This window comes from Scyliorhinus canicula, chromosome 7, assembly GCF_902713615.1.
Source record: "Scyliorhinus canicula chromosome 7, sScyCan1.1, whole genome shotgun sequence".
In the NCBI taxonomy this organism is placed as follows: domain Eukaryota; kingdom Metazoa; phylum Chordata; class Chondrichthyes; order Carcharhiniformes; family Scyliorhinidae; genus Scyliorhinus; species Scyliorhinus canicula.
In genome coordinates this window covers 163422833-164533409 of record NC_052152.1, presented here as the reverse complement: position 1 = coordinate 164533409, position 1110577 = coordinate 163422833, and the positions used below count along the sequence as shown (strand labels likewise).

The 1110577-nt window shown below is 46.3% G+C and overlaps 1 protein-coding gene across 2 annotated transcripts; it reads right to left on the bottom strand.

The window, feature by feature from the left end:
* Positions 1 to 170152: 170152 nt before the first annotated feature.
* LOC119969494 (cadherin-4-like) lies at positions 170153 to 1029478 on the bottom strand. 2 transcript variants are annotated; one of them, XM_038803180.1, is made up of 16 exons: positions 1029364 to 1029478; positions 1028959 to 1029073; positions 538268 to 538497; positions 524346 to 524519; positions 395879 to 396034; positions 366643 to 366787; positions 346575 to 346747; positions 307303 to 307440; positions 282866 to 283051; positions 270422 to 270675; positions 265126 to 265268; positions 256344 to 256577; positions 231577 to 231810; positions 231352 to 231491; positions 172434 to 172598; positions 170153 to 171516 (listed from the first exon to the last, which is right to left on the bottom strand). In XM_038803180.1, exons 1-16 carry the CDS (start codon positions 1029415 to 1029417, stop codon positions 171310 to 171312), a joined length of 2748 nt encoding a protein of 915 aa, XP_038659108.1. In that variant the 5' UTR covers positions 1029418 to 1029478; the 3' UTR covers positions 170153 to 171309. The 2 variants fall into 2 exon arrangements, with proteins under 2 accessions (XP_038659108.1, XP_038659109.1); XM_038803181.1 differs by lacking the exons at positions 1028959 to 1029073; positions 1029364 to 1029478 and adding an exon at positions 605398 to 605509.
* Between the last annotated feature and the right edge of the window lie 81099 nt (positions 1029479 to 1110577).

Sequence of the window (1110577 nt, the reverse complement as noted above, 5' to 3'; positions counted from 1 at the left end):
AAGACATTGGAAATCACCTGTTAAATAATGAAAGCAAACGCACAGAAGAATGAATGCAAGCCTCTAGCCTGGACTGGAGTTTGTCAGTTCCACTGTTCAAAAGCCTCCCAGATCGTCAGTTTCACTGAAGAAGCACTTCCTGCCGTGCACTTGCCTTGTTAACGCTGCCAAGTTGCAGGCAGCTTGGGAAATCCATAAATTGTTTGCTAAAGCCAGAAAGCGAGCTTAAAACAGGTGTGTTTGGCCTATTTGCATATTAAAATCGCTCAGCAACAGCCTGCATGCAAACACACCTGGGTGGAAGTTGGAAGTTGGATGTGGGCAGAACGGTGTCATGATCCTGATCTGTCATCCCACTTACGGGATTTAACACCCTGCATGCGGCCGAGCCCGCCTCCTCTTGTGCAAATTTACTTAATTCCCAGTGGAAATCCAGGTCTGTTAACAGCACAAAGTTCAAAGCCAAACAGAATTAAATTATGCTATGAATATTAAACATCACGACATTTGTGGTTTGAGCCAACAACTAAAGTTGGCAAACACATCTGGCTGTTTCACCTTCGAATCACTTGGTTGATTGCACTTTCACCTCTGGGTCAGAAGGGTTATGAGCTCAAGTCCTGCTCCAGGATTTAAGCAGAAAACTTAAGTCTGAAACTCCACTGCAGTACTGAGAGAGTGCTGCGTTGTTGGAGGTTCTGTCTCTTTGATGAGACATTACACAGTAAAGTGAGGCCCTGTGGGCTCTCTCAGGTGGATTTAAAATGTTCCATGAAATTGCTTTTACGAAGAGCCAGACCAGTATTTATCCCTCAATCAACATCACAATATCAAATGATCTGGACATGCACATTACTGTTTGTGAGAGCTTGCTGCACACAAATTGATTGTCTACATTATAGTATTGTAGTTACGAAGGAGGCCCAAAAAGGTGAGCCGTAGAATCATAGAATCATAGAATTTACAGTGCAGAAGGAGGTCATTCAAGACTGCACCGGCTATTGGAAAGAGCACCCTATCTAAGCCCACACCTCCACCCTTCCCCGCACCTCCACCCTATCCCCGTAACCCCACCTAACCTTTTTTGGACATGAAGGGCAATTTAGCAGAGTCAATCCACCTAGCCTGCACAACTTTGGACTGTGGGAGGAAACCGGAGCACCTGGAAGAAACCCACGCAGACACGGGGAGAACGTACAGACTCCGCACAGACAGTAACCCAAGACAGGAATCAAACCTACTAGTGTGCTGCCCATAAAATATTTTACTTTCAACTCACAGCCAGGAAATACAGCAACTAAGCAACAGTCCAAGTCCCAGCTGGGACCATCCTGAGATTTCAGCTCCTTCCTGGGCTGGCTTTTAACTCGGGGAATTAACAAGCTGTTGAACCCCCGCCCCTCAACAGGGGAGTTCATACCCCATGAACCCCACAAAGAAATCAATTGGGGCATCCCTGTGGGTCTCGTGAGGTTTATAGCATCCCATCCTCATCGCCAATATTGTAGTCAATGAGGAGCCCCGAAAAGATGAGTCAAAAGTATTTTATTTCCTACTCACAGATGGGAAATACAGCAACTGAGGGTCGACACGATTGTGCAGTGGTAAGCACTGACGCCTCACCATGCTGAGGTCCCGGGTTTGATCCCGGCCCTGGGTCACTGTCCATGTGGAGTTTGCATATTCTTCTCTTGTCTGCGTGGGTCTCACCTCCACAACCCAAAGATATGCAGGGCAGGTGGATTGGCCATGCTAAATTGCCACTTAATTTTTTTTAAACGAAGTACAGCAACTAAGCAACACTCCAAGTCCCAGCCAGTAACCATCCTGATGTGCTGGCTCCTTCCTGGGCTGGTTTTTATTTCGGGGAAGTAACAGGCCCGCTGTTGGGCCTCCACCCTTCAGCAGGGGAGCTCATAAATCCACGAACGCCATGGGGAGATCAATCAGGTCATCCCCGTGTGTCTCATGAGGTTATAACAAGCAGTGACTGCACTTCAAAGGCATCACATTGGCTGTAAAGAGTTTGTGACATCATGCAGCTGTGGAAAAGGATATATAAATTATATATATAGAAATGGCTTGGGAGGGCAAGAAATCATCGTGTTCACACATTGAATCAGTTTTTATTTCTTTATTCTTTCATGGGACATGAGGTCAGTGGTTGGGCCAGGATGTGTTGTGAATCCCTAAATGCCGTTGAACTGAGCGTCTTGCTCGGCCATTTCAGAGAGACAGTTAAGAATAAACCATATTGCTGTGGGTCTGGAGTCAAAGGCCAGACAAAGTAAGGATGACCAATCTCCTTCCCTAAAGGACATTTAGTGAACCAGATGGGGTTTTATGACAATCGGTGATAGTTTAATGTTCACCATTACTGTGGCTGGCTTTCAATTCCAGATTTAGTTACTGAATTCAAATTCCACCAGCTGCTAAGGTGCGATTTGAACCCATGCTCCCAGAGCAGTTGGGTCTCTGAATTACTAATTCAGCAACATTACCACTACGACACCATCTGCAGCACGCATCCCCCAAAAGGTGGCAAGTTTGTCACTTGGTCACAGTATTAATATAAAACTACAGCGAGGAATCCTGGCTGGATTCTCCGATCCCAGACGCCGAAATCGTGTTCGGCGATGGGGCGGATAACCTGTTTTGACGGCGAAATCGGGGGTCTACCTGCCAAATATTTCACCGCCAGCTGCCGATGCATGAGGCAACAAACAGGCAGCAAAAATGTTTGTGTGGCAAGCAAAATTCAAAGCCAAGAGCCACCACACAAAAGAGATATTTCTTTGTTCACCATAGAAGAGTTCAATGTTTAAACTCCACATCCCACCAGCAGAGCCCACTGTTGCAATATAGACAGAACTTGGTGCAAAATGAAAACAGATCCAGCATAACCTGCTTAAAAATTTATGTTACAGATGTCATTATTAAACAACGAATGACATCTGGAAAGAATGTTGATCAGCAACTTTCATTGAAATTGCAATCTGAAATGACATTATGAACCAAGTTGGGAATTAAGTGCCGCATTATGCGTCGGTTGAAATGGAATCCCAAAAAGGAAGCCCTTTGGAATTCTCCTTTTGCAGAAGAACCCTTGGTGCGGGAACAGGGCGTTCCAACTCAGGGGACAAAAAACTGACACAGACTGCGTGGCTCTGCAGCACTAACACCTCTTGTTGTCAAAACCTGAACACATTAGCAAGGGAAGTTGGAAGGGGCCACAAGCTAATTACCCAGCCTTACTGCCGAAGGCATTAACATACAGATGAAAGCTTTCAGGAGAAAAGAAAGGCTAAAGGTTCAAGAACAAAATGGATTTAGGAATAATTCGCAGACATAATTTTGAAAAAAATCTATTATTGGTTGGGGTTGAGCAAATAATTTGCTCTTGTAAGCAGTACCGGAGCAGAAAGTTTTAGATTGCATTTACATTACAACTGAGACATTATTATAAATTTAACCTTTGGTGGAGACTGACAGAATTCAATCAAGCAGCCGTTTTACACCTGCCCAATTTTAAATCCCTTCACCTTCACACTGACACTTCAGTTAATACTGTAAGTCAGTAAAGTTGCCATCGTCCCAGGTGACCATAGGCTGCATTCCCCCAAATGAGGAAGCGCTGACTGGTGGTGATTTAACCTGAGGATCATACCACTTAGGCAAGGAGCGGGGCCTTAATGAATAACCTGAGGCAGTACGGGAATTGAACCTGCACTGCATCACAAACTAGCTGTCCAGCCAACTGGTAACCCCTTCACATCACCCAACTTTTCTTCATTCAGATGTGCAATTAATACATTTTTAAATCTCCATCACATTTACTGACACTGAATCCCACCTCATCAATATTCCCTTATAGCTCCCTTGCTTCCTTATTTTTTTAAAATCCTGTTGCCTATCTGCAAATTCAGACACAATTCCCCCCAGCCTTAGTGAATCAATGCCAGAACAGGATTGTGAGGCAGCTCCCCACTTCCAAGAACTTTGAGAAACTGTTTGAACCCCAAGGGTGGAATTTTACAGCCCCTCTCACTCATGGGAGTTTCTATTCCCACCAGAGTCAATGGCCTTTCGAACGGCTCGCCACAATTTTGCGGCTCTGCTCCAGTTGTAACAGGGCAGTAAAATTCTGCCCCAATTCTCTGTTTCCTCCCTTCTAAGTAAGTTTAATAATATTTAACCCTTCCCCTGAGACAATTTTCTGAATCTTGAATTTTATAAATAAGAGGGATACAGCATTACAGCAATGTTGAATTTATACAAAACATTGGTTAGGAAAGAGCTGGGTCACTGTTGTCAGTTTTGGGTTCGGAACCAGGAATGTAAAGAGGGGATGTAAAGAACTCATGGAGTTCAACCAGCTAAAGCTTCACTGCTTTACAGAAGAGGCACACAATGCAAGCTCCCCAACCATATGTCCAATTAGGACTGATTCATCCTAGCCTGGAATCCTTGCCTGTAACTGAGTTCCATCAATGAGCCAGGCAGGTTGACATTTATCAGCTATGTGACGGAATCCGCAAGCCTGCTGAGCTGCAAAAAAAGCAGAATCAAATCAGCTGCAGGCTTGATTCCAATCTCTGCTTGTCAGGTGTGAGATCTTGGAAGCAACTCAACCTCAAACTTCCTGCCTCCCCCTGAAATATAGTCATTAGTTGCTTATTAGATGGGTTTGAAAGTTAAGATGACAATATGTACCAGGATTCCCTTGACCCCCATCCCTTGGAGCACCAAAATTCAAAAAGAGGTTTGTGAGCCTATTAGAACCATCCCTATGACCACAGCAAAGCCATATACCTTAGGCCATTACATGTGGGATGCACCAGTTGAGGATCGGCATGTGGCCCCCAGGCTTCACGTCAGATCTTTTTCAATAGGTATAAGGTAGGCATCTGCCTTCTCCGACTGTGGAAGTATCTACACATATAATTTACAAAATATCAGCAATCTTGATGTTTGAAGCAAATAAGTGAGGTGTACGAGGCTTACTCCTCAACAACTGCCTCATTCAAAATTGAATATAAAAATAAGGAGAGAAAAGGGAAAACTCTATGAAATGAAAATCGCTTATTGTCACGAGTAGGCTTCAAAGAAGTTACTGTGAAAAGCCCATAGTCGCCACATTCCGGCGCCTGTCCGGGGAGGCTGGTACGGGAATCGAACCGTGCTGGTGGCCTGCTTGGTCTGCTTTAAAAGCCAGTGATTTAGCCCAGTGAGCTAAACCAGCCCCTTGGCAGACTCGGCATCTTGCCATAGAGCTTCACTTTTCCCCTCATTTTAAGGGCAGGAACCACAATACCTTTCTGGATGCAGGCAGCCATCATCCTCTAATTAAGTGAAGCATGAAAATTTTCTTGACTAGAATTTCATGGCTGTGAAATAGGCAGGATACGTCCACCGCGCGAACGCACAGTAGGGCATGATGATGTTGGGTCAGCCATATAACTTCATTACACCAGTTGCCAAAATTACAGAAGGCAAGCGGGCACAGATATCAGCAACCAACCCACCATTTTGAAAGGATAATCATCTGCAATTTTATGTTGCCGTGGCTCTGAAAAGTGTTTTACGACAGTTATGACTAGCAGCGGAGAGGTAGAAGAAAAGGCCTCCGATGCCGGACCATAGGGGCTGGTTCAGCTCAGTGGGCTAGACAGCTGGTTTTTGATGCAGAAGAAGATCAGCACCGCGGGTTCAATTCCTGGACCAGCTTACTCGAACAGGCGCCGGAATGTGGCGACTAGAGACTTTTCACAGTAACTTTATACTTGTGACAATAAAAGGTTATTATTATTATTAATGCAGTAGTAGTATCTGTATGTTTTTTTATCTCAATTTTTAACTGATTAGGGCATGCCATAAGAAATTAATAAATATTCAGAGGTCAGGGAACCTTTTAATTTGCAGCTGTCATCGATGTCCTATTAATGGCACAACCCATCTGCTGAATGTTGTCCCAGCCTACTGCTCCAATTGGACGCTGAGTTCCCCCCACGTCCTTTGCATCTCAAAATGGCCTCCTTACTGCCAGATAGTCACTACCTGATTGACTGAATGAGCTGAGACAGCAGGGGCGGGAGTAAGTGGACCACTCAGTTCCTATTCCATCTCCCTCAGCCTTCACAAGAAGCAGATGTCTGGGCCCTTGTTGCCATTGGTTACTTAATCCTGGTACAATGGAACATTTAGATTTTTTTTGTTCCCTCAGAAAACATTTGGCATCCGAATTTATATTTTTTAAGGACACAAGAAACATTCAAGAAATGGAGATATGCACTTTGCCACACAGATTATTCTCTAGTTTCTTTGATGGTTACTTACAATCTCCTCACAGGAGCCAGGCGAGCGAGAGGGATCAGACTTCAATTACTAAAAATGCATTCCACTAAAATGTGGAGACTATATGGAAGAGGATTATAGGGAAGCATATGACAGAGGCAAGTTATTTTCACAAGAATATTCGGGAGGAAAATTACCACCTGATGTGCATGGCTCAAATGTGGTTTTAGGCTTTTTTCTTGCATTACATTTAATAACTTACCAGAAGTCTAACAATAGCAAACCCTAGATTCTGCAAAAATACACAATGAAAAGGAAAGTTTGAAAATGCTAGAAATCTAAATTATAATGCTGAAAACACAGAGCAAGGCAGTTAACACTTGAACAGAATAGAGATAGGTTATGATTTATTGCATTTGATTTTATTAGATTTGAGAATAAACAATTTCTGCACGTCCCGGCTGAAACAATGTTGAATAATGCCGGACCTTAGTTGCCTGATGTTATTCATGCCAAAATAATAATTATTTAAACAAGACAAGAATTCAGTCTTGTTCTGAGAAATCGGATAGACCAACCAATTGATGTCATTTGAAGTGTAATGTTAGAATCCTTTTCTCTTTAATCATGCTGATGTTTTCTTTAGTGCCTTCTGTGATGGTTATTTTCAACCTATCCCACTGACCTTGGCAATTGCTCTTTGAACTGTTGTTAACCTCCAACTTTTTCTCTACTTCTTCAAAGAACCTGAACAACCCCCCCCCCCCCCCCCCCCCCCCACCCTTAGAGCCCTACAGCTTCTCTCTAACCCGCCTTTTGATTTCCTTTCTGATATTCTTCAGCTGAAATTTTGCATCCAGGCAACCAGATTATGGTCTGTGTCTGCCCCCGAGTAAACACATTAATTCTTTATGCTGTTTCGATATCTCTGCTTGAAAGGGATGTAATCAATTTGGTCCCTCTTCAGATCCCCAGGTGACATTTCCTCTGATTATACTTAAACCAGATGTTGATGCTGCACATCTTCAACCTTCTGCAGAACTCAACTAGCATCTCTCATACCATGCTTCCCTGCAGAGATGGGGACAGGAAAGGGTTTGATTCCGATCGACAACCGACCTACATGAAGAGTTGGGAGTAGCACAGGATTTTCAGCAAGTTGGGCTCTTGGTTGCAGTAGAAATGGGCCTGCCATCCAGGGAGGAAGACCAGAGGAGGGAATGGAGACATGCCTACTCCAGAGCAGATAGGGTAAAAAGCCAACCTCGGCAATCGGTGTTGCAACTGAAACCGTTCATTTTTAAGTGGGGGCAAGGGACCTTCCGGTAAGTGAGAAAACTGTTTTGAAGCCTGTCTCTTCTGTCCCCCATTTGTAAGCTCCTCTGCAAACTGGCGTTGCATAAAGAACACAAAATCAGTTCAGAATATATTTGAAGGGGCTTTGAGTCTTCACTTTGCTGACTCAGAATCCCATTTACAAATACAGTCAATGATGAACCTGAACAACCTGGCTTCTCTCCTTCCTGTGTTTGTACAGACTGGAATGTGCAGCCATGGCAGATGCTAGCAAAGCAGTGCGATCCAGCAGACCAGTCACATTGGCGGACCTCACTCCACATATGACCCTGAATAAAATAGCCTTTCCCAATAGTCATATGTGGCCATCTTAAAGATGTAAAGCCACAGAATGAGCAATGCCTAGGATGCTTATGAGTTTACATCATCCCATGGGAGTCAGGAACTCAGTGAGGTCAACCATGTGATAACCTTGACATACAGCAGGGAGCCTTATTTTCTTATATGGGCAGTTTAACATTAAACTGTAGAAATAAACAATTTCCTGTTATAGAACATAGAACATAGAACATAGAACAGTACAGCACAGAACAGGCCCTTCGGCCCTCGATGTTGTGCCGAGCAATGATCACCCTACTCAAACCCACGTATCCACCCTACACCCATAACCCAACAACCTCCCCCCCCCCAAGTTACTTGTCAATCTCCCCAGAAATGCAAGGCCTGACCCAGAAGTGTGTAAAATAGCACATGACGGCGTCAGGTGAGCATCTCAACGTCATCCTGCACTAATGTGATACTTTTATCAGTGGGCGCAGGCCTGCCGACAGTTAATGAGCCAATGGAGGGGACTATCTGCCCTATTGGCCAGAATGTTATGCTGCTTCTGTGATTCTTAGGGCAGTCGAGCAATCCGTTTTCCAACCATTCTCCATCTCAGGCAATCATCCCCCTCCCGACCACCCCCAGCACTCCGGGGCATCCCTCACCATCCCACACACAGGACCTACCTTGGGATCTGTCCCAGGATCTTGTTGCAGCCAGAGCCCTGATCTACCTTTTCTGCCTATCGCAATATTGTGCCTGGAGGAGTTGAAGAGTTGTCAACCAATCAGATTGGCCGATGGCTCTCTACAGCATGACTACCTCCCAAGTGTTGATGGAAGTCCTGCCCACTGGCAATCAATGCTCAATTGAAATGGCAGTGGGCTTCTTAGAGTTGGTGGGTGCGTTACGTGCCCATTCTCAGGATGGCAAGTTTTCTAGAAATTCTACCTCCAGTCTCATTGCAAACAGTTCACTCCCAGCTACCAGTGGCCTGCTTCCTGTTTACTTTCCCAGCCAGATAACGTCTAATCCCAAAACTGTCTCTCACTGTCAGAGGTATACTGTAGATTCCTTCCTCCAGCTCCAAAGTAGGAAAATCTTCCAACTTATTTTAACTCTTCACAAACTCAGACTTCAAACTGAGTGCAAGCTCCAACCCACACTCGAAATGGTGAATGGTAGAGTCAGCATTCTTTCTGTTCAAGATGCATACCTGGTTAATCTTTTCTTCCTCTCTGCCCTTCAGTTGGCTGCAGGCAAAGTAAGACCAAACTAGAGCCCCTGTCTCTCTGTGATATATCTGGGTTTGTGGGAAGCCTGTAACCTGATCTCAAAATGATTTCCTCTATTCTCTTCCTGATGGCAATAACTTTGTATCTGAGTTGAAATGTGAATTTGTTACTCTTGCACCTACTTCCTTTCATCTTAAAAGTATCTTCGAAGATATTTTACAGTACTACTGTTTGTAACTTAATAGCTATAACACATTTCTGGGAATTATTCATGGTATACTTAGTACCTGCTGACATTATCTTCAAACATAAATACTTTGCACCTCCTTCTCAATTAAAGAGTCTGGGTCAATCTGATCTATAACAATTAAACCGTAGACTTGCTGTCAGACAGCCTCTGGCCCATGTCACATGGCCACTTTCATTTATCCTAAATTTAAAGAATCAGTCCCAAACTCTTATGAATCAAAATATATAGTCCCATAGCATAATAATCTTGTAAACCTCAGAATTGTATCTCCCGCCCCACAGGAAAATGGAAACTTATCACCATTATGTAGCGCTTTCACAAACAATCCTCCTAATATGAACACTTACAATATTCCATACAGTTTATCAACTCATTTATAAATTAACTTATTAAATACAGTGCAAGTAAAACTTCCCCAATGCTCTTATATTGTCCATTAAACATTTCAATTTGGCAGTGACATGGGACTGGATTTTCTGTGCAACCCACCGCCTGTTCTGATGTGGCGGAGGCTGCCCGCCTTTGGGATCATCTGGTCCCGCCGTTGTTAACGGGGTTTCCCATTGAATGCACCCCTCACTATCGGCGGGGTGCGCCTTTGGCGGCACCAGAAGATCCCACCGGAATGTTCCGGCCACGATGTTTAACTTATTAGCCTTCCAATACCTGTAACGTTTTAGAGTCCTTATTATGGTGATTCTTAAAATTGTTTAATTGCTAGTAGTTTCTTTCTCATGATGTTTAAACTCTATTACATTCCATGACCTTGGTTAAAAGGTACCGCAATCGATTCAGTCTGGGGAAACTTCATCCAGGACAATATTGACAACCTCTGCTAGTGGCTTTTGCATATTAATGGGTGTAAATTGTAGACACAGGAGGAATTCTCTGTCTGGGCTGTAGATTCCGAAATGTCCAGGTTGAAAAAGAATGATCTGCCAAACAAACATCTGAGTTATACACAGGATTATGATTTTCCTTTTCCTGCTTGTAGGTCCAAAATTAACAGCACTTGCCAGATTTAAGTAATTTTGGTTGACCACCATATCCCTTGTTTTTTTATTAATTCGCCTGTAATTCTGCTACTCTATTCTGTTCTGATACATGCAGGCAAGTTCAAATTAGATAGTGTCAGTTTGTTTGCATTTGACTTGAATCCTCTGTGAGCAATCTGAAGTTTTATTGTATCAAACCCAAAGGATAAAATCCTAAATCCTAATCACCTATACCAACATTTTGTAAAAACAGATGGCTGCCGTTGTTATGCCTTTGTGGCTCTTTTTGTGGCAGTCATAGAGGTGTGAGAAGCCATCTCCTCAAAGGATACCCCTGGTCCTCAAGAAACCACCCACAAACTAGGGGACAGGGAAGAAGAGCTGGGGAAGGCTTGACTGGCAAAGAATGAAAGCATCATGGCAGCTTCCAGGGAATCGGGTGCAAGGAGGTTTTTCTTTGGGTCACAGACCAGGTGCACATTCAGGGGCTAGTAGGCCTTTCTCGTGGGGAATCTCTTCAGTCAGTCAGTCCCTGATGGTGCAGCACTCATTTCAGCTTCCACTCTTCCCCTTGATCCAAGCAACCTGTTTCAATGACCCACTGCCCAGTTGAAGCCAGCAGGAAGGACGGCCCCTGAGGTGGCAAGGACCTCTTCTCCATGATGAGCACCTGCAGCTTCTGAGTCCCCGCAGTGTCACCTCTTGATCAGCTAAAAACTATCCCCTGAACTTGAGAAAAAAAGTTTCCCGTTCTCACAACAGAGGAGGGGCATGATTTTTCCATCCCAATGGATGGATGCAGGATGGAGGAAAAATGGTTGCTGAGCAATGCAGCTGGGAGTTTTGCCTCTGTTCCCATTTGCACCTTCCCTCAGTTGGTATTATTGCTGAGGACCCCCAAATCTCAGCCATCTCCTGCAAAGTTCTGTTGTATCTGAGGTATTTTATTAAGGGCTTAATGACTTTAATTTGCCTCATATTAGGCAGGTGTCTCTTTCAGGTCTTACCCTCCCCTACTCTGCTGCTAATGACCAGCACCAGGAACAGAGGTGAACTTTCTGTCTGTCCTGTTCAGTGGCCATTCTTTTTCCAGCCCACCTCCATTCCTTCCTGTTTTGGGACAGGAAAATTATGGCCCTCCTCCATTCTTTCTGACACCCTGTCCATGGCTTCCAACTTTCTTTCCATCTCTGCCTTCACAGACCACAGTATTCCAGTCTCTCATAATCATCAAGAAGGTGTTCCCTTTTGTTTCCCTCTTCTATCCGTTCTTCTAATTTCAAACACTCAGGCTGGTGCACAACCTCCTCCCATGGCGCCAGGGGAAGGGTGGCAGAAACAGCAACAACTTGCATTTATATAGGGCACTTAGTGCAAGAAAATATGCCAAGCTGCATTACAGGAGTGAAATCAGACAAAAATTTAAATCCTGAAAAAACAGCATTGGGCGGGATTCTCGGCGGGTTGGAGTGACGTGAACCACTCCGGCGTCGGCCCGCCCTAAAGGTGCGGAATCCTCTGCACCTTCAGGGGCTAGGCCGGGGCCGGAGTGGTTTGCGCCCCGCCGGCTGGCGTGGAAGACCTTTGGCGCCACGCCAGCTGGGGCCGAAGGGACTCCGCTGACCGGCACAAGTCGGCGCATGCACGGGAGCGGGTCACCTACGCGTCGGCCATCGTGGAGGCTGACACGGTCGATGTGTAGGAAAAGAGTGCCCTCATGGCACAGGCCCGCCCGCGGATCGGTGGGCCCCGATCGTGGGTCAGGCCACCGTGGGGGCACACCCCGGGGACAGATCGCCCCGCGCCCCCCCCCAGGACCCCGGAGCCCACCGCACCGCCAGGTCACGCCGGTAAGGGACCTAGTCTGATCCACACCGGCGGGACTGGCAAAACGCCAGCAGGACTTCGGCCCATCTCGGGCCTGAGAATTCGCGCCGGTCCCCGCCATTGTCCGAGGCGAGCGGCACGACTCACGCCTCGCCGACGTTTGGAGGGCCGGAGAATTCGGCGGCCGGCAGGGGCGGGATTTACGCCGACCCCCGGCAATTCTCCGACCCGGCGGGGGGTTGGACAATCCCGCCCATTATCAGGTTGTGATAAGGCACACACCACAAAATGTGAAAGGCATTGCACTAATACTTTGATTATATACGCTTCATAAGGTAGTACTAAATGGACGAGCAAACAGATTGGAAGCTGAAGCAAACCATTTTATATTGTCTGTGATGAATTCAGTTTGAAGAAGGGTTGTAGCCCTTGAGAATTTATAACAGTGACAAGAGGGCTAAGTGAAAGAAGCAGAGAATACCTGCTGGAAATGTACACATCTGTATTTGGGACAGACTGCTACAATCAGGACAGTATTTAGGGAACCTGACTGTACCTCACTTCTCTTATGTCCTTTGAGGCTGCTATAACCTTGTGCCATCTTTCTCTCTCTTTAGCCACATTTTGTGCTTAGTCCAGTGAAACTGAACCGGGTGTAATTCAGTGCAGTGTGAGACAAGACTGTCCCCACAGTGATCCCACTTGCCACCGGGATCATCGCGGACTGGATAGATAAGGTAACGGACCATTAAAAGATTTGTTGAACTTGGGTGGAAATTTCTAGTCGCCGGATGAGCGGTGAGTTGGTGGGATGGGACGATCCCGCTCCCTGGAGTGCAGAAGGAAGGGTGACTTAAGAAGTTTGGTTTTAAAAGCTGCTGCATTTATTGTACTTCTAGTATCTTTAACCTAACTGACCAATTTAGATCGAGTGTGGTCATCAGCATTCACAATCTTCTGTTTTTGTGCAGTAAAATCCTTTTGACTTAAACTATGATCCTTGTGGCTTCATTCTTTCAGAAAAACCTGGGTTTTTTGGTTTCTGAAAAATATATAAATAAACATGGTACCAATCTCTCCAGAAATCATAACAAGATCGCGACTGTTAGAACAGAGATGAGTTTTATTATAAATAAATATATTGAAATGTTTTGAAATTATATTGTAAAAATTCCAAATGTATATCATAACAATAAATCAAAACGTTGATTCCAGATATTTCTAAATTTGAAATTTTCTATGAAAATTAATACAGCAATGCAACATATTTTCTAATGCATTAAAATTGCATGCCATGTCTCTTACCAGCGGAGCTTGTCAGTTATGTCCGAGGTGCTGCTACTGTTGTGAAGCACATCCAAAGGAATATCAAATGATTGTGCTGCCTCTGACAAGAAAAAGCTTTAAACTTCAAGGGATAGATTGTACAGAAAACAATTTACCTGCTTTGAGTTCTTCAAACACAATTATGATGAATGTAGAAATTGTTATATATTATGCTTGATATTTGTGGCAGTGATGTTATTAAAAGCCCCCGTTTAAAATACATACATGCAGTGTGTCTATGAAAGCTGTAATTAGAGAGTTGTAACGCGTGAGGTAATTATTCATTCTGTTATGATACGGGACTTATATCATAGATATCATAGAATTTGCAGTGCAGAAGGAGGCCATTCGGCCCATCGAGTCTGCACCAGCTCTTGGAATGAGCACCCTACCCAAGGTCAACACCTCCACCTTATCCCCATAACCCAGTAACCTCACCCAACACTAAGGGCAATTTTGGACACTAACGGCAATTTATCATGGCCAATCTACCTAACCTGCACATCTTTGGACTGTGGGAGGAAACCCGAGCACCCGGAGGAAACACACGCACACACGGGGAAGATGTGCAGACTCTACACAGACAGTGACCCAAGCTGGAATTGAACCTGGGACCCTGGAGCTGTGAAGCAATTGTGCTATCCACAAGGCTACCGTGCTGCTCAAACAATTTTTGAACTCCAAACAATTTTTTTTAGTTTGGAAAAATGTGAAGAATGGATACTTAATGCCAGGAATGATCACTGTAACCAACAGGTATTTTCATAGAATCCTTACAATACAGAAGGAGGCCACTCGGCCCATCGGGTCTGCACCGACCTTCCGAAAGAACACCTTGCCGAGGTCCACTTCCCCACATTATTCCTGCAACTCCATAACCCCACCTAACCTGCACATATTTGGATACTTAGAGAAATCTATCATAGTCAATCCACAACCCTACCCATCTTTGGACTGTGGGCGGAAACCAGAGCTGGAGAAAGCCCACGCAGAAACGGTGAGAACGTGCAAATTCCACAAGACAGTCACAAAGGCTGGAATTGAACCCAGGTCCCCAGTGCTGTGAGGCAGCAGTGCTAGCCATTGTGCCACCAGGCCTCCTTTGTATCCTTTCTGTTAAAACAAACTTTAATTTAAACAGAAATAATCATATTAGTGAGGAAATGAACAGAAAGGCATAATGGGTAGTTAGGCCATGTTAGGAGTAAAATTGTACTGCAGTAGAATAAGGAGTTAGGTTAGTGGACTTTTAAACATCAACTGGGATTCAAGGAAGGAAGAGGGGGATGGGCAGCTATGGGACTCTAGTCCCTACCACAGTCCCCTGCCCCTCTGCGTGCGGGCAGTCTCAGCAGAATTCTGCGAGAGGGGAATCCTGAGCACAGCTAGGGATTGGACCAATATGTTATCATGAAATGATAAAAGGAGGGAATGAGGAAATGAACTGAAAGGCATTATGGGTAGTTAGGCCAAGTTAGGAGTAAAATTTTACTGCAGTAGAATAAGGAGTTAGGTTAGTGGACTTTTAAGCATCAACTGGGATTCAAGGAAGGAAGAGGGGGATGTACAGCCACTAGGACCATTTATTTGTTGCAAGAGATACTGGGAAAAGGGGCCTCAGGCCAGGTTAAGGAATGTGGGTAAGCCTATGGGAGCTTTGCATTTGCACCGTTGCCTTATTTGGTCGTATGTATGTGAAACTTGATTCAACTTGAATGTATATGAAATGAGATGTTTTGTCCCTTTGTCTGCACTCTGACTGTTGAAGATTCAGGGGACTGGTCATGTCGTGCTCTCCCAATTGAGTGAGTCACCCAGCTAGCTGGTTAAAATAAACAATAATTGATACCTGCAAATCCATCTCAAATTTTATTGAGACCAGACTGACGGCAAAATAATGATTGTCATTAGCATGAAATAAATTGTTTTACAATTATCAGGTGAGCAGTTCTTAAACATAAAGAAAAGCAGAATTACTATCTATACCTGCTAACTCCAATTAAGCAACCCAATACAGTTCAAATGTCACTTATAAATAAAGTTAACAAAACTGATATACTTGCTAAGAGATATTTGGAGAGAAATCCATTCAAGAGCAGATTCAGTGCGCTTCTGCTCAACCTAACTGCATTTGACAAAACTGCTGTTCACTTAAAATCTTACGACAGACTGCAAAACTACAGACAGACCTGGTTCCTCCTATTAATTACATCATCTGAATCCCACTAAGTTCCATGACTAAAGACGAAACACTCCCTCTCATAAATTATCTACAATTGAGTCAATCTCTAGAAATCAAAACATGACCCCATTAGCCCTTTAACTGTAAACAAGTAAGTGGTTAAAATCAATAATTACCTCACACTTTTATGACTCTTTAATTATATCTTTAGAAGACACACAGTCTGGATCCTATAACCTAGGTTATTTAATAAAGTACTGCAACAGATATCAAATATAATATTTAACAATTACTACATTCACCACAATTCCAAACACCTACTTGGTTACAGATAAAGAGCTAATGGGATATTCTTATGATTGTTGGAGATTCCCTGGATAGTAAATCATTTATGAGAGATTGTATTTAGTTCTAGCTGAGCAGATCATGGAACTTAGTGGGATGGAGATGATGTTATGAATGAGAGGAGCTAGGTCTGTTTCTAGTTTTGCAGTCTGTTATAAAATGTTAAGTTGGACTGCAGTGTGCCATAGGATTTGTGTCTGATAAGACAGAAGTATACTGGATCTTCTCTTGAAAGGATTTCTCTCCAAAAGGCCCTACAGTGGCATTTGAACTTTATTGGGTTGCTTAATTGGAGTTCATAGCAGGTATCGATGGTACGTTCAAGGTTTTCAGTTTTTTAAAGAACTGTTTTATTAAAAATTATAAAGGTATTTCTTTAATCTTAATGTGGCTAATTCTGTGTTTAACTTCAAGTTTGTTTTAACATAAAATATACCCATTGGTCATAGTCATCATCACTGGGGAAAGTAACCTTTCCTCACTGTTTTAAACATTTTTTAAATTGTTTGGTCTTCTCATCCAGTATCCTAACAAGTGCTAGGGTGTTGTCCGGTACCCTAACAAAGTTCTTAGTTTGGCTTTTATAATTCAACTTAAAGGCAGCATGCTGAGGAACTGCTGCATCCTTTCAGGTGTTCAATTCTGTCAGTTAAAATAGGGAGTAACTTGTAAAATGACACTTTCAGTGGCTAAGTGTTTCCTGGGTGTGGAAGAACTTACACTGGGTGATTTCGAAAGGGTGGTTAAAACAAAGCTTTTGGATTTGGTGTCATGCTGCAGTTGACTGTACCGAAGCAGCTGAGGAAGGTGGAGATAATTCCAATGATAGCTCAGCACCAATTCACCACCCTCTGCGAGAAGAATTACTCCTCATCTCAGTTCTAAATCTTTTCACAAAGGGGCTTTTCACAGTAACTTCATTGAAGCCTACTTGTGACAATAAGCGATTATTATTGTTATTGATTTTTATTAAATCTACCACCTGTCAACCTACATCTGTGACCTCTCATTCTAGATTTCCCTACATTTGGCCTACGTTTGTTTTATCAATCTCTTTTAGTATTTTATATACCTCGATCAGATCCCCTTTCATCCTAAACTCCAGCGGGTATAAACCCAAGTGGTTAATCTCTCCTCATATGTTAACCCTTTCATCACTGGAATCAATCTGGTGAACATCCTCCGAACTGCCTCCAAGCTACCACATCCTTCCACTAACAATTAGAGATGCAGAAAAATTGACATCAATTTCAATCTGTGAAGGATAGAAACTGGGGATATGAAAGATCCGCAGATGGTCAAGGCGAAGGATGTATAGTTGTCGATATTAAATAAATTTTGCCTCAGGTTATCAAGGAAACTTATGAAGGTGGAAGAGAGGTAAAAAAACGTAAATGATTTCATTGTAGTAAGGTTGGACATGTAAAGTCACAATGTTGGTTGCTTAATATGAGCAATGGGAAGACAGACTTTTAAAAACAGTATATGCCAGTGGGGTTTATTAAAGTGGGGGAAAAAACATGGCTGCAGCTGAAGAGGTGCAAAAGAACGTCCAACCAGTTCAGTTCTTTTTAAGATTTTGGGCGCGATTCTCCCAACGGGAGACTGAGCGCCGACGCCGGAGTGAAACTCGGAGTGTTTCACTCCGGAATCGGAGGCCGCTCCTCGCCCCCTATTCTCCCCCCCCCCCCCCCCCCCCCCCCCCCGGGGGCTAGGAGCGGCGGCGCGTGAATCTTGGGCGCCGGGCCTTGACGCTTGCGTCAAAGCGGCGCACCAGGAATGACGCAGCCGGTGGCGCCGAAGTGACGTCAGCCGCGCATGTGCAGGCTGGCCGGCTCCAACCCGCGCATGCGCAGTTGCCGTCTTCCCCTCCGCTGCCCACAAGACATGGCGGCTTGATCTTGCGGGGCGGCGGAAGGAAAAGAGTGCGTCGTTTACAGACGTCGGCCCGACGATCAGTGGGCACCGATCGCGGGCCAGACATCTGCTGAGCACGCCCGTGATGCTTGATCCTCCCTCCGTCCTCCACAGGCTCCACACTCACCAGTTGCGCGTTGTTCAGGCCGGCAGCGACCAGGTGTGGTTGGCGCCGGCGTGAACTGGTCGGGTTCGGCAGGCCGCTCGGCCATCCGGGGCGGAGAATCGGCGGTCGCCGTGAGAAACGGCGAGCGGCGATTCTCCGAGCGGCCTGTCGAAAAACGCGACACGCCATATTTGGGGGGGGTGGGAGAATCGCGGGGGGTGCCAGGGTGGCGTGGCGTGATTCGCCCGGCCCAGCGTGGGGTGTGGAGAATCGCACCCTTTATTTGTGAGAGTAAAGTTTACCCACTTGTACAAGGTGGAATACGTAAGGAGGTTAAGATCCTAAGGAAACACAGGAGCAAGTCAATCTTTAATAGTGAGAGACAAGGAGTTACGTAGTTCAGAAAGAATATTGCCAGAAAAGGTAGTAATATGTGGGATTACTGGTGAAGTGAATAGTATTCCATCATGTAAGGTAAGGTTAGCGAGTCCGATGAAAAGTGGTGAAGTGATGGTGGGAGTAAACAAGAAATTACCTTTCTCAGGGGTACAAATTATCCAGGGTAAGGATGTAGCTGGATCACAGGTGGGAGTGATGCCTATCATGGTTCAAAAGCCAGTGGAAAGTCAAACTCAGTTGTTTGACTTTCCAGCGGGGTATTTCCAGATTGTATGATAACAATATCACAAAGCCAGAGGTTGAGACTGGAGAGGAGAAATCAAGGAGTGAAGATTGGGAAGCTGAGGTTGAGTTATCAGAAACAATCTTTGACCAGATGATTGATAAGGAACAAGAGCAGTGATAAGATGAAGCGGATATCTTTTGTTTAGAAACATTGGTCGAATTACAACAGAAGGATACAGAGATGAAGCGATTGTCTCAGAAAGCATACACAGATGTAGAATATGAGTGTAGACTGGAGTGTTATTACGTCATATATAATGTATTAATGAGGAAGTGGAGACTTCAACATATTCAAGCTGATGAGAAATGGGCAGACATTCATCAAGTTGAATGACATGTGGGTTATAAACAGGAGGTTCCAGTAGGGGGTCATTTAGGTGTAAGGAAAACTTAACCAAAAATACAAAAATATTTTTATTGGTCTGGACTACATAAGGATGTGGCTGAATTTTTCCATACATGTTCATACCCATTTCAGCATTTGAGGAAGCTTTTACCTGACAAAACATGGGGATCAGTATTTGTTGACTATAATGGCTGTTTTTACTAGATTTCCAGAGGCCATTCCATTTCGAAATATTACAGTTAAGAGGGTTGTGGATCAATGAATAATTTTTTCCAGATACGGGCTACCAAAAGAAATCCAATCAGATCAAGAATCCAATTTTATGTCAACGTTATTCAGGAGAGTTCTGGATAGCTTAGAAGTAAATCAAGTTTGTCTCATCCAGAATCACAGAGAGCATCAGAGGGGTGGCATCAAATGTTGAAGACTATATTGAGGGTCTGTTTTCAGGATTATCCAGAGGATTGCATTGGATTTGTTTATTGTCACGTGTACTGAGGTACAGTGAAAAGTATTTTTCTGCGAGCAGTTCAACAGATCATTAAGTACATGGGAAGAAAAGGGAATAAAATAAAATACATAATAGGGCAACACAAGGCATACAATGTAACTTACATAAGCAACAGCATCGGATGAAGCATACAGGGTGTAGTGTTAATAAGGTCAGTCCATAAGGGGGTCATTTAGGAGTCTGGTAACAGTGGGGAAGAAGCTGTTTTTGAGTCTGTTCGTTCGTGTTCTCAGACTTCTGTATCTCCTGCCCGTTGGAAGAAGTTGGAAGGGTGAGTAAGCCGGGTGGGAGGGGTCTTTGATTATGCTGCCCGCTTTCCCCAGGCAGCAGGAGGTGTAGATGGAGTCAATTGATGGGAGGCAGGTTCGTGTGATGGACTGGGCGGTGTTCACGACTCTCAGAGAACCACTTAAATTGATTAAGGAGAAATTGGTGAGACAGTGTTCTGAGACGACCTTGTTGGACTATGCGTCTGATTTTAGGGAGAGATTCAATAGGTCTGGTGCACTGGCTGGAAAGCATTAAAAATTGGCACAGCCTGTGATGAAAAAAGAGATTGATAAGAAATAAAAACCCATAGTTTCATTAGTGGGGAGAAATTATTAGTATTATTATTATTATTATTATTATTATTATTATTGGGGCCTCACGGTAGCATGGTGGTTAGCATCAATGCTTCACAGCTCCAGGGTCCCAGGTTCGATTCCCGGCTGGGTCACTGTCTGTGTGGAGTCTGCACGTCCTCCCCGTGTGTGCGTGGGTTTCCTCCGGGTGCTCCGGTTTCCTCCCACAGTCCAAAGATGTGCGGGTTAGGTGGATTGGCCATGCTAAATTGCCCGTAGTGTAAGGTTAATGGGGGGTTTGTTGGGTTACGGGTATACGGGTTACGTGGGTTTAAGTAGGGTGATCATTGCTCGGCACAACATCGAGGGCCGAAGGGCCTGTTCTGTTCTGTACTGTTCTATGTTCTATGTTCTATTACCAATGGTAGTTAACCATTATAGAACATAGAACATAGAACATTACAGCGCAGTACAGGCCCTTCGGCCCTCGATGTTGCGCCGACCTGAGATTTAGTGTGCCTTTTCAAATTGAAAGGAAATTGAGTGAGGTGAATTATTTCAGAAGAACGCCAGATAAAAGGAAAACTCATAGTGTATCATGTTAATATGCTCACAAAGCATTTTGATAGGGAAGGAAAGAAGGAGGGTTTGTTACCAGAGATAACTTAGTTAAGGCTTGCAAGGAAAGGCAGTGGCATAGTGGTATTGTCACTGGATGAGTGATCCAGGGTGATAATCTGGGGACCTGGGTTTGAAACTCACCACGGCAGATGGTGGAAAATGAATTCAATAAAAATAAAAGTCGACTGATGACCATGAAGCCATTGTCGATTGTCATAAAAAAAGGAAACTGCTGATTCATTGATATCCTTTAGGGAAAGAAATCTGCAGTCGTTACCTGGTCTGGCATACATGTGACTCCAGATCCACGGCTTTTTTAATGCCTCTGAAATGATTTAGCAAGCTACTTAGTTGTATCAAGAAAACGCTCAAAATCTAACAGTAAAGAAACTGGACAGACAACCCGGCATCGACATAAGCACTGGAAATGACAACGCTGTCGACCCTACAAGGTCCTCCTTTTTAATAATAATCTTTCTTGTCACAAATAGGCTTACATTAACACTGCAATAAAGTTATCATGAAAGGCCCCTAGTCGCCACATTCTGCTGCCTGTTTGGGTACACGGAGGGAGAATTCAGAATGCCCTGTTATGGGAGAGGTGTTTTCAGAACCCCAAAATGTATCATGGAGTTCAACCTTTAATGGATTGTTGCTTTTGAAGCACACGACTTGTTCCCCAGGTGTAGTATTACAATTATGGACACGTGATTTTTTAAAACAAAACAATGTTTATTCCATAAACTCAAATTAACCTTTTAAATAAACATTGGATCTCTTAACACCCCTTACTTCAAAGATAACCCCGAAAATAATACAACACTACCCAATCCTGCCAACTGTTCCTTTACACATCCAAAAGACTTAACAAATCCTTCAAACAGAAGCACATTAGATTTATATTCAATACTGAGACCTTTTTACAATTCCGATTTCACCAAAGGATTAAGAGATAGTCCTTCATGGCAGAGATCATCAGCAATGCAGCTCACAGCCACACCCAAACTTTCTTCAAACTGAAACTAAAACTCCCAAAAAGCAGAAGCTCACCCCCCCCCCCCCCCCCCCCCCCCCCCCCGTGACATCACTTCGGTAATATGATCAGCTTCATTTCTTAAAGGTACATTTCTTAAACATCCAATTCTTAAAGGCACTCTCACATGACAGCCCAAATTACCTACCATCACATCTTTTGGGACTTGTGGGAGGAAACCGGAGTACCCGAAGGAAACCCACACAGACACGGGGAGAACGTGCAGACTCCGCACACACATTGACCTAAGCCGGGAATCGAACCTGGGACACTGGCACTCTGCTACCATGCCTCCCATACTAACATCCTTACTAATATCTGGGAGGCTTGTGCCAAAATTGGGAGAGCTGTCTCACAGACTTGTCAAGCGATGGCCTGACATAATCATACACTCGGAATCATAACTTACAGGTACCATCACATACACTACTATCACCATCCCTGGGCATGTCCTGTTCCACCGGTAGGACAGACCCAGCAGAGATGATAGCACAGAGATGATACTGGCAGGAGATAATTACCTTAGGAGTCCTCAACATTGACTCTGGACCCATGAAGTCTCATGGCTTCAGATCAAAAATGGGCATAGAAACCTACTGATGAGCACATCCACCCTCAGCTGATGAATCCATACTCCTTCATGTTGAACATACAGAGCATGGCAATGGTACAGAATGTAGTTTGGGTGGGGCCTTCAATATCCATTACCAAGAGTGGCTCCGTAGCACCACTACTGACTGAGCTGGCCGAGTCCTAAGGGGCACACACAACACTGGTTCTATGCCAGGTGGTGAGGGAACCAACAAGAGGGAAAACATAAACTCATCCTCACAACCCTGCTGCCACAGATGCAACTGTCCATGACAGAATTAGTAGGAGTGACCACTGCACAGTCCTTGTGGGAAGAAGTCCCATCATCACATTGAGGATACCGTCCATCATGCTCTGTGGTACTACCATTGTGCTAAATGGAATAGATTCAGGAACAGATCTAGCATGAGGTACTGTTGACCATCAGCAGCAGCAGAATAATACTCAGCCACAATCTGTAACCTCATGGCCTGGCATATTTCCCACTCTATCATTATCATCAAGCCAGAGGATCAACTCTGGTTCAATGAAGAGTGCAGGAGGGTATGCCAGAAGCAGCTCCAGGTAGACCAAAAAATGGTGTCAACCTGGTGAAGCTACAACACAGGACTACATGCATGCCAAACAAGATCATCAGCAAGTGATAGAGATAAGCGATCCCAGAACCAACAGATCAGATCTAAGCTCTGCTGTCCTGCCACATCCAGTTGTGAATCGTGGTGGATAATTAAATAATTCACTGGAGGAGGAGACTCCACAAGTATCTCCATCCTCAAAGATAGAGGAGCCCAACAAGACAGAGACAAAAGATAAGACTGAAGCATTCTCAGTAATCTTCAGCCAGAAGTGCCGAGTGCCAGAGGTCCCCAGCATCACCGATGCCAGTCTTCAACCAATTCAATTCACCACACATGATATCAAGAAACGTCTGAAGGTACTGGATACAGTGAGGACTATGGGCCCTGGCAATATTCCGACAATAGTACTGAATACTTATGCTTCAGAAATTTCTGAGCTCCTAGCCAAGCTGTTCCAGTACAGTTACAATATGTTACAATCTATCTGGCAATATAAAAAATTGATCAGGTATATCCTGTACACAAAAAGCAGGACAAATCTAACCCAGCCAATTACCACTCTATCAGTCTCCTCTCAATCATCAGTAAAGTGATGGAAGGGGTTATCAACAGTGCTATCAAGCAGCACTTATTCAGCAATAACCTGCTCACTGATGCTCACTTTGGGATCCGCTCGGGTCATTCAGATCCTGCCTTCATTGCAGCCTTAGTTCAAACATGACCAAATGAGCTGAACTTCAGAGGTGAGGTGAGAGTAATGCCCTTGACATCAAGACAGAATTTGATTGAGTATGGCATCATTGAGTCAATGGGAATCTAGGGGAAATGTCTCCATTGGTTGGAGTTAAACCTAGCATAAAGGAAGATGTTGTTGGATGTTAGTCATCTCAGTCCCGGGGCATCACTTCAGGAGTTCCTCAGGGTAGTGTCCTAGGCCCAATGATCTTCAGCTGCTTCAGTAATAACCTTCCTTCCAACATAAGGTCAGATGTGGGAATGTTCACACCATTCGAGGCTCATCAGGCACTGAAGCAGTCCATGTCCAATTGTAGCAAAACCTGGACAATATCCAGGCTTGGGCTAACAAGTGCCAAGTAACATTCATGCCACACATGTACCAGGCAATTACAATCTCCAATAAGAGAGAATCAAACCATCGCTCCTTGACATTCAATGGCATTACCATCACTGAATCCCCCAGTATCAACATTCTGGGGGTTACCATTGACCACACACTGAACTGGACTAGCCATATAAATACTGAGACTACAAGAGCAGGTCAATCTTGCATTGAGTATTTCACCTATTGACTCCTCAAAGCCTTTCCCCACCTACAACACACAAGGCAGAAGTGTAATGGAATATTTCCCACTTGCCTGGATGAGTGCAGCTCCCATAACATTCAAGAAGCTTCACACCGTCCGGGACAAAACAGCCCACCACGCACAGTAGCAGCTGTGGGCACCATCTACAAAATGCACTACGCAAACTGACCAAGTCTCCTTAGGCAGCACCTTCCAAACCATGAACTCTACTATCCGGAAGTACAAAGGCAGCATATTTGTGGGAATACCACCACCTGGAATTTCCCCTCCAAGTCACTCGCCATCCTAACTTTGAAATATATCACAGTTCCTTCACTAATGCTGGGACAAAATCCTGGAACTCCCTCCCTAATAGCACACTGGGTGTACCTACACCACATGACTGCAACATTTCAGGAAGTTAACTCACCACCACCTTTTCAAGGGTAATTCGGGATGGGCAACAAATGCCGGCCTAGCCAGCCCAGCACGCATCCTGTAAATATGAATTTAAAAAGGAGATAAATCCGAATGATGAATTTGACATTCCTCAAATTAGATTGATCAATGAGCAAGTGGTAAGAAATTTGATAAATTACTATGTCAACTTCTGGAGGAAAATCAGAGTGACCTGAAAGAATTTTCATAGTCAAATAGAGCTACATGTGGGAACAAACGTGGAAGCAACAAAATTGATTATACATGATGTAGATGTAAGAAATGCTATTCCAATTAAGCAACATCCATACAGACTCAATCCACTAAAGTTTTTACAGGTACAAAAAGAGATTGAAGGCATGCTTAAGAATGCAATCATTGAAGTGAGTTGCAGTGATTGGACGGTAGCAAAACAAGATGGAACACAACGATTGGATGCAGACTATAGAAAAGTCAATGCAGTTATGCAGTTAGATTTGTATCCCATTCCTAGTTTGAAAGACTATGTAAAAGTTGGAGCAAGCAAATGTTAATTTCAAAATTGGCGTACTTAAAGGATAATGGCAAGTACCTCTATCAGAAAAGGCAAAAGAAGTTTCAGCTTTTGTAACGCCAAATTGTTGTACCAGTTTAAAATTATGCCGTCTTTAACAAAGAATACACCAGCAACATTCCAAAAACTAGCCAACAAGTTCATTTCTGTACTAAAGAATTGTGCAGTAAACAATCTGGTGGGGTTCGGTCAAACATGGAAGGAACATTTGGAATATTTAAAGGAATTGTTCAATCGATTATAGGAGGCTGGCTTGGTGGTAATAATAATAATAATTGCTTATTGTCACAAGTAGGCTTCAATGAAGTTACTGTGAAAAGCCGCCAGTGGCCACATGTGAGTTTGCAAAAGCCCAAGTCACATTCTTAAGCCATTCCATTGGCCATGGTCAGACGGTCTCCATGGAACATGAAAATGGAAGCTATTGGGAGTTTTCAATACCATCAATGAGAAGAAAAGTTCTGAGATTTCTGAGCATGACTGGTTTCTACATTAAATTCATGCCAAACTTCAGCAGTGTGGTTCCTACACTGACTGAACTTTTAAAAAAGAACGGAAATGTCAGTGGAAGTTAGAATGTCAGGAGGTCATTGTCAATCTGAAAATTGCATTAATAACGGCACCCATTTTGGTGACCCCGAATTATGGCAAGCAATTTAATGTGGCAATTGATGCGAGTGATGTAGGCATTGGTGCTGTACTGTTACAGGAAGACAGCACTGGTTTAGAAAGACCTGTTTGTTATTTTTCCTGAAAACGAAATGTGCATCAAAAAGCGTATTCAGCAGTGGTTAGCACAGCTGCCTCACGGCGCTGAGGTCCCAGGTTTGATCCCGGGTCTGGGTCACTGTCCGTGTGGAGTTTGCACAATCTACCCGTGTTTGCGTGGATTTTGCCCCCAGAACCCAAAGATGTGCAGGGTCGGTGGATTGGCCATGCTAAATTGCCCCTTAATTGGAAAAAAATGAATTGGGTACTCCAACTTTTTAAGAAAAAAAACATATTCAACCATTGAGAAGGAGTCGTTGAGTTTAGTATTGGCATTGCAAAATTTTGACATTTATGTTGTTAACAATTCATCAGAGACAATGGTTTATACAGACCCTAATTCACTGACGTTTTTGGAGAAGTTTAAAGACATAAATGCAAGTCAGTTGAGGTGGAGTTTATTGCTACAACCATTTAACTTAAAAATTTTACATGTAGCAGGAAGGCAAAACATGATTATCATGATTTTGAGATGTTGGGGCAGTACGGTGGCACAGTGATTAGCACTGCTGCCTACGGCACTGAGAACCCGGGTTCTTTCCCTGCCCTGGGTCACTGTCTGTCTGGAATTTGCACATTCTCTCCGTGTCTGTGTGGGTTTCACCCCTACAACCCAAAGATGTGCAGGGTTAGTGAATTGGCCACGCTAAATTGCCCCTTAATTGGAAAAAAATAATTGGGTACTCTTAATTTATATTGAAAACTAAATGATTTTGAGATGTAAGAAGAACAAAATGTTTAATGTTGGCAAAGAAATACTGGAATGGACTAGACTGATGTTTAAATTTCCATGCATAAATATTATGAGGTATGTATCATATCGTGCAATAGGAGTGTTTAATAATTTATATTGTTTAAAGTTGAAAAGACTTTGGAAAATGAGGCCATCTTTTCATATTACTGTTTTTTTTTAAGCGGGAGGTGTGATGAATTTAGAAATTGTTATGTGTTATACTTTATGTTTATGGCAGTAATGTTATTAAAACCCCTGGTTTAAAATTTAATACGTCTGCTAAACAATAATGAAAGAGCTATAAAAGATGAGGCTATCATTCATGCCAACCACTTACCTGGTTACAGGTAATGGGCTAAGGGGATACTATTATGATTGCTGGAGAGGAGATAACTTATGATGGATTGTATTTAGTTCTATCAAAGCAGATCATGGAACTTAGTGGGATTCAGATGATGTAATTAGTGAGAGGAGCCAAGTCTATCTCTAGTTTTGCAGTATGTTATAAGATTTTAAGTTGGACAGCAGTTTGCCACAGGATTTGTATCTGGCAAGACAGAAGTGTACTGGATCTGCTCTTGAAAGGATCAATGTCCAAAAGTCTCTACACAGCTAAGAAAGTAACCTGTTTTGTTAACTTTATTTATAAGTGGCACTTGAACCGTATTGGGTTACTTAATTGCAGTTCATCGCGGTTATAGATAGTAAGTTCAAGTTTTTCCTTTTGTTTAAGAACTGTTTAACTGATAATTGTAAAGCTATTTATTTGATATTAATGTGGTTAATTCTGTGTTTAAGAACATAAGAACATAAGAACTAGGAGCAGGAGTAGGCCATCTGGCCCCTCGAGCCTGCTCCGCCATTCAATTAGATCATGGCTGATCTTTTGTGGACTCAGCTCCACTTTCCGGCCCGAACACCATAACCCTTAATCTCTTTATTCTTCAAAAAACTATCTATCTTTACCTTAAAAACATGTAATGAAGGAGCCTCAACTGCTTCACTGGGCAAGGAATTCCATAGATTCACAACCCTTTGGGTGAAGAAGTTCCTCCTAAACTCAGTCCTAAATCTACTTCCCCTTATTTTGAGGCTATGCCCCCTAGTTCTGCTGTCACCCGCCAGTGGAAACAACCTGCCCACATCTATCCTATCTATTCCCTTCATAATTTTAAATGTTTCTATAAGATCCCCCCTCATCCTTCTAAATTCCAACGAGTACAGTCCCAGTCTACTCAACCTCTCCTCATAATCCAACCCCTTCAGCTCTGGGATTAACCTAGTGAATCTCCTCTGCACACCCTCCAGCGCCAGTACGTCCTTTCTCAAGTAAGGAGACCAAAACTGAACACAATACTTCAGGTGTGGCCGCACTAACACCTTATACAATTGCAACATAACCTCCCTAGTCTTAAACTCCATCCCTCTAGCAATGAAGGACAAAATTCCATTTATACTTTAAATTAAAGTTCTGTTTGAACATAAAAGATACCTATTGGTCAGAGTCATCACCCCTAGGGTAACGTATCCTTTCCTCACAGTTTTACAAATTTAAAAAAAGGTCTCGTCCAGTATTCTAAAAGCTGTTGGAGTTTGGTCCTGTATCCTAACACAATTAAATTCCTATTGAAACAATTGGTTTCTGTTATTGTCCATTACCGTGTATTTTATTTACATAAATTAATTTGGACTTTCCAGTGAAGGTAAGAGCATAATGCAATCCAGAGATGGGATCTGGCTTTTCTGTAGCAACCACAAGTCCCAAGAACATCTAGGACTTGCAAGAGATACTGGTCTAAGTCTATGGACTTCCTAGATTTATGTGCTATTGTTCAAAGCATTTACAACTCAATATATAACTGAATGCATTGGGTGACAATAGACAGGCAATTTACTGAGGCAAGTTCCAGTGCCTTGTGCCCATGGGAGAGGCCGTATGTAGAGAGAGAGAGAGAGATGAGAGAATTTAATCTTGAGTCCACTTTCAACTCAGCAAGATAGATGTTCAAATCAATGTTGCTGTGAAAACAATCCCATTTTCAATAGTTCAGTTCTGCTGAAGGAATTCCATCTGAAATTTTAATCTGTGTTTTCTCTTTTTAGATGCCAAAAGATCTTGTCCAGCATATTCTGCTTGCAACGTGCTCAGCTGGCTTTACAGAAAAATAGACACTTTACTTTCAAAAACAATGGAAAATGGACAATTTGAGATAAGATAGAGTTGGGAGGTTAGGTAGCATTTCCCCCCTTTGTGACTGCCTAGGGCTGGAACTTAGTTTGCTTGTCTGCTCAGGATATTAAAATGTCAAATGCAACAGTTTTGTATGTGGATTTAACAGCTGTTAATGCCCAAATAGCTACAGAAACTAATGCATAATGATTCCACAGATTTAGTGGCTGCAGAATAAAATTCCACAGAAGAAGTGTGAGGAAAACTAATTTTATCACAAGGTGATGAAAATGGCTGAGATTCAAACCCACTGTGCGTCAATACTTGCATCATCAGAGACCATTTGTGTGGACAATGGGAACAGCGAAAGTATGGTCACCTGAAAAAACCAGCTCGTGATCAGAAACATTTATTAAGACATTTTCAAAACAGCGAGATAAGAACTCAGAGGGATGAGATCGAAGGAAAGACCTGCCTAGAATCCATTAACAAGCAAAGAAGTTGTTTTGTTCTTTAAAGTTTGGATTTGAATAAGCAAACAAAATCTTCACTTCTAGGGGTTCAACTGCACTTCAATTAGAGCAAAGTTGAAAACCTGCTGTTGCAACGAAGAAGCAATTCTAATTTATCGCCGAAATATTTGATCTCACAGAGCGATATCAGGCCTGCAATATTTTGAGGTTCCATTTCAAAAGACCCAAGGGTAGTTGTGACTTTATGGACATTTTTTTTTTACAAAACTTAAGTGCATGCTATCTCTTTTGTAATCCCCTTTTATTGTATTTGTGTGTGTCAGTGGGTGTTATTGTGATTGTATTCGGGTGCTAATAAATAAACATTTAAAAAATATATGAGAGTACTTGCCTTCCATGAGTTCTTGAAAGTTTCAGCACTCAAAGGGTTAAATACTTCTTCTTTAAAACACATAGAACATAGAACAGTATAGCACAGAACAGGCCCTTCAGCCCTCGATGTTGTGCCGAGCATTGTCCGAAACCACCTTGCTGCAATAATTCAAGTTGTGGAAAAAGATGAGAACCATCTTACCAACTCTCTCTCCCCTGTTTGTAACATATTTTTATTCCTGAGTCAGAAGGAACACATCATTTCAAAATATCCTGACCTCCATAAACTTTGAAATTTAGTTAATAATATAGTTATGATATTACATTCCATTTATAGATCAAAATTCAAAATTAAAAGAATACCATTTGACCCTGCAGGAGCTAGCTCCACATCAGCACTTTCTGCTTTATATCCCGACTTCTTAGCCATGCCCTTTACTAGTTTTCTTTTGCAGGCATTTATTTAATTTCCTAAGAAATGCTTTCCCTGCATAATTTGAGCATTAATCTTAAATTTACGCCCTTTGTTATTGCTTAACTGGCCAGTGGAAATTATCTGCCACTATTTTCTCCCTTTTAAAACCTTGACCTAGAATTTGTTGGCACAATAACAGTGATTTTAATGCATGCACTGCTGTATAACCTGGTGCACGGTAGCACAGTGGTTAGCACTGCTGTTTCACAGAGCCAGGGTCGCAGGATTGATTCCCGGCTTGGGTCACTGCCTGTGCGGAGTCTTCACGATCTCTCTGTGTCTGCATAGGTTTCCTCCAGGTGCTCTGGTTTCCTCCCACAAGTCCCAAAAGATGTGCCGTTAGGTGAATTGAGCATTCTGAATTTTCCCTCTGTGTACCCGAATAGACGCCGGAATGTGGCCACTAGCGGCTTTTCACAGTAACTTCATTGCAGTGTTAATGTAAGCCTGCTTGTGACAATAAAGATTATTAAATAACCCGGCAAGTTGTGGCAAGGCAGAGATATACCATAAGCTGCAAGCTGACACAAATTGTTGAATGATTTGTGCCTCTCCACTGTTAACCTTATGACCAACAATTCATCAACAACATCTTCATGAGCTTCTGGAAATGTCTGCATTCGAAAATGTTATAAATAATCAAACTCACTTTCGAAAGTTGTACAGGTACTTAAATATGTATGGACAAATGTTTTTTATTAAGAGATTTATGAACTTGCAATTCCACTCAGCTCTTCAGCTCAGAAAGTGAACAGTTTGAGACTTTGAAGTCTAATTCCTGCAGGTTGTAAATTATTCCTTGAGTCTTTTATAAAATTAAATATTTTAAGAAGTATTTTCTTAAGATTCCTTTCTGTCTCCTTCTTCACGTCCAAAAGCCTGTCCATCATCTACACATCACAAGTCAGGAGTGTGATGGAATATTCTCCTCTTGCCTGGATGAGTGCATCTCCAACAACACTCAATAAGCTCGACACCATCCAGGACAAAGCAACCAACTTGATTGACACCTCATCTGTCACCTTAAACATTCATTCCCTCCACCACGTAATAGCATCAGTATGTAATAGCTACAAAATTCACTGTAGCAACTCACAAAGGCTCCTTCAACAGCACCATCCAAAACATTCCCAGCTCTACCACCTAGTAAGTCAAGGACAGGAGATATATGGGAAACCACCACCTGCAAATTCCCTTCCAAGTCAGACATCGTCCTCACTTGGAAATATATCGCCGTTCCTTCACTGTTGTTGGGTCAAAACTCTGGAACTTCTTTCCAAACAGTACTGGGGATGTATCTACACCACATGGACTGCAACAGTTCAAGAAGGCAGCTCACCATCACCTTCGCAAAGGAAACTAGGGATAGGTAATAAATGCTGGTCTTTCCAGTGACACCCAGATCATGTGAATGAATAAATTAAATAAAAATCTAATTTTTATTTCCATCTTATTTCTGTACTTGATTTCACTCGAATTTGCTCTATTTCTTTCTCTATTGTTCCTGTGTTTCTTTCTCTATCCTTGTACCTCATTGGTTAAGAATGCCCCATCACACACCAAGGTCCCACTAATATCGCTACTCCATTATCAATTTGCATTTACACCAACTTTGCGACGCAGAAAGAATTTCAAGCTGAAGTGTGAGGATAAAGATTAACAAAAGATGCCCTGCTCCAGCAGATTCGAGGACTTAAACTTTTTCTGCTCCGGTGAATGCAATCCTAGTTTGTCAATTCTCTCCTCTTAGCGATATCCACTCATCCTTGGTATTTATGTTGCCAAGTTTGCACAGAAATGCAGTTGGTGCATATATTGCCAAAACACAAAAGTAGGGCAACATAAATTATGCCACCATGTGCTCTCATATCTCATTCTGCAGGACAGTACCTTCCTTTAGGGGTTCCTTTCATGACTGCATGAATTGACTGCGCCATACTTTAAGCCTGAAGCAGGATCAAAGTAATAGCTTCTTTTCTCCATTCACAGTGTGAGCTATTTCCAAGAAAGTGGAGAACTTCACAAATTTTTTCATCGTGTGAAATTGTAATGACATGAGGTAAAGATGTGGAACTTCTGGATTGTATATATATGGAACTGCAACGAGCAATGGAGGAACGTAAAGAATGTTGGATTGGTGGGAAAAATAGTGCACAAATCTGAAGCAGCATATATAAATGAAAAATGAAATGAAATGAAAATTGCTTATTGTCACGAGTAGGCTTCAATGAAGTTACTGTGAAAAGCCCCTAGTCGCCACATTCCGGCGCCTGTTCAGGGAGGCTGGTACGGGAATCGAACCGTGCTGCTGGCCTGCCTTGGTCTGCTTTAAAAGTCAGCGATTTAGCCCAGTGAGCTAATGTCGCCAGGAATCATGTAAACAAAGATTAAAAAACTTCTATCGTTCTTTCCTTCTTGCTAAGATTTAGGAATAAGGCTCCAGATGTCATTTGCAGGTAAAGCGGCAGAAGACTGCTTGCTGAGCAGAATGTGGTGATTAATAACTGAGTGGCTCCAGGCTACCTGTGCACATATGATTATCTCAAAGCTCAATTCAGAATTAAAAAATAAATAAGTGATTAGAATTATAACAATGCAACTTAATTGTATAAAATTCTTTGAAGCACAACTTTAATAGGATTTTTGACCTCTATGCATCCTGCATTAAATCTTTGAACGATATTTTATAAAACTAATAAAAATTCAAATTCTATTATATTTCTCGTTATGGTGTCATGGATAAGGGAGAGATGATGGGACAGCATTTTTCTTTTAAATCCATTTTTCTCCGTTGACCGCAACAAGGTATTTTTAGAGTGAGTTTTTTAAAAAATCTTTTGAGAGCAGTGAATTTTACGAATAGACCAAAAACAGGCTTTCTGGTAAATTTAAATGAAAATAAAAGATACACATTTATTCATACAACACCCAAAATGTAAACAGAAACACTCCCTGACATACACACATGTAAGAAAAGATAGATTCAAGAGTCAAAGCATGCAGTTAGGTTATTGATAGCATAGCAAGTTACAATTCTGTTTTAAATTAGTCCTTTCAGATGAAGGAAGATCCACAGACCTGATGGAATTCCTTCTTATGGTTCTCTGGAGATAAATGGAGATTGAAAGTCTCTGGGTTTTCACACAAAGTTGTGGCTGAGCATCTGTGAAAAGAGCCATACTCTTGCAGATGGAAACAAATTAGCCCCTCTCTCACTGCTTACGTTGGGTGGTTGTCAGGCAGGGTTCTGTACTTCTTGCATATGGTGTGACCACATGACAAATCAATTTATTATCTATACAGCTGATGTGAAGTTAGATGCCATTGCTAGACAATGAAGAATGAATGATGGCCATTCACACCTATTTGTGTTAAACTGGTTGTGTCATACCTCTCTTTGTTGTATTTTGAGTTCGCAGACAGGAGTAGTGCATTTCAGATTCTGTAAATACCGAGGCAATAGGAAGTGAAATTCTATAAGTGATCTTGCATATTGAATATTATTCAAGGCAAGGTCCTCCACCGTCAAACATTTATATTTAAATTTGTATTTATATTTAAATAGACACATGTTAGACTTTGTCCGAAATGAAATCTCAAAATACTACCTGACCCTCCACATTTTGGGTCAAGGTAAATTGTTCAAATGCAATGCTGGGCTTTTTAATGTAAAATTTCCATCATTTACATAAGTTCTTGGGGATATGATGCACCTGTCACATTGGCATTTGGCCACATAGGCGTTAATACAATTAAGATAACTCCTTAAAACATTGCTACATTTGCGTGATTTAAAGGCAAGTGGATGACAATCTTTGTCCAAAATGGGCACAGAGCCTGCGGTAGGAGGCAAATTGCAGCTCACTGTTTTAGGAGAGTGAGAGTTCTACCGGTTCACTTGCCAAGCTGACCAGCATATTGGATAAGTTGGGTAGTCTGATTCCAGTGAGGTAGAAGCTCAAGAGGCTGGAGCCACGGGTGTGATCTAGTGACCTGTTCGCTGCAGGCGCAAATCAAGCTATGGCCCCTAAATCCCGCGAACAGCCAAAACCAGGATTTGTGGCACATGATCTCAATTTAAGATATTCTCAGCAAACCCCCCCCCCCCCCCCCCCCCCCCCCCCGCCCCCCCCCAAAACCAGTGACATGAACTTGATTCCCATGAATTTAAATACATTTTAATATAATTAAAGTGCTTCACAGTGCAGCTTCCACCCACGACGTATTCTCCCTGGCGATGTGACATCATGCAAGCGCGAATCACTACTGGTTTTCAAAAGTGCAAACTAGTCATGATGACCATGTCAGGGGCGTGGAAGTACTGGGAAGCCCCAGGGTTTGATGGACAAAGGCAGGCATTGCCCCCTTGCACCCTTGCACCGCCCTATGACAGTGACTTTACTGCTAGGGAGCACCTGCCAGGGGGTACTGCGGGGGCACTGCTAAGGGGCACTGTCAGGGGACAGTGCCAAGAGGCATTGCCAAAGGGGCACATGACATGGGGAGCAACCATCCTCCATTGGAGGGGGAGGTTCCCCATATTTGTGGTGGAGGTGGAGCCCCGCTGCTTGCATGGAGGGAGGGGGGGTTGGGGGTGCGAGATGGCTGTGAAGGGGGAGAGTGCTCTCCGATACATCTGTGGTGGGGTGGGTGAATCACCCCGATGCTTGTGGGGTGGGAGGGGGGAATGTTGGAGGAACCTATTTTAAATGCAGACAGATTGGGAGCCCTTTAATGGTGGCACTCTGTGGAGCCGGTCTTACTGGCTGTATCAGACTCCGCTGCATGAGAGAGTGATGACGTAAACCACACCAACAGATAAGTGAAAGAAAACCTGTTTCCGGAGAGAAAAACGTTGGGCGCGATTCTCCCGAGTCACGAAGACTTGGGAAGCTGGCGTCAAAAATGGGTGGGTTTGACGCCAGCCTCCCCCCCCCCAAACCGGGAACCGATTCAGCTCCCCGGTCGGGGCTAGTACCGCGCGGCCGTGAACTCCGGTAACGAATTTCATTAAGCCCTCTAGCCAGAGTTAGCGATGGCTGACGCATCAGATGACGTCAGCCGCGCATGCACGGATTGGAGGACTCCAACCCACGTATGCGCGGATGACGTAATCGCGCTTGTGCGTGAAACCCGCGTCGTTATGCCCCGCAGAAGCCCTGCGGATGGATCCATCGGGGCGGCGGAGGGAGAAAGAGTGCGCGGGGTAAGTACCCGCTGCCCGCGATCGGTGCCCACCGATCGCGGGCCCATGGCACCCTTGGCACGGCCGTGGTACTGCCGTGCCAATCGGTGCCATGGTTCCCCAGATCGGGACTTTACGGCCGTTTTTACGAACGGTCAGACCAGGTGTGTTTTACGTTCATAAAAACGGTCGTAAAGGCCTTGGAAATCGGCCCATCGGCCAGGGGTGAATCGCTGCTCGCCGTAAAAAAAACGGCGGGCAGCGATTCGTGTCGGGAGGCGGGCGTGGGGGGGAGAATAGCGGGAGGGCGTTGGACCAGCGTGTCCATAAAAATTTGCGCCGCCCGCTATTCTCCGCCCCGTCGTGAGTGCGGAGTATCGCGCCCGTTGGTTTTCATTCAGAGCCTGATGCTCTGAAAAAAATCTTGGGACAATTCCACCCGTAGCATTTTCGTGGAGCCAAGAGAAGTTAAGATCAAGAGCAGTGAATCAGGGAAATCCTTGGGGATAACTTACTTTTGTGTGAACTGCAGAATAGTTTTATTATGTTATTGTGTATAATATCCCATTTTAACTTCATGGAAGTCATTTCATTTGCTTGGAGTGATTAAGATGGGTAATTGGAAACCATTTATTTCTTAATTCATTGCTATTGGAGAGTGGATAATTTCTTTTAAAGCTGCAAGTGGGAAATGTACATTATTGATGGGCAATTCTGAGGTACTCAGTGCATTCAGTAGCTTATTAGTTGTGCTTAGTCAGGGATGAGCAAATTAGACTGAGGTCTATTTTTAAAATGCAACCCATTATTGGCAGAATTGAGGGAGTACCCTACTGCAGACATCTATAAAACCCTTCTCTTACAGCGAACAAAACATTATTAATCAAAACAAATCGGAAAGGGCAAATTTTGAAATGTCATTTCTATTCAATATATTTAACACTACTTCCCTATGTGTAACATTTTTCAGGATACAAAATAAGGATATTTATAGTCAAAGTGAAATTATTTTAAGTAGTTTAAAGGGGAGATTTTAACTTAACCAACCGAATCGTAAATTGGCTTCAATTGAAATCAAAAATAGGGTAATGTGCAAAACAGGGGCAAAATTCTCCGAAGACCTGCGTGACGCCCATTTCCGGCGGCCAAAAGCGGTGCGGATGACTCCGGCGTCAGGACCTTCTTTTAAGCCGGTAATCTCCGTTCCCGAAAGGGCCAGCAGCGGACTGACGCGATACGCGTCAGTTTCACCCGCTGCGGAAGTGGCGCGTTGAGAGGGGGAGGGAGAGGGGGGGGGAGAGGGGGGGAGATGGGGGGGAGAGGGGGGGAAGAGGGGGGGAGAGGGGGGGAGGGGGGGAGAGGGGGACCCGGCGTTGAGAGGAGAGGAGAGGGGGGGGACCCGGCGTTGAGAGGAGAGGTGGGGGGGGGGACCCGGCGTTGAGAGGAGAGGGGGGGGGCCCGGGGTTGAGAGGAGAGGCAGGGTCCCGGCGTTGAGAGGAGAGGGGGGGGACCCGGCGTTGAGAGGAGAGGGGGGGGACCCGGCGTTGAGAGGAGAGGGGGGGGACCCGGCGCTGAGTTGAGAGGAGAGGGGGGGTCCCGGCGTTGAGAGGAGAGGGGGGGTACCCGGCGTTGAGAGGAGAGGGGGACCCGGCGTTGAGAGGAGAGGGGGGGGACCCGTCGTTGAGAGGAGAGGGGGGGGGACCCGGCGTTGAGAGGAGAGGGGGGGGACCCGGCGTTGAGAGGAGAGGAGAGGGGGGGGGGACCCGGCGTTGAGAGGAGAGGGGGGGGGGACCCGGCGTTGAGAGGAGAGGGGGGGGGACCCGGCGTTGAGAGGAGAGGAGGGGGGGGGGACCCGGCGTTGAGAGGAGGGGGGGGGACCCGGCGTTGAGAGGAGAGGAGAGGGGGTGGGGGACCCGGCACTGAGAGGAGAGGAGAGGGGGGGGACCCGGCGTTGAGTTGAGAGGAGGGGGGGGACCCGGCGTTGAGAGGAGAGGGGGGGGACCCGGCGTTGAGAGGAGAGGGGGGGGATCCGGCGTTGAGTGGGGGACCCGGCGTTGAGAGGGGGGGGGACCTGGCGTTGAGAGGAGAGGGGGGGGACCCGGCGTTGAGAGGAGGGGGGACCCGGCGTTGAGAGGAGAGGGGGGCGACCCGGCGTTGAGAGGAGAGGGGGGGGGGACCCGGCATTGAGGGGGGGGGACCCGGCATTGAGAGGAGAAGGGGGGACCCGGCGTTGAGAGGAGAGGGGGGGGGGGACCCGGCGTTGAGAGGAGAGGGGGACCCGGCGTTGAGAGGAGAGGGGGGGGGACCCGGCGTTGAGAGGAGAGGGGGGGGGACCCGGCGCTGAGAGGAGAGGAGGGGGACCCGGCGTTTAGAGGAGAGGGGGACCCGGCGTTGAGAGGAGAGGCGGGGTCCCGGCGTTGAGAGGAGGGGGGGGGGGGGACCCGGCGTTGAGAGGAGAGGGGGGGGGACCCGGCATTGAGAGGAGAGGGGGGGGGACCCGGCGTTGAGAGGAGAGGGGGCGGGACCCGGCGCTGAGTTGAGAGGAGGGGGGGGTCCCGGCGTTGAGAGGAGAGGGGGGGGACCCGGCGTTGAGAGGAGAGGGGGGGGTCCCGGCGTTGAGAGGAGAGGGGGGGGGACCCGGCGTTGAGAGGAGAGGAGGGGGGGGACCCGGCGTTGAGAGGAGAGGAGGGGGGGGGGACCCGGCGTTGAGAGGAGAGGAGAGGGGGGGGACCCGGCGTTGAGAGGAGAGGGGGGGGGGGACCCGGTGTTGAGAGGAGAGGGGGGGGACCCGGCGTTGAGAGGAGAGGAGGGGGGGGGGGGACCCGGCGTTGAGAGAAGAGGAGAGGGGGGGGACCCGGCGTTGAGAGGAGAGGGGGGGGGGACCCGGCATTGAGAGGAGAGGGGGGGGACCCGGCGTTGAGAGGAGAGGAGGGGGGGGGACCCGGCGTTGAGAGGAGAGGAGAGGAGAGGGGGGGACCCGGCGTTGAGAGGAGAGGAGAGGGGGTGGGGGACCCGGCATTGAGAGGAGAGGAGAGGGGGGGGACCCAGCGTTGAGTTGAGAGGAGGGGGGGGGGACCCGGCGTTGAGAGGAGAGGGGGGGGACCCGGCGTTGTGTGGGGGACCCGGCGTTGAGAGGGGGGGGGACCTGGCGTTGAGAGGAGAGGGGGGGGGGACCCGGCGTTGAGAGGGGGGGGACCCGGCGTTGAGAGGAGAGGGGGGGGACCCGGCATTGAGAGGAGAGGGGGGTGGACCCGGCGTTGAGGGGGGGGGGGACCCGGCATTGAGAGGAGAAGGGGGGACCCGGCGTTGAGAGGAGAGGGGGGGACCCGGCGGACCCGGCGTTGAGAGGAGAGGGGGGGGGACCCGGCGTTGAGAGGAGAGGGGGGGGGGACCCGGCGTTGAGAGGGGAGGGGGGGGGACCCGGCGTTTAGAGGAGAGGGGGACCCGGCGTTGAGAGGAGAGGGGGGTTACCCGGCGTTGAGAGGGGAGGGGGGGGACCCGGCGTTTAGAGGAGAGGGGGACCCGGCGTTGAGAGGAGAGGGGGGGGACCCGGCGTTGAGGGGGGGACCCGGCGTTGAGAGGGTGGGGGGTTGCGGCAATGAGGGGGGGTTGAGAGGGGGGGTTGAGAGGGGGGGGTTGCGGCGTTGAGGGGGGGGTTGCGACGATGAGGGGGGGTTGCGGCATTGAGGGGGGGTTGCGGCGTTGAGAGAGATGGGGGGGCGGCGTTGGAGGGGGGTAGGGGTGGTGAGGGGGGTAGGGGTGGTGAGGGGAGTAGGGGCGTTGGAGGGAGGTAGGGGTGGTGAGGGGGTAGGGGCGTTGGAGGGGGGTAGCAGCGTTGGAGGGGGGTAGCGGTGTTGGAGGGGGGTAGGGGTGGTGGGGAGGGGGGTAGGGGTGGTGGTGAGGGGGGTAGGGGCATTGGAGGGGGGTGGGGTGGTGAGGCGGGGTTTGGGGTAGGGGGCAGCGGCGTGCAGAGAGGGGGGCAACGGATGCCCTTGGCCAACGCACTGTCGCCCCACCTCTGCACGCCGCTGCCCTCTATCCCAAACCCCCCCCCCCCACCACCCCACCCCCCTCCCCAATGCCGCAACCCGCCCTCTCAACGCCGTAACCCCCCCTCTCATCGCCGCAACCCCCCTCAACGCCGCAACCCCCCCTCAACTCCGCAACCCCCCTCAACGCCACAACCCCCCCTCAACAACGCAACCCCCCCTCAACACCGCAACCCCCCTCAACGCCGCAACCCCCCCTCAACGCCCCACCCCCCTCAACGCCGCAACCCCCCTCAATGCCGCAACCCCCCCTCAACGACGCAACCCCCCCTCAACGCCGCAAACCCCCCCTCAATGCCACAACCCCCCTCAACGCCGCAACCCCCCCTCAACGCCGCAACCCCCCCTCAACGCCGCAACCCCCCCTCAACGCCGCAACCCGCCCTCAACGCCGCAACCCCCCCTCAATGCCACAACCACCCCCCCAAACGCCGGGACACTCTCTTTCTGCCCCCCCAAACGCCCCCCACACAAACGCCGGGACTCTCTCCTCCTCCCTCCCCCCCCCCCCCCCCCCACTCGCCCTCGGTCACTGAACGGCGTCAACCATCATCAATGGTTGACGCCGTTTTAAAGCTACTGCGTTTTTCGCCGACGTGACCCGTGGCCACGTCGGCGGGACTTCGGCCCATCCGGCCCGGAGATTTGTTGAAAGTAAAAAATCAATGACATCCCGCCGGCGCCAGCTGTTTTCAGAGGCTGCCGGCGGGATTTGCACAACGCCGGTTTTTGGCCGCTCGGAGAATTAAAAACCCGGCGGGAGCGGGAATAACGCCGCCGCCGGCCGATTCTCCGAACCTGCGTGGGGTCGGAGAATTTCGCTCCAGATCTCAATCCAGTCCTGTCTGTTTCCTGCCAAGCATTTTCGGAAGATGGTTGGTGGGCGTGATTCTCCGCTCCCCACGCCGGGTGGGAGAATCGCGGGAGGGCCCCCCCCAACTAATTTCACGATCCCCTGTCGCCCCCCGCGATTCTCCCACCCCCACTCGGAAGAATCGCCGCTCGCCGTTTTTCACGGCGACCGCCGATTCTCCGACCCGTATGGGCCGAGCAGCCTGCCGTTCGCAACCGTTTCACGACGGCGGCAACCACACCTGGTTGCTGCCATCGTGAAATCGCCGTGAGCTGCCCATTTTGGGGCTTGTAGGGGGCCTGGTGGGGAATGAGCACCACGACTGTGCTCGGGAGGGGAGCGTCTCAATCGGACGCACTATTTCCCCTCCGCCGCCCCTCAAGACCAAGCCACCACGTCTTGCGGGGCGGCTGAGGGGAAAGACGGCCACCGCGCATGCGCGGGTCCGAACTGTCAGCCGTTGTGACGTCAGCCGCGCATGCGTGGGTTGGGGGCGGGCAATCTGCGCATGCTCAGCTGACGTCACATAGGCGCCGCCGTCGCGTCACTCTCGGCGTGTCGCCCGCCGGCCGGGAATTACGGAGCGCCGCTCCTAGCCCCGCCGGAAGGGGGGAATAGGGGGCGAGGAGCGGCCTCTGAGGCGGTCGTGAAACCCGGCCGAGTTCACGACGGCCTCCCGATTTTTCCCGGGAGCAGAGAATTCCGCCCATGGTTTTTGGAGGTCAATCAGCTCAGCTCCCAGTCATCACTACAGGAGTTTCTCAGAGAATTGTCGCAAGCCCTCCCACTTTCAGCTGCTTCATCAAGTAACATTCATAGAACATAGAACATAGAATTCCTACAGTGCAGAAGGAGATCATTTGGCCCATCGAGTTTGCACTGACCCTCTCAAAGAGCACCCTACCTATGCCACTCTTCCGCCCTATCCCCATAACGCCACCTCACCGCCTCAGCAACCCACCTAATCTGAACATCTTTGGACACTAAGGGACAATTTAGTGTGGAAAATCCACCTAACCTGCAGATCTTTGGATGTGGGAGGAAACTGGAGCACCCGGAAAAAACCCACAGAGACACAGGAGAAAGTGCAAATTCCACACAGTCACTCAAGGCCAGAATTGACCCGGGTCCCTGGTGCTGGGAGGCAGCAGTGCTAGCCACTATGCCGCGATGGCACCCATGCCATTTTATCAGGCATTGACCAGTGGTTAGGTACGCTGCCCCACAGCACCAGGGACCAGGGTTCAATTCCAACCTCGGGTGATTGTGCGGAGTCTTCATGTTCCACATGCCTGCGTGGGTGTTCTCCAGGTGCTCCAGTTTCCTCACACAGACCAAAGATATACAGGTTAGGTGGATTGACCATGCTAAATTGCGCCCAAGTATCCAAAGGTTAGGTGAGGTTATGGTCATAGGGTGGGGGATTGGGCCCAAGTAAGATGCTGTTTCCGCTGGTTGGTGCAGACTCGATGGGCTGAATGGCCTCATTCTGCACCGTAATGATTCTATCTCCGACAACAGAGAATCTAACCATCCTGCCTCGACATTCAATGGCATAACCGTCTCCAAATCCCCCTCGATCAACATCCTGGGAGTTACCATGAACCATAAACTGGAGTAGCCATATGACGCTATGGTTACCGGAACAGGTCAGAGGTTCATAATTATGTATCAAGTAACTCACTTCTGACTCCCCAGAGCCTATCCACATCTATAACCATCTACAAAGCAAAAATCAGGAATATCCTCCACTTGCCCGGATGATTGCAGCTCCAACAGCACTTAGGAAGCTTGGCACCATCCAGGACAAAGCAGCCCACTTGATTGGCACCTCATCGACCACCCTAAACATTCACTTCCTCCACCACCCCTACGCACATGGATAGCATGATGCACCATCCACATGATGCACTGCAGCAATTGACCAAGGCTCTTTTAGCAGCAACTTCTACACCCACAACCTCTACCATCTAGAAGGACAAGGCCAATATGAAGGGCACTTGACCTTCTGCAAGTTTGCCTGCAAAGCCACACAGCATCCTGACTTGAAATGATGTTCCATCACCGTTGCTGGGTGAAAATCCTGGAATCCCTTCCGAACAGAATTGTGGGTGTACCTACACCACATGGAGCAGTTCAAGAAGGCACCTCATCATCACCTTATCAAGGGTACTTAGGCATGGGCAACAAATGCTGGCCCAGCCAGCGACATCCACATCCCATGAATGGATAAATCAGAAAAAAACCCAGAAAACCTTGTGCAAATATCTTAAGTGCTTGGGGTGTTACCATGCCCAATAATAAAAAAAACTATTTGTTTATATTCCATTCAAGTTTGTGGCAATAAATTATTATTACCTTAAAATATAACCCATTATGATCCCGGCAAATTATTACAAATTCCACATTATTGAAACCCATGAAAAGTGAGCTAGTCAAATAGATTGGTAATTCAGAGTTGGTGTGACCAAAAATAACTGGAAAGGCGAGTGCAAGAAAACTGTCTGCAAATATAGAAATGGAGAAGCTATTCATTATTTTTCCAGTCTCTTTGGCGCTTCTTTCTGTTCTTTGTAAGACTTCAGATCATGGACAGGTCGGCTGTTCCCTTCAGTAAGATAAATTACTCTTAGCTACCAACACCCCCTGCAGGGTCTTCATGATGCAATTCATGGTTAGTATCTTTCTCTTGATCTGATTGCAGTCAGATTGTAATGCTTCCTGCAGTTTCTTTTTTCAATCTTTGACATTGATGTGAGATGGAATCTCTTCTAGGCCACCTTCATCTCTATGGGTGATGAGGCTGTTCATTTAACCAATATTTGATGTTCTAGGGCTTCAATGGACAGTTACAGCTCTTGGCCCTTGAAACACGTTCTGTGAAGCCTGCCAGCTTGGGTACATCTGCTTTACACCTGTCCTTTTATTGCAGTATTTTTCAGTTTTCTACTATCAGTTACTTCCTATTTATATAAAGCGATTTGAGTAAAACAAGAGATATCACCAATGCAGCCTCTGCAAAATCCTGCAAATCCACTGGCAGGATAGGCATACCAATGTGAGCGCCCTCTCCCAGGACAATACCCTCAGTCTCGAGGCATTGGCCATGCTCAACCAGCTACAATGGGCGAGCCACATTGCCCGCATACCCGACACAAGACTACCCTATCAGAACAAGTGCTCTACTCCGAGCTCCGCAATGGCAAGCAATCACTAGGAGGGCAGAGGAAACACTACATGGACACCCTGAAAGCCTCCCTAAATAAATGCAATATCTCCACCGACATGTGGGAATCGCTTGCCTTCGAACGTACAAGCTGGAGAAGAAGCATCCACGAAGGTGCCAATAACCTCAACCATCGTACGGTGGAACACGTGGAAGTCAAGTTAAAACAGCGGAAGGAGAGCGCAGAATCCAGAATATCCGACCCACCCACTTCACCAAGGATCCCCTGCCCAAACCTCTGGCAGAGTGTGTGGATCCAGAGTGTGACATTTCAGCCATTGCTGAACCCACCTCCCCGGAGTGGAAGCAAGTCATCCTCGACACAGAAGGACTGCCCAAGAAGATAAGGCTGGTAAATCATATTTCATGCCGAAATAAAAACAAAATCATCTTTATGCCAGGATGGAAATACAGCAGGATATACACTATCAACATTAAGTAGGGATGATGCTGGACATAGCAATAGAACAACCTGAAAGAAGCATCACCGAATTATAGGATTTTCCCTTGATAAAATAATTTAAACTTATTTGCACTTCGGGTGTAAACTCTTGTTCATGTGTTTATTAGGATTATACACTTAAAGCTAAAATCCCTTCCTCCTTTAATATTTGTTGTGGAAGACTAATCACAAAATGATAGGGTATCTTAAGATTCCAGCTTAAACCACTCAGTTCTGAAGCCAGAAACAAGTTCATTTTTTTCCATCTGTAAACAAAGATACTGCCAATCTGTTTATGTTGGCTTTGTATGGTTGAGTACCAATTAGAAATTACAACATGCTGTGATGATAGAATCATACATTCTGTGTACCAAATACCACACTGAAACAGCATAAGCAAATAGTCTGTATCTTTTCTTACTTGCACTGATAATAGAATTTGCGATAACTTAAAATTGAATGGATCTGTATTGCCATCTTATCATGCTGATTCCTTACATTAATGACCGAAAAGGATGGTGTCCATCCAACTGTACGTGAAGAAGAGGAATGGCAAAGAGAAAAAATTCATGGACTGGAATTCTCTGGTTGTTGGAATTCTCTTTTCCCACCGGCAGCACACCTGCCCCTGGGTTCCCCGCTGGTGTGGGATGGTTACAATAGAAAATCCCATTGATGAGCGCCGTGAAGATAGAATGGTGTGCTGCAGAGAAACACTTGCCCATGAACATAAAGTTTATGTTGAATACTTTTATTAATCAAGGTGACTATCAGTTCCTTCGAATTATTTTCAAAACAGGACGACAAAATAATTTATCAACAAACATTTTAGACATCTCGTTTCATTATTTTTGCATGACTCTCTGGACTAATAGAATTGAAATAAATTTTTGAAGACATACAAAGTGTTTGCCAGGTAAACATGAGATGGGATTCTCTGTCCCGCAAGCCCTGTTTACTGGCATGGTGCGCCCCGCTGGCATGGGATCCTCCATTCCCACAGCCAGCCAATGGGATTTCCCACTGTGGGCCACCCCATGCTGTTGGGGAATGCACAGCCATGGGTATGCTGCTGGCAGGGTGGAGAATCCCGCTGATGGAGAATCTCGCTGATCCTTTTTCCTCATGCATTTGGTTGTAAGGTTGTATGTTGTCTCATGACAAGGCCCAGAAGCTTGTATGCTTAACAATAACCATTTGTTAATAACACATAACTGTATACATATATACAGGATACAGTCCTGACTAGGTGATATATTCATGCTGACTTCTACTAGACTCACCACTTCACTACACTACTCCCATGTGACTCATTGCATTACAATGTGGGAAGTGCTGTTTCCCCAGTCCCATAGTAACCCTTAAAGCCCCTTGATGCTGTAAGTCTTTACCCAAGTCTTTATCCAAATGTATTTACCTTAATATTTATAGGCTACTCCTTCTCTGTCCAATTCTCTGACTTTACTAGAGTACAGTGGCACAGTGGTTAGCACTGCTGCCTCACGGAGCATGGGACCCGGGTTCAGTTCCAGCCTTGGGTGACTGTTTGCGTGGGTTTCCTCTGGTTTTCTCCCACAGTCCAAAGACGTGCAGGATAGGTGGATTGGCCACTCTTTTGAGGTCCACCAACAAAACGGAAAAAAGGAAACAAACTGAGGGACAAAGCAAAAAAAGGCCGCTCCTGTTAGGGCACTGCCCGAACATAACAAAGATTAATGGCAACTTAAAAACATTAAATAAGAGAGCAGTTAATAGGGTCAATAAAGCACCCCAACTGAGAAGGCAAGGCCTTCATGAATAACCTCAGCTGGTACTGGAATTGAACCCTCTCTATTGGCCTCGCTGTGCATCATGAACCAGCTGTCCAGCCAACAGAGCTAAACATGCTAAATTACACCTTAGTGTCCAGGGATGTGCAGGTTAGGTGCAGTTATTGGGTTGCAGGGATTGGGTGACAGCCTGGTTAGAGTGCTCTCTCAGAGGTTCGATAGGCCAAATGGTCTCCTTCTGCACTGTAATGGTTCTGCGATTTATAGTTTCAGATAGTCTGGAGGCTTTACAACTCTTCCACATCCCAATATTTTCAATCTTGGAGAAGTTGTAAACTTTACTGCTTTGGGCTGACATTTTTGACATGGAGGTGAAATAGTTTTGACATGGAGGTGAAGGCAGCAGGGTAGCATGGTGGTTAGCATAAATGCTTCACAGCTCCAGGGTCCCAGGTTCGATTCCCGGCTGGGTCACTGTCTGTGTGGAGTCTGCACGTCCTCCCCCTGTGTGCGTGGGTTTCCTCCGGGTGCTCCGGTTTCCTCCCACAGTCCAAAGATGTGCGGGTTAGGTGGATTGGCCATGATAAATTGCCCTTAGTGTCCTAATATAAGTAAGGTTAAGGGGGAGGTTGTTGGGTTACGGGTATAGGGTGGATACGTGGGTTTGAGTAGGGTGATCATGGCTCGGCACAACATTGAGGGCTGAAGGGCCTGTTCTGTGCTGTACTGTTCTATGTTCTATGTTCTACTTGTTCTCAGTGATTTAATCATCTGGGTTTCTATAAGTGGTTCACTTAAATGTAATGTAGGAAGTTCGCCATGAGGAATAATGACAAGACTTATGTCTGATTGTACCTTCTAGGGTAGGTATAATGTAAGACTGTCATTGATCTTCATCCCTCAAGACATTCATGCCTTCTCTATCACGGTCCCTCAACCAAACCTTGTTACCTTGGTTAAGTATGGGAAGGTTTCTAGTATGGTACCTCCTATTGTTAGTGGAAACGTGTCTCTGTAGGATTGTTCTCGGCCCTGAATTTGTTGACAGCCACTGACTGCCAAACCTGGGATTAATTTCTTCAGCAGCATGGCAAGTTGAATGCAAAGTTTTCTGCCCATCAGCAGCTTTTATGGGGTTAATCCACATTGCAGTGGGATGGATCTATGTGGCAAAACTGCCATTGGAAAGTTGTCACTCTTTCTCAATAAGTTTGTAGGTGCCGAAGCCCCTTTACGCCACACTATTAGAATGTGAATACCTTGGAGAGGTGGCGAGGTGTTGAAATTCATAATTACTGGCAAAGTAAGCAAATAATTAATTTGCAAATTGCGGGCCATTGTCAGACACCATCTGGCCCTGGATGTCATGGAATGCAAAGATTTCTTTCAACAATCTAATGAGCGATTCTGTGCTTGTGTGTTTAAATGCTTCACTTCGATCCACATGAGATCCATTAATTGTGAGGAGAAAGGACTTGCTGTTGTATATGAATAGATCCATTCCCAAATGTTCCCATGGTCTTTTGGGGAAGTTTGTGGGAATAAAGGAATCCCTCTCAACTGGTTTGTGCAGCACCTATCTGGCAGTTTAAAATCATCTATTGGCAGAATCAGTCAATTTACATGATTCACTCTGTTAAATTAGAAGTCTTAACAAGGACCCTGAATGAAAACACACAAGAACTCCCTCAAGAATTTTGGGTTTATTCAGAGAAACCATCAGGGTCGATATCAGATATATATGTTAAAAATTCATAACAAGAGTTGTGCCTTGGTCAGCTTTAAGAGTGAGATATTTGCTGTTTTGACAGAAAGTTGACAAATTTTTCCAGATTTTTAAATTTAGTACCAAATAAATCCGAAACAGCCACATTGGCAAACATGGCAATGAACACAGAAAGAAGGAAAGTCACATTTACTCTGCAGCTAAACTCACTTTTCAAGGTTGCTAAAGGCCTTTTTTAAAAGTTCTTTTGAAAACAATTGATAAAATGGCTAATCCTGTCGAACATTTATTTTCTAAATGCATGTATGATATTTTTGGGAAGAGAAAGTTTCCTAATTCTTACAATCTAATATCAGAATGTGTACTAGATTGAAGACTCATTTTCAAGTCCTATTAGATTAATTGAAAACATCGTCTCATGTGAGCTATTTACTTGTGTAATCTGCTTCTGATGACAATCTTTGGTACATTAAATTACAGGGGCTGGTTTAGCACAGGGTTAAAGAGCTGGCTTTTAAAGCAGACAAAGGCAGGCCAGCAGCACGGTTCAATTCCCATTCAAGCCTCCCTGAGCAGGCGCTAGAATGTGGCAACTGGGGGCTTTTCACAGTAACTTGATTTGAAGCCTACTTGTGATAATAAGAGATTTTCATTTTGTCCATTTCCGTCTAAGTATATTCACATATATTCACACACATATTCCTCTTAAAAAATAGGGATAGAATGAGGTCATTCATTCACAATTAAAATCTTCCTGAGTGTATAGGCAATCAGAATCTTACAAAACCACAACACTTAGTGTAGTAATTGACTGCTCTATACAGCCAGAAAAAAAATAATTTTATTTAAAACAATCCTACTGCTGCAATCTCACCAGGTCTTAGTTCAATCTATATTTAACTCACATGAGGAAAGTGATGAAAAAAATGCTGTAGATTTTCTAAAGCAACAAGATTGGAAACGCATCATTAAAATGCAGAGTATGCCCCTCTTATTTTGGGTTTGCACTTGGGATTGCTCACTTTGATACAATGTAAGCAATTTATATAACAAAATCGTAAAGCATAACATGGAACTTTGAAACATGACTCTTCACTGGAACAAGCACCATACGCATTTCAGTACTACCATTGTTCCACACATTGAGCATAACTGCGAAACTTTACTTCATAAAGATTGGCAATTTCCAGACATTCACGGGGCCATATAACAACAGAAGACTGTACGTGCCAACGTCCTCCAATCCTCCCAAAATCACACACAACCACAAACTCATGCAGCATAGCCATCTAGGGACATTTTAAATAAGCCTAAACTTCCAATAAAAGAAAAAGATGGAGAGAGAATGGAGTGAACGTTTTGAGTCTGGATGACTCTTTGTTATTGCTAAGAACTAGGATAATCACACCTCCATAACAATCTCTTGTTTTCCTCCTACTGTATAAGGAGTAAAAACCAGCAAAATGCCTGAAATTAGTAGTGGCACAGCTTTGCATACGTGAAATTGTGAAGCTGAATCAGGAGTGGAAAGGATTGTAGGTTGACAGGCAGTTCTCCCCCTGGGTGAAGGAAGTCAACAGATCTATCTAAGTCAAAGGCACTGCCAGAACCACTGGGAGCCTGGGCAGGATAGGACGAGGAATGAGGTTAGTTATCCTTGGCAGCTATTGCTCCCTGTGCATGTTGCAGCAACACAGGATGTCCAGGGAACACGTTGATTGGCGGGAGTCCTGTGAAACAGTCGTTCCTATATGGCTTTTGCTGGCAGTGAATGAGAGGAGATATTTGGTGGCCCATCAGAAACAGAGCAGAACAGGAAAAAGGGGTGCAAGGAGGAATGTAGGGAAACCTTCCCCTCTTTAAGATGTAGCTTTGAAGGCCATACTGAAAAAGGTGCAACAAAGAAGTATGTATGCCTTTGGTGCTAAAGGGAAGTCATGACTAAAAGGCAAAAGATATAAAAAAAACTGAGTGAGAGTGGCAGAGAATATGAACATATCCAGACATGAGATTATAAATATATATATAAAACATAATAATTAAATCTTTTGATGCATAAAATTAAACATTTTAAAAATCTATTGGTTATAAAAAAATAAATAGAACATCTAATCATAACTAATTGTATTCTCCAACGGGGGGGGGGGGGGGGTATTATAGCTAATACACACACACACACTTGTTTCCATCAATGCTGTGCCTGAGGCTGTTGCCTCCTTATTAAAAGTCATTTTCAGGATGTGGGTGTCACTGGGAAGACCAGTGTTGCTATCAATTCCTAGTTGGTGGTGGGTCTCTAGTTTGTTTAATTTAGCTGACTAGTTCACTGGACCGCTTCACAGAACCATTGTGAGTTAATCAGTTGGGGACTCGAGTCATCTAAAAGCCAGGTGGCTGACAGCAGCTGACATCCCCCTCTGAATCTCAGGGCCACACCCTATTGACTGGATCAGCTCCAGGTAAAGCTGGCCCAGAGGCTCAGCATCTGGCTCGGGCTCAGCTAGGTTCTGGGATCCAGCAGACCTCCAACTGCTGCCTCTCCTGGATGTTCCTGCCGCCAGTTGATATGCATCTGCAACTGCGTGGTGCTCACCAGACCACGTCCTAGAAGCCTGAGCACTACTTTCACCTACCTGCACCGATGGAGTTGGGGACGGTGTCGGCAGGGGGATGGAAGGCAGGACCGGTGTTGGGGGCCAATGCCAACTCATCCGTCATCCTGGTGGAAGTCGTTGAGCTCCTTGTGGCACAACAGGGTGGTGCTCCTCCTACTGGCTGCTGCCACTGCCTCCCAGGCGGCATTGGCAACAATGCATCCATCAGTCTGGACCAGGTCAGCGACTCCGAATCATGGAGCTGGTCTGCACAGTGGCATGGCTACGTGTTGTTTGGGATTTGTTCTGCAGGATCGGTTTATGTACTGCTCCTCCTTATCAGGGAGAGCTGGGCACGATAGGATGAATCAGCCAGTGAAACAGGCATTTGCGTTGTGAAGCCTCTGGGACATCATTAAGTGCCCTAATTAATGTCAGATACAGGTGATGGTGTCGCTGGATTGGATGTCAAGAAAGACAGAGCGATTCCCACTCGCAACTATACTTCAAACGAATTTGGTTAGATCGCACCCTCTAAATGCCTTTTCAGGAAGGTTTGGCTAGGTGTTTCTCCCCGGCACCATCGCCGAGTTTCCCACCACTATCTAGCCACACCGAGTCAAGTTTGTGGGCTCTGGGGAGTTTCTGCCTGGTGAAGCCCACACTTAGAATACTTTTCATTACTGGGGAGCTGAACTCACTGGACAGACTGACACCTCAGGGATCGGACCACCATTTGGGGTCTTCCCTTGTCTCCTTTTGGGCTCCCTCCCTGTTCAGAACCTCCACCCTTGACCCCACCCAAACTTCCGGAGGCCCGTTCATACCCGCCCTTCATACCCCTACCTGTCATAGATCCTCATCCCTCCTTTCATGGCCAAGGCCTCCCTTCAGGCCTTGAAACTTGGTTGTGCCACCCTGGCACCATTGCACTACCACACTGGAACCCTGGCAGTGTTCCTGCTTGCCTGTCAGTGCCACCCAGGCATCTTAGCAATACCAGGTTGGCAGTGCAATGGTGGCAGCCTGGTTGTGCCAAGGTGCCCGGGTGCCAGAGAGGGAGCCAGGGTACCACCCTCCCCTGTCCCTGACCACCCAGGGATCTTCAATTACCTGACAGACTTCCCAGGCGCTGTGACACCTGGTCCATGTTCGTGGGGACCAGTACTAGATAGTGCCCGGGTTGACCTCTCACTGGGGGGCCAGTTTGCTCTCATTAGGCCATTAGATCGGTCCTCCATCACGCTACTCAGATGGAGCTTGCCCTTAATCGGTCTCCATTTGCTTTGCGCCGCAAAATGCTCGCTACCCAGCACAGTTCCCAATTTGAGCCTCTGCCGGCATGAATACTCATCGGGCGCGACGTGGCAGTTACATCACACCCATAATCTCTGCTTTATTAGCTCAGGGGCAGAATTTCTTTTCTGAGATTGAGCCCCCAATTATTTTTTTTAATTTTCCAATTAAGGGGCAATTTAGCGTGGCCAATCCACATAACCTGCACATCTTTGGGTTGTGGGGGTGCAACCCGCGCAGACAGGGGGAGAATGTGCAAACTCCACAGGGATAGTGAACCAGGGCCAGGATTCGAACCCGGGTCCTCAGCGCCGCAGTCCCAGTGCTAACCACTGCTCCACATGCCGCCCCTTTTCTGAGATTGAGACCCTGACATCAGTTGAATTTGCAGCCAAGTAATATGCTTGCTGTCCAATTAAGGGTGGTGAGCAGGCTCCCAAGGCTGGAGGGCCAAGAGAAGGCCCTCTAGCGGTGACACATCAGCAGCCCAACCAGCAGAGGTGAGAGCTGCTGATAAATCTAAGAAAGAGAGACAACATCCCATCATGAAGACACCCGCTGAAGAGAAGGTTAAAAACAAAATCCGTTACTATAGACCACAGCTGTCAAGCTGTCACTGTAGAGGTGCATCACCTCATCTGGCTTGGCAGTGGCTACAGCTCTGGCAAGTGTTGAGGGATGTGGTCCCTAGTGGGATGGAGCCCTGGCCAACCTTCACTGTTTGCCGCCTCCATCCCCTGGCCACTTGCAGGCAGGTAGCTATTAACTGCCAATTCATGCTCCCGTCTGGGATGTGAATGGAAAATCCAGTCCAAGTCTCTGATTATGTCCAGTGCCATAACCACTGGATCACCATACTGTCTCCAACTCCAGTTTACTGGTGTTTCAAAGTGCCGGATTTCGAACCCTGACCTTTTGTACATTCGCACCCAATCTACACATTCTCAGTGGCAGCACAGTTAGTTCTCTCGGCCCCAGGTTCTGTAATTTGTTTTCAGGCCCCTTTGTCTCTGAACCTCCCTTATTTAAAGCCATCCTTAAAATACAGCTCCCAATGCTTGCATTCTGCAACCCCCCTCACTCCCTCTACCCCCATCTCGATTATGCTTCTAAGGATCATTTTGCACATTTTTCTGCATTATCGTCACTATATAAAAACAAGTTGTTGCGTTGATGTTTTGCACAATTATGTAAATGAAGCAAATGGTGATAATTTTGATACAATTGCTGTGATAGACAGTGGGAACCTTCATGCCACCATTGGTTCAAGGCACACTACGCTTCTGGTGCTCAACACCAATTCTGAAGCCGACAAAGCTATTTTCCTCCTGAGCACTTATTTGTTGAAAGGGAAATTCCAGCCACAAGTAAAGTTATTGTTGGGGAAAATGTGGAAACTAAAAGTTTTGTGTTGCAAAAAGCAAGGTTTATACAGCCACAGAAATTACAATATCGGACAAAAAAGCATTGAAGTTTATAGTTGACAAAGAAAACTCTAATATGCCTTTATGAGGCTAACTTTTAAGAGGCAAGCCAACCAGCCTGCTGCTTATTTTGTATGGGTGAGATAAGGCTTTGAAAATAAAAGAAATCTAGTATGGGGTTAATTTGTGTAAGATACAAGATGTCACTGAGATTCCACTGGGTGTTGGCAGGATTGCCTAAAGACAAGAAAACACATTTATTTGATGTGAAACACTGCAAGTGAGACATATGGTTGTGGCAGCTGAATCTTCAACATATACACTACCAACAATACCTCATGAAATGTATCCTGCAATGTAATCCAAGTCAGCCATTTACACAGGGATCTAGTTGAGCCGTTTATTCTTACTCCCAAATTATTTCATTACTGCTGTTGTTGCTCCATCCAGGGCTTCGGAGTATAATTATTTCAAAAGACATCATGGTTAGTGTGGTAATAGGTTAAACAGTACCAGAAATCAAAATCTAGCATATATTGATAGACCTGGGGTTAGAAATTTATTTAGGTGTTTCATAATGACACTTCTGAAATGGGCACGTGGGAGTAATGGAGGCTGTAATCAAGGGCGCACAGTTTGACTGAAGTGACATATCTACCACATCAGTAACAATTGCAACTGCCATCCAATTATAGTTTTATCGTATTATGACGGCTTTTTATTTTGAGTTCTGATAGAATAGCAATTGAATGGGAGGGAAGTGATAGATTGGATGAGCATGGCGAATTTATACGAGAAGAGCAGTGATGTGAAAACATTGAAGGGAATTTTGACACCGGGGAAAGGGTTGGATTGGGTGCTGGAGAGGGTTTATATTCCTAAAAGTTGAAAGTATATCAGTAATCTTCAACCCACCAACTTGTGGCTTTCACTCAGGTGGGAGAGGGAACGGACAGGTAAATCTCTCCCAGGAGACGGTTTAATATTTTAGGTATGTTAATGAAGGCTGACAGCCTTGGATCTGCCGTGCCGATCTGGTGGCTGACCGGGACTCCTGGGCTTCTGGAAACCTGAGAGCTGCAACAAGGTGAGGACCATCTCGAAGATCACTCCTTCTGAGCCAGGAGGGGCATTCCTGCTCTTCCTTCTTGGTCAACAAGCTCTCCCACATTAGACCACAACCCACGTTCCCACCACTCTCCTGCCAACCAACTCCCCCACCAATGAGATCAGACCACCCCCACTCGCTCAAGGATTGGACAGTCACCCTACGGTTGGGTGATCTCCTCCATCCACTCCCGGGCCCAAGGGCTTTGTGGTCTCTTTTCCAGGACTCCCCTGGCAATAGGGGAAGGAAAATCAGTCCATCAGCCTGACGTTTGAGCCGGAACAAGTTAGCGATGTCACACATGCATTATGCCACAATTCAAGCTCCACAGGCCCCAGAATCCCAACAATTGTGAATTCACCAATAATCCAAAAAATCTTTATTTCTTGGCTACCCAACGATATACAGTTGCCAGGTTTGTAAATTGAAACACAATTCCTGTTTATTTGTAACAGGAATAAAGATGAAATATGCAGTAATTACAACAGAATAACAGCAAGCAAACCCACTCTTACTTTTACTCTTTTGCTGTTCCACTCTCTATCTACACATAAAGACAGACGAAAATAAAGGAAAGGGGTAAAAATAATAAGTATTAAGATAGATAGAAAGCTAAGAGACCTTGCTTTCAATATTGGATTATTTGCAGCAAGCTGCTCTTCTAGCATGCTGAGTGACCAAAGACACAGGTGTACGGTTGATGATGGTCTTCCTGCAGTAACATTCATTCAGGACGCGCAGGCAGCAGGATTTCTTCTGGAGAGACACTTTAGCCTTTATTAAATTGGGCCTTCAACTTAAAGGTCCAGCTTTGAGCCTAATTCTCTCGTAAGACTCTTTTGTCTTGCATCAAATCCAGCTTTCAGGCCAAGTTTTAATCTCAATCCTTTTCAGTTTCAATAAAATGACATCCAGCTTTACTGGACAAAGAGAAGAGCTCTGACATTGGATTGTTAGAGAGATTTCATCATGTCAGGGAGAGAAATTCAGATGTGCTTCTTCTAGCTTATGAACCAAGAGTGAAACTAAAACAACCCAGCCTTGCTTGAGAGAAAGAAACAGTCCAGAGAATTCAGAACCAATCACCATCGGTTATCGGCAAAATCCAGCACTTTGAGCGAGTTCATTGCCGCCAGCCAAACCAGTCAAACTGAGTCATCACTGATCCCTTCAACTTGAATTTAAGGCAAAGTCTACATTATAGTCACAGGTCGATTAATCATCCATGGATAAATATTGTAATAGCAAAAAATAAATGAAAGAAAGGGGAAAATACAGAACCAACAGGGTTTAAACAGGAGAATCCTTACACATGTTAAAATTCCATTGTGTGTGGGGAAATGCAGAATTGCAGATTTTTCATGTGGCATCGGCCTTTCCCCCCCAGCAATATTCTGGCTTCCAGGAGGTCAAAATAGTCAAAACACCTTGCACCCCACTGTATCATTAAAACAATATTAATCATATGATCCATAGCTTTACACATCGCAGTGGCCTCTTTCCAATCAATTGTGTCTGTACACAGAACCTTTAACTCTATGGAGTGGCCCACAATGAAAAATTAAAGATATCATATCATAAGAATTGCTGCACCTGTAATGGAATATATAATTCTCACACATTGTTTTTCGTTTTATCCTGCTCATGGTTATTGTCGCCTTGGAGAGAAATCATAGTTAGTTGAAGAGCTGTCACAAAGAACAAAGAACAAAGAAAAGTACAGCACAGGAACAGGCCTTTCGGCCCTCCAAGCTTGTGCTGACCATGTTGCCCTTCTAAACTAAAATCTTCCACACTTCCTAGGGCCGTATCCCTCTATTCCCATCCTATTCATGTATTTGTCAAGATGCCCCTTAAATGTCACTATCGTCCCTGCTTACACCACCTCCTCCGGCAACGAGTTCCAGGCACCCACTACCCTCTGTGTAAAAAACTTGCCTCGTACATCTACTCTAAACCTTGCCCCTCGCACCTTAAACCTATGCCCCCTAATAATTGACCCCTCTACCCTGAGAAAAAGCCTCTGACTATCCACTCTGTCTATGCCCCTCATAATTTTGTGGACCTCTATCAGGTCACCCCTCAATCTCTGTCATTCGAGTGAGAACAAACTGAGTTTATTCAACCTCTCCTCATAGCTAATGCCCTCCATACCAGGCAACATCCTGGTAAATCTCTTCTGCACCCTCTCTAAAGCCTCCACATCCTTCTGGTAGTGTGAAGACCAGAATTGAACACTATACTCCTAGTGTGGCCTAACTAAGGTTCTAAACAGCTGCAACGTGACTTGCCAATTCTTATACTCAATGCCCCGGCCAATGAAGGCAAGCATGCCGTATGCCTTCTTGACTACCTTCTCCACCTGTGTTTCCCCTTTCAGTGACCTGTGGACCTGTACACCTAGATCTCTCTGACTGTCAATACTCTTGAGGGTTCTACCATTCACTGTATATTCCCTACCTGCATTAGACCTACCAAAATGCATTACCTCACATTTGTCCAGATTAAACTCCAAATGCCATCTCTCCGCCCAAGTCTCCAAATGAACTAAATCCTGTTGTATCCTCTGACAGTCCTCATCGCTATCCCCAATTCCACCAACCTTTGTGTTGTCTGCAAACTTACCAATCAGACCAGTTACATTTTCCTCCAAATCATTTATATATACTATGAACAGCAAAGGTCCCAGCACTGATCCCTGCAGAACACCACTAGTCACAGCCCTCCAATCAGAAAAGCACCCTTCCATTGCTGCTCTCTGCCTTCTATGACCTAGCCAGTTCTGTATCTATCTGCCAGCTCACCCCTGATCCCGTGCGACATCACCTTTTGTACCAGTCTGCCATGAGGGATCTTGTCAAAGGCCTTACTGAAGTCCATATTGACAACATCCACTGCTCTACCTGCATCAATCATCTTTGTAACCTCTTCGAAAAACTCCATCAAGTTAGTGAGACACGACCTCGCCTTCACAAAACCATGCAGCCTCTCGCTAAAACGTCCATTTGCTTCCAAATAGGAGTAGATCCTGTCTCGAAGAATTCTCTCCAGTAATTTCCCTACCACTGACATAAGGCTCACCGGCCTATAATTCCTGGATTATCCTTGCTAACATTCTTAAACAAAGCAACAACATTGGCTATTCTCCAGTCCTTCGGGACATCACCTGAAGACAGTGAGGATCCAAAGATTTCTGTCAAGGGCTCAGCAATTTCCTCTCTGGACTCCTTCAGTATTTTGGGATAGATCCCATCAGGCCCTGGGGACTTATTTACTTTAATATTTTTCAAGACACCCAACACCTCATCTTTTTGGATCTCAATGTGACCCAGGCTATCTACACACCCTTCTCCAGATTCAACATCCACCAATTCCTTCTCTTTGGTGAATACTGATGCAAAGTATTCATTTAGTACCTCGCCTATTTCCTCTGGCTCCACACATAAATTCCCTTGCCTGACCTTCAGTGGGCCAAGCCTTTCCCTGGCTACCCTCTTGCTTTTTATGTATGTGTAAAAAGCCTTGGGATTTTCCTTAAACCTATTTGCCAATGACTTTTCATGACCCCTTTTAGCCCTCCTGACTCCTTGCTTCAGTTCCTTCCTATTTTCCTTATATTCCACACAGGCTTTGTCTGTTTGCAGCCTTCTAGTCATGCTAAATGCCTCCTTTTTCTTTTTGACGAGGCCTACAATATCTTTCGTTATCCAAGGTTCCCGAAATTTGCCGTATTTATTCTTCTTCCGACATGAACATGCCGGTCCTGAATTCCTTTCAGCTGACATTTGAAAGCCTCCCACATGTCAGGTGTTGATTTACCCTCAAACATCCACCCCCAATTTAGGTTCTTCAGTTCCCACCTAATAATGTTAAAATTAGCCTTCCCCCAATCTAGCACATTCACCCTAGGACCACTTTTATCCTTGTCCACCAGCACTTTAAAACTTATTGAATTGTGGTCACTGTTCCCGAAATGCTCCCCAACTGAAACTTCTACCACCTGGCAGGGTTCATTGCGCAATACCAGATCCAGTACAGCCCCTTCCCTAGTTTGCTATCTGTATATTGTTCTATGAAGCCTTCCTAGATGCCCATTACAAGCACTGCCCCGTCCAAGCCCCTAGCACTAAGTGAGTCCCAGTCAATATTGGGCAAGTTGAAGTCTCCCATTACAATAACCCTGTTGCTTTTACTCCTTTCCAAAATCTGTCTACCTATCTGCTCCTCTATCTCCCGCTGGCTGTTGGGAGGCCTGTGGTAAACCCCCAACATTGTGACTGCTCCCTTCTTATTCCTGATCTCTACCCATGTAGCCTCGCTGCCCTCTGAGGTGTCCTCACGTAGTACAGCTGTGATATTCTCCCTAACCAGTAGCGCAACTCCGCCACCCCTTTTACATCCCCCTCGATCCCGCCTGAAACATCTAATTCCTGGAACGTTTAGCTGCCAATCCTGTCCTTCCCTCAGCCAGGTCTCTGTAATGGCAACAACATCATAGTCACATGTAAGAAGAAAAAATTCTATCACTATTTGTATTAATTGACAGCAATGGGCAATCATTTTCAGTGAGTGACATTAACAGACAATAGAACAAAAGAAATATAACAAAACTAGATGCCTACTGACTGCAAAAAGAACTCGCTGTAGTCTGCAAAGAGACAGTTTAAGTGTTTCCCATGGTATTTTAACAAAGCAAATACTGCCAGTCATTCTTCCACACTGGCATTTTTCAAATTATATGATGGAATAATACTAGCGGTTATCAGCCTAAATTACTCCTCCTTATTCCAAAGCAGGCAGCATTTGTATAGTGTACATAGCCAGTCGTTTTGCTACACGTGACTCTTTTTAGTTGTTCCAATCTTCAAAACTACTCATAAGCCAATCCCCACAATTGGCAGTAACAACCCTCTGAATATCTTCCATAGTTTATATTAATTTGTGCCTGAGATTTATGCCCTGTGCTCGCTTATGCGTGGCCAAATACGTTGATGCAGAGATGCAATTATCTTTTAAGAGCCAACGACAATGAATCACCACATATTTTAAAGACAACTTGTAAAATAATTACTATTTACTGATGAATCCTCCTGAAAACTGTTGTGTACTATGTTTACACCAGAATGGTTGCTGGCTCTGTGAGCAGTTGAGATAAATATGCAAATTTTTAAAAAATGAAGTCACAACAGCAGAAATTTTTCACTTTCAAAATGTTATTTAGCTGCAAAACTAATAATTCTGAAGGAGGCACTGGAGCAGTATGCTTTGCTTATTTTTTGGAGTTGAAACCCGTGTTTTATTTTTAATGCTGGTTTTGGAATGCAGGTCCTCAAAGGCTGCAGGGAGAATCAATAATGCAGTGGGACAAGGAAGTCAAACTGTGTTCTGTAATAAACTATACAGTGTTGTTCATAATCATTATATTGTAAAATTCCAGAAAGTGGCACATCTGCGATACAACAGTGCACCTGCAAGTCCTCATAACATGCTAGGGAAAGTTAAAAAATCGGGAACGAATATATAACTCAGCTTGGCTGTGTGCATGTGAATGGAGGATCTTTTTTTTCTTTCGATACACTGATTTGATGCTCTTCTTTGCAGTGGCAGTTTTTTTTGTTTATTACAATTTGATATTGTTCTGCTGTTAGTTTATTTATCAAATTGTAAAAACAACTGTAATAGGAAACAGGGCTCAGAACTAGACTACCTCGACATTCTAAAGCTATTCGTTAAACACAAACATTGCGATTTTTGAGTTCTTGTCCCCCATAATCCAAAATCTGAACCAATTTTTACATTTTTTTAATCAACTTAGTGGGATGTTTTGGCTACCTCCTGTGCAGTATTTCATGAAAAGTCCAAGTGATGGGTTTGTGGTAGAAACCACATAAAGGCGGGATTCTCCATTAGCTGACGTCGAAATTGGGAAATGCGATTTGGCAGAGAATAGTTTCCGATGCCAAAATCGATACAGGCACTGATTTGAATCACTCGAAAATGTGATCAAAGCATTTCACTCCGCACGTACAGTAGACACTGTTTGCATATCACGAGTGGGCCCAATCCGCTACTCTCCAGTGCCTCCGCGATTCTTTGCCTCTGATGGGCTGAGTTCCCAATGGCATAGTTCACTTGTGCTTTTATAAATCATGAAATTGTGTCATGGCTTCTGAGGGAGAGAGAGGGGGTAAGGAAAGTGTCCAACATGGCCATAGTTTGCTGACAGTTGTGCCGCTGGCCGAGGGGGGGGGGGGGGGGCTTCTGCCAGAGCTGGGGCAAATATTTGGGGGTGGCCAGAAGGTGGGCTGTGAGGTCAGGGTGGATGGACATGAAGCAATATTGCCGCAGCCGCCAAGGCAGCCATGCAGCTGCACACACCAACAGCCCACTTTGAACCTGGTACACGGGTCATATAGGTGTCCCCCTATGGTACCCCCTGGTGCCATCTGGCCCCATAGTCCCATCAGCTGTATGGGCACGCTCCAGCACACCCATGCCATCTTTTAGGCTGGGATAAATGTGTGTCGAGAATGTAATGTGTATGTGCGGCTGCAGCTTGTCAGCCTCCCGAGTGTCGATCACGGACCGGGTGTTTCCCGCACCATTTTCCAACGGAATCGAGTGTATTCCAAGCGGCACCGGCACTAGCCCCTCAACGGTAGCAGAATCGGTCCAGATGCGGCGCCGGTCTTTCGGTCGTAAAATTCTCGGGGTTTTCCTGCTGGATTCTCCAATTCTGTGGCTATGTCCGCAGGATCCGTCTGGCCTTAGGACCAAAAAGTCGGCAGTGACCTCACACCGATCCTCCGCCCGATGGGGGGCTAGCAGCCACGCTGCGTAAAGCCCCTGGCTTTACCTGCGGATACTGTCGCAGAATGGCCGGGTCTGTGGCTGCGCATGCGCACGGTGGTGGCCTGCGACAGCCGAGCATGGATCCGGCCTGCCAAAAACTGCCCCCTCGCCAAACCCGGACCAGCCGCCACCAGTCCCCCAGCCCCTGACGAAGCCCCCTCTGACAGCGGAACTGCTCCCCCCTCCCCGACTGTTGCGGCATTGGACACAGTCCACAGCCACCACGAGAGGTCCCCGAAAGTTGTGAAGACATGCGGCCATGCCGTCGGGATTCGGCCCATTGGGGCAGAGCATCAGGGGAGGGCCTCAGGAGACGTTCTGAGGTCGTTCCAACAGTGTGTAACGTACATGGGGGTGGAGCATCGGAAAAACAACACCGCCCCCGATTCCAGTGTAAAACGCATTCTATGGCGATCACCGAACACGATTTTGGCGTCGCCGATCGGAGAATCCAGCCCTTAGTCTCAGAAAAGGAGAATCCCAGCCAATATAACTGATTATTAATAAAATGTGAATGAGCAAAGGTTCTGCAGAGCACCTAATTCCTAACCAAACAATTGCTGATTCGGGTGTGGGTACTGTCAGTGCCTGGCAGGTCATCCTGTCGAAAGATGTTACATCATGTCTTCTGAAGGTCACTTGGTGACATTCCCTGCTCCAAAGAGAGTTCTGTGGGGAGATGGGAAAAATGGGAACAGCCTATACACACTAGTGAGGCTTCTACTGCCATTCATAGAGCACTATTGTTCATGTCCATGTTATGTTCGGACCTGGCATATCTAGATTTTGACCTAATTTTTGGCATAGTTGCTGCCACACTGTTGCTGAAGTAACACTGGGAATATACTCTGGTAGGTCGACTGCTGTGTTGTGCTCCCACTTCCTCAGGGCTTGCAAACGTCAATCCTGAATTCTGATTTAATATTTCTTCTTTCAGTTCACAACACGAGTGCCAATCATTGTTGGTACTTGAACACTTCACAACCTCCAAATTTTTCAGCATTTGAATAAAAGGTCTTCCTGATTTTCTCTCATGTTTCTGGATAGACTGAGAAATTGAGCTGAGGATTTCGAAATGAAATTGAATATCAGTAAATCAGTATCAGTAAGAAGGGCAACTTGGAATGCCAGTCCAGAAAGTGGATGCCCAATTAAAAAAAAAATACTCATGAGACATGGGCGTTACTGGCTGGACCTAATTACCCTTGAAATGGGTAATTGCTAGGCTATTTGATAGCTTGCTAGGCTATTTGAGAGGCCATTTTCAGAGTTAACCACATCGCTGTGGGTCTGGAGTCACATGTAAGCCAGACAGAGTAAAGACAGCAGATTTCCATCCCTAAGGCACAATAGTGAATCAAGTGGATTTTTAATGACAATGGTTTCATGGTCATCATTAGACTTTTAATTACAGAATTTTACTGATTTCAAATTTTACCATTTGCCATGGTGGGATTTGAACCCATGACCCCAGAGCACTGGGTTTCTGGATTACTAGTCCAGTGACAATACCACTACACCACTGCTTTCCTCATTGGCAATGGAATGGAAAGAAATTCAAGCTGAGAGTTAGTCAACTGGGTCCCATTCCCTTGTAATAACTTCCAATATGTTCGAGTAGAAATGATGTCCACTATATGTTCATCCAGATCTCGGTGTGTTTATTATTTTGAAAGCTGGATAATGGGAATTGTTAAGAACTTCGCTGATGTTCAACGAGGGGGTATCCCAAAATCCTGAAGGGCAACTTGGAATGCCAGTTCTTAAGAGTGTGTTTTTTTTCAATTTGGTATAATGAAAAGACAGATATGCAAACCAGTGAGGGGAAGATCCAGCCTTGTTGTAACCATGTGTGTCAACATGTAAAAATGCACAACAAGAAAGGTCACAATATAAAACAAAAGTACACTTAATTGCAACAATGGCTCATACATACCCTATATTTTGGAATTAACTCTGTTCCCACCCACCTATGTCTCTAAACTCTGCGAACTACACCTTGTCCCAAAATCATCCCATACAGTATAACGTTATGAGCTAAATCCAGCAAATAGTTACCACCCACAGGTTATCTTCACATTTAAGCCGCCTTCTTCGGGTCAGCATAGTTTTTCTCTGACGTCTTCAAATCAGCAGCTTCCAGCCTAGAATTCTGCTTTCTGAGAGAGTTCTGCTTTCCAGGGAGGCATGGCTGTGATCATAACTGCTTTTCTAGCTCCTTCTCTTCTTTCTCCTTTCCACCTCTCATGTCGATATAGAGTTACTGGTTACTGATGCGTTGGGTGGGATTCTCCATTTGGGAGACTGTAGGAAGGATTCTCCTGTTTTCTGGTGTGGCGATGAAAATGAACATCTTGCCATGGCCATCCCCACACCCCCACTACTTGCTTTCAAACAACCGCGCAACCTCAAGCAGACCATTGTTTGCAGCAAACTACTCAGCCTGCAGTAGAACAGCGACCACGACATCACACAACCTTGCCATGGCAACCTCTGCAAGATCTGCTAGATATCGACATGGGTACCACCATTACACATGAGAACACCACCCACCAGGTACGTGGTACATACTCGTGCAACTTGGCCAATGTTGTCCACCTCATAAGTTGCAGGAAAGGATGTCCTGAGACGTGGTACATTGGTAAGACCATGCAGATGCTGCGACAATGGATGAGCGGACATCGCGCGATAATCGCCAGACAGGAATATTCCCTTCCAGTCGGGGAACACTTCAGCAGTCAAGGGCATTGAGCCTCTGATCTCTGATGTGTGGTCCCAGCAGTCGGGAACCCGGCGTGCCGACTGCAGACAATGTCCAGCGCTGCCACGCTTGTCCAGGATCTGTGCCACTGGCCAGGAGGGGAGTTTCTCCTAGGGCTGGGGGGCCTGGTGGGGGGGTGGCCAGGGGTGGGCTGATGGTCGAGGTTGGTCGGTTAGGGTTCGAGCATGACCCCGCCATGTTTTCCGCCACGACTGGTCCAGGCCGTCAGCTGTGCGCATGTGCGGCCTGGGACTTAGCCATTTTCAGCACGTTCTGCTGGAGTTTTACTCGGTGCTGGTGCTCGCCCCTCACCGGTACTGGAATCGGTGAGGGGTTCGCGTTGACTTTTCTGTCGTGAAACTCCCGCAGATTCTCTATTCAAGCCAGCACTTAGCCTTAGAAACGCGGAATCCAGCCCCGTGGGCTTCGCCCGAAGTGCAGGGCATCATTGACTACACTCACGTTGTTCTGTGTTCTCCATGGCATCATGGGACACCGTTTATGAACCACAAGGGATTCCACTCCCTCAATGTGCAGGTCGTCTGCAACAATGAGATGCGCAATATGCAGGGGTGTGTCCACTTCCCAGGGAGCGTCAATAACAGCTTCATTCTCAGACATGCTCAGATCCTGGCTGCCTTCGAGAGCGAGCAGTGGCTGGAGATAGCTCTCTCAGGAGGTGGCTAATGGCAACAGTTCAGAGGCCACAAACACACACTGAGATTTGTTGCAACAAGGTTCATCTTTATGCACACGTGCTGCTCGAGCAGATGATCAGCCTGCTGAAGCTGTGATTCCGATGCCTGGAGCGGTCAGGGGATGCTCTCCAGTACAACCCCCAGAGGGTCACGTGCATCATCATGGTGTGCTGCGCACTGCATAATCTGGCACTGCAACATGGCAAGGACCTCAATGAAGAGGAGATGGAGGAGTGCCACATCTCCACAGGTGAGGAGAAAGTTGAAGACGGCGGTGAGGACCAACCCCCAGGGGAGGCAGGGGAAAGACATAAAGCAATGGCCAGGTCTCCTTGCTGATTGCTCCTTTCATGGGCAGGGCGTTCAACCCCAATAACCAGATGATGCAGGAGAATGGCGATGACATGCAATGAGGACAGAGTAGTGCTCCTCAAATGTCCCACAAATGTCTGACTCCTGCCTGACAGAGGGGGGATATGCCACTGAACAGGTTGATCTGTGGGTGATGTGTTATTGAATGGTACTTCTCATCTGCGACTACCTCCTCTGAGGTTAGGGCTGCCGCTGTGTTTCTGCGCCTATTGTGCACGTGGACAGACTCTCACAAACTTCCAGCTGATACCTTCAGCATGCTGAAAGAATGCTTCCACCAATAAAAGGTCCTGGTTGTTTGTGTGTGGGTTTGACGCCGGTCCACCGTCAGCGTTAATATAAGCCTACCTGTGACAATAAAAATTAATATTATTATAAGAGAACCTAAGGAGAGAAATTGCAACTTCCATTTCTCCGCAGGTACTGCCTGTCATGCATGTCCAGCTTTTCCTGTTCTTGTTTACAGATTGTTGCACATACTGCAGATACTGAAAATCTGAATATTTAGTTTAAAATATGTGAAGGCCTGCTGCTGGAGGCACTAAAGCCAGCTGGAACTCATGCTTTTAAGAGGGGTTTTGACAGGTATATGAGGGAAAATCAATTCAGCATATTTATTTTATTAATCCTGGTATAAGTTGCTGCAAAATGATCTGTTCATTTTTATGTGTTTAATCATGTTGATCGAAATGCAGGCTTACAAATTTACTTATATTTTTGAAGGATTATTGCCATTAATCTACATATTTCTTGCTACAATTGTTTCCAATATAATTCTAACATTATGGGTGCGACCTACCAGCTGCTTGTGCCTGAATGGGGGCTCAATGTGGTGCCAGGAGATCCCTCTTCTGAGAACTAACGGGGTCGCGTAAGACGTTGTGATCTGAATCCCACTCAGCTAGTCTCACTCAGGTGGTTGCCCTCTGGGCAGAGCTGAACCCTGGCACTGCTAGTGCCACCTGGGCACATTATCATTGCCAGCCTGGTACCCTGTCAATGCTACTTGGTTGCCAGCCTGGCATGGCCATGGTGTCCATGTGGCACTTTCAGACTGTCAGGGGTGCAGGTAGGGGCACTGCCAGGCTGCTGGTGTCAGGCTGACACTTTTTCCCATGCTGGGGATTGGGTCTGGGGTTGCCCTGCCCATGTGGGATGCAGGGGGCAGGGGGGGGGGGGGGGCGCAGGCCAGAAGACCCCTTATAGGTGTGTTTGGGGGTTACGTCATGGGGGGGGGGGGGGGGGGTCAAGAGATTGGGATGTCATTTATAAATGGTGTCCCGATCACCTCCTGCACTTAGCATTGTCCTTTATTTAAAAAGTTAAGGAAAATGCTTATTTGGCAACAACATTTGAAAAGTTTCCTCTGAAGTAGAAAATCCATCCCAAGATAGTTCACAGAAGTAAATCAGACAAACATTGCTGTCAAGTCAAAGGAGATATTGGATGGGGTGACCAAAAGGTTGACCAAAGTGGTTGATTTTAAGGGCAGTCTCAAAGGATATCAGGAAAGGAGAGACATAGAGGTTTAGGGAGAGAATTTTGTTATTTGGGGCCTAGATGGCTTCAAACATGGTCCCCAATTGTGGGACAAAGGGTGGACCCAACAAACAACAAGCCAGGTTTGGAGAGTTTGGAGGAGAGCTTGAAATGACTGATGAGGTTAGAAAGATAGAGAGGAAATGAGGCTATGGAGGATTCAAACATGAGGTTGAGAATTTTAAATGTAAGCTATTTGGAGAGAGCGCGGCATTATGGACGAGCGAGACAGTGGTCATGGGTGAGCAGGACATGGTTCGGGATAGGATATTGTTATCAAGATTTTAGATAAGGTGAAGTTTATAGGAGTGGGTAGAAATAAGCTTGGTAACCTTGGAATAGTCATGTGTAGAAGTGAAAACAACATGGATGAGTGTTTCAGTGGCACATGGGTTGACTTAATTTAGAAGCAGGCCTGAATGTTGTCCAGATATTATTACATGTGGTCAGAAACTGTTTAATTAGCAGACAAGTTACAAACGTGATTAAACATTGTGTAAACCAACAGTGAACATCCCCACTTCAGACCCTATGATGGAGGGAAATTCATTGGTGAAGCAATCGAAGAAGGTTGGGCCCAGGACACTGAGGAACTCCTGCAGCATTATCTTGGGTCTGAGATGATTAACCTCCAACAAGCGCCGCTACATTCTTTTGTGAAAAATATTACTCCAACCAGTAACCCAATCAGAGGAAAACCAGTTCTCCCTCTTATTCCCAATGATTTAAATTTTACTGGGAGTCGTTGAATCGCATTGTCAAATCCGGCCTTGATGGTAAGGCCAGTCACTCTCACCTCACCTCAGCTAATTTGCCGATGTTTAGACCAAGGTTTAATGAGGTCAGGAGCTGGGTAGTCCTGGCAGAACCCTTTTGAGGAATTGAGCGCACAAACCTGGTGAACATTTTGGTGCCTTACAGAGTAGGTGCTGCATTGTTAGGAACATATTTCTCTAGATGAAATGTTGAATTGAAACCCCTTCTACCTGTTCAGGTAGATGTAAAAGAACAGCTGAGAAGTTCTACTGGTGTATTGAACAAAATGTATCTCCCAGCCGACACCGCCAAAAATGGATTATGTGCAGAAAGTTTTATGTTGGCTGTCACATTTACCTATACGTAAACCATAGTCAGTATACTTCGGGAGTAATTACTTGGCTGTGAAATGCTTGGGACATCCTGAGCATGGATGAAATAAAATGCAAGTTCTTTCTTCCTTTATATGATCTGTTGTCAAGTTACCGACTTGTACAGGATTGACTTTATAAGCATAAATGTTACTGCCTTTGTCCTATTTGAACAAAGCACAGGGAGTTATTTGCAACAATGCTGACACAAATGGCATTGAAAGAATTTTGAATAGATAAAAAGAAACACATCTGCAGATAAGTTCTCGATTAAAATGTATCAATTTACTTGTACACGTTCATTCAATTCTCTAGAGGGCAGATTTTCTGCTACTCAACACCACTTCATAAAAGCAGTTGTGCCGACTTGCCTTTCCCCTGCAATTTGAAAATAAGTGAATGGTCTCCTGAAGATATTGGTGGCATATTGTTTGGAAGATAAATGTATATCTGTATTCGGGACGCAATGGTGCATTGTAATTCACAGTGGTAGCAGTAACAATGCTGTTGATTATATAAATCAGTTCCGCTCAAATGAATTGCTGGTGGTGCCAATATTTAAATTAGCCTGAATTACAGCTATGCCAGCACATCAGAGCGTTGGAAAATGTTAAGTAAAATGGAAGCACTTCCAGGTTTATTAAACATTCGCAATGCCAATGACTTTATGCTCTCCAGGGGATTAGGGAGCGAAAACAGTAATTGTATCCACGGTACACATTTGAATTTTGAGGCTTTTGACTTCTATATTTTGATGTGAACCACAAGCTGTTTCTTATATTGACTGAATGACCACACAATTAGTGTATTAGTTCAAAGACAGTTTATTAATAACACAAGACTTACTTCTGTATGCAATAATACATGCAACTATGCACTAAACTAGACCTAATAACTAAGATGACCTTTACTTAACTTCAGGGTGACTGGCTCTGTACGGGAGATAAGGCCTTTATCTGTGTCCACGTGGGTCGGTTGGAAGTCTTCAGGTTCATCTCGGCTGGACTCGTCCTTCAGTTCGCGATTGCGGGTCCTTGAACTTGGCTAGTTGATATACTACAGTTGGTTGCACACAGACCAGTCCAAAAGAGGCCAATCCCTACTGTGCAGGGCTTCTTATCTTTCTTCTCTTTTGCGCCCTTTTGGGCGGTCCTATCTCCAGATCCAATAGGTCGATAGGTTTTTGATCACTCTCATTGATCCTGGCCAATTAGGGGGCGGATACCTCGGTGGCTGGGCGGGTCCTAGCTACAATTGTTCTAGGCACGTAGGCCTTTCCAAATAAGGGGAAGTGGCGCCGGTTCGTCTGCTCCTGTTGTAACTCCTTGATTCAAACTCTATTGTCCTGGAGGAAATGGTGATTGACTCTTAATGGATACACGTTTCAGTCAGGTCTGGCTTCTATGCACAATACACAGAGGCTGTGTATCTGTCTGTGTCCAAGCTTACCACAATTCCCATGGTCCTTTGCAGGTTGCCATTTTAGATAGCTACATCCCGTCCTCTTGATCCTGGACGCGAAGCGTGGTGGATCACAGTATTGATCCCATATCTGTCTTGTTGGTTTGGTCACCCTTCAGGTCAGTAAAGGTCCTAATCTGCTCTGTCCTAAAGTTATTGCACAATCTTACCTAATTCATTAGTACATACATTCATTAAATCAATTCCCTACTAATGGCTCTTTAATTTTAAAATTGGATTCATATAAAACATTTTAACTTAAATTAACATAAAACAGTTGGTTTCTAACTAAAACTCTCTAAACTACACTCATGCTGCTGCTTCTACATAACAAACCTATTTACAACATAATTTTTTTTAAAACGCAGCACCACATTTCTTCTTATCCTATTTCATTGGTACAGAGGCACAAATGGCACATTTTAGCAGCAGTTGTTACAGTTGATTATAAGTAATACATTCTTGTGACAGCTTTATTGAATTCCAAAGAAGGAGGCTTGAACTGTGTATATAAGGGGGGTGGGGGGCTTTTGCCTTCCATTTACGGAGTCAGAGTGTGGGTGTGAGGATGACTATGTGTATTATCGCAATCAGGAGGAGGGCCTCTTCTATGTATGAGAGTGGGTTCCATTTTGCAATGTGTTCCCACCAGGCAGGGGTTTCGGTCTCGATCGCTAACAGTTGCTGGGTGGTATCCTGACTGGAGGTGGTCTGTTGTATGGTGGCGTTTGGGACTGGTTTACGTCCTACTCTGATTATGTGTATTACCAAGTTACCTTTAGTGGGTGTCCCGGGGCAATTTTGTCTGATTCCGAAAGTGTTTCCTGTATTTCTCTTTAATCATCCAATTTCGGGGCACCCTTCATTTGTCAGTTCCCACCAATCTCCTTTCCCAGTTTTGCTAAAGTAACATTCTGATGTGGTCCCGTTGGGTTTCCGATATATGGTTCTTTGTTTACTGCACCAAATAGGCTGGGCTTTATCCATAATATTCCTTCCTCGCTTTCCCTGCACCTGGGGGTCTGTACCATAAGCATGCCGGGCTGTGGAGAGTCTTTGGTGTTTTGCGCTCGAAGTCCGGTGAGTCCAGCGATTATCCATATGAGGAACATGCCTCTTGGATTCATCCTGTGGTGTTTCTGTTCTCCATGTAATCCTAGGGAATCAAGCATAGTGTCATGTTATTATCGTTGGTTGATATCTGTGTATATTAGTATTTTTCTCTTAGTTCCAATTGCCCTTTATGATTGTCACCATGTGTGACTCCCCCATTTTATTTTTTTTAAATTTGAGAGGTACTAATTCAAGTGCTGCAATGCAATCGTTCAAGTGTCGCACAGCTTGTGTGGTCGATGCTAGGAATTGGCTGATGCTTTCTTCGATCAATCTCCATCTTTACTAACAACCATGAGAGGTTGAGGCTTTGCTTAACCAGCCGAATTTTCGGGCAGCCAGTTTCATAAAGTTTCATCCCAGGGGCTCAGAGGTAGCAGCAGTGATCAACAACCATTGTGTTCTTAAGTGTAAATAGCATGCTGAAGTGACCCGAAGGGATCTAAAGGAAGATGAAAGAAGTAAGGGTTTAGAGCAGGGGTGGGCAAACTACGGCCCGCGGGCCGCATGCGGCCCGCCAAAGGTATTTCTGCGGCCCACCAAGTCATTAAAAAAAAAAAAATTTTTTTAAAAAATTTTTTTTTTTTTTTTTTTTTAATTTTTTTTTAAGGTTAATGGGGGGGGGGGCTGTTGGGTTACTTACTGGTATAGGGTGGATACGTTGACTTGAGTAGGGTGATTATTGCTCGGCACAACGTCGAGGGCCGAAGTGCCTGTTCTGTGCTGTACTGTTCTATGTTCTATATGAGGCGCCCAGAATCATAACCGGGTGAAGTAATTATTTTACTTAATATACTATGCGGCCCTTTGTGAATTGTGAATTTCTGAATGTGGCCCTTGCACGGAAAAGTTTGCCCACCCCTGGTTTAGAGAGTGCAGGGAAAGGAAGATTCAAGACTTGCCCAGGTCATTGTACTGTGTAGTAAACAATTCCAGGGAGCATGAAGGGAACATGATGTGCGTGTGGGCCGCTGTGGGGTAAGAATGGGTGGGATCCCCGGGTAGGACGGGGGTTAGTGACATTTCTCCACTACCCGAGCTTGACTTGACCTGATAATTCTGGGGCCCTCAGGTAAGGCAGGGATTAATGCCATTACTCCCTACCTGGGTGACCGAAATGAGCGGGAAGAATTTGTAAGCATTTGAGATCCAACAAGTGCGCATTTAACTGCCATTGGTCAGTAGCCCATGTCTGTGTTTCTGTGAGAAGCATAACTGTGACTGTATCAAGAAATCGGGTGTCAGGCCGACATTAATTAAAACCATGTGTGGAGAAGGAGGATAAGGTAGAAAGAAGAAGACGGGCAGGCTCCATCAGAAATTAGGACCTTAATTCTTACGTGCTGTCCGTTTCTCATCATCTGGACACCTCAGATATTTGCGTGCAACAATTGCATTGAATCAGTGCCCAAGAGGGGCTCATGCTTTCTTCTCCTGGTTGCCAGACTCATGTCTGCAGATTTTGAGCGTAAGTCGCATAGGCGTGCGGATAGTCAGATCCGTCATGTTTTTCCAGCCTGCAGGAATTGTCGCGGTGCCAAAAAGGAGTTTTGGGGTATTAGCGTGATGGAGGGTAGTTTGGAAGTGGTGAACTGGAAGTGGAAGCAGTGTTACTGGGGGTGGGCAGAGAAGCAGTCGATAGGTGGGGGAGACACATCCACCTGTACTGTTGGCCTTGAAAAGTGAATGCAAATTTATATTGGCAAGCTCGATCCAGGGGAATGGACCAAAAACCATTGCTAATATCCAACACAGTGAAATACTTTGATTGCACTCCCTGCTTAATCATGGTCGCGGGTCTTATGGCAATGGTGGGGGCTGTTAAAGGGGTAACTTTGTTTAGTTCACAGTAGTCAATTGTGAGTTGCCATGAACCGTCTGGTTTATTTACTGGCCAAATCGGGCGTTATTAGTGGAAGCTAGGGGTTGAATCACTCCTTGTTTTAACAGACTGTTAATGACTTTGAAAATTTCGTTCTCAGCCTGCTGTGGGAATCCGTACTGTTTCTGCGGTTTGGGGTCGGGACCTGAAATCATAATTGTGCCAGGAATCTGGCCACAGTTGTGCTTGTGCTGGGCAAATGCACCTTTGTGTGTGGCTAGTACCTGTTTAATGATGGCGTCTGTGCTAATTGCCAAAGGGTTAAACCAATAGCCCCCTACTGAGCAAATCCTGTTTCGTAATCTCCTACTGAGAGCGTGGCGGTTTTGGACATCTGCCAGACACATTTGTTTACAGGGTTGAAAGAGAGGTTATGAGAGTTCATAAAGTCTATGCCTAGGATGTGTTCTGCGGTTGGGGGTAGTTCGACTAAAATAACAGGGTGGTTGTATTTAGTGGTTACATTTCCTATCTGAACGGGTATAGGGGCTGTGATGCATCCCTCTTGCATATGGACTGTGAATCCACTGAGTGTGATGGTATCTGTGGTTGGCCAGGGTGTTTTTTGGAACAGGGTTGAGGAGTTTAATGTGGTGCGGGACCCTCCTGTGTCCCAGAGAAAATTAACAGCATGTCCCCGGACTGGGCCTCTAACTACTGGTCGTCCGACGTTATCCCAGCACATGTCACAGACCCATTTTGGAGACTCCGGACACTGTCAATCTAAGGGGTTATAAGCGAGGTTGTCTGAGCGGGCGTTTAAGGTGTGCATGGGGCGAATGTCACGCCTGTCATGCCTTGTGATCTATCCTATTGTTTGTGAGTGGCGGGTTGGGTTGTTGGGGTCGTTGGCTGTGTGGGGGGATTTGTCTGCAATCGCGGGCTCAATGTCCAACTTGTCCACAAGTTTAACATGGACCTCGTGGTGCGTGGGTTGGGACTTGCGCTCTGGGGTGCTGTTTTCGGGGGTAGTGTTCCTCTCTTCTGCCATCATTTGTCTATGCAGGTTCGTAACTAGTTCTAACTGGGTACATTGAGGCTTCTACTCCATCCTGGTCCATTTCATCCTGAAGGGACTGTTCCCATGCCATAGATAGGCCGTTGAGTACCCAAATCTCATTGTTTGTGGTGTCTGCTGGGTCATAATTCACACAAGCCTTTTTACCTGCTTCAGTGGCGTGTGAAACTAAAGTACGGGACCATTTAGTGGTGTCTTCGTCATCTAAGTGAGCGCGGTCTAAGTTTCCATATACTGCCTTAAAATGAATCCAGAGGCTACCGGTAAAGGCGGTCGGGTGTTCCCCTTTCTTTTGTCTGCATTTTTAAAATCCCTCTACTGGATCCCCTTTGTTGTATCCAATAACGTTTAATATTGCGGTCTTCATTTCCTCTATGATTCCACCTCCTACGTTTTGGGGGTCTGGCAAAGCTGACCTTACCGACTGGCTGAGGCTCGTTATGATCAATTTAACTTCCTCCCTCTCATCTAATCCATACATAACCTTTTGTTGACGTACCTCTTCAAAGGAGCTATATGGGTCTGCGGTGGGCTGATATGGAGTGATTTTAGTGCAAACGTCCCTTAACTGGGTTACAGAAAGTGGCGTGATGTAGGTGATATCTGGACCTGCCTGATCCCTTATCCTTCTTTCTGTGGTGACCGGATTCATGGGTGTTGGGGCAGCTGTGACGGTTGGTGCGACCTGTGCAGCCGGTGCTGCTGGTGCCTTTCTTTTTGGGATGCGTGGCGGTTGTTTTTGACTCTCCGTTCTCTTCACATACATTTGCGTGCTTTCACTTAACTCTTCCCAATCTGCCATCTCTTCCTCATGTCTCGTCTGTCCTGAAGGAATACATAAAACCATTCTGAACTGAAAGTAATGACTAGAACTCATCTATCTTTCACTGGCATTTAGCGTGGCCAACGGTACTCTGTCTTTGTTCTTTAGTGGACTGATGGAGCGCTCTTAAAGCTGCCTGTAAATCGGCGCATTTTTTTGTTAACTGAGTGACCTGGTGTTCAGACTCCTCTCTCACCAAGACTGCACGTTGAGTATCTTGATAGGCCTGTGGTACTGTGTCTGGTAGCTGCTAAGGTGTACTATGCAAGACTGATGGGCGCGTTTAACATCAGCGATTCCCCTGTCTTTAGCGGCTAACTTCTCCCAGAATTCCTCAATAATTTTCTTGCTTTCTTTACTGTTTCCCTCATTCTCCCTTCTCTACTAACCGTCTGCGGAGTGTCTTGATGACCCCCTCAGTGCCTCACAACTGTGACAAGCAGCACACTATTGCAATTGGCTTTCTAAACTTTGCTGCGTTTTTCTTATATATCTCACGAAGGTTCTCCACCAAGTCTGTCCTATCTTTCCTGGACATGTCTCAGTGTTTGCACAAAAATTTGACCAAAGGGGCCATCCTTTCCCCTTTAAATACTTTCTCAATAAATCCTCCCATATGGGGCACTGCTCTGATTTGTCGATGCCTGCAACCTTGGGTTGCTGCTGTGGATTCATCATCTTTTCTATCATCTGCGCTGCCATCTCTTCTCTACTTAAAATTTGGAACAGGGGGAATAAGGAGTCAATCAAACAACGGGTACGGCTTACGGCTATATTCCAGTTCACAATCCCTCTAGATTTGCATGCAAGTCTGACGAGTTTACCTCACCCTTCCCTGTTAGTTACGCATGCGGTTAGTGCACATTTCCGAAATTCGGTTATTTGGTCGATATGAAACTTACTATTGTGGTTCCTTTCTCTTTTCCCAATTCAATTCAAAGCTGTAAGCGCTCTCTCGGAGTAACAAAGTCACTTCTAATCGAGATCCCGTTAGAGTCGCCAATAAATGTTGACTTCTATATTTTGATGTGAACCATAAGCTTTTTCTTATATTGACCGAATGACCACACAACTAGTGTATTAGTAAAAAACAGTTTATTAATTACACAAGACTTATTTCTGTATGCATTAATACACTCGACTATGCACTAAACTAGACCTAATAACTAAGATGACCTTTAATTAACGTTGGGGTGACCGGCTCTGTGCAAGATAAGGCCTTTATCTGTGTCCACGTGGGTCGGTTGGAAGTCTTCAGGTTCATCTCAGCTGGGCTCGTCCTTCAGTTCGCGATTGCGGGTCCTTGAACTTGGCTGGTTGATATGCTACAGTTGGTTGCACACAGACCGGTCCAAAAGAGGCCGATCCCTAGTGTGCAGGGCTTCTTATCTTTCTTCTGTTTTGCGCCCTTTTGGGCGGTCCTATCTCCAGATCTAATAGATCGATAGTGTTTTGATCACCCTCATTGATCCTGGCCAATTAGGGACGGATACCTCGGTGACTGGGCGGGTCCTAGCTACAATTGTCCTAGGTACGTAGGCCTTTCCAAATAAGGGGAAGTGGCGCCGGTTAGTCTACTACAGCTTAACACCTTGATTCAAACTCTATTGACCTGGGGGAAATGGTGATTGACTCTAATGGATACAAGTTTCAGTAAGGTCTGGCTTCTTTGCACAATACACAGAGGCTGTGTACCTGTCTGTGTCCAAACTGACCACAATTCCCATGGTGCTGTGCAGGTGGCCATTTTAGATGGCTACAAGGCCAGTTAGTTCTCTCCTTGGAAAATGGCAACTTTCATTTCAGCTCAGACCCCCTGTCAAAACTGATCATGTCACTTGAGGTTTCTCCCTCGGAAAAGGAAAGCAGAGTAATATTAGTCACTATGCATTGAACAGGAACGAATCACAATGGAACAGGTTGGGAATACACTAATTGAAAGAAAATGATGCAGTTCCAACTGAAATTTGGTAAGGATGCCTGAAATCACTAAAGAAGTTAATTATTTTCTTTAATTAAGGGATTCTCTGATCTCCTAATCCAGCACCAGAATCTGTCTTCTTTCGCGAAGTAAACATTGATTTATGGAACAAGAAAATGTGTTAATGTTTCTATTATAAGTTTCAGGCCTGTAAGAGATATTCACTTGGATAGAGTGCTGCCAGTCACTGTGGTAAACTGTCTATGTATCTTCTGTTCAGCCATGTGCACACTGCAGAATCAAATTATAAGCAGTGTAGACTAAGAGCATAACAATAGGATCCCTATCTGATTTAAATTGGGTAATTTCAATGCCGTCATGTGTACTTATCCAATGCTTTTCACAAGGTCACAAGAGCAGGTCCCTGCTTACTTGTTTGGGTAACAGACTGCTATTGTGTTGTCTATCAAAATGCATATTAATTAAACACTGGAAACAAGCAAGGACACGTTCCATTTATCAAAGCAATTGATACACTGGCCTGCGTTTTCTATTACTGCAGAACCTGGCCGATGTTCAGCAAGGATGGGGCTCCCGCATTCCACAGGGATTTTGAATTTTAGCCAATGTGGCATACTTTAGCAACGTCACTGGGCACCATTAGGAAATTTGACTGAGGCTAAACCATGTGGTATGGCTAAACCCCTCTGTGCTATTTGACATAGTCAAAAATATATTTAGGATTAAGACATACGTAGGTGATCACAAGATCTTCTGATTCTTTATTTTTTTTAATTCCCACTCTGTTGTATATAACAACACAGATTGCCACTTATTGGACAATAGGTTGGATGACACAATCTCACCATTTGTGTATCATTGTCGTACATCCAGCCATTAAGACATTGCACATCTGCTACCACTTCTCAGATATGGCAGAGGAGGGCCTTAACTAAGTCTCAATATTTGCAGGGAGATTTTTATTGTTAGTGCTCAGTGCTTAGAACATAGACAGCCATGGCAGTCACTATCAGCACTGACTTGCTTTTAACGGAGCTGGTGATGGTGGCAGCAATTTAGAGTCAATAGTTGAATCAGGAAACAGCATATCTGTACCGGTATTTAATTAACATTGACTGAAGATGGTACATGCACTAACAGCACAAATTCAATGGGGAAATTTTCCACTCTGTGTTAACAAAATGTCCCCTGGGATAGGGGTTTGGTTCCAGCTATTAAATTCATTTTGCAGGCACATTCAGTCTTGGAGGAGTTCCTATTAGTTTAAGTTTGTATTTTATGCGCCATAAAAGTGTCATTTGATAGAATGCTGCTTTTAGTTCTATGATTTTTCTTTGTTTCTGTGAATGTTTGAAAGGTAGAGATGCCTGACGTTTTGGGTGTGCTTCATAATCTTAGGCACGATGACAGTTATTTGTATTGCAATGGGTTGGTAAGCACCTTATACATAAATCATACCCATCAGTCACTGAGTATAGGCTGTGACATCCTTACAATGCTCAAAGCATTTGTTGTAGGTTTTGACAAAGACATAATTCATTTACTGACTATGGCTTTCAAGATAAGTAGTGTCTATCTTCAATATTCTTTGAATACTTCTCACCTTTTATTGCAGAAAGATAGCTTATATAATGAATCCTATGTAAAAATAGTGTTGGGCCAGATTTTGCTATCAAAATAATAGTGTGGTTACTGGCACACATGTTATTTATGCGTAAATGGTACAGCAATTTCAAGAGAGGGGCAGATATGTGGTTAAATAGGAATATCCAAAAATTGCTGTCTGAGTTTCATTATTCTGCCATTAGCTTCACCAGTGACATGCATTGAGTATTGTGAAGTTGTAGTATTCATGTGACAGTTATGGATCAAATTCTTATCTAATCACGATGCTGGAAAAATGAACTGACAATCAGGTACACTGACCTCCTTTCACAAATGCAACAAGAGACAATGACAAGGAAACAAAATATTTCTATCATTACTTCCTTCAAATCATTCAAATGATTGCACAGGACACAGTAGAACAAGGAGAAAACCCTTGCCATCTGTGGAGAGTGTAAATGAAAAAATATTCTTACCTTTAAAGTTAAGCATTTGTCCAAGCCTATCTAGAAGTAAGCAGTGCCAGGCATAGATTGCACAATAAATCCGACCCTCTTGATTATGCAATCTCACCCAAGATGCATTTTTAAATATTCAGAAGGACAAACTCACTACTCCGTCACCAAAATGATTAAAATATGAATTATTAAATTATCTAAGATTGAGAATCTCTCATTTTATCGACATTTGATCTTTGCATAATTGGAGTTTCATCAAAATCGCAACTAATTAAAAATAGCTAAATTAATCTTGTTCCTTTCCTATGCCTCTGTTTTTCCTACTCCACCAAATTCACTACTCCCAGGGCTCCGTTCGAAGATAATTTCATCTTTGTTGGCCTTAGGTCACTATTCCCTGGTCTCACCCCCATCTCTAATTTCCACCCGCTGCTCCTTATTTTGAATTTTGTTTGCCCAATTCCTGATCTCTGGCCTCCAATCTTCTTCTCAAAGTTCAAAGAAGTGTTAGTTTAATGCCACATGTAGTCCAAGTTTTCCCCTCCGCAGTGTTAATGAGATTGCCCTGTAATTCCCTGTCAGGGCCACTTGTTGGGAGGGATTTTCCCAATTATCACAGCCAGCCAAGCAAGAAATGAAAAGCTCTAAAAAAAAAGATTTTTTTTTTTTGAAAGATTTATATGGAGCAAACTGAAAATGGGAACATACACACAGGATGATGATGCAAGGTAAAATATCATGGGAAATTTTCAAAAGAAATATTAAAGATCTAGTTAAAAAAATTAGTAATTATAATATACTTGTGACACTAATACAAGATTATTATTATTATGATAACAATATGAAAATGGAAAGGGGAAATTCTCACCACACGACTGCTTTCACTGATTTCTACCTCTGGGGAGTGAGGGGTGGGTGTAGGGGAGTTGCACCACGTAGTCTCTGGCAGAGTTGTGAGTGATGATGTTACGATCCCAGCTAATATTATAAATGGACAAGAAGGTTCTAGAATGGAGCCCTTGCTCAAAAAGCCGTAACTTTTACTTTTTTGTATAAAACATGGAGGATCAGAGACACAGGACCATTAATTAATTTTAACAAGAAAAAAACATTTATTAAACATGAAAAGATTGAGTTGTGATGCAATACTCCTTTAGCCCCCTCTTACATTAATAACTACACACAGATTTTAAGATTGACACAGATTACAAAGTATATCTTAAGCTATATTGGTCTCAGCAACAGAACGTTCCTTCAAACACATAAGATGGTTATGGTTAAATACACTCTCCACTCTGAACCCCAAGTGAATGTATGTGGATTTCTCCTCAGAAACTTCCAAATGATTGGCACATGAGAGTTTCCAAACTCCACTACCAAACAACACACATTAGTGGTTTGCATTCTGAAATCCAGTCCAGGTTTTCCAAATGACTCTTTTAAGCAAAGCGTACATTCTACTTTTAACATTGATTCCAGTACCCAGGTTTTACCAGTTTCCTTTGAGGATTTATTCATCTTGACTGTTGTACAAACTGTTTGTAATTGCTTTAACTATCAATTCCCAGACTCCATTAAGATGGTACCAGACTTTTGATTTCCCTTTGAAGACTGTTTTCCCATCTGGTTACTGCACTTGTCTCTTTAACTTAGAACACTTTGTTTACTTATCCCCTTGAAATCTCCTGAACAATACCTTGGTCTCTGTTCTCTTAACTTCAATCTTCTTCAGACATTCTTTATGTCCCAATGCCCTGGTTATCTGGACTGTATCTGTTTATTTGGGAGGCCTACCTCTCTGCAGCTCCCTCGTCCTGTCCAACCTTTCTTCTAGCTGAGTTGAGAGATGTTCACTCCCCAGTGTCCTGTCTCTTACATTAATAACTACACACAGATCCTGTCTCCAACTGCAATATAGCCAACTAAAAGTAAACTCATAAAAACCTTTCTACTTTAAAAGCCTCCCAGTTACTCAGCAACCACTGTTATTTCTCCCAGCCTATTTATTCTTCACACCATATCCCTCTCCAAGCACAATGGAAACACAGTTGGAATTGAATCCAATACCCACACATCCAGTATAAACTATAAGTTTTACTCTCCCAGGCACAGAAACATTAAATTAAACCCACTTAAAGAATATATTATTTCTAATGTTTACCAATATAAATATAAACCCCTTAAAAGTGGTTTTGCTTTTCTAACAATAGACTGTGTTAATCTGTCCAGGCATTAAATCCTGAAGTTGTAGCTGGCTTTGGGGTTTGTGGTCAAACCCATTGCCATTGGTAAATCCTCCACTGGGGGTAACCTTTAACCAATAACTAAACTGGACCAGCCATGTAAATACTAAAAGAGGAGGTAAAAGTTGAGGAATTCTGTGGTAAGTAACTCAGTTACTGACCCCGCATGTTCTGTCCACCATTTAAAAAGCATAAGTCAGGAGCATGATGGAATACACTCCACTTTCCTGGACGAATACAGCAACAAAAGCACTCAAGAAGCTTGGCGCCATCCGTGACAAAGCATCGTGCATCATTGGCACTCCACCTACCAGCTGAAACTTCCTTCACCACTGACATACAGAAGCAGCAATGTGTACCATCTACAAGATTCAGTGCAGCAACTCAGCAAAGCTCCTGCAGCAGCATCTTCCAAACCCGTGATTTCTACTGTCTATTAGGCAAGTGCAGTAGATACATGGGAACGCCGCTACGCTGTTATGACCCCAGCAGATGTTAATTGCTAAATCCTCCACTGGGGATTAACCAAAGATGTTAAACTAGTCAGATTCCAGAGAAAAGCTTGACTTACGGACCATAACCCTTTGTTTTGTTTTCCAAAAATGAGAAGAAACCTATTGACCTCAGCAGCATTGAATTCCAGTACCACTTTAGAGATTTTAAAAATTAAAATATATATTAACAAAAAGAAAAGATAAGCATACAAGATTACAGTTATACAGTTAAAATGGTCTGACAAAACATCCCCTTAAAAACCCGATTTGGTCAGTCACAATTAAACACCTTCCAGGTAACACTCCCTTATAAATGTTTAACGATAAAAATCCAGTATTATTACCCAAGGTAAAATTGATGACCCAGTCATGAAGGTATGCAACATGACCTCTTAATGTAATTCTCACTCTGCTGTGGAAATCCAAGAAACTTCAGAAACAAGACAACTTTCTGAAACCCAAGACTGTTACAATTTTCTGGATAGCTGTTCTGGCTTTCCACCTTTTCTCAATACAAATCTATTTCTAGATTTCCTCCCCAAGCACAGCCAACCTCAATTCAGCTCAACATTCCCTTTAAAAATGTGTTTCCCTTTCATCTTCAATTCCATTGTTCTCAGGACTTCTTAGTACTCAACTTTTCCAAAAACATAAAAATCTTTCATATTTTTCTCCGGCCCCCACTTTCACATCAACTAAAATTGAGCGATTTTCTCTTGTTTACTTATGAAAGCGTTCGAAGTTGTAGACGTTGCTTAGTCCCCTTTGAAATTGATCAGCTGGAAACCTAATTCTCTATCTATCTCCGAATGCAAATTTCTAAACCCTACTTATTTAATTATAAATCCACTTTACCATAGCTTCATTATAAATGCATTATCTCTCAACTCTCCAGAATAGCTGTCTCAATTAACCTTTCCACAGCTTAATTAAATAACTTGCACACACACACACACACACACACACACACACAAAGATGCACTGCCTTCTTTACAGAATAACACAATATTTTTCCCAAAATATTTTTACAAACAGCATTGATCCTCACACCCTCCAAACCATGCATCATCCTGACTTGATACGACACTGCCGTTACTTTACTGTCACTGGGTTAAATCCTGGAACTTCCTTCCTAACAGCACTGTGAATGGACTTACACCACATGGACTGCTGCTGTTCAAGAAGGTGGCTCAGCACCATTTCCTCAAGGACAACTAGGGATGGGCAACAAATGCAGGCCAAGCCAGTGAAACACACATCCCATGAATAAGAACAAGTAAACCCCACACCCCACAAAATAAGCCATTATTTTACATATTACAGTCTGCCTTTGTTCAAATGTATAAATCTGTATAAAGCGAGAATTAACACAATTGTAATGCAGGGTAATCTATTGCAAATCCACTTTCATTTGAAAATTTTGACTATTCAATTGTTGGCAGCAGTGCAGATAAGCAACCTTGGAAGACATGTTGGAAGCTTGGGGAGCTTTTACCGAATTATTTCCTCATACCTCAATGCACACTACACTTTGACAACAGTTGTTAGCATTGGTATCATTTTTGCTTTCATGTCTACTCAATTACAATTTGACATCAAATTTAGTTCGAATTTGGATTGAATTTTATATCAAATTTGATTGTGCACTCAAAGCTAACCTGGCACGCTTAAAGCTATCCCGGCACACTCAAAGCTATTAAATATGCTCAGCAACCTGCCTTGAGAAATACAAGGAAATTACTTACTTAAATATCTGATTTATTCAGTTTTTAATTTTGTCTAAGAATCATTACTCTATGCAGTACATGTTGGAGAGCAACACCTTATCCCTATCACTTCTTAATTCATTTTAGTCTTTGGGCCTAAACTTTCTACCCACCTACCCACCAAGTGTCTGGGTCAAAACTCTGTCCGACCACTCTCCCCCATTCCTCTAGCCTCCGCACTGTCTCCCCATTCCTTCTAGCTCCACACTCTCCCCCATTCCCTCTAGCCTTCGCACTCTCCCCTCGCTCCTACCAAACTCCATATTCTCCCCCTCACTCCCTCCAGCCTCCAAACACCCACCCACTTCTCCAGCCGTCATACTCTGCCCCTCACTACAAGCAGCCTCCACACACTCCTTCCTTACTCCCTCCAGCTTCCATTCTCCCCCCCCTCGTTCCATCCAGTTTCCATGCCCATCACCCTGCCCCTCCCTCCCTCCTAACTCCCTTCACTCCCCCCCCTCCCCCCACCCTCTGGCTCCTTTCCTCCTCCAGCCTCTTGTACATATTCCTCATTCAGCTTATCTTCAAGAAGGTAATAATGGCTTCATAGATGAGACCATGCAGCTTGTGCATCTCTATCCAGCAGAAATAATAGCCTACTGCTACGATAATATTTTCTCTTTATATTCAACCAAGTCCAGGCCAAGGAATTCCCAAGGCCTGGATGGGAAGGAGGAGGGCAGAAGTGGCTTTTTATGCTCTAGTCTGTGAATGCCACAGGTGATGCAGTTAGCGACCATCTCATCAATAGAGCATTAAATATACAGACTGTTGTGTCCTGGTTCAATACTTCGTTATAACAAGATGTCCTTGGTGAATCTTCTGGAAGTCCTCCCAATTGAGAGCTCTAGGTACTACCAAACATTCATCATACACCAAGAAGTCAATTCCGACACTGTGGTGACATTGTTCAAAGTATTTCCTCAAGATACGGTTGCTTGGAATGTACTGTGGTCATCTATCCAGGTCGTCTATGTGAATATGGATGCACTCTTCATCTTACCTTGGAGTCTCATTTAAATGTGACAGCTTCTGGTCTGTTGATAGCATAACTAAGGTCATGAATGTTCCAACTACTCAATTAAAGTTTTGTCTTCTCATACTGGATAATTGGCGAGTATCAATGTCAAAGTGTTGACTGTAGTCTGATATTTATCCTGCACCTACTCTGTAGTAGCGCATTTCTCATGAGTCTGAATTAAAATCTCTGGAACCTGGGCACCCCCTTGTGATTTATTTTGTGTTCAACAAGGTTACAAGAGGCTTATAATGTGTTTCAATCTTAAACTGTAACTCCAGGATATAATGAAATAATTCCTCACATGTCCAAGTCGCTGTGAGGTCTTCTTTTATTATGATAGCATATCGCTGTTCAGTCTCGGTTAAGGACATGGATGCATAATAAACATAGAATTACATAGAATTTACAGTGCAGAAGGAGGCCATTCGGCCCATCGAGTCTGCACCGGCTCCTGGAAAGAGCACCCTACCCAAGGTTAACACCTCCACCCTATCCCCATGAACCCAGTAACCCCACCCAAAACACGTCTTCTTATGCCACCATTTAGAACCTGGAATATCGCTGCTCCCAGTCTTGTTGCAGATGCATCCAGTACTTCAATTGTGGGAAGTTCAGGATCGCAGTTGGCAATGTTTAGTCCACCCAATGACAAGAAGAGACCCAGAAAAGAAGCCTGAGAAAGCAATACCAGCTCTCTAGAGACCAAGGACCGACCCCACCTCCCAGAAACACCTGCCAAGTGTACAGTCGAAGATGCAGCACTAAGATCGGGCTCATCAGTCACGCAAGGACCCACAGAACCCATAACCTGTCACATGGAGATTCTTAGGTGGACAATAATACTCGTTAGCGAGTAATCACCGAATAATAAGAACAAAGAATGCTCTGTCCAGCAACATGCCCTGTCTTGCGCTGAGGACCCGGCTTCAATACCAGTCTCGGGCCACTGTCCATGTGGAGTTTGCACATTTCCCCCGTGTCTGCGTGGGTCTTACCCCCACAACCCAAAAAGATGTACAGGATAGGTGGATTTGCCACGCTACATAGCCCCTTTATTAAAGAAAAAACATGCCTGGTCTTGCTGCAAGCGATATCTGAGGGGTTCATTTATTTGGGCTACATGAGGTAGGAATTTACCTCGTTGGTTGATGACGTACACAAACCTTTGTCGTTCAGTGATATTCTTCGGCAGCAATAATTCTTTTAAGTTTTTGTTTTCTGTGAATCTGCAATGATTAGAGTTGCTTGTATAATATGACCCAGGAGCTTTATCGTCAACCTATTCTCATTCTCAATGAGAACCGCTTCTCATTGAGTTGTCAAGCCAGTCTCTTGCAGTAACACTTCCCTGACCCATTTGTCATGTTCTTCTTTTATTGAGCCATAGATCAAAACATCACTCATATGGCATATGACACCTTCCATGCCCTCCAGTATGTTGGGCATTGTCCTTTAGAAAATTCCCAGGGCAAACAATATGAAAGTGATTCGGAGGTTTTGACTCCTGATTCTAGTGGTAAGTGCCAGATCCACTGTTCGCAATGAGTTTGTTGAAGATTATATTTTCAGGAGTTTGTCTAAGTTTTCATCTACCAGTGCCATTGTTTGGATTTCTCGTTCCATTGCCTTATTCGGGTGCTTTAGATCAAGTTATAGCAAGTTCAGAGCCATGTCGGATTTTTTGCTCAGCAAAAAGTATTCTTGATTCTGACAAACGTACAATGTTTCAGGAAATTTCCTATCTTTGTACTTTAGTGTGGTATCAAGTTGATTGTTAACATTTAGCTTGATGCCTCCTGGACCTTAGGATTGAGTAGAGGAAGGGTGATGAATTATTTTATTCAGCGATGAAACTCCGACAGATAAACTGATACTTCAGCTCGTCTATCCATCTGAATACCAGCACCCCACTACTGGTATTTATTTTCCTTTATTTCTCCTAGGAAGGTAATTTCCTGGTTGTCAGGGTCTTGAATCGCTTGGATTTTTATTCCTTAAACAGATTTCTCTTTTTGTCTTGTAAACAGGATTCCCTGAAACAGTAAATCACTTTGAAATGGCGGATATTGCCACACCAATGGCACTGCACAATTTGGGCAGGGCATTCTTCACACCTATGGATCTTCTTCCTACACTGGTGGAGACATTGGAACATGGTGGGTGGTGCCTTTTCAGAAGGCTTTCCTGGTTGCTGGTACAGCTTTACTTAAAATTAAACCTGCCAAGATTGTAAGTCAGAGAGGTTTTCACATGAAATGAAAAATAAAAATCACTTATTGTCACAAGTTGACTTCAAATGAATTTACTGTGAAAAGCCCCTAGTCGCCACATTCCGGCACCTGTTCGGGGAGGCTGGTACGGGAATTGAACCCGCGCTGCTTGGTCTGCCTTGGTCTGCTTTGAAAGGCATCTATTTAGCCCTGTGCTAAACCAGCCCTAACACCTTTGACAATCTATCACTCTGATCACATTTTCTTTTTAATGTCTCACACTCACAATTGTCAGCAAGACAGTACAATTTATATCTTTTAAAAAAAAGTCATTCACTCATTCACTGACTAGAACAGCATTTATCGCCCATCTCTAGTTGCCCTTGATAAGGTGGTGGTGAGCTGAATTCTTGAATTTTGGCAGACCCTGAGGTGTAGGTACGCCCACAGTGCTGTTGGGGAAGGAGTTCCAGGATTTGACACATTGACAGTGAAAGAATGACGATATATTTCCAAGTCACGATGGTGCTTGGCATGGAGGGGAAATTCCAGGTGGTGGCATTCCCATGTATCTGTTGGTCTTGTCTTTCTAGATGGTAGTGGTTGTGAGTTTGGAAGGTGCTGCCTAAGGAGCCTTGGTCAGGAATTGCAGTGCACCATGTACAGACTGGTACACACTGGTGCCACCGTGCAATGGTGGTGGATGGAGTGAATCTGTGTGAAGAGGCTCAAATTAAATGAGCTGCTTTGATCTAGATGGTATCAGGCCTCTTGAGTGTTGCTTGAGCTGCACTCATCCAGACAAGTGGAGAGTATTCCATTACGCTCCTGACCTAGGCTTTGTTGATGGTGGACAGCCTTTGAGGAGTCAGGAAGTGAGATGCTCACTGCAGGATCCATAGTCTTTTGCCTTCTCTTGTAGCTACAGTATTTATATGGCTGGTCCAGTTCACTTCCTGGTCAGTGGTAACTCCCAGGATATTGGCAGTGGGGGATTCAGCAATGATAATGCATTGAATGTGAAAGGGTGGTGGTTAGATTCTCTTTTGTTGCAAATGGTAATTGCCTTAACTTGTGTAGTGTGAATGTTACTTGCCACTTGTCAGTCCATGACTGGATTTTAAAAATATATAAATTAGAGTACCCAATTCTTTTTTTTCAATTAAGGGGCAATGTAGCATAGCCAATGAGGCAGTGTATTCGTCAATAACAGGAGGTTGCTATGAGGTTCCCACAGGTGCATTTGGCTACCTGCCTCTCCAATCCCATCAGGAGTAGTGGGAGGGGCCTCTTCCAAACTCCCCATGGTCCTCTTGCTTCAGGCCCTACCGCAGGGCTGTTGGTACTGCCCAACACATCCACCTGTTCAGTCATGGGGGCTGCAGCCTCTCTGCTCCTTACTGGTCTACGTGCTTCCACACTCATCTCCTATGTAAGTTCACCAGGTGTGGGACAGGATCAGATTTTGCCACAATTTTTCCAGGTATCCCCGATGGACCAGATGCAAAGTTCCTTACAAAAACTAGGTTGCCAGTTTTAAACGACCTGTTGCCTTTCACTGAGTCATGATACTTCTTTTTGGGGCTTGCCTCGCCCTTCCCATGAAAATGGGGAACACCTGGTCTAACCGAGTATGAAGGTGAAGGCCCAGTAATGGCTCTGCTGGTGTGACCCCAGTAGTAATGTGAGGGTGACATTGTCCGAGAGAAGGAAATTAGCCAATTTGACGGTAATGGCTTACTTGATTGTTCTTTCATTGCAAATTTAAAAGTTTGCACTGTTCTTACTGCCAAGCCATTCGAGGCCGGGTGATAAGGGACCATTCAGATGTGGTGGACGTCTTTAGCCTGCATGAAACATTGGAACTCCTCCCCCATAAAATCCCTTCCATTATCAGAAACAACACCTAAACAAGGCCATGAATGGCGAAAAGGCGCCTCAGGGTTTCGATGGTGGCCTTTGAGGTTGTCGACCCCATTTCTTGAACGTCCAGCCACTTGGAGTGTGCGTCCACCAGTATCAAGAACATTCTTCCCAGGAAGGAGCCAGTGAGATCAATGTGTACCCTTGTCCATGAATGGCCACGTCATTCCATGGATGCAGATGAGCCACAGGTGACAAGGTTTGCTGTGACTGACACTGATAGACGAGGTTCTCAATATCTTTGTCAATATCCACTCACCATATGTAGCTCCTGGCCAACATTTTCACCTTAGCCTGGTGTGCAATGTGCAACTCCTGCAGCAGTGCCTCTCTTGCTGGGTGTAGTTCCTCCACACAGGAACACCAGAACAATATTCCCTATTCGCAACTATGTTCATCTTTCCTCAGTTGGTATTGACTGAGCTGATCTGACTTGAAATGTGTGCTTTTCTCTTTTTGTCTGATACTTGGGACTCTGAACCTTTTAAGGACTTCTTCCAGGCTAGCAAGACGACACTCTTCATGTGACGTTCCCGTCACCAAGACGCCATTGAAGTCTACCATGACTTTTGGGATTGACTGTTAAAATATTGCGCAAGTAGACGACATACCAAAAGGCAACCTGATATATTGGAAAAGTCCCTTGTGCTTGTTGATGGTGGCAAATTTCCTGGAGTCCGCGTCCAGTTCAAGTTGCAAATAAGTGTGGCTTAAGTCAAGCTTTGTATATGTGAGGCCCCCCCCCCCCCGCCAACTTTGCACAGGGGTCATCTATCCGTGGTATTGGATACTTGTTGAGTTGGGCCATTTGGTATATCGTAAGTTTGCAATCACCACAAATTTGACAAAGCGGTCAGGTTTTAAGACAGGGACAACAGAGGCTGCCCATTCAGAGAATTGTACCAGTTTTATGATGCCTCGTGCTTCCAAACATGTTAACTTGGCCTCGACTTTCTTGTGTAAAGCATACAGGATGGGCCTCGCTCTGAAAAGATTTGGTGCAATTCCGGGTCCGCATAAAATTTGGTCTTTGTTTTTCATATTTGACCAAATTAATTTTGAACCATGCCTTCATACTTGTACAGGACGTCTTGTAAAATGCCATCTGATGTCCTGAACATTTCTAGCCGGTTCTGCTTTATCTAACATCACCAACCTTGCTCCATGGGGCTTGGACCTTGTCCTTCCACAATGGTCATATGTAATTGAGTTGACTGTTGTTGATACGACACCGGTCATCGTGGTACCTAAGGCCTTTACGTTTTCTCCCGTACATGTTGTCAACTTAGCAGTTGTGCTGCTTGGACCTCAAAGGAACATGTATGTTTGTTAACACACGGGCAGCACGGTGGCACAGTGGTTAGCATTGGTGCCTCACGACACCGAAGTCCCAGGTTCGATCCCGGCTCTGGGTCATTGTCTGTGTGGAGTTTGCACATTCTCCCCGTGTTTCCGTGGGTTTCGCCATCACAACCCAAAGATGAAGGGTAGGTGCATTGACCACGCTAAATTGCCCTTTAATTGGAAAAAATGAATTAGGTACTCTAAATTTATAACAAAAAAGGTTTGTTAACACACCACTGTGGCCGACATCCCTGCGTCAGCCTCCATGCTCAAAGGCCAGCCATTCACTATTTCTATGGGAGCCGTCATGCTTACATTACCCATATTTAACCTGTAAATCTAGGATTTCTCATCAGGAGTTTTCGCTACTTTATGCACTTAAGTCGTGGTGTGTTTTTTAAAAACAGTGTGTGTCCTGTCTGGCGCTGCAATATAAAAGCAAATTACTGCGGATACTGGAATCTGAAACGAAAGGGAAAATGCTGGAAAATCGCAGCAAATCTGGCAGCATCTGTACGAGGAGAAAAGAGCTAACATTTCAAGTCCGATGACTCTTTGGCAAAGTCTCACCAGCTTTGACAAAGAGTCATCGGACTCGAAACGTTAGCTCTTTTCTCTCCCTACAGATGCTGCCAGAATTGTCTGTTGCTCGACGCCAACATCGTAATCAACGATCGGGTGGAGAATCCATTCCGATGCCCAAATCGGGACTGCCGCCGGTTTAACACAAGTTTGTGAATCTCCAACCCCTCCGAAATGGCGTCATTGTGTCACACGCCGCACACCGTTGCAAAGCCGTTGGCGTGTCACTGGCAAGCCCTCCCACAATGCTCCGCCCCCAATGGGCCGTGTTCTGACCACAAGGTTGATGTGTTGTCTGAGTGGTCGTGAACCCGGCAATGGCGGCTGCAGCCAGAATCCATGCCACTGGCTGGAGATGCTTCCGCGAAGGCTGGGGGTCTGGTGGGGGTAGCCAGGGAGTGGGCAGGGGGTGTCCTGTGGGGTTGCGGATGGTGGGTCGGGTCCGTGCCATTTTGTATGTCGCGACTGCTGCAGGTCGTCGCCATGCGCATGCACGGCCAGGGGCCCGGCCATTCTCTGGCAGTTGTCAGCACGGGAGTTAGGGGTATCACCTGGCGCCACTGCTAGCCCTTCACCAGTCCCGGAATTGAGGGTAGCCACTGAAACAGAGAATCCAGCCCAAAATCTCTGCAATGGCACATCCCTTGGGGGAGGTCTCCCCCCCGCAACTGTAGCACTCAAACACCTGGGGCTGATGGCCCGCTTCTCTTCTTTGCCTCTGTCCACGATCCTACTCCTGGGATCTCTGTGCAGCCTCCTCTGTACCTGTCGTTCGGGGTGCTTGCCGAACCGACATTCCACTCTAAAGCTAATTTACCTTGCCTTCCTGCACACACTGTATCACAGATGTGCCCTTCTCGGCACATTCAGTGGCTTGAACTACCTCTCTTGCTTTATCCAAAGATATTTTCAGTTCAGTTAAACATTTTCTTTCGGCATTGATATTGTTGATGCCAAATACCAGGCGGTCGCACAGCATGTTACTTAACACCGAGACAAATGTGCAGTGGCATTTGGTGCAGTCTGGCAACAAAAAAAAAAACTGTGTTCTTTGGGTCCCGAATAGCCAAATTAAATTTATACCGCTGCAGTATAATGGAGGGTCTGGGGTTGAAGTGCACTTTCACAGGTGTCACCGACTGGTCAAATAATTTTGTGCCTGTGGCCTCCGGGAATGTTGTAGGTCTGGGGCCCACAAATCATCAACAAAATGACCTTTCACTTATCTTCCCTCATAATTTCATTTGTGGTAAAAAAGTACTGGAGGTTTTCAATATATTGGCTCTAGTCTTTGACCTCTGTTTGAAAGGGTCGAGTTTCCCTATCAGAGGCATGGGCCGGGATTCTCCCCTACCCGGCGGGGCGAGGGGTCCCGGCGTAGCGGAGTGGTGCCAACCACTAGGGCGTCGGGCCTCCCCAAAGGTGCGGAATTCTCCGCACCTTTGGGGGCTAGGCCTGCGCCGGAGTGGTTGGCACCATGCCGACTGGCGCCAAAACCGGCGCCAACGGCCTTTGACGCCCGCTGGCCGGCGTCGGGGCTTGCCAAAAGGCCTTCACCGATTTGCGCATGCGCCGGTGCGTCAGCAGGCGCTAACATCACCACCGGCCCATGCGCAGTAGGGGGGGTTCTCTTCCGCCTTTACCATGGCAGAGGCCGTGGCGGCGGCCGTGGCGGTAGCGGAAGAAAAAGAGTGCCCCCACGGCACTGGCCCACCCGCCGATTGGTGGGCCCCGATCGCGGGCCTGGCCACTGTGGGGGAACCCCCCGGGGTCCGATCGCCCCGCGCCCCCCCTAGGACCCCGGGGGCCTGCTTGCGCCGCCAATCCCGCCACCACCAGAGGTGGTTTAAACCACGGCGGTGGGAGCGGCCTCTCAGCGGCAGGACTTTGGCCCATCACGGGCCGGGGAATCACTGCAGGGGGCTCGCCGATCGGCGTGGAGGGCACGCCGATCGGTGCGGTGCGATTCCTGCCCCCACCAATTCACGGGTGGCGGAGAATTCCGGCCAGGGCGGGGGGGGGATTTTCGCCGGTCCCGGGCGATTCTCCGACCCTGCGGGGGGTCGAAGAATTTTGCCCATTGTTTCTCTCTAATTGTTTTTCCTACTGACCTCTGGGCTGGGATTCTCCCCTACCCGGCGGGGCGTGGGGTCCCGGTTTGTCGGAGTGGCGTGAACCACTCCGGCGTCGGGCCGCCCCAAAGTTGCGGAATTCTCCGCACCTTTAGTGGCCAAGCTCTCATATTGAGGACCTAAGCCCACGCCGGAGTGGTTCCCACTCCGCCGGCTGACGTGAACGGCCTTTGGTGCCACGTCAGCCGGGGCCGAAAGGACTTCACCGGCCGGCGTAAGTCCGCGCATGAGCCGGAGCATCAGCGGCTGCTGACTTCATACATGCGCATGCGCAGGGGAGGGGGTCTCTTCCACCTCCGCCATAGTGTAGGAGGCCATGGCGGAGGCGGAAGAAAAACAGTGCTCCCACGGCACAGGCCCGCCCGCCGTTCGGTGGGCCCCAATCGCGGGCTAGGCCACTGTGTGGGCAACCCCTAGCATAAGATCACCCCAAGCCCCCCCCCCCCCCCCCCAGGACCCCGGAGCCCACCAGCGCCGCCAATCCCGCCAGTCAGGTAGCTGGTTTAAACCACGCCGGCGGGAGACGCCTGTCAGCCGCGGGCCGGAGAATCACCGCGGGGGGCCCGCCGACCGGCGCGGGGCGGAGAATTCGGGACACAGCGGGGGCGGGATTAGCGCCGGCCCCGGGCGATTCTCCGACCCCCCGAGTTCCGTCCCTGCTTTCCCGTTTCTTGGGGATTTCCAATGCAACACGTTCCCCCATGAATTTCGAGTCTTGTGATTGTTGTCCGATTTACTCTCGTCAACAATGTACTCACACGAGGAATCATGGAAGGGGTTTCTTATTGGATAAAAAGTGTTATCGGAAACAAAGTTGAAGTTCAATTATATACAAGCACTGAGGTATACCATACAGGTATTTACTCCTTGACTCCCAGGTCCATGCATTTTCCCCATTGGTCATGATTTGCGTGCTCCTGCGCAATAGACGTTGACCGGTCACGTGACCTGAGAAAGGTTGCCTTTAAAATGGTCATGCCACCATAGTTCCCTGGCTTGGTGGTAATGGTAGAGTAGAGGATAGGCAAGGCTATGAGTTTACAGATTGTGTTTGAGTACAATTCTGCTGCTGATAGCCCACAGCACCTCATGGATGCTAGTCTTGAATTGCTAGATATGTTCAAAGTCTATCCCATTCAGCCACACAAAACAATGAAGGGTATCCTCAATGTGAAAATAGGTCTTTGGTTCCACAAGGACTGTGTGGTGGTCACTCCCACCAATGCTGTTAGGAACAGACGCATCTGCGGTAGGCAGTTTGGTGAGGATGAGGTCAAGTATGTTTTTCCCTCTAGTTGATTCCTTCACCATCTGTCATGGACCCAGTCTAACAGCTATGTCCTTTAGGACTTGGCTAGCCCAGTCTGTTTCAAAGCTACTGAGCCACTCTTAGTGATAGATGTTGAGAGTCCCCCGCCCAGAATACAGTCTCTGTCCTACCTTCAGTGCTTCTTCCAAGTGGTATGGTGTTCAACGTGGAGGAGCACTGATTCATCAGCTGGGTGTGAGGTATGTGATAATCATCAGGAAATTTCCTTGCCCTTGTTTAACCTGATGCCATAAGACTTCATGGGATCTGGAATTGATGTTGAGGACTCCCAGGGCAACTCCCTCCTGAATGTATGCCACTGTGTCACCACCTCTGCTGGATCTATCTTGCCGGCGGAACAGGATATACTCAAGGATGGTGATGGTGTATGATTCTGTGAATATGATAGAATCCGTACAGTGCAGAAGGAGGCCATTCAGCCCATAGAGTCTGCACTGAGCCTCTGAAAGAGCCTATCACCTAGGTCCATGCCCACATCCTATCCCTGTAACCCTACCTATCCTTTTGGACGCTGAAAGGTAATTTAGCATGGCCACCCATCTAACACACCCATCTTTGGACTGTGAAAGGAAACCGGAGCACCCTGAGGAAACCCACACAGTCACGGGAAGAACATACAAACTCCATGTAGACAGTCACCCAAGGCTTGAAGCTGGGTCCCTGGCGCTGTGAGGCAGCAGTGCTAACCACTGTGCAATGGTGCTACCCTGATGCTGTCAAGCTGTTGCTTTACTAGTGTGTGGTGTAGCCACCTAAGATGGACACTGGGCTAACAAAATGGAGAACTGCTAAGACTGCAGGGAAAAAGCAGTTTAGCCAAGACAAGCAGTCTGCAAAGACTGATTAGCATTCTGCACGCAGCAAAACTAGTTTCTGGCCAGGTGGAAGATCTCAACCAAAGGTGTTAATAGCAAAACGCTTTGCATATTAATGAGGCAATCCAGATCTGGGCACACACAATAGCAACATTTGGTTTTGAATAGATACTTTAAGTGGAGGCCCAGACAAAACGGCACCAGAAGTATCCATCTCAAAAGACCCTAGAGACCGCCCCACACATCGAGAAGGGACCCTCAGATTGGGGGATTAGTGAGACATCGATTGGGAATTGATCCAATCAATGCATGGAAGGTAAAGCCCGCCCCGAAAAGGCACGGACATTGGGGACCACTATAAAGATAGACCCCCACACATGGTCCTGTCTGTTTTGTTGCTCCGGCTTGCTGTTTCGACTTCGACTCCAGTCTCCAGATCCTGTCTTCCATCACCAGCCGTTGAGCACCAGCCATCGTTCAGTAAGTCCCAAAACGACGCTCGCTACGTGAACTTATACAGTACTCGTCTAATAACGAACAGAAGGTGCAGCCCAGAAAGGAACAAAGGCCTTGTCCCCTGACCTTGCTGGTTCCCACTTAGATAAGTATTTAGTCGTTTAATAGTAGAAATAGGTATTAGTCTTTAGCGTGTGCATGCGTATTTATTATATTTGTATTATAAATATTGATCGTTGGAACTTACTAATCGGTGTATAGTTTTATTACTTTGAACCTGACCTTGGAATATTTGTGAGGTGTTTATATACGACACCTGGCGACTCCCGAGCTGAAATTACACATACAGAGCCTAGCAGTGTTAAGCACACGGCCTTTAAACGGAGGTGTGTTAATACACTCCAATAAACGCGTATTACACTCAAGTAAAACGTGCAACAGTGGGACATCTTTCTCAATTTTGGAACTAGACTGGGGATGTGAAATAAGTATTTTTCTGTGTTAATGGAGTTAAGTTTGCCATTGTTATTTCCGGTGCCTAGGTTGATGCCAGGTGGTTTGTCTGGCTTCATTACTTTTAATTTTTAGGAGTTTTATGCAACTGAGTGACTTGCTAGACCATTTCAGAGGGCATTAAGAGTCAACCATGTGAATCTGGAGTCACATGTAGGCCATACCAGGTTTTCTTCCCGAAAGGACATTAGTGAACCACATCACATTGCAAATAATAATGTAACAGCGATTATGATACTCATGAGGCACATGTAATTGTATTTTTTTCCCCCCACACCTACCTGCAGTACTCTTGCGGGACACCAGTGGTCCATGGGTCATAGGTTGGAAACCACTGTTCCAGAAGAAATCTTGCAAGAAGCAATGATATTTTCTTCAAAATACGTTCATTTGCATTAAAGTTATACATTTCGACATATCTAATGTGCTTCTCACTCGTCTTCTCTCAATGAGTGTCATCCCTCAGACATAGCTCCTGCTCAATAGCTATTATTAGAGTTAACCCTTTACTCTACAAAAGGACACTGAATGCATTGGATACAATATTTTACATTGAGGTAACTAGAAGGAAAAAGTGGAATGCCTATTTGTTTTCTCACAGATGCACACACACACTCACTGACACTCTTGTACATGTTTCTTATTGTTACCTGCTCAATATTTTAATGTGGAATACATGATAGCTTACCGACAAATTGACAATACTTTATGCCTGACGCTTGTTATTTCCTTTCATTCCAGCATCCGATTGCACAGGAAAAAGTCTAGCAATTTACAATTAATAGACAGATATATGACCGCTCAACAATTATAGTTTATGTTTTTATTGATGGACAAAACAAAACACTGTGATAATAACCCAAGCATTACTGTTTTAAAGAAATTAACCACTGTTTTTCAAAGAGAAGTCAATTATTTGAAGTTACCACTTAATTTACAATTTTCTGCAGCAGAAAGGTTTGTACAGTTGCAATAAACATATAAAATACTGGAAATTTATAGCAGGTTCTTGGCACCTGTAAATAAAATAGACAGTTTAAGATTTTGGGCATAAACTTGGAAAATAAATGTCCACATGTGGGACTGAATAAAACATAAGAACATACGAACTAGGAGCAGGAGTAGACCATCTGGCCCTTCGAGCCTGCTCCACCATTCAATGAGATTAGGGCTGATCGTTTGTGGACTCAATTCCACTTTCCTGCCCAAACACCATAATCCTTTAATCCTTTATTCTTCAAAAAACTATATATCTTTTTCTTGAAAACATTTAATGAAGGAGTCTCAACTGCTTCACTGGGCAGGGAATTCGATAGATTCACACCCCTTTGGGTGAAGAAGTTCCTCTTAAACTCAGTCCTAAATCTACTTCCCTTATTTGAGGCTATGCCCTTTAGTTCTGCTTTCACCCGCCAGTGGCAACAACCTCCCCACATCTATCCTATCTATTCCCTTCATAATTTTATATGTTTCTATAAGATCCCCTCGCATCCTTCTAAATTCCAACGAGTACAGTTCCAGTCTACTCAACCTCTCCTCGTAATCCAACCCTCTGAACTCTGGGATTAACCTAGTGAATCTCCTCTGCACACCCTCCAGCTCCAGTACGTCCTTTCTCAGGTAAGGAGACCAAAACTGAACACAATACTCCAGGTGTGGCCTCACTAACACCTTATACAATTGCAGCATAACCTCCCTAGTCTTAAATTCCATCCCTCTAGCAATGAAGGACAAAACTCTATTCGCCTTCGTAATCACCTGTGGCACCTGTAAACCAACTTTTTGCGACTCATGCACTAGGTCACCCAGGTCCCTCTACACAGCAGCATGTTTTCATATTGTATCATTTAAATAATCCCTTTTGCTGTTATTTCTACCAAAATGGATAACCTCACATTTGTCAACATTGTATTCCATCTGCCAAACCCTAGCCCTTTCACTTTAACTATCCAAATCCATCTGCAGACTTCCACTATCCTCTGCACTTTTTGCTTTACCACTCATCTTGGTCTTGTCTGCAAATTTGGACACATTACACTTGACCCCCAACTCCAAATCATCTATGTAAATTGTGAACAATTGTGGGCCCAACACTGATCCCTGAGGGACACCACTAGCTACTGGTTGCCAACCAGAGAAACGCCCATTAATTCCTACCATTTGCTTTCTATTAATTAACCAATCCTCTATCCATGCTACTACTTTACCCTTAACGCCATGCGTCCTTGTCTTATGCAGCAACCTTTTGTGTGGCACCTTGTCAAAGGCTTTCTGGAAATCCAGATATACCACATCCATTGGCTCCCCATTGTTTATCGCACTGGTAATGTCCTCAAAAAATTCCACTAAATTATTTAGGCACGACATGCCCTTTATGATCACATGCTGCATCTGTCCAATGGGACAATTTCCATCCAGATGCCTCGCTATTTCTTCCTTGATGATAGATTCCAGCATCTTCCCTACTACCGAAGTTAAGCTAACTGGCCTATAATTACCCGCTTTCTGCCTACCTTTCTTTTTAAACAGTGGTGTCACGTTTGCTAATTTCCAATCTGCTGGGACCACTCCAGAGTCTAGTGAATTTTGGTAAATTATCACTCGTGCGGGGCAATTTCCCTAGCCATCTCTTTATGACTCTAGGATGCATTCCATCAGGGCCAGGAGACTTGTCTACCTTTAACCCCATTAGCTTGCCTATCACTACCCCCTTAGTGATAACAGTCATCTCAAGGTCCTCACCTGTCATAGACTCATTTCCATCAGTCACTGGCATGTTATTTGTGTCTGAAACAATTGAGATGGGGGAGAATTACAGGTTTTAAAAAACAGTAGGGTGTGCATTTAATAAATTGAATGGCCTGTAAATATTTTTGTTGCTGAAACTGAAAGAATCTGAAAAAATGTCAAAAGAAAATTTGACTGTGGGATGAGGTAATGGCAGCAAGGTAGCACTTATTCCATTCCAAACCTGAGCACATTAGTCAGGTACATAGTGTGAGATTAAGGTCAGACATGGGCCAGAATAGACGAAGTAGAGGGTGCAAGTTCTCTTCTCAGATGGACAGTAGAGAATCAGTTGGATATTTTGTAATAATCTACTTTTATTCTAGCATTAAGCCACATATTAACACATATTTAATTCAATTTCACAATTTACTCTGGTAAGATTTTAATTCATGCTCTCTAGATTGCTTGTCACTATACTACCATGCCCATAATGCAGATTAAACCATCATTGGACCAAGTTCAACAATAAAGATCTGCAGTGCATAACTGATTCACATTAATCTTCAGTGGGATTCAGCACATCCTCGTCAAAATTGGGCTGGATTCTCCACTCCCCAATGCCGAACTTGCGTTTGGCGACTGGGCGCCGAAATCGGGAGAGGCGTCGGTTTCTGAATTCTACAACCCCTGAAAAATGGCATACTCTAGCGCACTGATTATCCACCGCCTCAGGCCATTGCCTGAGGCCCGCCCCACAATGCTCAGGTCCTGACTGGCCTAAATCCCGATTGCATGGGTTATATGTCCTCATATCGTCCAGAAAGCTCTTGTGGCGGCTGCGGACTCAGTCTGGGGCCGCCACAGTTGGGGAGAGACGATCGGCGGGCGGGAGGTGGCTTCATTCAGAGCTGGGGGCACTTTGGCAGGCAGTCCGGGGCGCGCGAGCGGCCGTTGGGGGGCACTACTTTGGCGATCCAGGTCTGCGGACTGAGTCCGCCATGGAGCAGAGCACGGCCGCTGCAGGCCGCCATCGTGCTCTTGTGCAACCCCACACTGGCTCCCTGCCAGCCCCCAGCAAAACGGGGAATCGGTGGCTTTTTGACGCAGGTTTTCCTGGCGTAAAGACCACCATTTTCATGCCGGCGTGGGGACTAAGTCTGCAAAATAGAGAATCCAGTCACTGCGAGTATAGGAAACAGATCAAGCCAACTAGGGATAATAGACAAGAGGGGAGACCTGGATATTGCATCACAAAATCTTTCAGATATTTTCTGCACTGTTGAAAATGTATAAATCTAAACATTCTGCATAGAGGTTTCCAAAGTACAGCATCCACAATCAATAAAACTTCTAAAAACACGTATAGGATGACCGAGTGTTCACACAGCAAATAGTGATATATTCATTTTATTACATTACTGAAACTGACCGCATTACTCATGAGCAATGGAAATAGACGATCTATAAATGTTGTTCTAATAAGTTGAAAACAATTAATACGCCCACTGATGAGCTAAGATTTAAAGCAACAACATCCAAATGATAAGCGTCAGTACACATTTTCTGTTTATAAAATACTCAGATGTGATGGTGCAACTCATATCAAATGCTTGACTTCCTTCGGAGAACTTTACCTTGCTGGTTGAATTTAATGTCTTTTTGACAAATGCAAGATACAGCCCTTCAGACATTTTCCCAGTCAAATGGAGTTTGTTTAAATTGGCTTATGCTGAGAAAGTTGCAGTAATACCATGGGAATTATTGTAAAATCAAGAAAAGCTATTTTCATGATATAGCTTGGAGTGAGAATATCATGATAGCATTCGAATGATAGCATTCGGCCCATTGAAGCTGCACCGACCCTTTGAATGAACTACCCATTTACACTCCCCCGTCCATCCCGCCCTATACCTGTAAACCCATAACCTAAACTGCACATCCCTGGACACTAAGGGGCAATTTATCATGGCCAATCCACCTAACTTGCACTTCTTTGGACTGTGGGAGGAAACCGGAGCACCCGAAGGAAACCCACGCAGACACGGGGAGAATGTACAAACTCCACACAGACAGTGACTTAAGGCCGGAATTGAACCCGGATCCCTGGCGCCGTGAGGCAGCAGTGCTAACCACTGTGCCACCGTGCCGCCCTGAGAAAATGAGAAAGAAGACGGAGTAAATAGTGCACTAGTGGAGAAGTTCAAAGAATTAAAAGGTTTGGATGGTGAACTGAATATGTATATAATAATAAATAACCATGTAGAAGAGCTCACCACTCTTTGTGAGTGATTGGAGATTAAGATCTGGAATGACCTGAATACTCCGGGTAAGATGCAATATCTGCTGTTGGTCAAGACCAAAGAACAGATCCCAGAATTACACAACCTAGACTATACACGCAGCAAAAAATTCTGACTGTATTCATTCTGGACGTACTGGCTAAATTAAAAGCTACTCAATTCACAAAAACTTGGAGGAAAAAAGAAAAACTTGGACTTACAGTCAAAACAATGTGTGACGGAACTGGAGAGATACAACTATGGTGCTCAGGGGTTTCCTGTGCTGCAAAAATAGTGCCAGCTGGTAGATTAATTGGATTATAGAAAAGCAGACTTTATTATTGGTTTCAGTTTACAAACCACTCAGTTTTCACAAAAGAACGACAGAAAGACTCCATTTTAAAGAAAAAATAACATAAGTGGATTAAGCATAGGGAATGCATTAACAGATCTGCAACAGCTGCACAACAGTGAATTTTGGGAATTCGTCTGAACTGTTTAAAATGCATTAATGCATTTCCTGCATTATCATTCACTGTGGATTTCTTGTTATGCTGTTTTCTAATTATGGGAGAGTGTTACCTTGTATGCACCATGTATAACATAGTACAGAGGTCAAGTCACGCAGATTACATACTGTATCTTTACTGAGTGAAATGAAGGGCGGGCAAAAGGCCTTGCAAATTAATAAAGGAAAATAATGTCAAAAGTTATTAATATCAAAGCTGTTCCATGCAAAATATGCTCTCATTATGGACACATGTACTGGGGATGGGGTGTTGGGGGGGTGTTGGAAACCACACTGCGATGGGATTCTGTTGTTTAACATTAAAAATGGTCATGAGGTGGGAATCAAGAATCAAAAAGGAAAATAATCTTACAAGTTGCTCTTTCCTGAAAAGTAGTTCATTAAAGGTAAAAATTGGGCATCAAAGTTCAGCTGAAATATGAAAATCATCGAAGGTAACGAAAACTCACTGACCTCTGAAAGAAGTGTAAGGTCTCCGTGGCAATGTATTCTCGAAGTGAAATCCAACAGAACAGTCATGTATGTAATTTAGTTATTTTGTCACGGGAAGTGAAATGTTTTCTGTTTTTGCTTTCCAACAAAGGTAACTTTTGGAAGTATACCCTGGGCTCAGTGAGAAACCAAGATGGCCAAAGAATCCGCTGTTATAAATTGGTTGTTTTGCTATCTATGTGATATTATTGCAGGGAGTCGGCAATGCTTTGCGTTGCTGTTTTATTTCACCCAGTCAGTACTTTTGCACATATATTCTGTGTTTGATATTTGAATGTGTGACAGACACAATGAAAATGTGACAATCTGAGGTGTGACAACCACTTTCGCAGATGGGTGTTAGTGTAACAGATGCACGCTAGATGCAAAACTTCTAATTATAAAGCTAGATGCTAAGGAGCAGTTTGAGGGCAATAGTCCAATCTCAAAGTTCAAAGAATTGTCATAAATCACTCACGCTTTATTCTAATAAGTTGTAATATTACCTAAACCCTTCAATTACAATCCACCCGTGTAACACAATCTTAGGTTTCCATAAAATATGTGATAAAGCGAGCACTGGCAAACACATGCAATGGCTTGAACACTTAAGATTATGCAGCAGTTCTAATAAATTAGCTTCGCTTTTAATTAGGATAAAGGTTATGTGGCTTTCAGTCCATGATTTGTACCTTATTGTGCTTATAATGAACATTGAATGGAATGAAGAGCTAATTAAAGCATGAACTGCAGCCAAGTTACTTTGATCAGCTCAAAGTGCCTGATCCAACATAAAATATGATGAACATCAATTAAAACCATAATAGCTGGCAATCCTTGGACTTTTACAATGTTGTACTGTCTCAGTGATGAGCCTTTTAATCTACATTTATTATTTCTTTTTATTAATGCAGAACAAGTTGAAACTTTTTTTCCCAGTTGGGAAGAGCAACTTTCATCTGAGGTTGAGAGAAATCAGAAGTAACAGCTATGATTTTACCGGCTCCAGGGTGGCAGACTGGGAGGCAGGTGGACTGGTAAAATGCCAGGGAGCCATGTTGGGATGGCTCCCCAAAGCCATAAAATTTCCCAGAGATAGAAATGGCACGAGCTAGGCTTCCTGCTGGCCAGAAACAGTCAACCAATTAAAGGTCTAATTAAGGGACATTTATACTGGTCATTTTGCTTGTGGTACAGTAGCGCCCCGTGCAAGAAAACCTTGACATTGATGTTATGTTCCATTGCATTCAAAAGGATCAATACATTATTTGACATTAAAAGGTGTAATTTGGAACGAGGTTTGATTGGAGAAACAGTGGTCATTTGTCATCAAAAATGCTCAATTATCCATTGCTTAATATCATGATTCCTTTTGCTTGTTCCTACTTCAGGAATCATCCCAAAAGCATTCAAAAACCATCGAAGCTTGTTAAATATATGGGGGCAATCATTAGTGTTCAACAGTGATGATAAGTACTGGAATCAATAATGCGTGGAATCAAGCTGGGGTTGTAGCCAGAGTCTTCAACTGATCATAGCATTAATTGAGCAGGAGGCCCAGTACATTGTGACTCAGAGCCTTGCAGGGAGTCCCTGGGATGGCATGGGACGAGATAACTACTCACAGTTACCATCTTACTCTGATCCTGACAGTGAAGCCAGTTTTTTGCTTCTCCTGGTCTCTTATTTTCTCCTTGCTGCCTCCGCTCCTGTTGTCGCCTCTGTCATTGTTGCCCTCTATACTGCCGATAATCGTAGCGTCAGTTGCTGTTACAACCTCCTCCTTCTCTGCCACCACAGCCGCTGCCTTCACCTCCATGACTGGCGCAGCATCTACGTCCAACACTGTATCTGTTGCTTTGGCATCCTCTTCCACCCCCACCACCGATGATTTTGCCGTTTCCTCTATCTCCTCTGCCACCTCTGCTGTTGTTTCTGCTGCCCCTGTTGCTGTTGCCAATCTGCCACGGTGACCAAATCTAGGGAAATTGACCACCTACCCCCACTCCTAATTCTCTCCTAACCTCACTTGCAGTGCTGCTAGTTGGGACCAACGAACCCTCATGCTGTCCCAGACCTCTCCCCCACTACTCCTCCTCCTCAAGCTGGTTAGAAACGTACCTGCATGAGTCTGTGTACCTGACCCAACCCTCACACCGCAATCTGAGGCCTCCATGGCCTGACGCAACACCCCACTCTTGGGCCTGTAAGGATTTACCCAACCCCCTAGTCTCAGGCCCACACAGAGCAGCCCCTGCTATCCCCCCCCCCCTCCCCCCCACTTGACACTGAGTGCTGCTATTGACCCAGACCACTCCCCCAACTGGACAGTATCAGGCATCCCTCTGAACTCACCCTAAATAACACTCCACTTGTTTTCATCCCCCCCCCCCCCCCCCCCCCCCCCCCCGCTATTGCTGGATCTCCCTCTCCCACACTGGCTTCTTAAAAAATCTTTCATTGGATGTAGGCATCGCAGGCAAGGCCAGCATTTGTTGCCCATCCCTAATTGCCCTCAAACTGAGTGGCATTTCAAGAGTCAGCTTGTGGATCTGAAATCACATATGGACCAGACCACGTAAGGACAGCATACTTGCTGCTCTAAACGACATTAGAGAACGAGATGCGATTTTGCAACAATCGACAATGGCTTTGTGGTCATCATTAGATTATTTTTTTGATTCCAGATTCTTTTTAACAAATTCAAATGTTACCGTCTGCCGTGGTGAGATTCAAACCCGGGTCCCCAGAGCTTTACCCTGGATGACTAGTCCAGTGACAATACCACTACCCCCCTACAACTGCTTTATCACTCCACATTCATGGCCTTTGCTACTGCCGTGATTTTATCCACAAAATCTAATTTGTGGTTCTGCAGCATTCAAGATGTCAGTTTCCATTAGAAAACGGATCGCACTGCAAGAAAAATTTAAAAACCATTGCTTGCTTGCATTACCTGATATAAATTTAATAACTAGTTTATGTGGCCCGGTGTAAACAAAATAGTAGGATAACACAGGCTTCAGTAAATCGGATGCAAACCTCAGTCTATTTTGCACTCGATAATCTCTGACACAACACAGCACTGCATAAGGAAGAAAAGGATATTTTCAATTTCATTATCGCAACCAGGCGCTGTTTTGTAATGAGATCTGTGGTTATGTGTATGAATGTGTATGAATTGCAAGTACAAGATGCCAGCAGGTTTTTAAGGATCAAGTCCTAAATAACTTTTAACTGAAGCCATTGCATAACTTATATATATCAGGCTAAAGGTTTACAGTCCCTCCAGCCCGGTGGTATAATACATTCCAGTCGAAGAAGACAGCAAAAATGGCCCGCTGCATCCACCAGGGTTGGGGGGAGGGGCCAGGGAGTGGAAGGGGGATGGAGGATATGCCGTGGCATGACCTTAAAATCTTGACCCATGATTTTAGCCTTGTATCAACCAACAATTTGGATTCAGATAGCACCTTTAACAATGAAAAATATCCCAAGGCAGTTAACCGAAGCATAATCAAAGAAGTGAACAGCAAGTTGGATAAGGGACATTAGGAAATTTGGCCAAAGCTTTAGACAATGATAATGGGCAGATTATTACCAACAAATGGTAAAGTGTCAATCCCAGTGAGAAAAACAGTGCAAATACCGTAGGATGGCCTCTTGGCCAAAGAAATGAGTGGCTGTGGTGTACACTGTCTCTCTGGTGGGACGGGACCTCTTAGAGCCGGGAACAGGCTCCAAATACATTGGGGTGCTCTTTTTAAAGGGCACCCCTGACCAGCGCTGCAATTTAACGCCCCCCCACCCAGCCTATATCATGGAGGTATCGGTGCTCTTCTCCAACTGATATTCACCACCCCCCCATGTCAATTCTCCCAATCCCCCTCCCACCCTTGAGGCTCCCACTAGGGTCCGGCCATGGCACAAGTTGCACTGTCAGGGAGGCACTAACTCCGTCAGAGAGGGTGAAAATTCCAAAATTCAATCTCACCGGAGAGAATTGTATTTTTCGATTCTGTCTGGATTTTGAGCCTTGTCGAGTTTCTCACAGGTGGAGAGTACAGGCTCAAAATCGCCCTCATTGCTGTAAGAAAGACCTTCAAAGTAGAGACTGAGTTGTGAGACAGGGGGCTTTGGCAACTGCATTCTAGGGGATGAGGCTAAGGCATCAAACATAATGACCACCATTGGAGGGTTAAAAGGAGGGAGATACACAAAAAGCAACTGTCAGAAAGAATGGAGAGTTTAGATGTTGAGTAGTGGCTTGCATGGCTGGAGGCTGTTACAGTGAAGAGGGAGGGCAAGGCCATAAAAGCCAAATATGAGAATGAGAAGCTCTAAGTAGCACATTTTGGTGCAAATATGAAAGGTCAAATGAACTCAAGTTGGATTAAGGTTCAAATTGCAAAATTTTGAAGGAGCTGTAGTTCACAGAGATTTTGAATGGGAGTCGTTCGATAAGAGCATTGGAATAATCAACTCTGATGGTGTCAAAAGCTTGGATGAGAATTTTAACTGTGGTTCAGTTGGAATTTGGGTACCAGTGGGCAATGTTATTTATAGAATTCATAGAATCACGACAGTGCAGAGAGAGACCATTTGGTCCATCGAGTCTGTACTTGCCCTCAGAAAGAGCACCCTCCTAAGTCTTACTTAAGCTATAAGAGGAGTAAGTAGGAACCTTATGAAATGAAGAGATATTCTGGTTAAATTTGATGTTAACTTTATAAATGAACAGATTTGGCCTGATACAATGAACTTGAGGAAATTAACGCACAGATTCATCAGTTTTTGTGGTGGGGGTGAAGGTGATGATTTTGGGTTTTCAATGTTGTGACTTATCCAATACTGGATAGCCAGCCTCAGTGGATTTGGGAGTAAAGAGGTGATTGAAGGGTAGATCCAGTCATTGTGTATGTGAAAGCCATGTCTGCTGATAATGTCACCCAGGGGACGCTCACACATGAAAAAAAAAGGTAGGGACGAAGATAGATCCTTGACGGATGCTGGAGGTAATGGTGCAGAGACAGGAAGAAAAATCATTTCTAGAGATGCAGTGACTATGATCAGAGGGACAAGAGTAGACAGCCCCAGTGAACAGTACAAGGGAGAAAGATGGTACGACTGATCATGTCAAAGCCAGTAGCGATGTCAAGAATAATAAGGAAGGATAATGCACCATAGTCACAGAGGATGTAATGTGTGACTATGCTTGGAGCTATTTGAATGCATGGCAGGAGCGGGAATATATTTTTTATTCTTTCAGGGGATGTGGGCACTGTTGGCCAGGCCAACATTTATTTTCCACCCCTAATTGTCCTTGGAAGGTGCTAGTGATCTGTGGAAACGCCTCAGCCAAACATTGTTCAATTGCCAAACAATAAGTACCCTTTTCTCCTGTAGTATTCACTGTTGTGACTGTTGTGATGAGTATCGGATGAAAAGCTTCGACAAATCTCTTTTCAACAATATCTTACTAATTGTTCTTCATGTTGCTGTGACAATTTAGATAACCCCTAATAAACCTTTGAAAATTCTTAAACATTGCTTAATTCTGAACACGTTTCAGTGACGGATAAGCACATGAGCATTTTGTGGCAGGTTTGCATTAAGTCCCAGTGCTATATTCAGAGTTCAGTAGTCAAATCAATCTGGGAGGAATTGAATCCTGTCCCTCTAAGTGCAGTGCCAGATCTCTATGGGTACCCAATTATTCTGACAATAGTGCTGATGCATAAGTTACCTTTTGCTTTGTTGAATAATATACCAAGGGAGAGTAAGTGAGTGGACAGTCAGTCAAAGGAGCAGATGGAATTGTTAATCTGGTGACTGCTTAGGTTGCATTGCCTCCAAATAACTCTCAGAATGATTAACCTTAGCCAGACTGATTCAGCACTCATGCCATGGTGTTTATATTGACAATTCGATTAGTTTTAAGCACATTTTGGTTCTGATCTGACCTCCGACTGGCAGCACAAATGAGGCTGCAACCTCATAACGTGAAAACAGGCTTTTCATTTATTTTCTCTTAAATAATACTACGCTAAACTTACAACTGGATTTGTTGGAGCCAAATAAGTGACACGTTTATCCAAAGAACCTGTAACGTTGTAACTTGACTGTGTGAAGTTCAATCACTGATCCGTTTTTATTCGACAAAGATTATATGGGGTGGAATTCAATTTTTGCAGATGAACACAACTGATGAATATGTATTGACTGCCTCTCATATGTCACACCAGACTTTCCTTTCCATGAAGTCTTTTGAGAAAAAAGTCAGGCACCATGTAGATCAAGTGTCCAGTGCATCATCACCCATTCTGGCCCTCCACCAAAGCTGAATGACTGTCTCCTGATGTTTTACGGTGCAGGTAAAAGTGTGAACTGTGTAGCTATTAAGAGTACCGTGAAGATTATGGTACTCAGCCATACCATGGTATCGTCAGACATATACAGAGCTTTGGTTATTAACATCTAATACTAGATGCTAGGGAAGAGTTGGTAAGAGAGTCAGCTCATTGCTAACATGAAAAGGGTAAAAGGTGTACCTGGGCTGCGTGTTGGCCCTTAATAAATTTTACTTAGTTATAAGCCCAGCTCTGATTGATTTTACCAATCTAATCTCGGGTGCCATACAGTACAACAAAGTTTGGGAGGCAATCTTATTGAGACATCTGGGGCGGGATTCTCCAACCCCCCCTGCTGGGTGGGAGAATCACCGGGGTCGGCATGAATCCCGCCCCTGCCATCCTCCCAATTCTCCCGCCCCCCAAAAACTGGCCCGGGGTGAGTCGCTCCGCCCGCCTCAGAGAATGGCGGGGTCAAGCGCGACTCAATGGGCGCCGGGGCCGAAGTCCCACCCGCCTGTAGCCGGTCCCGCCGGCGTAAATCAGAGTAGGTCCCTTACCGGGGGGACCTGGTGGTGCGGGCGGGCTCCGGGGTTCCTGGGGGATCGCGGGGGGATCCTGCCGCTGGAGGTGCCCCTACGGTGGCCTGGCCAGCAGTCAGGACCCACCGATCCACGGGCAGGCCTGTGCCGTGGGGGCACTCTATTACTCCTCATCGGCCATTGTGGTCCTCCACGATGGCTGATGCAGAGACCAACCATCCCGCGCATGCGCGGGGATGATGACAGCACGCGCTGGCGTTCCCGTGCATGTGCCGACTTGCGCCGGCTAGCGGAGGTCCTCCGGCGCCGTTTGGCGTGGCGTCAGACCCTCATCCTGCCGGCCGGCGGGGCACCAACCACTCTGGGGCAGGCCTAGCCCCTTAAGGTGCGGAGGATTCCGCCCCATTGGGGCGGCCCGAGGCCGGAGTGGTTCACGCCACTCCGTTCCGCCGAGACCCCCCGCCCTGCCGGGTACGGGAGAATCCCGTCCCTGAATTCTCAGAGGGCTTGACAGGGTAGATTTTGAGAGATTGTTTCCTCTTGTGTGAGAATCTAGGACTGGAGGGCATAATGTCAGAATAAGGGGTTGCCCATTTAAGATAGAGATGAGGAGGAATTTTGTCTCTCAGAGGATAGTCAATCTGTGGAATTATTTACTGCAGAGGGCTTTGGAGGTTGGGTTGCTAGGTCGGTTCAAAGCTGAGATAGACCAATTTTTAATCAGAAAAGGGACCAATGGTTATGGGGATAAGGCAGGAAAACGGAGTTGAGGATTATTGCTTTAGAACAGCCATGGCCTCATTGAATGGCAGAGCAGATTCGATGGGTTGAATGGTCTAATTCTGCTCCTACACATTATGGTCGTATGGATTTCCATGATGTACCATTTTAACTTTGGAGTGCGTTTGGGGTTTTGGAAGCCAATTAAAGGATTTGAGAGTTTGTGTAGAAAGTGGAAAGCCTGCTGAGGAGCTTATAACATTTTGAAAGGTAAGCGAAAAATATTTTCACCTTCAAATGCCACTGTTAGGTGCTCTATTGTAATGTTGATCTATTCTTTTTGCAGAGATTCATTATCGGGACCTGTGCTTTGAAAGTACCTTGACCCTTATATTCACCGGAACTGCACATTTTTTCACATGCAATTTTCCAATAGAGAAAAATCATAGTGACAGAATCGTAAATTGTTAAAGCACAGAAGGAGGCCATTCACCTCATGATAGCTGTGCCAGTTCTTTGAATGAAAAATTCACTTAGTACCATTCCCCTGCCTTCTCCCTGTAATCCTTCTCAGATATTAATACAATTTTATCTTGAATGTCTTGATTGACCCTATCTCCACCATGTTCTCAGGCAGCACTATCCAAATCTTAACCATTTGCTGCACGAAAAGGTTTCTTCTAATGTCTCCATCGCTACTTTTGTCAATTACCTTAAATCTGTGACTTCTAGTTCTCTACCTGTCCACCGGTGGAAACAGTTTCTCTTTAGCTACTCTGTCCACAGCCTTCATGATTTTGAAAACTTTGATCAGATCTCCTCTCAATCTTTACTTCTCCAAGGAATACAGTCCCAATTTCTCCAGTTTACATTTAGATTTAGATTTATTGCCACGTGTACCGAGGTACAGTGAAAAGTATTATTCTGCATAATGTCCAGGCAGATTGTTCCATACATGAAAAACATAGGACACAAATAAATACACAATGTAAATACATAGACATAGATATCGGGCGAAGAACACGGAGTGTGCTGCTACAAAGGTAGAGAAGATGCGTGGAGAGACGCTGAAACCATTCTCGTAAATCTTTTAGCCACATCCTCTATTGCCGTCACATCTTTTCTAAAGTGTGGCACCCAGAACTGGATAAAATACTCCAGTTGAGGCCAAACCAATGTTTTATACAGGTTTAACACACCTGCTTGCTTATGTACTCTTTGCCCCTGTTGATGAAGTCTGGACTGTTTACAGTAAGAAGTCTTACAATACCAGGTTAAAGTCCAACAGGTTTGTTTCAAACACGAGCTTTCGGAGCACTGCTCCTTCCTCAGGTGAATGACGTTCTCTGCCGCTTGCCTGCCCATTTCACCAACTATGCTATGTTCTTTTGAAGTTCTACATTATCATACTCACAATTCACAATGATTCCAAGTTTCGGATCATCTACAAATTTTGAAATTGTGTCCTGTACTAGGTCTAGGTCATATCGCAGTGAAAACTGTGACAAAATATCCTGTCAACCTGTCCTGTCGTCTTCTGAAATATGATTTTAATGCTTCTGGTTGACAAAAAAAAACTAGTTTCGACACTGGAAATTAAAACTCTTGTAAAATGCTAACCACCTGCTTCTGACATTTGACAGGATTTCACTTTCACATTGAAATTATTATCTGCTCTCCTGTCCTTCCCAGAGTGTGTCTACTGTTTGGAAAGCTACAGCCATTATCAATGTTTGGCTGAGTTTCAAGTTCTAATGGACTTCAGCACTGTAGGTATTCCATTCATCTGAGAATGAGTTACAGTTTCAGGAAGTTATAGAAGAGATTGTGAGTGGTTTTTCTGTTCCTGAGACTATGGTTTGATGCCGGGGCAGAATTTATGGATTTCCACAACAGCAAAAATGACGTTGCACCTGGACCGATTCAGCAATCGTTGAGAGGCTAGCACCCATGGCCCTAAGTTCACGGTGGGCAGTCAGTGGTGTGCACAGCTGCATTGCTGCCTTGCAAGCTACGGCAATGGTGGCCATCCACCCCAACCCCACAGCCCACCTCCTGGCCATCCCCACTAATCCCCTTGGCCTGTCAGCAAACTATGGCGATGTTGGACACTTTCCATAACCCCCTCTCTCTCCACGGCGGCTGTTTCACAATTATTTTATTAATGTCAATTTAGAGTACCCAATTATTTTTTTTCAATTAAGGGACAATTTAGCGTGGCCAATCCACGTAACCTGCGCATCTTTGGGTTGTGGGGGTGAAACCCACACAGACACGGGGAGAATGTGCAAACTCTACACGGACAGTGACCCAGGGCTGGGATTCGAACCCAGGTCCTCAGTTCCGCAGTCCCAGTGCTAACCACTGCGCCACGTGCTGCTCCCGTTTCACAATTTTTAAAAGCACAAGTGAACCTTGCCGCTGGGAATTCCTCCCAGTGGAGGCGGAGATTCGCGTTGACCCCAAAGAATGCCAGGTCAGGCCGCTAATGATATGCCAACACCATTTACTGTACGTGCAGAGTGGGATCCATTGATGCCGTTGTTGAGGCATCGGAGAATTGCGATTTGGCATGAAACTGGTACCTTCCACAATTTCAGCATTAAAACCGATTCTCCACCCAATCGTATTTCCCAATTTCAGGGTCGACTGACGGGGAATCCAGACCCGGGTTTTTAATGTGGTTTCTGCGAGGGGCTGGTTTAGCACACTGAGCTAAATCGCTGGCTTTTAAAGCAGACCAAAGCAGGCCAGCAGCATGGTTCAATTCCCGTACTAGTCTCCCGAACAGGTGCCGGAATGTGGTGACTAGGGGCTTTTCACAGTAACTTCACTGAAGCCTACTCGTAACAATAAATGATTTTCTTTTTCTTTTCTTTCTTTGTTGATACAAGCTAATAGGATTACAAATAGTACAGCTTTTTTTTTCAAATGGTAGAATTAATTTTATTCTCATAATCAATTACATGTTGGAGTTTATTTTTTTCCCAGGAATGTAAAGTATTTTCCATTGATGATGCATAGAACTTCAGGTCAATACATCATTTATAATGGGTGAGTGGCTATGGAGGACACATGGGGAACATAGAAGCGGCATGGTTGATTTTAGGGGGCATTTAGTGGTGAGTGTGTGAGGGAAGTGATGGATTAGGTTTAGGTGCCTTAAGCACTATTGGGAGCTGAGATACTGTGGCCCCCTCCACCCTCACAGCCCCCAAGTACTGCTGTGCAGCCCTCAAGATGCATTGCAAACCCAAAACCAGTGTGAAAAGGCAAAGGTGGCGTGTGGAGTCACATGTGGGCCAGGTGTGCAGTTTGCAAGTCATGAAGATGCTCAGATTGGGTTTTACCAAGCCCATAGAAAGGCATGGCATATCATATCCAACAGCACCAAAGGAGAAAGAAATATTCTATTAATAAATGCAAAAGCAACCCTTTTCCATTCAATTTGACCGTTTAAATTTCTCTAAATTAATTTCTTCCCTCATGCAATTATACAAATTCCATCGGGTACAATTAAAATTGGACACAAACAACCCTCAGCCATTTTAATTTGTCTTCCCCCAACCCCCTACCTTCTCCCGTTCTCCTCTCCCAAGCGTACACAAATCCCTGACAGGTAGGGAGCAGCTTGCTTCAATTTTCTCCAGAGACCAATTTACAAACCATTGCAAACTTCTTGAATGTAACAGGAAGGTTTAATGAAACTTCAGGCTAACTTTGCCAAGCAGAGAGTCACCCTTGTGGAACTGTCTTCCTGTTACTTGGCAGCATGCTTGAAATTTATGTGGATATTTTTTTCAGAAGAATGAATTTTTAAATATGCTTAGAGTGTAGCCTGGCGCTATGGAGAGACTGTGTGTCACATCTGAAATTGGAAATGAGTTTCAAAGAATACTCATTGTACATGGCAGACATTCAACTGCTGCACAGCTGAGAGTTGGCCACTTCTTCCTTTCCTATTTCTAATAAAGGAGATCAGGCTTTTGCATTCCTTTTGGTTATTTAATGAAACTTTGCAACATCTACTGAGGATAAAAGATCATCATGGTGTTGAGTTTTCTGTTTCTGCAACATGTTTTTTTTAAAATTTAGAGTACCCAATTCATTTTTTCCAGTTAAGGGGTAATTTAGCATGTTCAATCCACCTGCCTTGCACATCTTTGTGTTGTGGGGGTGAAACCCACACAAACACGGGGAGAATGTGCAAACTCCACATGGACAGTGACCCAGAGCTGGGATCGAACCTGGGATCTCGGCGCCGTGAGACTGCAGTGCTACCACTGCGCCACTGTGCTGCCCTCTGCAACATGTTTTTGTACACCACCATCAACTCTTGACAGCAGAATCAGTGGGAATTTCAGCAATGGCATCATCTGAGTCACTTTTCACAAATATAAAAGCTGGATGAGCCTCCAGAACAAGTGGAAACCTCAAAACCATTTCTTCCATCCGTCCTCGAGTTGCAATTTACTTTGCTTAACTTCTCTGAAAAAAAGTCCGTTCAGTCAAATCTTTGTTCATATCCATATGTTCGCAGACAAGTTTGATTAAAAAGGGGAAAAAAACAAAGGGGAGTTTTCACTGAGATGGAGAGGTTAGAAATGCTAGAAAACCTTTTGTTTCTGTCAGGTAAGATGGCCCACTAATGTGGCGAAGTGCGGCACATTCTTCATTTGGCACAATTAAGCGAAGTGGTACTGGTTGAACTGAGTGAGTCTGATCAGAACTGTTGTCCTGGATGTTCATTTGTGAAAGAAAGTTGCTTAAAGATTCATATCAAGCTTTGCTTCACCAAATGTTACTTGGTCGGTCTTCAGAGAAATTGAAGGAGCACACAAGGAAAAGATAGGTTGCAAAGCACTGTAATTCTGATACATTATGTTACGCTCTCATACAGCTAGGTAGGGCAGTATGAATCAACAGGCAGGATACCACGACTGAAGTTGAGAATTTATTTAAATATTACGACCCCCAGCTACTGTTATAACTGGGTGGGAAGATTCCGGAATGGAACCACTCACTGGGTGGGATCCAGATTTTCATATTTAAATGAGCACTTAGCTTCATTAAAATATGTCCGCGGCAGAGTATCCCGAAGCTCAGGATCGAATGCTCGCACCTGGAAACCTCGCCGTGTCACCATTTATCACTAGTTCACAAAGATGGACCAGGCATAACAACACTTGTAGGGCTCTGCCAGGTGATCGGAGGCTCCTGGGTGATTGGGGCTCTGGGCAGGATGATACCCTGGCACCCCGAATACCAGCTGGGCACCTTGGCAGTGCCAGTCTGACCTCTTGGCACTTTTACCCAGACACCTTGGCAATACCAAGCTGGGAAGGCTACCATGGCACTGAGATGGTGCCCAGTTGGCATCAGGTGGCATTCCCAGGCTGACAGGGGAACTGACAGGTGCCAGGTTGCGTGCGCCAGGGATCAGGCCTAGCGGGGTGAGGGGGTGTGGCAATGGGGGGGGGGGGGGTCTGGAGGCTGTGGTGGGGGTTGAGAGATTTTGGCGGCATTTAAAAATGGTGCCCCGATCTCTTCCTGCACTGACAAACTCACCTCATCAGTGCAGGAAGAGAGGGAAATGCAGCCTTGATGGAACATTCCCTGCAGAGACCCTGCAAAAACGAGTCTTGTTTGATCACAGTCATTCTCGGCATTGCAAGCTCCGAGAAACACCTCGCTATTCACAAATAAAAGGGACTGGTTTTTTTCCGTCAAATCCGCCCCATAACATTTACTGTCTAAAAATAAAATGAGGAGGAACAGAGTCCCAGGGCCGCTCATTACTTTTAACAACAAGAAAAAAACATTTATGAAACATGGAAAAACTGGATTATAATACAATACTCCTTTATTCCCCCATTTTAACTGGCTTTAGGAATAATATGGATTACAATGTAGATCCTAATCTACAAGGGTCTCATTACACAATGTCCCTTTTAAGCATACAAGATGACTGTGGACAAATACTCACTCCACTCTGAACCCAAATGTTTGTGGATGCCTCCTCAGATTCAGCCCCCCCCCCCCCCTCCCCCCCCCCCCCCCCCCCACCCTACCAGTGATTGTCATGAGAGTGTTTCCATTCTCCACACCCAAAAACATGCTTTAAAGGCTTCTCCCATAATTATGTGTTCCCTCAGCGGCCTGCATTCGGAAATCCAGACCAGTTTTCCAAATGATAGTTTTAAACAAAGCTTCCGCTTCATTTTTAACCACAAATCAAGTCCAGGATTTCACACCAACTCCTTTACGATTTCTTTTGTCTTCACTCTTTTACACAAACTCTGAGATCCAGCCACCAATTTCCATAGTTATTTCAACTAACATTTCACAGGCTGAAGTAAAATTTCACAAACTTGAACATTACTTCAGATATCTTTCTGGCATCTCAGCCTTCTTCTCAGTTTGGTGTGTCTTTATTGAACAGTTCTAGTACCTTTGACCTCAGACTTCTTGGACATGTTTCTTCAGTTATCTAGTTTTCTTAACTAACTGCTGTTCAGATCTCTGCACTTACTTCCTTTACCATTACTCCAGCATATGGCCTTTCTTCTAGCAAAGCTGATTGAGATATTACCACTCTAGTCTTCTAAAACAACTGCCTTCTCTCTCACTACCTATCGCCAACTGCTCACAAATTAGTTAAACCAAAATTTAGAAGCTTCTCTATCTTACAATGTCACAGTTGCTAAGTAAGTGTACTTATGGAAGTGGCCTGAGAAATAATGGATGCACTGGTGGTCATCTTCCAAGATTCTATAGAGTGTGGAACAGTTCCTACAATTGAAGGGTAGCTCATGGAACCCCACAATTTACAAAGGAAGGTAGAGAGAAAACAGGAAATTATAGACCACTAAGCCTGACATTGATCATGGGGAAAATTCTTGAATATATTATCAAAGATTGACTTTCAGAAGGATTTTGACAAAGACTTGCATAAGAGATTAGCATGTAAAATTAAAGTGCATGGAATTAGGGGTAGTGTGTTGAGATGGACAGAAAACTGGTTGACAGGCAGGAAACAAAGGGGCGCGATTCTCCGCTGCCCACGACGGGTCGGAGAATAGCGGGAGGGCCTTCCCGACAATTTTCACGGCCTCCCGCTATTCTCCCCCCCCCTCCAGCCGCCCCCGACACGAATCGCTGCTCGCCGTTTTTTACGGCGATCAGCGATTCTCCGCAGGCCGATGGGCCGAATGCCGCGGAGTTTACGGCCGTTTTCACAGCCGCGATCACACCTGCTTTCAGCGTTTGTGAAAACGGCCGCAAAGTGCCCGTCTCGGACAACCATGGCGCCGATTGGCCAAGGGTGGCATGGGCCTGCGATCGGTGGGCACCAATCGCGGGTAGCGGGTCCGATGCCCCCGCACTATTTGTTCTTCCGCCACCCCGCAGGATCAGTCCGCGGGACGGCTGAGGGGCATGACGCGTCTGCGTGATGACGGCATCCGCGCATGCGCGGGTTGGAGCCGTCCAACCCGCGCATGCGCGGCTGACGTTCGCTAACTCCGCGTCGCCGTGATTCCCCCGGCCCCGATACTAGCTCCGCCCGGGGGGGGGGGAGAATCGGGTGCCGGGACGGAGCTCCGAGGCTGGCGTGAAACACGGCCAGTTTCACGCCAGCCTTCACGGCACGCCGGATTTGCGGAGAAGCGCGCCCAAAGAGTAGGAATAAATGGATTTTTTTTCAAATGGCAGGCAGTGATGAGTGGCGTACCATAGGGATCGGTAATGGCACCCCAGCTATTCATTATATATTAATGATTTAGAAGAGGGGACAAAATGTAATATCTCCAAATTTGCAGATGACACAAATTTTGGTGGGCAGGTGAGCTATGGGGAGGATGCAGAGATTTGTTAGTGTGATCTGGGCAAGTTGAGTGAGTGGAAAAATGAATGACAAATGCAATATAATTTGGATAAAGGTAAGGTTATTGCTTTGGGACCAAAAATAGGAAGGCAGCTTATTATCTAACTGGCCACAAATTAGGAGAGGGGAATGTGCAATGAGACCTGTGTGCCCTCGTACACCAATCGCTGAAGGTAAGCATGCAAATACAGCAGGTGGTAAAGTAGGCAACTGGTACATTGACCATCATAGTGAGTGCAGGAGCTATTATACAGGGCCTTGGTGAGGCCACACATGGAATATTGTGTGCAGTTTTGGTCTCCTTATCTAAGGAAGGATGTTTTTGCTGCAGCAAAGGTTTACCAGACTGATTCCTGGGATGGCAGAACTGATGTATGAGGGGAGATGAAGCCGGTTAGGATTGTATTCATTGGAGTTCAGAAGAATCAGGGGATTTCATAGAAACTTCTAAAATTCTAACAGGGCTAGACAGAGTAAATGCAAGAAGGAAGATCTTGATTGTGGGTGTGTCCAGAACCAGGGGTCACATCTGAGGATACGTTTTTTAAAAATAAATTTAGAGTACCCAATTATTTTGGAATTAAGGGGCAATTTAGCATGGCCAATCCACCTAACCTGCACATCTTTGGGTTGTGGGGATGAAACACATGCAGACATGGGGAGAATGTGCAAACCCCACATGGACAGTGAGCCAGGGCCTGGATTTGAACCCAGGTCCTCAGCGCTGCAGTCTCAGTGCTAACAACTGTGGCAGGTGCCTCCATGAGGATATGGGGTTGACCGTTTAAGACACAGATGAGTAGAAAGTTCTTCACCCAAAAAGTGGTCAGCCTGTGGAATTCGCTACTGCAGAAAGTATTTGATGCCAAAACATATGTGTTCTCAAGAAGCAGTTAGATATAGCATGAAAGAGAAAATGCTGGAAAATCTCAGCATGTCTGGCAGCATCTGTAGGGAGAGAAAAGAGCTAACGTTTCGAGTCCGATGACTCTTTGTCAAAGCTTTGACAAATGAATGGCGGAGCAGGTCTGAAAGGATCGGCCTCCACCTGCTCCTATTTTCTATGTTTCTATGTTTCAAATAGAGTTGTAAAGGTTTGAATATTCAGTGAGGGGGGGATTATGTGGCGGGGGGAGCTGGGGAATTACATTGAAATGCAGTAAAATAACTAAAATTAGGTTCTCAAGTTTTGTGGGCATGAACCCTATGACATCACCAGCGAGGGGCGTGGAAAATCGGCAAATGCGATCTCTCCGGAGAGAACCGTGTTTCCTGATTCTCTCGGATATCCTGCCTGCGAGGGCGTTCCCAAACACGGCTAAAGCCGGGTCAAAATCATCCCCATTGTCTCCGTTGGCCAAGCCTGGCCCAGAAATGCAAATTGCCTTTGTACAATTCCCTTGGAATTTGTACTTTGCAGTCGCTGGGTCATTAGCATCTCTTCAGAAATAACGAGGTGGCAACTTCTAAATGCAGACGGTTCTTTGCTTTAAGTCATAGCCAGCCATGTCTTCAGAAATTTTAAAGCCTTTGTCCAGTTGTTTAATATTTTATAAACATAGAGAGGTCTTAAACCACTGACAACATTACACTCATCTATAATGAATGATATTTGTCATGCACGGGCACATCCATGTATTGCATCTGGATCTGCTTGTAATCTATTTTCCACATCAATGGTCCTAACATCCACACAAGTCTGTGTATTATCTGCAAACGTGCAGGCTGTTCCCTTAGCACCTTCATCCAGATCATCGCTGTGAGATAGGCAGGCAACAATTGTGGAGTTAAGGGTGATGGTGAACAAATTAAATCTGCTTAGCATCAACGTCCATTGAACCATGCTAGTAGCTTCAGAATGGATGCGTACATCCACCATTATCTGTACAGCAAGGCAAGGTTTAGGTTAGTGCATTAAGTGTGTAACACTTGCAACCGCTTTTTCAAACATACCCAATATTTTGAAAAGAGCCAGAGTCATTGACCAATGCCTAGTTGATATATGGCCACCAGTCTCATGTGGAAAAGAGGTGAGTGCAGTGCACAGATTCAGGAGAGTCATATTTGACTTGAAACATTTAACTCTGTTTTTCTCCCTGTATCGATGCTGCCAGGCTTGCTGTGTATTTCCCAGCATTTTGGTTTTTTTAAATTTCAGTTTTCACAGTATTTTGCTTTTATGTTAATGTTCTGCATTGTTGCTATTTTGTTTCAGCTGTAACTTCAGCATATAAATGGTGACATTATACCTGACTCTCTGGCCTTAAACCAGAAATTATTGTTACACATGATGTCACTGGCACTGGGAAAATTGTATTACCAGGGTACAAAAGTGAATGTGCCTGTCCCTATGATATGCTACGCCACCTTATTTTTGCCAGAGTAATTATTCACAGACAGACTGAAGGACGGCAAAACATGTTCACACAGTAATTACTTGTCTCCTCATCTCCCACCAGCATAGGTTGCAAAGAAAAGTCGCTGTTAAAAATTTGTCGCCAAAACTAATGAGAATATCTACATCTCCCTGGCACCTGGAACAAATCGGATGTTGTTTTGAGAAGCAATTTCTGGCACATGAGGCTTTTCATATTTTAATTATTTCATTTCTTGCATTGAAATTGTAACAGAATGGAGGTAAATGTTTCGTGACTTTCCAGAGGCTAAGGGTGGCTACGGTTTATAATCCTGCTGTTACTCCACACCCTGAAGAATAAATCTTAATCAACACTATGACTCTATGTCTGTGATATTGAAAGTGCTCCCATATACAGCCACTCACAGTGTATTGTAAGGATTGACCTTTTCTTATACCTTGCCAGCAACATTCAATCTATTGAGATGGATTTGTTTCAGATAAGCCATTAAAACTGCCACTTTGAAGTATGCATACCGACTACTGCAGTTGTTGACAGCTTTGCAGCGAATTCAAGTCGTCGTGTAACCATCCTGGGCACAGAATGTGAACTGGTGTCAGGCAATGTGTGTTGACCTGTCAGGATTTTGTATGTAACAACATCACGCTATCAGGTATAGGAAGAGAAATGTGCTTCACAACAGTCGCAAGGGACAACGTGCAAAGGATGGGAGGGGCTCCCTACTTACTGACACAATGGCTTGGAATCTAACTGCCAGTGGGTTACTGGCAGGTAATAGTACAATTGCAGCTGTGGGCGGTGCTGCCGATCGCCAGCCGAGTAGGATTCTCCGGTGTGCGATTAGAGAAGCAAAAGCAAGGGCGTTGGCCCCATTTGCCAAGTGTAACTCTGGCTGCTCCGATACCCCAAAGGTTGCCACTATTGGGCATGGCTTCACCCTCACCTCAACAACAATTAATTTATATACGCAACAACTGTTTCTAAATATGAGAAAAGCCAATAAAAAGATTTTTTTTAAAAAACATTTTTTTAAATAGTACAATTGACATTTCCCACCTGCAGAAAGAGATCAGGCAGTTAACAATGAAGTCCAGGTTAACTCAAGACAAAAAAAATCAAAGCAGCCAATTCAGACAGGAATAAGCTGCAAGCTACGGAATCATAATTTTGTTTAATTTAAGCCTATTGAACAGGCTGTTGCAGGTACCTCAAACTAAGGGCTGGATTCGGCAGTTCCCTAGCTGGATGTTCTTCGGCGGCGCGCCCTCTCTGGCAGTGGGATTCTCCGTTCCCGCCTCCGGCCAATGGGATTACTCATTGTGGCCACACCATGCCACCGGGAAACCCTCGGACGTGGGTGCACTGCCAGCGGAATGGAGAATTCCGCCGGAGGAGAATTTACCCCCAGGTTTCAGAGGGTAGAGTGAAAATATTGGCCCAGATTTTGTGGAAATGTCTGTGTTTACCATGATAATTTCAGAGAAACTGACAATAACTTCTGGAGCCTGCCCATGTGCAGAATGACAGTATTTCATGATTTACATGCTGTCGTCCAATGTCGCTATTGTTAGGGGGCATTGAAATTTCTCTTACCAATGACTTCTCTCCCTTGCATCTCTCCTATTTACATCTAAACTGATTCTTCATCTTGATCTTCCGAGTTAGGGTCAGTTCACACTTTTCAACTGATCACATTCTCAAATAGAGCTACCTCCACCTCTGTTTCTTCGTATCCTTCCGCAAAGAGATATATCCTTGAATATTCATATTCCAGGCTTTGTCACTTTGCATCGTCTCTGTGATGGCAATCATATTGTACCCATTTATTTATGTTGGTGCTTTCAATTTATCCATCTTGTTCTGATTGCTATGTGCGTTCCAATAAGGAATCTTTAATTCTGTTCTTTCCCCATTCACTGATCCTATTTATTGATGGACTCTTGTGTCTGTATGCAGAAGGCAGCTCACCACCACTTTCTCAAGCGTAATTAGGGATGGGCAATAAATGCCGGCCTATACCAGCAAAGTCCACATCCTGCGAATGAATTAAAACAACTGCTCTATAAAAACACTCCGGTTACCCTCTGGTTCTCACTTGCTGGATTGCTAATCTGTACTATTGCCTTGTTCTTTCTTGTCAACTTTCTAAATCTCCCCTCAAGTGAACGACCCCTCTACTATTTAGTTTAAAGCTCTCTCGACGGCCAATAAAAGATTTACCAGGACACTGGTCTCAACAGTATTCAAATGAGTACCATCGCAATGAGTGGGCCCTTTTCCCTTATTCCCTAGTACCAGTGCCAATGCCCCATGAATTGAAACCCATTTCTCCCGTGACAATCTTTGAGCTATGTATTCAAATCTCGTATCTTATTTACTCTGTGCAAATTTGCATATGATTCAGATAGTGATCGAAAGGTTATTAATTTTGTAGTTCTGCTTTTCAATTTAGCTCTTAGCTCTCATACTTACTTACTGGAACATCTTTCTTAATTCTACCTATGTCTTCGTTAGCAACATAGACTATGGTGATTAGATCCATATAGTGTGTCCATATAGTATTGACAAACATTGCAGCTTTTGGACCTCAATTTCTCTGTTACAGAGAATAGTATCTATCTTCCCAACTGATGAGACCATCAATTCACGCGACACGTGGTTAGAAGTGAACAGTGGTTTTAATCGTCTTATAACAGAGCCTGCCTGTGACGAGATTAACTCTAGATGAACTGGCAGGCAGGCTCCGACTGCCAAGCTTTATATAACCAGTGGGGGGGGAGGAGTCATGGGCGGAGCCAAGGATGGAGCCCAGTACAAACTTCCGTACATTCCCAGTACACCTCCCTCTAGGGGCAGAGCCGCGCAACTGCTCGTGTACCGAGCTTACAGAGGCATGGTACAACATGTGTGATAACAATGTGAATTATGCTATTATGATTCACCACATTCACCCACTGTAAAAAATCAAGTCCGGCGGGGGTGATGGTTTACAGATTGAGCCTGTCCGGTGGTCGAGTTGTCCGTTGTAATCTGCGGAGCACCGGGGTTGCAGTCTCTTCTGGTGGCTGGATGATCACGGTCAGTTGGGGTACGATGGCGGACTCCGGGGTTGATTCTGTCCGATCTTCGTACCCGTCTGGTTCGACTGGGGAGTGGGGGCGCTGGGAGCTTGCGGGTGCGGGCGCGCGGAGCATGTGTAGCGAACTGGTAGGCGCGGGGGCATGGGGTGCTGCGAGTTGGGTGGGATGTAGTGTGAGGGGTACCTCGGCGGTGGTAGTGGTGGGGTTTGATCCTGCAGGCGCTAAGTCCCGGAGGGATACGATGTTCTGACGGACATCAGGGAACTCTATGAATGCGTATTGGGGGTTCGAGTGTAGTAGGAGCACTTTTTCCACAAGCGGGTCAGTTTTGTGTGCCCTGACATGCTTCCTGAGGAGCACTGGGCTCGGTGTCTTCAACCATGCCGGGATCAAAACCCCCATGGTAGTACCCCTGGAAAAGGTAAAGAGCCGCTCGTGAGGGGTCTCATTGGTGGTGGTACACAAGAGGGACTTAATAGCGTGGAGCGCATCTGGGAGGACTTCATGCCAATGGGAGAGCGAGAGATTCCTGGACCGGAGGGTCAGTAGGACGGTCTTCCAGACCGTCACATTCTCCCTCTCCACCTGCCCGTTCTCCCTGGGGTTATAGCTGGTAGTCCTGCTCGAGGCGATGCCCTTGTCGAGCAGGTACTGACGCAGCTCATCGCTCATAAAGGACGAACCCCGATCGCTGTGTACATAGCTGGGGAAACCAAACAGGGTGAAGATACTATGCAGGGTCCTGATGATTGTGTGGGAGGTCATGTCGGGGCACGGGATAGCAAAAGGGAATCGGGAGAACTCATCAATGATATTTAGGAAGTACACATTCCGGTTAGTCGAGGGGAGTGGCCCTTTGAAATCGATAGCGAGGCGTTCAGAGGGCCTAGAAGCCTTGATCAGGTGGGCCCTGTCTGATCTGTAGAAGTGCGGTTTGCACTCCGCGCAGATCGGGCAATCCCTGGTGACGGCTTTTACCTCCTCGGTGGAGAAAGGCAGATTTCGGGCTTTAATGTAGTGGACGGGCCGGGTAACCCCCGGGTGGCAGAGGTCATTGTGGATGGCTTTTAAGCGGTCGCTCTGCGTGCTGGCGCACGTGCCACGGGACCGGGCATCTGGGGACTCGTTGAGCTTCCCCGGTCGATACATAATATCTTATTTGTAGGTGGAGAGCTCGATCCTCCACCTCAGAATTTTATCATTTTTAATTTTGCCCCTTTGCGAGTTGTCAAACATGAAGGCAACCGATCTTTGGTCGGTGATAAGGGTGAACCTTCTACGTGCGAGGTAGTGCCTCCAGTGACGAATAGCCTCCAGAATGGCTTGTGCTTCCTTTTCGACCGAGGAGTGTCGAAGTTCCGAAGCGGAGAGGGTTCGGGAGAAAAATGCGACTGGTTTCCCTGCCTGATTAATGTGGCTGCAAGAGCAACCTCTGAGGCATCGCTCTCTACCTGGAAAGGGACGGATTCATCCACCGCCCGCATGGCCGCTTTGGCGATGTCCTCCTTGATGCAGTTGAAGGCCTGACGGGCCTCAGCTGACAGGGGAAAAAGTGTGGCCTTAAAGAGTGGACGGGCTTTTTCCGCATATTGAGGGATCCACTGGGCATAATATGAAAAGAACCCCAGGCACCGTTTGAGGGCCCTGGGACAATGAGGGAGAGGGAGTTCTAAGAGGGGGCGCATACGGTCCGGGACGGGGCCCAGGACTCTGATTTCCACGACATAGCCGAGGATGGCTAGTCTGGTTGTGCGGAAAATGCATTTCTCCTTGTTGTATGTGAGGTTAAGCTTCTGGGCCGTCTGGAGAAATCGATTGAGGTTGGTATCGTGGTCCTGCTGGTCATAGCCGCAGATGATGATGTTATCCAAGTACGGAAACGTGGCCCGCAGTCCGTACTGGTCCACCATTCGGTCCATTGCTCGTTGGAACACCGAGACCCCATTTGTGACGCCAAAGGGAACCCGGAGGAAGTGGAGGAGGCGGCCATCGGCCTCAAATGCCGTGAAGTGGCGGTCCTCCAGGCGGATTGGGAGCTGGTGGTATGCAGACTTCAGATCCACTGTGGAGAAAATCCGATACTGGGCTATCTGATTCACCATGTCTGCAATCCTGGGGAGGGGGTATGCGTCGAGGAGCATAAACCGATTAATAGTCTGACTATAGTCTATGACCATGCGGAATTTTTCCCCGGTCTTGACGACCACCACCTGAGCTCTCCAGGGACTGTTACTGGCCTCTATGATCCTCTCACGTAGGAGCCTCTGGACCTCGTTTCGAATGAACACCCTGTCCTGTAGGCTGTACCGCCTGCTGCCAGTGGCTACGGGTTTACAGTCCGGAGTGAGATTGGCAAAGAGAGGAGGGGGGGGGGGGATTCACAGCGTGGCTTGGCTGCAGATAGTGAGTGGAGGTAGAGGTCCGCCGAAGCTGAGGGTGAGACTCTTGAGATTGCACTGAAAATCGAGTACCAGTAAGAGTGGGGTGCAGAGTTTGGACAGGACGTATAGTTGAAAATTAGAGTAACTAGCGCCTTGGATCGTTAGAGTTGTGACGGTGCGCCCTTGGATATGGACAGAGTGGGAACCCGAAGCGAGGGAGATAGTTTGCCATGCAGGAAAAACAGGGAGCGAACAGCGTCTTACCAGATCTGGGTGTACGATGCTCTCGGTGCTCCCGGAGTCGAAAAGGCACGGTGTACTGTACCCGTTGATTTGGACCGTTATCATAGAGTTGTGGAGATGTTTTGGGCGCAGTTGGTCCAGTGTGACTGTGTTGAGTTGCGGGTAGTCGGCGGCTTGGTCGGCTGCGCTGGGGTGGCCCCGCGATGAGTGCCCGCTGAGGTCGCAGTCTTCAATCAAATTTTCTGAGTTTGGCGAGGATGGAGCCCAAGTATAATTTATATACACAACTAAATATGAGAAAAGCCAATAAAAAGATTTAAAAAAAAAAACATTTTAAAAAATAGTACAATTGACATTTCCCACCTGCAGAAAGAGATCAGGCAGTTAACAATGAAGTCCAGTTAGAATAGAATAGAATAGAACAGTACAGCACAGAACAGGCCCTTCGGCCCTCGATGTTGTGCCGAGCAATGATCACCCTACTTAAACCCACGTAACCCGTATCCCAACAATCCCCCCATTAACCTTACACTACGGGCAATTTAGCATGGCCAATCCACCTAACCCGCACATCTTTGGACTGTGGGAGGAAACCGGAGCACCCGGAGGAAACCCACGCACACACAGGGAGGACGTGCAGACTCCACACAGACAGTGACCCAGCCGGGAATCGAACCTGGGACCCTGGAGCTGTGAAGCATTGATGCTAACCACCATGCTACCGTGAGGCCCGAGGTAAACTCAAGACAAAAAAAATCGGGGCTGCACGGTGGCCTAGTGGTTAGCACAACCGCCTCACGGCGCTGAGGTCCCAGGTTCGATCCCGGCTCTGGGTCACTGTCCGTGTGGAGTTTGCACGTTCTCCCCGTGTCTGCGTGGGTTTCGCCCCCACAACCCAAAAATGTGCAGAGTAGGTGGATTGGCCATGCTAAATTGCCCTTTAATTGGAAAAAATAATTGGCTAATCTAAATTTAAAAAAAAGACATAAAAAATCAAAGCAGCCAATTCAGACAGGAATAAGCTGCAAGCTACGGAATCATAATTTTGTTTAATTTAAGCCTATTGAACAAGCTGTTGCAGGTACCTCAAACTAAGGGCTGGATTCGGCAGTTCCCTAGCTGGATGTTCTTCGGCGGCGCGCCCTCTCTGGCAGTGGGATTCTCCGTTCCCGCCTCCGGCCAATGGGATTACTCATTGTGGCCACACCATGCCACCGGGAAACCCTCGGACGTGGGTGCACTGCCAGCGGAATGGAGAATTCCGCCGGAGGAGAATTTACCCCCAGGTTTCAGAGGGTAGAGTGAAAATATTGGCCCAGATTTTGTGGAAATGTCTGTGTTTACCATGATAATTTCAGAGAAACTGACAATAACTTCTGGAGCCTGCCCATGTGCAGAATGACAGTTTTTTATGATTTACATGCTGTCGTCCAATGTCGCTATTGTTAGGGGGCATTGAAATTTCTCTTACCAATGACTTCTCTCCCTTGCATCTCTCCTATTTACATCTAAACTGATTCTTCATCTTGATTTTCGAGTTAGGGTCAGTTCACACTTTTCAACTGATCACATTCTCAAATAGAGCTACCTCCACCTCTGTTTCTTCTTATCCTTCCTCAAAGAGATAATACTTTGAATATTCATATTCCAGGCTTTGTCACTTTGCATCGTCTCTGTGATGGCAATCATATTGTACCCATTTATTTATGTTGGTGCTTTCAATTTATCCATCTTGTTCTGATTGCTATGTGCGTTCCAATAAGGAATCTTTAATTCTGTTCTTTCCCCATTCACTGATCCTATTTATTGATGGACTCTTGTGTCTGTATGCAGAAGGCAGCTCACCACCACTTTCTCAAGCGTAATTAGGGATGGGCAATAAATGCCGGCCTTTACCAGCAAAGTCCACATCCTGCGAATGAATTAAAACAACTGCTCTATAAAAACACTCTGGTTCTCACTTGCTGGATTGCTAATCTGTACTATTGCCTTGTTCTTTCTTGTCAACTTTCTAAATCTCCCCTCAAGTGAACGACCCCTCTACTATTTAGTTTAAAGCTCTCTCGACGGCCAATAAAAGATTTACCAGGACACTGGTCTCAACAGTATTCAAATGAGTACCATCGCAATGAGTGGGCCCTTTTCCCTTATTCCCTAGTACCAGTGCCAATGCCCCATGAATTGAAACCCATTTCTCCCGTGCCAATCTTTGAGCTATGTATTCAAATCTCGTATCTTATTTACTCTGTGCAAATTTGCATATGATTCAGATAGTGATCGAAAGGTTATTAATTTTTTAGTTCTGCTTTTCAATTTAGCTCTTCGCTCTCATACTTACTTACTGGAACATCTTTCTTAATTCTACCTATGTCTTCGTTAGCAACATAGACTATGGTGATTAGATCCTTCTCCTCCCACTCCAAGTTCCACAGGAGATGTCCATATAGTATTGACAAACAATGCAGCTTTTGGACCTCAATTTCTCTGTTACAGAGAATAGTATCTATCTTCCCAACTGATGAGACCATCAATTCACGCGACACGTGGTTAGAAGTGAACAGTGGTTTTAATCGTCTTATAACAGAGCCTGCCTGTGACGAGATTAACTCTAGATGAACTGGCAGGCAGGCTCCGACTGCCAAGCTTTATATAACCAGTGGGGGGGGAGGAGTCATGGGCGGAGCCAAGGATGGAGCCCAGTACAAACTTCCGTACATTCCCAGTACACCTCCCCCTAGGGACAGAGACGCGCAACTGCTCGGGTACCGAGCTTACAGAGGCATGGTACAACATGTGTGATAACAATGTGAATTATGCTATTATGATTCACCACATTCACACACTGTAAAAAAATCAAGTCCGGCGGGGGTGATGGTTTACAGATTGAGCCTGTCCGGTGGTCGAGTTGTCCGTTGTAATCTGCGGAGCACCGGGGTTGCAGTCTCTTCTGGTGGCTGGATGATCACGGTCAGTTGGGGTACGATGGCGGACTCCGGGGTTGATTCTGTCCGAGCTTTGTACCCGTCTGGTTCGACTGGGGAGTGGGGGCGCTGGGAGCTTGCGGGTGCGGGCGCGCGGAACATGTGTAGCGAACTGGTAGGCGCGGGGGCATGGGGTGCTGCGAGTTGGGTGGGATGTAGTGTGAGGGGTACCTCGGCGGTGGTAGTGGTGGGGTTTGATCCTGCAGGCGCTATGTCCCGGAGGGATACGATGTCCTGACGGCCAGCAGGGAACTCTATGAAGGCGTATTGGGGGTTCGAGTGTAGTAGGAGCACTTTTTCCACAAGCGGGTCAGTTTTGTGTGCCCTGACATGCTTCCTGAGGAGCACTGGGCTCGGTGTCTTCAACCATGCCGGGAGCAAAACCCCCATGGTAGTACCCCTGGAAAAGGTAAAGAGCCGCTCGTATGGGGTCTCATTGGTGGTGGTACACAAGAGGGACCTAATAGCGTGGAGCACGTCTGGGAGGACTTCTTGCCAATGGGAGAGCGAGAGATTCTTCGGTCTTCCAGACCGTCGCATTCTCCCTCTCCACCTGCCCGTTCTCCCTGGGGTTGTAGCTGGTAGCCCTTCTCGAGGCGATGCCCTTGTCGAGCAGGTACTGACGCAGCTCATTGCTCATAAAGGACGAACCCCGATCGCTGTGTACATAGCTGGGGAAACCAAACAGGGTGAAGATACTATGCAGGGTCCTGATGATTGTGTGGGAGGTCATGTCGGGGCCCGGAATAGCAAAAGGGAATTGGGAGAACTCGTCGATGATATTTAGGAAGTACACATTCCGGTTAGTCGAGGGGAGTGGGCCTTTGAAATCGATAGCGAGGCGTTCAGAGGGCTTAGAAGCCTTGATCAGGTGGGCCCTGTCTGATCTGTAGAAGTGCGGTTTGCACTCCGCGCAGATCGGGCAATCCCTTGGTGGAGAAAGGCAGATTTCGGGCATTAATGTAGTGGACGGGCCGGGTAACCCCCGGGTGGCAGAGGTCATTGTGGATGGCTTTTAAGCGGTCGCTCTGCGTGCTGGCGCACGTGCCACGGGACCGGGCATCTGGGGACTCGTTGAGCTTCCCCGGTCGATACATAATATCGTATTTTTAGGTGGAGAGCTCGATCCTCCACCTCAGAATTTTATCATTTTTAATTTTGCCCCTTTGCGAGTTGTCAAACATGAAGGCAACCGATCTTTGGTCGGTGATGAGGGTGAACCTTCTACGTGCGAGGTAGTGCCTTCAGTGACGAATAGCCTCCGCAATGGCTTGTGCTTCCTTTTCGACCGAGGAGTGTCGAATTTCCGAAGCGGAGAGGTTTCGGGAGAAAAATGGGACTGGTCCCCCTGCCTGATTTAATGTGGCTGCAAGAGCAACCTCTGAGGCATCGCTCTCAACCTGGAAAGGGACGGATTCATCCACCGCCCGCATGGCCGCTTTGGCAATGTCCTCCTTGATGCAGTTGAAGGCCTGGCGCGCCTCAGCTGACAGGGGGAAAAGTGTGGCCTTAAAGAGTGGGCGGGCTTTGTCCGCATATTGAGGGATCCATTGGCATAATATGAAAAGAACACCAGGCACCGTTTGAGGGCCCTGGGACAATGAGGGAGAGGGAATTCTAAGAGTGCATACGGTCTGGGACGGGGCCCAGGACTCTGATTTCCACTACATAGCCGAGGATGGCTAGTCTGGTTGTGCGGAAAATGCATTTCTCCTTGTTATACGTGAGATTAAGCTTCTGGGCCGTCTGGAGAAATCGATTGAGGTAGGTATCGTGGTCCTGCTGGGCATAGCCGCAGATGGTGACGTTATCCAAGTACGGAAACATGGCCTGCAGCCCGTACTGGTCCACCATTCGGTCCATTGCTCGTTGGAACACCGAGACCCCATTTGTGACGCCAAAGGGAACCCGGAGGAAGTGGAGGAGGCGGCCATCGGCCTCAAACGCCGTGAAGTGGCGGTCCTCCAGGCGGATTGGGAGCTGGTGGTATGCAGACTTCAGATCCACTGTGGAGAAAATCCGATACTGGGCTATCTGATTCACCATGTCTGCAATCCTGGGGAGGGGGTATGCGTCGAGGAGCATAAACCGATTAATAGTCTGACTATAGTCTATGACCATGCGGAATTTTTCCCCGGTCTTGACGACCACCACCTGAGCTCTCCAGGGACTGTTACTGGCCTCTTATGATCCCCTCACGTAGGAGCCTCCGGACCTCGGTTCGAATGAACACCCTGTCCTGTAGGCTGTACCGCCTGCTGCCAGTGGCTACGGGTTTACAGTCCGGAGTGAGATTGGCAAAGAGAGGAGGGGGAGATTCGCAGCGTGGCTAGGCTGCAGATAGTGAGTGGGAGTAGAGGTCTGCCGAAGCTGAGGGTGAGACTCTTGAGATTGCACTGAAAATCGAGTACCAGTAAGAGTGGGGTGCAGAGTTTGGACAGGACGTATAGTTGAAAATTAGAGTAACTAGCGCCTTGGATCGTTAGAGTTGTGACGGTGCATCCTTGGATGTGGACAGAGTGGGAACCCGAAGCGAGGGAGATAATTTGCCGTGCAGGAAAAACAGGGAGCGAACAGCGTCTTACCAGATCTGGGTGTACGATGCTCTCGGTGCTCCCGGAGTCGAAAAGGCACGGTGTACTGTACCCGTTGATTTGGACCGTTATCATAGAGTTGTGGAGATGTTTTGGGCGCAGTTGGTCCAGTGTGACTGTGTTGAGTTGTGGGTAGTCGGCGGCTCGGTCGGCTGCGCTGGGGTGGCCCCGCGATGAGTGCCCGCTGAGGTCGCAGTCTTCAATCAAATTTTCTGAGTTTGGCGAGGATGGAGCCCAAGATGGTCGCCCCCCCCGTGGATCGCATGCGGCGTCGGCGAGGAAGATTGCGTCCAAGATGGCGGCACCCATGAGTCGCACGTGTTTGGCCGTGTGATGGGGGTCCGCCAAGATGGCGGCCCCCATGGACCCCACGTGGCGGGCAGGGGTGGAGTCGCGGTATAGGCTGCAGCGTTCCGGGGCCTGCGTGCCTGCGAGTGTGGAGTGCGGTTGCTTTGTGCCACGGGAGGGTTAGGGGCTGGGGCCTTCCTTGCCAGACACACTCTGGCGCAGTGACCTTTTCACCCACAGCTGCTGCTGGTCGCGTTGCGGGCCGGGCAGTGCTGCCGCGGGTGCTGGGACTGGCCGCAAAAGTGGCAGGCTGGGGCAGCATGGTGGCTGGGGGCCGCGCGGCACAGGCCTGGGGCAGTCGCTGGTCGGGGGCCCATGACGGGGTCGCAGAGTCCGCAGGAAACGAGGTGAGGCTACGAAACGAGACCTCCATAGTTGTAGCAAATTCAACAGTATCTTCTAAATTTTGAGCCCCTTTCTCCAGCAGTCGCTAGCGCACGTAATTCGATCTAAGGCCTTCAACAAAGACATCACGGACAGCAAGTTCTCTATGTTCAGCAGCATTTACTGCCTGGTAATTACAGTCCCGGGATAAGGCTTTTAAGTCTCTTAGAAATGTTTCTAGCGATTCTGTGGGGCGCTGGCGGCTAGTAGTAAAAACGTGGCGCACATAGACCTCATTGACGGGCCTCACATACATTTTGTCGAGTAGGGCCAGGGTCTCTGTATATGAGCCGGTACAATTTAACTGAGTAGATATACGATGGCTCACCCTTGCGTGCCGTAGGCTGAGTTTCTGCTCCTCCGTCATTTCTGTGGTGCTTGTTTTAGCCAGGTAGACCTTAAAACATCGGAGCCAATGTAAAAAGATTTCTTTCACCTCTGCATCCTGTGGGTCGAGTTCCAGTCGATCAGGATTGAGGGCTGATTCCATAGTCGTTCCTTATTGTTTCTTAAGACGATTAAATTGATGAAACCATCAATTCACGCGACACGTGGTTAGAAGTGAACAGTGGTTTTAATCGTCTTACAACAGAGCCTGCCTGTGACGAGATGAACTCTAGATGAACTGGCAGGCAGGCTCCGACTGCCAAGCTTTATACAACCAGTGGCGGGGAAGAGTCATGGGCGGAGCCAAGGGTGGAGCCCAGTACAAACGTCCGTACATTCCCAATACACCTCCCCCTAGGGGCAGAGCCGCGCAACTGCTCGTGTGCCGAGCTTACAGAGGCATGGTACAACATGTGTGATAACAGTGTGAATTATGATTCACCACACTAACAATACTATCTCCTGGTCCTAATATATTCCATTGACCCCTCCCTATTTGAATGACACTTTACATCACGGTGTTGTGGTCAGTTTTCACATCCTCCCTTCAATCCCGGCTCTTATCCACACAGGCCACAAGGACTTTAAGCCTGTTGGACAAGTACAAGGGCTGAGGCTCCTCCAGTGGTTCCTTCTGGATTCCCACACCTACCTTCCTGACAGTCTCACGCTCTGTCCCTGACCACAAACCAGATCTGATGGGGTGGTGGTGGAGGTCGGGTGGTCGGGGGCAGGGGGGGGGGGGGGGGGGGGGTGTGGAGACGGAGGGACGGGGGGACGGGGGGGGAGGAGGCTACAAGAATGATTGGAATGAGGAACAAAGAAAATAGGAAGGCAAAGTAAGAAAAACATGACATCTAAAATTTGCACTTCAAGTTCTTCTTGAAAAATTCAAAATCTGAAGGAATGAGAGCTTAATCTTGTAATAGTTAATTGTTGGTGCCAGGGAGGTTGATTGGCAATTAAAACATATTGCATTATTAAACAAGTGTTCATGCTTGTATTGACATAACCTTCTGTGAAGAGTTTAATCGGCAGTTATTGGACAAATACAACAAATTCCCATAATAAACGGGAGGCTAAAGTTTTGATGCTGTTTTTTGTGAAGCTACCAACAGAGGGGTATATTTAAAAACAGCAGCTTTTACAGATTTACATCTAACTTCACCTCTACTCCTTGGCCGAATATGAGGGCAAATTGGGGCCTGTAAAATCCTGGTTGTAATTATTTGGATATACGGATGAACTGGAAGATCTGGTGCAGTTACTTCTTTTCGACTTTCTAAATCATTAATGCCTCTGCGCAAATCCTTGTGAAACTTCACATGGCGTATAACCCATTATACAAGTTTATTAAAATTGAAATCTGATGCCATTTTGTTTGAATAAAGGCACTCGAAGAGTGAGCCATTTCAGTCTGAAAATATTGTACTCCCCCCTGTTACCGTTTGAAAGAATAACATTTTTGACTTCCACGAGGAAAGGACGTTAGGAAAGTCAGAACAGCAGCGATAATGAAAGCCTACAGCTGTCACCAGGAAGACTTGAATTAGACCTCATTGAAATCCTACCTGGTTAGTTGTGGACAGATGAGCACATTCCCAGCTACTCGCCAGTTGCGGGAAGGTGGGTATCAGCCATTTTTTGGCAGGTTAGATTTGGTTGGGTGGGAGGATCGAGGGGGAGAAGCATGAATTGCTTTTATTTCTACGAGCCCAATAGGGCTGCACTGTAATAAGATGGAAACAGACAGCAAGGAGGTAGAGATCAATGGCAATCTGTCTCACTATCCTATCATAGGGGAAATATCTGTTCCAATCTCAATACCTCTCCATCATTTAACAACTAAGATTAACAAAAGATATGTTTGTGATGCTGCGCTAGTCCGTTATATAGGTCCAATTTGTTTCATTATTCCATCCGTTTAAGGTCTGGAAGTTACCTAGACTTATCTTGACCTTTATATTGGGTTCAGAGTCTTGAATCCACCGTTTTGATGTGCAAAGCTTGCCTTAACCGAAATCAGTGGCAAGCCATAGAGTCATAGAGTCATAGATGGTTTACAGCATGGAAACAGGCCCTTCGGCCCAGCTTGTATATGCCGCCCAGTTTCTATCACAAAGTTAGTCCCCCTTGCCCTTATTTGGCCCATATCGCTCGATACCCACCCTGCCCATGTAATTGTCTGTTTTTTTTAAGAAAACAATTGTACCTGCTGCTATGACTGTCTCTGGCAGCTCGTTCCAGATGCTCACCATCCTCTGTGTGAAAGGATTTCCCCTCTGGTCTCGTTTGTAACTCTCCCCTCTCACCGTAAATCTATGTCCTCTCGTTCTCAACTCCTCTACCTTTGGGAAAAGATGTTGACTATCTACCTTATCTATGCTCCTCGTTTTTTTATAGGCCTCTATAAGATCACCCCTAAGCCTCTTACGCTCCAGGGAGAAAAAGTCCCAGCCTATCCAGCCTCTCCTAATAACTCAGACCATCAAGTCCTGGAAGCATCCTCGTAAATCTCTCCTGCACTCTTTCTAATTTATCTATTTATTTTTTAAATCCTTTTTTATGAATTTAGAGTAGCCAATTATTTTTCTTTTTTACAATCAATGGGCAATTTTAGCATCACCAATCAACCTACCCTGCACATCTTTGGGTTGTGGGAGTGAAACCCACGCAGACCCGGGGAGAATGTGCAAACTCCACACAGCAGTGACCCAGGTCTGGGATTTGAACCTGGGTCCTCAGCACCGCAGTCCCAGTACTAATCACTGCACCGCATGCCGCCCCCTCTTTCTAGTTTAACAATGTTCTTCCTATAATAGGGTGACCAGAACTGAATACAGTATTCCATGTATGGTCTTACCAATGTCTTGCACAACTTCAACAAGACGGCCCAGCTCCTTTATTCAATATTCTGACCAATAAAACCTTGCATGCTGAATGCCTTCTTGACCAACCTGCCCACCTGCGACTCCACCTTCCAGGAGCTATGAACCTATACCCCTAGATCTCTTTGTTCTGTAGCTCTCCCCAACTCCGTACCAATAACTGAGTAGGTCCTGCCCTGATTTGATTGACTAAAATGTATCACCTCACATTTATCCAAATTAAACTCCATCTGCCATTCATTGGCCCACTGGCCCAATTGGTCAAGATCCTGTTGCAATCTTATATAACCTTCTTCACTATCCACTATGCTACCAATCTTAGTGTCATCTGCAAACTTACTAACTATGCCTCCTACATTCTCATCAAATCATTAATATATATAACAAATAACAGTTGACCCAGCACCGATCCCTGAGGCACACCGCTGGTCACAGGCCTCCAGTTTGAAAAACAACCCTCCACAGCCACCCTTTGGCTTCGGTCGCCAAGCCAATTTTGTATCCAATTGGCTACCTCACCCTGGATTTCATGAGGTTTAACCTTTTGCAACAACCTACCATGTGGTACCTTATCAAAGGCCTTGTTAAAGTCCATGTAGACAATGTCAACTGTACTGCCCTCATCTACCTTCTTGGTTACCCTTTCAAAACACTCAATCAAATTTGTGAGACATGACTTTCCCCTTACAATGCCATGCTGACTTTCCCTAATTAGCCCTTGCCTATTTAAATGCCTGCAGATCCTGATCCCTCAGAATACCTTCTAACAATTTACCCACTGCAATAGTAAGGCTAACCGGTCTGTAGTTCCCAGGCTTATCCCTACAGCCGTCCTTAAACAAGGGCACACAATTTGCTACCCTCCAATCTTCAAGCACATCTCCTGTGGCTGTCGATTATTCAAATATCTCAGCTAAGGGGCCGGCAATTTCCTCCGTAGCCTCTCACAATGTCCTGGGATACATTTCATCAGGTCCTGGGGATTTATCTATCTTTATATGCTTTAATACCTCCAACAGCTCCTTCCCTGTAATATGTACTCTCATCAAGAAATCACTTTTTATTTGCCAATTTCCCCAACATTCGTGCCTTTCTCAACAGTAAATACTGATGAGAAATATTCATTTAGGACCTCTCCCATCCCTTGTGGATCTGCACATAGATGACCATGTTTATCCTTAAGAGGACCTACCCTCTCCCTATTCACTCTTTTACCCTTTATATATCTGTAAAAGCTCCTTGGATTTTCCTTTGCCTTATCTGCGAAGACAATCTCATGTCCCTTTTTGCCATCCTGATTTCTCACTTAACTTTACTCCGACAAGCCCTATACACTTCAAGGGAGCCATTTGATCCCAGCTGCCTATGCATGTCATATGCCTCTTCTTCCTTTTGACCATGGCCTCAATATCTCGAGACATCCAGGTTCCCTCCTTCTACCAGCCTTACCCTTCCCACTAAGTGGAATGTGCTCGCCCTGAACCCTAGTTAACACCTTTTCGAAAGACTCCCACTTACCAGCTGTTCCCTTGCCTGCTGAGGCTGTCTAGCACAGGGCTAATTCGCTGGCTTTGAAAGCAGAACAACGCATGCCAGCAGCACGGTTCAATTCCTGTAACAGCCTTCCCAAACAGGCGCTGGAATGTGGTGACTATGGGTTTTTCACAGTAACTTCATTGAAGCCTACTTGTGACAATAAGTGGTTTTCATTTCATTTCATTTCAAATATGTACCCCCAATCAACTTTTGAAAGTTCCCGCCTAATACCCTGGAAGTTGGCCTTGTCCCAATTTAGAATTTTAACTTTTGGGCCAGAAATATCATTCTCCATAGCTCTCTTACAACTAATGGAATTATGGTCATTGGCCACAAAATGACCCCTCACTAAAACATCCATCACCTACCATTCCTTATTCCCAAGAGGAGGTCAAATTTTGCCCCGTCTCTAGTTGGACCATGCACATATTGAATGAGGAATTCTTCCTGAATACACTTGACAAATTTCTCTCCATCCAAACCCCTAGTGCTATGGATGTCCCAGTTAATGTTGAGGAAATTAAAGTCCCCAACTATTACCACCCTATTTTTCCAGATTTGTAATCTCTTTACATATGTGTTTCTCAATATCCCACTGACTATTTGGGGGCCTATAGTACGGTCCTATCAAAGTGATCTCACCCTTCTTATTTTTCAGTTCTACCCATATGGACTCAGTAGGCGAACTGTCGGATACATCATCTCAGTACTTCCGTGATACTGTCCCTAATCAAAAATGCGACTCTCCCTCCTCTCTTACCAATCTTTCCTATAGCATCTGTACCCCTCAACATTGAGTTGCCAGCCCTGCCATGTTTAGCCATGTTTCAATAATAGCTACAATATCCCAGCCCCATGTACCTATCCATGCCCTGAGTTCATCTGCCTTGCTCGTTAGGCCTCTTGCATTGAAATAAATGCAGTTCAATCTGTTTCTCTGCCTTCCACTTTTCTCCTCACTGACAGTTGTTTCTATCCTGTCGTTACTACCCTCCGACTTCCTGCATTGGTTCCCATTCCCCTACCACATTAGATTAAACCCTCCCCAACAGCTCTAGCAAACATCCCCCCTGGGACATTGGTTCCAGCCCTGCCCAAGTGTCGACCGTCCGATTTGAAATGGTCCCATCTCTCACAAAACTGGTTCCAATGACCCAAAACTCTGAATCCCTCCCTCCTGCACCATCTCTCAAACCACGTATTCATCATGTCTATCCTGTCATTGCTACTCTGACTAGCACGTGGCACAGGTAGCAATCCCGAGATTCCTACTTTTGAGGTCCTACTTTTTAGTTTAGCTCCTAACACCCTAAATTCAGCATGTAGGACCTCATCCTGGGCGAAATTCTCCGCACCCGCGGAAAGTCGCAAAACCGTCGTAAAAATCGGGACCGTTTTAAGACGGTCGCGAAGGCTTCATTTCCCGACGGATTCACTTCCTGGAAATGGGCTAGTAGCGCGGCCGCGTCAATTACGTGCGTGATGACGACGGAACGCGACAACGACACGAACACGCCCATGTGACGCCACCCGACGCCGTAAAAAGGCGCGGGCGACCACAGAATCTGTCGGGCAGGATGTCGGAGCCGAGGAGAGATGCTCCTCGCTTTGTAGATGCTGACGTCGAGGCGCTGCTCAATGCCGTGGAGCAGAGGAGGGGCATCATCCGCCCGCGGAGAGGGCATCGCCAACCTGCCAGCGCGGTACGCCAGGCCTGGCGTGACGTGGCTGCTGCCGTCAGTGCTGTGGGGCAGACCCCTCGCTCAGCAGAGCAATGTAGGAAGAAGCTACACAACCTCACCAGGTCTGCCAGGGTAAGTGGCATGAGGGTGCCCCCTAGTCACAACCCTTAACTTAAGCACCCCCCCCCTCCCCCCGGGCACGGGAGGGGGGGGGGGGGGGAGAGGGATTGGGGCAGAGTTATTTGAGGGTGGTTCACAAAGTTGTCGCAGACCCAGCGCTCTGGCCCCGAGGAGAGATGCAATCGTCTTATGACAACTTGCCCCCCCCAAACTGTGCCAGCATCTGAACGGACTGCTGATACCTACCGTTTTGTAATGATCTACCTATGTTCCCTCCCCCAACAGGCCAAGGCCGCTCATAACCACCGTGAGCGGCACAAGACTGGAGGGGGTTCGCCCAACCTGCACCCCCTCAGCACCTTTGAACAGAGGGCACTGGACCTTGTTGGGGGGTCTGCCACCCGCGATATCGCGCAATGTGAGGTTGGCGGAACTGCAGCAAGTGAGACAACCCTCCCTGACAAACACTCACCCCTCACCCATCCTCTGTCCCTTCACACACCCTGCCCACTGGGACACCTCCCCCATCCTCTGTCCCTTCACAAACCCTGCCCACTGGGACCGTCCAGCGGCCTGCCGAGCAAATCGAAATAACCCGTCTCATTCTCTTCCCTAGGACGTGATGCCGAACGACCAGGGCCGTCTGCCTCCAGACGGAGACAGGAATCTGCCGCCACCTCACCCGGGGCCTCACAACAGAGGGTGCCCGATCAGCGGGCAGCCCTATCCGCCCCAACCCAATCAGCGGACCAGGACGCACAGAGGGTTCGAAGTCCACCACCACCACCAGAAATGGCCAGGGACAACCCTCCTGTCGCTGAGCAGCCCCACACCATGGACGAGGCCCTAAACATTGAGAGCGTCGGGCTTGCGGCACTGCTTTCTCCCACCACATCCATCATCCCAGAGACACACACCCCGGCGGGCCTATTTAGTGATGAGTCTCCTGGGTCACAGTCTGGTTGGCACATCACAGCTGAGCAGGTACAGCAGGTGGAGGTCGGAGCAACAGAGGGCCCGGACTCGCGGAGGCCAGACCAGGCCCAGGATGCAGCTGGCTCCCAGACGTTTTCAGAGTTCCTGGAGTTTCTCAACCCACCCGCACAGCCGATGCCTCAGGAAACCCAGGGAAACAATGGCGGGAGGAGGGCAGCCTTCCTGGCTCTGCAGACGCTGTTAGAGGAGTCGAACCGCGTCCAAGAGCAGGGAGTGGTGCCGCTCATGGCAGAGACCCAGTCCGACACCGCACGGGTGGCATCCGCGGTGGAGGCAATGGGTCAGGTTATGCAAGACGTTGGGGTTAATGTGCACGCGTCATCCTCGGCCCTGGACAGGGTTGCCCTCTCACAGGCAGCAATGTGCCAGAGCCAAAACGACATTGCCGGCGCCCTGCGGGCCATGGCACAGTCCCAGCAGTCGATAGCACAGTCGCAGCAGTCGGTCGCGGAGACCATCAACCGCCTGACACATGTGCTGGATGGCGTCGTGCACACACAGGTTGAGATCGCACAGTCCCTGGCGGGAATGTCTAACTCCCTGGACTCCGTCTCTGCAAACCTTCGGATCCTGGTGGATACCGTTGCAGGCCTCCAGGACTGGCAGCGCCAGGTGTCGGTGGTGCGACGGGGAACCTCCCCGCTCGCACCTCTGTCCCAAAGTGAGGCCCGGGGGCCACCGGGCTCCCCGAGGGAGGAGGAGGTTTCGGGGCCCGTCCCATTAACTCCATCACGGGACGTCCCGGAATTCTCGACCTCCCCCCGTCCCATCCCTGGTGCATCGGGTGGGCAGCAGGCAGAGCAGGGTGGCACAATGTCACCCGAGACGCCCGCAGAGCAGCCTGGCCCATCAAGGCCGGGTCGCCCCAGGAAACGCTTGGCCAAGGAGAAACGAGTCGAGGGGGGCGATTCGCAGCAGTCCTCCTCCACTCCTGCTGTATCATCTGGGGATTCACTTAGACGTAGTGGTAGGGCCCGTAAGGCAACTAAGGTAGACACTGAGTAAGTTGGCACGGGTGAAGGGCACAGTTTAGTTGTAGGGGCTAGGGCACCTGTAAATTATTGTTAACATTAAACGCACTGTTCCACCTTACTTGTAATACCGTGTGATTGTTCCACAGCCACAGGAATCGTGATGGTGACCGAGTGTCGCTGGGGGTGACGGGTGGTGAAACCTCGGTGCCGGGTGTGCAGTCCCTGCCCCTACCCCCCTCCCACAGCTAGCCCACGCGGGCACGTGATGGAGTGTCAGTGACGAACTCAGCGGCCACCAAGGTGGATGGTTCAGCTATTGCCATGGGTCAGACTCTCTCTAACGATTCTGAGCTCACAGCTCTTCGCAGAGCGGGCTGTCATCATTCCACATGGCACTGATCACACCCGCTGACACAGCCATCAATGTTGTGCCATTCCGTCTGTACCCAGTGATAAGCGTCATGTCGAAGTGGAGCAGTGTACACTGAGGTGGGGGGGGGGTTGTGGTGGTGGCAGTTGTGTGGTGACCCTCTGCATGACTAGCGATGCAGGTGGTGGTTTGGTGTTCATCGGGGACGTCACATGCGATGCGTGAACTGTGCTGCCACCAGGGCGTCGCGTGCCCGCCGTCCTTGCCGGGTCCGTCGTGCCGCCTCCTGGACATCACCAGCACCTGGGTCGTGTCTGCGTTCTGCGCCCGCCACTCTGCCAGCCTCCTCCTCCTCCTCCTCCTCCTCTGTGCTGGCACCACTGCCACTAGCTTCTCCCTCCGCCTCCTGCAACAGGTCATCTCCCCTCTGCATCGCGATGTTGTGCAGCGCACAGCAGACCACTACAATGCGAGCGACCCTGTCGGCCTGGTACTGCAGGGCCCCTCCGGAGCGGTCCAGGCACCTGAATCTCATCTTCAGGAGGCCAAGGCAGCACTCCACCACACCCCTGGTTGCTGCATGGGCCTCGTTGTATCGTGTTTCCGCATTGGTCTGAGGCCTCCGTATAGGCGTCATCAGCCAAGACCTCAGCGGATAACCCCTGTCACCTAGCAACCAGCCCCTCAGCCGGGGGGGACGTCCCTCAAACATCGCAGGGATGAACGACTGCGCTAGTATGTAGGAGTCATGCACACTCCCTGGGAACCTTGCACAGACGTTCATGAACCTCATGTGGGAGTCGCATACCACCTGGACATTAATGGAGTATGTCCCCCTCCTGTTTGTGAACACTTCCTTGTCCACAGCAGGCGGGCGCATGGGGACGTGAACACAGTCGATTGACCCCTGAACCCTCGGTATCCCGGCCACACTGGCAAATCCACGGGCTCGTGAGTCTTGACTTGCTTGGTCCTCGGGAAAGATGATGTAGCGGTCCGCGATGGCATAGAGGGCGTCGGTCACATCCCGGATGCACCTGTGCACCGATGACTGGGAGATCCCGGAGACGTCCCCGCTCGGAGACTGGAAGGAGCCGGTAGCATAGAAGTTCAGAGCGACCGTCACCTTGATGGCTACCGGGATCGCGTGTCCTCCCCCCGTTCCACGTGGGGCGAGGTGCGACAGGAGTTGGCAGATATGTATCACCGTCTGCCTACTCAGCCGGAGTCTTCTCCTGCAGGTGATGTCCGGCATTGTTAGGAAAGAGACCCGGACACGGTACACCCTCGGCTTTGGTCGTCGCCTCTGGCGCCGTGGCTGCACCCTCACTCTCTCCTCTTCCTCTTCCTCCTCCTCCTCCTCCTCCTCCCCCCCCCCCCCCCCCCCCCCCATGCTGCTCGACGACTGGAAACTCCTCGGCCCTTCCCTCTGCTGCTGCAGCTGGCCCTGCAGCCACTGCGGGTTGTGGGTGTGGATGCTGCTGCATCTCCAAATCCAGTAGAGCGGCCCCAACCACTGCGCAGAACATAGCCGTTCTGTTCCCATGCATCGTGCTAACCTACAGAAGGGTGGTGGGGGGCAGAGAAACGGGACATGTTAGACGGAGGTTAGTCGACACCTCGGCAGCCGCCAGCCATGGGATACCAGTGTGTTCCGGTGGCCTGGTCGCGCTGCTGACACGCGGTCAGCCTAACCCCTGGTCACTTTCTGCATCCAACGGCCAGTAAACTATGGCCTCCTCACGGGTGCGTCAGTGGCCTGTGGCCGGAAGCCACAGGGGAACCAGCGGCCGTGTCCTCGTCACCGGCTCACCATGGCATGCTGGCAGACATTTTGTTACGGGGTTGGACGGCTCACTCTCTACCTAACCCCCCCCCCGTCGCCCCCCACTGCCTCCCCCGTCGCCCCCACTGCCTCCCCCGTCTCCCCCACTGCCTCCCCCGTCGCCCCCACTGCCTCCCCCGTCTCCCCCACTGCCTCCCCCGTCGCCCCCACTGCCTCCCCCGTCGCCCCACACTCCCCCCGCTCTGGACCCCCTCCCGTTCTCAGGGATGCCTTCCCCGTTGTGGCCAGACTCGAGCGGTGCGCTGAGCGGTGCGCTGAGCGGTGCGCAGAGTGGTGCCCTGACCTCCTCCAAGCAGTCGTCAGCCAGGCCGACTGGTTGACGAATTTAAAAAGCAGGTGTGTTTCACGACGTCCAAACAGGGCGCCATGACGTCGGGACTTCGGCCCATCCGGGCCGGTGAATAGCGGGGGGGGGCTATCAGTGGCGATTCTGGTCGTGTCAGGGGCGGGAAGGAGGCGTTTGTCGGGAATGGCGACTCCGACATTTTGCGGGGTTCGGAGAATAGCGGGAGGGCGTCGGAACAGCGTCGCCGTAAAAATTTCCGACGCCCGCTATTCTCCGAACCGTCGTGAGTCCGGAGAATCTCGCCCCCTGTTTTTTACCTATATCGTTGGTGCCTATATGCACCACAGCAGCAGGCTGTTGAATCTCCCCCTTTAGAATGTCCTGCAGCCGCTCTGAGACATCCAGCATCGTTGCATCTGGGAGGCAACATACCTTCCTGGAAGTCTTGTTTGAGTCCGCAGAAACGCCTGTCTACTCCCCTTACAATCGAATCTCCTATCACTATAGCTCTACCACTCTTTTTTTTGCCCTCCTGCACAGCGGAGCCAGCCACGGTGCCATGAACCTGGCTACTGCTGCCTTCCCCTGGTGAGCCACTTCCCTCAACAGTATCCAAAACGGTATACCTGTTTTGGAGGGAGATATCCACAGTAAGCCAGAGAGTGGGGCTTTCTTCAGTTAACGTGTGAAGGATCAGTTTATAATATTTCATCGCATTACTTGATTATTCATAGAAATAGTACAAAAGCAAATTACTGTGGATGCTGGAATCTGAAACGAAAGAGAAAATGCTGGAAAATTTCAGCAGGTCTGGCAGCATCTGCAGGGAGAGAAAAGAGCTAATGTTTCGAGTCCGATGACTCTTTGTCAGATCTAACAGAAAGAGAAAATGGGAAATATTTATACTGTGGAGTGAGAACGAAAAATGAATAATAGCCACAGAAACCCAGGGAAACCGGGTGCTAATGGCCACAGAAACCAAGGGGAAAGAGTGTTAATGGCAGGCCCCAGAGAGAAGAAAAGAAGTGAAATGCCAAACAGCAGAAAAACTAACATCAGAGGATGAACTGTACATGTGGGGGAGGAGAAGGGGGAAGCAAAGAGGAGAAAGGTTAAGGGAAGGTGGATAAGATTCTGGGGGAGGCAGGTGTTAAATATATATTAAGAAAGAAACGGTAAAAGACAGTTAAATTGAAATGAGATGAAAACAGATGGGTCGAGGTGGGGACGAGCTGATCACCTGAAGTTGTTGAATTCAATGTTGAGACCAGAAGGCTGTAGCGTGCCTAACCGGAAGATGAGATGTTGTTCCTCCAGTTTGCATTGAGCTTCACTGGAACATTGCAGCAGGCCAAGAACAGACATGTGGGCATGGGAGCAGGGTCTTTTGTAAAAATGGCAAGCAACGGGAAGGTCAGGGTCCTGACTGCACACAGACCGAAGATGCTCAGCAAAGCGATCGCCCAGTCTGCGTTTGGTCTCTCCGATATAGAGGAGACCACATTGGGAGCAGCGAATGCAGTCAACCAAATTGGAAGAGAATGACCAGGAATGAGTGTTTTGGGCCTGGGATTTTAAGCATGGAAGAGGTAAAGGGGCAGGTGTTGCACCTTCTGCGATTGCATGGGAAGGTGCCATGGGTGATGGGAGAGGTACTGGGTATGGTGGAGGAGTGGACTAGATTATCTCGGAGGGAACGGTCTCTGCGGAATGCTGTAAGAGGGAGTGAAGGGAAGATGTGCTTGGTGGTGGCATCACGCTGGAGTGGGCAAAAATGGCGGAGGATTATGCTTTGCAGATGGAGGCTAGTGGGATGAAATGTGAGAACGAACGGGACTCTATCCTTGTTCTGGGAGGGAGGGGAGGGGGCGAGGGTCGTGGCGTGGGAGATGGACCGCACACTGTTGAGGACCCTGCCAGAGCAGAGTCACACATCTCTTTGGATGACAGAATTGGACAGATTTTTGGGGCACAATCTGGTGAGCACAGTTGCTGAAGCACATCAGGTGAAGGCAGAAACATCCAAGGGAGTCAGCATTCAGAGGTATTCTGGATGCCAGAATTCAGCTCAGTCCCAGTCAGCCACTGAGCATCTGGACAAGGTTAATCCATAGAACATAGAACATACAGTGCAGAAGGAGGCCATTCGGCCCATCGAGTCTGCACCGACCCACTTAAGCCCTCACTTCCACCCTATCCCTGTAACCCAATAACCCCTCATAACTTTTTTGGTCACTAAGGGCAATTTATCATGGCCAATCCACCTAACCTGCACATCTTTGGACTGCGGGAGGAAACCGGTACACCCGGAGGAAACCCACACAGACACGGGGAGAACGTGCAGACTCCGCACATAATTCAGTGACCCAGCGGGGAACCGAACCTGGGATACTGGCGCTGTGAAGCCACAGTGCTATCCACTTGTGCAACCGTGCAGCCCTTCCAGATCTGATGCAGACGCTAGGGTGTGGCCGTGAGCTTCAGGAGGGGATGTGAGTGACACCTCAGGGAACGCATAGCCAAATGAAGGAATCCCAAAGGCTACGGGCGCAGGAGATAATGCCAACAATGAATGGCACCGAGGCCAACACTGCTAGGGTGGCGTCCACAGTGCAAAGCCCGGAGCTGGAGCATAACGTCAGCATCCTAAGTTGTGGTGTCCCAGACATGACTCATTCAGTGACGGCCAAGGTTGAGGGCTTTGACAGCATGCAATGTGGCACAGACACAGGTGGACATTGCTGAGGCTATGCGGAGCATGTTCCAGTCACTGAAGGACATGTCCCAGGTGCAGATGGGCATTTCCGGAGGTCTCCAGAGCATGTCTCAGTCACTGAGGAGCATCGCTAAGGGGATCAACACCATGGGGTGGGGGGTGGAAAGGGGGGGCAGGCAGAGCTGGACGGCGCAGAGGCTTCTGAAACTCAGTCCAGCTTCCCCTCCATCCCATGGAGACTTCAAGGACCCCACGGGTACCGTACGGGAGGAGGAGGCGCTGGTGGCTGACCCGTGCTGCCCACCAGGAAGGCAAAGGAGGTCCCCACCTCACCCAAAGCCCCCCCCCCCCCCACCACCCCCAACCCCCCACTCCTGACAACGGTAAGTTTTAAGGTCAGTGGGCAGGATGGAATGGCATGCCTTGCAAGTTTCACCGGTAAGGTGGCAGAGGACCTCCAGCCCCAGGCCCTAGAGGACATCTGCCAAAGGCACCATGGTCACAGAGAGTGAAATGCAGCAGGGTGCCTCCACCTCCAATGTGCATCTTGGGGACACACTGATACATAGCAGCTGAACACGTAAGATGAAGAAGACTGAGGGAACTGGGGGTGGCGGAGTGGGCACCATTGGGAGCAGAGGAATGGGAGGCACTAGGAGCGGGGAGGATGGGGGGCACCTGAAGGGGGGGGGAACACCATTTGTCGCAAGGGAGCATGAGGCTTTGAATGTGCACACCTGATACATGCAAAGCCTCTGTGACAGTATTCTCCACAGCGGGCCGGTCCGCACCCCCATCCCCTGTTGCCCACCCCACACCCATTTCCCACCCCGCTACCTGAGCACAGTGGTCCCACAGCAAGAGCCCTCAGTGCAGATCACGTGTGGGTGATGGGTGTGAGTGTGCAGTCAGCAGAAGACAGGAGTCAGACTTTGGCAGACTGAGTTGCACCAGAGATTACCTCAAAGTCAGTTTTCATCACCCTCAAGCTTTGTATATTGACCCGCTGACAGTGCTGACACAGGCCCATCACCCTGGAGTGATGTCACACAGATCCTGAGAGGGTGAAACAGGGTACTGGGAGAATAGGGAGAACCGAGGGGAGAAGGGGGTGGGAGAGAGGGGGAGGGGAGAGGGGTAGAGGAAGGGGTGAGGGGAAAAGGGAGGGGGTGTGAGATGACGTACAAAGCCTCGTCCTATGAGAAGCATGGAAGGATGTGCCAGCCCTCACCACCGCCTGTCCTCTAACCTCCGGCAGCTCCACCCAGGCTTGACCACCAGTCCTTCCTGGTTTAGCCCCTCCTCATCCTCCTCAGATGAGGCTGCATTTTGCTCTCCTCCAGCATGTCAACCCGCTGCTGTGCCAGGTTGTGAAGGGCACAGCAGACTACCGCAAAGTGAGAGACTCACTGGGGGGTGTACTGCAGCGCACCACTAGAGGGTTCCAGGCATCGGAACGCATTTTCAGCAGCCCGATGCGCTGCTCAATGACAGCACGGGTGGCAACCTGAGCCTTGTTATATGGGGTCTCTGGATCAGTGATAGGCCTCTCTGCTGACACCAGGACCTCAGCGGATACTTCTTATCCCCAAAGAGCCAACCCATCATCCTGGGGTGGACATGAAAAACACTGCGGATCTCCAAGTGTATGAAAATGTAGCTGTTATGCACACTCCCTGGGAAGCGTGCACAATGTGCATGATCTGGAGGTGACGGGCGGACACAAGTTGAATATTCAGGGAGTGGAACCCACTCCTGTTACCGAATGGCACTCTCTAATGTCCTGCTCTGCAAAGGTGACATGTGTGCCATCTATTACCCTCTGGATCTGGGGCATCCCAGCAACAGTGGAGAATCCTGCTGCCTGGGCATCTTGATTGGATTGGTCCAGCTCAAGGTTTACATACCCTAATGCCGGGCCTACAAGGCATCCGTGACTTCACTGATGCACTTGCCAGTTGTAGCTTGTGAAATGTCACACAAATCCCTGCTTAAGCCCTGGAATGAACCGGTAGCATAGACGCTCCATCTCTGCTGGCAGCCATATCCGCACTGACATGGCATAGGTACTGTACTAGAACAGTACAGCACAGAACAGGCCCTTCGGCCCTCGATGTTGTGCCGAGCAAGGATCACCCTACTTAAACCCACGTAACCCGTATACCCGTAACCCAACAATCCCCCCATTAACCTTACACTATGGGCAATTTAGCATGGCCAATCCACCTAACCCGCACATCTTTTTTTTTATAAATGTTTTTATTCAGTTTTCGTATTTTATATTGAACAAATTACAAATTGTTAGGAGAGAGAAAAAAAAAACAAACAAAAACAAACACGCAAAAATTAACATACATATTTACAGGTAAGCATCTTCGTAGTAGTAACTGCGCCCCCCCCCCCCCCCCCTCAACATGTTTATTTAGCTTGGTTTTGGGCCTTAGCTAGCCATCGAACCCCCGTAACGAACCTGTAGCCCCCCCCCCCCCTCCCGCTACCTTCCCCCGACTATTCTTCCTCTTGTACATTGGCCACAAATAGGTCCCGGAACAGTTGCATGAATGGCTCCCACGTTCTGTGGAAGCCGTCGTCCGACCCTCAGATGGCAAATTTGATTTTCTCCATTTGGAGAGATTCCGAGAGGTCGGACAGCCAGTCCGCAGCTCTGGGCGGTGCTGCTGACCGCCAGCCAAACAGGATTCTACGGCGGGCGATCAGGGAGGCAAAGGCAAGGGCATCCGCCCTCCTCCCCAGGAATAGATCTGGCTGTTCTGAAACCCCGAAGACCGCCACTATCGGGCATGGCTCCACCCTCACTCCCACCACTTTGGACATTACCTCGAAGAAGGCTGTCCAGTACTCCACGAGTCTGGGGCAGGACCAGAACATGTGGGCGTGGTTGGCCGGGCCTCTTTGGCACCGTTCACATCTGTCTTCCACCTCCGGGAAGAACCTACTCATACGGGTTCTTGTTAAGTGGGCTCTATGTACCACTTTTAGTTGCGTCAGGCTGAGCCTTGCGCACGTGGAGGTGGAGTTGACCCTATGCAGTGCTTCGCTCCAGAGTCCCCACCCGATCTCCATCCCCAGGTCGTCCTCCCATTTCCTCCTTGTTGCGTCCAGTACGGTGTCGTCCCTATCTACCAGTCGGCCATACATGTCACTACAGTTCCCTTTCTCTAGGATACTTGCGTCCAGTAGGTCTTCCAGTAGTGTCTGTCGTGGCGGTTGTGGGTACGTCCTTGTCTCCTTTCGTAGGAAGTTTTTGAGCTGCAGGTACCGTAGCTCGTTCCCCCCAGCTAGCTGAAATTTCTCTGTCAGTTCGTCCAGTGTTGCGATCCTGTCGTCCGTGTATAGGTCCCTGACTGTCAGTGTCCCCCCGTCCTGCCTCCACCTTTTGAAGGTGGCGTCGGTCAGTGCTGGTTTGAACCTATGGTTGTTGCAGATGGGAGCCCTGTTCGACATTTTGGTCAGGCCAAGTTGCTGCCGCAGTTGGTTCCAGGATTGGAGGGTGGCTGTCACCACTGGGCTGCTGGAGTGTTTTTTGGGTGGGGATGGGAGTGCTGCCGTGGCGAGGGCCCGGAGGGAGGTTCCCATGCAGGAGGCCTCCTCCGCACGCACCCACTCAGCTTCTGGCTCCTGGATCCATCCCCTTACTCGCTCGGCTGTTGCTGCCCAGTGGTAGAATTGTAGATTCGGGAGGGCTAACCCTCCCCTGGTTTTTGTTTTTTGTAAGACCTTCTTTGGGATCCTAGCATTTTTACCCCCCCATACGAACGCCATGATGAGTTTGTCCAGCGCTTTGAAAAAGGCCTTGGGGATGTAGATCGGAATGGATCTAAACAGGAAGAGGAACCTGGGCAGTACGTTCATTTTGATCGTCTGAACTCTCCCCGCGAGGGAGAGCGGGAGTGTGTTCCATCTTTGCAGGTCCTTTTTAACTTCCTCCGTCAGGCTGGTGAGGTTCCATTTGTGGATCCCTTTCCAGTCATGGGCTATTTGGATCCCCAGGTAGCGGAATTTATGTCGGGCTTGTTTGAACGGCAGCCCCTTTAGTGCTGCCCCCCCCCCCCCCCTTGCGGGTGTAATGGGAAGATCTCACTTTTGCTCATGTTGAGTTTGTAGCCCGAGAAGGCTCCAAACTCTTTCAGGAGCGCGATGATTCCGTCCATGCTGCTTTGTGGGTCCGAGATATAGAGGAGCAGATCATCCGCATAGAGTGAGACTCTGTGCTCTCTACCTCCCCTTCGGATCCCCCTCCAATTTTTTGCTACCCTGAGCGCGATTGCTAGCGGTTCGATTGCTAGTGCGAACAGCAGCGGGGACAGTGGGCATCCTTGTCTGGTGCCCCTGTGCAGCTGGAAGTATTGGGAGTTGGTATTGTTGGTCTGTACACTCGCCATGGGAGCGTTGTACAGGAGCTTTACCCAAGCTGTGAACCCTCTAACCCGCACATCTTTGGACTGTGGGAGGAAACCGGAGCACCCGGAGGAAACCCACGCACACACGGGGAGGACGTGCAGACTCCACACAGACAGTGACCCAGCCGGGAATCGAACATGGGACCACTGGAGCTGTGAAGCATTGATGCTAACCACCATGCTACCGTGAGGCCCCATTGTCTCCTTGCTGAGATGGAGCCTCCTGCGACAAACGACCAGCAATGACTGTACACCTTGTGCTGTCATCGGCGTCCTCCTCTCAGTCCTCTCTGGCCTGATGGACAGCTGAGTCCTCAGGTGTGCAGTGAGCCCCTGCACATGGGCTGCCACCTCGAGCCTCCATCGATGCTGCTGCTACCGCATTCTGTGGCCTCTGGCTGCCTGAGCTGCCACCAGGGGAGCTACTGAGAGGTCAACAATACCATCCATATTACAATATCGTTAAGGAATTTGAGAAGGAGAGAGACCGGCAATGAGTTAAGTCATCCATCCCAGGACTCTCGAATCCCCCAAGCCTCCGCCCACCCTTACGGGTACTGCCTTCTCTCAGAGTACCATCCACTGAGTCAGTTGCACCGGGGGATGCAGCCCTGCACATTCACCACCGGCCATGGTGGGAGCCACTCAACCCCAGATCCACTCGGGGGACCAGGCTCAGGTACCTGCCCCTGATCCAGACATTCACCCACTTGTTATGGGGATATCCCCAGTGCTGCTGCCGAAGGTTGTTTGATTGTTGGCTGCTGCCTCTGTGGTGTTGACACAAGGTTCTGGCAAAATGTCCAGGCTTAACAGTTTCATTTGAATGATAGGCGATAATACTCACCTGAAACATGGCACATGGTTCCACAGGTATGCAATTGAGAGCTAAGTGTCCTCATAACTAATAATGGCAATTCTTTATTAGCAATAGCCTTCAGCTGTACACCAGACACTGCTCACAGTCAAAGGGAGCTAAAGTGACCTTCGGCATATTACCAAGCACAGGGCTCTGTCCTGGATGTTTCGGTAGGTCAGGCAGGCAGCGGCTGTAGTTTCCCCCGATTTGGGTATCGACATTTAGGGGTGAGACCCACCAGGCCCAGCTCCCTGACCAGGCACAGCCCCCTGCAGCCCACCCACATCCCTCTCATCCCATCACTGGGGCTGCAGCCCCATTGCCACTGCGCTTCATGCCTGAGAATGGAGATGGCAACTCACCTCCTCTTATCCCCTCAGCAGCCATTGTTCTAGGTTCCCGTTTTTAAGTAAGAGTGTGAAACGACACCTGTGAGACTGTTCGCCGAGGAGCCGGTTAGATCACAGGAGGCTGTTAGATCGAGGTTCCATCTCGCTAATAAGAAGGAGATTACCCTTAATTGGCCACGTGCTGTGGCTAGACCTGATCAGGATCCAGCTAACGGGGGCGTGCCAGTTAGATCGCAAACCGTTCAGCAACTTGCGCAGTTCCCAATTCTAACCGACCCATATGGATCCTCGCCAGGCACAACACGGTCATTAAATTGTGTCTTCATAGAAATTTTTGGAATCTTGCTTCATGACCTGCTGAACTTGAATACACAAAAATAGGCATTGCACTTCAAACCAATTCATTATATGTGAAGCCCGTTTTAAGATATTTCTCAAGATGAAAAGACATGAGATAAATGCAAGTTTCTCAAACAAATTCTTAACTGAAAGAAAGTATTTTTTCCCCATATTTCTTCAGTTCAAGCAGAGTTGGGAATTGACGGTATTTCTTAGCTTCTCCCAACTCGATTTGATACTTCTGAGTTAGCAAATCAGTCAGTGTGATATACTTCATATCTGACAGCTCATCACCTCTGTGCAAGGCTCTTCAGTAGTAGTAGCTTCTTCATAATATTTATACAAGAATTCATCCTCCTTAGCTTAAAACCAACTAGACACTCTCTGAGAGCAATTTTGTTACATTAATAAATTTGACATAAAGGAAGAACATAGTTATTACGACAGTAGTAAACCATCAGTTTGATAAAAAAGAGCAGACTGACATGGAGTTCAATTAGCTTGGTACGAATGCAAAGTCTAGGACTTGCCCTTGTGACCATGGAGTGATTGGTCACATAGAACATAGAACAGTACAGCACAGAACAGGCCCTTCGGCCCTCAATGTTGTGCCGAGCCATGATCACCCTACTCAAACCCACATATCCACCCTATACCCGTAACCCAACAACCCCCCCCTTAACCTTACTTTTTTTAGGACACTACGGGCAATTTAGCATGGCCAATCCACCTAACCCGCACATCTTTGGACTGTGGGAGGAAACCGGAGCACCCGGAGGAAACCCACGCACACAGGGGGAGGACGTGCAGACTCCACACAGACAGTGACCCAGCCGGGAATCGAACCTGGGACCCTGGAGCTGTGAAGCATTTATGCTAACCACCATGCTACCCTGCTGCCCCGAAAGGGCTGTTCCTGTTCAAAGTCACACAATGGGCTCTCTTTACCCAGATCCGGGTGGAATTTTGATGAAAAGGCGGAGGTGAATGTTAGAGGATTAGTTTACCCCTGGAATGATATGTCTTCTGATCACCAGACCCGGCAGAAAACAGTGAGAAGTTTGGCTGGAAAGTTGAAACAGTCTTGTGCTTCACAGACAGTCTCTTCCAGCATGCAGGCAGGGGAGGGCAAACTGTAAGGCCCCAGATACAGGAACTGATGACTTTTATCAAGGAGGAATTCCATAAACAGAGGAAAGAAATGCATGAAGATCATGCAAAGGCCATTGCTGAAGCTGTGGCACCCCTGAAGAGTACTTTGGAGCGGATGGAGAGGTGTTTGGAGGTGCAGGGGTCACAGATTTGTGAGATTGAAGGAGTGATTTCAGACCATAGCGATCGTGTGGTGGCTCTGGAGGCGGAGGTGGGGCTCCTAGGAGACCTTTGTAAAACGCTGAGGGCAAAGGTTGAGGAGCAGGAGAATGCCTCAAGAAGACAGAACCTGCAAATAGTGAGCCTGCCTGAAGGAGTGGAAGGTGTGAGTGCCACGAGGTACGTCTCGAGGATGCTGGTGGACTAGTGGCAGAAGGGGTACTCGATAAGGCACCTGAAGTGGACCGAGCGCATAGGTCTCTGAGGCAAAAGCCTAGAGCTGGGGATCAGCGGGTGGTGATCGTGAGACTCCATAAATTCGTGGAGAAAGAGAAAATTCTACGGTGGGCCAGGGAGAAGTGTAGCTGCGACCGGGAGGGAAATAACATCCGGATTTATCAGGACATCGGAGACGAGTTGGCAAAACGGCGGGCAGGTTTCAACAAGGCCAAGGCGGTGCTGTACCGACGGCAGATCAGGTTTGGGGTGCTCTACCCGGCGAAATTATGGGTGACGTTCGGAGGACGGGAGAATTATTTCAAGACACCAGAAGCGGCCGAAGACTTCATTAAGGAGCATGAACTGGGGGAGAACTGAGTGGACAATGCTTGGGAACTGGGGTGCTGGCACTATGTAATGATTGGGAGCATGTTTGAAGTGGGTGTAAGGACTGGGGGATTTTCGCCTTTTTTTGTTGGGGGGTGGGGGTTCTGTTCAATGTTGAATTTGTAAGGAGTTGTAGGGGTGAAAGGTTTATGTGGGGATGGATGTTCCCATCCCCCCTCCTGTTTTATGGGAGTGTTTGTGTTTGACATCTGTTTGTTTGCTTTTGGAGAAGGCTGCCTGGAATTCACGAGAAGTCCTTGTTTGGGTGCGGGAGGGTAAGGCCAGCATGAGGTCTTCTTCTTTGAGCTGAGGAGTGGGGGGAGGAGAGGGAGAGGAAGGTCATTAGGAGGTTCCTTTGGGCAGGGGCAGCCGTGCTAGCAGGTTATGCTGGTGAAGAGAAGTGAGGTGGTGGGGGAGGAGGCCAAGATGGGTTTATGGGGAGAGGGGGGAGTGGGGAAGTGGGGGGGAAGAAGGGGAAGGGGAAAAGTTGGGGGGCGGGGTTTCTGCGACGCGGCGGGGGGTGAGAGGTGACATGGTCAAGGGTGAAGAAAGGGGCCATATGGCAGGGCTAGGTACGAAGTGGAATTAAAGGAGCAGGAGTTAAGTGGGGAGATGACAGATGGTAGAGGAGATTGGAGATGCAAGCCTCCGGTAAGGTTGGTAACGTTGAACGTTCGGGGACTGAATGGACCGGTTAAAAGGTCGCGGGTGTTCACGCACTTCAGGAGCTTGAAAGCGGGGGTTGTCTTTTTGCAGGGGACACACCAGCGTATGAAGGACCAGGTTAGGTTAAGCAAGGGGTGGGTTGGGCAGGTTTTTCACTCAGGGTTTGATTTGAAATCAAGGGGCGTGGTGAATTTAATTAGCAAAATTATGGGATTTGTGTGTGTGAAGGAGGTGAGGGATCCAGTTGGGAGATACGTGATTGTGAGTGGGGTATTGGAAGGGGCACCGGTAGTTTTGGTAAATGTGTATGCCCTAAATTGGGATGATGTGGGTTTTATGAGGGGGTTACTGGCAGCAATCCCGGATTTGGCCACGTACCAGTTGATCATGGGAAGAGAATGTGTCCTGGAGCCGAGGATGGATAGTTCGAGCCCCAGGTTTATAGGTAGGGTATGAATGGCAAGGGAGCTGGAGGGGTTTGTGGAGAGGTGGATTCATGGTGCTTTCAGAACATGGGGGGAAGGGAGTATTCCTTTTTTTCACACGTCTATAAAGTGTATTTGAGGATTGATTACTTTGTAGTGAGTCGGGAGATTTTGGTTGGGGTGAAGGGGGCAGAGTATGCGGGGATAGTTATCTCGGACCATGCACCCCACTGGCTGGATATTTGCTTCAGTATGGGACGAGAGCAGAGGCTGGGGTGGAGGTTTGACTTGGGGTTGTTAGCGGATGGAAGTTTTTGTGATAAGGTGCAGTTGGCGATTAGGGATTATGTGGAGTTCAATCAGAATGGGGAGTTGTCGGCGGGCATTTTTTGGGAAGCACTGAAGGCAGTGGTCCGGGGAAAAATCTCATTTACAGTTTGTGCGAATAAGGAAAGGAGGGCAGAACATGATCTTCTAGTGAGCAAGATAGTGGAGGTGGATGTCATAATATACATCTGAAAATGAAATGAAAATCGCTTATTGACACGAGTAGGCTTCAATGAAGTTACTGTGAAAAGCCCCTAGTTGCCACATTCCGGCGCCTGTTCAGGGAGGCTGGTATGGGAATTGAACCATGCTGCTGGCCTGCCTTGGTCTGCTTTAAAAACCAGCGATTTAGCCCAGTGAGCTAAACCAGCCCCACTCCACTCCGTACCTAGCCCTCCCAGGTGGCCCCTTTCTTCACCCTTGACCATGTCATCCCTCACCCCCTGCAGCGTCGCAGAACCCCCCCCGCCACTTTTCCCCTTCCCCTTCTCCCCCACTTCCCCATTCCCCCCTCTCCCCAGCAACCCCTCTTGGCCTCCTCCCCCACCACCTCACTTCTCTTCACCAGCATTTATCTATGTATATAATGGAGTGCAGACAGGCAGTGATTGACACACAGGATGACCAGTAAGCACACAGAACAGAGCAGTCAATCACCAGACAGGACACTACCATTATAAAGCCAGAGGGCACTAGGTTTCCCGCTCTCTCTGGACCCAGCCACTGAGACAGTCAGAGTTTGTGAGCTAGCCAGTGCAAACACCATGCGGTAGCTGGTAAGTCTGGTCAGGCTAGTACTAGGTCTCCAGTCAAGTCAGTAGAGTGTCAACCCACAGTTCAACATGTATATTAGTTAAGACGTTAAATAAAATCGTGTTGCATCTTATCAAGTGTTGGAGGTCTGTCTCTAGCTACACTGCATCAAGTGCAGTCCACGTCGACCCAGCCTGCCTAACACATCATGGTATCAGTGAGTGATACTGCAATTTGACAGACCTACCTTGACTGAATCAGCGTTAACCAGCAAACAGCCATCCGGTGACATGGAAAACATCCACCCTCTCCGCAGCTCCGCATCACTGGCAACCTCGGTGCAAATTGGAAGATCTTCAAACAAAAGTTCCTCCTATACATCGAGGCCGCCGACCTCGAGGCCGCATTGGACGCCAGGAAGATCGCACTATTCCTCTCCACAGCCGGGGACCACGCTATCCACATCTACAACTCCCTTACATTCGCTGAAGGCGAAGACAAGACAAAATTTAAAACAGTCCTGCTGAAGTTCGACAGCCACTGCGACATTGAGCTGAATGAGAGCTTTGAACGGTATGTTTTCCAGCAGAGGCTTCAGGGTAAGGATGAACCTTTTCAGTCCTTTTTGACCCATCTCCGCATCCTCGCACAGTCATGTAACTATGACTCGACAACTGATTCCCTGATCCGGGATCAGATCGTTTTCGGGGTCCACGCTGATTCCCTTCACCAACAGCTCCTGAAAGTCAAGCAGCTCACCCTCACCATCACCATCGAAACAATGCGTTGTCCACGAACATGCTAACAATCGGTTCTCCCACATCAGGGCGGCAGAGAATGCAAAGCTAGCCTCCCACGAGGCTGAACGGGTGCAGGCTATCGCACAAATGCAGGGCCTAAGTATCGACGAGAGTGGCCATTTCACGCGCTTTTCCCAGGCCCGTGCGCATGCGCGCCACGACCGAGAGGTTGGCGAGACAGACGACCAGACTGCGCATGCGCGATGGTGCACGGAACATGCTGACATTGGCGTCATGACGTGCCCGAATTGTGGCTCCGCCCATTTAAAGGGAAATATCCGGCAAAATCACGATGGTGTCTACAGTGTGGCAAGCTTGGCCACTATGCAGGCCTTTGCAGATCTGCTCCACTGCCCAGCATCCAGCGATCCCGGCCACGGTGCAGAAGTGTCCATTCAATACAGCAAGGCATGCCAGATTCCGATCCCGACAGCCCAACAGATCCTGATGCTGAGTGCCTCAAATCCCCATAACGGATGGGCATCATTATGAAGCATGCGCTGCCTTTCTCCAAGATAATGAAGCACCTTTCGATCCTCAGCATGGATCCCGATGACGAGTGGTGTGCTGTCCTCACAGTTAACAAGGCTCGCCTCCGGTTCAAACTGGACACCGGCGCATCGGCGCACCTCATCTCGACACCATCCGCGTCAGACCAAGCATTCCCCCACTGGCCTGCCAGCTCCTTGACTACAATGGCAATGCCATAGCTGCCAGTGGCTCGTGCCAACTTGGAGTGTCCAATAAGTCAATTAAAGCGACGCTGCGGTATGAGATCGTAGGACCTGACAGAGCATCCCTGCTCGGTGCTCGGGCCTGCAAGCTCCTGAACCTGGTTCAGCGAGTCCACATCATGACATCGTCACAGACGACGGCCTCACCTGATGAAAACTTCCGGTCTGATATTGATGACATCATCACGCAGAACCACAGCGTGTTCGACGGAATGGGCATGCTCCCATACCGATACAAAATCCTGCTCAAACCGAACGCCACCCCTGTAATACATGCACCACGACGGGTGCCGGCACCCCTCAAGGATCGCCTCAGGCAGCAATTACAGGACCTCCAGGACCAGGGCATGATATCAAAGGTCACGGAACCCACAGACTGGGTCAGCTCCACGGTTTGCGTCAAGAAGCCGTCAGGGGAGCTTCAGATCTGCATCGACCTCAAGGATCTAAACCACAACATCATGCGGGAGCATTACCCGATACCAAAACGAGAAGAGTTGACCAATGAAATGGCTCATGCCAAATTCTTTACGAAGCTGGACGCCTCCAAGGGGTTCTGGTAAATACAGCTGGATGCATCCAGTCACAAGCTGTGCACATTCAATACCCTGTTCGGTCACGACTGCTACAACCGGATGCCTTTTGGCATCATCTCTGCCTCAGAGGTATTTCACCGCATCATGGAACAGATGATGGAGGGTAGCGAGAGGGTGCGAGTGTATGTTGACGATGTCATCATCTGGTCCACAACTCCCCAAGAACACATCGCTCGCCTCAAGCAGGTATTCCAGAGAATCCATGAGCATGGTCTCCAGCTCAACAGGGCCAAGTGCTCGTTCGGTCAATCAGACATCAAATTCCTTGGTGACCACATCTCGCAGCAAGGCGTGCGGCCAGACGCGGACAAGGTTTTGGCGATCAACTCCATGAAGACCCCGGAGGACAAGAAGGCGGTCCTCCGCTTTCTTGAGATGGTCAACTTCCTCAGGAAATTCATTCCCAATATGGCGTCCCACACCACAGCCCTCCGCCATCTCGTCTAAAAGTCGATGGCATTCCAGTGACTGCCGCGCATGAAAAGGAATGGTGTGAGCTGAGGGCCAAGCTCAACACAGCCCCGGTTCTGGCGTTCTTCGTCCCTACCAAGGAGACCAAGATATCCACTGACGCAAGCCAGGACGGCATTGGGGCGGTGCTCCTCCAATGGGATGACTCCTCATCCTGGGCTCCAGTTGCGTATGCCTCCAGAGCCATAACGCCCACTGAGCAACGGTACGCTCATATTGAGAACGAATGCCTGGGCCTCCTAACGGGAATCGACAAGTTTCACGACTATGTTTATGGCCTCCCAAAATTCACGGTAGAGATGGACCACAAGCCACTAGTCCACATAATCCAGAAGGATTTAAATGACATGACACCTCGGTTACAGCGAATCCTTCTCAAGCTACACCGCTATGACTTTGAACTTGTTGCAGATGCCCCTTCCAGGTCCATTACCACACCATGTGCACAAACTGACTTCATCTGCCACATCAACGCGCAGGTGCAATTGTGTGCCACCAACCTTCCGGCCTCTGATGAGAGGATCATCTAAATTCATGAGGAAACGCCCAAGGATCCTGGGCTACAGCGAGTGATGCAGCACCTTACAAATGGCTGGCAGAAGAGACAATGTCTCCAGTTCTGCAACGTCAAGGACAACCTGACGGTGGTGGATGGCAACCTCATGAAGCGCGACAGGATCGTGATTCCTCAAAGCATGCGTGCTATGGTGCTCGACCAACTCCATGAGGGTCACCTGGGGTTTGAGAAATGCCAACGCAGAGCTCGGGAGACAGTCTATTGGCCGGGCATCAGCCAGGACGTTGCCAACACGGTCCTCAACTGCCCCACATGTCAGAAGTTTCAGCCAGATCAACCCAAAGAAACTTTGCAGCAAAATGAGATAGTGACCTCCCCATGGTCCAAAGTCAGTGTAGACCTTTTCCACGCCAAGGGGCGTGACTATGTCCTCCTGGTCGACTACTTCTCCAGTTACCCAGAAGTGGTGAAACTGCCCGACCTCACGTCGAAGGCAGTGATCAAAACCTGCAAAGAAACGTTCGGCAGGCATGGGATACCGCTCACGGTGATGAGTGACAACGGTCCCTGTTTTTACAGCCAGGAATGGTCTGATTTTGCACAGTCCTACAACTTCCGTCACGTAACCTCCAGACCCCACTACCCGCAGTCAAACAGGAAGGCCGAAAAAGGGGTCCATATTGTTAAGAGATTGCTATGCAAGGCTGCAGACTGCGGCTCCGACATCAACCTGGCACTGCTGGCATACAGGGCAACCCTGCTGTCCACTGGGTTGTCTCCAGCGCAGATGCTCATGAATCGCACTCTGAGGACCACGGTTCCAGCCATCCATGTTCTAGACCTTGACCACCTCACGGCCTTACAGAAAATGCAGCAGTCACGGGCCCAACAGAATTCAGCACATGACACTCATGCCACGGATCTACCCGAGCTGGTCCCAACTGATTGTCTTCCTGTACAGTTGCCTGACGGCGGCTGGTCAGCCACAGCTGTGGCGGTCAAGCAAGTGGCTCCGAGATCGTTCCTCGTCCGCCTGGCTGATGGCTCCTTGCTACGGCGCAACAGACGGGCACTGCGTAGAGTTCCACGCTCACCATCTGACCGAAATGCCCCGCCACCCACAATGCTTCCTCCAGACGTGCCCTACCACGAGGCCACCGATCTACCAGCAATCCTGCCGGCCCCTGTGACCACCGCATTGGCAGCGGTCCCGCCTATCCAAGTGCAGGCGGCCCCTGATCCACCCTTGCTGTGATCAACAAGAATTTGACGCCCGCCACAAAGACTAAATTTATAGACTGAACCTTTGTACAGCTTGTTACCTCATCGTTTTGACCTCTGTAAATATTGTTTTACCATTTTATCTGCCCTATATCTGCACTAGCGACACCTTCCTTTGTATATAAGTTCATTTAGCACATTCTGTATATAGTCAGGCACATATACACATCCACACGCACACGCACCTTAATTTTATTATCTAAACAAAAAGGGGGGGAGATGTCATAATATACATCTATGTATATAACGGAGTGCAGACAGGCAATGATTGACACACAGGATGACCAGTAAGCACACAGAACAGAGCAGCCAATCACCAGACAGGACACTACCACGAGAAAGCCAGAGGGCACTAGGTTTCCCGCTCTCTCTGGACCCAGCCACTGAGACAGTTAGAGTTTGTGAGCTAGCCAGTGCAAACACCATGCGGTAGCTAGTAAGTCTGGTCAGGCTAGTACTAGGTCTCCAGTCAAGTCAGTATAGTGTCAACCCACAGTTCAACATGTATATTAGTTAAGACGTTAAATAAAATCGTGTTGCATCTTATCAAGTGTTGGAGGTCTGTCTCTCACTACACTGCATCAAGTGCAGTCCACGTCGACCCAGCCTGCCTAACACATCAGTGGACAGGGAATATTCGAGGGTGCCCACCGTGGAGGGATTAGCGAGGAGGAAAAAGTTGCAGGGGAAATTTGACAGGCTGACAATGGGGAGGGCTGTAGGGCAAATGCGTAAGGCAAGAGGGGTGCAATACGAGTATGGGGAGAAGGTGAGCCACATGCTGGCGTACCAGCTGCGGAGGCAGGCTGCGTCCAGGGAAATATTGAAGATCCGGACTGGGGCTGGGGATATGGTGTCAGAGCCAGGGAAGATAAATGAGGCATTTCAAGAGTATTATTATGAGACAGACCCAGGAGGAGCGGAGAGGTCATGGGGTGGTTTCTGGACGAGCTGGAATTTCCCCTGGCGGAGAAAGCAAAGAAGCAGGTGTTGGAGGAGCCCTTGGGGCTGAGGGAGGTGCTGGATAGTATCAGGTGTATGAAGTCGGGGAAGGCCGCTGGGCCGGAAGGGTACCCGGCAGAATTTTATAAGGAATTTGCAGTGGACCTGGCACCACATCTGTTGGGGCCGTTTATTGAAGCACTGGATAAGGGGGAGTTGCCGGAGATGATGAAGCATGCAGTAATCACACTAATCCTCAAGATGTGGAGATGCCGGCGTTGGACTGGGGTGAGCACAGTAAGAAGTCTTACAACACGAGGTTAAAGTCCAACAGATTTGTTTCAAACATGAGCTTTCGGAGCACTGCTCCTTCTGACCTGAGGAAGGAGCAGTGCTCCGAAAGCTCATGTTTGAAACAAATCTGTTGGACTTTAACCTGGTGTTGTAAGACTTCTTACTGTACTAATCCCCAAAAAAGGGAAGTATCTGGTGGAATGTGGGTCACTATTGAACATGGATGTGAAAGTATTGGCTAAGGTGTTGGTGGGGTGGATGGAAGATTGTGTCCTGAGGGTGGTTTCAGAAGATCAAACAAGCTTCGTGAAGGGCAAGCAGCTCTCGAGTAATATAAGACAGCTATTGAATATGGTGATGAATCCGTCGAGAGCTCTGGTACCAGAGGTGGTGGTGTCCATGGACGTGGAGAACCATGTACTTGTTCTAAGTTTTGGGACGGTTTTGGTTTGGGCCGAGATTTGTGGTATGGGTGCGGTTGCTGTATGTGGCGCCAAGAGCGCGCGTGAGGACGAATGATATGAGCTCACGAAGCTTTGACTTACACAGGGGTCCAAGGGAGGGGTGCCCGTTGTCGCCGCTGCTGTTTGCACTGGCCATAGAGCCACTGGCGCTGGCTCTCAGTGGGCCGGCAGAGTGGCAGGGGATAATGAGGGGACAGAGGGAGCATCGGGTGTCGCTCTATGCCGATGACCTCTTGCTGTATGTTTCGGATCTGTTGGAGAGTATAGGAAGGTTTGTGGGCCTGTTGGGGAGGTTTGGAGGGTTCTCGGGATACAAGCCGAATGTAGAGAAAAGCAAGGTATTCCTGGTGAATGAGCTGGCACAACGGGCTAATTTAGGGGCGATGCCATTTACGGTAGCGAGGGATAGGTTTAGATACTCAGGGATTCAGGTAGTGAGGGAATGGACGGGGCTTAAGGAAGCTGGTGGAGCAGGTCAGGGAGCATCTTAAAAGGTGGGATACACTGCACTTAACCTTGGCGGGGAGGGTCCAAGTGGTGAAAATGAATATTCTGCCGAGGTTCTTGTTTATCTTTCAGGCTCTCCTGATGTTTATACCAAAGGCGAAATGGGAAGCGGAGTTGGGAATGGAGATCAATCGGGGAGTATGGAGTGAGGTACTGTGAAGGGTAAACGGGACCTCCTCTTGTGCAAGGATGAGGCTGATACTCAGGTGAGAATGAGTGGGTTCTTTCAGGGGGTAGCAGATGAGTGTGAGAGGTGTGGGGGGGGGGGCAGCGAATCATGCGCACATGTTTTGGGATTGGGAAGATTCTGGGCGGGAGTGTTCGCGGTCTTATCCAGGATAGTGGGGGAGGGAGTGGACCCTGACCCTTTGGTGGCGATATTTGGGGTTTCAGAGAAGCCAGAGCTCATGGAGAGAAGGCCGATGACTTGGCCTTCGCCTCTCTGATTGCATGATGACGGATTTTGCTGGAGTGGCGGTCGGCATCGCCACCGGGGGTAGCAGCATGGTTGGGTGGTCTGTATGACTTCCTGCGGTTAGAGAAGATAAAGTATGAGTTAAGGGGCTCAGCGGGGGATTTTGAGAAAAGGTGGGGATGTTTGTGACTGTGTTTGAGGAGCTGTTTGTCAAAGGATGGTGGAGGGGATGGGTGATGGGGAGGGGGGGTTGAAAAAGGAGAAAAGTCTGTACAAACTGTATAGTTGATTGTTGGGGAGAATGTTTTCCGGGGTGTTTATTTATTGTAACCTACTTTGATACAAGTTTGAAAAAAATGCGTTTAAAAAAAACTAATGCAAAGTCTAAAGACGGATATATTTTCAGACCCTCTCTTTAATTCCAGGAAAAACAAATCAAGGAGATCATGTGACCTGCTTGGAATTCTGTCCAACAAGTGTGCGTCGCTTGATTGCTAAGGGAATGGGAGGTCCAGGTTGACATACTGGGAAGAAGGGGCAGAACATTCACACCAAGAGACTGATGTGTTATCTGTGTTGGACGAACATCGACTGCAACTGGATGCAGTAAAACGAGAAACAGGCTTCCGACACAGGAGATGGTGCAACACTGTTTTATTGAACCTGTTGATTGCTGTACATAATCTGCTGTGGGTTGACACTCTATTAACCTAACTGATAACCTCCTACTGGCTTGACCAGACTAGCTCTCTATCACATGGTGATGATGTTCATTGGCCTGTGCCCTGCAACTATCTCCCTGGCCGTGTCCTGTGTGTGAGAGAGAGCCTTAATGCCCTGTGGGCTTTATAGTGGTGGTGTCCTGCCTGGTGATTGGTTGTTCTGTATCGTGTGTGTTCATTGGTTATCCTGTGTGTCAATCACTGCCAGCCTGCATCTCATGATATACGAGTGGATATTATGACATCTCCTTCTTTTAAAATAAATTTTGGAACGTGGCTGTATATGCATGCAGAACTATGTACAAGTGGGGAATGAATGAACAAATGTACATGGGAAGGTGTCTATCGTGCAGATACAGAGCAAACTGAACACAATTTACAAGATTTAAGTCTATAGATTCAGTCTTTGTGGTGGGCGACAAATTCTCGTCGATCGCCGAAGAGGTGGAGGGGGGGACGCCGGCACCTGGACAGGCGGGATGGCTGCCATCTCGGTGGCCTTGTGGACAGGTGGAATCGCTGCTAGATCAGTAGCCTCGTCGTGCAAGACTTCCGGAGGAGGCATGATGACATGCGGAGAAGTGCAGTCGGGTGATGGGCAGGGAACTTTACGCAGCGCCCTCCTGTTGCGCCGTAAAATGCGCCATCAGCCATTTGGAGAACGAAAGACCTGGGAGCAGCCTGTCTGATGACAACAGCTGGGGCTGACCAACCTCCCTCAGGCAGCTGAACGCGAACTACATCGTCTGGAGCCAGCGCAGGCAGATTCGTGGCATGAGCATCATACGTGATCTTTTGCTGGTCCCTGGATCGCTGCACCTACTGCAGCACTGTGAGGTGGTCAAGGTCGGGAACATGGATGGCTGGAACAGTCGTCCTCAGGTTGCGGTTCATGAGCACCTGCGCCGGAGACAAACCAGCCGACAGAGGGGTTGCCCTGTATGCCAATAGCGGCAGGTTGAAATCCGAAGCTGAGTCTGCAGCCTTGCGCAGCAACTGCTTGACAATGTGGACCCCTTTCTTGGCCTTCCCGTTTGAGTGCGGGTAATGGAGACTGAATGTGATGTGACTAAAGTGATAGGATCGTGCAAAGTCAGACCACTCTTGGCTGTAGAAACATTGACCGTTGTCACTCATTAACGTGAGTGGTATCCCATGCCTGGCAAACGTCTCTATGCAGGCTTTGATGACAGACTTTGACGTGAGGTCTGACAGTTTCACCACTTTTGGGTAGCTGAAGAAGTTGTCGACCAGGAGCACGTAATAGATGTCATAGAATTTACAGTGCAGAAGGAGGCCGTTCGGCCCATCGAGTCTGCACCGGCTCTTGGAAAGAGCACCCTACCCAAGATCAACACCTCCACCCTATCCCCATAACCCAGTAACCCCACCCAACACTAAGGGCAATTTTGGACACTAAGGGCAATTTATCATGGCCAATCCACCTAACCTGCACATCTTTGGACTGTGGGAGGAAACCGGAGCACCCAGAGGAAACCCACGCATACACGGCAGACTCCACACAGACAGTGACCCAAGCCAGAATCGAACCTGGGACCCTGGAGCTGTGAAGCATTTGTGCTGTCCACAATGCTACCGTGCTGCCCATAATAACGCCTATTGGCGCGAAAGAGGTCTAGCCCCATCTTGGACCACGGAGAGGTCACAATCTTGTGCTGTTGCAGCGTTTCCTTGGGCTGAGCAGCTGGTTGAAACTTCAGGCATGTTGTGCGGTTGAGGACTGTGCTGGCAATGTCCCGGCTGATGCCAGGCCAGTAAACTGCTTGCCGAGCTCTGCGTTGACATTTCTCGACCCCCAGGTAACCCTCATGGATCTGTCGGAGCACCATGTTTTGCATGCTTTGGGGAATGACGATTCTATCTAGTTTAAGAAGGATCCCCTCAACAACCGTCAGCTCATCCTTAACGTTGAAGAACTGGGGGCACTGCCCCTTTTACCAGCCATGAGTTAGGTGCTTCATCACGTGCTGCAGTAGGGGATCTTTGGCAGTTTCTTTGCATATTTGTATAACTCATTCATCAGTGGCTGGGAGGTTGCTGGCACACAGCTGCACCTGTGCTTCAATGTGGCGAATGAAGTCGCCCTGTTCACACGGCGCGGTGGCGGATCGGGATAGGGCATCCGCGACGATCAGCTCCTTACCCAGTGTGTAGACGAGTTCGAAGTCATATCAGTGGAGACAAAGAAGAATTCGCTGCAGCCGAGGTGTCATGTCGTTTAAATCCTTTTGGTCTAAAGGCTTGTGAACTTTGGAAGGCCGTATCCGTAGTCATGAAACTTGACTATTCCTGTCAGGAGACCCAAGCACTCCTTTTCGATCTGGGCATACCATTGTTCAGTCGGAGTTATGGCCTGGAGGCGGATGCCACTGGAGCCCAGGATAGGGAGTCGTCTCGCTGGAGGAGCACCACCCCAATGCCATCCTGGCTTGCATCTGTGGATATCTTGGTATCCTTGGTTGGGTCAAAGAATGCCAGTACTGGGGTTGTGGTAAGCTTCGCCTTCAGCTCAAGCCACTCCGCTTGATGTGCGGGAAGCCACTGGAACACTGTCAACATTTTTACGAGATGCCGGAGGGCTGTGGTGTGGGATGCCATGTTGGGAAAGAATTTCCTGAGAAAATTCACCATCCCGAGGAAATGGAGGACCGCCTTTTCGTCCTCTGGGGTCTTCATGGCATTGATTGCCAGCACCTTGTCAGCGACAGGTTGGACACCCTGTTGTGAAATGTGATCACCCAGAAACTTGATAGCGGACTTACCAAATGAGCATTTGGCCCTGTTGAGCTGGAGGCCGTTTTCATGTCTCCTCTGGAAAACTTGTTTGAGGCGAGCGATGTGATCCTTGGGCGTCGTGGACCAGATGATCACATCGTCCACATAGACTCGAACCCCCTTGATGCCTTCCATCATTTGCTCCATTGTGTGATGAAATACTTTGGAAGCTGATATGGTACCAAAAGGCATGCGGTTGTAGCAATACCTACCGAATGGAGTGTTAAACGTGCACAGCTTCCGACTGAACTTCTCCAGCTATATCTGCCAGAACCCACGGGAGGCATCCAGCTTGGTAAAGAATTTGGCGTGAGCCATCTCACAGGTTAACTCTTCACGCTTTGGGATTGGGTAGTGCTCGCACATGATGTTGCGATTCAGGTCTTTGGGGTCAATGCAAATGCAGAGTTCACCAGAGGGCTTTTTGACGCAGACCATGGAGCTGACCCAGTCTGTTGGTTCCGTGACCTTTGAGATGATACGCTGGTCTTGGAGCTCTGAGAGCTGCGTTTTCAGATGATCCTTGAGAGGGGCCGGCACCCGGCATGGTGCATGGATGACTGGAATGGCATTCGGTTTGAGCAATATCTTGTAACGATATGGGAGCGTGCCCATTCCATCAAAGACGTTGTGGTATTGTGTGAGAATGCCGTCTATCTCAGCCTGGAGATTTACATTGGGCGAGGCAGTCTCCGGTGTCGAGGACATGGCATGGACGCGCTGGACCAGATTTAGGAGTTTGCATGCGTGAGCACCGAGCAAGGATGCCTTGTCAGGCCAGACGATCTCGAATCGTAATGTCACTTTGATTGCCTTGTGAGATACACCTAGCTGACACGATCCACTGGCAGCTATGGCATTGCCATTGTAGTCAAGGAGCTGGCAGGCTGGTGGAAGAATGCTAGGTTGGTCTCGGATGTTGTCGAGGTCCGACAATGATATGAGGTTTGTAGATGCGCCAGAGTCCAATTTAAATCGGATGCGAGGCTGGTTAACCGTGACGACAGCACACCACTCATCGACAGGATCCACAGTGAGGATTGAAAGGCGGTTTGCAGGCACGGTGGAGGCCAGCTCGCGTGTGGTGATTATGTCCACCCGATATGGAGACTCGAAGCAGTCAGCATCGGGGTCTGTTGGGCTGTTGGGATCCGAATCCTGCATGCCTTGTTGCACGCAGCAGACACGTCTGCGCTGCCGCTGGGAACGCTGGCTGTTGGTCAGTGGTGGACCTGCATAAGGCCGCGTAATGCCCAGGCTTTCCACACTGCAGACATCGCCTTCCTTTGGCTGGCCATTGCCCCTTTAAATGGGCGGAGCCACAATTTGGACACGCATGACGCTGATGTCAGCGCGTTCCGTGTGGCATCGTGCATGCGCAGTGCGGTTGGCTGACTTTCGCACATGCGCATCGGGATTTTCGGCCTCGTCGTCCACCCGGTCGTGGCGTGCATGCGTAGGGACCCAGGAAAAGCGTGCAAAACGGTCACTCTCCTCGATGCTCAGGCCTTGCACTTTTGCTATGGCCTGCACCCTTTCTGCCTTGTGGGAGGCTAGTTTTTCATTTTCTGCTGCCCTGATGTGGGAGTGACGATTCCTGGCATGCTCATGGACAACGCAGGTTTCGATGGCGACGGAGAGGGTCAATTGTTTGATTTTGATGAGCTGCTCCCGCAAGGAGTCGGACTGGACCCCGAAAACGATCTGATCCCGGATCATGGAATCAGCCGTTGAGTCATAATTACGTGACTGCGCTAGGATGCAGAAATGGGTCAAGAAGGACTGAAAAGGTTCATCCTTACCCTGAAACCTATGTTGGAAGATGTACCGTTCAAAGCTCTCATTCACCTTAATGTCGCAGTGGTTGTCGAATTTCAGCAGAACCGTTTTGAACTTCGTCTTGTCTTCGCCATCGGCAAACGTGTGTGAGTTATAGATGTGGATGGCGTGGTCCCCCGCGATCTTTCGGGCATCTGATGCTGCCTCAAAGTCGGAGGCCTCGATAAACAGGAGGAACCTCCGTTTGAAGACTTTCCAGTTGGCACCGAGGTTGCCGGAGATCCGGAGTTGCTGAGGAGGTTGGATCTTTTTCATGCCGCTGGATGGCTGCGTGCTGGTCGTTGCAGATTCACTCGAGGTAGGTTCGTTAGAGTTAATAACTCTCTGGTACCATGATGTGTTATCTGTGTTGGTCTAACATCGACTGCAACTGGATGCAGTAAAATGAGAAACAGGGGGCGGCATTCTCCCCTACCCGGCGGGGCGGGGGTTCCCGGCGTAGGGGAGTGGCGCCAACCACTCTGGCGTCGGGCCTCCCCAAAGTTGCGGAATTCTCCGCACCTTTGGGGGCTAGGCCCGCGCCGGAGCGGTTGGCACCACGTCGACTGGCGCGAAAACCGGCACCAGCGGCAGCTGCCGCTGATGACACCACCGGCGCATGCGTGCTGGGTGATTCTCTTCTGCCTCCACCATGGCGGAGGCCGTGGTGGCGGCGGAAGAGAAAGAATGCCCCCACGGCACTGGCCCACCCACCGATCTGTGGGCCCCAATCACGGGCCTGTCCACGGTGGGGGCACCCCCCGGGGTCCGATCGCCCCGCGCCCCCCTTAGGACCCCGGGGGCCCGCTCGCGCCGCCGATCCCGCCGCCACCAGAGGTGGTTCAAATCTTGGCGGCGGGAGAGGCCCATCGCGGGCCGGAGAATCGCCGCAGGGGGCTCGCCGCTCGACGTGGCCCGATTCCCGCCCCCGCCAATTCCCATGTGGTGGAGAATTCCTGCCACGGCGGGGGCGGGATTTTCAGCGGCCCCGGGCGATTCTCCAACCCTGCGTGAGGTCGGAGAATTTCGCCCAGGCTTCCGACACAGGAGATGGTGCAACACTGTTTTATTGAACCTGTTGATTGCTGTACATAATCTGCTGTGGGTTGACACTCTATTAACCTAACTGATAACCTCCTACTGGCTTGACCAGACTAGCTCTCTATCACATGGTGATGATGTTCATTGGCCTGTGCACTGCGACTATCTTCCTGGTCATGTCCTGTGAGAGAAAGAGAGAGAGCCTTAATGTCCTTTGGGCTTTATAGTGGTGGTGAACGGTCTGGTGATTGGTTGTTCTGTGTCGTGTGTGTCCATTGGTTATCCTGTGTGTCAATCACTGCCAGTCTGCATCTCATGATATACATGAGTGGATATTATGACAGAGACTGCAAGTTCTCTTTGAGCTGTTGGGGCAAAATGCAGGATAGTACACAATCTGAGTTTAAAGAGACACATCTTGTGGGCTAACTTTGGAACCCGAAAGCTTCAACCTGGAAATTGCCCAGGAGGGGAAAGGATCGTTGGCATAGAGGCCTTATTGCTGTTGTTAGTTGGTATGGGGATTCTCTGGTAACTGAGGGAAGAGTCTTTTGATAGTCACTTGGCATTATGACTCATCAAAACAGGAAGAAACCCCACTGGAAGCTGGGAGTAATGTTTGGCTGGTTCTTGTGACAATTGTTATTCTGCAGAGAGTGAGTGTGAAGTATAACTGTGGAGTGGAACTTTCGGTCATGTTGAAAGATCAAAGGGGGAATATATTTCCTGTCATTTAGTATATTACTTGTTTACTTGGTTTTATTTTTTAGCTTGTTTGTAACATTGTTAAAACATGAATTGTTGTCATTTGATCCTTTCAAACGGTCGCCAGGAATTCAGATATTGTTTTCGAGGTTATTGGTCTTTACAGAAATCGTAACAGACTGTAACCAGTCCATCCTGATCCAAAGCCTGCTTACTTATCTCTATGTATTAATTCAGTATCGGTGTTGTGGTAAAGCTACAATTGAATTATGTTGTTCGGGTAACTCGAGAGAAGCTACATACTGCTTTTGATCCTTGCGGCAGCTCACCTGAAATTGATGTCACCTAATCAAAGTACGTGCAGACACCTGCTAAATGTAAGAGAAACAGTCACACAGGTAAGTGTTATGATCCCTTTAGAGACAGACTACTTTAAAAAATAAATTTGAACTTCCAGTTAATAGCAAAAAGGGTACACAACAACAGTTCATGTTTTAAGATTTTTACTGAACAAAAGATTAAAAGCGCTCTTGACTAAATACCATATTTTAGGCAATTTATACTTTCAACCACAGAACCAAACTTTCCTTTTTTACTTTCAGCACAATGGAAAAATCACATTTCACAGATATATTTATTTTGTCCTTTACGAAGACATTCAATTCTCTCAGAACCAGTCAAAAGTAATTCTTGGCACCTGAGGGCTTACTTCTGTTGTTTTCCTTTCTCAGCCTGGTAACTTCTATTCCTGGAACTGATTTTCATCATTTCTCACCCCTGGATTCTTCCTTTTCCTTCCAGCCTTGATATACTCCTCACTAATTTGGTCTTTCCCATTACATTACTACACAGTGAACCATAGAGATCTTCAGCCTCCAGCTACTCTCTCTCTCTCTCTCTTTCCCACATCCCTGCAGACAGCCTTGTCTTTGAGTTTTCAGAAATATCTTCGACCCTTTCTTTCTCACCATGGCAATATATACCACATGGGCCTTGTATCTAGGTAGAAATATTGATGAGCTATCTTTCAGACCTCTACTCTCTATTATGTTCCAACTATATGGACAGTTTAGAGTACAATTTTGTTACAACTCAACAGCCTCAACACCTTTCTGGGACTTAGGAGACTATTAGCACACAGGCTGCTGCCATTGTCCCCTCATGTAAACACCTTGCACTTTTGTTGCAGAACAACAATCTGCTCCCCCCCCCCCCCCCCCCCCACCCCCCCCCCCTCCCCCCCACACCCTTTAATCTCGAACAATCAAACCACTGAGGCTTGCTGCCAAGTAGACTGCAGAACAGGTCACATAAAAACCTTAATTTTGGATCTAAATTAAAGGCACTGTCCTAAAACTTAACAATCTTATCAACCTTATAATTGTAATATAATGGATTGAATAAGAAACCAAAACATCAGCTTTAAAAAAAAAAAATAGAGCTACTCTTAAACACAAAGTTTGCATCACCTCAATCAGCTCTCTCACTAGGTTTGGGTACCGGTATACTTAAGCATTAAATACTTTCACAGATTAATTAATTTTGATTCATGAATCTGCCTCAAATACCACGTCATTCTGCCATTTGCTCATGGGTAGCCTCAACATTACCTGACAGCACTATCCTGACAAGAATTCTGATCAAAGTCCCATTGTTCAAAATTATTGAGGGCATATTACAGTTCTCATATAGCCACACACAAATAGACAGAATCATTTCAGTATATGAACCATTGAAAAAAGCCAAGCTTTTCAGATGAATGATCATCATAGATGTGATATTAATGTTTTCTAAAAATAGCCACGATTGAAAGGAATTGAGAACAAAACAATGTTTTAAAAGGGGAACTTTATTTATAACACTGAGGGGCCAGGAGCAAATGCACCAATTCAGCTCTGGTACACAATAAATTTGCAAAGCTGTTACTCAGTATAACCATAACTGCAGTGGCACTAGAAACACACGCATTCAAAACTTTTACTACCTTCCCTTTTTTTTGGTACAAAATGGTACAAACAACGATACAAAATATTTGTGCTGTTGACCATTACAAAAAAAGTTTCCTCTAACTGTGCAATGATTGTGTTGAAATGTGAACCAACAACACAAGAAGAAATCGTTCTTTGAAACAACCACAGCCATGCGAGCTTCTATGCTTTCAATATAAAAAAAACATGCAAAAAGGAAAAGAAGAAAGCTCCAATTATACATATAACATTAACTAGATGGTGTCTGCTTTAAGCTGTGCGACATTATGTACACGCTACAGTAAGAAACCAAGTGGGTAACAATGCTTTAAAAAAAATTAAGTTACTTCAATCTGATGTCCATTCGACTTCAGATTGGAAACGAAAATGACCTTAATACTAATGAAGACTAACCAGTCCCTTCAGAATTTCTTTTCCTGACATAATTTTTTTTACACTGCTTGACAATTAGACTTTCAATGTTAAGCTCTATACAACATATACAATGTGATTAGCCACCCACCTGCTCAGTTTTAAACATGGCTGTTAATACACGTGTTTCTGTACAGTTCATCTTTTTTTAAATGTATCTTACACCAATAGTTTAAAAGGCAAAAAAGGATGGTTTGTCCATTCACCAGAGTGGAAATAAACTGACTTGTTCACTTTCTCTTCATAGCCAGTACTAGACCAGGGATCAATAGATGGTTGAATTTTAATCGCTCCTGAGATTGAGGGAATCTGATAAAATGTACCAAAAAGGCACTTTAAAAACAGTGCTTCTGTACTAAGAAATTCAAGTTAATAAAGAGCGCCTTTCCTCTTTAGTTGTAAAGCAAACGTTGAGCGATATTCCTGCTGACTGACCAAAAATATGCATAAAAAGACAACAAGCATTCATGCTAACAGCTCATATTCTAAAATAAAAAATACTAACACACCACTAAAATATTATGGTCAGCAGGGAATATTAATGAAAAAGATGCCTCTTTTGTACAGTTCCTTCATTTCTAATACACTGTTAGTCATCTTCTCCACCGCCGTACATGTCTGCCAACTTCTTGAATCGAGGTCCCCAATCATTAAGATAATCATAATCGTGATCACCAGAACTGGATGAGTTCAGGGAGCTGACCGATCCTGCAGTTGAACCACTTCCTTCATAATCAAAAACCAGGAGGGAATCGTAGGGTGGGGCTGTTGGATCATTATCTGCTGCTCGGAGGCCCTGGAAAGGTATTTTTAAAAATCATGAAATCTTCGAAGCATTGCAGACTATATGATGTGAACTGAAGACAGAGCTTAATGTTAAACATTTAGCAGTATAAACTTGGTCATTTTTAGAGTCGCACATTGCAAAATCCTGGGTGCTACTTCTTCTTCAGAAAATAGTTTAGGATGCTTTAGCAGCAGTTACCAGATTGGGTATTGTCCAAGGGTGCATGAAGGAATCTGGACGAGTTGTACCAAGTTCAGAATCCTGGATTTCTATACAACCCAAGAATTTGCCTTTGAATTTAATTTTCACTTCTTTCAATCTTTTCAAAGTTCAAAATTGAAGTTCCTTCTCTTACTGATATATTCTGTACTTCAGGCAAGAGGTAGGATGACATGCATTGTGCTCTGTGTCCACCGGAAATTAGGAATATTGGATGTTAGATTTCCATTACTTTTTTTTCTCAAGGATGGAATACTGAACTTTATGCAGCAGACTGCCGCAGAACAGATAAGACTAATCCCATGTAAGGTAAGAGCTAGATTGGCAGGCTGCCTTGGAACCCCACCTTATGACTTTCTGCACTCAAACTCTTCAACGGCAGAGCTGTCGTAGTTATCACAAATTATTAAAATAACTCTGATGTTAAGTGAGTTGGTGTGACAATCATCTGTAATATCTTGTGGACTCATACATGGAAAAATATACATCTGTTTGTTCTCTTTTTATTTAAGTTACAATTCAGGTGGTCTCAAGTAAAAATAAAAGTCCCCATTGAAAAAGGATGGAATTATCATGGATAGCGAACTAACAGATTTTGGGGGTTATCACCAGTAATAGTGACAAAATATACGATCTAAATTACATAATAATGTACCCGCTATCTTTTCAAGGTAATAGACATCATCCTGGCATTTTCCAATTGTTACCTCATTAATGAAGTCTCCGATGTCTCCAGGATGAGGCACTGTTGGGCGCAGTGGATATTGTGGCTCAGCACCAATAGGTCGCTCATCAACTCGCCTAATCCCAGGAGCTTTTACTAATCCAGGATCTAGTGAGTCTGGCTGCTGAAGTTGGCTCAGGTCATAATCCTGCAGAACAGAGTGGCCTTGGCTTTAAACAGAGTTTCCTATCAACACAGTTTCTCTAGAGTGATCAATTAAAATTTAAATAAAGTTCCGACATTCCATCGGTGCCAGCAATTCAGAACGTTCACTGATTGGCACGTTGGCAAACATTCATTCAACAAAAAAAAACCACGGGAAGAATTTTCTTGCTGTCAAATTCGAAGAGGGAGGGGGACCCTGAAAGACGCACTGTATGGGAAAGATTCGCTAAATGGGACTTTTCCTGGACCGGCCAATTATTGGCCCGAGAGTGGATGTGCAAGAGAAGGTGATGGGCCAGTCAGGGGTCATGCAGCTTGAGAGCAGCAGCAGGATATCAGTAGGTAAATGAGACAGGCGGCAGTTCAAAATGGAGACATCCTCTCACCAGTTTTGCAAAATTTTAAATGATAAAATGGCCTTTGTAGTCCGCCGACCAGTGTTGTGGGGGAAGGGTGCCCTCAACATTAGGGGCTACAGTTGTTGCTGAAACCTGACACAGAGCAGAGGGCGGTGGCAAGGAAGGCTTCTAACCCTGCCAACATTCTAGTCGGCTTCCTTCACTTCTTCAATTGGTCTCAACAGGCTGTTTATTACTTTAATTGACTATCTGCCACTTGTGGAAGGGTACCCTTATCACCCGCCTCTGTCTCCAGCCCTAGCAGGAACTAAAAGCTCTGCTCCATATCACAGTCAGAATTATTTGAGCACTTCATATTGATGTACAATAGGTGTGTGGATGCATATCAGTGACAGAATTAAAAGGTGCATACATTTTTGTTGCAGGTTAAATTTGTTGTATAATTTCCAATGAATATTGAAGCCGCCAGTTATGACCAGATATTTCGGCAGAAAATTAAAATCCTATGGTGATGCCCCTTTAATAATAATAATCGCTTATTGTCCCAAGTAGGCTTCAATGAAGTTACTGTAAGAAGCCCCTAGTCGCCACATTCCGATGAAATGTTGCAGTCTTTGATGCCAGTTTGAGATGCTGGAATAAGAGTCTGCAGAATATTGGCCCTGACCTTGATAGGAGCGGGTTGCATAGGTGGAGGTTGTTGAGGGCGGAGCAGTGGCAGAGTTTCAAAAGTCTGGGTTTCTTTCCATGCTGCAGAAATTTAACTCCAGAGTGTGCCCAAATGGAAATTAGCCAGATTGACAAGCCTATCAGCTGGTGAGGAGCATCCTGGGGTAGACTTTAATTGAAGGTAAGGAGCCTGCAACTAAAACTGAGGGTGAACTAATTCTGACCCTAGTGGGGTTTTGATCTGATCCCTGACCTCAGCAAATCCTGTAGTGCCAAAATGCATTTGGCTATTTCTGATCCTCTGTTCCCCTGAACTGACGGCCTTCCCAATGACTGGGAAATACAGTCAGCCAGGTTTTCCAAGCATATTATATACATGCCTGTGCGCCTCAGAGCGACATAGTAGCACAGTGGTTAGCACTGTTGCTTCACGATGGCAGGGACCCAGGTTCGAATCCCAGCTTGGGTCACTGTCTGTGCAGAGATTGTACATTCTCCCCATGTCTGCGTGGGTTTCCTCCGGGTGCTCAGATTGCATGGCGGCGCATTTTGCTGGACATAGAACATAGAACAGTACAGCACAGAACAGGCCCTTCGGCCCTCGGTGTTGTGTCGAGCAATGATCACCCTACTCAAACCCACGTATCCATCCTATACCCGTTACCCAACAACCCCCCCCCCCCTCCCTTAACCTTACTTTTAGGACACTACGGGCAATTTAGCATTGCCAATCCACCTAACCCGCACATCTTTGGACTGTGGGAGGAAACCGGAGCACCCGGAGGAAACCCACACACACACGGGGAGGACGTGCAGACTCCGCACAGACAGTGACCCAGCAGGGAACCGAACCTGGGACCCTGGAGCTGTGAAGCATTTATGCTAACCACCATGCTACCGTGCTGCTCACGGTAGTTGTGGTTGGCATCGGCGCCGGGGGTAATGGCTTGGTTGTGTGATCTGTATTGATTCGGAGGTTATGTTGCAATTGTATAAGGTGTTAGTGCGGCCACACCTGGAGTATTGTGTTCAGTTTTGGTCTCCTTACTTGAGAAAGGACGTACTGGCGCTGGAGGGTGTGCAGAGGAGATTCACTAGGTTAATCCCAGAGCTGAAGGGGTTGGATTATGAGGAGAGGTTGAGTAGACTGGCACTATACTCGTTGGAATTTAGAAGGATGAGGGGGGATCTTATAGAAACATTTAAAATTATGAAGGGAATAGATAGGATAGATGCGGGCAGGTTGTTTCCACTGGCGGGTGACAGCAGAACTAGGGGACATAGCCTCAAAATAAGGGGAAGTAGATTTAGGACTGAGTTTAGGAGGAACTTCTTCACCCAAAGGGTTGTGAATCTATGGAATTCCTTGCCCAGTGAAGCAGTTGAGGCTCCTTCATTACATGTTTTTAAGGTAAAGATAGATAGTTTTTTGAAGAATAAAGGGATTAAGGGTTATGGTGTTCGGGCCGGAAAGTGGAGCTGAGTCCACAAAAGATCAGCCATGATCTAATTGAATGGCGGAGCAGGCTCGAGGGGCCAGATGGCCTACTCCTGCTCCTAGTTCTTATGTTCTTATGTATGATCTCCTGTGATTAGAGAAGATAAATTATGAGTTAAGGGGCTCTTTAGGAGGGCTTGAGGAAAGGTGGGGATGTTTGTGACCATGTTTGAGAGGCTGTTCATTGCGGGGGAGGGGCGGTGCAAAAGGGGAAAAATCTATACAGACCTAATTGTTGATTGTTGGGAAGTATGTTTCCCGGGGTGTTTATTCGTTGTCACCTGTTTTGATACATATTTAAAAGACCTCCAAACTGAAGTGGTGATGGAGTGAATGGCATTAAACAGGAAAGTATAGATGCATGCAACAAAGGACCATCTGTAATTACGGGTGACTTTAATCTGCACATAGATTGGGAAAATCAAATTAGCAACAATACCACAGAGAAGGAATGCAGAGAAGGAATTCCGGGAGTGCATAATGAATGGTTTTCTGGTCTAATATGTAGAGAAGCCAACTAGAGAACAGGCCATCTTAGACTGGGTATTGTACAATGAGAATGGAATCACTGACATTCGAGTTCTGCGAGGTCCCTCAGGGATGAGGAACCATAACATAATACAATTCTTCATTAAGTTGGAGATACGTAATTGATCATGAGACTAGGGTCCTAAATCTTAATAAAGAAACTGCGATGGTATGAGGCATGTGTTGGCTGTGATAGATTGGGAAACATTACTTAAAGGGATGAAGCAGATAGGCAATAGCAAACGTTCAAAGAGTGCATGGCTGAACTGTAACAATTGTTTAATCCTGAATGGCACAAAAGTAAAATGGGAAAGGTGGCCAAACCATGTCTTACAAGAGAAATTAGAAATAGTATTAGATCCAAGGTATAGGCATACAAATTGGCCAGAAAAAAATAACAGACCTAAGGATTGGCAGCAGTTTAAAATTTAGCAAAAGCGGAAAAAGGGATTAAGAAGGGGAAAATAGAGTACGAGAGTAAGCTTGCTTGGAACATAAAAACTGACTGTAAAAGTTTCTAATAGAATCTGAAGAGAAAAAGATTTGTGAAGACCTATGCCTTACAGTCAGAAACAGGGGAATTTATAATGGGGAACAAAGAAATGGCTGACCAATTAAATACATACTTTCGTTCTGCCTTCACGAACCAGGCCATAAATAACGTACCAGAAATATTGGCTAATACAGGGTTTAGTGAGCGGGAGCAACTGAAGGAAATCAGCATTAGTAGCAAAATAGTGTCAGGGAAACTGATGGGATTGAAGATCGATAAATCCCCAAACCTGATAAGCTACACCCTAAAGTCCTTAAGGAAGTGGCCTTAATAATAGTGGGTGCATTGGTGGCCATCGTCCAAATTTCTATAGACTCTGGAAGCATTCCTACCAATTTGAGGGTAGCTATTGTAACTCCACTATTGAAAAGGGGAGGTAGCCATAAAAGAGGCAATTATAGACCAGCCAGCCTGACATCAGCAGCAGGGAAAATTCAAAAATCCATTGTATAAGATTTAAAAGCAGAGCACTTGGATAACAGTGGCAGAATCAGACAGGGTCAGCATGGATTTACGAAAGGGAAATCATGCTTGACAAATGTACTGGAATTCTTTGAGGATGTAACTAATAGAGTTGAAGAGGGGGAGTCAAATTAAAGCGCATGGGATTGGAAGTAGTACATTGAGATAGATCGAAAATTGGTTGGCAGACAGAAAACAAAAGAGTAGGAATAAATGGGTCTTTTTCTAAATGGCAGGCAGTGACGAGTGGGATAGAGCAGGGATCAATGCTGGGACCCGAGTTCTTCACAATATATATTTTTTTAAATAAATTTAGATTATCCAATTATTTTTTCCAATTAAGGGGGCAATTTAGTGTGGCCAATCCACCTACTCTGCACATTCTTGGGTTGTGGGGGCGAAACACACGCAGACACGGGGAGAATGGCAAACTCCACACGGTCAGTGGCCCAGAGCCGGGATTGAACCTGGGACCTCAGCGCCGTGAGGCAGCTGTGCTAACCACTAGGCCACCGTGCTGCCCTCTTCACAATATATATTGTGAATAGATGAGTTTCGATGAGAGAGCTAAATGTAATATCTCTAAATTTGCAGATGACATGAAGTTTGCTGGGAGGGTGACCCATGAGAAGGATGTAGAGATGCTTCAGTGCAATTTGGACAAGCTGATTGAGTGGGAAAATGCATGGCGGATGCAGTATAACGCGGATAAATGTTAAGTTATCCACATTGTAGACTATTATTTAATAATTATAGATTGAGAGAAGGGAATGTACAATGAGACCGTGGTGTCCTTGTACACCAGTCGCTGAAAGTAAACATACAAGTGCAGCAGGTGGTAAAGAAGGCAGATGGCATGTTGGTGTTCATGGCAAGAGGAATTGAGAACAGGAACAGGGATGTTTTGATGCAGTTGTACAGGGTCTTGGTGAGACCACATCTGGAATATTGTCTACAGTTTTGGCCTTCTTATCTGAAGAAGGATGTTCTTGCTATACAGGGAGTGCAATGAAAGTTTACCAGATTGATTTCTGGGATGGTGGGACTGACATATGAGGAAAATTGAGTGTGTTAGGATTATATTCATGGGAGCTCAGAAGAATGAGGGGGGATCTCATGGAAACCAATAAAATTCTAGAGAAGTAGATGCAGGAAGGATATTCTGATGGCGGGGAGTCTAGAACCAAGGGTCCCAGTCTGAGGATATGGGGTAGACCATTTAGGACTGAGATGGGGAGAAATTCCTTCAGCCAGAGAGTGATGAGCCTATGGAATGTGCTACCACAGAAAGCAGTTGAGGCCAAAGCATTTGTATGTTTTCAAGAAGAAGTTAGATGGACCACTTGGGTGAAAGGGATCCAAGGATATGGGGGGAAGGCAGGTACAGGCTATTGAATTGAATGATCAGCCATGATCATAATGAATGACAGAGCAGGCTCGAAGAGCTGAATGGCCTCCTCCTGTTCCTATTCTCAATGTTGCTATGTTTCTGTGCTGTAACAATTCTGCAATTTTGTGACCTGCCCACATAAACCATTTTTCAGTTAGAAAATGTCAGCACCTCCATTTTGAAGTGCCCGCTCCACCAGTTACCTGGCACCACAGGCTCCTGCTTCTTTCAATTTGGAAGGCCTCTGGTCAGCCTTCCAGCTCCAAGAGCGGACTGTCCTTAATTGGATGATAAATTCGTCCACTGGTAATTATTTGGCCATTCCGGGAAAATCACATTGAACGACTGTTTGCCCACTTAGGGCGGAATTTAATGTTAGTGCTGCTAGCCCACCCACTGGCTGGAAAATTGCTGGGAATCCTGCATCGCTTTTCTCCCAAGAGGCCCAACAATTCCAAATAAATCAGGCACTTACTGTTCAGCATCAGACATCCTGGTGACTTAAAGACCCAATCAGGGCAGAAATCCTGCCCGTGAAAACTGCCAGCCAATCAGAGGCTATCGAATACTGTCTGTGCCACTGCGAGTGGTGGCCATTGCCGGCACTGCATTTCAGGAGGGATTGCCATGGAAAGAGGAGTGTGGGTATGGTATGGCAGGTTGCCAGCGTCGTATAGGTGGGGCATTACATTCCACCTGTAGTGGGTGCTTGAACCGGAGGGCAGGGTTCAGAAGCCTGCAGGGAAAATCCTGGTCCTGACTCCATTAAACTTAAAGTGGGCAGGTTGTGGTCAAGTTTGACATTTTAAAAGTTTTATCATTTCGTCGAATCCAAACCCAATAATTTCTGGGTGTTAAAAACCATCTTCTTTTCACGTAACCAGCCTGCTTACAGCTTGCATGCCACATTTTCCTCGACAAACTGGGAGAGATGTCAATTTTTCCATGATAATTCACAGACAAAGCGCAACGATGCACAACAATTGAATATGTGATTTGCAAGAATGTTATTTCATTAGAAGTAATGAGAAAGTAGAGATGCACCAATAATAATGATAATTTAACAATTTACAAGCATTTAACAAGCCACTTAAATGGTATAATCATCAAAAAGTTCAATAATCTAATTGGGAAAATCTTGTTTTAGCCATCAGATGTTGGATACACTAGGAAGCTTTATTAAAGAAATTATGAACAGATTTATAATGGCAAAAAGGTAGATTCCAAATATGCAAAAGACGGAAAATGTGCAATAGTATTTCCCAGATTTTAATTTGCTGTGAATGGGGAAGCCAGTTTAAGTAAGAATCTCTTAATGCCTGGAAGACATGAGTTCAAAACCCACCACGGCAGCTGGTGGAATGAAAATAAGTCGTGGAATGTAAACAAAATGAATGAATCAATAATGGTGATCATGAAATTAGTAGATTTTTGTAAAAACCCATCTAGTTCTTGGATGTCCTTTGGGGAAGAAAATTTACCTTCCCGATTCAATCTGACCTGTATGTCACCCCAGACCCACAGAAATACTGCCCCGTGAAATGGCCTCGTTAGCTACTCTGTTGTATCAAACGACTGCAAAAAATGATAATAACACCAGGTAAATGTGGCATTATCCGAGGCACCAGAAACGACAAAAGCACATGTTTAATCCATTCTCCGAACATGAAAATGAATGGAAAATCTATCTTCTTTCTCAACCTTTCTAAGTAGTGCTATAAACGAGACACATACAATTTGTAAGGTGAGAATGTTAGGTGCATTACCCATGCTAAATTGCGCTTCAGTGTGCAAAGATGTGCAGGTTAGATGGATTGGCCATGACCCATGCATGGGGTTAGGGTGCTCTTTCGGAGGCTTTGTCCAGACCCAATGGGCCAGATGGCCTCCTTCTGCACTGCAGGAATTCTATATGCTGTAAATTAAAATCCTGCAAAGTGTTCCTCATTAACATCTGGGGCTGCGTCAAAATTGGAAGAGCTGTCCCATAGGCTCAAGACCAGCAGGCTGAAGTTACAATATTCACAAAAGCATATCTTTCAGCATAGGCCCCAGACCTCTCATCACCATCCCTGGTTATGTCCTGTCCCCAGGTGGGGCAGACCCACCAGAGGATTCATTACAGTTGGGAAGAAATGGCTTTAGGTGTCCTCAACATTGGTTCTGGGCATGAAACCAGGTTAAACATGGGCAAGGAAACCTACTTCATTCCCCTCAACTGATGAATCAGTGCTTCTCCATATTGAACATCAGTTAGAAGAAACATTGAGGGTAGCAAGGGTACAGAATGTACTCTGGGTGGGGACACCTGAATGTCCGTCACCAAGATTAACTCAGTAGAACCCAGCTGGATGCTTCCATGAGGACATAGCTGACAGAATGAGCCTCCAACAGGTGAGTGGCCAACACCAAGGGACAACCTCACTTCACTGAGTATTTACTGAGGTATCTGTCATAGGTGCATCTGTTCATAGAAGGAGCAACTACAGCACAGTCTTATGGAGAGTTTCTCCCATCTTCATGTTGAGAAAGCCTCCATCATATTGCCTGATACTCTGCTAAATGAGATTGATTTAAAACAGATTTAGCAACCGAGTAGGAAATCTCCAATGGCAGGAGTTATACCTAGCATAAAGAAAAATGGCCGTTGAAAGACAATCATCTCAACCCTCGAATAATATAGATCTGCACTTTCTCCAGGAACAGATGCCAGAAAAAGCGGCTTTTCTGGCTCTTCCCCCTGTTGGGATCTTCTGGTTCCGCCAAAGGTCCATGTGGCAGGATGGATGAGCCACGCAGAATGCCGGAGACAGGGATGGGACCGGAAGATCTCGCTGGTGGTCAACGGTGAGCAACTTCCGTTGCTGGAAAACACATCACAGCAGGGTTTGAAAATCCCACCCAAAGTTCCAGAAGAAATTTGGGCACAGCATTCTTCAGGAGAAGAATGAAAGCAGAGGATTAACATCCATTTTCTCACAGGGTTACACCCATATATCAGTTTTATTTGGGAGCAGGGTAGAAGTAAATTGACCTCGAGAAATAATAATAAGAAGAATATTTATTATTGTCATAAGTAGGCTTACATTAACACTGCAATGAAGTTACTGTGAAAATCCCCTAGTTGCCACATTCCGGCGCTTGTTCTGGTGTACTGAGGGAGAATTCAGAATGTCCAATTATCCTAACAAGCATTTGGGACTTGTGCAAGGAAACCAGAGCACCCGGAGGAAACCCACACAGACATGGCGAGAACAGTGACCCAAGCCGGGAATCGAACCTAGGACCCTGGTGCTGTGAAGCAACAGTGCTAACCACTGTGCTACTATAGGATGGAGCGTTTATGCGTGAAGTTAGCTTGCTTCAAACTCAAATACTGGAATTTAAGGACAGAATGAACATATGGGGAATCAGGCAGCAGTTAAATGTTGAAGGCAAACTGGACCTGGGATTCAGAGAAGGAAGACTGGGACAACAAAGGACCAATGGTGGTCTGGATCAATGTGGGGCATGACTATTGATAAAATATTCCTAAACACCTAAATCAATTGAAAACACAAATCGTATTTCATTGCTTGAAATAGTACTATGATTTACTAATGAAACATACTTTAACTAAAGTGAATGGTTTTGAAAGTAATTGCCCCTTGGCAAGTCTACCAAGCCAGATTATAGTCCAGTGTACTTTGGCACCTTCCCCCGTAACAAATATATTTATTTGGGGTTAATGCAATCAATGTCTTGAGCAGGGAACTGATTAAGGCTCTTGTACTGGAAGTGTATAATGAGCCTTGAAAAATTATAATTTTATGCTCATGCAAATATCCACTGCATCAATATTCAGGCACAAATCAAAATTTGACGCTAACAAATCCCAGTGCGTACCTTTTGGAGAATTTATTTCTGCTCAGATTCACCTTGATTTCTTTTAGCACAATGATATACATTCAACAAAACCCATAGCAATGAAATCATCCCCAATTCCCTTCCATCCTACTGTGAGTAATATGAAACTGCTCCTACATCATTGCAACAGAAAAGCATCAAAACTATTGACAAATATTATGCAGCAGACCAAAATATTAAAAATAGTGAATTAATTTGGTTTCTAACTGACACTAGTCACTGACATGCTGGGAAGGACAAGGCAAAAACAAACCAAATGTATAGGATGAGGTGGGGCAGCCCAGAGTGAAGTGAGAGGCCCAGAATTATTCTTCACCATTGCTTACACCATTCTTATTAAAATATAGCAATCGGTTGCCCTGAAGATTTGCTAGCCTATTTGAAATTGGCTTGTATTCATTAAAAGCTAAATGTAAAATAATTCCCTGTCTGAATAAAACCCCCATTTCCTGCTTTTTCAAAACTTAAAACACTGGTGCCTAGTTTTGGTAGCTGACTTAACAAACGTAAGTGAACACAGACATGGTGCGGGATTCTCCATTGGCTGATGCCGAAATTGCGAAAAGCGGTTGGGCGGAGAATAGGTTCCGACGCTAAAATCGCGGCGGGCACTGATTTGACACAAAATCGCAATTCACTTTCAACTTGACAGTGGCGTCAAAGTGGGCTGGAAAGCATGTACAGAAAACACTGTTTGCATGCCATTACCAGGCCCGACCCAGTACTCTCTGGGGGCTCCGCGGCCTCCGATGGGCCGAGTTCCCATCGGCGTGGTTCGCTTGTGCTTTTAAAAATCATGAAACTGGCATTGTGCTGCTGAGGGAGAGGGAGTATGGAAAGTGCCCAGCATTGCCATAGTTTGCTGACAGTTGTGCTGCTGGCTGGGGGGCCTCTGCCAGGACCAGCGGGAGAAGCGGGTGATGACCAGGGAGTGAGCTGTGGGGTTGCGTTGGACGGGCACAGAACAACATTGCCGCAGCCGGCAAGGTAGCTATGCAGCTGCACACGCCGCTAACAGCCCACTGTGAACTTAGGGACACGTGCTGTATAAGTGTCCCCCAGGCCACCGCCCCCCCCAGGTGCCCTCTGGTCCCAGCTGGCCCATCAGCTGTATGGACTTGCTCCAGCACAACCAGTCCCATCTAGTTGGCTGGGATGAGTGTGTGTGGGGAGTGTAATGTGTACATGCGGCTGCAACTTGTCAGCCTCCCGAGTGTCAACCGGACCCAGCGAATCCCGTACCGTTTCTCATTGGAATCAATTGTGTTCCACGTGGCGCCGGTGCTAACCCCTCCACAATCGCTGAATCGGTCCAGGGTCGGCGCCAGTTTTGTTGTCGTAAAAGTCAATTAATTCTGAGTCACTGTCAACACTTAACTCAGAAAAGGAGAATCTCGCCCATGGAGTTTCTGCTCTGGGAACAACTGATACGGCATGAAGTGTGCCCAATATTTGTGCTCATTTTAGGAAATGTCTTCCCCCCCCTCATGTTTTTGCTCAAACTCATTTGCATATCAGCAAATCTTAAATCTGCTAAGAATCAATGATTAAGATTTGAATTCTTTTCTTTTTTTTTGCTTCAGAAAATACTGATTGATATATTTGAGAGCAAAAGTCGATGCAGTTTGATTAATTGAGTTTATCGCAGTAAATACACATTTTTAATCCGAGTGTCTGATCCACCACCTCTTAACTAACTGAAAATGACTTTTAAAAAGCGACGGAATCATTTCTTGGTTACTTTGGTATGCAGCACTTGGGTCCTTAGTGAATTACAAAAATATATTTGAAAGCTTTTGAAAAGTGTTCCCTTGCTCACTTGCGTCCAAAGGAATCAATTTAAATTTAAGAGCCTCATTGTAGGCCTGCAAATGGGTGTAATTAGTGTAACCTTCTCATTACCATTAATTCGATCGGGGAGTAAAGCCAATTTTGTGGCTTCTAGCTCAATGTCTTTTTAAATTAGGCCGGAAGATTTGCACCTGAAATTCCATGATCTTGCCAGCTGCTTTGGCCAATTTCAGGAAAACTGCACTGAAAGCAATAGTGCAATCAAGCAGAAACAACTGCTCCATATCTTTGATATATTCTAATGAATAAAATATACAAAGTACTTTGAGAATATATAGTCTGAGAATTGTTGTGTTTTGTTAAAAGAACAGATCTATGAACAGCAGCAATTACAGCAATTTACTGCATGCTAAATTTATATTAATATGACAAAACGCACAGCGCCGATTTGGAAAAACAATGATTGAGGGCTAAATATTCATCTGCTCCAGTTGATGGACATGATGGTTATGATTCACAACCTACCTACTGCCCATTTCCATTGAGGCAGTCAACATACATGATTTTAATGTGCAGTCCAGCGCAGTTCGTGTTGTTGGTTAGGTTGCTACCCGCTCAACAGGGAGCCGGACAATATGCAAGAGCAGCATATGTTCCAGCTAGCCTCCTGCGCTGAAAGTCTGATCCTCTTAAAGGGAATGTGCACTGGATCACAGGTGGCAGCTGCTGATTGCTATTGCTATAATACTCAAGAAGGGAAATGGAACACCAGGGCAGAAAGAGACTTACCAGCTTTACAATGCAGCGCTGGAGGTCTTGGCGGTGAACAGAAGATAGGTGACATGTTACTGTGGAGGGAACCAAAAGGCCTTCAAGGCAAATCCTCTGAATGGAATGGGAGCAGGTGGTGAAAGAGGTCAATACCTGTACTCTAGCCATGAGAATCTAGCAGCATCACCAGAAGAAGTTTAATTACTTCATTGAGGTGGCGAAATTTAGTGAACGCATCTTCACATGGCATCTCAGTCCCACTACACTGCTCCATTCACCACTCTTCTCATACTTACCCACCAGCGGTCCCTGGCACTCAGGACTCAAGCTTAACTTTCACATATTCAACTTCCGCAGCACACAACTTCCATAGATGCCAAACTCAAACCCACTTCCCACCGCCTCCATATATCTTCATTTAATCGCCTATGACAGACGCATCACCCAAACACAGTTCAATATAATCACTGGCATTTCATCCTCGCACTTTCAGCACAAGGCACCCACAACAGGAGGGAGCCCAGAGAGCCAGAGTGGGTGGGGTGGGGGTGCTGGGATGCCTTCATCCACTGAACTCGAAGAAGAAGAGAATGGTCTAGAACCAGCTACAATTAAGTCTGTGGCAGCCAGCATCACAAGGACCATCAGGATAACGGTATGCATCTTCTCAGCTCCATCCACACCTTCATCCTGCTATCTCGCGTAATGTGAAATCTGAAGATGTTGTGACTGCTCTCCTCTCTACTCCCCATATCCCCAGATTTTATGCTTTCAAAGTCCCAAGAATTGACCAGCACAGCATCCTCAGGAGGAAGAGAGAGAGAGCGGTGCCGCGTTGTGAGCTGAGCTCTCTCAAAGACAGAAGAAAGAAGTTCTCTTGAATCTAGTAGGTTTGGAGGCCAAGTGACCAAGGAAGTCAGTAGCTGAAGTATGCTCCCACTATCCCAGAGACCTCTAAAGGGTGCGACAGGAGATAGGCACAACAAGTTTACGTTGTCAATCCTACACTCTGATTTGCCATTTTGTTTCTCCACAGCACTCCTCAGAACAGCTCACCCTGGCACTTCAATTATTTCCCTCTCTCCAGGTGCTTCACATCCCAATCTGGGCAACCTCAAAGCCAACTTCCACAATGCTGCCCTTTCCCTCGTCTGCACACAGGCCAGTCAGTATACCTCTCCATTTTGTGTCCTTGTTGGTGAGAAGCAAAGTCGAGGGTGAATGCAGAGGAGTGGGGTGGGTGATGAGTGTCCAGTGACAGGTACCTTGTTGGTCATCGACAATGCATCCCTCCTGGCTTTGCAAGCTTTGGTCCTTGAGGGTCGCACTGTCGGCAGAAACATATCGGCACAGTTTAAGCCTCCGGAGGCTCTGGTGCTTCCCTACTTGGATAATTCTTTCAAAGAGCCAACAGAGGCATGATGGGCTGAAGAGCCAACAGAGGCATGATGGGCTGAATGGCCTCCTTGTGTGCTGTGATGATTCCATAATTCTTTGAAATTCCATAATTCAATGCAAATAGTGCACTTCAGGAATTCAGCCAAGAATGCCAGCATGCTTCATTTGCAGCCATTAACTTGGACCGAAAATTGCGCAGGCAACAAATGAAATGTACAGGCTTCCAAGCCAAATTTCCAATATGTCCTTCAATCACACAAAGCTCTGCACCATGAGCACAAAATCATTACATTCACTGCAAAATGCTGCATGTACTGAGTTAATAATTAGAAAACAGATTGCTGTCCTTCCGTAATTTGGAACTGTCACCAGAATTGTAAACTCAAAACCCAGAAAATTGGATCACCATCCTGGTGTGGTGAATTGTGCAAAAACCTAAAGAAACCACCACTAAGACCAGGGAAACAGTTATTTTGTAACAGTCAGCTGTGGCCTACAAAGTTACAATGGCCAAAAGGAATTTTGGTATTATTACAAAACGTTTTGGTTGTGAAAGAATTGGCGATTTAGTCAACTATTTTTGGTGAATAGTCTGTAGATTCTAATACAGTTAAGACTGCTGTGTTTAATATATATGACATCATCCCCAAAAGCTTGTGGGCCAGGCTTAAGGGACGGGATTCTCTAATAATGAGGCTCAGTCCCCACGCCCATGAGAAAACGGGCGCGAATCACTCCGGACTTTTTCTTAGAACGTCCGGTGTGATTCTCCATTATTAAGGGGGCTAGCACGGCCCCGGAGAGCTCTAAGCAGCTCCAGCTGCCGATACGGGGACCTGCACTTCCGGCCACGGGTCCGTGCATGCGTGCGGCGGCCGCTTGCGGCGTCGGCCTTGTGCGACATGGCGGACATATACAGCGGGCTGGCACCAAAGAGGTAGCCCCCCCCCCCAGATCGCGCGCACCCGCCGATCGGTGGTCCCCGATCGCAGGCCTGGCCATCGTGGAGGCCCCCCCCCCGCCCCTGGTGATGGATCTCCCCCCCCGCCCCCCACAAGGATGGCCACGCAGCCGTGACTCCGAGCTCCCGCTGTGTGGAACCATGTGTGAACCACACTGATGGGAACTCGGCCTGTCATCCGCAGAGAATCGCTACGGGGGCCTCTTTCAACGGCTCCCGATCGGTGCCGCATCGACTGCGTGTGCGTGACTGGCGGCGATATTCCGGTTGCCGGAGAATCGCGGGAAGGCGTCGCAATTCTCCGCCCCACGTGGGCGCGATTGCGGCACGGAAAATCCCGGCCAAGGAATCTGAGGAAGAAACGTAATTCTCTGATAATGGGTTTATGTCCCCACGCCTGTGGAAAAACGGGCACGAATTACTCTGAACTTTTCTGGAGAAAGTCCAGAGTCATTCTCCATTTTGAAGGGGGCTAGCAGGGCACCGGAGTAGTCCTCGTAGCTCCGGCTGCTGATACAGGGCCCTGCACGTCCGGTGGCGTCTCCGCGCAACATGGCGGACCCACACAGTGGACCCGCCCCAACCCCAACAATATAGGCCCCCCTGAGATCCCCCCGATCGTGAGCCTGGCCATCCTAGAGGCTCTCCCCTAGTGACGGATCCCCCCCCCCCACCTCCCCCCATCAGGGGATCCGCGGACTCCAAGGGCTCCTGCCGGGTGGAACCATGAGTGAACCAAGCCAGCGGGAACTCGGCCAGTTGTCGGCACAGAATCTCCCCGGGAGCCTCTTTCAATGGCCCCCCGCCCATAAAGTTTCTCAAATAAGGGAAACATCTGTTTTGGTTGATTGTTATAAATTATTGCACAAACACATTGGTGACAGTAAATGATTGTTTGTGAACCCATTAAAAAATTGAGAGATAAGTGAAGTGATAGTGAACAGGACATTAATTATCATGAGGAAGATGGCAGAAATGAAATGAAAGGTGTTTCTTAGAGTAGTAAAAAAATACAATATGCACTACTGGAGGCCCTCAGCAACACTGATGCCACTCTTCCACCCTAATCAAGTTGCTTCTGTACAGCTGCAACAGGTGCCATTTACCCGGGAAAGTCAAAAATGTTCTTGGTATGTTCTTCACACAAAAAGAAGAACAAATGCAACCTGCCGAATTACCGGCACATCAGTCCACTCTCAATCGTCAGTAAAATCATTAAAGGAGTCATCGACAATGTTATCAAGCAGCACCTAATCAGCAATAACCTTCTGATGGATGCTCAGTTTGGGTTCCACCAGGGCCACTCAACTCCTGACCTCATTACACCCTTGGTTCAAAGATGGGCAAACTCCAGAGGTGAGGTGGGAGTGACTGCCCTTGACATCAAAGCAGCATTTCATAATCTCAATGTTGTCTTCGGTGATCACTAGTTAACAAGTATGATTGTCCACCTAAGAAACTCCATTATACTGGTCATGGGTTCTGTGGGTCCTTGCATGGCTGATGAGCCCAATCCTAGAGCCGCATCTTCGACTGCACACTTGGAAGGTGTTACTAGGAGGTAGGATTTTTCCTTGGACTCTAGTTGGCCCATATTTCTTTCTCAGAACTCCTCTTACTGCCCCTTCAATCAGGAGGTTTTCAAATAGGTCTCTTCTGAGCAAGGGCCTCTCAGGCATTGATGTCTATGTTGCATATCTTAAGGTGAGCCTTCAGTGTGTCTTTGAAGAACTTACTTTATCCTCCTCTTGTTTGTCAACCTTTCTTGAGCTAGGCAAAGAAGATTTGCTCTGGCCATTGGGAATCTGACATCCTAAGCACCTGGCCGGCCCAGCAGAGTTTGTTTCGGATGATCATGGCCTCAATGCTGGAGCTCTTGGCTACTTCAAGGACACTAATGTTAGTATGCCTGCCCTCCCAGCTGATGTGGAGAATCTGTCTCAGACATCATTGATGGTACCGCTCCAGGGCCTGAGGTGGAGTCTGTACATAGTCCAAGTTTCAGAGCCATATGGAAGAGTTGGGAAGATGACCATCTTGACCACGAGGATCTTGATGTCAGCAGCGATGTTGTAATCATCAAAACAATGTCATCCTAAGATGTCCAAAAGAAGTGGTCGCGGATTGGATATGATGTTGGATCTCCGAAACAATATTAGCCTTAGAGCAGAGGTGGCTCTTTCTCCATCGATCTTGATGGTGGGACTGACTGGGTCTTGCCCAGGGATGGGTTGGTAAAGGACTAGGGTCTTCTTGAGGTTGAGGTTGAGACCAATTATTTGGTATGCTTCCACAAAGGTGTCAGGCATAGCTTGGAGATTCTCTTCTGAGAGAGTGGAGATGGTGATATCATCTTCATCCTGATGTTCCATGAGCGATGTCTGTGTCGTTTTCTTCTTGAGTTTCAACCGGTTGATGGTGAAATGTTTTCTGTCCATCCTGTAGAGGATGTCCACGTCATTGGGAAGCTTGCTCTTGACAATGTGAAGGATGGTGGTGATGAAGATGGAAAAAAGGGTGGGGCGATATCACATTCCTGCTTGATTCCAGTCTTGACCTCGAAGGTTTCTGTATTATTTCTGTCAGTGAGGACTGTCACCATCATCTTGTCATGGAAGAGTCGAAGGATGTTGATGAATTCCTCTGGACGTCCGTCCTTTGACAGGGTCTTTCATAGCACCTCCTGACTGACGAAGTGCAAACCTTGGTCAGATCAATAAAGGGAATGTAGAGTCATTGATGGAGTCCTGGCATTTCTCTTGATGTTGCTGAGCAGAGTCAATTATGTACGCTGTTTCATAGTTTGGTCGGAAGCTACACTGACTTTCCGGAAGGATTTCTTCAGATTTGGAGAAGGCGACGAGTGGGAAATGATCTTTCCGGTGTTGGAGAGCAAGAGATTTCTTGGTAGTTCCCATAGTTTGCTTTATCGCCTTTCTTGAAGATGGTGGCAATGACAGCATCCCTGAGGTCGGCAGTAATTTCTTCTCTATCCCAGACTTTCAACAACATCTGATGCAGAAGATGGGTTTTCTCTTCTTCTCCAAGATTGAAAATCTCCACTGGAATCTTGTCCACTCCTTTTGCATTCTTCTTGTGTTTCATGGTGGCTTCGGGTTCGTCCACGACTGGTGGGAATCCAAGATCATCTTTGCTGGGGAGTTGGGGAATTTCCTCAAACATGTCCTCATCTTTGGTTGTATCACAGTTCAGGAGTTCTTTGAAAGTATCAGTTTTTCTCTGTCCCTCAAGAGGTTTCCATCCTTACTCCCCACTGGTTTGAAGTCTACGATATTAGGTCCATACATTGCCTTGGTGGCACTGAAGAAACAGGGCATCATGCTTGTCGATGAGGTGTTGCAGCCTCTTAATTTTCTCAGTTCACATTGGTTCTTGATTTCCCTAGTTCTTCTTTTCCTTGTCTAATTGATGAGCTCTCCTGCTTTCATTGCTGGTTATACCAATTTACCATGAGCGGACAGCTTTGCTTTTCTTGTCAATGAGGTCTTGGATGGTGTGGTTGTTCTCATTGAACCAGTCTTGGTGCTTCCTTGTTTTGTAGCTGATAGTTTCTTCACAGCTTGAGAAGATGGCTGCCTTCAACTCTTTCCAGGTTTCCTCCACTCCATTAGAATGGACATTTTGGAAACGGCATTGTTCAAAGTTCACTGGCATGCTTGGTTCTTGAACCCACTCAACGTTGGTCTATTTTCTGAGCCTTTTATTCATTTACAGCTGCTTCTGGTGGAGTTTGATGGACACGGCACGGAAGAAGGTAGGCCCCCCTGAGATCACGCACGCCCGCTGATCTCTGACTCTCGATCACGGGCCTGGCCATCGTGGAGGTCCCCCCCAGAGACTGATCCACCCGCTCCTCACCAGGACGGCCACCGCAGCCGTGACGCCGAGCTCCTGCCGGGTGGAACCATACAAGAGCCACGCTGGCAAGAACTCGGCTGGTCAACCACAGAGAATCGTTGCGGGGGTCTCTTTCAACCTCCCCCGATCGTCGCCGTGCGACCGTGCGTGCAGCTGGCGGCGATTCTCCGGTCGCCGGAGAATCGCACAAAGGCATCATGGGTTCAATGCCCCATTCTCCACCCCCGCGCCGGGAGCGATTGCGGTGCGGGTTCTCAGAGAATCCCAGCCATGGTGTCCAGGATGGATTAGAAGCCTTCTTTAGACTCATCATTGGCATTAAGGATTGGGGTGGAGGCACCCACGACCATTGCCTACTGGTTCTTGGCAAGTTGTAGACAGAGGGTCATGAACAAAGAACAAAGAAAAGTACAGCACAGGAACAGGCCCTTCGGCCCTCCAAGCCCGTGCTGACCATCTAAACTAAAATCTTCTACACTTCCTGGGTCCGTATTCCTCTATTCCCATCCTATTCATGTATTTGTCAAGATGCCCCTTAAATAGGGCAGCACGGTGGCCTAGTGGTTAGCACAGCTACCTCACGGCGCTGAGGTCCCAGGTTCGATCCCGGCTCTGGGTCACTGTCCGTGTGGAGTTTGCACAGTCTCCCCGTGTCTGCGTGGGTTTCGCCCCCACAACCCAAAAATGTGCAGAGTAGGTGGATTGGTCACACTAAATTGCCCCTTAATTGGAAAAAAATAATTGGGTACTCTAAAAAAAAAAAAAGATGCCCCTTAAATGTCACTATCGTCCCTGCTTCCACCACCTCCTCCGGTAGCGAGTTCCAGGCACCCACTACCCTCTGTGTAAAAAAACTTGCCTCGTACATTGCCTCTAAACCTTGCCCCTTGCACCTGAAACCTATGCCCCTGAGTAATTGACCCCTCTACCCTGGGGAAAAGCCTTTGACTATCCACTCTGTCTATGCCCCTCATAATTTTGTAGACCTCTATCAGGTCGCCCCTCAACCTCCGTCATTCCAGTGAGAACAAACCAAGTTTATTCAACCGCTCCTAATAGCTAATGCTCTCCATACCAGGCAACATCCTGGTAAGTCTCTTCTGCACCCTCTCTGAAGCCTCCACATCCCCCTGGTAGTGTGGCGACCACAATTGAACACTATACTCCGTGTGGCCTAACTAAGGTTCTATGCAGCTGCAACAAGATTTGCCAATTCTTATACTCAATGCCCCGGCCAATAAAGTCAAGCATGCCGTATGCCTTCTTGACTACCTTCTCCACCTGTGTTGCTCCTTTCAGTGACCTGTGGACCTGTACACCTCGATCTCTCTGACTTTCAATACTCTTGAGGGTTCTACCATTCACTGTATATTCCCCACCTGTATTAGACCTTCCAAAATGCATTACCTCACATTTGTCCGGATTAAACTTCATCTGCCATCTCTCCGCCCAAGTCTCCAAACGATCTAAATCCTGCTGTATCCTCTGAAAGTCCTCATCGTTATCCGCAATTCCACCAACCTTTGTGTCGTCTGCAAACTTACTAATCAGAACAGTCAAATTTTCCTCCAAATCATTTATATATACTACGAACAGCAAAGGTCCCAGCACTGATCCCTGCAGAACACCACTAGTCACAGCCCTCCAGTCAGAAAAGCACCCTTCCATTGTCACTCTCTGCCTTCTATGACCTAGCCAGTTCTGTATCCACCTTGCCAGCTCTCCCCTGATCCCGTGTGACTTCACCTTTTGTACCAGTCTGCCATGAGGGACCTTGTCAAAGGCCTTACTGAAGTCCATATAGATGACATCCACTGCCCTACCTGCATCAATCATCTTTGTGACCTCTTTGAAAAACTCTATCAAGTTAGTGAGACATGACCTCCCCTTCACCAGGATGTTTCCTGGTATGGAGGGTGCTAGCTATGAAGAAAGGTTGAGTAGATTAGGATTGTTTTCGTTGGAAAGACGCAGGTTGAGGGGGGACCTGATTGAGGTCTACAAAATTATGAGAGGTATGGACAAGGTGGATAGCAACAAGCTTTTTCCAAGAGTGGGGGTGTCAATTACAAGGGGTCATGATTTCAGGGTGAGAGGGGGAAAGTTTAAGGGAGATGTGCGTGGAACGTTTTTTTACGCAGAGGGTGGTGGGTGCCTGGAACGCTTTGCCAGCGGAGGTGGTAAAGGCTGGCACGATAGCATCATTTAAGATGCATCTGGACAGATATATGAACGGGCGGGGAACAGATAGAAGTAGATCCTTGGAAAATAGGCAACAGGTTTAGATAAAGGATCTGGATCAGCACAGGCTGGGAGGGCCGAAGGGCCTGTTCTTGTGCTGTAATTTTCTTTGTTCTTTGTTCACAAAACCATGCTGCCTCTCACTAATACGTCCATTTGATTCCAAATGGGAGTAGATCCTGTCTCGAAGAATTCTCTCCAGTAATTTCCCTACCACTGGCGTAAGGCTCACCGGCCTGTTGTTCCCTGGATTATCCTTGCTACCCTTCTTAAACAAAGGAACAACACTGGCTATTCTCCAGTCCTCCAGGACATCACCTGAAGACAGTGAGGATCCAAAGATTTCTGTCAAGGCCTCAGCAATTTCCTCTCTCGCCTCCTTCAGTATTCTGGGGTAGATCCCATCTGGCCCTGGGGACTTACCACCTTAATATTTTTCAAGACGCCAAACACCCCGTCTTTTTGGATCTCAATGTGACCCAGGCTATTTACACACCCTTCTCCAGACTCAACATCCATCAATTCCTTCTCTTTGGTGAATACTGATGCAAAGTATTCCTTTAGTACCTCGCCCATTTCCTCTGGCTCCACACACATATTCCCTTGCCTATCCTTCAGTGCCTTCCCCTGGCTACCCTCTTGCTTTTTATGTACGTGTAAAAAGCCTTGGGATTTTCCTTAACCCTATTTGCCAATGACTTTTCGTGACCTCTTCGAGGCCTCCTGACTCCTTGCTTAAGTTCCTTCCTACTTCCCTAATATTCCACACAGACTTTGTCTGTTCCCAGCTTTCTTGTCCTGACAAATGCCTCTTTTTTTCTTTTTGACGAGGCCTACAATATCTCTCGTTATCCAAGGTTCCCGAAATTTGCCATATTTATCCTTCTTCTGCACAGAAACATGCCGGTCCTGAATTCCTTTCAACTGACATTTGAAAGCCTCCCAGATGTTGATTTACCCTCAAACATCCGCCCCCAATCTAGGTTCTTCAGTTCCCGCCTAATATTGTTATAATTAGCCTTCCCCCAATTTAGCACATTCACCCTAGGACCACTCTTATCCTTGTCCACCTGCACTTCAAAACTTACTGAATTGTGGTCACTGTACCCGAAATGCTCCGCTACTGAACCTTCTACCACGTGGCTGGACTCATTCCCCAATACCAGGTCCAGTACAGCCCCTTCCCTAGTTGGACTGTCTACATATTGTTTTAAGAAGCCCTCCTGGATGCTCCTTGCAAACTCTGCCCCATCCAGGCCCTTAGTGCTGAGTGATTCCCAGTCAATATTGGGGAAGTTGAAGTCTCCCATCACAACAACCCTGTTGTTTTTACTCGTTTCCATAATCTGTCTACCTATCTGCTCCTCTATCTCCCGCTGGCTGTTGGGAGGCCTGTAGTAAACCCCCAACATTGTGACTGCACCCTTCTTATTCCTGATCTCTACCCATATAGCCTCGCTGCCCTCTGAGGTGTCCTCCTGTAGTACAGCTGTGATTTTCTCCTAACCAGTAGCGCAACTCCGCCACCCCTTTTACATCCGCCTCTATCCCACCTGAAACATCTATAACCTGGAATGTTTAGCTGCCAATCCTGTCCTTCCCTCAACCAGGCCTCTGTAATGGCAACAACATCATAGTTCCAAGTACTAATCCAAGATCTAAGTTCATCTGCCTTACCCCTAATACTTCTTGCATTATGTCATGAGGTGCTCAGTGATGCCGACAGGGAGCTCTGAGAGTCAGTTGACAAGTATGTTCTTGATGGCGAAACCAATTCCAAGCGCCTGGACTGAGCCTCGGGCTTTCCTCACCAGAAGAAGATCTAATCACCGCCATCTTCCCTCAGCTCTCCTTTGCCTGCTACTTGGGTCACTTGCAGGGCAGTGACATCAATGTTGAGGTGCCTAACTTCACAGGCAACAAGGTCAGTTCTCCGCGATCACTGATTGTTTTGTTCATTATCCATGAGGTTCCCACATTCCAACTTCCGCAATTCAGTTTGACTTTGATTTTATGATCGCAGGTAGATGAGCCTACTGGATGCAGATTTCCAGCCAGGTTGGGGATGGTGCAGACTATTTTTGGGGCACCTTTTCTAGCCCTTTCCCCATACAGAATGAGCAGAGCGGATCCTGAAGTGGGTTGCTCAGTTGTGAAGAAGGCTGACGAAACGCTCTCTTGTTTCTGTTCCAAGAGAAAGACGACTGAATCAAATCGCACTACCACGTGCCTGCCTGAAGCTAGGAACTTCCAGATCTCAGGTCTTGTCCCTGTCACCTGTCGCAAATTGCTGCAGGGCTTGTCTGTATGGGGGTATGCTAGTTTCCTCGAGGTAGACACCTGGTGCGGGGCATCTTTTAATGTGGGTATGCCATTGCACATTAGCAGACATTCAGGGTGTAGATCCAGTTACAGTGGCAAGGGTACCTACTGCTGTAGCCTTTTTCCCCCCATTGCAGCCATTGCTCTAGTTCATTTCATCAGGGAAACCCATATTTAAATTGGCCAATCTCAAAGGCCTGGCCTAAGGTATTACACCCACCAAGTCACTCACCATCCTGACTTGCAAATATATCACCGTTCCTTCTCTGTCACTGAGTCAAAATCCTGGAACTCCCTTGCGAACAGCATTGTGGGTGTACCTGCACCACTTGGGACTGCAGCGGTTCATGAAGGAAGTTCTCCAACACCTTCTCAGGAGTAATTAGAGATGCGCAATATATGCATACTGAACCAGCGATGCCCAGATCCCATGAATGAATTTTTTAAAAAGCATGTGTCAAGGACAGGTCACCTGAAGGCAGAGTGCTAGAAATTGAAAGCTAAACCAGTGGCATTAGTGGGAGAACAGAAACTGGTGCAGCAGTGGGTTAGACTTGTGACAAACTATCTGACCTATTTATCATGAGTGTAAATTAGAGAATGAAATATTCTGGGTGTTTTATACTTGAGGGCAAAGTAATTCCATTTTTGTCTGATAGAGGTGCCAAAAGGATAGTTATTCTTGGAGATCGGGGGCCTGCTCAAACTCTGATGTTGGAAAGATGCTTTCTAGGCAGTTCTTGAACTGAAAATGAGTTGATACAGGGCATTTGTGGAAATTATTTACCCATTCCATTGAGTAAACTGAATTCAAACGTTGCTCCTGTCAATAAATCTGTTATTGTGGAAGTGGTGTGCAAACTGCTGATTAATCATGTTGCCCATATATTTGGGGACGATCTGATGGATTCTCTGTTGCTGTCTCTGGATGTTTCCTCAAAATCTGTTGAAATTATTAAACAAGGTTTAATAAGGTTAATGGACTTGGGAAAACATATGCCCGTCTCTAAATCTTTTGGAACAAACAGTAGTTTGATCCAGGAGATGCCCAAAGAATCATCAGAATTCTGAGATTACAAAGACACAAAGACTTCAGACAAACAAAGAGCTAGCAATTGAAAGTGAATTGATTTTGTCTGGATCAAATTTGCCTGCAGATCTTAATCCACAGGCATCAAAGCAAAATAGAGCAGCACTCCAGGCTAATGGACAAACAAAGGAGACAGTGCTTCCAAACAAAATGACTCAGCTCTAAGTAATGCTGTTAGCGTGGAACTACAGGGAAAGATTCAAATCCTGGAACACAAATTAAAATTTGAAAATGAAGAAGCTGTGGCTCTGGTTCAGAAGGAATTAGACAACGTGCATGCTGAGTGGGAGGAGGGAAAGCAGAAAGAATGGAAAAGAAGTAGGGAGCTGATTAAAATATAATGTTGGGGTCTGAATTTTTAGGGCTAAGAATCGGTGGGCACGAGACCTGCTGTCATTTTACGTTCCAACAAGTGTTGATTGGGATACGCCAGGATTTCAGTAAGTCCGGCTTTGAGAAGGCTTGCAGCCCTCTTGTCCCTCCAGCAACACCCTGCAGTGACTGGAAGAGGTACTGCACAGATATGCCAGGAACCAGAGACCCAGATAAGTATCAGGGGTCCCACGGTGGGGAAGGTACGGAAGGCCTGGGAGGGTGGCCTGGGAGGGTGACCGGGGGGCATTCGAGGTCTTGGGGGCTAGGCTGGCAGAGGGTTTGGGAGTGGGAAGGTCTGGAGGTCACTGGGGTTTCAGGGGAGGGTGTCTCCATTTGGAAGGGGGCTTCTGAGGGAGGCCACGTTGCCAATCACGGCGGCCCGGATACTTGCGTGGACCCAGACCCAGCCCCTGCTATCCAGGATTCGTCATATGATCTTGTATGGGGCCCAGCACCATGCCCTTCCCAGCGAACTGAAGGCATTTAGAACGAAGATCGCCAAGTTCAGCGTGTAGGATGGTACACTTCTTTTTGGAATGTACGTGGTGATTCCAAGGAAAGAGTAAGGTCCCATCTTGGCGGACCTCCACAATGGGAAACCCCGGCATGTCAATGATGAAGATGCGCGCCTGCTGTTATGTGTGGTGGCCAGGTTTTTCGCTAGATTGAACGGCTCTCCCAGCAATGCGGAGTGTGCCATGAGTGAGATGCTCTCGCATGCAGCATCGCTTTACCCCTGGGAATGGTCAGGTAGCCCGACGGTACGTATCTATGTCGGTTTTGCCGGCCCTTTTCAGTGGTCCATGTTCTTTCTCCTTATCGACTGCACTCAAAGGGTTGGACATCCACAGGATGTCATCAACAACTTTACGGAGGGTGGTCGAGAAGCTTCGGCTCTCGTTTAGTATTCACGGCATTCCAGAGGTACTGGTCTCTGACAACAGGGTGCACTAGTGTGGAGTTCGGGAATTTCATGAGGACCAATGGCGTATGCCACGTGCGAACTGCACCATATCACCCAGCGTCAAATGGCTTGGCCGAGAGAGTGGTCCACACATTCAAGCATGGAATATGCAAGCAGCCCATGGGGTCCCTTGACATGGTTGGCACTCTTCCTTTTCAGCTACTGCACCACACTGCACGCCATCAACAGCATGGCACTGGTGAAACTTTGTATTGGTCGCCGGCTTCGGACTCTCCTCAGCCTAGCGTCATCAGATATTGGCGGGAGGATACACCGAAGAAAGGACCAAATGGGGCGTTGCCGAGGTGGTTCGCACCAGGCAACGCAATTCAGGTGCACAATTTTGGTTATGGGGCAAAATAGATTCCGGGCATTATCGTGCAACAGACTGGACTGGTGTCGTACTGGGCTTGTGTGGTGGACCATGAGTCAAAGTCAGCTTGAATAGTCAGCTTGATTATTTCCGCAGCAGGTGCTCCATATTATGTGCTGCCCTTTAGGAGGCCCGGCACAGCCCCTGGATACCCCAATGCAGCTATCTCCACCCAGCCCCGTCCCACGGGGATCTCAATGTCGAGATTCCGGATGCCGAGAACTCGGATTCTGATTTGGAGGCACTACCGCTGGACGTTACCAATGATGAGTCTCTTGACGACCAGTTCGGCGATTGTAGACCACCTCGACGGTCAACAAGGAAACCTCGGTCAGGGAGTAGGGTATTAACACATCAATTGTATGAATATTTAGCCTGGTGCTGAAAGTTCAGCAGAGAGAAATATAAAATGATGTGTAAGTAGCCCGTAGCCTGTTTCCAAGAGGCGAGGAATAGATTTAAAGGGATGTGGACTTTTGGAAACAAGTGATCATACATCACTCAAAATTTCATAGATCTTACAATGACTGATATTTTTAATATATAATTAGGTTTTTGCAACAGTTGTGTAGGCAGCAAGCGTGTCTGGCAGTACTAATATAGCTGGCACAATAAATGTGGAGACTTGTAAACAGGTTCTCTGGCCAAGTGATTAAACAGCACAACACACCAACCCCATTTGACAGCTGGCAAAGTGGAAGTGATTGAGAATGAGAGCATCAAGAAGGGTGGCACTTGCCACTTTCCTGGCATGAGTTAACGGAAAAGTTTCTCAGTGACAAAGGAGTTTCCTGCCAGCTCTACCGGTGAGTTCCCCACCGCTATCTAATGACACTTAGTCACTTTGTTGGGCCCTGGAGAGTTTCTCACCGGTTTAGCCCACACTTAGACTTTTTTTCATCACTGGGGAGCTGAACTCAAAGATTGGGCTGCCATTTTGAAAGGGTGCCTCGATCTCCAAGTGAGCTTGTGGACCCCCCACAAATGGGCAATGTCATCACCACACACATGGGCATTACCCCCACAAGTGAGGACATCCCCGCTATGGTATCCCTGGGGGGCCCTCCATATTCCCTTACAGACCCTCCCTTCCAGGACCCCCAAGCATCACTTTTTCCTACCTGCCCTGCACCCCCCCATCTTCGTACCCGCTCCCCCCTCTCCATTCGCCTTTCATGGGCATGGCCTTCTTCGGGCCGGGACTCTTTACATTGCCATCCTGGCACTCGGGCACCCTTGAGCTAACACCTTGGCACTCTGGCAGTGCTCCTTATGGCTTGGTAGTGCCATTCAGGCACCTTGGCAGTGCCGCAGGAGGCTTCACCCAGCATCCATCAGACATGTTACGCTCCGATTGGGGTGAGGCGTGTCTGTACAGGACAGTATACAGCATCAGCAGTCGGATGGCGTCTGCTGTTTGTTCTTTCCCATCCACCTGGCATCTCTCTGATACTGTCCTCGTTTCAAAAAAGTTAATGAAGGGCAGTTCCTGTTGAGTAAACTTATTGCTCCCAAAACTTAGATACACAAGAAAATGGCAATGACAGAAAATGAGGTACACAGGTTTTTAAATCAGCTAAGGTGGAACAGGAAAGAGTCAAAAAAGAAAATTTGGAAAGAGCTTGATGTCAATAGGAAGGAAATTTGGGCAGGGGATAAAATGGGCTGCCAGTTTGATATTCCCTGCTTTACACCATTGCAGAAATTAAAATGATCCCTTATGTCCAACGTAAACCTGATAATTGTGCGTAAATATTTGGAAAATTGTGCTACAGCCACTCAATCGCAAAGAGACACGAAACAAAATAAGTGTTTTCTTTCTCATTTGAGTTTGAGTGGAAAGCCAGAAAAGCTAATGCAACAAGTTCTTCTCCCAACATGAATTCAGACAATCTAACAGTATCTGCTCTCATTTTTGACTTATTGAGAAAGGCAGTTAACTGGGGATTAATTATGATGACCTAGAGCTTCAAGTTAAATACGACGACACTGACTGAAAGGAATGATTTAAGTTGGAGTCGGTAACTAGATACGACTGAAATCTACAACTAATTGCTGGTATCACTCCAAGTGTAGGAGCGCAGGGAAGCAAAAGCCTTGGAATCGAAGTTACACTAATTGGATATTTTATTCTTGGGAAAATATACATCATCCAGGTTTCAAACTGGAGCTGTGAAAATACTCTAATTGGGCCTTTCATCCAAAGACACAATCAATTGGAGAAAGAGAAACGAGCTTCAGATCGAGTTTAAGCCAGTTTGCAGCAACATTTAGCAGCTGCCGCACAGGGGTCTGTGGGAGAAATAATACCACTAATCTTGTCAATACAAATCATGAAAGTTACAATTATCCTCTTTTGTTGCTTCTCCATTGTTCAGTTCAGTGGGAGAGTCCTAACTTGATTCCACTCTTTCCTATTCAATCAGAACTAGAACATCTGTATTGGTTAGGTTTCAATCCCCATGCTGTCCCCATTTTGGAAATTCGACCAAGGAGCCATCCATCCCTGGCTACCTCCTCTTCCCTTTCCAATACATGCTACACCTTAGTCATGTTATCAGCAGACTCATCGGGCGCGATTCTCCACACTCACACCGGTTCGGAGAATAGAGGGCTGCGCAAATTTTCACGACGACGCAGGTCCGACGCCCTCCCGCTATTCTCCGAACCCCGCACAAACTACACGTCGGGATTCCCGGCAAAGCACTCAAACGCGCCCCCAACACGACCAGAATCGCTACTTATTGGCCCCCCGCTATTCTCCGGCCCGGTTGGGCCGAAGTCCCGACGTCATCACGCACTGTTTTCACGCCGGCCAACACACCTGCTTTTCAGGTTCGTCAACCAGTCGTGCTGGCTGACGAGAGCTTCGATTAGGTGAGCGCACCGCTCAGCGCACTGCTGGAGTCTGGCCACAACGGGGAAAGCATCCCCGAGAACGGGAGGGGGGTCCAGAGCGGGGGGGGGAGTGGGGGAGACGGAGGGGGGAGTGGGGGAGACGGAGGGGGGAGTGGGGGAGAAGGAGGGGGGAGCGGGGGAGACTGAGGGGGGAGTGGGGGAGACTGAGGGGGGAGTGGGGGAGACTCAGGGGGGAGTGGGGGAGACTGAGAGGGGAGTGGGGGAGACGGAGGGGGGAGTGAGGGAGACTGAGCGGGGAGTGGGGGAGACTGAGGGGGGTGTGGGGGAGACGGAGGGGGGGAGTGGGGGAAACTGAGGGGGGAGTGGGGGAGACTGAGGGGGGAGTGGGGGAGACTGAGGGGGGAGTGGGGGAGACGGAGGGGGGAGTGGAGGAGACGGAGGGGGGAGTGGGGGAGACTGAGGGGGGAGTGGGGGAGACTGAGGGGGGAGTGGGGAGACTGAGGGGGGAGTGGGGGAGATGGAGAGGGGAGTGGGGGAGACTGAGGGGGGAGATGGAGGGGGGAGACTTAGGGGGGAGTGGGGGAGTCGGAGGGGGGATTGGGGGAGACTGAGGGGGGAGTGGGGGAGACGGAGGGTGGAGTGGGGGAGACGGGGGGGAGTGGGGGAGTGGGGGGGTAGGGAGAGAGTGAGTGAGTGACCCTTCCAACCCCGTTACAAAATGTCTGCCACCATGCCATGGGCTGCCGGTCACGAGGACACGGCCGCTGGTTCCCCTGTGGCTTACGGACACAGGCCACTGACGCACTGGTGAAGAGGACGTAGTTAACTGCCCGTTGGATGCAGAAAGTGATCAGGGGTTAGGCTGCCCGCGTGTCAGCAGCGCGACCAGGCCATCGGGACACACAGGTATCCCGTGGCAGGCAGCTGCCGAGGTGTCGACTAACCTCCGTCTAACATGTCCCGTTTCTCTGCCCCCCCCCACCACCCTTCTGTAGGTTAGCACAATGTCTGCGAACAGAACGGCTATGTTCTGCGCAGTGGTTGGGGCCGCTGCACTGCATTTGGAGATGCAGCAGCATCCACAGCCACAACCTGCAGTGGATGCAGGGCCAGCTGCAGCAGCAGAGGGAAGGGCCGAGGAGTTGCCAGTCGTTGAGCAGCATGGGGGGGAGGAAGAGGAGGAGGGGGAGGAGGAGAGAGTGAGGGTGCAGCCACGGTGCCAGAGGCGACGACCAAGGCCGAGGGTGTACCGTGCCCGGATCTCTTTCCTAACAGTGACGGACATCACCTGCAGGAGGAGACTCCGGCTGAGTAGGCGGACGGTGATACATATCTGTCACCTCGTGGCGCACCTCGCCCCACGTGGAACAGGGGGAGGACACACGATCCCGGTTGCCATCAAGGTGACGGTCGCTCTTAACTTCTATACGACCGGCTCCTTCCAGTCTCCGAGCGGGGACCTCTCCGGGATCTCCCAGTAATCCCAGGAGGAGGAGGAGGAGGAGAGGGAGGAGGAGGAGGAGGAGGCTGGTGGAGTGGCGGGCGTAGCACGCAGACACGACCCTGGTGCTGGTGATGTCCAGGAGGCGGCACGACGGACCCGGCGAGGACGGCGGGCACGCGACGCCTTGGTGGCAGCACGGTTCACGCGTCGTATGCGACGTCTCCGCTGAACACTAAACCACCACCTGCATCGCTAGTCATGCAGAGGGTCAACACACAACTGCCACCACCACAACACCCTCCCCTCCCCACCCCCTCTCAGTGTACACTGATCCACTTCGACATCAACCTTACCACTGGGTCCAGACTATATGGCACAACATTGATGGCTGTGTCAGCGGGTGTGATCAGTGCCATGTGGAATGATGACAGGCCGCTTAGCGAAGAGCTGTGAGCTCAGAATCGTTAGAGAGAGTCTGACCCATGGCAATAGCTGAACCATCCACCTTGGTGGCCGCTGAGATCGTCACGGACACTCCATCACGTGCCCGCGTGGGCTAGCTGTGGGAGGGGGTGGGGGGGAAGGGACTGCACACCCGGCACCGAAGTTTCATCGCTCGTCAACCACAGCGACACTCGGTCACTATCACGATTCCTGTGGCTGTGGAACAATCACACGGTATTACAAGTAAGGTGGAAAAGTGCGTTTAACGTGAACAAAAATTTACAGGTGCCCTAGCCCCAACAACTAAACTGTGCCCTTCACCCGTGCCAACTTACTCAGTGTCTCTCTTTGTTGCCTTACGGGCCCTACCACTACGTCTAAGTGATTCCCCAGATGATACAGCAGGAGTGGAGGAGGACTGCTGCGAATCGCCCCCTTCGACTCGTTTCTCCTTCGGCAAGCGTTTCCTGGGGCAACCCGGCCTTGATGGGCCAGGCTGCTATGCGGGCGTCTCGGGTGACGTTGTGCCACCCTGCTCTGCCTGCTGCCCACCCGATGTACCAGGGATGGGACGGGGGGAGGCCGAGAATTCCGGGACGTCCCGTGATGGAATTAATGGGACGGGCCCCGAAACCTCCTTCTCCCTCGGGGAGCCCGGATGCCCCCGGGCCTCACTTTGGGACAGAGGTGCGAGGGCGGAGGTGCCCCGTCGCGCCACCAACACCTGGCACTGCCAGTCCTGGAGGCCTGCAACAGTATCCACCAGGATCCGATGGTTTGCAGAGACTGAGTCCAGGGAGTTAGACATTCCCGCCAGGGACTGTGCGATCTCAACCTGTGCGTGCACGACACCATCTAGCACATGTGTCAGGCGGTTGATACTCTCCGCGACTGACTGCTGGGACTGTGCCATCGCTTTCTGGGACTGTGCCATGGCGTGCTGCGACTGGGCCATGACCTGCTGAGACTCGGCCAAGGCCCGCAGCGCGCCGGCAATGTCGTGTTGGCTCTGGCGCATTGCTGCCTGTGAGAGGGCAACCCTGTCCAGGGCCGAGGATGACGCGTGCACATTAAGCCCAACGTCTTGCATAACCTGACCCATTGCCTCCACCGCGGGAAGCCACCCGTGCAGTGTCGGCCTGGGTTGCTGCCATGAGCGGCACTGCTCCCTGCTCGTGGACGCGGTTCGACTCCTCTAACAGCGTCCGCAGAGTCTGGAAGACAGCCCTCATTCCGTCATTGTTTCCCTGGGTTTCTTGATGCATCGGCTGTGCGGGTGGGTTGAGAAAGTCCAGGAACTCGGAAAACGTCTGGGAGCCAGCTGCATGCTGGGCCTGGCCTGGCCTCTGCCAGTCCGGGCCCTCGGCTGCTCCGACCTCCACCTGCTGTACCTGCTCAGCTGTGATGTGCGACCCAGACTGTGACCCAGGAGCCTCATCAATAAATAGCCCAACCGGGGTGAGTGTCTCTGGGATGATGGATGGTGTGGGAGATAGCTGTGTCGCAAACCCGAAGTCGTCTTCGGTTGACGCCTCCTCTGTGTCATCGGCCCGCTGAGAGGCCGCAGGGCGTTCACGGGCCATTTCTCTCTCTTGCTCTCTCGCCGCCCTCTGGGCGTCCTGCTCCACAGATTCGGTGGGGGAGGATGGGGGGGGGGGATCCCCGCTGATCGGGCACCCTCTCTTGTGCGGCCCTGGGTGAGGTGGAGGCAGATGCCTGTGTCTGCCTGGAGGCAGACGGCCCTGGTCGTTCGGCATCATGTCCTAGGGAAGAGAATGAAACGGGTTATTTAGGTTCGCTCGGCCGGGCGCTGGACGGTCCCAGTGGGCAGAGTGTGAAGGGACAGAGGATGGGGGAGATGTCCAAGTGGGCAGGGTGTGTGAAGGGACAGAGGATGGGGGAGGTGTCCCAGTGGGCAGGGTGTGTGAAGGGACAGAGGATGGGGGAGGTGTCCAAGTGGGCAGGGTGTGTGAAGGGACAGAGGATGTGGGAGGTGTCCAACGTGGGCAGGGTGTGAAGGGACAGAGGATGGGGGAGGTGACCAAGTGGGCAGGGTGTGAAGGGACAGAGGATGGGGGAGGTGTCCAAGTGGGCAGGGTGTGAAGGGACAGAGGATGGGGGAGGTGTCCAAGAGGGCAGTGTGTGAAGGGACAGAGGATGGGGGAGGGGGGGTTGTTTGTCATGCAGGGTTGTCTCACTTGTTGCAGCTCCGCCAACCTCGCATTGCGCAATCTCCCGGGTGGCAGATCCCCCAACAAGGTCCAGTGCCATCTGCTCAAACGTGGTGAGGGGGCGCAGGATGGGCGAACCCCCTCCAATCTTGTTCCGCTCACGGGTGTTGTGAGCGGTCTTGGCCTGTTGGGGGAGGGGGCATAGATAGATCATTACAATACGGCAGGTATCAGCAGGCCTTTCAGATACTGGCACAGTTTGGGGGTCAAGTTGTAATAAGACCATTGCATCTCTCCACGGGGGCCAGAGCGCTGGGTCTGTGACTACTTTGTGAACCACCCTCAACTCACTCTGCCCCAATCCCCCTCCACCCCCCGTGCCGGGGAGGGGGGGGGGGTGATTAAGTTAAGGGGGGAGGGATGGTTGTGACCCGGGGGCACCCTCTTGGCACTTACCCTGGCAGCCCTGGTGAGGTTGTGCATCTTCTTTCGACATTGGTCTGCAGAGCGAGGGGTCTGCCCCACAGCACTGACGGCAGCAGCCACCTCACGCCAGGCCTGCCGCACCGCGCTGGCAGGCTGGCGATGCCCTCTACGCGGGCAGATGATGCCCCTCCTCTGCTCGATTGATTCGAGCAGCATCTCCACATCAGCCTCAACGAATCGCGGGGCTGCTCTCCTGAGCTCCGACACCCTGGCCTAGTTTCTGTGCTCGCCCGCGCCCTTTTACAGCGTCGGGCGGCGTCACGTGGGCGTGTTCGTAGCGTCGCCGAACGTGAATACCTCGGGAAATGGGCCGTGTCGGGCCGTCGCAAAAGTCGGCCGTTTTCACGGCCAACTTCGCGATTTTCCGCGGGTGCGGAGAATCGCGCCCATCCAGATTTCACACAATAACACCCATTGAAAATACTCCAATTCTCAACACTCACTATCTCTGGAATCACCTCCAGCGTTTAGAACTCCCTACTCTCTGATTCTAGTCCTTGTATAACCCCCTCCCCTCTCACTCCCGACAATATTGGAACAGCTGGTGCCAGTAATGATGAGGCCCCTTAATCCCTGTTCCCACTCCATCTTTCTCTCCTCTATTAAGACATTTTCTAAAATCCACCCTTAACCAAACATTCGGTAATCCTTCCTGAGATCTCTTTTGGTTCGGTGTCAGTTTTTCTCCTTACACCCCTGTGGAGTGCATGTTTTTCTTTGTTAAAGATCCTGGTCAGGATTCTCCGTTCCTGAGGCTAAATGTTGATACCAGGGCAGGATTTGTGGACTTACACAGCAGCAAAACTGGCGCCGCACCGGGACATATTCAGCTAGCACCGGCGCCACGTGGAACACGATAAATTCTAATGAGAAAATGATCCTATTCGCCAGGTTTGTGATTGGCACTCAAGAGGCTGACGAGCTGCAGCAGCATAGACACACTTTGCTCTCCACACACACCCATCCCAGCCAACAAGATGGCACTGTTTGCTCTGGAGCATACCCATTCTGCTGATAGGCCAGCTGGGGCCAGAGGGCACCTCGATGGCTGGCCTGGCAGGGGCACCCATATGACCCCTGGCCCTAAGTTCACAGTGGGCAGTCAACGGCATGCTCAACGGTATGGCTGCCTTTCAGGCTGCGGCGATAGTGTTACATGCCTGTCAAACCTGACCCCACAGCCCACTTCCTGGCCAACCCCCCCCACCCCCCCCCCCCCCCCGGCAGAAGCCCCTCGACCAGCAGCAGAACTGTCAGCAAACTATGGCAACGTTGGACACTTTCTGTACCCCTTCCTATCTCCCTCAGCAGCCACGGCGCCTGTTTCCTGATTTTTAAAAGCACAATTGTACCTCATCACCGGGAGCTCCCCCCAGTGAAGGTGGAGAATTGCTGAGGGCCTGGAAAATACCGGGTCAGGCCCACTAATGATATGCCAGCGGACTTTACTTTATGTGCAAAGTAGAATGCATTGACCATGCTGTCAAGGCACCGGAGAATTGCGATTTGGCGTGAAATTGGTGCCCGCCACAATCTCGGCATCGGAACTGATTCTCTGCCCAATCGTGATCCCCAATTCCGGCATAAGCTGACGGAGGTTCCTGCCCATGGTCTGCCACTGAAATGCACCAGAAATGAAAACATTTTTTAAAAATAGTGATTGTTGGAGAACAGCACTGGGTTCTTTAGACCACATCCATTATTTACTGAAGCACCTGGATAAAAAATGAATCGATTTTGTTTCTTGAATGCACATCAATCTAGATAGTTGAAGAAACAACCTAATTCGTAAAGAGCTTTCTCACAGCATTTGGATGAGGATGGTCGAATTAGTATGCACTCACGTCTTAAAGAATACTTATAAGTACTCACTCCACCTGTAAGTATTTCTAAGACATTACTGTTTAGTTTTCCCCAATTCTCAAGTATTTGCAAACAGCAAATGGGAATCGCTTATTCACATCCATTTTTTTTACAAAATGATTGTGAATTTTGAAACCACAATTCCAGATGTCAGTAGAGTACTTACATATGTATTTACATAGAATTTACAGTGCAGAAGGAGGCCATTTGGCCCATCGATTCTGCACCGGCTCTTGGAAAGAGCACCCTACCCCCTACCCAAGGTCAACACCTCCACCCTATCCCATAACTCAGTAACCCCACCCAACACTAAGGGCAATTTTGGACACTAAGGGCAATTTATCATGGCCAATCCACCTAACCCGCACATCTTTGGACTGTGGGAGGAAACCGGAGCACCCGGAGGAAACCCACGCACACACGGGGAGGATGTGCAGACAGTGACCCAAGCCGGAATCGAACCTGGGACCCTGGAGCTGTGAAGCGATTGTGCTATCCACAATGCTACCGTGCTGCCCGTGGGATTTCTATTTCCGTCCCGTACTATTTCCATGGGAAAACATTGTAACAGCTAATACGAGATCCGAATAAACTTCCAGATCACATCATGAAAAGTATGCCCTTATTAAACTCAATGAAGTTAATTTTCCACAAGCATTCTACCCATTATCCACAGCAATTTATGAGACAGATCTGCAGAAACCTCAGAAAAAAAGTGGTTACCTCAGGCAGAATTCTTCCATCGCGCCTGTGGTGGATTAGGTAGCGGGCGGAAGCGGAGAATCTAGTAGGAGCCAAAAAGTCGGAAATCGGCTGGCGTAAAATCATATTGGAGTTCTCCCAAAGATGGGATAATAGGGAATATGTCTTCCTGCGGCTGGTGATGTGAGCGCCATTTGCATTCATTTGCATGGGAAAATGCCAGCTTGGCACTGCCCTTTTGTCTCCTTTGACCTCGGACAAGCACTGTTCAGTGCTGGTCTCCAGAAATGGGGACGAGACAGAACGGCACTCGTGGGGGTCTCCCAGGGAATCGAAGGTGCTTACCTTCTGGGCAGGGTAGCACCCTGGCACTGCTGGTGCCACCTTGGCATCTTGGCATTGCCAGCCTCTCATCTGGGTGCCAGCCTGGCACTATCAAGGTGCCCGGGTGGCAGTGTCAGCTGACAGAGATGGTGCCAGGCTGGCAGTGGCAAGCTGGCATTTTCCCATGCCGGGGATCGGGGTGCCTTCGTGGGGAAGGGCGGGGACCTGAGTGAGTTATGGGTGAGTTTGAGCTTTGGGGGGATTTGGGGGTCATGTGGGAAGGGGTTGAGAGATTGGGATGCCATTTTTAAATGACGTTGTGATCTCCTCCTGCACTAAGGCGTTCCGCTCGTACCGGAAATGGACTCAGTGCAGGAAACAGGATTCAGTGCACCTCGGCGAGGCACTTTCTGCTGAGGCCCCGAATAGAATCAGAGTCCTGGTAGATAGCATGGTGTTTCTCGGTACAGTGAGCGCCAGGAACACACGGCTAAAGTTAAGGGACTCTGTTCCCATTCGGTCAGATCGTGCCCATTACCTCCTGTAATTCACCTCAACTCTGTTTAATTACATTTTGCAATGTTTTCAAAATGAGCCATAAGGAGACCAGCTATAATGGTGGTATCCAAAACCAACAAGAACATGCAGCACACATAATAACCTGGAATCGAGTCTGTTTCCACATTTTCTCTTCCCTTTTCAACAACTATCGGCAGTGCACAAATTTACTTGGCAGAGTAAGTGCATAGGCTTTGGAATCAAATGGCGTCCATGCCAGAGTCTTTTAAAATAAATGTTGAGAGCACTGGCAGCTCTGGCAAGAGAGATACCAGTTTTTCTTCCCCCCTACATCTTGCCAGATTGTTTTTAGATTTCATAGTTACTAATTTTGCACCTCAGATGGAAAGAAAATGAAAACAAGAATGCAGTATTTCAATGTAATGCCTCCAATCAAGTTTGACAACTAGGTAATGCTTTGGATTGGAATTGGGGATTTGATTGTCAGGCAGCATGAAGATCGCAGTAATAATATTGTGCGTAAGTGAACCTATATTGTACAAAACCTATATAATTGTGGTCTGTTATTTTCTTGTAATTACCAGTTTCTGAAACTATTTTATGTTGGTTTTGTTTCAGAAGATTGCAACAGTCGCACACGACTTTCTCAAAAGTTGTTTAATTGCCGAATACAGGTTGACCATGGAGGTACTTTATTGGTGCAAGTATATGAGCTCATTCTCCAGATTGATGTTTGTATCGTCCAGAATAAAGCAGTCATTATCTCTGACAGGAAATCACATCAATACATTCATTAAAAAGCCCGGTGTAGTGATATGCATCACACAAGGGGTTAATGTAAATACACTACAACTAAGTAACCACTAGAGGGAGCACCAGAGATGTGATAACATGCAGACACGCAACCAATGGGTCATTACAACAGGACACAACCAATGGGTAATCAGGACACCCAGAGGTGGCATTACCACAAGGGGGCACTACACGACCCATGTAAAAAGGACAAGGCACACAAGCTCTGCCTCTTCCACCGGCAGAAACCAAGAGAGCAGGACAGGGTTGATTATCAGCAACATCACACCCTAACACATGGTCGAGAGCAAGCTTGTATAGTTAGCAGAATAGACTGAGTTAATAGAGGCAGATTAATAGAGTGTCGAACCAATTTAAGAACATTGTTAATCGTTCAATAAATACGTTAAACTTATCTTCAAATCTGGAGCATCTTTCAGTAGAGCCTACATCACGTAGCAGCTTATGTTACGAGCAATAACATGACACAACATGGTACAGGGTGACTGCTCAATCTCCCTAGTTCAACTCAGCAAGGTTAGAGACAACCAGCAACCGAATGCAGGCACGATGAACAAGATTAAGACTCCTCATCAACTCAGGACCACTGGTAATCTTCGTGCTAGCTGACGGTCATTCAAACAAAAATTCCAACTATACATGGAAGCATCCAACCTGAAGGGCGCGACCGTTGCTTGGAAGATAGCTCTTCTACTCACCATTGCGGGTGAACATGCGATAGAGATCTTCAACTCGTTTCAATACACAGAAAGGCAGGACAAAATTAAATACCAGACCATCCTGGACAAATTCAACAACCACTGCAAGGTGGACACAAACAAAATCGGTAAAAATGGCGCGAATACTCACAACGAGGCAGAGATAGGGTTGAAACAGAAGAAGACGGCAATTTTAAATGGCAGCCATCTTGCACGTGTGCAGTCTGACTAGTCCACAAAAAGGCGCAAACTGAAGCCACGCATGCGCAGTTGCGAAAAGAGCACACAGTAACGAACCTCGGCGTGCGCATGTGCAATTGAGTCCTACGCATGATGTCATGGGCGTCTTGAGTCAGAGGCCCCGACCACGTCCACTTAAAGGGGAAATGTCCAAAAATTAAAAAGAAGAGTTTTAAAGCCACAAAAACACAATTCTTTCACCTCTCGAAAGACAGAACAATGCCTGAACTTCTACCAGTCGTTGAAAATAACCTCCGCTCCACCCTGGAACAAGTAGTTTGCACCACCCGAAGTGAAGAGCACAATGAAAAATTAGAAACCAATGAAGATCAGTTGTTCATTGAACAAGTAGAAAACAATGCCAAACAGAGTACTGAACGACTCCGTTGGAATCAGGAGCGTGCGACACCAAACACATGACTCTGATCAAGGCAGTGCTACAGATCCAGAAGATGACTACCTGGATAACGCATACCAAGTAGGCATCATCATCTACTGCGGCCTGACGCCAAACCAGTGGTCCACGCACCACGAAGAGTCCCTGACTCCACACAGAGAGCGATTAAAGACACCACAGAGAGAGCGATATAAGCCTCCACAGAGAGCTCATTGACAGACTCCAGAATGGAAGCAACTCAAGACTCCACAACGAAGTCCATGCATGAATAAGACCATGAAGGTCTATCAACCTTATCTGAGCAACCAGCAGCAGACTATGAAAGTCTACCCAGCTCATTTAACCTACAAGAAGACACTGAATGTCTACCCATTGTATGTGAGACAAGTGATGAAGAAATCACAATTCCCATACAAGATGTGCAAGATCACAGTGAGACTGACGAATCTCAGCTCATATGTACAGAGGCAGTCAACAATCAAAGTGTGGGTCCAGTGAGGCAATGTCAATTAATACCTCATCCACTCAAGCCTATCTACAAGAAATGAAATCTTGAAGATTTTGACTCCAGACGAGGAGCATCAAGAAATCAATGATGATTCAAGTGAACCAGAAATGACTCTAGAAGAGGAGCACCAAGGAATCAAAGAGGAATCACATCAACCACAAAGGAGTGATATCACCAAGATCAATGCAACATCCGGTCATTCTCACAATCCTCAAGAAGAAATGTTCAATGAAGCATCAGATAGCACGGAGGACACTGACACAAGTAACTTTCAGAATGACTCCAATTATCCACACGGAACGGTCATTGAGCGTGACAAGCACGACAAAAACAACAGAAACAACAACAATAAAAGAACTTGTACGACATGGTACAACTCTGCACATGAAGGACAATGTAACAGCACAGCTCAAAACAATGGCAAGAGTACAGCCATACCATGGCATGACAACGAATCTCACCAATTCACGTTTGCTCCACTACAAACAAGCAAACCAGCTTTCAGGGAGGATGACATACAGAATCGCAACCACAAGCATAGAAAAAAAAAGTCTGTATCAGACAATAAAGTGATTCGACCATTTGAACACCCCATGATGACTTCCTGGTTACTTAAACACAAGGACACTGACGACGTTCACAAAGGAATGACAACATCAACATCACCACTTCAACAACAGAAGAAGAAAGCAACTCAACCATACAAATTCATAACATTGGACTCATAGACATTAATCGGTATTGTATAATCATCAATATCATCACAACTTGTACATGTCATCATTCATCTACCTATTTTGTACAATTTTCTTTAACAAAGTACAGAAAATATGTAACACAAAAAAGGGGAGATGTAGTGATATGCATCACTATATACACAAGGGGTTAATGTAAATACACTACAACTAAATAACCACTAGAGGGAGCACCAGAGATGTCATAACATGAAGATACGCAACCAATGGGTAATCAGGACACGCAGAGGTGGCATTACTACAAGGGGGCACTACACAACCCATGTAAAAAGGACAAGGCACACAGGCTCTGCCTCCTCCACCGGCAGAAACCAAGAGAGCAGGATAGGGTTGATTATCAGCAACATCACACCCCAGCGCATGGTCGAGAGCAAGCTTGCATAGTTAGCAGAACAGACTGAGTTACTAGAGGCAGATTAGTAGAGTGTCGAACTCATTTAAGAGCATTGTCAATCATTCAATAAATACATTAAACTTATCTCCGAGTCTGGAGCATCTTTCAGCAAAGCCTACATCAAGTGCCAGCTTATGTTACGAGCAATAACATAACACAACAGCAGAGAATTCTACAGTTTTAGCAATTAGTCAGTCCTGATGGTTCAAAGATTGACTTGATGATCTTGCAACATACAAAACCGATGGTAAAAAATTGCCCTTTAAAGCGGAGACTTTTGACATGTCAGGAAAAAAAAATACTTCAACAGATTTCACTGCCTTCTAATTGCTAGGTTTCTGCTCATCTGAGCTTAATTGTCATTCTTCACTTACAGCTCCAACAAATCTGATAACAGTATAAATTATAACTTCACACATAACAAAGAGACCATGCTGAAAAGTTCCCGTAAAAAAGATCATCGACTGCAAAGAAACTATGTAGAGCAGGGAATCTATAACTTCCTGGTATGTTTTCTTTTCCTCTTTCCCTGCACGTCAGCTCAAATATAAATTCCAAAACATATGAATATATCTCTACAGAAGGAATGCAAAGATGTTGAATAAAATAAGGACATATGTAATTCGCATGATTTTTCTTCTGACATACAAACCCAAGTGTCCAAACAGCGAACCTTGGTCGACGGGAATAATAGAATCCAGACGTTACTGCACTCTCCTGAAGCTTCCTTGGTTGTTTAGAGGGGTTAGAGAATTTCCCAGAGGTTATCATTAATTGGCCTCAGACTTATACTTCTCCAGTAAGATTTTGGGATTGAGGGCATTGCTTGTGTTTGCATTGTGTCAGGATGGGCTGGATCATTCCTTCCAGTTCCTTTTGTGTCTCCAGGTGCACTTTTCTATTTGTTAACTTAAACCTTAAACTTTTCAATCTGGATAGTTCCCCCCACATCTCTCTGCCATCCATGCCACCCGAACCCCCACCCAGTATTTCCATCGTCATCTGATCCTGAAGTGATTTCTGCCAGTACCGCTGGAGTACGAGAGATATGCAATCAAATAATCGTTTATTAATGGGGAAGAATAATTAATCTTGTGTCTGCTGTAAATTGCCACATTTCTTATATTAAAAAGCTGCTGAAATTCAAACCTATCTCTTTTATCTCCTGCTTGTCTTTCAAAACTCAGCAGTCATTAACCCATTTGTTTACGAATGTGAAAGAGCAGTCAACTATGAAAACTCTGTATAACTGCTGGTTCGAAACAAACATTGGAGGTTTCCAGTTGTTAACAAAGGGTTTATTGATGAAAGGAAAAGGCAGTTAGATAACAGCTACACAACACTGTACAACATGTCTTTACTCTTTAGCTCCACACTGCCCGGGGTCCAATTCCCAGGGCCCTGCTCAAACTCCCCATTGGACAAGTTTTGCGTGCTCCCGCAAGCTTCGCCCCAAGCCGTTCACGTGGTCAGTGGAGCTCACCCTCTTAAAGGGGCCATGCTACCACATCCCTTCCCCTTTAGGTCCATTAATACACTATCCTAAAAACTATCTGCAATGGATGCTTTGGAGAGGTTGCGTTGGAGATTTACCAGAATGATGCCTGAACAGGAGGGCATGTCTTATGAAGAAAGGTTGAGGGAGTTTTCTCACTGGAGCGAAGAAGGAAGACCGGTGACTTGATAGAGGTGCACAAGGTGATGAGAGGCATGAATAGAGTGGATAGCCAGAGACTTTTCCCCAGGGCGGAAATGGCTGTCGCAAGGCGACATAATTTTAAGGTGATTGGAAGAAGGTATAGGATGTAGGTTCTGTAGCCATCTGGGATGGTCACTTTCAGCATATAAAATGGACACTCGCAGAGCATACAGGGAAAATGGACAATGCAAAGTAAACAAGCAGACACAGAGCCTGAATGTGTATTTGGGAAGACAGACTGCAGACGGAACCGAAACTCCTGGCTGATTTGCACATTGATGGCCCATCTCTAGGAAACAAAGAACTCGTACTCAGGTAGCCGATACTGTCACAGACATTCCGGCGCCACTACCCCAGCAAGAAGACACAAACAAAGCAAGGCCAACGGACACTTAAGACACGTCCAGCCATCAAGCCCCGCCCCTTTATTGGCTCAGATCGATGGCAGTGATCGAGAAGCTGCCCAATTAATTGGGACCAGGTTTAAGGCCCGCCCAAAAGCGTGCAAAGCCCCCCAAGTACAAGAAGGAACCCTCACCATGTGTTCGCTCTCTTGGAATTGGCTGTCAACCGGAAAGACCCTTCCACCTGCACCACCAGAAGCAAGTAAGTTCAAGTTCAACGCTCACTACCAGACCGACGACCTCAGCTGTATTCCTGTTACCTCTTTGAACCAAACAGCCTCAGATCCGAACAACGTCCATAGTTCCTCTGACCTAAGTGGGCACCCGAGGTTAAGTATAGGTGCTAGTGATAGACATAGTTTAGCCTGTAGTCTTATTGTGCATGAGTAAATCATACTGTGTGTAAATAAAGTAGCATTGACTTTGAACTAACTAACTAACTGGTGTATTGGTTTAGTTCGGTATTCGGTTGAACCTTGTTGCGGTATCAAGAGATACCTGGTGACTCTGAAAGCATATTCATAATTAAGATTAAGAAAGGCGACCTTATTAATCGCCATATTTAGAGTCACAAAAGAGAGCAACATTACTGGTGACTCTGGTGGGACTCGATCTAGAAGTGACTTTGTCACTCCGAAAGAACCCAACTTTGAATTAGAAACCCCATTGGAAAAAGTTAAAAACCACAAGCGTAAGGCCAGTATCTATCAAACTGCCAAGATTTAGAAGTGTGTAATTTGCATGCATACTAACAAGGGATATAAGGCAACCACGATAGATTTTGTTGCGTAAAACTGTCGGGAATTTTGTAGACCGGAAAATAGCTTAAGCCATACCCCTGTTTGCATCACCGCTTTATTCCCCCCTGTTCCAAATTTATGGTAGAAACCCAGAGATTACAGTAGGAATGGCAATGAAGGCAATGGAATGGCTTATGCACCCCCAGGAATTCGAGGTCGCAGCGACCAATAGAGCAGAGCAGTGTCCCATATGGGAAGAGAAAATGAGGAAGTATCTAAAAGGGAAAGGATGGCCCCTTTGGAACAAATTTTGTGCGAATGAGGAAACAGGTATAGGACAAACTTGGTGGGATAACCTGACCGAGATTCATAAGAAAAACTTAGAAAAGTTTGTGAGCCGATGGCAATCGTGTCCTGTTTGGCACAATTGGACGCTCCGCAGACAGCTTGAAGAGAAAGAGAAGAATAGTGAGGAAGACATTAGCGAGTGCGAGAAAGTTAACAGGCAACTTAGAGAGCAGTTAGCAGCGAAGGACAAGGAGATGGCTGAGGTCAAACGGGCACACCAACCACTTGTCTCGCTCACCTAAGCAGCTTTCAGTCCCAGTATGATAAGGCCTACCAAGACACGCAACGCGCGGTGTTGGTAATAGAAGAGACAGAACATCAAGTCGAGCAATTAAAGAAGAAATGTAACGATTTAAATGCAGCCCTACGAGCAATCCACAGTTCCACGATGGAACAAAGGCAGAGTTTGGTGGACCATGCCAAATGCCGAAAGAAAATTGCAGACCTGCAATCCCTGCTCTCTGTACAAAATGGTTTCCAAGATACATTTGGACCCCAGCTAGATCAGGAAAATAAAATGGCCCTGATTGGCAAGTGTTAAATGAAACTGCCCATCGCTATATACATGGAACATGTACTCAAGATAAAACCCAGAAAAGGAAAACACCCCCCCCCCCCCCCCCCCCCCCCCCCCCGCCCCGACTGCACAGGTAGTGCACAATCCCATGAACCCTGTCACCACACAGCGCAGGGCCACAGCAAACGGAGACCCCAGTTTTCTGTAAACTACCCCATTAACCGTCACTCAATTAAGGGACGCATGTGACAAAATGGAACCATTCCAACCCACATCGGACCCGCACCACTATTTTGCGAAAGTTAAACAACAGCCAACCATGTACTGCCTGGATGAGAAAGAGCAAGTTAAGCTCACAGTTTTGAGCCTTGACCCCTCAATTGTGGCAGCCCTTCGCGACCCACAAAATGTAGGAGGAGGTACCCTCCAAGAAATGCATGCAGCGATCCTAGATGCGATTGGCTACAATAAGGGAGATCACGTAGAAGGACTCAATAAGTGTAGACAGAAAAAGACCGAACACCCAACAGCGTTTGCTGGAAGCCTTTGGACCCACTTTACAGCAGTATTTGGAGAGTTAGTCCGTGCCCATTTAACACCAGAAATGGACTCGTATCCTAGTCTCTACGCGGCCGAAGCAGGACAGAGAGCTTGGCCAATTATGATGCTCAGACAATACTCATAATGAGAAATGGTTATTAAAGAGATTATCCCGAGCTTGGGAACAGTCCCTTCAGGGAAGGTCAGAATATGGAAAAGTAAATGAAGAGCAGGCAGATGCTAACATACATCCAGTCAGGACACATCAAAACCCCGCATTACGAAAGTCATCCAAAGTTTACTTGACCAAGGCATACTTCGTTCAATAGGCTCAACTAGCAGTGCCCCAATCTGGCCTGTCAGGAAACCCGATGGCTCATGGCGACTGACCATCGATTATAGAGCTCTAAACAAAGTCACCCCATTAGCAGCCGCCACCGCAGCCACGAGTCCCGAGACAATGTTAAAACAGGGACCTCAATCAAACTTTTTCACGGATTTGGACATCAGCAACGGTTTTGGTCCATTCCATTGGATAAAGCGTGCCAATACAAATTTGCTTTCCCCTTCCAGGGACAGCAATACACATAGATGTGCCTACCACAAGGCTTCCACAACTCCCCCTCCATTTTCCACTGACCGCTGGTGAATGGATTAGCTAAATTTTCCCGACCCAATTGCCTCATCCAGTATGTAGATGACTTCTACAGACGGACACTAAGGGAGAGCACATTTCGCTTCTCGACAAATTATTAGGACGCCTTCATGAAATCGGATGTAAAGTGAACCCCAAAAAGGCCAAGATTCTGCAGGAAAAGGTCATTTATTTTGGCACAGTAATCACCCATGTCAAACGTGAGATTGACCAGAAATGCATTGACTTCATTGTTAAATTACCCCTGCCCCATAATGTTACAGCCCTCCGGTCGTTTTTACGACTGGTTGGCTACTGCAGGAATCACATAGACAGTTTTGCCACAAAGGCAGCTCCTCTTTCCGAACTCCTAAAAAAGCACACTCCATGAAAACAGCACACGGATGCCGTGGATGCATTAAAAAGTGCCCTGAGCACAGCTCCCGCATTACAGGTCCCAGACGCACTCGCCCCATACGCAATAGAAATTGCATCCACTGACCGAACCCTTTTGGCTGTGCTCCTTCAGGAAAGACACAATCGTTTAGGCCCCGTAGCATACGCCTCACGAGTTCTTGATCCGGTAAAGCAAGGATTTTCTGCCTGTGAAAGGCACTTGCTCGCAGTTTTTTGGGCTCTTCAGTACTTTGCGTACATAACAGGACTCAACCCCGTAACCATTTTACCAGAGCACACCCCAACCCAACTTCTACTAGATGGTAGACTAAAGGACGGCACAGTCAGCCAAATTCGCGCAGCATGATGGACCCTACCCCTACAAGGACGGGACATTACGGTTAAAAGGACGAAGACACACACGTTTCTAGCAAACAATTTACAGTACACAGGCAACCCACATGAGTGTGAGATCATTACCACCAGACACAACACAGGCCCCTTTGTACCCAAATTAGCTCCCCCGAAACCAGGTACTACACGCCAGAGACTCCATCCCACAGACACAGACGCAGCTCTTAGGATTTATGTGGATGGCTCCTCCACAGTTTTAAATGGTAAACAAATCACTGGTTGTGGTATTCATGTAGAGGACGTCCAGGGACGTGCGTTAGAAGAAATCTCACTGAAATTGCCTGGACACCTAGGTTCGCAGGCAGCCGAATTAGCAGCGTAGCATACATTGTGCAGCACGCCGACTCGTTCCCGACCCCAGCCAACATATACTGAAACAGCCTATATGTCTGCAATAGTTTAACTGAGTTGCGACCCCTGTGGGAATCTAGAGGTTTTGTTTCCGCAGACGGAAAACGCCTACCCTCAGCCCATTACTCCAGCATATCCTCAAGACAGCTAAAGGCCGTAAATATGGTATTGTTAAGGTTCGCAGCCACCATTGTTCCTCCCCCTCTGGTAACGTTAAGGCAGACGCCCTAGCAAGAGCAGGTTCCAGACATGGTCACTTTTGGAATCCCCCCGAATGTGCCCAGATCTCACAGACCAATATTCAAGATTTAGCTCAAGCCCAAAAGGAAGACGAAAAGCTCAGGGAAGTTTTAAAAGGTAATTTGCTAGCCCCCTATGATAAGTACAGAAACGCTTCAACAGCACACGATGGCATAATTTTAAAAGAGGGTATTTATAATAGAAACCGGATTATCTGCCAATTCCATGACAACCATGGACACCAAGGGATAGATGCAACCCTTGCCCACCTCAAACCTCTCTGCTGGTGGCCCGTTTAAAATCCAATGTGACTCACTACATTGAAAACTGTTTGATTTGTGCCCAAAACAATCCAGACAGGTATGCAAAGAAAGGTCAACTCAGTCACACCCGCCCTGTTAATGGCCCCTGGCCGAATTTACAGGTAGATTATATAGGTCCCCCCCCGCTGCAAAAATGGTTTTAAGTATGTGTTGGTAGTGATCGACACCTTCACGAAATGGGTGGAAGCTTTTCCATCGAGGACTAACACGGCTACAACGACAGCCAAGAATTTAACGCAGCAAATTTTCACTAGATGGGGACTTCCCTGTAGTATCGAGTCAGACCAAGGCTCACATTTCACAGGACGCGTCATGAAAAATGTCCTCACAATATTTGGCATACGACAAAAATTTCATATCACCTATCACCCGCAATCAAGTGGAATCATAGAACGTATGAATCAAACGCTCAAATCAACCCTTAGGAAAATGGTGCATCAGCACAGTACAACATGGGACAAAGTTCTTCCATTTGAACTCATGTTTATTAGGAACAGGGAATCAACTTCGACAGGATACACCCCCCAAACCCTCATGACTGGACGTCCCATGAAGGGAATAGAATACTTGTTAGGGCTTGATTTGGCAAGCCTCACAGTCACCGCCCTCACCCATGAGAAAGTAGTACAGCAGATCCTCGAAAACTTTAAAGCAGCCCAGCTTGCCGCAGCTGTTAGGCTTGGCACACGGAAAACACTGAGTTAAGCATGTTTTGATAAGACAGTACACCCGATGGCATTTCCAGTTGGACAGCAAGTCATGCTCTCCCTGTACAACTCCAGTTCATTTCTTTCCCCCAAATTCGCAGGACCCTACTCAATTTCAGATATATTCAGCCCCTCCGTTTATAAGATCACTTATCCTAATGGCAAGTCAGGATGGTTTCATATAAACCAGCTTAAGGCGTATGGCACGCAGAGGAACCACTCCCACCACATCTGACTCACAGCAGCAGACGAACACGCCCCGCCCATGAACAACCTATTCCTACCCTCCCCCAACCAGTCCAGCCCGTCCTCGGACACCACTTCAACTCCACCCCCAGAGGCACGATTCCGCCTCTCCCTTCATTCGACCAGCACCGACAGCGACAGCACTGATACATTAGACCCCATGGAACCACCACACGATTTCAATTCTGCACCAGGCCCCACTCCCAGCAACTCCGAACATGATAGCCCTAAAAGCCCCTGAACCGAACCCACCACCCGGTGATGATGGATTGCCCCTACCGCCTCCAACCTAGACACCAAGCATTGGCATCACGACAATTCCGACAGACTCATCCGTAAAGATGAGATGGAACCCACATCGGCCCAAGCAGCCTTGGCACAGCTACTCCAGTCACGAGTGTGGCAACCGGGAGAAGATGATGACTCAGAGTCTGACTCCCACCAGCCCAGCCCCTTTGCGACTCTTTTTGCAGTGGAACAATGAGGTGTCCAGATGATGGTAGAAAAGAACTGATTGAGATTTATGGTGCCCTTCTTTCTGATGGAGCCTGCCCTATTTTGTTATTTTAGTTTGATATTTTACATGTTGAATGTTTGTATTGGGTATGACCCTTTGCGACAGTTTATTCATGGCCTCACGCCAAACTTTGATGCAGTCACGACTACTCTTTTAATGCCCCATGGCAGTTAAAGGAACAAGTTTGTCGACAGACACCAATTGATACAGTCATAACTACTCTTCTGATTCGACAACAATCATAAGAGCCAGTTTATCCATGGTGATCACAAATTCTTTCCGTTCTTGTCAGATCATCCAGGCAGTGGAGTAATGGCACTAGTCCCCGCCCTGCCTGAGGACTCCCATCTGGACAGCTAAGATCGGGTGCACCTATGGCACTGGTCACCGCCCTACCCGGGGAATCCACCCATTCTTGCCCCGCCGCAGCCCACAGGCACCACATTCAGAGCTTTTGGTTCGAAACTCTTTTGCTGTTTCTTAGTTTTTGCTTTCCAGCGACCCTTAGGTCAGTCTCCTACATGGTACTGTATTTACATCCTCAAACACTTAGATGAAACAATTGGCTGCTGGACGGAGAGATTGTCCGTCCACTCAGCGCATCGACCACACAGGCTGCGAGATTGCTCGCACTGTGACAGTATTTTCCTTTTCGGATGTCTTGTCCCCAAAAATATTTGGATTTAAAAAAAAGGGAGTCACATATGGTGCCAATTCTAATGGGCAATTGATAATGGGCAATGGGCAGCACGGTAGCATTGTAGATAGCACAATTGCTTCACAGCTCCTGGGTCCCAGGTTCGATTCCGGCTTGGGTCACTGTCTGTGCAGAGTCTGCACATCCTCCCCGTGAGTACGTGGGTTTCCTCCGGGTGCTCCGGTTTCCTCCCACAGTCCAAAGATGTGCAGGTTAGGAGGTTTGGCCATGATAAATTGCCCTTAGTGTCCAAAATTGCCCTTAGTGTTGGGTGGGGTTACTGGGTTATGGGAATAGGGCGGAGGTGTTGACCTTGGGTAGGGTGCTCTTTCCAAGAGCTGGTGCAGACTCGATGGGCCGTATGGCCTCCTTCTGCACTATAAATTCTATGATAATAAAAGGAGAGACAGACAGACATACAAGATCTTAAACAAGGTAATAACAGATATTATTCTTGTGTCCACAGGAAATCTAAAACACCAGAAGACAGAGGAAGACCAAGAGAAAAATGAAGATGGACATCATGACCTACATTTGGATCATCGCGGGATCACGACAGTTGCGCGCGGACGCGACCCCCCTGACCCATACCACACAGGCCGTGAATGTTTCCCATCACTGCCATACACCACACCCAGAGACAGCCACTGACACACCAGCCTGGTGCGACAACCTTATAAAATGGTATTCCCTTTCATACATCGTAGAAGCCCTATTAGTGATAGCAATACTCTGTAGTATCATCCAGACACTGAGACTTCGGAAATGGCGAAGGAAAGCCTCCCGCACTCCGGTATATCAGACCCCCTATTTTCGGACTCCAGCAAACCCCCCACTCTCTCTAAATAAATAAAGTGCATCGATAATTTTTTGTTGTGTTCTAATAAAAGGATGTGAATTTTCTGACCGCCAAGATAGAGAGAAATGTAATGCTGCTATTGTATCGTCTTATACTGTTTGTAAATACATTTTTTCTATTGACTAAACAGCCTGAAGATAGTGTAGAGAAGGATAGTTAGAGGTTCCCATGTTTGAAAGAAAGAAATGTAATGCATGCTTGAATGTTATACTGCCCTTAGAGTTGTATATATGATGTAAATAAAAGCAATTTAGGTAAAGGTTCAAATCCATAGGACAGAGTAGTTTAGGACCTGTCCTTGATTGCGGGTGCTTGACTTAGGCAGAAAACAAAGAAGATTCAGTAATATGTGAAGGATCACAAGGAGGGAGTGTAGCCATCTGGGATGGCCACTTTCAGCATATAAAATGGGCACTCGCAGAGCATACAGGGAAAATGGACAATGCAAAGTAAACAAACAGGCGCAGAGCCTGAATGTGTATTTGGGCAGACAGACTGCTGACGGACCCAAAACACCTGGCCGATTTGCACATTAATGGCCCATCTCCGGGAAACAAAGAACTAGTACTCAGGTAGCCGATACTGTCACAGACATTCCGGCGCCACTACCCCAGCAAGAAGATACAAACAAAGCAAGGCCAACGGACACATAGGACACGCCCAGCCATCAAGGCACCCGCTCCTCTATTGACTCAGATGGATGGCAGTGATCGAGAAGCTGCCCAATTAATTGGGACCAAGTTTAAGGCCCGCCCAAAAGCGCGCGAAGCCTCCCAAGTATAAGAAGGAACCCTCACCATGTGTTCGCTCTCTTGGAATTGGCTCTCAACTGGAGAGACCCTTTCACCTGCACCACCAGAAGCAAGTAAGTTCAAGTGCAACGCTCGCTACCAGATGGGCAACCTCAGCTGTACTCCTGTTACCTCTTCGAACCCAACAGCCTCAGATCCGAACAACGGCCATTGTTCCTCTGACCTAAGTGGGCACCCGAAGTTAAGTATAGGTGTTAGTGATAGACATAGTTTAGCCTGTAGTCTTATTGTGCATGAGTAAATCATACTGTGTGTAAATAAAGTAGCATTGACTATGAACTAACTAACTGGTGCATTGGTTCTTTGATCGGTATTCGGTTGAACCTTGTGGCGGTATCGAGAGATACCTGGCGACTCTGAAAGCATATTCATAATTAAGATTAAGAAAGGCGACCTTATTAATCGCCATATTTGCAGCCACAAAAGAGAGCAACAGTTCTTTACACAGAGAGTGGTGGGTGCGTGGAATGCACTGCCAGCGGAGGTGGTGGAGTCAGAGTCATTAGTGACAATTAAGCCACTCTTGGACAGGCACAAAGACAGCAGAAAACTGAACAGGTGTAGGTTAGGTTGATCTTAGAATAAGATAAAGGGTTGGCACAACATTGTGGGCTGAAGGGCCTGTACTGTGCTGTACTGTCCTATGTGTGATGTTCTAAAAGTTATCATTTTTAACAGGAACAACCAAGGAAAGAGAGTCCATCAGAATGTTCATTGATTCTGAGACCTCTAGGTCCTTCTGGACCTCGGTAGCCCTGCCATAGGCTCGGCAATCATTTGGGCGATTGATTGGCCCACAGTCGATGCTTCCTCAGTTAGGACCACTTCAGCTACAGGCGAACTAGACTCACCAGCCTCGAGTGATGCAGCTGGTTGAACAGAAGAGGGAGCCCCTAGCTCCCCTTGGCTGGATCGAGTTACAGAAGCATTCACAATGAAACTGGACTTGTCAACTCCACGTTGGGGGGGTCGCCACCCCTCGACTCCTCAGGTGGTCAACATGCTTTTGATGGTCTTTCCATTAACATCAACCACATAAGACAGCAGCCCTGACTGGGTCACAATCCATCCTTCTAACTAAGGCAAACCAGCAGTGAAATTCACACCAAAAACAGATCGCCCACCCAGACCAACCTGTCCCTTCTTTGCTCTGACCACTGAGTCTTCTGGGAGGCCTGACTTGCCTCTACCCGCTCCCACCACATTTCAAGATCCAATCGGGTTCGTAACTGGTGTGACCCCCATGGTTGAATGAGGTGTTGAGTTGTACAACAACAAAAAATTAGCTAACCTCTGGCGAAGTGGTTTATTTGACTGATTCTTCATAGAATCATAGAATTTACAGTGCAGAAGGAGGCCATTCGGCCCATCGAGTCTGCATCAGCCCTTGGAAAGAGCACCCCACTTGAGCCGACACCTCCACCCTATCCCCATAATCCAGTAACCCCACCTCGCGTTTTTGGGCACTAAGGGCAATTTATCATGGCCAATCCATCTAACCCGCACATCTTTGGACTGTGGGAGGAAATCAGAGCACCTGAATGTAATCCACACAGACATGGAGAGGACATGCACACTCCACACCAACAGTGACCCAAGCCGGGAATCGAACCTGGAACCCTGTAGCGTTGAAGCAACTGTGCTAACCACTGTGCTACTGTGCTACCCCCCCTGGCATTCTTGAAAGTTTGAATGATCTGCTGAACCATACAGTTCGATGCTGGATGGTATGGGGCTGTCCTCATGCATTGCATGCCACTTGCTCTAACAAAATGCTGGAAATCATGGCCGGTGAATAGGTCCAAAACAATTGCCTCGGGATGCCCATGAACGGCAAACACTCGGCGCAAGGTATCTACTGTGGCGACCAACGTAGTGGTCCCCATCTCCTGGATTGATAGCCACTTCAAGTGGGCATCTACCAGAACCAAAAACATCTTGCCCAGAAACGAGCCTGCATAATCAACGTGGACACTGGCCCATGGGCGACCTGGCAAACAAGGGTGAAGGGTGATGGAAAGCAGAAAATGTTGCTGCGTTTACCAACGGTGGCACTGTTGTACTAGTTCTTCAATTACTTTGTCTATGCAAGGCCATCATATGTAACTATACACCAACATCTTCATTTTGATCTGCCCTGGGTGGGCGTTGTGTAATTTCTGAAGGAGGGGTATTACTAGCCTGATGCGGAATGACCTCCTATGATTCCCAAAGAATCAAGTCGTTTTACATGTCGACTTGTCTTGACGAATGAAGTAGATCCTCAGCTACTCAGACTTCTCGTAATGCCAATAGACTGTATCATTAATTTAATCTAAAATAATAAGGTCTTTTTGGGTCCAACTGTGGACATGTCCCGCGGACACCGGCAGGGTGCCCTGGACGTTTGGAGTTGAATTATTCCCTGGGGTACACGTGGTGGTGGAATACTCTTGGAAAGGGGCAGATGACATAATGCATCTGCATTAGCAATTTGCGGCCCAGGCTGGTGCTGAAAAGCACAATTGCAAACAGACAACAGCAGGACCCAATGTTGCACCTTTGATGAGGGATAGGCAGTGTGGGCTTATCGTCCCTTAACAGACCTAATAACTTGTGGTCAGTCAATATGTTGAACTGTCGACCATACGCATATTGGTGGAATTTCTTCACACCGAATGTAACCACAAAGCCCTCCTTCCATTGCCTTCCTTAATAATTGGTGGAATTGTACGAAGTTGTGCCTAGATTTGAAATAAACCTTCCATAGTAATTGACTGTACCAAAGGAAGATTCAAGCTTTCTGACATTTTTGGGTGCAGGAACATCTTGTATGGCCTTGACCGTTTCTTCCAAAGGATGGATCCCTGTTGTATCAATGTGAAATCTTAGGTATGTCAATTCAGAGACATCAAAGGTACATTTTTCATGTTTTAGGCAGACTCCAGTCACACAAAACCTCTTTAATACTTCCTCTAGGCTGGCCATGTGTTCTTCTGGTGTCGTGCCAGTGACTAGCACATCATGAAGGTAAACCAGCGCCTTGGGAATCCCTTAGAGAAGATTTTCCATTGTGCACTGGCAGATGACGCAGGCTGAAGTGATGCCGAATGGCAGTCTGGTATACTGGAAGAGGCCTTTGTGGGTATTGATTGTGCAAACCTCTGAGCCTCCTCATCCAACTCTAGTTGCAGGTAGATGCAGCCCCCCCGCCAGCTTGGCATCGAGGTCTTCAATTTGGGGAATCGGATCCTGATTGATCTAGGTAGCTTGATTTATGGTCATCTTATAGTCTCCACAAATCCGTATTGACTGATCAGATTGAAGGACAGAGACTATCACCACCACACATTCTGGAAACTGAACTGGCTTGATGATACTCAGCTCTTCCAATCTCTTTGGCTCTGCTTCAACCTTCTGATGCAATGCATATGGCACTAGCCTGGCTCTGAAGAACTGAGGTGTTGAATCTGGATTGACATGTATCTTGGATTTGAAACCCTTAATTCGGCCCAATTCTTTGTGGAAAACATCTTCATACCATCTTAAGACATCTTGGAGGATGCCATCAGATATTTTGAAGATTTCCAGCCAGTTGAGCCTAATCTTCTGCATCCAATCTCTTCCCAAAAGACTGGGTCTATGTCCTTGCACGACAAGCAAAGACATATATTGGCTTCCTGCCCTCTGTAGACCACTGCGGTGTTAGCTGTTCAGAGGATCTTTAAAATTTCTTTGGTGTATGTCAAAAGTTTGGCTGTAGTACTCTTCAAACTTAAAGACTGTGATCTTGCACATAGATATTGGAAGGTCTGCTCACCACTGTGGGCACTGAAGCCCCCGGTGTTGGCTTCCATTTTAAGGGGTCTACCATTTACCCTTAAGACAATTTCAATTGGAGCCGTTTTTTTCCAATTGGACTGTGTTCAATCGATTCATTATATTTTCTTCTCCAGAACTTTTCTCCACTATGTTAAGTGGTGCAGTGGTCTGTTGCTACTGCTGTTGTTTTGTTTTGAATTGGTATGCTTTGTCTCAGGCAGAAATGTGCTTGAATATGTCCCCTTTGGTTGCAACAGAAACACATGACCTTCCGAACATGACATGTCTCCTGGGGATGGTCCCACGCAACGATAGCAGTCCACCTCGGATTCTGTTTAATGCCAGATTCCTTCCCACTCCTTGGGTTCCGGTCCTGTCTTGTATCTGGCTCTGAGCTGTGCCTGTTGACCTTGCCACACCTCACAGCAGTACCACTCCATACTAGGTTAATCTCCCTTTCTGCCATGCATTGAAGCTGAGCGGCATATCTTTTGGCACATTCCATCATCTGAGCTATCTTGATCGCTTTTTCCAACGTAATTGTGGTCTCCGCCAGAAGCTTATTCTGGATATTAAGGTTATGGATCCCCCCAACCAGCCAATAGTGCAACATGTCGTTGAGCACAGTCCCAAACTCAGTGCTCAGCAAGCTGACAAAGCCTTGCTATAAATGCTGAGACAGACTCTTCACAGTGCCTCACCGTAGAGTTACACTTATAATGTTGGAGGATAATCAAGGGTCTTAGGTTGTAATGTTCTTTAACCAATTTCAATATCTGATCAAAGGTCTTCATATCGGGTACCTCCTGGGATGTGAGCTCCCTGGACTAATTATAGACCTAGGGCCCACAACCTGTCAGAAATTTCACCTTCTGCCTGTCCTTGCCTGCGGTGTCATTGCAGTAAAGAAGCGGAGGAATTCAATGTACTGACTCCATGCTCAATCCCTCGGTCAAATGAGTCCAGGTTCCCACTGATAGGCATTTCCACTCATGGTTTAAATGATTCCAAACCTTGCTGGAGCTTCTCTGCTTTCTCAACTGTTCCTTTCTTCCCCCTCAATTAACAACGACTGTCGGTTGCGATCGGAAATGTTTACCTCTACGCCAATTTGGTGGCTCGAGTGATACACCGGAGGCTTCTAGTAGTTAACAAAGGCGTTTATTGATGATAGGCAAAGGCAATTAGATAACAGGAAAAGTACGCTGTACAACAGCTCTCCGGTCCACACTGCCAGGGGTCCTGCCCCCAGGACCCCGCACACACACCCCCTGTAACCGGTGTTCGTGTCCTCCCACGCGATTGGCCCGAACTGTTCACGTGGTGAGTGAAGCTCGCCCCCTTAATGGGCCCACATTACCATAATCACTAACAGGCATTTTTCATAAAAGTTTGTATCAATGCTGTGTGTCAGAAATGGATATTTCAATCGTCAATGGGCAAAACCAAAATTAGTAATACTGGACCTAAACATTTTATCTTGAGAAATATCCAATAAATGAATGATTGACTCAGATTTAGCAATCCATAATGGAGCACATTAATAGATGACAATTAACACTTACAGTAAATACAAAGCCAATCCTACTTTGAGTGATTTTGTTTGAATTGTTTTCATCTTACTTCCTATCCCAGCTTCCTGAATTACCAACAAATCCAATTTAATTTCACCCAAGCTTTCTTGAATTTGTTAAACTTTCATGAAATTAGTTTTACTCCCCAGTTGTAAAGATCGTTAATAACCTGTGTTTACAATTTTACATTAAAAGAGTACAGTTTGGTGAGTACCATTGGCATCTATATCATAATCAATATAAAGTTACTTATGCGGCATTCTTCAAAATTAGCTGTGTTTATTCTGGACAGTTTAGATGGGACCCCACATCTAGAAAATAGCAGTTACTTAGATTTTCTTTTACAAAAAAAGAGCTTCTTCAATTTTATGTTTCCTATGAGAGTGTGCATGAGAAAGCTGATCAGTACAATTGTTTATGAATTTACTGAGATAAACAGTTTTACTTAATATTTGATATCAAGATATGGGCTACATGAGCAAGGCAGCATTTCTTAAAAAAAATAAAAATAAATTTAGAGTACCCAATAGTTTTTTTTCCAATTAAGGGGCAATTTAACATGGCCAATCCACCTAAACTGCACATCTTTGGGTTGTGGAGGTGAAACCCACGCAGACACGGGGAGAATGTGCAAACTCCACACGGACAGTGACCCAGGACCGGGATTCGGATCCAGGGCCGGGATTCAAACCCGGGTCCTCAGTGCCATAGGCAGCAATGCTACCCACTGTGCCACCGTGCTTGCAAGGCTGCATTTGATGTCCATTGTGGGTTGCCCTGAAAAGGTGGAGGTGCATCTGCCACTGAATTGGTGTTGTCCTTGTGGTGATGGTGTTTCCACATTAATGTAAGATAACAAATCTGAGGATTTTGGCCCAACAACAGTGAAATTGTTGCTATGCCTTCACACTAAGGATGATATGTAAATTGGAGGGGATGGTGCTCCAATGATTTTGCAGCTTTTGACTTTCTTGGTGGTAAAGATATTAAGGTTGGGAAATAATGTCAAAGAAAGTGTGGTGAGTGGACCTTGTTCAACTTGTAAATAGCACACAGAGCAATCACAATGCACTGGTCTTGGAAAAGATTCATGTGAGTTCAGTAGCAGGGATAATGTATTGTAGAGACTGAAAATGCAAAGACGTTTGGAGAAATATGTTGGTGGAGTCTGCATAAATCTGATAGTTCGGATATTCTACCTTTATGTTGTAACTTCCCAAATCTTGATAACATTTTATATACTCTTTCTGAAATGCAATCACAAGAACTGCACCAATTCCTGAAATACAAACAATCCTTAAACAATTCTCCATTCATCTTTAAAGGTAAATCAAATATGTCGCACAAGATTAAAGTCATATAACAACTAATCTCAAATTAACCAATTGATACTAGAGCCTCAGAGAAAACCACTGAGTGACAATAAAGTCAACATGAAAAGTTAAATTACAGTTTGCAAGTTTGTTACTTCTCCAACTTACACAAATTGGTTAAAAAAAAACAATAATGTACAACCCAGTTTAAAGCTTAGTGTACTAACTCAATCCAACATCCGAGACTATAAACAAGGACTGGAGAACAAGAAAACAATGAGACCATAAGACATAGGAACAGAATTAGGCCACTCAGCCCATCGAATCTGCTCTGCCATTCAATCACGGCTGATATAGAACAATCTTACACATGCACATCTATCAGGGGATGAAATTCCTGACATTAATAACTTGAGCAAGAAAGTTAATCCATTTAAAATATGAGGCTTCCTATTTCATGCTTGCACAGATTATTTCTGCTAAAGCTGATAAAAAACCTAAGAAATATCATTCCTCCTGCGTTCTAGAATGCTTGAGGAAAGTTAACTAATTTTAAGCAGACACCAAGAAATGGAAGAGGATGGTAAAATATCACGCTGCAAACATGTAAAGATCAAGTATCAATAGCTCAGTTGACTATCTCATTACTTTTATTAGTACATTAATATTGATCTTAAAGCAACCTGTACAGCCCTATCACTGCTGTCATATTTGCAATCAATCCCTAATAAACTTCCTGATGACAAATGAAAAGTATTTCAATGTTGCCAACTCACTGTTGTTGAATTTTTAAAAAATATTATTTTCTTAAATGCATTGTGGCACATAACACAATCTTCATCACATAATCTGAAGTTCCTTGCAATTATAGAGTAAAAATAAAGATAGTTCTTTGAGCAATAGCAGTCAATAAATTAAAAATCTTTCAGGCAGAATATTACAATGCTGCAATAAACTGCAGCATGGCATGTCAGTCTCAGAATCCTTTCAGAAATGTAATAGTTCACTGCTTTTGTTAAATAATGAAACCAGTTTAAAAATACAGCGCTAATGCTTCGCTAACAGTACAGTCAAGGTCAAACGTAGGCGTTGCTCTGAACATAGCACAATTATTTTACTCCAGTAAACTTTTGTTTCACTGGACCTGCAAACAAAAGCAATGAACTAGAAATTTCAGAATTACAGTTTTATCATAGAAGATGGTGTACTGTAACAAATGGTGTTAACCCTTTTGACTTCATCCCCTCTACAAGACAGAGTTTGAGCAGTCTTCTTTTAAATGAATGCTTGGTTGAAATTTTTGCGAACTGTCATAATGTTTCTGAGATGCGCCTGGGGTCTTGTCTATAACCGGGTTTTCAATAGAAACATCCCTGGGAATGAAACAATCATGATATCTGGAAATGAGTGGTTAAGATATTTCAGAACGACTGAGACACATCAAGTTGCCCTCTCACCTGATCTTCTTCACCACCACCCTCTTCATCGTATTTCAGAATATTGTCCCTGACGTCGTCCTCTGGATCAATCAGAAGTTGCTTTGTCTGTCGTTCCTTATCTCTGCGTTTCATCCACACCACAAACAGCAAGACGAGGACTAAAGAAAATTAGCAATATTTAATTACGCTATGAGTATGGTACTGATGTTAATTGAATCATTTCATTCTAACTGCTGTACTTACTTAACAAAATTATGATACATATAAGGATTGCAATAATGGCCCCTGTGCCCAATCCAGCTGCTGCAATTGCACCAACAGCTGTACAATCTCCATGCTCATCACAAGGGCAGACCTTCACTTTAATAATGGAGGTGCTAGATAATGGAGGGTTTCCAGAATCTGTGATTATGATTGGAACATCGTATACACCAGCGACCAGGAAACCGATCCTCAAACTGAGCTGGGCAGAGTCCCCTGTAGAATTCACAGAGAGGGAAAAATCAAAAGATATTCTGTATGCCATAAACAATTCAACAAGCTCTTACACAACTGCTAAAGCAGAGATAATCTCAGCAGTGATTGTAAAAAAAAAAAGCGTGATAGTTTTGCAATTCACACAACCTACCGACAAGGAAAGTTTATTCTTCCGACACATGAGAAAACGACAGGAACTCATGATTGCCCGCGAGATATTTAACATATTCTTGCCACGTAATCAATGGCCAGTCTCGGTACATCATAACTCAAGAGTGCTCTGACAGTATGTTAGTATTAACACTATTTCACACTCACATGGATTATCATACCACAAGGAAAAAAAAATCACTTGAGAGAAATAAATGATTGTTTACTTAACTCCATTATCAAACCTATTTATGCAATAATAATTTTATGATGTATTATACTACAGATGTTAAATTGTTTATTTTCTGTTCCAGCATGGAAATATTATCAAAAATAGGATTGTATAAAATTCAATATTTCTCGACCAAACTTGCTATAAATTGACAACTGATCAGTACAGAATCATTTGAACAGTGTGGTTTATTGCTTAACAACATGGTTATCACATGGATTTTATCCAAATGTTATGCAGCCACACTTAGACTAATTATTTTTAAAGCAGAGTTGCTTGCGCATTGCGCCATTAGAACATCACAGGCTGAATGGCCTTGGTCTGTGGTACAACCATGTATGTGATTTTATGATTCTCAGATTACCAACAGTTAATTTTCATTACACGCTAAATGACAGCAATCACAACAGAGACAGAGGGCAGGATCTACTGGCCGCTTTACACTTGAAAGGCAGAGCGACGCAGCTCGTAGATGCCGGGAGATGTCGCGATATGAATCCCGCCCACTGTGGGATTCACTTTTGCTAAAAATTCACTTTTTAGCAAATCTGCATATGAGAGTGAGACAGTTAGTCATTCAGTTCTGGTCTCCATGAATGGGAACCAGGCAGATATGGCACTCATGGGTGTCTCCCAGGGGATTGGAGGCCCCCAGGTACTTGCCCTCTGGGCAAGTTGGCACCCTGGCACTGCATGTGCCACCTGGGCTCCTTGTCACTGTCAGGTTGGCACCCAAAGTGCCCAGGTGGCACTGCTGGCTGGCAGAAGTACTACTCCTTATGTGCCAAGCTGGTAGCATCAATGTGCCAAGCTGGCATTTTTCACACAGTAGTGATCGGGCCCGGGGGGTGCCCGCTGCAGGAGGGCCTGAGGATTTCATTATTGGTGAGTTGGGGCTTTGGGGAGATTTGGGGAGCCACGTCAGTGGGGAGTTTGAGAGATCAGGATGTCATTTAGAAACTGTGTCCCGCTCTCCTCCTGCACTGAGGAGTTCTGTCAAGCGGAACCCCTCAGAGCAGGAAATGGGATAAGTGCTGCCTCTGTGGGGAGTACCCCGCTGAGGCCCCGAATCTACCCAAATGGGAACAGGGGCCGGGATTCTCCCCTACCCGGCGGGGCGGGGGGGCCCCGGCGTAGTGGAGTGGCGCCAACCACTCTGGCGTCGGGCCTCCCCATTGAATGAAATGAAATGAAAATCGCTTATTGTCACGAGTAGGCTTCAATGAAGTTACTGTGAAAAGCCCCTAGTCGCCACATTCCGGCGCCTGTCCGGGGAGGCTGGTACGGGGAGGCTAGGCCCGCGCCGGAGTGGTTGGCGCCACGCCGACTGGTGCCAAAACCGGCGCCAATGGCCTTTGACGCCGGCCGGCCGGCGTGGGGCTGGCCGAAAGGCCTTCGCCGGTTTGCGCATTCGCCGGTGCATCAGCTACCGCTGATGTCACCGCCGGCGCATGCGCGGTGGGGGGGTCTCTTCTGCCTCCGCTATGGTCGAGGCCGTGGCGGCGGCGGAAGAAAAAGAGTGCCCCCACGGCACTGGCCCGCCCGATCGCGGGCCTGGCCACCGTGGGGGCACCCCCCGGGGTCCGATTGCCCCGCGCCCCCCCCAGGACCCCGGGGGCCCGCTCGCGCCGCCAATCCCGCCACCACCAGAGGTGGTTGAAACCACGGCGGCGGGATTGGCCTCTCAGCGGCGGGACTTCGGCCCATCGCGGGCCAGAGAATCGCCGCAGACGGCATGCCGATCGGCGCGGCGCGATTCCCACCCCCACCAATTCCCGGGTGGCGGAGAATTCCGGCCACGGCGGGGGCAGGATTTTTGCCGGTCCCGGACAATTCTCCAACCCTGCGGGGGGGGGGGGGGGGGGGGGGGGGGGGTCAGAGAATTTCACCCAGGGTCCCATTCGATAGCGTACAGTTTCTTGGCACTCCAAGCACCAAGAAACACCGGGCTAAACAGGCTCGTTATGGGACTCTGTTCCCATTCAGGTAGATCGCACCCATAATTAATAACATATTTGAAATTAATCTAAGTTGAAATGATAATAAAAAGTTCAAGCTAAGGTGATAAAAGGTGGTTAAAATAGCATGGATGATATATTCCATTATTTCCTCGCTATATCCTTGCAAATCTTATGACATATTTCATGAAGTATGTTTACATATACTATTCTGAAAAGAACAGGTGCCTCATTCATTTATGTAAGCTCCACATTACAAGGATTAATATTATGAATGAGTTTGAGTATGTCTAAGTGGGGTAGCACTCAGAAAGAGCATTCACGTTGTAAGCTAATAAAAGTTACATCTGCATATAACATTAATTATAAAAATGGATTTTCTCTTCACTGCAACAACATATCTCCTGGCTTTATATTGAGTGGAAATGTTTTATTTGTTTAAAAATATGGCTAATGCTAATGACACGTTTAACAAACCTACTGAACACACAAATAAGCAGCTTTAAGAAAATAAATTAACGGTGATTGAGAATTCAGTTTTTGACTTGTAACATGTTTAGCCTATTATATACTAGCATTAATTCTATACAGACCAAATACATTCTGTTCCCCGAGGGTAGTTTGTGGATATATTGGGACCAAAAAGAAAATCTTATTTTTTTCTGAAGTAAGTTAGGCTTAGCAAGGAAGATTTATTTATAAAACAGACAAATTCTGATAAACTTAGCAGATTGAGCGACATCCATGGAGAGAGAAACAGAGTTGATGTTTTGACTCTGTAGGACCCTTCTAAAGGACTGATGAAGAATGGAAATGCAATGAATTATATAGATGGAGTGGGGGGGGGGGGGGGGGGGGGGGGGGATGGGGGATGTCATATCCAGGGTTTTATTAACACCTGAAATATCACTCTAGAATATTTGAGCGCTAGAAGCTAACAGTCATGGGTCCTTTTTAATCAAATTGTTCAGTTTATGGCCTATTAATGCAATTGTACCTGTGTTAAAAGCTGTCAAACAATTTGAGAATGCTTTCTTCAAACGCTATTATGAATATATAAAACATCATTGATTTCCTCAGGTTATTTCTGGACACAAAAAATCTGATGCAAGCAGAGACGTGTTTATTCAAATCGATACGTATAAACAACATACCCTGTTTGTCCGCTGCAAAATAAAATGTAAGCAGTTTGATTCAACAGTAAAACTACTCAAGGAAAATAAAAATGGATGTGTTTTGGAATCAGCTAGAAGAGATACAAAGATACCTCGCCATTGAACAAACAGCCTTTCCTTTGCCAGTCGAAAGTTCCATTGCATCACTGCAGGCAAATGCTCGTGTTCAGATTATAGCACCTCCCGGAACCAAATATAATGATGACTGGGAGCAACATTTCCACTTCCAACCATGACGTTCTGACAGGTCGAAGCTTTCAATTTTGATTTTGGACTCTGTCATGCTGTCTCCTTCCTGCCCTCTGTTTACCACCAAGCCTTGTTTTATCTAATCTTTGACATGCCTATATAACCTAACTTACCTCGGCATCCAGTTTCATGCCCATTTTAGCAACCACTCCCTGCTGGAGCCTCCAACGATCCTTTGTGGAGGCTCGAAGGACCGAATGGCCTACTCCTGCACCCATTTTCTATGTTTATTCTCTCCTTGATGTCACCCATTCCGTTTTAATTTCTCCCCCCTCAATTTCTTGGTTGCGTCCATCTTCCTACTCAACTTATCACTATCTGTCACTGCTGCATTCTTTCCTTCCCTTAGTCCGCAAGTCCTGGGGATCATCTCAGGAAACAGGGCGTGGAAGGCAGCAGCCCTCCTCAACCTCAGGTGTGGATCCTAGGGATGCACCGTGATATCGTGGGTGAGGAAAATTAAGAAACCAGACACATTTAGTGGGCATGGGTGAACCTAGGCACTGGTATAGATAGGTCATCATTGTTATATAGTTTCAGAATTAAATTTCACTTCATTCATGTACAGAGCTTCTACACTGTCATTCCATGGTACCAAGCTCTGCGAACCTTCGCACACACTTGGTGTTTCATTCCTTTGGAGTGTGAGAATGGCAGCACTAATGAGTAGAAATGGCAACTCGACGTGCTCCAGAATCACACAGAAAAGAAGAGAATACCAATGTGATTGATGAGGATTCCTGATGGAGTCCTGATCCTCAGCCCTTCATTCCTCTGGAATATCCACCTGTGTGCTTTCCCCTTGGGAGTGCCTCTCCACTAAGCCTCGCACCCTCTCCTCTCACACTATAGCCACTTCCCCATAGTTGCCTCTCTCCACCCCAACTATATGAAGTGTGTAAGCTCTTGAGAGTTTCAGTTGCACCTGACCCCTGACCATTCCCCCAACCTAACCGCAGCCCCCCCACACACAAAACCTAGCGTTCAGTGGAAGGGTAGTTGAGTGGATGCATGCGACTAGCGTTTGCATCCTCAAAGATGACCCCCCCATATGATCTTGAATGAGCTGAGTAATGATAGACATCACCATCACGCCTTGCATAGGGGTACACATCAGTGTTATGTTAATACTTGGATGAGCATTGGAGTTCAATGCTTGGGGTCAATGCTTGCAAAGGGTTAAGAAGTTGGCTCCAACTACTTTGCTGATAACAAATAAACTAAATTAAACAAACAGAGGGACAAATTGAGACCCCCACTCTGCCCTTAGAGCCTGACCTCTCATGAAACTTGTAGCCACTTGGGTTGGCCACTTCCCTTTGTTTAAAATGGAGATTCGCAAAGAACGCAGGGAAAAATGGACAGGCTCAGAGAAGCAAGAAGTTTGCAAAGTTTTCCTGTATATTCGACTCGCAGAAAGCAGACAGCATTGAAACCAGCAATCTGAATATTAATGAACGATTCCCGGGCACAATGGTAACAATCGAGAACGGTCAAAACAAGTCAGACTCCTCGGTGCCAGCAGGAGTCCAAGACAAAAGAGGCTAACGAGCACCAAAGAACCGCCTAGCGATCAGGGAACAGCCCCAGTATTGGGGAATTCAAACCGATCGATTGGTACGTGATCCAATCGATTGGAGTCAGGAACGGCGTCCGCCGAAAAGGGCGCGAAGCTCCTGGGGCCTATAAAAGACAGGTCCCAAGTTCAATTCAGTCTCTTAGCCGGCCCTCCCAGCAGAACATCTTAGCAGCTTGAAAGAACTCTTGACCGTGAGAAGGAGAGGCCTGGCTAAAAGCTACACCAACAAGTAAGTGTCCTGTCAATGCACGCTACGGGATAGGCGCTCCTGACCCTTAGTCCATACCAGTTGGAAGCCTGCAGCCCAGGATTTAACAAGAGGCCATTGTTCCCTGACCCAGTGGGTTCTTTTCCAAAGATAAGTATTGGCCTGTAGCGGTAGAGGTAGTCCAGGTTCGTAGTGTTTATGCATGAGTAGCGATTAATTGTGTATATAATAAATGTGTTTTGATTTGAACCTTACTAACTGGTGTACTGAGTCATTGATCAGCACTTGAACTTGAACCTCGTGGTGGTATCATAAAGATACCTGGCGACTCTAGAGCAAGGTAATAAAACAGAGCCAATTGAGTGTAAAGCACACTCACCAGAATGAGCAACAAACCCCACCCAGGTACCTCAATGTCGCTCCCAGTACTGACCTCCTACTTTCACCTCCTCCCACCCACTTTCCAGCTCCCACTGAGGATGGGCACTCCTTTAGTGGTGATTTGCACACAAGCCAACCAAGGAAGACATGGGAAGGGATGCCTGCATGTCAGCTTCTAGACCCCCTTAAAGCAATAGGCCCCCCAGCATGAAGGGCAGGTAAGGCCTGCGATCTCCCCTCGCCCCGAGATGGTGATACTGAAACCCGAGTTGAACTTATGTTCCCTGTGTCCTCTCTGTACGCGCTGAGCATTTAACACCCTGAAAGGTGGTGGCTGCCTGAGAGCGCACCTCCGAAATCCCCCTCAAAGGTGAGAATACCAGGTTCACATTTATCTAAACTTGTTGTAAATGACGGCAATGTGACATGAGCTAATGTATTAAAGTGAGCTTCCTGAGTTCCTGAGGTGTGTGTCGTGTTACTCCTCCAGCGAGGGAGTTGACAATTAATAGCAAGATTCACGTTTTCCAATCCTCTCTGGATTTTGCGCCTGCATTGCCATTCTCAGACGGCAAACGCAGGCTCAAAATCGCCCCCTCATGCCTGCGGCTATTCCAGTAATTCAGTTGGTTTCCCAGAATTAAGTAAAGCTTTGGAATGAAAAGGTAGTTAATTTGCATTAGCACCTGGGAATAGGCTGTGAGTTTCACATTGCCATGGAGATGGGTAGAAATTAATGAGATAATTTGTTTTGAGTTATTCTCTGTGAATTCAGTCAGCATGTCCAGCAATCAAGACTGGTTAAATTTAGAAAGCAGCTCAAGACTGCATCAGATCTGGGGCATGATTCAGTAGATCCAGGCACAAGGGGTGAATGACATGCGAGCCTAAATCGGGTTCCCCGCCAGGCGCCAGCCGATCACAGGTTAGCTGACTCGCTCCGCACAGGCATAATCTGGATCTTGCCCTCACAGATACAGATCTGAATATTCAAGTGAGCATGCCTGATTCACCCAGTGCCCAGAGCCTCACCTGCCGTGCCTGTGTTATATCACCAGGGTGCCATTTAGTACAATGGACCAGTCATAATTGAACCTAGGGGGCTTTTCCAGGCCATTGGGGATCCCCAGGTGGTCAGGGACACAGCGCAGCATGGCATCCTGACACTCCCCTTGGCACGTAGGACTTGATATTGCCAGTCCGGCACCCTATATGTGCCACCATGACACTGCCAGGGTGCCCTGATGGCACTGCCAGGATGCCAGGGTGTCCAGGTGTGAGGTTGGCACTGCCAGTGATCAGGCCCAGTGTACCTTGCCAGGTTGTAGGGGGTGAGGGGAGGGGGATCCCAGGGGCCTTGCCAAAGCTGGTGTGGGAGTGAAGAGGTCAATAAAGCGGGAGTGGGCCTGAAAGGGGGAGGGGGGGGGAAAGACTTGGGCTGTCAGACAAAATGGTGCCCTGATGAAGCTCGCCAGCAGGAAATCCCTCGAAGTGTGGCCTCGGTGGGGAGAAACACCCTGGGAACAAAAGTAATGGCAAAGTGACATTGGATAGCGGAATGTTTCACGGCGCTGCTGCCGCACAGAAACACCCTGACGTGCCTGACAGCAAACTTTAACTTCAGTCTGCTGAATCACATCCTGGCTATTATGCAGCTTACAATTCCTTAGTTGAAGGATAATGCCAGACCTAAAAGCAGAGTTAATGCTAGAGCTATCATCCTGCAACCTGCGATTGGCAGGTCAGTATAGGACAAAGTTGGTTTAGGGTAAAACAACAGAAGATTTGTTTAGTTGGAAGGTAAAGGAAGGAATCTAGATTAATCAGAGTGTAGGGCAGTTAACCTTTTGCAGTTGGAGTTCTGGATGCAATCAACTTGCTTGCAGTTTGAAACCAAAGCAGTGGACATTTGGAAACACCACTGGTGTTTTCTGATGTTTGAAGCCACTATACAGAAGCTGCAAGGGAGGCCTTTGCTTGAGCTGTGGTAGCCATGCCAAGAAGTTTCAAACGAACTTTGGAAGGTTATTTAGTCAAAAGCTAATAGAAGGACCCCCATGAAATATCGTACCTTGATAAATAGCTGAAATAACAAGGAGAAACACAGTAAATTCTGGAGAGCTGTGATATACCTTTGGTTTGACCTCAGAGTAAAAGTGAATAAACCTTCAAGATTTAGAAAGACAAGGAAACCCTTGAGAAGAAGTAGAAATAGAATTGATAACATAAATCTCTACGAGCTATAGTGTTAAGTTAGTGGTGTGCGCTTTGCTGTATTTCTTTCTGTATCCAATAAAGTTTGTATTTGTTCAGAAACGTGAAATCTCGAAGCACAGTTGTCAGTTAATTAATGAGCGCTCAGAATTATTCTTTAAAAGTTAATGGCTCAGAATAATGCTGCCGTTCCTTTTAAAATCCCCCCTTTAGCACCCTCAGGGGAGGCAGTGACATAGTGGTATTTTCACTGGACTAATAATAGAGACCCAGGGTTAGATCTGGGCACCCGGGTTCAAATCCCACCTTGGCAGATGGTGAAATTTGAATTCATTCAAATTAAATCTGCAATTTAAAGTCTAACAATGACCATGGAACCATTGCTGATTTCTGTAAAAGCCCATCCCGTTCACTAATGTCATTTAGGGAAGGAAGACATGGTCTGGCCTACATGTGATGCCAGACCTACCACAATGTGCTTGACTCTCAAATACCCTCTGAAATAAGGGTAATTTAAGATGGGCAATAAATGCTGGCCCAGCCGATAACGCCCACAGCCCATGAATGACTTTTAAAAAAAGATTACCCTTAAAGCTCTGCAAACCATCTTCAGCCTGCTTATTCACCCCAAGTCCGGAAATATTTTTGTCAAGTCCCTCAGGGTCTTGCATGTTCCAAAAGCCTCTTATTGTTCTAAACGTCAGTGGATACAGATGTAGCCTCTCCAACCTTTCCTGATAGAATAATCCATTTAAAAATAGTGCCCTGATCTCTGGATCCCCATCGCGACCTCCAGACCCTCCCCAATGCCCCAACTTATTAATCAAGGGGTCCTCGAGCCCATCGCATCCCATCCAATAAGGGCAGAGCACCCCAGTCCTGATCCATGGCATGGGGAAGATGCCTCCTTGGGACCCTGTGCCACCTGGGTACACTGCCATTGCCAGGGTGGTACCAAGTAGGCACTGCCAGGGTGCCAAACTGGCACTGCCAGGGTACCAGGTTGGTGCCACCTGGCAGTGTCACGGTGCCAAGGTGCCCAAGTAGCAAAGGGAGTAGCAGGGTACCACTCTTTCCAGAGCCTTCCCACCCAGAAGGGTTCACCTGAGAGAACCCCCTAAATACCGGTACAACTGGTCCACTTTTGTAGCAACTAATGCTAAGCGGCACTCGCTCAGGGTCTGTGAGATAGGGCTGTTAGATCGCGTGCCTTGGGTAACCCCAGCGCGAACATATTTAAGTGAGCTTAACTGCATACTTAAAATGCAAATCTGGATCGTAACATATAACGAGCAACCTAAATTTCGCAAAGTGCCTCTCACGTGATTTACCGGCCTCGTCCTGCCCCGAATTGGGTTAGATCGCACTCTTTGCGTCATCATCAAATTTAACAACCGTACATCTCATCCTGTCATCCAAGTCATTAATACAGATTGTAAATAGTTGAGGCCCCAGCACTGATTCCTGTGGCACTCTATTTGGTACATCTTGTCAACTTGAAAATGACCATTTATGCCTACTCTCTGTTTCCTGTCAGCTAACCAATCCTCTAGCTATGCTAATATGTTACCCCCTGCACAATGAACTCTTACCTTCTGTAGTAACTTTTGATGTAGCACCTTGTCAATTGCCTTCTGGAATTCTAAGTACACGACGGCCCCAGGTTCTCCTTTATCCATATTGCTTGTTATTTCCTCAAATAACTCTAATATATTAGTGAAACACACTTTTCTTTTCACAAAACTAAGTTCACTCTCCCTGATTGCATTGAGATTTTCAAACTGTCCTGCTATAACATCTTTAATATCAATTCCGCAGCATTTTCCCCTTTGAGAGATGTTAAGATAACTGACCTGCATTTTGTTTACTGTCTCCCTCCTATTCAGGTTCTCATTGGAAGAGGGAAGATTCCCTTGGCATTGTTAAAAGTAGATGTGAATGTGTGTAAAAAAGTGCATAAACGTATTAACTATCAAGTTCATTTTAACAGTCAAAAGTGTTCATGAACAGTTAAAGGCAAACAGGCAAGCATGTCAAGGCATTGGCTTCTGCCCTTTCTTTGAAAAAAAATGACTGGACTGTTTTTTTAAAAAATGCTTGCTATTTCATTCTGTCTATTGACAGATGCCTGAAGGCTGCCTTGACTGGAATAGTGCTGTGACTATTTCACAACATTCCATTATGACAATAGGTGCATGACAAATGCCTGGCATTTCACGCTTTGATTGACAGCTCCACATGGTTATAGATTTCTGTTGCGGGGATATGAATTCTAATGCTTGTATTTTTAAGAGATTATACGCTTGAATTAAATGTTTGTTCTGATAAAGGATTATGTAGTTGGAGAAATGTGAAGGTCAGACGACCCACCTTCCTCCAATTATCATTTGTTAGAGTGTGAAACGTCATTAGGCCTGCTGGAGTCAACGGTGATGTGTTCCAAACATTCTGGCCAAGGTGTAATGCCAGCAGATAAGAGGAAAGATCTGGGGCTAGATTATCTGCTGTCAGGATTCTCCGGCAGCGCTCCCACGCCCAGGGATTCCCTGACAGCGTCGGGCAGCCCACCATGGGAAACCCCAATGGCCTGCTGGCGAGAAAACTGATGCGGTGGGTCGGAGAATCCCACCCTTAGTGTTTTTAACATTCCAGAAAAAGATGGGCAGGGCATGTAAAATTGATGAAGTTGAAATGAAGGGATTACTGAATGAATGAACATACTCCCTGTTTAGACTCTGAGGTGCGAGTTTTTTTCCAAAGGCGTTCATTCAGCGCAAAGTAAGGCAAAAAAGAGCTAATAGTTGACCAATCATTGAAACTGATCTGTTAAGCAGCTGTAGCTGTTTTTTGAGTACACAAAGGAAGTGTAAAATATAAAAGAATATTTGGATCTAAAGAAAAAGATTCAGAGAAGTGTGTTGGGAGACCCAGAGTAAATTTAACATGTTGCGTGAAAAGGAAAACTTCTGTTTGAGTAAATTTCTATCCATGTAAGGCAGTGTTCTGTTTGATTTTTCTTGGTTGAGTATCTGTGTCTAGTGTCTTTGTCACTGCATTAAGTGAACTATGTTTGTATTGCTGAATATTAGAAAGAAGGTATAGAGTTACGTCAGTTTTCTGTGTTAGAAGGGTAAAACACTCGTTAGATTCATGTTAAAGAAAGGTGTATGCATATCTGGGGGTATGGGTTTCATTTCAAATTGTTTGCATTGTGATTTGAGAGTTTACGATGGGAAAAGCAAACATAGCTTCAAGAAGGGCTGAGTTGTTGCTTAGCAACCAGGGGCTACCTAAAAGTTATAAAGACCACTTGAGTTTTGTTTTAACTGGAGCTAGTTAATGAGAGAGAAGGCGTCTCACACAGCTCTGCCAGAAACAGAAGCAGAACAATGGAGCATTGGACAAGTAAACAAGATAACAAGTTCCAGGAACTAAAGAACAGCTAGTTCTAGAAACCATGGAATGAAAAGATGGGTTCCAGGAAGACTGAAGTCAAAGGAGCACAAGAGAACCGGAATTTGAACAACGTACCCTTCATGGAAGTTCAAGACAGAGCTGAAAAGCGCAGACCAGGTGAAGTTGGATGGAGAGAAGCCAAACATCTGAAGCAATCTAAAAGCATTCTGAAGGCCTTAGTACAGCCTGTGATGTCATAGTGACCCATTGCTCGCTGGATATCTGAGAAATTGTGTGACAGCTTGAATGCATTTAGCAACTTAAGACAGAGGAATACAGAAAGTAGACTTGGAAATCCTGTAAGTGGATCCTTGATGAAAACAGCTGATAGAAAGCGCTGACTGGAAGAGGATTTTAAGGAGGATCTTATTGAGAGTGGAGTTTGGAAACATTCATAGGAACATAGGAACACAGGAATTAGGAGCAGAAGTAGACAATTCAGCCCAGGGGCCTCACGGTAGCATGGTGGTTAGCATCAATGCTTCACAGCTCCAGGGTCCCAGGTTCGATTCCCGGCTGGGTCACTGTCTGTGTGGAGTCTGCACGTCCTCCCCATGTGTGCGTGGGTTTCCTCCGGGTGCTCCGGTTTCCTCCCACAGTCCAAAGATGTGCGGGTTAGGTGGATTGGCCATGCTAAATTGCCCGTAGTGTAAGGTTAATGGGGGGATTGTTGGGTTACGGGTATACGGGTTACGTGGATTTAAGTGGGGTGATCATTGTTCGGCACAACATCGAGGGCCGAAGGGCCTGTTCTGTGCTGTACTGTTCTATGTTCTATGTTCTATGTTCTAAGCCTGCTCCGCCATTTATTCAGATCATGGCTGATCTCTCCCCGCGCTCAAATCTACCTCCCTGCCTGTTTCGCGTATCCCTTTGACCCATTTTTAAAATCAGAAATATATCTATTTCCTTCTTGAAACCATTTAATGATTCAGATTCCACCACACAATGGGGGCTGCAAGTTCCACAAATTCACCACCTTCTGCGAGAAGTAGTTCCTCCTAATCTCAGTTCTAAATCTACCGCTTCTCAGCCTTTATCTGTGACCTCTTGTTCTAGATTGCCTCTCAAGGGGAATATTTGGTCTACGCTTACTTTATCAATCCCATTTAATATTTTATACACCTCGATTAGATCCCCTCTCATCCTTCTAAACTCCAGCGAGTATAAATCCAAACGGCTTAATCTCTCCTCATATGTCAATCCTATCATTTGCGGAATCAATCTGGCAAACCTCCTCTGAACAGCCTCCAATGCCACCACATCTCTCCTCAAATAAGGAGACCAAAACTGGACACAACACTCCAAATGTGGTAACACCAACACCCTGTACAATTGCATCAATTCTTCTCTACTTTTACACACCAGTTCTTTTGCAATAAATGCTAATATTCCATTGTCCTTTTTAATTACATGCTGTACCTGCATACTGACTTTCTGTGATTCATGAACAAAAACACCCAGATCCCTCTGCCCATGCGCATCTTGAATCTGCTTTCTGATTCGATAATAATTTGCCTTTCTATATTTTTTTCCAAAGTGGATAACCTCACATTTATCTACATTAAATTCCACCTGCCAAACTTTGGCCCAATCTTCTAGCCTATATATACCTGTCTGTAAAATCTCCGCTTCACTGCCTGCTTTCCCACCTATTTTAGTATTAACCGCAAATTCTGCTGATACACTTTGTCTCCACTTGCAGATCATTTATATAAATGGTAAACAGTTGTGGTCTGAGTACTGACCCCTGAAGCACCGTGAAGATAGTGGCAAAATATTGGTTCAGTACCTCCGTCATCTCTGTGTTCCCCATTATTACCTCACCTGTATCATCCTCCAAAGGGCCAACACCTACTTTATTTATTCTCTTTATATACTTATAAAAGCTTTCAATCAGTGTTTATGTTTTCTGCTAGTTTCAGGTGCTAATCATGTGGGTGATTTGAGGAGAAATCCACAGAGGGTCTATTGGATAGCATCTGCCACTTTGTTTCAGAGTGGGGTGTATCTGACCACAGTTGGCCTGTAGGTTTACAGGGACAGTGTATTTACTGAGAACAATATGGCATAAGATATATTTTGTGACCTGAGTTTGTCTTAAAATCTGCGTACATTGGTGAAGATAGAAGTGGAGTGAAGAAGTATTGGATTATCATCAAACCGTCCATGTTTAATAATTTTTTTTTGATTGTTAAAAGCTAATTGACAGTCCTGTGACTCCACTAATCCAGATTTTCTCCCAAAAAAATAAAAGTTATTCTGTGCCAGGGTTCCAATCTGAGATCTTTCTGTCCAGTAGTAACATTAACTGGGAATGTAACAACCCTCTGTGGTCTGGTTCTGTTAGCTGTTTTAAAGTTGCTTGTTTAATGGATGTATGTCGTTGTATTTTAAATTGGTTTAAGTGAGGAGAAGGATAAGTTGTGATGAAATGATGGAGAATGGCTGTGTAAATTGGTTTAAACAATCGCTGTTCTGGTAGGAGAGTGGTGCTTCTGGGGCAATAAAATGTCAGCTTTGTCGTTTTGGTTTAATTTCAAAGGCCCCCTGTGGCTGCAAAAGCTGGCTGTTAAGCTTATAAACTTTTTATAATACACATGTTTTTCTGAGAATTCAGTATGTACTTTTAGTTTTAATTACAGTGCCTGAAGAAAGAAGAATCAAGACGACTATCTTAATCTCATTCCTTTACTTTCTTTGAATATTCTATTTTGTTTTCAGTTTTGAATTGATTGAAAGCAAAGCTAAATGCTGTGGAAGTGTGTGTGAACATGGGAAGTTTCCAGTGCGTGAGTGTGCATGCCCAATATATATTTTGTGTGGATTGTTTTTCTTTGTGTGTTTTTAATTTACATTGTTTTTAAATCCACAATTGTGACTTTTGTGGTAGTTGTTTCAACACCATTTAAAAAAAACAAGAATTATAAATTGGACTAAATTTGCAACATGGCAAATGCGTAACTTATTTCAGTTCGACCTATGGGCTGGGATTCTCCCCTACCCGGCGGGGCGGGGGCCCTGGTGGGATGGAGTGGCGTGCACCACTCCGGCATCAGGCCGCCCCAAAGGTGCGGATTTCTCCGCACCTTTAGGAACCAAGCCCTAACCTTGAGGGGCTAGGTCCGCGCCGGAGTGGTTGGTGCCCCGCTGGCCGGCGGGAAAGGCCTTTGGCGCCATGCCAGCTGGGGCCGAAGGGTCTGCGCCGGCCGGCGGAAGTCCGCGCATGCGCTGGAGCATCAGCGGCTGCTGACGTCATGCCCACACATGCGCAGGGGAGGGGGTCACTTCCGCGTCCGCCATCGTGAAGGCTATGGCCAACGCGGAAGGAAAGGAATGCCCCCACGGCACAGGCCCACCCGCCGATCGGTGGAGCCCCGATCGCGGGCCAGATCGCCCCATTCCCCCCCCAGGACCCCGGAGCCCGCCCGCGCCGCCAGTCCCGCCGGTAAGGGAGGTTTTGATTCCCGCCGGCGGGACCGGCATGACAGCAGCGGGACTTCAGCCCATCGCGGGACGGAGAATCGCTCAGGGGTGGGCCCGCCGACAGGCGCGGCGCGATTCCCGCCCCCGCCGAATCTCTGGTGCTGGAGACTTCAGGAGATGGAGGGGGCGGGATTCACGCCGCCCCCCCCCCCCCGCGATTCCCCGACCCGGCGGGGGAGTCGGAGAATCCAGCCCATGGTTTCTGGCCACAATCACGACTCGAATAAATATATGTTATGATCAACTTTGGAGGAGTTACTTTGAACACAATTCTCATAAAGAAAAAGCGGAATTTTTAAGATCAAAGCATGTATATAGGGATTTGAAAATAAACTGTTTGAACATGGAATTCTTAATTCAAACTTATCAGAAGAAAATTGTAGTTTGGAAGGGCAGTTTTGTAAAGATTCTTCTGTTTAAGGAGATACTATGTGCTCCTTTATCCCTTTATTTTACATGTGAGGTGATGTAATTTGTGCATTTGAAAATTTTTGTTTCAATTTGTTTGTAAACAAACAAAACACTTTAAGGCCTGGAATTACATAGAATGTTTGATTTCTGAGAGGAAAAGCCAAATATTACTTTGTACAAAATACTTCTGAATGAGATATATTCCCGGTGCTGCAGGTGCAATGAAACACCCCGCTAAGTGCGCCAGAACAGGATTCTGTTTTTGTCCCGTTAAAGCGTGTCAGGACGTTAACTATTAGCGAATAGGATGCGTAAATTATATTTTTAAAAAGTGATTGGGAGTAAGAGACAGAGTAAAGGAACAATCCACAATAACAGATTGGGATAAATATTATGGGAATATTCTGGTTTCAATGGAGGTTTTAGTGAAAGTCTGGAATGTGTAGAATAAGTTAGTAATTTGATAGGTTTCTCCCGATTATGTGCGTCTTTGTCTGACTTTTGTTTCAAAAGAGGATTGACTTTGATAGTTTGGCTATCTTCCAAGGCATTGGGACCATAAAGTGGAAGGGAATCAACATCTTTGCAATGGGGACCCTCACATATATATAATTATATCTAAATATATTATATATACACTGGTCTTTTGATAAGATTACATGATGTCCAGAAAGGATGACATAATGTTGAGATAGAAATGTGAGTGCATAGTTGTTGACAAGCATCTTTCACAAATATGTGAAATGAATAACATGCAAAAATGCATGGTGAAATGTATTGAATATACCCATGCTCAAGTATAGAAATGTTCATAGTAAATTAATAAGTAGACAAGCCCTTAGGTATCGGTTTTTTTCCCCTTAACCATAATATTCCTTCTATAACTCTTCAAAATCTCTCTCTAATCTTTTCTAAAACCAAACTATACTCTCAATGTTGCAGTTATTCCTTTGAATTTGTGTTGTGGGGATCTGGAATGTTTGATTTCTGAGAGGAAAACCCAAATAAAACTACCAGAGACTTTTGAGGATGCAACTAGTAAAATAGACAAGGGAGAACCACTGGATGTGGTGTATTTGAGTAATCTGATGAATCTTAGTCTGACTAAGCTACTGAGGAGGGGAAACTATCTTCTGGTAAGACACAGAATCAGATACATCACCAGAGGGAGATTACCGATCCAGTGAACAAAGAACAATACAGCACAGGAATAGGCCCTTCGGCCCTCCAAGCCTGCACCGATCATGTGTCCTATTTAAACCAACCGCCTGTATCCTTCTATACCCCTTCTGTTCATGTGCCTATCCAGATAAGTCTTAAAGATCGCTAACATATCTGTCTCAACCATCTCATTTGGCAGTGCATTCCAGACCAACATCACCCTCTGTGTAAAAAACTTTCCCTGCACATCCCCATTGAACCTTTCCCTCCTCACCTTGAACTTGTGCCCCCTTGTAATTGTCAATTCCGCCCTGGGAAAAAGCTTCCAACTGTTCACCCTATCTATACCCCTAATAATTTTGTAAACTTCTATCAGGTCGCCTTTCAGCCTCCGTCTCTCTAGGAAGAACAATCCCAGTTTATTCAATCTCTCCTCATAGTTAATACCCTCCATACCAGGAAACATCCTGGTAAACCTTTTCTGTACTCTCTCCAAAGCTTCCACGTCCTGCTTAAACTGTTAAACAGATTTAATTTACCCCCTAATGGAAGATTTTTCGAGTAAGTCACTCATAACTATACCATCTCCCTCTTTTGGTCATGGATCTATTGTCATTTAGGACTTCTAAATGAGTGTCTAGGATGACTTATTTAAAGTAAAATGCAGTTTACATTTTCGAGTGGGAATTTTATGATGAAAACATTCTGGATTATAAAATACAAAGATACTGGATGGGATTTACCAGTTGTTCATGCCGGTGGGAAATTCCATTCCCATTGACAACAGTGGGATGCCTCACCTGCCAAAAATCACGCGGCAAGGTGGTCAGTAAATCCCACCCACAGAGATTAAAAATAGGAATCTGCCAAATCTTTGTTATCTGCTCGCAGTTTATCTTCATTCAGAGAAATGTATATTTAAACATGGAAAGCCAAAAGTTATCTCTGTTTTAAAACATTTCTTGTAAGAGTAATAAAGACATCTTCACAAAAAGTCTCAAAGACTTTGTTTCGACAAGACAGGGCATTTGAACAGATCTTTGACTGCACCCTGACAGGAAAGGAATGAGTGATTAACTCTTCGAATCTGTGTATTCTTATAACCCCTTTCTTTCTATTCTATGAATAACCCGATTTGTCTTGTTTCTCTATAATTGAGCGATTTCTTAGAGGTAAACGACCACGTTTGTCGTTTATCGACATCTGTGATTAATGTTTTTAATATTAGTTTGAGAGTCAAATGTTTTAAATGTAGAGTCAGACAGAAAGATACAATGCGAATGGTTCTATATTTTGTTGATTTCTTGTGTGTCAAGATTTTAAATATATAGTTGATACTAAAGTTACTGTTACAAGTTGCGCTATCTCATGTGTCAAAAAGTTATATAGACAGAAGGTCGCTTAATTAGTTCTATTCGTTATCTCTGATATCCTTCTTCGTTCGGCTTGTAGCTACAACTGCAGTGAGGTAATTAAAAGGGATTCATGTTCAGTTGTCCAGGGCATTGGTGAGACCACACCTGGAGTAGTGTGTGTAGTTTTGGTCTCCCTACTTAGGAAAGGATATAATTGCCAAAGAGGGAGTGCAGCAGAGGTTCACTAGGCTGATACCAGGGTTGGTCGCACTGTCTTATGAGGAGAGATTGGTTTAAATGGCCTTTATTCAGTAGAGTTCAGAAGGATGAGAGGAGATCTCTTTGAAACGTATAATATTCTAACAAGGCTGAAGAAACTAGATACATGTTTTCCCTGGTTAGACAATCTAGAATAAGGGACACAGTCTCAGGATGCAGGGTAGACCACTTAGGTCTTTGTCTGCCAGGTGGGGTTCATGACCTTGCTGGAGGTTCTTATGCCAGTTTGAGGGTAAATAGTTGCCCTTCTCTCCTCCATGGATTCCAACATTCTTGTCGGGCTCACTCAGTAAATCGTGGATCTTGGCTGCCATTCTCTTCTCTTGACTGTGAGCACGTGCTGTGCTGCCATTTAATCAAGGGGGTGCTGCACTTAAAATGCTCAGGTAACCCCCAGCATGGGTAAATCAGACAGTTCCCTCCATAGGCCTGGCATTTTTCATGTGAGGAAATGTTTTCTCCCCCCAGGGTGTCTACAAACAGCGGTCTCGATTGTGCCACTGGGGCTGACAGGATTGGCACCAGTTTTAGTGTCGAAACTGACACTTAGCCAAATTTGTGCAAAATTCTGCCCAATGGGTGTGATACCCTGGTCTCCCAGCAATGTGCTCCTTGGCAGCGGGAGGCGATGCCCCGTTCGCTGGCGAACGGATTCTCTGCTCCCGCTGATGCCAAGGGGAATTCCTCACGCTGCCGGGAAACCCATGGGTGGGTTGTGCTGCCAGACGGACCAGATAATCCTGCCACCAGCGAATGGCAGGAGAATTCCGGCCTATGTTTCGATTCCCTATTATTATTTACCTATCCCATCAAGCGCCTTATACAAATTCACCATCTTTCTGTTTTGTTAATCACCGATTAAGATTAACATATGCTCAACTGCAGGCAGCCATTATTGAACTAATTTCATTTACACTTCCTCAACAAAGGTAGCAGACAGGACAGCAAAACAAAATCCTCAAATGTTGCAAGATACTACACCCAAATCCCATGAACAAATTTTTAAAAATGGAATAATTAGTACTTGGAAGAGAGAATGATTGCAATCTTCCCTGGATTAAATGCAGCATTTTAACAGCATAATTTCCATCTTATTAAAGCAAATTGTGCATGATCTAATTTGCAATATTGCGCAGAAATTGTAAATAAAAGAATCCAGTAACTTAACAGGTGAGTGACAAATTTCCGGAGCATGGATTTAATTCTCCTTTTAAGTGGCACTCTGTGCTGTTGTTAAAATGTCCAATTATTGAGTGATCAAGCAGCCGAAAAAACACATTTCTGGGAGTGAGGAGGCTGCTCCATATATGACTGTAATAACTTACTGGAAACTGGAAATTTCCGTTCTAGTTTCTGCTGGTGACACAGCTCTGCAATATGAACAGAATTGTGTCACCAACAGGATTGGAACTCTGAATTCTTAGGAACAGAAGCCATGAAGATAAACTCATCTGAGGATAAACTGTTCACTCAAATGTCCACTGTTCGTCTAGACTGAGAGGGAATTTGCGGGCTGATTTTACAAGAGGGGCCGACGGCACACCCTCCTGGAAATAATAAGCTGACATGCTCCACATTGACCCACTCTGCAACCATGAAGCTCTGAGGCTAATGAGGGTCAGGCCGGACTTGAAGTCCCGTCCGCTAAGTCTGCAACTCCATCAGTCAGCACGGTAGCATTGTGGATAGCACAATTGCTTCACAACTCCAGGGTCCCAGGTTCGATTCCGGCTTGGGTCACTGTCTGTGCGGAGTCTGCACATCCTCCCCGTGTGTGCGTGGGTTTCCTCCGGGTGTTCCGGTTTCCTCCCACAGTCCAAAGATACGCAGGTTAGGTGGATTGGCCATGATAAATTGCCCTTAGTGTTGGGTGGGCTACTGGGTTATGGGCATAGGGTGGAGGTGCTGAGCTCGGGTAGGGTGCTCTTTCCAAGAGCCGGTGCAGACTCGATGGGCCGAATGGCCTCCTTCTGCACTGTAAATTCTATGATAAAAAGTCCCAGCAGTGCTGCAAAAGGAAAAGAAGATCAAGGACTATGGATCCCTTGAGCAGGTAAGCGTGGGTCAGGAGGGTTTGGGTAGTTAAGGAGAGGGGCAGGGTGTGAGGGTGAGGGGTGTTTTAAGGGAGGGAGCAGGTATGAAGGAGAGGGGAAGGGGATTGACCGAAGCGGGGCTGTTTTCGCGATCAGCAATGGGCAGTCCCTAAAGAGCAACCCACCACTTCCTTCACAACCCACCACTTCCTTCACAACCCACCACTTCCTTCACACACTTTAAAAAAAAAAATCAAATTTCCTGCTCCCATCCTGTTGGCCAGTTCCAACATTTTATGACGTGGGCAACATATTATCAGAGTCGATTGGCTTGATAAGAAGCTGACAGTGTGGTGGTCTGCCATTTGTGCTGGTCTGCCATTTGTGGTGAAAACTGTGCTCATGGAACTCAGATAGGTTGTCACTGGGGATTAGACAAGTTCTGAAAAGGAGAGGAGCTAAAATTCCTCAAGAGTAATCAGTAAAATCTGAGAGGACTGCTGAGCCAATTCATAAGATCTGTCTTGGTTGTATCTGATAGTTAATGTGTGATTTATGGTTTATATTCAACTACAGTTAACTCTTAATTCACAATTAATTTAATTTAATTCTGGAGCTCAGAGTATAGGATAGAAAGTGTGTTATGTTTGCTTTTTTGACTCCTGTATAGTAAATAGATTTCTACTTTAAACTTGCGGCTCACTCTTTTAGGAGATAATTGGGATTTTGAATTTATACTTTTTAAAAAAATGATTGGTCTCTATCGAGTTTAGTGTAATCTTGGCAGAGACCAATAATCTGTTTCAAGTAGAAATTCAAAATCCCTAACTTTCAGTTGAGGGGCAGTGTCACATTCAGCAACTGTGATGAGACTGTGAAGATGTGGGACAAGGCCTGCAAACAGCAATTAAGAAATCGGTAATGCAGCCACATACAGAGACCTACAGATCCTTTTGGCAAAGATCAAACATAGAATCAAGCCCAAAATCAGCTGTAATGCCTGTTCTTGCCAGTTTGGATATAGGAAGTCTCTCTTGTAGAGATAAGGGGCGGGATTCTCTGCGAACCGGCGGGGCGGGCCACTCGGGCGTCGAGGAGTGGCGTGAACCACAACGGCGTCGGGCTGCCCCAAATCCTCTGCACCATCAGGGGCTAGGCCGGTGTCAGAGTACTTGGCGCTGCGCCAGCTGGCGTGGAAGGGCTTGGCACCACACCAACCGGCGTCAAAGGGCCTCCGCTGGCCAGCGCAAGTTGGCACATGCGCGGGAGCACAAGCGTGTTCTGGCATCATCCCAGTGCATGCGCAGGGGGTTCTTCTCCGCACCGGCCATGGCGGAGATTGACAGCGACTATGCAGAGGGTAAGAGTGCCTCACGGCACAGGCCCGCTCACGGATCGCGTAGCCCCGATCGCAGGCCAGGCCCCCCGGGGCCAGATCCTTCCACGCCCCCCCCCCCCCCCCCCCCCCGAGGACTCTACAGGTTGCCCATGGAGCCAGGTCCCGCCGGTAAGGAACTGTTGTGAAAACGGGGGGCCTCACGGCCCATTGCCGGGCGGAGAATCGCTGGGGGGATGGCTGCCAGCAGCCGCTGTCCAGTGCGCCGCGATTCCCGCACCTGCCAAAATCCCGGCGCCGGAGAATTCGGCAACCGGCAGGGGCGGGATTCATGCCACCCCCTGGCGATTCTCCGACCCGGCGGGTTTCGGAGAATCCCGCCTCATTAATTGGAATTTGATTTTAATTGTTTTTTGGGACAAGCAAAAAGATGGGTTAAGGGCTTGTCCCATTACTCCACAAATTGGCTTTGAAACTCCGAGAAAAGAATTAAAACATTTAGGTGAAGAGTGGCATGAGTTTGAAACTATTACAAGGCTGCATTACAAGTAATAAAGAGTTATATTTGAACTTTTACTTTGAGTGAGCAATTTTATTTAACTCAATAGAGTTTTGGTTCTAACATGTACTCAATGAATGGTGGGACATTTCAAAACTCAGAGGGACAGAGGGATCTTGCGGTGCTTGTTCACAGATCCCTGAAGGCGGCAGGACAGGTTAAGAAGGCATACAGTACACTTGCCGTTATCAATCACGGCATTGATTATAAGAGTAGGGAGGTTATGTTGGAGCTGTAAAGGACTTTGGTTAGGTTGCAGCTGGAGATGGTGTTCAGTTCTGGTTGCCGCACTATAGGAAGGATGTGATTGCACTGGAGAGGGTGCAGAGGAGATTCTCCAGGATGTTGCCTGGGAAAGAACATTTTAGCTATGAAAAGAGGCCGGAAATGCTCGGGTTGTTTTCTTTGGAATAGAGAAGACTGAGGATGGACCTGCTTGGGATATACAAGGTTGTGAGGGGCATTGACAGGGTGGATGGAAAGTCCCTCTTAATTGAAGGTTCAATAACAACATAATTTGACGGGGAAAGACAGGGGGCGGGATTCTCCCACGCCGTGCCATTTGGGAGAATCGGCATTCGCGCTGGATTTTCGCGCAACGCTGGTCCGATACCGTTCCGCCATTCTCCAAACCGGCGAAAACGGCATCATCGAGGTCGGCGCTGCGCTGCCCGGAGAATTGCCCGAGGTGCTAAGCTTGGCGATTCTCCGGGCCCCCCGCTATTCAGCAGCCCGTATGGGCCAAAGTCCCGACCCCAGGTCACGCCGTCACGGTTCACACCTGAAAAATAAATTTGTCAGCCAGTCGTGCTGTCTGACGATGCGGAGTGAGGAGGTGAGCTGTCGGCATTTTCGGAGGCAGTATGTTGTGGCATCCACGGCCAGTGCTGGCAGGCGGGGGGGGGTTTGGGAAAGGGTGCCACCATGCTTGGGGGGAGGTGGGTGGGAACAGTGCTTGTGTAAGCGGGTGTGATCAGTGCCATGTTGAATGACGACAACCCGCTCTGCGATGAGCTGTGAGACAATGTCTCACTTATGGCCACAGCTACACCCTGTACCTGGGTGGTCCCTGTATGCGTCACGTACACTCCATCACATGGCCATGAGGGGTAGCTGCCGTCGGTGTTCCGAGGACGATTGGGTGTTGGGGGGGGCGGGGGACACACCCGGCCTCACCGTTGTCCCGACCTTCGACCCCAGCGCCATTCGGTCCCCTTCATGACCCCTCAGGCACCGGACATAGCACAGAGGCATTGGGGTTTGGTTTAACAGTGACTTTAATCGTGACATTCACATACAAGTGCCCTAGCCCCTATAACTAAGCTGTGCCCTGCACCCATGCCAACTTACTATGTGTCGAACTTCTTTGCCTTACGGGCCCTACCACTACGCCTTGGTGTTTCCCCAGACAGTACAGCAGGAGTGGAGGCGGACTGCTGAGACTCCTGCCCTGCGACTTGACTCCCCGTCGGCATGTGTTTCCTGGGGCAGCCCGGCTTGGATGGGCCAGGCTGCTCGGCGGGCACACTGGATGGCGTGGTGCCACCATGTTCTGCCTGCTGCCCACCAGATGCACCAGGGACGGAACGGGGGGGTCCGAGTGTTCCGGGACCTCCCTTGCAGGAGTCACCGGGACGACCCCTACAACCTCCTCCTCCCTCGGGGAGCCCGGTGGCCCCTGGGCCTCACTATGGGATGGTGGTGCGAGCGGAGACAGGCGCCGTTGCACCACCGACACCTGGCGCTGCCAGTCCTGGAGGCCCGCTGTGGCATCGACCAGGGTCTGAACGTTCGCAGCGATGGATTTCAGGGGGTGCGCCATCCCTGTCAGGGACCAGCCCTTACTTTTTAAAGATTGCGAGGTTTTCCACCACAAGTACCCTCCCAGGCAGCATTCTAGATTCCCACCACACTCTGGGTGAAAAACTGTTTCCTCAAATCACCTTTAAACCTCCTGGTGTAAAGCAGACCAAGGCAGGCCAGCAGCACGGTTCAATTCCCGTCCCAGCCTCCCCAGACAGGCACCGGAATGTGGCGACTAGGTGTTTTTCACAGTAACTTCATTTGAAGCCTACTTGTGGCAATAAGTGATTTTCATTTCAAGTACTTGGATGAGCATTTGAAATGTCATAGCATTCAAGGCTATGGGCCAAATGCTGGGATGTGGGATGAGTGTAGATTTACAATGGTTTTTATTTGTTGGTGCAGGCTTGATGGGTCGAAAGGCCTCTTCTTTACTGCATGATCCTCTGATGTCAGTTACCATCGCTACTTAATGACACTTATCAACTTGGAGTGCTGTGCACCTTACCATTTAAACGGGTGATTGTCCAGTTCCTCTTGACGCCAGGTGGCTTATTTTCCAGCTCAAACACAAAGGGGCCTGTATTTGGATCTCTGTCAGCATCTCCTGCAGTAATGTTGATTGCATTTGGATTGGGCTTTTCACAAATCTGGGCCTCTTTCGGAATCAGTTCAGGTGCATTATCATTAACATCAATGAGGTAAATATTAAGGGTTCCAGTGCCACTTGCCGCAGGGTTGCCTGTATGAAGACAAAACACTTATTAGTTGATGGTATCTAATAAAGCACTTGCATCTCATTGTAGAGAAGTCAGCAATATCACACAACGTTTAATATAAAATCCCTTTGTGTTATTTCAGAATGATATTTTACAATACACAACAGCATGTTATCATTGGTGCAACCAGCAATACTCATATTTCGGGTATTTTTAATTCAAACTATATCACAGTTGCAAAGAAAATTAAAGTCCCAAGTCTGCAGTTCTTGTGCAAACGGACTGAAAATCAGCACAGCAGGCCTGCTTGGAGAAGGGACCTTACTTGGGATTCATTGGGCCTTGTCACGCCTGACAACTTGGTTTGCATCAGACTTTGCACCAACAATAAATTTATGTAGCCAGATCTCCACCTCTTTTATATCACATTTTGAATCACAGATTACAATCACCCAGTCCACAAATGATGAGTTTGATTTTTGGCAGCTCTTATGGATAGATCGTATCCCTGCCTTGCCTCGACGGAGGGAAGGTCAGTGTGGAGCCTACCTGCTCCGCCTCAACTGCCCCTCGGCCATAACGCACTGCAGACAGGTTGAAATGGGGAGTTCCTGCTCTCATTGGGGGAGCCAACTCTGCTCTCGGGGGCTGCTGGACAATCAGATTGTATTACAGTCATGGCAGCGCCCAAGAAAGCATTGCCGTGCATTTTGGGGACTGAAATCTGAAACAAGTAGAAGGCCCAAGAATCTTGGGGCTGGATAAATTTGGTCTTGGGTAGGTAAGGTTTGGGCATCTTAATTGTTTGTTTAAATATAGTGGAACCATCCCTTGTATTATGGTGTTGGGCCTGGAGGTGGGCGGTAAGGTGGTGGGGAGGGGTGGGAACCCAAATCCACCCACCCTATTTTGTGTGCCCCTGCCGCAAACACACCTGGTGGGGCCACATAATATGCAGCCCAATATACTTCCATTGATGGGAAAAAGAATGTTCTGGCTACTTATTTCTGTTACACCTTCTCTCACATTCAGGAAGGAAGATTATTACCGTTGGAAAATTCTTGCATTGACATCCAAGGTAGGTATTGTCCCTGATGTTTTTTGTATCCTGCCTACCTGCACAATTTTCCCGTGCCAATTCAGGATGGTGGGTGGGTTCCTGAGAGCCTGCAGCTTTGGAAGTCTGACAGCCCACTGGAAAACATGGGCACTGCTCAGGGGCGTGTGAGGGGAAAAATACATCAAATTTCAAAATTATGAAGGCTGAAGCCAGTAGGTCCTTTGGACCTCCAGTGGAGTTGTGTGGGTCACAGGTACAGCATTCTTGCCTGTAGCCCTGTAATTGAGGCATGTTGGGCGCGCTCTACCTGTCATGTTGCGCCCGAATGGGAGCGCGTCATGGCCAGTGGATACAGGGAGATCCCGGATGTCATGATTGGCATGGTAGCACAGAGGCTAGCATTGTTGCTTCACAGCGCCAGGGTACCAGGTTCAATTCCCAGCTTGGGTCACTGTCTGTGCGGTGTCTGCATGTTCTCCCTGTGTCTGCGTGGGTTTCCCCCAGGTGCTCCGGTTTCCTCCCACAAGTTCCGAAAGATGTGCTTGTTAGGTGAATTGGACATTCTGAATTTATAAAGTATTCTCCCTATGTGTACCCAAACAGGCGCCGGAATGTGGCGACTAGGGGCTCTTCACAGTAACTTCATTGCAGTGTCGCCTGATCTACCGAGGCCCTGAAATCTAACCCTTTCGCCTCGGAGACCTCAGGCAACTGCTGTTCAGTGCTGGCCCTACAAACGGGGACCAGGTGGAATGACATATGTTGTGTGTGTGTGTAGTGGGGGGGGGGGGGTAGGCCTGGGAGTGCCTTGCCCTTATGAGGTGGGGGCAGGGGCCCAATTACCACTTTATATGTGAGTTGGGGCTCTGGGGGTGTTAAGGGGTCACGTCGTTGGGGGGGGGGGGGAAGGGGGGGGGCATTGGCGACCTAATCTCTTCCTGCACTGAAGAGTTCTGCTCCCCAGTGCAGGAAACAGGACTAAGCGCGACCTTGCTAGGCGTTCCCTGCTGAGGACCCGTATATCAACCAAGTCGCAATAGATAGGGTGGTGTTTCCCGGCGCTGTGAGCGTTAGGAAACACCCGGCTAACCAAACCCGTCACGTGGCTTTGTTGCAATTTGGTTCGATCATGATTGCTGTCTTTGGCTCTGATGATTACACAGAAGGCCACCCCCATTGAGCTACCAGGCTTTGCACAGCAGGAGGTTGCTCCGCTACAGGAAAGGTTCTGGCAGAGTCTTCCCCATTCCAACATTTATGCTCGTAAACTGCTGTTTATTGGCTCCACGCCCACTATCAGGCAGCCATTGTCAGTATAACTTTGTCTCCGGCAAGGCCACCTAAAGGCAGAGTGTGGGCTGCCAACCCGACGTGTACCATTTCTATTTCCCTCCTGATTGTGTCTCCAAAACCCTGTCTGCTGGTCTCTCAATATTCCACCTTATGTGTTCACTTCATGTGCAAAATTGGATAAAAATGGGTCAGAGTGTAAGCATTTCAGAGTCCCTGATAAATAATAGAATCTTTACAGCGCAGAAGGAGGCCATTCAGCCCATTGTGTCCGCACCGACCTCCTGAAAGAGCACTCGAGCCAAGCTAACTCCCCAGCCTGATCCCAATAACCCCTTAACCTAACCTACACATCTTAAGTTTTTGGACACTAAGGGGCAATTTTAGCACGGCCAATCCACCTAACCTCCACATTTTTGGACTGTGGGAGGAAAAGGGAGCACCCACACAGACACAGGGAGAACAGGCAAGCTCCACAGACACAAGGCCGAAATTGAACCCGGGTCATTGACGTTGTCAGGCAGTGCTAACCATTGCTCAGGCAGCAAATCGCTGACTGGTGAGAAAGCCTCGATAGCTGTGACAAAACATTATTACCACACAGACTACCACAATCTAAGTAAGCCTGCCGCCACCATTTTGGGTGTTGGCCATGGCTCAGCTGGTAGCACTCTAACTTGTGAGTCAGAAGGTTCTGGGTTCAGGTCCCACTCCAGGATTAGAACACAAAAATTAAGACTGACAGTCTGCTGCAGAATTAATTGATGTGGTACTGTGCTGTTGGAGGGGTCACATTTCAGATGAGACATTAAACCAAGGCCTCGCCTACCCTCTGAGGTGGATATAAAAGATTTTGAAGAGCAGGGGAGTTATCTCCGGTGTTCCGACCAATATTTGTCCCTCAGTCAACATCACTAAAACAAATCACCTGGTCATTATCACATTGCGTTTTGTGGGAACCTGCTGTGTGCAAATTGGCTGTCCCATTCCTTACATTGCAAAGCGACTACATTTATAAAGTATCACATTGACTGTAAAGTGCATTGGGATATATGGCGATTGCAAAAAGCACTCGGTAAATTCAAGATTTTTTAAAGTTTCAGGGCAACAAGGAATTGGCAAAAAACTGTGGCTCTGCCAAAGTTGGTCACATCCGATAACAAATTTTAAGAGTGTTCCAATTTAATAGATTGGAATATAATTTTTAAAAATGAAGGTTGTCACAATTTGTGAGTTCAGAATGTGTTCTGTTGTTCCATTTCAAACTATTTGTTTGCTGATGCCAAAGAGAGATTCCATGGTTGCTGTGCTCAGAGAAAGCAAGTCTACAGAAACCATGGGCTCTCCATTCAGTGCTGCAATAACCACCCCTGAAAGTGTCCACAATTGGATGGAAGTAGGTTTTCTAAATGGCTGGCTGTTTATGTTTCCACTTCAAAGGCATGGAGAGGGGTTTCTCAGCATGTTTTTCCATCAGTGCATGGTCATTTCTTGTTGGTTTTAGTTACCCATATTCATTTTGGTAAAGTTATGCATCGTCTTAAATTATATCGCTGAAACCTGAGGCCATTGGTCAATTACACTTTTAATTATGAGCTTAACTCATCATGAATTGAAGGAACTTAATAATAGTAAGAAAGTTGTTTTGGAGAAATTAATGGGACTGAAGGCTGATAAGTCCCAGCACCTGATCACCCACGTCCCAGAGTGTTGAAAGAAGTAGGCATGGTGATAGAATCTTTAAATCATAGAATTTACAGTGCAGAAGGAGGCCATTCAGCCCATCGAGTCTGCACGGCCCTTGGTAAGAGCACCCTGCTTAAGCTTAGTGGATGCACGGTGACCATCTTCCAAATGCAATAATTTCAATTGCACAGATGACACGAAGCTGTGAGGGAAAGCGAGGATGGTGGCACAGTGGTGCAATGGTTAGCACTGTTGACTCACAGCATCAAGGATCTGGGTTCAATTCCAACATTGGGTGACTGTGTGTGGAGTTTGCACTTTCTCCCCTTGTCTGCTTGGGTTTCCTCCGGGTGGTCTGGTTTCCTTCCACAGTCAAAAGATGTGCAGGTTAGATGGACTGGACATGCTAAAATGCTCCTTCATGTCCAAAGATTAATTGGGGTTGCAGGGTTACGGGGATAGCATGGGGATGTCAGCCTGGGTGGGGTGCTCTTTCAAAGGGTCAGTCCAGACTCAGTGGGTCGAATGGCTTCCTTCTGCACTGTAGGGATTCTGTAATTCTATGAATCAGTATCAATGTCAAACCTTTTTTATCAGGTTAGCAAAACATAGAGGAGCTAATTAAATTGCTTGATTGTTCTCCAAATATTCCAAGTAAAAATCTATGGATATTCAAAATGAGGTTTGTTAATTAGAAAAGTTCTAAATAGGTCTGTCAAGTGTAATAACTTGAATGTGGGTGAGACGGGATTGAAGGCAAATGCCAAGTATGATACGTCTAGATGAATGAGCAACAAAAGATCGAATTAGATTAGATTAGAATAGATTAGATCACATCACATCACATCATGGGCCAAACCAAGCTCCAGGAACTATGGGTCACACTGTGAAAAAGCTACACTTGCAGCTTTTGTTAGCGATTTCAGTTGCTCAGAACATCTGCATGTCTTAATTTAGTCAAACCAAATGATGCACATCTGCAGTAAGGTGAGGGGAAAATGGCCAAAAAGACTTCACAGACAAGGTAACTTTAAGATCAATATTTTAAAAAAGTTAATTTAGAGTACCAATAATTTTTCCAATTAAGGGGCAATTTAGCATGACTAATCCACCTCTCCTGCACATATTTGTTATGGGAGCGAAACCCATGCAAACATGCGGAGAATGTGCAAACTCCACATGGACAGTGACCCAGAGCCGGGATCAAACCTGGGACCTCAGCGCCAAGAGGCAGCAATGCTAACCACTGCACCACTGTGCTGCCCTAAGATCAATACTTTTTTTTAAATAGATTTAGAGTACCCAATTATTTTTTCCAATTAAGGGGCAATTTAGCATGGCCAATCTGCCTATCCTGCACATTTTTGGATTGTGGGGGTAAAACCCACGCAGACACGGGGAGAACGTGCAAACTCCACACGGACAGTGACCCAGGGCCGGGATTCGAACCCGGGTCCTCAGCACCGTAGGCAGCAATGCTAACCACTGTGCCATCGTGCTGCCCTCTAAGATCAATACTTAAGCTGTGAAGAGCCTCATTATGCCAAAAATATTCTTGAGGTGATATCATGGTTGTGTTGTAATTCACCGATTGACCACTAGGTGTCTCATTAGTATATAAGTGAATGTTAGAGTCAGGTGACCTCTCAGACTGGCTGGAGGGAGCTGGAGAGTGAGGTTGCTTGTGCATGATCGTATTGTTATTCATCTGTTGTTTTGTATATAGTTTACCCACAGTTAATGTTAATAAATCATTTATAGCTTTAGCAAGAGTTCTTGCAATATAAATTAGGCCATCCAACAAGAACATTACAAGTCTGTTCCACATGTCCAGTGAAAAAGCAGCAACAGTCGTACAACATGAATAATAGACCATCATGCTTTGGGATTGTTTTGCTAGTCCAACAGCCAAATCCATTTAGAATAAAATGCAAAGTGCTGTTAACCTGTTCTAGTTAGTGGTCAGTTTGATGGTGTACTTATAAAAATCATTTTTGAAAGAGAAAAACGTTTCAAGAAACCAATTGTCGCAACTCTAGCATGAGGTTAAACATCATTATAATGCTCTTATGAAAATCAAGTGCACAGTTTCTTTTGCGTTCAAAGCAAGAACTTAAACCTAAGTCTCAGGTTGATACATAAGGGGAGAGATTCTCCGCAAATGCGGAGAATCGTAAAGGCTGCCGTGGGACAGGCCGTGACCCACGGCAGCCTTCACGCCCACTTCCGGGGCCGATTCTCCCCCCCCCGGGCGGGGCTAGGAGCGCGGCCCCATGCGTCACGGCGGCGCGGCCTTGACGACCCCACGTCAAGTGTCACGCCGGCTGACGCGGCCGATGACATCAGCCGCGCGTGCGCAGGTTGGACAACGCCAACCCGCACATGCGCAGTTGCCGTCTTTTCCCTCAGCCGCCCGCAAGACATGGCGGCTTGATCTTGCGGGGTGGTGGAGGGAAAAGAGTGCATCCGTTACGGACGCACGGCCCACGATCGGTGGGCACCGATCGCGGGCCTATGCCCCCCTTGGCATGGCCGTGGTACTGCCGTGCCAATCGGGCCCCCAGATGCCCCAAACGGGCATCTGGCGCCCGTTTCATGATGGCAGCGAGCAGGTGTGTTTGCTGTGTGTTGAAACGGGCGTGAAGGCCTGGCCGCTCAGCCCATCAGCATCGGAGAATCGCCGCTCGCCATAAAAAACGGCGAGCGGCAATTCGTGGTGTGGGTCGGGCATGGGGGGGGAGAGAATAGCGGGAGGGCATGAAAAATGTCGGGAGGCCCTCCTGCTATTCTCCCACCCGGCATGGGGGGCGGAGAATCGCGCCCAAGCACTTTCATTTTATCCAACTTGGGTTCAAAGCAAGAACTTGGACCTAAATCGCCAGGCTGGTATGTAAGCATTTACATTTTATCCAACATTGATATGGAATCTTGTGATGTAAACAGGAAGTGATCCACAGTTCTCCCGACCAGTCATTTACCAATTTTTCAGATAGGTTTATATTTTAGCTTTTTAAAAGAGTGAACAGGGAGTCGTGCATTTCTTCACAGCTGCGGTGAACGTCAAGTGGCACATTTTCTGCCCTTCCAGAACGAGTTAAGACCCATTAATGAGAGGCAGTGGATATCTGGTTGACAGTTGAAGCTCTAACTGCTCCTGGAATTCAAACCTACAATCTCAGTAAAATAAGCACAGTAGAATCTGCAACAGGGAATCAATGGAAGGGGACTTCAATTTTAAATGATGGATACAAGGATTATCATAGAATTTACAGTGCAAAAGGAGGCCATTCAGCCCATCGAGTCTGCACCGGCTCTTGGAAAGAGCACCCTACCCAAGATCAACACCTCCACCCTATCCCCATAACCCAGTAACCCCACCCAACACTAAGGGCAATTTTGGACACTAAGGGCAATTTATCATGGCCAATCCACCTAACCTGCACATCTTTGGACTGTGGGAGGAAACCGGAGCACTCGGAAGAAACCCACGCACACACGGGGAGGATGTGCAGACTCCGCACAGACAGTGACCCAAGCCGGAATTGAACCTGGGACCCTGGAGCTGTGAAGCAATTGTGCTATCCACAATGCTACCGTGCTGCCCTTATTTCATTATTTCAACTCCCCAACAGCTGCGCAATGTCTGAGGTATAGCTTTCTCATTTCAGGGTAATTCTGCAATTTGCATTTTGCAGAGGGATCTCGGTGTCCATGTACATAGATCCCTGAAAGTTGCCACCCAGGTTGATAGGGTTGTGAAGAAGGCCTATGGTGTCATGGCCTTTATTGGTAGAGGGATTGAGTTCCGGAGCCATGAGGTCATGTTGCAGTTGTACAAAACTCTAGTACGGCCGCATTTGGAGTATTGCGTACAGTTCTGGTCGCCTCATTATAGGAAGGACGTGGATGCTTTGGAACGGGTACAGAGGAGATTTACCAGGATGTTGCCTGGTATGGAGGGAAAATCTTATGAGGAAAGGCTGATGGACTTGAGGTTGTTTTCGTTAGAGAGAAGAAGGTTAAGAGGTGACCTAATAGAGGCATACAAAATGATCAGAGGGTTAGATAGGGTGGACAGCGAGAGCCTTCTCCCGCGGATGGAGGTGGCTAGCACGAGGGGACATAGCCTTAAACTGAGGGGTAATAGATATAGGACAGAGGTCAGAGGTGGGTTTTTTACGCAAAGAGTGGTGAGGCCGTGGAATGCCCTACCTGCAACAGTAGTGAACTCGCCAACATTGAGGGCATTTAAAAGTTTATTGGATAAGCATATGGATGATAAGGGCATAGTGTAGGTTAGATGGCCTTTCGTTTTTTTTTTCCATGTCGGTGCAACATTGAGGGCCGAAGGGCCTGTACTGCGCTGTATCGTTCTATGTTCTATGTTAGCAAGTTATTTACTAAATGTTTTTGATGCAGTTGAAAGAAACTGAACGAGATTTGAACCAAAAGTTGCAAAATGACAGAACTTCAGCGAGTTGAGATATTATTTTACAGTGTTCCACAGGAATGAACAGTGTGAATCCAGGACCTACCATTGTCTGTTGCCAGGAACATTGCTTCGTACACATTCTTTTTAATATAGTTCGACTCTCTGTCCAGGACCGCTGTGGTTGTGATTTGACCAGTTGTGGCATTAATGTTCAGCCAGTTTGCAGGATCGGATAGTTCAGAATATCTAAAGGAAGCAACAAATATGAATAGAAATTTTGAGAACATGAGAACAACTGTATAAACAACAGTGCAGCAAATGATAAATAGCAAAATGATCTTAACCCTTAGCATCAATTGTGTTATTTCACGTCAGAAGCTTCTGGTTGGAACTGTATGAAAGATTAAGAACAGCCTCCATTTTAGTTCAAACCAACGGCATTGAAAGCACCCACCACCAAAAGGTAAGAACCCAATATAAATATAGGTTGGGAGTAGAAATGGTGTGGTGGGTCCCCTGGGAGGTCTTGTGTGTGGGGGTTGTCCCTTTTGAGGCTGGGTTTGATTTTGTTTAAAGTTACTCTGGAGGGAGAAGTAATTTTCTTTCTTCTAACTCAGAGTACCTATCAGGGTAAAACTGGCGGAACCATCCAAAGCTGGCAATTCAAATCGCTTCTGAGAGATGGCTCCCAGCCCGGCGTAATTATCCAGAGGAAGTTAGAACTTCTGGGCAATCACCGGGTAAACCCTTACGTGGGAGCTTCCCCGAAGGGATTTCACAGCACATCATTGTGGTACTGCTTAATGCGATGCTGGGGAACTAGGAAGTTATGAGCCGTTGTAATTTGGCATCTGGGATATTCTGTACCCTTTGCCTGACGTTATTTTAGACAGCACTTTTAAATGGGTACCTAGAGTCGCTTAGGTAATGCTGACTATTTGTGAGATTGATGGGTGCAGTTCTGTTTTTGAAACCTTTTGAAGAGGTTGTGTAACTTCATTTTAAGAGTTATTGGGCGTGATTGAACAACCTTGTTGCGCCCAACTCAGTGACACGATGTGGCCGCTAAATCTCGCAAAAGGGTTGGCTTTGAGTTTGAGATTTTTTCACAACTACTGGATTAGTATTCCAATGACAACACCACTCTGCTATCGTCTCTCTGCCTTGTGTGCAGGGGGATCTTTGAACATTTTATTTCCAGAAAATAATAAAATGTGGTTTTGCAACTGTTATTGCTTCTCCTTTTAATGACAATATTTTGTGCTATGCAGGGAACAAATGGAGACATTTAACTCCCTTCATCCTCACCCAACAGAAATAAGAAAGAACAGGCGTTGAAATCCAAGTAAACACTCAGCATGTGTCTCTGCTTTAATGTCACTGGTTTATTAGGTGACTGAGGAGCAAATTACAGATGCATTATTACAGATGTAGTTTTAACTGCCTGCTAAATGTGGTACTCACTGTAGATGCCTAGCTCAGTATAACCTGTCGACAGCAGAGACCCTGCATGATAAATATAGAATAATCATTGTTGAATTTAAGTGAGCAAGTCGCACAAAGACAACTTGGATTATTGCTGCCCTCCACCTCTCTTACTACTGCCCTACGTCTCACTGTGGAATCCACCAAATTTCCCACAATTTACCTTGGAGTCAACTTAGTGACCTCCAGGCTTCCTAATCTTCACAAGTCCAAAGTCTGGGAGCTGCTTCTGCATGCGGGCAGCTAGCTGGCAAGATGTTAATGAGGCCTGGCCTTAACAAAATGGAGCCAGCCACTAAATGTCGCTCACAGGCAGGTGACCCCATACATCCCAACGGCTTCCCACCCGAGAATTAAAATTCCCTTTCACGCAGCTATTTTCCACAGAGATGTGCCAACTCAAAAGAGTGGTCAGACTGTACCTCCAAAGAATTGGGCAAAAAGTGGAATAACTATAGCCATAAAGAAATAGATATCTGAAGAAAGCGGAGGAGTTTGCAAATGCGATTGCAGGCTGGATGAGCTTATATGTGGTAATCAATTTTCAGCAATATAGCCTTTGGAAGAAACACATTCAGGATCATTAAACATTAAAAGCAATAAAAGAAAATAAATATAGATGAAGTAATAATATGTTGTGCAGGGTAGAAATATTCAAACAGGGAGATGGGCTCATCCATGGTCATGAACTGATGTTGTAAACATTAACGTTTTAAAGTCTTATTGCTTTCAAGTTGATGCAATTTATTGGTCACTCTGAATAGATTGTCCAATGACTTAAAGTCTTTTCACCAAGTTCACTGTAACATATAAAAGGGCAGATAGACCATTTTAAAAATTGCTCTCGTAAATCAGCTATAAGCATCATCTGTCCATTGCGTAATTTCCTTATTAAAAATAATGATTATGGAAATTGAAAAACATGTGCATACCCGCAGATCCCTGCACAATCCAGTTTAGCTCATCTTACGTGCACTCTCCAACTGTAACCTGGACAAGCTGGGCAAGTAAGTCGGCCAAGTGTTGTCGTGGATCAACTCAGATTTGATCAAGAATAACAACTACCAGGCAGAATATTTTAAAGAACAGGATGATAACAGCACATGCTGAAAATGCACAGTAGGTCAATTAGGATGAAAACCCCAAATTTGAATCTTCCCTTTATCTTGAGAGATGCTGATGGACTGGCCTTGCATTTCCAGACTTCTAGTGCACGCAGTTTCATTTTTATTGTAGGAGTCAAGATTATGCTAAAAACCAATCCCTCTATTGATTAACTGTACATCTTAAACCAAAAGTAAGCAGTAATGAACAAGTCTTATCCATTATCACAGTCTAGCAGCCCAATGTAACTCTTGGTCTGCAGCATTAATTCCCTGGTGTGAGCTTGGCAAAGTTTTTTTATTACGTTTTTAGATGAGCACCTTTTATTAGGAAAGACACTTACCGATATATACTTTTGCTGAGCCAATACTCACAACAAATTACAATTCATAACCTTGGAATTAATTACTACATTACTTATACATGTCAGGCTGCCGAGTTGCTCAGTTTCAAAAGTTAATATGAGTGAGTGAACCAGCTTCAACCTCTAAAGCTTTTCTTTTAAGTTGCTAAAGTTGCTATTTCAAAGTTTGGGGAGTGATTTCAGCTGTAAAATTGTTTATCTTTCCATATCTTTATTCCAGAAATAAAAAACTAGATGAGTGAGTTGCATGTTCAAGCAGAAACATACTGCACCAACGGCAAGGCAGTGACCTGCTGGGTAGTTGTAGCAAAATTTATTGAGATTTGGCAGAAATGAAGTTGCTGTGAAGCAGAAACTTCAATTAGCAAATTGATTCCAAGATCCTCAGCGTTGTTTCAAGTCCTTCTGCGGCCTCACTGAACCATATTTTGTTAATCTTCTCCAACCACGCAGCCTAACCCTCATCTTCTAACTCTCTAGCTTTAGACTACTGCTTGTTCCACTTCACAGCACCATCGGAGCCTAATCTTTCAGCCATGGCCTCTGGAATTTGTTTCCTAAACCTTTATAACTTACTATCCCTTTTCCGACCTCCAAAAGTCTTACTGCTTGACCCATGTTTTATAATATCTTCTTCATTCTCTGCACATCAAAAAATATTCTCAGTTCCTGCTCACTGTGAACTTCACCTTCCCATGTAAAGCATTCATATCCATCTTCAGGTGCAGATCACTAATAATTGTGCATGAATGTTCTGAAAATATATCCATCGACATAAAATGGCATTTTACGCGATGTGTTACCAATAATTGCAAAGCTAACTGGCAATGAGGTGCCACGTGAGTGTGCAAATATGCCAATGTACAAAGGCATATAGTGGTATGGTGCAGATGAATCATGCTGCCCCCACACAGGTTTTCCAATCCCTGCTGGGGGTGACCTGGAGTCACTAACTGATGACATTAAGAAGGTCCTCTCAGTGAAGCAGGAATAAGCAACAAAACTGAAATTGGATAAAAATAGCTTTCATTTTTAAGCAGGTCTCACATTCTAATTAGGTAATTGAAGAATACAGGTTGAGTATCCTTTATCCGTACATCAGAAAAAACCGAACGCATCCAAAAGTCACACGTTTTGTTTAACCTCATCGACCTTTAGCGCAGAGAGTAAAGTTGTTTGCCTGCACTGTTTACCTCATGATTTTTGTGGTGAACATGTCAAAAAGAAATATATTATGGGGCCCCTGTATTAATTATGCAGTAATACATCTTGGGCTGGATTCTCTGATTTGCAGCCGTGACACCTGACGCCGGCGTGGTAATGGTGGTGTTTCACGACCAAACCTTTGCCGCTAAATGGCCACCGATCCTCAGTTTGGTGGGGGGCTACCAGGCAGGCAGCGTAGAGCACCCGGCTCTAGCTTCAGATACGGCCGGAGAATTGCCGGATCCATGGCTGCACTTGTGCATGGCGGCGACCTGTAGCGGCCATACCATGCAACATGGCGCCGGCTGCGCCCGGACCCGGCCTGCCAAATAGTGCCGTTCCTTTGGCTGACTCGGGACTCGCAGACCACTCCCCAACAGTACCCCCAGCCCCTGCCAAAGTCCCCCTGCCCGCGGATCTGCTCTCTCCCTATGGTGGCGGCGCTGGACTGAGTCCGCAGCCGCCACGCTGAGTTCCTGACAAATAATAGCATGAGAGACCCATGCCGCCAGGAACTCGGCCGGTCGGGAGTGGAGCATCAGGGGAAGGCCTCAGGCAACATCCGCGATTTTGGCGTCGGCGACAAGAGAAACCCACACCTTATCTTCCAGTCATTCTATTTACTTTAGAGCTAGCCTTATGGTACTGTAAGGTACGTTTGTGTTCATTAATAGAAGTCTGAAATGCAGTCGGCCCTGAGGATTTGGGATAAAGGATACTGGATTATAGCATTACCAGGATCTTGCTTGGAATTACTCCTGTTGGTCTGTGAACAGTGGCCCCTTTTACAGGAGAGGAGCGGAAGGGAACTTTAAGTCAGGAAAAAAATAATCCCCTTATCACGAAGATCTCAAGTTAAAACGTAAAGAAAATACAAATTCTGCTGTCAGCTTAAAGAGTTCAGTATTAAAAACTGGAGTCAGCACATATCTGCTTTCTTGCCATTTGAATATTATCCATATCTATTAATGTGCTGATTATGTGGAATACTTTTCCTCAATTATTCCTTTACCAATTCTGTGCCCTTCCCATTTCTCTGAGAAGTTTTTTGACCCCTTGCTGAGGCGCCATTCATCAAAGGACAGGTGAAGAATTTTTATGTTGCCAGTAAGCCAAGCTGATCTCCAGTGACAGCCGGATTGTATCTGTTCCTTGCACAGGATGGGGTAGACAATATTACTGTGCTTTAGTGTAACCTGGGTGATAGCAAATCAGCGAGACATCGGAAGAAAAATCTTACCGTACTGTTTGCTGCATGAAGCGGTCTGGATCTTGAGCTACAAATGTCGTCAGCAGTGTGCCCACAGGCATCTCTTCCTCTTGCCTGATCAGTTTGGGGTTGGGAATGAAAAATGGAGCTTCATTGACATCTGTGGCAGAGATAGCAACTGTTGCTGTGGACTGGAGTGAAGACTGAATTCCAGCTGCTAGAGGTGCTTGATTCATTACTACCACTGTCAGCACAAAGGCCCTGTTTGTCTCATAATCCACTGGCTGAAACACAGAAAAATCAATATATTGGATTAAGTATATAATTCCCATCACATACAATGTCAGAGATAAAAATAAGATCCGTGCTCCATGCACCCTGGCAGTAAGAAGATTGGAAAAATTAACCGTTTAGTTATGATGTGTGTAACATTCGGTTGGGAGCTCAATTCTTTTTAAAACAAAACCTTTTTCTCTCAATTTCAATAGTATATTCTGTGGAGGCATTACTTACAGTTTTCGTTGCTCGTAAAGAAAAGGTCAAAAATCAAGCCCTGGTCTATATCAGGGTGGGAGAGGGAGGGAGGGGAGTGCAGAACATAGATGAGGGCTTTATGCTACATTAGAACTCAGAAATAGAGTGTAGAAATAACGGAACGGATTTCTCACAGAGAGGCAATCATCATTAAATTACCAATCTGCTCTGACTTTTCCATGCCTGGACGCTGCTCTGCATTTTTTGCCAGGTCTTCCGAACCCAACTTCACCAGAAATGTGGAGTGCAAAATCCTTTGGAGAACTTCATCACAGCACGGTAGCATTGGGGGTAAGACAAGACACGCTAGCTTTTTATGGCACTAACTACTGTATTGTAAGGTTAAATGTCCAGTGTGAATGTTGGTGAATGGGTGAATGGATAAATGAGAATGGATAAATGAGTCAATGGGTAGGGTGTTAGGGTCCGTAGGTGAGTGAGGTAAATGGGGAGGGTGGCAGTTGGACGAAGTGAGAGATATATGATCTGGCCAGTGAATAGGGTGGTAACTTGGTAGGATGGCAAGTAGGTAGGGTGGCAAGTGGCATGGAGAAACTGTGGTGTAATAGTAATTCCACTGGACTAGTAATCCAGAGACCCAGGCTAATGGTCTGGAGACACAGGTTCAAATCCCACAATAGCAGCTGATGGAATTTAAATTAAATCAATAAAAATGTTCTGGAATTAAAATCTAACCACCTTGATGATGACCGTGAAACTATGGTTGATGGTTGTAAAAACCTAATTGGTTCCCTTTAGGGAAGGAAACCTGGTCTGACCTCCATGTGACTCCAGATCCACAGAAATTTGGTTGACCCTTAAATGCCCTCTGAAATGGCCTAGCAAGCCACGCAGTTGTATCAAATTGCTACAAAGTTGAAAAGTGGTGAAATAGGACAGACCACCCACCATCGACAAAGGCATAAAGTAACAATGGCAAATTCAGCCCTGTCGATCTGGCAAAGTCATCTTTATGAACATCTGGGGGGGCTTGTGCCACAATTGGGAGAGTTGTCCCATAGGCTCGCCAAGCAATAGCCGGATATAGTCATATCTTACAGACAATGTCCCAGATATCACTGCCCCCATCCCTTCGTATGTTTGTCCCACCAGCAGGTCAGATCCAGTGGAGGTGGCAGCACAGTTGCATACATTTTGGAGGGAGCTGCCCTGGGACTCCTCATCATTGAATCTGGATGCCATCAGCTTTCACGGCATTAGATCAAACGTGGACAAGGAAAATTCCTACTGATTACTATCTACCGTGCAGCCCCCTTCCCCTTTCTCAGTCGATGAATCACTACTCCTCCATGTTAAACACCAAATGGAAGACACACTGAGGATAGCAAAGGCACAGAATGTACCTTGGATAGAGGACCTCAATGTCCATCAGCAAGAGTTGCTCAGTACCACCACCACAGACCCAGCTGGCCAAGTCCCAAAGGACATAGCTACTCGAATGGGTCTGCAACTGCTGGTGAGGGAATCATTTAAGAGGAAAAAACCCTTTGATCTCATCCTCACCACTTTACCTGTTGCAGATGCATCTGCCAATGGGAATCATGGGAAAAGTCTGAGTCATACCGAGCACAAAGTTAGATGGGTATGGTTGTTGGAGGACAATCATCTCAGTCCCAGCACATCGCTGCAGGAATTCCTCACGGTAGTGTCCTAGGCCCAAAAAACATCTTCAGCTGCTTCTACAATGACCTTCCCTCCATCGTATAGTCGGAAGTGGATTGCACAATGTTCAGCACCATTCGTGACTCCTCAGATTGTGAAGCAGTCTGTGTCCATAGGCAGCAATATCTGGACAGCATTCAGGCTTGGGCTGAAAGGTGGCAGGTAGCATGCACACAACACAAATGCCAGACAATGATCATCTCGAAAAAGAGATAATCTAACCAACCCACCCCCCCCAACCCCTTGTTGGCATTACCATCACTGAGTCCCCTATCAACACCGTGAGGGTTATCATTGACCAGAAACTGAATGGCACTAGCCATATAAATACTGTGGCTAAAAGAGCAGATCAGACGCTGGGAATTCAGCAGTGAATAACTCACCTTCTGACTCCCCAAAGCCTACTCACCATCTACAAGGTACAAGTGACGAGTGTGGTGGAATATGCTCCACTTGCCTGTATGAGTGCAGCTCTTGAAACACTCAAGAAGCTCAACACCATCCATCACAAAGGGATCTGCTTGATTGGCACCTACCACGCTCAACATTCACTCCCTCCACCATCAGTCAGGCGTACCATCAGGAAGATGCACTACGGTAACTTCCCAAAACCCCTTGGACAGCACCTTCCAAACCCACAACCTTGATTACCTAGAGGACAAGGGCAACATCGGAACACTACCAACTGCAAGCTACCCTCAAGTCCGGCATCACCCTGACTTGGAAATATATTGCCATTCCTTCACTGTCTCTGAGTGAAAATCCTGGAACTCCCTTCCTAACAGCACTGTTGGTGTACCTATACCACATGGACTGCAATGGTTTAAGAGGTAGATTCAAAATCACCTTTTCAAAGGCAAGTAGGTATAGGCAATAAATGCTGATCTAGTCAGCGATGCCTAAATCCTCGGAGTAGAATAAATAAAAAAAAGGTTGCTATGGTGGCAAGTGGATGAGTTGTTAGTTGGATAGGGTGGCAGATAGGTGGAGTGGCAAGTGGATAAGGTGGCAAGTGGGTGGGGTGGCTAATGGAGCAGTCATGTTAGGTTGGGCATGAGGAGGAACACTCGGGTCAGGGGCTAGTCAGGTCAGGTCGAGGGAGCAGTCAAGCGGTGGAGGTTCATCAGGTGGGAGGAGGTTTGCTGGGTCAGGTCAGGGGTGGTAATCAGTAGGGTTTTCAGTGTGTGATTGGGGGGGTCAGTTCTGTAGTTACCCAGGAGTTACACTAGGATTTTTCTGTCCAACATTTCCAGATAACTATCCGGATAAGTACCGTGGAACTGTCCAAAGTCTCAGATTCTAATTCAGAGTCTGAGATATAGACACAGAGAGTCCAAGTCGCAGGGAATTTCCCATTGAAAGTTCAAACTTAATGGGCACTTACCAGAGAAGTCTAGCACGTTCAACATTCACTCCCTCCACCATCAGGACTCCCGTGGGGTCCAGATAGACAACTTAGGCAGGATTCTCTGAGCCGGCGCCGGCTCGGAGAATAAGCATTCACGCCGAGACGGCCCGCGTCGCCGTTCCGACACCGGGACGCGAACCTCCAAACCGGGTAAAACGGCACAAACATGGCGGGTGCCACAGGGCCCGGAAAATCGCTAGACGTGGCCCGACATGCGATTCTCCAGGCCCCCAGTGATACTGCAGCCCGGATGGTCCACCGGTCACACCGGCGTCGTTCTAATCTGGTTTAGAAAAGTGTCAACCTGTCGTGCTGGCTGACGCTGCGGCCGGAGGAGGTAGGGGTCGGCGTGGGGAGACCTCAGGATGCCAAGACGACAGGGCCGTGGCTGCGGGGCTTGAGGGGGGGAGGCCCCTCAGGTGCCGGGTAGGGTGAGGCAGACAGCCACGGTGGCCGGGAACAGCCCACCATGACAGGGCGGAGCCAAAGCCACGGGCGCCATTACGGCAGCCACGCAAATGGGCACCCACAACCCGGTCGCTGGCTCAGCACAGGCCTCCCGGCCGTTCGGATGGGCGCTATCGCCCCCCCCCCCCTCTCTCTCTCTCACAACCAGCCGGGTAGATCCAGGGCTGCACCTACGGCAGCCCTCGGTGAGGGTGGTGTCATCAAAAGGTGCCCCTGGCAGGAGGGATGGGCGACAGGTGTCTGGGAACCGAGTGGGTGGGTGGGGATGGGGGGCATGCGTGGCTGGGGTGCGAGCTGCCAACCGGGGCGACCATGTAGTATATGGCACCTGGTTGTGGAGGGGGGTATGTGCTATGATGAAACTTTGTCTATCTCCATCCCGTGCAAATCGTAATCTTTGGTCATCTTCCAGCATTGTTGGCCGCCGTGGCAGGGGCCACTGCCCTGCATGAAACCCTGTGGGCGCTGGAGCTGTGGAATCACACAGAGGAGGTGGAGGCTGCAGCAGAGGAGTGGGCCGCAGAGGGGCAGGTGCCAGCTACTCAGGCTGGAGGGCCGCCTGCCTGACAGGCGCAGGGGGAGGATGAGGACCATGACAATGGGGAGCCAATGGACGAGGATGCCGAGGAGGAAGAGGAGGAGGAGGACAGGGGGAAGAGGAGGCAGTGCCACAGCTACGGAGGCGCCCGATGAGGCCTTGTGCGTACCGGTGCCACATATCCTTCCAGACCCTCCTGGACAAAGCATGCAGGAGGAGATTCCGGAGGATCCGGGAAACTGTCACCCATATCTGCCAGCTGATGGCAGACCTGGCACCGCATGGGACTGGGGGTGGACATCCTCTCCAGGTGGCCGTTAAGGTGACAGTTGCCCATAACTTCTATATGATGGGGTTGTTCCAGTCGCCGAGTGGGGACCTGTCCGGTATCTCACACGCATCGGTGCACTGGTGCATCCGTGCAGTGACTGCCGCCCTGTATGACATAGCGAACCAGTACATACAGTTCCCCGTGGACCGCGCCCACAAGGTGCCTGGGCAGCGGGCTTGCCGCGGTTGCCAGGGTTCCCATGATGCAGGGTAGAATTGATGGGGTGCACGTCGCCATGCGGTCACCATCGGATAACAGGGCGATGTTCATCAATAGGAAATTAATGTGCAGGTAGTGTGTGACCACCAGATGCGGATCCTGCACGTCTGTCACTGGTACCCGGATAGCGTACATGATACATTCATATTAGCACAATCGTTCATCCCTGGCATGTTCGAGGGACACCCCCCCCCCCCCCCCCCCCCCCCCGGCTGCAGGGCTAGTTGCTGGGCGACAGTGGTTACCTGTTGTGGTTGTGGCTGATGGCACCTATACGGAGGTCACAGATCGACACGGAGAACCGCTACAATGATGCCCATTGTGCGGCCAGGTGTGTGGTGGAGAGGTGCTGTGGGCTGCTGAAGATGCGCTTCAGGTGCCTGGACCAGTCTGGTGGGGCCCTTCAGTACCTGTCGGCCCCATTGTTGTGGTCTGCTGCATTCTCCATAATATAGCCCAGCAGAGGGACGATGTGCTGGAGGAGGAGGAGGAGGGGCAGAGGGGGAGGATCACGACGAAGGACATGCTCTCCAGATGAGGGGGATGGGGGAGGGGGGGTGGCAATGTATGGGGCATGGTGGATAGGATACTGCCCAACACCACCGGCTGGGCCAGCAATCACGGGAGGAGTTGACAGCCGTGCGTTTCACCGACTGGTGGCGAGGGTGGGTATTGCTGAGCATGGGCATGGACAGCACAGTATGGCACCGCCTCACCACCCAACACCCTCACCTCCCCCACCACTGACCACCCTCACTTCCCCCACCACGGCATCACCCGCATGCACACCATGCCTCCAGGGGCTGGTTTAGCACTCTGGGCTAAATCGCTGGCTTTTAAAGCAGACCAAGGCAGGCCAGCAGCACGGTCCAATTCCCGTAACAGCCTCCCGGAACAGGCGCCGGAATGTGGCGACTAGGGGCTTTTCACAGTAACTTCATTTGAAGCCAACTTGTGACAATAAATTCAATTTCAAATTCCATTACACATCCACCTGCGGCACAACGAGCTGGGTTCACACGGTTGCTCGTGGAAGCGGGTCTGTTCCATGGCATGGAGGATGTTGACAAGTCACTCTGCGATGAGCTCTGAGCTCCACATCGTTAGACAATGTCTGACTCATGGCCACAGTGACACCCTCCACCTGGGTGGTCCCTGTATGCAGACCGAACACTGCATTACATGGCCCTGTCAGCTCACTGGGGGCTGGGACGGCCACCGGATTGGGGGGGGGGGGGAGGGGGGGCACGTTGCACTCACCTGAGCTCAACATTCCATCACCCCTCCCCACGCTGGCACCCAGTTCTCGCCCCAACCCGCACGCATCAGACATAGCACAGAGGCAGCTTTTATAGGTGTTTAATAGGAGAAAATCTGTACATGTGCCCTCGTCCGAATAACTAATTGGTGCCCTGCACCCGTGCCAGCTTACTAAGTGTCTATCTTTCTGGCCTTACAGGCCCTATGACTACGTCTAGGTGTTTCCCGAGATGGTAGAGCAGAAGTGGAGGCGGACTGCTGTGATTCTTGCCCTGCGACTAGAGTCTCCTTTGGCGGTCGTTTCCTGGGGTGGCCTCGCCTGGATGGGCCTGGATGGGCCAGGCTGCGCCTTGGGCGATCAGGATGGCATGCTGACAACCTGTTCTGCCCGCTGCCCACCAGATGCACCAGGGATGGTAGGCGAGAGAGTCCGAGGTGCCGCTAGTGTTCCAGGACCTTTCCTTCAGGGGGACCCGGAACATGCCCCAGCACCTCCCCCTTCCCCTTCGGGGTGCTAATGGCTCTCGGGCTTCTTCATGGGATGGGGGTGCGAGCGGATCCAATACCCAAGGCACCCCCGGCACCTGGCGCTGCCAGTCCTGGAGGCCCACTCTGGTATTGACCAGGGTCTGTAAGTTTGCAGCCATGGAGCTCGGAGTTGGCCATCCCTGTCTGAGTCTCTGTGACGCTAGCCAGCACCTGGGCAATGGCGCCGATTCTCTCAGCGATGGCCTGCTGAGACTGGGCTATGACCTGCTGAGACTGAACTTTTAAGCTCCATAATCTCAGCTGAGTTGCTGAGTTCTCATTTTAATTCAGTAAGAAGTCTTACAACACCAGGTTAAAGTCCAACAGGTTTGTTTCAAACACGAGCTTTCGGAGCACGGCTCCTTCTTCAGGTGAATGGAAAGGCTTGTTCCAGAAATGTTTATATAGACACAGTCAGAGATGCCCCGGAATGCGAGCACCTGCAGGCAATCAAATCATCAAAGATGCAGAGAGAGAGGTAACTCCAGGTTAAAGAGGTGTGAATTGTCCCAAGCCAGTTCAGTCGGTGGGCCTCTGCAAGTCCAGGCTTGTTGGTGGGGGCCGAATGTAATGCGACATAAATCCCAGATCCCGGTTGAGTCCGCATTCATGCGTGCGGAACTTAGCTATAAGTTTTTGCTCAGCAATTTTGCGTTGTCGCGTCTCCTGAAGGCCTCCTTGTAGAATGCTGACCCGGAGATCAGAGGCTGAATGTCCTTGACTGCTGAAGTGTTCCCCAACTGGAAGGGAACAGTCCTGCCTGTTGATAGTCGCACGATGCCCGTTTATTCGTTGTCGCAGTGTCTGCATGGTCTCGCCAATGTACCACGCTTCGGGACATCCTTTCCTGCAGCGTATGAGGTAGACTATATTGGTCGAGTCGCACGAGTATGCGCCGCGTACCTGGTGGGTGGTGTTTCCACGTGTAATGGTGGTGTCCATGTCGATGATCTGGCATGTCTTGCAGAGATTACCCTGGCAGGGTTTTGTGGTGTTGTGGTTGCTGTTCTGAAGGCTGGGTAATTTGCTGCAAACAATGGTTTGTTTGAGGTTGCGCGGTTGTTTGAAGGCCAGTAGTGGGGGTGTGGGGATGACCTTGGCAAGATGTCCATCCTCGCTGATGATGTGTTGGAGGCTGCGAAGAAGATGTCGTAGTTTCTCCGCCCCAGGAAAGTACTGGACGACGAAGGGTACTCTGTCAGTGGTGTCCCGTGTTTGTCTTCTGAGGAGGTCGGTGCCCTGCCAGGGTACCCTGCCAGGGTAATCTCTGCAAGACATGCCAGATCATCGACATGGACACCACCATTACACGTGGAAACACCACCCACCAGGTACGCGGCGCATACTCGTGCGACTCGACCAATGTAGTCTACCTCATACGCTGCAGGAAAGGATGTCCCGAAGCGTGGTACATTGGCGAGACCATGCAGACACTGCGACAATGAATAAACGGGCATCATGCGACTATCAACAGGCAGGACTGTTCCCTTCCAGTTGGGGAACACTTCAGCAGTCAAGGACATTCAGCCTCTGATCTCCGGGTCAGCATTCTACAAGGAGGCCTTCAGGAGACGCGACAACGCAAAATTGCTGAGCAAAAACTTATAGCTAAGTTCCGCACGCATGAATGCGGACTCAACCGGGATCTGGGATTCATGTCGCATTACATTCGGCCCCCACCAACAAGCCTGGACTTGCAGAGGCCCACCGACTGAACTGGCTTGGGACAATTCACACCTCTTTAACCTGGAGTTACCTCTCTCTCTGCATCTTTGATGATTTGATTGCCTGCAGGTGCTCGCATTCCGGGGCATCTCTGACTGTGTCTATATAAACATTTCTGGAACAAGCCTTTCCATTCACCTGAAGAAGGAGCCGTGCTCCGAAAGCTCGTGTTTGAAACAAACCTGTTGGACTTTAACCTGGTGTTGTAAGACTTCTTACTGTGCTCACCCCAGTCCAACGCCGGCATCTCCACCTCATTTTAATTGACAGTTTGAAGAGGTCTAACTGTCTTTGATGTGGTTAATGAAAAGAAGCTGGTTTGTTTTCGTAACAGATTGATCACTTGAGCGAATTATTAAAAAATTGGATGGATTTCACAAATGAGAGTTTTTTCATTGTCAAATGTGTATCAGGGAGAGTTCTTAGATTGTTTGTGGTTTAAATGTTTTCATTTACACAAGCCTCCTCAGATATCTCCCTAGTGGATATGGGTGAGTGACTATGGAGGTGGCTTGGGGTGTATGATAGGGCACGGGGGTATGAGGGGCATGGGCAAATGGTGGCTGCATGAGGACATGCTAAGGCATGGGTGAGTATTGGGTTGATGGGGTGGATGGGGTGAGCGCTAGAGGACCTATCAATATTTACACAACTTGATTAATGTCTCAGAGAACCGAGGTGGACCTTATGCTTCGGTATTCTTCCACCTCTCAGGCCACCTCCGAACTATATCCAGAAACATGGGCCTCACTTGATCACATCCCGCCCCTCTCAGAGCAAACATTGTGCATTAGAAGTGGTTCAGACAATTCTGGAAATAGCATCAGTGAGTGGCATGGTTATCAGCAATGATTACCCTTGTATGATGCTCTTTAGAATTGTTATCAACAGTGGCTCTTAACACAAATAGTGAAAGAAAATCAATTGAGTCCATGTTTCTGAGCAAACAGTGCTGTACTCAATTTGGGAGATTGTGTATTCACCAATTCTTTATGGAATTAATGTTTAGTTGGTGGGCAGCACGGTGGCACAGTGGTTAGCACCGCTGCTGCCTCCCGACCCCGGTTCACTGTCCGTGTGGAGTTTGCACATTCTCCCCGTGTCTGCATGGGTATCGTCCCCACAACTCAAAGATGTGCCAGGTAGGTGGATTGGCCATGCTAAATTGCCTCTTAATTGGAAATGTTTAAAAATAATTTGGGCGCGATTCTCCCAAACAGGGAGAAATCGTAAGGCTGGCGTCAAAAACGGGCGGGTTTGACGCCAGCCTCCCCCTCCCCGACCGGGAACCGATTCTGGTCCCCGGTCGGGGCTAGTATGCCGCGGCCGTGAACTCCGGCATCGCGGGCTTAACGAATTTCCTTAAGCCCGCTTGCCAGAGTTTGCGACGGCTGACGCGTCACATGACGTCAGCCGCGCATGCGCGGATTGGAAGACTCCAACCCGCGCATGCGCGGATGACATCATCGTGCATTTGCGCGAAACCTGCGCATGCGCGGGCCGGGATGCCCCTCAGCCGCCCCGCGAATTGATACAGCGGGGCGGCGGAAGGACAAAGAGTGCGCGGGAATTGGACCCGCTGCCCGCGATCTGTGCCCACCGATCGCAGGCCCATGGCACCCTTGGCACGGCCGTGGTACTGCCGTGACAATCGGTGCCATGGTTGCCAAGATCCAAACTTTATGGCCGTTTTTACGAACGGCCAGACCAGGTGTGTTTGCCGTTCGTAAACACGGCCGTAAAGGGCTTGGACTTCGGCCCATCGGCCAGCTGAGAATCGCTGCTGGCCGTAAAAAAAACGGCGGCAGCGATTCATGTCGGGAGTCGGGCGTGGGGGGGGGGGGGGGGGGGGGGGGGGAGAATAGCGGGAGGGCGTCAGACTAGCGTGGCCGTAAAAATTTACGACCCCCGCTATTCTCCGCACCGTCGTGAGTGCGGAGAATTGCGCCCTTTATCTTTTGTCAGGCTAAAAGGTGAGTGGATACACACCGACTAAATTTTGCCATTGTCAGTGGCTCAACTGCAATCTCATCAGTCCAATCGGGCAGCACGGTAGCATGGTGGTTAGCATCAATGCTTCACAGCTCCAGGGTCCCAGGTTCGATTCCCGGCTGGGTCACTGTCTGTGCGGAGTCTGCACGTCCTCCCCGTGTGTGCGTGGGTTTCCTCCGGGTGCTCCGGTTTCCTCCCACAGTCCAAAGATGTGCGGGTTAGGTGGATTGGCCAGGCTAAATTGCCCTTAGTGTCCTAAAAAATAAGGTTAATGGGGGTTGTTGGGTTACTGGTATAGGGTGGATACGTGGGCTTGAGTAGGGTGATCATTGCTCGGCACAACATCGAGGGCCGAAGGGCCTGTTCTGTGCTGTACTGTTCTAAATCCTGTTGCTATACAGAAAACCTCAACTGGAGACATATTTCCACATGTACTGGGGAACCAAAAAATGTTCCAAATAAGAACCAATTATTGGAACCACTTACTGCAAAGATTATTTTGGTGCCTATTTTAATGAGGTAATTGAGGACACAGTTACTTTGATTTAGTACAAGTAATTCTGAAATAAGACCAGTGTGTCTGTCAGCAACATTCAATGAAATAAAACTGCTTTATAAAGAAGGCAACTTTACAAAGTATTTTGAAGCTTTACTCAGATTATGCAGCATTTTGAGTGCAGGAAAAAATCATTAATAGATCAGTTTCATGCAGCTTCTTATGTGTAAATCCTCACTGATTTCATAGTCTTTGCCAGACCTAATTAACTGCCTGTGTTTCTGTCTCTGTTTTTTGAAATCAGCCTCCGTTCACAGTCATTTACATTACATCAAAGCTTACTTGTGGGCATTTTAATCACCTTCACCTCAGTCTTTAAATTAAATGATTGCACTTTGCTTCAAAATGACAACATAAAAGTAATTATTTTCCCAAACTCTTAGTGGAAAATGGTCAAAAAACAAAATCATAAACTATGACAGGGACTGAGATACTACCAACGAGCAAATAATCATCTGTGGATCACTGCAGCAACTCAATGTACAAGATTTATAGATCTCATCGGGCGCAAGAAATGCTGAATTATTTAGCATTCCAGCCAAAAGAGATGTGGAACATCCACCATGAGGATGGCAAGGCAAGATTTATATCCTATGAGTGTACTCGTCTGATGAGATGTGACCATAAGCAGTACAGGTAAACCACAGCCCAACAAGACGAGTGAACCAGAAATTATACCCCATGGGTTTTCATAAGACATCTTGATCTATTAAATATAATTTAGAAGAACTAATAAGATAAATTGATTAAAAAAGGTATACTGTATCCCATGGTATACTATATTCCATGGTATATCATATTTCTTTGGTTCCATACAAATATAAACAGTATAAAAGTTTGTAAATCATCCCAGATTCTCAGTTAGGAGCCAAGTAAGACAGTTTCACAGTTCAGAATTACACCACAGTCACATCAATTCTCCAACACATCAAGCAAAGCTAGCTGCCAAAGCATGAGCTTATATGTTCACCAAGTCTTATATTTACAAATAATTTATTCACCCGAGTAAGTCCTACAATTTCTTTGGACATATTTGAGCATTAGCCGTAAAGGGCTAGAAAGAGTTATCAATGAACATCTCAACCTTGCTGCGGACCCGAGATTTCTTGCGAACAGTGCCAGGGGAGATCCACGAGTACGGCAATGTTTTCCAAAATGTGTGCCTGCACCTCTTTCAAAAATAATTGTGAATACTTAAAAGAATAACAAGAATTTCACTAAATGCGCCTTACCTTTATCACTGTGACGATACCGTTATTGGTGACTGGGTCAGTTTTAATAGCAAAATGGCCAGCAGGGTCTCCACTGACAATCCGGTATACTGCATTCCAGTTTGAAGTGTGTGGTTGGTCTCGATCTGTGACTGTCAGGTTAGCAACAATTACATCCAGTCTGTTCTCTTGAACTTCTCCATAGTACTAGGAATTTTTAAAAAGTGCATAGTAGTTAGCATATCTCACAGAATTGTACAGGTTCACAACATCCTACAGGCTAAATATATTTAGCTTTTAGTTACTTGACAACAGAAACTAAACAATCCAGATGCATAACTGCAATTATTGTACTTCAAATGAACAGATTGAAGTACCTTCATTTATATTTGTCCTGATGAAGGAGCAAGTCTAAATGGCATCATTTACTGTACAGCACAACAAACAAAGTTCAAGAAACGCTTTGCAATTATCTTTTCCTGTGCAATTTCTTAATAAAAGTACGCATGAAAGCCCATTTTAAATATAGCGCAGTAAAATAGAAATCCAATATATCAAAGTGATCTGGAAGACTCACCAATAAACAGAAGTTAGAATTTAGCAATCCATTACTCAACTAATTATTTTAGTAATCGAAAATGTGTCTAGATACTCTAAACTCATAATGGGCAGTGCTTAAATATGCATTAGTGATTGGCTTAATAGTAGGTTAACAGGGAACCCTTCAGCTTCTCTTTTATGTTACCGTTTCTTAGCCAGTACAAAATCTGTAATTGCTATCATTTGCTATGTTCCCATCAAAGAAGGTTAAGATCATCAGGAGACGTTTTACAAAGTTCTGAGCTGGGAATGGATCTCTGGTTGTCAACCCTCCAAGGTTGGCCTAGAGGTCTCCAGGAATGAAAGATCAATCTTGAGGACACTGCTGTGTGCAATCCGGGAGAAAAATCAGCAAGACATTAGAAAAGATTGTTTTAAATTTTCTTTGAATATATCTCTGACATACAAATAAATGAAAATGGGGGTAGAGAAAGGCTATTTGGTTGATAATCAAGTATCATCCAATTGGGTAATGAGCCTTTTTGCTTTCCAAATTGGTGTTTGAAGGCATAGAGTTATGAGGATGGGTGTGTTGGCTGACTAATGGCTGGAGTGTGGAGTAACTCATGTGATGAAACCTCTAGGAATACAATTAGTCACAGTTGGCAATCCAAAGTGGATCTATCCAGGTACTTAGGATTCATCCTCAGGTCAAGACCTGGGTGTCCGGTGGCACTGATGCCTCACGGAGCCGAGGACACGGTTCGATCCCGGCCCCGGGTCACTGTCCATGTGGAGTTTGCACATCCTCCCCGTGTCTGCGTGGGTCTCACCCCCACACCCAAAGATGTGCACGGTAGGTGGATTGGCCACGCTAAATTGTCCCTGAATTGGAAAGAAATTCTGGGTTTGATTTGTTTCAGGTATTCCCTTGCCTTAGTGTCGAACTTGCTCTCTAAAATTAGTACATTACAGATCCTTTTTCCCCAACTGATATATTCGGATAGTTAAATTTACGTTAAACGTTTCCAAACTTGCTTGCAAATATTTTTCCCCTTGTTATTAAATTGATATTTACTTGTACTCGGCTCTCTCCATTAGTATTTAATGCTGAACAATGCAACATTTTTGTTTCCTTTGTATTTTCTCTTGGCAACACTTTCCCACACAATTGCTGCTTTCCACTTCAATTCAACACAGCAAAGGGACAAGGGTGAGACTGGCAGTTCGCAGAGCGCTGCATGATCTTGCTGAGGAAGATAATGTCACATGGGGGAGGGGGTGAAGCTGGTCTATGCAAGTAGATTGAAGACATATTATGAATCCGCAGCTTGTGGAGCACTTTGCAGGTTTTTATTTTCCAACAACTTGCAAAAAATTGCCAAGAATTTTCATTTCAAACCAAGTAAGAGCGACAGTGAGGCGACAAAGGAGTCTGTTAAAAACAGTTTGAAATATTGTTTTGTGAACGTCAATGGAAAGAAGATTGGACGTAGTGTAAACTCAGCTGCTAAGTCGCGAAAAATTTGTTTGGCACTGAAAGCATAAACCAATTTCACCCTCACACAGTACAAAACCCTAAAAGGCAAAGGCTGCACTTGGCCAACCAGTGACAAAACAATTGGTGACAGAAAAGCAAAATGTTGAAAACTAGAAAACTGGTTCAGCTATAGAAAGCCATAGAGTGAGAAAATATGAAAAAATAAAATATAAAACTAAAACCTGCAAGACACATCAAAGACACAGGGTACAAATTTCACACCACGTTGCGCCAGGTGCACCCCAGGATAGGCCCAAATCGAGATTCACGTCGAGATTCTATAGCTGAACCAGTTTTCTAGTTTTCAACATTTGCTTTTCTGTCACCAATTTTTTTCGTCACTTTGTCACTCGTTGGCCATGGCTGCTTAACTGCACAAGTGCAGCCTTTGCCATTTTGCAATTCACCTGGCCCGCTCCTGATCCATATCTCGCCCGAAATGGCGAGAAGCTCATTAAGCCTAATTTGCATTCATTTAAATCTCGTAACGACATTGAAGTCAAAGGCAGCAGTTCCCGGGAGCCATCCGACTCCCCAGCTGGAAGACACGCAGGTGTTGTTTAGTATTCTGCTCCCAAAACTGAAACCTGGAGCAATGGCTACCGAAGGGAGGTGAGGAGGTAAGCAGCCCTCCCATTTAAGACTTGCAGCTCAAGGACACCGGAGCTTCTGCCCCATTTCTCAGTGGTGGGCGGGAGGGTTTCAGGGAGTTGTTCCCCAGGCTGGAGGGGTCAAGTTCAGTAGATGGAGTTGAGGGGCTTTGTGTCTGTGAGGCCTTCAGGCCATCTTTAAATATTGTGGAGACACACAACAGGGGTAACCACAGTTTCAGCCTGTCTGTCCTATCAAACTCTCCCCGGACAGAGCCTTTCTGCAGCTTCTCTCATGAAAGTCAAACTCACCCCCTGTCACTGTGAGCAGCCTCGAGCTTCACAGCTATTTCAAAGGAGAGATTAGCCTTGTTAGTTGTGAAAGCACTTCACATTCCTGAAATCACATGTGCCTCCTCAAGGAACAGGTGACCTGTCTGAGAGGATGACTAGTGGACTGGATATCATGCAACCTTTGATGCCTGATCTGTGTGACTGAACTCGAGGAGCATCAGTAAGATAGAGGCAGCTGCCAACAATTAAACACTAAAGAACAGGGCTTCACTACTGAGGGCCGGCTCACGGTCAAAGGGTAAGTATCTGGATGACAGCAAGACAGCTGGGCATGATCACCCTAATGTTGTTGGCAGAGGTCTGGGGGTTTAGGGATTCCTGATATGGCTGGTAGAGAGTGTGTAGAGTGAGGTTTGCTCACACAACTGGCTTGCTGGATAGCGCACTGAGAGAAGGCAGGACAGTCATGGTAAGGGTGGGTGAGACTTGGGAGATATGGGGTTCCCATCAATAGAAGACCTAACTCATTGTTGGTCTCTCTCATTATCAAATTCCTTCCAGATACAAAAATGTTTGCTGGAGTTGCTCACACGGAGTCTGCCCTCACTGTGCTTGCTACAACCGAGGCAGACCAATGCCAAAGAAGACTGCAAGACCAATGCAGGCTGAAGGCGATACCACATATTCAGCGGGCTGCCGTACACCCTCAAGACCAGGCCACCCATCAGATTGTGGAGTGGGCCAGAAGGGGAGGTCAGTAACATGCCTTGGTGTATAGGACTCATTGGACTTTCAATAAGCTGATGGACTTCAATATGCGACAGAAGACTGCATCTCAAGAGACAGTGCGGCATCTGTGCCATGTCCTCGCGGATATGGCACCCCGTGAAGGAGGAGGAAACCGCTCCCGATGGCTGTGAGGGTCACTGCAGCACTAAATGTCTATGACACTGGGTCATTCCAGGGCTCCATCAGGGACCTGTGTTGCATTTCATAGTTATCTGCCCATAGGTGCATCTGGGAGGTGACGGATAGTCCGTATACCCTGGCATCTGACTATATCACCTTAGACCTGGACCAGGCCCCCCCCCCCCCAATGCCCAGACTGCAGGTTTTGCTGCCATCGCTAGGATGCCGCGAGACTGGGGGGTCATTGATGGCACGCATGTCGCCCTGCGAGCAGCGGGGTATCACAGAGTGCCCTATATTAACAGGAAATAATGCAATTCAGAATGTTTAGTTTGTGTGCAACCACCGCCTAAGAATCATGCACGTGTATGCCCGCTACACTGGGAGCGTGCATGGCAGCTACATCCTGGGGCACTAGGAGATTCCTGATGTTTTCGAGGACTAGTCCAGGGTGACGGGTTGGCTCATGGGGGACAAAGGTTACCCGCTGAGGTCATGGCTGATGATGCTGGTGAGGAAGCCAAAGACCGAGGCAGAGACCCGATATAAAGAAGGCAACGTGGCAACCCGTGCTGCCATTGAATGGTGCATCGGATTATTCAAAATGCGGTTCTGTAGCCTGTACCTCGTAAAGCTCTATATTACCCAAAAGAGAAAATGCTGGAAAATCTCAGCAGGTCTGGCAGCATCTGCATGGAGAGAAAAGAGCTAACTTTTCGAGTCCAAATGAGCTTTGTCAAAGCTAAAAGTCATAGAAAGTGGGAGATATTTATATTCTCGGGTGAGGGAATGAAAGCTGTGTCGTGGGCACAGAAACCAGGGGAAAAGAGTGCTAATGGCAGTCCCCAGAGAAACTAAAAGGTGTGAAAGGCCAAACAGCAGAGAACTAAAATCAGAGGGTAAACTGTGACAGATGTAGATGTGGGGGGAGGGGGGGACATGGGTGGGAGATAGGTAAAATGAGAAAAAGGAGCAAAGGGGAAGTAAAGAAGAGAAAAGGTAAGGAAAAGGGGGATAAGATACGGGGCAGGAGTGGAGGGAAAAGAAATATATATCAAGAAAGACAAGAAAGAAATAAAAGGTAAAAGACAGTTAAAATGAAATGGAATGAAAACAAAGGGGTAAAGGTGGGGGAGAGCTAATCCTCTGAAGTTGCTGAATACGATGTTGAGACCGGAAGGCAGTAGCGTACCGAACCAGAAGACGAAATTCTGTTCCTCCAGTTTGTATTGAGCTTCACTGGAACATTGTAGCAGGCCAAGGACAGACATGTAGGCATGGGAGCAGAGTCTTGTGTTAAAACAGCAAGCAACAGGAAGGTCATGGTGCTCAATGCGCTTAAATCAAAGGTGCTCAGCAAAGGGATCACCCAGTCTACATTTGGTCTCTCTGTTACAGAGGAGACCACAGAGCTTCTTTTTACCCCCACATCTATATCTGTCACAGCTTATCCTCTGATTTTAGCTTTGACAAAGAGTCATCTGGACTCAAAACGTAGCTCTTTTCTCTCAATATAGATGCTGCCAGACCTGCTGAGATTTTTCAGCATTTTCACTTTTGGTTTCAGATTTCAGCATCTACAGTAATTTGCTTTTATCCAGAGCTCTACAGTACACCTCTCTGAGGATCCTCCGCTTTGTGGTGGTCTATTGTGCCCTCCACAATCTTGCACAGTACCGGGGTGACATGCTGGACGAGGAGGAGGAACATGTGGCCCTGTCTGAGGAGGAGGAGAAAGAGCCTGAAGAGGAGCTGGAAGATGGAGGACTGACGGCAGCAAGTCTCTGACGTACAAGGAGGACCAGGGAAGACCTCATCATTTCCAGATTCTTGTGAGACGAGCCTGCATCCGTCAGCTCAACACACCCACCCGCCTTATCCCCAATCTTCCCCATCCCATCATACCTACCCTTCCCCAACCACCTAGCTTTCTCCTTTCAAGGCCCATGTGACATCACTTCAGGGTGATGGATCTCCGTTAGCACTGTCAGCGGACTAACCTCACTGTCAGTCACTGCTCTTTCTCCTCGGGCTATCCTGCGATCTCCAGCACCTTTCTCATAGGGGGTGATGACTCGGATCCCTGGTATTCTGCTGCCCCCCCCCCCCCCCCCCCCCCCCCCCCCATCACTGTCTTTGCCCTTTCCCTTTTAATGTGGGCTATCATCTCCTGCGGGAACAAGGGGATATTGTGAGCTGCACGCTTGATGGGTCGGGGGGTTTATAGCAGCTGATGTGCGGGCTGCACCTGGACATGAAAGGGTTAAGATGACGAATGCCAGGGCGTTTTGAGGAAGCTTGGAGATTGGATGTTGGAAAAGTGCAAGGTGTTGGCCAGTGGATTGGGGAGGGGGGTGGGGGGGGGGGGGGGGGGGGGGGTGGAGGAGGAAGGGAAGGGACTGGGAAATTGAAGCGTGGCAGGCAGGACTGATGCCAGGAGAGAGGTAGTAACTTACCCATGCAGCCCGTGGGAGGTTGTTCATCTGCTTACTACATTGGACAGCGGTCCACCTGGTCATGCTGCCTGCACACACTGCAGCTGTAAATGCCGCCCAGGCGGCAGTGCTGACCCTGCTGCTGGTTCTCCCTCCGGCGAACAGTGTGCCCCACCTCTCATCCACCGGGTGAGAAGCCCGGCCAGGTCAGTATCCCCAAAGAGTGGAGCAGGTTTTCGCACTGCCATCCTCATGTCTTTACTGGGAATCAGTGCTGAGGGGATGTTCAAAAGCAGCTCCCCCTTGTTAGTGGTGTGCAGCTGAGGCATGAGTCAGGCAATTTGGATGGCGAGGGAGGCAGGCATGGCGAGATTCATATGGGGCTAATTTTTTGCACTAAGTGCAGGTAAATGCAGGCGCAGGGCGAGAATCTCCGCAAATGCGGAGAATCGTAAAGGCTGCTGTGGGACAGGCCGTGACCCACGGCAGCCTTCACGCCCACTTCCGGGGCCGATTCTCCCCCCGGGTGGGGCTAAGAGCGCGGCCCCGTGCGTCACGGCGGCGCGGCCTTGACGACGGTTGTCAAGGCCGCACGTCAAGCGTCACACCGGCTGACGCGGCCGTTGATGTCGGCCGCACATGCTCGGGTTGGACAACGCCAACCCGCGCATGCGCAGTTGGCGTCTTTTCCCTCAGTCGCCCCGCAAGTCGTGGCGGCTTTATCTTGCGGGGCGGCGGAGGGAAAAGAGTGTGTCCGTTATGGACGCACGGCCCGCGAGCGCCGATTCGCGGCGTGGGGGGAGAATAGCGGGAGGGCGTGAAAAATGTCGGGAGGCCCTCCTGCTATTCTCCCACCCGGCGTGGGGGGCGGAGAATCACGCCCGCGATCTTCCTATTACAGTTGGTGTGAAACACCCGACCTAACATGCCCAAAAATGTCATTTTTCGGGTGAATTGCGCCAATGCTATACTAAAAGGAAAGTTGCAGTAAAGGGTAAGACTTCAATGGATAAAAAGTAAATTATTGACTTTTTAAAAATTCTTTCATAGGGTGTGGACATTTGATACAGAACAGTATTTGCCCTTGAGATGGTGGTCGTGAACCACCTTCTTCTTGAAATAGCTGCAACCCATCTGGCATCTATAGCTATTGTGGTCATGGCAGAGAGCAGTTAAGAGTCTGCCACATTGCTGTGGATCTGGAGTCACATGTAGGCCAGACCAGGTAAGGATGGCAGATTTCCTTCCCGAAAGGACATTAGTGAACCAGATGGGTTTTTACAACAATTGAAGATAGCTTCATGGCACAATTACTGAGAGGAATTTTCAACTCCACTTTTATTAATTGTTAAATTCCATCAGTTGTCATCTTGGGATTTGAACACCTGTGCATTAAGCATTATCCTGGGCCTACAGAATATGAATCCTGTAAAATTACCACTGCCCCAATATATCTGTTTTGATGATAAAGAGGAAAAATATCAGTGGCACGAGGAACCTAAAATAAGTCAGGGTAGGAATACAGGTGATTTAATATAATCTTAAAAAAAAACAATTTTACAATTGTGGTCATGGATTGGAAAAGTGTAAATTCCATTGTTAGAGATGGGAGGGAGGAAGAATGCACTAACTACAGACTTCTCAATTTGAAATCAGTTTTGTGGAAGCAACTAGAATTTAAGTTGGAAACAATGGGTGGAATCGTCCCTTCTGCAGTCTATGTTCAGTAGCAGGCACAAAAGTGATTTCTCAAGTGGGGTAGGATGCTGACTATGCACTATCTTGCATTGCTCAGCTCATTAAATATGCATCTGTGAGAAGATCACTAATTCTCGAGGTGGTGGCGGGCTGGAACTCATCATCCCCCCCCCCCCCCCCATCACCTCTTGGGGCGAAGATCCAAGCGCCATATTTAAAGGACAGCCCAACAGCCTGCACTGCCCGTTTTACCTTTGCACGGCCATAACTCCACCCTACCCTGCTAACCCTTCTTCCCCTCCTTGGCCATTCTCTAAGCAACTTACACTTTCACCACCAAACATAGACTGGTATTCGCAACTGCAACCGAAAGAGGACAATGCAGCGGCAACTCTGCTAATCATGGAAGAAGTCTACCTCACTAAGTGCATGCCACTTTTGTGCAGTCGTAAAAGTGAATGTTCTACTTTCTAGTTGGCGGGGGACTTAATTTGGAAGGGGAATTTAATTCTGGCAAGATGGCCTTTTATTGGACATGCATGACACAATAATGCATACAAAAGGGCTCCCTGACATTGTCTGTTGGGAATCTTCAAAGGCCTGAGAAGTCAATTCCTAAAGTTCTTCCCAGTGTGGGGAAATTGATTTTTGGCCGCAAGCCAAATTAAGCTCCCCTGCCTGCCAAGCTTTCTGCTGCTAGTGGGACCGGAAGATTCCACCCAGCCACAGAGCACTCAGAAATGAGGGGATGCAGGTGCAACAGCACCAGGTATGTTTTGCTCCAAGGCTTAAGAAGATTGTGAGGCACGGTGGCAAAGTGGTTAAGCCCAAGACTGGTCAATTCCAGCCTTGGGTGACTGTCTGTGTGGAGTTTGCATATTCTCCCCCTGCCTGTGTGATTTTCCTCTGGGTGCTCCAGTTCCCTCCCACAGCCCAAAGATGTGCAGTTAGGTTGATTGGCCACAATAAAGTGTCCAAAAAGGTTAGGTGGCATTATTGGGTTACGGGAATAGGGTGGGGGCGTGAACCTAGGTAGGGTGCTTTCAGAGGGTCGGTGCAGACTCAATGAGCCAAATGGCCTCCTTCTGCACTGTAATGATTCTATGTTCCAGGCATGGGAGTGGAAAAGCGGTACAAAGTAGAGATGGAGGAAAATGACAACAGCAGCTGGGGAAAATAAATCAGTTGTTACTGATGTAAAAGTACTTCCAAGAATTGCCTGTGTGACCTCTGCAACAGTGCTGTAAATGAGAGAAATCAAGAGCTGCAAATTGCTCCTGATATTTATCAAGCAAAGTCCATGCTCAATACTTTAAGGTGTGCATTTCTTATTTCATCTCAGTGTTTCCTGCATTGGAATACCAAGTAGAGTGCCTGAAGACAAACAGCATGTTGTTGTTTATTACAAGGGGAATGGATATAAACTCTTCTTCCATCACTTTCATCTCTGTTCTCACTTCTATGGCAGGTGTCCTCCCCCACCCACCACAGTTCAATGGATCCATTCACCCACCTCCAGTTTTCTCCCTCTATCTGTGGAACCCTACCACTGACCTCCTACCTGCTCTTGAACTTTTCATTGAGAACTATCGCCACGAACTAGGCAGCCTCAAATTCCTCTGCTTCTCTCACCTGCTCCAATGTGTCTCCTTCTGAACTTGCTGCATTCTGTTCCCTCAAGTCCAACCCTGGTCTTGTGATCAAACTTGCTGACAAGGGTGGTGCTGTTGTTGTCTGACGTACTGACCTCTACCCCGCTGAGGCTGAGCGCAAACTCTCAGACACTTAGCTCCCCCTGGACCACAACCACACCATACACATCAGCCCAGTGTTTCCAGGACTGACACTGACCTCATCGCCTCTGGAGATCTTCCCTCCATAGATTCCAACCTCAGATTCCCCAATCCCGCACAGCCTGCTTCTACCCATTTGCAAAAATCTAGGACTGCCTGGGTAACCCCATCATAGCAGCCTGCCCCACTGAACAGATTTTGTCCCATCTTGACTCCAATTTCACTCCCCTTGTCCAATCCCTTCCAATGCCCTATGATTCATCAACAATTTCCAGTTTCCCGGCCCCAACCACCACCTCCTCTTCTCTTTGGATGCCTAATCCTTCAACACCTCCACTTTCCACCAGGAGGGTCACAGTGCTCGCCACTTCTTCCTCAAGCAGATTAAAGGTGTGGCTATAGGCACCCACATGGGCCCCAGTTATACCTGTCTTTTTTGTCGGTTATGTGGAACATTCCTGGTTCCCAGTCCCACTCATGCTCTCTTCCCACAACTCTTCCTCTATTATATCGATGACATATTGAAGCCGCTTCAATGACTTCATCTGGACCTGGAAAAAATTTGCGACTTACTTCCAATTTCCACCCCTCTCTCACCTTCTCTTACCTTCACATAATCTATCTCTGACACTTCCCTTCACTTACTTCACCTGTCTCTGTCTCCATTTCCAATGTTAGACTGACAACCAATATTTGTTATAAACCCACCAACTTCCACAGCTACCTTAACTACAGCTCCTCACACACTCCATTCCTTGTAAGGACTCATAGGATCATAGAATTCCTACAGTGCAGAAGGAGGCCATTTGGCTCATCGAGTCTGCACTGACCCAAGGAAACAGCACCCTAGCTAGTCCCACGCCTCCACCCTATCCCTGTTAACTCCACCTAACCTTTTGGATACTAAGGGGCAATTTAGCATTGCAATCCTCCTAACCTGCACATCTTTGGACTGTGGGAGGAAACCGGAGCATGCAGAGAAAACCCACGCAGACATGTGGAGAACGTGCAAACTGCGCATAGACAGTCACGCGAGGCCAGAATTAAACCCAAGTCCTTGGCGCCATGAGGCAATAGTGCTAAGCACTTTGGGCCTCCATCCCATCCTCGTTTCTCTAGCTCTGCTGCATTTGTTCCAATAATGCCACCCTCAAAAACTATACCTTGGATAGGTTTGCCTTTTCTCACTCAACCGGGGTACTCCTCTCCGACCACACCCCCCCCCCCCCCCACCCCCCCCCCCCGTCCACCCCGCGGCAAAATTTCACTTGCACCTCCTCCAATTTGGTCCACTCTGTTCGCTGCACCCAGTCTCCTCTACATTGGGGAGACTATATGCAGGCTGAGCGACTGCGTTGCAGGACACTTTTGTTCCGTCCGCAAGATTGACCACAATCTTCCAGTCATTTGCCATTTCAACTCAGCATCTTGCACTCATGCCCACATGTCCGTCCTCAGCCTGCTGCAATGTTCCAGTGATGCCCAATTCAAACTGGAAGAACAAATCTCATCTTCCCAATAGGCCCACTCTGCAGCCTTGTGGACTAAACATTAAATTCAGTAACTTTAGATGGTAAACTCTACCCTCCATTTGGACCACCCCCCCCCCCTCCTCTTTGGTGTTTTGTATTTTGGTTACCCTGGCTTGCCCCGGCATAATTTCACCACTCCCCCGCACGGCCATTGTCCCTTGTTGTTCAATTCCTTCCAATGGGCAATGATCTTTGTCTCCTCGTAACATTCTTCTGTCTTAACTTTATGCCACAATTAACACTCTTCCATCCTTCATGGCAACATTAATACCCCCTTTGTCTTATGCCCATGACATCTTTGTCAATCTCTCCTTAGCTCTAACCAAGCCCTGACCTTCCATTCTGCCCACCCCATTCTCTAACGATACAATTCATCACATTTCTATCCCTCTCCGTTCTGTAGAAGGGTCATATGGACTTGAAATGTTAACTGTGGTTCTCTCTCCACAGATAATGCCAGATCTGATGAGGTTATCCATCATTTTCTGATTTTATTATAAAAGTGGGGATGTTTTGTCGCAGTTCGATAGGGCAGGCATTGTCAAACTCAGGGGCGCGACCTGCAGGTAGGTTGCGGGCGGGTGTCGGGAGGGCCGCGGAGAAGTCTGTCGCCGTGCTCCCGATCACGCAACAGCCGAAGCAGCCGGCTTTTAATAATGACGGCTACGAGTAGCCTTCAAAATGGCCAGGAACAGATTAAAAAAATGCGGCCGCACTGCACATGCGTGCCTGATCATCGGTGCGCATGTGGAAAACTATGCTCATGCGCACTGATGATCGGGCACGCATGCACAGTATGGCCACATTTGTTTTTATATGGTCGCAGCCCTTTTTTTTCAAGTTCGGGGGGCCAAAGTGACCAAAGGGACAAAGGGACCATTGGGGCCAAAGAGACCCAAAACAATTTCCTCCATTCTTGTTCGCTACAAACAAGGTAAGAGAAGATGGTGGGTCACATAGTTCGGCCGGCATGGGCCGCAAAGGTCGGCTGGCGTGGGTCGCGAAGGTAAGCTGGCGTGGGTCATGAAGGTCGGTCGGTGTGGGTCGGGAAGGTCGGCCGGGTTGGATCCCGAAGGTTGGTCGATTGGTAAAAATGGGTCCACGAAAAAAAAGTTAGAAAAACACTGCTATAGGACATGACCGAGATCACATCTAGAGTACAGTAGTCCCCCTTTATAACGCGGGTGTTGGGGTCCAAGACAGCCACCCGCGTTGCAACCGAGCCGCGGATATCCCGATGGGGGTTTTAAATTTATTTAAAAATCTATGCTAGCGCTTCCCATTGAGAGTCTACGGGGGGCGGGGGGAGAGGTCAGACCCCCGTAGACTCACAATGGGAAGCGCTAGCATAGATTTTTAAATAAATTTAAAACCCCCATCGTGGATCCAATTAAAATTTCAGCGGCCGGCTCACTTTGATCCGGAGAGGGAAGCTGCTCTCACTGAAATCAGCCGGCCGCTGAAATTGACACTGCCCGCTGCTCTCTCCCTCCAATCCAACTTTTAAGTTTTAATGTTTCTGATTGGAGGGAGAGAGCAGCCGGCAGTGTCAATTTCTTTTTTTTCCTCCGCTTGCCCCCTCTCCCACACATCCTCCAACTAGATCCCTCCTCCCCCCACACCCTCCGGCTTGCCCCCTCTCCCCCCCCAACACCCTCCGGCTCGCCCCCTCTCCCCCCACACCCTCCGGCTCGCCCCCTCTCCCCCCACACCCTCCGGCTCGCCCCCTCTCCCCCCACACCCTCCGGCTCGCCCCCTCTCCCCCCCACACCCTCCGGCTCGCCCCCTCTCCCCCCACACCCTCTGGCTCGCCCCCTCTCCACCCACACCCTCCGGCTCGCCCCCTCTCCCCCCACACCCTCCGGCTCGCCCCCTCTCCCCCCACACCTTCCGGCTCGCTCCCTCTCCCCCTCTCCCCCACACCCTCCGGCTCGCTCCCTCTCCCCCTCTCCCCCACACCCTCCTGCTCTCCCCCACAGCGTCCAGCTCGCCCCCCTCTCCCCCCACACCTTCCGGCTCGCTCCCTCTCCCCCTCTCCCCCACACCCTCCTGCTCTCCCCCACAGCGTCCAGCTTGCCCCTGTCCCCCCACACCCTCCGGCTTGCCCCCTCCCCACACCCTCCGCTCGCCCCCGTCCCCCCCCTCTCCTCCCCCGTCCCCCAACACCCGCAGGGCCCCCCTCTCTCCCCCAACACCCGCAGGGCCTCCACTCCCCCCCAACACCCGCCCCCCTCCTCTCCCCCCCCCCAACACCCGCCCCCCTCCTCTCCCCCCCAACACCCGCCCCTCCTCTCCCCCCAACACCCGCCCCCCTCCTCTCCCCCCCAACACCCGCCCCCCTCCTCTTCCCCCAACACCCGCCCCCCTCCTCTCCCCCCCCACACCCGCCCCCCTCCTCTCCCCCCCCACACCCGCCCCCTCCTCTCCTCCCCCCCCAACACCCGCCCCCCTCCTCTCCCCACCAACACCCCGCCCCCCCCAACACCCGCCCCCCCCCCTCTCCCCCCCAACACCCGCCCCCCTCTCTCCCCCCCAACACCCGCCCCCCTCCTCTCCCCCCCAACACCCACCCCCCTCCTCTCCCCCCCCAACACCCGCCCCCCCCTCCTCTCCCCCCCAACACCCGCCCCCCTCCTCTCCCCCCCCCAACACCCGCCCCCCTCCTCTCCCCCCCCCAACACCCGCAGGGCCCTCCTCTCTCCCCCAACACCCGCAGGTCCACCCTCTCCTCCCCCACAACCCCCCAGGGGGGTCTCCCCCACACCCGCCCCCCTCCTCCCCCCCCCCAACACCCGCCCCCCCTCTTCTCCCCCCCCCCCCCTACACCAACCTTGCTGTCATGGATGACCCTATCAGGACCAAGGAGCTCCAAACAGCATCACTTAAGGGATCAATTCTGTGCAAAAACCTCGCCATCCTGCGATCCTCTTCTCCCCCCCCCAAACACCCGCCCCCCCTCTTCTCCCCCCCCCAACACCCGCCCCCCCTCAACACCCGCCCCCCCTCTTCTCCCCCCCAACACCCGCCCCCCCCCCCCCCTCGGCAGTGTCAATTTCAGCGGCCGGCTGATTATTTTAGTGAGAGCAGCTTCCCTCTCTGGATCAAAGTCAGCCGGCCGCTGAAATTGACACTGCCCGCTGCTCTCTCCCTCCAATCCAACTTTTAAGTTTTAATGTTTCTGATTGGAGGGAGAGAGCAGCGGGCAGTGTCAATTTCAGCGGCCGGCTGACTTTGATCCAGAGAGGGAAGCTGCTCTCACTGAAATAATCAGCCGGCCGCTGAAATTGACACAACTGACAGTTGGGGTCCATAATCCCCCCCGCGGTATATCGCGAACCGCGATATTGCGGAGCACGATATAACGGGGGACTACTGTACTACATATGGTGTTGGTCTCCTTATTTAAGAAAGGATATAATTGCATTTGATACAGTTCTGAGAATGTTCACTTAACCAGACTCCTGGGATGAAATGATTATCTTATGAGGAAAAGTTGGACAGGATGGACCTTTTGTCATGTGAGAGTACCTTTAAGAAATGGGTGTTTATAAATGTGTGTGTATATAAATATCTGTAGTGAGAGTACCTTTAAGAAATGGGTGTTTACTACTGCAGTGATGTCAGAGTGTGGTTGGAGCCGGGCTGTCTGTCCGTTTTTTACTTGCGTTTTAGGCTGTTTGCTGCAGGGTGTGTTCTAGTTTTGTTTTCAGTGTTGGAGCTGAAGTCAGAAAGAGCAGGTGTACTGTTGATCTCTCTGCCATGAAAAGACTATCTCTTGATCATTTGGTGAATTCAAAATTATAAATGTTTTCAGTAGTGACTGTAAACCTGATGTGCTTCTGTTAAAAGGTGTTTCTTAAGCCTGTTGGATGTTAAAAGGACAGCTTACGGATTACTTAGTGTTGTATTCTTTGGGGATTGTATTTGAATTGATGGTTGCTAAGATGTTCACTATGTCTTAAAAAGGTTAGCTTGAATTCATAGAATAAACATTGTTTTGCTTTAAAAATTACTTTTCCATTTCTGCTGTACCACACCTGTAGAGTGGGCCGTGTGCTCCCCATACCACAATCTATTGAAAGTTGTGGATCAGGTGAACTCCATGATACACTTTGGGGTTCTCTAAACCTTGGCCCATAATACTGTATAAATTTGACTTTAGAAGAATTATTTTATTGAAACATATAATATACTGAGGAGTCTTGACAGAGTAGGTGCTGATAGAATGTTTCCCTTTACGAGAGCGACTCGAACTAGTGACACAGTTTAATAGTAAGGGGTTTCCTACTTAAGATGGAGATGAGAAGAAATGTCTTCTTTTGTTAGTCTGTGAAACTCTTTTCCCCAGAGAGCAGTGAAGGCAGGATCATTAAATATTTTTAAGGCTTGATTGACAAAGGAATCAAAATGATAGTGGGTAGACAAGAAAGTATAGCTGAGGCCACAATCAGATCAGCCATGATCTTTTCAAATGGCGTTGCAGGTTCGAGGGGTCTAATGGCTGCCTTCTGCTCCTAATTCATATGTTCGTTTGGCTGTTGTGCTTGAGTGTCCTAGGGGAGGGAGGTGGTTTTCCACTTCCAGGTGCTGGGATATGAGATGATTTTGCTGCAGCCAAAGCACACAACTGTGAAAAGGCAGTGACTATCAGCACCTGACCACTAACTGGCACCTGACGAATCCTTTGGAGCAGCAAAGTAGGCAGGACAGATGTTCAGTCGCTCTCCGGGGATGCTGTCCCATCTGTTCCTTCTCCTGCCATGTTCCAAGTGTTACATATTTCTACCCAATGTGCAATAATGCAGACTGGAATGTTCCATGGTGGAGGTTCACACCATGAACATGAATCTCTAGCCAACCCACTAAACTGTGCAATTTTATTATGACTGACTCATGATTGTTGGAAAACAAGGCAATTCTTCTGATAACCCAGACAAAAAAAAGTGGAAATTCTGAAAAGATGAAGCATTGAGGTACACTGCCACCTCCTTCCTCTAATACAAACACTTTTCCAACTTTCACTGGTTGTCGCTTTCTTGTTCTTCTCAGTGGCAGGTTTGGAAGGTGCTGTCGAAGAAGCCTTGCAAGGTGCTACATTGCATCTTATTGATCGTGAAAGCTACAGCCAGTGTGCTTCAGTGGAGGGACTGAATGTCATGGTTTGGGCGCTGATCAAGCAGGCTGCTTTCTCTGGATGGCATTAAGATTCTTGAATATTGTTGAAATTTCGCTCAATCAAACACATGAAATGAAAATGAAAATCTCTTATTGTCACGAGTAGGCTTCAATGAAGTTACTGTGAAAAGCCCCTAGTCGCCACATTCCGGCGCCTGTTCAGGGAGGCTGGTACGAGAATCGAACCGTGCTGCTGGCCTGCTTGGTCTGCTTTAAAAGCCAGCGATTTAGCCCTGTGAGCTAAACCAGCCCTGGAGAGTATTCTGTCATGTACCTGACTTGTGCCTTGTGGATGGGGTCAGGCATTTGATTAATCAAAAGGCATGTTAGATGTCAGCGAATTTACTGTTTTTGATCTACTCTTGGAGCCACAAAACATATTTGGCTGTTATAGTTAATGTTTTGGTCAATGATGGCCACCACATTCCCCCTCCCACCCCAGAATATTAATGTCGGAGAGATGCAAGTTTGTAGGTGTGTTGTATCGGAACAGCTTGGCTTGCAGTTCTCTTGTTCTGGAGCAAAAGTTTTCAGCATTGCAGCTACATTATTGTTGTACCCATAATCTTTGCTGCATCCAGTGTGCTCATAAGTTGCTTGATATCATGTAGAATTCATTAAAATTGGCTCAAGACTAGGTTCTGCGATATTGTGGAACTCAGGAGGCACTGGAGAGAGATAATCCACTCAGCACTCCCAGCTAAAGATGGCTGCAAATGGTTCAGCCTTGTCCTTTGCACTCTTTGGCTGGGCTTTGCCATCTTTGTGCATGTGGATGTTCCTGGAACCTCCACCACCCACTAGTTAATTCTTTGTCTATCACCATTCATGAAATATAGCAGGACTGCAAAGCTTTAGCCTGATCCATTGGCTATGGGTCCACTTAGCTCTGTCTATAGCATGCTGCTGCCATTGTTTAGCATACATGTAGTCCTGTGTTGTCGCTTTACCACCTGATTTTGATGCAGCTGGTGTTGCTCCTGACTTAGCCTCCAATACCTCTGATGGAATTTTACCCTCATTTTTATATATAATCCATTTAATTTTGCCAGTTTAAGTTTTTTTTTGGCTACCAAAGCTTAATTTACTCTTTCCGGGTTTGAACTCTATGTGAGATGGGGATCGTTGGGAGGACACCAATGCAATAGTTGGTTAGGATAGTGAAATTTAGGAGGAACTGACATTTTCAGTCCTCTATTGCTGATCCCCAGTTGGTACCAGTCACAGAATGTAATGGCTACCCTCTGCCGAGTTCAAACCCAATAAGGCAGTCTGGATCAAATGTATGACAAAGGACCCTGATTAAAACTGTCAATTGACTTTTTGCCAGACTCAGGTGGTTCCATCAGCTGTCTCGCAGTAAGCCCCAGCGACTATTGCCATCTACCACCACTCAGCATGGTAGACCATTGCCCACCATTTCCGTGACAATGCCATCCTATTTTTTCTGGATGGGAAGTCTGAAAATTCAACCCACTGTCTTCTACTCCACTTCTCTAATGTTTCATTCCTTTGACAGATAAACTCTTAGTTATTGAGTGTAATTCAATGGTATAATTGGCATATGGCGCATCAGTAATATAATGCAAATTTCCAAGAATATGAAGAAAGCTGCAGAAAATTGTGCCTGAAGCTTCAAAGCCTAATTCTGTGATGATCACTGCCTTAATTTTATGTAGTTGAAATAGAATCCCTCAATGCGTGGTTAGAGAAATTAACTTGTCTCAGGATAGGATACTGTTGTAATGCGATAGTTCATAAAAACACAGCGCTGTTCTTCCAGGATACCTAACCTTTACTTTTACTTAATCACATCACTACCATAGAGTTAGGTTTATACTTTCAAAAAGTGTAACAACCTTATTCTAATTCTCTCCATAATTGTGACTGTAGAGGCAATACACTATTTTAATTCTCCAGCTCGACTCTCCAGTTATTTTGAAAACATTGGATCATTTAAAAGATTGTTTCATTTCTATGCTACTATTTCTTAATGATCTGAATTTTCTGTAGAATAGATATTTATTTGACACCGACAAGAGCACAATGCAAAGATTAAAATGAATAATTGATAAGCAATAAGGAAGGGACAATAGAAGGCCTCAAATGGTCTATTCAATACCTGCATTGTACTCCATAGATCAATATGGTACAATCACTCTTAAAAGAGTTTCAAAAGGAAGCTAGGAATGGGATTCCATTATTTTCTGTAAATATTTTTAAAGGTGATAAAATATCAGCATTAAAAATTATAATATGCATTAGATCTATTATTATAAACCTATAGAGACTGACAAAGTGGCTTGTGTGAAAAGTTCTAAGCCCATGAAAGGCCTTCCGAGACTGAGATAATAGCTGGTCATAACACAATGCTGCTATCTTTCACATTTGTAAAAGTAAAGGGTGCTACATCCCTGGAGCCTTATTGTTTCTGCACCATCAGCCATTTTAGCCGATTATCTTAACACACCACCACAGATCATTCATCACATGACATCAAAGGCAAAGTTAAAATCCGTAGCCACGCTAGTCTATTTTTTCCCCAAGGGCAAAAGCCAAGTTATAACAATGCTCCGTTTGGCTCCAAGAAAATACGTTTCTTCAGTGATTGTTTTCTTTTTTCATGCTAAATTGGTTCAGATTGAACCGTGAAACCACTGTGTTTCTTGAAACTCCTTTTACATTTCTTAAAATTCATCATATTAAACATTAAATGTGTAATAACCCTCACGAGACCATGGGGACACCTCAATTGATCTCCCCATGGGTGTCGTGGAATAAGAGTTAGTGGGCGGAGGCACACCAGCTGAAACTCGTAAAATGGCCTGATAAGAGCCGGCCCGCACTGGGACCGGCGCAATTTGTTGTTCCAGTTGGGCCTTTGGATTGTAAGCCATGTTGTGGCCTTTGTTTTATTGTTGAAATAACTCAGTTTGAACTTACCTTCTCGGGCCTCCTGAACCTTTATAAAATGTGTTTGTGTCAAATGCATAGACCATCCTTTTTATGCCCCATTGTCATTTTTAATTGTAAATCAGTATTAATCCTTTCTGATGGAGAAATTTAGAGGAAGTAAGGAGGTTCATAGCACTCCTGAGTCAGAATCAGCCTTGATCCATTGATATTAACTGGAGATATACTTTACAAACTGGGCAACACCTTGAAATTTACATTCCAATCTCACCATCAGTTCTCTACCTCTCCACCTTTTTTAAAGTCAAGGATCCAAATATTTTGAGTGGATCTGTAGCTTAGCTTGGCACAGCTGTCGTCCAGCAGAGTCTGAATGTCTATGGTGGCTGGAGTCCACTTTTGATCTTTAGGATGGCAGCTCAAAACACTAACTTGGCCTTTCACTGGTTGCTTGCAAGTAAGGACATTTATTTTCATTGAGAAAATTTTGTTGAAAAAAAAATTCTTCCATACTTCTTATTGTTCTTGTTTACCTCTTTTCCTCACCAGCAAGGGAGCAAATCAGATTCTAGTTTTAAGAAACAATTTTTAAAAAATGCACCTCCCAATGAGTGGCTCAGATCTTACAAGTAGATTGGAATGCTTAATCTTACTGAAATAAAGCCTAGCTTCATACTGGATACATAGTGTGGGGCTAATTTGAATTAAAAGTGATCTGTTCTTTGGAACAGTGTGTAATATAAACATTTCGGTGCTTTAACAAATTCTCAAGTTCCAACTCGCAACCGTAAAGTTGCTTTACTGTATCCAGCAATACTGGACATGACTAACTCATTCACAAATTCCGCCTCGTCAATTTTTGATCATGAATTTAGATAATCAAATTTGGTATAGTTTTTACAATGGGCGTGATCCAACGGCCATGCTACGCTGGAAACACAGCCTCCCATGGTGCAGCGTGGCCGATGAAAGCTAGGAGACCCGCTCCTGGGTTCTACGCTCCCCACGCCTCGAGAGATCCAACGCGGTCTTGTGAGACGTTGCAGTGTAAATCCCACCCATTGCGGGTGGTATCTATTTATTGGAGTGAAGCAGTAAGCCTCACTCTTATGTGTATATTTCTGAGGTACCTCGAGGCTTTGGGATTCAATCCCTTCACCTCGGCGACCTTGGGCATGCATCGTTCAGCACTAGTCGCCACAACTGGGGACAGATGGAAAGGCACCCATGGGGTTCTCCCAGGGGATTGGAGGCCCCTAGCTCCATGCCCTATGGGAAGGGTGGTGCCCTGGCATTGCTAGTGTCACCTGGGTACCACAGCGGTGTCATCCTGGTACACTGTTGGTGCCAGCCTGACATTCCCATGGTGTCCAGATGGCACTGCCAGCTGACATGGGCATTGCCAGGTTAGCATTGAAAAGGTGCCAAGCTGGTATTTTCAGTACGCGCACGATTGGGCCGGGGTCCCTCACATAGTGCGTTTGGGCTGTGGGGGAGGGCCGCAATTGCTTTGGAGGCCTTGGAGATTGCAAAGATGATTCTCGACAGGAGCGAGAGTAACAGGGTAGTTGTTATGGGGGACTTTAACTTTCCAAATATTGACTGGAAATACTATAGTTCGAGTACTATAGATGGGTCAGTTTTTGTACAGTGTGTGCAGGAGGGTTTTCTGACAGTATGTAGACAGGCCAACAAGGGGCGAGGCCACATTGGATTTGGTACTGGGTAATGAACCCGGCCAGGTGTTAGATTTAGATGTAGGTGAGCACTTTGGTGATAGTGATTACAACTCGGTTATGTTTACTTTAGCAATGGGCAGGGATAGGTATATACCGCAAGGCAAGAATTATAGCTGGGGGAAAGGCAATTATGATGCTATTCGGCAAGATTTAGGGTGTATAGGATGGGGAAGGAAACTGCAGGGGATGAAATTAAATGAAATGAAAATCGCTTATTGTCACGAGTAGGCTTCAATGAAGTTACTGTGAAAAGCCCCTAGTCGCCACATTCCGGCACCTGTCCGGGGAGGCTGATGCGGGAATGAACCCGGCCAGGTGTTAGATTTAGATGGGTACAATCGAAATGTGGAGCTTTTTCAAGGAACAGCTACTGCATGTCCTTGATAAGTATGTACCTGTCAGGCAGGGAGGAAGTTGTCGAGCAAGGGAACCGTGGTTTACTAAGGAAGTTGAAGCACTTGTCAAGAGGAAGAAGGAGGCTTATGTTAGGATGAGACATGAAGGCTCAGTTAGGGCACTTGAGAGTTACAAGTTAGCCAGGAAGGACCTAAAGGGAGAGTTAAGAAGAGCGAGGAGAGGACACGAAAAGTCGTTGGCGGATAGGATCAAGGAAAACCCTAAGGCTTTCTATAGGTATATCAAGAACAAAAGAATGACTAGAGTAAGATTAGGGCCAATCAAGGATAGTAGTGGAAAGTTGTGTGTGGAATCAGAGGAGATAGGGGAAGCGTTAAATGGATATTTTTCGTCAGTGTTTACACTGGAGAAAGACAATGTTGTCGAGGAGAATACTCAGGTTCAGTCGACCAGGCTAGATGGAATTGGGGTTCAAAAGGAGGTGTTAGCAATTTTGGAAAATGTCAAAATAGATAAGTCCCCTGGGCCAGATGGGATTTATCCTAGGATTCTCTGGGAAGCCAGGGAGGAGATTGCAGAGCCTTTGTCCTTGATCTTTATGTCGTCTTTGTCGACAGGAATAGTGCCGGAAGACTGGAGGATAGCAAATGTTGTCCCCTTTTTCAAGAAGGGGAGTAGAGACAACCCTGGTAATTATAGACCTGTGAGCCTTACTTCGGTTGTGGGTAAAATGTTGGAAAAGGTTATAAGAGATAGGGTTTATAATCATCTAGAAAAGAACAAGTTCATTAGCGATAGTCAACACGGTTTTGTGAAGGGTAGGTCATGCCTCACAAACCTTATTGAGTTTTTTCAGAAGGTGACCAAACAGGTGAATGAGGGTAAAGCGGTTGATGTGGTGTATATGGATTTCAGTAAGGTGTTTGATAAGGTTCCCCACGGTAGGCTATTGCAGAAAATAAGGAAGTATGGGATTGAAGGTGATTTAGTGGTTTGGATCAGCAATTGGCTACCTGAAAGAAGACAGAGGGTGGTGGTTGATGGCAAATGTTCATCCTGGAGTTCAGTTACTAGTGGTGTACCGCAAGGATCTGTTTTGGGGCCACTGCTGTTTGTCATTTTTATAAATGACCTGGAAGAGGGTGTAGAAGGATGGGTTAGTAAATTTGCAGATGACACGAAGGTCGGTGGAGTTGTGGATAGTGCTGAAGGATGTTATAGGATATAGAGAGACATAGATAAGCTGCAGAGCTGGGCTGAGAGGTGGCAGATGGAGTTTAATGCGGAAAAGTGTGAGGTGGTTAACTTTGGAAGGAGTAACAGGAATGCAGAGTACTGGGCTAATGGCAAGATTCTTGGTAGTGTCGATGAACAGAGAGATCTCGGCATCCAGGTACACAAATCCCTGAAAGTTGCCACCCAGGTAAATAGGGCTGTTAAGAAGGCATATGGTGTGCTAGCCTTTATCAGCAGGGGGATTGAGTTTCGGAGCCACAAGGTCATGCTGCAGCTGTATATAACTCTGGTGCGGCCGCACCTGGAGTACTGCGTGCAGTTCTGGTCACCACATTATAGGAAGGATGTGGAAGCTTTGGAAAAGGTTCAGAGGAGATTTACTAGGATGTTGCCTGGTATGGAGGGAAGGTCTTACGAGGAAAGGCTCAGGGACTTGAAGTTGTTTTCGTTAGAGAGGAGAAGGCTGAGAGGTGACTTAATAGAGACATATAAGATAGTCAGCGGGTTAGATAGGGTGGACAGTGAGAGTCTTTTTCCTCGGATGGTGATGACCAACACGAGGGGACATAGCTTTAAATTGAAGAGTGGTAGATATAGGACAGATGTCAGAGGCAGTTTCTTTACTCAGAGAGTAGTAGGGGTGTGGAACGCCCTGCCTGCAACAGTAGTAGACTCGCCAACTTTAAGGGCATTTAAGTGGTCACTGGATAGACATATGGATGAAAATGGAATAGTGTAGGTCAGATAGGCTTCAGATGGTTTCACAGGTCGGTGCAACATCGAGGGCCGAAGGGCCCGTACTGCGCTGTAATGTTCTATTTAAAAATGGCATCCCAATTTCTCGCTACAATGCTTCCTGCAGTACAAAAAGGGGCTCAGGCATGCATTCTCTATTCGGGCCCCTTGTTCAACGTGAGTCATGTTGAAAAGCCACGTGTTTCTCGGCACTGCAAGGCCGGGAAACAGGCGGCCTAACGTGCTCGCTCGGGGGCTTTGTTCCCTTTTGCGAGAATCACACCCAATGTTTATTTTCAGGAAGTTATCTATCAACTCTGTCTAAAGCAAACTGTAAAAGTTTCATCCCTCCTACCCTAATCCCACAATTTTGTGCACGGTTTGATGGGACACATGACAAAATAGTTTGCTCTAAAACTTTCCTGTTGATTGTTTGTATCCAGTCAATTGAGGATGCATGAGTGTCCAGCAGGGCTCATCTTCAGCTTCACCCACACTCCTGAGAAGCACCATGTTTCAAGTCTACACCACTCTCCAACACCAATAACGCCGATCAGATGAAAAATGCTGACACAAACCTCTGTCCCATTCGAGGCTACAAGTGATGTAATGCTAAGAATGAATCATCCAAGTCGATTTTCCTTTGCCATTAAGAACTTAAACTTTAAGATCCTAAAATGATTCTTCTATGTTTTAGGATCACAAAGAGCAACCTGTAAATCCCCCTAAATATGTCCTGCCCTATCAAGGATGCATTATCAATTCCTTATATTTGTATTTGTGGCTGCATACCTCCCATGCCTCAAATTTAACAAAACTGGCTCCTGAAAAAACTGGTTATTTAAAGATTGCCTATTCTATGTTTGATTTGCTAAATTTCAAGAATGTACTGTAAATCAATCATGTGCATCAGTACTTTGCAGATGATGTTTATAACCTTCTATGTGAATGTTAAGAGGTGCTTATACTTACTGTGGCAGCAGTAAATTCTGGAGCATTGTCATTCACATCGGTCACAATAATAAGTGCAGTTGCTGTATTGGAAAGGCCATAGTTTAGATTCCCATCCATATCAGTGGCTTGAATGATAACTGTATATCGTGGGACTTTCTGAAAAGGAAAGAACACAGTCTACCATAAATATGTATAACTAACTAATTGAATCTGGATGTGGTTGAGATTACAATATTGAGGTTTGGGCTAATTTATGCAAACTTGTACTGTAATTGAAATACTGGCTGTTTTATAATCCAGTGTTTTTTAAAGTTTTTTTACGCGACGCACTTTTACCAACTGGCTAGCCCTTGCGACCCATTTCCTACTTCGGTGAGCCTGTCCTCATTTTTATGCATTCAAAATTACTATACTTGATCTTTATCACTTACAACAATAAATTGTATTCAGTTCTTCATACTTAAAACCTCGATGTTGCATGGCAACAAAATAATTTCACCTTGTATATTGTAAATTTCACTCACCAAGTTTCACTGACACTGAAATGACTGGTTTTGTCCAATCAGACACTTCCAACTCGAACCCAAAATTTTACTCTGGGCTCCAAAGAATCAAAAGGCTGCTTAATCAATCTGAGGATTTGAACGCCGTGTCCCATCCCACCTACCTAAACATATTTGCTGATCTGTGAGCACTGTATCAACATAGATACGTAAATTCAGTTTTGAAAAAGTACGAGAATCTTATTCCTCTTTTTTTAATATAAATATTTTTATTCTCCTCCTTTTTCACATTTTCTCCCGTATTTACACCCACCACAATAAACAATAATCAGCAACAGATATTGGGGTGAATGTAGTATACCAATAATCCACCAGTGTATTTGTATCTGTGCTGTTGCCCTTCTATTTGTATCTGTGCTATGCTGTTGCCCTTGTGGGCTTTTCCTATGGGCCATTGTATGGCATTATCCATAGGGGAACATGTTGGGGCCTGTATGGGCTCCGCCCATGGCTCCTCCCCTAGAAGGGAGGTATAAAGAGCAGTCGACCTGTAGGCAGTTCTCAGTATTGGTTCAGTCACAGACAGGCACTGTTCTAAGTTGATTAAAGCCACGGTTTACTTCTACTCATGTCTCGAGTGAATTGATGGTCGCATCAGATATTTCAAACCCCATAAAAATAACAACGATCCCATCTTCCCATCAACCCCCAAACATCAGCCCGCATGTTTACATAAACAAATGACAAAAATAAATCAGGGATTACCCATAGTCATCCTTAATATACACAGCCCCCCTCCCCCCGCAACCCTCCCACCCACCCCCCCCCAACTAATGTTCGATGTTATCCCGTTCTTGAAAGTGCACAATAAATAATGCCCATGACTTGTAGAACCCCTCCGAGCTTCCCCTCAGTTCAAACTTAGCCTTCTCAAGGGTCAAGTATTCCAACAGGACCCCCCGCCATGCCAAGGCACAGTGTGGAGAGGCTGCTCTCCATCTCAGCAGGATCCACCTTTGGGCGATCAACGAGGGGAAGGCTACAATATCTGCCTCCGCACCCGTTTCCAACCCTGACTGGTCCGACACCCCGCATATGGCCTCCCGGGGACCCGGGTCCAGTTTCACGTGCACTATCTTGGAAATTACCCTAAAAACCTCCTTCCAGTACTCCTCTAGCTTTGGACAGGGCCAAAACATATGAACGTAATTAGCGGGGGACCCCCCCCCCCCCCGAAATGCTCACACACATCTTCTACTCCTTCAAAGAATCGGCTCATCCTCGCCCTCGTGAGGTGCGTTCTATATACCACCTTCAGCCCTATCAGCCCAACCCCGCACATGAGGTGGAGGCATTTACTCTCCGGAGCACCTCACACCAGAACCCCTCCTCCATATCCTCTCCCAACTCTTCCTCCCACTTTGCTTTGATCCCTTCCAGTGGTGCCTTATCCTCTTCCAAAATAGCTCCGTACACCGCTGACACTACCTCCTTCTCCAGTCCCTTCATCGTCAGCACCTCCTCCAGCAATGTGGAGGCCAGTCCCTCCGGGAAGCTCGGTATCTGAGATACATTATACAGCATATACATTCAAAATAAATGACCAAAATCAGACAATACACTCATTTACTGTGCATCAGCCATCCACTGTTTTCATCTCATTTTATATTGACTCTACAGCAAAATACTTCAATGCACATGGGAAATATAATGAGTTGGATTGTGAGATAATGATGATACACTTTAAATTCTGAAGCCATAGATGGCCTTCACGGCGGGAAATTTGAGACACGGGCAGAGTCCACTGGTCAGGGATGCTGCAGTACTGCTGCTTCAGTCGCATTCTAAACAGGATTCACTGAACATTTAATAATACACCTCTCTCCCAATTCTTACCTTTTTATTTCATAAAGTGCACTTAACCTGAATTGTATGAGCAGTACTAAACGTTTACTCCACATTAAAATCTCTCATGCTGGCTCCGTCATAGTCTACGTCCCGATTCCAAAATGGATGCCCGCAAAGAGTGCAGGGAAAATTGGACAGCACTAGGGAAAACAAGCAGGTGCAAGGTTTCCTGTGTATTAAGATTTGCAGAACCCAGACTGAACTGAAATCAATAGCCATTAACATATTAATGAGCTATCTCCGGAGACAAAAAGGAAACATTGAAACAATCAAGACCAGGACAGATTCCCCGGCGCCAGTGGGAGCTAGAACAAAGGCAGGCCAACTGCCACATAGGGCCCGCCCAACGATCAGGGAACAACTCCGGTATTGGAGAAAATCAATACAAACGATTGGGACGTTGTCCAATTAATTGGGACCAAGTCCCGGGTTCCGCCCAGAAAGGCGCGAAACCCCTGGGGACTATAAAACAGAGTCCCCAAGTTCAGTTCGCTCTCTTGGAAGAACTCTCACCTTGGCTTTGGCTCTCAGCAATGAGAGGCCCGCCAAGCACCAGCCAAGTAAGTCTAAGGTCAACGCACGCTACGAGATAGACGCTCCTAGCTACTATTCGGTACTAGTTTGAAGCCAACAGTATCAGAACCGGACAACGGCCATTGTTCCTCTGACTGAGTGGGCCACTCGAAGCTAAGTATAGGCTTTTAGTAGTAGTAGTTCTAGTTTAGCGGCCGTGGTACTGCCGTGCCAATCGGGCCCCCAGATGCCCCAAACGGGCTCTGGCGCCCGTTTCACGACGGCAGCGAGCAGGTGTGATTGCTGCCGTGTTGAAACGGGCGTGAAGGCCCGGCCGGTCAGCCCATCCGCCCATCGGCCTGGGAGAATCGTTACTCGCCGTAAAAAACAGCGAGCGGCGATTCATGGTGTTGGTCGGGCGTGGGGGGGGGGGGGGGGAGAATAGCGGGAGGGCGTGAAAAATGTCGGGAGGCCCTCCCGCTTTTCTCCCACCCGGCGTGGGGGGTGGAGAATCGCGCCCATTGTATTTGTGCATTGACTAGGTATTAAATTTAATTTTTATGAATACACACGCTTTTCTTTGAACAGGATCAGTTTAGGGCAGCAAACAATTACCCAGAGAAAAAATTGAAAAAAGATCATGTGATCATTGGGGATCATTTTCGGCGACCCACTTTTCGACACCCGCGACCGACCCACGGGTCACTAGCCCCACTTTTAAAAACACTGTTATAATTGACTCCCTTTTCTCAATATAGTCTGAATTTGAACAGTCCAATTTACCTGCTAATTAATCTCTAAATTTTACAATTAAGGAACAGAAACAAATGAACAGGCCTCAGTAATGAAGAAAGTTCAAACAAAGTAGGCAAGATATATTCAGTGCTCCTAAATTATATTTGTGGCTCACAATGCTTAAACATAGAAAGGCTGACTGAACCCACAATGTTTAATCAGATTAGTATGCCATTTAGGAACGTTTACCTTGTTAAGGCAGTTGAATCAGATGCTTCAGGAGAAAATAAAAGGTACTGCAATCTCATTGGCAGATGACGACAGATTAGTTCATTCTAACTGTTTTCACTTAAAAAAAAGCAGATGCTGCTAATGTTACAGGAAGGGGAGAGGTAGCAGAAAAAACTAGGCGGGATAACCATGAAACGTAGGAGCAGAAGTAGAATATTCAGCCCATCGAGACTGCTCCGCCATTCCATGAGATCATGGCTGATCTGATATAATCCTCAACTTATTAGAATAATAAATAAATGAAATGAAAATGAAGAATGAAAATCGTTTATTGTCACGAGTCGGCTTCAATGAAGTTACTGTGAAAATCCCCTAGTCGCCACATTCCGGCACCTGTTCGGGGAGGCTGGTACGGGAATCGAACTGTGCTGCTGGCCTGCCTTGGTCTGCTTTCAAAGCCAGCAATTTAGCCCAGTGTGCTAAACAGCCCCTAGAAATGAAAATCGCTTATTGTCACGAGTAGGCTTCAATGAAGTTACTGTGAAAAGCCCTTAGTCGCCACATTCCGGCGCCTGTCCGGGGTGGCTGGTACGGGAATCGAACCGTGCTGCTGGCCTGCTTGGTCTGCTTTAAAAGCCAGTGATTTAGCCGAGTGAGCTAAACCAGCCCCTGCAGTACAACAGTAAGGGGGATAGGAACAAACTTTAAAGAGAAAGTACTTAAAAATAGAAAAGCTACCCTGTCCAGATGGGATGCATCCTAGTTTGCTGATGGAAGTAACGATAGAGATAGCGAGGTTATGGCTGATATCCTCTATTCCTCCTTAGATATTGAAATATTGCCAGGAGGATTACAAATGTTCAGTCACCAATCAAAAAAGGAAGTGCGATAAACCCAGCAGCTACAGGCCAGTCAGCCTAAGTCAGGAGACACAAGCACAAGTCAGGAGTGTAAGGAAATATTCTCCAATTGCCTGGATGAGTGCAGCTCCAATAACATTCAAGAACCTTTACACCATGCAGGACAAAGCAGTGTGCTTGACTGGTATCCCATACACCATTTTAAACATTCACTCCTCCACCAAAACTTACACTCTCCACCACCAATGCACAGTAGTACCAGTGTACACCATATACAGGATGCACTGCAATAACTCACCTAGGCTCCTTAGGCAGAACCTTCCAAACCCATAACCTCTACCATCTAGAAGGACAAGGGCAGTAGTTGCATGGGAACACCACCATCAGCAAGTTCAACTCCAAGCCACTCACCATCCTGGTTTAGGATTACATTGTCATTCCTTAACTGTTACTGGACCAAAATCCTGGAACTCCCTTCCTAACAGATCTGAGGATGAACCTACCCCACATGGACTGCAGCAGCTTCAGAACATGGCTCACCACCACCTTCACAACGGTAATTAGGGATGGGCAATAAACCCTGGCCTAGTCATCGACACCCACAGCCTTAACGCCCTTTGGTGTCCGAAAGGTTGGGTAGGGTTACTGGGTTCCGGGGATGGGGTGGAGATGTGGGCTTGGATGGGGTGCTTTTTCCAAGGGCCAATCCAGACTCGATGGGCAGAATGGCTTCCTTCTGTACTGTAAATTCTATGATTCAATGATTCCAACGGCTGGTGCAGGCTTGATGGGTCGAATGGCCTCCTTCTGTACTGTAAATTCTATGATTCTATGATTCTGAATGAGAAACCTTAGAAGACAATAATGGAAGACAAAATTATTTGCCATTTTGAAAAATAATAGTTAAAAATGACAGCCAGCACAGATTCGTTAAAGGCAAATCATGTTGATTCACTTGCTTGGGTCCTTAGGTGAAGTGTTAGAAAGAGCTGATGAAGGAAGTGCAGTTGATGTTGTTTGTATGAACTTTCCACAAACATTTGATAAAGTGCTACATGATAGAATTGCTAACAAAGTTAAATCCCATTGGATTGAAGGGGAAGTGACAGCAGTGGCACAAAATCGGCTGAGAGACACAGAGCAGATTGAACATTTGTTTTTCTGACTGTAAGTAATTGTATAGTGCTGCCTCCAGCAATTGATTATCAGGATCACTGTTTTTTTAAAATTTAGATTAATTTAGATTACCCAATTCTTTTTTTTCCAATTAAGGGGCAATTTAGCGTGGCCAATCCACCTAGCCTGCACATCTTTGGGTTGTGGGAGCGAGACCCACGCAGATACGGGAAGGATCGTTGTTCTTTTCGACATGTATTATTGACATGAACCTGGATATATAGAGCATAATTTCAATGGTTACAGATGACACAAAACTTAGTGATGCAGTACAACAGTAAGGGGGATAGGAACAAACTTTATGAGGACAAAGACAGCCCAGCAAAACGGCATAACACACACGAGATGGAATTCAACACAGGGATGTACAAAGTGATGCAATTTGGTCAAAAGAATGAGGAGAATCAATATATGATACAATTTTAATGGAAGCCAAAATAGAAAGAAGGGGGATGGGGTGCATGCATACAAATGCTTGAGAATGTTAAAAAATAATACTGGGCTTCATAAACAGAAACATTAAGTATAAAAGCAAGGAAGTAATGTTAAACCTTTTTTAAGTCTGTGGTTAGACCAGAAGGACAGACCCAGCAGAGGTGGTGGCACAGTGGTATACAATTGGGAGGGAGTTGCCCTGGGAGTCCTCAACATCAACTCTGGACCCCATAAAGTCCCATGGCTTCAGGTTAAACATGGAGGAGGAAACCTCCTGCTGATTACCACATACTGCCCGCAGTTCTCCAACTTTTGAACATCACTTGGAGGAAGCACTGAGTGTGGCAAGGGCATAAAATATGCCCTAGGTGGAGGGCTTTAATGTCCATCACCAAGAGTGGTTTGGTAGTACCAGCACAGAACGAGCTGGCAGGGTCCGAAAGGACACAGCTGCTAGACCGGGACTGCAACAGGTGGTGAGGGAACCAAGTGGGAAAAACATACATGACCCCATCCTCACCAACTGCCTGCTGCAGATGCATCTGCCAATGACAGTATCGATAAAAGTGACCACCACACAGTCCTTGTGGAGACAAAGTCCTGACTTCACCTCAAGGATACCCTCCGCTGTGTTGTGTGGCACTACCACTGTGCTAAATGGGATAGACTTCAAACAGATCTCACAACTCAAGACTGGGCATCCAGGAGGCGCTGTGGACCATCAGCAACAGCAGAATTGCATTCAACCACAATTTGCAACATCATGGCCTGGCATATCCCCGACTCTACCATTACCATCAAGCCAGGGGATCAACCCTGGTTCAATGAAGAGCGCAGCACAGCATGGAGCAACAGCAGGCAAACTGAAAAATGAGGTGTCAACTTGGTGAAGCTACAACGCAGGGCTACTTGTGTGCCAAACAGCATAAGCAGCAAGTAATAGAGCTAAGCGATTCCTCAACAGACACATTAAATCTAAGCTCTGCAGTCCTGCCACATCCAGCCATGAAGGGTGGTGGGCAATTAAGCAACTCACTGGAGCAGGACACTCCACAAATGTCCCCATCCTCAATGATGCAGGAGCCCATATGTGCAAAAGACAAGGCTGAGGCATTTGCAACAATCTTCAGCAAGAAGTGCTGAGTGGATGATCCATCTCGGTCTCCTCCGGAAGCCCCCAGCATCACAGATGTCAATCTTCAGCCAATATGATTCAATCCAAGTGACATCAAGAAATGTCTGAAAGCACTGAATACTGCAAAGGCTATGGACCCTGATAATATTCCGGTATTGGTACGGACGATTTATGCTCCATAACTTGCCAAGCTGTTCCAGTACAGCTGCAACACTGGCATCGAACCAGCAATGTTGAAAATTGCCCATTGTGTTGTGTACACAAGAAACAGGATAAATCCAATCCAGCCAATTACCGCCCTGTCAGTCTACTCTCCATCATCAGCAAAGTGATGAAAGGAGACATCAACAGTGCTATGAATCAGCACTTACTCAGCAATACCTGCTCACGGACACTCAGTTTGGGTTCAGCCAGAGTCACTCAGCTCCTGAACTCATTACAGCCTTGGTTCAAACATCGACAAAAGAGCTGAATGCCAGAGGAGAGGTGAGAGTGACTGCTCTTGACATCAAGGCAGCATTTGACCAAGTATGGCATCAAGGAGCCCTAGCTAAACTGGAGTCAATGGGAATCGGGGGGGGGGGGGGATGCTCTCTGCTGGTTGGAGTCATACCTGGCACAAAGGAAGATGGTCGTGGTGGTTGGAGGTCAATCATCTCAGCTCCAAGACGTCACTGCAGGAGTTCCTCAGGGTAGCGTCCTAGCCACAACCATTTTCAGCTGCTTCATCAATTACCTCCCTTCCTTCACAAAGGTCAGAAGTGGGGATGTTGGCAGATGACTGCAAAATGTTCAGCGCCATTTGTGACTCGTCAAATAATGAAGCAGTCCATGCCCAAATGCAAAAAGTCCTGGACAATATCCAGACTCAGGCTGACAAATGGCAAGTTACATTCACGCCACACAAGTGCCAGGCAATGACCATCTTATAGAAACGTACAAAATTCTAACAGGATTAGACAGGGTTGATTCAGAAAGAATGTTCCCAAAGGTGGGGTAGTCCAGAACTAAGGATCATAGTTTGAGGATAAGGGTTAAACCTCTTGGGACGAAGGTGAGGACAAATTTCTTCACCCAGAGAGTAGCAAATCTGAAATTCACTGAAAGTAGTTGAGGCCAAAGCATTGTGTAATTTCAATAAAGAATTAGGGGGGTGATTCTTTGCGTTTCACAACGGTGTGAACTGGGCACAGGCACGACCTATTCTGGCTCCCACAGGGGACCAGGTTCACGCCACTCCAGGTCCCTATGCGGCTCCAAATGGGCGCTGCGCCTACCCGCGCATGCGCAGTTGGGGCAGCTCAATCCTGCGCATGCGCAGTTGGGCCGTGCCATTCAGCGCATGCATGAGGAACTTCTTACGCGCGCCGACCCTGACGCAATATGGCGCGGGTGTTCAGGGGCCAGCTGCGGCGGAATGTAGGCCCGGGAGTGGGGAGAGGCCGGCCCGCCGATCGGTGGGCCCCGATCGCGGGCTAGACCCCTTCAGAGGTCCCTCCCGGTGAAGGAGACCCCTCCCACCCCCCCCCCACCCCAAACAGGCTGTCCCCTGAGCGTTCCTGCAGAGTTCCCGCCAGCAGCGACCAGGGGTGGACGGCGCCGGCGGGGCCCTGTCGTGTCGGAGAGGCCGCTCGGCCCATCTGGGCTGGAGATTCGCCACTCGCCGTTTGCGGCGATTCACCGAGCGGCCCGACACGATTCGCGCGGTGCTGGTTTCGGGAGCAGTGGAAGAATCGCGTGCGGGGATCGGGATGACGTGGCGCGATTCGCCCCCCAAAGTGGGGGGTGGGGGGAAAATACCGCCCTCGATATCGCTCTTGGGGCTAAAGGGATCAAAGGATATGGGGGAAAAGGTGGGAACAGGGTTTTGAATTGATGATCAGTCATGATCATAATGAATGGCGAAGCAGGCTCACTGGGCCGAATGGCCTTCTCCTGTTTCTATTTCTATGTAGGTTTCTATGTATCACCTACAAGAGAGGATCTACCCATCACCCCTTGACATTCAATGGCATTACCATCACTGAACCCCCCACAATCAACATCCTGGGGGTTACCATTGATCAGAAACTGAGCTGGACTAGCCATATTAATGCTGGGGCTAGGAATCCTACAGCAAGTAACTCACCTCCTGACACCACCCAACCTCCTGAGAAGCCTGTCCACCATCCACAAGCTACAAGTCAGGGGCGAAATTCTCCGACCCCCAGCAGGGTCGGAGAATCGCCTGGGTCCGCCGAAAATCCCGCCCCCGCAGTGGCAGAGATTCTCCGCCACCCAGGAAGTGGCGGCGGCAGGAATCTCGCCACTCCGATCGGAGAGGCCCCTGCGGTGATTCTCCGGCCCGGATGGGCCGAAGTCCCGCCGCTGGGAGGCCTCTCCCGCCGCCGAGGTTTAAACCACCTCTGGAACGGCGGGATCAGCGGCGCGAGCGGGCCCCGGGGTCCTGGGGGGGGGGGGGGGCGGGCCCGGGGGGTGCCCCCACGGTGGCCTGGCCCGCGATCGGGCCCCCCGCTCAGGCTCCGGGCCAGTGCCCTGGGTGCACTATTTTCCTCCGCGTCCGCCATGGCGGAAGCGGAAGAGAACCCCACATCGCGCATGCGCCGGCAGTGACGTCAGTAGCCAGCTGCCGCTGACGTTACTGCCGGCGCATGCGCCGACCGGCGAAAGCCTTTTGGCCAGCCCTGCTGCCGGGGGCGCCGGCATTTTGCGCCAGTCTTCTGGTGCTAACCACTCCGGCGCGGGGCTGGCCCCCCCCATGACCCCGAGAATTCCCCACCTTTGGGGAGACGCGACCCCTGAGTGGTTGGCGCCACTCCCCTACTCCGGGACCCTCCGTCACGCCGGGTAGGGGAGAATGCCGCCCCAGGAGTGTAATGGAATACTCTCCACTTGCCTGGATGAATGCTGATCCAAAAACACTCAAGGAGCTCAACACCATCCAGGACAAAGCAGCCTGTTTGATTTTTTCCCCCTTCCAAAAACATTCAACCCTTCACCACCAACATTCAGTGGCAGCCGTGTGTACCATCTACAAGATGCGTTGCAGTAACTCGTCAAGGTTCCTTCGAACACACCTCACAAGCTCATGATTGCTGTCATCTAGAAGGACAAGAGCAGCACATAGCTGGGATCCTCACCACCTGGAGGTTCTCCTCCAAGTCACTCACCACCCTGACTTGGAAATATATTGCCTTTCCTTCACTGTCACTGGGGCAAAAACCTGTAACTCCCTCCCTAACAGCACTGTGTGTGTACCTACACCTCAGGGAGTGCAGTGGTTCAAGAAGGCAGCTCACCATCACTTTCTGAAGGACAATTAGGGATGGACAATAAATGCTGGCCTAACCCATGACGCTTACATCTTGTAAATGAATTTTTCAAAAAATTTAGCCAAAACGATTTGGAAGAGGGGAAGATACTGTTCATGGAGTGAAAGAGCTGCAGCAGACAGTGCGGCTTCGTTCTGTGCTGTATCATTCTGCATTCTATGAAGATGAGTACTACTGGCACCTGGCACTCAGGATTGATGCGCAAAGGAAGGAATCAGTTTCCATGGCTAGAATTCTATTTTAATCTCCAGGGCATAATTATGTCCCGAAAATAATTTAAAATATTAAAATCTTTTGCTAAGTTTTGTTCTTCTGATCCTAACCAATTAAAAATATACACAATCTTTATTCAGCCCCGCACTGCGCAGTGGAAATCCTGTTCCGATCCAGCAGTGGTGTCACTCTGAGGGTAATGCATAGTTCAAGTTCAGAACAAAAATTAACTTTTATAGAGTAGCTCATCTAATCTTGGAAAGTACAAATTTCAGTGAGACACAAGGGCTGTAAATCCGACAAAAGTTAGATTTTGCAAATAGCAAAATAGCAGTTTGAGCAATAAAGTGTTGATACAATTTTGGGGTATTATTGGTTGGACGTTAGCATGTTTAAGATTAGCAGATATAATCAGTTGCACTAGCTGAAGCCTTTTTTTTATTAAATTGAGTTATTAAGTTGAATTGAGCTTCAAAATGACCAGCGGCTGCCTATGAGAGGCTGCACTGCAATGCAGAAGGAGGCCATTCGGCCTATCAATCTATGCTAACCCCTGTAAGAGCACCCTACCTAGGCCCACACCCCACCCTACCTCTGTAACTCTGTACCGTGGGCAGCACGGTGGCACAATTGGGAGCACAGTTGCTTCATAGCTCCAGGGTCCCAGGTTCGATTCCTGGCTTGGGTCACTGTCTGTTTGGAGTCTGCATGTTCTCCCCGTGTGTGTGTGGGTTTCCTCTGGGCGCTCCAGTTTCCTCCCACAGTCCAAAGATGTGCAGGTTAGGTGGATTGGCCATTCGAAATTGCCCTTAGTGTCCAAAAAGGTTAGGTGGGGTTACTGGGTTACGGGAATAAAGGGGATAGGGTGGAGGCATGGGCTTCGGTACGGTGCTCTTTCCAGGGGTCGGTGCAGACTCGATGGGCTGAATGGCCTCCTTCTGCACTGCAAGGTCTATGATGACGCAATAACACCAGCTACCCTTTTAGGACACGAAGAGGCAATCCACATCACCTGCACATCTTTGGACTGTGGGAGGAAACCGGTGCAGCTGGAGGAAACCCACGCAGACACGGGGACAACGTGCAAATTCAATAGACAGTCACCCACGGTCAGGATCGAACCCGGAGGCAGCAGTGCTAACTACTGTGCTGCCCAGCTAGATGATCAAAGTTTGCCGCAAGCATATTCATCAGAACACAAGTACTATAACTACTGCATGCATCATTGTTGGCCACTCAGCTATTTACAATTTATGTCAATGACCTAGATGAAGGGATTGAGAATCACTTATCCAGATTTATCAACAATAAAAAGCTAGGTGTATGCTGTAAAGAGGAGAAAAGAGGCCGCAAAGAGATATGGACAGATTAAGTGAGTAGGTAATAAGGTGTCAGGTGGAATATAATGTGGAGGTTGCTCACTTTGGTACTAGAATAGAAATGCAGAAGGTTTTTTCGAAGTGTGCGGAGCTACTATATATTGATGTTCAGCAGAACATGGGTGTACTTGAAGAAGAAACATGAAAGTTAACATGCATTCACAGCAAGCATTTAGGAAAGTAAATGGCAAGTTGTCCATTATTGCAAGGGGACTAGAGTACAATTGTAAGGAAGTCTTGTGTAAAAGCCTTTGGAAGACCAAACCCAAAGTACTTTGTGTAGTTTTGGTCTCCATATCTCAGGAAGGATCTGCTTGCCCTTGAGGATGAACAGCGAACGTACACGAAATTGGTTTCTGGGATGAGAGGATTGTCCTATGACAGGAGGCTGAGTAAATTGCGCCGTACTCATTTAGAGTTGAGAAGAATGAAACATTTGAAGAGGGCTTTCAGGATAGACACTGGAGGATTGTTTCACGTCTGGCTGTGGAATCTACAACATGGGGCCATAGCCTCAGGATAAGAGGCTGATTATTTCAGACAGATGTGGAGAAACCTCTTCACTTGGAGGGCTATGACTCTGGCGGTTTGTCCTTTCAGTGAATGAAAGGATCTGAGGAGCTGACAGGAGAGTGGTGTTGAGACAGTGGATCTGTCATGATCGTACTGGATGGTGCAGCAGACCCAAGTGGCTGTATGGCCTGCTCCTGTTCCCATTTATCTGTTCTTAAAACACCTCTGAGAGCCACTGGGAGCTCCTGACAGGATTCCAATAAAAATGGAAAATCTGACCCAAACTCATCCTGACTGCAACTACGAAATAAAAGAAACTCTGATGAACCGGTTATCTTGAGAATCTCCATTTGATTCGACCCAATTATTGTGACCTGGATAAAGTGCGACTTTTAATTATCCCTGAAAGTGACACTCAGCAAATGGAAGAGAAATAATCGAGAGCGGACATAATCCTTTGAAAGGATGTGGTAGTCTATCTCTTGCTGTAATTGGAAGAAAAATACCAAGAGTTCATTTTACATCCATGGTAAATTAATCCCCATCAGGAATTAAGTGACAAGCCTTTAATATCTTGTCCTTTTAAATTAAGAAAACTTAGCCACTACCAAAGTTGAAAAGAATAGGAAAAAAGTGGAGATAAATCTGAAGGTAACAGCTATGATACCAGTGAGGATGGCATTATTTCATCCTGCACACTATTTTCAAAGGTTGCCACAACTAAATTTGCTGGAATTCCTGGTATATTTACAGATTCATTTGAAGAACATTAAAAGATCCAGTGAACAAACATTCAGAGAACAGTTTTGATGACCGTAGTTTTTCTTAATTTTCATTTATTTGTGGCCATTGGTTAGATTTTCAGAAGCTTTAGTGTCAACTGTTTTTTTTCCTGAAACATTTCATTTGTGTCTCTGTGGTAATCCCTATATATATGACGCACAATCAAAGTTGAGTTGCTCTCAACATTTTTTGAGTACATGGTAGGTACACACACATCTATATTTGGAGAAGAGGTGAAATTGCTTTGGCACTGGTGCAGTGCTGGTGCAGGTTCAAATTTCCAAAGAAGGCAAGGAGAGCAACCAATGGCACAAATTTGACTTCAGAAGTCCTGACCAATTAACCCTAGGGGAGACGATAGGTTAGTGGTTAATGTTACTGGACTAGTAATCCTGAGGTCCAGGCTTTGGTTCGAATCGCACCACAACAGCTGGTGAAATTTAAATTCAATTAATGAAGCTGTAATAAAAAACTAGTCTCGGTAATGGTGACCAAGACAACCATCATCGATTGTTGTAAAAATCCATCTGGTTCACTCATGCCCTTTAGGGAAGAAAATATGCCAATCCTACTTGGCCTGGCCTACACGTGACTCCATAGCCATGTGGTTAACTCGTAACTGTCCTCTGGGCCTAGCAAGCTACTCAGTTCAAGGGCAATTAGGGATGGGTAACAAATGCTGGTTTTGCCGGTGACACCCAAATTCCATGAAGGTCATTCCCTCTGTGACACCCTAGTCCAATCCTCAATCACCCCAACAGCATCCAAATCCAAATCCATATCTTCTGTCCTTTTACCTTCTCCCCCTTCACCGTACAACCACACAATGTTCCAAACATTCTTTCCAGTTGAAGCAGTGGTTGACTTGTATTTCTCCCAATTTGGTATACCATACTTGGTGCTCATAATGTCATCTCCTCTACATTGGAGAGACTAATGCTGAATTGGTATCCACCTTGCAGAACAATTCTACTCATTCCACAAGAATCACCTCAACCTTTTAGTCGCTTGTCTTTTTAATTCACCACATTGCTCTCGCGCTCGCATTTCTGCCCTTGGCCCTCTGCAGTGTTCCAGAGAAGCTCAGCACAAGATCGAGCATTAGAAATTTTGAAGCCTTTTAGACTCAACATTAAGTTTAACAATTTCAGACCATGAACTCTGATCCTCATTTTGACTGTGTTTTTGTCAAATGCCAGTCTGAATCTTGTTTAACATGTTTTTGCTTTCAGGCAGACCTGTTCATTATTCTGCCATTCATACGCACTCTAGACGAATGCTACATTACTTTAGTACATGAAGAAACACAAGCTCCACTCCAGACCTGGCCAGCTCCATTATGGTGAAGGCATGTCCCAGTTAGTCACAATTTTCGAGGGGTTGAGCCAGCTTTTAAAGCACTTGGTAACGGCAGCCGCATAGATGTTGTGAATCATAGTCTGGATGAATTTACCTTTTAAAGGTAGATGCAAAAGCACTTACTCATGGCCCCCATGACACATCATGCATCTCTACCCACGTGCCATGGTGCCCCATCCCCCTTATGCCAAGCTATGCATCTTCACACATCCCCATGGTTCATTATATCCGTCATGCCTAGCTATGCACCCTTAGCCCCACCCCCATGGATCCTCGAACCCGCCATGCTAAGGTATCGAACTTTCATGCCCATTCGCCCACTGTAAAGAATTGAGGACTTGAATTTTTATTATGGCAGGGGTTTGGACCCAACATCCAAAGGATCAGCGAGGAACATATCTCTGTCCACTCCAAGAGCCCTGCTCCCATTTTATGCTCAAACAAGCACTGATTGGCTTCAGGCAGAATTTCCACCCCTCAGTCAGGGAGAAGTCCTGCCTCGGAAAGCTGCCGGTTGGTCAGATTCCAATCCCTCCACAAACAGCGCTGCATGTTTATTTATACAAGGTGAAGAGGTTTCAAGTGCTTGCAGTTTCGGACGTCGAGGGTCTGTACCATTAACATTTTTATTGGCCTGCAGTGAAATCAGTTTTATTTTAAAATGTGGAAGTGGAAGATAATAAATATGTGCTATTTTCTAAAGTTTTTAAAAAACTGTTTCTTTGTCACAAAAGGATTCATTGTTCGAAACAGTGGGTGAATGGGCATGCAAGCCCCTTGGTTGGTATTTGAGAATATGAGCGGTCATGGGGTGTGGATGGGGGGGGGAGCATATCTTGACTGGGGGTATGACAAGCCATGGAAAATGACTGGACGGTCATGAGGTATCATGGCTGGGACATGAGGAGTGTATGGCGTGTAAGGGAGTATGTTTCTTTTGAGAGGTGAGGGCCTGTACCTGGGGAAAAGTCCCACAGCCCTGAATCGGGGCTTTCCCACAGCCTGTCTCACCACCCAACAGCCTGTAATTCCTGGTGAACTCTTTCTGGGGTCAGCTGGCCCGACTGCAGCCCGCATCTGCCCACTCCAATGAAAATCCCATGTTTGTGGGCATTTCCTGAGGAGGTAGATGGATCGACTGACCGAGGAAATCCCCTAACTCCCGTAACCCACCTCAAAAGCCCTGAACCTCTCCTGTCCCATTACATTTCTACCTCACTTCAATTCTAAAGAAGTCATACTCAATTTGAAAAGTCAACTGTGGGCGGAATTCTCCACAACGGCCGACGCCGCTCCTCGTTCCCTACTCTCCACACCCCCCCCTCCGCTGGCGTCAAGGCGGCGCGTCGATAATGACGTGGCCGGCGGCGCCTTAGTGACATCAGCCGCGCATGCGCAGGTTGCTGTCTTCCCTCCGCTGCCCCGCAAGACGTGGCGGCTTGATCTTGCCGGGCGGCGGAGGGGAAAGAGTGCGTCTCTCAGAGACGCTGGCCCGACGATCGATGGACACCAATCGCGGGCCAGTCCCCTCCCGAGCACGGACGTGGTGCTCGATCCCTTCTCCGCCCCCCACAGGCCCCAAACTTACCTTTCGCGCTATGTTCACGCCGGCATACCGTCAGGAACGGCAGGCCGCTCGGCCCATCAGGGCTGGAGAATCGCGGGTCGCCGTGAAAAAGTTTTGGGGGGGGGGTGGGAGAATTGCGGGGGGTGCCAGAGCGGCCCTCCCGCGATTCTCCCACCCGGCCTGGGGAGCGGAGAATCGCTCCCTGTGTCTCTCTATAGATGTTGCCAGACCTGCTGAGTATTGCTGGTGCTTTCTGTTTTTCATTAACTATAGTGTGAGGTGTTTGTTCAGAGGCAGTCCATTTACAGCATTCCCTCTTAAAGGAATGCACTTCTGTTTGGTGCACAGTGAACATAGCCTGAATGGCCACATCCAAAAGGTCAATATATCTTTAGGCCCCAATGCTTCCAATTTGCAACAACACTGGATCTTAAGTTGCAATGCAATGCAGATCCATCTGTTGCAGGAATGCTTGCAGCTAATAAGCAGCATAGAACTGGCACAAACAATATGAGAACACTTTGTTCCAGTCTCAACCTGCTTCGCCTTCCTATGGAATTTGTTACAACACCTTGGGCTAGTGCGTGGTCAATTTCAACCTCACTTTTTTAAATTTAGAGTACCCAATTATTTTTTCCAATTAAGGGGCAATTTAGCGTGGCCAATCCACCTACCCTGCACATCTTTCAGTTGTGGGGGTGAGACCCACTCAGACATGGGGAGAATGTGCAAACTCCACACAGACAGTGACCTGGGGTCGGGATTGAACCCAGGTCCATTGTGCCGTGAGGCAGCACTGCTAACCACTGTGCCACTCTGCCATCCGCCATTCCAACCTCACTTGACTTCATAGAATCGTAGAATCCCTACAGTGCAGGAAGAGGCCATTTGGTTAATCGAGTCTGCACCGACTCTTTGAAAGAGGGCCCCACCCAGGACTACTCCCTCGCCCTATCACTGAAACCCCATAACCCCACTTAACCTTTTGAAACATAAGGGGCAATTTAGCATGGTCAAACCACCTAACCTGCACATCTTTGGATTGTGGGAAGAAACCGGAGCACCTGGAGGAAATCCATCCCCACAGAGGAAGAATGTGCAAACTCCACAAAGAGAGTCACCCAAGGCCAAAATCAAACCCAGGTTCCTTGCACTGTGAGGCAGCAGTGCTAACCACTGTGCCACCGTGCAGCCCTTTAAAAACTTTAAAAATACCCAAAGTCTTTGGTCTTTGGCTGCCCAATAGCTACAGTCACCAGGTTGTAATTTAAACACAATTAACTTTTATTAAGAGCAATAACTATAATTAAATATGCAGCAAATACAACTGGTTAACTATTCTCTAATTTATAACCACTTGCCCCTCTATAACTCACCCACCCTCTACACATACACAAAGCAAACAAACACAGAGGAGAAAGCAGGGTATAAAAATAACACTGAAGGTAAAAGGATAAAAGTCTCTGTTTCAGATGGACATCCTCCAGTTGGATTCTTTCAGTCTAGGCTTCCAGTTGGATGAGGTCTCTGCTTTCAGTCTGTAATGGTTTTCGCTGTAGACTCATCAGGGTCTCAAGACTTATGTGCAGAAACAGCAGGCAGGAAATATTTGGGAGAAAGAGAGAGAGAGAACAACGCAGAGCCTCTCCTCTCAGTATCCAGGCGCTTTCTGCTGTGCTCTTTGAAAAAAAACACCTGGCAGGACCCAATCGTTGTCTGCTGCCGGACAGAATATGGTCCCTGGCCAATTCATTGGCCACCAGCCAACTAATTGAACCGAATCCCTCCAATCTCTCGGGGGCTAAAACTTCTAATTATTCTGTTCAAGAGCTAAATCTCCAATAGCACAGTATACTATTTTGCAACTCTTGAGTTCCTCACTTCCCTGCTCAATTTAAAGGTACGTCTCCATTAAAGATCTAGGGACCAGAAACGGCAATGACAAAGTAAAAGAAATACAAAATAAGGCAATCAACAGGAATCGCCCTTGCAGAGTGATTATATGCAGTGGCTAACAAGGTATCCTCCTAGCTATCACCTGCTATGACACCTTCTTTACTTCTGCAGGCATCAAACAGTGATGGGGGAAGAAGGGAAAGTAACCGTATTGGTTTATTTCTGTTCTGGCTCTGCATCGGATTGCCTTTGCCTTTCTTTATGTAACCTTCCCCTCCTTCGACCCAATAAAAGGCTCCCGACTGACTAAAATGCATCATGACCTTTTCCAGACCTTGCAAGAAACGATGTCCTCCCATTCTGCCATTTTTCTTTAAATATCACATTTGCTATTCACATTACTAATCTACTTCACTGCACGTATCAAAAACTACAATAAGAACTCTGAATAATTATGGAACTGAGCTGACCCTGGAAAATTGCATGTTATTAACATGTTACCATTCTACCTAGATTTGCACCTCTATTTAATAATTTAGGACTGCATAATGTCAGCACATGAAAATTGACCCCAATCACTCTGAACTATTTAAATATATGGAGAATATATATCATTCAGAAATGAATATCTTGATAACTGCCTCATGAAGATAGCGCTGTTGAACAGAATGCTGCTCTTTAAAAGTGCAATGACCATGGTAAAGTCTGAAGTTGCTGCTTATACATTGCAACAGCAACATTCAATCAGTTTAACTACAAGTCTAATGAAGTTATTTACTTGCAGATCAAAAATTTCAATTGCTCCCAAAAGCTAACACATGTGACAGTGTCACACTTAAATATATATGACTGAAACGTTGACGTTTGTATCAGTTTTGTTACATTTCTCTCATTACACCTAGAATGGGGACTCAACTGATATTGTTAAAAGGGACAGGCTATTCTCAATAATGTAGTGGTTGAATTGCATTAAACTCTTCTGAGCTCAGTATTTTATGGGCATAACTACTGGTCCCATTTGATATTGGCACTAATGGAGCAAATTGGACAAATGCCTCACTTTTAAATGTGGGGGCAGGAGGAGCTCAATATTCAGTAAGGTGTGGGATTTTTCCTGCCAGTTAGTGCCACATTGTGTTGTGCTACTTACGCACGTTCTTTTAAATTCATTCATGGGACCTGTGCGCTGCTGGCTAGGCCAGCATTTATTTCCCATCCCCAATCGCCCTTAAGTTCCAGGATTTTGACCTAATCTGTGAAAGCACTGAAATATTAAAAAAGTAAGAACAGATCCTTCAAAAAAGCACCAAAGTAAATTTTAATAAATTATTTCTCCCTTTGAATGTTCCTGATGTGTTCATCCTGTCAGCACATCTATATTTTCCCAGTATGACAGGCAGTGTCGTTCCAACTGTATCAGAAGCTTAAAAGACCAACTACTGCCTGAAAAAATTGATTTTGCGCAGTTATTTTACTTTCTTTTTATTGGCTTAAAGTATAATCAGCTTGAAGTCACTCAATTCATTAATCTTGGCTCTGTAAACTGAGATCAGATTCCTTAAAGGGATGATTTTCTGGTCAAGGAAGATCGAGCATCCAATTCCTGCAAGCACCAATGTATAAATGCTGCTATGGAGAGAATTGTCCTGCATGACAATGATGGTAATTGTATGCAAACAGACCAAATCTATTACTGATTCTTCGAGCATTATAGACCACATTGCTATGTGGTAATTTATAGCTGCCAGTAAATTAAGCCATCTAATACAAAAAGTGTTTCAGTAATTGTTTCAAGCAACTTAATAAGCCAGAGATGAGACTCCAGGCCCCAATAAATTACTACATAGTAATACTGTCATATTACAAATTGCAGGTGGTGGATCTCTCTGTGATGCAGAAGTTAGTTATCCTAGACACAAGTAGGTGTCAGCCTTGGGTCACTGGATAAGCTCTAAGCCAAAAGGTTGTGGGTTCAAGCCTCACTCCAGAGACTTTGGTGGAATCTTGTGGACTTCGTTCTTGCTGGGATGCAGGACCATATTCAGAAACTGATCTACCACTGACTTCGCTGAGTCTCTTTAACTCAGCCACTTAGCATTTGCACACTGCCTCAGAGTTTCCTGACAAATCAGGAAGGACACTTAGAATAGTACGTCGACTGTCAAATGAAGGCCTTTTAATGAAGGGATCGCAGCCTGGGTTACAATGGCTCACCACCACATGGAGTTTAGAGGTTACAGGAATGGAGAGGAGACCTGGAAAAGCTGTTCCCTCGGGTCTCACCCTCAGCTGGAGCTCCTGAGAGACTGAAGTGAGGGGAGCTTTTCCAAGAATGGGAGGATGAGGATGACCCCTCAAACCAAGCAGGAGTGGACACACGTGACCAAGAATCTCAGCAGTAGAGGTCTGCCCCCTCCAACCTGGAGACGGTGCACCAAGAGGATTGAGGACCTCAGGAGGATGACAGGTCAGTGGCAATTCATACGCTGTGCAAAGCCCAACACTCTGACCTTCCCATTATTCTGCTGCATAGTATTCCTCAGAAAATATACCTTGCTGCTCCACTTATTTCTCTCTCTCCTGGCACTTTCCTCCCTCATCTTAGCAATTAATACTCACAATTGCCCTCATCCCGTTGCCCTCTCACATTCACACATAGAACATAGAACAGTACAGCACAGAACAGGCCCTTCGGCCCTCAATGTTGTGCCGAGCAATGATCACCCTACTCAAACCCACATATCCACCCTATACCCGTAACCCAACAACCCCCCCCCCCCCCCCCCTTACTTTTTTAGGACACTACGGGCAATTTAGCATGGCCAATCCACCTAACCCGCACATCTTTGGACTGTGGGAGGAAACCGGAGCACCCGGAGGAAACCCACGCACACACGGGGAGGACGTGCAGACTCCGCACAGACAGTGACCCAGCCGGGAATTGAACCTGGGACCCTGGAGCTGTGAAGCATTTATGCTAACCACCATGCTACCGTGCTGCCCCGAATTTACCTCACATTTGCCCTCTACAAATGGAGTCCATCCCTCCTCGCCACACGTCATGAAGAACATGCATACCTGCAGCAAGATTATTACTATTGTACTTTAATCCCCTTGCAATAAATGCCAACTTGCCATCTACCTTCCCAATTGCTTCCTGCACATGCATGTAAATTTTAATGTTCCTTGTTCGAGTATACCCATATTTCTCTGAACACCAACAGTTAGAAGTTCCAGCCTCGAAAAATTATTCTGTGTTTCTACTCCATTACCAAAGCAAACAACCTCACACTTCTCCACATTATTCTCCATCTGCCACCTTATTACCTACTCACTTAACCAGTCTCCCTGCAGGAGAAGAAAGAACATCACTTTGTGAGAGGCAGAAATGTGGGAGGTGGGTTGCATAGCCCTCCAACAACAGGCACCTTGTTGGTCATTGGCAATACATGTCCACCTGCTCCACAGGGAAGGATGGCTTGTTCCAGGTGGCTGCAGATGTCAACAGCCACCTGTCACAAGAACCTGAGCCATCTGAAACACTCGTGCTCAGACATGTTGAAAGAGCCAACCCTCTGCCCAAAGACACTGGGTGGAATTCTCCATTTCTGAGGCTAAGTGCCAGCGCCAACGGAGAATCCGTGGGTGATTCATGACAGGAAAATTGACGCGAACCCCTCACCAATTCTGGTACTGGTGAGGGGCTTGCACCGCCGCAGTGTGGAACACCAGTGAATCGCTCGGAAAACAGCTGCAGAATCGGCGGGTCCCAGGCCGTGCATGTGTAGACCTGACGAGCAGCACCAGTGACGCCACAAAACATGGCACCGGCATGCTGGAACCCTAACTCACCCATCCCGACCCCACAGCCCACCCACCACCATTACCCCCAGCCCTAGCAGCAGCCCCCTGCCCAATGGCACGGATCAGGATGAATGTGGCTGTGCTGGACACTGTCCGCAGCTGGCACACCAGGCTCCTGACCTTGTGACCATACGTGGCTTGAGCCGTTGGGAACTCAGCCCATCGGGGACGGAGCATTATGGGTGTGCCGGCTGATGATGTACCAACAGCTTTGCGATTTCGGCATTGGGCCATGGAGAATCCAGCCCCTGTCTTGGGGGCTTCACTTCTCTGTGTTGAATCTGAGTCCATTCCCTCTGCCCTGTGGAGGGGCGAGTGACAGGTGCATACACACACTCAGAACATCAAATGACAATAAGTTATTGAAAGCAACTCCAACAATTGTTTCAGCCCTTTATATATCCATTCTAGATACATTGGATTTAGATTATACACAGTGCTGTGCCTTATGCAGCTTTCTTATGGGAAAGAAGTCTCACATGAAGTGATTTTGCTATCTTAAGGGGATGGGAGGGTGGATACGTGTCTGTTGCCCAAAGGATTTAGCTTGAGCACATGCCATTCTTGTGCTCAGCCATAATTTTGATTAGCTTGGTGAGCTGTCAACATGGGTCACTTTACCAGGAGTTAATTCACCGATTAGAAGAGCAAAATGTCTATTGGGCCATCTGCTGATCATCATGTGGGGCAATTCAAGAGGTTGGTAGTGAGCCACCTTCTTGACCTACTGCAACTGATGTCATGATGTACTCTCACAGAGTTGTTAGGGATGAAGTTCCATGATTTTGATCCAGCGACACTGAAGAAATTGCAATATATTTCCAAGTCAAAATTCTGTGTGATTTGGAGGGGAACCTTCAGCTGGTGTGTTTCCAATGGTCTATGGCTTTCTTTATCTTGGTGGTAAAGGTTATAAATTTTGGAGATGCTGTCGAAGAAGCCTTGGTAAATTCACTGGCATGATGGCCAATCCCCCCATTTTCTCTAACTTCACATTGGAATAATATGGTTATTACGTCTTCAGTTCAAGGTCACCATTTCATTTATCTCCCAGATCTGTACTTTTAGTTCACATTAATTCTACATTCCAGAGACTCAGGACTGGATTTTCGCAGAGTTGGGATGATCCTGGAGGTATTTTTAAATGTCAGGGTGAACCCAATTCTGGATTGTCCCCCTCATTCCAGGTGCCAGTAAGTTTTGCCAGTGCAGGATAAGTGTGCAGGTAGTGGTCCCGCATGCTGCACTCCTACCCTGCCCATTGCATTGCGGGGGTAGGTAGTTCATCTTGCCCCCTCCCCCACCCACAATTTTCATGTAATTGAGCTAGGTTCCCGAGGATATGTTTCATGAGGTCCTGCACCACTGTCATGATTTGAGAGCGTTTCAAAAGGTATATTTGTAAGGTCTTACCCATGCCCCCGAAGCCTCATCATGGCCCCATGCATCCTCCATGCCATGTGGAGAAAACAGTATCTGACCATCTGTTTCTGTTCATACAGATCACAGATGGTCTTATTACGAACGCTTGGTATGTTCCAAGACATTCTGATGAATTAGTACTGAAGGGATCTTCTTTCACAGGCGAATGTCAAATTCTGGTTTTGATCGATTGACATCTTTATGAGATTATAATGAGTTAATCTAACTTGGATTTTTTTTCAATGTCTATGTTTATTTTGACAAATCAAAAGGTGTGAAGCAAGGCAAAGTGTCTGTTATCGATACAACAATACTGCTAAAAGGTGTATGATTGACATTTTTATGGAGTTGTGAGAACTGCAGGTTTTTCTTCAACAGAGATTTTTGAATTACTGTCTCTTAAAGTGTATTCCAAGACTTACCATTATTACTACTTGCCAAATTGGTTCGATAGTTCATACTGAGTGACGGTGCATGTAGAATGTGGGGGCAGGAGGGGCATGTAATGGGCATGAAGGTAGAATGGTGGGCATGCAGGTGGCATGGGGCATTAGTGGATGTGGGGTGGGGGGGGGGGTCGACGTTATAGTACCTAACAGTCTTTAAAACAACTGGGACAAAGTCTCAGATAACCAAGCCAAGTCTTCTTACCAGCCCACCTCTGTGGCCATATCCAAACTTCTTTGGGGTCGTCAGGTCTAACTTGATCTCAACCCCGCCTCCCTTGAGTAAAATCAGTATATGCAAGGGACATTTTTGACCAGCTTGTTACAGTGCATGGTCCCGTTTAGGTTGATGGTTGGCCACTCATGCGTGCATTTTAAAGGACCTTTGCTTTTGCAGTGACTGGTTGTTCCCAGTGTGGCACATTCCCGATTTCTTCACGACCAAGCACAACACAGCTTAAAGGGAACACTGCTCATCAGCACTTGCCTGAGTCAAACAAAACAGCCTTTCACCTTCAATGCTGCAGCCACTTGAGGAGCAGATTGCAAAAACACTGCAGTAAGAAAGAGATCACTTAAGTCAGGCATGACAGGCCCACATTAGGCTGGTAATTAGTGTGCTGCATTTCTGTGAGCCAGTCAAGTCATAATGCTTGTTAAGTCTGTGAGTACAGTGTATGGTCCTGTCGTAGCAGGTGACCCTTCAATGTTAATTGACACGAATATTAATGTTGCTCCTTTGCAGATGCTGTTTATTGGAAGACAGAGAGCTGTGATACATGTTTTACATGACTGCTAAACCAGAGTAGCACGGATTGTTCATTTTAAATTCTCCGTGCAAAGCAACTGCTGAAGAACTCGGCTGAAGGCATCTGTTGGACCCCTCCCACTTCCATGCCATCCTGCAGTTCCTCAGTATCCTCTTCCTCAAAACATCTAAAGTCCTCCAATTGTGGGGTCACAAATTGGCTGTGTTGCAGAGCAAAGTTATGCTTCGTTCAGTGAACTATCATAAGGGACACTTTTTATAGGTTCTATTCCAGGATACCAGCAGACTGTGAACTCCAGTGATCTGCTCAATGAGGCACCAGTGGAGCCAAGGATCTGGTTCGATCATAGTTAGGCTGCTGGGATTGGCCTCCTGAGTGGAATCATGAATCAAGTATGCAGGCGATTGTATTGTCCTCAAATAGTCACCTGCTTGATGCAAGCATGAACCACAGGCTGATTACTCTTCCTAATAACCCATGTGGTAGTCTAAAAGAGACAGGAGGCAATTAAGTTGTGTTGCAGTGACTTTGCCTGCAGCAGACAACACTGTCCCAGCTGTAATGGTTTGTTGTAGATCTTGTGCAGGTGGTCCCAAAAATCTGTCAGAGCCTCCCACGAGAGGCCAAGCTTCCTTCTTCACAGTTCCTCGGAGAACTATAAAGCCCCTTAATCCCACAGTCATGAGCCTGTAAACGGTCCTAAACAATAGATTTTGCCCGCATGCCTCCTTACATTTGGTTTCCCTGCAGCTCCTATTGGTTCTTCCTCTTGCTTCTGCTGCTTCTCTTGTTGGAGTTGTATTTCCAGAATAGACTCACTTGAATTATCACATGGATGCCTCCTCATTTATCCTACCCATGGCCAATAGTCAGGAGCAGGAATTGATGCACTGATGTAGAAAAAAACAAAATGGGCACCGGTAGCCCTAATTACATCATTGGGTTCCAACTGACATACATGCAGGATGCTACAACCAGTTCAGTGGGTGGTCTAGACAATGGGAGAGATGTAGGACTAAAAATGGAAATGGATGGCAACTCATCAGTAACTTGGTTCTTTCATCCTTCACATACTATAGATCACACTACCACAGTCGAAGTAGGAAATCATTACTGTTTACAATAATTTTATATTTACATTAACACTTCAACACTTGAGGTAACTGTGAAGGATTATAATACAATCACTTGAATTTATGCTTTATGCCAAAGGATTTGGGAATTTTCACAAGATCTTTTATTGAAATATGACTAATTCAAATCCCTTCATCACTTGCAAGATGCTGCTCACCACTGAAACAAAATGCACCTATTGGAAAGAGTGTATGCACCCTTTTTAATTAAAAGTGTGAGTAAATCCATAGAATCCCTACAGTGCAGAAGGAGGCGATTTGGCCCTTTGAGTCTGTACTGAGCCTCTGAAAGAACACTCTATCCATGCCCATTTCCTCACCCTATCCCTCAGCCCCACCTGGCCTGCACATCTTTGGACACAAAGTGGCAATTTAGCATGGCTAATCCACCAAAACTGCATGGGTGGGATTCTCCGACCCCTCCCGCCAGGCCGGAGAATCGCCCGGGGGGGGGGGGGGGATTCTCTGACCCCTCCCGCCAGGCCGGAGAATCGCCCGGGGGGGGATTCTCCGACCCCTCCCGCCAGGCCGGAGAATTGCCCGGGGGGGGGGATTCTCCGACCCCTCCCGCCAGGCCGGAGAATCGCCCGGGGGGGGGGGGGAATCTCCGACCCCTCCCGCCAGGCCGGAGAATCACCCGGGGGGGGGGGGATTCTCCGACCCCTCCCGCCAGGCCGGAGAATCGCCCGGGGGGGGCGTGAATCCCGCCCCGACGCCGGCTGCCCGATTCTCCAGAGCCGGTATTTCGGCGGGGGCGGGAATCGCACCGCACCGGTCAGGGGCTGTTGGCAGCGACCCCTCCCCGGCGATTCTCTGGCCAGCAATGGGCCGAGTGGCGGCCCGTTTTCGGCAGGTTCCGCTGGCGTAAAATACACCAGGTCCGTACCGGCGGGACCTGGCTCTGCAGGTGGCCTGTGGAGTCCTTGGGGAGGGCGCGGAGGATCTGGCCCCGGGGACCCCCGACAGGGCCCCCGGGGCCCACAGATCTGCGGGCAGGCCTGTGCCATGGGGGCACTCTTTCCCTCCACGCCAGCCCGGTGTAACACTTTGCCATGGCTGACATGGAATGACGTCAGCACATGCTGGCGCTCCAGCGCATGCGCTAACACGCGCCAGCCGGCGGAGGCCCTTCGGCCTAGCCCCTGAAGGTGTGGAGGATTCGCACCTTCCAGACGGCTCGACGTCAGAGTGGTTCATGCCACTCCTCGGAGCCGGTACGGCCCACCCCACCAGGTAGGGGAGAATCCCGCCCCACATCTTTGGACTGTGGGAGGAAACCGGAGCACCCGGAGAAAACCCACGCAGACACAGGGAGAAAGTACAAACTCCAGAGACAGTCACCCAAGGCCGGAATCGAACCTGGATTCCTGGTGCTGTGAGGCAGCAGTGCTAACCACTTTACCGCCGCTTGATCATAATTGGATGCTTATAATCTGCAGGTATCTATTATTGATAAAAGTTTCTCCTCTTGGTGAGAGCTGAACTTCCAGCAAAATCAATAGGCTATTAACATCTCCTCTGGATATGTGCATACCTGTTCCTCAGCATCATTTGATTATGTTTGATTGTGCAAACCTTTTTAACACCTTGCGATATGTCTGTTAAAAGGTACCCATGTGGTAACCAAACAAAACTGAGGATATTTACTCAGTGGTGCTTCATGTTGTCTAATTAGTCCAAAACCCAAGTGTGGTGTTTGCAGCAGCATGTCCTCAGCCACATTTACGGACCATGACCGTGGTTCCCCAAGGAATCATAGAGTCAATGTATCTTCACACTCAAAGAGCTTAACTTTGCCTGGGAAATTAGCAATCACTATTGTAATTTGACATTTGAAACTGCACACACAGTGAAGGAAAGCTATCTTTTGTTACTGATGAAGGCGATAAAACTGTGGTTCAGTGCACTTTCCTTGAGGTGAATGCTCCTGGGGCACAGTAGATTAAGCAAATCCATAGGGAAGCTATCTCAGACTAGAAACAGGGCGGAAGACTTAAGCACTTGCCCTTTCATACATTCTTTGATTCTCTTGTACCCTTACCGTACACCTTAATCAAAACCTCCGTCTGGATGTCAAAGTGATTCATAGCTTCCTTTTTAATATAACCTTGCCTTAAGTGCCTTGGCTTTCCTTGACCAAGAACTTTGACATTCATCTCGTGGCGTGTACAAATCTTCATCTAGATTCAATGATCCATTATTGCACTGCAGTTAAACTTATTCATAAATTCCTGACAAAATCTTACCGTAGATTGTGAAGTACTGTTCAATAATTGCTAAATTCTTATCATCATTTCATTTGCATCGACAAATATGGCAATGCTTGTCTCTTAATGGAAATAATGGAACTGCATTTTATCCAGAAAAACAGTCTGAATGGTTTGAAGCCTCAACTCCGAAACCAAAGTGCGTTATCCAGCATGTGATTACTGTTACTTCAGAGTCATTCACTTGGATGAATGACACAGCACTCAACAACTGATTTCATGTAACCTGTTGTGAAAGGCCAAAATATTATCACATTCATTTCAAATTTTGTGAATTATTTCCGTGCTTATCATCAGTTCAAATGCCCATTTACTTTTTAAAATGCTGTGCTCATTTTGAAAATATCTCTGTGCATGACAGTCTCACTCTAATTTTAACCCCCGGAATGCCGCCAAGTACAGAGAAATGACAGCCACCATCAGCTGATCAGATTTATAGTTAGGATTTCAGCTCCCACATTATGATGCTGAAATAAACGTTAGTATAGACCAACATACAAATTAGCAGCAGGAGCAGGCCATTTGGCCCCTCGAGTCTATTCTGCCATTCAATAAGGTCATGGCTGATTGGATTGTAACCTCAACTCCACACTGCTGCCTACCCCTGATAACCTTTCACTCCCTTGTTGACCAAGAATCCAGTCAGCTCTGCATTAAAAGTATTCAAAGACTCTGCTTCCATTGCCCTTTAAGGAAGAGAGATCCAGAGACACACGACTCTCTGAGAGAAAATACTTCTCCCTATCTCCGTCTTAAATAAGCAACCCATTATTTTTAAACAGTGACCTACTCGCTCTAGCTTCCACGGCAAGAGGAAACATGAATATGTGAGTATACTGTTAGTTTAGTCCTAACCACTTACCTCAAACCCAATTATATCAGCATCTGTTTGTCTTAAGAAAAAAGTGAAAAGCTAGTCGCTTCTGAGGACAAGAATACCAAAATCTTGGCATGTTTGATTTGATAAACTTTTAAACTTTCCTGTCAAATTAAATGTTTTCTTTTATTACTACTTCTGTCAAGAGATCCAGATCTTTATGCTGGGATGAGGGTAAATCTGCCATTGCAGGGAAGAAGAACAAGACACAAGGAGCTATTGAGCATGCGCGCATTCAGGGACTAGGCCGGCGTCAGAGTGGTTTACGCCGCGGCGGCCGGCGCGGAAGGGGCTTGGCGCCACGCCAACCGCCGCCGAAGGGCCTCCGCCGTCTGGCCCGAGTTGGCGCATGCACGGGAACGCCAGCGTGTGCTGGCATCATCCCAGCGCATGCGCAGGGGGGTTCATCTCCGCGCCGGCCATCGCGGACGATTGCACCAGCTGGTGCGGAGGAATAGAGTGTCCCCAAGGGCTTCAATCGTGGGCCAGGCCACCATGGGGGCACCCCCTGGGGCGAGATCCCTCTGCACCCCCCCTCCCCCCCGAGAACCCTGGAGGCAGCCCGCAGAGCCAAGTCCCGCCGGTAAGTACCTGTCGTAACATACACCGGTGGGACCGGCCTAAAATGAGCGGCCACTCGGCCCACTGCAGGCTGGCGAATCGCTGGGGGGGGGGGGTCGCCGACCGGTGCGGCGTGCTTCCCGGCGCCAGAGAATTCAGCAGCAAGTGGGGGCAGGATACACGCCGCCCCCCAGCGAATCTCTGTCCCAGCCGGGGGGGGGGGGGGGGGGGGGGGGGGGGGGAATCCCGCCCGAGATGTGCAAGGCCCAAAGACGGCGACAAGGCCAGATCATCAGAATAACGCTACTGACCATTCCCATCCCCACCCCCCCAACTTCCCGTCAGTAAGGACCCCCACCCCCACAATTACCAGCATCAGGCACACTCCAATTGCCTGTACCAATATCCCCCCCCCCCCCCACCAAGGTGAGCGGCACCCCATTTTGGGGTCACTAAAGGCACTGCCCATTCTTCCCTGCCACTTCATGCCCCACCCCTTGGCAGTGCCAGGCTGCTGGGGGCAGTGCCCTGCCATGTCCCCAATTATCCGGGGGGTACAATGGTCTCCGAGCCTCCTCCCCCGGCATGGTCATCACGTCTAGTCTCCGTTTATAGAGACCAGTAGTAATTTGCGCTGGCTTCACATTGTGCCAGCGGGTGGGAGAATTACAAGAGCTGGGAGAATTCAGCTTAAAACTGATTCTGAAAATTTAAACTTGAATTTTAATATGTCAATCAGGTCATATTGTGCGGTTCAGAGGGAACACCTGTTCCCATCCAGCAGTCTGACAAAAGTACATAAGACTGAAATACACTTGTCCGGTTCGTTAATGTGAAGGCTAATCTGCTACTCGAATGTTAACCCGGAAAACAAACACTTCAAAACTTTAAATAGCAAGAAAAACATTTCTGAGCTATAGTTCTGTTCAACTTGTGTTTTCCTACATTCACTTTTCCTTTCCATTCTTTAGTCTTCTTTTAAGAAAAGTGATTTAAACATGAACAGGCTTGAATAGTTCTCTTTAAAATGATGATGTTGGGCACGATCTAACCAATAACAAACAGAGTCAGTTCTGGGCAGGATTACAAGGGCCTGGAATGACCCCGCTATCCAGCAGCACTCTGTTTTTTTTCAGGCCTCAGCAGGGAACACCCAGCCGAAGGCATACTCAGTCGCATTTCCTGCAGTGAGGAGCTCCACTCGTCAGGGTACCAGGCTGATACCCCATTGTGGGCGGGATCTAGATTGTGAAGTCTCGTGAGATCTCGTTCAATCTCGCGAGGCGTATCAACCCTCATGAATCCCGGAAGAGGCCTTTCGTCAGACCCACCGGCCGGGTCCTGTCCCATTTCCGGAGTGACGTGACCGATAAATCGGGCCCATTATATTTCCACAAAAAAAATTCACATAATCACGGAATTGTCAAAGTAAGGGTCCATGGTTCGATTCCGGCTTGGGTCACTGTCTGTGCGGAGTCTGCACATCCTCCCCATGTGTGCGTGGGTTTCCTCCGGGTGCTCCGGTTTCCTCCCACAGTCCAAAGATGTGCAGGTTAGGTGGATTGGACATGATAAATTGCCCTTAGTGTCCAAAATTGCCCTTAGTGTTTTGTGGGGTTACTGGGTTATGGGGATAGGGTGGAGGTGTTGACCTTGGGTAGGGTGCTCTTTCCAGGAGCCGGTGCAGACTTGATGGGCCGAATGGCCTCCTTCTGCACTGTAAATTCTATGAATACAGAAGGAGGCCATTCAGCTCACCTTGTATGTACTGCCTTTCCATAGGACCGATTCACATAGAACCAATCTCCACCTTCTCCTTGTGACCATATCATTCCTTTTCAGATAACAATCCAATTCCCTTTTGAATGCTTGCATTAAACCTGCCTCCACGACAATATCAGGCAGTGCATTCCAGATCCTAACCAGTCGCTGCATTTCGCTATTGCTTCTTTTGTCCATTGCCTTAAATCTTTTTCCCTCCTGTTCTCGATCCATCCACCAATGGATATATCTTTCCCCAACTAGTCTGTTCAAACCCCTCATCATTTTGAATATTTCTAACAAATTTGCTCTCAACCTTCTCATCGACAGGCAAAACAGTTTCAACTTCTTCTATCTGCGTAACTGAAGGTGTTTATCCCCGAGACCATTCACATGGACCTTTCCTGCACTCTCTCTGATGTCTTCACATCATTCCTCAAGTGTGACACCCAGAACTGGGCACAGTACTCCAATGGAGGCCCAGCTGGTGTTCCATACAAATTTAACATAATTTCCTTGCATTTATACTCTATGGCTTAATCGTAATGACTAAGATACTGTATGCTTTATTAACCACTCCCTCTGTTCTAATTTGCCCTTAAGGGATGGTAACATGACATCACTAGAAGGGAGGGAAAGGGGGCCAAGTGATCCAGTTTTAATTTCACTTTATTTTTATAAATTTAGAGTACCAAGTTTCTTTTTCCAATTAAGGGGCAATTTAGTGTGGCCAATCCATGTACCTCGCACATCTTTGGGTTGTGGGGGTGAAACCCACGCAGACATGGGGAGAATGTGCAAACTCCACAACAGTGACCCAGCGCCAGCATTCAAACCTGGGTCCTCAGCGCCCAAGTCCCAGTGGTAACCACGGCGCCACATGCCGCCTTTTAATTTCACTTTTGCCCGTGAGCAGAACACAGCACAGCTCTGATGCCTTCAAGCTTTCTACCTTTGCAGAAAGGTTCTTAAGAGCCTAATTTTAATAAATGAACCCAAAATGTGATTACCCGAGGGGTAGTCGCAGACCAAGACCCCAAAATCTGGAAGATTATTAATGGATTAACTGAGAAGCACCAGGGATAAGTAAAAGTAACAGACGAAGAGAAGGAGGCTAAAGTTGAAGTAAAGGGAATATCTTTAAGATTTTTTTTTTTTTTTATAAATTTAGAGTACCCAATTCATTTTTTCCAATTAAGGGGCAATTTAGTGTGGCCAATCCACCTAGCCTGCACATCTTTGGGTTGTGGGGGTGAAACCCACGCAGACACGGGGAGAATGTGCAAACTCCACACAGACAGTGACCCAGAGCCAGGATCGAACCTGGGACCTCGGCGCCGTGAGGCTGCAGTGCTAACCCGCTGCGCCACCGTGCTGCCCTGAATATCTTTAAGATTAAGTAATTAGCAAACTTAGCACGTGAGCCCAAGTTTAAGTCACGGCAGGTGAGGTCAGTTGAGTGGAGTGAGTGACCTGTCATATGAGCAAATTTATGGACCACACCAGCATCCTAGATGACCACATGTGCAGGAAGGGCTTCTGAATGCAGAAATTTGAGATCTGGGTTTCAGGGCTCGAGTGGCGGCAAAACAATTTGGCATATTGCGAGGCTGAGAGTTACATGGATAGCACGTTTAGCGAGATGATTTTAATAAGGCACAGAGAGTCCAGTGAATAAAAGTAAAAGACATTAATTTATACAGGAGACCCGGTTAATAATATAATAATAATCGCTTATTGTCACAAGTAGGCTTCACTGAAGTTACTGTGATGAGCCCCTAGTCGCCACATTCCGGCGCCTGTTCGGGGAGGCCAGTGTGGGAAACCTCATCAGACACTCTCTCTGGTGGTTGGTTCCACACTAGCTGACCTTTTATACATCACAGATAAGCCACCCTAACCCTAGTGGGGAAGCTCGTACTCCTCGAGGAGCATGGGGGAAACAATTATCCCCACACCATGGGTGGGATTCTCCCTTCTGGGGACTAAGTCCCCATGCCCGCCGGAAAATGGGCAAGAATCACTCTGGACTTTTTCCTTAAAGGTCGGGGGTGATTCCCGTTTCTCAGGGGGCTAGCAGAGCCCCGGCATGCATCCCGCAGCTCTGGCTGCCAGTGGGGCCCTGCTAACCAGACCGTACTGCCGCGCATGTGCATGGCGGCCAACCTCGGCGCGGCGCCGCCGACATGGTGAAGCCACACAGCGGGCCCACATGGAGGAAGGTTGCTTCCTCCCAAATAGTGATGGCCTGCCGATTGGTGGCCTCCGATCGCGGACCTCGCCACCGCTGAGGCATCCCCCCCACACGGTTAGATACCCACCGCCCCTCCACCAGGACCATCACTGCGGCCATGGGTCCCAGCTCCCGCCAGGCGGTACCACATGTAAACCACGCCAGCAGGAGTTCGGCCGGTCGACCGTGGAGAATCCCCGTGGGGGCCTGTTCCAATGGCCCCCAACCGGTGCTGCATTGACCACGCGCACGGAACCGCGGAGAATCGCAGAAACGGTGCCGCATTGGATTTCCGGCGTGAACGGCTATTCTCCGCCCCAGCGCCGAGCACGATTCTAGCACGGAGGTCAGAGAATCTCGCACCCAAAGTCCATGCTGGTTATTACAGTGATCACACTGCAGCTCAAGGGACTTGTGAAAAAAGAGAACAGGTGACCACAAGGCAAAAAGAAAAAGGCAGGTAGTGCAGGAGTCCCTGGTGGTCCGCTCAAAAATTGGCTTTCCATTTTGGAAGCTGAAACATTTTGGTTCCTCCAGGGAGTGCAGACAGTGCACAGCTTCTGGCACCACAAGCGGCATGACTGTACAGGAGGGGAGGAAAAAGAAAGCAGGAGCGATAGTGATAGGAGATTCATTTTTTTTTTAAAATTTAGATTACCCAATTATTTTTTCCAATTAAGGGGCAATTTAGTGTGGCCAATCCACCGACTCTGCACATTTTTGGGTTGTGGGGCGAAACCCACGCAGACACAGGGAGAATGTGCAAACTCCACACAGACAGTGACCCAGAGCCAGGATCGAACCTGGGACCTCAGAGCCGTGAGGCGGTTGTGCTAACCACTAGGCCACCATGCTGCCCTATAGGAGATTCATGAGTAAGGGGAACAAGCAGGCATTTCTGCGGCCGCAGATGTGACTCCAGGATGACTTGTTTCTTCTTCTGGTGTTCGGCTCAAGGATGTCACTTAATGGCTGCAGGGTATCCTGAAGTGGTGATCAGGCAGATGTTGTAGTACACATTCGTACCAACAATATAGTTAGAGTGTGGGATGAGGCCCTGAGTCAAGAGTTTAGGGAGCTAGGCAGTGGACTAAAGAGTAGGACCTCAAAAGATTGTAATCTCTGGATTACTCCTGGTGCCATGAGCTAGCGGGTACACAAATAAGAGAATCAGATGAATGCGTGGCTCAAGAGTTGATGCAGGACGAGGGGTATAGAAACCTGGATGACTAAGATTGTTTCTGAGGAAGGTGGTACCTGTACAAGTGAGATGGTCTGCATCTGAACCAGAATGCGATGAACATGGGAATACAAAGGGGGCTACTGGGAGTGCATTCTAGACTACCAAAGAGTCAGCTGGCAATGGAGCATCAGATATGTAGACAATTCACTGAGGTATGTAATAACAATAATAGAGTAATTATTTTAGGGGACTTAAATTTCCCCGACATTAATTGGGGAACATTGCAAAGGGTTTAGAGGGAGCAGATGTGTCGAAGGTCCAACAAGCGACGGTGCAGTCCTGGACCTAGTTCTGGGGAATGAAGCTGGGCAAATGTTCGAGGCAGCAGTCGGGAAGCACTTTATTGATTGCAACCACAATGCTATACATTTTAAATTTGTCATGGAAAAGAAAAAAGATGGTTTGCAAAAGAATGGTTTTGGATGGGGGGGGCGGGGGAGGGTAAAGGCTGATTTTATTAAAATAGGGTCTGGCTAGGTTCTCCGATTCTGAGGCAAAGTGCGGGGGATCTCTGGCGTCTTATGTGGATAAAATCGGCGGCGCCCCCTCACCAATCCTGCGACCAGTGAGGGATACCAGATGTGCCACGTAAAATTCCTGGCCTCCACAAAATAAACGGTCGCAGAATGGCTGGGTCCCTGGCCGCGTATGCGCACGGCGACAACCTGCAGCGGTCGCACTGTAAAGCATGGTGCCAGCCATGCGTAGACCTGACCTACCAGATAGTGTCCCCATGGCCACCCCCTCGTCACCCCTGGCCATCCTCTACCAGTCCCCCAGCCCTCGGTAAAGCCCTGCGTGTGTTCCCCCCCGTCCCGTCCCCCTCGTATTCCCCGCCCCCAGTCAGCACCACGGCTCCCGTCCAACTATGGCGGCACCGGACACAGTCCGCAGCCACCACGCCGGGTTCCCACACGGCTGAGACCATGAGTTAACCACGCCGTCATCAACTCTGCCCATCGGGGGCGGAGCATCAGGGGAAGACCTTCAGGAACGAACTGCGGCCATCCCAATGGCGTACGCCACGCGCCACGATGATGCCAATTCGGAGTGGGCGGAGCATATGAAACCTGCGACAAACAGGCGCTGCCCCCGATTTCGGCGTCAAAAGGGATTCTCCATCTGGTCGCCAATTATGAAATCGGTATCGGGAACGGAGAATACCGTCCCACATCTGTCTTCACTTTGAAGAAGAAGGATGTGGGTGCAGAATTCAGAAGAGGGACTGTGGGGTTCTTGAGAAGTTTGACATGGAGTGTGAGGAGGTACTGGAGGTTCTGGCAGGCTTAAAAGTGGACAAATTCTCAGGTCCAGATGAGTTGTACCTCAGGCTGCTGTGGAAGACCAAGGAGGAAATTACATTGGTTCTGACACAAATTCTTCTCTGGCCACAGGGGAGGTGCCAGAGGACTGCAGAACAGCTATTGTGGTTCCACTTTTCAAGAAGGGTGGTAGAGATAAACCAGGAAATTACAAACCATTGAGTCTCACATCTGTGGTAGGGAAACTATTTGAGAAAATTCTGAAGGACAGAATCAATCTCCTGTTGGAGAGGCAAGGTTTGATCATGGACAGGTGGTAGGGGAACCCTTTAGCCTGTCGTTGTGGTGGGGAACTGCAGTAGGTGGGGTAATCTATAAATTGGGATCATCCCCTAGAGTGTCAGTGACGTGGGTGAATCCTGTGGGGGGCCCAGTTTAGTTATGGGTTGGGGATGGGCCCCAGGAGGGTCAAGGCATGTTAGGGTCAGTCTGGGTCTGCACAATAGTTGCCCAGAATTTAGAAGTGGTTTAATTCTTCTGCCTTTTTCAGGGTTAACGCAGTCAGAACCATCTGAAATTTGCTATTTGAATTACATTTTCGGGTGATTCTGAGAATATTTGCACTTCTTGGCAATTGCCCTGCAGTCTTTGAACTTCTGAAAGGGATTTCAGAGCGCATCAAGCGCATCACCTCCTCACATTCGCTGATCAACTGCCCCAGTCACTTCCCCCATCTCCCAAACACCTCTCCCGATCACTTACAGTTTCCTGATCACCTCCAGTCATAGAATCATAGATCCCTTCGGTGCAGAAGGAGGCCATTCAACCCGAGTCTACACTGATTCTCCGAAAGAGCACCCTAACAAGACTGACTCCCCCATCCTATCGCCATAACCCCATAACCTAACCTATACATCTTTGGACAGCAAGGATCAATTGATCATGGCCAATTCACCTAACCTGCACAATTTTGGACTGTAGAAGTAAGCCGGAGCACCTGGAGGAATCCCACATAGTCACGGGGAGAACTTGCAAACTCCACATAGTCACCCAAGGCTGGAATTGAGCTTGGGTCTCTGGTGCTGTGAGGCAGCAGTTCTAATCTCTGTGCCACCGTGCTGCCCTCCCCATGCCACCCTCCATCTCCCGATCATCTCCAGTCTCCTGATGATTTCCAGTCTCCCGATCACCATCTCCCACCCCAATCATCTCCCCCTCCCCTCATCACCTCCAGTCTCTCGATCACCTCCCCCCTCTCCCGATCATGTCTCCCCTCTCCTGATCACCTCCCCAAGACCAACCAGATAGCTGCTTGGGGAATTCCCCAGTGCAACTTTGTCCTCTGGTGTCAACAGCTCGTTGGCAGTGTATCTGAGACCCAATACCTTTGGTGAAGACCAAGCTTCTGTCAGGTGCCTATTTCAGGCCCGCAAATGGTTCTAAATAAATGTTATCCCTCTGTATAGCCTTTAGAGAAATCCCTATCCCAATACCCTCCTCAGTGAAATCATTTTTACTGCCTCACGGTAGCATGGTGGTTAGCATCAATGCTTCATAGCTCCAGGGTCCCAGGTTCGATTCCTGGCTGGGTCACTGTCTGTGTGGAGTCTGCACGTCCTCCCTGTGTGTGCATGGGTTTCCTCCGGGTGCTCCGGTTTCCTCCCACAGTCCAAAGATGTGCGGGTTAGGTGGATTGGCCATGCTAAATTGCCCGTAGTGTAAGGTTAATGGGGGGATTGTTGGGTTACGGGTATACGGGTTACGTGGGTTTAAGTAGGGTGATCATTGCTCGGCACAACATCGAGGGCCGAAGGGCCTGTTCTGTGCTGTACTGTTCTATGTTCTATATATTGGAGACAACTCTGATCAGCTCTGCGACTTGTACTGGTGACTACGCTGAAGATATCTTCCAGGATTTGACCATGTGATATCTCACACACTCAATGAAGGATTCTAAATGTAAATGTACCTCTGGACAACCGGCCATTTCAACTGATCAGTTCTGACACATGAAGAGGATTTTCTGATGTTGTTTCAGCTCAGTATTGCATTTTATGTTGAAAATTATGTCACATTAAAAAAATCATATATCGTGCAACAAACAAGTAATTTTACCATTGATGGTCATTTTTCCATTGATGGTCATTCGGAAAGTTATTCTCATGCTGCATTCAGATCACGTCTTCTGAGTCACAACATTTAAGAGATTTGTTTGATCTTTAACAAAAACTGATGAACGCTTACATAATTTTGCATCAAACAAAGGCTGAAAACATTGCCTTCATGAAAGTATTCATAAAAGCACTTTCCCTGGCTTGGATTCATTCCTCATACATGTATTGCTTGACATGTTGTGACAGTCAAATACTATTGTCGAGAGATTTTAAAGGAATTTCTTTTACCATATGCTTTTTTCAATTAAAAGGAATCCATGGAGTGTGGAAAACGTAAGAATGTCCAGAGCAATGGGATATATTTTGTGAAATCAAATCTGTATTTGAAGAAAAATATATTCACACAAGTAAGGTCGCTGATTTACTGTGGAATTCTATAGAACATATAGAACATGGGTTGGCAACTTGGAACTTTGTGGGTTTTTTTTCCCCACTGTTTGTTAATTCTTTTATTATTCATCCAGAACTCCGCTCCAACTCTTTGCAGTGTGAATGCCAAACTACATCTTAATTATTGCATAGGTTTGTTTTGTGGGCTCATTCAATGCGGGCTCAATCAGATACTGTGATCGAGTGAAAATATTTTCATTTTGTTTCTCTGGAATAAATTAAAATTTGAGTCATCCAAAATCAAAGGCAGAACACTGGAGTACCATAAATATCTAATCTAAATGAGCAATCAAACCATGATGTTGAAATGCTTTGACATCCAAAGAAGAGAGAAAGCCAAAGAGCTCACCTCTCGGTCAAGTCCAGCAGCCACGGTAACAATATCCCCATTCTCACTGTTGATGGTGAACATATTTGGTGATGGGCTGATTGGAGACTGGGACAAGATCCGATATCTCACCATGCCATTGGCTGTACTTGGGTCATCAGCATCATTGGCAGTGACTGTCATTACGTACGAACCTAACAATAAACAGTACATGAGTGCCAGTAATACTTTCCCACAGATAAACTTGTACAGCATTCACTATAAATTGGTATTTTTGATCCACTGCATTAATTATTAAGCATTTACAACTTTGCACAATTTAGCATCCATTTTCTCAGGTCTGTAATTACATTATTTAATTAAGCAGCGTTATCAAGGAATCTTGCATTGCACAAAATCTACAGCGAAATATTTGATTTTTTTTCCCAACTGCAATCATTCCTGGGCTTCAAACCTACCCTGCCATGAAATCAGTAAAAACAAACAGTAATTTCAGCCTCAAAAGATGAATGGGTAGCAGCTGCATAAAACTACTTAGAGGACAAAACTCTCTTTTGTGCTTCAGGAAATCTCCAGGTGGCAATGACCATAGATTTGGTCTAAAATTCATTTCTTTCAAATGTGCTATATAGAGCCGCTGAAAACACAATGGATGTAAGTAAGATTTATGAAATGTTTCAGGTCTCTACTTGAATAAAAAGACAGTCTAATGGTGCATTGTGTTAAGTAGAATCTAGAAAAACTGCACAATGCACTTTTGTTTCATACACCAGTATCGCAAACCTTGAAGCTGCTTATCTCTGCTCTAAACACAAGATATTACTGTCTGAGGTCAAGTAGATTATTATGTGCATCATTTTCCTTGCAAGAGCAACAAAAGCAGCTTCTAGTAGTTTTTGCAACAGAATGGGGCAGAGAACAGATTAATGCAGGAGGTTCAAGGCTGTACCATAGCCATTCGTACTCATTGTCCTGTTTTCAAATCCAAGCAACACTCTAAGAGTGCAGGATTCATTTGGGGATTAGGGGCCACTGGTCAAATCCCCAGTAGAGTTCCAGAGTGAAGAAGCTTAATTTGAATGACAGAAAGTATTATTAGATGTCATCCTTGGCTCAGTTGGTAGCCCATACGTGGGACCTCGTTGTGCACAATGACCACAGTTCAAAGCTACTGCATGGACTTTGTGACATCCTAAAGGTGCTATTTAAATCCAAGTCTTTGTTTCTTTATATACAATATGTAAGAATAGACTTCGTCTTCACTAAGAAGTTTTAAATTCATTGAATCATGAAGTAATAGTCCGACAATCATGTTTGCTTCTCTGTTCGATCTTCAATTCTGCATACCACTGTTTGTATATTAAAGAATTGATGAATCAAAGCAATTCAACTGATTATAGCAAAAGGCAATTGCATCAAATAATTGCAGTATTTTACTTTTTCCATGCAACAATTAAAACAGATCATCTGATCCATATTCTTTCCCTATCACTCATGTACACTGCAATAGCACTGGAAGTGGATGTCAGGAATTTGAATAGTTTTGCAAAAGTATTACTAATGTTTATTTTTAAAAAAACTTTAGCCTTGTTACTTCATGTGAATCAGTGCAAATGTGTAACTGTACGCTGGTCTGAAGTATTAATTTCACAGCCCTTTAAATCATTATTCAATTATGAAACTAATTCAAGTTCATAATTGGCTTTCCACTCAAATCAGTAAGGCCAAAAATGTAAACCTTTTAATTTTCATATGAATTTTAAGTACCAGGTTGCATCAGTGCATTAGCCCATGTTATTATTTTCTCAGGAGGATATACCGTAGATACCACACAAGTCCTTCACTATTTGCGAAGTAGAAAAGTGTGGTGATGAAAAAAAGTCCTGGTTAATCTCCAGCTAATATGTTCTCAAAATCCACATATAAGCTCTCCGAGCAAAGTATTAATCCTGTGACAGAAAGAACGAGCATTGCACTGACAATTTCTTCCCTCTGGCTATGTTCATTCTCCTTTTTTGACTTTGCCGTTGTTTGCCTGTCGTTGTGCAGACAGCTGAACTGGGACTACAAATCTCTCCAAATCAAAGACGTTGGCTAGCTTTCAGGAGGGTTTGTGTGGCAACTAAACTGGACAGCAAAAAAAGGGGGAGAGAAAATAAATAACTAATAATGCATATGCACATATTAATGCAGTGCAATTTGAAGCATTCACCTAACACTGACTCCATATCACATTTGTTTCTGCAAATCCCCATTACATTTTGCTGGGAAGAAAATCACTTTGGCCCAGATTTTCACCATGATGGCGAGGCTCACTGCCTTGGCGAAAATCCCGCAAATAGCTGAAATTTTGAAGTCCTGAACCTGGTATTTCTCATCTTTGTGGGGGTGGGAGTGGAGAAGGGGTGGCATGTGCGATTTGCAATTTACGAAGGCAGTTGGCCATTTAGATCACCCACTGCCTCCACTGAAGCAGGATTCTGGTAGGCCAGTTGTGTAAAACCCAGGGTATGAAGATTAGAACAGGTAAGGGGGGAGGTCTGAACTTGAAAGATTTATTTGGATATCCCCTTTGAAAGAGGAAGATGGATTCAAGATTGAGGGCGCAATCTTCCCAAAAGGGAACAAAGTACCTGAGCGAGCGCATTTGATTGCGTGCTTCCCGGCACTCGCAGTTCCTTGAAACACATGGCTATTCAACACGACTCGCTTTGAATAAGGGGGTCTGGACAGGGAACGAGCGGCTGAGACCACACATAGCCCCGGTTTTTTACAAAGGGGGAGCTCCGCTCGCCGGAACCCCCTATGGTAACGATGATCGCCGATCTCCGAGGCCCCCAGAAGAAGCCCTGACCTCCCCCCAGTCCAAACCAATATGGGAGGGTCCCCTGCCCCACCGGGCAACCCTGGCCCGATCATGCGCACAAAACAATGGCAACTTGGCATCTTGGCAGTGCCAACCTGGCACCTTAGCAGTGCCACCTGGACACCTTGGCATTGCCAGATTGGCACCCATGTGGTACTGTCAAGATGCCAAGCTGGCACTACCAGGATGCCAGGCTGGCACTGCCATGATATCCAAGTGGCACCAGCAGTGCCAGAGTACCAGCCTATAAAGGGCATGCAGCTGGGTGCCTCCAAACTCCTTGGAGACTCCCACAAGTGCTGTTCTGTCTGCTCTCCGTTTGTACAGACCAGTACCAAATGGTGCACGCACAAGATCCTCGAGGCGAAGGGATTTAATCCCAAAGCCTCAAGTACCTCGGGAATCTGCACATTTGAGTAAGGCTTACCACATCGCATTAATATGCAGATTTGCCAAAACGTGATCCCACCCTTTGTGGATGGGATTCACCTTGTAACGTCTTGCGAGATTGCGTTGAATCTCACGAGGCATTGTAAGCCGGATAGATTCCAGGAGCGGGGTCGTCTGGCTTTCAATGGCCACGCTGCTCCGTAGCGAGTTGCTTTTCCATGAGGTCTTGGAGGTTCAACCAAAATATAGATCTTTATTTCGAAGATGTTGACACTACAGGTTGTGATGTTGGACTTCCCGTTTTCCCGCACAAACAGCCAATCGTTTGCAATCATTTTCTTAAAGTTCCCTTGTTCAGCTACAAGGCTGCTTATGAAACACAAAAAGTACTATGAATACACAATATTTCTTCCCCCTTGAAATCAAAGGTCCCTGACACAGTAAACAGAATAATATGAACAATCAATTAACAACAGCAGTCAATATGTCAAGCGTTTCAGAGGGCGTTGTTTTGTGTGGTTGTCGACAAACCCAGGTGTCTGCTTTTTCCTACTTGCTGCAACCTTTGCCGTCTTTGGCTTGGTGTGAGTATTGTCAGTGGTTATCTTAATCAGAGTCGACATAGTGATGATCAGAGATGACTCGGTGTTTGATTAGCAATTGAGGTGCTGTTTTCTGCAATTGGTTTGGTTTGTGTCAGGTTCTCAGGAAGGTCCAGGTCGTCTCTTGGCCCAGCTGGATTTGGACTCTCTTGTGGGTTCTGCCTCTGGCGGATTGATTCTTGTTGATCATGTTACATCGTCTCGGGTTTGTAGAGTGTAGGAGATCGATCCTGTCGGTGCTAAGATAGTGCCAGGAATCCGCTTTTCACTTGTGGTATAACTTCTTGACAGAACATCTTGACCCTGGCGAAAATCATGGGGCTGGATTTTCCATTGGCGGGATCCTCCATTTCGCCTGCAGCGCACTCACACCCGTGGATTTCCCGACAATGGGAAACCCCTTTGGCCAGCTGCCGGGACGGAGAATCCCGCTGTTGGTGGGAATGCACTGCACCAGAAAACGAGTGCGACTGGGCGGAGAATCCTGCCCATGACGTTTCACCTTGTTCTCCTGCCATGTGGCCTGATCATGTTGCATTTTCTTGACAATGCCTTTTGTCTTGGGTTTTAGAAAATTGAATGGCGTGGGGAGTGATGTTTAACGATTCGCGATCTCAAAGAAACTTGGGTTGTTGAGTGTGCAGCATTCCTTTACGTGAGCAGGAATTGACTCCACCATTTAAACAATTAACCTTGTTCTCTGGTTACCGTTAATGTTTCATCTTCCGTACAAAATGTCTGCCAGGTCATTTGTGGCAAGGTGATAAGGAACAGACCAGATATGTGGAATTCCGTTCTCCCTCATGTACTTTATGAACTCTTGAGGCTGAACTGCGGTCCATTATCAGTTGTTCCTCAATTCTAATTCTGCCTCTACCTTTACTCTGATTGCCTATTGCACTGACCTAGCCTTTAAATATCTCACCTGACTTTCTTCCTTGATCTTCAGCTTTACTGAGATATCTTTCATGCTTCCCAGCTCACTGTTGAAGACAATGGCATGTTTCGTCAAGATTTTGAGTAGGCCTGAAACGGACCATCATGAGATTTACCTCGATCCAATTTAATCTGATATTTCCCAGCCAAATGCTTCCCATTAGTGCTGGATAATTTCCTTTGACTGCGTGCAAGGACAAATCTACTGTCTGTCCATTTAATTGCACCATTACATCAATACGGCCACGTATTATGGAACCACTTTTCCAGTGTAGGTTTTTATCGCCATCTTCATGAGTTGCAGAGCAATATCTCAGAGCTTTTCTTGCTAAACAGACCCTGACACCAGCGAGACAGCTGCCCCAGTGTCCACCTCCACCTTTATCAGTTGACCATCCAGTAATGGAGTGACCCAGTATTGGTTTGATGCACCGGCCGTAGCTAATACAATTAATGAAGTTCACCTTCAGATTGTGAATCGAGTTTCTTCTCACATCCATTTTGTACCATATGGACACTTTTTCTTGATTCAGATTGCCCTGCCCTTTGTTTTATTTGGCTCTTGCTTCCTACAGTTTTTTGCCTGAAGCTTGATCTCTTTTCCAACAAACGCATGTAATGAGGTCCTTTCTGCCACAATCTCTGCCAGATGATGTCTTTGCATCAACAATCTGCTGCTGATTGCCTGGTTTTTGCACATCGATAGCAAATGCGAGTCTGTGATTGCGTTCGAGTTTCAGACAATGTCTTGTGAATTCTTAAGCTTGAACTAAACTGTTGAGCTTATTTGGCTGATAATTCCATGGATACAGCAACTAAGGTGGCACGGTAGTAGAGTGGGTAGCGCTGTTGCTTCACAGCACCAGGGTCCCAGCTTCGGCTCCCGGCTTGGGTCACTGTCTGCACGCTCTCCCCGTTTCTGTGTGGGTTTCCTCCGGGTCCTCTGGTTTCCTCCCACAAATCCCAAAAGATATGCTGTTGGGTAATTTGAACATTCTGAATTCTCCCTCAATGAACCGAACAGGCGCCAGAGTGTGGTGACTAGGGGATTTTCGCAGTAACTTCATTGCAGTATTAATGTAAGCCTACTTGTGACAACAATAAAGATTGAATTACCAATTATGTCTTTAAAGTCAGTTGCTTTTGGTTAACAACTGCTTTTGAATATCTTTGTTCCTTAAACCACAGACTAAGCTATCTCTGATGATCTCATTTAACACCCCTCTGAGTTTGCACTTTTTAGCCAGTCTTTTCAGGTTATTTACAAACTGTGTGATTGGTTCACCTTCTTCTTGGCTGCACTTATGAAACCTAAACCTTTCTGTGGTGACTAAATGTGTTGATAGATAGTGGCCCTGGAGGGTCAACCAAAATGTAAAGATCTATTTAGACGATGTTCACACTACTGGCTGTGATGTTAGATTGCCCGTTTGCACGCACAGATGGAGATGACGTCACGCAATCGCTCTCTGAAAGTGTCCCTGTTCAGCTACAAGGCTGTTTGTGAGAAAACACAATGAATACGCAACACAAGGCACCCTTTGGGAAAAGTAATACACCATTTGGGAGAGGTAAGGCATCATTTGGGATAGGCAAGGTTCCCTTTGGAATTGTTAAAAGTGGGACTTTGATTCAATCAATAAACAGATTCTCCAACTTCACTGTTACATTAATATTGAAAATTTTAATCTTATGATTTATCATTTAAAATAATTCTGAAATACTGAAAGGGACACACTTTAATTGAAACAATGCTTTGCGAAGAAAAGTGAAAACCAATTTTCATTTAGGTACTTGTTTCTATCTCCCAAGACTAATTGGACAGTACACCAACCAGCTCCTAGACCTCTGCCATTGTTGCTGAGGAAACCACTATTAATAGCTGAACAGGACAGAGGTGACTCGTTCAACATTTTGCCTCTGTCCTGTTTGGGAAGATTCCACTGAGCACCTTCCACTGATGGCACTACTGAGAGTGGGAGCTCACCTTTTCTATCCACCCTGGACTTGGTAGCCTGCGGCAGCAAAGTATTTTCCCAAAATATATTTCCCAGAATAACTTGCTGTTTTGCAAAATCTATACTGTTCCATCCACATATTAAAAAGAAAAAATACAGTTTGAGTCTTTGGCTTTTAATGAAGATAGAATGAATACCAATTAAGTCACGTTGTGCAATGAAGACATATTCATAAGATTTAAAATGAGTGGTGTATACCTTTGAGACAAAATGTGCGATTGCTTTTTCTGTTAAATTATTAAAAATGGATTAATGTGTTACTTGGGTGATGATTTACGTTCAAAAACTGCAAACATTCCATTCATGGCACTGAACAGGGAAAATTCCATAATTTCTGTATCACGAGTGACACCATTAGATTGCCAAGCCATTGATAGTGCCACTCTCAGATGTACATTATCAGCAAAGTGTCAAAGCCTAAAAATGTTCTCTTGAAGATGAGTGACTCTACTAGCTGTTAAATCATATATCACTCAATAGGAGAACAGTGCTCCAATGTGACAGCATGACGCACAGCCAAATAGATACATGACAGGCCTTAGTGATTCGCCAAAATGTAAACTGACCTCTTTCTTCAGGGTTTACCAGCCCAAAAGGACCATTAACTAGTGTTTGCTAAGTTTAGCGATTGATTTTTCAGAAGGTTCTGGGTTCACTTTGCTTCCATGAAACTGTTATTCAAATCAAAACACCAAAATTAAATCAGAGAAAGAGTTTCATCTGGTTGTGTGAAGATTGCCACACACCTAAGCTTGTTGCATTTGTCACAAGGCTTCAAAACTGTTTGATTTACCTTTGAGAAGAGGCCCGTCCACAGAAACAAGAAGGAAGAATAGAGTCGGGGAATATGGCTTTGTATCACTTTGGCAAGTGAGATTAATTACATCAAATAAGGACAGATCAGAAAAGAAGATGTTACAATTGTGGTGAAACTAGGAGGGAAAATATGTGATTGGAATTATAGAGAATGCCAAGCTTGCCTCTGAGTGGCCTTTCACATTCATCTTGGATAACAGTGTGTTCTGCACTTATAGCTTTAGGGAGCACCAATTAATCTGTACAAAATGAAAGTGTTCACTCATCCCCTTCCTGATGTCAATTTCTCAACAGTTAAGGCCAAAGGGAGTCCTTTTCGTTTGTAACTAATCGTACATGAATATTTAAAAGGAAATCATAGTTATGGCTCAAGTAAGAAATAACACACAACTGGAACACACATCCCACAAGTCTGTCCTCATGGTGTCTTTGTCCCCCCCGCCAAAGTTGTTCTCCACAAGATAGTTCACATCACTTAGCAGGAAATATTCCAAAATAGAGCAGAACGCAAGTCATCTTCAAAATAATAATTAGCATAACAATGCAGCTCATTTTACAGCATCTACTTCTACATGGGTTTGAGACTCTACATACTGCTATGGTGATACCGTGGCAAAACATACCAAATTAATGCTATTTGTATCTTTGACGTCATGTTGATGGAAAACTAGAATCGCAGGGCGAAATTCTCCCATGCCTCCACCAGCGGGATCAATGGTGGGTGTGGGGGTAGGGGCAGAAATCGTCAGGTGGCCCAAAAATCGGTTTCACACCGACGTGAAATTACAGCGGGATCTTCCGATGCTGTCCTCCACGGTGGATCGGGAATCCCGCCAAAGGCCGGCGTGAAACCGATTTGCATCTGGCTAATGGTTTGCAAATGAAGGCCCAATGACAATCTTCTCCAATGCCCATTTCTCCGCGATGCCAGTGGGAAAACACCGGTCCAGGACAAATCTGGACCAATGTGGCATGCAGAAGTCAGGACACACCTGAAGAATGCCTGAGACTGCCTGCAGAGTTCGGTATGGAGGCCACCAGCGACCCTCGACCTCGGAACACTAAATCAATGTGTGAGGGGAGCACCTGCAGGTGAATCGTCCAGCTTCAGTGCCATCGAGGCAGACCAAATTCCAGCCTCAGGGTGTACCTGGAGGCCCAGCCCATCTTCTTTCTTCAGGAGGTCAACCTTCTTTCTGCAGTGGTAGGTCAGTGATGTTGGGTGTCTTTTAAATATGGCACTGGGGTATGACAGCAGGACCCACGTCATCAAGGCCACACTGCCACAGAAGGCAGCGCATAATCCCAGGATGCAGAATTAATTATTGGGAAAAAGCAGCATTGAAGTCGCCAACGGCAATTGCGGCTTTCTCTGTCATATGGTCTGAGACTTGGCAAATAAAATCTCACAACATATTGCTGGAGGGGCAGCCTCTGTTTCATCCACCCGCCAGCAAATTAGAAACTTGAAGATTAAGACGCCATTTTTATAGGCCACCCCAGAATGACCAAATACACCCTCCCACCCAGCACTACCCAAGCATGCCCCTCTCCCCTCCCCAAGTGCTGCACTCACCTGTGTGCCAGGCCCTCACAGTTGCTGTTATTAGTCCGACCCCCCCATCGTACGGCCAGTGGGCGCCGCCATCTTCCCCTCCTCGGACCACGTGCAGCCCGTGGGCGCTGCCATCTTGTTCAACCCCCACCACATGCGGCCCGTGGGCGCCGCCATATTGTCCTCCCCAGGAGCATCAAGCACCGCCATCTTGTCTTCCCCACGACATGTGCGGCCCGCGGGTGCCGCCATCGTACCAGGACCCATGCCCTCCGGGCACCCCATCGCCTTCCACCATCGATGACTAGCCACGTCTCGCACGATTGACCAGTCTCGCCCACACAACCTAGCAACCGCTTCTACAAACGTGAAAATCGATGGGCCGAGCGGCCCCCACCTACACATCGTCTGCTGGACTCCGGGAGCACCGAGAGCTTAATTCATCCCGATACGGTAAGGCGCTGCTCCCTCGTGGTACACCCCGCCAATCAGAGAATCTCCCTGGCCTCCGGGTCCCACTCCGTGGCGATCCTGGGGTACTGCATAGCCACCCTCACTGTCCAGGACGTGGAGTTTACCGGCTTCCGCCTCTAGGTCTTCCCCAACCTCTGTGCTGCCTTACTACTCGGCCTGGACTTCCAGTGCAACCTCCAGAGCCTAACACTGAAATTTGGCGGGCCCCTACCACCCCTCACTGTGTGCAGCCTCGCGACCCTAAAGGTCGACCAACCTTCCCTATTTGCAAACTTTACCAGAGATTGCAAACCCGTCGCCACCAGGAGCAGATGCTACAGCTCCCAAGACAGGACCTTCATCAGGTCCGAAGACCAGCGACTGCTCCGGGAAGGCGTCATCGAGGCCAGCAACAACCCCTGGAGAGCCCAAGTGGTAGTGATGAGAACTGGGGAGAAACACAGAATGGTCATGGACTACAGCCAGACCATCAATAGGAACACGAAGCTCGACGTGTACCCCCTCCCACGCATATCTGATATGGTCAATCAGATTTCACAGTACCGGGTCTTCTCAATTGTGGACCTAAAATCCGCCCACCACCAGCTCCCCATCCATAAGGCAGACCACCCATACACTGCCTTCGAGGCAGATGGCCACCTCTCCCACTTTCTCAGGGTTCCCTTCGGCGTCACCAATGGGGTCTCGGTTTTCCAACGGGAAATGGACTGAATGGTCGACCAGTACGGGCTGCGGGCTACCTTCCCATACCTTGACAATGTCCCCATCTGCGGCCACGATCAACAGGAACATAATGCCAACTTGCCAAATTTCTCCACACCGTCACTCTCCTCAACCTAACTTACAACAAGGAGAAGTGTGTGTTCAGCACGAACCGCTTAGCCATCCTGGGCTATGTGGTCCAGAACGGTGTTCTGGGGCCCGATCTCGACCGCATGCCCCCCCTCATGGAACTCGCTCTCCCCACTGCCCCAAGGCCCTCAAACGTTGCCTGGGGTTCTTTTCTTACTACGCCCAATGGATCCCAAATTGAATGAAATGAAAAATGAAAATGAAAATCGCTTATTGTCACGAGTAGACTTCAATGAAGTTACTGTGAAAAGCCCCTAGTCGCCACATTCCGGCGCCTGTCCGGGGAGGCTGGTACGGGAATCGAACCGTGCTGCTGGCCTGCTTGGTCTGCTTTAAAAGCCAGCGATTTAGCCTTGTGAGCTAAACCACGTAAATTATGCGGACAAGGCCCGCCCACTCATCCAATCCACTCTTTTTCCCCTAACGGCCGAGGCTCACCAGGCCTTCAACCGAATTAAGGCCAACATCGCCAAGGCCGCGATGCACGCAGTCAACGGGACGTTACCATTTCAAGTTGAGAGCGATGCATCAGACGTCACTCTGACCACCACCCTCAACCAGGCAGACAGGACTGTGGCATTCTTTTCACAAACTTTTCATGCCTCCGAAATTCGGCACTCCGCCGTCGAAAAAAAGGCCCAAGCCATCGTTGAAGCTGTGCGGCATTGGCGGCATTAGCTGGCCGGCAGGAGATTCACTCTCCTCACTGACCAACGGCCGGTAGCTTTCATGTTTAACAACACAGCGGGGCAAGATCAAAAACAATAAACTCTTGAGGTGGAGGATCGGGCTCTCCACCTACAAATACAAGATTTTGTATCATCCCGGTAAGCTCAACGAGCCCCCCGGTGCCCTATCCTGAGGTACATGTGCCAGCGCACAGGTGGACCGACTCCGGACTCTGCACGACAATCTTTGTCAAACGGGAATCACACATTTGTACCACTTCACCAAAGCCCGCAATCTGCCCTACTCCGTCGAGGAAGTCAGGGCAATCACCAAGACTGCCAGGTCTATGCGGAGTGCAAACCGCACTTCTACCAGCCAGATAGTGCGCGCCAGGTGAAGGCCTCCCGCCCCTTTAAACGCCTCTGCGTGGACTTCAAAGGGCTCCTCCCTTCCACCAACTGTAACACGTACTTCCTCAGTGTGGACGATGAGTACTCCAGATATCCTGTCGCCATCCCATGCCCTGATATGACGTCTGCCACCGTCATCAAAGCCCTCAAAACCATCTTCGCTCTGTTCGGCCTCCCCGCCTACGTCCACAGCGACAGGGGATCCTCATTCATGAGCGATGAGCTGTGTCAGTTCCTGCTCAACAAGGGTATCGCCTCACGCAGGACAACCACCTATAACGCCCGGGGAAACGGACAGGTGGAGAGGGAGAACGGGACGGTCTGGAGTGCCGTCCAGCTGGTCCTACGGTCCAGACATCTCCCAGCTTCCTGCTGGCAGGAAGTTCTCCCTGACGCACTGCACTCCATTCGGTCGCTCCTGTGCACTGCGACTAATGACACATCCCATGAACATCTCTTTGCCTTCACCAGGAAGTCCCCCTCCAGGGTGTCACTCCCGACTTGGCTCGCAGCTCCAGGACCCGTACTCCTACGCATGCATGTACGACTCCACAAGGTGGACCCGTTGGTTGAAAGGGTACAGCTACTCCATGCCAACCCACAGTACGCCTACGTAGCGTACCCCGATGGCCGCCAAGGTACTGTCTCCCTCAGGGACCTGGTGCCAGCAGGTTCCCCACACACACACACACACACACACCTCTCCAGCATGGCGCCACCCTCCCCTTCCCCGGCGCACCCAGCCGCAACTCCCGCCCCAGGACAATCCGTCCTCCCCCTGCCCACGCCCAAGGATGACGAGGATTTCGGCACGCTCCCGGAGTCACCGAGGACCAGACCGACACCGGAATCGCCGCCACCACTGCAGCGCTCCCAACGGCAGATCAAGGCTCCGGACCGACTGAACCTGTAACTTGATCGGGACTTTTGAAACATCATCCTTCTGTATAATTCTCCTCCACCCCGCTGGACTCAATTTTTTCTCCCTCTGTATTTTAAAACATGTATGTGTATATAGTTCTCCGCCACCCCCGCCGGACTCAATTTTGACAGGGGATGAATTTGGTAGTCACCACTGTTGTATATATTAGGTGATTGGTGGTAAGGCCCTGTACTACAGGTACGAGGGTAATTCCCCGCCTGCTGGCTCCGCCCAGTAGGGAGAATATAAATATGTGTGCATCCTGTACAGCAGCCATTTCGCCAGCTGCTGTAGGAGGCCACACATCTTAGTGTATTAAAGCCTCGATTGCATCCAACTCTCGTCTTTGTGCAATTGATCGTGCATCACAGCGGGAAAAACTTCCGGTCCCCGCCCCCGTCACGGGACTTAATTTAAACCCCTCAAGCATCAAGGGTATTGGACTAAATAAATGCAAGTATTTTTAAACCAGAAAATACTATTTTTAAAACGAGGAATGGTTGATCTGCCTTTTGAAAGCTGCCTACCATTTAAATGCAACCGAAGCACAATCAATTCCACGAGAATAAAAATAAAATGCATATCAAGACAAATAAAATGACTGCTTAATTTCAACATTTGCATACCTTTAATTTAAATACGATTTTTCACTGCAATTTTAACACCGGAGTAAGTGTTTTGTCAGTCTACAAAAGGTACGTTTAAAACAATTAAAAACACATTTGCTTATATTAGCTAATTTATCCTTTTCTCTAACTGCACAAGCTGTTCTCTAAATAAAACAAATAGAAAAAAGAAGACTGCTTTTGGCAAATCTAGACATTGATTTGTCTTATGTGATACCATGATTTATGACTCTTGATGAGGTCTGTTTAGGATTTGGATCAGAGTTATAATTAGTCCTTCAGTGCAATTTATTTCTGTACCTGCGGTGGGTAGCAAGTGTTTATTCATATGGATCATTCACTCAACCTTTGTAACAAAACTAAAACTACAAATTGCCAATGCTTTTTAATCACTGCATAAAATTGCACAAATCCTTAACCAACACCGTTCCAGGTATTTGTTGCCATTACAAAATCGAGACAGCGACCTGGATTTGCCGTTTGTGTGGTTAAGTGTCGGCTCGAATGGAGAATCCGCAGGAGGTTTATGTAAAGAAAATCATCGCGAACGCCTCACTGATTCTGGTACTGGTGAGGGGCTAGCACCGGCGCTGACTGGAACTCCCATCTCCTGCTCCGAATGTGGCTGCAGTATGGTCGGGTCCCGGGCCGCACATGCACACGGCTGACAGCTTGCAGTGGTCGCACCGTACAACATGGCGCTGCTCATGCATGCACCCAACTGGCCATCCGCGACCACACAACCCACCCCCTGGCCACCCCCCACTAGTCTTCACAGCCCTCGCAGAGCCCCCCCCCCCCCCCCCCGGTCAGTGGCACGGATCCTGCCCGAGTGTGGCTGCGGTGCCACGCCAGGTTCATGATTTGTGTGTCCCACGCCATCGGGAACTCGGCCCATCGGGGGTAGAGCACCGCGAGTGGGCCGGCCGATGAGGCGCCAACGGCATTGCGGCTGCGCACCTCATGCATCACAGTGACACCATTCCGGAGCGGGCGGAGCATGGCTGACTGGCGCCAAACCGGCGCCAGCCCCGAATTTAGCGTCGGAGCCCTTTCTCCGCCCAATCGCCGAACAAGCTTTTGGCGACGGGCAACAGAGAATCCCGCCCAGCATCTCTGAAAGGAAATGCATGGCATTGAGAATTGATAGATCATGCTTGGAAGTTGAATGGAGAAATGGAAAAAGTCAAGGTGGTGAAAATATATACCATAATAATCTATATTTTGAATTAGTAAAAAATCATTTGATTTTGATTCACTGAAGTTCTGATTGACATATAATTATAGAAGAGTATTAGTTGCTTGGTAGTATAGAACTTGAGAATTGCTGAAAAAAAAGTGTCAAAACACTTTGAGAAGAAGACTGAGGAGTGACCTGATATAGGTGTGTGTGGTTATTAAGGGGTTTGACAAAGATAGACATGGAATAATGATTCCACTTGTGGGATGCGATTCAGCGACCCCATTGTGCTTGCTACAGTTCCGGGAGAAATGGGTGAACTTCGGGCTTGTGCTGGGCTGATTGCTCCATTAGGCCTAATCTGGACCTCGCTCTTGCTGGATGCCCGTGATTCAACAGCTGCGCGTGCGAGACCTCGCCAGGGTGCCATTTAGTTGGTCCAAAAAAACTTGGACCAGGCACAATGGCACCTCGGGTGGTCTCACAGACCTTTGAAGACCCCCCCCCCCCCCAAGTGGTCAGGAACAGGGCAGGACAGTACCCTGGCACTCCCCCCTGCACCCAGGATCCTTGGCACTGCCAAGGTATCAGGCTGGCTGTGTCAAGGTTCCTGGGTGCCAGTTTGGCACTGTCAGAAGTCGGGCCGAGAGGGCCTTGTCAATTGGAGGGTGGGTGATGGGGTTTCACAGACCCTCGATCATGTTAAGGGGTGAAGGTGGGTGTGGATATAGCAGAACAGAGCCTGACGAGGGGGCGGAAATGTAGGGACTGCCGATCAAAGTGTCGTTCCAATCTGTGCTCGGCAGCACAAAATCTGTCTTAAGTGCCGCCTCGGTGGGGAGAAACTCCCCGAGGCCAAAAGAAATGGCGTTCAATACCGGGGTGTTTCCCGCCACTGCAGCCTTCGAGAAACACCCTGCTAAATGCGTTCAAAATCAAACTTTAACCTTTGCCTGTTATATCACACCCGTGAATGAGAAGGGAATAGAGAGCACAAATATATAATTAGACAGAATTCAGGAGAAACTAATTTAACCAAAAGGCAGATTGTGGGCACGATTTAACTACCACATTGTGCCCGAAGCTGATCGTGACACGGATGTTAAATAGCAGGAAAGGCCAAAATCGAGATCCACGCCAGGCGCAAATCAGTTTGCCATCTTACTGACCCGCTCCCAATGGCAAATTCTGGATCTCGCCTATATATGACGGGCATATCATAAACCCAATTAGCACAAATTTTCATCTCATTAGCAAGAATGAAGCCGAAAGTAAAGGCCTCCCTGGAATTAACCGGCTCCTCAGCGAGAAACCACATAGACGTCGTTTAGTACTCCATTTAAAAAGGTGAAGTTGCTGCACTGGCTGCTGAGGGGATCTGAGGAGGTGAGTAGCCATTTCCATTTACAAGCATGTAGCTCACGGGCACTGGAGCTGCTGCCCCAGTACTCGGGGGGTGGCGGGGCAAACTCCTCAGTGGGGTTGAGCTGGGTCAGGAGACTGAAAGGTTTCAGGTCAGGGGCCGTGCCTGGGCCGGAGGAGGTGGGGCGGTGTTGAGGGCCTTTTTGTCTGCAGGGCCCTCAAACCATCTTTAAATATTGTTGATACCCATAACATGGGCAACTGCAGCTGCTGCTTGCCTGTCCTACTAAATACTTCCAGGACAGAGCCCTGTTCTTAGCTATATACTGAAGGTCACTTTAACTCCCTTTGACTGTGAGCAGCCTCTAACTTCACAGTTGAAGGTTATTGCTCATAAGGAATTGGCTTTGTTAGTTAAGAGCAATGTGAAATGGAAGATGAGTGTCCTTGCTTCAGATGTTGAATTTTTTGAAGCAGTAGGCTGTCCTTCCAGGATGTGGAGTGATTGAAAACCACGACTTGGAGTGCTGACAAGGATCTGCTGGCAATAACATTCAGTTGGAACTCTCAGGCTGCAGGATTCCCTCTGGGGAGTCACTTTAACTTCTATTACCCTGGGCCTTCACTCAGGAGAACATCCTCAGGCAAGTTTGATTCTTAAGACTCTCGGTCTTGCATTCTCCCCAGTTTCCACCTGTAGTTCAAACTTAACTGGGACCGGACTCACTAAAATTCCCCAAGATTTACGGAGGAAAAACAGAGTTCCCCACATGAGATTTCAAAAAGGGTTTTTAAACAACTGACCCTGCCTGAAGCTGCTAGCTGGATTGGATTTTATGTGCTGTTGAATATGACTGTTCAGAGAGAAAGGTCTTTACTTTGGACCTTCAGAAAGAATCCATCAGGTCAGAGAGATAAATTAAAACTGATCTTCTGGCTTCCGTTCAACACAAAATTAAATCTGGAAACACAGTCTCACAGGGAAAAACCTGACCAATCAGCAAGATTCATAGATAAGGCCTGGCAATCCGAAAGAGTCAAGTAGCTGACAGCCAAGTCCATCAAGATGTGTCATCACTGAGGTCGGATGAAATAGCACATCCTGCTGGAGTTTTTTTTTAAATTAAAGGTGAAGTGCATCTTGAAGGCATAGGTTCCATTAACTGTCCAGGTACAAAAATTGAAATAGCAGAATAACATAAATTAAAAGGAAGAAAACTTGGACAGACAGGGCTGGTTTGGCACACTGGGCTAAATAGCTGGCTTGTAATGCAGAACAAGGAAGCAGCACAAGTTCAATTCTCGTACCAGCCTCCCCGAACAGGCGCCGGAATGTGGCGACTAGGGGCTTTTCACAGTAACTTCATTTGAAGCCTATTTGTGACAATAAGCAATTATTATTATTATTAACAGGAGGGTCCATTCTGGAGTAACTGAGATAAAATAATTGCATAGATACATTCAAGGGGAAGCTGGATAAGCAAATCAGGGCGAAAGCAATAGAAGGATAGGTTGATCGGGTTAGATGAAGCAGGTCGGAAGAAGGCCAAATTATTTGTTTCTGGGTTGTCAATAAAAGCAAGTAACTAAAGCCACCATAGTCCCAGATGACCATAGGCTGCTTTCCCCTCTCAAGAGGGGAACTGACTGGTGTTGATTTAACCTGAGGATCACCACACCTCAGGTGAGTCGCAAGTTTGAGAAGGTGGAGCCTTCATGAATAACCTTAGCCGGTATAGGAACTGAACCAATGCTGTTGGCCTTACTCTGCATCACAAATCAGCTGTCCAGTCAACTGGGCTGAACTGGCCCCTTTTTTAATACAACAGCACAACATGATTGGGGCAGCAGGGTAGCATGGTGGTTAGCATAAATGCTTCACAGCTCCAGGGTCCCAGGTTCGATTCCCGGCTGGGTCACTGTCTGTGTGGAGTCTGCACGTCCTCCCCCTGTGTGCGTGGGTTTCCTCCGGGTGCTCCGGTTTCCCCCCACAGTCCAAAGATGTGCGGGTTAGGTGGATTGGCCATGCTAAATTGCCCGTAGTGTCCTAATAAAAGTAAGGTTAAGGGGGGGGTTGTTGGGTTACGGGTATAGGGTGGATACGTGGGTTTGAGTAGGGTGATCATGGCTCGGCACAACATTGAGGGCCGAAGGGCCTGTTCTGTGCTGTACTGTTCTATGTTCTATGTTCTATGATATTCCATGCAAATAAGTGAAAAATAATTTGGAAAGTCTATGAACAATGTGTTGGAAAACTTTTTCCTTGCAATATAAAGCAGAAATAATGGGTGGAGTTCTTCCATTTTGAGACAAAGTTCTGTGGTTGGAGTGGAGTAATTCCCACTGTGTTGCCGGCGAGCAAAGATGCCAGATTTTCCAACCCCAACCTCACTAATGACGCATCCGAGGCTTTTACGCCATATTCCGTGGTGGGGCAGGCCTGGGGTAATCTGCGGTCGTGTCCCGATGCCATTTTATAAAGGCATCCAACATCACTGACCCCCATTGAAGAAAGAAGATGGACCTCCTGAAAATGAAGATGGATCTCCAGGAACATTCTTAGGCTAGAAAATGCACCCTCTCCTGGAATCCTAATCTGTAAGGTCCATCTGCAGATGCACCCTCGGCCCACTGCTGTGATGTTCCAGGTTAGCAGTGGGCCTCCATCCCACTAGAAGCATGTCTAGAGGCAGCCCTAGACATTGTTCAAGTGAGCTCTGACATCTGCACGCCATCTTGTTCCAACTGTGTTTCATGCCAGTGTGTTTTCCCACCGGCATTGCGGAGACGCTGGCATGGGGGAGGGGTGGGGTTAGACCTTCATCTCCATCCCATTAACAGGATGAAAATGAGGTTTATGCCGGCCTCTGGCGGGTTTTCTGACTAGCCATGGTGGGAACCAGTGGAAGATTCTGCTGTAAATTTGCACTGGAATTAAACCAATTTATGGCCCTCTTGTCATATTCTCCCCCCATGCCCACCATCAAACCCACTGCCGAGGGCTGGGGAGAATTCTGCCCACTATGTTTCAGAGTAGCATTGAATGTATAAACTGAGTCCCTCTCAAGTACTTAAGGTCTTTTATGTCACACAGTCACATCCAATAAAGAGATAATAGCCTATTTCCAAGTTGATCGATAGCTGCCAGGTGGTTATGTGCCTGACTGATGTTTATCTGCCCAATGCTGAGCTAAAGAGCTCAAGTTGGTAATGTCAACAGTGGCCTTGAAATCTATTTGTAGAGTAAAGGGTTAACAACCGGAGCACCTGATACTGATGTAACTATGAAGCAATGTCACATGACTAAGAGACTGTGATCTGGTGGGAAGCGGGAAGCAGAAGTACAACCTTGTGTAGAGCACTGACATGCACAAAAATCTATAGGTAAATATGAATGGTTTTTCTAAATAAGGGAGCAATTCTCAGGCCCCGCTCACGCAGGCGCAAATCACATTATAGCCAGAGATACTTTCTCGCTCTCTCTCTCTCTCTAGACAGAGAGAGAGGGCCACAACAAATATGTGCCTGCGAGAACTCATTTTGAGATTCTCACTGCCCCCGGCTGGTGACGTAACCTGGTTAGCATACATTTACATATGCAGGATCTGTGTTAAGTGGGATTTACCTGGCTCCAGGGATCCTGCCATCCGTTGGCGCAACATGAAGTCAGTCGGAATCTATACTTGTCTCCAAAAATTGAGACCAGATGTGATTACCACGTCACTGGAAACGCTTACCTGGCACTGCCAAGGAGCGGGGCCTGAAGCCAGAGGCTGGGGGCATGGGGTGAGGTTCTGTAGGATTGTCTGAAGATCGGTGCATTGCCCCAATCTCCAAAAACATTTCTTTTTTTTAAATATAAGTTTAGAGTACCCAATTCTTTTTTTTTAATTAAGGGGCAATTTAGTGTGGCCAATTCACCTACCCTATACACCTTTGGGTTGTGGGGGTGAGACTCAAGGAGACATGGGGACAATGTGAAAACTCCACACGGACAGTGACCCGGGGCCAGGATCGAACCGGGGTCTTTGGCGCCATGAGGCAGCAGTGCTAAGTACTGCACCACCGTGCTGCCCTTCCAAAAACATTTCTAAGTATGGATGGATTGCGATCTGGACTGCGCCAACCCACCAGGCGGGAATTGCACCGTGTTTCCCGACTGAGACCACACATAGAAACCTTTAAGAGTCCTTTGTAGCATTCCTGGGGTTTTTTATAGGGTTTGCCTGTAATCCTATCTTGACCCTTAACCCAAGAATAAACGCTATTATTCTGTGCTGTCTGAAATAATACGTTATTGTGTTAACCTTTACAGATGGAGTTTAAAGCTTTTGAGTCAACGGTCACTGGTCATACAAAAGGCTGTCATATGTAATATATAGTTTTGTTGATGAATCATTTCTCTTTTTACCTGGTTTTGATCCTTCTGCCACACTCCCATTGTACACATGGTTCGCAAACTCTGGTCTGTTATCATTCATATCAATAACATTGATGTAAAGGTCAATCGGATTTTCCACCTTGTTTCCATTCATGTCAACTGCATGCGCCCTCAGCTGTAAACACAGAAGCCAAGAAATGGTCAAAGCTATTTATGTAACTTATACAGTCCAGCAAATCCCAAAAGACTATTTCACACAAGAAGTACCAAAAATCAAGAATCAGTGATGGGTGTTATTATCAATCATAAGCCTCACAGGAAAAGTGAAACCAAGTTTAGCAATATGCTGGTCGAAATCACAAGGTGTCTTTGAGCTTGAAAAATATTACAAATGCAGACTAAAGTTTGATAGAGTAGTAGAAACCAGATCTTAAGATAATGAGGGACGAAAAAGCCATTCACTGCATCTGAATTCATCCATCCAGAAAGATCATAGAGTCTCTTCATTTCAGCATCCAATTGGGTCTTTAAAAATTCCAAGGTTTTCACTTCCACTCTTCTATCCATTAGTCCACCCCATGTATTTCTGTGTGAGGAAGATTTTTGTCATAAAAGTCCTAAATTTGTATTTAATGGTTAGAACCTCTCCTATTTGGTGTTCTCAAAATAATCTATTGGCACCGACTAATACCTTCAGGTATTTTTTAGCAAGAAAAATCTGCAGGGGAGGTTCCTTTATCAGAACTCTGAAGCCATGGATTATCTGAGGAATGTTCAAAATGATACTATAGATACCCTTGGGTCCATAAACTTTTTTTTTTGAAAATCTTTTTGTTGGCATCCGTAAACTTTATTCTGTCTGGATTGACTGCTGGGGAATTGGCTTGATAATACTCTGACAGGAAGCAAACAGACTGGCTTGTATGCTGGGTAATAATAATATGGGTCAGATAATTCATTAGATGGGAAGAATAGATTGAGTAAGGCCACATTATATAATATGCAGTGTCAAGTGTTAACTGTCAGCCTTTTTGTATTTCTCTAGAATTCCTTTTCATTCTCCAGTTTGTTGAGGGCAAAAGATATTTCACGGAATCACAAAATTGTTATGGCACAGGAGGAGGCCATTTCTGCACCCCCTCTCCAAACCAGCACCATGACTCAGTGCCTTTTTCCTTCCCCGTATACCTGCACATTGTTTTGATTCAAGTAATCATCTGACACCCTCTCAAATGAACTTGCCTCCCCTGCACTTCCAGACGGTGCATTCCAGACCCAAACCACTCGTCGTGTGAAATTCTTTTTTACCACATCACATTTGCTTCTTTTGCAAATCACTTCACATCTGTCCCCTCTCATTCTTTATCCTTTTACGAGTGGGAACAGTTTCTCCCTATCTACTCTGTCCATCCCCCTTATGAATTTACACATTTCTATTAAATCTACACTTAGCCACCTTCTCTCCCAGGATAACAGTCTCCAAGCTATCCTCATAATCGTCATTTCTCATCCCTGAAACCATTCTTGTATACCTCTTCTGCACTGTCTCCAATGCATTCACATCTTTCCTTTGGGGTGGCGCCCAGAACTGTACACAAAATTCCAGCTGAGGTCTAACTAGTGTCTTGTATACATTTGGCATAATTTTCTTGCTCATGTACCCTATGACTCTATTAATAAAGCCCAGGGATACTATATGCTTTATTAACTGCTCTCTCCACCTGTCCTGCCACCTTCAATGATCTATGCACATATACCCCTAGATCCCTCTGTTCCTGCATCCCTTAATAATTGTACCCTTATTTTATATTTTCTGTCCTTGTTCTTCCTACCAAAATGCATCACCTCACCTCACATTTCTCTGCATTGAACTTCATTTCATAGATTATCATAGAATTTACAGTGCAGATGGAGACCATTCGACCTATCAAGTCTGCACCGGCTCCTGGAAAGAGCACCCCACCCAAGGTCAACACCTCCACCCTACCCCCATAACCCAGTAACCCCACCCAACACTAAGGGCAATTTTGGATACTAAGGGCAATTTATCATGGCCAATCCACCTAACCTGCACATCTTTGGACTGTGGAAGGAAACCGGTGCACCCGGAGGAAACCCACGCACACACGGGGAGGATGTGCAGACTCCGCACAGACAGTGACCCAAGCCAGAATCGAACCTGGGACCCTGGCGCTGTGAAGCAATTGTGCTATCCACAATGCTACCATGCTGCCCTAATTTGCCATCTATCTGTATTCTCTACTGTCTTAGAATCATAGAATCATTACAGCGCAGAAGGAGGCCATTTGGCCCATTGAGTCTGCATCAACCCTTTGAAAGAGCAGGCCCAATCCCACACCCTATCCCCATAATCACCCCGAACCGTGAGACACTTAGGGGCAACGTATCATGGCCAATCCACCTAACCTGCACATCTTTCGACTGCTTCTTCAAAGCTTACAACACTTCCAAGTTTTGTGTCATCTGCAAATTTTGAAATTACTCCCTGCACAATAAGGTCTAGATCATTAATATTTATCAGTAAAAGCAAAGGTCCGATGACCGGCCTCTGGAGAACACCACTACAAGCCTTTCTCCAGCCTGTAAAATATCCATCGGCCATTACTCTCTACTTCCAATTATTTAGTCAATTTTGTTTCCACACTTCTGCTATCCCTTTTATTCCTTGACGTATAACGTTTCTCACAAATCTGTTGTGTGACACATCAACAGAATTACCTCCTCAAATAAACTCCAGCAATTAAGTTCAACACGATTTCCCTTTTGGAAACCCACGCTCGCTCTTCCTAATCAGCCCACATTTTTCCAGAATAAGGCAACAGAACAGGATTACAGGTCTTCTAAGTTATCCAAAAGATGGAAAAGGATCAAAGTAGCCAAAATATTCATGAAGAAATGCAACAGGTAGAGGACTGGCAAAGTTATGATAATCAGGATGACACATATTTAGAACAGACAGACATTGAAGGTTATGGGATGGGTTTAACTGTGGCTAAACTCAAGAAGAATCAAGAAACATACATACATGCTTATTTTGCAAACATTGAGGAAAATTGTTCCTCCTTCAATTTACTAATCTCCAAATATACTTAGCAACAAAACTGTCTGGAACTTGCACCTTCGGCATGAATTTCCTCAGAACTGTTCCTGGCCGACTACCTTAACTGCACAAATTGTGGTAGAAGGCTCGCTTGCACATGTAAATGGAATTTCCACCAAATCTCCAGCGAAGCAATAGCGAAGCCAGAAGATGTCCTAATCCTGGACAATTTTTGAGGCTAGGTGAGAAAATAGCAGACATGCCTTTCTTAAGTTTCCTCTCCTGTTTCCAGGAGGAGACATTTTCAACATGTAGTTTCTTCAGAGTGGCTCCTGTTCAACCATTAATCCTTTGCTGCAGGCGCAACATAAATACCGGGTGCAATTTAACGGAAATGAAACAGAGTCCTGTATCAAGCGCATTTATCTGTGTGTTTCCCGGGGCTGGCAGTGCCAAGAACGACCCTGTTATTAAACGGGACCCTGCTTCATTTCTGGGCTGTGGCGAGGAACGCCCCGCGCAGGCCGCACTTAGACCCATTTCCTGCACTAACGAGCACCGCTTACAGTGCAGGAAGACATCGGGCATCATTTCTAAAAAGTGCCCCGATCTCTAGACCCTGCTACCATGGTCTCCGCACCCCCAACTCACCAATAAGGGGATAATTGAACCCCCCACTTCCTACCTGCATGGCACCCCGCACCTGATCCCCAGCACAGGCAGGATGTCACCTGGGCACCTTGGCACTGCCAGCCTGGTGGTGCCACATGAGCATCCTGACATTGCCAGGGTGATAATCAGAGGGCACTGCCAGTGTCTAGGTAGCAGCGCCACGGTGCCCAGGTGGCATCAGGGGAGCCAGGGTACCACCCTGCCTAGAGCCCGACCACACAGTGGCTTTGGAACACCTGGGAGATTTCCCAGAGACCCCTCCCCGAAGTGCCAATAAGGCTGGTCCACATTTGCGGAAACCAGTTATGAACAGTGCCCGCTCGGGGTCAACAAAGCAAGGCTGTTAAATCCTGGGAGCTGGTAGATCTGGCATAGACATATTCAAGTGAGACTATATTCTTATGAGTCATGACGAGGCCGGTAAATCTCGCGAGAGGCCCGTAGACTGCACCCACCATTTCTGTACGGAGCAAAGGAAATTTCACACTTCCATTTTTCTTCAAAAGCGGGACTCACTTGATGAAGGAGCGATGCTCGGAAAGCTTGCGAATGAATCTGTTGGACTTTAACTTGGTGTTGTAAGACTTCTTACTGTGCCCACCCCAGTCCAATGCCGGCATCTCCACATCATATCTTAGCTATGCTTGTGGCAATAAGCAGATCATTTACTCACCTCCCCTGCTGGGAACTGGGGGTGGGAATGAATGCAAAGTCAAGTCACTCCAGCAGCAATCCTGCATACCGTCTGGCATTTTGAGTAACATTCATCTAGGCATGGTGCAGTGTGACCTTGAACTCAAATAAAGTAAAATATTTGAAGGAAAAAAAAAATGGGACAAACACGACATTAAACTTTGTGAATTATCATGGAGCTTTCCTAACTTATTTAGAGGACAAGTCTGCTTACGCATGACTAGCTCTCATAAACCCTTCTCCATAAGAAATGTAGAGTCTGATGTCAAAAAGTCTCATAAATTTTAAGTTATTGAAGTGCCATGTCAGTATTTATTGATGTACAGACAGTTCCTGCAGCTCCCTGTTTGAAATACAGCAGCCTGAGAGAAAAAAAAGTTGTTCAATGAGTTTGGTGAAAACCCAATAAAGCATTAAGTTACTGAAGGGACAAATTAAGCAATCAGGGTTGGAAAGCAATACAGAGTGTTGCATGTGACGGCATGCAATTTGACATAAGGAATGGTCCGCAGGTTCACTTGGTCAGTCAAGCTGCTCATCCTCATTGACAAGCTATTAAACAATGGTTAATATTTAAATCATTTTGACAGTAGAATGTATATTTACATGTATTTATTGTGCACAACTGGTGTTGGAGATGAAAATCTAAAATGGCAGCTTCATTATCGTTGCCTGTTACAGTGTGAATATTTTTTAAAATATAAATAAAATATAACAATAGCATTCATAAATTCAGTCTTCCTTGCTTCTGATGTTGATCCAAATTGGTGTTGTATTTTCATAAATGTAGGAACTGCAAGAATTAATGAAAGGCCTAGAATAGCCACTAGAGGGAGCTGGTGTTACAAGTATATAAGACATTGATGCTAAGCCTTGTTGGGGAGGGAAATGAAGGAGTTAACTAGAGACAAACTGAGATATAGATAGTGTGAGTAAGAGTAGATCATAGTTTATAATAGTACAGATGTTAGTTGAAAAAAATGAAAAAATGAAAATCGCTTATTGTCACGAGTAGGCTTCAATGAAGTTACTGTGTAAAGCCCCTAGTCGCCACATTCCGGTGCCTGTCCGGGGAGGCTGGTACGGGAACTGATTTCCATAGTTGAAAATGTGTGTAGTTTATATGTAAACTGTGTATTATTTAGGAGTACATGTCAAATCCAAATTAGTAGTTTAATAAATTTATAGCTTTGTTCACGTTCCAGCTATTTTGTGGACTTTGTGAACACTATGCAAACCATCCTGAATTGAGCAACACAAAGAACACCACAATTGGTAAGAAACAAGAGTGCTTCCAATTTATGAACATCTATCAGAAATCAAGCGACAAAATTCTCTGTTCCTGGTGTTAAGTGTTGACGCCGGGGCAGGATTCGTGAACTTTCACAGTAGCAAAACTGGCGCTAACCTGGACGGATGCAGTGATTGTTGAGCGGCTAGCACCAGCGCCATGTGGAACACCATCGGGTCCAATGAGAAACGGTGCGGAATTTGCTAGTTTCGCGATTGACACTCAGGAGGCTGACAAGCTGCAGCCGCATATACAGACTGCACTCCCCACACACACCAGGGTGACTTGGCAGCTGTGCCCATAGCACTAACCCCATCCCACACACCCATAACCCCACCTCCTCGCCCCCCCCCCCAAGAGGGCATCTGAACCTCAACCCGGAACCACATGCCAGCACCCATGCCAGCTGCCATGGCCGGGTGCCCTGGCAACTGAGGCCACCAGCTATCCACCTCCTGGGCTGACAGCCTAACACTGTCGTTTTCTGTTTCCCCCCTCAGCAAAAGGCCGCCCATAACCTCCAAGAGGGGAGAAAACTGGAGGGTGAACCGCCAGACCTGCGAGCTCATCGTGGCTGAACAGCAAGCCCTGGATTTGGTCTGCGGCCCAGAGGAAAAGGAAGTTGCCAGGATGGAGATTGGCCGCGGGCGAGGAAGTGAGACCCCGCTGAGTTGCGGTTCCTCATGCCATGTGTCAACCCCCCAACACCACCCCACACCCTCACCCTCACCCCCACACCAGCCTCACCCTCATCTCCATCCTCTCCCCATAGCAGCGAGGAAAGCGCTGCCAAGACTCACTGATGCCGATCTCGAGACCCTCCTGGATGAGGTGGAGGAGAGGCAGGCCACCCTGCACCCAGGCCTGGGAAGGAGGCTGCCAGCCATCGCCATTCGTCATGCCCGAGGTGGTCAGCGCCACCAGCAACACCATCTGGACTGGCCTGTAGTGCCTGAAGAAATTGCACGACCTGCTCAGGCCACCGGTTACCACCCCCTGGGCTGCATGCATCGGACTAACTTTATCGTTTTCTGTTTTCCCCGCCACCCCCATCCCCAGGCGAAGGCCAAACCTGCGGCCCCTCGCCTTGGCTGAGCAGCGGGCCCTAGACGTGATCGGCGGCCCAGAGGAAAGGGAAATCGCGAAATCGCTGGGGTGGAGATTGGCCTCGGGCGAGGAAGTGAAACCCTGTTGAGTGGTGGCTCCCTATGCCACGTGTGTCAACCCATCCAACTTAAACCCACACCCTCACCCCCACACCACCATCACCCTCAACCACACCCTCACCCACATCCTCACACCCATACCAGCCTCATCCCCACTCTCACCCCACACCACACTCACCCCCATACCACCCTCACCCTCAACCCACACTACCCTCATCTCCATGCCCACCCCACATTGTGCTCACCCCCACCCCCACTCCCATCCCCTCCACTCATACCCGGCCAACGCTCTAATTATGGGTCTTGTCTTGTGTCGTGCAGGACCTATTTGGTGATGGGGTGGGTCAATCTGGTGTTCCCCGGCACCCAGTTAGTGCTGCAGCCACAGTCGGAACCCCCCCCCCCCACCCCGGTGGGCCGAGCAGTGATGACGACAGCAGCATGGACAGCCGCCCTCAACACGAGACTCAAGACACGCCGGAGGTCGAATCCGGGGTGACACAGATTTCCCGTCACAGCTGTCTCCAACACCCTCCACCATCCTAGAGGTACTCACCTCGGATGGGCACATTAGCGAAGAGGCTCCTCGGGCACTCTCTGGTGCACACCACACACGTGCTGCAGTACATCAGGTGGAGGTAGGAACTCCCGAGGGGTGGACGGCCAGAGGATAGGCCGGCCCCAGGAACTAGCTGCCATCCAGACAGGTTTTGGGCCTCTTGAACGGGCACTTCCACCTATAATGGAGATGCAGTCACAGAGCCAGGGACCACGAGGATTGTCGGCAAGTATCCAGCGCCTGCAGGTGCAGTTTTTGGAGTGCAGCTGTGTGCAGGAGCAGGAGGTGGTGCCGAACATGCGCGCCACCCAGGTAAACGCCCCAGGGGTGGAGGCCGTGGTGGAGGTATTGGGGGGGCGCTCGGGTTGTGGCTATGGATCGGCATGTCCAAGGCCTGAGGCATTCTGTGGAGGTGTTGTCCGAGGCACAAGACAGGGTTGCAACCTCACCGGCAGCCATGTGTCAGAGTCACCTGGAAATTGTAGCGGCGCTCCTGAGCGTGGTCGTCAAAGCAGGCCATGGCTGGGAACGTCGGTGGTATTGTCCAGGCACTGACCGATGTGGTGCAGACATTGAGGGAGATAGAGCAGTCACTGGCTGATGTGACACAGACCAAGAAGATGGTGGCACAGTCAAAGCTGATGTGGTGCAGTCCCAAATGGTGATGGTCCACTCACTGTGTCCCTTTGCCTCGAGCATGCAGACCCTGGTCGAGATCAGAATGGGCCTCCAGGACTGGCAGCGCCAGGTGGCGGGGATGTCTCATACTCCCATCCCATGGAGTAGCCCGGTGGAGGAGGAGGTGATGGGGCCCATGCCGGTGACTCTCACAGAGGTGGAGCCAGAACACCGCACCGTCTCGGACTCCCCGCACTCCTGTCCCTGGTGGCCAGCGAGCAGAACAAGGTGGCACCACACTGGGGATAACCCGAGTAGCAACCAGCCCATCCAGGCCTGGTCACCCCAGAAGACGCCTGCCAATGGGGAGCCAGGTCACAGGGCGGGAATCATAGCAGATCACCTCCACTCCTGCTGTACCGCCTGATGGAATCCACCTGGAAATAGCGGTAGGGCCTGTACGGCCAGAAAGTTAGTCACCAGTTGGCACGGGTGCAGAGCACAGTTTGGTTACAGGGGTTAGGGCACTTATCTATAAATATGTGTGCATTTAAATGCCTGTTAACACTGTTACAACCTGCCTCGGTGCTCTGTCAGATAGATTAAGTGGGGTGGGCTGGTCTGGGATGTGGGGAAGGGGGGAATGGGGGGGCGTTGTGGGTGGGCTCCCCACCTTCCCCCCCAACTGTCCCTACCACTGCCACCCGAGGGATCTGATGGGACCTTGTAATCGAATGGCCAGTTCGCATGCAGGGATCACTCAGGTGGATAGTGGAAAGTGCTACTGTGGGCAGGAGTCGGACGTTGTCATACGATGTGGAGCAACAGAGCGGGTTGTCATCATCCCCCATCCCATGGACCAGACCTGTTATTACTGCCAACCCACTTGTGCACTTGTGCGTCCTCCCATACGTGCCTGTGCCCCATGTCCTGTCCATCCTCCCCTCCCCCGCAACCTCCTCATTGATTGATGTTCATCTTCCTCCTCCTGCACATAGCCCCTCGGCTGCGTGATTCTGTGAAGGAGCTAGCAGGCTGCCACGATGCAGACGACCCTCTCCGTACCAGACTGGAGGGCCCCTCCAGAGTGGTCCAGGCACCTGAACTCAAAGCACTGCTCGATCACACCCCAGATCGCTGCATGGGCATCGTTGTAGCAGGTCTTGGCATCGGTCTGCGGCCTCCGGATAGGCGTTATTAGCCACAACTGCAGTGGATAGCGCATGTCACCCTCAAGAGCCAATTCCTCAGCTGGGCGGAAAGTCTTGAACATGTCAGGAATCGTCAAGTGTGCCAACATGAAGGCATCGTGTACTGCCGGGTATCGGATGCAGAAATGCATGATGGGCATCTGATGGTCACACATCACCGAATGGAACCCCTTTCTGTTTGTGTAGAGTGGCCTGTCATCTACAGGTGCTCATAGGGGGGCATGCATCCCATCGATCACCGCTGGACCCGGGGCATGTCGGTGATGGCGGTGAACCCTGCTGCCCGGGCATCCTGGTGGGCTCGATCCACATTGAAATGGATGTATTGTGTTAACTGGGCACATAGAGTCACCGTGACAGCATAGATGCACCTGTGCACTGAGCTCTGTGGGATCTCTGACATGTCCCTACTCAGCGCCTGGAAGGACCCCATGGCGTAAAAGTATACTCCACGGCCCCTGCCCAGTATCCCCATAAGTGCTATAGTGTGCGGTTGCCCTTGAGTGGCCCGCGTGATGCCCTGCCGCAGGTGATAGCAGGTGATGGGGTGGTATGGCGGTGGGTGGTGTGTGGGGGTGGTGGAGGGAGGGTGGGTGTTGAGGTGTGGGGTGGGGACACCCATTTGGCAGGTGTCACTCTGCAGAACCAAAGGTTGGGTGGTCAGTGGGGTGCGCAGCAGGATGGCTGACTTGCGAGCTGTGGAAATAGTGGTCAGTGCATGGGCACAGCCCCAAGCACATGGTGGTCACGCCGGTCCCACAGCCCATTGCCCCAGCCAGCTCAGCCAGTGTCCGGTCCGGCAACCCATGGTCATGCATCCCCGTGTCCTACCTCCTCTCTCTCCCTTATCGGCCACCTCGCCGGTTTCACAATTTTTAAAAGCACAAGCGAACCTCGCCGTCAGGTATTCGGCCCATCGGAGGTGGAGAATCGCGGAGGCCCCGGAGAATACTGGGCCTGGTCCGCTATTCATATGCCAAAGGTGTTTACTGTACGTGCGTTGAAACGCATTGACGCGCTGTCGAGGCGACGGAGAATTGCAATTTGGCATGAAACCGGCGGCCGCCACTATTTCGGCATCGGAACCGTTTCTCCGCCCAATCGCATTTCCCGATTTCAGCATCGGCCGATGGAAAATCCAGCCCAAAGGAAGTCTGTTCAGGAACAGACATCACCCTGATAAATCTAACAAATGTGTAATAAAACTTCTTAAAATAACAAGCACATGAAAATAACACGAGTGAGCAATTTAACTGCCCAATAATGTGCTGTAGTGTGTAATATGTAATGACACAGTGATCACAGATCAAAATGGCCAGGAAGTGGGTCACATGATGGGAGCCATTGCGTTTTCATGAGCTCTGGTTCTGCTCATCTTTTAATCCTTTTTTAACCCATTCGGCCCATCGGGTCTGCGCTGACCCTCTGAAAGAGCACCCTAACTAGGCCCAATCCCCACGCTATGCCCAATCCTACCTAACCGTTGGACACTGAAGGGCAATTTAGCTTGACCAATCCACCTAACCTGCACATCTTTGGATAGTGGAAAGAAATCGGAGCACCTGAAGGACACCCACCCAAATATGGGGAGAATGTGCAAACCCCAGTCACTGGTTATGTGAGACAGCAGTGCTGACCACTGTGCCATGGTGCCACTCATGTAACTAATGTAATAACCAGAGGCAATGTGGTTTGTTACATGAACACATTCTGGACCTCCATTTCCGCGATTCTCAAAGAAATCGCTCATTCAATGCTGCTTACATTTTAAAAGTAAACTATTATTTTCCTGAACACCCAGATTTTGTGTGATATATTATTGTCAAATTATTTTAGTGGCCCTGAATAAAACGTACCTGAATTTAGATATACATTTTCACATTCCAAACACATTTTCCATTGTTAGTTGAGTGAGAAAAGATTAAACACACCTGGAAGTTTGCATCCTTGCACATAGTGCAAGATTTTACAAAATCAAACTGGCGGCCAAAGATGTTATAATACAAGCTAATCTGAATTAAGTAGCTGATGACATTAGTAAAGGAGGAGATTTTCCAAAGGCTAAAACAACTCAACCTGTCTGCATGGGTTTCCTCCTGGTGCTCCGGTTTCCTCCCACAGTCCAAAGATGTGCGGGTTAGGTGGTTTGGCCACGATAAATTGCCCCTTAGTGTAGATTAGGATTCGGGGTTATTAGGATTGGGTGGGGGAGTGGACTTGAGTGGAGTGCTCTTTCAGAGGGTCGGTGCAGACACTATGAGCTGAATGGCCTCCTTTTGCACTGTAGGGATTCCATGATTCCATGATAGCCAAGCCTAGACTTTCACAAATGTATAATGGGGAATCAGACAGGTGAGATCAAATGTCATAAGCAGTGGACTACATTTAAACACATTTAAATAAATGGGAGGAAACTTGTGCAAACAAGGCTAAAACACTCTAAGCAAAATCAAGATAATGCTTCTGGCACTTGGTCCCACCTGCCTGGGTATTTTGATGGAATGTAAACTGACAAATATATCTATGTGAATTATTTTATCTTTTCAAGGAAAAACATTTTGTTTTTAGTTGACTCTTCCATTTCAATATTCATTTTGAACATGGAAGCAGCATTTGTTTTGGAATTGCTCATTTGATTGAATAAATGCCTTTACTAAGATTCCAGGTTCCAAGTAAACGGCAAGGATGTAAAAATTGGTGTCGCTGTATCTTGGACACGATCAGCTCAATCTCTGATGTGTAAAACGGTGTCAAAGAGGGAGAGTCACAGCTCGCTGAACATGTTCACTGTCTGCCCCCTGAAGACATGCCCAGACCAGTAAACTCATTCACAGCATTCACAGAACCTAAAGTGCTTTTTCCCCTGCAATTTTCTTCAAGTGACTCGATTTTCATTCTTTTAAGAATTTTGAGAAGAAATATGATTATTTTCTTTGAAGTTAAATATTAGGTGACTATTTTGATGTAATATTTTCCACATCTTAATGCAGAAATCTAATTTATTATTCAACAGCTTCCGAGTGACTTGATCCCATCAATTCACCAGTTTGTGTGTTTGCAAACCAAAGGCATTCAATGAGAGGCCTCGATTGCTTGGTCCTGGATTTCTAAATAATTCATATTCATCCATGGGATGTGGGAATCGGTGGCTAGGCCAGTATTTATTGCCCATCCCTAATTGCCCTTGAGGCAGCGGCGGTGAGCTGCCTCCTTGAGCCGCTGCAGTCGATGTGGCGTAGATACACCCACAGTGCTGTTAGGGAGGGAGTTCCACGATTTTGACTCAGTGACAGTGAAGAAACGGCGATATATTTCCAAGTCAGGATGGTGAGTGATTTGGAGGGGAATCTCTAGGTAGGGGTGGGATATAGGTTTTCCTCTGTTTCCATTGTGTTTGTTCTGTTTTATCAGCACCTGTGACTTGTAGCTCTGTGGCAAGCAATTTTAATAGTTTCTAAATTGGGCAGCCAGTCAGAGAGGGGATTGCTTCCAGCACAGCTCCATGTTGACAGCTGCAAACACCATTTAGGCATCCTAATGCCACTTCCTAGTCAGGACGTAATGAGTTTTGATGGCTGCTGCCTCAACAGCTGAATAGGTTGGAGGACGGACAGAGTTTTTGTGAAGAGGATGGAGGCAAAGTTAGCGTTGGGTATGGACACGGGCCAGCAATAGTATTTTGTGGAACCAGTTATGTGGCCATTTCTGGAGTTGCCTCCAAAGGCCCCTTGAAGGAGCAGTTAATAGGCTGTTCAGGACCTCATATAACTGGACTCAGCTGGAACTGCACAGTTTACATTCATCTGTGGCTGTTTCACTAATGTTTCATTAGGATCCTACAACTGGCATTCAGACCTAGATTTGCAGATGTAACGTGTCCAATGCTTATTTCAGGCAGGCATTCCATTATATTTAACAGACGCTTGTTTCAAATATTGTACCCAATACACTTGCAGGGCATATTGGCTGTGGAGGTTGTTAAAAATTATCCGTCACCAACTTAAAATCAAAACAGGCAAATCAGGTTGAATTTCTCCACCTTGAAGACTATTTTAAAAATGTTAATTAATCTCAGTGGCCTGAATTCTCTGGGGCCATGCCCCAGCGGAGGGAATCCCAATGGCCCGGTGAATTGGCGTCGGGCAAAAAATGGGTTTCATGCCAGTCTTGAAGCCCGTTGCACGTCTCCTGGCCCACCTCACACGCCCTGGTGAGCTTCCCCATGTCCCCGAGGAGGTTCCCACCAGATCCAGTGGGAACATGCAAGTAGCTCTCGTTATGAATGCAATTTACGGGCAGGACATCCGATTCACCCTGGGATGGTCCTGCCGCACCCCTGGCCATGTTTTGCAGTGGCGTGAATTGGTGCAAGTCCTGAAAAATGGAGACCAGGTAGCTTGAAGTCCAAAGAGTGGAAGAGGGATGAGTACCCTCCCTAAAATTGTCTCCAGAGTACCGAGGGGCGTCCTTCATGGGAGGTGAGGGGCTTGTGCTGGGATCAAGGGGCTTGGGTTCGGGGCCTTTCCTGGGATGGGGGTCGTTTAGCTGCTCTTCCCATCTGCAGCCTTTAAACCCTGTCTGTCAGTATCTCAAAAATACAGTTCTGTGATAATAAAGTTAAAGTGTTCCCATCTGCAGTATAAACCCTTCAAACAGTCTGTCGGTCTTCCAAGATCAAAACTGTGGATATATTGGTTGTAACTTTACAAAAGTCCTGGAGACGTACCAGAGGTTTGAAAAACTGTCAATGTGACATCCCTATTTAAAAAAGGAGAGAGGCAAAAAACAGGTAACGAGAGATCGGTTAGCCTAAAATCTATTGTTGGAAAAATGTTGGGATCAATTGTTAAGAAAGTATTAGCAGAAAATTTGGAGAATCATAATTTAATCAAGCAGAGTCACTACGCTTCATGAAAGGCAAATCATGTCTGACTAATTCGATAGAGTTTTTTGAGGAAGTCTCAACTAGAGTGGATAGAGGGGAACCAGTAGATGTGTTGTCTTTGGACTTCCAGAAGGCATTCGACAAGGTACCGATAGAATTTATAGTGCAGGGCAGCACGGTGGCACAGTGGTTAGCATTGCTGCCTGCGGCGCTGAGGACCCGGGTTCGAATCCCGGCCCTGGGTCACTGTCCATGTGGAGTTTGCACATTCTCCCCGTGCTTGCGTGGGTTTCACCCCCACAACCCAAAGATGTGCAGGATAGGTGGATTGGCCACGCTAAATTGCCCCTTAATTGGAAAAAACAAATTGGGCACTCTAAATTTATTTTTAAAAAAGAATTTATAGTGCAGAAGGAGGCCGCTCAGTCCATTAAGTTTGCACTGGCCCTTGGAAAGAGCACCCTACTTAAGCCCACACCTCCACCCTAACCCCATAACTCAATAACCTCACCTAACCTTTTTTTTTTGGACACTAAGGGCAATTTAGCACGGCCAATCCACCCAACTTGCAGATCTTTGGATTGCGGGAGGAAACCGGAGTACCCGGAGGAAACCCACGCAGACACGGGGAGAACGTGCAGACTCCGCATGGACAGTGACCCAAGCCGGGAATCGAATCTGGGACCCTGGAGCTATGAAGCAACAGTGCTACCCACTATGTTACCGTACCTCACAAAAGCTTAAGATACAATTGGGGATAAGAGATTCTTTCAGGTTGGTGACCTGTAAATAGTGAGGTTCTATGGGGATCAGTACTGGGGCCACAACTGTTTACGATATCTATTGATGACTTGGGGGAAGGAAGCAAATGGACTGTAGCCAAATTTGCAGATGATATAAAACTCGGTGGAATGGCAAGCTATGAGAGAGATACAAACTGTTTACAAAGCGATATCGCTACATTAAGTAAATGGGAAAATAGTTGGCAAATGGAGTAGAATGTGAAGGTGCTCATTTTGGAAGAATGAACAAAGGAACAGAGTATTATATAAATGGAGGAAAAGTGCAGAAAGCTGCAACACAAAGGGACTTGGGGGGTATTTGTGCATAAAACACAGAAAGCGAGCACGCCGGTGCAGCAGGTAAAAAGGACAGCTAATGGAATGTTGACCCTTATTTCACGGGGATTGGACTGTAAGAGTAGGGAAGTCTTGCTGCAACGAGTACAAGGTACTGGTAAGACCACACCTGCAGTACTGAGAGCAGTTTTGGTTCCTTTATTTAAGGAAATATATGATTTCATTGGAGGTGGTTCAGAGAAGGTTCACTGAGATGATCCCTCGTATAAAGAGACTGTCTTATGAGCAAAGGTTAAAAAGGTAGGGACTCTCCTCATTGGAATTTGCTGGGATTCTCCGAGCCTCCGTGCCGCAATCGCACTTGGCGCGGGGGTGGAGAATGGGCGTCAGACCCGCGATCGGGTCCGACGCCACTCCCGTGACCGGCGGTAATCATGTGCGCTCGGTCGACGCGGCGCCGGTCGGGGGCCCCTGCCACGATTCTCCACCGACAACTGTCTGGGTTCCCGCCAGCGTGGTTCACTCATGCTTCCACCCGGCGGGAGCTCAGAGTGGCGGCTGCGGACCCAGTCCACGCCCGCTTTGGTGGGACCGGGGGGATCCGTCACCAGTGGGGGGCCTCCAGGATGGCCAGGCGTGCGATCGGGGGCCACCGATCGCCGCGTGCGTTATCTAGGGGGGGGCCTATATTGTCGGGGACGGCCCGCGGTGTGGGTCCACCATGTTATGCGGGGCCTCCGCGCGCATACGCAGACCCGATTAGAATTGCTTGGCCCGTATCAGCAGCAGTAGCTGGGAGGAGCACTCCAGTCCAGAGTGATTCTCGTCCGTTTTCTCGCAAGCGTGGGTACATAGCCCCATTATCAAATAATTCCGCCCGAGTGGTGGGTCTGAATTCTCTTGCTGCATGATACCGGCAGCGTGAATCACAATTGGGCGGAGAATCACGCAAAATGGAAAAAATGCGTTTTGCCCCTGGCACCGATTCCTTTGTCATGCTCTTGTCCCTGGCTGGTGGATATCAAAGCTTGCATCCCGTGCCAGTGGGTCCACGTAAAACCGTTGTTTGCATGGATTTATATATCATTAGCAGCTTGCGCACTTCTTGCTCCACCCCTCCACGATGCTCTGCCCCTCGGAGCCGGAGATCTCACGGGCAGGATTTGGTGTAAGTGGGGACTGGGCATCATGACTGCTGACGGGGAGCAGGAGGCTAAAATAAAACTCTCAGAAAGCTGGTGGTTGGCATCCTAGGCCGGAAAGTAGCAGGGAATGGCTGGTGCCATGTTCATGGATTCAGGGTGTCCTCCTCGGGTAGCCTGGCTCAGACTGCCATTGCTGCAGTATGTGGTATTAAATGCTACTCACAGGCACTTGGGTGCTCACACTGCTAACTGCTCGCTCTATCCTGTAAATGTTCAGAGAGCCTCTGGTCATCTGGGAACCATCATATCATCAAGGGGATGCGCGTAGCAAAGTTCAATCAGGGCCCAACAGGTGTTGAAATCCTTAGAAACGCTGCCCCACTGCAGGGGAAGGAATGGATCAGCAGAGCTCATCCTAATCAGAAGACACCTGCACTGTGGGCTTTGGAACCCTCCCTGGTTCTCTGCCCTTCTCAGGGAATAGACCTCACCAGTGAAGTCCGACGCCTGAGGATCATAAGCTGCCTCCTCCTGGTGAGGCTTACAGCACTGACTGCCTCTGCACCACCTCCCAGCCACTGTTCAGGAGAGCAGGCCTGGGGAAGAGGGTGTCCCTCCTCTCCTCATTGGAATTGAGCAGTGGCTGCATGGGCTTTGTTGTACCGAGTCTCCCCTTCTGTCTACAGCCTCCGTACTGGCAGCATTAACCTGGTTCCCAGTGGATATCCCTTATCCCCCAAGAGCCAACTAGCCATCCTGGGGTGCTCCTCGAAGAGGGCGGGGATGACAGGAGCAGGTGTCCTCCTCCTCCACGTGGTGCCAAGTCTGCCATTTGTTCAAATGACCAGTAGTACCTTTACACCCTGGGTTGTGGCGAGACTCCCCCTCAGGGTCTCACCCGAACCTGATCGGCAGCTGGGTCCTTAGGTGTGGGGCGGGGTTGAGCACATGGGCTGCTCCTTCAAATATCTGCATATACTGCTGCTGCCTCCTTCTCCAACATCTGGCTGCATCGTGACAACCTCTGCATCCAACATCCCTGCCATAGCGTTCAATATCTGTAAGGCGTTGAGAAAGGGTGCCAGGCTGACAAACAGCAGTGGCTCCCACCCCAAGAACCTCCATTCCGCCTCTGACCAACCCCCCCCCCCCCCATCCCCCACCTCCAACCTAGAATGCCCTGCCCACGTACTCCAGGTCACAGTGGGCTCCCCTCACCGAATCCCAGACCTGTACCCCGGACACCCGCTCACAACATCAACTGGACCGGACGTTGGCCCCCTCCCCGTCACACTCATCCACCCTCCGGCTGTGGACATGTCCCTGGAGCTATGTCCAATCCCCTGGGTATGCGCATGTTGCCTGCTGTGTGTATGCCTCACAAAGTGTTCTGGCATACTGTCCAGACATTGGGGTCTGATTGGGATGCTAGGCAAGAACCCCCGCATGCTACATGGCCCACCCACCCATGGGACGCTACTTGGGTTGTGTGAAGTGTTCACTTAACCAATGAATGCCAATTTTCCAGCGGCCATAGCCTTCAGGCGCGGCCAGAGGCCTCAGCAATTGGTGGGGTTATGGGTTTTTGGTGGGGCAGTTGGGCAGGGACAGCGGTTGCCCCTGGCATGGGTAAACATAATCCAGGGGTTTGCATCCAGTGCACTCCCCTCCCTCCCATGGAGGCCCACCCCTGCAGAGGGTCCCCCCACCCCCAGCCAAGGATCCACCATCCCCCATCCTGCCCAGGGGTGGCACGCAGGGGTGGGCCTCAGCTGCCCACAGAAGTCCTTCCGGCAGGTTCACATTTTTAAAAAGGAGTACTAATTGGCGCCAGCGTGAGCGCTTGCTGGGGAGGCCACTGAATGACAGAAGGCATAGGTAAGGGGGGGCTCACGTTAATTGTATGGAAATGCGACTTAAATGGTGACAATTGGTTTCTCACCACGTTATGGCGAGATTCCAATTTTGCCTCGGGGAGCGCGCTGGTTGCATTGCAAACTGTTAGGCGCCTGGCGTGGTTGCCTTTTTTGGCCGCTCCCGCTATTCACCGGCCTCGTTTCGCTTGAGTGCGAGTTAACGAGGCCATAAGATCGTGCCCTTAGTCTCCCGACTGGAGAATGCTGCCCATGATCTCACTGAAACTTACAGGATTCTTACCCTTGACAGGGTAAATGCTGAGAGAATGTTTTCCCTCATGGGAGAGTCTAGGACCAGAGGGAATAGCCTCAGAATAAAGGGGTGCCAATTTAAGACTGAGATGAGGAGGAGTTTCTTCTCTAAAAGGCCTGTGAGTCTTTGGAGTTCCTTGCCACAGAGAGCTGTGGGGGCAGTCTCCTTGTGTATATTTAAGGCTGAGATAGATAGATAGATTCTTGATCAGGAAGAGAATCAAGGGTTCCGGGGAAAGGGCAGGAAAGTGGGCATGAGGAATGTTGAATCAGCCATGATCCTAATGAATGGCGGAGGAGACTCAAGGGGCTGAACAGCCAATTTCTGCTGCTATTTCTTATGGTCTTATAGCTTTGTCTGTGAGAGGAAGGTAAAAGTATTCCCTTTAATGTGGTGGAAACCTTTGATGTAGTTTTTTTTGCAAAGTTTCATTGCCCTTTAATGTATTGAAGCTGCTCTGCAAGCTTTGAAGCCTAAATGCTTTGAACTGAATTGTTTATGTTCAATTTCATGGACCCTAACCCTAACCTTTTACAAGCTTCCTCATTGATGGTTTTGGGCAGTTTCAAAAGGAGGATTAAGATTGTTTATTTATATAGCTCTGCAGGAATCCATTGACTTAGAGGAGCAGCTGTTTTTCTAATTGTAGTTTTTTTTCAAAGAGGCTGTCTCTTTGGTCTCACCACCTGGAAGCTCATTGAAAGGCACTGAAAACCTGATTGAGGCTAAAATGTGAATGGCACATCAGGGTCACTCCTAGCGCTAGCAGGAATCACTCTGCTTTTTCCACCGGCGGAGACACTTAGCCTTCAACCGGGAGAATCGCGCTCAGTATGTTCCTTCTCATGAAAAGACCCAAGAAATGCGAAGATATTAAGGCAAAATCTTCATTCTCATTATCTAAATATCTCACCACAGTGGCAATTTCACAAGAATGGCAAGAAAGGTGTCGTGCGGCATTTCCGCCAGTCCTGACCTGCGTTGATTTCTGAATCCCTCGTGGTAATTGGAGTAGGTTATTTGTATATAAAAAAAGATTTCCCTGAGAGTTTTTCCTGTAACATGCTTGGATAGAAATCAGAAAATCTGCTGCGGCTGAAGCGGCTCAAAGCACGCAGTTCAACGTTAAAAGGCAAGGTGCAGCGATGGCCACAAAGTGGATTTGTTATTCACAAGTACACAGGACGAACATGTAGGGTGCAAAATTTACTCCCAAAAATATGTCCCTGCTCCTTTTTGTTCTGAAGGATAAGAAGTGAGAAACCATGTGCATCAAACAGTGTTTGGCCTAATTGGAAATTATGGTTCGCCTAAGTAGGGTGGACGTTACACCAAAAGAGCTTTCTAGTATGTCACTGCGGTCATCCTAGACTAGTGTTCTTCAATGTTGGGGGTGCGACCCGCGGGTGGGTCGCGGGCAGGTGTCGGGAGGGTCGCGGAGCTGTTGTCCGCGGCGCTCCCGATCACGCAAATCCCCGCGCAGCAGCCGGCTTTTCATAATGCAGGCTGCAAGCGGCCACGACCATGTTAAAAAAACAATTCGGCCCGGCCGCATTGCGTATGCGCGCATGATGATCGGCACGCGTGCGCATTCCACGAACATGTTAAAAACAAATCGGCCGCATTGCGCATGTGCGTCGATACTCATGCATGCATGCGCAGTGCGGCCGCTATTGTTTTTAAACGGTTGCAGCTTTTTGTTTCACAAGTTTGGAGGAGCGGAGAGATCTTGGGGTCTATGTTCATAGATCTTTGAAAGTTGCCACTCAAGTGGATAGAGCTGTGAAGAAAGTGTGCTAGCGTTCATTAGCAGAGGGATTGAACTTAAGAGCCGTGAGGTGATGATGCAGCTGTACAAAACCTTGGGCAGGCCACATTTGGAGTACTGTGTGCAGTTCTGGTCACCTCATTTTAGGAAGGATGTGGAAGCTTTGGAAAAGGTGCAAAGGAGATTTACCAGGATGTTGCCTGGAATGGAGAGTAGGTCATGCGAGGAAAGGTTGAGGGTGCTAGGCCTTTTCTCATTAGAACGGAGAAGGATGAGGGGCGACTTGATAGAGGTTTATAAGATGATTAGGGGAATAGATAGAGTAGACAGTCAGAGACTTTTTCCCCGGGTGGAACACACCATTACAAGGGGACATAAATTTAAGATAAATGGTGGAAGATATAGAGGGGATGTCAGAGGTAGGTTCTTTACCCAGAGAGTAGTGGGGGCATGGAATGCACTGCCTGTGGAAGTAGTTGAGTCGGAAAAGTTAGGGACCTTCAAGCGGCTATTGGATAGGTACATGGATTAGGGTAGAATAATGGAGTGTAGGTTAACTTCTTAAGGGCAGCACGGTAGCATTGTGGATAGCACAATTGCTTCACAGCTCCAGGGTCCCAAGTTCGATTTCAACTTGGGTCGCTGTCTGTGTGGAGTCTGCACATCCTCCCCGTGACTGCGTGGGTTTCCTCCGGGTCCTCCGGTTTCCTCCCACAGTCCAAAGATGTGCAGGTTGGGTGGATTGGCCATGAAAAATTGTCCAAAATTCTATGATTAACCTAGGACAAAAGTTCGGCGCAACATCGTGGGCCGAAGGGCCTGTTCTGTGCTGTATTTCTCTATCTATCTAAGTTCTGTATTCATTTATTCATTTATTTTATTCATTTGATTTTTTTTTTTTTTTCATTTATTTTATTCATTTTATTTGTTTTACAAGTTCGGGGGGAGGGTTTATTATTTTTTTCATTTATTTTATTCATGTTTTTTTTTACAAGTTCGGTGCGGGGGTTTATTTGATAAAACTTTACAGGAAAAAAATTCAGAACTTTGGGCAGATGGAGACTCCATACTTCCGACACAGGAAGGCTTCACCTTCATCCAACAGGTTCCATTGGAGGAGCATGTACGAGGGCCTAAAGGGACCCAAAACCATTTCCTCCATTTTTGTCAGCAGCAAATGAGGTAAGAGAAAATGGCGGGTCACGCAGATCGGCCGGCGTGGGTCACGAAGGTCGGCTGGGTTGGGTCCCGAAGGTTGGCTGGTTGGTAAAAATGGGTCCCCGGAAAAAAAGTTTGAAGAACACTGTCCTAGACCTTCGTCCTTGACTAGTTGTTCGTCAACTCAAGAGGCAAGGCAAAGGTGTATGCGCTACTCAGTTTTTGCATTCATTTTGTTTCTGGTGTTGATGACTTCTGTTTCAAGTGTTAGTTAGGAACTACCTCCTCCTCTGGGAGGTACTATGAGAAGCTTTGTACACAATCATTATCCTTTTGCACACATTTCTCATTATGCCAGAGCTGCACAGCAAACATTTCTTGAATTGCATGAAAATTACACCATGGAATCAGGCCATCTGGCCAAATCAATTGATATTGGTGTTTATCCTCCACACAAGCAGTCGTTCCAATCCTTGCCTGCCCTTCCAAATACCTTCATTCCCCTTTCCTTCTGCCATCTAACAGATTCACAGATACTATTCACTCAAGTAGCACATTCCACAGTCTCACAACATCATGTTCAATAAAAGTTTATTATATTGTTGATCCTGAATCCGCTACATTTAATGTTATACCTATTCCTCCATGTTCTAGATCCAGCAGTCATTTGAAACAATCTGTTTTCTGCTCTTTCTCACATCTTTGTCATTTTAACCACCACTATCAAATCACTATGCAATCTTCTCTGTTTTGACGAAAACAGCCACAATTAACCAAGTCTTTATTTTAGTTTCCATACCAGGCGGAATCTTATAGAATCTGTGCTGTGGTCTGCTCTATCCCACAACATAGCCCCTGTCGTATGGAGTCCAAAACTGCACAGAATACTATAGCTGTGGCCTTGCGAAGGAATCATCTAGGTTCAACAATATCTCTCGACTTTTACATTGTATACTTATTGCCATAAAACCCAGAGTTTTTCTGCTCTGATCCAGTTGAGGTCATGTCTGACTCCCCTTTCAATATTCTTTTATCGCTTAAATCACCCTCAACTTTTACGGCTGCAGTTTGTTCCCAGTAAAGATTTTTAACACTCCAAGATGCAACAATCAACAAATCAAAAATCTTCCCTGCCACCAATGTTCAACTAACTGGCTTGTAATTATTTGGTTTAGCTCAGGTTTACTTGTGGAAAAAAAGGCCCTTCCCACAAACGACCACAAATTCTTAGTCTCACCATTAAACCCAGCATTTCCCACCTTCACAGGGATGGGACTGGAGTTAGGCTGCGGTTCACTCATGTGTGCCTCATGGGGACAGCACGTGGTCTTTTAAATCCTGGCTGCCTCCACGGAAGTGGGATTTTAGAAGAATAGGAGTCTAGAAACCCGAGTGTGCAGAACAGAACAGTTAAGAGGGGGTGTGAACTTGGTGGATATGTTTGAATAATCTGGGTACCTCTTTAGGAAAGCAAGATATCTCTTTAGATGGTGTTCCACGGCACACTTGGGAGAGGTGTGGCACACTTTGGGAGAGGTTAGCCACCCTTGAGAGAGGAAAGGCCCTCTTTGGAATTGTTAAAAAGTTATCATGATTCTGCACTATTAAGTACAAAATCATCGGAACTGCAAAACTCTCAAAGAGCTGTCCAGCTGTCAAGAAACTATCCAGCTGTCAAGGAACAGTCAATGAACAGTCCAGCTGTCAAACCTTCCAAAGCTATCCAGAATGTGTCAAATCTGTCGAAGCTGTCAAAGCTATCCGGGAAGGTTTGAAATTGCCAAACCAATCCTGGGAGTATCAAACCTGTCAAACGACTGACCAAGGATACCAGGTGAGTAGGCATAGGGGGAGTCAGGGCAAAAGGTGGCAGGTTGCGGTCATTGGTTGACATAAGTTGGCGCTGAGTTGACATGGAGGAATGGGGCAATATGGATGAGTAACTGGGTGTGGGTATGCATGGATGAGGCATAGTATGTGGGTGTGTGTGATGGGGGTGGGGGGAAGTGAGGTGGCGAGGTCTGGAGGAATGCTTTGTCTTTGTTATTTTTTGTTCATCTTGACACGATGCCAAGGCACAGAGGCAGACCTTATGCCCAGCCTGTCTCTGCACCCGGCAGCCAGCGCATTTGTGGCGTCATCAACTGCCCCATCTCCCACGTCCGTATATCTGACCTGCGGGTGGACATTTTTGAAGCTCAGATTTTCCGAGCTGGGAAATCTCCCAACTTGCGAACCTGACCCAGGTACAAAAATCTAAGCCTGGGCTTTGAACTGGCTATTCTCTAGTCCTCAAGTATTAATACTGTATCAACTGAAACACAAAATGTATACCTTAGGGGCTCTGCTATTTCTTCTCCATTTCTCTCTGTATGTTAGGATTTGTCCACAGGAAGTGAGGGAAACTCTGCATTTTCTTAAACTGTACAAGCAATGGTCTGGTCAGTTAACCTAAAGCTTAAGCTTAAAGGAGGGCATGCCCGATAGTAATGACATGTCATCAGCATGTCTGTAGACTGCCTTCGAGCGGTTAGTTTTTTGATGCTGTTGCCAGCTAGTGTTAGGTTTCTAAGTTGACCATAGAGTAAGTTATAATTTTTTTGTCTGTTGAAATGAAATGAAATGAAAATCGCTTATTGTCACAAGTAGGCTTCAAATGAAGTTACTGTGAAAAGCCCCTAGTCGCCACATTCCGGCGCCTGTTCGGGAAGGCTGGTACGGGAATTGAACCATGCTGCTAGCCTGCCTTGGTCTGCTTTCAAAGCCAGCGATTTAGCCGTGTACTAAGCCAGCCCTTGCTGGTTTTGCAGATTTCAGAAATTTGGCCTACTTTCCAACATTGGGGGCGATTCTCCAATATTGGGGCCAAGAGTTCGCGCCATCGTGAACGCCATTGCGTTTCACGACGGTGCGAACTGGGCCCTGTTACGTACGATTCTGACCCCCATTGGAGTGCTGCTTAAAGGCATACTCAGCTTTCAATGTTCACTTGCTGCTGCCTGTTGAAGAGGACTTTGGACACACATCTGGAGGCTTTCTGCGACTGTTAACCAGGCCTTCACTAATCAACATTTATTCTGGAAATTCTCTAATGATGTCATCCGAAGAGAGTGAATGCTGCACTATTCTGCCTTATTGGAGACCATAAAATATTCATTGGGAGAAAATGAATGCTTGATCCGGGGCATTTTGTTCAGGGTATCCCTTGGCATAGAGTAGGAATGGGAGAAGAACATGAGACCAGGCAGGGTGGCAGCTGCTGTAAGAAAGGGGGCAACGGAGGGCTCTTTGCCCTCTGCAGGTACAGGTAGTCTCTCCTTGTCTGGCCCTCCAAGAACAGCAGTGAAAACCGACACATTTTCTGTCATGAAGTAGAAGTGCAAGGAGTACATATATGATATTGCTACTGATCAATACTTGCGTGTTAAATTTACAGGTTTTGCGTCGAAAGGCAGGTTCAAATTATGGTAATTAGCAATTAGCCTCAAAATCAGACCTTTAAACAAACGTGTCTTATGTACAGCTCAACCTTTGACCAAAATAACCCACAGTGTTTGCAGAAAACTGTTGAAGCAGGCAGCAACGCGGACATTCACATCCCATAAAGACCATTTTGTATTTTGTGCAATTCTGAAGGAGTCACAAAGGAATGTGTATTTTTTTTAGTGCAGTTCTGATCTTTTTCTTTTCGATTAATAAATCAATCAGTCTTCCTACCAAGTAAGGAGTTGCATTTACCCTCTTCCCTAAATATAAAAAGGCAGCAGTTACTGAATGAGGCAGGGAATCTCTGTAATTCTGAGTTAATGGAAGTCATGTAAATGAAAGATAAAAGTCATAATTAAGAGACCGAGATAAAACAATCAGACCAATATACTAAAAGTGAAGAAAATAAAGGGTTGACAACACATCCAATCAGCTCAGCAATTGTTAATGAGTTTTCCCATCATGTTTGTGAGTAACAATTCCTCTAATTTCTAAGTAAAAGACTCTGCATCTAGAACTCTTGTTTCTGGTATCAGGACAATGGGCCATAACATCCTCAGTGGGTGGGAAAAGAGATCGGACATCAAGGGAAGGGGTCAGGAGGGGAAGCTGTGGGTCAGGTCAGGAGGTGGGGGGTATAGGTTGGTTTGGCTGTGAGGCTGGGTGGGGGCTGCATCGGGCCAGGTCGGGGAAGTGGGGTGATGCTCGGGTAGGCTGAGGGTGAGCGTTGGATTGCGTCGCGGCGGCTGGTGACGGGTCGAGGGCTGGGTCAGATTGAGGAATGTAGGGAAATGTGTGCAGATGAATAGATCGGTGGTGGAGAATTCCATTGGTTGGGGTGCTTAGTTTGGGAGGGGTGATGTGCAGGAGTCCCCTGGGGCTTCGGGAATGTGGGCACAGTCCCATGGGGGCTTGGTTTGGGTCTTGAAAGTAGTGACGGTGAAGTTATGAGGTGGTTATATTTCTTCTAACATCTTCAGAGTGATTATTATTGTAAAACTGACAGAGCCATTGGAAGTTACCGATTTAAATTGCTTTGTCAGGCGGTTCCCAGCCTAATGCAATTCTCCAGCCAAACTTAGTGCTTCTCGACAACTCCTGCACAAACCCAGAGCTGGGAATCTGTGACGGATCGCCCAGGGTAACATTGGGGTAGTCCCAAATCCAAAGCTGGGGAGTCAGGATGTGATTGGCCAATGAATTCAAGCTCCACTCCAGCATTTCTAACATTATTTCAATGAAACAAATTAACTGACACCCACTGACTGGTTCATTCTACAGGGTAATGCCTTAACCAATTAGATTCAAGCTGCTTGATTTAAAACATTTCAAACAATCTATCTCCACTTGGAGAGGCAAGATTTGATCAGGAATAGTCAGCATGGCTTTGTCAGAGGAAGGTCATGCTGAACAAATCTGATTGAATTTTTTGAGCAGGTGAGCATGTGTTGATGAGGGTCGTGCAGTTTAAATGGATTTCAGCAAAACCTTTGACAAGGTCCCACATGGGATACTTATAAAGAAGGCAAATGCACATGGGATACAGGGGAACTTGTTGAGGTGGATCCAAAATTGGCTGAGCTGTAGGAGACAGAGGGTGATGACTGACAGCTGCTTTAGTAACTGGATGTCAGTGTCCAGTGACGTACCACAGGGATCTGTTCTGGGTCCCCTATTGTTTGTCATTTATGTAAAAGACATAGGTGATTATGTGGGAGGTAGGATCAGTAAGTTTGTGGATGTCACAAAGATTGACTGGTGGGTTAACAGTGAGCCTGAGTGTCTTGGGTTACAGGAAAATATAGATGGGGTGGTCAAATAGGCAGAAAAGTGGCAGATGGAATTTAACCCTGAAAAGTGTGAGGTAATGCACTTTGGAAGGAGTAGTAATGTGATAAGGAAGTATTTAATGAATGCTCCGAGGAACAGAGGGACCTTGGTGTGTTTGTCCATAGATCTTTGAAGGCAGAGGGCGGGTTAATAGGGTGATGGAAAAGACATACGGGTCACTTGCCTTTATCAATCGAGCCATAGATTACAAAAGCAGGGAGGTCGTTTGGAGTGGAGAGAACTTTGATGAGGCCACAGCTGGAGCACTGTGTGCAATTCTGGTCGCCACATTTTAGGGAGGATGTGATTGCACTAGAGGGGTGCAGAGGCAATTCACCAGGATGTTGCCTGGGATGGGACATTAAGTATTGAAGAGAGGTTGGATTGGCTAGGGTTGTTTTTGCTGGATCAGCAAAGGCTGAGGACCGACCTGATCAAGTTGTACAAGATTATGAGGGTCATGGACACGGTATATAGAATAGAATAGAACAGTACAGCACAGAACAGGCCCTTCGGCCCTCGATGTTGTGCCGAGCAATGATCACCCTACTCAAACCCACGTATCCACCCTATACCCGTAACCCAACAACCCCCCCCCCCCCCCTTAACCTTACTTTTTAGGACACTATGGGCAATTTAGCATGGCCAATCCACCTAACCCGCACATCTTTGGACTGTGGGAGGAAACCGGAGCGCCCAGAGGAAACCCACGCTACCCACGCTAGGTAGCAACTGTTCCTCTTAGTTGAAGGATCAGTTACGAGGGTCACAAATTCAAAGTGAGGGGCAGGAGATTGAGGGGGAATTTGAGGGGGAACATTTTTACCCAGAGAGTGGTGATGGTCTGGAATGCACTGCCTGGGAGGGTGATAAAAGCGGGTTGCCTCACATCCTTTAGCAATTACCTAAATGAACACTTGGCACGTCATAATATTCAAGGCTATGGGCCAAGTGCTGGAAGATGGGATTAGGTAGGCAGGTCAGTGTTTTTCACTGCAGACTCGATAGGCCACAGGGCCTCTTCTACGCTGTATTATTCTGTGATTCTGTGAATGCTTGCCACTTAACTGCCAATCACCATCAACTGGAGCATTCTCCGTCGCAAAACTTCCACTAATCATGGTTTACTTTCCAACCAATCAGCATCCTCGTCTCCTGCAGTATCGAGTTGTGTGCCCCATGACTTTGTTACTCTTACATTTATCTTGATGGGTGCAAGACAAAAAGCTTCAACAAAATGTGTTTTTTCTGCAATAGATGTTTAACTGAGGTCAGTAGGTTGGATACAAAAGGTCCCACAGCACAATTCGAAGAAGATTTGGAAGTTCTCCTAGAGTCCTGGCCAATATTTATCTCCTAATTGTATCATAGGATGGCACGGTGGTGCTTGTGGTTAGTACTGCTGCCTCACAGCGTCAGGGACCACGGTTCGATTCCGGCCTGGGCACTGTCTGTGTGGAATTTTGTTTTCTTTCCCGTGGTTTTCACCGGGTGCTCTGGTTTCCTCCCACAGTCCAAAGACATGAAGGTGAGGTACATTGGACCATGCTAAATTGCCCCTTAGTTTGTGTGTGAGTGTGGTTATGCTTGATGTGGTATAATGCCCTAGGCGACAGATACGTGACCTGTTCAGGAATTAATTAGCGACAGAAACAGGCGATAGTCTGCCCTGAGAGTGTGAGATGGTAGTGATCAATCAAATATTGAATCTGGCCATTTATCTCACTGGCGTTTGTTGGGAATTGTTAACTCTCTCTGTACGAATTGTCTGGTATGTTGCTGGGTGCCACAAAAAATTATAAGCTGCATCTTAGTTAGTTCATATCCAATTGATGAAATGTCCAAGTACTAATCTTGAAAACATGGGGGACACAAGATCAACTGTAACTGAATAACACTAACATCTGGAATCTTTTCGGCAGTAATATCAGATATTATTGAAGAAAACTGATCAATTAATAGATTCTGATTGGCAAATTATTCAAGACAGTCCAAAGTAGGCATCAGATATGCTAACATTCATCTGCAATATCAATATCGGAAACCTTGGGGGGATTCACCGCTGGCGGGATTCTCCATTACACCAGCAGCGCACTGACGCCCGCAGGTTTCCAAGCAGCGTAGGGTGGCCACAATGGGAAATCCCATTGGCAGGTGGCAGGAATGGAGCGTCCCGTTGCCAGGGAGGGTGCGCTGCCGAGAAACACGCGGCTGTCAGTCCGGAGAATCACGCCCCTAATATTGTGAGTACTTTGAAACATCAAACTGCTCCCCTACATTAGCTTAGTTGCAACATTATGTTCAGAAGAAAATATCGTAAAATTAGCCCTCTTCCTGGAAGAATTAGAAATGTTAATGCCAGTGATGGATGCCTTTTTACCAGCAATAAATAGGGTCATTTTCTGTTTTTGGTTTACGAGCATGAAAGTTAATTAGAAATGGAGGAAGTAATAATATTAAAGGTTGGGCCCTTACATGAAAAGATGCTATATCCTCACGATCCAGGGGTCTTGTAACGTGCATTTTACCAGCAACTTGATCAATACTGAAGACCTCCATGGGTGGCTGGTCAGCACCTGGTCCAGTGATACTGTATCGGATCTGGATCTCCCGGTCTTTATCTGAGCGAATCTGAAATTAAAACATTGTGAAATATTAGCAGCTTATCAAAAGTATAATTAGGTGATATTATTAAATGACTGTATTAGGTGACTATAGTTGAGAGGCAGTCAAGTTCTTAATACAAATTTTTTACAAAAAAATATTTCTTGGAAATGGCCAGTGTCGTGACAAAAAATTCACCAGCTGAATTGATTTTAAACTTAATAATATTTGGAGATCATAGGTAAATTGACCAAAACATTGTCCTGGATTTTCAGAGACGTGGAGACTCCACGATGTATCCAAACTGGCAGATGGAGCTTGCGTCCAGATGTGCTGTTCCCATTTCCGGCAGAAACTATTTTTGCCCTTTAGGTGTCAGGAAATAGGTGAAAGTATTTTACAGTTTGTAGCATCTTTAAGAAGATTAGCGAGATATTGTGAAATTGATAAACCAGTTGATACTCTTCGAGACAGACTGGTTTGTGGAGTTCACGCTCCTTTCATGGGCATGGTCCCCCTTGGGCCCTTACTCTTGGCAGTGCCCCCCTGGAATAAACCTAAGGTGTAAAAGTTCAGGGCCGCAGTGACCTTGACGGCCACTGGCAGCAGGTATCCTCCTTCTCCACGTGGTGCCAGGTCTGCGAGGACTGGTACAGGTGCCACACCATCTCCTCATTGAGACGAAGCCCACTGCGACACACGCTCTCCGTCATCTGTTCGAAAAACCAGCGACGCCTGTACAGTTTAGGCCGTTGCTGGCCTCCCCCTCTGGTTCCCTCCCTGGCCTGGTGGGTGGCCGGGTCCTCAGGCTGTGGGGCGGGGCGCTGCACATGGGTCGCTGCCTTGAGCCTCTGTTGACAAAACTGCTGCCACCTTCTCCGACGTCTGACCCCCTTGCCTGCAGCACTGTGAAGGCAGCCTCCGAGGGGTGCAAGATATAATCCACCCCATGTAATATCTGTAAGGAATCGGAAAGGATGTGAGCCTGAAAACCAGTGGTCTCTTTCACCCCACTATACTCGATTTCCCCATTGCTCCCTGCTCCCAGCACCTACCCCCACATTCCCTGCCATCCAACATGCCCTGCCCATGCATTCCCGGCCACAGTGGGGTCCACTATATCCCACACACGCGTACGAAATGGCACCTGGACCAGGTGCTGGCCCCCTCCCTGGTACACGCACCCACCCTCTGGTCATAGAAACGTTCCCAGTGCTGGGGCCCAGCGCCTCTGTCTGCAGATGTTGGCCGCTGCGCCCGTGATGTTACTTCCCACAGTGTTCAGGCACATTATCCAGGCATCATGGTCTAATTGGGATGTGAGGCAATAACACCAAAATGCTACATGGCCCATCTACCCACGGGAATCTACGTGGGAGGTGTGAAGTGCGCACTTAACTACGATTGCCAATTCTCTTTTAAAAATAGCCTTCAGCTGCCTGGCCCAAGGCCTCCACAGTCAATGGGCGTTATGGGCGGTCAGTGGGACAGAAAGGCAGGGCCTGGGATTGTCCCCGTTATGGGTAAACATGATCCAGGGGGTGGCATGGTGGATTCGCAGGTGCAGAGACACCCGCTGCCCCCTACCTGAGCAATGGGCAGCAACCCAAGTGCCCCTGGGTTCACTGCCCGGGATTAAAGATGGCTGCTCATCTCCTCAAATCCCCATAGCAGCCATTCTGCCAGTTTCAAGTTTTTAAAAAGGTGTACTAATGAGAGCCTGCATTACTGCTTGCTGGGGAGGCTGTAGATAAGGGGGTTGTTCCCGTTAATGGTGTGAAGATTAGCTTTAATTGGTTTCTCACTGTGCTGCGGCGGGATTCAGTTCTCGCCAACGGGGACAGGCCAGTTAGATCGCAAAGTGATCGGTACCTGGCACGATCCCGATTTTGGCCTCTCCCACGATCTAACGGCTGCCTCGCACTCCCGCTCAATTGCGACGCTGCCGTTAAATCGCGCCCCAAGTGTGGTTAGATAGTGGTGGGGAACTCGCCGACAAAGCCGGGGGGAATCTCCTAGCAAACCCTGCCACAAATGACACTTAGTAAAGTTTCCGTTAGATTACACCCAGTGTGACTTAAACAATAAATGACTACGCTTCCCAGCTATAATCCAGCAAACCCAACCGATGCTGCACTTATTGTGACCAACAGATGATGGAAATCACACACACACACACACACACACACACAAAATAACACAATGATATACACTCAGTCAGAGATACACAGAGAGAAAACTTTTCTGCTTATATTTGCTCTCGTGCATAAGTTGCAAGTGCAGCTTTTTTAGGTAGGAAGGTTAAAAAATTTTGAAATTGATGCATATGTAAATCTTGCAACACCCATTGTGTCTGTATATTTCTCATTTTTTACATGTACCTGTTCCCCTATTTCTTTTCCTCGGCTTATTCTGGACTTAACTCTGCTTTCTTAACTGCAGTGAGTTGATGTTGGATTTGATTCTGAAAGCACAGACATCCTCTGGTATCTCACCCTCGTGTGACCTTAACAATGATGGTTAGCCCAAACCATCCTTTGCTGCTTCAACAATGACCTTCCTTCCATCATAAGGCCAAAGACTGGGGTTGCTGACTGATGATCCGGTGTTCAGCTCCACTCTCAATGCCTTGGGTAATGAAGCACTCAGGCCAGCTTGCAGCAGGATCAGAATAACACACTGACAGATGGCAGGTAACAACTGCAACATATAAATGCCAGCTAATGACTATCTCAAACCCGCAAAAAACTCTTCTCTCTTTAACCCTCAATAGAAGCACCATTGCCAACATCCTAACAGATAAGTTTACCAGAATCAAAAAACTGGGGCTTCATCTGTTGCTGGGATGATGTTTAATGTCCAACAGACAGATCTAATCATGCTGCTTCCACTCGCCTACTGAAAGTGGCAAACTCCCACAATAATTCCACATTCACCCCCCCGGTGGGTTCCATGGTGGCCACAGGGGTGAGGGGTAAGGGGGGGGGGGGGGGGGGGGGGGGGGGGGGGGGGGGGGGGGGAGAGAATTCAGCGTGAGTCCAAAAACCGCTTTCACACTGCCGTGAATGTCCTGTGGGATCTTTCACCGCTGCCCCCCATAGTGAATTGGGAATCTCGCTGGTGGCCGACGTGAACTGATTTGCATCCCGCTAATACGATGGAACAATGTGGTGTACAGAAGTCAGGACTTGCCTGAAGAATGTCTCGGACTATCACCAGAGTTCGAAATGGAAGCTACGAGGGACCCTGTACCCCGGAACACCACAGAATTGGGTGAAGAGAACATTTATCAGGTGGATCTTCCAGATTAAGTGCCATTGAGGCGGTATATCTTCCTGCCTCAAAGTATTCCAGGAGATTAATCTTCTTTCTTCAATGGCGATGCAGTAATGTTGAGTGTCTTTTCAATTTGGCAGCATTGTGGTAGCTGACCAGACCCCCAACAGTGTTTAGGATACTGGACCAAAACCCCAATATTTTATTTTAGTTTTGAAAGACTGTGGGGAACGAATTACGTCCTCTCTCCAGGAGTAATTTCACGAAGAAATAAGGATATGGAATATTCAAACAAACGTCATTACTAACATAGAATTCTTTAACATCACACCAGAAAATAGCTCACGATTACCCCTTAACTACTATCTTCATTTCCACTCAAACAACAAGAAATACTGGGCGCGATCTGACTAATCCCTGGGCGGGATTCGCTGTCGGGAACGACCCCACTATCTAATGGCATTCTGTTTGTTTTTAGTGTCCCAGTGGGGAACACCCCCCCCCCCCCCCCCCCAATCCCCTGAGGCCGCTCTCAGTATCATTTCCTGCAGTGAGGAGCTCCAGCAAGCGGAGAGGCTCTGTGCAGGAAGAGACTAGGATGCCAGCTTAAAATGATCTCCCGGTCTCTTGACCCTCCCCAATGCAACACCCCTCAATGCCAAAACTCACCTATAAGGGGGTCAATCAAGCCCCCGTGCACCCCACTTCACACAGGCAGGGCATCTCCTGGCCTAATCCCGGCAAAGGCAAAATGCCAACCTGGCACACAGGCAGTGCCCTGCCCAGTCTGGCTGTGCCACCTGGTCATGCTGGCAATGCCAGGCTGGCACCAAGGTGGCACTGCCAGTGGCCCAGGCTGGTAATGCCAGGGTGCCCGGCTGGCAGTTCCAAGGTTCCTCGGTGGCACCAACAGTGCCAGAGTGCCAACCTGCCCAGGTGCCGACCACACAGGGGCTTCTGATCACCTGGGAGGTAACCCAGGTACCGTTCCACCTACTCCCCGTTCGTGGGGACCAGTACTGAACGGCACCCAGCCAGGGTCTTCTCAGCCATGCATAGATGCCGGGTGGCGGTTATGTGGCGCAAGCACGGCTAAGTGGGTTCTGAAGCGCACCCCTCCATATTATGCCCATCGCCTCTCACTCTCTCATTCAGTCACAGATTATTGCATTCCCGTGCGATACTGGGTCCTTCAACCCTATCACTGATGATGTATCTCCAAATAAAACTTAATATTGGTCTTGCACTTCTTGATCCAACAACAGTCAATGGCATTGTCTGATACATTGGATTCTGTAAAGATATCAAGAATTCTACCATATTGGGCTACTTGCTTTGTTGGTTTACTGTCTTGAGGCTGACATTTCAGGTACACATGACGAACTGCACTCGCTTGTCGAGGTACCAAATCAATGGTCTCTCCTCCAGGGATCAGTGCTAGCATCACTTTGTTTAAATCTGTTTTAAGAAATTAACAGGTGACAAATTCATCTCTGCTGCCAATGCCTTTGCCACTCAGGTTGGTGACTTACCCATCCCTAGAACCACACTCACTATTATGTTTCATAACATGAAAGTACTGCCTGAAATCTTCAACCACCTGGAGCAAAGACTGTTTTCTTTTTTCCACTTGGACAACGTTTGTGCCTTGTGAACTCACAATCGTTTTAAATTATCTTCTTAAACATGATACTCACCCAGTTACCCTTTGACTGGGCACTAGCTTACAGACACCACCCACTGGAAACTGAGAGCACACCCCTCCATATTATGCCCATAGCCTCTCACTCTCTCTCATTTGGTCACAGATCATTGCATTCCCCCTTTGATGTGACCATCAATTCACGCAAAACAAGGAGTTGAAGTAAACTGTGGCTTTAATCGACTAGAACACTGGTACAGACGCGGACTCCAGGAGCATGTCTTCTGGAGCTTCGTTCCTGTGGGTCGATGAAGGGGGAATGGGGGGGCGGGAGGGGGTGCGGGTGCCATGTAGGGGTGGGGGCACTGGTCAGCGTAGGTTGGGCGGGGTAAGTTGGGGTGGCGGTGGTAGTGGAACCTGTGGGTGCCAGGTCCCGGAGGGAAACAGTATCCTGTTGGCCGTCGGGGTGTTCTATGTATGTGTACTGGGGATTGGTGTGTAGAAGCTGGACCCTCTTGACCAGGGGGTCGGACTTACGGTTCCTGACGTGTTTGCGGAGTAGGACGGGGCCCCGTGTCTTCAGCCAGGACAGAAGCAAGGCCCGGAGATGGAATTCCTGGGGAAAACAAACAGGGTGTCATGCGAGGTCTCGTTTGTGGCCATGTAAAGGAGGGACCTAATAGAGTGGAGTGCGTCGGGGAGGACCTCCTGCCAGTGGGAAACTGGGAGTTCCTAGACTGTAGAGCCAGGAGGACGGCCTTCCAGACCGTCGCATTCTCCCTCTCCACCTGCCCATTTCCCCGGGGGTTATAACTGGTAGTCCTGCTCGAGGCGATGCCCTTACTGAGCAGATGCTTATGCAGTTCGTCGCTCATTAACGACGAGCCCCGGTCACTGTGAACATACGTGGGGAAACCAAACAGGGTGAAGGCACTACGTAGGGCTTTAATGACGGTGGCGGCAGCCAGGTCGGGACAAGGGATTGCAAAGGGGAAGCAGGAGAATTCGTCAATGACGTTGAGGAAATATGTGTTGCGATTGGTGGAGGGGAGGGGCCCTTTGTAAACGATTCTGAGGCGCTCAAAGGATCGGGATGCCTTTACCAGGTGGGCCTTATCTGGTCAATAGAAGTGCGGCTTGCACTCCGCGTAGATCGGGCAGTCCCTGGTCATAGCTCTGACCTCCTCAGTGGAGTAGGGCAGGTGGCGGGCCTTGATGTAGTGGAGAAGCCGGGTGACACCCGGGTGGCAGAGGTCATCGTGGATAGACCGGAGTCGGTCATCTTGCGCGCTGGCGCATGTGCTGCGGGACAGGGCATCTGGGGGCTCGTTGAGCTTCCCAGGACGAAATACTATATCATAATTATAGGTGGAGAGTTTGATCCTCCACCTCAAGATCTTAATCTCTATCATTCTTAATTTTGCCCCGCTGTGTATTATCGAACATGAAGCCTACCGATTGTTGGTTGGAGACGAGGTTAAACCTCCTACCAGTGAGGTAGTGCTTCCAGTGCCACGTGGCTTCCACGATAGCTTGGGCTTCTTTTTCGACTGAGGAGTGTCGAATTTCAGAGGTGGTGAGGGTATGTGAAAAAAATGCTACTGGCCTGCCTGCCTGATTGAGGGTAGAGGCGAGGGCGACCTCTGACGCATCGCTCTCCACCTGGAAGGGGACGGGATCATCCACCGCGCGCATCGTGGCTTTGGCGATGTCCGCCTTGATGCAGCTGAAGGCCTGGCGGCGCTCGGCCGCCAGTGGGAAGACGGTGGCCTTGATTAGTGGGTGGGCTTTGTCCGCATATTTGGGGACCCACTGGGCGTAATAGGAAAAGAACCCAAGGCACTTTTTCAGGGCCTTGGGGCAGTGGGGAGGAGGAGTTGCAGGAGGGGGCTCATACAGTCGGGGTCGGGTCCTAGAACCCCGTTTTCCACGACGTAGCTGAGGATGGCTAGTCCGGTTTACCGGAAAACGCATTTCTCCTTGTTGTAAGTGAGGTTAAGGGTTTGGGCGGTTTGGAGAAATCTCTGGAGGTTGGCATTGTGGTCCTGCTGATCATGGCCGCAGATGGTGACGTTGTCCAAATATGGAAATGTGGCCCGCAGCCCGTACTGGTCCACCATTTGGTCCATGGTTCTTTGAAAGACCGAGACCCTGTTTGTGATGCCGAAGGGGACCCGGAGGAAGTGGAAGAGGTGGCCGTCTGTCTCAAAGGCCGTGTAGTGGCGGTCCCCCGGGCGGATTGGGAGCTGGTGGTACGCAGACTTCAGGTCCACCGTGGAGAACACCCGGTAGTGTGCGATCTGGTTAACCATGTCTGCGATCCGGGGAAGGGGGTACGCATCGAGATGCGTGTACCGGTTTATGGTTTGGCTGTAATCTACAACCATCCGGTTCTTTTCCCCTGCCTGACGACTACCACCTGAGCTCTCCAGGGGCTATTGCTGGCCTCGATGATCCCCTTCCACAAGAGTCGCTGGACCTCGGACCTGATAATAGTCCTTTCTGAATGCTATACTGCCTGCTTCTGGTGGCGACTGGCTTACAGTCAGCGGTGAGATTTGCGAAGGGTGGGGGAGGGTCGACTTTTGGTGCCGCGAGGCTACATACGGTGAGTGGGTTAGGGTGCCGCCGAATTTCAGAGTTAGGCTCTTGAGGTTACATTGGAAGTCCAGTCCCAACAGGAGAGGAGCGGAGAGGTCGGGGATTACATATAACTTAAAATCGGCGTACCCAGCGCTCTGTATTGCTAGGGTTGCGGTAGTGCACATCCGGATCTGCACCGAGTGCGACCCAGAAGAGAGGGAGATGGTTTGGGAATGAGTAGCGTCTTACGATGTCTGGATGAATACAGCTCTCCGTGCTCACGGAGTTGAACAGGCAAGGTGTTTCGTGCCCATTTACCCGGACGGTCAACATGGAGCTCCGGAGGTGTTTGGGTCGCGACTGATCCAGGGTGACCGCGTGAGTTGCGGGTAGCCAGCGTGGTCGGAGGTGCTGGGGTGGTCCCAAGATGGCTGACTCCGTCAGTCGCACGTGTCGGGCAGCGTTGCAGGTGGCGGCCAAGATGGCGGCCCCCGTCGGTCACACGTGTTGGGCGGCGAGGAAGATGGCGTCCAAGTTGGCGGCCCCCATGAGTCGCACGTGGCGGGCCGCATGGGCGAGAATGGCCAAGATGGCGGCCCCCATGAGTCGCACACTTTGTGTGGGCTTGGAGATGGCTGCCCCTACGGACAGCACGAGGTTGATGACGCGTACGGAGTCGTAGCCGGCAGGCAAGCTGCTACACTGCGGGATCTGCGGGCCTATGAGTCTAAGGGTCTGGCCTGTGATTGAGGGTTTGGACATGGCCAGGCAAACCTTAGCAAAATGTCCTTTTTTCCCGCAGTCGCTGCAGTTCGCGTTCCGGGCCGGGCAGCGCCTCCTGGGGTGATGCTGGCCGCAGAAATAGCAGGGTAGCCCCCCGGGTTGGACGGGCAGCCACACGGCACAGGCCTGGGGTACTCTTTGGTCGGGGATCCATGAGGGGGTCGCATGATCAGACGGGAACGCGTTGAGGCTTTGGAACGCAACGTCTAGGGAGGAGGCTAGCTTTACCGTCTCTTCCAGGTCTAGGGCACCCTTCTCAAGTAGGCGCTGTCTTACGTAGTTGGACCTGGCTCCAGCCACGTAGGCACCCTGGACTGCGAGGTCCATATGTTGAGTGGCCGTAACGGCCTGGTAGTTGCAACTTCGTGCAAGGACTTTGAGGTCGCGTAGGTACTCCTCCAGTGCTTCCCCGGGGCATTGGCAGCGAGTAGTGAGTAGTTGCTGCACGTACACCTCGTTCACTGGCCTTACATATAGACGCTTCAGCATCACAAGGGCGTCTGCGTATGTGGAAGCTTCCTCGAGTTGTACAGAGATTCGATGGCTCACCTGGGCGTGGAGGCGGCTCAGCTTCTGATCGTCGGAGACGGAAGGCGAGAAGGAGGCTGCGAGGTAAGCCTCGAAACAGCGGAGCCATTGCGAAAAAATCCCTTTCGCCTCCGCGGCTTGCAGGTCAAGTTCCAGTCGGTCAGGTTTGAGGGCCGATTCCATTGTGGTGTTGTAGTTGATTAAATTGATGCGACCATCAATTCATGCGAAACAAGGAGTTGAAGTGAACTGTGGCTTTAATCGACTAGAAAAGTGCCTGCCTGCGACTGCTCTGCTACTGAGAGCCGCCTGCAGGGCTACTGCTCCTTATACCTCCCCTCAAGTGGAGGAGCCAGGGGCGAAGCCCACAAAGGCACCGACATGATACATCACAGGTAATACCTTACAATGGTCCATAGGTGGAGCCCTCAGGGCAACAGCATGGTACAGTTACATACATGGTGAATGGTTAATGCAATACGTTCACCACACCTTTGTATTTGTTCACTAGGCTGGCAAGTACTCAACTTCATGCTCCAATGCATCTTGTGTCAGGCACATTGCATCCTACTGTCCTCACATTTTACCCAACCTATGCAACATGATTGATTGAAACATTTAAGATCCTGAAAGGTCTTGACAAGGCAAATGTGAAGAGCTTATTTCCTCTTATGGGAGAATCTAGTACTAGACGTCACTGCTTAAAAATAAGGGGTCGCCATTTAAGACTGAGATGAGGAGAATTTCTTTCTCCGAGGGTCACAAGTCTTTGGAACTCTTCTTCAAAAGGCAATGGAAGCAGATACTTTGGATATTTTTAAAGCAGAGCTAGAGAGATTCTTGATATCAACAAGGTAAAAGGTAATTGGGGTAGTTGGGGATGTGGAGTTAAGGTTACAATAGAATCAGCCATGATCTCATTAAATGCTGGAGCATGCTCAAGGGGCTGAATGGCCTAGTCCTACTCCTGATTTGCATGCTTGTTATGTAACATGGCTGTGTATTGCCATCATCCAGATGCAGCAGCAGCAAAATTGGTGAATCAGGTTGACCATTCAATCTGATATGTTCTTTCTATCAATATGGTCAAACCTTCTGGGAGTATTCAACATAGTTCAGCTCGAGAATGAAGTTGGTTTTCATTCTACTCCTTACTTAACAAAGAACCAGATAATCCTGTTAGCTTTCAAAACAAATCTGCCGCTTAATAGTCAGATCAATAATAAGCCATAATACTCGCAATTATATAATTTGAATGAATGCCAGCTGAGCTCTATAATCTGTCCTCATGCCTCTGCTAGGAGGTTATGGGTTCAAAGCCCAATCCATACTGTAAGAGTAGATAGTTCAATGAAGCGCCGAGGGAATACTGTACTGTCACAGAAATTTGGGCCGAGACAGTAAATTGCAGTTGCAGCTGCCTGTTTAGTTTGATGTAAAGGATCCAATGATGCAACTCAAAAAAAGTGCAAGGCATTCGTTCTTCTGGTGTCCTGACCAAAAAGACCAATATCACCAAAAATGAATGGTGTGCTTATTCAATGTTCATGGGATCTTGCTGATTACAAATTGGCTGCAATGTTTACTATGCATATGACTGAATGTTTTGAGGACTATCTACATTTAATTTTGTTCTTTATAACTTTTTAGTTAAAGTGTGTTTGTTATTCCTTACCCAACATATAGACATTTTTTTATAATCTTTATTTTCACAAGTAGGCTTACATTAACACCGCAATGAAGTTACTGTGAAAAGCTGCCACATTCCGGCGCCTGTTCGGGTACACTGAGGGAGAATTCACAACATTCAAATTACCTAACAGCAGGTCCTTCGGGACTTGTGGGAGGAAACCGGAGCACCCGGAGGAAACCCACGCAGACACGGGGAGAATGTGCAAACTCCGCACAGACAGTACCCAAGCTGGGAATCGAACCTAGCACTCTGGCTCTGTGAAGCAACAGTGCTAACCACTGTGTTACCGTGCCGCCCATGGGCACAATATAAGATACAATCATAAGAAATAGGAGCAAGATATTTAAACACCAGACATAAATAATAAAACTTTGAGTGCCATACTATTCTGTGTTGGCACTGCTCTGCGGAGTCTGATATGCCCGAGTAAATGCCTGAAGCGTGCCAGTGATGTCATTACGATGCCAGCTTGCTATGATTTATAGCATTCTATTTCCTGTTGAAACAAACATTCTTCGTCCAGCTGTTCCCAAGCTCCAGTGATTTTATGTGGTTTTCAATAAAATTCAAATCATTTTTAAAGAATCCATTAAAATAAATCACAAGGAGAGGCTTGTCAGCTTCTGTGGTGTGTGGGTGTGCAATGACATCACCAGCGATGAAAGCTCAAGACACTTCCATTGAGTGGCAAGTCCTTCAACTAACAGGAATAGAATTTCATTTCAAAATGTCGCTAGTAGAAAAATACCAAATTAAATCAACCTAATTGACCGAACATTCAAGAAAGCACTGGAAGTAAACCATCAAAAATGGTGAATGCTTACAGCAGGCTGGAAATTCATATCTCACACCATTGGCTCTGAAGACTGAGACCAGCTTGGAGTCCAGTCAAACCAGCTTTGCATAAATGCTCCAATCTCAATCCCTGCTGATTTTCTGGCTCCATCAGTGTATCAGACTGTACAGTACTGTTTGCTCCTGGTAGGGAGACCTATGATGGCAAGTGGGGTGTGTGGGGGGTGGCCAGAGATGCCAGATAAAGTACAGTCCAAAAAGTCTTCAATGGCAGAACAGACAAAGATAGGCTATCCATCTCACCAACTGCGAGGGTTGAGAAAAGATACAAAGGTAGGGTGGTCCTGGTTCGAAAGATCACCAATATCTGACCTACAATCCAGTCAAGATCATAGAACATACAGTGCAGGAGGAGGCTATTCGGCCCATCGAGTCTGCACCGAACCACTTAAGCCCTCACTTCCACCCTATCCCTGGAATCCAACAACCCCTCCTGACCTTTTGGACACTAAGGGCAATTTAGCATGGCCAATCAACCTAACCTGCACTTCTTTGGACCGTGGGAGGAAACCGGAGAACTGGGAGGAAATCCACGCAGACACGGGGAGAATATGCAGACTCTGCACAGACAGTGACCAGCGGGGAATCGAACCTGGGACCCTGGTGCTGTGAAGCCACAGTGCTAGCCACTTGCGCTACCGTGCTATCATGCGGCCATTAATGCCCCACATTAAATAAAGTCACAAACAGGCTTTTGCCAAGGTCCATTTTGACATTGCCGCCCTCATTGAGACTGGCCTTCACCTGAAGAAGCACGGGGAAAGAACATTTTTAAAATTCATTTGGCGAGGCCAACATTTATTGTCCATCCCAAAATGCCCTTGAGAAGGTGGTGTAGGTACACCCACAGTGCTCTTAGGGAGGGAAAAGGTGGTACCATTATTCAAAATAATAACTTCTCGGAGGCCGTGTATCACAAAGGTCTGACTTAACCTTTCGAAGGTGATTGCCAAAGTCATTGTACACATTTCTTGCACATCTAGCCACTATGAGTGTGCATTCATCACTACTAAGAACCTTTTGACGAGGTAGGGACTGGTACAATCCATATGAAATCTCGTCTAAGGGCGTCCGAGCCATTTCCCAGGGATGCATTGAGCCTCAGGTGGCAGGTCTGTTGTGACTGGCAAAAATCACAATGCTGGACCAAATTTTTCATTTTGTTGCCGATGCTTGGCCACCAGATGTAGCTCCTGGCCAACATCCAGGATGCACGCAATGTAGTTCTTGTAATCGCAGATCTCTTACCACAGGTGGTATCACCACCTGGGACCCCCTACTTCTCACGGAGTAATCCCAATAACGCTTTGTGATCAGTAATGATGGTTAAAATGGCGACCATAAACATATTGGTGAAACCTTTTCACACCTTGCACTACAGCCAGCCCTCTTTTCAATTTGCGAATATCTTCTTTCTGCATCGGTTAACGTCGAGGAAGTGAAAGCAAAAGGTCGATTGGTGCTGTATTCTATTTTCTAGGATGGCTCCTGTACCATAGTGTGAAGCATCACATGTTAAGATTATCTGTTTATCTGGGTCAAAAAGAACTAGTAAATTGGACGATTGTAAAGCCAGCTTAACCTGTTGGAAGGCTTGTCTTTACAATTCCTTCCAGTGCCAGCACTGATACTTTTCCAAGAGGTAGTGCAGAGGCTAATGTTGTTACTAAGTTTGGTATAAGTCAGTTGTAATAATTGACCATACCCAGAATCGATTTTAATTCCGCAACTTTTATTGGTGCCGGCAGCAGGGTAGCATAAGTGGATAGCACTGTGGCTTCACAGCACCACAGTCCCAGGTTCAAGTCCCCGCTGGGTCACTGTCTGTGAAGAGTCTGCACGTTATCCCTGTGTGTGCGTGGGTTTCCTCCCACAGTCCAAAGACATGCAGGTTAGGTATATTGGCCATGATAAATTGCCCTTAGTGACCAAAAAGGTTAGGAGGGGTTATTGGGTTACGGGGATAGGGTGGAAGTGAGGGCTTAAGTTGGTCGGTGCAGACTCGATAGCCGAATGGCCTCCTTCTGCACTGTATGTTCCATGTTCTAAGCCCTCTGATTTCTTTCATCTTTTTTTCTAAGGGGTCACACCTTTGGCATCAACATTAAACCCTAAATAAGGTGCACTTTTCCCATTTTCGGTCTTATACTTGCATCTCTAAACCACTTAAAGACTTCCTCCTGGCTGACCAGATGTTCTTCATGCGAACTCCCCATCACCAGGATGTCACCCAAGTACACCAGGACTTTGCAGCAAATTCTCCATCATTGGTTGGAAGATTGCCCATGCAGATGATATGTCAACGGGCAACCTTGTATCCTTTTAACAGTCCCTTGCTCAGTACATATCTTCTTGAAACTTCATCTAGCTCAAGTTGTAGGTAAGCATGGCTCAATTTGAGGTTTTTATATGTTAGGGCACCCCCGCCCCCATCACGAGGTTTGCGTAAAGATCTTCTATTCTCTGCATTGGATACCTGGCAAATTCAGCCACTTGGTTTATGGTGAATTAATAATCCCCACAGATTCTGATGGCATAATCAGGTTTTACCATGGGAACAATAGGGACCACCCATTTGGAGAACTACACTGGCCTTATGATTCCTAATTTCTCCAAGCGTCTCAATTTGGCTTTAAATTTCTGACTGTAGTGTGTATGTAATGGACTGAGCTCCAAAGGATTTTGGTGTGGATTTGGGGCTCACATAGATTTTGGCCTTTGCCCCTTGTATCTGGCAGAGGCCATTTGAAGAATTTCTTTGTATTTGCATAGAATCTCTTGAAAAGCACCATCAGTTATTTTAAAAAATTCCTGCCAATTTAGCTTTATCTGTTATAGCCAGTCCCACCCCATGAGACTTGGCCTTTGACTATCCACAAGAATCATGGATAATTCAGCAGATTGGTGTTGATATGACACCAGTGCAGTTGTGTTTCCTAATATATTTAGGTGCCACCGTATAGGTTGCGAACTTAGCAGCCGTACTGCTTAACCTCAGGGATTGGACTCTGCCTCATGGTTACTTGTAAATGTATTGTCCGGGCAGCACGGTGGCACAGTGGTTAGCATTGCTGCCTACGGCGCTGAGGACCCGGGTTCGAATCCCAGCCCTGGTCACTGTCCGTGTGGAGTTTGCACATTCTCCCCGTGTCTGCGTGGGTTTCGCCCCCACAACCCAAAAAGATGTGCAGGTTAGGTGAATTGGCCACGCTAAATTGCCCCTTAATTGGAAAAAATAATTGGGTACTCTAAATTAAAAAAAAACAAAAAAAAAAGTAAATGTATTGTCCCACCACAATGGCAGAAGTGCCTGTGGGAGCCTCCATACTCAACGGTTGACCATTCATCATCAGGCCTAGCTCAATGTGAGGCATCTTATTCAACGTAACCATGTTTAACTTACAAATCTCGAATACTTCCTCAGAATCTTCCTCTACTTTATGCACTGGGTGTGTCAGGATGTATCTATTCTTAAACTGGGTGCACCCTGTCTAGCTCAGCAATGTGCGAGAATGTGGCCCTTCCTGTTACAATTGAAGCAAGCAAAATGTTTGCAATGGCACTTGCTCTGAGGCTGATCTCCCAGACACATTTGTAACACTCATCAAAATTCTTATGCTGACAGCCCATTTTTCTCTTTTTCCCTTCTCTTCTGTGCACCCGGAATCTTTGTTCAGCCTCCTCTGTGCCAGCCGCTCGAGGTCCTTGTTGGCAGCCATTTCCTCCAGGGTTGATTCATCTCACCTTCCTGCACACACCGTAACTCAGAAGTGCCCTTTTCAGCACATTCGGTGGCTTGAGTTAACTTTATCGCTTTATGCAGGGATAATTTTGTTTCTGCTAATAGTTCCTTTTGTCCGGTGAGATTGTAAGCACCACAAACCAAATGATCGCATACCAAGAGTAAGATAGAGTATGAGAGTAAACTTGCTCAGAATATAAAAACAGACAGTAAAAGTTTTTACAAATATATAAAACAAAAAAGAGTGGCTAAGGTAAATATTGGTCCTTTAAAGGATGAGAAGGGAGTTTTAATAATGGGAGATGAAGAAATGGGTCGGTCTTCACAGTGGAAGACACAAATAACATGCCAGCGACTGATAGAAATGAGGCGATGACAGGTGAGGACCTTGAGAGGATTGTTATCACTAAGGAGGTAGTGATGGGCAAGCTAAGGGGGCTAAAGGTAGACAAGTCTCCTGAACCTGATGGAATGCATCCCAGAGTGCTAAAAGAGATGGCTAGGGAAATTGCAGATGCACTAATGATGATTTACCAAAATTCACTAGACTCTGGGGTGGTTCCGGTGGATTGGAAATTAGCAAACGTGACACCACTGTTTAAAAAAGGAGACAGGCAGTGAGCAGGAAATTATAGGCCAGTGCGCTTAACTTCGGTAGTAGGGAAGATGCTGGAATCTATCATCAAGGAAGAAATAGCGAGGCATCTGGATAGAAATTGTCCCATTGGGCAGACGCAGCATGGGTTCATAAAGGGCAGGTCGTGCCTAACTAATTTAGTGGAATGTTTTGAGGATATTACCAGTGCAGTAGATAACGGGGAGCCAATGGATGTGGTAGATCTGGATTTCCTGAAAGCCTTTGACAAGGTGCCACACAAAAGGTTGCGGCATAAGATAAAGATGCATGGCATTAAGGGTAAAGTAGTAGCATGGATAGAGGATTGGTTAATTAATAGAAAGCAAAGAGTGGGGATTAATGGGTGTTTCTCTGGTTGGCAATCAGTGGCTAGTGGTGTCCCTCAGGGATCCGTGTTGGGCCCACAATTGTTCACAATTTATATAGATGATTTGGAGTTGGGGACCAAGGGCAATGTGTCCAAGTTTGCAGATGACACTAAGATGAGTGGTAAAGCGAAAAGTGCAGAGGATACTGGAAGTCTGCAGAGGGATTTGGATAGGTTAAGTGAATGGGCTAGGGTCTGGCAGATGGAATACAATGTTGACAAATGTGAGGTTATCCATTTTGGTAGGAATAACAGCAAAAGGGATTATTATTTAAACGATAAAATATTAAAGCATGCCGCTGTGCAGATAGACCTGGGTGTGCTAGTGCATGAGTCACAGAAAGTTGGTTTACAGGTGCAACTGGTGATTAAGAAGGCAAATGGAATTTTGTCCTTCATTGCTAGAGGGATGGCGTTTAAGACTAGGGAGGTTATGTTGCAATTGTATAAGGTGTTAGTGAGGCCACACCTGGAGTATTGTGTTCAGTTTTGGTCTTCTTACTTGAGAAAGGACCTACTGGCACTGGAGGGTGTGCAGAGGAGATTCACTAGGTTAATCCCAGAGCTGAAGGGGTTGGATTATGAGGAGAGGTTGAGTAGACTGGGACTGTATTCGTTGGAATTTAGAAGGATGAGGGGGGATCTTATAGAAACATTTAAAATTATGAAGGGAATAGATGGGATAGATGCGGGCAGGTTGTTTCCACTGGTGGGTGAAAGCAGAATTAGGGGACATAGCCTCAAAATAAGGGGAAGTAGATTTAGGACTGAGTTTAGGAGGAACTTCTTCACCCAAAGGGTTGTGAATCTATGGAATTCCTTGCCCAATGAAGCAGTTGAGGCTCCTTCATTAAATGTCTTTAATTAAAGATAGATAGTTTTTTGAAGAATAAAGGGATTAAGGGTCATGGTGTTCGGGCCGGAAAGTGGAGCTGAGTCCACAAAAGATCAGCCATGATCTCATTGAATGGCGGAGCAGGCTCTCGGCCATTTGACAAAGTCCTGCTACAAATGCAGAAATAGTCTCCCCTGGGTTCCTGATGGCCGAATATGAATTTATAACTTTGCAATATGACAGAGGGTCTGGGGTTGTAATGCTCTTTCACTAATGGCACTAACTGTCCAAACAGTATTCGGAACCTCTGGAGTTTAAACTTCCAGTGAGGTTATAAGTCTGGAGTCTGCATACCTTAAGCAAGATAACTTTTTGTTTGTTTGCCCCAGTCATCTCATTAGTAGTAAAAACATACCGAGGCCTCTTAATGTATTGGCCCAAGTCTTCAGTCTCCTGGTCAAAAGAATCACGTTTTCCCTTTGGAGGCATTATACTTCACTCACTGTTACTGCAGAAGCCATGGGCGGGAAATCCGCAGGCGTGAGTGCACTGGAGAAATGGAGGATCCCTCCAATGGAGAATCCAGCCCCACTTCTCTTTTCTTTTCTGGAGATCACCGATGGCACCCCTTCCCCTCAAATTCTGAAGCTCACGATTATAGTCCAATTGACTCTCGTTGGCAATGTAATAGTCTGAGGTATCAACAAGGAGGCTGCTCAAATCGCAAAGTGATTTATTCAAAAGAACAAAGAAAAGTACAGCACAGGAACAGGCCCTTCAGCCCTCCAAGCCTGCGCCGACCATGCTGCCCATCTAAACTAAAATCTTCTACACTACCTGGGTCTGTATCCCTCTATTCCCATCCTATTCATGTATTTGTCAGGATGCCCATTAAACGTCACTATTGCCCCTGCTTCCATCACCACCTCCGGCAGCATGTTCCAGGCACCCACTACCCTCTGCGTAAAACAACTTATTTTGTACATCGCCTCTAAACCTTGCCCCTTGCACCTTAAACCTATGCCTCCTATGACCCCTCAACCCTGCGAAAAATTCTCTGACTATCACTCTGTCTATGCCCCTCTTAATCTTGTAGACCTCTATCAGGTCGTCCCTCAACCACCGTTGTTCCAGTGAGAACAAACCAAGTTTATTCAACCTCTCCTGATAACTAATGCCCTCCATACCAGGCAACATCCTGGTAAATCTCTTCTGCACCCTCTCTAAAGCTTCCACATCCTTCTGGTAGTGTGGCGACCAGAATTGAACACTATACTCCAAGTGTGGCCTAACTAAGGTTCTATACAGCTGCAATATGACTTGCCAATTTTTATACTCAATGCCCCGGCCAATGAAGGCAAGCATGCCGTATGCCTTCTTGACTACCTTATCCACTGTGTTGCCCCTTTCAGTGACCTGAGGACCTGTTCACCAAGATCTCTCTGACTGTCAATACTCTTGCGAGTTCTACCATTCACTGTATATTCCCTACCTGTATTAGACCTTCCAAAATGCATTACCTCACATTTGGCCGGGTTAAACTGCATCTGCCATCTCTCCGCCCAAGTCTCCAAATGATCTAAATCCTGCTGTATCCTTTGACAGTCCTCATCGCTATCCGCAATTCCACCAACCTTTGTGTAGTCCGCAAACTTATTAATCAGACCAGTTACATTTTCCTCCAAATCATTTATATATACTATGAATAGAAAAGGTCCCAGCACTGATCCCTGCAGAACACCACTAGTCACAGCCCTCCAATCAGAAAAGCACCCTTCCATTGCTACTCTCTGCCTTCTGTGACCTAGCCAGTTCTGTATCCATCTTGCCAGCTCATCTCTGATCCCGTGTGACTTCACCTTTTGTACCAGTCTGCCATGAGGAACGTTGTCAAAGGCCTTACTGAAGTCCATAGAGACAACATCCAGTGCCCTACCTGAATCAATTATCTTTGTGACCTCCTCGAAAAATTCTATCAAGTTTGTGAGACACGACCTCCCCTTCACAAAACTGTACTATCTCTCGTCAATACAACCACTTGTTTCCAAATGGGAGTAGATCCTGTCTCGAAGAAATCTCTCCAGTAATTTCCCTATCACTGACATAAGGCTCACTGGTCTGTAGTTCCCTGGATTATCCTTGCTACCCTTCTTAAATAAAGGAACAACATTGGCTATTCTCCAGTCCTCCGGGACATCACCTGAAGACAGTGAAGATCCAAAGATTTCTGTCAAGTCCTCAGCAATTTCCTCTCTTGCCTCCTTCAGTATTCTGGGGTAGATCCCATCAGGTCCTGGGGATCTATCCACCTTAATATTTTTCAAGAGGCCCATCACCTCGTCTTTTTGGATCTCAAAGTGACCCAGACTATCTACACACCTTTCTCCAGACTCAAAATCCTCCAATTCCTTCTCTTTGGTGAATACTGATGCAAAGTATTCATTTAGAACTTCGCTCATTTCAACTGGGTTCACACATAGATTCCCTTCCCTGTCCTTCAGTGGGCCAACCATTTCCCTGGCTACCCACTTGTTTTTTATGTACGTGTAATAAAAAGCCTTGGGATTTTCCTTAACCCCATTTGCCAATGACTTTTCATGACTCCTTTTAGCCCTCCTGACTCCTTGCTTAAGTTCCTTCCTACTTTCCTTATATTCCACACAGGCTTCGTCTGTTCCCAGCATTCTGGCCGTGACAAATGCCTCCCTTTTCTTTTTGACGAGGCCTACAATACCTCTCGTTATCCAAGGTTCCCAAAATTTGCGATCTTTATCGTTCTTCCTCACAGGGACATGCCGGTCCTGAATTCCTTTCAACTGATATTCGAAAGCCTCCCACATGTCAGATGTTGATTTACCCTCAAACATCCTCCCCCCGCCCCCCCCAATCTATGTGCTTCAGTTCCCACCTAATATTGCCATAATTAGCCTTCCCCCAATTTAGCACATTCACCCTAGGACCACTCTTATCCTTGTCCACCAGCACTTTAAAATTTAATGAATTGTGGTCACTGCTCCCAAAATGCTCCTCTACTGAAACTTCTACCATCTGGTCGGGCTCATTCCCCAATACTAGGTACAGTGCAGCCCCTTACCTAGTTGCACTATCCACATATTGTTTTAAGAAGCCCTCCTGGATGCTCCTTACAAACTCTGCCCCGTCCAGGCCCCTAGCACTAAGTGAGTCCCAGTCAACATTGGGGAAGTTAAAGTCTCCCATTCCTCCCATTACTCCTTTCCAAAATCTGTCTACCTTTCTGCTCCTCTATCTCCCGCTAGCTGTTGGGTGGCCTGTAATAAACCCCCAACATTGTGACTGCACCCTTCTTATTCCTGATCTCTACCCACATAGCCTCGCTGCCCTCTGTGGTGTCCTCCCGCAGTACAGCTGTGATATTCTCCCTAACCAGTAGCGCAACTCCTCCAGACATTTTACATCCATCTCTATCCTGCCTGAAACATCTAAATCCTGGAATGTTTAGCTATCAATTCTGTCCTTCCTTCAACCAAGTCTCTGTAATGGCAACAACATCATAGTTCCAAGTACTAATCCAAGCTCTAAATTAATCTGCGTTACCTGTCATACTTCTTGCATTAAAACATATGCACCTCAGGCCACCAGTCCCATTGTTTTCAGCAACATCTCCCTGTCTGCTCTTCCGCAGAGCCATACTGGCCCTATTCCCTAGTTCTCCCTCAATGTTTTCACCTTCTGACCTATTGCACTGGTACCCACCCCCTGCCATACTAGTTTAAACCCTCCTGTGTGACACTAGCAAACCTCGAGGCCAGGATATTTATGCCTCTCCAGTTTAGATGCAACCCATCCTTCTTATACAGGTCACACCTGCCCCAGAAGAGATCCCAGTGGTCCAGATAACGGATACCCTCCCTCCTACACCAGCTATTTAGCCACCTGTTTAGCTGCTTTATCTCCCTATTTCTAGCCTCACTGGCACGTGGCACAGGCAGTAATCCCGAGATTACAACCCTTGAGGTCCTGTCTTTTAACTTTCTGCCTAGCTCTCTAAACTCCTGCTGCAGGACCTCATCCCCCCTCCTGCCTATGTCGTTGGTACCAATATGTGCCACGACCTCTGCCTGTTAGCCCTCCCCCTTCAGGATACCCGCTACCCGTTCTGAGACATCCTGGACCCAGGCACCAGGGAGACAACATACCATCCTGGAGTCTCTTTCACGTCCATAGAAGTGCCTATCTGCACCCCTGATTATAGAGTCCCCAATGACTATTGCTCTTCTGCGCTTTGACCCTCCCTGCTAAATATCAGAGCCAGCCATGGTGCCACTGCTTGGCTGCTGCTGTTTTCCCCTGATAGGCTAATCCCTCTGCCAGTATCCAAAGCGGTATACCTGTTCGAGAGGGGGACAACCACAGAGGATTCCTGCACTGACTGCCTGCCCCTTCTGGTAGTCACCCACCTCTCTGCCAGCACCTTGGGTGTGACCACATCAATATAATGCTCCATGACGCTTTCCACCACCTGCATGCTCCTAAGTGAACCCAACTGCTGTTCCAACCGAACCATGCGGTCTGTGAGGAGCCTCAGTTGGGTGCACTTTCTGCAGATGAAGCCATCTAGGATGCTGGAAGCCTCCCGGACCTGCCACATCTCACAGTCAGAGCACTGCACCCCTCTAATTGACATTGTGTTAACTAATTACTAAATTAAATTTAAAAATAATTGTTTTTAATAAGTTACTGTTAACTAGATGTTTCCTTGCACCAGATTTCTACTATAAATGTAAATGCTAAATACAGTACTCTCCGGCCTCTGGCTTAGATACCCCTCTAATTATGATTAAGTAATTAAATAATTATGTTTAATTAGTTTAACAATGTTTAATTTTTAAATTTAGTGCAGATTTCCTACCAGCCAATCAGGTCACAGCTTTCATGTGACATCACTGTTCAGTTTTTCCACCCCCACAGCCGCGCCCCCCCCCCCCCACCCACCCACCCCCCCCCCCCCCCCCCCCCCCCCCCCCCCAAGTTGGATCACTCAGAATAGCAGAATGTCTATCCTTTACCTGCTCCCAAGCTGCTCCCCGGCTCTCTTCCCAATCCCGAAAATGAAGGCCACTGGAACCTGGGGCTAAGATTTTATATCACCTACCTTCCCAGGGTGCTCCTTGGTTTTCTCCCTGCTTCCCGGAATGCACTCTGGATCTCTTCTGCAGATTACCAGTTACAAAGCCAAATGAAGGAAGCAGAAAAAAAAGGGAAACCGCACCTCCTCCACTCCGCGCCGAATTACCACACTGCCCGAATTACCAAGTTCAAATTCCCACTCTGGCTGTGTCTCACTCACTCCTGTTGATTTTTAGTTATATATGTATTTCAATAACAATGAGGTAAAACTATATACAGGCACAGAAAATACAATACAAGGTCTTACTCTTTGACACGCAGGCTCACACGCCTGGTCCCTTGCTCCCCGGACCACTTTCTTGCCATTGGCCAAGGCTCATGTGCTCCCAAGCAATAGGCCCCGGGTGGGTCATGTGCCCCATGATTGATCGTCCCTTAAAAGGACCACCTGGCCACAATCAGATCAGCCATGAGTGCTGGAGCAGGCTCAACGGGACAAATGGTCTTCTTCTGATCTTAAGTCCCATGTTCCAAAGCTCTACTTGAACTGCGGCAGCATTGACATTCGTAACTGTGAGGAGCTCGCTAACAATCGTTCAAAATCGTGACTACTTGCCCATCAGGCAGGTCGGTGGCACAATGATTCAATGATAAAGCAGAACACTGGCAGAGAAGAAAAGAAAATAAATTCTGCACTTCAGACACCATTATCTCGTGGGTCAGATTTCCATGTGCTCAAAGATCTGTGGGTCGAGAATCAGGGGCGGGATTCTCCGACCCCCCGCCAGGTGGGAGAATTGCCGGGGGTTGGCGTGAATCCTGCCCCCGCCGTCCTCCCAATTCTCCAGCCCCCCAGAAACCAGCCCGGCGTGAGACGCGGCGCCCGCCTCGGAGAATGGCGGCGTCCGGCACGACTCAATGGGCACCGGGGCCGCCCGAATTCTCCGGCCTGCAATGGGCCGAAGTCCCGCCCGTCTGTAGCCGGTCGTAAATTAGAGTAGGTCCCTTACCGGCGGGACCTGGGGTTCCTGGGGGTCACGGGGGGATCTGGCTCCAGGAAGTGCCCCCAAGGTAGCCTGGCCCATGGTCGGGGCCCACCGATCCGCAGATGGGCATGTGCCGTAGGGGAACTCTATTGTTCCGCACCGGAGGCTGTGGTCCTCCGCCATTCCCGGTGCGGAACTGATTCCTTCTGCGCATGCGCGGGGATGACGCCAGCACGCGCTGGCGCTCCTGCGCATGAGCCAACTCGCGCCGGCCGGTGGAGGCCCTTTGGTGCCGGTTGGCGTGGCGTCAAGCCCCTATCCCGCTGGCCGGCGGGGTGCCAACCACTCCGGGGCGGGCCTCGCACCTGAAGGTGTGGCGGATTCCGCACCTTTGGGGCGGCCCGACATTGGAGTGGTTCACGCCACTCTGCCCCTCCGGGACCCCCCGCCCCGCCGAGTACGGGAGAATACCGCCCCAGTTTTTCAGTCACATGAAGACTCGTGGCAAAAACTGTGACCCCGGATAGACATCATTCTCTAATCGAGGGACAGCTAACGACGGCAGTACTGTCTGAAATTGGCCCCACTTTGTGAAGCTGGTGACATGTAAAATGCTGAATGGCACTGAACCATTCTTCAAATAAATACAGCCACACTGTGACACATTGTAAGGGTGTGAGAGGAAAGTGGAACCAAATCATTCTCGTACAGGGGCTTTGGAAGGGGAGGAATAAATCATTTGGAAAAAACGTCAAGATTGGCATTTTCTGTGCCTGGCAACAAAACCCCTTCTCAGTCAGGGGATTTGGGGAGGAGGAAAAGGAGAATAACATATATAACTAAAAATCAACAGGAGTTTCTATTTTTATATGTACTCTTATTCAGCTTGTAATTGCCAACCAACAGCAAGTAATTGGAAGCCCTTTCCATTACACAAATCGGATTCTTTTATATGTTGAAACAAAAGACAAAACTTCGCTGTTTAGCACATTCAATGCTTTCAAAAGTATTCAAAGGCCCATTTTCACACTTTTAGAAGTACCATAATTGACTACAATTAGGCGTTTTAAGTGCTCCTACAAAAGAGGTAATGGATTCATTTTAAGACTGATTGTGCACATGAATTGCCACCAAGGGGCCATTTAATGTTCACTTTCAAATCTGCTTTTAAAATTGATTTTATTTTAACGTTGGCGAAGAAAAAAAAATTGATATAACATCAAAGCCAAGTTGTTGCACGGGTCAGATTACAGTCAGAACCAACTGCTCCATAGAATCTTCAGACCATCGACTCTGCACTGACCTTCCAGAAGGACCTTCCTAGGCCCATTTCCCCTCCCAATCTTTTTAACCCCGTGCATTTACCTGGAGGAACACGTAGACACAGGGAGAATGTGCAAACTCCATACAGTCATCCAAGGCCGGAATCAAACACACGTCCCTGGCGCTGTGAGGCAGCAGTGCTAAACACTGTGCCACCTTGCCGTCACTAATGATTTTCTTTTCCCTGCTGCTGAAAATTACTTCTCATTTGTGATCAAAAGGAATGTTTTAAAATTCTCAACTTTTCCCTCCAATATTTTTTTCCCATCTTCGCTTGAAGGTGTTGATTCCTCCCGAGGTGAGGAGAGAAACCCATAAAGTTAATGACCTTTTATCAGACCTGAAACCTGGGCTGGATTTTATGGTCGCGAACGTGGGGCCATCCACTTCACTGCATGTCACCAGTGGCTCCCTCCATTGGGAACAGGGTGCTCAGGCATGAGGGACCCCACACATTTCATCTTGGTCCACTGACAGGTCCTTCAGGATATAGCTGCTACCTTGTTCATATGACATGTCCTTTCAACCTCAGCTGTTGGTTGAATACCAGTGGCAATGGGCTGAAACACTCAAATGGATCTTGACTGGTCACTTGAGAGCCCCAATTGAATTCCAGGCAGGAAGGCCATCCTCAACCTGTCCTGTCCGATACTTAATTGTGGGAGTTAGAAAAGCAACAAGCTCGCCACCCACCCAGAGCCTTTTGGGAGGGGGGGGGGGGGGGGGGAGCATTACATTCCATCAACTGCCTCTCCACAGTAGTAGCCAGACTACATGAGCATTTCAAGCATTTCCTGTTTTTATATTAGATTTTCAACATCTGGAGTATTTTGCTATCTTATCAGACCTGGTTGACTTCCAGTACATTGCTTGTTTTGTGAGTGGGGGCTGAGGCAAAAAGAGCCAGTGTGTTCACAAACAATGGATTTAAACCCTGCCAACGTTCAACAATGGAGCGTATAGCTATTAGAAGTGTGAAACATGCTGATTTTTCCCTCACACCCACTGCAGGACTGAGAAAGACAGCAGAACCTCTACATTAGCCTCAGCTCAAACCAGCACAGAGTAGCAGACCTGGGATCTTTCTGAACTATATCAGCGTTCACTCCTTCAGTCAAACATATAGGATCTTATACAAGCATACAAAAATATAGTCCAACATACAAGTCTAAAAATGAAGGGTTAATTGTATATTGCACGTGGTAAAACAGTGTTTTAAAGCACACATTTGGTTTTGATCCTTTTGTTCAGTATCGTACAGCAAATCAGCTAATGAAGGGTTAGTTCAGAAATCCTGCCCAGCACCTGTTTAAAGTATAAAGACAGCTACCTAAGACTTAAATAATACTGCTGTGGACGCAGCTGCCTCATTTGTTGACCACACTCTTTAGGCCTTGATGCATGACAGGTGAGGATCTGGACACCACAGTTCAGGAAAAATGTAAAGGCTTCAAAATGGGAGATTTACCATGGATCATGGAAATTACAGCACACAAAGATACAATTCTGCCCACCAGGGTTGTGCTGGCTGTTTGTAAGACAGTTGTGCTTAGTTCCACGCCTCCATTTTGTTTGAACTCCTTAAATTAATCATTCTCATCTTAATTTCATTTTTATAGAATCAGCTTCAACATTATTGCAGGTAGAGCAGTGGTGGGCTACCTGTACGCAAAGGCCACAGGCGGCTCATCAGGGTTCTGAGTGCGGCCCATGAGACATTTTGTTCACTGATGCCCACTCGCAGACTTGTCACATTCCTCTGGTTTCTAACCACGTAGTATTTTTTCTATCGGTATCAGTGAAGTGATGCGCTCGTAAAGGGCAAGGGCACGTGAAGTGAGGTGTCACACACCATTGGCAGTGAGAGCCGTGTGCCCCCTCTGTGTCCAATCAAGCATGAATATTTATTTTAATTTTCCACAAGGTTGGTGACAGTTCTATTAACATGTGAATGATTAAGCATTTTCTATAATATATGAAATATTCACTGTGCATTAGGTGTATTCAATCTTATTCAAGGGTCACATTTAGTGAACAAGCCCAATTTCAATCTTGCGGCCCATAAAGATGAAGGCGGGCCACCTTTGGGCCCCACTCACTCGCCTAGGTTGCCCATCACTGAGGTAGAGTACTCCAGATTAGATCCATGACTGTAATCGTCTTACCAGGGTTGAGGAACTTCTGCTACAAGGAGAGGTGGGAAAAATTAAGTTTTCTCTGAACAAATACATAGATTTACATTTCTACAATGCCTTTCATGACTACTGGACATCCCAAAGCACATCAGACATTGAAGGGAAGTCACTGTTGTGATGTAGAAAACATGGCAGCCAATCTGTGCACAGCAAACTCTTACATCGTTGATTGAGAGATAAATATTGCCCAGGATAACCGGGGATAACTTCTTGAAATTGCCATGGGATCTTTTACATTCATCGCAGAGAGCAGAAGGGGCCTCAATTTTAACATGTCATCCAAAAGATGGCACCTCTGACCCTGCAGCACTCCCTCTGTTCTGCACTGGAGCATCAGCCTTCATTTTTGTGGCCAAGTCCTGGAGCGAGACTTGAACCAAACAACCTTCAGATTCAGAGATAAAAGTGCGACCAACTATGGGGGTGGTGTAGGTAATCATCCAGGGTAATGAACTGGGGAACACAGGTTTGAATCCCACCATGGAAGATGGTGAAGTTTGAATTCATTAAAAATCTGGAATTAAAAATATCATTGTCGACTGTTATAGAAACCCATTTGGTTCACTAATGTTCTTTAGGGTAGACAGGTGGCTCTCAAATGCTCTCTGAAATGTACTGAGTGGCTTGTTCAGACAAGGGCAATTAGGGATGAGTTATAAATGCTGGCCCATCACTCATGAATAAAATAAAATCCTGTTCTCTTGGGAACAGAAGGTTGCAAGATGACCCGATATATGTTTTCAAGATGATGGGAACTTTTGATAATGTAGATAGGGATAATGTAGATAATGGCAAATGGGTCAATAACTGCAGTTATTTTTGGGTTTAAAATTATTTCCAAGAGATCTAACAGAATTTTTTTTCCACTCAAGAGTTGTCAGGATCTGGAACATTCTACTTGAAAAGACAGTGGAAGTTGATTGCATAAATAACTCCAAAAAGAGAGTTGGAGGGAAACTTGCAGGGTTGCAGACAAAACGTGGGAAGGTGATTATGCTTTCAAAGCGCTAGCACAGGCACAATGGACTGAATGGTCTCCTTCTGTGCTGCAAGTTTCGATGAGATTATGAAATTTGCCACCGTCTCTCCCAAACCATCTGGTGCAAAGGGGAAGGAAGAAACTGCTGAGCACATCAATTTTGTGTTGTAACCAATTGGACCCAGCAGATCATTAAATCTGTAGGGAAGTAAATAAAGGTTAATGAAGGTTTCCCATCCAAGGACCTGACATCAAGACCAGAAGGTGGTACAAATAAACAGTGTATAATGGTGAATAGAACAAAAGGAAAAGTTTGGGGCATGGTGGGATTACAAAACAACAGAAAATGAAATGATATATACACAAGAAAACAAAGAGTGATCTGTAAAGTGATCAGGTGGGAAACTGGAGATAATCAAATGACAGAAGTGATAATAATGGTTCTGTTAAAGGGTCACGTATTAACCAAACCTTTTTCCTTTCTCCATAGATGGCCCCTGTTCTACCAAATGTTTCCAGCATTTTTTATTTGCATGTCAGATTTCCAATAAATGCAGTATTTTGTTTTATGGACCTCAAAGAATATCAGGGAGAAAATGACAGGTCTCAAAGTGTATCAAGTTGCCATTAACGGTATGAACGTAGACACATACCTGAAATGGATAGATAATAAATCCATACCCAACAAAATTCACATCCTGAACTGATTCTACATGAAAACCACAATGTGAAGTTTACTTAATGCAGTGTAAGAAAGACAGAACCTTTACACATCCACCCATTTGTCTTAAAATGCTTTGCAGTCAATGAAGTACCTCTGAACGATGCAATTGAGACCTAATTGGTCATGGAGCCTGCAGGCGGGATGCCTGTGCCATTGCCACGGACAAAGATCCTTGGCAAAGCCACCTATCTGGAAATCATTTCCTGACCCGAAAGTAGTCCCAACGTCCCAAAAGAGATTAAGTAGAAAGATTATGTTGTACCACACTCACATTGAAATGCTTCCTACTATTTTATAAGTTAACTTGCATTCCAATTTATCCAGGCAAAGTCCCTTTGCATTCCCTGTGGGAAACGCAACTTTGACATGAATAATTTAGGTTACGACAGAGGTACTGTAAAGCTTGGAGCAAGGACTCCAAAAGCAGTTAGACAGAAAATAAATTCAAGAGGCGACAATAGATTCATTCAAACATATGCTTAGCGTCTAATATGAGCTGGAGATTGAGAACAGCTGATTAACGGCTGAATGAGAGAATGCTTGGGGTGGGAGATGAACTCTGTGGCAAGGGTACAGAGTTTGCTGTGAAGATGACACTGAGGATGATGGCTAGAATCAGATAGATATGAATGTAACCAATGGAAGAGGGGCATTATTCTCAATCAAATAATTGAAAGGAATTTTGGGATCAGAATATTAATAAAGATTTTCTGTGGATGTGTTTTTAAAATTAGCTCTGACCCTAGAAGGGTCGAGTTATTTTATAACATAACCGCGGTACAATAAATTTTCATTCCTCAGATTGCAGTGAACAATTTTCTTTTCTTCTGAGATGGCATTCTTAAGATTAATGTTCCTCTAGCTGTACTGTAGTATAGTGCATTTCTCTAAAGATTAATGTTCGTGTAGCTGCACTGTGGTATAGTGCATTCTTCTTAAACATGCAACTTATTTTTCCACTTGTCTTATCTGCAACCAGAAAGTGCATATTCAGCCGTCCCTGTCCATCTGTCACTGGATCTGTGGAACTGTCCAGCAAGTGAACCATTAAGGATGTGAATTGTAAAAATGATTACCGCGAAAGTGATGCCAAATAAGGGTCTCTATTACTTTGATAGTTCCCAGCATTTTCCAATCTGCTGATATTAAAGAGTAAGTGATTTGTCCCATTGAAAGCGATTTCACAATAGTGGCAAGACCAGCAGGAGTTGTAATTATAATGGTCAGTTTGGAAGTTACTGGACAGCACTGCCTCATAATTATAAGTATTGAGGAAACTATTCCGTGTGTGATACAAAGGTCACATGACAGTATTTTGAAGTAGAGCAGGAGAGTCATCCCTGGTGCCCTGGCCAATGGTTATTGCTCAATCAACATCACAAAACCAATTATCCAACCATTATCACATTGCTGTCTGTGAGAGTTAGTTGAGTGCAAATTAGTTGCCATGTACCCCACATTACAACACTGACTCCAGTTCAAATATATTTATTAGCTGTAAAGCTCTTGGTGTTGCCTGGTGGTCATGAAAAGAGCTATATAAATGCAAGTCTTTTTTGTACAAAAGCAAAATGCGGCGTAAGCTGGAGATGCAAAATAAACACGGAGAATGTTGAAAATAATCAGCAGATAATGCAGCATCTGCAGAGAGGGAGAAACAGTTAACATTTCAAGTTCATGACCTTTTATCCGAACTGGAAAGGTTAGAGATGTGGCAGGTGTTTAGGCAACCACAGAAGCAGGGAAGAAGTGCAAGAGGTAAAGGTGACAAGACGTGGTCTGCAATAGGGTGGAAGAATGGAGAGGCAGAATCAGGCAGGATTTAAGGTGAGATTTTAACTCATTCAAAACCCATCCATTTGTTCAGAGTTAAAATCTGGCCCTTAACCTCTCCTGCCTTCCAGTTGATCACAAATCTTTTATTCTGTCCTTCCCCTAGCATTGTTTCCCCTCCGAACCTCACATCTGGCCTTTCCCTGACTCTGTGCTCGCTTAAAATCTGTTACATCTCTAAATATTCAGTTCAGATGAAAGAAAGACTTGTATTTATAAATGTCTTCCTTTCCTCCTTCTGATGAAATGTCCTCGACTTGAAAGCTTAGCTCTGGCTGCACCACCGGCTGCGTTGCGAAACACAGTGTGGCATGGCCAGTAGATGCCGGGAGATCTCTCTTATGGGATCTACCTGTCTCGCCATGCCTTATGAGGTCTAATGCGACCTTGGCAATGCCATCTGCATGCCAGCCTGGTACTGCCATGGTGCTGGTGGGACACTGCCAGGGTACCAGGCTGGCAGTGTCAAGGTGCCAAGTGGGCATTTTTCCCACACCGGGGATCGGGCCCGGGGTGCCTGCGCAGGTACGTTGAGGTGTGGGCCGAGGACCCCCTTATCGGTGAGTTGGGTGTTTCAGGGCATGTAGCGGGGTGTCGAGAGATCGGGCTGCAGGAAACGGAACTAAGTGCGGCCTTGTAAGGGAGTTCTCTGCTGAGGCCCCGAATATAACCAAGGTCCTGGCAGATAGCATGGTGTTCCATGGCACTGCAAACGCTGGGAAACACCCAGATAAACCCGGACATTACGGGACTCTGTTCCCATTCGGTTAGATTGGCCCCTCTGCTTCTCTCTCCCCAGATGCTGCATGCCCTACTGAGTATGTCCAACATGGTAGCATAGTGGTTAGTGCTATTGCTTCACAGCGCCAGTGTCCCAGGTTCGATTCCAGCTAGGGTCACTGTCTGTGTGGAGTCTGTATGTTCTCCCCATGTCTGCGTGGGTTTCCTCGGGGTGCTCTGGTTTCCTCCCACAAGTCCCGAAAGATGTGCTGTTAGGTAATTTGGACATTCTGAATTCTCCTCCGTGTACCTGAACAGGCGCCGGAATGTGGCGACTTGGGGCTCTTCACAGTAATTTACTTGCAGTGTTAATGTATGCCTACTTGTGACAATAAAGATTATTATTATTATATGGGTTAGATTCCATGGTAGATAATTCAGGAAATTAATTACACAAGAATGTGTGACTTCAGTGTAAATTTGTCAGGTTCCACTTCTGCTGCAGCGCCAATTTTTTCCATTCATAGCCTTTCCCAATGACGGAACGAGGTGCACAGTGAGCATAACTATGGGCAACGTGAAACATTGTTGTCTATATTATACTGCCATTAGTAATTTTGCTGCATCTGGAGAAATACAATCACCTAGTGAAAGAACCTCAGACCCCTACAGAGGCACTGGTTTTATCTTACATACTGGTGTTGTTGCCCAGTGATGCTTTCAGCAACAATGCAATATCTGAAGCACCATATTTATAATAACAGAACCTGAAGTCAGATGAATGACACACACAATCACTAGGCTCTGGTAGATGCCAAATAATGAGATGTTTAACTAACCTTTCAATGAAAAATCACCAGATTAGCAATTGCAAAGGTGATAATGGGTCATCAATTCAGTCAAGTGATCATTGTATACAGTGGGTGCTCCACACAAACATCCTTATTATACAGAGCAAACATGAAATGAGCTGGGAGAATATTTTTTTAACATAATTCATATATATATATAAACCAATGTATACACACAAGTATAATTTACACATGACAAATACACATTGGAGTGGAGTAGCTTTTAGAGTTGTCCTTCAGAAAAGAAACCATAGGGCAGCATGTGGCGCAGTGGTTAGCACTGGGACGGTGGCGCTGAGGACCCGAATTCGAATCCCGGCCCTGGGTCACTGTCCGTGTGGAGTTTGTACATTCTCCCCGTGTCTGCACAACCCAAAGATGTGCTGGTTAGGTGGATTGGCCACGCTAAGTTGCCCCAATTTGGAAATGAAAAATAATTGGCTACTCTAAATTTATAAAACAAAATGAACCAGAATATGCTTTCCCCTATATTTGAATGCTTGAAGAGCTCCATTCAATTTTGCTTCTGATTTTGTTCTATTGCTGTCACAGACTAACATATGTATTTCACAAACATTTATTTATTATTTTCCACAATAGTTACATGAAACAAAGTTGCAAGATCCAGTAATGAATTTCAATAAGATTAAGATCAAACTTAATTTTCCAATCGACTTCTCTGAATCCTTCGCTTGCCAAAAGGTTAAACATTAGTTGTTAAAATGAATGTAAAACTGTCTGATGTACTGCCAGATCATTCGCCACCTCGACAACACAAAAGGGATGAACTTTAGACTTAGCTGCTCCAATATATGTCTGGCCTGCCTCCCATTTTCTATCCTCTTGGGATCATCCAAAACTCTGCTTTCCACATGCTAACCAAAAAATGTTTTGTGTATCCGTTGCCCCTGTGCTCACTGACCTACATTAGGCTCCTGGTTAAACAACACCTCCATTTTTAAACTTTTAACCTTGCTCATGGCTTTCCCCTTGCACTCTCCACAACCTTTTCTCACCCTACAACCCGCTATGATATCTGTGCTCATCTCAATTGTGTGTCTTGAGCATCCCCGATTTTGATCACCCAACATTGTCCACCACGTCTTCAAACCTTAATAATAATCTTTATTATTGTCACAAGTAGGCTTACATTAACACTGCAATGAAGTTACTGTGAAAATCCCAGAGTCGCCACATTCCGGCGCCTGTTCGTGTATACAGAGGGAGAATTCAGAATGTCCAAATTACCTAACAGCATGTCCTTCAGGACTTGTGGGAGGAAACCGGACACCTGGAGGAAACTCACGCAGACGTGGGGAGAAGTGCAGACTCCGCACAGACAGTGGCCCAAGCCGGGAATCGAACCCGGGTCCCTGGCGCTGTGAAGTAACATTGCTAACCACTGTGCTACCATGCTGCCCTGTTTGCTTTAAGACACACCTTAAAAACCATGGGCTGGATTCTCCCAAAATGGGGCTATGTCCCCACACCGGCGTAATAACGCTGTCATTGCAGTCTCGAGTTTCCTCAAAAAAGATAAACCGATTCACTTACCTTTAGAGGGCTAGCAGAGATCCTGAGTACTTCAAGCAGCTTTAGCTGCGGATATGGGCCCCTGCACGGCCGGTTTCGAGTCCGCGCATGCACACGGCGGCGGCCTCCAGCGGACGCGCCGAGCGCCATGGCAGACTCGGATTGCGGAGGCAGCTTCGCGGTTGCATTGGACCGGCCCGATCTACCCCCGGCCGCCCATAAAGCTCCCCTCCACCCCCCCCCACCCCGGGTGCCCGATTCCCCCCGGCCCCACCAAGGCCTCCGCGGACTGAGTGCGCAGTCGCCACTCGCGGTTCCCGAACAGCAACAGATGATTAGAACCAGGTCGTAGGGAACTCGGCCAGCTGGGTGCGGAGGATGTTGATTCTCCACCCCTGCGCCAAACGTGATTTTGGCGCAGAGCAGCAGCGGAGAATCCAGCCCCATCTCCTTGGCCAATCTTTGGGTCATCGTTGTTTATAGATTTTGACTGTTAGGTTTACATGCCTTGCACATGATGGAGTACAGCTTCCATTTTGAGTGCAATCAGCATACTGGCAATCTGAAAATTGTGTCAAAAAATTTGGTCCTGGGCAGCACGGTGGCACAGTGGTTAGCATTGCTGCCTATGACGCTGAGGACCCGGGTTCGAATCCCGGCCCTGGGTCACTGTCTGTGTGGAGTTTGCACGTTCTCCCCGTGTTTGCGTGGGTTTCACCCCCACAACCCAAAGATGTGCAGGTTAGGTGGATTGGCCACGCTAAATTGCCCCTTAATTGGAAAAAATAATTGGGTACTCTAAATTTATAAAAAAATAAATTAAAAAAATTTAGTCCTCCCAAGTCTCTCTCAAATTCCCCTGCATATTGCTCAAGGCAATGTTTGCCATGAGCCAGCCCAATTCTGCAGTATTTTAAATGGTACGTTTTAAAAATAAAAACAATGCTTAAATTTCCATCACATATTCAAGAGAAAACTTGAACTTTGAATAAAACTGCCGAAAAGAGCTAACGTCAATAAATAAGCATATTTCATCAGTATTAACTGATCACCTCTGAATAATCCACTTCAAATAGCTGAAACTCGCCTTTAATATGGGGAACAGTTTTTGAGTTGGATTGGGGTGCAACAATCAATTTCTTGTTAGATTAAAGCAAAAGTTACAAAAACCTTTTACATGTGTCTTTTCGTGTCTTTGCACCCAAAAAAAAAACAGTTGAATTATAAAGCCACTCTGAAAGCCACCAAACAATTGCCAGCAAGACTCATGGGTGACCATTTCATCATGAGGGTATAACCAAATCTGTGGGCAAGATTTTCGGTGCAACGTTTTGAAACAAGCACAAAAAGATGGTCGAAAATCCAGTTTCTCTGAAGGTAAATTTTGCTTAAAATTCCACAATCCTTTGTGCACTTATGCTGGTTTTGGCTAGATTGCATCAAAGAAAACCTGTGCAATCAAACACAAACTCCAGGTCGATGTTTATACGTATGGAATGCTAATGATGGCTGGACAGTGAAGCAGAATAGTGATTAAATACGAACCTCAACTAAATTCAAGCGGCTTCATAAATTTTGACCAAGGTTATGATAAGCGCTCCCAAGTCTAACAGACCTTGTTTCATAAATCCCGCGTCAATTTCCTACTTGTTTCTTTCATGCCTGTTTACTCTTGGACAGTTTGTTCCCTTGGCCATTGCTTAAAAAATGGATCTGCTTCATCACAAGGAATATAGTACAATCTGAAGTTGAAGTTGACAGGAAGCATTTTGGCGTACAGAGCCTTAAAATCTGTTTGCGCACCATCTGTTTTTGGATGCTCAGCCACAATCGGATCAGCTGCGATCTCATCGAATGGCAGAGCAGGCTCGATGGTTCGAATGGCCTCCTCCTATTTCTTATCATCTTATAATGTTATCATTCAGAGCTGGAAGTGCACAATCCACCCTCTGCCTCTTACTCTCTGCCGCTCCCTTCCATCAGTGAAATGAAACCTATTGCTGAAACAATAGGGTGAGCTCTGGCCTCACCATTCGGGCACAGTGTATTGTTTTAAATTTCAGCGCAAAAAATGGCTTTGCTTCTGGCACCTTCACTAAAGCATTCCCAACTCCACACCCTCCCAGCTCCTGTCCCAGTTTTTATTTGACACCGACGCTGGGATATGGCTTTCAGTTGTTCGCTGCGGGCAGGGGTCTTCCCAGCACAAGTTCCACTACAGTGTGCAGCACTATTGAAATAAAAATGAAATGAAAATCGCTTATTGTCATAAGTAGGCTTCAAATGAAGTTACTGTGAAAAGCCTCTAGTCGCCACATTCCGCCGCCTGTTCGGGGAGGCTGGTACGGGATCTGCCACAGCAGCGACACCATTCACAGGGGCTGTGAATGATGCTGAAGTAAACTTTGGTATGGTGGTGGGAGGTGATTAGGTGTTGAGAATCAGTGTGGCAGCATGACATGAGGAAGAACGGGAGAAAAGGTGCCAATTTGAATTGGAGCAAGGGAGGAAAGGGTGCCAGCGTGATCAGAACGTGGGGAGGTGAAGATTACTATCCATGTCACTCCAACTCCTCTGTAAGCAATTTTAAAACAATTTAACAATCTGGTTGAGCGTACCAATTTATAACCACAGTAACCTGCAATTTCTACACGATAAATAAGGGGAATCCCAAATCGTTTGTCACAATCAGCCCAGAAAAGCCGTGGTTTATCAATCCAGTCAATTCTAAATAAAAACAGAAAATGCTGGAAAACGTGGCAGTTCTGGCAGCTTCCGTGGAGAGAAAAACAGTGTTAAGATTTCAGGTCACTGATCTTGCCAATGAGCTTTATTTAGAATAAACAAGAACTTTGCCCCTAACGAAGGTCCTGAGCGATTCCAGGATGGCAATGGGAAGACGTTCGATGGATCAAGACTCTTCAGCTCTTCTAAGTGAAGGCATTTGGATACACATTGAAATATTGTGCATAGATTTAACCTCAGAGCTCAGCATATTACCATTAAAGCAGGGGAACAGTCCTGTTTCAATGAGGAGTGCAGGGGAGCATGCCAGAAGCAACACCCAAAAATGAGGTGCCAACTTGGTGAAGTTACAAAACACAGGATCATATGCATGCTAAAGATTGGTAGGAGTAAGTTATTATCGGGGCAAAGCAATCCTATGGATCAGATTCAAGGCTCTACAGTCTGGCCCTATCCATTTGTGAATGGTGGTGAACAATTAAACAACTAACTGGAGGAGAAGGCTTCCTAGACACCCACAATGATGGTGGAGTTCACCAAGTGTGTGCAAAAGACAAGACCGAATCATTGGCAATTATTTTCAACCGGACGTTCTGAGATCATGATGTGCCTCGACCTCCTCCTACAATCCCAACCATGTTCAGCCAATTTGATTCATTCCACATGATATCAAGAAATGGCTGAGCTCATTGCACACAACTAAGGCTATGGACCATGGCAACATCCCGAGTGCAGTGCTGAAAATGTGCTCCAGAACTAACGGTGCCTCAAGCCAAGCTGGTCCAAATTGCAACAATGACGCCAAACTGACAAAGTTGAAAATTGCCCAGCTATGTTCTCTGCACAGAAAACACAGGACAAATCTAATCTTGCCAATTGCTACCACATCAGTCTTTTATCAAACATCAGCAAAGTGATGGAAGGGATCCTTGACAGTGCTATCAAGCAGCACTTCTCCTGCTCACTGATGTTCAGGTTTGGTTCCGCTGGGAAAAATTGGTTCTTGACCTCATTACAGTGTTACGACACCCTGAGTTAATGCATGGTCAATTCCAGGCCCACATGCCCTGGATTCATAACATAAGTGAATTAACCAATAATTCTTATCAAAATACCAAAATCTTTAGCCCTTGGCTGCCCAATAATTACAATCAGCAGGTTTGTAAAGGTAAACATGATTGCTGTTCATTTATAACAAGGACTGTAACGAAATATGCGGTAAATACAATTGGTTAGCGCCAAGCTAATACCTACGACCCACTTTAATTGTCCACCCTCTACGCACGCACACAGAAGACAGACAAACATAGCGGGGTGGATAGGAATAAAAACTATGAGGATGAAGATAGAGAGATAAGAGTCTTTGCTTAAGATGGAGATTCTTTAGCACACTTTCTTCACAGTAAGATTGTTGATTAAATTCTCTGGTTTACAGTTGGCAATGGTCTTCTTTGAAGATTCATTCATTCAGAGTCCCTGTAGTTTGGAAAATGCAGTTCTCACAGGCAGCAGGCTTTCTGGAGCGACACCATTAATCATCAAACTGGGCCTTCAGTTCTAGGTTTGCAATCGGGCTTCTATTTTTCTGTAGAGAGAGTTGGTTGGTTCTGCATTTGCCTTTCATGAGAGAGAGTTGATCCATTCTAAACTCTGTCTGTACAAAGATTCATCCAGGCTCTCTGCCAGTTCAGAAATACAGCCTTTCTGGAGAGAAATGGAGGGAAGAGGATAACAGGTCCTTTCCTGGGGCTCCCGTGATCAAAACTGAAACTAAACTCAACCCTTGGAGCTCTGAAAAATATTCCAGTGAGATCAGATCCAATCACCACCTGTTATCAGGCAGGGCATAGCATTTTGGAGCAATTAATCGGCCACCGGCCAATCAATCAAACTGAGTTCTCACTGATTCCGATCAGTCTGCAATCACCAGCACAGCCTTCCGGGTTCATCTGTTTGAATTAAAGATACAGGCTCCTTACAGGCTGTTTGTATTGAAGTGAGATGTCCATCAATCATCCATAGAATAAAAATGCAACAGCAAAATAAAAGAAAGTGGAAATAAGAGAATAAACAGGGGACAAACAGGAAGGATCCTTACAACGATCTTTACCTATACATGGGCAAAAATGCTTAAGTCAAGTGGTGAGGTGCGAATGACTGCCATTGATATCAAGGCAACATTTGTCCGAGTGTGACATCAAGGAGCTCAAATAAAATTAAACTCAATGGGACTCAGGAGGGAAATTCTACACTGACCTGAGCCATACCTAGCACTAAGGAAGATGACTGTGACTTTTGGAGTCCAGTCATCTCATCCCCAGGGCATAGCTGGAGGAATTCCTCTGCGTGGTGTCCGAGGCTCAAACATCTTCAGTAGCTTTATCAGCAAGCTTTCCTCCATCATAAATTCAGATGTTGGGATACTTGCAGATGATTGTCCAATGCTCAGTTCTATTTGTGATTCCTCGAATATTGAAGCATGCAGCAAGAAGTGGACAACATTGAAGCTTGGGATAGTAAGTGGCGAGTAACACTTGCACCACACAAGTGTCAGGTAATGACCATCTACAAGCCCATCATCAACATCCTAGCGGATGGGGTGGGAGAGGATGGTGAGGTCTGGGGGTAGGTGGGGGTTACCATTGACCAAATGCTTAACTGGACAAGCCACATAAATACCATTGCTACAAGAACAAGTCAGAGTTTGGGAATCATGTGGCAGCAAACTCACCTTTCCTGACACCTTGGAGATTTTCCCCAATCTATGCGACATTTTAGTGTGACATAAACTCTGCACTTACTTGGATGAGAGGAGCTTGAACAACACTCAAGTTTGACACCATCCAAGACAATGCGGCTCACCTGACTGGCATCCCATCGACCACCTTAAGCATTCATTCCCTTCACCACTGGCACTGTGCCTGCCGTGTGTACCATCAACACATTACACTACAGCAAATCTCCAATGCTCCTTCGATAGTACCTTTCAATTCTGCAATCTCTACTATCTAGAACATCAAAGGTAGTAGATACATGGGAATTCCGCCACCTGATTTGGAACTATACCAACATTCCTACATTGTCACTGGATTAAAATCCTGGAACACCCAAACTAACAGCACTGTGTGTGTACCTACATGACATGGATTGCAGAGTCTCATGACGCTGATACACCACCATTTTCTCAAGAGCAATTATGGATGGGCAATAAATGCTGGTCACCTTTGGGATATGTATTAAAACTATTCAAACATAATATTTGTAAACAAAAAAATACAATAGTTGTGGAAGTATGCATGTAGAATATTAGTTGATGTTTTCAATGGCTGCCTTATTCACTGGTCTGCTGAAGTCACTGCTGAAACAGCTAAGATGATTTGCAATAAAAACACATTTGTTTTGACATGATGTGTGGCACTAGCAACATGATAAGATTAGCAATCTGCAAAAGCCTCAAACTGTTTATTACCATCTAGTTCTTACTTGCATCCAAAGAGATGAGCTGGTGTTTTGGGAAAAAAAACATAAATCAGATCATTTTACTTCATATTTCGTTGCCACTGTCACATTTTATTTAACAAGCGGAGATTTTATTCCTAACTGGTCTAAAACTGGCATGCTGCGTACACAGCAGATTCCAGATTGCATCCTTTTAACTTGTACTAATTAGGGCGAAGAAAAACATCAAGAAGGTACTGCACAACAGTGCCCAGCATGGAGCAGCTCTTGGGAGTCCTAATTGTGACCTCTGACACTTAAATTGTGTACGGGACCAGCTGGCAATCCAGATGTTCATCGTCAGATAAAAAGTGACTGGTACTCAGGTTAATCCTTCCTTGTATTTTCGTACACACTTCAGTTATTTTTTTTATCTGCCTTAGGTATGATTATGGTAACATGAATCTGGTTTTAATTAGCAACCCAAGGCCCAAGTCTCAGATTCTGGGAAGTGGATGGCTACGGAATGTAAACATTCCACTCACATTAGGACCACTGTCAAACCCTCAGCTGTTAAAACATCTCAAATGTGTTCCTTGCTCTTCATGAGCAACAGTTTTCTTGAGCTTACTTTCCATAAAAGAGAAGGTTTCCATTGAATTGACCAGATTATTATAAAACCCAAGGGTGTTGGTTTTGGACTTCAAAAAGACAAACTGGAATTTCATTAAATTTCATGATGCCCCACACAGGGACCACCGAAAGATTGCTCTCGATATCCATTGCGACTCTGCAATATTTTAATAAAATATTATCATCCCTGCCAAGATGTTAGGCAGAACTCCAGAAGATTACCTTTAAACAGGCCACACAATGGCATATTCTACATCATGAAAATGTTATTGACTGGCTCAAAATGTTATGATGCTATAAAAGAGCACGTCACTTCTGTAGCAATATGCTATTTTGGTTGTAATTATTTTTTCTTTGCATTCATGGGCACACAAAACTATTATGCATCAAAATAAAATTGAATATTGCTGAAGAGGGATATATATATATATTTTTCTACAAATTTAGAGTACCCAATTAATTTTTCCAATTAAGGGGCAATTTAGCGTGGCCATTCCACCTAACCAGCACATTTTTGGGTTGTGGGGGTGACACCCACGCAGACACGGGGAGAATGTGCAAACTCCACACGGACAGTGAGCCAGGGCCTGGATTCGAACCCGGATCCTCAGCGCCGTAGGCAGCAATGCTAACCACTGTGCCACCGTGCTGCCCTGAAGAGAGATATATTGATAAATGTTTCATCTTGCGCTCATCATGACAAACGCAAGAATGCCAAATTTCAAACGTTCACAATAATTTATACCTTACGAAAAGAGGGTGCTGATTGGTTGGCAAGTTGGCTCTGATTGGTCAAGCAAGCTTGTAGGCTCCCCATGTTTCGAGATAATTCAAAAGAGGTGCAAGGCTTGAATATATTTGTTTGCACACCCAACGGCACTGTGTCACGCAACATGGTAATGCAAAATGGGTCTGCATTTATAATTGAAATACCCGTTTTACTGAAAACTGCTCTTCTCGTTCACAGAACTTGGACTGAAAAATGAGAGTGACACCGCCATTTCTCTGTTTTGGTGAAGGGTGTAATGTCAGCTAAAGTTCCTTCCAAATTATTTCTCAGTAAGTGAAACTGTTAAACTTACATTGCAAACAATTACATTCAATTAGGCCTCCTGTGGAGCACCCATTGTATAATCATGTCTTCAAATAGGCCTTTCCCAGTTTCATTCTCGAAAACCCCCAGAGTAAAGCTCCACTATTCATAGTTCTTACTGACCCTTGTGTCTGCCTCCTGACACATCCAAATTAAAGCTATTCGGTATTTTGAAATTGCTCCTACAGCCCATAACGATCATGTGCTCCCAGGGCTAAGGGACTTTTTTCAGTGACATCTCTGGTCTAAAAAAATGGAAAACAATCCAGAATCATTATTTTTCACAAATCAGAAAAGCTATCTGGAATTTGTTGGTCAGAGTGACCAAACTCAAAATCGCTACGAGACTTGAACCCTCCATTAGCACCATCTAGTGGGAATTCCCTATCTTAATAAACATTCTATCGAGTGCTAGGAGACCAAAAAATGGGTTGCTGGCTGGCACATCATCAGATAATCAGTTTAAATAACGGCACTTAGCAAGGTCTCCCAAGTGGCAGTGATCACTGGTCTGGATTTATAAAGGAAAACTAAAAAACAATTTATCATCACTGATTACCAGAATTATTTTATGGGACTGAAGCTTTCAGTAACTTTTTTAAAAATCTAAGAAATCAAATTAAGGCTTGAATTATTTTTCGGCAGAGATGCAATATCACTCTCCAGAAGGATTTGATTAATCACAGACTTTAGTTCAAAATGCCCTGTACCCAATTATCTCATTTAATATGACAGAACTACCTTCTTTAGTGGAATTTGAACAAATCCTGTAATTATTGCTACATTTCCGAGATTATATTAAGCCCAAAATCAGAACTGAAAACACAGCAGGAGAAAAGTACCATGTGGTGAATTGCAACACTTTTAAGCAATGGGAATAATATTTTGCACCTGCTGATGTTCCGGAGAGGTATTTACAAGAAAGTTCCCTGTAACAGTTGATTTGCATATTCACGGGATGAACACCAGTCACCATCCTTGGGTAAAACGGGTGAAAATCGCATGCAGTCTTTGAAAAAACAGTTTGGGAGAGTGGCAAGCATGCTAGGATGTGAGCTTGGCTCACACATTTGATTGTCAGCGAGTTTGGCTGCACGTCTTATGAATCTCAAGCCATTTTCAAGAATGTACTGTGTTGGAGCAGCTGGCACAGGAAGACAAACAAGGCATGTCACACAGACAGAGATGAAGATGCCACAATTTCATAAGAGTCTGATCTGCAGTTCTTCTTAAGCAAATTGAATTCTCAGTATTTATGGCACCAGATCTGCCAGAAATACCACTTACAGGAGGTGGGACTGGCACTAATTAATCACGTGAGGGAGTAAGACCTGACAAGGTGGCCAGAATTTTTCAGTCACCGATGTGGGGCCGGCGAGCCACTGAAATATCAGTTTACACCAGTGGGACCAGAGGATCCATCCAGCGTGAAGGGATGGAAAATCCCGGCCCATATATTTTTGTAAAACATAGATAACTTCATGGTTCTTCCTAAAATTTTAAAACTGCATAAAGATTCATAAAGTGGTTGAATCTGTGCCTGCTGGTGGCCCCTGAATAAAAGATCTCACCTGCAGTATCAGTAAAACTCGGACATCATTCTCTCTGCAAACCAACCTAACATCCACTTGTGGACTGTCGAGGGTGCAGAGGGAAATTTCAAAGGGAGCTATACAAAGGCCATCTGTATTGTATAATCCAGGCTGGCCAATAGGATCTAACTTGTCTGCTAAGATAAAGGGCCCTGCAACTTTCCTTTCTATTCTTAATTGTTGAGTCATTTATTAATCTCAGGGACCCAGACGAGGGATGCACATCCTTTGTCAAAGGTCGTGCTGAGAGGTGGGGGTCACATGACCTCAGCTTCTGGCTTGTTGAACAAGTATTATTGCTTTTCTGGGCTGAATAGCTCAGTCTGCGGATCACGATCTAACTGGCAACCTCATAGAAAAGGAGCCTTGCCCATGTTGAACACCTGAACCTATCTATGAAGTTAATACCATCAGAAGAATTAATTATCCAGCATAGGTTTTCAACCCAGCGACCTCTGTGAAGGAAAATTTCATGGAAACAACCCATGTGAAAAAATATTTCTTTGCTCTGTGGTCTCGGTAGTATAAATATTTGTTTTCGCTATCCCTCTCTTTACAACCTGAATACAAGGGGGAGGTTGCGAACCCTCTTTCGTGTTTTGAGTGGGTGCAAATAAACTAACCCTTTGAATTCATCCTAACCTGTAGAGTTAATAGAAAATTAGTTCAACCCAAAATAAAGGGGTTTGAAAAAACATCGCTGCTTTAAAAAAGGAAACCAATCAAAATGCCTTTCTGTTTACAGACAGATGGTGAGAGGAGAAATTGGTGTGGTTTAAATGAACCCACCTCCTGTCTGCAAGAATCAACTTTTTCATACCCAGGGCTGCAGATTTAAGGATTTTGAGATGATTATCAGTGATGTCTTAAACATACGTGTGTAGATGATTACCTGACATGTCTTAAAATACCTGGGGTGTGCCAACAGAAGTGTGATGCATTCTGAATTTGTGTATGACTTGTGGCCAACCGAGTATGTTCAAACCATCAAAACATGAGTGTGCAGGCATATTTATGTCAGGATTAATGGACATAATGCACATAAAGGGATGGGCAATAATTGTAGGAAAAACCTGAGCACATGAGGCAGCACGGTAGCATTGTTGGGGCAGCACGGTAGCATTGTGGATAGCACAATCGCTTCACAGCTCCAGGGTCCCAGGTTCGATTCCGGCTTGGGTCACTGTCTGTGCGGAGTCTGCACATCCGCCCCGTGTGTGCGTGGGTTTCCTCCGGGTGCTCCGGTTTCCTCCCACAGTCCAAAGATGTGCAGGTTAGGTGGATTGGCCATGATAAATTGCCCTTAGTGTCCAAAATTGCCCTTAGTGTTGGGTGGGGTTACTGGGCTATGGGGATAGGGTGGAGTTGTTGACCTTGGGTAGGGTGCTCTTTCCAAGAGCCGGTGCAGACTCGATGAGCTGAATGGCTTCCTTCTGCACTGTAAATTCTATGATTCTATGATAACCCAACAGGTGAGGTGACCAACCAAACTACAAACAATGAATGGGTGAAGAGAATAATTATGCAAGTCATCAGGTGCTGTTCATACCACTAAAGAAGAATGAGAGAAGGTATAAACAATCACCACAGTGCTAGGCAACAGTGATGAAACATATAGGCCGAGAATGAACTGTCAGGAAGAAACCCATCACTTCAATATTTTGAGCTATGGAAAGGTTGTATGCATCTAATATGTTAAAGTTTAGAGAAATGCTTTGTAATATTTCACTGAAAATTGTATTAATAATTGTGTGACAAACACAGAGTGCTGCCCGGAAAATTGAATTTGTTTTAATTTCATTACTCCGCTCAATATATTCAGACTGAAATGGGTAAACTTGCAAAATTATTGCCTCAAGACGTTCAATGGCCAAACAAGGGAAGCAAGGTACCCAGATACTCTAATATTATTTTCCCCATGCACCAGCACATACTTCATCCTCAAAACAATCCTATCACAATGCACTCCAGTTACGTTTTGTACATAATTGGCACAAAATTATTAAGGAGTGTTTTAAAATTTGGATGGAATTTTTAACTTATATACTTCGAACAAAGTCGGACTAATTTTGGGACCCTGATCTGAAATGTCCATGTTCTACGGTGTCAGATTTACTTCTACAAGGCTTTCCATAGAATATGCAGTGCTGTCCCGCATACACTGCATGCAAGAGTGTGTGCCCCGTTTCCCTCTGTTTTTATTTATTCTTTTTCTCTTCATCCTTTTATTCTTTTCTTATGTCGAAGTGCTGGGTTATACTATTCAGCTGTGTTTCTCTATAGGGTGAAATGATTGTGCTGTACTGTACCAGTTATACATGTGTATTGTTTTGTTTTTAGAAAAGTTGAATAGCTAAAATAAATATATTTGCAAACAATTAACTCCAGTTCAAAGAACACAAGCTCAGGATCTCATTGCATAGTTATCCATCTTTTATAACAATATTTTGCATGCAAACCCCAAATCCATTCCCTATTTTTGATATTAACATACTCCTACTTTTAGCTCTCCCATTGCACTCAGATCATATGTAACAGACTTTTCCCTTATTTGCCTTGATGCTGTTGCAATAGAAATTAGCCTACAATGCTCCTAAGTGGTAGGTCAACAGAGGAGTCATCCCTGACCTTTACACCTCAAAGAGGATGACCATCAAACTCATAGGGATGCTTCTGTTCTTGCTGTGGGAAATGCCAAAGTTGGTGCCATAGAGCTCATGCCAGATGAGTGATTGACATTTGTTAATTGTACCACTTGAAGTTAAACACGTACAGATGGATGACTTACTGTAATAAGAGTTGAGTGGAGTCAAAAGGTACACAACAAATATCCCTGAAAAGAGAGACGTGTTACCAAAGCGTTTTGTCTTGCACTCATGAGGACAAATGCAAGAATGTCAAATTTCAAACGATGACAACAATTTATACTACAGGAGAGTAGGGGTGCTGTATGGTTGAAATGTTAACTCTAACTGGCTTAGGCATGGAGAAAGCAGCAGAGAAATGTAGACTCCACCATGTTACTGTCTAATTTTAAAAAGGCACAAGGTTTGAACATAGTCTTTTTGTTTGCAAAGAACAGGGCGGGATTCTCTGACCCGCCAGACCCGATTTCCGGAATGGCGCGTCCCCGCCGGCAGTGGGATTCTCAGTTCCCACAGCCGGCCAATGGGGTTTCCAAGTGTGGGCCACCCCACGCTGTCGGAAAACGTGCGGACGTGAGTGCACTGTCGGCGTGGCAGAGGATTCTGTCGATGGATAATCCCGTAGCAGATCCTTGCATCTGTTGCTTCTAAAAAGTGTAAATGTGCCATGTTGCGAGCACAGCTGATTATTTTAAATTGGTTCCGAGTGTAGCTATTAACACACTCAGAATTATTCCACAAGTGTTGCCCAATCAAAGAATCACATCTAACAAGAAATGTTTTCAAGCATGAGCTGGTTGTTTTCAAACCTGGAGTCTTTTTTGAGTCATCCAAAGGTTTGGGGAACCTACACTTCAACAGTCCTTTCTCCATGTCAACACCTCAGCTGGAGTTGAAGTGTCAATCAATCAGCACCCCTTTTACCTGTGGTATAAATTATTGTGATGGTTTAAAATTTGGCATTCTTACATTTGTCCTGATGAATGCAAGACAAAAAGCTTCAGCAATCTATCTCTCTTTCCAGCAATATTCAAGTTCAATGTGACCAAGAGATACACACCTGTAATCAGGTAGACCACAGAATCTTTACAGTGCAGAAGTAGGCCATTTGGCCCATTGGGTCTGTACTGGCTCTCTGAAGGAGCATTCAATCTTGTCCCACTATCCTGCCTTACTCCTGTAACCTTGCACGTTCTTTCTTTTCAGATAGCAATTCAGTTCCCTTTTGAATATCTGAATCAAACCTGCCTCCATCACCCACTCAGGTCCCAGATACCTCATAGGTGGAAAATAAATCCTCACATTACTCCAGTCCTTTTGCCCATTATTTTGAATTTGGTACCCTTTAGTTCTTAATGCTCTCTTCAAAGGGAACAGTTTCTCACTAGTTATCCTCTCCAAACACCTAAGGATTTGAATACCTCTATCAAGTAGGTAGGCAGGTCAGGTGTCTTTCATGCATCAGTGCAGAATTTTGATGGGCTGAAGGGCCTCTTTTGCACTGTATTATTCTATGATTCTGTGTGGTCTCCTCTTAGCCTTCTTTTCTCCAAGGAACACAGATCCAATGTCTCCATTCTATCCATATAGCTACATTTGTTTTTTCCTGGAATCATTTTTATGAATCCTTTTTGTACTCTCGCCAACACCTTTGCCTCTTTCATCAAGATGGCTCCCAGAACTGGACTCAGCACTCCAGATGAAGCCTAACTAGTTTTTCATATCAGTTCAACATTCAATCCTTTCTCTTGTACTCTATGTCCCTGTTAATAAAACCTAGGATACTACATGCTTTATTAACTGCTCTCTCAACATGCCCTGCCACCTTCAGTGAAATATATACTCATAAACCAAGGTCTCTTTGTTTCTGCACCCCCTTTATAATTCCCCCCTTTATTTTATACTGTATCTCTATATTCTTCCTACCAAGTAAACCACCTCACACTTCTCTGAATTGAACTTCACCTGACACTCATCTGCCCAATCTACCAATATGTCTATGTCCTTTTAAAGTTCAAGACTATACAACACAGTTGACAACAATTCCAATCTTTATATCGGATGAAAAGTTTGAAATCTTGCCCTGTACGCCATTGTCTAGGTAATGAATATACACCAGGAAGAGCAAGGGTCCCAAAACTGACCCCTGGGGAACTCCACGACTAATCCGCCTCCAATCTGAAAATCAATTATTTATCTTTACTCGCTGTTTCCTGCCTCACAGACAATTTATTATCCAAGTCTCTACTTTCCCTTTTATTCCACAAAGTAGAATTTTGCTCACATGTCTGTTGTCTGGCTCTGCATCAAACGCCTTCTGAAAATCCATATAGACCACAGTAACAGCATTTCCATTATTAACCATCTCTGTTACATCCTCAAAAAAACTCCAGCAAGTTAGTTAAACATGATTCTCCCTGAATTAATCCATGCTAGCTTTCCTTAATTTTCTGACGTCTGTCTGAATGAGTACTGATTTTGTCCCAAACAGGTGGGCATGATCCGACCCACTGTCTAACGGCACTCTGTCTTGTTTTTGTGCCCCAGAGGCCACACTTAGCGAAGTTCCTTAGTGCATGATGGGATTGGGACACTATTTTTAAATGGCATTCCGATCTCAAGAACCCCTGATGCAACCCCTCGATCTCATTGCCCCGACTCAGTCGTCAGGGGGTCCTCAGGCTCCTCGCACCTCATCATACATGGTCAGCAGGGTAGCATGGTGGTTAGCATAAATGCTTCACAGCTCCAGGGTCCCAGGTTCGATTCCCGGCTGGGTCACTGTCTGTGTGGAGTCTGCACGTCCTCCCCCTGTGTGCGTGGGTTTCCTCCGGGTGCTCCGGTTTCCTCCCACAGTCCAAAGATGTGCGGGTTAGGTGGATTGGCCATGCTAAATTGCCCGTAATGTCCTAATAAAAAGTAAGGTTAAGGGGGGGTTGTTGGGTTACGGGTATAGGGTGGATACGTGGGTTTGAGTGGGGTGATCATGGCTCGGCACAACATTGAGGGCCGAAGGGCCTGTTCTGTGCTGTACTGTTCTATGTTCTAGGTCATCCCCTGACCCGATCCCTGGCATTGGCACAATGCCAACTTGGCAACTTGGCACTGCCATTCTGGCATCCTGGCAGTGCCCTTGCCAGCCTGGCAGTACCAGTGTCAATAGGTGACATGGCCAGTGTGCCCATGTGGCATTACTGCCTCCGATCGCCTGGGAGACTCCCCCCCCCCCGCAGGTACCATTCTGCCCAGTCTCCATTTGTGGGGACCAGTACTGAATAGTACTGTACCAACAGTACAGTACCAATAGTACCAACAATGGGTTGGGGGTCTCCTCGGCAAGATGGGCAGATGCCGGATGACAATTCGATCCAGCGAAGGCAGAGGTAATCCATCATAAGCTAACAGATTTCCCATCCACCCTAACTTTGTTCCCAAAACAAATAGGTCTTTTCCTCAATATAAGTGAGACCACTTGCCAAGAACAACAGGCTATGCAATTACACCTCCTGCCACCTGTCTAATCCTCACAGAGAGTAAAAACCATGCCCAACTACTTCAAGTGTGCTATGGACAACAGAAGAATCCCTGTCTGCAGTAGGCCATGCTTTGGCCATTAATCAAAATGTTTGTCAGTATTTCTGGATTTATCAAGTTCTCATCTTCCTCTCCCTTTCTCTTCCCCCCCCAAAGTTAAACGTTGTTTTCCCAACTTTCAGAGGTAGCCTGACAGATTTCTAGTATGCTCCATAGTGAATCTTTGAAATATGTTTCAACAGTTTCAGCGATAATCACAGCTCAGCCAATGGATGATTGTTTTGTTCCTAAATAAATTCATCCAATTGCAGTTTTTTTGAGTTCCTGACCACTGTGATCAAACTGTTGCAGTTGCTTTATACCCTACAGTGTCTCTTGGCAAGCTGCAGTCCACAGCAGACAGGGATTCACTTTTCAATTTTTGTATCAACATGTGCACAAGGAACATTCTCTCGATTATGAAAGACTTGGAATCTGATCTGAAATTCAGCTTCAGAGAGGAACTGGAATCCACATGGAAGGCACCACAGAAAGTACCAAAATTCAGTTGGAATAGATGCTTGTTAGTTTAAGATATTAAATAACATCTTCTTGATATGAAATGAAAAATGAAATGAAACTCGTATTGTCACGAGTAGGCTTCAATGAAGTTACTGTGAAAAGCCCCTAGTCGCCACATTCCGGCGCCTGTCCGGCGCCAACCAGCTTTGAAAATTAAACTCAACTTTCCCACATGTGAGGCAGAATAACTTTACACATTCTTGCCTGATTGAAAGAACACTCATTTTGGCAAGTTAGTGTCCTCAGAATTGCAGATAACTAATCACAGAATGATTACAGCACAGGATGATGCCATCTGGCCCATTGTGTCTGATGGCTCTCTGCAGGAGTAATCCAGCTCATACCCGCTTCCCATCTTTCTCCGTAGACCTGCAAATTTTCTAACTTTGGGAACTTATCCATTTTCTTTTAAACCCAGGATTGGATTGGCCTTCACCATTCCCTCAGGCAGTGCATTTCAGATCCTAATGAATCACTGCGTAAAAATATTTTTCCCCATGCCATCGTCATTGCTTCTTCCAATCACCTTCAGCAGCTGGTTCAGCACAGGGCTAAATAGCTGGCTTTTAAAGCAGACCAAGGCAGGCCAGCAGCATGGTTCAATTCCCATACCAGCCTCCCCGAACATACGCCGGAATATGGTGACTAGGGGCTTTTCACAGTCACTTCATTTGAAGCATACTTGTGACAATAAGCGATTTTCATTTCATTTTCATTTCATTAATTTAATCGATATTCTCTGGTTCTTACCACTTCCGCCATTGAGAATAGCTTTCTCTTGAACTAATTTATTTAAACCTATCATGGTCTTGAATATTTCTAACAAACCTACTTCCTCTTTCTCTTCACCAAGGAGAACAGCCCAACTTCTCCAATCCACCCACTCAACCAAATTCCCCCATCCCGGGACTCATTCTTGCAAATCTGTCTGTAACTTCCCATAAACCTTTACTTGTTTTCCAAACCATGGTGCCCAGAACTAGACACAATAATTCAGTTGAGGTTTATGTTTTATAAAGCTTCATCATACCTTTATTGCTTTTATACTCTATGGGCCCAATCGAACTGAGTCATCGTGCGTGACTTGTGGCATGACGATGCTGTTAAACCTCACGAGAGGCCTTTCGCAAAATTTGCGATTCTCGGGACACCCTACAAGATCTAGGAGATCTCACTGCGATCTGGATCTCACTCTTGCTGTCTGTGCCAGGTTCTCCCAAGGCCCATGATCGAATGCCCGCACCTGGTAGACCTCGCCATGGCGGCGTGTGGTCGGGCTTTAGGCAGCGTGGTGCTTGGGCACTTCTGCTGCCATCTGAGTACCTTGGCACTTCCAGCCTGGCACCTTGGCATTGCCACCTGGGCACCCTGGGTGCCTGGGTGGCACTGCCAGGGTGCCCAGGTGGCAGTGTCAATGTGCCCAGGTACCAGGTTTCCCAAGCCACGGATTGGGCCCAGAGGTGCCCTGCTCTTACGAGGTGGGGTAATGGGGGCTCAAGGATCCCCAAACAAGTACGTTGGTGTGTTGGGAGGAGTCTGGAGGCCGTGAGGGGGTGGGGGGGGGCTGTTCAAGAGATCGGGTCAGAATTTAAAAATGGCACCCCGACCTCTTCCTGCACTGACCTAGCTGGCCTCATAGGTGCAGGAAATTAAGGTAAGTGAGGCCTCAGTGAGGCATTCCTCATCAAGGCAAAAAAATAAATCTCGTGCCATAGCAGGGTCTTTCCTGGCGCTGCAGTGCAGAAGGAGGCTATTCGGTCCATCGAGTCTGCACTGGCCCTTTTGACAGAGCATCCCACTTAAGCCCACACATCCACCCTATCCCCCGTAACCCCACCCAATCTTTTTGGACACTAAGGGCAATATAGCATGGCCAATCCACCTAACCGACACATCTTTGGAATGTGGAAGGAAACCGGAGCACCCGGAGGAAACCCACTCAGACACGGGGAGAACTCCACACAGACAGTGACCCAAGCCGGGAATCGAATCTGGGACCCTGGAACTGTGAAGTTACTGTGCTAACTAATGTGCTACCGTGTCATGTACTGGTGATGGTGGTTGGGGGGGGAGGGGGGAGGGGGGGGGGGGTAGTGTGGCTGATTTCTGCTTCAGGCCTTAAATTGGGGAAGACAGCTTGGACTGCCCACTTCTGATGTAATTCCAGTGGGCGTTTACAAACAAAGATGATGCGGGCCTCCCACCAGTTCTCCAGCTGCCAGGTGAGACCCCCATCGGCAAAATTAACTTTTGTTTTTAGACATCAGACATCAACTTCCTAATCCACACAGCCATCTCCCCCCTTACCCCCATCTCCCTCATGCCCCTAGTAACTGAGCAGGAATCAGAACTTGGGCGGGAGCAGTAATTCGGCTGTCTGGAAACCGCTGACAGAGGTCCATAGGAATTATACTGGGCAGTCAGTTGACCAGGATGGGTGGGAGGGTCTTGAGGCGATTGCAATCACAGTTGGCAAGTGGGAAACCCAGGGAAATTTTGTGAGGCCCAACAGCAACCCTGATCCTTGAGTGCCACCAAGGAATCTTTTTTTTTTAATCAACGTTGCTGGGCCTCAAGCAAACCAACTCTTGGAAGATTAGGCCCAGCAAGGAAGCCATCAGTGCTCCACCTCTCCCCCCCCCCCCCCCCCCCCGACGCCATGTTAAAGTAGCAAATTGTGTCCTGATGGCGCCATCAGATCACAAACTGCATATTTATAAAGGATTCTGCTGGTTGGTGCCTGCAATTTAAAATTGCAGTCGGTCGGGGGAAGGAAAAGAGTGGGCAAATGCCTACTCCATTTTAAACGTTTAGGTTCTGCAGGCATGGGGACAGTTTCAATGTAGACCATTTGATTACAATGTAGAATGGATAAAATGTAACAGCCTGAAAATGCAAATCTTTGAATGTTGCCCTGATCACGAATTGCAACAAATCTGCAATGTTGCTCAAAACAGCTATTCACAAAGAAATATACTTTCTACAGCTGTTTTGGGGAGGTAACTTTTTTTGAAATGAATGAAGTATAGCAGAACAAATTATAGCAATCAACAATTATCTGTGATAATCAATGTTATGACAGTGATGTTTTGTGATGTCCCTCCCGTTGATATTCCTTTCCAAGGCTTGTTCATTTGATTATTTCTTTTGGAACATTTTATGATGAAAAAAAAATCAAGATTGAATTAATCAACCTTCCAAGCATCATGTTCCAAAACCACACATCAAACTGTCCAGTTACACTCCTGCAGTAGGATAAATCCATTGTTCTCATTTATTACGCTAGAGTTTATAAAGGAAACCGCCAAGCAAAGACAGTGCACCATATAAAAAAAATCAATCCCTTATTGGTTGTTCAGCAAATCCATTGAATGTTTCGCTCAACTTTTTCTTTGCATCTTTTCTCAGCCTTTGGAACACAGTTGCCTTTGGTCTATACTTTTCTCATTAAGCTCTTAATCTGCAGAGCTCTTCTCCAGCTCTGAAGTTCGCCCATAAGTCACGGCATGCATCTACTTTGAAAATGAGATAAAAAGCGTAGAAGTGGCGTCTGCTGGGAGTGCAGAGTACTATTCAAATTTAGATGCTGGTCGCAATTTTAACCAAATCCATCTGGGGAAACGAATAACCTCAGGTACAATGCTAATTTTGCTGATGTCCCACCCAATTCAGTGGGTCTTCTGCCTGGCTAATTCTGTTAAAACACAACCCCCCACTTTCTGGCACCTCCAACCCACCCACTGAATCCTTGTAGTTTTTTTGGAGAGACTGAGAGTGATTTTCCGCCCCCGTTCAGCGCAGGTGCAAATCCCATTATGGCCGGAAACTCTCACGAGAGGGCCATAACGGGATTTGCGACAGGGAAATCTCAGAATGAGATCCTCACATCCTCCCCCCCCGCCCCCCGGCGACCTAATCAGGTTCATGCCCTGATTCCTGATTACCATTCATTTAAATACTTTGTAACATTTGCAATTGGCTTAAAGCCTAATCTTTCGGAAAGGTACCCGCCACCATTAAGTCACACTGGAGGGAATCCCTGCTGGTCTCCAAAAGGAGGTTCAAAGGCAACTGTCGTTCCTGGGTTGTCAGGGGCGTGAAGGTTGCCACAGCCAGGGGGCGGGTCCTAAAGAGGCCGGCCCGCCCATTAAAAATGGTACACTCATCTCTGTGGGGACGGGCTTACCGGTGTCTTTAGACCTCGCCCCTCATAATGATGGGGCAATATGCACCCCTTCTAAAAAGTGGCAAGTGTGGGAAGATCTCTGGAGAGAACCACACCAGTTTTCAGTCAGAATCTGACACTTTGCCATCTTGTGCAAAAATTCCAGTCCCTGTATCAAACGCTAATGTGCACATTAAGTGATGGCATCAATCATGTCAGTACACAAGACAGTTTTCGATTTGTTCAAAACTGAAGAACCACAGTTGCACTTAAGATTCATGTTCAAACTTAAACTGCCAGATACCAAGGTAAGGTACTGGTCTGATTTGAAAGCCTTCCCTTGAGTATGCTTTTCACACATTAAATTTAAAAAACCATGACATGATTCTTAGCTATAATAATGATGGAAAACTACAGTTCGTTTTACAGATAGAAATGTCACCATTTCTTCAAAATCATATTTCCCTGTTGGAGTAGAATACTTTTAAATAAGCACAAGTCTCATGCTGTGAACCACCATTTTGTGCAAGGACTTTGGGGAGTTTCAGATAACTGAAAGACTGTGGCTATTTTGCCCAATAAAAAACATGTCTTATTCCGAACTTTATTCAATGTACGCTCAAGCAAATTAATTTTTTGCTGATAAAAAGGAACCACATGCTGCCGAAAAGATTGTTGCTGAAGGTTAGGTGACCTGACTTCTGTATTCAAAAGCTGACCCACTGTCTTACAGAAAACGAAGAGCACAATCCAGATGTCCAAGGTGCCAATTACACACATCGTGATATAATCAGAAAACATTCTCAAATAGAATCAAAGAATCATAATTTACAGTGCAGAAGGAAGCCATTTGGCCCATCGAGTCTGCACCAGCCCTTGGAGAGAGCACCCTACTTCAGCCCGGCCTCCATGCTCTCTCCGTAACCCAGTAACCCACCTAACCTTTTTTGGACTCTGAGGGGCAATTTATCATGGCCAATCGACCTACCCTGCACATCTTTGGATTGTGGGAGGAAAAAGGAGCACACGGAGGAAACCCACGCAGACACCGGGAGAAAGTGCAAATTCCACACAGTCATCCAAATCGGAATTCAACTCGGGTCCCTGGGGCTATGAGATATATGAAGCTGTGAAGTAGAATGGGTCTTTTTTAAATAAAATGTACTCCACTCTCAGAATGAGAGTCTCAAAACAATAAGCCAGGATGTTATTCACCAAACTAAGACCAGCGCCATATTTAGTAAAGGGACCGCAATGTGAAGTGAGAAAGCCATGTTTTGTCCCTTTTACCTTTAAATGCTGTCTGCAGAAAGAGGTAGGACTGAAAGGGCAACAATAATAAGAGCAATGCCTTCAGAACTAGAGACTGAAGGTCTCCAAGCTTATTTAGTATTGTATCCACCACTAAACTATAATCCCGTAATCAGATTATAAGCAACGAACTTTGAGATCTGCATCACTTCGAGAGAATTCTAAAAAACCTTCTAACTTTGACTGTTAAATTCACCCAAACTGCTTTTCAGGAGTGAAGACGTCTATTCATCAGGCCTGCAAAGCATATTATCCTCATGATTCACTGCCTTCAATCCACTATTGCAGTAGATTGGTACAAAAACATTGTTATTTGATGTGACTTGAGTCTCCCTGTCTTCGCTGGAGATCATGTCCACAAAGAATGCGTCCTCTCGGCACACTTCATCAATAACGCTAATATTCCTTGTCTGTTCAGGCCTCCTCGTTGAATAACACTGGTTGCAAAATAATTTCTGCCATTGCAAATAGCACATGTTTTTTCCATACGCAGGGCACTGCCATAGAAAATGCTGTTTGCAACATCACAAACATAAAATGGAGGATTGGGTCAGCCGCTCAAAATGGCCACCCACATTGGGAACACATTTCTTAATCGGCTGCGTCACCACACTAATGGCGTCTGCTGCCTCTTCTGCCTGTGTGTCAAAATGCCTTAGGTTAAACGTATTGAGCTGCTTTGCAGCCAGCTCAATAGTGTGACATATTTGAATCGCACATTCAAGTTGCAGGTCTGTTTCCCGCAGAAGCCGCTGGCGCACTTTATCATTAGAGATTCTGAAAACTATTTGATCTCATATCATCGATGCCTGGAGTGTGCTGAAGTTGCACGACTGCTCCTTCAATCGCAAGTCAGTAAAGAGGCTATTGAATGCCTCTCTTGGTTTCTGGATGTACATACGGAATATATAATGCTTGAAGGTATCATTTTTTTAGGGGAGAAATGCCGCTCAAATTCTTTAAGCACTTCATTGAAGCTTTTGCTGTCAGCCTCATTTTCAAAAACAAAAGTGTCCAAGATCTCAATTGCTTGGGGACCTGCTACAGTGAGCAGCAACATGATAGGCCTCTCATCCAGCTGTGCCTGCAGACCAAGGGTTCCAACATAGAATTTAAACTGTTGCTTACGGGCAGCACAGTAGCACAGTGGGTAGCACTGTTGCTTTGCAGCTGCAGGGTCCCAGTTTCGATTCCCGGCTTGGTTCACTGTCTATGTGGAGTCTGTATCTTCTTGCTGTGTCTGTGTGGGTTTCCTCCGGGTGCTCCGGTTTCCTCCCACAAGTCCTGAAAGATGTGCTGTTAGGTAATTTGGACATTCTAAATTCTCTTTCTTTGTACTCGAACAGATGTCGGAAGGTAGAGACTAGGGGCTTTTCACAGTAACTTCATTGCAGTGTTAATATAAACCTACTTGCGACAATAAAGATTATTATTATTAAACACTCTATAATATTCATCTATGTTACAGGTAATCTGCCTTGATGCCTTCCGTCTGTGGCGCTACCAATTGCACACAAAGACTCGAGACATGTACAATCGAGGCTTTATTGCTGTGTGACGCTAGGCGTTATTTGTCCACCAGGGGTTCCAGAAGGACTGGGCCTGGAGTCGTGAGGCAAGTCGTGAGCGACATCCCGGATGTAGACTTCCTAGGGAAGGCAAAAACACGTTCATGGGGTGTACTGTTAGTTGCGGTGCACAGTAGTGACCAAATGGAATGGAGCGCGTCAGGGAGGACCTGCTGCCAGCGAGCGGCTGGGAGGTTTCTGGACCTTAGGGCCAGCTGGACGGCCCTCCATACCGTCCCGTTCTCCCTCTCTACCTGCCTGTTTCCACGGGGGTTGTAGCTGGTCATCCTGCTGGAGGCGATACCCCTGCTGAGCAGGAACTGACGCAGCTCATCACTCATGAACGAGGATCCCCTGTCACTGTGGATGTAGTCGGGGAAACCGAACAGAGCGAAAATGGAATCCAGGGCCTTGATGACGGTGGCAGACGTCATATCCGGGCATGGGATGGCGAAGGGGAACCTAGAAAATTCATCGACCACACTAAGGATGTAGGTGTTGCGGTCGGTGGAGGGGAGGGGCCCTTTGAAATCCACGCTGAGGCGTTCAAAGGGGCGGGACGCTTTCACCAGGCGCGCGCGATCTGGCCGGTAGAAGTGCGGCTTGCACTCGGCACAGATCTGGCAGTCTCTGGTGACTGTCTGTACTTCCTCGACGGAGTAGGGCAGATTGCGGGCTTTGATCAGATGGCACAAGCGAGTGACCCCCGGATGGCAAAGGCTCTCGTGCAAGGCACAGGGCTGGTTCACGTGTACGCTGGCACATGTACCTTGGGAGAGGGCGTCTAGGGGCTCGTTGAGCTTGCCGGGGTGATACAAGATCTCGTAGTTAAAGGTGGAGAGCTCGATTCTCCACCGCAAGATTTTGTCATTCTTGATCTTGCCCCGCTGCGTGTTGTTGAACATTTTTTTTAAAAATAATTTTTATTCAAGTTTTCAACAACAAATTTTATCACAACAGAGAAAAACAGTAACCCCTCCCCTCCAATACAAAAAAATAAATTAACAAGAAAAATAAATAAGCATAAAACCATGAGAACAAACCCCCATAATGAACCCGTAGCGCCCCACCCCCTTCCACCTCCGGGTTGCTGCTGAAGTTTTTTTCAATAAATGTTTTTATTGGGTTTTTGAACAAGGAATAATTACCGTTATGTACACAGAATAAGAAACATATAGATATACACACATTTAGAGGAGAAGGGCACACCCCAACATAAAAAAATAAAAATAAAATATGAAATAGAATAACTGGTGGGGTATTGTGCACCAGCTCGACAGCGGCAGCTCTGTACATCTCTCAAAATTACCCACACCACGTAAGTAGGTGACTGCCTGCGGGGGGGGGGGGGGGGGGGGCACACACACATTTGGGTGCTGGGGAGAAAATCACAGTGTGTGAGATTTGGCTGTGCTGTGTGTTGTTGTCATCCGCCCCTCCCGGAAGGGTCTCGCTGCCATCCCACGCTCGCCCCTGCTTCTGTCGCTCCTCCCGTCCTCCATCTCCATTCTCCTCGTTCCCTGCTCCTGGAGGTGTCATGCACATTTTGGCATCCCGTGCCCTCCTTCCGGCTCCCGCTTCCCTGCACCCGCCCCACCCCGCCAGCCCTCCTCTCCCGTCTCCCCCCCCCCCACGGTTCGCCTCCCTCTCCCCAGGTTTAGCTGTCTTCCCTCCTCCCCCCCCCCCCCCCGTGGTTCGCCCCTCCCTCCTCAGGTTTAGCCACCCCCGTTCCCCCCCCTCCCAGTCCATCTCTCCCCTCCTTGCCCCGGCTACCTTCCCCTGATTCCTGACCATTTTCCCCCGATTCTTGGCCACCCGGCTATTCTTCCTCTTGTTCTTTGACCACAAACAGGTCCCGTGACAGTTGCATGAATGGCTCCCACGTTCTGTGGAAGCCGTCGTCTGACCCTCGGATGGCGAATTTGATTTTCTCCATTTGGAGAGATTTCGAGAGGTCGGACAGCCAGTCAGCAGCTCTGGGTGGTGCTGCTGACCGCCAGCCAAACAGGACTCTACGGCGGGCGATCAGGGAGGCAAAGGCAAGGGCGTCCGCCCTCCTTCCCAGGAATAGATCTGGCTGGTCCGAGACCCCGAAGACCGCCACTTTCGGGCATGGCACCACCCTCACCCCCACCACTTTGGACATGACCTTGAAGAAGGCTGTCCAGTACTCCACGAGTCTGGGGCAAGACCAGAACATGTGGGCGTGGATAGCCGGGTCTCTTTGGCACCGTTCACATCTGTCCTCCACCTCCGGGTAGAACCTACTCATACGGTTTCTCGTTAAGTGGGCTCTATGTACCACTTTTAGTTGCGTCAGGCTGAGCCTTGCGCACGTGGCGGTGGAGTTGACCCTATGCAGTGTCTCGCTCCAGAGTCCCCACCCTATCTCAATCCCCACCTTCCATTTCTTTCTTGTTGCGTCCAGTACGGTGTCGGCCCTTTCTACCAGTCGGTCATACATGTCGCTACAGTTCCCTTTATGTAGGATACTTGCGTCCAGTAGGTCTTCCAGTAGTGTCTGTCGTGGCGGTTGTGGGTACGTCCTTGTCTCCTTTTGTAAGAAGTTTTTGAGCTGCAGATACCTTAGCTCGTTCCCCCTGGCTAGCCGAAATTTCTCTGTCAGTTTGTCCAGTGTTGCGATCCTGCCGTCCGTGTATAGGTCCCTGACTGTCAGTGTCCCTCCGTCCTGCCTCCACCTTTTGAAGGTGGCGTCGTCAGTGCTGGTGTGAACCTATGGTTGTTGCAGATGGGAGCCTTGTCCGACATTTTGGTCAGGCCAAATTGCTGCTGCAGTTGGTTCCAGGATTGGAGGGTGGTTGTCACCACTGGGCTGCTGGAGTGTTTTTTGGGTGGGGATGGGAGTGCTGCCGTGGCGAGGGCCCGGAGGGAGGTCCCCATGCAGGAGGCCTCCTCCGCGCGCACCCACTCGGCCTCTGGCTCCTTGATCCATCCCCTTACTCGCTCGGCTGTTGCCGCCCAGTGGTAGAATTGTAGGTTTGGGAGGGCTAGCCCCCCCCGGATTTTGCTTTTTGTAGGACCTTCTTTGGGATCCTCGCATTTTTACCCCCCCCCCCCCCCCCCACCGCCCCCATACGAACGCCATGATTAGTTTGTTCAGCGCTTTGAAAAAAGCCTTGGGGATGTAGATCGGGATGGATAGAAACAGCAAGAGGAACCTGGGCAGTACGTTCATTTTGATCGTCGAGACTCTCCCCGCGAGGGAGAGTGGGAGTGTGTTCCATCTTTGCAGGTCCTTTTTTACTTCCTCCGTCAGACTGGTGAGGTTCCATTTGTGGATCCCTTTCCAGTCATGGGCTATTTGGATCCCCAGGTAGCGGAATTTGTGTCGGGCTTGTTTGAACGGCAGCCCCTTTAGTGCTGCCACCCCCCCCCCCCCCCCCCCCCCCCCCCCCCCCCCCCCGCGGGTGTACTGGGAAGATCTCGCTTTTGCTCATGTTGAGTTTGTAGCCCGAGAAGGCTCCAAACTCTTTCAGGAGCGCAATGATTCCATCCATGCTGCTCTGTGGGTCCGAGATGTAGAGGAGCAGGTCATCTGCATAGAGTGAGACTCTGTGCTCTCTGCCTCCCCTTCGGATCCCCGTCCAACTTTTTGCTGCCCTGAGCGTGATAGCTAGCGGTTCGATCGCTAGTGCGAACAGCATCGGGGACAGTGGGGATCCTTGTCTAGTGCCCCTGTGCAGCTGGAAGTATTGGGAGTTGGTATTGTTGGTCCGTACACTCGCCATGGGAGCATTGTATAGGAGCTTTACCCAAGCGGTGAACCCTGTTCCAAGCCCGAACCGCTCCAGTACCTCTATGAGGTATTTCCATTTGACTCTGTCGAAGGCCTTTGCTGCATCCAGGGAGACGATCACCTCTTGTGTTCTCTCCCCGGTGGGGGTCATTATCACGTTCACCAGGTGCCTGATGTTCGAGGTAAGCTGTCTACCTTTGACGAAGCCCGTCTGGTCCTCTGTGACCACCTCAGGTACACAGTCCTCTAGCCTTTTGGCTAGGATTTTGGCCAGTATTTTGGCGTCTGCGTTCAGCAGTGAGATGGGTCTGTATGACCCACATTCCGTTGGGTCTTTGTCTTTCTTAGGTATCAGCGAGATTGAGGCCTGTGCTAGTGTGTGTGGCAGTGTGCCCCTTGCTAGAGAGTCTGTGAACATCTTCTGCAGGTGCGGGGCCAGCGCTGTCGCAAATTTTTTGTAGAAATCCGCCGGGAATCCGTCCAGTCCCGGCGCCTTCCCCGTCTGCATGGAGCTAATGCTGTCCATGATCTCTCCCAGTGCTAGTGGTGCTTCCAGGCCCCGTTTTCTGTCGTCCCCCACGACTGGAATGTCCAGTCCATCAAGGAACCGTTTCATCCCAGCCTCCCCACTTGGGGGCTCTGAGGTGTACAGCTCTTGGTAGAAGTCCTTGAAGGTTTTGTTAATCCTCTCTGGTTCTGTTTCCAATGTGCCTCCGGTACCCCTGATTTGCGCAATTTCTCTGGTGGCTGCCTGCTTTCTCAGCTGGTGTGCCAACAGGCGGCTGGCTTTGTCTCCGTGCTTGTACAGGGTCCCGCGAGCCTGGCGGAGTTGGTGCACTGCTTTCCTGGTGGAGAGCAGGTCAAAGTTCCTTTGTAATTCTTTCCTCTCCACCAGGAGCTCTACGGTCGGGGCCTCGGAGTATTTACGGTCTGCCTCCAGTATGGAGTCGATCAGCTGCTGCCTAGCCACTCTTTCCTCCCTATCTCTGTGCTTTGAAGGCAATGATTTCCCCTCTTAGTACGGCCTTTAGCACTTCCCAGAACGTGGAGGGTGAGACCTCCCCGTTTTGGTTGTTCTCCGTGTACTCTGCTATGGCCCGCATTATCCTTTCGCTGAAGGCCTTGTCAGCTAGTAAGGCACCGTCCAACCTCCATGTGGGGCGCTGGGCCCTTTCCGTCTCTAGCTGCACGTCGATGTAATGTGGAGCGTGGTCTGATACCACAATTGCGGAGTATTCCACTTTTTCTATCCCTGGAAGCACCGTTTTCCCCACCACAAAGAAGTCAATTCTGGTATACATGTTGTGTACTGGGGAGAAGAAGGAGAATTCCTTCTCCCCCGGGTGGGCGAACCTCCAGGGGTCCACTGCTCCCATCTGCTCCATAAAGTGACTGAGTTCCCTTGCCATGCTTGAGGTTTTCCCCATTTTGGGGTTTGATCTGTCAGATCCTGTATACAGTTGAAGTCCCCCCCCCCCATGATTATGATTAGTCGATGCGTCGCTATGTCCGGGATTTCTGCCATGGTCTTTTTGATGAAACTCGTGTCGTCACAGTTGGGCGCGTACACGTTGACTAGTACCACCGGTGCCCCTTCCAGGGCCCCGCTGACCATGACGTACCGCCCCCCCGGGTCTGTAACCGTCTTTGGCACCCTAAACATCGTCCTCTTGCCGATCAATATCGCCACCCTCCTGGTCCTTTTCCCATAGCAGGAATGGTAGGTTTGTCCCACCCAGCCCTTTCTTACCCGCAGTCGGTCCTGCTTTCTCAGGTGCGTCTCTTGGAGGAAGACTATGTCGGCCCTCATATTTCTGAGGTGGGTGAGGACTCTGGATCTCTTCACTGGGCCGTTAAGTCCCCTTACATTCCAGGTGACTATCCTGGTGGGGGGCTTCTGCCCCCTCGCTCCTGTGGGATTAACCATACTTATCTGGTGGACGCGCCCCTGCCCTCCGGGGTTTCCCTTTGTTAGGGGGCCGTCCAGGATGGCCGCTGTCGCTGCTCTCCCCATGCAGTCGGGCCTCTGCGCTCCGGGATTTCCCCTTGTCCCGGGGCACCCGCCATGGCCGTCCACTGTGTGTCTGCCACGCGGATAGTCCCCTGCACTCTGGGGTCTCCCTTCGCCCAAAGACCGTACTGGGTGGGTGCTTGCAGCGGTTCCTTGTTTCGAGCCCTTGGTTGTGGCACTTTGTAGCCCTGTTCCTTTTCTAGCCTCTTTTGTCCCTCCTTCCCTGCATCCCCCCCCCCCCCCCCCCGGTCTCTCGCTCCCTGTGTGCCCCCACCCCCCGGTCTCTCCCTTTTCCCTCCTCCCCTGTATACCCCTCCTTTGCCCCTCTATCCCCTATTCCTGTCCCCATTTGCTCTCCCGACTTTGACGGGTGTTCCCCCCCTCCCCTGCCTGGCGCCTTCCCCCCTGTTGGGGGTGCGCTGCGGCCCTGCTTTGTTGCGTGCCCCCGGCGCTAGCTTTCTTGCTAGTACGGTGGCCCTCCTCTCGGGGGTTATTATCTCGCTTCTCCCATGCCTAGCCTCTACGATTTTCTGCCCGCTCTTCCCCCATCCTACCCTGCACCCCTCTCACCTGCTCTCCCTTCTCCATTGCTCTCGTTCCCTCGTGCTGGGGTCTGGCCTCCCGCCTGGAGCGGTCCCTCGGGCAGTGGTTTGTTCTTTGTTCTGGGTGTTCTTGCCGGGGCGGGGTGGCCAGGCATTGCCTCACCCCTCCCCCCCCCCCCCCCCCCCCCCCCCCCCGTCGGCGTGTCGGTGCCGCTTGCCAGGGGTCCCTTGTCCCTACCCTCGCTGCTTGTTTTCCAGCCCGTGTTCCTCAACGAACCTATTTGCCTCAGCGGGGGCTGTAAAGAAATATTCCCTGTTTCAGTATGTGACCCAGAGTTTCGCTGGGTACAGCATACCAAAATGCCCTCTGTTCCTGTGGAGAGCTGCTTTCGCTCTATTAAACTCAGCCCATCTCCTAGTTATATCTGCCCTAAGATCCTCATAGATTCGAATGGCGTGCCCTTCCCATTTGCAAGCTCTATTTTTCCTGGCCCAGCGCAGGATTGTCTCCCTATCCCGGTACCGGTGCAGTTTAGCTATGACTGCTCTTGGGTGTTCCTCTGCCTTGGGCTTCGGGCGCAGCGACCGATGTGCTCTGTCCATTTCCGGTGGGTTGGGCAAAGTCTCCCTCCCCACTACGTTGCTCAGCATCTCAGCCACGTATGCTGTGGGGTTTCTACCCTCGCTCCCCTCTGGCAGGCCCACTATCCTGACATTTTGCCTTCTCGAGCGGTTTTCCTGGTTGTTTACTCTGCCCTTCAGGCTCCCCTGTAGGACGGGTGGGCCTTGGGGGCCCGTTTGCGAGGTCCACGAGGGGTATGACGGGTGGGCCGAGTGGCTAGCGGAGTAAGACCGCGCACTACGGGGGGCGGCCGTCATTGAAAGTGCCAGAGTCTTTGTGGCCGCGAAGTCGAGGGCGGCCCCTTCCAGCAGTCGTTGCCGGATGGGGTCCGATGCAATGCCTGTAACAAAGGCATCACGCATGAGTAAATCAGAGTGTTCTGTGGCTGTGAGGGCCCGGCAGTCGCAGCCTCGTACCAGAGGTGTAAGGGCCCTCCAGAAGTCCTCAATCGACTCACCCGGCTGCTGGACACAAGTAGAGAGTAGATGTCTCGCAAACAGGGTGTTCATCGACTGTGCATAGTTCTCCTTGAGCAGTTCCATAGCTCTGGCATAGTCAGGCGCATCTCGAATTAGCGGAAAGACACTGGAGCTAAGTCTTGAGTACAGGAGTTGTCTTTTTTGAGCCTCCGTCGGGGGAGGGTCCGCTGAAGAGATGTAGGCCTCGAAGACTGCAAGCCAGTGAACAAAGTCTTTCCTGGCGTGAGGCGACTGCGGATCCAGCTGCAGACGGTCAGGTTTGATCCTGATGTCCATGGTGTAAGGAAAATCACACAGCAATAAATTGTGGCGCTAACAATTGCACACAAAGACTCGAGACATGTACAATCGAGGCTTTATTGCTGTGTGATGCTATTCCTCCGGCGGCAGCTGTAGAATAGGATCTCAGTGACTCACACGCATATTTATACACAAGCTCCCTGTGGGCAGAGCTAGCCAGCAGGGGCTTACCGGAGGAACCTGTATTACAGGTACAGCCATACATCCCCCTACTGCAAGTATACATATCTACAGTGGTTATATCACCACACCGTCCCAGACTTCAAAGTTTTTACTGTGCGTTGAGCATGAGATACCAGTAACTAGTAAGGTTAGTAGCAAAGTTGAGTTGTCGTCTTTTTCTTTGTAAGTTATCTTCCGTGGTTTCTTTCAGTAAATCATCACTGTTGAAACCATGTTCTGTAGACTGGCCGAAGTAAATGATAAACTACAGAACATTTAATTTAATTAATTTATCATCTCACAACCATGTGATTAACATAACTAAGATAAATTAAATAATTAACTGCCAACACTAATTAACTATTGTAGAGCTACTGCAAAATACGTCTGTCTCCTAACACGACCTACTCCCAACTCCCAGAACCAGTCATGTGGTGGGTTAACACTGCTACCTAGCGGCTGAAGATTGAGTATAACATTATGTACATAACTGTTTTATGCATATCATCACATCCAGAGCAAGATAATCACATGAATTATGAAGTGTTTCTTTTGTTTATAACTTGTAAAAGTGCACTATCATCTTCAAGCATACTTCTCTCGCGTGTGTTCTTGGGTCTGTTTATATGAGTGGTTGAAGTAGCTTTAGATTTTGGCGTAAGTACTGAACAATTATCTTTCTTTGTTTTAAACCCATGAGTAGCTTACTGCAGGTTATTCAAAGCGGTTAAGAAAAATACACGCTCATCTTTCTCACAAAGGTTTACTGATTACAGGCAATTAGGAAGGGAATGGGTATTGGAGCAGTTCTCTCTCACCCTGTCCATAACAGTAAAAAAATATTTCTTTAGACTGGCCTTCTGCTTAATTTCTCCTGTAGGTATTTGAAAGTAGAAAGAGGGGAGAATTAGATGGTGATAGCTTTTCATCTGGATGTTCAGTGACACAGGAAAATTATTGATGTTGAATATCTTTCCAAGAGCAGAATTATCACTATTGAAAAATCAACCCCAGTCTTGTCTGTTACTGCATAGGGAGAGAGCATCTACAAGTTTGCTGATGACACAACCGTAGTAGGTCGGATCTCAAACAACAATGAGCCAGAATACAGGAGGGAGATAAAGAACCTCATGGCATGGTGCAACAACAACAATCTCTCCCTCAATGTCAACAAAACAAAGGAGCTGGTCAGTGACTTCAGGAGGCAAAGTGTCATCCACGCCCCTCTCTGTATCAATGGCGTCGAGGTGGAGGTGGTTGACAGCTTCAAATTCCTAGGTGTAAACATCACCAACAATCTGTCCTGGTCCACCCATGTCGACGCTACGACCAAGAAAGCACAGCAATGTCTATATTTCCTCAGGAAATTAAGGATATTCGGCATGTCCACAATGACTCTTACCAATTTCAGTCGATGTACCATAGAAAGTATCCTATTTAGCTGCATCACAGCTTGGTATAGCAACTGCTCAGCCCAAGACCATAATAAACTACAGAGAGTCATGAACACAGCCCAGTCCATCATGCGAGCCCACCTCCCACTCATTGACTCTGTCTACACCACCTGTAGCCTTGGGAAAGCGAGCAGTATAATCAAAGCTCTCTTCCACCTGTGCTATCCTCTCTTCCATTGGGCAGAAAATGCAAAAGCTGGAGAATACACACCAATAGATTAAAAACAGCTTCTTCCCTGCTGTTACCAGACTCTTGAATGATTCTCTAAGGGTCTGAACCGATCTTATGATCTGAACTGATCTTTTCACCCATTTTCTCTATAGTTGGAGCACTATATGCCGCATACTTTACCCGCTGTCTATGTTTATGTATTTTCATTATGCATCTTCACATGCCCATCATTTGTTCTTGTATGGAGCGATCTGTCTGGACTGTACTTTTCACTGGATAGAGAGAGGTCAGCCATTTTTAATAATAATAATAATCTTTTTATTGTCACAAGTAAGTTTACATTAACACAGCAATGAAGTTACTGTGAAAAGCCCCTAGTCGCCACATTCCGGCGCCTGTTCAGGTACACAGAGGGAGAATTCAGACTTCTCAGCTGGAACGGGAACTGAACCCACCGGGCCTTGTTCTGCATTAACCAGCCGGCGAGCCCACTGAGCTAAACCAGCCCTGCTTAATACTTTGTTCAGCAGGAGTCCAATTTACAAAGAAGTAACAGCAATGAGATTAACCTTTTAAAATTTATAATGTTGCGTTTCTTTTCCATGTTGGAGGAACCCAACAAGATGTTAGAGCTTGAAGTACATTCCTAGCAAATTGAAGTCTCTACACAATTCCAATACAAATTGTAATAACCATGGTGGAAATTGGAGTTTAAAAAAACATTAAAATCAGTTTCTATCCCCTTCCACTCTGCATCATAGATATATTTTACTCTTACATGAGTAACATTCTGGGGCTTCTTTAAGCTCTTTCGCTCAGCAAACGTTTCTCTACCAAGAGAACAAATTACTCCAGGATTGAGCTTCACTCGTGCCGTGGATTCATGATCGAGTTTGCAGGCCTTGGAGGTTCATCCAAAATGTCGAGCCTTCTTTAGAAGATGTTAACACTGTAGGCTGCGATGTTCCTCTCAATCAACAACACCAGACAGCATCTCATTTATGTTTTGATGTTTGGTTAAGTGCAAACTGGCTGTTGTGTTTGCCAACAAAGCAAATACATCATAATAGTAAATAATTGGCTGTAAAGCACTTCGGGGCATCAATAATAATAATAATAATTGCTTATTGTCACAAGTGGGCTTCAATGAAGTTACTATGAAAAGCCCCTAGTTGCCACATTCCGGCGCCTATTCGGGGAAGCCGGTATAGGAATTGAACCTGCGCTGCTAGCCTTGTTCTGCATTACAAGCCAACTGTTTAACCCACTGTGCTAAACCAGCCCCAAGTATATGAATGGTGCTAGATAAATGCCAGTTCTTTCCTCTTTTGCAGAATACTTATGATACTCCACAGACTAATCTCCTTGTTCAACAGCTCCAAAGCTAAGACAAGATGTGCAACAGCCAACAGATCTAAACAACTCTTATTGCATTATACTAAAGCTTAAACAATAAATTATAGTGTGGAACTCTGGGTAATTAAAAAAGGAATTTTATCCAGTGAGCTTATGGATAATAAAGTATTAGCTCGGCAAGTACAGCCACTGAAAGAATTGTTGATTCCATTGCAGATAACTGCCCTCAGTTTTGTGCAAGCAGGTTACAAATAAAATCTCAAGTAAATTGGATTTGTAGGTACTGGAAAATCATCAGACAATTGCTGTGTGAATCAGCTGGTTAGTTTTAATTAAGAAGCAACCTGCTGGAAGCTCACGCAAAGAATTAACTTTCATCAAATAAATCCAAAATAGATTAGGATATGTCCCAATATCATGAATCATGCTCTGAGATGGATTCGGTGCAACAATGTGCTTTCAAATGTATTTGAAAATCCTATCAGTACTTCCCCAAGTTGAACACCATTTGGAGGAAGCACTCATTCTCAAAAATCCATGGGGGCAAATGTCCAAGTCAGTATTGGTCGGATTGACCACTGTAGAGTCCTTGTGGAGACCAAGTTCCGACTTCCAATTGAGGATACCCTCCATCATGTTGAGTGACTCTACTACCATGTTAAATGGGAAAGAATATGAACTGATGTAGCAACTCAAAACTGGGCATCTATGTGGCGCTGCGGGGCATTTGTTAAGGTAGAATTCTATAAAATCAGAATTTAACTTCATGCCTCAGCATATCCCCCGCTCTACCAATACCACAAAGCCCCATGGGTTCAAACCATTCAGTAGAAAGTGCAGGGGGGCATGCCAGGAGCAACACCAGGCATACATTAAAATAAGGTGTCAACGTAGTGAACCTACAAGATAGGACTATTTGTGGCCAATCAGCAAGAGCAGAAAATAATAGATGGAGATGTGCAATACCACCAGCTGTGCAATCCTGCAACAACCAGTCTAAATGCTGGTTGACAACTAAACAACTAACTGGAGAAGAAGGCTTCACAAATATCCTCATCATCAGTGATGGGGGAGCCCAGCAGGAGTGCAAAAGACAAGGCTGAAGCATTTGCAACAAACTCCAGCTAGAAGTGCCGAATGGGTGATCCATCTTGACCTGCTTCTGAGCGTCCCAACATCATAGATGCCAGTCTTTAGCTGATACGATTCACTCTTCATGATATTAAGAAACAACTTAAGGCAATGGATACTACAAACAGTATGGGCCCTGACAACATTCCAGCAATACTACTGAAAACACGTTCTCCAAAAGTGGTGTCTGCCTAGTCAAACTTTTTCAGTACACCTACAACATTGGCATCTACCTAGCAATATGGGAAATTACTCAGGTATATCCTGTCTAACGAAAGGGATAAATCCAACCCTGTTAATTATCACCTCATTCAGTCTACTCACGATAATCAGTAAATTGATAGGACGGGTCATCATCAGTATAATTAGAGGCACTTGCTTAGTAACAACCTGACATTAAGGGCGGGATTCTCTCATCCCGCGGCAGAGTGTCCACACCGTTGTAAATGGCATTGCATTTTACGACGGCGTGAACGGGCTGCTACCAGGACTAATTCTGGCCCCTACAGGGGGCCAGTATGGCGTGGAGTGGTTCACGCTGCTCCAGCTGCCGATCCCGACGTGAACTGGGCGCTGCGGGATCTGCACATGCGTAGTGGCGCTGGCGCCAACGAGCACACACACAGTGCTGCCGGCACCAACGCGCACATGCACATTGGCTTCCTTCAACGCGCCGGCCCTGACGCAACATGCGCAGTACTACAGGGGCACGTAGGAAATTAGTCCCCCAGCCAGAGAGGCCGGCCCGCCGATTGGTGGGCCCCGATCGCGGGCCAGGCCGCATCAGTGGCCCCCACTCCCGGGGTCGGAGATCCCTCCCCCCCCACAGGTCGCCACCTGATCTTTCCACGCTGAGTTCTCGGCTGAGAGCAGGTGTGGACGGCGCCGGCAGGTCTCAGCGTTTCCACAAATGCCGTTCGGCCTATCCCGGCCCAGGAATCAGCGGGCCGGCCACGTAGAACGGCCCGCAACCAGCTTCGCGACCGGCGCTGCGCAAACCATGCCGGCACCGTTCCAACCACGCCAGCGCCAATGGCGCCGATTCTCTGCGGAGATTTGCGTGCCGGTGTCGGGGTGGTGTGGCCCGGTCGTGGGGATTCTCTGGCCCGGCCCAGTGAACTGCAGAGGTGAGGTGAGAGTGACTGCCCTTGACATCAAGGCTGCATTTGACCTAGTATGGCATCAAGTAGCCTTACAAAATTGAGGACAATAGCAAAAAGGGTGAAACTCTCCGTTGGTTGGATTCACACCTAGCACAAAATAAGATTATTATGTGAGGTGGAGGTCAATCATCTCAGCTCCAGGACATCACTGCAGGAGTTCCGCAGGTTAGTATCCTAGACCCAACAATCTTCAGGAGCTTCATCAATGACCTCTCTTCCATTTTAAGGTCAGAAGTGGGGATGTTAACCGATGATTGTACAATTTTCAGCACTATTCGCGACTTATACACAGGAGTACATGTCCAAATGTAACAAAACCTGGATGATCTCCAGGCTCAGGTTAACATGTGACAAGTAATATTTTCATCTTGCAAGTGACCATCTCCAACAAGAGAAAATGAACCATCGACTTGATATTACAGCAATAACACTGAAAACTTGTTCTCCAAAACTTGCTGCGCCATAGCCAAGCTGTTCAAGTATAGTAACTGGCATCTAACTGGTAATGTGGAAAATTGCCCAGGTATGTCCTGTCAAACAAAAAGCAGGATCAAACTGACTTAGCCAATTACTGCCCCATTCAGTCAACGCTGCCTCATCAGGAAAATGATGGAAGGGTTCCTCAACAGTGCTCTGAAGTGGCTCTTGCTCAGCAATAACCTGTTTACTGACTCTCAGTTTGGGTTGCATGCACAGCACAAATGTGCCAGGCAATGCCCATCTCCAACAAGGGAGAATCCAACCAGCTCCCCTTGACATTCAATGCATTAGCATTGCTGAGCCCCTCACTATCAACAGATGCAGAGGAACACCATTAACTGCAAATTCCCCTCCAAGCCACACAACATCCTGACTTGGAACTCCATCGACGTTCCTTCACTGTTGCTGGGTTAAACTCCTTGAACTCCCTTCCTCAGAGCATTCAAAAAGGTGGCTCATCACCACCTTCTCAAAGGCAATTCGGGATGGGCAATATAAATGCCGGCCTAGCCAGTGACACCCACATCCAGTCAAAGAAGAAGAAAAACTATGAGTTTTTTTTTATAAATTTAGATTACCCAATTATTTTTTCTATTAAGGGGCAATTTAGTGTGGCCAATCCACCTACCCTGCACATTTTTGGGTTGTGGGGGCGAAACCCACGCAGACAAGGGGAGAATGTACAAACTCCACACGGACAGTGACCCAGAGCCGGGATCGAACCTGGGACCTCAGCGCCGTGAGGCGGTTATGCTAACCACTAGGCCACCGTGCTGCCCTATGAAAAACTATGAGTTGAATGCTGATCTCCAATTGGCTGGATGATTTATGTGCTCATAATAGGCAGCGTCAGAAAGTAATTGACCTCCGCACATGATCAATTGAGGAAGTAAAGTTTAACAAATGAATTAATAAAAACAGTAAATAGAAATATTCAGTAAATCTATGAACCATAAGACCATAAGAAATAGAATCATAGAATTTACAGTGCAGAAGGAGGCCATTCGGCCCTTCAGGTCTGCACAGTCCCTTGGAAAGAGCACCCTACTTGAGTACACGCCTCCATCCTATCCCCTTAACCCAGTAACCCCACCAAACCTATTTTGGAAATTAAAGGGAAATTTAGCATAGCCAACCCACCTAACCTGCACATCTTTGGACTGTGGGAGGAAACCCACGCAGACACGGGGAGAAAGTGTAAACTCCGCACAGACAGTCATCCAAGGCTGGGAACCTGGGACCCTGGAGTTGTGAGGCAACAGTGCTAACCACTGTGTCATCTTGTCACAAGGAACAGGAGTAGACCATTCAGCCCTTCGAGTCTGTTCAGCCAGTTAATAAGATCATGGCTGATCTGACATTCACTTAGTCCACTTTCCTGCCTTATCTCCATAATCCTTATTCCCTTACTGACCAAAAATCTAATGATCTTAGCCTTGAAAATGTTCCAAGGACTCAGCCTCCATAGCTTCCTGGGGTAAAGAATTCCAAAGATTAACTACCCTTTGAGAAAAGAAATATCCTTATTCTGTTACAATGCCCTCTTGTTCTACACTCTCCCATGAGTGGAAACATCCTCCCCACTTCTACCCTGTCTAACTCCCTGAGAATCTTCGATGTTTCAATCGTATCACCTCTCAGTATTCTGAACTTAAAGGAGTACAGACCCAACCTGTTTAATCTTTTCTCAGTCCCTCCATACCTGGGATCAGCTCATTAGAGCTCCTCTGTACTGCCTTCAATGACAATATATATTTCCTTAAATAGGGTACCTAAACTGTTCCCAGTATTCTAAATTTGGCCTTACATTTACCTTGTACAGTTTCAGCAAAACCTCTTTACTTTTATACTCCAGCACCCTTGAACTAAAAGCCAGCATTCCATTTGCCTTCCCTATTACCTTCTGCACCTGTATGCTAGCTTTCTGGGTTTCATGAGCAAGGACCCCCAAGTCCCTTTGTGTGACTGCTTTCTGCAGTCTCTCCCTATTTAAATAATAATCCATCCTCTCATTCTTTCTTCAAAAGTGAACAATCTCACAGTTTCCCACATTGAATTCCACTTGCCAATTCCTGCCCACTCATTTAACCTGTCAATATATCTCTGTAAACTATTTATATCCTCCTTACAACCTGCCTTCCCTTCCACCTGTTGCATTATTTGACCACAGTATCATGGAGTCATAGAATTTACAGTGTAGAAGGAGGCCATTCGGCCCATCGAGTCTGCACCAGCCCTTGGAAAGTGCACACTTCCCAAATCCATCCTAACCCCAGAAAACAGTATTCCCACCGAACCGTTTTTTGGACACTAAGGGCAATTTAGAACGGCCAATCCACCTAACCTGCACATCTTTGGACTGTGGGAGGAAACCGGAGCACCCAGAGGTGCCTTTTATGTGACACCTTATCAAATGCCTTTTGAAAATCCAAATATACAAGATTGACTGGTTTTCCTCTATCTACCCTGGCTGATACATCAATAAAGAAGTCTAGCAAATTTGTCAGACATGATTTCCCTGTCGTGAAACCATGCTGGCTCTGCTTGATCAGACTATTACTTCCCAAATGCAAAGCTATTTTCTGCTTAATAATCAATTCTAATATTTTTCCAATAACTGAGTTACCCTAACTGACCTGTAGTTTCCTCCATTTTGCCTCCTTCCTTTTTTGAACAAGGGTACCACAGTGGCAATTTTCCAATCCTTTGGCACAATTCCAGAAACCAAGAATTTTTGGAAAATGACTACTGATGCATCCACAATCTCTGCAGCTGCTTCCTTTAAAATCCTGCAAATCATCAGTTCCAGGGGGCTTGTCAGCCTTTAATCCCATTTGTTTGCCTGAAACTAATTCTCTGGTGATGGTGACTGTATTTAATTTCTCCCCCATATTTTTTATTATTTCTGGAATGCTTGTAATATACTCTATAGTGAAGACCAATGCAAATATCTATTGAACTCTTCAGCCATTTCCTTGTTCCCCACTACCTGTACCACTCCCCCAGTTCTATTATCTAAGGGACCAATACTTACTTTTACATCTCTCTTCCATTTAATGTGCTTAAAAAAAACCTCTTGTTGTCTGTTTTTCTGTGTCTTGCTATCTTGCCCTCATAGTTTATTTTCTCCTTCCCGACTAATATTTTTTGTGCATCTTTGCTACATTCTGAATCTATCCCACTCTTCTGAACTACCGCTAACCTTTACCATCTTATAGGTTTCTGCTTCCAACTTAATATCCTCCTTAACTTCCTTATGTATTCATGGTAGGCTCTTCCTCCCCTTAGAATCCCCTTATTTTTGTTGGGAGCCATGAATCTCCCTAAATATCTGCCACTGCTCATCTAGCTTGCAGAAACTAGAGTTAACATTTCAGTCCAATGATCTCGAGTCAGATGTGGTTTCAGAACATAGAACATAGAATCCCTACAGTGCAGAATGAGGCCATTCGGCCCATCAAGTCTGCACTGACCATCAGAAAGAGCTACCACCTTATCCCTGTAATCCAACCCAAACTTTTGGATATTAAGGGGAAATTTAGCATGGCCAATCTGCCCAGCCTGCATGGGCGGTATTCTCCGCCGGCTCCAAATATCGCTCCCCGCACCTAATTCACCCCCACCCAGGGAGCTAGGAGCGGGCCCCCGTCGTTCCCGGCCGCAACCTCGGCCGCCGGAAATGACTCCCGATCGGCGCTTCGCGGATGTTATCCGCGCATGCGCAGGAACCCGCACATGCGCGGATGACATCAGCGCGCAGACGACGCGAACCCACGCATGCCGTCTTTCTCCACCACCGCCCGGCAAGACGTGGCAGCTTGATCTTGCTGGGTTGAGGGGAAAGAGTGCGTATGTTTTGGACGCAGACCCGACGATCGGTGGGCACCGATCGCGGGCCTGTCCCCTCCGGAGCACAGACGCGGTGCTCCCGTCCCAATCGGGCCCCTGGATGCCCCAAACGGGCATCCGGCGCCTGTTTCACGAATGCAGCGACCAGGTATGGTTGCTGCTGTGGTGGAACGGGCGTGAAGGGCCGGCTGCTCGGCCCATCGGGCTCGGAGAATCGGCGTTCGCCGTGAAAAACGACGAGCGGCGATTTTTCCGAGGGGGGGGGGGGGGGGGGGAGAATCGCGGGGGGGGGGGGTAGTGTAGTAAAAAATGTCGGGAGGCCCTCCCACGATTCTCCCACGCCACGTGGGGAGCGGAGAATTCCGCCCCCCATCTTTGGACTGTGGGAGAAACGTGAGCACTCGGAAGAAGCCCTCGCAGACACAGGGAGAAAGTGCATATCCCACACAGACAGTCACACAAGGCTGGAATTGAACCCAGGTCCCTGGTGCTGTGAGGCAGCAGTGGGAACCACTGTGCCACCCCAAGAGCAGAACTTCTTTATAATGGTCATTCCTGGAAGAGAAATGGTAGTTAAGTAAAAACTAGCATAAAAATCAAAATACTACAGATGCTGGAAATTTTGAAATAACCCGACAAGAGATCATTGACCTGAAACATTAACTTTCCCCCTCCACAGATGCTGCCAGACCTGCTCAGTATTTCCAGCGTTTTCTGTTTCTATAACAGATTTACTGCATTTGCTGGATGCTGCTTTTGTTTTAACATCCATGTGTATCGACTACCAAATGTAACTTACATGAAACCATTTTAAAAGGCATGGTGTCAGGAGTCACATTTGACTAAATCTCCAGACCTGCCATATTGGTAAAGACTGAATGCTGGGTGGTCAGGGCCTATGGTTAGACAGGCATTAGGGTCCCCTACTTGCATGTACACAAGTCTTTCTGCCTATTTAGGAATCCGTTTCCAAAACTGGGCTGCACCGAACGTCACTATTGTGGACCTGTTGCGCTTGGCATAACAGGACTATATGTAGTCTAACCACTGAAAGGAGGCCTTCTGCAAAATAGGAGATACACTTACAGCATTCCTCCCTGAATATGGAGCTATGGAAGGGTGTTTTATCTGAATGGACGTCTGTAACTAGTGGTGTTCCGCAGGAATCAGTACTGGGACCTCTGCAGATTGTAATATATATAAATGACTTGGAAGAAAACATAGGTGGTCTGATTGGCACGTTTGCGAATGATACTAAGATTGCAGGAGCTGCGGATAGTGATGAAGATTGTCAGAGAATACAGCAGAATATAGATAGGCGGCAAAACTGGGCGGAGAAATAGCAGATGTAATTTAACCTGGACAAATGCAAGGTGGTGCATTTTGGCAGATCCAATTCAGATGGGAGCTACAAAATAAATGTCAGAACCATCAGAAGCAGAAACACATAGTGAGATCTGGGCTTGCAGGTCCACAAATCCTTAAATGTGGCAGCACAGGGGGAAATGGTGGTAAAGAAAGCATTTGGCACACTTGCCTTCATAGGACGGGGTAGCGAGTATAAAAGCTCGCAAATTATGTTACAGTTATATACAACATTGGTTTGGCTACATTTGGAATACTGCATCCAATTCTGGTCACCACACTACCAGAAGGACATGGAGGGTTTGGAGAGAGTACAGGAAAGGTTTAGCAGGATGTTGTCTGGTATGGAGGGTATTAGCTATGAGGAGTGATTGAATAAACTGGGATTGTTCTCCCGAGAAAGGAGGCTGGCGGGCTACCTGATAGAAGTTTCTAAAATTATAAAGGGAAAAGATAGGGTGAACAGTTGGAGGCTTTTTCCCAGGGCGGAAATGACAATTACAAGGGGCACAAGTTCAAGGTGAGAGGATCAGTGGAGATGTGCAGAGCAAGTTTTTTACACAGAGGGTGGTGGTGGCCTGGAATGCACTGCCAAGTGAGGCAGGTAAGTTAACGACCTTTAAGAGTTATCTGGATAGTTAGGGTATAGAAGGATACAGGCATTTGGTCCAGATAGGACACGTGATCGGCGAAGGCTTGGAGGACCAAAGGGCCTCTTCCTGTGCTCCTTTGTTCTTTGTTTGTTCATTGCTGGCCAAACCCTTTTCATCAGCTCCCTCAGCATGCAAAACCTACCCGGGGGCTTCTGCCCATGGCACAGCAGTCCAAAATTTAAATCCTCTTCACCAGAGAGATGCCGGGAGGCAGCCCACAATTACCAGCAGCTTGAAGGCATCATTTAATGCAGCATTTTAACAGGTTCACTGCTTTTCTTGTTGATTACAAGCCATCTCCATGCACTTTCAAAAATCCAACTGTGACAGCATGGAAGTAACCCACAGAAAGCAAATTGCTTCCTAGCTGAAAGCCTTCAGTCTGATTGAATGAGCAATTATTGTATGAAATTCAGGGGTTTGTTTTAATAACAAACACTTTTTTTTGCAAAACTCCAATGAGGAGGTAAAAGCAAGCTAGTGACTTGCAGCACTGACAGAAACAAATCCCATTAAAGCAATCAAAAACAATGTTTACGTGCAGCCTGTATACAGAGAAATGCCCTTCAGTCAGTAAGAAACCATCAGCCTTGATTTATAAATGCAACACTTCGGATTGAAACTGCACTATACCTCCTGGGAGAGCCTGGTAATAGGACACATCTCTTGGTCACTAAAACAACTGCAACCTTTTTAGGTGGCTGTAATTTCTTTCTCATTAGTGACCAATTTAAGAGGAGAAATTCAAATCTCTCCTTAATTTCTGTAAACTTTGATGAATTACTATCAATGACTACTATCGTGTGTCAAGCCCAATCAATTTACCATTAGTTGTGTTCTGGAAGATGCTTTATTCATTACTTTACCGTCATAAAGCAATGGGCTGCACAGTAGCTCAGTAGTTAGCACTGTTGCTTCATAGCGCCAGGGTCACAGGTTGGATTCCCGGCTTGGATCACTGTCTGCGTGGAGTGTGTACTTTCTCCCTGTGTCTGCGTGGGTTTCCTTCGGGTGCTCCGGTTTCCTCCCACAAGTCTCGAAATACGTGCTGTTAGGTAACATTCTGAATTCTCCCTCAGTGTAACCGAACAGGCACCGGAATGTGGCGACTCTGGGATTTTCACAGTAACTTCATTGCAGTGTTAATGTAAGCCTACTTGTGACAATAATAAAGATTATTCAAGAGGCAGCAATTTTTGGAAGCAGGTACTTTTATTTTAGCTGAGATTAGGGAACAAATTCCAGTCACTTGCTTGGATACATGGCAAGAGGGAGGATTGAGCATCAATAAGTTGTATCGCTCTCTGCCTTTGGTTCATCGACATGCAGCCTTCCGTGCGTGGTGGACACCATAGGGAGTGGATTGCTTTATCTTACCCATTTTGATTTGATGTTAATAAGTTTCCGTTGTTCTTTGTTATTTCTGGGCCGTGTCCCGTTTAATTTATCTCTGAGTTCTTTTCTGTTATTCCATTAAATTGATTGGACGTTAAAATAAATGATCAAGGTGCAGTATGGCTGCCACATATCGGAAGTAACTCATTTGTTATGCCAATCAATCATTTTGGATTTTAAAAATGACCCAAAAGTGCATGACTGTGAATAATGGGTGAGGATAGGATCGGACTTAACTGCGATGCTCACAAGGTATTTAATTTGAATGAACAGAAAATTCGGTACAGTGAGCGTGTCAATCCAGAACGGCACAAACGTTACTCCTCTTTGGGAACACACGAGAAGGTGTGCAGTTTGTTAACAAAATGTAAGTTTCAGTGAGAAAAGGATGCTCCACACATGCATCGATAATCATGGATGATTATTCTACCTTGGAGATTTTCCCGCTTCCCTCTCCACCCAACACCTGTTGATTTCCTTAAAGAACATCAAATTCCTTTTCCTACTTCTCCAAATCAAAAAAACATGCACATGGGCAGGACTTTCTGGCAGATCGCATCGGTGGGATCTTCTGGTCCTGCTGACGTCGACCCTCCACCATGGGTTCCCCAGCGGCAGAAGGTGCGAACAATGGGAAACTCCATTAACAGAGGCGGGACAGGAAGATCCCGCTATTATCTTCCAGATTCCTCTGAAGAATGACTCTTGATCACATATCAACCATCAATTCCGCAAATATGTTGCATGATTGAAAATGTTTAGCGGTTAAAATGGCCCAAGAAGCTTCACAGGAGGTTATCAAACAAAATGTGATACCATACAACATAAGGAGACACTGGGACCGACGATCAAAAACTTGGTGCAGGAGCAGAAGGAGCAGTCATTTCAGGTGTCTCTCTATGACTGGCTAGATAATACAATAGACTCCCAATGATCAGCGGTAGGGCTAACATATGAAGAATGATCATTGAAGCCAGGTGATATCAATGCGACTGTACCCGAGCAAAGTTCACTGCCTTCACACAGGACAAGAAGAAAACTAGATGAAGAAATCGTGGGAAACAAAATGTGCTGTTGGATTCTCCGTTGGTGGGATCCACTGCTTTGCCAACAGCACACCCACGCCCACATGTTTCCCGACAGCCACAATGGAAAACCCCATTGGCCAGCTGCAGGAACAGAGAATCTCGCTACAGGCAGGGGCGCGCGGCTAAGGAATACGGTGCTGGCGGGACGGAGAATCCTGCCCAGGATCTATCTGATGTATATTGTTGCTAATGCGCCATTTCTTTCAATGGGTTTGATATTCAAGTCACTGTTGTGGATCACAAACTCCTGACATTTCCATTCTGTGCAGCATGACGAGCGAATCCCACATTTTGGTCTGCTCTGACAATGCCACTAAAATATATGCAACCCCTAAATAAACAATTAATTTGTACTTCGGTCCACACCATTGTCTTGAAAAACAGTTGGGAACAAACTCAAACCTGCGCACTGATCACACAGTCATGGAAAAATTCCACAAAGAGTGCATGAAGTTTAGCATTTTTGCAGCCAAAACCATGAAAGTTTTATATCCATTACTGGGTTTTTCTTTGTGGAGTCAGGATAAGAAGAATATTTGGATTTAGTCTCTTTTGCCCAATTATCTCACTGGGAACCTCACTTTTAAAATTTGCCAACTCTGATATGACTGTGCTCAGTACTGGAAGGAAGTCAATTCAAAAGCATTCCTTTGAAGATTCTGATTCCGGGCCTGAGAAACAAATTTTTATTAAATCACAATATCCAAATCATACCAGCACAACAGCATTTTCATCCGGAAGAGTTCTACAACATTCAGTATTCATGTTTGTAACAACTCTCTCGAGTTCATCTGGAGCACTGTGCCCAGAATCAAACCATTCCCATTCAAAAATCACATTGTTTCCTGCAGAATGTTCAGTTCTCTTCTAGACTCGCCCCATACACAATTCAATCACGTGGCCTGGCAGGTTAAAGAGGCACGTAGTCAATATAAGTTCTCACAGTCAGCAAGTTGCCCACAGAGCTTAGCCCTGGGCTTTATCTACTGCCCATTCTTTTTATGTTTTAATCCTGTTCACCATTCAAAGAAAAGAAAAATCTCAACATTTATACTTCATGCGCTGCTCTGTCTTCTACCATTTCTGCCCGAGGCAAAAACATAATTTTCTTTGAAGTGCTTATGAATCAGATGTTGGTGGCCAGTGGTCTCAATTCCTATGCATCACTGTCCAATTCCTCACCATTTCTTTCGCGTTCATTCTCAGCTGTTGCTACAGCAACATTCACTTCATAGTTTTAAAAATTCTGCGTGGATCTTAAGGGATAAAGAATCGAAGGAGGAATTCCCACCTGCTGGGCTAGAAAATGGAGCAAGGAACATTTACCGAGTAAAAATTATAGTGCTAATTACAAGCACATTGCAGATCGATGGCTATTCTCTCTACTCACTTTTCTTGGCTAAAGGAGACAACAAACCTGACAATGAAGACATAAAGTAAAAATAATGGGGATTGGTTGGCAACCGAAACAGAAAGCCAGATAACCTTTCATATGAACACCTGCCATTTTCTCTATCAGAATGTTGTCTGACATGCTGAGCAATCCCAGTGTTGGATGTTGATTGCAAATATTTATTTCTACAGACATCTACTTCACTATTCAAGAATCAGTAAACAAGTTAGGCATCCAAGCTGATTGCATCATCCAATTGCCATATTGAGCCGAGCAGAAAAGATAAATTTGAATTTAGACAGCAACTTATCAAATTCCAAAGCACTGAATGAATGTACATTAATTTGAAGTTATAGTTATGCAGGGGAAAATTACATTTATTTTATGACTAAGCATGGTCAGCATGTGAGATGAAGTGCCAATTAATTATTTTTTGGTGGTGTCTCTTCAGGGAATTTTGGAATGCTTTTTGAGCAATGCCGTGGGAACTTTAATGTCCACCTCAACTCAGAGGCGGATGTACAATGAAACACACCGTGCCAAGGCACAGGGTTCCGACTAATGGGGAGGCCCAGTGCCAGCCGGCGTCTAAGGTCACCAACAGCGCTTGATGGTTCTGCATTTGCAGATAGATTCAATGAGCCGATCAGCAGGCAATGCAGAGCGACATCAGGCACTGATTGGCGGAGTCCCCTTAGAATGGAAAAACATTGGTGAACATTGAGGTGACCAGGAGGGAGAGGGGCAGCAGTCAAGGTGAGGATCTACTGTGTTTATTTAACTATGGGCGCAATTTAATGGCCACGCTGTGCTGGAAAAGCAGCGTGGCCATTGAAAGCCGGGGGACACCACTCTCGGCATCTACCCAGCTCGCAATGCCTCACGAGATTCAATGCAATCTCACGAGATGTTGCAATGTGAATCCCGCCCACAGTGGGTGGGGTCACTTTTCAGCAGATCTGCATATTAGAGTGAGGCAGTAAGCCTCAATCTAGTATGCAGATTCCTGAGGTACCTGAGGCGTTGAGAGTCAACCCCTTTGTCTTGGAGATCTTAGGGGCTGGTTTAGCTCACTCAGCTAAATCGTTGGCTTTTAAAGCAGACCAAGCAGGCCAGCAGCACGGTTTGATTCCCGTACCAGCCTCCACTGACAGGCGCCGGAATGTGGCGACTAGGGGCTTTTCACAGTAACTTCATTGAAGCTTACTCATGACAATAAGTGATTTTCATTTCATTTCATTTCATCTCGGGCGAGTGCCATTCAGCACTGGTCCCCAACCATGGACCAGATGGAATGGCACTCGTGGGGGTCTCCCAGAGGATCAGAGGCCCTCAGGTGCCTGCCCTTTGGGCAGGGTGATGCACTGGCAATGCCAGGTGGCACTCTGCACTCTCAACTGGCATGGGCACTGCCAGTCTGGCGGTGCCAAGTGGGCATTTGTGTGCGTGTGCGATCGGGCCGGGGTTGCCTGGCGTGGGGCATGTGGTTGCAGGTGGGGCGTGGAGACCCTCCCAAAATTGTGTTTGGGCTGGGAAGGTGGGGGTGGGGGGAAGTTTTGAATTGTTTCGGGTGCCTCGGAGATCCGGCGCCCGGAACTCCCCACTGTACAAAACGCCTTGGCCGTGCGTTCCAAGTTCAGGCCTTTTATTCACCGTAAATGGCGTTGAATAGCCATGTGTTTGTGTTTCTCGGCACTGTGAGCGCCGGGAAACACATGGCTAAACGCGCTCGCCAGGGGACCTGTTCCGTTTTGGGTGAGTTGCGCCCTATATTTTTATCAAAAAGACACAAAAGCCACGAGGGAGGTAGGTGATGAGCCAGCCAGCTGTTCGAGACTCAGACGCAAGCTGTCGTTGAGGGGGGCAGGGACAACTTAACCTCCAGGCCGGGGCTAAGGAAGGCTGGGCCGGCCATAACCAGCAGCGAGGGGAAGTTGTCGAGGTGAGGTGCAAGGTGCCACCGGTGCCAGGCGAATTGGTGAAAAATTCCACGAGGGAGGTGATGAGTGAGCCGAGCCAGGCAATCGGGACTTGTGGTCTTCGTCATTGAACAGCGAGGGGAGCAGGGACGGGTAGACCCCCACAGCTGAGGAGGGCAAAAAAAGCCTGCTCTTTCAGAAAATTCATGTTCATTAAAATCATGAAATATCAGTTAATATGAAGTAACACTATCAATCTGACAGTCAAAAACGCAGAAAGTTGAAGGCAAGAGGATGCAGCCAGACAAAAAAACAGTTTGTCATCTTACTTTTAAAGTTTGAAGTATTGAACAGTGCACAAAATGCGCATTCATCCTCATCAACCAAATTTATGGGTGAATTATCTGATGATTAATACTTGCCGATTTTCAAATAAACCACATTGCCTGAAAAAGCTAAGCAAGAAGTGGAATCTGAAGACACAGATTGCAATATTGGCCATCTTTACCATAATTCTGACAAGAGGCAAGCTTGGATTTCAATTCAGCAATTTTTCATACAGGCATGTTTTTACAAGTTGAAAAGCACTAACGCAGGTAGCAGTGATTAATTTGTGTATGTTTGTGGCTTTTTGCATTCTGTGGGACAAGGGTCCGGGAGGTCGGTTGAGGCGGGGGGCGGTGGTGTCATTAGGGTGAGGGGTGTAATGCCATTGGGGGAGGGCCCCAGAAATGAAGGTGAGTGAGGGGCCTCATAAAGTGCAAGTTCGCACTGCCTCAGCTGATACTTAGTCAGCAAATTTGATAAACATTACGTCAGGGCTGCACCAAAATTGTGCCTCAGAATATTTGCTCATATCTTTGGACTGTGGCTTGAACGCAATGGCCTTTTAACACTGAGATAATCGTGCTACTAAAAGAGCAGATTTGAGCCTCCAGATGAGTCAAATTCAACAATACTAAATTTGGCAATTCACACAATTTTATCACAAGATTGGGGAGTTTGCTTTATGGGTCTACTAAGAATAGAAGGCCAAATCCATAAGATATTTTGAGATCCAGCAGCAGAACTGTAAATGTTATTGATACCTTGAGGTTGTGGTTTCATGCAATGCAATGTTGAAAAAGGCTCACTCAATGTCGAGTCTGACCGGAAAAATCTTAAAAGACTTTATCTGTGCCTAGTTTTTAAAAATAAATTTAGAGCATCCAATTTTGTTTTCCAATTGAGGGGCAATTTAGCATGGCCAATCCACCTAACCTGCACATCTTTGGGGTGTGGGGGTGAAACCCACGCAGACATGGGGAGAATGTGCAAACTCCACACGGACAGTGACCCAGGGCCGGGATTCAACCCGGGTCCTCAGCGCCGTAGTCCCAGTGCTAACCACTGTGCCATATGCCGCCCTATCTGTGCCCAGTTGATAATCACAAGGTGGGCAGTGCTGGTGAGAGAGGGGACAGGATAATATCTCAGTGTTAATGAATGGCAGGATCAAGGAAAAATAGCTGGCTCTTGATCATTAACACATAGCCCTTGCGGATAACTCTATGGATAGATGGTAGATGAGTATAGAACAAGGCTCACTTATGTAATTCTCTATCTCCTGGTTAGATAGCCCGTTGAGATTCATTGTCTTGGATCACACATAACAAATGGGTAAACAGGGCAACCATGCTCATCAATGCTCAGTTTTGGTTCCACCATGACCACTCAGCTCCTGACCTTATTACAATCATGGTCCGATAATGAGCAAAAGAGTTAAATTCTAGATATGAAGTGAGAGTGACTGCCTTTGACATCAAACAAGCATTCTAAAGAATGTGGCATCAAGGAACTCTAGTTAAATTGAGTTCAATGGGAATCAGCCAAAACTCCCATCATGCTGGAGTCATACCGAACACAAAAAAAGATGGTTGTGGTTGTTGGAAGCAGGATGTTCTATATTAGTTGGTGAAGGACAAAAATGGAACCAATATTTGCACACTTTTATGCATTTATTTGCAAAGTTACAGATTGAAGCACACACCTCCTAACCCAACAACAGTTTAGTCTGTGTCTGTTATAGGGGCATAAGTGAATCCCCAATTAAACCCATTACCTGTGTAAAATTAAAAGCAATGAATGCATAATCAACAAACTAATTCCTCTGGGTAGTGTTTTCGGCCCAACCTTCAACTGCTTCATCAATGACCTCCCCCCCCATTTTAAGGTCAGAAGGGAGGATATTTACTGATGATTGCACATTGTCCATTCCATTCACTTCTTCTCATATAATGAAAGAGTCCATCCACGCATGCAGCAAACCTGGACAACATTCAGGCCTGGATGCCAAGGAACATCTGGACCACACACATGCCAGGTAATAAAAATCTCTAAGAAGAAGGCGTCTAACCACCTCTCCTTGAAATTCAGGGGTTGACCAGAAAATTAACTGGGCCAGCTGTATGAATACGGTAACTAAAAAAGCAGATCAGAGACTGGGAATTCGGCAGTCAATAATTCACATCCTGACTTCCCAAAGCCTGTTCACCATCTACAAGGCACAAGTCAGGAAGTGATGGCATACTCTCCACTTGCTTGAACAAGTGCAGCTCCAATGGCACTCAAGAACTTCAACACCACTGAGAAAAAAGTAGCCCATTGATCGACGTCTCATCCACCATCTTAATCATTCATTTCCTCCACCACCCTTGCACAGTATCTGCAATGTGTACCGGCTACAAGATTCACTCTAACCATAGGCATATTCAACAGCACTTTCCAAACCTCGACCACCTAGAAGGACAAGGACAGTAGATGCATCGGAACATTAATACCTACAGAGTTGTCTCCGAGTGACACACAAACAAATATATTATCATCCATAGATCGTCACTGAGTTAACAACTTGGAACCCTCTTCTTAGTAACACTGTGGCATTTCTTCAGTGCATGAACTTCAGCAATTCAAAAAGGTGACTCACCACCACCTATACAAGAGCAATCGGGGATGACCAATAAATGCTAGCTCATTCAGTCAATAAATTAAAAAATACTACTCTAGAACAGCTCACAATCTTCAGGACTGATCAGGAAAACTGTGAAAATTAACAAATATAATACTTCAACATCTACATTTTCTTCTTACTGTGCGTCTACTTTACAGCTGTTCAGCGTCTGACAGTATTCTCTTGCTAGCATGCCTCTGAGCTCAGCTATTATGTTGAACTAAAGCATCTGTGCATTGGTTTCCATCTCACTTCACAAACAGGCACAGATGAGTGCCTATTTATCTCTGACAGGTTTTACATTTTAAGCTAGTCGCCCAATTATCTTTTATTTTGACTCAACTCTCTCTTTCCCAGATAGATGTCCAGAGTAGACATTGCCCATTCGTGTCATTCTCCACATTTACACTCTCAGGCATTAGTTTAACTCATCACGGGAAAAATTGACAGAAAGTCTGTCTCTAGTTTAGCTTAATTATAAACAGTTTCAAAGAAATGATGTTGAGCGAAAAAGGGCAACACGGTGGTACAGTGGTTAGCACTGCTGCCTCACAGCACCAGGGACCCAGTTTCAATTCCGACCTTGGGTTTGTGGAGTTTGCACTTTCTCCCGTGTCTACGTGGATTTCCTCCGGGTGCTCTGGTTTCCTCCCACATTGTAGGGATTCCATGACGAGTCAGGCAAGTGTAATTTAGCTTGTTAATTGGGATGATGTGACATGTTTTGCTATTTTTTAATGTTACAAAGAGCATTTCAAAATAGCATAAAATTATTTGTAAGTGTTTTTAATATTATCTTGGCAAAATAAAGCCGCATATCATTTTACATTCAGCATGTGGGTGAAACATATGTGAGGACAAGTGTGACCTTACAGCATTCAGTTCCCATAACAACAGGATTTCATTCTTACAACCCCTGGACTACTTTGAAGAATGGAGGTACGGTATTTAATATCTTACATCCGTAAAATGTATTGGTAGGGTTGCACTGTCAGACCGAGCACTTGAAAAGAAAATCACCTCCTAATTTCAGCAGGAAGTAGAGTGGTGAAGGTTAAAGTTGAGAAAATGGTCAGAAAAGATCACATGAAGTCCTGAAATAAGTGTTGGAGGGGGCAAATGTCTTTTTTCCTGTTCCTGACATTTTTATTTGAACATAAAACTGATTTTTCTTTCCAGGCATTTTGGAAAGGCACTCTCAGGCAAGCCATCAGGGGAAACCTGTCAGCCTTATTTACATAAGTAATCAACTATATTGAGTTACATTTTAACCTTGTGCTGAGATTATCATGTTCAAAGATCGATATTCTTCTTTCGCTCCATTTTGGAATTGACTGGAAGAGGCACTTCAGCAGTGTTGCACTGTTGTGAGACAGCTTACACTCTCTGAGCAGTAACAGAGTATGATGAGGGAGAACAGACATGTCTCTAGCTTCTTTATCACCGGGTTGATTGATTTTTAGTACAAGCTGTTGATTAGCTATCGTGTGCAAACTAATTCTGAATAAAACTAGAAACTACTGGCGGGATCCTCTCAACCCACACCGGTTTGGAGAATCGCCGGGCCGGGCACGAAACGGGCAACGCCGCCCCGACTCCAGTCCGCCGATTGTCCGGTGAGCGGCCACTCTACGCGGCCCCTCCACCGGCGATTCTCCGCCCGGGATGGGCCGAGTGGCTGGCCAATAAAGCTTGAATCCTACCTGCGCCGTTCACATCTGGTCTTACCCGGCGGGACCTCAGCGTCCATCCTGTCGGGGGTGGCCTGGTGGGGGTGGGCCTCCACCATGGCTGGCCTGGTCCGCGATCAGGGGCGACCGGTCAGCGGGCCAGCCTCTCGTGGTGGGGGCCTCTTTTGCTCCATGCCGGCCCCTGTAGCCCTATGCCATGTTGCGATACCAGAGCGGAGAAGGAAGCTACCGCACATGCACGCATTCGCGCAGGTCGCAGCACGCATGTGCAGACCCGTGGCGCCCATTTGATGCCAGTACCGGCAGCTGGAGTGGCGTGGGGTTGCTCCAGTGCCATGTAGGCCCCCTGTAGGGCAGAGGATCGCTACACTTAGCGATCCGTTGACCCCATCATTAAACTCTACTGTCAGATGGGAGAATCCCCCCCTACATCCCCACACAATAGGCTTTCTATATCGATTTCTTTTTTAAAAAGGTTCCTCGGCTCAGGGAGGAGCTCCTGACAGTACAACTCTCCAAACGACGGGCAAAGTATTTTAAAAAAAAAGTATTTTATTAATGCATTTAATAATATTTAACAACAATTTTCAAGAGGAAAAACAACAAAGTAAATAACACCCACCCAACCAACAACCCCACCCAGCCAACGTGGCTCACATACACAATTCCCCAGTTCCCCTTTCCCCACTAACTATTTCCCATCTCAACCAACCCCCACTACCTCCCACTTTCCCTTCACCCCTCTCCCCCTCTGTATTTGCTGAAAGCTTAATTTTCCCCAAAGAAGTCGATAAACGGCTGCCACCTCCGGGCGAACCCTAGCATCGATATTCTCAGGACGAATTTGATTTTCCCAAGCCTGAGAAACCCGGCCATGTCACTGACCCATACTCCCGATTTTGGGGGTTCCGAGTCTCTCCACGCCAAGAAGATCTATTTCCAGGCTACCAGAGAGGCAGAGGCCAGAACATCAGCCTCTCTCGCCCCCTGGACTCCTGGGACACCAAACATCACCACCTCTGGACTCGGAACCACCCGTACCTTCAACTCTGTGGGCATGACATCGGAAAATCCTTGCCAGAATCCCCTTAGCTTCGGACATGTCCAAAACATGTGGATATGATTCATGGGCCCTCACGCACACCTATCCTCCACCCCTTCAAAGAACCTGCTCATATGGGCCACACTCGTATGTGCCCCGTGCACCACCCTGAATTGTATCAGGCTAAGCCTGGCACATGACAAGGACGCGTTAACCCTACTCAAGGCATTCTCCCATAATCCCACTTCTATTTCCTTGCCAAACTCTTCCTCCCATTTTCGCTTTACCTCCCCATTCCATGAGCTCTTTATAAATTTTTGAGACCTCCCCCTCCCCCACTTCCATTTTCAACATTACCTTGTCCTGTATCCCCTGGAGCGGGAGGTGCGGCAAGGCCGAAACCTGCTTCCGTGCAAAGTCCACTCACCTGCAGGTAACGGAACGCATTCCCACCTGGCAGCTCAAACTCCTCCTCCAAGTCCTTGAAGCACGGAAAGCTGCCGTCAATAAACAGGTCCCCAACTACTCGATCCCAGCTCATTGCCACCTCCGAAAGCCCCCCATCCAGAACCGCCCCCCCCCCTCACCGGTGCAAACCGGTGATTGCCACAAATAGTGGCCACACCGACACCCCCTCCACTCCCATGTGCTTCCGCCACTGTCAAGGCACCACTACCCCCGGGCTTGTGGAGTACCGAGCCGGTGAGAATGGCAGAGTTGCCATTATCAGTGCCCCTAAACTTGTGCTCCTAGATGATGCCACCTCCACCCACTCCCACACCAACTCGCCCCCCACTACCCACTTCCTGATCATTGCTATGTTCGTCGCCCAACAGTAGTACCTAAAATTCAGTAGCGCCAGCGCCCACGCACCTCGACCCCGCTCCAGCAGCACCTTCTTTAGCCGCAGGATTTTACCCACCCGTACGAACCCAGAGATCACCATGTTCACCCTCTTAAAAAAAGCCTTTGGGATAAAAATAGTCAGGCACTGAAATATAAACAAAATAATCAGGAGAACCGCCATCAGCAGGACTGGTTTAGCTCAATGGGCTGAACAGCTAGTTTGTGTTGCAGAACAAGGCGCTGGTTCAATTCCCGCACCAGCTGAGAATTCTGAATTCTCCCTCTGTGTACCCGAACAGGTGCCAGAATATGGCAATGAGGGGCATTTCACAGTAACTTCATTGCAGTATTAATGTAAGCCTACTTGTGACAATAAAGATTATTTATTTATCTTTACCATCTACACCCTCCCTGCCAGTGACAACGGGAGCATATCCCACCTTCTAAAGTCCCCCTTCATCTGCTCCACTAACCGAGTCAAATTCAACTTATGCAGCTGCTCCCACTCCCGCACCACCTGGATTCCCAAATACTGAAAGCTCCCTCCCACCACCTTTAACTGCATCCCCCCCCAATCTCCTCTCCTGCCCTTTCTTTTGCTCCTGCTTTTGCCCATATTCAATTTGTACCCCGAAAACCGGCCGAATTCCCCTAAGAACCCTATAATCTCTCCAATCCCCCTCAGAAAAGTAGGTCGTCTGCATGTAACGAGACCCTGTGTTCCTCCCTCCCCGTATTATCCCCTACCAGTCCTTTGATGCCCTCAACGCCATTGCCAATGGCTCTATGGCCAAGGCAAATATCAGTGGGGAGAGTGGACATCCCTGCCTCATCTCCCGGTGCAGCCTAAAACAATCCAAGCTCACTCGGTTCGTCCACACGCTCGCCACCGGTGCAATTCACTTGCACTTCCTTCAATTTGGTCTATTCTAATTGTTGTTCCCAATGTGGTCTTCTCGACCTTTAGGAGACTAAATGCAGACTGGGGGATGACTTTGTAGAACACCCTTGCTCAATCCAGAAGCATGACCCCATCTTTCCTCTGGCTTGCCATTTTAACTCAACAACTTGATCTCATGTCCACATGTTCGTCCTTGGCCTGCTGCAGTGCTCCAGTGAAACCCAGCGCAAACTGGAGGGGCAGCATCTCATCTTCCGATGGAGCAGGTTGCAGCCCTCTTGAAAGCTGATGCTTAACGTTTCCAGTGCTTTCTGTTTTTAATTTCTTGGATCCACATTATTTTGTTTTCATTTTTAAAATTTTATACGTGTTTGTGTTGATTCACTTCTAACATGGGGGTTGCAGCCCTGTATTCCCTAGAGTTTAAATTGGTGTACACTGCGACCTGTCATGGGAGCCGGAGAAAAGTTAACTTACTCCCAGAAAGGTCCCATAAGACCACAAGGAATAGGTTCAGGAGTAGGCCATTCAGCCCTTCGAGCCTGCTCCACCATTTAATCAATTCATGGCTGATCCAACGCTCATTGGGTCCACTTCCCTGCCTTATCTCCATCACCCTTAATTCCCCTGCTGATTAAAAACCTATTGACCTCAGCTTTGAAAATGTTCAAGGACTCGGCCTCCACAGCTTCCGGTGGTAAAGAATCCCAGAGATCCACCATTCTTTGAGAGCAGAAATTCTTCCTCAAATCCATCTTAAATGTGCACCCCCTTATTCTGCAACTATGCCTTCTGGTCCTACACTCTCCCATGAATGGAAACATCGTCCCAACAATTACCTTGTCTGACCCCTAAGAATCTCATATGTTTCAATCCTATCACCACCTCTCATACTTATGAACTTCAAGGAGTACAGACTCAATCAGTTTAATCTGTCCTCATGTGGCAGTCCCTCCATAACCATAGGTGAATGGAATCACATGTTAGCGTCAGAAAGACAGGAATCAGTCAATCAAACTGGAAAATGCTTGCATCCATTCACCATTATCAACACTGCATCTTAGATTTTCCAATCCATGTAATTTTTAATAGCATTTTAACTCAGGTCAAATAAATAGGTTACTGCCAGCATGAATGGGATACAAATCAAAAATTCCAGTGAATACAGCAATTAAAATAAATTCTGGTCCTTTGAACATCAATGGGTTCCACGGGCAAACCTCTCAAAGAGTGAATTTACACTGCCGCCTCACAGTGATCTTTCATCCTCTCGATCCATTTCAGTGATTCAAGTGGAGCTCGCCGAAAGATATCTGGAACATAGCTTCTTGCTACAGCTTGTTCTAGGTACTAAAGATTGCAAGACCAGGTTATAAACAAAATCACATCTCCCAGAGTCTTTGAGGTCTCGGAAGAGAAAAGCAGTTCAGCATGTCGGCATGCCTGGCCACTGGCAAATTATCTAGTGGGCCACAGGCCCCAGCAGAGTCAGTTAAATAAAAGATAGATTTTGATTTATTGTTGGTATCACATAACCAAATCAAATTTAAAAGGTTCCTCAATAGATTACAAATAGCCTTTGAAACCGATTTCAGGGTAGACAATATCAAACAGCATTTAAATGGGTTCAGCTCCAAAATAGATGGCGGGCTAGCTGAGGTATCAGGGTCACAGGAAGGTTATACTTCAAATAGATTATAGCATTCAGGAAAAGCACATAAAGAAAAGAGTGGTTAAGGGAGACGGGAGATAAATAAATTCAACCATTTTTAAAATTGATTCAGCAAAATAGATTTTCTTGCAATAATTATTACAGTCAATAAAACTGCTCCTGTTAAGCCAGTACATTCTTTAGTCTTATAATGTGAGAGTCGACATTTTTTCAACGGCCTCTCCAGTGAACACTTGTTTCCCGAACACTGGTGGTTGGGTTTTTCCACCACGACCACCGCAAGATTGCCACGGGCGAGACATGGACAGTGGAGAAGTCCATTGACCTCGGCCAGCATTCTCCGGTCACTGGGCGGGCGCAGCCGGAGAATCTGGCCCTAAGGGTCAAGTTAATCAATAAACAAAGTCTAGCTTTTAAATTGTTCTACTTCGTAAGGTAGTATTTGCAGCATTTTTCGGGTTAGAAACCAACAGCAAAACACTTCACACTCAGATGTTTGGTGGTTAGTTCTGCAATCCTCATTTCTGTTCCTTCAACAAGGTTTTTCTCCATACGTAATGAACAGCATTTCTTGTTTAACAAATTTTAGAGTACCCAATTCATTTTTTCCAATTAAGCGCCAATTTAGCAAGACCAATCCACCTAGTCTGCACATCTTTGGTTTGTGGGAGCGAAACCCACGCAAGCACGGGGAGAATGTGCAAACTCCACATGAACAGTGACCCAGAGCTGGGATCAAAATTCGGACCTCAGCACCGTGAGGCAGCTGTGCCAACTACTGCGCCACCCCATTGAACAACATTTTAATAGGGGAAGCGAGAATCAGCCAGTCAGCTGGAGAGGCGGGGCCTAAAGATGTCAGCATGGCAAGGAATCACAAGAGCCTTTACAAAGCTCTCTGATTTAAATAAAGAACCCCAACCCCACCCCCCCTCCACCCCCAATCTTCACCCCATCCCTGGCATCAGGGCACTTTTCACTTCACCCCCTCCTACTCACCATACAAGAATTGGGGCTCCCACCCCCCCTCCCCCATACCACACATTAGGACCCCCCTCCCTCATGGGGTCTCCAGAGGGCCTGACCTGGCAGTAGCAGGGTGGCACTGTCAGGTTGACAACAGGTTGACAATGCCAGGGAAATGCCCGACCATGTCCCTTATCACCCGGGTCTATACTTACCTGTGCGATGTGATCATCCTAACTTGGTCCTAACTTGAAAAACAGTAGTGATTCTCACTGGTGTGACATCATGCTGACTGGATGGGAGAATACGTCATGCATGGATGTTACACCGTCAAGCTCGTTAAGCATATGTTAACGCATTGAAATTTATGGAAACACATTATATGTCCTTTTTGGGCGTGAACCAGATTACATCACCTGCGACGAAGATCTCAAACTGAGATCTGACCAACGCAAATCCCATTTTGGGCCGCTCATGTGATTTAGCACCCATTACGTGATTTGCGTCTATGATCAACGGGGCCGCTAATTCGTGGCCAAAGTGAAGATGCAGGTTTGACACTTTGCGCACGACAAAAGATGTAACATGTTGTGAGATAGAGCAACAGCATGTCCAAGAGGTAATCTCCGACTTTATACGGGTTGCATTCACTCACAGCATGTCTCCAAATAATTTTAAACTTTAAAATTCCGATATTTATCACTGACATTATAATTCTATCTTGTGAATGGGCCTCTTTTCATGCTTTTCTACACACCTTGACTGAGTTTGATCAGAGTTTTACACAGCGACAGTATAATTCAGTACTGACGGAGCCACATCTCTGAGCACCAGAGCAGCATTACACCATATATATTCACATGCAAGGTAACACATATGCAAGGCAATTTCCTTATTTTCCAGCCAAGTTGTTCGTTATTTTGTTCTGTATCTTTTAACAACCAAAGTATCTGATGTTCATTCACATAGAAGGAGATTCAAATGTACCATGTTCAGTATGGCTGCTCCATCAGTTATCATTCAATGCAATGAAGTGTGCAATTTAATCTCATGAACTGCACAGAGTGTAACGGGGAGAGAGGGAGGATGCACGGTGGGGGGTGGGAAAGCTGTATAGATCAGAATGGAATATGTTTCCACACTGGCAGGTCAAGGTATACATTGTGGAGAAAATATTCCATCAGGCAGACTTTACTTCCATTATGCTGATTTTTATTGTTACCTCACCTGGGCTAGTGCGCGGTCAATCCAAGCCCCACTTGATCCGGAGTCACAACACAATTGAATTAATGAATAATTCTTCGAAAAATGCCTGGTGTCTTTGGCCCTTGGTTGTCCAATAATTACAGTCACCAGGTTTGTAAATGCAAACATAATTACTTTGTTTTATAACAAGAACTATAGTCAAATATGCAGTAAATACAACTGGTTGACTATTATATAATTCCTCATCACCCCCCCCCCCACTTTAACTTGCCCCCCACCCTCTACATACACAAGACAGACAGGCACAGAGGGAAGGAGAGGGGTGAAAATCAAACGTAAAAGAAAAAGAGTCTTTGTTTCAGATGTTTGTCTTCAAGCACCTTTCTCCTCTTCAAACTTTGCTTTCAGTTCAAGGTTTTCACTCAAGATTAATTCAGGTCTCTGTCAGTTCAGAAATACACCAACTCACGGCCTTTCTGGAGAGAGAGTGAGGAGAGAGAAGAGAAGAGAGAAGAGAGGGAGCAGGTTCTTGTTCCTCTGCTTCCAGGAGGCAACTCTTAGAACATAGAACAGTACAGCACAGAACAGGCCCTTTGGCCCTCAATGTTGTGCCGCGCCATGATCACCCTACTCAACCCACGTATCCACCCTATACCCGTAACCCAACAACCCCCCCCCCCCCCTTAATCTTACTTTTTTTTTTATTAGGACACTACGGGCAATTTAGCATGGCCAATCCACCTAACCCGCACATCTTTGGACTGTGGGAGGAAACCGGAGCACCCGGAGGAAACCCACGCACACAGGGGGAGGACGTGCAGACTCCACACAGACAGTGACCCAGCCAGGAATTGAACCTGGGACCCTGGAGCTGTGAAGCATTTATGCTAACCACCATGCTACCCTGCTACCCTTCTTTCCTTGAGGTCCTGGAGAGCAGTCCCCTCAGGCAGGAATCAATCACCATCTGTTAGCAGGCAGAATGTGGCATGTTGGCCAATCTGTTGGCCACCAGCCAATCAATCGGACCGCGTCTTACCCCCAGCTCTTGGGTGCCGCAATGTCTGGGTCTTGCTGTTCCAAAGCCAGCAGAGTATTCTCTGTTGTAACTTTTAAAATTCCTCATTCTCTCTATTGCTTGACTTAAAGGTACATGTCCGTGAACCATCCATGGATCAAAAATTAAGGGGAAATAATGGGATCAACAGAAGGACCCTTACATTATATTGAAAGGAACGGCATACAAAGATTTTATACCACTATACTTGCCAAGTGTACTTGCTGTGCCAGCCTATGGCTGGCACTCAATGTGCAGAATTTTACTCTACCCCTAGATGCTAGCTGTTTAATTGGGAAATCTGACCAGATAAATGCCCGCGAGGCATTAAAACAGGTCGGGCATAGGGTGCAGAATGACCTTGACAGCTGGGTTGCCACCAGCTCTCCAATCCATGGATGGGCCCAATGCTGTGAGCATTCAATTCTGCCCAAATAGCAGGATTCCATATGCATACAAAGTCTCAACCACAGCATGTGACAAGGTTAATTTCTAATTTTCTATCTTTCTTTTGCAGTTTTAAAGTGACTGTCTCATCAAAAGAAAGGACGAGGCGATCTGGAGGCACACTTTCCATACCAAGTACTTACTCCTCTGGCAATCTTTAAGTTATTTTTGCAAACTTACAACATGACTCCCATTTTAGCATACATTTTCTGTCTTTTATGTGAGTAGAGTCTGTTCCCTCCATTATCATCAATTTTGTTTGAGGTGCAATTTATTTCAAACAAGTCAGAAGCTGCACTTACTGCAATCGCTGACATTGGTTACTTTGCTTCAAGTCTTTAAGTTGCTTTATTTCACTCTGCTTAATAAGAGCCGCAACACGACATTTAATGCTTGCTGGGCTGTACGATATGTTCGAAACTAACTTTCCGGCTCTAGTCCACACTTCCTGCCATCGGAAACAGGGTTTGTAGAACTAGTTTGTGTCCAATATGCAGCAAAAATTCCAAATACGAACTGATGGACCATCATAATAGACAAAGTGAGTTATAGAACTAAATTGTGGCTTTAATACACTGAGATGTGTGTCTGCCTGCTGCTGATCCCCCACTGGGGGCAGGGCCCCAGATCAGCCAACTATATACAAAGCCCGAGGGGCGGAGCCACAGGCGGAGCCAACAGAAGCAACAACAACAACAGTAAGTAACAACGGAACAAACAATAACAGTGAATATATATATATATATATATATATACAGCAGTGAGTAACAGTGGAACGTGGTTCACCACATTCACCCCCTGTTAAAAAAAAGTTCAGCGGGGGTGAATTGGACTTACAGATTGAGGTTGACAGGAGCTTTAACCTTCCGCCGTGATCGCTGTGGTGTGGGCACGAGTGTTGAGACCTTCGACTCCGGGAGCGTGTCGTCTTCTTCTTCATCCCGATGAGCCGACCGAGAGGGAGACGGTGTAGGGGCGGTGGTGATGGTAATGGTCACTGGGGAGGCTGCCGGTGCCAAGTACTGAGGCAGCCGAGTGGTGGTGATGGTGGTAGACGGTGTAGGGGTGGGCATGTTGGTGATATTCGCTGGGGAACCTGCGGGTGCCAAGTCCCTGAGGGAGACTGTGTCCTGCCGCCCGTCATGGTGTGCCATGTCGGCATACTGTGGGTTTGCATGGGGGAGCAGAACCCCCTCGACCAGGAGATCTGACTTATGGCTCCTCGCATGCTTCAGAGGAGGACGGGCCCTGGGACTGTCAGCCAGGATGGGAGAGAGATCGCTGAGGTGGACTTCCTAGGGAAGACAAACAAACATTCATGAGGGGTCTCATTGGTGGCGGTACACAGAAGCAACCGGATGGAGTGGAGCGCATCGGGAAGGACCTCCTGCCAGCGGGAGACTGGGAGACTTCTAGACCCTAGTTATAGGTGGAGATTTCGATCCGCAACCTCAAGATCTTGTCATTCTTGATCTTGACCCGTTGTGTGTTATTGAACATGAAGGCAACCGACCATTGGTCAGTGAAGAGAGTGTATCGCCTGCCGGCTAGGTAATGCCTCCAATGTCGCACAGCTTCCACAATGGCTTGTGCTTCCTTTTCGACAGAGGAGTGCCAAATTTCAGAGGCATGGAGGGTATGGGAGAAGAAAGCCAAGGGCCCGTCCGCCTGGTTGAGGGTAGTGGCCAGGGCAAAGTCAGATTCATCGCTCTTCACCTGGAACGGGAAGAGCCACAAGCGGAGCCAATAGAAGCAACAACAACAGTAAGTAACGATGGAACAAACAATAACAGTGAATATATATATATATATATATATACAGCAGTGAGTAAAAGTAGAACGTGGTTCACCATACGAACACAACTTGACAGCAGTCTAGCGAGCCACGAAGAAGCAGAGCATTGAAAAAGTACAAAAAAAAGTGTACTCATTTGCAGCGTAGAAACTGCACTTAAATTGAAAATACCAAGCAGTTTGAAAAAAGACAAGCTGATTTGGCAAGGTTTCATTTCAGTTTAATTGGCACTCTTTCTGCCAACATATTGAAGATTTTCCCATGGAATCACAAATCACCCAGCAGAATTCTCATTATCAGTTTGCATGGTAATGTCATGACTGGCACGCATCATAACCTGGTTGGTTAGTATGCCAGTCCAGTCCTAATTCTATATTCTTAATGCAAGAAAAACATGATGTCGTCAATTTTCTGAAATTGGACTAGATGGTAGGCATATGCTGCTGAATAATATAATTCAAATTTCAAATATGCTCTGAAGAATTATAATGAGCGTCTTCTGTATAATGACAGTCTCAGCCTACTCAGTATAGATACTGTATTTGAAAATAGTTTCTTGTTGACAATGGTAACCAAAATAAGCAAAACAATTTCCTTCAAGAGCTGCAGTCTTTTCTGCAGGCTTACACAGGGCCAGCTGAACCTTCAGGTCCAATATTACCGTAATTCGAGCAAAAGTAGCCTTTGTCGATACTCTAAGTGATAACATTTTCAGTACAGTAAAGGAGTAAGGTGACCATGATGTATAGATACATTGGTCATTGAAGGTGGCAGCACAGGTACATTTGGTCACAAAAGCAGACAAATGGAATCCTTAATTTCGTATCAAAAGGCATAGAATGTAAAAACAAAGGCCAGAATTTGACACTCCCCACCCTTACCCCTGACAGGTCCTGAGGTTGCAGTGGGGACACTGGAGGGAGCGTGGAAAACGTTCTTGGGCAGAAAGGTGGGTTGGGGGTGTGGGGGAGCATCTCAATCACAAGCTGCTTTCTGATTGGGGGGACCCTTCCCTTAAGGCCCAGTGAGCTCCAGACTTCCTGAAGCCAAGACCCCTCCCCCTCCCCCCCAACCATCCTAAAAATCCAGACCAAGGAGGTAAAACTGACATGTTCATAGGAACAGGAGGTGGCCATTTAAACCCTCAAGCCTGCTCCATCATTCAATGAGATTATGGGTGATCTATGACCATATGCCCTTCTTTGCCACATATTCCTTAATATCTTTGGTTAACAGAAATCTATCAATCTTGGATTTGAAGTCAAGAGTTGATCCAGCAACTGTTGTTTTCAGAAGAGTGTTTCAAACTGTCACATCACACTGTGCATGTGGACGCATTTCCTGACTTCACTCGTGAAAGGCTTGGCTCCAATTCTTAGGCTATGTCCCCAAACTTTGGTCCTCCAACAGCGGAGGTAGTTGTTCCTTATCGGCATGGTGGTGCAGTGGTTAGCAAAGCTGCCTCACAGCACCAGGGACCCGGGTTCGATTCCGGCCCAGGGGTAACTGTTTGTGTGGAGTCTGCATGGGTTTTCTCCGGTTTCTCCCACAATCCAAAGATGTGTATGTTAGATGGATTGGCCATGCTAAATTGCCCCTTAGTGTCCAAAGATGTGCAGGCTAGGTGGGGTTACAGGGATAGGACTGAGGAGTGGGCCATGGCCGGGTCTTGTAGGGTCAGTGAAGACTTGATGGGCCGAATGGTTTTCTTCTGCACCATAGAGATTTTATTCTACCTTTTCAGGGCCCCTTAATATACTGAAAATGTCAATCAATTCACTCTTTAATCTTCAAAATAATAGGTGGGGGGGGGGGGGGGGGCAACTCTCATCTCTCCTTGTAATTTAATCCTTGGAATGCAGGTATTATTCTTGTAAGCCTACGCTGCACTCCCTCCAAGCCAATACATGCTTCCACCTGCACTGCTTCCAATATCGCCTATTGACAAACTTGGAGAAGTGACTCTCTGCCTCATCATCTAAGTTATTAATAAACGTAGTGAATAGTTCAGGACCTAATACAGATCCAAGTGGGATGCACTAGCCACATCCTGCCAATTACAGTACCAACCTGTTATTCCTACTATCTCTCCAGCTGGTATCTTAACTAGGTCAATAAATTTGCCCTCAATTCCATGAACTTTAGCTTTGTCTGACAGTTTCTTAAGGAAGAAGTTGTTGAATGCCTTCTGGAAGTCCACATTAACAAGTTCCATCGACATCCCTCTGTTTACTACTTCAGTCACATCTTCGAAAAATGCAATCAGGTTAATCAGACGTGATCTACCTTTTACAATTCCACGCAGGCTGTCTTATCAGCTGAATATTTTCAAGGTGTTCAGTCGCTTAAAACTTAATTATAGGCTCTGGTAATTTTCAAACAACAGATGTTACGTTAACTGGTCTATAATTTCCTGGTCTCGCTCTCTATCTTCAATAGTAGAGTGACATGTGAAATTTTCCAATCTAATAGGCCCTGTTGCCGAATCAAGAGAGCTTTGGAAGTTTGTAGTGAGGGCATCTACAATGCTCTCACCTACTTCTGTTAAAACCCTGGGATGCAAACCCTCTGGTCCAGAGGATTTGTCCTCCTTTAGGTATTTTGTTTTATTATTAATAATTCTCTGAGTTTATATTCCTGATTTAATGTTAACATCTCAGTTAATCCCAAGTACTGGAGTCATTGTACAATTATGGACACACATTAAATGGAGGAAACAAGGACAATGGAACAGGTGCCACATTGATTCACAAGGATATTGTTAAGAATGAGAGGTTGCAGTTAACAAGGAGATAATTGTTTCACCAAGATTGAGGAAGTGATGGAATGAGCTGCTGAAGGACGTCAAATTTAGGAGAGAGTAAATTGTGTTCAACAGTTTCTGCAACATTTACTGTAAGCAAAGGGCATAACAAATGAGATCATTAATTTCCATTATTAGTTCTCACTGCTCTGGTGACAAGTTTTAATAGGTTAAATCTTTTGGCCTCTCAATCATGTTAGGATAACAAAGATATTTTTGAGGGATTTACCTTTGTATTGGTCAACATTAGAAATAAGGTATAGTATTAAGTGGGTTTAATTTAATGTTTCTATTCCTGGGAGGATAAAACCTATAGTTAGATTCATGTTGGAAAAAGTGTTTCTATATGTGGGGGTTGATTCAGTTCCAACCCTATTTTTATTGTGCTTAGAGAGGGATATGGCGTGAATAATATAAAATGAATAATCATGTGGAGGCTGCTTAGCAACTGGGGCCTTGTAAGGTATCAAAACTTTTAAGTTTAATTTAGCTCAGTTGATAACATTTGAAGATGAATAGTAAGAGAGGTGGAAGCTCTCACTGCTCTGCTTGAAGCAGTTGCTTTAGAAGAGAATGAACATCTCTCTACTTTGCTAGTAGAAAAGCCATACCATTGAGTAATAGTTTAGAAAACAGATACAGGAAATCTGAAGTACAAATCGTTCAGGAAATTAGAGAAATAAATAGAAGTGTCCAAGAAGTCTGGAGTGAAGTGAACAAATACCAAGGTAGTGTTCAGAAGAATTCAAGGAAAAACAAAAAAAGCATTTGGAGTTGAGAGATGATTGCAATAACCAGATTTAAAGTGGGACAGCGGCCTTCAAAAGTAAAATAAATATCTGGTTCCATTTTAATACAGTCTGGGAATCAATAGTGAAAGTAGTTGTGAGCGGTTTGCACAGCTGTCAAGACAAGAACATCCTAAAGGGGTTGGCGTTGAATACTGCACTCGATACGCTGATAAAAATGGAGTGGAAGCTTTGTTTAAAAGTGTAATTTTGAAAATCTGGTCTGGATTTTGGAATTCAAACTGCTACGGGAAAGCATCATTATGAGAGAAGATTTTTACATAGAACAGTACAGCACAGAACAGGCCCTTCGGCCCTCGATGTTGTGCCGAGCCATGATCACCCTACTCAAACCCACGTATCCACCCTATACCCGTAACCCAACAACCCCCCCTTAACCTTACTTTTTTTTAGGACACTACGGGCAATTTAGCATGGCCAATCCACCTAACCCGCACATCTTTGGACTGTGGGAGGAAACCGGAGCACCCGGAGGAAACCCATGCACACACGGGGAGGACGTGCAGACTCCGCACAGACAGTGACCCAGCCGGGAATCGAACCTGGGACCCTGGAGCTGTGAAGCATTTATGCTAACCACCATGCTACCGTGCTGCCCGAAAAGCATGTTTTTGGGAACGGAGTTTGAAAACTCTCATGTGATCATCATCTCGGGGGAGACACTCGGTTCAGAGTCGAGTGTGTGTATTTGACCACAATCACCTGTATGCTCAATTGTATAAATGAGACCATTACAGATTAAGATGGATTTTGTAACCTGTGTTAATGCTAAAAACCTGTGCAGAATTGTTAAACTGAGTGGGAAGTAAAGGAGTATTGTATCATAACCAATTTTTTTCATGTTTAACAAATTTTTTTTCCTTGCTGTTAAAACTAATTAGCAATCCAGTGACTCTGTCTCTCCACGTTTTATAAGTAAAAAGTAAAAGTTATGGTATTTTGTGCCAGGGTTCCATTCCTGTTCAGTTAGAACATCAACTGGGATCATAACTGGATCATTGGGTGGCACGGTGGCACAGCGGTTAGCACTACTCTCTCACAGTACCCGGGACCTGAATTCAATTCCACACAGACACTAATCTGATATCGGAATTGAGTTCAGTTCCGATATCGGATTAGTGTTTGTGTGGAGTTTGCATGTTCTCCCCATGTCTCCGTGGGTTTCCTCTCGGTGCTCCACTTTCCTCCCCCAGTCCAAAGAGCTGTAGGTTTGGTCAATTGGCCATGCAAATACTGCATGCTCATGTCCAAAGATGTGCAGGTTCATTGGGGATAGGGCAGGAGAGTGGGCCTAGATAGGGTGCTCTTTCAGAGGGTTGGCGCAGGCTCGATTGGCTGAACTTAATCTTTCTGCACTGTAGGGATTATATGATTCTATAACAATTAACAGAGGTCAGACAGAAGAACAAAGATGCACGCAATTCTGGGAAGCGCTGACATGTGATCCTCCATGGAAACAGCCTGGGATGTTTCAACTTCCAATGGGCAATTGCCCTGCTCCTTGGGATCTTGCTCGAACTTTTCCAGCTCTGAGCTAGCATTGGAGACCTTGGATAATTCTGCAGCTGTTATCTGGATAGTTAAGAAAGGTTAGATGGATAACTACATAACCCACACTCCGGTCCCCCACACATGGTGTTCCCATGTATCAACTGCCCTTGTCCTTCCAGATAGTAATGGTTGTGGTTTTGAAAATGTTGCCGAAGAAACCTTGGTGAGTTGCTACAGTGCATCTTGGCTGCCACATATGGCTGCCACTGTTCGTCGGTGGTGGAGGAATTGAATGTTTGCGGAAGGGGTAGCAACAAAGCATGCTGCTTTGTCTTGGATTGTGGTGAGCTTCTTGATTGTTGTTGGAGCTGCACTCATCCAGGCAAGTGGAGGGTATTCCATTACACTCCTGATTGTGCTCTGTCAATGGTATCCAGGCTTTGGGGAGGTGGGGGGGGGGGGGGGGGGGGGGGGGGGGGGAGGGGGAGTCAGGAGGTAAGTTATTTGCCACAGAGTTTCTAGCCTTTGACCTGTTCTGGTAGCCACAGTATTGATGATATGACTAATCCAGTTCAGTTTCTGGTCAATGGTAACCCCTAAGCTGTTGATAGTGGGGGATTCAACGATGGTATGCCATTGAACGTCAAGGGGCGATGGTTAGATCCTTTCTTTATGGAGATTGCCTGGCATTTGTGTGGCGTGAACATTACTTGCCATTTGTCTGCCCCAGCATGAATATTGTCCATGCCTTGCTGCATTTGGACAATAACTGCTTCAGCATCTGAGGAGTCGCGAATGGTGCTGAACATTGTGCAGTCATCTGCGACCATCCTCACTTCTGACCCTATGGTAGAAGATCATCGATGAAGCAGCTGGAGATGGTTGGACCTCAGACACTACCCTGGGGAACTCCTGCAGTGATGTCCTTTGTGCCAGGTATAACTCCAACCAGCAAAGAGTTTTCTCCCGATTCCCATTGACTCCAGTTTAGCTAGGGCCCCTTGATGCCATACTCGGTCAAATGCTACCTTGATGTCAAAGGCAGTCACTCTCACCTCACCTTTGGCATTTGGGTCTTTTGTCCATGTTTGAACCAAGACTATAATGAGGTCAGGAGCTCAGTGTCCCTGGCAGAAGCCAAACTAAGCAAGTGCCGCTTGACAACACTGGTGAAGATCCTTCCATCAATTGATGATCAAGAGTAGACCGATGGGGCAGTAATTGGCCAGATTGGATTTGTCCTGTTTCTTGCGTACAGGATATAGCTGGGTAATTTTTGACATTGTCGGGTAGATGTCATTGTTGTAGCTGTACTGAAACAGCTTGGCTAGGGTGCGGCAAGTTCTGGAGCACAAGTCTTTAGTACTATTCCTAGAATATTGTCAGAGCCCATAGCCTTTGGAGTATCCAATGCCTTCAACCATTTCTCTATAAAGCGTGGAGTGAATACAATTCGCTAAAGACTGATATCTGTGAAGTTGGTGACATCCAGAGGATGCCGAGATGGATCATCTATGACGATTGGAAGATTTTAGGAGATTTGGATTACAAATATTTTGGGCAATTTAAGGGTTAAAAGCCAGAGGTTAGAATGCGATTGACTGCAATGGTCTTGTTTGAAAACAAATAATTCCGTTCTGTTTGGCCTGGGTGGTTTTGGCAACCAGAAGGTGAAATTGACAAAGGCATGTTTCTTTCAGTCTGGGCGAATGCATAGTGGTTTGACTGGGGAAGTCCCTGGGGAGTTAATGTGATTTTAGTCCCAGGAAAGTTAATTTGGTTTTTAGCTTGGGGAGATGATGACAGTGCTAGGTGGACCTAAGCGAGATTTTTTTGGAGAAGGCTTTCGACGTGAAGTCTGATCTGGAAACGCTTGTTTCTCTTTTGACCACAAGTAAAGGCAATTGTCTTTCCCATCAGGAACATTTAAAAAAAGGATAATAATATTTTAAAAGCAGAACAATCCTGTCTGAAGACCAGGAAGCGGCTGAAGCAAACCAGTTGAAGCAACTATTTGAAAATGTTCAGCCAGAGTCTGAAAGGGTTCTAACAAGAGCCAGAATCTGTCATGTAACACAATGCCCTGCTGATCTTTAAGATCGATTGGGAGCTCTATGTTTATTTGTTTGTGGTTGAATGGGAAATTTAGTAGTCGTGTTAAGGGGTAATTGTAAGCAGTATTTTTGGGTGTAAAGTTAAAAGTTTAATATCGCATTGATAATAAAGTTTTGTTTCAGAAATACCAAAGCCCTATTTTTTCATGCAGTCACTCTTGGAGTGACTCATTCTTTCTGCACAGTCTTACAAATAAACTAGAATATTGGGGTTTCAGTCCAGTATCCTAGGTCTGGTCTGGGATCATAATAAAGTTGGGGGCTCATCCGGGATCTTAAGTATAATAGGGACATGCTTAAATATATTCAAACATTGCCAAGATTTGACGAGAATGATGTGGAAGCCTTTTTAATCTCATTTGAGAAAGTGGCGAAACAATTGAATTGGCTAAAGACCATGTTGGCAGTGTTGGAAGTGCTGGAAACCCAATTAGAGAAGATGTCTAGGGATTATGATGAGATCAAGAAAACCATATTAAGTGCATATGAACTCGTGCCAGAAGCCGACAGACAAAAGTTTATAAATCTAAGGAAACAACCAGATCATATCTATATAGAATTATAAAGAATTAAACAGATTAATTTTGATAGGTGGATAAGAGCATTAAAAATACACCAAACATATGAAGGTCTTCGGAAAACAATTATGTTGGAGAAATTTAAAGATTTACTTCCCACAGTAGTGAGGACACATGTGGAAGGGCACAGAATTAAAACTGATAGGCTGCAGAAATGGTCGATGATTTTGAATTGGTTCATGAAGCAAAGTTTGTTTTTTGACATCAATTTCAATCTGTGAAAAATAGAAACAGGGGAAAAAGAAAAATTCACAGGCGGTCACAGATTTAGTTGATCATGTGAAGTCGAATGTGCCTCAAAGTAAAAGGCAAGCCTATGATAGTGATAGAGAGATCACAAAACCAAAGTGTAATAAAATTGAACATGTGAAGTCGCAGTGTTGGTGATTTAAGAAAATCATTGGGAAGACAGACTCGACAGGATAAGCCAGTGGGTTTAGTAAAGTGGGAGGAAAAAACATTGTTCCAATAGAAGAGGTGCAACAGTGTATACAGCCCGTTCAGAGGCTTATGTATGAGCAGGTACCAGAACCTTTCAGGATTGTATTTGAGAGGGTAAGGTTTACTCGTGTGTATCAGATGGAGTAGTTCAGGAGATTAAAATCTTAAGGGATACAGGAGCAAATCAATCTTTAATAGTGAGAGATAAGGAGATATGTAGGTTGGAAGGAGTAGTGCCAGAAAAGGTAGTAATATATGGAATTAGTTGTGAGAAAAGTAGTATGCCACTATGTAAGGTACAGTTAGAGAGTCTGGTGAAAAGTGGTGGCGGTAGTTGGAGCAATTGAAAAAAGTACCTTTTTAGGAGCACAATTTACCCTCGGAAATTATACAGCTGGATCACAGGTTGGAGTGCAGCCTACTGTGGTTTAAAAGCCAGTGGGAACTCAAAGAAGTGAAATATTGCATGAAGTATATCCAGGAGGAGAGATTGAGAGGCTGGGTGGCTGAGATCGAGAAGTGGTGAGATCCAGGGGCAGGGGAGTGGGATTGAGAAGCAGGGCAGTGGGATCGAGAGGCAGGGGAACAAGAGGCTTGGGGGGGGCGGGGCGGTGGGGGAATGAGAGGCCGGGAATGGTGAGTAGGTGGGAAGAAGGGGGGAGTGAGCAGCCAGGGGAATGGGAATGGCAGGGAGTGGGATCGAGAGGTGGAGTAGTGGTAACGAGAGGCGGATGAGTGGGAATAAGAGGCAGGAGGTGGAAATGGGAGACGGGTGCCGAGCGAACAACAGGTAAAAAAGGTGCAAAAGATTACAGAAGCAGAATGATAAAGTCTAGAAAGGCAGTGAATGATAGAACTGGAGCCAAATTTTACACAATTTTATCAGCTTTTATTTACAGAGGAACACATTACAAACATTCACATCCAAACCAACAAGGACATTGTCAGTCTGTTACTATTTATAGGAGCACAAGTGAATCCCCATTTAATGGCGATCACCTGCACACAATTAAACACAATTAATATATAATCAAAAGATTCCCTTCTCTCTTAAAACAAAATTGAGTTTAAATGTACATGTACAAACAAAACTTCAAAATGAATTAAGTCAAACATCTTCATATTCAAACACCTCCTCTCGGACTCCAAACAATTTCTTTGTACATGCATTTCTTTTTTGTAAAACAGTTAGACAGTTGGTGACTTACTTGGAGATTTTCTTTCTCGCCTTTTTTTAAGAGTGTACATTACCTCACAATAAATGGTTATCTTCATATCATTCACTGGGTATACCATCTTCTGTCAGCCGATTGTACAGAATCTCTCTTGATCAAAAGCTGCCTTGATGTCATGTGCAGTTACTCTCACCTCTCCTCTTAATTTCAACTCTTCTGTCCATATTTGTACCAATACTGTAAGGAGGTCAGGAGCTGAGACGCCCGAGCAGAACCCAAAAATCTCCGAGTTGTTGCAAGGGCTTCCTTTTGGATAAGCTCTTTTGCCATCACGTTCCACCTGGAATGGCACTGCTCCCTGTCCAATTGCAGATGTATCAGTTGCCATAATCGTGGGAAATTCTGGGTTATAGTGAGCTAGGCTCTGAGGGGGCTGGCATCATTTTGATTTCATAGAATTCATAGAATTTACAGTGCAGAAAGAGGCCATTTGGTCCATCGAGTCTGCACCGGCTCTCGGAAAGAGCACCCTACTTAAGCCCACAACTCCACCCAATCCCTGTAACCCAGTAACCCCTCTAACCTTTTTTTGGACACTAAGGGCAATTTAGCATAGCCAATCCACCTATCCTGCACATATTTGGACTGTGGGAGGAAACCGGAGCACCTGGAGGAAACCCAAGCACACACGGGGAGAATATGCAGACTCCGCACAGTGACCCAAGCTGGGAATCAAACCTGGGACCCTGGAACTGTGAAGTGACAGTGCTAACCACTGTGCTACCATGCCGCCCCAGTTATTTGTTTGAGTAACTGCTGCTGATGCTCAGTCCAGCACCACTCCCGGTCCTGTCATAAAAGATGTCTGAGGTATTGCTTCAGTGAGGCAGAAATTTACATAGTTGGTTGACCATGTTCATAGACCTTTGAGCTCTGTTATATTTACAGGGGGCAGGAATTCCTTTATTGCCTTCATGTTATAACTCTGTGGTAATCCCAGTGGCTTGTATAATGTGTTCTAGGAACTTTCTAATGGGCCTTGAAAACTCACATTTCTCACTGAGTATCAAGCCAACCTCTTGTGTGGAGTGAGTAAAACTTCCCTGACCTGTTTGCCATGTTTCTGTTTCATCGATCGACGCGTCAAAATTTCCATCTGGCATATGATGCCTTCCATGCCCTGCAGTACATTGACACTGTCCTTTGGAATATTTCAAGAGCTGATGTGATACCAAAGGGCGCAACAAAAGTAGTTTTGATTCTTGATCCAATGGTAACTGACATCGGGGCGGGATTCTTCAGAAAGCAGCGGGGCGGGCAACTCCGGTGCGAAGGAGTGGCGTGAACCACTCCGGCACCAGGCCACCCCGAAGGTGCGGAGGATGGGGCTAGGCCGGCCCTGGAGTGGTTTGTTGGCGCATGAGTGGAAGCGGCAGCGTGTGCTGGTGTCATCCCAGTGCATGCGCTGGGGGGGGGGTTTCATCTCCACGCTGGCCATCACGGACCGGTACACCAGCCCGCGTGGAGGAATAGAGTGCCCCACAGCACAGGACCGCCCGCAGATCGGTGGGCTCTGATCGCAGGCCAGGCCCCCAGGGGGCACCTCCCGGGGCCAGATTCCCCCCCCCCCCCCCCCCCCCCCCCCCCCCCCCCCCCGTCTGAGGACCCCGGAGGCCGCCCACGCAGCCAGGTCCCACCGGTAAGTACCTGTTGTAACTTACGCCGGCAGGACCGGCCGCAAACGGGCGGCCGCTCGGCCCATCGCGGGCCGGAGAATCACCGGGCGGGTGGGGGGCGGGAGGGGCTGCTAGTGGGCGCCAACCGGCACGGCGAGTCTCACGCCCCCGGCAAATTGGTGCGGAGAATTCGGCGGCCGGGGATGGCGGGATTCACGCCGCCCCCCCGGTGATTCTCCGACCCGGAGGCGGGTTGGAGAATCCCGCCCCAGGTTTGCGTCAGGTTTGGTGAAGATCGTGCTTTTTGTAAGTTCGGTCAAATTTTTATCTACTGATGCGATTGAATGTATTTTTCTTCCTATCGAGATGCATTAGACCAACACAGATTCAAATGGAGCCTTAGATTTTGGGACTGGTACCATACCAGAGCACCAGATAGTTCTTTTAATGACTGGTGAAATTATCCCTTGTTGAAGCATCGCCTCCAGCTCACTCCTGATTCATTTCAGAAGCAGATGTGGCATCTTCCTTGGCGTCAAAAATCATGTGCAAAACCTATTTGCCTGAAGTGTAATGTGATATACAGTCTTCAACTTAACTAAGCCTTTAAAAATGTGGGGATATCCCCAAATTCATTATCTTGTGTTCTTGAGTTGACTTTTATAAACAGATTTTCTGCTCAATGAACTGTGTTCTTGATAACGTACAATATTTCAAAGATTTCCCCATCTTCGTACGTAATTATCGTATCCATCTGGCCTTCAACATTTAATTTAACCCACTTGGGCCTTTGAGTTGAATAGAGGACATTCAGAGTGTCACTTTTTTCAGTCATGAAACTCTGTCTGACAACACTGAAACATCAGCTCCTGTGTCGAGCTGGAATTTGGTCAATGCCAATTCACATCATGGCCAACACTCCAACACCATAGAACATAGAACAGTACAACACAGAACAGGCCCTTCGGCCCTCGATGTTGTGCCGAGCAATGATCACCCTACTTAAACCCACGTAACCCGTATACCCGTAACCCAACAATCCCCCCCATTAACCTTACACTACGGGCAATTTAGCATGGCCAATCCACCTAACCCGCACATCTTTGGACTGTGGGAGGAAACCGGAGCACCCGGAGGAAACCCACGCACACACGGGGAGGACGTGCAGACTCCACACAGACAGTGACCCAGCCAGGAATCGAACCTGGGACCCTGGAGCTGTGAAGCATTGATGCTAACCACCATGCTACCGTGAGGCCCCGACCAGCTTTCATTTTCCTTTATTTTCCCGAGAAGAGTGCTTTCCTGGTTGTCAGGGACTTGAATTTTTTGAATGGAGGTTCCTTTAACATATTTATCCTCACCAGAGAATACAGGCTTCCTGGATTGAGTGACCACTTTAAAATGGCTTTACTTGCCATACTCATGGCACTGCATAATTTGGGTGTGGCATTCTTCCCTCCTGTGGGCCACATTCCCGCTACAGTGGGGCATTTGAAAACGGTGGGCGGTACCTTTTTTAGGACGTTTCCCTGATTGCTGCCTTGCTATCCTTTTGGTTTCATAACCAATCCACAAATTGAACAACTCCATCAGGCTATTCTTGGGAATTACCCAGGCAGCCCTTATTACTGCTCCACTGTTCAGCCTGTGTAGATTAAAGAGTTAAGCTTGTGGTTACTGAACATGTGCGCAAGGGGATATGTCACAGTGATGTCACTCACTGAGAGGAGACGAGTGTTAAGCAGCTCAGAGAGCCCCAGCTAATGTCTCGGTATTATTTAAGCTTCGGACATCGCATGTAAGTGAACGTTTCTGAGCAAAAGACCATTGCCTCCGGGGTAAGAAGCTAAAGAATCCTGAGATAAACCCAAAATAACAGATCCCGCTGTATCAATAAAACTACTGTTGTAATATTAAGGGATAAGCAAGTTATCTCAGAAAAAATGTATGTTTTAAGAATTTTGCTGAATCTCAGGAGACGAAAAGATCTTCCTACCACAACCTCCTCCTCTCACCTTTAAACATAAAACCAATAGCAACACAGATTTTATTCTCTTGAACTGGTCAAGGCAGCTACTCTGCAACTGAAACATCAAAAAAACTCCAGTATAAAAACATTTCCAACCAGCTGAAAACTGACAATTCAGTGAATGTGTATGCTAGGAGGCTGGAACCTTGGTTTTCAGTACATAGTGAATATATAACTAACCATGAGATAAATATATTGTTATGTTGCCACATTTGAAAACTGTAACTTAAAATACAGTTTGATTGCTGTTGTACTACAGAACACAAAAGAACTCCACCCAACTTCGAGACAAAAACTGGATTGAATTAAACGAGTGTAAAATTAGACACCGTTTTTCAAGATAGTTCTCTACAATACCATAAGACCATATAGGTGCAGAATTAAGACATCTGGCCCATCGAGTCTTTTCTGCCATCGATCATGGCTGATATGATCCTCATCCCCATTCTCCTGCCATCTCCCCATCTGGTCTCCAGATTAATCAAGAAAAAGAACACCAGATTTGTGCTTTCTTAAGTTAAAGACAAAGTAACAAGTATATAAATGGAGTCATAGGGTTGGGTTTTTGGGGAGTTGGGCTGACTCTGGAGACCTTTAAAATTTGCAGACGGGACGCAGATGAGGAAGTCATGCCCCCATTTTCAGCAGATGTTATTTTTTTCAGGCAGAGGGAAGGGAGTGGGATGTAAAGCAGGCAGGAGGGAAACATGATACCAGCAGAGCCATTTGACATTAGTACTGAGTTCTAATGGATTCTATTTTCACTGTTCCAAGAGCCTTACCCCACAGTGAAGGAGTAACAAATTCATGGAGAAGGGGCAAACATTCTTTGAGGTTGATAATGTTTGTTTAAGTGTCATGATCTGAAATGATTTAAGTCTCCAGACCTACAAGATAAAAGAAAAGTGCTTTTGTTTTTCAATTGGCGTAAGAAATACTCCTGTTGCTGAAGTGCTTTGATTGGCAGACCACCTGGTGTAGCTGAGGGAAAAATACATTAGCCACCTGTTCTTGAAGTTTCAATGTTGACAATTCCCAGGCTATTACAACTGAGCTCGGGGGAGTTTCAAGTCCTCCCAAACTAATTATTTCAGCAGAGAGCATTTAAAAGCATGGAATGGCTTTCATGAATTAGATTGTTTTCTTCAGTATCAAGTGTGTAAGAGTGAGGACTCTCTTACATTCTTCAAAGTTTCAAAAAAAAAATCTCCATTAAGTTTCTGAGGTCTGCCCATAATAGGTGCTAGGTGAGTGGCTATGAACGAAGCACAGGGTGAATGGAACTGCCATGGAGGTATGAATGGCCATCGAGTCGGCAGCAGGGTAAGATGGGACCTGGAGATGACATGGGGGTTTATGAGAGGCGAGGGCTAGAGGGCCAAATAATCTTTTTATATTACTGAGCCAAAGTTTCAGAAAGTTGATGCAGACTTTCTAACCAGTCCACCTCAGTCCACCTGCCTCCGTGGCCACCTCCAAACTTCCTTTATTCCCGCCTCTATTCCATCTCCACCCCTCCAAAACTGAACTATGGCAGGCGTGGGAGGGAGGGGTGGGGGGAGGGGGGAGAGGCGAGGAGGAGGTGGAGGCGTATACCAATTTAAAGAAAGGCAGGTTTGCCAGGTCACAATTGTTTCCCACTAAATCAAGCTCAAAGCATCATTGAGTCATATGTGGCATAGAAGAAAGCCATTCAGCCCATCAAGCCTATGCTACCTTCTTGCCGAGCAAGCCTGTCAATCCCGCTCCCTCACCTGACTCCTCTAACCTCAAATGTGTATTTTTCTCAGATGATCAACCAATTTCCTTTTGAAATATTTGAACGTTTCTGCTTCTACCACCCATGTGGAACCCAAGTTCCACGGAATTACCATTCAATGCAGAAAAAGGTCCTTCTTCACATTCCCCTGGATCTCCTGCCAAGACCTTAAATCAGTGTCCCCTTGTACTGTCGGAGAATGGGAAAAGTTTTGCCATCTCTATCTTACCTAAACCTGTCATACTCTTGTACATCTCTATCAAATCTGCCTTTCATCCCCTTTGCTCCAAGGACAACATTATTGCATTCTTTCTAAGGGGTGGTGACCAGAACTGTGTGCAATATGTCAGGTGGTACTTCACCAGAGCCCAAAGGTTCAGTATAATCTCTCTCTACTCTTTTGTACTCAATGCCTCTAATTATAAAACCCAAGATCCCAAATGCTTTGCTAACCACTCTCTCGATATGTCGTGCTATCTTCAAAGGCAGTTTTCAAAGATCAATTCAGATGCACCCCCACATTTCGATGCCCCTGCATGTTCTTTAGAACTGTGCTATTAAGTCAAATTGCTGGCCAGAATTCTCTGGCCTTTACGATTTACTGTTACTGCCAGCCGGCAGTGCATCCCCGCCCGGAGGATTCCCAACGGCGTGGGAAATCCAATTGACAAGCGGTGGGAGAAGTGAATCCCGGCAGCAGGGAACAGCGCACTGCCGAGAAACACACGACTGGGGGACCGGAGAATTCAACCCACTTTCCCTTCTGTCAAAATGTCATCTCAAACGACTCTGTATTAAAATCCATCTGCTATTTGCATGCCCATTCTATTAGCCTATTTATGTTCTCTTATTCACACTGTTTGCCAATCCTCCAAATTTCACAGCATTGGAAAAGTTGGAAATATTTTGCCCCTTATTCCAAGATTCAGGTCATCTATTTTATTTTAAATTTTTCCAATTAAGGGGAAATTTAGCATGACCAATCCACCTATCCTGCACATCTTTAGCTTGTGGGGGTGAGACCCACGCAGACACGGATAGAATGTGCAAACAGTGGCCAGTGACCGGGACTGGGATTGAACCCGGATCCTCGGCATCGTGAGGCTGCAGTGCTAACCACTGTGCCACCATGCCGCTCCCCCCCCCCCCCCCCCCCAACACCACCCCCCCACCCCTCGCCAGATTCCAGTCATTTATATACAGCTAAAAGAAGTGTTGTGGTCCCAGCACTGACTCTGGGGGAACACCACTTCCTACCATACTCTAGTCTATTTACCATGACTCACTGTTTATTGTCCTTAAACCATTTTTTAAAAATCCAATTGGACATTGGTCCTCTTACTCCATGAGCCTCAATTTCATGAACCAGCCTTCTATGTGATACCTTAATGAACACTTTCTTAAAGTCCATATGGGCATCATCTAGTTCATTCCCTTCATCAACCTGCTCTGTTACTTCAAGAAATTCAATTAGATTAGTCAAGCATGATCTGCCTTTTACATGCAGCTCTCCTTAATTCACTGAAACATCGCCAAGTGCAGGTTCATGTTTTCCCTGATTACTGTTTCTAAAGCGTTACTCACTATTGCTGTGAAACTAACTGGCCTGTAGTTGCCAGGATTGTACTTACAACCTTGCCACGGTCCAATCCTCTGGCACCTCCCTCATATTTATAGACGTTTGGAAGATTATAGCAAGTCCTTCAAACATCTCCACTCCATTTGATTTAGCAATTTCGGATGCCAGTCATCCAATCCAGATGAGGTGACATACATTCTCTCAGCATAGTTAGCTTTTCAAGTAATCACCTCTCTTAATTTTCACACCATGCATTTCCTCCATTTAGCAGGTAAATTAAGCAGGTGCCATGACTTCTGAGAGGGTGAAAGGAGATGAGCAGCACTTTGCTCTCTCCTGTACAGTCACTTACCCATTGGTGCCATGGTCTAGTCTGCACTTCTTCAGGGTGCCATCATCCCCAGCAATGTCTAAAACTGGGTACCTGTTTGAGACTGGCACACACCCTTATGACCCCTGTACTACCTGCCTCTTCTTACTCTCCCGGATGGTCACCCACCTACTATCCTGATCTATCACTGCCTGTGGGGTGACCACCTCCTTGAATGTATGATCCAGGAAACCCTCACGCTACCTGATGCTCCACATTGACTCCAGCTCTCCCTTATACAATGAAAAAAAGGTTTACGCCGAGTTATAATCAGTTGCTTTAGATAAAAGAAATAGTTTTGAGCTGCAGCAAAGCTTAATAATTTAAAGGGAAAGAAAGTGCATCTAAATGAGAGGGAAGAGAGCAAGCCTGAAGGAAAACAGTGCACGATGACAACAGATATAAGCAGAAGAACCCTTGGTAGAGAGTTAATGGGAGGAGAGACAGCATAGCTAAGGGGAAAAGTGCCAGAGGACAACAAACAAAACAGGAGAACTGCAGCAGAAAGTCAGTGTGAATGGAGAGCGTGAACCTCAGGGGAAAGAATGCGACAATAAGTGAAAGCGTGGCTAATGGAAACCAACTCAGTCACAGCATGAGTTGAGCATGGGCAAATAAATTGGTGGGCAGTAGGCAAGCATTAGTTTACTTCATTAAATAATACATGGTTCACTGTTAAATTTCCGTGACTGAGTAATTTTCATTGTGTCTTATATTGAGATCGCTTCCAGTGCTTTTAGTTTATACTATTTTAGTACCTGAATTTTTCTGAGGTCATTTCATAAAATTTTATTGGTAAGTGTATTTGTTTCTGAGATGTCAGTTTTGCGGATTAATAGTGTTCAGTGTTAAGTGATTTGATAGTCATGGTTTAATGAAATAGAGGCACTTGAATTGGCAACCATGGCAGGCAAGTCAGGTTCCATGGGGAAAACCATTTTTAAATGGCGTCTCGATCTCTTGCTGCACTGACGGGTTCCTGCTAGCGGAGCGGCTCAGTGCACAAAACGGGACTATCTGCGGTCTCAGTTGCACGTTCTCCACTGAGGCCCCCTATAGAACCCCGTTGCCATTTTAGAGAGTTGAGTTTCTCAGCATGTGAACGCCAGAAAACGGGCGGCTAAAAATGCTCGTTACGGGACTTTGTTCCATTTAGTTAAATCTCGCCCATGAAATGTTCCTGGTAACCACATATTTGGGATTAATAGAGAAGGAAAAAAAAGAGTATTGTGGCAGTATTAATGAAGAATGATGTTGAAAAGTTAAATGGAAAGGATTTATTAGATGAATCTAAGAATGTATATATATGGCTAGAGTTGAGGAACAAAGCAGAAGCACATTGTTCAGAGTTTTGTCTTACAGACCTGAAAAAACAGTGAGGAGGAGACAGATGAGCAATGTTGTTGGCAAATTTGGCAAAGATGTGTACCAAAACTAAAGTAGTATCATTAAGAGTCTCAAACTAGTCTCATCAATGTTAATTCATTCTGAAGCGAGAAAGTGAAATAGGAAACCAGACGCCAAACTTTTTATTAATACTAGATTTATTCACAAGAGTGCTACATTACATATGTCTGCCTCCTCTCTAACCCAGGGTCACAGAAGTCATTCTTGATACTCTTTGAGCAAACTAAAAACAATTAAACTAATTAACTAGTGCATCACCACTCAAAGCGACATTGCAATCAGTATATCCTTAACCTTGATAATGCAATTAACATAGCATTAAAAATATAAATGGAGAAAAAAAGTGCGAAGAGTAAAGAAAGAGAAGGATTTCTGAAATGAACACAGAGGGCTTTTTCAATCAATATTGTGACCATCAAACCAGGGGATCAACCCAGGATCAATGAAGAGTGCAGGAGAGCATGTCAGGAGAAATCCAAGGCACACCTAAAACTGAGGTGTCAACCTGGTGAAACCACAACATGGGAATACTAATGTGCCAAACAACATAAGCAGCAGGTGATACACAGAGCTAAGCAATTCCACAACCAACAGGTCGGACCTAACACTTGGCCTCCTCCGGGGTCCCCAGCATCACAGATATCAGGCTTCAGCCAATTCGATTCACTCCACATGAGATCAAGAAAGGGTTGAAGGCACTGGCTACTGAAAAAGCTATGGGCCACGACAATATTCCAGGAATAGTACTAAAGACTTGTGCTCCAGAGCTTGCCACACCCCAAGCCAAGCTATCCCAGTACAGCTACAACACTGCCATCTGCCTGCAACATGGAAAACTGCTCAGTTATGTCCCATACATGAAAGCAGAACAAATCCAAGCCAAACGTTTGATTATTCGAGGTCAATCAGCTCAGTTCCAGGACATCAATGCAGGAGTTCATCAGGGCAGTACCTTAGGCCATCTTCAATCATTTCATCAATTATCTTACTTTAATGATAAGGTCAGAAGTGGGGATGTTTGCTGATGACTGCACATTGTTCAGCACCATCAGCCACTCCTCGGGTTCTGATGCAGTCCATGTCTAAATGCAGCAAGATCTTGGCTATATCCAGGCCTGGGCTGACAAGTGACAAGTCACATTCAAGCTATGCAAGTGCCAGGACATTCAGTGGCATTTCCATTGCAGAGTTCCTCACGATCAACATCCTGCGGATTACCATTGACCAGAGCATGTACTGGTCGAGCCATATAATACTGTGGCTGCAAGAGCAGGTCCTGCAGCAAGTAACTCACCTCCTGAATCTCTAAAGCCTGCCCCTCATCCTCAAGACACAGGTCAGGAGTGTGATGTTGTACTTTCCACTTGCCGGGGTAAGTGCAGCTTCAACCGCAGTCAAGAAGCTCAAAACCATCCAGGACAAGAGAGTCCACTTGATTGGCACCCCTTCCACAAACATTCAATCCTGCCATCATCGACGAACAGTGGCAGCAGTCTGGAACTCACCAAACCCAAACCCATGACTGTTCCCATCTAAAAGGCCATGGGCAGCAAATGCATAGAAATACCACCAGCTGGAAGGAGGTTCCCCTCCAAGTCACTCACCAACCTGACCTGGATAGATATCACTGCTCCTTCACTATCGCAGGGTCAAAATCCTGAAACACCCTCCCTAACAGCATTGTGTATACCTGCACCACAGGGGCTACAGCGGTTCACCACCACCTTTTCAAGGGCAATTAGACAATAAATGCTGCCTCGCCTGTGAAGGCCACATCCCGTAAATTAATTTTTAAAAATTCAAACCTTTGAATCTGCTTCTGGGAAATGCACAAGCAACTGAAGGATGTTTAAACCAGAGATCATATAGCCAACAGTGACCACAGCAAAATTCAGTTTAATGCAATGATGGAAAGCAGCCAGCAAATACCCAAGGTAAAATGCTCAACTGGGGATAAGCTAATTGCAGTGACTTAAAGAGGAATGCAGCACAATGAGGTTGGAAAAGACAATTACAGGGTAAAACACTAACAGAGTAATCAAGGGCATTTAACGAAGAGATAGATCGGACGCAAACTTGGCATATTCTTTTGAAGGGAAATGGTGGTGAATCTAAAGCAAATATCCCTGGACGACAAAGGAAATAAAAGTTAAAATAAAATAGAAAAAGGTCCGACTCACACCAAGCCTCGTTCACCCATCACCATTGTGCTTGCTGGCACGATATTGTTATTTTGGGAGGATTAAAGTGGAATAACAATGTATTACATATGGTACAATTTTGAAAAGCGCAGTTGAGCAGAGACACCTTGGCGCCATATACGCAAAATCTGTAAGGTGGCAATGCAAGATGATAATGCAATTAAAAGGTATAGGGTCATTTGGATTTATAATTATATAAAAACAAATAGATCATGCCAGAATTTAATAAGTCACTGGTTAGCTCTCAGCTAGATTATTGTTAATAATTCTGGGCACCAGACTTCAGGAAAGATTTAAAGATCTTATAAAAGGTTGCCATGACAATGGAAAATTGTGATATAGTGAAAACTGCTTATAACTTAACCAGGTAACCAAAATGTTTATGAATTGTTTAAAGAGGACTTCTTCTTTAAAAAGAATACAAGAAAAAAATCACTGACCAAAGATGGCTACCACCAGTTACCAGTTGTCAGGTAGTATATTGTCCAATGTTCTGGGAAGTGTCGATTTCAATTGCACTGCAGGCCTGACATGCTGCATGGAATTTCACACCTGGGGGCATCAAGGTCCATTTCAAAAAGGGGCTCTTGTAAGAAAGGCATTAAAAATGCTAACTGTTGGACTTCAATCAATGACAAATCTGTCAAAACAATGGGAACTGCTAACCACCCCAATACACCCAAACGACACCCAGAACCCTCCTGTGGAAGACAAAATACCACAATCTACTAATGGTTTCTACAGTCTTGGAATGTGTCAGATATTACAACAATGATGTTAATCAAATTCCTTTCTTGGAACATACAGACAGAAGTTTTAACAACTAGTTCTGCCAAGCCAGAAATAGTGAAAGAAGTCACTGAAGTCATTTGTAAAAACTGGTGAAGGAAGCTGCAAGAAATCTTTCTCTCTTGCTCTCTCCAAAATGAAGACTGTCTCCAGCAAAGTGCAGTTACTTAAATTTCAATTCAACCTCACAATTTTAAAGGAAAACAGCCAACTTCAAATGGCCACAACGTTCAACAAAATGCACCACTAAGAAATGAAAAGGGGGGCGATTCTCCGAGCCCCACGCCGGGCCGGAGAATCACCACAACCGCGCCCCGACGCCGGCACACGATTCTCCAAGATGTGGAGAACCAGCGGCATTTGTGCCGGAGCGGTTGGTGCAGCGCCGGCCGCAGGCCGCTGGAATCGGCGACCCCGCCAATTCTCCGGCCTGGATGGGCCGAGCGGCTGCACAGATACGACAGAGTCCCGCCGGCGCCGTTCACCCCTGGTCGCTGCCGGCGGTAACTCTGTGCAAACAGTCGGGGGTGGGGGGTGGGATTCCATTCCCAGGAGGGGCCTCCGTCCCCAGGAGGGGCCTCAGATGGAGTCTGGCCCATGAGCGGGGCCCACCAATCAGCGGGCCGGCCTCTCTCCCCCCGTGCCTACTTTCCTGTGCAGCCGGCTCCTGAACACCAACGCCATGTTGAGTCAGGGCCGGCACGCTGAAGAAGTCTCCTGCGCATGCGCAGGTTGGCGTGGCCCAACTGCGCATGCGTGGGTTGGTGCGAAGGGAGGCTGGAACTGCGTGAACTGCTCCAGCTCCATGCTGGCCCCCTATGTGGGCCAGAATCGGTCATCCCCGTGCCCGTTTCACGTCGTCGTGAAACGCGATGGCGTTCACGACGGCGCGAACACTTGGGCTGCATTTGGGAGAATCGTCCCCAACGACTTAATCGTATATTCTTTTTACTTTTATTCAGACACTAACTTATCTTGCATCTGAAAGTTGTGTGACGATGTCATTGCCTTTTTTTTCTTGGGTTTAGTGACCAATAAAGTTATACTTTCTTTGACTAAAGAAAACCTGGTTTGATTGGCTACATTTGGATTGGAAAAGGCATTTACACGTGAAAGAAATGTTCAGAAAACCTTTCTTGTGACTAACTGAATAAAGGAGAGTCAAGTTCACCCCTCCTCCCCTGGTTCTGACAAGGTACAGAGATGATTTCCCAGGTTGTTGCCATGCATGGAGAACTTCAGTTATGTGGAGCAGTTGGAGAATTCAGTAATGTCCTGCTTAGAACAGAAAAGGTAAAGAGATGACCGAACAGAGATTTACAATATGACGAGGAGTTTTGATGGAGTAAATAGGGAAAAATTATGCCCCTGGCAGATGGACAAATAACTAGAAATCATTGTTTTAAAACCAATATAAAATGCTTTATAGGGGAGATTAGGAGAACTGTTCTTTTCATTTTGAGCTGTTGAGATTTGACAACGTCTACATTAAAATGTTGTTGAAGCTAATTTAATGGTAAATGTGAAAAGGGAATTGGCAAGTACTGGAGAATGAGGAACTTAACGTAGTCATGGACAAAAATGGGGATATGGGACCAAGCACGACTGTTCTTTCAAAGAGTGAGTATAGGTACAATGGGTTGTTTGGCCTCCTTTTGTAGTGTAGGTTACTATAATTCAATGATTTTAATGTAATTTTCGCTCGAATTATCTTGCCTAATGAATTACAACTTCTCCTGATCTGGGATTTACATGATTCATTACATCAATTAATTTTAGTCATACTCTTCAAATTCAGCTCTTCCCTTGAGTTTAGTCATTGGAGCAGGTGGGATAAGGGTAAGCATTAAAGTCACGGATTCTGCCTATGCAACTCTTCTTCCAGCTCATCACTCTGCTTATGCAAAATAATGATATTTTGGTCATATTTTGACACTGAAAATATAAATTATCTATTCAAAATGTAATTGATGCACATCTAATTAGGGGCCTGGTTGCATCTCAAGAAAGTACAAGCAGAATATTCGGATGCTGGAAGTCTGAAATAAAAACAGAATATGCTGGATATAGTCAGATTTGGCAGCATTAGTGGAGAAAGAAACAGAATTAACCTTGCACGTTGAATATGACCTGCTGAATATTTTCTGTTTTTACTCATGGAAAGCTTTTAAAAAACTTTTTTAAAAACAAAATTCAAATGAAGGGGCAATTTAAGGTGGCCAATCCACCTACTCTGCACATCTTTGGGTTGTGGGGGTGAGTCCCACACAGACAGGGGAAGAATGGGCAAACTCCACATGGACAGTGACCCAGAGCCGGGATCAAAGCGGATCCTCAGCGCGTGAGGCAGCAATGCTAACCACTGCACCACCGTACTGCCCACTTACTCATGGAAAGTATGTTTTCAGTTTGGGGATTCGCTTTATTGATTCTAGAACCCTTATGTATCTAAACTTCTAATCAAGTACTTTAAATTAATTTCACAATCTGAACACTGACTTCATTAAGATGAACAGAAATCTTTTCTCCGACAAAGGCCTAAGTAGAGTATAATTATATGACTAGAAGTGACAATTACTCATGTATCACCAGAACTTACTGATGACTTGTAATAAACCATCAGCTGAATTGTATGAAACAGTTATTTATTTTGAACTCCAAAATTGATTAGTAGAATCAGCCAGGATATGACAGGCATGAAAATTATTCCATTAATCAAATATTACAGGTGTAACATTGCATTCAAATAAAACTTTCATGACTAATTAAATAACGCCAAACAGTCCTTGGAGTGCACTTTATATTTGATCAGTTTGCAGCAGACAGCACTTTCAAGACAGGTAACTCTTGGTCTATATAATCCTGTCAATTTTCCTCGAACAAAGATTTTCTGAGGAACCTCGCAGATGTCTAACCTAACCATCTGGCTAGGATAATGCTGAATAACAGAGGTCATTGAGTCGAAGGAGAAGTCTTCTCGGTATAATCTGGAATTTCATTGCTTGGGTTTTGAAGGCTGAATTGCCAAGACACAGCAGTCACATGTCGTACAATATTAATTTTGCTTGTGTCCTCAAATACGCACAGTTTCAGAATTATTTTTTAGCCAGAATCCATATCCCTACACTCTTTCTTGAATCATGAATCAAACAAATTCTCTCTGAATGATTCAACTAAGGAACTATGACTGGCGTTTACTGCGGGATTCTTAATAGTCGTGGAATTAAATGAGAAAAAGCTGTCCAGCCCATTGAGCAGGATTCTCCCAGGAGACCATGCACCAATTGTGCTGCTGTAGACCGCACTGGGCAGTCTGTTCCACAAATCAATGAAGAAATTACCCTTCGTTTATTTAATCTTCTGATGGACGTGAACAACTTTCAGTGCCTGTGAACTTTGCACAGATCCCAGAAATTAATTGAGTACAGCCGTCTCGTACCTTGAACTTGTACATCAACCTCTTTCTTCATCAGATATTTTCCTACACTTGCACAAATACAAACGCCACAAAAAATGGCTCACTCTGCCACCTCAGTTGGATCAAAAGAACAGCAGATGTTTTAAAGGGGGAAGGAGAAAGGGGCAAAAAATAGAAGCCAGGCCAGCTCTATTTTTGGTTGCTGTTGATTGATACCATTCGGAAAGTACACCTGTGACTATCTCAGATGAGACAAGGAATAAGTTCAGTGGTGATAGTCAAATCACCTAGCTGCCTTCAATGATTAAGCTTACACAAGTATAATGGCTTTTTGGCAAAAATAATGCAGTGGGTTGGTTATGCCTGTGGGTTTTGTTAACATCACGCAGCAGGATATTCAGGACAGAAGGCAGAAATTGAAGTTGATGGTGAAGTACAGAAGGGAATAAATCAAATCAAAGGCACGATTTAACAGGCAAAAAAGAGTCCTGTTTTGGGCATGTATAGCGGGGTCTTTCATGGAATCATCATAGGATTTACGGTGCAGGAGGAGGCCATGCGGCCCATCGAGTCTGTACCGGCCCTTCGATAGAGCACCCTACTCAAGCTCATGTCTCTACCCTATCCCCGTTACCCAGTAACCACACTTTACCTTTTTGGACACTACGGGCAATTTAGTATGGCCAATCCACCTAACCCACACATCTTTGGACTGTGGGAAAGAACCGGAGCACCCGGAGGAAACCCACTCAGACATGGGGATGGGGAGACCATGCAGACTCCACACAGACAGTGACCCAAGCCGGGAATCGAACCTGGGACCCTGGGAACTTTGCAACCACTATGATAACGTGCTGCCCTTTCTCGGCGCTGACCCCTCTATCAAATTTGTTTTTTTCTGGCCTTGGTCGGGAACGACCCGCTGAGGCCCCACTTACCTCATTTCCTGCACTGATGATCTCAGCTCATGAGTGATCAGGAAGTGATCATCCATTTTTAACTGCTGCCCCAATCTCTCGAAACCCCCCCCCCCCCCCCCCCCCCCGAACCCCCCACCACAGCATCTGGACACCCTACTATCGAACTTACCTCTTCAGGGTCCTTGAACCCTCCCTCACACCACCCCTTAAGGGGAGGGGCAGGGCATCGCAGCACCCGATCCCTGGCATGGGTAACCTGGCACCCAGACAACTTAGCGGTCCGATCTTGGTAGTGCACTTACCAGTCTGGCAGGGCCACCCAGGCGCTATCACATTGCCAGGGTGATGGTGCCAAGGTGCCCAAGTGGCAGTGCCAAGATGCCCAGATGCCAGCCAGAGTGCCAGGGTATCACTCTACTGAGAGCCCGACCACCCGGGGGCCTCTGATGGCCGGGAGACCTCCACCCAGGTGTCGTTACACTTGGTCCACGTTTGTGTGGACCAGTGCTAAACGGCGCATGGCGAGGTCTCCCAGGCACAGGGTAGAGGGGCATGGGTGGCACAGTAGCACAGCGGTTAGCACTGTTGCTTCACAGCGCCAGGGATCCAAATTCGATTCCCAGCTTGGGTAACTGTCTGTGCGGAGTCTGCACCTTCTACCCCTGTCTGTGTGTGTTTCCTCCGGGTGCTCCGGTTTCTTCCCACAAGTCCCGAAAGACGTGCTGTTAGGTAATTTGGACATTCTGAATTCTCCCTCCGTGTACCCGAACAGGTGCCAGAATGTGGTGACTTGGGGCTTTTCCCAGTAATTTCATTGCAGTGTTAGTGTAAGCCTATTTGTGACAATAAAAATTATTATTACTATTATTATAGTTCCCGGGCCTCGGCAGAATCAGGTGCCAACGTATTTAAATGAGGTTAATAGCTCACTTAAATATGTTAATCTGGATCTCTCCCAGCGAGGGCAAGATCCACGTTGCAACGTCTTGTGAGATCTTGTTAGATTCCGCGATGCATTCCAATGGCCGCGTCGGGCGTGACGAGGCCTTTAATTCACACCTCGAATAAAGAAAACAAACCGTTTTGTGCTTTCCTTCATAATTTCTCAATCATGTGTACATATGAAAGCCAGTGAGTGTCACCAGGCTGTTTGCTCATTACAACCATCTTTGTTCTTAGCCTCGTCTGATAATTTCCTCTAGTGATCAATGTGTAGCAACCTAAAATAATAGTAACATGCATTACTCCTTCAGTCTCTTCACTGCTGCTTTTTATGGCCTCTGGGATTCTCGAATTTCTTTTTATTTAAACTTTTATCAACTATTCTTACCTCTGTTTTCCACTGTTTCTCTTTCTTATTTCTTTATTTTACCAAAGTGTTTGATTCGTTTTTCACTTACATCTTCCTCTAGACTCAAGGTTGAAAAAGGAACCTGCTGAACATTCAGCAGGTGAAACACTATCGCACAGACCAGTCTGATGAAAGGCGCTTCTTGAAGGTGACTGCCAGTTCAGAGGAAAATCATAGCCGAAATGTTAACTTGTCATTCGCTTTCAAATGTGCATCGACCTGTTACACATTTCCCATTTTTTTTCTTGTAGTCAATGCTTTTTCTGCTTCATTTGGGGTTCAGACAGCAATTACTCGGAATAATACTGTTCAGCAGTGCACCATGCTGCAATAAAGCAAGTTGCCAAGATTCTCGATGAAAATATGCAACTTAGCATATCAGAGAAGGTAAACAGACAGCTTGTTTACATTCAGTAATTTTGTGAAGTATAGGAATTATAGGAAAGATATCAAAGTATCAGCCATACATCACAGCTTCAACTGAAAACATAGGATCAATTTTACACCAGTGTTCTCTGTACATTACGTGGACAACAACTTCTGATAACATGTATAATGATGCTACATTTGCAGGTAAAATAAAGGGATAGGGAACAATTCTGAAAGCACGGTCGAGAAAGACAGACTTCGCTAAGGCTTTTAAAGATGGGATGAGCTGTGATAAGAAGAAGGAACTTGGGGCTCCAGACAGAGGCGTTAAGGTGACTGAAGACACCGCCAGCGGAAGTAGAGTGGAGGTATGAGAACAGGGGTGTGAGATAGGGGTAATGGAATTTAAAGAAGGTCAGATTAAGGGATGAAATGACAGGGGCTGGATTTAAACTTTGAAGGTCTTCAACAGGTAACAGGTGTAAGGTGGAAAGCTATGAGAATGTGGATTTTGAATTCAATATGTTAGGGACTAAACCAAAAGACGACAAGCAAGGATAGCGAAGGAATGATTAGAACTTGCTGACAAAGATTGGTATGGGTTCAAGTTTTTGAAGGATGAAACTGAGAATGGCAGTGAGAACTGTAGTCTAGAGATTATTATAGAGTTAACAAAAAAACCAAATGTACAAAAAAAACAACAGAAAGAAGATGGGCGGCACGGTGGCACAGTGGTTAGCACTGCTGCCTCACAGCTCCAGGCACCCGGGTTGAATTCTGGCCTTGGGTCACTATATTGAATTGTATGTTCTCCCCGTGTCTGCATGGGTTTCCTCCGGGTGCTCCTCCCACAGTCCAAAGATGTGCAGATTAGGTGGATTGACCACGCTAAATTGCCCTTTTAGAGAACAGCGAGGTGCAGGTATGATTCCAAGGATAGGGGGAATGGGCATAAGTAGAGTGTTCATTCAAAGGGTCGGTGCAGACACAATGGGCCGAATGGCCTCCTACTGCACTGTAGGGATTCTATGATTAGATCAGGATAGGCAATTCAGTTCATTGGGCCTGCTCTGCCATTTGATAAGATCATAGCTTATCTGGTAGAGGTCTCAACTCCACCTTCCTGCTTTCCCCCTATAACACTTGATTACCTTGTCGATCAAAAATCTATCTAATTTTGCCTTGATGAAGCAGCCTTTACTTTATTAGATGGATGAGTGCTATTCAGTGGTGAGGGGTAAGGGCAGAAGTAGGAAATGGCCTACATCTGGAAGTAAATACTCAGATTACAGATAGGGCATAGGGTGTGAAGTTCATCACTGGATTGAATAGGACAACGTGATTGTACATTATTTGGTTCAGTCAGCAAGTAGCTTAGGAGGGGAATGATAAAGGTGGTGAGGATACAGAGGTTTTCACAGCAGCTGAGTTCAGTAGTTCTATTCTTTCCAAAGTTCAACTTGTGGAAGTTCTAGTTCATGCACAACTCGATGTCACAGAGCATGAGAGAACAAGAAAGTGTTTGGATATTTAAGAATCAAGGTGTCACCAAAGTTGGTCTTCCTGCTGCAAGTCAGTTCAAGGATACTCAGAAGGTTAAGTGAAGGGATATTCAAAGGACACTAAAAGATTCAACCTGGGATGTCAGGGAGGAGGGAGCCAGTTGAATGCCGGAAGGGATTTGGGCTTCAATCTACAAGGCTATTTATCATCTGAGAGCGTTGTGTAATGCAGAAGTGGTGTGTAACTTATTTTTGTTTGTGTTGGTTAGTTAATGGGGATGATTCACTTTTTGTCGTTTGCGGTATTTGTTACCTATTAAGTAATGTTATTCTCCATTGATTTTAGTTTGTTACATTAAAAAAAAACCTTAAAATGCAATCTTCTAATAATAATCTTTATTAATGTCACAAGTAGGCTTGCATTAACACTGCAATGAAGTTACTGTGAAAATCCCCTAGTCAACACACTCTGGTGCCTTTTCGGGTACAGAGGGAGAATTCAGAATGCCCAATTCACCTAACAAGCACGTCTTTTTGGACTTGTGGGAGGAATTCGGAGCACCCAGAGGAAACCCATGCAGACACGGGATAACGCGCAGACTCCGCACAGACAGTAACCCAAGCCGGGAATCGAACCCGGGACCCTGGTGCTGTGAAGCAACAGTGCTAACCACTGTGCTATTGTGCCGCCCCTGTGATACCATCTCAGGTCACTGGGAAATGTATTCCTTTCTGTATGCTATTGTTATGGGCCAGGGTTTAGAGAACTTCAAAGTGTATCATGGAGTTCACCTGACCCACAACTTTTAATAGATTGTGGTATGGGGAGCACACTCTACAGGTGTGGGACAGCAGAAATGGAAAAATATTTTTTTTAAAGCAAAACAATGTTTATTCAATGAACTCAAGTTAACCTTTATAAAACATACAGTGAACATCTTAGCAACCATTAATTCAAATACAACCCCCAAAGAATACAACACTAGGTAATCCTTTAAGCTTTCCTTTTAACATCCATAAGTCTTAAAACAACTTTTACCAGAAGCACATCAGATTAAAGTTACTGCTATTAGTTTTAAATTCCCAGGATCGATTTACAGTCTTTAGATTACAGACAGAGACTCTAATACACCTTCTGGCTGTGACTGCAGCTATCCAGCTCTGAAAACGAAACTAAAAAGCACCCTGCAGCAAACAGCCTAAAACAAAAGTAAAAAGCTGACAGACAGACCAGCTCCACCCACACTCTGACATCACTGATAAACACTCATTTCTTAAAGGTACATTTCTTAAACACCTATTTCTTAAAGGTACTCTCACATGACACTATCCATCTCCACAGGGATCATGACACAGCACGCATATGGAAACTGACCCCAGATGGAATTTGTTGGCAGATAGTGTTGTTGTGGACAACATGTAAATGAAGAAACAGTAAAGGAATCATGCACAGGCAGGAGAATTCATTTTGTTGAAATTTGGAATGAATCTTGGTGGTCCTGCAGTGGGGGTAGAGTGGCCGACTACGCCTAACACTGCAGAGGTCAATGTTGACTGACTCGGGTCTCAGTCACAAAGACTGACATCAGCAACTTCCACGAGAGTAATTTCACTTCTGTGAGGCTGGACAAATACTGAATTGGGGTGTGTTAATGAATTTGAAAATTTGCAGTTGGACACGATACATAAATTTAGCAGATTTTCCGCTCTTGGAGGTTGTGGCTTTGTTTGGTTCATAGCATTGCGGGTACGTACTTGTGCGACATTAAAAACCTCCCAACTGCAGAAAGTGCCATCTGGATTAAATAGTTATCTAAAAAAAATGTCAAAAGACATATCTAGCCCAAAGAGCAAATGTATGAGGTCATTGTTTAGGACCTCTGGCACCCTGTGCTACAGAGTGGTTAGTTGCTGGCTTATACCAGTGATTCTCCACAAAAGAACCCTTTCCATCAGAGCCAAGCCATGACCGAAGGTGGTGATGTGAGGTTATGCACTTCTGAGCAGATAGGGGGGCAGGTCGACATAAAAACAAGTGAGTCTTTTCCAATGTGACTCTCTTGAATATAATTCATATGGCTACATTCCAGCTGCATTGAAAATTTTGGGGGCATTTATAGATCTGTAAATGGTTAATCCTTTTAAAATAAAATAATTGCACTGAAAGCAAAATTGAACAGCTTTAAAATTTTTGATTAATTTTCTCTGCAAACCTGTAATTTTACTTTATAATAATTTTGAATAAAGAAATCAAATATAATTTTCTCTTTGCTTTAAATTTGCAAAGACACCTCAGTAACAGGCTCTGCCAACTTCGACCAGTTTTTTTCTATGATTCAAGGTAAATTATCATTTTCATCAAATGCCTGTCCCCAGATTAAATCAGTCAACATTGGCCAGGATTTTACTGCCACTGCTCGTCCCCAGTGGTGGGTTTTGCAATGGTGTGTGCAACTCATCATTGGCCACCGACAGTCCTGTTGAAGTCAATGGGCATTTGCGTTGCTCGTTGGCCATGCTGCCGGGAACCCATGGCGGGGAGAGGGGTCCCTACAGCAGGACTGGAAGATCCTTCCAGTGGAAAGGACCTAAACACCTAGCCATAATAAAGACAGAATATTGAAAATGGTCAGCATATCGGGCAGCATCTGTGGAGAGAAACACGGTTAACATTTCAAACCGATGGTCTCCCGTTCATGAGTTCTGACGGAAGATTATCGAGTAGAAACATTACTTCTGTTTCTCTCTCCACAGATGCTGCTGGGTGTGCTGGGTATTTCCTGCATTTTCTGTTTTTATGTCAGATTTTCGGCACTTGGAGTATTTTGTTGATCGTGACGAGCCATGAAGTAAGCGTAAGCTGTTATTACAGATTTACCTCAATTAATAGTTCCTGATTATAAGTGTGGAGGACAAACAAAATTGGAAATTAATGGACTAAATGGATTCAACTTCAGGATGTTAGTAGGGAAGCATGGAGCGTTTTCCAAATAATGCCACTCAGAAGGATATGCAAGAAAGCCATGTCAACAAAAAATAGTAAGTTCCTCATTCATTTCTAGAAGATTGAGCAATTTTTTTGCAGTTGAGTTTAGAATATTTTACCCCCCCATCCCCGAAGACAATTGTATTTTGTGTACAAACATTTCAATCTTTTTCTCTCACTGCTTACCCGAACCAGCTGGAGGGGGAAGGGCCCTCTGGAGTTTTCTGGCACATTGATTGGAGGAATGACCCAATCTCTCTTCTGCCGTTTCAGCCCATTGGAGCTCTGCTGTTGACGCCATGGAAACAGTGTGTCATCAAGCTGCTTTGAAGGCTCGGGAGGCACATTATTTTTCTCACCCTGTTCATGAAGTAAAATACAAAACTCTTCAGATATGAATTGAGAAAAACAGTTATTACAATGGTCCTAGCAGTCAGTCAAACTTGAAGAAAATTCACACAGGAAAATGAATCAAAATATTACATTTCAACAACTTGATGCAATTTGCTAGCAGCTATTTCATCGACACATGGACCTGAAATTATCACATATAAGTCAACCTGGATGTTGGAACAGTTACATTTATACAATAATTACCACTGCTTTTGAAGATATCGAGGCTCAAGCAGCAGGGTTTTCCGAAAAACTTGTGAACCATTTACTATAAATTTGATATTCAAAATTCGGGATCAAGAGAACATTGTATTTCAAATGCAGTAATAAAATCAAATGTGGATTTTTGTTCATTTATTCACATCACACTCAGAAGATTGTACCAGCTGTGTGATTCAGAGCTTAATAAAGTGTCATGTGGATGAAGAAATTATCGCTACCTCAGTTTACTAATACGCCTCGAATTCAATTCAACCTTCGCCCCCATGTTATTTCTTCATTGTGATTATATCTGTAATTTTTTTATGCTTCCGGGATCTACCCGACTCGCAATGCCTCGCGAAATTCAATGCGAGACGTTGCAATGTAAATCTTGCCCAAATTGAATGGGACCACTTTTGGTAAATCTGTATATTAGAGGTAGAAAGTCTTACTCTGTGCAGGTTCCCAAGGTACCAAAGCTTTGGGATTCAACCCCTTCGCCTCAGAACCTTGGGCGAGCGCCGATAAGCACTGGTCCCCCAAAACAAGGACCAGATGGAACTCCCAGGAGATCGGAGCCCCCCTGCTGCATGCATCATAACTCCCTGGCACTGTCAGCTTGCATAGGCACTGCCAGGGTGACAGATTGGCACTGCCAAGGTACCAAACTGGTATTTTTTGCATGTGCGCACAATTGGATTGGGGTTGCCCGGTGTGGGTGTTTGGGGGGGGCAGTGGGGACAATCCCATAGTGCATTCAGGCTTGGGGGAGGAAGGTAAGGGCCTCGGAGATCGGGGCACCATTTTTAAACTTCGTCCCGATCTCTCACTACAATGGAAAGTTGAGCTCCAACATGTTTCCGCTGATCCAGGCTGCCCCGAACTACGCAGACGCCATGGCGCTCCTCAAAGAAAACTACGCACAGAAAACGAACACACTCTTCACCGGGCACGTACTCGCCACTCGCTCTCAACTCCCTGGCGAGTCCATAGAACACTTCTGGTGGGCCCTAATCCCACTCGTCCGGGACTGTGACAGTCAGGCCGTTACGGCCACCGAACATTCCAACCTTCTTATGCGCGATGTGTTTGTAACGGGGATTGGGTCAGACCTCATATGCCAAAGACTGCTAGAAGGGGCCACGCTCGACCTAGCTGAGACTAAAAAGCTAGCACTGTCCATGATGGTCGCCTCACGTAATGCTCAGTCCTACCCCTCCAGCCGCACGGCCCACCCCTCCTATCCCTCATGGATCCCACAGATGGCCGCCCCAGCCGGGGCTTCACCCAGCCAGTACGCCTGCGCCACACGCCAACCTGCGCTCCCCGGAGGTCCCCGATGTTACTTCTGCCACCAGCAGAAGCACCCCCGCCAATGCTGCCCGGCCCGCACTGCCATTTGCAAGGCTTGGGGCAAAAAGGGGCACTTCGCCGCGGTGTCAGGCCCGCGCAGTCGGCGCTATCGCCCCCTCCCCCCTGAGCTACACACAATGGGCGCCGCCATCTTCGTCCCGAACCACGTGCAGCCAGTGGGCGCCACCATCTTCACTTCCCGGGGCCATACGCAGCCAGTGGGTGCTGCCATCTTCACCTCCCGGGGTCGCGAGCGGCCAGTGAGTGTCGCCATCTTCCCCCCTCAGTGCATGTGCGCCCATGGGCGCCGCCATCCCGTCCAGCTCCCGCAACGTGCGGCACAAGGGGGCCACCATTTTGTCCCCCGCAGGATCTTCAGGCGCTGCCATCTTGTCTTCCCCATGGGGCATGAACACCGACAGCATTCCATGACCTTGGGCCCCCCACGCTCTCCAGCTTCTGACGCAAGTGACAACCGACCGTAGCTCGCCTCAGTGACGATTGACCAGTCTCGTCCGCACAACCTGGGCCACCGCTTCGACCAGTGTGAGAATCAACGGTCATGTGACCTCTTGCCTGCTGGACTCTGGGAGCACCGAAAGCTTCATCCACCCAGATACGGTAAGGCGCTGCTCCCTCGCGGTCCACCCCACCAATCAAAGAATCTCCCTGGCCTCCAGATCCCATTCCGTCGCCATCCGGGGGTTTAGCACGGTTACTCTCACGGTCCAGGCCATAGAATTCAGCGGCTTCCGCCTCTACATCCTTCCTAATCTCTGCGCTGCACTACTACTAGGCCTGGACTTCCAGTGTAATCTCCAGAGCCTTACCCTCAAATTCGGCGGGCCCCTACTGATGCACGATCAATTGCACAAGAGACTCAGATAGGTACAAATCTGACTTTATTACAGTCAGATGCGTGGCTACTGCAGCTGGCGAAATGGCAGATCAGAGGAGGAAACGCATATTTATATGGCTCCTTGTGGGCGGAGCTAGCCGGCAGGGGCTACCGGCGAACCTGTAGTGCAGATCCTATCTTACATCCCCTAATACAGGTGCACACAGTGGTTCACCACATTCACCTCCTGTTAAAAATGAGTCCGACGGGGGTGGCGTGGGACAACATGCAATGTTGCAAATAATTTACAGTGGGGAGGGAAAAAAATGCCTATTTTGACGGTCCGGTGCCCATCAGAGGTTAAGTTGATCCGGTGCTTTGACGGTTCGTTGGGAGCGACGTAACGGTGGCGGCGATGTCGGTGCTAGCGGTGCTGGTGACGCCGACATCGGTGCTGGCGGTGTTGGTGCTGACCAGTAGTCGGATGACCCTGGGAGAGTGCCGAAATCTTCATCGTCCTCTTGCGTGGGCAGGGGAAGGAGGGATGGATCTGGTGTGGTAAACGTTGGGAGCGCTGGGGGAGGGGAGGGTGGTGCGTGAGTGGGGGAGTGTGTTGGGCTGGAACCTGACGGAGCCAGGTCCCTGAGGGAGACAGTATCTTGGCGGCCGTCGGGGAACTCCATGTAGGTATACTGGGGGTTGGCGTGGAGCAAGTGTACCCTGTCCACCAAGGGGTCCGCCTTGTGGAGTCGGACGTGCCTACAGAGCAGGGCCGGTCCTGGAGCTGTGAGCCAAGTCGGGAGCGACACCCCGGATGTGGACTTCCTAGGGAAGGTAAAAACACGTTCATGGGGTGTGTTATTTGTGGTGGTGCACAGTAGTGACCAGATGGAGGGTAGTGCATCAGGGAGGACCTCCTGTCAGCGAGAGGCTGGTAGGTTCCTGGACCGTAGGGCCAGCTGGACGGCACTCCAAACCGTCCCGTTCTCCCTCACTACCTGCCCGTTTCCCCGGGGGTTGTAGCTGGTCGTTCTGCTGGAGGCGATAACCCTGCTGAGCAGGAACTGACATAGAACATAGAACGATACAGCGCAGTACAGGCCCTTCGGCCCACGATGTTGCACCGACATGGGAAGTCAAAAACTAAAGGCCATCTAACCTACACTATGCCATTATCATCCATATGCTTATCCAATAAACTTTTAAATGCCCTCAATGTTGGCGAGTTCACTACTGTTGCAGGTAGGGCATTCCACGGCCTCACCACTCTTTGCGTAAAAAACCTACCTCTGACCTCTGTCCTATATCTATTACCTCTCAATTTATGGCTATGTCCCCTCGTGCTAGCCACCTCCATCCGCGGGAGAAGGCTCTCACTGTCCACCCTATCTAACGCAGCTCATCGCTCATGAATGAGGATCCCCTGTCACTGTGGATGTAGGCGGGGAATCCGAACAGAGCGAAGAGTGTGTTGAGGGCCTTGATGACGGTGGAAGACATCATATCGGAGCATGGGATGGCAAAGGGGAATCTGGAGAACTCATCGACCACACTGAGAATATACGTGTTGCGGTCGGTGGAGGGGAGGGGCCCTTTGAAATCCACGCTGAGGCGTTCAAATGGGCGGGGGGCTTTCACCAGGCGCGCGCGGTCTAGCCGGTAGAAGTGCGGCTTGTACTCCGCACAGACCCAGCAGCCTCTGGTGACTGTCCGTACTTCCTCGACTGAGTAGGGCAGATTGCGAGCTTTGACGAGGTGGTCCAATCGTGTGACCCCTGGGTGACAAAGGCTGTCGTGTAGGGCCCGGAGTTGGTCTACTTGTGCGCTGGCACATGTACCTCGGGAAAGGGCGTCGGGGGGCTCGTTGAGTTTGCCGGGGCGATACAAAATCTCGTAATTATAGGTGGAGAGCTCGATTCTCCACCGCAAGATTTAATCATTTTTGACCTTGCCCCGCTGCGTGTTGTTGAACATGAAGGCTACCGACCATTGGTCAGTGAGGAGAGTGAATCTCCTGCCGGCCAGGTAATGCCTCAAATGCCACACAGGTTCAACGATAGCTTGGGCCTCTTTTTCGACGGGTGAGTACCGAATCGCCGCCACCGCTACATCGCTCCCAGCAGAACGTCAAGGCACCAGACTGGTTGAATCTCTAACTGGCACCGGACTTTCAAAGTACATTTCTTTTTTCTTTTCCCTGATAAAACACTGCATAAATTCACTACTGTATATAGTTCTCCACCACCTCCACCGGACTCATTTTTAACAGGGGGTGAATGTGGTAAACCACTGTTACACTCGTATTAGGTGATGTAAGGTAGGACCTGTACTACAGGTTCACCGGTAGCCCCTGCCTGCTGACTCCGCCCAGTAGGAGGAGCCTGTCCTCTATTCAGCAGCCATTTCGCCAGCTGCTGTGGGAGGCCACACATCTTACTGCAATAAAGCCACAGTTGTATCCAACCTTAGTCTTTGTACAATTGATCGTACATCAAGGCACGAACCCTTTCACTCTAATCTCTGAATTCTGGCAGCTGCCAGGTTGAAAAATAACCTTTTTCTGCAAAAAACCCGGAGGGCTCGAGATCAGGCAGGTTGAAAAAGATTTATTCAAAAAAGGCAAGACCGCGGATGTGCCACCACAGAGCCTCTGCAAGGTTAGTGGGGCATGAAATGCTCTGTAAACAAACAAACAACTTCAGGAGGATCTATTAAGCCAGGTCAATTTTAACTGCAGAGCCCTACAAGGTTAATGGGGTGTAAAATACTCTGTAGACAAACTGCGTCATGAGGATCTATGAAGCCAGACAACCTCTGTGCGATATTTCTTGCCTGAACACCTTTTAACTGCCATTGTTGAATTTTCAGGTTGTGCTCCAAACAAGTGAGAAGAAGCTCACAGATGTCGGCAGCCAATGGCTTGGGTTCTGGTGGAACGGTGTTCATGATGTGGGAAGGAACTAATAAGACTGAAGCTAGCCAGCCTAAGGGTCTGGCTGCATGGCACCCAGAGAGAGAAAACAGGATGTTTTCTCAGGCGAGACTGCGGGCTGTAGGGTTGGGGGGTGGTTTGGCAGGGGGAAGGGGACTTGGATGTGGTTATGCAGTGGCTGCCCAGCCTTAGTGTAAAAGCATGACAGTAATTAGATCACAGGATGACCAAGCATAAGTATTAACGGTGCCCATTAGGGTTGCCTTTGTCTGCTTCAGAGGACCTGTGTCCTCTAACATTCCTGTGAGTCATGCCATCCAAACAGTTGGCCATCATCATTTAACCCTCAGCAATGTCAACTGCCCACATTCTCCAAGTTAAGGTGAGGGGTTGAACCTTCAAGTGTCAGGGGTTGAAGGTTGGGAGCGGGGCATCGGCAGAGATAGGGTAGTGCCTAGCAGCTAACACCACCTTACAGTCCTGGCGGATCATATGGGTAGCAATCTGTCACAACACAGGATAGACTCCACTGCTGCTGATGTGAAGGGAGGGAACCCGACTTATGTTGGGTCCCCCAGGAGGCTGTGGACAACTATGACGGGGCATGGGCAGAGACTGTAGCCAGTGAAGCAATGATGCATGGTGGGTAGCAGAAAATTTAGGTAACGCTGGCACGGGAGACAGTTGTCAGCCTCCAGGACAACGAGGACAAGGAATGTTGGGAGGAATTGCGGGTCATGGACTATAGGCGGCACAGTAGCACAGTGGTTAGCACTGCTGCTTCACAGCGCTGGTGTCCCAGGTTCAATTCCCGGCTTGGGTCACTGTCTGTGTGGATTCTGACTGTGTCTGCGTGCGTTTCCTCCGGGTGCTCCAGTTTCCTCTCAAAAGTTCCAAAAGACGTGCTTGTCAGGTAATTTGGACTTTCTGAATTCTCCCTCTGTGTACCCGAACAGGCGCTGGAGTGTGACGACTGGGGGATTTTCACAGTAACTTCATTGCAGTGTTAATGTAAGCCTACTTGTGACTCTAATAAAGATTCTTACTATTATCTCTCTTTTTCTCCTGATTTCTTCCCGATTTACCTCGGTTTAGAGGCATTGGAGCTGGCGATAATTTTAATAACGTCACTGGAGGCAGACAAGCGATGCCAACCCAGGGATGAGCCTGAGCTAGAAGAACAGGAAGATGCTGGTCAGGCTCAAGACCAGGCCGCCCATCAGTCCGAGGGGTGGTTGAAGATATCGGAGAAGGAGACCTGGGGTTTACAGGACTCCCATGTCGTTCCTGGGGCTGTCGGACGGTATGTGCCGCTGAAGAAACGGCATGTGCCGCATGTGCTCTGTCTGAACAAAGAGATAGTGCGGTACCTCTGCCACATTCTTGGTGACATGGTACCCGCTCCCTGTGGACATTGTTACAACATGCTGGGTGATTGAGCAGTCAGTTCCAGCCCCGCAGACCCCAGAGTCTCAACAGAAGTGAATTAACCAATAATTTGTGTTTTCCTGAGATCTTTAATTCCTGACTATTCCAATGAGTACCAGACACCAGATTTATAAGTAAAACATTAACATATTTATAACATGAGTAAAAGATGAACATGCAAACGAAATAATTGGAACCATGGTCTACTTGTCCACCTATTCCCAAAAACCCCAACATATCCTTCACCCAGACACATGCAAAACAGATACCCAGTGAAGAGATTGGAAAAGGGCCAGAATAACAGGAATAAAAGAAAAAGGTTTGAGATGAATCTTCATTGCTGCAATTGTGACCTCTATAGGTGGCGATCTCCGTTAAATGTGACTCTCTGGGGAACTGCTTCATACACGAGATTTAGGTTGCTGCAATTTAGTCCTTCGACCACCAGATTAATCTTTGCACAGAAGATTCAGGTCGGTGCAATTCTGACCTCCAACCATCAGATGGAGCCTCCATTTTCCTGCGATATTACAGGAGCTTTATTCCTGAGAATTTTACAGTCTTGTCCATTCGCCTGACCTCTGTGCAGAAAAATCAGCTATATTATAAAGAGAGTTCACAATTTTGGCTCTTCCCAGCCATTGAGACAAGGATTGTGGAATGACAGATCTGGTGAGAAACTGCTTGCAAACTTTCACTCCAGAGTGGACGGCATGGTGGCGTATTGATTAGCAATCTCCCCGTGTCTGCGTGGGTTTCACCCCACAACCCAAAGATGCGCAGGGTAGGTGGACTGACCATGGTAAATTGCCCCTTAATTGGAAAAAGAATTGGGTATTCTAAATTTAAAATAAAAAGCTTACTTCCCAAGTCTGACTGCTGTCTGTCTTTTAAATAGGAGTGCCTTTACAGGTCTGTTTGGAGGCTTTTTAAAATGCCTGGCAGAGAGAGAGAGAGGGACAGATTTCCAGCTGCCTCCTGGTGGAATCTCTTCTTGCAGAATTCAGGACAAAATGGAGTTTTTCACATGATCTACCTTTTATCTGGAAGATTCTGAATGGTTCCAGTCACATACAGCTACAAGAGATGGGCCAGAATTTCAGATTCACCGATTGGCTGCTTGCCAAGTCTATCAAACTGACATCATGAACTCTGCCACAGATCCCAAAGAGGAAGCCCTGGCTAGTCCATTAGACCAGGGATGTTTTAGGTTTGCAGCAGCTAGCAAGAAGATTGTAGAATAAAGGCAGCAAGGACAGGAATTAAAAAGGAAACACAGAGCAGACAACAGTATCCTAACACCATGAAGGATACGGCATCTCTGAACCTCTTTTCCACCAGGTCAGTCCAGGGCTCGTCCGAAAGATTTCTTTGGGATCACTCAATCATCAGCCCACAGTGCATCTGAGAGGTCACTGTATGTGCGGGCCTCTGACTTCATCCATGTCGGCATCCATGTTGGCCTAAGACAGCCCACCAAGATGCCCGGGCTACAGGATTTGCTGCCATCGTCAAGATGCCTCAGGTCCAGTGGGCCATTAAGGGGACACATGTGGGTTTGAGAGCACCATGGATCTTGGAATGCCCTTCATCAGTCAGGAAGGGTTTGTTCCACTCCCTGAATGCCCAATATGTCTGCTACCAACAGGTGAACGTCATGGAGGCGATTCTCCGAAATGGAGCCCATGTGTTCGAGCCGTCGTGAACGCCATCGCGTTTCACAATGGCGCGAACAGGGCCCGGGAACGACAGGTTCTGGCCCCCACAGGGGGCCAGGAGGGCGCTGGAGCGGTTCATGCTGCTCCAGCCTCCTTTTGGCGCCGCGCCAACCCGCGCATGCACAGTTGGGCCGCACCAACCTGCACATGCGCGGGGGACTTCTTTAGCGCGCCGGCCCCAACTCAAGATGGCGTCGGTCTGGAGGGGCCAGGCACACCAGAAAGTAGGCCCGGGGGGGCGGGGGAAGAGGACGGCCTGCCGATTGGTGGGCCCCAATCGTAGGCCAGACCCCATCGGAGTCCCCCCCGCCCCCCCTCCCCCGGTGAAGGAGCCCCCCCCCCCCCCCCCCCCCCCCCCCACAGGCCGTCCCCCCGATCATCCGCGCAGTGTTCCCGCCGGCAGCGGCCAGGGGTGAACGGCGCAGGCGGGACTCGTGTATCGGCCATCTGAGCCGGAGAAGCAGCAGCAGCGGCCCGCGGCCGGCGCCGCGCCAAATGGCGCCGATTCTCCGCATCTCGGAGAATCGCGGGCCGGCGTCGGGTGTCGTGGCGTGGTTACGCCAATTCTCCGGCCCAGCGCGGGGCTCAGAGAATCGCCCCCCACGCATGCATGTGCACGCTTCTCTGGGAGCATGCATGACAGCTACATAAAGAGGCATTTGCAGATCCACGGGGTCTTCAAGGACCACTCCATGTTGCTGGGATGGTTCATGATGTACATTGGCTACCCATTGAGATTATGGCTGATGGCTCCAGTGAGACCAAGATGGACTCCTGTTATAATTAGGCTCACAGTTAATGTGAATGGGGAGCCTGCTTGGTCTTCATGATCTCACTCAAGTCATGTTCACAGGAAGAGAGGGAAATGTGCATATAAGGTGTAGACTTCAGTCAATTCCTTTTTGCCACCATCATCTTTGTGAGAACAGAAAATCCAAACTCGCACCTGTAGATCGTTCTGAAGGGCAATAGCAGCAAAATCCTTGTTTTACGCAGCACTAGATGCTCCTGGGAGATTCTACTACAGAATGCTCACAGCCTCAGGGCATTTGGTGTGTTTTTAATGTGCTATCACAGGTCAGGTACAGCAGTGTAGTTTTTACATTTGGAATCAGCTATAAGTTGATAACTGATTCCGGTGTCTCATCCTCAAAAGAAATTTTTCACCAACCACTTCTCTTTCAAAATCTGAAACTTCTCTTCTCATTTACAACTACTTCCCTGGATATACCGCACATGGGCTTTGCATCCTTATTTGCAGTGGTACAATTGACTAAAAACATACCTCAAGAAATAATCTTTATACTGCTTTGTTCCCAAGTTAAGTTTCTTCTTTATAGGATGCTAACCAGAGGGTCTGGAGCTCTGTACAAAGCTGAGACTAGCACTTCTCTGTCCTGCCTTGTACTCTCCTGGGCAGCTCTCAGAGATCTCTGTGAGTTCCTGGCCAGTAGGTACACTGCCTATTTGTGTCTCTGGCCATCTCTTCCTTGTAAGAAAATGATTAGTCCTCTTGCCCAGCTTGCTAACAGCTAATAAAATGGAAGAAGCTCTCCTCCATGATTTGGCGACAAATGCAAGGGCGCTTGATGTCAAGTTTACATGCAGGGCTGAGGATCTGCTCCTTGCTGTCGCTTCTGGCTAGAAGACTGCACACAACCTCATTTTCATCTCATTGAAAAGGCGGCAGAGGCCACCATTCTCAAGATAAATTCCGCAAGCTTCTCCCGCAATTGGGACCACTGCAGGAATGCCGCGACTGATCGCTCCGTGACCCTACCAACATGCGGCCGCATCCCACCCGCGGGTGGTCACCTGAAATTTGAAAACCCTGGTGTGGGCAACTTACATTGAAATCCCCTGTTTGACTTTCAACATGTGCAAAGATATCCTGTTATGGTTATACTTCCCCTTCAGTAGACATTGTTCAGTCTCATGAGTCCTGTCAAGTAATATCTCAAATCAGCATTTCCTAATATCTTCCCTCAGCTCTATGCATTTGCATTAAAGCTCTGTATAATGCAATATTGCCTGCTGATTCTTGACTTCGTCTTTGATTGAAATGAAAAGTAAATCCATTCACAATGCTACCTCATCAAGTATAACTTTTTCACAAAATCATGTGGTTTACCAAAATAAGGTAACATTGCTCAATTTTTACGTTATTTCCGAAATGTCTTTCATTCACTCAGTTTCCACTTCATGTGGTGCAACACATATTGCATCAGACTTGTTTTCTATAACCAAATCAACAATGGCTACATCTAAAAATTATACCAAAAACAATTAATAGCCACAATATTAATGCGCTGGGACACTCAACCAAAAAACACGGTTTGAAATCAAGTCTTCATCGGCACTCATTCTTCAATTCATCCCAGGGTGAAGACCAAACTAATTTTAAGAGACATAAGCAACATTCTCCCTCTACAACAGATCAAACATACTTTATGCTCAACTGACCAAGGAATGGCTCAGTCACTCTGTGGAAATCTGGATATTGTCTGGATATCTCACTTCCTTAGTCATAATTTAATATGTTGGGGGGAGGAACTGGGAGAAAAAATGTATCCAAAGTGCAATAGATGCTGCATCCCATTTAATACCAAACAATTGAGATGTTTTGGGAATATGGTGACAGAATTTTGTTTGAGGGTGGGAAATGCTTTTCAGTCAATACTCGTGCTTAATCACAAATAGGTATAAGGGACACAAGTCAAAAAATACTTAAATATTAAATAGGCTCCATTTAGTTTGGCTGAGTTAATCAATTCTACTTCATACTTACTTTTTTTTAAATGGCCAAAATCAACTACAACCAAATAAAAATATTTCTAAATATCCTTTTGGGGTTTGAAAAATAATTCAATGAAAATTAATACCATGGAATTTCAGCATCAATAAATAAAAATATAAAATATATAAACGTAAATAAAGTACAGATCATTGCATCTGAATACAATATTTTATTTTACATTTTTAGACAATTGAACTGTTGCAACACCCAAGTACAACTTGTTTTTGCAGGAGGTTAACCAAGATATTTACTTCTGCCTGAAGAACAGACACAATCAACATGTTTGTCAAACCATTGGGTATTATGATCCATGTTCGGGAAGAGATGAGAAAAACGCTGGGACAACATATTTCTTCCTTGCTCCGAGTGTCTGCTGTAAATGCTATTTTTAAACCTCAGAATCGTTTTGGTGATTCCATCAGAAGTTGACATCTGCTTTTGTCAGCACAGACCTTGCAGAAATTCTGCGATCATTCAAGTGTCTTTAATGTGGATAAAAGGTTTCTGTTGAACAAGAACTCTTTGAAAAGCGCTTACAGTCCTTCTCAAATTGGTTTCATCTAATTTCTGGGCAATTGTGTGCACTTGTAGTAGAACAATACATTTTTCAACACAAAACTCACTTCAAATGGAGAAATGCTACAAAATGGTAGTTAACTTTTAGACCTAAAAGATCTATGTAGTTCCCAATTTATTCAGATAAACAAGCCATTCCTGTTTCAATGAGATCTGTTGTTAAATTCCAGATTCCATGGACAATGTGTGTGCTGTCCAGTTGGGCTAGAAGTTCGCAGCGGGGAAGCTCCAAGCTTTATTTTTTGCCCTACATATAAACCTATTTGATTTTGGGAGGTCACTTGAGAAACTGATCGACTGCAGTGGACAAAACCAGGAGAACCATCATAAAAATAAGATTGCTTTGACACTGAGCTGTGGTGGGCTTCTTGTACATTAGTATCTATAACTTCTGTAATTCCTATGGGGAACTGTATGGCAGGCTGCAGATGATTTTCAAGATGATAAGTTATCCATTGCCTTTGCCACAAAGGCAATGCCCCTCTGAAGATCTTTTGTGGTGGCATAGTGGTATTGCCACTGGACTAGTAATCCAGAGACCCAAGGTAATTCTCCAGGGATCCCGGTTCGAGTCCCAACATAACAGATAGGGACATTTGAATTCAATAAAAATCTGGAACTAAAAATGACCTGAAGGCATTGTCAGTTGTCATAAAAACCCATCTGCTTCACTAATGCCTTTCAGGAAAGGAAATTTGCCATCCTTAGCTGGTCTGGCCTGCAGGTGACTTCAGACCCAGAGCAAAGTGATTGACTCTTAAGCGCCTTCTGAAATGGTCTATCAAGTCGGCACAGTGGCACAGTGGTTAAGACTGCTGCCTCACAGCATCAGGGATCAGTTCCAATCTCGGGTGACAGTGTGGAGTTTACACCTTCTCCCCTTGTCTGCGTGGGTTTCGTCTGGGAGCTTCAGTTTCCCCCAACATCCAAAGGTGTGCAGGTGAGGTTAAGGGGTTATTGGGACAGGGTGGGGGAATTGGCATGGGTGGAGTCATAGAGTCAATAGACTCATAGAGTCATAGGGTCAATGCAGACTTCATGGGCTGAATGGCCACCTTCATTGGTGTAGGGATTCTATGCATTTTTCTTTTTCTATAATTTCAGAGTATCCAATTATTTATTTTTTTAATTAAGGGGCAATTTAGCATGGCCAATCCACCTACTCTACACATCTTTTGGGTTATGGGGGTGAGACCCATGCAGACACAGGGAGAATGTGCAAACTCCACACATACAGTGACCCAGGGCCGGGATCGAACCTAGGTCCTCATCGTTGTGAGGCAGCAGTGCTAAACACTACGCCACATTGCTGCCCTTTAGGGGGCGGGAGGGATTCTATGAAGCCACTCAAGGGCAATAAATGTTGGCACAGCCAGAGACTCCCACATCCCATGAAATAATTAAAACAAAAATCAGTGTGCATTCAATACGTTGAACATGTTAATTCAAAGGACTTTACCAACAGAACAAAAGTCAACCACTAAAGGCAGATGTGAAATGAAAGAGCTGAAATCTCAAAATTTACTTTTGCTATTCATTGCTTTCCAGCATTGAAATGACAAATAAAAATAACATTATGATTTAAAATTTAATTGACTCCTGCCAGTTTGAGTCAGCTAAAAAACGAGGAAACTAATGTGCATGAAATACCACCAGCAATTCATCTTCCACTACACTCAGCAGAAAGCCAGTTCTGCCAGCTGGTATCGACCTCTTAACGGCAAACCCGCCTTTAATATCAGTCAGCCTCTGGCCGAATAGACATCTGGAAGGTATTAGTCAACACAGTACATCACAAATCATTTACATAATAACATGCAAGTATTTTATCAGCTTTTTAAGAAATGTCTTCAGAACAAATGGTGTTGATACCTTTTGTACATTGTGCATCGAGTTTCCCTGTGTTTTTACAAGCAGCTTGACCATTGTTTCCCATTTCTCCTGGGTCCCGGCATTCTTGGCAGTCACTGCAAACTTTACTTGCTTTGAGGGGATCTGCATTGAGCGCGCTGCATACAAGGTGCCATCTGTCCCCACCTTGAAGTCAGGGTCACTGCTTCCATACTGAATTCCCAGATTCCCAGCACAGTCATCAAATTTCACTGGAAAAGGAGGTGAAAAAAAGGACATATAAAGCTGATGCGACATGATTGGCACCCAGCAAGAAAGACAATCAAACAGAAATCGGAGACATTTAATTCCAAGCAGTACGTTCTCGATCTTAAACTGCCTGTCAAGGAAATGATCTAACAGCCTTTATTGAAACACATTTGACCTTTCAGGCAGACTGTATTTTATCTCTGTCCCATGGGAACTTGGACCAGAAGCGTCTCTTCCTTCAAAAAAATACATTCGCTACAGTATCAATTAATGGAAATATCTATTCCTCATGAACTGCAAAGAATGCATTTCTCAGTCCACTTTATCCCCACATCCTTAGCAACCGTTGACACGTATCTAAAGAACTGGTGCAGGAGGGAGGGCTTCAGTTTTTTGGATCACTGGGATGTCTTCCAGGAAAGGTGGGGCCTGTACAAGAAGGACGGGTTACACCTGAACTGGAGGACACCAATATCCTGGTTGGGAGGATTGCTAGTAAGGTTCGGGTGGGTTTAAACTAATTTGGAGTCAGGATAGTAAGCCAGCAAGTGTAGAGACCGGAGATGAGCATGGTATCAGGGTCAGGCTGGCTAAGAGGAAGGATAGGCTGGGGGAGGTCGAACTCAGTGGGACTAGAGGTCTGGAGTGTATCTGCTTCAATGCACAAAGTATAACAGGTAAAACAGGTGAACTTAAAACCTTGATTCACGCATGGAACTTGGATGTGGTTGCTGTGAAGAAGACTTGATTAAACAAGGGACAGGACTGGCAGCTAAAGATTCCAGGATAAAGGTGTTTTAGGCATGACAGGGAGGAAGGTAAAAGAGGTGGGGGAGTTGGAATACTAGTTAGGGAAGATATTATAGCTATACGTGGGAGGACACCATGGAAGAATCAAGTAACGAGGCACTGTGGGTAGAGCTCAGAAACAGGAAGGGGGCAGTCACTATGATGGGGGTGTACTCCAGGCCTCCCAACAGCCCACGGAAGTCGAGGAACAGATATGCAAGAAGATTCTGGATAGATATAGAAATAATAGGGTCGTTGTAGTGGGAGACTTTAATTTTCCTCATATTGACTGGAAATCCTTTAGGGCTAGGGGTCTGGGTGGTGAGGAATTTGTTAAGTGTGTCCAAGAAGGTTTTTTGGACCAATATGTGCATAGTCCGACTAGAGAGGGGATTTTATTGGACATGGTACTGGGGAATGAGCCTGGCCAGGTCATCAATGTTGCAGTGGGAGAACAAGTGGCTAACAGTGACCACAATTCTGTAAGCTTTAGGATACTCATGGGAAATGACGAGTATTGTCCAAGGGTTAAGGTGCAAATTGGGGCACAGCTAACTACAAGCAGATTAGACAGGATTTGGAGGCTGTTGTTTGGGAGAGGGTGATTGAGGGTAAATCCACATTTGGCATCTAGGAGTCTTTTAAGGAGCAGTTGATGGTTGTGCAAGACAGGCATGTGCCGGTAAAAAGGAAGGACAGGAAAGGCAGGATTCAGGAACCACGGATGACCAGAGAAATTGAGAATCTTGTCAAAAAGAAAAAAGATGCATTTGTGAGGTCCAGGCAATTAAAAACAGATAAAGCACTTGAAAAATATAAGGAAAATAGAAAAGAGCTCAAGCAGGGAGTTAGGAGGGCAAAAAAGGTCACTAAATGTCCTTGGCAGACAGGATTAAGGAGAATCCCAACGCACTTTATACGTATATTAGGTAGCTAGAGAAAGAGTTGGCCCACTCAAGGACAAAGGAGGGGAATTATGTACAGAATCAGAATAAGTATGTGAGGTCCTTAATGAGAATTTTGCATTGGTATTCACAAAGGAGAGGGGCATGTTGATTTTTGGTGTCTCAGAGTGATGTGTAAACAATTTAGAACAGGTCATTATTACGAGGGAGTAAGTGTTACGTGTGTTAAAAAGTATTATGGTAGACACATCCCCAGGGCCAGATCCTGATTTTTGAGGGAGGCCAGATTTTTGAGGGAGGCAAGAGATGAAATCGTTGGGCCTCTGACAGAAATCTTTGTGTCCTCATTGGTCGCAGGTGAGATCCCAGAGGATTGGAGGACAGCCAATGTTGTATCGTTATTTAAGAAGGGTTGCAAGGATAATCCAGGTAATTATAGGCCAGTGAGCTTGATGTCAGTGATAGTGAGATTGTTGGAAAAGGTGCTCAGATATAGGGGGCTGGATTCTCCCCCGTTTGGCGTCGAGTTGATTCTCCACCCCCGCGCCACATCACGAATCAACTTTCATGCCGAAATCGGGCCCGGCGCAGGTCCGGCGATTCTCCGGGACCCGAGAATCGTCTTGTTCGCGGAATACTCCACGTGGCTGGGGGGCCATTGCCAGAGGCCCGCACAGCGATTCTCGCCTCCCAGCCGGCCGAGTTCCTCCGATGGCGTGGTCCTAACCACCTATCGCCATTAGGGATGCTTGAGTGACGGCTGCGGACTGAGTGCGCGGCCAGCCTGGTGAGGGGCGAGGGATAAGAGGTCCTTATATGCGGCTGGGGGATAGATCGAGCTGGTCAGATCTTCGGGTGCACGGCCGATTGGGGGGGCCTACATTTTCCAGCTGCTTCCAAGCCAGCCATGGCACTCGGTGCGGCCGCTGCTGGCCACCTACGAGCGCATGCACGGACTCGGAACCGGACTGCGGGGGCCAGTATCCGCAGCTAAAGTTGTGAGAATCACTCTGGGTCCCTGCTATCTCCCTGCAGGTCTGTAGCTTATATTTTTTGAGGAGACTCCGGAGTGAAATAATCACGTTTTTACACCGGCATGGGGACATAGTCCCATTATGGGAGAATCCAGCCCAGGATCTATGCACATTTGGAAGTGAATGTCTTATTAGCGACTGACAGCATGGTTTTGTATGAGGGAGGTCATGTCTCAATAATTTGATTGAATTTTCTGAGGATGTGACAAGAATTGATGAGGGAGGGCTGTGGATGTTGTCTACATGGACTTTAGTAAAGCATTTGATAAGGTCCCTCATGGCAGGCTGGTGCAAAAGATTAGATCACATGGGGTCAAGGGTAAACTTGCTGGATGGATCCAGAACTGGATTGGCCATAGAAGACAGAGGGTAGCAGTGGAAGGGTGTTTTTCCGAATGGAGATCTGTAACTAGTGGTGTTCCGCAGGGATCAGTTCTGGGACTTCTGCTCTTTGTAATATATAGAAATGACTTGGAAGAAAATGTAGCGGGCGAGATTCTCCGCAAATGCTGCCGTAGGACAGGCCGTGACCCACGGCAGCCTTCATGCCCACTTCCGGGGCCGATTCTCCCCCCCCACCGGGCGGGGCGAGGAGCGCGGCCCCGTGCGTCACGGCGGCGCGGCCTTGACAACGGTCGTCAAGGCCGCACGCCAAGTGTCACGCCGGCTGACGCGGCCGATGATGTCAGCCGCGCATGCGCAGGTTGGCCAACGCCAACACGCACATGCGCAGTTGCCGTCTTTTCCCTCAGCCGCCCCGCAAGACGTGGCGGCTTGATCTAGCGGGGCGGCGGAGGGGAAAGAGTGCGTCGTTACGGACGCACGGCCCGCCGTGGTACTGCCGTGCCAATCGGGCCCCTAGATGCCCCAAACGGCCATTTGCTGCCCGTTTCACGATGGCAGCAAGCAGGTGTGTTTGCTGCCGTGTTGAAACGGGCATGAAGGCCCGGCCGCTTGGCCCATCGGCCTCGGAGAATCGCCGCTCACCGTAAAAAATGGCGAGCGGCGATTCGTGGCGTGGGTCGGGCGTGGTGGGGGGGAGAATAGCGGGAGTGCATGAAAAATGTCGGGAGGCCCTCCCGCTATTCTCCCACCCGGCATGGGGGGGGCGGAGAATCGCACCCAGCGGGTCTGATTAGCAAGTTTGCAGATGATACAACAATTGCAGGAGTTGCGGATAGTTATTAAGATTGCCAGAGAACACAACAGGATATAAATAGGCTACAAAATTGGGCGGAGTATTGACAGATGTAATTAAACACGGACAAATGCAAGGTGATGCATTTTGTTAGATCCAATTCAGGTGGGAGCTATAAAATAAATGGCAGAATCATCAGTAGCACAGAGATGCAGAGAGATCTGGGTGTGCAGGTCAACAGATCCTGAACAGTGGCAGCACACGTGGAAATGGTGGGAAAGAAAGCATTTGGACTGCTTGCCTTCATAGGACGAGGTATCGAGTATAAAAGGTCAAAAATTACATTACAATTATGCAGCCACACAAAAGGTTGTCGCATAAGATAAGATGCATGGCATTAAGGGTAAAGTAGTAGCATGGATAGCGGATTGGTTCATTCATAGAAAGCAAAGAATGGAGCTTAATGGGTGTTTCTCTGGTTGGCAATCAGTAGCTAGTGGTGTCCTTCAGGGATCAGTGTTGGGCCCACAATTGTTCACAATTTACATGGATGATTTGGAGTTGGGGACCAAATGCAATGTGTCCAAGTTTGCAGACGACACTAAGATGAGTGGTAAACGAAAAGTGCAGGGGATACTGAAAGTCTGCAGAGGGATTTGGCTCGATTAAGTGAATGGGCTAGGGTCTGGCAGATGGAATACAATGTTGACAAATGTGAGGTTATCCATTTTGATAGGAATAACAGCAAAAGGGATTATTATTTAAATGATAAAATATTAAAACATGCTGCTGTGCAAAGAGACCTGGGTGTGCTAGTGCATGAGTCGCAAAAAGTTGGTTTACAGGTGCAACAGGTGATTAAGAAGGCAAATAGAGTTTTGTCCTTCATTGCCAGAGGGGTGGAGTTTAAGACTAGGGAGGTTATGCTGCAGTTGTATAAGGTGTTAGTGAGGCCGCACCTAGAGTATTGTGTTCAGTTTTGGTCTCCTTACGAGAAAGGACGTACTGGTGCTGGAGGGTGTGCAGAGGAGATTCACTGGGTTAATCCCAGAATTGAGGGGGTTGGATTACGAGGACAGTTTGAGTAGACTGGGACTGTACTCGTTGGAATTTAGAAGGATGCGGGGGATCTTATAGAAACATATAAAATTATGAAGGGATAGATGGGATAGATGCGGGCAGGTTGTTTCCACTGGTGGGTGAAAGCAGAACCCGAGGGCATAGCGTCAAAATAAGGGGGAGTAGATTTAGGACTGAGTTTAGGAGGAACGCCTTCACCCAAAGGGTTGTGAATCTATGGAATTCCTTGCCCAATGAGGCTCCTCCATTAAATGTTTTTTAAGATAAAGATAGATAGTTTTTTGAAGAATAAAGGGATTACGGGTTATGGTGTTCGGGCTGGAAAGTGGAGCTGAGTCCACAAAAGATCAGCCATGATCTCATTGAATGGTGGAGCAGGCTCGAGGGGCCAGATGGCCTACTCCTGCTCCTAGTTCTTATGTTCTTATAATTATATCAAACATTGGTTAGGCCACATTTGGAATAGTGTGTCCAATTCTGGTGACTGCACTACCAGAAGGATGTGGAGGCTTTGGAGAGAGTTCAGAAAAAGTTTATCACGATGTTGCCTGGTATGGATGGCATTAGCTATGAGGAGAGATTGGATAAACTGGGATTGTTCTCCCTAGACAGACAGAAGCTGAGGGGCAACCTGATAGTCTATAAAATTATTAGGGGAAGAGATAGAGTTAACAGTTGGAAACTTTTCTCCCAGGGCAGAAATGATAATCACAAGGGGGCACAAGTTCAAGGTGAGGGGGGAAACGTTCACTGGAGACGTGCGGGGGAAGCTTTTTTACACAGAGGGTGGTGATGGCCTGGAATGCACTGTCCAGTGAGGTGGTTGAGGCAGATACGTTAGCGACTTTTAAGAATTATCTGGATAGGCACATGAACAGATGGGGTATAGAAGGATATAGGCGGTTGGTCGAGATAGGAGACGTGATCGGTGCAGGCTTGGAGGGCAAAAGGGCCTTTTCCTGTGCTGTACTGTTCTTTGTCTATTCTTACTTAAATGTGTGAGGTGCATGAAAGAGATCTCCGAATCAGTTGAAGTAAGTTGCTTCCATTTATTGTTTAAATAGTTCCATTACCAAAGATGAATGAACTAGGCTAGGGATCCATCACTATCCCAAATTAATTAAACCTAAACATATTGTTAAATATACTTAAGAAGGGATGTAACAAAGTCACATTAATCAGGTACATAGTTAAAGACACCACACATCTGTACTTTCAATATAATATAACAACTGATTTACAAAGGCTTTCGTCTTTAATCAGCCCTTTTCAGATTAACATGACAATAAATTCAATTATTGTATCATTGGACTAGAATCTCAAATGCAGTCTCATCTCTTCTGAAGTTAGGTTTTAACTATTTCCTGCTGATTTGACAGAAAAAAGCTCTATTGGTAACAGATGAATGTGAAAGATAAGACATAGCCCTCCGAATGATGCAATAAAGTGACCTACAGTCACTGTTGTTACGGTGAAGGCCTATTGCTTTCTGAGGCACTGACTGAATTGATGAAACAACCATTGATATACTGAGATTAGTCAGCACAGTGCTGACATGGATTAAAGATGTGAGCTGAAGCTTAATATTATGCATTCAGTTCGCCAATTCTGGCATTTTAAGGTCTCACTTTGATCGCTTTTGTAAGCCTCCAGGCAACATTTTAGCAATATTGCCCACACAATATTGAAATGCTGCATATCCAGCTAAAGAACATCACTACGTTTGGGCTCATGACCAATGTCAAGTTTTCTCCCTGCCAGATCTGCTCAGTATTTTACTCTCTGGATGTCATGATACCCCTTCCTTATCCTTGCCCTACGCTATTTTATCAACCTTAAATCAGTCTCAAATCAGTTCCCTTCATTGTGAACATGTGCTCTGGCTCATCTTTACCAAAAGGTGAACAAACATTTCATTGTCTTTACATCTGTACTTTTTAAGGTTATAAAAGCTGGTGTTAATTCTCAAATATTCCATGGCAATTAAAGTTCTGGCCTAAACCATGATCATTAGTATGGGTTACTGCATGACCATCTCTTTGTAATGTCACTGTACATATGCTATGTACACATGGACTATGTACACCACTTTAATGAATCACCTGCCTTGACCTTGGGCATCACATCCTGGCATCATCATACCTGCTGCATTCACAGCTTTCTAGTTTCTTTCAAAATCACCATCTGCGCTGCAGTTGATGGCTCATCTATTTTTCCTGTTAATTTATGGTTCCCTGTGCTTTGTTAACTCTCTTATTCCATTTCTTCTTCAAATCAATGACCTTCTGTTGACCATTTCTAGCAACTCTTTACTGCTGCATCCGTTTATCTATTTCCTCCAAACTACACATCCTGAAAATGATTACTTTCCAATCTCTCATTAGCTGAATCACATCTTGAGGATTTCAGTTCCTGGGTCAGGACTCCAGTGTCATTACGACTTCCGGGTCCCAGCCCTGTATTGATGGGAGAATGCATGTCCGACACAATTTTTGGATGCAAATCTCCTAATTTTCAATAAATCGGGATTACGGCCCAATTAGTAGCGGTGCAGGTGGGAAGCAGGCAGGATCAGGAGAAAAGCAGACCTGATTTCAAGGACAAGGGGCATACATTGCTGAGGCTGCTATTCATCCAGATAACGAAAGCTGAAGTACTGCAAGGACAATGGGCAGAGCGGACCAAGTCAGCCCGCCCGTTTTTCTGATGAATCACTCTAGGTTCTGCAGGTAATGTTTGCAGCCCATAGGTGCATTTTCTTCCCAGCGGTCACGGGAGGCTACTATGACTGAACAAGAGGGGCATGGATGGAGGAGGTCAACAAGGCCAGCAGTAGAAAAGAGTTGCAAAGAACCTGGGTGCATTATCCTAAATGTATCATTGAATCTGGCAGGGAGTAACGAGAGAGACAGAGATGGTATGCCTCCCAGTCAAGTTACCAGGGTGCTAGGGAGTGGAGCATCCTTAGGGCACACAGAGTGCTGATCATCATGGGAGACTGTTGTGCTGTAGTGCCTCCCTGACACAATGACATAGGTCGCATAGGTTAGAGCCCAAGTATTGCTGGACAGGGGGCTGGAGTACAGCCTGTAATGTCGTCAGTGATTGAAAGCCTAAATGCAGAGAGGGAGGCCTCGCACTAAAGTCATTGTTCTTCACTTTTCAGGCAAAATGAGACAGGAACATCAATGAGGCAGAGAGGACATACCTGAAAGGAAGGCAGGCACAGATTGTGGTCCTCACACGCTTCAAGGAGTAGGCATTTCAAATGGCAAGAAAGTCCACCCTCAGGCGTCAAAGAAATGAGGTTTCACCACAGGCAGTGTGAAACCATTCTAACATCTCATGCTTCAAGGGATGCATGCCAATGCTCCCTGATGTCTCCCATAGGGTCACCTTCGGGGGCCATCAGTCTCTGCATAGGCAGCAATTACGAACAGAATCGGAGGATGAAAGCACCTCGGAGATTGCATTGTCATATAAATTAACAGCACCCTCCACCAGCCCAGACACTTGCACCTCAGTAGGTCTGAGCAATCAGTACTGACATTGGGTGGGATCCTCGATCCTGTTGCACCCATTTTCTGGTGCAGTGTGCCCCAGCTGGAAGCAGGATTCTCCGATCCGCGGCCGGCCAATGGAGTTTCCCGTTGTGGGCACCCCCATCCGTTGGGAAATATGCGGGCGTGAGTGTGCTATCGGTGAACTGGATGATTCCGCTGACAGAGAAACCAGCCCAGTGGCTTTCACTTCCATGCTAAGATGTGCAGGATAGGTGGATTGGCCATGCTGAATTGCCCCTTAATTGGAAAACAATAATTGGATACTCTAAATTTTTTTTTTTTTAAAAGAATATGGCCCTGGTATCTGGAAAGGCAGCTCTACGTAAACATCTTGTAATTCTGACAGGAAACAGTGAAAAGCTTTTCATTTGATGGGCAGCCTCTCTGCCTCATCTTCAGCCTGCAAGCTTCATGTATCTGTCACAGCCTTTCTTCCCTGGGTCTCGACTGATTGATGCTACTGTGGCCACTGTGCCTCGGAACATTCCTCTGGTGTTTCAACTGATCTCCAAACGTGTCATCCTGCACACAATCTCGCATCCTTACATTTGCACTGTGTTGAATCAGGAATAACTGCATCATCTTCTACTCACATTTCATTTTTTCCTGGGATCTCAAAAGCTGAGAATTATTCATTGCCTCTAGCCTTCTCTTATTCCTACAAACTTCAAGCTTTTAAAATCGCAGGTTTGCAATCATATAGTCGCAAGTTGTTGGAACACTGTTCCATCTTGAATACCCCCAACCTGGTGACTCTAGCCATCATTTCTAGAGTTACTCTGGCTGGCAATTTGTACTAAACATGGGCCGGGATTCTCCGGAATCCGGCTGGTGGGACATACCGGCGCCAAAGAGTGGCGTGAACCACTCCGGCGTTGGCCCACCCGTAAGGTGCGGAATCCTCCGCACCTTCGGGGGCTAGGCCGGCGGGGTTGGCGCCGAAGTGCCTCCACTGATCGGCGCGAGTTGGCGCATGCGCGTGAACGCCAGCATGTTCTAGCGTGTTCCCAGCGCATGCGCGGGGGGTTCTTCTGTGCGCCGGCCATGGCAGACTGTTACAGCGGCCGGCGCGGAGGGAAAGAGTGCCCCCCACGGCACAGGCCCGCCCGCAGATCGGTGGGCCCCGATTGCGGGCCAGGCCACCGTGCCCCCCCCCCCCCCGCCCCCCTACGGGGCCAGATCCCCCCACGCTCCACCGAGGACTCCACAGGCCGCCCGCAGAGCCAGGTCCCGCTGGTACGGACCTTGTTTGATTTACACCGGCGGGACTGGCCGAAAACGGGCGGCCACTCGGCACATCGCAGAGTGGATGATCGCCGGGGGGAGCCACTGCCAACGGCCCATGATCGGCATGATGTGATTCCCGCCCCCGTCGAAAAGCCGGCACCGGAGAATCCGGCAGCCGGCGCGGCGTGGGATTCACGCCGTCCCCTGGCGATTCTCCGGCCTGGTGGGGGGATCGGAGAATCCCACCCATGGTGTTCCAAGCTTAAATATATAGCTCAAGAACAACAAAGCCTTGTAGTTAAAATACTGACATAACTGCATCATTAAATTCATCCATTTAATGCGCTGAATTATGTTTTTGTTGATAAGTTCACAAGACCTGCTGCTGGCGGCCATAGAGTGATTGTTCGCACACAGGGTGCCTCCTGCTTGAAGGCATTGGTTTTGGCCCCTTCTCCTCGAACATTGAGGAGCTTTGGTGGAAACGTTGTGCAGAGAGTGGAGGGGGATTAGTTCTCCCTCGGCTGGGCATGTCTACGGGTGAGGTTGGTGGACGAGAAGGTCCTGGATAAGGCCCCAGAGGTGGTTTGGGCCCACGGGTCACTGAGCCAGAGGCCAAGAGCGGGGGAGCTACTACGGGTGGTTATTATGCATATGCACAAGTTCCAGGACAAGGAATAGATTCTCAGGTGGGCTAGAGCGCAGCAAGATTGCGATTGGGACGGAAACCAAATTCGGATTCATCGGGTCTTTGGTGCGGAGCTCAACAAGGCCAAGGCAATGTTGTATCGGTTCCAGATTCGGTTTGGGGTGCTCCACTTGGCCAGACTTTGGCACACTTTCGAGGGCCGGGAATCTTACTTTGGGATACTGGCGGATGCGAATTATTTTGTTAAGGAACATAAGCTGGGGGAAGGCTGAAAGAGAATCGTGGGTAGAAGTTCTGGCTCTATTGAATTTTATTACCTGTTTCTGTTTGCCAATTGGGAAAGGTTGTTATGGGGGCAGTTGCACCCACCATTTTTGTGCATTTTGTGCATTATTTTGTATTTTTGTATTGAAGTTAAATTGCTGTATTTTTCGGAGGGGGTGCCTTTTGGCATTGGGGGTATAGTTTTAAATTGTATTACACTCTGTTGGTTATACTCTGTGCAGTGCATGAGGGGTTATTATGGTGGGGTGGGCTGTGGGGTGGCTCGAGACTGCTCTGTAGGGGGCCTATTTTGAGGTGATGTTTCTTGCGTTAGGTTGAGTGCGAGGTACGGGGGGTGTAGTATTCTCATACATGAAGGTATTGTAAGGGTTAATAACATGTATACAGACAGCCACTAAAGGGAGCTATCCTAGAAGTCTATAAGGGATGATGCTGAGCCTTGTGGGACAGATGTTGGAGTAGATGGTAGGAGCAGGAGCTGGCCAGAAGGACTGAAGATAATGAGAGAGCAAGGGAGTAGTTTATACTGTTAGATGTAAGTGAATGTAGATGAGTATCGTGAGTGTAGTTTATGTGTCATCAATCAACTGTTTGTTTCTCAGGGATAAGAGTCAGGTAAATAGTTTTGTTGGTTTACAAGACTTGTTGTTCTCTGATCAACACTACATGTCGAAGCCATCCAGAAAGAGCAAGGCAGAGAACAACACAGCATCTCAAAGTGTGTGTCATCTGTTACTCCGACATCTGTTGTATCCCTGATAAGTTCCGATTTTAGTCTCCATCTTCACCCCTCAGCCAGCCTGTACAGATCATTAATGAATGAGTCACCAGGTTCTCCTGGCTGTTGGACACGCTTATTAAACATAACCCTTTTCAGGATTCTGTTACTATTTAAGTTAAAATAAACATTGAAAAATTTTAGTACTTCTTCGAATTTAGCAGAGGACGCGTTGATTCTTTATCGAGCAATAATGTCACCTGCTATTTGGCCTATCGAGTAACAGTGTGTTTTGTGGTCCTACCCGCTGATGGGAGCTTTCGGTTCCGCCGAAGATGGGCTCTCAATGGCAAGACGGCGAGCCGCACAAAACGTCATTTGTAGCGGCAGGACCAGAAGATTTGAATCTCGACCAATGGCAAGACGTCTCTGCTGCCAGAAAACACACTGCGGAGGGGCTTTGTCTTCTTAGCTGAGCCTGAAGCAATCGTGTGTCTCAGGGATCCTTTTCTCCAAAGTCCACAGTTAAGCCTTTGATAAGTTCAATTTGATCTGGGGAAAAATGTTATGCTCCCTCTCCCCCCATCCCGCCAAAAGTGGTTTCTGAGGCAGTGGGGAGCTGGAAATTCAATGGATGGAGTTCCCCTGGGAAATCGTTTGCCCAAACCCAGATGCAATTTCATTCTTGGGCAGGCTGGACCTTGGGTGGGAAATCCACCTTTTCATCTGTTTCCCCTTTCCCGCCCAGACTCAATTTATAAGTTGGTGGGAGTGGGTGCAGATAGTGTGGGAAACTGGCAAAATATTGTTCCCCACATCTCAGGCAGGAAGTGGGGGGCACCTCAGTCTGAAGGTCCCCTCAGAGTTGGGATGTACTCCCCTCCAAGACATTGGAGCACCATGACCCTCTACCCCATCCCGCCCCGGCATCCCCTCTTCACCGCGATCACCCACCATATGCTTTTCTCTCTGCTGGATCGCCCTCTTCCCTTCTCTTTGATTTTATTGAACTCTTTGCAGGTTTGAAATGGTCTATGCCTCTGTTCCTAATGTTTCAGTTTCCCCCTCCCCATCACCTCCTCGGTCTCCAACAACTGCCTATATGATTTCTTCTGATCGTTTGCCTATCCGATGACCTCGGAACCTTTCTCTATAGTCAACAATTCCCAGAACTACTAAACACTGGTTGCTACATGGCCTATGCAACAACAGCACAGATGCAGAGCTACTGTCACCAACATTCTAAAGATCCCTTGCAATTGTTCTGCTCTCAATGAACTGGCTTCTGTTCACCTTCTTTTACCTCAGAAAACAAACTTAAGGTAGAGTGAAAACTATTCCAATCCTGCATCAGACTACACATGTAGCCATGCATCACAGTGGTGCATGATCAGCATTTTGCACTCATCTCAATATTGAAGTTACATTTGCATTAACAGTGGAAGCATTAGTCAGGATGAAAGGAAGCGTTAAATGCAGGAAAGAGTGCCAGTGGTTCAATTTTCAAACCACAACCTTGCTTGCTCTTCCTGCAAGCCATCCCACAATGTCAAAGGCAAAGGATTATTCAATAAATGGGAGGGTATTGAGAGGAGTAGACAAAATGAGAGACCTTGGACGAATGTCCACAGTTTCCTGAAGATAGTAGGTAAGGTTAATAGAGTAGTTAAGAAGGCATATTTAATTCTTTCATTTATTAGCCAAGGCACAGAATATAGGAGCAGGGAGTTTATACTGGAACTATATAAAACATTAGTTCGGCCACAACTCGAGTACTGTGTGCAGTTCTGGTTACCTCAAAATAAAAGGGGATGTAATCCCATTCGGGAGAGTATAGAGGAGATTTACGAGGATGTTGCCAGGACTAGAAAATTGAAGCTGTGGGGCGCGGTCTAACGGAAATGAAACAGAGTCCCTTGTCGACCGCGTTTAGCCAGGGATTGCCCCGCCAGGCCGCACTTCCTGTACTAGGAGCATTTCCTGTACTAGGAGCTTTGCTCGCCATTTGTAAACAGCAGCCCAATCTCGAGATACCACAACATGACCCCACAATACCCAAACTTTGCCTCTAAGGGGGTCATCTCGAGGCACCACAATGTAGCCCCACAATACCCTAACTTCACCTATAAGGGGGCCATCGAGCCCCCCCACCATAAATGGCAGGGCACCCCAAAGCCAATCCCCAGCATGGTCAAAATGCCATCCAGGCACCTTGCAGTACCACCTGGGTGTCACCCTTCCATAGCCACCGCCAGGCTGGCAGTGCTAGGGTGCCCAGGTGGCAGAAGGGGTGCCTGGGTACCACCCTGTCCAGAGCCCAGCCACCCAAGGGCCCTCAATCTCCTTAGAGACAACACCTTGCACAGGTATACCTGGTCCACATTTGAGACCAGTACTATCTAGAGCTCGCTCGGGATCTCCAAGGCAAGGGGGCTAGATCCCGAACCTGAGTAACTCCAGCGAGTGCATATTAAAGTGTGCCTGACTGAAACACTTTAACAGCAGATTAGCCAAAACTGGGTGCCGCCCATTGTGGGCGTGATCCAGATCGTTACCGCTCGCGAGATCCCGTTAGATCTCACGAGGCATAGCGAGCTGGGTAAACCCTGGAAGAGGCCTCTCCCGGGATCTACCAGCCACATCTCGTCCCAATTCTGCCGTGACACGGCCGGTAGATCACGCCCAACAGGAAAAATCGGATTGGTGACGGTTTTTCTCCTTGGAAAAAAGGAGGCTGAGTGGAGATTTGATTGAGATGTGAAAAATTGTGAGGGGACTGGATAGAGTGGATGGGAAGAGCCTGTCCACATTAGCAGAGACGTCAGTGACTAAGGGACATATGTTTAAAATACCCTCACCTGATTAACGAGCTGCGTTCCGAAGGTTAGTGGGCGGGATTCTCTCAGCTTGGGTCTGGGCCGGAGAATCGGCGCAAATCGCGTCACGCAACCCCGACACCAAGACGCGATTCTACTGCTCTAATCTGCTCTAAGCCACGGGACCTCAGCGTGGAAGAGTCCTAGGGCGGCGTTTGGGGGGAGAAGGGGTGGATCGACCCATGGGGGGGGGCTCCGTTGTGACCTGGCCCACGATTGGGGCCCACCAATTGGTGGACCGGCCTCTCGGGCTGGGGCCTGTCATGATATACACTCATGCACATAATGAGATACAGACAGGCAGTGACAGACACCCAGTACAGCCAATCAACACACAGGACAGAACACATAACAATCACCAGACAGAACACTAGAAGGTGGTCTCGTACTATAAAACACACGCGGCATCAACACTCTGCCTTTTTCCACTGGTGACAACTGGAGTGACAGTCAGGGTGTATATGTCAGTTAGCACTTTCTGCACGTGGCTCAGACCTAGTCTGGTCTAGTTAGTTACAGTAAGCACGCTTAGTTTAGTAGAGTTTCAAACCCACAGCGAACTGTGTGCACTGCTTAACAAGTTCAATAAAGTGTATTGAACTAACATCTAAGTTTGGAGTCTACTTTCAAGTACATTAAAAAGAAACCCAAAATTCTTCCGCCAGCCTGCCAGCTCCTCGATGCACTCGGATCTTGTGATCTATTCATCTCCAACAAGACCATCAATGTCACACTGAGATTCGAAATCGTCAAGCCTGATAAGGCATCCCTGCTCGGTGCCCATGCATGCAAGCTACTCAACCTCGTACAGCGAGTCCATGCCATGTCTTCTTCCAATTTGGATCTTCAGGCTGACATTGATGACATCCTTGCTCAATATCCGGATGAGTTTGATGGAATGGGCACTCTGCCTTACTGCTACAAGATCCTACTCAGGCCTGATGCCACATCTGTAATCCATGCACCACGCTGGGTGCCGGCTCCACTGAAGGAATGTTTAAAGGCACAGCTACAGGAGCTCCAAAACCAGGGCATCACCTCCAAAGTGACGGAACCGACTGACTGGGTCAGCTCGATGGTCTGTGTGAAGAAGCCCTCAGGAGACTTGCGGATATGCATAGATCCCAAAGATCATAACATAATGCGGGAACACGACCCGATCCCGAAGCAGGAGGAACTGACCAGTGAGATGGCACACACCAAATTCTTCACAAAGCTAGATGCATCGCATGGTTTCTGGCAGATACAACTGGATGAGTCCAGCAGGAAGCTCTGCACGTTCAACACACCATTTGGCAGGTACTGTTATAACCGTATGCCTTTTGCCATTGTCTCAGCCTCTGAAATCTTCCACAGGATCATGGAGCAGATGATGGAGGGATATTGTGGGTGTGCATGTCTAAGTAGATGATGTAATCATATGGTCCACGACACATATCTCATCTCAAACAAGTCTTTCGACGTGTCCATGCAAACGGCCTCAAGCTGAACAAGGCCAAGTGCTCCTTTGGCATGTCAACCATTAAGTTCTTGGGTGACTAGATATCCCAGCAGGGTGTGCGACGAGATCGGACAAGGTCAAGGCCATTAACACCATGAAGACCTGGAAGACAAGAAGGCAGTACTATGCTTCCTCGGAATGGTGAACATCTTGGGAAAATTCATTCCCAACATGGCCTCACATACCATGGCTCTCAGGCATCTGGTGAAGAAGTCCACTGCATTCCAGTGGCTACCCACACACCAAACAGAGTGGCTCGAGCTCAAAGCGAAGCTCACCACTGCTCTGGTACTAGCGTTTTTTTGACCCAGAAAAGGAAACAAAAATCTCCATGGACGCAAGCCAGGACGGCTCCTCCAGAGGGATGACTCCTCGTCCTGGGCTCCAGTTGCTTATGCGTCAAGGGCCATGACTCCTACTGAACAGAGGTACGCCCAGATAGAAAAAGAGTGCCTGGGCCTCCTAACCGGTATTGTAAAGTTCCATAACTACGTCTACGGTCTACCAACATTCACAGTGGCGATTGACCACAGACCCTTGGTCCATATTATTCATAAGGACTTGAGTGACATAATGCCCAGGCTTCAACGCATTCTCCTTCGACTCCGAAGGTACGATTTTGAGTTAGTATACACACCAGGCAAGGAGCTGATGCCCTGTCCCGCTCCATCACCTCGCCCTGTGAACAGGTTGACTTAATCCGCCAGATTGAGACACAGGTGCAGCTGTGTGCCAGCAACCTCCCGGCCTCAGAAGAAAGAGTCAGATCAGCATTCGTGAAGAGACTGCCAAAGGCCCTCTTCTGCAGTGTGTAATGCACCACTTTGCAAATGGCTGGCAAAAAGGGCAATGCCCTCAGTTCTTTCATGTGAAGGACGGCCTGACAGTCGTCGAGGGGATCCTCCTCAAGCTAGATTGTATCGTTATTCCTCACAGTCTGCAGAGTTTAGTGCTCAAAGAAATCCACAAGAGACACCTAGGTGTCGAAAAGTGTAGACGCAGGGCCCGGCAGGCTGTCTATTGGCCTGGAATCAGCAAGGACATATCCAACATGGTCCTCAATTGTGCGACCTGCCAGCGTTTCCAGCCCACTCAAACAAAAGAAACACTTCAACAATACGAGATCTTGACCTCTCCGTGGTCCAAGGCGGGAATCGACCTTTTTCACACCAATGGGCGTGACTATGTGCTCATCATAGATCACTTCTCAAATTACCTGGAAGTTGTGAAATTATCAGACCTCACATCAAAGACAGTCATCAAGGCCTGCAAGGAGACATTTGGCAGGCATGGTATTCCACTCACTGCCATGAGTGACAATGGTCCCTGCTTCCACAGCCAAGAGTGGTCCAATTTCACCAAGTCATACTAATTCAACCATATTACCTCAAACCCACAGTACCTGCAGCCCAACGGGAAGGTTGAGAAAGGGGTCCATGTAGTGAAGCAACTGCTCTGCAAGGCTGCGGACTCTGCTTTTGACTTCAACCTTGCGCTGTTGGCGTACAGGGCAACCCCTCTGTCCACCGGTGTGTCTCCGGCTCAACTCCTGGTGAATAGAGACCTGTGGACAGTGTTCCAGCCATACACTTGCCAGACCTGGGTCACCTCCCAGTGCTACAAAAGGTGCAGCAACTCAGGAACCGGCAAAAGCTGACGTACGATGCTCATGCTACCGATTTGCCTGTGCTATCTCCGGAGGTTGCTGTTCAGATCAAGCTACCTGATGGAGGCTGGTCAGCTCCAGCTGTTGTTCGACAGGCTGCTCCCAGATCATTTGCAGTTCGTATGGCTGATGGCTCCATTGTCAGGCGCAACAGAAGGGCACTGCGCAAAGTTGCCTGCCCACCACCAGATCCTACTTTTCCATATGTTGTTATGCCTCCTCTGGACACCTTGCACCATGAGGCCACCAATCTGGCAGCAATCCCACCTGTCAAGGCGCCGTCTTCCCCACCTCGATCTCTCAGGCAGTCAACAAGTATCAGATCAAGCCCCAAAGATTGGAATTATAGATATTTCTCTTGTAAATTTTGTTCTGTATCTGTATGCTAGACACCTCTTATGTATATATTCATTCACTCACTTTCATCCACTCGCCAATTAATGTAAATAGTTCCACATGTAAATATAGTCGTATGTGCTCCAAGCAACCAACCTTTTTTTTTTAGAAAAGGGGAGATGTCATGATATGCACTCATGCATATAATGAGATACAGACAGGCAGTGACAGACACCCAGTACAGCCAATCATAACAGGACAGAACACAAACAATCACCAGACAGAACACTAGAAGGTGGTCTCGCACTATAAAACACACGAGGCATCAACACTCTGCCTTTTTACACTGGTGACAACTGTAGTGACAGTCAGGGCATATATATCCGTTAGCACCTTCTACACGTGGCTCAGAGCTAGTCTGGTCTAGTTAGTTATAGTAAGCTCGCTTAGATTAGTAGAGTGTCAAACCCACAGCGAACTGTGTGCACTGCTCAACTAGTTCAATAAAGCGTATTGAACTAACATCTAAGTTTGGAGTCTACTTTCAAGTACAACTGCATCCAGTTGCATTCCGTGTTACCCCAAGGTGATAAACCCAACAGGGGCCTCCTTTCTTCCGCATCAGCCACGGAGAAGGAGCCACTGCACATGCATGCGTTGGCGCCGGTGCCACTACACATGCGCGGACCTCGTGGTTGACGCCGGGATCAGCAGCATGGATTGCTCCAGTGCCATGTTGGCCCCCTGTAGGGGCCAGAATTGCTGATCCTGAGGCCATGTTGACACCATTGAGAAGCGCAACGGCATTTCCGACGGCGTCAACCGTCTCAGGATCAGAGAATCCTGCCCAGTGATTCCACAAACCTGTTGGACTTTAACCTGGTGTTGCAAGACTTCATACTATAGATTTAAAATGAATGGTAGAAAGATTAGAGGGGAGATGATGACTTTTTTTTACACCCAGCAGGTTGTGGAGGCCTGGAATTCACAGTATGAAAGGGTAGTAGAAGCAAAAACATTTAGCATATTTAAAAAGTGGCTGGATATAATAATAATCTTTATTAGTGTTACAGGTAGGCTTACATTAACACTGTAATGAAGTTACTGTGAAAAACCCCAACTCCTGCGCCTGTTCGGGAACACTTGAGGAAGAAATCAGAATGTCCAATTCACCATGACTGTTGGGACTTGTGGGAGGAAACCGGAGCATCCGGAAGAAACCCACACAGACACGGGGAGAACGTGCAGACTCCGCACAGACAATGACCCAAGTCGGGATTCAAACCCGGGTCCCTGAAGCTGTGAAGCAACAGTGCTAGCCACTATGCTGCTGTGCCACCCATTTGTGTCAAATCTTGTAACCTGCAGGATTATGGGTCAAAAGCTGGAAAGTGTGCTTCGACTGGGTAGTTGATTTTGCAGTCGTGCAGATGCGATCAGCCAAATGGCCTCTTCCAGCATCTTAAACTTTGTATGAGTCTATAGCTAAATTAGGTGTTTTAGCAGTTTCCCAATACAACAAATGTCAATGCACTTCAAAGTAATTTGATGGATATGAAGTGCATTCAGACATTCCTGAGTGAAGCGATAAATACACAGTACCAATCTTTTCTTTCTCACCGGGAGTTAGTGCAGACATTCCAGTCTCATGGGTATAAATAGGGTAGAATTGCTATTATGACCAGATATCTTTGACAAACAGTGGCTGAGTATAGATTGTATTTTGCCAAGCCCCCATTGAAAATCTTTTTTTTGCTTGCAGCACACTGAGAAATAATTCCAATATCCATATTCATTAGTCAGTTCTGAATATTTAAATTTAAATAAGCTCGACTCCTCTTTTCAGTCTATCAGTTTTCTTGAAGAGTATCCTCTACACTTAAGGCTTCATATTGGATTGATTCTGCACAATGCATTCCCTTTCGATTGACTCACACTCTACTGCAAATTGAGATAAAACATGTTGACCACCAGAACTGCTAATGTAGATTTTCAAATTTTGCAGAAGAAATAGAATTTGTACAGAAAAGATTTTGAAAGGTAAACACTACAGTTTTGTTAATTTAACGTGCCCACATTCAGAAAACCAGCCTCGCTATTTTGGCTGACTGCTTCTTTTTAACACCGACCCCAATGACCTTGGGCTGCTGTGTACTGACTTCCAATTTCCTTCCTCTATGCACTGCGGCGCCCTTGATGCATGTGCAGAGGAAGAAGAATTTAGAAAAGAGAAGGAACATTTTAATGCGATAAAGGCAGGTCAGGCAGCAGGAGAAGAAAAGTCCCTGTTACCAGTTACTTAAGCCTTTACACTTCGGAGAAATTTATTTTGAAAAATAGTTTTGCTTACAGTTGATGTCATTGGCTGAAAAATAAATGCCCTTGCCCATTAGCGGTCAAACTTAAATACTAGTTTGTCCGTCTCGCCACATCTAGTCTGGAATCAGTTTTTCATCTCTTTCAGATGAGGTTTGGCTGTTAGGTGCAGACAATGACCGTTGCTATGTCTAATTAAGAAAGCACAACAGTTGCCGAGTTCTCCAGCTTTCCAAAGTGGCTAATGTTTGCTGTTGATTCCAGCCTTCAAAGAACGTCAAAAACATGTCTCCCATACATCTTCAGATTTTAAACTGCATTTTTTAAAAAAGCCAAATTGTACAAGTAGTTTTTATTCTGCTTGTCTGTAAAGATCGCCTACGACTGCACGAAACCACACGCTGTACATTATTAATTCACTTGAAAACAAGCCTTTCCTTCAAAGACTATTTGAATATTCAGATAATCGCCTGCACATTATTTTAATGTATTCCAAATCTGGTCCAGAATAAGAAGGAAAGCCAAAAGATATGTGACCATGCTGTACACTGTTTAAATTGGCTGATTCAAGCACGTAGAAATGTTGCTGTCAATTTACATGTGCCTTTTTTTGGGTTGATTGACATTTTACTCCCATTTTGTGTTTCCTGCATGATTGGTTACTTCAACAATCTGGAGCAGTCTTATATGGGCGGCACAGTAGCACAGTGGTTAGCACTGTTGCTTCACAGCGCCAGGGACCCGGGTTCGATTATTCCCGGCTTGGGTCGCTGTTTGTACAGAGTCTGCACATTCTCCCCGTGTCTGCGTGGGTTTCTTCCGGGTGCTTCAGTTTCCTCATACAAGTCCCGAAAGACGTGCTGTTAGGTGAATTGTACATTCTGAATTCTCCCTCTGCGTACCCGAAAAGGCGCCGGAGTGTGGCAACGAGGGGCTTTTCACAGTAACTTCATTGCAGTGTTAATGTCAGCCTATTTGTTATACTAATAAAGATTATTATTATTTGCCAATAAAGTTTCCACCAGTCCCCCTCCTACTGGAGTGACTTTGACTAGGGATGGAGACACTTGATTTATTTGGAGGTGATGTAGACCAGCTTCTTGCTTCTGGACAACATTACAACTTAGATAGGTCCCAAAACCAATGTGTGACTTACAAGAAGAGGCTGGCATTCCAGCAATTTGCAGCACAGTGCATGAATGTGATGTACCACAGAACTGAAAGATGAGGCTATCCTTGAGTCACTGAGTGCACTGCTCAATTTGAAATAGTCCCCTGTTGTGGATTTTATGCTGGAGTTCCGTTTAATTCCCGTGCTGGACGGCATGGTGGTGCAGTGGTTAGCACTGCTGCCTCACTGTACCGAGGTTCAATCCCGACCCTGGATCACTATCCGTATGGAGCTGTACATTCTCCCGTGTTTGTGTGGGTCTCACCCCAACAATCCAAAAGATGTGCAAGGTCAGTAGATTGGCCACTCAAAATTGCCCCTTAATTGGAAAAAAATAATTGGGTACTTCAATTCTATTTTAAAAAGATTTTTTAAAAGTTTAATTCCCAAGGTTAGCGTCTGAGGTTACTGTCACAACCTGCACCTGCACAGGACTTATGGGATGGGGAAAATTGTATTTCCCTTGCGGAATACGGACCGCCTCACTAAGTGGGTGGGGCCCGCTCAATTAAATGGTGCATAATGTTGGCCAATTCGGGTCTGGCCTTCTCAGACCTGGCTGCGTACTACTGGGAGCAGTGTACCTTAAACCTTGTAAAAAAAAAACCTTTGTCCTGTTTACTACAACCTGGTGTGGACACCCTGGGTTGGATTCTCTGCAGCCCAACATCGAAATCGCGGCTGGCGCTGGGGCAGAGAATCCAGTTTGACGTTGTAATCGGGCCTGGTGCCGATTTGGCGATTCTCCAGGCACCGAAAATTGGCGTCACCACAGAGTACACCGCACCGCCAGGGGGAGTCATTGCCATAGGCCTACGCAACAATTCTCCAATCCTGACTGGTCAATTTCCCAACGGCGTGGAACTAATCACCTATTGCCGGTCGGGATTTTCGTGTGGTGGCTACGGACTCAGTCTGCAGCCGACCTACTCAGGGGCGGATGGATTAGAGACCAGGGAGATCCTTAAAGGCAGCCAGGGATTTAATGTGCGGGGGTTGAGACTTGGGCGCGCGGCCGATCGGGCGGACTTTTTCTTCGGTCTGGCTCCGTGGTCCGAGTCCGTCATGGAGCATGGCATGGCTGCTGGAGGGCGCCGCCTCTGACACGGAAATGCGTGAGCCCGTATCTGCAGCAAAAGCTGTGAGATCCACTCCAGGTCCCTGCGAGCCCCCTGTAGGGCGATAAATTCATTTAACCTTTTTGCAGGAATTTGAGGAGTAAAACTCCACCGTTATTACGGCGGTGTGGGGACATAGTCTGAATAATGGAGAATCCACCCCCCTATGGGCAGCACAAGTGGAGAGCACTTTGGCTTCACAGCGCCAGGGTACCAGGTTCAATTCCCCGCTTGGTCACTGTCTGTGCGGAGTCTGCACGTTCTCCCCGTGTCTGTGTGAGTTTCCTCCGGGTACTCCGGTTTCCTCCCAGTCCAAAGATGTGCAGGTTAGGTGAATTGGCCATGGTAAATTGCCCTTAGTGACCAAAAAGGATAGGAGGGGTTATTGGGTTACGGGGATAGAGTGGAAGTGAGGGCTTTAAATGGGTCGATGCAAACTCGATGGACCGAATGGCCTCCTTCGGCACTGTATGTTCTATGATCTATGTTATATGTCTTCATAAAACTTACCATGAAGGCCTTCTCAACCTTGTCCCCTGCCTGAGGCGTGGTGACCTTCAGATGAAATCACCACCAGTCAGCTCTCTCTCTCAAAGGGGAGAGCAGCTCAATCCTCTGGGACACAGGCGACTTTCATTTCAGACAAGATATCAGAGAGCATCCTTGAAATTTTATCCAGCAAGAAGTCAACACCTCCAAGGAAAGTGACAAGAGGAGCAAATTAGCTAATCTTTAGCCCCTGTGATTAGGATACCTTAGAATATGCACTATATAGTGAGAACGACTACATTCAGAGACAACAGCAGCAAGTTAAGAGACTGGAATACAGACGGCTTCAATATATATACATGGCTGTTTCAGATTGAAAGAAAAAAAGCACGTCATGGTGTTTTGTAGCAGTGCTAAATACTGTAACATTCAGTTCACAAATATTCAGATCAGATCTACGTCACACAAATTAAAAGCTAGTTCTTTGACTGCAGGAGGAAGGAGGAAAAATAGGCATTCTGCAACCACCTGGAAATCATCATCAGTGATCGGGATACATGCCGCACACCTTTCCTAACCCACAATAATTGTGACCAGGCAGATCGGAAGATGGACAATACATTGCAAGGAAAAACAATACACTTAAGAATGTTAAAAGGGGAAGCAATTGAGAACATTTATATTGTCATTGGAATTAACTTGACACTCATGGAAATGCTGATGAAAATCACAAGCTGTTTTCCAAGCAGAACATGATTTTGAAAATGGGTTTTACAGGCAATTTGTGCAAGTATTGTTGAAATATTTAAAGTTTTCTAAAATCAATCTTAACTTCAATTCAATTATGCTCTGAATTTGGCTAGATAAATTTGCAAATGTTTTATGCAGCTCTGCTCATTTTGAAGCACATTGGAAAGAAATTCACGAATCTGTCTGAGAGGAGAGTTGGATTTTATCGTGAACTGTACAAATCTTCATGTTAAAGCATTGAAGATTTCTGAATACAAACTCAAGATCCAAGCAACAGACTTCTATCGGGGAATGGTTTGATCATTTGTGATGACAGTGGTTTGCAGATAAGGAATGTTGTTTTTTAAAAAGAAATTCAAGCCAAGGTTGTTGCCTGACCAACATCAGAGGTGAATTTGTGAAAATCTCTGATACGGTTTCCAATAACTTCCACAGTGTGTTTTAATAAAACGGGAATGGGCATTTACACTTTCAAACCTTTCTTAGCATCACAGTAGAATTTAAGGTATCCAGGAAATTTAAGATGCAGCCTCCCTCTCACCATAGAAATTGTTTGCTTCTTAATCAGTGCTGTTTGAGCGCAAGTGGTATGTGGCACGTTAATGCAGATGTGCTTGCAGCAACACTGCATCTGTCTCTTTGCTGACTCTGACACTACAAAGTGAGATTTCCAAACTCTTTGCCAGGTAGGGTGGTAGGAGCAGATAGGTGTAGTCGTCAATGACGAAGGCTCAGACAATTGGATACATTGGTCGGGTTTCACCGAGCCCACGCCAGCTCGGAGAATCGGAGTTGCCGCCGAGACGGCCCGTGATGCCAGTACAACGCCGGGACGCGATTCTCCAGCGACCGGATTCCAGCGATTCTCCGTGGTCGACCGGCCGTCACATTTGGTTCCATCCGGCGGGAGCTCGGCATCGCGGCTGCGGTGGCCGTCCTGGTGAGGGGGCCTCCAGTACGGTCAGACCCGCGATCGGGGGCCACCAATTGGCGGGCACACGCAAACCGGGGGGGGGGCCTTCCCTCTTCCGCGCCGGCCCGCTGTGTGGCTCCCCCATATTGCGCGGCACTGGCACGCAAGCGTCCGCCGTGCGTATGCGCGGACCCGCAGCAATCAGTGCAGAGCACTCCAGCGTCGTGCTGGCCCCCTGTGGCAACAGATTCGCTGGGCCAAGAAGCCCGTTGACACCGGCGTGAAACACTCTGGTGTTTACGCCGGCGTCAACACTTAGCTGCGTTTTCAGAGAATCCCGGCCATTGTCACAGGACGTGAGATGACCGAAAACAAGTGGCCAAGATCATAAAATGTATCTGCAAATACCACATTCCACCAACTATCCAAATAGTCTCAGGCACTGCTTAATGCACCACACCCCATCATTCACTTATCAACGATCCTTACGGATCACAACTTACACTCAACATTTATGGCTTCACCTCACCCTCATGTACTTAGCACTGCTGCAAGCTTCACACTCACATGTATAGCTTGCACAGACTTCCAGCAACTTAAATGTGACACCCCCATTGCACTTTGTTCCTTTGCTTTACTCTCTCTCACAAGATATATTGGCACATTACCACAGCCAGGAGCTCATAACCAATGGGGAACTGGCACAGCTGCCAGTCCTCACCTCCAAGGATCTGACAATGTTCGCCATCATTGAACAGGCCAAGGAAAATGGTGGTACTGAAGCCATTCAAGGTGATGGTATGTTCATACCTAATTGTCCTTCATACATCCCACCCCTCTTTCAACAACATTTTATGATTTGATGATGAAGTCCCTCATGACAGACTGTTAACTAAAGTTGAAGTTCATGGAATTGCAGGTAAATTAGTAGCCTGGCTAGGAAAGTGGCTGAGCAGCAGGAAACATCTAGTCAGGATAATAGGCAATAGGTGACCACTGGTGCCCTGGCAATGATCTGTGCTGGGGACTCAACTATTTACCATTTTTATTAATGGAAAAGAGAGCCACACATTAAGTCTGCTGATATCACAAAGATCGGCAGCGTAGGTGAAAGCATTAAAAAGGGACAAAGAGATAGTGATAGGTGAATTGAATGGGCAATACTGTGGCAAATAAATTTCAATACAGGCAAAGGTGAGATTGTCCACTTTGGACCAAGAAACAATAGATCACAGTACTTTTGAAATGGTGAAACGTTAGAAACAGTGGTTTTCCAAAGAAACGTGGGTCCATGAACAAGAATATTTAAACTGTCAGGGACCTGCACAGAAAATAATGAAAAAGACGAGTGGAATGCTAGCTTTTCTATCTGCTGGACTAGAGTACATGAGGTACAACGTGACAGGTCACGACTGTCCGGAAAGATTTCTAAGTTTTGTGGCTAGTGGGAATTGCCTCGAGTTTCTCGGCACTCTGCTCAGACGCAGGTTGATAGAGTGGTCAAGAAGGCATACTGTGGAGATGCCGGCGTTGGACTGGGGTGAGCACAGTAAGAAGTCTTACAACACCAGGTTAAAGTCCAACAGGTTTGTTTCACCTGAGGAAGGAGCTGCGCTCCGAAAGATCGTGTTTGAAACAAACCTGTTGGACTTTAACCTGGTGTTGTAAGACTTGTTACTAAGAAGGCATACAGCATGCTTGCCTTCATCGGATGGGGTATTGAGTACAAGAGTTGGCAGGTCATATTACAGTTGTATAGGACTTTGGTTCAGCCACATTTGGAATACTGCGTGCAGTTCTGGTCGCCACATTACCAGAAGGATGTGGATGCTTTGGAGAGGGTGCAGAGGAGGTTCACCAGGATGTTGCCTGGTATGGAGGGTGCTAGCTATGAAGAAAGGTTGAGTAGATTAGGATTGTTTTCATTGGAAAGACGGAGGTTGAGGGGGGACCTGATTGAGGTCTACAAAATTATGAGAGGTATGGACAGGGTGGATAGCACCAAGCTTTTCCCAAGAGTGGGGGTGTCAGTTACAAGGGGGTCACGATTTCAAGGTGAGAGGGGAAAGTTTAAGGGAGATGTGCGTGGAAAGTTTTTTACGCAGAGGGTGGTGGGTGCCTGGAACGCTTTGCCAGCGGAGGTGGTAGAGGCGGGCATTATAGCATCATTTAAGAGGCATCTAGACAGGTATATGAATGGGCGGGAACAGAGGGAAGTAGACCTTGGAAAGTAGGAGACAGGTTTAGATAAAGGATCTGGATCGGCGCAGGCTGGGAGGGCCAAAGGGCCTGTTCCTGTGCTGTAATTTTCTTTGTTCTTTGTTCTTTGAGAGGCCGGCAATGCGATTCAACATTAATTGCAGTAAGAAGTCTTACAACACCAGGTTAAAGTCCAACATGTTTGTTTCAAACACTAGCTTTCGGAGCACTGCTCTTTCCTCAGGTGGCCCACTTAACGAGGCCTCATGGGCTTCTCGCTGCAAATGAAGGCTAACCAGCTTATTGCCGGTACCGCGCTCGCTAGCCACCCCGCTAACAAGGTCGAGCAGCACTTAAGCTGCACTTGCTCAGCCAACACAGCCAGCTCACAACAATGGTGACGAGAATACCAGCCCTAAGATTCAGGCGCTCTGACCTGGAGAGCCTGCTAGATATCGTGGACACCAGGAAGGATGTCCTGTTCTCTCGAGGGTCCAGGAGGATCAACCATAGGGTGGCCAGTGCTGCCTGCTATGAAGTGATGGCAGCAGTGAACTCAGGGAGTGTGACCTGGAGGTCTGCGGCCCAGTGCAAGAAGAACGTCAATGACCTGCACTGGGCAGCATGGGTGAGTAGATGCCAATGGACCTACGCAAAACCTCCCACCCGCACAAGATCTCCCCCCCACCCCCACAGAAATGTCAACCCTCCTCCCCAGCAATCCCCCCAACCAGTTCTCTACCCCCCACCTCTTCAACCCCCCCCAATCCCTCCTTCGCAACCCCCCCCCCCCCCCCCGACCACTGTAAACCATGTGTATGGCTAATGATGTCCCCTCTGTGACTCCTCAGAAAAAGCTCTCCCACAATCACCAGGAGAGGGCCCAGATTGGTTGTGGTGTGCCAGACATCAGAAGCCTCACCACCTTCGAGGAATGTGCCCTCGAGGTGACCGGTATGACCAAGGACAGAGTGGTCACCAACATGGAGGCTGGCAGATGTCATAGATGTGAGGAACCACTGGGCCTCATCCGAATGACCTGTCGAACGTGAGTTGTTGGTACCTTACTGACAGATCCATCAGTCCCACTGACCACATGTCCATTCCACCGCAGGTCCTCCAGCCGATGGCGCCAGCCCATCCCAGGCGGCAACCTCTCCAGCCTCCCAGGAAACCACCTTGGAGGAGAGCTCCGAGGATGCCATAATAATAGTCGCGACACAGCTGTCATCCCCATCCTCCACCAGTGGAGTGAAACGCACCTCAGTGCGAAATGTTCGTGGTCAGGCTTCTGGGGCACAATCTGTTGAGCACCACACTGCTCCTGATGCACATCTAGAGGAGGCAGGAACCCCCAAGCAAGACAGCAGTCGGAGGACTGGTGGATCCCATGACCCAGCTGGGTCCCAGCCTGATGCTGAGACTGTGGAAGAGGTCACCCTGGAGCTGATGGAGACAAAAGGATGTGGCTGGCACATTCAGAAGGAGGTGTCAGAGACACTCAAGTAGATCCATAACCGCATGGAGTGGTCCCAGAGGCTAAGGGCGCAGGAGATGTCGCCGGCAATGTGTGGCACAAATATTTCTGGTGTGGCGGCCGCAGTGGAGAGCCTGATTCACGACATCGGCACCATGAGTTGAGGTGTCCAAAGCGTCGCGCAGTCGGTGACGGCCATGGCTGAGGATCTCGGCAGAATGTCCGCCTCGCTGGGGAATGTCACCCAGTACCCAGTCTGGTAGGTAGATGGTGAGGAGGCTAGGGGTGAGGGGGCTGGGGGCGGGGACAGCACCATCGAAAGGGTCGGAATTGTCAAACATAACAAACACCTTTGTGCAAATTAGTATGATGCCTCTGTGACTTCTTCCACTATGCGGGCCGACCCCTGAATCCTTGGGCCATCTCTCCAGGCATCTCACCCTCTGCATGGCACCCACCCACCCTCCAGCCATGGTCATGTTCCCCGAGCTGTGTCCCATGCCCTGGGTGTTTGGATGTTGGCTGTTATGTGTGTGGTGTTGCCTCCCACAGTGTTCAAGCACAGTGTCCAGGCATCAAGGTGTGATTGGGATGCTAGGCAATGACTCCCACATGCTACATGGCCCGCCCACCCACGGGAATCCACTTGGGTTGTGTGAAGTGCTCACTTAACCACGATTGGCAGTTACCTGTTAGCGATTAGCCTTTAGCCGCATAGCCAGAGGCCTTGGCAGTTAGTGGGGGTTATGGGTGATCGGTGGGGCAGACAGGCAGGGACAAGGGTTGCTGCAAGAATGGGTACACACGATCCATGAGTTGGCATGTTGGTGCCGTGAGCGGTTGCCCCCCCCAGCATGCCTCCCCCCACCCTCCCATGGCGGCCCATACCTGCAGAGGATCCCCCACCCCAGCTGAGGGTCCCCCACCCCTCACTGAGCACAGCATCCTGGGGTTCTTTATCTGTGAGCAAAGGTGGATACTCACCTACTTGGCTCCCCACAAAAGCCCTTCCACCAAGTTCTCGTATTTCAAAAGGAGTACTAATCGACGGCAGCATGACCACCTGTTGGGGAGGCCACTGAATGATGGGAGGCCGTTGGATATGGGGTGGCTTTCATTAATTGTATGAAAATTGGGCTTAAGTGATGATAATTGGTTTCTCGCCACATTGCGGTGAGATTCCAATTTTGCCTATAAGAGCAGGCTGGTTGCATCACAAACTGGCGCCTGCCATGGTTCTCGTTTTTGGCCTCTCCCGCTTTTCAACAGCATGGTTTTGTTTGTGAGAGAGCATGAGGCCGGAGAATCACGTCCACACTACAGTTACACAAGCCCTGATTAGAACACACCTTTAGTCTGGCAAAAAGTTCTGAGCACCGCACCATCGGCTGGATATATTAATGTTGTGTTCACTGGCACAGCACTCAGTGGAGTTGATCAAAGCCAGCGTGGCAAGAGAGTGGACCTGTTGGTTGTCTCCACCCTTTCCCCTCAGCTGTTTGCTGGAGATCTCATGATGAAAAGGCTGTGCAGTATGCAGCAGGCTACAACAGCACAAGCTCTAGTGAGTAGAGCAGAGCTCCTCCAGGATAGCCCAGACCGCAGAAATATTGTTCCGGCATCTCAATGTTTTGCTCCATCACATTTTATGTGGCGACATAGATTTTGTGTTCCAGTCTCATCCCACAGTCTAAAGACGTGCAGGTTAGGTGGGTTGGCCATGGTAAATTGCCCTTAGTGACCAAAAAGGTGAGGAGGGGTCATTGGGTTACGGGGATAGAGTGAAAGTGAGAGCTTTAAGTGTGTTGGTGCAGACTCGATGGGCTGAATGGCCTCCTTCTGCACTATATGTTCTATTCTCTGTATGCTTCCCACTGTGTGCATTGTGCACCCAAGTCGTGAACCTGTGGATAATTGTCACCCAGTATGCACCCTCTGTGGTTGTTTAACTGCAGATAGTACAGTGACTATCACACAATAAAGGCATCCTAACTGCTGTTAGTATACCGAGCACAATAGGATAACTTGCACAATGCACTAAGTATGACCGCACATCAACTGAACATTTGGCAAGTGGAATCCCGTCTGGTTGGGGTACATTTTACAATTATCATGCGGCGCCCTCAAAGTAAGGTGTTTGCAATTAATGGCACCCTTGATCATGAGGAGGCCTGTAATCCTTGCAAGAGCACATTCTCACTCTGCCTCGTCCTCTCTGGCAAGGGAGATTGAAATGAATTCAGCTTTCTTTACACACAGAGCCTCAGCCATCTCCCTCATGAAAGAGTGGGCAGTGAATTGGGAGACGTTTAAAATATCACTTCTTGTTGCCTGGAATCAACCGGTGCATAAAATGGTCATGCCCACAGTCACTTTCGCAACTAGTAGCAATGCCAACTTGGCCCTGTTGGGAGGCTGCAGTAGGTGACATATTTCATTGAGCATCTCATTCGTGAAGTGGAGAAGCTGAGTGTGAAGTAAGAGAATTGCTCCCCTGAGACCCTGGGTACATGTGATCTCCTGTTGAGGGACCCACTGCCCCTCCTTCTCTTCCAAGCCATGTCTACTCACTTACCTTCCGTTTTGCAGGTCAAGGGTGATACAAACCACTGCAGCAATGTCTGGAAGCAAGCGCTTTCAACAGAATCCTTTAAATTAAAATCAAGTTTTTCAGTATTTGTCACACCACTACCTGCACACTTCAGCATCCACCAAACTCTTCTAAACCACCAAAAGAAATGAATCAGCATCTGACCTGAAAGTGGCTGATGATTCCATAAACACAATAGTGTACGTTGGGTATGTGGGGGTTGTGGGGTATATCCTGCCTGCTGCTGAACGCATGTTCAGTTGTGGAACGTGAAGAGGGTGATAGCTTGTCAAAACTGGCATCACATGCTGACATCTATCAGGTCAGCCACAAACGTCTTGAATGATGGAGCAGGTTCAAAAAGCCAAATACCCAACTTTAGCTCCGGTGTCCTTTGTTCCTCTCTTCATCACAATCTGCCCACTCTGCATACTTCGGCATACACTCACTGCTCCTGTACTAATATCCGTACAAAATGGCTCACAGGACCAAAGGTATGGCATTATTTGGCTCAGGTGTCTTAACTGGCCAAAGGGTTAATGGGCTCTCAACCAACCACAATATGTATTCTTGGGTGAGAGCCCAGACATCTATTAGTACTGAAACTCCTTGACAGCTATAACTCTCTGATTTATGTTGCCTATTCTGCAATGTTTATTTACACAAAGGAAAGAGTTTTCAGGTGCTTGCAATTTCTGCTATGGAAACTTTAAAGGGTCTGGATCAGGCTGCAGTAACAGCTATTTTTGTGAATTAGTAACTGTTTCCTCAGAGCTTCTTTTTTACACATCCCACAGTGATAATAGGGTTCATTGCTTTTAAATAGTGTATAATCTGTGAATGGGCACATCTTGGCAGAGGGGGCACAGAGGTCGTTTGGGAGGCATAGCTTGGCAAGGGGGGACTGAGGGGTCGGGGGGAGGGTGAGTGGAGGGCATGAGGTGGCATAGATGAAAATTGGGAGTGTGTGGGATTGAGCAAGTCTGAGGGTTGAAAGCTGGAGGGCTTTTCTGTATTATAATTAGAATTAAGTTCCATGACATTGGCTTTCAAACAGCCTTGTCCACACTCGGCAGCCCCTGTCGGGGTCTCTGAACTTTTTCCAAGGTCGGGTGGTCCAACTTCAGCCTGCATCCATCCTTGTGGGCACTTTGCCCGAGGTGGGTGGGTTGAGCCGGGAGTTTTCAAGACTCACGCTACTTGGGTCAAATATGGAAATCCAAGGCTTAGCAACAAACGTGTGACTGTCAGGGTCAGGATGATATAATTGGACAAACAGCTGAATATTTATGAGGCTCTCGCATACCTGCGGAGAAAGCTTCACATGATGCCTGACTGGTGCCACCATTTTTACAGGCCCATCTATTTCAAGACCCACAGGTAGCCCATTTGTATTGGGCATGGGGCTTTAAACTAAGCCTCCAGAGGGTAGAGAAAAATAAAAGGCAAAGGTGCGACTGAGAACCGTCAGCTCCTAATGCAGCTGGAATAAGGAGAACCTTCTGTACTGACAAAAGCTGCAGATTGGCACTAAGGAGAAAGACAAGAAAAATGAAAGACACCAACAGCCACCCACAGATTAAACACTCAGCATGCCGAGGGAGTACTTAACTGAAATACTGCCTTTTCGTAAATACCATTAATAAAGAAAACACGGAAATATTTCTATTCACACTAAGGTGACCGTTGGAAGTCTAAATAACAATCCTAGTTAATTTGCCCAAAACTGTATTTCATGTTCCTCGTAGTACATTAGTTATTGTCAGTGCGCACGCAGTGCGTGATGTATCAAGGTGCACGAATCCCATTGGAAATCTCGAAGCTTACAGCAATGTAATCCACATATTACGGTCTTTAACTTGTTCCACTTGCATCACAATGATCAACGGAAAATACACTTAGTCGTCGAAGCCGACCAGTGTAATCTACATTTGATGCAATATTTTAATGTGAGTGCCAGTGCATGGAATAAATCTTTTAAAAAATCAATTTAAATGCTGCAGCACTCTTAAGTTTCAGAATTTTAATGTGGCATGCTGAAGAGACCTCATTAGACAAATATACAGCTGAGAACTAATACTGTACCTATCTTATTTTCAAATACACCCTGTAGAGGGACAACAATCACAGTCTGCCATTAGTTAGACTTGCGCTTGTTTTGGTAATTGCAATAATATTTGCTATCGCAAGTTGCTGCAAGAGTGAGGTAATAATGTTGCAGTGGGGAAAACTGGGAACTCAGTGAAAAACTGTGTATCATCCTTAACTAATCCAATTGAAGGAATGCAAAACTAACAACACATGGCAATATAAGACAACTCTGGCACTCAAACAAAAGATTGCATTGAGAAGGGGAGGGGGAGGGAAGAAAGAGAAGCAAAACAAATCTTAATTTTAAGTTGAACATTTTTTTGAAAAAATTCCAACAATTAAGACCTGAAGAAATGAGACCTCACACATAGCAGCAGTTAATTTTCACTGCCAGAAATGTTTAACAATATTTAACTCTTCATACGTTACTAAAAGTGTACTTAGACTGAAAGGGACAAGGCTTAATTTTCTATGGAGAGTTTTGTTTGTAACTAACATGCAAAATACAGCAACCTCACATCAATCAACGCATTTCAGTGGTGAGCCAGACAGCAAGATGCTATCTTGTAAAACTAATGGGAGAGGCGCAACTCGGACAACTTTTGGATTCATGCACTAACGTCCTGTACTAACTGTACTAACTAAGTTCCTGTACTATTAGCACATATTAACAGCAAACACCACAAAACTCACCATTATTTTGACAGTAAACTATGGCTCATTATGTTTGATATTTTTGTTATAAATAATGCCAGGCTACATTAGTTATGTGGATGTTTAAAACAAAATTTTGGGGTGGGGGCATGGGAAGACACTCACTGAAGACAGGACACCAAGAATGCCTTAATTTAAAAAAAATCTGTATTTCACATTTTCTTTTTCTAAGTGTTTCTAGAAACCTGAGCATCTGAAAAGTAGTTATTGGAATAAATTTCAAGTCCATTTTATTTTTAAGATTAAAGCTCACTCCATAGAGATAGTAAGAAGTCTGACAACGTCAGGTTAAAGTCCACCAGGCCGAGGGTCCTGATAATCATATGTTTATTTATCATAACAATGTTCTCAATATTTGTGCCCCATCACCGACGTGGGGCGCGGGAGGGATGAACAATTGCATCACGCCTTTACACCGACATAACACGCGACTTTACAGTTCTCGCAATATTTCCTGCTCCAGTCACTGAACCAGCCTGACGCAAACGGGAGTGAAAAGCCCCGGCCGATGTATGTGATGAGCTTGGCTGCCAATGTCACCCCACAATGAGCTCATGATTGGAAAGCAAGGGAACAAATCTGTGGATGTGGAGGCCTCAGCCTTGCATCTGGGGCTCGGAGAACAGTCCTGCTCCCAAACCCAGGAACAAAGTCACAAACATTACAAAAAGTATCTTTTTTGGACCTCTTAAGCCTTCGATCCTCTTCCTTGACTGAGGCTTCTCATTCATACTGTTAAATTCAAATTACAGTCGAGCCCTGATAATGAACTTGATATACATATGTCAAAAGACTCCTCAATGAGTCTTCTGCCAATTGAATTTCCACCCAAACTCTGAACCCCAACCTTTGAGTGGGTGTCATCGGCATCAACTCAGTTGAGCAGGTTAAAATTGCCACTTCCCAGCATCTCCCAGAACAAATAATTAACCTGGGATCTACCCGGTGTTTCAAAAGACAAGCAGAATTAAAACTGCAGTTATAATTACATTCAAGGTGGCTCAACAAGATAATCCACGGCCATACTAATCAGAAAGATCCCAGATTTACTTTCTGATTTAAACTGAGCAGGCTGGTCTTCTGAATTCAGTCAGGAACATCCTTGCCTCAGACTCAGAAGTTTTTGCTTTCCATCTGCACTCTTGGAAACAAGCATATAATGCAAACTGACAATATGCACTTGAGGGAATGCTCCTGATTGCAATCCAATGATCTTTGCTGGAAGTGACTGGCAAGACCAGGATCTGTCTCTGCAGTTGAACAGCTTGCTGACATTCACACATGAATAACAGTTATTTCAATAAGATCAATGAGTGACCAGTAACTATGGAGCCGAATCACAGGACAGAATCAATGCCTTTACTCTCCTTCCCAGCTACGGGTGAGTGGAAGGAATCTGGGAGGAACTTTGCAAAAGTAAAGCAGCCTTTTTCATCTGGAATCCTTCATTTATTTTAAACCTCAGTTGTCCTTTCCTCCTAAGTATTGCAATGGAAATTGTGAAAAATAACCAACGATGTTATCTTGACGCTTTTCTGTTACTTCAATCACTGTGCAACAATACTGTGGAAATACAAATATTTGCTACATCTTGAAGTGGTTGTTTTGTTTATATAAACCAAATGCATTTGACCTTGCAAGCCCAGAGATACATGATATCAAAGTGGAAGAGGAAAATTAGAAGCGCAAGGCATGATGCAGTCGAAAAAGAATTCCTGAAGGACCTGACCATTCTGTAATTGCTGAGAGAAGCAATCTTTTCTGAATGTACAATTCAGTCTGGGTAAGAGAAAACTACAGCACAGCATGCACTATTCACATAAATGCACTTATCAGGACTTTGGTATAATTATTTATGCTTAGAATTGACCCGAGGGATAACAGGTTTTTTTTGGCTTAGTTCAGATGGAAACTTTGTGGAGGATACACGAATAACATTTTTTAAAAAATTACCTCTGATTCTTTTATTTGAAATACAGAATTGAGCACTGAATCATTAGTGGCCCTAATAAATACGACAGGTCCTCTTTAGTCTACTGATTAAAAAGTAACAGAGTCAGGTTCTTACAATATTGTCCATTATCTCACCATTGACATTAGACTCTGGGGCTGGGCCACAAACTCAAACCACATCAAGCATATCAATCTGAGGTGTTTCTAACAGAATGAATTTTACAACCATGGTGCTGTCAGATCCTGATTAGTCATGAAGTAAAATCAAGAGCAAACCCTGGGTTCATTGAACAGAGATGGCCAGAAACAAGGCACCCAAAAAGTCCCAAATGGTTATTAACTATTTACAATGATGTACAGGGACAGATAAGCACGGGAGTCCTTCCAGAGGCATCTCTCTCCATGTTCTCAACACTTGTAATCTGACATTATTACATCTTCCCCAAGTCTTTCATTATACACGTTGCCTATTAACGCACACTGCTCCCTCCCCCTCCCCCACACCTTCAGTCTCTTGTGCCAGTGGTGTCAATTTCCAATTGTGCTCTCGACTCTCTTAGAGGACATGTTGGATGTATGTTCTCCACATTCTTCCTGGAATGCACTTGAATCAGTAGACAGAGATTCCTGTTCCTGGTGAATAACACACACACTCTTTGAAGGTTATGCTGCTGGCTGGTTTACTTTGAAGGAATGAGAGTTGGTCAGTTTCCTTTATGGTTAGTAAAGCTGTCATGGGTTTGCAATTTTATAATTCAGCAATTCCATTGTCTGGCAAAGACATATGTTGCTAAGGTGCATTTAATGATTCCTCCATCCCGAATGGAGTGATCTGCCATTCTAATGTTTCATTCGAGAATGATTCAGATGACAAACAGAAGAGTGAAGATTATTCCCAAATGGAGTGAATGATATTTCTATTAATACTGTGAGACAGGGGGCAGAGTTCTCCGCTCCCGGAAAAAATTGGAAGGGCCGTCGTGAACTCGGCCGAGTTTCACAACGGCCTCGGAGGTCGCTCCTCGCCCCATATTCTCCCCTCCCGGTGGGGCTAGGAGCAGCGCTCCGTAACTCTCGGCCCCCGGGCGGCCCGCCAAGAGTGACGCGACGGCGGCGCCTATGTGACGTCAGCCTCGCATGCGCAGGTTGGCCGGCTCCAACCCGCGCATGCGCGGCTGACGTCACGACGGCTGACAGCTCGAACCTGCGCATGCGCGGTGGCCGTCTTCCCCCTCAGCCGCCCCGCAAGACGTGACAGCAGCTTGATCTTGCGGGGCGGCGGAGGGGAAATAGTGCGTCCGATTGAGACGCCGGCCCGACGATCGGTGGGCACCAACCACGGGGCTGTCCCCTCCCGAGCACAGTCGTGGTGCTCATTCCCCACCAGGCCCCTACAAGCCCTAAAACGGGCATCTCACGGCGATTTCACAACGGCAGCGACCAGATATGGTTGCCGCCGACGTGAAACGGTTGCGAACGGCAAGCCGCTCGGCCCATCTGGGTCGGAGAATCGCCGGTCGCCGTGATAAACGGTGAGTGCCAATTCTTCCAAGCGGGGGGTGGGAGAATCGTGGGGGGCGCCAGGGGGTCATGAAATTAGTCGGGCGGCCATCCCGCGATTCTCCCACCCGGCGTGGGGAGCGGAGAATCACGCCCTTTGTCTTTTTGCCTGTGGTTTTTCAGTCTGCACACTCTCTGCCTTCACATCAGTGTGAGGTACTGCCGTTTCAAGAGCTTTAGTAGTCAAGGCAACATCTGGAATAGAGCTGGATGTCACTTCAGAATCTGTGACTATATTGTCTTTTATTGACAAAGGGTCTTTGACAAAGGGTCATCTGGACTCAAAACGTTAGCTCTTTTCTCTCCCGACAGATGCTGCCGGACCTGCTGAGATTTTCAAGCCTTTTCTTTTTGTCTTTTATTGAGTTATGTTGCTGTTCTGCTGCCTGCTGGATTCAGTGGTGTCACACTTTCCTATACTATGAAGTGTGTGAAAGATCAGCAATTAATATATCAGCAGTTTTCCTCTTTAACTTCAAGGTTTAGGGAATCAGCTTTGTGTTCTGCACTTCCTCACTGACCATTGTCAGTCTATGGGGGCGATTCTCCGATATGGTGGCCAAGTGTTTGCGCCGTCGTGAACGCCGTTGCATTTCACGACGGCACGAACAGGGCCCGAGCATGACCTATTCTGGCTCCCACAGCGGTTCATGCCACTCCAGCCTCCGTACGCGTTCACGCCGCTCCAGCCTCCGTACGCGGTTGCTCCGATTCTCCGGCCCGGTGCTGGGAGAATCGCCCCCCTATGTTCCTGGTTTCTCTTTGTAAAATACAGTGCCTGCATCAGGTTGCTCTATGTCAGCGATGTCTTTACCAGAACAGTCAGGTGGATTGGCATCCTGGTCACATTCGTTAGTGGTATGTTAGTTATCATCTTTATCCGCGCTCTCTTCAAAAATTAGTGTGCAGTCCAAAATTTTCTCCTCTGGGTTGTCACTGTCGTCAATGATGCTCCGGTCTCCTCCTTCATCCACCCTCTCCTCAAAGTACAATGGCAAGTTCCAGAATGTCTTCCATGCGGATGCAGGTGTGGAGTTTCCGCCATGCAGACCAGATCAAACCATTTTTGATTGACTTGGGTTTCCACTGTTAATGGTGAATAAAGAACCTGCAAAGCAAGACAAGCCTCTACGCTTAATTAAACGTACCGTATTTTTTGCTGTCGAAGACAAATGATTTTTCTCCAAAAGATCAGGCCTCATCTTTTACACCGTTTCGACTTATTTACCATTGAAGTGGATTTTAGATGTTGACACCTTATAAATAAATCCAAGAAATCCCTATGCCTCCGGGGTCCTCGGGTGGGGCGCGGGGGGATCTGGCCCCGGGGGGCGCACCCACGGTGACCTTGCCCGCGATCGGGGCCTACCGATCCGTGGGCGGGCCTGTGACGTGGGGGCACTCTATTCCTTTGCGCCGGCTGTTGTACCGGTCCGCGATGGCTGGCGCGGAGATGAACCCCCCCTGCCCATGCACTGGGATGATGCCAGCACATGCTGGTGCTTCCTCGCATGCGCCAACTCGCGCAGGCGGGCGGAGGCCCTTCGCCGCCGGTTGGTGTGGCGCCAAGCCCCTTCCGCGCTGGCCGGCGCAGCGCAAATCACTCCGGCGCCGGCCTAGCCCCTGAAGGTGTGGAGGATTCCGCACCTTCGGGGCGGCCCAACGCCGGAGTGGTTCATGCCATTCCTTCGCGCCAGCGTGCCCACCCCGCCAGTTTCCAAAGAATCCCGCCCATGGTATTTATCACTGTCTTGAGAATTGGTATCAACCTGACCACCTTACATCGAAGAATTGTTTGTTTTGCATCCTTGTTCAGTGATGCTACACATTTTCCTCCAACATTAAAGAATTAAAGAATGCAGCATCAAGTCTAGCTTGCCCACAGCTCCACTGTCCACTTGAACACCAAACTCCAATTCTCTAATAAAGGGAGCATTTTCCATGTTGTGGGAATGATGTTTCTCTGAAGTTCAAGATGTTACCCTTACTTGCCATCTCAGTTTTGAGAGAGTATCTTTGCCTTTTAGATACCAAGTTCTCTTCTCGGATGCCTGGAATTATCTCCTGTGTGTCTTCTTGACATATTTTATACCTACTTAGCCAAGTCTATCAAAGTTCCTGCATTAAGCATCAAGCCACACTTCATGGAACAGCTGCACTGATAGGGGAGTTCCACTGATGTTATTTTTCCAAGCTGCAGCCCTTTCTCATTCAAAGATTCATAATAAGATCTCCCAACTGGAAAAAGTGCATTGAGTGAGCTTACTAAACATGCATACAGTCCACAAGTCCATGTGTCTAATTGCAATCACTGGAGCTAGACAGATGAATTGTACTCAAGTGGCTGCTTAGAATAATAAAAAAGAACACTTTCCTGCCCATGACTACAGCACAAGTATCAATGCAGCTGGTACTTCTGGCTTTTCCTTTGTTGGTCTGTATTATACCAATTGTACAAATAAATCAAAGGTATCTGAACTACAATCATCAGAACAATTTACATTTTCTGAATAATTTACTCTGGCCCTGAAATGACACCAAATTGAAAGTAAATCATTTCACAGTTGTTTTTTTTTCCAAAATGGGGATTCAAACATGAAAGCCAGATGTACACATATCACGTGGTCAGAATCCTTCATACTTTATAAATGAAATGAGATTGCTCAAGTTAACTTAGAAGATCTACTATTTTATAACTGCAAGCTTCAGGAGCAAAATTCAAGGATGCACTTGCCAAAACAATTGCACTTCCATTTTGCTCGTCTTTGTTCCCTCTCTCCAATCTTCCTTCCCCTTTCCACAAAGTGTACCCCTCAACTGGATGGGATAGATTGTGACCCTGGTATTGAGGCTAAAACTAGTTTTGTAGATTGGGTCTCCATTACAGAAATTGCCAGATATTAATTTCTGATCTCAATGCCAGGGTGCAGGTTAAATCTTCTCCCGTCAGAGACCTTGCTCCATATGGTTGCTTCATCTCCCCACAGCATCAAACACGTTTTCTTCATATCCGTCCTCCAGTCCTCCCCCTCCACACTCTCACTCCACACACGCTCTCCATACCCCATCCATGCCACCTCATGCCCCTCCTGCCCCCGCCCCGCCACCCATGTCAATCTATGCACCCTCAAAAAAACCCTAACGCTCTTCATGTTCCCAAGGCAGCAGAGAAAGATAGAAAATAGGAGCAGGAGACGGCCATTCGGTGCTTCAAGCCTGTTCTGCCATTAATTATGATCATGGCTGATCATCCAACTCAATAGCCTGATATTGCCTTCCCCCATATCCTTTGATCCCTGTGCCTGAAGTGCTATATCTAACTGCTTGTTAAAAATCTAAAATGTTTTGGGCTCAACTACCTTCTGTGGCAATAAATTCCACAGGATCACACTCTCTGGGTGAAGAAATGTATCCTAATCTATGTCCTAAATGGTCTACCCTGTAATGTTCTTGTCAAATGGCCTAATTCATATTCCAACAAGACTTGGGGCTAAATCTCAACAAGACTTGGGGCTAAATCTATAAACAATTAATTAACATGAACTGTGGTTAAACTATATACAAAACAACAGATGAATAACAGTATGATCAAGCACAAGCCACCTCTCTCTCCAGCTCCCTCCAGCCCCTCTGAGGGGTCACCTGACTCTAACATTCACTTGTATGCTAATGAGACTCCTAATAGTCAGTTGGTGAATTACAACACAACCATGATATCACTACATACCCATATCCTCAGACTGTGACCTCCAGTTCTGGACACTCAAATCCTCCTTGCATCTATCCTTTCTACTCCTGTTAGAATTTTATAGGTTTCTATGAGACTCCCTCTCTTTGTTCTGACATCCAGCGAATACAATCCTTCCGACTCAATCTCTCCTCATACATCTGTCCTGCCATTCCTGGAATCAGTCGGTAAACCTTTGCTGTACTTCCTCTAGAGCACGAAAATTCTTCCTCAGAAAAGGAGACCAAAACTACACACAATATTCCATCTGTAGCCTCACCAAGGCCATGTATAATTGCAGCAAGACACCCCTGCACCTGTACTCGAATCCCCTTGCAATGAAGGTCAGCATACCATTTGCTTCTTTACCACCAGTGGATATGCACTCAAATAGTCCCTATAGTATCCCATGTCCCTATGCCACGGTATGCCCCCCAGTAAACACCATGGTCACTCATGCCCATGCCAAGCCATGCCCCACAAATCTCATATCAATGCCAAGCATTCATTATTAACCCATATACACTCCATAAACAATAAACTAACCATATAGTGACAATAGTATATGCAAAAAAAAGCTTTAAAAGTCAGTCATTTCATAATTTACCGCCTTCTTAAAATAAATTATTTGACTCCAGGACAATAAAAGTGTCCATCATCCAGACCATTTAAAGTATCACTAGGAAAAACCACAAGCACTTCAAATCTCTTCATCTTGTGTAAGTAAACATTGTGAAATTGAAAGTATTGATCAAAGAGTTACATAAGAACATAAGAACTAGGAGCAGGAGTAGGCCATCTGGCCCCTCGAGCCTGCTCCGCCATTCAATGAGATCATGGCTGATCTTTTGTGGACTCAGCTCCACTTTCCAGCCCGAACACCATAACCCGTAATCCCTTTATTCTTCAAAAAACTATCTATCTTTACCTTAAAAACAATAGGAACATAAAAACAATAAGTTAGAGCTGTCAATCAAGTGATGTTTTCCCTGACACTCAAGAGGTTTTCGCATTTTAATGAATGTCTGGGCTCTTAGCCAAGAATACATAATAAGACTTAGCTGAGAGCCAAGAAACCCATTAGCCTGTTGAAACAACAGAGGCATAGGGAAATGAGGAGCTGGTGGGGCAAATATTGGCCGGGGGGGGGGGGGGGGGGGGGGGGGGGGGTGTGCATGAGAACCACCATTTGAACTTACCTTTAAAATGTTCCATCATGCAGATTATAATGTGCCATGAATCATAACTCTTTGAGAAGCTGACCCAACTGCGTGAAAATTGCTTAAAACTAGGAGATGCATATCACTGTTTTGGAATCAGCTTGGTCGGAAATGGAGGGTACAAACTCTCATCCCAAACTAGCCAATACACTTAGAAACTCCCTAAAAGGCACTCCCTAAAATTGGAAAATCTGAGGATGGGGTTGTGAGTCGGGAAACCAGAAATTGGGACACATCTGCCATTTTAAATGGCTCTCAGGTCATCCTGACTCAGTGAAAATCCAGTCCATTGTCTCTGCTGCCTTTGCCTGCCATTGTTTACTGCTAGTAGCTTGTCAGAAACCCCTACTCGCCAGGATAGTTAATACTTTCAGCAAGCAAGACAACTGAGTCCTGGAGTACAGTATGTAATATGGTAATATGGAAAATCTTTCGCCCCCACAGGGAATGGAGGAGGGACAGAGCTAAAAATAGCACCTCCGGCCAACATACTAGTTGCCCCAGCTCCATCCTGCACCCAGATCGGTTTTTCAGAAGGGACATGCGGTGCAGCAGGGCCACGCATTCACAATTGGTGGACTTGCCAGACGGCATCCAGATCCCACGGGAGGTGGCAGGGAAGGTCAGATCAGGCCTCGAGGCTTTCCAATCTGTGTTCATCAGCAGCTGCAGGCTGCCTTGTGGGGATGTCCCCCTCCTAGTCCTAGCACTGCCCGCCCACCCCTCAGCGATGACCTGGCTGCAAAGACTATTCTTTAAAATAAAAAATTTGAAAGAACTGGAGAAAGAATTGAAATTCCCCAGCAGCAGGTCTGGATAACCCAAGCCTCCTTTTCTGCTCCATGCTATCCGAGGCTGCTCCCTCTCTCCACAGGTTGGCAGTAAAATCTCACCCCAGTGGATACTGCATTGGAATTAGGAGTAAAGTAGGCACTTCAGCCCTTTGAGCATGCTTCGCCCTTCAATCGAATTTTGCTTCTCCATATCAATGTGTCTTGGAACTTGGGCAATCAGCTGCTTGGGTGCCAAATTTAGAGTATCCAATTCAATTTTTTTCCAATTCAGGGCAATTTAGCGTGGCCAATTCACCTATCCTGCACATCTTTTTTTTTAGTTGTGGGGGTGAGACCCACGCAGACACAGGGACAATGTGCAAACTCCACAGGGACAGTGACGGGTGGCTGGGATTGAACCCGGGTCCGCAGCATCGTGAGGCAGTAGTGCCAACCACTGTGCCACTGCCTCCCATGACAACTGTGATATTGAGGGTGCTAACAGGGTGTGTGGATATGTCAGTGGAATGATGGGAAGGAATGTCAAAGAACAAAGTCTGGGGTAAACTTTATGATTTTATTTTACACATGAATTCTGTATTTAAGAGTACATAATTGCAGGCATGTGAGTAATTTTCAGGTTGATTTCGAATCAAATGATTATTTTTGTTTGAACTCAATTAGGTAAACATTTTTCAGTAGTAGGGAATCGGACAAAACTGAAAATCGTAAAGAAAGCTTTTGTGTAATCATTGGTGAATGAACAAAGTATATTTAAAAAATCATGAATGGGAGAAAACCAAAGAGTAAAAAACTTAATAGAAAGAGAAGATGAAAATTCACTCGATGGTTACTAAACAATAGGCTTCAAATATATGACAACAAAAATCTTCATGATATGCTGTAACCAGAACCGATTCCTTACAGAAAAAGACTTGACATTTTTGAGCGATGTGGTAGAAAATATAATGATTTTTATCTTTGCATTCAGGCAGAACATTTTTTGTCACTTGTACAGAACCTATCAGCTTTAATTAATTTTTTTTTAAAAAAGGAATCCAATTTGAATTCTATGCCCAATTGTAGATAACACTTTTAAAACAGCTGGCAAATCACTGAAAATAACCCAACTGGCTCGTTGGCTCATAAAATTGTGACACATCTGCCATTCACCCCACTGCTGGAATCAATACCACAGCCTCTGCTGACATTGGCTCAGAATCTGGAGCCAGCTGTCAATTAGCACAGCGTGGACTTGAAAAGATTTAGCAAGTTATGTGGGTAGGTAAAAGGAAAAGAAATCATCAAATCCCAAATGCCTGGATTAACAGCTCCTTTGGAAATTGAAAAAGATAAAATATTATTGAAATGTGAAAGCCATATCAATTTTGCCAATTCCTTTGAGATTTCCACTGACCCTTTCCATAAGTATGTGTATTAACCTCTTCTTTATGAACACTCTAATGATACATTCAAAGACTTTCACAATACCACTGTTGGTTATTTATTGGCAGCCATGCAGTAGGCTACAGAAACATGTTTTATTGTCTTAAATAATAGAGTTTAAAAAAAAATTAATTCCTGGGATAAGGAAACCACTGGTAAGGTCAACATGAATTGCCCTTGAGAATGTGGGGCTAGATAGGGAGCTTTTGAATTTCGACCCAATGACAATGAAGGAATTCTAATATAGTTATAAATCGGATGTTGTGCAACTTGCAACTGATGGTGTTCCTATGCAGCTACTAACCTTGTTCTTTTAGGTGGTAGATGCCAAAGATTTGGAAGGTGCTGTCAATGAAGCCTTGGCAAGTTGCTGCAGTGCATTTTATAGATGACACACGCTGCTGTGATTGTGCAAAAGTGGTGGAGGAGAGTTGCCAATCAGGCGGGCTGCTTTGTCTTGGATGGTGTCATGTTTCTTGAGTGTTACTGGAGCAGTACCCATTCAGAGAGGCAGAGAGTATTCTATATGTCGCAATGATGTGACTTATGCATGAGTAGTATTCATTTTTAATTTCTTCGGTTGATCAAACATATATTGAACTCTTTAAAAAGGACTTCTATAAACCATGTAAGATATTGAATTAAGATGGCTGTGCCAAGTTATATCTGGTATAGGGCAGCACGGTGGTGCAGTGGGTAGCATTGCTGCCTCATGGCGCCAAGGTCCCAGGTTTGAACCCAGCCCTGGGTCACTGTCCACGTGGAGTTTGTACATTCTCCCCGTGACTGTGTGGGTTTCGCCTCCACAATCCAAAGATGTGCAGGGTAGGTGGATTGGCCATGCTAAATTGCCCCTTAATTGGAAAAATGAATTGGGTACTCTAAATTTAAAAAAAAAAAGGTATATCTGGTATGACCAGTTGACCAGTATTCTGAAAGGGTCTAATGCGGAGTACAATTAAGGCATGTATCGACATCCACATGGAACTTCACTCATGCTAATGTCAAGAACTGCTTCAATGAGAGGATCAATACAAGGGTTCTATAAACGATGGCAGTTGTTTCTGGACTTCCTGGCTCAAAGATAGGTATCTTGGTCAATAGCAGCAGCAACCCGGGGCTGTTGGGGGTGGGGGGGGAGGGGGGGGGGAGAGGGGGGGGGGGGAGAGGGGGGTAAGGGGGGGGAGAGGGGGGTAAGGGGGGGAGAGGGGGGAGAGGGGGGTAAGGGGGGGGGGAGAGAGGGGAGGTAAGTGGGGTGTTCCTTATTGTAGTTTCTATTTTTTTCTATGGTCATGTAACTTAACATTGTGTTCATTTAAGTTGTTGTTAATATGTTGTGTTGTTCATTGAGGAGGGGCGAATGTTTATGATTGCTATTATTATTGTTATTGTTGGTATTTTATTATGGTTCGATGTTGTTGTATAAATACAAAATTTTTCAATTAAAATTATTTTTTTAAAAAAGAACTGCTTCAAAAGATTTACTGAAACTGTGCTGGATCTCACATTTGTACTTATATAAGGCTGCTTCTCAAGTGGAGACCGAACGTCGGCAGAACAATAGGTTTAAGGAAAGGTATTTTTCAAATCTCCTCAAGGTGAATATTCAGCAACTAATGCCCTGGGCATTATAGGACATGGAACATTAGCCACAGTCTGTTCACAAATCAGCTGACCAAGGGCAACTAGGAATGGGCGATAAACGTTGGCCAAGCCAGCGACTCCCACATGCCATAAATGAATTTTTATAAATACCTTCTGAAATAACTATGGGGAGAGAGAGGTCATGTGACTGGAAGAATCATTTTTGAAATTTCTATTAATACAACATGCAAGCCGTTAAAAGAATAGTCTGGAAAAGCCTGCCAATGGGACCCGAGAGGAAAACTTTTCAGCACAACATCTGGAATACACTACAATAGTCACAACCACCTATTTAGCAAGGAAGCATGTGACTGTCAAGAGAATCGTATGGCACACAAAAACACTTCTTTAGGAACCTTGCAACACATTTCTAATTGGATATTTTAAGAAACATTTAAACACAGCTTTAATCAAGTTATAAATGAGTTTTTCATAGGATAGAGGAAGTTGATCAGGGATATTAATCTGACAACTTGAGTAATTGACGTCCAAGCTCATTTCACCAACAATAGCATGTTATCCATCACTTTATTCAGCATAATCACTTCTGTGGTCATTCACAAGTACTAGATAAATTACAGTATGGATTTCAGTTTTTGTGAGGTAAAAATGACCTTTTGTCATCATTAATACATTGCATGGTGCGCGTGTATGACTGCAGGAAAACATGAATTGAACACGATGAGCAACATTGCGCACCGTTGTTAAATTTGGAAAATGTCCCAGGTATGTTCGGTCCACAAAAATCAGAACAAATCCAACCTGGGCAATTCCTGCAGGAGCACTCCACTCTTGATCATCAGCAAAGTGACAGAAAGTGTTATCTACTGTACTTTCAAGAGGCATTTACCCTGCATTAACCTGCTCACTAATGCTCAGTTTGTGTTCTGCCAGGGTCAGTCCGCTTCTGACCTCATTAAGCCTGTGTTCGCAAATGAATAAAACTGCTGAACTATGGAGGTGAGGTGAAAGTGACTGTCCTTGACATCAAGGCAGCATTTGACCAGGTATGGCATCAAGGAGCCCTGGTAAAACTGGAGATAATGGGAATCGGGGGAAACTCTCCACTGGTTGGAGTCATATCTAGCACAAAGGAAGATGGCTGTGGCTTTTGGAGGTCAATTATCTCAGTCCCAGGACATTGCTGCAGGAGTTCCTCAGTGTAGAGTCCTAGGCACAACTATCTTCAGCTGTTCATCAGTGACCTTCCTTCCATCATAACGTCAGAAGTGGGAATATTCACAGATGAACGCACAATGTTCAGCACCATTTACAAATCCTCAGATACTGAAGCAGTTCGTGTACATAGGTGGCTTGAGCTGACAAGTGGCCAGTAATATTTGCACCACAGAAGTGCCAGGCAACTGTCATCTCCAACAAAAGAGAATCTAACCACCTTCCCTCACAATCAATGTCATAATCATCACTGAATCCCCTACTACCAAGGCCCTCGGGGTTACGGTGAATCAGAAACTGAACTGAACCAGCATATAAATACTGCGGTTACATGAGCAGGTCAGAGACTATGGGCGTGATTCTCTGACCCCCACGCCGGGCGGCCAAATTTTTCGGTGGCGGCTTTTTTTTGGGGGGGCGGGGGTCGCGCTGCGCCGGCTGGGAGCCATTGGCAGCAGCCCCCCCCCCCCCCCCCCCGGCGATTCTACGGTCCCTGAGGGGCCGAGCGGTCGCCTGGTTTTGGCCAGCCCCGCTGGCGTGCATTACACAAGGTCTATAATGGCGAGACTTGGCTCTGAGGGCGGCCTGCGGAGTCCTCGGGGGGCGCGGGCAGGATCCGGCCCTGGGGCGGCCCCCACAGTGGCCTGGCCCGTGATTGGGGCCCACCGATCTGTGCCTTGGGGGCACTCTTTCCATCCGCACTTGCCTGTGTAAAACTCCGCCATGGCCGGCGCGGAGAAGAAACCCCCTGTGCATGAGCAGGAATCACACCAGCGATTCTGGGAACGCGCTGGCACTCCTGCGCATGCGCCAACTCTGCCGGCCGGTGGAGGCCCAGTGGCGCCGGCTGGCGCGGCGCCAATTACTCCAGTGCCGGCCCAGCCCCCGAAGGTGCAGAGGATTCCGCAGCCCGACACCGGAGTGGTTCACGCAACTGTTTGGCTCCGGCATCACCCACGCCGCCGGATACCGGAACACCCTGGCCAATATCTTCCAGCATGTAACTTGGTCCTGACTCCCCAAAGCCTGACCACCAACTACAAGGCTCAAGTCACGACTGCGATGGAATACACTTGCCAGGATGAGTGCAGCTCCAACAACACTCAAGAAGCTCAATACCATTTAGGACAAAGCAGCCCTGCTTGATTGGCACACCGACCAGCACCTTCAACATCCACTTCCCCCAGCACTGATGCACAGTGGCAGCAGTGCGTACATACTAAAGGATGCACAGTAGCAACTCACCAAGGCTTCTTTAACAGCACTTTCCAAACCCATAACCCCAACCACCTAGAAGGACAATGGTAGGAGATGCATGGGAACACCACTGCCTTCAAGTTCCCCTTCAAGTCACACACCATCCTGACTTGGAACTATATCATTGTTCCTTCATTGTCGATGGGTCAGAACCCTGGAACTCTCTCCCAAACAGCATTATAGGTGTTCCTACACCACATGGATAGCAGTAGTTCAAGAAGACAGCTCACCAAATTAAAGTTGCAAACTTTACTAAATCAACTTTTACAACAATATTCTAATTAAAGGACACATTTCCGTCAAAAAAGCATATTTGCACCACCTTCAGTAACAGATAATAAGTTAATTCTTCAATCAGTAAATGTAGATAAACGACAACCGAAAACATTATCAGTTTTATGGAAGATAAAGAAATTGAGAGAAATAATGGAAAGAAAGTTTGAAGACAATTTGCAAACATGGCCATAATTTTAAAATGCACACTCCAGTGGCATTCCTGTTCGTTCAGGCCCCCATAAAATCATTCTTCGCTTAACTTGGTTGGGCATCTTCAGCCCCATCGCTTAGGGAACTAATTGCAGAATACACGTGCAGGCCCTAGCCAGTTCTGTCCTTGACAAAGAGTCATCCAGACTTGATATGTTAGCGCCCTTCTCTCTCCACAGATGCTGTCAGACCTGCTGAGATTGTCCAGTATTTCCTGTTTTTGTTTCAGATTCCAGCACCCGCAGTAACTAGCTTTTATCTTCTGTTCTATAGTGTTGGGTTGCATGTTAAAAGGGTCCCACTGTCCAAGACAGAAGACCTCCCAGGCCTCTTGTAAAATGTTGCTATACTAACCTTTTTATTAGCGTTAGTGAACTAATATGGCTGCTGATCCAATTTCAGTAAAATCAAGATTAGGGTTAGCATTAACAGCGTTGAACTGTGCCCCGTCTTCAAGAACTCTAAACTGACTGTATTGAACAAGGATGTCCTAAAGTTGAATGAGAACTACTGGGATTGTTTTGCTTCTCAGTCTGCCAAGCCATAGAACATAGAACATACAGTGCAGAGGTAGGCCATTCGGCCCATCGAGTCTGCACCGACCCACATTAAGCCCTCATTTCTACTCTATCCCCGTAACTCAATGACTCCTCCTAACCGTTTGTGGACACTAAGGACAATTTAGCATAGCCAATCCACCTAACCTGCACGTCTTTGGGCTGTGGGAGGAGCCGGAGCACCCGGAGGAAACCCACGTACACATGGGGAGATCATGCAGACTCCTCACAGACAGTGACCCAGCAGGGAATTGAGCCTGGGACCCTGGTGCTGTGAAGTGACAGTGCTGTCCACTTTTTAATGAGTAAGAGTGATAATAATAATAATCTTTATTATAGTCACAAGTGGCCTTAAATTAACACTGCAATGAAGTTACTCTGAAAACCCCATATTCACCACACTCCGGCACCTGTTTGGGTACACAGAGATAATTCAGAATGTCCAAATTACCTAACAGTACATCTTTCGGGACTTGTGGGAGGAAACCAGAGTACCCAGAGGAAACCTACGGAAACACGGAGAGAACGTGGAGACGCAGGAGAACGTGCAGACTCTGCAGTCAGTGATCCAAGCCGGGAATTGAACCTGGGGCTCTGCACTGTGAAGCGATAGTGCTAACCACTGTGCAACCCTGATATATAATTGATGTTATCTGCAAATGCCATTGCACATTTTTGGTTCCATCTGATTTAAACCGCAATAATCATGGTAAAAATTAAGTTGCTAATGTGTTTAATTTAGTTGATATATAGTGTGTGGTGTGCATTGCGTCAAGTAAAATGAGCATATGAATATGAAAGATTAACGAGTCTTGAAAACTGGAAAGTAATTTACAAACCTATTTTTGATAAAGAATATTAAATAAGCATGAAATTAAAAGCAAAACCAAGATTCTAATAAGTCCACACAATGAGCACTATAGCAGAAGAAACACTGGCTTTATACTTTTTGTTCTTTAAAATTAATTGCAAGTTCAAAGTTGGTTGATTATTAACACTGTTTGAACGAAGCTCTATCAGGAACACACACAGTACAATAATCATGTGTATACTTAAATGCTTTTGAATCCCATTAAATTTTACCAAGCCTCAACTAATTGATTGATTACTGCGTGCATAGAAAAAAAATTAAATATTTAGTCAAATTAAAGAAAACTAATGTGCTACTGTTGAAACAGATAGAGAGCCTCTGTCCTACCATAGGCAAAGCAGTAGAAAGAACCGATATATTGAGCAGTTCTGACTGAATGGCATCAATTTTCTAAACAGACAAGGTCGCCCAATGAATTCTCACTCCTTAATTGTTTCACAAAAAGTCTATTCAAATGCAGTGCTTCTAATTGCAAACACAGGTCCCAGTTAATGCTTTCTTCTTGCAAAGATAATTGATCCTTGTTCTTCAGCCGTGCAATATAACCAAAATCCACCTCGAGCTATAACCCTGACATAATATTACAAAACGGAAAGAAAACCTTCAGGAGTTTGACCTAAGAGAAAACAAGAGAGAGCATGGCGGATTTTACGTTAGGCAGCCTGGTAGGGCAGGCTGCCCCACTGATGTGTTGGCATGAGCTGAAGTAAGTTGCATTTTAGTCATTTCGTAGTACAGAACTTTTATGTTACTGAAAAAAGAGACAGGTAGCAGCTTTTTGTCTTGCGCTCATCGGGGCACTTTGCAACAATACCAAACAAGGAGAAAACGATAACCCATACTGCATGAGAAGAGAATGCCGATGGGTTGGCAAGTGAGGCCCTGATTTGCAGAGATATTGCCATGGAGAATACACCAGGAGCTCTCTACCACAGTCTACAGCAAGCCTACCTTCACTGGTCAATATATGCAATGGGATTCCAACAGTTCCGCACAGTGTACGATTGGGTTTGTCAACAAACTTGTAAGTAGGGCTCATGCCATTTGTTCACCATTCAAGCTTGATGCTGCAACAAGGCATCCTGCAGGATACTGACTATCCTGATCAATCAGATCATTATGCATTATATATTACACAAACCCATGAGTGGGCCAAAAGCCATCACTTTCGGTCCTGCAAAGTCTCTGGTCCACTTCAGATTACCCTGGAAAGGCAAAAAATCGTTGAACAACAGGTGAAGTGAGCTGTTTCATGCAATAGCATGCAATAGCAATACGAGGGGCTTCCACCACTTACAGGATGCTGCCAGTAAGCCAAAAAGCAAGATTTTACCTATCACATGGATGAGTAATATGGATTAGGAATTTCAGTGCCAGTGTGATGGTAGCGATGTTGGCCGTACATCCCAAAGACTGGTGGATCATATCAAACAGCATGTCCCAGCTGCTGTTATTAATAGGCAAGGTACAGACCATATCCAGCCAGCCCTTGGGTAATGCCTTGACCAATCAGGGTAAAACTGTCCAGTTAATATTTCAAACAATGCTTAGCAGTTAATTGTCAGTCACCATCAACTGGTGCATTCTCCATGGCAATACCTCTGCCAATCACGATGCACTCGTCCACCAGTAGGCATTATCTTCCCATTGAGCATGGGTTGTTGTTTTCCCCATATATTGATATTCCTGTGACGTCTCCTGATGAGTGGAAGACAAAAAGCTTTGACATGTCTCTTTTTCAGAAATACAAAATTCCATTACAGGGTGCAAGAGGTCAAAAGCAAGCTTAATTCTGTTTGACTGGAAGCTTGCTGCAATAGTAGGGTATTCAGGATTGTCAGGGTTACATTCGAGTCTGAGGAAACAGTACCACCCACATTATGATGTAGAAACCCACATGGGAGTAATAGAGTATAGCAGTGAGCCTGGTAAACGTTGGCATGAAGATAAAACCTCGTCAGGGCTTTATACTATATATATGTATATGGTTATGTGTTTTTAAGGGGAAGCTAGATAGTCATAGAAGTAAATGTTAATGAGGTTATATGAAAATGGATGGGTATAGGCTCATGTGGAGCATGGATATCAGCATAGATCAAGTGGCTGAATGGCCTTCAACCATGCTCTAATTTAATGTAATTTGTGGCTCACAAGGCTTTTTTTGTCCTCTTGTTTGCTTAATTGACACCATGCTTCCCTGATAAGTCCAGAACTGGGCGCTAAATATGCAACTGTATGTTAACATTGTATCGCAGGATCTTGAATTTTTAAAAAGACGGAAAAGAATATTAGCTTCGCCAAAATGGCACCAGAGACCTAGGATTTACCGAGCAATCCATCACGTGTTTTTCAGCAGCTTAGGTGGCCCACCAGCAGGACTTACCGATGATGCCAAGTCAACGGGACTTCCTAAAGGCTACACCCATCCTTGCCGGGAAACCCATGCACACCATGGGACCGGAATATCCCGCCGGCATAAACAGCCGGTAGATCGCACCCCTAATTCCGGAAGTCCCACCCTCGAACCTGACACTGAACATTTTCACTGGGTGGGGGAATGGGAGAGGGTTGTACTGTTCAAATCTGTGGCACGCAAAGGCAGCTGCACATGTAAAAGTGCAGCTGCCTTCGAACAGATCCAATTTGCGTAACTGGGATTTACAAAATAAGACTCGTGGGCTTTAAATTTTCAGGAAATTTTCCAATGCCCCTGACTTCTGAGTGAAAATCTAGGCCCTTGACATTTCATCGTCGACCCAAAATATTCCTTCAAAAGAGCCTGAATTTTAATTCCTTGAAAGCTTCCCAGCTGCACAAGGTTAAAAGCAGGCCTCAATTTATCACTGCAAGGGTGCAGAAAAATATCAAGGGTTGGATTCTCCATTGCCCGATGCCGGTATCAGGATTCCTGATCGGGTGGAGAATAACAGGTCGTCCGAGAATCGGGATTGACACCGGACGCCAGACCTGTTGCAATGCTCCGCTGCCCCACCGCCGGCCTCAATGAGCTATCCATCACACGCTAGCAGCACCATGCAAATCCATGATTAAATCTTTTTTAAAATAAATTTAGATTACCCAATTCATTTTTTCCAATTAAGGGGCAATTTAGCATGGCCAATCCACCTAGCCTGCACATCTTTGGGTTGTGGGGGTGAAACCCATGCAAACACGGGGAGAATGTGCAAACCCCACATGGACAGTAACCCAGAGTCGGGATCGAACCTGGGACGTCGGCACCGTGAGGCAGCAGTGCGAACCAGTGCGCCACCATGCTGCTTCATCCATGATTAAATCTGATTAACAGGCTGAAAGCCCAAATCTCCACCCCCCACATTTTGCTCCACCCCTTACAGCCAGGAGTCACACAGGCATCATTTGGTGTAAGTATTTACAAGCGGTGTCCAGGTGCCAATGCCGCTGAAGGGGAGCACGGAGGTACGCAAACATTTGAAACTTTTCGGGCTTGTTGCAGGGTGTATGCCTGGACCTCCGGGAGTAGCGGGTAATGACTTGGTGGCAAGCGTGTAGAATTGGGTTGTCCCCCTCGGGATTGGAGTGCCCTGTCTCACACTCCCCATTGCTGCATAAATTCATTTTAACCCACCTGCAACTTACAGGTTCCTGGCTGTTGAGATTGCTGGCTGCTGACAGTATCCTACAAATATTTCTAAACACTCTTGCTTTGATTGACACCTCCTTACTATATCAAAAGCAGCTAAATGGGTTAACTTCCTCTTTTTCACAACATAAAGCACTTAGCTCCTTTAAATAGGGTGATGAGCTGTTAATCACAGCAAGAATGTTTGTTTTTATTTATTTAATTTTTATAAATTTCGAGCACCCAATTTTTTTTCCCAATTAAGGGGTAATTTAGCGTGGACAATCCACCTAGCCTGCACATCTTTTGGCTTGTGGGGGTGAGACACACGCAAACATGGGGAGAATGTACAAACTCCACACGGGCAATGACCCAGGGTTGGGATCAAACCTGGGTCCTCAGCACTATGAGGTAGCAGTGCTAACCACCGCCATTGTGCTGCCCACAGCAAGAGTAATGTGGTTAGCATCAAAGCAGGGTAATGGCTATGCACTCAAGCATGAAGGGAAATATCAATTAATAATTCACCAAGCCTGACCCACAAAACTGTCAATCACAGGCTAATGGAAGATTTTTCTCAGTGAAACCTAATGGGAGATTTGCATTTCAAAGGTTGGCAGAGGATTTGAAGAACTTTCACCTGTCTTGGGTTTTCCAGGAAGCTTCTGACACTTGTAACAGCTGTTGTTTTAAAGACAATTGTTTGAAGTAGAAGAGGTTTGGAAAGGGTAAGTGAAAATGGATTGGATTGGATTGGATTGGATTTATTTATTGTCAGGTGTAACAGTGAATAGTATTTCTCTGCGAGCAGCTCAACAGATCACTAAGTACATGAAATGAAAAGGAAATAAAAGAAATGTAGTGATGTTGCACTGGACCACCAGGACTGCTCTTCAGCATTCAGGCAGGGGTGACTGAATGGGGGGGTGGGGTGGAATCTCTGTTACGGGTCTGATGAGAATGACTGATGGGGGTCTCGGATGGAGGTGTGGGTTTTGGGGGGTCGTGAGGGGGTCAGTGTTGGGGGATCAGTCACCCTCATGCTTGCATGCTGTGGGAGTGTGGTTGACTCATTATTCCTGTAGTAGAAAAGGAGCCCGAGAAAGAAATACTAGCAATCTACAGTCCAAGGTCAAATCCCACTCCCAGAAATACCGACCAACTATACAGTCGAAGATGCGGTTCAGGGATCGCGTCCATTGGCCATGCAAGCACCCACAGAACCCATGACAAGTAACAAAGAGTTTCTTAGGTGGACAATCATGCTCATTAACGAGTGATTGCCAAAGAAGAAGACTTGCATATTTGCAACATGTACTTAGTGATCAATATTAGTCAGGCTACCACTTCCAATGCTTTCTAAAATAGCATAATCTCAATAAGTAATTTTCTGGGAACTACTGCACTGAAATTGCACTAAAGTGGAGTCAGACTGCATTCCATGCTGTACAGTTGACAAATGATTGGCATTTTCCATCTGAGTTAGCCTCTTCAACTTGTACACTACTTATCATAATTGTTTCCCATTAAATAAGTCAAATGTAGCATATAAAACTCAACTGAACTAACCAATTACCTTACTAGAAACCAGAATGTTTACAAAACACTTAAAGTTAAAAGCACAGGCTTGCATCAGTGTAAAACCAGAGAAAAATAAAATTGTCATTGTTTATTCTAAATTGCATTAAGTTTTAAGCACCTTTTATTGACAATGCAGAACAATATACTTTTCTGTTGAAGTGGATAAAGGCTTTATAGGTTTTGTACCTCATCCTAGTGTGCTGGGCAGTAATTAGCCGACAGTTAGTTCAGCTAATTACAACCTCCACCCACATACAGCAGGTTTATAGTCCCTCTCCACTTTACATCTGCCAAAGACAATTTCATTTTTTCAAATCACAATGATACTGAACAAAAAACCTGTGGTCTCTTAATTTCCATTTTTTAAATGATCATTTATTACAGTTTCAGCTTGCATATCGGCCTGTGATGTGATATTTATGACAGCACAGAGAAATTACCAACATACAACATTTAAAAATAAAATCAACAAACCTTTGCAGTGGGGGAAGAAGGAGGTTTGAAAGTATTAACATTCTGAGGTCTATGGTTGATCTACATTTAATTTAATAAAAATCACCCTTTTATAGCTTACAATGACATAAGGAAACCGTAAAGGACAAAACCCGACTGAATGATAATATGTCAGTGAAGTTTGCTTGGAGTAGCTATCTGCATCATTGCCTGCTGTTACTACCTATTAATGTCTACAGTCTTTAGTTATCATAAAGTTGCCTGTTATCTGCAAGAATCAGTTTAATCCGACTGAACTGTGCATTTTAAATCAATAATGTACAGCAGTTGGTGGATTCTGACCAGACTTCATGGAATCCTTCCTTCCAGACTGAAATCCAATTTTGCGGTGCATAGTGATCAAAGTGACTGAGATCAGCTTCATTGTTTTAACAATGAATTCTCATTGCTACTTTCAAACTGCACTGGATTTTTAACAGATAATGGGAACTCAACATTATCTTGAGTCAATTAGTAATTCAATCTTACTTTGTTTGAAACAAACAAAAACAGAAACACCCAAAATAGGTTTTGAGTAAGTACAAAATCATAAAATTATAGAATAATACAACACGTAAGGAGGTTATTTGTCCCATTGAGTCCATCCCTTCTAAAAGCAATCCAGTTCGTTCGACTCCTTTTCCCCATCACACCAATTTTTTTCTTCTTCAATTATTTATCCAACTCCCTCTTAAAAGCTAAAATCAAAGTATTTCAATCACACGATCAAGCAATGCATTCCAAATCTTAGTCATTTGCGCAAAAAGGTTTTCCCTCCTGTCACCTCTGCTTTTTTGCCAATCGTCTTAAATCTGTTTGGTGACCCTGCTACCATTAGAAACAGCCTGTCTCTATTTATTTGACCTGAACACATGATGATTCTAACCACATCTATCAAACTTCCTCGTAGTCTTCTGTGCTCTAAGGACAACAACAATACATTTTTCAGCCTTTCCTCGGAATTATTATCTCTCATCCCCGGAATCATTCTACTAAATCTCCATTCAAGTAAATCTCAACTGTAACCCCCTCCAAACTCTGGACATCATTCCTAAAGGCTGTGCTAGAGCTGGATACAACACTGCAGTTGGGATAAAACTAGTGTTCCACATAGGTTCATCACAATTTATTGGCTTGTGTACTCCTTTGCCTCTCCGTATAAAGCCCATGATCCCATCTGCTTCATTAGCTACTTTGGTTAAACTGTCTTATCAACTTCAATAATTTGTACACAAACATCCCCAAGTCTCTCGTCCTGCACTCTTTTTAAAACTGTATCATTGAGCAAGATTTTCTTTCCTCGCACGTCCTACCAAATATATCACCTTACATTTTCTGCATTGATGTGTTGTGTATCGACCCATCCCACAAGGCTACCTATGTCTTCTTAAAGTCCATTCGTTACAACATTTTACAACACTTCCAGATTGTGTGCCACCTGCAACTTTTGAATAGGTGCCCTGTACCCCTTGGTGCAAGTCATTCATGTTTATCAAAAACAGCAGTGGTGCTAATAGTGATCCCTGGGGATCTCAACTTAATGTTCTTTCCAGCCTGAAGATCAGCCATTCACCACAATTCTGTTAAATATCACTCAGCCAATTTTGTAGCTATGCTGCTACTGTCCCTTTTATCCCATGGGTTTCAGTTTTGCTATTAAGCCTATTATGTGATACTTTATCAAGCGCCTTTTGAAGCAGCAACTGCTCTGCCCTCATCCACCTCTATGTTAAACCAATAAAAAAACTCAATCAGGTTCGTCAAACACAATTTGGCCTTAACAAATCCATGCTGACTTCCCTTTATTAGTCCATACTTGTCCAAGTGATTTGTTAATTTTCTCCTGGATTATTCTTTCTAAAAGCTTTCCCACCACTGATGTTAAGCTGTCTGGCCTGTAATTGCCAGGTTTATCCTTCTACCCTTCATTGAACAAGAATGTAATAATAGCAATTCTCCAGCCCTTTGGCACCATCCTGGTATCGACATTGAAACATGGATTTAAAGTATTATTTTCCAGCTGAATAAAATTGCTCCAACTTGGTCTTTTCAAACAGTTAAACATTTTGATCAATTTCAAATAGTCGGCGCGATCAAACGAAAAAAACAACAGAGTTCAGACAGTTTGATCTGGCATCGGCATAGATAAGTGAACTATGAAATTCACTTAGATGCACAATTATAGATTCCACCCAGTGTGGGCGGGATCGCGGCAGAGCCGTCTCGCGGGATCTACTGGCTACGTCCCGTCCCGATTCCGGTTGGATGCGGTTGGTAAATCGCGCCCAGTGTCTCTTGATACTGCAATTAATGGTCAACAATAAATTAAATAGCAAAATGAGTAAGCACACCAATTACCAAAGGAGAACTTGCCATGAAGGTTTTAAAGCTTTTACCCTGTACAAGTGTATGAAGTGACCAAAATTCGCAACGATTTGGGTCCTGCGTCCAAACCATTTTTTTAACCTCTAATACAAAAACAAAATATGGTGGATGCTGGAAATCTGAAATAAAAAGGGAAAAGGCTGGAAATATTCAGCAGGCCTAGCAGCATCTGTGGAGAGAGAAGCAGAGTTAACATTTCAGGTGGAAGATCTTTGTTCTTGTGAAAATCCAGTGTCCTGAAACTTTGGGCTAGATTATCATCCTCGAGATGGGTATGCAGTTCGGAAAATTCCATGCTTGGCCCATTTGCCTTGGGAGAAAGTGCCAGGAAGGACGGGATTTTCATTATGGGGGACTGGGTGTGGGTTGCAGTACTTATAGACCATCATGGCCCTCATGCTAAGCTATGGCACTTTCATGCTCATTCACCCACTGTATAAACTGCATAGAATCCATGAACCTTGTACTGCAAATAGGGTGTGTAGAAAAAATTATTTACAAAAAAATGACACATTGCTAACTTTTCACTTTCTTAAAATAAACCTTTTTACTGCAGGCCAAAAAAGGTGTCAATCATCCAAACCTTTTAAAAATATCAATGGCTGAAACTACAAGCACTGAATACCACTTTACCTTGTGTAATAAACATTGTATTATTGATAGAAGATGTTGGACAGCCAGAGCAATAAATCAAGCAATGTTTTTCCAAGAGACTCATGTCTTTCATTACTCTAATGGAAGCAAGGGCTTGGTTTCCTCTACACAGATGCTGCGAAGAGCTGGTGCGTAATTATTGCATTTTCTGCTTTGATTTTGTTTTCTTAACCTGCTATGGTTGCATATTCTGAGGCATAAATTAATTTGTCCCGTTTCTTCCTACAATAATTATTCTAATAATAATCTTTATTAGTGTCACAATAGGCTTACATTAACACTGTATTATGGGCCAGGGTTTAGAGAACACCAAAGTATATCATGGAGTTCACCTGACCCACAACTTTGAATAGATTTTGGTTATGGGGAGCACAAGGGTCCACTTTACAGGTGTGATGCAATAGAGATCTAAAGTATTTTTTAAACAAAAACAATCTTTATTCTATGAATCCAGTTAACATTTTATAAACACATAGTAAACATCTTATTAACTACCAACACTGATACCCCTCCCAAAAGACACAGTACTTTAAAGGTAACCCTTAGTAACTTTCCTAACAACATCCATGAGCCAAAAACCCTTTTTAACAGAGACAGTAGGTTTGCATTCCTTACAGAAACAGGTATTACTTTGAAATCATCAAGTGATCTGGTGACATTCTTTAGCATGCAGAGAGAAAGAGACCAAAATGCACCTCCTTGGTTTGAATGCAGCTCTCCAACTGAAAACTTAACTAAAACTCAGAGCCAAAAACAGCTTCCAGCTCAAAACGAAAGTAAAAAGCAGAGCCAGAACCCAGCTCCACCCACACAATGACATCACTGCAGCCACTTGAGAAGCCAAGCATTTCTTAAAGTGACATTTCCATGACAACTGCAATGAAGTTGCTGTGAAAATCCCCTTGTTGCCACAGGCACCTGTTCAGGTACACTGAGGGAGAATTCAGAATGACCAATTCACCTCACAAATACATCTTTTAGGACTTGTGGGAAGAAATTGGAGCACCCAGAAGAGATCCACACAAACACAGGGATAACATTCAAACTCCACACAGACAGTTACCCAAGCTGGGAATCAAACCCGCGTTCCTGGCGCTGTGAAACAACAGTGATAACCACTGTGCTACGCTGCTGCCAATTGTGCTGCCAGACATTTTATAGGTTGCGCATATTGCAGTCTGCAACATACTTCCAATGGATCGGGTTAAGTATGCATACCAGCATACTTAATTAATTTATTTCCCTCAGTGTTTAATCTGAATTACACATGAGACGACATAAACAACCATCAATCCCATTTCCATCCCATCAAGCCTTATATTGATCCATCAATCAACATCAGGAATAGTATTAAGTCTGTATTATATTTCACAATGGAGGGATACAGCATTAAGGAGTGCTGAGGGTTTTGGCCAAGAGTGGTACCATGACCGGTACAGGCTCGGAATGCCGAAGGACCTGTTCCTGTGCTGTATTGTTCTTTGTTTTTTGTTCTAATTGCCTCACTGAGAGAGAAAAAAATATTTTTAAAACATTTTGCGTTTTTACTTGCTTCAATTAAACAAAGTCTATTTTACACTAGGAAGTTTTTATTCACTTCTTCACTGTTCTGCAAAGGATATCAACGTATTTTGAATGAGGCAATGTCTGCAGGGTTCTATGTGAACTTCTTATTTAGCCATTAAAAAACTGCATGATAGTGCTGTTATATGGAAAGAAAACAGTTCATCTCATGATCATTTTAAGTTTTATCATTTGAGTGAGGAAAACCTCATGGCAAAAACCACTGCAATTATTATCTGACCTACTAGTCAACCTTCTTGAGAACACTTGAATAAGTAATGCATTTTGCAGTCTTGACAGATTCGATTCCATTTCAAGCAGAGTTGAAAATGTTTGAAATAGGCTTTTAACTGTTTGAGAATTCGGAACAGTCTATATATCACTCTGGTCAGCTTGATTTACTCCACAATTATTCATGCATCTATACTATATTTATTATATTAAAAGTCTTACATCTGAATATACCCCCCGTTCGGTACGCATGACCTTCTGCTGTCATATTTTACAACTTCTATGTGTCAACATTCGATTATGAATTCCTAATCCACAATTATAATAAATAAATTCCTATCTCAGTTTGACACAGTGATTGTGCAATCTGGTGATGGGTTCCTGCAATTCTCTCTGATTTTTTTTTCACTGTTACTTTTCCTCTCTGGTTAATGCACAAATAAAATTTTAACCGAATAAAAATGCAAAACAATTACATGCTCCACAATAATATCATCAGCAATATTGAACAAGTTTTCTTTTGTGTTTCATTTGGTGACTTCATAACCTCCCCCAAAAACATGGGCTTGGGGTCGCTGTTTATAGTTGGTCTGTGGTATTACAAGCTGAATTGAAATGTGCAGTCTGAGCATGTGCAGTGTACTTCATTTCTCAGAATACATCAGTTCCATGCAGTCAGATTATAGTGCACTTTCAAATTGCTTCATTCTGCTGGGGAGCGATAATTTCCAGCCTGGCATTATTTTCTGATTGGCCTCAACCATAAGATCAGGGTAGACTATTATTGAAGTGTCACCAAACCTTATAAAAAGTAACAATGCAAGAATGCTCCAGAAGCAGCTCTGTAACTCATTTTAGCCCCTTAAAATAAAGATATTGAAAGAACAACGTCCTTTTGGGGAAGAGCATGGAATTCCGATAGTGCAGAACGAGGTCATTCGGCACATTGAGTCTGTACCGACCGGCTGAAACCACACCCTAGCTAGGCCCACACCCACTCCTCTGCCCTATTCCTGTAACCCCACATAACCTTCACATCTTTGGACTGTGAGAGGAAGTTGGAGCACCCAGAGGAGAACGTGCAAACTCCACACAAACAGTCACCCAAGGCCGGAACTGAACCCGGATCCCTGGCGCTATAAGGCAGCAGTGCGAACTACTGTGCCACCATGTAGGAGGACTTTAAATGCAATAAAACATCCCAAGGTGCTCCAAAGAAGCATTATCAAACAAAATTTGTCACCAAACCACACAAAATATTCGGAGAGGCGGCAAACAGATTGGTCAAATTGGCAGCCTAAAGAAGCATGTTAAAGGACAAGAGAGTGGTCGATTGGCAGAGAAATTTAAGGAGGGAATGCTAGAGCTTAGGACCTAGATAGCTGAAGATAAGGCCACGAACGGTGAGGCACAGGAATTGTAAATGCTTGAGATGCCAGAAGTGGAGGAATACAACGTGCGTGGAGGACTTGTTGGATTGTGGTTCAAGCAATAGGGAGGAGTGAAGACCTGAATGGATTTGGAAACAACAATGAAAATTGTAAATTCCACTTGTTCCGATTAACTTTGTACAAGGCCACAGGAGATTCACTGGCGAATTGAAATACATTGAAGCAATTTATTTAAGTTAAAGGTCTTTCCTTTGACTAAAATCCCCCAGGATGAGAACTGCTCTGCAATAAACACACAGCATGCCATAGAATGTTCAGCATTAATTATCAAAATACAAAAGCACAAAAAATAGGAGCAGGAGTCGAGCCTGTTCTGTCATTCAATATGATCACGACTGAGCTTGGTTTCCAACTGCAGTTTCCTGTCTGCCCTCCATGTCCCATGATTCCTGGAGCATGAAAAATCCCTCACGATTTTATATTTTTCAATAAGATTGCCTCTCATTCTTCGAAACTAAAATGGATACTGGCCATACTTGTCCAACATTTTCTCATAGGATAAAAATGTCCCGATCTCTGGATTTCCAAAAGTGATCCACAACCACCCCCTCCCAAACCCAACGCACAATAGGGGGGTCCGCAAGTCCCAATGCTTTATGGGATGCTCCCACCCCCCCCCCCTCACACCTCTCCAACAATCCCCAACACCTACACAGGGCACCCCGGCCCAATTGCCATCCGGCAAAAAAATACCACATTGGCACTCTGGCAGCTCCCCTGCCATATGACAGTGCCACCTGGGCATCTAGGCAGTGCCAGGCTGGCACCATGCATGGCACCAGCAATGTCAGGGTACTTTCCTGCCCATAGTGCATGCACCTGGGGGTCTCCGATCCCCTGTAAGACCCCCACAAGTATTGCTGCATCTGGTCCCTGTTTGTGGGGGCCAGAATTAAACAGCTCTCACCCAAGGTCTCTAAGGCGAAGGGCACAGATTCCAACACCTCGGGTACTTTGGAAAACTGCACATTAAAGTGAAACTAGATGTCTCACATTAATATGCAGAGTTCCCTAAAAGATTGCATTAGATCTCCTGAGGCATTACGAGGTGGGTAAATCCCGGGAGTGGGGTCTCCCGGCTTCTATTGGCCATGCTGTGCCACAGCGGGTTGCTTTACAGGCGCAGCATGGCCATTCGATGGTGCCTAGGCTCACCCATTTCCTATTGCAACACTTTCCTACTTTTATATTTCATCCCACTTGCATTGAAGGAAAACATTCCATTTGCCTTCTGAATCACCAGCTGTTCCTGCACTTTTTGTGTATATTTTGCGATTCCCATACCGGGACACGCAGATCCCTCTGTAGTTAAGAGTTCTGCAATCTCTCCCTTTTTAAATAATATGCTGCTTTTATGTTCTTCCTGTCAAAATGGACAGTTTAACATTTTTACACATTATATGCCATCTGTCAATTTTATGTCTATTCACTCAAACTATCTATATCCCTTTGTAGAATCCTTATGTACTCTTCAGAACTTATTTCCCTAACTATCTTTGTATCCTCAGCAAACGTAGCGACAAAATATTCAATCGCACCAACCAATTCATTAATATAGACTTAAAATTGTTAATGCCTGAACACAGATCCCTGTGGCACTCTACTCAGTACATCTTGACAACCTGAAAATTATCCATTTACGTCTACTCTCTGGATGCAATTTCCCCTCCACATCGCGCCCAGGTGAATCGTGGGAGAGACCCAAATCTGGCTTCATGCTGGTACAAAACCTGCGTGAGTCTCTCTACTCATGGCATTCAACGCAATCTGGATCACGCACAGGGTGGCCAGGGACAGGGCAGAGTGGTACCCTGCCACCCCTCGGCACTAAGACACCTTGGTTGCCAGTCTGGGTTGCCAGGGTTCCAAGGGCACTGCCTGGATGCCAGGCTGTCAGTGTCAAGGTGTCCGGGTGCTGGGTCGGCATTACCTAGAGTCAGGGCCTGGGGGACCATGCCCATGAAAGTGGAGGGGGGGTCACAGCTTTTCAAAATGATGCCCCAAACTGCGAGGAGCTGCTCCTGCTGGCTTTCTTAAGTGTGTTGTTAAGACTTCCTTGATAATAGATTCCAATGATTCATGTCAGACTAACTGGCCTGTACTTCCATACTTTCTCGCTCCCTCCTTTCTGGAAAACTGGTGTTATATGTGCCAACTTCCAATCAGATGGGAGCTAAATTTAAGGGGCTGGATTCTACACCGTTGGATGCTCCGTTTAGCTGGCAGCCCAAGGGTTTCCCCGACAGCATGGGCTGACCCACAATGGGAAACGGATTGTGCCACAGTTCTGCTCTTACGTTTCTCCAATACCTTTTCCCTGCTGATATTAACATCTTTAATTTCCTCACTCCCTTTAGCCCCTAGGTTACTGTCAATTTCTTATACAAAACTTGAGCCTTCTACTGTGAAGACAGGAAATGGCATGGTGGCACAGTCGTTAGCACTGCTGCCTCACAGTTCCAGGACCCCAAATTCAATTCTGGTCTTGGGTGATTGTCTATGTGGAATTTGCACTTTCTTCCCGTCTCTGCGTGGGTTTTCTCCGGGTGCTCTGGTTTCCTCCCACAGTCCAAAGATGTGCAGGTTAGGTGGATTGGCCATGCTAAATTGCCCTTAGTGTCCAAAACGGATAGGTGGGTTTGCTGCATTACGGGTATAGGGTGGAGGTGTGGGCATGCTCTTTCCAAGTCAGTGCAGACTCAATGGGTTGAATGGCGTCCTTCTGCATTGTAAATTTCATGATTCTATGATTATATTTGTTCAATTTGTCCGCCCTTTCTTCATTCCACATAATAATTTATTTGTCCTCTGCTTCTAAGGGACCAATGTTTTCTTTACCTACTATTTTCCTTTCCATATACTTATAGAAGCTCTTACAATCTGTTATATATTTTGGCTAGTTTGTTTGATATTCTATTTTTACCCTTTTTATTAATTTTTTGGCAGCCTTTTGTTGGCTTTTAAAACACTCCAAACCCTCAGTCTTGCTGCTGTTCTTTATAAGATGATAAACCTCTTATTTCAACATAATACTATCCTTAAATTCTTGAGTGAACCACAGATGGGTATTTCCTGCTGAGTTTTTGTTTATCAGTAGAATGCATTGCTGTTGAATTGTTTCTTGAATGTTTCCCATTGTTCATTTACCTCCATGACATTTGGTCCATTTATCCAATTAGCTGTAGCCAATGTTCTCTCATACCTGTGCAATTGGCATTAAGTTTAATATGTTTGCTTATTATAGAGATCTGTTACTTTCAAACTTAACATGGAATTCAATGGTATTATGCTCACTATTTCCCAGTGGACTGTTTAGCATAATAATATTATTCAACGCTGCATCATTACACAATACTAGATTCAAGATAACTTTATTCCTAGTTGGTTTCAAATATATTGCTCCAAAAAAAGAGTTATAATTCCATAAACCCATCTTTTAGATCGCTCTTGTTTATGTGATTGCCACAGTTCTTAGGGAGATTAACAACCTCCCCCCCCCCCCCCCCCCCCCCCGCAAAGCCCCAATTTTTTAGATTGTCTTTGTTACAAGCTTAATTATTTTCTTGTTTAATGCTCTGATCAATTGTATAAATACTGTTAGGGAGTCTATAACTAGTCCTGCCAGTGTTTTCTGACTCTTGCTATTTCTGATTTCCACCCATACTGAATCTACTTCATGATTTGCTAAGGCCAGATCATTTCTCACTAATGGCCTTATGTCATCCTTTACTATCACGGCTACCAGTGCTCTTTTGTCATTCTGTCTGTCATCCAACATATTATGCAACCTGGAATATTCATTTCCAACCTTGATCAGCTTGTAATCATATTTCCGCAATGTTGACGAGATCTAAATCACTTACCTCTATTTACGCCACTAGTTCATCCATCATTTGTAGATGCCTCATACATTCAGATAAAGAACTTTAACTTGATTTGTTAAATTTCTATTCCCTGCAATGACCTTCTTCACTAATGTATAATTCTTGTTGAACTCACTGACTTTTCCTGTCCCATCCTGTTCGCCTTTAACCACATTGCTTGACTGTTCTACTGTTCTGATGCCTCGGTCTTGCTCTTTGATTTCTAAATCTCCCTTCACTCGATCCCTCCCCAGCCCCTTTGTTGGTTTAAAGCCCTGTTCATTGTACTCGTAAAAAGATTATATGATTGGCCAGGACACTGGTCCCAGCCTGGTTTAAGTAAATCAATCCCAGTAGAAAGGTTCCTATGAGTGCTGATGCAAGTGCCCAATGAATCAAAACCACACTTTTAATTCTCTTACCTGCTTGACCCTATGCCAATTGATGTGTGGCTCAAGTAACAATGCAGAGATTATTACTTTTGATACTCCAGCCCCTAACTTCTCACATTGCCTCAGCAGGACATCATTCCTGGTTGTACCAATGTTGTTAGTGCCCATATGGATCACAACAACTTCCCACTCCAATTTTCTCTCCAGCTGTGAGGAGATGGCCTTAACCCTGGCAATGCATCAAAGCTCTAGCCCTGGCAGGAGAGAATAATTGATCCTCCTGAGTGTAATTGCTTCTTACATTGTCACATTCCTCTGTGCTCCCTGATCTTGAATGGCAGTCTTCACCATTGTGCCATGGTCAGTCCATTCATCCACCTTCTAGTCCTTCTCCTCATCCACACAATTGGCAAACACCTCATACCTGGTAAACCAAGTCAGGGGCTGACGATGCTCCAACACATGGGGCGGCATTGCTGCCTCACAGCAGCAGAGACTTGGGTTCAATTCCAACCTTGGGTGACTATCTGTGTGGAGTTTACACGTTCTCCCAGTGCCTGCGTGGGATTCCTCTGGGTGCTCCAGTTTACTTCCACAATCCAAAGATGTGCAGGTTAGGTGGATCGGCATGCTAAATAGCCCCTTAGTGTCCAAAGATGTGTAGGTTAGGTTAAGAGGTAATTAGGATCGGGCAGGGGCTTGGGCTTGGGCAGAGTGCTGTTACAGAGGCTTGGTGCTGACTCAATGGGCTGAGTGGCCTCCTTCTGCTCTATAGAGATGGTACTACACGCTGCTTCCCCATAACTTCTTGACTTGAAATCACACATTCCTGTCCCTGGCCATTGACCAACTCTAAAGTTCTGCCTCGCCTAAGGGATGGGGAGCGCCTCCAGAATAAAGTGTCCAACGTAATTCTTCCCCTCCCTGATGGGTCGCATTGTCTGCAGCTTGGTTTCCAGCTCAATGTTTCTAAGCTGATGTTCCTTAAGCCGCAGACACTGAACACACATTTGCCTTGGATCACACTGGTGATCACACCAGATTGTCAAATAGAAATTCGACTATAAAATGCTATAATCGCAATGTGACTTTGTCACATTTGCATAATCTGATTAAAAATAGAATCTTAAAAATCGAAATGCTTTATAAATATATTCCACTGCAGTTTTCTCCCCATCCAAATAAAGATTCTAATACTCACACTTCAATTAATATATTGTATGGACAATGCTTATTTGTCACATTTTTGTACTATTTATACATTTGCACAGTTTTGCAACACACAGCATAATCCCTCAGCTCCTTTGTTAATCTGTTTATACTCTGCAGCTGGTTGTTGTGCAGATTCTTTTTTAAAAAAAACACTCAGATCATAGGAAATGCAGTTCCTGGAGGAACTCAGCAGCAACACTTACATAATTGGACCTGCATTGATTAAACTACTTCACATGTTACTCAGGAACTAAATTTTCCCCACAGGGCGCAAAGCTTTTGGGAAAGTTAATTGTAGCTGATAAATAACAGGGGGGGGGGGGGGTAAAAAACCCTCTTTCGTCTGGAATTTAGAAATCTCTCTTTAAACACATGTCAGCTTTCCTTTACAGGTTTAGGAAAATCGATGAAAGATGGTAAAGTCTGACAATTTTGTTACCTTCATTCAATAATGCTGAACAAAAGTCCTAGCGCCCCTCAAAAGCAGTTTTGCGATACATTGCAATATAACCGTCATTCCAAATGATGTTAAAAGAAAACTGAACCCTACGTTCAAAGCCTTTAAAACCTCTTAATCCTGTCAAGGTGATTGTTGCTTTTACTGAAGTGAAATAAACACAAGCTTACAATTTATTCATGCATTGAGTAAGTACAAAGACTGCAGAAATGCTCTTGGGCTTCCAACAATTATATAATCCAACAAAACTTTGCTTTATCCTCTTACCCTTTTCGCCTCCTCTCGCATTCCCTCTTTTTGGGGCATTATTCCATGAGCAAAAGATGCCTACCAGTAAGGGCATCACAACAAAGCCAGATTATGTTCACGCCCAAGATGCAATGTACTCACTTCCAACAGTATCCCTTGGATAGTGATCAGTATGCACCATGCTGGATGATTCTACACGTTCTGACCTACGAGCTCCATGTCCAATTGTAATGCTGCCATTCCAATGGGAGTAATTTATTTCGTGCAACTGCTGACTTTTCTGATCTGGATGACACAACTACTCATGGCATAAATTTGCTAAATTACATGAGAGTCCAATTTAATAGTCAGTCAAACTCTCAACACTTTTTTCACAGATGTAAGAAAGAGTACGCACATTTGAAATACGCCATTCTTTTAAGTCTCCACCACTGCCACCCCACCCCCTCCCTCATCACCACCACCAACGCCGGCCTTTTCATTACAAAACTGCATCTAGTTTGTGCTAGTTTCACTGTCACTGAATTTGCCCTGTTCAAAGTACAACACCATCATAGCCACAGTATAACCCATGCATATCTATTTGCTTGAGAGTCACAAAGTGCACGGCTGACCTGTATATTGGCGGCGAGAATCAAACTGAGACTCAGTGCAATAGACCAAACTGTGCAAATGTATAAATAGTACAAAAATGTGACAAATAAGCATTGTCCATGCAATATATCAATTGAGATTTGAGTCTTAGAATTTTTATTTGGATTGGGGAGAAGACTACAATGGAATATATTTAGAAAGCATTTCGATTTTTCAGACTGTATTTTTAATCAGATTATGCCCATGATTACAAATAACTCCATTTTGATTGCTCAAATTAATTTCACAGAAGAACTCACTAACAATTAAAGGCTTCCACCTCATAGGTCCATCTTGGATTTGATCCAGGCTGCTGGAGATAGGTGTGCCAACCATACTGTTATTCTATTCTTCCCATTTACACATTGTTCTGCACGACAATTATTTCTGTCATCCGGCACTGAAGTTCCGGCACTAAGTTACACAATGGGGTATTTTTTATTTTCATTCCTTGGGTAGAAAATTAGCAGAGTAGGTCACCCACTCAGAACCAACCTAATTATTACTTTAATGGAAATAAAACTTCAGCAGGTTACATAACAGATGGGCCAATCATCAGCCAGTTTACCGTCCAGCTGGTGAAGAGCAAAATTGCCCACACACTAAGGGATGGATTTTTGCCCAGTTGGGAGGCTCCCCAGACCGAGAGAAATGGACGGTGGGACCCACATGTGGAAGTTCCACCCCAATTCCGACAGGTATAATTTTTGTCAGTAGGGGAAAAGGCCAGTTGGTAAGTTCAACCAGACCCAGTTTTGGCTGGTGCAAGGGTCTTGACCCACAGCGTGGAAGTCACAAATTGATGGAGAATATGCAAACACTCTTAAAGGCGAGCAAGGTCTGTACAATGGTCTGATTGAAGTTTTGTTTTAATGCCCCACTCTTTGAACTTTGAAAGAAAAACAGGCTGCAGCTGTCATTGGAATTTAAAAAAAACTTATGCTGAACTACTCTGATTTGCAGGCATAGGTTAGGAGGGAAAAGTAGCATCAGGTTGGGCAATTTCAGTCTAAATGCCTGACTGAGTTTCAAAACTACAATTATCTCAGCAGTGTGATTTAGTTCACATTATGATTGACAGCTGAAAAGGCGATTAAAGGATTAGCTCTCCTTGATATGAGGTCTGAATAGAGGTTTATTCTTTGAATAAGATATTGACCACTTCAGGTAATTTAATAACTTTGAATGAATGTTATGAATTAGAATTTTTTGTTCACTACGAAGTGCATAGGAGTGAGCGATATTGGATGGTGACAAGTTTATTTTCACCTTCACATGGCTTGGAGGTTAAAAGAGGCAATAGAGGATGAGTGGAGGTATGCGGTGTGAAGGCCCAACAGCTTCGAAAACAATTAGGTCAAATCCCAGAGAACCAGCTCACTTTGGCACTTGGTGCTCCTGTGGCAGTTCACACTCAGCTTCCAGGATCAGAGGGCCCAACTCCATTCTGCAGCTGCACTTCCAGAGCAAAACTCATGCATTTCAGTGTACTTTTTACCAAGGCTGGTCTGGTGAGTCAGACAATTTTCCGACTCGAGCAATTTGCCTCAGTTGTCAAAATCCAGACCCAAGTGTCACATCCTACTATGCAAAGATAATAGATGCATTTGAAAACAAATTCTACCCCAAAAATAAATATTTCAACAATAAAATAGCTCTTTTGCCCCATAATTTATATGACATCGTAAACCATAATACTCTACTTATATCGGGCATATCTGATGCCACCTTTAAAAGAACTGAAAGGTGCTTTTTTCTTTTCATCAACAATGTCACAGATTTTATAATCAAATCATCTTAACATGTAATCACAGGAAAGGAGAGAAATCCATTTTCTAAAACAAATGAAACAGTCTGCTACTGCTTTGCTCTCTCTCTTCACATCTGTCAAGAAAGGCAACAAGTGTGACACCTTCTATTAACCAGAAAGACAGTGATGTTTCTTGAAGGTGACGGCAACAAGAGAATGTCTGGCTTTGGAGATTGTAAACTCAAGGACTGAAAAATAAGTGTGTCAGTCTACAAAGAAAAGGGCAAGTGCATTTTCTTACAGACTAGATAGTGCTTCTGGCCACAATGGCAGTCTCAGGTACACAGCATGTTTAGATTCAGCTCGGAGGGGGAAAATTGGACTTTGTTTTGAAAGATAACTGATTGAGTTGCATGATAAGTTTTGGAATTTTCAGCTCCATTCTCACTGCTCAAACTTGATTTGCTCTGACATTGGTCTAGGTTTGAGAATAAAAGGCTTTGAAATATTCCACCTTGACACGGCTGTAAGAATTTTGAGAATAGAAAGCCTTGGCATTTGTGTCGTACAAACTATCGCAATTCTCAATGCTTGACATACAATGCTGGTGCAAAAACAATGGTGGTGTAATTGCCATCCTTTTTACACCCTGGTTGATATTCCTTTTCACTGAGTTCCGCCAAATGCAAGATCAGCTGGGATATATAATGAACAGGTAGTCTGATAACACTCACTTAATTACCACAGTTAAACTTTATATACACAGAATTATTTTGAAATACAATGACTTTTATTCAGACAAATAAGTCACACATTTTGGCTTCAGCAAGATTCCAAAAGCAGCTGTGACAATTTAGCCTGATTTTGGTGTTGTGGATGACATGTGATCTTCAATGTTTATCTGAATCACCAAACGCTACAGCTCAAATATTTGAATGTTTGCACCTTTGTGATAATAACCTAGACCAATGATGGGCAACCTAGACTATTGCATGGCCACATGAGTGGCCCTCCTTCATCACAGTGAAGCACAAGATTGAAATCAGGCTTGTTCACAAACCATGACACCGTGAATAAGATTTAACACATTTAATAAACACCAAATATTTCATAATGAGTTGAGGAAAATGCTCAATAATTTATATATTATACATTAATAGAACTATCATCAACTTTAAACAGTAAAAACAAAATAAATATTTATACTTTGGTTGATGTGGGAGTGTGCGGCTCTCACAGTCAATGTTTTATGTAATCAGCATGCACCTTACTTCACTTGCTTCACATGCTTCAGCCATACATAGAATCATAGGGCGGAATTCTCCGCTCCCCACGTGGCGTTGGAGAATCGTGGGAGCGCCTACCGACATTTTTTACGCCCCCCCTGGCGCCCCTAGTGATCCCCCCCCCCCCGTCGGAAAAATCGCTTTTAAAGGCGAACGGCGATTCTCCGAGCCCGATGGGCTGAGCGGCCGGCCCTTCACGCCCGTTTCACCATGGCAGCGTGCCAGATGCCCATTTGGGGCATCTAGGGGCCCGATTTGGACGGGAGTACCGCGACTGTGCTCAGGAGGGGACAGGCCCGCGATCAGTGCCCACCGATCGTCGGGCCAGCGACCAAAACGGACGCACTCTTTCCCCACCGCCGCCTGGCAAGATCAAGCTGCCACGTCCTGCTGGGTGGCAGAGGAGAAAGATGGCACAGCGCATGCACGGGTTTGTGCCGTCTGCGCGCTGATGTCATCCGCGCATGCGCGAGTTGGAACCGGCAACCCGCGCATCCGTGGATGACATCAGAAAAGCGCCATTTCCGCGTCATTTCCGGCGCGACAAGGTCGCGGCCGGTAACAACAGGGGCCCGCTCCTAGCCCCCTGGGTGGGGGTGAATTAGGTGCGGGGAGCGGGCCCCGAGACCGTCGTGAAGCTCGGCCGATTTCACGACGGCCATCCCAATTTTTATCAGGAAGCGGAGAATACCGCAGATAGAATTTACAGTGCAGAAGGAGACCATTTGGCCCATCGAGTCTGCACCCTACCTAAGCCCACACCTCCACCCTATCCCCGTAACCCAATAACCCCACCTAACCTTTTTTTGTTGGAGACTAAGGGCAATTTAACATGGCCAATCAACCTAACCTGCACAACTTTGGGTTGTGGGAGGAAACCGGAGCACCCGGAGGAAACCCACGCAGACACGGAGAGAACATGCAGACTCCGCACATACAGTGACCCAAGCCGAGAATTGAACCTGTGATTTGAAGCTGTGAAGCAACAATGCTAACCACTGTGCTACCATGCTGCCCTTATACCGGTAGGAAAAAAAGCATGGATAGAAATTAGTGGAATATGGCAATGCCCACGTGGGTAACGATCAACAAAATGTCTCACAGGCCACACTCTGAACCCAGATGGGCCATATGTGGCCTCACGCCGTAGGTTACCCACCACTGACCTAGACTATGTTCTTCTTCTTCAGTGATTACTCACTAATGAATATGATTGTCCACCTAAGAAACTCCGCGTTACGGTCATGGGTTCTGTAGTTTCTTGTGTGGCTTATGAGTCCGGTCCAGGAGCCGCACCTTCGAATGCACACTTGGCAGACATTTCCAGGTGGTTGGAGCAGTTATTGGACTCTAGATCGCTGATATTCCTTTCGCAGGTTCCATTTCCAGGCCTCCTCTTGTCATCGGGTGAAGAATTGTGTCCCTTCAATCGAGAGGTTCCTCCAAGTAGGTTTCTTCTGATCAAGGGTCTCTAAGGCATTGACATCTATGTTTCATTTCTTGAGATAAGCCTTCAGGATGTCTTTGAAGCACTTCTTTTGTCCACCTCTTGTTCGGGAGCCTTCCTCGAGCTTTTCAAAGAAGATTAGCTTTGGCAGTCAGGACTCTGACATCCTAAGCACATGGCCGGCCCAGCAGAGTTGGTTTTGGATGTTAATGGACTCAATGTTTGTGCTCCTGGCTCCTTCAAGGACATTGATATTCGTACGCCTGTCTCCCAAGCTGATGTAGAGAATCTGCCTCAGACAGTGACGATAGTACCGCTTCAGGGCCTTGAGGTGGCATCTATACATAGTACCAGGTTTCTGAGCAAGAGTTGGGACATGACTGCCTTGTGCACAAGGATCTTGGTGACAGCACGAATGTCGCTGTCATCATAGACTCTCATCCTTAGACATCTGAAGAAGGCGCCCGTGGATTGGATCTCCATATAGATGTCAGCCTTAGAGGAGAGGTGGTTCCCCAGGTATGGGAAACGTTTTACTTTTGGTAGGATTTCGCCATTCATGTTGGTGCAGGGAGAGGCCGAATCTAGCCCTTAGGCGGATTGGTAAACGTTTTGAGGCTGAGACTAATTCATTGGTATGCATCTCCAAAGATGTTGAGTATGGCTGGGTGATTCACTTCTGAGAGAGTGGAGGTGGTGACGTCATCTGCATACTGAAGTTTCATGAGTGATGTCAGTGTCATTTTCTTCTTGGATTTCAACTAATTGAGGTTGAAATGTTTTCGAACATCCTGTAGATGATGTCCACTCCACTGGGAAGTTTGCTCCTGACAAGGTGAGGAATAGTGGCAATGAAAATGGAGAAAATGAGTCCAAGCCCATCCCTCCTCGACCCCAGTCTTGCCCTTGAATGTTTCTGCCTTATTTCCACCACTGAGATATGTCGCCGATATCTTATCGTGGAGGAGTCGGAGGATGTTGATTAATTTCTCTGCCATAACACCTCCTAATACACTGAGTGAAAAGACTTGGTCAGATCGATGAAGGAAATGTAGAGTAACACCTCCTAATACACTGAGTGAAAAGACTTGGTCAGATCGATGAAGGAAATGTAGAGTGGTTGATTTTGTTTCTTGGCTTGGAGATGCCGAGCAGCGAAAATCATGCCTATTGTTCCATGGTTTGGTCAGAGCCCACACTGGCTTTCCTGTAGGATTTCTGCAGAGATTGGGAGAAGACAACTAGTGAGGATTCAGGCAATGATCGTCCAGGGGTTAAGAGTGTAGCTGATTTCTCGGTAGTTCCCACAGCCCACTTTGTCTCCTTTCTTGAAGATGGTGGCAATGACGGCATTCCTGAGATTGGCAGGAATTTCTTCTCCATCCCAAATTTCCAGCAACAGCTGATGGAGATGACAGGTGATCACTTCTCCTCCAAATTTGAAAATCTATGCTGGTATCCTGCCCTCTCCTGTTGCTTTTCCATTATCCTTGTGTTTAATGGTGGCTTTGACTTCATCCATGCTTGGATGGAGTCCAAGACCACCTTTGATGGGGAGTTGGGGGAATTCCCTCAAACACGTCCTTTTCTAAGGTTATATAACAGTTCAGGGGTCCTTTTAAGTGTTCCTCCATCGAAGGCTGATGTTTTCTCTCTTACTCAAGAGGATGCTGTATTTACTCTGTCCATATATGAGGCAAGGATATTAGTTCCATATATGGCCTTGGTGGCACTGAAGAAGCCCCTGGTGTCATGCTTGTCAGTGAGGAGTTGCAGGTCCTTAGCTTTCTCAGTCCACCACTGGTTCCTGATTTCCCTAGTTCTTCTTTGTATCTCCGGATTGGCTAATTGATGAGCTCTCAGTTTGCCTTGCTGGTTATGTCATTTTTGTCAGGCATGGCGAGCTTTCCTCTTCCTGTTGATGAGGTCTTGGACATTCGCTAGCATGCTTGGCTCTTGACGTCGCTCAATGCTGATCTTTTTTCTGAACTATTTCTTAATCTCCTCCTGCTTCTGGTGGAGCTTGATGGACATAGAGGAGCATATGAGCCAGTGGTTTGTCCAGCAGTCATCTGCCCTTGCCATCATTTTGGTGATGAGGGCATGGTTTTGGTCTCGGGATTGGACGATGAAAAAGTCGATCATGTACCAATGCTTTGATCGTGGGTGGCTGCAGAAAGTCTTGAAATTTTTGTTTCGCCAGAACAATGCAAGTAATGTCAAGCTTATGTTCCACACATTTGGTGAACAGGAGAACCCTATTGGAGTTGCAATTCCCAAATCTTTCCTTTCCAATGATTCCTTCCCCGATTTGGGAGTCCTTTCCAACCATGGTGTTGAAGTGCCCAAGGAGGATGATCTTATCTTCCTGAGGGATGTTAGATGGTATAGTGTCCATGGGATGGTATAGAAGCCTTCTTTGGACTCATCATTGACATCAAGGGTTGGGTCGGAGGCACTCAGGAGTGTTGGTTCTTGGCAAGTTTTAGTTGGAGGGTCAGGAGACCCTCGTTGATGCTGACGGGGAGCTTAGCGAGTCGGTTGGTGAGTTTGTTCTTCATGGCAAATCAAATTCCATGTGTCCTGGCTGATTCTCGGGTTTTCCTCCACAGACGGAGGTAACCACTGTTACCTTCCCTCAGCTGTCCTTCGCCAGCCCTTCAGGCATTTGCAGGGCAGTGACGTCAATGTTGAAATGCTTGAGTTCACAAGCAACAAGGGCAGTTCTCCATTCCGGATGTTTGTTTGCTCATTATCCCATGAACATTCGTATGTTTCAGGTTCCGAAATTCAGTTTAACTTTGAATTTTTTGACTGCAGGTAGTTTACATAGAACAGTACAGCACAGAACAGGCCCTTCGGCCCTCAATGTTGCGCCGAGCCATGATCACCCTACTCAACCCACGTATCCACCCTATACCCGTAACCCAACAACCCCCCCCCCCTTAACCTTACTTTTTATTAGGACACTACGGGCAATTTAGCATGGCCAATCCACCTAACCCACACATCTTTGGACTGTGGGAGGAAACCGGAGCACCCGGAGGAAACCCACGCACACACGGGGAGGACGTGCAGACTCCACACAGACAGTGACCCAGCCGGGAATCGAACCTGGGACCCTGGAGCTGTGAAGCATTTATGCTAACCACCATGCTACCCTGCAGGCCCTAGTTGAGCCTGATGAATACGTTTTTCCTGTCAGGCTAGGGATGGAACTATTTTTATGGTACCTTTTCTAGCCCTTTCCCCATGTGGGATAAGCAGAGTGGATACGGAAAAGGACTGCTCAGTTGTGAAGAAAGCTGCCATAACACTCTGCTGTTTCCTTTCCAAGAGTGAGACGACTGAATCAAATGCCACCGCCTACATGCCCGACTTCTAGATCTAACAGTCGTGTCCCTGCAGGGCTTGCCTGTGCAGGGAATGTGCTGGTTTCATCTCCGTGCGGGACATCTTTTAATGTGGATACGCTGCAGCACATCAGCAGCCACACTGTCCTTGACAGAGGGTTGGTTGATCCAGTTCCAGTGACAAGGGAACCTCAATGACTGGGGATCTCCCGACTGCTGCAGCCTTCATCCGCCATCGCAGCTGTTGATACCAGATGATTTTTTTTTTGGATTGTGCTTCATCTGGTTCCTCTCCTCCAACCTTACCGTCATGGGTGACCCTGTCAGGAGCTTAAGACTCCCGATGGCATTGCTCTCAGGATCAACAAAATGTTCAAGCCTCTCCACCATGGCAAGGTGGAAATCCAAGGAACTGTGCAAGGCTATGTGCACAACAGCTGGAAAGAGAAGGGAACACACAATAGTCTAACTCTGGTACAACCAAATAAAACGAATGATTAAACTAATGATGTGAACACATTATATTTATTTTCAGGGCACTGCGAATAGGTTTCAATATACAGAGAGAAATGGAATGAAACAATGATCTGAGCAACACGAATAAAAGCCAAATTGTTTAGTTCTACGAGTACCAGTTTACCTTTACTTTCACAACTTCATATTGACCATGGCATGCATTGACCCCAGGCTTAAGAATGGTTGGTCTATTTTCTTGGATGAAACCATCACAGATGTTTTTACCCGTCTATTTCCATCATTGGACTGAGTCTTGACGAGTCGATAGTACCATTGTGTTACAACATGATTCCCTAAGGGACTTTGGATTAGTCTTGTAGACCTCTCCGACACAACTCTGGGGAAGAGGAGGATTCATTAGTAAGAACAGTTTGAAAAATAAAATAATGCAAATTAGAGCTCCGTATTTTTGTAACAATTAAATTATTATTGTCAAACTAGATATCAGTAAGCCTGACTTCACATTTTCATGGTGATAAAAAAAACAAACTAAAATTCAAGCTGGGAAGAACTCACGCTGCTACAAAGAACTGCCAAGGCCAAATGGAGTTACAGGTTTGGCATTAGGTCGTGTGGAGAAAATTATCTGACTCACTCATCACACACAGGAGGAGAAATTAGTACCAGCCTGGTTTCAGGGATGATTGCGACAACATGTCCACAACATGCATTTAAAACAGGAGTTCCAAGGACGCTTCAAAGGTGACTTTGTCACCTCATTTAAATAATCCGTGTGAGCCGCCTGCACCTGTCGCCCCTCTGCAGGAAACTTGTCATTCTGTGTTCATGAAGTTTGGAATGGGGGGGTGGACAAGGGGATGGGAGCCGATTTACAGCTGGTATGAGTGCTGTGGATTCAGGAAGGGCAGTCTTGTTCCTTCTGGCTCTCCATGAGTTTTGTAACCCTAGGTCACATCCACAAAAGGTTAAACTGAGTGGAAACAGCTTCACTCCAAACACATCAACACGAGAGGCTCAAGTCTTTCATTTACATGCATAAGGTGCCCGACACTTCAAGTCACAGAGTCAGAGAGGCCTACAGCACAGAAAAGGTGCTGCAGACCATCCCATCTGTGCCAATTAAAAACAACCATCTAAGTATTCTGATCTCATTTTCCAGTACTTGGCCCACAGACTTGCATGCCTGGGCATAGCAAGTGCACATCTAAATGCTTCTTAAATGTTAATGAGTCTCTGCCTCCACCACCCTTTCAGGCAGTGATTTAGATCAAGCATGTCTGAAAAATCATCCATCAGAATTTTGGGTGTCCCATCTTTTATCTCTCCTTGGATCAAAGGACATTCATGCCTTAAATTGTGCTTTATTGTACCTATTTTATACCCTTAGAATTAAATCCAATTTCTTCCCCAGCATAATTCAACATTCCTCCAATCTGAAGCTGACTTAAAAAAATATTGTTTCGCATAAACATTACAAGTTGGATATTTCCTGGTCCTGTTAAAGGACTAGGGGCGGGATTCTCCCGTACCCGGTGGGGCGGGGGGGTCCCAGCGGGACAGAGTGGCGTGAACAACTCCGGCGGCGGGGCGCCCGAAAGGTGCGGAATCCTCCACACCTTCAGGGGCTAGGCTGGTTCCAGAGTGGTTTGCGCATCGCCGGCCGGCGTGGAAGGTTTTTGGCGCCGTGCCTATGGTGATATGCATCACTGTAGATACACAGTGAAGAATCCGACACAGACGCGGATGTGTTCATCGGATTTGAGGATCTTCAGCCCAGCATATATGACATCCCGACTCGTGAGTGCAGGATTATGCTGTGGCCTGACACCAAGAGACAGAGAGCGGTACAAACCCACAGAGAGCGGCCTGCTGCCACACAGAGAGTGGTCCACGCACCACTAAGGGTTCCCGACTCCACACAGAGAGTGGTCCACGCACCACAAAGGGTCCCAGCCTCCACACAGAAAGCGATGAAAGACTCAACAGCGAGACAACTGCACGTCTCCACACAAGAAGTGACTCCAGTGACACAAGCCTCCAAAGCGAGCTCATGGACAGACTCCACGATAGAAGAAACGCAAGACTCCAAAGTGCAGTCCTTGCATGAACAAGACCATGAGGGTCTAGCAACCTCCTCTGAGCAACCAGCAGCAGACAATGCAAGTTTGCCACGCTCAAGTGAACAACAGAAAGATTATGACAGTCTGCCATGCTCAAGTGAACAGCAAGAAGACTATGTCAGTTTACCACATTGTTTGAGCCACCAGAAGAAGACTCCGACAGTCTACCCAGCTCAAGTGAACAACAAGAAGCCACTGAGGCTCTATCCACTGTATGTGAGACAAGTGACGACAGCATCCCACTTCCCATACAAGATGTGCATTGTGACAGACCTCAGCTAGAATGTACAAAGGCACTCGACAATCATAGTGAGACCATTGGTGACTCCGGTGACACCACGTTACTTCAAACCTCATTCGCTCGAGCCTCTCCACAAGCAAATGCATTCCTGAACGTTTTGACTCCTGACGTGGAGCAACGACAAACCAAAACTGACTCAGATGAAACGGACCAGACTCAACATGGGGAGCAACCAAACGCCAAAGCTGATTCAAGTAAGCCGGACATGACTCCAGACAGGGAGCGCCGCAAACTCAGTGACGGCACGCTCAAGAAAACAGCAGATGTCACAAAGCACGCTGACACGAGAAACTGTGTGAATGACTCGTATCATCCACAGAGCGTGGTCCTTGAGCGCAGTAAACACGGCAACAAAACCAACCAACACAACATCATATGAAAACCATATCAAAGACAACGGCACGACGCATACCAAAGGCAACATCGTCGACAGCAAGCACAGTAAAGACTACACCAATGGAACTACGACTGGTACGACATGGTACAACTCTGCCCATTAGGGACATTGTTACTGCTCAGCTCAATACAATGACATACCATGGCTGGATGATGCATCTTCCCAATTCACGTGTGCTGCACTACCAACAGGAAACCTGGCTTTCAGGAGAGATGCCATCCAACATCGCTATCACAAGCATCGGAAGAAAAAAAGACTCCAAATCAGACAACAAAGTGATTTGACCACTTCTTGGTTCCTTATGCACAAGGACACTGAAGGCATTCACAAGGACATGCCACCATCAAAATCACCAACTCACCAACCCAACAAGAAAGTCATTCAACCATGATAATTGATGTGTTTTGGACTCACACATATGATTTGGACTTATTGTTTAGTGATCACTGTTCTCATAACTTGTACAGAGCGCCACTTATCTACCTGTACTTTTTGTTCAATTTTCTTTCAGTGTACAGAAAAAATATAACACGAAAAAAGGGGGGGATGTGGTGTTATGCATCACTGTAGATACACATGGGGTTAATGTAAGTACACGTAGACTAGCTAGACACTAGAGGAAGCACCAGACATGACACACAGACACTCAACCAATAGGTCAGTAAGATAGGACACGACCAATGGGCATTCACGATACACACAACAATGACACTACCACAGGGGGGGATTACACCAACCCATATATAAAGCCATATACAGCACACATTATCTTCCTCTTTCCAGAGGAGACACTCAGTGAGTACAGACACAGGGTTGATTCAACATCACACCCACCACGTGGATTGTAGCAGACTGGTTCGTCAGTCTGAGTAGCTATAGAAGGATTAACAGTAGTGGCGAATCCGAGTAGGGGAATTGTAAATAGTTTAATAAACGTGTTGAAGTTACCTCCACATCTGAACATTCCTTTGTCAGAGTGAACATCAAGGAAGCCGCTTATGCTGCGCCAAGAGCATAACAAGGCAGTGCCAGCCGGGGCCGAAGCAACTCCGCCGGCCGGCGCGGGTCCGCGCATGCACGGGAGCATCAGCGGCTGCTGACATCATCCCCGCACATGCGTAGGGTCGTGGGTTCACCTTCACATCGGCCATCGTGTAGGCTTACAGGGCCAGCGAGTAGGAAAAGAGTGCCCCCATGGCACAGGCCCACCCGCGGATTGGTGGGCCCCGATTGCAGCCCAGGCCACCATGGGGGCACCCTTCCAGGGCCAGATCACGCCACGCGCCCCCCCCCAGGACCTCGGAGCCCCCCCGCACCACCAGATCCTGCCGGTAAGGGACCAACTCTAATTTACAGCGGCGGGACCTGCATAGAACGAGCGGGTCTTATGCCCATCGCGGGTCGGAGAATCGCCGGGGTGGCCACTGTGAGCGGCCGGCAACCGGCGTGGCGCGATTCCCACCCCCGCCAATTCTCCGGTGCTGGAGAATTCGGCGGCTGGCGGGGGCGGGATTCATGCCGCCCCCCGGCGATTCTCCGACCCGGCGGGAGGTCGGAGTATCCCGCCCTAGTAGTCCAGAGGGATGAGTTCAAATCCCACCATATGAGCAGGGAAATTAAAATACAACAAACAATTAAACAAATAAGATTTTTTTTTAAACTAGTATCAGTAATAGAACATAGAACATACAGTGCAGATGAAGGCCATTCGGCACATCGAGTGTGCACCGACCCATTTAAGCCCTCATTTCCACGCTATCCCTGTAACCCAATAACCCCTTCTCACCTTTTTTGATCACTAAGGGCAATTTATCATGGCCAATCCACCTAACCTGCACGTCTTTGGACTGTGGGAGGAAACCGGAGCACCCGGAGGAAACCCACGCAGAAACACGGGAAAACGTGCAGACTCCGCACAGACAGTGACCCAGCGGGGAATCGAACTTGGGACCCTGGCGTTGTGAAGCCACAGTGCTATCCACTTGTGCAGCACAGCCCAATGTTGACCTTGAAACTACCAGAATATCCTAAATACCCATTTAATTCACGAATGGCGGGATTCTCCCAATGGACGACTAAGTGCCGATGCCAGAGTAAAAACGGGAGTGTTTTACTCCGGCATCGGTGCCTGTTCCGGTACCCCATTTTGCGGCCCACAGGGGACTAGGATGATGCTGGAGCGGCCTCCACCACCCCAGCTGCCGATCCTGGCCTGTACCCAGCGCCGCAGGGTCCGCGCATGCGCAGTTGAGCCGGCGCCAAGTAGCGCATGCACAGTTGGGGAGGCACCAACTAGCGCATGCACAGTGGCCTTCTTCCGCATGGCAGCCCCGACACCAAATGACGCAGGGCTACAGGAGCCAGCGCGGAGGAAAAGAGGCCGGGGAGCAGAGAGGCCGGCCCGCCAATTTTGGTCGGCCCTGATCGCGGGCGACTCGGCTTTTTGTTGACAGTTGCTCGGCCCATCCGGTTTGGAGAATCAGTGCGCCGGCCCAGGCCAGCCCGGGGTGTAGAGTCGGTGCATAACCCGACTGGCGTCGTGCCAATGGCGCCAATTCTCCGCATTGCGGAGAATTGTGCTCCGGTGTCGAGGCGGCATGGCACGATTCGCGCGGCGCTGCATCGATTGTCTGACCCGGCAGGGGGGGTCAGAGAATTCCGCCCGTCATTTATGGAAGGAAATCTGCTTGCCCCAACCAAGTCTGGCCTATATTTGACCCAAATAATGTAATTGTCTATTAATTGCCTCTGAAATGACCTTGCATGTCAATGAGTTGTGAACAAGGCAGGCAGGGCAATTAGGGTCGGGCAAGAAATGCAACTCTGCCGGCGAAGCCCACATTCCATTGGGGAATTGAACAAAAATGTATTTGGGAAAAATATTTGTCGTCTTATATTTACAGACCGTCCACTGACTGTAATGATACGGAAATCTAGAATTTGCATACATTGCAAAAATTCCTCATTTTTCACAAGTGCAAAATTATAATGAGCAAAAATAAAATTTAATCTTCCATTTAATATAAAGTAAAAACTAAGTAACAGAAAACTCCCAATTTCAGCTTGTACATACGTACACACAAAATCAAAATGTTCTGCACAAGTTAATTTGCTTTTGGAGCTGGGACACAGCTTCCATATGTTTTATCCTTATCTTCAAAGTACGTTAAAGACTGGCTACATCTTTCAAAATGCGAGTTAATATACTATCTCCCTTACCAATGATTGCTCAAACTGGGAGAACAATAGCCTTCTACTTCCTCACCTAAGTGTCTATTCTTGACGAATGAACCTAATCAAAGACCATCAGAAAGATACCTGACCATGACAGTAAAGCTTGGTCCTTCTCTCACGCCAAAGTCATGTGTACATTTTCCAGCTGATGCCACCACTTATCAATGTGGAGTATCAATGGTGATGTATTTATCTCTTTCTCTGAGGATTCCTGTAATGCACATTACACTGCATCGTACATAAGTTGCCAACTGGAGATTGAAATTGAAGCCTTCTTCATTAGTGTGCTATTGTTGCATTTAGCTACTGAGCCATCAAGTGGGCATTGATGTTTTATTAATTTGAAAAGTTTCTTGTAAAATGCTTCCGATCTGTAGTTTAAAGTCTCTTCCACACATTAATCACTCTTTGCATGAGGAATTTAATGTCGTCCTGAACTTTCCTCTTATCAATTTATATCTGTATCTTCCTTGTCCTACTCCTAAATTACTTTAAACTAACATTCTGTGTATGACTTTTGTATTCCCTTAACTAGTTTGGAAAAGTAATGTTTAACGTTTGTAAAGTGATTCCTAGTGACCAATCACATCGCTTGAAGGTGACACAGTTCCAGAGTCAATGGGACAATCATATAACTAGAAGATGACCCAAACTTAATATTTTAATAATCTAGGCAATGGGTAAGCAATAGTCTGGAAATAGGCTAAAAAGATAGTTTGGGCACAGTTCCAAAACAGGACTCATGGGAGGAAAAAGAAGAGCAAACAGTTTAGAAAAACAATAATCAAAAGGCAGGAAAAGATAATTGTCCTGCCTCCAGCAAGATGCCAAAACATGATCACTAAAGAAGCAAGAAAGTTAGATCCTTTGATTAGACAAGGATCACATGAACCATGTGTATAAGAGTGATAAAGATGGAACAAGATTACAAAGGTTTCAATCAGTGAAAAAGAAATAAGTCACAAAAATTAAAATGCAATATATAATATACGTAACATACATATATACAAACACGCTATAAACATTGTTACACTACCATTGCTCAGGGGAGGGCATTATATTAATCCTTTCTAAATGTCATCTGTTCACTTTATTAACCTGAGTGCGGTACCTTGAGGGTTTTCTGTTTAGGATTAATATAGATGTAAATTAGAGCACAGCCTGTTGTGAAGAAATTTGGGATTTCAATTTGTCAGAAGAAGCTAACTGAAATGGAAGGGAAGACCAGGCCAATTGACATTATTTTTAGGAGTGCAATTGCAATTCTAAAGGCCAGTTGGAGCAGCAACATAAAACAATCTTCACTCACGACATTTTATGAGACCTTCATTGCAATGCAGCACACCACTTGTTAACGGGCGTCTTGTGAATAGGCTAATTTACTAAAGGGAACATTCACTCTGTATAATCTTTAGTGAAAAATCAGCCCAGGAACTATTTAGATTAGGTTGCTTCTATCCAGCATAATTCTGAGCCAACACTGCAACTGGCACAATACTGAATGAGCAGAGATAGCTGCTTTAAACAAAAGATAGTTGAAGAATTCTATTCACATGTACATAACAATGAATATGGTATAACAGTGATTTTAGCCCATTACGTCAAGGACCTCAGTGGGACTTAATTTGCAACCATAATGAATGAATAAGACAGTATGCATAACATAATCAGCTCACTTAAAAATAGAAACTATGCATACTGCAATTTTTTTGACTTTCCCACCTTGGAAAAGTGACCTGTGTTCATCACCTCACTGTTTTACTTATGGTTGATTGTTGATGATGTTGGGTTCCACTGCAGACTTGCTGAATCAGTAAAAACGCAATGGGCCAGCCAGCTTCCTGCATTTGCTTTCATAAAACAGCTCTCTTATCTGACAGCACATTTATAGAAGAATATTTTTGTGGATCTGCAATGCGGACAGTACTCTCGAGTGTGGAGCCAGTTATATTGTGGACAACAGCCAACAAGGGAGATCAGTACATTTCCCATCAGCTGTAATCCTGAAACATAAAGCTAAGAACATTACCTGGGCATCAACATCAGTCGGGACCAGGGCGAAACATATCTTATTATATAAAGGCAATCTTTAAAGGATGAGGGATGAATTAAAACTGGAAGATATTATGGAAAGATATTTCAGTTCAGAAAAAATATAACACATAAAACTAAATATGGATAACACAGGTGCATATGGATGAAAAAGAAACATAAAACAGATAAGGAGTATTCTTAATAGATCAAAATGACAATTAGAAAAGGAATAAAACCTAGGGCATGATCTATTGGCACATCCCGCCCAAACCAGGGAGCGACACGGTCGGTAAATGCCGAGGGTGGCCTCCTCCGGGATTTACCTGCCTCGCCAAGCCTCGCTGTATCTCGCGAGATGTTGTGATCTCTGAATGTGGGCGGAAACAATATTTGGCAAATATGCTTATTATAATCATCTTTATTGTCACAAGTCAGCTTACATTAACACTGAAATGAAGTTACTGTGAAAACCCCCTAGTCACCACACTCCAGCGCCTGTTTGGGTACACTGAGGGAGAATTCAGAATGTCCAATTCATCTAACAGCTTGCCTGATCTAACTGAGGCTTTGGAATCTAACCCCTTTACCTTGGATACCTCAGGCGAGTGCCGTTCAGTACAGGTCACCATCAGCATGGTATTTGGGGGTCTCTCAGGGATCGGAGGTGGTTGGTTCTAGGCAGGGTGGTACCATTGGACTGCTGTGCTGCCTGGGCACCCTGGCAATGCCACCCATATGCCAGCCTGGCACTGTTAGGTTGCCTAGGTGGCACCTGGATGGCAGGCTGGCATTTTGCTTGCGCAGAGGATTGGGCCCGGGGGTGCCCTGCTCATGTCAGGTAAGGTGTAGGGGGGTCTGACGACCCCCTTATATGTGAATTGGGGCATTGGGTGGGGGGGGGGGGTCTCAGGTCACACTAGGAGTTGAGATATTGGGACGGCATTTAAAAATAGTGTCCTGAAATCTTCCTGCACTGAGGAATCTTGGCGATTAAAGTAGGAAATGTGACAGAGTGGAGCCTTGGGGAGCCATTCCCCACTGGGCCACCTAAAAAATACGGAGTGCCGTTAGATCCCACCCCTAAAAACAAATGAATAGAAAGAATAGAAAATAGAAAGAATATAGACAGGAACATATAGGAATTTGCTAAAACAGGTTAAAAGCAACATATTGAAAACAAAATATAGCTATAGATGTTTATGATGTGGCGATGCTGGCGTTGGACTGGGGTGAGCACAGTAAGAAGTCTTACAACACCAGGTTAAAGTCCAGCAGGTTTGCTTCAAACACTAGCTTTCAGAGCACTGCTCCTTCCTCAGATACAGACAAATTCAAAGATGCCAGACAATGCTTGGAATGCAAGCATTTGCAGGTAATTAAATCTTTACAGATCCAGAGATAGGGGTAACCCCAGGTTAAAGAGGTGTGAATTGTCTCAAGCCAGGACAGTTGCTAGGATTTTGCAAGCCCACGCCAGATGGTGGGGGATGAATGTAATGCGACATGAATCCCAGGTCCTGGTTGAGGCCGCACTCATATGTGCGGAACTTGGCTATAAGTTTCTGCTCAGCGATTCTTCGTTGTCGCGCATGATTCTGTGGTCCAGGAACCAGATGGGCAAGAATTGGTGCAGTTCTTGACAAATGTGTCCCTGCTGCAGTGAACCTCGTGTTGGGTAAAGGGGGTAACTCTGAATGGGAGTTGCCCCAAAGGTCCACTGGACAGCCACCTGCCTACCCTACCCTCCACCTGACCGACCCCCATCAATCAGTGATGTGTATATCTAATTAGATATAATTAGAGACCCTCATTAGAGACCTCCCCCCAATTACAGAGATCCAAACTAGAGACCCGAATTAGAGATACCACCACCAAATATCCCACATAAGAGAGACTCCTGCTGAGAATCTCCCAGAAGAGAGACCCCTGCCTTGAAGCCACCCCCCCCCCCCCCCCCCCCCCCCCCCCCCCCGCCCCATAAGCAAAAGCTCTGCCTGGAAGCCCTCCATCCCCTTTCATGCTTGAGTGGCTTTGAAGTAGTTAGCTGTGAAACTGATCACAATGTTTATAAACATCAAGCTACGGGTGACCGCTCCTAGACCACATCAAAGACAGTTAAGTGCTTTCTGTTAGTTTCACAGCTGACCACCTCAAAGCCATTCAAGTGTGAAGGGAGATGAATTAAAAAATGCAGACAGTTGGGTGTGTGTCAAAGCTGTTACTCACAGCCAAGTGGAAGAATTTCACAGAGAACTGAATGAAAAGCTTGTAGATCAAAGATTTGACTGTTTTTCTCTTTCCAGGAATTGACAAGTGCCACTTCTTATGCCTGAATCACAGGTGAGTTTTAAAGCAGTGACTCATTTCACTGTCTCTGTCTCGACTTCTGGACTGCTCTCCAGCTTCCAAGCACGTGCCTCTCTTATGGGGAGCTTCCAAGTACTGGTCTCTCATATGGGGAGTTTCCAGTCAAGGGGCTCTCTAATTAGGGGATCGTGAGACGGTCTTGGGACCCCCTCGTACATTGGGGAGGGGGGGGGGGGACCCTGAATATCCCGGGGTGGGTGGGAGCTGAATTGCTTTGTGGGGAGGGGGGCATGATTTATTTTTGCGGAGGAAGCGGACAATAGCTACCATACCTCACTATTGGGTGTCAGCTCAAAATCGCAGCCTGATAGCGTGATTCTCATGGGATCCCTTGCAATCTCCGCCATGCATAAATTTGCATTGCTAAGGATTGAGAGTCACTTCCTGGTTTGTGCTTCTAGCGGGAGGGTAAACTAGGTGCAATTCAGCTCCAGAGGGAGAGTTTCCCAAATGGAAAAACCTGCCCATGATTTGCTAAGTGCCAATTTGGCAGGCAGGGTCAGGGTTTGATAGGCTTTGGAAAACTGATGCTTGTTCCATGGATTTTACGAGCCTGTGTAATTGATTGACAACATTCAATTTGGGGGGTATTTTGATTGTTCCTGGTATTTAAATTGCTGGTCTTGTTAAGGTATCTCATATCTCATATGGGCAAGGAGCTGGTTCGAACTGGTGTCCTGTTCTCAGAGAAGGCTGCCTTAAAATCCCCTGGAGTGACACCAAGAATAGAAGCCATAATGATTACCAGATTTCAAAATAGTTCACATACTAGACACAGCTGTCAATGCATTAAGGACAGGCAGAATGAGCATGAAAGTACCTTTAGCAGACTTGGCTATTATAGCAGAAGACAGAATTGGAACAATTATAATGGACACACGAATCCCAGAAATGCCAAAGAAACATTTGATTGGTGCTTTAGGTGTGACTCAATGTATCAGTATGCAATACACTGCCTAAAACGAAAAGGCATGGTCATCAAAATGACACAGGACACAGATAATTCTGAGGAAACGAATGAAGATAATGATTAAGCCAAACAATTATACTGGTCACAGTTGTTTTAGTCCTGTGATGAACATGTCATGTGCAGACTGAATAGTGCTTGTACTTGAACAGTATGTTGGACAGATTGGTTAAAATGTAATCTTGATTCATTAAGTACTTAGGATCGATGTAACATTAAGGAACATAAGATCACTACTTGCTTCAGGTTTGATGATGACAATACATGTTCACTAAAGGAAATGATCATTCTATGTAAAATAGCTGGAGTAAGCTATTTTATTGTTGTATTATTTAGTGAGATACCAAGCTGTTGAGCAAACATTCTTGTGGAGAAGGCATAAATGAAACTTAACATGGAGCATAAGGCAATTAATTTTGGAAAGTTAGTTGATCTTCAGTTCATCCTTTCAGGATATTATTGTATCCCCATAACAAAACCTGCTGTTTCTCATCAGATTGTCAAACATTTAATACTGCCAGGCTTCCTGCAATAGATCAAAGAGTCATAGAGGGTTACAGCATGCAAACAGGTCCTTCGGCCCCACTTGTACATGCAACCCAGTTTTTACCACTAAGCTAGTCCCAATTGCCCGCATTTGGCCCATAACCCTCTACACCCAGCTTTCCCATAGTTGAGTAGAATTGGGGCCTTTAATTATCTGACCATAGACGAGGATAGGGGTCATGTAAAGGACAGAGAACAGCAAGGGATCCTGCAATTCTGGAATATTTTCCACCAAAGCATCCAGAGCAACGAAAAATGAAGTGGGCCAAATTGATCAAGTGTCAGTGGGGAAATACCTAGGGTACAGTGATCATTGCATCATAAGGTTTAGGTTGTCGACGGAAAAGGACAAGGAACAACCCAAAGTAAGAATAGATAACTGGGGGAATGCCAACTTCAATTGGATATGAATGGATCAGACCCAGATAAATTGGAATCAAAGTTTTGCAGGCAAGTCTGGAACTGAACAATTGACTGCCTTCAAAGACTAAATAGTTCAAGTGCAGTTGAAGTATATCTCTACAAAGGGGAAAGGTAGGAAAAACAAACCCAAAGCTCGTTGGATGACGAAAGCAATAGATATTAAGACAAAGAAGAATGTGCTTATGACAGATGTCATGTGGATAATCCAATAGAGAAATGGACAATACATAGACGTTTCTGAGGGGAATTAAAAAAGCAAATAAGAGGCAAGTGTATGAAGAGAGACTGATAGCTAAGATAAAAGAGAACCTAAAAATCTTATAAAGGCACATGAATAGTAAAAGTGTGACACAAGAAGAAATGGGACTGTTTAGGGACCAAAAAAGGGGATTCAGACATAGAGGCGAGGGGGCATGACTGAGATGTTAAATTAATAATCTACAACTGTCTTTACCAAGGAAGAAAATACTACCCATGCTCTGGTGAAATAGAAGGTAGTTCAGACATTTGATGAATTTAAAATGGATGAGGAAGTGGTATTGGTTGGGCTGTCTGCACTTAACGGCAGACATTACTGGAAGAGTTACTGCACGCAAGCATACTAGATAAAGGAAACTGTAGCGACATATATGACCGACTGGTAGAAGGGGCCAACACCATACTGGACTCAACAAGAATGAAATGGGAGGACCTGGGGATCGAAATAGGGTGGGGACTCTGGAGCGAAGCACTGCATAGGGTCAACCCCTTGTGAGCAAGGCTCAGCCTGACGCAACTAAAAGTGATACATAGAGCCCACTTAATAAGAACCCTTATGAGTAGGTTCTTCCCAGAGGTGGAGGATAGATGTGAACGGTGGCAAGGAGGCCTGGCCAACCACGCCCACATGTTCAGGTCTTGCCCCAGACTTGTGGAGTACTGGCTTCCAAACATTGGGACAAGTAAACAAACAGAAGAATGTGTAAACTCCACACGGACAGTGACCCAGAGCCAGGATCGAACCTGGGACCTCAATGCCGTGAGGCAGCTGTGCTAACCACTAGGCCACCGTGCTGCCCTGAGTATTGCCCACTCTAATTGTCTCTCCGGCACCCAAATGTATATCTACCCCCCCAGTCTCCGCCCCCCCGCAAACAGATGCCTACTTATGTGTGTAAATAATTTTGCCGAGTGTACAGAGTTGCTGCAGTTGGGTGGGTGCATAATACCCTACCAGTGAATTTATTTGATTTTTTATTTCTCTCGTGTTGTTACTTGTTATTTCTTTTTTTTTCCCTTTGAGATTTATGTGTGTGTGCCTTTCTCTTCTATATATATATAATATATATATATATATCATATCCTGTGTACATAATGGCAAATATACTTTGTTCAAAAACCCAATAAAAAACATTTATAAAAAAAAGGTGGAATTTTCCCAAAAACTGTCAGGGTCTGAATAAAAACTGGCGTGTTTTTCTTCAGAGAAATAGTCAAGTTTTCTCTACATATCTTTGACACCTTGTCCAAAAGAACCAGGGGGTCATGTTTTGTGCCATCATTCTTGAGGACCAGTGCCAAAGACACCTGCAAGCCTGGCTCCACAGAAATCAGGGCACCTTTTCCCTGATCTCAAAGTTAAGTAAGACGTCTTACAACACCAGGTTAAAGTCCAACAGGTTTGTTTCGAATCGATCAAATCGATTGACGCAGCGCCGTCACTCCAGCGCCGGCCTAGCCCCCGAAGGTGCAGAGGATTCCGCACCTTCCGGGCAGCCCAACGCCGGAGTGGCTCACGCCACTCTTTGGTACCAGTACGGCCCGCCCGCCGGATACCGGAGCATCCTGCCCCAGATTTCTGCTGTCATTCTCCATTTAAGAATACTCTTCCCTTTTATTCTTCCTGTCAAGTCACCAACTTCACATTTTCTAACATTATACTCCGACTACCAGATCTACCAGATTTTTGAGCACTCATTCAACCCATCTATATCCATCTGCAACCTCCTTATGTCCTCGTCACAAGATACTTTCCACCTATCTTTTTATCATCTGCAAATTTAGCTGCCATGCCTTTTCTCCCTTTGTCTATAAAATTTGATATAAACTGTAAAAAGCTGAGGCCTCAGTACAGACTACAGCACAGACTCCACTCATCATATCCAGCCAATCTGAAAAAGATCCATTCATGCAAACTCTTTTTCCTGCCAGCCAAACAATATTTTATCCATGCTAATATGTTACTCCCTACACCATGAATGTTTGAATTCTGCAATAACCTTTGATGCACACTTTATTCAATGCCTTCTGGGAATCCAAGTACAGTACATGTACAGGATTCCCTTTATCCACAGCAAATGTTACTCCTTCAGATAACTTTATTAAATTGGTTGAACATGATTTCCTTTTCACAAAACCATGCTGACTCTTCCCAATCACATCCATAATTATAGATTCTAAAACCTTCCCCATGTCAGGCTAGCTGGCCTACAGTTTTCTGCCACCCTCCCTTCTTCAATAGAGGAGTTATATTTGCTACTTTCAAGTCTCATGGAACCTTTCCAGAATCCAGCAAATGTTGGAACATTAACACCAACTGATCCATACCTCATTAGCCACCTCTTTTATGACTCTCGGATGAAATCTGCCAGGGACTTGTCAGCTAACACCTCCATCAGTTCGCTCAGTACCACTTCCTGATTGATTGTAACTTCGCCAAGTTCCTCTCTTCCTTCCATCTCCTGATTTACAACTATCCCTGAAATGTTCTTTCCAGACACATAATATTTTTTCATTTCACCCGCCATTTCCTTCTTATCTGCAAAGAGCTCCCCATTGTTACTCTCTACGGGACCAAAACTCACTTCACTTACCCGTTTCTTTTTTACCTACCTGTAGAAACTCTTGCTATCAGGTTTGAACATTTCTGGCTAGCTTCCTCTCATCCTCTAATTTCTGTGAAGAATTTGTCAGTATGAACTTAGAAGAGGATTTTCCTGAGTGACACATTTTTTTCACTTGTTTGAGAATGTTCTCAATAAAAGATAAATCTACTTTTTAAGACATTTCACTTGGAGCTTCATAAATCTTTTCTCAAAATGTCCACATTAAAGGCTTCTGGATAAATTAAAAGCTATAGAAATCCAGAGTTCAAGATTGGACTTTACAAGAAGTTGGCAAAATGCAAGTAAAGGGTATGCTTATGAGTGATTTCAGGATTTTTAAAAATTGCTGTACTTGCAACGAGAAGCATCACCTGTGATGAGTACGTCCAAATATTTGAGCAGGCACAGTGTATGGTTTTATGATTACTTAAAATAACGATTGGAAAATCGGTCCTTCATCTTAGATTAGAGAAGCATGGTGGCACAGTGCACATTGCTGCCTTAGTGCCAGGGACCTGGGTTTAATTCCAGCCTTGGGCGACTGTGCAGAGATTGCACTTTCTCCCGTGCCAGTGTGGGTTTCCTCCGGGTGCTCCGGTTTCCTCCCACAGTCCAAAGATGTGCAGGTTAGGGGAGGTTACGAGGTTACAGGGAAAGAGAGGGCCTAGGAGGGGTGCTCCTTCAGAGGGTCAGTGCAGTCTCGATGGGCTGAATGGCCTACTTCAGCACTGTAGGAATTCTCTGATTCTAAGTTAGGTGATCAGATTCGCTGACTCAAAAGTTAAGAAAGCAATTGAAGCAGAGAACACAGTAGTGTTTCATGGAAGGTTGTGGATTTGTAAATCAGTTGTTTGCTTTTAACACAATACGGATTTAAACTGTAAAATGAATGGAACTTGTGCTGATTGGAGGACATTAGGAATATTGGCTTCCAAACATTGGGACAAGTAAAGAGTTCAATTCTGCAGGGTCTGCGTGGTTTTTAGAAGCCAGCAGATGAAATTAATGAAGGAATGCGCTTTTCAATCTCTGGGGTAATGTATAGTGGTTTGCATGGGGAAGTCCTTGGGGAGTTAATATGCTTTCAAGTCCCTGGAAAGTTAATTTGTTTTTGCGCTTTGGAAGATGAGGGCATTGCTGGCTGAAGCCAAGGAAGACAGAGAGACATTTTGCGAAGCTATGGAGAAAAGCAGTTTTCATAGAATCATTGAATTTACAGTGCAGGAGGCCATTCGGCACATCAGGCCTACACCAGCCCCTGAAAGACACCCTACCTAAGCCCATACCTCCACCCTATCCTCGTAACCCAGCAACCCCCACCTCACGTTTGGACACTGCAGGGCAATTTAGCGTGGCCAATCCACCTAATCCACACATCTTTGGACTGTGGGAGGAAACCGGAGCGCCCGGAGGAAACCCATGCAGACACAGGGAGAACGTGGAGACTTCGCACAGACAGTGACCCAAGCCAGGAATCGGACACGGGTCCCTGGTACTATGAAGGAACAGTGCTAATCACATGGAAAGCTATGTAGAGAAAGGAGAATGGCTTTTGGAAGTGAAGTCTGATCTGGCCACCTTTGTTTTTGTTGTACCACAAGTGAAGGAAGGAGAGTTTTTTTAAAAGAAAGAGTAATAATATTTTTAAAGCAGAGCAGGCTTGGCAGAAGACAAGGAAGAGACTGAAACAATCCAGATGAAGCAGCTTGTTAAAGACATTCAGCCAGAGTTTGAAGGGTTCTAACCAGAGCCAGAATCTATTCTGTACCACAGGTATTAACATATGCCCTGCTGATCATTTAACTGGATTGAGAGATGCATGTTTCTTTTCCTGTTGTTTAATGGGAAATGGAGTAGTATTGTTAAGGGGTAATTGTAAGCTGTTCTTTTTCGGGTGTGAAGTTAAAAAGTTGAATATTGTACTTGTAATAAAGTTTTGTTTTAAAAATACAAAACCCTACTTTTTCATGCAATCACTCCTGGAGTGAATCATTCTTTCTGCACAGTCTTAAAATTAACTAAAATATTGGGGGTTCAGTCCACTATTCTAGCCACTGTTGGGTGCTGGTCTGGGATCATAATAAACTGAACAAACACAGGGAAATTGTTGCTGTTGGAGCAACAGCTAAATATCATTATCATATCCAGATAATATTGACAAGCTGTTTACAAAAGTTATTGAACTATCAACATACCAGATAAAAGTCAAAAACGTTATGGCTAAGTTTTACTTAACAAATAACAGTTATGTTGCATTTGTGACACATTGGGATTCTTCATTCTCTTAGACCATTAACTAATTTTAAGGTGTGATTTTAGTCTAAATTACAGCACAGCAGCATGCCAAATTGGCAGATGAGAGATGGTTAAAATGTGGCTGGACTGATCCCAAATAATGACTAATTTCTCAGCAATGTTGAGCCATTCAGGAAGACAACCAGCACCTTGGTGCTGATAATGGGCAGCAGGTTGTGAGGGGGAACATCTGCCCTGTTAAGGAAAAGTGTTCACATTATGTATAGAGATCAATGAAGTGAGCCAGTATACATCTGTTCTTTCCATCACAGCCAGTGAAAATGGGAGGCTTCTAAGAGCAACTGGTGGTGAAGCTTAAGGCTGAAAAGCATGGAGAAATGAACAGAGGACTTGCTGTAAGGCGTATTACCACAACTACATGAACAGATGTTACACTCATTATTTTAAAGGTCTCATATTCAAAGGGCCGGAGTTTCATCTGGTGATGGAGGCAGTAATGGGGTAAGGAAACTTCGAATTTTTGCCGCAATTTTGAATTTGCAGTGCTATCCCAACCCTGCACTACTTTTCTGCGGCCTGTTTGCAAGTCTGCAATTACTTGGTTTGTGACCCTGCACATACCTCTCCAGAATGCACAGTTGCCACTGACTACCGGAGAGCAAATGTAAGTCCTCACCCATTCCCCTTGTAATCTGGATGTGCTGGTGTGGATGTTAGAAGTACTAAAAAGAAACCTAATTGTTGAATTTGTGGGCAAACCAGCTCAGGAGTTGGCAACATTCTACAGATAAGTGTTAACTGTTTCAACATATTCAAATGTCACTATTAGGTGTTCAATTGCAATATTAATGTGTTTAAATTACAGTGAATCATCCTAGCGCTCTGCCTGAAAAGGTAAGTTGACCATTACACTAACGAGTATTGTTTAAGTGTTGAAAAATGCATTAGAGTACATTGCCAAATGGGGAGAGTGCCGTAAGCATTCAAAATTGTAAAAGCATGCACTTGGAAAATTCCTGTTATGTTTTGAACTGTGATTTAAATGTCTGGAGATCTGTAGCTTTGGAAAAATTGCCCTTCTATTTTATGTAAAAAAAATTAAACTGCTTGCTCCATTTCCATTTCAAAGCAGAGAAGCCTGTCAATTAATGAAACATTCTATATTCTTTCAGTTTCATCGTCTGAGGGCTGCCATGATAGCATGGTGATTATGAATGCCTAACTGAGTTTCAAAAGCTATGGAACCATCTCTTAACATGGGCTGTTCATATTTTGATTGGCAGTTTTAAGAAGTTATCTGTCTTTGATGTGGCACTTGAGGGGATTTACATTACTTGAATTACTTTTATAAATGAGATTCTATTTCAGTATGAATTGTTTTTTGAATGGCAGCTCTATTTTAAAATTTATTTTAATGTCCATGTCTGCCCCTTGTTGCTAATGGGTGAATGACTTTGGGGTCATGATGAGAGCTTGCTGAGCAAGAGGGGATAAAGAGGGAAATGAGCGGACAAGAGGTGAGATTTCGGGAGCATAAGATGACATTGGGCACTGGGCTTCTGATATCAAGAATTAGGGTTCAACTTCTGAGCAGCCAATTTCTGTATCAGCACAGTATCACTGCTCCCAATACCTGATCCCTCCTGCCCACATCTCTCACAGACAGAAAATGATAGAAATAGGGTTCAGAGGCAGGCTCAGTTTTCAAAGGTTGGATGAAAATCCAGGCCAAAGTGTTTATATGCTTTGCCCATTGTGCAATAAAACTGCTTACAAACGAAATAATCTCTTGTTTCGCCTAGTGTTAAGCTGACCATGAGTCACTTAAGAAGGATAGTGCATAAAAATGGGAGATTCAATCTAAAAATACAAGGCAGTTTCATTGTTGTACTCCCAAGACCAATACCGTTCAAGTAAATATAAGACAGTGTGAGTCAACCTTTATTTTGTGAGGGCCACAAAGAGTCCAGCATATGTTTGTACAGTCAAACAGAAAGTACCTTTTATTTACAACAATATTTATACAGCACCACTAGTTCACTACTGGATTGCGCTCTCTAGCCGCTACCACACTGGATAGCTCTATTCATACAGCTAAAAGGTTAACAATTGCCCCATCTCCTTATTGGAGGAGCTGATATTCCCCAAGGTGCATGGGATAACCAATTATCCCCAGCCAATACGATCTGGGCAGGTTGTAACTCTTTATAAGAAGATTTTTAAAAATTATTTCATGGAATGTTGGCATCACAGGCTAGGTTAGCATTTATTGCCGGCCTGATAGAGAGTTCCAGAATTTTGACCCATCCACATTGAAGGGATTGGGCAGCACGGTGTTTCAGTGGTTAGCACTGCTGCCTCATGGTGCCGAGGTCCCAGGTTCGGTCCCAGCCCTGGGTCACTGTCCGTGGGGATTTTGCACATTCTCCCCGTGTTTGTGTGGGTCTCACCCCCACAACCCAAAGATTGTTTGGCACTTGTGTGGCGAGAATGTTGCTTGCCATTTAACAGGCCAAGTCTGGTTCCCGTCTTGCTGCACATGGGTATGCACTGCTTCAGTATCGGAGGAGTTGCAAATTGTGCTGAACATTGTGCAACCAACAGCAAACATCCCCATTTATGACCTTGTGATGAGGGAAGGTGATTGATGAACTAGTTGAAAATGGTTGGGCCGAGGTCACTACCCTGAGGAACTCCCGCAATGATTAGTAAAGGGAGTGCTGACGCCCCTGAAACTGAATAGATATCTGCAGACTCAAAACTATTGCAAGACTGTAGGATACAAGCCTACAGAAGTTATTCTTACATTTTGCAAGATATTAGACATACAACACTTAAGCTGCAGTTCAACATCAGTTATTGTAATGATTCACAGCTGGTAGCATCTTACTTACATTGCTTGGCCAGGAATCTCTGATGCTAGTTGAGAGTTCTGCACATGTGTGTTAACACAGGTGCACAGACGGACCAGATGTAAAATGTTTTCACCCTATGCTTTCTGAAAACACTGAGTTAAGCTCTGCTTGTGTGCGCGCAACAAGCCCTCGAGTCCATTAAACCCTCTGAGAATGTATTCAATCCAGCTTTACACTATACAGCTGTCAGTCATGGTTCTAGGGTGGCACTCTCCCCTCCTATGCAGAAGGATTTATTTTAAACAATATTTTCATTACAAGTTTATCATTTTATATCAAAAAGTTTACCAAACACAACAGTGCCAATGCATATATCAGAAAAGCAACAACAGTAACAGCATCCCAATAACAGAAATGCCACCCAGAAAAATCCTTCCCTCACTAACCTCACCTCCCTTCCCTCCACTAACGAAGCCCAATATGAGCCGATCCATCTCCCGACTTTGTCAGAAAACCTGGGAAGCATTGAAATAAGAACCGTCAATCCTAGCCTCGTCTGACCCAGAGTCACAACTCAGGTGAAATTAGATTTTAAATTAATACACGTGAATTTGGTTGAGTTAAATTGACTACAGCCATCAGGTTATTAAATTTAAACACAAGTAACCTTTTATTGTTAACAGTAATTGTAATTAAATAGGCAAAAAAATAAACTGCCGATCTACGATCTGATTTCCAACCCCACCCTTCTAACTCCCTCCTACTCTCTCTACACACACAAATACAGAGGGAAAAGTGCGGTTGAGAGGAAAAGTAAATATAATAAAATAAATGATAAAGATCTTTGATTCAAATGAATGCCTTCCAATTGGCTTCATTCTCAAGGTTAGGCCTTCAGTTGGGTACTTTCTTTTCCTTCTGCTTGTAACGATCTTCACTGCAGACTCATGGAGGCAACAGGTGCCAGCAGCAAAGAGGGGGAGAAAACCAGTTCCTCTTCCTTCGCAGGTCTAGAGTCTTCTGGCAGGTTCCCTCTGAAAAAAATAACACCTGGCAGGAACGAATTCCTAACTATTGTCAGGCAGAACACTGTCCCAGGCCAACCCATCAGTTGCCAGTTAGCCAATCAAATCAACTTCCTCTAAAACTGGTTCTGAAGATTCACTCAGCACCGATGAGTCTGTTTCTCCTCTTCAAAATACAAAATACACTGTCCTGGCAACCACTCTTCTGCTTGGGTGCACAGGTCAAAAATAATAAAATAAAATAAATGGGGACAGAGGAAATAAACAGGATTCTTATACCATTCATGAACTTAACTGTCCACTAGCCAATGCTGGGCAGATAGTTTTTGCTGTGTTGATCCCACTTCTGGCAAAATTTCACAGAGGCAGCAAGTGTCAGATAGCCGAGCTGACAGCAACATTTTGACTTTGTCTCTGTCTTGCCTCCGAACCCATATCCTTGGGACTGGGAGAATTTAGACCAGGGTTTGTTCAATATGTCTGAATGCAAAGAAATCTGCTGTGGTGTTACAAGTTGGTTCAATATCCTTTGTTCATCTGTAAAAAAAAGTGAACTCTAATCCTTTCCTCCTGATCAGTCACTTGAACATCCTTTATAGTTTTATCTCTGGCATTTGTGCTTGAAACAATGTTTGCAGCAATGTAAAATCCATGCATATAAATGTGAGAGGGCTTTGCACAATCGAATGGGTGAAAATCAAAGCAGCGAAGAACTGTGCACAAAAACACAGTTATGTCACAAACTAGCCAGTAATGGCACTTAACTGGAAATATTTTGAGGAAAGCCCAAAATACAAAATATTTAGAATATATTAAGTACAGCTACAGAAAAGGAAAGAAACCAGAGGTAATCCTGGGGTACTACCTAGAAGAAAACCTACGGACTTAAAAATGGGAGAAAATGTTTTGACAGTTTTCTTTTTTACGTAGCTATTGTATGGCTATTTTGTATCCTGGAGATCATCATGCAATCAATAAGAATTATTAAATCCAAATAACGTTATGCAGCAAGGCTTAAACTAAATTTAAACAGAAAATCTGGATGAAAGTGAAAATGCTGGACATAAGCATCTTCAAGCTAATTGCTGTAAATCTATAAATGTACTAAAACTTTCTTTTGAAGTCAATTAAAATCTGGGAAATCGATCTGCGTCCTTCTGGAGGATTTATCTTTCACATCCCATCTTGTACCATTTGTTCTGTTCATAATAAATCAAGGATTTATCTTCAGTCGCTTGAGATAACTTCAGCCCGATTTCAAGAATACCAATCCTGTTATGTAATATGATATTTTGAAGGAGAGAGCCTTGACAGAACAAGACTTGTCAAGAGTATGGTACCAAAGGGCCCCAGAAAATCTGAAGAAAGTGTGTGGAGGGTGCGTGTCTGGTGCAAAGGAAGATCCCTTCTATTGCTGGAGTCTGACTTGATGGAAAGGAGAAAGGTCAAAATTGTCAAAAATAAGTCATCATCACCCAGAACATGACTGCAGGAATTCCTCAGAGGGGTGCCCTCAGATCACCATTTGCAGCTGCTTCTTATCAGTTATATATTTTCCAGAATGGAGTTGTTCACTGATACTTCCATAGTCTTGGGCTGGGATTCTCCAATCCCGCAGCCAAGATCCGACGCCGGCCTGAAAAGCGGCGTCAACCAGTCAGGCGTCAATGGTCCCCGATAATGAGGAATGCTCCCCTTTCCTGGGGGCTCGGTCGGCGCCAGAGTAGTTCCCCGTAGCTGCAGTGGACGCGGAACGGCCGGCGTGAGTTTGCGCATACGCGCTGCGGCCGGCATGATTCCGTGCATGTGTGGAACGGCTGCCGTGATTCTGCACATGCGCATGGGTTCCCGTCTCTGCGCCGGCTCCCGGGCAATAAGGTGGAGCCCAACAGGGACCCGGTGCGGAGGAACATAGGCCCCCAGGGAGCCAGCCCGCCCGCCGATCGGTAACCCCGATCGAGGGTCAGGCCACCGTGGAGGCCCCCGTCCCCAGGGGTTGGATCCCCCCGACTCCCTTCAAGGACGGCCGCGCAGATACACCTTCCAGGTCCCGCCATGTGGGGCCTGAATAACCCATGCCAGCGGGACTCGGCCGGACTCGGCGTCCACTCTGCCCGTCGAGGACCCGGAGAATCGCTCGCAGGAGCCGCTTTCAATGGCCCCCGACCGGCTTGGCAGCAATCCCGGAGAATAGGTAAGCCGGCATTGGGGTGCGATTCTCGCATCACCCGGGGATTCTCCGACCCTGGTTAGTCTGGGTTAAGTTTGAACCCAACCAGACTGTGATAAAGAGGGAGATTCTTGGTGCCTCTTGAATACGAAACTGAATTGACCAAGACAAAGGGCCCCATGAAACTTTGGAGATAGAGTAAAGTACATTTAAAGTACATCAGAATCCCGACCTTAATCTCAAATCAAAACTCTTCCAGTAAATTTTTATTCATGTACAGAATGCGAGCGTCACATTTATTGCCCATCCCTAATTGTTCCTGAGAAGGTGGTTATGATCTGCCTTCTTGACCCACTGCAGATACTGTGGTGAAAGTGTACTCTAACTGCTGTCGTGGGTTTTGAAGGTGTTGTCTGAGGAGCCTTGGTGAGTTGCTGCAGTGCATCTTGTAGATGGTACACATGGCGGCCACTGTTCGTCGGTCGTGGAGTGAATATTTCTGGAAGGGGTGACAATCAAACCTGCTGCTTTGCTCTGGATGGCGTTGAGCGTCTTGAATGTGCACTCATCCAGGCAAGTGAAAATTATTTCATTACACTCCTGATTTTGTCCTTGTAGATGGTGGACATCAGTGAACATTCTCAATTTGGACCTTATGATGGAAGGAAAGTAAATGATGAAGCAGATGAAGATGGTTGGGCCTAGGACACTATTCTAAGGAATTCCTGCAGTGATGTCTTGGAGTGGAGATGACTGACCTCCAAAAACCATAACCATCTTCCTCTATGTTAGGTTGTTGCAAAAGGTTAAATTGCTGATCCTGATCGTGACGCCTTGCGAGATCTGGTTGCATTTTTACAAGGTGCAACAGCCATCGGGAAGCTCAGGGGAGGCCTTTCTCTGCATCTACCGGCCGTATCCCGCTCCCATTCGGGCATAACGCAGCTGGTAGATCGCGTCCATTATCTGCAATTTATGATTCTGTATGACGATACTAGGTTGTTGCTTGACTAGTCTTGTCAGACAGCTCTCCCAACTTTGACACTAGCTCTCACATGTTAGTAAGGGTGGCTTTGAAAAGTTGACAGGACAATTGCCTAATTTCTGGTGCCTAGGTCGATGTCAGGTGGTATGTTGGTTTCATTCATTTTTAATGATTTTGTAGTGGTTTGGTACAACTGAGTTGCTTTCTGGGCCATTTCTAAATTCATTTACGAGTCACCCACATTGCTGTTGATCTGGAATCATTTGGAGGCCAGACCAGGTGAGGATGGGTTTTTACAACAATGCTTTCATGATCATCATTAGATTTTTAATTCAGATTTTCTTTATTTAATTCAAATTTAATTTCAATTCCACCATCCACCGTGGTTGGACTTGAACTGGGGTCCCCAGAGCATTACCCTGGGTGTCTGGATTGTTTGTCCTGTGACAATACCACTACACCACTGCCCCATCCCCGCAACTGTATATGATCCATGTCTTAATGAAACAGGGCATGGATAATATACAAATTAGAGCTGACAAGTAACAAGTAGCATTCATACCAATGAATGATTACTCTGTACAAGAGCAATTCATTGGTCTGAAGCAACTTGAGTGTCCCAGAAAGTATTACATGAAAATACGTTATTTCTTCTTTCTTTACTTTGTGATGACTGTTTCATTTCTTTTGCAGCTTTTGCAGCCTCTGCAATTCACGACTCACTTAGATGTGTGGAGGAGCAACAAAGCCCAAGAAGTGAAGACCATCCAGGACAGGGATTTTCCTTCGCTGGTATCCCTACTGTCTCAAAATCCATCCGCTCCACCACTGGCTCACTATGACTGCAGCATATGCTATTTGTAGGATGCACTTAAAAATTCACCAAGGTTATTTGGTCAGAACTTCCTACCCCTTCAACCTCTTTCCTCAAGAACACCAGCAATCATTTCCAAATCACATTTAATTCCCTCTTGGACACATCCGCATTATCACAGAGTCAGATTTCTAATTTCCCACACCCAACCTCACTATGAGAGAATAATTACCACAAGAACTTCAGTGATGTAAGGAAAATGCTCACCACCACCTTAACATTTACAGACATTCTAAGAATGTAATCAAAAAGATCTTCTGTCAGGGGGCATGGTGAAGTGGTGGTCACGTCAATAGACTATTAATCCAGAGCTTCAGGTTAACACCCTGGGGGCACAGGTTCAAATCCCACCATAGCAGCTGGCAGATTTGAAATTAGTAACCTAGATTGGAAAGTTCGTCTCAGTAATGGCGACCATGGGACTATCATTGCCCTAAAAATACATTTGGTTCAATGATGTCCTTTCGGGAAGGAAACCTACCATCCTTACCTGGTCTGGCCTACATGTGGTTGACTCTTAACTGCCCTCCAGAGTGGCCTAGCAAACCACTCAGTTCAAAAGCAATAAGGAATGGGTAACAAATGCCGGCCTAGCCAGTGACACCCACATCCCATGAAAGAATAAAGAGAAAAGAAAATCAGGAATGTATGCAGTTCATCACATAAAACCATTCAATTTCTTTTGACTCGACACTCATGGACAAATACAAAACATTAATTATACTTTTCGCACTGTATAAACATGCTGCACTGTGACAAATTGAAATTTCAAAGTTGGTGTGAGAGCTGGTATTAATATCACTGTCTCTAACAAATGGTTCAAGACTACACTATAAATTCTCTCTACAGCAAATGGCATTGATGTAAATCTTTTTATCACTCAATAAATTAGGATTTCTTTGTAGTCTGGACAGATAAATAAATGTATGCAATCACCATACACAATGGAAATCACAGGCTACCTATGGGTCTTCAAGACATTCATTATTCATCTGTACCAATCTGCCAGTATTAGTCTGGATTTCACCTTTGATTCCAGTATCGGCCATTCAGTCATTGTTTGTGTAATTACCCAATTTAACAGTATTGAAGTTGAATTGAATGTCAAATGGTTATTTTATTTTTTAACATGAAGAATTAAATTCACTTCATAACCTCCATCTGCCTCCATTTCACAGCTCTTTAGAACCATATCTCCTGTATGCTGAACTCATTTTTTGCCTTTATCGTTTTTTGCAGATATTGTCAGCTGTGACTCAGATCATGAGGTCCTGCTTCAAGTTGCACTCCAGGACTTGAGCGCAAGAATCAAGGCTGACACTCCAGTGCAGTGCTGAGGGAGTACGGGAGTGCCGTTCACCAGTTGAAACATTAAACTGAGCTCCCAGCTGTCTCCTTCGATGGATGGAAAGAAAATCTCGAGGCACTACTTTGAAGAAGAACAGGGAGTTATCCAACGGTGTCCGAACTAATATTTATCCTTCAACCTGCATCACAAAATGCAGATTATTTGGCGCATTGATGTCTGTGGGAATTGGCTGAATGCAAATTAGCTGCCAGGTTTCCTGTATGACAACATTAACGGCACTAAGTACTTCATTAGCTCTAAAACATTGTGCAAAACACTATATCAATGCAAGTCTTTTTTTTTACTTGTGCTAAGCTGTAGCTTGGACATGGAGATTGGCAGCAAAGCTTGGAAACGTCTGTTTCCTATTTGTATGCCACCAGTTTAGTCTACTTTATTCAGCAACTGAGAAATAGCAGTAGTTGGAAGTTTAATTGTAATCTGCACCTTCCAAACTTGCGACCTCTGCTGCCGAGAAGGACAAGGGCAGCAAATGCATGGGCAAAATGATTGCCTGAAACTTCCCCTTCAAGTCACATACCATGCTGACTTAGAACGAAATCACCGTTCCTTCACTGTTGTAAGGTCGAAATCCTGGAATTCCCTTTCCCACAGCGCTACAGGTGCACCTACACCAAATGGACCACAGCGGGTTCAAGTAGGCTGCTCACCACCACCTTCTCAAGGACAATTTGGGACGGGCAATAAATGATGACCCACCCAGTGGTATCCACATCTTATAAACACAAACAGACCAGCCATTGAATGTAATTCTTCCTGTCAAATAAACCCAGCATTTTCTCTATCAATTGGACTTTAAGCAAAACTCAAATGAGACTGGCAACTGACGTTTGGAAAATCGTGGGAATGAATCAGGATTGTGTAACTCAAAACTTGCTGTCTGTCAGCATGTCATATCATTGGGTCACTTGTATGTTTAAAATTGGAATCCATAGAATAGGGAATAAATAGGAATTTGTCACATGATACAGAGATGGTGCAGAGAAATAGTCAGAAGGTTGTATTCGTTTGGAAACCAAACATTCCCTATTTCAGGCACTGCACGAATGTTGCCAGATCACCCAAGGTATTCCCATAAAGGTCCTTCCATGTGCACTTGCAAATAGGGTGACAGACATAAAATGGCAGCTAGGCCCATTTAGCTGGGGACCTTAAGTATTTCTAATTTATTCATGTATTCTGCAGGTCAAAGAAAGACTGAAATGCAATTGGCAAATAAGGGAAATTCTTAAAGTTTCTAGATACTTTTCAGATCAGGAGTATAAGTTGGGAATTTATGTAAATTTGTTGAAATCTCTACATGCGACATTGAAGGTTTGCCATGTTGCCACAGGGATAGACTGCAAGGAGACAGTCTTTTGTTTTGGATTTATCGATGTGATTTTTCATCGACACTAGTTGAGAGAGAGAGAGCGGAACCCGGCAGCAGTAAGCGTTTGGAAGCAGCTGATATCAGTAGCAAATGGCTACCAGATACTAGGATGTTTTCTGATTTTGGAGTTACTAACCAAGAATGCAGTGAGGTCCAGAACTTGGTTGTGGTGTCCAACCAAAGGGTGCTGAAAGAGAATTGGAGATCACCAGGCCAAATGCCAGTGGAAGGTACCCAAGAAAGGGCCCCAAGAAATATTGGGCGGGATTCTCCGACCCCGCGGCAGGTCGGAGACTCGCTGGGGTAGGCGCGAATCACGCGACGCTGCTCGGACGCTGGTCCATCGATTCTCCGGCGACTGGAGAATCGGCAGCAATAGCGCCGGCGCGTTAGGCGCTGCACCGGTCGGGGACCGCTCAATGCAGCATCCCCCCCCCCGACGATTCTCCCCGCGCGATGGGCTGAGTTTGGCCGAGTCCCGCCGGTGTTGTTCTCATGTGGTACTACCCGGCAGGACCATGGCGTTCATGCTGTGGGGGGGAGCGGCCTGGTGGGGTGAGGGGGCATCCGACTCCGGGGGGGGCCTCCATGGTGGCCTGGCCCGCGATCATGGCCGACCGATCGGCGGGCGGGCTTATCCCGGTGCGGGCCTATGTTCCACCACGCCGGGCCCCTGTAGGCCTTGCCATATTGCGTCAGGGCTGGCGCAGAGACGGCAACCCACGCGCATGTACAAATCCGGGCCAGCCGTGGCACACAGGCGTGAACCCGTGCTGGCCGTGGCGCGCATGCACGGACCTACCCCGCCCATGCTCACGCCCGTATCAGCAGCTGGAGCAGTGTGAGGCTCTACAGTGCCGTGCTGGCCCCCTGTGGGGCGCAGGATCGCTGATCCTAGGGCCTGGTGACGCCATCGTAAAACGCTCCGGCGTTTATGATGGTGTCAACACTTAGCACCAGGATCAGAGAATCCCGCCCATTATATCCGGAGAATACCAGGAACAATGCTGAGAATAAAAGTGAAATTTCAGTGGAACAGAGAATGACACCTTGAGATTTTTGGGTTTGAATAATAAAGGTTAATCAAAAATAGGCATGAAATTCCAAAATCCACAAATGCGACTCAGGACAAAATGCCCCAGATGGTCAGATTTTCATTCCAGTGTCGGCGACGATTAAGACCTGCCAGCCCCGGAAGCAGCACAAAGGCCACCAGGTGTGGAGACAAGTTGTCAGCAGTCTACCATTTTTTCCAAGCTGGAAAAAAGACAAAAACAACCTCTAGCCTTCGCCCTCACGCACTGACACCCTCCTCCCCCACATGTTCCCCATGGCCCATCCACACAAACCCGTGCCACCTCATGTCCCCACATACCACCTTCTCCCCTTACAGCAATTCATCTAGTACCTACCTTGTGCAGACCTCAGGAGCCATGCTGAGATGAAATAAAATAAAGTTCTAAGGTGTACTGCAGACTTTGCTATTTTTAAAAAAAAACTCTCATTGACAAGAACCCATTTACTGCATTTAAATTCCTTTAAATACTTAATTAAAGACTTCAGGAAGCAAAGTACTGTACATACCCCTGTCAGCATTAACATTAACACTACACCCTGTATGCTTCATCCGATGCTGGTGATTATGTAGTTACATTATATATCTTGTGTTGCCCTATTATGTATTTTCTTTAATTCCTTTACTTCCCATGTACTTAATGATCTGTTGAACTGCTCGCAGAAAAATACTTTTCACTGTACCTCGGTACACGTGACAATAAACAAATTCTAATCCAAATCCAAATCATTTATAAAAACAAGCATTTGTCATCATAGCTTCACATCAAAGACTTTCTAACCACTTGAGATGTCAATCAAACTGTGAATTGACAGGTATCCCACTGTGATAATGACAGGTTGTGGAATCAATTATACAGCACAAATCCGAGAATGATAACCCACAGTCTTATATCGATAGACATAGTGCGAGCAATTCTCCGATATTGAGGCCAAGTGTTCGTGCCGTCGTGAATGCCGTCGCGTTTCACGACGGCACGAACAGGGCCCGGGCATGACCTATTCTGGCCCCCACAGGAGGCCAGCTGGGCGCTGGAGCAGTTCATGCCGCTCCAGCCTCTTTCCGTGGCGCCAAATATGTGCCATGCCAACCCACGCATGTGCAGTTGGGCCAGTTCAATCCTGCGCATGCGCAGTTGGGCCGCGCCATCCTGCGCATGCGCGGGGATCTTCTTACGTGCGCCGGCCCTGACCCAACATGGGGTAGGTTGCGGCGGAAAGTAGGCCGGGGGGGGGGGGGAAAAGAGGCCAGCCCGCCGATTAGTGGGCCTCGATGCCAGATCCCTTCGGAGGCCCCCCCTCCCCCCACCCACAGGCCACCCCCCAAGCCTTCACGACGAGTACCTGCCGGCAGCGACCAGATGTGGATGGCGCTGGCGGGACTGTCATTTTTTTCGCCGGCAACTCGGCCCATCCGGGCCGGAGAATCGCTGCTCGCCATTTGCAGCGATTCTCCGAGCGGCCCGGTGCAATTCTCGCGCCGCTGGTTTCTAGGGGGTGGGAGAATCGCGTGCGGGGGTTGGGACGGCGTGACGCAATTCGCGTGCCGCCCGGCGATTCTCCCACCCGGCGTGGGTGGGGGGGAATACTGCCCAGTGAATTAGCAATCACTGATTTAAACCAAAAAACAGTCTGTAGTTTAGATTTAAAGGCCAGGATATTTAAATGTCATCCGCTGGACAGTTCCAAGCATATTTAAATGCCTTGAACAGCTGGGCAGTTCCAATAGGTTTATTCACTTTTTCACACATTCATGTCTACGTTTACAATTCCCAAAGGGCACTTGACTGCTCCCAAGGGCATCCCTGGACCTATTCAAAAGGGTACCTAGCCACTCCCAAGAACTAATCTCAAAAAATGTAAAACACACAAGTCAAGCATTTGACATCCCATTCACAAAAAATTGATCTGTTGTGAGGCAGCTGCAGTTCTGCATGTGCTGCTGCCACCGTGGATGAGAGACATGAAAATAAAAGTACAACCTCCAACCCCATCCTCCCCCCTAGCCCGGTGGGACATCCAAAAAGTGTGTGCCTGACGCCATTTTGGCTAAGCCAGTTACCCTCTCCATCATTCAGGCCACAGTGCTAAATTAGAGCTTGCTTTATTTAATTTTTGTACAGTAAATATTCCGTTTACATTTAAATTTCAGTGAGGACAACCTTAGTGAGGCCTAGGAACAGAGGCAGGAAGTGAGACCTGAGGGCAAGTGTGGCTGTGCGAGAAGACACACTGAAAACAAGAGCAGAAGCATTCGGGGAAAGGTTTTATGAGCAGACAGGGTACAGAAGAGAATATCTGTGGCAAATTACATTAAAGTGAAACTGGCTTATATCTAGGATAGAAAATGTGGACAGAATGGCCTTCCTTTGGACTGTAAATGTTGGGTTTTCATGGCTGTTATGCTCTAAATGTCATTCCCTATCTACCAACTTTATTCCTCTGACTGGCAACAGTTTGAGATTAAACCAGTCCATTCACAACCTTGGTGTTACATTTGATCCCAAAGTGAGCTTCCAACCTCATATTCCTCCCATCACTAAAACCATCTATTTCCACCTTTGTAACATGCCGAGCTGGAACTCTTGTTCGTACCTTCAGCACATCGATATTAACTATAGAAGTTGCCATAGTCCCAGATGACCATAGGCTTTTCCCCCTTTGAGGGGGCGAGCTGACCGGTGGTGATTTAACCTGAGGATCACCACACCTCAGGCCAGGGGCAAGATTGAGAAGGCAGGGCCTTCATGTACAACCTCAGCCGGTACGGGAATTGAACCCACGCTGTTGGCCTCACTCTGCATCACAAAGCAGCTGTCCTGAATTCACCTGAGGAAGGAGCAGTGCTCCGAAAGCTCGTGATTTGAAACAAACCTGTTGAACTTTAACCTGGTGTTGTTAGACTTCTTACTTAACTGGAACCAGATCCCGTTCCCTACCTACCATGTGGTTGCTGACAAGGAATTGGCTCTTGGTCAGACAACATCTGGACCTTTAAAATTCTCATCTTGTTTTCAAATCTCTGTGACCCTGGCCCTTCAGAAATCTTCTCCGGGTCCTGCCCAGTACTTTTAAAGATCATGAAAATCTGGCCTACTGTTTGCAAATTTTACAGATTGGTGCAGATTTTAATTTGAATACAACATAATCCTAAAATGCGCAGAATTAACATACTAGCCCATGCAGCACAGTAGGTTACTTCGGCGTTTCTTAGGAGAAATCATTTGCCAGTTGTACTTTGCTCAGTCGGGTATCCTCAATGGCATATTGTTTTAAGACAATGGTGGATCATTGTCTCTTTAAAGCTCTCAATGTGCAGGACATACTAAATCAAACTAATGATCTGCACAGCATACCACCCAACCTAATCGAAAGCAGTGCTTTAAAGGGGAAAAAAAACTATTAGATAAAAAGGATTCATCTCTGGAATGAGAAGGTACTTCTTGAAGATCGGATTGTCAGTATCTCTTTTTTTCAAAAACAACTTCTCTTCTCAATGAAAAATTAACTGTAAAAGAAAATGATTCGATTTGACATTTCATAGAAGGTGAAAATTGTCGAGAATCGGTCCAGGATTAAAAATGGGAAGGAGAAAACTGAACTGTCTACTGCTGATGAAATCTGCATTGTTTAAAAAGGTCACCATTTGCACATAATCACAAAAAAATATTATGAACATTCATAGAAATGTGTTAACACTGGCGCATCTCATAGGCAATCATGACAACCATTTCATTTCAATCTTTTCATCTTGAGAAAGTGAATCAACACAAAGTTAATGTCAGATTCATTTTATTCAGAACTTTTGTATCTGCTAATGCCTTGATTTTAACAGACATTGTATAAGAAAAGGTCACTGACTACGCACACTGTGTTTTGTGGTTGAAGGGTTTATATTCTGTGGAATAATCCATTGTACTCTTCAGCAAGGTCATTGTAATTTAAATATTTGGGAGGGCTCAGGCATTATCAGCTCCTCTGATGGGGAACGTTCCCCTTTGGAAAATAGAAAATGGTGTAATGTTCCAGAATTGAAATACATGCCACAGCTTAACGTGGCAGGCACAATCATCGAACTGATGTTGCTAAGTGGATTACAAATCTTTTCAAAAGGTGAAAATAAGAGGACTGTTGGATCAAATAAGGCAGGCCGTGGTTTAGATTAAACGGAATGACCACTTAGAAATGCTGCCACCACATTGTGGAATGATGTGTCGAGGGCAATACGTACATTTCTGTCGCCAATGAATGTATGAGCATCGGCTCAATTGGTAGTGTGCTCACTTCTCAATTAGAATGTCATTGATTCGAGTTATTCCCCAGGACCTGAGCCCAAATGCTAGGCCGATATTTCGGCGCAGTGCTGAGGGAGAATTGCACTGAGGTACCAGCCTTTCGGATGAGAAATTAAACCGGAGAACACATCAGGCCCCTCAGGTGACAAAAGACCCTTGGCACTATTGTGGGAGTTATCTCCAGAATCCTGGCCAATATTTATCCCTTAAATGAATAACGCTGAAACAGATTATCTGATCTTTATCACATTACTGTTTGTGAGAATTTGGGTGTCCACACATTAGCTGCCACATTTCCCATGTCGGAACAATGACTACACTGCTAGAAAATACTTTATGGCCTTGAAAAGCTCCACAAAAATACAAACTTTCCTAACTTTTTTCTAATAGGGTAAATCAGTGCTGCAAGCCATTTAGTGTCCTCAACAGGAAACAGCCAACTCACTCATTTGTATCACTCAGATAATTACCAGATTATCTATTTTCTACAATGCTGATGGAGGGGGACATGTTGGTTAGGTTACAGAGGGAAAACCCTCTTGTTTTCCTTGAAAATAGTGCCTTACTATCTTTTCAGTCCAGCCAACAGGATCGAGGAGCCTCACTTAAACGTCTCATCTGAAAGTTGGCTCTTCAGTCAGCATTGGATTGCACTGTCAGCCAAGGCTTTGTACATAGGCTTTTGGAGTGCAACTTGATTATGGACCAGCTAATCTTTCTGACTGTGTTTTTCTAACATTCATGCTATCATCTTCAATACAACACTGAAATATATCTAATGAAAATTAGGGTTGAAATTCCTTGGAGATCTTACAAAAGTCTTCCATGGAATACTAGTAGGTCTTCAGAACCCATTTTGCCATATCTTCACAATTTTAAAGATTGCCCAAGGGGCAGAACCCACCCCCCTCGAAATTAAACAAAGCATTCCCCTATGTTTAGGGGGTTCCATCCAACACTGTTAGTCCCACTTCTTGAGAACTACATTGAGCATAAAATGAAACAGAGGTGTGTGGTAGTATGACTAGGGAGATTACGGTACCTCTAGACCTGTGCTGCTATTGGTGCAGAAGACTCACTGCCCATTGGCTCAGGCAAGTCATGTGCCTCTCTGCCAATTGGCTGAGGCTAGTCATGTGACTACCCGCCAATTGGCTGAGAGGTTGGTAGCTCCGCCTACGAGGCGGGGTATAAGAACCCGTACCGGCTGGAAGTTGGCCTTTCTCTGCAAGTCTACTGCCAGGCACACATCTAGTGTATTAAAGCCTGTTGTTTGGAACCACTTCACGACTCGAGTCCAATTGATGGTGCATCAAGGGGAAATTGCTCCCAAAATCCATGGCATGACTTTCAAATTATATCATTAACATGGGCATTCAGCAAAGAGAATGTAGGCACAATCTTCATATTTGATCCTCGCTATAGCTGTCTTTCATGTACAAGATTTTGTACATTTCTTTTAAAGAGGAAAATAAGTGGCAGGATTCTCCGCTATCTGGCGGGGTGGGCCGTACCGGCGCTGAGGAGTGGCGTGAACCACTCCGGCGTTGGGCAGCCCGGAAGGTCCGGAATCCTCTGCACCTTCAGGTGCTAGGCTGGTGCCGGCAGGGTTCGTGCCGTGCCAGCCGGTGCCGAAGGGCCACCGCCGGCCGGTGCGAGTTAGCACGTGCGCGGTAGTGCCAGTGTGTACTGGTGTCATCCCAGCGCATGCGCAGGGGGGTTCTTCTCTGCACCGGCCGGTGTAACGGTCTTCCATGGCCAGCGTGGAGGAAATGAGTGCTACTCTAATAGCTCATTCACATTATTTGTATCCATCATTTTCGTCTTCACCTAGGTTATATAGACAACTAAAATTAACACAATACAGAATGCTCAAAAAACTTGAAGCTAAATGAAAACAGATCAATTAACATTCGGAATGTCTGAAAGAAGTTTCCTCTGCATTCATCTCTGTCTGTGCTGAAATATAGGGCTTACATTGCAAACTATCTGGGACTTGGGAGTTATGAATTATTTGCAGTTATATATAAATGTATGATGCATTTATCAATATATTATGCTCAATCTAAGGCATGAGCATTCTCCAACTAGAATTCTAGTTGAGTGACATGCTTACATCATGTGGACAGAACTGGTTCTCCAGCCCCACATATTACCTCTTTCAGCTCTAAACACCCGAATAGATCTACCTCCAAGTCTTTGTTGAAATATATTTTACATTTATATTTACATACTGCCCGTCTCCCTCAATTCTCGACCTTCATAGGTATCATAGAGATGAGGAGACATTTCTTCATCGAAAGAGTGGCAAGCCTGTGGAATTCATTACCACAGGAAGTAGTTGATGCTAAAACATTGAATATATTCAAGAGGAGCAAGATATTGCAATTAGGGCGAATGGAATCAACGGTTTTGGGGAGAAAGCAGGAATAGGCTATTGAGTTGGATGGTCAGCCATGATCGTGATAAACGGTGGAGCAGTCTCGTAGTGCCAAATGGTCTTCCACTGCTCCAACTTCTATGTATCTTTGTATCTATAGGTTTAATTGGTCTGGTGGATTCACAACTCTCCCTGATAGTGTCCTTGTGAGGCCTGGAAGTTTGGTTGTTTCCCTTGGACTTTTTGCTTTAACTCAGTATGTCTTCGGTAAGGGGTGCAATATCTGATGCATTATTTGTTTGACATTCATGCTAAAATAAAGAAAGAATAAGGGCACAAACACCGACACATTGAAAACTCCATAACAAGCCTTTCTCCAATCTGAAAAGCAACTATCTATCTCCAATCTTGGTTTCCTGTCATTCAAGTCAATTTCTTATCCAAGTGCCTTCTTTCCCTTTTATTCCATGAGCTAGAAATTTACTCACAGGTCTGTTATGGGACACTGTATCAAATACCTTTTGAAAAAACATATAAACCACTTCAGCAGCTTTGCCCTTATGAACCTTCTCTGTTACCTCCTCAAAAACCTCCAGCACGTTTGTTAAACATTATTTTCCTTGAATTAATCCAAGCCGGATTTCTCTAAATAGCCTGCATTTGCCTCAGTCACTACTGATTTTGTCCCAAACTATAGTTTGCAAAAGTTTCCCAACCACTGAAGTCAAGCTGACTGGCCTGTAGTTGCCAGTACTATGCTTCACCCCTTTTTCAACATGGGTGTAACATTCACAATTCTCACCCCTATGTCTAAGGCAGACTGGAAGATTATCACCAGTGCCACAACAGTGCCTCCACCTAATCACTATCCTTGGATGCATCTCGTCCAGTTCTGGTAGCTTATCAATTTTCAGTAAAGGTCTAATATTTTAGTATTTCTAATATTTCCTCATTTTCAATTGTAAATTCCTGGATTATACATACCAGTGTATCACCTGAGTTTCCTCTTCCATCACCACTGCCCACCCACCAAGTGATAAAGGGCCACAGTTGCACTCAGTTACCCGTTGATACAATCGATCATTTCTCCTTCAATAAGAAAGGCTTATTTTCCGTCCCTTGTACATGGTTTTTTGAAATTGGTGTATTATCAGCCTTGGTGAAGAGCATTGAAAAATCAGCTCTGAAATTCCAGTAGTGATTTTAAGGGCTGCTGAATGGTTTAAAGGACTTCGATTTAGCATAAGCCATGACATCTTCATTGACAGCTTCTGCTACCTTGATGAGGTTAAGGTTGACATGCATTTCGGTTCGGGTCAGAAAATTCCTGATTGCACGCCTACAAAAGGTAGTTTGATCCCTCCTGGACCGCATTTTAGTTACCCTCAGCCATCCGTATGCTAGCCATGGTTCCTTATCGGACAGGACTGTCACACTTGCTCCCGGACCCAATTTAAAATTGTGATGCCCATTAACACAAATGTCCGGATTCCAGGAAGTGTATCTTGGATCTCTCCTGGGAAACATTATTGTTCCTGTTTTTGCTAAGACTCCTCTCTTTGTGTGCAAAGATTCTCTCCTGATCCTCTGCAACCCAAGAGGATTCCATTCTGCACACCTTTCCAAAGCATACAGTACTTGCAGGATACTGTTTGTGCCAATGAGGTTTTTTGACGCTACAGCTTTCAGTTACCCATTGATCTAATCAATCATAAGGTCTTTTTAGCCCCAGTCTTTGGCATTCTTTCATTTAATAAGCTGTACCATCACTGGGGATGTTCTGAACCACGGTGCATCTTCCCCTCTGAGTATAACTTTATTTTGCTGCTGGACCTCTGATTGTCTGACTAACTGTATCACGTTTTCCAAACTTAAGTCTTATCTGGACTGGCGTAGGTCAGAAAGGGGATCGTTGGTTACCCCAACTACAATGCAATCCCATCTAAGTTCAGATTTATGATCACCATTTTCACTACTGTCAGCCACTCGATACAGGTGATTGATAAAGGTATCCAAACCTGGTTCACCAGGTTTCTGGACCCTTTTGTTAATTTGGCTCATTCTAATATCATGTTACTCAATAGGGGAAGGGGAAGGAGAATTGGGCCGAGGCAGGGTGACCTTGGTCGGGTCAGGGCAGATTCAATGGGCCGAATGGCCTCCTTCTGCAATGCAGGCATCCAATGGAATTATCAAAACCCTTTCAGACTCTTTGAATTTTACATTTCATTCATTAGCAGAATGTATTGTCTTGTTAAGCCTCTGGTTTATTGTTTAATCCAACGCAATTTGGAATCTTAAAAACCTTCACACCCCATTTTGTTTCTGGTCTGGCTTTTCTATATACCAAATTGGTCTGGCAAGCTGAATGTGGAATCTATCGCTGTTTTCAGTGCTCAGGATGCCTGCCTTGATGTTGACATTTTCTGTTATAGACATTCAATTTTACCATGCTGGTCCGGATTTTACTTATATTTTGTAGTCATTCCACACTATTTTCTAAATAGTGAATTTCAAAAATAATAATTTTCCCCCTGCTGTTACGTGGTCACCATGTGCATATGCTGCCAAACTCAGACCCGAGTTATGGGTTATATTGATCAGTGTTCATTAAAATTGAATATTTCCCTGCTTACAGAGGCAGAAATTTGAAAATGATAAGCCTTTTTCAAGGATTGCTCACACTTACTCGGTTGTCACCAGGTTCTTGAATATGCTGCTCAATTAGGATTTTTCAAGAACCACCACATGCCCTTAACCATTTATAAGCTGAATGGTTCATTTCTTCTCTGCCTCTAAGCCTCCACATATTCTATGGAACTCTTGTGGCGATTTTGAACTGTCTTACTGAAATTTTCAGTTTGGTGCCCTTTTTTGAAAGAAATCAGACTTTCAGAGATGTCAGGGAGATGACTGCTGCCACCATGTTGTATGTCGGTTGTGATTCACTAAGGCACAATAACTTGTTTATGATAAGAACACAACCATCTTCAGAGGTGCAAGGCTACAGGTGTTCCCCAGCCTAAGCTCAGTCTTTCTCTCTCTTACATCATCATGTGGACGGTACCGTTTCTCCAGTCCCACACGTGGGCACCCTAATACTACACGGATGTCGTAAAAGGCAGAAGGAGAAAAAAGTGAAAGTGGAGGAAGGAAGAGAAAAGGGTGCAAGGGGAGAAATAAAGCAATAGAACAACAATCAAACAAAGATCGACAGACACAAGACACTAGAATATCTGAATTGGACAATGACAATCCAAGCCACATGACAACCAGACAGGAGTTACAGTTTTGTTTTTCAATTTCTGTGTGATGAGTATCTTGTTATCTGCCATTGTCACCTTGTTCTTCTGGGATGAAAGTAGTCGGGGCGCACTATGATATCCCAAATCACAAGATTCCCAGATAGAAAACCTACAAATGAACGTGAAGGAAATGTAGCTTAAAGAATTATTTATGAAGGAATTATGGTCTTATTTATGTATCAAATTTGCATAGCGGCAACAAGGAGAGTTGTATCTTGCGTGCTTTTATGCTAAGCTTGAACATTACAGCTAGCATCAGACAGCCAGACTGGCACCATGATAGTTGACCACATGATCTAGCTAGTGGTCACTGGTGAATCAGAAGTGAGAAAGTCCTTGATGCAGTGCTGCACCAGTGACAGATTCAAAAAGAAATGACAAATCCATTGTGAAATTAAGGAAGAGAACAAAATATATTTTATAATCCTGTAAATTGCTTTGGAAAAGGAAGGAATAGGAGCAGAAGGATATAATGAAATAAAATAAAATCCACCTGAAGCAACTACAGCAAATTTAACAAGTGACAAACAGCAGAAAATATTATAACATAAACAACTGACAGATTACCATTTACTTTTGCTTTGAACCATCATCCCTTTTTGTCATGTTAAATCTCAGGCCTACCTCTTTTGCTCTCGATTCTTGCTTCTGCGCTTGTTTATAACCTGTTAAATCCCAAACCTCTTCCAGTTCTGATGAAAGGTCATTGATCTGAAACAGTTATAGGACTGGATTCTTCGTCGGCGGGATTCTCCGTTTCATCAGCAGCGCACTCGCGCCCGTGGATTTCCCAACGGCGTGGGGTGCTCACAATGGGAAACCCCATTGGTCAGCTGCTAGGATGGAAATCCCGAAAACGGACGAGGCGCGGTGGAGAATCCCGCCCATTGTATTCCTTTCTCCCCTGATGCTGCCAGATCTGCTGGATATTTGCAGCATTTTCTGTTTTAGAATTGATAGTTTTGGACACGAAGAAATAAAAAATATTATTTGTAAGTTAATTGCATTGTAAACTAGAATATATATAGTCTGGGAGTTATTATCTGTAAAGCCTGCATGTTATAGTATCAGTATATGAGCAACAGTTGTACCCAATTATCCCTCGAAAACTTTGCTGTGCATAGGGAATTTATTTTCAATTAAGTGTTTATACCTTTGTACCTTTTTGCACCGATGCGCTTACCCAGTATTTAGCACAGAATAAGGCCAGAGTGCTATCTTTCAGGCTGCTGTGTGGAACATTGGTTGTAGCTCATGTCATCTATGTCATATATTGCTTCCCTAAATTGATGGTCTTATGATGAAGGAAAACCACTGTTGTTGCATCCTGGTAAAAATTAGGAAGAATATCCCAGGTCCCAAAGTGCCCAAATTAACACAAGGGGCGGAATTCTCCCCAACGGCCGACGCCGTTGTGAAACCCGGAGTGTTTCACGACGGCGTCGGAGGCCGTTCCTCACCCCTATTCTCCCCCCCCCCCCCATCCCCCCCCGGGGGGGGCTAGGAGCGCCATTTCGTGAAACTCGGCCGCCGGGCCTTGACACTGGCGTCAAGGCGGCACGCCGATAATGACGCGGCCGGCGGTGCCTTAGTGATGTCAGCCGCGCATGCGCGGTTGCCATCTGCCCCTCCGCTGCACCGCAAGACGTGGTGGCTTGATCTTGCAGGGCGGCGGAGGGGAAAGAGTGCGTCTTTTAGAGACGCCGGCCCGACGATCGGTGGGCACCGATCGCGGGCCAGTCTACTCCCGAGCACGGCCGTGGTGCTCGATCCCCTCTACGCCCCCCACAGGCCCCAAACTTACCTTTGGTGCTATGTTCACGCCAGCAGCGACCACGTGTGGTTGCCGTCGGCGTGAACAGGTTGGGAACGGCAGGCCGCTCAGCCCATGCGGTCCGGAGAATCGTGAAAAATGGCGACCCCGATTCTCCGAGCGGCGTGTCGCGTTTTGGGGGGTAGGAGAATCGCGGGGGGGTGACAGAGCGGCCTCCCGCGATTCTCCCACCTGGCCTGGGGAGCAGAGAATCGCGCCCAAGAAATTTAATAATTGCTACTATTATTTCAATTCTGCAATTAGCAGCACATACTAAAACTTTAATCACCAATCAGATATCAATATAGATATGTCACGATTTGAAAGAATAGGGGTTGGTTTAGCACAGTGGGCTAAACAGCTGGCTTGTAATACAGGACCACGGCAACAGCACGGATTCAATTCCTGTACCGGCCTCCCCGAACAGGCACCGGAATGTGGCGATGAGGGGCTTTTCACAGTAACTTCATTGAAGCCTACTTGTGACAATAAGTGATTATTATTATTGTGGGAGAAGAAGAAAACAGCTTTGATGTTTCATGCAAACAACATATCAGGATGGTAAATATTGTTATTTTTAACCGAGACACTGGCATTAGATTACTTAATTGTATCAACTGGGTATCAGTGAATTAACCAGTGCCGATGGTCACTATACTAACTGCACACATCGATATCTTTCACCACCTTAATATGGGAACACCGGCAACAATTTATGCACACATACAGAACAAAGAAAGTTTGATTTCACTCTTGTCAGCGATCTGAGCCCTTGCTGATGGAGAATATATGCAGGCTGTGAGATCAGTTGTGGTAATTCTCGTGCCAGATTCACAGCAGACCACACATGTGGCGGCTGATTTTGGAGACAAAATGAGGCGACCCTACAGGCATTCATGGGCCTCATTTACAGAACAAAAATCATCAGCACCTTAATGGAAAATTAGACTTCCCACTATTGGTTGAAGCATTTAAAAAAAAAAATTAGCAAATTTGACATTGCATTTACATAAAATCATAGAATACCTACAGTGCCTAAGTTGGCCATTCGGCCCATCGAGTCTGCACCGACCCTCTGAAAGAGTGCCCTACCCAGGCCCACTCCCCACCTAACCTTTGGACACCAAGGCACAATTTAGCATGGCCAATCCACCTAACCAGCACATTGTAGATTGTGGGAAGAAACCAGAGCAACCAGATGTAACCCACGCAGACAAGGGGAGAACGAAAGAAAATCCATCTCAATTGAAGGAAATAATTGCAGTGTGACTGGCACAATGCAACATCACACTAATGGGTTTGAAGTCAATATTTTATGTTTAATTTTGGAAAAGAAACATCAAGCACAATATTAAATTGATGAAAATAGTGGTATGAAGTTATTGACTTTAACTCAACCGACTTTGTGTGACAACCAATAGCCAGGTAAAAATGCCAAGCATTACTTGATCACTTGAATATTCCAGTTATCTAAATGGTTAGAGTATGGTGCTGAATGAAGACACTGGGGTGGGTTTGATCTCCACAGTGTCGATGGTAGTTCACGAAGGGTTGCCTCCTTGCCTTGTCCCACACTTGATGCAGAATAACGTCTCTCAAGCTATGGAACCACTTGCCTCTCGAACAGAGAATGATGCTCATGATCCCTCAAGGACCTAGCCCAATTACCTCTAAAAAAAAGTACATGAACACACATGGGCTGCCTGGTGGCACAGTGGTTAGCATTGCTGTCTCACAGTGCCAGGGACCCGGGTTCGATCGTGGGCTTGGGTGACTGTCTGTGTGGACTTTACACATTCTCCCCATGTCTGCATGGATTTCCTCTGGGTACCCCGGTTTCCTCCCACATCCTAAATTGTCGCTTGGTGTCCAAAGATGTGCAGGTTAGGTGGATTGGCCATGCTAAATTTCCCCTTAGCGTCCAAGGATGTGTAGGCTAAGTGGGGTTATAGGTGGGGGAATAGTGCGAGGGAATGGACCTAGGTAGGATGCTCTTTTGGAGGGTCGGTGCAGAATCGATGGGCTGAATGGCCTCCTTCGACACTGTATGGATCCTGTGGATCACAAGTATGAAAGAATTGAGGTGGGAGCTTCAAGTCTGGGCAAATTGTTGTTCTAATTTGGAGGAGTTAAAAGCAATATATTACACAAACAAGAATATTACCAATGTTTGTAAACATTTTTCTGATCAGTTTATTGATATAGGCACTGTATACCTAAAAGCCAATTGTAAAATTTCAAGAATGGAATTGGTGTGGAACCTGATGAAAGTAGCAGTATTTGATGAAAATTTCTGACACACACAGAATGCAAGAGATAGCCTGCAGCTTTAAGGAACACATTCTGAACAGAAATCAAGGCGCATATGCTAGACCTCCTTTGGTTCCCTTCATGCACAGAGAAGATACAGCAAACTACTTCAGGTCAGCCTAACTGCTGTAAATAATTCATGAGCTTTCTGCCTCGATTTCCTTAGGAATGTAGTGTAAAGCCTTGATGTACTCTCCTTTTTCTCTTCGATTCAGTTTGATTTGGCGAAAGCCTTTCATCGCTAATTCTTTCTGCACCATGCCGAGTCAGGTTGCATAGAATTTCACTTCAAGATGTTGCATAATTAAACTAGCACTTGCAGAATTTCAGATATTTAATCCTGCCTGCCAAATGACTGCAAAATCAAAGTTGGTCGGTGATGAGAATGTTGCTTTTATTTACTCTAAAGCCAGCGTTTGGGTTGTGTTGATTCTTTCGGGGGAAAAAAACAAGTGGAATTCAGAGACTGGAATTATTTTGTAAATAATGAGGTATCAAATGATACAGCGACAAACCATAATTAATTAAATTTCTCACACTAGGCGGAGGCTTGACAATTTCCTCCTAGTGAGGGGCAATGATAATATTTAGGACATTCCAAAATATATTACACAAAAGAAGAAGCAAGCCCAATATAAACAAAAGTTTAAATTGTTCTATTCAAGTCGCAGATTAGTGGGTTGAATGGAGCAGAGTTAATGGGTTTCTCTCTCCACAGATGGTGCCTCACTTGCTGTGTGGCTTCCAACCTGCACCCTTTTTATTTTAGATTTTTAGCATCCACAGTACTTTAAAATTTTGTTTCAATTTAAACTGGCCACTGAATCATATTTGATTGGCAGGAGATACTGGAGTGTGGAGTAGATCAGAAGGAGCAGCATGTGAAAGTCTCCGAGCTGAAATGTCATCAATCAGTCACAAGACCTTCAAGTAAACCCGTTTGGAACAAGACTCACATTCATTCTAAATCCCATGTCAACTTCATGCTGGGAGTGCAAATCGGGCAGGTCAGCACGATTCCATACAAATAGTTAATTTGTAAAACCGATATCGTAGATTAGTTTACACTTTTGACAGGTAAATCTTAAGGATTATATGTGGAAAATTTTGGTCTTTACAATCTCAGCATCTTATTCTCTACTGACCTGAGCTACTGACACCATAATCATCTTCACCACAAAGACTTGCCTACATCCACAACCATAGCAACTGCCTGTCTCCTCCCAACCTCAAATCGTCTGCTGCTAAAAGTCTCATTCCATGACTTTGTCACCTCTGGAATGGACTATTCCAATGCTCTCTTGACATATCTCTAGTCCTTTAACAGAAGTGTTGACTAGATGATCCATTTCAGCCTCCTCATCATGAACACCAGTCTTCAGTCAATATGATTCACTGCATGTGACATAAAGGTACCGTTCATAATTCCTCAACTACTGATGCAAGTCTTTGGCTATTAAGTGGCCAGTAACATTTGCACCACACAAGTGCCAAGCAATGATGAGCTGCAGCAAGCAGTTTGCTTTTTAAGAAGCAGGAGGCTGTAAATACTTTAAAAGCCTTATGTCCTGTTTTCAAAATTCAAAGTAAATCTAAAAGAAATTAGACCCTCGATACAAAACCCACTGGTGCCTAGCTTTAAGGCCTGCTGAACATTCATCTCTTTGAGGAAACCTGCAGTAATCTGGATGTCTGACTTCAGTTATTTAAGTCCATCTGAAAAACAAGCTAAGAGTGGAAAAGGACTCCTCCTCTACTGAGCCTGCAATGACTGATCTCCGACAACAAGCCAAACATGCGAACCATTAATTATTCTTGGGGTTTAACACTTCTAGACATGCACTATATTGCTTAATTGTGGGGGCGATTAGCCAGATTACGCCAGGTGCAAATCCCACTATATCAGAATAATCCGGGAGAGACCTGGAGCGGGATTTGCGCTGAGTGCCAGTTTCCGCTGGGCGTGAAGCAGATTAGAATATTTAAATCTTCATTTTAGAATCTGTTTTAATCCAGATTAAATCCTCCCACCAGTCAGTGCCGTGTGAAGCAGGTGCTAATCACACAAATGGAGATCAGGGGCGAAATTCTCCAACCTCACGCAGGGTCGTAGAATCGCCTGGGGGCGCCTAAAATCCCGCCCCCGCCGTGGCAGAGATTCTCCACCACCCGGGAAGTGGCGGGGGCAGGAATCTCGCCACTCCGAACGGAGAGGCCCCTGCGGCGATCCGGGCCGGAGTCCCGCCGCTGGGAGGCCTCTCCTGCCGCCGAGGTTTAAACCACCTCTGGAACGGCGGGCTCAGCGGCGCGAGCAGGCCCCCGGGGTCCTGGGGGGGTGGGGGGCGATCGAACCCCAGGGGGTGCCCCCACGGTGGCCTGGCCCGCGATCGGGGCCCCCCGCTCAGACTGCGGCCAGTGCCCTGGCTGCACTCTTTCTCCTTCCGCGCCACCACGGCCTCCGCCATGGCCGAAGCGGAAGAGAACCCCGCATCGCGCATGCGCCGGCAGTGACGTCAGCGGTGCTGACGTCACTTCCGGCGCATGCGCGGACCGGCGAAAGCCTTTCGGCCAGCCCCACACCGGGGGCGCAGGTTTTTTGCGCCAGTCTTCTGGTGCTAACCGCTCCGGCGCGGGGCTGGCCCCCAAAGGTGGGGAGAATTCCCCAAATTTGGGGAGGCGCGACCCCTGAGTGGTTGGCGCCACTCCCCTACTCCGGGACCCTCCGTCACGCCGGGTAGGGGAGAATGCCGCCCCAGAAGTGGCGACCATACCAAGGGGCCTCGGAGGCCATTGCAACCCTCAGGTGGTCAGGAACATGACAGGGCAGTGCGCTATCATTGCTCTCTGGCACCCTGGCAGTGCCAACCTGGATGTGCTGGTGGAAAAGTCTTGTTTAAAAGAAGATTTGAAAGAGTGTCTTTTTGAAAGTGCAATTTGAAATCACTCGTGTGGAAGCCAGTGTTTAGTGAGACAAGTTGGCTCATGGTATAAAGATCATCTGGGTGAATTTTGGGGATTATTGCATGGAGATTCACTTGGGTTCAGGTAGGACTGTGTGTTTTGCCACAGCCAGCTTGTCTGTTTAAAGGGACTTTGTGTTACTGAGGCCATTGCAGCTTAAGATATTCTTTGTAACCTGTGTTAACCTTAAAATTTGTGTATATTTGTGAAGCAAAGGGAGGAGTAAAGGAGTTTTGTATCTTCTGCATCCACTTTTCATGTTTAATAAATGTTTTGCTCTTGTTCAAACTAATTACCAGTCTGTGATACTGCTCCTTCATATTTTCTAACAAATAAAGTACATGTTATAGTCTTTTGAGCCAGAGTTCCATTTTGGGATCTTCCCATCCAGTTATAACAACAACTGGAATTGCAACAGATGTATGTTTATAACATTTGGTTGCATGCACATCGTGGGCAGTAACTGGGGATTCACTTGTGCTGCTATAAATAGGAACAGATTGAATATGTGTTGGTTGGGTTAGGAGGTCTATGTTTGTCATCTGCAAATAAATACATTTAAAAAATAAATTTAGAGTACCCAATTCATTTTTTCCAATTAAGGGGTAATTTAGCGTGGCCAATCCACCTAGCCTGCACATCTTTGGGCTGTGGGGGCGAAACCCACGCAAACACGGGAAGAACGTGCAAACTCCACGCGGACAGTGACCCAGAGCCGGGATCGAACCCTGAATCTCGGCTCCGTGAAGCAGCAGTGCTACTGACTGCATCACAATGCTGCACAAATAAACCCTGGCTCAATGAAGAGTGCTGGAGGACATGCCAGGAGCAGCACCAAGTATACCTAAAAATGAGGTTTCTATCTGGTGAAGCTACAACACAGGCCTAGCATGCCAAACAGAAGAAGTAGCGTAGGATAGACAGAGCTAAGCAATCCCACAACCAACAGAGCAGATCGACGTTCTGCAGTCCTGCCAGATCCTGTCGTGAATGGTGGTAGACAATCAAACAACCAACTGGAGGAGGAGGCTCCACAAATATTCCCATCACATCACATCAGTGCAAAAGACAAAGCTTAAGAATCTGCAACAATCTTCAGCCAGAGATACCAAGTCAATGATGCATCTCAGCTTCCTCTGGAGATCTGGAACATCATGAATTCTAGCCTTCAGCCAATTTGATTCATCCTACATGATATCAAAAAATGGCTGCAGGCACTGAATACTGTAAAGTTTATGGACCCTGACAATATTCCAGCAATAGTCCTGAAGACAAGTGCTCTTGAACGAGCCAAGCCCCGAGCCAAGTTGTTCCTTAACAGCTAAAGCACTGGCATTTGCCTGACAATGCAGAAAATTGTCCAACTGTGTCCTGAACAGTAAAAACAAGTCAAATTTGACCTGGTCAAATACCACTCCCTCAGCCTCTCAATCATCAGTGATGGAAGGTGTCTTTGACATTGCTATCTAGCGGCACTTATACAACATCAACCTGCTTATCGACGCTTAATTTGGGTTCCATTAGGCAATTTCATAATGCATTCTTATTTTATTTTATTTATTTTTTCCAATTAAGGGGCAGTTTAGTCTCTTGTCTTTCTAAAAAAAGGGGCAGCACGGTAGCATGGTGGTTAGCATAAATGCTTCACAGCTCCAGGGTCCCAGGTTCGATTCCCGGCTGGGTCACTGTCTGTGCGGAGTCTGCACGTCCTCCCAGTGTGTGCGTGGGTTTCCTCCGGGTGCTCCGGTTTCCTCCCACAGTCCAAAGATGTGCGGGTTAGGTGGATTGGCCATGTTCAATTGCCCGTAGTGTCCTAAAAAGTAAGGTTAAGGGGGGGGGGGGGGGGGGGGTTGTTGGGTTACGAGTATAGGTGGATACGTGGGTTTGAGTAGGGTGATCATTGCTCGGCACAACATCGAGGGCCGAAGGGCCTGTTCTGTGCTGTACTGTTCTATGTTCTATGTTTAGCATGGCTAATCCATCTACCCTACATATCTTTGGCTTGTGAGGGTGAGACCCACGCAGACACAGGGTGAATATGCAAACTCCACACGGACAGTGACCCAGTGCTGGGATCGAACCCGGGTTCTCGGCGCCGTGGGGCAGCAGTGCTAACCACTGGCCACTGTGCTGCCCTTCCTAATGCATTCTATTCTTGCTGGGCTGTCATTTTTTTATTTCCTCTTTTTTTCCTGTTCAGTTTTCCTTCCCTGCTGTTGATACTCATCTGCACTGTCAAGCTGTGCAGCATTTAAGGTGCCACATGTAGATAACAAAAAAGAGGCAGAAATCAGAGCACAACTAGTGGTAGTTGAATGGTATCTGCACTTGCAGGAAGGTTGTTAATCTCAAAGCTATTTTCCCTCCTGTGTAATATTTAATGGGAGGAGCAGCAACAAGCAGCAGCACTGGGGTGGGAACAGATGCATAGCCAAATAGAATTTGTGGGTTGTGAGGGAGCAGGCCAATAACAAAAAAAACCAGAGAGTAAACAGTCAGAAAAGGAAGAAAATCACCAGTGGTGATGTAAAATACAATCTAATGTGATTGACATGAACTCCAGTCAGTCAGAAGGAACCACTGCAGCAATCATCATTATCCAGGTTAGTATTGATTCTGGAACTCCAACTCCCAAGTGGTGCCCTGTCAGCTCGGCATTCTGAATAGCTTGAGAGCACTGTTAGAACAATGCATTACTCTCTATATGTAACCAAAGTAGGAAAATATCATGCTTATCAATTCTGCACAAATGTATCTTCAAGCAATTCTGTTCCATTCTCCCTGAACTGCTGGTGGTGCAAATGGCTTTTACTGACCAAGCAAACAGACTTGTAGCACGTCAACAGCAGGGAGGTTGTAAATCCCAAAGCCAGTTTCCCCTCATGCGTAATATTTAGTTAACATGTGAAATGCACAGTTAGATTTTAACATCACGCTGGGTTTAGTCTCCTCGTGCATCTGGCCCTTCTTGTACAACAGCAAGAGAGCATTGTAGCCTGGTACACAATGTGAAAGGCACCATGAAAGCAAAGCTCATTTCTCTCTGAGATAAAACAGCCCTGTTATCTGCAGCATTCCTCTTGCCTCTGGTTGAAGTCACACACATCACGAGCAGCTTACTAACGTTCTGCAATTCTCTTCCTATCTTTGATGTTTCAACTCCTGTTTATTAAAGAAATCTCAAAGTTATTTAATTTATAATGAATATCCTAAATATTCCTCTTGGCATTAAACTGCGTTTAAAAGATACTGCACCAAATGTGCGGTGAAACTGATCAAGTATTTACAGAGGGAAGATTTGGGGCAATTTCAGGGTCAATACAGGGCTCGAATACACAATGTTACTTAAAAATCCCTCAGGATATCGCATTCAAATTACCATATTAGGCTGATTTAAAAACGCAGCTCCATCCGTTTGAATTTGTTTCTGCTCTCTGCCACATTTATCAAAATCACAGTCCTAACATTTCCCCAAAGTTGATGGCTGTGCACAAAGATTAACTGTACAGTGCAGAAAACCCGGTTTTCGCTCTCAAAACTGTGCTGACACCAGATTTTGAGGGAGCAATCAATCTGTGAACCAATTTGCTTCATGCAAATAGACAGAGCTCACAGAAGGAAATGCCCTAATCGTGGACTATGCAGGAACACACACACAAGACATTCACCTCAGGGTCAGTTTGTGAGTTCAAGTTCCACTCAAAAGATTTGAGTATGTAATCGAGGCTCCCACTTCAGTTCAGTAATGAAGGAGTACTGCACTGTTGGAGGTGCGGTTGCCTTTTGGACCATAAATTAAACTAAGGTTAAATGGCAGCAGCTGAAAAGCAGGGGCATAGCACAATCACTTCACAGCTCCAGGGTCCCAGGTTCGATTCTGGCTTGGGTCACTGTCTGTGCAGAGTCTGCACATCCTCCCCGTGTGTGCGTGGGTTTCCTCCGGGTGCTCCGGTTTCCTCCCACAGTCCAAAGATGTGCAAGTTAGGTGGATTGGACATGCTAAATTGCCCTTTGTGTCCAAAATTGCCCTTAGTGTTGGGTGGGGTTACTGGGTTATGGGGATAGGGTGGAGGTGTTAACCGTGGGTAGAGTGCTCTTTCCAGGAGCTGGTGCAGACTCGATGGGCCGAATGGCCTCCTTCTACACTGTAAATTCTATCTATCTATTCTCTCCAGCTCTCAGCCAATATTATATAATCCAGTATTATAAATGGATGATCCGGCCATTTGCTGCTTTGCTGTTTGTCGGACTGAACTATATGCAAATTGGCTGCCATGTTCCCAAAATTACAACACTTCAAAAGGCACCACATGTAAAGCACTACTGCACGTCCAAAATTCTGAAAGTCACTATATAAATGAAAGCTCTTCCTTCCTTTTTCTGGGAATTCATTCGTACCAATATCAAAACTGAAGGAAAACGCTAAAGACACTGGATATTTGATATGAAAAAACAAAAGAGAATGCTGGAAATATTCAGCCGGCCGGGCAGAATTCGTGATGACACTTCTTGATTGACTTGCCTGGATGCCAATGAGCTATTTTACATCTGCTGGACCTTAGCTGACCATTCTGGAATGTTCCTTCCTCTATGGAACTGTGTTTTGCTTTTAGTTTCATTTTGAATAGAAGCTAGAGGATCGCAGCTCTGTGGCGGAATTCTCTGACCCCCCGCAGGGTCGGGGAATCGCCCGGGGCCGGCGTAAATCCTGCCCCTGCCGTGGCCGGAATTCTCCGCCACCCGGGAATCGGCGGGAGCGGGAATCGCGCCCCGCCGATTGGCGTGCCCCCCGCGGCGATTCTCCGGCCCGCGATGGGCTGAAGTCCCGCTGCTGTCAGGCCTCTCCCGCTGACGTGGTTTAAACCACCTCTGTACCGGCGGATTGGCGGCGCGAGCGGGCCCCCGGGGTCCTGAGGGGGCGCAGGGCAATCGGACCCCAGGGGGTGCCCCCACGGTGGCCTGGCCCACGATTGGGACCCACCGATCGGCAGGTGGGCCAGTGCCGTGGGGGCACTCTTTTTCTTCCGCCTCCGTCACGGCCCCCACCATGGCGGAGGCGGAAGAGACCCCCTCCACCGCGCATGCGCCGGTGGTGACGTCAGCGGCCGCTGACGCTCCGGCGCATGCGCGAACTCACACCGACCGGCGAAGGCCTTTCGGCCAGCCCCGACACCGGGCAACGTGGCGCCAAAGGCCGTTGGAGCCAGTTTTGGCGCCAGTCGGCGGAGCGGGAGCCACTCCGGCGCGGGCCTAGCCCCTAAAGGTGTGGAGAATTCCGCACCTTTGAGGAGGCCCGACGCCGGAGTGGTTGGCACCACTCTGCTACGCTGGGACCCCCCGCCCCACTGGGTAGGGGAGAATTTTGCCCCTGATTTCCCTCTCAACTGATGGATTTTTCTGAAGGTCCAGAGTAAAAATCTTTCTGCACAGCTAGTTTGAGCAGCTGCAGGCAGGCTCAGTTGTTTGAAATCTCATGGGGGGCAATGTGCTCCGATCTCAGAAAGGTTGTTAAATATTCTGGAGGAGTTGGAAACAAATAAGAATAACACAGACCTGAGACTAGTTTTTTGGAGTGAAGGCCCAGGGTGATAAAAGTTAAAATGACTCCCCAGAGGAAATCCTGCAGCCTGTGAGTTCTGACTGAATGTTTCCCTCAGAAAATCTTCATTAGCAATTCAACCACTGGTTTCAATCACTCCACCTCCTGGAAGGGCAGACGACTGCTGCAACAACTTCAACATCCAAAGCAAGGACACTCAGCTGCCATTTCACATTTTATTTCCTATTATTTTTACCCCACCCCCTCCCTCTGTGTGCCTGTCTTGTGTGTGTTTGGGTATAGGGTGGGTTGGTAAATGGGGGGTAGTAGATTAGCTAGCCATTATTCTATTTTTAAAACATTTTAGAGTACCCAATTCACTTTTCCCAAATAAGGGGCTATTTAGCATGTTCAATCCACCTAATTTGCACATAGAACATAGAACATAGAACAGTACAGCACAGAACAGGCCCTTCGGCCCTCGATGTTGTGGCGAGCAATGATCACCCTACTCAAAGCCACGTATCCACCCTATACCCGTAACCCAACAACCCAACAACCCCCCCCCCCTTAACCTTACTTTTTTAGGACACAACGGGCAATTTAGCATGGCCAATCCACCTAACCCGCACATCTTTGGACTGGTGGGAGGAAACCGGAGCACCTGGAGGAAACCCACGCACACATGGGGAGGACGTGCAGACCCTGCACAGACAGTGACCCAGCCGGGAACTGAACCTGGGACCCTGGAGCTGTGAAGCATTTATGCTAACCACCATGCTACCGTGCTGCCCTCATCTTTGGGTTGTGGGGTGAAACCCACACAAACACGGGGAGAATGTGCAATCTCCACATGGACAGTGACCCAGAGCCGGGATCGAACCTGGGACCTCAGCGTCGCGAGACTGCAGTGCTACCACTACGCCACCGTGCTGCCCTTGCCATTATTCTATTATAAGTATTTCATGTCGTATCCCTTTTTTTGTTTTAATTGAACAGTTGCGTTTCACTTGAAAATTTGGTGCCTGTAAGTCATTGGAGTAGTCAAGAGCCAAAGATATCAGAAACTATATAAGTGAATTATTGGTTATTTCGCTTGTGTTGAGACTCAGGTGTCTGTGGGACTGGAATCGACTGCGCACTAGCCCAGATTGTTGTAACAACTTAGATAAGGGTAATTATAAAGGAATGAGGGCATAGTTGGCTGGAGTGGACTGGGAAAGTAGTTTATCAGGAAAGACGATTGATCAACAATGGCAGATGTTTCTGAAAATAGTTCATGATTCACAACAAAGATTTATCCCAGTGAGGAAGAAGGATTCCCCATGGGATTTCCCATTGAAGCCACCCGAAGGACCACAGAATCCTGCCGCCTCGAACGGCTGGAGAATTCTGGCCATAATGTGACAAAGATTAATGGTAAGCGAGAAGATTGGGAAAGTTTTAAAAACCAACAAAAGATGACAAAAAAATAAAGAGGGAGAAGATAAACTATGAGGATAAACTAACAGGTAATATAAAAATGGAGAGCAAGAGCTTCTTTCAAAGTATAAACAGGAAGATAGAGGTCAAAGTGAACATAGGCCCCTTTGCGAATGAGATTGGGGAAATAATAATGGGCAACCAGGAAATGGCAAAGGAGTTAAACAAATACTTTGTGTCAGTCTTCATGGTGGAAGACACTAATAACATTCCAAAAATACTAAATAATCAAAGGGGCAGAAGAGGAGGGGGGATAAAAATACATTAACAATTACTAGGGAATAGATACTACAGGAATGAATGGGGCTAAAGGCCAATAAATCCCTTGAACCTGATGGTTTGCATCTCAGGATATTTAAGAAAGTAACTACAGTGATAGTGGATGCAGTGGCAGTAACCTTCCAAGAATTCTTAAATTCTGAAAAAGTCCCAGAGGATTTGAAAACTGCTTATGTAACACTTTTATTCAAAGGAGAGAGCCAGAAAACAACTAAATATATGCCTGTTAGCTTCACTTCAGTCACTGGTAAAATGTTACAGTCAAGTAAAGGATCTAGTAGCAGAATCAGCATGGCTTCATGAAGGGGAACTCATACCTGACAAATTTATTAAAATTCTTTGAAGTGCAATGAGCAGGATAGATGAAGGGGAACCAGTAGATGCGATATACTTGGATTTCCAAGAAGCATTTGACAAGGTACCACACAAAGAATACTTAATAAAATAGGAGTCCATGGTGTATAGTTTCAGCTGGACTTCATGAAGAGGAAATCCTGCCTGTGCACAGGACACACCTGAGCATGTTATTGCTGAGTAGGCAAGTTATAGCTGAGTTAGTGCTGCTTGATAGCACTGTTGTTGATTCCTTCCATCACTTTGCTGATGATGGAGTGTAGACTGATGGGTCGATAATTGGCTGGGTTGGATTTGTCCTGTCTCATGGATACAGAGCACGTCTGGGTAATTTTCCACTTGCCGGATGGATATCAGTGTTGTAGCTGCATCTGAATAGCTTGGCTAGGGGTGTTGCAGGCTTTGGAGCACACGTCTTCAGTACAATTGGTGGGATATTATCAGGACCCATAGCCTTTGCAATATCTGAAGTTATCTGTTCAAAGTGCTTGGGACTGTTTCTTCACAACGCCAGAGTCCCAAGTACTATTCGCAGCTTAGATCACTGTTTGTGCGGAGTCTGCACGTTCTCCGCATGACAGTGTGGGTTTCCTCCGGGTGCTCCAGTTTCCTGCCACACAAGTTCTGAAAGACGTATTTGTTAGGTGAATTTGACATTCTAAATTCTCCCTCAGTGTACCCGAACAGGCGCTGGGGTGTGGCGACGAGTGGATTTTCACTGTTACGTCACTGCAGTGTTAATGTAAACTTACTGGTGACACAATTAAAGATTATTATTATTATGTTACCTGAAAGTTGAACTGGCCTTTAAGAAAAGTTTTGTTCATTAAAACGGCAGTTCCCAATGCAAAACAATGCCTGTTATTTTGCTTCAATAACCACCCCCCTCCATAATTCTGCACGGATTTCTAATGCAGACCATGGGTAATTGCGCACATTAAAATTAATGGCGGGAAAACCTCATGCTGGAGAAGTGCAGTTCTTTAATGTGTACTCCCAACATGTGTCAGGGACACAGAGGCAGAAAACACCAGCCTAAAATTTCTTAAAAAGCAAATTTATTTCTTGTTAATTACTGTTAGATCTCATTAGATAGGGAGCAGGACTTTTGAGTAGTGGTACCAGCAGTTAGAATGCCCGTTGTTGTTTTCGACTAATCATGTTCACAGTGATATTTTCACTAACACCAACACATTGGGAAGCATGGTCCACGATGATAATGGCAGCAAACCATGATTTCCTGTGCCCAATCATTTCCTTCTCCCAGTATTTCCACATTGCTGCTTGGCTCACATTTACATCTTGCATGATACCCTATTAACTGACAGCTTGAGGGCGATTCTCCGATATAGAGCCCAAGTGTTCGCGCCGTCGTGAACGCCGTCGCGTTTAATATCGGCGCTAACCGGGCCCTGTCGCGACCGATTCTGTCCCCCACAGGGGGCCAGCATGGCACTGGAGCAGTTCACGCTGCTCCAGACTCCTTTCACAGCACTAAATGGGCGCCGTGCCAACCTGTGCATGTGCAGTTGGGCCACGCCAACCTGTGCATGCGCGGGGGACTTCTTTAGCGCGCCGGCCCCGACCAACATGGCGTGGTTTTTAGGGGCTGGCTGCGCCATAATGTAGGCCCGGGGGAGGCGGGGGGGGGGGAGGCCAGCCCGCCAATCGGTGGGCCTCGATCGCGGGCCAGACCCCATCGTAGGCCCTACCCCAGTGAAGGAATCCCCCTCCCCCACCGCAGGCCGCCCCTTGACCGTTCCCGCAGAGTTCCCGCCGGCAGCGACCAGGGGTGAATGGCGCCGGCAGTACTCTGTCGTGTCGGCGCAGCCGCTCGGCCCATCCGGGCCGGAGAATCAGCCCGGCGCGGGGCTCAGAGAATCGCCCCCCCTTGTGTCTCATCTGACGTTCAGTCCTCCATGAGTGCTGTCTCCATTCCCCCTCCTTCTCCTGACTATACTACCCTGGTGCAAAGCTGTCAGCCAATATCAAGATCTGAGTAAACATAGAACATAGAACGATACAGCGCAGTACAGGCCCTTCGGCCCTCGATGTTGCACCGACATGGAAAAAAACTAAAGGCCATCTAACCTACACTATGCCCTTATCATCCATATGCTTATCCAATAAACTTTTAAATGCCCTCAATGCTGGCGAGTTCACTACTGTTGCAGGTAGGGCATTCCACGGCCTCACCACTCTTTGCGTAAAAAACCCACCTCTGACCTCTGTCCTATATCTATTACCCCTCAATTTAAGGCTATGTCCCCTCGTGCTAGCCACCTCCATCCGCGGGAGAAGGCTCTCGCTGTCCACCCTATCTAACCCTCTGATCATTTTGTATGCCTCTATTAAGTCATACAGCGGCAGATTACAAGAGTTAGAACCAGCGCGGAAAAAATGATCCTGCATGATATTTTTACAGCTCTGTCAATAAGTTAGTGCTAAACGTTTGGCATGGTCATTTCTGTCCACTTTCTGGGCTCTAAATTCCCTCAGTATTGTAAGAAGAGAGTGGATGAGTGGATACTTCAGAATGAGGTCCATGTTTGTAACCGCAGCACGGTAGCATTGTGGATAGCACAATTGCTTCACAGCTCCAGGGTCCCAGGTTCGATTCCGGCTTGGGTCACTGTCTGTGTGGAGTCTGCACATCTTCCCCGTGTGTGCGTGGGTTTCCTCCGGGTGCTCCGGTTTCCTCCCACAGTCCAAAGATGTGCAGGTTAGGTGGATTGGCCATGATAAATTGCCCTTAGTGTCCAAAACACACACTTAGTGTTGGGTGGGGTTACTGGGTTATGGGGATAGGGTGGGGGTGTTGACCGCGGTTAGGGTGCTCTTCCCAAGAGCCGGTGCAGACTCAATGGGCTGAATGGCCTCCTACTGCACTGTAAATTCTATCTATGATAAAGCAGAGTAGCTCCTGTAAAAGATATTGTGATTTAGAATCTTTCTTTGGATACAATATTACATTAAAAATAAGGAAAAAATTTTAACCAATTTTTTCACTTAATTTTACAATCTTTTACTTCAACCCATCAAAGGATCTGACCCAACATATTTTTCAGCACAAAGCTCTCATCCTCTGATCACAGTGGGCACAGTATTCATTTCCTGCGAACATCAAGGTCACCCATAGTGAATGATGATATAAATGTTGATCATTTGGAACATGTCTATCTGCCAGAGGTATAGTCCAGGACTTTGGAGGAGATCAAACTGAGCAGTCTGTTCTTGTTTTATATAGACTTGTGCTAACCATTGTTTCTGAAACCCCCAAATTGTGGGATTCTGCAACAATGCACAGTGCCGAAAACAAAGAGGTGAATTCATTGTTTTGTGCCTGATGTTCTTACTTGTCTCATTAGTCCAATAATTCTACATAAATCTTTCAATTTACTATTTTTTTTTGGCCACCGAAGAAGATAGAGTTAAAATACGAGATGGAGCCATGAGCAGAAAATATGCAAAATGAAAAGCATGTGGTTCAACAAAGCCACAAATGAGGACATTCTTGCCAGCTTTCAGAATATGCTTCACTGAATTGCACCTCAGGGAGAATATTGTGATTGTTTAGCTTCCAGGGCTTTCAATTACGATTTAATGAACAAGGTGAGAAAAACATAGGAGGTTGTATTAAAGAATAACCTCGACAAGAGGGTCTAAAGTTCTGTGAAAAAGAATTTTCTTTGAAATTGTCCTCTGCTTACTTGAGAGGACACTGTGATTGAAAGAGGTGAGTTGAGACGATTGAAGTTTATGGCACAAAACATTCAATGTGACGGTCATATTGCTGGCCTACCCAGTACTGTTCCAAGCAAAGCCTGGCAGATGCTGCCAGTACCAAATTTAACCTCCAGAAATGCAAAATACTGGCAGCAGAAGAGAGAAATGATAAGGAGATGAAGGGCAACAGCAAATAGAGGGAAAAAGAAAGATTAAGGGGAATAGAGGGATGAAGAGTGGAAGAGGAAAGCCGGAAATGGAGGTGAGGAGCAACAGCTAAGGGGAAATGAGAGGAAGGGCGAGAGGAGGTTCAGACATTGTCATTCGTATAGAGTGGTGTTTAATTGAAGCCTGTACTTGTAAGTGCTATACAGAAATAAATACGTGCATTCACATAGCACCTCTCCTAACCTCAGCATATTACCTACTTCGATAATGTATTCCAGCCTCGCAATCTGCTACGTGAAAAAAGCTTTGCCGGCTCTCAGTCTGAAATGTCTTGCATTTAATCTTGTATCTGCGTCTCCTCACTCTGAATTCCTAAGCTGCCGAAAACACTCTGATTTTAACTGTTTTATCCCATCTCTTCATAATATTAAGCACGTCTATCAAATCACCACTTAATTTCCTCAGTTATAACAAAAAAAAGCCCAGTTTTCAAATGTTGCTTTGTATTCCTAGTTCCTCCTGCCAAGCTGCATATAAGTGAACCTGCGCTGTACCCTTCCATTTACCTCAACATCCTTCTTTGTGATGGTCTCTGGTGTGATATCAATTCTCTATCACATCCCGATTCTCTGTACCTTGCCGTAAAACATTGTATTCCACTTGTTTTCTTTTTAAGAGGGCTATACTTCAATTGGGGGTCTGCTATTATTGCTCCCTCGTGAAATCCAATCCCAAATATTTCTGCTTTGCCCAATCACCCAGCATTTTCCCTTTAAAATAATTAATATTCTTAAAAAGCACTTCATATTTTATCAGTATTGAATGTAACCTGGCATTATTTTCTCACATTACCTTATCACTACCCACAGGTAGCTCCCCCTTCAAATTATTTATTGTGCTTCTTATTTTAGTGTCACCTGCAAAACCTGACCGTATTTTCCACTGAATTCAAGCTTTCATTGTATTTCAAAGCTTTATTAGTTTAAATTGACTTTCCTGTCGTTCTGTGATGTTTGTGGTGTTTCCATTTTAAACAGGGAAACTCAGTGTCAGCGCGTTGGTTGGAATGGATCCTGCATCAATTAGAAGACCACACTGTAAAACAGAACCAATCCATAGGAGAGATGGTGAGCAAATGAGGGGATTTGCAAAAATTAACTGGAATTAGGTAAATGCATTTAAACTGCCCAAAGGGGAGAAAGCTAACACCAAGCTCAAAATTCAGATGAATAGAATGTAAATTTACACTTTAAAACAATTCTAATAAGAATCTAAATTCCAATATTACGGTGTGTGCTGGTAAATGGGGTATTGTTTGGAGCTAATACCTGGTATGCAGTCAATGATTCTGTCAACTGGGAATGCTCCAAGGTTGGTTTTTCCACAAAACAGCATCACTGTGGAGTGAACTGAGCAAAGCTTCTGAATGGATCTTTTAAATACGGTTGATATCCCCTTCAGATGAATATTCATCAATGGGGTTTTAGACAGAGAAACAAAAATGGTCAAACAAAAACAACATTTTAGAAAATAGCAAATATTATCTGTACGTTTTGAATGAACTTTTGAGGCAATGTCTTGTGGGGTGGCAGAGGGGGATAAAGATTTTTGTCACTGCTAATAGAACACCTACTCATTCATTTTGGCTTAATAATTCAATGTTGTTCAATGGGCTACTTGTGACAACTTAATAACTTGGACAACATCTCCTGCTTGCATCTCGGAGACAATGCCCATTTTGAATTCAGTTCCATTCTGCCACTTTTTTCTAAGTTGCTGCACATTCTCAGGTTCAAAACTTTTGTCTTGTTGTCTATACTTAAGTTAATATTCATAAATTCTGTGTTTTGACAATCCGAGCATTCAATTACTGGCACAGTGAGATTTTCCAGTTATCTACACTGTCAAATCACTGTCCTGCAACTGTCACAGGGCGTCAAAAATGTTAACATGAGTCACAATGATATCTTAATAACCGCACTTTATATTCCATTTTTCTTTATGCTATGTGTGCCATACCAGTTTGACTATATATGGCATTGCTGTGTAATCTTATCAATTTATATCCGTATTCTAAAAAGGACAAGAGGGGGAGTGAGATAATCATTATGGGACATTAGCAGCTTAATGGATTGAGAACCTTGAAGATCCCAAATTATCCACTACCTGATTCAGAATTATTTCCCCCTTCAGTCTTTGGCAGAAAATATTGCAATCCTTTTCTTCATTGTAAACAGTCAAAGTTACGAGGCATTTATCAGGACTTTGTGTGATTGCAGTCCAAGGCTTTTTCAATGTCAAGGCCTGACGCTGCCTCCCTTGACCATCCATATTCGCCCCCACCATCTTTGCTTAAAAAATTAAATTATGCTGCAAGTTTAAAGTTGGGAAGTGGTCTAATTGATAGACAAATTGACACAACTGAAACAATACATTTTGTGCTACAAATTACTGTGCGATGCTTCCCTTCGGAGGCTGTGCTCCTGCCAGAGTCAGAAAGTGAGTGCAGTTTGGACATTATACCTAACTATAATATCAACTTTGATAATTGGTCTGCAAGCTGAACAAGAGCTGAATGGAAGGAAAGCTGCCCCCAATCTAGACTTTCATTTTTCCAAACCAGATTTCTCTTTATTCCTCCCCTCCTCTCCTGCTCATAGTCTGTGCTGAGTCAGCAAGCTTTTAAGAACATGGCTGGAGGAGAATTGCATCTTGGAACTTCGTACTCTTACTTACCTGGGCAGGTAAGGCCAATTATAGAGGCATCAATGATGCCCTACAGGGAACTGTCAAAGCCAGAACGGATTAAGAGCTTAAACTGAGCACATGTCGCTTCAATAATACATTGCACTATGCATTTCCTGCCAAGCCATCAGTAGTGTGAGTATAACACAACATACATATTCGGTAATAAACCAATAGAATTTAAAATAAAATAAAACCCACACTGTACTGATTTCAGTACCACCATTTATAGTACAATAGCCTCATTCAGTGGGTTTCTGCCATGTGATTCACTTACTTCAGCACATTCTCTCTGGTGTTGTGGATGTGGCTGCAGAATATTTTTCTGTGATACTAAATCTGTATTCTTAATTATCAAAGAAATGGCAGTCTGAGGGGAGTGAACTCTGTCAAGTAGAGATGAGAACTGGGATTCTCTGTGCTCTCACAAGTGGCGAATCAGGACAATGTCAAACTGGCACTAGGACCATCGGCTGTGTGAGATTCTCATGGCTTGACTAAGCAAAAATATGCATAGCGCCAAATACACTTACTAGGTGGGCCGCCATTTAGAACTGGCACCCTGGTCCCAGCGTCCACAGATAGACACCCTCCCTTTCACAACACAAATGTTGACCTCCTGCCCACTGATAAGGGGAGAACCCCCAAAACCCCCAGCAAGGAGGGGCTTCCTCCCCCCACTACAGGAATAACAGGTCACCCCCTCTGTCACACCACACATGCATGAGGGTGACCTGACCCACCTCACCCAATACCCTTAGCGTCCTCCTCAGCCGCTCCCAGCACCCTTCCTCTTCAACACCCCCCATTTAGGCAAACCCCCTTCAGCCACCACTACAGCTCCGCCCCTAACTTCCCTTCAATCCCTCATTAAGTGCTTTCTGCCTTAGAAAAGAGGAAGTGAAACCATTTAGCTGATATGAAGTGGTCAGCAGCTCTGATTCCTAACAGGAATGTTTATAAACATTGTGGTTAGGATCAATAGGTACTTCAGATTCATTCAAACCTGAATAAATACATTTCCTGGCAGCTGTGTTGAACCATTAAGCTGCCAATGCAAGTTAAAGGTACTGCACTGTGATCTCAGGATATTTCAGGACATTTTAAGTATTGTGGGCTTTCTAGGAAGGCTCTGCCACTTCAAAATGCACCAATTTCAGAAGCATAGATCTGAGGGAGCAGTTGTGAGGAAAGGGAAAGTGTTCCTCGCTTGATTCTTCACTGAACTGTCTGGTCTGCACGTCAGCTGTAAGACAGACCAGTTTATAATGAGAAGGCCACTTCAGAGTTTAAACATGGATGAAGATCTTGAATAGAAGGCTGCCTGATATCATCATGCCAAAAGTGATCTTCGAGTTGCACAGATCTGGAAGGTGCAGTCCATCCTGGTGGAAGGTCCCTGAGTTTACCCCTTGCCAATAGCCCAAGCCCATCCAACCTCCAGAACCATTGGGGAAAATCTTCCCTCTGAAACCTGGCAGCAGTAGAGGGGCACATGAGTAATGGGCTGATTCCCTTGATCCCCTCACTGTCCATCGCGCCAAGACTGCGTTTGGCAATACTTAGATCAAAGTTTGTCCGGTCGAGTTCCTGCTGTGGGGACTGGCGTATAACAGGAGTGGGGGTGGGTGGTTGGGGGGGTGGGGGGGGAGAGGAATTCAGGCTCCCTGCCCATTAATTTCATTCAAATCAATCCAAATAGGCTGTTTACATGTTCCTGTCGGCGTGCGGCAAAAAGTCTGCTACGGCCAGTGGGGCAAAAGGGAAGACTTAGGGCTGGTCTGCTGCCCAGCTCTGATCCCGTTTTTGGCCCAACGAGGGATTCTCCGCCCGATCGGGTAATGGAGAATCCCACTCGAGGAAACAGTACTGCATCCACCAAAAATAAAACAGAGGGCTGGATTCTCCGATTTTGACGCTATGTCCGGAGGAAGTATCTAGATCTACGCGGGGTGCCAGCACCAACCCTCCGACCAGTGAGGGGCTAGCAACCACGCCACGTAAATCACACAGCCTTCACAAAATAAACGACCGGGGAATTGCCAGGTCCCCGGTCGCGCACGCGCACGCCAACGACCTACAGCGGACGTGCTGTACAACATGGCGCGGCCGCGCGTGGACCCGACCTGCTAGATAGTGCCCTCCTGGACCCCGCCTCGCCACCCCCCACCGGACACCAGCCCCCGCCGATCCCCCCGGTCAGTGGGGAACTCAGCCCATCAGGGCAGAGCATCGGGGAGGATCTTCAGGTAATGGCCTGAAGCCTGCCCAATGGCATGTGGCATACTCCCCGATGATGCCGTTTAGGAGGGGGCACAGCATCCAAAAACATGCGCTGCCCCTGATTCGGTCATAAAAAGGGATTCACCGCCCGATCGCCGTTTACAAAATCAACCCACTTACCAGAGATTCAGGGGCAAGAACACTTCTGCCTGCTGCCCTGGAAGCCATGAATGAATTTTGAGCGACACAGACAATTAGTTGCCTGAAATTGTGGCTTCCACCCATCTGAAGCAGGACGTCCCAATAAGATCCAACTAGTCAGTACCAGCAGCATCACCAGAAGCAATGACCACTGCTGTGATTGCAGTCGGCCCTGAACCAAGAGTAGTTCTTCAAATGGAGGCACACTTCGGAGGAAATGGTGCCCAAACAGGAAGTTATTGATATGAGTGTGGAGACTGGCTGTCAATGTGCACTTGTAAATACCAACCAAGTGGGTAGGTGATGAGCAAGGCACCCCATCCGGTTTTTATGCTAACCCTCAGCCCACCTATCAGCCTGCTCCCAGGATCGGGCCCAAAACCTCTTTCATTTCATTACTCGGGTTGGGACGTGGATTTTGTTGGTCATTTTTGGGTCCTGTACCATGTTGGCTATACACAAGTATTGCTCTTTTAATATGCAAAGTCATTAATTGGTCTGGAGTCGCATTTGCTGCTCAATTAGTGACAGCAGTTATGGAAAGATGGTAATGGTAGGGCAAATTTAAATGTCAGTCATTGCTGAGGTCACCATTTACGCAAGGAATAGAGGAAGATGTTGATCAAAGGGCAGAATAAAATGAGGCACCCGTGACAAAGCAGTACCCCAGTGTTTGGACACAAGACTGGAGATGGTGCTGGAAGTGGTGACTGAGAAGAAACATTCTGTCCCCTGCCTGTGGTCACAGAAAGCTGACAAGGCTCACCAAAAGGGTTTGGCTGGAGGTAGCTAATGAGGTCAACAGTGGATGAGTTGGGGAGAAGGAACTAGGTGCATCCTCTGTTTTTGCATTCTGGGGCGAAATTCTCCGACCCCACGCAGGGTCGGAGAATCGGCCGGCAGCGGCGTTAATCCCGCTCCCGCAGGGTTTTTAATTCTCTGACCGGCCAAAAACCGGCGCTGTGCAAATCCCGCCGGCAGCCTCTGAAAACAGCTGGCGCCGGCGGGATTTCATTTTTTTTTTAGTTTCCACAAATCTCCGGCCCGGATGGGCCGAAGTCCCGCCGACGTGACCCGTGACCCGTGAAAATCACAGTTGCTTTAAAACGGCGTCAACCATTGATGATGGTTGACGCCGTTCAGTGTCGGGGGAGGGGTGGGTTGCAGCTTCGGGGGGGGGGTGGGTGGGTTGCGGCATCGGGGGTGGGTTGCGGCATCGGGGGGGGTTGCGGCACCGGGGGGGGGGGGGTTGCGGCACCGGGGGGGGTTGCGGCACCGGGGGGGGGGGGGGGGGGGGGTTGCGGCATCGGGGGGGGTAGCGGCATCGGGGGGGTTGCGGCATCGGGGGGGTTGCGGTGTTAGTGGGGGGGGGTGCGGCGTTGGAGTGTAGTAGGGGTGGTGAAGGGGGTAGGGGTGGTGAGGGGAGGGGGTTGGGGCAGGGGCAGCGGCGTGCAGAGGGAGGGCGACGGTGCGTTGGCCCCGGGCATCCGTCGCCCCCCTCCTCTGCACGCCGCTGCCCCTACCCCAACCCCCCCTCACCACCCCTACCCCCTTCACCACCCCTAACCCCCTCCAACGCCGCCCCCCCTCCAACGCCGCCCCCCCTCTCTCAACTCAACACCGCAACCCCCCCCTTCAACTCAACGCCGCAAACCCCTCCCCCTCAACTCAACGCCGCAAACCCCCCCCCCTCAACTCAACGCCGCAAACCCCCCAACAGCGGGTCTGTCTCTCTCCTCCTCCCCCCCCCCCCCCCCCCCCAAATGCCGGTCTATCTCTCTCCTCCTCCTCCCCCCCCCCCCCCCCCCCCCCCCCAAATGCCGGGTCTGTCTCTCCTCCTCCCCCCCCCCCCCAAAATGCCGGGCTGTCTCTCTCCTCCTCCTCCCCCCCCCCCAAAAGCCGGGCTGTCTCTCTCCTCCCCCCCCCCCCCCAAAATGCCGGTCTGCCTCTCTCCTCCTCCTCCCCCCCCCCCAAAACGCCGGGTCTCACCACTTCCGCAGCTGGTGAAACTGACGCGTATCGCGTCAGTCCGCTGCTGGCCCCTCCGGGAACGGAGAATAGCGGCCTAAAAGAAGGCCCCGACGCCGGAGTCATCTACACCGATTTTTCTCGCCGGAAATCGGCGTTACGACGGTCTGCAGAGAATTTCTCCCCAGGTGTCTATCTGGGTCTATTGTTGCATTGACCTTGCCAGGCTTGAGAATGTAATTTAAAGAATGTGGTCTAAACCCAGTTTCTGAGGGTATAGAGAGTTCTTTGGCAGAAGTCTATGTTCAACAGCCCCCATTATGTCCAAGTAGAAGTCAGCATCTTGGTGCTGGTGGACAGTAGCTGGAGTGTACACTGTAGCACCTTATGCGAATGAATACCTGCGAGCGACCACAAAGAGAGACAATGTCCTAACTGCATCTTTCTTCACCATGCAGGCAAAAGGTGAGAAGAGCACCCAGGTGAGTGAGTGAGGGGTGGAGGTGGTCACAGAGTTGGCTGAAACCAGTCCCCTATAGGAGAATGGAGGACAGACACAATCCTGATTATCAGAGTAGGGATGCAGAGCTTAGTGAGTTACGAAACAGGCAGCTCCATCTGATGAACCTGTGTCAGATGTGTGCAATGTGGAGTCATTGGATGAGAATGTCGGAGTCTATTCATCTCATGTACACCACACTAACTCAGTGGTTTCAGCAGATGAGCACCTCAATTGAGAAAATCACCAACCCCCTTAGTTTGTCTGAGATGGAGAGACTGGATGCCCTTGAGAGTTTGTCACTTCACCCCCCCCCCCCCCCCCACCCCTTTTGCATGCTGCCCAGAGATCTGTCACTGCTCCAGCAGAAACTGCTCCTTACTGGAGGGTGATATGAGGTCTCACTCAGAATGGATGGAGGAACAATGCAGTGATATGCATGGATTGCGTGCAAAATTCTCTATCATGAATGGTGCAACAAAACAGACAACAGTTGTGCCGCAGCTAGTGGCTTCCTCCAGTAATCAAGATCATCATAAATGTGATGAAGGCAACAGGTCGTGATGAGGAGGCCACTCGTCATGGGGCTCTGTCATCCTCATCTACATCCAATGAGCCTCCGACAGACAAAACATCTGTTGAGTTATGCCCTGCAAGGGAAGCTGACATCAGTGAAAGTACTGCGATCCCCGCCTTCCCTCCTCCACTTCCCCTTACCTTGAACACCTCCACGACACGGTCAACCACTATGGCCATTTGACTTGAAATAAGCAATGAAATGGAGGCGAGCAGACTTCCTCCATCTTGCCCTCCACCACAGGGCTAGCACTGCACAGGCGTGGCTGTCTGTGGAGGCCACTACATCAGAAATATTACTTGGGTGTTTTTGGTGTGAACAATAGTGAGATGTTAAGCAATGAAGGACCGGGAACGTCGTGGCTGACTTGTGTATTTCCATTATCATGTTGGCAAAATATAGAAGAATGGGAAGTGAGGGTTGGCAGAGTCATGTAGTGTGCTGGTGAAGGTTGTCTAAGGTGGAGAGACTGGATGCCCTTGGGAATTCATCACTTCACCCCTCCCCCACCCCATTTGCATGTTGCTCAGAGGTCTGTCACTGCTCCAGCAGAAACTGCTCCTTACTGTTGGGCAAAGCAATTTTTGAGTAGCTGTTGCAATGTCCTCAAACACCCTTCCCTCATTGGCAATGGAATGTGGAGTCTTCATAGAATTTACAGTGCAGAAGGAGGCCATTCAGTCCATCGAGTCTGCACCGGCCCTTACAAAGAGCACTCGACTGAAGCCCACGTATCTACCATATCTCCGTAACCCAGTAACCCCCACTTAACATTTTTTTTTGACACTAAGGGCAATTTAGCATGGTCAATCCACCTAACCCGCACATCTTTGGACTGTGAGAGGAAACCGGAGCACCCAGAGGAAACCCCCGCAAACACGGGGAGAACGTGCAGACTCCGCAGACAGTGGCCCAAGCCAGGAATTGTACCTGGGACCCTGGAGCTGTGAAGCAACTGTGCTACCCACTGTGCTACCATGCTGACCTAACTTCGAATAACATCAACTCCCATCATGAGTCGTTGAGAATCGTTCGCAGAAGGACCATCTCACTATCCCTGTCCCAATCCTGCGTCCCCCTCGTCAAGAGTGCAGGGATGTGAGAGATACAGCTTCTCATTTAGCACAAATGGTTGTTTGTGAGTGAGGACCTTCTATCTTCAGTGATGCTCTCGCTTCTGACCCACTGCGGCACCGCCTCCTCCTACCAGTCTTGGTTCTGATGGTGCGTCAAACCCACTCCGTAGAATGAAAATCCAAAACTGGCCCTTTAACAAGCTAACATCAAGCTCACTCATTATTGGGTTTAAGCGGCCATCTGTAGAGTGTGAGCAGGTTGCCTGTTACCCCTGCCCCCGACGCTACTGTTTGAACTGGGAGTATGTTGGTTTCACATCAGATTAAGTGACCACCCACCCCCTTTCCTGCCATCCTTCCCATCTTTCAGCACTTGAAGCATCAACATAGAACACAGAACATAGAACAGACAGTGCAGAAGGAGGCCATTCGGCCCATCGAGTCTGCACCAACCCACTTAAGCCCTCACTTCCACCTATTCCCCGGAACCCATAAGACCATAAGACATAGGAGTGGAAGTAAGGCCATTCGGCCCATCGAGTCCACTCCACCATTCAATCATGGTTGATTTCAACTCCATTTACCCGCTCTCTCACCATAGCCCTTAATTCCTCGAGAAATCAAGAATTTATCAATTTCTGTCTTAAAGACACTCAATGTCCCGGCCTCCACCGCCCTCTGTGGCAATGAATTCCACAGACCTACCACTCTCTGGCTGAAGAAATTTCTCCTCATCTCTGTTCTAAAGTGACTCCCTTTTATTCTAAGGCTGTGCCCCCGCGTCCTAGTCTCCCCTGCTAATGGAAACAACTTCCCTACGTCCATCCTATCCAAGCCATTCATTATCTTGTACGTTTCTATTAGATCTCCCCTCAACCTCCTAAACTCCAATGAATATAATCCCACGATCCTCAGACGTTCATCGTATGTTAGGCCTACCATTCCTGGGATCATCCGTGTGAATCTCCGCTGGACCCGCTCCAGTGCCAGTATGTCCTTCCTGAGGTATGGGGCCCAAAATTGCTCACAGTATTCTAAATGGGGCCTAACTAGTGCTTTATAAAGCCTCAGAAGTACATCCCTGCTTTTATATTCCAAGCCTCTTGAGATAAATGACAACATTACATTTGCTTTCTTAATTACGGACTCAACCTGCAAGTTTACCTTTAGAGAATCCTGGACTAGGACTCCCAAGTCCCTTTGCACTTTAGCATTATGAATTTTGTCACCGTTTAGAAAATAGTCCATGCCTCTATTCTTTTTTCCAAAGTGCAAGACCTCGCACTTGCCCACGTTGAATTTCATCAGCCACTTCTTGGACCATTCTCCTAAACTGTCTAAATCTTTCTGCGGCCTCCCCACCTCCTCAATACTACCAGCCCCTCCACCTATCTTTGTATCATCGACAAACTTGGCCAGAATGCCCCCAGTCCCGTCATCTAGATCGTTAATATATAAAGAGAACAGCTGTGGCCCCAACACTGAACCCTGTGGGACACCACTTGTCACCGGTTGCCATTCCGAAAAAGAACCTTTTATCCCAACTCTCTGCCTTCTGTCTGACAGCCAATCGTCAATCCATGTTAGTACCTTGCCTCGAATACCATGGGCCCTTATTTTACTGAGGAGTCTCCCGTGAGGCACCTTGTCAAAGGCCTTTTGGAAGTCAAGATAGATAACATCCATTGGCTCTCCTTGGTCTAACCTATTTGTTATCTCTTCAAAGAACTCTAACAGGTTTGTCAGGCACGACCTCCCCTTACTAAATCCATGCTGACTTGTCCTAATCCGACCCTGCACTTCCAAGAATTTAGAAATCTCATCCTTAACGATGGATTCTAGAATTTTGCCAACAACCGAGGTTAGGCTAATTGGCCTATAATTTTCCATCTTTTTTCTTGTTCCCTTCTTGAACAGGGGGGTTACAACAGCGATTTTCCAATCCTCTGGGACTTTCCCTGATTCCAGTGACTTTTGAAAGATCATAACTAACGCCTCCACTATTTCTTCAGCTATCTCCTTTAGAACTCTAGGATGTAGCCCATCTGGGCCCGGAGATTTATCAATTTTCAGACCTTTTAGTTTCTCTAGCACCTTCTCCTTTGTGATGGCAACCATATTCAACTCTGCCCCCTGACTTTCCTGAATTGTTGGGATATTACTCATGTCTTCTACTGTGAAGACTGACGCAAAGTACTTATTAAGTTCCTCAGCTATTTCCTTGTCTCCCATCACTAGATTACCAGCGTCATTTTGGAGCGGCCCAATGTCTACTTTTGCCTCTCGTTTGTTTTTAATGTATTTAAAGAAACTTTTACTATCATTCCTAATGTTACTGGCTAGCCTACCTTCATATTTGATCCTCTCCTTCCTTATTTCTCTCTTTGTTATCCTCTGTTTGTTTTTGTAGCCTTCCCAATCTTCTGACTTCCCACTACTCTTTGCCACATTATAGGCTCTCTCTTTTGCCTTGATACATTCCCTGACTTCCTTTGTCAGCCATGGCTGCCTAATCCTCCCTCTGATAACCTTTCTTTTCTTTGGGATGAACCTCTGCACTGTGTCCTCAATTACTCCCAGAAACTCCTGCCATTGCTGTTCTACTGTCTTTCCCACTAGGCTCTGCTTCCAGTCGATTTTCGTCAGTTCCTCCCTCATGCGCCTGTAATTACCTTTATTTAACTGTAAAACCTTTACATCTGATTCTACCTTCTTTCTTTCAAATTGCAGGCTGAATTCTACCATATTATGATCACTGCTTCCTAAGTGTTCCCTTACTTTAAGATCTTTTATCAATTCTGGCTCATTACATAACACTAAGTCCAGAATAGCCTGTTCCCTCGTGGGCTCCATCATAAGCTGTTCCAAAAAGCCATCCTGTAAACATTCAATGAATTCCCTTTCTTTGGGTCCACTGGCAACATTATTTACCCAGTCCACCTGCATATTGAAGTCCCCCATGATCACTGTGACCTTGCCTTTCTGATATCCCTTTCTATTTCGTGGTGCATTTTGTGCCCCTGGTCCTGACCACTGTCAGGAGGCCTGTACATAACTCCCATTATGGTTTTTTTGCCTTTGTGGTTCCTCAACTCTACCCACACAGACTCCACATCGTCTGACCCTATGTCGTTTAGTGCTATTGATTTAATTTCATTTCTAATTAACAAGGCAACCCCGCCCCCTCTACCCACCTCTCTGTCTTTTCGATAGGTTGTAAATCCCTGGATGTTTAACTGTCAGTCCTGAACCCCCTGCAACCACGTCTCTGTGATGCCTACCACATCATACCTGCCAGTCACAATCTCATCTACCTTGTTCCGTACACTGCGGGCATTTAAATATAGCACCTTTAATTCCCTATTGACTGTCCCTTTTTGTTTTCTTAGTGTGGTGGACCCAATAACCCAATAACCCCTCCTAACATTTTTGTACACGGAGGGCAATTTAGCATGGCCAATCCACCTAACCTGCTTGTCTTTGGACTGCGGGAGGAAACCGGAGCACCTGAAGGAAACCCATGCAGACACGGGGATAACGTGCAGACTCCGCACAGACAGTGACCCAGCAGGGAATCGAACCTAGGACCCTGGCGCTGTGAAGCCACAGTGCTATCCACTTGTGCAACTGTGCAGATCAAACTTTAAAAAGCTGGTCCTTGTTGCGTGCTTTGCATTGCGAGCAGTGTCAAGTACAGATTCAACTACAAAGATTAATCAAAGACTCTTGGCTCATTTGCATATGGAAAAGCATTTGTTAAATTCAAGTTTAACACAATTGCACATTTGTTATAAATCTGAGCTTTTTAAATAAGGAACAATAGTCTAATATTCTTGCGTTGTGAAGGAAAAGCAAGATAAAGTAAAGGTGTACCATGCGCAGCACAATATAAAGCTTTCAAATGAATTTACTCATTAGATATCACTCTCCTATCAGCAGATTCCCAATACATTGATACAGCTCACACCGAGTTTGTACCCAATCCCACATGACGGATTTGTAGAAAGTTAAGAGGCACAGGCCCACATAAAGAGATTTTAATAAAATATATGACACACATACGAACATATGAATTAGGAGCAGGAATAGGCCACTCGGCCCCTCGAGCCTGCTCTGCCATTCAATGAGATCATGGCTGATCTGATTGTAACCTCAAACCCCATATTCCTGCCTAAGCCCTGATGATCTTTCACCCCCTTGGTGAACAAGAATCAGTGATAGCAGTATTCTTTATTTTATGAATAAAATGTCTAAACGGTTAATAAGAATATCTAGCAACTATGTGAATCAACTATCATCAGTAAATTCTGTTCAGCTAAATGGACCACATCAATCAAGTGGGCAATCCTACTCTTAGTTTCATGTTTGACTGTCTCTCACTTCCACTGCACCGTGCACCGTAGCTAAACCCCCCCCCCCCCCCCCCCCCCCCCCCACCCCCACCAAAGTAATTGCACCCAGGTTTCTGTAGTCAAAGCACTGAATTTATGAATCTAAAATGGAATATACAACAAGAGAAAATTCAGTACAAAATATCAATTGTGGCAGAATTTCAAAATGAAGCAGAAATGCAGGGATATAAATTAATTCAGAATAAGTCAACCCATATTTCCACACATTCAATGCAGGGGCTGTTAGTTCAGTAACTTGTTACTGACCACCTCTGAAGTGCTCAACAAACTGAACAAAGTGCAGTGTTTGTCCCACAGAGTCTAGAATTGCCACAGTTACAACACAACATCTGGCTATTTAGCATGACAATGACTGACAAATGTTTTTGAAAAAACTTAGTCTTTACCTACCTGCAGAAGCTGTTACTTTTTAAAATAAATTTAGAGTACCCAATTTTTTTTTCCAACTAAGGGACAATTTAGCGTGGCCAATCCACCTAACCTGCACATCTTTGAGTTGTGGGGGTGAAACCCAAGCAGACATGGGGTGAATGTGCAAACTCCACACTGACAGTGACCTAGGGCCGGGATTTAAACCTGGGTCCTCAACGCCGCAGTCCCAGTGCTAACCACTGCACCGCATGCCGCCCTAAGAATCTGTTACTTAACGGACGATGTGCAGGGGAAAAAAACACAGGAGAAAGAAACAAAAAAGAGTTGTGCTCTTTCAAGAGATTAAGGCCTGAATTTTTGCTCCCGGATCAGGAACGCAGAATTGAGGCGGTCATGTGCTCTACAAATCTGACCCAGTAGAAAGTGCTCTGGAAGGTTGGATTTTCGGTTCATGATGGCGGGGTTATCTGTGAGTCAGGCTGGGAATGAGTGGGGAGACAGCCAGTGAAGACGGTCTGGACAGAAGGCCGACCTAGGTGCTCTGGCATGATGTGCAAGATTTAAAAAGAGCAATTAAACATAACATGGTCCTCCAGCCCTCATCTCCCAACCCACCACACTCCCCATGTCCCATCCATGCTAACACATGCCACCCCATGTCATCTACCCACCCTTCAGAGCCCTCATACCCTCGATGCCAAACCTATGCCTTCTATCTACTCCATGGCCCATAACACCTATGCCAATCTATGCCCCTCTATCCACCCCACTGCCTTTATAGCCTCCATGCCAATTTAATACCAACTCATGCCTGTCGATTCCACCACCCATCATCTTTTGCCCTTACACCTACCATGCCTACTCTCCCAGCGTCCATCATGGGCAGATCTCAGGACCCACGCTGAGATTAAATAAGCAAAATCCTCCAGTCTTTTTTTAAAACTCATTTATTAAACACCCATTCACTCCATTTACTCTGGGGGAAAAGATGGCGCCGGAGCGAGGCGCCTTCTTGCAAGCTGTGCCCAGCATACCCTCTAATTCTATCTTTCCCTCTGTACGGTATTGTTTGTACAGCATGCAAGAAACAATACTTTTCACTGTATACTAATACATGTGACAATAATAAATCAAATCAAAATATATTCCTTCAGCTACATCCTTATGAAAACAAACATTTCAATCAAGTGCTTAATACCTTTAAAATGCACTACTTGGAGAAGTCAAAAAACTGTGAAATGGAAGGCATGCTACTGTAATAATAGAAGATTGTGAAATTAGTCATGTATCACTAATCCAATATGGTAGCCCTCATATTTATGTCAACAGAAAGAGGGAACTAAGAAGCTCAGTTCTGAGCATTGTTAAAAAACACTCCAAACAAGTTTTTCAAAGACTTAAAGAGCTGGAGTTTTAAATGTCTTGACAATTTAATAGTCACCTTTGACATTTCATTTTGACACATTTGACAATTGTTTCCAACAGTTCATTTTTACACTTTCTGCAGTTCCACTGAGCTTGATAATTAATATATCTATGTGCTTTTTATGGATATTCATGTTTACCTTTAACAATCCTAAGGGGCATCTTATCTCTCCCAAGGAACACCTGACCTCACCAAAAGGTGTCTGAGGACCATATCGAAATGGGTATCCTACCTTTCCTAAAGGGTACTCCACTTCTCCAAAGGACTGCTAAAAGTTCAGAGCTGCTCCTACCAGGTCTAAGCGGCACACATTGTGTTTCCTACACTTGAGTCACCAAATTTAGACATGACTGGAGGCAGTTGCTGATCTATATGGATAGTCCACTCCGTGAAATACGTATGTACAGATCCCAAACTAGACCCATTCCAGTCCCTGCAAAAATGGTAGCTGCCGAATTTGAGGGCTGGATGTCTGATGTTTGGTCTCCACCACCATTTGTGTCATTGCAAAATCTAGACCTAAGACCAGAATTAGGTTATCATTGCACATCATACCCCTTGCTGCATGATTTTAAGTTCATTTGATCAGGAAAGGTATCTGAGCTCCAAAGGTTTTTTTGTCAAGGCTTAACCCATGCCATAATCATAATCATCAGATAGCCAGCCTAAATATAGTCTTCCTCATTTTTTGAATGTGGTTCAGTCATAGAAAACAATATTCCAACAAATGGGAGAAATTATTCCTTTTAAGTGTTTGGCCATTTGAATAGACATTTTGGTAAAGCCGTGTTTCCCATGGCCACTGTATTATGAGGTATATTTTCAGCACTGGTCGACACAAGATGGCATGGAGATCAAGTTAAAAGAATAAAACCCAATTATACAACATACAACAAGAACATAGGGCTAGCTATGTGAGTAATATCGAGTGATATTGAAAATATCCATGAAAGACATATTCTGTTCAATTTTCAAGTCTGATTTCTCTCACAGATTATAGATAGTGAATTATGGTTCAATAAAATTTTAAAACGGATCTCTGCTGATCTACTAATTCACAAACTCGTAAAAATATGTCCTGAAGTCTGTGAAAGTAGCCACTTATATGAGTGCGCTGATATGGGCTCTGAGCTCCCAATATGAAAGCACACATTCTTCAGGTCCATGACAAAATTATTCATTTCCTGGGCCTTGTATCATTCAAGATGAGTGCCTGTCAATTGAAAAATCTCCACTGGTACCACTGTCATCATTCTCAGATCATATATCATGTGGTTACATCCAGATTAAAGCTTCCTATATTCTGTCCAAACTTCAGAAATATCATCAAGTTTTTAATCAATTAGGTACTTTGCATTTTTTTGACACCGACCACTCTCATGCCTCTTTGGACAAGATTGAAAATTTTGAGCTAGTTATTAACAAATTAAGAGCCATTTTGCTGATGATGATAATAAGAGCAATTATTCGATTTAGACTTTGATACCTAGGATAGTGACCTGTTAAGACAGCCAAGACTGAAAATACTATAGCTCTCCTTTAACAGAGTTTTATTACCAAATTGTCATTAAATCATCCATTTTAAAAAGCCATATATTTCCATAAATAATCCATTGTCAATGCAACATTAAATGTATGTTTTTGCCATTATATTGTGAAGCTAATTTCTTTGCCAAAGACATGTGAGCTTGATGTAGAATAAACTTGCTTACGGTAAAATACAAATTGCTGTATTATTCCTCCATCATACATTAGCATCACATTAGCATGGTAGCAGAGGGTAAAAATTAAGCCTTGGTGGTTGGTTGCTGCAAAAGAAGGTTTTTGCCATCACCATCTGCAGGAAAAGTAGATCGCTGTTGACAAACATAGGTTACAGAATGGCAGAAGGAAGATGCAAAACATCAGGGTTTGATGATCCACCAATTTTCTCAGAAACAGAGCCATATGAGCAAACTGAAGCTGAGATGTAGATACAGGTTACTTCATTACCCAAAATGAAGCAAGGTATGGCTTCAGATTTAACATTACTCCTAATTTTACTCTTTGCTGGTAAAGTGATTTTAGAGTGGAACATGAATGATTGAATGATATGGGTAATGAAGAGGGACAGGACCTTCTGTTACAACTTTTGGATCAATGACTTTTGGAAGCATGTGAAGCCTGGTCAGCCTCTGATAGATTTAAGAAAATAGATGAACTGTCCATGGAGGAATATATCATGGACTTTGGCAGATGGTATAAGAGACTGATGAAATTTGAACTTGACATCCTGACCCTGTATGGCATTTAAGTTACTGGATTCTGCACACACGACCCATGCCAATAGACTTTTAGCATTGACAGGGGCTCAGTTCTGAAATAAAGACTCAATTTTCCATCCAATAGCTGCTGCCCTAAAAAATTCTGGGAGGACAGTATATCCCAGCTGCTACACTATTGAATATAGGAAACTCTGTGTTGAAGCAAAAGATGGAATATTCAATTATTACCAAGTTTTGAGATTGACAAAATATTAGAAACATATTTCAGTACAGAGATGGGTTATTCACAGGTGGTCTGAAGATGGCTGTACTTTTAACCAATTTTGAGAGTGGAGGCAAGAAGCAGATCTGGAATGGCAACCACAGATGTTTAAACCCAAGAAATGCATCGGTAATAGTTAATTGATGTTACCGGTGTGATTCCAAGTATCATTATTCAACGCGTTGCCCACGGCGAGTAGAATCACGTTTTTGAAATAATGCACAAAGTAGAGATTTGCGTGGTTGAAAATAATGATGGGGACAGCCATGAAGGAATTCTGCGGGTCACTGAGAGTTTGAATCCAGTGATGAGTATTTCCATGGCTGATCAATTCAAGTGTGCAGTTTTAGATAGCGGTTGCACTTCCACAATGTGTGAGATGGACTGGCTTAACTGCTACCTGGAGTGGCATGATGAGGCAGATCGATGGAAGATCAAGGAACATGAAAGCTCTACGTGCTCCAAGTTTGGAGATGACAGCACGCCAACGTCTTCCAAAAGGATAGTCCTCCCTTTCAGGATACCTGGGATCAGTGTTTTTATCAATACAGATGTAGTTTCTAGTGACATACCTCTCCTGTTAAGCAGATCTTCGCTGAAGGTAGCACAGATGACACAACATGAAAAATGTCAGAGCGATCATGTTTAGGAAAGCTGTGGATCTACCTTTTACTGCTTGCCATTAAGGAAGCCAGAAATGTCTCAAAAAATTCATGAAGTCTTGTTATCTTCTGGGAATAAGAATCTGGTGGATACAAAGATCATTTGGAACTTGAAGAGACAGTTTTAACATCCGGAGACACAAAAATGCAAGGCTTTGCTGTGAGATGCTTGAGGGCTTGATCAAGAACACAATGACTTTATTGAGCAAATCACGACTCAGTGTGTAATTTGTATAAAATATCAGAAGACACCACCATGGCCTGTTGTCACCAGGAAATTAAATGGTGCAGAGGCAATGGACTTATATGGGATGAGGAAAGGGTAATTTTCTACTGCACTTTATAGATACGGTGACCAAATTAGTTCATCCATTGCAATACATGACAGTAAAGTTATGGAGAAATGGGTGAGAACAGGCTTTGTGAGATCTGCAATGTTTCTGACAGATAATGCTGGGGAATTTGTCAATGAGGAATTTTGCAACAAGCAAAAATCTGAACATCATAGTCGATACAAGGGAAACCATGCAGTGATAGATGACATGTCACATAAAATATTGGCTGACCAACCAGATTGTAAATTGCAAAGCGTGCCAGCATGGGCATGGAACAAACTCTTTGCGAATGGTTGGGGAACAGTCTGTACCAATTAGAATCCAAACTTGCCTTCAGTGCTATCAGATGCTCCCCCTGCTCAAAGGGACTATAGTATTAACTCTACTCTTTCCCCTCATCTGAATGTTTTGCATGTAAGCAGAATGGCTTTCATTAAAGCTGAGGTTTCAGAGAAAATCCAGTGAGAATTACAGCACCAACAATGGAAATATGGTTTAGACAAGGAGACCTGGTATATAACAAAAGAGAAGCTGAAAGAATGGAAAGGCTCCAGCAAAGTGATAGACAGTGAAGGAAAAGTAGTAATTGTACAACACGGGAATTAAACTGTTAGGGTTCATTCTTCAAAGCTAATTGGCACTGCCGATGCCTTTACAGATTCAGAACAAGACAGAGTGAAGAGGCACTGCGCACTTCACAGACGCACATAATGGGCAATTATGAGGAACCGACTATGGCAAATAAAGAATTGATTGACGATGAAGAAAGTAACAATGAAATGCAGGTTTAGGCTATTTATTCAAAAGGACAACTACCCAAAGTGGGAAGCAAGGTAACGTACATGAAAGAACGGGCGAGTGTGTGCAGGAATGCCACCATCACTGGAAGAGTAGGGAAGGCCACCGGTAAATATAAACATTGACTAAATGTGCAGTATGAAGGTCAGGAGGCAAAGCCTGTGGATTGGCAAAAAGAGGTAAAAATAAGGAAAGCCAGAAAGCGCAGTATAAGTTCTGACAGTAATCAAGAAAGAGGTTGTGATAGAAGGAAAAGGTTTTGGAATTGCAGACAGGAGTCTAATCAGATACAGGAAAGTAACAGTGGTCCAGGAAGATAGAAGGACACAAGTAGAAGTCATAGTTTGACTAGAAAAGAACTACAGAACAAACTAGGAATATCATTAAAAGTGGAAGCCCTCCGGTCACCAACGGCGAAATCGCGTTCAGCGATCGGCCGGAGAATCAAAGTTCCCGACCGAATTGGGGGCGGCGCCGCTTTTGCGATGCTCCGCTCCCCCCAAAGCGGCGTACTCACCTGACATATTGACGGCCTCGGGACGTTGCCTGAGGCCTGCCCCCCGATGCTCTGCCCCGGACCGGCTGAATTCCCAACGGTGTCGGTCGCGTGTGGTCTCATCCGTCAGGAAGTTGGCGTGGCAGCTGCGGACTCAGTCCAATGCCGCCACAGTTGGGGGAGGGCCGATCTGTGGGCTGGGGGGGGGCTTTATCAGTGGCTGTGGGTACTGTGGGGGGCTGGTCCAAGGCACGAAAGCTGGCCAAACAGGAGGACTATCTCGCAGCCCGGGTCCGCGAACGGCCGCCACCATGTAACATGGCGCGGCTGTGCAGGCCGCCACCGCGCGCATGCGCAGCCACGGACCCGGCAATTCTCCGGACCGTATCGGCAGCTAAAGCCGGATGCTCTACGCTGCCAGCAAGTTAGCCCCCAGCCAAACGGAGGATCGGTGGCTGTTTACGCCATTCTTACACCGTTCCCATGCTGGCGTGGGGACGTAGCCTCAGAATCGGAGTTTGAGAAATTTTAGTCGCTGCCAATAAATTGGAAGGAAAGCTGATAAAAGAGGCAAAACAAACAGCTGGAATGGTGGAAAGACACTGCAATTTCAGACATGGGACAGGCAGCCTTGTCACACAGTGCATATGCTCTGAAAAGGTGTTCCTGGCGCCACATACACTTGGGGATCAAGATATCAGAGTGGACTTCCGTACTGTAGGAAAGTGAGCTTGAAGATGTTTATTCGCCATTTTGGCAACCTACTGCTTGGAGTGTAGATCATTTTTATAAAAGAAGCGTTTGTGCAGGGTGCATAAATTCGCAAGGAGACACAAGCACGAATGATTATCATGCATCTGGATGATTTTCTAAGAGTAGATTCTGTGGAATTTGAACAATGGGGATCAATAAAATCAAGAAGAAGGTTGGTCTGGTGGGGAATGAACACCACGACTGTTCTCGGGAGGGGACAGGCCCGCGATCGGTGCCCAATCGGACGCACTATTTCCCCTCTGCCGCCCCGCAAGATCAAGCTGCCATGTCTTGCGGGGCGGCTGAGGGGATAGACGGCCACCGCGCATGCGCGGGTTCGAGCTGTCAGCGTCCTGACGTCAGCCGCACATGCGCGGGTTGGAGAGCGCCAACCTGCGCATGCGCGGCTGACGTCATTAGGCGCGCCGGACACGTCATTTTTGACACAACGCCCCCACGGCCGAGATTTACAGAGCGCTGCTCCTAACCCTGCCGGGAGGGGAGAATAGGGGGCGAGGAGCGGCCTCCGAGGCCATCGTGAAACTCGGCCGAGTTCACTACGGCCCTCCCAATTTTTCCTGCGGGCGGAGAATTCCGCCCCCTAAGTCTTTCGCCGTTAGCTACCCATAACTACAGTCACCAGGTTTGTAAACTTAAACACAATTAAGTTTATTAATAACAATAACTATAATTAAATACACAGCAAATACAGCAGGTTAACTCTTATTCAATTCCTAACCCCCCCCCCCCGCCCCAACTTAAACTTGCCCCACCCTGTACACATACAAGACAGACATAACAAGGGGGGCAGAGAGTGTAAAAATAGTAATGAAAGTAAAAAGATAAAAGTCTCTGTTTCAGATGAATGTTTCTAGCATACCTTCCTTCAATCCAGACTTTAGTTTGGGATTTCAGTTTCCAGTCTGTAATAGTTTTCACTGTGGATGCATTCAGGTCTCTGTAATTTCAGAAATACAGTGGCTATACGGGTTTTATAGAGAAAAATAAGGGAGACAGAGAGAGCAGGACCTTTCCTCTAAGTGAACAGAACTTCAGCTGTCTTTCCCCTGGCTCTCTGAACAGCATCCCAATCAGGCAGGACACAATCACAGCCGGTTAACTTGCAGGATATGTCCTTTTGGCCAATTAATGGCCACCAGCCAATCAATCAAACCGAGTCCCATCAATCTCACGGGTGCAGAAAAGACAGAATTTTTCTGTCCAAAGTTAGCACTGTGTACTATGTTGTAACTTTCGAGTTCCTCATTTCAAGCGCTCAATGTAAAGATATATGTCCATTAAGCATCCATGGATCACAACGATAACAGCAAAATTAAAAAAAGGTGAAAAAAGGGAATCAACAAGAATGCCCTTACACAAGCTGGTGTATTCATGGAATCCCTACAGTGCAGAAGGAAGCCATACGACCCATCGAGTCTGCACCAACCTTTAGAATGAGCACCCTACCTGGGTTCACTCCCCTGCCCTATCCTCGTAACCCCACCTAACCTGCACATCTTTGGACTGTGGGAGGAAACCCATGCGGACACGGGGAGAACGTGCTAACTCCACACAGTCATCCAAGGCTGGGATAGAACTAGGATCTCTGGTGTTGTGAGGAAATAGTACTAACCACTGTGCCAATGTGCCTCCTTATCAAATTATTACTCCATCACATAATAGCACTGATATTTGCATCTATTACCGTGAGATATTCTGAACAAAAATGAGATAATAAAATGGCTGCATTCTCAAACTGTGCAGAAGATGCCAATAAAAATTTTTATATTATTCTTGTCACTTTTAGGCGCAAAGAAACTAATTCCAACAAATCCTACCTCTTAGATGCTTGCACGTTATTAAAAGTAAGAAAAAGGTAAAAATGGTTTACTTTCTGCACCGTTATTCAGGTAATGTAGCCAGTGAATTGGGCTGGATTAATTTTCTCTTCAGCTTCTAGGAATGCGAGAAAAATGGTTTTCTCACTTCAGATAATGAGTTATTAGAAATATAAATTCTGCAAAGTTGACCAGGATCTATACATAAAAGGGCCAGTTATACAATCCTGTTCTACTGAGGGGAAGTGGTTTGCCCAAGAAATCATGTGTGTACAGCCTGTGATTTTCCACGAGTCATAATTAGTGACAGAATTTCTCACAAGGTTGCTCATATGAACACTGCATGTTGCTGACACTGCAGAACTGCCCCTGTGGATTTTACAAAAGGCTTTGGTTCTTTAGTATACCTGAGTAACTACTGGGCACACTCATGTAGCTATAACTGAAACACTGCGCTACAGTTTAATCTTCACCTCTGCCAGATTACTGGGCAGGTGTGGATAGTCCACCCATTATAGAACTAGCCCAATCTTCATTATATTGAAATAAATGAAACTATGCCCTCAACCAGGTTATTATCCAGGTGGTGAGGACAAAAAGAAACTACTACAGTATATATCAGATTGCAAGAGGCAAAGTCAATGGAGCATCCTATATCATATTGTACCTACTGTTTGGTGGAAGATTCCGGTTTAGAGTAGTACACCTTGCAGATGTTACTTTCTGACACCAGGTAAAAACATTTCTCCTCAGACCACTGTAGCTTCATTTAAATAACCAGTAAATCTCTCCTCTGCAAAAATCCCATCCAACCGCCTAGCTTCCACACTAAATCTAAAATGCCTTTGCAGGTTTGTTCTTATTCTTCCCCCACAGAATTTATTTTTTCTCTGAACAGTCTTGAATATTTAATAACATCTCGAGCCTTTTATTCTCCAAAATAAATCACCGACTCTTCACCTGTTCCTGTAACCTGTATTCCTCAACTGAGCTTCCCTTCTCTGAATTACCACTAACGCATAAATATCCATGCTGTAGCACAGCAACAAACTCTGTACATAGTACCAGAGGTGAGACTGTACAGGAGAGACATAACAGCCTGAGGTCTATGCTTATCTTTTTGGCTATACATCTTTTTATTTTACTGACGTACACTTGGTTGATTTCATTGGGGTATTCACCAATACCTGAATATCCTTTTTCCAAGTTGTGTTCATAGTCAAGAGCTATTTAGTTTATGAACACAGAAAATGTTGGTTGAATTCACCATGCCTGGCGAAGAAACGGAGTTAATGTTTCAAGTCCATGTGACTCTTCTACAGTTTATTTTCCCGTGATTATTTCCCATTCCTTCGTCACTTTGCATTTGTGTATATTAAATGCTAGTATGATCTGTTTATCCAGATCTTCCTATTTGTTCTATTGCGTCACTAACATTTGATTCTCTCCCGTATTTATTGTCATCAACATACTTCATTTCATTTCTGTCACAAGCTTCACAATACAAAGAACAATAGTTCAAGTGCTGATCGTTAGCACATTCTACTCGTGTCTGCTTGCCAGATTGACATAGCTCTATTCACAAACACCCTTTAGCCACTTGGCAATCAACTTCCCAAACTTACATTTCCGCTCCATAACATTCTACCTCCGCGGCACAATATTAAAAACCTTGCTGAAATCTAAATTTATTAAATCTACAGAATTTTAATAATATGCATAATTTTCTTGAAGAGCTCCAAGAAATTCATGAGGAAAGAATGTCCTCCCATTATTATTTGCAACTCACTCTTACACTGGCTCTTTAATTGGTTATTGAATGTCCTAATCCGATATTGTGTCCAAGACCACCTATGCCAAACACTTTGCAAATTCCCCAATCTATCCTTCATCATTTGAAATAACTAAGAGCTGCTTCTTTATGTAGATTACAAAGTTCTGGTTCAATGTTTATTCCATTCCATGATGATATACAAATATTGCAAAAAGACTGCACAGTAAATGAAAAATGAGACGCTTTTAGGAAATTATTCTTCAGGAATTTTTAAATGAGAGATGCTCTTCCTCTTGACATTTTAAGGATTTTCTAAATAAATGAGCTTAACCAGGTTTCATACACTCATCATTTAACTTAAAATGTTGCATCTTGGGGAAGCACGGTGGCGCAGTGGTTAGCAGTGCTGCCTACAGCGCTGAGGACCTGGGTTCGATCCGGCCCTGGGTCACTGTCAGTGTGGAACTTGCACATTCTCCCGTGCCTGCGTGGGTTTCACACGCACAACCCAATAAGATGTGCAGGTACTGTACGTGGATTGGCCACGTTAAATTGCCCCACGATTGGAAAAAAGAATTGGGTGTTCTAAATTTTTTTTTAAACGTTGCACCTTGATTAAAGAAGCTGAAATTGCAGAGGCAATTTTTCTGAGCTGGGAACTAAGCCACAAAAAAGATTTACACCCAGAGTTGATAAGTTCGAGTCAGAGTCTGAGCAAGACTGACTTACTGACAGGCTGGGTGGTGTGTGGTGGTGGTGGTGGTGGTGGGGGGGCCTGTACCATCTTCAGAATCACCAAAATTAATTTGGGTATGAATACGTTATGGATAATGCATCTTCTCATTTTCCATTCAAGGAAATGGAGCCTGAAGCTACTGAAAACATGAAACATTCCCAAGGACAGCACAATCAATTCCCTAGAGAGGGATCAACAGTTACCATGGGGACTTAATGAACCTACACCACACACTATCGGCTCCGGCCAAATATCTAGGGATTTCATAACTGATGGATTCTGAGATGTGGCGATCACAGGGCTACAGGGTTACAGGGTCCTCAGTCACAGAAACATTTAAAATAGCACTTCAGTATCTTAAATCTGTAAATCACGAAAGCACGACTTAACGGAATTATCTTAAAATATGATTATTTGTTATGCTGGAGGGTGAGTATTTTTTCAGTTAAAACACCCAAGATATTTGGTGCAGATTCTTATCTGAAAGAAATGTATTTTTGGCTAAGCGTGTATAAAATTTCAAAACAATAAAAGATTTAAGGAAAGATCATTTGACAGTACATTTTTCTTAACAACTGTCTGGGATTTCCTTTTGTAAACTGATTACAAGAAAGTGCTATGACTGTACTCTGGAAAAGCGTATACCTCAACTCTATGTCCCTATCTTATTTGCATGGAGATAGTAACTAACTTGAATTTGTAGTAGTGAGAATTTGAGTTTGTATTAAGAGCTTTGCTAATCCCCCCTCCCCCATAAAATAATGAATTTAAAGCAATGGCTGTAATCCTGTTTTGCTGTACAATCTGCTGCTAAAGGGACGTGGGAGACAAACACTGCTCTTTTAATTTGGCGAAAATACCACCAGCAGACCGGGACTCTGTATCGTTTTTGGGTAGATTACAGAGAAATTTATTGTGCAGAAACATTTTTAATTTATTTTAAAATTTGAAATTAAAAATTGTAAATTACTAGGCACAGTCATTCTCAATAGAATACAGCTTCTGGTTAAAATATTATGAATACTTTGGTGTCTTTTGGGGCAATAGCAATACAATAACCATTATTTACTCTTCTATTTTAATAAAGTCCATTTTTCCAACGAAAACCTGCCAATTGGGTGAGGTAGTCACTCCAAGCATGCACTGTAATGAGCAGAAAGTATCATGACAGGAAAATGTAATGATCAGCACTTATTGAATTATGGCTTTCCAATCATGATGAAGGCACACTGAGTTCTGTCTTTTGTGCAAGGTAATGGTGGAAAAACTAAATGTCTTCCCAGTCAATGTAGAACGCCTGCACATCCCCCTTTGTAACTACATTCGAAAGCATGTCACAGAAAAAAAATATTGGTTGACCAATGTTACCATCAATCCTCACAGCACATATCACTGGTCATATTCAAAAGCTGCTGCAACATCATAAAAATGCATTTACAAGACGCTCCCTTAGCAATCCTTTCCACTTCCATGCTCTTCAGGGAGGGATGTGGAATCGTCAGGGGAAAACGATCAAAAAAAGATTTCACTTCTATTGCTCTTAATTCACTAACATGGCCAAAGCAGGTGTCTGACAAAGTTCAATCTTCCCACTAAATTCAGTCAACAAAATTAATCCACACCGAACAATTCAGCAGAGTACAATTGCTACAAGCTAGTTACACAGACAGGAACGTTAGCTGAATACCAATCAGCTCCGAGTACTGCATTCTTACAACACTCCACGTTATAAAGAAAACACCCTGCTCACTGTTGGTGCAAAGAAAAATCACAAAAATTATTGAAAACACAAATGAGATATGATTGTTTTCAATAGATTTTGATTCTTCTCTTCTGCTGTTGAGAAGAAATAAGATGTTAAAAAAGATGTGCACAAAGGTTTTGAAAAAAACTTGCTCGTGTGGAACACAACATTTCCTCAATTGAATTGTTCTTTTGTCTAGTCAACAATAATTACTGCATGGACTTAAATAAAATATTTGTAATATTTGAAAGCTGCAATCATCATTCTATGGATAATTGACTGTCTATGAGTTTAAATGGGATATGGAGCTGGGGGAGGGGAGAGGAGAAACATACAGTGAACCATATGACTGTCGCACATTGTTCCATAATCCACGAGGAGGATCAGGTTCTGCTTAGACATTAATTTCCCTCAACTGGAGGAAGCATTTGAGTCCAAGTTCTCACTCTTTAGAGACTTCTACATATTATTTATCTGTACCAGTGACAATGATTGCCAATTCATTATAAATCTCTGAAGGACCAAGGCTAAATATACACACAGACATTTTGACATGCGATAGCAACAAACACATACTTAATTTCATGGTTTAGTTTTGCCCATACAGATTTATGCCTTGTAGAAAATACATTATACTAATTATATTCTGGAAAAATCTCCTGGTATTATACATCTCTTGCAGTTGCAATATGAAGAGAAGTTTGAAAAGCCCGGTTGCCAAAGCCAGTTTGAACTTCCTATTAGGTTGTTGCCTGGTGGCACTGATCACCTTATGCTGGACATGGTGTTACCAGTCGTCAACCTTTTTTGCAAATAAATTGAGAGTACCCAATTATTTTTCCTCCAATTAAGGGGCAAGTTAGCGTGACCAATCCAGTTAACTTGCACATCTTTGGGTTGTGGGTGTGAAACCCATGCAGACATGGGGAGAATGTGCAATCTCCACACGGACAGTGACCCAGGGCTGGGATTCGAACCCGGGTCCTCAGCGCCGCAGTCCCAGTGCTAACCACTGCGCCACATGCCGCCCTTTGTCCTTGAACTTTTGACGTTCAAGTTACGATGAACGGCACTTACACAGTTTATAAATTGACACCCTGGGCAGGATTTTCCATGCAAAGGGAGGCAGGATTTCTGGTCCCACCATTGTCAATGGAGTTTCCCATTGAATGCACTCCTCACCACCGGTAAACCCTGATGGGGGTGCACCATCGGCGGGGCCGGAAGATCCCGCCGGTGTGAACAGCCAGATAGGTCAAGCCCTTGTTTCAAATTTGTCTTCAACTTTATGCCACACCAATGAACCAGTTCAAACGTTCATAGGCGCAAATTGACATTCTGCACTGTCCACCTCCCTGACTCACGGCACTCAGTTGTTCTGACATGTTTTTATTTGGAGACTCTTTGGGAGGGATTCTCGCGAATCTGCGTAATGGCCCAACACCGGCATAAAAAAATGGCGCAAACCACTCCAGCATCGGGCCGACCAGAAGCTGTGGAATTCTCCGCAATTCCGGGGGCTAGGTAGGCGGCAGAGGGGTTGGCGCCATGCCATCTGCCGCCGAAGGGACTGCGCGAGTTAACGCATGTGCAGAACCGGCGGTGTGGTTCAGCGCATGCGCAGACCGGCTGGCATATTCTTGCGCATCAGCAGGGGGTGTCTTCTCCGCACCGGCCATGGTGGAGCCTTACAGGGGCCGGCGCAGAAGGAAGGAGTGCCCCCATGGCACAGGCCCGCCCACAGATCTGTGGGCCCTGCCCTGATCACGGGCCAGGCCACCATGGGGCCCCACCCCCCGGGATCGGATCTCCCTGCCCCCTTCCCCCCCCCCCCCCCCCCTCCCCCCGAGAACCACACATCAGCCAACTTACCTGCCAGGTCCTGCCGTGTGGAACCAAGTCCAATCCACGCCGGCGGTACTAGCCAGAAACCGAAGGCCACTTGGCCCATCGGGGCCGGAGAATTGCCGGGGGGAACGCTGCCAACGGCCCCCGACCGGCATGGTGTGATCCCCACCCCCGCCCCGAAAACTGGTGCTGGAGAATACGGCAGCCAGTGTCAGAGCGGCGGGACGGGATTCACCCCCCCACCCCCCAGATTCTCCGACCTGGTGGGTGGTCGGAGAATCCCGCCATTTATGTTTCCAAACTTTTTCATAAAATTTAGATTTTATGATATTAATTTATTGCCATATTACTCTTTTATAATTGTTTGAGTACATAATTTGGGCTATTTTGGTGAAAGTAGGGTATCAGGCCTTGGCTCAGGAACCAACCCTTAATTTATAACATTGTTCTTCAGGGAAAACACGTTCCAACTTACAACGTTTTAAGTGCCCCAAGTACGAGGGCTGCCTGTACTGACATTGACTCAGTAATAGTAATATTGTGGATTGAAGTTCCATCCAGGACTTCAGCCATGCGCTGCAATTATTTGGAGTCACATTAAACCAAAGCTTTGTTTGCTTGTTCAGATGGATGTAAACGACTGTGTGGCACATTTTCAAAGAACAGCAGATTCTTCTGGTATTCTGGGCAACAGTCATTCCTCAAAAACATCAACAAAATAATGAACTGGTCATCAATTCACTGCCCTATCTCTGTGCAAATTGGCTGTCACAGTCACCTGCACAGCAACAGTTACTAAACTTCAAGAATAATTCACTGGCTCAGAAGCCAACAGGACAGCCTGAGATTACAAAAAAAAATAGCCGATGTAAAGTAATGCTAGCACAGACTGCTGAAAAAGAGAGGCAAAAATTCTGACAATTCATGTCAAGCCAGAAGTCAGCAGTACAAGGTGGGTGGGTACACAGGGAGCAGCCAGTCGGAAGCGCAGTGTTTTGTAGGGACAAGAAAGTTTCTCTTGGTCAAGCTGAAAAATCACGCAAACAAGTCATCCAGACCATTTTACTGGTTCACTTAAGGACCACTGGTTAGCCTGATCATAGCCAGCTACAAATGGGAGGACAGTGCACTGCACACGCTTCACCAATTTGTGTTTGAAAATCACAAATGGGGTCATGCCATCTGCACCAAACTCCCAGCTGTTTAGGGAAGGAGTGCTGGAAATTCATTTCCATCCCAACCACCTAACTCACATTGGGCAGGTGTTGAGGATCAGGGGGCAGCTAGCTGCTGAAAAGTATCACCATCAAGTCTTATGCAACACAACTTTTCGATATATCCAGAGTATGCTCCTTCAACACCCAAATTAGAGAGATAATGAGCTTGATTTTCATAGAGTCAGGGACACTCCAAAAAATGGTGGACGGGATCACGATCCAGAGATCCCAGCCCCGTATCCAGAAAATCCTATATTCAGCAATTGGGGAAAGGGGGGGTGAGGTGAAGTCCCCAGACACAAAATACGATTTGGCTTAGCTCTTTAAATTCTGTCTCAGGCCAAACAGATCAGATTATTATTCCAGGAATGGCCCAACCCTAGAGTGCGTTCCATGACTTTGTGCTGCAGATGTAACTATTTGACAAGGACTGATAAGGTCTCTCGAACTGTCAAGCTGTCATGTTTATTTTTAATCCTTTTTAATCCTTGCCCTTTAAATATGACAAAAAACAAGTGTGAATGAAAAAGTGTGCTCTAGCAGTTTCAATAGCTGGTTGCTGACATAACCACAAGCACTGTCATTGTAGCCTTATTACTGCTTGTTTCCACAATCAGTATCACAGTGGTTGGCTTTAAATCCACAGTTCGATTGACAGTGCCAAGGGGTTAATAAAGGATTTAGCTGTCTTTGATATATTTTTTTAATGTAATAATATCTGTGATGCATGGACCTTTATTTTTTTTTCATTTGCACATAGATCCTGAGGCTACCCATGGTGGATACTGAGTGAGTTGGCCAGGAGGTTGTAAGGCCAAAGGGTGGGGTCAGCGATTAGCATGAGTTGGCAGTAAGTTGGCATAGGAGCTGTAAAGGGCTATGGGGATAAGTGTGGTCATGAGAGGCCATTGGGAGTGCCTGAAGGCATGGGTTGACAGGGAGGGTGCACAGGGAGTGGGTGGGAGATGAGGAAGTGTCAGTGGCAGGGACAGGATGTTCTAATATTTAACACTGCAACTGGGATAATGTCCCCCAAAAAAACCAAGGCAAGTCTTTTGACCAGCCCACCTTGGCACATGGCAGCCTTCATCGCCATTTCAAAACTGTTTCCAGGGTTGGCAGGCCTGACCCCACCCCATGCCTGCACCACCAAAGGAAAATTGCACAATTGGGGACACTTTTTCACGAAGCAGGCATGCTGAGACAAGAAGTTTCCCAACTCCAATTACCTGCCTCTTAGATGAAAATCCAGCCCTACGTTTCGTGATTTCAGAATTTCAGTTCAGCAAGTCACTGCTCAATCCCCTTACAAGCGTGATTTTGATATCGCATGTATATTATATGTACATGTGGTCTTATCAGTCCAATATTCAAATGGTAAGAAAGCTCGTTATTAAATAGGGTTTGCTCGTTCTGAATCAGCAATAGAGTCAGCAGCACTGTGACTTTCGTATTAAACGCTTGGTGCTGTATGCAGTGCAGTTATGAGCTATTAGGTCTTCTTGTCCAGGGTGACAGAACTGAAACTGTTCTATTGACATCTGAACTAGATATAAACTAAGAATTCTGCTGAGATTAACATCAAGAAGAATTTGAATGTCAGTTTAGTGTCGCACTTAACAGATGCCATTGGGAGACTCCACCACAGAAATTATTTTTTCCAGACAGACACGGGGGTAAATCTTATTGTAAGTACTGCAGACATATTAAATTCCCTTGATCTTCAAGGATAATCTCCGAGTGCTTGAATCACTCGAATATTTGGTTACGAGACAAGAATCATTCTCTGAGGCCTTCCAGCCAAAGTATACAGAGGGGTTAGAAACGGTGCAGTATCCCTTGGGTCTATAACTCACATGGAACGGAAATTGTAAGCATCAAGTCTATTGAAATTGTACTGAGGCACTCAAAGTTGAACATGCTGTGTGGAGACAAGTTGAATTTTATTGCACTTGCTATAATTTTCAAGTCAAAATGTTTTACAATGTACTTTTATAAATGTGATCAATAATATATATTTTTGAAAAAAAATACAAGAACTGCAATAAAAAAACAATTGTTTTTGATGTTTTCCCAGTCACTTTTCTCTTCCTCTGAATCAGGATGTTATTCCACACCATCAGCCTGGACTAGCTAGGCCAGTTTGACAATGGTTCCAGAGATGTTGTTTTTTATATGGGCGGCTCCTGTTAGTTTACAGTTCCTGTCCCTTTGAGGCTGTGATCCATTTTGTTTCAGATTATCTGGAAGTTGGACTCTACACAGAAGACTTCACCCATCAATTTCCAAAGTCAAGGAAATACCTCAAGGTTTACCTGGGAGAAACCTGAATACCTGAAATACCTGGGAGAAATGTGGCAGGGCCACATTGCCTATCGCTAACATTAGTTGTGGCAGGCTTTGGTACCACAGTTGGCAGGGACGAGGGGTGCAATGAAGATTACATCATCTCGAAGGGGCTGAGGAAGGGGGGACATGTTGAGGGTGGCACAGCAGTACAAGGATGACCATGTAACCTGGTGGCATTGGATGGTCAAAGGATTCTCCACCCTGCTAACATTCTCTGTCTCCACCCCCTCCTCACTGCAGAGACCTGGATTTCGGACGACAGTTAGCTATGCTCACTATCTACATGGCCGCTGCTGCCGTTATGCATGCATAGCAGCGAGAGCAGCAGGACCAGGCCAAGGAGGACCCTGCACAAGAGGAGCCTGCCCTAGAAGAGCAGGGGACAGTTGGTAAGGTTCAAGTATTGGCCATCCAACAGGCCAAGGAAGAGATGCGAAGGAGGCACCACGTCAAGGCAGATGTATTCCACCAGCTGCCTTTCCTTTAAGGAACTGCCGGTCGGTGTGTGCCGCCGCTGACTCCGGCTCACAAGCGACACCGCGCATCAGCTTGCTAGACAGTCATGTATCCGGTAGCAGGGGGATATGGAGGACACCCACTCTGGGTGGCCGTCAAGGTGACGCTGCCCCTGAACCTTTTGGACTCTAGCTCATCCCAGAGCCCAAGTGATAACTTGTGCAGGATCTCGCAAACGTCCACACACAGGTGTCATGGATGCCCTATGCTCCCGGGCATTGGGCGACATCACCTTCAACATCACTTGGCCCAGCAGGGTGCTCAGGCAGCAGGATTTGCTGCCATTGCTGGCATGTCCCAGGACCGGGAGTGATAGATGGCAAACACATCGCCCTTTGAGCACCAGTTCAACATGGGGTGCCCTTCATCAATAGGGAAGACTTCCACTCCATGAATGTGCAGTTGGTATGCAACCACCAGCTGCACATCATGCATGTCTGTGCCTGATATCCAGGCAGCATGCACGATGCATACATCCTGGCACATTCATTGGTTCCCGGAACCTTTGAGGCACTCCCTTGGGTGAGGGGTTGGCCACTGAGGTCATGGCTAATGAGGCCTGTGTGGAGGCCAGCAACTGAGGTAGACGACCGTTAATAGGACACCCATGCAGGAGCATCATCAAGTGGTGCATCAGCATGCTCAAGATGTGCTTCCCATGTCTAGACCGCTGGAACACTCCAATATAGCCCCCAGAGGGTCTAAACCACTGTGGTCGCCTGTTGCGTCCTTCATAACATTGCACAGCAGTGGGGTCACAGGCTGGAGAAGGATGGAGAACAGCAGATCTCAGAAGGCACAACGTGGGCCCCGTCACTTCCTCTTCCATCGGGGTGCTTTCTGGACCCCAGGCCAATGGGATGGAAAGGATGCCAGAGTGAGCTTCAGAGGTGCCACTGTCACCTGGCGCTCCCAGTCCTGGAGGCCCACCCTCGTCTGAACCATGCTCTCAGCCATGGCACTCTGGGTGTCCGCTTCTCAATGGCATCCAGCATTCTGTCGATCTCTAGCTTCCATAACTTTGGAGCAGGTCTTTGTGCAGCCATCTTCTTGGTTGGAATGTCAGTCTGTGCTGAGTGGAGTGCTTAAATGCCGCTCCAGCTATTCAGGCTCTGAATGCAAATCCCGACTCCAGTGGGGCCTGGATTCACTCCGGCTCCAGTGTGCTGGCCCATTGACATGACCTGAATTTCTCCTGAGTGACGCTCCCAACACCTGCGCAACATTTAGGCTCCAGAACGGAGACTCCAGCCCAAAGAAACTTAACCTTTCTAAATGGCCAACAACTGATGCTGACAACAAGAGATATAATCAAGTAAATGCATCAAAGAGCTGCCTTGGTAACACTATTCAGGAAGCTCATGGGGTAGGAAATTGTAAGTATGGACAAGCGTCCTCGGAGCCAGTTAAATATAAGGCATCACCAAAGGCCCTCTTCACTCAGTTCCCACCAAACTTTAGACTTTATAGCAGGGGGGAAGAAATTGACAAGCTTGCTGCCAAGTTCCTGCCCAAAGAGATTTAACTGGAAAATTGCTGCCTCTCTGTTCATTAATGATCCTCTTGCTGCTGGTTCCGGATGCAGCTTAAGCTTGGCCCTGTTACATCTCCCACCAAAGTGTCTCAATGCTGGAATTCCTGCACTCCCATTGGATCAAGAGTTCTTCAGCACAAAATAGCATCTGTTCCCCCAGTGAGGCAATACTGTCACCACACACCACAGTCAGAATCAACAGCAAGCAGAACATCAGGAAGGGAAATGTGGTTTTGGGAACTGTGAGTACAAAGTGGGCTTGAGGAGATAGTGATTACATGAAGTGCGGAGATGAAGGGTGAACAGCGCATCTGTGAGGTGACATCATCTTTAAAACAGACAGATTGTGGGGGGAGCTATATGTGGAAAAATATTTCTGCGGATTAAGAAAAGTTCAAAGTGGTGAATATCTCTGTTTCAGGGTTTTCAATTTTCAAGGTGCATTAATTATACCCATAGCATAATTCCAAAAAATGCCGATTCAATGGAATTTGTAGTAAAAATAGCGGTGAAGGAGTGTTCACCATTATTCACGTGTGAATCAGACAGCAACTTCTGTCAGCTGTGCATGAGCAATTAAACAGGGAAATTAGAAAGCTGCCGTTGAAGTTGCCTTGCTTCTCACCATGCTTACACAGACCAGTGTCTCACTCACAGACACACACTCGATTCTCCAAAAAGGGACAAAGTCCCCAAGCGAACGCATTTAGCCCACTTGTTTCCCGGCACTCGCATTGCCGAGAAACGCATCACTATTTAAGGCGACTCACGTTGAATAAGGGGCCTGAATGGGGAACACGCGGCCAAGGTTGTACGTAGCACAGTTTTCTGAAATGGGGAGCTCTGCTCATCAGAATTCCCCATTGTAGCGAGAGATCGGGGATAAAAATGGTGTCCTGATCTCTGAGGCCCCTGAAACAATCCCCGACCTCCCCCCACCCCAAATGCACCATGGGAGAGTCCGCACCTCCCCCCCAACCCCCATGTTACCGCTCCTACCCCCGCAACCCCCAACACCCACGAAACCCATGTGAAAAACTGTAATTACATATTGACATCCTCACTGGTATTGAAACTAACTTTTACAACTGTGAAACCTTGGGCAGGATTCTCCGCTATCCGGCGGGGCGGGCTGTACCGGCGCCGAGGAGTGACGTGAACCACTTCGGCGTCGGCCCACCCGGAAGGTATGGAATCCTCCGCACCTTCAGGGGCTAGGCCGGCGCCGGCGGGGTTGGCACCACTCCAGCCGACGCCGAAGGGCTTGGCACCACGTCAACCAGCGCCGAAGGGTCTCCACCGGCCGGCGCGAGTTGGCGCATGCGTGGGAGCACCAGCGTGTACTGGCGTCATCCCACGCATGAGCAGGGGGATTCCTCTCCGCGCCAGCCATGGCGGACCGTTACACTGGCTGGCGTGGAGGGACAAATTGCCCCCCGGGCACAGGCCTGCCCATGGATCAGTTGGCACCGATCGCGGGCCACGCCACGTGGCCCCCTCTCCCGCCCCCAGGGCCAGATCCCCCGGCCACCCCCCGAGGACTCCGAATGCCGCCCGCAGAGCCAAATCCTGCCAAATCCGGACCTGGTGTAATATGCGCCGGTGGGACTGGCTGAAAACGGGCGACCACTCGGCCTATCGTGGGGCGGAGAATCGCCTGGGGGGGGGCGCTGCCAACAGCCCCTGACCGGTGTGGCGCGACTCCCGCCACCGCCGAAAATCCGACGGCGGAGAATCCGGCAGCCGGCACTGGGGCGGCGGGGTGGGATTCCGGACCGTTCCCCCGGCGATTCTCCGGCCCAGCGGGGGGGTCGGAAAATCCCGCCCCCTGTTCTTTCAGATTTCATTAATTGTTGAGGGTAAGTCATTGACCATGTGGAGTTTGCACATTTTCCCCATGTTTACGTGGGTTTCGTCCCCAGAACCCAAAGATGTGCAGGCTAGGTGGATTGGCAACGCTAAATTGCCCCTTAATTGGACAAAATGAATTGGGTACTCGAAAATTATTATTTTTTAAAATTGTTGCGGATAAAGATATTTCAAAACCTAAGTATTTTTTAGAAGTTCCATCAACTTATGGGCAGAATTCCCCAAAGCCCCCGGAGGCGTGTTTGATGACAGTCATGGAAGGAGTATATGGAGGGAGGGCCAGGTATCAATTTCGCACCGGCGTGAATTTACAGCCAAAATCTTCCACTGGTGCCTGCCATTGCAGGGTCAGAAATACTGCCAGGGTGCAGCGCAAACCTCATCTGTATCCAATTAAGAGGATGCCGATGAAGGACTGACCGCCCACCCCCCACGTCAGATTTCCCACGGTGCTGATGAAAATCACACCAACATGATACACACTTTGGAACAATGTGGCATGCAGATGTCAGGATTCATCTGAACAATTCCTGGGCTGCCTCCAGAGTTCAGGATGGAGGCCACCCGCAATCCTGGAACACAACAGCAGTGGATCGGGGCTGCATCTGTAGGTGACCTTTCCAGATTCGGTGTCCTGGAGGAGTCCATCTTCTAGCCTCCAAATGTTCCTGGAAACCTATCTTCATTTTCAGGAGGTCCACTTTCTTCAAGAGTGGGTTGGCATCCAAACATGACAGCAGACTGTGTGCCATCTAGGCCTGCCTCGCCGTTGAATATGGCATGAAATGCCCGGGCGGGGCCCAGAGATTTGGCATGTTTTCTCGCCAGCCGCCTCTAACCTCTCTCTCTAAATCCTGTCCTTTTTCCTTTAATTAACTATTCTAACAGACAGTCCCTAGATCAGATTTTACATGCCTCATTAAAAATTCCTCAATTTGATTAATTTCTTTTTGATCACCAACATTTGGCAGTTCTCAACCGTTTCTGCACTGGCCAAGGCCTCTGAGCAGCAAATCAGCACAAGTGGGGCCTTAAAGGAAACCCGGGCAGCAACCTTTGTTCACCCCAATCGAAGACTCACGTTGTTGAAGTCTGCCCTCTGACAAAATTCAGTAGAGGGCTCAAAGAGCTCCCTTTAGCCACCATCGAAGCTATTGTCTGGTTGGGTGATTGCTGCACAAGCTCAAAAATAAAAACTGACTTGAGGAAATACATTCTGTTCACAAAGGTCCCACATCCTCTGTGGAGGGAACGCTGCCAAAATGGTTTTCAAAACACAGTAAGTGCCAATGCAAAACGCAACAGAAAGTCTGCAGACAAGTGAAATGAATGGCTAACGCCATTCATTCATCACCAAGAGAAAAATCTGGCGCAATATCTAGCTTACTTCATGGAACTAGCAAACTCTTGACCAATATAAAAATCTATGCTAACAGGAAAGTTAGTGGAAATGAACTGTGTCCTCATTGTCACTGCTCACAGAATTAGAATAAAATGTTTCACAGCACAATCAATTTAAGTAGCTTGCCTTCTCTCAAAAATCAGTAAGGGACTAGTAGTTGAATTAGTATTCAGTTGTGTACAATGTACTTTATACTCTAAACGTGCACTGTTCAAAGAGCCAATTTAATACCTAGCTTGCTGGGGTTGGGTCAGTCACATGCACACACGTAATAATACTATATAGACTGCAGCTAATTGACATAATCAATGTACATTTTAGATGGAGAACCATAGAACTGTATTAAAGAGTAGCCAGTTCTTGCTAGTCAAGGAGAAAAATATATGCACAATATTTGCAGTTCAATGCTATGAGAAAATTTTAATCATTACTAAAACAAGAGCAACAGATGATAGAAATCTTAAATTTAAAATAAAAATGGTGGAAAATACTGGACAGGTCACGTAGCATTTCTGGAGGGAGACACAATTAAACTTTCAGGTCATGACTTTTAATCAGGCCTGGAATTTCAGAATAATAAAGGTTATTGCAATCAATGAAAGTTCTCAAAATTTTACGCATCTTAAAATGGCAAACCAGCTGAACAAAAATATTGGTACAACCTAGAAGTTTGCATTCAAAGTTCATCACAAATCTACCATGCATAGTTAGAAATAACTCTGCTGATTCTTGGCAGGACACCCACTCCCGCATGCCTATCCCTTCTAGGCACTCACCCCCACCACCTCATAACTCAAATGACCAGATTCTTGTACATGCAGAAAGAAAATCAATGCTGTGGTACGATGGTGAATACCTAATTTAGTTGAAAACAAACAGAAATTGCAATCTTTGAATAAATAGAAATTGTGCCTTACGGGCTACAGCCAACAAAATTAACCCTTATCCAGGAGAAAATAAATCAAGCCAAGATGAACACCAAACAATCCCCGACATCTGTACCTGAACACCTGGGTAATTTTAAGTTCTGGGGCTAATCTGCATGGCCTCGGCAAATTACCCACCTGGATTAGGTAATAATAATGTTTATTGTCGCAAGTAGGCTTACATTACAATGAGGTTACTATGAATAGCCCACAGTCTCCACATTCCGGCGCCTGTTCGGCTACACAGAGGAAGAATTCAGAATGTCCAAATTACCTAATAGCATGTCTTTCAGGACTTGCGGGAGGAACCCCGGAGCACCCGGAGGAAACCCACGCAGACACGGGAAGAACATGCAGACTCCGCGCAGACAGTGACCCAAGCCGGGAATCGAACCTGGGACCCTGGAGCTGTGAAGCAACAGTGGGAATTCTCCCCACCTTTGGGGGCCAGCCCCGCGCCGGAGCGGTTTGCACCAGAAGACTGGCGCAAAAAACCGGCGCCCCCGGCAGTGCGGCTGGCCGAAAGGCTTTCGGCGGTCGGCGCATGCGCCGACAGTGACATCAGCGGCAGCTAGCCACTGACGTCACTGTCAGCTGTGCATGAGCAATTAAACAGGGAAATTAGAAAGCTGCCGTTGAAGTTGCCTTGCTTCTCACCATGCTTACACAGACCAGTGTCTCACTCACAGACACACACTCGATTCTCCAAAAAGGGACAAAGTCCCCAAGCGAACGCATTTAGCCCACTTGTTTCCCGGCACTCGCATTGCCGAGAAACGCATCACTATTTAAGGCGACTCACGTTGAATAAGGGGCCTGAATGGGGAACACGCGGCCAAGGTTGTACGTAGCACAGTTTTCTGAAATGGGGAGCTCTGCTCATCAGAATTCCCCATTGTAGCGAGAGATCGGGGATAAAAATGGTGTCCTGATCTCTGAGGCCCCTGAAACAATCCCCGACCTCCCCCCACCCCAAATGCACCATGGGAGAGTCCGCACCTCCCCCCCAACCCCCATGTTACCGCTCCTACCCCCGCAACCCCCAACACCCACGAAACCCATGTGAAAAACTGTAATTACATATTGACATCCTCACTGGTATTGAAACTAACTTTTACAACTGTGAAACCTTGGGCAGGATTCTCCGCTATCCGGCGGGGCGGGCTGTACCGGCGCCGAGGAGTGACGTGAACCACTTCGGCGTCGGCCCACCCGGAAGGTATGGAATCCTCCGCACCTTCAGGGGCTAGGCCGGCGCCGGCGGGGTTGGCACCACTCCAGCCGACGCCGAAGGGCTTGGCACCACGTCAACCAGCGCCGAAGGGTCTCCACCGGCCGGCGCGAGTTGGCGCATGCGTGGGAGCACCAGCGTGTACTGGCGTCATCCCACGCATGAGCAGGGGGATTCCTCTCCGCGCCAGCCATGGCGGACCGTTACACTGGCTGGCGTGGAGGGACAAATTGCCCCCCGGGCACAGGCCTGCCCATGGATCAGTTGGCACCGATCGCGGGCCACGCCACGTGGCCCCCTCTCCCGCCCCCAGGGCCAGATCCCCCGGCCACCCCCCCGAGGACTCCGAATGCCGCCCGCAGAGCCAAATCCTGCCAAATCCGGACCTGGTGTAATATGCGCCGGTGGGACTGGCTGAAAACGGGCGACCACTCGGCCTATCGTGGGGCGGAGAATCGCCTGGGGGGGGGGCGCTGCCAACAGCCCCTGACCGGTGTGGCGCGACTCCCGCCACCGCCGAAAATCCGACGGCGGAGAATCCGGCAGCCGGCACTGGGGCGGCGGGGTGGGATTCCGGACCGTTCCCCCGGCGATTCTCCGGCCCAGCGGGGGGGTCGGAAAATCCCGCCCCCTGTTCTTTCAGATTTCATTAATTGTTGAGGGTAAGTCATTGACCATGTGGAGTTTGCACATTTTCCCCATGTTTACGTGGGTTTCGTCCCCAGAACCCAAAGATGTGCAGGCTAGGTGGATTGGCAACGCTAAATTGCCCCTTAATTGGACAAAATGAATTGGGTACTCGAAAATTATTATTTTTTAAAATTGTTGCGGATAAAGATATTTCAAAACCTAAGTATTTTTTTAGAAGTTCCATCAACTTATGGGCAGAATTCCCCAAAGCCCCCGGAGGCGTGTTTGATGACAGTCATGGAAGGAGTATATGGAGGGAGGGCCAGGTATCAATTTCGCACCGGCGTGAATTTACAGCCAAAATCTTCCACTGGTGCCTGCCATTGCAGGGTCAGAAATACTGCCAGGGTGCAGCGCAAACCTCATCTGTATCCAATTAAGAGGATGCCGATGAAGGACTGACCGCCCACCCCCCACGTCAGATTTCCCACGGTGCTGATGAAAATCACACCAACATGATACACACTTTGGAACAATGTGGCATGCAGATGTCAGGATTCATCTGAACAATTCCTGGGCTGCCTCCAGAGTTCAGGATGGAGGCCACCCGCAATCCTGGAACACAACAGGATATTAGCCAAATATTAGCCACTGACGTCACTGCCGGCGCATGCGCGATGTGGGGTTCTCTTCCGCTTCCACCATGGCGTGGGAGCGGAGAATCGCGCCCATGATCCTTGATCAATGGATTTGATCGAACGGCATTTTTAGCAACTGTTACTGCATTTACTTTAGTTCAGTGTCTTCGTAACCAAGCTCTAAGTCAAATATTTGACTTTGTTTTGTGGCGCCATAAATAAAATAACATGTAAATGAAAGAAAGAGCACAAAAGAATAAGAAGATCTAACGATAAATAAAGTTCAAATAAACATTATGTCGGCAATGATTCTGCAGGATCAACTGTGATAAGAAACGCCAAATAAACACTGATTCAACAACTCATCATGAATTAACTTCTGAGGTTTTAATTCCATTTTACAATACACAGCAAATTAGTTTCAAAAACCTAAAACAAATCCTCATTTAATTTCTTGACTCCCACACCTTATGGCAGGAGCTTAGCTTTTGGGATATGAAGCTCAGGTCTCAGCGAGCAACACCAAAGCTGTCTGTAACTCCAGTAAGAAACACAATGGGGGAGATTTTCCGCATCCCCCACCACACCCCCTGGTGGCTTTTGCAGGGACAGAGGTAGCCCGACATTGTCAAAAGATTGTTTGTACCCTCCTCCCGGAGCACCAATTGTGGGGGATCGGCAATGTTGGGAGTAGACGGTCCTACCACCGGAACAGCCGGAAAACCCGCCCAATGAGCAACAAAGGATGATACAGGCCTGTAGTACATTGAGAATTGCATTGTGCACTTTGTGCAAATAAGTCCGCCATACTTGTTATAATGCACATGCACCACAATAGGGGAGAACGGGAAGGAATTAAGGTATCCATTTTTTATAGTACATGTAGCAGTTTTGCTTCTAAGCCTTTCTTAATGATTCTTTGTAAAGACTTTACACTGGCAACAAGGATAATTAAAATATGGAGTGCGTTGTTTTGAGGGATGAAACTTTTGGAAGGTGTGAGTCTTGATGTGCTTTTGGCCTCATCTGTATTCCCATTGTTGACAAAGTGGAGTTTCAAAGGCACAGGTAGGTTTTGCAATCACAGATAACAAGAGGAACAAGCCTATTAAGCAAAGCATTAGAAGCTGTTTTTTAAAATAAATTTAGAGTACCTGATTCATTTTTTCCAATCAGGGGCAATGTAGCGTGGCCAATCCACCTACCCTGCACATCTTTGGGTTGTGGGGCGAAACTCAAGCAAACACGGGGAATATGTGCAAACTCCACATGGACAGTGACTCAGAGCCGGGATCAAACCTGGGATTTCGACGCATAAGGCAGCAGTGCTACCCACGAGGCCATCGTGCTGCCCCCATTAGAAGATATCTTTGAGACACTTATACCTGGGAAAGATGAAAATGACTAAAACTAAAAATACACAAACAACGCATTCCATGCCCAAGAAAATATAGTATTTTCTCCCTTTTCTCCCCCCCGGGGGGCTAGGAGGGCCGTGCCATAATTCTCGGCCGCCGGGCCTTGTCGCTGGCGTCAAGGCCCGGCGCGCCGAGAATGACGCGGCCGGCACGCCTAATGACGTCAGCCGCGCATGCGCGGTTGTCGTTTTCCCCTCCACTGCCCCGCAAGACGTGGCGGTTTGATCTTGCAAATCAATTGTCTTGCAATGCATTAGGCAAGAAGCAAATGAACAATTGATCAATATTGCACATGATTGAGGCAAGCCCCAACCAACCTATATATACCATCCCTTCCTCAAGTTTAGTGTCAATCTTTCCATCCCAGGGTTGTATTTCTCTCTCTCTCTTCTCCCAGTTAGTGTTGCTCACTCTCTCCCTCTTCCAATGTGTTTCTTGCTCCTCCCTCCACCATTTGCTGTTGCTTCCTCAGAATTCTCAGAGTTTCCAGGTGTACGGTACTTATACCCTCCTCACAACCAATAGTGAAACAGTGGTTCCGAACAGCAGGGTGGCCAGCAGGGTCCCAACCATGTGGATCAGCTGCAAATCACAACAACCGAGGCACGGTGAATACATGAACTGCGGATACAAGAGGGGCACGGTAGCACAGTGGTTAGCACTGTTGCTTCACGTGGCCAGTGTCCCAGGTTCGATTCCTGCTTGGGTCACTGTCTGTGCGGAGACTGCACGTTCTCCCTGTATCTGCGTGGGTTTCCTCCGGGTGTCCGGTTTCCTCCCACAAGTCCCGAAAAATGTGCTTGTTGGGTGAATTAGACATCCTGAATTCTCCCTCTGTGAACCCGACAGGCGCCGGAGTGTGGCGACTACGGGCTTTTCACAGTAATTTTATTGCAGTGTTAACGTGACAATATTATGTGACAATATTATGTGACTACTTGTGACAATAAAGATTATTATTATTATTACTTACATTGAGTGCACCAATAGCAGTGAGGTAGCTCTTGAGAAGCAAATCGCTCATTCATGAAATCTGCCAAAATCTGGGGGCTGGGAATCCTCAGACAGTGAAGACTGAAAACATAAGTCACCCAAGCTCCCGACAGAGGGTTCAATGGCGTCCTGGGGATGGAGGCGTCTCGTAACCCTAGACTGCCACAGCAGTCGATCTTCAAGCTTCAGTGTCTTTTCGGAGGTGTATCTTCCAGGCTTAGCATATTCCTGGAGATCCACCTTCTTTTTCAGGAGATCCATTTTCTTTTGTCAATGGTGGGTCAGTGATGCTGGGTGCCTTTTCAATATGAGACCCAGATATGATGGCAGGATACATGCATTTAAGCCTGCTCCACTATGGAATAGGGCCCTAAACCTCTATATGCATAATTAATGATGGTTGGTGCCAGTAGATATGGCATGGTTTCCCGTCGGCCTCTGCAGTGGGAAACACTACCCATCCCTACCACAGGACTTACTCCCAGATGGGAGAATTGCACCCATTGTGTGGGGGACCTGGAGGAGTATTCCTGTTACTCTTGGATTAAGGAGAAAAATAATTGCTTGAGCTTCTTCTGTCTAGCACCCCCCCCTCTTCTATTGTCTTCACATCACATAGGCCACAGTTAAAAATTCATGATATTATGAGATCTCAATCTGCATAATTAAAAAGTACCCAGCAGCTTCTGTAAGGTGTCTTTGCCACCTATTCTAAAGAGTAAGTGAAAATATAAAATGACGCAATGTTCAAGAACCAGTCACCCACTCAATTTGAATCATGTACTCAAATTGGTTTCTGTCAGACGGGTGGTGCAGAAATAGTCTGAACATTTTGGCGTGACAACAGTATTCGATAAATCCAAGCCAGACAGTTTGATATGTATTTTCCTGCAGGATAATCACTGACCAAACTTGAAAGTGTGAAAAAGCAAAAGAAAAGGTTCCTTTGGAGTAATTCAGGGTCAAATCTAGTGGAGACACCCACTGTTGGGCCTCACTGCATTTCTGAAGCTTATTGCTTAATTTCTGTGATCAGAGGTGGTCCGGATATATTTCTGTTAATGCTGATGTTGTCTTATGCTCAATGCCAACATTAACAAAATGTTGATTAAATCTGTTCATTCCATGGTCTCAGAAGAGGGAAAAATATCTGTTGATTATAAACTCAGCATTTTTTTGGCTAATTTAAAACATTACTGATCTAAATTAAGCTGAAACATTTAGTTAAACCAGAAGAGTTACAAAGAATCTTTGCATTGTTTCAGAGAAAATGGGTCAGGGCAAGTTCAGAGACTGATCCTTAAAAAGAGTTATTTCATCCTCCTCCCATGCTGACCCACAAAAAGAAACAGAAACACATTGTTCAACAACCTTAGTCATCATTTTGTGTTTGACCAAGTGCCCCATTTTGATACCGACCTCTGTATTGTCTCTCCTCTGCCACAATTACGTGGTTCTGAGCTCTGTAAAATGTCCCCTTGCATGACTGCAACAATTTATGCAGTCTGGGCTTTTCCTCTCCCAGCAATTGTCAAATTGCTGCCCAATTGTAGCTTACACATGTCTCACCTTTTTCTTCACCAGAAGCCTCAAGCTCGGATTCTGCTGCTATCAAACAGTTCACCTTCCCCAGTATCGCAACCAGCACACGGAAGAATTTGCTTAAATAAAGGGCAGTGTACAACAAGGCATCAGGCGGTGGTAAGCAAGCAGGGGATAAAACAGACAAGAGAGGTTCGGCTTGAATTATATAACAAAGTCCTTTTTGGCAGTGCAACAGGATAGGAAGTGGTGATTATGAGGGGAAAGTTTTTCAAAGTATACTTGGAGAAGCCGTGTCAAACATTGAGAGGAATTTGTACCCGCTCTCGGCCATTAGAAATTTAAAGGAATGTATATTTCATTTTATATTCAGCTCTTCTTTCCTATATCCACCAGAATTCGGTAGTCATTCGGATGGGATGCAACTTTCATCCAAATCTATTTATCAGGCAGAAACAAAAACAAGAAAAACTGGACAATCTCAGCAGGTCTGACAGCATCTGTGGAGAGAAAAGGGAGCTAACGTTTCAAATTCCTTTTATCCCAGCAACAATTAACTTCGGATCACTTTAATCTAGTCATGATGTAAACTTTGGTATTTTCTTACGCATTAATCCCGTTAGATCCATCATGACTCAGGGACGGAATTGTCCGGTCCGCCGGCCGCGTTTTCCGATGTGGCACGCCCCCCCCCTCCCACTGGCAGCAGGATTCTCCGCTCCCACAGCCGGCTAACAGGGTTTCCCATTGTGGACACCTCACGCCATCGGGGAACCCGTAGGCATGTGTATGCTGCCGGCGGACCAGAGGATCTCGCTGGCAGAAAATTCCGCTGCAGATTTTCCGGATGCAGATATTTTACACAATGTAAGCTTGGACCGTGTATATTTGAAACTGCAACGATTCCCCTGTTCAATTCAGGTATCTCAGCTCACCCTAGCTCTATGCAGCTCAATAAACATTGAACGTCTTTGGAAGATGCCAGAATACATTCTTAAATGGCCATTCTTAAATTCTGTCCTCACCACTGTTCGTAAGGATTTGGCATTCCGGACTGTTCCAGCAGATGTGAATAACTTCCAGGCCTCATAATCCAATGTATGAATATTAGCACATCAAATCGATACCCTCATTAAAACAGCAAATACAAGAGTTTCACACAAATGCATTAAACATTCATCAGCTAATATTCACACAGCATAATTTCACAGCCCTAGAGTATAGCAAAGTCCTTGTCAAATCACGCTCTCACGTGTCAAATCGATCACGTAGCTCTGCATTTGGTTGGATCATCTAGCCAACACATCACATTTCATCATCTTTTTTCATCACCTTTTCACTGGAAAGATTCAGAAAAGAGTTACAATGTTGTGTTGTGATTGCAATAGTCAAGGAAACCTTGTTATAAAAAGTGGTTTAAATACCTGGTAATTCACTATTTCCCAAAAGGCTGCTCTGGTAAGCAGCTCTGCAGCCTGTCTCAGTAATCGATACGCCTCAAATCATGGCATGTAGTTCACGAATCGGGTACCAAAACCATATGTGACACATTCTCATAAATATGAGCCAGGTCATTTCTAAAGTACACTGGGCCATAATAATTTGTAGGCCATGTCGATCTGACTAGAGAGGAATGAGGCATGATGACCAGTGAAGAATGAATGGCGGCACGATGGCACAGTGGTTAGCACTGCTGCCTCACAGCTCCAAGGACCCGGATTCAATTCCAGCCACGGGTGACTGTGTGTGTAGGATTTGCACGTTCTCCCCGTGTCTTCGTGGGTTTCCTCTGGGTGCTCTGGTTTCCTCCCATAGTCCAAAGATGTGCAGGTTAGGTAAATTGTCCATGCTAAATTGCCCCTTAGTGTCTGAAACGTCAGGTGGGGTTATTCGGTTATGGGGACAGGGTGGAGGCACTGACTTAGCTAGGGTGCTTTTTCTAAGGGTCGGTGCAGGCTTGATGGGCTGAGTGGCCTCCTTCTGCACTGTACGTTCTACAATACTATGATGTTACTTGCCTTCAATCAATCTTAAATACTGCGATTGTTTCTTTAATCTTTTGTTATTTTATGATCCACATCCAAGGAGATCTACAAAATTAAATCCTGAATTCTGGAATCACAATTGGCCTCCACTTATGGAAACCCCAATTCAGAGGATAAGGAGGATCTAGGGAAAAAAAGACTCAATGTCACAGTTGCAGCATTTTATGAGATGTGTCATCATCATGGGTTCATTGTCAGGAAAATTAGTGAATATTAACATGAATTTTTTACACATGGTATGGTGGAAGGGGATATTTGGTACAATTACTATGCTTGGAATATTCAATTATAATACAACAGCATAGTTGTAAATTCACTCTCAACTGTTACAATTTAAAACACTATGGGCGTGATTCAGCAACTGCGTTGCACCAGGTGCGGATCTGGATGCAAAGGGTGAATCCCCCAAAGTGGACTCCGCGCTGGGCCGATAACGAGTAACTCAACTCGTTCCGCCCAGTGTGATCTGGATTTCTCCCTCACCGGGCTTGATCCCAAACAGCATTTTTAAATCAGCCATTAGGTGGTCGCGCACGCCATTAGATACCCCCGGGCACTCCCCCTGACACCAGGGCACCTTGGCATTGCCAACCTGCCATCCAGGAGGCACTGACAGGGTGCCAGGCTGGCAGTGCCATGATGCTGGTTGGCACTGCCAGGGAGCTGGCCCAGGGGGATCTTACCCATTAGCAGAGGGGGTGAGGTGGGGTTCCAGGGCTCTCGAGAATGTTATAGGGCCAAAGAAGGGGAGCCGGAAATGCGGAGGCGGAGGCTGAAAAGCAGGCGTCCTTCAAAAATGGGTGCACCCTTCAAAAATGACGTCACAGTCTGCGAGGAGCTGTTCCTGCTGGCGAGCTCAGCTTGCCTCAGGACGGCTACCGAAGTGTGGCCTTGCCAATGGGAAACTCCCCGAGGAAAAAGAAAACGACAAAGTCCTGTTGATTGTTGGGTTATTCGCGACGCTGCAGCTGCCGAGAAGCACCCAGCCAAACATGTCAGAAACAGCACCTTTTCTGCTGAGTCGTGCCTCAGATTAAGGCTGAAAGCCACATTGAGAACCGGGTGGTACATTCTCATTTTCGTTGACTTGACAACATGCTTTTCTTCACCAACTAAACTTTGATTTAACATTTTGTGAATGCGAATGAACACTGATTTTCCTTCTTTTAATTTGACATTAATCACCCATTGCTTTGTAAAGTACCAAACACAGCCTAGTCAAAGTCTGGCTGGCACACATTATGTGACAGCATGTTAAAATCCTATTATGAAAAAAGCTAACTTCAATAATGGTTCTTCAGCAAAACACTAAAGGCCAAAGTCCTAAAAAGGCGATTTCAACATCCAGCCCATTGACATCAAGTCCATGGCCGAGATATTTTGCCCATGGGATGCATGCTTTTGGCGGACTTGGAAGCAGACACAAGCGGCACGATTGCACAGTGATTAGCACTGCTGTCTGACAGCGCCCGGGACCCGGGTTCAATTCTGGTCTTGGGTGACTGTGTGGAGTTTGCACGATCTCCCCGTTTCCTCTGGTTCCCTCCCACAGTCCAAAGATGTACACGTTAGGTGGATTGGCCATGCTACATTACCCCTTAGTGTCTAAAGGTTAGGTGAGGTTACCAGGATAGGGCGGGGGAGTGGGACTATGTTCGGGTGCTCTTTCAGAGTGTAAGTGCAAACTTAATGGGCTGAATGGCCTCCTTCTGTACTGTAGAGATTCTGAGATTCTATGAAACCGGTGGCGGTTACCAGTTAATGGCCATCCAGTGTGAAAGTTTCACAAACAATTTAAATACAGATCACAATAGTTCATTTGTGCTATGCAACATCTAGTGCAGTCACAACAGCTCCGCTAAGAAATCACCAGGTAGATTTTCCAGTAATATTTGTGTACAAGTGGCTAAATTAAGTCATCCATGCGACCAAGCACAACCATGCAAAAAAATTGATAATTAACATTTATGAAGATTAATGACATGGAAATTGTAACAAAAATTCTGTCGCATCTCCTGTGAACTTTCCTCATCGCCAAAAGCAAAGTTCCAGAAAATAAAAATTGCAAGATTAAACACGACCACTCTATTTCTGCCAGGTTTGCTCGAGAATTCCCTAAACCAACAATTCACCTCTGTTACCAGCTTTTAATTTTCCAACCAGATTCTATTCATGGGTCCTCTGATCTACATATATCTTATTGCTCAGTGAACATCTTTTAAACTCACATCTAGATTGTTTAGTTTAGTCCATCTGTTCAATATCTGTAATGGTTTCAGCCAGACCTAAAAATTGAAGTCAACAAGATTGCAACACTATGATAAGACAGACCGACTGAAAAGAAGTAGTGTGGTATGAACAGATTGACTCTCAGAGGAGACACACATTAAAATAACATGTTCCACATGAATGTAAAAATACACAAGATGCAACAATTTGTTGTGGAGTGCAATGTTATAAACCTAAAGAAGTTAAACTGTTTACATTTATTTTGCACAATTTAAATCCAGCAGTATTTTCTTCTTTCATTATTTCACAGGATATGCATGCTGCTGGTTATAGGCCAGCGTTTGTATCACCCAGCCTTAACTGCGCTTGAGAAATTAGTGGCGATCCACCTTCTTGAGCCGCTGTAGTCCAAGTGTTGTAGGTACACCCACAGTGCTGGTTGAAGCGAATTCCAGGATTTTGACCCAGCGACAATAAAGGAACGGCGATATGGTTCCATGCCAGGATGGTAAGTGGCTTGGAGGGGAACTTGCAGGTGATGGTGTTCCCGTGAATCTGCTGCCCTTGTTCTTGTAAAGGTCACAACTTTGGAAGTCGCTGTCAAAGGGGGCTTGGTTAGTTACTCTATGCATCTTGTAGATGGTACACACTGCTGACACCATGCATCAGTGATGGATAGAGTTAATGATGGAGGTAGTAGATGGGGTGTCTATCAAGTGGATTACTTTGTCCAGGATGGTGTCAAGCTTCTTGAGTGTTGTTGGCGCTGCACTCATCCAGGAGAGTATTCCATCACACCCGTACTTTGTGCCTTGCAGATGGTTGACTGGTTCTGAGAAGTCAGAAGGTGAGTTACTCTCAGCAGTAATTCCCAGCCTCTGACCTGCTCATGTAGTTACAGAATTTATGGGCCCGATTCTCCGCCCCCCACGACGGGTCGGAGAATAGCGGGAGGGCCTTCCCGACATTTTTCCCGCCCTCCCGCTATTCTCCCCCCCCCCCCCCCCCCCCCCCCCCCCCCGCCCAACTCCCGACACGAATCGCTGCCGCCGTTTTTTTACGGCCGGCAGCGATTCTCAGCTGTTCGATGGGCCGAAGTCCCAGCCCTTTACGCTGTTTTTACGAACGGCAAACACACCTGGTCTGGCCGTTCGTAAAAACGGCGGGAACAACTCGCTTTTTATAACCATGGCACCGATTGGCACGGCAGTACCACGTCCGTGCCAAGGGTGCCATGGGCCCGCGATCGGTGCCCACCGATCGCGGGCAGCGGGCCCAATGCCCGCGCACTATTTCTCCTTCCGCCGCCCCGCAGTATCCATTCGTGGGGCGGCGACCCGCGCATGCGCGGGTTTCACGCAAATACGCGATGACATCATCCGCGCATGCGCGGGTTGGAGTCTTCCAATCCGCGCATGCGCGGCTGACGTCATATGACGCGTCAGCCGGCGCTAACTCCGGCAAGCGGGCTTAACGAAATTCGTTAAGCCCGTGATGCCGGAGCTTGCGGCGTCGGGCTGCTAGCCCCGACCGGGGACCAGAATCGGTTCCCGGTCGGGAAGGGGCGCGCTGGCATCAAACCCGCCCGGGTTTGACGCCAGCCTTACGATTTCTCCCGTTTTGGGAGAATCGCGCCCTATATGTTTGGCCCAGTTCAGTTTCTGGTCAATAGTAACCCCCAGGATGTTGATAGTGCAGGATTCGGTGACAATAATGCCATTGAATGTCAAGTGGAGATGGTTGGGTCCTCTCTTGTTGGATATGGTCATTGCCTGGCGCTTATGTGGTGCAAATGTTACATACCACACATTAGCCCAAGCCTGATATTGTCCAGGTCTTGCTGTATATGGGCATAGATACTTCAGTATGTGAGGAGTTGTGAATGGTGCTGAACGGTGTGCAATCATCCGCAAATATCCCCACTTGTGACGTTATGATGGTCATTGATGAAACAGCTGAAGATGTTTGTGCCGAGGAAGCTGTCCTGAAGAATTCATGTAGTGAAGTCCTGGGACTGAGATGATTGACCTCCAACCACAACCATCTTCCTTTGTGCCAGGTATGACATAGTACTCCCTCTGATTCCCACTGACTCCAATTTTGTTAGCGTACCTTGATACCACACTTGGTCAAATTCTGCATTGCTATAGGGGCAGTCACTCTGATTTCACCTCTAGAGTTCAGTGCTTTTGTCCATGTTTGAACTAAGGTTTTCTGAGGAATTCAACTGTATCTGTGATTCAGACTGTCTTTCCCTCTCCCCTTAGACTACTAATCGATTCTGCCTCCTGATCATCACAGGCCTACTTAATTGAACTGCCCTCACCAACATCAAGTCTTCTCAGGACGGAAAATTATTTGACAATTATCTGATAATGCATGATCGTTGCTCAACCAACTATTCGGTCACATATTAGCTGCTCTTTCAGATTACCATACCGACAGTCTTCTGTTAACCAGTATCAATCATTAATAATTGTGTTGATGCTTTCCCTGTATCTCTGTGCACATCTACTGAACTTTGCGCATCAGATTATAGTGTTTTTGCGGAGATTGAAATACGTCTCTAATGCATCAATAACTTTCGCATATGTGGCTTTATCCTCATCAAATGTCAGGGTAATTAAATGTCATCCGCATAGTCGCCCATTACATATGAATGTACTGACCTGCTTACACTCTGGTTTCGCTCCAAGTGCCAATACAGTGAGAAATCGAGTGAATCTCGCATACCACTTCAGCCATGCTTCAGCTTGATGTGGAGATGCCGGCGTTGGACTGGGGTGAGCACAGTAAGAAGTCTTATAACACCAGGTTGAAGTCCAACATGTTTGTTTCAAACACTAGCTTTTGGTGCACTGCTCCTTCCTCATTCACCTGAGGAAGGCGCATGCTCCAAAAGCTAGTGTTTGAAACAAACATGTTGGACTTTAACCTGGTGTTGTAAGACTTCTTACTATGCTTCAGCTTGATTAAGGCCTGCAACTTTCTCAAAGCTCTCCAGTAGAAGGATACATTTTCCTATCATCATATTTTTGCTGTTGCCCTAAATATTATTATGTTATTGGATTGGAGTAGTTTCAATTACTCCTAAAGACTGCCAGCTGCAAACACTAACTTTATCACAACAGATTTACAGTTATGAGAAGAGTTCCTTCCACTATCTTATTTCCAAGCTGTTTTCTCCTGGACTCTCAGGTCACGAGCCGATGTCACTTCCTTCTATGACATCACAGGCTATGACAGTTAACCCTTATGGAACCTAGACTAACATACTCCATTATTCTACATTATCTTGATGAATCTCTGCTGCATACTATCTTATTCAATGTGATTTTTAAAATGAAGTACCCAAAATGACACATAACACACTAACTGTGGCTGAGCCAATGTTTTATACAAATTTATCACAGCATCTTTGTTCTTACACTTTGTTTTTCCAAGAAAGATGGCCAGAGAGAAAAGCAATATGCAGCATTTTGTCCCATAATAGAAGCATGGGTATTTTTATCACCCGCGGTGATGAGCGTTTGCCCTCCCGCAGGAAGAGCAAAAACCCCAGCATCGGGAAGGCATGGGAAATGAAAGTGGGGTGGGAAGGCAAAGGAGGCCATATCCTCAACACCGAATTGACTGTTGCAATTGGAGCTACCTGGAGAACACTGACAATCAGTCCTGCAGGGGACTGTAACTCTTCAGGCAGATGGTTACAGAAATCTCTGCCCTTGTTGATGAAGACCTTGCACTATGCAGCAGTGGTCACTCTGTCCTGCCAGTGGCCATCAAAGTCAGTGTTGCTTCAACGCTCTTTGCTTCTGCCTCTTTCCAAAGATCGGGGAGAGGGTGATGTAGTGATATTGTCACTGGACAAATAATCCAGAGACTCAAATTAATACTCTCGGGACCACTGCAGATGCCGAAATTTGAAGTAAATAAAATCTGGATTTAAGTCTAATGATGACCATGAAACCATTGTAGTAAAAACCTATCTGGTTCACTAATGTCCTTGAAGGAAGGAAATCTGCCATCATTACCTGGCCAGGCATATATGTGACTCCAGAACCACAGCAATGTGACTAACTCTTAAATGCCCTCTGAAATGGACTAGCATGCCACTCAGTTCCAAAACAATTGGGAATGGGCAATAAATCCTAGCCCAGCTAGCGACACCCACATCCCACAAATACATACAAGGGATGAGATGACAACTGACCTCGTGAGTGAAATCCCTGGCAGAGGCACAGAGGTAATATAAATAATGCCACCCTCTCAGCAAACAATCATCCAGCAAGCCATTGGGCTTCTGAAGATGTGAGTCTGATGCCTGGACCAGGGAGGTGGTGTTTTCCAATACTTTCCTGCAAGGGATTTTCTAATTATGGTAGTCAGCTGCCCTCTCCATAACATGGTCTTCCAGAGAGTTGTGCGCCTTGAGGTGAGGCCCTAGTAAGAGACAGCATAGTGGGGAGGATTAAGGACATGACATAAAATCGGAGCAACTGGAGGCAGATGGAGATAACGTGAACAGAGAGGTGCCCCTACTGCAGAACAAGGTGGCCTCATCCTGCCACCCTCCTCTCCCCGATGGCCTCCAGCATTAGATCAATAAAATGAGGTGCAGCCCTGCTCCAGGTTCCAGGCCTCTGGTTCTCAATGATGTCTCGCTCCCCTCTCGGAAAGTGCAAGACTTTGGCACAAACCGCAGATCTCTCCCTCTGCGCAATCAGTTGTCTTAGTGATGGATGCTGTGCAGTGTCTAAATAGTCCTACACTTCATGTGACCACCACACCCCACTGCCCTAATTCCCGTAGCTCTAATTCAACCTCAAACCTGTCCCCGTATCAATTAAGGGCTAATCCCCAAAACAATCTGAACTCCAATCATTTTCCACTGGAAAAAGATTTCTTACTCCTGTTTTCTCGCTTCTGTGGTGGAAATTCAGCTCCTGAAAACTTATTCACTAGTACAACCAAACATGAGCCTGAAGAAACCACACAGAAAGAAACAAGATGATGCTAATCTATGAACAGCTCTTACTGAAAAATTCAACGAGATTTGATTGAGGTATTCAAAATCATGAGAGGTCTGGACAGAGTAGATAGGAAGAAATTGTTTTCATTACAGAAGGATTGAGAACCAGAGGACACTCATTGAAGGTGATTGGCATAAAAATGAAAAGCAACACAAGGAGAACGGCTTTTACACAGCATGTGGTTAGATCTGGAAAGCACTCCTGAGAATGTGGTGGAGGTAGGTTCAATCTTGGCATTCAAAAGGAAATTAGATAATTACCGGAATCAAAAAATCATGAGGGCTACAGGGAATAGACAGGGGAGTGGGACTAGGTGAGTTGCTTTTGCAGACTGCCAGCATGGATAGGCCTGTACCGTATCTAATCTAGGATTCTAGATATTTTTAAACGACATCTATTTAACTTGCTCAGAATTATATTGCTGGAATGTTCCTTTGCTGTTTAATCAATTTGGGAAAAATTAATTTTGGTTTTGTTTAGTGCTTGTCTCATGATTATTTTGAGCTCCAGAGGTCGGCAATACAATTTCAGTGAACAGCTAGGTTTAAATTAAAAAGAAAATAAGCTCCTCTTGCATGCCAGAATTCCAGAAAATCAAGTCCACCTCGGCAAGTTACCCCAAGCTGGACATAATGTCTCTTCACCGATCATGCAAATTAACCCGACAGATAGGTGAACTATTGTAAGAGTCCTTCCTATTTACTTCCTTTGTTCCATTTTATTAAATTATAATACCGTAGATAATAATAGGTTACTTTTTTTTTAAATTTAGACTACCCAATTATTTTTTTCCCATTAAAGGGCAATTTAGTGTGACCAATCTACCTAGCCTGCATATCTTTGGGTTGTGGGGGCGAAACCCACACAAACACGGGGAAAATGTGCAAACTCCACACGGACAGTGACCCAGAGCCGGGATCGAACCTGGGACTCCGCTGTGAGGCTGCAGGGCTAACCCACTGCGCCACCGTGCTGCCCCAATAAAAGGTTACTTGCGTTAAAGTTACAAATCTGGGCCGGGATTCTCCCCTTCCCGGCGGGGCGGGGGGTCCCGGCGTGATGGAGTGACGTGAACCACTCCGGCATCGGGCCGCCCCAAAGGTGCAGAGATCCGCACCTTTAGGGGCCAAGCCCTAACACTGAGGGGCTAGGCCCGCGCCGGAGTGGTTGGCGCTCCGCCGGCTGGTGTGGAAGGCCTTTGGCGCCACGCCAGCTGGAGCCGAAGGGACTTTGTTGGCCGCCGGAAGTCCGCGCATGCGCTGGAGCGTCAGCGGCTGCTGACGTCATCCCCGCGTATGCGCAGGGGTAGGGGTCACTTCCGCCTCCGCCATGGTGAAAACTATGGCGAAGGCGGAAGGAAAAGAGTTCCCCCACGGCACAGGCCCGCCCACCGATTGGTGGGCCCCAAACGCGGGCCAGGCCACCGTGGGGGCACCCCCCGGGGCCAGATCGCCCCCCCCCAGGACCCCGGAGCCCACCCGCGCCACCTGCTCCCGCCGGTAAGGTAGGTGGTTTGATCCACGCCGGTGGGAGAGGCTTGACAGCGGCGGGACGTCGGGCCATCGTGGGCCGGAGAATCGCCGGGAAGGGGGGGGCCCGCCAACCGGCGCGCCGCGATTCTTGCCCCCGCTGAATCACTGGTGGAGGAGACTTCAGGACATGGCGGGCGCGGGATTGACGCCGTCCCCCAGCGATTCTCCGACTCGGCTGGGGGTCGGAGAATCCCGCCCCTGGTGACTGCAGTCAAGGACCTCAAGTATGTTAAAATAACATGTGCTTTCACTTGTGTTACGACTCCGGGTCAATTGGGGCTGGAATTGTCCATGCACTAGCCCAGGGCATTGTGACACTGGGTGGGATTCGCCGGCCTCCCAGCCGTATGCTTCTCAGCGGCAAGAGGCGGCGTGCTGTTTGCTGGGGATGGGATCCTCTGTTCCCACCACTGTCAATGGAATTTCCCATTGAAACCACCCCACGTGGCTGGAAAACCCGCAGAAGGGGTGCACTGCCGGCGGCACCAGACAAACCTGCTGCCAGCAAACATTCAGCGAATTCCAGCCACTACTTTTGAAAACTTTAAGATTTTGGGTGTGTCATCATTTATCCACATAAACATGCAGGAACACATTACTCATTTAGTTTGTGCCCAAAAAACTCAGACAAAGTATGCATGAGAAAATATTATTCATTTCAGCAGTTGTTCTGGACCAAAAACTGTAAACTAAGACCATTCTTCAGCATTTGTTTTAATCCCAGAAGTAGACAGCTCACAATGATTAGTTGCGGAAAGAAAACAAACCTGCTCCAGCTCGGTATTCACTAGGGATTGCTGGGATCATGCAGCGGTTCTGCAGCCAGTATCAGAAATGTCAGAATAACCAAGGCAAAATAACGTAGATACTGGAAATCTGCAATAGAAACAGCTGCAAGTGCTCAGCAGGTTTGCAGCATCTATGGGGAAGGAAACAGTGTAGTTAATGGCACGGGATTTTACTCAAATGACCAGTTTGGAGTGGGTGGGGCAGAAAGTTCCCGGGAATCACAAAGTCAGGATTCTCTCACATAGGGGGGCGGGGAGGACGGAATTCTCCAATAATGGGGCTATGTCCCCACGCCCGCGAACAAAAGCACGCGATTCATTCTGGACTTAACTGGGGTAAATCCAGGGTGATTCTGCGGTTTCCAGGGGGCTAGCAGGAACCCGGAGTGCTCCTCGCAGCTCCGGCTGCCGATACGGGGCCCTGCACTTCTGGTCGGGGGTCTATGCATACTTACGGCGGCGGCCTTGGTCGGCCGCGCCACGTGACATGGCACCGACAACTTAGCCCCCCTCCCCAGATTGCGCGCACCCGCTGATCGGTGGCCCCCAATCAGAACCTTGCCGATCCTGGAGGCTCCCCCGCCGAAGGATCCCCCCACCAGGGCGGCCGCGAACTGTGTCCGCAGTCGCCATGCCGAGTGCCTGCCGGTGGAACCATGAGAGAACCACGCCTGCTGGAACTCAGCCAGTTGACTTTGAAGAATCACTGCGGGGGCCTTTTCAATGGCCTTGACCGGTGCCACATCGACCGCGCGCGGCCAATTCTCGCTGATTCTCCGGCAACCGGAGAATCGCGAGTTTGCTACCCATTCTCTGCCCCCCACGCCGAGCACGATTTCAGCGTGGAAGTTCAGAGAATTCCGCCCCAGCCACCTGGTGGGTGAAGGTTGAGGCTTGGGGAAGTGGAATCGGAAGTCTGAGGGTGAAGTTGATAGCCTTTGAGGGAGATTGAAGACCTTGGACTTGACTTTTAGGTCATGCTGGGTCTGAGATCAGAGAGGGACAGTCGTCGTTAAGTGTCGTGCCAGTTCCCGCCTCCATCCTGCCCCGGGTCCATTTTTGCAAAGGAGGGATGACAAGTGCGACAGGGTCACACACCCACACATGGCAGATAGCTGATTAACGCTAGTCTATTAAGGCTGACTAGGTTTCTCCAGTCGGCTTCCAGTTTCCCTGGAGGGCCACTTTACCTGCTTGAATATCTGCCTGGCATCCAGCACCAGACTGTGGTGTCAGTACTCCAGCTAGAATTTGAGGCCACTCATGCCTGTCTTAGTGCTGAAGCAGTTGCAGATTGCACTGTAAAGGGACGCCCTTCTGCACCAGTGGCATGGCCAGTTTAAATTTCAAAGAATTGGAGAGAGGGCATCCTGATTTTTAAATGCGCTCTGCTTAACATATCTGCCATGATATCTTACTGTTGCTTTCAAGCTGGAATGTCTCTGATTCACCCTCCTGCTTTGAGACCATGCCTGCAGTCCTCAAGTCAATAATGAGCCCACCCTCTGTCCATTAATTAGCCACGCTGGGAAAAATCACATCAAGTGACAGTTTCCCACACAGTGTGAACTTGTGACTTCTGTTCCAGCCTGACGGAGTCTTGGGGTGGGGAGGGGGGTGGTTCCAGAAATCCACAGAAAAAACAGCATTTCCTGTTTTTAATTTTGTTTATTGGAAAGGATGTATGGGCTGTTCTGAACCTGGCTGTGGTTGCGGCAGACATTTTAACCATCCTGTCAAATGGGGTTGAAAAGATGACTGGAACAATCTTGCCTAACCACGTAAATGGAAAATGTTTTTGTCAAACCCTTTTTCATCGATGCAATGGTGAATGCATTTCACCATTCAGCAAATCACCCCCACAGCAAAAAGATGTTTCTCTTTAATGGAACCATTTTTTCAAAACTATTGAATATTTTCCATAATGCGTTAATCACCTCTGATGGTATTATTTGTTAATTTGAAGAAGTATCTTCCAAGACATTATCCAAAATAGTAATGCTGAACAATCATGCATTTTAAATAAGCATACACATCTTAATCAGACTGCATTACAAAAAGAATCAACATTATCCCCAGTACACAAATTAAGGGGTTCTTTCTCTTCAATAGAATGCTCAAATATGACTGATCTCCTGGAAAGCCATAAATCAACCACGCATGCTAACTCAAATACAATGAGTGCTGTAACAGCCCCAAAGTCCAGTGAGTCACCAAATGGAACTGACAAAAAGGAGTCTTGCCTATATAAAGCGTATATAAAGCGTATAAAAACCCATCTGGTTCACTAATGTCCTTCAGAAAGGAAATCTGTTGTCCTTATGCACATGTGACTCCAGATCCATAGCAGCATTGTGGTTGATTCTCAAATGCTCTCAGAGATGGACAATAAATGCTGGCCCAGCCAGTGAGGCCCATATCACATGAACGAATAATAAAAAAACACATGGTAACTGTTAAAAGCAGCCAAGATCACTCTTTTTGCACTAAAGATAAGTTTTGTTTTTATTCAACTGGGCACTATTATTTATAATATTTTGTAATTTCTGGTTCGAAAAAATTAGTACTGCAGAGCAGTATTTCAACATCATGAAATTTGTACAATGTAATAGTTGAAAAACTCTGTGGTATGGCAAAATACAGGGATGCTTTAAGTATACACTTTTGCAGCGCTAATGCATATTAATGTTGCCGCAACAACATTTACAGGAGCACTGCAATTCTGCTGTTCACAAGTAAATCAAAAAACTGATGCCTTCTGAATTAATTTACATGAAAAGCCTTTGGGTCTTCTACTCATTGTTACACACTGGCACTGCAACATATTTTGCACAGAACCTTTTTGGATGGAATTTTAACTTGCAGAAACTTCACAGAATTTTTCAATTCTTCATGGAACACAGAAGCTATGCTACCATTAACTCGTGTAGTCAACCACTGATGTGAATTGAACAGTTCAATTGAGAATCAGCCAGTTCAAATTAAAAGCTACCACATCTATCAGCAGAACTCTCCCTCCTCCATTCTGTTGTGAGTGGAAGTTCCTTAAGCTGACCTGACTCTTCTGTACTTGCGAAGTAGCCCGACCTTTCTCAGCTTCATTACTACTGGGAGAGAGTTTCTTCAAGGGAATTTGAGGGGGCTTCAAAGGATTAGAATGCAAAAATAAAAGCCCATCCCATATGTGGATGGTAACTACCTGGTTCCTAACCAGCGAGTCCAGTTAAGCAAGCGGACAATGAAGAACCATATGGTCTTTCAAACAACTGTATAACCCCAAGAGGGAGAGGGACATGCCAAATTGACACTGTTAACCTCGCAATGCCAGGGTGGCAGTGCTGGGGCAGTGTCAGCCTCTTTGGGGGTTCCCTTTACGTGTGTGGATGGGGGGGGGGGGGAGGTTTCTTCCCCCAATGTTTATGGGGGAGGAGGCTGGTTTCCACAATGCTTATATGACGGGGCAGTTGCCCCAATGCTTTTAGGAGGCGTTTGTCAAGTGTCTGTGGGGGGCAGAGGAGGGTAGCGGTGGGGCAGAGTTTCTTTAAAACGCAGCTCATGTTGCCCTTTAAAGATGGTGCCCTGATTTCTGGGAACTGGCATTGCCAGCTATATTAGGCCCCACCTCAGCACAGTGATGATGAAAACCAGGCATTATCAAAGTGAACAGTGGTTTTAATCGTCTTACAACAGAGCCTGCCTGTGACATGATGAACTCCAGATGAACTGCAGGCAGGCTCTCAGCATCAACCTTTATACTTTCGGTTAGGGGGGAGGAGCCATGGGTGCAGCCAAGGGTTGAGCCCAGTACAAACTCTCGTACACTCCCAGTGCATCTCCCCCTAGTGGCAGAGCAGTGCAACTGCTCATGTGCCGAGCTTACAGAGACATAGTAATACAGTGTGAATTACACTACTGCGATTCACCACATTCACCCCCTGTAAAAAAAAGTCAAGTCCGGCGGGGGTGGTGGCTTACAGATTGAGTCTGTCCGGTGGCCGAGTTGTCCGCTGTGATCGGCGGAGCACCGGGGTTGCAGCCCCTTCTGGTGGCTGGATGAGCACCGTTGGTTGGGGTACGATGGCGGACTCCGGGGGCGATTCCGCCAAAGCTTCATACCCGTCTGGTTCGACTGGGGACTGGGAGCTAGCTGGCGTGGGCGCGCGAACAAAATGTAGCGAACAAATGGTAGTGCGGGGGTGTGGGGGGCGAGTTGGGTGGGATGTAGTGTGAGGGGTACCACAGCGGTGGTGGTGGGGGGGGTTGGACCCTGCAGGTGCTAAGTCCTGGAGGGATACAGTGTCCTGACGGCCGTCAGGGAAATTTACGAAGGCGTACTGGGGGTTTGAATGCAGTAGGAACGCTTTCTCTATGAGTGGGTCAGTTTTGTGCGCCCTGTCGTGCTTCCGGAGGAATACTGGGCCTGGTGTCTTCAACCATGCCGGGAGCAAAACCCCCGTGGTAGTGCCCCTGGGAAAAATAAAGAGCCGCTCGTGAGGGGTCTGGTTGGTAGCGGTACATAAGAGGGACCTAATAGCGTGGAGCACGTCGGGGAGGACTTCTTGTAAATGGGAGATCGGGAGATTCCTGGACCGGAGGGTCAGTAGGACGGTCTTCCAGACTGGCGCATTCTCCCTCTTCACCTGCCCGTTCCCCCTGGGGTTATAGCTGGTAGTCCTGCTCGAGGCGATGCCCTTGCCGAACAGGTACTGACGCAGCTCTTCGCTCATAAAAGACGAACCCCGGTCGCTGTGTACATAGCTGGGGAAACTAAACAAGGTGAAGATACTATGCAGTGCCCGAATGACTGTGTGGGAGGTCATATCGGGGCACGGGATAGCAAAGGGGAAGCGGGAGAACTCGCCTATGACGTTCAGGAAGTACACATTCCTGTTAGTTGAGGGGAGTGGCCCTTTGAAATCGATAGCGAGGCGTTCAAAGGGCCTAGAAGCCTTGACCAAGTGGGCCCTGTCTGGTCTGTAGAAGTGCGGTTTGGACTCCGCGCAGATCGGGCAATCCCTGGTGACAGCTTTTACCTCCTCGGTGGAGAAAGGCAGATTTTGGGCTTTAAGGTAGTGGGTGAGCCGGGTGACTCCCGGGTGGCAGAGGTCATTGTGGATGGTTATTAAGCGGTCACTCTGTGCGCTGGCACACGTCCCGCGGAACAGGTCATCTGGGGTCTCGTTGCGCTTCCCGGGTCGATACATAATATCGTAATTGTAGGTGGAGAGTTCGATCCTCCACCTCAGAATTTTGTCATTGTTAATTTTGCCCCTTTGCGAGTTGTCAAACATGAAGGCAACCGATCTTTGGTCGGTAATGAGGGTGAACCTTCTACCTGCGAGGTAGTGCCTCCAGTGATGAATAGCCTCCACAATGGCTTGTGCTTCCTTTTCGACTGAGGAGTGTCGAAGTTCCGAAGCGGAGAGGGTTCGGGAGAAAAATGCGACTGGTCTCCCTGCCTGAGTTAGTGTGGCTGCAAGAGCAACCTCTGAGGCATCGCTCTCAACCTGGAAAGGGACGGATTCATCCACCGCCCGCATGGCAGCCTTGACGATGTCCTTCTTGATGCAGTTGAAGGCCTGGCGAGCCTCAGCTGACAGGGGAAGAAGTGTGGCCTTAAAGAGTGGGTGGGCTTTGTCCGCATATTGAGGGCCCACTGGGCATAATACGAAAAGAATCCCCAGCACCGTTTGAGGGCCTTGGGACAATCAGGGAGAGGGAGTTCTAAGAGGGGGCGCATATGGTCCGGGTCGGGACCCAGGACTCCGTTTTCCACGACATAGCCTGTTGGAACCAACAATTCTACGGACACGTGCTTGTAGGATTAGAATAGCGGTTTTAATATACTCACAACAGAGCCAGCCTATTAGCCATTGAACTTTCGGTGAACTGGCCGGGTAACCATGTGGCACTGATCTTTATACAGCAGCTTCCGGAGGAGGAGTCCTGGGCAGAGCCAAGGGAGAAGCCCCGTACAACGCGAGCATTCCCAGAGCTACTCCCCCTGGAGTACAGGTAGTGCAACTGCACTTACAATATAGACACATGTATATACAGATCAAGGCTAACTGCACAAAAATATGGCTGACCCAGATTTCCTGCAGTCCTTTTTTAAAAATAAATTGAGTACCCAAACCTTTTTTTCCAATTAAGGGGCAATTTAGCGTGGCCAATTCACCTACCCTGAATTGTTCTTTTCGATCTGTGGAGCACTGGGGTTGCAGCCTCTTGCGGTGGCTGGGTGGGTGTTGAGAGCTGGGGTACGATGGCAGACTCCGGGGCGGGTCTTGTCCGAACTTTATACACCTCTGGCTCGAACGGAGACTGGGGGCGCTGGGGGCGGGCTGGTTCTGGCGCGTGGAACCGGTGGGGTGAGCTTGCGGAATCGGGGGCGCAAGGGGGCAGCAGCATAGGGAACGGAGTAAGGGGTTCCTCAGCGGGGGTGGGGGGGGGGGCTGGATCCAGCGGGTGCCAAGTCCTGAAGGGATACTGTGTCCTGGCGACCGTCCAGGAACTCCACAAATGCGTACTGGGGGTTGGAATGGAGGAGGCGCACCTTTTCAACAAGGGGGTCAGTTTTGTGCCCCCTGACGTGCTTCCTCAGGAGGACCGGGCTTGGTGTCCTCAGCCACGCCGGAAGTGAGACTCCCGTGGTAGTGCCCCTAGAAAAAATGAAGAGTCGCTCGTGAGGGGTTTGATTTGTAGCTGTACAGAGGAGGGATCTGATTGCGTGGAGCGCGTCTGGGAGGACGTCTTGCCATTGGGAGACTTGGAGTTTTCTAGACCGGAGGGTCAGTAGGACGGTCTTCCAGACCGTCACGTTCTCCCTCTCCACCTGCCCGTTCCCCCTGGGGTTGTAACTGGTAGTCCTGCTCGAGACAATGCCCTTGTCGAGCAGGTACTGACGCAGCTCGTCGCTCATAAAGGACGAACCCCGGTCGCTGTGCACGTAGCTGGAGAAACCGAACAGGGTGAAGACACTATGCAGGGCCCTAATGACTGTGTGGGAGGTCATATCAGGGCATGGAATGGCAAAAGGGAATCGGGAGAACTCGTTGATGATGTTGAGGAAATAAATGTTCTTGTTAGTGGAGGGGAGTGGCCCTTTGAAATCGATCGCAAGGCGTTCAAAGGGCCTAAAAGCCTTGACCAGGTGGGCCCTGTCTGGCCTGTAGAAGTGCGGTTTGCACTCTGCACAGATCGTGCAGTCCCTGGTGACCGCTTTTACCTCCTCATTGGAGAAAGGCAGGTTTCGGGCTCTGATGTAGTGGGCGAGCCGGGTGACCCCTGGATGGCAGAGACCAACGTGGATGGCTTTCAGACGGCTGATCTGCGCGCTAATGCATGTCCCGCGGGATAGGGCATCCGAGGGCTCGTTGAGCTTCCCCGGTCGATATTTAATATCGTAACTATAGGTGGAGAGTTCGATCCTCCACCGAAGGATTTTATCATTTTTTATTTTGCCCCTTTGCGAGTTGTCAAACATAAAGGCAACCGATCGTTGGTCGGTGATGAGGGTGAACCTCCTACCTGCGAGGTAGTGCCTCCAGTGACGAACAGCCTCCACGATGGCTTGTGCTTCCTTCACGACTGAGGAGTGTCGGAGTTCTGAAGCGGATAGGGTACGGGAGAAAAATGCAACGGGCCTCCCTGCCTGATTTAAAGTGGCTGCTAGAGCTACCTCTGAGGCGTCGCTCTCAACCTCAAAGGGAGTGGATTCATCCACCGCCCGCATGGTTGCTTTGGCGATGTCCTTCTTGATGCAGCTGAAGACCTGGCGCACCTCAGCTGACAGGGGAAATCGTGTGGCCTTAAAGAGTGGGCGGGCTTTGTCCGCATATTGAGGGACCCACTGGGCGTAGTATGAGAAGAACCCCAAGCACCGTTTGAGGGCCTTGGGGCAATGAGGGAGGGGGAGTTCTAAGAGGGGGCACATGGGCCCAGGACTCCGTTCTCCACAACGTAGCCGAGGATGACCAGTCTGTTTGTGCGGAAAACGCATTTCTCCTTGTTATAAGTGAGATTTCATTTCTGTGCCGTTTGGAGAAATCGGTGGAGGTTGGCGTCGTGGTCCTGCTGGTCATAGCCGCAGATGGTAACATTGTCCAGATATGGAAACGTGGCCCGCAGCCCGTACTGGTCTACCATTCGGTCCATTGCTCGTTGGAACACCGAAACCCCGTTAGTGACGCCGAAAGGGACCCGGAGGAAATGGAAGAGGCGGCCATCGGCCTCGAATGCCGTGTAGTGGCGGTCCTCCGGGCGGATTGGGAGCTGGTGGCATGCAGACTTCAGATCCACCATGGAAAATAGCCGATATTGGGCGATCTGATTAACCATGTCTGCAATTCTGGGGAGGGAATACGCGTCTAGGAGCGTAAAGCGATTTATGGTCTGGCTATAGTCGACGACCATGCAAAATTTTTCCGCGGTCTTGACGACCACCACCTGAGCTCTCCAGGGATTATTATTGGCCTCTATGATCCCCTCACTGAGCAGCCGTCGGACCTCCGATCGGATAAAGACCCTATCCTGTAGGCTGTATCGCCTGCTGCGAGTAGCTACTGGCTTGCAATCTGGAGTGAGATTGGCGAAGAGCGGAGGGGGAGAGTTGCGCAGCGTGGTTAGGCTGCAGATAGTGAGTGGGGGCAGAGGCCCGCCGAAGCTGAGGGTGAGGCTCTTGAGGTTGCATTGGAAATCCAGGCCTAATAAGAGTGGCGCGCAGAGGTCGGGCAGGACATAAAGTTTAAATTTAGAATAACTAGCGCCTCGAATTGTGAGCGTAGCAACGGTGCGTCCTTGGATTTGGACTGAGTGGGAGCCCGAAGCGAGGGCGTTAGTTTGGCACACCGGAAAAATAGAAAGCGAACAGCGTCTTACCAGCTCTGGATATATAAAGCTCTTGGTGCTCCCGGAGTCAAAGAGGCATGGCGTGCTGTACCCGTTGATCTGGACCTCCGCCATTGAACTTCGTAGGTGCTTGGGGCGGGATTGATCCAGGGTGACTGCGCTGAGTTGCGGGAAGTCGGCGGCTCGATCAGCTGTGCTGGAGCGGCCCCGTGATGACTGCCCTCAGAGTTCGTAGTCGTCGAGGTGAGTTTCAGAGTTTGAAGGGGATGGATCCCAAGATAGTCGCCCCATGAGTCGCACATGGCCGGCCGCATGGAGGAGGATTGCCAAGATGGCTGCCCCCATGAGTCACACATGGCCGGCCGCATGGAGGAGGATTGCCAAGATGGCCGCCCCCATGAGTCGCACATGTCGGGTGGGGGTGGAGTCGGCATACAGGCTGCAGCATTTCGGGGCCTGCAGGCCTGTAAATTCAGGGAACGAGTGCTTTGAGCCATGGGAGGGTTAGAGGCTGGGGCTTTCTTCGCCAGTAACACTCTGGCATGGTGTCCTTTTTGCCCGCAGCTGCTGCAGGTCGCGTTAGGGGCCGGGGCAGTGCTGCTGCGGGTGCTGGCTTTGGCCACAGAAATGGCAGGCTGGAGCAGCCGATTAGCTGGCTGGGGCAGCAGAGTAACTGGCTGGGGCAGCAGAGTAACTGGCTTTGGCAGCGCGGTAGCTGGGGGGCCGTGCGGCACAGGCTTGGGGGGACTGTTGGTCGGGGGTCCACGATGAGGTCGCGGGGTCCGCGGGAAACGAGGTGAGGCTGCGGAAGGAAACTTCCATAGTGGTAGCAGCCTCCACAGTAGTGTCTAAGTCCTGGGCCCCCTTTTCTAGCAGTCTTTGGCGCACATAGTTAGACCTAAGGCCCGCCACGAAAACGTCCCGCACAGCAAGCTCCCTATGTTCAGCCGCGGTAACGGCTTGATAATTACAGTCATTGGAAAGATTGTTCAGTTCCCTTACAAACTCGGCTAGCGTTTCTGTAGGCCGCTGACGGCGAGTCGTAAACACGTGGCGTGCATAAACCTCGTTAATGTGCCTAACGTACATTTTGTCCAATATTGCCAGCGCTGCGGTGTAAGAACCAGCCGGATTTAGCTGTGGCTGATTCTGTGGCTTACCCTCGCGTGCAGTAGGCCGAGTTTTTGTTCCTCCCTTGTTCCGGCGGTGCTGGCTTCTGCCAGGTAGGCTTTAAAACATCTCAGCAAGTGGGGAAAATTTTCCTTCACCTCTGCATCCTGTGGGTCGAGTTCTAGGCGTCCGGGCTTGAGGGTTGCTTCCATGATTTCTTCGACTGTTTCCTGAGTATATTAAATTGTTGGAACCAACAATTCTACGGACACGTGCTTGTAGGATTAGAATAGCGGTTTTAATATACTCACAACAGAGCCAGCCTATTAGCCATTGAACTTTCGGTGAACTGGCCGGCTAACCATGTGGCACTGATCTTTATACAGCAGCTTCCGGGGGAGGAGTCCTGGGCAGAGCCAAGGGAGAAGCCCCGTACAACTCGAGCATTCCCAGAGCTACTCCCCCGGAGGACAGGTAGTGCAACTGCACTTACAAGATAGACACATGTATATACAGATTATAATCCGGTGTGAAACACATTCACCACATAGCCGAGGATGGCTAGTCCATGCGGAAAACACTCGTGCGGAAAACACATTTCTCCTTGTTGTATGTGAGGTTAAGCTTCTGGGCCATCTGGAGAAATCGCATCGTGGTCCTGCTGGTCATAGCCGCAGATGGTGACGTTATCTAAGTACGGAAACGTGGCCCGCAGCCCGTACTGGTCCACCATTCGGTCCATTGCTCGTTGGAACACCAAAACCCCATTCATGACACCAAAGGGGACCCGGAGGAAGTGGAAGAGGCGGCCATCGGCCTCAAACACCGTGAAGTGGCGGTCCTCCGGGCGGATTGGGAGCTGGTGGTCTGCAGACTTCAGATCCATCGTGGAAAAAATCCGATACTGGCCGATCTGATTCACCATGTCTGCAATCCTGGGGAGGGGGTACGTGTCGAGGAGCGTAAACCGATTAATAGTCTGACTATAGTCTGTGACCATGTGGAATTTTTCCCCGGTCTTGATGACCACCACCTGAGCTCTCCAGGAACTGTTACTGACCTCTATGTTCCCCTCACGTAAAAGCCTCCGAACCTCGGATCGAATGAACACCCTGTCCTGTAGGCTATACCGCCTGCTGCCAGTGGCTACGGGTTTACAGTCCGGAGTGAGATTGGCAAAGAGAGGAGGGGGGGGGGGGTGATTCGCAGCGTGGCTAGGCTGCAGATAGTGAGTGGGGGTAGGGGTCCGCCGAAGCTGAGGGTGAGACTCCTGAGATTGTATTGAAAGTCGAGTCCCAATAAGAGTGGGGCGCAGAGTTAGGGCAGGACGTATAGTTGGAATTTAGAAAGCTAGCGCCTTGGATTGTTAGAGTTGCAACGGTGCGCCCTTGGGTATGGGCAGAGTGGGAACCCGAAGCGAGGTAGATAGTTTGCCGTGCAGGGAAAACGGGGAGCGAACAGCGTCTTACCAGATCTGGGTGTACGAAGCACTCAGTGCTCCCGGAGTCGGAAAGGCACGGTGTACTGTACCCGTTGATTTTGTCTGTTGTCACAGAGTTGTGGAGATGTTTTGGGCGCGATTGGTCCAGTGTGACTGCGTTGAGTTGCGGGTAGTCGGCGGCTCGCTCGGCTGCGCTGGGTTGGCCCTGCGATGAGTGCCGCTGAGGTTGCAGTCTTCAATCGAGTTTTCTGAGTGTGGAGAGGATGGGGCCCAAGATGGCCGCCCCCGTGGATCGCGCGTGGCGGGCGGCGAAGAAGATGGCGTCCAAGATGGCGGCCTCCATGAGTCGCCTGTGGTGGACCGCGTGGTGGGGGTCCGCCAAGATGGCGGCCCCCATGGAACGCACGTGGCAGGTGGGGGCGGAGTCGGGGCATAGGCCACTGAGTTCCGGGACCTGCGGGCCTGCGAGTGCGGAGAGTGATTACTCTGTGCCGCTGGAGTTTTAGGGGCTGGGGCCTTCTTTGCCAGGCACACTCTGGCGTAGTGGCCTTTTCGCCTGCAGCTGCTGCTGGTCGCGTTGCGGGCCAGGCAGTGCTGTCACGCGTGCTGGGGCTGGCCACAAAAGTGGCAGGCTGGGACAGCATGGTGGCTGGGTGGCCGCGCGGCGCAGGCCTGGGGGAGTCGCTGGTCGGGGGCCCATGACGGGGTCGCGCAGTCGGCAGGAAATGGGGTGAGGCTACGAAATGAGACCTCCATAGTTGTAGCGAGTTCAACAGTATCTTCTAAATTTAGGGCTGGGGCACATAATTCAATCTAAGGCCTGCAACAAAGACATCACGGACAGCAAGTTCTCTGTGCTCTGTAGCAGTTGCAGCCTGATAATTACAGTCCCGGGATAAGGCTTTTAAGTCTCTGAGGAATTCTTCTAGCGATTCTGTGGGGCGCTGGCGGCGAGTAATAAAAACGTGGCGCGCGTAGACCTCACTGATAGGCCTCACGTACATTCTATCGAGTAGGGCTAGGGCCTCGGTATATGAGCCGGTACAGTTTAGCTGAGTAGATATACGATGGGTCACCCTCGCGTGCAGTAGACTGAGTTTCTGCTCCTCCGTTGCTTCTGGGGCGCTTGCTTCAGCCAGGTAGGCCTTAAAACATCGGAGCCAATGCAAAAAGATTTATTTCGCCTCTGCATCCTGCGGGTCGAGTTCCAGTCGGTTAGGCTTGAGGGTTGATTCCATGGTCATTCCTTACTGTTTCTTAAGACAATTAAATTGATGAGACCATCAATTCACGCGACACGTGGTTAGAAGTGAACAGTGGTTTTAATCGTCTTACAACAGAGCCTGCCTGTGACATGATGAACTCCAGATGAACTGCAGGCAGGCTCTCAGCATCAACCTTTATACTTCCGGTTAGGGGGGAGGAGCCGTGGGTGGAGCCAAGGGTGGAGCCCAGTACAAACTCCGGTACCCTCCCAGTGCATCTCCCCTAGTGGCAGAGCAGCACAACTGCTCGTGTGCCGAGCTTACAGAGACATAGTAATACAGTGTGAATTACGCTACTGTGATTCACCACAGTAGGCACCCACAATGTTTCAGAATCTATTCTGTAGTTTTGCAGGGCCCATTCCCAAATCAACAGAAAAACACAAAAACTAAATAATAGCAATACAAAGCCAGAGCAAAGTGCTGGAAATGTCAGTGTTGTAAGTAAACAATTCACAATCTTGATTCTGGCCACTGCACCTTTAAAACACCCCAATACCTACATGGGAACCCAACTACATTTAGGACAGATAACAGTCTCACTTTTCACTGGATGCTGTCCTCTGCAGAGCCTGGGACAACTTCTGTACCTCCAGAGGCACCAGCACTGCCTCATTTAGCACGACAACTGAAATTGAGGTTGCTCTTGGTAACAGCACTGAAAAATAAAGGCAGCATCCAACTGCCACATTACACTACCCACAGTGAGAGGGAGGCACTGGGGCATAAGAAATGCTGGGATTTATTCTGATTTAGAGACATTTGTAAGAGACCCTTCATAAAGAAAAGTATCTGACAAGCTATTTTCATTGCTTTAAAATGCGTCACTAAGATGATAGACATTAAGTTCAAATGGAGCACCTAGAATTGGCATTATCATTTGCTAAAGATTTGTGTTTGAAGAGACACAAGCCGTTTTGTGTGAAGATAAAGCCCTTTAAATTGACACCAAGAACTAGGAGTTTTTCTCCTGTTTAAGATTCACACCATTTGTGTCATGCATCTTAAATTAGAATTTATGGTCGCAGTGGAAATGCGTCTTTAAAACTATCCAATCTGCATTTGACATAAATAGTGTTGAGCATAAAGATGTGCAAAGCCAGCATTTTCATTCTTTCTCAAAGTCCACATCCTGCAGTCTTGCCAAGTAACTTCTTTCTTTGATCACAAAAGAAAGCTGAAACCTTGAAATAGTTAAGGCATGTGGAAATAATCGAAATTTATTATTTCATTGACATGGATAATGCAATTGGACAGAGAAAATCTGTTCAACTCCTGTCCAACTCTCAATTCCCTGCAAGAATATTGGTCCGTATGATAGTGCCAGCCCTGCGTACACAATTTTCAGCATGGTTTGCCAGTCTTCTGCCAAGAACATCAGCCAGAGTCACACTATCACCATAGCACTCATCGAGAATAAATGTACTTCCACATTGCTCATTTCATTTTACATAACCACAGGTTCCGCTAACATTAATACACACCAGATGCTTCAACATTTTTGCCCAAACTGCAGCACATCAAGATGAAGATGATATCAGGATACTTCTGACTCTTGGGATGTCATTATTTTATTGCACAATTCTGGCCTAGATGTTCTTTCGCCAATCACTTACCATTCCTCGCAGGATATTACTCATTTCACGTGTATTGTAGTATTAGTTTCAGATTTTTATTCAATTAGAAAAGAAAAATCTTATGAACCAAATTGATCAAACAAAACCTGTTCCACCAAGAACAAGTGACAAGGTACTATGCTGACATCAGCTGCATTAAATGTTTTTTTTATCATTTCCTGGAGCAATCATTAAGGAAAACTACGTGTGAAAAAAAACGGGACTTCATGAGAAGCCCAGCATATTGTCTGCATCAGTTCTATTCACATTTATAATTTACATCTAACACGGCATTTTAATTAGTTACCTGAAGTGTTGTGCTAACAGAATACGTGACGAGGAGCTCTGACAGACAATTTATTTCTCACTTATTGTCCCCATCATAACTCAGCATTTTGTCATACGTAAGTTGTCAGGTAGCTCACAGTCCCCATTGTGCCTCCTCTATGAATCTACTATAAAATGTAACCTATTCATTGACACATATTTAGACACTGAATTATGCCAGGTTATTTCATTTATAGCGCAAGAAGTTACTTTTGTTGTAGCCTCAATTTTGGTGAGAATTGTTTTTGAAAGTCTCTTATTTATCGTTGTTCAGACAAATATGTTAAATTACCAAATTTTGGGCGGCATGGGGCACAGTGGATAGCACTGGGACTGTGGCGCTGAGGACCCGGGTTCGAATCCCAGCCCTGGGTCACTGTCCGTGTGGAGTTTGCACATTCTCCCCATGTCTGCATGGGTTTCACCCCCACAACCCAAAGATGTGCAGGTTAGGTGGATTGTCCACACTAAATTTCCCCTTAATTGGAAAAAAAATAAATGGGTACTCTAAATTTAAAAAAAATACCACATTTTACAGCACTTTATTCTTAGCATTTGCATATTTACATAAAGCTGTAATATCCTGTGCATCAATTATCACTAAAGCAAGTATTGAGAACAGCAATTATTTCATCCACCCTCTTCTTCGATACTAACTAAAATGTAGGGTATGCTCAAAGCTGTTCAAATTGGTCCTCATGCCTTCTACATTGACTTAATGCACGGGGAATTGGACGTTAAATTGACCAATCAGCATGCCGTTATCAGGAGGAGGTTGCCGTTCACAAATTTACTGCAATTCTCTGAGGAAATGATTGAGTGGGTGAGGGTAATGCATTAGATGTATTCACTTGGATTCTCAAAATGCATTTGAGAAAGTTCTTCATGTGAGACTAGTGCAGAAGGTTAAGGGTCAGGGAAGCGTTGACAAATTGTCTAGATGGATTGAGAATTGGCAGAACAACCAGAAGCAGAGGGAAGTGGTGAACAGGAAAACTGCCCAGGAAACAGTAACCAGTGGTGTTTTACAGAAATCTGTTTTGGGATCCCTGCTGTTCGCAACACTTGCGATTGATATGGAATTGAGCACACTTAGGGCAGTATTATAAAATTTGCTGATGACATGCCGTTATGTATTAGGTAATGAACAGAAAGGAAACTATCTTCAAACACATGGACTGATTATGTAGATAGATGACATGTGGCAGATGGAGTTTTATGTGGCTATTTGTGACAACGCAGATTGAACCTAACAGTAAATAGTTTACAGCACAAAAAAAGCCTTATTTTTAAGTTGTCACTTGCAGCAACCAAAAGGAAAGGGGTTAGGAATCTGACATCTGACCAATGTGGAGCAGTAAACAACAGGATAAACCAGCAATAGGATAGATCTGGAGGATACTGGGTTACCAGTCTGAAAAAATAAGATGTAAATTTATACACCAGCGATACTGAGATACTGTTGTCTCCTTGCATGAGCAGCCTCTAATCCAGGATTTCCCCTTCAACTCCATAGCATTTCAGTGATGTCGCTGATGGGTTTGTCACAAGTTGACCCAGGCTGATTGATTGGCTGGGTCTCCGCTCACACAGAGAGCCAATCAGTGACATGGTTGGGGATGGCAGCTTCAATTGTTGGGAACGTTGAGTGGAAAATGGTGGGCATGGGACAGGCTGATCCTGGGGAGTATGGTCGGAGACCTCAGGTAGTAGGAGTCATAGGCCTCCTGGTTGTCTGGGGGAGGGGGTGTTCTTCAGAGGCATGGGGGTGATGTCGGCAAGGAGTCCTTTCAGGGAAGAAAGGATCAAACACCTGGTTTTGGGACAGGTTGTTGACCAGGGTTTGATAGTGAGGGTGGAGATTGGAGATCTCATGGTGGGATGAGTGGGTATGCAGCGCTGAGTAAAACGAGTGTTTTGTTGCTGTTTCCCTTCATGACAACCTACATGTTCCTTGTTGAATTTTTCTTCTCACAGAGGTGAACATGGTACAAAGGAACTGGCTGAAGTTTGCATTTGATATGCGCATTGCCCTCTCCTACTGTGAACCTCATTGGAGTGACATTGTGAGGACCAAGCATTAAAGGTAAATGGAGGTGACATGTGTCACGAAGGTTGGCCAGTGTGGGTCATTCGTCTAGACCCCGAAGATCAGCCAGTTGGCAAAAGTGGGCCCCCGGGAAAGAAATTTGAAGTATACTGAGTTGGAGACAGATTTGGGCTGGGAGACAGATTGGAGCCTTTAATTGACACCTGCTTGGTTTGTTTTAGCTTCATAATACGGCTTTTAAAAATGATTAAAGATGTAAACTGGGTTGAAGTTATTCAACTTTGACACTGGGTATAAGACTTGCAAACACAAGTCAAAAATTCACAAGCCTGAACAAGATTCGAAAATCGAAGAAAAATAACAAACCTCAGTCAATATTTGAATCAGGCGCCCAAAAAGATAACTTTTTTTGGACATCAACTGACATTGTTTGGAGGAAGCTGGATAGATAACTAACAAGTACAGGGATAGCGGATCCAAGAGTTTGCATTATTTTTTCAAGATTTTTCTTTGCAAAATGAAGGGTCTGAAGAGGTGAAATCCATCTTGGCAGTGGCAATGCTGCAATAAAATAGGACAGCAGGTGAAGCACAAATGGGCTGCCAATTCACTCATACCCATTCTGCCCCAATACCCCAAATTAATTTACTTTCTTAGTTGGGGGAGCAACCGGTGATTTGGCCAATGGTAAGATGTAGTGAGCCATATTCAAAGCCCTTGATGTAGTGACAGGTTGAGACTCATTTCTGGAAAAGAGGAAGAAATATGATAATCCATGATTGAAAAATACTTCATTGCTGATGATAACCATTTGTGGGAAATTCTTGCCTTGTACAGGCTCTGCTCTGTATTTAAAGCTCTCTGTCACAGATTTTACCTGCCCCAGGCATACGTTCTTACTCAGGACAAATGATCAGACAGGTCCAGATTGAAAAGGACAGTCAGCAGCACATCAGCTATGAAGAATGAATACTCAGCAATTTGTGTCAGGCCTTCTTATACTGCCATTTCGTTCTCAAAGCAAATGCGGCTACTTCTCATCCATTGGCAAAAGAGACTGACTCAATTTTTTTCCACCCTGAATCGGAACCAAACAGAGGTAGAATGGCAAAATAATCACAGTGGCAGCCTAGCTGTATGCCAATCTGCTTCGTTCGCAACCTTATTGATTTGCCCAAATCAGCAGACCGCGGGCAGGAAAGTGAAATTGCCTGCCTCGTTAACTGAGCACACCAGAGAGCTTATTTCAAGCTCGCCTTCTGACCTGCTGAGATGTTCATGGGGGTGGCTGGAAATTAGGGGCTCCCTGAAGCTGACTAGGGGCAATCTGTGAAACAGGGAGGCAGTGCGCAAACAGTTTAAATTAGTGAGGAAAAGTGAGAATTTGGACAAAGAAGTGCTGAGCATTGGTATAATTTTAGAAACCAATGTTTTTATATACCCTATCCTGGGTCCCAGCTCTGCATTTGCCATGGCCACTTTGAACATGAAGATCCTCTAATATTTTAAATGACACACAGACGGCAGTCACAGCAATGGTTGCCAATGTGCGAAGAACGTGGGCCCAGTTTTCTTTGGTGTCCTGCCTCTACCCTCCACTCCCCCCCCCCCCCCCCCCCCACTCACAAACTCAAACACCCCATCCACTAATTCAATGGCAGACATGTCTCTCGGGGCATTAAAAACCCAGTACCATGAAAATCGCACATTGAGCTACGTTGGCATTGGAGAGGGGCAAGTTTGCAATTTAGAATTAAATCCGCCTGTCAATTCCAGCCACCAACAGGAAAGTCTGGATCAAGGTCTCTCTCATAAATTTGAAGCTGTTTAACCCTTCAGGTGCTGATGGATTCGCTCAAAACTTCCATATCTTCTGGGTTTTTTTTTTATTTTTGACTTTTGGTCTGTTCTCAAGCTGAAATAACATTCACTTTGGGTGCACTGACCAAGAGCTAACACAAATCCCAAATCATTAGATAAATAGTTTGCCAAGTTATTGTTGGTGCAAAAGCATGTAATGACTTGGAACAAATATAATAGCAGCGATGTAATATTACAGAAGAGTTTGTAACCTGATTATTTTAAATCATCGTGAGTGGAGATTGCTTTCTTCATGAAAGCATTTGTTCATCACCAAGAACAGATCTCATCAGATTAGGTATTAAAAAACAGTCATCTTGTCAACATTGTAAATAATATACATTTGTTTACCTGACTTCAGCAGTCCTTTGCCCATCACACCAATTCCTCAGTCAAGATGCTTATGAACCACTACCAATGCTACTGACACCAACCAAATTTGTCCAAGCGGCTTCTTTCTACCTTTCTCTTCCTTATTTTAAAGTTTAGCAACACATCTCCAATCTAGACCTCGCGATAACATGACCAAGATTAGAAATTCATGCAAAAAGCTATAGGTTATACATTTTGTTGTACAACTCTGCAGTACAGTCAAACAATGGATCGCTCAGTTGGCTGGATGGCTGATTTGTGATGCGAAGCGACACCAACAATGCGGGGTTCAATTTCCATATTGCTGAGGTTATCCATGAAGGTTCCATCTTCTTAGCCTTGTCCCTCACCTGTGGTGTGGTGACCCTCAGGTTAAATCACCACCAGTCTGCTCTCTGTCGCAAAGTGGAGAGCAGCCGACGGTCTTCTTGGACTTTGGCGACTTTCATTTCAGTCAGACAAAATAACTTAAACAAGTTAAACAAATAAAAAAAAACTCTTATTTATTCCTGAGTTTGCTATTCCATAGTGGGATAGTATGTGAGGGCTCGTGTATACTCCTGCTATTCTGTTCTTAGGTAGTGTGTTGTACAAGGGGAGGCTCAATAAGTTTTTTTTTCATTGCCGTATCAGTGCTCAGTGTCAAGCAACTTAGGCTGAGAGCTGGAGTCCAAGCTATGGAGATTGTGAGGTTATCAGTGAAGAGGAGGCATATCAGGACACTTCTAGGAGATAGTCACGGCCCTTAAATAAAGTAGAACTTGAGATGGCCATTAGTTGCATAGCCGCTAGTCAGGCAAGTAGGGGATCCAGAATATAATGACTTTGACAATCAGGAATGAGGTGCTGTTACTGGTATAGATGAGACCAAGGACTGTAAGGCGAATGAATAAACTAGAAACATAGCACCATGGTGCAGAATGCTATTCAAGTGGAGAGTGAAAAAGAATGGGTTGTGATGGTGGTAAATATTGTCATGGGAGCGGGTACTATTTACTGAAGCCACGACCTGGAGTTTCCTGCTCTGGTCCAGGGTGAAGGACACCTCCTTGAAGCTGAAGTGGGAGGAGAAGGATCCAGCTGTCATGGATCAAGTAGGGACCAACAGCGTAGGTAGAACTAGGAATGATGTTTTAGCTGAGAGAGTTGGAGGAAACACAGAATGGTTACAGCACAGAACGAGGCCATTCAGCCCATCATGTCTGCACCAGCTCTGGGAATGAGTAATTCACTTAGAGACATTACTCCACCTTCTCCCTGTAAGTCTGCACATTCTTCCTTTTGAAGTCACAGGCTGGATACCTTTTGAATGTTTTGATTGAACCTGCAGCCTCTACCACACTCTGAGGCAGTCCATCCCAGACTTTTGCCATTCCATGCATGGAAAAGATTTTTCTCACGTCACTTTTCCTTCTTTTGCCAATTACTTTAAATCTGTGCCCTCCCTTAATCTGTGCCCCTTCCCAATTCTTTCATGAGTGGGAACAGTTTCTCCCCGTCTACTCCGTCCAGATCCACCATGATTTTGAATACCTCTTTAAATCTACTCTCAGCCTTCTTTTCTCTAAGGAACACAGTCCTAACCTCTCCAATCCATTTTCATAACTAAAGTTTCTCATCCCTGAAACAAATCTCATTAATTTTTTCTGCTCTCTCTCCAATGCCTTCACATCCTTCTTAAAGTGTGGTGCCCAGAACTGGATGCAATATTCCAGCTAAGGCTAAATTAACACAAATTCAACATAATCTCCTTGCTCTTATACTCTCAAGCCCCTAGTAATAAAGCCTAGGATACAATAACCTGTCCTTCCACCTTCAATGACTTATTCGCAGCGATACACAGACCACTTTGTTCCTTCAGTTGTACTCTTTATTTTATATTGTCTCTCCATGTTCTTCTTACCAAAATAAATCACTTCACATTATGAGGGGAATATCAAATTAGAGTCCATTGCTTTATACAGATAATAGCCCACATCTTCTGGCTGACAATGAACAGAGGATATTTACCTTGCTCGTGCCCACAGACATTCTGTGGAATTTTGCATTGGAACTTGTAGTAATTGGAGAATACAATTGACACACTGTTACACAAAATCCTTTCTCTGCAATATCCTCTTCAAATCTCCAGATATCACTCACAGGGCGCAATTCAGCCACCACTTTGCGTCCAGCACGGAGTCGGGCACGACGGGTGAACCCCAGGAAAGCCCCAAATCGGGCTTTGTGCTGGGCCAATTGTGAGTCAGCTGACCCGCTATGCCCAACGTGATCTGGATCGCACCCTCACTGGGCATGATCCAGATGATGAAATGGCTCATTTAAATATCCCAACGCAGCATTCATCCGGTACCCAGGGGTCAATGGCCATGCCTGCGAGGCCTTAATCAGGCACCGATTGGTAGTTGCGTGATGAGAATTCAGGGGGTCATGGAAGGCCTTTAGAGCTGTCTGGATGGTCGGGGACAGGCCAGATAGTACCCTGGCACTCTCCCTTATACTTGGACGCCCTGGTAGTGCCAGGTTGACACTGCCTGAGTGCCAGATTGGCACTGTCAAGGGTCAGGGCCCAAGGGCTGCCATGCCCATGAAAGGTGGGGAGAGTGAGGGGGGTATGAAGCTGCCGTAAAAAGGTCGGTGAGTCAAGGAGTGAATGGCGACAGGGTGGTACAGTGGCTAGCAGGATCGGTGCAGACTTGATGGGCCGAATGGTCTCCTCGGATTCTATGATTCTGAGGAGGAGCTCCTGAAAGGGGGTTCCTGAAATGCGGGGCTGGTTTAGGTCAGTGGGCTAGACAGCTGGTTTGTAATGCAGAACAAGGCCAGCAGTGCTGTTTCAATTCCCATACCAGCTTACCCAAACAGGTGCTGGAATGTGGTGACTAGGGGATTTTCACAGTGACTTCATACTTGTGACAATGAAAAATTATTATTATTATCTCACATAGAGATCGGGACAACCTTTAAAAATGATTTCTTCCTTGCTAATAGATTCAAGCATTTTCACCACTACAGAAGTTAAGCCAACTGGCCTATAGTTACCTGTCTTTTGTTTACCTCCTTTTCTAAACAGTGGTGTCACGTTTGCTGTTTTCCAATCTGCTGGAACCGCCCCAAAATCCTGCGAATTTTGGTAAATTACCACAAGCGCATTTGCTATTTCCCTGCCATCTCATGGGATGCAGTCCATCAGGGCAAGGAGACTTGCCTACCTTTAGCCCCAATAGCTTGTCCAACTTTACCTCCTCAGTGATAATAATCTTTTCCAGGTCCTCACTTGCCATAGCCTCCTTGCCATCAATTATTGGCATGTTATTTGTGTTTTCCACTGTGAAGACCGACACAAAATACCTGTTCAATGCTTCGGCCATTTACTCATTTCCCATTATTACATCCCCCTTCTCATCCTCTAAAGAATCAATGTTTACCTTAGCTACTCTTTTTCATTTTATATATTTGTAGAAACCTTTGCCATCTATTTTTATATTCTGAGTTAGTTTACTCTCATAATCCATCTTACTTTTCTTTATAGCTTTTTTCAAAAGGTAAGTGTAGTTGAATACTGGCCTCCATCTCGACATTGCAACCATTGCAAAACAACCCACCAAACACACCCAAAATCTCACTTTGAAATTTTTCCAGTGAGTTGCATCCACACTCGTCCTCATCCTGTCATTATCTCCCATCCATTCCTCACAGTCACTCTCCTCAAATGACTAATCTCAGCAATCCATTCACAAACTCTTAATCCCACTGCCTTTTAAGGTTTAAATTAAAATGGAGAACCCCAAAGGTAATAATCCCTGGATTGTTACGTGAGCAAAGTGCAAATTGGCATATGGTCAAGCAGATTAGAGAATTAAATGTGTGACTCAAAGTGTGGTGCAGGAGGAATGGGTTTCAATTCATGTGGCACCGACCCCAGTACTGAGGAAAGTTGGGAACTGTTCCGATGTGCTCGACACACTTAAACCGGGCTGGGATCAGTATTCTGGTGAAATGTAAAACTAATACGATAAATAAGGCTTTAAAAAAAAGGGGCAGGGCAAGGCTGTCTGCAGAAGAGAGATTCAAAATTCTAAAGAATAAAGTTGAGAAAGTAAAGCAGTATATGATAAAGTTAAAGACAATGTAAGAATCCTTCCTGTTTATTTTCTTTGGTCCCATTTATTTTATTTTATTATTTTTGGTCCGTGGACCCATAATCAGAATGTGCCTTTAAGCAGAAGATTGCTTGCCAGGACAGTGTGTTCCTAGATTTTGTATTTTGGAGAGGAGATGCCAGTCTTGTTGGTGCCGAATTAATCTTCGGCACAGGTTTTAGAGGATGCTGGTTTGATTGGCTAACTGGCCACCGTTGGGTGGGTTAGTGACAGTGTTCTGCCTGACAACAGTCAGCACTTGGTTCCTGCCAGGTGGTTTCTTCGGAAATAACCTGGCAGAAGCCTCAAGACCTGTGAAGGAAAAGGAGCTGTGTCTTCTCCCTCTCTCTGCTGCCGGTTGCCGACTGCCTCCGTGCGTCTGCAATAAAAATCGTTACAAGCAGAAGGAAAAGAAAGTACCCAATTGAAGGCCGAACCTTGAGAATGAAACTAACTGGAAGGCATCCATCTTTTATTTTATTATATTTTGTTTGCCTTTCAACTACTCTTTTCCCTCTGTGTTGTTTGTCTGTGTTGATGTGTTGGTTTGTGTAGGCTTGAGAGATGAACAGACATTTCCAACACAGATGAATGTTCAACTCAATTTTATTAACTACTTCTAACTAACTAACACATGGTGACTGTGGGTCTAAATAATGCTAACTTGAACTGGAGACCTAAGCCTTGTCCGAACCAGTTGATTCTCTCGGCACGTGTTGTGAGTCCGTGCTGGGCTGAATAAGTTCCTGTTACACTCAGAGGCAGCACCCAGAATGAGAGGGAACCGTGGTGCCCTCTGCCTTTATAGTGTGTGTATTCTAACTGGTGATTGACTGCGGTGTTTGTACATGTTGATTGGTCCCTGTGTGTGTCCATCAGTGTGTGTCTGCACCATGATATATTGGTATATATTATGACATCCCCACTTTTACAAAAGAATGTTGATCTAGGCATGTGCTAATAAATAGTGTGGGTATGTGGAGAATGTACCTAGCTACGTGTGAGGTGCGAAGACATATGTACAAAGCTCTATGAAAAATGAAATTAAAATCCCTTATTGTCACGGGTAGGCTTCAATGAAGTTACTGTGAAAAGCCCCTAGTCTCCACATTCCGGCGCCGGTACGGGAATCGAACCGTGCTGCTGGCCTGCTTGGTCTGCTTTAAAAGCCAGCGATTTAGCCCAGTGAGCTAAACCAGTATCTATATACAGGGAACAAGACTATTTACAGAGGAAGGTGCCTGGTGCAGATGACTACCATGAACTGGAACAACCAACGAATCTATTTACAAATCACTGGATAACGAATGCAACAACAAAGATTATGGGAAGAAGGACATTTCAAAAAGTCCAGATTTGTGCAGAGTTAATAAGTTCAGTCTCTGAGGTGGGCGACGAACTCTGGTTGACCATAAGGGTGGCACACCACTCATCATCCTGGCTGACGCTGTGGACGTGGACAGGTTCAGTGCCATGGTTGGGGGACATCCTCTTGGTAGTGATGACGCCGATTTGGAACGGGACCTGTGGGTCATTGCAGGCATAGTCGCAATCAAGGTGTTGAGTAGGTTCATTGATGGCAGGCTGAATAGCCCTGACGTCTCTGTGGGGCTGGGTGGACCTTCAAATAGCAGCAGGCATGGAAGATCGGCACATTTCAGCGTAGTGGCCTCGTTTGCCACACTGCAGGCAGCGTTGGGATTTCGTGGGACATTGCCGCTTTAAGTGGGCGGAGCCGCAGTTGCCGCACGCCAGAGCGTCAAGATGTTCACCGCGCATGCGCGGGGCGATCCAACGTAGCGTGCACCTGCACAAAGCAGTCCGTGATGTCAGCGCGCTCGCTGCGTGTGGGCGCGGGACTCCGCGAAAAACGCGCGTAATGGCCACCATCATTCAGGTCCAGAGCCTGAAGAGATTTTATCATCTGGACCCGTTCTGCCTCGTAGGGGGCTAGCCGCACCATTTCAGCAGCCTGGATGCTTGAGTAGCGCGTGGAGGAATGCTCATGAAGCACACAGGTCTCAATGGCCGTGGAGAGAGTGAGCTGCTTTACGTTTAGTAGCTGTTGGCGCAGGGGCTCAGATTGAACACCAAAAACAATCTGGTCACGGAGCATGGAGTTAGGGGTGGACCCGCAGTTGCAGGACTGTGCAAGGATGTGGAGGTGTGTGATAAACGACTGGAAAGGCTCGTCCTTACCCTGAATTCGCTGCTGAAACATGTATCTCACGAAGCTCTTGTTGACCTCGAACGCGCAGTGACTGTCGAACTTCAGTATTATGGTCTTGAACTTCGATTAGTCCTCCCCCTCAACGAAGGTGATCGAGTTGTAAATGTTCAAAGAATGGTCACCGGCTGTGAAGAGGAAGAGAGAAATCTTCCGTGCGTCCGAGGCAGCTTCCAGGTCCCCGGCTTCGAGGTACAGCTGGAAGCGCTGGTTGAAAAGTTTACAGTTGGAGCCCAGGTTCCCTGCAATGCAGAGAGGCAGCGGCAGGCGAACGGAGTCCATTCTGTAGGATGGCTGGAGACTGGTGGAAGGCAGATCACTGAAGGGTAGGTCTCAGAAGTGCGAGCATTCCTCAACTCCTGGTATCATGATGTGTTGGCTTGAGAGATGAACAGACACTTCCAACACAGATGAAGGTTCAACTCAATTTTATTAACTACTTCTAACTAACTAACACACGGTGACTGTGGGTCTAAATAATGCTAACTTGAACTAGAGACCTAAGCCTTGTCCGGACCAGTTGATTCTCTCAGCACGTGTTGTGAATCCGTGCTGGGCTGAATAAGTTCCTGTTACACTCAGAGGCAGCACCCAGAATGAGCGGGAACTGTGGTGCCCTCTGCCTTTATAGTGTGTGTATGCTAACTGTGATTGGCTGTGGTGTTTGTACATGTTGATTGGTCCCTGTGTGTGTCCATCAGTGTGTGTCTGCACCATGATATATTGGTATATATTATGACATATGTGTGTGCAGAGAGTGGGATAGTTAGAAAGGGGGGAGTTGGGAATCAGATAGTAGATCGCCAGTTGTATTTTTTTTGCCTATTTAATTGTAATTACTGTTAATAATAAAAGGTTAATTTGTATTTAAATTTTACTTAACTGGTGACTGTCGTCAATTTAACTCGACCAAATTTATACAAAATCTGATTTCATCTGTGTTGCAACTCTGGGTCAAGTGGGGCTGGAATTGACCGTGCAGTAGCCCAGGGTATCATCACAACAAGCAGAGTGGGAAATAGGACAAAGAGGTTTGCAGGAATAGTGCACCACAAATAAGGTCCATACAAAGAAGAGTGGTAAAAAATATAATTGAAGCCTCTTTATCTGGATGTACAAACATTTGTAACAATTTAGATATACTAACAGCACATATAGAGATAAATGGGTTTGATATAATTGCCATTACAGAAGCATAGAAGGTGACCAAGGTTGGGAAATACATATTCCAGGATATACAGCATTTTGAAAAGATGGGAAGAATGAAAAAGGAGTATCCTTGATTATGAAGGATAGCATGAGGTGCCAGGATCTTGGCTCAGATCAGTTCAAATAGAGTTAGTATATTTGGATATTGAAACAACAGGGATCATAAAGCACTGTTAAGAGTCCCCTAACAGGAGGTATGCCAATGGACATGGCATTAAGCAAGACATATTTGGAGCTTGTAATGAAGACAATGTAATAATCATGGAGGACTTTATTCTTTAAATCAATTGGGCGAAGTTAATTTTGAAGGTGTGTTTTTAGAATGCTATTATGATATGGAACCAACTGGGGCGGAAGCTAATTTAGATTTAGCATTATGTAGTGATGCAGTTAATTAATAATCTGATATTAAATGATCCTCTGGGAAATAGTGATCATAATAAAACGGAATTTCATACCACGTTTCAGAGCGACATACTTGAAGCCAAAACAAGAATCTTATACTTAAACAAAGCTAATTACATAGAAGGAGGTGAAAGCTGCCTGAGGTTGATTGGACAAGTAGAGGCAATATGGTTTAATGAAAGGGAAATTGTGTTTGGTAAATTTATTCAGGTTTTTTATTCTTATTATCAAAAGGGTAGATAAGTGAGCTGGTAGATGTAGTATGCTTGGATTTCCAAAATGCATTTGATTAGGTCCCATGGAAAGATTAGTACACAATTCAAGAGCTTGAGAAGATAATGAGTTGATATATATATGGAAGAAGGATTGGTTAACAGACAGAAAGCACAGAGAAGGGTTAAATGGGACATTTTGAAGTTTTAATCTGTAATTAGTGGAGTGCTGCAACAATCAGTATTGGGGTCTCAGCTACTTACATTTTATTTTAACGACTTAAACAAAGAAACCATGAGTAATGTACCCAAGATACAAAGTTACGTGGCAATGGAAGTTGTGAGAAGGACATAAAGAGTTCCAGTGAGATGTAGTGAGGTTAAGTGAACGGTCAACTGTGTAGCAGATGCTGTATAATGAAATGAAAATTGCTTATTGTCACGAGTAGGCTTCAATGAAGTTACTGTGAAAAGCCCCTAGTCGCCACCGGCGCCTGTCTGGGGAGGCTGGTATGGGAATCGAACCGTGCTGCTGGCCTGCTTGGTCTGCTTTAAAAGCCAGCGATTTAGCCGAGTGAGCTAAACCATTGTAAGATTATTCACTTTAGTAATAAGAGTAGAAAAGCAGGATATTTTTTAAAGGCACGAGACTTGCAAATATTGGTGTTCAGAGAGACCCGAGTGTGCTTAGGAACTCAGTGCTCAAGGAACACTGAAAAACAGTGTTGAGGAAGTGAGCATCCCGTCTTCTGGCTTTTGACTTCGGAGCAGGGCCAGAGACCAGGCTCGACCCACTATGTGGCACTAGGTCCATACCAGCAGAGGTTGGTGACCTGGGGGCTCTCCTTGTAACAGGAACCAAAGTCCTGAAGAAAGCTAGAGATGGAGCCTGAGCCATGAGCGTGGGCAGCAGGAAAAGGAAGCACCAGTAAAAAAGGAGAGAGAGCAGGGCTGCAGCCAGGAGCAGGAGATCAAGTTTGATAAGTCACTGAATTGAGGTGCTGAGCCCCAAAGAGGACAGAGATCTGGAGCATCAGTGGCGAATATTCTCTGTAAATAGTTTGTTTCTAGAAATGACATGTTTCCTTGAGAGTTTACATAGTTTTGATGCCGGTGGAATGAGGAAGTTTTTTTAACCTTCATGCAATGTATGTGCTTAAACCCCACATTACATGAGCATGCAGGCACAGCAAACAATTATGAAGGCAAATGTCAAGTTGGCTCTTGTTAAAGTTAGATTGCAATTGGAATACTGTGTGCAATCTTGATCGCCATAACTAAAGAAGCTTATATTTGTCTTGGCATCGCTACAGCAAACGGTCACTGGAATAGTTTCTGGGATGAAAGGGTTGTCCGTGATGAGGTTGAGTAACTTGGTCCCCACACGCTCTGGAGTTTGGAAGAATGAGAGATCATTTAATTGAAACATACAAGATCCCAAATGGGGCTTAGCAGGGTGAACACGGAATAATTCTTCCTTGCAGGAGAATCAAGAACATGATGAACATCCCCAGGGTGAGGATTAAATCACTTAGGGCTGAAATGAGGGGAAACATCTGCATTCAGAGCGATGTTAATTTTTGGAATTTTCTGGCCCAGAGTGTTGTGAATGCTTCATCATTGAATATATTGAAAGCTAGAATAGACAGATTTTTTTGATCTATGAGTGAATTAAGCGATAAGGGGAGAGGGGCTGGAAGTGGATTGTGGCTCATCTACCATGATTGTATGAATGGTGGAGCAGTCTTGAGGGGTTGTACAGTGTAGTTTGCTCCCATTTTTTGTTCTCTTTTCTATATATCCATTAGAATCTGAAATTATTCCCAATCCTGTACCCAATCTGCTGATATCAAATTATGCTCTTAATTACTGCCAATCACATTAAAATATCTCCAAAGTTAAAAATAAGCGGAAAAGGGAATAAACAAATGTGAACAATTGGGGCCCAAGGAAAGTGCTGGACTGAGACTCTGTGGGATAGTTTATTTCCTTACCGAGCCTCCAGATATCTGGTTAGAATGACAGACATTGAGGACGCCCCCTACTTCAGGATTCCTGCACGTGCTGATCAGCATTAACTCAGCACTCAGCATGGCCATGACACAATGATGGCTTCACTGCCTAAAGGTTAGCCTGTTGAGAGCACAAACTTCCAGTCAGGCAAGCAGCCTGTCGATGAAGGCCACAACAGCAGGTAAGTCTAGGGAGGAGGCGTTGGAGGTTGATCGAGTGAGTTCCTGATACCAGAGATAACGTTGGGGGCTGTCGGGGCAGGAATGGTGTCAGATGTCTTGGGGTACGGCAGGGGGAAACTGAGCACCTTCTGGTGTTGGGAAGGAGTCAGCATGGAGGTGGGAGTTGATGGTGAGGGTGGGGAGGGATATGCAGAATTATGGTGGTCCTGCATCTAGAGAGATAGATGTAAAGACACGTACCTCTTAAATCCAACAAGTTCGATGAAGCTGTTGTGATCTCTGATACATAGGAAGCCCAGCCAACCAGAATTAAATTTCAAAAATTGAATGAAAATTAAGTTTGCAGTCTTATTATCACTTTAAAAATTTCAACCCCAACTTCTTTGTGTGGTTTGAATTGTTCCAATTTATTTTGTATCTCAGAATTCCCCTCTTGGGGGCAGCACGGTGGCGCAGTGGGTTAGCCCTGTTGCCTCATGGCGCCGAGGTCCCAGGGTCGATCCCGGCTCTGGGTCATTGTCCGTGTGGAGTTTGCACTTTCTCCCCATGTTTGTGTGTGCAGGCTAGGTAGATTGGCCAGGCTAAATTGCCCCTTAATTGGAAAAAATGAATTGGTTATGATAAATATATTTAAAAAAAGAATTCCCCCCTTGGTACCGAAGGAGGTCATGCAGCCCATCATGTGTGTGTCATTTGCGAAACAGCAATCCAGCTTCAAATGGCTTTCCAATTTAGGGGTGGGATTTTCCACTCCCATTCACAGGGACGGGTTTGGGGCAAGAGAGTGGAAAACGTCCTGCAAACACATCGAAGTAAAAGCAGGAAGTGATGGATTCCCGGATCATAGAAGCGCTGAGTTGATGGCAGGATGGGCGAATCAGAGGACACCCACCAGTGATACATCATGGAACCCCTGCCTGTCTTCTTTTTGCATTAAGTATTGCACTATCTGGTGTAAAAAGCCACCATTGTCATCGCTGGACTCAGTGCCATTTTTCTCACCCGACATCTGACTTTGCTTATATTGGAGAAAATCTCACAACTTACTCTATATAGCTTTGTAGTTTACAACACTTCAAATACATATCCAAGTGCTTTTTAAATTAAACAATGGTTTCTGCATCTATGGCCCTTGCAGGCTCTGAGTTCCAAACCCTCACCACCCCTGCTGGTGAAAGCATTTCTCTTCAACTCTCCTCTGAGCATTCAACTAATGCCGATACTTTAAATCTATGCTTATTAGTGTTGGCCTCGCTGCTAAAATAGATTCTTCTTTTCCACATCAGGATTGCTCACTATTTTATGTATCTTAATTAAATCTCTCTCCAGCTTCTGCTGTTTTAAAGGATTGGATTTTACCGCCTCCCGCTGGGATTGTTTTTGGCAGGGATGGGGTGGCACGAGGGGTGGCAAGCCCATGACCTTCCTGCTCATCCCAAGCTCCCCCCCTCCCCCCACAATATGACAGATGAGCAGGCGCCAAAATCATCAGCCTGCCTGCCATTTTCATAATAAATAATTAAAAGTCAATTGAACTTGTTACCAAGCCAGTTGACCTGAATAATACGCTGCCCACACCATAGTATGGTTGATGTGGGCAGGTCTGTTTTCAAGCTAACTATTTACAAGGCAGAAAGGAAGTGGAGTGGGGGGGGGGGGGGGTTCTAAGTTGTTTAGTCTAGCTTCAGAATGATTACTGAGACATTGGGTGGTTCAAACAACAACTGGATTATTTTATACAACTGAACGATGTACAGCTCTCCACGACTGGGTGTTAGACAGCTGAAGCCAAGGACATTCTCCCACTCCTCTCCTGGTTATGTGTTCTCTCACATCATCATTATAGGAGGTACTATTTACATAGTCACACACATTAACCTTTACAAATCCCCGACCCTTCCCCATCTGAACTGCAGACTCATCTCTCTCTCTCTGAGGCCCCCGGCTGTCTCTGTCCATGGGTCTGCTTCCAGTCCCGGCGACACCCACTACTGATTTCAGCTGCTGCTGGGACATCTAGTGATGCCAGCCAACCAGTTTGGCCTGTAGCTCTCAGGGGTGTGACTTCCTTTCAGAGGGTGGAAGCCCCACTCTAACCTATATGCATCGCCCGCTCCCATGACCCACTACAATTCAACCCAAAATAACAACCACATCTTACCCATTCTTCCCTCATTATTAAAATTCTCCAGCCCTGGAGAGTATCCTCATGAATCTCCCCACACTCTCATGTGAATCTTTGTATAATTCCACCACTTTGATTGTCATGATTTATGTTTATTGTTAGTTCCAAGATTTTGAATCCAAGGAGGCACAGTCCATCGCACATACATTAGTATTCCTAATGCAATATCTAATTTGGGCTACATGCACAACCATACATTTGAGGAGCTCAGCCTTTATTCTGTTTTTTCCAAACAACTTGCACTTGCCATAGCATTAGATTGGTTGAGCATAAGTCACCTTGCATCTTTAGTTGGAACAGTTTCTGGTTGCTAAGCAATGACCTGGCAACCTTCAGTAGCTTCCAGAGTGGTGCTAATGACATAAATATATCACTCTGGTGCTTCTGTTGTCTGACAACTAAGTAATCTTGGGTGACAGTAAATCTGTTAAGAACTGTTCAAGCTACAGCAGCCTAACTGTACAGCAGCCTAGGGACAACAGTTACAGGTGCAGAATTTGAGTTTTTCTTTAAATTAGACGGCCGTGTGCTTGTGCTTTTTGTTATTTTCTGTTGTGTTTGTTGGGTCCCTTAAACACCATCAGTCTGCATTCTCTTACAGTGGGGGTCATCACACAGCGCATCACTGTACTATGCCTTAAACAAAATGTAGAAAATCACATAGTAAGGCTGGAATGGAGTAAATTATTTGGTAATGGTGGGTGACAATTTAGCTGTAGTTGTTTTGCTGACCTTTGCCTTCAGCAAGATACAAAGCCATGGCCAGCACACTGAATTTTTCAATTATCCGCAGCAACCAATTCAAGACAGATTTGTATGCAAACTGCAGATCAGTCAGAAGTGATATTGGGCCAGTGTAGAACTGGCACCATGTTGCATGACTGAGTTAATTGGTCCAAAAATATCAAAAAAGTTGTAACCATGTTTTTCTGGAAGAAGCCTCTTACACACGAGAAAAAAAAACCCTGTTTCACTACGAGCTCATTCTCTTCTGAGACAGAGGGTTAAACCCCTGAAATGTCAACTTTAAGCACTATCTCAGTTCTATATTTCTAGCTGAAATTACTTCCACTCCACCATCAATCTCACTGTATATGCTATTGGAAATGTACTGGTAACTTCATGTCTTATTAGATGCTGGAGCCAGACTTGCCGTTTCACTGACCTTTTTGTCATGACCTTTAAGCCCTACCACCTTTCAATATTGTGTTCAAAATAAGGTCTGGAGCTTAGTTGCTATGGTGGTAATTGGAATAAAAATTTTGCACTGCGAAAGACCACTAATGGATTCCCCTTTTCAAAAGGAGGGGCATCATTTAAAGAGAGGAAGGTTTTCTGAAATTCTATTTAATTTCTTATAGACTCCAGCATTTCTAGATTGGAAATGATTTAATGAGAAAAATGGATTGGTAATCATAGCTTGTTTCAATGATGAGGATTTTTGTTGTAGTCATGATTTTAAGAATAACCTATCCCGATCCCACAAATACTTCTTTGTTTAATCTCTTTTTGCTGCATAGAGAAAAAACAATTTTTTGCTACTTCTAGTCTCCTTCAGAAAACAATGCATACATTCACTAATTTAGTATGTTTACAAGAATATTCTTTGTTTTAAGAAATATAACTTTTAAGCTAGCACTTTTTCCATATAAGTGATACATCAACTTGCCCTGTAACTAGGTGTACGAAAATGAGTTCAACATTTTCTTTTAAGACCCTTTAAGCACAGGTGTTGATGTCGACACAAGATACGATAATAATAATAATACTTGCAATTCCATCATCCAAAATCATTCTAAATGTTTTCTATCGTGTCATTTTCTCACTTAAAACTTTTACCTCCAGACATTTCTGGGGAAATAGTAGAAATAGGCTGTGATCTACTGGCCTAGTCGTGCCCGACTTGGTCTCCACCAACGTGGGCCAGGTGTGTGGCCCCAGGTGGTCAGGGGCCCCTGGGTGGTCAGGCTGAGGGCAGGGTGGTACCTTGGCACCACTGATTCTACCCAGGCACTGTGACCTTGGCAGTGTCACCTGGGTGCCTCCCTGTCGTGTCACCTTGGTGCCACCCTGGCAATACCAGGGTGCCCAGGTGGCACTGCCAGGCTGGCAGGGGCACTGTCAGGGTGCCAGACTGACACTGCCAAGGTGTCCGTGTGGCAATTTTCCCGCACTGGGGTTGCCCTGCCCTTATGAGGTGTGGTGCAGAGGGCTTGAGGACCCCCCTCATTGGTAAGTTGAGGCATTGGGGGGGGGGGGGGGGTCCAAAGGCCATGGTGGGAGGGGGGAGAGAGATTCAGAAATTTTAAAATGGTGCCTGATGTCTTCTTGCATTGGTAAGCGGAGCTCATTAATGCAGGAAATGGGACTAAGTGTGGCCTCAGAGAGGCATTTCTCACCGAGGCCCAGAAATGAAGCAGAGTCCTATTAAAAGCACTCTCGGCGCTGCCAGCAGACAGGGGATTAAATCACGCCCATAGTCTCGGAATCTGTCATAACGTTAACTAAATACAAAAATGCAGTGCGAAAGATATTCTACCCTCAGGAGTACCTTTATTGCAGGTATAACATTACATTGCATCAGTAAAATCAATCAATATTTTTCTATTTCCTTCTCTCCAAACTCCCTGCCTCTTCTACTTTTATTACTTCCACTTCTTTCCAATACAGCCATATGAATTTTTCTTGTCAACTCACTTTCCTGAGTTTTCTCGGAGGGAAGATGGAAATATTGGCTAAAAAGTGGTTCAAAAATGATACGACGATGATCCCATTCCATCCCAACAATTCCCAAATACCTCCAACTGATCAGATAAGAGTAGAAGGCCCCAAGTAAACCTTTAATGTAGCATACTCATGTCAAATGGAATTCTTGAATTATTTGACAAGTTATTCAACTCTTTTCATCAGTAACAGTACAAATAGTCCTTCTAAAATTGCATAATCTGTCGTTTGCCTGGCCGTCTGTGAGGTCCCCCGTGAAAGACCCCCGCCCCGCACCAGGGGGCGGCTGCTCCCGACAGGCAAAACGCAGTTAGAACCACACCGCCTGGAAATCGACTAGTTGTCCTTGGAGAACCGCCACGGGGGTCTCTGTCAATGACCCCCTACCTGCGCCATGAAGACCAGGGCGATTATCCGAGGACCGGAGAATCGTGGGAGCGGCTTCGCACTGGATTTCAGCGTCAACGCCCATTCTCAGTCACCATGCCGATCGCGATTTTGGCGGGGAGATACTGCGTCTGTCAGGGAAGGCCTGACGCATCTTATTCCACTCAGGCACTTGACAGGCCAGCAACTGCCCTTCTCCTGAGATTCCCAAAAAACAGGCTGCAGAAGCTCTGACCAGCAAGAATTGTTGGTCAGAGGCCGGTAGCTCTATTGAACAGCAGCATCATTGGAGATCGATGGCTGCTGCCAATACAACAACGACCTGAGGCCTAATATTGTTGCTGGACCCAAACCAGGAGTTAGTTATTGTGGGAGATGGGGGGTCAATGGTGAGGTTGCAAGGACGGAGATAAGTGAGGTGTGTTGTGACCTGAAAACACGATGTAATATTTGGCTCCATATTATTTTTAAGATAAATTTAAAGTACCCAATTATTTTTTTCCAATTAAGGGGCAATTTAGTGTGGCCAATCACCCTAGCCTGCACATCTTTGGATCTTTGAGGGTGAAACCAATGCATATACCGGAAGAAATGTGCAAACTCCACACAGTCAGTGACCCGGGGCCGGGATTGAACCCGGGTCCTCAGTACCACAGGCAGCAGTGCTAACAGCTGCGCCATCGTGCCACCCCTTTGACTTCACATTATGACTTCAGTTATCTCTGTTATGCCATGAAATTATACGTAAGGGATGAGGTGGATTGGCCACTACTGAATTTGCTAACTTGGTCTTTGTGGGAACACAGGGGTTAAGTGAGTGAAAAATAGTACTTGTCGGTTCATCTGTGCAGGCAAACACTTAAACAGAAGTGGATTTCTAAGGCAGGATATGGCCCATAAAAATACCAAGAGTCAGGTATAGTTCAGGTTTTTTTTGCAGACATTTTCAATTGTATGGGTACCTATGATTATCAGGAAACTCAATAAGGGTCTCATTAAGCCAATCTCAAAACATCTGATATCACGTAGTCATCATTGAGATCAAGGGGGTGAGCAGCATTGAAACAGGATGAAAATGCACCTGTCTGATGCCTATCAATGAAATATTTGTTGGTCTTGCAGCAAATATATGAGGGCAGTTCAGTTTGGGCAGCACGGTAGCATAGTGGTTAGCACAGTTGCCTTACAGCTCCAGGGTCCCAGGTTCGATTCCCGGCATGGGTCACTGTCTGTGCGGAGTCTGCAAGTCCTCCCCGTGTCTGCGTGGATTTCCTCCGGGTGCTCCGGTTTCCTTCCACAGTGCAAAGATGTGCAGGGTTAGGTGGATTGGCCATGCTAAATTGCCCTTAGGTTTGGTGGGGTCACTGGGTTATGGGAATAGGGTAGGAGGTGTGGGCTTAAATGGGGTGCTCTTTCCAAGACCTGGTGTAGACTCGATGGGCCGAATGGCCTTCTTCTGCACTGTAAATTCTATGATAAGAGGGACTCGCTCCATGAGGGGAGACATCAGGCCTTATCAACCTGTCTCACCGGGCTCGGCTTGAGATGCGACGAGGCTGTTAAATCTTGCAAAAGGCCTCTCACGAGATTTGAGATGTATAGGATGCCTCGCTGGGCGGGATCCAGATTTGCATATACTGCTCACTTAAATATGTCTGTGCCGGATTCTCCCAAGGCCCAGGATTGAACACCAGTGCCTGGGAGACCTCACCATGGTTCCGTTTATCACTAGTGCACACAAACGTGGATCTGGTGTAATGGCATGTTGGCTACTCGCATTGAATCAGGGGCCTAAAAGGGGAACGCGCAGAAGAGTCCACACGTAGCCCCATTTTTTAAAATGGGGAACTCCCATTTTTAAATGATGTCCCAAACTCCGAGGCCCATAAGAAAAATCCCTGACCTCCCCCCAGCCCAAACACGACATGTGAGGGTGCCCGTGGCAGTGCCATCTGGGTACCTTTGCAATGCCAGACTGGCACCATGTTGGCACTGCCAGGGCATCACCCTGCCCAAACGGCATGCAGCTGGGGGCCTCCGATCCTCTTGCAGACCCCCACATATCTGGGGAGCCAAAAATGGGGACCAGTACATAACGGCGTTCGCCCGAGGTCTCCTGGGAAAAGGGATTGAATCCCAAAGCCTCAGGTACCTTCGGAATCTGCACATTAGAGTGAGGGTGACTGCCTCATTCTAATATGCAGATTTGCAAAAAACTGATCCCACCCATTGTGGGTGGGATTCCCCTTGCAATGTCTCGCGAGATTGCATTGAATCACGTGAGAGCTGGGTGGATCTTGGAAGTAGGTCTCCGGGCTTTAACCGGCCACGCTACATCTTGGCGAGCTGCTTAGTTTGTGCCCATAGTTAAATAAAATTTGTGAAGTATTGTATAATCCGTTCTGACAATATTTGATAGTCTATTCAAGTGTTGCAGAGGGTAAGCAACAGTGCTGCCCCAGTGCCTCCGTCCCCACCGTCCCAACAATCCTTCCCAATGCCAGGTCCATCAATCAGATACAAAATGCCTTTGAGCAAAGTATCCCACTCCCCCCCCCCCCCCCCCCCCCGGTTCCTGGGAATACGCAAGCAGCCACACAAGGGTTGGCATGTCATGCTCCCTGAATGGTAAGCCTCCCGTCTGCCACTGGGTTAATAAAAGTAGTGGCAGGTTGAGACCTTTGATGCCCACTTAAGGGTTTCAATTGGCTGCGGGTGGGAGGATCTCCCATGGACCTTCTGCCATGGATTTAGTCCAGGTGCATGTGTGTGTGTATGTATATGGGGTGGGTTGGGGGAGGGGAGGTCATTGGTTCCCTGTCCACCATCCTCTTTCCTGTCAAATTAAATTAAATCACCAAACCCACTGTGGCTGGCACAAGATTCAGCCCTTCATGTTTATCTGTAAGAATGCCTTCCTGGGAAATAATCTGACGTTGTGAGGGAAGATCCTAAGTATAAAAATATCTTTCTGGGCAAATAGATTATGACTGCCTGTTTTACACTATGGACCAAGGAGCAGCATATTGACATTACGCTTGATTGAAAATCAAGCTGAATGACCGTATAGTTGTAATTAGTTCTGGGATGTAGTGAAAGAAAAAATAGTATTCAAATCACGAATATGATTAACAGTGACCCAAGCTCTAGTACTTAAAGTACAGCACACTTCTGAGTGTTTCCTCATTCTGAATTATACATAACGTGTACAGAAGCGCTTGCAGCATCTAGCATGGATTTTAACAGTTGCTGCTGTGTACAGCAGTGAATAAAGTGTAGTCCCAATGGTGACCATTATAGACAGGGGTCACTATAGTTTATTTTGCTGCCAAATAACCTTGGACCCAGTGCTAATCTCTGATCAGCAACCATCTGTTCAGCATAACTTCAAGGCATAAGCACTTTGGATGTGTTGGAAATTACCCATTGGATATATGCACTTTAAACTGCTAGTTTTGGAACACTGATGGTCATTCGTTATGGCAATACTAATAATGAATTTGTTTTGGTTTTTTTTCTCTAATAACAACCCAAACTGCAAATCCTTTCACGTTTTATCTGCACTGCGTTTGACCTTGGCAAGTGAATATTACTCAGGTTTGTATTTGCCCTCTCAAGCAGCACTTGGCAGTGAGCAACTATTGAAAGGAACTTCTCTAGTATATAGCTTCCCTTTCAGCACAACCTAAGTATAAAACAAAGCAGCAGTATCTTTTGCTGCATTTATGTCACCATGCAAACTCTCTGAGCCACCCATTGAATAAAGATTGGTGGAGGATTTATTATTTCCTTCAATTCCTAAATGCCGAAGCTAAAATAATGGCTCAGATACTGAGACAAATTCAAAACGAGCCTTTGCAGCTGCTGAGAAAATGCAAAGTGACAAAAAGGATGTGCAGTTACTTTAACCCTTTGCCCTCATTAGTGGTAGTGCCCTCTAGTGGTTTGTTTGCACTGGTCTGGCTAATTTCTGAAGGTTTTAATTACAATGATTAAGTTGCTTAAGCAATTACAGTACATTGAAAGTGACTGAGAAGGGAGTTGCATAGATTCAATTTTTTCCTCCACTTCTACAGCGAGCAACAGTAAATTAAGCACTGGGTATTTGCATTTGCAGCACTAATTATACACTGCCTTTAAACCTCAACACTGATGTAAAATCAAGTCTACAAAATCACGACAGTCCTAAAAAAAAAACGTGAAATGCAACAGTTATAATAAAACAGAGTGGATCAAGTTCAGAATACAATGAACTGTTCTGAATATCATAAGTGATCAACACAGGCTAAAAACAGACAAGTCATCTGGTCAGGAGCATGTATACCGACCCTACTAAACTGGCAATAAATTGACTGACTGCTTCAAATAAAGCCCTAAACATCCTGACCACAGGACTATTGAATGTACTGCAGTAAATGGGGCTTGTTATAAGTTGAGCTGCAGACATACCCAGCATTCCATGAGTTGTATATCAGCAGATTACAACTGAAATTACAATCTCTACATTTTTCCTATGATTGACACAGTGTCAGGGGAGCACTCTAGTCCCACTGTCACCCAACTCTCAGTGTTTCTCCTGTCAATCTTCTCTGCCCCCCCCCCATTCATAATTGCACACTTTGTCCTTCTTCTCCAACAGCAACATCACGGAGGTTTTAAAGAATGTCTTAAAAGGGCGAATGCATGAGATAAAGATGGGGCAAGGAAGGTTCAGAGAAGGAATTCCAGAGTTTGCGGCCTTGGCAGCTGAACAAGCAGCAGAGAAGTACAAGGGGTCGGCATTGCAGAATTGCACATATCTCTCGGAGGGTTGCAGGGCTGAAGCAGGTTAGAACGAGAGAGAAGGGCGGGTGAGGCCATGGAAGAACAGCGACACAAAGATCAGAATTTTTAAATCAAGGCACGACTGGAGCCAATGTGATCAGCAAGCACAGGGATGACTGATGAATGGCACCTGGTTCGAGTTAAGGTATTCGCAGCTGTGCTTTGGAGGAGGGGGAGCTGTAGGAGGCTGCTGAGGAGAGGATTGGAATAATTAAGTCTACAGGTAACAAATACATGAATTCAATTTTTTTTTCAATTAAGGGGCAATTTAGCATGGCCAAGTCACCTACCCTGCGCAACATTGGGTTGTGATGGTGAGACCCACGCAGACATGGGGAGACTGTGAGAACTGCACATGGACAGTGACCCGGGGCCTTGACACTGTGTCGCCCTTGAGATGGGTGATGTTATGGAGGTGAAAGTAAGCAACCATAGTGATTGAGAAAGGATATGGAGTCAAGAAGTCAGCTCAGGATCAAATAGGATGCCAAGGTGGCTAACGTTCTGGTTTATTCTCAGAGGGTGGTCAGGGACAGTCATGGAATCAGTGACAAGGAAGGAGTAGCTACCAAAGATAATGGGCTGGGCTCTCCGCTGGCAGGATTCTCCGTTGCAATGGCAGCGCACCCCTGCCCGGGGATTTCCCGAAGCCATGGGGTTGCCCACAATGTAAAACCCAATTGGTTGGTTGGCTGGACGGAGAATCCCGTTGCTGGTGGGGGTGTGCCGCGCCAGAAAACTGCTACAGCGTGACGGAGAATCCCGTCGAATGGCTTCAGTCTTTTCAATATTTAACTTGATGAAATTTCTGCTTCACCAATACGAATGGTCCAGTTGGCGATTACAATATCAGCATTGGGCGATGGAAAATCCTGCCCCTCATATCTCAAGATCCTAGGAGTTTTGGAGTGTTTCCAGCACAGATGCGTCTTTATCTTCTATTTCTTTGAAGGGATGTGGAAACGTGTCCAGAATAGTTATACCCTGGAGCCATGGTGACACCGTGCCAACGAAGACGATGGTTTTCCAACTTTTATCCCTCAATCTCTCAATCTTCCGCCCTTATTTGGGAATTTTTTTTCATGCTGCAGGTGCTAAAAACTAGTTTCACAAAACTCATGTGTCAATAAAGTTCATTTTATAAATTAATGCAAGTATATACGTCATCTTCATCCTACATCGCTGCTGGCCTCCAATGCCCTACTTTCAAACAGAACCATCTGGGTAGGAACCAGGAGTAGAGCAGAATCATTGCACGTGAGCGGCAGCAGTTCTCGTGACAGCTTCAATGTGACGTGACTTCCCAGTGATTTCCATCTGAAAGGACATTAGGTCCACATTGCAAAACATCCTCAAGTTAGAATGGAAACTCTGTGACGTGTTGAAACCCAACTAAAATGTACTGAAATCATGCAGTAAATTATTTCTGTTCCTTTACTATCTCTCAAACATGTTATGGAGTAGAGCCACAAGTGTTACAGAGCTGTGTACTGGGGAAACTCAGGCTTTTCTGGTAATAAGAAGAAACCTTAAAGAAAGCTACCAGGGCCCTAAATGATATAGAAAACATCAACTAGAACAGTAATTACATTTGAACTGTGACAATGGGACAAGGGGGCACAGATTCACATTAGTACAAGAAAATCAGGATGACTGTGAAGAAGTAGACACACAAAGAGTGATTAAAAAATGGAATGTACTTCTGGGTAGGTTAGTGGAAACAACTGCCTAGAGTTATTCAGGAAACAGCTGTAATGAGAGGATTGGCTGGTTATTTTGAAGAGCTGAATCGGGATGGTTAAATTAACTTTGTTCACCCATATCTATTGTGATTTTGTGTGAGTCATAACTTGCTCCATATAATGCCCAAAAAGTGAAACGATTGAATTTTATCGGACTGAATTAGATCCTTTCTTTCCTTTCTCTATACGCCAAGTGTTTCTTTCTCAAATATGTGTCCACTCCCCATTTATATGGGAAGGGCAAAAGTATCCATTTCTTTTTTCGATAGAAATTGTGAGATTCCCATTTCATTGATGAGTCTGTTTTTCTTCACACTTACAGGGGCTCAATCTTATTCAAAGCATGTAGTGTTAACTTTGGAAAATAGACATTGAATCTGTCGGAGTTGATGTAGTAATGTGACATTCCTTTTTGTAAATTAACACGGTAACAGACAGCTGCCAGTACTGAAGTGTTCCATTAATATTCTCCTTGTAAATCCGAGGCAATGTTAGGCTCACTAGGCGCTGTTAGAGCTGGGCATCCATCATAAATGAATCCCCATTAAAGCAATAATAACGAAAATACGTAAGGAGACATGCTTGTGCTAATGGAATGTTATGAAATGAATAGTCTGAATAGTAGCTCTGGAACCACAGCACAGTAAAACTGAGAAATTATTGATTAATCATGAACACATTCTTCTCAATGTGGACAACTGCCTCAAATATTTTAAGCTTCAGTCAGAAAAAATAATGTTTTTGTGATGTCACCAGAATTAGCCTCACAGTTCTTGCATGGGGGGGGGGGGGGGGCATTCAGTACATTGTGATTGATGGCACCATTGGGCATGTGCTGGCACAGCATCTTTTTTGAAGAAAAGCGATCATTTACGTTCAAATGAGGTGAGGAAGAACAACAGAAGTCCCACTGCATTTAATTTTCAATGTTAGCATTATTTGAGAAATCAAAGTGAAGGATCAAGCCCCGTATTACAGGATGAATGATGGCACAGTGGTTAGCACTCCTGCCTCATGGCACCAGGGACACCGGCTCAATTCTAGCCTCGGGTGACTATCTGTTTGGAGTTTGCACTTTCTCCCCATGTCTGTGTGGGTTTCCTCCGGTTGCTCCAGTTTCCTCCCACCGTCCAAAGGTATGAAGGTTAGGTGGATTGGCCTTGCTCAATTACCTCTTAGTTTATAAAAGGATATGTGGGGTTGCGTTACAGGTATAGGGTGGGGTTGTGGGCCTAGGTAGGGTGCTCTTTCAGAGGGTCGTTGCAGACTCGATGGGCCGAATGGCCTCCTTTCTGCACTGCAGGGATTCTATGAATGATTCTATGATACTATCTATGTTACAAAGAATAAAAGCAAAGACAAATTAAATCAAGAAGAAATGTCTAGCTGACATTGAACTTGGGTTTCAAAGTACTGCAGTGTTGTCGACAATGGAAGTCGGAGAGGCAAGGCATTCCACTATATACAGATCGCGAGAAAGAATGATTTTGCAGATAGTAAGATGAGTCTTTATTGCCACACTGTGAGATATGGGAACAAGAGGAGCATGTAAATGGAATTTTCTGTTCATGTCAGTATAGAGTTAAGGAGGTATGAAGGGACATAGGGGGGTGAAAGGGTAGAGAGTTCAGGTTAGAGTGTAGGCTGACGTCCCAGCATACACTGGAGGGCCTTCAAACCTTCTTGGCTCAGCATCCATCTCAGCTTCCTCCTCAAACTTGATGCTGGAGGCAGCAGCCCCGAGTCCAACCCATACCCACCACCCCACTGTGGAAATAGCGTGGGCAGGCATTTCCGGGCAGGGGATGGAATTGTGACGTCAGGAAATGGTCCAACTCGCGATTCCTACCTCAAAGATGGAAGTTCAGCCCAAGTTCTCAGATTTTAACAGAAGCCGGAAAGGATAGCTGATAGGAAGAGTGGCCACAGTAGCATCAGAAACAGGACAGCAATAGCAACAGGGGTAAAAGGTGAGAGAAAGATTAACTATTAATAGAACATACAGTGCAGAAGGAGGCCATTCGGCCCATCAAGTCTGCACCGACCCAGCGGGGAATCGAACCCCGCTGGATTACGACTCTTAAGAGGCTGAACTGTAGACATGCGATGACTGATTGGATCCCATCAGGGTTGTAAAGGTCACTGGTGAATTCAACATTTATACTACTGCTCCTTTCCAAGTCACAACAGGTGAGATGTGCTTATTTGGTTAGATGGTCTGCAGATCAAGCAAGTGATAGAGGCCTTGATTGAAAGGAACAAACATCATCACTTTCATGTGAATAGACAATACTAGCTGGACAAGACAGAAGTTTAGCTGGATGGCTAAGTCCCCATGGTGCAAAGCATCATCCATAAGAGACACCTATGTAGCCACCCTTCACACCAATCTCATGCCTTACATGAATTGAAAAATCACGGGCGGGATTATCCAATAATCCAGCCGTGTTTTCCGGCACGTCACCTCTCCCCCCACCGGGAATCATCCGTTCCCAACCCGGCCAATGGAGTTCCCCATTGTGGCCACCCCATGCCATCGGAAATCCCGCGGGCGTGGGTGCACTGCCGGTGGGCCGGATCATCTTGCCAATGGAGGATTCTGCTGCACTTGTTCCTATTCTATTAATAATGCTCACCAGTGTTGGATCATACGCAAGTCATTAAGCCCTAAGATCATTCATGATGCCTTTTTGGCCAGAATTCTCCAGCAGTTCACTGGAAGCAGGATTCTTTGGTCCCACAATAAGACATAGGAGCAGAATTAGGCCATTCGGCCCATCGGCTCTGCTACGCCATTCAATCATGGCTGATATTTTTCTCATCCCCATTCTCTTGCCTTCTCCCCATAACTCCTGATTCTTTTATTACTCAAGAACCTAGCTATTTCTGTCTTAAAGACACTCCATGATTTGGCCTCCGCATCCTTCTGCGACAAAGCGTTCCACTAATTCACCACCCCGGCTGAAGAAATTTCTCCTCATCACTGTTTTAAGGGATCGTCCCTTTAGTCTGAGATTGTGTCTTCTGGTTCTAGTTTTTCCGAAAAGTGGAAACATCCTCTCCACTTTGATCTATCTAGGTCTTGTAGTATCCTGTAAGTTTCAATAACATCCCCCCTCATCCTTCTAAATTCCAACAAGTACAGACCCAGAGTCCTCAACCGTTCCTCATACGACAGTGCATCCTTCCTTAGATATGGGGCCCAAAACTGCTCAGAATACTCCAAATGGGGTCTGACCTGGACCTTATACAGCCTCCACAGTACATCCCTGCTCTTGTATTCTAGCCCTCTTGAATTGAATGCTAACATTGCATTTGCCTTCCTAACTGCCGACTGAACCTGCATGTTAACCTTAAGAGAATCATGAACAAGCACTCCTAAGTCCCTTTGTGCTTCTGATTTCCTAAGCATCTCCCCATTTTGAAAATAGTCGATGCCTCCATTTCTCCTTCCAAAGTGCTTAACCTCACACTTTTCCACATTGTATTTCATCTGCCACTTCATTGCCCACTCTCCTAGTCTGTCCAAACCTTTCTGCAGCACCCCCCACCCCCCTTCCTCAATACTACCTGCCCCTCTACAGATCTTTGTATCATCTGCAAACTTAGCAACAGTGCCTTCAGTTCCTTCTTCCAGATCATTAGTGTATATTGTGAAAAGTTGTGGTCCCAGTACAGACCCCTGAGGCACACCACTAGTCACCGGCTGCCACCCTGAAAAAGACCTCTTTATCCCCAGTCAGCCAATCCTCTATCCATGCCAGGATCATACCCTTAACATCATGGACTCTTAACTTATTTATCATCCAGAGAACACCCAAAGCAGCAGCAGAATATGATATAGGGAAGCACGTGTCTTGACCAGATTTAGTATGGAAAATGCCAAAAAAGCGGGGAAGGAAAATGTCTAATTTTGACACCTAGCTAGTTTTGCACCAGTGGAAATTCAGAAACTCACTTCCTGCTCCAGGAATAAGGCATGAGGTATTTTAGCTCCCAGGTCTCATTTAAGTTCTACCAGTTGAATTTCACCTATTCTGGGTGTGAAGAGAAAGCAATGGATCCAGTGTTCTATGTTCCACCATCAGGTAGGTAATGGGATAATGTGACAGAGTGATCTCACAATCAGGAAGGGGAGTGCCTAGAAAAGTAGGCCTAAGTTTCTTGCAGTGTCGGGATTTTTTCTATGCAGGTTGTTAAGTTAAAACTGCAGTTCAATTCCTGATGATGCCATTGCAACCCAACGTGCATTGTGTAAAATTGACCCCACCAGATTTGGACAGGTATCCTTGTCCTCTGCTCAGTAGAACAGATTAAAAGTGGCAACGGGCATCTTCTAGCAGCTCCAGGTCAGGTAAGTAACCAGGTGAGAAAGAGTAAATGCTGGAAAATCTCAGCAAGTCTGGCAGCATCTATAGGGAGAGAAAAGGGCTAACGTTTCGAGTCCGATGACTCTTTGTCAAAGCTAACAGACAGAGAAAGTGGGAAATATTTATAATGTGGAGTGAGAATTAAAGATGAGTCATAGCCACAGAAACCCAGAGAAACTGGTCCTAATGGCCACACAAATAAAGGGGAAAGAGCAGTCCCCAGAGAGAACAAAAGATATGAAAGGCCAAACAGCAGAGAAACTAACAGAGGGTGAACTGTAAATGTGGGGGAGGGGAAGGGGAAGGAAGGATGAGAAAAGGTAAGGAAAGGTGGATAAGATTGGGGGGAGTTAAATATATATTAAGAAAGACAAGAAAGAAAGAAATGGTAAAAGACAGTAAACATGAAATGGGATGAAAACAAATGGGTCGAGGTGGAGGAGAGCTAATCATCTGAAGTTGTTGAATTCGATGTTGAGACCGGAAAGCTGTAGCGTGCCGAACCAGAAGATGAAATATTGTTCCTCCAGTTTGCGTTGAGCTTCACTGGAACATTGCAGCTGGCCAAGGACAGACATGTGGGCATGGGAGAAGGGTCTTTCGTTAAAATGGCAAGCAACGGGAAGGTCAGGGTCCTGTATGCGCACAGACCAGAGATGCTCAGCAAAGCGATCACCCAGTTTGTGTTTAGTCGCTCCGATATAGAGGAGACTATATTGGGAGCAACGAATGCAATGGACCAAATTGGAAGAGATGCAAGTGAAATGCTGCTTAACCTGGAATGAGTGTTTTGGGCCTGGGGTGTAAAGCATGGAAGAGGTAAAGGGGCAGGAGTTACATTTTCTGCGATTGCATGGGAAGATGCCATGGGTGATGGGAGAGGTACTGGGTATGGTGGAGGAGTGGACTAGATTATGAAGTGATTTTATCCAGTAAGTAACCAGGTGCATGGTTAAAAGGGCCCCCAAAACCTTGATGCTGAGGCTAAATGTTTTCTTTTCCTTTTAAATCCAGCAGAAGCAAAACAACATAAGGATTTGAAGGAGGAGTAGGCCATTTAGCCCTTCAAGTCTGCTCTACCCATTCAATATCATGACTGATCTGGTTGTGGCCTTGACTCCACTTTTCTCCCACCAACTCCCATAACCCTCGACTCCCTTGTCAATCAAAAATCTGTCTACCTCAGCTACTCAGAACTCCCACAGAAGAAGGGTGGGTAGGTAACATGGTTCTTATTGGTACCAGAAGATGAGGTGTTCCAGTGCTTGAGTCACACAAAGCTAGTGTGCAGGTACAGCACATAAGCAAGGAAGGCGACTGGACCTATCCTTTATTATATGAGGAGTTGAACATAAAAGTGAGGATGTTATGTTCCAGTTGGTACATTTTGAAAACCATGTATAGTTTTGGTTTCCTTGTTGAAGAAAAGGTGTAAACGTGTTGGAGGCGGTTCAGAGGAGGTCTACTATTTGACACCTAGAATGAATGAGTTGTTTTATGAGGATAGATTGGAGAGGCTGAGCTTATTTTCAATGGAGTTTGGAAGAGTGGGGAGTGGCTTAATTGAAGTATATAAGATTCTGAATGGTCTTGACAAGGTGGACGTGGAAAGGATGTTTCCTCTTGTGGGCAAGTCCAGAACTAGGGGGTATTATTTTATAGGCCATAGATGAGGTGCAATTTTGACCTTGGTTCTCTCTGAGTGGAATTCTGTCATCTGGGACAAAGTCTCTTGCCGGGGTGGGGAAGTGGAGTGTTTCCCGCTACGGAGGCCGACGGGAAACCACGTCATAACTTCTAGCCCCGACCTCATGAATTATGCAGTGGGGTGTATTGCATCCTATTCCCTACATAGCTACAGTAACAGTGGTGGTCTGGGGTATATTCGGAACCCTGGGGGCAGACCCAGGTATTGTTCAAATGCGTCCCAATATCTGCGTGCCATGTTGTTCCAGACAGGTTTGGCACCGGCATACATTCCTGCTGATGTTGCAGAGAATTAAGAATCGGTATAAGATTCTGGTTGGGCCTTCATTCAAATCACTTTAGCATGATGAAAATCAGTTTCACGCCAGACTCCATTGCGTTTCCTGATCCGCCATGGCGGGCACCAGCAGAAGATACCGCAGGAAATGCATAGCTTTTGTTGCACTCCTGCCAAATTTTCCCGTTTCGCCTGCTATAGAACCTGCCGTTGGGTCGATGGAGCTTTCTGCTCTCTGCCTCAGAAGGGGATGGAAGTGGGGTCATTGAATATTTTTGAGGCAGGGGTCGATAAATTCTTGTTAGGCAAGGGAATCAAATGTCATCGGGGTAGAGAGAATGTGAAATTCAAAACACAAACTGATCAGTCATGAACTCATTGAATGGTAGAGCAGGCTGAAGGGACCAACTGGCTTTTTTCTGCTCCTACTTTGTATGTTTGTATGACAATGAACTGTTTGAAGCAGAATTGTATGCAGGAAAGCTAGTAACTCATCGAGAGGTCTCTTATTTAACTGAGTAATACAGCTCCTTAAATAGTTGTCCTGCTCTGACAACATAGAAACCCAATTAAACATTGGGCCCATTCTCAAGTACTCAATCTAAACGACATGCATGCCCATCTTTCCATTTCTTTCAACTTTGATACGGCATTGCCCAAAGGCATTCCCTGGAATACAGTGGAATGATGTCCAATCATTTGTTTCACTCAAGACTGAAAAGTAGATGGCAAACGGGTAAGTTGAGAATTTCCTTTTTATAAGAAGGGTGTGGGTTCATATTAGCACTCCAGTATTTAATCGAGGCTAACACTTCAGTGCAGTATTACAGTGCACCATGTGTGAGAAATGCCATCTTTCAAACGAGACTATATCAAATTCCCATGGCACCTTTGCCAAAGAAGAACAGGATTGTACAGTGTCTTCGCCAACTTGAATTGCTCAAGGTAGCACTCTCAAAACAGATTTAATGGTCATTCACCTCACTCTTATTTGTGGAACGTTGCTCTTTGCCAATTAGCTGCTACATTTCCCGACAAAACTACAGTAATTATACTTCAAAAGTAATTGGCTGTGAAGTACTTAGAAATATCCTAAATATGTAAATTAAAAAGTACTCTGGGGCCAGAATTTTACCTGTATTGACTCTGGAACTTGCACATGGGCATGGTGGACACGAGAACTCAGATTGACTCACAGTTCAACAATGACCCCTCCATGCCCTCTGCAGGCTGCTCGGGCAACTTGGGAGGTCCACTTTTTCAGGGACTGGAAGAGGAGGCTAACCAAGACAGCCCATACAGAGGCTGCAGAGGTGATCAGCAGCTTTGGGGTCATCTGGGGAACCTGGCTGCAATTCTGCAAGTGTGGCAACAACCTTCTCTACTCTGCCAGGGCGAGCAACAAACATCAGTCCCATTTGGATAGGAGCAAATGGGTAAGTGTGGCACAGATTCTAGAAAGCGAGAGAGAGAACCATGTCAGTGGCAATGGTGGAGACTACAGCACTTCCTTTGGAAGATATGGCTGCAGCTCTGTCAGCGGATGTTGGCCAGGTACTGGTGGCACTCACAGAGTTGCTCCAGAGTAGCCCAAAGCCATTCACCACAGAGGCTGCAGCAACTGTGCAAAGTGATTACTCCACATAAAAATTTGAGATAAATTCTTTTGACAAAAATCTGAAGGAAGTAGGGGTAGTATCTGAAGGTTGACCTTCAAGATTTGGTGTCCTGTATGGGGTCCATTGCCCAGTTTCAGGATATTCCTGGAGATTCACCCTCTTTCTCAGGAGGTCCATCTTCTGATCTTAGAGTGTTATGGGAGACTCATTCTCATTTTCAGGAAGCCACCTTCTTTCTTCAATCGTGATGCTGGGCGCCTTTTCAATATGGTTCCCAGATAGCACAGTGGACTACGTGTCATCAGCCCTGCCCCAACACGGAATACGGTGTAAAGCACCTGGTTGCACAATTAATGAGGACAGGGCTAGAAGACTTGACATGTTTTCCTGCCATCCTCCGCAGAGGGAAACGCTCCACATTTCCGCCCCGCCATGGGATTTATTCCCCAGATGGGAGAATTCCGTCCTACATTTGCAACGGCCTGATTGGCTAGGCTTGAACCTCCCTTCTCCTCACGAGGAAGGGTGAGGGAGATGACTGAAGATTCAAGACCCTGAAGTTCATGCATTTAAAATGTCCTCTTGACATTAATCCTTGCATCCTGCTTCCATGTGAACTGTTTATTCTCCCTCTCCAATTTGGGTGTTTCTCCTACCAAAAATGAAATCCCATCTACATTCACCCCATCTTAATTGACAATTGGGAACTGAAGGGAAATATAGTAAGTGCAACATTTTAATGAATAACCAATTGAGGTTGCTGATATCATTGTGGTGATTATGCTTTGGTTCCAAATGTTTTGGGTTCTTGGGTTGATCCTTGAAACACTATAGTTTTTTAGGCCAAAAATCATGAAGTTGTCTTTTAGTACGATCGACTTTTACAAAAATATATATAGTAGATTTATTTTTGCTCTTGTGCAGTTACTGATGCCATTCGCCTACCTTCTGCAAAAACAGAGAGTTGCCTTCTCCTGAAGAGGAGGAGGCGACCTCGGAGGTGCTGTCTTACATCCTTGCCCCTCACCAACCACCAGCATAGATATTTTTCCCTTGGTCAGAATGCATTGACTAGACGTGGGGGTTTTGGGGCAGAGAACTTAATGCTTCACAGCGTTTTGCACAAAGAAGTTTCACTTCCTTGTCCTAAATGGCTGACCCCTTATTCCGAGTGTATTATCCAATTAATCCGAGACTCCTCAGACAAGAGAACCATTCTCCCAGCATCTACCCTATCAAGCCATTTGAGAATTTTATGTGTTTTAATTATTACCTTTGCAAATCAAGGATTTGTTTTGCATATCAGAGAGCCCTTACAGAAATAATTCCTTCAACTAATTGAACAGATACATCTAATATCCACAATGGAGTAGATTATACATGACCTGCAGAGGGAGCATGCTTGATGAACCAAATAACCCAATCTATGCGTGTGTACCTATTGAATGCAGAAATATGTCTTCAACACCAGTGGTAATGTACACTATAATACCATAGCCATGTAATAATGAAAGTAGCAACATGGCTCCATTAAATAACCTCTTAACTCTCTGAAGGTTGCAACAGCATTCTACACTTGTGCCCGAAAACTCATTCAAGGTCAGGGTGCTGTTGTGTTTTTCTCTACTTGTATGAGAAAGAAAGTGACCGGATATTCACGTTCTGTGCATTGTTCTAATTTCTGCAATATTATCAGTTCCTTTGTTTGAGAGGATCATTGTTAAAATATTCAGGAAGAAGTAATTCAGTCAATAGCGTGAAACGTGCATTAACGTTTCGTCATCTGCTAAATCATACTGCATCACAAAATAAAATATCCAATGCTAGATTATTTTGGCAGGATGAAAATTGATTTTTTTTTTTTAAGTCTTACCGTGGATGAAATATTTCTGCCAGTATCATTTTTAGTGTTTTACAAACTCACATATGAAGTATAAAGTAGCCGTATTTATTGGAAACTGAACAAAATAAGTCGAGATAGACAAGATAAATTTTATGAAGAGTCAGAATCAATGACAGCAAAAATGTTTTACCAAATTCCCATTTTTCTTCCATTCATTCTCTGCTGAGATGTTCCTGGAGCCGGTACACATCAACAAGCTGCACAATGGAACTACAGCAGCAGCACTATAAAGTGACTTTTCCACCAAAATCGTCATGCAGATCAGGCGCACAGGGTCAACATTTCTGCAAACTTGCTGAGTCACACATGATGTGTGTGACATTCATTTACAAAGAGAAATTACCAATTTTCAACTCTATCATATGCTCAGTGAACAGAAACGTACAGCAGTCCTCCCTGTTGTCAGCGAATTTTCTTTTCTCTGTGGCGGACTTGAGTATTCTTGTTTTGTTCTGTGACGGACTTGAGTATTCTTGTTTTGTTTTGAAGCAAAGTAGAAGTTAAATTATAATATTAGGAAACGATGATTAAACATCGTCAGATCAAAGCAAGTGAGAAAATGCCACAGAATCCTTCAGGATAGTGGACATGTATTGGTATCCATCCACATTATGAAGACCAGCAAGGTTTTCATCTGAAGTACAAAAATCCGTGCAAAGGATAAATGAAGAGGCAGGTTAAAGAAAAGGAAAGGTAGACAAAAAGGTAAATTCAGGTTCATCAGAACCTATGCAACAACTTGAGCTGGCAGAATCAAGACACTGTCTGTGGACTAGACTAGGAAGTCCAAACTTTTCAGAGAGAAGAATCTGACTAGGGAGAGTTGGGGGAGAGATAGTCAGAAAGAATTAGGCTGAAAGGAGAGAAAGTAAATTTTCATACTGGGGGAGAAATAGCCAAGAATTGCTGTGAAATTGCTAACACATTGAAAATATAGGGCGGGATCCTCTGGTCTGTCGGTTGCATGTTTCCCGGCTGCATGCCATGCGCTGGTGGCAGGATTCTATCTTCCTGCCGATTGTCAATGGGATTTCCCACTTAAACCACCACATGCACTGGGAAACCGGTGAGCGGGGGTGCACTGCCAGCGGGAAAATTGAATCACAATGACCAGAGAATTTCAGCCATGTTCGTTAAGACTGAGGCTCAAGGTTGGCACAAAATCGATTCTAGGATCGTAGCTCCATAATAGAGAACCGCAAATGCCAATGGACAATCTCAGTGAAAAAAAAAATTTATTCAAGGCATTTTCATATAAACAAAGAAAAGCAGAATCCCGAACAACATTATAAACAACCAACGCCCACTCCCTCCTTCAACCCTAATACCATCTCCTCATCACCCGCCTTCCTCATTTTAATCCTCTTATCCCTCCCATTGCCCCCACCCCCCCATGCCCAGACCTGCCCAGACCCCCCCTTAAAGAAATCAATAAATGGCTTCCACCTCGGGTGAACCCATGCACAACCCCCTCAAGACTAACCTGACCTTCTTCAGCCTCAGGAATTCCGGCAGCTCGCCCATCCACACCACCGCTTTCAGCAGCTCCAAGTCCCATCACCTGAGCAAAGTCCAGCTCCGGCTGTCAGGGGGACAAAGGCTGAACAATCGGCCTCTCTCACCATCATATGCGCCCTATGTATTACTTTAAATTGGATGAGGCTTAACCTCGCATAAAATGAGGACACATTCACTGTTCGCAAGGCCTCTGCCCATGTCTCGGCCCTACAATGCCCTCCCAGCTTCCCTATCACTTGCGCTTTTTGTGCCCTGCCCGGCCCCCTCCCAAACCCATCAACTCCTTATAGACATTGGACACCTTCCCCCCCCCCCACCACTTATCTCATCCCTCGACAACACCTTGTCTTGCAACCCCAGGTCGGCAGCCGAGGAAAGGCACTTTTCTCCTTACAAAGTCCCAGACCTGCAGGTACCTAAAACCGTTCCCCCTGGGCAACTCATACTCTTCCTCTCGGTCCTCCAACTTCGCAAATTTTCACCCTGTGACCAGAAAGACAAATCGTTTCATCCCCGCCTGCTGCCACCCAGAACTGTGCATCCATTCCCCCTGGCGCAACCCTATATTTGTCGCAGATAGGTGCCCACACCGAGGCATCCTTAAGTCCCAATTGCTGCCTCCACAGCCCCCACACCCGAAGGGCTCACGGAGTACCTGGCCGACGTGAACAGCAGAGGTGCTGACAACAAAGCCCTCAAACATGTTCCCCTACACGATGCCGCCTCTATCCGACCCCCATGCCTACCCCTGCCCTACGACCCATTTCCTAACCAAAGCGATATTCGCCACCCAGTAGTCATGCATCATGTTCGGCAATGCCAGCCCTGCTCCAGAAAAGCCCTCCTAACCCGTGGGGTCTTTCCCACCCACACAAACCCAGAGATCAGCGCATTATAATTCTTAAAAAACAACTCCGAAACGAAGATTGAGAGGTTCTGAGACACAAATAGAGACCTTGGCAGCACCGTCATTTTTACTCTCTTACCCCGTCCTGCCGTGACAACGGCACCACATCCCACCTCTTAAAATCCATTTTTATCTGCTCCACCAGCCGAGCCAGGTTCAACTTGTGCAGCTTCGCCCAGCCCCACGTCACGTTGATATCTAAAGCTCGCCCCACCACCCGAAATGGCAATTCTCCTAACCTCCTCTCCTGCCCTCTAGTATCAATCGGAACATCTCGCTCTTTCCTATATTCAACTCGTACCCTGAAAAGCAGGCGGGGATTAAACAATTTGGCTTTCTGGTCATAGGATGAAAATTTGCGAAGTTGGAGGACCGAGAGGAAGAGTATGAGTTGCCAAATTCCTATAAAATCTCCATGATGCCTCGATACTGCCCAATAGGTCTGAATTATTCCCCAACAGGTCGTCCGCAGACAAGTAAACCCTGTGCTTAATGCCCTCCCCCACCACACAATCCCTCTCCAGTCCCTCAACGCCCTAAGTGCCATTGCCAGCTGCTCGATCACCAAGGTGAAGAGCCACGGGGACAGCGTGCACATCTGTCTCGTCCCCTGATGTAGCCCAAAACACCCTGAGCTCACTCGGTTCATCTGCACACTCGCGACAGGTGCCTTATACAACAGCCAGACACAGTCTACAAACTCCTGCCCAAACCCGAACTGCCCCAACGCCAGCAGATACTCACTCCACCTGATCAAACACCTTCTCTGTGTTCATCGCCACCGTTACGTGCATCTTCTGCCCCATCGAAGGCATCATGTATACACTAAACAGCTTCCTCATGTTCGCTGCCAACTACCCCCCCTTCACAAAATAAAAGCAAATTACTGTGGATGCTGGAATCTGAAACCAAAGAGAAAATGCGGAAAAATCTCAGCAGGTCTGGCAGCATTTGTAGGGAGAGAAAAGAGCCAACGGTTCGAGTTCAGATGACCCTTTATCAAAGCTTTGACAAAGAGTCATCTGGACTCGAAATGTTAGCTCTTTTCTCTCCCCATAGGTGCTGCCAGACCTACTGAGATTTTCCAGCATTTTTCTTTGGTTCCCCTTCACAAAACCCATTTGATCCTCGCCAATCATCCATGGGACGGAGTTCTCGATTCGCGAAGCCAACACCTTTGCCAACATCTTGGCGTCAACATTCAGTAATAATATTGGGCGGTACAACCCACCCAGCTCTGGATTCTTAACCTTCTTTAATATCAGGGAGATAGAGGCCTGCGACGATGTAAGGGTGAATTTCCCCCCTCCTTTGCTTAATTATGCGCCCTCACCAGCAGTGTGGCCCCAGATCCGCCCCAAACCTTTTGTAAAACCCCACTGGGAATCCATCAGACCCTGGCGCCTTACCTGCCTGCATTGCCCCCATCCTGTCCATTACATCCCTCAACCCAATTGGGGCCTATGTCCCTGAATCAGCTCCTCCTTTACTGTGGGAAACTCCAGCCTGTCCAAAAACCGCCGCATCCCCTCCCCCCAATCGCCCGGGTGCTCAGACTTGTATAGCCTTCTGTAAAACGCCACAAATACGTCATTCACACCCTCTGGGTCCACTACCACCTTATCCCTATCATCCCTCACTCTGCCAATCTGTCTCGCCGCCTCTTCCTTCCTCAACTGATGGGCTAACATCCTGCTCGCCTTCTCTTCATACTCATATACTGCCCTCTGGCCCATCCCTGTAGACACCAGCACAAACCAACATCTGGAGGCTGTGCCTCTCCTTCAACAGCCCTGCTTCCGGTGCCTCCGAATATCTCCTGTCAGCCCTCAAAATCTCATCCACCAGTCTTGCTATCTCCGCCTCCTCTGCTTTCTCCCTTTGCGCTCAAATTGAAATGAACTCCACCTAACCACCGTCTTGAGCGCTCCCACAACGTGGAGGCCGTGGCCTCCCCCATGTTGTTTAGCTCCATGCAGCCCTGAATGGCTGCCCCCACCCACTCACACACCTCCTCATACACCAACAACCCCACATCCACTGCGGCCGCTGCCCCCCTCCACCCCCCCCACCCCAGGACACGCGCAAATCCACCCAGTGCAGCGCGAGGTCAGAAGCCACAATCACCAAATACTCCGAGTTGACTACGCCCACCAGCAATGCCTTGTCTAGCACAAAAAAATTAATCCGGGAGTACACCTAGTGCACATGGGAGAAGTACAAAAACTGCTTCACCCTCATCCTCAAACCTGCACGGGTCCACCATCTCCCCCCCCTCATGTGATCCTTAAATCCCTGCAGAAACTTCACCACTGTCGCCACGCTACACGACTTGGGACTCGACCGTCCACGTTCAATTCCATAACTGTATTGAAATCCAGGGCCGGCTCAAGGCACCGGCAACTCGGGCAGTCGCCCGGGGCGCCATGTGCGAGGGGGCGCCAGAGACTCGGGTCCCGCGCATGCGCAGTTGGACCGGTGTCAACCAGCGCATGCGCGGTGGCCGCCCTCCCCCAGGGCGGCCGCCCCCGCTCGGTCCGCTCCCCCCCCCCCGCCCCCCCCCCCTCGGGTCCGCCCCCCCCTCGGGTCCGCCCCCCCGCCCCCCCCCTCGGGTCTGCCCCCCCCTCGGCCTCGCCCCCCCCCTCGGGTCCGCCCCCCCGCCCCCCCCCCCTCGGGTCTGCCCCCCCCTCGGCCTCGCCCCCCCCCCCCCCCCCCCCGGCCCCCTCCCCCCCCCCAAGGGCGCCGAAGTTCAGCTTGCCCGGGGCGCCAGCAACCCTAGGGCCGGCGCTGTTGAAATCCGTGCCCAGAACTAACTCGTGCGAATCCAAGTCAGGAATCTTCCCTAACATCCACCTCATAAACTCTACATCATCCCAATTTGGGGCATAAATATTTACCAGAACCACTGGCATCCCCTCCAACTTTCCACTGACTATCACATAACTCCCCCCCACCTCGAATCAGCCACAATGCTCCCCATCTCAAAAGCCACCCACTTATTAACCAACACCGCCAACCTCTGATCTTCATATCCTGCCCCAAATGAAACACCTATCCCATCCATCCCTTCCTAACCCTCGTGTGGTCCCCGATCTTTAAGTGTGTCTCCTGCAAACAGGCCATGTCCGCCTTCAGACTCTTCAGATGAGCGAACACAATTGACCGTTTAACTGGCCCATTCAGCCCTCTCACGTTCTAGCTGACCCGCCTGATCAGGGGGGGGGGCTCCCCTCCCCTGCTGATCAGCCATATCCCTTTGTGAGCCAGCCCTCCGGCTTACATCACGCGACTATCCAGGCCCGCCCTCGGATGTCCATCTTCACCATTCCCTTTCCAACTGCTCCACACAAACGATACCCTTGTCAGCAACACCCTCACGCCCCCCCACCCCCATGGCCAATGGCCAATCTCAATGTAACTTGTCAAACTGAGCCTTTTCAAAGGTAGTTCAATGCAAAACCATGCCGTCAGGTAACTCGGGTGGCAGCAGGGTTGCAGGATGGTAGAGGGTGGTTAGTGGTGAAGGACAGGGGAAAAGCACAGGCGAGCAGTGGACTTAGTTTCACTGTGCAGTGAGAAGAAACACTGCTATTCGTCCTGTCTCTCCATTAATAAAAATAAAAATTGAAAAACTGCAGGAGGAAACTCTAGAAAATTGATAATGTGAGATTTGCTGTTTGAAAAGAAATACTGCAATTGTTGTGAAACAGGAGGGCAATTTGTTAACAAAGCCTACTGGCCCAGAATTATAAATCACTAATACTTGCTGGAATATTTCCACACTCAGCTGCTGGCTTTATGAAAATGGTATCTCACTCAAAACCATGACATTGCCACATTTGTACAGTGATTGAAAATTAAACTTGCTGTAGAAAGTTAAGGCTGATCAACAGCGCAAGTACCTTTTTAATAAAGAAATTTAAGTTTCTGCAATATCAATCAACCTCAACAGCCCAGAAAGGGAACAATTTTAGCTTTGTCATCTCATTCCTGCAGACAGGAGTGCTTATTTTTCTTCTTACCTTTCCTACCCGTCTCTGGTTTTCGCTCCCATTCTGTCGAATTTTACTTTCCTTCTCGATATCGCACCTGATTTGACACTAATCCTCCAGGAGGCGCAGCAGTGGTATTGTTGCTGGACTAGTAGTATAGAGGCACAGGGTAGGGCTCTGTGGATAAGGGTTCAAATCCCAGCATGGCAGATGGTCGAATTCAAATTCAATCAAACATTTGGAATTAAAAGTCTAATGATGACCATGAAACCATTGTTGTTTTGTCATTAAGCCCCAACTGGTTCACTAATGATCCTTGGGGACAGCGACCTGTCGTCCTTACCTAGTCTGCCCGACATGTGGCTTCAGGCCCACAGAACTGTGTTTGACTGCTACGTGCCCTCTCAAATAGCTTAGCAAGTCACTCAGTTGTATTAAACCGCTATAGAGGGAAACAAGAGGAGTGAAATCAGGTGGACCACCCAGCATCGAACTCGGCACCGGAAACGACATCGGCAAACCCAGCCCTGACGAACCTGAAAAGTCCTCCTTATTAACATGTGGGGCTTGTGTCAAAATGGAGAGTACTGCCTCACAGACTAGTCAAGCAACAGACCGTGCAGTCATATTCAGGGAATCATACCTTACAGATAATATACCAGACACCACCATCACCATTCCTGGATATGTCCTGTCTCACCAGTAAGATAGGCCCAGCAGAGGTGGCGACACAGTGGTATACAATCGAAAGGGAGTTGCCCTGGGAATCCTCAACATCGACTCTGGACCCCATTAAGTCTCATGGCACCAGGGCAAGGAAACCTCCAGCTGATTACCATGTATCATTCTCCATCAACTGATGAATCAGTTCTTCTCCATGTTGAGCACCACTTGGAGGAAACATTGAGAGTGGCAAGGATGCAAAAGTACACTGGGTGGGGGACTTCAGTGCCCAGTAATACTACCGCAGACTGAGATAAAGGATACAGCTGCAAGAATGGGTCTGCAGCACGTGGTTATGGAATCAACAAGAGGGAAAAACACACTTGACCTCATCTTCATCAGCCTGCCTGCCACAGATGCATCTGGCCATGACAGTATCAATAGGAGTGACCACCGCACATTTCTTATAGAGACAAAGGGTGGGATTCTTCGACCACCGCCCACCCAGCGATCAGAAATTCACGCATGACGTCAACAGACTTTTACATGGTCCTCGTCCCACCCATTGCCCGAGCAAACGTCCGATGATGTCATCCCGGATGACAGCATGCAATTGTTCTCTCAAGGTGCCCCTGCACAGCTACAAGACTGTCTGTGAGGAAATACTAATAACATTATGAATGTATAACATTTACTTCCTCTTCAATTCAAAATGCCCTGACACATTAAACAGTATAACATTAACAATCAATTAGCAAGGTGAACAATCAATCAGCGAGGTGAATTGGACATTCTGAATTCTCCCTCAGTGTACCCAAACAGGTGCCAGAGTGTGGCGACTGGGAAATTTTCACAGGAACTTTGTTGCAGTGTTAATGTAAGCCTATTTCTGACAATAATAAAGATTATTATTATTAACAGTTAATATGTCAGAAGTTCCGGAGGTCGTTGTTCTCTCTGTGGTTATCGGCGAACCTCTGGCGTTTGTTTTTTAGTACTTGCTGCAACCTCTGATGTCATTGACTTGGTATGAGTACCGTCAGTGGTTATCTTAACCGGAGTTGACGTAGTAATCTGAAGTTGACCAGGGCCAGGATTCTCCCCTACCCGGTGGGGCGGGGGGTCCCGGCATGTCGGAGTGGCCTGAACCACTCCGGTGTCGGGCCGCCCCAAAGGTGCGGAATTCTCCGTACCTTTAGGGGCCAAGCCCTCACATTGAGGACACGGCGGAGGCGGGATTGACGCCGGCCCCGGTCGATTCTCCACCTCTGGTGTTTGATTCGTAATTGAGGTGCTGCGTTCCCCAATTGGTTTGGTTTGTGTCAGGTTCTCGGGAAGGTCCAGGTCGTCTCTTGCAACAGCTGGATTTGGACTCTGTCGGTTCTATTTATGGTGGCTTGGTTCTTGCACCACAAATTGATCCGCATGCCTTCTCCATATTACATTGTCTCTGGTTTATATGGTGTAGGAGACTGGTCCTGTCTGTGCTCAGGTTGTGGCAGGGATCCACTTTTCTCTTGTGGTATAACTTCTTGCGAGAACTTGACCCTGGCGAAAGCACAACATTTTGCCTTGTTCTTTCCCTGTCTGACCTGATCTCGACTATTTATTTTGTTTTGGCGGTTTTACCAAATCAAATACAAATGTGTAGTTAACCATGAGCAAAGCTGAAGAAACTTGGGTTGCTGAGCTGTACGTGAGCAGGAATTGACTCAAAAGTTTAGACAATTAACCTTGTTCTTTAGTTACCTTTAATAAATGTTTCATTGTCTGTACAAAACATTCAGCCAGCCCATTTCTGACAGGGATATAAGGAGCGGACCAGATGTGTTAAATTCCATACTCCTTCAAGTAGTGTATGAGTTCTTGAGACATGAACTGCGGTCCATTATCGCTCACCAGTAGTTTAGGTTAACCAAATCTGCTGAAGATTTCACCCAATCTCTCAATTGTTTTCTCTGAGGACGTTTCTTTCATGATTGCAACTTCAGGCTGCTTTGATTGAGTATCAGCTGGAATGAGAAACATAGTCACTTCTAACATTCCAGCGTAATCACCATGTATCCATTGCCAGCCCTCTTCTGGCCATTCACACGGGTGCAAAGGGATTAATGGCAGCAGGTTACGCACTTTTGTACAAGGCAATGGCATGGTGTAACACATCCCTGAATTTGCAGTGCTCTGCCAGTCTTTTCAGGTTAGCTACAAACTGTGTAATTGATTCACCTTCTCCTTGGTTGTCCTTATGGAACCTAAGCCTTTCTGCGACAACAAAAGTTTTGGTGAATAGTGGCCCTGCAAATTTCCACATTTCATATGTTCTTGTGACAGGCTTTTCCGACTGTACCAGATTCCTAAGGACTTTAAATGTTTCCCCCAGGCTTTGAGGGATCAACCAGAATGTAGAGATTTATTTAGAAGGTATCCAAACTACAGGCTGCGATATTGCGATATTAGACTGCCCATTTGCCCACACAGACAGCGGAGATGTTTTCCAATCGTTTTCTTAAAATGCCCCTGTTCAGCATCAAGGTTGCTTGTGAAGAAGCACTAAAAGCACTATGGATACACAACAGAAATACATCACCGTTCCTTCATTGTTGGGTGGTCAAAATCCTGTAACTGCCTCCCTAGCAGCACTATTAATGTACCACATGCACTGCAGCGATTCAGGAGACAGTTCACCACCACCTTCTGAAGGACAACAAAGGATGGACATTAAATGCTGGCCTATCCAAACGACTCTCCCATCCCGTAAATTAATGGGAAAAAAAATCACCTTCTCCCTCTGTCACAGATTCTTTCTCAATCCTTAATTCTCAATGGTGAAGAAGATAGTTGATTCTGTAATTCACCAAGATCTCAGATGCACTTTGCCCTCATCACACTGTTTCCAGTTCACATTCCCAGCAAGTTACTATGCAAAATAATTTCAAGTTGAAGGGTGTGGGAAGGAATGTACCTGAAGTGGCATATCACAAGATACCATACTGCAGCAAAAGCTGGACCAATATTGCTGAATGCCTTTATTCCAGCCATTATTTATAAAAGTAACTTCAAGGCTCCTGTTTAATTACAGAATTCTAACTTTATTTTCACCTCTCCATAAATGAATTGTGAAACAAATGCCCCACTGATTTTCACCCCCCCCCCCCCCCATCACTAGTAAATGAGTAAATCTATGGCCAAAAGAAGTTAACAGGTATATTTAATTGCTCATATGAAATCAGAGAATTACAGAATAATTACAGCACTGAAGGAGGCCATTCAGCCCAGTGAATTCAAGAGTAATCCAGTTAGTCCCACATTCCTGCCCTTTCCTTGTAACCCCAAGATTTTACCCCCCTTCATGCGCCTACCTAACTCTCTTTTAAAGGCCTTGATTGAATCTGCCTCCACCATTCTTCCAGCGTGGCTCCTAAATTCAAAATTTGACTCTGCTCTCAGCAAACATTCAGTGAACAATCTCATGTTCAGAAAGACTTCATCATGGCTGGTTGAACCATATTTATATTTATTTATTATTGGGACAGGGAGACCATAGTTTTCAATTCGGCAGAGAAAATGATTAGGATTTAATATTTTTTTAAACTAAGACAGATGCCAAGTTGAGAGGATATATCCTAGTTGTCACCTCTATGTATTTAGAAATGCTTGAAAAAGCAAGCTTTACCTCAGGAATTTTATTACCATTTCAGTCACATCACCAGTTCAGCTTCAATTCTTCCACTGATCTACGAAAGGAAAACAGCATCATGTAAACGCTGTTATTTTCCTTCCTGCCATTGAAGTCCACTCTGCCTTCATGCGAAGAGATACTAACAAGAAGACAATGAGGAGTACAACTTATCTCGCTTCTCTCCATGTCTATGTTGTGACAGTAAACCAATAGCTTCATTATGCTAATCGCTCACTATGCTTCCCGGACTCCATATTCAAAGTCATGGAAGGACTAGACATGCTAGGATGTTTTTATCTTTAATGTATTAAAGTAAAACAGTTTGAAGGAGAGAAAATGGAATAGGTATGTGTGGAGCTACTCAACTGCCAGTTTGCATCAGCAAGGCGTCAATCCAGAGGTGAAATCTAATTCGATACTCAAAAGTAATTTTGAAGTGTACAATTCAGCATATTTTCACATGGAATAAAACAGCATTCAGAAAGGGTCCAGCTTCCTTTTGCCTTTATGAATGAGCAACAGGGCTGGAAGAAAAGAATAAAATGGAGTCCTGTTGTGGAACTCCACTTCACTCATGTGTATATAGTTCTGCAGTCTCCATGTGAGACTTTAAACAGAATACCCACAACAATTGACCAGATACCAAAGTACAGTCTGCATCCAAAGAAATATTGTACAACATACACCGTGTGACTCGGTTTAGAAAAGCCATTAAAAAGAATGCTCACATCGTACAACAGACCTCCCAAAGGGGCAGGACTTCAACAATCCTCTCAAAGCTGTATACTCTTCTGGTAGCTTCGATTTTCAGAATTCAATGGAGAACATTTTCTTAGTAAATTCAAACTCTCAGCATTGTTGCTGACTTTTCCTGTTGTTTTAATATATTGAAATATACAGCACTGGATTTATAGGTAAACAGGCACCAACAAATATAAAGTTCAAAAATGCATCACTGCACCTAAACATCCTTTGTGAATTACCTCAACAATTTAAATTGACAGGATTCTGATTTTTTTCTAATTATTTTGTGACGAATGCCACTCTTTCAACTGTACCTGGATTCCACTCAATTCCAAATGAAAGCACAAGTGTTTTTTGCTCATTCAGACAAACTGAATTCCGGAATATTATGAACTAAACATTTACTTGCCAGAAGGCTTTTTAGACCTTCATATACTGATAGTTCCAAAAGTGGATTTTGTTTCTGCTCATGCGAACAGTGACAACAAACCTTGGGAGGTGAAGGAAAGTGGTTGGGTCTGTCTTCCACAATCAGTACAACCTGAACGATTCCTTTCCTACAGTACAAATGGGTCATTTTGTCACACAATGCCAGGAAGCAGAGAAATCTCTGATGACTTGTCAAACTCTGATGCAGCTGTCAATGGTCCCTCCATCCAGACAATGAACAATGCCGTGTCGAATGAATTTCAATAGCAGTCAGGAAAGGAAAACCCTTCTAGTCTTGACCAGCAACACAATCATCACTGTGACAGCATGTAACAAGGAACAACAATACAAGATGAATTTGAGCATCCCTTCTCCCTTTTAGGGGGCAGAATATGCTAATACTATTGATCATAGAGATTTTAGCTGAAGAAAACTCATTCACGGGTCTAAGGCACAAGACATCTGGATTTCTTTTGTTCTCAATTAATGAAGAATAAATGTGAAATGTTTAAAGGAAATGCTTATAGTACATCTGTCTGTGCGGAGTCTGCACGTTCTCCCCGTGTCTGCGTGGGTTTCCCCCGGGTGCTCCAGTTTCCTCCCACAGTCCAAAAACGTGCAGGTTGGGTGATTGGCCATGATAAATTGCCCTTCGTGTCCAAAATAAAAAGTTTAGGTGGGGTTACGGGGATAGGGTGGATTGGGCGGAGGTGTGGGCTTAAGTAGGGTGCTCTTTCCAAGGGCCAGTGCAGACTCGATGGACCGAACGGCCTTCTTCTGCACTATAAATTCTATGATTCTATCTTCTAGGGTAGCTAATTTTCCTGATTTGTTCCACATATTTTGAACCAGCATTACTAGTCTCTATTGAAGTCATTCACCATATTAATAAATTAATGCTGGACAGTTGTGAAATCAATAAAAGTTCCAAATTAGCATCATTGGTAGTTTAACAATTAGGTTTTCTGAAAAGGTGAGTTGAGTACGGCCCTGAAAATTTAAAGAACAATTGTGTTTTATTCTTGAAATTAGGTCCCAATTTTTGAGACTTGTCTTCTATGGTGGGACCTTTGGAAGCAAGCAACAGCCACTAAATAACAACATTAAAACCTTCCAAAATGCTCATTTCCAACTCAAACAAGATGAATTCTTGATAGTAACAGAAGATGATGTCATCTTGTGTCATCTGCATCATTCTGAGGAAGATAATTCAGTTCCTTACATATTAAGATTCCGTTCTCCCTTCCTCCAGCCTGATTAACACCCATCCACTGATGAATAATCAATATTAAATTAATCCCTTTAACAGTATAGGGTCAATAATATGGGGCTGGATTCTTCATTTTGGAGACTAAGTCCCCATGGCGTCGTAAAATCTGTGGTCTTTTATGCCAGGAGAACTGATGTCAAAAGGCCACAGATTCCCCGTTTTGCTGGGGGGCTCGCAGGGAGCGGTCATAGAGCTTGCAGCTCTAGCTTCCCATACGGCCCCCAGTACTTCCATGTCAGGGGCCGCGCATGAGCATGGAGGCGGCCTGTATTGGCCCCGCCGTGCTCCATGGCGAACTCAGCCTGCGGACCTTGACCGCCCAAGTATTGCCCCGCATCGACTGCTCGCGCGCCCCAGACCGCCAGCCCACATTGCCCCAGCCCCGAATGAAGCCCCCCCTGCCCGTTGATCGGCCCTCCACCGACTGTGGTGGCCCCGGAATGAGTCTGCAGCCTCCACGTGAGGATCCAGGACGGTGTGAGCACACGTGAGCCACACCGTCGGGAATTAAGCCCGTTGGCAATGGAGCATCACGGGGCGGGCCTCAGGCAATGGTCTGAGGTGGTGGATACTCGGCATGGCATATTCCTTGAGTACATTGATTTTTAGGGGGGGGAGAATATAAAAACCGCCGTCAGTCCCGATTTCAGCACTAAAACGGATTCTTCGCCCCGTCGCCGAACGTGATTTTGGCGTCGGGGCGCAGAAAATCCAGCCCAAGATCTTTAGCATCCATAAGTGTTGCTGTAAATCAGGTGCCTTGTGCCTGTAATGCAGAATACATCATGTGCAACTGTTTGAGGAATGCAATGTAGAAGTGCCTAGGGCACTTGGAGCTTGCAAAAAGGTTCATAATAACCTAATTTGTAATGTAAATGATCATAAGCATCATAATACATGTGGAACAATAGCACAATGCTCGAGGGTCTCAGCACCCAAATGAAAGGGCCTGCAAGGGATGCCCTATCCTTTCATTTGGATCCTTGTTCAGGCACAATACAGTATTTGCCGGTCCCAATTTCACTCTCTTTGCTGTTGCTAGATAAAGAAAGACAGAGGTACTCCTTAGAGTCTTCCTGACAATTTTTAAAAGCATCTTTCAATAGGGCTTGTCCTTTTCACCGAATGGCACTGATATGGCAATTCACAAGGCAATAGAATTATTCTACTGGACTTATTCTGGAGGAGGATTAGAGGATTATGGTAGTATGACTAGGGGTATTACGGTACCTAGGAGTGTGAGCTGCCATTGGTGCAGAGGGCTCAATGCCCATTGGCCCAGGTATGTCATGTGCTTCTCAGCCGATTGGCTGAGAGGAAGGTAGCTCCGCCTACGAGGTGGGGTATAAGAACCAGTGTTCCCCAGCAGTCAGCCATTCTTCTGTACGTCTGCTGCCGGGTCCACTTCTTGCGTATTAAAGCCTATCGTTCGGACTTCATCTACATTTCGTGTCCATTGATTGTGCATCAATGATGTATGCCAGACAGGTGGTTTTACATTTAATGCATTTTGACCTGTCCTTATAACAGCATATGTCTCTATTATTAAACCTAACTTTATTAATCTTTACAGCACGTGGTGTAAGTGTTCAGCATAATGTGACCCAATGAAACCTCATCCCTTTTTCATAAAGTACTCCCTAGTGTAAGAAAGAAATAAACTGGATTTTGCTGGATGTCTTTAGGGATAGCCAAATACTGCTGCGTGCAAGAGTCATTCCCAATATACTGACAGGTGCCTGCTGGGATTGGTGTATATTTGAAGGTATGTCTGTACCCAGTTTAGTCATACCTTAAAAATGACATCCCAGACAGAACTATCACCAGCAGGAGATGACATGCCCAGCAAAGGAGAAGGTACAGTGATTTGCAGTCAGGAGCGAGTTGACCTTGGAGTTCTCAACATTGACGCTGGACCCATGAAGTCGCATAGCTTCAGGTCAAAAATGAGCAAGCAAACCTCCTGCTGATTACCACATACTGTCCACGGTCAGCAGATGAATGAGTGCTCCTCCATGTTGAAAACCACTTGGAGGAAGCACTGACGGTGGGAAGGGCACAGAATGTACTCTGGGTGGTGGATTTCAGTGTCCATAACCAAGCATGACTCGGGAGCATCACTACTGACCGAATTGCATGAGCTCTAAAGGACATAGCTCCTAGCCTGGGTCTACTACAGGTGGTGAGAGAACCAACAAACTACACGTGACCTCATCCTCACCAACCTTCCTGCCGCAGATGCATCTGTCAATGACAGCATCAATAGGAGTGACCACCGCACATTCCTTCTGGAAACAAAGTCAAGTCTTCACATTGAGGATACCTTCCATCGTGTTTTGTGCCACTACCATCATGCTAAATGGGATCAATTCAGAACAGATCTGACAACTCCAGACTGGGCATCCATGAGGTGTTGTAGGCCATCTGCAGCAGCAGAACTGTACTCAGCCAGAATCTCTAACCTCACAGCCCAACATATCACCCATTCTAGCTAGGGGATCAACCATGGTTTAATGAAGAGTGCAGGAGAGCAGGCCAGGAGCAGCACCAGGCATACTGATAAATGTGGTGTCAGTCGGGTGAAGCTGCTACACAGGACTGCATGTGTGCCAAAGAACATAAGCAGCAAGTGATTGACAGTAGCTAAGTGATCTCGCAATCAACGGATCAGCTCTTATCTCTACAGTCTAGCCACATCCAGTTGTGAATGGTGGTGGACAATTAAACAACTCACTGAGGAGGAGTTTCCACAAGTATTTCCATCATCAATGATGGGGGAGCCCAGTACATCAGTGAAAAAGACAAGGCTGAACCGTTCGCAACAATATTTGGCCAGATATTCCGAATGGATGATCCATCTAGGTCTCCCCCAGAGATCCCCAGCATCATAGATGTCAGTATTCAGGAAATTCGATTTACCCCCCTGATATCAAGAAATAGCTGAAGGCACTAGATACTGCCATGGTTATGGACCCAGACAATATTCCAGCAATAGTACTGAAGACTTATGCTCAAAAATGTGCCACACATTTAATTAAGCTGTTCCAGTATAGCTGCAACACTGGCATCTACCCGGCAATGTGGACAATTGCCCAGGTATGTCCTGTACACAAAAAGCAAGACAAATCCAACCCAGCCAATTACTACCCTATCAGTCTACTGTCAATCATCAGTAAAGTGACGGAACAGGCCATCAACAGTGCCATCAAGTGGTTTACTCAGCAATAGCCTGCCCACTGACACTCAGTTTGGGATCCGCCAGGGTCATTCAACCCCTGACCTTATTACAGCCTTGGTTCAAACATAGACAAAACAGCTGAACTTCAGAGGTGAGGTGAGAGTGACTGACTGCCCTTGACATCAAGGGAGCATTTGATTGAGTATGACATCAAGGGGCCCTTGTAAAGCTGGAGTCAATGGGAATCAAGAGGGAAACTGGTTGGAGTCATACCTGGCACAAAGGAAGATGGTTGCGGTTGTTGGATAGCAGTCATCTCAGTCCTAGGAAATCACTGCAGAGTTCCTCAGGGTAGTGTCGTTGGCCCAACCATCTTCAGCTGCTTCATCAATGACTTTCCTGCCAACATAAGGTCAGATGTGGGGATGTTCGCTGATGATTGCATCATGTTCAGCACTATTCGAAACTCCTCAGACACTGAAGCAGTCCACAGGAAAATGCAGCAAGACCTAAACAATATCTAGGCTTGGGCTGCCAAGTGGCAAGTAATATTCATGTCACACAAGTGCCAGGCAATGACCACCTCCAATACAAGAGAATCAAACCATCGCTCCTTGACATTCAATGGCATTACCATCACTGGATCCCCCACTAACAACAACCTGGGGGTTATCATTAACCAGAAACTGAACTGGACTAGCCATACAAATATTGTGGTACCTTAGTAGGTCAAAGGCTGGAAATCCTACAACGAACGACTCACGTTCTGGCTCCTCAAAGCCTGTCCACCACCTACAAGGCAAAAGTCAGACATATGATGGAATACTCCCCACTTGCCTGGATGAGTGAATCTCCAACAGCACTGAAGAAGCTTGACACCATCCAGGACCAAGCAACCAGCTTGTTTAGGATCCCTTCCACAAACATTAACTCCCTCCACCACCGACGCACAGTACCAGCAGGGTGTACCATCTACAAGATGCACTGCAGGAACTCACCAAACCTCCTTAGGCAGCACCTTCCAAATGCATGATCTCTACCATCTAGAAGGACAAGGGCAGCACATTCATGGGAACATCACAACCTGGAAATTCTCCTCCAAGCCCTCACCATCCTGGCTTGGAACTATATTGCCATTCCTTCGCTGTGGCTGGGTCAAACCCCTGAAAATTATCTCCATCAGCCATGCCAACTGCCATCATTCCCCTGCTGGTCTCTCTCCAGCACGACTAATGATCCATATGATATCAGACCACTGAACAGCAATGAGAGTGCTAGAGTCCTGGGTTCTATCTCAATCTGATTTTCCAACATGGTGAAGATAGACTAGATAGACTATTGTAAAATTCTCATAGCATTTATGATGGTAGCATGCCTGTGTTTGTCACCTTGGTCAATGGGAGCTCTGCCCATTGGGATAGTTACATTCTCCATTCCAATCTGAAGCGGAGTTAGCAAAAATGCAGCTTGTGAACTCTTTCATTTCAATTGTCTGCTCTTTATTTAATTGAAATGAAGCTGAGTCATATTTGGAATCAAGGATATGCCATGTAATTATATTATTGTAGCTTTCGTTAACGTAGTGAGCTCACCTATACAGTTGAATTCAATGTATATTTCAAGAGTTTATGCATGAATCATTCAGTGAGGGATATGGCAATACATGCAAATATTTAAATTAGTTTGGACAGTTCTTGGCAATTGCATGTTGACTAAGGTATTGTGTTTAACACTCATGGTAGATGTGCAAGCTGTTTAGCACCTCTCATTGCGCTCAATCTTTTCTGACCAACACTAAATAAGCCTTTCATAAGTGAAGAGAAGACAGGGAAAGCTGCATCAATTTATTGTGATACAACACACCAACATACTGATGCAAGCTCAGTTTCCAGGTAACAAGCCACTCAACATCAATTATGTACAGTAATGTGGATTATTAAACTGTCAAAGTAAAGCAAATCTTGTGCAGTGAAAATACAACATTTATTGCATGTCAACAATCCTGCATATCAAAATGCATGCAAGACTGATGCTTACAGCAAAACTTCAAAACCCCTATCTCGTCACCACTGTCAGGGCATAGAGATCTCTTTAAATTGATCCAAGACTTTCCAACTTCTCATCTGAAAACACAACGTGATCTGGCATTCCAAGTATTAGTGTGGAAAAGTGAGGGAATGTATTGAGAAAACCTTTTCCACAACTTCAACTTTTATCTCTCTTCTTCCTCATTTTGACTCCCCATGAGCTTACTGCTAATTCATCGGGACAACATTAGCTTTATTTTCATGTCCAGTTGTATTGGCCGTACAATATTTTCAGTCAGGGGATTCACCTTCACCTGTTTTACTGATGCTATTTCTTCTCAGATACATTCAAATTTGAAGAAGTCATCATAATTTTCCACTTTATCCTAATGGTATATGTAGCCCAAAATATGATGGGGTTGCCAAAATGGATGACGGTGTTCATCCAGTCAGCAGCTGAACCATAGAGATAAGAAGGGTCCCAGTCTGTACTTTGTTACATGATCTCACCTTGTCAGCAATATTGACATCGCAGTTGGTCTCTAAATTCCTTAAGGAGAGTGAGAGATGAGCAGGATTCATGCTTCTGATTGTTAGTCAGCAATCCTGGCTGCAGGTACATGCATATGCAGATTGAGCAAGGACAGAATAAAGGTGGGACACAATGTCCTTTGTGAGAAAACAGCCTGGCAACACTCAGTATCCAAGAACAAACAGTAACCATGAAATCATAGCCGAGAAAAGGAGTAGTAATGAAGATTTAAAGTGGCAGGGACTAAATTGGTGGAAGAATAAAAAGTCAAAAATAAGGAGATTTTAAAAAACACTGTATGGACTCCAAGGGGTAGTAGTGATATACTTTAACTGATATTGCTAAAACATTTCATCGTTTGGCATAAAAGTGATGCAGAAAGTCTGCTCACTATCATTTCGTAGAAATCAAAAATGTCTGGGGCTGGATTCTCCCCTACCCAGCAGGGCGGGGGGTCCCAGTGGGATGGAGTGGCGTGAACCACTCCGGCGTCGGGCCGCCCCAAAGGTGCGTAGATCCGCACCTTATGGGGCCAAGCCTCACCTTGAGGGGCTAGGCCCGTGCCAGAGTGGTTCACGTCCCACCGGCTGGCGTGGAAGGCCTTTGGCACCACGCCAGCCGGGACCGAAGGGACTTCACCGGCTGGCGGAAGTCCACGCATGCGCCGGAGCGTCAGCGGCTGCTGACGCCAGCCCCGCGCATGCGCAGGAGAGGGGATCACTTCCGCGTCGGCTATCGCAAAGGCTATGGCCAACACGGAAGGAAAAGAGTGCCTCCACGGCACGGGCCCGCCCGCAGATTGGTGGGCCCCGATTGCGGGCCAGGCCAACGTGGGGGCACACAGTACGCCGGTAAGGGAGGTGGTTTAATTCACGCCGGCGGGACAGGCATTACAGCAGTGGGACTTCGTCCCATCGCGGGCTGGAGAATCGCCGGGGGGGCCACGATTCCCGCCCCCGCCAAATATCCGGTGCCAGAGAATTCGGCGGCCGGCGTGGGCGGGATTCACGCCGGCCCACACCGATTCTCTGAGCCGGCGGGGCGGGGTCGGAGAATCCAGCCCCTTAAATTTCATTTTGGTTCAACGATTGAACCCTTGCAGTACTGAATGACAAGCACATGGGTAAGCAGAAGTGTCCCAAGTGGACCTCTAATAGACTGGTTAGAACACAATTTAAAAAGTTGGTTTCTCTCCTAAATATCAATTGTTAATTGTGTATCAGCTGGGGTTAGTTGTATTCAGTTTAAGAGCATTAAATGGGATACACCTCTGTTAACAGGCACGTAAGCAGACTGAAACTTTGGATGTTGGTTGGACGTGCACAATATGTAATGTGTCTCTTGGTAAATGAAAGCTTATTAGTGCATTAGTGCTAGATCCACTTGTTTCTGTTGTAAGATATGTCAACAGCACCTATACTTTCTCAGGAAACTGAGGAAATTCGGCATATCCACATTGACTCTTAATAACTTTTACAGATGCACCGTAGAAAGCATCCTATTAACTATTCGTGACTGTACACTCATATAGGATACGACCCTCCAGCCATGCTGCGCTGGAAAAGCAGCTCACCACGGCGCCGTGTGGCTGTTAAAAGCAGGGAGACCCTGCTCCTGGGATCTATCGTCTAGCAACACCTTATGAGATTCAATGCGCTCTCACGAGACGTTACGAGATGAATCCCACCCACAATGGGCACGATCACCTTTTGGCAAATCTGCATGTTAGAGTGAGGCAGTAAGCCTTACTCTAAGGTGCAGTTTCTCGAGGTATCTGAGACTTTGGGATTCAATCCCTTCACCCCGAAGACCTTGGGCAAGCGCCGTTTGGTACTGGTCCAAACGGGAACCAGACAGAATGACACTCGTGGGGATCTCCAAGGGGATTGGAGGCCCCAGCTGTATGCCTTTTGGGAAGGGTGGTGCGCTGACACTGCTGGTGCCACCTTGATAACCTGGCAGTACCAGCCTGGCACCCTGGCAGTGCCAGCCTGGCACCTTGGCAATGCCACTTGAGTACCAGTCTGGCACTTGCAAGGTGCCAAACTGGCATTGTTTGCGCATGCACGATCGGACCAGGGGTTGCCTGGCATGTGGGTGTGGGGAGAGGTCGGGGTTTCTTTTGTGGGCCTCGGAGATTGGGACAGCGGGTTGTTCCAACGAGCGGAGCACCCCATTGTAAAAAATGGGGCTATTTGTGGCCTCATCCGCACGTTCCATGCTCAGGCCCTTTATTCAACATGAGTCACGTTGAAGAGCCATGAGTTTCTCAGCACTGTGAGTGTCGGGAAACACGTGGCTAAACGCTCTCGCTCAAGGACTTTGTTCTCTTTTGGGAAGATTGCGCCCATATATTCAGTATACTGTCTAAGCTCTGACTCCATGCTTGCCTCTACACACATCTCAAGTGCAAGACTGCCTCCAGACCCTCTAGACTTGGGTCATGTGTTCTTTTACATCACATTGTGGGCGATACTATACACAGTCCCATATTAACCCTTTTTATGCCAGTCCTTTTTACTACACTATCCTCTATTGTTGAGTTATCAGAATTCTAACGCCAATGCCGCCTATCACGGCGAGACACAGGTCTTTATCTTTTTTTCCTGCAGCAGGGACCACATTGAAACCATGGAAAAAGTAAAGTTGATTGGCAAATTTCATAAATGGTCGATAATTATCCTAAATTACTATGGCGAGCAAGTCTCAATTCAATTCTTATTAAACATGAGCCAACAACACCAAACTGCCTCCAAATTCATTAGTGACACAAAAGGAAAAGTACAAAAGCAATTGCATCAGTAATTTCCCTTTTAAAGGTGATTTACATTTCACTGTGGCAAGCTGTCTGCTGATACTTCTAATGTTAAAGTTAACCCAACCCTGGAAATAGCAGTTTCTGCATTCAGAAAAAAGTCCAGAGCACTTTCTGAAAGAAATGGAATCAGAAACCTTAACCGAATGCTGGGAATTGGTACTCATGAAAAGGCTAAAAGAAATGGCTCCCCATCAGTCTGAGCCAAAACTCTGACAGGATTTGAGAATCTTAAGGTAATTGATCTCTGATTTAGAAAACTAAAGCAGATTTAAAATTCATCTCTTGATACCTTAAAAATATTATTTGCGTATTTAGGTAAATAAATCCAAATTCTCCTAAATTTAAAAAAGGATTATGAAATTTGTATCTGGGATCAGGGATTACACATGTTATTGTCCCCACACTAAGATAAATGCCCACATGATTACTGGAATTACAAGCCTATTCCACGCAACAAAATTAATTTTTCAGGGCTTTGGATAAGAATGTATGTGAAAGGCTGAGGTATATATTTATTAGTAGAACTGCTGTGGAGGAAATCAATGATAACTCCCACGTTGCTTCATAATAGCAGCAAACGTGTGCAGCACTGCCAAACCTTTAAAGGCAAGAAGCTGGTATCATCCAAAGGTTAATGATATTAAGCCAATTTTGTTTATTTGTACAACTAATGAAGTTGTGCAAAGACAAGACGTCACAATTACCCACAGTACGCAAGACCACATTAAAACTCCACAATTCACACTACTTTCGATCTGTTGTTTTTTTCAAGCATCCTTAAAAGAATATTAAAGGAGAAATGGTAAAATGGAAGTGTGAGGGGAAAAAGACCTGCGCACCATAATTGTGTCACTCATATTTTGTGCAGCATCATACCTTTTGTAAAAGATCAAAAATCTTTCTCCTGTTGATGGTTCACCATGAAAAAGTATCTATTTTATATGTGAGCAGAATTTGAAAATTTGTGATTTGACCCACCATCACGGCGCAGAAATTTATATTACAGTATTTATTTACTTTTTTCTATATTTTTCATGGGATGTGGGCATCGCAGGAAAGGCCAGCATGTGTTGCCCATCCCTAATTGCCCTCGAACTGAGTTAAATTTTAAGAGTCAACCACATGCTGTGGATCTGGAGTCACACATTGGCCAGGTAAGGACGGCAGATTTCCTTCCCTTGACGACATTGGGGAACCAGATGGATTTTAACAATCATCGACAATGGGTTTCATGGTCATCATTCGACTTTTTTTAAAATTCCAGATTCTTTTTATTGAAATCAAATTCTATGGCTGATCCAATTCTGACTCACTGTTAAGCACTGAAGCTTGCACTTGTCAGCAATGTTCCTCGGAAGCTGAGCAGTCTCGCAAAAGAATATAAAAAGCCTGCGTAGTTAAACAAATGGCTGCACGCGCCACAAAAAAATTAAACGGAACATTGCTCATCAGCCAATTATATTTACAATAATTAAATACCAGGCAGTATTGTTCTCAAGTCATCTTTTTTCATCAGTTCAACAACCGACCGCTAACTGATCAACTTTAATGCGCCTTTCTTTCTCCATTGTTTATGGGCTATTTATTTTTGAGTGCTTCAAGAAGTGGTTCTTCAAAATTGCCTGGACATCAAAGTGCCATCGTTTCCATTTCAACAGAACAGAGACTGTTTTCCAGAGTGCAGTCCTGTATATTCGGTTTACAGCACAAGACCATTTTATATTCTTCATATAATGACAACTGCAATAAGGGGGGAATTTTAATACACCGTGACATTCTCCAGAAGAGAAGAGTTAGAGTCTTGAAAATCCTCTTGCTAGCAATGAATAATTCACAGGACTGTCATGCCCCAAAATAGATCTTATTGCATCATTGATTTATGGAGCTAAGAAGAAGTCTGAAATAACAAGACAAAAATGTCAAATACTTCCTAATATCACAGTTTGGCTGCCTGCCTGTTAAATTCAAATTGGAAAAGAATTCCAGACAGCAGTCAAATTAATTTGCAGTAGTTTTGCCGAACGACAGAGCTGAAAGCTTTTCTTCGCCTTGTGACTCAGTGTTGTAATAAGAACCATTTTGAGGCAGAAAAGTCCTGTGAATTAGTTAAATGGATTTGAACTCTTTAGTCCTCATGCAAGGGAACCAATTCATACTGTGGGCTGCATTTTGGCACCTTGGCCAAGGAATTATGTTTTGTGTGCGTCTGCAAGGTCGGTTCATGTTCATTGTATTGTCTTCAGCTGGCAGACACGCACACACAGACACATATACCTGGCTTGCATATCTCAGTGGTACACTGCACACTCAATTCAACAATTGGGACATCAGGTGGACAGATTACAAGAATTTTCAGGATAGCAGCTAAATAATGAGGGGCGATATCATGGAATGGGACAATGATAATGTTTTTGTGGAAATTAGTAATAAATAGGGATACCAGAAAAGGGCAAAGACTGCATAAACTTAAATTTGCATATAGATTAAAGGCTTTAAAGAAGATGCAGAAAATATTTGTAAGAATGGTTACAGGGAATTCAGTTATGTGGATAAATTGGAGGAGTCATGCTTGTTTCCGTAAGAGGAGAGGGTTCGATAGAGATATTTAAAATCATAAGAAAACTAGACAAAGTGGCAGAAGGGTCAAAATCCAGAGGACACAGATTTAGAATGATTGGCAAAAGAACCAATGGCAACATGAGGAAACACTTGCAGCGAATAGTTACTATCTGGAGTGCACTGCTAAGAGTGCAATAGAGTCAAATTCAATTGTGGTTTACAAAGGGGAATTAGATACAAACCTGAAGGAAAACAAATTTCAGGACTACAGGGAAAGGCCAAGAGAGTGGGACTAGCTGAATTGCTCTTCCAAAGTGCTGGAACAGACTCAGCAGACTGAATAGTCGCCACTTGTGCTGTAACCATTCTATGATACAGTTCTATGTACGATAGATATAGGCTGAGTGGTCACACAACGACACAGCTACAAAAGAGGTCACATGTCATGAGCTTGCACGTTATCCCATGAGTGCAGGCAGAGTACAAATATGAAGTATATGCTGAATGGGTGAATAAACACTCTTCATTAAAAGTCATTGTTGTCTGTGATTCAGGACCCCAACATATTACATGGTGTCAGGTGTTGTCAATATAGCACAAGAACTTTGCTACAGTGACCTACTCATTTTTGATGAAAACATTGCAGCTAGTTGTGAAAAGTTTGAGAAGGAGTGGCATATTTACTGCATTTACTGACAAGTTGAAAAAGATACAGGCTAATATTATACCATATTAAACTTAGTGGACCCTGAGGCTGCCGAAACATTTGAGTCGTTTGTTTTCCAGGTGGAGCAGGAAAAAGAGAATCCTGAACTAATTCTATAAATGTTTAAGAATATTTGTCTTGGGATAGCTAATATCTTGCACAGAAAAACGTTCAATTCAACAAACCAAAGAGCAGATGAATCAATACAATCTTACATGGTCACACAAAAAAATATTGGCAAAGAAACGTGTAGTTGCAACTCTCACGGATGAACTAATCAGGGATTTTACAGCTATTTAGCCCAGAAGTAGCTGCTGCGAGAGAACGATCGAACGTTACAAGCACCCATTAGTAGTACGTTGAATGATAAATCAGAAGTAAGCAGAAATTTTAGGCTGGAAACAGAAGTATTCGCAGTATAGTGTGTGCCCTGCTCCAAATGCAGTGCCCAGCACCCTCAGAACAGAACAGTTTGTTTTGCATATGGTAAAAGATGCAAAAAATGTGGAAAGTGGAATCACTTTCGCTAAATGCTGCAGATCAAAAGGAGAACAGCTTTCCTCAGCCATCAGCTAGATGGCAGCTGATTGGTCCTCCAGAGGAAGGAGTGTCAGCAAGGTGAATGAACTGAAGCTCAGTCAAAGCAGCAAAGATACAGAGCCTCCAACAATGGGAATGTTGGCACCGTCACAGAAAAGGGTGAGATCTTCACCACCCACAAAGTGAAGGTAAAGATTGACACTGGAGTGTTTTGTTACCGGTGTGGTAGGTAACATGTGCTACTCAATCCTTGGTTAGTGATGAGGTTTTCCGAATCCCGATGAAGAAGATTCAAATTCTTCCAGTAGTAACAAAAGGTTTATTGAGTAACTACAACAATATTTACATGAGTTCTTGACTTTAACTTTGATACTAGTGTAAGGTTGACAAGATCTAACTGTGGTAACTGTACGTAACTCGACTGGCCATCTGAACTAGTCTGCTGTTGCTTTGATCACAGTGCACCCGAGAGAGAGAGAGAGACACACAATGTGGCTGTCCTTTATTGCACCGTGTCTCCTTTTCCCAAACCCCCCCCTCTTGTTGAAGAAAGATGAGATCCGAAAGCCAGTTCTAGGCCAGTTGGGAATAAAATCTTGGAATCTTGTGTTCAGTTTGCTCAGGCACCCTGAGTGAGTGGTACGCCGGTTGGTAGTGTTGAAGTCTGTCTCTGGATGGTGTCCTTAGTGTGGATGACCCAGAGCATTCCATCAGCATGTTCCGGGGATGTAGGACTCACTGTGTCTGCCTCTGGAGTAGTCTGCCTGTCCACTGGTATAGGGGCCTGTGCCGTAGGCCAAATGACTGAAATGCTGGGCAAAACTCTCTACTTCTGCCACTGGTAGCTGAATTCCCAATGAGGCAGAGAATCTCACGTCAGTGAAGAAAACGGGACCGGTGCAGGGCCCCGACCTGTTTCCGATGCTGTGCCCCCCCCCCCGCCACTCCCCCTTCCCTGTGGCGGGTTTGAAGTTTGTGTCCCACACTGGAAGGATGATGCAAATTGGTCATTAAGACCCATTTACTTCCACGTAGCAGCCAGAAACCATGGGCGGGATTCTCCGACCCCTCGCCAGGCCGGAGAATCGATGGGACGCAACGTGAATCCCCCCCTGCTGACCCAACGCTGGCTGCTGGATTCTCTGGTGCCGGTTTTTGCGGGGGCGGGTTTCGTGCTGCGTCATTCGGGGGACGTTGGCAGCGGCATTCCCGGCGATTCTCCGGCCTGCGATGGGCCGAGTGGCCGTCCGTTTTCGGTGGGTCCCACCGGTGTATACTACACCAGATCCGTACCAGCGGGAACTGGCTCTGCGGGCAGCCTGCGGAGTCCTCGGGGGGCACGGGGGGATCTGGCCCCGGGGGGGGGGGGGGGGGGGGGGGGGGTTCCCCCACGGTGGCCTGGCCTGCAATCGGGGACCACCAATCCACGGGCGGGCCTGTGCCGTGGCGGATTGGTGGTCCCCGATTGGCCCTGTAACTGGTTGCTTCTAACCCAGCGTACCCTTGATAAAGTTGTTGGGTGGAGGAGCTCTGAAGAGAAGTAGGGATGACCACGCTGTATCTGTCCATCCTGTACAGTTAGTCCATGTGTGATGGTGAAGAATGTGCAAAGCTCATTGTGAAGCTCCCTTGACAACTCTTGCCAGTTCCTCAAGGTGATGTTTTGCAATTGTCTGCATGTGATCTCTGCCTTTAAAAAATCTTTGAGTTCCTGAATTCAACAAGAGGACAGCACCTCTATTGTCATGATGTCTATGTCTTCCTCAAAATTTGCTTGGTCAGTAGTCGGCAAAAAGGCTTTGGAGAGGGCATCAGCCAAGTTTAGCTCCTTACCACATTTGTAGATGACGCTGAGATTGTAAAGTTGCATCTTTAGTGTTATGTGTTGCATCCATGTGGACGCAATGTGGAGAGACTTTTTTTTAAATAAAAAAAAGTCGGAGTGGTTGATGATCTGTTTCAGAGTGACCATATATGAAGTCATGAAATTTCTGACAGACAAAGACTGAAGGAGTATCTTTTTGATTTGTGCCCAAAGAGTCTCGGTGTCAGTGACAGCTCTTGATCCAGTCTGCCATTCGGGTTGTAGACTCCACCAAGTCCTCACGAGGAGGTGCCTGCTGATGTAGGTATGGATGCCTGCTTATCAAAGTATTGTAGCACGAGTGCGGCTGCCTGTTTGAATCTGTTGAAGACCGTTGTGCGATGCTCTTGCCATTACCATTCAACATTCTGGTGGAGAACTTGACAAAGAGGTCCCATGACCTCACAGTAACAAGAATGTACTTAGTAATATAATTTGCCATACCAAGAAAGTGTTGCAGGGTGTGCTTGTCCTCAGGAATTGCTATCTACCATATAGCCATTGTGTTGTCTGGATCGGGCTTGATGCCGTTGGCTGTGAGTAGATGGCCCATGTAAATCATCTAGCTGACCCTGAATCTGCAATTAGCAGGGTTAAGCTTCAGCTGTATGGTTCTGAATCAAAGGACCTGATGAGACAAAGGCGTGCATCATGTTCTTGCATAGTATGCTTCCAAACCAGATATCATCAATAATGATTTTGCAATTTGGCCCCGGAATGAGTTGATCCATGCGCCACTGGAAGACCTCGCTGCCAGCGAAGATCCCATAGGGCATACAAAGAAATTGGTACCTGCCAATAGGTGACATAAAGATGGTTAGTTTGGAGGATTCTTCATCCAACAGGGTCAGCCGGAGCCCACATTTCACATCGACAATGCTGAATACCTCAGCATTTGGCCTGTCTGCTATCACATTTTCCATTGTCTTCATAGGATGATGAGCATCTTGTTTAAGTGCACTGGGTCAATGCATATCCTGACCGTGCCACCTTTCCTTACTGCAGCCACCATTGCTGAAACTCATTCTGTGGCCTTGTCATGTGAGTTATGAAATTCAGTGTTGTCACCCAATGCACATCATTAACTACTTTCTGCTTTATGGCTAATGGTACTCTTCTCAGAGCACAGATTATTGGTGGTAGCTAATCATCTAGTCTCATGTAGGTTTTACTGGGAACTTGCGAATGATGGGGTGAAGGGGTTTTTTTATGCTAACGTTTGTGGGACCTGGTGTTGTAGAGCATGCACTTCTGGACCAAGCCTCAATGTAATGCTGTCCAAAAGACCTAATAGTGGCCCTACATTCTGGTCAACTATATGAAACTTGAAACTGCCCTGTGTGCAATGGAGAGTACCTAAACCTTCAGTGCGGATGGTTTGTTTGCCATAAGCCACGAGGTCTACCCAGGTGTTGGGGTCTGATGCTGCATATGGGTCTTGTTCCTGTAACATTCAGCTGGACAATATGTTACATTTTGCTCCATGTAGTGATCTCTATGTGTGCATGTACACAAGGGGTTAATGTGCAATCAGTAGCACCACATGATCACTAGAGGGCCAGACCAACAGGGGTATAAAGGACAGCCACATTGTGTGTGTCTCTCTCTCTGTCGGGTGCACTGTGATCAAAGCAACAGCAGACTAATTCAGATGGCCAGTCGAGTTACGTACAGTTACCACAGTTAGATCTTGTTAACCTTATCACTAGTATCAAAGTTAAAGTCAAGAACTCATGTAAAAATGAGGGGGGGGGGGTGTTTGGGAAAAGGAGACACGATGAGCTATGCACTGGCCGTATCAGCGCAATCCATGCTTCACTGTATATGATAATAGTTATGCACTGTGATGACCAGAAGTCTTTCGGGATATTGGATTCTAAATATTCGGGCAATTTAAGGGTTAAAAGCTTGGGGTCAGAGTGTGTCTGACTGCAAAGGACATGTTTTTTAAAAAATAATTCAGTTTTGCAGGGGTCTTCCAGTCCTTCCGAAGGCAACCCCTAGGGCAGTTCCCCAGTGACAGGGTAGCCATACAAGACACCATTAACCTGTCACCAGTGGCCAATGGCGAGCCATCTCTGTCGCAGGGTGGGGGGAAAGCAAAGTGTTCAAAATTCTAGTGGCTTTAATATCTTGAGAGATTTCTGTTTTCTGTGCCAGCGGCGACGTAACCTCAATGTACAATATTTCATAGGCATGAGTAAATACAGGATATTATGTTGCATTGTGAGGCTAGGAAAATATATATGATTGTCCATTTTACGCGTATATATCGTCAATTAATTGAGAGAGTCATTTTTAAAAATGCTTCATGATCTCAGCAGAGAAGGGCCTTTGATGAAAGTTGGGAGGGGCTCTGGACAGGCTCAAGCTATTAATGTTTTACTGACTCTACTAAAGCTATAAAAAAAAAGATTACTTTTTCGAAGTGAATTGAAATCCACAGAAGAACATGTTGAATCTCTATGGCCTATACTGGAAAATATGACGGGCAGCATAAAATATATTTGAAAGTTTAAATCACCGGTTGAAGGATACTTTTATAATATTGATATAATTTTAAGCATCGGCATATATTATGGGTTTGATTAATGCATTCATAACATAAGAAAAGTAGTTTTTTCCTTAATTGAAAATATTTATTGCTTCAATTTTCTCTGGGACAGAAGCAGCTCATTTCATTCTCTCTCTGCCCTCACTTTCCTATGAAAGTGCAGAATATAAATATTTCAAATTTCCAACCATGTCCATATTATGCATTGCCGCCCCCCATTTTTCTAGCCGTCTGAGGGCTGTATTGACTATGAATATGCTTATCCACCTGTGTGCCCCCTTTCACCCAATATTTTTGTAGCACATAACCCCTGCCAGTTCCGGATAAGGCAGCACAGTGAGAACCCTCCATGCAAAACACACAACTTACCACCATGACCCAGGTTGCAAGAACACAATGGGGTAGGTGCTGTTGTAGTGTCAATGCCTATCCTTGATCTTCATCAGTTACCCACCCCTGCCATCAATATTCACAAACAAAAAACAAAAACTGAATGTCTTGTCAGTTTAAAAGCTATCAATTTTTGCAGGATATATTACTCATGCAGCTGTTTCCCAATTTCTGCTCTTTTCGCTCTAAAACTGCGGCTTTGCAGTTTGTTAAGCTGGGCAAGAAATATTTAAAACTATTTCATTATTCAGTAGAAACATGCACCTTGTCATGATTCATATTCAAAAGTGGGGCATCAAATAAAATGTTCCATTTATTCATAACTGCCATAAATTACTCTTGGCCTCTGTTTGAATAATAGTGGCCATTGACCCATGATGAGCACAGCAATATAGCTAACTTTTTTCAGCGATCTGATCTGCTCTCTGAATTTCAATTTTAAACAATTAAAACATTGGAAGCTGCTTTCTGAACTGGATTCTTGCGCCCAGGTTCTCTATTTGCAAATACAATCTCACATGACTAACTAAATTAATGCACATTTACCTTTAAATTACTGCCTACAATTGCTTTTTTAATTCATTCATTTGCGTGGGTTTCTGAATTACTAGTCCAGTGACATTACCATTGTGCCACTCTCTCCCCTTATATGGAGGAAATGAATTACAACAGAACACTAGAGATGTAATGGATCCAGTGCTTTCTGCCAATAGGCTTTGGATTGTTTGTTACAAAGCCTCAGATGTCTGTACAAGTGGGACCTGAGGGAGTGTCTTTCCAGAGAAGACCACAATCAAAGAACAGAGACCGGGATCTGGAGGAACATTGTTCAGGCTAATTATAATAAATCAAGTCCATTATATCAATTGGAGACCACAACTTTGATTATTTCCCACAATAGTGCAGCTAGGATTAGGCTTCAGCATGTACAGGATCGCAGACAGGCCCCCACGCGGCATGCCAGATATTTAGGCTCCGACATACTGAATTGTCCTTCAGAAGCACCTTTTGATAATAAGAATAGACAGTACAGTCAGACCATGTTTACGCAAAAGATGCACGCTCACTATATCTTTGCAGGCTTCAGATATCATTTTTCAATGCTCTTAAATCTGTCAAAAGTATAGTGTATGTGTTTTTACATTGGATGACATGAACGGTCGCATAGATATTAACAGATTCCTTGCAAAAATTGATTAAACCAATACCATTTATTCTTCATTCACAACGGCTTTATTTAAATTATCTAATAATTGTACAAAAGTTCTACTTGCTTTGTTATTTTATTCTGATCTTTACATAATTCCGTCTCTACATAATTCCGTTTTTTTCAATGGAAGAAAAGGTGAATTATCAGGAGAGTGGAGTCTTCAGCTACTTACCTATTGCACTGAAAAATGCAATATTAATCAAATAAATTAAATAACTCTGAAATACTGTCTAAATACGTTGTCAAAGAAACAGTTTCTCCAAACTGATTTGTGCCAATAAATTGATTGGCTTCATTCACAGAATACTATCGAATAATAGCCATACTTATTGGCAGTTAATTCATTTATTTATTGAAAACCAAAGATTGCGGTGTGTTTAGGTACATGTTAGATTCGTTTAGTTGGTGTCTCCAAAACAGTATGATTTTTGTTTGAACTTCTATCCATCTGTGTTTTAAGACTGTAATCCACAGTGTCAAAAATGCCATATGGTTACATTAAAGTGCAAAACATGCAAAATGCTTCAACCATTCCAAAGCTTACGAGCAGATTGTGGTGTTGTGAAAACAAGATTAATTCTGCATATAGTTCTGATCAAAACCTGTATTGCAGTGCCTCTATACAATATAATGGGCTATCAAAACTATAGAAGCAATTTTAATCTTCCCCATCCAACTTGCATATTATCTCAACAGCATCATCATAAAATAGCAATAAATTAGAACTGAACAAGTAGACAATGTATTAATTAACAAACTATAAGCAAAAAATAAAAAATACCAATCATGAAACTAAAGAAACATTTCAGTTTGAATGGCTGATCAGCAACAATAACAGACGGGAAAAAAAATCTAACTGACATATTTTTTGGCAATCGTTCCTGCGACCAGCATGGATTCATCAATGAGGCATTGATCAAGTATAAAAACTTACAAGTCATGCGACAGTTGTATAGAATCTTGGTACGGTCGCACTTGGAATATTGCGCACAATACTGGGCGCCACACTACCAGAAGGATGTGGAGGCTTTGGAGAGGGTGCAGAGGAGCTTTACCAGGATGTTGCCTGGTCTGGAGGGTGTTAGCTATGCATAGAGGCTGAATAGATTCGGACTATTTTCATTAGAACGACGGAGGTTGAGAGGTGACCTGTTAGAGGTCTACAAGATTATAAGGGGCATGGATAGAATGGATGGGCAGGCATTCTTTCCCAGAGTCGAGGTGTCAGACACCAGAGGGCATAAGTTTAAGGTCCATGGGGCAATGTTTAGAGGAGATGTGCAAGGCAGGTTTTTAACGCAGAGGGTGGTAAGTGCCTGGAACACGTTGCCAGGGGACTTTATGGAAGCAGATACATTAACGGCATTCAAAAGGCATCTTGACAAATACATGGATAGGATGGGTATGGAGGGATACGGCACAAAGAAATGCCAAGGTTGGCATCCTGATCGGTGCAGGCTTGGAGGGCCAAAGGGCCTGTTCCTGTGCTGTATTGTTCTTTGTTCTTTATTCTTTGAGGCAGAGCACTTGCAATTGGAAATAAAAGTTGAGATATAATAGAATTGAAAATGAGAAAATCGATAAAATTATTAAACTTGCTGCAACACATATTTGTGTTAGAAATGCCTTTAAAAATGTTTTCCATCATAGGCCTCTCCCTATAATGAGAAGCCTTTGTCTAGAGTTAATGAATGTTCTCACAGCCATTGCTCTCAGCTGAAGAGACACAACAGGTTGCATGTTACAGCTCCCAGCAAGCATGGTGTCAACTCACAATTGATCAGCAACTAGACTGGCCGTTAATAGACCGCAACAGTACTTGCAATTTGGAAGCAGTCCCTTCTGTAAGTGCATGGGAAGTGACTGCAGATGAAAACCCCAAGGGATTCCATTATTAGAAGCAATTAAGATTTTTAAAAAAGTATAAAACATCAAAACCTAAGATGAAGCATTTGAGCAGCACGGTGGCGCAGTGGGTTAGCCTTGCTGACTCACGGTGCCGAGGTCCCAGGTTCGATCCTGGCTCTGGGTCACTGTCCGTCTGGAGTTTGCACATTCTCCCTGTGTTTGCGTGGGTTTCGCCCCCACAACCCAAAGATGTTCAGGGTAGGTGGATTGGCCTCGATAAATTGCCCCTTAATTGGAAAAAATGAATTGGGTACTCTAAAATTTAAAAAAATATATGTTTGCTCCTATCTTAGCGATATGTGGCAAAAATAGTAAACAGCAGGTGGTAGCAAGAAAACATTTAAGGAAAGAAGAACATGGGAGAAAATATTCAGAGCAGTCTTTATACTTTGCAATCCATTCTAAATGATTATCCCAACTGAATTTATCATATGCTTATTTATATCAGAACTCAAGAGAGACCAGTACTCACATAAACTGGAAGGAATGTACCATGTTTAGAATAACTGCCCTGATCCAAACATTTGCATATATATTGTATATAACAGTACCTTTCAGGTACACAATTTGCTGTTAGTAAGAAATAGTTAAGAAGTAACACTGGAAGTTTATGTAATGGTCTTTTAAATTTTACACATTTCTTGGCATTCGTAATATAAGCCGCACCCTACAAAATGCATCAAAACAGTTTTGCATATTACATGTAAAGATTTATTTAGCTATGATATTGATTGATGTGTCTATGCGGAGTGAATAAGGATGATTTATGGGGTGGGTTTTGGCCTAAATTTTCATCCTCGAGGTGGGTAGGGTCAGGGTGCGGGCTCAAATCATAGAATTCCATAGAATCCCTACAGTGCAGAGGGTGGCCTTGCGGCCCATTGAGTCTGCACCAGCCCTTGGCAAGGTCACCCTACTTAAGCTAAGGCCTCCATTCTATCCGCGTAATCCAGTAACCCCACTAAAGGCAATTTAGCATGGCCAATGCACCGAACTTAGACATCTTTGAAAAAAAAACTTAGACATCTTTACACTGTGGGAGGAAACCGGAGCACCTGGAGGAAACCCATGCAGACACGGGGAGAAAGTGCCAACTCCACACAGTGACTTGAGACCAGAATTGAACCCGGGTCCCTGGAGCTGTGAGGCAGCAGTGCTAACTACTGTGCCACCCAGGCCAGCTGATCCAGTAAGAAATGTGGAGGCAGCCACAAGGGCTGCTGAGTGCCAAAGTGAGCTGTTTAAAAGGCCTACCTTGTCACTGTGGGACATTGTCCCAGTTATAATAAAAACAGAAAGGCACTCCAAGCCCTCATCCTTCACACCCCCTTACCCTCCAAACACTCCCCATGCTCCATCCATGTATGCCGCTTCATGATACCTACCTCCATGGTCCCTCATGCCCACCTCTACTCTTTAACCCACCTCCTGTGCCCCTAATGCTCACTATGCCACTATCTATCCTTCCACCCATTCTATATAACCTTTTATTCCTCCTATGCCAAATAATGGCACTTCCACCCCCATTGGCCCAGTGTACATTCTCTGGAATCAATTAACCTTCTAGTGTAAAGTGGCATGTGGATGGCCAGTGGGTTCCAGGGGGCAGGCTGTGGAGTCATGGATGGCAGGTTGGGTCCATGCACGGCTGGCGCCATGTTATACCTGCTGCAGGTCATCAGCCATGCACGTGCGTGGCCCGGGACCTGACCACTCTCTGGCCATTTTCGGCGTGGGAGGCAGGAGTTCATCCGTCGCCGGTGCTAACCTCTCACCAGTCCCGGAATCGGTGAGGTTTCACACAGATGTTTTGATCATAAAAGACCACACATGTTCCGTTGGCACCAGTACTTAGCCGCTGAAACAGAGAATCCAGCCCAGTGAGATTGGTAGATGACAGACTCAAGCACTGGGAAAACTGCTCCTGTCTGGAAGTGTGGCTTTGAAGCTGCAACAACTCAGTGTAATGAAAATATCCCACATTTTTTATAATTAATCAAAATTTTACTAACATTTATACGGTCTTCTTCCTCCAAATTTTGAAGAGTTTAAATGGAAGCCACCTCCAAAGCAAAAACATTACAAAGCAAGATGTGTTTCGAAGCTAGAAAGGTTTGTTTATGTATTAAAGAGTGAAGAGAGAAGATTAATTTCTATCAATTTGGACTAGCAGCCTATTTGTCATGCATTTTTTGAAAATTAACATTGGCTGGGACTTGGTGACAGGTCATCAGTGTGGCCTATTGAAGGCAAAGGAAACATGATCTAGTTACAGCTGCGTTTGGTGATAGGTATGTGCCACATAATAAGTATATGCATTATTTCTACACACACATTCTCTCGATAATAATGTCGGGGGTGGGGGGGGGGGGGATTTAACTAAATGGAACCAAAGTCCCATAGCAAGTGCGTTTAGCCAGATGACTCCCGTGGATAATATGTAGATTGGCTAAAAAGTGATCCTACCCACAATAACGTGATTTACATCGTAACATCTTGCAAGATCACATTAGATCTCGCGAGGTGTTGTGAGCCGGGTAGATCCTGGGAGCCAGGTCTCCCGACTTTTATCGACCACACTGCACTGCGGCGAACTGCTTTTCGGGCCCAGCATGGCGTAAAGTCACGTCCGTAGTGTGATGACTATGTAAATGAACATAGGTTGTCCCATGGGACTGCTATCAAGGAAACCCAATGAAAACAATGTAATACAGAACATTAGAGCCCTCAATGTCTCCACATTGTCACTTCACATTACAAGGCTAGCTTTGCAGAGAGCATCAACTTTTCATTAACACTTGCATTAACAGCAATCCTCTCTATATTTAAAAAAAAATCATTCTCAGGATGCATTGGATTTTTGGGATCACCTAACAGCTGTCCACTTTCACTGATTTATTTTTTAAAAAATGAATTCAAATTGTCAAAAAGCCATGCAGGGATTTAAACTTGCATTCAGCCAGTAACATAACCATTGCCTTGCCGCACCCACTGTGATGCAGCCAAATAACCCAACTGATGACCTTTTCTCCTCTAAAGACTTGCTCTTTTCATTGAACATTGCCATCTTAGCAGATGTGCACCTGTTAAGGAAGGTTACAGTGAACCAGCAATTGCTTCACTAGAAACCACTAGGCACTAATTACAGTTCATTATGGAACAGAATTTTAGAACGCTCTGAGGCAGTGCTATTTTAAAGCTTAAGAATACTTGCCAGTCGTAAATACTTCTTGAATGATGATCACTGTTCTAAATATTTTATAGACCCCAAACTAAGTCAGTCAAAACACTATGCGGTATGCACCATATGAAATGTACCTCTTCCTTCACAGCTGCTACCTATCGTGCTTACATATGTAAATTACAGCAGGCCAAGAGATTTTGATGAAAGAACTAGTATTTATTTCCCAGTACTCTGAATAAACACAGCATCCTCCACATTACATGGACAGCATGTATACATTGGTATATTATTAGAAAAGACACAAATTCTACTTAATATCTACACTTCATTGAACATGGAGTCCCACGTACAAGTCATGCAAAATGAGGTGTAATACTAAAGATTTTCAGATTCTTGGCAGGTAGGCCTAATTTTTCTCTCTCTCATTAATCACGTTCCTCTCCCCTAATGCTCATATTCATCTCTAATCTATTGCTCTAAAAGTACCCGAGTTGCTTTGTCAGCTAGATATCCAACTTTTCACTTAACTATGTGCTCTTTGGGCCACATGCAGAGCCCTTTGGGTTTATTATCGATTCTGATTATGAGAGAGTAAGAAAATATGCAGTAGTGGTTAAATCGTATTAGCAAGGAGAACCAGCTGAGAGGCAAACAGTTGTGCAAACAGTTATGTAAACCCTCGTCAACCTGAAACGTGAAGCTTGATTTATTGCAGCCCTTCATGGCTGAAGTCCTGGTGGTCTGGTCCACCTCAGGCCCCGTTTCAGCCTTTCTGGAGCAGGAGAATCTCCACCGGTTCGGTCGGAGGCTGAAAGTGGCTGACGCTGGAGTCCCAGTGGCAGGATGTCAATTAGGCTGATTAATGGGCCAATTAATACCCATTATCCCTGAGCTCGCTGCAATTTAGTGATACCCCAGGTATTTAATGGGAGGCACTTGGCTTTCCCGAGCCCTTGGCAGGTCATCCAGAACTGTTAGATTTCCCAGCGGCCTCCCAGGGAAGAGTGATGCTGGTTACGGGTAGCGGAGTGGGGTGTGGGGTGTGGGGGGGGAGGGTGTTGTGAATTGGGAGGAATCCTCTTATTGAGTTGGGGACCTGGCATCAGGCAGGGGAGGGGCAGCTGAATGCAAACCCTTTATCACTCCTAACCCCTCGTGACCTCCATCTCACCCTCAATCGCCTTTTGGTCTGGGGTCCCATGAGGTTCCTGGGCACTGCCATCAACCGCCAATGCTCCCCCTGCCATTGGCGACAACGGGTTGTCCATAAAATCCAGCCGGTTAACTTTGTTTCTCTCTCCACAGACGCTGCTTCACTTGCTGAGTCTTTCTAGCACTTTCTGTTCTAATTCATTTATTTACCATGTACAAAATAGTGTTGTCAAACCCTGCATTCATCAATATCTGCTTGTATCGTGTTTCCAGCATGTGATACAGAAAATCCACAAACCTGTTACCTGTGGCTCCAATTTATTTTTAATTGTAAAGAAAAAAATCAGTCGTAAGTAAGCATACACTCAGAAAACACGTTGGCAGGGATTTTGAGGCAGCAATGAGGATGAAACTGTCAACATTCCCCATCATTACTCCACTGAAACTGACAACAACTTCTTGGTCAGAACCGTCCGGGCATTCACGCCAGTGGGATCTTCCGGACCAGCCGACAATTCCACCCCCCACCCCCCCCCCCCCCCCCCCCCCCCCCCCCCGCCGCACCCCCGGCGCCCCCCCACTCCCTTACCAAGGGTTTCATGGTGGCAAGCGGTGCATTCAATGAGAAACTCCGGTGACAATGGTGGAAACGTCTGATCCCGCTGCCGGTCACTGGCTGGCCTTCTCCCACCGCGGCGGGTTGCTCAGTAAATCCCATCCCCAGACTCTAACTTATGTAGAAATCCAGAGGTTGTGCTGTCATTGATTCAATGCTTACGCAGACCATGCACTCTTGAAGCTCCCCCCCCGCCTCTCCTCTCCCCCCCCCCCCGCCATTGGCTATAACCAGCTAGAAATCACTGGACTGACAAGAACCTGTCCTTTTATGTTACACTCTCACTATAAAGAGCCCATTAAAAAATGTAACACCTTGTTGAAAGACATGTACCTGCAATTTTAATGACATACTAAGTTCATATTTACTGTTGAAGGGCCCAAAGGTCCGGAAAAAACATTGTTACATTTATATGATGGAAAAATTCCCCATTATGATAAAAGGCATTTTATATACTTGTTTAAATTTTGTTCAGAATATTCCAGCTTCTACCTTTGTCTCATGTGTATTCCCCAATCATTGGGCAGCAAGGTAGCACAGTAGTTAGAACTGTTGCTTCACAGTGCCAGGGACCCGGGTTCAATTCCAGGCTTGGGTCGCTGTCTGTGCACAGTCTGCACTTTCTCCCCGTTTCTGCGTGGGTTTCCTCCGGGTGCTCCGGTTTCCTCCCACACTCCCGAAAGACGTGCTTGTTCAGTGAATTGGACATTTTGTATTCTCCCTCTGTGTACCCAAAGAGGCGCCGGAATGTTAGGACGAGGGGATTTTCACAGTAACTTCATTGCAGTGCTAATGTAAGCCTACTTGTGCCAATAATAAAGATTATAGATTATTATTATTGTAGTAGATGTAAGCACACAATTAACCAACTACAATGTGGGATACTTTGTAAGAAAAGAGAAAAATGGACTTCCAATTCAAAACCTCAGGATGGCCAAAGTGCTTTACAGCTAATAGAGAACTTTTGAATTGTGTGAGGTCACTGCTACAATGTAGAAAATGCTGTATCCAAGTTGGAAGCAGTAATATCTCACAAGCAGCAATAACCATATCACCTGACTTAATGATGTTGGTTGAGCGATACTCCCGTGAACTCTCCTGCTTATCTTTAAATAGCGCTGTGGGAACTTTCATGTCCAACCGACAGGGCACACACGGCTTTGATTTAAAGTCTCATCTGAAAGATGTAGGCCAGGATTCTCCGAGCCCATGCCGGGTCATATAATCGCAGGGGGCACGGCAAATTCCCGCCACGCCGCTCCGATGCTGGGCTGACAATTCTCCGGCAAGCAGAGAATCGGCGCCAATCGCGTCCTGGCGGACGCCACGGTGTCGGTCGGGGGCCGCTAAAATAGGCCCCCGCGGCGATTCTCCACGGGCCACCAGCCGAACTCCCGCTGGTACCACCTGGTTGGAACTCGGACCCACGGTCGCGGTGGCGGTCCTGGCGAGGGGAATCTGACTCCGGTGGGGTCTTCAGCAGTGGCCAGGCCCGCAATCGGGGGCCACTGATTGGCGGGCCATCCCGATTTTGAGGAAAAAGTCCAGAGTAATTTTCACCCATTTTCTGGCGGGCGTGGGGACTTAGTCCCCAAAAGGGAGAATCCCAGCCAAAATCTCCCAACAGTGCTGCACTCCCTCAGCATTGTACTCTGCTGAAGCATCACTCTACATAATGTGCTCCGAGTGGGTCTATTACTGTCACAGCTGTCATCAAATAACCAGAAGGCAAGATAGACTTGGAACAATGCTGTCAGTTCCCTAAAGGGCTTCAGTAGATTTCTTGTTTCTTTTCAAAAGTTTATTTGTGTAAACATTTGTTACTGTAACTTTAACATATATTAAGAAGTCTTACAACACCAGGTTAAAGTCCAACAGGTTTGTTTCAAATCACTAGCTTTTGGAGCACTGTTCCTTCCTCAGGTGAATGAAGAGGTAGGTTCCAGAAACATATGTATGGACAAAGTCAAAGATGCAAGATAATGCTTTGAATGCGAGCATTTGCAGGTAATTAAGTCTTTACAGATCCAGAGACAGGGGTAACCCCAGGTTAAAGAGGTGTGAATTGTCTCAAGCCAGGACAGTTGGTAGGATTTCACAAGTCCAGGCCAGATGGTGGGGGATGAATGTAATGCAACATGAATTTGAGGTCCCGGTTGAGGCCGTACTCATGTGTGCGGAACTTAGCTATAAGTTTCTGCTCGGCGATTTTACGTGGTTGCACTTCCTGAAGGCCGCCTTGGAGAACGCTTACCTGGAGATCAGAGGCTGAATGCTCTGAAGTGTTCCCCGACTGGATGGTCACCTCAGCACTTCGCTTTACTGCAAGCCCACGGATAACCTCACGATGCTCCACTTCTCCAGCTTCCACCCTAAACACATTAAGGAAGCCATCCCCTATGGACAAGCCCTCCATATACACAGGATCTGCTCAGACAAGGAGGAGCATAACAGACATCTACAGACGCTGAAAGATGCCCTTGTACGAATGGGATATGGCGCTCGACTCATCAATCGATAGTTCCAACGCGCCACAGCAAAAAGAACCACACCGACCTCCTCAGAAGACAAACACAGGACACAACCAACAGAGTGTCCTTCATCGTCCAGTACATCCCCGGAGCGGAGAAACTATGACATCATCTTTGCAGCCTTCAACACGTCATCGATGAAGATGAACATCTTGCCAAGGTCATCCCCACACCCCCACTACTTGCCTTCAAACAACCGCGCAACCACAAGCAAACCATTGTTTGCAGCAAACGACACAGCCTTCAGAACAGCGACCACAACATCACACAACCCTGCCATGGCAACCTCTGCAAGACATGCCAGATCATTGACATGGGTACCACCATTACACGTGAGAACACCACCCACTATACTCCTGTGACTCGGCCAACATTGTCTACCTCATACGCTGCAGTAAAGGATATCCCGAAGCGTGATACTTTGGTGAGACCATGCAGATGCTGCGACAACGGATGAACGGACATCACACGACAATCGCCAGGCAGGAATGTTCCCTTCCAGTTGGGGAACACTTCAGCAATCAAGGGCACTCAGCCTCTGATCTCTGGGTAAGCGTTCTCCAAGGCAGCCTTCAGGAGGCGCGACAACGCAAAGTCGCCGAGCAGAAACGTATAGCCAAATTCCGCACACATGAGTACGGCCGCAACCAGGATCTTGGATTCATGTCGCATTATATTCATCCCCCACCATCTGGCCTGGGCTTGCGAAATCCAACCAACTGTCCTGGCTTGAGACAATTCACACCTCTTTAAACTGGGGTTACCCCTATCTCTGGATCTGTAAAAAATTATGTCATGATATGCAAACATGCATCTAATGAACACATAGAATAGAACATTACCAATGAGCAGTCAGGACACTCAGGGGTGGTATCTCACTATAAAAGGGATGAGGCACTCACACCCCGCCTCTTTCCACAGACCAACGTCTCCAGAGTGAGACAGGGTGTATCCTCAGCATTACACCCCAGCATGTGGCTAGAGCAAGGCTGGTTCAGTTAGACTGAGTGACTACATTTAGATTAGCAGAGAGTCGAACTCATTGAGAACTGTGCTAATAGTTCAATAAAACACATTGAACTCACTCCAAAGTCTGGAGCATCTTTTACTCAAAACTGCATCAAGTGGCAGCTTGTGTGATTCCAAATTACATAACACAACAACTTAATTACCTGCAAATGCTCGCATTCAAAGCATTCTCTTGCATCTTTGACTTTGTCTATATATATGTTTCTGGAACATACCTCTTCATTCACCTGAGGAAGGAGTAGTGCTCTGAAAGCTAGTGATTTGAAACAAACCTGTTGGACTTTAACCTGGTGTTGTAAGACTTTTTACTCTGCTCACCCCAGTCCAACGCCGGCATCTCCACATCTTAACATATATTAGCAAGTTGCATGCAGGGATATCAGAATCACACTTACAGACAGAATGGAAATGTTTGTCAAGGAGATAATTCATTCTTATTTAATTTCCCCAAATCAACGATTCTGCAGTAAATTCAGAATGGAGGTTTTAAGCAACTTTATGTAAAATTATTGCCCGACTTGGAAGGATGTTAGAGCTGACTGGACAAGTATTACACCTGTAGCATTAAATTCCTGTCCACCTCCATTTCTCAACAGGTTGGTCTCCAAGGTAACCACTTCTTTCTGCAATACCCTACTGGATCTTATTGCCTCTTTAGCAGAACCTGTTCAAACAGAATAACTTTTATTTTAACTCTGCCTACTTTTTCAGAGCAAAGATGTTGCTATGGCAACTTGCATGGGTTCCAGCTTCACCTGTCTTTCTGTTGCATGCTCCCTTTTTCCAACTCAATCCAACTGAGGCCCCTCCCTGAACGACCTCTCCCATTTTGGTGACTATGTTGGTGCTGTTTTGATGGAACTAATTTAATCAAATTTTATTCCTGTAAAGCAGCACGGTCTTGGTGGCAGCTGGAACAGTTTATTAACTGAGTATCTCTGCTGCTTTTACATGCTTTGTCTGCACCCATACGAGACTGCCTTTCCGGTCCGTCATCCACATCCCATATCACTACCTGTGCAGATTGCTTGGCAAAATGTAAATGAATGCACATTCGATACTTCCCATTTCCATTTATCCTTCATTTTTAGCGATCCATCTGTGACATGTCTTGAACTTCTCGCCACTGACTCCAAAAATTAGATATATTGCAACCTGCACACAGCATTAACCAGTCTAAAGTTTTTTTCTCTCAGATTCACCCTCGTATCTGCTCTGCTGACCCTCGACTTGAGCTTTTACAGAAGCTCATTTTATCTTCTCATTTGTGTTGAAGAGATCCTTAATTGTATTTTCTCTGTTTCTGTTACCTCAGCTATCATTCTTTTTACTTCCTTTCATAGTGACAGCAAGGTCCTTCTCTTTGCATTCCATTTCACTGGTCTCGACATCAGATTATATTAAGCCATTTCTGCTAACAGCAATCTGTTCCAGCTCCAAGCCTATTTCTCTTCCCTCTGTGCTTACCAGAAAAACCTCCTCTTCCAATTAGGTTATTCGCTTTCCCATCAGCCTACAACTGGCTGCTGTTCCCTTAACCATTCCCACACTGCTACAGCTGTTGGAACTGCTGTCCAGTTGGCCCACCTCCCATCATTGTCAAGAACTCCAAATACTCCTTCCATGCAGAGACAGAAACTGAGAAGTACATTCTCCAATCTACTGCACAGCCTTCCCAGCCATAATGTGACATCCCATATCTTGAGCTGACAAACTGGGTGATCAGTGCTCTGTGCATCTCCATAAATACGACCCTAAATCTCCACTGACTCACTACAATATCTCCTTCTACTTAAGTGCTGACCTTTCTGTTTTTAGCTCTTATTCGGTTCCAAGTAAAGCCCACTGAAACATTAGCCAACACTATCCCATATTCATCCTGGGAATTCTGCAGACTACTTCAGCAAAATTCTCAGTTTGAGAGGCTAAGTGGTGACGCCGGGATTGATTCATGAGCTCTACATTGACAAAAGTTCTACGTAGTGGAGCATGGCAGCACGAGTGGTTAGCACTGTGGCTTCACAGCACCAGGGTCCCAGGTTCGATTCCCCGCTGGGTCATTGTCTGAGCGGAGACTGCACTTTCTCCCCATGTCTGTGTGGGTTTCCTCCGGGTGCTCCGGTTTCCTCCCACAGTCCAAAGACGTGCAGGTTAGGTGGATTGGCCATGATAAATTGTCCATGGTGACCAAAAAGATTAGGAGGGGTTATTGGGTTACGGGGATAGGGTGGAAGTGAGGGCTTAAGTGGATCGAGGCAGATTCAATGGGCCGAATGGCCTCCTTCTGCACTGTATGTTCTATGTTAAAAGTCATGCTGGTGCTGCAGCGATTCAGGATCCGTTAATGGGCTAGCACCGATGTCACATGGAACTAGTGCATGATGGCGTCTGATTCGCCAGGTTCTCGACCGGCACTGAAGAGCTTGACAAGCTGTAGTCACATACTCATTCCAGCCAACAAGATGGCACCCTGAAGAGCAACATTGCATTTCGCCGATGCGGAGCTTGAAACCCTACTGGATGCCATGGAGGGGAGGCGGGGCACTCTTGTTCCATGGTTGAGAAGGAGGCTGCCACCCGTAGACATCAATCGGGCCTGAGCATAGCTGGCAGAGGTTGTGATGCCATGGACCCCACCATGAGGACCGGTCAGTGTCGCAAGAAGCTTCATGACTGTCTCAGGGCGGCCAACGTGAGGAATCAGCCCCGCGCCCTTGGCACCACTCACTCCACACCCATAGCTCCCCCCTCTGCCCCTCCACATGGCCCCCACTAGGCAGACCAGTAGGTCACACTGGGCACGGGTGGGCAAACCCCAGGCCAGCCAAAGTGGGCCTCTATCACCACCCTGGCACCAACCCCATCCCGCACACCCATAGCCCCCACGCGCCCACCTCCCTTCAGAGGGCGATCAAACCCCACATCAAACACCACATGCCAACAACCATAGTGTCTGCCATGGCTGGGTGTCCTGCACAGGCCACCAGCTGCAGACTCCCTGTGCTTCCCACATCCGATGGATTGCGATGTCATAGATTGCGCTGGTATGTGTGGTACCACCCCCCCATCACCACCACCACCACCACCCACCACCCACGATCTAACCACGTTTCTTGTATTATGGCAGGACCACCTGACAATAAGACCAACCCACCCGGAATCCCCGGCCCCAACAACAAGACTAATCTAGCAAGGCAAGGGGCAGCACGGTGGCCTAGTAGTTAGCACAACCGCCTCACGGCGCTGAGGTCCCAGGTTCGATCCCGGCTCTGGGTCACTGTCTGTGTGGAGTTTGCACATTCTCCCCGTGTCTGCGTGGGTTTCGCCCCACAACCCAAAAATGTGCAGAGTAGGTGGATTGGCCACGCTAAATTGCCCCTAAATTGGAAAAAAATAATTGGGTAATCTAATTTTTTAAAAAAATAAAAAAATCTAGCAAGGCGGGACCGGCTGGCGTCGCGGGCCCCCAGCTTCAGCTCTGGGATGACTAGGATGATACATCCAGGGATAACACCAACTCTGTGGCACTGCTGTCACCAACACCTTCCCCCAACTCAGAGATACGCACATCAGTTGGGCATGTTAGTGGATATGCTCCTGGGGCATTATCGAGTGTGCGCTACACATATGCTGCGATACATCAGGCAGAGGTGGGAACTCTCTAGAGGGTAGATAGTCGGAGGGCAGCCCGACTCAAGGGACTAGCCGTCATCCAGAAAGGTTTCGGGCTTCAAGAAACTATAGTCCCATCAATGCTTGAGATGCAGGAGTAGAGCCAGGGATTACATGAGGGATTGTCCGCAACCATCCAGCACCTGCAGGTGCAGTTGGAGAAGTCCTGCAGGAGCAGGAGGTGGTGCTGCCAATGAATGCCACCCAGACCAACAGTACAAAAGTAGCATTCGTGTTGGGCATGGCAGTTGTGAAGGTATCGGCCATGGGTCAAGATGTCCAAGGCCTGGGGCACTCTGTGCGGGCAGTGGCCGAGGCACAGGACAGGGCAGCCCTGTCAAAGGCAGCCATGTACCAGAGCCACCTGGACATTGCTGCAGAGACCTGGAGCTTGGCCCAGTCATATTGAGCCATGGTTGTGGGGGTGACAGCATTGTCCTGGCATTGTCTTACCTGAGCCAGTTACAGAGGGACCTGGTGTGACTATTGAGTGATGTGACACAGTCCCAGAAAGATGTGGCCCAGTCTCAGAGGGACATGGCACAGTCCCTGTGCTCCATGGCCTCACGCATGGAGACACTGGTTAAGAACGAGAGCAATATTCCAGAACTAGCAGGACCCGGTGGTGCGGGAGCCATCGGACCTTGTTCCAACCGTATCCCCTTCTCCAGGAGTGGCCCGGGAGCCATCGTGCACCCCAAGTGAGGAGGAGGTGCTGAATCCATTGATTCCCGCAGGGAAGGTGCCGGAACACTGCTGTGCTTCTGAGTCCCCCTTCCTGTCCCTGGCACATCTGATGGGCAGCGGGCAGAACAGGGCAGCACCACACCATCAGGGACATTTGAATGACTGCCATGCCCAACTAGGCTTGGTTGCTCTAAAGGATGGACTTCAAAGGGGACCCAGGTCACAGGACACGATTCACAGCAGGCCGCTTCCACTCCTGATGTGCCACCTGGGGATCCACCTAGATGTCTATCACAATAGACAGCTCTGTACACTAATGGTCCGACCTGACTCAGTGCTCTGTCTGCAGGATGTGAGGGATGGGCTGGACTGGGAGGAGAGCGTGTGCTAGATGGGAGGAGGGTGGGGGTCGGAGTCCGCTGGTGAGGGGCACAGGTGTCGGACACTGCCCCTTCCCCAGTCACCAGCCACGTCCCTCCCACTCACGCCCCTCCCCACATCGCACTCGAGAGTCCATCCCCACCTTCGCCAGACCAAGGGTTCGATGGGACCGTGTGGTGGAATGGCCAGTGATTGCATGCAATGAGCTTCCGGTGGACGGTGAAATGAGCTTCCAAGAGCAGGAGTCAGACTCCGTCCAATGATGCGGAGCACTAGGGCTCATTGTGTAGTGGATCGTTACCATCCTACATTCCACAGACCAGACCCGCTGACACTGCCAACTCAGGGCCAGCACCATGTAGTGAGGCAGGCATGGAGCACGGAGGAGTGGCTAGGTGTTGTGGGGAGGGGCGGAGTGGGAGCAGGAAGCAGGGGGATGGACAGGTACGGTGGTGATGGAGGGGATACAGGGAGGGTGGACAGGGGACGGGGTGTTTGGACGGGGCAGAATGTGAGGGGGGGTGGGACGGGGAGGCTGCCGATGGCTAAGCTCCCTCATCAGTGAACCTGGAGGCGAGTAGATTGTCCCGTGTGCGGCGGCCCAGGCGCACATGTTGTGCGGCCTCCTGCGCCTCTCTTGCTCATCTTGGCCCTCGTCATCAACCGCCTCGATGGACGAGGCCTGGCATTCATCCTCCTCCTCCAGCACGATGCCCCTCTGCTGCTTGATGTTTTGGAGGATTATCATAGATTATCATAGAATTTACAGTGCAGAAGGAGGCCATTCGGCCCATCGACTCTGCACCAGATCTTGGAAAGATCACCTTACCCAAGGTCAACACCTCCTCCCTATCCCCATAACCCAGTAACCCCACCCAACACTAAGGGCAATTTTGGACACTAAGAGCAATTTATCATGGCCAATCCACCTAATGTGCACATCTTTGGACTGTGGGAGGAAACCGGAGCACCCGGAGGAAACGCACGCACACACGGGGAGGATGTGCAGACTCTGCACAGACAGTGACCCAAGCCGGAATCGAACCTGGGACCCTGGAGCTGTGAAGCAATTGTGCTATCCCCAATGCTACCGTGCTGCCCACGGGTGCAGCAGACCACTACGATGTGGGGGACTCTCCTAGTGCTATACTGAAGGTCTCCTCCAGAGCAGTCCAGGCACCTGAACCGCATCTGGAGCATGCCGATGCACTGATCGATCATGCCCTTGGTCACTACATGGGCGACATTGTAGCGGGTCTCTGGGTTGGTCTGTGTCATCAGCTAACCCCTCACCCGGGTGGTGTGCCTCAAAGTTGTTGGGAACCGTCAAGTGTGTTTGGATGAAGGCTTCATTCACACTGTCCGAGTATCGGGCACAGAAGTGCATTTCATGGTCACACACCAACTGTGCATTCATGGAGTGGAACTCATTTCGGTTCATAAAGATCACCCCCTCATGCGCTGGTGCTCATAAGGGGAGAGGTGTCCCGTTGATGACCCCCGGACCTGGGGCATCCCAGCAATGGCAGCGAATCCCACTGCTCTGGCGATCTGCTGGGTTTGCTCCACACCGAAGGTCATGTATTGTGTTGATAGGCATAGAGCCTCCATTACGTCACTCCTGGAGGATTATCATAGATTATCATAGAATTTACAGTGCAGAAGGAGACCATTCGGCCCATCGACTCTGCAACTGTGCACCAAGGTCTGCAAGATCCCAGACAGGTTCCCACGTCACCGAGAAGGACTCTGTGGTGTAGAAGTTCAAGGCAACCATCACTTTGATGGCCACTGGGAGCGGGTGTGCTTCCTCATACCCCCGAGGTGCAGGATGCACCATGATCTGGCAGACCTGTTGCACAGTCCCCTGCTCATCCAGAGTTTTCGTGGCATGCTCGGTCTGTCAGTTCCTCAAATGACAGGCGCTGCCAATATACACTAGGCCTGTTGGGCGGTCGGTTCTCCACCCTCGCTGGCTGGTCCCTGTTCCTCTGGGGCAGCCTCCGGTTCTGCAGGGCCCGCCCCAAGCAGCTCCTGCTAGTATACCCTCAGTGCGTCCACCAGAGCTGTGGCAGCTAGGATGATGGCAACCATGCCTGGTTGGATACCGAAATCCATTGTCTGCAGGGGGTAAAGAGCGGACATGCTAGCATGGTGAGTACCCCCCTGCCCGATCATGCTCAATGGGCTACAAGGTGACCCTGGCCTGTATTGCAATGCCTGCCCCCGCATGACACCATCCCACCTTCTTCTGCCGTCCCATCCCCACCCATCCCGGCAGTCCCGCTTGGCACTTTGTCCTCTGCGCCGCACTCATAGCTCCGTCGGTGTCTGGCACCGGGGTGGGGGGTTACCTGGACAGCCTGGACCCAGGGAGTCACCCTGACACCACGGACCATTCCCTGGTCACCTCTCGCTATTCCTTCCGACCCCCCCCCCCCTCCCCCTCCCCCAGCCAGCAGCAGCACTTGCAGCCCACGGTTGCGCCTTTGGGAACATGTCCTACCTCCTCCCTCTCCCTCAACAGCCACCACGTCTGCTTCCCAATTTAAAATAGTACAAGTGAATCTCGCTGTCGGTAATTCCTCCTGGCAGGCCTGTTAATGGTACAGCGTTTACTGTACAATTTGCATGGCCATGCCGACGTGCAGCAAAGAATGTATTCATGCCGTTTTTGTGGGGCCGGAGCATGGCATCCCGTTTGGCGCCCGGCGCCCGCCATGATTTTCGGCTGATGCGCGATTTTCCACCCAATCACGTTTGCCAATTCCGGAGTTGGCCAACAGTGAATCATGCCTCTGGTCTTTGTTTTAGAAATTTCATATTTCAAGCCTTCTCCATTTTCCTGCCTGTTCTCATTCAGCTTGTATTTCAATTCCTCCCATTTTATAGATATTTTTATGTGTTCTCTCATTTACTTTTCTAACCCCTTTTCACTGCTGAGTTAATCTTTGTATATTGCCTGACATTTTCACCTTTCTAGCTGATTTCGAATACATAATCACAAGCCATTAACCACTTCTTTGTAATAGATGTTAATGTACTTGACTCTTGATCTTCTCTATCCATGGTTTGTTCAATCCTTATCTCCCAGTTTTCACTTCTAATGAAGCAGGTATTTTTATTCTCTTTGCCGGTGCTATTAGACCTGCTGAGTATTTTATGTTTTTATTGAAAAAAACGTGTAAGCTTTACTTCAGAAGGCAATGACGTTTTCAGTTTGGTTTCCCTCACGGAGGATCTGTGGAGTTCCACGACGGAAAAATCGGCGCCACACCCGCACCGATTCCACTACCGGTGAAGTGCGAGCACCGGCGCCACGTGGGGCCCCAGCAGAACACACAAAAAATGGTGCATGAATCGCCAGGTCCGTGATGGACACTGGCAGGGCTGACAAGCTGCAGCTGCTGCTTAGACTATAAACCCCCATACACACACTGATCGCAGCCGGAAAGATGGGACAGGTTGGGCTGGAGCGCCCATACAGCTGATGGGTTGGCTGAGGCCAGAGGGCACCCAGGGGGGGTGTCCGGGGGGAGGGGTCCCCTATATGACCCAGGGCACCAGGTTTATAGCGGGCTGCCAGCTGCATGGCTGCCTTGCCGGCTGCGGTCATGATGTTGCTTACCCGTCCACCCTGATCCCTCAGCCCACCTCCTGGCCACCCCGCACTACTCCCCCCAGCCCTGGCAGAAACCCCCCAGCTAGCGCCATGACTGTCACCGAAGTGTGGCGGTGCTGGACACTGTCCGTCCGTCCTGTCTCTCTCTGAGCAGCCACCACGTCAGGCTTAAGGCCGTTGAGAGCACACGTGGACTGTGCCGTCGGGAACTCGGCCCATTGGAGGCACAGCAGTGTGGATGGACCCGCTAATGAGATGTGAACAGGGTTGCAACTTTGTGGTCCGTGTGTCACAATGATGCCATTTTTGAGGAGGCGGAGCATTGCGATTCAGTACCAAATCGGCGCCTGCCACAATTTCGGCAACGGGAGCAATTCTCAGCATGGGCCAACAGAGAATCCCGCCCAGTGGAATTCTTCTAATTATTCGTCATAACTTTAACAGAAGTGTAATCCAGACACCCAGGGTAATGCTCTGGCAACCTGAGTTCGAATTCCTTGCTGCAGATGGTGAAATAGTAATTCAATAAAAATTTGGAGTTGGAAGTCTAAAGAATCTATTGTCAATTGTCTTGAAAACCTACCTGGTTCACTGACGTTCCTTAGGGAAGGAAATCTGTCGTCTTTGCCTGGTCTGGCCTACATGTGACTCCAGATCCACAGCAACGTGGTTGACTTTTAAATGTCCTCAGGGATAGGCGATAAACGCTAGCACCAGGCAGCGATGCCCACATCCCATAAAATATAATCCCTGTATAACTGTGTAAACATATTAGAAATCTCCCCTGTAAGAATTTGCCTTTTCTTTCCACCACATCTTGATTATGACTTTCAAAACACCTCGTCATACAGAGCTGAATTTAATTGTGCATTCAATGGTGTAGTTTGCACCTTAAACCACAAAAAGAATGTAATGCTCTTCTAATGGGGGTTGGGGTGGGGCAGAGAGAGCAGGCAGGATGGTGTTGTTGGATGTTTAATGTAGCAGCAAGATGCAGGATGCAGACTCTGTTACCTTCCCGATGTCCACTGATTAAGTCCGAGCTGGGAAGATTTGTGGATGGCCCTCCTATTCGGAGGTCAATTCAGGCATTTGAATGGTCAATTGTGCGGCAGCAAACGCCATATAGGCAAGGTGCCAGGTATGTGTCTGTGGCCTGAAGTGGGGGGAATTCCTTCCTACCCAGAATTCTGAGCAAACTGAGGAAGTCGCCGATGGAAATGGAGGCACCTTCGGAAATCCACATCCACAGATATGAAATGTTTCCTTTTTATGGCACTATTTGCAGTAAAGGGGGTGTTTAAAGGGGCAATTATTAAAAGGCAATGGAGGGGGCGATCATTCCGGAGATCGGCGTTGTACCAGAGAGAAGGGGGACGGTATGGTTGGTCCGGAACGGGGGTATGTCAGACTAAAGAGGAGGAGGAGACAGAGTGCCACACTGAATGGGCGGAGTCTGTCCAGGACAACAATGATATTGCCTGCTATCTCTTAGTTAGCATAAGACAGGAGAGTGATGGCTTCTTTGTCAGAAAAGACCCCAATCAGAATAAGACACTGACTGGTCTTGTACAGATGCAGGGCATCATCGGTGGCACACATTTAAAAAAAATAAATTTAGAGTATCCAATTCATTTTGTCCAATTAAGGAGCAATTTAGCATGTTCAATCCACCTACCTTGCACATATCTTTGGGTTGTGGGGGTGAAACCCATGCAAACACGGGGAGAATGTGCAAACTCCACACGGACAGTGACCCAGGGCCGGGATCGAACCTGGAACTTCGGCGCGGTGAGACTGCAGTGCTACCACTGCGCCACCGTGCTGCCCATCGATGGCACACATAAGGAAAATAACGCACCTGTAGGTCACCCCAGGATTGTTCATTAGCTACAAAGGCTTCCATTTCATCAATCTGCAGCTGGTGTGTGTTACGTCTTCTAGTTGTCAGAAGTTAGAAATAATCACACTTTTAGACTCAAAATGCTGCAGCTTCATCCTGCAGTTCTCCATATGACAGGTAGACTGATATATTATTACTTGGTATCTGGCAGCAGTGAATGCGGTATTCCACTGTACATTTGCGATGTGCATTCTTAAAGATTTACTTTTTAAAAAATAATGTCTTTATCAATGCAACAGTACCAATTATTATTGTATCTAAGTGAAGAAGATTAAAAGTCAACTTTTGTAAATAAACTGAACACTTTGAAAGTATTTATAGTTTATTTTCTTTTCTCAAAACATCAGTCATGGTATCACTTAGGTGGTAGAATGTTGTGCCTCTTCTAAGCTAAACCAGCATGCGGCAGTCAGTCATTCTTTGGCCTGGCAGTAACTCTTCAAGCTCCATGTTAAAATTCTGGAGCTGGGCAGCACGGTGGCACAGTGGTTAGCATTGCTGCCTACGGCGCTGAGGACCCGGGTTCGAATCCCGGCCCTGGGTCACTGTTCATGTGGAGTTTGCACTTCTCCCCGTGTCTGCGTGGGTTTCACCCCCACAACCCAAAGATGTGCAGGGTAGGTAAATTGGCCACTCTAAATTGCCCCTTAATTGGAAAAAATAATTGGGTACTCTAAATTTATTTTTTTTAAATAAAAAATTCTGCAGCTTATGTTTCTTTTCCAATAACTCTGTCTGCCTGCCGTCCCACAGATTTGTAGCTTTCTGCTGTGCCTGCTCTGCTTGGCATCTTGCATTTCATATTTCCTCTTTTAACATTTCCAGCATTTCCCACAGTTTGTTATTAATTTCCAATAGATCGTTCTCCGGCTGTGATATGGTGTTAAGCTGCGTCTGCAGTTCACTAATTCGTTATCTGAACTCAGCACTGTCATTCTATTCTTCTGACTTCTCCGCTAACTCTACATGCAGTTTCTCTTTCATATGCTCAGTTTCAGCTTTGCCATGTTTTGTCCTGATTAGTCTTCAGTCTTTCCAAAGTCCAGAATTTTGCCATAAAGTGTCAGAAAGCCTCTTTGTCATGGTGAAAATCTTGGAAATGGTTGGAAGTCCCAATTCCCCCCCCCCCCCCCCCCCCCTCCCTCTCCTCACAGGGGTGAGACTCGGGTCGGGCCAGGGTTCGCACATGCATGATTTAAAGAGGCAGCCAGCCAATTAGATCACCAGCTGCCTTTGGGCAGCACGGTAGTGCAGTGGTTAGCATTGCCGCCTCAGGGCTTCGAGGTCACAGGTTCGATCCCAGCTCTGGGTCACTGTCCGTGTGGAGTTTGCATATTCTCTTCATGTTTGCATGGGTTTCGCTCCCCACAACCCAAAGATGAGCGGGTAGGTGGATTGGCCATCCTAATTGCCCCTTAATTGGAAAAAAATAATTGGATACTCTAAATTTAAATAAATAAATAAATAAAAATAAAAGATCACCAGCTGCCTCCACTAAAATGGAATTTTGGTTGGTCACGAAAGTGAAACCCGAAGTGTGCAGATTAGAACAGGTAAGAGAACTTGGTGGATTCATTTAGATAGCCAATGTACCCCTTTGGAGAGTTAAGATACACTTCTTTGGATATGATCCTGGGACATCTTCGGGACAAGTAATTCTTTGGAAAGTTACATCTTAGTTTGAGATTATTAAAAATAAACATGACTGTGTGTAAAAAGTGCATAAATTCATCAAAATTGTCAAAGCTGTCAAGGAACTGCAAAAGAATTGTCAAGCAGTCAAAGAACTATCAAGCCATCAAGGAACTATCAAAACTATCAAAGAACTGTCAAAGGACGGTCGATGAGTTGGCATGGAGGAAATAAGACAAAGGGTGGGGCATGGGTAAGCAGAGAGATATTAGGAGCCATGGGGAGTAGATGAGGGCATTAGGTGGCCGAGGTTGGCATCAGTGGGACATACGTGGGTGGTGAGTGGAGTGAGTGATTAGGCTTAAAGGGCTGTGAAAATCTTTAAAAAAAAATAACTTAAACAAAGTGCCAGAGAAAAGCTGCAGGCCTCCAGCCCAGCCTACCTCCATACCCAGCAGCCTCCACACTCATTCCAGCAGATCAGTCCAACAGTCCAGCAGGTGGCACGGTAGAACAGTGGTTAGCACTTTTCCTCACAGCGCCAGGGACCCGGATTTGATTCCCATTTGGGTTACTACTTGTGCAAAGTCTGCTCGTTCTCCCGTGTCTGCATGCGTTTCTTCCGGGTGCTCCTGTTTTCTCCCACAAGTTCTGAAAGGCCTGCTTGTTAGGTGAACTGGACATTCTGAATTCTCCCTCAGTGTCCCCGAACAGGTGCCTGAGTGTGGCGACGAGGGGATTTTCACAGTAACTTCACTGCAGTGTTAATGTAAGCCTACTTGTGACACTAATAAAGATTATATTATTTCAGAATAGCAATACTGCAAGATCCCAAAATGAAAAACCCAACTGCGAGCGACCATTTTTAAAGTTTGGATTCACAAAGCCAGGAATTCACTAGTCTCTGTGCACCTGACCTGGGAGCCAAAGTCTGGGCCTACGTCAGAGACCTTATTTACCAAGTTCTGACTTTTCATCTGCCCTGGCAATATCTACAGTCTACAGCATTGTAAACTATCTTTTTCAATCAAATCTTTTTGTACTTCAGGGTGTGCAGAGCCTCAAATGAGTTGATCTTTGAGCCTTTCATCTGTTTCCTTTAACTCACCGTTTCTGGCTCCATTTTTCAATCTTGTGAAGAAATTGTCAACAGTCTCACCTGATTCCAGTCTCTGTAGATATTGCCAGGGCAGATGAAAAGTCAGAACTTGGTAAATAAGGGCCGGGATTCTCCCCTACCCAGCGGGGCGGCGGGTCCCGGCGTGTTGGAGTGGCATGAACCACTCTGGTGTTGGGCCGCCCCAAAGGAAGTCTCCACACTTTTAGGGGACAAGCCCTCACATTGAGGGGCTAGGCCCGCACCGGAGTGGTTCCCCCAAACTAGGTTCTTCAGTTCCCGCCTAATATTGTTATAATTAGCCTTCCCCCAATTTAGCACATTCACCCTAGGACCACTCTTATCCTTTTCCACCAGCAGTTTAAAACTTACTGAATTGTGATCACTGTTCCCGAAATGCTCCCCTACTGAAATTTTTACCACGTGCCCGAGCTCATTTACAAAATACCAGGTCCAATCAGCCCCTTCCCTAGTTGGACTACCTACATATTGTTTAAAGAAGCCCTCCTGGATGCTCCTTACAAACTCTGCCCCGTCCAAGCCCCTAGCACTAAGTAAGTCCCAGTCAATATTGGAGAAGTTGAAGTCTCCCATCTCAACAACCCTGTTGCTTTTACTCCTTTCCAAAATCTGTCTATCTGCTTCTCTTTTTCCCACTGGATTTTGGGAGGCCTATAGTAAACTCCCAACATTGTGACTGCGCCCTTCTTATTCCTGATCTCTACCCATATAACCTCGCTGCCCCCTGAGGTGTCCTCCCGTAGTACAGCTGTGTTATACTCCCTAACCAGTAGCGCAACTCTGCCGCCCCTTTTACATCCCCCTCTATCCCGCCTGAAGCATCTAAATCCTGGAACGTTTAGCTGCCAATCCTGTCCTTCCCTCACCAGGTCTCTGTAATGGCAACAACATAGTTCCAAGTACGAATCCAAGCTCTAAATTCATCTGCCCGTTATACTTCTTGCATTAAAACATATGCACTTCAGGCCACCAGACCCGCTGTTTTCAGCAACATCCCCTGTCTGCGCTTCCTCAGAGCCATACTGGCCCTATTTCCTAGTTCTCCCTATATGTTTTCACCTTCTGACCTATTGCTCTGGTACCCACCCCCTGCCATACTAGTTTAAACCCTCCCGTGTGACACTAGCAAACCTCGAGGCCAGAATATTTATGCTTCTCCAGTTTAGATGCAACCCATCCTTCTTATACAGGTCACACCTGCCCCAGAAGAGATCCCAGTGGTCCAGATAACGGATACCCTCCCTCCTACACCAGTTGTTTAGCCACGTTGTTTAGCTGCTCTATCTTCCTATTTCTAGCCTCACTGGCACGTGGCACAGGGAGTAATCCCGAGATTACAACCTTAGAGGGTTTTAACTTTTAACTTTCTGCCCAGGTCCCTGACCTCCTACTGCAGGACCTCATGCCCCTTCCTGCCCATGTCGTTAGTACCAATATGTACAACAACCTCTGCCTGTTTGCCCTCCCCCTTCAGGATGCCCGCTACCTGTTCTGAGACATCCTGGACCCTGGCACCAGAGAGGCAACATGCTATCCCGGAGTCTCTTTCATGTCCACAGAAGCTCCTATCTGTGCCCCTAACTATAGAGTCCCCTATGACTATTGCTCTTCTGCTCTTTGACAATCCCTGCTATACATCAGAGCCAGCCGTGGTGCCACTGCCCTGGTTGCTGCTGTTTTCCCCTGATAGGCTATTCCCCCCAACAGTCTCCAAAGCGGTATACCTTCTCGAGAGGGGGGACAACCACAGGGGATTCCTGCACTGACTGCCTGCCCCTTCTGCCCCATTCCTGCACTGACTGCCTGCCCCATCTTTCTGCCTACACCTTGGGTGTGACCACGTCTCTATAACTCCTATCTATGATGCTTTATGCCACTTGCATGCTCCTAAGTACATCTAATTGCTGCTCCAACCGAACCACGCAGTTTGTGAGGAACTGCCATTGGTTACACTTGTTGCAGATGTAGTCGACCGGAATGCTGGAAGTGTCAAAGATCTGCCACATCTCACTGTTGAAGCACTGCACCCCGCTGAGTGATATTTAAGCACTAATTAATTAATTTAAAATAGACACTTGAATTATTGTTAGATTGAGTTACAATTAACTATATGGCCCTACCTGGGGATCCAAATAGCCCATGACTGGAAAGGGGTCCACAAATGGAACCTCACCAGCCTGACGGAGGAAGTTAAAAAGGACCTGCAAAGATGGAACACACTCCCGCTCTCCCTCGCGGGGAGAGTCCAGACGATCAAAATGAACGTACTGCCCAGGTTCCTTTTCCTGTTTAGATCCATTCCGATCTACATCCCCAAGGCCTTTTTCAAAGCGCTGGACAAACATATCATGGCGTTCGTATGGGGGGGTAAAAATGCTAGGATCCCAAAGAAGGTCATACAAAAAACAAATCCAGGGGGGGGCTAGCCCTCCCGAATCTACAATTCTACCACTGGGCGGCAACAGCCGAGCGAGTAAGGGGATGGATCCAGGAGCCAGAAGCCGAGTGGGTGCGTGCGGAGGAGGCCTCCTGCATGGGAACCTCCCTCCGGGCCCTCGCCACGGCAGCACTCCCATCCCCACCCAAAAAACACTCCACCAGCCCAGTGGTGACAGCCACCCTCCAATCCTGGAACCAACTGCGGCAGCAATTTGGCCTGTACAAAATGTCGGACAAGGCTCCCATCTGCAACAACCATAGGTTCAAACCAGCACTGACCGACGCCACCTTCAAAAGGTGGAGGCAGGACGGGGGGACACTGACAGTCAGGGACCTATACACGGACGACAGGATCGCAACACTGGACGAACTGACAGAGAAATTTCAGCTAGCTGGGGGGAACGAGCTACGGTACCTGCAGCTCAAAAACTTCCTACGAAAGGAGACAAGGACGTACCCACAACCGCCACGACAGACACTATTGGAAGACCTACTGGACGCAAGTATCCTAGAGAAAGGGAACTGTAGTGACATGTATGACCGACTGGTAGACAGGGACGACACCGTACTGGACGCAACAAGAAGGAAATGGGAGGACGACCTGGGGATGGAGATAGGGTGGGGACTCTGGAGCGAAACACTGCATAGGGTCAACTCCACCTCCACGTGCGCAAGGCTCAGCCTGACGCAACTAAAAGTGGTACATAGAGCCCACTTAACGAGAAACCGTATGAGTAGGTTCTTCCCGGAGGTGGAGGACAAATGTGAGCGGTGCCAGAGAGGCCCGGCCAACCACGCCCACATGTTCTGGTCTTGCCCCAGACTTGTGGAGTACTGGACAGCCTTCTTCGAGGCTATGTCCAAAGTGGTGGGGGTGAGGGTGGAGCCATGCCCGATAGTGGCGGTCTTCGGGGTTTCAGACCAGCCAGATCTATTCCTGGGGAGGAGGGCGGACGCCCTTGCCTTTGCCTCCCTGATTGCCCGCCGTAGAATCCTGTTTGGCTGGCGGTCAGCAGCACCACCCAGAGCTGCAGACTGGCTGTCCGACCTCTCGGAATCTCTCCAAATGGAGAAAATCAAATTCGCCATCCGAGGGTCGGACGACGGCTTCCACAGAACGTGGGAGCCATTCATGCAACTGTTCCGGGACCTGTTTGTGGCCAACGTACATGAGGAAGAATAGTCGGGTGGCCAAGAACCAGGGGAAAATGGGCGGGAATCGGGGGAAGGTAGCCGGGGGGGAGGGGGGGGGGGGGCTACGGGCTCGGTATGGGGGTTTGATGGCAAGCCAAGGCCCAAAACCAAACTATAAATAAATGCCTATAAACATGTGCCTCGGCCATATTGGGGAATGTAAAATATGTATGCTGGCTAAAGGGGGCGGCCACAATTATTGTTATGAAGATGCTTACCTGTAAATATTCATGTAAAAAATTTTTGTGTTTTCCTTTTTTTTTTCTCTCTCTCTAATAACTTGTAATTTGTCATATATAAAATATGAAAACTCAATAAAAAAACATTTATAAAACTATATGGCCCTGACGCTAGATGGTTTTTACTGTAAAATTAAATGCTAAATATAGATCACTGCCCTCAGGTTTAGTTACTCCACTATCTAGTTAATCAATTGGATTTGTTTAGCAATATTATATTATTTTTAACATGTAATATATTCCCAAACCAGATAATCAGGTCACAGCTTTACTGTGAAGTCACTTCAGTTTCCCCCCCCCCACACAATTTGAAAAGGAAATAAGAATCACTTACCTTCCCAGGATTCTCTCTGGTTCTCTCCCTGTAGATTAACAGCTACAGGCCAGAAGAAAGAGAACAAAACGGTAGGGAAAATGCACCTTCTCCCACTCTGCACCGAATTACCTCACTGCACCAAATTACCAAGTTCTAATTTCCACTCTGGATGTGTCTCACTCACTCAGGATGTGTCTCCTTCACCTGCGCAAAGCCAATGGGGAGTCAGCCCGGGATACTGGGAGCAGGACCCCGGACAGTGTGGACCAGGGAGTTGAAGAATAAAGGCCTGTTGTACAGTGTTTGGTGCCTGTTATCTAACTACCTTTACATCTTATCAATAAACTCTTTTGTTAAATACTGGAAGCTTCAAGCCATCACACTTGTGATGAGGTGATGAGATAAAAACTTTTGATTGCAGCCAACTGTCATCATGAATCAAGGGGGTTGGGGGAAGGAAGGAAGGAAGGAAGGAACAGTTGAAGGAAAATAAAAACTCCAATAAGAGTTGGAATCATTTAAACCGTGGGTGAAAGTACCCATTATTGGGAAATTAGATCAAGAGGTTGAGTCATGGAGCTGGTGCATTGAATGACTTTGTTTTTTTCTTTACTGCAAATGAGATCACAAATGAAAACAATCAGAGGATGATACTTTGGATAGGTTGAGGATTGAGGACCGAAGACCTACAATTTGATTACGAACCTCATATCCCCAGAGTTACCCAACTCTGAGACCGATGAGCAGATAGTGAAATTGGTGAAAGAACATTACAACCCAAGGCCCTTGATTTTCCTCCATAGTTATAAGTTGAACTCTGCTGTGAGGGGCCATGAAGAGTCTGTCACAGTGTTTATAGCCAGGCTTCACCAGTTTACTGAGCACTGTGTATTTGGGACCGCGTACAACGACATGTTGCGCGACCTGCTGGTTTGTGGTATCCATAACCTTATTATTCAGAAGAAGCTTCTGGCAGAGGCCACAATTACATTGGCAAAAGTGTTTGAGATAGCTCAGGCAAATACGTCTGCCAAAAAAGCACCACTGAACTCCAAATTGTTGCTGAAGGAAATGTTAACTAAGTATGAGGCGGTACGCCCACAAGATCAACAGGCACAGCTCAGAATCAGAAATGGTTCTCAGGACAGGACTGGAACCCAAGGAGCAGGAAGGAATCAGGGTGTCGAACCAAATCCGAGGTGGACTGCTATCACTGCGGGCAGGGTTCATCTCCAGGAGACATGTCATTTTCAGAAGTTTGATTCCATTGCAACCGAAAGAGGCACATTCAAGCACATTGCCACGTGAGGCCAAGTGTGCCATTTCAAAAAGTAACAGAAGTAGCAGCAGTCCACAATGCCACTGATCATACTGGAAAAGAGTTCTGGGGAAGAGAACTTGATGCATCAGTTGAATGCAGTCCTCAGTTGAAATTGTCCTTAAAATGGAAGTCGACACTGGGGCATTGGTAACCGTCATGGGTAAGCAGATCTTCCAATATCTATGTGCAGAATTGCAGTTTTTAAGGTTAAAGAGTGCCACAGCCAAACTTTTGACGTACGCCGGAGAGATTTTGAAGATCCTTGGAACAGCTTAGACCCCAGTCGCCTACAGAGGCCAGGAGGCCAATTTACCTTTGGTTGTCATGCAAGGGCATAGACCCAGTCTGTTGGAGAAAATTAGGCTCAACTGACTGGAGGTCTTCAAAATATCTGATGGCGTCCTCCAAGATGTCTTACAGAGGTTTGAAGAAGTCTTCCATGAAGAATTAAGGGCATAAACACCAAGATAGTGTCAATCCAGTTTTGACGTCCAAATTCTTTAGGGCCAGGCCTGTGGCATTCTGCATTGTCTCAGAAGGTTGAAGCTAAAGAGATTGGAAGAGCTGGATATAATCAAGCTGCTTCAGTTTTCAGTGTGGGCTGCACTGATAGTCCCTGTTCTCAGACCTGATCGGTCAATAAGGTGGTGAATATAAGGTAACCATAAACCAGGCTTCCCAGGTTGATTGCCATCCAATTCCCTGAATTGAAGACCTCTGTGCCAAGCTGGCTGGGGAGCGGGCTTCAACTATTCAAAATTGGATCTCAGTCACGCCTACCTGCAATTAGAGTTGGATGACGAGTCTCAGAAGTTGCAACAATCAACAACCACAAAGGCCTCTTCCAGTATATCGGGCTGGCGCTCAAAATTGCTTCAGCCTCCGTTATCTTCCAACGTACGAAGGAAAATCTCCTTCAAGGGATTTTCTCGGTGATTAATTACCTTGATGCCAGTCACCGCCACTACACCAGAAGAAACACATGACCAGCCTAGAGGAAGTATTAAGGAGGTTTTGTGATGCCACCTTCCAAAACAGCACTTCTGACATGTCTGCCTTTTTCCTTCAAAGTCCCCACCCCGCCGCCAGTCGTGTTTTTTTGTATAAAAACATTTTTTCTTTCAAAGTAATAAAAAACCTCCCCACCAGACCATCTGTCACTTGTCCTTTAGTTTTGTTTTCACTGAGCCCCTCTCAGGAAATATGACTAGCTTCCTCTCACAACCTGTGTGAAGAACCCTGGTTCCATTAACATTACCCACCAAGGTGATAGTCTCTACGATGGTGCAGGTGAAAGCAGTGCCAAGACGTTGATGTCTTCCCTGGAGTCATGCTCCAGGTTTTTCCAGGAGTCTGGATGGGAAGCAATGACCCTGGATGCCCCGGTGTCATTGAATGAGGATCCTGCAAGACAAAACATCTTGGGAAGGACTGGTTTGTGGGAGAGGGGTGACTCACTTGCTATAGGGACACCGGTGTTGCATTTGCGGGATTTGTACGCAAGGCTCCTGGCCAAATAGGACAATACATGTGTTGGGGGTTCATGGAGGGTGGGTTGCAAGTGAGATGCAGGCTCGTGGGGTATTGTTGGCCTCCAGGGGATTGTGGCAGATGTGAGGACTGAGGGATGGAAGTGATGCCGGGGCACTCAGGTGGTTACTCACCCAAGCTGATCGAAGGAGGTCACCCATCTTCTGGCTTTGCATGCCGGTCTCTTGTGAGCACTCACAGCCTCTGCATCTCATTCCAGACCTTGTTCAGTACAGCGGATTTGAGTCTTCACCCCACCCTGAGGAAGAGGGAGTCCCTCCTTTCCTTAACACCATCAAACATGAATTCAATGTCAGCATTCAGCAATGGCGGTGCTGGCCTTCGTGCAGCCATCAGTCTGTGCTGAGTGGAGCGTTAAAATGTTGCTCCAGCTTGTCAGGCTATGAATGCCCATTCCCTAATCCAGTGAATCAGATGCCAGTGGGACTGAGAATCGGTAGGGCTTAAGGTGGGCTGCATGCTGACCTGTTTGCATGAAATGAATCGCTCCTAGCGGCAGCGCACAGTTACCTCGATTCACCACCGGCGGCAGTACTTGGTCTCCAGAATGGAGAATCCAACATGATATTCCCTTTGCCGACAAGCTTTGCTGCTCATGTCCAATTATGGTTGGGTTCACTCAATGTGCTATAAATGTTGCACCACATAGATAGCAGCCCTTCATTTTTGTAATTTCATCCCTTCCAAAATGACCGGCGTACAAAATATAAACAAGAAGTAACTTAACTAATAAAAGAACAAAAACAAAATGATATTTTGGGGAAATAGAGTCTGACAAAAAGTGCTATACATTGTGAACCATCAAGTTCCCAGATACAGATGGAAGTCACAAAAGAATGAACTTAAATCAAGATAGTCCCTACACAATCCCATTGAATGATTAAAACAGGTTAAAAAGGTTACTGCCTGTGTGGAATTTGTACTTTTTCCCAGTGTCTGCAGGGGTTTCTTCCGGGTGCTCCGGTTTCCTCCCATTGTCCAAAGAAGTGCAGGTTAGGTGGATTGACCATGCTAAATTGCCCTTAGTGTCCAAAAGGTTAGGTGGGGCAACTGGATTATGGGGATAGGGTGGAGGTGTAGTCTAAAGTAGGGTGCTCTTTCCAAGGGACAGTGCAGCCTCAATGGGCTGAATGGCCTCCTTCTGCACTGTAAATTCTATGATTCTATGAAAACAAAAGCAGCCACTAAAAAGGTTGAAATAAAAGGATTAAACACCTGGGTACTAAGTTCAACAACATGTGAGTGTGAGGATCTTAAGTGAAGTGACTGAGCAATCTCAAACAGATAAATCAGCAAAATGACTTTATACTTGTTATAAAAATGATAGAGTATCATAAAAGAGCTGTAAAATGCCCATTTGTTAATGTCACACTGGTGCACTTTTGATCTTGTGTCTCAATCAGATAAAGGGGTGCAACGAGGTTGACATTAAATCGGGAGTATTCCATAAATTTAAGTAGTCAATATGGACATTTGCTACAAAAATTAAACTCCCCAAAGCCAATGTTGCCCAGGCTGAATGCTCAGGCTGTCAGACAGTTGTGGAAATAAAATGTCTTCTACCTGCACTGGGTGGGTACAGTGTGCCTGTAGAAACCACAGGCATGTTTCACATTATTCACCATTCAATAAAATTGCACTCCAGTTTGAACAATATAAACAGATTATGAATTTCCTTAACATAGAAACATTCCATATTTATGAAGTAATTAAATTTGCAAGAAAATCACAAAAGAAATTACAGAATAACTTATTTTCTGGCCTCCAGTGGCAAGTAATTATTGCTTCGCTTCTTTTCCCCCCTCGTATTAATCTGATGCACAAGAGTTTAGCCTCGGGTTGTATTTCTTAAAACAAACTCCACCGTGAGTGGAAACTGCGATACGGAATGTTGTAATCAAAAAGAAACGAGTTCTTTTAGATTTGCAGTGTTGCTTTGTCATTTCATCTTTTTCCATTAAAACAGACATTTCTGCTAAAGTGAACCCTCAGGGAACAGCCCGAAAAAATGATGAGGCTGCACTCGTTGAATATGAAGTGCTGCAGCTTCTGAACATTTCAACTTTTGAGATGAAAGCATCTGTCAGCTTTTATAGCCTTCCAGTGAGAAACCAATTCAATTATATTTGTGTTATTTAATCAGGTTATGTCTCTCCAACACCTAATTTGCAGCAACTTGTAATTACCATTTAAGTCCATTACATAGCTTGATTTATAATTTTGAAATAAAATACCTGCCCTGTTTTAACTAAATGACATCATGTTTAAAGCTAAAATAGCTCATTATTTAGCTTATAATAGTTTACCAAAATGCTTTTTAAATGCAATGACAGTAGTTCTACTTTGCAGCAGGCAGGCAACAGGCAGCACAAGCGTACAACAGCTCCATGTTTGAACAGGAACAATTAAGCAGTATAGAAGATCATTCTGCCTCCAGCCAAGATTGGAAACTTGGCAACATCAAGAAGCCTGAATTCAAACACCGATTCAGGTTGTGTTGCTGTTGGTTGACTGTCAGTTATCAAAATATGGTAACTATCAAGTCATTCCTCGATCTCACTTGGACTTACATTGCAAACTTTGTTGGCATCCCAGTGTCTCATCAAGTGCAGAAACCAACCCTGCACCGTCAATGTCCCAAAAATGGTTGGGCACTTCACGCAAGCGTAAATCAGACTTTTAGACACAGACCACATTTGCAGTCAAATTATTTTGCTGCTTACATTTCAATAGCTAAATTGTGAACACTTGCAGCTTTAAGTGACATGCTTTGACACAAACGACAATTTCCTAATTAACAATGATTAACATTGTTTCTGTGTATACAATCACTATTCTACCAAGCTGCACCTCACTGTTGAGGTTGTCATCCAGATTTTGTTGGGAAGGAAATCTATTGATCCCCAATCTCCTCTATTTCCATCCCACCCATTCACTCATAATGATGTCCTCTCTCCACCCCGTCCCCCCCATTCCCACTACCCCCAAATCTGGAAGCACCAGACAATGTTGATGTAAGGTTCCATGGATATGAGCAACCTTGACAAATAGCATTTAGGTCTAAGACAAAGAAGATGACATGATTTCACAGGATAATCAGCTCCCATTATCAACCCAGTTCCCACTGAATACTTCCAAAATGCAAGGCTATCCATGATTCAAAACTAATCAGTAGTTTTCCTCAGAAAGGCAACAAAGATAGCTGGTGCATGATATCAGAAGGATTGTGCATGGAGTGGTGAGGGGGTTTGAGATGTACAAGAGGGGCAAAATAAAAGCAAAATCCTGTAGAAGCTGGACATCTAAAATAAAAATAGAAACTGTTGGAAAGTCTCAGCAGGTCAGGCAGGATCTAAGCAGAAACAGGTCGATAACCTTTCATCAGTTAGAAAGGTTAGAATTTTTAAGTACAGAGATAGGTATGGAGGAGGAAGGGGGAAAATAACAAAAGGGAAGGACGGTAATAGGGTAGAGAGACAGACTCACAAAACTGCAAAAGGATCATAGTACAAGGCAAAGGGAAGTGCATCTTGGATACATTAGCAAAATAGAAGGTGTATATGGAGGAGCTGTGAATAGCAACAGCAGAATCCGCATCTGCAGTCTGAGAGCATAAAATAAGTGGTTACAAATCCTAAATTGTGGGGATTAATGATGCTGAGTTCAGAAGGTTGTGACCTTGAGGAGACAGGAAGAGGAAGGAGAAGGGTGACATATTAGGCATTAGGAGAATTTTATTTCTATGATATTTTACTTCCAAAATGAAGTGGGAGTGTTTGATGCTGACACTGTGCCTCATTGTGGTCAAGTGTTTATCCCAAGCAGACGGGGCACCTGTAAAGCATCTATATTTGTTACAGCGTTGAAATTTGGGAGTATAAGAAAACACAAATTAGAAAATCGGAAAACAGGTTATTACATTTGAAAGGAGGAAGTGAGCAGTCTCGATTCACTTGATCTCCACCTCTTTCCATCACTGAAAACATTCAGAAGAAGCAATTAAAATCTGCCAGACCTGCCAGGAGGACTCCCATGCAAGACTGTCACCAACTGCTGTTAGAGTTCAATTTGGCCCCTGAAGCTCTCTTGATTCAGCTGAGGATCCATTTGCCCCTGATTAAATTAAGCTCTATCAAACTCCAGGACGAGCAAATCCTCTCTGACCAGGGATAAAGGCTGGTGGAGAAGGTCCTGTGAAGAGCCTCATTTTAAACACAAATGATTGTGCCTCTATATTCTCTCCCATTCATTGCCAATAATTCAGAAAATGTTAATTGGTATATTCATTCCAGTGCAAGGTCACATTGCATTCCTCTTAAAGCAGAGGCTCAAGCACTTATGGTAGTATAAACACCACTACATGAAATTGCTCTAATATTAACATTGCCACAAATTCCAATTGCACCTGTGTAACAAGATATTAATTTGAACCTATCAAAAACATTATCCACCATCATGCAAACCAAATAATGACTGGAGAGGTTAGCTACACCCTTTGTATTCATTGATAGTAAAGTATTAATTTGAGTTCAAGACAGAGGAAGTCTTGAGTTATGTTTAACTTCAATATATGTAGCAACCATGAACTAATTGACACTGAACCTGAATAACAAAATAATACAAATCACAACATTGCACAGTAAAGATGAATTTGCAAAATGGTTGGTTTTGTGTGATGCATTAATATGGCATGAAAGCACAAAAATTGTTTCAAGGAATCTTGCAGACAAACTCCACTCCATAAAGAGCATGGTGACTATGTTTCAGCACTACTGAGAAGGTTTATTTTTTTAGAACATCTGTCTTGTTGCTAGATCACAACATGGCCAGTGTTATGAAACTACAAAGTTGTAACCTGCGTTATTAATAGTTTCTCTGTCTGCAGTTCATTACGGAAAAGAATGTCTGTGTGGGTGTTGTAGGCAATATTGACTGTGCAGGGCTGCCAATGCAGCTTGATTTCCTAGCTGCTGGAGATGAAAGGAGAGTTGGTGGCTCGGTTGTTTCACTGCATAAATACAAGTCAAATGAGCAGCCTTTCACACATTTCCATATGTATCTGACGTGAAGTTGACATTGGTGTGACAAAGTTCCGCAAATAGATGCTAGGTTTTATTTCTGTCATGCGATGTATGTACACACATTATAGAATGCCATGCACAACTGACTTCACAATTATAGGTCTCTAGTCACTTGGTAGTATAGAGCTTGCATGTTATGGAAAGAGAGACTTGTTACCGAAGCTTTTTGTCCTGCACACATCAGGCCAAATGAAAGAATGCCAAATTTCAAACAATCACAACAATTTATATTACAGGAGGAAAGGATGCTGATTGGTTGCTAAATCAACTTGCCAATCAATCAGCACCCTTTCCTTTCGTAATATAAATCCTTCTGATCACTTTAAAACTGGCATTCTTATATTTGTCCTGCTGAATGCAAGATGAAAAGCTTCAGCAACATGTCTCTTTCCAGAAGTATGATAAAATGTTTCCCCTCATTGCCAATTGCCCCTTGAACATCTCCCTTCTCAGAGAAGTCAGAAGCTTACCCTCTTGAGAATTTCTCTTCCCTGCATTCACCATACCATAAAGAGCAGCACGGTAGCACAGTGGCTATTGCTGTTGTTTCACAGCGCTAGGGACCCGGGTTCAATTCCCGGCTTGGGTCACTGTCTGTGTGGAATCTGCACGTTCTCCCCGTCTCTGTGTGGGTTTCCTCCAGGTTCCAGTTTCCTCCCACAAGTCCCCAAAGGCGCGCTGTTAGGTGAATTGGACATTCTGAATTCTCACTCTGTGTACCCGAACAGGCGCCGGAATGTGGCGACTAGAGGCTTTTGACAGTAACTTTATTGCAGTGTTAATGTAAGCCTACTTGTGACAATAAAGATTATTATTAAATTACTTGTACAGATTTGATGTAATCATTACTTAGAGAACTACATCATTGACAAGATACTCCTTTTCCTCCACTATTTGACCGCCACAGAAATTGGATAGAGGGAGTTCTGTGTTATAACCCTACAGGAGGAGTCCATGGAACCTCAGGGAGCACACTTTTTTGTTCACAAGCTCAAACACTGGAAAAGAAAGCCTGCCCAAATCTCCTTGACTCCCTATTATAGTATCAGTATTCTCGAATGCCCAGGTTATATTTAAACCTATGTAGGTAGCAGGAAAAACACACTATCGCTTCCATCAATTTCTCTATACAACTGAAATTGGTTTCTACTTCAAAATTAATAATCATGGAGCCACTCCTCTGTGCTTGCTATGAAGTAGATTTATAAAATCAAATAGATGGAACTGGAAAATAGAAAAGAAAATGTGTTTCTGTGACCCAATTGGCATTCTTAATATCTGGCAGCTTTGCTGAATAGAAATTGCCTGACTATAGTGATCAGAAAGAAAATGCAACAGACAGAATCTTCAGCGAGTTCAGCAGAGAAACATAAAAAGCTGTGGAAGCCAATTGCTAATTTAAATATGTTCATGTTCTTAGGGTAATAGCCTTGGATAGAGGAAGCTCTGTGTTATAACCCTACAGGAAGCCCAGGGATTTGCAGCCTTAGAGGCCCTGTGGCCTCACCTGAGTGTGATCCACCCAGATGAGGTGGGTGGAACTACCCCCTTAAACCGGAGACTGCTGGGACATAAATATTCTGGCCCAAGTGTGGGCTGGGCGCAGGAGACCCTTTGGGGAATAGGAAGACTAAATATATAAGGTAATAAATCTAACTTTTTCTACAGTTCGCTTGCTTGAGACTTTACATTCTGTCTGGACTTTTGCCACCCTCACATAAGAACATAAGAACTAGGAGCAGGAGTAGGCCATCTGGCCCCTCGAGCCAGCTCCGCCATTCAATGAGATCATGGCTGATCTTTTGTGGACTCAGCTCCACTTTCCGGCCCGAACACCATAACCCTTAATCCCTTTATTCTTCAAAAAACTATCTATCTTTACCTTAAAAACATGTAATGAAGGAGCCTCAGCTGCTTCACTGGGCAAAGAATTCCATAGATTCACAACCCTTTGGGTGAAGAAGTTCCTCCTAAACTCAGTCCTAAATCTACTTCCCCTTATTTTGAGGCTATGCTGCCTAGTTCTGCTTTCACCCGCCAGTGGAAACAACCTGCCCGCATCTATCCTATCTATTCCCTTCATAATTTTATATATTTCTACAATATCCCCCCTCATCCTTCTAAATTCCAACGAGTACAGTCCCAGTCTACTCAACCTCTCCTCGTAATCCAACCCCTTCAGCTCTGGGATTAACCTAGTGAATCTCCTCTGCACACCCTCCAGTGCCAGTAAACCAACTTTCTGTGACTCATGCACCAGCACACCCAGGTCACTCTGCACAGCAGCATGCTTTAATATTTTATCGTTTAAATAATAATCCCGTTTACTGTTATTCCTACCAAAATGGATAACCTCACATTTGTCAACATTGTATTCCATCTGCCAGACCCTAGCCCATTCACTTAACCTATCCAAATCCCTCTGCAGACTTCCAGTATCCTCTGCACTTTTCGCTTTACCACTCATTTTAGTGTCATCTGCAAACTTGGACACATTGCCGTTGGTCCCCAACTCCAAATCATCCATGTAAATTGTGAACAATTGTGGGCCCAACACTGATCCCTGATCACCACTAGCTACTGATTGCCAACCAGAGAAACACCCATTAATCCCCACTCTTTGGTTTCTATTAATTAACCAATCCTCTATCCATGCTACTACTTTACCCTTAATGCCATGCATCTTTATCTTATGCAGCAACCTTTTGTGTGGCACCTTGTCAAAGGCTTTCAGGAAATCCAGATATGCCACATCCATTGGCTCCCAGTTATCTACTGCACTGGTAATGTCCTCAAAAAATTCCACTAAATTAGTTAGGCACGACCTGCCCTTTATGAACCCATGCTGCGCCTGCCCAATGGGACAATTTCTATCCAAATTCCTCGCTATTTCTTCCTTGATGATAGATTCCAGCATCTTCCCTACTACCGAAGTTAAGCTCACTGGCCTATAATTTCCCACTCTCTGCCTACCTCCTTTTTTAAACAGTGGTATCACGTTTGCTAATTTCCAATCCACTGGGACCACCCCAGAGTCTAGTGAATTTTGGTAAATCATCACTAGTGCATCTGCAATTTCCCTAGCCATCTCTTTTAGAACTCTGGGGTGCATTCCATCAGGGCTAGGAGACTTGTCTACCTTTAGCCCCATTAGCTTGCCCATCACTACCTCCTTCATGATAACAATCCTCTCAAGGTCCTTATCTGCCATAGCCTCATTTCTATCAGTCACTGGCATGTTATTTGTGTCTTCCACTGTGAAGACCGACCCAAAAAGCCTGTTCAGTTCCTCAGCCATTTCCTCATCTCCCATTATTAAAACTCCCTTTTCATCCTCTAAAGGACCAATATTTACCTCAGCCACTCTTTTACTGTCTATTTTTATATTCTGAGCAAGTTTACTCTCATACACTATCTTACTCTTCTTTATAGCTTTTTCAGTAGCTTTCTGTTGCCCCCTAAAGATTTCCCAGTTCCCATCAATCTTTGCCACTTTGTATGCTTTTTCCTTCAATTTGATACTCTCCCTTATTTCCTTAGATATCCATGGTCGATTTTCCCTCTTTCTACCGTCCTTCCTTTTTGTTGGTATAAACCTTTGCTGAGCACTGTGAAAAATCGCTGGGTCCACACCCCCACAACTTAATGCATTTGTTGAAAAATCTTTACCTTCATAGTTAATCTGTTAGAAGGAAAATTGCATCATTCTCCATGTGATTGGTGTAATTTAAGTATAAAAGTACCTTAATAGCAAGAGTGTTGGACACAAACTAATCAGACATTCATCATTAAGGACGTTAACATCCCCTTGCCCCTGTTACGAGGCCCAATGCACATCCAAATCAAAGATTGTCTCAAAACACTCACTGTCAGGAATGTTAGATTAATTACTATTGTCGTATCATAGAATAGAATCATAGAATTTACAGTGCAGAAGGAGGCCAGTTGGCCTACCGAGTCTGCACTGGCCCTTGGAAAGAGCACCCCACTCAAGCACACACCTCCTCCACCTTAACGCAGTAACCCCAATTAACCTTTTTTTGGACACTAAGGGCAATTTAGCATGGCCAATCCACCTAACCCGCATATCTTTGGACTGTGGGAGGAAACCGGAGCACCCGGAGGAAACCCACGCACACACGGGGAGAACGTGCAGACTCCGCACAGACAGTGACCCAAGCCGGGAATCGAACCTGGGACCCTGAAGCAACTGTACTAACCACTATGCTACCGTGCTGCCTAACCGTTATGTAAACATACAAAAAAATGTCATTTCACAAGGAGGCAGTCCTTTGGTGGGGCAGTCATCTGGCAAACCCATCAAAAGATTTCTAATCTGCAGAACGACTGGATCATGAAGCCTTCGTAGCTCTGCCATATGCAAAGTCACATGCTGTGTATTTGATACTTCAATCAAAAAATGAGACCCAACACAACAGTTGTAATGTAAAGTACAGCTTCAAGTAGCTACTGGTCAAAAAGAGGAACAAAGAGAATGCAGCTGAGAATGAAGTATTATGCATGGCAGAGTGGGTAAGATCACATAATGAAAGACGTGCTTGGAATTGGACAGAAAGAATTCTCCCTCAGTGTACCCCAACAGGTGCAGGAGAATGGTGACTGGGAATTTTCACAGTAACTTCATTGCAGTGTTAAAGTAAGCCTACATGTGACACTAATAAAGACTTATTATTATTAATGGATGCACATTATTCAAAGTTTTAAAATAAGAGAGTCCTGATGTAATTTACCTCACCCATTTCTTTCATATCTCCCCATGGGATGAAGAACACATTACATACAGAAATTGAATGCATGAAATTATGAATTAGCTCAGAGATTTTCCAGTTAGCACTGGCAACATGCTCTGTGATGCACTATCAATTATGCAAAGACGAGAGTAGGATGTAATTAAGGCTTTATTACCTCCTACAGCAGCTGACGAAATGGCTGCTGTATGGGGAGCACACATATTAATTCTCCACCTACTGGTGGAGCCAGCAGGCAGGGATCTACCCCCGTACCTGTAGTACAGGGGCCTTACCGTAAAGCCCACCTATATCAACATCCTCTATATACAATATATACATCAGTGGTGACTACCACACTCTGCCTCTTCTTCAGCAAGATTGATCTTTGTTCTAGGTGCTTGGTGAAGTTTCCTTTCACTTCTTGATGTTTCAGCTCACCAAATCGCAACATATTCCCTCCCTTCCCCCTATGTAAAAATACATGGACTTCAATTTGTAGTAACATCAGTAATATTGTGATTCTACCATGTATCCCTTCTTCACCCAAACCTCTCCAAAAAAACAGGCTGCAGCTAAACCTGGGTTCCTAACAATAGCACAGTAACAGACATAATAGTCAACCTATCTCCTGTTATATTGATTTACTGATGAAGCACAATGATTCAGGGAAGGAATTTTATGAGTCTACACTCTGGGAAGTATGATCCCATAAAGGTACAATATAAACATTTATAGACATTCTCTTTCACTCTACAATTAGATTTGTGACTGGTGCCCTTTTTCACACCCATCACTGTGACCTGTACTCACTGATCAACTGGCCTTCACAGGGCACCAACTCCACTGGCTTTGGCTAATTTATCTAACCTTACCAGGTAAAACACTACCCATTTGAAAAGTTTATTATATTTCGTTGTCTCTTCTGAAAATCTGATGTCATGTGACTTAATCATACTCTTCACTGCAAGAATGAGCACAGCCTTTGATCATAATTCATTTCAGTGAAGGAGAAGAATCAGCTCCCGAGGGGGTGTGAATTCCGGTACATGCAGGTGCGAGACTTTGTTCACAAGGAGTTTCCTTCATTCCCTCAGCTGCCGAGACATACACTGTTAGATAGACAGTTATCAGGCAATGAGCTGGCGGAGGGTAGGATCTCAGACATATATGGGTGCTTGCTGGAGACGGGAATGGCGTCATTGGAAGAGATCAAGGTGAAGCAGGAGGAAGACCTGGGAGAGGCACTGTAGGGAGGGGTATGGAGTGAAATATTGTTTCGGTGAACTCGACCGGCTGCTGTGCTAGGATAAGTCTAATACAATTGAAAGTGTTTCAAAGGGCTCATATGACTTGTGCACGCATGAGGGGATTATTCCCAGAGGTGGAGAATAAGTGTGAGAGGTGAACAAGGAGACTGTCAAATCATTTGGATATGTATTAGTCCTGCCCAAAATTAGTCGAGTTTTGGACATTGGTATTTGAGACCTTGTCAAAGATTATCAGGTGAGGATGGAGCCGAGCCATTTGGTGGTCATCTGTGGTATAGCGGAGTTGCCGGAGGGGAATAATGGATGTCGTGGCCCTCTCTTCTCTGATTGCTCGGCGATGAATCCTACTGGGTTGGAGGTCGGTGGTACCACAAAGGGCACGGCATGATTCGGGGATGTGGCAGAATTGCTGCAAATGGATAAAATTAAGTTTGCCTTAGGGGGTACGAGGAGGGGTTCTTCTCCACGAGATGAAGAATTTTAAAAAAATTATTCATGGGACATGGGCGTCGCAGGCTGTGCCAGCATCTAGTGCCCATCCCTAATTGCTCTTGAGGGGGCAGTTAAGTGTCAACCACATTGCTGTGGGTCTGAAGTCGCATGTCGGGCAGACCAGGTAAGGATGGCAGATTTCCTTCCCTAAAGGCTAATTGACTGCGTAGGACCGCTTCCTAAAACAAAAAGTAGGAATCAGTATCTTTTCACAATAATGGATGTATCTACTAGGGTTCCAGAGGCCATTCCAGTATGTGATATTACAGCTAAAAAGATTGTGGAGGAGTTACTTAAACTCTTTTCTAGATATGGGCTACCCACAGAAATACAATTGGATCAAGGATCAAATTTTACCTCAAGGTTATTCAAAGAAGTTATGGATAGCTCAGGAATAAAACAATTTAAATCAATTGCGTACCATCCAGAATCGCGGGGAGCGTTGGAAAGGTGGCATCAGACATTAAAGACAATGTTGAGGGCTTATTTTCAAGATTATCCAGAGGATTGGGATAAAGGAATTCCACCATACCATTTGCAATTAGGAATGCAACTAATGAGTCAACCAGATTTAGTCCTTTTGAACTAATTTTTGGTCAAGAGGTCAGAGGACCGCTTAAATTGATGAAGGAAAAATTGGTGAGTGAGAAATCAGGAATTACATTATTGGATTACGTGTCAAATTTTAGGGAATGATTAAACAGAGCAGGTGAATTGGCTAGACAACAGTTAAAAGTTGCTCAAAATGTGATGAAACGGGTAGCGGACAAGAAATCCAAAGTTTGTAGTTTTGCCAGTGGAGATAAAGTTTTAGTGTTGTTACCAGTGGTAGGTGAACCTTTAAAAGCAAGGTTTTGTGGACCTTATCAGATTGAAGGGAAATTAAGTGAGATGAATTATGTGGTAAAAACACCAGATAGAAGGAAAACTCACCGAGTGTGTCATGTAAATATGCTTAAAAAGGTACTTGAAAGGGAAGGAGAGAAAAAGCAGGGGGTTTTAATGATTCTAACTCAAAGGGATGAACCAAATCCAGATGACTGTGAATTTGACATACCTCAAATTAAATTGGAAAATGAGGATGATCTTAAAAATTGGGATAAATTGTTGAGTTACATTCCAGAGGAAAAACAGACTGGCCTGAAAGAGTTATTGATATCACATGGGCAAATTTGTGGAGATAAATTGGGTTGTACTAAAATTGCTATTCATGATGTAGATGTGGGAAATGCTGTTCCAATAAAACAACATTCATACAGACTTAACCCTTTAAAATTGGCACAGGTTAACAAAGAGATTGAGAGCCTGCTTTAAAATGGCATAATTGAAATGAGTTGCATCCAATGAGCTCATCCATAGTGATGGCACCAAAACCAGACCGTACCCAATGGTTGTGTGTGGACTATAGAAAGGTTAATGCAATTACAAGAATGGACTCTTATCCAATCCCACGTTTTGAGGATTGCCTTGAAAAGTGGGACAATCAGCCTTTATTTCCAAACTGGATTTACTTAAAAAGGTTACTGGCAGGGTACCTTTATCCGAAAGGGCGAAGGAGATTTCAGCTTTTGTGACTCCAGACTCCAATTCAAAGTTATGAAGTTTGGCATGAAAAACGCCCCAGCCACATTTCAACGGTTAACTAACAAAGTCATTTCAGGATTTCCCAATTGTACGGTATACATCGACAATCTGGTAATTTCCTAGTCAGACATGGAGAGAACATTTGAAACATCTGATGGAGTTACTCGATCGACTTCAGGAGGCGAGTTTGGTGATAAACCTAGCCAAATGTGAATTTGGAAAAGCCGATGTCACTTTCCATACAATCGGATAGGATCGAATGGTCACACGGGATGTGAAGCCAACAGTTATTGAGGAGTTTCCGATACCCTTAAGCCAAAGGGAAATAATGCGGTTTCTTGGCATGAGTGGATTTGATCGAACATTTGTGAAAAGGTTTTGTAGCAGGATTGCTCCACTGACGGACTTATTCAAGAACGTAACAAATTCCAGTGGACAGTGGAGATCCAACAGGCATTTGAGTGCCTGAAAGATGTGATAATCAATGCCCACCTGTTGGAGAATTACAAGGGACTCTGTGATCAGATTGAACTAAAGTATCTGACTGTAAAGAGAAATGCCGAGGCGTAGAGAAATGGACGGATTATGGAGGGACCTTCTTGTTCAAAGAAACTGTCAATCAAGAAGGATTTCAGTTGGAGGAAGAAAAACGGAAAAAAAATTGACTATTATTGTACCTGTTTGCGTGTGTTGTTTTTTGAAACAAAAAAGTATATTTACTGTGTGCATTTCTTAAAGGATAGTGAAAAGGTGAAAAATGAAACCATCTTGAAGTTGATGGTTTATTTTCTTTTCTTGGGGGAAGGTGTCATATGAGAGTACCTTTAAGAAATGTGTGTTTACAAATGGATGTGTATATAAATATCTGTAGTGAGAGTACATTTAAGAAATGGGTGTTTATTACTGCAGTGATGTCAGAGAGTGAGTGGAGCTGGGCTTTCTGTCAGCTTTTTACTTTTGTTTTAGGCTGTTTGCTGCAGGATGTGTTTCAGTTTTGTTTTCAGAGCTGGATAGCTGCAATCACCGCCAGAAGGTGTATTAAAGTCTCTCTCTGTAATCTAAAAACTATAAATCGATCGTTGCGATTTAAAACTAATAACAGTAGTGACTTTAACCTAATGTGCTTCTTAAGTCTTATGGATGTTAAAATGAAAGCTTAAAGGATTACTTAGTGTTGTATGTTTTGGGGGGTTGTATTTGAATTTATGATTGCTAAGAGGTTCACTGTATGTTTAAAAAAAGTTAACTTGAGTTCATAGAATAAATATTGTTTTGTTTTAGAAAATACTTTTCCATTTCTGCTGTACCACACCTGTAGAGTGGCCGTGTGCTCCCCATACCACAATCTGGTAAATGTTGTGGGCCAGGGGAACTCCATGATCAACTTTGGGGTTCTCTAAACCCTGGCCCATAACAAAGTCCAGATTTTTATTCAATTCAAATTTCACCATCTGCAGTGGCTGGATTTAAACCTAGATCCCCAAAGCATTTCCCAGGGTCTCTGGTTTACTAGTCCGGTGAAAATACCATGACCCCATCACCCCCCCGTTGTTCTCTGCTTTCAAGGAGTAGATGAGGAGTTGGGGGAGAATATGCCGGGGGGGGGGGGGGGGGGTGTAGAGTTAGTTACATTTGTAAAATAAACAAAAATGACAAACTGTCATTTGATATTGTTTTTATGAATGTGGAACTTTCTGTATGGTTGGAAATAAAGGGCGGGATTCTCCCATCGGGCTGCTAAGGGTCGATGCCAGCATATAAATGGGAGTGTTTTACTCCAGCCTCCACGCCCTTTCCGGGACTCCTTTCTCCGGCCCACAGGGGGTAACATGGTGGTGGAGCGGCCCACACCACTCCAGCTGCCGATCCCGGCGTGAACCCAGTGGCGTGGGGTCCGTGCATGCGCAGTTGGGCCGGCGCCAACAGCGCATGCGCAGTGGCCTTCTTCCCCGCACTGACCCCGACGCCAAATGGCGCAGGGCTACAGGAGCCGGCGCGGAGGAAAGAAGGCTCCCGAGCCAGAGAGGCCGGCCCGCCGATCAGTGGGCACCAATCACGGGCCAGGTCACTACAGAGGCCCCCCCCCCGGGGTCGGATCCCCCCCCCCCCCCCCCCCCAGGCCTCTCCCGACCCTTCTATGCCAAGGTCCCGCCGGCTCAGAGGATGTTAGACCAGCGCCGGCGGGACTCGGATTTTTAGTGTTGGCCGCTCGCATCCAAGCCGGAGAATCGGCGCTCAGGCCCGTGCTGGCCCAGGCCGGAGAGTCGGCGCATACCCCAACTGGCGCTGCGCCGCCACGCCGGTGCAGATGGCGCCGATTCTCTGCTCTGAGGAGAATTGTGTCCCATCGTCGGGGTGGCAGGCACGATTCGCGCAGTGGCAGGCACGATTCGCGCAGTGCCGTGCCGATTCTCTGACCCGGCAGGGGGTCGGAGCATTCCACCCAAATATATGGGCTGTGTTCCCCGCATAGGGGAAGGATAAGGTCCCCGCACCTCCGGGTCAGAGGTTGCGCATGCGCACTGCGATGACTCAGACTGCAGAGCTGGACCCGAAAAAGAGCCACCCCCCCATCAGCCACACGCCTGACCCTCAAGCGCCGCACAATCACTCCCGGCTGCCTATAAGGCTTGCCCTAGCCTCCGGTCGTCCCACCCCCGGCCAGGGTTGCCGCGGACTGAGTCAGCAGCCACTACGCGTGTACCCCGAACGGCAATACCAGGTTCGTTCCATGCTGTCGGGAACTCAGCCAATCGGAGGCGGAGGATATCGGAGCAGGCCTCTGGCTAAGGCCCCCGGCGGTGCGGCGTACTCCCCGCTGATGCCGCTTTTTGGTGCCCGGAAAACTGTTGAACCGGCGGTGCACCCGAATTCGGCGTCAAACTGGATTCTCCGTCCTGGCGCCGGCCACGATTTCGATGTTGGGTTATGGAGAATCCAGCCCAGGTTTTTTTGAAAATTAATTTCAGTTTGCAGTTGCCACTGACTGGAATAAGGGACAACTGAAGCTGAGGCTAACTAACTTTATTACCACCTTTCACTTAAGGGTTAAGGTTCGGTCGACCAATACTTGTACTTGCTAAACTGTCAGTTTTCTTCCATAACTAATTAGTATATTATTGTTTTTAGTGTTCAAATGAATTGTATTGTTGTACAATTTATGTTGCTGCAACATGAGCCTCTTGGCCAGGTCGTTATTGTAAATTAGAATTGGTTCTCAATCTAAAAAAATGATGAACTAAATAAAAATAAATATAAAAATAGTTTTTATTTTGAGTGAATTAAAATTACTTTCTTTAAGGCACATCTTTTTAATCTAGGTGTTCTGCAATAAAATGCATATGATTTCTCACACAAATCAACTACATTTCTAAATGTTTGATCAGAAAACTCTGGCACTGATTCCCATGGATCTACATGGTTGACAGACAGTTTGTACAAAGGCTGAGGTCTCTTGAGAACACAATGCCACATTCACTGTGGTATTTTAAGGAGTTTTAAAGCAGGTAGCTCTATCATGTGATTGTAAGTTCACTTTTGACACATCTTTCATAAAATAGCTGGGAGCACACAAAGATGGAAAAATATTGTACAAGATAGAACACAACTCAGCTTCTGACACAATATGATTGTTACTCAACTTCTGACAGTCAGGCATAGTGTGCATGTAACTTAGCCATTGATATGGGGCGCGATTCTCGGAGAGAAACAGCCGACGGCGGAGTGAAACACGGAGTGTTTCACTCCGGCGTCGGAGGCCGCTCCTCGCCCCCTATTCTCTGCGCCCCCCCCCCCCCCCCCCCCCCCCCCCCCAAGGGGGCTAGGAGCGGTGGTGCGCGAATCTCGGGCGCCGGGCCTTGACGTTTGCGTCAAAGCGGCGCGCTGAGAATGACGCGGCCAGCAGCGCCTAAGTGATGTCAGCCGCGCATGCGCAGGTTGGCCGGCTCCAAACCGCGCATGCGCAGTTGCCGTCTTCCCCTCCGCTGCCCCGCAAGACATGGCAGCTTGATCTTGCGGGGCGGCGAAGGGAAAAGAGTGCGTCTCTTTGAGACGCCAGCCCGACGACAGGTGGGCACCGATCGCGGGCCAGGGCACCGATCGCGGGCCAGTCACCTCATGAGCACGCCCGTAGTGCTCGATCCTCCCTTCGCCCCCCCACAGGCCCCACACTTACCTGTCGCGCGCTGTTCACGCCAGCAGCGACCAGGTGTGGCTGACGCCGGCGTGAACCAGTCGGGTTCGTCAGGCCGCTCGGCCCATTTGGGCTAGAGAATCGCCGGTTGCCATGTAAAACGGCGAGCGGCGATTCTCTGAGCGGCGTCACGCAAAACGCGACACGCCACTTTGGGGAGGGGGGAGAATTGCGGGGGGTGCCAGGCGGCGTGTCGTGATTCACCCGGCTCTCCCGCAATTCTCCCACCCGGCGTGGGGAGCGGAGAATCGCGCCCATGGTACCCAGTTAAGTCCATTCAAAGGATCAAATGCGAGAAAATATAAGGGTCAGACTTTCTGGTCAAAGCACTCAGCAAGAGCTTTGTGTCAATGATTCTCCATCGTCCCTTAACATTTCAAAGAATAGCCTGATTGGCTAAAAAATGTAACAATTTTATGCAAAATTAAATTAATTGTTGACAATCCATTATATTGCTGACTTGCAAAACCAATAACATACCTGAAAATATTTGTCTATTAAGCCTATTATGATCCCAGACCAGATCCCAGCAGTGGCTAGGATACTGGACCGAAACACCAATATTATATTTTATTTTGTCAGACTGTGAGGAAAGAATACTTCACTCCAGGAGTGATTGTACGTAGAAATAGAGATTTGATATTTTAAAACGAAGTGTTATTATTATCACAATATTAAACTCTCTAACAGCACCCCCAAAAATAGCTTACCCCCTTAAAAGGTACGACTCAATATGGTAAAGAAAATACCTTTCATGATATCTCTATTCCCAATTAAAAAACAAGAAAGGCAAAACGTACAGCTCTCAATCCATTGTACATCCCAATGGTACAGAGTAATACTTGCTTTCCAGAATAGATTTGGCACTTGTTAGAATTCCTGCAGACTCTGGCTGGGTGTCTTCAAAATGTTATTTCTACTAGTTTATTTCAGCTTCCCCCTTGTCCTCAGATGCTTCTGCACTGCTTTAAATACTATTAATAATTTTTTTAACTATCCTACTGCAAGAGCAAAGCATTTTACTTGTGGTCTAAAGGGTAGTCAGATTAGAACTTAACTCAAAAGCTTTCTCTGAATACCTTGGGCTGGATTCTCCGCACCCCGACGCCGAAAATGTGTCCGGCACCGGGGCGGAAAATCCAATTCCGCGCACGGAAATGCAACCAGCGCCGATTCTGCGATTCTTCGGGCCCCAAAAAGGAATGTACTCTCCGTGTACTCCACGCATCCCCTACCTGCGACCATTGCTGGAGGCCCGCTCCGCTCCATTCTCCGCCCCCGAGCGGCCAAAGTTCCAATAGCATGGACCACTCATGGCCCTGCCATTCGGGATACTCGTATGGTGGCTGCGGACTTAGTCCGCAATTACATCATCTCCCTCGGCTGAAAACAAATTAACTCCCCAGGTTGAAAATGCATTAACTCCCCAGGGACTCCCCCCAGGCAAACAACAGTGCATTAGCCCAGGCTTTTCTCTGGTCAATTTCACCTGTGGCCCCTGAAAGCTTTCTCGTCTTGCAAAACAAGATGCTTTGAAAAACATGACAACTGCAGTCAAACACACTCTATACCAGGCTTTCGACCCTTAAATGGCCAAATGCTTATCATAAAATCCTACATGCATCACAAGCCGTATTCTGAGATGTGGAGCACAAAATTCATCAGCATACATTGTTTGTCATATTCCAAAAATCTGTGGTTTTATTACACAAATCAAATTAACGTTAAAAATTGCTTACAATACCGGGAGGCTCCCATTGCTAATAAAGTCTGTGTGTAAGAAAAACACATCCAGACAGCCAAGATCCTTTCTGCTAATTGTATTAGAATACTAGCCAGGCTATTTTAACTTTTAGATTTTTGTACAAAATTACTGGATGTGAGGTTGGGTGGGGGGAGGAGGGGTGGGGGTGGGTGGGGAGGATTTATGAAGCGGCATAAAGCCAGTTAATAATTTGCACCTGACACTTAAAGCTTCTGGACCAAATTTAATGAAATAATTTTAATCCTTCTCATATAGTTCCATTAGAACTGTCAGACTATGTTGCAGCACAATGAACTATCCCAACCAGTTTAATCCTTCAGGCCCAAACCACTGAACAATCCCTCACACAATGAACTAGAAGCCATGACACCCAATTGCAGTACAAATGCCATTTAAACTAATTTCATGTATTTTTTGTTCAGTTGCTAAGTCATTCTTTATTTAAAAAGCAGCACGTTATAACCACCTTGAGGGAATAGATCAACTCAGTTACATTACTTCAGCATATAAATCACCAGCTGCACAATTAGAAAATTCACTCCGCCATGCCCAAATTTGATTTGAGGGTAAAGTAAATATAAGCATGGCATCAGCATGAGGAAGATTGTTCAGCGTGGAGCGAAGCATTTCCAATATTTGATTTTATTTGCAATTAGGAAGGGGACACAGTTACAGAGATAACAATCTAGGAATCATTGCTACAGCATCCATTTTTCAAAAATGGTGCTTAGCGAAGCATTTTAAATTATCTAATTATCTGCACCCATTACAGAAATAACAGTGAATAGGTAAGCATCATGGGAAAATGGCTTAGTACCATCATAAAGTATGTTGCTGTTAATAACATGGGACTAATATAGAGCTCATTTTTTCAGTGGACAGTATTGACGCTACCTAATTTTCCAAAGCATTTATTTGGCAGACCCATATTGCACTTCATATGCATGAGAGGTAATGATTTACTTGACAAAAGGCCCCCAATATCACAACACCCGGCAATTAATTAATTTATGAACTATTAGGGCCAATTCCACACTACCAGCAGATAGAAGCATTCACAGTGAATCTGTCACAGATGTAAAGCCCTTGAATTTCAGTCCATTAATTTTAAAGAGGGGAAAATCATTGGCATTTATGTGTCTACAATATTTCAATGATGCGCTCTCTGTGAATGCGCCTCCACTCAGGGAGCATGGAATTGGCTGTGTTATTTGATCCTCAATATTATTGGTGTTCTGTTCCAGTGAAGGTACAGCAGACCTGGAGAAAGAAGGGAATGAAGGAGGGTGGGGGCGGGTATCTTTCTTGGATTGTTTACCCTGATTTCTGCCCATTTTGCTTTCAAGTGTATTTAATAAGGTTTGAAGATAATGTTGTTACTATCACTAAACAGTGGAGATTGTTTTTCCTGATTTCATTCATCAGAATTAGTGTATAGATCTACTAGATTTCCTCTAAACTTACTTTGTTCTCAGGAAAAGAGCCTCAGTTTCTCTGGTCTCGCCTCACAACTAAAACCTTTCATGCTGGGTCTCATGTGAGGTAATCTCTTTTGCACCTTCTTCATAGATCTTCTTCCATGTAGCCAAACTGAAGTCCAAACAATCATTTGTAAAGGTTTTGAATGAAGCCATGGGATTTTCATGCCAGCCTCTACGGGTAGGGGCTGTAATGTTTCATCCAAGAAGCAGCATTTTCGACAATGCAGCACTTCCTCAGTACGGCACTGAAGTGTCAGATGAGATTATGGACGGGATTCTCCGAAATCCCGGCCATGTTGACGCCGGCATAAACACTGGAGTGGTGTACGCCGGCGTCAATGGGTCTCCCGGCCCAGTTCTTCAGGACCGCTCTTCAATGCTCTTCAGGAGGCTAGCATGGCGGCAGAGATTTGTGCGCTGCTCCAGCTCCGAAGGTTGCCCTGCATGGCCGCCGCTGGTCCGCGTATGCGCGTGACGGCTGGCGCGGGTCCGCTCATGCGTGCAATGGCCGTCTCCGCACAGGCACATGCACGTGGTTGCCATCTCCATACAGGCATGGAGCAACATGTTAGGGACTTTATACCGGGCCGCGAGGATGGAGGCCTGTCGCCCATGGAGAATCACCGCGGGTGCCTATTTCAGCGGCCCCTGACCGGCGCCGTGGCGACCCTGTGGGCGCGATTGCCATCAATTCTCCGGTCGCCAGAGAATCAGCAGCCAGGCATCGGAGCGGCAAGGCAGGAATTTCCCGCGCCCCCGCCGATTCTCCAACCCGGCGTGGGCTCGGAGAATCCCATCCAGTGTGTTCAAGTCCTGGATTAGCGTTTGAAACCTAATCCTCTGTGTGGCATTTTTAAAGTACAGACTTGCAGACCATGAAGGTATAAACAAACAAGAGCTTTACTGGAAAGGTGTTTTTTCACAGGCAGCTAGAATAGATTGATTGTTAGCCAGACCAAGCTGCTGATGATGTCATCAGACTCTTGAAGGGACCTATTTCCAACCAGGAACAAACATGAATGCACAACACTCTGACTAAGAAATTAAATGCCAACTGCTATTACTTACCTATAAATATTGCCTCCAAGAACACGCAGATGGCTGTCTCCAATATACAAATGCATAGGAGTCAAATTTTAGTCTGGGTGCTAAGGCTCAAATAGTCACACTTAGTTTTCCTTTGGAGAAAATCTGATTTTTCTCGACATTCCTGACCCCACACCATTTTCTTCTGGTCTTTTTACAGGTTGCGAAAGCTTAGTGTGTAAAGCATGCACCTGCCTCCACTGCGGTTGGGTTTCTGACTTAAATTAGGTCAAAAATTGGATTTCCCCCTGCACATCATTTTTATCCGGTGCTGCAAGATTTTGAAACATCATTGCAAGCATGCCTGAGTGAGTGGTCATTGGCGGAGAGGGGGAATAGAATGAACATGGGATAGTATGGATGATCTAAGAGAGCATAGGGGCGCACAGAAGAAACATGGGGCAACATAATTGATCTGAGGGGCCATGGGCTGGCCATAGCATGTGAATGGGGAGGAAGGGCTTTGAAATGCAGGGGTTGATGTTTAGGGGACCTTTAAGCAATGTTCGGAGCTCGGCTATATTATTGGAGGTGGGCCTTCTAACCGTCCAGACTACGCACCCACTCTCCGCGTGCACTTCATTCAAGCTCACAAATGCACTGTAATCCCGACCATTGCGAAAGGATAAAAACGGAGCGTGACTTCGCACATGGGTCAGGTGCGCAGTATGCATGCCACAAAAGTGGGCAGGTTGAGTTTTTCGAGTGACGAGGATATGGTCCTAGCTCTCCGATTTTTACTAATGACATTATTGTCACCAAGCAATAGTAGTAGTTCTGTTTAGATATGTTGATGTCACATAGCGAATGGCATGTTTTTCTCGAAACAGAAGAAAAGCAAATTCCCACCTTCATATTTAGAACATGAACACAAAACACTGCACTTTACAGAAGTGACCTTTGGTGAGCAATAATGTCCCTGGCCTTCAGCTTTGGGCAGTCTAAGTTACAACTCACATGGTCATTGTTCTAACCTTTTGGGAAATAGTTTACCGTTAGACCTTTCGACTTCCAGTCGATATTTGTACACAGTGATAATCTATCCCTCCAGGAAATTCCAAATCTTTATTACTTTTTTGATAATAATATGGTTAGTACCTGCAAGCAGTGCTCAGAGTTTGGTTCAAATGCATTAGTGAACTGCTTACTCATGCACTCAGTATTTTGGCTTTAAACTGTATATGATTTAAATTGGTCTCCTGAGTCAAGATTTAGGCAGACCACTTAATGTTCAGAGTTTCTACAGCTATACCAATGAAATCACAATGGAACATTGTTTTAAATCCTATTTTCCCATCAAGTGGTAAAGAGAAAAAAGCAATGACAAAAATCTCATTCAGTCTGATCCCAGCTCAAAAAATCACAAGACATTTGGTCTGTCTCCAATACCTCATGGCGGTGTGTGTGTATTCCAGGTCACTGCACAAGTTAAATGAACAACCTCACAAATGCAGAAATAATACAAACCTAGATGGGTCCAATTTCCTCATATCCCACTCTAAAGTGAAATACAATCATAAACTACCCTCTGTTCCTTACACATGTGCCCTATCCGTGACTGAGAATTTAGGACTAGCAGTCATCCAGCACTTGCATTCATTACAGTGCAGCTGTGCTGCTATTGAAGTACAGGCTTGCACCTTAAAAGTCCAAGCTACTATATCACACATTTAGATTAGATTGTGTCTTGATACATCATGCACAAATGGCTGGGAAAATGCCACTTTAGGAAAGAGGCTTTGAAAGCTAAAAGGTTGCAACCCCTTAATAACATTTTTAGAAGTAGCCGTAGGTTTAAACCATGAAAAGAAATAGCTTTCGGCACATAAAATTGGTGAGGCCTTTATATAATATAGAATCAATTGTTTAAAAAAAACACATACAATGTCCTGCCTTATTCCAACCTAATCATTTACAATTCTAAGTCCAGAGTGGGCAGTGTCTGTTAATGTGACTGTTAATAGCAATGGAATTCAGGAGAGTGAACTTGTATAGTTATAGCTATAGGTCAGCCTGTTCAGCCGACTCAGAGAATACTACGTATGTTAGGGGAATCAAAAAGGGATATGTTTGGTAATATATTCGCCCTGAAAGATTCTGTTAAAATCTTAGCTGGTCGAATATGATGGGCTAGGCTGGTGCCGGCAGGGTTGGCGCCATGCCAACCAGCGCAGAAGGGGCTTGGAGCCGTGCCAATCGGTGCCAAAGGGCTACTGCCGGCCGCCGTGAGTTGGCGCATGTGGGGGTATGCCAGCATGCGCTGGTGTCATCCCAGCGCATGCACAGGGGGGTTCGTCTCCGCACCGACCATGGCGGAGGTCCACAGCAGCCGGCGGAGGGAAAGAGTGCCACCACAGCGCAGGCCCACTCCGATTGTGGGCCAGGCCACCGTGGGGGCACCCCCCAGGGCCTCCCTGAGGCCGCCTGCAGAGCCAGGTCCCACCGGTAAGTACCAGGTCTAATTTACGCCGGCGGAACCGGCCTAAAACGCGTGGCCACTCGGCCCATCGCAGGCCGGAGAATCACCAGAAGGGGCTGCTGCCAGCGGCCGCCGACCAGTGCGGCGCGATTCCCGTCCCCGCCAAAACTCTGCCGCCGGAGAATTCGGCAGCCGACAGGGGCGAGATTCACGCCGCCCCCCGCCGATTCTCCGGCCTGGGGAGGGGTCAGAGAATCCCGCCCCTCTTGTAAGAGACACATTGGGCAGCACGGTAGCATGGTGGTTAGCATAAATGCTTCACAGCTCCAGGGTCCCAGGTTCGATTCCCGGCTGGGTCACTGTCTGTGTGGAGTCTGCACGTCCTCCCCCTGTGTGCGTGGGTTTCCTCCGGGTGCTCCGGTTTCCTCCCACAGTCCAAAGATGTGCGGGTTAGGTGGATTGGCCATGCTAAATTGCCCGTAGTGTCCTAAAATGTAAGGTTAAGGGGGGGTTGTTGGGTTACGGGTATAGGGTGGATACGTGGGTTTGAGTAGGGTGATCATTGCTCGGCACAACATCGAGGGCCGAAGGGCCTGTTCTGTGCTGTACTGTTCTATGTTCTATTGAAAAGATTAAGGGTTTGTGAAATTAATTGGAAAGAGGACTGACCAAAGCATAGAAAGTATCTGTAGGTATAAATAGATTATAATAATAAAGCTTGTCGGTTGCAAAAAGCACGTGTCCTTCTTCAAACACATAAATGTAGGGGCTGGTTTAGCACACTGGGCTAAATCGCTGGCTTTTAAAGCAGACCAAGGCAGGCCAACAGCACGGTTCAATTCCCGTACCAGCCTCCCCGAACAGGCGCTGGAATGTGGCGACTAGGGGCTTTTCACAGTAACTTCATTGAAGCCTACTTGTGACAATAGCGATTTTCATTTCATTTTTTCAAATGGTCTGGACAGAAGTATTCCAATTTGCTTCCCACACCTAGTGGTGTACTAAGACAGACTTTCATCTATTTCTATAGATAGTAATTGCCTGAACAGGTCGCTAGTCTGTTGCCTGGGCTTATAACTTGAGGGCTTCACTCAATATCAAGCATGCTGACCAGGAGTCCCTCCCACCTTACCACCTTCCATTGGTGTGTTTGGAAGGATATGTAGGTTGACACACTTAACTTGTTTGACCATGTTTGACCATTGAACTGGAGTTCAGAAGAATGATGGAGACTTATAAAATTCTAACAGGACGAGACAGTGTAGATTCAGGGAAGATGTTCCCGATGGTGGGTGTGTCCAGAACCAGGGCCGGGATTCTCCTCTACCCGGCGGGGCGGGGGTCCCGGCGTCGTGGAGTGGCGAGAACTACTCCGGCGTCGGGCCTCCCCAAAGGTGCGGACAAAAACAACAGGGAAAGGATACAGACTAATGCCATGCAATGATGGAGCAGTGATATCTAAATCTATGCCTTAAATTAGAACTATATTCACTGGAACAGGGATGATCTAACAGAAATGTTAAAAATTATGAAGGGTTTGGGTGAGTAAATAGTGAAAGATTATTTCAAATCAGTTAATGAATCAGTAGCAAGAACAACATAAATTCACAATTAGTACTAGAGGCAGAGAGGGGAGATTAGACATTTTTTCATGAAGACTTAATAGAATTGAGAATGTTTTACCACAGGCTATCAAATTTGAATTAATTCAGGAAATTGGATAAAATAAACACTTCAAATATCAAAAATACAGGGGAAATAGGATTTGACATTCCTTTGATGGTGGAACTACAGCTGCCACAGGCACAATGGCTTCCTTCTCTGATGACATTTCTGTTTCAATACAGGAAAACAGATTATTACCCAGATTTTAACACCCTCCCCAAATTAGGAACTATCAGTTTTAATTTATTCCGCTTTAGAGAGTACATTATCCAATCTTATTGAAATTTTGTGAGGAGCGAAAGCAATGATTACGTATTGTGTTTTGTAGTTGTCGCAATGCATTGCAGTGTTGGCATAGAGAATCGGGGTCCAGTCTTGATTTCCAGTCCACTAAATTCAGCCGTTTCAGCCATGTTTACTTTTGGAGAGGAACCCAACAAAGGCAAGCTTTTCCATCACATTTGGCGGTGAGGGCTGGAGTTATTACAGGATCCCATCAACCTGATGGCTGAAGAGTATGCTGACAAGTCTGGGATAGGTTGCTCAGCTGTAAGAATATACAGCCGAAAATAAACTGGGGAAACGTTAATATGTTAACTTCAAAATCACAAATGTTGCAATAAAACTGGACACAATAAAATGAAGCGTGACAAACCAGCTGCCTATCTCAGTCATCGTTATTTTGTGACACCACCACAACTTTACAGGAACAGAATCAGTTATGGCCTGTGAAAAACATTTTTGGAGAAGTTCTTAGTTTTATTATCACAGAATGCAAACACTAAGGCAGGAATATAAACAGGACAAATAAAGGTTCAAGAAACGCGACTGAATATCTAAAGTCAAGTCAGCCAGTGTTAATAATCTCTACAATAAGTAAGTAGATATACGCGACTAGCACAGTGTTCTGTGATTCAGAGAGCCACAGGCTGATCGGTGGCTATGTTGCTCTTCTTCTGCACAACAGCCAGTTAATGAGCTAAAGACACTTTTACTTGAAACAATTCCGTTTGAAATTTCACCAAGTGCTCCATTTTGAGAATCATTACTTTCACTTAAACTACAAAGTGCAGTCGCAGCCCCATGGGACCCCACTTTGCCCCCATGTGTTTGACATTTGTCGACAAGCACAGACCTTCTTAAGCAGCTGTGACAGGCAATGCATGGTTCAGCACCCAGTCCTCTAAAGAAGCAGAATATCAGTCTCATCAGACACCAACATACAAAAAAAACCGGAACAAAAATGCAGCACTTTACTTACAACTGAAGGCAAGAGAAAAAAGATGGATGTTTATTATAAAACCCTCCAACAAATAGGACATTCAAGTTTTGTAGTTGCATTAGCATTCCACTGCCACATTTGTGATGACTTTAACAGCTTTTAATACTTCTTGACCATAACATTTCTGGAGGGTTTTTTTCTGAGATCAGCTGGTTCCTTTCATTTTTCAAAAACTGAACACAATGGGCACGATCGAATAGCCACGCTGCGCCCAAAAAGTAGCTTGCCGTGGCACAGTTTGGCTGGGAGAAGTTGGAGGATCCCGTTCCCGGAATTTACCCGGCTTGCAACGCCTCGTATGATCGCATTAGATCTCGCGCGACGCTGCAAGGTAAATCCTGCCCATTGTGGGTGAAATCACTTTTAGACAAATCTGCATATTGGAACAAGACAGCTAGTCTTGTTTTAATGTGCAGATTTCCGAGGTACCAGAGGGGGTGGGATCTATCCCCTTTGCCTTGGAGACATTGGTCAAGTGCTGCTCAGTACTGGTCTCCACAAACGGGGACCAGACGGAACGGCACTCGTGGGGGTCTCCCAGAGGACGCTAGGTGCATGCTATTTGGGCAGGATGGAACCCTGGGACTGGTGGTGCCATCTGGGCACCCTGGCACATCCAGTATGACACCCTGGCAGTCCCACGTGGATGCCATCCTGACACTGCCAAGATACCCATGTGGCACTGCCAGCTCTTAAAGGTGGTGCCAGGTGAACACTGCCAAGTTGCCGAGCTAGTATTTTTTGTGCAGTGGCAATCGGGACAGTGGTGCCGTTCGTGGATGTTGGAGGGTGCCGGGGGAGGCCCAGGGACCATCCCATAGTGCGTTGGGGCTTGCAGGGTGTCAGGGATCACTTTGCAGGTTCCAGAAATCAGGTCGACATTTAAAAATGGCATCCAAATTTCTCGCTGCACTGAGAAGTTCCAGCGAGCCAAGCTCCTAAGTGCACAAAATGGGGCTATGTGTGGCCTTGGCGTTGCATTCTCCGCTGAAGCCCCCCTATTTAACCGGGGTGCCATTTTATTGGTGTTTAGCCACTTTTGGCGGCTAAACATGCTCGCTATGGGACTTTGTTCCCATTTACCCATCCAATTTCTTTTCTTGCTTGGGATAAGAATGCTCTCCAAGTCATACATGTTAATCAGGTAATACTACCAGATTTGCTGATGCCAGTTTTGAAAAGGGACCTGGGCTAATTGAGAACAGCAAAGGAATAACAGATGGGACCCAACATGAAGAAAAATACAAAACTATTGGTATATTGCACATATATAATGGAGAAGTACTAATCGACAAAGGTAGAAGGAGGGGCCTGTGTAAATAATCCTTAGTCATTATAGCCCAGATTTTAACTAACCGATTGGGAGGACCTCTCCATGCCCCTCTAACCACCCCAAAACCCCTCATGCCTTTATTTGAAATGTCAAGCCCAACAGAGTTAGTTCTTGGACAGTTTTGGCAGATAAAATGAGCTTTGACAGTTCCAATTAGTTTTTAAAATTCTTGGACAGCGTGACAGTTCCAATAGGTTTATGCACTTTTTACACACAATCGTATCTACTTTTAACAATCCCAAAGGGCACCTGACTTATCCCAAACACTGCCTTGCCTCTGCCAAAGTTTGCCTTACATCTCCCAAGGGTGTCCCAGGACCATAACCCGCCAAAAGGGTTCCTTAGCTATCTAAACAAATCCAGAAGGTTCAGACCTGGTCCAACACGGTAGCACAGTGGATAGCACAGTTGTTTCACAGCTCCAGGGTCCCAGGTTCGATTCCCAGCTTCGACAACTGTCTGTGCGGAGTCTGCACTGTCTCCCCTTGTCTGCGTGGGTTTGCTCCGGGTGTTCCAGTTTCCTCCCACAGTCCAAAGATGTGCAGGTTAGGTGGATTGGCCATGCTAAATTGCCCTTAGAGTACAAAATGTTTAGGTGGGGTTACTGGGTTACAGGGATAGGTTAGAAGTGTGGGCTTAAATGGGGTGATCTTTCCAAGAGCCGGTGCAGACTCGATGGGCTGAATGGCCTCCTTCTGCACTGTAAATTATATGATAACAGGTCGAATTTGCATACTTCGGGTTTCAGACACCTACTTCACCAAACTCTCATGAGTACAGGACGTTGCTGGCTTATATGAATGTGGATTTATTTTTATTAACTCATGGGATGCGAGTGTCGCTGGCTGTGCGAGCATTTGTTGCCCTTCCATAATTGCTCTGGAGCTGTGTGCCTTGCTCAGCTATTTTAGAGGGCAGTTAAGAGTAAACCACAGTGCTACGAATCTGGGGCTGGATTCTCCGACCACGTTGGCCATAACCTCCACGATGGCCGATGCGGACATGAACCCCTCCCCTGCGCATGTGTGGGGTTGACGTCAGCAGCCGCTGACGCTCTGGCGCATGCGCGGACTTCCGTCGGCCGGCAAAGTCCCTTCGGCCCCAGCTGGCGTGGCGCTAAGGCCTTTCCCACCGGCCGGCGGGGCACAAACCACTCCGGCGTAGGCCTAGCCCCTCAAGGTGAGGGCTTGGCCCCTAAAGGTGCGGAGAAATCCGCACCTTTGGGGTGGCCCGACGTCGGAGTGGTTCACGCCACTCCATCCGGCTGGGACCCCCCTGCCCCGCCGGGTAGGGGAGAATCCAGCCCCTGGAGTCCAAAGTTGACCAGATCAGGTAAGGACGACAGATTTCCTTCCCTCAAGGATATTAGTGAACCAGATGAATTTTTACGAGAATCGGAAATGGTTTCATGGTCACCATTCGACATTTAATTCCACCGTCTGCTGTGGTGGGATCCGAGCAAAAACATATGCCTAATGGCATCTAGTCAACCTAAACCCATCGCTAAGAAAACATGGGCGGAATTCTCCCCCCCTGCCCCACGCCGGGTGGGAGAATCGTCGGGGCGCCGCGCGAGTCCTGCCACGCTGCCCCGGCACCCGCATGCGATTCTCACCCCCCCCCCAAACCAGCGCGGTGAGAATCACGGCTGGCCGCTCGGAGAATCACCTCTTGCCGTTTGCAAAAGGTGAGCGGCGATTCTCCGGCCGAGCGGCCGCCCCAACACGACAGGTTCCCGCCGGCGCCGTCCATACCTGGTCGCTGCTGGCGGGAACTGTGCGGGAACATGGGGGGGGGGGGGGGGGGCGGCCTGTGGGAGGGGGGGTTCCTGGGTTCCTGCACCGGGCAGGGGGCCTCCGTTGAGGTCTGGCCCGCGATCAGTGCCCACCGATCGGCGGGCCGGCCTCTCTGAGGGAGGACCTCCTTTCCTCCGCCGCCCATCTTCTTGTGGGGCGGACTGTCATTTACGCGACACCGTACGCGTCATTTACGCGGCACCGCTTTTTACACGGCGCCAAAGCCCAGCGCACGTAAATAACGTGACGCCGCTCCTAGCCCCCCGGGGGGCGGGAGAATATGGGGCTGGGAGCCGGCTCCGACGCCAGAGTGAAACACTCGGGGCGCGATTCTCCGCCCCCCACAACGGGTCAGAGAATAGCGGGAGGGCCTTCCCGACATTTGTCCCGACCTCCCGCTGTTCTCCCCCCCCCCCCCCCCCCCACGGCCGCCCCACGACACAAATCGCTGCTCGCCATTTTTTTACGGCGAGCAGCGATTCTTCCCTATCCGCTGGGCCGATTTCCCAGGCCTTTACGGCCATTTTCACGAATTTAAACACACCTGCTATCACAGTTCGTGAAAACGGCCGTGCCAAGGGTTGCATGGGCCCGCGATCGGTGGGTACCGATCGCGGGCAGCGGGTCCGATTCCCGCGCACTCTTTGTCCCTCTGCCACCCCGCAGGATCAGTCCGCGGGGTGGCTGAGGGGCATGACGGACCGCGCATGCGCGGGTTTGACGCATATGCGCGATGGCGTCATCCGCGCATGCGCGGGTTGGAGCCGTGCAACCCGCGCATGCGCGGCTGATGTCATCGTGCGCGTCAGCCGCCGTGAGTCTTGGTGGCCGGGCTTAGCGAACGTTCGCTAAGCCCGCGCTGCCGTTCTTCCCGGGGCCACGATGCTAGCCCCGACAGGGGGGGTGAATCGGGTCTCGGGAGGGGGGAGGAGGCTGCCGTGAAACACGGCCGGTTTCAAGGCAGCCTTTACGACTCACCGCATTTGCGGAGAATCGCGCCCTCGGTTTTCACTCCGCGTCGGCACTTAGACTCTCGTTGGGAGAATTGAGCCCAGGGACTGGATTCTCTTGTCTCGCAGCAGTGTGTTTCTCGTCTGCGCGCCTTTTGCTTGGGGCGGGATTCTATCTTCACGACGCTGGTCAATGGGATTTCCCACTGTAACCACCCAATGCCACCGGGAAACCTATGGGCGGAGGTCTGCTGCCAGTGGGAAAAGTGAATCGCAATGACCGGAGAATTCCGGCCCATATCTTGATGTGCATCTTCATGTCCTTTAATTAAAATTTGAAGCAGGTCATTTTAAACCGATAAAACATTTGGAGCATTGTTGCAACTTTGGACACGTGCAGCAAAGAAAGGATATTGTTCTATTAGGAGGTGAACAGAAGATTAACAAAGGTGATTTTAAGAATCCAAACTCAAATTAGGAGGATGGACTAATAAAACAGAATGTATTCTACATCACGAACAAATTGAAGGACGGGTCCTTAAGACGCTGAAAGGCAGGAGTAATGTGAACATAAGCAGGTTATTCAATTTAAAAAGCAATTACAGTGCTAGAGGACATGAGCACAAGTCTGGCACATCTCCAGCAAGAAAGGAAAACGTGATACAAAGGAAATGCTGCAATCCTGAAATAAAATAAAGAAATGCTGGGATGTAGAGGAGGACAATAAGCATTTGAAAGAGATTTGGGTGGAAACTTTTGATGAAAATTATAATATTTTCTTTCTCTTTTTTACACCAACCGTGTATTTCTAATGCTTTACAGTCTGCGTTTAAAGGTTAAAATGCCTTCCCCTCACCAAGCAAGAGGAATAGATTGCCAAAGATAACTAATGGCAGTGCGAAAGGTTGTGAAGTACCTGGAACGTTTTTCACATTGAAATACGGTATGAATGCAAAGTCACTGTTACACTGAAATTAAAGGAGCAAGATTTATTCTAGACTAACGATCCTTGTAGATGGTTTTGACCAGAAAGACATCATGGCTATAATTTTCCAGGCAACAGTGGCCTCATCCTTAGACTGTAAAGTCAGAAACAACCTCGCCTCGGACATTTCTGGGAGCCCTGCCTGAAAATTACATCCGTGAAGCAATTAACTGCCTGGTGTCGGGATTCCCAACCCTTTAAGGGAGGAGATCCTGGCTACAAGGTCCTGCCAGCCAATTGAAGGGTTGCATTCCAGTAGTGTCACCATGTGCAATGACGGCTGCTGGGTCTACACCCAAACTCGAGCAGCATAATGGGTGTCGCTCTGAAACCAAGTTTTGTTTTTAAATTTAGAGTACCCAATTCATTTTTTTTCCAATTAAGGGGCAATTTAGCATGGCCAATCCACCTAGCTTGCACATCTTTGGGTTGTGGGGGTGAAACCCACGCAAACACGGGGAGAATGTGCAAACTCCACACGGACAGTGACCCAGAGCCGGGATCGAACCTGGGACCTCGGCGCCGTGAGGCTGCAGGGCTAATCCACTGTGCCGCCGTTCTGCCCTCTGAAACCAAGTTAAGGGTGCGCGGGATCATCATGGTCAGTCAGGCAGACAATTGTGAGGGGTTGGTGGGTGGAGGTTATTGATCAGTTCAGGGGTAGGTATTGCCACAAGAGCAGCCTATTCCACTGACTGGGGCCTCCATTGACTGCAGTGTGGCAAAGTGTGGTGAACGACTATCCTTGGCACCAAAGCAGTATTAACTTGAGTCCGGCATCAAGCAGCTCAAATGGGGACTGAGGGAAAATTCCCAACTGGCTGGAGTCATGCCTAGAAAGAAAGATGGTTGTGTTCGTTGACGGTCAATCACCTCAGCTCAGGGACATCATTGCAGGCGTTCCTCAGGGTAATGTCCTAGACCCAACTATCTTCAGCTATTTTGTCAATGACCTTCCTGCCATCAGAAGGTCAGAAATGGGGATGTTCGCAGATGATTGCACAATGTTCAGCACCATTTGTGTCTCCACAGATACTGAGGGAGTTTGTGTCCACGTGCAGCAAGACATGTACAAATTACAACCTTGGGTGTAAGTGGGAAATAACATTTGTGCCTCATTAGTGCCAGGCTATGACAATGTCCAACAAGAGAAATCTAATCATCTCCCTTTGACATTGAAAGGCACAACCATCATTGAATCCCCCAGTATCAACATGCTGGAGGTTACCATTGACAAGAAATTAAACTGGACCAGCCTATAAATACTGTAGCTCCAAAAACAAGTCATCAGCTGTGAATTCTGTGGGGAGTAACTTACTTCCTGACTTCCCAAAGTCTGTCCACCTTCAGCAACACACAAGTCCAAAATGTGATTGAATATTCTCTATTTGCCTGGATGAGTGCAGGTCCATCAACACTCAAGAAGCTTGACACCATCCAGGACAAAGCAGCCTGCTTGATTGACACTCTCAACATTCACTGAGATCAGTTGTGTCAGCACAGACCAAGGGTCAACCCTTCACTGAGCCATGCTTTTGTCGACTAGATGGTCAAGGTAGCTCAGCGGAGGGACTGAACCACAAACAGTCCTAGGGAGATCAAGTTGCAAGAAATATGGGCCAAATGGTCTTCATCTATTTCTATATTAGGGCTATTATATTGGAATTGTGCCTTTAATCCTTCATTTCCATGTCAAAAAGTGAGGAACAGAAAGATTGTTGATTTTTGTGTAGCTGTACTGACTACAACAATGGGTCCTTATAATTTCAAATGGTGCACCTTTTAAAATTCCCTATTCACATAACGTTCATCTCCTGGATGGGCAATTATGTTCTGTGGACTTATGCCAGCTGGAGTTGGAAGGAGGCTGCATAAACTAATTTCAATCAGCCAGGAAAAGACAGAAGATTTTTCATTCTCTATGGCTCAACTTGAACACAAGCCACCAAGGTAAAAAAAACTATATTCAAACTCAAAGCAATAAACTGTGGAATTGTTTCTCTTTTGCTCCCTTTCAGCAGCATTTCTAAATTTGGCACTGACATCAGCCATTCTTCGAACATCAAACATGAGGGGAAATTATCTGCCATTTGCTGCCGGAAGCAGGGTTCCCAATGCGGAGGAGAACCGGGCGGGATTGAAGTTTATGCCCGAGTGCCAGTGGGAGGATGCAAATGGAAGCAGGTGGGTCTTAATAACCCATTTGCATTTACTTTGCGGGCTGGGCACCATATTCTCAGGCCAGCATGATTCTCAATTCCCTCGGGCTGGGAATCACATGGGCATGATTATAGGGGAGGTGGTGGCGTGGTGGTATTGTCACTGTATTAGAAACCAGAAACCCAGGGTAATGCTCTAGGGACCCAGGTTCGAATCTCACATTGCAAATGGTGACATTTGAATTCAATAAAAATCTGAAATTAAAAGTCTAATGATGACCATGATAACATTGCTGATTGTCGTATCAACCCATCTGGTTCACTAATGTCCTTCAGGGAAGGAAATCTGCCATCCTTACCTCGTCTGGCCTACATGTGACTCCCAACCCACAGCAATGTGGTTGGCTCTTAACTGCCCCATCAAGGGCCCAGCCAGAGAAGCCCACATACCATGAACAAATAAAAACAAAAAATTACCCAGCGTGGTGCTGACATGGTGGACCTTGCCGTGGGCCAAGGGGGTAACCTATTAAGGGAGTTGCCCACAAGGTCCATCTGAGGGCCGCCCTCCTCCCTCCCCACCTACAATGCAAGACCCTCGCACCACCTTCCCAGAGACCCAGTAAATAGGGGGATCCCCACAGAGACCCCCAGATAAGGAGACCCTCCAGAAAAGTGACCCCTTACAGGAACCCTCAAAGAAAGCATAAACCTGTCTGGAAGCTAGAGAGCAGTTTAGACAGAGGCAGTGAAAACAATTCTGTTGTAACGCTCACTTGGGCAACCACTTCAAAGAGGATTAACTGGTGCTAATTTCCAGATGCGCATTTCAAAATCATGCAAACATGAAGGGGGGGGGGGGGGGGGGGGGGGGGGGGGGTGACTGGAATGCAGTTAACTTTCTTTGAAGTTGATGATTTTTGTAAACTTTGTGGCTCGGGCACTTCAGAGTTACTCAACCATGAAGGAAGATGAATGCAGCAAGGATGACAGCAGTGTGTGTGTGGAAGCTGTCAATCACATCCCACTATAGATCCCACTATTCCTGCCTGATCAACTCAAGGATCTGAGGGGTTTAAACACTGCTTTCTCTTTCCAGGAATTGACACGCGGTGCTCCCTCGGTCTGAGCCAGCAGGTGTACTGCCCAGGTAAGTGTTAGAACAGAATGTTTTTTTTCCCACTGCCTCTTTGGACTGCTCTCTAGCTTCCAGACAGGGGCCTATTTTATGTGGGCCTTCCAGACAGATTTCTCTTTTCTGGGGGATTTGTGACAGGGGTCTCATTTCTGGGGTGTTCCTAGTGTGTTTCTCTTCTCTGGGGGTCTGGGGGATAGGGGGTTCTCCATATTTAGTGTCTCTGTTGGGGTCACCCTATTTATGGGGTCTCTGTGGGGGTCTCCCTATTTAGGAGGTCCCTCTGGGGGGGTCTCCATATTTAGGGGCTCTCTGTAGGGGGTCACCATATTTAGGGGGTCTTAGTGGGGATCTCCCCATTTAGGGGATTCTGAGAGGAGGGGGGAGCAGGATGGCCTACCCTCATACGTGGGACAATGGGCGGCCCAGAAAATCCAGGGGTGGGGAGCTTGTAGTGATCTCTGTCTGTGTTAATACATGTTGAGTTAATGTAAAGTAAGTCCAGACAAATGATCACTAGATAGAAACACTAACAGGAGTTATATAAGGTGTTTCCCGCTCTTTCTTTAGTTAATTTTCGTGGAGAACAGCTGGAGTGAAAACGTGAGCAAATCAGAGTGCAGTGTATTATCATAATTGTTAGTTAAATCTAAACTTACTTATTTGTTTTACTAGTCTGGTATTAAAGTGAAAGAGCTCACAACATTACTATAATATTACTCAGTAAATATTTTGCCATAATCTGGAAGGCTTCGACAGTTTGTCATCAGAATTCAACACAACTCGGCAAGATAAAAGACTGATATTTATATTACAATTCAGTAATATAACAGACCTGATTTGCAATGTGGGGGGCTGTGGCGGGATGATTTGTGATGAAGGTAGGGGACTAATGTGTGATGCAGGCAACCATGGCCAGCTGCAAGACCTCGGTATCGGGCCGCCCGCTCAAAATGGTGGCCCAATAGCGGGATTCCCTGGGGAATCACTCGTACTTGCCATCCAAGGATAATGAATTGCTTCCTGATCTGAAATCAGTTGTAATTCACCTCCGGCGGCAGGACATCATCTCCCACACGGAGAATCGCGTCCATGATGTCAGAAGAGCAATTCAAGATGGTTTTGTTTTCATCATTATTTATGTATCTTAAAAACAAATGGTAGATGTATCAGAATCCAAAGTATCGAACCACGCCAAATTAACAATTATTCTAAAGTGCTCCTTAAATCAACTTAAATTTATCCAATATGAATTTATACAATATGAGCTATCATCAGCATTTTTACTGAGTATTCAATTGAGGAGCAAAATATGTAGGTTATAAAGATTGGGAGAGAAGATAACATAAATTTAGCAGTAAGGAAATGTCCAACTTGCGTTTTAAAAACCTGCAGAATACAGTACAAAATCATCAATTAGTGTAGAAAAGTCCCCTTTAATTTGTTCTCGGCAGTGCCAGTGCCATGAAACATCCGGCTCAACACCCTCGACATGGGACTTTCTGTTAAATCACATTCCTTGGCCGGGGTTCTCCCCTACCCGGCGGGGCGGGGGAGCCCGGTGGAATGGAGTGGTGTGAACCACTCCGGTGTTGGGCTGCCCCAAAGGTGAGGAGAATCTACACCTTTAGGGGCCAAGCCTAACCTTGAGGGGCTAGATCTGCGCCAGAGTGGTTGGCGCCCCGCCAGTCGGCGGGAAAGACCTTTGGCGCCACGCCAGCCGGGGTCGAAGGGACTTCGCCGACCGGCGGAAGTCCGCAAACACGCCGGAGTGTCAGCGGCTGCTGACATCATCCCCACGCATGCGCAGAGGTGGGGGTCACGTGCGTCTGCCATCGTGAAGGCTATGGCCAATGCGGAAGGAAAAGAATGCCCCCACGGCACAGGCCCACCCGCCGATCGGTGGGCACCGATCGTGGGCCAGGCCACCGTGGGGGCACCCCCGGGGCCAGATCGCCCCGCGACTCCCCCCCCCCCCCAGGACCCCAGAGCCTGCCCGTGCCGCCTGCTCCCGCCAGTAAGGGAGGTGTTTTGATTCCCGCCGGCGGGACCGTCATGACCGCAGCGGGACTTCGGCCCATCGCGGCCCACCGATGCCGAATCTCTGGTGCTGGAGACTTCGGGAGATGGCGGGTGTGGGATTCATACTGCTCCCCACCCCTGGTGATTCTCCGACCCGGCGGGGGGTGGGAGAATCCAGCCCCTTATGTGCGATCAGACTGCATAAGTGACATTTAGAGCAGATTCCTAACTTCATAGACGAGGCAGATTTGGGCCCGGGAATGTGTGGTTCAAAAGTTAAATGTGGGGAGAAAATGGCATAGTGGTATTGTCACCAGACTAAAAACTAGAAATTGAAGATGATACTCTGGAATCCTGGGTTTGAATTCCACCATTGCAGATGGTGAAATTTGAATTTAATAAAAATCTGGAATTAAACGTCTAATGATGACCATGAAACCATTGTTGATTGTTGAAAAACCCATCTGGTTCACTGATGCCCTTTAGGGAGGGAAATCTGCCATCGTTATCTGGTCTGGCCTACATGTGACTCCAGACCCACAACAATGTGGTTGACTCTTAACTGCCCCCTCAAGGGCAATTAGGGATGGGTGATAAATGCTCGCCAGCCAATATCGCCCACATCCCATGAATGAAAAAAAAAATTCTGAATCCGGACTCTAAAGTATCTTGAAACAGTCCAATTCCACTTTTTGCTGAGGTGAGGGGATAGGAGGTGAGGGGTGGCAAAAGTCCAATTCACTCCCAGGAGTCTGGATTTTTACAACATTATAATGCGCCTGGCTGTTTCATATTGATCCAGACTTTCAGGTTTAACCCCATCACATCCTCCTGTCTCCCGCAATGGAGCTACTCAAGTCTGGAGTGCAGTGTCATGTTGGAATCTGGCCTCTTCCTCCATTTTAAAAGCCTCTGGAGTCTGTCCAACTTTGTGAAATGCCAAGCCTCTGTGTTTCTTCTTATGAGTAAGTCCTTCTGAACATTAAAGTTTCCAAGTTTTGCACCTTTAAAAGAATACTCTGCTCTTCTATTCTTATGATTACAGCGAATAGCCACACACTGACTCCACTTTATACTGACCTGGCATCTTTCTTCATGATCCATTGATCTTAATCAAGCATTCCACTTACCCCACCATACCCCTGCTCCACCACCCTCCACGACCTACCAGTAACACTACAAACAATCTTCAAGCCACCATTTCTTCTGATTTATTTCATTCAAATTGATGTTGTCTTCAGCCCATGCCATTATCTGATTCCATCACTCTCTGAAAACCATGTCAGAAACTGGACTAGATGGGGTTTTGTTTTTAATCCCTGAATAAAGCTGACAACCTCATATCGTCCATCACAAAGACAGTCGATTTTCACCTTTGTGACATGGGCTCCCTCTGTGTCTCCCATCTGTCACTGAAACTCTCATCCAAGCCTTTGTCACCTCCTGATTTGACCATTCCAATGTTCCTATGGCCAACCCTCTATTCTCCATAAACTTCAGGTCATCCTGCATGTATATAATCCTGTTATGTGTCCGACTCATCCATTACCTCTGTGTTCATTAACCAACAATGGTTCCCAAGCTTCACAATTCCCCCAAATTTAAAAGTCTCTTGTGTGATTGTTCCCTCCTGGGGTTACCCACCCCAATCTGTCAACTGTTTCAATCTTACATCACCCCCCAGGACTCTCTTATCACCAAAACTCTGGTCTCTGTACACTCCTCTGCTTCCTTTTGCCAAACCATTGGCTCTGCGTCTTCAGCCATCTACAGCCAGTGTGATGGAATTAAGTAAAATCTGGCAAGCAATTGAACTGGCAATCCTCAGGGCCAATTAACCCCTTCAAAAGACAGATTACTGAAAAGGTTTTTATTTTCGGATCAGGGAAGAGAGAGTGGAATTTAATCTTGGCAACAGGGGTCATCTACAAACTGGGGAACAGGCAGGAGTCCCACTCCACTGTGGAAGGTCCAGTGAAATTAAGGCACTTAACTGGCCAGCGTCCAGCCTTCCCAAGATTTAGAACCCAACAGGCAGAAATCCAGCCCAACGAGAGCTGCTGGTCAATCAGATGTCAGAGCTCTCCACTGCTGACAGTGCCACAGAGAACAATGGTTCACCACTAGGTTCACTGAGGGACCTAGGCCACAGGCGAGTGATAGAGGTCATGGAGAGCGGTCACCAGCACAGTGAAAGAGCAGGGGTGGTGCCTTTCACTGTGCCCCTCCACCATCTACTAATACCAGATCCCTTCATCGGGCACTAAACGATGGACCCTCCCCCAGCGGCAAGGCCCTCACCCACTGCTGGTTGAACACTAGCAGTGGCAGGGTGATGCCCTTAAACGGCCTTCAATTGAGCAGAAACAAGGAAGCAGCAGGATAGCCACCTTCCTGCCTGATCAAATATACTCCTCTGCCTTTGAACGGACCTCTGGAAGGAGCATTATATTTTGCCCAAAGTCTGCCTGTAAATAACTGCTGTGAAATCAATTTTAAAAAATCAAACTGCTCCAGAAAATACCAGTAACTGTAACAGTGAACACAGATTTCAATAAATCTGTTTTTTTTTAAAATCGGTTGCAAAGCTGTAAGAATCTCTTCTCAGATCAACCTGCAGAATTCAACTTCATCAAAACGCTTTCTATTTTCAATATTCATATTTATTGGAGACATTCCAAGTGTCCCTGTCAATAAAGTACACTTTTCAAGACATAGGAATAGAGCGCACTCAAAAGGATGTACAGTTTTGCATGTCATGGAACACACCAGGCTCTGGTGCATGAGGAATGACTGGGAAACAATCTGATAAATGCAGTCTTTGATTGTTCCCCCTCTTGCTCAAATCACACAGCTGCAGCATTGATTCAGAACACACTAGTCCATGAAAAATATCACCATTTCTGTTGATGTCACTGGATCCACTAGCAATTTCAGCTCTTGCTGGATGCACATAAAGGGTGATAAGGCACAACATCCTGCCATGCTCAGCAGGTTTTTCATTTCCTCTTGCAATTACACATCAAACTGTTTTAGCTTCACAAGCTTCTCCACTTTAAATGGCCTCAAGGCTCAGTCGCTGCCTTGCACATTGATGAAATTTCTCCCGAGCACGTTCCAAAATTAAGTACAAAAGCCTCTGAAATTGAAGTTGCTGATTTCTTCCAAGACAGTGCACAGATAGCTAGAAAAATTAGCCTTTTACTGACTCCTGGAACTGAACCCACTAAGTACGCTTTACTTAAACAAAACAATTTATCCAAATTAATCTTAAATTCAGAGCACTGGCTTGTGGGATGGGGCCCAGTGAAGACTTGGTAAAGAACAAGTTGATTTGAATTCAGCTCAAATTGTGGTTCTGCCAGTGCAATAGGTAAGGGGCAGGATTCTCCGTCGGCTGCACCGGAATCGGGAAATACGGTTGTACGGAGAATCAGTTTTGACGTCGGAATTGTGACGGCCGACGGTTTCGTGCCAAATCACAATTCTCGATGTCAGCATCAATGCGTTCCAGAATGCACGTACAGTAAACGGTGTTGGCATATCATTAATGGGCCTGACCCGGTATACTCCGGGGCCTCAACGTTGCTCCACATTCCACTGGGGTGAATCCCTGACAATGAGATTCAGTTGTGCTTTAAAAAATCGTGCAACAGGCACCGTGGCTGCTGAGGGAGAGAGAGGGGGTACAGAAAGTATCCAACATCTCCATCGTTTGCTAACAGTCGTGCTGCTGTCCGGGGGGGGGGGGGGGGGGGGGGGGGGGGGGGGCTTCTGGATGGGCATGGAACACCATTGCCATGGCTTACACTGAAGCTGCGCACGATGCTGTCTGTCCACTGTGAACTTAGTGCCACAGGTTGTATAGGTGTCTTCCCAGGACACCCCTAGGTGCCCTCTGGCCCCAGCTGACCCATCAGTGGGATGGCCGTGCACCAGTATGACCAGTGCTATCTGTCTGGGATGAGTGTGTGTGGGGACTGTAATGTATACATGCAGCTGCAGTTTGTCAACCTCCAGAGTCTTAATCATGGACGTGGTGAATCTCACACTGCTTCTCATTGGAATCGATTGTGTTTCAAGTGGTGCTGGTGCTCGCCCCTCCACTGTCGCTGAATTGGTCCATGTGCGGCGCCAGCTTTCCTGTTGTGGAAGTCCACAAATCCTGCCCGAGCGTCAACACTTTGTCTCAGGAATGGAGAATCCCGCCCAAGATGTCCACTTTGCCGTAGCTTCTCTAATGTAACTAATGTAAAACAAATGAATGCTAGCAAATGAACTTGCATGCTATTATTTGATGTTTCATTGGTAATGATGAACTCAGAACAAGAATTCTAGGTTGCACTAATTAGGTGGTATACATCTCTACTAAAGAATGCCTGAAAATAGGAGTTTTCAAGTTTTATACATTTATTAGTTTCAGCATTTCTCAGCTATTAATTTACCGTTGATGATGGTGTCATTTACAGTATTTCCTCAAAAACAATATTCTTTTATAATTAAACATTTCCACCTATTCCACAAAAAATAGTACTCAAATACATTTTCACCTGTTTTTAGATTTCAGGCTGAAAACATAAACTGGCTGGGATCAAATTGAAATATGGACAAAGATATGTCAATACCATTAATCGGGTCTGTGCCCTCATTGTTAAAATGTACTCATCTATTGTCATTAAAATCACATTTCCAATGGGGCAGACAAAGGGTCAATCAAAGGCAGCCAACTAATGTGCATGAATTAATCACATCCTGAACGTCATCCTGAATTCAAACGAGACAGCATTCCAATCTTTGGCAAACCATGGGCGCGATCTTCCGGCTGTTCATGCCAGCGTGATCTTCCGGTCCTGCCAATGCACTGCTCCACCAAGGGTTTCCAGACAACGTCGGGTGGATTCAATAAGAAATCCCATCGACAGCGGTGGGACCTTTACTAACGGCGGGCCGACTCCCGCTGCTGAGAAACAAGTTGCGGGAGAATCTCGCCCTATTTCTCCGCCTCACAAAATTTTCTTGATCTGTTCGATGGGGTCCATGCACACTGCAGGCTTAACTGCGTGCTTTACAAGTCAGCTATGAACTGTTAACTTTTATCACTTCGGGGCAGCTGGAAAGTAATTAAAGATGATCTAAATCATCGGCATGAAATACTTCAGATGGAAATCCAAGCAAACACTGAGTGGATGCCACAGACCACCAAATATGACAAAATAGAAGGTCCAAATGAAAAGGGAATGAAACGCCAGTCCAAAAATAAAAGCAGCAGAATGAAATAGGGAAGATTCGAGAAAGATGAGGACTGAGCTAAGATAACGTGCAAAGAGAAATTGCTGGCCCAGAGATCGAAGGATGGGATAGCTTCATAAAGGGAGATTGCAAAGGGGCAGAATACATGTACACCATTAAAAAGGCTATTCCAAGTTTGAATACACCATGGATCAATAAAGAGGCTAGAAACAAATCAAAATTGAAGGTTCCTAGATGCATGGCAAAACTAAGAGAGAATATCAGAAAATAAGGGGAAATGTGAAAGAACAGGAAAGAGAATGGAAAGTAAACATCAAAAATGTTGAAAAAAGAAAAGTATTCTATAAATAGAGGAGTTTGATAGAATTATTATAGGGAGAAACCGTATCCAATGACAAGAGGGTCAGAGGTCATAGATTTGAGGTAATTGGGAACAATAATGGATGGGGGGGAGGTATGGCAGAATAAAGAGAATTATTTTTTAAACACTATCGAGTTATGATGGAATGCACTGCCTGAAAGAAAGGGTGGTAATAGTAGATTCAATGGAAAGGAAATTATGTAACTATTTGGAAAGAAGAAATTCCAGGGCTTTATGAAAAGAGCAAAGGACATGCGTCTAATTAAATAGCTCTTTCAAGAAGGGTGATACATGCATCACCAGCAAACACCAGAAGGAAGACAGTTTGTCCTCCATGAAGAGAAGAGAAAATTATATGAGTACAGGAAGTTATCTAAGTGGCACATGACAATGACGCAAGTTAGAATGGGGGAAAGTCAAGTGATTTAGGATGTGATTCAGCGGACTGAAGTTAGTCTGCTGACAGCATGTTTAGCGGGGTATGTCTTGACTGCAGCGCCGAGAGATATCCCGCTTCCAATGGCACTTGGTCGTTTGTTTTGGCCGTTCTTACAGTGATTTCCTGCTGGCAAGCTCTTCTTTCAGATCGGGGTGCCATTTTGGCCAGTGGCCCTGATTCTTGCACCCCCACCCCGCCCCACACACATAGAACATAGAACAGTACAGCACAGAACAGGTCCTTCGGCCCTCAATGTTGTGCCGAGCCATGATCACCCTACTCAAACCCACGTATCCACCCTATACCCGTAACCCAACAACCTCCCCCTTAACCCTACTTTTATTAGGACACTACGGGCAATTTAGCATGGCCAATCCACCTAACCCGCACATCTTTGGACTGTGGGAGGAAACCGGAGCACCCGGAGGAAACCCACGCACACAGGGGGAGGACGTGCAGACTCCACACAGACAGTGACCCAGCCGGGAACCGAACCTGGGACCCTGGAGCTGTGAAGCATTTATGCTAACCACCATGCTACCCTGCTGCCCCTAATTGCTCCCCCCACATTTTCGGACCCCCCGTTTTTTCTTCTCCAAGTGGCAAGTCCCTCCGGGCCAGACACCTGGCAGTGCCAACCAGGCACATGGACACCCTGGCACTGCCGGTGCAGCACCCTAACAGTTCCCCAGCACCCTGGCAATGTGTCCTGGGTGACACTGTCATGGTCTCAGTCTGGCAATGCCAGGATGTCCAGGGATGCGGGGGGAGTGCCCGGGTATCACCTTGCCCGGGGGGGGGGGGCTGTTTCCAATGGCCTGGGTGACCCCCCATCCCCAGTGTGTTACACCAGGTCCACGTTCTTGTCGACCACCACTAAATAGCAGCTTGCCGATGTCTTCCAGGCATGGCCGGTGAGTACCGGGCATCAGATGAATCCGTTCGACGTATTTAAATATTCAAATCTGGCTCTCGCCCAGCGTTGCTGGAGATCTGCCTGGTGCAGAACACGACTCAACTGTGTCACCTGTTTCGTAAATCCCGCCCTTCGAGTCAGAATAGATAAAACTGTTTCTTGACTGATTCATGACTCTATGTCATTCATGACGTTATCTGATTCACGGATTACCTGCTACACCCTGGCGGTGGTAGGGTTCCCAATTCAGCGGAAGATTGAACGCAGGGAAATCGACGCCGGATGCTCCGATTTCCCACCACCAGCTGCAGCGATCCATATATCCCTCACCAGGAGGAGGATGCAAATGGGTCACTTGCATCCGATAAAGGGGCTAGAAGCCTCATTCTTCATGCCCCCTGATTCTCTGACCCTTTGAATCAGGATTCACACTGGCGTGGATCGGTGCAAGTATTTTCAAACGTGGCCCTGATGCGGTGGACTCCACAGTGGTTCAAGAGAGTAAGTATTTAATGTTGGTGCCCCCAATGTCCATTGCAGGGACCCCCACCCCCCCCCACAACGCAAATCCAGCCCACCCAACCCGCCAGTCACCCAAGTCCCCCATCAGGCTCTCAAAAGTAACCATTCCCATTGACCCCATCAGAGACTCCATATCACAGACTCCCATAATCAGAAACCCCTTCCTACAGCGACCCTCCATATCAGAGAACCTATATCAGAGAAAATCAATCACCCCTGCCAGGAAGCAAACAGCAGTTCAAGCAGCCACATTGAAAAATCACTGCCTTTTCAGTTACCAGCTCCATATACCTGCTGCCTCAGACAGCAGTGTTGAAAGTAGCAGCTGTTACTTCATAGAAAGCCAAAACACATCACAAGGCTTTAAACCCCTTCAGACCATTCGATCTGCGGGCTTCTGTTTACTTTCAAAGATAAATAGCTTTTTATAGGATGTAAGTGATAGGGTAATAGCTTCCAGGCAGCCAGGTGTCAAGGTTGTTATTTTCATTTCCCTTCATGCTTGAATGTATCTCAAATACGCTGCTTTGGAGCTAACCACAATGTTTATAAAAATCATGCCATGATTGCGAGCCTTCGCCACATCAAAAAATTAAGTGATTTCTGTTAAGAAGAAGTGAAAGAGCTTATCTCCTAAGCGTTCTCTGATATGGAGCATCTGACTGGAGGGGAATCGCTGATATGGGGGTCACTGATATGGGGGTTGGAATTTGGGGGCCTCTGATATGGGAGTTCATGATTGGGGGGGATCTCAGCTGGGGGCCTCTCTGATGTGTTGCTCTCCATTGAGTGTCTGATGGGGGTATCCGTGCGGGAGGGGTTCGGTCACCCCCATTAGTGTGTGTGGTGGGAATATGACATGTAATTTCTGTGCTGGTAGTGGGGCGGAGGATGCCACTACTTGTCAGTGGAGGATAGGCATGCAGGATAAGTGTTGTGGGGGGTGGGTGCCCAGCCTCTGGACCTTGGTATCAGAATGCTTTGCTCAAAATGGGAACCCGATACCCGAATTCCAACAGAATTCCACGGCAAGGGAGAAGTAATCATTCCTGGGCACCCGTCCTAGAGCCAGCGCCAACCAAGAGCGATTCTACTCTGGAGGAGGAACATAATCTGCCAAATGGAGAATCCAGCCCTACGTGTAAGGAAAGCTGCAAAAGGCAAGACAAAACTTTGTGAAGTAAAAGACAATTATCACTCACCTGGAGGGATGTCAATCAAGAATTATCAAACTTAATATGATTAGCAGCAACGTCCAACAGCCAGATTTACAACTTAAAAAAGACTGCATTTGAGGGCAACACTGTGGCGCAGTGGTTAGTACTGCTGCCTCTCGGCGCCGAGGTCCCAGGTTCGTTCCCGGCTCTGGGTCACTGTCCGTGTGAAGTTTGCACATTCTCCCCGTGTTTGCGTAGGTTTTTCCCTCACAACCAAAGACGCCCAGGCTAGGTGGACTGGCCATGCTAAATTACCCCTTTATTGGAAAAAATGAATTGGGCACTCTAAATTTATAATTTAAAAAAAAAGACTGCATTCAAAGAAATGAGGGAAGAATTAAAATAAATGAATCGGGAGGTTGATTTTCATGAACATTTCAGTCAAGGACATTGGAACAATTTACTTTCTGGGTCAACTTTTAACAAGGCAACATGGTGGCACAGTGGTTAGCACTGATGGCTAACAGCACCAGGGATCCAGATTCAATTCCGGCCTTGGGTGACTGCCTGTGCGGGCCTTGGTGGGGTTCTTTCGGATTGATGGTGCAGACTCTACTTCTGCACATTAGTGATTCTATGAAACCCATCTTGTGTTTTGCTATAAGCAAAAGAACAATGGGAGAGTAAATGCAGATGATCGTGTGGGACAAGTACTTACAGATGTTCCGTAATCTGTTAGTTAAAGTTGAAGCCCTTGAAATTCAAGAGAAATTACTGACCTGCTTAGAAAATTGGCTGAAAGATACAAGACAGCGGGAAGGGATAATGAGCAGATACTCTAATTGGCAGGATGTGCGAGTGGCATCCCACAAGGATTAGTGTTGTGGTCTCAACTATTCACTACATTTGTCAATGACTTAGATGATGGGACTGACCGCCACATTTCCAAATTTACTGCTGACACACAAAGATACTGCATTGCAAGCAGTGTAGATGGAAACATAAAATTATAAAGAGATATTGAGAAATTAAGTGAATGTGCAAAAAACTGTGGCAAATGTATTTCAATCAAAGCAATCTTTTTGGTGAGGATATCCAGTTTGGAACCAACAAGGATAGAACACGTTATATACCGCAGCAGATCAAAGCAACTTGGACATTTGAAAAGGGTAAACATCAAAATTATATATGATGTTTCCTTGTGTAGAGGTCCAAATGTATAAATATTTACTGTAAATAAAGAATAAAGATTTTGAGACAGTTAGAAATGGCACCCCGGTGTCTGAACGCTCCACAATGGCCTTCGGACCTCCTAAATTACCACTGGGGGGATCCTCAAGTCCCCTGCACCCACCTCATAAGGGCAGGGGGCCCCTGGGCCCGATCCCTGGCGCAAGCAAAATGCCACCCAGGCACCTTGGCAGGCAGTTCCAGGATGGCCCCTGGGTGACACTGCTAGGGTGGTCAGATGGCACTATCAGGGTGCCAGGCTGGCAGTGCCAGTGTCTGGGAGTCATCAGGTGTGCCAGGATATCACTTGGCCCCGAGCCCAATCAACCAGAAACCCCCCCACCCCCCAAGTGCTGATGCACCTGATCTATGTTGGTGCGAAATGGCACTTGCTCAGGCTCTCTGAAGCACAGGGGTCAGATCCCGCGCCTGGGATAACTCCAGAGTAGCATATTCAAGTGAGCCCGATTACACTTGAGTGTGCAAATCCAGATCACAACACCTTGCGGGGATCTTGTTCGATCGCGCAAGGCCTGACGAGGCTGGTAAATCGCGGCTACAGTTACCCTTCCCAGACCACATGATCCTTCTACAGAACTGAAAATGAGGGCAATGTTTAAGACTTTGAAGTCAGGGTGATGAGAAACAAACATTAATGTAAATCTGAAAACTGCATAGGTTAATAACTGTCTTTGAACTTTTGTGAAAAATTAACTTTTTCTGCCAAAAAGCACTTTAAAAATTGGTGTGAGAACTGGCTGTTCATCCGTATTAAAGTATTGTGGAAAATGGACCACATCACCTTCTCTCAATAGGATGATGCTCTTTGTCATTGGTTACTCCCAACCTTTCTGCCTGTGCAGCTGACAGAATGCTTATCAGGAACATTTGTGAAAAGTATATGTTGATGTTGGAAAAAAAAAATTTCTATTGATGACTGTGGATGGAATTAAAAGCTGTTGTGTACATTTTTGAAAATATATTTGAATTTGAACCTTTTTTAGATGTACAACATCTTAGTTATAGCATAATTGTTAATTTGACTATTTGTAGAGGTGTATATTGGCAGAGTGTCAAATAAATTTTGTACTTTTCCAGCAGATGAAATAATTCTGTATTGGCAGAAGCATCCCAGTTACCCACAACATAAAGATTTTCCCGTGATGTAAGCTGAACTGATTCCTTAAGTCACTGCCTTCTAATTCCCAGCCACTAATTAGATCTGAAAATAATCTTACTTCCCCTCCAGTTAAATTACCACATATCCATTTGTTAAGAGTTGCATATTCCAATCTGGAATTCTGGTCAAGGAACCAATCACTCAAACGATGGAGGGTAGCTTTTGACCTGTTGGATGACCAATCGACAGTGTATGCTCCATCTGGGACAGAAAATTACATTGGGATCCTGTGCAAGTCAGAGGAATTCAATGTGCACAATGAATCTCCCTCTTGAATCAGGCAGACACCTTGCCTTCTTCATCAAAGACTCCAGGAAAAACAGCACAGAAGTTGGTCAATGTCAAGGAATAAGCCCCCCATCTCTATTTTAACGTGACTGCTACACTGTTACACTCACATTACTACCTGAGTGTGGGTAGCGTGAACTACAGGCAAAAGTATTCCCTCCAACACGGAGCTGGCAAGAATGCAAGCCACCTCAGGACCTTTAATGCCCCCAAAAGCTCACACATATCGAGAGAAAAACTTGAGAGGGGAAGGCCTGTATGAATAAGATTAAGCCCCACCCATTGGGCTCGACCATTTAGACATTCAAAAACATAAATTGTGACTTAAGACATTACAAAAATTAGGGTCAATCTAGATTGTTAGAACATAAATACACAAAACTACATAACAAATAACAGAACTCATCAAATTACTATATTTTCAAATAAATTATTAAACTCACAACAATATTCCCCCACCACCTTCATAAATTCAAACAGATTACACAAATAACAGTTTCAGGTTTCACTCCCACACCGGCATATTAATAGGCCTCTATGGGCACATCCCTTTTCCCCACTTTGGGTCTTAGCAGAGCAATGCAAAAGCCATAGCTCACCAAGAACAACACTCAGTGGTACACAGACCTCAGTTCCTTTTTTGGCCTTGAACAGAATTGAAAGGAAAATGAAAGGTAAGCAAACAAGATGGATACAATGGCACAGGTCACCTTTTACAAAGTCAGTGCCCAACAATGTATGTTAGAACATCTGTGCAACTAAATGTTTATACTTTATGTTGTTGAATGTATCTGTGTGTGTGGATGAAATATTTTTGTGACAGGGCTCTCTGTCACAGTTGCAATTACAAGAAGGGGCATAAAATCTTCCAATAGTGTCTGAAGACGGCTTGCTTTTTTTCATTCTAACCAAAAATCCAACATTGGTTAACCAAAGACTGATACTGCCCATAGCATATGCTTCAATAATGCAGGCCAAATCTACCATCAGTGTGAAATTATAGAGAAAAGGCATGCCAACCCTTATTCAACACTCATAAAATTCTTTCAATTGTGAAACACAAGTGACAGCTACTGGAACGCTTGTTAATTCTGTGTCCCCTTGATGTCACATTTCGATTTGGTTAATTTTTCACACCCTTCATCGTTCAACTATTGTTCAGCAGTATTGCATCAAGGCATTGGACAAATTTCACACTTCCTACTTTCTTGGAAAAAAAGATCACTGGCACTAAAATAGCTGACTGAAAAGAATTTTGCATAACTGATAACATTTTTGTAGCCTGAAGTATACAGTTTGAACTAATGAATTGTAACAAACAACATTCTTGTGCATTCAGCACAGCTTTTAAAGGCAGCCTACATATGTCACTGAAGAAAAAAAATAGCCAAAGAGAATACATTGAGTGAGATTTAACTAAATGGGAACAAAGTCGCACAGCGAGCGCGTTAGCTGCGTATTTCCTGCTGCTTGCAGTGCAGAGAAACACAACACAATAAAACAGCACTCGCATTGACTAGGGGACCTCAGCGGGGAGCCCATGTCTGAAGCTGCACATTTTGTACACTGAGAAGCTCCGCTTGCTGGAACTCCTCAGTGTAGTGAGAGATCGGGACACCATTATTAAATGGCATCATGATCTCTGACCCCCCCCCCCCCCCAGCCCCAATGCACTATGGGAGGTGCCCTAGCAGTGCCATCTGGGTACCAGACTGGCACTTCCAAGGTGCCCAGGTAGCACTGAAAGCTGACATGGGCACTGCTAGGATACCAGATTGACACTGGCAAAGTGCCAAGCTGGTATTTTGTGCACGGTGGCGAAAGCGGTGGTGTATCCTGGACAGGCTGGGATGCAGGTGGCACTGTCAGTGTGCCAGGCTGACAGTGCCAGGGTGCCCAGGTGGCATCAGCAGTGCCAGGCTGCCACCTTTCCTGAAGGATGTGCATCTGGGGGCCTCCAATCCGCTGGGAGACCCCCATGAGAGCCATTCTGCCTGGTCCCCATTTGTGGAAGCTAGGGCCGGGATTCGCCATCCCACCGGCAGCTGGATTCCCCAATCCGCTGGCAGCGGGATTCTCCATCCCACTGGCAGCGGGATTCTCCGTCCCGCCAGGCGTCAATAGGTTTTCCCATTGTGGTCAGCCGTACGCCGTTAGGAAGTTCCCGGGCATGGTTGTGCTGTCGGTGCAACGGAGAATCCCGACAGCGGAGAATCGAGCCCCAGTACTGAACGGGTGCTCGTACTAGGTCTCCGAGGTAAAGGAGAGAGATCCCAATGCCTTGACAATCTGCATATTAAACTGAGACTAGCCGTCTCACTTTAATATGCTGATTTGCTAAAAATCCAACGTTGCGAGCCAGGTAGATCTCGGGAGCAGCATCTCCCGGCTTCTGCCGGCCACGCTAAGTGGCCTTTTGGGCGCAGTGTGACCGTAAAATATTTGATGCGATGAGATCAAGCTCAAGTGATTTACAGTTCCACAATGTCATGTCGAGGTAGGGTTTGTGTTAATGCACTGAATATTGGTAAAAAAGACCATAAATGCCTCAGTTAAATTAGAACTACGCACAATTGTCAGAAAAATACGAGATATTCCGCACAACTCAGGCACACCATTAGCCGGCGACGGAATCTTCTGGTCCTGCCATTGTCAACGGTGTTTCCTGTTAAATGTGCCATCACGATAGGAAAACCCATCGTTCAGAAGATCCCGCCGATGTGAACGGCTGGAAGATTCCGGTCTATTTCTTTCAAATGATTTCATTTTAACTTTTGAACCTCCTGAAGAGCAATGATCACCAAATTAGCCTACTAATTGTGTCAGCTTTGAGGAAGATTCAGCTAAGAAACAGCCGTCAACGTAATTAACTATATTTTGACCATTTTGAGGAAAAATTTGGAAAACGAATTTAGATTACAAGATTGAAATTACCATGTAGATGAGGCAAATAGTTTATGGAAATAATGTTTTTTATCCTTTCCAATCAACAAAATGTTCAACTCCTGCTGGGTAGTTTCAGCATTCAGATGACTGTGCCCTTGCCTGCTACATGGCACATTCTAGTTTTTCCTGCCTTCTCCCGGATAATTTTGATTCCACAATTCTTCCTATCTGACTCAATGTGATTGGATTATATTTAATGGAATTATTCCTCCCTGTACCAAGAAACCTATATACTTTAGGAGCATTCTGAATTAAATTGGATCTGGATCCTAATTTGCAACCGAGAGTGATTTAACGGAAACATTTCTATGTCATTTTGGGTGCAATTGGCTGGGTGCTTCTTGAAGGTCGCATTGGCGAGATCATGGCCCATATTTAACAGCACTTAGCGCTGAAAATGAGGCCCCACGAGCGTATCACCATTATTATCTATCTCACAGTCTGATTCACCAGAATCGCGCCTCAACGTCTCGCCGCTAACAAATAGAGAGCTGCTTTTAAGCGCTCCCTTACCACTCACTCCCAATCAACACAGAAAAATGGAAGCGCGCAGACCTGCTCCTCGCTTTGGGGATGCCGACCTGGACAAGCTTCTAGATGCCGCTGATGCAAGATGGGACATCCTGTTCCCCTGAAGTCACCAATACTGCCTGGTAGGCAGTGGCAGTGGCTATCAATGCAGGCACCATGACCAGGAGCACCAGCATCCAATGCTGGAAGAAGACCAAAGACCTCCACCGAGCAGCAAGGATGTTACCAACTCTCTTCTGGCATCGGTTGTGCTTGCCATCCCTCAAATTCCCAACCACCCTCACAAATCACTGGCTGAAACCTCTTCTCCTCCCCATATCCGATCTTCAGGCTTGTTCCTCAGCGCCCCCTGGCACCCACTAGCACAGCCCCTTCATAGACTTTATCGTGCAGAAGGAGGTCATTTGGCCCATTGAGTCTGTACCGGCTCTTGGAAAGAGCACCGCACTTAAGCCCTCACCTCCACCCCATCCCCATAAACCAGGAACCCCACCTAACCTAAGGGCAATTTAACATGGCCAATCCACCTAACTTGCACATCTTTGGACTGTGGGAGGAAACCGGAGCACCTGGAGGAAACCCACGCAGACACTGGGAGACCGTGCAGACTCCACACAGATGGTGACCCAAGCTGGGAATCGAACCTGGGACCCTGGAGCTATGAAGCAACTGCTACCAACCCTACTACCGTGCTGCCCACCGCAGTTGCGGTGTCCACACATGCCACCTGCTCTAGATCTCACTGATCCATCAAAACTGCACGCAATACTTCAGGTGTGGTCTCACCAATGCCCTATATAGCTGGAGTAAAGCATCCCTATTCCTATTCTCAAATCCTCTCGCTATGATGGCCGACATACTATTTGTCGTCTTTACTGTCTGCTTTAACTGCGCACTTAATTTAAGCTACTGATGCATGAGGGCAACAAGGTCTCGCGATGTATTCACTCCTCTCAATTTACACCCATTCAAATAATAATCTGCCTTCCTATTTTTCTAGCAAAGTGGATAACCTCACATTTATCCACGTTATATCACATGAGCCATGCATGTGCCCATTCACTCAGCCTGTCCAAGTCTTGCAGAAGCATCTCTGCATCCTCCTCATAGTTCACCCTCCAACCCAACTTAATATCGTCTAGTCCTAATCATTAATATATAACGTAAACAGTTGGGGCCCTAGCACAGATTCCCGCGGCATCCCACTGGTCACTGCCCGTCAATCAGAAAAAGACCCATTTATTCCATCTTTTTGCTTCCTGTCTGCTAACCAGCTTTCTATCTATCTCAAAACACTACCCACAATCCCATATGCTTTAACTTTACATAGTAATCTGCTATTTGAGACCTTGTTGAAAGCCTTCTGAAAGTCTAAATATACTACATCTACAGGGTCTCCCTGGTCAATGCTACTAGTTATATATTCACAGAAGTTCAGTAGATTTGTCAAGCATGACTTCCCTTTTATAAATCTATGCTGACTTTGTCTGGTTATATCACTTCTTTCCAAATGCTGTGCTATGAAATCCTTGATATTGGACTCCAGCAACTTCCCTACTATTGTCGTTAGGTTCACTGGTTATATTTATAGGCAATAGTTCCCAGTTTTCTCTATCCCTCCCTTTTTAAATAGCGTGGTTATATTAGCTACTTTCCAATCTAAAGGAACCATTCCAGAGTCCAAAGAATTTTGAACTATGACCACCAATGGATCTATTATATCTAGTGCTACTTCCCAAAGTACTCTGGGATGAAGATTATCAGGCGGAGATTTATCCGCCTTCAATATCATTAATTTCCCTAAAACCATTTCACTATTTGTACTAATTTCCTTCAGCTCCTCACTACAACTTGTGTTTCTCAGAACTTACGGTACACTAATCATGGGCGGGATTTTCCCCTACCCGGCGGGGCGGGGGGACCCGGCATAGCGGAGTGGCGCAAACACTCCAGCGTCGGGCCTCCCCAAAGGTGCGGAATTCTCCGCACCTTTGGGGGCTAGGCCCGCGCCGGAGCAGTTGGCACCATGCCGACTGGCGCCAAAACCGGCACCAATGGCCTTTGACGCCTGCCGCACGGCGCCGGGGCTGGCCGAAAGGCCTTCGCCAGTTTGTGCATGCGCCGGTGGTGACGTCAGCGGGGGGGGGGATTCTCTTCCGCTTCCGCCATGGTGTAGGCCGTGGCGGCGGCGGAAGAGAAAGAGTGCCCCACGGCACTGGCCCGCCCGCCGATCAGTGGGCCCCGATCGCGGGCCTGGCCACCGTGGGGGCACCCCCCGGGTCCGATCACCCCGCACCACCCCCAGGACCCCGGGGGCCCGCTCACGCCGCCGATCCCGCCAACACCTGAGGTGGTTCAAACCTCGGCGGCAGGAGAGGCCTCCCAGCAGCGGGACTTCGGCCCATCGCGGACCGGAGAATCGCCACGGGGGCTCGCCACTCAACGTGGCGCAATTCCCGCCGCCGCCAATTCCTGGGTGGGGTCGGAGAATTTCGCCCCATGTCTTCCTGTGTGAAGACAGACTGATCCCCAGCCATTTCTTTGTTCCCCTTTAATAGTTCCCCTGTTTCTGACTGTATGGGCCTATATTTGTTTTTATCAATATTTTCCCTTTACATACTTCTAGAAACTTTTACAGTCAGTGTTTATTTTCCCCGCTAGCTTACTTTCATATTGTATTTTCCCCTTCTTAATCAATCCCTTGGTTTGCTTTTGCTGAATTTTAAACTGTCCCCAATCCTCAGGTCTATTTATTTTTCTTGTTAATTTCTATACCTCTTCTTTGAATCTAAAACTACCTCTAATTTCCCTCGTAAGCCATGGTTTGGCCACAGTTCCCTTTCCATTCTTGCACCAAATAGGAATGTGCAACATTTGCAGTTTATACATTCGTTCCTTGAATGCCTGACAATGCCTGTCCACTGTCCTTCCATTCAGTAATGTTTCCCAGTCCATCATAGCCAACTCATGCCTCATACCATCATAGTTACCGTTATTGAGATTCAGGACCCTAGTCTTAGAATCAACTACCTCACTATCCGCCTTGATAAAAAAAATTTGATCATATTATGATCACTCACCCCCAAGAGTTCTCTCATAACTATTCCCTTCTCATTGCACAACACTAAGTCCAAGATGGCCTGTTCCCTTGTTGGTTCCTCAATGTATTCCCGTACAAACTCCAGAAATTGTTCCTCAATTGTACTGTGACTAATTTGACTCACCCAATCTATATGCAGATTAAAGTCACCCAGAATCAGATTTCCTTTAACACCTGCATCTCTAATTTCTTGTCTAATGCTGTTCCCAACATTACCACTGCAGTTTGGTGGTCTGCATACCACCCCTTTGAATGTTTTTTGCCCCATGGTGTTTCTTAACTCAACCCCTCCAGATTCCAAGTTGTCTGACAACTGGGGACACTGTGGAGCATCCGTGAGGTGGAGAGTATCGTGGATAGCACGTACACAGAGATGGTCACACCTCAGGCCCAGACTTCACAGGGAGGAAGGGAATGGGTGACCACCAGGCAGAGCAAGACACCTAGGCAGACAGTGCAGGAATCATCCGTGGACATTCCCCAGCAAAACAGATATACCACTTTGGGTACTGTTGAGGGGAATGACCTCTCACAGAAAAGTAGCAAGTTCTTTGCACCATGGTTGGTTCTGCTGCAGAGAGGAGGAGTAAAAAGCATGGGAATGCAATAGTTATAGGGGTTTCAATTGTAAAGGGAATAGATTGGCATTTCAGTGGCCACAAACAAGACTCCAGTATGTGGCCTCCCTGGTGTTAGGGTGTTAGGGTCAAGGATGCCTCGGCATGGTTACAGAACATTCTGGAGGTAGAGGGTGAACAGCCAGTGGTCCTGGTACACATTGACATCAGTGAAAAAAGGGATGAGGTTCTGAAAGCAGAATATTGGGAGTTAGGAAGAAAGTTGAGAAGTCGGACCTCAAAGGTAGTGATCTCAGGATTACTACCAGTGCCATGTGCTAGTCAAAGTAGAAATAGTACTATCAGATGAATACGTGGCTGAAGAGATGTTGCAAGGGGGAGGGTTTTGGATTCCATGGGCTTGGGATCGATTCTGGGGGAGGTGGGATCTGTGCAACTGGATGGATTACTGGGCAGGACTGGGACTGATATCCTTAGGTGGGTAATTGCTTGAGTGGCTAGGGAGGGTTTTAACTAATATGGCAGGGGGATGGTGACATATGTAAGGATTCAGAGCACAGGGAATACACAATAAGGAACAGAAAAAGGTCTGACCTTAATTCTTTGTACCTGAATGCCCAGAGCATTCAAAATAAAATGGATGAATTAATGGTGCAGGTAGATGTAAAGGGGTATGATATAATTGGAATTATGGAGACATGGCTCCAAGATTTAAAAAAAAAAATTTAGATACCCAATTCGTTTTTTCCAATTAAGGGACAATTTAACATGGCCAATTCACCCACCCTGCATATCTTTTTGGGTTGCGGGGTGAGACCCATGACGAATCGGGGACAATGTGCAAACTCGCACAGACTGTGATCCGGGGCCGGGATTGAACCTGGATCGCTGGTGCCGTGAAGCAGCAGTGCTAACCACTGCACCACTGTGCTGCCCGACATGGCTCCACAGTTGACCAAAGATGGGAACTAAACATTGAGGGATTTTCAGTTTTTAGGAAGGACAGACAGAAAGGAAAAGGCAGTGGAGTTGCATTGTTGATTAAAGAAAATATTGAGGAAAGATATTCGTGCTTGACATCAGTACATCACAAGGGCAGAGGGCAGAACAGAGTGGCACGGCGAAGCCAGCGACGCCGGAAAGTCGGTCGGGGCCCTCCCTGATCACACAAGATCACATAAGGTCAAGAAGGTTGGGGAGCATTGGGGGCTTTGCGGGGCAGTTGGGGTCACTATGTGAAGTTAGGTGAAATGGACATGTCCAATGTTCATGATTAAAATATGTTACACCTGATGCATGTGCAGTCTCTCTGTCATGTTCATCTTCATAGCGAGCTTGCTTGCACCCCCACCCCTGTTCCACTCTGCTCCTCCTGGCAATGGCCACTGTGCCCCTCCCCCCACCCCGCAGGCACGGTGGTCGAAGATCAAAAGCCCCCTATGCAAAACCCGATCAGAGGATGGATGTGAGCATGCTGTCAGTAGAAAGACAGGAGTCAGACTTTGTCATAAACTGAGGAGCACCAGAGATTACCTCACAGTGACTGATCATCAGTTTCCTGCCTTGTATATTGATCTGCTGACATTTAAAGATGGCTTGAAGGTCCACACAGATGAAAAGCCCATGAAACCCCCTCTTTCCACCTTCTTGACCTTATGTGATCTCCTGTGATCAGGGAGGGCCCCGACCGACGTTCCGGTGTCGCTGGCTTCGCCGTGCCACTCTGTTCTGCCCGCTGCCCTTGTGATGCACTGATGTCAAGCACGAATATCTTTCCTCAATATTTTCTTTAATCAACAATGCAACTCCACTGCCTTTTCCTTTCTGTCTGTCCTTCCTAAAAACTGAAAATCCCTCAATGTTTAGTTCCCATCCTTGGTCAACCGTGGAGCCATGTCGGGCAGCACGGTGCTGCAGGGGTAACCTCCGACCTGGAACACTTCAGCCCCCCACACAAGGCCAACGCCTGGGGGTGGGGGGAGGGGGGGGGGTGAATACAAAAGAATTAGTTGGTTTGCAAGCAATATAAATAATATCCAGCACCTCGAGACTTAAGTCTTTTCCCTGATTTTGCTGCCCCTGTATTCAGGGGGGAAAAATGCCTCTGCAGCCCAATCTTAGTCTTTCCAGGGCAGTTTATTGAGCTTAAAAAATTGGCAATGGCAGTGTCAGTCTCAGAGAGTATTTCTGAACTTCCTTCCCCACCATTGTTTATCGGAGCCTAATTTAAAATAGGTATACATAGAAGTCACCTCGCACAGTTTTGGGACAATGCTCAATGAAATGTCTGAACTTTCAGTTAAATTAATGGGAACATTTCTTATTTCCATCAGTTCTATGCATTTTGCTGAACACCTGCCTGCAGTAGTGTTCTGCCTCTTGAAATGCATTTTTATAGCTGAACACTTATCAGTTAACACAGCAGCCTGGTAGAACAGAAATTGGATAAATGGAGGACTAATGCACTTGACATTTCCAAAGAACTGTGGGGTGCAAGTGCTTTCTGTTTTGGAAATTAATATGAAGTAGCAAGGAGCAAATAGGATGAGAAACATCCTGAGTTTCTTTGAAAATGTCAAATTTAATAGCAGAAGAAAATGTCCTTAAAATCTGCAGATGAAAGATGGGGCGGGAGGGGGGTGAATAAAGAAAACTGACATTCTTCCAGAACAATATTGTGTCAGCTAATGGGAAATGGATTTTTTGCTGCAACCCTGTCTAATCGGTTTCTAATATAGCATTACAGTTGTATTGCTGCGGAGGAGATAGCTACATCCCCCAACTGTTACAGCAAAGGAAGGCCTTCCATCTCTTTGAAAGGATGGTTCAGATTCTCTCTGAGTTATTTAGCACAAAGGAGCCCATCATTTAAGTCCATTGCAGGAAGTAGCAGGAATGACATACTTAATGAGTTGCCAATGAGAACAGTCATGTGTCCTGCCAGGGTTCTGTCAACACACCAGTGAAACTGCTGCCTTGCACCTGTGTTTCTTATCAACTGCAGTTGTCACATTTAATACATTCTGCAGGTACTACAACTAACCATCAATTGTTCCAATTTTTCTGCAATAAAGAAATAAAAAGGGTGCCGCATTATCTAAATAACATTGTCACATTTTATTGCAAAGAACCAGCAGTTAATGTCCCACAGTGGCAGAGAGCAAAGCACAGACCACATAAACCATTTCTCACAAGTAAAACACTGAAAACCCTACTAATGTGTACAAGAATGAGCTGTTATAGGCTTTTGAGTCATGACTAGCTTTCCTATTTTGTCCTGTCCTATTACTCCTGCTTCGGTTTCTTCTGTGTTTTTCTGAGTTGAAACAGCCACCTATGCATGAAAAACAGTTTTGCCACATCGACTGCGGCCTAATCAAAAAAGCCATTCAATGTGTTACGTAGTTACTTGATAAAGAGTTCTTATTTGATACAGCTGGATTGCAAATTTTGCCAGTGACATTTTAAGATCTTTTACTTGCTAATCAATATCACAATTTCTCTGAGTATAATAACTGCTATAAAAATATATTGCAAGTGAAATATGGATTTTCACTAATCCCTATTAAATTTTCAACATCCAATATTTAATATTGCAATGTTAAAATTTCAATCCATGTTGTGAAATCATTGAGTTCACTACAAAACTATGGGCTGAATTTTCATCAGGGAGACGTGAGAAAGGAACCGGTCTGTTTGAGTCAAAAACCTGCATCCAGAGGAAAACTGATCAACCTTCAGAGTTCTGAAAGAATTGGAGATGGGCTTCCTTTCCAATTAGTGCCAGTGGGGAAGGAAACAGAGCTGGGTCAGATGAAGTGTAGGACTCATTGAGACACCCCATGGCAACCACTGATGAGGCTGTTGATTGTGATAAAGCCTGACACTTTACCAAGGAAGCAAGATATCACATGGGAACTGAAGGCCTGCCACCAAGGCCAAGGAAGACTTTCACTTCATCAAGCTCATCTGGATTTAATGCTGGAGGCTGTAGAGGGGAGGAGTAAGGCCCTCTTGATGGGGGATGGCAGGAAGAAGCTATTTCATCATAGTATCTCAGTTCAGCAGCATTTCCATCTACCTGCAGTTACGTCTGTCCTATCTACTGTTCCTCCCCTAGTGCATTGTGTTCTTTCAGGGCCTCATCATCCTCGTCAAGGCCCATACCTCTCTGGAGGACAATAGTGTGGAGAGTACAGCAGACCACCACAATGACAAAGACTTTTGCAGCAAGTTGTTGAAGGGCACCACCCAACTGGTTCGGCACCAGAATCACCTCCTGAGAAGCTCAATGGTCTGCTCAATGGTTGTCCTGCTGAGCAAGTAGTATTGGTTACATGGCTTCTGTGCTTCTGTCTGGAGCTCTCACCATGAGGTCAGTCGCCATCTCTTCAAAGAATCTTCCATACCCTATGATCCATCCATGTACTTTGGGCATTGGAGTGATGTATTGACGTCGTTTGGACTGGAGGAGGACAAAGGAGCCATATCAGCTGCCAGCAAAGACATACACACTTGGAGGAGGCCTTAATGGCCACATGGGTGCAAACGATGATACCCTACACCTGGGGGAATCCAGTGATGGAGCCCACTTCCCTGAGAGACAATAACTGTTGTTGAATAAATCTGCTGTCCAGTTCTGTCAAACATGGCATCAGTGACCAATGAGATGAACAGGTAGTCACCTATTTTAAAAATGCTACTAAGGTTTGCAGCTGACAATTGGATGATGGCGTACTGTGACTTTAACGGATCCTGGCTGGGCATGGGGACCCTAGCTGAGAAGTGCAGGTTCATGCGTGACAATGGCAGAGGCATCTGTGACCATTTGCCTGCAGAGTCACAATCTCCCATGGCACTGTTTCCTGATCATGTCCAGGTATCTCCGGCTTTAACAGTTGAACCCATGTTCAGGGTTTCCTGCCCCTATTTTTACTCCAGTGCCCTCATGATGCCTGGAGTTCTGCTGTTCCTGTAATGGGTATTGTCACTCATTTCCACGAGGTCCAAAATTGCTATCCTTCTGGGTAAATAGCTGCCCAATTGTTCATGGCAGCCTTGCCCACTGTATCTCTGCCCCAGACAATGCCAGTGGGGTATGACCCCACTATTGTTAAACTGCAATTTCATTAGAGAGAAGAAACCCTGTCCAGTGGATTGGACCCATGTACATTAAATTAAATTAGGAAAGTAATAGCAGAGGCTCTCTCTTACACAACAGACAACGAATGTTACTCCTTTATTTAAAAGGGAGATGGAACATCAGTGATAAGAAATAATAGAAGTTGTAATCATACGTATAGAAATCAAAAAATATGATGGTCAGCACAGATGTTAAAAGGGAAGATCATTCTTGACTAATCGTATTGAATTCTTCGAAGGTATAACAGTAGAAAAAGGTAATTATAACAGACCTATAGACTCGCATCATAGACACGAAACTAAGAGAATGTGGAGTTAAAGTACAGAGAGTGGATTGGATTGCAAGCTGCTTACAAAACGGAAGAGAATGCAGTAATAATACGCTGGTGGGGTGACCTTAATTACTGCAGAGCGAGGATTCTGCCCCTCAAGGGCAGGAAGTCCTGCCCCTTCCCTAGAGAGCTGCCAGCCAACCCGACGGAATGGCAGATCTGCAGTCCCAGGAGTGATAGAAGACATGTTTCCAGTGCTATCAGTCCCAAGGAAAAAGCGAAAATTTCTTCTGGACTTCCGTTAAGTCTCGGTAGGGATTTGTGTGGGCATAGCTGGAAGGTCCTAGTGGTGGGGGCCGGGGGGAGTGTGCGTGTGTGTGTGTGTGTGTGTGTGTGTGTGTGTGTGGGGGGGGGGGGGGGGGGATCAATGCTGAGACAAATGTTCACATTTTACAGCAACAATTTGGACAAGAATCAGAAATACAATTTAAAGATTTGTGGATGCCACCAAATCATGGGACATGGTTATTGCTTGGGAAGAATGTGGCGCAATGCAGCGAGACTTCAAGACATTTTCAGAATGGGCATTTAACTGGCAAATGAATTTCAATGCACAAAAATGTGAGATGGTGCAATACATTAGGAAGAATAAGGAGGCCCCATACATCTTAGATAATAAGTACCCAAATGGGTTAGAGAAGCAAATCACTAAAAATAGAGATGCAGGTTGATAATGCAATTTTAAAAAGCAAACACAGTACGGGGTTAATGTTTAGAAGAATACATTGAAAAGGAGAGAAGTCATGTTAAATCTGTACAAATCATGATTAGACTTCCGTTCTGTGCATATTTCTGGTTAATATAAAGCTGATATAGGCACATTGGTAAAGGTGCAAAGAAGATTCCTAACATTGATACCAGAATTAGAACTAGGAGGAGTAGCTATTCGGAAAAATGGATAGGTTCGGGCTCTTTTATCCCCTCTTGAAAATAGAAGGTGAAATGAAAATGAAAATGAAATGAAATGATGAAATGAAAAATGAAAGGTTAAATGTGAATTGATAAATGGCTTTAAAAAATCAAGGGTTTGATAGGATAAACGTGGAGAAATTATTTACCCCCTAGTGAAGATCAAAACTAGAGACAATAGATAGTCACTAATAAATTTAAGAGGGAATTCAACAGAAAAATGATAACGTGGAAGGTGCTACAAGGTGTATTTGCAGTTGAAGAACTCACTTCAGGTTCCTCAGACAGCACCTTCCAAACCCACAAACACAATCATCCAGAAGGACAAAGGCAGCAGATGCAGTAGACATGGGCATGTCACCGGCTGGAAGTTTCTCTCCAAGCTACTCATCATCCTGACTTTGAAACATATCATCATTCCTTCATTGTCGTTGGGCCAAAATCCTGGAATTCCCTCCCTAAGAGCACTAATGTACCTACACCACATGGAGTGTAGCAGTTCAAGTAAACAGCTCACCACCATGTTCTGGAGGGCAATTTGGGATGGGCAATGAATGCTGACCCAGCCAGCAACATCCACATCACTTAAAAGCATTTAAAAATATGATAAATGTTTAAAGGGAAGCAAAATAAGCACAGAAAGAAATAAAAAGGATATGCTGAAGATTTAGATGAAGACGGATGGGGGGGGGGGGGGGGGGGGGGGGGGGGGAGGGGAGGTTTGTGTGGCACATAAATGCTGGCATTGACCAATAGGGCTGAATGGTCTGTTTCCATGCTGTAGACTAAATCTGCATAAGCGATGCTGTACAATGATTGTAGGCATCAAAGCATCATCCATCCACATGCTTTGAAACTGCTAGATGTTCCAAATCTCATTAAGCCAGTTATTCATTGTATTAAATGAATTTAATGTACCACGTTTAGCTACAGTGCTCTCACAGTGGTTGAAAATCAGTCTTACTGTACATGCTTTAATGTTTGCAGGCAAATTAATACCTTTATTACTGTTCCACTGCTTGAGTGGACACTGTGTTCGAGCATTAATCATTCTTGTCACCTTTGTCCACTGTACACAGTGTTACAATGTAATATTGCTTTATAAAGACATTGTAACCTTGTGCTATCGGTGCCCAAATGCAGAACACATCTGCAGCTATCAAATGTGTCGTTCAGGTCTCATCATATTTACATACATTAAAACTTTGACATTTTGTTAGTGCATTGCCAATGATGAATATAATTATAACCCAGCAATTTGTTTATAACATGTATCATACATTATACAGCTAGTCTAGCTTTTGAGGTTTAAAGGCTTAAATTTAATGGGATACAAACAGAATATTTTGATGTTTTGAAATCTTAAAATATCATTTTGTATTTTTTGCTCGATCTTCGGTCATAGAATAATGCACTTAAAGTTTCCTTCACGTTAACCTTCAGGTTCTAGTGGATTTAGAAAGCTGGTTGTACTGAGGGAATTCCATTTGTTTTATCCGGACTTATTTGTGAATAAAATGGAGAGTTTATTATATGCCACAAAAGGACTCTTCCCTCACTCAAGTGAAAAATGACGGTTGGAAGTACTCAAACAGCAAGCACCATACGGAACAGAAGGAAACCAATTACAATCCAAATAGCAGAAGTTCTATGTGCCAAGAAAATGAAATAAAGTATACGTCGCAAGAAAAGCTACGCGCTGAAGCCAGTCACCTACAAGGCTTTACCCAGCAAAAATTATGGCAGGTAGTGAGAAAGCAGATAATTGAGGTTCCACTGCAATCAACTGTGATGACTGCTCAATAAATGTGGTATAATTACCACATGATTATTAGTCCTTCAGTCTGTATTCATAGCATCAACTGCAATGATTGAATTTGCCATCAGCATCCAAGATGAAGCCAGCTGGTGCCAAAAAAAATTAAAGCAGTAATAAAATGGCTGTAGTGAACACAGCAATATTACAAAATATGACCACGTTTGGAAGGACAAAGAGAAGGTGAAATGTAAAATCCTGCTCCAACTTTGACATGTTTACTAAGGACCATTCTTAAAAAATATATATTTGCTTCCATGTCAAATTGATATTTTTGTTGGACAACATTAATTGGTGGCAACCTGGAATGATGGCAGGGATCTTCCGGCCCATTGCATCCCCCATGGCTAAAATCCCAGCCAATATTTCAGTGCAATTTGTCAGAATATTAAAACAAGGGTCCATACAGTCAGTTTTGCCCAAGTTTAACTGTGTCACTGGTGAAATGATAGCACAAGGTCAACACTTCTGCAGAGGCTGTGCTCTTCACTCCAAATGGCTGCATTATTGCGTTTTTAAATGCAAAACGTCAGTGACTACTGGATCAATATGCTCCCACTTTTTGGGGTGGAGAAGAAGATGGATAAATGCGGATAGGGCTTCTCATAATCGCTCCAAAACTTTCACGCCAGTGGTAGGGTAAAATTGACTCCATTTGCGGAACTTTCAAGAATAGAATTTCACTCACTTCTGATCAATCGTTCTTTCATCAGATTCTTCACATCCTCTCAATCATTCACACTTTTTGCATCCTCTCAATTGTTCTCATGCATTCAATCTCACACACTCGTTTGCAGTCCCTCTCTCTCTCTCTTGATCTGGAACGGCACTCTTTCCCAAGCACATGCTCTATTCAGCATGCTCACTCATCCTTGCGCACCAAATTGCACACTCCCTCAAGAGCAAGCACTGTGGCTTGTGTCCTCTGTCTCCCTCTCATCCTACATTTCTTCCCTACCCTCCATCTCCCTCTGTCCACACAAACACTTCCAGTCAGGAATACTATAAATGTGAATGCCAATGTGCCCATATTTTCAGGTGTAGCAGAGAATATATTACATTTTCAATTGAAAGAGCAAAAGATTATGCGTGTTTTTCTTGAAATTATTCTCACTGAGAAGTTTTTTTCCGCTATAGCCATCTGGGATGGCCACTTATAACCAGAAACAGGGAAGGTCACAAAGCATAGCAGGAAAAATGGACAATGCAAGATTCAGGCAGGCTCAGAGCCTGAATGTATATTTGTGAGTGAGGAATCCAGACGGTATTGAAACCCCCAACCGATTAGCATTTGATGGCCCATCTCCGCCAGACAAAGGACTGATACTTGAGCGACCGATACAACCCCAGACATTTCGGCGCCACTCCCTATACTCGGGAAGCATAAACAACAGGGTCAATGACCACTTGGGACATGTCCAGCCATCAAGGCACCCGCCCCTTTATTGGTTTGAGTCGAACATAATGATCAGGAGTTACCCAATTACTGGGGTCCAAACTGAAGGACTGCCCAAAACAGCGTGAAAACCCCCCCAAGGATAAAAAGAGAGACCACCATGTGTTCAGCCTCTCTTGGACCTGGCACCCCGGCAATGTCTGCTTCCAAGTGCAGCAACACCAGAAGCAAGGTCAAGTTCAACGCCCGCTACCAGATGGATGAGCCTAGCTGAGCAGCAGTTACTTATACAGACCCGATAGATACAGATCCGAACAACGGCCACTGTTCCTCTGACCTAAGCCAGGTGCCTGAAGTTAAGTACAGGTTGTCATAGTCGATAGGTATAGTTTAACTAGTAGTGTTTATGTTATATGATTAATTGTGTGTGTAAATAAAGTACCCTTGATCTTGAACTAACTAACTGGTGTTTGGCTCTTTGATCGATAGCTGGTTGAACCTTGTTGTGGTATCATTTGATACCTGGTGACTCTGAGCATTAGAACAGTGATATCCAAAGAAAGGAGGGCAACCTCACTGACTGGCATAGTTACAGTAGGTAAAAAATGGCAACACTGCTTTGTTTAATGGCATTAGAAATGGAAACGTTTCCCTCATTACAGCATGCTGGGCTGGTTTTCCATCTTTGAATCAGGTACCTCGAGTTGGGAAATTTCTCAACTTGGTGTACCCGTGTGGGGAACAAATGCCCCAAGTGGTAGAATTTTCATTCTGGTTGGTGGATGTGCAGGATAGAGTTGGGCCCGCTGCACCTGCAGGTAGGGTTGCTAATTGTGATTAAATGCATTCCTGGAGCTTTGATCACCTGAATTTGCCCCACACTCCAGCCATTAGTTAGCCAACACATTTACCCCTGTGACGCTTGGCCAAATGGAAAACAAAAGGACTCATTACCCAATTGAATGATGATTGACTGCGAGCCAAACGGCCTTCTCCAGCCCGCTCTGCCCCAATTTTCAATAATTTTTATATCTGGCAAAAAGAACCGTTGAAAGACAATGACAAAAAAAACCACAATCTTTTCTAATGTTCTGATAATTTTTGTTCAGTGTTGCACACACGAATGTCCTGGAGATTGATCTCCAATTTCGGAGACTCCAGGCCAATCCTGGCGGGTTGGCAACCCTACACGGAGGCAGATCACAGATAGCCACATGAAGCGGTACCTTATTGAACGCCTATTGACATTCCAAGTGCATTTGCTGCGTGACCTTTTTCTACTCATTATTTCTTCAAAGAATTCAATAAGGTTGGCCAAACATGACCTTCCCTTATGACATCCATGCTGACTTTCATGTATTTTGTTTCTGGTCATATTTTTGTAATATGTCTTTGATTCACTCAGCAATAGTTAAGACAGCTGGCAATGGGGGCATGACGGTCAGATTTTGGACCCAGTGGCACTGAGCAGCAGAATTTCAGGCATCACAATGGCAAAGGAGAAGAAAGAAAGGCAGGAAGCTAAACCCTGAACACGGGATCAATTGCTTTAGTTGGAAATATCCGGGCATGATCAGGAAGTAATGCCATAGGAGATTGCAACTCTCCAAGCAGGAGGTCACGTTTTCATCACCCAAGACATTTCACCTCTTAGCCAGGTCCCCATGACCAGGTGACAGCTGTTAAAGTCACAGTGGCCATGAACATCTTTGCTGCTGTCTTCTTAAGAGGATCAGCTGCAAACCTCAGTGGCATCTCAAAAACGCTGCACACTAATGCATTGCTCTGGTCACTGTTGCCCTGCTTGACAGAACTGGATGGCAGACATTCTTCACAACAGTTACAGCTTCACAGGTCAGTGGGCTTTGAGTTTCACCACCATCACTGAATTCCCCCAGGAGCAGAACGTCATTGATTACACCCATGTGACCATCAAGGCAGCCAGTGCCAAACAGAGACCAGTTTGTGAGATCCATCAACAGTGCTTCCCCACTCTCTCAACGTCCGACTGGCCTATAACCACAACAGGAGCTTTCTCCATGTGTGCACTCGCTTTCCTGGCAGCTGTCATGTCTCCGCCTGTCTAGATTGCCTTAGACCTTCACTTGAATCCCCAAAGTGCATTGGTACATCGCAGGTGATAAGGGGGATCTCCTGAAGAGATGGCCATGAACTGCTCTATGAGAGCCCCCATATAGAATCACAGAGGCAAAACAATCAATGCCACCTGATCAACAGGACAACTATTAACCAGGCTATCGGCCTTCTGAAAATATGATTACGATGTTTGAACCAGTTGGGTGGTTATCCTCCAATAGCCTCTTTCAAGGTCTCCATCCTTGTGGTCGTCTGCCATGGCATTGCATTCCAGAGAGGTGTGGAGGAGGCCGAGATTCTGGTCGGAACCAGCTATGTGCATGAGGAAAAGAGGAAGAATGTAAGAAAGGAGAATGAATTGGAGATTGAGCAAGATGAAATTGAACAGAGAGGTTTCCCTGATGATTTGCGAGGTGGCTTCCTCCTGCCAACCTGTAGGACGTGGACTCCTTCCTCTCCCTTATGGCTTCCATCATTAAATACAGTCGGCATTGATAAAATGAGAGTCTTCCCTGCTCCGGGTGGCAGATCCCTGGCTCCCCAGTAGCATCTTGCTTCCGCCTCATGAAGTGGACGGCACAAACTACTGATCTCTCCCTGAGGATAGCCTGCAGCCTCAGTGATGGCTGCCATGGAGCCTCTGAATGAGTCCCATACTTTACCTGGCCTACTTCCATTCTCCAACTCCTACTAGTTCTAAGTGGACAGAGGAACCAAATTTTCACATTTGTATGGTCTACAAATTTTGATAGTGTCTGCTTTATCCAAGTTAGGTCATTTATATATTTGCTCTGAAAAGATAACACTCATCATGAACAAAGAACATAGAACATTGCAGCACAGGAACAGGATCTTCAGCCCACCATGTCTGTATCGATCCAGAATCCGTATTTCGGCCAACTACCTATTGCCCAAGCGATCTATATCCCTCCATTCCCCGCCTGTTCATGTCTCTATCAAGATAAATCTTAAACGTTGCTCTTGTGCCGGCCTCCAGCACCTCCACTGGAACTATGTTCCAGGCACCCACCATCCTCTGCTTGAAAAATTTTCCCCGCACATCGCCGCTAAACTTTCCCCTCTCACCTTGAACCTGTGCCCCCTTGTAATTGAGTCTTCCACCCTGGGAAAATGCTTCTGACTCTTTACCCTGTTCATACCTCTCGTAATTTTGTAGACCTCAATCAGGTCTCCCCTTAGCCTCCAACCCTCAGCCTCCAACTTTCCAACTAAATCAATGAGTTTATTCAACCTCTCGTCATAACTAACACCCTACAAACCAGGTGCATTCCTGGTAAACCTTCTTTGCACTCTCTGCAAAGCTTTCAAGCCCTTCTGGTAGTGTGGCAACCAGAACTGCACACAATATTCCAAATGTGGCTTAAATAAAGTTTTATACAACTGTATCATACCAGCTAATTCTTGTACTGAATGCCCAGCCAATGAAGGCAAGCATTCCTTATGCCTTCTTGGCCTCCTTATCCACCTGCTTTGCCACTTTCATGGAACTATGGACCTGAACACCGAGATTGCTCTGCATGTTAATATTCTAAAATGTTCTGCCATTGACTGTATAATTCATACCTGAATTTGATCTTCGGAAATGGAGCACCTCGCATTTGTCGGTATTGAACTCTATCTGCCATTTCTCTTGCCCACTTCCCAATCTATCTATACGCTGTGTATTCTCTGACAGTCCCCTTTACTATCTGCAACACCACCTATCTTAAGGTCATCTGAAAACTTACTAATCAGACCATCTTTAATTTTCCTCCAGGTCATTAATATATATATATATATATTTCTGGGAACTGATCCCTCTGGATCACCACTAGTTACAGATCTCCAGCGGCGATTCTCCGATCGTAGGACAGAGTGTCCGCGGCGTCATGAACGCCATAGTGTTTCACAAAGCCGCGAAACGGGCGACGCCCCAAACTGTGCATGCGCGGTGGCTTTACGGAACGCCTGGCCCTGACGCAAGATGGCACAGGGGTTCTGGGCCCGAACGTGCAACAAAGTAGGCCTGGGAGGGGTGGGTGGGGAAAGAGGCCGGCCCGCCGATTGGTGGGCCCCAATCGCGGGCCAGACCCCATTGGAGCACCCCTCCCGGCGACGGAGCCCCCTCCTCCCCCCACAGGCCGCCCCTGCGACCCTGCGCGCAGAGATCCCACCAGCAGCGACCAGATGTGGACGGCGCCGGCGGGACTCTGCTTTTTCCGCACGGCCGCTTGGCCCATCCGAGTCGGAGAATCGGCGGGTCGGCCTCGGACGGTGGCCTGTGACCGGCACCACGCCAAACGCGCCAGCGCAAATGACGCCAATTCACCGCACCTTGGAGAATCCCGCCCAATATTCCTCATAATGACATCTAGGATGTGGGGCAACCACAGTTTATGGGCGGGATTTTGCCGCACCCCGCCAGGTCGGAGAATCGCGTGGGGTGGGGGGGGGCGTGAATCCCGCCCCGCTGGGGGCGTGAATCCCGCCCCGCTGGCTGCCGAATTCTCCGGTGCCGGGGATTTGCTGAGGGCGGGGATCGTGCCGCGCCAGTCGGCGGCCGCTGGCAACGCCCGCCCTGGCGATTCTCCAACCCGCGATGAGCCGAGTGGCCACCCGTTTTCGGCATAAATTAGAGTAGGTACTTTCTGGCGGGACCTGGCTGTGCAGGCGGCCTCCGGTGTCCTCGGGGGGAGGGGAGGGGAGGGGAGGGGGGGGGGGTGCGGAGGGGAGGGGGGGGGTGCGCAGGGGATCTGGCCCCGGGTGGTGTCCCTACGGTGGCCTGGCCTGCGATCGGGGCCCACCGATCCGCAGGTGGGCCTGTGCCGTGGGGCACTCTATTCCTCCACATCGACTAGTGTAAAAGTCCGCGATGGCCGACGCGTAGATGAACCCCCTCCCCCCCGCGCATGTGCTAGGATGGCGTTAGCACACGCTGGCGCTCCCGCGCATGGGCTGCCCAACGGAGGCCCTTTGGGGCCGGTTGGTGTGGCGCCAAGCCCTTTCCGCACCAGCCGGCGTGCTGAAAACCACTCGGGCGCCGGCCTTGCCACTGAAATTGCGGAGAATTCCGCACCTTTGGGGCGGCCCGATGCCGGAGTGGTTCATGCCACTCCTCGGCGCCGGGACCGCCCGCCCCGCCGGTTAGGGGAGAATCCTGCCCTATATCCCTCCAATCCACATAACATCTATGAACCAACTATTTTCAAAATCCAACAATCTCAATTTTATCACTAAGCCTTACTAGCAATTTTGAAAATTCAAAAGCACAACATCCAATGAATTTCCTCTATCTTTGCACTTTGAAATATCCTCAAAAAACAAATATAAGCCTCAGAAATATTGGGCGGGATTCTCGCCTACCCGGCAGGGCCCAGTGCCGAGGAGTGGCGTGAACCACTCCGGTGTCGGACCACCCCAAAGTTGCAGAATCCTCCGCACCTTTGGGTGCTAGGCCGGCGGCGGAGTGGTTTACGCCCTGCCGGTCAGCGCGGAAGGGGCTTGGCGCCACGCCAACCGGCGCCGAAGGGCCTCATGCGCAGAAGGTGCTTATCTCCACATCGGCGATTGCGGCGGTCCACAGCAGCCGACGCGGAGGAATAGAGTGCCCCCATGGCACAGGCCTGCCTGCGAATTGGTGGGCCCCAATCGCAGGCCAGGCCATCATGGGGTCACCTCCCGGGGCCAGATCCCCCCCCCCCGCGCCCCCTCCGCTGATCCCGGAGGCTGCCCGCGCAGCCAGGTCCCACCGCTATGTACCTACTCTAATTTACACCGGCGGGATGGGCCGAAAACGGGTGGCCACACGGCCCATCGCGGGCCGGAGAATAGCCGGGGGGGGCGCTGCCAGCGGCCGCCGACTGGCACGGCGCAATTCCCGAGAAATCCCCGGCGCCGGAGAATTCGGCAGCCGGCGGAGGCAGTATTCACACCGCCTCCCCCGGTGATTCTCCGAGCCGGTAGGGGGTCGGAGTATCCCGCCCAATTAGCTGCCTCACTAAATAGCTGGGAGCTATTAGCAAGGACTGAAAAAAATACTTTGTACCTCAAATAATTTTAGTGTGCTCCAGATCTCCGGAATCGGGCATGCTGCATTATCATTTTGTTGCATGGGCGCAGGCACCATCATTAAACTTCTGATTTGAAAATAATAATTTAAATGAAACTGAACACACAAATCAATTGCCATGGAAACGTAATGCTTTTGGTTTGAAAGTATATGCTGGTATGTCTGCAAATCAATGGTGAGCTGCAGTGTGTGACAACTTTGAAATATGAATGATTTAAAATTTCTTAGATGTCAAATATGAATATTCATAGCAACTTCTGACATGCTTTATGAAAAGCAATGAAAGCTTTTTTAGCTCGGAAGAAAGGAGCCAAGACATTTTTTTCAATCCTCATTTATTTAGCAAGTCGAAGAATATTTTATTTTCCACAAGATGTTTGGCGACTGCAAATCCAAACAAGGAAATGGGATACCAGCAACACCCTTGATTATCGTGTGTACAAATATCACGACTAGATTTCCATTTTTTTTACATCGAGCGGAATAGGTTTGATGCAATTATTATTAAAACAATGTTTCACGTCAGCCACAGTGGAAATGATACAAGGCATCATCCCATTTCAGATATGCTTTTGTTGTTATCTTCAGCTATTTGAATAAATTGAATGTTATCTTCTGTTATAACTGCTACCTCTGAATGATTTGGGCAAGAAAAAGTTTGAGACTAACTCCATGACAGCACAAATTCTGGTTGTTCAATAAAAGCGTACTGCACTCGCTCTGACCTGTTCAATTATCTTACACCATTTTCCATTAAACTTTTCGAATGAAAGCATAATTTAGCAATTTCACGAGTAGCCGCTGTCATCTTGAATGTCTCTGCAGTATATCAGGTTGTGTTATATAAAATCTACTGCCACATAACAACTTTCCAATTATTTGTAGTGCAGTCAAATCCATAAAGAGCTGACCTCTGGGTTTAACTTGTTACACAAAAGCCATGTGGAGACAGTTATTTAAATCAAATTTTCAATCAGTTGTGTTTTACATTTTTGCACAGTTCAAGGTAAGTTCTGCGTGCTTCAGCTAAATCGTTTCTTTGCCAAGCTACATGTGAATTGATTAATTTTAATAGTGATCTCGGGAAGGAATCTGATTGATTTCCTATTCATGTTGCTTCAAATAAGGAAATGCAGAGTTAGGGAGAAAGAAAGTAAACAAGAGAAAAAAGTAATTCATTATTTCAGTTGACATGGCTATTTTCGGCGATAGCAGTGAACGTACAGTATCACCATTAATTAAATGTCACTGACGGACCTGTAACATTTGTTTGCCCCAGCAATGCCGTCAGCCATATTGTTGTCGTGTATAACTGATGTTCATCAGCATCACAAACGTGACTAGGCAATTCTCAGTAAAGCTGCCAAAAAGCTCCAAAAGAACTAAATTTCTTTAGAGAGCTTTGTTCAAACCACAGTTATATTTGCTGCTGGAAACACATTTTGAATGCTAACTATGTAATTACGTTTGCTTGGGCAGCTAACTACAAACTTTCCCACATCAGATTTACTGCACTATGTACTAATTGTGTGAAGTACAAGAAAGCACCATAGCAGGAGACAACGTGGTCTTTGGAAAAAATGGATGGACAAAACGAGCCACAACACTGTATTCACTGTTGAGCCAACAATATTTTATTTTCTCATTTTCTTTCTTTCAATATTATATTTAAGCTGAGTAGTTTTATATCTGACCCTGGGAGGGTGGTGATGCCACAAAACACAGGATCTGAAGTGTCCAGAGCTGTCACTGAGGGTTGAGATTCTTCCCACTCAATTCCAGATAATAGGTGGGATTTACCTGTCGCATTGCTCCCAAAAAGCAGCACGGCACAACGCGACCAGTGGATGCCAGGAGATCCCATGACGGAGATCTACCTGGCTCACCATGCCTCGCAAGATCTGACGCGATTGCGCGAGACATCCAATATGAATTACGCCAAATCTACATCTGCTAGCCTCACTCTAATATACGTTTCTGAGACCTACCCAAGGGGCGGGATTCTCCGATCCCCCCGGGGGCCGGCCTGAATCTCGCCCCCGCCAAACCACCTACCTTACTGGTGGGACCAGGTGGCGTGGGCGGGGTCCTGGGGGGGGGTGTGCAGGGCGATCTGACCCCGGGGGGTGCCCCCACGGTGGCCTTGCCCGCGATCGGGGCCCACCGATCAGCAGGCGGGCTTGTGCCGTGGGGGCACTCTTTTCCTTCCGCGTTAGCCATAGTTTTCACGATGGCGAACGCGAAAGTGACTCCCTCCCCTGCGCATGACGGTGATGACGTCAGCAGCCGCTGACGCTCCGGCGCATGCGCGGACTTCCGCCAGCCGATGAAGTCCCTTTGGCCCCGGCTGGCGTGGCACCAGAGGCCTTTCCCGTCAGCCGGCGGGGCACCAACCACTCCGGCGCGGGCCTAGCCCCTCAATGTTAGGGCTTGGCCCTGAAAGGTGCGGAGAAATCCGCAAGTTTGGGGCGGCCCGACGCCGGAGTGGTTCCAGCCACTCCATCCCGCCAGGACCTCCCGCCCCGCCAGGTAGGGGAGAATCCCGGCCAAGGCATGGGATCTAATCCATTTTACTTGGAGGCCTCAGGCGATCTCTATGCAGTCCTGCTCTCCAATGGGGACCAGATGGAATGGTACTCGTCAGGATCGCCATGGAAATCGGAGGCCCCAGGTGCATGCCCTCTGGGAAGCTTGGCACCCTGGCACTGCTGGTGACACCTGGGCATCCTGGCACTGCCATGTGTCACCCTGGAAGTGGCATATTGGCAGCCCCAGGTGGCACTTGGGCTTGGGGTGTTCTGTGTGGGTGTGGGGGGATGTGCAAGGGGACCAGCGGCCCCCGTTATAGTGATTGGGGGCTCGGGGGTTGCATCGCGGGATCGAGAGATTGGGAAACTATTTTAAAATGGCGTCCTGATCTCTTGCTACACTGAGGGGTTCCAGTCAGCACAGCTTCTCAGTGCAGAAAATGGGGCTAAGTGCGGCATTGTCGGAGAGTTCCCCGCTGAGGCCCCCGATCTATCCAGATGGACACTAGATAGTGGGGTGTTTCCCGGAGCTCCTTGTATTAGGAAATACTCGGCTAATATCGCGCGCTGTAGGTCTCTGTCCCCATTTGGTTAGATCATGCTCAATCTCACAATCATTACCCCAGGAGCAGGAGGTTTACCAGTACTTTAGAACATACAGTGCAGAAGGAGGCCACTTGGCTCATCGAGTCTACACTGACCCACTTAAGCCCTCACTTCCACCCTATCCCCGTAATCCAATAACCCCTCCTAACCTTTTTGGACATTAAGGGCAATTTAGCATGGCCAATCCACCTCACCTGCACGTCTTTGGATTGTGGGAGGAAACCGGAGCATCCGGCGGAAACCCACGCAGACACGGGGAGAACGTGCAGACTCCACGCAGACAGTAACCCAGCGGGGAATCGAACGTGGGACCCTGGCGCTGTGAAGCCACAGTGTATCACTTGTGCTACCGTGCTGCTACTTTGTCATGGTTTTAGCTGATTAAGAAACGTGTGCACAATTGTGGCTCCTATGAATTGGTTGTTGCCACCCATTGCCTATCTCAGATGTTTGTTTCAAGACATTTAAACATGATGATGAATTTCTGGGCACCCAGCTAACGAAAAGGAACTTCTAATTTATCTTCCTGAATGGACAGTGACTAATTCTAAACTGACAGCATCTCAACTGAAGATTCATATTTGTAAATTTCTAAATTTTGCGCGAATCAAAACCAAGATTTCAGAATCGTAAAAGATACAAGGCATATTTATATGGAGGGTGACACCATAGCCTAAAGCAAAATGAGATGCTTGTGTGTACTTCCTGTCAATAAAATAAAACTGCACGAAGATCCACAGTGATGGGTCTCCCATTCAGAAGAGACTTGCTCTGGTCGCAGGTTGACTTGGACTTTCGGCAACTGTGTAAAACCTCTCCTAATTATTATTGTCGTTGCCGTTAATGGAAATAAAACTCATAAGTGGTGTGACGCGGGCCGACAATTCACTAGTCCCTCATTGTACATTATCACACCAAGTCAAAACCCACCCCCCACCCACCCCCAATATGCATCCAGCATGTCGAACCTGATCCTGGTCAGATTAGTGTCTATCTGAGACCTATATGTTCGTAAAAGCATTTGTGAAAAGTCTCAAAGTTCCGTACCCATTCAAATTCAATTCCTGACTGGTACTATAATTTCTGAGTTGTGCTGAAGCACCGGGAGCAGCATTCAGAAGTGGGATACGCTGATTACAAAAGACTCAGTTTAAATAACAGTGGGTTTCCACAACACCCTTTATCTCGGGGCAGTCTCAGTAACCTGTATCCCAACAGAATAACATCAGGGAAGTTAGAATCACACCAAACAGAATGTCCTACGATAGCATCACAGAATTTTATTTAACAGACAAAGGAAGTTTGGCCCATTGCGCTAGCCATTTGATCCCATCACTTCCTTCCTCATCGCCTTTCAAATAGGAAATGTTATGCACTTAGAAAGGTAGGGTTTCTTCTTGCACCACTCTCACTGTCCTAGAAATCATATTCATTAAAAAAATCATAACCTCTCCCTTCATTATTATGATAAATGACCTTAAAGTAAAATCCTCTAGTTCCTGACGTACCAGCAAGTCGAAACAGTTATTTCAACAATTAACCTCATTAAAAGTGTTCCAAATATTGAATGGTTCTAATAGTCTCCTCTTGACCTTCCCTATTCTGACAAAAGGTGTCCCAGATTCTTCATCAGTAAAGATTCTGATCCTTTGTGCCATGTTGATGAATCCCTTCTCTATCCCCTCCCACGATGATAAGCTGTCTTCTAATCGTAAGGCTCACAAATCTGGCCGTAAAATTAGGACTACACCAGCCAGTGATTTGTACAGGGTTAATATTACCCATTTTGTTTGCCACTCACTAGAGTCACTTTTTATTATTAAGTCACAAAGTGCAGGATTTTCCGTTAGCCGGTGTGGAAATTGGGAAAGGCGATTGGACGGAGAATCGGCTGCGGCGCCGAAATCGCAGCAGGCGCCGGTTTGATGCCAAATCGCAATGCTCCAGCACCTTGACAGCAGCGTCAATGCGTTCCGGAACACAGTCGACATCATTTGCATATCATTATAGGGCCCGATTCGGTATTCTCCGGGGCCTCCACATTTCTCCGCCTCCGATGGGCCGAGTCCCTGACAGCGCGATTCATTTCTGCTTTTAAAAACCGTGAAATCGGTATGGCGGCTGCTGAGGGAGAGAGAGGTGGTACGGAAAGCTTCCAACATCGCCATAGTTTGCTGACAGTTGTGCCACTGGCCGGGGGCTTCTGCCATGACCAGGGTAAGTAGTAGAGGGGGTGACCAGGAGGTGGGCTGTGAGGTCAGGGTGGGGCATGGAACAAAATTGCCGCAGCCGGCAAGACAGCCATGTTGCTGCGCAAACCGCTAACAGCCCACTGTGAACTTAGTGCCAAGTGTCGCAAAGGTGTTCCCCCCGGGTACCCCCTAGGTGCCCGCTGGCCCCAGCTGCCCCATCAGCTGCAAGGGCGCGCTCCAATACAACAAGTGCCAGCTTGTTGACTGGGTTGAGTGTGTGTGGGGAGTGTAACGTGTATGTGCAGCTGCAGCTTGTCAGCCTCCCGAGTGTCAATTATGGACCCGTGCGAATCCCGCACCTTTTTCCATTGAAATCGATTGTGTTCCACGCGGCACCGGTGCTAGCCCCTCAATTGAAGCGGAATCGGTCCAGGTGTGGCATTAGTTTTCTGTCGTGAAAGTGCACAAATTCTGCTTTGGCATCAACACTTAGGGCGGTATTCTCCGCCAGCTCCAAAAATCGCGGAGGCCGTCGTGAACTTGGCTGAGGTTCACGACAGCCTCGGGGCCCGCTCCCCGCACCTAATTCACCCCCACCTGGGGGGCTAGGAGCGGGCCCCCATCGTTCCCGGCTGCGACCTCGGCCGCCGGAAATGACGCCCGAACGGCAATTCGCGGATGTCATCCACGCATGCGCAGGAACCCACGCATGCGCAGATGACATCAGTGCGCAGACGACGTGAATCCGCGCATGCGCGGTGCCGTCTTTCTCCACCGCCGCCTGGCAAGACGTGGCAGCTTGATCTTGCCGGGTGGCGGAGGGGAAAGAGTGCGTTCGTTTTGGACGCAGGCCCGCTGGTGGGCACTGATCACGGGCCTGTCCCCTTCGGAGCACAGTCGCGGTGCTCCCGTTCCAATCGGGCCCCTGGATGCCCCAAACGGGCATCCGGCGGCCGTTTCACGAATGCAGCGACCAGGTGTGGTTGCTGCCATGGTGAAACGGGCGTGAAGGGCCGGCCGTTTGGCCCATTGGGCTCGGAGACTCGCCGTTCGCCGTGAATAACGGCAAGCGCCGATTTTTCCGAGGGGGGGGGGAGAATCGCGGGGGCGCCAGGGGGGCATAAAAAATGTCGGGAGGCCCTCCCACAATTCTCCCACGCCACGTGAGGAGCGGGAATTCCACCCTTAGTCTCAGAAACGGAGAATCCCGCCCTTGAACTTTGGCAACTTTTCTCCAATTTACCAAATCAAATCCTTTTAACATCTTAAGCAAATTACCATTCGAACCTCTATGCTTGAAGAAATGCAAGCTGAGTTTGTACAACCTGTCCTAACTTAACCTTTAAAAGCTCCAGTATTGTCCTGGTTAATCCATACTGCACCCAGCTACCAAGGTTAATATAACCTTCCGAAAGCTGAACACAGTACACCAGATGAGGTTTAACAAACCTGAGGACCTTCAGTGGGAATGAAGGGCTGTTAGAAACAAAATAGTCACATGAACGCGTTATGAATTTGTTCTGTTTCTGATAAATTTATAAATTAAATGTATATTCAATTATAGTATTTTTTTTTCTATTTGTAACATTCCGTATTAAGTGCACACAATAAAAATTAATGGATGGAAAAAAAATCGAATTATTCTGTGTGAATGCAGGCAGTTTATTCAAACAAATAACCATATCCGTGATTCCAAATAATACTTTAGAGGAATGCAACTTCCAAGATCAGCTCATATCAATACAGTATATCATTCTTAATCCACAATTCATCACCAATGAGGAAACAGGCACTAATGCTGTGTCACTTTCAGTAGCTGACAACTATTTTTAAACTTTCTTTTGAGGAAATAACAGCGTACAGTGATAAAATAAGTGCAATTGGCATAGACAATTTGCAAAAGCATTTGCTTGCCATATATGAAGCTTGCTGGTAAAATTATATAAAATGATAATACCGGGAAAGGAATAGCTGAAGAGCACTGAAACGTCTGGAGTTCTGATGCATAAATCTTTGAAAGGGGGCAGACAAGTTGATGAAACTGTACTAAAAAGAGGCTTTGGGCGAGATTCTCCGTTTCTGAGACTGTGTTGAGAAGCCAATGCAGAATTCTTGGACTTTTACGACAAAAAATCTGGTACAGCACCTAGTCCGATTCCGCTACCGTTGAGGGGCTAGCACTGGTGCACATGGAACACAATCAATCCAAATGAAACATGGTGCAGGATTCGCCGGGTCCATAATGGACACTCGGGAGGCTGACAAGCTGAAGCCGCACACGCATATTACAATCCCCACACACAGTTATCTCATCCAAAAAGATGGCACCGGCTGAACTGGAGCGTGCCCATACAGCTAAATGGGTCGACCGGGGCCAGTGGGAACTCAGGGGGTGCTCTGGGAGAGACACTACATGACTCGTGTCACTAAGTTCAAAGTGGGTTGTTAGCGATGTGCACAGCTGCATGGCTGCCTTGCTGGCTGTGGCAATGGTGTTCCATGTCTGTCCACCAGGGCAGCACGGTAATGTGGTGGTATGATTAGCATAGATGCCTGCCATTGGTGCAGAACACCGGCTTATCATTGGCCCTGGTCGGTCATGTGCCTCTCGACCGGTTGGTTGAGACCAGTCATGTGACAGCTCCCCGATTGGTCGAGAGGCTGAGTTAACCCCGCCTCCAGGGCGGGGTATAAATACCCAGTACTCCCTGCGGTCGACCTTCTACTGTAATCGACCGCAGGGCTAACATCTAGTATATTAAAGCAATACTTTTGTTCAGCAACTCGTCTCGCGTTCAATTGATGATACATCAGGTAGCATGGTGGTTAGCACAATTGCTTCACAGCTCCAGGGTCCCAGGTTCAATTCCCGGCTTGGGTCACTGTCTGTGCGGAGTCTGCACGTTCTCCCCGTGTGTGCGTGGGTTTCCTCCGGGTGCTCCGGTTTCCTCCCACAGTCCAAAGATGTGCAGGATAGGTGGATTGGCCATGCTAAATTGCCCTTAGTGTCCAAAATTGCCCTTAGTGCTGGGTGGGGTTACTGGGTTGTGGGGATAGGGTGGAGGTGTGGGCTTGGGTAGGGTGCTCTTTCAAAAAAAGAGCAGGTGCAGACGCGATGGGCTGAATGGCCTCCTTCTGCATTGTAAATTCTATGACCACGACCCCACATCCCACCTCCTGGTCACCCCCCGCTACTTCCCCTTGCCCTGGCAGAAGCCTCGCCTTCTCAATCTTGCCCCTTGCCTGAGGTGTGGTGATCCTCAGGTTAAATCACCAGCGGTCGGCTCTCTCTCAAAGATGAGAGCAGCCTATGGGACTATGGTGATTTTAATTTTAATTTCATGACAGGCATACAGCAGAAGAGGAGAAAGCGTGAAAACAAGTCGTCAGAGAGAGGGAGACAGAAAAGAGTGGGTGGGAAGCAGAGAAAATCAAAAATTAATTCAAGGTCTGACGACTTTTATAGGAACTGTAATTCATTTTCTCCAGCTATATTTTTAATAAAACAATGATATTCTACACTGCCGTGGCCAGATTTGAGTTCAGATTCTCTGGATCACGAGTCCATAAATATTTTCATTCCACTACCAAGCAGTACAACCACTGCTTGTCCAGTGAAGTTTGTTGTATCTGGGTCTGGCACATATAGGGTTAATGTGGGAATGTGTACAGTACTGCCCACACAGTGATGTCAAAGAGCACATGACCCACACCCAGAGTCAATTTAGTGTTGGACAGAGCCCTGTGTACCAGTAAGCATGGAGACAGCTCCTAGTTTGAACCCTTTACTGTATATTTTGAAATGGTTCTGAGTCATTAAAGACTTACAGTTAACTACAGATAACTATGAAGACTTCTTCAAACCTATCAAACTGTAACCAACACTCTACAATAAATTTCAACTCCCTGAGTGAACTGGTGACTTTATGTAGGAGGGGCATTGGGAAGTCCAGCTGATTTTCATGGCCAGGCTGCCTTAGCATGCCACTGGTGGGTTACCTGTCCAAAATGGGAGGGAAACTGGCTGAAAGTGGCGTAAAGTTAAATGGCCTTAAGGCACGCAAGTTTGAAGGTCGGAGAATCTTCAGCAGGAAGATCAACACTTCCTTTATGGGGGCCATTGCCAACAAGGAAAACTTGAGATTTGCCTCGAGGGCCTCTTTGGTGACCAGTCCACGCTCCTGATGTTAGGGCAGCTGTTTTGGGCTCAGGCAGGAGTTTCTGGTGTCTGAAAAATCTGGTTAGCGAAAATTAGAATGAATGCAAAACTCGTTTTCTGATGGGTGGTGAACACTAAACTTCTCCTCAAATTCTAGAAACTCTTTCTATCAATCACATATTATGTAAAAGGTTTGAAAAACCATCTACAGAGACAGCTGGAGTTACTCCAGCAAACTCTATTCCTCTGATGAGCACCATGCCAACTTTTCAACTGGTATTTTGTCATCAGTCAGAGGAACAGAAGGGACTGAAGAAAACCTGTCTGTACAACCTTAAAATTAAGTTTAAAAAGTGCAGTGTCTGAACAGACTGTTTCCTATTAATTAAAGTGGTTTCAAAAAATGCACAAGTGAACAGGATTTCCCCCATATGTTCCGATCCTTTTACTTGGTGTGGATTGACATTTCTTTTGGAGTTACTTTACATTTTGTGCATTGCCCACAAGTGTGCTCTACCATGGATCCATAACCAATGTCTACTTCTTTACTTTCATGTAAAATGGCTCAATTAATATTTCTGCAATGGCCAGAGAACCAATTGTTGTGATATTGAGCAATGTGAATCATATCTTTCCCATGTTTATTTATTTTCCCTGCTTTGTTCCACTCAATGCTTCCCCCTCCAGCAAGGCAAATTAATGTGCGGCTGGATTCTCCGTTTTTAGGACTAAGTCACCACACCGTCTGGAAAACAGTCGTCTTTTACGCAGGTAAACTGGCGTCAAAAGGCCACAGATTCCCCGTTTTGCTGGGGTCTAGCAGGCAGCCATCGTAGAGCTCGCAGTTCTAGCTGCTGATACGGCCCCCCCACACTTCCAGGTCAGAGGCCGTTCCTGCGCATGGCGGCGGCCTCCAGCGGGCGCGCCATTCTCCATTGCAGACTCAGCCCGCGGACCTGGACTGGCAAATTAGTGCCTCGCATCGGCCGCTCACGTGCTCCGGATCGCCCGCACACATTGTCCCCAGCCCCGAATGAAGCCCCCTGTCCACCGATCAGCCCTCCCCCGACTGTGGAGGCCCCGGACTGAGTCCGCAGCCGCCATGCAAGGATCCCGGATGGTGGGACCATGAGAGGTGCACGCTGTTGGAATTTGCCCGGTCGGGGACGGAGAATCGCGGGGCGGGCCTCAGGCAATGGCCTGAGGCGGTCGATACTCGGCGTGGCATACTCGTGTGATTTTCGGAGGACGGAGAATTGAAGAACCTGCACCACTCCCAATTTTGTGCGCAAAAACGTATTCTACCCCCCCCCCCCCCCCCCCACCCCCCCGTCGCTGAATGCAGATTTCCTTTCCTAAAGGGCATAAGTGAACCAGATTCGTTTTTACAACAATCGGCAATGATTTCATGTTCATCATTAACATTTTTATTGAATCAAATTTCAACATCTGTCTTAATGGGTTTCGAACCCTGGTCCCCAGAACATTACCCTGGGTTTCTAGATTACTAGTCCAGTGATACTATCACTACGCCATTGCCTCCTGAAAACATAGATTCATAACACCAGCTTTCAGCCCTTGCCATGGTTGGACTGCGGAGCAGTTGCTGGAGTTCCATACCTCCCAACCCATGAGATCATTATTCACTGACATGGTGTTTATTTACACGCCCCTGTCACTATCACTAGTGCTGAGGTGTAGATGGTTGACAGCTTCAAATTGCAAGATGTAAACATCACCAACAATCTGTCCTGGTCCACCCACGTCGCCCAAGAAATCACAACAGCACCTATACTTAGAGGAAATTAAGGAAATCTGGCAAGTCCACAATGACTCTCACCAATTTCTATCGATGTACCATGGAAAGCATTCTATCTAGCTGCATCACAGCCTGGTATGGCAACTGCTCGGCCCCAAACCATAAGAAACTCCAGAGAGTCGTGACCACAGTCCAGTCTATCACGTGAGCCCACCTTCCATCCATTGACTATGTCTGCACTGCCTGCTGCCATAGGAAAGTGGGCAGCATAATCAAAGACCCCTCCCATCCGGGTTACTCTCTCTTCCAACCTCTTCCATCAGGCAGAAGATATGAAAGTTTGGGAACACACACCAATAAATTCAAAAACAACTTCTCCTCCTCTGTTACCAGACTCCTGAATGGCGCTGCTCGGGTCTGAACTGCTCCTATCAACTGAACTGATCTTTCTTTGCATCTTCCAGTGGTTCAGGTGAGTATTAAGCATCCCATGTAATTTTTCAGAGAGCAGGGTAATCTTTGAATTTCTTGACCAACATTCCTCCCTAAAGTGGTTCCATTAAAAAACAGCCAAACTGGCCATTTGTCTCACTGTTGTTTTTTGGGTGGTACTGACATAGAATCTGAACACGTCACAAGAACACAATCACAATGCACTTCAAAATTAATTAATTATACAAAACACTGAGACACTTCAACATGATGATTTGTGCAGCTTACCATAATATATGCTATATAAGTGCAATTATTCTAAATGTAAAATCTCCTCCAAAATGACATGTTGCAAAACAATTCTGAGATACTGCACTTAAGAAAAAGTCGAACAAAAATGACTCTTGCTGACGCAAATTTAAATATTATTGACTGTTCTCCAATCTACATAATCAATCTAGATAGCACAATTGCACTCAAAGCTTTGATGAATATTTTGATATCATAGTTCACTCGCTCCCAACTCAATCACCAGAGCAGCTCATAACTGAACATGGCTGGGGATGAAAGAAAAATGTCAGTATCCCGAATCTCATGGAGCTCTCCTGAGGAAAGGACTTGTTCTTAAGTCACTTAGAACTTAGTCATGTAGCTCTTTAAAATCTATTTATTGGTGAATCTATTTTATTGCAAAAAAATATATGTTCCTACAGCTTTAATTACATTTTGCATTATCTCCCTGGGTCACTTGACAGCTGCTTATATTACAGTTAATTTTAAACATCTCTCCAGAGGGGAAAAATAGTTAGATGAATTGTCGCTGATGCAAAAGGGCAGCATGGTAGCACAGTGGTCAGCACAGTTCCTTCACAACTCCACGGTCCCAGGTTCAATTCCTGGCAAAAGTCACTGTCTGTGCGGAGTCTGCACGTTCTCCCCGTGTCTGCGTTGGTTTCCTACGGGTGCTCCGGTTTCCTCCCGCAGTCCAAAGATGTGCAGGTTAGGAGGATTGGTGATGATAAATTGCCCGTAGTGTCAAAAAAGGTTAGATGGGGCTACTGGGTTATGGGGCTACAGGGATAGGGTGGAGCTGTGGGCTTAAATGGGGTGCTCTCTCCAAGGGTCGGTGCAGACTCGATAGGCCGCACGGCCTCCTTTTGCATTGTAAATTCTATGTAAAAAGGGTGAGGTGGCTGCTTTTTGGTCAAACCATTGCCTTCCGACATTTGCCTTGGTACATATCTTGCCTTGATACAAACTGTTGTTCTTGCATCAGCACTCTCGTGTTGAACAGCTGTGGTTGCTTTCATACTGCATCTAAACAACATCTTGGGCAGGATTTGTTCGCAGAACCACCCCCGGCACCCTGTTTACCGGTGACAGAGGCAGGTCAGCATTGGCCGTCAATGTCTACAGCATTCTGAGTAGCTCACCCGTTCTGCCGCTGGAACGAGAAGGTTCCGTCAGCAGGAAAGGTCAGAAAATCCAGCCTGATTATACATTATTTGACCAGTTCTTTTTAACTCTGAATCTCGAGATCAGTGTTTTTCAAACTTTTTGCCCGGGACCCATTTTTACCAATCGGCCATCCTCCGGGACCCACGGCGGCCGACTTTTGTGACTCACACCAGGTGACCTTCTCGACCCATGCCAGCCAGCCTTCGCAACCCATACGTGCTGAATTTCACGACCCACACCGGCCTTCGCAACCCATGCCTGCCAGTTTTTGTGACCCACGTCGCCCGGACTTTGCGACTCACGATTCTAACTTACCTAGCCTGCTTGGTCCTCACACTCTCACTTGCTTTGTTAATCAATGTTACATTTCTGAAAATGACTTCAGCGATGAGATCTCATCGCATCCGTTGAACAAAATACAGAGGTGTGCCCTTGAACTCGCCATGCTTAGTCTTCAAATGTCTATGAGGTTTTGAGGGTTTTAAACTTTCATTTGCCAGTGCTTCCCTGCATATTACACACATGAACTTTGAATTGTGATTTGCACTGTCACAGTTAATAAGCCGTAACTCGTGATCATCTTTATGCTGCTATGTTCCTGTTTTCAACTTCTTCTTCATGGGTTGTTCACACCAGCACTGCCGGCAACTGCAAAATGGAGGAATCTCTCTCGTGCCCAGAACACGTGACGTCAGGGTGACCTGCCCTCTGTCGCCGCTCTAGGCAGGATGACTCCAGCATTTTCTTTTTAAAAAGGTGTTCTGCCCCGCTGGGCTCTGGGCCTACGCACTGCTGACAGGGCACCCATGCGTAGAATGGCCAGCAGTCTGAAAGTCGGTCGCACACTGTTAGGCACTACTTCCCGCAATCGGGAACGCTGATGCATTGTCCCGCGACCCTCCCGTGGCTCTAGATTGACATGGTTTGCAGTAGCTAAAGAGGTAAACTTGAAAAACATGTGCAGTACCCTATCTACTTACATATTTGTAAAAGAGAATTGAATAATCTGCCTGTAGATTGCATTATTAACCTATTGTTATACCAAACTGTGCTTTCTACGTATGAATATTTGCAATTTTCTGAGGTCAGAGAAAATAGAGATTTAAAACAAAGCACGCACCTGCATATAATTAACACACAGTTGTCAACCCTCTGGAGATAAATAGATTTCACAGTTCTGTGTTTTAAGCTACATTTCTTCCTGTCGCCAAACAATAATATCTGAAAAATCACTAATATTTTGCACCCAGCTAAAATAATTTTTTTTTTACGCTATTCAAATCTGGCATGATACCCTTCTTTTTAAATTATCCTTTTAAATAAGTTTTGCAAAGATGTAACGCTAAATATTTTAGATTTTGTGCACAATCAAGCTTTGACAATTAAAGCAGCTTCCTTAACTAAATGACAATTGATATGTTTATGCCCAATTTCGGGATAGTAAGGTTGTGTGAGGACGACAGAATTGCCACACAAGAGTGAATTTGTTTTTCAGTATGCATGCTTGGAGAAAAAAATTAGGAGTGTTTGGCTGTGTTCGCCGAAAACAGACATATGGCGCAAACTAAATATGCCAGTGAATGAGGGGAATTTTCAAAAAAGTAGATTTCACTCTTTCTTGATTTATCACACCAGGGTGGAATCTTCCCATGTGAGCATCCCAATGGTGGGACCGGAGGCGTGTGGCGCTCTCTCCTAGAGGCAGAATGGCTGGCTTCATGCAATCAGGTGACAGCCAGCCAACTGGATATGCAGAGATGTGGGTCCCTGTCAATCATGTGGCAGGAAGAAGCAGGAAATCACCAACCCTGCTGTTACCTCATGGGTTTAAAGGTCCAATGCCATATTTAAACTGCATCCATGCAGGCATCTACTTCCTGCTATCCAACAACATCGGTATGGATACATGTCGGGAATTTGTAATCCATGGAACTGCTGCGACCACTTTTTCCCCCTGGGTGCAGGTCAGGGAGGGAGTGGAGAGCTATTGTGTATAATGATAAACCAGTATTGTTGTATCCAGCCTACCATTCCATGCGTATTCACTGCATGAATTCTACAGGTGCACACTGATATGACCTTCAATCATTCTGTCTGCCTTCTGAACAAAAGAACGCATAACACAAAGCGCTCCAATAGTGTTTGCAGCATACCTGACCTTCGTATATTGACTCCTTCTGAACAGGATGCTGCAGAATGAGCAGAGGATGAAGCTAAATATTCCTGGGCAGATGGAAATCAGGCCGGAGTCTCAATACATCAGAGTGAGAATGTATCCTGCCTAATTGCAAATTGGGGATGTAGGAGGTATGTGATACATTGATGGGAAAAGGGATTCTGTATAACCGTGCATTGGCTAGATGAGAGGGCAACAAGGCACCCAAAGGGCACCCCTTCTGCTTTGGGATTCAGAGAGTAGCCATAGTACACCGACAGGGCAGAGGAGCACCAGCAAATCATCTCGGGGTGTCACCTCAGCGCACTCCAAGGGTACAGTACTGCTCTTCCTCCCCTCTACCAGTGACGCCAGGGCCACCAGCAGGTGAGGCTGCAGAGGGTATTATTGCTGCACCTGGGCAGGAGACCCTCAGCAGACTAGAGACCCTTCCATCTCTGGCCTAGCCCTGCTGTAAAGATCACATGATGAGAGTGCTGGAATTCAGGTCCAAATGCATATCTGGCAGCTACTGAGTGCTGGACTTGGCAGTCACAACCCTCACAGAGTCATAGTGTCATACAGGACTGAAAGTGCCTCTCAGCCCTTTGAGTCAGTGCTCATTCAAAACAACCATCTAACTATTCTAATCCCATTTTCCAGCACTTGTCCCATAGCCTTGTATGCCTTGGTATTGCAAGTGCATATCTAAATACTTCTTAATCGTTACAAGTGTCTCTGCCTTCACCACCCTTTTCAGGTAGCGAGTTCCAAACTCCTGCCATCGTATGGTTAAAAATGTTTTTCCTCACATCCCCGCTAAACCTCCTGCCCCTCACCTTAAATGTATGCCTCCTGATCACTGATCCCTCTACCAAGGAGAAAGGTTGCTTCCTGTCTGCTCTATCAATGCCCTCAGGGGTCTTGCAGCCATTCTCAGAGGTTTGACCTCAGCACAGGCTCAGCATGGGCCTGGTTTCCAATAGTGTCTGACTGTCGGGGACCTCTGACTGTCACATCCTGCATCAGCTGCAGGAATGTGTCACCAGACAGTGACCCTCTGCCCAAGCACAAACACATACCCACAGAGATCATTGTCTCTGTTCTGATGGAGGGAGTAGGGAATGATGTGACGGTGCATCCTCTGAGTGATCAGTGTCATCATCCTCAGAGTGGAGGTCGGGCTGGTTTCAAGCTGGCTCCGACATGTCTCCATCACCAAGGCCATGTCAGACAATGGGGCAGAGCACTCAGCAGGCTGCTTCCACCTTGACTGCAGATAACAGGTTAGCACCAAGACACAGTGGAAGAAAACTTAATATTAAAAAAATATAATAGTGCACAGGTGAGATAGGTTTGAAATTATTTCATGGATGTGTTTATCATAGAATTTACAGTGCAGAAGGAGGCCATTCGGCCCGTCGAGTCTGCATCGGATCTTTTGAAAGAGCACCCTACCCAAGCCCACATCTCCACCCTATCCCCACAACCCAGTAACCCCATCCAACACTAAGGGCAATTTATCATGGCCAATCCACCTAACCTGCACATCTTTGGACTGTGGGAGGAAACCGGAGCACATGGAGAAAACCCACGCACACACGGGGAGAACGTGCAGACACCGCACAGACAGTGAACCAAGCCGGGAATTGAACCTGGGCCCCTGGAGCTGTGAAGCAATTGTGCTAACCACCATGCTATCGTGCTGCCCACAAGTTCGGTTATGTTCAAGTACATTGTTTGAAACATTTTATTCATGTATGTTGGATGTTCATGATTTCTAGAGCTTTAAATTAATGGGGGCTTTTAAAGAGGTGGGACCTCATTGATTATCAATGATGGATGAATTATCAATGATGGATGACATGGGGATATGGAAACAACAATTTGTGCAGGGTCTTGGAAAGACTGACATCTCCGAGTCTCTTTTCATTAGCAATTATCAACCTTTCTGTCACCCCTTGTTTGTTCTGAGTTTGATACCAGCCAGCTAGCATGTGATGCTTATCCCCTTATTATCCAGAACAGGCTGTTATCTGATTATCAGATGCAGTTAAAGCATTGCATTTATTGTGGGTTCACAATGGGCAGGTTCTGAGACGGGGGGACGGGGGGCGGGGGGGGACGGGGGGCGGGTAAAATTGGAAGGACGGGATTCCACCTGGGAACCCACCCATCCAAAGTCACGTTTAGCAGGCAGGGCCTCGGGTGGGAAACCTGCTCATTCACTTACTAAGGCCCTTAATGGCCATTTCCCACCCAGCCTCAATTTTGAGGCTGGTGGCATGAGGTGTGGGCAGGGTGGAAAAGTGACATTTACACTTTTCCCATCTGGGGTAGGAAGGACTTGCTTCCAAGGGCAGACAGAAGTCACTGCCAACCAACACTCAAGTGAGTGTTAAATGGCAGTCGGAATGTGGGAGCCAATGGCTGTGCATTCGGCGCTGACTCTCAGGATGGAAAGCGCCGATCACTCACCGTCTGCACAATATGTCATTGTGTCATGGGTGATTTTTGGAAATGTGTGTGGTTTGACAGAACCATGTATATGGGCTTGCTCATACCAAGTGTTTGCAGCATTTTTCTTCCAGGTGGCAAGTTGCAGGCCTGTCAGTTGAACTGGAGGGAGTATGTCAGATCTTCTGGCACTTACACAGCAACATTTCATGAGGAAATCAAGAGGTCTTGCATGGGCCTCATTCTGACTGGAATCTGGATGAAATGAGAGTGCCATGGGCCTCTCTCTCATATGTTGCGTTATCACCCTGGCTTGTGCAGATGGAGGCGCACCATCCACTCCCTCAGGAATATCAGCTTCTTCCTCTTCTTCCTTATCTGAGGAGGCACCCCACTCCATGTCCCTGAGTGAAACATCCTCACGTCTGTTGCATAAGGTTGTTTAGGACACAGCGGATAACAATGATCCTGGAGACTCTGTGGATGATCATCACTCCACCTGAGCAGTCCCGGCAGTGTGGAACCCATCTTCAGAACTGTCGTGGCCTGTGTTGTCCTACTTGAGGTCTGGGGCAGCATTATTCCTCTCGTCTGCTATCTTTGTGGGTTCAGCCAAGATGTTTTTAGCCAGGTCTTCTGTGGGTATCCTCTGTCACCAGTGAGCTACCCCTGCAATTGCTAAGGGGTGGGAGGGGGCAAACAGTTGTGGGGCCTGGGAGTGAGTGAGGATGCAAGATTCACAAGAGCTCCCAGGGTCGTGAACACACAACTGCAGGATTAATTTGTGGTGATCACAGGCCAGCTTCATATGAAGACAATGAAAGCCCTTTCCATTTTTTAATGCTTCTGGCAGGTTCCCAGGGAGCTCTCAGAGCCACAATTACCCCTTGTGCCTGTGGAAATCCAGCAATAGGAGCAAAAACCATAGTTCTGGCTGCTTGGCTCTCTGGAGCGGTGGCAAATTGCACAGAATTATTGGCTCCTCTGAATGTAGCATTGGTGAGCTCCCTGATGCATTTGTGAGTGGCTCACTGAAAGATGTCACACATGCCCCCTCCCACCCCTGTAGAGACTCTAATTGAACCCCAGACGTAGGACCGTCACTGCAGTCTGAACTCTTGGACATGATTGGTACTGTGTCAGTTTCTGCCCAGTATAATACAAAATGGTCACGTTGCCAGGTAAATGAATAACGCATTTCATAGGATCAGAAAGGTAATTAACCTCCAACAGGGAGAAGGTAGGAGAGCAGGAGCTGCCAACTAAGCTGAAGTGGTTAAAGCATATTGATACTCCAGCATGCTGTCAACAAATGAACTGTTAGCTTGCTATGTAATCTGAGACTGGGCGAAAAGGAATAAATCTGTGCGAACAACGTTATATACTGCAGCCTTTAACCTCCAGGGAGTCAAATCTACCAGGTGCTGGACTTCTGAAATAAAATCAGAAAATGCTAGAAATACACAGAAGGTTGAATGACGCCTGTAAACTAAAAAGACAGATTATTGACATCTTGTGAACGCAATCCTTCTTCAGATCCATTCCACATTCAGCATGTCTGTTTTTTTTTGCTCCATGTTCCTGCAGTCCACTTCCAATTGCGGCCAACTTAATAAAATGCTGGACAACTGATTATTCTGGGAATGTTTCTAAATTACATAATCTAATATACTAGCATTTACTGAAGTAAAAATAATGCTACCAATGTATCATTACAATACTCTGTTTGGATACGAGTTTGTCTACCTGTCCTTGGAGTTTATACAGTATTTTTCCAAAATGCCCTTTCTGAGGGGAAAGCAAAACAGGCAGAGGCTTCACATAGTGGCTTATATTTCGACTAGGTGTAACATTTATAATTGCTTTTAACCCTGTTTTCTTATGTCGAAAGGAGTCTATAATTTGGAACTCCAAGCAGATCCCAGATCAGTGCCACGCACCAACCTAAGTAGTCATGAAATTTTGTGTGCAGGTTAATTAATAAAGTAGTAGGATTGGATAAGTAGACCCCCAGCACTTCAAATCAACTTTTTGTTGAAAAAGAAGTCTGAAAAGGCACAAAACCAATTTAATATGTTTTACAAAAAGGTAGCCGAGGAAATTCCTTTGACGCAATCCCTTGACAGTGGAAGTGCAGGTAGTGGAATTTCTTCTCAGTTTCCCTACTGAAATTAAAAGGCTGGGATGGATTGGGCAGAATCATGGTAGAAGTGGCTTCTAACCAATTTTCCAGGTCAGAAACAAAATCAAGGTCGGCCCCCTCTCTAACTCCCCTGAAATTGTGAGGTTCATATGTCTTGAAAGGGTTTATTTCAAACTAACATTAACAATTGAAAAAAAAAAATCGACATGGTTGCGCTTTATGGAACTTTAGATAGACAACGACAACTGATGTTGCCTTTTGAAGAGAAGGCATGAAATGGATTCGCACTCATAATATATAATAATAATCGCTTATTGTCACAAATAGGCTTCAATTAAGTTACTGTGAAAAGCCCCTTGTCGCCACATTCCGGCACCTGTTCAGGGAGGCCGGTACGGGAATTGAACCCACGCTGCTGCCTTGTTCTGCATTACAAGTCAGCCGTTTAGCCCACTGTGCTAAACCAGCCCCTACTCATGCAACAAAAGTAAAAAAACTTCAAATGTGGTTTTAACTTGCTATTGATGACTAAGTGGAGCATTTTGGAATCTTATTATTCCTGTCTCCCCTAGAAAAATGAATAGATTGCTCATGCAACAGATACATCAGAATGTCTCACGAAGGCCACACAGGGATTGATGTTAATTATGGTGCTGACATTATTCTTACTGCAGCAGTACTTGAGTAAGTTCCAACTTGTGGAACTTTCAGGGGACTTGCATTTTATCAGAAATGTGAATTGGCCTGGCCTCTATAACCATAGAGTCTTGTTACTGTTCCCATTTCCTTGCTGCAGGATAATACTTGCTTCATATATTTTGCTCTGCATAAGCACAGGGAATTGAGAGGTCAGCCACGGAGCTTTATCTAACTTTTCTGTGATATCTGGGGACTTCTGTCAGAATCATAACTGGGCGCGACACATAAATGTAGTGGTGACAACAGCAGCTCAGAGCCTGTGTATTCTTTGGCGAGTGACCCCCCCCCCCCCCCCCCACCCCAGACACACACACACCAAAGCCTTGTCCTCACTTACAAGCCACGTGTCAGAAATGTGATTCAAAAAAACTTTCTACTTCTCTGAATGAGCATTCTTTTTGTCAAGATGTCTCCTGGAGAGTCAACTTCCAAGAGAGATCCTCACTGTGCAAAACTAACCTCGGCTAATCACTTGGCCATCAATCTCCCCCACCTTCTTTCTTTTGCTGTTGAAGTTCACCTGACTATACTGGTGAGCGTATTTCACCCAAACTCGGGTGGGTGTTGCGGGGGGGGGGAGATAGGGTTGGGAGAAAGGTGACAGTGACAGTGATTGACTGAGTGTGTCATCAAGGAGCCCTTGCAGCCAATAGGAATCTGGGGGTAGACCCTCCAGTGGTTGGTGTCATACCTAGCAGAAAGGAAGATGTGGTTGTTGGAGGCCAATCAACTAAATCCCGGGATATCACTGCAGGAGATTCTCAGGGTTGTGACCTACGCCCAACCACCTGAAGCTGTTGAAACAATAGCTTTCCTCTGTCACAAGTGGAGGTGTTCACTGATAACTGCAGAATGTTCAGTACCATGTGCAACCCCTCAGACACTGAAGCAGTTTGTGTCCATGTGCATCAAGACCAAGTCAGGCTTAGGTTGATAAGTGGCAAGTAACTTTCATGCCACACAAGTGTCAGGAAATGACCATACCCAGCAAGCTGTTACCTAACCACCTCCTCTTGACATTCAATATCATTACCATGGCTGTATCACTGACTATCAACATCCTGGGATGTTAACATTGACCAGAGAATGAACTAAACCAGCTGTGTAAATAGAGTGACTTCAAGAACAGGTCATGGATTGAGGTAGACTGAGGAATTCTGAGGTGGGATACTCACTTCCTGATTTCCTAAAGTCTGTCCACCATCAGCAAGGCACAAGCCAGGTGTGATGGAATAATCACCACCGGCCTCAATGGCTCCAACGCTCAAAATGTTCAAGAGCAGAACAAAGCCGTCCTCTTGATCAGCACTCCGTCCACCAACTTAAATAGTCGTTCATTCCAACACTGACACATAGTGGCAGCAGAGTGCAAAATCTACAAGATGCCCTGCAGCAGCCCACCAAGGCTCCTTTGATAGCTCCTTCCAAACATAGAACATTTACAGTGTAGAATGAGGCCATTTGGCCCATTGAGTCTACACTAACCCTCTGAAAGGACACCTTATCCAGGCCCACTGCCCTGCGCTATCCCTGTAATCTCATAACCCCAACTAACCTTTGAACACTGAGAGACGATTTAGAAAGGCCAATCTTCCTCACCCGCACATCTTTGCATTGTGGGAGGAAACCGGAGCACCCGTAGGAAACCCACACAGGCACGGGGAGAATGTGCAAACTCCACACAGACAGTCACCCCAGGTGGGAATCAAAGCCGTGACCCTACCACTGTGAGGCAGCAGTGCTAACCACTGTGCCGCCCAAACCTGCAAACGACATCACCTACAAGGACAAGATCAACTGATTCATGGGAGAACCCCCACCTGCAAGTTCACTTCCAAGCTACTCACCGTCATGATTTGAAAATATATTCGCCATTCCTTTACTGTCGCTGGGTCAAAGTCCTGGAACACCATCCGTAACAGCATGGTGGAAGTGCCACAACAGATGAACTGCAGCAGCTCACAAAGAAAGCTCACCACCATCTTCTCAAGGACAATTAGGGGACAAATGACGACCTTGCTTTATAGTGACCTCCAATTTTGCCGTCAGCTTTCTACCTGGCAACCAATTTTGTACATCTCCTGGATCTTCAATTCCATGGAAATGCCTCCATTAGTGCATCCTCCAATACCCTACTCTCAAATAGCTTCTAGATTTTTCTCGATACATCAGTCTCCGAATGCTGAAGCTCCATGCTGACTCCACTCCTACGTTATCCCACCACAGGATCTTTGATTTTCACTTTGGACGCTCTCCTGTTATCTTCTTCCATCGATTTCCTGTTTCCAGTCATATTTATTTTAGTGACTATTAACTGCATGTAATGAAGCCAATGCAATGTGAGTTTTACCTGTGGCCATTCATTTGCACATTTGTGCAGTCATTCCAAACCTGAGGCCATCACTTCTATTCCAACTTTTTTCTCCTTTTTTGTTTTCTTTCTCTTTACCCTGTCTCGACCATTCTCTTTTATCATCATGTCTCCTTTCACTTCTCCCCTCGGATACTCTGCCCTCACAAAACCCTACCCCAATCCTTCAGCACTCTTCATCCTTCCTGTTCTCTTGCTGCCTTTCCAGGCCTGCCTCCCTCTTATATAAGCCCACCTCTTCCTTCTGTGTCTCTCTTGGCATCCTCCCAAGGGCCTATTCAGCACTGTCTAATTACAAGTAGCAAAACCAATTGCCCCATCCAACTTTACCGTTGATTTCCCCGGCCACTGGCAAGATTAGCCTTCAGCATGTCAATCCCCTTTGCATCTATTTCACGCCTCCCGCTGCTGACACTGTTAACTCTGCCAGTGGATCAGTGCTCACCTGCCCTCTATGCATTTTCCTCCAGAATGTACAGTCAGTCATGAGCAAGGTCTTTGCCTGGCATGGGATCATTGTGGACTATTTCACCAACATCATTGCCTTAATGGAAACATGGCCATGGGGTGATGACACCTTCCCACTTAATGAAGCCTCCCTACCTTGGTATCTCTTACATGGAAACCATTGTGATGGTGCTGTGGGACTTAGCACCAGGTCTCGTGTACCCCTTTGGCATATTCTTCTCCTTTTGAGCATCTCCCCTTGTTTCACCCCTTTTACTCATTTAGAATCCTTCCACCCACCCAATAATGATAAAAGGTATCTCATCGTGTTAACTTCACCAATTTTGATCCTCTACCACTGCACCAAGCAGATTTCTCATCCTCGATGGTTTTAATCACCATCTCAATTCATCATGCTCTCTCTCCATTCACTGCCTTCCAGGTAAACATTTCAATCTTTATTCACAGCCAACCGTGTGACATCACCAATTCCATTGTGTCAATCACAGATTTGGCCATTTATTCCTCGTACTTCCCTCCACTCACATCACCCTTCAACTATTCAACCATATCTCCCTCTGTATTTGTGCCTGAACAACCTTATCCTCAACCCACTTAAAACTGCCCTTACAAAATCCTAACTGTTTTTGGTCCTCCATTTACCACATTTTTGGAGCTCAACCATATCCTCATCTCTGCTTTTGATCCCGAATCCCCTATAAAAGCATTATTCTCTCTGACCCCAGCCATACCTCTGGTACAGCCCCTATCTCCACTCACTTAATTCGAAGGGATACGGACTTGAAAAGATATAGCAGGCAACTGGTTTAGATTGCTAGATCTGGCTGTGCCACATAAAACATCATTAGGTCTTGCACCTGACTGCCAAAACTGCTCCATATTCAAGGATCATACTGGTATGGAAATATTACCCTGGTATTTTCTCTCTACTGCAAACTATATTCTAAAATCCCTCCCCCTTGTCCTTTCATATGGGCAGCACGGTAGCACAGTGGTTAGAAGAGCTGCTTCACAGCTCCAGGGTGCCAGGTTCGATTCCCGGCTTGGGTCACTTGGGTGCGGAGTCTGCACGTTCTCCCCGTGTCTGCGTGGGTTTTCTCCAGATGCTCTGACAGTCCAAAGATGTGCAGGTTAGGTGCATTGACCATGATAAATTGTCCTTAGTGTCCAAAAAGGTTAAGTGGGGTTACTGGGTTACAGGGATAGGGTGAAGGTGTGGGCTTGAGTAGAGTGCTCTTTCCAAGGGCCGGTGCAGACCCGATAGGCAGAAAGGCCTCCTTCTGCCCTGTAAATTTTATGATTCAACCCTCATCTCCAAAAGTTCCTGGGCTTCTTTGTCACTAAGATTGAGGCCATGTGGTCAGTTGACTCTTCTGCCTCGCTCTCATCCAATGGCTAACTGGGCCAAAGTTCCACTGAGGTTCCCTCTTGCCCGCGCTCTGAATTTGCATAAGAAGTCGGAGCAGAAGTTGATAATTCAGCCCCACATGCCTACTCCGCCATTCAATACGATCATGGCTGATATAATCTCGTCTTCATCCCCAACTTCCTAACTACTTCCCATAACCCTTCATCATGTTATTAAAAACTTATCTATCTCCTTAAATTTGTTTAGTCTTACAGCATTCACCGCACTCTTGGTGGAGATAATTCCACAAATCCATGACCATCTGAGAAAATAATTCCGCCTCATTTCTGGTTTAAATCTGCCATCCCTTAGCCTAAAACTATGGCCTCTCATTCTAAAATGCTCAACCAGGGGAAACATCTGCTCTATATCAACCCTGTCAATCCCTTTTAGCATCTTCTATACCTCAATTAGATCTCTTCCCGTTCTTTTAAGCTCCAGGAAGCATAAGCCTACGCTGCTCAATCTCTCTTCATAAGACAAGTCTTTCATCCCTGGAATCTAGTGAACCTTCTCTGAACCACCTCAGATGCATTTACATCCTTTCTCAAGTAAGGGGGTCAAAACGGTGCGTAGTACTCCAGATATTTCACCAATGCCACATACAGTTGCAACAGTACTTCCATACTTTATACTTTATTACATCAGCAGTGAATGCCAAAATTCCAATTGCCTTCCTTCTGACCTGCTGCACCTGCATACTAACTTTCTGTGATTGATGCACGAGGACGCCCAGATCCCTCTGCACTGAAGCATTTTGAAGTATCAAGTCATAGAGATCTACAGCACAGAAAAGATCCTTTGGCCCATCGCACCTTTATTAGTTTTAATAATAAAACTATTCATGCTTAATAAATGTTTTGTCTCTTGTTAAATATAATTAGCGATCCTGTGACATTTTCTAAAACAGAAAAGTAAACATTCCCATTTTCGCGCCAGACCATTTTTGCGCCAGGATTACATTTTGGGATCTTCACATTCAGTTATAACACCAATTGGGATTGTATCAAGGTCGGAGCCAGGAGGTTTAGATTTAGAGGCGATTTGAGGAAAACCCTTTTCACCCAGAGGGTGGTGGAAATCTGGGACTCACTGAAAAGATGGTAGAGGCAGGAACTCTCACAACATTTAGAAGCATTTAGACGAACACTTGAAACACCATAGCATGCAAGGCTATGGATTAAGAGGTAGAAAATGGGATTAGAATAGTTAGATGCTTAATGTCCGGCACAGACTTGAAGGGCCAAACGGTCTCTTGATGTGCTGTAAAACCCCTTGACCTCATATGTACTGGTTAAAGGAGCATTACCTTCAGTAGGAGAGAGAATTGTAAACTGCCATGTTGAGGCAGTGTAGGGAAACATCCAGGTTAAATTTTCATTATTGATTACAATCAGTTTCAATATTGATTGCAATTTGTTGGAGGATATAGTTGTTCACTGCTTAAGTATAATCATGGTTGCTGCTATTATGGCTTGTTATTTAAACTGTGTTGAACCTCAGATAACATCACATCTGATTTTCTTTCCTCCATGCATCCTAAATAGAAAATATCAGTCAGATTAATAGTTAACGTTTGAGATTCGACACTTTCAATGAGTTACCCAGTTGATAGCTCATGTAGTTTTACCACCTAGATTTCAACTGACATTTTTACGAAAATATTCACATGAAAGGAATGTGTATTCCTGTGAAATCTCAGTTGACGGAAACATTCATATACATGCAGCTTGAAAATCCACCACACTTCCTCCCAACTCCTAGCCAATACATGGCTTCAGTCATGCAACCGTCCTCTCAAAGTGTGTCGAACCGATCCACTATGGCCATCAAAATGACAAGGTGCTTGCGTAGAGCATACTATGTTCTGTGCAGCTGTGTGCAAGGGAAACCATTGAGCCAGAATGAATTCCCACTTTCAACAAGTGATTTCATGTGGGTGTGGACAGAGGGAAAAAAATAAACCATATGTGCACCAGACAGGTTCACAATACCATACTAAATTGAGCAAAGCAAAGCCATCTACTGCCTGATCAAGTTATCTATGCTTTTCATGAATTAAATTAAAGCAGATTCTTCCAATTCTTTTCAGTCTTCCCGATGGTCACTTTGTTTGCATCCATTTACCACAGACAACCGTGGTGAATGTGTGCAGATATTAAAAACACATCCATTTACTTCAGCTTTCATCTTATGAATCCAAAAATGATTTGCTAATTACCTACTTTTAAAGCATAACATCCAAACAATTGTATCTTTATGTTAGTTTCTCACAACTCTAGGTTCAGCCATTTTCACAATCTTGGGAATAATAAAGTTTGCTCGAGGTGACATGAAAGCTTGAATTTCTTTCAGGCAAAGTAAGTATTAATTAGCCATCATGCAGGAACACTCGCATGTCACAATACAGACCAAATACAGGTTTGCTGCAGAACACCCCACAGCTGTAAAATGTACAGATTTTAAATTTCAACACTTTCTCTAAACTTGGCACACAGGGTCACAGCCGCATATTACTGCTTTGAATAGCACAAATGTTATTCATATTACCAGTTAGTGCATTCTTTCCTCAGATCGGAGTCAGAGAATTGCAGGTTTAAGCTCCATACCAGGATTTGAGTGCATTATCTTGGGCAATATATTTGTGCAGTTGTAAAGAAGTGTTGCATCAGCAAAACATCAGATGAAATGGTAGACGGATTGTCTGCCTGTTCTGGCAATTCTAATATATAACTTAGGTGCAGGAATGATCATTCAGCCCCTCGAGCCTACTCTACCATTCAATAAAGCCATGGTTGATGTGATTGATGCCCAACTCCACTTTCCTTCCTATCCACTATACCCTCTGACCCCCTTGTCAATCAAATAGTTATCTAATTCAGCTTTAAAAATAGTCAATGACTCTATCAACTGCTCTCTGGGGAAGAGAGTTCACCGACTCATGACCCGCAGAGAAAAGATTTTTCCTCATCTCCATCTTAAATGGGAGACACATTACTTTAAAACTGAATCCCCAAGTTCTAGCTTCTCCCACATGGAGAAATATCCTCGCAGCAGCTACCCTGTAAAATGCCTTCGGGATCTTACCTGATCCAAGAAGATCACCTATCGTTCTTCTGAACTTCAATGGATGCTGGCCCAGCCTGTCCAACCTTTCTTCATGGGATAACTCCCTTTTTCCAGGAATTATTTGAGTTATCCTTCTCTGAACTGTTTCTAATGCAATTATGTCCTTTATTAAATAAGGAGACCTTATACACTATACTCCAGATGTGGTTGCACCAATACCCGATAGAACTGTAACAAAGAACTGTAACAAACCTTTCCTACTTCTATATTCCAATCCCCTTGCACTAAACAACAACATTCAATTTGCCTTCCAAATTATTTACTGTAACTGCATACTAACAATTTTTAATTCACGTACCATGATACCCAGATTTCTCTGTACCTCAAGAGTTCTGCAATCACTCCCTATTTAAATAATATGCTCCTTTTTAATTCTTTCTGCCAAATTGGACAAGTTCACATTTTGCCACATAATACCCCATCTGTTCATTCCTTGGCCACTCACTTCACCTATTTCTATCCCTTTGCAGATGCCTTCTGTCTTCTTCTCAAGTTGCTTTCCTACCTATCTTTATGTCATCAGCAAATTTTACAACTGTACATTTGATCTGATTATCCAAGCCATTAACCAGGCTTTTAAGTAGTCAAGGTCTGGTACAAACCCCCTTTCTGATCCAAAAGATCCCCAGCAGTATTCTCCGTCATCGGGATCCTCCAGTCTGCCAGCAGCACACCCACGGGTCCCTGACGGCGTGAGGTGGCCACAGTGGGAAACCCCATTGGCCGGCTGCGGGAACGGAAAATCCCGCTGCCAGTGGGAGTGCGTTGCGCCGGAAAACACAGCTGGTGGACTGGTGAATCCCAACCCTCCCATGTCGAAGAATGGTGTGATATCCTGGCTAATATTCACCCTCGACTGATGCCACCAAATAAATACAGACTGATTGATTACTCATCCATTGCCATTCGTAGGATGTCTGTGGGTGCAGAATGGTTACTATATTTGTGGACGCAACTCCAAGGTAATTCATTGGAAGAAGCATTTGTAAATCAAAATATTATTTTATGACTGAATGATTTTACACAATCCAGGGAGATGCACCATAATCTACAATATATAACTGGAAAAGGAAAATATTACACTTTGATGTCCCACCTCAGCAGAGAATGGTAGCATTGGTAACAACTAAAAAAAACCAGGTGTTAGTTCACGCCACTGTCTCTTGTTTGGTAGTTAATCTTGCTCCACAACAAAATGCAAGGGATTGTAGGTTCAATTTTTGCTTGCCGACCTATTGTGGAGGAGGCCAGGTTAACATTGGGAACCTGGAAGTTGCCGCGTCACATATGCCAGTTGTTTTTTTAAACTCAGCCCCAGCATTTATTTCTGACTTCTGGGCTACCCCGATCAATTAGAGCAGATGGGCATGATGGTGACCCACGACCATCTGTTTCAGCTCCCCTGTATAAAAGGCACCCTGTGAGTGTCAGAGTGGAAGTACAGTCAAAGCGCTAAAACAGAGCCAGCAAGTTGAGACACGAGAGGTTCACGGCATAAGAGGTAGGGTGGGAGGAAGACGCCTGCTGCAAAACACAAGCAGACATGGCTAGAGGTTGCCAGCAGGAGGAGCATGAAACCTCGTTCCTGGATACATTGTCAGGGAAGGAAAGGTGAGCGAGATGTATGTCAATCTTTACATATCAGCTGAACATTGCCGGAATGGGATTCCTTTTAACTGATGCATACTGCTGGGTGATCTGAGGGCACCTTGATTGCCACATGTATGCAAGTTATGATCCCCTATACTTGTGGAAATCCAACTGGTACATCACAACTGAGGAACTCTCATTCTGATCGGCCTTGTGAGTGGTAAAATGCAAAGAAGTGCCAGCTTGGGCAAACTTGGCATTTGTCACCTCAGAGATGCACTTGTTGGCCTCAGATTGTGAGATTTAACTATCTGTACCCTGCTGGCTGACATAATCCACCAGCTACCACAAAGAAGATCAGGATTCAGATTTTGGCTGCGGTGAACACAACAGGAGACCACCAGAGGTTGTGGATTTAGTGCAAGAGCTGCTTAATGGCCTGTTGTGTTCGAGTAAGGTGAGTAGCTTGGCTCAACCAGACAGAACTCGGAGGGAAAGGTCACATGTGCACACTGCAGCTAAGGCACGAGTCCTGGAACACACCTCTGCTTTATTTATACTTGAATTTGATTTAGTGGCACGTGGACCGAGGTACAGTGAAAAGTACTGTTCTGCATAAAGTCCAGACAAATCATTCCATACATGAAAAAAAACATAGGGTATTCTGGTAGCAGCTGGGAAGAAATTATTTTTGAATCTGTGAGTGCGTGTTCTCAGACTTTTGTACCTCTTGCCCAATGGATGAAGTTTAAAGAGTGAATAACCCGGGTGGGAGGGGTCTTTGATTATGCTGCCCTCTTTCCCAAGGCAGTGGGAGGTCTAGACAGAATCAATATATGGGAGGCAGGTTCACGTGATGGACTGGGCTGCGTTCACAGTAATGAGACTTGCATTGTAAGCTGCCCATGTAGAACATAACATATGTGAGCACTGTGATGTACACACACATTAAAGAGAAATATCCCTGCATCCACAATAAATCAGGCTAATGTGAAATCATATTGTCATTGCAATTAAAGAGGGCAAAGAATGGTAACGTGATGGCCCAGACTTAGGGATACGTCAGCTTGACTTCAACCAATTCCTTCAGTGGAACTTGCTTTCGCTGCCATAGAAATAGACAGGAATGCTGAACAGCTGTCTGTTGGCGCTGGTGAATTGCCCTTAACAGGTGATAAAGATGGTGGTAAATGCATCTCGGTAGCATGGTAGCACAGTGGTTAGCACCGTTGCTTCACAGCTCCAGGGTCCCAGGTTCGATTCCCGGCTGGGTCACTGTCTGTGCGGAGTCTGCACGTTCTCCCCCTGTCTGCGTGGGTTTCCTCCCACAGTCCAAAGATGTGCGGGTTAGGTGGATTGGCCATGCTAAATTGCCCTTAGTGTTCAAAAAATGTTAAGTGGGGGTTACTGGGTAACGGGGATAGGGTGGATATGTGGGCTTCAGTGGATTGCTCTTTGTAAGGGCTGGTGCAGACTCAATGGGCCAAATAGCCTCCTTCTGTACTGTAAATTCTATGATTCTATAGCATATGATGGTATTGGTGGAGGTCATGCTGTCAGCTCACTGTATGAAAGGGAATGTAAAGGTGGGGTTACATCAGAAGCGCATGGTTAAGGCAATGGTATGTATCGGAGAGTGCTTTCACAATGTGAAGAGCTACACCTAAATAAGTTCTTTTATGTCTCACACAGGTCCAAGTTTTGCTTCCCTCCCCCCTCCAATCCAGGTCAGAGCAAGAGGAGGAAAGAATGTCTGAGGAGGCATCTTCGCCCACAAGAGGAAACATCCTCTCCACATCTCCAGTTGACCTTATCTATGACAAAGAGTAATTCAGACTCGGAATATTAGCTCCCTTTTCTCTCCACAGTTGTTGTCAGACCTGCTGAGAGTGTCCATTATTTTCTGGATTAGTCTTGTTCACCTACTTTAAACTGCTTCCGAAGCATTTACATCCTGCCTTAAATAAGAACAATATTGTTCACAGTATTCCAGATGGAGTCTCACCAATGCCCAATTTTGTTACCCTTTGGTGAATAGTGGGGAAGTGGTTGAAGGATTCTAGAGTGGATTATCAGCTCGTTGATACGTGTTCTAAATGTTCCTTCCAAGACCAACAAGTCTTGGCATTGGATTCAAACCCGAAGCTTCTGGTCTAGTGGTAGCAATGCTACCCCTGTGCCATAAGGTCCCTTACCAATGTCCTGTATACTGACAAATAACCTCCCTACTTTTGTGTTCAATTTCCTTGCAATAAATGATAGCATCCTGTTAGCCTCCCTAATTGCTTGCCATCCTGCATACTAGCCTGTTGTGATATGCGTACTAGGACCCCTCGGTCCCTTTCCATCACCGAGCTCTGCAATCTCTCATCATTTAATAATATGCTTGTTTATTATTTTTCCTGCCAAAATAGACAATTTCCCACGTTCCCACATTATTCTCCATTTTCCAAGCCTTTGCCCATTCACTTAACCCATCTATGTCCCTTTGTCACCTCTTTGTGTCCTCTTTACAACTTATTATCATACCAACACAACTCAAAAAGAATGTTAGCATTATTAAGGACATTCTTACCAGTGATAATGAAGACAGTATGCTGAGGTCCATCTTGAATTGAAGTCATCAGGAGCAAGGGTGCAACCATTGGAGAGGTCTAGCGGGCTTCTTCCTTCTTTGCTCTACCACATAAGAATCCAACATTCAAAGGCTCAAGCACTGAGATGCTCCTTGCTTCTTTCATTGGGCATTGAAGCTCGACTTTAAGGAAGGCTCAATGGTCAGGCTCCACAAGCAGACGCAGGTCAGCATGTGCATCCCAAGCATGAGTGCTGGATGCAAGTCATTCATCTGCAGTTCGTGTCATGGATTGTCCTAAGCATAAGCATCACAGGTCAAGATGCCATGTGTACTCCAGGCATTGTTGCTCTTCTGCTGTCCCCACTACATTGGCAGTATTTTCATTCCAGCTGGTGGAAGATGTGCTTTCTGGGGGGAAGTCGAGGTTTATGGAAGCCAGGAAAGTTGCAAATGGTGGCCATTGCCGAAACTGGACAATTGGCTGGAATGGATCGTGCACAGGTTAATTTAAAGAGCTGTTATTGCACAGTTGTGGGCTCATCCATTGCAATATGCTTTATCTCTATGTGCATTGGCAAATCCAATAATATAAGCTTGTGTTGGGTGAAAGTTCTTCAGTCATATTGGCATTGTGTGCATATTTGGAAGTCATTTACTATTGCGTCCTAATAAGTCAGTCATTTTCAAAGTCAGGGTCGCGATCCGCGGGTGGGTTGCGTTGGGAGGGTCGTGGAGTCATCCATCACGATGTTCCCAATCACGGGTATTAATGCGCAATGGCCGCAGCAGCTGGCTTTAAAAATGACGGCTGCCCCCGGGTTTCAGAACGTGGGCACGCTGCACATGAATGCCTGCACATCAGTTTTCATGCCTGGAGCCCAGCAAGAAACACCGCCTCCTCCTGATGTCAGCGCGCCGACCCAGGAGAAGATCTTTTTTGAATTCAATGCCTGAAGTGACAGCAGAAAACAGATCATGCATCCTGAACACTGTGTTCACGTGCCCGGGGCACGATTTTGATCCCTCCATTTTTTCAGCTACAAACAAGCAACAGGACTGTAAAATTTAAAATGATGGATCATTTTGTAATAAGGAAGAGAGGGCCAGAAACACAAACAGGCCAGGATCTCACAGCTACTTCTGCTGGAGAGAGTGGCTCTGGAGAATCCACAGCAGAACAAAGCAGTGGTGATGTGAGCTTACCATTGAATGACAAAGCAAGTGAGATCGTGAGGACCAAGCCAGCTCACCTGTCGCATTAAAGGTAAGTGAAAATGCAGGGTCACGACAGTCGGCCGGCATGGGTCACAACGGCATGGGTCAGGCATGGGTCTGAAGGTTGGCCGGTTGGTAAAATAGGTCCCCAGAAAAAAAGTTTGAAAAACACTGTAATAAGTTATTTTAAAATCGCCTATGGCTTTGATGCACTTTTGATTACTCTATGACTCCCGGTCCGAAAACATATACTGCTGCAGTTTTAAAGTAATCTGTTGCTTTGGAGTGTCCTGGTGATGCATGAATGTTGATGAAGAAAGGGGCTGTCAGATTCCATATCAATGTCTTGGAGCTTATGGGTGACTTTGGCAGGATCTCCTGGACAAAGCAGCTCAGTGGACTACTTAGCCAGTTATAAACTGGCAGCATAGTTATGCCGTGATTTTCCCCTGCTGATCGAGCAGCTTATAAAAACATTATCAAGTGATTCAGATCCCCAACAAGCAAATGTCCAGCCTGCAGAGTTTGATTTGACCATTGAACCCCCCATGAAAATAATAGCCCTATTAATATTTTCAGAAGAAATCCCAGAGAGAGAGGGGGGAATCAAAGCAAGGCAGAAATTGCATGAAAAGCGGAGGGACCAATGTGAAGACTGAAAGAAAGAACAGAGTGCAAGAATGTTTCTTAGAGTGAGATGAAGAAGAGCGAACTCATGACATATATTCACTTAAAATAAAACCTAGCATCTACTCCATGCCACTATTCGTGAGACTTAACAATATCAATGGAGAACTGACAGTGGTACCAGCCACAGGCAATCCATACTTACATCTTCAATGCGTCAATACTGATCTTCTATATGGTGACTGATTCTGTTCTACTGGAAAATCTAAATGCTGATGATGGTGGAAAAGGGTTGGGAGTGACAGTGTTCATTTGAAAAATACTTCGCATTCTTCCAACAAGACATCAATCTTTGCACAGCAGTGTTCGGCATATTTATTCACAGGTGGTTTGAGCATCACCAATGTAGATTGTATCCTGATGAACCATGGGCACGATCTATCAGCCGCCTTGCGCCGGAAAGAACGTATGGCATGGCCGGTAAATGTGGGAGATTCCTCTTCTGGTAGCTACCCCGCTAACCATGCTTTGCAAGATATAATACAATCTCATGAGATGTTGCGATCTGAATCCTGCCCATTATAGGTGGGATCACTATTTTTCAAATCTGCGTATTAGAGTGAGACAATTAGTCTCACACTAATGTGCTCTCCTATGATCTACCTGAGGCGTTGGGATCTCACCCCTTCACCTCGGAGACCTCGGGCGAGTGCCGTTCAGTGCTGGTCTCCACAAACAGGAACCAGATAGAACGGCACTCATGGGGATCTCCCAGGGGATCAGAGGCCCCCAGGTGCTTGCACTCTTGGCAGGGTGGCACTGTTAGTACTGCCTGGGCACCCTGTCAATGCCAGCCTCGCACCTTGGCAGTGCCACCCTGGTGATGTCACCTGGGTACCAACCTGGTACTGCCAAGGTGCCCGTGCGCTGTCCAGGTGTCAGGCTGGCACGCAAAGGTCCCAGGCTGGTATTTTCCCACATTGGAGATCAAGCACGGGGGTGCCCTGCACAAGTGCGGTCGGGTGTGAGGGGGCGCCAAGGACCCTGTTATAGATGAGTTGGAGCTTGGGGGAGGGGGCGCGGGGTTTCAGAGGGTTTCCTCAGTGCAGGAAATTAGATGAAGTGCAATCTCGTCGGGCATTCTCTGTTGAAGCCCCGAATAGAACCAGAGTCCCAGTAGGTAACATGGCATTTCTTGATGCTGTGAGTGCCTGGAAACACCCAGCTAAACGCACTCATCCCGGGACTCTGTTCCCATTTGTGACCAATGTGGCGCTAACAATTATACTCAAAGCCGAGAGACTAGTACAATAGAGGCTTTATTGCTGTACGATGTTGTCCCTCCATCTGCAACAGTAGACTAAGGGTCTGAGCAGCTCTCATACATTTATACATAAGCTCCCTGTGGGCGGAGCTAGCCGGCAGGGGCTGACCGGAGGAACCTGTATTACAGGTACAGGCATACATCCCCCTACTGCAGTACACATAACTACAGTGGTTATCTCATCACAACCAATATTTGTGTGGAAGCCCAAGTTGGAGGATCATGGGTGCCAGAAGTATTCAAATTGCAATGATGGTTGGAGATTCTGAAAGGAAGCTGCAGTCAGCAAATCTTTTCAGTTGGGAGACATTTTATACGAGTATTCACTAATTTGAAAAAGCTGAAGGTACTAATGGTGATAAATTGATGAAATATTTTTTGCATTGCCACTCAGTTTAAAATGAATTCTATAGAGGCAGCTGTGGTAACTAACCTTATAAAATTGTGCAGGAAAGACAAACTACATGTGGCCACGTAAAAACAATGAATATTTTACAAACCACTGGAATAGCTGAAGATTTTAATTTTCATGTTTTGAAACAAAGACCATATCTGATAAAATATCAACTGGGGACCTGTGTAAAAGAACACTTGGCAGTTCATTAGTGCAAGCTTTTGATGTGCTACAACATATAACAGCTGGTTTTCTTTTCCTGACTTACCTCCGTCAGCGAGTTTAACTCCCAAAGCAACATGAACTATCTGATACCCATCCAGTAAACTAGATGTTTGGGGAGGGCGCAACGGAAAGAGTAAAATCCAAACGAATGACTGACAAAATGGTTGCGCCATTAAATTAACTCTCAGTCTTACTCCAATTGAAATTATGTCTGAGGCATCAGATGCATCTTTTGACTAGAGTTGAAAGCACAATTTTAAAAATGTAATGCTATAAAAAAATACTGGAAGACAGAGTGGAGCATTTGATGTAATACAGCTTAAAAATATACAAAGGTATCCCAGATTCAGATTCAGACAAGTAAATTCGAGTGTAAGTGAAGAATTGCAGGAGATTATTCCATTAATTTCCCTCAAATGGAAATCCTTATTCAAACACATACTGCTGAAGAGATTTCATAGAATTTACCGTGCAGAAGGAGGCCACTCGGCCCATCGAGTCCGCACCGTCTCTTGGAAAGAGCACCCCACCCAAGGTCAACACCTCCACCCCATCCCCACAACCCAGCAACCCCACCCAACACTAAGGGCAAGGGCAATTTATCATGGCCAATCCACCTAACCTGCACATCTTTGGACTGTGGGAGGAAACCGGAGCGCCCGGAGGAAACCCACGCACACACGGGGAGGATGTGCAGACTCCTCACAGACAGTAACCCAAGCCGGAATTGAACCTGGGACCCTGGAGCTGTGAAGCAATTGTACTATCCACAATGCTACCGTGCTGCCTGTATTAATGTATAAAAATCAAAAAATTCAGCTGCTTCAAATTTGACGTTTTCATTAAAAAATAGTCAGTCGAAAGATAATTAATTACAATCATTCCATTAATAATAGCACCTTCCGACCCAACCAGTAGCTTTGTGAATTAGTTTAAAATTTAAAGATAATTTTGAAGCCTGAAGGTTTTGTGCTCATTATTTGGGAGAGCATTGAAAACAGAACATTGATGTGCTTTGGGCATCTGGTGCTCACTTCCCAAACTAAATTAGCAACACTAAACGCAGAATTTACATTTAACCTACTACTACTAATAATAATAATAATCGCTTTTTGTCACAAGTCGGCTTCAGTGAAGTTACTGTGAAAAGCCCCGAGTCGCCACATTCTGGCGCCTGTTTGGGGAAGCCAGTACGGGAATTGAACCCATGCTGCTGCCTTGTTCTGCATTACAAGCCAGCTGTTTAGCCCATTGTGCTAAACCAGCCCCTAAAGGGCAATGTCAGTAGTGGGATTTGAACCCACACCCCTAGAAAGGGACCAGAAACCACCAGTCTTAAACGAGGCAAGGAAACACACTCCTCGAGTCTGGCACTTTAGACCACTCGGCCATCCTGTTGCTGATCTTTCCCATCCAAATTTAGAAGGATAACTTTTCTATTCAAATATTTTTTTCCCCCTCAACAATCATCTTCACAGCTTACAATAGCTAGAGAGACACTCATCCATTAGTTTGAATTGATCCCGTCCAGGGTTGCAAGAAAACACATTGCACAAGTCTGTCCCTCATCATTAAGTATTTCCAGAAGGTAATACAATTGAAGCCACATGAAAAGAAACGTGAATTCCAAATTCTCTAATCTCTGTTTAAACCAGAGGCAGAAAGGGCAATGTGTAGGAGAGAGAACACAAATTATCCCGGGTGTATTCTCAACTTCAATTCCAACACTGAGATGTTACGTGTGTAACAGTGCCATCTAGGTACATATACTGCAACTCCCAAGTAGCACTGCCCTGCCACAGCCCCCACCTTCCCACTTCCAACCCCACCACACCTACCCCACAAAAAAAACAGCTTTGGATAGAGCAAGAGAAAAAAGGTGTAGCAGTATGAACTACAGATTCCACAACTTGTGTACACAAAGGGTAGTGCAAAAATCTGAAAAGGCTTGGAAGCTCGTAGGCTTTAGAAGAGAATGGTTAATCTATAAAGTTGCTTCTCATGTAGATTGTTTACAGTGGGGGAAGGGAAGTGTAGACAATTGGAGATTTCTGCAGAAATAACAGGACCATTATAATGGGTGGTTTTAACTGCAAAGATAAACAGGTGTAGAAGTAATGTAAGTGACAAAGAAGAGAAGGGTTTAATCGAATGTGTTCGGGAGTGCTCTTTTATTTAAATGAAGGAGGCAGCGCTGAATTTAGTTTGAAGAATTAAATTGAAATGAAAAGTGCTTATTGTCACAAGTAGGCTTCAAATGAAGTTACTGTGAAAAGCCCCTAGTCGCCACAGTCTGGTGCCTGTTCGGGGAGGCTGGTACGGGAAAGTGGCTGGATTTTCACGGAGTTGGGAGACTCCATGGTGGTGACAAGATGGCAGCTGGGAAGTAATTCCAGCATTCCCGACCCCATATTTTGTGCCCCCAATTTTCACCAGTCTGGGTTAAGGGTGTGGGGTGGCTGGTGTAGCGGGGATAAGCATTGCCCCATTCCCCTGCAATTTCAAGGGAGCCGGGTCAGCTTTGTGGTTCACGGCCTTTCAGAGGTGCCATGAACCATAGTCTGGAAGAGGGAACATTTTAAAAGGCAAATTCAGAAGATATTATCCATGCCAAGCTATGCTCGTCTATCCACACCCATGACCACTGATACATTCCATACCAAGCTATGGCACTTCCATCCTAAAATAAAGAATGGCACTGTATTCTAGAGTGTTATAGAAGGTGGCCATAGAGTGCATTGCTGATTATCATACATAATTCTATAGATTCTGTAAAAGATTCCTGCATACAGCAATGAAGCAAATTTCACCCCACTATTTAAGGAGGGAAGAGGGAAAACATAATAACAGACATCAGAAGCAGAAGTCTGAGAATCTATGATAAAGTATCTGATAACTGGACACTTGGAAAATAATTATGCAATTGGGCAGCGTCAACATAGATGTATGAAAGGGCAATCAGTTTGACAAACCTGTTGGAGTTTATGCAGAATGTTACTTGTAGCTAGAAGAAGAAGAACCAGTGTCTGTGGTTTATTTGGATTTTCAAAAGGCTTTTGATAAGGTCCCATACAGGAGGTTCATAGGTCATAGAATCCCAACAGTGCAGATTGTGGCCATTGGCCCATCGAGTCTGTACCGACCCTTTGAAAGACCACCTAGGCCCACCCAATTCCCCACCCTATTCCTGTAACTCCACCCTAAAGGGCAATTTAGCGTGGCCAATCTATCTAACCTGCACATCTTTGGACTGTGGGAGGGAACCAGAGAACTCGGAGGAAACCCACGCAGACACGGGGAGAATGTGCAAACTCCATACAGACAGTTACCCAAGGTCGGAATCAAACCCAGGTCCCCGGCGCTGTGAGGCATCATTGCTAACACTGTGGCACCGTGCCACCCTGTTATTAAACAAATTAGAGCACGTGGGATTGGGGGTAATATACTGCTATAAATTTAAAATTGACTAACAGATAGAAAACACAGTAGGAATAAAAGGGTCATTCTCGGGAGAGCAGGCTGATACTGGTGAGATACCGCAAGGATCAATACGAGTTTAATAAGGACACGGGGAATTCACACCGAGTAAAATAAAGAACTTAGATTTATTTACAATAACGCTATATACACTTTGCAGAAGATTCCTACCAGGTTCCTTTTCTGGTCGGTGCCTTGCTGGCTGACCTTTTATACAATGGTTAATGGAGTTCCCCTGACCCTCAGCGGGGGAGCTTGTTCGCCGCGAGAACCACAGAGAAGATATTCATTCCCACCCCGTGCAGGATATTAAATTCCTCGCCCCAAAAGTCCGAAGACCCTCTCGATGACCAATGAGGAGGAACAGGAAGAGGAAGAGGACGTCGGACTCTCTTCACTTCTGGTAAATCATCGTGTACCTAATGCATCGGATCAGTCAGCACATACCTTGCAAGTTGAACGTCTTCTGCAGGGACGCCATGGTGAATGATCGGCAGGAGGCGCCTGCTGAATCAGCATCTGAGACCTCAGACATTTGCACCTCCACATTTGAATCTGAAGATACAATGTCGGGCACGTTGCCGTTGACATAGATTGGAGGTGTCACAGTAGGCTGGTTCGGTAATGGAGTCGAATGATTCAGAACATGTTTCTTCTGAGGAACCGCATGAGGTACCAACTTCCACAAGCGAATGTGATCCAACTGCCATCGCATCAGTTGTCCCCGGACCCAAATTTGGTAAGCGACTGGTCCTTTTCGACGGATGACAATCCCAGAGAGGCAACGAGAACCGTCGCTGTATTTATGAACAAACATTGTCAAGTGCGAAGTGTCAGAGAGGTCAACGTTGAACTGGGAAATGCCCCTGCAAATCCTGATTATGCCGCACCTTCGCACTGATGTCCGAGAGAATCAAACACAGTCAGGTACGAAGCCTATGACACGTTAACATTTCAGTGGGGACCACCCCAGTTACTGCATGCGGCGTGGTCTTGTACGAGAATAAAAAATACGTCAGCTCAGTGTCCATCGAGCCCGGAGTCCCAATTTAACTGTCTGCACACCCCTCTCTGTCAAGTAATTCAATGCTGCATGTTATGGGGTAATGCGGACATGTCACAGTGTGGATCAGTCCGCAGGATCAGTCCGCGGGGCGGCTGAGGGGCATGACGGCCCGCGCATGCGCGGGTTTGACGCATATGCGTGATGACGTCATCCGCGCATGCGCGGGTCGGAGCCATCCAACCCGCGCATGCACGGCTGATGTCATCGTGCGCGTCAGCCACCGTGACGCTTGGTGCGCGGGCTTAGCGAAGGTCGCTAAGCCCGCGATGCCGTTCTTCACGGGGCCACGCTGCTAGCCCCGACCGGGGGGAGAATCGGGTCCCGGGAGGGGGCGTGGAGGATGCCGTGAAACACGGCCAGTTTCACGGCAGCCTTTATGACTCTCCACATTTGCGGAGAATCGCGCCCCACATTCTGATGCCTGTTCGGGTACAATGAGGGAGAATTCAGAATGCCCAATTCAACTAACAGCACGTCTTTCAGGACTTGTGGGAGGAAACCGGAGCGCCTGGAGGAAACCCACGCAGACACTGGGAGAATGTCTAGACTCCACACAGACAGTGACCCAAACCGGAATCGAACCTGGGACCCTGGTGCTATGAAGCAACAGTGCCAACCACTGTGCCGCCATTCTGCCCATTAAACATCTCATCCTCGGCCTTGCTCCACTCCCAAGGCTGGTGCTTCTTGTGGAGCAAGTGGAGGTTGCAGGATTGTTGAAAAATTCAGAATGAATCTTCCATACTAATTGACCAATCCAAGAAAAGAGTAACTCTGTGGCGTCTCGCAGGGCAGGGCCCATCTGAATGGCTCTCACTTTCTCAGCAACCGGGTGCAAGCGCCTCAGCCCACCCGATATCCCAAATAGGCAAATTCTTTCACATGAAACATGCATTTTGCGCGGCGCAGGCAGACCCCATACTCTAAAAAATGCTTCAACACCACCTCAAGGTTCTGTCAATGCTCTGGTTTGTGGTCCCTGTGACCAGCACATCCTCTAAGTAAACCGCAACATGCATCAATCAACGTGGGATGTTCTGCATGATACTCTGGAGGACCATGCACACTGAGGATACTTCAAATGGTGGCCAGGTGTACTCATAGAAACCCTTGTGCGTATTGATCGTGACGTACTGTCGTGATGATTTGTTGAGCTCTTGCTGTAGATAAGCTTTGCTCATGTCCAATTTCGTAACTGCACAGCCACCGGCCAGTGTAGCAGCAAGATTATCGATGCATGCTAAAGAATAACGGTCCAAACTCAAAGGTTCAACCCCAACCTTCCCTTCAACACCCCCCCCCCCCCTCCCAACTGTGAATCAAACGTGAACAATGCCCTCTATATGTCCCCTCAGGAGAAACTCTCCCATAATCGGTGGGAGAGGGCCCAGATTGATGGTGGGGTGCCGGACTTGACAATCCCCACCTCCTTTCAGAAGCGGACCCCGGAGGTGACTGGTGTGGCTGAGGACAGGGCAGTCACCTACGCGGAGGCTGGTGGATGCCGCAGAGGTGAGGAACCACCGGTCCCCTCCGTAGGACCTGTCAAACGTGAGTAGTGATTGCCTTATTGACTGACCCATCCCTCCGACTGACCACATGTCCATTCTTCCATTCTTCTGCAGGTCCTCCAGTCGACGGTGCCGGCCCATCCTGGGCGGCCTCCTCTGACTCCGAGCAGAACACCTCAGAGGAGAACTCCGAGGATGAAACTGTTATAATTGTGGCGCAGCTGTCATCTCCACCCTCCACCAGCGCAGGTACACACAACTGGGTGGAAAATATTAGTGGTCAGGCTTCTGGGGCACAATCTGCTGAGCACCACACTGCTGCTGATGTACATCTGATGGAGGCAGGATCCCCCAAGCAAGACAGCAGTCAGAGGTCTGCTGGATCCCTGGACCCAGCCTGATGCTGCACCTCTAAAAGAGAGTTAGCCGGGGCTGATGGAGGCAATGGGGAGCAGCTGGGACGTTCAGAGGGAGATGTCAACATCATTCCAGCAGACCCATAAAAACATAAGAACATAAGAACTCGGAGCAGGAGTAGGCCATCTGGCCCCTCGAGCCTGCTCCACCATTCAATTAGATCATGGCTGATCTTTTGGGGACTCAGCTCCACTTTCCGGCTCGAACACCATAACCGTTAATCCCTTTATTCTTCAAAACACTATCTATCTTTATCTTAAAAACATTTAATGAAGGAGCCTCAACTGCTTCACTGGGCAAGGAATTCCATAGATTCACAACCCTTTGGGTTAAGAAGTTCCTCCTCAACTCATTCCTACATCTACTTATTTTGAGGCCATGCCCCCTAGTTCTGCTTTCATCTGCCAGTGGAAACAACCTGCCCGCATCTATCCTATCTATTCCTTCATAATTTTATATGTTTCAATAAGATCCTCCCCTCATCCTTCTAAATTCCAACGAGTACAATCCCAGTCTACTCAACCTCTCCTCGTAATCCAACCCCTTCAGCACTGGGATTAACCAACTGAATCTCCTCTGCACACCCTCCAGTGCCAGTACGTCCTTTCTCAGGTAAGGAGACCAAAACTGAACACAATACTCCATCTGTGGCCTCACTAACACCTTATACAATTGCAGCATAACCTCCCTAGTCTTAAACTCTATCCCTCTAGCAATGAAGGACAAAATTCAATTTGCCTTCTTAACCAACTTTTTGTGACTCATGCACGAGCACACCCAGGTCTCTCTGCACAGCAGCATGTTTTAATATTTTATCATTTAAATAATAATCCCTTTTGCTGTTATTCCTACCAAAATGGATAACCTCACATTTGTCAACATTGTATTCCATCTGCCAGACCCTAGCCCATTCACTTAACCTATCCAAATCCCTCTGCAGACTTCCAGTATCCTCTGCACTTTTTTGCTTTACCACTCATCTTAGTGACATCTGCAAACTTGGACACATTGCCCTTGGTCCCCAACTCCAAATCATCTAAGTAAATTGTGAACAATTGTGGGCCCAACACTGATCCCTGAGGGACACCACTACTGATTGCCAACCAGAGAAACACCCATTAATCCCCACTCTTTGCTTTCTATTAATTAACCAAACCTCTATCCATGCTACTACTTTCCCTTTAATGCCATGCATCTTTATCTTATACAGCAACATTTTGTGTCAAAGGCTTGTCAAAGGCTTTCTGGAAATCCAGATATACCACATCCATTGGCTCCCCGTTATCTACTGCACTGGTAATATCCTCAAAAAATTCCACTAAATTAGTTGGGCACAACCTGCCCTTTATGAACCCATGCTGTGTCTGCCCAATGGGACAATTTCCATCCAGATGCCTCGCTATTTCGTCCTTGATGATAGATTCCAGCATCTTCCCTACTACCGAAGTTAAGCTCACTGGCCGATAATTACCCGTTTTCTGCCTACCTCCTTTTTTAAACAGTGGTGTCACGTTTGCTAATTTCCAATCCGCCGGGACCACCCCAGAGTCCAGTGAATTTGGTAAATTATCACTAGTGCATTTGCAATTTCCCTAGCCATCTCTTTTAACTCTCTGGGATGCATTCCATCAGGGCCAGGAGACTTGTCTACCTTTAGCCCCATTAGGTTGCCCATCAATGCCTCCTTAGTGATAACAATCATCTCAAGGTTCTATCAGTCACTGGCATGTCTTCCACTGTGAAGACCGACCCAAAAAACCTGTTCAGTTCCTCAGCCATTTCCTCATCTCCCATTATTAAATCTCCTCTGAAGGACCAATATTTACCTTAGCCACTCTTTTTTGTTTTATATATTTGGAGAAACTTTTACTGTCTGTTTTTATAGCTGATTGGAGAAGCCCCAGAAGCTACGGGTGCAGGAGATGGCGCCGGCAATGAGTGGCACTGAGGCCATCACTGCTAGTGTAGCGACCATAGTGGAGAGCCTAGTGCATGACGTTGGCACCATGAGTGAAGGTGTCCAAGGCATCACGCAGTCGGTGACGGCCACGGCGGCGGGTCTCGGCAGTACGTCTGCCTCACTGTGGGATGTCACCTAGTCACAGGCCGACCTTGATGGTGTTCTGCGGGACATGTCCCGCTCTCAGATGGGAATGTCTGTGGCGCTCCGGACTCTGTCCCAGTCGCAGGTGGGCATGGCTGGAGCACTGCAGAGCATGGCCTGGTCACTGGGGGCTCTGTCCCAGTCACTGAGGAGCATTACCGAGGGCGTTGACACAATAGTGCAGACCATAGGGAACCACCAAGGTTGGCAGAGCCCGATGATGCATGAGAAGCTAGGGCTCATACCAGCTGCCCCTCTGTCCCAACATGAACCCTAGGGCTCTATGGGCACCGATTGGGTGGAGGGGGTGCTGAGTGCCAACCCAGACACGTCCCATTGGGCGGCAATGGTGTCCACCAGCACTCCCAGGTTCCACCCCTCTTATGAGGCTGCGTCTTGGGGGTCAGCACACGGGATAGGGCTGCACGCCTATGCGTGTGCTGTCCCAGAGCCCCCAGATGATGCCTGCCAAGGGTATTGAAGTTCACGGGATGAGCAATTGCTTTCCCAGTTGCCACCCGAGCCCCCCCCCCCCCCCCCCCCCAGCACCTACCCAACGCCCACCCTCCCATGGCGGTCCACCTCTGCGGAGTGTCCCCCACTCCCCACCGAGCACTGGGTGGCAAGGCCAGCAGCCCTGGTCTCTTTGCCTGTGAACAAAGATTGCTGCTCCCCTCCTCGGCTCCCCACAGAAGCCTTCCGTTAGGTTCACGTTTTTAAAAAGGGATTCACGTTTTTAAAAAGGAGTACAATCGGCACCAGCGTGAGCACTTGATGGGGAGGTTGGTAAATGACAGGAGTTTGTTGAATGACAGGAAATGGGGTTTAAGTGGTGATAATTTATTTCTCGCCATGCTATGGCGAAATTCCTAATTCGCCTATGGGAGCAGGCAGGTTGCATTGCAAACTGTTTGGCACCTGGCACAGTTCCCATTTTTGGCCAAATCGCTAATCACTGGCCTCGTTATGCTCGAGAGCGAGTGTAACAAGTCCAGAATATCGAACCCAATATTTCCAAATTTGCTGGTGACATAAAACCTGATATATGTTGTGAGGAGGATGCAAGGAGGTTTCAAGGTGACTTGGACAGGCAAAGTGAATGGCAAGAACTTGGCAGATTAAATTATAATGTGAATCAATGTGATGTTATTCACTTAAGCAAAAACAAAAAAAGAAAAGCAGAGTATTTCAGAAATGGCGAAAGTTGGAAAGTGTTGATGTCCACAGGGACCTTGGTGTCCTTGCTTCTGTGTCACTAAAAGTTAGCATGCTTGCACAGAAAGCAATTAGGAAGACAAACAGTATGTTGGCCTTCATTGTCAGGGGATTTGAGTACGGGAGTGAAGATGCCTTGCTGTAATTGTATAGAGTAGAGCCTTGGTGACAAGCCACCTGGAATATTGTGCACAGTTTTGATTTCCATAACTATGGAAGTGTATTTGTCATATAAGGAGTGTAGCAGAGGTTCACTAGGCTAATCTTTTGGATGACAGGTTGTCTTATGAGGAGAACTTGAGGCTACTGAGCCTATATTCTCAGAGGTTAGAAGTGATCTCATTGAAAGTTCTTACAGTGTGTGATAGGGTAGATATGAATAGGATGCTTCCCCTGGCTGGTGAGTCCAGAACCAGGGGGACACAATTCAGAATAAAGGCGCAGGCAGTTTAATACGGAGATGAGGAGCAATTTCTTTACTCCGAGGGTGGTGAATCTTTGGTATTCTCTGCATCGGAGGGCTGTGGAAGCTCAGTCATTGAACATGTTCAAGGCAGAAATTGATACATTTCAGGATACTAGTGACATCAAGGAGAGAGTGGAAAAGTGGCTTCAGAGGACGATGATCAACCATGATCTGTCTGAATGGTGCAGCAGCTTCAATAGGCTAAATGGCCTGTGCCTGCTCCTATTTCATATGTTGCATGCCCATTGAGCTACTATGCATATTGTACAAAGCCAATAAATCCAATATTATAAACAGGATGGAAAAAAAGTTTTCAAAAATTAATTAATTCATAATCCTCCGCTTTCTTAAAAAAACTCATCCCATTATAGCCCGATAAAAACATCAATCATCCAGACCCTTTCATGTACAGTGCAAATTGCAAGCACTTGAGGAATATTTATCTTGTGCAAATAAATATGGTCCAATGAAAGAATAGATCACAGTGTAAAAACTGTCAATTATGCAATGTTTTCCATGAAGTGCAGCTTTTCCAATAGACCAATGGATTTCTGGGCTCTCAGACAAGCCTTGTCATGAATTCTTATGCAGAAATACTACTTATGCAGTGCAATAACAGAGTATTTACTGAATACCAAGATTAAAAATAGTTAAAGGGCAAGGACCATTGTAGGCAGCAATTAAACCTATTTAACAAGGAAGAAAGAATTTCTAAATTCTAAATTAATATTTAGCCTTGTTTCTCACAGAAGAGTGCAATATTAAAAATAGGTACAAAAGGAGGAGATGGAACAACTAGATGGATACCTAAGACCAGTGTTCTTCAAACTCAGGGGCGCGACCCGCGGGTGGGTCGCAGGCGGGTGTCAGGAGGGTCGCGGAGCCGTCCTTCGCGGTGCTCCCGATCGCGCAAGTCCGTGCGCAGCAGCCGGCTTTTAATAACGCCGGCTGCAAGTGGCCTTTAAAATGGCCGCGAACATGTAATACAAATTCGGCCGCATTGCGCATGCGGCCATTGGCGCGCATGTGCAACACTATGCGCATGCGCGGCGATCATCGAGCGCGCGTTCGCAGTGCTGCCGCTGTTTTTTTAAACGGTCGCAGCTTTTTGTTTCAAGTTCGGGGGGGGGGGGTTTATTCATTTTTTTCATTTATTTTATTCATTTTTTTTTGACAAGTTCAGGGGTGGGGTTTATTCATCTTATTAATTTATTTTTTTCATTTAATTTTTTATTTTTTTTACAAGTTCGAGGGGGTTTTATTTGATAACATTTTACAGGAAAAAAATGCAAAACTTTGGACAGATGGAGACTCCATACTTTCCGACACCGGAAGGCTTCACCTTCATCCAACAGGTTCCATTGGAGGAGCGTGTACGAGGGCCAAAGGGACCCAAAGCCATTTCCTCCATTTTTGTCAGCAGCAAACAAGGTAAGAGAAAATGGTGGGTCGCTCAGGTCGGCCGGCATGGGTCGCGAAGGTCGGCCGGCATGAGCCGCGAAGGTCGTCCGCGTTGGGTCCCTAAGGTTGGCCAGTTGATAAAAATGGGTCCCCGGAACAAACGTTTGAAGAACACTGCCTTAGACAAGTACGTAGTATGGAAATATTTGTGGAATTCAAAGTGGAAGCACTGGGTTCAAATGGTATTCATTTGAGCAATAATGAGAGAGTTCTGAGAAAATAGTTGAGGTCCTGAACACAATCTGTCAAACACTCTTGGATAAGGCCAGAGAATTGTCAGTGCAACACCTCATCAAAAAAAGGGAAGGAATCAACTGGGTGTCATAAGTTGGCACTTGTGCCGTTTCAAAAATCATTAAGCTTCCCCTGTACGTTTCTCCTGATCCACCTCTCAGTACCCTACAGTAGTGTCAAGTGGAAAGTTCCACTCGTTTCACCTGGGACATATTCAAGTTACGCAAAATTCTAAATTACTGAGATCTCTTCAAAATCTAAAATCTCTCAAAAAGTAATGTCCTCACAAGATTTACAAATATTCAGAAAATGCTAACGGTATTGTACGTTAAGCTTGGCAGTGTTAAGGGGATGAAGATATCGCAACTAATTTTAACATTCAGAAGAAAGTAACTCAAACCCCAATAAACATGTTTACATTTCGAATTGCATCAGAGGAATAAAAATGGAGGGTGGTGGGAAAATGTGGGGAGAATTTTACCAGCCTTCATGAGGCAGAAACAAGGCAGCAGCGGGTGGGGGCGGGAGGGGGGGGGGGGGGGGGGGATGTAAAATTAGGTGCAGCCCTTGGCAGCTTGCCTCCCCGAACATCAAGTAATTTTACCAATAACAGATAAGGGAGTAAGTTTCCAGCCTTAGGGAGGTAGGAAGCAAATGTGAATGTGTAATTGTCCCATTAAGAGCGGATGGGGAATTTTCAGAGTATTCCTAATTGTGTTATAATTTATGCCACATGTGATGCAGGTATGTCTCTTTTCTTGAGATAATGGGAATGCAGGAGGTGGACGCAGACCAAACCATGGACAAATAGGACTAATTCAGATATTACACTATGAAATGCAGAACCGCATTCATGAATCGCAATGCAACAAACGAAGAATGAAACAGAATATATTGCCAACCATAGTGAAGCCTGTTAAATAGGCCTGAAGCTGAGGAATCTTAAGATTTGCACAGCGATTGTTTGTCTGAATGATTAGTGACATCACATGGTCCATTCTAAACAAAAGTAAATAAAGATATCGGGATAAGAGGGAGAGAGAATTAAAAAGTCTCCTTATGGTACTGAAATTTTAACTGCGGATCATTGCAGATTACCAGACAAAATGACTCCCATTACATATTAACATTCCTAAATGATTAAGCGTTAATCTCTGAAGCGCACCTTTAACATCTGGTTTTAATTGTCTCTTGTGTGTTACTGGTGCCAGATTAAGTAATAAATTCTATTTTGCACAGGCTATTTTAGGATCAATGCCTGTTATTACAAATATGTTTGCGGAGCGCGTACCTTCTTCTGCTTCAAGTATTTACCATTCCCTGTGGTTAAGTCTTCAATGCTCCAAAAACCTTCAGAATGAAATAATTTCTCCTAAACTCTTTCCCCATTCTTAAGTATGAAGTTTAAAATTATGGTCCCTGTCTCGTTACAAACTCCCTAACCAGAGAAAATAGTCTTTCCTTATTCAGTCTCTCATATTTTTAAGTGTCTAATTTAAATCTTTTCTTTCTCTTTTCAGTGTGCATGGAAATAGTTGCATTATTTTTAGTCCTACCTCAATGTTTTCTTCACCTCATTCAATTTATACTGTACTCTCTGAAGAATTTACGGTCTATTCAATCTCAAGTGCATAAAGCTACTTGCGGTTTACTCACCGATATTTTGTACAAATGTATCACATTGTGACTTGTGCCAAAACTGTGCATGGGCAGAAGCCACCCAATGTCTGGGATTATTTTGTCCGATTACTGCATTGGGCATTCAGGTGAAGTTGTGGGATCCACAATTACTATCCTGCGGACTCAGACTACGGCCACCATGGCTATAGATCTCAATGATCAGAAGGGGCTTTCAGGCTCTGACAGCAGTCCAGTAATCTGCCCTTCACCAAATTATTAGAATTGCTGAGGCGACACAACGGAAGAGTGGCACTGGCGCCGTGGAACATGAACCTATTGCCTTCTCTCATAATGACAGCATTCACGCTCTCCTCATTACCACTTCACAAGTGCCTTAGCTGTTGCCTCTCTGCCTGCCCAGACTGCTGCTCATCATGCCCGAAGCCGGACTTTTAATGTAGAGAACTGTGCGATGTCATCTTCCCCAAGCCATCCGCAGTTTCTGCCAGTGAAAATCAGATGCCTTCCAATAACCCTATTGCAGCCACTGGAGTAGAACTGTGTAAGAGTGCTAGGATAAACATGTCACCCACAAGTCAGGCTCATAAGGGAATGCACAAGGATGAAAAGTTCATTTTTGTTTCTGTAATTGGCTTTTTAGTTTTGTAAAAATGTTGGTGGCATTTATTGTATGGTATTGGCCGCAAAAACGCTGCAATAGGGTATCAGAGATGAATAAGGTAAGATGTGAATAGTGGAACCATTTTTTATCTTTACTTGTTCAGGACATTGGCATCTCTGGCTGGACCAGAATTTATTTCCCATTCCTAATTGTCCTTGAGAAGGTGATGGTGAACCACCACTGAAACACCCACAGGGGATGGTTCGGGAGCGAGTTCCAGAATTTTAAAACTGGTGACAGCGCAGGAATGGTGATATAGCTCCAATTCAGGATGGTGCGTGTCTTGATCGCAAACTTGAAGGGGATGATGTTCCTATCCATCTGCTGCCCATGTCCTTTTGGTGGTAATTTGCAAGTTTGGAAGGTGCTGTCAAATGAGCATTGCTGAGCTGCTGCAGTGCATATTGTAGATGGTTCACACTGCTGCCACTGTGTTGGTTGTGGAGAGAGTGACTATTGAAATGGTGGATAGATGTCAATCAAGCAGACAGCTTTGTCCTGGATGGTGTCAAGCTTCTTGAGTGTTGTTGGAGCTGCACTCATCCAGGAGAGTGGAGAGTATCCCATCATACTCCTGACTTATATCTCATAGATGATGGACAGGCTTTGAGGTGATTCCCAGCCTCTAATCTACTCTTGTAGCTATAGTATTTATTTGGCTGGTTCAGTTCAGCTTCTGTTCAATGGTAACCCCCAGAATGTTCATAGAGTGTGATTTAGTGATTGTAGTGTCATAAGAACATAAGAACCTAAGAACATAAGAACTAGGAGCAGGAGTAGGCCATCTGGCCCCTCGAGCCTGCTCCGCCATTCAATTAGATCATGGCTGATCTTTTGTGGACTCAGCTCCACTTTCCGGCCCGAACACCATAACCCTTAATCCCTTTATTCTTCAAAAAACTATCTATCTTTACCTTAAAAACATGTAATGGAGGAGCCTCAACTGCTTCACTGGGCAAGGAATTCCATAGATTCACAACCCTTTGGGTGAAGAAGTTCCTCTTAAACTCAGTCCTAAATCTACTTCCCCTTATTTTGAGGCTATGTCCCCTAGTTCTGCTGTCACCCGCCAGTGGAAACAACCTGCCCGCATCTATCCTATCTATTCCCTTCATAATTTTAAATGTTTCTATAAGATCCCCCCTCATCCTTCTAAATTCCAACGAGTACAGTCCCAGTCTACTCAACCTCTCCTCATAATCCAACCCCTTCAGCTCTGGGATTAACCTAGTGAATCTCCTCTGCACACCCTCCAGCGCCAGTGCGTCCTTTCTCAAGTAAGGAGACCAAAACTGAACACAATACTCCAGGTGTGGCCGCACTAACACCTTATACAATTGCAACATAACCTCCCTAGTCTTAAACTCCATCCCTCTAGCAATGAAGGACAAAATTCCATTTGCCTTCTTAATCACCTGTTGCACTTGTAAACCAACCTTCTGTGACTCATGCACTAGCACACCCAAGTCTCTCTGAACAGCGGCATGCTTTAATATTTTATCATTTAAATAATAATCCCGTTTGCTGTTATTCCTACCAAAATGGATAACCTCACATTTGTCAACATTGTATTCCATCTGCCAGACCCTAGCCCATTCACTTAACCTATCCAAATCCCTCTGCAGACTTCCAGTATCCTCTGCACTTTTCGCTTTACCACTCATCTTAGTGTCATCTGCAAACTTGGAGATGCCTTTTGCACTGATGTGTTGGGCTGCCCCATCACTGAATATGGAGATGTTTGTGGAGTCTCCTCCTCTTGTAAGTTCTTTAATTGTCCGCCACCATTCATAACTGGATGGAGCAGGGCATCAGAGCTAAATTATTATCTGTTGAAGGCTGGCGGTGAAGGGATTTGGTCTGACGGGCACTGGACTCTGAGTAGACATTGGTGGGCAGCCTATCAAGAATGCAGGCACCCCAGATGCCTCCTGCCACATTCATACAGAGACTCCCACTTCCCATGCTTCAATTCCATCTCGTGCTCATGCAGACCCAGGGGCATTGCAACTATAGCCCCCATACCTGCAAAATTCCCTACCCTTCTTGTCAGGATGCAGCAAATAACCACAATAATGTTAGTGGGAATGCATGTTATTTTATTAACGGAATTCACAAGTGTGCAGCTGTCAAAGTTTTCAAGAAAAATATCCGTTAAAGCAGCCCGATTGGATGTTTGTTGTCACTATCTGGCTAGTTGGGATTTATCTGGGTCACCCACAGTATACTCTCACTCACACCTTTCCCAGCCTCGGACACCACGCGGCCTGCACTGCAAGCAAACTTAAGTGCTGCATATGTAATTCGGAGAGTATTTCATTTCTTGGTGCAACAACCATTACAGAGTTAAAATTCTAGTCCTTGACAAGAGTTCTGTAAAATATTTAAAAAAGTTCCTTTTCTCAACTATGTCTTAAATGTATTCCATATCCTCCTTTAGAACATCTACATTCTCACTGTAATCCACCCCCGCCCTTCCCCCCCCTACCGAGGCCTCATTGAGTCCCATTTCCTCCACTGAGGAACTCTGCTCGCCAGTGCAGGAAGAGATGAGGACGCGTTTTTAAAATAGCACCTCGATGTCTCGCCCCCCCCCCACCATCACAATGCAACTCTGGATGCCAAGGTGCTCAGATGGCACCAGCCGTGCCAGGATGCCCCTCCTCAAGTGCCAGTATGCCTGGTCCCCAGTTCTGGGGACATGTGCTAATTGGTACTGGCATAAGGTCTCCGAGTGGAAGGGGTTAGATCCCAAAGTCTTTGGTAGATCAAGCAAGTGAATATCAAAGTGAGACGAGCTGTTCGCTTCAATATGCAGAATTGCCAATTACAGATCCCGTCCACCATGCGAGACGAGATCCCGTGAGATCTCGCGAGGCGTGACCAGCCGGGTACATCCACGACAGGCTTCTCGCAGGATTTACCGGCTGTGTCGCGCCCCGATGCGGGCAAGGTCAGTAGATTTCCCCATTGCATATTTTTAAGCAGAGCGAGGCAGATTTTTGATTAACAAGGGATAAAAGGCTATGGGGCTAAGCAGGAAGGTCGGGTTGAGATTACAATCAAATTAGCCATTATTTTTTTGAATGGCAAGGCAGGCCTGAGGGGCCGAGTGGCCTCCTCCTGTTCCTAATTTGTATGCTCATATGTAATTTTATTGTCTGCCTACTTTTAAGATTCAGTTTTGTGGACAGCACGGTGGCGCAGTGGATAGCACTGGTGCTCATTGTGACGAGGTCCTAGTTTTGATGCCGGTTCTGGGTCACTGTCCATGTGGAGTTTACACATTCTCCACGTGTTTGCGTGGGTTTCGCCCCCACAACCCAAAGATATGCAGGCTAGGCGGATTGACCATGCTAAATTGCCCCTTAATTGGAAAAAATGAATTGGGTCCTCTCAATTTATAAAAAAAAGATTCAGTTTTGTTTGAATTTCTCCATTTCTGTGTGGGACACCACTCTGCCTTTCATTGTTTGCATTTTTAATCTCGTCCATCTCACATTTGAAAATTTCCCAGTGCTGATCCATCCATCTGTTTGCTAAAAGAGCGATTTTATCGCAGTCCACTTTACAGAAACCGGGCCTGGAAGACTTACCCATTGATATTGCTCCCTTCCTGCAGTATACCATTGTAATCTGCTCTTCTGAGCAGGCAGACAGACTCTCAGTTATGCAAAACTCAAATTCTCATCCCGATTTTCAAATCCCTCCATGTCCTCACCCCTCCCTATCTTTGCAATCACCTCCAGCCCTGAGATACCTGTGTTCAGCATTACTGGCCTCTTCAACATCCCCAGTTTTAAATCACTCCAACATGCCTTCAATTACCAAAGCTTTGGGCTCTAGAATTCCCTTTCTAAACCTCTGTGCTCCTCTACACCTCTATCCTCCTTTAAGATGCTCCTTCAGACTTACCTCATTTGCCAAACATTTTGTCATCTGTATAAATGTGGCTCCGTTCTCAAATTGTGTTTGATAATGTCCCTGTGAAGTGCCCGGGGCATGTTTTACTATGTTAAAAGATGCAATATAAATAGAAGTTGTTGCCCTAAAGACATTAATAGTAATTAGACCAGGGATAGACCACACATTTTCCTATTGGAACAAAATCACATCATAAGCCATGATTTTTTTGAGTGCAGTGGAGGTGTAGGCTTAAGTAGGGTGCTCTTTCCAAGGGCTGGTGCAGATTCGATGGGCCAAATGGCCCCCTTCTGCACTGTAAATTCTATGATTCGGTAAATTCTATGAATCCATCTCCGATCCCTAAGAACAGGGGTCTCAATGATCCTAATTTTTTTAATGATATATTAGTACCTCACTGTGCAGAATAGGAAGAAAAGAAAACACAAGTTCCTTCTCTCCTTGCCATGAATGAGGATTCAACTGCATCAAGTGAGGACCTAAGAGACAACTGTTAAAGACCAGCTTCGATTTTGTTTGATCGAGTATGATTTAGCTCAATTTATGCTACCATGGAGGAGGTTATAATAGAAACAACAAGCTGAGAACAGTGTCTCTAGCCTCCCTTTCAAACTGTCAAATGCTTGTTCATAAATTTAGTGAGACAAATACATGAAGGTTCATTATTAAGACAAGCCCTGATATCAGTAATAAGTCAACAAGAGCAGCATTAAAATGCATTTATACTGATGTACCTTAATGTGCAAGTCAATCACAATTATCCACACTTCAAAAGGCTGTTTTCCAACACTGCAATCTAAATATAAATAGATAAAAGTTTTAGCCATAATGTTGAGAACAGTTAAGTGGTTCTGTGCACTCCATTTTATTGAAACATTGAGTAGCAAGAGGAACAATTTGTGTCAATTATGTTTGAGTAATTAAAGAACAAACCTCAGACATACTTTGCCACGGCACACCAGGAATCTCTCTGCTTTCAAAGCAGCGTCTCTCCGACTCTGTCTCACAACTGACATACGTAGCTCTTGGAGCCAAGAAAATCATTGCCCTGGTGAGGGTAACCCTGGTATGGTTCTGACAGAGGGAAGAGATGGGAGCATAATATAAGGGTCGTACTGGCACATATAGGTTAATGTGGGACTAAGTGCAGTACCACCCATAAAGTGATACAAGAGAACACATGGCCCGCACTCAGGGTCTGTTGAGTGTTGGAAAGAGCTGTGTGTACCAGAAAACATGGAGACACTCCGAGCTTATACCCTTTATTGTGTATTTGCAAATAGTTCTAAGAGTCAACAAAGACTTCCACTTAACCCATAGACAACTATGAAGACTGACAAAACAGTAACCAACACCCTACAACAGGCAGCATGTGCGGGAATTGGGACATAGCTGAGAGCACTGTCAAACTCTGCACAGGATTAATGGGCGGGGGTTACTGGTAATTGTTAGTTGAAGAAACAGGAAGACATATTGGAAACTCTAGTACAGAGGAGCACATCACCAAAACAGATATTATAGTGACAGGAAAACGTAGGAGAATGGAACGGAGCCCTTACACGAAGCAGCGTGTGATGAGCTGTAGTCGAGGTAGCTATGGGAGTCAGTGTGCTGACATTGAATAATGGTTGACAGCCTATCCCCAGAAATGGAGACACAGAAGTCAAGGAAGGAAAGTGAAGAGTCTGAGATGGGTCATGTGAAGATGAGAGAAGGTGAACAAATGTGATGATTATTTTTCTAGTTAAGTGGAGAGCAGGAAACGACATCAATACACTGGAAAAAGAGGTGATCAGAATGTCTGATTAGTACGGGAACAAAGAATGTTCCGGGTGACTCACAAAAGAGGCAGGAATAGCGAGGATCCATGCAGGTACAGAAATATTTTTTAATTCAAAAAATGAATCAAGTTGTTCTTTGTGTGAACAAGGGATGATGGTGGTGGAGACTAGTTGGGCTTCCATTCAAGGAAGAAGCAAAAATCCCCCAGAAAATCATGTGGGGAATGGAGGTGTAGAGATATTGGACATTCAAAAGGCAATGGAGGTTCATTCTCAAACACAAATAAAGCCACAGCTGCGGTGTAAAAAACAAATGTCTCAGCCTGGGACTACCAGGAACTACGGGGCAGCAGGGTAGCATGGTGGTTAGCATAAATGCTTCACAGCTCCAGGGTCCCAGGTTCGATTCCCGGCTGGGTCACTGTCTGTGTGGAGTCTGCACGTCCTCCCCCTGTGTGCGTGGGTTTCCTCCGGGTGCTCCGGTTTCCTCCCACAGTCCAAAGATGTGCGGGTTAGGTGGATTGGCCATGCTAAATTGCCCGTAGTGTCCTAATAAAAGTAAGGTTAAGGGGGGGTTGTTGGGTTACGGGTATAGGGTGAGTTTGAGTAGGGTGATCATGGCTCGGCACAACATTGAGGGCCGAAGGGCCTGTTCTGTGCTGTACTGTTCTATGTTCTATGTAACTGCCGGTTCATGTCTGGGGTCAATACTTAAGGCTCCACAGGTGAGAACCTACTGGTTGGGCCTCTGCTGTTCAACACAGGAACTTGTGTTCCAGGAAGCCCATAGTGATATCAATCAGTGATCCCCGTGGTCTTCGTGTGGGCTATAACAGGCAGGAAATAGGAAATTGATAAAGTAACTGAGGGCATAGAACAGTCATGATACAGGTGGGAAGAGACTGGATTTAGGGAGGAAAAATAGAGGCAAAGTAGGAAGAAACCTACCTTGGTGCCAGAACAGAGTGGAATGATAGGTCCACCGGGGTAGTGCACATGTTTGTGGATGTTGGGAAGTGAGTAGAAAGAGGCTGTTGTGTTTGGATTACTATGAGATTGGAAGTTATGGAGGGAAGATCTCCAGCAGTGAGATCAGATGAGTAAAGAACATGTGGACGAGGTATTGATGTTCGGTAGCAGGATCATGGTCCGGGAGGTAAGAGGAGAGCTTTCGATCAACCACTACAAGGTAAGGACAATGGATAGGTTCTGGATGCGAGAGAGCCAGAGTCCCCACAGGTTTGACAACCTCAGTAGGAGAGGGGGACACTGCTAAGCCAGGTCAGAAATCACAAGAACACCTCAACATGTAGGCACCCTTACTGGTCAAAAATGAAGATCTGCATGGAAGACTCTCAATGCCAGCAGGAACATCAGGGTAGATGGGAAGTCCACCGCCAATCTCCACCACCGACCTGCTACAGAGAGGCTGCTTTTAGCGACTTGGTGATATCAACATATAGAGATACGAGCAGGGCATTTTTGTTGATGGAATCTTGCCATAAAATCATTCATCATTGGGACTTAACAACCCTCATTAGCAGCTTACCTCCATGGAGCATGCAAATGATCCTCTCACCAGTCTAACCCTGGGAAGATCTCTGGCAACGAGAATGCTTTGGAAAACTGTCCCAATGTGACTCCATACCCTGCTACCAATGGAGAATCAGCCCATTATACTTGCAATGAAAATATGTTTGTAAAATCTTAATTCCCAAATTGTTGTGTGATCTTAACCATCTTAATTATAAACAAGAGGCTTAGAGGTAGCCTTGAACAAAACATTTACTCTTGACATTGAACAGTAATCAGTTATTCAGTCCATCAGTACTAATTCTGTAGAGACCAGGAGTCCTGTTCCAATTTTAGTTTTGCTGAATATTACTTTTCCAGTGAACTATTCTTTCAGGGAAACAAGTGATTGTAAAATTATAAATGTGAAAAGACAGAACAGGCCATTGTCCCAACAACAAAAATAATTTAGTTTTTTGTTCTCTTGTTAATTTCCATTATTTTACTTTTTTTTAATTCATTCATGATGTAGATGTCTCTGGCTAGACCAGCATTTATTGCCCATCCCTAATTGCCCTTTAGAAGGTGGTGGCCAGCTTTCATTATTAAGCCGTTGCAGTCCCTGTGTTGTAAGGACAGCCACAGTGCTTTTAGGGAGGGAGGTTCCGGATTTTGACCCGGCGACAGTGAAGGAATGGTGATATACTTCTAAGTCAGGATGGGGAATAGCTTGGAAGGGAACTTTCAGATGGTGGTGTTCCTTTGTACCTGCTACCTTTGTCTTTTGAGATAGTCGGGGTCATTGATTTGCAAGGTGTCGAAGGAGCCTTGGTGAGTTCCTGCAATGCATCTCATGGATGGGACACACTGCAGCCACTGTTCTTCATGGAGGGAGTGAATGTTGGTCAAAGGGGTGCCAATCAAGCAGGCTGTTTTGTCTAAGATGATGTCAAGCTTCTTGAATGTTGTTGCACACATTAGGCAAGTGAAGAGTATTCCATTACACGATGACTTGTGCCTTGCAGGTGATGGACAGGCTTGTAGACTTGTACCAAACATAATTTTTTTTTTCCAACCTTTCCTTTAATTGCTATGCTTTTTGTACTTGTTACCATCTCACTAACCACTGAAAACAACTGCTCATTAGGTATTGTATTACAACTGTTCACAAGGTGTTTTGAATTATCCTTAACCTATCAGCTCCAGTAAAAAAAATAATTTTTAAAATCTCTGTTCATGACCATAACTCTTCATACCTAGCAATTATTGAAATAACTTAATAATATGCGCAACAATTTTCTCATTTATCTCCTTATAATAGTGTCCCAAACTTCACACAACACGTTTCTTATCTAAAGTTATGTACAATTTGCACATTACTTGCAATATGTACAAAATTGAAATGTTGGAAAGTCAACAAGCATTAAAAAATACTGTGATAAATACAGCCTGCGGAAGACAGGGTAGAATTTGAAGGATGGTGAGCGATCGGCACTCGTCATCCCGAAAGTCAGCGCGTAATGCACTACCACCAACTCTCGGAGGCCCACTACCATTTAAAGCTCATAAAAGTCTGCCCACAGAAATCTAATGGTTATAAAGGCACCCAAGATCTTCTGGTTGTCCTCCAAAGATTGCTGTCTCAAAGATGAAAATCTACAAGCTAATAATTTGCTAAATGTAGTTCAAACAATGATCAATGTTGCTCCAAATAATTAACCTGCGCAAACTCATATTTGTTTCAATGCGAGACATAACAATAGACTAAATCAAACTGATATTGGCAGAATAGCAACCAATTCACCAGATCTTGCAGACACCTGCATTCATTCAAAAATGGAAGCAACAAGTCAAACAATAATCATATAACAATTAAGCTGAGCATTTTTGCATCAGGGTAAAATATTTATGTATGTTCCAAAAATTTATGCCAGATTTTCAAATTCCACAAGATTGTGAACAAGGTCAACGGTACTGAAACTGCACATGCCTAATGGAGGTGAAGTGCAAACAATTCATATGTGCAGCACTGCAGATCTCGCACCTAAAAATATTTCTGTATTTAGCAACTATGGCAGTATGAGGATATCCAGTCACCACTTTTTTGTGCCATTGAATATGATGTAGTTTAAAGATGGATTGCAGCCTCACATCAATTACACAAAAGGCTGAAAATGAATGTTGGCAATAAAAGTAGACATATGCTTATCGGGCATTCAGCTGCAATATTTTAACAGGCATGGTAACCCATTGATTCTAAACAGGTCTTTGTTAAAACAGTGGGTATAATAATGGCACAAATGAATGATAACTTGCAATTTCTAGTTTATATTCTTTATTAGTATAATTATTTTCTACACTGGAAATGGTTTAGTGATCTGCAAAATTAATGGTGTTTCAATCTCAATGTAAATCTGAAAATTGTGCAGTATGCTGGCCTGGAAAAAAAAAATGAAACAAATGAAGACCTTACTTTTTTTCCCGAATGAGGGTGGCCTAGCTTTCTATTTTAAAACTAAGCTTCTGAAACTTTAAAAAGCTTAAGGTGGAGCTGTGTATAATGTTTCAGCTAACCTGTTTAAGTTCTAACCTTATGAACATGACAGTTAGAAACAAAAATTAAAGATGCATTAAATGTAAATTGAACATATGTATTCTGGCAAAACACTTGAGGATACATAGTTAAGATAAAGAATAAATCTTGGATTGACCACAAAGGCCCACATTTCCTTTCTAAATTATTTGTAATTACCAGGAATACATAAATCAAATCTGACAGGATCTCACAATCCTCATTTAGAATCGTAGAATCACAACAGTACTGAAGGAGGCCATTCGGCCTATCAAGGGTGCTCTATCTAGATCCCATCTCATTCTTCTAAATTCCAGTGAATACAGGCCCATTCAAACCAATCTCTCCTTACATGACAATCCTGCCATCTCTGGAATCAGCCTATCCCCGTAACCCCACCTAACCTTTTGGACACGAAGGAGAAATTTAGCGTGACCAATCCACCAAACCTGCACATCTTTGGACTGTGGGAGGAAACCGGAGCACCCGGAGGAAATCCATACAGACACAGGAAGATTGTGCAATTTCCACATAGTCACCTGAGACTGGAATTGAACCTTGGTTCCTGCCACTGCATGGCATCAGTGCTAATCACTGTGGTAGATGTTTGTTTCTAGATTTAAATAGCCTATTGCCATAAAATAAAAACAATGATTTGCAGTTCTTCCAATAGACAATATCGTTCATACAATATAAAAGTGATAAAATAGCCAACAAAGCTGAGGAGCATTTCTCTGAAAGTTTACTGTGTCCATGATTTGACCCAGTGTTCGTATAAGGTGCTGTATATGTGAACCACCACATTCTCTCTTATTCCCATTTGGTGAGCAAAATGAACATCTTTTGAACAAACAAACGTTCAGTTTACACAGGCAGTGGGGATTTTGATTTTCATCACACAGACGTGAACGATATAATAGTACCTTCAGATACAAATGAGTCAGCGATTAGCCCATGGCATGGAAAAATCCCCTGAGCTTTGCATGCAGAATATTGAGACGTAAACAGTGTGTATGTAACGTTTTATCGTAATACTTTGATTAGATTTTTCCAGTGTATTAAAGTGCATTCTGGTGATTTTTACAAGATTCACTTCTGCATGTGCTCTAAACTTTGTTGTCAAGCCGCTGCAATCTACAGCACAAAAATAACCTGCAAGAATAGTCTGTGATATCATCTGAATCTGACTGCAGTGTCATCCATACCCATGTGATTTTACATATATACCCTGTTATTCCAAAAATGGCGAGTTCTGTATCCACCCCCCCCCCCCCCCCCCCCCCATCAGCGCAACAACTGTTGGATTAAATGTCTTTCTAATTTGCAATGAATAGCAAAACATGCTGGGAATACTCAGCCGCTCAAGCAGCACCTGTAGAAAGAAACAGTTCAGTGGCTCTTCATCAGAATTGAGGGATGATAGAGATGTAATAGGCTTTGAGAGAGTGAAGGTTGTGGCAGGGGGTGGTGGGGGAAGGAAGATCAAAAGGAAAGGTTGGGAGAGATTAAATGACAAAGTGTTTATATTAATGGCAAAGAAACAAAAGTTGTGTGTAGATCAGGGGCGATATTCTCCCCTACCCGGCAGGGTGGGCCGTACCGGCGCCGAGGAGTGGCGTGAACCACTCCGGCGTCGGGCCACCGGAAGGTGCGGAATGATCTACATCTTCAGGGGCTAGTTCTCCGCCGGCGGGGTTGGTGCCTCCGACGGCCGGCGCAAGTTGGCGCATGCGTGGGAGCGCCAGCGTGGGCTGGCATCATCCCAGTGCATGCACAGAGGGGTTCTTCTCTGCGCTGGCCATGGCGGGCCGTTACATTGGCCGGCGCTGAGGTAAAGAGTGCCCCCATGGCACTGGCCCGCCTGCGGATCGATGGGCCCCAATCGCAGGCCAGGCCACCGTGGTGCCCCCCCGCCATGGTGCTAGAACCACCCGTGCCCCCCTGGGGACCCCGCAGGCCGCCCACAGAGCCAGGTCCCACCGGAACAGACCTGGTGTATTTTACGCCGGAGGGACCCGCCGAAAACAGGCGGCCACTTGGTCCATTGCGGGCCGGCGAATTGCCGGAGGGGGGGGGGGGGGGAGGGGGGCTGCTGCGAACGGCCCCCGCCGAAAAACCGGCGCCGGAGAATCCGGCAGCCAGGACGGGATTCACGCCGCCCCCCCGGGGATTCTCCGGCCCGGTGGGGGGTCGGGGAATCCTACCCCTGGTGTGAATGGTCAGCAGGCAGCTAGCCAAATCTAAAGTGAATAAAAGATAAGGGGTGACGAGAAAGACAAACCAGTTTTAAAAAATGAAATGAAATGGAGGAAGAGGTAATGATCACAATTATTAACCTCAATGTTGGGTTTAGAAGGCTATCAAGTGCCAAGCTCAAGCTTGCACTGTGCTTCATTGGAAGACTGCAGGTCAATGACAGCAAGGTCGGATTGGAAGCAAGATATGTGACATGGAACAAGAAACCTTTCACCTTCCCCACTTTTACTTTCTCAAAACCCAGCACATCTCTATTTTGTCTCAGTTCTGGTGAAGAGACTTTGAACTGAAACACTAACTGTTTCTCAGGACAGATGCTGCCTCAGCTGCTGAGTGTCTCCAGCAATTTCGGATTTTTACTTCAGATTTTCAGCATCCACTGTATTTTGCTTTTGTTCTGTTTCCCAAATTTGGTCTGCAGTAGTTGATGCGACAGAGAACACACACAAGAAAATCAATTGAATTTAATCAACGAGGTTTCCTTATGTCACCCCAAATAAGTTCAGTACGAGCTGGCTTTGCAATGAGAAAATATGTTGGGAAGCCTTTATCCATCTAAAAATTCCAATGGATTATTCGGAATTAAGATAGTTATCTCAAAAATAGTAGATTGTAAAATGATTAGCCGTTCATATTTGCTGTACAAAAATATTAGTTCAAAGTGGGCAGTTTTGTGAAACTGAGTTTTTATCTGCTCAGATTGTCAAATCAAGAGTAGCACATGCCAAGATATTACAAATTTCACACCTGACTCACTTTGCATAGTTCTCTTAATCTTTAGCTCCGCAGGTAGTAATCCACTGGTCCTCAAGGAACCTTGGAAGAACATCTGCAAATGATCTGCCATGTTTGTCAGCATAACTGGACTATAGCGGACAGTAATTCAGTAGCTGAAGCACTTTGAGGTGTCTTAAGGAGGTGAAATTGTACATATTTCAAACAGTCACTTGGTGGGACAGAACTTGAATTTTGATGAAAAGAGAGACATGTTGCCGAAGCTTTTTGTCTTAACCCTATCAGGCCAAACGCACAGATGTCAAAATTCAAACAATCATAACGATTTATACTACAAGGTAAAAGGTGCTGATTGGTTGGCAAGTTGACTCTGATTGACTGAGGCAGTGCCACGGTAAAAGCAACAAGGAACTATTGGCTCCCCAAGCAATTGAAAAAATGTACAAGGTTTGAACATATTCCTTTTGTTTGCAGAGAAAGGTCTCTTGCATATATCACTTTGAACATTCATATATAAGCTGTATTATGTACTTATTGATTATCTTAAAATGGTTAATAAAAGCAAAATACTACAGTCGCTAGAATCTGAAACAAAAACAGAAAATCCTGGAAAAACTCAGCTGGAGAAAATAGAATGAAAGTTTCGAGCTAATGCTCTGCAGAAGTCAGACAGACTTGAAACAGTAACTCGATTTTCTCTTGGGCGGCACATGGCGCAGTGGTTAGCACTGGGACTGCAGCGCTGAGGACCCAGGTTCGAATCCCAGCCCTGGGTCACTGTCGGTGTGGAGTTTGCACATACTCCCCATGTCTGCGTGGGTTTCACCCCCACAACCCAAAGATGTGCAGGTTAGATGAATCGGCCACGCTAAATTGGCCCTTAATTGGGAAAAAAAATCATTGGGTACTTTAAATTTATTTTAAAAGCTCTATTTTCTTTCTCTACAGATGCTGCCAGACCTGTTTAGTTTTTCCAGTATATTTCTGTTTCCGTATCTTCAATTGGTCGTTAGTGTCGCGATTAGCATTTGAAATTTGGCGTTCTTGTGTCTGTCCTGATGAATGCAAGATGAAAAATTTCAGCAACATGTCTCTCTTTTCAGCAATATAATCCAAATCCATTCTTTTCTGATGCTATGAATTGTTATCAAACAAAACATGAAGATAACATGTATAATACTGATGACAAACACAAACTGAATCAAAAAAGCCAATGTTATCGCATAAATTCGATCACCACCCACTCGGAATTCGAGGATTTATGTTGAATATGAACAAGTTAGAACATGCAGCATCTTCCTGGAGTACACCAAAGTTTTTCCAAAATAAATTTATTTTGATGCAGTGATGAAATTCCCCTGCATACAGTTGCAGATCTCAAATTTGTGCGTTGTAGAAATTGCAATGAAAACTCAGGCTCATTTAAAGATGAAAAAAAGAGACGTGCTGCTGAAACCTTTCATCTTGTACTCGTCAGTACAATTCACAGTAGTAAAGGAGGCTCACGTGTAACTATGCAATAGCAATATGAGGGGATCCTCACTAACTGTCATCAAGTTAAAAGACATTATGCCTATCAGACAAATAAGTGACGTGGCATATGAATTTCAGTGTTGATGTGACGTAGCCGGTACATCAAGGCTGGCACCTTTCATGCTGTTGATGTCTTTGACATTGCATATGGAGCTCAAACATCAAGTGTAGACTTCAGGTGATTCAGGATTGGATGGTGAGAAATAATTTGATCAGAATGTATAGGCGAAACTTTAATCCCTCTTTCTGTTCATATTTCCAGATGATACTTCAAAAAACTTGCAGCAATTTGTAAAGCCAGAAAACAGCAATGGCCACAAGCATGGGAAGTAAAAATAAAATGAAGTGTTATTACACAAAGACAAGATTAAGACAAATGATTATAGCTATCATTTACAATAAAGATCTATAATAATTTCAGCCAATGAATGTTATTAAGACAGGGTTTATGAAGTGCAGGAGGAATTGCTGCTAATGCAACTTTATGAGTCCTACAGGATCAATTTGTAGTACAGTTTTCAATTGTTAAGAGTCAAAATGTAACATTAACACACCATAGTGAGTTTTGCATCTGTGCTCCTACACATTTACTCAAATGGTATTTTGGAAGAATTTACGATCATTTTTCAGTTCAATTTGCTATTTGGTTTCCTGTACAAATGAGTTGTTATTCCTTTGAAAGGAAACTTTAAAGTCTTGATAGAAACTTTATTTTTCGGTTAGGTGGCTCAAATAATAAAAAGTAAGAATTTTTTTAAATGCCACATTGAACACTAGCCAATATAGTTCACCATCTCTTATGGAAGAACAAATGTACAATTATGCAACTTTTTGTTTCAAGATATTGGAAAGCGCTTCACTAACAATTATTTCTTCTTGAAACATCGCTTCTCGGCCTTTTGGCTAAGATCGAGCGTAGATTGAGCCTTTTGGCTCAGATCTGGTATGTCTCCTTTATGGGGACCATGAATTGGATTCAATTTGAATTGGTTTTTGGAGCAGTCAAGGAGCTGGATTAGCGGTTCGCATCTGATCCACACTCTGAGCCCTGGCTTTGTAACTCAGATAAAGTAATTTTTAAAAAAAGATTCTTCTTGAAACAACTGCAAATCCCCACCCCAAGTCAATGGACCTTGTCTGTTCCGTCAAACCCCCTGCAATGAATCTTACTATGGGCAGGACTGAAAACTCCCAACCAGAGCAGAGGGCAGCAGAGCAGAGCTACTGATCAGCTGTTCTGGGGTAATTTGCATACGTGCAGTGCGGTCAGCCTAAGTTGAAGGTGAACCTGCGAAGAAGACCCAAGGAGTTTGAGTAAAGGCAAGCAACCAGCAGAGGGCAGCAGAGCAGAGCTACTGATCAGCTGTTCTGGGGAAATTTGCATACGTGCAGTGCGGTCAGCCTAAGTTGAAGGTGAACCTGCGAAGAAGACCCAAGGAGTTTGAGTAAAGGCAAGCAACCAGCAGAGGGCAGCAGAGCAGAGCTACTGATCAGCTGTTCTGGGGAAATTTGCATACGTGCAGTGCGGTCAGCCTAAGTTGAAGGTGAACCTGCGAAGAAGACCCAAGGAGTTTGAGTAAAGGCAAGCAACCAGCAGAGGGCAGCAGAGCAGAGCTACTGATCAGCTGTTCTGGGGAAATTTGCATACGTGCAGTGCGGTCAGCCTAAGTTGAAGGTGAACCTGCGAAGAAGACCCAAGGAGTTTGAGTAAAGGCAAGCAACCAGCAGAGGGCAGCAGAGCAGAGCTACTGATCAGCTGTTCTGGGGAAATTTGCATACGTGCAGTGCGGTCAGCCTAAGTTGAAGGTGAACCTGCGAAGAAGACCCAAGGAGTTTGAGTAAAGGCAAGCAACCAGCAGAGGGCAGCAGAGCAGAGCTACTGATCAGCTGTTCTGGGGAAATTTGCATACGTGCAGTGCGGTCAGCCTAAGTTGAAGGTGAACCTGCGAAGAAGACCCAAGGAGTTTGAGTAAAGGCAAGCAACCAGCAGAGGGCAGCAGAGCAGAGCTACTGATCAGCTGTTCTGGGGAAATTTGCATACGTGCAGTGCGGTCAGCCTAAGTTGAAGGTGAACCTGCGAAGAAGACCCAAGGAGTTTGAGTAAAGGCAAGCAACCAGCAGAGGGCAGCAGAGCAGAGCTACTGATCAGCTGTTCTGGGGAAATTTGCATACGTGCAGTGCGGTCAGCCTAAGTTGAAGGTGAACCTGCGAAGAAGACCCAAGGAGTTTGAGTAAAGGCAAGCAACCAGCAGAGGGCAGCAGAGCAGAGCTACTGATCAGCTGTTCTGGGGAAATTTGCATACGTGCAGTGCGGTCAGCCTAAGTTGAAGGTGAACCTGCGAAGAAGACCCAAGGAGTTTGAGTAAAGGCAAGCAACCAGCAGAGGGCAGCAGAGCAGAGCTACTGATCAGCTGTTCTGGGGAAATTTGCATACGTGCAGTGCGGTCAGCCTAAGTTGAAGGTGAACCTGCGAAGAAGACCCAAGGAGTTTGAGTAAAGGCAAGCAACCAGCAGAGGGCAGCAGAGCAGAGCTACTGATCAGCTGTTCTGGGGAAATTTGCATACGTGCAGTGCGGTCAGCCTAAGTTGAAGGTGAACCTGCGAAGAAGACCCAAGGAGTTTGAGTAAAGGCAAGCAACCAGCAGAGGGCAGCAGAGCAGAGCTACTGATCAGCTGTTCTGGGGAAATTTGCATACGTGCAGTGCGGTCAGCCTAAGTTGAAGGTGAACCTGCGAAGAAGACCCAAGGAGTTTGAGTAAAGGCAAGCAACCAGCAGAGGGCAGCAGAGCAGAGCTACTGATCAGCTGTTCTGGGGAAATTTGCATACGTGCAGTGCGGTCAGCCTAAGTTGAAGGTGAACCTGCGAAGAAGACCCAAGGAGTTTGAGTAAAGGCAAGCAACCAGCAGAGGGCAGCAGAGCAGAGCTACTGATCAGCTGTTCTGGGGAAATTTGCATACGTGCAGTGCGGTCAGCCTAAGTTGAAGGTGAACCTGCGAAGAAGACCCAAGGAGTTTGAGTAAAGGCAAGCAACCAGCAGAGGGCAGCAGAGCAGAGCTACTGATCAGCTGTTCTGGGGAAATTTGCATACGTGCAGTGCGGTCAGCCTAAGTTGAAGGTGAACCTGCGAAGAAGACCCAAGGAGTTTGAGTAAAGGCAAGCAACCAGCAGAGGGCAGCAGAGCAGAGCTACTGATCAGCTGTTCTGGGGAAATTTGCATACGTGCAGTGCGGTCAGCCTAAGTTGAAGGTGAACCTGCGAAGAAGACCCAAGGAGTTTGAGTAAAGGCAAGCAACCAGCAGAGGGCAGCAGAGCAGAGCTACTGATCAGCTGTTCTGGGGAAATTTGCATACGTGCAGTGCGGTCAGCCTAAGTTGAAGGTGAACCTGCGAAGAAGACCCAAGGAGTTTGAGTAAAGGCAAGCAACCAGCAGAGGGCAGCAGAGCAGAGCTACTGATCAGCTGTTCTGGGGAAATTTGCATACGTGCAGTGCGGTCAGCCTAAGTTGAAGGTGAACCTGCGAAGAAGACCCAAGGAGTTTGAGTAAAGGCAAGCAACCAGCAGAGGGCAGCAGAGCAGAGCTACTGATCAGCTGTTCTGGGGAAATTTGCATACGTGCAGTGCGGTCAGCCTAAGTTGAAGGTGAACCTGCGAAGAAGACCCAAGGAGTTTGAGTAAAGGCAAGCAACCAGCAGAGGGCAGCAGAGCAGAGCTACTGATCAGCTGTTCTGGGGAAATTTGCATACGTGCAGTGCGGTCAGCCTAAGTTGAAGGTGAACCTGCGAAGAAGACCCAAGGAGTTTGAGTAAAGGCAAGCAACCAGCAGAGGGCAGCAGAGCAGAGCTACTGATCAGCTGTTCTGGGGAAATTTGCATACGTGCAGTGCGGTCAGCCTAAGTTGAAGGTGAACCTGCGAAGAAGACCCAAGGAGTTTGAGTAAAGGCAAGCAACCAGCAGAGGGCAGCAGAGCAGAGCTACTGATCAGCTGTTCTGGGGAAATTTGCATACGTGCAGTGCGGTCAGCCTAAGTTGAAGGTGAACCTGCGAAGAAGACCCAAGGAGTTTGAGTAAAGGCAAGCAACCAGCAGAGGGCAGCAGAGCAGAGCTACTGATCAGCTGTTCTGGGGAAATTTGCATACGTGCAGTGCGGTCAGCCTAAGTTGAAGGTGAACCTGCGAAGAAGACCCAAGGAGTTTGAGTAAAGGCAAGCAACCAGCAGAGGGCAGCAGAGCAGAGCTACTGATCAGCTGTTCTGGGGAAATTTGCATACGTGCAGTGCGGTCAGCCTAAGTTGAAGGTGAACCTGCGAAGAAGACCCAAGGAGTTTGAGTAAAGGCAAGCAACCAGCAGAGGGCAGCAGAGCAGAGCTACTGATCAGCTGTTCTGGGGAAATTTGCATACGTGCAGTGCGGTCAGCCTAAGTTGAAGGTGAACCTGCGAAGAAGACCCAAGGAGTTTGAGTAAAGGCAAGCAACCAGCAGAGGGCAGCAGAGCAGAGCTACTGATCAGCTGTTCTGGGGAAATTTGCATACGTGCAGTGCGGTCAGCCTAAGTTGAAGGTGAACCTGCGAAGAAGACCCAAGGAGTTTGAGTAAAGGCAAGCAACCAGCAGAGGGCAGCAGAGCAGAGCTACTGATCAGCTGTTCTGGGGAAATTTGCATACGTGCAGTGCGGTCAGCCTAAGTTGAAGGTGAACCTGCGAAGAAGACCCAAGGAGTTTGAGTAAAGGCAAGCAACCAGCAGAGGGCAGCAGAGCAGAGCTACTGATCAGCTGTTCTGGGGAAATTTGCATACGTGCAGTGCGGTCAGCCTAAGTTGAAGGTGAACCTGCGAAGAAGACCCAAGGAGTTTGAGTAAAGGCAAGCAACCAGCAGAGGGCAGCAGAGCAGAGCTACTGATCAGCTGTTCTGGGGAAATTTGCATACGTGCAGTGCGGTCAGCCTAAGTTGAAGGTGAACCTGCGAAGAAGACCCAAGGAGTTTGAGTAAAGGCAAGCAGGCAGCAGAGCAGAGCTACTGATCAGCTGTTCTGGGGAAATTTGCATACGTGCAGTGCGGTCAGCCTAAGTTGAAGGTGAACCTGCGAAGAAGACCCAAGGAGTTTGAGTAAAGGCAAGCAACCAGCAGAGGGCAGCAGAGCAGAGCTACTGATCAGCTGTTCTGGGGAAATTTGCATACGTGCAGTGCGGTCAGCCTAAGTTGAAGGTGAACCTGCGAAGAAGACCCAAGGAGTTTGAGTAAAGGCAAGCAACCAGCAGAGGGCAGCAGAGCAGAGCTACTGATCAGCTGTTCTGGGGAAATTTGCATACGTGCAGTGCGGTCAGCCTAAGTTGAAGGTGAACCTGCGAAGAAGACCCAAGGAGTTTGAGTAAAGGCAAGCAACCAGCAGAGGGCAGCAGAGCAGAGCTACTGATCAGCTGTTCTGGGGAAATTTGCATACGTGCAGTGCGGTCAGCCTAAGTTGAAGGTGAACCTGCGAAGAAGACCCAAGGAGTTTGAGTAAAGGCAAGCAACCAGCAGAGGGCAGCAGAGCAGAGCTACTGATCAGCTGTTCTGGGGAAATTTGCATACGTGCAGTGCGGTCAGCCTAAGTTGAAGGTGAACCTGCGAAGAAGACCCAAGGAGTTTGAGTAAAGGCAAGCAACCAGCAGAGGGCAGCAGAGCAGAGCTACTGATCAGCTGTTCTGGGGAAATTTGCATACGTGCAGTGCGGTCAGCCTAAGTTGAAGGTGAACCTGCGAAGAAGACCCAAGGAGTTTGAGTAAAGGCAAGCAACCAGCAGAGGGCAGCAGAGCAGAGCTACTGATCAGCTGTTCTGGGGAAATTTGCATACGTGCAGTGCGGTCAGCCTAAGTTGAAGGTGAACCTGCGAAGAAGACCCAAGGAGTTTGAGTAAAGGCAAGCAACCAGCAGAGGGCAGCAGAGCAGAGCTACTGATCAGCTGTTCTGGGGAAATTTGCATACGTGCAGTGCGGTCAGCCTAAGTTGAAGGTGAACCTGCGAAGAAGACCCAAGGAGTTTGAGTAAAGGCAAGCAACCAGCAGAGGGCAGCAGAGCAGAGCTACTGATCAGCTGTTCTGGGGAAATTTGCATACGTGCAGTGCGGTCAGCCTAAGTTGAAGGTGAACCTGCGAAGAAGACCCAAGGAGTTTGAGTAAAGGCAAGCAACCAGCAGAGGGCAGCAGAGCAGAGCTACTGATCAGCTGTTCTGGGGAAATTTGCATACGTGCAGTGCGGTCAGCCTAAGTTGAAGGTGAACCTGCGAAGAAGACCCAAGGAGTTTGAGTAAAGGCAAGCAACCAGCAGAGGGCAGCAGAGCAGAGCTACTGATCAGCTGTTCTGGGGAAATTTGCATACGTGCAGTGCGGTCAGCCTAAGTTGAAGGTGAACCTGCGAAGAAGACCCAAGGAGTTTGAGTAAAGGCAAGCAACCAGCAGAGGGCAGCAGAGCAGAGCTACTGATCAGCTGTTCTGGGGAAATTTGCATACGTGCAGTGCGGTCAGCCTAAGTTGAAGGTGAACCTGCGAAGAAGACCCAAGGAGTTTGAGTAAAGGCAAGCAACCAGCAGAGGGCAGCAGAGCAGAGCTACTGATCAGCTGTTCTGGGGAAATTTGCATACGTGCAGTGCGGTCAGCCTAAGTTGAAGGTGAACCTGCGAAGAAGACCCAAGGAGTTTGAGTAAAGGCAAGCAACCAGCAGAGGGCAGCAGAGCAGAGCTACTGATCAGCTGTTCTGGGGAAATTTGCATACGTGCAGTGCGGTCAGCCTAAGTTGAAGGTGAACCTGCGAAGAAGACCCAAGGAGTTTGAGTAAAGGCAAGCAACCAGCAGAGGGCAGCAGAGCAGAGCTACTGATCAGCTGTTCTGGGGAAATTTGCATACGTGCAGTGCGGTCAGCCTAAGTTGAAGGTGAACCTGCGAAGAAGACCCAAGGAGTTTGAGTAAAGGCAAGCAACCAGCAGAGGGCAGCAGAGCAGAGCTACTGATCAGCTGTTCTGGGGAAATTTGCATACGTGCAGTGCGGTCAGCCTAAGTTGAAGGTGAACCTGCGAAGAAGACCCAAGGAGTTTGAGTAAAGGCAAGCAACCAGCAGAGGGCAGCAGAGCAGAGCTACTGATCAGCTGTTCTGGGGAAATTTGCATACGTGCAGTGCGGTCAGCCTAAGTTGAAGGTGAACCTGCGAAGAAGACCCAAGGAGTTTGAGTAAAGGCAAGCAACCAGCAGAGGGCAGCAGAGCAGAGCTACTGATCAGCTGTTCTGGGGAAATTTGCATACGTGCAGTGCGGTCAGCCTAAGTTGAAGGTGGTTTGTGGAGGGGCTGTTGGCAAGTGACAGTTAAACCCGAAACACTTTGTGAGTGTTTCCCACCGTACCTCCTCCTCTAACCAACCCCCCCACCCCACGGTGGTTGGGAAGCGGGAGCAGGGGCCTGTCGTGAAGGTGAGTGAGTGCCTTTAAATTTGCTTACCTTTCAGCGGGATCAGGGTTTGAGGTAATATCAGGTAAGCTCTTCCTTTCTTTTTCTTTTTCTTGTTTTTTTTTTAATCTAGAGGGGATGTCAGGGAAGGCAGCACAATGCTCCTCCTGCAGAATGTTTGAGGTGAGGGACGCCGTCAGTGTCCCTGCTGATTTCATCTGTGGGAAGTGCACCCAACTCCAGCTCCTCAAAAACCGTGTTAGGGACCTGGAGCTTGAGGTGGATGAACTTCGGATCATTCGGGAGGCAGAGGGGGTCATAGATAGGAGCTTCAGGGAAGTAGTTACACCAAAGACTGGAGATAGATGGGTAACTGTAAGAGGGACTGGGAAGAAGCAGTCAGTGCAGGGACCCCCTGCGGTCGTTCCCCTGAGTAACAAGTATACCGTTTTGGATACTTGTGGGGGGGACGACTTACCAGGGGTAAGCCATGGGGTACGGGCCTCTGGCACGGAGTCTGTCCCTGTTGCTCAGAAGGGAAGGGGGGAAAGGAGTAGAACATTAGTAATTGGGGACTCAATAGTCAGGGGCACAGATAGGAGATTTTGTGGGAGCGAGAGAGACTCACGTTTGGTATGTTGCCTCCCAGGTGCAAGGGTACGTGATGTCTCGGATCGTGTTTTCCGGGTCCTTAAGGGGGAGGGGGAGCAGCCCCAAGTCGTAGTCCACATTGGCACTAACGACATAGGTAGGAAAGGGGACAAGGATGTCAGGCAGGCCTTTAGGGAGCTAGGATGGAAGCTCAGAGCGAGAACAAACAGAGTTGTTATCTCTGGGTTGTTGCCCGTGCCACGTGATAGTGAGATGAGGAATAGGGAGAGAGAGCAATTAAACACGTGGCTACAGGGATGGTGCAGGCGGGAGGGATTCAGATTTCTGGATAACTGGGGCTCTTTCTGGGGAAGGTGGGACCTCTATAGACAGGATGGTCTACATCTGAACCTGAGGGGCACCAATATCCTGGGGGGGAGATTTGTTAGTACTCTTTGGGGGGGTTTAAACTAATTCAGCAGGGGCATGGGAACCTGGATTGTAGTTTTGGGGTGCGAGAGATTGAGAGTAGAGAGGTCAGGAGCACAGTTTTGACTTCGCAGGAGGGCGGCAGTGTTCAGGTCTGTGGTTTGAAGTGTGTCTATTTCAATGCCAGGAGTATACGAAATAAGGTAGGGGAACTGGCAGCATGGGTTGGTACCTGGGACTTCGATGTTGTGGCCATTTCAGAGACATGGATAGAGCAGGGACAGGAATGGTTGTTGCAGGTTCCGGGGTTTAGGTGCTTTAGTAAGGTCAGAGAAGGGGGCAAAAGAGGGGGAGGTGTGGCGCTGCTAGTCAAGGACAGTATTACGGTGGTAGAAAGGATGCAAGATGGGGACTCTTCTTCCGAGGTAGTATGGGCTGAGGTTAGAAACAGGAAAGGAGAGGTCACCCTGTTGGGAGTTTTCTATAGGCCACCTAATAGTTCTAGAGATGTAGAGGAAAGGATGGCGAAGATGATTCTGGAAAAGAGCGAAAGTAACAGGGTAGTTGTTATGGGAGACTTTAACTTTCCTAATATTGACTGGAAAAGATATAGTTCGAGTACATTGGATGGGTCGTTCTTTGTACAATGTGTGCAGGAGGGTTTTCTGACACAATATGTTGACAGGCCAACAAGAGGTGAGGCCACTTTGGATTTGGTTTTGGGTAATGAACCAGGCCAGGTGTTAGATCTGGAGGTAGGTGAACACTTTGGAGACAGTGACCACAATTCGGTGACCTTTACGTTAGTGATGGAAAGGGATAAGTATACCCCGCAGAGCAAGAGTTATAGCTGGGGGAAGGGCAATTATGATGCCATTAGACATGACTTAGGATGTGTTGGTTGGAGAAGTAGGCTGCAAGGGTTGGGCACACTGGATATGTGGAGCTTGTTCAAGGAACAGCTATTGCATGTTCTTGATAAGTACGTACCAGTCAGGCAGGGAGGAAGGGGTCGAGCGAGGGAACCGTGGTTTACCAAAGAAGTGGAATCTCTTGTTAAGAGGAAGAAGGAGGCCTATGTGAAGATGAGGCGTGAAGTTTCAGTTGGGGCGCTTGATAGTTACAAGGAAGCGAGGAAGGATCTAAAGAGAGAGCTGAGACGAGCAAGGAGGGGACATGAGAAGTCTTTGGCAGGTAGGATCAAGGAAAACCCAAAAGCTTTCTATAGGTATGTCAGGAATAAAAGAATGACTAGGGTAAGAGTTGGGCCAGTCAAGGACAGTGATGAGAAGTTGTGTGTGGAGGCTGAGGAGATAAGCGAGATACTAAATGAATACTTTTCGTCAGTATTCACTCAAGAAAAAGATAATATTGTGGAGGAGAATGCTGAGACCCAGGCTATTAGAATAGATGGCATTGAGGTGCGTAGGGAAGAAGTGTTGGCAATTCTGGACAAGGTGAAAATAGATAAGTCCCCGGGGCCGGATGGGATTTATCCTAGGATTCTCTGGGAAGCCAGGGAAGAGATTGCTGAGCCTTTGGCTTTGATTTTTAGGTCATCATTGGCTACAGGAATAGTGCCAGAGGACTGGAGGATAGCAAATGTGGTCCCTTTGTTCAAGAAGGGGAGTAGAGATAACCCCGGTAACTATAGGCCGGTGAGCCTAACGTCTGTGGTGGGTAAAGTCTTGGAGAGGATTATAAAAGATACGATTTATAATCATCTAGATAGGAATAATATGATTAGGGATAGTCAGCATGGTTTTGTGAAGGGTAGGTCATGCCTCACAAACCTTATCGAGTTCTTTGAGAAGGTGACTGAACAGGTAGACGAGGGTAGAGCAGTTGATGTGGTGTATATGGATTTCAGTAAAGCGTTTGATAAGGTTCCCCACGGTCGGCTATTGCAGAAAATACGGAGGCTGGGGATTGAGGGTGATTTAGAGATGTGGATCAGAAATTGGCTAGTTGAAAGAAGACAGAGAGTGGTAGTTGATGGGAAATGTTCAGAATGGAGTTCAGTTACGAGTGGCGTACCACAAGGATCTGTTCTGGGGCCGTTGCTGTTTGTCATTTTTATAAATGACCTAGAGGAGGGCGCAGAAGGATGGGTGAGTAAATTTGCAGACGACACTAAAGTCGGTGGAGTTGTAGACAGTGCGGAAGGATGTTGCAGGTTACAGAGGGACATAGATAAGCTGCAGAGCTGGGCTGAGAGGTGGCAAATGGAGTTTAATGTGGAGAAGTGTGAGGTGATTCACTTTGGAAAGAATAACAGGAATGCGGAATATTTGGCTAATGGTAAAATTCTTGGTAGTGTGGATGAACAGAGGGATCTCGGTGTCCATGTACATAGATCCCTGAAAGTTGCCACCCAGGTTGATAGGGTTGTGAAGAAGGCCTATGGTGTGTTGGCCTTTATTGGTAGAGGGATTGAGTTCCGGAGCCATGAGGTCATGATGCAGCTGTACCAAACTCTGGTACGGCCGCATTTGGAGTATTGCGTACAGTTCTGGTCGCCTCATTATAGGAAGGACGTGGAAGCTTTGGAACGGGTGCAGAGGAGATTTACCAGGATGTTGCCTGGTATGGAGGGAAAATCTTATGAGGAAAGGCTGATGGACTTGAGGTTGTTTTCGTTAGAGAGAAGAAGGTTAAGAGGTGACTTAATAGAGGCATACAAAATGATCAGAGGGTTAGATAGGGTGGACAGCGAGAGCCTTCTCCCGCGGATGGAGGTGGCTAGCACGAGGGGACATAGCCTTAAATTGAGGGGTAATAGATATAGGACAGAGGTCAGAGGTGGGTTTTTTACGCAAAGAGTGGTGAGGCCATGGAATGCCCTACCTGCAACAGTAGTGAACTCGCCAACATTGAGGGCATTTAAAAATTTATTGGATAAGCATATGGATGATAAGGGCATAGTGTAGGTTAGATGGCCTTTAGTGTTTTTTTTTTTTCCATGTCGGTGCAACATCGAGGGCCGAAGGGCCTGTACTGCGCTGTATCGTTCTATGTTCTATGTTCTATATGTTGCTGCTTTTATGTAAGCAAATGCAGAGGCCAATCTGCATGGATTCCACAAATAGCTTAATGAGGTAGAAAATATCTCTAGCTACTTTACACAATTATTACTTTTTGAAGTAGAGTTACTATTGCTTGATAGGAAAATATGGTTGAATGTTGTACAGCGTGCATGACCAGTTAATCTTGGTAATTTTGAGGGAAAAATATTGCTTGGACACCATGGCTGGGATTCTCCCCTACCCGGCAGGGCGGGGGGTCCTGGCGTATCCGAGTGGCGCCAACCACTCCGGCGTCGCACCTCCCTAAAGGTGCGGAATTCTCCGCACCTTTGGGGGCTAGGCCCGCGCCGGAGTGGTTGGCACCACGCCGACTGCCGCCAAACCCGGCGCCAACGGCCTTTGACGCCCGCCGGCCGGCGTCGGGGCTGGCCGAAAGGCCTTCGTCGGTTTGCGCATGCGCCGGTGCGTCAGCTGCTGCTGATGTCACCACCGGCACATGCGCTGTAGGGGGGTTCTTCTCTTCCGCCTCCGCCATGGTGGAGGCCGTGGCGGCGGCGGAAGAAGAGGGGTGCCCCCACGGCACTGGCCCGCCCGCCGATCGGTGGGCCATGATCGCGGGCCTGGCCACCGTGGGGGCACCCATTGGGGTCCGATTGCCCCGCGCTCCCCCCAGGGCCCCGGGGGCCCGTTCGTGCTGCCAATCCCGCCGCCACCAGAGGTGGTTCAAACCACGGCGGCAGGAGAGGCCTAGCAGCGGCGGGACTTCGGCCCATCGCGGGCCAGAGAATCGTCGCAGGGGGCTCGCCGATTGGCGCGGAGGGCACGCCGATCGGCGCGGCGCGATTCCCGCCCCCGCCAATTCCCGGATGGCGGAGAATTCCAGCCACGGCGGGGCGCGGGTTTTTCTCCGGTCCCGGGCGATTTTCCGACCCTGCGGGGGATCGGAGAATTTTGCCCCATATTCTCCAAATGGTGCCAGAAACATTAGCCAGAGGAGAGTTTGTTACAGAGTTGAAGGCTGATCTCTTCAAATTGATAGTAAAAATATTGGTCTGGATTCTCCGTAGCCCAATGCCGAAATCCTGATCGACCATCGGGGGAACGATTAGGTGGAGAATGGATTCTGATAGTGGAATCAGCGCTGGCCTGACGCCCCTCCATCATGACATGTGGCACGCACCGTTTCAACGCCATTGGCACATCATCGGCCGGCCTGCCCACAATGATCCACCTCCGATGGGCCATGTCCCCGACAGCACAGGCCACGCGTGGTCCCAGCAGTCGGGAACCCGGCAGCATCCAGCACCACCACACTTGTCCAGGATCCGTACCACTGGCCGGTGGGGTGTGTGTGTGGGGGTGGGGGGGTCTGCTCGGGCTGGGGGACTGGTGGGGGATAGCCAGGGGTTGCGGTTGGCGGTTTAGGGCTCGAGCACGGCCGACACAATGTTTTACGGCGGAATCAGTGCAGGTCGTCAGACCTGCGCAAGCGTGGCCCGGGACCCGGCTATTCTCCGGCTGTTTTCGGCACGATCCGTGGGGTTTTCACCAGTTGCCGGTGCTGGCCCCTCACCAGTACAGGAATCGGTGAAGGATTTGCAATGATTTTCCTGTTGTGAACCCGTGGATTCTCCATTCACGCCGGCACTTAGCCTCAGAAATGGAGAATCCAGCCCATTTTCTTTCAATATTAAAATATCTAAAATGGATTTTAAAGTTCAAATTTTCACTGGAGTCACCTATTGGCAATGGTTTCATTTGAGGGAAAACTAGTTATGGAGTTGCACACCATTAATGCCAAGAACAGATTACTGATGACAAATTGTTACCAGACAGAGCACACAATTGCAAAGAACACCATTGTTCAAATTGCTTTCCACAATAATCACAGGAACTAATAAGGTTTGCCAATGATTTCCTAGTCCAAGATCAGTTGCATTTGTTCATTGCCAATTTTCAATCTGGACTGCTTCCAGAGACACAGTCAGTGTTAGTGTAATTCCCTGTTGTTACCACATAGTCCTTTAGCAATGGAAGTTTTAATTACAACTTAGGTTGGCCCCAGACATTTGAGAAATTCTAATATGCATAATTAACCATCACAATAATTAAAGATGGAATTACAAAATACTGCTCCATCATCTCTCACCCGTTACTTCTCTAATATTCCAATGTACATGGAAATAATTCAAATTTAAATGTGGAACACACGTCAAGATGGAGGAAAAGATATATAAAGAGCCCAATATGTTTTATAATCCTCCAAATTCTCAGGAAAAATAATGACTGCATTAGACAACTAATCAATAGAATTCATGTATTCTCATCTAATCTTCATAACATATGCATACGCACCTCAATTGATCTGCTAATCTAAACTGTCTTGGTGCCAATCTGTCTACCCAAAGCTGTCCAGCAATGAAAGACATAATCATTCTATCCCACAATTGAGGAATAATACTAACAATGATTGTTTATAATCATATCATCAATAGTGACATGCAAAGAACCACACTAAATTACTGCTTTCCCCTTATAACACGTGGTAAATATTGTGCTGTTGAATTTTTTTTTTCAACTTATTATTCAAAACACTTCTTTGTCTTTGCATCTGAGGCTTAAACTGTCACATTTTCATTTCAATTCAGCACCACTGGTTTATGGAATAAACATATCTACGCAAGCTGCAAATGTGAAATGTAAACTTTGGCCTCTGACCTTTGATCCTGAATAAAGCCAAGCCAAGGAAGCAGAGGCTGAACTGAAAAATGAAGTAGCTGGGTAAAACCACTTTGCCGTTCACACATCACAATGAACTAACCTTTGTGTTGTTGGGAAAACCAAGGTAGTTTTAAGGGATTTATATATGTATTGATAAACATTAGAAAGAAGGTGTAGTTTTAATTGTTTTTAATTTACTGATTCTGTGTCTGGAAGGGTAAAACCTACAGATACAATTATGCTGGAGACAGGTGTTTGTATGTGTGGGGGTTGGTTCAGTTCCAACTGTGTTACTATCATGCTTTGAGAGGGTTACGGTGTGAAGAGTAAATAGAAATAAGTCTCTGCTTAGCAACAGAAGGCCGCTTTCTAGAGGGGATTTTGTTTTCCTTCATTCATGGTTTTAACTGGAATACAGAGCAGTTGGGTTAGAAGGCTTGAGAGGGAACAACTCTCTCAACTTTGCAGAAAAAAAGTCATACCATGGAATAATGGCAAAAAAATAAGTGCAGAGATCTGGAGAGCAGCTAGTTAAGGGAACTAGGGAAACAAAGAAGTTTCCAAAACATTTGAGGTTAAAGGCACCAGAACAGAGAAAAGTTCAGTAAAGACAGACAGAGCTGAGAAGAAAGGTGAAACACCAGAAAGATATCTTATTTTAAAATATTTTAATTCTCCTTTTTCACAATTTCTCCCAAATTTTCACCCACCAACAATAAAAAATAAGCAGTAACGAATATAATGTCAATCCCCATCCTCCCACCAACCCCCAAACATTAGCCCACATGTTAACATAAACAAATAACAAAAAGGAATCAGGAATCACCCATAGTCACCATTAACACAAACTGTCCCCCTCTCCCCAACCCTCCCAACTAATATTCAATGTTATCCAATTCTTGAAAGCGCATAATGAATAACGCCCATGAATTGTAAAACGCCTCCATCCTTCCCCTCAGTTCAAACTTAACCTTCTCAAGAGTCAAGAATTCCAACAGGTCCCCCCATCACACCAGGGCACAGAGTGGAGAGGTTGCTCTCCATCCCAACAGGATCCGCCTTCAGGCAATCAACAAGATGAAGGCTACAACATCTCCCTCCTCATTCGTTTCCAACTCCGACCAAGTGTTGACGCCGGCATCAAACCCGACGCATCAATGGGCCTCAGGCCTAGGCATTCACCCCTTCTTCGGGAGCTAATGTGGCGCTGGAGTGCTGTGCGTTTGAAAGCCGGTGCGGCCATGGCCGGCGCGGGACCGCACATATGCACCACGGTCGGCATGGGTCCGCGCATGCGTGTGGGTTGCCAACTCCGCGCCGGCCCCCAGGCAATAGGGCGGAGCTCTACAGGGACCCAGCGCGGAGGAACATAGGCCCCCTTCGGAATTAGCCCACCCGCCAATCGGTAGGCCCCAGATCGCGGGCCTGACCACCATGGAGGTCCCCCCCCCGAGTCAAATCTCCCAGTCCCCCACCAGGATGGCTCCCGCAACCAGAACTCCGAGGTCCCGCCGGGTGGGACCATACATAACCCACGCCGGCGGGACTTGGCGGGCACTCGGCCCGTTGAGGGCGGCGAATCGCCTGGCTTTGAACGGCTGGCACGGCGGTGACCGCACGGGTACAATTGGTGCTGATTTTTCGGTCGCCGGAGAATCGGCAGCCCAGCATCGGAGCGGTGTGGCGCGATTCTCGTGCCCCTCCCCGGCGATTCTTCGACCTGGCGCAGGATCGGAGAATCCTGGCCATGAATGTGATTTGCGGGGCCCTGCCTGCAACGTTTGTAGACATCTTCTACCCCCTCAAAGAGCCGGCTCATCCTCGCCCTTGTGCAGTGTGCTCTATATACCACCTTCAGCTGTATCAGTCCCAAACTCGCTCATGAGATGGAGGCGTTCACTTTCCGGAGCCCCTCACACTAGAACCCCTCCTCCATACCCTCTCCCAACTCTTCCTCCCACTTTGCTTTGATCCCTTCCAGTGGTGCCTTCTCTTCCAAATTAGCCCCGTAAACCGCCAACACTGCCCCTTCTTCAGTCTCCCTGTCGTCAGCACCTCCTCCAGCAATGTGGAGGCCGGTCCACCGGGAAGCTCTGTAACTCCTCCCTGACAAAATCTCTAACCTGCATGTATCCAAACATTTCCCCCTACTCCAGCCCCTACTTTGCTCACAGCTCCTTCAATCCCACCGGGAAGATATCTGAAGTGATTTTCAGATTTCTGAGATTTTGCTGCAGCCCATGGAATGAAGACTGAAATAATGATGGAAATCAATGGCAGGCTCTTGGAGTTCTGTAAAAACAGCTCCAACAAAGGAAATCCTAAAAGAGGTTGGTGTAAAAACCTGAGATGGATTCACTATTAAGAGTGGAATGGTAACTTTGTTTAAAATTTGAAAACCTGGGGCTGGATTCTCAGACCCCCCGCCGGGTCAGAGAATCGCCGGGAGCCGGCGTGAATCCCGCCCTACCGTCTCCCGAAGTCTCCGGCACCAGAGATTCGGCGGGGGCGGGAATCATGCCGCGCCAGTCGGCAGGCACTCCCCCCCGGCGATTCTCCGGCCCGCAGTGGGCCGAAGACCCGCTGCTGTAACGCCGGTCCCGCCGGCGTGAATCAAACCGCCTCCCTTACCGACGGAACTGGTGGCGCGGGCGGGCTCCGGGGTCCTGGGGAGGGTGGGGGGCACGGGGCGATCTGGCCCCGGGGGGTGCCCCACGGTTGCCTAGCCCGCGATCGGGGCCCACCGATCTGCAGGCGGGCCTGTGCCATGAGGGCACTCTTTTCCTTCCACGTCGGCCATAGACTACGCGATGGCCGATGCAGAAGTAACCCTCTCCCCTGCGCATGCATGGGGATGATGTCAGCAGCCGTTCACGCTCCCTTGCATGCGCGGACTTCTGCCGGCCGGCGAAGTCCCTTCGACCCCGGCTGGCGTGGCACCAAAGGCCTTCCACGCCAGCCGGCGGGACGCCAACCACTCCGGTGCGGGCCTAGCCCTTCAAGGTAAGGGCTTAGCCCCTAAAGGTGTGGAGAAATCCACACCTTTGGGGCGGCCAGACGCCGGAGTGGTTCACGCCACTATATCCCGCCGGGATCCCCCGCCCCGCCGGGTAGGGAAGAATCCAGCCCCTGGTCTGGATATCAGAATGCAAACTATTAAGGAAAAGCATTATTATGAGTGAAGATGTGAAGCATGTTTTTGGAGTGGAGTTATCATCATCTAGGGAATTATGAGGAGAAATCCACAGACACTACCTTGGGTATTTGACCACAGTCACCTTGTGCGGTTGAAAGGGACTTTGTGTTATGAGAATATTGTAGATTAAGATGTATTTTGTAATCCATGTTAATCCGAAAAGCTGTGTGTAATTGTTAAGATAAAGGGGGAAATAAAGGAATATTGTGTAATAATCCAATTTTATATAACATCAACTGGGATCATAACAGTGTTCAATACCAGTCTACACTTAAGTATGCTGTTCGCTAAAGTATACCACTTCAACCCTGGCAAAAAATGTCTGCATTTGCAGAATTTAATACTTTTGCTTACAGTATCCAAGTCCGCACCCTTCAGCCTTTAAAATGTCAGTAGAAGAACTCCTATAACTAGCTATTCAAATGTCCCAAAGCATCCCTGTCAGCTTCATCAATTTTTGCAATAAGCAGCAACTCAGATAAATTTTCTCCCAGATTTTTATTTTCAAACACTCAGCCTTTCACTGTATCTTTACTGCTTCAGATGCATAATTAACATTTCCTGACATTAAATAGTTATATATATTTTTTGGTTCCAATTCCAATTGCTTCTAAATCTTTGAACACATCTTGCTTTGTAACAGATGTCATGAAATATTTTGGTCACTGAAGATCACAGTTTGCGATCCTGATTTATCATTGGGCCGGCGGCAGGGGAGTGGACAGCAATTGGGTAGGTAGCCACTGTAGTCATCATGCTACTGCAACTGGAAGCATTCCCATTACTGGATCACCTAATTCCTCTTATCTAACTGATTCATAAACAAATTACAGCAGACAATGAGCATGGTTAGCTGGATAATACATACGCAAGTTAACAAAGTTTAAAATAAGCCAGTCTTCTGTGGCTGATTTATCCAATATTGTATCAATAATAGACACTGATCGAAGCAGAGTGACCTCCTTCTATCTGTGTGTATAATCACCAACCTCCTGCAAAGTAGTTGGTCAGACATTGAATTTACAGAAGGATAGGTTTTACAATATTGGGTTATAGGTAGGATTGGCACTCCTTAAAGTGTGTTTGAAAGAATTCCAGAAATTCAAAAACGAACTCCTGGACACGACTTGGAGTAAACAGGGGTGGAGGGGCAGGGGGTGGTGGTTTAGGGGGGGGGGGGGGGGGGGGGTCGTAAGTGCATAAATTAGAATTGTTATGGGCCAGGATTTAGAGAACCCCAAAGTGTATCATGGAGCACCTGGCTCACTCTACAGGTGTGGTGCAGCAGAAATGGAAAAGTATTTTTTTAAAGCAAAACAATGTTTATTCGATGAACTCAAGTTAACCTTTTTAAAACATACAGTGAACATCTTAGCAACCATTAATTCAAATTCAACCCCCAAAGGTGACAACACTAAGTAAACCTTTGAGCTTTCCTTTTTAACATCCATACAACTTAAAAACAAAACCTTTATCAGAAGCACATCAGGTTAAAGTCACGACTGAAAACATTTATAATTCTGAATTCACCAAATGATCAAGAGATAGGGCGGAATTCTCCGCAAGGCCCGATGCCGTCCTGAAACCTGGAGAGGTTCACAACGGCGTTGGAAGCCTCTCCCGGCCCCTATTCTCCCCTACCCGGGGGGGATAGGCGGGCCGCACCGGGAAACTCGGCGGCCGGGCCTTGTCCCTGGCTTCAAGGACTGGCGCGCCAAGAATGACGGCGCGGCGGCGCCTAATGATGTCAGCCGCGCATGCGCGGGTTGGACAGCTCAAACCCACGCATGCGTGGTTGCCGTTTTTCCCCTCAGCAAGACGTGGTGGCTTGATCTTACGGGGCGGCGGAGGGGAAAGAGTGCGTCCCCTTGAGACGCCGGCCCGATGATCGGTGGGCACCGATCGTGGGCCAGTCCCCTCCCGAGCATGGTCATGGTGCTCGATCCCCGATCCGCCCCCCCTAGGCCCCACATTTACCTGGCGCGCCATGTTCACGACGGCAGAGACCAGGTGTGGTTGCCGCCGTCGTGAACAGGTCGGGAACGGCAGGCCGCTCGGCCCATCCGGCATGGAGAATCGCGGGCCGCCGTGAAAAACGGCGGCCCGTGTTTCTCCGAGCGGTGTGTCGGAAAACCGGACACGCCATTTTAGGGGGGGTGGGAGAATAGCGGGAGGTGCGGGAGCAGACCTCCCGCTATTCTCCCACCCATTGTGGTTGCGGAGAATCGCGGCCATAGTCTTTTCATGGCAGAGCGATCAACAGTACACCTGCTCTGTCTGGCTCCAACACTGAAAATGAAACTGAAACACACCCTGCAGCAAACAACCTAAAACAAAAGTAAAAAACTGACAGACTGCCAAGCTCCACCCACTCTCTGACATCACTGCAGTAGTAACCACCCATTTCTTAAAGGTACTCTCACTACAGATATTTATATACATACTCATTTATAAACACTCATTTCTTAAAGGTACTCCCACATGACAGAATCTTTATCCCACTTTCTTTGAAACATTTTATCATTCGTTTAAAAACACCTCAGATGGAACAAAAAAGTCGTTTGACTGGCCAGAATGATTGAAGGCAAGAGAACACACCTTGAGGAATCATTCAGAGTCTGTAACCCTCACGTCCTTCAGCCTTCAACCTTCTTTGTCACCATTTTTAACAACAAACAGGATGGCCACCCAATTATCATACTTCCTTTCAGAGGACAGTAACTTACAAAGGGCAAATGTGTTTCAGGAACAGGAACAGAAAAATTGTGAACAAAGTGCATTCAAAGAATGGGGTAAAGAACAGAGGCCATGCAAGAAAATGTCTTCATTTGATGTGTGCATATATATCTCTGTTCAAAAGCACACATTCGCAGATATGCACAAGGATCTTCAGATAACTGAGCAGATGGTTTTATGAAAATGAACTCCAGGCTGGCAGCCTCACCAACCTGCCACACATTTTTGGGAAACCACAGGCTCAATATAGACATCTGAGGTGGCAAAATGCAATTATGCTCGTATAAAAAGGGAAGGTTTTCAAAACTGCAATTCCGTGATCAGTCTTACTGATTGGAGCACATGTCAGGAAATTCAAGTGGTGTTCCCATGATTCACTGTCCATTATGGATGTGAAAATCATCGGACATTCCACCCGTGATTTCCTGGTAATGTGTTCCAGGCAAGCGAGGCTGCCAGTCTGGAGGGCAATTTCGCAAGAGGGAGACTGCACATATATATATGAAGATCCTTGTATATATTTGGGAACACATGCTTGTTGACTGCTAGGGAAACAAGTGGCAACTAAAGACGTCCGACTGCCTCTGCGCATTCCCCATTTCCCAAAAGCACATTGTCACCAATAGAAAGACTAAACTGACTGAAATCGGTTTGTCAGGTACTGTGGACCTACTGTGATTCACAGCAAACCAGTTTTAAATGAATTATGACATGTAAAGCAATAATTCTTTTCTCTTGGCCTCTGTACTGTAAATCGTTCTTTTCTCTATCCCTCACTTAACTATCTGAATGTGAGGAGGTCATTGGGGATCCTGTTTTCACATTTTGAGTGTGTGCAAATAAATAAACCCTTTGTGTTCATCCTCCCTCAAGTTTGCTGGAGAGTTATTTATAGAAAATTGAGTCACACCAAAATCTGAGGGGTTAGGAAATATGCCACAACATATAAAGAGGGAAACAATTGAAAACACTTTTCTGTTTATGGATGGGTCATGAGAGGAAAAATTGGGTAGGATTCTTCAGCCTCCCAGCCACATGTGTCTCAGCAGTGGGGGACGGCGCGCCATTCACTGGCGGCAGGATCCTCTGCATCCGTCATTATTGATGGGAATTCCCTTTGAAGCCACCCCTTGCCACCGGGAACCCTGCAGGCGGGGTTGCACTGCTGGTGGGACCAGAGAATCCCGCCATCAGCGAATGACTGATTAATTCTGGCCATTGTTGCAGTTTATTTAACCCCTTCTCCTGTCTGTAAGAAGGCTGTTAAAAGATGTGCGGTGATTATCTTTACCCATGATAAAGACAGGGGTCTTTGAAAAGGTGCAGCATAATTCTGCCTGGCCATTACCATTTGCCAGGAGGTTATGACTTGTCAGTATGTTGTGATGTGAGGATCCACCTATCAGCTTACCTTGAGTTCAATGCAACCTTCATACAGAAAATTTAACAACAGGTTTACCATGGATCCCCACCTTCCTCCCATACTCCCCTCCATCATTCTGCATCAATACCCATCTTGCAACCTGAAAACACCTTGGGTCAGGGTATTTTAAGTGAAAGGTACAATAATGAAATGAAAGCTCTTTAAAGTATTGTCATTTGAGAAAATGGGTCATAGCTACGCTTCTAGATCCTTCTATTTGGATACTCTGTTCATGTTAATACTTTATGGCTCCCAATACTGGCAAAGATATATGTATAAGAAATTTAAAAATATGAAGAACTGTGCAGGTTCTGACTTTTACTCAAGTAGGGCATTTGACTGATGAAAGAAGTGACCACATTGTAGGACAAGCATTTTCAAAATAAGCTGTAATTATTTGTTTACTAGACAGAATTATTTTTATATTAGCAATTGCAAGCCCTGGAATTAAATGTTTCAATTTTTGCTCATTGGATTTGCTTCATCCTGATCTATAAATGGTGAGGAAAGACTGGACTTCGGATACAATTGATTGTTATATTTTAGACAATTTAGTTTTTCTCCTATCCTACCTAACCAGAAATGGTTGTGAGTGCATGGTTTTCTTTCCATCTGAAAAACAAAGGCAACATTGGCCCTAATTCCAATCTATACAGATGCGCTGGACAAAAATTATATAAAGCCTGGCTTAATCACAATAGAACTCATTAATTCGAGTTTAAGCCTTTCGACCAGTCTCCCTGCAGCTGCATCTTACTCATGATATTTCGATACTGTCACATTAACTGGCCAATTACTGCACAAATCCATTGGAAGTGCTGCCTGAGGTGTCTGACACTGGCCATCAATTGAAAGGAATTACCCCATCACAATAAAGCTACAGTAAAAATCAACTGCAAAAAGCGGATTAATTATTCCTGATGGATGCACACAAGAATAAAACCAAGGGAGGACGAAGGTGAGGAAATGGGGATGCAAACAATGCAGAACGATTCAAAAACATAATGCAAGTCTCTGATTTAAAATGTATTTTAATGTTAAGTGGTCTTCCTCTGTTCACGTCACGACAGTCACCAGTGAGGAACTCCTTTTTTGTAAAAAAAAACAAGTCCGAATAACATTAGATTGGTGAACTTGGGCATGGTTCAATACTTATAAATGCAATTGACTGAGGAAGCTAGTTTAGCTTTCAGCAACTTCAGTAAGGGATCAAATGGACCATGACAAGAGAAAAGAGTTTTACTATTTTCTAGCAATGATTTATTAAATTGATTCTCCTTTAAATGTATGGCAAAGACTGAAAACAAATGCTGCAGTACCTCATAGCAAAACATTGACTTCCTAAATGAAGTAATCCCCTAAACACAATGGACAATTAATTGAGCTCGCCCAGTTAGAAACATGGCCCTAGGGTCAGACTCCACTTGAAGCCAACCTGCACATACCGCATTATCGACCACGTTTAGTTGAAAAGCAACATCAACTGTTTATTTCCCCTCTAATTGAAACAGATGCACTAACAGATGGGGTACAAATCTGGTGGTGGGCTAAGTTGCACGGTTGCGGCAGCTGATTTCCTCTTCCCATTCGTCACATACACCTTGCTCATTAAGGCACGGTTAATGTGTTTTCCACAAAATACATCCGCAAATGTTGTTTCCACATTGTTCATAATGAATAGCTCGACTGGAAAAGACAATGTCTGAGCACATGACCCAATGCTGGCAGGTTACGAGAACACCCTCCCCAACATAAATTAACAACTTATTTAAACCAATCAATATGGAAATTGCACGTGACCTCTAGGTCCTTGATAAGCACTGCACCAGTGAAAGGACTTCAATGTGGGTACCTCTGCATTATGACAGAAAAACCCATTTTGTCCTGCTCTAAATGTTAAAGATATCTTTCTGATAAAAACCTTTTTTTAAATTTAGAGCGTTGTCGTCATTTGTCCTTCCCTGCTGGAGATGTAGACGACTGTCAATAAATTACTCCTTGATAAATGATTAATTGACATTTAACTTACATACTGTGTTCCAATTATTTAATTTCTCTCTTTCTACACAGTGGTGTATGTAACAATACATAAGCAGACAATTTGCTCCATTTATGTTAGGGTTCACTGGTGAAGACAGTCTTACACTGGTAGGAATAATGTATTAGAGTGCCGCCCCCTCATACAACCACCTCAAGCTGACAAGGCAGAATGCTAGCTGCCTCTCTGATGCTGGAAGCCAACGACCACTATTCAGCTTGAAAACATAACAGATGTAATTTAAGAGATTCAGGGCTACGTCATAATCCAGGCATTAAAAACACATTGAAAAACAAGAAATTAATTGGGTTACATTATTCTGAGTATAAATATAACCTATCTGGTCGATCTGATTTTGGTCTTTTAACCTTTTTGTGCTCCATGGGTAACTTATTTTTTTGACTAGAATGCAGTTACCACTTTATAAGTATGAGAAATGTAAAAACAAAGGATATAGAAGTGTCCAGAAAAATGACAGATTAGCAACTTCCCAATTCGATCAAGCAAATGAAGAATCCCAAAACCGATTGCAACACCCGACCTTCAAAATGAAACTTTTCCTCAGCCATTCCTCAGCTCACATTGTCATCCTTTCTCTGTTCATCAGTTAATGACTGGCACTCATTTCTCCTTCCCCAGTTCACGCTGTTGGTCATCCCTTGTCTCCACAGACCACGAACTCCTGGTCCCATCTTTTCCCCCTCTTCACCACTGCTTCTGGTTTCCGCTTCATCCTGCTGGCCATTTACTATTTCACTGCTTTTCTATTGCTTTAGTGACACTCCAACCAGGAAATGCGTATGTGGTTGGCTGCAACTCGCCATTCTTCGGAGAATTCCTCTGTGTAAAGTACAATGGCTGCAGCTACCTTTCATCAAGCCTCAACGACTTGACCTGACCAGATTTTTGTTCATGAATGCTGAGATGCAGACTGGTTAATATATATACTTGGCATGTCTGCAAGGGTAGATTTCTTTTTAAAATCAAAACACATTATCCTTGCCAAGAAAAAACATTAGAATGGTTATTTGAAATCACAGAAACCAAATGGAGAGGAACAAAGGGTTAGGAAGAGTAGTAAGCCTGAGGAGAAAAGAAGCATCTGATTGGAGTACACAATACAAATGAGCACAGGTCGAAACAAATCCCTAAGAGATAAAGAGGCACATTTTAAAACCTACAGCACTAAATCCAATAAACTGGAAACTGATTGGTTGCAATCTGCAGTTGTTGCAAAGCTGCAGCAATAATGCATGGATAAGGCTTGACAAAAACAAGTCAAAACTCAAAAAACTGTGTCATTGGTGCAATACTTATGAAGTTATTTCAATACAGAAACAAATGGTCACGATTTTACAAAAGGATTTCGATCAATGTCTCTCTACCTCCTTGTCCAATTAATTTCTGGAAGGAATTATATGCGAAAATTGTTCTAATTCTTCCATTCCAAACCATATTTGATCTTCAGTATATGAAGCTATCTCTAAGCACACAGACAAATAAGTACCATCCTTGGCCTTTGTAAACATGACTGTCTATTGTCCTGTATGATAATACAAGTATACAGGGAAAACCCTAGAGCTTACAAAACTCCATTACGTTTACCCATTGTTCAATGCAGATAGGCCAACTGAAAAGGCGGTGCTTATAATTATTTGCGTATATTGAATGCGTTGATATTATTCTTTCGTTTTTCTCACAGTTACAGGATTGTCATAAATTCCGAAAGTTGCTTCCTGTGGCTGATGTATTAGAACATTAACTCTGGTTAGATTGATCTGGCATTGCTTATAAATATACATCAGTTTCATTCACAAAATGTTAGACATGAAATTTCACTTAGTTCCCCCAAAAATGACAGCAGCGCAGCGCAGGACAAAGGCAGATGTCTTTCAGACAATACGGCTGTCAAATCCAATACCATGTAGGTTTCTGTGTGGGTGACAGGACAACAATTTTCAAGATAGATAGAAAGCTACAGTGTCTCATAAATGGGAAATATAAAGGGCAAGACTGCTTTCTCTGAAAGAAAAGTATTGAGTGCTTCTATTCTGATAAGTCTAGAAACATTTCATGTAGCCAGTGATTTTTGTATAACTCGACGTGTAATTCACATCATCACTCGATAAGACTGCAAGCAAGTATCAGTCTTCCGGTTGTCTGTCATAGCAATGCTCACAATGTACTAATGTCAGGGTGAAACACTGTCCTAGAATAATTCACCCAGAAACTGGCTGTACTAACAGGTGACAATAAGCCCAATTTTTATACATGTCAATGTTTTTTAAAAAGAAAACACTGACAAAGATGAACAGATGTACTTAGTATAAGATTTTAAAAGGATTTAACACATTTTAGTTGCCATCTGAAAGTACCTTTAAAGAACGAAGAGCGCTGAACAACAATAACCAACAGTAAGCAAGAACATTTAAGCAATTAGCAATACCATCTTCAGCTTGCATGTCACAATATGAAGTAAATAAATATTGTCTTACATTTAAAGTATATTGTCACAAAATAACAGGAATTAAATGTGGAGAGTAAATAAGCAGACATTTAATGCACACTCAACATCTTACAACCACAATTCTTCCTTAAGTTATGTTAGCATAAATTCAGTTGAAATCTCAACCACTACATTAAATCACAGAAACATATTCAAAAGCTATTCATTTATATTATTGTATTACGCTCCCAGACCAGACCCCAACAGTAGCTAGGATACTGGACCAAAGCCCCAATATTTTAATTTATTTTTAAGATTTTGCAGAAAGAATGATTTTCTCCAGGAGTGAATGCATAAAAAAATAAGCCTTTGGTATTTCTAAAACAAAACTTTATTATAAATACAATATTCAACTTAATTTCACATCCAAAGAAGAACAGTTTACAATTACCCTTTAACACTACTACTCAATTTTCCATTAAACAACAAGAGAGACATATAGCTCTCAATCCAGTTTACAATCAGCAGGGCATAGAGTAGTACATGTGGTACAGAACATATGCTCGCTCTGGTTAGAGCCCCTTCAGACTCTGGCTGAATATCTTCAAATAGCTTTGTCAACTGGGTTGTTTCAGCCTCTTCCTTGTCTTCATATAAGATTGCTCTGTTTTTAAAATATTATTATCCTTCTTTTTTGAAACTCTCCTACTGGGACAGAAAACTGCCTTTACTTGTGGTCTTACCTCCCCAGGAAACCACTATACATGCGCCCAGACTGAAAAACATATTCCTTGGTCAATTTCACCTGCTGGCTGCTAAAACCAAGCAGGCACTGCAGAAAAAAGCTCTTTTAAAAAATGACATTTGCAGTTAAACACATTCTAACTTCAGGCGTTTAACCCTTAAACTACCTAATACATTGAAATCCAATTTTCCAAAAATTTTCCAATTGTCACATCTACCCCTGAAAGAAATCAACCAATAATGAAAACAGGTGTCTTAATTTTTCAAAAAATCCCTTTTCACATTAAACATTTCTTAAGATTACAGACAGCTTACACTCTGTGCGATTTATCATTTTAGATTTTTAAACAGCCAAACATCAACATGAGTATAGTCCATTTGAGACTTCTCACATGTTACAGTTGTGATAAAGAATCAGCGATCACATTATCTTTTGGACAGACTCTCGCAAACATTCTGTCTGAGTACTCCTGGTATTATCAAGCAGAAAGGTGGGCCGCAATTCTCCGCTCCCCATGCCGGGGGGGAGAATCGCGGGAAGGCCGGGCGAATTACGCCATGCCTTCCTGGCACGCCCCAGAATTCTCCCACACCCCCCAAAATGGCGTGTCGCATTTGCTCGGAGAATCGGCGCTCGCCATTTTTCCCGGCGACCGGCGATTCTCCGGCCCGGATGGAATGAGCGGCCTGATGACCCCGACCAGTTCACTCCGGCGGCAACCACACCCGGTCGCTGCCGGCGTGAACATCGCGCGACAGGTAAGTGTGGGGCCTGTGGAGGGCGGAGAGAGGATCGAGCACCACGGGCGTGCTCATCAGATGTCTGGCCCACGATCGGTGCCCACCGATCGCCGGGCCGGCGTCTCTAAGAGACGCATTCTTTTCCTTCCGCCGCCCCGCAAGATCAAGCCGCCATGTCTTGTGGGGCTGCGGAGGGGGAGACGGCAACCGCGCATGCATGGCTGACGTCACTTAGGCGCCACCAGCCGCGTCATTCTTGCAAGCGTCAAGGCCCGGCGCCCGAGATTCGCGCAACGCCGCTCCTAGCCCCCCTGGGGGGTGGGGGGAGGGGTGGGGGGGGAGAATAGGGGGCGAGGAGCGGCCTCCGACGCCGGAGTGAAACACTCTGGGTTTCACTCCTTGTCGGCTGTTTCTCTCCGTTTCGGAGAATCGCGCCCGTGGTCTCTGTGATAGCAATTTTTCTAAAGCTGCTTGAAGATGGGTTCCCACATTTAGTACAAGCTCTTCATCTTCCGGATCCAGTATTTCAACACTGAAGATGCTCCCAGTGAAACAGTGAGACAACTCCAGTCATTCACCTGTCCCTCCTGACCAGATATGAGTGTCATCACCTCCTGTGTCACTACCATGATAGGAATATGACTGCTCTTGCAGCTCCAAGATCCTGTATTTTCCTTCATTGCAAACTGTTGTCTTGTGATTAATTCCCTGTCTTGGTGAAGTTGGTGAAGTTGTTGCCTCTCTTCTTCTAGCACATGAGAACAACTGCTGGTATGCTGGAGTTCCTGTGAAATTTGATGCTGCATCTCAGTTTTCTCCCAAATCTGCCTTTCCAAGCCAGCTTTCTCTTCTGTGTAACTATCACTGATGCCTTTGGCTTGATGAGGCTCCAATGCCAGCTGCTGCCTAACCTTCAGCTTTTCATTAACTCTGCCAAGAAGTTCTGTTTTGGTTTACATAAATCAGCCCGTTCTCTTTATACCTGTGCTAACTTTAGTGTGTTGAGCCTGTATGGATGTTGTTTAATGGGAATAGCATTTCCTATATCTACGTCATGCATAACTACTTCTGTACTTCGCCATTTATTACCACTTAATAATATATCCTAATTTTTAAGTATTTCTTCATTATTCAATTTAATTTGAGGAATTCTGAACTGTCTGGATTTACCTTTTCTCCCGAAGTTGCAATGACGATACCTTCTTTTCTTCTCTATCAAAATACCTTTTGAGCATAGTAACGGTATACATTTTGAGTTTTCCTTCTGTCTGCCATTTTTATCAAATAATTCACCTCAGTCAATTTTCTTTCAATTTGATAAGGCCCACTAAATCATGCTTTTAATGGTTCATCTAACATTTGTGTCAATGCTTGCACCTTCTCCCCACTAACGAAACCACTAATTTTTGATTTCTTATCCACCTCTTTTTTCTTCACATGCTGTGACAATTTTAAATGTTCTCTAGCCAACTCACGAGTCCTAGTTAATCACTTCCCAAAGTTTGACACATAGTCTAACAACGTAATATCCGAATGCTGTCTTCGGAAGCCATAACTTCCTTGAAAACATCCGGTTAACCCCTCTGAGATATAATGTTTCCTAATGGAATTGCCTCTGCAAACTTAGTAGACATGTCCAGTATGGCCAGCAGATACTGATTCACAGTTTTGGTTTTAGGCAAGGGTCCAACTCAATCAAGGCAAAAGGTCCCTTAAATTCTGGAATGAATATTAAAGGTGCTGGTTTGAATATTGCCTGAGGTTTCCTTATTACCTCACATGTGTGACATGTATGGCAAAATTCAACTTGCTAAAGTTTGACACATAAATTGTCTCACCAATTTCTCTTTGATCAATTTAATTAGTCCTCTTACCTTCAGATCAAAAATCAGTCTGAATGGACTAAAATTAGTTGATCCTTATACAGTCCGGGCCAATAAAAATATATTTTTATTTTTTCTTGAGTTTTCCTTACCCCCTATTGGAATTTCATGTGCTACCCTCAAAACCTCCTTTCTATAACTCAGTAATGTAACAAATATCTGCCCATTGCTCATCTGCTTGAATATGTAATGGCCTTAATTTTCTCATTAATACATTATTTCTAATGTAAAAACACTCTGATGTACACTCACATTCAATTTCCGTATATGCTTCCTGTTACAACTGCTTTATCTCTGGATCTTTCTGTTGTAATTCAACCAACCTGCTTGAACTAAAAATATTTGCTTCATCCACCACCTGCACTTGTTCTTTACTAATCATTTGATTAATAATGTTTTCTGACAACTGAACCATAGCCTCCCTATTGGTACTCCTCAAGTTCACTTCCTCCTGTCTCAACCTGTGGCTTTGTGAGCTGGTTACTAGGTTGCAGTTTGGTAACATTGCAGTCAAATATATTATAACCCCAGGTTTTTAAACCTTAAATTCCCCGATACATTTATAATCCAATTTTCCTAAAATCTTCCAATCACATTTTCACATTTAAGAAACAGCGTAAACTAAAATGATTCTGATTCATTCAATTTGAAAAAAATTAAGATAGTCCCTCAACATCAATGCTGCCTGACAATATAAAAGTTCCTGTACACATTTGCATAAACGTGAAAATCTACAAGTGTTTAGTTATGTTCGCTGCTAGATTAAAAGGGACAATTCCAGAAAATGGATCCATGTAGATACAGGATTACAACTAGATTCTTCAAAGAAAAGTTACAAAACATTTCTAACTCACTTGTAATTTCAGATCATACTCAAAAGAGTTGTCTTAGAACATAGAACATAGAACAGTACAGCACAGAACAGGCCCTTCGGCCCTCGATGTTGTGCCGAGCAATGATCACCCTACTCAAACTCACGTATCCACCCTATACCCGTAACCCAACAACTCCCCCTTAACCTTACTTTTTAGGACACTACGGGCAATTTAGCATGGCCAATCCACCTAACCCGCACATCTTTGGACTGTGGGAGGAAACCGGAGCACCCGGAGGAAACCCACGCACACACGGGGAGGACGTGCAGACTCCGCACAGACAGTGACCCAGCTGGGAACCGAACCTGGGACCCTGGAGCTGTGAAGCATTGATGCTAACCACTATGCTACCGTGTTGCCCCAAGTCTTCTACTTGTACAATAGACATTAGAAAATAAAAGAGCTAACTATTCTTTTTCCATAAGCTCGGCACAGGCCATCCTTCCGTAGTTCTTTGTACACCACTTACATGGAACAGAGATAATACGTGCATGAGCCAACACGGATGACACTTCGTGTTTAAAAATCTAAAATTGCCCATTTGATCATTATGGGGTCAATGTTAACCTAACCCGCTGGCCAGGAAACCAAGGGGGTTGAGAGGATCAATCAGCAGACCTTTAACACATTTTCTATCTTGGTACGGCTCATCCAATTCTACGCCGCATTGACTTTAACCAAGGAGTAAAGTGAGTGCCCAAAAACTCTGCATTGTGCTCAGTTTCCTGATGGCTAGGAGAGACACAAATTTATCCCATTCATGTGTACTAAGGTCAGACTGGCCTAAATAACTGACAACTGCAATCAGCAGTTTACCTATTCCACAATATTTTCCACTGGTCGACAGATAAAACTGGTGTAGATTTCACATTTTATAAATGTGCTTTAAATTGTCATTCCCTTTTCCTTGAAGGAAACTGATAAACGATATGAAATAAAAGCAAATGCCCTGAAGTTAATATTCACAAAATTATTCAAATAACCGCTCTAATTATAGAAGGCCAAAAGTGTACCGGTTTCGGAGGATGGTTCCTCAGGGAATTGAGATCTCTTTGTGAAAGTAAGCTTTTCATTACCGAAAAAGCCCCAGATGTTTGAAAGTGGAAGAATTCCGCATGGGTTGACCATATGAGGAGAAGTGTAATTGCGTGCATTCTATCAGACAATTAATTTCAAAGAATGGCTATCTGCATTGTGAAATAGAAATATTGCAAGGTCGATAAATGTGATGCCAAGGACAGAGATGAAAACATGCACAAGTGTATCCAAAGTAGTTGCTCCCAATAAGATCCTGAACAGTATTGACAAGGTAGATGCTGGAAGAATATTTCTTCTTGTGGGTGTATCGTGAACTAGGGTGCACTATTTTAAAATTAGGGATCATCCGTCCAGGACAGAGATGAGGAGAAATTCTCTCTCCGAGTAGGTTGTTTGACTTCAAAGGCAGTGGAAGCCGGGTTACTGAATATTTTTAAAGTGGAGGTGGACGGATCTTGTTAGTCAAGGGAATCAACGGTTATTAGAGGTAGACGGGAATGTGGAACTCAAAATACGAACAGATCAGCCATGATCTTATTGAATGGTGCAGCATGCTCGAGGGCCTGAATGGCCAACTTCTGCTCCTATTTTTTGCACCCGCATGATTGCACAATAAGAATTTCCATTACTCATGTCTTTTAGTTTATTAAAATTGAACGCACTGCTAAGCCCCTGCATTTTATCACAATTACCCAAAAGCTGAAATTCAATAACACTTGGTGCCCTTACTATAAACAAATAGTTTGTTTCAATGCAGCCCAACAAGACTGAGGACAATCCTCACTTATTTTCCCTCAAGAACATAGAACATAGAACAGTACAGCACAGAACAGGCCCTTCGGCCCTCGATGTTGTGCCGAGCAATGATCACCCTACTCAAACTCACGTATCCACCCTATACCCGTAACCCAACAACCCCCCCCTTAACATTACTTTTTAGGACACAACGGGCAATTTAGCATGGCCAATCCACCTAACCCGCACATCTTTTGACTGTGGGAGGAAACCGGGGCACCCTGAGAAAACCCACGCACACACGGGGAGGACGTGCAGACTCCGCATTGACATGACATTATCAACATTTTTCCTGAACAGTTTTAAGGGCCCATTCTCAAAATTGCAGTAGAAGGAAAGCCATTGTGACATCTTCTCTCCATAGTTGTGAATGATCACAACCTTGTTCTGTTCGCATAAGACAAAGCACATGGGGTGGAATTCTCCGCAAGGCCCGACGCCATTGTGAAACCTGGAGAGGTTCACGACGGTGTCGGAAGCCTCTCCCGGCCCCCTATTTTCCCCTCCCCGGGGGGATAGGAGGGCCATACCGGGAAACTCGGCCGCCGGGCCTTGTCCCTGGCTTCAAGGCCCGGCGCGCCAAGAATGAAGCCTAATGACTTCAGCCGCGCATGCGCGGGTTGGACAGCTCAAACCCACGCATGCGCGGTTGCCATCTTTCCCCTCAGCCGCCCCGCAAGACGTGGCAGCTTGATCTTGCGGGGCGGCGGAGGGGAAAGAGTGCATCCCCTTGAAACGCCGGCCCGACGATCGCGGGCCTGTCCCCTCCCGAGCACGGTCGTGGTGCTCGATCCCCGATCCACCCCCCACAGGCCCCACACTTACCTGGCGCGCCATGTTCACGACGGCAGCGACCAGGTGTGGTTGCCGCTTTCGTGAACAGGTCGGGAACAGCAGGCCGTGAAAAACGGCGGCCCGCGTTTCTCTGAGCGGCGTGTCGCAAAACCGGACACGCCATTTTTGGGGGGGGGGTGGGAGAATAGCGGGAGGTGTGGGTGTGGCCCTCCCGCTATTCTCCCACCCATCGTGGTTGTGGAGAATCGCGCCCATGGGGTGGGATTCTGTGATCCTGAGGCTAAGTGTTGACGCCGTCGGAAGCGCCGTCGCTTTTCTTAACGGCGTCAACACGGCCTCTGGATCAGCAATTCTGGCCAGCGTGAGAGCAGCTGTGGATGGCGCCGGTGGGACTCGGCTTTTTTACGACCGCCGCTCGGCCCATCCCGGGCTGAGAATCGGCCAGCTGGCCACTTAGAGCGGCCCCCGACTGGCGCCGCACCAACCACGCTGGCGCCAATGCCGCCGACTCTCCGCAGCGTTCCGGCGTCGGGGCAGCGTGGCGTGATTTGCTTCGGTCGCGGGGAGTCTCCGGCACGGCCCCGGGCTGAGAGGATCCCGCCCATCATTGGAAACCCATCAGATATACTTACTTTGTTGTTTCTCATAGCTTAGGCCTGGAGCTACCTGTTTTGTACTGAAAAAGATAGACCAATAGATGCTATCATCACTGAATGGTTTTGATAACAGCATGCTTTGTCGGAATCCCATTACTTTGGAGATTCCAATCTTGAATATAATATCCTTGGCAATTCAAACCACTAACAATCTAAAATTATGTTGGATCGACACCTTACCATGCAATCTCTTCCAAATTTCAGAATTTATTTCCACGGTTCTTTTTTCCTTCACAAACCTATCTTTAGAAATCAGTGTATTGACAGCTGTCTGCAATATCACCACCTAGATCTTTTCAATCTAGCATTGTATGCATGGGGAAGGATATCTTCGTGGACACTTCAACTGATCACAACAGAGCTGATAACCTAGGGTTCATTTTCATGGAAAGAGAACATTTTACATATATTTGTAAAAATCATATGAAACACATTTAGTTTCAGTAAGAAAAATGGTTGAGAGAAAGGTTTGCTTAACCCTCATAGAGTGAAACCAAGGCAATTCTTCCAAGCTAACCATTGAAATCATTGAGAATATCAGGAAATGTGATGCCAGTTCTGAAGAAGTCTCATTCAACTCAAAATATTGGGCACAATTTAATACGCCTAAAACAGATTTCCGTTTTGGGTATGTATAGCAGGGTGTTAATGACACCACTATCTAACGGATCTCTGCCATTATTTTAGACCTCAGTCAGAATTCCTTGCCAAGGCCGCACTTACCTCATTTCCTGCACTGATGAACTCAGCCACCATTTCCAGCTGCCGTCCTGATCTTTTGAACCCTCTCTACACCTCCACGGTAGCCTCATGAACCCTCCACTGACCCAAATTACCTCTAAAGGGTTCCCCACTACCCCCCTCAGCCCACCTCTTAAGGGTAGGGGACCCCTTAGCCTGATCCCTGGTATGGGCAACCTGGCACCTTGGCATTGCCAGCCTGGCAGTGTCACCAAGTTAAAATTTGATTTACCATCCTCCCCCAACTAAATAGCAGATGCAGAATTGAACCCTAGCTGGACCTGAGAGGACATGGTTTTGACTAGTCTGAGGTGCAAGAGGTCACCTAAGTGCAGCAGAGGGGGTGCATCGAAAAATTGTGAAAGGCAAAGGGAAAACCAGGAATTCCAGAAAGAAAACAGGGAACCTGGTGATTGGCCATGGCACAGTCAACAGAAATGTGAACCAAATGTGATTAATTACAACCAATTGTTCATTCTCATTCTCACATTCCAGAACCCTCCGAGACATCGTCACTTCTCCAAACCTGACATTTGTGTATGGCTGATTGTAAATGTTCCACCACTAGCGGTTATGCCTTTAGCTACCTCGGCCATAAGCTCTGGAATTGCTCCCTAAATCTCGTCACTTCTCTCTTTTTCTGCAAGCACTTTACAGGTGCTTTTGGTCATCTATTGTAATATCACCTCATTTCTTTCCTTGTCTGATTTGTTTGAAAAGGTTGGGAAGCACCTTGGAATATCCGACCACATGTAAGCCATTGATAAATTCCACAATTTGTTATCGGTCAGTATTTTTTGATGGATGGGAAGAGAAATCCAATTGGAATGATTTTGAAAGGCCGGAGAAAAATAAAGTCAATAGACTTTCCTCCCATCCACCAATAACCAGTGCTGCCAGAGTGCACCAGAGTACTCATCCGGCATCTCCAACCAGGGCCCAAAAAGCAGAGTGCCAGGGAGCAGAGTGCTGGGACTCCAGGGAAGGCAGGCTGGCTATGAGGCCTGTGAATGATACGTTGAAGGGAGCCCTATGTCAGGGTGGAAGGGCTGACTTCAGTGGGAGGGTGAGATGGAGTGTGTGGGAGAGAGAGTGAGAGAGAGAGAAAGGGAAAAGGAGAGAGAATGTGTGCGTGATTGTGTGTTTGTCTTACTCCCAGCCTCCGGCTTCTCACTTACCTGCACTACCACGCACCAACATACGCACACACCCATTCAAAATGGATTTGGGTGATTGAGTGAGCACCCAGTTACTGGTACTTAACCTGACGCTCACACACACTCTGACCCTCCCATAATCTGGTCATTTTCATTAAGTACTCTTTTTTTTTTAAGTTTAACTTATTGCTATGAGATTGCTTGGTTTTTGCTCAATAATTGTTTATTTTCTTCATATCTCAACTTTGATTTTGAAATTCAGTTTAATGTTGGGCCAAATCTAATCTTCATAAAATTTGCTCATTGGCTCCTTCTGAGGGAGAAAGAAATGGAATGGGGCCCTCCCAAGTGAAAAGGTTGGGCAAGCCTGTTTTAAATGGAGTTCTCATTGTCCATGCTGAGCTGCAAGTAGCTTAGGACCTGGCAGATCGGCATTAAAAAAAATTGGAAATTTCAGGCTGTGAGTTCCGATTTTGTGAAGACTGTTTGTCAGGTCAATTTCATTTGCTGCTGCACTGCTTGGGAGGTTAGTGGGCTTTGGGGAGTTTTTGGAGTGGGAAGGCAGGGTGTTGGGTGCAGAGGTGTTACTGCTGCCAGAGTGCCACCTCCATTTAAATGCTTTAATTTTCAACACTGGATGGTCAACTCTCCTTTGCTGGTTGACCATTTGTTATACACCCCATGAGATTTTTCTTTCTACTGATTTCAGTGGAACCCACTCCATTAATTGTCCAACTAGATTTTAAGTCTTACTGCCTTCAATGTTAAAGCTACTCGTTTCTGGGACCAACACATGCAGGTGGAAGTTAGCTCTTTGATGGCAACAGTCAGAACTGGAGGGAAATTCTCTTGCAACCACATGGGGCTGCATGACTTACTTTGTTCATTTATGGGATGTGGGCATCGGTATTGCCCATTCCTTGAGAAGGTAGTGGGGAGCCACTTTCTTGAACTGTTGCAGTCCCTGTGGTGTAGGTCCCCCCACAGTTCTGTTGGAGAGAGAGTTACAGGATTTTGATCCAGCGACAGTGAAGGAACAATGATATAGTTCCACGTCAGATGCAGAGGCTGCCATTGTGGGGTTCACGTTGAGTGAATTCTACCTGCGTTATTATATGGGATACGAGGGCAAGTTTGCCCGTGAGTTCCTGGAGTTTGAGTTCAGGCCGGATGGTAATCAGAACATCTGGTGCTCACGGTGTGACTGGGAATCCAGAGGACGGGGCAGTTAAGAGGTGGTGGAGTGGAGGCTGGCCCCACTGTCTTGGGACTCATGCTGCTGCTGCTGAATGTCTCTGAGTCAATGTGCAGCACCAGCAGTAATCCTCCTGTACAGCTCCCTGGCTGTAAAAACATACAAACATTGCAACTGCCTGCATAGTTTTCACATGAACAGGCATTTCAGGGTCTTTGAAGCTCAAGGTTGCTGAGATCTAAAGCTGTATCAAAACATTCAAACATTCTGCTACGCTGGGTTATTGAACATTAATTCCTTGACTGTAATGGCCTGAAGACGTAAAATGCAGTCCAGTGTTTGTGTTTCTTGCTGGCCACTTTACAGAGGAATTTACAACACAGAAACAGCCCATTTGGCCCACCTCATCTATGGTGTTTATGTTCCACACAAGCCACCTCCAACCCATCTTGATCAAACTATCAGGTTAACCTTCAACTTCTTTCTTCATCATGTATTTATCTAGTTCCTTGAATGTATCTATACTGGAATCATAGAATGGTTACAGCACATAAGAAGGCCATGCAGCTTTGTGTCAGTACTCTGCAGTAGCAACTTAGCTAGTTCCATTCCTCCAACTTTTCCCTGTAGCACTGTTTCTCTTCAGATAATGATCCAGTTCTCTTTTGAAAATCACAATTGAAGCTGTCTCCACCACACTACTCAGGCAGTGCCGTTCAAGTCCCAAACCACTTGTAAGTATATAACACATGTGTTACAAGTAAATAAAGAGGAAGAGCATAGCTAAAGTAAATGTTGGTCTTTTGGAGGAAAATCCTGGTGAGGCAATAATAGGAATCACAGAAATGGTGGAGGCAGTGAATCAATATTTTGCCTCTGTCTTCATAGTAGAAGATAATAAAATATTTCCAAAAGCTGCAATAACCATCACTAGCGAGATGGTATTGAATAGACCAATGTGATTAAAGACATATAAGTCTCTGGGACCTGATGTCCTTCACCCTAGCGTATTAAGGGAGGTGGCTGCAGAGATAGTGGATGCATTGGTTATGATATTTCAGAATTCCTTTGATTCTAGAAGGGTCCCAGTGGATTGGAAACATGCTGATGTGGCACCCCTATTCAAAGAGGGAGAGAGGCAAAAAGTAAGGAATATAGAACAGTGAGCTTGATCTCTGTGGTGTGGAAGTTGCTGGAAACAATCATTAAGAAAGAGATGACTGAACATTTAGAAAGGCAAAGCTCAATCCACCAGTGTCAGCATGGTTTTATGAAGGGTAAATGACGTTCAACAAACTTGCTTGAGTTCTTTGAGGATGTACCAAACAAGGTGGATAATGGGGAACCTGTGGGTGTGGTACAGCTAGACTTCCAGAGGTGTTTGACAAGATGCCGCATAAAAGACTGAACCAAAAGCTGAGATCGAAGGTGATTGGGGATAGAGTACTAAAATTGGATTAAGGATTGGCTGACTAGAAAAAAAATGAGCCATTTGGGTAACTGTGGAACCGCTCACGAGTATCAATCTGTGCTTCAAGGTGTTGCTCTCTGGGTTCCTTCCCACTGGTTGGATATGTAACCACGTATTTATAAGGCAGTGCATAAAATGATTATTCTTGGGCAAATTAAAGTTCTGGATAGCTAACTCTTAGCATTGAGTAGTCCAGCAGTGCACAGAATGAACTGCCCAATTAAATATTGAAATCTGATTTCCTCCCTACCAGTTTGCTGCTTTGAATCATAGAATCCCTACAATGCAGAAGGAGACCATTTCACCCATCGAGTCTGCGCCGAACCCCCCCTAAGGAGCAGCCCACACACCCTCCCTGAAACTCCACCAACCTTTTTGAATGGCCAATCTATCTAACCTGCACATCATTGGACTGTGGGAGGAAACCTCAGCACCCAGAGGAAATCCACGCAGACATAGGGAGAAAGTGCAAACTCCACCCAGTCACCTGAGACCAGAATTGAACCCGGGTCCCTGGCGCTGTGAAGCAGCAGTATTAACCACTGTACCAATGATATCAGTACATTTTCACAGGAAAAGCAATACAACATGAACTGTAACCAGTGATACACAGTTGTTCCATTCATGCTATCCTTGAACTTTATCATTGTTGAAATGACTTAGGAGATTAATAAAAATAATCTGAAGAGTTACAAACCGCATAGTTATTTTCAAAAGTCAATGAACCTTATTAATTTTAAGTTCTGGTTAGTTCAGTGATAGGAGTAAATGTGCATAATTTGACACACAGGTCTTGAGAGATTACGTATGGTTTATCCGATGTTACCTCGAATCATAAAAATACTTTCCACTCTCCATCAAGTCAACCAAGTTACTTTTCACTTTCCAACAGAACCAATTGGTCCCAGTTTTTTACTAAATTAATTAATGGGGAAAGCTTAGCAAGATGCATCATCCACCCCATTTCAGCAACAAATGACAAGAGGTTCAATCAATGTTAATTAACCTCATCACTGGATAGAAAAATATATGATAGCCATTTGAATTGTCACTGAACCAAAACAAGGCCAGTCCTAAACAGCCTGAACCTTTGAAAAAGATGACAACCAAGAATAGTGAATTAATGTACAAACAGAATTCTCCTGAATTTCTCCATCAACATTTCCTAACTAGTCACTATCACAATTGTATTTGCATTTCCCTTTTGTAATATCAACTTCAACAATTTTCCTTTTAGCAGAATATCAGTGTTGGTGATAATCGGCAGTAGGTATGGATTCACTCAACATCTTTCAGGTAGGTTGACATGAATTTATGATTTTTTTAGGCTCAACAAACCGATCCCATTTTGATAAAACATCCACTTTGCAACCTTTTCTTCATATCTCTTTACTCCAGAAATGCCGAAATCTTGAAGCCATTATTATTCCCGCTTCAATGGGGTTCCCTAGGATTGTATGTCATACCATTACCTAATTTTGCAAGAAATACATTCCATCCTACCGGTTCCCATGAATGTAAAAGATTGATGGAACTATTTGACGGACATTATGCTGGACAACATTCTTTCCTCAACCAATGCCATCAAAACATTTTGAAAAAGGTTCATCTTATTTATTTTTTATGGGACATCACAGTGGCACATTTGTCGACAGTCCAATGACAACAGTCCAAAAAGTTAATTCAAAAATGCAAACTTGTGGAAAAATGGACAATGGCCTGAAATTAAGCTCGCTATACAATTCCACACTTTAAATTGAGAATTGGACATTTTAAATCAAACAACAGTCAGCCCACAGGCAGGCCTGAGGGAAATTCGAACAGCCAAGTTTGAATCCACTGAACAGAGACAGACAGTCTGGACAAGCCGGGCCTGCTCTGCAAAAAGGACATCAGGAGATAATCAATCCCATTCAAATAGATCGATTGTTGTGGATTGCCCAGATAAAGCTTGACTTTCTGGCACCCAGATCTCCTGCCATTACCATATATGGAGTAAGATTACATGTGGACAATACCAGGAGATGGACCCCTGGGGGTGGGTTCCTGGTGGCCTGCAGAGTTACAATTGGCAGCTCCATTGGGTGTTGTGACCCCTGCACTGAGATCTTATTAGCTGAGGGCCAGAGAACTTTCTGGAAAGGCACAAAGCGAAATATAAGAATCCACCACCAGGACCCTCTGCAGCAAAGACTCAGTGCAGGTGCAACAGAGTAGATTCGATGGCGGACCAGAGAATAGAAGGAAGCAGTATGCGAGGCCCACCTTCACGGATGGAGGCCCTGAAATAATTGAAACTCAGAGAATTGGAACCGCATCTCGATTAGGTTCATCGGCACAGGTAGTATCAAGAATCTTGGGATTATAAATTTGGTTGAATCGTAAACTTGTATTTGTCCTTTGTTTATCTCGCAAATGAGGGCACCTGGGTAAAACGTTTGAATACGAAACTGGTCGTAATGTCTGAAGTATTGCAGACAACAAACTGCTTTAATACATCTTGGATTTGTGATAAAGTGTTTTTATCAACTGTTTTCTTTTTCTCTGGATTTCAGGGGCCGGTTTAGCTCAGTGGGCTAGACAGCTGGTTTGTAATGCAAAACAAGCAGTGCGGGTTCAGTACCCGAACAGGTGCCAAAATGTGGCGACGAGGGGATTTTCACAGTAACTTCATACTTGTGACAATAAAAAGATTATTATTATTGCCCTTTGTTATTTGAACCTAACACCACAAGTGAACAGTATGAGTGAGTGGCTCAGTTGGAGTGTATGCATAATGATGTAGCTGCCTAGGACACGTTGGATAACTAGTCATATTCGTGTGTCTCAATCAATTATATCACTTTCATTGATAAAACTTGATATTCTGCATATGAAGTAAAAGGAAGCTTTTGAATGCAAATCTTATCTTTTTTTGGATTTACCCATTTCCCTAAAGTACTCTCAAGCCAGGCTTGGCACATTTTCACATACAGGCTCTGCTCATTTTGACACTCTTTCCCCACTCAAAAAAGAACAACCCTCCAGTCCCCAGCAAGGACACCTTCCAGCTCCTCAAATAAGGTTGGTGAATTAATTAGTAACAGAAGTGACAGTTCTGTGTCATGGACTGCTACCCAACAGGAACTAGGGCTGCAATCACATTCATTTGAACTTTCAGAATTGTACCAATTGTTATTTTACCAATTAATCAAAAATACACTGTCTCAAACCTTAACTATTTTAACATTCCCTGAATGGTTAACAGAACGCTTAGCTGTAAAATCAAGCTTGCCTATTCTCAGGGAACCTTTTCATTATCTTTGGGTCAATATTGTTTATAAAAGGCACTGGTTATTAATGCACCAATGCTGTTAAAATAAACAACAGAATATAAAGTTGGGTGAATATCAATTGTAGAATTGCCTAGATCTTTCACTTTTAGAATTTTTTAACTATGTCAGAAAATGTCCCAAAGCATTTCGCAATGGGTGGGTGAAAGGGATGGGTTGCGGATTTGGGAACTGTGCAGAAAACTCTAACAATCGTAACAAAAGGCAATGTTGAAAACGATACATTGAGGTGGTTTTTGAAAGTGGAGAGAGATGTAATAAATTTAAGTTACTTAGAAAGAGAACTCCAACGTGGCAATCATGATGGCCAAAGACTACGCCAGGAGGTTAGTGGAGGAGGCAAGGACATAATTGAGAGAGAGATGTGCATGTTGTAATTAAAGGTGAAGTTGGGGAAAGTAATGCCATTGGCAGATTTGTAAGTAAGCATTCACTTTGCATCATTTGGCAAATAGGGGTTAGTAGAATTTGATATAAGACAGGGTGTAAGCAGTGAAATACTGGGTGAGTTGGAGTTTATCAGTTCGGATAAGTTTCAAGGACAGCACAGGAAAAGACTGAGCCCACGTATGATAAGATCTAGATTAGAATTTCATCAGCAGTGACGATAAAGGCAGATTATATTACAGAAGTGAACAATCCCTGTTAAGACTTGGGTATGGTATGTGAAATCCTGTTCAGGGCAACCAAAGGACCAATGTTGCACACCATTAGGTTCAAGCTGAACAAGGATTCCGGAAGAGAAACAGAATGAAATGCAGGCCTATAGTTCAAAATTTATGGCAGAGGTCGAACAGGACATGTTCAGCCCAGTCATCTAATTCATCTAGTTATACTTCTTCCACTAGTGGTAGTCATACTTTCAGTGGCCTAGCTCCTAAACTCTGGATGTTCCTCCCCAAGCCTCCCAACCTTTTCTTTTGCTTCAAGATGGACCTTGAAACCTACCTGTTCCACCAAACTTCTAGTCATGTTCTTTAATATCTCCCCATGCTGAAAATGGGTAAAATGTTGCCTCAAGATATTCCTGCGAAGCACTTTGGGGCATATTATGTTAAATTAAATATTCTATAGAAAGTGAAGTTATTATCAGCATCATCAAACTGATGAACTTATCCATTAAAACAGCACAGGAAAAGTCATGAGCTGAAAGTGGTGCTGCAGAGGAGAAAATTGGGCATCATCAGCATACATAGAGAAACTGAATTCATTCTTAAGATACTATCACTGATAGTATAATCTAGATAAGAATTAGGAGTGTGTTGAAGAAAAAACTTTCAGCTACAAGAGAAGGACCAGAAGAATAAACCACTGCAAAAGGTAATTCAGGACATTTAGGGGCGGCACGGAGGCGCAGTGGCTAGCACTGCTGCCTCACCGTGCCGAGGACCCAGGTTAAATCCCAGCCCCGGATCTGTCTGCATGGGTCTCACCCCTCAACCCAAAGATGTGCATTTAGGACATTTAGAAACTGAATCATGAAAAGGCAGTATAGGGAGGATTGCAAAAGAATGGCAGTGAATGAAAAAATAGTTGACCATTTTGAAGACTGCAATAAAGGTATAGAGGGTGAAGAAAGATTAAAAATTGCAAGCACAGCACTTCCTCCTTGTAGTTTTTGCAAAGGTCCACTCAAGAATTTGAACTGAACCTGTGGAAATTTATGAGAAGGAATTTATGTTCATCTTCTTGATCTGAAATGGGGAAACAAGAGGGTGTATATCCCAACAGAAACAATGACAATGCACAAAAATGATGCTCGTTCAAATCTGACGTCTTCCATCAAAAAGAAGTACAATCTTCCCTTTGAAGAAAGCATATATGAAATATCTCTATTCCTATTTGCAACATTCCTTTCACTTGATGATCTTTTCATTTTTCATTATTGAAAAAAAAATGTTTCACAAGCATTACTCTACCTTTTAGGGAACATTTTAGGAATTACTGAATTCTGCATTTACTACATTGAAATGGAACGGCTGAACTGCAGTTAAAACATATTAGATACAAGCCATCAAGTCGCCAAATGGTTGACTATCCAATGCTGTTAGCACTTGCTGCTTCTCACCACTGCCAGCTCACCACAATATTGGGCAGTCCAGAGCTGGCTTGGCCCATGGGCAGGCAGGCCAAAGCGAAGGGGGCAGCAGACAACCCAATGGTGGCAGTGGCCAGCATTTTTCTCATAAAACCTGGGCGAGTGAGCATGCCTCTGCTTGGTTCCCGATGATAATTTTCACACTTTTATTTTTCTGGTCATCTTCTGCTTCACTAGCGTTCACTGAATAGGACATCTAAATGCCTGGTCTGACCAATAGGCCATTGAAATTGCATTGGGATCTTACATACAAGCTGACACCTCAAAATGCATAAAAATGTCATCATCTGATTCAGACAGGCATATTAGAAGCCCACAAAGGGCCCCAGGATAAATGTCAGTGGAATAGGAATGGGGTAAGTCCACCCCTCAGTTTGAATTTTGCTATTAACTATTTGCCCTGAGAGAAGTGAGTTAAGATCTCCCCTACGGTTTCTGAAAAATAAATAAAATACCTGCGCAGGAACAAACTTTTCCATCACTTTCCATGCAAACATCTATTTTTGATATTTCTTTCTGTAGTCAGTATATTTTAGCATGTTACAGGAATGAAGTGTGTGATAAAATGCAGCAGTAAAAATACAAGTGTCAGCCCTCAAAAGAGTAATACGCCTTCCATATTAAGTCTAGATTGTTAGGGGATGAACAGGGAATTTTCATAAATCTGAGAGATGAAGATTTAAAGTCCAACTTTGTACAGACTTCCTTTTCATTAAATGCAAAAACTCCAGCCTATCCACAGCAATGAGGGCTATTGTCTGGAGATACACTGCCACTGATTGTCACAATTAGCAACATTTCAAATCATATTCCACAGAATTATGTTTTCCAATTCCAGAGAACACACATTGCAAACAGATAACATTCAAAAACAGGTTTGCTTTAATGAAACTGAATTAGTGGATTTATTTGAACAAAAACATGCACTACAGTAGATCAATTATGCACACCAGCGCAGTCGCTTCTCGGTGATTTGAAGGGGAAGGTGTTACACTAAATAACTGGACTCATCAAAAACCTGCTGCATTAATCCTTTTACTAGCCTTGGAAAATCAGAAATTCCTGGAAATCGGTTGGAACCTTGTGAACAGCTCCGCTGACAGGAAAGAAGATGCGGATTAAGGGGACAATATGTTACAGAGTGAGCAGAAAATCCTTTGGACATCAGTAGGTGATTTTCACAAGAACGAACAGAGAAAACAACTCAGCCATACAGTGACAACTACAGTATTGACTAAACCCTCTTCCACCTCCCTTCTTTATTAATCCACAACAGGGGGTAGAGTTAACGCTTTGGGTGCCGTTAGGGAATTGCATCCAAAATGCATTGGAAATTGAGCTGGTTAGATAATAATTAAAGTTTCTGTTAAAATTAATTTGTGCAATCACAAAAGTTAAATTTTCCATGAAACAGCACAATCGTACATGATAGAATTTAGTTCCCATTAAAGAGTGCTGTTTTATTAAATGGGTTTAATCACCAAAAATCAACATTTTAAAATGAGAGTGTTGAGTCCTTCGCCTGTGAGTAACAACATACCGAATCATTTAATGGTTTCATTGGTGTGCACTGGTCAGCTTCATATCCATTTAAGTATTTTGTATGAGAAATTATGTATGCCTTCTAGTACCTGTACACCGAAGAAAAAGCAATTTTAAGAGCCGTACTGAATGTGCCATTTGGGCCTCGGATTTATGGTCAGTTTTCAGGACACGACCTGATCAGGGTAAAATAGATCTTCAGCCAGCAGAAATGTGTGTTAAACATGAACACTTGTGCTTTTGGGATAATATTTACGTATTAAATTCCCTGATCAAGGGAGTCAACGATTATCGAGGATAGGTGAAATGTGAAGTTGAGGCCACAATCGGATCAGCTATGATCTTGTTGCAAGTTGGTGTAGGCTTGAGGGGCTGAATGGCCTAGCCCTGCTCCTGATTTATACATTTGTATGTTTACATTGGTTTTAGCAGTTGCGCTGAAATTTGGATGGAAAGCTAGCAAGGTGCAGGAAGAAACTTTACCCTCAGATATTTACTCTTGGGTAGAATTTATTCTGAAATTTCAAATTTAGCCAGACTAATTTAAGATCCTTTAATGTAGTAAGTAAAACTATTGGTTGCACATGGGATAAGTTGGAAATTGTTGTCCAGAACAGGGTTAGCGGCAAAACAATCATAGATCCATATTTCATAAGGAATAAAGAGGTTGAATGATGATTTTATTCATATGCATTAGTGACAATATTTCATACTATGATTTAGCTTTGGAATCAAAATATCTTTAATGATTTAAATCACGAGAAAGAATAGATCTTTAAATTGTCTGGTCTAGATGGATAACTAATGTCACATAAACATGCATTCACGTGCACAGATCATCTTCAATCATTATATCATTAAATAAAAAGTCAAATATAAATTGTCCATGGAACTAGGATTGGCAAGAATGCACTGCACTGTTTCAACCTCAAATGTGACAAGAATACTGTGCTCCTGTAAGTTTATTTTAAATTAATTAACCCAAAAATATCCACCTGGATTCTATCTGGCTTAGCAGTTTCAGTTGCTGCTGGGACAGGACCGTTCTTAAATTTCCTGACATCAAAATACTTTTTGTTTTAAATCATAAAATCATAGACTTTATCTGTGTGCCACCAGGCTTCCTCTCTCTTGGCCTGTGGTACCTACTCGAGACCTGGGAACAGTCAGGTCATGGACATTAGAGTATTATGAGTCATCAGGAGCACTATATGAGCCACCAGTGACAGATTAATCAATAAAGGAATGCCAAAACTTGATTGCGCCTGTGATGGAACCCAATGTTAACCTTCCAAAGCTGCATTTAACATTGGTTTCCAGCCAATAAGAGTAACTTTTTTCCTTAACTTGTTCCTACCTCTAAAATGGATGCTAAGAGCTTGAATGCAGAACTAAGTAAAAAAAAAACCCTATAAAATGTATTTAGGAAAGGTAAAAGTTAGAAAAAAAACATGGATAGGTTATATTCAATCAGATTGACATTTTAAAAATGCAAAGGATAGCAAAAGAATGCAAAGCAATAGGAACTAAAGGGTAAGCAGAAATCTGTTCATGTAATTTTGTTATATTTAAGAGATTTTAGTTCTTCAAGAGTTTTGTTATATTATTGTTACTCATGACCCAAGAATGATTTTATTATCATAACATTAGCATGCATTTCAGCATTTTAGCCTGTGAATGTATAATTGCAAAATTGACTGACCCTGGACCTGTTGACAATCTCATGGTTAACATGATTTTTATTTGTGTATGGAATGTTAACAGTTATAAAACACGATAAGGCAATAACAGAATGCAGCAATTGCTATTGACACTGCACAAAATTGTCCCCTTTTTATTTGTAGAGGATGGATATGGAATTGAAGATATTGCATTGGATACCAACAGACAAGTTACATATGATGATCAAACCCTCACAAGTATGGATCATCAAGCAAAGGCTAACTCTGCATTTCAACTTTTGCATGCAATTCAGAATTCTAGATTTCAATGTTAGTTAAGAGGGTTCTGCTGCCACTTGGTGTGTGGGTTTGTGGTGTTCTGCACAGCCCAGGCTCAATGTAAATCCTTGTAAACATTTTCAAATCATCAGACCAAATAAATTTTAATTTATTCAATCTGGACAAATACAACTCATTTATTGCACTGCTGGAGTTTTAGGGCCACTGATGCCATTATTCAAGTCACACAGCAATGGCTTATTTCAAATTGTGTAAGTTTTAGCATACTAAGCTTATCTATCACTTTGATATGTACAGGCTCAACAGCTTCTTAGAAATCAGACTTTCCAAATAAATGTTCACTTCCGTTACTTTTGTAAGCAAAACGCTGATATTTTCTATTTCATGGAACACTGTGTGATTGGCCAAATATTTCCAGCAGTGAAGCCGACTTCAGAAATAATTGGTTAGTTTATCACAGTGATGTCATATCATTGCTTCCAATGATAATACTCTACAAATATTGTGAACCTCCAGTAATTCACAGTGCACGTAAAAAATGTACCTTCTACTAAACCATCTTGGCTTCCAGCCCATGAAGAACTTAGCTTTTCATTAGTAGGGAACTCTTTGTACACCTACACTGTGGTTTATTACTTTTAAAGCTGGCCCCAATGTCATTTTCCAACGTCCTGAACTTTCAAATGGTTTCTGCACACGTTTGCCCCGTTTGAAAGAAAAACTGCATGTCACCTTGTCACAGTGATGGTAAATCACAGTGATTCATAAACCAACAAAAAAATAAGCATGCCCAGATTCATCAAGGCAACATTCATTAAATTACCAATATGTGTTGTGGCTTAAATGTGTCATGTCTAAACGATAGTTTGTCCTATGTGGTCAAGATATTCAGATTTATCCATCATTTGGCTGGTTAAAAGGCAACAGCAATGATGACAATATACCACCTTCAGGAATAAAATCTGCCCCGTGGAAATATTAAAACCACAATGGCAAGAGAGCAAGGGCGAAAGCTTCCCACCTCCCTTTCACCCCCAGGATCTGGACACCAATTATAATAAGATTCTTCTATTACTTGCCCCCCTGTTGGCCAATCCCCAAAGATTCCGGCTCCAACTTGGCGAACTTAAAACAAAGCCCGCAAAAAAAAAATTAAAAATGTCAAATTTGTCAAAGCATTACCCCATCAAGACATTCAGAAAGAAACCCACCAACTCACTGGTGGCGAGCTCGCCTCTATGTAAAGAAAAACACCCATAAAACTGAACGGGACAACCCCTGAAAAGGGAGTTAGAATCAATGAAACCCGTAGATTGGTTAACACGGAAGCCAATAGCACGAATCCAGCTCTCATCAAATCCGTTTGTTTTCCCCCTTCGTGTGAAAATCGCTTTAAAACAGACACATATCTCACGCGTCGATGCACAAATACTTGACAGATACAAAGTTTGCAGGGTACCAACTCGAGAAGCTAGCTCCATTCGCGTCAAGAAGTGAACTGAGATTGACGGGGAGTGAGATGACATTCACACCTTCCCAATTTCAACATCGAATTCCTCAATTCGATTTCATTAGACCGCTTTCAAACACAGTTAAAGCACAAATCGGAGAAGAAGAAGAAGAAATAGAGGCAGGTGAAATACACCGGAGCTGTACATCAATACGCGGCAACAATAGAGAAATAAACTAGCGGTCACACAAGGCAGAAGCAGCTTCGCAAAACCCCGAGCCAGATCAAACTTGGGCGGGGAGGGTGCATATTGTTCCCAGCAATCGGTTCAAAGGGGTTCAACGCCTGATCATCTCGCCGTCTGCTAAAAGTAGGCGATCAAAGTTTTATTGAAGCTAACGAGTCGCGCCGTGAGAGGAGGGGTGGGTGTGACTTGCTCTCCTATTTGCACCGCGGATCCTTCAAGCTTCCCTTCCATACTAACGGTGAGAGGTTCTGTCCCCTGTGCTCTGCAGACGCAGCAGCCTGGGCTGCCTTTAGAGAGAGAGAGGATCGCATTGAAACATCTCGTTGCTCTTACCTTGAAGGAAACTCTGGCCTTCAGAAATACCCCTGGAAACAAACACTGCATATACATCTTCAGAAAATCCAGTCCGACACCAGGGTATTCTCCCTTCAGCATCCGCCGCCGTTGCCTGAGATGATCAAGCAGAAAATTCCCCGTTCAAACTTATTGCTGCTCAAAACTACGCGGACCAGGGCAGTTTTAATTCAGAAAAAAAAGGAATAAAGGCAACAGAACACCATTTAAAGCATTCGGGGAACATTACAGCGAAGGAAGTGGGGGGGGGGGGGGGGGACAATACATAAACAAAAATAAAATAAAAAGAGATCAAAGCTGTGCTTTAACGTTAACTGCGGCTGGCAAGCGACCGTACAAGCGAATACATTCATCACCAGCAATTAACAAGAATTATCCGCTCACCCGGTCTGAGCAAATGAGCAGAGCGATCGGAAGGATGGCAGCGGAGGTTAGCATCCTGCTAACTGCAAACAGAAAGCCCCCTCCTCCTCCTCCCCGCCGCCACCACCACCAAGAAAAAAAAGAAAGTCGGGCAAAGTTGAAATGGAAATGACCCCCCCCCCCCTCTCTCTGTCTCTCTGTCTCTCTGGAGCGACTGTTGGTGCAGTGACAGAGTGCCGCGGCTGCCTCTCTCAGTGTGTGTGTGTGTCTCTGAGTCTGTGCCTCTCTGCACTGGGCTCTTGTGTCTGTATCTCTGTCAATTTCACGCTGCAGGTGCGCGGCGCTCCGGCAGCTCCTCCCCACCGTCAGCACGTCACTAACCCCGCCCACGGTGAGGGGGGGGAGCTCAGCCACGGCGAGGATTTACATGACAATACAGGTGCCAGGCACTGACAGCACTCCGGGGCCAACCCCAAACCCACCCCGCCCACTTTTAGAAAAAAAAATGTGCCATGCCCTGTGTCCTGGAGAACTGGTGAAAGGTTCGGGGGCGAGCCAACACCCTCTCGTAAAGTAACGCCACTGCCTCTCTTCCTTATAAATGGCCCAGTTCTCCCAGGAGTTGTGTGTGTGTGTGTGTGTGTACACATACTAACCAGGACAGGCAGATGGAATGGGACTGAATCCTTGAACGCAAGACTTCTTTCTCCAAACGCGTGAGATCCAAGACCCACTTTGGCTCACCCCGCCCCACTTTGCATCCAACTCAATTTCATTCTCTGCGAAATGAATTGGACGGGGGAGGGGGGGTGCGGTCATGGTTTCACACGCCCCCCCCCCCCCAAATTAAGACGTAAATCAAACCCAAATCGGAAGTTATCTGCAGTTACATGCCACACAGTAATGACATTCACAGAATTTCCCCCACATGGTTCCCTGGTATTTTATATAACGTGCCTTTGTCAGTCCCCAATATCAAAGTATCGCAAACTGATTTGAATGTGCAAGTGACGCAGAACGCAAAATCAGCCTCCTGAATATATCCCCCCCTGACCATTTTACTTCAATCACGCTTGTAGTCATATACATTTTGTTTCAAACCTCACCCAGTCTCTATTGGGAACAAGACAACTTCAATCTCTCTCGTGTGTTGGTTACGGCACGGGCTATAGGCGCGAAGGAAAGTTCCCACTGCTCTGCCTGAAGTATTTGCCTTGAAAATAAAATCTTCAAAGAATGCCCCTCATGCATTATGTCGCTGTTCCCAGTTCCCATGCCACCCATTTTTATAGCCTCTCTGAGAGTGGCTGGAAACCTGAGGCCAATTTCTTTTGGCAAACTGCAGTCAGCATTGGATTCATACCACTTGGAACTGGATCAAAACTGCCCAACATCACGACACATAAAACTTTCACAGGTCGTCAGGCTTCCAAAAGAGATTTTCATTCCAACACCAGAGTCAAACTTGGACCCTAGAAGTGTTATTTTTTTTAACAATAGCTACACGTCAATCCTCATACCAAACAACACCTTGCAGCATCTTGCATCATGAGTAGAGGTAGGTGCCAAGAAGAACATGGAAGCTATTGGGAACATCGTTGAAGAAAGGGAATTGGAAAGGCATTGCGATTTTGCAAGTGAATTCCAGAGGGCAGTGCTGCAATGGCTGAAAGTTCACACTCTGCTAATGGTGTAAATAAGGAGACAGTGAACAAACTTTAACCCAGAGCTAGGGGAACAGAGACACAAAAATAAATATTGTTGCTAGATCCCTATTTATTCCACATTCTCCATTTTGATTTTGGGTGGCACCATGGCACAGTGGTTAGCCTCACAGCTCCTGGGACCCGGGTTCAATTCTGGCCCTGGTTGACTGTCTGTGTGGAGTTTGCACTTCCTCCCCATGCCTGCGTAGGTTTCCATCGGGTGCTCCGGTTTCCTCCCACAGTCCAAAGATGTGCAGGTTAGGTGGATTGGCCATAATAAATTGCCCCTTAGTGCCCAAAAGGTAAGGTGGGGTTACTGGGTTACAGGGATAGGGTAGAGTGATGGGCCGAAGTAGTGTGCTCTTTCCAAGGACCAGTGCAGACTTGATGGGCCGAGTGGCCTCCTTCTGCACTGTGTGGATTCTATGGATTCTATTCCATAATCCACAAATCCTAGTTAACTTGAGGCTGTGGTTATGTTTTGTTTTACATGCCCCATTACCATCCCTTTATGTCTTAAACCATTATCCCTTTTGTAATTTAATCACTTCTTATAACAGTCATTCCCAATTGTTTTCTTTCTGCCCTGCACTGCCTTTTCCCTGTTTCCACACTGTTTAACAATTTTGTGAGATCTCTAACTACTTTGGTTTTAATGGAAGGCCTGAAATATTAACTCTGTTTCTCTCTCCTCAGGTACTGCCTGACCTACTGAGTATTTCTAATATTTTCTACTTTTACATCAGAGGAACAGAGGGTTAAGGGTGCTATGGTATCAAAAAAATTCCGAAGTATTTGAGATTTGAAAACAAGGATGCAAACCTAGAAATGGATTAACATTGGCACATAAACTGATAGACCTCGGCAAAGGTAAAGTCAGATCGTGTGAGACTTTGTGTGGAAATGGCACTGGATCACAAAGTTTTGCATTGGATTTTATGAAGGCGGTTGGTGATGATAATATTTGAGAAACTGATTGTCAAGGCGAGGAAGCCATCAATAAAGGTATCAACAGCGGAGACGGTAAGGAAATCATAAAAAGGCAACACTCTGGGGATGAAAGAAGACACTTTTGATGATTCACCAGTCATGGGGTTGAAAATTCAACAAACGTTTGATGAGAATTCCCAGGATGAGCTGAGTGAACAGTCAGCATACAACCCATTATTATTATATAACCCTGAAGGACGGGCTCATGTGACTGAAGTTAAATTAAAGGTTATTATCTGGTGTGATGATTCGAATTCAGGGCCATTCTTTACTGAAGCTTTTTGGGACTTTTTTCTGTTTGCTGTTACATAAATGCAAATTACTGTGGATAAAAACTGAATACAGCTGCGGGCTGATTCTAATATTTTCTTATCTATTTTCTTACACGGTTACTGGTGACATTCTTAAATATTCAATTTCTTCTTATCACATCCTGATTTGTGTAAATAAAGTTTTCTATTCTAACTCAGTGAACTATAGCCAATTACATTGCACTGAGCGGAATGCATTTCAAACTTGCTGATGGGATTATTATCCTACTTGCAAGTCTGTGCTGCATTATTGTCCAATGAAGGTCATGGCATAATTTTGGCAGGTTGAATGTTGCACAATAATGTTGGAGTACTTTATGTTACAGGAAGATAAAATAAGGGAGATAAATTTTGTGTGGGCCGTCTTGTCTAAGGATTTAAGCAAGTCAGGACTGATGGGGATCAGCCAGTCCAGGATGTAACATTCAAAGAGGAATTGCTTTGTGCAAAGTACAATAGTGATAAATATAACCTCTTCCGACTCATCTGATATATGCAAAACACTGTTGGGAATTGGATGGCACGATGGGTTAATCTCTACTATGTTACATCTAGGGGCCTGGGTGAAAATCAACCCAATCTGAATGCATAAAGGACTATTGTAGTTACTGTCTGTAAAGGTCCTAATGGCTGAGAATGCCCAGAAGGGATTCATTTCCCTGCATCAAGATTTGTCACCTTGAGGGGTCAAGCACAAAGGACAACGATAAAAAATTAAATCGCAATGACCTGGAGAAGGTTTTCTAAGGAGAGGGAGGAATGTGGAAATATGAAATGCACGACTGGAGATAGTGACTAAAGAGAGGACCATGTCATGGTTTAAGAATTGTGTTACAGTTCCTGTGGGGTTACTTACTAGCTTAGATATAGCTCCCATGTCTAGAGATGCATGAAGCAAAGAACAAATTCTATTCTCTTCCGTCCACAGCTAATTCTCTAATGCTGCTCCAGTGTCTGTTGGCCAGCTTGATACCTTTACTGACTGTCTGGCACCCAGTTCATCTTGGGTCTCCGTCTCCTTCGACGCCCAGTAGGAGCTCACTGCATGATGGGCAAGTGACGCATGATACGTGAAACAGCCAAGCCATGCCTGGACCATTGGGGAACCATAAACCAAATAACCAAATCTACCAATCGACCCCCAAATTAAAAAAATTACCAACAAGATTTCACTCTTTGGAATTTTTATTTTACCACAAATACAAATTAAATATGAATCAAAGTCAAAGCTTACTTAAAATATAAAGGTAAATTCCACTTCAAATAGTTAATACAATATAGATACATCTTATGCAACCACAAGCACATGCATCACACCCCACAGACATATTGCACCATGTACAGTTCCACAGTTCTCTTACGTGACCTCTTGGATGTAAGGTTTCACTTTTTCCCACTCAAGCGATTCAGCCCTCGAGTCACCTTCAAATGCGTCCGTACTCCATCCAAGGCTGCCCGGAGATGGTCGCCGCATAAATGTCACACTCCTACAGAATCTCCTTAGCTAGGTTCACAACAGTCTTGGTGGCACACATTCCCCAGAGACGCTTTTAATTTGCCCCATTAAATAGTCTGGTCAGCTGCAGCAAAACTGAAGCAGCAGCAGTAAATATTTCTATTTGCAATTCACACTCTAATCCTGTCTTAATTGTTCTGTTTTGTTTAATTGTCGCACACACAAAATCAGCTCGTTGTAAATGTGCCTTCTCTGTTCCTCTCTCTGCTGTTACTCTCCTTTGTTCTTTACAGAGCAGCTACTTATGTCATCTTCACTTTGTCTGCCCACATGGCTTTTTGTGTTAGCTTCCTTTCTCTTGCCTGGGTCAAGGGTCACCAGATTACATGGGCCCAATATTTCTTATTATCCAAAAGATTGTAATCCATCCCTATACAATTGGTGTAAACTCTTAAAAAACATTTTGAAATATTCTTAAAAACAACTACGATTGCATAGACATTTAAATAAATTACACATCTTCCTTACTGTGCTGCTTCTGGGTTATCGGCCTTCACAGGTGACTGAAGGAAAGGAGGTTAAGGGGTTATGGAAAGAAGATGGACTCATGGAATTAAGAGTACGGTTCATGGAGAAGTTAAATACGAATGTGGACTGGTGGTGCCAAGCTGCCTGTTTCTGTATTGTAATTGCTATCTAATGTCCCAAAGCTCCCAAAGAAACATTGGATGGGATGTTCTGGCCACTTAACAGAAGGCCCTCCTGTGGGCAATGTGGTGGCCCAGCCAAAAAGCCATTGACTTTCAGCAGGACTGGACGATCCCTGTGGCAGGCAGTGGTAGAAAATCCCACCAATTGGATTTCCTTTTGGAATCAAGAATAAATAATTACATTTACCCTGAGAAGACAACCAATTATAAGTTATAAAATGAAATGAGCTGGCACTTGGATATGGAAGTGAAACATTTCATTTGTAGTTTCACTGCTGGGAATGTTTTAGATTTTGCTCAGGGTTTGATGCTTCATTTTTCCTTTTCAATCAGATCAATTTGGCATTGTCAGTCTAACAATGGTCCTTTGAATTATTCGGTCTGAATTTGTACAAAAAGTCCTGAAAGACTATTCTATAAGACTAATATTTTCATCAAATAATTTCCCTTTTCTTATTCACAATTAGTGTCTGTTACTTTTTTGTCAGTTATGTTAAAATCACAAGCTAATTTTCAATATTATTGCACTTTACATATCAAACATTTAAAGTTATATTGGGCTGGGGAGGAGGTTTTGGTCAGGTGGGAGGGTGCAGGGGGGGGGGATCCTACCTTCTTCCCGCCTCCCCTTGAATACGTCAGGCAACTGTTCAGTAAAATTAGACTGAATTAATGGCCCATTATGAATGCTTGGCTGAGGTCCAAAAATGAAAAATGCATTTTGATCTCAGAGAGCAATGTTTATATAGCTACTGCAGGGAGGGCGAGCTGCCATTGATAGACACCTCTATTACCTTGTAATAACCTGCTGTTTCTTTGAATTGCTTTTTTCCAATGCCTGCATGTTTAGATACATACAATTAAGAGTTTGAGGTGGATAAAAGTTTCTGCTCTTGATACAATGAATGGTTGTTGTCGATTGACAATTTTGTGAGGCAAGGTGAGCCCTTTATCCCAAAGGATGTCTTCATAGCCTCTATTTATTGTGTTGGTTTAAGGATAATTTCAAAGACTTGCCAGACTTGCCATTGGCTTATTGGTTCTGTGCATAGTGGATACCAGGAGTGTGGGCATGGAAGATACTTGGGGGCCATTGAAAGGGGATGATGATTGGAGGAAACACAGGGGCATGGGAGAGATAAGGCCATGGAGTGGGTTTGTGGGTAGGTGAGGGTGGTGAGGATTTGAGTGCCTGATATTCACCATTAAAATTGAGTCAATGTCCCAGTAAATGAAGGCAGGCATTCCAGTCTGCCAACCATGCCATTCATCACACTTCATTACTGCCTTGGAGGTGGGGTGGGGGGGGATCTGACTCCATCCTGCCTCTGCCTTCCCAGAATAAACATATGGTGGGCGGGGCTCCTTAACAGAGATAGGTTTGTGGAGTCTGGAACTTCCCAGACTTCTGATACTCATTTCCTTAATGAAAATCTGGCCCGAAATGTCTCCAATGGAGCTGGGAGCCCCAACAGCAGGGTTCTTAATACCAAATAGGCATTTAATTTCCTCAGGGCACTTAAGATTTGACCAATGGCCTGCAGCCAGTGGACATCAGGCCTTCCACAGCCTTTATTAAATTCCATCCATCCTACCTCCATAAGTATATATTCTTTTGATGATGGGCCTCTGATGCCCTGTGCCCTTATTGTTAATGATAATTGCTTTATTGCTTCATTGATTACTTGTTCTGATGCAATTCTACCTATTCTTCAAAGAGAGAGCCCCTAAATTTACTTGTCAATTTGGCAAAGTTCTGTCTTATAATGTCCACACTCCAACTTTTCAGGGTGAATTCAAAGGGAGGTACAGTTTCTTCTGAGTTTCTGTCCCATAATCAGCGTGCCGCAATTTGTGCTTGACCTGGGATCTTCCATTTGTCGTGTGCTTGCCAATGCTGCTGAGAGCTCATTACCATGAACTATAATAAGGAAGAACTGTGTTCAGGTCCCCAGGTCCCATGACTTGCACTCCCCTTACAACAAGAGTAATTTAGAAGGTAATAAAAACAGCGTACCTGTTTCTACTATCGGCTGATCCTGTCAGAATAGCTTTAATTTGGAACGTGCTGTCTGAAGAAGGTTTCATGAGATATTGCTGGAGATACAGACGAGCTTTTGAAGTTTTTTGTCTTGCCCGCGTTAAGCTGGACATGCCTCTGACAGCCTGGGGGCTATTGAGGCCACTGGAAATTTTTTTTGCTTCTTCTCACTGTATGAAGTTCCAGTTACCTGATATGCGATTCACAATAAGTATTCGATTGTATACTATGATAATGGAGGATGAACTGGAGAACTGCAAAATGGAGGAACTGATGCAGTATTAGAAAAGAAAGTGCCCTGCAAGAAATTACCCCCATCCTCCTGAAGTACTTACAGGCCAGGCAGATCCAAAGATGACGCTACTGAGGGGCTCTGTGTTAGAAATGTGCGCTTCACTGAGCAGGAAAAAGGAGGCCAATGCTAGCTTCTACGTAAAGACTTGCAGACTAGATCATTTCCCTGGCAGCTCTGCCTGTGGCTATGAAATTGATGACTGCACTCAACCTTTATGCCACAGGCTGATTTCAAGCAGCACAGTGGTTCTTGTGCAATAGCAACCAGGGTGCTGTCCAAGCATATATTTATCAGGTAACTGACACACTTAGGAGAGCTGGAGAATTCATCCAGTCTGACATGACAGCAAGGCAGCAGTATGAAAAGGGCCGTCTATTTTTATCATTTTCTTGATTCTCGAAAGGACAAAATGCTTTCGATGACACGTTTGGGAGGTCCTGCCATTAACCCTGTCAACTTGCTTTATTAAAACGAGTACCATAAAAGACTGAAAACTCAGGATGTGATTCATTTGATGCAATGGTTCCTTCACATGACTGGCAGTTTTGGCTGAAAGTTTAGCGTGGTGCCCTGCACTCCCCTGAGCACTTCAAGGAATATAGTTTGATGAACCAATGAATTGTGAGTGGCAAAGCATGCCCCTTACTACCATGGATAATGACCCATTTGAGAGTTGTAAGACGCACGACTGAGAAATACAAAAATGATGCCCATACCTCTACTAGAATGGACATTGAGAGGAGCAGCCATATTTTAAAGGGACATTTCAATATCTTTAAAGATCAATATTTTGTAGCTCTTTGTGACTTGCACAATTTAGCTATAGAAAAAGATCTTGGACATGGAGATTCCTGAGGGACCCTAGCCTAGCTGGTTTTCAGGCAGAGCAGCATGGAATGGAGCGCAAAGAGCGCTGCCACTCTGAGGCCTTCTCATCAACGACTTGAAAGTGTTCCTCCGTTTATCAATGGAACGTTTTCAGCTGTTTGGCACTAATATCGTGGGCGCGATTCTCCGATAATGAGGCAGAGTGTCCGCGCCGTCGTGAAAGCCTTCGTGTTTCATGAAGGGTCGGAACGGCCTTGGGCATGATCAATTCAGGCCCTGTTCAGGGGCCAGCAGCGGGGCCACGGGAAACGCGGTAGGCGTGGCGCCAGAGCGGCGACGTCAATGCGCGACGACCGGATGATGCCGCGCCGTGTCATTTAAAGTGCACGATCCGCGCACAGACGACCTGACCGATGGAGATGGCTGAGCCTCGCCGTGCCGCTCCCAGGTTCAGGGACAGTGCTCTGGACATGATGCTGGGCGCCGTGGAAGAGCACAGGGCCATCTTGTGTCCAAGACGTGGGCACCGGCAACCAGCTAGCACTGTGAGGCGCGGCTGACGTGAGCGCTGTGGGGCACACCCCCTTGTCTGGAGAACAGTGCCGCAAGAAGCTCCATGACTTCATGAGGGCTGCCAGGGTAAGTACCACGAGTGTTCCACCCACCCCCCCCCCCTCCAACGCCCCCCGTCACGTATCGTGGCACCCCTCCCTGCCCACTCAGGGGAGTGGGGGGGGATGGGGATACTACGTTGTACCTGACCCACATGGGCAATGCACCCCCCCGAAGAGCTGCGATGGCGTGGTGCCAAGGCCCCCCCCCCACCCAGTCATAATGGTGACAACATCTGCTCGTCTTGATGGTGACCGCCTAACTCTGATGCTTTCTCCGCACCCCCCGCAGGACAAGACTGCTCACAACCGTCGTGAGCATTCAAGAACTGGAGGAGGATCATCTGCGCCCCACCCCCTCACCGTACATGAGCAGAGAGCTCTGGACCTCGCTGGGGGATCCGCCACCTCGGAGGTAGCGCCATGCCAGGTCGGAGGCGCAGAACCAAGTGAGACTCCCCTGCCTGGCTACACCCTCTCAGTCTATCACCTCCTCCGTTCCCTCACACTCCACCCGCTACCACTGCCCCAAGCCACCCTGTGGCACATACCCCCCCCACCCCCTAACCCCCACCCCCCCGATACTGCACCCACTCACAATGGTCCCCCCACCCCAAACCCCCCCGACACTGCTCTGAACCGCCTTCGGCTGCGGCGAAGAATGGCTACCTGCAGGCCAGCTGCTCCCGCCACGGCGGCAAACATTGCTGGATGGTGCGGGAACATAACAACCTACACGAATGGAGGGGGGGGGGGTGGTTGGAAGGGATAGAAGACAACAACATGTTCAACGATGACGCTTTGACACCTCGACAGCCAGGGTGTGGTGAATGTAACTTAGTAATTCACACTGTATTTACCAATACTATTGTAAGTGCAGTAGCGTTATCCGACCACTAGGGGGAGTAGCTCTGGGAATGCTTAGGAGTTTGTACAGGGCTCCACCCTTGGCTCCACCCACCACTCCTCCCCCTAGACTGCTGTATAAATAACCATGTCCAGAGCCAGCCTGAGTTCGTCGAGAGTTCAACGGGTAACAGGCTGGCTCTGAAGTAAGTAGATTAAAACCACTGTTCATATCTGAAAGCACGTGTCTCGTGAATTGATGGTTCCATCACAAGGCCCATACGATACAAAGGGGCCCTGGCTGCCCTGTACCGCTGCAGACACACATGCAACCCTCGCCCTGCCCACAGTTTCCGTCCACCGCGCACTTAACCCCGTCCCTCCTCATTGAGGCGGCACTTGCCTCGGTCCATCAGCGTGACCTGCACTTGGAAGCGTGTCTTCGCCACCGTCCTGCCATGGAAGGCTGGCTGGCATGTCGCTCCCGCGGGTAACCGTGCCCGACCTCAACCCCCCCCCCCAACAGCACGGCAGCATCATTTCTTCCACCCGCTCCTCCTACCTCCACCGCCTCCAACCCCTCCTCCTACCTCCACCCCCTCCTCCTACCTCCACCCCCTCCTCCGACCTCCACCCCATCCTTCCTCCACCCCCCTGCTCCTACCTTCACCCCCTCCTCCTTCCTCCACCCCCTTCTCCTACCTCCACCCCCTCCTCCTACCTCCACCCCCTCCTCCATATCCACCCCCTCCTACCTCCACCCCGTCCTCCTAACTCCACCCCCTCCTCCTACCCGCCACCCCTCTCCTCCTTCCTCCATCCATTCCACCGCCTCCTCCTTCCTTCACCCCATCCTCCTTCCTCCACCCCTTCCTACCTTCACCCCCTCCTCCTACCTCCACCTTCTCCTACTTCCTCCACCCGCTTCAACCCCTCCTCCTTCCTCCACCCCCTCCTCCTACCTCCACCCCCTCCTCCTACCTCCACCCCTCCTCCTACCTCAACCCCCCTCCTCCTACCTCCACCCCTTCCTAACTCCACCCCTCCTCCTACATCCAACCCCTCCTCCTAGCTCAACCCCCTCCTCCTTCCTCCACCCCCTCCTCCTACCTCCATCCCCTCCTCCTACCTCCACTCCATCCTTCCTCCACCCCCTCCTCCAACCCCCACCCCATCCCGGGCATTGCTGCATCCTCCTCCAAACCCCCACACCCCAGCCACTGTGGCTGAGGAAACTGGGCCTTTATTGTCAGAGTTTTGAAGAATGAAGTGATCCCATTGAAACTTACAAAATTCTTACAGGGTTTGACAGGGTAGGTGTATATCAGATGTTTCCCCTGCCTGGTGTGTCCAGAAACAGGTCAAGCTTGAAGTGTTAAACAGTTGGGAACACTTCACTGATAAAATAAGTTCAGCAATAATTTGCAGTTATTAATGAGTAGTCCTCTGAGAGATGATCTGAAAGTTGTAATCATATAAATTCTACATGCTTTCAACAACAGTCAGAACACATGGCCCAGATTTTCAGCCACTTAGATGGTTGTATTCTGGGCGTACCCCTGAAGATGTGCTAGAGGTACCCTCTAAAGCCCCAATGTAAGAACTCCGCAGGTATTACCAGGACTTTTCAACTTACAAAGGGCAATGCCCCTGCTATTGGAACCCTCCGAAAAAGTCTTCAACTCTGAGTTAGTTACCCACGACCTGTGAGGCAGCAAAATACTACATCTAGCTCCTGGGTACCAATACAACAGAGGGCAGCAGAGCAGAGCTTCTGATTGGCTGTTCCGGGGAGATTTGCATACGTGCAGTGCGGTCAGCGTAAGTTGAAGGTGCACCTGCATCAGTGACCCGAGGAGTTCGACGGAAGGTGAGCATCCAGCAGAGGGTAGCAGAGCAGAGCTTCTGATTGGCTGTTCCGGTGAGATCTGCATACGTGCAGTGCGGTCAGCGTAAGTTGAAGGTGCACCTGCATCAGTGACCCGAGGAGTTCGACGGAAGATGAACATCCAGCAGAGGGCAGCAGAGCAGAGCTTCTGATTGGCTTTTCCGGGGAGATTTGCATACGTGCAGCGCGGTCAGCGTAAGTTGAAGGTGCACCTGCATCAGTGACCCGAGGAGTTCGACGGAAGGTGAGCATCCAGCAGAGGGCAGCAGAGCAGAGCTTCTGATTGGCTGTTCCGGGGAGATTTGCATACGTGCAGTGCGGTCAGCGTAAGTTGAAGGTGCACCTGCATCAGTGACCTGAGGAGTTCGACGGAAGGTGAGCATCCAGCAGAGGGCAGCAGAGCAGAGCTTCTGATTGGCTGTTCCGGGGAGATTTGCATACGTGCAGTGCGGTCAGCGTAAGTTGAAGGTGCACCTGCATCAGTGACCCGAGGAGTTCGACGGAAGGTGAGCATCCAGCAGAGGGCAGCAGAGCAGAGCTTCTGATTGGCTGTTCCGGGGAGATTTGCATACGTGCAGTGCGGTCAGCGTAAGTGGAAGGTGCACCTGCATCAGTGACCTGAGGAGTTCGACGGAAGGTGAGCATCCAGCAGAGGGCAGCAGAGCAGAGCTTCTGATTGGCTGTTCCGGGGAGATTTGCATACGTGCAGTGCGGTCAGCGTAAGTTGAAGGTGCACCTGCATCAGTGACGTGAGGAGTTCGACGGAAGGTGAGCATCCAGCAGAGGGCAGCAGAGCAGAGCTTCTGATTGGCTGTTCCGGGGAGATTTGCATACGTGCAGTGCGGTCAGCGTAAGTTGAAGGTGCACCTGCATCAGTGACCTGAGGAGTTCGACGGAAGGTGAGCATCCAGCAGAGGGCAGCAGAGCGGAGCTTCTGATTGGCTGTTCCGGGGAGATTTGCATACGTGCAGTGCGGTCAGCGTAAGTTGAAGGTGCACCTGCATCAGTGACCCGAGGAGTTCGACGGAAGGTGAGCATCCAGCAGAGGGCAGCAGAGCAGAGCTTCTGATTGGCTGTTCCGGGGAGATTTGCATACGTGCAGTGCGGTCAGCGTAGGTTGAAGGTGCACCTGCATCAGTGACCCGAGGAGTTCGACGGAAGGTGAGCATCCAGCAGAGGGCAGCAGAGCAGAGCTTCTGATTGGCTGTTCCGGGGAGATTTGCATACGTGCAGTGCGGTCAGCGTAAGTTGAAGGTGCACCTGCATCAGTGACCTGAGGAGTTCGACGGAAGGTGAGCATCCAACAGAGGGCAGCAGAGCAGAGCTTCTGATTGGCTGTTCCGGGGAGATTTGCATACGTGCAGTGCGGTCAGCGTAAGTTGAAGGTGCACCTGCATCAGTAACCCGAGGAGTTCGACGGAAGGTGAGCATCCAGCAGAGGGCAGCAGAGCAGAGCTTCTGATTGGCTGTTCCGGGGAGATTTGCATACGTGCAGTGCGGTCAGCGTAAGTTGAAGGTGCACCTGCATCAGTGACCCGAGGAGTTCGACGGAAGGTGAGCATCCAGCAGAGGGCAGCAGAGCAGAGCTTCTGATTGGCTGTTCCGGGGAGATTTGCATACGTGCAGTGCGGTCAGCGTAAGTTGAAGGTGCACCTGCATCAGTGACCTGAGGATTTCGACGGAAGGTGAGCATCCAGCAGAGGGCAGCAGAGCTTCTGATTGGCTGTTCCGGGGAGATTTGCATACGTGCAGTGCGGTCAGCGTAAGTTGAAGGTGCACCTGCATCAGTGACCTGAGGAGTTCGACGGAAGGTGAGCATCCAGCAGAGGGCAGCAGAGCAGAGCTTCTGATTGGCTGTTCCGGGGAGATTTGCATACGTGCAGTGCGGTCAGCGTAAGTTGAAGGTGCACCTGCATCAGTGACGTGAGGAGTTCGACGGAAGGTGAGCATCCAGCAGAGGGCAGCAGAGCAGAGCTTCTTATTGGCTGTTCCGGGGAGATTTGCATACGTGCAGTGCGGTCAGCGTAAGTTGAAGGTGCACCTGCATCAGTGACCTGAGGAGTTCGACGGAAGGTGAGCATCCAGCAGAGGGCAGCAGAGCAGAGCTTCTGATTGGCTGTTCCGGGGAGATTTGCATACGTGCAGTGCGGTCAGCGTAAGTTGAAGGTGCACCTGCATCAGTGACCTGAGGAGTTCGACGGAAGGTGAGCATCCAGCAGAGGGCAGCAGAGCAGAGCTTCTGATTGGCTGTTCCGGGGAGATTTGCATACGTGCAGTGCGGTCAGCGTAAGTTGAAGGTGCACCTGCATCAGTGACCTGAGGAGTTCGAAGGAAGGTGAGCATCCAGCAGAGGGCAGCAGAGCAGAGCTTCTGATTGGCTGTTCCGGGGAGATTTGCATACGTGCAGTGCGTTCAGCGTAAGTTGAAGGTGCACCTGCATCAGTGACCCGAGGAGTTCAACGGAAGGTGAGCATCCAGCAGAGTGCAGCAGAGCAGAGCTTCTGATTGGCTGTTCCGGGGAGATTTGCATACGTGCAGTGCGGTCAGCGTAAGTTGAAGGTGCACCTGCATCAGTGACCCGAGGAGTTCGACGGAAGGTGAGCATCCAGCAGAGGGCAGCAGAGCAGAGCTTCTGATTGGCTGTTCCGGGGAGATTTGCATACGTGCAGTGCGGTCAGCGTAAGTTGAAGGTGCACCTGCATCAGTGACCTGAGGAGTTCGACGGAAGGTGAGCATCCAGCAGAGGGCAGCAGAGCAGAGCTTCTGATTGGCTGTTCCGGGGAGATTTGCATACGTGCAGTGCGGTCAGCGTAAGTTGAAGGTGCACCTCCATCAGTGACCCGAGGAGTTCGACGGAAGGTGAGCATCCAGCAGAGGGCAGCAGAGCAGAGCTTCTGATTGGCTGTTCCGGGGAGATTTGCATACGTGCAGTGCGGTCAGCGTAAGTTGAAGGTGCACCTGCATCAGTGACCCGAGGAGTTTGACGGAAGGTGAGCATCCAGCAGAGGGCAGCAGAGCAGAGCTTCTGATTGGCTGTTCCGGGGAGATTTGCATACGTGCAGTGCGGTCAGCGTAAGTTGAAGGTGCACCTGCATCAGTGACCTGAGGAGTTCGACGGAAGGTGAGCATCCAGCAGAGGGCAGCAGAGCTTCTGATTGGCTGTTCCGGGGAGATTTGCATACGTGCAGTGCGGTCAGCGTAAGTTGAAGGTGCACCTGCATCAGTGACCTGAGGAGTTCGAAGGAAGGTGAGCATCCAGCAGAGGGCAGCAGAGCAGAGCTTCTGATTGGCTGTTCCGGGGAGATTTGCATACATGCAGTGCGGTCAGCGTAAGTTGAAGGTGCACCTGCATCAGTGACCCGAGGAGTTCGACGGAAGGTGAGCATCCAGCAGAGGGCAGCAGAGCAGAGCTTCTGATTGGCTGTTCCGGGGAGATTTGCATACGTGCAGTGCGGTCAGCGTAAGTTGAAGGTGCACCTGCATCAGTGACCCGAGGAGTTCGACGGAAGGTGAGCATCCAGCAGAGGGCAGCAGAGCAGAGCTTCTGATTGGCTGTTCCGGGGAGATTTGCATACGTGCAGTGCGGTCAGCGTAAGTTGAAGGTGCACCTGCATCAGTGACCTGAGGAGTTCGACGGAAGGTGAGCATCCAGCAGAGGGCAGCAGAGCAGAGCTTCTGATTGGCTGTTCCGGGGAGATTTGCATACGTGCAGTGCGGTCAGCGTAAGTTGAAGGTGCACCTGCATCAGTGACCCGAGGAGTTCGACGGAAGGTGAGCATCCAGCAGAGGGCAGCAGAGCAGAGCTTCTGATTGGCTGTTCCGGGGAGATTTGCATACGTGCAGTGCGGTCAGCGTAAGTTGAAGGTGCACCTGCATCAGTGACCCGAGGAGTTCGACGGAAGGTGAGCATCCAGCAGAGGGCAGCAGAGCAGAGCTTCTGATTGGCTGTTCCGGGGAGATTTGCATACGTGCAGTGCGGTCAGCGTAAGTTGAAGGTGCACCTGCATCAGTGACCTGAGGAGTTCGACGGAAGGTGAGCATCCAGCAGAGGGCAGCAGAGCTTCTGATTGGCTGTTCCGGGGAAATTTGCATACGTGCAGTGCGGTCAGCGTAAGTTGAAGGTGCACCTGCATCAGTGACCTGAGGAGTTCGACGGAAGGTGAGCATCCAGCAGAGGGCAGCAGAGCAGAGCTTCTGATTGGCTGTTCCGGGGAGATTTGCATACGTGCAGTGCGGTCAGCGTAAGTTGAAGGTGCACCTGCATCAGTGACGTGAGGAGTTCGACGGAAGGTGAGCATCCAGCAGAGGGCAGCAGAGCAGAGCTTCTGATTGGCTGTTCCGGGGAGATTTGCATACGTGCAGTGCGGTCAGCGTAAGTTGAAGGTGCACCTGCATCAGTGACCCGAGGAGTTCGACGGAAGGTGAGCATCCAGCAGAGCAGAGCTTCTGATTGGCTGTTCCGGGGAGATTTGCATACGTGCAGTGCGGTCAGCGTAAGTTGAAGGTGGTTTGTGAAGGGGCTGTTCTCGAGTGACAGCTTTACCCAAAACACTACTTACATAGTGTCTCCCACCCATCCTCCTCCTCTAACCAAAAAAAAAGCTCTGTCCGTTGAATTGCTAAACTAACAAGCTTTTTATTTTTTTATTTTTCAGTTGTTGGGAAGTTAGTCCAGTGGGAATGGAGGCTAGGGCAGTTGAATGTTCCTCCTGCAGAATGTGGGAGGGAAGGGTCACCTCTAGTATCCCTTCTGACTACATCTGCGGGAAGTGCACCCAACTCCAGCTCCTCGAGAGCCGCATTAGGGACCTGGAGCTGGAGCTGGATGAACTTCGGATCATTCGGGAGGCGGAGGAGGTTATTGAGAGGAGTTATAGCGAGGTAGTCACACCTCAGGTAAAAGAAGAAAGTAGATGGGTTACCGTCAGGGGAGGGAGAGGGAACCGGCAGGCAGTGCAGGGATCCCCTGTGGTCGTTCCCCTCTATAACAAGTATAACGTTTTGGATACTGTTGCGGGGGACGACTTACCAGGGGTAAGCAATAGGGCGCAGGTCTCTGGCACAGAGTCTGTCCCTGTTGCTCAGACGGGAAGGGAGAAGAGGAACAGAGCACTTGTCATTGGGGACTCCATAGTTAGAGGAACAGACAGGAGGTTCTGTGGGAACGAAAAAGACTCACGGTTGGTATGTTGCCTCCCAGGTGCCAGGGTTCGTGATGTCTCTGATCGTGTTTTTGGGATCCTTAAGGGGGAGGGGGAGCAGCCCCAAGTCGTGGTCCACATAGGTACCAACGACATAGGTAGGAAGAGAGATGGGGATTTGAGACAGAAATTCAGGGAGCTAGGGTGGAAGCTGAGAGCTAGAACAAACAGAGTTGTTATCTCTGGGTTGTTACCCGTGCCACGTGCTAGCGAAGTGAGAAATAAGGAGAGAGAGGAGTTGAACACGTGGCTACAGGGATGGTGCAGGAGGGAGGGTTTTGGTTTCCTGGATAATTGGGGCTCATTCTGGGGTAGGTGGGACCTCTACAAACAGGATGGTCTTCACCTGAACCAGAGGGGTACCAATATCCTGGGGGGGAGATTTGCTAGTGCTCTTCGGGGGGGTTTAAACTAATTCAGCAGGGGGATGGGAACCTAAATTGTAGTCCCAGTGTACAGGATGTTGAGAGTAGTGAGGTCAGGGATAGGGTTAAAAGTTCGAAAGAGGGCACCGGCAAGCAGGACGCTGGTTTGAAGTGTGTCTACTTCAACGCCAGGAGCATCCGGAATAAGGTGGGTGAGCTTGCAGCATGGGTTGGTACCTGGGATCTCGATGTTGTGGCGATTTCGGAGACATGGGTAGAGCAGGGACAGGAATGGTTGTTGCAGGTTCCAGGATTTAGATGTTTCTGTAAGAACAGAGAAGATGGTAAAAGAGGGGGGGGTGAGGCATTGTTAATCAAGGAAAGTATTACGGCGATAGAAAGGACGCTTGAGGACTCGTCTACTGAGGCAGTATGGGCCGAGGTTAGGAACAGTAGAGGAGAGGTCACCCTGTTGGGAGTTGTCTATAGACCTCCGAATAGTCCCAGAGATGTCGAGGAAAGGATTGCAAAGATGATTCTTGACAGGAGCGAGAGTAACAGGGTAGTTGTTATGGGGGACTTTAACTTTCCAAATATTGACTGGAAATACTATAGTTCGAGTACTATAGATGGGTCAGTTTTTGTGCAGTGTGTGCAGGAGGGTTTTCTGACACAGTATGTAGACAGACCAACAAGGGGCGAGGCCACATTGGATTTGGTACTGGGTAATGAACCCGGCCAGGTGTTAGATTTAGATGTAGGTGAGCACTTTGGTGATAGTGATCACAACTCGGTTATGTTTACTTTAGCAATGGGCAGGGATAGGTATATACCGCAAGGCAAGAATTATAGCTGGGGGAAAGGCAATTATGATGCTATTCGGCAAGATTTAGGAGGTATAGGATGGGGAAGGAAACTGCAGGGGATGGGTACAATCGAGATGTGGAGCTTTTTCAAGGAACAGCTACTGCGTGTCCTTGATAAGTATGTACCTGTCAGGCAGGGAGGAAGTTGTCGAGCAAGGGAGCCGTGGTTTACTAAGGAAGTTGAAGCACTTGTCAAGAGGAAGAAGAAGGCTTATGTTAGGATGAGACATGAAGGCTCAGTTAGGGCACTTGAGAGTTACAAGTTAGCCAGGAAGGACCTAAAGGGAGAGTTAAGAAGAGCGAGGAGAGGACACGAAAAGTCGTTGGCGGATAGGATCAAGGAAAACCCTAAGGCTTTCTATAGGCATATCAGGAACAAAAGAATGACTCGAGTAAGATTAGGGCCAATCAAGGATAGTAGTGGAAAGTTGTGTGTGGAATCAGAGGAGATAGGGGAAGCATTAAATGGATATTTTTCGTCAGTGTTTACACTGGAGAAAGACAATGTTGTCGAGGAGAACACTCAGGTTCAGTCGACCAGGCTAGATGGAATTGAGGTTCAAAAGGAGGAGGTGTTAGCAATTTTAGAAAATGTCAAAATAGATAAGTCCCCTGGGCCAGATGGGATTTATCCTAGGATTCTCTGGGAAGTCAGGGAGGAGATTGCAGAGCCTTTGTCCTTGATATTTATGTCGTCTTTGTCGACAGGAATAGTGCCGGAAGACTGGAGGATAGCAAATGTTGTCCCCTTGTTCAAGAAGGGGAGTAGAGACAACCCTGGTAATTATAGACCTGTGAGCCTTACTTCGGTTGTGGGTAAAATGTTGGAAAAGGTTATAAGAGATAGGGTTTATAATCATCTTGAAAAGAACAAGTTGATTAGCGATACTCAACACGGTTTTGTGAAGGGTAGGTCATGTCTCACAAACCTTATTGAGTTTTTTGAGAAGGTGACCAAACAGGTGGATCAGGGTAAAGCTGTTGATGTGGTGTATATGGATTTCAGTAAGGCGTTTGATAAGGTTCCCCACGGTAGGCTATTGCAGAAAATAAGGAAGTATGGAATTGAAGGTGATTTAGCGGTTTGGATCAGTAATTGGCTAGCTGAAAGAAGACAGAGGGTGGTGGTTGATGGCAAATGTTCATCCTGGAGTTCAGTTACTAGTGGTGTACCGCAAGGATCTGTTTTGGGGCCACTGCTGTTTGTCATTTTTATAAATGACCTGGAAGAGGGTGTAGAAGGATGGGTTAGTAAATTTGCAGATGACACGAAGGTCGGTGGAGTTGTGGATAGTGCTGAAGGATGTTATAGGATACAGAGGGACATAGATAAGCTGCAGAGCTGGGCTGAGAGGTGGCAGATGGAGTTTAATGCGGAAAAGTGTGAGGTGGTTCACTTTGGAAGGAGTAACAGGAATGCAGAGTACTGGGCTAATGGCAAGATTCTTGGTAGTGTAGATGAACAGAGAGATCTCGGCATCCAGGTACATAAATCCTTGAAAGTTGCCACCCAGGTTAATAGGGCTGTTAAGAAGGCATATGGTGTGCTAGCCTTTATAAGCAGGGGGATTGAGTTTCGGAACCACAGGGTCATGCTGCAGCTGTACATAACTCTGGTGCGGCCACACCTGGAGTACTGCGTGCAGTTCTGGTCACCACATTATAGGAAGGATGTGGACGCTTTGGAAAGGGTTCAGAGGAGATTTACTAGGATGTTGCCTGGTATGGAGGGAAGGTCTTACGAGGAAAGGCTCAGGGAATTGAGGTTGTTTTCGTTAGAGAGGAGAAGGCTGAGAGGTGACTTAATAGAGACATATAAGATAGTCAGAGGGTTAGATAGGGTGGACAGTGAGAGTCTTTTTCCTCGGATGGTGATGACCAACACGAGGGGACATAGCTTTAAATTGAGGGGTGAGAGATATAGGACAGATGTCAGAGGCAGTTTCTTTACTCAGAGAGTAGTAGGAGTGTGGAACGCCCTGCCTGCAACAGTAGTAGACTCGCCAACTTTAAGGGCATTTAAGTGGTCACTGGATAGACATATGGATGAAAATGGAATAGTGTAGGTCAGATAGGCTTCAGATGGTTTCACAGGTCGGCGCAACATCGAGGGTCGAAGGGCCCGTACTGCGCTGTAGTGTTCTATGTTCTATGTTCTATGTACTCCTCTAATACTCTGACTGCAATCCGATTTCCTCCCGCTTCTCCAGCTCCCCCAGAACTGACCTAACCCAACTTCACCATTCTACCACCCTACCCATCTGGCAACCTACCACCTTACCGCTCTGGCATCCTACCTAGCTGGCACCCTACCACTCTGCCACCCTACCCCTATCCTCCATGCTACTTGCATCATATCGCCCTGTCACCCTACTTACCTGGCATACTACCTACCCTGTCACCTATTACCTTATCCAGCTGGCACCTTACCCACTCTATCACACTGCTATCTGAACCATCCTGTCATCCACCACCCTGTCACACACCACACTGCCATCCACCACTCTGTCACCCACCACACTGCCACCCACTCTACTGAGCTGACCCCATGCCACTCTACCACCCTACCCACTTACCTCACTCACATTCATTCAGTAACACAGTGAAAAGCTGTTCAAATGTTGTCAGGTTTTATCCCATATTTGAATGGACAAAAATACGGCAGCGAGTGCTTGAAAATGATGGTGTGGTTTAGATTCCCCCATGATCCTACCGCATGAGGAGAGAACAAATACGTTCCACATTTCTGAGGAGGCCTGCTGCACAATTCCAAGTAAGACTGTGAAGCTCTGATGTTAGGTAAGAGAACAGGAGCCAAGGGCGAAATTCTCCCAAAACGGGAGAAATCGTCAAACTGCCGTAAAACCCGGGCGGGTTTTACGGCATCGCGCCCCTTCCCGACGGGGGACCGATTCTGGTCCCCCGTCGGGGCTAGCAGCCCGACGTCGGAGGCCCCGACAAGTCGGGCTTAACGAAAATCGTTAAGCCCGCTTGTCGGACTTAGCGCCGGCTGACGCGTCATATGACGTCAGCCGCGCATGCGCAGGTGGGAAGACTCCACCCGCGCATGCGCGGGTGACGTCATCGCGTTTTTGCGCGAAACCCGCGCATGCGCGGTCCGGGTTGCCCCTCAGCCGCCCCGCGTATTGATACTGCGGGGCGGCGGAAGGACAAATAGTGCGCGGGCATCGGGCCCGCTGCCCGCGATCGGTGGGCACCGATCGCGGGCCCATGGCACCCTTGGCACGGCCGTGGTACTGCCGTGCCAATCGGTGCCATGGTTATTTTTTTCCAGGTGGTCACGACGTTTTTACGAACGGCAGGACCAGGTGTGTTTGCCGTTCGTAAAAAGGTCGTAAAGGGCTGGGACTTCGGCCCTTCTAACAGCTGTGAATCGCTGCCGGCCGTAAAAAAACGGCGGCAGCGATTCGTGTCGGGATTTCGGCGGGGGGGGGGGAGAATAGCGGGAGGGCGTCAAAAAAGTCGGGAAGGCCCTCCCGCTATTCTCCCACCCGTCGTGGGGGGGGGAGAATTTCGCCCCAAGTGTCAATGTGACGGAGACTGCCACTCCTATTGATCTGTGTAGCTTTTAATTTTTCAATCCCAAATGACAAAACATGAGGAGCAGTAAGTATCATTACCTGTCCCTCTGCTAGATTTCTGTCACTCTGCCAATTTCCTAAGCATTGTTGGTTTTGCATAATTTGCATAGAAATAAATATGCATTCTCTTCACTGCAAGGCACTCAAAAGTGACCATAAGCATCCCCTCTTTTGTATGCATGCCTTTTGCTCAATCTGCTCATTTAGTTCTCTTAGGTGAAACCTGAACCAGTATCATGGAAGGCAGATGATTCTTCTTGTGGAAATAAATGATCATGGGAGAGAAGCGGTTTTCCTCATGTGGCAGCTTGGTCCTGGGACAAAGCGACTGCTGACTGCTGGAGCTTAGGCCTGGGAAGCGTGTTGGTAACGATAGGCAGGAGACGTGATGCACAACAGGTTTTAAATATCTATGCCAAGGTGTTGAAGAAGTTTGTGAATGCACAATTATTTTTACAACAGGTGATGGAACAGGCTGAAGAAGTAGTATCTAGACTCTCAGGGGTTTTGGTTGCCAGCACTGAGATTCTACAGGAGCAAATTAAACTCAGCAGGCACACAATCCTTGACACCCGAGGCCACAGACCCATGGCTGGTTGTTACTGCACATAGTAAATTCAACAGCTTAAGAAATTCAGTTGTCAATCAGTATGCTTAGTCTAATTCAAGCTCAACAACATTCTCTTAAGTAGGCATCACAGTATCTTTTCACTCCCTTCTCACTACCTTTCAATAATATCAATGATTGCCACAGATGACCATTGTGTCACATGGCATTTCTCAATACTCAACAGTTAATTATAATAACAGTCATAATATGATTCATAATATTCCAAGAAACGTAAGATTTTGAGAAGCTTTAATCTCTTTCAGGAAGCTGCACTTGATTTTCTATCCTTTACCATATAACATATAAGGGGGAGCACGGTAGCATGGTGGTTAGCATCAATGCTTCACAGCTCCAGGGTCCCAGGTTCGATTCCCGGCTGGATCACTGTCTGTGTGGAGTCTGCACGTCCTCCCCATGTGTGCGTGGGTTTCCTCCGGGTGCTCCGGTTTCCTCCCACAGTCCAAAGATGTGCGGGTTAGGTGGATTGGCCAGGCTAAATTGCCCTTAGTGTCTTAAAAAAAAATAATGTTAATGGGGGTTGTTGGGTTACTGGTATGGGGTGGATACGTGGGCTTGAGTAGGGTGATCATTGCTCGGCACAACATTGAGGGCCGAAGGGCCTGTTCTGTGCTGTACTGTTCTAATTCTAATTCTAACTGAATCGTGCACTTTCAGGTAATCATGTCAATTGTCACCTGTAAAATTGTCACTATTCATTATCTCCCTAACAATGCATTTGTCTTACTTTTGCTTCTGCCTTTTTAGGACAACCTGGTACATAACCACTGAGAACAGAACTGTTCGGGCGAGAACTACAACTGTAGTGCATTTCTCTCCTCATCCACAGTCAACTTTCTTCTGCTTTTGACATAGTCAACTACACCATCCTCGGTCAACACCTCACTTCTATGTTCCAGCTGTGTGGGCCTATTCCTGCTTGCACTCTTACCTATCTAACCATTCCCAGAGCATCTGCAGCAATGGTTTCTCTTTCCAGCCACACTCTTAATTTTGAAGTGCCAAAGGGCACTATCCTTTACATCCTCCTCATCTACCTGCAGCCCCTGATAACATCAGCTGAAGACGTGGGGCAGATTTTCCTGTGGCAGGTTTGGTGAGGAGAATCTGGTGAGACCAAAGAGTCAGAAACCCACTGCGCAAAACTATCTTTCAATTCTCCCAATGGCGGATTAATGGCCGGTCGGTTTTCCCGTTGGCAGGTAGCCCGAATTCTATTTGCATTCATTTGCATCTCATGAATGTTCATTAAAACAGCTGCTTGCTGATGTCCAATCAGGCCTTCCAATCTTGAGTCACACCAGGAGGAAATCATGTCGGTGTCAAACCCATTTGACAAAGGCTGGTGTGCACAAGGTGGCCCTCAGCTCGTCAGAGACACTGAGGTGGGTGCAACATCAAAAACCTTTCTGCCATTGTGCTGCACTGCTCCTGACGCACTGTACACCATTCTGCCAGGGCAAACTAGTTCCTGTCCTCTATCTTCATGCCGAGCTGGTTTTCATGAACAGAACCGTGATGCTGGACCCATGGACCCTCACGTGTCACTGAGTCAGTTCAGTAGTGCGCCTGAGGTTGGGGTGTACAGGGGTCTCCTTCCCTCTGGTGGCACACACCAGTGTCTTCCTGGCAAGCACTGTGCTGTGGGACTCAGTCAGCCACTGAGGTCCAAAGATCAACTGGAAGAGGAGCGTGAGATGAGGAGGTGAGCGGAGAGGGTAGTTTGCCTGATAAAGACATGGAGGGCAATGTGGAAGGAGGAGTAGGTCAAAGGCTCACGATGGCAGGTAGTGGGGCAAGGAAGTGAATGAAGAAGATGAACAATGGAAAGCAGGGGGAAGGCAGAGAGGAGGGAAACAAGACCACGAAAAGCCTCCATGAAAAGCTAACAAACAATGGGGTCAATATTGTTTACTGCAAAGGAATGAATGATGACTTCAGAGACAGTGGGTAGAGGTCCAAGTGGACATGGGTGGCTCACAGGTGATGGGTCCAGGGGAGAGTGGTGGAATTGAGGAACAAACTTCCTCTTGAAGTTGCTCGCCTTGTCCCTCTGGGTTGCTGACACCTGGCTAAGACAGATGGGCTGGAGAGAGTGATATGAGTGTGCTGCGCTGGTAATTAAATATGGTGCTGGGTCCTTCAAACTGATCGGCTGAGGTTCGGTGGGAGAATCAGCTGCCAGCCGGCCAGGGGAGTCGTGGGGAACTCGCTTGTACATAATTAATGAGGCTCAAAGTGCAGAATCTGGCACAGGAGCTCATCCTTCTGGTCGTCGGGACATGCACTGCTGGAGCTGCCCACCACCGCACTCAGTCTCAAATTGGGAGAATCCACCCACGGGGTTAAGTTCCACATATACTCTTATGACACCTACTTCTTTCAACTGCTCCACTTCCTCTGTGCTGTCAGCTTACTTGTCTAAAAACCAGTACTAATTTAGCTGCAATTTCCAAATATTCAACATTGAGAAGTTTAATGCTGTCATGTTCTGTGCTCATCATGAATTCATTCCTTTACTAACGAGTCATTTAGTTACCACTACCAGCAGTTAAAGTTGGTCCCCTCATTTCAAACCTTGGTTTCTTAATGTCCCTGAGCAGAGCAGCCAACCCCATATTTTCTCAATCACAGAGACCATTTACTTCTAGCACGGCAACATCACCCACTTTGGCTCCTGCTTCAGTTCATCTTGCCCAAACCACATTCATACCTTTTTTACAATCAAAATTGACTATTCCAATGCTTTAATAGCCAGCCTCCTGTCCTCCACCCTCCTCAACTCACCTAAAAGTCTGACACTCATATTCTCCCTCATTCCATATTTTGCTCATCCATCACCATTTTGTTTGCTGACATGCATTGGATCTTGTTCCCTCAAATGTAAAATTCTAATGTTTGGGTTCAAAACCCTTCATAGATCTTGTGTTGGGACCACCTCTATTTCTAATTTACATAAAAAAACATGTATTCAGAAACTCAATGCAAATTAGTAACATTTGCAGATGATGCAAAACTAGGCAGTAGAAAACCGCAGCTCGGAAAACAAATCAATGTAATGTGAGGTGCGAGCATACATATTGTGCAACAGTCATAAGAAATTGATCTTGTATTCCACCGGCATCAAATCTTAATCTATGTTCATGGATAAAGCATAAGTGATAACAACTAACTATTTACGATGGGTGACCATTACCCACCATTTCAGACACACAAGGGAACCATTGAGAGTGCAACTGTGGTGCCGAATTGGCCATATAACTGAGTTGTCTGTAGAGCATCCGCAACAAAGATACCTTGAATTCAGCAGATGTGCAGTTAGTGAAGTTCCTGTTGCTAATCCCCTGAACCACATGAGCTGGGTAACAATGCAATTCAGACAACAAAAGGGTATATTTCCCTCATCTTATCAGACTCAAGTGGGTCTCTCCTGACCAGACGATCCTTCGTGTTCTCTAAATGATTTATGCCTACTCCAATTCTTCTCATTGGTTCTCCAGACACCAAAAATAGACTCTGACTGCTTTATTGTGTCTCTTACTCCCAACACGTTGCAGCTTGAGGGTTCCAACTTCTTCTTTGGACTGCCAAAGACACTGCTTCCTGCCGAAAGGGTCCCACCATTGCCACTTGCTGATGGAGGCCTCATGACACGAAGCTGTTTGAATAGCTAACGTTGAAGCTGAAAGAGGCATAGGAATGTTCAATGCTGCACATGTTGAACAAGTGCAGAACAGCCAACAATAAAGTCAATTGCTGGATGAACTATAGAGCCAAAACAGGTAGAATAGACGTCAGAGGGGTTGATGATCAAACTGTATATTTGACTTTTAAGACCACACCGTGAATATTGCATCCAGCTCTGGTCACCAAGCAACAAGAGAGACATGTTCAGAGCAGAGACACAAGGTTGATCCCCAGAGTTACAGGGGTCTGAGTTATGAGAAAAAACTCATGATACTTAAGACTTTTCAGCCAACAAAGAAGGCATTGGAGAAGTGATCCTGTACAAGTATATAAAATTGGTAATTTAATGAAACCCAAACATCACTTTAAAGTAAAATGTGGTAGTAGGATTTATAGGCACAGGTATACAATGGTAAAATATCATTTTAAGGCGTCAATTTTCTAAGCCTCCAGAGGCAAGTTGGGGCGGGGGGTGGGGGAACCAGGAGGAAACTTGGAAATAAACATTTGGGCCAGCAATCCGACTCCTTTCAACCTTCAGGCAATCTTACCTTGGGTAGGGGAAGGAGGGAGGGGGTGTTAATGAGATAATTTGCCTATGAAAGAACCAATGGGGCCATAGCTATGCACTACCAGGATCTTCCTAGCAGAACTTAAGAACATAATAAGAAATAGGAGAAAGTGAAGGCCATTTGGCCCCTCAAGTCTGCTCCATTCAATAAGGTCGGAACTAAACTGACAGTAATTGGTCTTTTTCACAAGGATGTGATTTTCTTTTAAAAGACACATTCTCCACTGTCAGGATTGTCTGTTACGCTGGCGGTGGACCTATGCCTGGGGATTTCCCCTCGGCGTGAGGCTGACCAGAATGGAAAACCTCATCGGCCGGCTGGTGAGACGGAGAATCCCGCTGTCAGCTGGGGCGCGCCACACCAGAAAACTGGTGCAATGGGACGGAGAATCCCGCCCACAATTTCTAACTTTCCTTTTTTGGGCTGAATTTTTAAAAATAAACTGAAACTCTCTAGATAGCTACAGTACACAGCTTGCATTCCACCAAGTGAAATAGAAAGAAAAGACACTCAACCCTCTGGGGAGTGTGAAAGATCTGCATCTCCCATTGGCTTTATGACAATTTCTCTGGAATATACAGCAGGTACTTTAAGAGGTTGTTTTGCATAGCAAAAGAGAGAGATTAGAGTGGTGTACTGAAGTAGGCTACAAAAGCTGTTTGCTCTCTCTCTCCTTATCTCTTGGAAGATTGTGCCCAGATTTGCAAAGTAACTGCCCTGAGATGTGAAATCGTTTGGGCATAAAATGTACAACTACACGCAGGAAGAAAACGGCACCAAATGGCTGCCATGTAGAATCACCACATTGAGACCAGCCAAAGAACAACAAACTTTATTTTATCTTCTTCTAGAACTGATCCTTAAACTCTCCTCTTGTTCTGCCATCTCCACTAGTGTGTCTGGGCCCGGACGAATGTGTGTGATGCATGAATGGTAGTTATGATTGTCAGGAATATGTGAAATTGACGATATTAATAGTGAGTTTTGATGAAAAATAAAATAACAGAAATGTAACATGTAAAGCAGGAGACGAGAGACATTGAGGTGTGAACAGCCATATCGGAAACGTTGTTTACCAGAGATCAGTGGGATTATATAAATAGTAACTTCTTAGCAAAAGGAATTTGTGAGAGATGGACAGCAGAATCATAGAACATAGAACATAGAACAGTACAGCACAGAACAGGCCCTTCGGCCCTCGATGTTGTGCCGAGCAATGATCACCCTACTTAAACCCACGTAACCCGTATACCCGTAACCCAACAATCCCCCCATTAACCTTACACTACGGGCAATTTAGCATGGCCAATCCACCTAACCCACACATCTTTAGACTGTGGGAGGAAAACCGGAGCACCCGGAGGAAACCCACGCACACACAGGGAGGACGTGCAGACTCCACACAGACAGTGACTCAGCCGGGAATCGAACCTGGGACCCTGGAGCTGTGAAGCATTGATGCTAACCACCATGCTACCGTGAGGCCCCAGAGGGGAACATCAGAGAGACTGATCAGTAGAACTGCGAGCGCCCTCATTTGGGAAGTAGGCTAATTCTCCATCCAACAGCCAGACAGGTCAGTTCCAGCTCTGATCTGAGCCATGGACACCTCTTCCAACTAACATTTAGAGCCATGGCAGATTGTAGATATTCTCCTCTAAAGGATGCAGTGTTGTGCATTCGCTGAGCCAGGATGAGATGTTTTCCCAGGCTTGGTTACTTAAGCAGGAATGTGTGGTAAATATTAACTGGATTTGACCTATAGAGTTACTAAAATTGGATGTTGCTTGGAAAAAAGGATGTCTCAGTGAGTTCAAGGAATATGGGTATGTTTTGGGAATCAGAGGTAACTACACTAAAATGGTGTGTTTAGTTATAACTAAGGGTCATAGCGCATATTAGTCTTTTCTGGGGGGGTTTTCTTTTCTTTTACTTTATTAATTGTTCACGCAATGACAGGTTTCTCACCGGGATGCACATGATTCTTCACATTATTTCAAATAAAAATACACCACTAACAACCAATGTTTCATGTTGTCCTTCAGGGTTTTGAGACGCTCTCACAGATAATGGGCGGGATTCTCTCAGCCATGGACCGGGCCGGAGAATCCCCCTGACCGGTGCAAATCACGCCACGCTGCCCCGACGCCGGCATGCGATTCTCCGCAGAGCAGAGAATCAGCGGCATTAGTGCCAGCGTGGTTGGTGCGGCACTGGTCAAGGCTCCTCTATGAGGCCGGCCCACCGATTCGCGGCCCTGGACGGCTGGATAGGCAGAGCGGCCGTCGTAAAAGCGCCGAGTCCCACTGGCGCCGTCGACACCTGCTCTCAGTTGGCGGGAACTTGGCGTGGAAGGGTCGGGGGGTGGCCTGTGGGGGAAGCAGGGAGGGTTCCGACCTCGGGGGGACCTCCGATGTGGCATGGCCCGCGATCAGGGCCCACCAATCGGCGGGCCGGCCTCACTGGCTGGCGGTCTCCTTTCTTCACACTGGCCCCTGTAGTCCTGCGCCATGTTGCGTCGGGGCCGGCACGTTGAAAGAAGCCCCTGCGCATGCGCGCATTGCCGCTGATGCCACTGCGCATGCGCGGATACCGCAGTGCCCAGTTCATGCCGGGATCAGAGGCGTGAACCACTCCAGTGCTGTGCCCCTATGGGGGCCAGAATTGCTAATCCTGAGGCCATATTGACGCCATCAAGAAACGCGACAGCGTTTCCGACGTCGTGAACACTTAGCCTCAGGATCACAGAATCCCGCCCAATATCAACTGATAGATTCTTAACATGATTCACCTAGATTTTTTTTTAAATTGGAAATTGTTTCAATAAATGTATCCTTTTTTTGTTTTAACTTAAGAAAGCCTGTCTAATTCTTTACAATGTGAAAGCATAAATAGCTACTGCTGCAGTATTGGCAAAGCACATCCTCTCTAAATTCGCAAAAAACAACCTGTTACATTCAGACCTGGAGTAGTAGAGTGGGACAGACATATCACCCCTTCTCACATTGTTGTAACAGCTTCTCTGGCAGATAAATAGAGGTTGTACCCCATCTGGGGACCTATTCAAGTCACCTCTTAGGCACCCCCAACCTGGAGCTGCTGCCATGCTGTGGCCACATTGATGGCCTGAGAACTGACTGAATTTTGAATCTCCACGTTGAGACATCTCATAGTCTCCTGTACATACCAACAGTGCCCATCTCTCCCAGTGGGATTGCAGGCCATCTGGACCTTTAAGCCCTCTGATTGGGCTTCTTACCTTGAAAACTTGCCTGCCATCTTTAATTGGATAGCAAGCAGGATGTGGCCATTTAATTGGCCATCTCCAATAAAATCAGGAAGTCATGCTGCCAGCTCACACCATTGGGGCCACGGTCACATTTGTTCCCAGCAACATAAAATGTTGTAAGGAGGTAAAACCCCATCCTAAGATTGGTGTCAAGAAATACTTCACACGAAAGCATCCAACATGTGATGGGACAGAATGGGACAGGTAAAAGCCCTGGAATCAATATAAACAAATGGATAACACAATGAGGAGATGGTAGGGCCTCTGCATGCATAAATTAATATGGAGCAAGAGGCTTTTCTCAGCTATAATTATCGTGCTGTTTTATGAAAAATAATCCAGTCTTTGCAGTATTTTGAGATATGCCACAGGATAAGGCATTTTATAAATGCAACACCTTTCCTTTTTGTTCTTTCATAGAATCATAAGGTGCACAGTTCCACATTTTCTATGGGATTTGAAGAATAAAACATATCCTTGAGTAACTGGTTAGCAACCCTTAGCAACCCGGCCTGACATCCTGGAAAAGTACAACAATCCATTAACAGTGCTATACCATATATCGCTATTAGGCAACTAATGGAAACAAAAGGTTTAGAGCAAAAAAATCTAAGTGCTTTTTAAAGGCTTCTAAGCACCCCATTGGCTGTGCGAAAGGCACATAAATGAATTATAATTACTATGGAGCACAATCTAAGGGGACACATAGTGAGGGCTCACAGGATCCAGATGTGAAATTGTCACCGGAACGTTTTTTGGAAGCAATAGCTAAGTTTGGATGTGTGGTGAGGAGGGGGCTGGGGCTGGGGGTTTGGTGGTGAGGGTACTGTGTGGAGCGTGATGCAGGCATAAGATTGCCATTCAGATCCTACCCCTCCATCCTACTATGTCTGACCTTCCTACCTTAGCATTCTCAGCCACCATCAAACTGGCTGCCAGACCTGACTGTTGCTGAATATGAAGTGCACTGGGTGCAGCGGAGTGTGCAATTATCATGGCAGCCCAAATGTGTACCCTCAGCACCAGAAAGCCTGTAATTTTCAAAGTACTTCGGTGAGTGCATGCACTGCAAAGTACGGACAAACGTTGCAATGATTCTGGCTCCAAAAGTAGACCTTGAACACACAATACTAATCACATTTTATTGTGCACTAATACTCATGCAATGTAATTAACATGAACACTTGAGCTATGACCTTGTCCTTTATGTATCTAATGGAAATACTCCAGGCAGAAGTGTAAGAAACTGTCAACCTCCTCGGTGAAACGTGTTTATGTTTCATCAAATCAAAGATTGGCTGTCTAATGTTGCGGGTTGACCATTGAAAGTTACAAATGAATTTTCCAGAGTTAATTGAATTTACCTGTCATGATTTCTTAGGTAGCTTGTCGCTGATAACTTTAAGGTAAAAAGTATTAATTTTATCAGCATATATACACTGGCAGATGAAATTGTTAAAATGGTTCCCACGAGGCGAATAAAGGACAAAACCACGGGTCAGATCCATGTGACAATTAAATTACGTGAGATTAATTAGTACCTGTAACATTTCACTTAAATTTCGTTTCCAAGTCATTTAATTAATTAGAGCTAAAATTAAAATATTTTCTCCTGTATTTTACTGTATTTACTCAAATCTCGCCGGCACGTTTTAAATGTGGTGTGCAGATATATGTAGTAAACCTAATGCAATTATGTTGCCAGTGTTGTGTTATTCACCCTGGGGTAACACGGACTGCAACACAATACAGTTAAATGATCAAGCATACACCAAACGTAGGGGTTGGTTCAATAGGATTTATTGAACTTCAGTAACGAAGCACACAGCTGCCTGTGGGTTGACTCTCTACTACTCTAAGTAAACTAACATCAACTATCTAGACCAGAGTCCCCAACCTATTTCAATCCCCAGGCCCTCCTCCCATTTCTTTCTTGTTGCGTCCAGTACGGTGTTGGCCCTTTCTGTCAGTCGGTCATACATGTCACTAGTTTCCCTTGTCTAGTATGCTTGCATCCAGTAGTTCTTCCAGTAGTGTCTGTCATGGCGGTTGTGGGTACGTCCTTGTCTCCTTTCGTAGGAAGTTTTTGAGCTGCAGATACCTTAGCTCGCTCCCCGTGGCTAGCTGAAATTTCTCTGTCAGTTCGTCCAGTGTTGCGATCCGTCCATGTATAGGTCCCTGACTGTCAGTGTCCCCCCGTCCTGCCTCCACCTTTTGAAGGTAGCGTAAGTCAGTGCTGGTGTGAACCTATGGTTGTTGCAGATGGGAGCTTTGTCCGACATTTTGGTCAGGCCAAATTGCTGCCGTAGTTGTTTCCAGGATTGGAGGGTTAGGGTCAACTCAATAGGGACAACTCCACCTCCACGTGCGCAAGGCTCAGCCTGACGCAACTAAAAGTGGTACATAGAGCCCACTTAACAAGACCCCGTATGAGTAGGTTCTTCCCGGAGGTGGAGGATAGATGTGAACGGTGCCAAGGAGGCCCGGCCAACCACACCCACATGTTCTGGTCTTGCCCCAGACTTGCTGAGTACTGGACAGCCTTCTTCGAGGCAATGTCCAAAGTGGTGGGGATGAGGGTGGAGCCATGCCCAAAAGTGGCGGTCTTCGGGGTTTCAGACCAGCCAGATCTATTCCTGGGGAGGAGGGCGGACGCCCTTGCCTTTGCCTCCCTGATCACACGCCGTAGAATCCTCTTTGGCTGGCGGTCAGCAGCACCACCCAGAGCTGCAGACTGGCTGTCCGACCTCTCGGAATCTCTCCAAATGGAGAAAATCAAATTCGCCATCTGAGGGTCAGACGATGGCTTCCACAGAACGTGGGAGCCATTCACAAATTGTTCTGGGACGTGTTTGTGGCCAACGAACAAGCGGAAGAATAGCCAGGGGAAAGCATGAGAGGGAGAGATAGACTGGGAGATGTGGGGTGGGGGGACAGCTAAACCTAAGAGGAAAGAAAGGCGAACCACAAGAGGAGGGGGGGGGGGAGGGCAGAGACAGGGAACAAGAGAGGAGAACTAGGGAGGAGGGGGGAAGGCAGGGAAATGAAAGCCGGAAGGAAGGCATGGGATACAATAATGAACTTGCCGCCGATCGCACTTGCGCAGTGTAGTCTTCGGCCACTTTGTTCTCCCGACCGTAGAGCACATGCATGGGACACCTGGAAAAGCGCGCAAAATGGCCGCCTTCATCGATGCTCAGGCGCCGCATTCGGGCGATGGCCTGTACACTCTCAGCCTCGTGGGAGGCAAGTTGGTCCTGCTCTGCCGACTTAAGGTGGAAATAGCGACTTTTCGCCTGTTCGTTGACTTTGCACGCCTCGATGGCCACTGGCAGGGTCATATTTTTTATTTTTTGGAGCTGCTCCTGCAGGGCGTCGGAGTGGACGCCAAACACGATCTGATCCCTGATGAGGGAGTCAGCAGTGTCACCATAGTTGCAGGATTGCACTAGAATGCGAAGATGAGTGAGAAAAGAATGGAAAGGCTCATCCTTACCCTGAAGGCGCTGCTGGAAGACATAACGCTCAAAGCTTTCATTCGTTTCGACCTCACAGTGACTGTTGAATTTGGCAAAGATGGTCTGGAGCTTGGTCTTGTCCTCACCATCAGCAAAAGTGAGCGAATTGAAGATTTGGATGGCCTGGTCCCCTGCAGCCGGTAGTAGCAGCGTGATTTTTCGGGCATCGGACACATTTTTGAGGCCCAAGGCCTCGATGCATAGACTGAATTTCTGCTTGAAGACCTACCAATTGGCGCCAAGATTTCCAGAGATCCGGAGCTGTAGAGGTGCCTGGATCTTTTCCATGCCGCTGGAAGGTAGTTGCTGGTCGTCAGTGAATTTTCGAAGGTAAATTACTTAGAAGCAGTAGCAACTCCTGGTATCATGTCGTTTTATTCACCCTGGGGTAACATGGACTGCAACACAATGCAGATAAACGATAAAGTATACACCAAATGTAAGCGTTGGTTCAATAAGATTTATTGAACTTCAGTAACGAAGCACACAGCTGCCTGTGGGTTGACTCTCTACTACTCTCAGTAAACTAACTCTAACTATCTAGACCAGGCTAGCTTTGATTCATGTGCAGAAGGTGTTGAATGATTTGTACACCCTGACTGTCACTACAGTTGTCACCAGTGGAAAGAGGCGGAGTGCTGATGCCTCGTGTGTTTTATAGTTGGAAGCCCCCCTCTGGTGTTCTGTCTGGTGATTGGTCGTGTTCTTTTTTGTATGTTGATTGGCTCACCTGGGTGTCTGTCAGTGCCTGCTTTTACCTCTTGATGTGCATGGGTGCATATTATGACAGCCAGTGCTGCGTCTTTACTGAGTGGGGATTGGAGAATCAGCCATGGAGGGTAACAGTCCGGATTCACAATGCTCCCAATTGTCATCTCTGCTGAATAAGACTTGTTGCTGGCGATGCAGCTTCACTGCACTGACGGAGGTTAGCGATTGTTCTTTCCCCCTCTCAAGGAGAGGGCTTAGATTTGAGGTGGCTGTCTATAAATCAATATATGAAGAAATATAGTTCAGTGCAGGCGTTCAATGTGATCCTTTCAAAACTAAGGGCCAGGATCTTCCACATTTGTTTGGTGGCAGAAAATATCACGAGAAGGCCAGAAATCAGTTTTACGATGTTGAAAAACAGGTCGCGATTTTGCGCTCCAGCCATCGATGGCAAACCGCGTTTTTCACCACTGAACGTCAGGAAGGTACAGAGGGTCATCTGGACGTGAAACGTTAGCTCCTTTCTCTCCCTCCAGATGCTGCCAGACCTGCTGAGATTTTTCACCATTTTCTCTTTTGGTTTTGGATTCCAGCATCCGCAGTAATTTTCTTTTATTTAATTTCAATATTGTTGCATGTCATAAGGCCTTTTAGCTGGAACCATCCCATTAACACACACACAGACACACAGATCTGTTGGAGCATCTAGGCGTGTTGACATGGAATTAGTCCGACTAAACTACATGCTCCTGGTGACCTAAACATTGCTCCTCTCTCCAAGCTCAGTATTCCGAGTTCTTCGCACAGCACACATGGGAATCAGCATCTGGCTTCGCAGGCAGCACCACTTTGCTTTCACTGGGTTGTTACAGGCAAGTTTCTTCCTGTCAGAGCAGGGGTGTCTTATCATGAGCTGTAGGGCTTGGCTTGCACTATGGAGAGGGGGGGGGGGGGAATGGCCTCACACAGGTGAAGGGGCTGCATGACTCGGCCTGTACTGGGGGTTACAGGTGGGGAAGGTCGCATTCAGACACAGACTTGGGAGAGGAGTGTGAAAAATTGAAGAGTGCAAGTGGCCTCAAAATGGGAATGAGTGAGGTTCACGAGGGCCATAGGCGCATTCACTTCAAAAGGTGCAACGTCTAAAAAATGGACGTGCATCAGAAGCACGGCATGATCAAAGAATGGGGTGGAGGGGGGGGGGGGTGGAGGGTGGGAAAACTGAACGTGAAGCTCCACCGGGACCATGGGAGGGGTTTCCATACTCGCACAGGGAGGTTCCAAGCTGGTCCAGCAGTGCAAAGTCTGCAAGACCCACAACTGGATGGTTTGAGTGCCAGGAGAATAAAGTGGCAGAGCTCCATCACCTTGAGGTGGCAAGGTGCCCCCACCTATTGGTGTACTTAGCAGGTGTACATTCAGTAAGTGAAAATTGCAGTTTGCTGACAGCATTGCACACGGACTCCAAGTATGGACACGAAAATCCTGTTGACAGGATATTGAGTTGCACAATATATGAAGCTTCTCCATCCGTGAAAACATCCCTCTTTGAACACTGCACCTTCATCTTTCAAGAATGCAGATGAGATCGGAGATCTTACACAGCCAAGAATAAACATCACATGACCCTGCCAAACATGCGAATGAGGTTCATTGCATAAGTGCACTTAACATTAAGGTGGAGGCATCACTGATGTCGAGAATGATCAGAGAAAGGGCTACACACTGTGGTGATATGGAAACACACCGCACCGACGAGAGACCCATGATAGCGACATCTGCGATAAGAGGGAAACGGACCAATATATCACACCTGATTGGCAGTGTTAGAATCCCGGTGTTTTAACTGAAAGGGAAAATCCTAGAATAGAATCCTGACTCAGAAAACATAACTTTGACTTTAAAAAAAAATAAAACGTGCAGGAACCGAATCACAAGACCACTAATTAGTTTTAACAACAAGGGAAAAACATTCATTAAACATAAAAAGTTAAGGGCAGCATGGTGGCGCAGTGGTTAGCTCTGCTGCCTCATGGCGCAGAAGTCACAGGTTCGATCCCGGCTCTGGGTCACTGCGTGGAGTTTGCACATTCTCCCCATGTTTGCGTGAGTTTCGCCCCACAACCCACAAATGTGCAGGGTAGATGGATTGGCCACACTAAATTGCCCCTTAATTGGAAAAAATGAATTGGGCACTCTAAATTTATTTTAAAAACATTAAAAGTTGGACTATTCTACCATACTACTTCACTCCCCCTCAGCTTAACAATCTCACACAGGTTTTAAGATTAATATGGATCACAAAGTACATCTTGAGCTACAATGGTCTTATTAACATAAAGTCTCTTTTAAACACACAAGGTAACTGTGGTCAAATACACTCACACCACTCTGAACCCAAGTTAGCATCTGGGGACGCGATTCTCCGAGGCCGCGCCGGAGCGAGGTAGCCGTCGTGAACTCTATTGAGTTCAACGACGGCACGAAACGGCCCCGATCGTGACCTATTCTGGCCCCAGGAATGGGTTGGCATCGGGGCCGCATAGAACACGGGGGGCGTGGCATTGAATGCGCGTCGTCAACGCGCGACGCCCAAATGACACCGCTCCGCGTCGTAAAAGGCCGCGATCCACACAAAGAAAGAAGAGGGAGGGAAATGATAGAGCCACGGAGGGCCGCCCCGAGGTTCTGTGATACGGACCAGGAGACCCTCCTCGATGAGGTGGAGCAGCGCAGGGGCATCCTCTGCCCAAGACGAGGGTATCGCCACCCTTCCAGTGCCATGCGACGGGCCTGGCGTGAGGTGGGCACGGCTGTCAGCGCTGTGGGGCAGACCCCTCTGTCCGGGGAGCAATGCCGCAAGAAGCTCCACAACCTCACCAGGGCTGCCAGGGTGAGTGCCACGAGGGTGCCCCCAGGTCAAAACCATCCCCCCCCCCCACATCCCTCATCACCCCCCCCCCCCCCCCCCCCGCGGGCAAGAGGGGGAGGAGGGGCGAGAGTGAGTGGAGGGTGGTGAACACCGTTGTCACAGACCCACATGAGCGCTGCGACCCCCTGGAGAGATGGCATGGTGTGGCTGCAATTTTTCCCCCACCCTCCATTAATGTAGCCTATATCTGAACGCTCTGATGATACCCGCCTAATTGTGATGCTCTATCCATGCCCCCCCCCCCAACAGGACAAGCATGCTCACAACAGCCGGGAGCACAACTGAACTGGAGGGGGGTTCACCCGTTATGCACCCCCTGACAGTGTTTGAGCAGAGGGCACTGGACCTTGTTGGGGGATCCGCCACCCGGGAGGTCGCGTAATGCGAGGTTGGAGGTGCAGAAGCAAGTGAGACAACCCTGCATGTCAACCCCCCACCCCCACCCCATCCTCTGTCTCCTCACACTATGCCCACTGGACCACCCATTCTCTTTCCCCTCACACTATGCCCACTGGACCACCCGACACCCGGCCGAGTGTGTCTAACTAACCCCGTATCATTCTGTTCCCCAGGGCCAGCCGACGAACGTCCAGGGCCGTCTGGTGCCACACACAGCCAACCATCCGCGACAACCACCGCACCTAGGGTCGCACGCTAGAGGGCGGCAGGAGGTTGGCCAGGAGGGCCATCCTCCAAATCCGGGACTCTCGAGCGGGACGTACAGAGGACGGACAGTGACGACTTTCATGGCTGTGCGTTGCCCGAAGGTTGGGCCGTGAGACAGGACAGGACGGGGTCAGTGGACCCAGACGCACAGAGGACGGCGACGCAGTCAACGGACTCACTCGATACTGAACTGTACATGGGCCGCGTGCGCCCTGCGCCGGGAAATGAGTGGGACCAGGACACTCCTGATTTACTGACGAACGAGGACCTAGAGCTTGCGGCACTGCTGTCTCCCACACCATCCACCATCCCAGAGACACTCACCTCGGTTAGGCAATTAAGTGATGAGGCTCCTGGGTCACGGTCTGGTGTGCACCACACAGCCGAGCCGGTACAGCAGGTGGAGTTAAGAGCAGCTGAGGGGCTGGACGGTCAGAGGGCATCCTAGGCCCAGCATCCAGCTGCTACCTAGACATTTCCCGGTTTCCTGGATTTACTCGACCCACCCGGACAGCCGATGCATTTTGAAACCCATGGACACAATGACGGGATCAGGGCCATCTTCCAGCAGCTGCAGACGCAGTTAGAGGAGTCGAACCGCGTCCAGGAGCAGGGAGTGGTGCCGCTCATCGCAGCCACCCAGGCCGACACTGCACGGGTGGCGTCCGCGGTCGAGGCAGTGGGTGAAACGGTATCGGCCATGGGTCAGGTTATGCAAGGCGTTGGGCTTCATGTGCACGCGTCATCCATGGCCCAGGAGAGGGCTGCCCTCTCACAGGCAGCAATGCGCCAGAGCCAACATGACATTGCCGGCGCGCTACGGGCACTGGCCGAGTCTCACCAGGTCATGGCCCAGTCCCAGCAGGCCATGGCACAGTCCCAGCAGGCCATGGCACAGTCCCAGCAGTCAGTCGCGGAGAGCATCGACCGCCTGACGCACGTGCTGGATGGCGTCGCGCACTCACAGGTTGAGGTCGCACAGTCCCTGGCGGGAATGTCTCACTCCCTGGACTCCATCTCAGCGAACCTTCGGACCCTGGTCGATACCGTTGCAGGCCTCCACGACTGGCAGCGCCAGGTGTCGGTGGGGCGACGGGGCACCTCCCCGCTCGCACCTCTGTCCCACAGTGAGGCCCAGGGGCCACCGGGCTCCCCGAGGGAGGAGGAGGTTCTGGAGGCCGTCCCATTAACTCCATCACGGGGCGTCCCTGAACGCTCGGCCTCTCCCGGTCCCATCCCTGGTGCATTGGGTGGGCAGCGGGCAGAGCAGGGTGGCACCACATCATCCGACATGCCCGCGGAGCAGCCTGGCCCATCAAGGCCGGGTCGCCCCAGGAAACGAGTGCCGATGAGGAGCCATGTCGCGGGGCGTGATTCTCAGCAGTCTGCCTCCACTCCTGCTGTACCATCTGGGGATTCACTTAGACGTAGTGGTAGGGCCCGTAAGGCAATGAAGAGGGACACAGAGTAAGTTGGCACGGGTGCAGGGCACAGTTTAGTTGTAGGGGATAGGGCATCTGTGCATAATATTCACCATTAAACTCACTGTTGCACCTAACTTGTAAGACTGTGTGATTTTTCCGTTGCCACAGGGATCGTGATGGTGACCAAGTGTCGCTGGGGTTGACGAGCGGTGAAACTTCAGTGCCGGGTGTGCAGTCCCTTCCCCCCCCTCCCACAGTCAGACACCGTAGTCCTCGGCACTCCGACGCCAGCTACCCCTCACGGGCACGTGATGGAGTGTCCCTGACGAACTCAGCGACCACCGAAATGGATGGTTCAGCTATTGCCATGAGTCAAACTTTGTCTAATGATTCTGAGCTCACAGCTTGTGGTAATACCACTGTATATATATATATGTATGTGCCTCTATAAGGGGATGTACAATAGTACCTGCTATTACAGGTTTGTCGGTAAGCCCCTGCATAGTTTGTCGGTAAGCCCCTGCCGGCTAGCTCCGCCCATAGGAGCAGTATAAATATCCATGAGGTTTCCTGAGCTGCCATTTTACAGCTCCACTTGAGGGAATAACATTTCACGGTAATAAAGCCTCTTTTGTACCGTTTCGTGTTTCTGTGTGCAATTGTTAGCGCATCACAGCTCATCGTAGATCGGGCTGTCATCATTCAACATGGCACTGATCACACCCACTGACACAGCCATCAATGTCGTGCCATACCGTTGTGCCGCAGTGGTAAGGGTGATGTCGAAGTGCGAAGTGGAGCAGTGTACGAGGAGCGGGAGTGCGGGGGTGGGGGGGGGGGGGGGTGGTGGTGGGAGTTGTGCGCTGTCCGTGTGCACGACTGGCGATGCAGGCGGTAGTGTACTGTTCAGCGATTCCGTCGCACGCGATGCGTGAATCTTGCAGCCACCAACGCATCGCGTGCCCACTGTCCCCGCCGGTGCTATTGTGCAGTCTCCTGGATATTACCAGCACCCGGGTCGTGTCTGTGTGCTGCGCCCGACGCACCACCCTGCTGCACGCCAACCTCCTCCACCTACTCCTCCTCAACCTCATCCTCCTCCTCCTCCTCAGCGTTGGCACCACTGCCAGTGGCTTCTCCCTCCGACTCCTCCACCAGGGCATCTCCCCTCTGCATTGCGATGTTGTGCAGCGCACAGCGTACCACAACAATGCGAGCGACCCTCTCGGGCTGGTACTGCAGGGCCCCTCCGGAGCTGTCCAGGCATCTGAATCTCATTTTAAGCAATCCGAAGCAGCGCTCAACCACACTGCATGGGCCTCATTGTATAGGGTCTCCGCGTTGGTCTGAGGCCTCCGTATCGGCGTCATCAGCCAAGACCTCAGTGGATAACCCCTGTCATCCAGCAACCAGCCCCTCAGCCGGGGGGGCCGTCCCTCAAACATTGCGGGGATGAGCGACTGCGCGAGAATGTAGGCATCATGCACACTCCCTGGGAACCTTGCACACACGTGCATGATCCTCATGTGGGGGTCGCATACCACCTGGATGTTCATCGAGTATGTCCCCTTCCTGTTAGTGAACACTTCCCTGTTGCCTGCAGGCGGGCGCATGGGGACGTGAACACCATTAATCACTCCCTGGACCATCAGTATCCCAGCCACCTTGGCAAATCCACGGGCTCGTGCTTCTTGATGTGCTCGGTCCTCGGGAAAGGTTATGTAACGGTCCGCGATGGCGAACAGGCCGTCGGTCACGTCCTGGATGCACCTGTGGACCGATGCCTGCGATATCCTGGATAGGTCGCCGCTCGGAGACTGGAAGGAACCAGTAGCATAGAAGTTAAGTGCCACTGTCACCTTGAAGGCAACTGGTATCGCATGTCCTCCTCCCGATCCACGTGGGCAAGGTGCGCCACGAGGTGGCAGATATGTGCGACCATCTCCCTGCTGAACCGGAGTCTCCTCCTGCAGGTGAGGTCCGGCAGTCCCTCGAAAGAGATCCAGTCACGGTACACCCTAGGCCTCGATTGCCGCCTGTGGCACCCTGGCTCCACCATCAGCATCTCATTCTCCTCCTCCCCCCATGCTGCTCGACATCAGTGCCCGCATCCTGTGCCTTCCTCAGCGTTTGGGTGTCAATGTTCCCCTCGGCATCCCCCTGGACATACCGGCCATGAGTGCCTGCGGCCTGTACGGCAACAACGGGCCACTCTGCGGCCATTCCCTCTGCTGCTGCAGCTGCTCCTGCATCCACTGTGGGATGTCGCTTTGGACGCTGCTGGATGGCCAACTGCAGTGCAGCGGCCCCAACCACTGCGCTGAACATCGCCATTTGGTTTGCATACATGGTCACCTACAGAAGGGTGGTGGGGGGCAGAGAACGACATGTTAGACGGAGGTTATTCGACACCTTGGAAGCCGCCTGGCACGGGATACATGTGTGTCCCGGTGGCCTGGTCGCGCTGCTGACACGCGACCAGCCTAACCCCTGGTCACTTTCTGCGTCCAACGGGCAGTTAACCACGTCCTCCTCACCGATGCATCAGTGGGCTGTTCCCATCAGCCACAGGGCAACCAGCGGCCGTGTCCTCGTCACCGTCCTGCCATGGCAGGGCGGCTGATATGTTGCATCCGGGGGTGGACGACCCACTCCACTCACTCCCTCTCCCCCCCTCCCACTACTCCCTCTCCCCCCCACTACTTGCTCCCTTCCCCCCCCACTACTCCCTCTCCCCCCCCTCCCACTACTCCCTCTCCACCACCTCCCACTACTCACTCCCTCTCCCCCCTCCCACTACTCACTCCCTCTCCCCCACTACTACTCCCTCTCCCTCCCCCACTACTCCCTCTCCCTCTCCCACTACTCCCTCTCCCCCCCTCCCACTACTCCCTCTCCCCCCCACTACTCCCTCTCCCCCCACTACTCCCTCTCCCCTCTCTCACTACTCCCTCTCCCCCTCCCACTACTCCCTCTCCCCCCCACTCCCACTACTCCCTCTCCCCTCTCCCACTATTCCCTCTCTCCCCCCTCCCACTACTCCCTCTCCCCTCTCCCACTACTCCCTCTCCCCCCTCCCACTACTCCCTCTCCCCCCTCCCACGACTCCCTCTCCCCCCTCCCACAACTCCCTCTCCCCCCTCCCACGACTCCCTCTCCCCCCACTACTCGCTCCCTCTCCCCCTCCCACTACTCCCCCTCTCCCTCTCCCACTACTCCCTCTCCCTCCCCCCACTACTCCCTCTCCCCTCTCCCACTACTCCCTCTCTCCCCCCTCCCACTACTTCCCTCTCCTCCCCCCTCCCACTACTCCCTCTCCCCCCTCCCACTACTTCCCTCTCCCCTCCCACTACTCCCTCTCCCCCCCCACTACTCGCTCCCTCTCCCCCCTCCCACTACTCGCTCCCTCTCCCCCTCCCACTACTTACTCCCCCACTCCCCCACCCACTACTCACTCTTCCCCCCACTACTCGCTCCCTTTCCCCCTCCCATTACTCACTCCCTCTCTCCCCCACTCCCACTACTCCCTCTACCCCCTCCCACTACTCCCTCCCTCTCCCCCCCACTCCCACTACTCCCTTTCCCCCTCCCACTACTCACTCCCTCTCCCCCCCACTCCCACTACTCACTCCCTCTCCCCCCCACTACTCCCTCTCCCCCTCCCACTACTCCCTCTCCCCCCTCCCACTACCCCTCCCCCCTCCCACTACTCACTCCCTCTTCCCCCCACTACTCCCTCTTCCCCCCTCCCACTACTCCCTCTCTTCCCCCGCCCACTCACTCCCTCTCCCCCATCCACTACTCCCTCCCCCTCCCCTACTTCCCTCTCCCCTCCCACTACACCCTCTCCGCTCCCCCTCCCATCTACTCGCCTCGCCTCTCCCTCTCCCCCCTGCCCACTACTTAACCCCCACTCCCCCCCCCACCCACTACTCAGCGTCCCCCCACTTACTCGCTCCCTTTCCCCTCCCATTACTCACTCCATCTTCTCCCCCCACTCCCACTAATCCCTCTACCCCTCCCACTACTCACTCCCTCTCCCCGCCCACTCCACTACTGTCCCTCTCCCCCTCCCACTACCCTCACTCCCTCTCCCCCCACTCACACTACTCACTAATACTCCCTCTCCCCCCCACTACTCTCCCTCTTCCCCCTCCCACTACTCCTCTCCCCCCTCCACTACTTACTCCCTCTCCCCCCTCCCACTACTCACTCCCTCTTCCCCCCACCTCTCCCCTCTTCCCCCTCCCACTACTACTCCTCTCCCCCGCCCCCTACTCCTCTCCCCCCCTCCCACTACTCCCCTCTCCCCTCCCACTACTCCCTCTCCCCCTCCCACTACACCCTCTCCCCCCTCCCACTACTCCCTCTCCCCCCCACTACTCGCTCCCTCTCCTCCACTACTCCCTCTCCCCCCACTACTCCCTCTCCCACCACTCCCGCTACTCCCTCTCCCCCCCACTACTCGCTCCCTCTCCCCCCTCTCACTACTCACTCCCCTCTCCCCCCCCACTCCCACTACTCCCTCTCCCCCCCTCCCACTACTCACTCCCTCTCCCCCCCACCCCTTGGCCACAGCGTTCACGGGGAAACCTTCCCCAGTCTGCGGAGACTCCGGAATGGTCCGCTCACCTCCTCACTGCTCAGCATCAGCCAGCACGACTGGCTGACGACTTTAAAAAGCATGTGTGGACGGCGACACCGTGAACTGGGGTCACGCCGTCGGGACTTCGGCCCATCTGGGCCGGAGAATAGCGGGGGTGCCGGAGAATCGCCATTTTGGTTGCCTCGGGCGATTCTCCGGATTTTGCCACGCGGAACATGACAGGACCGATTTCACCATTTGGGAGAATCGCGGGACCACATCGGACCGGCGTCGCGTGAAAAACTGGCGCCGCCCGCTATTCTCCCAACCTGCGCGGCCTCGGAGAATCGTGTCTGTGGTTTTCTCCTCTGAATCTCCCCCAGATGATTATCCCATTAGTTTCTAAACTCCACTCCCTAACACATGCTTTCAAATCTTCTCTCATGATCATGCTTTCCCTTAACGATTTGCATTCCAGAATCCAATTCAGGTTTTCAAAATAACACTTTTTAAAATGTTTCCACTCCACTTTTAACAGTGAATCCAGTCCAGGACTTTGCACCAACACCTTTTAGGATTTCCTTGTCTTGACGGCTGTACAAACTGTTCATAGTTGCTTTAACTCTCAACTCCCAGACTGTATTAAAATGGTATCAAATATTTAATCTATCTCTGAAGTCTGCTGCGCCATTTAAATCTAGTTACTGCAATTGTCTCTTTAACTTAGAATCCGTTGTTTACTCTTCCTTGAACTCTTTTGAACAATACCTTTGTTTTTGTTCTCTTATCTTCAGGTGTCTTCAACATTTCATTTGTCCCATTTCCTGGATTGCAACTCCCTTGACCAGTCCAGCTTCTCCTGGCAGAGTTGAGAGCTGTTCACTTCCCAGTAAAATATCTCCAACTGCTAAGGGTTAGTGAACCAATATATCACACTAATGGTTAATAAGCGATACGGAGATAATGCAAGAGGATGGAATTGAAATAAAAGATCAGCCATGATCTTGTTGAATGGTAGAGCAGACTCTAAAAGAAAATGACCAACACTAGCTTCTATTGTGTATCTTCTTATGTTCTTCTGATAGCCCAACATATCGTAGATTTGGGAATGGTCCCTTGCGATTATTTGTTCAACTTGATCCTTCACGGAATATACAGTCAGGAGATTTAAGAACTAATTTTGCCAAACCATAAACTGAGAGAGAAACAAAAATCAAAGTAATCTGGAAACACAGTAAGGGGCAGCACAGTAATACAGTGGTTAGCACTGCTGCCTCATAATGCGAGGCACCCGGGTTCAATTCCGGCCTCGGGTGACTAATGAGTGTGAAGTTTGTACTTTCTCCGGGTGTGTGCGTGGGTTTTCTCTGGATGCTCTGGTTTCCTCCCACAGGCCAAAGATGTTCAGGTTAGGTGGATTGGACATCCTAAATAGCCCAGTACAATCCAAAAGGTTAGGTGGGGCTATGGAGATAGGGTGGGGCACTTTCAGAGGGTCGGTGCAAACTCGATGGGCTGAATGGCTTCCTTCTGCACTGTAGGGGTTCTGTGATTCTATTCTATGAATCTCTCTGCCTCTCTCTGAATCTAAGATTAATTCCAGTAAGAACTTCAATTCAACTCCAAGAATTTGATGGAAACCAGCTAACTTCAAATGGTCAACGTTCAACAATCAGCCCCTTAATCATACATTCTTTTAACTTATTTGGACTCCAAATTTTCTTACTTCTGAGATGTGTGTGTGTGCACGTGCGTGTGTGTGATTGTGACATTTTTTATACTTTTCTCGGTTGGTAACAAATATATTTGCTCTTTCTTTGACTCAAGAAAACTTGGTTTATTGGCTCCTTGATTTAAACAAAATACATTTAGATTGGAAAAGGCATTTATGGGGAAATACATTTTAAAAAGTCTTTGTTACATCCACCAAAGCAACTGAATAAAGGGGAGGCAGTTCACTCCCGCTCACTCTTTTGTAACGTGAATAATACTGTTCTATATAGTCCTGACAATCATTGGCCTGGAAGCAGTACCAACACAAAATAAGTTAAGATACCATGTTAAGAAATTAAGAAGCCATGTGGGCAGAGACAAAAAAGAGCTGCAGCAGTTGAAGAACAGAGAAGGCACATTTGCAGGGGGATGTGTCTAATACAGTTAAAAAGGACAAAGTTGAAGACAGGCTTAGAGCAGATATTGTGAATTGGCAAATTTACAGCTATGTTTCAGTTTTGCCAGAAAAGACCAGACCGCTGAAAGGTGTTCATTAAAGAAATTGGCGAAAGGATTTTCTGGAACAACTCTGCCATGAATCCAGCTAAGGAGGTTTTGCAGGAGTGTACAGTTTGGGTGATGACTGTCTCTCAGGGGCTAGGATGGATTAGAGCCACCATTGCAAGTGACTTGAGGACAAAATCCATTGAATGAGAAAACTGAGAGATTCTGCAATCCAGAAGCTATTGATCTGGCACAGTTTGCAGAGTATATTGGAAGACAGAAACATTTCACATGGTGCCACATTTGTGCTGGACGTGATACAAATGTGTGTAAACTTGTGCGATAGATTTTGTTGCGTGTGCTGTTCGATGTATGATCTTTGGTTTATACTGACTATAACTTGCTGATTAATTCACTTTTTATCTCGATGGATTACGATTTGTGCTAAATTAAAAGCTACAAACCGTAGAATCTTGTTGGTAATTTCTTTATTTGGGTGTCATTCAGTAAATGTAGTTATTTTGGTTTATGGTTTCCCCACACAGATCAAAATAAACTAGAAACTATGAGTGGAGTCTCGAGATACTCACGCTTTAAGCTTTAAAAGGTAAGAAATTTAACAAGTTTTTGAAATTGATGAGATGTGTACAGAAAGAATAACTCCTCCACAAATACAGGAAAGAGAATGAAATAATGGGATTAGTTTTGGGTTGTTCTGTTAAAGAGCTGGCATGGATATGATAGACCTTCTGTGCAATAAAATTCTGTGTTTCTCTATTAAGTTGAACCTGGCTAAAGTTATATTGTTGTAATCAATTGTAATTCATGCTGTGCTATTCATTATGATTACATTGGTAATTGTCCAGAAATAACAAAGTAAAATAACTTAGTCATACATCCATGTGCCCTGTCAGTCCTTGGTTATTCTGAGTTAAACGAAGAGTGAAATAGCAACCTGTTTTTTGCATTTCATAACATAGTCTCTTTCAAATTAAATATACTGAGCTACAAAATCAATGTGCATCACATAACCTAATAAAACAAAAACAGATAAGAATCTTTAAACTAATGTGGCAGGGGGATGGGAACCAGATTAGGAAGTTAGAGGTCAGTAAAGAGGTAGCAACTAAAGCCAGTAAGGTACTAGATAATAAACTCCATGTGACTAAGGGGAAGTGCAGACAGGGAAGAGATGATGAACACAAAGGGACAGATGGTCTGAGGTGCATTTGTTTTAATGCGAGAAATGTAGTAGGTAAAACAGATAAACTTCAGGCTTGGATTAGTACCTGGGAATATGATGTTATTGGTATTACTGAGACTTGGTTGAGGGAAGGGCAAGACTGTCAACTAAATATCCCAGGGTATAGATGCTTCAGGAGGGACAGCGAGGGAGGTAAAAGTGGTGGAGGAGTTGCATTACTGGTCAGAGATGATATCACAGCTGTGATTAAGGAGGGCACGATGAAGGATTCGAGCACTGAGGCAATATGGGTAGAGCTATGAAATAGGAAGGGTGCAGTAACATTGTTGGGTCTTTACTACAGGCCTCCCAAAAGCAAGCGTGAAGTAGAGGTACAAATATGTAGACAGATTATAGAAAAATGTAGGAGCAATAGGGTGGTCGTGATGGGAGATTTTAACTTCCCCAACATTGAATGGGACTCATGTAGTGTTGGAGGCGTAGATGGAGCAGAATTTGTAAGGAGCATCCAGGAGGGTTTTTTAGAGCAGTATGTAAATAGTCCAACTCGGGAAGGGGCCATACTGGACCTGGTATTGGGGAATGATCCCGGCTAGGTGGTTAAAGTTTCAGTCGGTGATTACTTTGAGAATAGCGATCACAATTCCGTAAGTTTTAGAATGCTCATGGACAAAGACCAGAGTGGTCCTAAAGGAAGAGTGCTAAATTGGGGAAAGGCCAAGTATAACAAAATTCGGCAGGAGTGAGGGAATGTGGGTTGGGAGCAGCTGTTTCAAGGTAAATCCACATTTGAAATGTGGGAGTCTTTTAAGGAAAGGTTGATTAGAGTGCAGGACAGACATGTCCCTGTGAAAATGAGTGATAGAAATGGCAAGATTAGGGAACCATGGATGACGGGTGGAATTGTGAGACTAGCTAAAATGAAAAAGGAAGCATACATAAGATCTTGGCGACTTAAAACTGATGAAGCTTTGGAGGAATATCGGGAAAGTAGGACACATCTCAAACGTGCAATAAAGAGGGCTAAAAGGGGTCATGAAATATCTTTGGCTAACAGGGTTAAGGAAAATCCCAAAGCCTTTTATTCGTATATAAGAAGCAAGAGGGTAACTAGAGAAAGGGTTGGCCCACTCAAAGACAAAAGAGGGAATTTATGTGTGGAATCAGAGCAAATGGGTGAGATTCCTAATGAGTACTTTGCATCGGTATTCACCAAGGAGAGGGGCGTGACGGATGTTGAGGCTAGGGCTGGATGTTTAAATACTCTAGGTCAAGTTGGCATAAGGAAGGGAGAAGTTTTGGGTATTCTAAAAGGCATTAAGGTGGACAAGTCCCCAGGTCTGAATGGGATCTATCCCAGGTTACTGAGGGAAGCGAGGGACGAAATAAGTGGGCCTTAACAGATATCTTTGCAGCATCCTTGAGCACGGGTGAGTTCCCGGAGGACTGGAGAATTGCTAATGTTGTCCCTTTGTTTAAGAAGGGTAGCAGGTATAATCCAGGGAATTATAGACCTGTGAGCTTGATGTCAGTGGTAGGCAAACTGTTGGAGAAGATACTGAGGCATAGGATCTATTCACATTTGGAAGAAAATAAACTTATCAATGATAGGCAGCATGGTTTTGTGCAGGGAAGGTCATGTCTTACAAACCTAATAGAATTCTTTGAGGAAGTGACAAAATTAATTGATGAGGGAAGGGCTGTAGATGTCATATACATGGATTTCAGTAAGGCCTTTGATAAAGTTTCCCATGGCAGGTTGATGGAAAAAGTGAAGTCGTATGGGGTTCAGGGTGTACTAGCTGGATGGATAAAGAACTGGCTGGGCAACAGGAGACAGAGAGTAGTGGTGGAAGGGAGTGTCTAAAAATGGAGAAAGGTGACTAGTGGTGTTCCACAGGGATCCGTGCTCGGACCACTGCTGTTTGTGATATACATAAATGATCTGAACGAAGGTATAGGAGGTCTGATTAGCAAGTTTGCAGATGATACTAAGATTGGTGGAGTTTCAGATAGCGAGGAGGACTGTCAGAGAATACAGCAAAATATAGATAGATTGGAGAGTTGGGCAGAGAACTGGCAGATGGAGTTCAATCCAGGCAAATGTGAGGTGATGCATTTTGGAAGATCTAATTCAAGAGCAGACTATACAGTCAATGGAAGAGTCCTGGAGAAAATTGATGTACAGAGAGATCTGGGAGTTCAGGTCCATTATACCCTGAAGGGGGCAACGCAGGTCGATAGAGTGGTCAAGAAGGCATATAGCATGCTTGCTTTCATTGGACGGGGTATTGAGTACAAGAGTCAGCGGGACTTGTTACAGTTGTATTGGACTTTGGTTAGGCCACATTTGGAATATTGCGCGCAGTTCTGGTTGCCACATTACCAGAAGGATGTGGATGCTTTAGAGAGGGTGCAGAGGAGGTTCACCAGGATGTTGCCTGGTATGGAGGGTGCTGGCTATGAAGAAAGGTTGAGTAGATTAGGATTGTTTTCATTGGAAAGACGGAGGTTGAGGGGGGACCATTTTGAGGTCTACAAAATTATGAGAGGTATGAACAGGGTGGATAGCAACAAGCTTTTTCCAAGAGTGGGGTGTGTCAATTACAAGGGGTCATGATTTGAAGGTGAGAGGGGGAAAGTTTAAGGGAGATGTGCGTGGAAAGTTTTTTACGCAGAGGGTGGTGGGTGCCTGGAACGCTTTGCCAGCGGAGGTGGTAGAGGCGGGCACGATAGCATAATTTAAGATGCATCTAGATAGATATATGAACGGGCGGGGAACAGAGGGATGTAGACCTTGGAAAATAGGCGACAGGTTTAGATAAAGGATCTGGATCAGCGCAGGCTGGGAGGGCCGAAGGGCCTGTTCCTGTGCTGTAATTTTATTTGCTCTTTGTTCTTAAACATATGCGTGATAGTAATTCTACTCATGTGTCTCCTAAAATATTTTAAAATAAACAATAATAAAATTGTTGGATTAATGAGAAAATTATTGAAAGTGAGTTGGCTACTCAGTGAGTTAGCTAAATGTCACTTTGCTTTGCTGTCACATTAGAATGCAGAAGGCAGTTGTACTATGAGAGGATCTGGAAGGGTCCTTCACAAGATGGTACTTGGGATTGGAAGCCAAGTTTTCACAGATATAACACCTTGAAGAGATTCTTGAATGAGTTGAATTGTAAAGCTAAGTGGAGGACAGTTGCTGTTTTTGTATTGCTCTGGTCAGAAGACTGTCGAGAATACAATCTACTCTGTAAACTGTGCCAGATCAATAGTATAATATTATATAGTGTTGTCATGTTGGTGCGAAGCTGGGCAATCCTGCATTGCATATTTGTACAGGTATTGTCAGAAGCCTGAAGAAGGTACATGTGTTCCTCTTATAGGCACAAAGATAGTTGTGAAGTGTAGAAGCGCCAAGATTTGTCTCTGCCCACAGACATTGAATCATAAAAGGCCATTCAGTCCTGTGCCAGCTCTTTGAGGGAGCTGTGTAATTAGTCCCCCTCCCCTGCTCTATCCCCATTGCCCTTTTTTTCTCTTGAGTATTTATTGAAAGTTGCTCATAAATCTGCTTCCGCCGCCCTTTGAGACAAAGCATTCCAAATCACAATACATAGTGTGACAATATTGTTCCTGATGCTGCCCTTTCAGCAGTGTGCCTTTGTTCTCCTGAAGTCTGTTACTATCCTTCTGATTGTTTACCACATAGGCTGCAGCGTCTCAAGAAGGTGGCTCACCACCAGCTTCTCAAAGGCAATTACGGATGGGAGGTAAATGCTGGCCTCGCCAGGTTCACACAAGTCCCAAGAATTCATATTTTTTTTAAATTAGAAGTTTGACAAGGACTGTCATATGGGAAGAGATTGAGTTGACTAGACCAGTATCCATTGGAATTTAGAAGAATGAGAGAGGATCTAATTGAAATGTATACAAGTCTGACAATGCTGGACATACTGGATGCAGGATGTTGTTTGCTCTGTGTGGGGGGTCAGCGGGGTTTAGAACAAGGGGTCACAGTGTCAGAATACATGTCGGCTATTTAGGATTGAGGTGAAGATAAACCTGTTCACTCAGGTGGTGATGAACTTGGTGGGGAATACTCTCCCACAGAAGGCTGGACAAGCCAGTTACAGGTTATATTTCAGAAGAAAATAGATACATTTCTAGATTGAAGATGTCAAGGGGTATGGGGAGAGCATGGGAATATGGTGTTGAAATAGGGGTTCAGCCATGATCATATTGAATGGCACAGCTAGCTCGAAGGGCTGAATGGTCTATTCCTATGTTCTGTTTTCCTGTATCATCTGCAGATATTATCATCTGACAAAAGCTGAGGGTCATCCTACCATTTAGAAGGACAGTGTTTGCTTTCTTGGTGAACAGCAGATAATGTATTTTGCTTGAGATTTAATATTCTTGTGCACAATTTATTTTTAAATATTTTTATTGGAAACTTTTTCATTTATAATAGCATAATATAAAGTGGATGTTTCAGGTTACAATAAAAAAAGAACGCAGTCAACAATTAAGAACACATTAAAACCTAACCCCCCATCAATAAACAGAAACTCCCCTTAACAACTGACGATGACTAACTCTTTGAAAAGGAATGAATGGCTGCCATTTGAGGTAGAACACCTCTACCGACCTTCTAATGGTGTACTTTAAAAAAAAAAATTTAGAGTACCCAATTCATTTTTTCCAAATATGGGGCAATTTAGCATGGCAAATGCACCGCCCATGCGCATCTTTGGGTTCTGGGGGCGAAACCCACGCAAACACGGGGAGAATGTCCACACGGACGGTGACCCAGAGCTGGGATCGAACCTGGGACCTCGGCGCTGTGAGGAGGCATCAATGCTAACCACTGCACACTGTGCTACCCTCCCTAATGACCTTAAAATGCAAAAATTCCAATCGGTCACCCAACCAGGATGTGTCACTGGGCGGAGTAGGAGACCTCTACCCAAGCAGAACTCACCTCTGGGCTATTAACGAGGCAAAGGCAACAACATTTGACTTCACCCCTTCTGCAGCGCTGGCGTGTCCAATACCCCGAAAATGGCCACCAGAGGACAAGGATCGACATTCAGAATCTCTGTCATGATGTTACAGAAGGAGACCCAAAAAGTTAAGCAACTTGGGACATGACCATAACATATGAGTCTGATTAGTTGGCCCCCTAGAACACCGCTCACAGCTGTCATTTATCCACGAAAAAAAATTCATCCTCGCCCTGGTCAGATGAGCCCTGTTCACCACCTTGAACAGGATCAAACTAAACCAAGCACAGAAGAACATGCAGTTCACACTACAAAGAGCCTCACTCCACATCTCCTCATCCAGAATAGGACCCAATCCACCCTCACACTTTGGGCTGGATTCTCCGCCGGCAGGATGCTCCATTTTGCCGGCAGCCTGGGGGTTTCCCAACGGCGCGGGGCTGCCCCACCATGGGATACCCCATTGACCAGCTGGTGTTATGGAGCATCCCGCTGGCATGCTGAAACAGAAATGTGGCGTGGCGGGGCAGAGAATCCAGCCCTTATCTCAAGCTCATCCAATGGAGCTAAATCTGCAGATAGAATCTGGCCATAGATACCCAAAATACTCTCCTCACCAGACCTGGCCAAAGAAAAATCCTCTTCAACAAGGAGGATGGTGACATCAAGGGAAATGAAAGAAAGGTCTTCTGCAAAAAAATCACGTATCTGGAAATATCGAAACAAATTAGTCCCAGGATATTGAAATTTTGCCAACAGCTCCTCAAAACTAGCAAACCGTCCCTTGACAAACAAGACCCGATACCTTTCCTGACCCTTTCCCTCCCATGACCTAAACGTCGAGTCTAATCTCGCCGGCACAAAGAGATGATGACCACAGATCAGGGCTGGAGCTAAATTAAAAACGTTATCTGAATTGTTTCCATATCCTTAGGCCGGACACCATCACAGGATTCAAAGAAAATCTCGCAGGAGAGAACGGTAGTGAGGCAGTTACTAAGGCCCCCAAACTGGAGGCCCCACAAGAACTCTTCTGCATTTGTCCCCATATGGAACCCAGATCGCAAAGCTACCCCAGGACTTTTTCGATATCGGCAGCCCAATAATAAAATAAGAAATTGGGTAATACTAAAATGCCTGACTGTCTATCCCTCTGGAGAAATACCCGATGGACCTTGGGGTCTTGCTATCCAAATTAAAGAGGACACTAGTTTGTTAACTCTGATAAAGAAAGATTTGAGGGGAAGAAGTGGGGAGACACTGAAAAAGAAATAAAAACTTCAGGAGAAAATGAATTTTAATAGTCGGAACACTACCCGCCAAGGACAGGGGAAGGTTATCCCACTTTTCCAAGTCAGATTTGACCCCATTCACTAGAATGGCATGATTTAATATATGAAGCGAAGCCAAAATCGTGGGCCACCTGAATACCCGGAAAGCTAGATCTGGAAATGTGAAAAGGTAATATCCCCAGATTGGCCCCCCTCCCAAGGGGATTAACCAGAAAGTATTCACTCTTATCCAGATTCAATTTATGCCTAGAGAAGAAACCAAAACTCCTAAGTAGCTTCATTATCTCATCCATAGTGGAGACTGGGCTATAATACAAAAAAGCAGATCATCTGTGTGCAAGGACGCCGTATGTTTCCTCCCTCCCCGACTTATCCGCCTCCACCTATTGGAAGATCTCAATGCCATAGCCAATGGTTCAATCCCTAAAGCAAATAGAAGCGAAGACAATGGGCATCCTTGGCTTATACCCCTGTTCGACAAAACAATACCCCGAATCAAAGCATTAGTACAGACACTAGCATGGGGACCTTATACAGTAACCGAACCCAAGATATGAACTTTCACCCCAAATCAAACCTCCCAAGAATCTCAGAGATATACCCACTCCACCCTATCAAATGCTTTTTCAGCACCCGTAGATAATCACCTCTAGTTTGGGCACAGAAGAGGGGGAAAGACCGATATTTGACAGCTAAGGTATAGGTTGACAATTGCCGACCCTTAACAAAGTCTGTCTGGTTTTCCAGGATCACCTCTTGGAGGCAGGGACCCAATTACAGCGCCAACACCTTCGCTGGCATTTTAGAGACCTGTTGAAAAATGATATGGGTCAATATGACCCACATTCCATAGTGTCCTTGTCCTTCTTCAGGATCAGAGAAATAGAATCCTGTGTGACGGGCAACGAACACTGGGACAAGGAATCATTAAACATGACGGAGTCAACTGACCTGCAAACTTCTTGTAGAACTCAATGGGAAATCCATCAGGACCGGAAGCTTTACTTGTCTGCATTAACCCAATATCTTTCAAAAGCTTCTCAGGACTCAACAGGGATTCCAACTCTTCCCACCTTTCTCTCTCCATTCAAAAACTCCCGCAAGACCGAACGATCCTCTGGGGCTTCAATATGTAAAGTTGGAAGCGACTCCATTGTTGCGTCAAGTTAGTACTGAACGTCCACTCTAGGATGGAATTCACCAGCCTCTGCCCCTCTTTTCCATTTGTGCCTTATAGGAAATTATCTCCCCCCTAAGAATCACCTTACGAGCTTCCCACAACATCGAGGGTGACATAGGTTCACTCTTGTTAAATTTGATATATCCCTCAATGGCGGAGGATATATGTTTGCAAAATCCTTTGTCTGCTACCAACGCCGTATCCAATCTCCAAGGCGGCGCAGAGAGGGATCTGACTTTGGAACCAAGTCCACAAAGTATGGCGGCAAGACCAAATAAAGAAAAATCTGTGATTACCCTCAGCAAACTAACCCTGCTCCCCCCCCCCTTGAATTTCCAATCGCTGAATACCCTGCTCTCACCCAGGGGAGAAGAGATCTACCCAGCTGAAAAAAGCCAATCCGCGAATAAACCTGATGGACATGGGAAAAAAGAGAAAATATTTATCCCTTGTCTGCAAAAAAAACCACGGATCTGCGCCTCCCCATCTTACATAGAACATATAGTGCAGAAGGAGGCCATTCGGTCCATCGAGTCTGCACTGACCCACTTAAACCCACCCTATCCCCGTAACCCAATAACCACTCCTAACCTTTTTGATCACTAAGGACAATTTTTCATGGCCAATCCACCTAACCTGCACATCTTTGGACTGTGGGAGAAAACCGCAGCACCCGGAGGAAACCCACGCAGACACTGGGAGAACGTGCAGACTCTGCACAGACAGTGACCAGCGGAAAATTGAACCTGGGACCCTGGCGCTGTGAAGCCACCGCGCTGACCGACCTGGGCCTAGATTGATCTGACTTTGGATCTAGAACGCAGTTTAAGTCCCCCCGCCCCAAGATTAATGGATGTGAGTCCAAGTCAGAATGGAGGCCCATAAACTCCTAACAAACCTAATTCCATCCATGTTTGGCGCACAGACATTGGCCAGCACCACCAAAGTCTTGTCAAAGTCCCACTGACCATCACACATCTACCACGAGGATCTGCCACAACCTTTTTTATTTTTTCCAATTAAGGGCAATTTGGCATGGCAATGGATTGTGGGGTGAGACTTATGCATACATGGGCAGAATGTGCAAACTCCACAGGGGGGGTGTTTTCTAGAGCTGTTGGGGAGGGTTTAAACTAATGTGGCAGTGGGATGGGAACCAATGCTGGAAGTTGGAAGGTAGTAAAACAGGGACAGAAACAAAAGGAAGTAAGGGGACAAGTGCAAGGCAGAGAAGACATAGTCAGAAATCCATAAGGGCGACAGTACAAGGTACAGTGACTGAGGGGAGCACAGTGAATAGGCCCAGTAATAACAAAAGGAATAAAACTGGAGATGCTAAGATTCAAAACAGAGGTAAAAAAAACAACATAAGTGTACTTTACCTGAATGCTCGTAGTATTCGGAATAAAGTAAATGAGTTGGTGGCACAAATCATCGTAAATGACTATGATTTATGGCCATTACTGAAACATGGTTAAAGGATGGTCACGACTGGGAGTTAAATATCCGAGGGTATCAAACTATTCGGAAGGACAGAGTGGATGGTAAGGGAGGTGGTGTTGCTCTGTTATTTAAGGATGACATCCGGGCAATAGTAAGGGATGACATCGGTGCTATGGAGGATAAGGTTGAATCCATTTGGGTGGAAATCAGGAATAGTAAGGCGAAAAAGTCACTGATAGGAGTAGTCTATCGGCCACCAAATAGTAACGAGATGGTGGGGCAGGCAATAAACAAAGAAATAACTGATGCATGTAGAAATGGTACAGCAGTTATCATGGGGGATTTTAATCAACATGTCGATTGGTTTAACCAGGTCGGTCAAGGCAACCGTGATGAGGAGTTTATAGAATGTATCTGCGATAGTTTCCTAGAACAGTATGTAATGGAACCTACGAGGGAACAAGGGGTCCTAGATCTTGTCCTGTGTAATGAGACAGGATTGATTCATGATCTCATAGTTAGGGATCCTCTTGGAAGGAGCGATCACAATATGGTGGAATTTAAAATACAGATGGAGGGTGAGAAAGTAAAATCAAATACTAGTGTTTTGTGTTTAAACAAAGGAGATTACAAGGGGATGAGAGAAGAACTAGCTAAGGTAGACTGGGAGCTAAGACTGTATGGTGGAACAGTTGAGGAACAGTGGAGAACCTTCCAAGCGATTTTTCACAGCGCTCAGCAAAGGTTTATACCAACAAAAAGGAAGGACAGAAGAAAGAGGGAAAATCGACCGTGGATATCTAAGGAAATAAGGGAGAGTATCAAATTGAAGGAAAAAGCATATAAAGTGGCAAAGATTGCTGGGAGATTAGAGGACTGGGAAATCTTTAGGGGGCAACAAAAGCTACTAAAAAAGCTATAAAGAAGAGTAGGATAGAGTATGAGAGTAAACTTGCTCAGAATATAAAAACAGACAGTAAAAGTTTTTACAAATATATAAGACAAAAAAGAGTGGCTAAGGTAAATATTGGTCCTTTAGAGGATGAGAAGGGAGTTTTAATAATGGGAAATGAGGAAATGGCTGAGGAACTGAACAGGTGTTTTGGGTCGGTCTTCACAGTGGAAGACACAAATAACATGCCAGCGACTGATAGAAATGAGGCTATGACAGGTGAGGACCTTGAGAGGATTGTTATCACTAAGGAGGGAGTGATGGGCAAGCTAATGGGGCTAAAGGTAGACAAGTCTCCTGGCCCTGATGGAATGCATCCCAGAGTGCTAAAAGAGATGGCTAGGGAAATTGCAGATGCACTAGTGATAATTTACCGAAATTCACTAGACTCTGGGGTGGTCCCAGTGGATTGGAAATTAGCAAACGTGACGCCACTGTTTAAAAAAGGAGGTAGGCAGAAAGCAGGAAATTATAGGCCAGTGAGTTTAACTTCGGTAATAGGGAAGATGCTGGAATCTATCATCAAGGAAGAAATTGCGAGGCATCTGGATAGAAATTGTCCCATTGGGCAGACGCAGCATGGGTTCGTAAAAGGCAGGTCATGCCTAACTAATTTAGTGGAATTTTTTGAAGACATTACCAGTGCAGTAGATAACGGGGAGCCGATGGATATGGTATATCTGGATTTCCAGAAAGCCTTTGACAAGGTGCCACACAAAAGGTTGCTGCATTAGATAAAGATGCATGGCATTAAGGGTAAAGTAGTAGCATGGATAAAGGATTGGTTAATTAATAGAAAGCAAAGAGTTGGGATAAATGGGTGTTTCTCTGGTTGGCAATCAGTAGCTAGTGGTGTCCCTCAGGGATCCATGTTGGGCCCACAATTGTTCACAATTTACATAGATGATTTGGAGTTGGGGACCAAGGGCAATGTGTCCAAGTTTGCAGATGACACTAAGATGAGTGGTAAAGCGAAAAGTGCAGAGGATACTGGAAGTCTGCAGAGGGATTTGGATAGGTTAAGTGAATGGGCTCGGGTCTGGCAGATGGAATACAATGTTGACAATGTGAGGTTATCCATTTTGGTAGGAATAACAGCAAACGGGATTATTATTTAAACGATAAAATATTAAAGCATGCCGCTGTTCAGAGAGACTTGGGTGTGCTAGTGCATGAGTCACAGAAGGTTGGTTTACAAGTGCAACAGGTGATTAAGAAGGCAAATGGAATTTTGTCCTTCATTGCTAGAGGGATGGAGTTTAAGACTAGGGAGGTTATGTTGCAATTGTATAAGGTGTTAGTGCGGCCACACCTGGAGTATTGTGTTCAGTTTTGGTCTCCTTACTTGAGAAAGGACGTACTGGCGCTGGAGGTGTGCAGAGGAGATTCACTAGGTTAATCCCAGAGCTGAAGGGGTTGGATTATGAGGAGAGGTTGAGTAGACTGGGACTGTACTCGTTGGAATTTAGAAGGATGAGGGGGGATCTTATAGAAACATTTAAAATTATGAAGGGAATAGATAGGATAGATGCGGGCAGGTTGTTTCCACTGGCGGGTGACAGCAGAACTAGGGGGCATAGCCTCAAAATAAGGGGAAGTAGATTTAGGACTGAGTTTAGGAGGAACTTCTTCACCCAAAGATTTGTGAATCTATGGAATTCCTTGCCCAGTGAAGCAGTTGAGGCTCCTTCATTACATGTTTTTAAGGTAAAGATAGATCGTTTTTTGAAGAATAAAGGGATTAAGGGTTATGGTGTTCGGGCCGGAAAGTGGAGCTGAGTCCACAAAAGATCAGCCATGATCTAATTGAATGGCGGAGCAGGCTCGAGGGGCCAGATGGCCTACTCCTGCTCCTAGTTCTTATGTTCTTATGTTCTTATGACCCGGGGCTGGTGTCGAACCCGGGTCATCGGCGCCGTAAAGCATCAGTGCTAACCACTGCACCACAATGCCGACCCATCTGCCATCACCTTGGCTGCCAAAAATGGAACCCGATTGTTAATCAAAATCTCCGCTCCCTCGCGGTCTCTCGCTGATGCCTGAATGAAATACCTGGGTCACGCACCCCTTCTGCAACCTGGTCTGGTCCCTTACCCGCAAATTAGTCTCCTGCAAAAACATCAGATCAGCACTCACACATTTCAGTTGAACGGATACCCTTGCACTTTGTACTGGACCCTCCATCATTCCCCTTACATTCCAAGTGATCATCCAAATTGGGTGCCTCCTAGACCCCCTTGACTTGGAGTCAGCCATTTCCACCAAAAGAGGTTATCCAACAACATTTTAGAGATTACAGTCAAGAGATTTCCCCAAGGTGGCCGTCAAACCCACCAGCAAGACACAACAAAGAAAAATCTGTAGTCACCCTCAGCAAACTAACCCTGCCCCCTTCCCCCACCTCCCTGCCCACAAACAATGTCACACTCAAGTGATTATACTAACAACAACAAAACAAACAAAAACCCTTCTCAACTCACCCTATCCCCAAACAAAATGAAAACACAAAGTTCATTATCTCAAACCAAACCAGTAAAATGAGCTGCAGCTACCCCCAGCACTTCCCTCCCATTAGCTAGCTAGCTCTTCAGCTAGCAGGGTGGCGTTCACCCAGGGTGAAAAAAAACACGACTGCACAGACCGACGACATAAAATAGAACAAAACCCCTTCAAAAATCACGGGCGGAATTCTCCGCTCCCGCGCGGCATCGGGAAGGCCGTCGTGAACTCGGCCGAGTTTGACGACGGCCTCAGAGGCCGCTCCTCGCACCCTATTCACCCCCCCTCCCCCAGGGGGCTAGGAGTGGCGCTCCGTAAATCTCGGCCACCGGGTCTTGATGCTTGCGTCAAGGCGGCGCGCCGAGAACGACGCAACGGCGGCGCCTAAGTGAAGTCAGCCGCGCATGCGCAGGTTGGCCGGCTCCAACCCACGCATGCGCGGCTGACGTCACGACGGCTGCCGGCTCCAACCCGCGCATGCGCAGTTGCTGTCTTCCCCTCCGCTGCCCCGCAAGACGTGGCGGCTTGATCTTCCGCGGCGGCGGAGGGGAAAGAGTGCGTCGCTTGGAGACGCTGGCCCGACGATCGGTGGGCACCGATCGCAGGCCAGTCCCCTCCCGAGCACGGCCGTGGTGCCAGTCCCCTCCCCTCTCCACCCCCCACAAGCCACAAACGAAGATTTGGTGCCATGTTCACGACGGCGATGACCAGGTGTGGTTGCCGCCGGCGTGAACAGGTCGGGAACGTCAGGCCGCTCGGCCCATCCGGGCCGGAGAATCGCCGGTCGCCGTGAAAAACGGCCAGCGGCGATTCTGCGAGCGGTGGGTGGGAGAATCACGGGGGGTGCCAGAGCGGCGTGTCGTGAGTTGCCCGGCCCTCCCGCGATTCTCCCACCCGGTGTGGGGAGTGGAGAATCGCGCCCCACATTCCAACCAGGAACTATATATTCCGCATAATAACCATAGTACAAACTGCAATACTCCTCGTAACATTAACCCCCCACCAACATCCAGATATGAAACAGTCATTCCATCCTATAACAAAGAAATAGAAACATGTGTGTACAATGAACCCTAATAACTCTCCACACCCACTTGCGCATCTCCAACAACCAAAAACATCACAAAAACACAAGTAACGCGCACGTAGACCATATTTTTTATCAAAGACATCTGCATTCTCTGGCGTATCAAATTAATAGTCCTTCATCTTGAAGGTCACTCGGAGCCGCGTTGGGTATGTCACTCCAAACCGAACTCCACTCTTTCAAAGCGCGGCTTTGGCCTGGTTACATGCCGTCCGCTTCTTTGCCAGTTCTGCTCCAATGTCCTGGTAAAGTTGATGGCGTAACCTTCCCACTTATAGACCTGATGCTCTTCAGCCCACTTCAGGACCTGTGCCTTCCCTTGAAAGCTGTGGAACCGTACAATAACAGTCTGCGGTCATGGAGCAGTATTCTCTGGGAGTTGGACCTTCCATAATCTCCGGCAACCCAACGATTCTGACATCTGCCTGCGAGATCAGTTCTCCAGATCCTCTACCTTTGCTCTCAATGCTCTATTTGCACTGGCCATTCGGGGTTACATGAAAGTATCCCCAGAAACATGACAAAAAGGGCAAAAAAAATCAAGTCCCCAGGTGGGTGCCACCCGGTGTGCGGCTTCATCCTATATGCAGCCACTGGAAATGACCCTCGTGCATAATTTTAATGTCCATCTCTCAGGAGTGGGATCACCCGATCACCACTGTATAAGGAGGAGTCATCTCTGGAGATTTCAGAAATATTGTTCAACCCATTGGACTTCACTTGCTCTTGAAAAATGGATGATTTGCTGTAAAAGTCAGTCGGTGATTTAGGTCAAAAGTGGAGATAAGACTTTATGCAGTGAATTAATTATTTTACAACCTGCTATGGCAGGTGGAATTAGATGAATGTGTTGACCTTGCTTTTGAAACTACTTTCAATGTAGATGGAAAAGCAGTTACTGGGACTCCAGGAAAGTATGTTCTTCCTTTTAAAATAGATGCACCTGTTTTGTAATTATACTCAAGCATTCAGGATTCTGGCTTGTGCTTTGGACTTCTGTTCCATGTAATCAAATTTTCTTTGCCAGTTATTTGAAATCGTTCAGTCAAAAAAATCAATGAGTTCAAAAGAAAATTGGATGTTCCCTTGAGGGAAATACATTTTCTGGGCTATGAAGATATGGCAGGGGACTGAATTGCTCTACAGTGAGCCATTATGGACTTGATTGACTGATTCGCCTCCTTCTGTGCCTCTACGATTGCATGGGAGGAATTAAAATATCCCCCTAACCAAGCCCCTGAGCTACAAATCCAGTTTGGGTTACACCCTGAAGCCAACCTTACTTATTGAAGATTTCTGTTGTGTTGCCTTGCTGGGATGAGGCCACTTTGGAAAGGTGCTGCTAACAGAACACAAATTGACTGAGAAAATGTTTGCTATTAAAGCCTTGAAGAAAGTAAATGTAGTTTCTTGAGATGAAGACAGAGGCAGGGTTGGAGGTGAGGTAGTTGCATAATCGGCCAAGAGGGTGTGGGGTGGAGAGGCACCCTCTCAATTACCCACCGATCAAGCTCAGGCCAGGAAGGGTGGAGGGCAGCTTTTCCTTCCAGATGTCAACTGAGACCTTCAAGTGGCCACTTAAGTGCCATTTGCTGCCATTGATATTCAACCAATGGTGGGTAGGGAACTTACTGTCCAAGAAGAAAATCTAGAAAACCCAAGGTGTTAACCTGTGGCCTAGTAGTGGGGGCCCTTCACTCTCATTCACTCTGTGCTCACTCAAGGGACCCGGCTTTGGGAGGGGTTGGGTTTGTGGAAAGTCACCCCTTGTTCTTGCTTTCGATCCCGATTCCCCCTTTGGATCTGGCCAGTTACCAAGCCTCTGGAACAAAAGTGCTGAGTTAAAGTTGCAGGTAAAATTTTTAATGACTGATCCATCCTGCAATTCCTATTTTTTCTGTTTATGAGACCTTTTTCAAGATTTTTATTATTTTTGTTATTTGTGTTTGCCTAACTAAAGTAAGAAATTTGCTCATATGTACCATGGTTACTTTGAATTTAGTCTCTGCCTGTCTGTAATTCTGTGAGCAGCAATCTGTTATCATAAAAAATAACTGCACTTGTTTGACAACAATTAAATCTGTAAAATAACTAAATTTGTGTAACTAACTAGATAAATTTAGTATAACTAATAACTCAATTCATTTGAAAATCTCAGAAAAACAAAGTGCCTTTATGCCAATAAAATAGCAAAATGTTGCTTCTCAACCTCTGAAGGAGACAATTTCTTGCTCTGATACAATTCCCTGATCACCAATGACCTCTGAAATCTCAGTCAGGAAGCTATTAATTATATGCAAACCTTAAGTTTGAGTTCTGGCAGGCTAGTTGACCACAGGGAGCATTCACATACATAGTGGAGTGGAAACCGTGTCTCATCACCACCACTTTAACGTAGAGGCATTGATACAAACAGGTTATCGACTGTCAACCTGGCAAACTATTTTCATACAACAGTGATCAGTCTTCCGAAGCACCTACTAGGATGTAAAACACTTAGAGATAACCTGTGGTCTCGAAAGGTGCTATATTAATGTAAGCTGCACTTCATTTTGCTCAGATAATATAGCATGAATTCAAGATTAAACCTGGAATCTTCTTAGACTTCAGAAATATAGGAACAGGAGTAGGCCATTTCATCAGTTGAAGCACTGGGAGAGTCTATCATCATGACCTCAACCCCTTGAATTCTCATCCTCAAGATAGAAAGATCAGCAATCCATTAGCCCCATCATACATTTGCCTAGCAACAGTAGTAAAATGAATTGAACAAAACATAATAGGATACAACTTGCCCAGCAATAGGTAGAAATCTGCCTAGAGACAGCAGTAGCCAGTATTCCAGTATTCAAAAGGTTGAACGAGATGCGTCTCTCCTAGTAACGAGATTAGAAGGTATTTTAGATAAGAATCAGATGTGAATAGATTATGTGCAGAAATAGTTTACTGAGACGATTTGGAAAATCAATGAGCCATACATATAAAAGTGTCTAAAGTCAATGGATTTGATGGAGGCATACAGAAAAAATACACAGAAGCAGAATCAAAGTGGAACCAAACTGGCAGCCTCAAAAGCAAGAGAGGCCATTGACGCCTATTAGGCTCAAAAGCAGACAAGCCACTAAGCCTGGTGGCCAAGTTTTGCATCTAAACGCCTCAAAATCTTAGAACCAAGAAAGTGCAGAAAAAGTTCTTAAAGGCAATTTAAATATCTTTGTTGGACCAGGTCAAGATATTTCCCAGACTTGAGTATCATCCCTGTATGGTGTAGTAACTATAAACTGGCTTTAACTTATAGATTAATGTGGATGTTTTTTGTGGAAGCGGGAAGTTTAAGGGAGTTCAGGGAGTGTAGACTTATTTTATTACAAGGGGTAGATGCTATATAAAAGTGTGTGTGCGTTTAGTAATTCGTATCCATTAACTGTCGTAGAATAGTTCTGTTCATGCAGATTGGAAGAGAAAGAGATGGTTTTACGGTGGGCCAGGGAGAAGCGTACCTCCGACTGGAAAGGGAACAGGGTATGAATTTATCAGGACATTGGAGCCGAGTTGGCAAAGTGACGGGCAAGCTTCAACAAGGCCAAGGCCATGCTGTAACGGCAGCAGATCAGGTTTGGGGTTCTCTACCCGGCAGAATTATGGGTGACGTTCGGGGGCCGGGAATATTATTTCGAGACCCCAGAAGCAGCTGAAGACTTCATTAAGGAGCAAAAACTGGGGGAGAACTGTGCGGACAATGCGGGGTGCAGGCACCTTTTAATGGTTGGGAGCATGTTTAAAGTGGAGGAATCTTGTAAGGGGTCTATTTTGAGGGCTATGGTGACGGCAGCGTTGCCAATGGCTCCAAGTAGGTATTCAAGGAGCACAGTGTGCAGTCCATAGTGAAAATATGGAATCAGTTGAGGAGGCATTTTAGGGTGGAAGGGATGTCAGTGTTAATCCCGCTGTGCAAGAATCATGAGTTTGAGCCGGGGGGATGGATAGTGTATGCAGAAGGTGGAGGGAAGTGGGCCTGGTCAAGGTGAGGGATCTGTATTTGGAGGAAGGGTTCGCCAGTCTGCAGGAGCTAAGGGAGAGGGTAGAGCTGCCGAAGGGGAGTGAGTTCAGGTATCTGCAGGTTAGGGACTTTGAGCGAAAGATCTGGAAGGGGTTCCCTAGGTTGCGGGAATACACCCTGCTGAAGCGACTGCTGCTCCCGGATGTGGAAGGGGAGGGCAGAATTGGGGATATGTACAAGTGGCTGGGGGAGCAGGGAGGTGAGCGGGTGGTGAAGATCAAGGAGAAATGGGAGGCGGAGTTGGGAGGGGAGATAAATTGGGAAGCATGGAGAGAGGCACTGTGTAGGGTAAACGGGACCTCCTCATGTCCAAGGATGAGTTTGATACAGTTTAAGGTAGTGCATAGGGTGCATATGACTCAGGCAAGAATGAGTGGGTTCTTTCAGGGGCAGCAATTGAGTGTGAGAGGTGTGGGCAGGGGCCAGTGCATCACGTGCACATGTTTTGGGTTGCAAAAAATTGGGAAGATTCTGGGCGGGAGCATTCGCAGTCTTAGCCAGGATAGTGGAGAAGGAGGTGGACCCTTTGGTGGCTATATTTGGGGTCTCAGAGAAGCTGGAACTCATAGAGTGGAGGAGGGCTGATGTCTTGGCCTTCGCCTCTCTGATTGCACGGCGGCAAATTTTGCTGGTGTGGCGGTCGGCATCGCTACCAGGGATAGCGACTTGGTTGGGTGACCTGTACGACTTCCTGCGATGAGAGAAGATAAAGTATAAGTTAAGGGGCTCTTCAGGGGAGTTTGAGGAAAGGTGGGGGGTGATTGTTACCGTGTCTGAGGGGCTGTTCATCGCGGGGGAGCGGGGGGATGAAAAAGGGGAAAACTCTGTACAGACTGTATAGTTGATTGTTGGGAAGCATGTTTCCCGGGGTGTTTGTTCACTGTAACCTGTTTTGATACATGTTTTCAATAAAACACATTTTTTTAAAAAGGGAATAAAAAAAGTTTCCCACAGTCATATAATTAGTATCATGGTTGTAAAAGGGGAAGTGGAGCCCATTAGGGTTCCAAAAGGAGATTGAAGTATGGAGGAAAGGGGCATGGCTGAGATACTAAATGAGTAGCTTGCATCTGTCGTTACCCAGGAAGAAGATGTTGCCCAAGTCCGAGTGAAAGAGAAGGTAGCAGATCTTGGATGGGCTAAAAAATGAGTAAAGGTATTGGATAGGCTGGCTGCAGTTAAAGTGGTAAAGTCACCAGGGCTGGATGAAATGTATCCAAGGATGCTGAGGGAAGCAAGGGTAAAAATTGTGGAGGCACTGGCCATAATCTTCCAATTCTCCATAGATATATGTTTGCTGCCAGAGGACAAGAGATTTGCAAATGTTCTAATCTTGTTCAAAACTGGTGTAAGGATAAACCCAGCAGCTAAAGCCAGTCAGTTTAATCTTGGTGGTGGGAAAGCTAAGGATTATGCAAAACAAATGAATAGTGAGCATCATGGCGTTGTTGTATTTTCATGGTAGACGTAAACAAAACTAGCCACAGGAAGTAAGTCTTGTCATTACAATATAATTAGTGTCCATTCCTTGCAATTACCCTCTCTGTCACTCCAAAATTACTGCTATAACTTTAGAGTATTGTTCCTTCAGGTTTCAATTTAAAAATAACTTCCTGTCTCCTTTATCTCTCTATTAATCCAATTGAGATGGTGCAGCAGATCCAGAGGATGACCGACGAGGTGGGCTATTAAGTAGCTCTTGGACCATTTATGATATGCTAACATATTGATTCAGGTCTGGGCCCCTCGATCTGTACTTACAGACCCAATTGGACCTGTTATCAGGCCCTGTGATTTTGACTTGCCAGACGCCAGAAAACTGTCTCTGGCAAATTTTGGGTGGGCACTTGACGAGTGAGGATGCAAATACAGCGTGGGAGTTAAAATATCCATGCCTCCAGCTGATAATGTGGGCTTGGTGCTTCCCACTGCAGCGCAAAACCTAATCCTGGATAAAAATTCACCCGATGAATGCTACGAAACAATGAAGAGAGTCAATCCTTGCAAAACTTGATAAGGTTTCTTTGTAAAGTTGCATCTAATAATGTGATGTACTAGAAAGTGACATATGTCAAATGAAATAATTTTCATAGAATCGTATTCACCTTATTTTTCTTTCATCTTACCCATCTCTTTCATCATACAGGGAGCTCTGGATTTCTTTGCCCTCTCTGAACCATATCCACTTTAAAGGCAATTCATTATAATGTTACAGTTTTGCCTGCCAAGCTTTGATTCCAGTTTACCTGGAATTAGGATTAGGATTTCAGAACTGAGGTACTGTTGGATTGGGAGCTAGTGTAAGACAGCAAACACAAGTGCGATGGGTGTACAAACTTTGGAGTGAGTTAAGATATGGACAGTCGTGACTTTGATAAGTATAAATTTATGTTGGGTGGAAAATGCAAGGCTGGCCAGGGAAGTCAAGTAACAAGGAAGGGTTCCGGGTTCGATTCCTGGCTTGGTTCACTGTCTATGTGGAGTCTGCACGTTGTCCCAGTGTGTGCATGGATTTCCTCCAGGTGCTCAAGTTTCCTCCCACAAGTCCCAAAAGACGTGTTTGTTCAGTGAATTGGACATTCTGAATTTTCCCTCTGTGTACCCAGACAGGTGCTAGAGTGTAGCAATTTCCACAGTAACTTCATTGCAGTGTTAACGTAGGCCTACTTGTGACAATAATAAAAATTATTGTTATTATACGTTCAACATGGTTGGAGTTGGATGATGTTACAGAGGTGGAAACAAGCAGTCTGAGTGCTGCAGAGGATATGTAGGGGTCATATACAGTACCAAGATTGTGAACAGTCTTACTCAACTTCAGACAGCATTGGGATGGAAGTGATGGCTAGAGTTTGGAGTTTGTGACAATGAATTCAGTCTTCCCAATATTTAGTTGGAGAAAATTCCTGGTCATGCAACATTAAATGTTGGGCAAGCAGTATGAGTAACCAGACATATTGGAGGAGTCCAGAGAAGTGATGATGAGACAAACATGAGTTGTGTGAATATACGTATGGAACTTGATCCTATACTTTCAGATGACACCACCAAGAGATAGCACATTAATGAGAAAAAGAGGCGCCAAGGATACAATCTTGGGGTGATTCCAAATGTAATACTGTGGAAGTGGGATAAAAAACTACTGTATTGAGTTTCTGGCTTTGATTTAACATATGAAAATGGAACCAAGCAAGGGTTCTACAACTTCCATCCAATCAGTAAACAGATGAGAGGTGTTAGAGGAGGATTTGTGCAAAGGCTGCAGATAGATTTAGAAGGATGAGGATGGATAGTTCACTGCTATCGTCATCATAACATATGCCATTTGTGGCTTGATAAAGGTTGCACAAGTACTGTGCAAGGCTGAAAACCTAATTGGCGAAATTCAAACATGGAATACAGAAAAGATGGGCATCGATTTGGAGGTAACAACACATTAAGGACTTTGATAAGGAAAAGGAGATTGGAGCTAGGATAGTAGTTTGTAAGGACCAATTGGGTCAAAGGTGTAATCTTTTGAGGAGGGGTGATGAAGTAGATTTCAAAGATGGGGACATGGGTGGGGGAAGAAAAACTAACAAGAAGGAAGCATTAACAATGTCAGCCCAAGAAAGAAATTGGGTACTGAACAGTTTGGTCAGAATAGGATGGAGAGAGCAGGAGATCGTCAAGATGAACTTGTAAAAGGAATGTCAGGAAATGGGATAGAATCTAGAGAAAGCCATGAGAACAGGGACAGGGCAGGAGGGAACATCAGTGAAAGCTTCACCTAGTTGGCTCGGGGATGGCAGGGAAAGAGCTAAGTTAATTGAAGGGATATTTCTCAAACTTTGTGACAATAAAGTCAACACCAATACCATTAAATGGCACATAGCAAACCTTTGCGTTCCACCACAACAATTATAGTCGCTGCTGTATCTTCCAAAAGATTTATATCTTAAATTTGAATTAAGTTACTTATCTTCATCTATTTGCACAGCTTTATTGTGGTCTCCATACCGCTGTTCTTCAATCTTCTTGACAGCAGGCATGGGAATTCAAACTTTGCACACATGATTGTTAGTGACATCACTGCAGTTGTCCCAGTGCTCATGCATAGAGCAAAATGCTGTCAAGTGTAAAAGTAATCATTAAAGAACATGAAGGAAGATGAAAGTCTTAGAAAATGCAGAGAAAGATAATAAAATCAATGGTTATGTTGCAATTACCAGCTATACAATAACAGATAATTACTTTTGTGGAATGTCAGCTGACTGGTTAATTGTTTTTGAACGATGCTATTCATAACAATCACTCAATTCACTTTAAATATGTAGAACTGAGAATCCTACAGCCTAATCTTTCTATTATTGGAAGAATTATTCTGAAAATTGTATCGATCCACTAGGTGTTGTGGTAAAATATCTTGAGGGCATGCGTCACTATCAATCACAAAAATTGCCGTTTTGTTTGTATTGAAATTTACATTATGCTAATTACAGCTAGATAACATCTATCTTATTTAATTGGATAGCTCCTTTCTAATGTCTGGGTGCTTCAAATGTTTTCAAGTTTTATGTGGGCTAAATTGCATCTTACCATAAACAATGTAGCAATCTTTTAAGATTCATGTGTAATCAACCTCCTGTCTTGATGGGATTTTGCAAGACCTGTATTTTGATTGGTCTAGTTTTAAATAACACCCTGACCTCGCTAAAATGAAAGGCAGTAATATCCAGCTTCATCTTAATCTACTCCAATTGTTTCATGCTATTGGAACTGTAGTCAGAATTTACTGTTGGTGAATATATATGAGTGGTTTATACTATGCCTTTAGAATAGTATTATGATCCATACAATTGTAGAATTGGTTTTGTGCAGTTCGTCTGGCTCTATAAATGTCAGGGAATTTGGAATAAAGAGTGATTGTAAAAAAAAAATGCCTTCAGTAAACAATTCAAATTCTTGAATTATCATTATCTAGTTTTTAAAATCTGATGTTTTCTACATTAGGTGATAGTTGGGAGAAAAATATTTGGCGTGTTTATGTGCATAATATATGATTTATATATGAGAGAATTATTTTTTTGCAACACTGGTGAGCATGTTACCTTAACTTTTGAGGCCAAGATCTGCCCAAAATGTCCATTATTCCGATTGGGTTGTGAGGGTTATGATAACATAGTGGTTATGTTATTTGAATAGTAATACAGAGCCCTGGCTAATGATCCAGAGACATGAGTTCAAATCCCACCACAGCTGCTGGAGAGATTAAATTAAATGGATTAAATAAATGAGGAATAAAAGGCTCGTATCAGTAATGATGACCATAAAACCACAGGATTGCAGTGAAAGCCCATCTGGGTAACTCGTGCCCTTTGGAAAATTAAATCTGCTATCCTTACCTGTTTGAGCCTTTATGTGACTTCAGGTCTACAGCAATGCCATTGACTCTCAACTACCTGTGAACTGGCCTTGCAAACTATTCAGTTGTATTTAAGAAGTTGGCTCACCACTACTTTCTCAAGGATAATTAGGGGGGATAAATAAATGCTGGCCTTGCCGGGGATGCCCATATCTTATGAATTAACATAGCAGCCAATGATAAAATAATTAAATAAGAGAAAGAAGTTGCACAATGCACCAAAGGAATCCAGATTGTTCACGAGAAGGAGGAACAAATGAGATTATCAGTATTATCGCTGCATGTATCTCTTAAAGGAAACATCATTCATTGTTGTAAAAGTTAGTTAGTCACTAAGATACGGTAGCACGGTAGAATTGTGGATAGCACAATTGCTTCACAGCTCCAGGGTCCCAGGTTCGATTCCTGGCTTGGGTCACTGTCAGTGCGGAGTCTGCACATCTTCCCCGTGTGTGCGTGGGTTTCCTCGGGGTGCTCTGGTTTCCTCCCACAGTCCACAGATGTGCAGGTTAGGTGGATTGGCTATGATAAACTGCCCTTAGTGTCCAAAATTGTCCTTTGTGTTGGGTGGGGTTACTGGGTTATGGGGATAGGGTGGAGGTGTTGACCTTGGGTAGGGTGCTCTTTCCAAGAGCTGGTGCAGACTCGATGGGCCAAATGGCCTTCTTCTGCACTGTAAATTCTATGATAGGATCTAACTGTTCACACATTTTGCATTGGTTTTAAGGTAAAGGCAACACCATTAGAGATTTGAATCCTGAATCTAATCCTTCATTGTCAAACTGCACTTCCTACATTTGTATTTTTTAAAAGAATATACATAATTGATAATACCTCCACTCACTCCCCACATTCAAGAAGCGATGAATGTAATTCTAACCTTTTGGGATTGGTGGGGTGAAGGAGAGGTGCGGCTAAAAAATGAAAAGATCTGGAACCTGGGTCCAACCTACCTCCATTGACTTTTGCTTTCAATGGAGAAATGTTGGGGTTGGGGTGAAGGATATTGGGGCACTAATGTGTTCTCCACAGGTGGGTCCATCATTAAAGCATTTCAATTGGGATGTATGCATTACTTTTCTAACACCTATCGGCAGAACTTCTTCTCCGAGAAGGGGTGAATCCATCAGGTAAGCTCCTTTACAGCATTGCTTGGCCAGGAGAAGGAGGAATGTTTATCCCTGGTCTCCCAAGCTAACCTGCCTCAGTCCCTCTGATTGGAGCTTCTTAATCAACCAACCCCACATCCTTGTCCTCTTGTTTGATCTGCAACTCCCTTCCCTTTTCCAAAGTTCTCACCCCCAAATTACAGAACCAACCCCCCAGATATTTGACTCATCACCCTCCAACATACAATTGCCAATTACTTTTCTGACCCACAGCTCCTTCTGTTATCTCTCTTAATATTTGATTCCGCCCTCTTTATGGTGCCCTGCCACATCCCACCCCATGATCCCTACTTGTGATCCAACCCCATGTCCTTTACTTCCCTTCACTCCCTAGGTTCTTGCCTGCTCAACAGCCAGCCAGCTTCTCAATCTTATTGGCTGCCGCCAGGTAACTGGTGCAAAACATGTACACCTGCAGTCAAATTCAACAGGAACCCTGGGATGGCCTCCCCACTTTCCCTTCCAACCTTGTAGTTATTGACAGGGCACTGATAGAGATAAACAATTCTATCATCTGGAACAACTTTTTTCTTATATCATCTTCCAAGCCAGTGCTCTGAAGATAAAAAATGTTTTCGGGAAGAATAAGCCAAATCAAAGCAACTCGAGAGTCAACGGATTATCAGGTAAGGAATAGAAATGCAGTTTAATCCTTTGGCGCTACAAGCATTAAATATTTAGTATGTTGGGATGTAGGCGACATCACGATATTTATGCATTTCAATTAAATTTGCATCAATTAAATGAAATAGAAGGGAGAATATTAACGCTAATTGAAAACAAAAACCTAAAAACAACATCATAATTATTGCTTCCACTTTGACTAAGACAGCAGTTTTGAAAGACTGAATATTTCTCAGAACAGACTCACGTGGGAATAGATGTCAAATGATACAGGAGAAAACATGTCACAGTGCATTTCAAAAGCATTCCCAAGAAGCCATAAAAAAAATGCATTCTGGTCTGTTTACAAGCTTTTATCTGACATATCCTATATTACTTTCATATGAGTGAAAACAAAAAGTTAAGACTGATACAAATTAAACAGTTTCAGTTTGCTTTACACTTCTATAATAACTTCAAAAATGATGACAAGAACAAACAGAATTGAATTTAGTGAAGCATTTGTGTGCATGTGTTCTACTAAATCATTGACCTCTTCAGGTGAAAATTTGGGAAGGTAAGTCAAATTCAGCCTTCTCATATTATACGCCGTTTATACACCTTCGTGGATTTTCATTCAAAAATGACATTTGCATCAAATATTTATGAAATACTTCCAAAGCGTACATGTTTGTATCTGTGCATGCAGCTTTCAATTTGTCTGACTGATACAGGTATAGCTGCAACAACGTAAACATTTTGTGTAATTCAACTTGATTTTATGATTTAATAATTTATTGATATTCTGTACAAGTAAATCCACATGCTTTGTGAAAGGGTATGGAGCAATACAGATCAACAAAACTAAACCCTTACAAAATATTGTGTACATTTTGATATTAGGCATAACACGAGCACACATATGTCTGTGGCATTATAGCTGCATTCTTTTGGGTGAGGGGTTAACCATTCCCGTGGTTGATACACGTTCATGAGATGCTAGACAAATGAACACTATCTTCCCTGAATCCTGCTATTAGACATTGGATCCTGTGCTGCTGCAGGGATCTGAATTCCCTAGTTTGCTGTGCCCAGGTACCTGACTGTGAATGGAACTCACAATGGTGGATGAGAGAGTGTTGTCAGCTTTTACCCACTGTGTCGCGTATAAACTCATTAGAGCTATGACAGCCATCAGTCAATGTTTATCCATAGCTGTTACAGTCTGGTCTCCAAACGATTTTAGAATATAGAGTAATGCCCAATTTATACTAGTTGTGTTTCAATTTATTCAATAAGACAACTTGGCCCTAATTATATTTGTGGATCAGATGAAGTATTACTTGTCATTATTAATGATGTTATGTTTCACTCTAACTGGGGGAAGCTGCTTGTGTCAGAAACTGCAGGCAGCTTACCCACAGTCATAATACCCGTTTGTCATTCATCTTCAGATCTGTCCCCAGGAAACCTTTTCCAGATTACTTGCATTTAAAAAAAAAAGAAAGCTGTTCTTCTTGTCCTCATTAGAAACATATTACCCAATTGAATATATGATGAAATAATATTGGAAGGAACAATTGCAGCAGAATAAAGCCGCCAGGAAAAGTCGAGACAGAACACAAAAGAGCTGAAGAAAAAGATGAAAAACCCCAAGTATTTTCCTCTTCTGTGCATGTTATGTTTAAAATCCTGTGTAAGCTGCACAACAGATGTGCTCAGTTGGATACCAATATAACCTCATTCTAATGATAATGACCTTTCAATGTATCCACAATTGTAATTAGAGTGGACTTGCCCTTTAAGGCAAGTTTATGATTTAGACTGATTAAAGAAAACAAAGAATATGAGTAAGCAGCAATGTTGTCAGGCAACTGACTTGAAAAAAAAAATGAATTTACATACGTAATTATCTTTATCCACTGCAAGTAACAATTTTTGTTAAAATTGGGAAAATGAAAATCTACTTACGATGAGTTACTGTTAAAATCCGATGAAACCACAGATAAATCTGCAAATTACTCGATTTTCACGGGCAGTTTAATAAGGCTCGGGGAGTCCAAAATAAGCTAAAGTAAACAATATTTATTTTTCAACAATTATATACATGGGTATCGGTAGAATCATACCAGGCACTCTTTCTTTGTTGGTCTGTTCCAGACTGGCCGACCTTTTATTCAAGTACAGGGAAGTTACCCTGCCCGTAGCGGGAGAGCTCCTATTCCTCAAGGAGCAGAAGGAAAACAATCATTCCCACACCATGGGCGGAATTCTCCATCCCACCACACCCGTTTTCCAGCAGCGGGATTCTCTGTCCCGGCAGCCGGCCAATGGGATTTCCCATTGTGGGCACCTCCACACTGTTGGGAAATCCGCAGGTGTGGGTGCGCTGCCGGCGAAACGGAGAATCCCCCCGACGGAGAATCCAGCCCCATATGTCCCGTGCAGGTTATTACAGGTATCACTCAACATTAAGATTTAGATCAGAAAGTTAAATAGATACTTATGAATCCAATAGGCCAGTTACATTGCACATTTTACATTGATACAAAACAAGGTCTTGGCAATGAAGTGCAACATGTATAACTTGGGTGGGCATTTATCAGCATTGAATTAGGCCAACAGTGTCAGGAGACAATCTTACAGAAACATTCGCAAACAGTTCAATTTTGAAAATTAATTTTTATTCTTTTTAATGCCTCATAATGAAAAGTCTCAGCTCTCAGAGAATCACAGATAAATGCAGTGCAGAAGAGACCCTTCGGCCCATCGAGTCTGCACCAACACATGAAAAACAACTGACCGACCTACATAATCACATTTGCCAGCACTTGGCCCATAGCCTTGAATGTTATGGCATGCCAAGTGCTCACCCAAGTACTTAACCCGCCTCTGCCACCTGCCCAGGCAGTGCATTACAGACCGTCACCACCCTCTGGGTAAAAAAGATTTTCCTCACATCCGCCCCTAATCCTCCTGCACCTCGCCTTGACCTTAAGTCCCCTTAAGACTGACCCTTCTACAGCTTCTCCCTATCAACCATGTCCATGTTCCTTATTATCTTGTGCACCTCGATCAGGTCTCCCCTCAGTCTTTAGGCTCCTTCATTAAATGATTTTAAGATAAAGATAGATAGTTTTTTGAAGAATAAAGGGATTAAGGGTTATGGTGTTCGGGCTGGAAAGTGGAGCTGAGTCCACAAAAGATCAGCCATGATCTTGTTGAATGGTGGAGCAGACTCAAGGGGCCAAATGGCCTACTCCTGCTCCTAGGTCTTATGTTCTTATGTCTTCTCTGCTCCAATGAGAACGATCCAAGACTAACCAACCTCTCTTCATAACTTAAATGTTGCAGCCCAGGAAACATCCTGGTGAACCTCCTCTGCACCCCATCCAGAACAATCACAACCTTCCTATAAAGTGGCAACCAGAATTGCACACAGTACTCCAGCTGTGGTCTCACCAATGTTTATATAACTCCAACATACCCTCCCTGCTTTTGTAATCTGGGCCTCGATTGATAAAGGCAAGTGTCCCGTATGCCTTTTTCAGCAGCTTATTAACCTGTCCTCCTGCCTTCAAAGATATAGGACAAACAAGCCAAGCTGCCTTTTTTCCTTGGAACTTCCCAGTGTCATGGCGTTCATTGTCTTACCAGTTCTTTTGACAATGAAAAAACTGTAACCAACGTCTACATATTGTTCAATAGAAATCTGGCCATGTGTGTTGCCCACGTTCATCAAGCTTTGTTTTGTCTGATCAGATCGTAACATGGAGCCAACAATCATCTAGGCCTGCCAGTTGGAGGTCATTCAAAGCTGTTAGGTGACTCAAATCAGTACCAGTGGGCTAATATTCCGTGACAAAAACGTTACTGTAAGTTGTTAGAACATTTCATTATCATTATTATTGGTTTCATGCCAAATTATTTACGTTTTGAAAATAATTATTTCAATCATCATTCAAATTAGGTACAATTTCCCAAAAATGCAAATACTCATGTCGATTTTGTAGCCATAAATCCATAAGATATAGGAGAAGAATTAGGCCATTTGCCCCATCACGTCTGCTCCGTCATTCAATCATGGCTGATATGTTTCTCATCCCCATTCTCCTGCCTTCTCCCTGTAATTCCTGATCCCCTTATTAATCAAGAGCCTATCTATCTTTGCCTTAAAGACACTCAGTGATTTGGCCTCCACAACCTTCTGCGGAATGAGTTCCACAGATTCACCACCCTCTGGCTGAAGAAGTTCCTCCTCATCTCAGTTTTAAAACATCTTCCCTTCAGTCTGTGCCCTCAGGTTCCAGTCTCTCCAGCTCATGGAAACATCCTCTCCACTTCCACTCTATCTAGGCCTCTCAGAATTCTGTAAGTTTTAATGAGATCCCCCTCATCCTTCTAAACTCCATTGAGTGTAGACCCAGAATCCTCAGTCACTCCTCATATGACAAGCCCTTCATTCTTTGGATCATTCATGTGAACCTCCTCTGGACACCTTCCAAGGCCAGCACACCTTCCCTTAGATATGGGGCCCAAAACTGCTCACAATATTTCAAATGGGGTCTGACCAGAGCTTTATACAGCCTCCGCAGTACATCCCTGCTCTTGTAATCTAGCCTTCTCGAAATGAATGTGAACATTGAATTTGCCTTCCTAACTGCCAATTGAAACTGCATGTTAACCTTAAAAGAATCCTGAACTCCCATTGTGCTTCAGATTTCCGAAGCCTTTCCCTATTTATAAAATTGTCTTTGCCTTTATCCTTCCTACCAAAGTGCATAACTTCACACTTTTCTACATTGTATTCCATCTGCCTTTTCTTTGCTCACTTTCCTGGCCTGTCCAAGTCCTTCTGCAGTCTGCCCACTTCCTCAATACCACCTTTCCCTTTTCATATCTTTCAATGGAAAACGGATTGAAATGATGAAAATCAAACATCTTTAGACTTTTTTGCAGGCATCTGAGCTGAATAACCCATACTTGCTTCTGCAAACTTAGCAACAATGCCCTCAATTTCTTCTTCCAGATTGTTAATGTATATCATGAATAGATGTCCCAACACTGACCCCTGTGGAGCACCACGAGTCACTGGCTGCCATCCTAAAAAAGACCCCTTTATCACCACTCTCTGATTTCTGCCAGTCAACCAATCCTCTATCCATGCCAGTACCTTTCTCTTAACACCATGGACTCTTAAGATCACCACTAATGACCACAATAAGATCAAATAATAATCACCACAATAAGATCAAATAGTTGAATGCGTGACTCAGAGATTGGCTTGGGAGAAATGGGTTTCGGTCTATTTGGCACCGACACCACAGTGGGGAAAGACGAACTGCTTTGGTTGGAGAAGATTCACTTGAAGTGCGCTGGGAATAGTATTTTGGTAAATTGAATAACTAGGGTTATTGAGAGGGCTTTTAACTAACTAATAGATGGGAGGGTTTAAGTGGCAGGAAATTCTGAAAGGTAATAAGAAAGCATAAGGCATTAATGCAGCATAGCGATATGGGTAATGATAATCAGAGTGTGAGAGGAAGGATCAGCATCTTCAAACATAAGAGTGCACCAGCAATTAGGGTCAGAGTAACAATAAATCATTAAAAGTAAAATTAAAGACTCTTTATCTGAGTGTATGCAGCATTCATAAAAGGTGATATGAATTGATGGCGCAAATAGAAGCAAATGAGTATGATATGATAGCCATTATAGGGTTATGGTTGCAAAGTGACCAAGGCTGTAAATTGAATACTTAGGGACATTTTGGAAGAACGGGAAGAAAGAAGAGGTGGAGTAAGTCTTTTAATAAAGTATTAAATTAATGTAGTATTGAGCAATAATTTTGACTTATTTCACACAACTCAAATAAAGGCAAATTTCAAAACTTACAAAGTGTAAAGATAAAGGGGCGGGTTTCTCCGACCCCCCGCCGGGTGGGAGAATCACTGGGGGTCGGCATGAATCCTGCCCCCGCCGCCCTCCCAATTCTCCCGCCACCCAAAAACCGGCCCGGCATGAGTCGCGCCACCCACCTCGGAGAATGCCGGGGTCCGGCACGACTCAATGGGCACTGGGGCCGCCCAAATTATCCAGCCCGCGATGGGCCAAAGTCCTGCCCGCCTATAGCCGGTCCTGCCGGTGTAAATCAGAGTAGGCCCCTTACTGGTGGGACCTGGTAGCATGGGCGGGCTCCGGGGTTCCTGGGGCGTCGCGGGAGGAGATCTTGCCCCAGGAAGTGCCCCCACGGTGGCCTGGCCCATGGTCAGGGCCCACCGATCTGCGGGCGGGCCTGTGCCGTGGGGGCACTCTATTACTCTGCATGGGCTGTTGTGGTCCTCCGCGATGGCCGATGTGGAGACGAACCCTCCCGCGCATGCGCAGGGATGACTGCTGGCGCTCCCGCGCATGCGCCGACTCGTGCCGGCCGGCGGAGGCCCTTCGGCGCCGGTTGGCGTGGCGCCAAGCCCCTATCCCGCTGGCCGGCGGGGCGCAAACTACTCCGGGACGGGCCTAGCCCCTTTGGGGTGGCCCGACGCCAGAATGGTTCACGCCACTCCGTCCCGCCGGGACCCCCGCCCCACCGTGTACAGGAGAATCCTTCCCAAGTTGTCCAAAGTGTGACAAGGAGAATAGATTAAAATGCAAGACATTGAATAAATAAAAACGGATATTTAAGTGGGTATGTCATAATTCTCAAAACAGTGCATGAAAGCAAGAAATATAACTGAAAGCTGCTACAGTTATATAAAAAGGAAAAGATACTTTAAAGTAAATGTCATCCTGCAAACAATGAAACTGGGGAATTAATAAAGGGAAACAGGGAAATGACAGAGACTTTGAACAAATATTGTTAAGTGTCTTCATGGTAGAAGGCACTAAGAACATCCTGAGAATAATAAAAAAGAATTAGGCTAAAAGTGAACTTAAAAGAATAATGATCACTGGAGAAGTATTTGCAGGAAAACAAATGGGTCTAAAGGCTGACAAATCCCTTGGACTGCATGACCTGCATCCTAAGTTCTTAGAAAAGGGAACTGCAGAGATAATGGAAGCATTAGATCATAGAACATAGAACAGTACAGCACAGAACAGGCCCTTCGGCCCTCGATGTTGTGCCGAGCAATGATCACCCCACTTAAACCCACGTAACCCGTATACCCGTAACCCAACAATCCCCCCATTAACCTTACACTACGGGCAATTTAGCATGGCCAATCCACCTAACCCGCACATCTTTGGACTGTGGGAGGAAACCGGAGCACCCGGAGGAAACACACGCACACACGGGGAGGACGTGCAGACTCCACACAGACAGTGACCCAGCCGGGAATTGAACCTGGGACCCTGGAGCTGTGAAGCATTGATGCTAACCACTATGCTACCGTGAGGCCCCGAGCCTTAGTTGTGATCTTCCAAAATTTCCTGGATTCTGGAAAGGTCCCAACAGTTTGGAAATCAGCAAATGCAAGCATGCGACTCAAAAAGGAAGAAGACAGAAAGCTGGAAATTATAGATCAATTGAGCTAAGCTATATCACCGGGAGAATGTTGCAATCCAATTTTAAGGAAGCAGTGGCAGGACATTAGAATACAATGAAATAAAGTTAACCATGGTGTTATGAAAGGGAAAATGTGTTTGACAAATGTTTTAATATGAGCTCCTTGAGAAGATAACAAGTAGTGTGGATAAAAGGGAACTAGTAGATGCGGTGCATTTGGATATCCAAAACTATTCAAAAATGTGCCACAGGCGATGTCAATTCATGTCAAGAGGGCTAGAATACAAGACCAGGGATGTGCTTCTGGGGCTATATAAGGCTCTGGTCAAACCCCATTTGGAGTATTGTGAGCCGTTTTGGGCCCCATATCCAGGGAAGGATGTGCTGGACTTGGAAAGGGTCCGGAGGAGGTTCACAAGAATGATCCCTGGAATGAAGAGCTTTTCCTATGAGGAACAGTTGAGGACTCTGGGTCTGTACTCGTTGGAGTTTAGAAGGATGAGGGGGGATCTTATTGGAACTTACAGGATACTGCAAGGCCTGGATAGAGTGGACGTGGAGAGGATGTTTCCGCTTGTGCGAAAAACTAGAAGCAGAGGATACAACCTCAGACTAAAGGGACGATCCTTTAAAACAGAGATGAGGAGGAATTTCTTCAGGCAGAGGGTGGTGAATCTGTGGAACTCTTTGCCGTAGAAGGCTGTGGAGGCCAAATCATTGAGTGTCTTTAAGACAGAGATAGATAGATTCTTGATTAATAAGGGGGTCAGGAGTTATAGGGAGAAGGAAGGAGAATGGGGATGAGAAAAATATCAGCCATGATTGAATGACGGAGCAGATTCGTTGGGCCAAGAGGACTCATTCTGCTCCTATATCTTATGGTCTTCTGGTCTTATGAAAGGTTGCGCCATTAGAGGTCATGGTGTTATGGAAATATATTAGCCAAGAGGATTGGATAACAAGGATAAGGAAGAGAAAACATAATGGCAGAATATTATTTAAATGGTGATAAATTGGGAAATTTTGGTGTACATAGAGATGGGTCTCTCCTTGTACATCATTCACTAATAACAGTTGGGAAGGCAAATGGATTTGAGTACAAGAGTGAAGGTGTCCTACTGCAGGTGTACAGAACCTTATTGAGACAACATCTGCAGTTTTGTGCGCAGTTTTGGTCTCCTTAGCTAAGACCATATATTTTCCATGGACTGAGTGTGGCTAAGGTTCAGCAGACTGATTCCTGGGATGGCAGGAATATCATGTGAAGCAAAATTGAATTGACTAGGCCTGTATTCACCAGAATTTTGAAGAATGAAAGGGTATCTTATTAAAACATAGAGGGCGGGATTCTCCAACACACTGCGCCAGAATCGCGCATGGCATGGGGGCGGAGAATAGTCGTTCACGCCGGAAATCAGGCACGCTGGTGCTTGCGCGTACCTGGCAGGTGCGCGGGCGATGAGGCGCCGATCAGCGGCCCCTGCACCAATTCTCCACGCTCGACAGGCTGAGTGCCCGCCGAGTCCCGCCGGCATGGTTCACATGTGGCCCCACCCTGTGGGAACTCAGCGGTCTGGCTGTGGGGGCCATCCTGGTGGGGAGGCGAGGGGATCCAACTCCGGGGGGGTGCTTCCACGGTGGCCGGGTCGCGATCGGAGGCTACCGATCGGCGGGCGCGCTCTTTCCAGGTGGGGGTGGCCTATATACCTCCGCGCCAGGCCCCTGTAGGCCTACGCCAGTTTGCGCGGCTGTGCAGGCGTAACTACAGGGCCCCGCTGGCAGCCGGAGCTGTGGGACGCATGCTGGGCCCCTGTTAGCCCCCTTGAAAATGGAGAATCACCCCGGACCTTCGAGGAAAACGTTTGGAGTGATTCTCGCCCGTTTTCC

Excerpts from the sequence above, each read along its gene's own strand:
- LOC119969494 (XM_038803180.1), bottom strand. The coding sequence starts at position 1,029,417 with ATGCTAACCTCCGCTGCCATCCTTCCGATCGCTCTGCTCATTTGCTCA. Across the intron at positions 265,269-270,421 it reads TTCATGCAGCAAACAGTACG|ATATTCTGAACTATCCGATC; the intron begins GTAAGATTTTTC and ends TGCTTCCTTTAG. Across the intron at positions 171,517-172,433 it reads TCGGAGACTTCATTAATGAG|GGCCTCCGAGCAGCAGATAA; the intron begins GTAACAATTGGA and ends ATACCTTTCCAG.